Source organism: Myotis nattereri (genome assembly GCF_964212035.1).
Source record: "Myotis nattereri genome assembly, chromosome: 5".
Taxonomy (NCBI): Eukaryota; Metazoa; Chordata; class Mammalia; order Chiroptera; family Vespertilionidae; genus Myotis; species Myotis nattereri.
In genome coordinates this window covers 78763623-79819085 of record NC_138080.1, presented here as the reverse complement: position 1 = coordinate 79819085, position 1055463 = coordinate 78763623, and the positions used below count along the sequence as shown (strand labels likewise).

The 1055463-nt window shown below is 44.5% G+C and overlaps 4 protein-coding genes across 4 annotated transcripts; 3 read left to right on the top strand and 1 right to left on the bottom strand.

Annotated features, from left to right (window-relative positions):
* Positions 1-63758: 63758 nt before the first annotated feature.
* Positions 63759-64874, bottom strand: LOC308520356 (neuropeptide Y receptor type 6-like; the record flags this gene model as incomplete). The annotated part of the gene is made up of 1 exon (XM_081092844.1): positions 63759-64874. One exon carries the CDS (start codon positions 64872-64874, stop codon positions 63759-63761), a length of 1116 nt encoding a protein of 371 aa, XP_080948970.1.
* Positions 64875-94184: 29310 nt separating this feature from the next.
* On the top strand, positions 94185-96285 carry HNRNPA0 (heterogeneous nuclear ribonucleoprotein A0). Its single transcript, XM_081092267.1, has one exon. It carries the CDS (start codon positions 94468-94470, stop codon positions 95371-95373), a length of 906 nt encoding a protein of 301 aa, XP_080948393.1. The 5' UTR covers positions 94185-94467; the 3' UTR covers positions 95374-96285.
* A 30213-nt stretch (positions 96286-126498) lies between these two features.
* KLHL3 (kelch like family member 3) lies at positions 126499-234988 on the top strand. The gene is made up of 15 exons (XM_081090975.1): positions 126499-126794; positions 143213-143332; positions 155447-155553; positions 162580-162701; positions 173007-173169; positions 184435-184544; positions 198690-198806; positions 202397-202546; positions 218858-218975; positions 219335-219532; positions 220996-221097; positions 224626-224754; positions 228698-228838; positions 231033-231176; positions 234176-234988. The coding sequence occupies exons 1-15, from the start codon at positions 126739-126741 to the stop codon at positions 234202-234204; spliced, it is 1806 nt and encodes a 601-aa protein (XP_080947101.1). The 5' UTR covers positions 126499-126738; the 3' UTR covers positions 234205-234988.
* Positions 234989-342213: 107225 nt separating this feature from the next.
* On the top strand, positions 342214-838788 carry SPOCK1 (SPARC (osteonectin), cwcv and kazal like domains proteoglycan 1). The gene is made up of 11 exons (XM_081090748.1): positions 342214-342375; positions 342965-343144; positions 561501-561546; positions 685171-685285; positions 707462-707588; positions 751094-751208; positions 821161-821277; positions 824467-824688; positions 829978-830040; positions 834798-834935; positions 835520-838788. Exons 2-11 carry the CDS (start codon positions 342965-342967, stop codon positions 835705-835707), a joined length of 1311 nt encoding a protein of 436 aa, XP_080946874.1. The 5' UTR covers positions 342214-342375; the 3' UTR covers positions 835708-838788.
* The last annotated feature ends 216675 nt before the right edge of the window (positions 838789-1055463 follow it).

The following is a 1055463-nucleotide window of genomic DNA, read 5'->3' as shown; positions in this document are numbered from 1 at the left end:
CTGCCTCTTTTTCTTCCCTTGATTTCAGATTGACCATAGTACAGTGGTCGGCAAACTGCGGCCCCTTGAGTGTGGCTCTTCCACAAAATACCACGTGCGGTCGCGCACGTACAGTGTGATTGAAACTTCGTGGCCACACTCAAGGGGCCAAAGAGCCACATGTGGCTCGTGAGCCGCAGTTTGCCGACGACTGCCATAGTACAAAGTAGACAATAATTAAGCAGTGACTACGTGTTTGTGTCTCTTTGTATGTATATAATGTATGTCACCAACTGCATTCCAGATACATTTGTGATTTTTTCTGTTATTTTTAGATTAAACTATCTGGTTATTGATCTTGGATGTTCTTTTATTTTTACTTTTTATTTTTTACCTGTTTAATATGTATTTTAGATTAATTTAAACATTTTTTTAAAATAAATGGTAAACAGGATGTACAGAAGGAAGTAAGACAGCTGTGAAGCTAGCCTCTACCTTACCAAGAAAAGATGAGTGCCGTTTCTCTAACTTAGCTCTGCATTGGTTCACCTGACTTTCCATAGTAGATCCCCATTTTTCCTTAGAGGAATTATTTGTCACTAAAATTACCTTAAGGGATTATATTTGCCTCTGATTTCTTCCATTAGTATGGTATATCTAAGCAGGACTATATACAGACATTACACACAAAGACTAGTCCTGTAAATTGTAGCATTGATTCTGTTTTCATTAAAAATATCAGGTAATTTAGTTCAAAACACATTTAGTTTGTTTCACATAGTTTGAACCAACACTGAGATAATGCTAAATCAAACTTTTAGCTGATAAAATTAGCCAAATTGTCATTATTGAAACAAAATCTTATTTAATTTCCTATCTAGAAAAAAGTATTTTTAATGAAAAATTTCTAGACAACTTCATCCTAATTGTGCATATAGTTTAAATTAAAACTAGTAGTTTTAGGGAAGAACAAAAATGCAACTACACAGCCAAGAGAAAGATTCTATTGAAAAGACTTAAAAAGTCATATATTCCTTAACTTCAAGTTTCTGAACACAAGTATATTAAACTAGACTCCATTTTAGTAGTTAACTATATTAGGCCTTTAAATTATTGAAGAAAAACATCCAGAGGAGGTTTTAATTAGATTTTCTAAAAAAAGAAAAGAAAAGGCTATTTCAAGGTAAGTAGTTTTGTAGTTACTGGTTTATTTATTACATTGCAGAATTGAATCCAGTTTGTTTTCTAAATTCCTTTTTGGGCAGGCAAGTGATTCAGATTTATTTCAAATAGCAAAAAATAAACTATTTAATAGCCAGCAGATATTTTCCAAAAGTCCCCTATTTTTCTTCATATATATTTTTGTAATGTCAACTATCTTGTTCATTTTGGTATCGGTCTACGTAGTTAAAAATTACTTACTTTTTGAAGCTCAATTTTTTCTTTCAAATGTTTTATTTTGTATATATCTCACTAAATTTTAGAAAGATGTTTCCACAGGTTAATTCTGAAAGGCTTTTCTTCATGTTTGTAGTTACTGTTCAACAATCCAATTCTAGAATCAATTCTATTACATGCAAGTTATCATTTTATTCTAAATTATGTTAAATATATTTCAAATATTTCATAAATAAAATACTAGTCTCCTATTCTAAAAAATCTTAACATTATTTTCCTTATCTCTAATATAGCACAAACTTGCAGAAAAAACTGATTGAGGATATTTTGAAGCCGTAGGATATCACCACAATTACAGTCAGTCGAAGTGTCTCCTTTCAAGGAAAAATCATGACTTAAAAATAATAACACATAACTACTTTTTCTTCTACCCTTTCTCTAATGCCCTCCAGTTTCAGTGGAATGAATAGAGCACTTTCTCTTCAAATCTTTGTATAATACCATTATGATATGTGGCTTTCAAACTTTTTATCTGAAGGCCACTTCTGTACATGCTCCTCTGATTTGGACAAAAAACAAAAACAAAACCCAAAACGGCAGCAGGAATAAAGAAGGGACTTACCCGTAATTCTGGAGGGTGCCAGCTGGGTTTAACCCACTATTGAAGGGAAGGAAGAGGCATCCCCTTCCCTCACAGACTAATCTAGTAGCTCTGTGCTTAGTATTATAGCACCACTGACTTTTATCAGCTGCCAAACAGTGACATCTGATGTGCTTGTCTGTCCATCTACCTATGCTGGCATGTCAAAGTAAGAGTCCACAATCTAAACAATATCTCAGATGTCTTAGTGGTATTTAAGGAGTGGGATTACATGAGCTTTTCTCTCAGGCCTCTTTATTTTAGATGTGAATGTTGACTATGATCTTTAGCAAGCTCATGTAGGGAGAAGAGCAATGAATTTGGGAATATAAAAAAGTATAAAGAAAACTCAATTTCTTTTTCGTGGTGAGGGCTTTGTGAATCTTCCCTGTTGAAGAAAGAAGGACTAAATCCCCTCTTCATAGATTTTAAGACTGATGTTCTATCTTGTAAGGCTTCTCTAGAAATAAGGCCAGTGATGGATGGGCTCCAAATTAATTTGTATTTGATAGTTGTTTATCTGAAGACTTTTTAAAAAAATTCCAAATGGGAGTGGGGGTGGAGCTGGGTTCAAGCAGTTTGTTTTAAGAAAGGGGGTGTGGTCTCAGTAAAGGCAGCAGAGCAGGTGATTGTGACATGTCATTGGGAAGGTGGATTGGTGGAAAACCTAATATGTTTTCTTTAGCAAGCTTTCTGAATCTGTATGGTGTATGCCTCCTTGTCCTTGTACTTTTATACTAAAAGTTTGAAACACTTAAACTATCAAAGAAGCAGTCTATACATTAGGGCTCTGTACTATCAATTCTCTTTCCTTCATCTTCTTTACTGCTAACAGTTTCCTTTCTCTTTACACCAAGGAGACCATCTTGGTATTTATATTTCCTTTTTGTGCAGGGAAGTAAATAATTACAGAGGAAGAAACCTTCAAATCAACAAAAGAGGTGGTGGAGAGGATTAGGTGGCATGAGGATCAGTCCAATGGAGTGGAATTATCCCCCTTTAAGTGGCTTCAATTTTGATATGGTTCTACTGTTTAAAGCATATCTATTTATTCCCTCCCTTATGGATACTCTAAACTTGATTTAATTAACATGTACATTGGGGTCCAATAAATAGATGTTTGAGCATATGTGAGTCATATGAAATTCTTCTCAGCTGACCATGTAGGTATTACCTTCCTTTTGTGTTCAGAAAAAGTTTAATAATTGCTGCCTGGGCATGCAGACATTATTCAGTAGAAAAAGCACACTAGACTTGAGTAGGTGTTTGCCTACAAAGTCTTATTTCAGGAATTTCCCAACTATTTTTCCATATCTGCTCACTGATATTTCAAATTCCATTTAAAGGGAAAAGCCTTTTCATCCAAATTAGAAAGACTTAAAATGCAACTGCAAGTGACAACAAGAATAATAAAAATAACCAACATGTATAGATTTTTCTATGAGTAAGACATTATTCTAAGGACTAAGTGTGGTATATGTGACTGATACTTGGTTTTTCCTGAAAACAAGGTTTGACTGGGGCAAGGAAGAGGAGATAGTAGATTTGAGGTCTGTTAGTACCTAAAAGTTTGAGAAATACTCTAACGGCCAGTAAGGAAGATGCCTAGGACAAGCAGTGAAATTGTCAATTCTACTAGTAAATGTACCATAGTTGAGGCAGAATTTTACATTCATTTGCTCTCTTTGTTTTTTGAGAGGTAAAAAAAAAAAATTATTTGCGTTAAACAGAGGATATGCCTAGAAGCAAGATCTCAATAGACTGAGAAAAATGCTTCCTAGTTCCATTTTTTTATCTTTTAAGAATTGCCTCGATCGGAGAAACTAAGATGGCGGCATAGATAAACACCGGGAAATAGTCGCCTCCCACAACAATTGAAAATTAGCCCAAAGGACGGAGCAAACATCGTCCAGAACAACAGGAAGGCTGGCTGAGTGTAATTTCTACAACTAGAAGAAAAGAAAAGCACGCTGAGAGCCAGAGGAGCTGCGGAGGCTGAGTGCAGAGGTAGGGCGGCGGCTCGCGCACGCGGAAAGGGGGTGGCACCTGAGGACGCGGCTGTCTTTTTGAATCACAAGCTCCTGACTGCTCTGAACTCCGGTTCCGGGAAGTCTCTGGGGACTTAAGACTCATACGGGGAGAGGCGGCTCTCTCAGGCGGCAGCGGGCGAACTTGAGGGCCGCTTTCCCTCAGAGGTGCTTGCAGCCGTTACCGGGACACTGAGACACGCGACTCCGGGGGCGGAGAATCAGCCATTGCTTCTTTCTACGCCCTTTGACTCCCTGAGACCACGCCCCACCCGGGCTGCGGCAGAGGCTTTTGCATGTGAATGCCCCAGAACTTTGCAACCTGATAATTACCTAACTGCAGCCGGGCCAGCCAGACCCGGAACTTCCAAGAGAAGGCCCAAGGCCCCGCAGCGGCTTGCATTGCTTCACAGCTGAGCCTCTTCGTAGTTCCTGCTGTGTGGCCTCAGGCAGGGGCTGAATTAGCACCTCCTTAGAACCAGGAGCCACTGTACCCAGTGGTCAGAGGGGGTCCATTCTCCCACTTCAGACACAGCTGCTTCCCACAGCCAATTGGCCTGGAGGTCAATTCCTCCCAGTGTTCCTACATCAACCAAGGCACCAAGAGTGCACCAAGAGTGTCCACCCCAGGTAACTGGGGAGGCTGAGCCACTGGGCCCTACAGGACACCTGGCGCGCAGGGCCACTCTATCAACACAGGGAAGCAGCCAAAATGCGGAGACAGAGAAACAGGTCACAATTGTCAGAAACGGAGGAGGCCAGACAACTGGATATAGAGTTCAAGGCCACGTTTATAAGGTTTGTCAAGAATTTTATGGAAACCGCCGATAAATTTAATGAATCCCTCAAGGAGTATGGTGAGACCATGGAGGTCATGAAAAAGGACCAATTAGAAATTATGCATACACTGACTGAAATAAAGAATACATTACAGAGATCCAACAGCAGACAAGAGGATCCCAAGAATCAAGTCAAAGATTTGAAATGCAAAGAAACAAAAAATACCCAACCGAAAAAGAAGAAAGAAAAGAGATTCAAAAAATATGAAGATAGTGTAAGGAACCTCTGGGACAACTTCAAGCGTACCAACATCAGAATTATAGGGGTACCAGAAGGAGAGAGAGGGCAAGATATTGAAAACCTTTTTGAAGAAATAATGACAGAAAACTTCCCCCACCTGGTGAAAGAAATGGACTTACAAGTCCAGGAAGCACAGAGAACCCCAAACAAAAGGAATCCAAAGAGGACCACACCAAGACACATCATAATTAAAATGCCAAGAGCAAAAGATAAAGAGAGAATCTTAAAAGCAGCAAGAGAAAGACAGTCACCTACAAGGGAGTACCCATCCGACTGTCAGCTGATTTCTCAACAGAAACCATGCAGGCCAGAAGAGAGTGGCAAGAAATATTCAAAGAGATGAATAGCAAGAACCTGCAACCAAGATTACTTTATCCAGCAAAGCTATCATTCAGAATGGAAGGTCAGATAAAGAGCTTCACGGATAAGAAAAAGCTAAAGGAGTTCATCACCACCAAACCAGCATTATATGAAATGCTGAAAGGTATTCTTTAAGAAGAGGAAGAAGAAAAAGGAACTCTTACCATTTGCCACAGCATGGATGGAACTGGAGAGCGGATAAATACCACAAGATCTCACTTATTTGTGGAATATAATGAACAACATAAACTGATGAACAAGGACTGACCCAGAGACGGAGAGGCATTGATTGGACTGTCGGGCCTTGGAGGGAAGGTAGGGGAGGGTGGGGGCAAGGGGGAAAGATCAACCAAAAGACTTATATGCAAGCATATAGGCCTAACCAATGGACACGGACAACGGGGGGGTGAGGGGGTGAGCGGGGAGAGGGGGGGTAGAGGGTACACATATGTAATATCTTAATCAATAAAAAATATTAAAAAAAAAAAAAAAAAGAATTGCCTCTTCTTTTCCCTGGGTCTTCGTAAGGTGTAACATGGGTTACAGTGTAGTACCTCTATGGTACATCTAGGCTAAGGTTCTCACTACAATAAGGGGCCCAAGGGTTAAATTGGGAAAGGTAAGTAAGGTCCTCTTTTTTTTTTTTTTTTTTTTTTTTTTTTGGTTAATCTTCATCCGAGGATATTTTTCCATTGATTTTTAGAGAGAGTGGAAGGGGGTGGGGGAGTCACACAGAAAGAAACATCGATGTGAGAGAGACACATCAATTGGACGGGGGATTGAGCCCACAACCAAGGTATGTGCCTTTGACTGGAATCAAATCCGGGACCCATCAGTCCTTGGGCCTAAATTCTATCAACTGAGCCAAACCGGCTAGGGCAGCCGTGGGCAAACTACGGCCCGCGGGCCGGATCTGGCCCGTTTGAAATGAATAAAACTACTGAAATAAAAGACCGTACCCTTTTATGTAATGATGTTTACTTTGAATTTATATTAGTTCACACAAACACTCCATCCATGCTTTTGTTCCGGCCCTCCGGTCCAGCTTAAGAACCCACTGTGGCCCTCGAGTCAAAAAGTTTGCCCACCCCTGGGCTAGGGCAAGGTCCTCTGTTATGACACCATTCTCAGAAGTTAAAGGTCTGTATTTAATAATCTATTATGAATCTGGTTTTCTACTTTTAATGTTTGGTTTGTTTTTTTGAATGTTTTATATCATCTCACAAATATAGCTATTTGAATGGTTTAGTTGCTTATTTGAGAAAAATCATAAAATGGAAAAATCACTAAGATGTCAGGTGGGTGAACCATATTGCAATCTTCCCCCAAAGATAACTTTTCCCATTTCTTTCTCTAAATTCCCAGTAAGGGTCTCTGGTAAATCATTCTAATGTCTCACACAATGTATGTAAGTAACTTCCTGTTATTTCCTGCTGCATGTTAAGGGAGTTCCTTAACATCAGTTCCTTATCATCAGTAGAAGGGTAGCTGTTTAACTGTCATTCATTCATCTCTTCCTCATATATAGCTCTTGGTGTTTTTTTGTTTGTTTTGTTTTGTTTTTAATGAGAAGTATAAATGCTGTTGTAAAAATGCTTCTGTGAGCTTCTTCTAAAGTCAGAGGTTAGGTGTGTGTGATGAAGCTAATTTCTGTTGTATTAACTGAGAAGGAAAATGTCACATTGAAGATGAAGGGACTAAAGAGTGAAGAACATTTTACTTACTAGTATTTTCAGGTTATACATAATTCACTCTGATTACTGAAGTTCTGCATAGACATATAGTGAAAGGGAATCCCACTGTAGCACTTGTAATTTGAAATATCCATCCTAACACCTTACTCAATCTTATATTCTTCTCATAAGAAATAATAATGGACACTCCACTGGGTTTGGAGTCAAACAGGAAAAGTGATAATGTTCTACAATTTTCTAGGCATATTAACCTTTTGTATTTTGAAGACCTGAATCTATTTTAATGCCCACTCTACCACCTACTTACTGTGTAACCTTAGACAAGCTGCTTAAACTCTCTGAGCTTTAATTATTAACTGGAAAACAAAGATAATATCTGCTATACTAACCTAAATCAGAGGTTCCTGAGAGACTCAAATGAAATAGGAAATCATACAGTGGACTATATTGTGGTATATCTCCTACATTATGTTAACCTTTTTCCTGTTAACTTAATGTAGGAGGGACTTCATTATTTATTTATCTTGCCTAGGACAGTGTAGCTCAGAATAGACCCTATAAAAACTTAACTTTTACCCAATAATTTTTCCCCAGACGATGTTGTTAATGATAAAGATGGTATATTATATCCTGTGAAAGATAATATATTATAAATTCAAGGTCTTTTAAGACCTAAAGGCTCACAGCTAAAAACAGGTACTCATGTAGAAAAATTTTAGATATCAGTATTGGCTATCTTCCCAAGGCAAGTCTAGCACAGAAACTGATAAACACATAGAACATGTTTAACGAATGTTTGTTGAATAAATTGCAGTTTTATTTATTGCCCTACACACCCATTCTTACTTGATCCCATGAGACATCTTTATTTATAGGGGTAACTACTGATCAGGCAACTAGAGATCCTAGAATCTTAAAGGGGTTCCAGGAGACCAACAGAAATCACAGTCATAAACTTATTGGAGATATACTGAACCTGATAAAAAGCAATGCAGGGAAGTGATAGTTACTATTTATTGAATTCCTACTATGTTCTTCACATATATTGTTCCAGGTCTGTTGGTATCTAAGTCTAAACTCTTTTTCTCACTGTCTTCATTGCAAGAAACACTTGGAAAAGTACCTATCCAAGGTCATGGAAGCATGAAGAACCATCCTTTAACAATGTGAGCCAACCATTTATAATCTAGTCATTTGCAGAATGAGGAACTTCATTTAGATGACCTCTGATTCCTTCTGTCTCTAACATGATATATTTCTTTCACTTCATAGACTCAAATATTACGCAAGAAATCTCGTCATAAAAGAGATTCCAATATCTTTTTATTTTATAATTTACAGACTGTATTTAGTAGTACTAGGTAAGTACTTAAGAATGCTGTTTAAGTTTTATTAAAGATATTTAACCTAAATTTATGTAAATTTAACTATGCTGGTAAAATACTTAGTAGGCTACGTTAGGTATTGTTAAAAGAAAAAAATTTTCAAATGACTTTTTAAGTATCAATTTTTAGGGTTTTTTTGTTTTGTTTGTTAATCCTCCCCTGAGGATATTTTTTCCATTGGTTTTTAGAAAAAGAGAGAGAAGGAGAGAGAGAGAAGAAGAGAGAGAGAAACTTTGATGTGAGAGAGACACATCAATTGGTTGCCTCCTATATATGCTCCAACTGGGGCCGGGGTTGAACCTGCAACCCAGGTAAGTTGATCAGGAATTGAACCTGTGACCCTTTGGTGTATGGGCCAATGCTCTAACCACTGAGAGACACTGGCCAGGGCTTAGGGCTTTTTTGGGTTTGTTTTTAAATATATTTTTATTGATTTCTGAGAGGAAGTGAGGAGAGAGAGAAACATCAATGATGAGAGAGAATCATTGATCATCTGCTTCCTGCACGCCCCCTACTGGGGAGTGAGCCTTGATCTTTTGTTTCATAGGTTGATGCTCAACCACTGAACCATGCCAACTAGGCCTTAGGTTGTTTTTTAATCAATAGTTTGTTTGAGGGGTGGGGATGGAAGTAGATGGTATTGTTTTAAACATAGCCTGACTGGCAAATTCACTTACTGAATTTTCTTTCCATTTATACATTTGTTCTCTCAATACAGTATAGACAATTCTGTCTGTATTCTGAGACTGACCATGAAGAAACCTGTGTACCTATTTATATTGAGATAGGACACTGAATTCTGTTTTGGAAAAAGATTCTACTTCTTCAAAATCTCATGCCATTTGAGCATTGTTGATTTTTTTCATTAAGTCTCTGTAACAAACCCTTAAATATGAATCTAAGCACATGACTTACTGTTGCATCCATGGTGATGGAGGGCAAGAGAGAAATGACAGTTACAATGATTCATCCTAGTGGAAACTTGGTCACTAACTGCATGATGTTGCAGAAGTGAGGGGAACCAGGTTTGCTAAAGTAATTGTGGTGATAGAAATGTATTAGCCTCAGAAGCTACTGAGGTGGTCCATTCTATCCTAGTACAGTGTAAAATAAAATAAAGTAAAATAATAAAATAAAATAAAATAAAAAATTAAAATAAAATAAAAAGTGATTCATCTTGGCATGCAAGCTACCCGAGGGCAGGAGCTTTATAGTATTTACTGTTCTATCTATAGAACCAAGAACATATGTTGTATGAGTGAATGTTAGGTCTCTCTGGCCTTACCATTGTGGTGGCAGCTCAGAGGAATTTTCATTTATGGTGCAGAAATTCTCCTTTGGAACCTGGATCTCATATTCAGTGGGCCTGGCTGCTTCGGAAGTAGTTGGCATATGGCTTATTAGGGTATTGTCTGGATTTTTGTTCTTTTTGTAGCTGTCACTGCTCCAAGGAAAGGAGGCCAGTTTTGGAGAAAATTTTCTGATCAGTAACTTTGGAGAACTCTCTTTTCCTTCTGAAAAACATAGTTAGTCACCAGTTAAGATAGAAGCAGAGAAAATTCCTCTTGGCTCAGGGTTGAATAGAATCAGGGAGATCCTGAAGAATAAATACCTGGGGAAACAATGAGTCTTGCTGTGGAGACTGCAGTCCCAGCCTCATTTTCTGCAATGCACTTGAATTCCCCAGAGTCTTCAGGAAATACTTCTGTGATAATCAAGGTGCAGACTTCCTCTGAAAAGGGAAGAGATTCAACATGACCAGAATATTTGGGTGCCTCTAATTAACAAACAAAAGTGATTCATTCTAGGGGAAATTCAACCACTAACTGAATAATGTGGAAAAATGTCAGGGAGAGTAAGTACTAAGAGTAGAATATTCCTGAGACAATCCATCTGATTAGATTTTTGTCTTTGAGTGGGCTCATGAAGAGAAATCTTAAAAATATAACCCAAATTAGTACTAGCTCAGCCCCCATCACCTGCCTTTTAGTCATATCTGTTTTCTCTACTAGATTGTATATTCCTTGAAGCAGAGATTACACTTTATTCTTCTAGATTTCTGTAGCTTTAGTGCTTAGCATAAAAGTTTTGTATAGAAAGATTTTCTGAACTGACCTAAAAATTATCATTGCCATGGTAGTTAGATTTAATGTTAGTACAGTGATGGCCACTATGTGATAGGCACATTTCCTTCTTGGACAGTCAACAATTTGGATGGTTGATGTCAGAACACCTCCTTACTGCCTCATGAGTCATAAATACTATATCAACTGGAATTAGAAGAATGCATGCTCTATGAGGTCAGACACAATGGCCAAGAATGGAACCTGGCCATAGTCTCCACTCAGGAAATATATGTTGAGTGGATGAATAGATGAATAAATACACTTAAAGAGTCTAGTTATCTTGTTTCTTCTGTGTGTCAGTTCAAGAGTTGGCACAGGGTAGCCTGAAAACTGCTCATGAATGGCAAAAGTAATTTAGGACACAACGTATTCTTAGATACTAATTTTGGCTTAGTCATTTATTATCAAGATATTGGAAATTTGTACTTACCAGGAATGGGTGATAAACAAGCTTCTGAAAGATAAAACAAGAGAATAGAGAGAGAATTTAAATGGTAACAATTAATTTAGTTGGGAAAAGGGGCCATGTGCATATGAGAAATAACTTGAGGTTGAAATCTGGAATCAGAGACTATAAATTCTGGAGAAACTCATAAAAAGTGCATAAAGGAACAGACACTTTGCAGGGTGCTGGAAGAACTGTATTTTATCTTGTTCTGCCACAAAATTGCTCTGTGACTGTGTGAAAATTACTTTACTTCTTTGGACCTTTGTTCTTTATTTCTAACATGAAGGTAAGACCAGGTAATATCTCTTCACTGAATGTGAACCATTGCTGAAACACTAATCTGAGGTGCTCTCTTTTCCCCAAGAAAACCCTTTTCTTTTAATATCTTTAAAATAAAGTTAAACACATTATAAAAATACTGTAGTAGTATTGTAGAAAAATACAATAAAAGTTAATAGTTTTCTCTGGGTGGTGAGAAAATGGGTTATTTAAAGTGTCTTTTTTATGTTATAGTTTTTCTACATTTATTATAATAAATTTGTGCCCTGGCTGGTGTGACTCAGCTGGTTGAGCATTGTCTTGTGCACCAAAAGGTTGCAGGTTCAATTTCCGGTCACATGCCTGGGTTCCTGGCTTGGTCCTCAGTAGGGAACATGTAGGAAGCATCCGATTCAAAAAAGTACAATAAATGTTATTTTAAAAAGAAATATCATGCTCTTGCCAGTGTGGCTCAGTTGGAGGAGCATTGTCCCATATACCAAAAGGTTGAGGGTTCGATTCCTGGTCAGGACACATACCTAAGTTGTGGGTTTGATCCCCGGCACCAGTGGGGACATGTGCAGGAGGCAATGAATCAATATTTTTCTTTTTTTCTCTCTCTCTTCCCCTGTCTTTAAAAATCAATGAAAATGTCCTTGGGTGAGGATTAAAAAAAAAAAAAAGAAATATCGTATTGTGTCATACAGATGTTTCTTAAATGTGATGTGGAAATGTTTAGTTGTTTTGACTTACCATTTTAAGTGAATATGTTTTCTTCCTTTGGTTCCAGAACTATCTTGACTTAAACCCTGGCTGCAGCATTTACTAGCTTTGTGACCTTGGACAAGGTGTTTAACATTTCTGATGTTAGTTTTTTTTTTTAACTTGTAAAGTGGCGGTAACAGCACATACCTCAAAATGTTGTGAAGATTAAATGAGAAATTGTTTATAAAGTACAAACTTAGTGTTTAGCTTGAGTGATATTGTCATGTTTTTTACCCTTCCCTAAGTTAATTACTCTATAAAACACTTACATAATAAAGTATTTAGAAAGTTATCTATCAGTTTTCACTTGTCTTAACTCTTTTAAAAAATATGTTTATTCTCACATTTTTTTTCTTGTTTGTATGCCAAGAACTCATTGGGAAGATAGCTAAGATTAATTTATAAAAATCAGTCCTTTCATAGCTATTAAAATTATGGTTTCATCAATTTGCTATCTCTCCCCCCCCCCCCTCCTTCTTCTTTATATTAAAGCTGGGGACAGTGAAACAAGGAAGGGCTTAGGATAGAAGAAGCACAACAGGAGAGAGATTAGATAGGGAAATGAGTTTAGGTTTGGCTGCTCTGGCTCACTAAGAAGTCAGAGAAAAGGGGGCATTGAAGATAGGTTCAGGGGGTGCCCCTTGGTTTCTGGTTGCAAGTCTCACGGAGTCCCTTACAGTTTAGGAGATGCATACCTATGGGGGCAGAAAAAGAGAAAGGGAGAGGCATAGGCATGCTCCTGGGAGTGAGAGCACGCCTTCTTTTTGGTTGTTTCTGTTGAGGAAACATTTGGATATAAAATAACAGTTAACAATAGAAATCTCTGAGTCTATAACAAATCAGCTATTAAACTTTTAAAACATGAATTAGATTTCAAGGTTAATTGGAATAAAAAGAAAATTGAAAATTTTATCATGATACTTTTCCTCAGAATCCGAAAGTCATCTGAGTCTGCTATCTTCTCTTTCTCTCTGTACCAGTGAACTTGCACTGTGGCTGTGGCCTGGACTTGGCATTCAAACACAACAAATTGACCTCTGGTGGTAGAGATGTCTTGAAGATGCTGAAGAACACAGAATCACAGAATGGAAAAAACTTTTACCATATACAATGATTTGGGATATAAGTTACAGTAAGTGTGCATACTTTTCATCATAATTATTGACAACTGACTACTTTAATCAAAACAAGGAGCTTCTGGGCATTCTTTTGCACTTTATAGTATGCTTTATAGTCAGGTATAAATTATTTTTATCTTAAGTTTATAGAGTTGTGTTTAATAAGAAGGTTGTTATTCATGCCCCAAGAGCCATTTTTCAAAATAGAAACAGAGTAGTTGAAAAGTCTTTACTGCCTGAGAGTTGTTTGATAAACCAAGGTTGTGGGTTCAATCCCTGGTCAGGGCACATACAAGAATCAGCCAATGAATGCATAAAACAAGTGGAACAACAAATCAATGTCTCTCTCTCTCTAAAAATAAATTTTAAAAAAGTGACACAAAAAAAAGAAAAGTCTTTACTTCATTGACCATTTTGTTGAGTACATATATAGTCACAGATTTAAACTTTATTATTGGTCAAGTAGCTTGGGCAGTATTGTAATTTGTTAAGAATTCTGTACCGTGACTTAGAGGACTTGAGCCAAAATCTCAACTCTGCCACTGTCTGGTTGAAGCTGATCCTAGAAACTTGGAAGACTCTTAATCTCTGTGGAACTCACGTTTTGTTTTGTTTTGTTTTGTTCGTTAATCCTCACCTGAGGATATTTTTTCTGTGAATTTTTAGAGAGAGTGGAAGGGAGAGAGGGAGGTGTAGAGAGAGAGAGAGAAAGAGATGTTGATATGAGAGAGACATATCAATTGGTTGCCTCCCAGCCCCACTCCCACTGGGGCTGGAATTGAACCTGCAACCCAGGTATGTGCTTTTGACTGGGAATCAAACTCAAGATTTTTACATGTGAAATAGGACTAGAAAAATGTCCAGCCTACCTTGAGGTTTTGAGGTTCATTTCAGACAAATAATCTGAAAACTTTCTTTAAAGAATGAAGAGTTATATTAATATATTAAAAAGTGTTTATTGACGATAGCTAGTTTAGTCTCACAGTGCATACATGAATGTATGGCATTTGTGGTAAATTTCCATCTTAAATCCTCATTTCCCACGTCTCCTATTTCCAGCTCCAGGGACCTCTAGAATCTAGAATTACATTTCAGATTATAAATTGGTCCTGAGACCAGAGAGGGAATGTCTGAAGTCCTCCTATTAGGTTAAGCTTAGTTGAGACATAATGACCACCAGCCCAGCACTTGAGCCTGATGCCTAGGACTGCATATCATAGGGAATGAATCCAGCAGAAAATGAGATGTGTGGAAATAATTGACACATGAGCCTGACAGTATCTGTTGAAAGCGAGCTTCCAGAATTGATAGAACTTCTTAGTCTTTTTTTAAAATATATATCTTTATTGATTTCAGAGAGGAAGGAAGAGGGAAAGAGAGACAGAAACATCAATGATGAGAGAGAATCATTGATTGGCTGCCTCCTGCAGGCCCCCTACTGGGGATTGAGCCCACAACCCAGGCATGTGCCCTTGACCAGAATCAAACCCAGGGCCCTTCAGTCCACAGGTTGACGCTCTATCCACTGAGCCAAACCAGCTAGGGCAGAACTTCTTACTCCTTCTGACATTGTTTTCCATGTCTCCCATCCTGTATGTGGTACAGGTTAAGTCCCTACCATGCTTCTCATACTTTGGGCCAGCAATGGGCAGAAAAATGTTCCAGTTCTGTCAGGTTTGGAAATTGGAAGAGGATTTCAACCTTAGTTTGGTTTGACCTAGCTGATTAAATTTTGCTGTTTTCAGTAGGTGATAGAGGAGTCTTCTCAATCCTGATTTCTGACTGTGACCAAAGCAGGAAATAGATACTGCTTTGCGTATTGACTTCTTCATAAGGGTGTCTTATAGCTAGTTAGGAGAACCTGATAAACCTGGAGGAGAGAGGATTGCTTGGACACAGGATTGCCCTCCAGAGCTGGAGGATTGACAGAGCAAAAGCCTGAGAGCACAGGATAAACCATGAGTTGCTCTGTGACATTCTGGAACTCAGATTTCTCATATATAAAATAATAATAATCTCTGAGGTCCTTTCTAGTTCCCCTTTCCTCCTTTTCACTCCTTTGATAATGCCTACAATTTATCTATAAAATCCAAACTCTGTCATGCAGTATGGATAGGTTACCTTGGTAAACACTGGGGCCACAACACACGTGGGTTCTGAAAGGCTGCTGCAGGGACTCTGCATCTGGTTTAAGAAATAGAAGAGACACTATCATCCATATCGTCAAGGCCCTGAAACTGAGGTGCATGGTGGCCGTAAACTAATTGCATCAGTTTTAGCTGCTACTAACCACACCCTAAGATTACTTTTGGAAAGGATGCTTCTTCTTTTTTAAAAATATATTTTTGTTGATTTCAGAGAGGAAGAGAGAGGAAGAGATAGAAAACATTAATGATGAGAGAGAACCATTGATTGGCTGCTTTCTGCACTCCCCATACTATGGATCAGTCCACAACCCAGGCTTGTGCCCGGACCGGGAATTGAACCTTGACCTCTGGTTAATAGGTTGAGACTGAACTACTGAGCCACATCAGAAAGGGAGGCTCATGCTTCTAATTTAGATGTCACCTTGAATGTCTGCTCCAATGCCACGTTTTTATCTCTCTCCTTCAGCATTCCATCAGATGAGATGGTGAAATAGAACACTGGGCAATTATATAGATGAGAAATGAGTATTGGCAATTATTTAGAGGCTGTATGTTAAAAGTTTCTAAATTTTACTGACTAGATTTTTTCCCCTCCCTTCATACAGTTGTCCTTGTTTAAGTTTTTGAAAAAGCATCTCCTCTCACCCCCATTTTTTAAAATAGGGAATTCATTCCTGAGATAGTTAGAATACTCTTTATGGTACTGAGCTCCTAGAAACCAACTGTCCCTTTTGGTCTGGCATGCAGACAAATGGCCAGACCACAGAACTACCATGGAGTTATTTCTGAGACCCATGGATTTCTTTTTTTCTTTTTAAATACATTTTATTGATTTTTTACAGAGAGGAAGGGAGAGCAATAGAGAGTTAGAAGCATCGATGATTGAGAAACATCAATCAGCCGCCTCCTACACCCCTCCCCCCCACTGGGGATGTGCCCACAGCCAAGGTACATGCACTATGCCGGAATCGAACCTGGGACCCTTCAGTCCGCAGGCCGACGCTCTATCCACTGAGCCAAACCGGTTAGGGCCCCATGGATTTCTTTATTGCTGTTTCTGAGATCATGCAGCTGGATGCTCTCCTCATGTCTACTACTTTTCAAGAAAGTTGCATTAATCCATGCAACTTCTCCTCTGGGCCCGAGTCTCCATTACCGGGACTCCTTGGAAGGCTTTTAAAACCGAACCTACCCTCTGGGGGTCAATACACAATGGGTGAACTAAGGTAGAATAGCTTGATCTGATGTTGGAGGTTTCATTAATCTGGGAACTGATGGTCAGAGAAACTCTAGTGGTTTTCTTCTTTATCCTGTGGAAGAAACAAAACCAAACACAGTCCAGTGAAAGAGAGATGAGAGGTGGCTTTGATAGAAATGCCCAACTGTATACATTTGAATGTATATCATTTTTTGCCTATAATCCTTATTTTTCTTTTGCATAATAATCTTAGTTTTTTTTCTTTTTGACCAATTATTAGGGGATTATGTCTCCAAAAGTTTTTGCTTTAAACTTCCTTTTCCTTAATTCAATAGGGAGTGGGCTGTTACTAAACAATGTATGCACACGAAATAACGTATAACGCAAATAAGAATCTCAAAGTTTGATAATTTTTTTGGTGTATTTTTTAATAAGCAGAATTCCCCCCTGTATTCATATGCAACAAATGCCCATTCGCATGCATCTTTTGTACTTACTCTGACATTTCTGCATATTCCGAACACCATCCCAGAGAGAAATGTTTTCTTACTTCCCTGGGTACCTACAAGAAAGAGGAAAAAATTCTGTCTAAATTTCACTGGAATTTAATAAAATCAACTGACCGCATTCACTCTAGGACCAGCAAGTTGGTTTGTTACAGACAGTAGGTCGATCCAGAACATCTGCATTCTTTACTAAGTTGGAACTACTTTAATATTTTCTGTTTAAAAAATCCAGATGTTTACCTTTACAGAACTATAGCACTTGCACTCAGAAAAGATACTGAGTTATTTCCAAAAAACATCATTTCAGAGGGCATATATTAGTGTCTGTGAATTTGTGTTTTTGTCTGAAGTCTTCAGAATATTTGTTATAATAAGAAATCTAATAAAAACAAATTGCTGTGTCTATTATAAGGAAGGATGTTGTCAATGTTGGTATTATCTCTATGAGGACTTAGTAGAGAAATAGATCTCAGTTCTTAGTATCATGAATAATTGGGCTTCTCCTGTGCTGCTAGTTTAGTTTTTCCTCACAGATACTCTGAACCTTAATATTTGTATTTCTTTTTTTTTATTATTATTGCTTAAAGTATTACAAAGGGTATTACATATGTGTCCTTTTTTTCCCCCCACCCTTGACAATCCCCTAATATTGGTTGTATTTCTTGTTGTGTTACCTACTTGAAAGTTTAGAGCTCACTTTATAGCCAATAATTCAACAGAATTTGGAGTCAGTATCTTCTCCATTTATAACCTGATACTTAAAAACAACAACAACTATATCTGTGATGGTTTATTTACCCAATCCAACATTTAGATCACATGACTCCACAAAGGTGTGTATTGCTTTATGCTGTTTCCCTCAACCCCATCTCACAAATAAAAGCAATTGATACAGAAAGATTCCTCTTTTTCTTTTTTTTTCTTTTTTTTAATATATTTTATTGATTTTTTACAGAGAGGAAGAGAGATAGTTTGAAACATCGATGAGAGAGAAACATCGATCAGCTGCCTCCTGCACACCTCCTACTGGGGATGTGCCCGCAACCCAGGTACATGCCCTTGACCGGAATCGAACCTGGGACCTTTCAGTCCGCAGGCTGACGCTCTATCCACTGAGCCAAACCGGTTTCGGCAGATTCCTCTTTTTCTAACCTTGGCAGTAAGTCCTCACACTACACTGGCCATCTTAGGTGAAGTTAAGCAATAACAGCATTGCAGACTAAGGGAAGATATGGGAAATCTTGTCTGACATCTTCAGACAACAAAACTAAAAGACAGAGAGGTTATATTTTTTGCTCAAGGTCATGCAATCTATTGGTAGAGTCAGAATTAGAATCCCAATCTCCTGTCTTCTAGTGCCTCTAGCAAATGAACTCTATATTACTATATACATTTAAAATTTTATAATTAAAAATTTGTTTGAATAGAGACTATAGTGATTATTTTTCCTTTTACCAGGGTAGTGTGCATTTATGGTTATGAATTCACTGGGTAATGGAATAGTCCTTTTTGTATGTAAGCTCCATGATGGCAGAGATATTTGCTTTGTTCACTCTTATATCCACCATGTGTAGAATAGTGCCAGGCACATAGAAGATACTCAGTAAATAGTTGTTGAATGAATTAATTTGCTTTATTGACAATATTGTCTATAAGACTTTAGTGGAGAATGTTTGTGGTTTCTAGAGATTCTAACCTTTAAGTATTAGACCCTGGAGAGAAACCCTATGAACAGCAGGGAAACTCTGGTTGTAGCAGGAAGATAAAAATGAAAAGCTTCCCCTCATGGGAAGAGAAGGATTAAGTGAGAGAGTATGTATGAAACTTCTTGGAAGAAACATAACTTATAAATAAATACAAGGCCAGTTGGTTCAAGAGGCTAGAATTTCCTCTAAGTCCCTTGGCATGTCTCAAAGGAGAAGCTAGAAAACAGCAGAATAGTTATGGTGGTGGATGAAATTCAGGTTTTTGCCCACATTGAAATTGTTCTATGTCCCCAGGCTAATGAGAAGGAAAAGAGAAAATCCAAGCCTTATAAAGGGAAGGTCATACTGGGACCCCCTAACATTCCAGATGCTTTCTGTTCTAAGCATGAATAATCAAACTTCATAGACAAGATTTCCAGTCAGGGGACAATGCTAGTGTTTAAGCCACGGGGTTAGGAGGGTAGGCAGGACTTCCCATGTCCTGTGACTTATCTTCCAACCAATGAAAGGAGACAGTGATAACGAATAAAAGCAAGAAATTCTCTGAATTTTACGTTGGCATATGCTACTGGTTAGCATGAGTTAAACAGTCTGTGTCTGAAGATTGTATAGGATTGGGAAAAAATATAGAGAGGACAGGTAGTGTGGAAAATAGATAATTAGTTCAGGATTGAAGAAATCTAGATTTTGGTTCCAGGTCTGTCATTAATTAGTTATATGATCTTGAGCAAGACCCTTTGGGATCTTAGTGATCTGTGAGAAGTGGAATGGTCCCTAAGGTTTCTTCTAGGTCTGTTTTCTCTTTTTTAATATTTTCAAATTTCAGGGTCTGATCATGCTTTAAAAATCTCTGATTTACGTAATTACTACAATAGATGAAATTCCATGAGAGGATAAGATAAAGATGAACATTGGGCTAAAAGCAAAAGCAGTAATCATTTGGGTCTGTGGCTTAGACTTGCCATTCTGGAATGTAGAGGTTTGAAAAATGAGCTCAGTTTTAGTTTTATTTTTTAGCTCAATTTTAGAGTTACTTAAACAATTATTATTTATTTATGAAAACAAATTTTTCAAAACTCATTGGGTAAGTGATACAACATGAGAACCACCTCACTTCCAGAAAAGGAATACTTTATAAAAGAAAATTCCCTCTTACATATTGAGTTCTTTCACTAAAGCCACTGTAGTCTTTACATTTGATTCTCATATATCTTCCCCTAGGAGTTAGAAAAAGATGTTTAGAAAAATAAGTAATAAAAATCCTTTTGCTTGACTGTTAATGAAAAAATACCATACCCCAGAGTATTAAAATGAAAATGTGGGTTCAGAATACATGTGACCTATCCTGAAGTGTTCCTTCTTGATTTTAGGTAGCACTGGGTATGTCCTTGAGAGAAAAAAATAGCTAGGGATTTTACTTTGGGGATGAGTTATGCTAGCAGGCTTCATGTCTCACGTAAATGGTAACCTTTGCTGAGTGTAACCCTAGCTCTTTGTAAAGAGAACAGAATTAGACTCCACCAAATGAAGAGTCCAAGATCTTGGCAATCTTACTCTGGAAAGATGACAGGATACATAGAGATCATACAAATGAACAATGATGATGCCCTTATAACATTGCCTGAATAGCTAGGGTGTCTGCAGAGTTATGCTAGCTTAAGGGATATAATGTAGGTTCAGTGGTCTGAAAAATAGAACACTAGATCTTTTTAATTATTATTTTAAAATATTTTTATTGATTTCAGAGGGAGAGGAAGGGAGAGACACATCAATGATGAGAGAGAATCATTGATCAGCTGCCTCCTGCACGCCCCATACTGGGGATCGAGCCTGCAACCTGGGCATTGTACCCTGACTGGAAATCAAACCATGACCTTCTGGTTCATAGGTCGATGCTAAACCACTGAGTCACCCTGGCTGGGTGAACCCTAGTTCTTTATAAAAGTGAACAGTTGAAGAATCTGATAATAGCTACATTAAGCAAAAATTGGGGAAAGAGAAGTGAAGTAGGCCGATTAGCAACATACATTTCAAATGTTTTTAAATGTCAAATGATTTTGTCTATTTTAGATTTATTTGAAATATTTATTTACTATTTGTTAAAAAATGCCATACTAAGTAACCTTCTTTCACAGAAAAAAGATAATTAATTTGAAGTGTCCACAGAGCAACAGATATTATGGAAGACATTTGTTTTTTATTTTGTATTATACCTAACACAGCAAGAAGAGGGAGAAAAATAGTTGAGGAAAGAGGTACATGAGTTAAGTCAGAAAAAGAGTTGTTGTGTGCATGTATGATGATTTTCATCACTTTTTGAACAAGTCCAAAGTTTCTGCTTTCTATGGCACAGGGGTATCAGTTTGCAAAAATGAATGAATTTGACTTGTGAACATATTCAAGGTGTTTGAAGAGAAGATGATATTTGACATCAACTGAGTATTTTGATGATTTTGAAAAATTCTTAAGGAAGTTTTGGTACGTGAGAAATTATAAACACGCACTTCACCATTTCTTCCCCAGTTTATCTAGACCATTTTTGAGCAACAGTAGGTTTTTAGTTTTTCTGATCGCTTGATTTTTTTTTTTTTACCATAATGTCTTCATGTTTGACTCTTTCTTTTGTTCTTTCTCTCTTGCTTTTCAGAAAAGAAATCACCTTTTTATTTTCAACACATTAAACTAATTATCAAGGGTGAGCTTTTGTATTTCTAGATAACTAGAAAATTTATCTGATCTTACTTAATGTTTTGCCTCTTCACAGTGTTTTGTCCAATTTCTTGATTTTACACAGTGCCAAGGAGATTTTCAATCATGTTTTTCCATGTTAGAGCACTCACTGTCCTGGTTCTGATAGTTCCTTCAATAGCTAAATGGTGTTTTGCTCTAAAACCACTTACTTTATGAAGCTATCTTAGAAGATAACTACTCTAACTAGCTACATGGATATCTATGTGGCTCAATCCCTACTGTACTTGTTTTCCAGTTGACAAGGTCCACATTGTTCATGGCCTTTCTCAGACTAGTTCTCATCAAAGGATATGATGTTTGGCCATGAATTAGGAAATGTCACTACTTCCTTCCCCTGATGCTGAGATCTTACTAGGCTTGGAAACAACTGGGGCATATCTTGGAGCTCTTGCTCACTGAGGGGCTTTTTTGGAGCATATAGTCTTTCTCCTGTGACTTGATGTTTTAGGTCAGGAACTTGAGAAGCATTAGCTGGGTGGTTTATCTCTGATCCTCCTGTGGTCAGCTGGGGCATCTGGGCCTAAATGCATTTTTCCAAAATGGTTTCTTCATTCACATGTCTGGAACCTTGGTGCTACTTGGTACCTGTCTGTCTGTCTGTTGCTCAATATGATGTCCAATCCTTCAGGACCTCTCTGTGTGTCTTGAACTTTTCACAGTTCTCAGGGTAGTTGGCTTTCTCACATGGAGGCTTAAGGTTCTAAGAGCAAGTGTTCGAAGAATCATCTCTCTTTTAAAGAAAACCTTCCTCACTTTGTTTTATTGTGATTTTTTTAAATCCTCAATTATGGCAGAATAGGAACTAATTTTAAAAGACTCAATTCGTAGAAATCTTCTATATAACAAGTTAGGTCTTCAGGTTCAGATACTGAGATAAACAAATGATTGGTTTGAATTATGTGGCACGCTACCTTTTACTTTTTAGCTAAAGATTAGGTTTAGGAATTTTTTTTCTTATTCGCTGATAAAATATTGAAATTGAACCAGCCCCAATACAAAGGAGCAGTGGTGGCAGAGGCCTGGACTCCAAGAGAATGATCTGTAGTAGTTCCTGGTCTCATTCTGCAGCACCTGCAGTGACTGTGCTGATGAGAGATGTCAGGAGAAAAGTTGCTTAGAGTTAAGAGCCTTACCATCTTGGAAGCAATGAACAACTTTCAATCCAACTTTTGGTAGAACTGCCAAATTGACAAAATTTGTATTTTGCAAGCTCTCTCCACCTCTTTCATCTGCTCCCTTCTCAGCACCCTGTCCTTCACAGTTACAGCCTTTTCTTCCTTTAGACTTAGCTCCCAAAGCTATCACTTACTCAAGCCTACATCAAACTGATTTGTTTTATACCAATCCCTGATAGACTGGTTTGGACAAAGACACACATCTTTCCATGAATACATTATACACCTCAATTTGTCTTTTTTAAAAAGTTGAATTTATTGAGTCCTGGCTAGAGTGGCTCAGTTGGTTAGAGCATCGTCCTGAGCAATGAGGGTCATGGGTTTGATTCCTGGTCAGGGCACATACCCAGGTTGCATGTTTGATCTCCAGGCAGGGTGTGTAGGGAAGGCAATTGATTGATGTCTCTCTCTCTCTCTCTCTCTCTCTCTCTCTCTCTCTCTCTCTCTCTCTCTCATCAGTGAAAAACATATCCTCCGGTGAGTATTAAAAATTATTTAAATTTATTGGGGTGACATTGGTTAATAAGATTATATGGGTTTCAACTGAACATTTTTATTATACATAATCTGTATATTGTATTGTGTGCCCATCACCCAAAGTCAAATCATCTTCCATCACTATATATTTCGCCCCCTTTAACCTTTAATACCTTCCACTCCCCCTTCCCTCTGGTAAGCACCATACTGTTGTCTGTGTCTATGAGTTTCAGTTTTTAATCCCACATACGAGTGAAATGACATGGTTCTTAGCTTTTCTTTTTTTTCTTTTTTTCCCTCACCCCACACCCCTCTCCCCCCCCCAAGAATAGTCAGTTCATTCCCTTTCTATGTCCCTGATTCTATTATAATCGCCAGTTCATACTGTTCATCAGATTATTTATTCACTTGATTTTTAGATTCACTTGTTGATAGATGTGTATTTGTTGTTCATAATTTGTATCTTTACCTTTTTCTTCTTCTTCCTCTTCTTAAAGGATACCTTTCAGCATTTCATATAATACTGGTTTGGTGGTGATGAACTCCTTGAGCTTTTTCTTATCTGTGAAGCTCTTTATCTGACCTTCAATTCTGAATGATAGCTTTGCTGGATAAAGTAGTCTTGGTTGTAGGTTCTTGGTATTCATCACTTTGAATATTTCTTGCCACTCCCTTCTGGCCTGCAAAGTTTCTGTTGAGAAATCAGCTGACAGTCGTATGGGTACTCCCTTGTAGGTAACTGATTTTCTTTCTCTTGCTGCTTTTAGGATTCTCTCTTTGTCTTTTGCTCTTGGCATTTTATTTTTATTTATTTTTTATTTTTTTAAAATACATTTTATTGATTTTTTACAGAGAGGAAAGGAGAGAGACAGAGAGTCAGAAACATCGATGAGAGAGATACATCGATCAGCTGCCTCCTGCACATCTCCCACTGGGGATGTGCCCGTAACCCAGGTACATGCCCTTGACCGGAATCGAACCTGGGACTCTTCAGTCCGCAGGCCGACGCTCTATCCACTGAGCCAAACCAGATTTGGCTGCTCTTGGCATTTTAATTATGATGTGTCTTGGTGTGGTCCTCTTTGGATTCCTTTTGTTTGGGGTTCTCTGGGCTTCCTGGACTTGTAAGTCTAGTTCTTTCACCAGGTAGGGGAAGTTTTCTGTCATTTCTTCAAATAGGTTTTCAATATCTTGCTCTCTCTCATCTTCTGGCACCCCTATAATTTGGATGTTGGTACGCTTGAAGCTGTCCCAGAGGCTCCTTACACTATCTTCGTATTTTTGGATTCTTTTTTCATTTTGCTTTTCCAGTTGGTTGTTTTTTGCTTCTTCGTATTTCAAATCTTTGACTTGATTCTTGCGATCCTCTGGTCTGCTGTTGGGAGTCTGTATAATGTTCTTTATTTCAGTCAGTGTATGCTTAATTTCTAGTTGGTCCTTTATCACAACATCGAAGGTCTCATTAGATTTCTTGAGGATCTCACTACATTTATCGGCGGTCTCACCAGTCTTCTTGAAGATCTCACTACATTTATCGGCGGTCTCACCAGTCTTTTCGAGGGCCTTATTAAGTTCATTGGCGGCTTCTAGACAGTTCTTTAAAGACCTTAAAAGTGTGGTTTTGAACTCTATATCCAGCAGTTTGCTTTCCTCCGATTCTGTCGTTTGTGTCCTGTTTCTTTGTCTTGGCATTTTTTATGCTTCGCTGTGTTGATAGAGTGCCTTTCTGTGCTAAGTGTGGTTCTTAGCTTTTCTGACTGACTTATTTCACTTAGCATAACATTTTCAAGACCATATTGTCGCAAATGGCAGTATTTCATCTTTCTTAAGACTGGGTAGTATTCCATTGTGTATATGTACCACATTTTCTTTATACAATCGTTTATCAAAGGTCACTTTGGTTGTTTCCATGTTTTGGTCACTGTGAATAATGCTGCAGCGAACATAGGGGTGCATATATCTTTGTGAATAAATGTTTTCAATTTTTTTCAGGTAGATACCCAGAAGAGGTATTGCTGGGTCATATGGTAATTCTCTTCTTAATTTTCTGAGGAGCCTCCATACTGTTTTCCATACTGGCTGTACCCATTTACAGTTCTACCAAAAGTGAATGAGGAGTACTTTTTCTTTACAACCTCTCCAACATTGTTACTTGTCTTCTTGGTAATAGACATTCTAACAGGTATGAGGTGGTATCTCACTGTAGTTTTGATTTGCATTTCTCTAGTAGCTAGTGAAGTAGAGCATCTTCATATATCTGTTGGCCATTTGTATGTCTTCGTGGGAGCAGTGTCTATTTAGGTCCTCTGCCCATTTTTTAATTGTATTGTTGTATGCTGTTGAGCTATGTGAGTTCTTTTTATATTTTGGATATTAACCCCTTGTTGGAGCTATTGTTTATAAATATCCTCTATTTAGTTGGTTGTCTTTAAAAATATATATATTTTTTGTTGATTTCAGAGAGGAAGGAAGAGGGAAAGATAGAAACATCAATGATGAGAGAGAATCATTGATCGGCTGCCTCCTGCAAGCAACCCACCAGAGATTGGGGAGGGAGCCCGCAACCTAGGCATGTGACCCGACCGAGAATCAAATTAGTGACCACCTGGTTCATGGGTCAGTGCTCAATCACTGAGCTACATCGATTGGGCAGTTGGTTGTCTTTTTGTTTTGTTGATGGTTTCTTTGCTCTGCAGAACCTTTTTAGTTCGATATAGTACTATTCATTTACTTTTGTGTTTACTTCCCTTGCCTTTGGGGTCAAATTCATAAAATCTTCTTGAAGACCAAGGCCCATAAGTTTAGTACCTATGTTTTCTTCTATGTAATTCATTGTTTCAGATCTTATATTTAGGCCTTCGATTCATTTTTGGGTTAATTTTTGTACATGGGGAAAACTGTAATCTAGTTTCATTCTTTTGCATGTGGCTTTCCTGTTTTCCTGGCACCATTTATTGAGGAGGCTTTCTTTTTTTCATTGTATGTTTTTGGCTCCATTGTTAAAAATTATTTGCCCATAGACATGTGGTTTTATTTCTGGGCTCCTCCCGTACATACCCCAACTGGAGATTGAATCCACAACCTAGTTATGTGTTCTGACCAAGCACATACTTAAACCACAGCCTTTTGGTGTATGGGACAATGCTCCAACCAACTGTACCACCTGGCCAGGGCAATATCATGCTGTTTTGATGATCATTACTCTGTAGTCTAATTTGAAGTCAGGTGGTGTGATACATCCAGCTTCATTCTTTTTTCTAAGGATTGCTTTGGCTATTCAGGGTCTTTTGTGGTTCCATACAAATCTGATGATTTTTTGTTCTATTTAGCTAAAAAATAGTGGGATTTTATGGGGATTGCATTAAATCTGTATATGGCTTTGGGTAATATGGACATTTTAACTATGTTGATTCTTCTAATCCATGAACATAGAATATCTTACCATTTCATTGTGTCTTTTTAAAATCTCTTTTAATAATGCTTTGTAGTTTTCACAGGTCCCATTTGTCTTTAAACAGGAAGAGCCATTACTTTAACCCAAATGACACCTTCTCCAGTGGTGGCACTCTGAAGTAGACAAGTCAATTGGCAAGGCATCTTGGAGGTGGGGTGTGTGGGATTAGATTCCTTCTAATATCTTTCACATCCTGCTAAATTCAGAAGAGACTGATATTTAATCCTAAAGCTATTATTTCCATTGATATTTAACCTAAAATAGAAAAAGAGACTGCTTGGTGTGGTTCAGTGGTTGAGCGTCAACCTATGAACCAGGAGGTTACGGTTCAATTTCTGGTCAGGGCACATGCCCAGGTTGCGGGCTTGATACCCAGTGTGGGGCATGCAGGAGGCAGCCAATCAATGATTCTCTCTCATCATTGATGTTTCTATCTCTCTCTCCCTCTCCCTTCCTCTCTGAAATCAATAAAATATGTATATTAAAAAACATTTTTTAAATAGAAGAGGAACTTTGTCCTTTTTGATGCTACTGGCTTGAATATATGTTTCTATATTATAAAATGATGCCATTGACACATACACAGTTATTACCAAGAGGAATACTGTGTGCACAGGACAGCTAGGACCACATACTGTCATTAGCTGGGAGCAGGGTACCCACCACATGGACAGGGCCATGTACTAGAGCTATATGTAACTAGAAGAGTCCTAGAGAGGAGAATCCATAGCATTAAGCTGGCTTTACAAATTAAAAATAAAATAAAATAAAATACCATGCACAATCATCTCTGAGCTTGATTTTTAGTGAGATTAATTCCCTACATACTAACCACTTTATATGTATTTTCTCATTCACAAAAATCCAGGATGTAGAGATATTCTTTTTCTTTTACAAATAAGGAAACAAATTTAGGGAGGTTACACAAGGTGGAGCCAGGAGTAAATCCACACAGTTTATCTCTAGAGCAATTCTAACCTCTGCTATTAGAAATATACTTCCATGACCTGTGCCCTTCTTGGAAATTAGGAGGAAAGGGGACCTGGGTTCTAAGGAAAAGCCTGAAGTTCTACTTCATAACTAGCCTTTGGTTTTAGAAGGGGCCTTATAAGGATATGAATGGAAATATCCACCAATAATCTTCTCATATACAGGACCCTGGGTCAGAAACTTAACTTTGACAGTGGTCTCTGCTATTTCTCAGATGTATAAGAAAATATATGTGGTGTTGAGATACCAGTAAATAGAACTGGACAGTGTGCAAAAAGCTTCTGCAGAATGTGAGATGTGTGGTAACTATTGATTTCATTTTGAGATGTGAAATAGCTCTAGGTCAAAGCCCCAAGGACCCACATCAGAGGTCTTGGCAGAGGCAGAACTGAAAGTGTGTTTAGTAAATAAAATATTTGAGACCCCAAGGGCAAATTCCTCTAGGTCCAGAACCCTCACTATAGAATATGATGCATACAAGAGGAAGGGAAGACAGTGATTAGGGCAGGCTAGTGGGACATCTTTTTCCCCTAACTTTCTTCTTTTAACACGGTTTAGTTTAACTTACTGTCACCTTGACAGTGTTGAGCTGTGTGAGAGATTGAGAAGATGAGTATACTAGTATAGTAGGGAAGAGAAGTGACAAGCTCATGGAGACAAAGGACAGTTTGAAATGCCAGGTGATTGTGGGGGAGGTGTAATGATAGTAGATACATGCGGAGCAGGCTTTTCAGGGAGGTTATGGAGAAGTTGGGGTTTAGAGAGAACTAAGAGAGGAACTCAGGCTTTGCAGCTTCAGACTTAATCTCAGGGCTGTCCCTGGTTCCTACAGCTACAGGTGGGGGAGAGGGTAAGGGGCAGAGGGAGGGACAGTGCAGAAGTGATATCACCTAAAATCATAAAATTATTTAATATTAGAGCCCAAAATGACCTTAGAGCCCATCAAGTAAACCTCGCCCCTCAGTTCTAGTTTAAAGGGAACTTAGAGCGATTGTTTAGTTGCTTCAGAAACAGTTTGGCTATTCATGGCAGGCTTTATCCTCATGTTCTTTTGCAATTTTGTTTCTTGTTTAAAATCCTATTCATTAATGACCCTGTATGTGTATGTATATCTGTTTGTGTTTGTGTGGGTATGATGTCTATGTTGGGTCTGGTTTGTCAGACAATAGAGTGAAGGATGGTGATTTTAGTTACCTTTTTAGCTGCAAAACTGAAACCAGGAGAACCAAGATGGCGGCATAGGTTAACGCGGAGTTTGCTGCTTTGAACAACTACTTCAAAAGTGAAACCAGAAAACGGAAGGGACATCACCCAGAACCACAGGAACGCTGGCTGAGTGGAAGTCCTACAACTAAGAGGAAAGAGAAACGCATACGGACACTCAGAGGAGGCACAGTGCTGAAGTCAAATTCTGAGGTGCGGAGTGCGCGCGAGGAGCGGGCTGGCGGCGCAGGGCGCGGTTGGCGTTTTCAATCGGGAGGGAGTCGCAGACTCTGAGCTCCAGATACAGGCGAGTCTTTAGGGACCCAGACTCAAACGGGAGAAGCGGGACTGTCTGGCTTCGGTCAGAGCGAGTGCAGCTTTCTCTCCGAGGTTTGCAGCCATTGCTGGGACTCAGAGAGGCAGAGCCCCTGGGGACAGGACTGAGAGCTGCCATAACTGCTCTCTCCGGCCCACCCTGATGATCCTGTGCGACCCGCCCCACCCAAGCCCTGCACAGAGGCATTTGCCAGATAGCCTCAGGCAAAGGCTAGATTAGCACCTCCCTAGAGGACAGAAGTTCTCTCACTGCAGACACAGCTGATTCTCATAGCCTCTTGGCCTGGAGGTCAAACCCTCCCTGGTATTAGCTACAGCAATCAAGGTTTAACTATAAGACCATGCACAAAGACCACTAGGGGGTGCACCAAGGAAGCATAACAAAATGCGGAGACAAAGAAACAGGACAAAATTGTCAATGGAAGATATAGAGTTCAGAACCACACTTTTAAGGTCTCTCAAGAACTGTTTAGAAGCCGCCGATAAACTTAATGAGATCTACAAGAAAACTAATGAGACCCTCGATCTTATATTGGGGAATCACCTAGAAATTAAGCATACACGGACTGAAATAATGAATATTATACAGACTCCCGACAGCAGACCAGAGGAGCACAAGAATCAAGTCAATGATTTCAAATGCGAGGAAGCAAAAAACACCCAACCGGAAAAGCAAAATGAAAAAAGAATCCAAAAATGCAAGGATAGTGTAAGGAGCCTCTGGGACAGCTTCAAGCGTACCAACATCAGAATTATAGGGGTGCCAGAAGATGAGAGAGAGCAAGATATTGAAAACCTATTTGAAGAAATAATGACAGAAAACTTCCCCCACCTGGTGAAAGAAATGGACTTACAGGTCCAAGAAGCGCGGAGAACCCCAAACAAAAGGAATCCAAAGAGGACCACACCAAGACACATCATAATTAAAATGCCAAGAGCAAAAGATAAAGAGAGAATCTTAAAAACAGCAAGAGAAAGAAACTCAGTTACCTACAAGGGAATACCCATACGACTGTCAGCTGATTTCTCAACAGAAACTTTGCAGGCCAGAAGGGAATGGCAAGAAATATTCAAAGTGATGAATACCAAGAACCTACAACCAAGATTACTTTATCCAGCAAAGCTATCATTCAGAATTGAAGGTCAGATAAAGAGCTTCACAGATAAGGAAAAGCTAAAGGAGCTCATCACCACCAAACCAGGATTATATGAAATGCTGAAAGGTATCCTTTAAGAAGAGGAAGAGGAAGAAAAAGGTAAAGATACAAATTATGAACAACAAATATGCATCTATCAACAAGTGAATCTAAGAATCAAGTGAATAAATAATCTGATGAACAGAATGAACTGTTGATTATAATAGAATCAGGGACATAGAAAGGGGATGGACTGACTATTCTTGGGGGGGAAAGGGGTGTGGGAGATGTGGGAAGAGACTGGACAAAAATCGTGCACCTATGGATGAGGACAGTGGGTGGGGAGTGAGGGCGGAGGGTGGGGCGGGAACTGGGAGGAGGGGAGTTATGGGGGGGAAAAAAGAGGAACAAATGTAATAATCTGAACAATAAAGATTTAATTAAAAGAAAAAAAAACTGAAACCAACTTAATCTATAGATTTTTGAGTATCCACTCAAAGTATTTCTTTGTTTCTGAGGGCTGGACAACATACTTTAGGCACATAATTTGGATAGGCTTTTGCTTTCTAGGCACTCACAGATTCTGTAGAGAGATAAATTAATAATAGCAGCCTCTCAAGCACCATGGAAATGCATTAGATAGTTTTACAGTAGTTCTCAAAATTTAACCTGCATAAGCATACCTGAATATCTTGTTAAAATGAGGATCGCCTTTAATAAGTCTAGGTTGGGGCCCGAGATCCTACATTTCTCATAAGCCTCCCAGATAAAACTGATGCTGCTGGTCCACAGAACACACTTTGACAAATAGCATGAGCAAAGTCTTAACATTGTTAAAGTGTGAGGCATGCAAAGGGAGAGCCAGTAAGTCACTGTGATAGGAAAGAGAAGGTTGGTTACGATCAGATCTCAAAGATCCTTGAGTACCACGGTAAAGATTTACTAGTAGACATTATGCATTAAGGAATCGTTGCAGGTTTCTGTACTGGTAATACAGTGACATGATAGGTCCTGTACTTAAGGGAGATTTACCTGTCAACATGTATAGGACAGAGGGGGTAGAAGTTTCATATTAGGTATCAAGTAGCAGAGACTCAACTCCTGGCCCTTAATGCCAAATGAGACAACTTGCACAAAGGAGAGAGGAGAGGACTGGCAACAAGGAAGCTACCTGCTTTACAGACTGACCCTGGGAGGATGTGGGGTGTGGGGGTGGATGGGAAGTTGTTTGGATCATAAATCTCTTTACTCTGACCAAATTCCAAGTGACCCATGCTAATTCCTAGTCTACTTAAGGATGCAACCATAAACTATGTACTTGGTATATTTTTCTGCTAGATCCAATTCAACAAAAATGTGTTGAGTGCCAGGTACAGTGCTTTGCTATCTCAGGTATCTGTATATCTCACAAAGTGTCCAATGCAGGGTCCTGCCCTTCATAAAATTCATTGTAACATTAATGGATGAAGAAATTCATTCTTTTAACTTTCCTATTTTAACTTAAGAGTCAATAATATACCATGGATAAGACTTATTTAAAAAGCAAGGACACATCTCAAAGGGAAGGTGGAGGTGGGTAGGTGGGAAGAGATCAACCAAGAACTTATATGCGAATATGCATAACCCATGGACACAGACAATAGGGTGGTGAAGGTGGGGGGGGGGTGGAGGCAGGCTAGAAGGGGTCAGTGGGGGAAAAGGGACATGTATAGTACATTCAACAATAAAGAATTATTAAAAAAGAAAAAGAAAAAATAAAGCAGTAAATAAAATAAAGTAGAAAAGTGGCATGAATGTTAATTTATAATTTACTTCAAAATAGGACTTATTATATATGTTATGCACCTGAGTTCATTTATAAAAACTACATCTATATACTCAAAAATAACATCATGGAGAATCCATCCTATCTACAGTGTCTGCCAAAAGTAAGAGAAGGAAATTAAAATTGCCACCTTAGCCTATATCTGTGGAGTATACCTTTTCTGTGCAGTATACCAAAATGCAGATAATTTGAGTAGTTATGTCTAGCCTGAGGCTTGGTGAAATCAGGTAAGGCAGTAATCCCAACAAAATATACTAATATTTTACTATCTAAATTTCTGTTTCATTTAATAATTTATAGAGTGCTTTCCCACATCAGAACATGCTTGCCTGCTGTTTACTCAGTGTTACATTCTTGGATTCTTGAACTTGAGGTCAGAGGTCCCATAACAAATGTAATGGCCTCAAAGTATTGTCATACTTAAATTCTTCTGACATTAGATATTATGACATTAAATCTTTTGTAGTCATTAAAATGACACTAAAGTATGAAGAAATATATCCTGGTAGGTCAAATCCATCCTATATAATAAAAGCCTAATATGCTAAGTGTCCGGTCAACCAGTCTGCTGTTCAACCAATCCAAGTATAATATGCTAATGATATGCTAAGGATGCTCAACCACTCGCTATGATGTACACTGACCACCAGGGGGCAGACAGTCGACTGGCTGACCAGTTGCTATGATGTGCACTGACCAGCAGGGGGAAGATGCTCTGACCAGTAGGTTAGCTTGCTGCTGGGGTCCAGCTGATTGGGACTGAGTGTGACAGGCCAGACACGCCCTGGAGCCCTCCCGCGGTCCCTCCCCGGCTGGCCAACCTCTTTCCCTCCCCAGCCCTGATCATGCACCAGTGGGGTCCCTCAGTCTGGCCTGCACCCTTTCACAATCCGGGACCCCTTGGGAGATGTCAGAGAGCTGGTTTCGGCCCGATCCCACAGGCCAGACCGAGGGATCCTACTGGTGCATGAGTTCGTGCACCAGGCCTCTAGCCTATATAATAAAAGCCTAAGTGACCGCTATGGCAGAACCACTGGAATGACTGGTAGCTATGATGTGCACTGACCACCAGGGGGCAGATGCTCAATTTAGGAGCTGCCTCCTGGTGGTCAGTGCACTCCCACATGGGGAGCTCTGCTCAGCCAGAAGCTGGGCTCATGGCTGGCAAGTGCAGCTGCCATGGCGGGAGCCTCTCCTGACTCCGCAGCAGCAGGCACAGAGGGCCGGGATGAGTATGAGCAGCGCCTGGCCCTGATTCAGGCTCCTCCCTGGGTGCCTGTTGCTTGGCACACTGCTGTATCCCCCAAGGAGTCCTGGACTGCAAAAAGGCTCAGCCGGGCTGAGGGACTCCCCACCCCCAGTGCATGAATTTCATACACCAGGCCTCTAGTTTTCATAATAAAAGTGATATATGAAAACAGTTCCTTTTGTTATCTTTCCTAGTAAATAAATGGAATTCTGGCCAATTCCGCTGACCTATAGGAATTACCAATTTTTAGGTAATTAGAATACAGTAAAATATAGTTAGTAATAAAACTACTCTGAATATGATTTAATTTTTCTGATTTGTAAGGGATTTGGGATGTTCCATGCAAATGAATTTTCTGGAAAATTGAAACAAACTTATGAGTGCCAAAAGACTTTTAAAAATAATAGTAGTAGATGTTGCCCTGGCTGGGTAGCTCAGCTGGTTAGAGCATCATCCTGATATGCCAAGGTTTTGGGTTCGATCCCCAGTCAGGCACATACAGAAATCAACCAATCTATAATAATAAAAACGTAATATGCTAATTAGACCAGACGTCCTTCCTTCCGGACAAAGCCACAGTGGGTGGGGGCCACGGCAGAGGCGGCAGTGGCGGGCGGGGGCCGGAGCCAAGGCCCTTGCACGAATTTTGTCCAATGTGCCTCTAGTGAATGCATAAATGGGTGGAACAATAAATCAATGTTTCTTTCTCTCTCTCTCTGTCTCTCTTTCTCAAATCAATCAATAAATTAAAAATTCAGCCAAAACTGGTTTGGCTCAGTGGATAGAGCGTCGGCCTGCGGACTGAAGGGTCCCAGGTTCGATTCCGGTCAAGGGCATGTACCTGGGTTGCGGGCATATCCCCAGTAGGAGATGTGCAGGAGGCAGCTGATCGATGTTTCTCTCTCATCGATGTTTCTAACTATCTCTCTCCCTTCCTCTCTGTAAAAAATCAATAAAATATATTTAAAAAACAAAAAAAACCAAAACAATAAAAAAAAAATTCAAAAAAAGTAGTAGATACTTAGGGCAAAATTCTAAAAATTCAGAAAGTACAGAAGGTATAAAGTGAAAAGTAAAAGTTGACCCTTTCCAGTCTCCAATTTCTACTATTAACAGTTTCTTAATATCCTTCCAGATATATAATTATACATACTCATATAATTATGTATAAGACTTTATTTTTCATAAATGTAATCATCTACACTAATAAAAGAGAAAAATGGTAATTGGCGTACGACGATACCCTTTTCATTGGCTAATCAGGGCTATATGCAAATTAACTGCCAACTAAGATTGGCAGTTAACTGCCAACTATGATTGGCAGTTAACTGCCAACTAAGATGGCGGCTAATTTGCATATGTAGGCACAATGCAGGGAGGCGAAAGGGAAAGCAGGAAGAAGCCCCCTGCCACTGACAGTGATCTGAAACCCAGGGGGGAGCTAAGAGCTGGGGGGCAGGGCAAAGGCGGCCCTGGGGCCGCCTTTGCCCTGCCCCCCAGCCATGATCAGAGAATCAGGCGCCTTTGCCGCCCTGGCCAGTGATAGCAGGAAGTAGGGGTGGAGCCAGCGATGGGAGCTGGGCACGGTCGAAGCTGGCAGTCCCGGGAGCTAGGGGTCCCTTGCCTGGGTCTAAAGCGGAGCCCACGATCACGGGGCCGCTGCAGCTGTGGGTTCCCGCTGCCCGGGCCGGACGCCTAGGCCAGAGGCGTTAGGCCTGGGCAGGGGCGGAGCCTGCAACCGCGGGGAGCTGGGGGTCCCCTGCCCAGGCCTGACACCTCTGCCGGAGGCCTCAGGCCTGGTCAAGGGGCCGATCCGGTGATTGGTGATCGGAGGGTGATGAGGGTCAACTCCTCTGGCCGAGGCATCAGGCCTGGGTGGGGGGCGGAGCCGGGGATTGGGGGGATATGATGGTCCCCTTGCCCAGGCCTGAAGCCTGGGTCAGAGGTGTCAAGCTTGGGCGGGGTGGGGGGGTGGAGCAAGCGATCAGAGGGAGATGGGGGTCCCCTGCCCAGGCATGATTCCTGGGCCAGAGGCCTCAGGCCTGGGTGGGGGCCAGAGCCAGTGATCGGGGGGAGATGGGGGTCCCCTGTCCAAGCCTGACACCCCTGGCGGAGGCGTCAGGCCTGGGCAAGGGGCCGATCAGGTGATCAGAAGGTGATGGGGGTCAGTGCCTGAGGGCTCCCAGTATGTGAGAGGGGGCAGGCTGGGCTGAGGGACACTCCCCCCCCCCCCCCCACACACACACCCAGTGCACGAATTTCGTGCACCGGGCCCCTAGTACTATATATAATATTGTATACCTTACTTTTCCATGTAATATATCTGAGTCATCATTTGATAATAGCACACAAAAATCTAATTTATTCTTCTAAATTCCTACAAAGAATTTTATATGGTTTATAATAGTTTAATTAGTTCCCTATTGAAGAATATGTGAGCTGTTCAAAACAATACATAAGTGAGCATCTTTACAAATAGACCTTTGCATACTTTTATAAGTATATCTATAGCAGTGGAATTTCAGGGGGGGAAGCACATGCATTTAAAATTTAATAGTCATGGCCAGATTGCCTTTTTCTAAAATGGTACATTCTCAATAGTTATTTGAGAATAACTTCCTTATAATCCTTATAATATGATATTTTATTGTTTTGTAGACTTACATGCCTTTAATCATAAATGAGGTGCATCTTTTGTGTGTTTATTGGTCACTTTTGCTTTCTTCTTTTTTAAATTGCCTGTTGAGAAATATGATCTTTCAAACTGAACATAAAACATTCACAATGTATTTTTACAGCTCTAATTACACTTGGACTCCATTGAGATTTAGAATTTTGAGATTATTCTTTGTTATTATTTTTTTATACAATACATTGTCCACCAAGTATCTAATATCAAGATGTTGGCATTTGATCTTTTCTGTTTGATATAATGAGCAGTTGAACCTTATCCAGACTTTAGTCTAATTTGAGCCTCATATAAGTTTGGAAAATTCTTAAAGAGGAAAACTCCAAAAAAAAAAAAAAAAAAAACTGGGGAAGGATTGTGATAGTTGATATCACTCCCTCCTTTCTCTGTCAAAACAGTACATACTTTCTTCCCACTTTGGTGAAAGATAACCTTGGCAATAATTTTGTACCCAGGAGTATAATTCTATGAGTTTAGGGCTTATGCCTTGTTTTGGTGATCTATACAGTTTCTACTACATTGTGGCTGCTTAGGAGATGTCTAAGAGAAACAATAATAATGCCGGTATTTTGTCTGTCAGTTGTGGCTCAGGGCATCAGTGGGACATACAGCAGAATTGTTGCTGAGGAATATGATCCTCACTTGATTCTAATTTTGTCTTTGTGGTGCAGCTTTTAAATAAGAGGACAGCTGGTGTTGGATAAATCTGTCCTGACAAGCTATATGAGATTGAAATAAAATTTAATATTTGGGGTTAAATTCAAATGCAAAAATGTAGAAATGACTAGTTAATCTTTTGATATTTTACTTTCTGCATCTTAGTGAAAAGGCACTGACTATTCATTGTGAACTCTTGGCAATAGTCCAGCTTGAAGCTTAAGATGAACAGAATGTGTGCCCTCACACATTTAAGGTCTCACATTTCATGAAAGGTAAAGCAGAATTCTTGCTTTACACCCCATCCTCCACCCTGCTGACAAAAATGATAGGCTATACATACTTGTTTTTGTTAGCAACCTCTCTTTCTTTGTCTTTCTCCCTGGAATAAAAGGTTTTTATCAATAAAATTGTGAGACCCAACTTCTACTTAGGTTGGGATAATTATCCTATGTGGCCTCTGAAAGTTTGCAAATGATGGGACCTCACACTCCTAGTAAATTCTCCCCTAGGTGACTAAATGTCTTGCTGATTGCTCAGGGACAAATAAGGGTAGTGAGCTCAGAGAACATCAGGTTGCTGGCTTTTCTTCAGCTGACTGGATTACTAAGGTAGAAAAGTACTAAAAATAAATCAGGGCACAGATTCTCCTGCCAGGGGTTGAGTATTGAGATAACTTGTCTTCTCGGCTGGTGTTGACATCATCCATTCTTCTAATGCACTGTGCAAACAGGAGCAAGAATGAGAAACAGATTTGGCCATGGACTAGTATCAGTAAAAGTCTGTAGCCCTGTTTGGATATACTTATTGGTGCTTCTTGTCAGGCTCAATTAATTAGTCCAGTGGTTCTCAACCTTGGGTGCACATTAGAATCACCTGGGAATCTTTTTAAAATCCTGATTTCTGGGCCTCATCAAACCAAACTCAGGGCTAATCTCAGGGGAAAGCACTTGATGTATTCTAATTTCAAATATATTTTTGCTAGGGCTCTTCCATGTCAGTTGGGTTTCAGAGTTTTCCCCAAGGGATCAGATTCAATCAGAGTTGGAAAGGTGAAAAGAGCTCTCAGGAACTCAGGTCTAGGACCTGAAGATTTCAGAGTGATCCAAGTCACCTGACATGGAGTAAAGATTTTTATTGCTGAATTTCTGTTTTTGTAGTTGGTTCAGATGTCCTGAGCAAAGAGCCTTTGCCAGTCAGACTTAATCTATGAATCTCATTTGAACTAAAGTCGGGTGGGGGGGATAAATCTATGTAAATCCCTACCCTCTTTTAGTTTTATAGGAAATTGCCCTTAACTGGAATAATACTGTTTTACACTGATTAAGTGCTTGACATTCACAAAACGCTTTAACATATTTATCTTGTGACCTTCAGACAAGTCTGTAAGGAAAGCTGGTATTATTATCCCCTTGTTAACTGCTAGATTCAGAAAATCCAACAGAGCCCTAACTGGTGTGGCTCAGTTGGTTGAACGTCCTCCCATGAACTGAGAGGTCACTGGTTTGATTCCTGATCAGGGCACATGCCCAGGTTTTGGGCTTGATCCCCAGTAGCGGGTGTGCAGGAAGCAGCCGAGCAATGTTTCTCACATCACTGTTTCACTCTCTCTCCCTCTCCCTCCCTCTCTCCCTAAAATCAATCAAGACATACTTTTAAAAATTAAAAAAAAAAGAAAAGCCAACAGATCCAGACCTTGGCAGGGATTAGTGTTAAGAGCCCTGGAGCTCTGGGATTTCTAGGTCCACGCAGCAATGCCCAGTCTGACCCAAGGCCCTCTCTCCAAGTCTGGAGGTTTTAAAATTTTTATAAAATAATGTATTTAAATGTTTCTGTAAAAATGCTTTCTCATTATAGAAAACTTGGAACATATGGCAGAGAGGTAATAGAAAAAAAAATCAACCACAGACTCAGTACACAAAAACAAATACACTGGATTTCCTTAGGTTTTTGACTGAATGTGTATGATGAAAGGAAAGATCAAATAGGGATTCAGTCGTGCTTTTCTGTCTCTGCCTGTTTCCCTGTATTTAGCATAATGTACATGATAGATGTTTTAATCTAGCCATCAGGGATCCTTCACAGGTAGGTATTGGCTCAAGACCTTCTGAGTTGAGTTCTACAAGGTGAGCCAAAATCACACTGCCATCTCTGGTAGAGATCAGCCATTTACTGTTCTTTCATGACTTCTTTTTCTACACATCCTTTTCCCTTTCCTTCTGGCTATGTTACTACAATTTCTCTTTATTTTTTCCTGTCATTTCCAGTCTTACAGTCACCTGCAGCTGATTTGCAGATCTTTTTTCAAATTCTACCTGGTTTCCCCAGTGCAGAGTCAAGGGCCCAGATAAAATTGAAGAGAGTGAGAGGGCTGCTCTTTCTCTGGCTTCCTACATACCCAGCTTGGCATTTAGAAGGTTTGTCTGACCAAGGAGAGGAGTGCTGGGAAGTGCAGGTACTTGTATAGCTCCAGATGTTTGAAGCCAGGAAATATTGAATTGCAGTATATCTTTGAATCCCCTCCTGTATTTTGCTTAGTGTTAATAAGTGTTTATTGATAAGTGAGTAAATGTATTTACTCCTGAGAGGAGTAGAGGTGGGAAGCCACTATACTAGCTACTTATAAATTAAAATCATCAGGATTGTATTCTCTGTCCTGGGCCCAAGGAATTAGGAATATTTGTTCTCATTTGTAGGATATGAGAAAACCCAGCCAACCAGTAGCCTTGGTTTCAAAGGTACTTACAGCCTCCACGTTGTCTGTCTGCTTTTCTGCTCCTGTTGTCCCCACAGAAAGAGCCCCTCGAGGCTGGATTTGTTTGAGGTAGATCCCTGCTGTCTGGCAAGGAGGGGCATAAAACTGGAATGACAGCTGTGTGGAAAAAGACTAGGGTATCAGCTGGAAGGGTTGGGGAAGGGTCTCCCGATTCAACTCTGGTGCAGCCCCAGCTTTCAATTAACCACACAGCAGGACAAAAATATGTGACCTTGAGTTAACCACTAATAATTACATATCAAATCTAAATGAAAACTAAGTGATAAAAGGCATGGCAGAAGCCAAAGTCTCATGGTGATCAAAGCATTTTTGTCTGGAATGTAAAGAATTTTGGTATTGGCATTTCGAGGAAATTCAAGCTGCTCTTTCAGTACAGAAGACAGGAGATAGCTACAGTTGCTGGGGTCAGCATTACCACTTGACTGATTTCAGAAATCTAATCTTAGCATTGGGTTTGGTGGAGAATGTATGCAGGGTTGTAGAGCTTTATGGAGAGGAATGTGGAACAAGCACATTTTTTCTTGGAAGCTTAAGACTTCGGTTTTACATACTAGTGGTAGATGCCCTTTTGATTGTCCTGGTTGATCAGTACACCTTAAATACAATAAGAGAATTTAGGTCTAATAAATAAACTTCATGTTATCACGAATAAACTGAAAATTTGTGACAAGTATAGCCTTTCACTCTCTGTACCAGATTATATGATTGGACAGCAAGCTTTGATTGAAGACCCATCTACTGTGTGCCCAGTGCTGAGCAGGTGGAGAGTGCTATGAAAGAACTAACAAAAGGAAGAAATGAAAATGTCATACTACATTTACAGCAAACTAAGTGTATCCTAAATACAACCTTAGTAATCCTTAATTTCCTTGAGTAAGTAAGCCCTAAGTAAGTAAGACAGGATTACTGTAATATGGTAAACTAAGTGGAATTGCTCATCCCCACATTATAAAAGTTTTGAAAGCCATTCAACTCAGCCAGTATTTTTTTTTTTTTGAGGATGTTATGTAGGCCAACTATTTTCTTTTGCTTCATAGCTGTAGACTACTTCTCTATCTAGTTTCAGTCAGTTGTTTAAAAATTAAATGATGCCTGTTGGTCATGACAGAAGCTGGGGAAATTCAGTGTAATCCTATTTCCAGTAGTAGTACAAAAAGGCTAATTGTCCTGAAATGATTCATTAAAAATATGGTATCCCTTATCAAGGCATGGCATGTTTCATCAGAAAAGAAGTAATTTATGCGATATGGTCATGAGTGCAGATGGCTGAAAGGTCTCTGTTACTGTAGGAATCTGTGACTCAGCATCTGGCCCCTGGATCCTGTTCTTACCAGGCTGTCAAAGATCAAGGCAGCTTCAGGTCATCCAAGCCAACTCCTCCTTACTTTTTTTTTTTTTAAACAGACCAAAGACCTGAAGTCCAAAGAAGAGGATCTATTTGTCATGCACACACACAGAAACTAGTTTTGCATTTATTAACAATTCCAGTAATTCTGGTTACCTCTTGAAGCAGTTTTTAACATCTTATTGATTCTGTCTTTAATGAATGAATTAAATAAAATGTTTGACATGTGTGCATTTTGTATTTGTATGACAGTATAGTTATACCTTAAAAAATTATCCTTTAATAGGAAAAAACCAGGTTTTTACTAAGAGCTCTTTGTTCTTTCCTTCACTGTGAATAGAAATAGGCCCTATCCTATATAATAAAGAGCTAATATGCTAATTAGACTGGATGGTGGAATGACCTTCCAGAATGACCAGTGAGCGGGGGGGGCGGGGGGGGAAGAGGGGGCGCGGAGCTATGAGGCAGCCGGAGCCGCCAGGCAGCCTTACACAAATTTCGTGCATCGGGTCTCTAGTTTACATAGGTTTCTGAGATGGCTATGCAATAACTTGTACTTTTTTCCTTACATTTTTATGTCTTTAGGCCATGTGGATAACATTTTAAAAATAATTTATTGAGATGATTTTATATAGCATAAAATTAACCCTTTCTATTTTATTTTATTTACTATTTATTTTGTTAATCCTCACCCAAGGATATTTTTCCTATTGATTTTTTGAGGGAGCGGAAGGGAGGGAGGATGGGAAGAGAGAGAATGGAGAGAGAGATAGAGAGAAACATTGATGTGAGAGAGACACATGTTGATTAGTTGCCTCCCACACGCAACCAATGGGGTGGAGGGTAGAGGGTGGGGAAGGAACTTGAACCCAAACCAGAAACCCAGGTATGTGCCCTTGATTGGGAATTGTACTGGTGACCCTCTGGTGCACAGGCTGACACTCTAACCACTGAGCAATGGTGGGCAGGACTTTAAAAAGAATATTTGTTATAAACTAACCATTTTAAAGGCATTCAGAGGCATTTAGTGCTTTCACAATGTTGTACAACCTCTGCCTAATTCCAAAATGTTTCCATCATTCCAAAGTAAAACCCCTTATCTGTTAAGAGTTTCTTCCTATTCCTCCCTCCCCATAGCCCCTGGTAACCACCAATCTGCATTCTGTGTCTATGGATTTATCTATTCTGAATATTTCATATAAATGTCATCATATAACATGTGGTCTTTTATATCAGGCTTCTTTCACTTAGCATAATATTTTGGAAATATATCCATGTTGTGGGATATATTAGTAAACCATTCCTTCTTATGGCTGAGTAATATTCCATTGTATGTATATATCACAATTTCCTTATCTGTTCATCTGTTGTTGAACATTTGGGCTATTTCTACCTTTTGGCTATTATGAATAGTGTTGCTGTGAGAATGCATGGACATACAATTCTTTTGGTTATACATCTAAGAATGGAACTGCAGCATCATATGACAATTCTCATGTTTAACTTTTTGACATACTGTTAAATTGTTTTCCACAGAGACTGAACTAATTTTACATTCCCACTAGTAATGTCAAGGGTTCCAATTTCTCCACATCTTTACCAACACTTACTTTCCCGTTTTTAAAATTATATGGCTGTGAAGTAGCATCTCATGTAGCTTTGATTTGCATTTCCCTAATGACTAAGAATGTTGAGTACTAGTATCTTTTCTTTTTTCTTTTTCTTTTTTTATTATTAGTTAAGGTATTACAAATGTGTCCTCATCGCCCCCATTAACCCCCAACCTCCCCCCCCACCCCCCCCCCGCCGCCCCGCACACTCATGCTCCCATCCCCCTGTTGTCCATGTCCATTGGTTTGGCTTATATACATGTATACAAGTCCTTCGGTTGATCTCTTCCCCTTACCCCCGCCCTCCCCTACTTTCCTTCTGGGGATTGATAGCCTGATTGCTGTTTCTCAGTCTTTGGGTCTGTCCCTTTTCATCAGTCTATGTTGTTCTCTATAATCCACAAATGAGTGAGATCATGTGGTATTTATCTTTCTCTGACTGGCTTATTTCACTTAGCATAATGCTCTCCAGTTTCATCCATGCTGTTGCAAAAGGCAAGAGTTCCTTTTTTTTCCTTCTTTTTTACCGCAGCATAGTATTCCACTGTGTATATGTACCACAGTTTTCTAATCCATTCATCTGCTGATGGGCACTTAGGCTGTTTCCAAATCTTAGCTATGGTGAATTGTGCTGCTATGAACATAGGGGTGCATATATCCTTTCTGATTGGCATTTCTGGTTTCTTGGGATATATTCCTAGAAGTGGGATCACTGGGTCAAATGGGAGTTCCATTTTTAGTTTTTTGAGGTAGCTCCATACTGTTCTCCACAGTGGCTGCACCAGTCTGCATTCCCACCAGCAGTGCAGAAGGGTTCCTTTTTCTCCACATCCTCTCCAACACTTGTTGTTTGTTGATTTGTTGATGATAGCCATTCTGACAGGTGTGAGATGATAACGCATTGTTGTTTTGATTTGCATCTCTCGTATAATTAGTGACTTTGAGCATGTTTTCATATGTCTTTCGGCCTTCTGTATGTCCTCTTTCGAAAAGTGTCTATCTAGGTCCGTTGCCCATTTTTTGATTGGATTGTTTATCTTTCTTTTGTTAAGTTTCATGAGATCCCTGTAAATGTTGGAAATTAAACCCTTATCGGTGGTATCATTGGCACATATGTTCTCCCATGTAGTGGGTCTTCTTGTTGTTTTGTTGATGGTTTCCTTTGCTGTGCAAAAGCTTTTTATTTTGATGTAGTCCCATTTGTTTATTTTCTCTTTAGTTTCCATTGCTCTAGGAGCATTATCAGAGAAGAAATTCCTTCAGCATATGTTTGCGATTTCGCTGCCTGTGGATTCCTCTAGTATTTTTATGGTTTCCTGTCTTACGTTTAAGTCTTTTATCCATTTTGAGTTTATTTTTGTGTATGGTGTGAGTTGGTGGTCTAGTTTCATCTTTTTGCATGTACCTGTCCAATTTTCCCAGCACCATTTATTGAAGAGACTGTCTTGACTCCATTGTATGCTCTTGCCTCCTTTGTTAAATATTAATTGGGCATAGTGGTTTGGGTCGATTTCTGGGGTCTCTATTCTATTCCATTGATCTATATGTCTGTTCTTGTGCCAGTACCAAGCTGTTTTAAGAACAGTGGCTTTGTAATACAGTTTGATATCTGGTATTGAGATCCCACCTACTTTGTTCTTTCTCAGGATTGCTGCAGCTATTCGGGGTCTTTTTTTATTCCAGATGAATTTTTGGAACGTTCGTTCTAGATTTGTGAAATATGCCATTGGTAATTACTAGTATCTTTTCATGTGCTTGTTAATTGTGTGGAGTTTTGAACAGTCCATCATATTTTGATTATGATAGGGAAACTGGCTTTTGAGAGAAAACCTTTGATGACCCCCACTATAAAACAAGTAATTATCCTCAAATTTATGTTTTTTAACTTAAGATTTTATACATTAAGTTTTATTAAATGATTCTATAGAGAAAGTTGTCATTTTGGGACATTAACTGGAGAGGATTTTCTCTACCCTCTACATGCCACTCTTTACAAGATGTTTTCACAGACGATGCCTGAACCTTCCACAGTATCAAGAAAGTGCTCTTAAGGTACTCAGAAAATGTTGCCATGGTGATAATATCTGTGCTTGTGAAACACTGTTAGGTGAACTGTTTAATGCCCTAAAGTATTGCTTGGAGCTGTCTTTTTGTAAGATTTGCTCTTTAAATGTGGATATATAGTACATTTTAAACAACAACAACAACTAACATTTATTGAACATTTATTAGGTGCCAGACTCTACTAGGCATTTTATATGAATTATATCCTTTAATCATAGTAGAATGTTAGCTCCTAAGGGTAGGATCTTGTTTTTCTTGTCCATTGTTGTATTCCCAGCATCTAACACAGTACATGCTGCAGAATAGGTATTCAACAAATGTTATTAAATAAACAACCACTTGATGACAGATAAACAACCATTTTATTCATTTAATAAAACTTAATGTATAAAATCTTAAGTTAAAAAACATAAATTTGAAGATAATTATTTGTTTTATAGTGGGGGTCATCAAAGGTTTTCTCTCAAAAGCCAGTTTCCCTAGCATAATCAAAATATGATGGACTGTTCTGTTAGTATGTTCATTTTACAGTTGAGGAAGCTGAGGCTAAAATATGTAAAATTTCCTAAGGTCATACAGATGGGCAGTGGTGAGAGACCACATCAGAACTCAGGCAGCCTGCTCTAGTGTCTGTGCCAAATTGCCTTATAAGTCATAGTATTCAGAACAGCACTTTCACCTCTTCCTTCTAAATTCTATAGGGTTGTCAGATAGTTTAGTCAAACAAAGAAGCAATTACCTTCATTTCAGTTCAATAAAATATTTTTTAATGACCATCTGTGTACCCAGACATTTGTTGGGTATAATGTTGAGAACTAGGAGTTAGGAAAAGAAATTCTGTTAAGGGATCTGACGCTAGGTGGGTGACCTTGAACAAACAGTATATTCTCTTTAGACTTTGGACTCCTCATGTATAAAATGGAAAAGTTGGGTTAGATGATCTAAATGTGCTCCAACAGTCAAATATGATAACTTTAAGAAATGACACTGAGAAGGCCACAATGAACTGCTTGCTGGGCATAGGAGTGGTAGGGAAATGCCATTGGTTTATATACCTTAATATTTAATCTAGAAGGAATGAACAGAGAGGAAAGGGCAATAAAATGGTAAATATCTGATGACAATGGTATCTAGACACAGGCATGGGGAACGTCCGACCCTCGGGCCATATTAGGTCTGAGAAATTATTTGGTCTGACCCTGCCAAGACATTGGGGGTGAGTTTTCTAAATGTTTGACCAAATATAGCAGGCTAATTTTTAAGTTTATAACTTTGTATGGCCCTCAGATGATGTTAGAAATATCCAAAAGGCCCTTGGCAGAAAAAAGGTTCCTCACCCTGATCTAGAGTGTATCATCTAGAAGAGAAAATAAGCAATTATCCAAGTAACAAATTAACACTTAATTTCAAGAAATGAGATTTACTTCTATTCTAGACCTTACCTTTGAGAAGTATAACAGCCTAAAGTTATTTAACTTTTTAAATGGTTCATTTTTTCCTTTGTGCCCTATTTCTATGCTGAGAAGTAGTTAGGGACGATAGTTGAAAAAACCAAGGGCTTGGCCAAGGTGTGTTGTGGTCTAGTGATTCTCAACCTTGGTTTTTTGATACCCTGGGTTGTCTTAGTCTGGAATTTGAAGAATATGTGAAATTATTATTTTTAACGAAATTTGTGCAAGGGGCTTGGCCCTCGCAGCCATGGTGGCTTGCCTCGTCCCTCGCAGCCCAGGCTTTGTCCAGAAGGTCACCTGGGCTGTCTGGTCTAATTAGCATATTATGCTTTTATTGTTATAGATGTGAAATATCTTTTGGTCTTGAGTTACTTTATTTAAATGTCAAAGGAGTGGGAAACTTGTGTAATTGGGGAAATTGGAAACATTTGGGTAACAGAAAAAATAATAATACTCCAAAAGAAGCTTTTATCATGAAAAATGCCTAACACAATGGCACATAGCAGGTCCTCAAGAAAAATACAGGGACTCTCTTACCTTGGCCTTCACCTAAATTGGACCTTATATATCAAGGCAGAATGTGTATAACTTCCAAACCTGTGTGCCTGTTTCTTATCCTCAGAGATGAATGTATTAGAATGGTGCTCACTTCTTAAAAAAATATTTTTATTGTTGCTAGCATTACATATGTCTCCCATTTCCTCCCTCCTCGCCCCCCACCCCCCCATCCTGGTGAATTTTTCTTTTAAATTCAACTTGACTAAAAAAAAAAATGCCTCATGAGAGTTTTTGTTAGGTTTTTAAGAGTAAAAGATATTACTTAATAAAACAGAAAGTAATAGGGTGGCAAAAGTTCCAAAACAGTGTATCAACTTTTAAGAAAAAAAATCTTATGAATAAAACACTACTTAAGGCTCACTTGTTTTATACTTTAAATTGGGTCGAATGATTGTATTTTTTATTCTACAAAGTTTAGCCAATGAATGTGAATGCTCTAAACACTCATCAGATGGCTGGTGTGTACCAAGCACTATGCCTTTAATGTTGTAAAAGTTATGAAACCTGTACAACTAATCACAATATATTAGAATATTATGAATGCGTCAAGATAAATCTAAAGTGTTATAGGAAATCAAGAAGATATCCTTTTCAGCTATAGTAGTTGAGAAAAGCTTCATGGAAGAGGAGGCACTGGAGCCAAGTTTTGAAGGATGCATGTGGCGGGGGGGTGCAGAAGGAGGGCAGGAGGGAAAGAGAGAGAGAGAGAGAGAGACAGAGGGGAGGAGGGAGAGAGAGAGAAAGAGAGAGAGAGAGAGAGAGAGAGAGAGAGAGAGAGAGAGAGAGATTAACAAATAGAGGGAATAGTATGAGCGCAGGGTCAGAAGGAAGAATATTCAGGTGTATTTGGGGAATCGTAAGTAGTTCATGAGAGTGTAGGGAAGTTATAAAAAGATAAGTAGTGGGAAATAAGGAGAAAAAAGAATTGGAAGTTGTGAACAAGTTTGTACTCCCTGACAAGAATTGTTAAAAGATTCCCCCAACAATTCTTTGTATGACTATCAATGTTCCTTTCCTTTTTGTGCTCTACTCCAAATAAAACAAAGAACAAGCAGTTAATTCTTTCATTCAACAAATATTTATTGAGTACTTGCTCTTTCCCCTGTGCTTTGCTAGGAGCATAAATTATAAAGATAAACTAGATAGAGGTTTTGCCTTCAAGAAACTCACAGTCTGGTGGGGAAGAACAGTTCTTGGTTAGAAAAAGGGTACAAAGTGCCCATATTATTTCCAATGGGGCCACCTTGAAAAAGAATGATCTTGGCTACACTGGACTGATTGCCTGAGCTCTGTTTTTAGCTCTTGGTAGCAACTTCAGGATGTGTGGCATAGCAGAAGAACAGCTGCATGCTATATTCTGAAGTGATGAAAGAGGCGCCTCTGTTTTTTCCAGATCCACAGCAATGACTCTCACTGGGTATGAGAGCTAAGCTCTTTCTCTCCTGGCTTCTGCTTTTGGGTACATTGTTCCATAGGCTTTTAGAGAGAAAGTTTCAGATTTTCCTGTCTTTGTTCTGAAGAAAGGAGATATGGAGAAGGAAGGGATAGGGAATAATAAATTATAGAGTCCTTTCATTTTAAAAATGTACAGAATTCACATTTTTTCTTATGGGTATTTTTTAGATGCAGCAAGAGATAATAATGATCCTATATAATAAGAGGCTAATATGCAAATTGACTGAATGGCAGAATGACTGGTCGCTATGACACATACTGACCACCAGGGGGCAGATGCTCAACTCAGGAGCTGCCCCCTGGTGGTCAGTGTGCTTCCACAGGGGGAGCACCTCTCAGCCAGAAGCTGGGCTCACAGCTGGCAAACGCAACAGCAGTGGCCGGAGCCTCTCCTGCCTCCGCAGCAGCACTAAGGATGTCTGACTGATGGCTTAGGCCTGCTCCCAGTGTCCTCCCAGACTGCAAGAGGGCATAGGCTGGGCTGAGGGATCCCCTCGAGTGCACAAATTTCATGCACCAGGCCTCTAGTAGATAATATTTATTGAATCTTTACTTTGTGCCAGGTACTACTATGAGGGTTTTAATATGCAATACCCAATTTAACCTACTCAAAAGTTCTGAAAATTAGTTACTGTTTATATTACTTTTTATAGATGAGGAAACTGAGGCTTAAACTGATTAACTTTCCCATGTCACATAGCCTATAAGTGTATATAATGGAAAGGTATTGGAATGGGTTCATATTTTATAGAGAAAGCTGAAGCTTGGAGAGAAGAGATTGGTCCATAGGTACAGAGCAGAATGATGTCAGAGCCAGATTTAGAACCCATCTCAATTTTATGTAAAATATTTAAAAAATTATTTTATAATAGAAAATTTCAAACATACGTACGTATCACTCAGCTTTTAGAATTAATTACCTATCCATGATATTATTTAATCTATACTCCCATCTACCTGCCCCATCATATTAATTTTAAGCAAATACTAAACATGTTATTTTATCTATAGACCAGAATGTTTCTCTAAAAGATGAGTTTTTAAAATAAACATAATCATTATCATACCTAAAGTTAACAATAATTCTTTAATACCATCAACTATCTAGTCTGAATTTAAATTTCCAATTGCTCATAAGTGTCATAATTTTTTCTTACAGCTTGTTTGCTTGGATCAGGATACAAATAAGGTCCATACATTATAGTAGGTTGATATATCTTTTACTCTTTTAATTTATAGCTCTCCTTCCCTCTTTTAAATTTTCTTCTAATTTAAATTGTTGAAAAAAATAGTAGTTATTTGTCCTATAGAGTTTCCTGCAATTTTGATTTTGTTGATTTTATTCCTGTGGTGCATTTTAAGATGTTCCTCTGTCTTCTGTATTTCCTGTAAATTGATAATTGGATCTAGAGGTTTGATGAGACTCATGTTTGGTGTGTACTTTTTTGCATAACTACTTCATTGATGATGTGTCATCAAAAGGTACATAATGCCTAGCTATCTTTCTTTTTGTGATGTTACCAATTATTTTTTTTCATGGTTTTTTATTTATTTATTTTTAAAAAATTTATCTTTATTGATTTCAGAGAGGAAGGGAGAGGAAGAGATAGATAGAAACATCAATGATGAGAGAGAATCATTGATTGGCTGCCTCCTGCACGCCCCCTACTGGGGATCAAGCCTGCAACCCGGGCATGTGCTCCTGACAGGAATCGAACCTGGGACCCTTCAGTCCACAGGCTGATGCTCTATCCACTGAGCCAAACCAGCCAGGGCCTTTCATATTTTTTTAAATAATTCTTTATTGTTCAGATTATTACAGTTGTTCCTCTTTTTTCCCCCCATAGCTCCCCTCCACCTGGTTCCCACCCACTCTCTGCCCTTACCCCCCCACACTGTCCTCATCCATAGGTGTACGATTTTTGTCCAGTCTCCTCCCGCACCCCCACACCCCATTCCCCCCTGAGAATTGTCAGTCCACTCCCTTTCTATGCCCCTGATTCTATTATATTCACCAGTTTACTCTGTTCATCAGATTTTGTTACCAATTATTGATATTTAATGCCTAGATACATTAATTTATTTGAGGTTGCAAGGCCTTCTTATTTTTCCAGCCATGATGGAATATCAGGAAGAGAATTTATTCTCTCACCTTAAACAACTAAAAATCCAACAAGATATAGAAAAACAGTAGTTTTCAGACATTGGATAACAGGCACCACAGGACTGTGATCTCTAAAGGAAAGGAAATGAAATAATGTCTGGCATCCAATGAAATATTACTGGACATGCAAAAAATCAGGATCATACCATACCATATCATAACATGGAGAACATTCAATTATTAGAAACAGAATCCAGAAATGAGAGATCATAGGATTAGTATACAAAGACATTAAAACAGTTATTATAATACTGAATATCCTCCCCGCCCCCCCCCCCCCCCACACACACACACACCTCCTGAATACTACTGGCTATCCAAGGAAGTCCTGCACTGGTTTCTTGAGTTGCTGCCTGCACTCCAGGCTGCTTCCATTTATCCATGCATTCACCCCCAGATTCTCCTCATGAAATTGTGACCTACTTTAGTCCTATCAGTCCATCTTAAAGGCTAACTCTTGATAATCAGTATTAGTGGGTTCAAATGGTTTAATGTACAACATTAATAGGTTAATGATTACATTTGAAGGCCACCTAGCTATATGCTTTAATTTCTGTTTACTTATTTAAGGTATAGCTCAAATATAATCTTATTTATTCAGTTATAATTTCTCTAGTGGTACCATGAGTCATGTACTCTGAAGTACTAGGACAGAAGGAGTAAGACATAGCTCCTGCCCTTCCGAGCCTTACAGATCTAATAGGCAGACTTACAAACAAATACAAGTTGATTTCACATAAGTACAGTAAAGGAGATATGAATAAAGGTTCTGAGCACTCAGTGGGGAACAGCAAGCAGGACCTGGGGTACTCAAAAAAGAGATCTTTGTGATGGCTCTAAAAGAGAAATGATGTGTATGGGGGGGGGGGGGGTTGCCTGGCCAGCGTTGCTCAGTGGTTAAACATTGACCTATGAACCAGGTGGTCACGGTTCGATTCCCAGTCCAGGCACATGCCCGGGTTGTGGGCTCGATCCCCAGTGTGGGGTGTGCAGGAGGCAGTTGATCAGTGATTCTCACTCATCATTGATGTTTCTATCTCTCTCTTCTTCTCCCTTTTATTTTTTAAATAAAAATATATTTAAAAAATAAAAATAAAGGAGAAATAGGGGTAAAACAGTTTGGGAAGGTAAAGGGAATCTCAGGCAAAGAAAACAATATCATCAAAGGCACAGAGATAATTAACTATCAGTTGGTATTTACTAAGTATTTCCTGTATGTCAGGCACAAAACTATATGCTTTGCATACATTATATCACTTGACTCTTACAAAAACCTGTAAAAATAAAATTACTATAATATCCACTTTACAGATTAGGAAATTGAAGCTTGGGGAATTTCATAACTTACCCAATGTTGTCTAAAGTGTTAGAGCTGGGATTAGAACCAAGATCTATCTGATTCCAAAACCTAAGTTTTTATCCTTAAAATACTGAAGAAAACTTATGTTCAGAATATGGTAGGGCACCCTGGCTGGGTAGCTCAGTTGATTAGAGCGTCGTTCTGATATGCCAAGGTTTCAGGTTCGATGTCAGGGCACATACAAGAATCAACCAATGAATGCATAAATAAGTGGAATAACAAATTAATGTTTCTCTCTCTTTAAAATCAATATAATAAAAAAGCATATAAAAGATAAAAGAAAAAAAAAGGAAAGAAGAAGAAAAAAAGAGCATATAGTAGGGTGAGAGCAAAGTAGTTACAGGAGAGAAGGCAGAGAGGGTTTGAAAAGGCCAATCTGTGAAAGGTTTTATGTATTATACTGGAGGCCCAGTGCACAAAATTTGTGCACGGGGGAGGGGTGTCCCTCAGCCCAGCCTGCGCCCTCTCTCAATCTGGGACCCCTCGGGTCAGAACCCTAGGCCTGGCCGGCAATCAGGGCCTATCGGGGCTTTCCTTCCCCCTGCTGCTGGCAGCTGGCCCTGCCCCCGCTGCTGCCACTGCTTGCCATCTGTGTAGTGTTGCACTCCCTCCCCTGCCACTGGTTGCCTCCCTCTGTGGGCAACAGGCATGGGGTGTGATCACTTGGCTGACCTGGGCCTCCCTCTGTGGGGCAATCGATCGCAGGGCCCCCAGATCAATCACCCCGCAGAGGGAGACCCTGCCCACCCACCACAGCACAACAGGCTAGATAGCCTGGGCCTCCGTCTTTGGGGCGATCACGGAGCACCCCCCACCCCCATCGATCACCCCACAGGCCAGTGGCCTGGGCCTCCCTCTTTGGGGTGATCGTGGGGCGATGGCGGGGCCCCTGACCAATCGCATTGCACCCACCTTGGCTGGCCTGGTGCCAGTGCGTGTCATAGAGTGGCCATCCAGAAGGTTGTCTGGGCATTCATTCTGCTGTTCAGTTGTTTGGTCGATTTGCATATTATGCTTTTATTATTATAGATATCCGTGAAATCATTCTTTATCCACTTCTTTCCCTAGCCAGAGGAATTTTTTTTCTTCCTAACCCCAATCACTTAATATTTATATCTCACACGCACTTATAATTATATTCTTTGCTTGTTTTCCCCTGTTCACCACTAGGCAACAAAGTCTTCATCAGAGGGATTATCATAGTACTCTATTCATTTAGTGAATGTCTGCTCACTTAGTGAATGAATGAATGAATGAATGAATGAATGAATGAATGAAATGAAAGGAATACTATGCTAGTGGAAAGTTTTTTCTTCTTTGTAATTCTATAGGAAAAAGTTATGGTTGCTTTAGACAAATTGGAAATTCTCAGATTAATTTTACTAGTAAGTCATTTCTGTATGCTAGTTGGTAAATCATATAACCCAAGCATTACCCCTTCAATTTTGGTGAGCTTGACATCATTATGGCACAAGCCAACTAGTCTTCTTATCAAAATTTATTAGGAAATTTGGGCTGGTCCACAGATATTATGAACTATAACCCAAGGACAGAGCAGTGATCGCAGTAGCTTTTGCTTATTTCTGGATGTTATGGCTCCCTTGCCTGAGATCCATTTGGTCAGCATTTAGTTACAAATGTCTTCAGCCCTGATAGGTAGCCTGGGGTTGGGGAACAGAGGGAGGGAGAGCAACTGGAGAGACCTGTAGATGTTAACTAAGAATGTGCAAATCAGGAAGGAGGCAGGAATCCAGGCTTATCTGGATGCCTTTTTCTGCAACCTGATTGTGGCCTGTGGCTGTTGAGTCTGCAGAAGAAATTGAGCATTCCACTTTAAGCCTCCCTCTCAAATTCCTAGAGCATACCTAAACCTGTTTTATACCATCCCCTACACAGTAGAGTGAATGAGTTGTCTGATTTAGAGTCAGGAGATGTGGGTTCAAACCCAGACTGCGAGTTACTTACTGTGTGACCTTAGGTAGGTCACATAGTCTTTCTAAGCTTTGGTTCCTTCTCTGGCAAAGAGTTATATCTTCTTCCTGCCACTCCACAAAGTTGCTTTGAGAATGAAATGAGATAATGGGTTGAAAGGGTTTTTTGAATTATCAAGCTCTGTGTGATTGATTGTAAGGGCCTAGGACAGTGGCTCTCAACCTTCCTAATGCTGCGACCCTTTAATACAGTTCCTCATGTTGTGGTGACCCCCAACCATAAAATTATTTTCGTTGCTACTTCATAACTGTAATTTTGCTACTGTTATGAATCGTAATGTAAATATCTGATATGCAGGATGTATTTTCATTGTTATAAATTGAACATAATTAAAGCATAGTGATTAATCACAAAAACAATATCTAATTATATATGTATTTTCCGATGGTCTTAGGCGACCCCTGTGAAAGGGTCGTTCGACCCCCAAAGGGGACGCAACCCACAGATTGAGAACCGCTGGCCTAGGAGGATGTGGTCTCCTGAGGGAGATTTAAGTAAACCCTTCTTCCTAAGCTGCCTAGTGTGCCACAAGATGGCAGCAGGATCCTATCTTTGCTCTTGTTTTTAGCATAGGAAAGAAATGTTGCTTTGCTCTGTTCTGCAAAGGTGAAGAGGATTTATTCCTTTACCACTATCTACATTTCTCCACCAAATCCTTCAACTCCGTATTAAATAATTTCTCAAAGGATTCACATTCTTAAATCAGAACCTCAGGGCACTTCCCCACTGTGAAATTCAACCAGCCATGGCAGGTTTCAGTTAATGGTTGGTTACACACCTCTCCTGGGTTTTGGGCTTTCACAGAACTATTGCCCTCTTGGAATTCTACTGCTAGGGACTCCAAACTCATATTCATTCCCCACCCCCACCCCCACCCCCCAAACCATCCACTATTTATGTTTTAAAAAGATGTTTGTTTTTTTAAATTGATTTTAGAGAGAGAGGACGGGAGGAAAGAGAGAAACATTGACAAGAGAAATATCGTTTGGTTGCCTCCTGCTGCCCCTTGGTGGGGATTGAGCCTGAAACCTGGGCATGTGTTCTGACCGGGAATAGAACAGGCGACCTCTTGGTGCATGGATGATGTTCAACCAACTGAACCACACTGATGGGCTTACTTTCATTTTTATACTTGAATGAGAGCTCAGTGGACCCGGAAAACCATCTAATCTAACCCTTTATTTTACAGAAGAAGAAACTAAGGTGCAGAGAAGAAAAATAATTTGTCCAAGATTATACAATAAGTTTATTCAAGAATTAAGACTTCAACCAGGTTTCGTCCTATGGGTTTGGTCCATTTGCAAATGTGAGTATTTTCAAGGTGTTTTTGGAGACTTGAAGCAGTTTTGTTTCTCCCTGTACTGAGCATTTTTAGGGCTTTCTGCGGGAGAGGGAAATAGGAGACTTTTTGTAGCACACATTTGAAAAATCTTCTGAAGCAGCGTTGCCAGAAGCACCTGATTAGGGATCCCAAGTATCTGAAAGGAAGGCTTTAGGAACTCTCAGGTGTGCATATAGAAGAACTGTAACAGGTAATGCCCCAGGAGGAGAAAGAATTGTTTTAAGGGACCCCTTTCAATAGATGGGCTTTTGTGTTAGGCTTGCTTTCCCAATTATATTCTTCTCAGAGGCACAGGTTAAAATGAGGCAATTCCCATTGCCCCTCATCAATCTCAGTCTTTGTGGTTCTCTGGAGGCTAATCACCCCCACCCTTTCCACCAGACCCAGTAAAGAATCCATGATAAGACCTGGCAATTGGAGCATTTCATTGTCTTTATCACAGTTGATTCTGAAATAGGCATGTGACCATGAGGTGTAATTCTGGACTTCTGTTGGAACTGTTGGGAATGAGAATCTCTTTTTTCCACCATGGTTTTTCAGCCTGTGAAATGTAACTAGCACTGGGGAGAGGTGACTTGAGAAGTCAATACGGAGGGAAGCAGAGCCAAGAGATGGATACTGTGGTCCTACTGGCATATTTTAGGCACCTGGTTCTTACATGTATCTGAAGCTAGACCACTTATATACTTTTCAAATATCAGAACCAATAAGGTCTTTTTATTCTTGAGACATTTGAATGGGCTTCTGCCACTTGTAATCTAAGTAGTACTGCTGTAAACACTCTGTCTTTCCCTACGTATATGTCATTGCTGCCTTTACCTTGAATTCCTTCTTCCCATTTCTCCCTGACCACATTTTATCCTGCTTTAAAGGTCCATCTCTAGCCCAGCCAGCATGGCTCAGTGTTTGAGCATCGACCTATGAACCAGAAGGTCACAGGAATCAAGTCAGGATATATGCCTGGGTTGCAGGCTCGATCCCCATTGTGAGGTGTGCATAGGCAACTGATAAATGATTCATCATTGATGTTTCTATCTCTCTTTCCCTCTCCTTTCCTCTCTGAAATCAATAAGTTATTTTAAATAAGAAATAAAATAAAAAAGTATCATCTCTGACAGACTCTAAACTCCATGAGGGCAGGGAATTATGTCAACCTTGCTCACTATTGTATGTAATCACATAGTCAATGCTTAAGATATTTAAGGGATGAAAATAAAGATATTTATTGAATGAGTGATGCCATTTTACAGATGAGGCACTGGAAACTTAGTAAGGATAATAGATTTGTCCAATCTCCAAGCCAGACCCATGTCTCTTGACTTCTTGTTTGACAGCTGCCTCATGGACAGGCACTTTGGATTCTTAGTTTTCTTTTTTTTTTTAAGTTTTTATCTTTTTCTCACCCATTTGAAAAAAATTATACAAATAAAACATGTTCCTAGTAGAATATTTAGAAAATACAGATAAGCAAATAAGTTAAACACACACACACACACAAAAGAGGTGGCTCGTGGAAGGGAGGTTAGAAGGCAAGATGGAACAAGGGAAAAAGAAATGGAGATACATGACCCAAAGTTTTATCGCTGGGGAATAAACACACAACATTTTGGAATATTTCCTTTAAGAAATATTTTTAGGTGCTATGCACAAATGTGTATGCACACACATATGCTCAGACACATTTGTCTTTGTTTTTAAATTGCAGGAAACATAAAGGTATAAAACTGGAGTCAGAGACTCCTGTTGCTGTAAAACACACACACACATACAAACAAAATCATAGAAGCTTTCTTCTGGGATCCCAGGATGAGAAAGATTGCCTCTAAATCAATAACTCGCCGGAACTGGTTTGGCTCAGTGGATAGAGCGTCGGCCTGCGGACTGAAAGGTCCCGGGTTCGATTCCGGTCAAGGGCATGTACCTGGGTTGCGGGCACATCCCCAGTAGGAGATGTGCAGGAGGCAGCTGATCGATGTTTCTCTCTCATCGGTGTTTCTAACTCTCTATCTCTCTCCCTTCATCTCTGTAAAAAATCAATAAAATATATTTAAAAAAAAAAAAAATAAATCAATAACTCAATAACTTTTGCTTTTAGGTTTTTTGTTTTGTTTGTTTTGTTTTGTTTTGTTTTAATTAAATCTTTATTGTTCAGATTATTACATTTGTTCCTCTTTTTTTCCCCCCATAACTCCCCTCCTCCCAGTTCCTGCCCCACCCTCCGCCCTCACTCCCCACCCACTGTCCTCATCCATAGGTGCACAATTTTTGTCCAGTCTCTTCCCACATCTCCCACACCCCTTTCCCCCACAAGAATAGTCAGTCCATTCCCTTTCTATGTCCCTGATTCTATTATAATCAACAGTTCATTCTGTTCATCAGATTATTTATTCACTTGATTCTTAGATTCACTTGTTGATAGATGTATATTTGTTGTTCATAATTTGTATCTTTACCTTTTTCTTCTTCCTCTTCTTAAAGGATACCTTTCAGCATTTCATATAATACTGGTTTGGTGGTGATGAACTCCTTTAGCTTTTCCTTATCTGTGAAGCTCTTTATCTGACCTTCAATTCTGAATGATAGCTTTGCTGGATAAAGTAATCTTGGTTGTAGGTTCTTGGTATTCATCACTTTGAATATTTCTTGCCACTCCCTTCTGGCCTGCAAAGTTTCTGTTGAGAAATCAGCTGACAGTCGTATGGGTATTCCCTTGTAGGTAACTGAGTTTCTTTCTCTTGCTGTTTTTAAGATTCTCTCTTTATCTTTTACTCTTGGCATTTTAATTATGATGTGTCTTGGTGTGGTCCTCTTTGGATTCCTTTTGTTTGGGGTTCTCCGCGCTTCTTGGACCTGTAAGTCCATTTCTTTCACCAGGTGGGGGAAGTTTTCTGTCATTATTTCTTCAAATAGGTTTTCAATATCTTGCTCTCTCTCATCTTCTGGCACCCCTATAATTCTGATGTTGGTACGCTTGAAGTTGTCCCAGAGGCTCCTTACACTATCCTCGCATTTTTGGATTCTTTTTTCATTTTGCTTTTCCGGTTGGGTGTTTTTTGCTTCCTCGCATTTGAAATCATTGACTTGATTCTTGCGCTCCTCTGGTCTGCTGTCGGGAGTCTGTATAATATTCATTATTTCAGTCCGTGTATGCTTAATTTCTAGGTGATTCCCCAATATAAGATCGAGGGTCTCATTAGTTTTCTTGTAGATCTCATTAAGTTTATCGGCAGCTTCTAAACAGTTCTTGAGAGACCTTAAAAGTGTGGTTCTGAACTCTATATCTTCCATTGACAATTTTGTCCTGTTTCTTTGTCTCCGCATTTTGTTATGCTTCCTTGGTGCACCCCCTAGTGGTCTTTGTGCATGGTCTTATAGTTAAACCTTGATTGCTGTAGCTAATACCAGGGAGGGTTTGACCTCCAGGCCAAGAGGCTATGAGAATCAGCTGTGTCTGCAGTGAGAGAACTTCTGTCCTCTAGGGAGGTGCTAATCTAGCCTTTGCCTGAGGCTATCTGGCAAATGCCTCTGTGCAGGGCTTGGGTGGGGCGGGTCGCACAGGATCATCAGGGTGGGCCGGAGAGAGCAGTTATGGCAGCTCTCAGTCCTGTCCCCAGGGGCTCTGCCTCTCTGAGTCCCAGCAATGGCTGCAAACCTCGGAGAGAAAGCTGCACTCGCTCTGACCGAAGCCAGACAGTCCCGCTTCTCCCGTTTGAGTCTGGGTCCCTAAAGACTCGCCTGTATCTGGAGCTCAGAGTCTGCGACTCCCTCCCGATTGAAAACGCCAACCGCGCCCTGCGCCGCCAGCCCGCTCCTCGCGCGCACTCCGCACCTCAGAATTTGACTTCAGCACTGCGCCTCCTCTGAGTGTCCGTATGCGTTTCTCTTTCCTCCTAGTTGTAGGACTTCCACTCAGCCAGCGTTCCTGTGGTTCTGGGTGATGTCCCTTCCGTTTTCTGGTTTCACTTTTGAAGTAGTTGTTCAAAGCAGCAAACTCCGGCGTTAACTTATGCCGCCATCTTGGTTCTCCTACTTCTGCCTGCTTTTAGGTTTTATGTTCCCTTAGTTAAATAGAAGAATCCGGCTCACTGAAAAAGACTAAGTTTTTCCCTGCCTTAGTCTTTTATGGAGAGTCTGGTTTTTCTTCTAATAGAATAATAATGGGGCCCACTCTCCTGGAGACTGGTTGGCCTAGAAGTCTGACCTTCCATTTCTAAAAGCTGTTAGCTCCTAAAACCTGTCAACTTAGTTAATTGGGAATTGATAGAGCATTTTGTTCATTCTCTGGACCTGCCAGTTTGCTCTTACTGGCACACACTTATTGGCAAATAACATTTGAGCCACAAAAGCACACATTGCCCTTGAGCTTCCTCTGGAACCAAGGCATGTTTGTGTTTGTCTTCCTGCCAGTGCAGATTTCCTGAGCACTGGCTCTTATATTTCAGTTGGAATTTGACATTCTGCTGCTTCAGGTACTGATCCAGGGAGTTCAGGCCCCACTTACTATTCAGGTCCACACACCACTTCCAAGCAAAGACTTGTTATCCCTAGATTTATTCTACATGAACAGTTTGAAAATATTGATTGAGCCCCCACTTTGTGCTAAATGCTCTGCTTGGCACTAGAGCCACTACAATGAATAAGACCCATTCCCTACCTTCAAAGAGATCATGTCTGGTGAAGCAGACACACATGTAAATGGGCCTTCATGGTTTTACATGATAGGTATACAAGGGGTGCTATGAAAACGGTGTCCAGGGAGTCCTAATAGCTCTTGGGGATCAGAGGTGGTTATTAAGAAACATTTATGCTTAGTACTGAAGGACCCAGGATTTTGCAGCTTATAGATATTACTTATAACTTCTGTATAATTAGGATTGTATTTTTATATTCTCATTGAATAATTAATAAAATATAGGTTTGAAAACATTCAGGCATTCAGTAAGTACTGCCTAACTTGTTTTTTTAAGAGGTAACTTTTAAAATCTATATGTGTTAAATGCTTTTCCCTTGCCTAGTCCTATCTTAACCATTCTAAGGGGGCAGTGAGGGCTGATACAGATGGAATAAAAGATATAGGTCATGGTCTCTGAAAGTTCACAGTCTAGTTGAGAAGAACAGATTTATCTATCTGAAATAGAGAGTAGCAGGAAATAGTCAGTGACCAGATGTAAGATGCATGCTTTCCTGTCACTAGCAGCACACATCCATCCTTTCAGTTCTCCTGCAGGGGAACCACTATCCCAGCTTCAACAAGGAGTTTGATTTGGGCACAGAACCAGGGGAAAGAGACCTGCTTTGCCTTCATTACCCCACTGGAAATATCCCTTGTCTTCTTTCTCCAATTTATTGAGTGAACACATTTGCTGCCTAGATGACTTCAGGGAGGATTTTAGGTATTCCTGGTCATATCAGTCTTGAAATATTCCCCCTTGCCCTTCATCTAGTATATTTCCTTTTCTTTTTCCAGTATATTCTCACTTATGGATATAAAGATAAATTGAATTCTCATTTGATATTAACTCTGCCTTCAGTTATTCTGAACTTTTCTTTAGGCAACTTTCAACCTAACCAGAAGGAAAGCCTTCAAAACTAAGACACTGAATTATCCCCCTGGTATACTGTAAACTCTTCTAAAGCCATAACTAAATTGTAAACTCTTTAAGGCTATGTCTTACACTTTTTTATATCTAACACAGTGCTGAGTACATAGTTAGAACTTAATCTATTTTTTCTTGATTTTTTTCTACAAAAAAACAAAGCTTATAGGAAGAGAGATTGACTCTTTTTGTTGGACTAATGAACTTGCTGTTCATGCTCAGCATAGAGTGGGGAGCAACTTCTTTGAGTTGAAGCTTCATGATGATCTGTCTAGTTATTTACACCTTTTTCAGAACATCACATTTCCATACACATTTAAAATGGACTATACACATTTAAAACACATTTGGTTATTCCTTATTTTGTATCATTTGTATTGCTCATTCTGTTAGAAATTGTTGAGTATTACTCCTGGGAAATCTTTAGAAATAGGCAGAAAGAAAACTTAAGGAACTTATTGCAAGAATGTTTTTAGCATTTCTCATTCAGCTCTGGTTCACTGGACAGACACATTCAATACAGTTAATTTACACTAATTTTTTGAGGTGATAAATATTTATTCATCCACTAATAGTCATCTTTTCTGGAAACTTTAAAGATAGGATACTACTTTTAATCCAAAGTGATTTGAGGTAAGGGGATAGAGGAACAGATTTTTGGAACACTGACTAGAGGAAACTGGATTTTTAGGGCTATCTAGCAAACATCATGAAGTTCCAATATCACAGGGAGTCCTAGAAAGGAGAATACAGGTCCATGTGACAACTGGGGAGAGGCCAGTGAGAAAATGAGGCCTTATTTTATTTACTAAGAGTTTCAACAGTAGACCATATTGGTGTGAATCATCCACAAATATTGCAAAAACAGAAAATAAGATTGACTTTCCTGAAAATTTTCCTTGTTTTCTCTCAAAAATGAGTTTTACCCCCACTGGGCCCTTACAACACTTTGTTTATATTTCCATTATACCTTCTCAAATAGCTACTTACTGACTTGTGCTCTACTACCTGTCAGAATGTAAGCCCTTTAAGGATAAAGACATTCATTAAAAAGTAGATTTAATTCACTACTTTTTTGAGATAAAAATAAAAACAAGAAAGATTGTTGTTGATGGTTATATCATTAATGACTTTTGTTTCATTAGAGCTCAAAGAAAGTTCAGAAAAAAAGATAAAACAGTTTTGTAGGAAAATGAAAAATCTCTTCTCATGGAGCCAGAAAGAACACCATAATATTTAAACATAGATTAGAGATTTCTTCTTAATGTTAGTGTAGGGACCAGGGTTGCAGGAGTCTGGGTATATATGTAGGGGTCAGGAGAGGAGGTGGTAGCAGAGTTTGATGAAAGCTCGTTCCTGCTTTCAGTGGCTTGATCAGAATCATTGTAGTAATGGAAACTAGAATCAATATATCTTTATGAAGGAAGTAAGATATTCCATTAGTCTTAACTATAGCACTAATCACTGTCTGTCAAAAGAGTTAGAAAACATATCTAGGGAGAGTTGACTGCTTTCTGGTCTAAGTGACTATAGTCCTGTACCTTTAAGATTCGAAGTTGACATCATTTGAATTGGTTTTTAGATAAGAGTTTTTATTTGCAGCTAATTTTGTGAGACTGTTACATTTCATTTCATTTTAGTGTCTTGTGATGCTTTTGCTATTAATTTTTCCCAAAGTGACATAACAGAGAGAATAGAAATCCTGAAGAGAAGGAAAAGATGGAGAGAGTAGGGAGGGAGGAGGGGAGGAGAGCAAAAAGAGAGAGAGGGAGTGCCCAGCCAGTGTGGCTCAGTGGTTGAGCATCTACCTATGAACCAGTAGGTTGGTTGGTAGGGGCACATACCTGGGTTGTGGGCTCGATCCCCAGTGTGGGGCGTGCAGAGGGAGTGCAAGGGATGGCCAATCAATGATTCTCTCTCATCATTGATGTTTCTATCTATCTCTCCCTCCCTCTCTGAAATAAATAAAAATATATCTTTTAAAAAATAATTTTAAAAAAAAGAGAGGGAAAGAGAGAAAGAGATCTTTCAGGAGTGGAAAACATGTAGGCTAATGTGCAAGAATAAAAAAAACACAATGGAAAAATCACAGGTATTCAGAGAAACACTACTTTTTATTCAAAAGAAAAAATAAAATACAGTTACATTTTAAACATATAAGTAAGCTGCACCTCAAATGTAATAGTATAAGGGATAGTTATCAAAAGATATAAAGCTGGTCATGATTTAGTGGAAGTCACTGAGTCAATGACTATTTGAACAGTAGCTTGGTATCCTTTTGAAAACAATATAGCTAATTCTCCAAAATAAGTGACTGTGGGGATGAGGGATTTTAAAAAATCTTTGTCATAACATTTACAAGAGATTTAAAAAATTTGGTGCTAATTATAGAAGTGCTACTTGTGACTTCCCTCAGGCCCAATGATACAGTCATAATGACCTCTACTTAATATGCATAAAAAATTAAGGATAAAAAGCATTCTGAAATGAGGGTTCTATCTACATTGGCCATTAATAAATTAGTCAATGTGATTTTTAGTATAATTGGAATGTAAAAGAGTTTGTGGCCAGTTCTAGTGGTGCTAATAGCATTGTTAGTGAAGAAAATGTGGTGTTATCATAAACTAAAGAATCTGATTTAGTTACTGGAATAAATGATAATTGTAATACTTAGTTTAAATATTATTAAGTTCAAACCATTCCTTTAATTTTCAATCCATACTTATTTTGTTAGCTAATTAATAAATTAGGATGGGGGCTTTCTGAGTTTGCCAATTACATGGTTGAAAGTTATAATTTCCATATCCATAAGAAATTGCTTCAACACTAAAGCATTGTTTTTACTAGACATATCATTAGAAATAACTCTGTGGATATTCCATTGAATAATAGTATTTGGGAACTTTGTTCACCAGCAGTTGGCACTGCTTACCTCTCTTGCTTTTTCACTTTCATTCTTTGCTACAAATGATGGAAGCTAAGTTGCTTGAGTTATTCTCCTAAGACAAAAGGGGTGGGGTGTGTGTATGAGATGGGGCGGGGGGGGGGTGAGGGGGGGGGGAAGAGAGAGAGAGAGAGAGAGAGAGAGAGAGAGAGAGAGAGAGAGAGATGACAGATAGGTTTGGCCTTAAACAAAACTGGGTAGTATGAAGTTGCTTTTTTTATTATTTGGTTTTGGCTTCTTCTTTATGAATCTTGCCCTATCCTCATCCATTAACTCTTCATCTCCCATTCAAGAAGGGATTTAGTATTAAGTGTTAACAATTTTTATATACCTGTTGATGTAGGAGCCAATCTTAATGATCCCTTAGATTCATCTGTGTGCAGAGTGGAGATGGCAATATTTTCATATCTTTCCCGAGGTGTAAAGCAGCAGCAGTGGTGAATAAGCACCACCAGGTCCTTTTGAAAATTTTTGTTGAGAAAACCATAAAAGAGAGGGTTTATGCATGTAGAAACCATAGCAACCAAGTGGCAAACCACAAATACCAGGTCATGGTGGCAGGTCATCAACACGTTGTGATTCCAGTCAAAGATGACATTGAAGATATTCAAGGGCAACCAGCAGGCCCCAAATGTCACCACAATGGAGATCAACATTGTGTTGATCCTCCTGTTCTCATTGAGCCGGCTCTCATTTTCTCTCTTTCTGTCTACCTTTCCATTTCTCCTACGGAGGCAGATAATAATCTTCAGGTAGCAGATGAGGATGAAGCTCAGAGGGACACAATACTGGAGCATAAATAGGGAGGTAGTGAAGAGGAGCTGGTTCTTTTTGGAGGGCCAGTTCTCTACACAGGCCACCTGGTGAGTATTGAAGTCAGTGGATAGAGAGAGGTTGTGGAAAGGCTCATCAGTGAGGTGGTAGGACAGGAAGAAGGGAATAGACAACACAAGGGAAAACAGCCAAATCAAGGTGATACCCCAGTAGGCATGAGATACATTCGGCTTCCAGCCACGGGGGTTCACAATCAGCTGATATCTTTCAACAGCAATTAACACAAGTGAGAATATGGATACAGAAATGGAGACACTCTGTACATAGGAAGTGAGTTTGCACATGGTATCTCCAAATATCCAGTGGTCCATCAGAGTATAGATGACAGTAAAAGGGATGCACATGACACATACCAAGATGTCAGAGAGAGAGAGATTGGCAATCAGTATGTTGGTGACATTCTGAGCTTCTCTCTGCTTCTTGAAGATGATGATGATGAGAGAGAGGTTTCCAGAAAGGCCCACAATTAAGACCACAGTGTAGGCTATGAGTAATAGGAACAAGGCTAGAGAAGGGGGTCGACAGGACTCAAAGTAGAAAAATGCAGAGTTGTTGCTCTTTATATTGGTTTTATTAGGTGCTGGATGGTTTAAAGAAAGTTCCATTTTGTCAGGGTTATGAGAAAGCTTTTCTAAGCTTACTTGTTTTGTGGGTGAATATTTTGACCACCAGTTCTTGGGAAGTACTTGCTCTGAGACTTCCAAGGAGTAATTAGTAGGATTTAATCTTCGTTGATCTTTGTCTGTGCTTGATGAAAATGCATGAATGACTTGAGTATGCTCTTAAAATCCTAAAAAATTAAACATAATGCAGAATATTAATGTAAGTTCTTAACAAACTGGACAGTTCTATAGGTGGGGCAGTTTCCCTGAGAGGACATAGGTAGATATCCAATGTCTCTCTATATCCTGGCCTTCCTTTCATCTCAGAGTGCTTTATTTTTGTTCTACCAGCATAGTTTTTAGAGCTGGTGAATAAGGATATGTGACAGCATCCTGTCAACTGTATAAGGCGCCCAAATACACATTTCCTTCCCTGTCACCTTCGGTCTTGTGTGTGTGTGCTGTGGAGGCCAGAGCAATATGTTTGGAGTTGAGTTCCAGTTGGAGCATCACAACTTGGTGTCTGTATGACTTTGGCATAAATTAATTAGCCTTTCTGCTCAATTTTATTATCTGTAAAATGGGGATAAAAATGTCTGTTTGGTCATTATAAGGATTAAATGAAAACATGCAACTGAATTTGTTCCCTACATAGCGCATAGAGTAGGTGTTCAGTGTATATGTGCTGAATAAAATTTGCCATCTCCCTTGCCCAGAGCTAGTCTATTCTGTGGGGCGGGGCTAAAGCCACAGATCATGCCTGGTATGGAATAGCATATGACTCCTCCTTTTGGTACTTCTTCCATTCTCTGGAGCTAAAGCCATACTCTGCACGGTTTCTAGGTACACAGCTCAGATTCTGGAGATCAAGGCAAAGGGGTAAGCTACTGCTTAGTGAGCTATTACTCAGAATTAATTTTATTTAGAAAGCATTCTCCAATTCTCCCTCCCTTCTTGTGACTTCTAGAGGAAAAGGGGCCTTGATCCTATGGTTGAGCATGACTTAGGGTGGTCATATTCAGTGGAATTATTCATACCAGGATATACAACAGGCATGGTGATCCCCCTGCCATTCTTAGTGCTTAGATTTCTGGCCCAAAGAGGACACACTGAAAAGGGCAAAGGCAAAAAAATACCCTTCATTTCGCTTTATTCTTTAGGAATTCGAGGAAAACATAAATAACATTGATAAAGGAAGCTGAGCAATAGAAATGAAAGAGAACAGACTTTTATTTGCTGTTTGAAATTACCCTGGCTTGCTTTCACATTCTCTTTGAGTTCAAAGGCTTAGCAGATTCTTATTGCAAAGAAATAACCTTAAGAATACCTATGTCTGTCATGTTTTGAACAATAAGGAACACCATAAAAATACCACAGGTTAATAGAAACTGTTGATAAAGACAATATATTTTATAAAGAAAAACCCAAGGAAATTATCTATGGCTCAGATATGGTACAGTGGTAAGTAGAAATAGCAACATTTAAAATAAAAAACAGTGGTTTTTGAAATGAAGGTTTAGGGCTTGGATGATTCAGGGATTCAGCAGCCCTAGAGTTTACAGGTATTGGCTGAAGGGGAATGTCAAGACAGATTTAAGTTCTTTATGACAGTCAGTGGACCAGAACTATAAATGAGAAATAGAAAGCTTTGATTGTTTATTAGAGACCTTTTACCAAGCAAGCTTCACTTGGAGGAAAAAAGGAATGAAAAGGAAATAGGCAATAACTACATGTACAGTTTGGTAGGCTAGAATGAGCATTAGACTTCTGTCAGTCCTGCTACTAACTAGCTGTTTTGATTTTCGGCCTCAATTTCTTCATCTTTCAAATGAAATTTTAAAAAATGTCCTCCCTCTCTTACACTTTGGTATAGGAACCAATGAAATAATATATTTAAAAATCCTATAAACTTAAACACTGTGCAAATTCAAGTGCTTACTAGTATTGTTATTATCCTTGTTGAGTCCTCCAGAGAGCCACGAGGGCTTTCATATCTGCAGTACTATTTATTTCTCCAACATCAGATTTGCTGGCAAGAGGTGGGATTGTGTTTTTTTAAAAATTATATTTAATCCATTTCGTAGACCGAAACCAAAGTACAGAAAGGTCCTAGAGCTTAGCTAAAGCCAAACAAAAGCAGCAGAGTCTTGTACTCTCTTCCCCCCACTCCAGCCCTTATTGTCTACAAGAAGGAAATGCTTCCTATGAATCCTGCAAAGGTAGGTCTGAAGAATAGTTTTCTCTTTACAGATATGGAAATTCATACAGTTTTGCAGAGCTCCTAGCAGATTGATAATAGAGATGGGAATAAACAGTGGGAACCCCTGTGTTGCCCATTCTTGTTGATCTGGGTTGTCTGGGCTGAGTGAATGGGAATCACTCATCTCCCTGTAACAGCAGGTCTGTAACTTTGTAGAGCCCCCTTACACTCTGTGTTGATTAGTAGCAAAGTACAAATTAACTCCCCAGTCTATAAATTGCTATAGAGCTCAGAAAAGTCAGAAGAGGGTCTAATAGGCCTCATGTGGGAAAGAATCAAAGGGGAGTGCTGGAGTTCACATTATCCAGTGCCTTCTACACAATACAGGGAACATTAACAAGAAACCCCAATATAGACTTTTCAATGGCAATGTGGGATTTACACTTTACATAATACCTATTAAGTTATAATATTGAATACTGCCTCTCTGGAAGCAAAATAATGCCAAGCTTTGATTCATAAACAAAATGTTGGGATACATTTTTATTTTAGGAAAGTTCATCTTTGGTTTATTTGGTTGGAAATGACCAGGAATGTGAGATCTCAAGTTACCAATTGATATTTTGCCCAAAAATAAGTTTAGCAAGTGGCAGAGGTTGGTAATCTTAAACTTTCAACTTCATTGTATCTAGCTTATGAGGTAGATGCCTTGAACTGGCTCCTGTATTTTTGTGTAAAAGTACAATATTACATTACACACTTTTTGGTACTCTTTGTTTCAAGTTTCAAGATGACTGAAATAAGAGCATTACTCCACCATGTAAATAAATAGATGCATATTTATTTTTGTTTCTGAATGTCTTCTTGTTAGTGTGTGTCCTTTCCTATGTCTCTATTCCAATAACTCTTTTGGGGGGGAGTGTGTAGGGTTAGGGATAGGGTTCATGTGTCTGTCCTTTGGTTTCTCTGTGTTTTTTTCTTTACCTCTCATAGTTTTCTTCTCTTTCTACCTATCTGTTGTCTCATTTTCTTCTATTTCACCTTTTCCCTTAATTATCTATAACCCAGAAAAACTAAAGTATATGTTAGATTATGTATTATATTTCATTTGGTGCTGTGGTGTTTTGACCTGGAAAACTACAAGAAATTTCTGTATTTCTTGCTCTTAATATTAAAAGCAAATGAGTAGCCTGGCCGGTGTGGTTTGGTGGTTGAGCGTTGACCTATGAACCAGGAGGTCTCAGTTTGATTCCAGTCAGGGCATATGTCCAGGTTGCGGGCTCAATCCCCAGTGTGGGGGTGCAGGAGGCAGCCAATGGATGATTCTCTCTCATCATTGATGTTTCTATCTCTCTCTTCCTTTCCCTTCCTCTCTGAAATCAATAAAAATATATTTAAAAAATAAAAGCAGGTGAGGAGGACATTTTCTATTTCTTTTATATTAAAAAATTCTTTATGTAACTTCAGGGAGTCTGTGGCTTTGTGCAAAGTGAAATTTTCTATATTCCCACTCCCCAAGTATGTATGTAAGGGTCCCAAAACACAACAAGACCACAGTGCTAGCATCTCCCTCCCCCCCACTAGAACTCTCTCTCCTTTTTTTAAACCTCTAAGAATATAGATTCTATGGTTGTGTTGATACAAATAACACCTCATGCTTATTTAGAGCTTAATGATTTTTAAAAAATGTTTTATTGTTGAAAGTATTACATATGTCTCCTTTTTCCCCCATTGCAGAGCTTAATGATTTTTTAAAATACTACCCCATTCATTAATTCACTCAAGAATTTAAGTGCTGACAAGTTCTGTCTCCCTTGATCTCTACAGTGGTCCTTTACTTTTGATAGGAATGATACTTTAATTCTATCTGGAGTAGACAACTAAGTCACTAGCAACTAAGACCCAGTGACTTTCTCATGGTTGTGTAGTTAGTAGCAGAGACAGGACTTTTGCTTTTTAAACCACATGCAAAGTAATATTGCTAGTTTATGTCATCATTTCATATTAAAAAACAATTAAATTAATCTTTTGTCCCCCATGAAAACAGATAGAACTAGAATCTCTGTAAAGATACATTTTAGAGCATTCCCTAGGAACAAAGGACTATATTAAGTAACCACAAGAAGCATCAAGAAACAAATGCCTACTCTCTCTCAGCCTTATTAAAAGTGTAATTGGCCTAGTTATTCCACATCATGCAAACTCCTTATCCTAGTCAACTATTCACCCATTCCAAAAAATACAATTTCATGTTTATCTATTGCAGCAGTGTGTGCTGCGCACTTGAGATTTGGGGATAACATTTGACTCATCTGTTCTTTTATTACATGTACTTTGATTTTCTCTGCTGGAGATAGTTTGTCCAATTTTCCTTGAATTTTTTCAATTGCCTGAGTCCACAAAAAGTGTTAGTGAAAAATGTACACATTTCATCTTCAAAAGTCTAATAATTACTTTTAAAATCAAGCCAACACAGATTGTCTGAATTGGCTTTAATTTTCTGTGAAGGTTAATGACTGAGCTTATCATTATAGGGATGTTGAGGTTTTTAATTCATTAAATGTATCAAGAAAGAAGAACTAAATTCTGCCAATGGAAAAAAAAAATACCAGGTTTTTAAGTCTACTTACAAACAGATAAACAGAAAGTAATTAAAACCCCATTGTGCTAATACTAGCATTTGACGATTTCTTTTAGAAATAGTGTATTCTAAAGATATGATATGGGGTTGTTTTTCAGATCACATAAACAAGAAGACAGCTGGTATAATTAGGCCTGAAAATAAGATAGTTCTAATTTTTAATAATCTTCACATATTTTATTTTATTATTTTAAATCACATATTTTTAAAAGGGATTGTTTTAATACAAAATAAACATTTGAAAAACACATCAGCAAGATTCTTCTTTAGCATTGTAGAGGTTTGTCACCCAGTTTCTTACCTGTTGGAAATTTCTATCTCTAATGCTATTCTTTTCATCTTCTACATGTTTTCTTTCTTCATTTCCATGATTATTTTTCTAAGTTTATTTCTCTGTCAAAAGATGGCATGCTTGCCACCTCTCCAAGTCACAACATCCCCCTCTTCCTTCTTGGCTTATCTGTCCACCAAACAATCTATAGCTTCATTTCGGATGCTGCTCCTTGGAGTTGAAATCATCACACAGCTCTGGAATCCAGTAGGATCTGAGGCCACTGAAAAACCAGAAGGGAGGAGTCAGAATCTCAGTCCAATGACATTAGATGGAGCTGTTTAAAAGATGTGTCAAACTATCATTTTCAATCATCTTGTAGAGATGAAAATCTGTGGCATTTTCTTGCATATGCAGGATTGGGCAAAAGTAAGTTTATAGTTCATATGGAAAATGATATAATAAATAATATGAGAATACACTCTGTTTCATATATTCACAACTGTAAACCTACTTTTTCCCCACCCTGTATAACTGAAAGTAAAGCATATAATATAATGAGAGCAAAAATATCACAGCTGCAAAGACTCTGGGGAGTAATCGGAGACTAATTCTTTCTCTGGATACTTTTATCAATTCCATTGCCTGCTGTCTAAGACTATTAGCCTATAAACTAACTTTTACAATTAAAACAGTGAATTTTAACTGAGGCAAATGAAACCCTAATGTTTGCTATATTTTATCATTCATAAGTACAGCACAGGATTATACCAAACATCCTCTTAAAAATTAAGAAACAACTCTGAAGACAACAAAAACAAAAACAGAACAACAACAAAAAAGACTCTGGTTTCACCATTTCTCATATTCATTCTAGACTTTCTTTGGAAAGGGATACAGGACTAGAAAACAATTACTTCTGCTCTTAACCTGGATTATATACTTCTGCTAAGGGAAATTCTAAGAAAAATAATAATAACTGCCGCTTATTGAATATCAACTATGTGCTATCATTAATCTTCAAAATCCTGCCAGATAGATGGCAGTATTCTCCTTATAAAAAAGAATAACACAGAGAAACTCAAGATGACTCAGCCTGATAATATGGGAGAAGCTGGGTTCAGAGCTGGCTTAAGCTGCTTCTCAAAATCTTCACCAACACCACAGACGACTAAGATGGTCTCTTAGTATCCACCAACCCTGTGCTACTGTTAGTGTTTGCCAGTGTTTTATATATAGAACTAGAGGCCTGGTGCATGAAATCTGTGCACTTGGGGTGGGGGTGGGGGTCTCTCAGCCTGGCCTGCACCCTCTCACAGTCTGGGAGCTCTTGGGGGATGTCGAACTGATGGCTTAGGGAGCAGGCCTAAGCCGTCAGTTGGACATCCTTAGTGCTGCTGCGGAGGCAGGAGAAGCTCCTGCCACCACTGCTGCACTCGCCAGCCATGAGCCTTTGCTGAGTGGTGCTCCCCCTGTGGGAGCGCATTGACCACCAGGGGGCAGCTCCTGCATTGAGCGTCTGCTCCCTTGTGGTCAGTGCGCATCATAGCAACTGGTTGCTCCGCTGTTCGATCGATTTGCATATTAGCCTTTTATTATATAGGATGATTTGTTTTTCAATAAGCCCAGCAGTCTCCCAAAGTTTGCTACTCTCTATACTTCAAGTATAAATAAATAAGTAAATAATGGGGATACCACTGAAAGGTGACTGGGTTAAGAAGAGGTATGGGCCCTGAACTACTTTGGCCATATCTGCTCATCAAGTTGCTATAGAGAAGATTGCTTGCTTCTCCTGTAGTGCACACCCACTTCTACTCTTCCACCTACTCCACCCAGTCTAACAAGAGTCTGTAAAACACAGATACACAATTTCAGTGTTGTTGACTGCCTAGGAACATTGGGTTTTTATTAGTAACTAGAGGCCCAATGCACGAAATTAGTGCATGGGTAGAGTCCCTAGGCCTCCTGGCGATCAGGACCAATCTGGGGCAACTGGTGAGGCAGTCGGGGGGGCCCCTACTGGCACCTGCCTTGGCCGGCCTGGGGCCTGCAGACTGGGGGCAGCTCCTGCTTTGAGCGTCTGACCCCTGGTGGTCAGTGTGTGTCATAGTGATCAGTCATTTCACCCATTGTTCCCCTGTTTGCTCGATTTGCATATTAGGCTTTTATTATATAGGATTTTTGGTGTATTGGTTGGGAAAACAGAATTGATTTGTATAGCTTAGGTCTAAAATTTGGGGCTCCATCATTGAATCCTTGGGTTAGGAAATATTTCTGAATGTTGTTAGTCTATCCAGTAAGTGATAACAAAAATATCTTCAACTATATTTGATATTCTACAAACTTGTTTCTCAAAGCCTTCACTCTCCTATAAGGAAATATTTCTTATTCATACATTTTTTTTTTAGGTATTAACCACATTTTGTCTTTAATCTAATATACCTTCATAAGTATAAACTAAAACCTTAGTTGATTCTCTGAGCCTATACTTTTACCAGTTTAGGGAAAATCAAGGTTGAGGAGCATCTTGAAAAATATTAGTATCTAAATGCAAAGTCTCAGTTATCTGTGTTACAGTTGATAGATTATACCAGAGGTTGGTGAAGAAAATCTTCCTTTTTCTCTCACCCTGCTATAGCTATCCTTACCTCTGTCAAGGACTCTCTATCTAAAAATCAATTTTAAAAACCTTTAAAAAAATAAAATGAAGAGAAAATATTTGAAAAGGGATCAAATAGAATTTTCTAGAAATTATGAATAAATAACTTAATAAAAACTCAGTTGAAGGGTTTGAGAGAATATTGAGCAAAGCTAAAGAGAATTAGTGAACTATAGGGTAGACCAAAAGATATCCGGGATGCTTTGAAGAGAGAGAAAAATACGGAAAATATGGAAGAATGATTAAGATGTGTGGTGAGCCCTGGTTGGTGTGGCTCAGTGGTTGAGCGTCATCGTATACACTTAAAGGTCATGGGTTCAATTCCTGGTCAGGGTACATGCCTGGGGTGCAGACTGTATCCCCATGCAGTAGGGGGCATGCAGGAGGCAGCCAATCTATGGTTCTCTCTCATCCATGTTTCTCTTTCTCACGCTCTCTTCCTTACTCTATCTAAAATCAATAAAATCATTTTTCTTAAAAGATGTGTGGTGAGTAGGATAAGGGGATTTAGCATTCATTTAATTGGGGTGACATAAGGAAAGGAGAGAAAGAATGGGACAAAGGCATTGTTTGAATATTAATGACTAAAATATTTTAGAATGAGTTAAAGAAGCTCAACAATTGGATAGGGTAAATAAAAAAATCCACCCATAAAAAAGCTGTGGTACATTTACACAATGTGATACTACGTGAAAAAGAAGCATCTCTTACCCTTGTGACAGCATAGATTGATCTGGGGATTATTATGCTAAGTGAAATAAGCCAGTCAGCGAAAGACATGTCATATGATCTTACTTACATGTGGAATCTAATGAACAAAATAAACTGAAGAATAAAATAGGTCCAGAGGCATGAATACATGGAACAAAATAACAGATTTCAGAGAGGAGGGAGAAGGAGGGGACAGGAAGAGATTAACCGAAGAACACATATACAGAGCCCATGGACACAAACAATAGTGTTGTGAAGGCCTGGGGTGGAGTGGGGGCTGGGTGGAAGGGAGCAAAGGGGAAGAAAATGGGGGACATTGTAATACTGTCAACAATCAAAAAAAAAAAAAAAGAGTTTCACTGAAGACACAGCATAGAAACTATATCAAATAATAGGCAACGAAAAAAAAAAAAACCTCAGAAGCACCAGAGGAAAAGAGTAGATTACTTTCAAAGGAGAAATTGTTGGATTAATAGTTGACTTCATAACAACAACAATAATGAGGAAGAGTGATTCTTTATCATAATGTCGGATATTGAAACAACAAGAATGACCTGAGGGTTTCTGGATTTGGCAACCAGGTTGATGATAGTAGTATTTTTTTTAAAGCCTTACTTGAGGATATGTTTTTATTGATTTTAAAGACGGGGGCGGGGGGGGGGAGGGGGAGGGAGGGAGAGAGGAGGGAGGGAGAGAGAGAGAGAGAGAAGAGAAGAGAAGAGAAAGATACTGATTTGAGAGAGAAACATCAGTTGATTGCCTCTTGTACATGCTTCAACTGGGACTGAACCCAAAATCTAGGTATGTGTCCTGACTGGAAATGGAATCCTTGACCTTTTGGTATTCAGAACGAGCCACACTGACCAGGGCAATGAAAGTATTCTTTTTATATATTTTATTGATTTCAGAGAGGAAGGGAGAGGAAGAGAAAGAAATATCAATGATTGGAGAGAATCATTGAATGGTTGCCTCCTGCAGGCCCCACAATGGGGATAGACCTGCAACCTGGGCATGTGCCCCAACCAGGAATCTAACCGTGACCTCCTGGTTCATGCTGGCCGGGCCATAGTATTCTTAACTGAAATAGGAACACAAAGGAGAGAAAGTGTGGAAGATGACAAATTTAGTGTGGGACAAGTTGAATTTGAGATGCTTGAAGGACAGGCAAGTAGGGATTACCAGGAAGCAGCCATTAAGATTCCCCAGAGACGTCAGGGCCAAGGCATTTTTTAATTTTTTATTTGTTTTTGGTAGTTTTTAAAGCCAAAGTTATTCTTAGTTCTTTCTGAACTTGTTAATTTGCCAAAATGAGCTCATCTTGGCTATATTGTCTTGATATAAATTTTTTAACAGGTTTCCCAAATATCAGAGGAAAATTGTGACATTGAAGCCTTTAAAAATGAGACACTTTTGTATTTTAAAATGTTTGGATTTGCCCTCTATCCAGAGAGCTGGACTTGTTCAAGTAAAAGAAAAAGGTGTGTTGTTTTGTTTTGTTTTGTTTTGTTTTTTGGTATTTAGGAATGTGTTCTCTGCTCTTCTCTGCCATCTTGTGGCATGTAAATGGAATATCGCATTTGAAAGGAAAATAAGGAATTTATTTTGAAATATGTAACTTGCCAAAGAGAAGCAATATATAGTTGTGTGTGTTTATGATTCCAAACTTTGAAACCACCAAATCATAGCAATAGTTATAGGACACAGAAGCTTGTCTTTCTGTGGTATTTTCTGGATTTTCGCCTATTCTTCTCTTAACTCTTTTGCCTTGCTTCAAAAAAATCTGGCATTTTCAGTCTTATATGTAGTGCTAAGTAAACTGAATAATCAGTTAAAAATTTACTTAAGCACTTCTCTTAATTAACCCAGTGTTGGCTTTATGACCTGTATGAATGTGTCTTCTCCTTTAGTTCTACTTATATAGTATCTTTAACTATAGTAGCCATGCTGTACATTACATCCCAAGACTTATTTATTCTTTTAAAAAAATATTTTTATTGATTTCAGGGAGAGAACGGGAGAGGGAGAGAGAGAGAGAAACATCAATGATGAAAGAGAATCACCAATCGGCTGCCTCCTGCATACCCTGCACTGGGGGTCTAGCCACAACTTTGGCATGTACCCTGACGGAATGATTTCTTCACCTATTTTGTTGGCCTGTGTCTGGCAACCATTAATCTGTTCTCTGTATCTATGAGTTATGTTTTTTTCTTAGATTCCACATATAAGTGAGATTGTACAGTATTTTTCTCTGACTAATTTCACTTAATATAATGCCTTCAAGTTTCATCTATATTGTCTCAATTGGCACAACTTCCTTCTTTTTAATAACTGAAAAATATTTCACTATTTATATATGTACCACATTTCCTTTATCCATTCATCCATTGACCAACACTTACTAGTAGGTTGTTTTCCATAGTGGTTGCACCAATTTACATTCCCACCAACAGTGCACAGGGGTCCCTTTTTCTCCATATTCTCACCAACACTTGTTATTTCTTGTCTTCTTTATAATAGCCATCCTAACAGGTATGGTTTTGATTTGCATTTCCCTGATGATTAGTTACGTTGAGCACCTTTTCCTGTACTTCTTGGCAATTTGTATGTCTATGCAGATCCTCTTCCCATCAGATTGTGGGAGCATTTGAAATCTTGCTCTCTGTCATGTGTCATAAGTTTAGCTCAAATAAAGTCTTTTTAAAAAAATACATATTTTATTGATTTTTTACAGAGAGGAAGGGAGAGGGATAGAGAAGTAAAACATCAATGAGAGAGAAACATCGATCAGCTGCCTCCTGCACACCCCCTACTGGGGATGTGCCCGCAACCAAGGTACATGTCCTTGTCCAGAATCGAACCTGAGACCTTTCAGTTTAAAGTATTACATATGTCTCTTTTTTCCCTGATTGACTCCCACCCCCACCTTCCCAGTGTCTGTGTCCATTGGTTATGCTAATATGCATGCATACAAGTTCTTTGGTTGATCTCCAACCCCCAACTACTCCCCTGCCTTCTCTCTGAGGTTGGATGATCTGTTCAGTGCTACCTTGTCTCTGGATCTATTTTTGTTCATCAGTTTATGTTGATCATTATATCCCACATATGAACGAGATCATGTGACATTTATCTTTCTCCAACGGGCTAATTTCGCTTAGCATAATGCTCTCCAGTTCCATCCATGCTGTTGCAAATGGTAAAAGTTCTTTTTTTTTCTTTTTTTTTTTTTTTACAGCAGTGTAGTATTGCATTGTGTAGATGTACCATGGTTTTTTAATTCATTCACCTGCTGGTGGGCACATAGGCTGTTTCCAGATCTTAGCTATGGTAAATTGTGCTGCTATGAACATAGGGGTGCATATATCCTTTCTGATTAGTGTTTCTGGTTTCTTGGGATATATTCCTAGAAGTGGGATCACTGGGTCAGATGGAAATGCCATTTTTAACTTTTTGAGGAAACGCCATACTGTTTTCCACAGTGGCTGCACCAGTCTGCATTCCCACCAGCAGTGCACGAGGGTTCCATTTTCTCTGCATCCTCACCAGCACTTGTCATTTGTTGATTTGTTGATGATAGCCATTCTTACAGGTGTGAGATAGTACCTTGTTGTTTTGCTTTGCATCTCTTGATTAGTGACTTTGAGCATGTCTTCATATGTCTCTCGGCCTTCTGTATGTCCTCTTTCAACAAGTGTCTATTTAGGTCCTTTGCCCAGTTTTTGATTAGATTGTTTATCTTCCTTTTGTTAAGTTGTATGAGTTCTCTGTAAATTTTGGAGATTAAACCCTTATCAGAAATATCATTGGCAAATATTTTCTCCCATGCAGTGGGTTTTGTTGTTGTTTTGTTGATGGTTTCTTTTGCTGTGCAGAAGCTTTTTATTTTGATATAGTCCCATTTGTTTATTTTCTCCTTAGTTTCCATTGCCCTAGGAGCTGTATCGGTAAAGATATTGCTATGAGATATATCTGATATTTTGCTGCCTATGGAGTCTTTTAAGATTTTTATGGTTTCCCATCTTACATTTAGGTCCATTAACCATTTTGAGTTTGTCTTCGTGTATGGAGTAAGTTGGTGATCTGGTTTCATTTTTTTTGCATCTATCTGACCAAGTTTCCCAACACCATTTATTGAAGAGACTGTCTTGACTCCATTGTATGCTCTTGCCTCCTTTGTCAAATATTAATTGAGCATAATGGCTTGGGTCTATTTCTCGGTTCTCTGTTCTGTTCCAATGGTCTATAATATCTGTTCCTGTGCCAGTATCAGGCAGTTTTGAGAACCGTGGCTTTGTAATGTAGTTTGATATCTGGTATTGTGATCCCTCCAATTTTGTTCTTAGGATTTCTGTGGCTATTTGGGTCTTTTGGAGATTAATTCCAGATGAATTTTTGGAGAGTTTGATCTAGGTCTGTGAAATATGCTGTTGGTATTTTAATAGGGATTGCATTGAATCTATAAATTGCTTTGGGTAGTATGGACATTTTAATGATGTTGATTCTACCAATCCATGAACACAGTATGGTCTTCCATTTGTTTATGTCTTCCTCTATCTCTTTTTTCAATGTCCTGTAGTTTTCTGAGTACAGGTCTTTTACCTCCTTAGTTAAATTTATTCCTAAGTACCTTAATTTTTTTGGTGCAGTAGTAAATGGGATTTTTTTTTAAGTTTCTGTTTCTGTGTGCTCATTGTTGGTGTATAAAAAAGCTATAGATTTCTGGGTATTAATTTTGTGTCCGGCTACAATGCCGAATTCATTTATTAAGTCTAGTAGTTTTTTGATGGAGTCTTTGGGGTTTTCTATGTACAGTATTATGTCATCTACACTAATAAAAGAGAAAAATGGTAATTGGCGTACAGTGATACCGTTTTCATTGGCTAATCAGGGCTATATGCAAATTAACTGCCAACTAAGATTGGCAGTTAACTGCCAACTAAGATTGGCAGTTAACTGCCAACTAAGATTGGCAGTTAATTGCCAACAAGATGGCGGCTAATTTGCATATGTAGGCACAATGCAGGGAGGCGAAAGGGAAAGCAGGAAGAAGCCCCCTGCCACTGACAGTGATCTGAAACCCAGGGGGGAGCTAAGAGCTGGGGGGCAGGGCCGCCTTTGTCCTGCCCCCCAGCCATGATCGGAGAATCAGGCGCCTTTTCCGCCCTGGCCAGTGATAGCAGGAAGTAGGGGTGGAGCCAGCGATGGGAGCTGGGCACGGTTGAAGCTGGCAGTCCCGGGAGCTAGGGGTCCCTTGCCTGGGCCTAAAGCAAAGCCCACGATCGCGGCGCCCCCCGCTGCCACTGCAGGTCCCCGCTGCCCGGGCCAGACGCCTAGGCCAGAGGCGTTAGGCCTGGGCAGGGGCGGAGCCTGCAACCGCGGGGAGCTGGGGGTCCCCTGCCCAGGCCTGACACCTCTGCCGGAGGCCTCAGGCCTGGTCAAGGGGCCGATCCAGTGATTGGTGATCGGAGGGTGATGAGGGTCAACTCCTCTGGCCGAGGCATCAGGCCTGGGTGGGGGGCGGAGCCGGGGATTGGGGGGATATGATGGTCCCCTTGCCCAGGCCTGAAGCCTGGGTCAGAGGCGTCAGGCTTGGGCGGGGGGTGGAGCAAGCGATCAGAGGGAGATGGGGGTCCCCTGCCCAGGCATGATTCCTGGGCCAGAGGCCTCAGGCCTGGGCGGGGGCCAGAGCCAGTGATCGGGGGGAGATGGGGGTCCCCTGTCCAAGCCTGACACCTCTGGCGGAGGCGTCAGGCCTGGGCAAGGGGCCGATCAGGCGATCGGAGGGTGATGGGGTCAACGCCTGAGGGCTCCCAGTATGTGAGAGGGGGCAGGCTGGGCTGAGGGAACACTCCCCCCACACACACACCCAGTGCACGAATTTCGTGCACCGGGCCCCTAGTCTGTGAATAATGACAGTTTTACTTCTTCTTTTCCAATTTAGATGCCTTTTATTTCTTCTTCTTCTTCTTGTCTGATCACAATGGCTAGGACTCCAGTACTGTGTTGAACAGGAGTGGTGAAAGTGGGCATCCCTGTCTTGTTCCTGTCCTTAGGGGAAATTGATTTGGTTTTTGCCCATTGAGTATGATGTTGGCTGTAGGTTTGTCATATAAGGCTTTTATTATGTTGAGGTATGATTCCTCTAATCCCACTTTGCTGAGAGAGTTTTTATCAAGAAAGGGTGTTGGATTTTGTCAAATACTTTTTCTGCATCGATTGATATGATTATGTGACTTTTGTCTCTCAATTTGTTTATGTGATGTATCACATTTATTGATTTGCGGATATTGTACCATCCTTGCATCCCCAGAATAAATCCCACTTGGTCATGGTGTATTATCTTTCTAATGCAATGCTGGATCTGATTTGCTAGAATTTTGTTGAGGATTTTGGCATCTATGTTCATCAAGGATATTGGCCTATAGTTCTCTTTCTTTGTGGTGTCTTTATCTGGTTTTGGCATTAGGGTAATGCTGGCTTCATAGAAAGAGCTTGGAAGTGTGCCTTCCTCTTGAATTTTTTGGAATAGTCTGAGGAGGATAGGTTTTAGTTCTTCTTTGAATGCTTGGTAGAACTCCCCTGTGAAGCTGTCCGGACCGGGGCTTTTGTTTGCTGAAAGATTTTTAATTACTGCTTTAATTTCTTCAGTCATTATCAGCCTATTGAGGTTTTTGATTCTTCCTGATTGAGTTTTGGAAGCTTGTATTGTCCTAAGAATATGTCCATTTCATCTAGGCTGTACAGTTTGTTGAAATGGAGTTGTTCATAGTATTTTTTCATAACGCTTTGTATTTTTGTGCGGTTGGTTGTTACTTCACCTCTTTCATTTCTGATTTTATTTACTTGGGTCCTCTCTCTTTGCTTCTTGGTGAGCCTGGCTAGAGGTTCATCAATCTTGTTTATCCTTTCAAAGAACCAGCTCTTGGTTTTATCGATCTTTTTTTGTTTGTTTGTTTGTTTGTTTTTTGGTCTCTACGTTGTTTATTTCTGCTATAATCGTTATTATTTCCTTCCTTCTGCTTACTCTGGGCTTTTCTTGTCGCCCTCTTTCTAATTCTTTGAGTTGTAGGGTTAGGTAATTTATTACCATTTTTTTCTTGTTTTTTGAGGTAGGCCTGTAGAAATGTGAACTTCCCTCTCAAGACTGCTTTCGCTGTGTCCCATAGATTTTGGATTGTTGTGTTTTCATTGTCTTTGTTACCAGGATGCTTTTTATTTCTTCTTTGATCTCTTTGGTAACCCCAATCATTGTTTAATAGCATGCTATTTAGACTCCAAGTGTTTGATTTTCTTCATTGTTTTTATTGTAGTTGATTTCTTTTTCTTTTTTTCCGCCCCGGGTGTGAGGACTACGACCTTTGCATCAACTGTGATTTCTAATTTTATGCCATTGTGATCTGAAAAGATGTTTGATATGATTTCTATCTTCTTGAATTTGAGGAGACTTTGCCTGTGTCCCAATATGTGGTTTCTCTTTGAAATGTTCTGAAAATGTCAATTAATTCCATCTGATCTAGTGATTCATTTAGGATTGATGTTTCTTGCTGATTTTTTGTTTAGAGATTTTATCCAGTGGTATCAATGGGACATTAAAGTCCCCTACTATGACTGTATTGCTGTCAATCTTTCCCTTGATATCTTCCAGAAGTCTTTTTATGTATTTGGGTGCTTCTGTATTGGGTAAATATATATTTACCAGAGTTATATGCTCTTGTTGAATTGCTCCCTTTAGTATTATGAAGTGGCCTTCCTTATCTCTTGTTATGGCCTTCATTTTGAGGTCTAATTTGTCAGATATAAGTATTACTACCCCAGCTTTTTTTCATTTCCATTCACCTGAAATTTTTTTTCCCATCCCTTCACTATCAGTCTGTGTGACTCCTTTCTTCTGAGGTGGGTCATGTTTTCTTATCCATTCAGCTACCCTAAGTCTTTTGATTGGAGCATTTAATCCATTTACATTTAAGGTTATTATTGATAGGTACTTGTTTGTCGCCATTTTTATTCTTTATGCTTGTGTTCCTTCTTCCCTTCCTATTTCTTCTTTTTACAGCAGTCCCTTTAGCATTTCTTGCATTGATGGTTTGGTGGTAATAAACTCGCTTAGCCCATTTTTTCTGTGAAGCTTCTGATTTCACCTTTAATTTTGAATGATAGCCTTGCTGGGTATAGTATTCTTGGATTCAGTCCCTTGCTTTGCAGCACTCTGTATATTTCATTTCATTCCCTCCTGGCCTTATGTGTCTGTTGAGAAATCAGTTGGTAGTCTAATGGGCGATCCCTTATAGGTAACTTCCTGTCTCTCTCTGGCAGCCTTTAAGATTCTTACTTTGTTGTTGGTATTTGCCAATTTAATTATGATGTTTCTTAGTGTTGATCCTTTTGGGTTCATCTTGTTTGGGACTCTGTGAGCTTCTTGGACTTGTGTGAGTTTTTTCTTCCCAATATAAGGGAACTTTTCTGTCATTATTTCTTCAAACAGGTTTTTTATTCCTTGCTCTGTCTCCTCTCCTTCTGGCACCCCTATAATGCAGACGTTGTCTCATTTTGTGTTGTCCCAAAGCTCCTTTAGGCTCTCCTCCTGTCTTTTAAGTTTTTATTCCCAGTTGCTGCTCTGCTTGGTTGTTTTTTCCTACCTTGTCTTCTAGTTCACTGATGCAGTCCTTAGCTTCTTCTAGTCTGCTATTGATGCTTTCTATTGTGTTCTTTATTGCAGCTATGTCATTCTTCATTACTTCTTGGTTCTTCTTCATTTCCTCTCAATTCTTACATGTTGTTGAATTTGTCTTCCATCCTTTTCAGTGTCCTTATGACCTTTGCTCTGAATTCTTTCTCTGACAAATTGCTTGTCTCCATTTTGTTTATTTCCTTTTCTGGTGATTCCTCCTTTTCTTTCATATGAGGCTATTTCTTTGTCTACCCATTTTCGCTCCTCTCTGGGTGTGTGTTTATGTGGCTCACTCTCTACCACGTTGACCAAAGGCACAAAATACAACTCGATAAGACAGGACACAGAGGTAACAAAACACAAATGTATTCACGACACCGATAACCCCAAATAAAGGTGACCACCAGAGAAAAGAGAATCGGGGAAGAGAAAAGAGCACAAAAATGATATTGAGAAAAGGAAAAAAGGTAAGAGAAAAGAAATAGAAGAAAAAACAAGGGGGAAAAATACATATATGGGGAGAAAACTCCACTAAACCAAAAAATGCAAACAATAAACACCCAGAAAAAAGAGGAGGGGAGCTGAATCTGAAGAGGCAGAGCTTATTTCCAGAAGATAGGGTAAAGGAATTGAATGAATGGGGGAATGGCCATGATTCAGTATAGAGGAGGTAGAAAGAGAATGAATGTATAAGAAGAAAAAAACCCAAAATACTCAATTAAAAAAAAGTAATTAAAATAATTAAATATATATAAAATTTGTATATATATATATATATATATATATATATATAATAAAATTTCTCCTTCCTTTAATCTATCTACATATTCATCTATTTTTGGAAAAGGAGAATGGTGTAGAGAGCAGATAGGCCTGAGTTTGGTGAGTGAAACTAATTAAGCTATTAGTAGAAGAGAACAAGTGAAGAGAGGAAAAACAAAAGCATAAAATAAACAAACAAACAAACAATTAAACTAACAACAACAATAAGAAAAAATATTGGCTATTGAAGAAAGAGAAAAGAGAAGGGTGAATGAACTTGGAGTAGGGGAGAGGAAATTAGATATATGAGTAAGCCAACAGAGACTACTATAATAGTAATGTGTCAATAAAGCAGATAAAGAAGATCAATTTTTAACAAGGAGTAAAAAAAAGGAGAGAGAAAAACTAAAGCAGGAATAGGAGAAGAGAAACAGGATGAAAAAAGGGGGAAGTGAGGAAGAAAGGGTTGGTATACAGGAAAAAATGAGATAGAGTAAAATAATGATAAAAAAAATAAAAATAGAATGTAGAACACTTTCTGTCCATGGATTGTCTCACCAGCTGTGTTTAATTTGCCAATTCTGGGTGGATGTTATTCAATTCAGCTGTTTCTTCTATGTCAGGGGTGGGCAAACTTTTTGACTTGAGGGCCACAATGGGTTCTTAAACTGGACTGGAGGGCCGGAACAAAAGCATGGATGGAGTGTTTGTGTGAATTAATATAAATTCAAAGTAAACATCATTACATAAAAGGGTATGGTCTTTTTTTTTTTTTAGTTTTATTCATTTCAAACAGGCCGGATCCGGCCCGTGGGCCATAGTTTGCCCATGGCTGTTCTATGTGTTCTGCGCTGGGCCCATCCGCCTATTCAGCCACCATTTTGTCTCCCCCTGGACAAAGTTTTCTTAAAGTCTTATAAAAATTTTTTAAAAATAAAATTGTTTTCTTGAGATTAAAAATGGCCATAGAGTAGGAGGATGCTCTGTGGACATGCTCCCAGGAACAGCTGGAATTACAACTGAAATACAGAAAGGTTTCCTGAATAATAATGGAAAACAAACAGGAGAGAGTCCTGATACCCAAGAACTAAAGGTGGAGACCGCATAGAGACTGGTAGGAGGGGCAGAGGCATGAAAGGGCTGGCCAGGCACTCACAGACGGAGAGATATCTCAGCTATGGGGTAGGGGGGTGCCACTGAGAACTCTGAGATCTCATCCCGAAGGTGGGCTCCCCAGCAGAAAGTACCAAACTGAGGAGGGTACCCATATAACACCTAGCTGTGAAAAGAGTGGGGTGCTGTCTGCCAGGGAGTGGCAGTTGAAAGTTCGGGCAACCTCTAAAAGGGCCAATGCACAAAAATTCCCTGTGGAACTACCCACCTTGTGCTCTGGCAGAGGGAGGGTGAAGGGGACTGGAGCTGTGAGAGCAAAACCCAGGACTGGGAACTCGGGACAGAGCCTAGAAGGCAGACACCCCAAGTTTCCTGGGCTGAGTCATTCCCTCACACAGTGGAGGACATCTTTCCCACATAGACATCTGCCTTGCCTGGGGGGGGGGGGGGGGGGGAGGGGAGATAGTCGACATACCCTATTGGAAAACACCTTGCCCTGAGGTCACTTAAGAGATTAAAAGTAACAATTAGCCTCCAGGCAGAAGCAACTGCTCCACCCTGTTGAAAAAAAACTCTTACCACACCTGAGGATGATTTCCTGGGGGCAATTCAACTTGGAATCCTATTAGTCTGTAGACAGGGGCGGTCTCTGGAGGCTTTGAGTCTTTATCTGATCCAATTAGTCAGAAACAGCCTTTAACACTGTCCTGTACTAAAGATTGAAAGATATAGAGAATCTACTGAAACATAGTCACAAACCCAAACAGACAACCAAAATGAGGAAACAAAGAAATAAACCCCAAATGAAAGAGCTAATGAATTCTCCAGGAGAAGAGATAAATGAACCAGAGATAAAAATTTTATCTGAAACAAAGTTCAGAGTAATGATGTTAAAAATGCTCAACACTTTGCAAAAAGATATAATAACTATGAAAAAAGAGCAGTCTGAGATAAAGAATAGCATAACACAAATAAAGAACACATTGGAAGGAATACACAGCAGATTAGGGGAAATTGAGGATTGAATCAGTGAATTAGAAGAGAGTTGAAAATATCACTCAATTAGAGAACCAAAAATAAAAAACAATTAAAAAACAGGAGGACAGCTTAAGGGAGCTGTGGGACAATGTGAAATGTAACAATATTAGAATAGTAGGTGTGCCAGAAGAGGCAGAGAGAGAGAAAGGAATAGAGAAGATGTTTGAAGAAATAATGGTAGAAAACTTCCCTAACCTGGTAAAGGAAAAAGTTATACAAGTTAAGGAGGCACAGAGAACCCAAAACAAGAAGAACCCAAACAGACCCCTGCCCAGACACATCATAATTAAAATGCCCAAAATTAAAGACAAAGAGAGAATCTTAAAGGCAGCAAGAGAGAAGAAAACTTTTACCTACAAAGGAGTTCCCATAAGGCTGACACCTGATTTCTCATCAGAAACTCTACAAGCCAGAAGGGAATGGCATGAAGTAGTCAAGGTAATGGAAAACAAGGATCTGAGACAAAGATTAGTATATCCAGCAAGGCTATCATTTAAAATAGATGGTCAAATAAAGAGCTCCCCAGACAAAAGCTAAAGGAGTTCATCACCACCAAGCCAGGATTACGAGAAATGCTAAAGGGATTGCTGAGAAGAATAAACAGAGAGAGAAACCTAGCCATACAGAATTAAAATGGCTATAAATAAGTACCTCTCAATAATAACCCTAAATGTAAATGGATTGAATGCTCCATTCAAAAGGTGTAGGGTATCTGAATGGATACAAAAACATGACCCAACTATACGTTGTCTACAAAAGACCCACCTCAAAAGACACAGGCAGGATGAAAGTGAAGGAATGGAAATTTTTTTTCCCATGCAAATGGAAAAGAAAAAAAAAAGCTGGATTAGCGATACATCTGACAAAATGGACTTTAAAAGCATCATGCTAAGCAAAATAACCCAGTTGGAGAAAGATAAATATCATATGATCTCACTCATTTGTGGAATATAATGAACAACATAAACTGATAAACAAAAATAGAGCCAGCGGGAAAAATATTCTAGAATATAATAGAAGTAATCCTGTTATTTGCAGATTTTTAATATTTCCTACAACTTTTGTGATATCATACTATGTTAGTACAGTTTTGGTAATATTATTATACTTAAAATCCTTTTATGCTTTAAATATTAATGTTTATTGCATGCAACATTATCGTATTTAAAATAGTTTTTCTTGAGATATTAATATTTATTGTATGTAACATTACTTAAGAACGTTTTTCTTGAAATATTAAGGTTTATTGCATGTAACATTTTTATATTTAAAATCATTTTTCTTGAAAAAAGAAGAAGAGTGTTTCTTTGAAGGGAAAGGTGAGAATTGATAGGATGTAGTGTGGAGGATGGGGGTGGGAAGGCTGCCTGGCATATCAGAGCCTGAGTGGAGTGAGAGGGTGTGTATCAGGGAGAGGATGGTAGCAGCCTATATAGTCGTTGGGAGCTTGAGCGAGGTGAGAAAGTTTTTTGCACAAGATTGTGGTGACAGTAGTAGCCTGGCTGGTTGATGGAACATGAATGAAGTGAAGAGGGCATCTAATTTGGGGTGGAGTGCTAGCTAAGAGATACATATTGGAGTCTAAGAGGAGTAAGGAGAATGCTTGCTGGCCTGGCACCAGGTGTCAGAGCTTGATTGGGGTAGGGAAGGAATCTCTATACAAGGGTGGTACTGGCCTGGCCTGGGCTATTAAAGCCCAGCAGGATGAGAAAGGCATCCACATGAGAGGCAACTGCAGCAACAGTGATGGGCCAACACTATATTTATGTCTGAGCAGAGTAAGGAGGACATCTTTGTGAAAGGATGATGGGCAGGGCAGAAAATTATTCCACACAGGCAGGACTAAGCTAATAAGTAAATATATTTAGAATAATGGCAACCAGGTTTTTGACTGTCAGAAAAAAGATATAAATATGAAAATGGATGCAAACTAGAATGAATTCTGTGCTATTGGATTGGAATTGGAGGTAGTGGTATGAACCAGTGGTTTGATTGATTGATTGATAGGTAGGTAGATGTAAAAATAGATGTAGATGTAAATGTGTAGATTATATACATGTAATGTACATGTATATATAATGTACCGTATATATATGTATATTATCTTTCTCTGCCTGGGAGCAGCAACAAATAGCAATGAACACTTCTAGTGCCCGTAACTTGGTTTCTAAGTACCAATCTTCACTAAAGGGAACCAAGACTCTTTGGAAAAATAGCTGATTCCAGGGCATCTTGAAAGTCCAAGATGAATATGAAATATCTTGTTAGGCCAGCAAGCAAAAAGTGCTCAGTGAATTATGGGGACATGTCAAAAGAACAGAGAAGTGAGCTTGAATGAGTTCCCAGTGGCCAAATCTGGGCTACTGAGAGCATCAAAATAGCAATAATAGCAAATTACAACCCATTAAAAAGGTAGGAATCCGTGAGTCCATATTGATATAAAAAATGGACAAATAATTGGTGGAAAGATAATTAATAGAGGTAGAAGGAATGATTGATTTAGAAACTTACTATTTCAAAAACATAATAGTAATAATTCAGCCAAGAAGCATCAATAAATACTAAAAACTAGTGGATGAAAGATTGATGAGGAAAGAGATATTATGTAATCTCAAAATACCTCCTGACAAAACAGTAATGAAACAAATAGAAATCATGTGTCATCTGATAGGATGTAATATCATTTTAGTGACATTCCTACCAAAAGCACATAATCTTAATCTAATGAGGAGATATCAAGTATCCAGATTGAGAGATATTATACAAAATAACTGGTTTTATAATCTTCAAAAGAGTCAAGTTCATCTGAGTCAAGGAAAGATTGATATACTATTATAGTTCAAGGAGACTAAAGAGACAAGACAACTAAATGTAACATGTTATCCTGAACTAGATCCTTTTGCATTCTTGGAGCCATTATCAAACTTGAATAGGGCTAGCGTATTAGTTGATAGTAATGGATCAATGTTAATTTTCTGATTGTGATGGTGGTATTATGATTATGTCCTTGCTTGTAGCAGTTATTGACTAAAGTTTTAGTATGGGCACTGGGGCGTCATATGGCAATTTACTTACAATTCAGGAAAAAAAGGTATTTGTATTATTGCTTAATAGTACAGAATTCTGTGCAGCAAAATAAAATAGATTTCAGGTAAATTAGGGTGTGTATATAGCCAATCCCAAACAAATCACTTCTATATATACTGAGTGATTTCAGCCAGGGATTATCATATGGAATAGGTTTCTCAAAGAGCATGTGATTCTTGGTTTCATAGCTGCTAATCTCATCATTATACTTGCTCATATAAATCTTGGCTATTTTTTCTATTGTTTTCCTACTTTTCGTTGGAAAAAAAAGATGTGCATAATTTTTCTCATTAATGTGCTAAAATTATAGTAAATATAATTTAACTTAAAATGTTTAGATCCCGAGTGATCCAGAAAGACTTTATACATAATCTGAACTCACTGAACAACTACAACTAAATACTACTCCTGAAGTTTACTGAATAAGACTAACCTGTTCTTTCCTCTGTTCAGTATGTACTTAGAAATGAGGAAGGACCAGATTCCTGAGGAATCAAGATGTATAAGGTGGTATGAATGTTGCTTCACTCACAGATATGAGTATAGAATACTTCACAAATTAAATCTCATTCTGAGTTGCCATTTTTTAGGTTGATGGAAATTTGATCTCAATCAATATAAATTTTTTCTCTTTTCTGTTGTAAGTTAGGAAGCGAAGCTTTGTAAATTGTTACTCACATTCCCAACTAAACTATAGGCTGAAACAAGAAGTTGAAAATGGACTTAACAGGTAAAACAAGATAAAAAACTTGATTTTCACATTGATTTGCTGAAGGAAATACTCAAAAAAGTTGAAGTTCTTATTGGACTAAGTAAAAACAATGCACTAAAAACAAACAAACAAAAAACAAAGCCATAAAATTCAAAACCAAAAGTTAATTTATGTAATTTAAAAAAAAATAAATTATTGTTTAAAGTATTACACTAATTTATGTAATTTTAAGGAATGTAATTCTGTCACCCTGTTATGAAATTCATAGATAAAATCTGGTGTAATCTTGCCTAAAGAAATCCAGTAAGGTCTCATACTTCTGAATATGGATACTGAAAGCACTTTTTCTTCTAGGTGGATGTAATAGCTTGCTAGCACTGTCATAACAAAGTACCACAGACTGGTGGCTTAAACAACAGAAATTAATTTTCTCACAGTTCTGGAGGTTCAAAGTTCAAAATAAAAAGGGCCCGCAGGGCTGGGTTCTTTTGAGACCTCTGTCCTTGGCTTGCAAATGGCCAAACCTCTTGCTGTCTCTTCACATGGTCATCCCTCTTGTGCACATGTGGCCTGGTGTCTCTTCCTCCTCCTCCTCCTCCTCCCCCTTCTCCTCCTCCTCCCCCTCCTCCTCCCCTCCTCCTCCTCCTCCTCCCCCTTCTCCTCCTCCTCCTCCTCCTCCCCCTCCTCCTCCTCTTCTTCCTCCTCCTCCTCCTCTCTTCCTCCTCCCCTCCTCCTCCTCCTCCTCCTCTCCTCCTCCTCCTCCTCTTCCTCCTCCTCCTCCTCTCCTCCTCCTCCTCTCTTCCTCCTCCTCTCCTCCTCCTCCTCTCTTCCTCCTCCTCTCCTCCTCCTCCTCCTCTCTTCCTCCTCCCCTCCTCCTCCTCCTCTTCTTCCTCCTCCTCCTCCTCTCTTCCTCCTCCTCTCCTCCTCCTCTTCTCTTCCTCCTTCTCCTCCTCTCTTCCTCCTCCTCCTCCTCTCTTCCTCCTCCTCTCTTCCTCCTCCTCTCCTCCTCCTCTCCTCCTCCTCCTCCTCCTCCTCTTCCTCCTCCTCCTCCTCCTCCTCCTTTACATGGGTGCTTATTTAACATTTTTTCAATTGCAGTTTACATTCAATATTATATTGTATTGGTCTCTATTAGTCTCACCCTCTTCTTATAAGAACACCGGTCCTATTGGATTCAGGTCATACCCTAATGGTCTCTTCAGAGACTTTATCTTCAACTACAGTTACATTCATTAGAATTTTGGGGTAGGAGAAACACAGTTCAGTCCATAACAGGGCCCTAAATGCAAAAAAAAAAAAATTCTTGGATGTTATAAAACATTGATTTAAAAAAGATAAAAATTGTTTCTTTCTGGAAATATTGATATCATAGTTTTCCTTTTCTTCCTCAATTTTTTTTCCTCCAGCTCTCTCTTTTTCTAAGTATAATTTAGGAACATTAAAATACACCCTTTTTAGTGTGAAGTTCTGTGAGTTTGTAACCACCGCATTTAAGAAGGTTTTTATAATCAATCTTGCAGGAAGGATGAAAACCAAAGGTTGTCTAAATGTCAGTTAATTTTTACATGTGTGTGTGTGTTGGAAGGCTGACACACCCATAAGCAAAGTAAAGCCAAGAAACAAACCCAGGCAATGATTTAAAAGGTAAAGTAGGTAAAAACAAGTTTGTCTCCCTAAGTGATCGGAGGGGAAGAAAACTGCATCATTTAAGTGTTGATATAACATTCCTTATTCACTGTACCTACCTTTACCAATCTAATCTCTGAAAAGAATCTAATATTCAACTATCTTATATTTATCACTAGGGGCCCGGTGCACGAAATTCGTGCACTGGGTGTGGGGGTGGGGTGGGGAGAGTGTCCCTCAGCCCAGCCTGCCCCCTCTCACATACTGGGAGCCCTCAGGCGTTGACCCCCATCACCCTCCGATCGCCTGATCGGCCCCTTGCCCAGGCCAGACGCCTCCGCCAGAGGTGAGGAGGGACCTCCTCAGGCGTTGACCCCCATCTCCCCCCGATCACTGGCTCTGGCCCCCGCCCAGGCCTGAGGCCTCTGGCCCAGGAATCATGCCTGGGCAGGGGACCCCCATCTCCCTCTGATCGCTTGCTCCACCCCCCGCCCAAGCCTGACGCCTCTGACCCAGGCTTCAGGCCTGGGCAAGGGGACCATCATATCCCCCCAATCCCCGGCTCCGCCCCCCACCCAGGCCTGATGCCTCTGGCCCAGGCATCAGGCCTGGGCAGGGGACCCCCAGCCCCCTGCCCAGGCCTGATGCCTCGGCCAGAGGAGTTGACCCTCATCACCCTCCGATCACCAATCACTGGATCGGCCCCTTGACCAGGCCTGAGGCCTCCGGCAGAGGTGTCAGGCCTGGGCAGGGGACCCCCAGCTCCCCGCGGTTGCAGGCTCCGCCCCTGCCCAGGCCTAACACCTCTGGCCTAGGCGTCCGGCCCGGGCAGCGGGGACCCGCAGCTGCAGCAGCCCCACAATCGTGGGCTTCGCTTTAGGCCCAGGCAAGGGACCCCTAGCTCCCGGGACTGCCAGCTTCGACCGTGTCCAGCTCCCATCGCTGGCTCCACCGCTACATCCTGCTATCACTGGCCAGGGCGGCAAAGGCGCCTGATTCTCTGATCATGGCTGGGGGGCAGGACAAAGGCGGCCCTGGGGCCGCCTTTGCCCTGCCCCCCAGCTCTTAGCTCCCCCCTGGGTTTCAGATCACTGTCAGTGGCAGGGGGCTTCTTCCTGCTTTCCCTTTCGCCTCCCTGCATTGTGCCTACATATGCAAATTAGCCGCCATCTTGTTGGCAATTAACTGCCAATCTTAGTTGGCAGTTAATTTGCATATAGCCCTGATTAGCCAATGAAAACGGTATCGCCGTACGCCAATTACCATTTTTCTCTTTTATTAGTGTAGATGGCTTCCTGAATATCTCTTCTATATGTAAGGCTTATACCAGACATACACCTTTGTGAAGCTTTCCTACTCAAGATAAATTAACCCATAATGGATCCCCAATTAGGTGATATGGAGGATTATTTTTAAACAATGTAGGAGAGCTGGTTGCAAAAAAAAAATTGCAAAAAATAAAAAAATAAAAAAAAAATGTAGGAGAAAATTGTTACTTTATTTTTATTTATTTGTTATATATTTTTTATTGATTTCAGAGAGGAAGGGAGAGGGAGAGAGAGAGAGACATCAATGATGTTAATCATTGATCAGCTGCCTCCTGCACGCCCCCTACTGGGGATTGAGACGGCAATCCAGGCATGTGCCCTTGACTGGAATCAAACCTGGGACCCTTCAGGTCCGCAGGCTGAGGCTCTACCCACCCACTAGGGCTGTTACTTTAGAATTTACAGTTTAGATGGGAAAATAAGTTATGGCCTTATTTTCTTTCCTTCAGAATTCACCTTTTACTGTTGTAACGTTTTTTGGATGATTCTAAAATATATTCTCTCATCTGAGCTATAGTCTTGGGTATCCCAGAAAACATAGCACCATGAATATCAGTGTCCCCTTAAACATTTACAGCTATGTTCATCATCTTCCCCACTCCCTCCAAAATAGTTTATTGTCTTAGATTTTCTAGTTCTACCATTGCTGTATTTTAGGCTTCCAGATTCCAATCACTGGAATGCTTTTATTTCCCTCATTCTTTATCATCAATTACTTAGCAATCCTGACATATATCTGACTTTTTTTTTTTAAACAAGGTAATAGTTTCCTATTGTCCTCTCTTTTCTTTTCTAGTGACACAATTTTCTAACATGCTATATACCATTCTTTATTGTCTGGTTCTTCCTGCTAGAACGTAAACTCCTTGATGGCAGAGATTTTTGTCTATTGTTTACTGCAATATCCTCAACACCTGGTATAGTATTTGTTAGATAAACTGAGCCCTTACTTTGTGCCAGGCAGGCATTGGGCTCTTTGTCCCCAAACCTTATTATTCCAAATGTATATACAAATATGTATAGCCTATCTATATACCTTTGGAATAATAAACTCAATATAAAATTCCAGACATTCATAATATCAAGGGCTCTCTATCTTGTAGCAAAACCTCCTGCTCCAAACTGGTCCCCTTGAAACTTATGTAGCTTTGTCTCTTCCAGCATTTGCTCAGATAAACTCCCTATAGAAATCTTCAGTCGTCCACTCTGAAATTCAGTGCAACTTCCACCTCTTTCACAAATCATTCCTCTTCTGCGGTATTTACCACATGGTTTGGGGGCGCTTGGTCACATAATGCCGCATCTTATGTCCTACTCAGTGTATCTTGCTTGGCACACAAAGGTTCAATAAATAGAAGCCATTATAATTTTCTTCCATTCCCACCTAGTGAGGGTCTGTAAGGCAAGCACCAGGGGTGCGTGATATTTGTATGTAATGTTCATGTGTTTAACTCCCTCAGCTTCCAGTCTGGTATTAAACACCTTTAACGTTTTAGAAAGGAAGAAAGCAACGTATATGTAACGTAAACTAAACATATAAAATGTCTTAAACAAAATGAAAACATCTGCTGTGGGAGTGCGCGAAGGGAGGAGAGAAGGGCGTCGCAGGAGGGCTTCGCGGGCGGCCAGAGGGTGCTCGGTTGGCTGTCGGCCCGAAGCCCTTTGGCCCATTGCTCTCCTCACAGCGCCTCGGGCGGGCTCGCTTCCGCAGGGCCACGTGCCACTGTTTAGTTTAATCGCGCGTCGGGCCCACTGTAAACGTCTAATAACCACCTTCCCCGACCAGGCCGCTACCGTCCATCTTTCTGCGGACGGGAGGGGCAAGGGCGCCAGGTGTAGCGCGTGTAAATCCAGGCCCCCTGTCCCAACAGTCAAGTTTTCAAAAAACCCGCGCGTGGCTCCCAGGCCGCATCCGTTGGGAACGGCCCCAGAGTGCCTCCGCTCATCGCCCCTCCCAACCCCCTGCCAGCCAGGGCGGGAGGAGGTGTGAGGCTGCTGGCAGGCTCCGTACGTCGGCGGCGGGGGCGGCGGGGCCGGCGCGCTCCGGGGAGCGCGCCCGTCAGCGGCTGCAGAAAACGGAAGTGGGTGCGAGCGGATTGCGGTGATTGGCTGAATTGACATGTCTCTCAAGGGGCTGGCGCGAACGCCACTGCGGAGTTGGGCGAGGGGACACGGCAAGGGGAGGGGTAAAATCACTGGGAACAGCCGCGGTGCTGGGGGCAAATGAATCGCGGAGGTGCGGGGAGTGCAGGGGTAGTCTCTCGTCAGGGCACACTGGAGAGCTCGGGAGTAAAAGCGGGACGGTAGAGGCAAGGCAGGAACGGAGCAGGCCGTGAGCTTGATTAGACCGCGGAGGGCGGGGAGTCTGTCATCAAGAGCGGCGCTGCGGCACGGTAGGCGGGACTAAGGAGAACAAGGCGGGGATTGGCGGGTAGCCCTGGGCTGCCGTACGTCGCTGGTGACGCACGTCTCGGGGAGGGTGCGCGCGCGTTCAGCGGCCTCTTTGTGTGGTGCCTTGATAGGGGATCGGAGGTGGCGGTAGCTGCGGCCTTGGTTGTCTTCCAGTCTCCTCGGCTCGCCCTCTAGCCGGCATCTCTCCCCTTCCCTCCCCCTTCCTTTTTTCCTCCTTCCCTCCCCTTCCCTCCTTCCCTTCCCCGTCGGTGGTCGGCGGTGGCGGCTCCAGCAACGGCTGGGCCCGATCTGTGAAGAGGCCTTAGCCAACGATAACGGCGACGGCGAAACCTCGGAGCTCGCAGGGCGGGGGGAAGGCCCGGGCCTTGGAGATGGAGAATTCCCAGTTGTGTAAGCTGTTCATCGGCGGCCTCAATGTGCAGACGAGTGAGTCGGGCCTGCGCGGCCACTTTGAGGCCTTTGGGACCCTGACGGACTGCGTGGTGGTGGTGAACCCCCAGACCAAGCGCTCCCGTTGCTTCGGCTTCGTGACCTACTCCAATGTGGAGGAGGCCGATGCCGCCATGGCCGCTTCTCCCCATGCCGTAGACGGCAACACGGTGGAGCTGAAGCGGGCGGTGTCCCGGGAGGATTCGGCGCGGCCCGGTGCCCACGCCAAGGTTAAGAAGCTCTTTGTCGGTGGCCTTAAAGGAGACGTGGCCGAAGGCGACCTCATCGAGCACTTCTCGCAGTTTGGCACCGTAGAGAAAGCCGAGATTATTGCCGACAAGCAGTCCGGCAAGAAGCGTGGCTTCGGCTTCGTGTATTTCCAGAATCACGACGCGGCAGACAAGGCCGCAGTGGTCAAGTTCCATCCGATCCAGGGCCATCGCGTGGAGGTGAAAAAGGCCGTCCCCAAGGAGGATATCCACTCGGGTGGAGGCGGAGGCGGCTCCCGGTCGGGCCGGGGCGGCCGGGGCGGCCGGGGCCGCGGCGGTGGTCGTGACCAGAACGGCCTGTCGAAGGGCGGCGGCGGCGGTTACAACAGCTACGGTGGTTACGGCGGCGGCGGCTACAATGCCTACGGAGGCGGCGGCGGCGGTTCGTCCTACGGTGGAAGCGACTACGGTAACGGCTTCGGCGGCTTCGGCAGCTACAGCCAGCACCAGTCCTCCTACGGGCCCATGAAGAGCGGCGGCGGCGGCGGCGGCGGCAGCAGCTGGGGCGGTCGCAGTAACAGTGGACCTTACAGAGGTGGCTATGGCGGTGGGGGTGGTTATGGAGGCAGTTCCTTCTAAAAAAATTTTAATGTCTGGGTTGACTTTAGGGGTGGCTGTTTTCAACAACCCTAGGGTCAACTCCTGAGTTCCTTTCCCTCCCACCGCCTTCCCCATTTGCCCTTGGGGGAGCCGCTTCTAAGGCTGCTTACCCTTAGGGGTATTGCCCTATTTGCCTGCCACCTCTCGTCTCTCCCTCTGAAGATGGACTCTGCCCCACATACACATTTTTGTGTTAGTTATTGATGGACTCTATTTTTTTATTATTACTTGGACCTTGGTCGTTTTTATACTAGCAAAATGTCTTGTTTTAATTTGTGTTTTTTTTTTGGGGGGGGGGGAGGGAGTGAACTTGCTGATTCTGTAGCAAAACCTGGGTGGGGGTTGGGGTGGGGGGTTAGTTTACTTTGTTGTAAGGACTTGATACCTGGCTACAGCGTTTTCTATGAAATCTACTTGGATCCCATGCCTGAAATTTGGAAGCATATGTACAAAAATCATTTTTACGTTTTATTTTTAATAAATCATTGTGTTTGACCGTACATGTCTAACATTTTTTTTTTCTAGGATCCATTCCGTACCGTTTTAAGGGATATTAGTTGAAAAGTTTTCGTGTTAATTCTTAATTTTGATGTGTACTTAGACAAACTTTTAAAAGGTCCTGTGGTTTTTATTTTTTTCTGTTGCCCTGCTAGTGACGTGTTGAATTTTATCCCTTTACAGGTAAAACTTTTGAAATGGTGGATGGGGCTTTTTAAAATTTTCAAAATTTCTGTGCATCCATCTCTTGTACTTAAAGGGTTTGCTTATCATCTTGACATGATTGGTTACTTCTTTCTATGAGAATTTACTTCAAAGTATGTACTGTGCAGTTCTAAAATATTTTGTGTTAAGCATGTGTTTTCATTCATATAAACTGTTTAAAAATTTTCAGATGGCCTAGTTTCTTCCCTCTTATTGGTTTGTCTGTAATGAATGGTTACAATAAGGGTTATATTTTACCCTCTAAATGCATTTTTGTATTTTCAGAGCAGGTTTAAACGTTTTTTTCCTATAGCTGCTGCCCTCATGGAAATCCTTCTCCCAGTGTTTGTAGCGCCATCTACTGGCAGGATGGCATTATATGGGCAAAACAATTTGTTTAAAAACTTGAGTTTAGGACAATTGCATCAGATTTAGAAGTTTTGCCATCAAAAATCTGTGCAGACTTGGTTACACATTTTCTTGTAACTAAGGTGGGCTTTACAGGAATGTAGTTATGAGTCCATATCACAATTGCCCTTTTTACATGAGATTTGAAAATGTAAATTGTTATGCATAGCTTGGGCAAATGGCCCCAAATTGCTTTGACAACAAACGAACCAGCTACGTGTACTGGTATCTTAGGTGCAAGTTGTAAAGCAAAATATCTGTATTCTGCTTGGTTAACAAATGTATATTTGTAGCCCTTTCATGCGATAGATTTCAAGTTGTTGTTTATAAAAAACAAAACACAACGATATAGGAGAAAATTACCTTCCTGGATAGTAATATAGAATAGCAACGTTTATGGATATAACAAATAAAGAATTCAATTCTTTACACGATTGAGTGAGAGTATGTATAACCTGGTGGGTGGGTTCAGAGTACCTGTTAATCTAGTACATTTAGTTTAATGTTAGAAAATATTTGGCTTCAATCTTGCTGTCTAAAGCTGTGCTAAGAAGCTTTCTGAAGGAGATTATTGGACTTAAAAGGATATTTTAACATCTGACCCCTTTTCTCTTTTAGTTCTTGTCACTATATTTTTTTAAGATGCTTGCCAAATTTTTTCCCTTTAATTATCAGGGCTCTACTCTCAAGGGGAAGAAAGGTCAAGATTGCTAAGCTAGGTTATGGCTGCTCAGTTGTCACTTTGACAAAGGGTAGCTGATGCTTGGTACAAATAAGTACATTCTGTGGCAAATGGAATAGATGATTTTGCACATAGAGTAAACACAAGGTCTTTTGCTCTTATGGTTCTACAGTTTCCTTAAATTTGTTTTTCACTTTTAGTGAAACCCTACATGTGGGCTTTATTTAGTATTTTGGTCCAATGTTTTGGAGTTCTGTAGGGTACAGAGAATGATACATTTAAATTTTTTGTTATAATTGTCACTGTCTACTCAGTTTTAGTGGAAGGTCTATTTTTTTCTGGGAATAGACCACCTTTTGGAGGGTTTTCAAAGTGATAAGATTGTCATTTTGAATTCCAACATAGTGACTTCTAAAAAGTTGAATTATGTGAAAGTAACTCCTGTTTGCTAGAAAAGTGACTTAGTGTCCTGTTTAAGGTATATTAATACTTAGCTGTATTGTCATGTATGTACCTTTACAAATTTCTGTAATTTGGACTGGTATTTACTCTCTTCAGAATTCCTCTTGTCAGTTTTTATGCAAGCATTTTTGGCGCGTGGGACTTTTATTGGGAGGGGGGCAACCAGTTGTATGTTTTGATTTCTTTCATTTATGAATACAATTTGTGTCTCTATTGTGAAGAACTTTTGCATATACAGTAATTTTAGTATAAATTCAGTGGTAATCATTAGTTAAAAGTGGCTTAAAAGGTCTTTAAAAATTGATAGTAATTTAAAATTTTAAGTTTGCAAGTGGTAATTCATAGTGGTTACTATCAAATTAGAATGATAATGGATTATTTCCTATAAATTAGTGATTTGGAACATAGATTTCATATTTAAATCTAGTTCACCATACATTTTTGTTTTTAAGCAAGGTTAAAAGATTGAGGATACTTGAGAATTTGGTATTTATGATTATTTCAAGACCAGAAGTGACAGTGTTAGTTACTTGATTTGTAGCCTTATTTAACTATTTAACTGCTAAATTTTCTGAAATTTTAAGAATTTGCAGTTAATGTCAAGTATTGTATGCCTCTGTTTTTGCTGATTGAAAATGGGTGTTTGGGTGTTGGGTTGATTTGAACAGAACTGCATCTAGACATTATGCATATTACCCAAAAAGATAACATTTGCACTTAGGGTACGTCTCTTCCATTTTAACCAATTTTCTGAGTCAGTGAAGATTTTGATCTCTGGGAAAAATTGCTTCTATTTCCGTTTCAAAAGGCCCTATTTTGTTTTCTTCTAAAACAGCAACAAAGATCACCTCTAAACCAAGAGAAGACAATGCTTTTTTTTGCTTTTTCCTAGTGTTTTACTATAGGTTAATTTAATGTGCCTTTGTCTCATACTTTTTATTAAAAGTGGATATACAAAAAATAGTACATTTTTTTCCAATTAAGTTCCTTGAAATAATAAAGCTAAGAAGCATACTTTGTGCTATGTGCTATAAAAATGTTGCATAACATTTGGATTATACTTAAGTCACAGAAAATATCAGTATTATAAGGAAATAGGAAATTTGAAAATCTTAATGAATCTTGGGGCTCTGGTGTATTTTTAAAAATAACTTAGAATTAACTGCTTATAAACCAAACTAAAGTGAATAAAAATTCTACCTATGTGAGCAAACCTACTTTACTTCTCAAGGATAATTTTTGTTAATAGGAATGAATATATATATATTCAGTTAGATCTTTTAAAAAATCTCACCTAAGGATGTGCTTTTATTTTTTAGAGAGGAAGGGAGAGAGTAAAACATCAATTGTCCCCGTACACACCCCAGCAGGGGATTGACCCCACAACTTAGGTGTGTCTCCTGACTAGGAATTGAACCCGCAACCAGCCACCTGGCCAGGGCCAGCTAGATATTTTTGTGTGCACTTAGGTTAATTTTAAAAAAACAAGTTTATATAGTTGTCCAGTGTGTGTGTATTCTCCCATATATGTCTGTATACTGTTTCATAATACCACAACTTAGAACATTCCTTTGTTGGTGAATATGAGTTTTCTTCCATTGCTGTTAGGAATAATGCAGTGATTATCATCAAATATATACTTGGTTGATGAATTAGCTACCTCAGAGTTAAATGTGCTAGATAATGCAGCAGTTGTCTGGTGTAAGTATTTTTTAGTTCTCAGTATACATATAGAAAAAGGTACATACTCTGGTGGCTTTTTTAAAGCTTTAAGGTAAATTCAATTAAAACATTTTACTGAAAATTGTGAAAGCTAGATTATATATGATAATACAGTTAATGACTTGTCTTCCCTTTTTGTATTCTCCAATAGTTTGACTGCAGAGATATTTGCCAGTTTTTCCATATGATGTCTATACATATGACTTAGCATTATTTACGGTGTTGGCTATTATGCTTTGCACTATTACGTACTTTGCATGCATCATTTCATTTATCTTAGTTCCCAGAATAATTCTATGATGAGATCCTAATGTCTAAATCTTGCATAGTAGCTACAGGCTTACCTAATTGAAATAATTTGTGTAAGATCAGGTAGCTATTGAGAACAAGAAATGGGCATTTTTTTGCTTGTATTTAAAAGGCACATTGTAAGATTAAAAAAAAAACCCTCTTCCTTGTTTTCTCCCAGTACTCTGTATTAGGTTATCTCTGGGTACTTCTAGATCTTTTTATTTGCATGAATACTGTAATTTATTGATTAACACGTTTCCAGTTTTTCTTCTCGTATAATTTAAAACAACCTCTACAGGTCTTGTTTTGCCATTTATAACATGTCAGAGAGGAAAAAAAGTATAGGAGCCTGGCTAAAGCCATTGTTTATATAGTTGTCCAGCTAGTCAGTCCTCTTAAGAAGTCTGCTGGGGCCCTGAAACGATTTGATGGATATTCTGTCTTAAACATCCCAATTTACTTTGTCATTTTTTCTTCTGAATTTTGTTTTAGTTTCTTATGAGAAAGACGTGATTAAAAAATATGTAATTCATCTCTATTAAAAACAAAGTTGCCCTAGCCGGTTTTGTCAGCCTGCGGACCAAAGGGTCCAGAGTTTGATCCTGTCAAGGGCACGTACCTTGGTTGCAGGCTCCTCCCTGGACCCGGCCCTGGTCAGGGCTCCTGTAGGAGGCAACCACTGGATGTGTTTCTCTCACATTGATGTTTCTCACTGTCTTTCCCTCTCCCATTTTCCCTAAAGATCACTGGAAAAATATCCTCGGGTGAGAATTAACAAAAACAAAACCAAAACACCTACCAACCAAACCAAAAAAATAAGCCCAAGTGCCCTTTATATTCTGAAGGTACTATACATTGAGTTTTGGGATTATTTTGTAGTAATAAATACGCCATTTATTGCTCTTCTCTGGTTTATCCTACTTAAAACTTGCAGCATCATATTTCAGTTGTGTGTTAATAGAGGATTTTTACTATAGAAATTGTCTTTAGTTGAATTTTAAATGATTTACTAAATATTTCCTCAAGAAGCTAAAGAGGAAAAAATAACAATGGAAAGGGTATCCTGGGAAAGGTTTTCTTATTCAGTGGTTCTCAACCTTGGCTGCACATTAGAATCACCTGGCAATCTTTAAAATCCTGATTTCTGGGCCTCATCCTCTGGAAATTCTGTTTCTTTGTTACTAATGTTGTGCCCCCCCCCAACAAACAGAATTTCCGGAGGATGAGGCCCAGAAATCAGGATTTTAAAACGATTCCCAGGTGATTCTAATGTGCAGCCAAGGTTGAGAACCACTGCCTTAGATCCTAGTTGGGCAATAATCCAATTGAAATGTGAATTCAGATCTTATTATTTTACCTTGGTCAATTAGGTTATTCGGACTTCATTTTCCTATGATGTGAATGAAGACTAAAAATCACTTGAATTCTAATTTGATAATGTTATTCTTTTCATCATATTTGGTTATTATTCAGTAACAGCCTTCAAGAGGAACCCTTAGACTAGTTCTAATTTATTCAATGAAAATTTATTGAGCATGACTTAGCTAAATAATAAATAAGGAACAGCCCTTGCTCACAGGTACCCACAATTTAGTTTGTGTGGTGGGAATTTAAGGAATTGTGATGGAGTGGGCATTTTAGTTAGATATGAGCCATAGTGGTGACATTCTATGTGGGTCAAGGAAAATGTTAAGAGACATTTGGACTGGCTTTGAAATTTGAATGGAAGGGCATTCATTCCACAGCTTATGGCAAAGCTCATAGCATGATGTATTGGGCTCCTTGATTTTTTCTTAAATTGTTATACCACAAAGACCTTTAAAAGGACATCATGCATTTTTATTTTGCATTATTTTTATGATTCATGATTTTTGGTAAGTATTAAAATCACCTTAAGGGAGACAACTTAAATCAGTTGAGATCTTAAATTGGGAAATGATAATCATTATATAACAGGCTAATGTGCAAAGTGTCCCCTTGGGAGTTCAACCAAGAGACCAGGAGTTCGATTGCTCACTATGATGTGCGTTGACCTCCAGGGGGCAGTGTAGAACAAAGGAAGGCCCCAGCCAGCAGCCAGGTCCCCAGCTGGACCTGATCGCTGGTCAGGCCTAGGGACCCTAGCCGTGCATGAATTTTGTGCACCGGGCTTCTAGTATATTACATAGTAGGCCACTGTTAGCATTATGCTCATCATCCTTGCATTTTTTTATATCTTTGCTGTACTTTGGCTTATTAGCTGATTTTAAAATACAGTTTTGTTAGAAAATAACTTTTGCAATAATTAATGCAGTTTCTGAAGAAGAAGTAAATGTGCTATAATTGAAAGATTTATATGTGTCCTAAATTTCACTTTAAAAATTAAGTTTACAGCCCTAGCCGGTTTGGCTCCATGGATAGAGTCGCCCTATGGACCGAAGGGTCCCTGGTTCATTTCTGGTCAAGGTCATGTACCTCAGTTGCAGGATCCTTCCTGGCCCAGGCCCTGGTCAAGGCATGTGCAGGAGGGAACCAATCGATGTGTTTCTCTCACACCAGTATTTCTGTCTTTCCCTCTCTCTTCTATTCTCTAGGAAATCAATGGAAAAATATCCTTGGATGAGGATTTAAAAAATAATAAAGTTAACAGTTGTATAGTTTTGGGGGAGTTGGGGTTAGTTTGAAAAATTAGTGGACATGAATTATTAGCCTCAAGTTGAATTTGAATTTAGCACATCATGAATGTTCTTGATGCTTAAATTTAGTTTTTTTCTAAATATGTGTGGAAGTGTCTTGGAAAATAGAATTTATTGTTCATTTCAAAGAGAAGCATACAACTGGTTTGGGGAAATTAGTCTTTGGCATTGGAACTGGCTTAGGATGAACTTTGAATTCTCCCTAAATGAGAATGTAAATGTTGCAGATAAAACATTTATCTTAAAAAGGAGATAACTTGAAAACTGCTTTTAAAAAGGAACCCCAGCCCCAAATAAATAAATAAATAAATAAATAAATAAATAAATAAATAAATAAATAGGAATCCCAAAGTTGGAAGGCTAGAAAGGGCAGTTGAGCCTCATATACTGACTTTTTCCATCTACTTTTTTACTTGCACTTGAAGCTGGAAGATTTGAATATTCAGAGAGGGAAAGGATTTAAGAAGATACCTTGCCAGGCATTCTATTCATAGTTATGTGCTCTCTTTTCTACTCGAGCAGATTTTCTTTGGCTCCATTGATTTTTCTACCACTTTATATGGTTTGCTTAAAAAAAAAGAAATCCTGAAATAGGTTTGTGTCCATATCCTGCTCTAAAATTCTCTGATATGAACTTGTACCATTTAAATAGTATGCCTATTTCCCAGTGGTTACCATCTGTTTCATCAGGTATTGATTACCTTCTTTGTGCAAAACACATCTGGGATCCAGAGATACATAGCAGTGGGTTCCTGTCTTAAAATAACTTGCATTCTGGTTGAAATTCTATTACTTTTGAAATTATGTATCCATTCCTTTTCAGCATTGTGGCACCATGTCGTATTGTTCATATCATGCAAACAAATTAGAGTTAGTCTTGTCATTTAGTGTACGTTTTCTGATTAAAATTAAGGCTTCACTCATTCATTGGTTACTTGTTCAGATAACATGAGTGGTGCATTTTTTCTTTGATGCATATATTGTAAAATAATTTGCCTCAGAGTAGGCACCTGATTTAATATTTTATAATCCTTAAGGACATACATTTTAGCATCAATAGACCAGTTTCCACCTTGACTAGTGTGGCTCAGTTGGAGTGTCGTCCCATATAGGGAAAGGTATGGGTTTGGTTCTGGGTCAGGGCACATACCTAGGCTGTGAGTTAGATCCCTGGTTGGGGCACATATGGGAAGCTACCGATTGATGTTTCTCACATCACTTTCTCCCTTCCTCTTTAAAATCAGTGAACATGTTATTGGTTGAGGATTTAAAAAAAAAAAAAAAAAGGACCAGGTTCTATTCCTGACCCTGTCACTTTCTAGCTCTGTGATCTTGAACAAATTGGCCTGAATCTCAGTTTTCTTGTCTTTAAAAAGGAGAGACTACTAGTAATGTCTGTGTCACAGGGTTAAACAGATTCAGTGAAAATACATATAAGTAAAAGGGCTTACTATTGTCACTGATGCATAGTATTGCTAATGTTAGAACCTCTGATAAGAGGTATGGTTGACTAGCAAAAGGTGTACCTTTATTTCATCCTCATCCCAATCACATGGTATTTGAATAACTCTTGAGAAGGATAGTGATGTAAGCATATGTAGTCCATATAGCAGCCTTAGTAACAGATTTGGTTTTTAATCTAGGCTTTACCCTTGAAGATTTGCTGGGTTAGCTTGGATGTGGGGACCCCCATACCTCTGCTGCTTCTGAAGTATGGTAGCAATCATCTCAGGTAGAAACTATAGTTTAACTTTAACCCTGCTGACTTGGCTTCTGTACTTGTTTGCTTGCTAAAATAATAGAAAAGTTATTTTAATTTTCTGAATTATATAAATCACCCCATTTGATTAAATACCCTATTGATTGTAATGTGAATATCCTATTGGTTGTGGTCATACTGGTCTTAGAAAGCACATTTTCCTTTACCTGGGAAGGACAGCACAATCATCCCAAGGTCAGAGGGCTCCAGTTAACGTGTCCCTGTTGACTCATTGTTCTGGAGACCCAAAACTATAATTTAGATAACATGCTGCTTCTGCTTCTGTAAACTGCTTTTTTGCGAACCAGGTTCCTCATTCCAAACCCTGGGATGTAATCAATACCTTTTTGATTTTTGCCTATATAAATCTGGTGTTGTGGCCATCTTATCACTGTGAGATTTGGGAGAGCAAAATGCCCCCTCATGGTCCCGGATTTGCAATAAAGGTGACCCTTTAATTCGACTTCTTGAGGCATCGTTGTGTGATTCGCAGGGTACATTACAACACTTCAACTCTATTGGAGATATCAACCATTTTAGCTCTTTGTGTTTAAGTACTTGCTACTATAAAGAAGATAAAAATAATGTGAAGGTTGAGGACAGGTGACTTCCAGGTAGGAAGAAAGGTCAAGAGAAGCACTGGCTAGATAGAGCATTTGACCTAGAAAAAATTGGCCACAAAAAGGGGTGTGGGGAAGAGGTAATTTCATGTAGAGGGACAAATAGGCAGAGACATGGAACATACAGAGTAGTGTGCTAAACACTACTGAGTACATTAACAAATGTTCTCATTGGTTCCATTCAATAATCCTCTTTTTTTGTAGATTAAGTACCTGAAGCTTATCTCAGAAAGGGGAGGTAACTTTCCCAAGGCCACCCAGCTGGTGAAGTGATTGAGCTGGGAGTTGAATCCAAGTCTGACCAATTTCAATGGTCGTACACTTTCCAGTAACCTTCATTTGCTTCCAAATACAAGTTGCTAATCTATACTAAAGATAGGGTTGTGGGAAATAAAGTGGGAAAAGCTGGAACTGCATACTTAGGCCTTTGAGTAGTATGCTAAGGAATTTGAATTTTATCTGGTAGGCAGTGGAAGTCACTAAAGGTTTTATTTTTTTTTTTCAAGTTTCTTTTTAAAATATATTTTTATTGATTTTGGAGAAGAAGGGAGAGATAGAAACATCAATGATGAGAGAGAATCATTGATTGGCTGCTTTCTGCACCGTCTCCCCAGCCCCAGTGGAAAAGCCCACAACCCGGGCATGTGTGCTGAGAATTGAACCATAACCTCCTGGTTCATAGGTCAACACTCAACCATTGAGCCATACCAGCTGGGTGTCCCTAAAAGTTTTTGAGCAACAATAGTGGTAGTGAAACTAATTTAGAAAGATTAATCCAGTAGCATTGAGTAAAATAGGTGTCATTTGAATGGCGTTTTAGGTGGCAAGGCGGCTAAGTTAACTAACAACTGATATTAACCAGGTAAGAAAATGAGAGCATGTACAAACAGGCAGAACTGGAAATAGACTGAAAGGGGATTTGAGGGAAGTTGTGAAATATAATTGACAAATGATTGGATATGTGGGGAATAAAGAAGGAGTAGTTGAATCAGTTATTGTGTGAATAGAAGGATGGTGATGCCACTGAGAATGGGAAGAGATTTAGAAGGAAAGTTTGGACATAGTTGACAATGCTGGTAAGCACATTGAAGCATTGTTTCTTTCTTTAAATCCTCATCCAAGAATATGTTTATTGATTTTGAGAGAGAGAAACATGGATGTGAGAGAGAAACATTGATCAGTTGCCTTTCAGTACATGCCCCAACTGGGCATTGAACCCAAACCTAGGTTTGTGCCCAGACCGGGATTGAACCCGTCACCTTTTGTTTCATGGGATGATGCTCCAACTGAGTCACCTGGCCAGGTCCAAAGAATTATTTCTTTTCGGGATAGCTTTACAGAGTGGTTCCTATAATGATTACCTTTTTTCTGCCTGAGCCACTCTCCACCTTCCTATTCCTTGCTCTTTGTTAAGAACTGGGCACTATCTTTTCTGGCTTCATGTTGGGTTTGGACAGTGGGAGCAACTGGCAGGAGATTTGGAGAGGGAGAAAGATGACATCAAGATATTTGTTTCCTGTCCCCATATATATTAAGCAAACGGGTTATCAGTGGCCACATCTTTGCTCCAGTGGCTTTCACAGCTCTATGTCCTTTCTGGCTTCTGGTAACTACTCCCCCCTATTGCTACTTTAGGCTCCCTGTTGCTGGCCCCCAGATGGTTCTTCAAACAGTTTTGTTTCCGTGACTGTGCCCACACTCTTGTAAATAATTACTTTTATTAAGATTTCAGCAATCTTTTTGAATGTGCCATCAGTTGTCATCTTTTCAGTGCAAAAAATTTTAATCGCCTCCACATTTTTCTAATGACTTGATCTCCCAGGCACCACCATACATGAAGAAGACCCATTTGCACTAGATTACTCTCCTCACCTATCATAAGTTTTCTCGTATTGTTCGAAATTGTCTCCCTGTTTTCGTATGATGTCAGGTTAAATTTATGACCCTTATGCTTGATGTTTTAGCTGGAAATAGAGCAGTGCCCTGGCCACCTGGTCCGGGTGTGTATGGGAGGCAGCTGATTTATGTTTTTCTCTTACATCAGTGATTCCCAAAGTGGGCGCTACCGCCCCCTGGTGGGCGCTGCAGCGATCCAGGGGGACGGTGATGGACACAGGTGCATTTGTTTTAACTTTTTTTGTATTACCTTTCTATTCTGAGTTCCATAGTTTCATAATTTCAAACTTCAATGTTTCTAATTTACACCTTTCTTTACTATATTTTACAAAAAAGGTAGAAACATTAATACATATATCTTTCTGTTTAATTGCTATTAAAATTTAAAAAAAAATAATTTCCAGGGGGCGCTGAGTAATATTTTTTCTGGAAAGGGAGCGGTAGGCCAAATAAGTTTGGGAACCACTGTCTTACATCAATGTTTCTCTCTCCCGCTCCCTTCCTCTCCCTCTCTAAAATCAATAAAAACACATTTTAAAACATATATAAAACATATAAACATATACTTAAAAAGTCCCTTCCGTCAATGGAGTGGATATTTATTATGAATTTTTTGTGGTGACATTGGTTAATAAAATTGTTTCAAATGCACATTCTATATCACATCACCTGTATATTGTAGTGTATTCACCACCCAAAGTCAAGTCTCCTTCCATCACCGTTTATACCGCTTGGCCCTCTTCTACCTCCCTTTCCTCTGGCAATCACCATACTGTTGTCTGTATCTATGAGTGTTTTTTTTTAAATTGTTTCACCTTTTTTACCTAGTCCCTAATTCCCCTTCCCTCTGACAGCTGTCAGTCTATTCTCTGTGTCTATGAGTGTTTTTTTTTTTTTTAAGTTTGTTCATTATATTCCACATATAAGTGAAATCATATGATATTTGTATTTCTCTGACTGGCTTATTTGACTTAGCATAATAATCCCCAGGTCCATGTTTGTTGTTACAAAAGATAATATTTTCTTTTATTGAAATTTATTTTTTGTTAATCATCACCCAAGGATATTTTTCCATCGATTTATTTATTTTTTATTTAGTTGTGTGTGTGTGTGTGTGTGTGTGTGTATTTTTTCCGCATTGATTTTTGGAGAGAGTGGAAGGAAGATGGAGAGACAGAGAGAAACATTGATGTGAGAGAGCCATTCAATTGGTTGCCTCCCACACATGCCCCAACCGGGGCTGGGGATTGAGCCTGCAACTGAGGTCCTTGGGCCGACCCTTTATCCACTGAGCCAAACCAGCTAGGGCTCTGTCCTGATCTTGTAATAAGAGTTTGATACAGAGAAGATGAGACTTGGGTCAAATAGAAGAGAGATTGTGACTAAAATGCCCATTTGACATCTCTTCTAAATTTTTACTTTATTCCTAACATCAGAGTCACAGAAAGTTCCCCTCAAATCTCTGGGTTCATGTATCCATGAACTTGAAGCTTTTATTTTCAATTGGTAGAACTGTTTGTACCTTCCAATTGATTCTAATCAAAGTTTTATACTTTTATATCAAATTGCAGATACTAATTTCACGGTCAGGCTGGGAAAGATGATGAATGAGGAGGATAAATATGGATTTATTTAGTAAGAACCATTAAAGTATTCATATCCTTTGACTCTAGGACTTTAGTACTAGGAATTTAACCTAAAAAAACAATTCAATAAAAGGAAAACAGTTTGCACAAAGGCTATCATAACATTATGTGTAGCAAGAGATTGGAAACTATAAATGTCAAACATCAGGGAAGTGTTTATTAAATTGTGCTCTGTGGAAAGGTAAAATATAACAAAACATTTTCTATCAACAAATGGCTGGGTAAACAAAATATGGTATATACATACAATGGACTATTATTCAGCCAAAAAAATGAAATTTTGATACATGCCGCAACATGGATGAACCTTAAAAACATTAGGCTATGCCCTAGCCAGTTTGCCTCAGGGGATAGATCGTTGGCCTGTGGACTGAAGGGTCCCGGGTTCAATTCAGATCATGGGTACTTGGCAGGCTCAATCCCCAGTAGGGGGTGTGCAGGAGGCAGCCGATTAATGATTCTCATCATTGATGTTTCAATCGTTCCCTCTCCTTTCCCCTCTGAAATCAATAAAAATAAAACAAAAACAAAACATTATGCTAAGTGAAATAGGCCTGACACCAAAAAATGACAAATATCGTATGATGGTACTTACATGAGGTATCTAGGCAAGTTCATAGAGGCAGAAAGTAAAATTAGAGGTTATCAGGGGTTTGGAGGACAGCAAAATGAAAAGTTACTATTTAATGAATAAAGAGTTTCTTTGGGGATGATGAAAATGTTCTGGAGATGGATATGGTGATGGTGGACAACATTGTTAATGTACTTAATGCCACTTCTTTGTGCACTTAAAGATAGTTAAAATAGTAAATTTTATGCATATTCTACCACAATAAAATTATATATATAATAAAATATGTAATATATATTATTTAATGTAATACAATATGTAAGTGTATTAAAGTAGAGGGGGTAAACAATTAAGCCTTTTAAATTATTTTTATTTTATTACTAGAGGCCCAGTGTGCATGAAATTGTGCGTGAGTAGCTCGCTGCGGGCCCGCCTCTGCCGTGCCAGCCCCGCCAGCCCCACGCAAGCCCCGCCTCGCCGCAAGTCCCAGCCCGAGAGAGGTGCTCCATGTACTTCCTGGTGATCCGTTGTTTGGTCTTTCCGCTGTTACGGCATCACGACCACAGGCCTTTTATGATATAGATTTTTAACCATTTTCTTCACCATTTATCTCCTCTATGTAAATGTAGTCATGAGACATTGAAATTACCTAGTTGCCACTACTTATAATTATGAAAAGCGTAACAGAATTATTTACCCAATTTGCAACTTCATTTTTATTTCTTGTGTCCTACTCCCTTGTTCTCCAAACTGAAAGGTGTCTCTTCCTCCACTGAGTTTCCATAGTAGCTTTTCTGCACTTCTTCTGAGACTCTTATTTATTTTTTTAAAATACGTTTTATTGATTTTTTACAGAGAGGAAGGGAGAGGGATAGAGAGCCAGAAACATCGATGAGAGAGAAACATCCATCAGCTGCCTTCTGCACACCCCCTACTGGGGATGTACCCGCAACTAAGGTACATGCCCTTGACCGGAATCGAACCTGGGACCTTTCAGTCCTCAGGCTGACGCTCTATCCACTGAGGTTCTGGCTGTTTTTGTTTGTTTTCACCACTATTTAATGGTCCCTGTGCAATTTCTCCAACTAAGTTTGTAAGCTCCTTGACATTTTATTCACGTAGGATGTATGTTGTAGCTCCCTGGGACAGCCCTTTACATAGAACAGTGGTTCTCAATCTTCCTAATGCTGTGACCCTTTAATACAGTTCCTGATGTTGTGGTGACCCCCAACCATAAAATTATTTTCGTTGCAACTTCATAACTGTAATTTTGCTACTGTTATGAATCATAATGTAAATATCTGATATGCAGGATGTATTTAGGCGACCCCTGTGAAAGGGTCGTTCGACTCCCAGAACCGCTGACATAGAGTATGATATTCAGTGAGACTGAATTATAAGCATGCAGTTAGTTATTTGAAGGTAGAGAGTGACCAGAATGTTTGGGAATTCTTGTTCATGAGTTTTACATTAATCATGTGCCTGCCTCAATTATTTGTACTTGCTGTATGTGCAGACCTGATCTCACCCACACACACATCATTGTATTCTTAACTTTGGGGCTCTGTCTCATCTGTTTTTTACCTTTTTATACAAAACTAGAGGCCCAGTACATGAAATTTGTGCACTGGAGGGGGAGGGCCCTCAGCCTGGCCTTCTTGCAGTCAGGGAACCCTCAGGGGATGTCTGACTGCCAGCAATCGGATATCCTTAGTGCTGCTGCGGAGGTGAGAGAGGCTCCCACCGCCGCTGCACTTGCCTGACGTGAGCCCGGCTTCTGGTGGGAGTGCACTAGTGGGAGTGCACTGACCACCAGGGGGCAGCTCCTGCATTGAGCGTCTGCCCCCTGGTGGTCAGTGCACATCATAGTGACCGGTCATTCTGCAGTTAGGTCCATTTGCATATTAGCCTTTTATTATATAGGACTAGAGGCCTGGTGCACAAAAATCTGTGCACTCGGGGGGAGGGGCGCGGGTCCCTCAGCCTGGCCTGTGCCCTCTCGCAGTCTGGGACCCTTTGGGAGATAACAACCTGCTGGCTTAGGCCTGCTCCCGGGTGGCACAGGGCAGGCCCAGTCCCTAGGTGCAGCCCCTGGTCGGGCTCAGAGCAGGGCCGATTGGGGAGTTGGGGCGCCACCCCCTGTCATGCACAGAGCAGGGCGGATTGGGAGGTAGAGATGCCACCCTCAGTCACACTCAGGGTAGGGCCGATTGGGGGGTTGGGGCACCGCCCCCTGTCACACTCAAGGCAGAGTCGATGGGGAGGTTGTGGTACCACCCCCTGTCACGCACAGAGCAGGGCCAATCAGGGGGTTGGGGAGCTCCCCCCTGTTACGCACAGAGCAGGGCCCATCAGGGGGTTGGGGAGCTCTCCCCTGTCAAGCACAGAGAAGGGCCCATCAGGGTTGTGGAGCTCCCCCCTGTCAAGCACAGAGCAGGGCCAATCAGGGGGTTGGGGAGCTCCCCCCTGTCAAGCACAGAGCAGGGCCAATCAGGGGGTTGGGGAGCTCTCCCCTGTCACGTACAGAGCAGGGCCCATCAGGGGGTTGAGGAGCTCCCCCCTGTCACTCACAGAGTAGGGTCGATAGGGGAGTTGACACACCACCCCCTGTCACCCACAGAGCAGGGCCAATCAGGGGGTTGGGGCGCTGTCACTGTCACACTCAGGGCAGGGCCGATGGGGAGGTTATGGCTCTACCTCATCACACACAGAGCAGGGCCGGTGGGGGCGGGGGGGTTGGGGCACCGCACCCTGTGTCACACACAGCTGCAGGGTGACCAGGGGGTTGGGGAGCTCCCCCCTATCAGGCACAGAGCAGGGCTGATCAGGGGGTTGGGGCGCCTTCCCCTGTCACGAACAGAGCAGGGCCGATAGGGAGGTTGTGGCCCCGCCCCCTGTCACACACAGAGCCGCAGGGCGATCAGGGGGTTTGGGCGCTGCCCCCTGTCACGCTGATCCTGGTGCCTGGAGGCCTCTCAGCTCCGCTGATCCTGGTGCTGGGAGGCATATTACCCTTTTACTATATAGAATAGAGGCCTGGTGCATGGGTGGGGGCTGGCTGGTTTGCCCTGAAGGGTGTCCTGGATCAGGGTGGGGGTCCCCACTGGGGTGCCTGGCCAGCCTGGATGAGGGGATGATGGCTGTTTGCAGCTGGTCACACACCCTTCAGGGTGGGGGTCCCCACTGGGGTGTCTGGCCAGTCTGGGTGAGGGGCTGAGGGCTGTTTTCAGGCTGGGACTGAAGCTCCCAACTGCTGCTTTTTTTCTTTTTTTAATTCTGGGCCAGCTTTAGCTCTGAGGCTCCAGCTCTTAGGCCTCTGCTCCTGAAAGCAGGTATCTGGTTTGTTTCGGTTCTATAATCGAAACTCTGTATCAGCTCCAGCTCTGAGATCCCAGCCGGCTGAAAGCTGGTTTCTGGGATTTTGTTTAGCATCTATATTTGTTACAATGTTTGAAACTGCAGGCTCAGAGGCCGGCAAGGCAGTCGGGGAACGTTGCAGTCCTCCGTCACTGGAGCAAGCAAGCCTCATGTTAGTTTCAAGCTGCCTGACTGCCGGCCGCCATTTTGGCTGGCAGGTAATTTGCATATCTCGCTGATTAGCCAATGGGAAGGGTAGCGGTCGTATGCCAATTACCTTGTTTCTCTTTTATTAGATAGGACTAGAGGCCTGGTGCACAAAAATTTGTGCACTCAGGGGAGGGGGTCCCTCAGCCCGGCCTGTGCCCTCTTGCAGTCTGGGACCCCTCAGGGGATGACCACCTGCTGGTTTAGGCCCGCTCCCCGGGGGATTGGGCCTAAGCTGGCAATCAGATATCCCTCTGGCAGCCCGGCAGCCCTCGGGGAATGTCCACTTGCCAGCGGGAAGCAGACCAAAGCTGCAGTCGGACATCCTTAGTGCTGCTAAGGAGGTGGGAGAGGCTCCCACCACACCGCTGTACTGGCAGCCATCTGCCTGGCTTGTGGCTGAGCAGAGCTCCCCCATGTGGGAGCATACTGACCACCAGAGGGCAGCTCCTGCATTGAGCATCTGCCCCTTGGTGGCCAGTGTGTGTCATAGTGACCAGTCATTCCCAGTCCTTCTGCTGTTAGGGTCAGTTTGCATATTGCCCTTTTACTATATAGGATAGAGGCCTGGTGCATGGGTGCAGGCTGGTTGGTGTCCCAGATCAGGGTGGGGGTCCCGCTTGGGTGCCTGGCAAGCCTGGGTGAGGGGCTGATGGCTGTTTGCAGCTGGTCACACCCCCTTCAGGGTGGGGGTCCCCACTGGGGTGCCTGGCCAGCCTGGATAAGGGGCTGATGGCTGTTTTCAGGCTGGCCACACCCCTTTAGGGTGGGGATCCCCACTGGGGTGCCTGGCCAGTCTTGGGGAGGGGCTGAGGGCCGTTTTCAGGCTGGCCGGCGACTGAAGCTCCCAGCCTCTCCTTTATTTATTTTTTTATTCTGGGATTTATTTACCATCTGTAATTGAAACTTTGTTGCCGTTACTGGAGCTGAGAGCTGGCTCCTACTCGCTCCAGCTCTGAGGCCACGGCCTGCTGAAAGCAGGTACCTGGAATTTGTTTAGCTTCTATAATTGAAACTTTGTTCCTTTCGGAGTTCAGAGCCAGGCCGCGGCAGGCAGGGAACCTTGGCTTCCTCCATCACTGGAGCAAGCAAGCCTCCTGCTCGCTTCAGCTCCGTGGCTGCCGGCCACCATCTTTGTTGGTGGTTAATTTGCATATCGCCCTGATTAGCCAATGGGAAGCATAGCGAAGGTATGATCAATTACCCTTTTTGTCTTTTATTGGATAGGATAGTCCAGTTTTCTTTGTATCCAGAAAGGAAAGAACTAGAGAGGTAAGACAGGGCTAGCAGGTAGAGGATCAATTTAAAGTTGAAAGTACCTATGAAAAATTGTAAGTAGGAATTAATGCTCATTCTTGAATGTTCTGTTCATGGGGAAAGCAGATTTTTCCCCCTTCCTAAGCCACAGGTGAAACTAGATTTTGTTTTTGTTATGAAGAGATGCACATATTTGCCAGCAGAGGGCACCAGTTGCAGGTTGAAGATTTGATAGTGGAAGGAATTTTTTTTTTTTTTAATTCTCACTCAAGGAGTGAGAATGTTTTTTCCATTGATTTTCAGAGAGAGTGGAAGGGAGAGAGAGAAACATTGATGTGAGAAAGGCACATGGGTTGGTTGCCTTTGGCACATGCTGGACTGGAGGTGGAAGGGGGATGTGAGGGTGTGGGGACTGAACCCACAATCCAGGCATGTGCTCTTGACCAGGATGAACCCAAGACCCACTGGTGCACAGGCTGAGGCTCTAACCACTGAGCACACTGGCCAGGGCAGAGGAAGGAATTCTTATGAAGACCCTTGAAAAGGAATCTTTGCAATGTATTGGCCTCTGTAAAGCATCCTGTTTGCTGCTATAGTTGCTCTGGCTTTTCTTTGACTCACTTGGGGTTCAGTGGTATGTATCCAGCTTTTTCTAAGAGCAATCTGCTAAGGGTTGGTAAGCTAAGGGACCAGAGGAAACCATGGAGAAGGACTTTATAATAGTAAGTATTTGGAAGCCTTGGGTGACAGTCTGTATAAACATCTTTAAAGGTTCTACAGGTAAGGTGGGAAGGGCATTAGGTTAGGCATCGCTTTCAACCTCATTGGCTTATCTCTAAAATGAAGGTAGTAATATAGGAGTAGTTAATGGTGGGCACTGAGGTCAGGTGGATCTGGTTTCAAACCTATGGGGCCATGGTTAAGTCATCTAACTCTAAGAACCTCAGTTTTCTCACATTTATTTTTGTTCAGATGGAGCGTCACCAACCTTGTGTTATTTTTTAATTAAAATTTTTTTTAGCTCGGCCAGTGTGGCTCCACGGATGAGCGTTGACCTATGAACCAGGAGGTCACAGTTTGATTCCTGGTTAGGGCACATGCCCAGGCTGTGGGCTCGATCCCCAGTGTGGGGCGGGCAGGATGCAGCCGATCCATGATTTGCTCTCATCATTGTTGTTTCTCTTTCTCTCCCTTTCCCTTCCTCTCTGAAATCAATAAAAAAATTATATTTAATTTAAAATTTTTTATTTTTTTAGATTCCACATATAAGAGAGATCATATGGTATTTGCCTTTTCTCTGTCTGAGCATAATGCCCTCAAGTTCCATTCATGTTGTTGCAAATAGCAAGATTTCTTTTTTTTTTTAATGCCTGAATAATATTACATTGTGTGTGTGTGTGTGTGTGTGTGTGTGTGTGTGGGTGAATTTCTTTATTCATTCATCCATCGGCAGACACTTAAGTTGTTTCCATATCTTGGCTATTGTAAATAATGTTGCAATGAACATGAGGGTGCATATATCTTTTCAAGTTAGTGTTTTCATTTTCTTCGGATAAATACCCAGAAGTGGAATTGCTGGATAACTTGTAGTTCTATTTTTTTAATATTTTGTGGAACCTCCATACTGTTTCGATAGTGGCTACATCAATTTACATTCCCAACAACAATCTGCATCCTCATTAACACCCGTTACTTATCTTTTGCTAATAGTGATTCTGACAGGTGCTAGGTGATATCTCCTGGTTTTGACTTGCATTTTCCTGACGATTAGTGATGTTGAGCATCTTTTTATGTACCTGTTGGCCATTTGAATATCTTTTTTTGGAAAAATGTCTATTCAGGTCTTTGCCCATTTCTTAAATGTGTTATTAGTATTCCTGCTGTTGAGTTGTAGGCGTTAAGTATTTTAGTTATTAGCCCCTTATCAGATATATGACTTACAGATATTTTTCTTCCATTTAGTAGATTGCCTTTTCATTTTGTTGATGGTTTTTCTTTGCTGCGCAGGAACTTTTTATTATAGATGTAGTCCTAGTTACTTATTTTTGCTTTTGTTGCTTTTGCTTTTATCGTCAGATTCAAGAAGTCATTGCCAAGACCTATGTTAAGGCATTTACACCCTATATTTTCTTCTAGGATTATGGTTTCAGGTCTAATGTTCAAGTTTTTAATCCATTTTGAGTTAATTTTTGTGTAAGGTATATATGATAGTGGTCCAGCTTCATTCTTTTGCATGTGACTGTCCAGTTTTCCAAACACCATTAATTGAAAAGACTGTCCTTTCCCTATTGAATATGCTTGTCTCCATCATAAATTTTAACTGACCATATATGTGTGGGTTTATTTCTGGACTCTATGTTCTGTTCCATTGATCTATATATCTGTTTTTTTTAATGTTTTTATTGATTTCAGAGGAGACAGACAGAAACATCAATGATGAGAGAGGATAATTGATTGACTGCTTCCTGCATCCCCCCTACTGGGGATCTAGCCCAAAACCTGGGCATCTGCCCTGAATGGGAATTGAACCACAATCTCCTGGTTCAAGGGTCAATGCTCAACCACTGAGCAACACCGGCCAGGCTCTATATCTGCTTTTATGCCAATACCACACTGTTTTGATTACTATGGCTTAGTAATATAGTTTGAAATCAGGGAGCATGGTACTTTCAGCTTTGTTCTTCTTCCTCAAAATTTCCTTGGCTCTTTGATGTTTTTTGTAGTTCCTACAAATTTTAGGATTATTTGTTTTATTTCTTTGAAAAATACCATTGATATTTTGATAGGGGTTGCATTGAATATATAGATTGCTTTGGTTAGTATGGGCATTTTAACAATATTGATTATCAATCCATGAGCAAGTAATATCTTTACATTTATTTGTGTCTTCAGTTGTTTTTCACTAATGTCTTGCAGTTATAATATACAGGTCTTTCACCTCCTTGGTTAAATTTATTCCTAATTATTGTTTTTAGTATATGTGCTGCCAAAGCAAGCACTCCTAGGTATTTTTTTATGTAATTGTAAATGGTATAGTTTTCTTTCTTTCTTTTTATTTTTTATTAATTAAATCTTTATTGTTCAGATTATTACATTTGTTCCTCTTTTTACCCCCCATAACTCCCCTCCACCCAGTTCCCACCCCAGCCTCCTCCCTCACTCCCCACCCACTGTCCTCATCCATAGGTGCACGATTTTTGTCCAGTCTCTTCCCGCATCTCCCTCACTCCTTTCCCCCCCAAGAATAGTCCACTCCCTTTCTATGCCCCTGATTCTATTATAATCACCAGTTCATTCTGTTCATCAGATTATTCACTTGGTTTTCGGATTCACTTGTTGATAGATGTATATTTGTTGTTCATAATTTGTATCTTTACCTTTTTCTTCTTCCTCTTCTTTTTTTTTTATTGATTAAGATATTACATATGTGTACCCTCTACCCCCCCTCACCCCCCCGTTGTCCGTGTCCATTGGTTAGGCCTATATGCTTGCATATAAGTCCTTTGGTTGATCCTTCCCCCTTGCCCCCACCCTCCCCTACCTTCCCTCCAAGGCCCGACAGTCCAATCAAAGCCTCTCCATCTCTGGATCAGTCCTTGTTCATCAGTTTATGTTGTTCATTATATTCCACAAATAAGTGAGATCTTGTGGTATTTATCCGCTCTCCAGTTCCATCGATGCTGTGGCAAATGGTAAGAGTTCCTTTTTCTTCTTCCTCTTCTTAAAGAATACCTTTCAGCATTTCATATAATGCTGGTTTGGTGGTTATGAACTCCTTTAGCTTTTTCTTATCCGTGAAGCTCTTTATCTGACCTTCCATTCTGAATGATAGCTTTGCTGGATAAAGTAATCTTGGTTGCAGGTTCTTGCTATTCATCTCTTTGAATATTTCTTGCCACTCTCTTCTGGCCTGCATGGTTTCTGTTGAGAAATCAGCTGACAGTCGGATGGATACTCCCTTGTAGGTAACTGACTGTCTTTCTCTTGCTGCTTTTAAGATTCTCTCTTTATCTTTTGCTCTTGGCATTTTAATTATGATGTGTCTTGGTGTGGTCCTCTTTGGATTCCTTTTGTTTGGGGTTCTCTGCGCTTCCTGGACTTGTAGGTCCATTTCTTTCACCAGGTGGGGGAAGGTTTCTGTCATTATTTCTTCAAAAAGGTTTTCAATATCTTGCCCTCTCTCTCCTTCTGGTACCCCTATAATTCTGATGTTGGTACGCTTGAAGTTGTCCCAGAGGTTCCTTACACTATCTTCATATTTTTTGAATCTCTTTTCTTTTTTCTTTTTCGGTTGGGTATTTTTTGTTTCTTTGTATTTCAAATCTTTGACTTGATTCTTGGGATCCTCTTGTCTGCTGTTGGATCTCTGTAAATTATTCTTTATTTCAGTCAGTGTATGCTTAATTTCTAGTTGGTCCTTTTTCATGTCCTCCATGGTCTCACTATACTCCTTGAGGGATTCATTAAATTTATCGGCGGTTTCCATAAAATTCTTGACAAACCTTATAAACGTGGCCTTGAACTCTATATCCAGTCGTCTGGCCTCCTCTGTTTCTGACAATTGTGACCTGTTTCTCTGTCTCCGCATTTTGGCTGCTTCCCTGTGTTGATAGAGTGGCCCTGCGCGCCAGGTGTCCTGTAGGGCCCAGTGGCTCAGCCTCCCCAGTTACCTGGGGTGGACACTCTTGGTGCACTCTTGGTGCCTTGGTTGTTGTAGGATCACTGGGAGGAATTGACCTCCAGGCCAATTGGCTGTGGGAAGCAGCTGTGTCTGAAGTGGGAGAATGGTCCCCCTCTGACCACTGGGTACAGTGGCTCCTGGATCTAAGGAGGTGCTAATTCAGCCCCTGCCTGAGGCCACACAGCCGGAGCCACGAAGAGGCTCAGCTGTGAAGCAATGCAAGCCGCTGCGGGGCCCTGGGCCTTCTCTTGGAAGTTCCGGGTCTGCTTGGCTGGGCTGTAGTTAGGTACATTCACATGCAAAAGCCTCTGCTGCAGCCTGGGTGGGGCGCGGGTCTCAGGGAGTCAAAAGGGCGGAGAAAGAAGCTATGGCTGATTCTCCGCGCCCGGAGTCGTGCGTCTCAGTGTCCCGGTAACGGCTGCAAGCACCTCTGAGGGAAATCCGCCCTCAAGTTTGCCCGCTGCCGCCTGACAGAGCAGCCTCTCCCCGTATGAGTCCTGGGTCCCAAGAGACTTCCCAGAACCGGAGATCAGAGCAGTTGGGAGCTTGCGATTCAAAAAGACAGCCGCGTCCTTAGGTGCCACCCCCTTTCCGCGCGCGCGAGCCGCTGCCGTACCTCTGCACTCAGCCTCCGCAGCTCCTCTGGCTCTCAGCGTGCTTTTCTTTTCTTCTAGTTGTAGAAATTACACTCAGCCAGCCTTCCTGTTGTTCTGGACGATGTTTGCTCCGTCCTTTGGGATAATTTTCAATTGTTGTGGGAGGCGACTATTTCCCGGTGTTTATCTATGCCGCCATCTTAGTTTCTCCTTCTTCCTCTTCTTAAAGGATACCTTTCAGCATTTCATATAATACTGGTTTGGTGGTGATGAACTCCTTTAGCTTTTTCTTATCTGTGAAGCTCTTTATCTGACCTTCAATTCTGAATGATAGCTTTGCTGGATAAAGTAATCTTGGTTGTAGGTTCTTGGCATTCATCACTTTGAATATTTCTTGCCACTCCCTTCTGGCCTGCAAAGTTTCTGTTGAGAAATCAGCTGACAGTCGGATGGGTACTCCCTTGTAGGTAACTGAGTTTCGTTCTCTTGCTGCTTTTAAGGTTCTCTCTTTGTCTTTTGCTCTTGGCATTTTAATTATGATGTGTCTTGGTGTGGTCCTCTTTGGATTCCTTTTGTTTGGGGTTCTCTGCGCTTCTTCGACCTGTAAGTCTATTTCTTTCACCAGGTAGGGGAAGTTTTCTGTCATTATTTCTTCAAACAGGTTTTCAATATCTTGCTCTCTTTCTTCTTCTGGCACCCCTATAGTTTGGATGTTGGTACGCTTGAAGTTGTCCCAGAGGCTCCTTACACTATTTTCGTATTTTTGTATTCTTTTTTCCTTTTGCTTTTCTGTTTGGGTGTTTTTGCTTCTTTGTATTTCAAATCTTTGACTTGATTCTTGTGATCCTCTGGTCTGCTTTTGGGAGTCTGTATAATATTCATTTCAGTCAGTGTATGCTTAATTTCTAGTTGGTCCTTCATCACAACCTCTAGGGTCTCATTAGATTTCTTGTAGGTCTCATTAAGTTTATCAGCAGTTTCTAGAAAATTCTTGAAAAACCTTAAAAGTGTGGTTTTGAACTCTATATCCAGTTTTCTTTCCTCCATTTCTGTCATTTGTCCTTTTTCTTTGTCTCCGCATTTTTTATGCTTCCCTGTGTTGATAAAGTGGTTTTCTGTGCTAAGTGTCCTCTAGGGCCCAGTGGTTCAGCCTCCCCAATTACCTGAGGAGGACACTCTTGGTGCACCCCCTTGTGGTCTTTGTGCACAGTCTTGTTGTAGTTAAGCCTTGATTGTTGTATATATCACTGGGAGGAATTGACCTGCAGGCCAATTGGCTGTGAGAACCAGCTGTGTCTGCAGTGGGAGAACTTTTGTGCTGGAGACACCACTCCGGGGCAAGACTTGCTTCAATGGGGCTTTGGTGCTCACTGAGTCTGCCCCCTGAGTGTGTCCTTTATGGTTCCATGGAGTTGCAAACTGGATGGTCCCACTCTGACCTCTGGGTACACCGGCTCCTGGATCTCTAGGGAGGTGCTAATCTAGCCTCTGCCTTAGGCTATCCAGCAAAAGCCTCCCTGCAGGGCTTGGGCGGCGCAGGTCCCATGGGTTCAACAGGGCGGGGCTAGCAGTTATGGCTGCCCCTCAGAGGCTGTGCTTCTCAATGTCCGGTAATCGCTGCAAGCTCCTCCGAGAGAAAGCTGCCCTAAAGTTCTGACCAATGCCAGACAGTCCCACTTCTCCCGTATGAGCCTGGGTCCCCAGAGACTCCCCCGGAACTGGAGCTCAGAGCCTGAGACTCCCTCCCAATTGAAAACGACTACCGCGCCCTCAGCCGCCAGCCCTCTCTGCATGCACCTCCGCACCTTAGTATTTTACTTCTGCACTGTGCCTCCTCTGAGTCTCGGTATGCTTTTCTCTTTCCTTCTAGTTGTAGAATTTGCACTCAGCCAGCCTTCCTGTGGTTCTGGATGATGTCTGTTCCATCTTTTAGTTGTATTTTTGAAGTGGTTGTTCGAGGCAGCAAACTCCGGTGTTTACCTATGCTGCCATCTTGGTTTCTCCTATTTCTCTTTTTAAAAAAATATTTTTTAATTGATTTCAGAGAGGAAAGGAGAGGGAGAGAGAGATAGAAACATCAATGATGAAAGAGAATCATTGATTGGCTGCCTCCTGTATGTCCCCTACTGGGGATCGAGCCCGCAACCCAGGCATGTGCCCTTGACTGGAATCAAGACCAGGACCTTTGTGTCCACAGGCCAACGCTCTATACCTTGAGCCAAACTGGCTAGGGCTCTTTATTTCTCTTTATGGTTGTTTGTTATTAGTGTATATAAACACAACAGATTTTTGCATATTGATTTTGTATCCTGCAACTTTTACTGAACTTACTAGTTCTAACAGAGGAGGGAAGTCTTTCAAACTCATTTTTATGAGGCCAGTATTATCCTGATACCGAAACCAGACAAGGACACCACAAGAAGATAAAATTACAGGCTAATATCCCTGATGAATATAGATGCAAAAATACTCAACTAAATACTAGCAAACCAAATTGAGCAGCACATTAAAAAGGTCATTCACCATGATTAAATGGGATTTATCCCTTGGGTGCAAGGATAATTCAACAAATGCAAATCAGTTAATGTGATACACCACATTAACAAAAGGAAGGGTAAAAATAATAGAATCATATCAATAAATGCGAAAGAAAGCATCTGAAAAAATTCAACATTTATTTATGATAAAAACCCTTATTAAAGTGGGTATAGAAGGAATGTACCTCAACATAATAAAACCCATATATGCCACAGTTAACATACCAAATGGTGAAAAGTTGATAGCCTTTTCTCCAAGATCAGGAATAAGACAAGGATGCCCACTTTCACTACTTTTATTCAACATAATATTGGAATTCCTAGCCAGAGCAATTAGGCAAGAAAAATAATTAAAAGTCATCCAAATTGGAAAGGAAGATATAAAACTATCACTATTTGCAGATAACGTGATATTATATATGGAAAATCCTAAAGACTCCATAAAAAACTGTTAGAATTCAGTAAAGTTGCACAATACAAAATTAATTCATACAAATTTGTTGTGTTTCTCTACACCTCACATTTAAAACAAGGATAATAGTCCCTTCTCTGGTGAGGATTTAATGAGAGGGGTACTGAAGTCTTGAGTACTGAATCTGGCTCAGAGTAAATAAACAAGGGATGGGAGCTGTTATTACTATTCAGGGGTTGTTATCTTAAACCAAAGCAGATGAGGGACATGAAACACTTTGTAAGCATTAAAGTGCAACACAAATGTCATGGATGAGTCTCTTGTATCCACTCAGGGCATGGTTTCGTCTACCCTCAGAGGAAGAGTCCTGAGGGAAGCCAAGCTTTACTCTGGATAAGGTCCTGTTCTGTTTACCTTCTGACATTTTGGGGCTTCAGTTCATTTTCAGTTTCTGCCTGGCTCCCTGGGCTAGGGCACTATAGGCACCTATAGGTAGAGTCTACTCATCAAGTGGTCCAGGATCTGAAGGGAAGTTTTGGCAATATAGATGTGGGTGGGCCTTAAGTTAGCTCTGGTTCTGCTGGTCATTGGTGACCTGTTGGTAATAGTCATTATTGGAAATGTGGAAATGGCTTCAGGAGAGGCCCATGGCTGTCCTTCCTGGCATAAGGTATCCGGCTGACTTCTTAACCTCTGAACCAAGGACTCACAGAGGAATAGTTTGGTAACAATGGCACAGGAAATGCAAATGCAAATAATAGCTGTCAGTGGTTACTGAATGCTTAGTATAGGCCAGGCTCTCTGCTAAATGCTTTATATACTTTTACATTGAAACCTAACAACCCTGGAGGTAGGCACAATTATTATCTGTTACAGATGAGAAAATTGAGACTTGCAAAGTAACTTGTCGAGGGTTATGTTTCTGGTAAATATATTTGGACCCTAGTCTGCTTGATTTTAACGATGTGAGCTCTTTTTATTGTTCTAAGTAGATTTTGAATTTAGCTGTGTATTAGAGTTCCCTACGAAGTTCATTAACACTCTTGTTCCTTGGGCCCTAACTCTATAGGTGTGAGGTGGTGCCTGGCCCCTGTACTGTTTTAATTTTCTCAGGTTTATTGAAGTATCATTTATATAAAATAAAATTCACCCATTTCATCTGGTTTAATGAAATGTGATAGTTGTATACAATTGTGTAAGCATCAGCACAGTCAAGATATGAAACATTTCTGTAACCCTAAAGAGTTTCTTGTGCCTTTTGATTCCCTGATGCCTACAATATTTATCAGCTGGGCAGATGGTTCTGCTGCACAGTTAGGTGTGGGACCACTGTACTGTGTTAAGGTGCCTGCACATGTGGGAAACTGAAGTCCTGGAGAAAGAGGGTAAAAGCAAGAAAAGAAGAAAAAAGATACTTAAAAGGAAGACTGAGACCAGGAGAGTATTATGCTAAGTGAAATAAGCCAGTCAGAAAAAGACAAATAACCATATGATTTCACTTATATGTAGAATCTAATGAGTAAAATAAACTAACAAACAAAATAGAAAGACTCATAGATAACAAACCGACAGCTGTCAGAGGGGAGGGGTTGCAGGACTGGGTAGAAAAGGTGAAGGGATTTAGCAAAAAACAAAAAAACCTCAAAAACAACAACCGTATAGTGATTGCCAGAGGGAACGGGGTGGGAAGGTAGAAGAGGGTAAAGGGGGGATAAATGATGATGGAAAGATTTGACTTGGGGCAGTGAACACACAATACAATATGCAGATGATGTGTTATAGAATTGTACCCACAAAACCTATATAATTTTATTAACCAATGTCACCCCAGTAAATTCAATTAAAAAAATTTAAGAATGATTTGTCTTCTAATTCTCTCCAGATAAACTATGCTGTACTGACTACTTGTGGCAAGATAGAGTGTGTAGCAGAGAACTTTCTAGACCAAATCCACAACCACAAAATTTCTTCTAACATGGTTCTTCCTGAGCTGCATAGAGCTGAAGGATCCTGAACAAAGTTGCTTTGGATGGAAAGGTGAGGCCACTATTGGTAAGCTGTGGGAGGAGGCTTGAGTATGAGAAGGAGAGCTAAGAAGGGGGTAAGGCACTATTGCTAGGCTTCCAAGGGTGGGACCTCTTTCTTAGGCAGACACTACAGTGGGGCCTTGACTTACGAGTTTAATTCATTCCGAGACCGAGCTTGTTAAGGAGCTTGTTAACTCAAATTACTCTATCAACTCAATGCAAAAAATCTGCGGAGATACAGCTGCTATCTCAAAAAACTCGTTAGTCGGGACACTTGTAAGTCAAGGCCCCACTGTATTTTGGTTCTTTTAACTTTCCTCCATTGCAAGAATTCATTAGTAACTTTTCTTAATCTGAAGCCCATTCAGGAAGGTTACCCTAGAGCAAACAGGTTCAGGTTGTGGCCCAGAAAACATTTGGATAATGAGGTAGAAAATGTAAACTGTAGCCCAAACTAGAGATGGTTAGGGCAGGAACTTTGTGCCAGCAGTCTGGAGACTAATTCTTGGCCTAGCTCTGGCCCTGGTTTTACTAGATAGTATTTTCTTGATTACCTTCTCTGAATCGTCTCTCCTGTGTACTTCTTGTGGATAAAGTGAGCGGTGTAGATGGTAGTAGTATGGTTTCAACACATACATTGTAGTGATAGTTAGCATGGCAAAAGTAGATTGCAAAGAAAAGTCTGTAAAGTTTTAAACTGCCCCTCAGTAGTTGTAATATTGAAACCTGAATATGTTCAGCCCTTGTATATTTCCTTTCCTGGCCTTTTCTTTCTTTCTTTCTTTCTTTCTTTCTTTCTTTCTTTCTTTCTTTCTTTCTTTCTTTCTTTCTTTCTTTCTTTCTTTCTTTCCTTCCTTCCTTCCTTCCTTCCTTCCTTCCTTCCTTCCTTCCTTCCTTCCTTCCTTTTTGTTAGATGTGACATTTCCCTCATTTCCTGATTGGTGAAGTTGTGAATGAGGGTATGAAGTTATAAAAGAGAGACTCCTCTTATTTTTATGGCCTTTTTATGAATCACCCAGTTGTCTTCCTGGTGGATGTCTGCACTTTGGCACGGATTCTGGGATTCAGTTTCCTTATTTGTGATGTTAGCTACTCCTGGTCTGTGTGCTTTACTTCAAGAGGAAATACCTGGAATAGAGCCATAAGACTGATTAGAGGAGGAAGAGACAGAGCAGGCAAAAGATGAGAGAAGTATTGTGAGAAGAAGTGGTGATACAGGGCTGATGGGTGTAAATAAGACCACCTAGGTTTCTTCTCATTTGAGAAAGAATGAATTTGGGTAATGGCCTAATCTAAGAAGGCCCTGACGTATCAGAGATAATCTTTGAGAATAACATCCTAGCCAGTTTGAGTTCAACAGACTAAATTAAGTTTTAAGTTACTCTTAGTTTGTATTACCTCAGTACCCCTCCTTCCCGCCTTGGTTTCAGGGCTTTGTAGCAGTGAAAAAAGGCCTAAATTATAACAATAATAGATTTATAGAGCATCTCTCATACTTTCCCTGAAGCATCCTACAAAAAATTAGAGTCCAATAGATTTTCTCCTTAAAACAATCTCATGGGTTACTCTAATGAGAAGAAAAATGGAACATTAAGACATTTTTTTACACTCATTGTGATTTTAGAGGTGAAAGGGACTCTTGAAATTGTCTGGTCTCATCCTGAGATGAGGGGCTGAGGTCCACAGTGAAGAAAAGACTTGCTGAAAGTCACTCAGATAGCTAGTGGTAGTGTGGATCCAGAGAAGCACAGGTGTGCCATGGAGGGTCCCAGAATAGGGATGCCCAGGTGTGATTTCCTGAGGCATCAGGGAAGCTTCTAAACCCATTTTTGTGCAGAGTCAATCATCAGTGGCTGATTGCCTTAGTTACCACTAAGCCTCTTGGCTGTAGCTAGGACACAGACCAGCCTCCTGCCTCCCCAAGATTATGTTTTAGAGTTAAGTTAGTCTAAATTGAGTCTCAACAGCTGGAGTTAACGGGGTGTGAGATACTTAGGCTGGAGATGGGGAGTCAGTGGGAGACTTAGTAGATAGAGCACAGCTTAGTCAAATTTCAATACGACAGACTTTAGGAAGCTATTTTAGGTTTGTGCTATGAAATTTGGCCTCTTGCAGTAAAATGGGGCTTGTTTCATTTTCACCTATATCTACCAGTTTTCTAATTTCTCTGTGCATTCTTCTCAGTTGTATCAGGCCCTTTCCCCCTAACTATTCCCTATCTATCAGACTCTCAGAGCTACTGTAGATTTTGGGAGAAGGAATTGGAACATGAGCTGATCTACAAGTCAATTTCCCCAGGTGGATAAATTCCACTGCAAGGCTCAGAGGGAGGGGCCTCCTCATTCCAGCAATCTGGCCGGGCTGACAGACTCATAGCTGATGGGGGCAGGGGAGGAGGTGGGGGCCAGTATTTCTTGGGCTAGTGAATAACTGCCTGAGTCTTTGCAGTCTAGGCAGAGAAGACGCGAGTCCTTGGGGTAGGCAAGTCGCCTGGGCTGGGGATGCCTGGGCAGATGTGGAGGCAGTTGGAAAGGTGGCACCGCAGTTGGGTTGCTGGAGCTGCGCTGTTCCTAGGAGACAGAGGAGCAGCAAGCCTGCGGGGGAGGGGGAGCAACTGGGTTGCTGCTTTTAGCTGCTGAAAGGACTGCAGGGAGCTCTGGGTAAGACATTTTCTGTTGCTGCTGCTTCTGCGGTAGAAGCTGCCGCTAGTAAGTCAGAGGAAGGAGGATCGAGAGGGAGGAGGCTTCATTTGCAGCCATGCTGAATCACTGTTGCTGATCAGATCTCCTGCTGGTTGGCTGCGAAAACCGAGAACAGAGCTAGGATCTCTGGGTGCATGCACAATTCAGCAGCTGCCACTCCCGCTGGGCCTTGCACAATGGAGGCTGAAAGGTATGTATGTGCAAGTGTGTTGTGTGTGTGTGTAAGTGAATGTGTGCTCGTGCGGCAGCCCCCAGCTTTTGTGTTTGCATTAGCTAGGCAGGGTCGGAAGGAAGACCTGGCCACTGATGGATCCCAGCGGGAGGCCGAATAGAGCAGGGAAGCCCCTTTCTCCAGAGATTAGCTTCCATAAAGGCAGGTCTGGATTTGCTGGGCAGCGGAGCACCCTGCGAGAGGACTTCCTGGCTGGTGTTTGGGAATAGTTTCAGCATGGGCTGTATCAGGATTGCCTTTCTCAAGGCATTTCCCTTTCCTGGCTACTTTCCCGGGGTGTTTTTTCTTTGGGGGTGGTGGTGTGTGTGTGTGTGTGTGTGTGTGTGTTTTGATGTTATAGCAGGGCTGGCCAGGCATAGAGTGATTTCATTTTCACACCGAAGTGCTCAAATCTTCAGGAACCATGTTATGGTAATGTCGTTCCTAAAAGTGTGTGTGTGAGCGTGCGTGCCTGCTTGCGTGCCTGTGTGCCTTTATACGCACACAAATTCAGGTAAGGAGGAGAGAAACCTATCAGATGACACTCACTCTGATCTGACTTTCATTGGCATTGAAAAGTTTATAAATGATACTGGGAGGTGTGTTCTTAAGAGGAACTCTTGTTTCTTATGAAATAGGAATCAGCAATCTGTTGAGCAGGATCTAACTAGTAAGGGTTTATTTCCTGACAAGCACATGTTTATAAATTTTAAACTATTATCTGGGGATCTGATTCTTTTACTGTGAAGGTGCCCAGAGCAATGCATGGCGGGTCATTCCTCTGTGTGCCAAAACATCTCATGTTGTGCCAGCCTCTTCATTCTGCATCTGCAGCTGATAGAGAACAAGGCTTGTCATTTTCCTCTAGGTGAGATGGCAGCAGGGAGGGGTCAGGTCATGCAAGTGCACACTGAGGGGAGGGCTGCTGCTTTGAGTTGTCGGTTTGATGCAGATGGTAACCCGCTGGTTAAATAACAGGTTTAATTAAATCCACACTGTCTGGAGAGTACCGCAATAAACACTTCCTTTGCACAGATTGCCCCAACTCCTGCACCTCGTGGTGCAGAGTGATGTCATTAAACATCTCTAGACCTCATGAGGCCTGACATGATTGCTGGGTGTTCTCTTTTCTGAACAGGCCTCAGGGGCTGTGTTTCTTTTTTTCTTTTTTTTTTTAATTTATTGCTTAAAGTATTACAAAGGGTATTACATATGTGTCCATTTTATCCCCCCGCCCAGGGCCTGTGTTTCTTTCTTTTTTTTCTTTTTGTTAATTCTCACCTGAGGTAATTTTTTCCATTGATTTTTGGAGAAAGTGGAAGGGAGGGAGGGAGGGGGGGAGGGAGAAAGAGGGAAGAAAGAAGAGGGAGGGAGGGAGAGAGACATTAATGTGAGGGAGACACATTGGTTGGTTGCCTCTTACACGGGCCCCAACCAGGGCTGGGATTTAAACCTCCAACCCAGGTACATGCCCTTGACTGGGAATTGAACCCACGACCCTTCAGTACATGGCCGATGCTCCAACCACTGAGCCACATCTGCCAGGGCAGGACTGTGTTTCTTGATGTGACTTCAAGAATCTGGGGCTTTTTGGACAGAGTATGCTGCTGGTGCAGTCTGTCCCTGGATGCTCTTTGCAGCAAAAGCATAGTGTTGGACTCCATGTAGCTTGTTTCCTAGACTTGGGGCAGAGGTGGGCAGTGTCTTCACCTTTCTGTTGTATGGCATCTAGCAGTAGGGTCAGGGTGATGTGAATGGAGGCTAGAGGGTCTGGACCAGGCCTGCTTTCTTGACTCATGGTATAATGGGCTGAAAGGTCCATGTGAGACTAGCAGCAGCAGATCACAGTACTGCTTCCCAAGCATTTTTGGGCACCTAATGTGTTCCCAGGACTGTATTAAGAAATGTAATGGGTCCATGCCCTCAAGGAACTCTCTTGTATTTCAATATTCAGTGCCTTTCAGCTGGCATGGCTGATACAGTTTGCTTTATAACACCTGGTTTTTGCATATGTTCTTATGCTTTTCCTGTATTGGAGACAGAGAGTAGCGAGAAATACAAACTGAGCATCTTCCAACATTCATCAGGTCACTCAGCTCACTATATTTTGTTTCTACCCCAGGACCAACTTACCATGCCAAGCATTTGTCTTCTGAAATCTCAGCTTTTCTAGTCCCAGCTGATGCTCTTCTGAATTCCAGTATCTCTCAGTATCTCATAGTTGGGTACCGAATAATAGATGAAGCCACCAGAATTTTTGTGCTTTTGTTTTTTATATCTTATAAGTCCCCAAACTTGGAGACAGGTCCTCAAGGACAAGGATGGTACCTATACCTCTGAATAGTCCTCAGTGACTGCTCTGTGACTGCGTGCATAGTAGGTCCTGGATAATAATTTGCTGATTAGTTGATAACTTCTGTGGGAAGCTCTGATAATTAAAAAGCAAGCTGGTTAGAGAGGAGATTGAAAACTTTTGGCCAATAGGTTCATCCTTAGATATCGGCCTTTTTATCTCAGTACGGGTAATTGACCCTATGGAATGCTTTGAGGTAGGAGAGAACTGGGGAATTAGTCTTGTTTTACAAGTTCCTTGAGAAACCCAGGGTCAGAGAAGCTGAGTGACTGGCCTAGGATCACATGTCAAACCTCCAGAGACTGGAGGAATCCTGAATCTGGGGCTTGTTCCACACTTAACCTGATGAAGCTTAATTGGGGCTGTGTTTAAGCATTAAACATTTTCAGCCAAGAGATTTTTAATGAACAGTTTTCTTTCTTTGCCATAAGGGTATGAAAATAACTTCTACCTTTAAAGGCTATTAATTGAAAGCATGGGCTTGGGAGTAACAGATCTTGCAGTGAATCTACTTCATAACTGTGTGACCTTGAGTGTATCACATTTCTTCAGAAATAATTTTTCTTTTTGGTGCAAAAGGAGTAATAGTATTTATACCTCATGGGGTTGTTGTGAAGATCAAATGAGAAAAAATGTATAAAGCACCTAGTCAAGTTTTTATGGAACAGAGGACGTACTCAGGAAATGCTAGTTGCTGTTATCATTGGTATTCATTTATTGACCTGCTGAATCCCATGACTCTAGTGGGATACTAACATAATTTATTTTAGGGCCTTCCTATATTTGTCATCCAAAGCAGATTATATGGGACCATTCCCATGAGAAAATTAGGGAGAGTTTATCAGGCCAGTATTTTTTTTACCTAAACTATCTTCTTGTACTCAGATATAGGGGTGGCATTTCTTCTAGGTTTCAACAAGACCTACCTCAGTCCTTTTTTTTTATAGACTTCCTGAGGTTTGGAACCACTGAATATACCTTTGTTCAGGCCAAAATCTTAAGAAGAACCTGTGAATTTACACTCGTTTTTGTTGTATCCTGCAAGCTCTCCAGCTCTATGGGTCCTTCTGAAGCTGTTTCCCATCTCTCTGTGTGAAGAATTGCTGTGGCTTGGTTTGTCAGAGGAAGATGATTCTGTCTTCTGTTTTGCAAAGAAAAAGGCTCTCAGTTACTACAGTGATAGCATGTGTGTGTGAATGTATTTGTGCGTGCGTAGAGCAGATAGACATTGAAAATGGCAGTTGCTCTTGCTATTGGGATTTTATTTCAGTTCTGGAAATCATACTTATGGATGAATTAAAATAAATTTCTGACTTATATGAGATACCTAGAGTAGTCAAATTAATAGAGACAGAAAATATAATGGTGGTTGCTAATGGTTGGGGAGAGGGAGGAATGGAGAGTTATAATTGTTTGATGGGTAGAGTTTCAGTTTGGGAAAATGAAAATGTTCTGGAGATGGATGGTGGTGATGGTTGCACAACAACATAAATGTACTTAATGCTGCTGAAATGTACAGTTAAAGATGGTTAAAATATAAATTTCATGTTATATATACTTTGCCATAATTTAAAAAATTATTTTCAGGCCTAGTCTCTGGCATATCTGCAAGAGTTGCAGAGAACCACACTTCTGGAAGAAACATCATAAAAAGGGGAAGTTGTTTGTTTGTTTTTCTTAAAATTGTGGTTTCCTTCATCAGAGGCATCAGGATGCCCCTGCTTGAGGTGGGCCCCGGGCACCCAAGATTATGCCATGAATTTGTGTGAACAGTCCTCAGAGGGAGAATGGCTCACCTTTACAGAGGGGGGCCTGCTCCTGGACCTTGGGGAGCTTTGGAACAGGATGGAGCGTATCTCTTTGCCCTTGATCCAGGAGCAGATAGATCATATTTTCTGAGAAGATACAATTTAGAAAATTGAGGCTCTAAAGGCTGGGTTTTGTGATGCTAAGTAAAAAATGCAGTCAAGATCCAGGGAAGAACAAGTGTTGAGTGCAGCACTTAAGCTTTTTTTTTCTTCACACAGCACTTTGCTGAGTCCTCCCTTGCCTCAGAAGTCGTGGGTAGGAACTTTTGAAGAAATTCTTGAACATCACTGTTGCCTGAAGCAGATGTGCATTTTACCCATGATAATTGAAATAAAATTTTCCATTTTGGAAAAACTTTTTGGTGAAATAAGGTTTTCAACTGGAAAAAAAAAAACACCCTCAAAACAAAACAAAACAAGAACAAAAACAATCAGTGACAGAAACCATGTAGTTTCCCCATACTCAGGTTTGGGTTTTTTAGGATCTTGCTTGCTAGGTTTTAGATTATTCCAGATCCAGACAGAAACATTTTTGGATAACTTTTCTAAAGCAAGTTCTTTATTTGATGAAATTTGCCATTGTAGAACTGACCTAATTTTTTTCAGTTGCTAGATGAACCCTAGAACTAGGTTAGCCTGAAAAGAACATTAATAAACTATATAAAAAATAAATTGAACATGCTTTGTTATCAGATTCCCACCTCCCCCATTAAATAAGTTCTGTGGTTCTCAAGCTAGGTATCTGTAACTTTTTATAATTTATAAAGACTTTTAGAGTCTCAGCACAATTTTCCTGGACTTTTCTTTTTAATTTATGAATGTCTATTGTAGCCTTTATCAAAGCTACACACATGGAAAAGCTCAGTTTTCCTATTCAAACCAAACAGAAGTTTGGCTTCCAAAATACCACATAACAAAGGGTGTGCTTTCTTTTAGTCTTTCTTGCTCCTTGTCTAATTCTGTCTGAACTCAAGCGATTCTCTTGTGCTTCACATTTTTACACAGCCCACTTAAGAGATTTTTTTTTTTTATTCTTTTTATATATATATATTTTTATTGAGTTTTTACAGAGAGGAAGGGAGAGAGATAGAGAGTTAGAAACATCGATGAGAGAGAAACATTGATCAGCCGCCTCCTGCACATCTCCCACTGGGGATGTGCCCGCAACCCAGGTACATGCCCTTGACCGGAACCGAACCTGGGACCCTTCAGTCCACAGGCCGACGCTTTATCCACTGAGCCAAACCGGTTTCGGCTCACTTAAGAGATTTTTACCCCTGGGTTTTGAAGGAAGCAGTCTGTGAATTGGACCCTTAGGAATGTGATTAGTAACATACCTGTTCTTGAGCTTGATTGTAAGAATGGCAACAGCTGCTGGTTGGCTTTGATGAATTATGGTGGGCTTGTAGGAAAATTCCAAATTCAAAACAATGAATAATGTTGACTCCAGTAAGCGCTGCAGTTTCCCGCAGTCCGTGGGGTGAGGTAGTGCTGTGTCACAGGTCCTAGAGGATCCAGTCTTTTCATTCGGCCTGGTTTGGCCGCACAGTGAAGAACCTCAGAGAGTAGGACATAAGAAGTGAGCCCCCCTTGGCCTGATAGGCTGTGCACATTATCCCAAGTCAGTGGTCATTCCTTGCGCTTTAGGGTTGGGAAACATGCTAGATCTGCAGTTTGCCCAGATCCCTGTAGGTTCCAAAATCCTAACTTGTCAGCATTCTATTGCTGCCCAGACTTGGAGAAGCAGAGTCAAGCTGGTGAACTCACAAGAACCTGGCGTACAACAGTTTGTTAATTTGCCGTGAAAACTATTACTGGCAAGATGTTCCTGAGGGCCTGCCACCACTTTTCTTGCTTCCTGAAGGAGAACTGTGGGGGAGGCTAATTTGATCAAAAGGCTGCATAGTAAACTAGGAGCTAAGTTATGGCACTTAAGCTTTACACAGGGATCTGACCTGAGGCTGAACCAAATGACTATGTCTGGTAATTAAGTCATTTTCTTTCCTGGATAGTGTGGGGTGAGTGGGACCAAAGGCTTTCTCTCTCTGATTCTTGTTTTTTAGTTTCCGTTTCTAAAGGGTGCATTTTTTTTAAATGAGGGATTTTAATGATTTGGGATAGTTTTATTTTTTTCTTATTTTTTAAAAAATATGTTTTTATTGATTTTATAGGGAGGAAGAAGCATCAATGATGAGAGAAAATCATTGATTGGCTGCTTCCTGCTCGTCCCCTACTGGGGATTGAGCCCATAACCCAGGCATGTACCCTGACTGGGAGTCGAATCATGACCTCCTGGTTCATGGGTCGACTTTCAACTACTAGCGACACCAGCCAGGCTAGTTTTTCCCCTTCTTTAAGAGACTTTGCCTTTCTTCTGTCTCATCTGTAGCTTGAATATAATGTGTCTGGGCTCTGTGTATGTTGCCCAGTATCAACCCACTCTGCCTAAACTTTATTTGCATCTCATGAAGCCTTTTACAGGCTATGTAGTTCCTAGCTTCAGCAGCATTTCTAAGGCTACCCTTTCCTCTCCTCTTTCACACCCTGCATGCGCTGGGGCTCCTCATCTGACAGATCCCTCAAATACCTCTGCACAATCAGCCTGCTCAGAGGCTTTTCTGTTTCCCACTTTGCTGACTTGCTATCTAGTGTCTTTTCCTTTCCATTCATTGGCTGAATTTTCCTCAGCGATGGAAAGAGCCTAAGAACTGACACAGTAAGCAGCAATAGAAACTATTCTTGCTGCTTCCCTTTTCTTTAGTTGATGCTGGCTTTCACTGCCCCCCCCCCCCCCATCCTCCTGATTCTGTATCACCAATACAGGGAACCAGACAGCTAAGAAATAATTCCTCAAATCCCCCATGGGGAAAGAAGGAGTGGAAGTTGAGAAGGATAAAGCCATAATTATTTTTATAAGGGGAAGTGAAGAAAGACAGAATAGTTGGTAGTTATACCTCATTTACTTACCCATTCCTTCATTTACTCAAATAATCATTTATTGAGCACCTGTCATGTGCCAGAAGCTAAGAATAGAGAGGGAAATAAGACACCATCCTGTTTTTCACGGAGCTCAAAGTTGGGTGAGCAGTGTTGTGCTTGAGCCAACAATCATCCACTTGCAAGAGCTGCTTATTAAATTTTTAGGAATTTTATGAGTCAGTTTTTAAATACAACTTTTATTAAAAATTAAATTATGTAACTTAATTATATTAAAAACAAGTGTAATAAACACTCAAAACTCATCACTTCCCATTTATTTTACTATGATTTATGTCTCCTGACCAGCAGTCACCAACTGGTGGTCCACAGACCACTGGTGGTCCATGAGGTCCGAAAGATTGGCAACCACTGTCTTGGACTATGTCTCTTATATCTGTATAGTGGAAATACTATATGGTGATATAATGATGTGCTTGCTGCACATTTCTTCCCACCTCCATATACTCAGTGACAGTGTGTTAGTAGATTGAAATATGTTGTGGGGGGAGTATTTACACCATGGAAATTGGCAAATGTTAAAAATCAGGGCTCCCTTCCTTGAAACCAACTGTTAAACATTTCCAGCACATACTGTGTTGGGGAGACAGAGAAGTAAGAGATAATTACATTATTATATAGAGGGAGGCACAGAGTACCATGGGAACACATAGGAAGGAAAATTAATCTAGTGCAGTGGTTCTCAACCTGTGGGTTGTGACCCCTTTGGCGATTGAACGACACTTTCACAGGGGTCGCCTAAGACCATCCTGCATATCAGATATTTACATTACGATTCATAACAGTAGCAACATTACAGTTATGAAGTAGCAATGAAAATAATTTTATGGTTGGGTCACAACATGAGAAACTGTATTTAAAGGGCCAGAAGGTTGAGAACCACTGGTAGTGGGTAGTGGAGGATGATAGGAAGATCCCAGCAAGAGGCTTGAAGGGCTGAAAGGAATGAACTAGACATCAGGGAGAATGGGGATAGGGCAAAAGAGCCTGGTATATTTAGGCAGTTGCAAGTATTTTTAGTACTACAGTAACAAGAAGTTTTCAGGGAAATGATGGGATTATGAAGGGCCAGGTTAAGTCTCTGAGATTTGTTCTAGATAGAACATGCCATGCTTACACTGACATTCTTTGAAGATCACTCTGGAGTCTGGGAGGAGGTTATCATAGTAATAAAACAAGAGATTATGATGGCTTAGACCCGTGGTCGGCAAACTGCGGCTCGTGAGCCACATGCAGCTCTTTGGCCCCTTGACTGTGGCTTTTCCTAGGCCTTAGGACAGTGATGGCGAACCTTTTGAGCTCGGCGTGTCAGCATTTTGAAAAACCCTAACTTAACTCTGGTGCCATGTCACATATAGAAATTTTTTGATATTTGCAACCATAGTAAAACAAAGATTTATATTTTTGATATTTATTTTATATATTTAAATGCCATTTAACAAAGAAAAATCAACCAAAAAAATGAGTTCGTGTGTCACCTCTGACACGCATGTCATAGGTTCGCCATCACTGCCTTAGGAGTACCCTAATTAAGTTAATAACAATGTACCTACCAATATAGTTTAGGTTTAAGAAATTTGGCTCTCAAAAGAAATTTCAATCATTGTACTGTTGATATTTGGCTCTGTTGACTAATGAGTTTGCCGACCACTGGTAGACTGAGGTTGTAGTAACAGTGACTGAGAAGGGAATGGCATGGAAAGATATTAAAGGACATAGATATGATAGGACTATGGCTGTATGTGAGGGGAGAGAGAGAGAGAGAGAGAGAGAGAGAGAGAGAGAGAGAGAGAGAGAAAGAGAAAGAAGAAGAAGAAGAAGAAGAAGAAGAAGAAGAAGAAGAAGAAGAAGAAGAAAAAGAAAGAAAGAAAGAAAGAAAGAAAGAAAGAAAGAAAGAAAGAAAGAAAGAAAGAAAGAGAAGAGAAGAGGGAAGAGAGAGAGAGATGACATCCCAGTTTCTGCCTTGGATAGGTGTGTGGGTTGTTGATTATGCCTTGGTGATAGAAAACACAGAAAGAAGAGTAGACTGAGGGAAGGTGAGGAGTAGGCTGAGTTTGCCCAAAGAAGTGTGTGTGTGTGTGTGTGTGTGTGTGTGTGTGTGTGTGTGTGATTTTGGCTGGGTCTGAGTAGGGTGAAAAGTATGGGCAAGAGAGGAGAATATACCTCAGGATGGTTTATGTTTCACAGGTGGAAAGGGGGAATCTGCCAGACTTGTTTGGTATCAAGAACTGAGCATGCTGGAGATTGGGCCTTGAGAAAGTGGAATTGGCTATCTGTTGGGGATCAATTAGTTAAGATCTGGTATGAATGGAGGGAGAAAGGTATAGGGGAGAGAATGGTGGGATCTAGCAACTCTGAGCATGTGATCCTAGGCTGAGGCGTGTGTTTGTGTGTGTGTGTGTGTATAGTACATATATTTATGTACTATATTGCTGGAGGGCATGGGTTGTGGTGGAAATAACTTAGGCTGATTCAAGTCAAGGACACCTGAGCTCAGATCCCATCTCTGCCACTTATTATCTGTGATCTTGTACAAGATTCTTAGCTGCTCCGAGTCCTTAGATCCTCTCCTTACTTAAGAAGTTACTTAACTTCCTATTCCCTGGAAGGCCAGTGAGTTGCCAAGAAGCTTGTATTTTCCAGAAATGAGATATTCCACCTCAGACTTCCTGTGTCTTCACACCCAAGGGGAGCAAGGGATGTTAGAGACCTTGGGCTCCTTCTGATGTCAAGCCTTGCCTTTGCATCAAGGATGGAATGAGGAAACCAGATGTCCTTTCCTTAGCCAGCCCTGTAGTCATCAAATTGTTCTTTTAGGGAAGCTTCAGTGTGAATTGCATTTTGTTGAAATTTAATTTTTTGATAACAGTCAATCTATGATTGATAACTTTGGTAAACACAATATTTTTAACAGGGATATATCATTATTGGGCCATTCTGGAAGGCTGGAAAGTGTCAAGAGCAACACAACAAGGAAGAGCGAGCCATCCTGCCACTAATCATACTGGAGATTGTCATTGCTTCCAATATGTCTCTATTTGGTCTACATCCACTCCATGTATGCGAAATAGAACTAAAATGTTTGTCCACTAGGCTTTTATTAGTTCCCTATTAAAAACCTTCAGTGGTTCCCTGATCGATACCAAATGACAGTTTCTCTTCCTGGCTTTTAGGTCTCTCTATAATTTGAAAATTATAATGAATATTTGTGCAGTGTTTTATAGTTTTTAGATTTATCCCAGGAATGCAAGTATGGTTTAGTATTAGAATATATTAACATTATTTACCATATTAAAAGAATAAAAGGAAAAATTCACATAATTCATTAGATTTGCAAAAACATTTGATAAAATTCAGTATACTTTATGATTAAAGAACAGTAATATACATGAAAATTTTCTTAATTTGATCAAGAAAGGGCATCTACAAAAATCCTACAGCAAACACAATAGGAAAACATTAGAAGCATCTTTAACATCAGGAGGATGAGAAAAATATTCATTAGCACACTTTCTGTTCAACATTGTGTGACCATCCTAGCCAGTGCAGAATTTCTTACAAAAAGAAACTAAAGCCCTAAGAATTGGAAAAGAGGAAAAACACTCTTGCAGTAAATGCAGGCAATGAGGTTATTAATATAGATCACCTAATTAAATCTTCAGACAAATAGTTAGAAATAATAGAAACAGTTGGTAAGGTGGCTAGATATAAGATGAGTTTGCAAAAATCAGTTGCCTTTTATAAACCATAATAATCAGAAAATATAATTTAAAATGACATAATTTCCATTATAAAATAGCAACAAAAATCATAAAGTGAATAAATATAATGATATATGTGTAAGGTTCCCCATGCAGAAAAATATAAAAGTTTGAGTGACATTAAAGAGGACCTAAATAAATGGAAAGATATTTCATGTTCATGGATTGGAAGACACAATATCATAAAGATGTCAGTTCTATTTAAATTGATCTATAAATTCAATGCAGTTTCTATCAAAATCCCATCAGAGTCTTTCATAGAACTGATACTAAAATTTGTATGAACAAGTAAAGAGACTGGCATGATCAAAACACATCTGAAACAATAATAGGATTGGGGACTTGCTCTATCAGATATCAGGTCTTATTATGGAGCTACAGAAATAATGTATTATGGGTACAGAGGCAGGTAAACTGACCAACGGAATAAGTTAGTGTCAAGAAATAGATCCCTGTATGTTTGGAACTTTGATAGGGACCTAAGGTGGCATGACAATGACAGGTGAGTGGGAAAAATAAGAAGTAATCAATAAGTGGAACTTATGGGGGAAAAATTAGATCCCTTTTTCACATCATGACACAAAAATCAACATCAGATAATATAAGGGATTAAATATCAAAAGTAAAAATGTTAGTAGAAAATAAAAGCTATCTTTCTGGCCTTGGAGTAGGGAAGGACACTAACAATAAATTATGCTTGTGGGATTTCTTACATGAAGTTTTTCATCTTTACTTGGTCCTCCCTCTTCCTGATCACATTTTCAGTTTTGAGATGTTCTTTATCTCCTTAAACATGACTCTAATCATTTGCCTTTGTGCATCTTTATATTTATTGTCCTGTGCTCATCTAATTTCTTTGTACTCAGAATCCAAACAGTCCCACAGTTTAGATGCCTGTGGCTTACATTTACATGCTGAACTGAAGGTAGGGAAGGAAGTCAAAGGAGGAGTCTGTCATGGTCAGATGAGCTGTGGGTCTGGGGCATGTTTGATTGTATTTGAATGTTAACAAATCCCAGTGTGAGATCTATAGAGACTCTCAGTCCTCTGGAACATTCTCTTAACTACAGCATTCCCTTTCTCAAGAGTTTTTTTTTTTTTTTAATAAATCTTTATTGTTCCGATTATTACAGTTGTTCCTCTCCACCCCCCCCCCCGCCCCCCCATAGCTCCTCTCCACCCAGTTCCCACCCCACCCTCCTCCCTCACTCCCCACCCACTGTCCTCATCCATAGGTATACGATTTTGGTCCAGTCTCTTCCCACACCCCCCACCCCCCCTTCCCCCTGAGAATTGTCAGTCCACTCCCTTTCTATCCCCCTGATTCTATTCCATTCACCAGTTTATTCTGTCCATCAGATTTTTTATTCACTTGATTGTTAGGTTCACTTGTTGATAGATATGTATTTGTTGTCACTTTGTTGTTCATAATTTTTATCTTTACCTTTTTCTTCTTCTTCCTCTTCTTAAAGAATACCCTTCAGCATTTCATATAATACTGGTTTGGCGGTGATGAACTCCTTTAGCTTTTTCTTATCTGTGAAGCTCTTTATCTGACCTTCAATTTGAAATGATAACTTTGCTGGGTAGAGTAATCTTGGTTGTAGATTCTTGGTATTCATCACTTTGAATATTTCTTGCCACTCCCTTCTGGTCTGCATAGTTTCTATTGAGAAATCAGCTGACAGTCGTATGGGTACTCCCTTGTAGGTAACTGTTTTTCTATTGCTGCTTTTAATATTCTCTCTTTGTCTTTTGCCCTTGGCATTTTAATTATGATGTGTCTTGGTGTGGTCTTTTTTGGATTCCTTTTGTTTGGGATTCTCTGTGCTTCCTGGACTTGTAAGTCAATTTCTTTCACCAGGTAGGGGAAGTTTTCTGTCATTATTTTTTCAAATAGGTTTTCAATATCTTGGTCTCTCTCTTCTTCTGGCATCCCTATAATTCGGATGTTGGTACACTTGAAGCTGTCCCAGAGGCTCCTTACACTATCTTCATATTTTTGTATTCTTTTTTCCTTTTGCTTTTCTGGTTGGGTGTTTTTTGCTTCTTTGTATTTCAAATCTTTGACTTGATTCTTGGGATCCTCTAGTCTGCTGTTGGATCTTTGTATATTATTCTTTATTTCAGTCAGTGTATACTTAATTTCTAATTGGTCCTTTTTCATATCCTTGAGGGTCTCACTATATTTCTTGGAGGTTTCTAGAAGATTCTTGAGTAACCTTATAACTGTGGTTTTGAACTCTTTATCCCGTAGTTTGCTTTCCTCTATTTCTTTCATTTGTGACCTGTTTCTTTGTCTCCACATTTTGGCTGCTTCTTTGTGTTGATAGAGTGGCTTTGTGTGTTAGGTGTTCTATAGGGCCCAGTGGCTTAGCCTCCCTAATTACCTGAGGTGGACACTCTTGGTGCACCCCATTGTGGGCTTTGTGCACATTCTTGTTGTAGTTAAGCCTTGATTGCTATTGGTATCATTGGAAGGAATTGATCTCCAGGCCAATTGGCTTTGAGGACCAGTTGTGTCTACAATGGGAGAACTTCTGTGCTGGAGACATCCTTATGGGGCAGGACTTGCTTCAGTGGGGCTTTGGCACTCACTGAGTCTGCCCCCTGAGTGTGTCTCTTATGGATGTAAAGAGTTGTAATCTGGATGGTCTCACTCTGACCCCTGTGTACACTGGCTCTTGGATCTCCAAGGAGGTGCAAAGTCAGTCACTGCCTGAGTCCACCCAGCAGGAGCTATAGAGAGATCTGCAGATTACTCCTCTTTGTTGGGGGTTTGGAGGTGCCCAGATGAGGCACAGCTGTGAATCAATGCAGGCTGCTGATGAGCCTTAGGCCTTCTTTTAGAAGCTCTGGGGTTCTCTGACCCAGCTGCAGTTTGACAGGTTTTTAGGCAGAGAAAGGCCAGGCCATTCATATGCAAAAGCCTCTGCACAGCTTGGGTGGGGTTGTAAATTGAGTGGGGTCTCAGGGAATCACCAGGGCGGAGCGAACAGCAATGGTTGCCTGTCAGCCCTGCCTGGATAGGTCCCTGGGTCTCAGTGTCCCGTGGCCCCATGCAGGAACAATGACTGCTGCAAGCACCTCTGTGAGAAAGCTGCCCTCACGTTCCGGCCCAATGCCAGACAGTCCAGTTTCTCTCCGTATGAGTCTGGGTCCCCAGATTCTCACCTGAAACTGGAGTTCAGAGCAGTCAGGAGCTTGTATCTCCCTCCCGATTGAAAAAAACAATAGTGTACCCAGCTGCCAGCCCCTTTTGGGTGTGCCTCCGTACCTCTGCACTTCCGCACCTCTGCACCTCCTACCTACTTCAATGTGCTTTTCTCTTTCTTTCTAGTTGTAGAATTTCCACTCAGCCAGCCTTCCCATGGTTCCGGATGATATTCATTTTGTCTTTTAGTTGTAGTTTTAATGTTGTTGTGTGTGGCAGCAAGTTAAGGTGTTTAGCTATGCCGCCATCTTGGTTGTCCTCTCAAGAGTTTTCAGAGCTGGGTGGTAGCATGGACAGAGGCAAAGGGAAAGGCAAAAGAAAGTACTGTTGTTGTCTTAGAGTTGGAGTAAACTGTGGGTCCCTAAATCTATTCAAGTGGAGAAGGTTCTGTTTTCCTACTAGCAAAGCTAAACTTAGCCTTGTCCAAACAGGTAACTCCAAGGTTCCAGACTTGACCATGGAGCTAAGTAGTTTCATTAATCTGGGGAGAAAGTCCTTTCCTTACTCATTCTTTTGATTCTTTCCAGCCCCCATAAAGTTTAGAAATGTTGCTTAGGAGTAGTTGGGATTCTGGGTGGGATTCCACAAGGATTTAAATGTTTTGTCTGGGACAGGTGGCTTTGAGATTATGAGTGACTTGCTAGAACCATCTGCTCATTTAGCTCACATAGATAGCCTTTCTTTTCATAACAAATTGCAATCTCTTGTCTTTTTTTTGGATTATGATTTCCCAAAAGCTTTCACTTGTGACACCATTCTCTATACCAGTGATGGAGAACCTTTTGAGCTCAGCGTGTCAGCATTTTGAAAAACCCTAACTTAACTCTGGTGCCTTGTCACATATAGAAATTTTTTGATATTTGCAACCATAGTAAAACAAAGATTTATATTTTTGATATTTATTTCATATATTTAAATGCCATTTAACAAAGAAAAATCAACCAAAAAAATGAGTTCGCGTGCCACCTCTGACACGCATGTCATAGGTTCGCCATCACTGCTCTATACTGTAGCCAATGTGATCTTTCTGAAGCACAAATATGTTCACCTGCTTCCTGCCCCACTTCTCTGCTTAAAACCTTTTGATGCCTTCTCATGGTTTCAGAATGAAATCTAAACTCCTTAGCTTTGCTTATATGACACAAGACTGTTCAGTCTAATAACCTTTTTTTCCTTGAAACTCTCCTCTGGTTTTACTGAACACACTTGAGTTTTTCTCCAGGTCTCTGTGCATACTGCTCTCTCTGTCCGAATACTTTCCATCTTCCTTTTTACCTGGTTAATGTATGCTCTTGCTCAGCTTCTACAAAGTTTTCCCCTCAACATACCAGCATTGGGATAGTTGCCCATCCTTTGTGTTTCTGTAACCCTTTTTTTATTGTTTAAAGTATTACATATGTCTTCCTTTTCCCCAATTGTGTGTTTCTGTAACTCTTATTCTATATGATAAAAGGCTAATATGCAAATTGACCAAATGACAGAACGACCGGTCGCTTTGATGTGCACTGACCACCAGGGGGCAGACGCTCAATGTAGGAGCTGCCCCCTGGTGGTCAGTGTGCTCCTACAGGAGGAGTGCCACTCAGCCAGAAGCCCTGAGCCGGGCTCATGGCTGGTGAGCACAATGGTGATGCAGCAGCCCTAAGGATGTCTGTCAGTTAGACATCCCCGGAGGGCTCCCGGACTGTGAGAGGGCACAGGCTGGGCTGAGGGATCCCCCAAGTGCATGAATTTCATGCACCAGACCTCTAGTCAAATTATAATACTTAAGATACAATGGTTAAATGTTTACTTGGCTTTCTCCTCTGCCGAACTCAAAATTTTGTGAGAGCAGGGTCTGTTTCTTGTTTATTGTGTTTCCCTTAAATTTCAATACAGTGCCTGGCACACAGTAGGCTCCATTAGATGTTTGTTGAATGAACAAACATTCCTATGAATTGAATGGTTTAGTGCTTAATTTCCCCTCAATTTCCCCATCTGGAGAGATGGAAATTAAGCACTCCCACAAAGTCACAGAAGTGCTTGGTGGAATAAGCTGAGCTAGGACCCATCTTCCACCAGAGGAATGCACTTTGCATTGGAAGATCCTGCAGAAATGCCTGACCCAATGCATTTCTTCCCTGTTGGGTCTATGGTTAAGAGAACAGGCTGACAGGGATGCCCCTGGTGGGTGGGCAAATGCATGCACTTGTGGCAGTTGGGTGAATGGGTTTATCAACATGTGATCCTCTTTTTCCCCCCTCCCACTCCCTTCCTGTTCACAGCATCAAGCTGAGCTCCCTGTCCCCGATACAGGCTGGGGATGATGAGAAGAACCAGAGGACTATCACTGTCAATCCTGCCCACATGGGGAAGGCGTTCAAGGTTATGAATGAACTGAGGAGGTACATTTCCTATTTTGCCTGTGCCCTTTTGGAAGCACCTTGCCTGGTGAGCGTTATCAGGTTCTATTAAGTTAGGACACTACCTCCTAGTGAATTCTGACTCTTCCCCACCCACTCTCTGTCACATGGCAGATGTCTTTCAGAGATCTCTCTCTTTCCTTTGAATTTAACACCTATCATTTTAGTACTTAATCACAGGGGAGAAATCCTTTATGGTTACAGAAATTCTGTTCCTGGACTTGGTTTCCAACTGAACCAGCTACTTGAAGCCCAATAATAGAATGATTATAACACCTACACACAATTGCAGATTAAAGATTGTGGATGCCATGCATTTTCTTTTGGCCTCCCTCTTATTTCTTGGTCTGAACTTAGCTTGTTAGCCACATGAATGGAAAAATACCTAGCTTCTAAAATGCAATTTAACTCTATAAAGAAATAAATGAAATGCGAATGCACTCATCCTCACTGAGCTAAAAGCCAGTGTGCATGTTTGATGAGCTTGTTGCAAGACAGGTTCAGGACACTGGACATGCTTTTTTTGTACAAAGCTTGTGCACACAATCTCTTCCTTTCTAGAGAACACAGAAGCTTCTTTTGCCCATGCCATTATTCATCCTGTTGTGAACTGTAATTGTTTATTTCCTCTTTTCTATGTAGCTCATGAGTTTCCTCAGGCAGCGGCAACTTCTGAATCTTTGTGCTGTCTAGCACCTAGTACTTCATAGGAACTGAGGCAGTAGCTAGGCTCTGCGATAGGTGAGTGGGGGCAAAAAGTTAAATAAATTAATAGGTCAATGAAAATTATATTCTGTAGTACAAAAAGGTGTTTTGTGAAGGAAGAATGCACCAGGTACCTGCCAGATAGTAGGTGTGCAATAATTATTTGTTTCTTAAAGGGTGCTATGGAAGCAAGTATGCCAAACTGCAAATTTGGAGAACACTTCTTAAAGGGGATGATGCTTGAGGTAAATTTTGAAGGACAAGTAAGAGTTAAATGACAAATGGATAGGAAAAAGTCTTCCAAGCAGAGAAAATGACATGAGCATAAGCATATATAGCTGAAGATATGTTTGTTGAGTAAGGGGTTGAACTACTTTTTAAAAAAGTTCTATCTGATTCTATATTTGTGTCCTCATTTTTCCCTTTTGCAGGGCCCAGTCTTTGGCATAAAAACCAAGTTAAATTAAATTTATCTTATGCCCTATTGCTCAAGTTTTATTAGGCATCCTGCCAAATTTCCTGGAAGCTGTGTTCATATTTGTCTTTGGCAGTAGGTAATGCTGATGTTTGTGCCTATGTGTATGGTTCTCTTGTCACTGAAGAATTTGTTTTGTGTTCCCTAGGCTCTATTGAAGTTCTTCATGTTGTTCCCTTGAGTTGCCTTTTTCCCTTTGTCTAATTTAAGATTTCAGGTTTCCAAATAAACAACCTAACTTTACACCCTATGGGATTAGAAAAAGAAGAAAAAACTAAGCCTCAAGTTAGCAGAAGAAAGAAAACAATAAAGATTAAAGCAGAGATAAATGAAATAGAGACTAGAAAGATAATAGAAAAAAGTCAATAAAACTAAGAGTTGGTTTTTTAAAAAGATCAACAAAATTCACAAACCCAGCTAAACTAACCAAGACAATAGAAAGAGGACTCAAAATCTATATATATAAAAGCCTAAGCGACCGAATGACAAAACAACTGGTTGACCGGTTGCTATGACACGCAGGAGCTGCCCCCTGGTGGTCAGTGTTCTCCCACAGCCAACCTCCCATGGCCGGCCAACTCCCCACGGTCCCTCCCCCAGGTTAGCTGGCCCCAGTCAGCCCCGATCAGGACTGGGTGAGATGCCCCCATTGGCCCCAATTGCTAGCCAGGCTGAGAGACCCCACCCATGCACGAATTTGTGTACCAGGCCTCTAGTTATAAATAAAAGAAGAGACATTACAACTGACACTACAAAAAGACACTTGATCATAAGAGGCCATGATGAACAATTATGTGCCAACAAATTGGATAACCTAGAATAAATGGATAAATGTTTGAAACATACTACCTTCTAAGACTGAATAAAAAAAGAAATAGAAAATCTGAACAGACCAGTCATGATTAAGGAAATTGAATCAATAACCAAAAATCTCCCAACAAAGAAAAGCCCATGACCAGATAATTTCACTGGTGCATTTTACCAAACGGTCAAAGTATTAATGCCAATCCTTCTCAAACTTTTCCAAAAACTTGGAGGGAACACCCTCAAATTTCTTTTAACAAGACTAGAATTATCCTGATACCAAAGCCAGATAAGTACAGTACAAGAAAATAAAAGTACATGTCAATATCCCCGATGAATGGTGATGCAAAAATTCTCAACAGAATGCTAGCAAACTGGCCCTGGTTGGTGAGCTAAGTGGTTAGAGTCTCAACCCAGGCACCCAAGGGTCATGGGCATGTACCTGAATTGCAGTTTTGATCCCTGGCCCCAGTTCGGGTGCACGCGGGAGCAACAAATTAATGTGTCTCTCTCACATTGATGTTTCTCTCTCTCTCTCCCTCCCTCCCTCCCTCCATTCCACACTCTAAAAAATCAATGGAAAAAAAACATCCTTAGGTGAGGAATAAAAAACAATTACTAGCAAACTGATTTCAATAGCACATTAAAAAGATTATATACCATGATCAAGTGGGGTTTATCCTTAGGATAGAAGGATGTAAATCAGTAAATGTGAGAAACCAAATTAATAGAAAAATCATATGATTCTTTCAATAGATGCAGAAAAAATGTCTCAATGCCTGTTCATGATTGAAAAAACCCCAACAAATTGGGTATAGAAGGAACATCTCTTAATATAATAAAAGCCATATATGACAAACCCATAGCTAACATTATACTCGACTAGAGGCCTGGTGCACAAAATTTGTGCACTGGGTGGGGGAGTCCCTCAGCCTGGCTTGCACCCTCTCACAGTCTGGGACCCCTCGGGGGATATCTGCCTTCTGGCTTAGGCCCACTCCCTATGAGAATCAGGCCTAAGCCAGAAGTCGGACATCCCTCTCATAGTCCAGAATCCCTCTCGCAGTCCAGGACCCCTCGCTCCTTACCACCCACCTGCTCACTGCTCCTTACTGCTTGGCTCGCTGCTCCTTAGTGCTGCCGCGGAGGTGGAAGAGGCTCCTGCCCCGCCACTGCGCTTGCCAGCCATGACCCTGGCTTCTGGCTGAGTGGCACTCCCCCTGTGGGGGAGCACTGACCACCAGGGGGCAGCTCCTGCATTGAGCATCTTGCCCCTGGTGGTCAGTGCGTGTCATAGCAGCCGGTCATTCTGTTGGTCATTCTGCCGTTTGCTCGATTTGCATATTAGGATTTTATTATATAGGATGGTTGAAAGCTTTTCCTTTGAGGTCAAGAGCAAGATAAGGGTAACTACTCTCACCATCCTATTGAACATAGTACTAGAAGTGCTAGACAGAGCAATTAGGCAAGAAAAAGAAATAAAAACCAAAGTAATAAAATTGTCTCTGTTTGCAGATGACATGTCTGAATATAGAAAAACCCAAAGACTCCACCAAAAAAGTGTTAGAACTAATAAATAAATTTGGTCAAGTTGCAGGATATAAAATCAACATACAAAGTCAGTTGTATTTCTATACACTAACAACAAACTAAGAAAGAAAGAAAACAATCCTATTTACAACAACATAAAAATCCCCAATAAATACTTAGGAATAAATTTAACCAAGGAGGTAAGTGATCTGTATACTGAAAACTATAAGACACTGATGAGAGAGATTGAGGAAGACACATAAATGAAAATATATTCTGTGTTCGTGTATTGGAAGAATTAGTATTGTTATAATGCCTTTATCCAAAACCATCTATAGATTCAGTGTAATCTCTATCAAAATTCCAATGGCATTTTTCATAGAAATAGAAAAAACAATACTAAAACTTGTATGGAACCACAAAAGATCCTGAATAGCTAAAGCAATCTTGTAAAAGAAGAGCAAAGCTGGAGACATCGCACTTCCTGATTTTAAACTGTATTGCAATGCTGCAGTAATCAGAACAGTATGGTAGAGACACATAGATCAATGGAATGGAATTGAGAGCCCAGAAATAAACCCATGTATATATGGTCAACTCATTTTTGACAAAGGAGCTAAGACTACTCAATGGGTAAAGGATAGTCTCTTCAATAAATGGTGCTAGGAAAACTGGACATGAAAAAGAATGATATTGGACCCCATTCACAAAAATTAACTCAAAATGGATTAAATACTTAAGTGTTAAGACCTGACACCATAAAACTCCTAGAGAGAAACAGGGAAGAAGCTCCTTGTCATTAGTTTTGGCACCGACTTTTTATCACCAAAAGCATAAGCAACAAAAGCAAAATAAACAAGTGGGACTACATCAAAATGAAAAGCTTCTGCATAGCAAAGGAAACCATCAACAAATGAAAAGGCAAACTACAGAATGGGAGAAAATATTGGGAAATCATATATTTGACTAATATCCAAAATATATAAGGAACTCATACAATTCAATAGCAAAAAATGAAATATTCTATTATAAACTAGTCAAAGGACCTGGATAGACATTTGTCTAAAGAAGACATCCAGGTGACCAACAGTTACATGAAAGGGGCCCAACATCACTAATTAGCAGCGAAATGCAAATGAAAACCATAATGAGATAGCATTTTATATCTATTAGAATGAATATTATAAAAAAAAAAGGAGATAAGTGATGGCAAGGATGTGGAGAAAGAGAACCACTGTGCACTGTTGTTAAGAATGGAAATTGTACAGCTACTAATGAAAAGAGTATTGGTTCCTAAAAAAATAAAAATTTAGTCCTGGCTGGTTTGGCGCAGTGGATAGAACATTGGCCTGCAGACAGAAGGGTCTCAGGTCCGATTCCAGTCAAGGGCATATGCCAGGGTTGTGGGCTCAATCCCCATTGGGGGTGTACAGGAGGCAGCCCATCAATGATTCTCTCATCATTGATGTTTCTATCTTTCTCTCCCTCTCCCTTCCTCTCTGAAATCAATAAAAAAATATTTTTTAAAAAATTAAAAATTAAGAGAAACCAAGATGGCGGCATAGGTAAACACCAGAGATTGCTTCCTCGCACAACCACTTCAAAAATACAACTAAAAGATGGAACGGACATCATCCAGAACCACAAGAAGGCTGGCTGAGTGGAAATTCTACAACTAGAAGGAAAGAGAAAAGCATACTGAGACTCAGAGGAGGTGCGGTGCAGAAGTAAAATACAAAGGGGTGGAGGTGCATGCGGAGAGGGCTGGAGGCTGAGGTCACGATTGTCTTTTCCAATCAGGAGGGAGTCTCAGGCTCTGAGCTCCAGTTCTGGGTGAGTCTCTGGGGACCCAGACTCATACGGGAGAAACGGCACTGTCTGGCATCGGTCGGAACTCGAGGGCAGCTTTCTCTCGGAGGCGCATACACAGCGATTGCCGGGGCCTCTGAGGACAGGACTGAGAGCAGCCATACGGCTCGCTCCGCCCACCCTGTTGATCCCCTGGGACCCCGTCAAGCCCAAGCCATGCCCGAAGGCTTTTGCATATGAAAGGCCCAGCCCTTTGTAATCTGAAAATTACTTAACAAACTACAGCTGCCCCAAGGCCCCAGGGCAACTTGCATTGTTTTATAGCTGGCTTCTGCTGGGTAGCCTCAGGCAAAGGCAAGATTAGCACCTCCTTAGATCCAAAGAGCTAGTGTACCCAGTGGTCAGAGTGGGACCATCCAATTACAACTCCGCAGATCCATAAGGGACAAACTCAGGGGGCAGACTCAGTGAGCACCAAAGCCCCATTGAAGCAAGTCTTGCCCCATAAGGGTGTCTTTAGCACAGAAGTTCTCCCACCATAGACACAGCTGATTCTCACAGCCAATTGGCCTGGAGGTCAAATCCTCCCAGTGTTACCTACAACAATCAAGGCTTAACTACAACAAGACTGTGCACAAAGCGCACAGTGGGGTGCACCAAGAGTGTCTACCACAGGTAATTGGGGAGACTGAGCCACTGGGCCCTAGAGGACACTTAGCACAGAAAGCCACTCTATCGACACAGCGAAGCATAAAAAATGCTGAGACAAAGAAACAGGACACAAATGACAGAAATGGAGGAAAGCAAACTACTGGATATAGAGTTCAAAAGCACACTTTTGAGGTTTTTCAAGAATTTTCTAGAAACCACCGATAAACTTAATGAGACCTACAAGAAATCTAATGAGACCCTCGATGTTGTGATAAAGGACCAACTAGAAATTAAGCATACATGGACTGAAATAAAGAATATTATACAGACTCCCAACAGCAGACCAGAGGATTGCAAGAATCAAGTCAAAGATTTGAAATACGAAGAAGCAAAACACACCCAACCGGAAAAGCAAAAGGAAAAAAGAATACAAAAATACAAAGATAGTGTAAGGAGCCTCTGGGACAGCTTCAAGCATACCAACATCAGAATTATAGGGGTGCCAGAAGAAGAGAGAGACCAAGATATTGAAAACCTGTTTGAAGAAATAATGACAGAAAAATTTCCCTACCTGGTGAAAGAAATAGACTTACAAGTCCAGGAAGCCCAGAGAACCCCAAACAAAAGGAATCCAAAGAGGACCACACCAAGACACATCATAATTAAAATGCCAAGGGCAAAAGACAAAGAGAGAATCTTAAAAGCAGCAAGAGAAAGAAAGTCAGTTACCTACAAGGGAGTACCCATACGACTGTCAGCTGATTTCTCAACAGAAACTTTGCAGGCCAGAAGGGAGTGGCAAGAAATATTCAAAGTGATGAATGCCAAGAACCTACAACCAAGATTACTTTATCCAGCAAAGCTATCATTCAGAATTGAAGGTCAGATAAAGAGCTTCACAGATAATAAAAAGCTAAAGGAGTTCATCACCACCAAACCAGTATTATATGAAATGCTGAAAGGTATCCTTTAAGAAGAGGAAGAAGAAAAAGGTAAAGATACAAATTATGAACAACAAATACACATCTATCAACAAGTGAATCTAAGAATCAAGTGAATAAATAATCTGATGAACAGAATGAACTGGTGATTATAATAGAATCAGGGACATAGAAAGGGAATGGACTGACTGTTCTTGCAGGGGAAAGGAGTGGCGGTGATGCTGGAAGAGATTGGACAAAAATCGTGCACCTATGGATGAGGACAGTGCGTGGGGAGTGAGGGCGGAGGGTGGAGTGGGAACTGGGAGGAGGGGAGCTATGGGGGGAAAAAAGAGGAACAAATGTAATAATCTGAACAATAAAGATTTAATTAAAAAAATTAAAAATTTAACTACCATATGATCTAGCAATCCTACTTCTGGTTATATATCTGAAGGAAAAAAAAAGAAGGAAACTGCCATTTGCAACAACATGGATGAATCTTGAGGACACTATGCTAAGTGAAATAAGTCAGAGAAAGACAAATACTGTATGATCTCACTTGTATGTGGAATCTGAACAAGACAGAGAGTAGATTGGTGTGTGTTTGTCAGGGTCCTGGGGAGGGGTTCTGGGGGAGGAAATGGAGAGATGTTGGTCAACAGGTACAAACTTCCAGTTATAAAATGAATAAGTTCTGGGGAATCTAATGTACAACATGGTGACTATAGTTAGCAATACTGTATTGTATGCTTGAAAGTTGCTTAGAGAGTACATCTTAAGTCTTCTTACCATAAAAAATAGGTGCTGTGTGCGGTATATCTGTATTAGCAACCTGACTGTGGTAATCATTTTATAATACATATGTATATTAAATCATTACATTGTATATCTTAAACTTATACAGTGTTATATTTCAACTATATCTCAATAAAACTGAAAAAAATAGAAATTCCAGGTCTCTCATCAGACCTTATTTTGCCAGGTGTAGCCAACTCTAGTCACTGCTAAAAGGGAGAGCTCAGGGAATAGATATGTACATAGACTCCCCCTTCACTTTCCATTACTATTATTTAAAATTTTTTCTTAAATAACTTAAAGTCATCATGCTATGCTCTTATTACTTCTTTTGCAAGTTAGATTTTTGCATCTTTCCCCAAAAGCATCTACTTGGATTTAATATCCTCCCACAGTCCTGCTTCCTCTCCTCTTGTGTAAATTAGCATTTTCCAGTGAACATTTTCTCGAGATGCTGTGTGGGGAAAAAAGAGCTCGGAACTCAAATAAGTTTGAAAAATGAGATATAAAACTGCTGTGCCCCACTCTGAGATTCGTAATGCATATGGGCTCTGGGAAGTCCTGCAAAAAATTTGTCTAAGTGAGGGTTTCCCACATGTGTTTGACTACAGAACCCACTTTGGTGATTGTTATTATGTAGACTGTTTTGTGAAATTTGTTTTGGAAAACACCAGTGCTTTACTGAGATTTAAGTGAATGATCTTTGTATTTAAATGGCTCATTTTAAGGCAGAGCAGCCTCGAACAGACTTTCAAACTACAGCGGGAAGGCTGGGGAGGGTTGCGGGGGAGAGGGGTGGGAGTAAGAGATCAACCAAAGGACTTGTATGCATGCATATAAGCATAACCTATGGACATAAGACACTGGGGGGGAGGGGTAGGGGAGGCCGGGGGAATGTCAGGGGGGAGGGGGGAAGGAGACATATGTATTACTCTTTGTAATACTTTAAGCAATAAAACAAAATTAAAAGAAAGTAAATGGCTCATTTTAAAAACTAGAGTGTAATGGATGAGGCTGACAGAAGGGCCTGGATAGACTTTATTGATCTGTGTGAGTTTAATGGGAACTGGAGAGAGGCATACTTTATTTTGATGAAAACCTGGGTAAAGCATCTCACCATACAGGATTAAGCTAAGGAAATGTTACACGATATTCCAGGGGTCTAGGATTATTTCTTGCATCGTTTTCACATTCCCCTCCCTCAGTTTTACTAGTACATTATTTTAGTATGCACAGATGTTCTTTGCCATTTATGAATCACACAGTTCATGAGTTTCCTATTCTTTTTACTTCCATAGTGGAGAATGAACTGTTGGCATAGTAACCCCCCAGTCTTCCTCCTTTGTAGCTCTGTTCTGGTCAGACCGGCAGCTGCTTCTGGGCAGTAGAGCATTAATGGCTCTTTGGATTTTGACCATCCAGCTAGCAAGAGGGGATGTAGTCTTTTTTAGAATAGCACACCCTGACCAGATCTGAAAAGGAGATCTAGGTCATCTTGACAATTCTAACCTCTCATTTCACCATTACAAACAGTTCTTTGTCCTCATCCTTTTTTTTTTTTTTTTTTTTTGTGATCTGCCACAATGCCTTTAGAACTTGTAATAACCATCTTAGCACATTGATTTCTTTCTCTTTTTTGGTACCAGCTTTAACAAGATATAATTTGTGTGCCATATAATTCACACATTTAAAGTGTACAATTTAATGGATTTTAGTATATTCACAGTCATGCATCTATCAATCATTTTTAGAACATTTTTATCACCCCCCTCAAATCCTGTGTAATACCCCCATTTTCTCCTTCCCCTCTCCCCTCAACCTTAGGCAATTGCTAACATACTTTCTGTCTCTATAGATTTGCCCATTTTGGAATCATACAATATGTGGGTTTTGGTGACTGGTTTCTTTCACTTAGCATAACCTTTTCAAGGTTTATCATGTTATATGTCTTAGTATTTCATTCCTTTTTATTGCTACATAAGATTTGATTATATGGATAGACCACATTTGTCTTTTGGCAATTATGAATAATACTGCTGTGAAAGCTCATGTACAAGTTTTTGTGTGGATGTATGTTTTCATTTCTCTTGGTTATATACTTAGGAGTGAGATTTCTGTATCATATAACTCTATGTATAACCTTTTGAGGAACTGTCAGACTGTTTTTTAAAGCAGTTGCACCATTTTACAATTCTATCAGTGGTGTAGGAATGTTTCAATTTCTCTGTATCCTCACTAATACTTGTTATTTTTATTATAGCCATCCTAGTATGTGTGAGGTAGTATCTCATTGTGGTTTTGATTTGCATTTCTCTGATGACTAATGTTGAGCATCTTTTCATGTGATCATTGGCATTTTTATATCTTATTTGGAGAAATGTCTCTTTAGATCCATTGCCCATTTAAAATTATGTTTACTTGTTATTGAGTTATAGTGTTCAAGTTCTTTATATATTTTATATACAAGCCTCTTATCAGATATATGATTTGAAAAACTTTTCTTTTATCCTGTGGGTTATCTTTTCACTTTCTTGATATCTTACTTGTTTCCTTTGAAGCACAAAAGTTGTATATTTTGATGTCTAATTTATCTGTTTGTTTTTTGTTCCCTTTTGGTCTCTTATGCAAAGTCATGAATACCTCTGTGCTTTTTAAGAGTTTTATAGTTTCAGCTCTTAAATTTAGAACTTTGATTTATTATGAGTTAATTTCTACATGCGGTGTGAGGTAGGGGTCTGCTGGCCACTTCAGGGTGAGGCCCCACCCCCAGGTTTTGCCTCCTGATGCTCAGAGTTGTTACCCTTTCCAGAAGCCCCCTCACTGATACATTATTTCATATGTTAAACCTTTCCTGACCATTTTTCCTTATTGGAGTTAACCTATTTCTATCTTTTGCCATACAAGTGTTGCCCAGTGATGAGGCATTGTGGTACTCTATCTGGATTTAAGATTCGGGCTTTTGTAGCTTTGGGCCACTTCTCTAAGCCCATTTGCAGCTGCAACCTTTTCAGGCTTTATGATTCTATTTCTCTGATAAGTGAACCTGGACTAATGTCCTAGTAGTTGGCAATGGTTTAATATGATACATCAGGGATGACAAGTATGTGCCTTCTCTTCTAATTATCAACCATGGTAAATTCACTACATTCATCACTCTCACATGAAACCCAGTCATGACAGATTTCTCAATCCACTACAGTGTTCTAATTAACTGTGACCAATGGATCATAGTTGAAATATGTTTGTCCTGCCTGTCCTTCCTCCCACCTATAGTGCTTCAGTGTAAAAAAGGGACTAGTGGTAACAGGATGCCATAGACGTTAGGAGCATGGGTTCTGGGGCTCAGCTGCCTGCATTCAAAGCCTATCTCCACTGCTCTCTTTCTGTGTGAATCCGGGAAAGTTACTTACTTCTCTGCGCCTCAGTTTTGTTTATAATGTGGAGCATAACAATAGCCCTACCTCATATGGTTGTAGAGGACTAAATAAAGCAATACATCTAAAAAAGTGCTTAGAACAGTGTCTGGCACATATAACTCCATTGTTGTTAACCATGATATTAATAATAGGCATGGTAAGAAATTGGAAGGCTGGTAGAGGAAAAATTCCTCAGTTGACAGGGTTTTATGGTACCCCTTTAGCCTCCAAAGTAGCCAAACATCTATTCTATCTATGAATGTGGGTTGAACCCATTTCAAAATTCATTTATTTATTTGGTAAAAATGTAGGGCCTACTGTGGGCTAGGCATGCAGCCAGGTGTCTAAGAGTTACTAAGACATGTCCCTTTCAGAGTCCACAGTGTAGTGGCAGTGACAAGTAAAAAGGTAGTTACAGTATTCTTAATAATTGCAATGACTAGTGTTTGCGCAGGGTCTTTAGGGAGCATAGTATGCAGGCAGAGTCTTCTTGGTGATAGCGTTGAATCTGAATGGGAGGAGAAATATGTGAGTCCTCCAGATCTGGCTGGCCTCTTAACAGTATTACTCAGGCAGAGGATTTCTTGGGGGAATTGTCAATACTTGTTCTTGCTGGTGGCCCCTCCACATTTATTCAGTCACTTGACTGACAGCCCTAGGCTTTTCCCACTGCTCCCTGAGCTGCCATACTCCTGTCTCAGTCCAGGCTGATGGAGTGGGGAGCAGAGAAGTGAAGACACATGAAGGAACTCTGAATTTGCAGCCCCAGACTAGTTGGATCACTCTGTGTGCCTTCGGAAAGCATGAATGTCAGGCTTATCAGGGACTTGGAAAAGCTGATGAGTCCATCCCCCTGCTTACCTCAAGATAGGGCAGGTCTCTATGACAGCCTTATATGGTGATAGCATGGAATCTGGGTGGGAGGAAAAATATCCTGGGTGGGTGTTGGTGCTGTGATTCATCTTGTCCCCTCACTGGTGTCTTACAGTAAGAAGCTGTTGTGTGATGTGATGATTGTGGCAGAAGATGTCGAGATAGAAGCTCACCGTGTGGTCCTGGCAGCCTGCAGCCCCTACTTCTGTGCAATGTTCACAGGTATGGTGAAGGGAAACAATAACCCACAGTAATTGGGACAAAATTGAGGGTGATGGCATGAGGGGAGGGAGGAAAGAGTAGGCTCTGACACCCACCAGTGTGCCAGATACTGTGCTTTGCCCCATGGAGGACTTGTTAAAAATATAATCTCAACCAGGCCAGTTGAGCATGCAGCCCCTTGTCTACCATAAGGCAAAGAGAGTAGAATTCCTGTAGTCCATTAGTTCTCATACTTTGGCATGAATCATAATCATGTGGGCTTGTGAAAAGCATAAACTTTTGGGCTCATCTCTAGGCCTTCTGATCTCTCATTTTGCAGACGGGGAACACTGAAGTGGAAAGAAGGGAAGGGACTTGCCCAAGGTTACCCAGAGAATGAGTGCAACTTGGCTTCTTGATGGCTGGCCCAATGCTCTACTGGCTGGCCCACATCTTGTCCTTTCCTAGCCCTTCCTTATAGGGAGGCAGGGTCATGGGCCTCCTCTGGCCTTTACAGGAATGTGGGAGAGGTGATAGTGGGACCTGGGATGGGGGAGAGTAAGACAGGAATATTTACTACTGGTCATTCATTGTCAGCATCTTCGCCAACTTTCCAGGGAGTGCCTCTTCCCTGAGCATGCCAAATAGCCTTGCCCAACTCTTTCACATGTGTTGCTTCTGAAATAGAATTTCTTGAAACCCATATGTCGAGTTTCTCATCTGTAGTGCCACACAGCACCTTCCCTGAACTAGGTATGTGCAGTGCTCTATAGATCACTGCTGACTGAAGGCCCATTGGCTGGGTGAGACCAGGGACTGGATCAGTGTCCCTTTCCCATGCTCGCCAAGTACTCTGTGCTTCCCGTGAGAGTGTCTGTTTCCTGGTGTCTGCAGTGCCTGTGCTCTGGCATCTTGTATGTTGGTTGCTCCTCATCCTCCAGTTTACAGCTCAAAGGTCTCCGCTTCCTGAATTGCATAGGGTGGTCTCCTCTGACCACCCTAGCTATGGCTCCCCATTAAGTCTCTTTTCTATCCCGTAACCTGACTCTATATTTTTTATAACATTTATCACTATCTGAAAATCATGTTGGTTAGTTGTTTGTAGTTTTTTACCTCTCTCTCCTCATTAGACTATAAGCTCCATGAAGTTAGGGATTTTGTCGGACTTGTTTGTTACTATATCCTGAGTACCTGGTACACAGTAGGGCTTATGTTTTTTAAAGGAATGAATGAAATGTTTCTCACATTTGATTGTGAGCTTTGTACACTTGGGGACCATGTCTTGTCACTGCTGAATCCTAGTGCCCACCATAGGGCCTGACACAGTTCATAAGTAACGGTCAAAAGAATGAAAGATTTGCTAAGAATGGGTGAGTGCAGGCACATTTTTTGTTTGAATGGGCTCTGACCTTTCCCTAATACAGTACACAGCCTCTGCTGGCCAAGAGTGGTTCCTGTTGGGGAAAACTTGGCACTTACATTTTGAGAGTTCCTCACATATGTGTCTCCCATGGCCCATCGTGTGAAGGAGCTGGTCTCAGCTCAGAGCTATGTCTCTGCTAAGTGGACCAAGCCACTCTTACCTCACTTTGAACCTTAGGCTAGGAATTTCACAGTGTAGCCTGGAAAACCAGATAATTTCATTACTTGGACATTTTGAGCCACATTCCTTTTGGAGTAATCTTAAACCCTAGTAGTAATGTTTTAATCTTTACCCTTCTCTTTCATCAATCTCTTTTTTAAAATATAATTCATTTTGTCTGCAATAAATATTTAGCGAAATTTCAATAAATATCTGTCAGTCATTCTTTGGAAATGTGTGGTTTGGAAAGTCCAGTGTTGTGATAAGAATCTTTTGGGAATTGCATAACTTTAGAGTTGGCTCCACTTTTTGCTAATGAACTTGCCTCTCGGGTAGTGGAAGTCTCTAAGCAAAATGAAAATGATTTTAGAAATGGACAGTAAAGGTACTTTTGGGATAGGTATTGGATTCTAATAATTGAATGGGAGGAAAGAATCAGTGAAGAAAGCAATTGCCCTGGCTGGTATGACTCGGTTGGAGAGTTGTCCCATACACTGAAGGACTGCGGGTTCAATTCCTGGTCAGGGTGTATGCAGGAGGCAACCAATCAATCGATGTTGCTCTCTCACATCTCTCTCTCTCTCTCTCTCTCTCTCTCTCTCTCTCTCTCTCTCTCTCTCTCTCTCTCTCTTTCTTCCCCTCCTCTTTCTCTCCCTCTTTCCTTTCTTCCCTCCCTCCCTCTTTTTTCCTCTCTCTTTCAAATCAATGGAAGCATGTCCTTGCATGAGGATTAAAAATAATAACAAAGAGAAGAAAGTAATCTAATGTGATGCCAGTCAAAGCCTTTCATTGAATCTGGTTGCCATCCATCTATCCATTTATCTATCCACCCAATAATCACATATGTTCATTGCAGAAAAAAAATTAGAAAATGTGAGCAAGTAAAAAAATTAAAAATTACATGTAATACCACATCTAGATAAGATTATAATTTATATTCTTTCACATTTTGTATTTATAAATATATACATGTATTTATGTGTACTTATGAGTACATAGATACAAAGTATATTTTTAACATTATGAGTTCATTTTATATAGAGTTGAATAGCCTTCCTTGATGTGTGTTCACCTTCCTGAAATGTTCTTCCCCGCCTCTTTGCCTGCCTAACTCCTACTCATCCTTCATTACCACTTAAGCATCATTTCCTCAGGAAGGCCTTCTATGATCCCCTTGGATTAGGTTACATCCCTTTGGTTTACTCATGGTACCCTATCCTTCTCTTTAGTATTACTACTTATCTCATTATTTCTTCAATATTTGACTTCCCAGTTCAGTTATAAGCTGTATGAGGGTAAGAACTGTACCTTTTAAATTTACTGCTATGTCCTCACTGCCTAGCACATTCTTCTATATAGCAAGTACTCAAGGAAAACTTGCTTAATTGAATTTAACAGAATTTTGTGAATATCTTTTCATGTTAGTTAAATCACATCTACCTCATAATTGTAATGGCATTTTGAGATTCCATCATAAGTATCCTAATTGAAAATGCATTTCCTTACTCGTTGGAAATTATAGTTCTTTCTAATGTTTTGCTGCTGTAAATACCATAATGGGTATCCTTGCATCTTAATCTTTATTTGCATTCCCAAGAATAGATCCCAAGAATAAGAAATATTTGGTTGAAGGGTATCCACATTTGGAAGACTTGTGAGGCATGCTGCAACTCTACAACTCTAAGACAGTTGAATCAGATTATGCTTCATCAGCAATATATGAGATTTGTGTATTTTTTGAGACTGGCTTTGCTTAAAGCTTGGTAAACTGGTACAAAAAAAGTAACATTGCAAAATTTTGTTCTAATGATCAGGTTCAGCTTTAAAATGCATAAAATTAGTAATTAGTAATGAAAAGGCCCAGCTGACTCATGCAGAGTCCATTTCTGTCAGCATGTTTAAGGCAAAAAAGAAGACAAAATACATGTGACTTTCTTCTGACTTGATTGATGTGATTATAATCTTTTACTCAGGCTTAAAGTTTTTTTATTTTTTTGTCCTCAGAATTTATATTGCCCAACTGTCCTGTGGTTGTTCCTATACCAGCTCTACTCCTTGACTATGTCCTGCTCACAATAATTTCGTGTAAATGTGAAACTGAGGTCTGAATGCCCACAGGAATGTCCAAAGGCAGCCAGCCTGTGGGAAGATCTGGGATGGGCAGTCAGCTTAATGGTCCTCTACTCCTTTTGCATAGTGTGATTGGAGAGGCCAGTAGTGCTGTGTTCTGCCCATTTTCCCTGTGAGTATGGAATCTTTAAGATCTGTGCCTTTCCATCCACCTTCCCATCTAGGACCTCTATCCCAGGGGAAGCTCATTTCCCCAAAATAGCCTAGTTAGTTTATTTTTCTCTTTTTATCATGCCCTTTACTATGGGTTCTGTTGACTATGGGTATTTGTACTCCATTATAATCATCTAAATATTTTAAAAACAACTCCATTTTACTGTGTTAAAGGAACTGAGATCTGAAGACCTCAGGCTCAGAGTCTTACACCAATCATCACAGCTGTTAAGACATTTGGGCTCCCATCCCAAACGAAGCCCCTGGAGTGAGCTGTCCTGTCCTGGTTCTATATGCAGAGGCTGATTATAGATTATTTTTGTGTGTGTGTGTATATATATATATATATATATATATATATATATATATATATTCTAATTGATTTTAGAGAGGAAGGGAGAGGGAGAAAGAGATAGAAACATCAATTATGAGAGAGAATCATTGATTGGGTGCCTCCTGCACTCTCCACACTGGGGATTGAGCCCCCAATCTGGGTATGTGCCCTGACCGGGAATCAAACTGTGACCTCCTGGTTTATAGGTCCATGCTCAACCACTGAGCCACGCCAGCCGGGCTGATTTTGTTTTTTAAAGAAGAGTTGCCATCCAGTTTTTATTAGATGTAGGCTGATGTTTAGCTGGTGTCTTTGAATATATGGTGAGTAGAAATATGGAGGAGAGGCAGGAATGTGCTGGGGTAAAAGGCAAGGGCTTAGAATTTGAGTGGACACAGACTATCACAAAGCAGAACAATGACGGCCCTTACTCACCTTCCAGGCATGCACACATCCACAGAACCTGTTTCCACCCTTTCTTCATGCCAGACTCTGCCAGCCCCGACCCTTGTCTGTGTTTTGTTTGCATGATGTATTGATGCCTTTGAAGATCTTCATGGTAACATGCAGCTCAACAAGACTTAATCCAAGGTAGTGAGGCTAGGAGGGAGGGAGCACTAGGAAACTGAATCCTTCCCTTGGACAAAGAAGACTAGAGTGAAGTTGTAGAGGAGGAGGAGGAGAGGGAGGGGGAGGGGGAGGGGGAGGCGATAGGGTCTGGTTCCTGAGGGTTTTGCCCCTGTGAAGTCAGGGATTAGGTAGATAAACTCAGAAAAAAAGATTGGAGGCATCAGAGGCTGTTTGGGATTAAGGAGGAATGGCCTTATCTTCCATGTGACCTGTCTTTTAGTCAGTTCCTCTGGGCTAAAGCTTACAGTGACATAGGGTTTCTTTTTCCTGTCCCTAACAAATCACATCAAAGCCAGGCATCCTCTTATGGCTTAGGAGACCCAGATTTGAGGATGAGGGGTACAGTAGTCTTGTCTAAAACTAGGTTGCTCTTGCTCTGGTTTGTTTTGCTCAGTGGTTAGAGCATCAGCCCATGGACTGAAGGGTTTCGGGTTTGATTCCCAGTAAAGGGCACATATCTTGGTTGCAGGTTCATCCCCGCCCCAGTCAAGTCTTGTGCAGAAGTAAACTCGAGAGAGGTTGTGAGCGCCTATCTTATGGGTAGAGGAGAAAGCCATAATCTTTTCCGTTTCCTCTTTGCCTCTTTGCCCTGTCTCAGGGCTCTTGGTGTTGAGGCCTTTTGACTGGCTTCCACAAGCAGTCCGAGAGAAGAGAGAACAACGTGGAGGGTCTCTGGTCTGCCTGATCTGGCAGTGAAGGGAGCAGTCAGGCTTTGGAATGGTTTCCCCCTTCCTTCCCTGTTCCAGAGTCATTCATATCTAGAACTCTGTCAGGGTGGCAACTGCACTGGGGGAGGAATCCTGTGCAGCCTATGCAGCATGGAGGTAGGTGTCGGCACCCACTTGCTGTACTGTACTTACTGTCTTGGCTCCAGTGTACAAATTCCACAGAGAAAAAACAACCTCCCAGCTCTGTTTTCACATTCGCACGAGGACTTCTGAATCCCTGTTTCTTGCAGTCAGGTTCCCCTTTACTTCATTCTACAAAGACACATGTCTTGCCTGCCTTTTCTTTCTGAAACCAAAAGCCCTTGTGGAATGACCCTGGCTCTGGACAGACCTCTGTGCTGTGTAGAAAGGGCAGGCTGAAGTAAAGGGCCTCAGGACTGTGCAAATGTGGCGCTGCTGCTGCCCTAGTTCACAGGCCTAGGTCCTCTCTTGTGGATTATTGTGAGGGTCTTCCAACCGTTCTCCCTGCCTCTAATCCAGCTTCAACAGTGCATCCCAAGTTTCATTCAAAAACATCCATCTATTGGATGTCATTCCCCTCCTTAAAACCTTCTATTGGCACTACTCTTAGCATAAAGTCAAAATTCATTTGCATTGCTTACTGGGCTCTGTAAGTTACAACTCCTGGCTCCTACCTATTTCTCCAGCTTCCTTCCTCACTGTTACCCTAGGTACAAGCCATACCAGCCTCTTACTGCTCCCAATATTTTCCTTTGGCATTTTCCTATCTTTACACTCATGGTTGCTGCATCCAGCTCATCTTTCCTCACCTTTGGTGCCTGTGGAGCACTCTGTTCTCTAATACCCAGCTCAAAAGTGACCTACTTGGATGCCTTCCTGGATTTCCTGGGCAGGGTTTCTTGTTCTATCTTCTGCATTCTTGGGATGTAGTATACTATATTGATTACAAGAATAGGCTCTAGAGTCAGAATCCTTGGTTTCAATCCCAGCCTGGCCCCTTTCTAGATTTGCCTCAGTTTCTTCATCTGTAAAATGGGGGTAATATTAATAAACATCATAGGAAAAGTGCCTAAGACAGTGGTTGGCCATAGTTAGCAGTATATGTTACTTTTTTTTTTGTCGTTGTTGTTATCATGGTTACTTTGCTAAACCTCTGCTTGCTCTTACCACCTCTGCTTAGATATATTTTTATAAGTCTGCTCTATTAGACTAGAACATGTGCTCTTTGAGGACAGGTGCATACTTTTTAAACCTCTTCTGGTCAGTTTACAGTAAATGTTGGTTGAATGAATTATTGCGCACAGATTTGCCTTCAAAATGGAAATGGGCAACAGATAGAGTGGGGGATGCATAAAGTCGGGTTTGTGGATGACCACAGACCCAAAGTTGATGTGACCTGATGTCAGCTGGATGACCTTTCAGAGCGTAGGCAAGTGCTTTATGTTACCCAGATGGGGCAGGAGGCATGTGAAAGTTAGCATACTCTAGGTGCCAAGTTCATGTTCATTTTGTTTTGTTTTGAACTGTAGGTGACATGTCTGAGAGTAAAGCCAAGAAAATTGAAATCAAGGACGTGGATGGGCAGACACTGAGTAAGCTGATTGACTATATCTATACGGCTGAAATTGAGGTGACTGAAGAGAACGTCCAGGTAAACTCAGGCCCAGCTACTAGCTCAGTATATTGCACACTCCGGGCCCACCATTTTATAGCATCCTTTCATTTAACCCTCACAACAACTTAGTTGGTAACTGGAGAGGAAACCAAAGTTCCAAAGAGGTTAGGCGATTTGCCTGAGTCACAAGGCCAGTAGGTGGATGAACGACCCTCAAACTCATGCCTGCCTGACCACAGCACCCACATTCTTCACCATGAGGCCATAAAACCTCAGAGCAGAAAGTCTTCAAGTCCTGTTGGTTCAAACTCTTGGTGAAGGAAGAATTAAAAGCCTGGGTGACTCTGCTTCTTCCCAGTCACCATCTCATCGCAGGGATTTTGAGTATTGGATTGGAAGGTTGTTAAAAATGTTTTTCTGTTTCAACGTTAGTCAGTTGAATGCCTCTGCACACGTACGGGTGTCAAGCACCAGGTCCGTGTCTCAGCAGGGGCATTGGCTGTGATATGTGTTGCCTGTGCCTTTTCCTCCTTTCACGGCCCTGCCCTCATCCTCAGCATCTGGAGTTGGAAAAGAGGAGTCAGTGAGCATGCTGCTGCACCTAAAGGCAGTTGTCTTTACTGCGAGGTTGTGAGGCCTATTGGGGAGAGGGCTAAGGGTGTGGCCCACTCTGTAACCCTCCAAGTCACCCGCTACACAGAGACACAGGATACACTATTTCTTATCATTAAGGATCTTACTGTTTATTTAAAGTACTGGAAATTTTATGTGATAAAAAGGTTTTTTCTTTTCCTTTTTTAAAAGCATAATTCCACCTTATTTTTGTGAGGCAGATACCTCTCTAGTGACCAGAATACCTACTACTCTTATCCAGAACATACCTCCTGTTCTAGGATTGAGGTGTTTGAGAGGCCGAATTGATAACCATTTATTCATTCAATTCAGCCCAAGTGCTTGAGTGACTTTTATATGCCACACACTTTGTTGGACAGTGCGGTTGTGACAGTGAGCAATGGCGATTCCATTGCCTGCTCTCATGGAGTTTGTGGTCTATGGGTGAAGACACACACTCATCAAATAAGCTCACAGTAGTATTTATGCACAAATTGTGGTTAAATCCTTTGAAGGAAAAGAACATGGTATACAATGAAAGATTATGTTAAGGGGACTCAGTTTAGATGGCAGAGGGGACATGGAAGGGCTCTTTCAGGAGATGAGATTTAACCTGAGTTTGGAAATGAGTGGGAGTTAGCTTGGTGGGGAAGGGTACTCATAAGTGGGGGGCCGGGTCAGGGTGCAGGCAAGCTGAGGGTCTAAGCCAGTGATGGAGAACTTCTGAGCTCGGCGTGTCAGCATTTTGAAAAACCCTAACTTAACTCTGGTGCCGTGTCACATATAGAAATTTTTTGATTATTTGCAACCATAGTAAAACAAAGATTTATATTTTTGATATTTATTTTATATATTTAAATGCCATTTAACAAAGAAAAATCAACCAAAAAAATGAGTTCTCGTGTCAGAGGTTCGCCATCACTGGTCTAAGCACACTGCATTTGGGCAGGCTCTGCCTTTGCCTCTTGGCCCTGGACAGACTCTTGGGTTGCATTGTGATCTGCTCTAGTCCTCCTCCCCCCCTTTAAAAAATGAGGTATATTTTGTATGCAGTAAAATGAACAGCTTTTCCATTTTGTTTCTGATCTTTCCCATTCAGAATGGAGTGGGAAATTCAATGGTTACATCCTAGGACTAGAAGCAGAATTTGAACAGCTGAATAAATTTTGGGTAGTAACAGTAAGTGCAAATAATTTAGTATAAAATGAGTATAGGCCATGTATTGAAAAAGTTTTTAAATGAAAGATAGTTAAGTAAAATTATCATCACTTTTTTTGTTTGTTAATCCTCACCTGAGGATATTTTTTCCATTGATTTTTAGAGAAAGTGGAAGGGAGGGGGGAGAGAGAGACAGAGGAAGAGAGAGAGAGAAACATTTATTGGTTGCTTCCCACATGCAGACCGGGGCCACAGACTGGGGTTGGGGATCAAGCCTGCAACTGAGGTATGCGCCCTTGACCAGAATCAAACCCATGACCCTTCAGTCCATAGGCTGATGCTTTAACTACTGAGCAAAACTAGCTAGAGCTACCATCACCTTTAAATTCATTTAGGTACTTGATGTAAACATTGAGATTTACAAAATGCACAGAATTACATTCTTTGAAACTCTAATGAGAAATGCTAGCTAGATGTCCACCTAAAAATGTGTAGGGGGTAAATAATTTTTAAATCACATTACGGTATCTCAGTAACTAACTAATCATATAACATGCTAAGCAGAAGAATGGCCCCTACAGATGTCCATGTCCTGATCCCTGGAATCTGTTAGGTGAAATGTCAAAGAGAACTTAACGTTGCAGATAGAATTAATGTTAGCTGAAAATGTTATGGGGAGATTACCTTGACTTATCTAGGTGGGCCCAATGTCATAGCAAGGGCTCTTTAAAGTGGAAGAAGGAGGCAGAATAAGAATCAGAGAGATGTGAGTTTGCATGTTTCTGCCTTTGAAAATAGGGGACCATGAGCTAAGGAATGTGGGTGGCCTCTAGAAACTTAAAAAGCAAGAAACATTCTCTCGCAGAGCTTTCAGAAGGAACTCAGCTCTGCTGACACCTTGATTTTAGCCTAATGAGGTCCATTTGGGACTTCTGACTTCTAGAACTGTAAGAAAATAAATTTGTGTTGTTTTAAGCCACAAAAACAACCCCCTAAAACAGTACTTGTAGGGGAGGTTGTGGAATTTATGATTGAAATCAGCTTTTTTTCCTCCCTTTTCATCATGTATTTATTAACTAGTAGCCCTGCGCACGAATCCTTGCGCAAGTAGCTCGTCGCTTCCCTCAGCTGGCCACCCCGCCCACCACCACTGGTAGCTCTCCTCTGCTTGTAGCTCACTGCCCCGCCTTCCTGTAGCTCTCTGCCCACTGCCCCGCCCTCCTGTAATGCCCCGCCCCCTGCCCCTGCCCCCTGTAGCTCTCTGCCCACTGCCCCGCCCTCCTGTAATGCTCCACCCACTACTCCACCACCCTGTAGCTCTCCACCACTTGTAGATCAGTAGTGACATTACGGTGTCCTGGCTAATTTGCATATTCCTCTATTAGATTTTTGGTTTTGTTTTTTTTTTTAAAATATATTTTATTGATTTTTTACAGAGAGGAAGGGAGAGAGATAGAGAGTTAGAAACATCGATGAGAGAGAAACATCGATCAGCTGCCTCCTGCACATCCCCTACTGGGGATATGCCCACAACCCAGGTACATGCCCCTGACCGGAATCGAACCTGGGACCCTCCAGTCCGCAGGCCGACGCTCTATCCACTGAGCCAAACCGGTTTCGGCAAGGGTTTGTTTTTTTTGTAAAGTACAAAGTATATAGAGACTAGATAATTAAAATTTGTTTCACTCTGAATTCTTTTCACCTGGCTAGGTATATCTTTGCAACTTTGGTCTAACCCAGTGTGGTCTCTATGGTACCAGTTATCTTAAGGCAGGTAGCAGCAGATAGACTAATTAGAAGACTCTGGAGAAAATGACTTCTCCATTGCTTCTTAAAAAACTACTTTGTAAGGGTGGGAGCAGGGTGCCAGAGTGAAGATGTGCAGGTTCAGAGGATATGCAGAACTAGAGATGAAGCAGGAGTTATGTATGAATGGAAAGAGCTGGGTTGAGCCTCAGCTTTGCCATTGATTCTCGCAGTACTCTTATTCTAGCCCTTTCCCACTGCAGGGAGTTCGTTTCCCATCTGTAAAGTGAGGGCATGAGACTCAGTGACCTCTGGCTGGAGAAGACACTTACTCAGCCAGCCTCTGATTTGTTTTCTCTCCCTCCTACCAGAGTTCCTCATCTGTAAAGCAGGAATCATGAGTTAGACTGTCTGCCTTCAAATCCAGGCTCTGCTATTTTCTAGCTGTGTGACCCAAAGCAAATTATTTAACTTCTCTGTGCCTTAGTGTTTTCATCTGCAATATGTGCAAGATAGTAGTACTTACCACATAGGGTGGGTGTGAGGATTAAGTGAATTAACTTAGAAGAGTGCTACCCTGTGTGCCAGGAGACAATATGGGCACAGAGAGCACTGTGAGCATAGAAGCCCTTTTACCAAGGAGCACATGGTCTGAAGCCGGACCATGGCTAAGCCTGGGTGTCCTATAGACTGGTAGGGGTGAGGGTGGAGGTACCCAGGAAGCAGGAAATGGTCATCACCACCTTGATGAGGATGGCTACAGTAGGCCTCACTGAAGAAGCATTGTTTGGGACAGATCTTGAAGGAAGACTGGGAGGTCAGGCCTGCCTCTGCCCACCAGTCTGCATCCTCACTGGTGTGTGTGCCCTAGATGGGCCTGCTATTCATCTCTTGTGTGTAGGGTAGGAGGGGCCAGCCTGTACAAGGGCTCCCCTGGGAAGCACAATGTGGAACCTTCAGGGAACTTCATTGTTTGGAATCAATGAGATATACTGTTTTCCCTTTTCCTCTCCACTTTAAATTGTGGTTTGACCTTGGGGAAAAACAAAACAAAATAGGTTGAAAAGAGAAAGTTTGGATCAAAATGTGGCTGCTTCATCGTGCTGTTATGTATCTTCTGAGGCCATTGCTCACGGCTGTCTATGACGTCAGTATTTGAAGATTTGGTGCACTGAGAAGGTGAGCATGGAGGCATTGGGCTCTCCTGAAAGTCTTAGAAACAAGGGTCAGAGATTTGGGGCTTGGTTAAATGGCTGGGAGAGCTATGCCCCTAATCTCTTCCTGGCCACACATACCTTGAAGTTACTGAGTTGCCCTCCTGTGGTAGAGGTAACAATTGTCATAACTTGCACAGTAATGCTTACAGTAAGCCAAGCATGTGTTGATCATTTTACATGCATTATTTCATTTAGTTCTTGTAAACACCAATGGGATGTACATCTACGATCCTTCTTTTATAGTTGAAGAAACTGATGCCCAAAGGGCTTATATGAGTCATACCCATGGTCAGTTAGGTAGTGAGGGATAGAGCTGGGATTTGAAACCAGCTCTCTACAACTCATAGTGCTTTGTTGATGTGGTGAACTTGAGTTTCTTGTTAAATAATCAGAATCTTGACTTTAGCTCAGAATTAATAATTATAAAAACTAATTTAACTGAGCACTGTTAACCGCTTTAAAACTATCTCATTTGACCCTCATAACAAGTCTTTAAGACAGTATGTACCATTATTATCTCCTTTTACTCTTGAGACAGACACAGAGAGGTTAAGTAATTTGCCTTAAGCCACATAGCTGGTAAGTGAAGTCAAAATCCAAGCGAGACTTTTAATCATGTGCTATTCTGCTAGCTCTCTTGTTCACCTACCGACTTCCCTTCACTCCTCCTACCTCCCTTTTCTTTTCCTCTTTTCCCCATCCCATTTCTTCTTTTTCTCAACAGATTTTTAATTTGACACTGTTTCTGTGCCAGGTTTCATGCCAGGTGCTGGGAGGGACAGTCCCACGGTGTGGCGAGGGCAGAGGCCTCGGGCAGCCCTGTCACCTAGCCCTCTGGCTGGTGCCCTCCCTTTGCCCATGGCCCTGTCTCCCTGAAATTCCAGGAGTAGGTGCTTTCTGAGGCAGGGCACTTCCTTTTGTTTTTGTTAAAGGAAGTAAACTCTGTGACGGGATATCCTCTGCTGTGTTTTCATGTTATCCGAGGGCGAGAAAAAACAAAACAGGCCTGCACATGAAGAATGGAGGGAGGCCGTTTGCAAGCTGGAGGGGAGCCTGTAAACTCTTTGTTGAAGGTCAGGTGGAGAGAGACAAGCTAAGGCTTTCGGCTTGGAGTCATCTTCCATCCCTGTGGTGGTTCCAGCCAGCCACTCCTCCTGTCTTGGCCTCCTCCGTCCAGGGGCCACCTGGACTGCCCTAGTGATTCCATCAGGACAGTCTTGCTTTAAAGCTGAGGACCCAGGCTTGGCCTCTTGTTCACAGTCTTGTTACTGCTGCCACTTGAGGGAGTTGAGTTGCAGGCAAGATAAAGAGAAGAGGAAATCCTCTGAAAGCTCTTGTTGATGTGGTGAAGACAGCCCTTCCTGGACGTATGCTCTCTCTTCTTTCACAGCCACTGGGGATGTTTGTTCTCATGTGTACCCCCAGAACCCCGCTGGCCTGGGGCCTAGTTTATCCCTGAGACTCAGAGGCTAAGCAGTGATACATCTCCCAGTCTCCAAGCCCCCTCAGCATTCTGATTTCCTTTCCTTTCCTTCACGCCTTCCTGTATAAAGCAAATAGTGGGAAGAAAAGGGCCTTTGACTCATAGCTAATCTCAATGTAACATCAAAGAGAGGGAAGGAGCAATTAGAGAAACCACCAGCCCCATTTATTTTAGGAAGTCAGTTTTGGAATGCTTTTCAGCAGGAGAGGACCCAAACAGGATGGGGGTGGGGGGATGGGGGCGGGGGGGGGGGGGTGGCACATGGAGAGGTGAAAAGCCTTGTAATTTTTGCTTACTAAGTGGGTTTTATGAACAGTAGGGAAGTTGAAAGCTATGTGGGTAGCTTTGTTCAGAGAGGTTTTTAAAACTGAAATTCATAACCTAAGGAGTGTGTTCAGGAAATATTTATTATCTTATTTTTTTGGCTGGTTGTCATGACCTTGAGAATTTAAGCACCAACTTGTGCTGCTGCCCTCATGGTGAAGAAGAGGGCATGCGGGGAGGGGGTGAGTGTCCCTGGCATGATCTCATTTTGGTTTGGCTGGGAATGCAATCTTGTGGGGCAGATAGCACCCTCAGAAATCCTTGTCTTTGGAGCTAAAAGGCTGCTATCCCATTCCTTCCTCTGGTCACCCCTGACTCTTCTGAGGCTTGCCACACCACTGAGTCGGGTGTGTGCTGGACAGCATTTGATTGCTCCTCTCCACCAGGGTTGCTTAGGGTAACTGGTTAGAAGTTCCTCTGCACAGGTGAACACCTGACCCTGGGACATAGGACTTTCAGTGCTAAAGCTGACACATTCACAGCAAACCAGGATGATTGGTCAACCTATGGCCCTAACTGTAGGGTTTGCAGCTGGTGCTGGTAGGGGTGTCATGGAGGTCATTTAGGAGTTTGGAGCAGAGCCTTCCATTCCTGGTATGTATTCAACAAGAATGGTTAATGGTTCTCTCCTTAACTAGCAGGCAGAGACTAATCTGGTTTGGAATCTGTTTGGCTAGGCTGAGCAAGCTCACAGCTTAATTGAGTTTCTCAGTTTATGGCTGCTTAGTGGGGACAGTGGCTGCCTAGTGAGAATGGAGCTTAAGAGGTCAGATTTGGAGCCTGGCTGTGTCCACTTATGATCTAAAACTTAAGAATGGGTGATTTTTCCCCCCTTGGGAGTGGGTGATTTTGATCTTTTTTCCTTCTCTGGAACAAATCAGGGCTTGGAAAATACCAAGGACATAATGCTAATTTGCTGCTGTCCTGCTGGGGACAGGAGAGGGGAATAGAGAGGAAGGGAAGAGGAGCATGTTTTCTAGAACTCAGCCTCGTGAAGGAGGAGGTTAATAAGCTTGTAGTCAGAAGGGCTTTCCTTGTTGAAAGCAAACAGGTAGCTTGGGAGTAGGGCCTCTGATGGTGAAGGCTCTTGGTGGTTTCTGCATGTGGACAGGGATGAGAAAGGGCGACCCACTGTCCCAGTGTAAACATCGAAAGCCTTGTGCCCTAGAAACCCCTTGGTACCTCGGCAAACCTGGATGACTGGGTGCCCTAGTGGAGGGACAAGGCCCAAGGCAATGGGCAGGGTGGGGCCTGAGCACAGGCTGGTGAGGAGAAATGAAGCTAAGACTCGGAACTGTTTTGGAAGATGGTCAGGGTCCAGAATTTAAATCTCTGAGGGAAAGAAAAAGACTTTTGTAGTGGCCCAAGTCAAGAAAAGAAATGTATCGGCAGCCCGTGTCTTCCTGGGCACACCCTCGTGGAAGGGAACAGCTGGAATCTGGCTGGTCCGGACATTCCCTGCGAGCCGGGGGAGCAGCTGAGAGCAAGCCCAGGATGTGGCAGTTGTTTGGGGGTGAAATGGATGTCGTGGGCCCTGAGCTAAGCAGCCTCAAATCAAACTGTTCTGTTTTTGTTTTTGTTTTTTTAAAATTTCTTTTTTGAAGGACATGCTCACCCTGTTGACCTCCTCCACAGGGCAGAGGGGGAAGAGAAGCAGAGCTGGGGTCAGGTAGGACTCTGGCCATGGGTCCAGGACTCTTGATCCAGAGGGCAGACTGGGCAGTATGGGAAAGGCCTAGGGAACTTGAGAGGGGTTGGCAATCCGAGTACCCATCTGGCCTGCTTAAGCCAATTTTCCCTGGCTTTTAGGAAAAACACATGCAAACACACCTGAGCAGGAAATTTTTCTGTCTTCCAGGAAGTAGTATGAATACTCATGTGTCCTGTGACCTTTTAAAAGGGAACTCAGCTCTTCTTTCTCTGAGAATGTACCTAAAGATGTTCTCTTTATCTGTTAGATGGGAGAATAAAGTGTGTTTATCTGAGCCCCGGGGGACTTGGGGGTGACTCCCTTGTTCCAGTAGATTATATTCTCCATTAGAGCAGGGGTTGGGCTTATCATGCTTGCCACTGAATCTTAGAGCCTAGGCCAGAGCCTGGCACACAGACATTCAGTAATTAAGTGATGAATCAGCTAGTGAACAATTCAATAAGTACCTTTCTGTGTGAAGACAGTGTGCTAAAGCCTGTAGGGCAGTGATTCTCAAACTTGACTGTACATCAGAGGTAACTGGGGACCTGTAGAAACACCTCACTGTCCAGGCCACACCTCATTCCTCTTAAGTTAGAATCTTTGGGGGTGAGACCCAGGCATCAATATTTTTAAAATCTTCCAGGTGATGTTAATGTGTAGCCAAGAATCAATCTATCTTAGTCTGCTTTGGCTGCCATAACAAAACACCACAGATTGGGTGGCTTAAATTTATGGAGTCACAGTTTTGGAAGTTAGGACTTCAAGATCGAGATTCCAGCTGATTCAGTTCCTGACTTGCAGAAGGCCTCCTTCTCCCTGTGTCCTCACAGGGAGAGAAAGAGAGAGGAGAGAGAGAGAGAGAGAGAGAGAGAGAGAGCGAGCACTGATATCTCTTCCTCTTCTTTTTTAAAAAAAATATATATTTTATTGATTTTTTACAGAGAGGAAGGGAGAGGGATAGAGTTAGAAACATCGATGAGAGAGAAACATCGATCAGCTGCCTCCTGCATACCCCCTACTGGGGATGTACCCGCAACCAAGGTACATGCCCTTGACCAGAATCAAACCTGGGACCCTCAGTCCTCAAGCCAACGCTCTATCCCAGCCGTGGGCAAACTACAGCCTGCGGGCTGGATCCGGCCAGTTTGAAATGAATAAAACTAAAAAAAAAAAAGACCGTACCCTTTTATGTAATGATGTTTACTTTGAATTTATATTAGTTCACACAAACACTCCATCCATGCTTTTGTTCCGGCCCTCCGGTCCAGTTTAAGAACCCATTGTGGCCCTCGAGTCAAAAAGTTTGCCTACCCCTGCTCTATCCACTGAGCCAAACCGGTTAGGGATCTTCCTCTTCTTGTAAGGACACCTTAGGGCCCCACTCTTATGACCTCATTTAACCAATGTTACTTCTTCACAGGCCCTGTCTCCAAATAAGTCACATTGGGGGTTGGGATTTTGACATGTAAATTGTGGGGTTGGGGCACAGACATTCAGTTCTTAAGGGTCTTTTAAAAATATATATATTTTTTTATTGATTTCAGGGCGGAAGGTGGGGGGGGAGAGAAACATCAATGATGAGAGAGAATTATTGATTGGCTGCCTCCTGCATGCCCCCACTGGGGATTGATCCTGCAACCGGGTATGTGCCTTTGACAGGAATCGAACCCAGGACCCTTTAGTCAGCAGGGCGAAGCTCTATCCACCGAGCCAATCCAGCTAGGGCTCTTAAGGGTCTTGAAACTCAAAGTGCAGCCGGTTAGAAATGTAGGCTCTCAGGTCCCACCCTAGAACTCTTATATCAGAATCTGCATTTTAATAAGATCCCCAGGGAATTCATACAGACATTAGCAATTGGAAAGCACTGCTGTAGGCTGAGGGAAACAGAGAATAGGCTAATGCTTAGACTCCATGAGGTGTAGAGTAGTGGGAAATGAGGCTTGGGCTGCCCTGACAGCCGGACCAGATGGTTTGGACTGACCTGAGCAGGCAGTGGAGAGCCATGCCAGGACCTCGAGCATGGGAGAGGTGTGATTAGAACAGTGTGGTGGGGAGGTGAGGCCCTGCTGGAGGGATCCAGTGTCTCAGAATGTCCCCTTCTCCTGCAGGTGCTGCTCCCAGCAGCCAGCTTGCTGCAGCTCATGGATGTTCGGCAGAACTGCTGTGACTTCCTTCAGTCTCAGTTGCATCCCACCAATTGCCTGGGCATCCGCGCGTTTGCAGATGTGCACACCTGCACCGACCTTCTGCAGCAGGCCAATGCTTACGCAGGTAATGGGGACTGGGCTGCCATACCTCCTCCAACTTTGTGGATTGAATAACCTGGCCGGCTGTGGACACCTCAAAGATTATGAGAAGTGCACTCTGCTGCGAAGCAGCTATAATTCAGTCAGCGTCACAAGACACAGGTGGGAAGATCGTTAGCAATAGAAGAGTCCAGCTCATTGCCAAGTATAATATGATTAATTATCAGATGGATAACACAGACAGTAATTTTCACGAGAGAAGAGGAAAGAGATCTGAGAAGACTTCCTGGGGGAAGAGTAACTTGAGCTAGGTTTGAAATAAATCATTTCTGTTTAAGGTGATTTCTATTTTGATCAAAGTGTTCTTTAAACAGGAGCTTAACAGGCAAATACTACTGTAAGGCCTGTGATGATAAGGAAGAGTCCCTGGCTCTGCCTTTCCGCAGCAAGTCTTGCTCTCTAGAGGCACTCACTTCAATTCTAAAAAGAGTGAAAATGCAGGCTCTGATTCAGCTAAAAGCTGTTTCGTCTACTCTTTATCTCCACTTAGCGAAACAATATGTTTACATCACTGTTTTTGGAATAGTTTTAGATATTATCTGCTGACTTCTCACAGAAGAATAAGATTGAACTTTCATAGACTTTCCCCTCATATACATACATCCTTCCCTTCTCTTTATTTCCTACAATCTTATTTCTACAACTGAACTAAATTATGTATTATAATTATAGTTTTTTAAATCTAAAAACTTTTTTTAATCAGAAAGGCAGTAATAATTATGTTACTATTTCTGAGATACAGATGGGACCAGTTGTTAAGATGATCCTGATGATGATGATTTTTGTGAAGGACATTCTCCAGATGCCCCAATTCTGAATTCTCCTGACTCTTCCTGGCTCTGAACCTTGGCTCTCCTGTCTCTCTGCTGTGCTTCCTGTGCCCCTTCCCCTGCACATTCCCCATGCCTTGCTGCTTTTTCTCAGGGAGCCTTTCCTCTCTGTGGAGAGGACTCCCCAGCCCAGTCTTTGAAGAGACCACTTTCTTGAGGCTTTGCTTCAGCAGGAGCCAAGAACTTGGCCAAGACCCAGGCCAGCTCATGAACACCTGCTGGTGCAGTGACAAAGGAAGAGCGCTTAGATGCCAGGAATTCCCTGACTCCCTTCCTGGTGTCCCTCCCAGCCCTCCCCTTCCACACTGTGTGTGCATGCATGCCTGCACACACAGCACATATCCCAGCCTGTTGTAGTTGGCCGAAAAGATCATCGCAGGTTTGGGGAGTGTGCTGAACCCTCACCTTTAACAAAGGCTCCCAGGCTCTTCTGGCCTGACTTTTCCCCACTTTCAAAATCTGTTTTTTCTCCCCTTGCCCCTTTCATTTTCTGATGGTGAGACTCATCTGTAGGAGAGTGGGGAGGATGCATTTGGGAGCACAACGTTGTGGTGGTGCTCCCTGGTCCTCATGTCACAGTGATTGGGACCTGCCAGCATTGTGTGAGTGTGTGTGTGGAGGGTGTGCACAGACGTGTGAATGCAGAAATCCTGATGAATTATTTCTAGCTAGTGTTTATTGAGCTCTCACTTTGGGTCACACCCATGCTCACCATTTTATGTGTCATCTCATTTGATGCGTACAACAGCTAAGGAGACTAAGGCATGGGCAGGTGAAGTTATTTGTAGGAGTCACGCAGCTGGTAAGGACAGAGGCAGGTTTCAAACCCAGACAGTTTGAGTCCAGAGCCAGTGATTATAACTACTGCATACTATGCTTGCAGGCCCCATTTGGACATAAGGCAGCCCTGTGGATTGCTAATTGAGGAGTATTGGTGGCTAGAGCTGGCATTTTCCATTAGAAGTGTGAGCCTGGAAGCCTGTGCCACATAGCCAGATGCCAACAACCAGACAGTGTAGACAGACGACCAGCTGTCTCTGCTAGACACAGGCTGTTTAGTCATCTTCGTGTGGGGAAGTGAGACGTGGATGTCTTCTCTTCCATTTTGGGAGGCGGCTGGCCCCCTCACTGCATGTGTGAGCCCTCCTATTTTCCCTGCTCGGTCGGTGTGACTTCAGGCTGAGAGCCTCTCCCTGTTGTACAGGCCTTCCCTGGAGCCTGCGACCATGTCCTGGTACAGGTTTCTTTGCAGCCCACAGGGAAGTCACAAAAATGCAGAGGTGGTAAGACCATGATGAAAAGACGTTAGAAGCAGCAGTGTGAAGGTAAATTGTACAGTGTTAGCGAAGGAAGTGTATAAGGATTATCTTCGCTTACTCCCTCAGTGGTTTTCGTCCACCCACTGATGTGGGCTGCTGTGTTTCTTTGGTCTTGCACTTCCTCACTTGAGGTGGAATCTGGCACTCTCTGCCCTCACTGCCTCTTGAGAGCTGCTGCCTCGCCCACTGTAAGTGTGGAGGTGTGGGCACCCACTAGGGTCACATAAAAGGGGCAGTATCGGCCCTTGTAGTCACCGGCTTCTCTGGCCCCCTGCCTCACATTAGTGGGGGTTTAAGCCAACCCACTACAAGGAGACCCTCCAGATCAGAAGTAGGGGTCAGACCAGCCAACACTGGAGCAACCCCTAGGCCTGTTTTCTCCTCTCTATGATGGGGGAAATACATCCTGCCCCATTTTCAGGATGGTCTGGGGATTGGGCAGGACAGGGAGGAGAGCCTCCTGCAGAAGTAGGCACCACCCATGGCCATGCTCTGAGCGTCCCTGCCAGCCTCACCATCCGCAGTGAGAGAGCCTCAGAGCTGGGTCCTGGCAGAGAGAGGGACTCCCTGGGACATCACCGCTGCTGTTGCTGCGGACATCATGCACTTTTGGGAGAGGACCATTTCCAGAGCTTCTGATTTTGGTTTCTCTGTATCAGGTGCACAGGTATATCCTGCTTTCTCACCTTGCCTAGTCTCTGGTTAGCTGGCCTCTGCTCTCACTTGTTCATGGTCCCAGCTTTGCCTCTGAATTCTGTTCCTAGTCCTTATCCAAGACAAATTTTCTTTTGCTGTTATAATTATTATTGCTATCTAATAAAAAATCACCCATACTTATTACAGAAAAAGCAGACAGGCAGAAAGAGCAGGAAAAACACCACAATCCTACCCAGAGAGAACCATGGGCAGCACCTAGCATAGAGCTTTCTCAGTCTTTTTTATCTGTTGTATCATATGGATGCACTATAATTTATTTAACCCCAGTCCTTGATTAATGGGCACTAATGTTTACTGTTTTTTTCTTTCATATAAAATGTTGAGTGAGAAATTTTCTACGTAATATTCTGGAGTACACTTGCTAATATGTAAGTAAGATTATACCTGTAGTTTACCATCTTAGTGGCATAAAGTAGCTCAAAGGGAGTATGCATTAAAAATTTTTGATAGTTATTGACAAATTGCGCTCTAAAAAAATGTAACCATTTTAAAAATATATTTTATTGATTTTTTACAGAGAGGAAGGGAGAGAGATAGAGAGTTTAAAACATCGATGAGAGAGAAACATCGATCAGCTGCCTCCTGCACATCCCCCAGTGGGGATATGCCCGCAACCCAGGTACATGCCCTTGACCGGAATCGAACCCGGGACCCTTCAGTCCGCAGGCCGACGCTCTATCCACTGAGCCAAACCGGTTTTGGCAAAAAATGTAACCGTTTTTAAAGCCAGCTCTTGCCTTCTGATGGTTAGTCCTTAGTTTCTTGATGAAGGCACCAAGAGGCAGACAACAGTGGGACTCTGAGAGGCGGGAGCACCACCTCCCCACCCAGCTGCCTGTTTGCTTTCCTGTTTAGAATGGCCTTGTCTTTTCCCAGGTCTGGTTTTCCCCTCACGGTTATGCCCCCAGGTGTTTGCTGTGATACATTATTCTGGGGTGGGGAAGGTATCCTGTATTTAGAAACTGACCTCCCATACTCTTGTCCCCAGTTGATGGTATCAGAGTTCTCCTGGGTAGCTAGTAGCTGGGAAAGGGACCTGAGTATTTTGTACAGCTTGTTTCTTATAACTCATTATTATTTCTAGGGACAGTTTAATCTTTAACCTCAGAGGCCAGGACAGGTTTATGGGGATTTGTTGTTTGGTAATTGGACGGCTATGCACTGGGCCATCAGCAGAGCTGGTTGGGAGGCATGTTAATGAGACCCCACTAATGAAACGGCAATAAAAATTCCTTGGGCATGTTGTTTACATCAGTCTGCCAAAGCTGAGCTGAAACCCTCCAGCCATGGGATGGAAAAGCCATGGGATTGAATGCGTTTGTGGAGAGAAATGGCCTTTTTTCAATTGATTGAGTCTTTTGAGCTCATGGAATGAAGTGATTAAACTAAGGGCAGCAAAAAACTTTGACAAATCATTTAAAAAACACCAACCTCTGACTCAGTGAGGGTTGTCTTAATGAAATTGCTGCCTTCAACTTAGCATCATAAGATGATGATGATGATATGATGATGATGGTAGGAGTTTCTGCCATTTCTGAACACTTGGCTAGGTTCCAGGCTGGGTGCTGTGCAGTTAATAGGCACGGAACTATGAGAGGTAGTTATTCTTTTCCCAATTTATAGATGAAGAAACAGGAACTCCAGAATGTTTAGTAACTTGTCCAAGATCACCTAGTTTGTAAGTGGCAATGGCAAGATTCATGATGAGGCTGTCTGAACCAGGGCCTGTGCTCCGAGCCCACTACTTATTTTCACACTCACCAGGCCAGTTCAGCCTCTCTCTGCACGGTGGTCGCCTCCTTCCTGCTCTGCCTGATTTTCTGCTTCTAACTTGAAGGTGGCAAATGAAGCCTTACAGCAGACACAGGTAGTCTGTGTTGTTAGATGGTCTCCCTGTTGGGATTTTAGGAAGCTTCCCTTAGTCCTCCCATTCTCTGGGTAACAGGGAACTCTGGTGTTGAATCAATAACAGTGATGACTAGGCAGTTTTGATACAGCCCTTTGCCCCCCCCCCCGCCCCCCGTGAATGCACGCGAGTTATAGAGAAAGGAGGAGGGACCATATATATATATCTTTCTGGAATTAAGTCAGTATGATAAAGAGCTCATATCCCATCATCCCCAGGGAAGGTGGAGGTAGTAACATTGAGTCTGAGGGTCGGTGGTCATGACCCATGTGGGAAGACGTCAAGGTAGGTCTCTGTTACTTCCCTGTGGGAGCTGAGCCTTCTCCCTGGGGCAGGGAAACTGTGGGCCCTGAGAGCCAAATACTGACTTATGAAAGCTTACTTACCTCTTTTCTCCACAAATAGGGCAATAGGGGGCAGGAGAGAGAGATTTAAAGCATTTCTGTTTTATTTTTTACCTTGCTAAAATGTTTTGATTCTGTTTGTGTGTTCACCTGTGTCAGCCAATCTTTCCTTAGACATATAACCAGTGGTTTAATTCAGAGCCCTCGGACCTGTTCCCTGGGGCCACAGGGATAATGAGGTTTGTTTTATTTCTGAAGGTCAGGGAAGTCATAGATGGATTTTCAGTTCCATTTGTTTATTAAGACTTATAGTTTAGATGAACCTGATCAAAAGCTTAGGCTTATTTCCTCCCATCAGGAGAAACTTGGGATTAATTTAGGAGGTTGCCTGAGCCGTAGGCAGTCCTGAAGAATGAAAGGAAGCACAGTAAAAATCTGAGAGCTCAGTATTTGCAGATGTGCTGGACACTGAGGATTGAGATTCACACAAGGCAGACCCTGCCCTCCTGGGGCTACCGTCCCAGTGTGAGAGAAAGACCTCAGAGGATAAAACAGGTGGATTAGGGCTATGGTAATTTTTATTTCCTGTTTCAGGGGCTTTGAGAACATAGAAAGTTATCACTTCACCTAGCCTGGTAGACAGAGAGATTAGGGAAAGATCTCAGTTCAGGGGTATGTTGGAGATTTGAATGTAGGACCAATGCTAAACGTTTAGAACACCACTATTCTAAGTTGTTTATTTTAAAAGATAGGTTATTAGATTTATTCTTTTTGTGTCTCTGACACACCCTGAAGAGGGATTCTTAGGGTACTCGGATATGTATATTGAATTTTACCCCAATGGCCTGCTTAGGACAAGCTCATATTATCTTGGGGCCTCAGGTAGTCATTAAATGTTTGTTATTGTAATCAGACAGTCTTGGTTTCAAAACCTGGCTCAACCATTTATACTGTGTGATTCTTAGCCCATGACTAAATAACTTTTTGAGCTTCCATTTCTCCATCTGTAAAATGGGGGTAGTGATATTTACTTCACCAGGGCTTTTGGGAGAAGTGACATAGTACATGTGAAATGCATAGCACAACATTAGCTACTCCGTATTAGGTAAAGCTCTCAACTTTTTCCAGGCCTGCTTTCCTGAAAAGACCCAATTCTGCTCCTAGAACAAGTCCTTTCATGGGAACACACCATCCAAGTTTTGTCATCCTTTCAACATTAGGAAGATGTGTATTGCTTGAAGTTATCTGGTGCCTCTCCGCTTCTCTGTAATTTCTCATCCAAATGGACAGGAACAGACACATTGTGTTTCATTAATCAAAACTTGAAACTTAAACAGTATTTGTTATTTATAGTAAAGCCTGGTTAATTAGGACTCTTAACCAGGACCCTTGTTTTTTTCCCTTTGTTTCCATTTCTCTTTAAGGAAAAAGAAGCAAAAAGACCAGAAAAGTTAGAGTTATTACTGGAGAGTTCCCCTTCAAGGGGCTGGCCCATGGTTAGAAGATACTATGCCCCCTACACACCCCACCTATCCGCCAAGATCTGGCCGCATCTGCCTCTCTATTGCATCTCCTGGAGCCTGGTATAGCTCCCCATACTTAGTGGATGTTCAGTAAACATTTGTTAAATGAATAAAGGCATTGCCTAGGCCAGGGGTGGGCAACCTTTTTGTGAGTTTGTGCCAAAACCAGCAAAATCTCTGACTCAAAATTCTTCTGTGTGCCAACCCTAATTTTTTGAGAACATGCTATGCCTACCTGATATCTCTTAAGGTGTACATATGTGAAGAATCTTGAAGAAATAATAAAATTCATTCGAGCGACAAAAACACAGTATATGATGATGAAAAATACTTTTATTTTTTAATGTATACATGTACACTGATAGTCCGACAGAAAACTTTATGACTCCGTTTGATATTATCAGTGGGACTTTTGCTGCTGCATCACTGATGACAGAGATTTTACATCAGGTTTACATTTCGTAACCTTCAGAGATATGCATGAGCTACTACTTTCATCCATCAGGCTACTCCTATTACGAGACTTAACACAATTCATCACTGAGAACAAAGATTCACAAGCGTATGTGGATGAAATCAAAACACTGGTCGGATCTAGGAAGGCAGGGAGAGTTAAGGCAGAGGCATAGAAATTGCTCTTCCCCTCTCTCGTCAATCCATGTCTATGGTCTTTAAGATAACTTGTTATGTAAAATTATTTATCTAAGATGCATCTACACTAAATTTATCTGAAAAATAAAAAGAGTCGATATTAAGAAAAAAATTGTAAATGGAAGATTATAGGAGAGGGTTTCATGTGCCAGCAAAAGTTACTGGCGTGCCATGTTTGGCACGTGTGCCAGGGGTTGCCCACCCCTGGCCTAGGCTATAGCTGCACTGAGCTATTGCTACTCTCTAGACATGCTCTGAATTTTCCTGCTTCCATGCTGTTATTTGTATTTGGAGTGCCTCTTTCAGTCACGGCCCTGTGGATTTGAGGTGGAATTATTAGTGCCTTGTCTTACCCCTCTTATAAGGTTCATGTAGGCATCAGCTCTGATTTCTTCATTTTTGAAGAAACACTGCATTTGGCACATCATACACTAACAGTTATGGAGCACTTGCAGTGGCCTCAGTAAATGTGACTTTCCTGTATTTGCTTACTTAATGACCACACACCTTTATGAGATAGGTACTATTGTTAGCTTCACTTAATAGATGAGAAAAGTGCAGCCTTAAGAAATTACATAACTTATATCCCTAGAGAGTTTTCTGAACTCAATGGAATTAAAGTGAGTTTCTAAGACCTTTGAAGTCCACAGACTTGTCCACAGGACCCAAAGGAACTGCTTCTCTGTTAGAGAGCAGTGCTGCCCAAGGACTGACTGTGTAAAGCAGGGACAGGGCTGATCATACTCATCCTTAATTTCTAAGAGTTTCTTAAAGATTTTAAAATGGACTAATACCTTTGGACTTCAAAACAACCATGAGACCTAGGTCAGGTGTTATGGTCCCATTTTATCGACGATGAAGCCAAAGCCTGGAAAGAACTGACTGTAAGAGGTGGAGCTAGGACTTGAACCCAGGTCTTCTGACTCTAAGCCAAAGCTCTTCACTACATCCTCCTTTAATACATTAACAACAAAGCAAAACAAACAAACAAAAATCCCCAAACCAACCAACCAACCAACCAACCAACCAACCAGTGTGAAAGGTAGAAGCTGATTCTCAGGGAGGTGTATATTCTGGGAGCAGAGGGGGTTCTTTCCGGGAAGCAGCTGGGAAGAGGGCTGACTTGAGTGCCAAGTCTTCTGGGGAGTTCCTGTTTCCCAGGAGAGGGAGTTGGTCAGAGCATCCTTGTCCTGTTTTTTGTTGTTGTTTTTTTCTATTTTGTTGTTTCTTGAGTGTTGCTAACAGAAAGAGGACTCTAGTTCCCCAACTCTGGGGGCTTAGCCCTGTCTCCTCAGACTGAGGGGTGGGGGGCGGGTAGGGAAGATTCCCTCCTTGCTCCCTCTCTTCCTGCTCATGCCCTGCAAATCTCTTGGGTTCTGGGGGCCAGCCCTGAGCCAGCAGCTGCTGCTCATTAACTCCCCTGTTGCCCCTACCCACTGAAAACTGCTGCCTGGGAGGCTTTCTGTGGGGATTTCAGTGGGAGGATCCAGATGGGCAAAGCAGCAGCCTGAGTCAGAAAGAGGGACCTGGATTCAAATTCTGCAGTGTCTGAGGGCGAGAGATGGGAAGGTGTCGGGGGCTGACTGCTTTCTGCCTTGATTTATCTTCGAGAATTTTTGGTTTGTTCACTATGCCACCTGGACTATGCATCACTGCACTTCCATTTTTTTTCTTTTCCAAATCCAGCCCATCTACTTTCAGCTTTATGAGTTATAAGGAAGAATTTTTCACAACCCAGAATTTTATTCTCTCACCTCCTGTTCTCTTCTCTCTTCTCTCTTCCAAATGTTAGGTTTTGGGTCAACCAAAACTAATGGTGGAGAGGTTGGGTGCGGCTCTGGGCCACAGAGGTGTTGGTGCTGGTTCACCTGACACTCCTGCTGAGCTGAGCCTTGATGCCCTGCACTTTGCTGTGGTGTGCGGACGGCCTTTCTCTTTGCTATTTCTTGGGTGTTGCTGACAAATGAAGGACTCTAGTTAAAGACTTCTTGGACTAGAAAGGCATGTGGGGAGAATCTTGTACCTTTCCAAGCCTCCAGGCCAAGAATGGATTCCTATCATCCAAAGAAGATTGTTCACTTGCTTTTATTTTAAAATCTTTAAGAATGGGCACTTTAAAAGTAATACCCTGTAGTCTTAAAAATTCCCATAGTTAGGGAGGCCTTTTGCATGTCTCACCTAAAATCTAAGCTTTACACTAAAGGCCTTTTCCTGTTGACATATAGAGAAGCAAGACCAGCTTCTTCCTTTATGACAGTTGCTTCCCTTCATAAAGGATCTGACTTTTAAACCTCAGGATGGACAAGCTTTAACTGTGGGCTCAGTGATATCATTAGGCTGGGGGGGAGCAAGTGGGAAACCCTTTTGTCCAGTGAAAGATGGAAAAGGTTGTTTATAACCTGATCTTTGAGAGTAAAATATTAAGGTTTAGGGAATCTGAAGAAAGGCTATATGGGAGTTCTTTGGGTCTGAATTATTTCCAACATAAAATTTAGAAGATTTTTGCAAGAAATGATTTAAATATTTGGTTTTTAAGAGGCCAATTAATGTGAGAAAGGGCCTTAACATGGTCTGATGTTCCTTTTCATTATGCAGCTATAGCAGTCTTGATATTTCAGCATCTCTCAAGGGTGGAGGGTCTCTGAATCTGACTTGAGGGGCTGGCCAGACCAAGTGTGGGTAGCCCTGAGTGGGAACCGGGAGGTGTAGCCCTCCAGAGGCTATCAGGCCAGAAAGAGACCACCAAAGAAGGAAGTAGGGAAGCCTGGAGGTCAAGGGGCACAGCTGCTCCTTAAGGTGATGGTGCAGGGTGGTGAGAGAACTGAAAAAGGAGCAAAGACTGAGCCAAATGACAAAGGATCCTGCCACCTCCAGGACCTGCTGCACCAGAAACTGTCAACCCTTACACTGGTTCACCTTGTCATAGATTGCAAAACCACTTTCATAGTTCCTTTCCCACCAGAGCATGGGAGGGAGGCAAGACAAGTGGTCTTATCCCCATTTCACAGATGAGGATAGTGAGGCCCAGGGAGGTGATGCCATTGGCTCAAGAAAATAGTTTGTAAATGGCAAGGCCAGGATTTGAGTCTAGCTTCCTTCTTTCTGAAATACATGCTCTTTCACTGACATTTCACCGTCTCTGTAATAGCAGGATGGTGGCCCAGCAAGTGTCAGGGTAGGAGTTGTACTTGGCATTTCCTTTGTGTGGACCTTAGGCCTGACTTGTTCTAGCTGTCCCCAAATTTCCCTCCATTTTAATGGCCTCCACCGACTGGCTGTCCTGGATTGTTCCCAATGGCAGTGGGACCAGCTGTGTTGCCACCACCCTGGAATGGATTCTTAGTTGGGCCTCCCTGTGAACCAGAGGCTCACTATAATAGACTTGACTTTGGACAGCAAAGGATGACTCCTCCGGCCAGCCTTCTAATGTTGACTTTGTACCAGAACCCCCGAGATTTCCAGCCACACAGCAGTTCTGACCCACTTCTGTTTGGCTGAGCTGCAGGGGGCACTGTCTGCAACTCTGCCAGCATGAGCCTTGAGGGGAAATGAGCTCAGTTAAGTAGGCAGGTCCCAGTGAGGCTTTTCGCAACACCAGGAGCATGGAGAAAATATAGCCTCATATCTCTCTGCCCCATTTTCATCTCTGTCGGTGTTCTGGACAGAGGATCACACAGGGGGATGCTTTTGCTGCTGAGTTAAAAGGCTAGTTTCCCTCCAGCCAGGATGTGCTGTGTTTCTCTCTGCCTCTCTGTCTCACCCTCTGCTTCCACCCTCCCCTCAGGGCCCTTAGGACTCCACTCTGAATCCTACATATTGTCATGGCCTTGGTTCATGGAAGGGCAGGAACGTTTTATAACTTTGTTTTTTGAACTTCTGCTATCTTTCTTCTTCTTCTTTTCTTTTTCTTCTTCTTTTTTTTTTTTTTTTTTTGGAACAGAGCAGCACTTTCCAGAGGTGATGCTGGGGGAAGAATTTCTTAGCCTAAGTCTGGACCAGGTGTGCAGCTTGATATCCAGTGACAAGCTGACTGTTTCTTCAGAAGAGAAGGTATGATGTGGCCCCTTGGTGAAATAGGAGTCTCATGTGTGAGGTAGTCATGGGAGGGACTTATGGTTTAGTGAGACCTTTTCTGAGAGTTTATTTTTTGTCTCTTTTTTAAAAAAGGCCTTCTGATCATTGACCACTAACGTCACTTTCTGGACTCTTTGAAGAAGAAATAGTGGTGGTGGTGATGGTGGTGACAAAGCTGCATTCATTAGCTGAACATTTACAGTTTGCCAAGCACTTTGCTAAGTGCTTTATGTTCTTCTTTCCACTCATCCGTCATCACAGCCCTGTGTAGCAGGCTTTGCTGTTGTCCCCACATTACAGATGAGGAAGAGTGAGACTCTGGAATTAATTAGCTTATCCAAGGTCACTGCAGAGCTAGCATCTACCTGTCACCTGTTCTTAATCACTGTTCCACATGGCCTCTTGGGAGTATCATTGAGCATTTATGCCAGAGCAGACCTTTTGGGAATATTTATTCTAATAGGGGTTTGGAATTCTCTCTGATGATGAAACTGAAGCCCAGATAGCGATAGGAACTGCTGAAGGTCACACAGTTAGTCAGTGGCCCAGGGCTCTTGACACCCCATCTCCTAATTCATTGACCACACCCTTCCTTTGTGCTGGAAGCTTGACTTCTGCCCAGTGCTCTAGCTCACCTGTGACTGCTCATCTTTCCTACTTCCAGGCCCTGCCCCTCACTGACCCTCTGATTAAAGTATTCTCCCCATCCATCGTCACCTGGTTAAATTTCAAACCAGTTCAGATTCTGCTATTACCAGGAAGAATTTATTCCAGGAGATGTAATCTTTTGCACTGAAAGGAACATAAGCGTTAGTGTTGGTCAGCTGGGTTCAAATCTCATCTCTAGTATTTACAAATTACTTGTGTTACCTTTGGGTAAAATGTGTTGTTTCTATATCTGTTTCCTCATTTATAAAGTGAAGATACTAATAGAATGTATTCCATAGGGTGGCTGTGGAAATGAGATAAGGTTTGTAAAATGCCAGGTATCATATCTGGTACCTAGTAGGTGTCCCATCAGTGTTAGCTGAGTTGATTACTGATCTTGTATCTGGAATTAAGTCCTTTCTATTCTATGTTCCAAGATAACATTCACCTTGTTCTGCTTTTCATTGTACTTAGTTCTGATCTGGTCTTTCCTCCTTCCCTCAACTGTGAGTTTTTTGATGGCAGGGGTCACATTTTATTCATCTCTGTATCCTCAGAGATATGCAATACATGTTTCTCGAATTGTCCTAGTCCACTCTTAGTGTCCAAACTTGAGGTCCTTTCCCAAGGGAATGTTTCAGGAAAAGCCCTCGAAAAGGATTTTACATTGGAGATTAGACTGAGTCCAAAAGCATATGTCCAGAGAATGGGGTGAAGTCCACAAGCTCCTGCCTGTCATCTTGCAGAAGTTTGATCAAGAAGAAAAGGAGTTCAGGACTTCAGAGAAGGTGGCTGGCACAGCAATCTAGACTCTTCCTTAGGTTCAAGGAGCCCTCTGCTTCCATTAACTGGTGTGAAATAGCACCTTTGTAGAAAAAGAATGCCTCCTGCTAGGCCAAAGGCTCCTTCTTGTCCAGGCCTCAGCTACAGAGTTGACTCCCTCTCTTCTTGCCTGTTTAATGTCTTCTCTGGATTGTGCTACCAAATTGTCATAATTCAAAGGAATGAGCTACTTAATTGATTGGCTATGTGAATGTTGGGGCAGTTGGTCAGTTTGTGGCCTGCTTGAGCATGTTCTCAAGCGTAGTTTGAAAAAAATGGAAGCAGTCATAAAACAGCAGGATTTGGATCAACTTGGGGGTTGTTTGGGCTGAGAGGGGTGACCCTGCTACTTTGAATTCATGCTGGCTCCTCCTGCCCTGGGATCATAGTAAATTTTTTTCAGGTGAGGACTTATCTGCTTGCTGTGCCAGGGCAGGGATGGAGCAGGGTTGCTAGCAGGGAAAGGCAACTGGTTCCATGCTCGGCTTGATGCTCACTGGTTTTGACCTTGAGAAGTCACTGGTCTCTTTGAACCTTAGTCTCCTTACATGTAAAATGGGACTATAAGAGTACCTCCCTTATAAAGTTGTCATGAGGATTAGACATAATGGGTATAAAATAGCAAATACAGTGTTTGGCAGGTGCTCAAAAAGTGGCATTTGTCATTGTGATTACCATAATTTTGAGGCACCATTGAGAATGGTAAAATAAGCCATGAAGTTAATTGCATATTTCCAGAAACAAAGAAGCATGACATCCAATCTACACACTTAAAAATTGTCAGTAGCAGCTCTTACTGATTCATATGCTTACATATGAGTTTCTCATTCTGTAGAATCCGAGTTTGGAGAGTAGGAATTGTTCATATTAATGATGTTGTGTATCATTACTGGGTTCTCTGAAGTTTTGTGTAACTTGAGAGTTATGTGCTGCTTTTCAGAAAGAGGTTACTCTGATCTTTATTCCATTGATACCTTTAAGGCTGGCAGTATAATTTTGAGGCTTATGAAAGTATAATTGGGATTTGGCTTGCATTTTCTCTTTGGTAAACCCATAGTTTTATTTCTCCTGAATTGAGCACATGTTGCTGGAAGTTAAATGACTGGAAGCCTTTAACAATTAGATATTCATCATTTGGATGCTAGCCTTTTAGGCTTTGAAAATTCTGTCATCTGTTCCAGGAGATTTGATGATCTCTACTCCCTTTCATTATATTACATAACATAGGCAATCTCTGCCATGCACAGTAGCTTTTTCTTTCAATATTGCATTATAGGGAACCTATTGGAGTGCATTTGAAGTAATATCAGGGATCTTAATTTAAGCTAAAATTCAACTGCATTTAATGTTAACATTTGTGCAAAACCCAGCTGAGTCATTAATCAAATAACCAGTATTCAGCGAAATCCACACTTGAACAGCAATATTAGCTGTACCATGACTTTCCTCTTTGTCCACAGCAGACAGATTTCTTTCAACATATATTATAAAATACAGCCAGGTTTCAGATATTAAAATGTGAAGAAACTGTGTATCTTAAAATAGAGGAAATGTGGTATTTTAGTGTTATTGATGATAATCGCTGGGCCCAGGCAGTTTGGGATTTTGGAAGTATAGGTTCTACAGTCAGAGTGGCTGAGTTGGAGTCCTGGCTCCACTGCTTTGACAAGCTGAGTGACCTTGGGCAAGCTTTTTATCTCCCACCAGAATGTATGCACCAAATATAGTCATAGATTTTGTCTGTCTTAAGGTCACTGCTAGAGTGGTATTGGGTTCATAGTATACACACACAAAAATATTTGTTTGCCCTGACTGGGAATCAAACAGTGGCCTCCTGGTTCATGGGTCAATGCTCAACCACTGAGCGACACCCGCCTGGCTCAGCAATACTCTTTCCTTTTCTCCTTTCAGGAGAGAAAATCAGTAAGCACTGAAGAGTAGAATACCACAACATTATGATCGAAAAGCTACCTTGACTGCTCACTGTTCTCCAGTTACATTTCACACATCATTAAAAAAAATGTGGTGTTTGTATTGAAGTAAGTACATATACATGAACACATAAAAAGTACACAGCTCAACTTTTACAAAACTACATAACTAGCACCCAGATCAAGAAACAGAACCTCAGAACTTTCAGTCACTGCCCACCCCAAGAAGCATAACTACTATTTTGACTTCTCATAGATTAGTTTTTGCAGTTTTTAACTTCATACAAATGGAACACTGGTGTATATTATTAGTATATGTTTTTGTGCTGACTTCTTTTGCCCAGCATACTGTTTCACACATCATTTCTAATTCTTACAAGAACTCACAAGGCAGAAGAGGAAACTAAGGCATGTTAATAATAGATAACTTCATGGATTGAAGCTGATTGTGTCTGCTTCCCAGGTCCCAGCTCTTTATTAATGCACACCCACCCCGATGGGGAGGCAGAGGTGAGTGACACTTAGTCATTACTATTTAAGAGTTTGGTGGTCAGACAGACCCAAGACATATATCCATAATATGTGGCTAAGAGAAGTACTTGCTTGTAATCAGAGTTCTAGGAAAGCACCTGGAGTATGTTATTCCAGATGATTGTGTGGGGAAGGACTTAGTCCTAAACTTCGTTTGTTTTGAGCTAAACCTTGGAGAATGAGAGTAGGATTTTGGAAAGCTATTCAGGTTGAAGGATTGTAGGAAGTTTGGAAGAACATTGTACTTTTGGGTAAAGTAACCTGTGTGATGAGAATCAAGGGTCTTAGAGGGAGGCTGTTGGAAGATGAAGCTGAGAATGAAGTAGGGGGTCTGTGGAGAGGGTTAGGAGTGAGGACTTTATTCTCTAGGTCAGTGTTTACTGAACTGTGTGCTGCAAAACTACACTGCTGTGAGATGGTGTTGAGGTTAAAAAAGTTCTCAGTTAGATACGTTAGACAGTGGCTAAACAAAGGAACCAGGTTAAGAAACTGCAGGACTCGTCAGAACTTTTATATGTTAACGAACTTTGTAATCTCTAGAGAGGATTTGGGAGTGTGTATGTATGTATATGAAGTGTCCCCCAGGCTCTTTTGGTTCAAGGACCTCTTTACTGCAGAATGTCTCCTGTCCCTCGTATCCCAAGAGCACGTTATGAAGAACAGTCTTGAGGTCGCCTTTCTTTGGTTGTCCAAACACTCCACAATGTACTGCATCTGTTGATTTTCCTTTTGACAGTTTGTTTCATTAATGATTCATAATTTTTTATTGCGAGGCCACCTTCAGCTATAACCATGGGAGTCTGGGTTGCTCTGGGCTGTGGAAGTGCCCCTATAGGGCGTGTTTACTGGTTTAGAAATAGGGGGTATTTTTGGTATTATTTTTCGTCTTGAATATCCCCTTTTCCACCAGATAATGTTAGTTCAAATCCCACATCTGTATGTGACTTGAGCCTGGGATTCTGATTTCTTGAAGATGAAATTTCTTACCTCCAAAGCCACAGGAGATGGCCCTTCCCATAGCAGATGGATGGAAATCCAGTTCCAGTGTTACAGCTGGGGCAACTCGCAACCTGACGGCACACCAGTCCAGACATCAAAGCCACATCTGCATTGTACGGGCCTGTGAGCCATTTTGGTCTCAGCTTCCACTCAGCTCCCAGACTTGAATTCCTTTTTATTTAAAGCACTTGGGCATTTCTCTTTGCTTTTGAGTGTGGCTCAAATCTTCATTTTTTTTGTAAGAAGTCCAGTTTCATGTGTTTGGAGCTTTGGGCATTCTCCATCCCTGTGCCATGCTCCAGCCATTATCGGATTAGTGGCCCTGAAGTAATCTCTCAGCTTGTGGGCATTTCTGTCAAACCATGCGCTTCAGGGTCATGTGCTGGCTATAGGCAGCAGTGGAAACCTGAAAAGCAATCTCCAGGCAAAGCAATGCTGCTGTTTTTGTTTTGTCATCATTTTTGTTGTTTCTGTAAAGTCAGGTATTTGGCAGCGTGCTATTGTAGGAAGAAAACCATGCACATTCCTGCTTTGGTTAACTCACTCATTCTCTCAGTAAATATTTATTGAGTGCTTTCTATGTGGCAGATAGTGTGTTAGTCACAGGAGAGACATTGGTACACAGATACACACGAGGTCCCTGTCTTTGTGGAACTCATAATCTCTTGAGGGAGACAGATTTTATCAACTATGTACCCAAATAAATAATAGCTACAAACTGGGAATTGCACTATGGAGGAAGAGTACAGGGTGCTTTGAAAATGTGGACTGAAAGCCAGTGGTTCTAATTGCTGCCCTGTCACCCATTTGCTGGGTAACACTGGGCAGACCACTTTCTCACTCTCCACCTCACTTGGCCCCTTTGTGAGTGCCTCTGGCTGCTTCACTGGGTCATCGTGAGTCTGAAGTGAAGCAACTATAAGAAAGAGCTCTTCAGTGCCCTATAAAACCTCAAGATGCTGATGCTGTCAGAACCAAGAGTGCAACTAGCTAGGTTTTCTAGAATCCGGGAGCCTTCAGATCAGAAAATCTAGCCAATGGTAGGCTGGTAAATATTTAGCAACTGCCTCTGCAGAAAAATTCTAAAAGCCCTGATTTGTTTGCGGATTCATTTGCTAATTTCCATGTTGTAAATATTTCCACCAAGACTGGTTCCAAACGACGAGTGTGATGCCACTAAATGCTGGGCTGGAAAGAAATAGACAGGACGAGCTCCAGCCGCAGCACATCCTTGCTGCCAGCTGTCCCTGTGTTGTGTGTGACGGGGTGGGAGTGTAGTTAACATAACTCTTGTTAAGCTTTAGTTTAAGAAATAACAACAGAGAACCAAGATGGCGGCATAGGTAAACACCTGAAATTGCTGCCTCGCACAACCACTTCAAAAATACAGTGGGGCCTTGACTTACGAGTTTAATTCGTTCTGTGACGGAGCTCATAACTCAAATTACTCATATGTCAAATCATTAAAGTGAACGAGTGAGACGTGATGCTGGGCTGATGTGGCGTTCACTGTGACATTCGCTGCGCCAACTAGCGGTGGGGTATCTGAAGCTGGCTCGTAACCTGAATTTTAGCTCACAACTCAAAGCAAAAAATCAGCCGAGAGACGGCTCGTATCTCGAAAAACTCGTTAGTCAAGAACTCATAAGTCAAGGCCCCACTGTACAACTAAAAGACAAAACGGACGTCACCCAGAACCACAGGAAGGCTTGCTGAGTGGAAATTCTACAACTAGAAGGAAAGAGAAAAGCACACTGAGACTCAGAGGAGGTGTGGAAGTAAAGTGCAGAGGTACGGAGGTGCACGTGGAAAGGGCTGGCAACAGGACGCAGTTGTCTTTTTCAATTGGGAGGAAGGCACAAGCTCTCGACTGCTCTGAACTCCAGTTCTGGGCGAGTCTCTGGGGACATACGGGGAGAAACTGGACTGTCTGGCATCGGTTGGAACTCGAGGGTGGTTTTCTCTCAGAGGTGCTTGCAGCGATTACCGGGACACTTAGACCCGGGGCCTCTTAGGACAGGGCTGAGGATCAGCCATAGCTGTTTGCTCCACCCTGTTGGTTCCCTGAGACCCTGCCCCACCCACGCTGTGGGTAGAGGCTTTTGCATATGAAAGGCCTGGCCCTTTGCAATCTGAAAATTACCTAACAAACTGCAGCTGGGTCAGAGAGACCCAGAACTTCCAAAAGAAGGCCCAACGCCCCACAGCAGCTTGCATTGCTTCACAGCTGGGCCTCATCTGGGCACATCCAAACCCAAAACAAAGAAGAGGAATCTGCAGATCTCTCCATAGCTCCTGCTGGGTAGCCTCAGGCAGAAGCTAAATTAGCACCTCCTTAGAGATCCAAGCGCCAGTGTACCCAGTGGTCAGAGTGGGACCATCCAGATTACAACTTCTCAGATCCATAAGGAAGACATTCAGGGGGCAGACTCAGTGAGCACCAAAGCCCCAATGAAGCAAGTCTTGCCCCTAAGGGTGTCTCCAGCACAGAAGTTCTCCCACTGTAGACACAGCTGATTCTCACAGCCAATTGGCCTGGAGGTCAATTCCTCCCAGTGATACCTACAACAATCAAGGCTTAACTACAACAAGACTGTGCACAAAGCCCACAAAGGGGTGCACCAAGAGTGTCCACCTCAGGTAATTGGGGAGGCTGAGCCACTGGGCCCTATAGGACAACTAGCACAGAAAGCCACTCTATCAACACAGGGAAGCATAAAAAATGTGGAGACAAAGAAATAGGTTACAAATGACAGAAATGGAGGAATGCAAACTACTGGATATAGAGTTCAAAACCATGGTTATAAGGTTTTTCAAGAATTTTCTAGAAACTGCCGATAAATTTAGTGAGACCCTCAATAAATCTAGAGAGACCCTCGAGGTTATGAAAAAGGACCAACTAGAAATTAAGCATACGTTGACTGAAATAAAGAATATTATACAGAGTTCCAACAGCAGACTAGAGGATCGCAAGAATCAAGTCAAAGATTTGAAATACGAAGAAGCAAAAAAACACCCAACCGGAAAAACAAAAAGAAAAAAGAATCCAAAAATATGAAGATAGTGTAAGGAGCCTCTGGGACAACTTTAAGCGTATCAACATCCGGATTATAGGGGTGCCAGAAGAAGAGAGAGAGCAGGATATTGAAAACCTATTTGAAGAAATAATGACAGAAAACGTCCCCTACCTGGTGAAAGAAATAGACTTACAAGTCCAGGAAGCACAGAGAACCCCAAACAAAAGGAATCCAAAGAGGACCACACCAAGACACATCTTAATTAAAATGCCAAGAGCAAAAGACAAAGAGAGAATCTTAAAAGTAGCAAGAGAAAAATAGTTAGTTACCTACAAGGGAGTACCCATACGACTGTCAGCTGATTTCTCAACAGAAACTTTGCAGGCCAGAAGGGAGTGGCAAGAAATATTCAAAGTGATGAATAGCAAGAACCTACAACCAAGATTACTTTACCCAGCAAAGCTATCATTCAGAATTGAAGGTCAGATAAAGAGCTTCACAGATAAGAAAAAGCTAAAGGAGTTCATCACCACCAAACCAGTATTATATGAAATGCTGAAAGGTATCCTTTAAGAAGAGGAGGAAGAAGAAAAAGGTAAAGATACAAATTATGAACAACAAATACACATCTATCAACAAGTGAATCTAAAAATCAAGTGAATAAATAATCGAATGAACAGAATAAACTGGTGAATATAATAGAATCAGGGGCATAGAAAGGGAGTGGACTGACTATTCTCAGTGGGGAAAAGGGTGTAGGGTGCGGGAAGAGACTGGACAAAAATTGTACACCTATGGATGAGGACAGTTTGTGTGTTCGGGGGGTAAGAGCAGAGGGTGGGGTGGGAACCGAGTGGAGGGAAGCTATGGGGCAAAAAAAGAGGAACAACTGTAATAATCCGAACAATAAAGATTTAATAAAAATTAAAAAAAAGAAACAACAACAGAAATCTGACAGAACCATTCTTGTGTCTAGAAGTGCTGTCTTCTTGATTTAAAATCATGTCAGTGGGTGTGGTAGATGCTACTGGCTCAATGCCTAGGAAAGAAAGATTACCTAGAGGGGGTGTCCCGGGAGGGCGTAGAGGGTGTGATTAGTTAGGATTATGGGTTTAGGAATGTAGTTTCCCAACTCAACAGTCTGCCTAGGTTTTTCAGCGAATTGTGCCTTTGAGATGCAATACTGCATACTGTTAGAATTTGGATTTTGGAGCTAGAGGTGAATTCACATCCCAGATTCACTGCTTCCTGGCAGTGTGACCTTGGACGAGTTGCCAACCTCTGTGAGGCTATTTCTTCATCTATAAAATGTGAATGATGATACCTACATCACTGGGTTTGGGTGGATTAAATGTGATCACGCATGTAAAATGCCTAGCACTGTGTCTGTTAATGATCAAGTTAGTCCTTCTCAAATCTTTTTTTTTTTTTTTAATATTTTATTGATTTTTTTTACAGAGAGGAAGGGAGAGTGATAGAGAGTTAGAAACATCGATGAGAGAGAAACATCGATCAGCTGCCTCCTGCACACCCCGCACTGGGGATGTGCCCGCAACCCAGGTACATGCCCTTGACCGGAATCAAACCTGGGACCCTTCAGTCCGCAGGCCGACGCTCCATCCACTGAGCCAAACCGGTTAGGGCAGTCCTTCTCAAATCTTGAGTAACCAATTAGGTGCATGTGTGGAACCACGTTTTTTCTCTGATGTTGTCAAAATTAGCTTCTTTTCCCCTGTTTTGTGTTTTGCCAAGTCACTCCCCTGCCTGTTTTAACTTGAGTTGCCTTTCTTGATTCTCAGAGCCATTTTGAAAGCAGGGGTAAGTGCCCCAGGCTCCCTGCAGTACTTGCGGGGTGCAGGTCCTGTCCGGTGTGCCTGGAGGAGAGGTTGTAGGAAGATCAGTCCGTCTGGTGTTCTCTGGCCAAGCTGGTGCTTACTCAGAGGTGTAGTGAGCAGGGGATGATAAAATCCGATTTTCTCCATCTCCTCCCACAATGCAGTCTTGTAACACTTAATTAATTGGTTTTGAATACGAAGCAGGGAGAAAATGATGCTATTTTTTTGTTTAAAAGTGAAACCCTAAGCTTGCCTTGTGGCAGCTGATTATTTCATCATGGGACCATGGAAAGTATTTTCATCTGAGCACACATCACCCTGTTCCATGACTGAAGCCACAGATTTTTATATAAAGAGCCAGAGAGTAAATATTTTAGGCTTTGTGGGCCATAGAGTCTCAATTTAGCTCTGCTGTTGTAGTGCGAAAGCAGCCACAGACAGAACACAAACGAATGAGTGTGGCTGTGCTCCAGCAAAATCTTATTTACGCAAACAGGTGGCAGGCTGGCAGGCTGAATGGGCCTGTTGGCTTTTGTCTGCCAACCGCTGTTGCAGGCGTTGGAGAGGCAGCGAGAACAATGGCAAGAGCATGTGCACTGGAGCCGGGTACGTGCAGACCCCAGCTCTGCTAATTTCTGCTTTGCACTTGGGTGAGTCCCTTAATAAGGGGCAGGAGTATCGGCTCATTGGGCTTTCATGAGAATCCAGGGAGATGGTGTCTCTGAAGAATGGGGCGCAGGGCTGGCACTTGGTGAATATCAGCTGCTATTACTTGTTCCCCCTTGACTTGGCTAGTCCCCTGATTTGGGGTGTGTGTGTGTGAGGCGGGGAGGGTGGGTGGGGACTGTTGGGAATGATTTTAGGCACATTGAAGGCTAATGCTACTTGGAAGTTTATTTGCTTGTTTATTTTTCTAGCATGAGGTCTAAATGAAAAAAAAAATATGTGGCCTTCTCTAGCTGCTGAGAAGGTCATTGGTGTTGCCCAGTGCTGTAGCTTTCACAGCTGAGTAGGTAAACAGTGCAGCTAAGTGGAACCAGTTGGACAAGTCAAGCCAAAAATAAAGATAAGGTTAAATATCGACTTCATTAGACTCAGCTTGCTTTTCAGCTTTTATAACAAAGACTAAGCTGGTTGATGGGGAAGGGCGTGACCAGTAAATGCCACCTACTCAAGGACTTGCAGTTCATTCTTTAGCAAAGCTTTCCCAAACAGCCACCTGCTCTGTGCCTGGCAGGGTGCTAGGCTCACTCTCATCCTGCAAGAGCACACAGTCTAGTAAAGGGGAGTAGAAGGATAATCCCAGCACAGGCAGAGGGGAACTGTGGTTGCTCACTACCTAACCCAGCAATGCCAGATTTCTCCAGCTTTCTCTGGTCTGTGTCCTGGCTCTGCCCTCTCCACCAAGATTCCCGCCCCCACCTCCCAGTCCTGCCCTTTGCTCCAGCCTGGGCAGGTTCCATGGCCTCCTTACATTCTGAACTCATTTGTCCATTCATTCATTAACAAAGTATTTGTGTGTGTATTATGTGCCAGCAAATAAGACAAGGTCCCTGTTCTCACAGATCTTAAGGGCTAGTTGAAGAAATACAATCTTTCATAAAATAATGCTATGGGAGTGAGCAATATTGCTCTATGACGGTTAATAATTTTTTAAAAAAGAACTAGACAAGGAGGATTTCCATGGACGTATCTGTGTATGTTTGTGCATATATGGGTTATTTTATACATATCTGGGAGCAAAATGTACATACATACTGCTCCTTCTGTTCCATTCTCTTCCCTGTCCATTCTGATTCCTTCATCAGTTCAAGTAATTATGACTTAAGTAATTATGTGGGAAATATCAACATATCAGTACACACAAAAAATACAGTTAGGTTAAGAAAAACTAGAGTTCCCTCCTGCTCCCCCCCACCAACCCAGGGAAATAATAGTTTTCATTTCAACTTCATGTCACATTGTAAATTTTGTTGCAGTATTTTTCCCTTTCCCTTAGGATTTCTTTTCTTCTTCCATCCACTTAAAAAAAAGCATTTAAAATCTCTTGTAAAGTTTGAAAGACTGAACATTCATATGCTCGTTACCTGGATTCACCAGTTGTTAACAATGTTTCATTTGCTTTCTTTTTCTCTCTCTACATATTTAATTTTTTATTTTGCTGAACCAGTTGACAATAAATTGCAGACATCATGACACTTCACCCCTAAATATTTTAGCATGCACCTCCTAGAATATGCTAAATAGCTTTCTTTTCTAGCCATAAAACCATTATCATACTAAAGAAACTTCACACTGAGACAATAATAATATCTAATATGTAGTAAGTATTCGAATTTCCTAATAGTCTCAAAAAGAGTCCTTTATGACTGTTTCTTTTAAATCCATTCAAGGATCATGCACTGCATTTAGTTCTCCTGTCTCTAAACCCCTTAGCCTAGAACTCTTTTTCTCCCCCCTTTCATAATATTAACAGTTTTGAAGAATCCAGGCCAGCTGTCTTGTAGAATGTTCCAAATACAGAGTTGTCCAATTGTTTCATTGTTATAAGATTCAGGTTAAACATTTTAGGGAGAATACAACTTAGGGGATACTGTGTCCTTCCCATTAAATCACAATCAGGAATAGAATTTGTTTGTCCTACTATTGGTATGGTAACTTTGATCTCTTGTTAAAAGTGGTATTGGTCAGATCTTCTCATCTGAGGCTCTCCTCCTCCACCCCATATAATTGATAAATAATCTTCAAGGTGCTACTTTGAGAACTGTGAATATATCTTGTTCCCCAACAACTCCTCACCCAATGATTTCAGCATCCATGGATGATCTTTGCTGAATCAAATATCACATTGGTGGTTGCAAGATGATGTTTTTCTAATTCTGTCATTCCATCTACTTTTATTAGCTGGCATTTTTCTGTGAAGAAGAGCCCTTCCCACATTTTTTTTGTTTTAGCATTCTTATGGACTCATGAATTCTTTCTTTATTCATTATCATCCATTACTATTGTTTGAACTAAGAATATTTTAAATTGAGGCATGATTTACACATAGTGAAATGTGTAGCTATTAAGTGTATAATTAATTAGTTTTCACAAATGCACATGCTCATGTAACTGCCACCCTGTCAAGTTTAAAACGTATCTATCACTACAGAAAGTTTCCTTTGGCCTCTTCCCAGTCATCACCTTCACCCCCTTCTTGCCCAAGTAGCACTGATCGGACTTCTTCATTATTCTCTTTTATGTTTAAATTGCCCCAAATGTTGGCAATGAAAACCCCATCTAGTAGGTGTTGTCTGTGTCCATCTATCATGTCCCCCTTAACCTTCAGGCACTTTCAACAAGGTGTTTTGTTTTATTCTTTCTAACAGCTGAAAATACCCCATGGCATGGTTACCAGTTTAATCATTTCTCCACTAGTAAACTTTGGGATATTCCCTTCTTTATCCTCTTAAGAAAATGTGCAGCAAACATCTTGGAACACATTCTTCCACCACTTTTGTGTTTTTGTAGGCTAGAGCTTTCTTTTTTTGGGTCAAAGAGTATGGACATTTAAATTTTTTGTTGATATTGCCAAATTCTTCCCTTCCCTTAAAAAGCCATGTTAATTAAGTTTCCACAAACAGTTCTGGTTTTCCCCGCAGCCTTACCAACATTGATTTTTATCTGTCTGTGTGTTTATGGCGGTGCAGAGTTTGGATTTGGACTTCTCCTTGAGAAAGGCAAACACCCAAACCATAGAGTCTCCTTTTTTGGTTCCAAGTCCAGTTTGATTTGTGTAGAAATGAAATCTCTCTTCAAAGGAGAGATTAAACCAAAGGAGAAATGTTTGCTATTCAGTGTCAGAAATTCGCTGTCATTCAATGTCACATTCACCATTACCACCAACTTTTGGCAGAGGGTCTTCTTATTGTTTTTATTCTGTTTTGACCAACAGGAGAGATTAATGAGGGGAGGGTGTATGTGAATGGGATGATGGATGACATTGCCTCCAGGGCTTCCAGTCCGCTTGAGCAGTCTTTATAAAACTTGGTTCAGAGTGACTGCTCTGTGTGTCTACTCTTAAATAACGATTGGAACTGATTTTTATTTTGCAGTGAACTTGATGATTCTACATTTGGGATAACAGGCTTATCATAACTTATGTGTGTGTGTGTGAGATGACTCCCTTACATCAGCTAGTAAACAAAGACTTTCTTTTTTTATGTTAAATATTGAACTTTAAGTTAAACACATTTGTGGATGACTTTTAACTATTTTTTCTTTTTTCAGGTTGAGGAAGTTGTTTGAAAGCTATTGTCTCTTTGGTAAAGTTATCTATGTTGACTTTCTTTATAGGTATTTGAAGCTGTGATTTCGTGGATCAATTATGAGAAAGAAACTCGTTTAGAGCACATGGCAAAGCTGATGGAACATGTCCGTCTCCCTCTTCTACCTAGGGATTACCTAGTCCAGGTGAGTCCTGTGTGAAGAACAAGCCTCTAGGGTTGGTATGGGTTACCCTGGTTGTCTGGAGTGGTTGAGGAGTTTTCTGGGTCTTCTGTACAGGTTGAGGGCATCAACCCATTGAGTTAAGTGTGAGGTGTGGTAGCATAAGAGCATTGGCTTGAAAATAAGACATTTAGGTTTCAGTCCCTGCTCTCCTATTTGTTAGCTAGGAGTTTTTATTTAACCTCTTAAAGTTTTGATTTCTTCTTCCATAGAAGGGAAATTATAACAGAGCCCAAGAGGGTTGTTGTGGGACCAAAAGAGTTGTAAATATGTAAGTTAGGTGTTTAGCATGGAGCAGGGTCAAACAAATGTTCAGTAAGTTAGTTCAGTATTGTAGAGGGCCAATCAGAAGGGTCATTTCCATAATGTTGCTTTGTTCCCTTTTGCCTTAGCTTTAGGCCACTTGGGGCCCAATTTGGGATTGATAAACCAACTCTCACAGGTGTCTGGAATGCATATTGCATCTACCTCCTCTGAAAACAGGGTGCCATATGTTTTCTCATTTAATCCTTATAATAACCCCTGAGCAGAGATTATAACCCCCTTTGTTACAATGTTGGCCTTGAGGCTTAAGAGGTTGGTTTTATCTGGAGTCACCAGCTGATGGGAGACAGGGTAGGATTCAAATCCAAGCCTGTCTGGCTCCACCTCACACACCCTGCACTAAGCAGGCCGCCACCTTTAATGCTCTCTATTCTGTTTATCCATTACATGACTTACTTTGTACAGCAAATGACATTACATACTCTTACAAGTAGGAGAGTTTAGAACTTAAATATATGAATGAAATGAAACTCCACGGCAGTAAGCCAGCCCTCAGCTATCCCTGACAAGTCTCTGGAAGGAATGGAAAGAGTGAAGGAAAGATAAGAGGATGCTCAGCAGCCCAGGAACCTAGCTCTGTCACTTCTCAGCAGTTTCACACCAGAGAAATACTCAACCTTTCTCAACCTCAGTGTTCTCCTCTGGTAAAAATGGCACCTGCCTGTGCAGGATTATTTGGGGATAGAATGAAACCATCCATGTGAAGCCTGCGGCCGTGCTCAGTGAATCCAGCTGAAATATGTCCTCACAAACACTTGTAAAGTCCTCAGCTCATGACACTGTAGTCCATAGGCCTCATGTCGGGGAAATGCCATCTGAACTCTTAACCTCAGCCCTCTTCTCAGGTGCTGAGCCCTGCATTTTGCACTTTGAATGGTACTACTGCCACCTGGTGGCAGCATATCCTTCCTGAGGAAAGGTCCCCTAAGCAGAGGGACTGAACCTGCCAGAGCTCCCAGTGTCAATCAAACCTCCCACTGTCCTGTGGGAAGCTTACCAAAGGTAGAAGTGGACGTTTGGCCTCCAGCACAGTCTTGTTTCCACAGGGAGGAAGGACAGCCTGTGGCCCTGGGTTCCAGAGGAAGCTCAAGGGGCCTTAGAGACCCCTAGTCACATCCTCCAGCAGGTGTCCACAACCAAAACTTAACAAAGACATTAGGACATAGTTCCCGGGTTAGTATGGCAGAGTAGGGTTCAGATCTGGAGAAGAAGGGATCAGAGGCAACGGGCATGAGAACTGTTGTGTAAGACCTCCTTTTAAAAGGGCTCTTTTCAGAACACCTCTGGAGTGAGAGGATATTTCAGGAACACTCATTTGACCTTGAAACTTCAAACTGGTGTTTCCCACTGGGGATGGCTGTTGGTTGAGGAGGAGGAGGAGAAAGGGAAAGCCCTGGGAAGACCTGCACCCACACAGCCTGACTTCTCGGGGAGGCGTTTCCTTGTTTGTTTGTTTTTAATAGGTAACATTTGTTAGGCTTTCATTAAACCGTTAAAAATATTGTCCTAAGTATGTAACATGCTATATCTCTAAAATAAGCTTTTATTGTGATAAAATATATAACATAAAATTCATTTTAACCATTTTAAGTAGATAAATTTTAGTGGTATAAATTTCATTCACCATGCCGTACAACCATCACCATATCCATTTCTACAACTTTTTCATCATCCACAATTGAAAGTCTGTACCCATGAAGCACGAATTCTCTAGGGGAGCTGTTCATGCAAGCTGAATGAGTTCTTTGGGAGAAATGCTATTTATGCATTTCTCTTTCCTCCCAAGGTTTTTTAGAGCTCCTCTCGCAACCTTTTACTTTTTTTAACTGGCCCTAAATTTTTTTTTTTGTTTTTTTTTTTGTTGTTGTTGCTGGCCCTAAAAATTTATGATCTGTCTCAACCTGGTTCAGTCCCTCAGTGGGATGGTGAAAAAACCTTCCCAGAAGACAGAGTGTTTTTGAAAGTATTCTTGGGATTCATCTGTGGGGAAGGAAGTTCCCAGAGGTGACAGAGGCCCTGTCTTACCAACGCTTCTTTCCCTGCCAGATCCAATGCTGCCCAGCAGGTGATGGCGCTGGCCACATTTCCACTCCTCGTTCAGGTGGGGACCTAGGAGAGGCTCAGTCAGGCCTTTTGCATGATCAGCTTGAGGTGGAGATAATTGAAGTGGGGAGGCCCTTCTCGTTCTCCAACTGGACTTGAGCACCTCAGGGTCAGAACCCTTATGTTGTTCATCCTGGGGTCTGGTGCTAGGCTGCCCAACTAGAATCATTCTCAGTCAGTTAGCTGTTGAATGGAATTGACCTTTCCCAACAGATTCCAAGCACTTCAGCAAAGGAAACATGAAGTGGCCTCTGGAGACCACACTGCCCCTTTTAGATATGCCACATAGCAGTCTGATCTGGACCAAACGGTAGAGGTTTGAGAGAGCACCAGACTGATTTCATCCTTGGCCTTGCTCAGGAAACATTTAGGCTAATTTTTGCTGAGCACCTGCTTAGGTCCGTAACTCTGGAATAAGAGGCGAGGAAGCTATTGGGGTCCAAGGTGAGATCAGTAGGTGGGACTTCTGTGCAGGACATTTTTTCTACTCTTATATCTCTGCTCCATTAGAGCGTGCCTCACTGGCCAGTTTTATCCTGAGGATTTCACTTAAGAATATGGATATGAATTCTTCTTCTTGATAGTCATGTTGTTTTATTTCATGCTTCCAAAGATTGGCTGGTGGATCCCACCCTCTTTCTCTCCCTCACTTTCCTCCTCTCAAATGTTTGACCATTTGCCATAAACATTGTGATACATTCAAATCAGGTGGAATGTGGAAAAAGGCTTTCAGGACAACTAATTGTCTTTGTTTTACATAATCTCATTTTAAGCTTCAAAACAAATCTCATTTAAGCTTCAAATGAAGACACAGTTAGGTTGTGCGTCATTTTAATATGCCAGTTTTACAGATGAGAAAACTGAGGATAAGAAGAATTAAGTGGTAGAGCTGGAATTTTTATCCTTGTTGGTTTGATGCCTGAGTTTAATCACTTATTCCATAGTACTCTTGAAATGCAGGAGGTGACCACCAAGTTGTAACTCTGTAGACCTGTCTCTTGAGGTCTGAGATGAGGTGCTGTGAGAATGAATAAGCGTGGGAGTACGGAATGACTCAGCCTGGGGTGACAGCATGGCAGATTTGGCCAGGCTCTGCTCCTGGATCACCTGTGGTTTATTACCTCCAGACAGTTGAAGAGGAAGCTTTGATTAAGAATAATAATACCTGTAAGGACTTCCTCATCGAAGCCATGAAATATCATCTACTCCCTCTGGATCAGAGACTCTTGATTAAGAACCCCAGGACCAAGCCCAGGACTCCAGTGAGTTTACCCAAGGTAAGTCCCAGCCCAGTCACTGCCAAGAGTTGGGACTGCGTCCAGGGAAAGTGGCCTTCTGTTCCTGCCTCCAAGTCTTTCCTCATCCATGGCTGCCCTGCACCTTGGTTGCATTAGGATCAAAGAGATGGAGTCTGCTGGTTCCTCTTGAATCTGTTGGTACCTCTCTCTTCTGGGCTCTTCCTTTCTTAAGAGTTTCAAGGTAATCTCCGATGTCACCAGGGCAGATTGAGAATACCTCAAAGCCCTTCCCTCTACCCTTCTCTTGTTTCACACCATGGTTTGGGCTACATTGCTTTTGAAAGCAGAAGAATGGCTGTATGGGTTTTGACTTAGTGATGGCCACAACAATCCTCTTTCAGAACAGTTCTAGTCTGGTTCCTTCCATTACCACAGGGTCATAAAGGACAGTTAGGGCTGCCAGAGAGGAGAAGGGGCTCAAGAAGTCTGATAAGTAATGAAGCAGGGAATAGAAATGAAAATGAGACCTTGTGTGGGGCAGGAGGGGTCAGCCAGGGAAAGGAAAGGGTGAGCATAGGTGGGACCCCATGATCAAGAGTCTGTGCAGGGTACTGAATGCTTTGCCTCCCTGCAAGTCTCATCTTTTCTCTGGTCCTCAGGTTCCTCATTTGCCAAATGAAAGATGCTGCACTAGATGGTCTCTAACATCCCTTCAGGCTTGGCATCAAGTAGCCTTCCTAGGATCCTAACATACAGCTGAGTGTGGGAAGGTTCCAGCCAGCCCAGGAGGTCCCTTAGAGTTTAGGAGATGTGTGCTGTGGGGGAAGAAGAGGGGAAAGAGAATGGTGTGGGGTACTCCCCAGAGGGAGAGCAGGAGCTGGGTCCTTTGTCTTGAGGCTTTTATCTCTCTCCTGTAGGCAGGAATATTAGGGGAGGTTTCAGGGGAGGGCTTCAGCAGAATATTCACCAGTTTTTTAGGTGTGCTCCCTTAGGGCCATGGTCTCCACTGATGGGTCAGAGTCAAGGCAGGGGTCTTCAGTCATTGCAGCCGGTCCTGGTGTCGCCCACCAGGTTTTGCAGCTTTTCTGGGTCTGGAACTGAACTACAACTGAGGCCCAGATGTTCTCTCTAGGAGGTGGCCCGTGTCTGCGGTAAAGTGTCTGCCAGCTTGTTCAGCTCTGTCTCAGCTTCCCTGTTCCCTTGTCTGGCCCACTGGCCTGTCGCAAACCAGCTAATATGGTGGAACCAGTGTTTGACTTGAGTCTTTCTCACCCTCCAAACCTGTTCTCTGAACCCATGACAACCGGCACCTTGGTTCACCATTGTAAACCTGAGATTATGTGTGTACCTGTCTACCTCCCGCTGTCTACTGCTGGTTACAGGGGACAGCCACAGGGCAAGGGCCTTGGTCTGAGTGGCCACTTGCCTTACTGCATATTGACCATCTTTTGTTCTATTTTGTTGAAATATCTCACTCAGGCTTCTTCATATTTTTCAAAAGGAAAATAACTTAGTTTTCTTTAATGGTAGGAATATGTACTCATTTTAGATTATTAAAAGGCTACTGCAATTTTGAAATAAAATTTTAAAATCTCCTGACATCCCTCCACTCAGAGGCAATCACTGTGATCATTTTGGTGAATTTTCTTTCAGACATATCTCTGTGCACTTATTCACAAATAGATAAAAATGTACACTTTTAGATAAATGGAATCTTGCTACATAGATTAAAATCTTTTTTTCTCCTACTCAGCCATATTCTACAGACTGCCTTAACTGTGTCATCAGTAGAGGTAAAATCAGCATATAAATTGTGATAGGTACATGGTATTTAATTATATTTATGTACCATTATTTGTTTAACTGTCCTTTATTGATAGATTTGCAGATATTTCTGTTATTAAATATTATAAACATTTCTGTATCAAACATCTTTTAAAAGCTGGCATCTTGTTTTGGTTTGCATTTCTTTAATTGTAAGATTAATCTTGGCTTCATATGATTATTAGCATTTGTATTTCTTTTCTTTTTTTAAGTTCTTTATTCATGTCGTTTGCCCATATTTCTATTAGACTGTATGTTTTTTTATCAAGGGATTTAAGGGCTCTTTTTTTGTTAAAGAGGTTAGGCCTTTGTATATATTTAAAACATTTTTCTTAGTATAGAGTTTGCCTCTAAACTTATTTATAATGTTTTTGAATCCTCCAAAAGAGTTTTTAAAAAATAAGTATATTTTCCTTGATTTCAGAGGGGAAGGGAGAGGAAGAGAGAGAGAGAATCATTGATTGGCTGCCTCCTGCATGTTGGACCAAGCCCGCAACCCAGGCATGTGCCCTTGACCAGAATCGAACCTGGCCCTTCAGTCCACAGGCTGATGCTCTATCCATTGAGCCAAACCAGCTAGGGCCAAAACAGTTTTAAAGTAGTCAAATTGATCTGATTTTTACTTTATAGCTTAGGTTTTGTATCATGCTTACGAATGTTTTCCCTACTCTGAGATTAACATGAATAGTCCCATGTTTTCTTTTAAGTACTTTTATGATTTTTGTTTTATATTTGAATCTTTAATGCACTTATAGTTTATTTGTGTTAAGGAGTGAGGGTAGGAATACAGCTTTCTTTATATTGCAAATAATGAGCCAGATGCTCCAAGTTATTTTAATTAACCAATCTCCCTCCCTCCCATTAATTTGAATACCACCTTCATTTTGATCTAAATTTCCACAAGCTTTGTGTTTTGAGATTATTGATTCAAAGGTGCACTGTTGTTTTACATGGAGGAGGGTTTTTCCATCCTGAGTTTTCAGCAGGTCTTGTGATATATCTTGTTTGTGATGTTTCTCTTTGAAAACTGAGATTCTCATACTATGTTATCAGGGTAATGTCATCTTTTCCTGGGTAGTGTATTCTGGAGCTAAGGAAATGCTGCAGAGCTGGCCCAGTTTCTATTTGTGGAGGCCATACCCAGTGACCTCTCTTTTCCTAGACCCCACTTCTAACTTTTGCCACAATACCCATAAGAAGATGGATTTAAAAAAAATCAAAGCCAGTTTTATGTCTGAACCTGGACTAAGTGAGTTGAGCCCCCACCTCCCCAACTCCCCACCTTCCCAGACAGACATTGAGTCTGTAGTTGAGAAGAGTCTGCCCTTGTTTCATGAGGCCATCGTTCCCCCCTGTGGCCTGTGCTCCTTAGGAACCATTTGTTTTCAGAAAGAAAATGTTTAGATTCCTGGGCACACAGCCTTCTGCAAGCAACTTGCTTTGAATCTGTTGAAGGAATTAAAAAAAAAGCATTGCTGCTCTTTGCCCCATTGTTCCCTGACTTTAATCCGTGAATGATTTAGGATTAGACTGTTCAACCTGCTTCTCAAACTCTATTCTTGTCACCATTGTTTGAGCTCTTAAATTAATGAGGGGGATCCCCACTGTGCGTTTGAGGAATGGAGTATGCGAGGGAAACTCTCGGATTGTCATTAAATCATCACAATAATAGGTCAGTACTGTGCATATCCAGATTAAGTTATTTGCCCAGTTACGTACTAGTAATCGCAGTGCTGGGGGTTGAACCAATGTCTGTTCCACTCCAAAGTCTGTGTGCTTTTCCTTGTACCAAACTGCCTAACAGGGACAAGTTTTCAGGTTTTGGTGGCAGATGAAAAGGATTCTTTCTATTCTTTCTCTTTAGTTATAAAAATCTCCTTTAATTAAAACATTTCATTAATCTAATTAATAGATGCATTGCCAATACATTTGCTTCTTTTTAAAAATTAAGACTACTTTTTGAGCAGTTTTAGGTTCACAGCAAGGTTAAGGGGAAGGTACAGAGATTTCCCATGTACCTCTGCCCTGATACATGCATATCTTACCCTTATTCTCAACATCCCAGATTATTCTCTTAAATTCAGACTTATGAGGAATAATAATTTTATGCATATTTAAAGTCACTATTTTTAAGGGTGCAATTTGATGAATTTTGACAAATGCATAGTGTCATGTAATCACCATTCTAAAATATAGAGTATTTTAGGGAGAGAACCAAGATGGCGGCATAGGTTAACGCCGGAGTTTGCTGCCTCGAACAACCACTTCAAAAGTGAAACTAAAAGACTGAACGGACATCACCCAGAACCACAGGAACGCTGGCGGCGGAGGGCGCGGTTGGTGTTTTCAATCAGGAGGGAGTCGCAGACTCTGAGCTCCAGATCCGGGCGAGTCTTTAGGGACCCTGACTCAAACGGGAGAAGCGGGACTGTCTGGCTTCGGTCGGAGCGAGTGCAGCTTTCTCTCCGAGGTTTGCAGCGGTTGCTGGGACTCAGAGAGGCAGAGCCCCTGGGGACAGGACTGAGAGCAGCCATAACTGCTCTCTCCGGCCCACCCTGTTTGATCCCATGTGACCCGCCCCGCCCAAGCCCTGCACAGAGGCATTTGCCGGATAGCCTCAGGCAAACGCCAGATTAGCACCTCCCTAGAGGACAGAAGTTCTCTCACTGCAGACACAGCTGACTCTCACAGCCACTTGCCCTGGTGGTCAAATCCCCCCTAGTATTAGCTACAACAATCAAGGCTTAACTACAAGACTGACCACAAAGACCACTAGGGGGTGTACCAAGAAAGCATAACAAAATGCAGAGACAAAGAAACAGGACTAAATTGTCAATGGAAGATATAGAATTCAGAACCACACTTTTAAGGTCTCTCAAGAACTGTCTAGAAGCTGCTGATAAACTTAATGAGATCCTCAACAAATCTAATGAGACCCTCGATGTTATGATAAAGAACCAACTAGAAATTAAGCGTACACCGACTGAAATAAAGAATACTATACAGACTCCCAAAACCAGACCAGAGGAGCGCAAGAATCAAGTCAAAGATTTGAAATGCGAAGAAGCAAAAAACACCCAACCGGAAAAGCAAAATGAAAAAAGAATCCGAAAATACGAAGATAGTGTAAGGAGCCTCTGGGACAGCTTCAAGCGTACCAACATCAGAATTATAGGGGTGCCAGAAGATGAGAGAGAGCAAGATATTGAAAACCTATTTGAAGAAATAATGACAGAAAACTTCCCCCACCTGGTGAAAGAAATAGACTTACAGGTCCAAGAAGCGCAGAGAACCCCAAACAAAAGGAATCCAAAGAGGACCACACCAAGACACATCATAATTAAAATGCCAAGAGCAAAAGACAAAGAGAGAATCTTAAAAGCAGCAAGAGAAAGAAAGTCAGTTACCTTCAAGGGAGTGCCCATACGACTGTCAGCTGATTTCTCAACAGAAACTTTGCAGGCCAGAAGGGAGTGGCAAGAAATATTCAAAGTGATGAATACCAAGAACCTACAACCAAGATTACTTTATCCAGCAAAGCTATCATTCAGAACTGAAGGTCAGATAAAGAGCTTCACAGATAAGGAAAAGCTAAAGGAGTTCATCACCACCAAACCAAGATTATATGAAATGCTGAAAGGTATCCTTTAAGAAGAGGAAGAGGAAGAAAAAGGTAAAGATACAAATTATGAACAACAAATATGCATCTATCAACAAGTGAATCTAAGAATCAAGTGAATAAATAATCTGATGAACAGAATGAACTGTTGATTATAATAGAATCAGGGATATAGAAAGGGAATGGACTGACTATTCTTGGGGGGAAAGGGGTGTGGGAGATGCGGGAAGAGACTGGACAAAAATCGTGCACCTATGGATGAGGACAGTGGGTGGGGAGTGAGGGCCGAGGGTGGGGCGGGAACTGGGAGGAGGGGAGTTATGGGGGGGAAAAAGAGGAACAAATGTAATAATCTGAACAATAAAGATTTAATTAAAAAAAATATAGAGAGTATTTTAATCACTCCAAAAAGTTCCCTTGTGCTATTTTGTAGTCAAGCCATTTCTTCCACTCCCAACCCCTGGCAACTATTTCTGATTTCTGTCCTTGTACTTTTGTCTTTTCTAGAATGTCATATAAATGGAATCATGCTGTAGGTAGCCTCTTGAGCTTGCCTTCTTTCTCTTAGCATAGTGCTTTGAGATGCATCCATGTTGTTGCATTTATCAGGAGTTCATTCCTTTTTATTGCAAGTAATATTCCATTATATGGATGTACTATAATTTATTTATCCATTCACCAGTTGATGGACATTTGGGTGTTCAGTTTTTGGCTATTACAAATAAAGCTGCTTTGAACTCATACTTCCAGATTCATTTATAGATCTTTGTATGGACAAATATTTTAATTTCTCTTGGGAAAATACCCAGGAGTAGGATTGCCCAGGTTGTATGGTAAGTATATGCCTAGCTTTATAAGAAATTGTTAAACATTTTTAAAAAGATGGCTGTACTATTATGTATTTCTATCAGCAATGGATGAGAGTTCCAGTTACTTTACAGTTTCCCCACTACTTGTATTATCTATTTTTAAACATTCTAGTAGATATGTAGTGATATCACACTGCGGTTTTAATTTGCATTTCTTTAATGACTAATGAGGTTGAGCATCTTTTCATGTGCTTATTTGCCATCTGTATATCTTCTTTGGTAAAGTCTCTGTTCAGATCTCTCCCCATTTAAAAAATTGGGTTATTATTGATTTGTAAGAATTCTTTATATATTATAGATACAAGTCTTTTATCATATATATGTGTGTATATATATATATACATATATATATATTGCAAATATATGTCTTGTCTTTTCATTTTCTTAGCATTATCTTTGGGAGAGCTGAAGTTTTTAATTTTATGAAGTTTTTTTATGTTACAATTTATGTATTTTGTGTTCTATCTAAAAAATCGTTGCATAATCTAAGATCACATGATTTTCTTCTATACTTTCTCCTAGAAATTTCAAAGTTTTAAGTTTTACATTTAGGTCTATGATCTATTTTGAGATAAAAAAAAATGGTATGTGAAGGGGGCAAGGTTCATTTATTTTACATTTGAATGTCCATTTTTTCCCCCACAGCATTTACTGGAAACATTCTTTTTTCTCCACTGAATTACATTGACACCTTTGTTCTAAACAATTGACAGTATATGTGTTGGTCTATTTATGTACTCTATTCTGTTCCTTGTATCTATTTGTCTATCTTTATAGTAATACCATGTTGCCTGAATTACTAACTTTACTGTAAGTCTTGAAATCAGGTAGTGTGAGTCCTCCAATTTTGTTCTTCAATGCTGTTTTGGCTGTTGTAAGTTATTTGCATGCCCATATAAGTTTTAGAATCAGTTTGCCTATTTCTACAGAAAAGCTTATGGGGACTGGTAGGGATTGTGTTGAATTTTTAGATCAATTAGGGGGAATTGATATATTAGCAATACTAAATCTTCTGATTCATGAACACACTATATAGCTCCATTTATTTAGGCCTTCTTTAATTTCTTAGCAATGTTTTATAGTTTTCAGTGTATAGGTCTTGCATGTCGTTTGCTAGGTTTAACCCTAGGTATTTCATAGTTTTTTGATGCTGTTGTAAATGTTTTCTTTTAAAATTCAAATTTCTGATCACTTATTGTTAATATGTAGAATATAATTGGTGAGAAACCTTATTTAATGGAGAAAGAGAGGTTAGGTTGATGATGGCTTCATTCTTTTCTGGAAAACATGTGCAGAAGATGACTCAGGGCCCCAGGCTAACACTTCAGGGAGGTATTTAGGGTTCCCTTCTAGGGTGTTATCTCCTCCACTAAACTGGCTCCATGATCTCAGGAATTATCCATCTGTGTCCTTGGCACAGAGCCTGTATGTGACGCAGAGTAGGTGAGAGTAAAAGTTTTCATGAATGAGAGATATTTTTAAAGAAGAAATAACCTTGTGGAGATTTAATACTGACCATTTCTATTATCCATAGTTGTTTTCCAGTGCTTTCAGCATTCATACATGTGGTTTTGCATGGTTGTTGTGAGGATGTCTTACATCATATCCTGTATTGATCACTAATGTACATCGACCCTAGAACATTTAGTTCAGCTCACAAGTCCAATATTGAATGAATCCAGTTGTCATTCTAGGGAGTTAGACGGGTTGTAAACCACTTAGATTAAAAACAAACAAACCTGGTATTAAACCATAAACTATCATGCATGCATTAACTCATTAATTTATTAATCCACTCATCCAACACACTTCCATTGAGTTACTAATTGCCAGCCATTAGGTTAGGTGTTAGAGCCACAAAGACTAATATGAGCCGGTCTCTTCCCCAAGGTGCTCCAGACTAGGCGGAGGGGAGTTAGATGTTACAGTGGACTCTGTAAGTACCACATGGAGGTATGGGCAAGACACTTTATGAACTCGGAAAGGGGCAAGGGGCTGCGGAAAGCTTTTTTGCAGGAGCTGAGGCCTGAGCTGTCTCCAAGGTCAAACGCAAGTTGTCCATGGGCGTGAACATCCAGAAACTGGTTTAGATGACTGCAGGAGAGAACTGGCTCACACCATCTGATGGCCCTTAGAGTAATTTGTACTGTGCTTCCCTGGGTCATCACCAAAGGCATTAATGATGATATAAGCAGGATTGTCTAAATCCAGCTTCCTTGTGTTTTAGATAAAGCACTTTATATAAATTATCTTGTCTTTTTAAATTGTTTAAAAATTTTAATATATTTTTATTGATTTCAGAGAGGAAGGGAGAGGGAGAGAGATAGAAACATCAAGGATGAGAAAGAATCATTGATCAGCTGCCTCCTACACATCTACTGGGGACAAGCCCACAACCTGAGCATGTGCCCTTGGCTGGAATTGAACTCGGGACCCTTCAGTCTGCAGGCCCGATGCTCTATCCACTGAGCCAAATCAGCTAGGGCTATATTATCTTATCTTGATAACAACTCTGGAAGTTCTAATATTGGAGAAAAGTGAGATTCAGTGAGATTGAATGGCTTACCCAGCTAAGTGCTAGCATGAGGGCTTGGATTGAGGTCTGGCGGACTCAAAGCTTATGCTTTTGAGCTCAGTGATGATAATAAATAGCAGATCCCAGTTGCTGAGCACTTAGCATGTGCCAAGCATTGGGCTAAGTGATTTACATTTATTATCTCATAGGATTTCAAAATTGTAATTATCCTCATTTACACATGAGGAAATTGGATCTTCGGTTATGTCACCTATTCATTATGTTTTAGTTACCAATTTCTGCATCACAAATTACCCTAACCTTGGTGGCTTAACACAGCAAATGTTTGTTATCTCACAGTGTCTGTGGGCAGGAATCCCAGAGTGGCTTAGCTGGGTTGTCCTGGACAAATGCCTCATAAAGGTGCAGTGAGCTGTTGGTTAGTGCTGCAGTTACCTCCAAGCTTGTTTGGGGAGGATCTGCCTCTAAGCTCACCCTTGTGGTTACTTGTAGGCCTTACTTCCTCACCCTGTGGCCTCTCAATAAGCTGCTTGCATGCCCTCCTGACATGGCAGCTGGCTTCCCGCATAGGAAGTGATTCTACTACAGAAAGAGGTTGAGAGAGCACGCCTGAGATGGCAGCTGTAGTATTTTTGTAACCTACTCTCAAAGGGATGTCCCATCGCTTCTGCTGTATTTTATTTGCTAGATACGAGTCACTAAGTCTAGCTCACACTCACAGGGAGGGGAATTAAGTTATATGACTTGAATGGAGGAATATCAAAGAGTTTGTGATGTATCTTTAAAGCACAGATAGTAAGTAGCTGAGCTGAGATTTAAGCCAAGGATGACAGACTACAGACCCTGTGCTTTTTAACTGTACTATTATATTATCTCAAAATTTCACAAAAGCATTTTAGCTGGATGCTGTGTGGAAAGAAACCCAATTCCTGCCTTCTGGGAACTTAATTTTAGGTCCCTCTGAGAGAATATGATAGAAATATATAAGTAGCCAAATAAGTGGAGAAAGAGGAGGAGTTAGGAGATAATTGGGCTAGTTGGCAGAGCAGCCACAGGAATTCCAGGGGCAGCCTAGGTTGGGCTTTCCTGAATTCAGTCCAGATAGGCTTGCTGACAGAGCTGACTGAGAAACAAGGTGGTGGAGAGAGATTGCATTGTTCTCAGCAATTCTCAGCAGTGAACCTGTTCGCCAGCCAAGCCCTCTCCCTTAAAGAAGTAGGATTCTGCCTTGAGATAGCTGCAGAGGCTAATAAGGAAGTTTTTTTCTGAGCCATAAATGCCCCATCATACTGACACATTCAAGCCAGAACAGCTAATGGCATCGTCTGGGCTCCCACACATTCACTGCCCAGCACTTTCCCTGAGGCCAGGTTGCTATGGGCAACCAGAGGCTGTCTCCCAGCTGCCGGAAACACTCCTACCTCTGTCTTGTTCAGATTGCAGTGGAGAAATGACGTTCCAGGAAGATGCAAATGTACCTTTTGGAGATGTACTGAGCCTGGCACTTTTCACTGTAATTTCAGTTCAGCTGACATCTCTGTTTAAAAATGACACCATGCCCTGGCCAGTGGCTCAGTTGGAGCATCGTCTGGTACACCAAAAGGCTGTGAGGTCACTTCCTGGTCAGGGCACATACTTAGGTTGTGGGTTTGGTCCCTGACTGGGGCATGTGTGAGAGACAACCAATTGATGTTTCTATCTCCCTCTCCCTGTCTCTCTCTTTTCTCTCCCTCCCTTCTACCCCTTTCTCTCTCTCTCTCTCTCTCTCTCTCTCTCTCTCTCTCTCTCTCTCTCTCTGTCTCAAAAAACAAACAAACAAAAAAACACAAAGAAAAAAGAAAAAAAATCAATAAACATCCTCTGGTGAGGATTAAAAAACAAAAAGACACCAAAAAGCCATTTGGGCTGAAAGTGGGTGTGGGCTGTGTTGCTTTCAGTAAGTGGTATCGGAAACAAGGCTGTTGGCATGGTGGGTAGGATGACGTGTCACCTGGGCCTGGCCCCTGGGTTGGCCCTGCTCCTCTTCCATATTGACCCTTTAAATGGACTCAGGCCACACCTGGAAAGCTCACTGAGGTCTTGAAAAAGCCCCGTCATCACCCCTGGAATCAGTGGTGGTGCTCACTCCCCCATTCATAGATCATATGTCCTTTTCTACCATGTATTGGGAGTCTGTTTTTTAGCAATTGCTTTAATAGTAGTGGCAACAGTAATGCTGTTGGTGTTGATGTAATAAAGCCCATACTTAGTATGTGCTATTTAGCAAGCACTGTGCTAAGTACTTAATATCATTTAAGCCTTTTGACACTCACAGGAGAGACATTCTATTATCCTGATATTATAGGTAATGAAAGTGAGACACGGCAAGGGTACGTGCCTTGCCAATGGTCACACAGCTATTTGGCGATGATATTTGACGCCAGGTGTGCCTGACTCCAAAGCCCATTTCCTATCCTCTCTTCCCCAGTCTTGTTCTTTCCCATTGCTGGTTCTCTCCCCCCCTGTCTCTGCACCTTGGCTGTCAGTCCTTGCCTGGAGCACCTGTTGCTCAGGAACCTGCTGGGACAAGTCTTCTGTCTCCACCTCGACATGCTCCTTCGGATGAATTTTTGGTGTTAGCCCTGCGGCCCCACGCACCAGGGTAAGAGAGAGTCTCATTTCCTGCCCTGGCCCGAGGGACCGACTGGCTGGGCCTGCCTTCTGCCCAGCTCACCGGTCATGGAAGAGAGTTTGGACACACACTCTACTCTTGCCTGATGAAAAAAGTGTGCAGAGCCCAGGTTGTTATGCTCATCTTAGTGGAGTGTTTAATGACTATGGGGTTAGGGTTAGGGTCTTGGTCCACAATGCGCTGGAAAGCTCTGCTGTTTACCTACTGCTCCTTTCCCTGTCTGGTCTCTGATACCTAATGGCTCTCAGACACAGCACTGCTGTCATATCATGAGGAGGGACCAACATGCCTTCACTCCCAGAGTCTTACTGGTAAAGTCAGAATCATCTATGTGAAAGGGAGCATTTTATATTTATTTAAAAACCATTGTTATGCTGGGAGTGAAATGTCCTTCTTAAGGAATCAGGTAGTCTTTCCATGGTCTCACTCACTAATCTCCATAAAGTAAATGGCCATTTGACTTTCCAAAATGAGCTTGTTTTCCTTGGGAATTATTCAGTAACCATCCCCCCACGCACAGTTGAATCTGCTCACCCATATTCTGTCAACCAGAACTCTCCATTCACCAAAACTTCTGCAGCCTTCAACACAGTGTCAGCTGAGACCTGGGGCGTGGGGTGGGGTGCCCTGAGAGACGCCCAAGTGCATTGCAGTTCTTGAGCATGATTAAATCATAATTGTTAGCCTGGTTCTTTAGTTTATTGTGATTTCCATATGACCACTGGTATGTCTTAACTCAGGGTTACCTTGAAGGATAAATGTTAAAAGTAGGGATCATTAAATAGGCTGATTTGATTCAGTAATTGCTATTAAAGGCATTACAATTATTTAGTAAATTGGGATTTAGGGGTGTTGGGGAAAGAAACAAACATGTCTATTGAACTCCTTGGGACCGAGTTTTTCTGAAAATGTAAAATGAGGGCTTGCAATTAGAGAATGGTTCAGGGCTCTTCTTGCCCTGCTATCTTGTGGTCTTAAATAACTAGAGTTTTATAGTTTCAGAGATGTAATGCATATAGACCTTGGCGAGTACTCCTTTTTGTCTAATCGGTTGCTAAGATCAGGTATCTATGGAAACAATCATTCATTAATATTCCAGACAGGAATTTTTTTCTTTTTATTGTGCACAATTACATGATGATGAGTGTAGTGTTCCTTGTATGATGGCTTTTTGCAAGAGCTGTCATAGAACCTGGATTTTTTTATACTTAGGAGACAAGCAGAAAGATACTTCTCTCTGCTTTGGGCTACCTCCACATTTTCAGAAATTGATGGCCTAGTCCACAAAACCTCATAATTACTCTTCCCAGTTCATTGCACAAGTTTTGAATATTAAAAGTCTTCTCTCGCCAGTGGTTTTATGAGTTCAAAGGCAAGTTTATTTCGAAAACCTTGTCCTGTATTATTTTTGTCTTTCTACTCATGTTTGATTGGCACATTGAAATTTTTGTATTTCTATAATTCTGTTTCTGTGTACTATGAAAACTCTCAGAGATGGGTGCTGGATTTTCTTCAATATGAATGTATCCCTGGTGGAAGGTGGTTTCTGGGGATGGTCAGCTTTCCTGAAAGCTTTGCCTTTTTAATTTACAGCTTGTATAAAGAATAAAACCTTTCTTCTGATAATTGAGTCAAAAGATGGAAAAAGCTCTCTTTCTCTTTTTATTTTGTTTTTCCTCAGCGTTTCCAAAATTGTAATCTGGTGTCTAATATGTCTTAACCCAAGAAAATGACTTTCTGGCCTGTGTATTTTCCCCCTTTAACTGTGTATTCCTTTCATTAACCTCTTTGAATGTGCTATTTGCTATCCATTCATTCTCTATTCTAAATAAATATTTGAGTTCTCGCTTTGACATAGCACCATAAGGCCCTAGGATTATCTTGGTGACTGAGGTAGATAAATTTCCTGTCCTGGCAGGACTCACTGCTTAGGAGGGGAGAAAGGGTCCTCAGATAGTTGAAGTACAATGATGGTCAGTTTTAATGGAAGAACACAGGGCATGTGTGATCTCAAAGACGAAGAAGTGACATGTACTGAGACCTGGAAGAAGCGTGTGAAAGCAGAGGGATCATAAGGGGGAGGAATGTTTCAAAGAGAGGGAACAGCATATGTGAGGGTGTTGGGTGCCTGAGGTCACTAGGGTGGTGGTGGGGGCGGGAGGAATCTTAATACTGGTCTGATTCTCACTGAGCTCCCCAAATTATATTTCAAAGTAAACCCTTGCAATAATTTGACTTCATTTTAGCTTTACCAACTCAAAACTAGAAGGACAATGCAAGTTCTAGGTATGTTTATGAATGCAGGGCAAGTCATTTGGCCCTGGATGGCTTGGGCATTGTCTGAAGTTTATGGAGAGGCTGTGTCCATTAACACCCCCTTAAACTGTTCATGCATGCCTTTCTAAGAGAATAATTACAGGTGGGAAGCAGTGTAGAATTCAGCTTCCCTCTGAAAAAGGGCTTCTCTTGACACAGAGCATGGGCCCTCTGTGCCTGAGCACAAAGGAAAGTCAAGTGGAGAATGTTTATTTCCAGAAGCAGCTGCAGATCTAAGCCTGAACTGTGTCCTGGGTTCCTTCAGGATGTTCCAGAAGTCAGAACTAAATTCCGAGTTGTTGAACATCGGTCACCCATTTGGCCCCATACAGCTGTGAACTAACTCTGATGACCAGTGATGGCCTACATGGGCAGTGGGTGAGCCTGAATCTGGAAACTTGGGGCAAACAGGCTTGATATTTTGAGCAATGGTTGTCCTCTCCTCATAGTGCAGATAATGTTCACCTGAGGGATGTACTTCTGTGAACTCACACAGATTTTGTGATTACTTCTCTCCCCAAAAATAAATTGTGAAGAAGTAAAGAGCACTACAATAATTCATAATGGCAAAAATTGTCACTGGCACATCACCAGGAAATCCCTGTGGTTTATGGGTTAAAACAATGGTTATCAAAGTATGAATCTTGGAACAGCAGCAGTATCAACCGGGAACTTGTTAGAAATGCAGATTCTCAGTCTCACTCCAGACCTACTGCGTTAGAAACTCTGGGCAGGACCCAGCAATTTGTGTTTCAACAAACCCTCAAGGTGATTCTTCTGATGGACGCTGAAGTTTGAGAACCACTGGAATAAATAAGACAGTCTACAGGCAATGAGAAAATCCTGTGACTTATATTGATTAGTTGCTTGTGACTACCACCCCATTCTCTTGGAGCCCAGCTGGTGTGGGTCAGTGGTTGAACATCGACCCATGAACCAGGAGGTTATTGGTTTGTTAAGATAAGGGTAACTGCCTGCATTGTGGGCTCGGTCCCCAGTGGGGGCGTGCAGGAGGCAGTCAATTGATGTTTCTATCTCTCTTCCTCTTTCTGTAAAATCAACAAAAAATATTTGTTTTTTTAAAAAAAGAAAGTATCTTGTGAGTGAAAGTGATGTCATTATGAGGACAGCCATGAATTTGCACAAATTATTAAAATATTTAACATATTATTAACTTTGATACCTTATTTTTTCTTGTTAATAACACATAACAAAAGTCACAACAAGGATACCACAGTTAACTACTGCAGTTCTATTACTGTGGTCAGAAAAATGGCTTTTATTTATTTATATTATACCTTATACCAGGGGTGGGGAATCTCCGGCCCAGGGGCTGTACAATGCCAGAGAAATAATTTGGTCTGGCCCTGCCAAGGCATTAGGGGTGAGTTAATGAAATGTTTGACCACATATAGCAGGCTAATTTTTAAGTTGATAATTTTGAATGACCTGCAAATGATGTTATAAATATCCGAATGGCCCTTGGCAGAAAAAAGGTTCCCCACCCCTGCCCTACACTAAGAAATATGCTTGAATTGCTCTCCAAGAGACACATATATGTGTATATGACCAGGACAAATATTTCATGCAATAACACCTTTACTATATTTTATGTGCTGTTTATTAAAAGTATGCTTGTTGCAACCCATTAAATTGATCCTATGACCCACTATTGAAACATGACCTGCATTTGGAAAAACATGGATGTGGTGAGCTGTCTTTGCATGGACCCTGTCTCTAGACCAGGAGAGGGATGGTCTGGCCTCACCTCTGTATCAGGTAGACTTGACTTTTAGTCCCCGTTCTGCCACTCTTAGCTGTGTGAGCTTGGACAGTTTAGTTCTCTGAGCTTTACTTTTCTTACCTGTCAATGGAGTTGATAATATCTGCTTCACAGAGTTGTGACAGGGAATGACAACATATTTCATACAATGGCTGGCAGTGGTAGCTACCACCTTACTTTGAAATGGTACTGTTAGCACTGTTTTTAGATCATCATCAGTTACATACATTTTTGTGGTAACCACCTAAAGCAGTGCTTCACAAATATTTTCCATACTCCAATGAATAAGTACTCCCTGTAGTGTATGCATTCAGAAATACTTTAAAAATAATTTTATTTTAAAAATGCATCTGAGTTCTACACTCTATTCTAAAATATACCCAAATTTTGAAACATATTTTAGAATATTTTGTTTTAATATAAAATTTCGTCTCCCTGCCCCAAATCCTTGAGGGTACTGAAACTGCAGAAGATGCCACTGACCACATGTACTGTAAACATAGATAGACCTTACGGTTGTGTTTCTGTGGGAAGATGCTCATTAGACTTTTTTTGAATAGTCATGCCTGTTGGTGATTAGAGGCAGCGTCTTCATATATGTGGCTCTGTAAACTGGCATCTCAGATCACCCATGGACCCTGGGAAGTTAGCAAATGTGGAAGCACCAGGGATTGATCACCCATGAATCTGATGTTGGGGAGACCCAGCTAATGTTCACTTGTCTTTCTGGAGGTCATGATTGTGGTCGGTGGCCAGGCACCCAAGGCGATCCGCAGCGTGGAGTGCTATGATTTCGAGGAGGACCGATGGGACCAGATTGCTGAGCTTCCTTCCAGGAGGTGCAGAGCAGGTGAGCAGCATTGCTGCCGCGTGCGCAGCTGCCTTCGCCGCGTGCCTTTGCTTGGTGCCTGAGTCCTGCTTTGCTCCTTATTTCCCCAAACTTCTGTGCATTTACAGACTCTCTTTCTTTTCCTTCCCACCTGCCCAGTTTCTAGCTATACCTTCTGAGGTCAGTTCTTATGTGTTTAGGGACTTCAGCTAAAATTCAAGTATTTGCTTGAATCAAACAAAATTAAAAAAGCAAATATGAAAAAAATCCAATGAGTCCCATAATGACTTCCAAATATCTAAGGTTGGAGATCACCTTCTGTGGTGAGTTATTCACATGCCTGAGACGATCTCAGTGTGTCTTGGTTTCCTGTGCCTCAGGTGTGGTGTTCATGGCTGGCCACGTGTATGCTGTGGGCGGGTTTAACGGTTCACTGCGTGTGCGGACAGTGGATGTGTATGACGGTGTGAAGGACCAGTGGACGTCCATTGCCAGCATGCAGGAACGCCGGAGCACGCTGGGGGCAGCCGTGCTCAATGACCTGCTCTACGCCGTGGGAGGCTTTGATGGCAGTACTGGTAGGTCCTGGACACAGTCCCCGCCTGTCCCAGCCTAGGACACACCCTCCATATAACCCTGGTTTGCTCAGCCAGTTCTTGGGCCAACCCTTCTGTCCATCCATACTTCCCCAAGAACATACCCGTCCTTCCTCCCAGCTTGGGTGCCAGAACCAGGCTTTCCTACACAAAGAACATGTAACTGCCCACATGCTGTTATTTCTAGGGCTCTAGGAAGGACCCCATAGTCGGAAGAGGGCCCTTTCTCCCTTCCAGTGACTGGGAACCATTCATTCAGAAGATGAGACTTAGAAAGAGAGCGTGCTTACCTCGAAGGCATCTCTCTGTACCTGAACCCTCTGTTGGACAGATGAGGGAGCTAAGGTTCAGCCATAGGAAGAGACCTGGCTCAGGACACAGTCTGAAGCCCCACAGTCTGAATCTTTGCAAGTTATGCCACTGCAGGAACGTCCCCTTGCTCCTGGTTGTTATCTAGCTTCAAAGTTAGAATCAGAAACTATTAGTGGACACGGACTTGGAGAAGTTATCTCATTTCTCCTCATATCTCCAGGTGGAGTCTCTGTAGGCAATACCTCTATTAAAATAAAATGATACCCTTTGGCCCCCAGGGATGTGAAAACAAATATTTTTCACTTCTCTGAATTTTCATGTGTGTCTTTACAAGTTGGTGACCTTTACCAGCCTTCTCTTTGCCTCACTCCTGTAACTCCAGCATCTGTAGTGCCTCTGGGGCTGCCGGCAGTAACAGGACCTGGGAATAAAGAGAACAAATGGGTGCAGGACATTGTGGTGTTTTTTTTTTTTGTTTTGTTTTGTTTTTTTTTTTTAGAATTCTTTTAGGATTTTCTTTTGGTCGTAATTAGAAAAACTGAGTAAATTGTGGCTTAAAAAATGAGAGATTTTGTATTACTCATGAAACAAGAAGTCTAGAGGCTGGCAGTTGCTGACTTGGTCCAGTTGCTCAAAGATATTGGGGCCAAGTTCTGTAAGAGTCTCTTGGCCGTATCCTCATGGTCACAGATGGCCATTACAGTTCCAGCCAATATGTTTGTGTTCCAGGTACAAAAAAGCAGGAGGGCTATTTCAGAAATCCCCATCAGACTTCTGGGTAGGTCACATTGATTCGGTTACCCCTAGTTGCAAGGGAGTTTGGGAAGGCAAGTGTTCAGCTTTTCAGCCTCTAAGGTAGATGAAAAGGGATAGGAGTGTGGGAATAGGTAGGTGTTCAGTGAAGCAGCCTCAGGTGTTCATTCCATAGATTTAACAATTTATGTTTGCAAAGCAGTTCAGTTATAACCCCTGACCTTGCAGATGTGTTTCGGGCAGGTGCCATGGGCTGCAGAGTGCGGCAGAGGTGGTGCTGAGCCATACACCCAGGTCTGCACTCTTTCCCACCTCAGTTTCTCAGCACAGCAAGGTGAGGCTTGGTGCCATAGAAATCTCACAAATCTCTTATCTCCCAGGCCTAGCATCGGTGGAAGCGTACAGCTACAAGACCAACGAGTGGTTCTTCGTGGCCCCAATGAATACACGGCGGAGCAGTGTGGGTGTGGGTGTCGTGGAGGGTAAGGAGCAACAGCGGGTATGGCCCGACCTGGGCCTTCTCCTGGTTCTCTGGCTCTATTCCTTTCACTACTGCTCTGAGTCAGGTACTGGTATCCTAATTGAACAGATGAGGAAAGTGAAACTCAGAAGTGAAGCTACTGGCACAAAAAAATCAGCAAGTGAACTAGGAGGAACCTAGAAGGGAAATGCCTACTTATCACTTTGGCCATTTGTTAATAGCTTTGTTACATGTTGGGAAGGGGAGAAGGGTGGGGGATCCAGAATCAATATGTAGAGGGGATGAGAGTTAACTCTTTAATTAATTTTGTCCTCACGTTGAACATTAACAGAGCCTGAGTGAGGTGGGCACCTCTTCCCAGGTCTGATTAGGCCCTGCAGGGCAGGTTGTTTGTAGAGTCCTGCTCTAGTCAGGAAAGGTGTGTGGGGTGATGTGGGAGGGAGTGGGGAGGTGTGGAGCCTAGTTAGACAGTAAGTTGAAATTTGTAAATGGCTTTCACATCCAATTACTCACCCCCCATCCCAAACCCTTTTAAGGAGAAGGTGAGATTTAGATTTCCTCCATTCTGGCCAACTGAGTCCCAGAGGGGTGATTTGCCTTTTGTGAGTAAATAGCACAGTGAGTCCTTGAACTCAGGTCTAACTTCTAACCCAGAGCTCTTTCCACTGTGCTATTCCTGCAGACCATTAGAAAATGCTAATGGGGGTTTTTACAAATCTATGTGAATTAAAGCCTAGCATATTATTTGGGCTAAAACTTTATACTTTGCAAAACAACACTGGTTTATTAGCTGTGCCAAGGTGGATTGAGCTGTAATACCTGTGCATTCAGATATCTGCATTTTCTCTCTCTCTCACGGGCACACACAAGACCACAGAGCGCTCTGGGGAGAGTGTAATTTGCAGTGAATTAGACATCAATAGAAGGATTCTATTTTCTCACTGCATTTCTCAGTCTGTACAGTATTGTGTAGTTTAAATTTTCATTTTATTCTAAGTCCTGGTCAAGTCATCTTAGCGAGCGGAAGGATTTTATCCTCTGCAAAGATAAATTATTTCTTGCAATCTCATCCTCCTAGTGGAATAGAAATTGATTTGTCTGCCAAGTCTAAGTGCTTTGTCTAGCCACCTTCCCATTTCACCCCTTGTTTCTTAGCCAGGAGTATCAAACAATCAAGTAAGGGTTTAAATAGCATATCCCTGTTAATAGATTCAAGGAGAAACTTTCAGTGGGTATTTTTCAGCTGACACAGGGTTGGACTGGTTGATGGGGATTAGAGAGGAGGTACCTTCATGGTTGTAATTTCAAATACTCCCTTTGACAAAGGCTTTTGTGAGCATGTTCTCTTATGTGGAAGAAGGCTGTCTTGCCGCATACCCTGTGGGCAGTTGTTCACCTTGTCCATCCTGAGTCAGAAGCTCTTTTGGCTGTGAGTCATCCTGGGCAGCAGAGTCCTTAAAGGGAGGATCTATAGTGGATTCGGCTTCACTGTGGCCTTGTCGATGCAGCTCTCCACATGGTCTCCACGTAGCTCCTCCCTCTCATTATCTCCTAACCATGGCTATGCAGGCTGAATGACACCAGAAAAAAAACAAAGAATGGAGATCAGGATCATTTGCTACTGGCTGCTTAGAAGAATTCCTACTTGGGAAGAGGGACAGTGAGGCTCAGAGATTAGGCAGAAGTTCCCAATAGAGTGGAGATCAAGTGTTTTGGAGAAATAGGTTTCTAGGAGATCACTTGGGCCGCTCCTGCCTCTTACCTGGGGTTGCCCTCCAGAGCTCCTTGTCTCCCCCACACCCCAGGTCTTTCTCCTCCCTGAGATTAGGCTTTGACGAGTGGCGGGCAGCTGGGTGAGCAGGTGGTTGTGTCCGAGCCAGCACACACTGAGAAAGTGGCCTGGACCCCAGAGGAGCTGCTGAGTCAGTTTTCTCTTGGGCAGAACTGGGGAGGAGGTGTTCCTTTTTATAGAAGGGCCAGTTGAGAGGACTCTAGGGCAGAAAACAAAACCAGGCTCAAGGATAGAAGAAAAAAACTATTGAACATATTTGAGTCCCTGCAGGGCAGTTGGTGGTAGAATCCTGATACAGCAAGAGTCCTGATGCTAGAAATCATTTTGAGCCTGAGAATCAATCTAACATAAAATAATGGCAGATTTTCACTTACTAGTTGTACTCTTGGTATTTCTCTATTAAGAAAGCACATGTTGACAAAAATATTTTAAGTAACTCTGTTAAGTAGATTTTCATCTGGTGGTGTTTACTTAGTCTATTAGAGGCCCCGTGCACGAAATTCGTGCACTGGAGGGGAGGGAGTGTCCCTCAGCGCAGCCTGCACCCTCTCCAATCTGGGACTGCTGGCTCCCTACCACTTGCCTGCCTGCCTGCCTGATTGCCCCTAACCGCTTCTGCCTGCCTTCCTGATCACCCCCTAACCATTCCCCTGCCAGCCTGATCGATGTCTAACTGCTCCCCTGCCAGCCCGATCACCCCCAACTGCCCTCCGCTGCCGGCCTGGTTGCCCCCAACTGCCCTCTCCTTCCAGCTTGGTCACCCTGAACTGCCCTCCCCTGCTGGCCTGGTCATCCTTATCTGCCCTCCCATGCTGGCCTCATCGCCCACAACTGCCCTCCCCTGCCGGCCATCTTGTGATGACATGGGGGCGGCCATCTTGTGACCACATGGGGCAGCCATCTTATGACCACATGGGGCAGCCATCTTATGTGAGGGCATGATGGTCAATTTGCATATTACCTCTTTATTATATAGGCTAGTTAGTGTTTAAGATCTTTGTTATAACTCCAAGGTCCCCCATAGGTTTGGGGTCTGCAGGTAAGCTAGGATTCCCCATCACACACACACACACACACACACACACTACTTCATTCTAAGACTACATGTTCAGCCCAAAATGTTTCAACCCCTGCTCTGGGAGAAGTCAAATAATTTACTTTTCCCAACCTCAATCTCAACCCAGGCAGAAACGATGTTCTTAGGTAACAGCTTATGATATTTTTATTTTACCAGTAGGTGATTTTGCTTCAGAGCTCAGAGATCACAAGGGAGTGTGCAGACTCATTCTAGCCGTGTCAGCCCAGCATGCACACCAAGCCCTCCATTCATGTGCTCCACCTGTGAGAGTTGTGGACAGAGCACAAACCATGGCTAAGACAGAGTTTGGGTTCTCACCAAAGAATAATTTCCCATATTTGTTCTGTCTGCCTGTAGCTGCGGCCCTCTAGTTTTCCTCTCTCAGTACCTCATTCTGGAGAATACTTAACATGGTTCACCAGTAAGAACATGCTGGGCTCCTGCAGTGCTGGGCCATAGCTTTGAGCTGTGAGGAGCTCAGTATGTATGGGCAGTAGAAGTCTGAGATGTGAATGATGCTTATCCTGGCTGGGGAGTAAGTTGGTCCCACGGAGGAAAGGGGTCCTGAGCTTTGATGCAGGTGAGGGTGGAGTTACAGTCACACGCTGGTTTCATGCCAGCATCCCAAGCCTCATCCTCAGCTATTTTGTTTGTTCCAGGAAAGCTCTATGCTGTTGGGGGTTACGATGGGGCTTCCCGCCAGTGCCTGAGCACCGTGGAGCAGTACAACCCAGCGACCAATGAGTGGACATACGTGGCGGACATGAGCACCCGCCGCAGTGGCGCAGGTACGGGGGGAGCCTCAGGGCGCAGGCTCTGTCTGATCTGCTCACAGGTGGGTCTGGAGACCAGCAACATCCTATCTTTTAACCTCCTTCTTCTTTCCTTTCAGAGTACATAACCCCAGTTAGTCTTTCCCTGGGGATTACTTTGCTAGAAAGTGGATGAGATAATATTCTCTTCATCATCATCCCTTCATCCCTTCCATTTCTGTTGGGATGCCTGTATCTCATGAAAGTAAGGCTTGGTATGTGCCAGGCTCTGTCCTAATGACTTTCTATTACTCAGTTTATTTAATCCTCACCACAGCCCTATGAGGTAGACACAATATCAATTTCACTTAACAGTAAGTCAGCTGGGGACTGAGTAATTTGCTCAAGGTTATATCCTTAGGAACTGGCCGAGTCAGCATTCCCACTCAGACCTATCTTACTTCAAAGTTAAGCTTTTTTGACCTCCAAATGATCAACATCTCATTCTTACAAAGCAGTAGGACAAGCACAGCTATCCCGTCTTCAGTGGAAAAGCTAAAGCTTGCCTGTCTTGAGGGTTGAAAGCCAACCTGTTAGAGTTCATACTTGGAGATAAACTTAGGTGGCCGCAGCTCACGTTCCCTTCTTCACGCCTCCCCCACATGGGAAGAGAAGGACTCCCCACTTTCACTTCCTGTGGGAAGACTAGGAGCTGTGTGGCCCTTCAGGATTTTTCAGGAAGTGGAGCAACATTCCCTTCTTCCTGTTTTGTCTACCTCATCATCTTAGAGGCTCAAAGGAGAGGACCTGAGAGGCCTGGAGCGTGGGCACTCGATTTCTGTCCCAGTTCCTGTGGGGAGTGGGGACTGATGACCAACCTGGGCCTGGCGGGGAGGTGGTGTGACTTCTGGGAAGGGAAGCAACGATGGGGCATTTCCCCCACAATGTTAAGCCTTTCTCTTTTGTGAATTTATGAAGATTGATTTGTGATCTCATTTTAAAGTACTTCCTCAGTGAAGTACTTTAGGATCATAAAATTCAGTATTCCACACCTATGACCACTTCCTCAGCATTCGTTAAAAAGTATGCCATGCTAATATTTTAAAGAATCTTTGGTGTTCACTGGTCAGCAAAGAAAAGCTGTATGATTCCACTCAGGCAGCGCTATGGTTGGCATGCAGTTTTCAGGGAGCTTGTCTCTGCTGACCCCCACGGGCTGGCACTTCCTGAACATGCAGCAACGGTGCAAGTCAGGAGGCTGGGCTGGGCCTGCCCGGTCTGCTCCGGCTGCTGTGGGCCTCGGGCAGGTCCTTTCCCTCTGGCCTCCGGTTCCTGACATGTGAAATGAGTGGGTTGTAGTGGATGTTCCCTTGGGGCCAATTCAGTTCACCAGTCCCATGGTTCTTATGCCTTACAGAGTTCTTCTAGTGATTTTGGTTTATAGAGTCCTGATAGAGTCTTCTTTGTTCTTCCTAAAAATCCTCAAAGTGATTTGAGGGTGAGAGCAAGTGTTTAAGCCCAAGGAAGTAGGGACAGCTCAGCAGGGGTGAGCAGCACCCACTGAAACATGTGGAGCTGTGAGCACAGACCTGCCTTAGGATTTCGGGCTCAGCTGCGGACAGAGCTGCCTTGGAGGCCACACGGCTCTGTCTGCCAGGCTGCTCAGGGCTGCTGCTGAGTGGTGATCACTCGGGCCGCTCCTGCCTCTCACCTGGTTGGGAGCCCTGGATGGTTACAGCGCTGCTGCCCGTGTTCTGGGAAAGCAGTGACCTTGATTTAGGCACTGGTCTCAGCTCTGGAGTTGGGAGCCCACCATGCGGTTGTGGGTAGTCTTTGGTGGCTGAGGACCCGGAGGCCCTGCCCTCTGGTTGCCCGAGGCCCTTTGTGGTGCCAGGAGCTCCTGTGGCTGTAGGTTCAGGAAGCCTCTGCCTGACTGTTCCAGAGGCGGTGGCAAAAGGGCAGTGTGCCCTGAGCCTGGAAGGTGCCTGCCTCCTCAGGCAAGGGCAACGCCAGCAGATGGCTGTGGGGAAAAGGCCATTTTTGGTCCCGGCGTGTGTCAGTTCCTGCTGTGTGTGGAGGGGAAGGTGTGGAACACTGAATTTTATGATCCTAAGCCAGTTTCACCCATTTTCATCTCACTACACACAAACTAATTACTAAAATTCTGCGGCACACCAAAAAATTTATTTTTTGCTGATCAGCAAAAAATAGGTATAATTTTGATTCATTCACACGAAATGGCTATTGTTGTGTTTTTTATTTGACAGTCTAAGGGGAAAGAGGTCAGTACCCCGACTATAGTCAAATAATGCCTGTTTTAAAATTACTGCGGCACACCAGTTGAAAATCCCTGTACTAAGCCCGTTAGATAGTCATTGCTGATATAACACTACCATCTGCTGTCGGTTTAGGGCAACTGCAAGGAGCCACTAGACAACCAGCATAATTGCTGAAGGAGATTTTATGTATTTTGTCATTCAAACAATATTTGTTAAGAGCCTACCTTCAGGCACAGGGAAACGTGGTAAGTCCTGGGTCTGTGGGTTTAAAACCTGGCTGCACCTCCCCAACACGTGAGATACTTTTTCTGATTCCCGCCCAGGTCTCTGGGAGTGAAGCCCTGTAGTCCGCTGGTTCAGCTGCAGCGTGCCCGGAGGAGTCCGTGGAGCAGTAGACCACTGGTCTAGTCCAGCCCCCTAACAACGGGATGTGAGAGGCTTGGCCAGGACCCGGTGTCCCAGCCACCAGGTGGTTCTTCCTAGGGTACTGTGCCACCCTCCTCCCCTCTGGCTTTGATTTTCTTGACTTGTATTAAAGGATTTTTGTTTTATATTGTTAATCCTCACCTGAGGATTTTCCCCCATTGTTTTTTAGAGAGAGTGGAAGGAGGAGAGACAGAAACATCAATGTGAGAGAGACACATGGATTGGTTGCCTCTCCACGTGCCCACATGCCCACATGCCCACATGCCCACGTGCCCAGACCAGGGCCGGGGGTTAAGTCTGCAACCAAGTTCAGCCCTGACCAGAACTGAACCCAGGACCATTCGGTCTGCAGGCCACTGCTCTAGCCACTGAGCCAAACTGGCCAGGGCTATATTAAACATTTTTTAAGGGTTATACTAAAACTTGTGAATGATGCAATTCTAGCACTCAGCTGAGGCCTATCAACACTGAGTGATTTGATGCCCTTCCCTGCCATCTAGAGGAGAACGGGGGTGGGAGGAGTGGAGAAGGGCTTCTGCTTCCAGACTAGCTGGGAGGTTGCAATAATGACCTCAGCACACCCACTGTGTGGCTGGGTTCCTCTTTAACTCTTTCTGTCCAACGGCTGATAAAGGGCTGAGTAATAAAAGTAATACAGCAGTGAAGGAAAACTAGGCGAAAGGAGAAGAAAAACGATTTTACCACTCAGAAATAACTCCTTTTAATGCTGTGTTCTTTCAGTGCAGGGGTCCTCAAACTTTTTAAATAGGGGGTCAGTTCACTGTCCCTCAGACCATTGGAGGGCCAGACTATAGTTTAAAAAAAAAAACTATGAGCAAATTCCTATGCACACTGCACATATCTTAAAACAAAACAAAACGGGAACAAATACAATATTAGTATTTGCATGTGGTCCGTGGGCCGTAGTTTGAGGACCCCTGTTTCAGTGCCTCTCCCCTTTTTTGTATATAAACCCCCACTTATTTACACTTACATACACATATTATGTATATGCACATATAAAATATGTTTTTGTTTTTTTAAGTAGAAATGGGGTCATATTTGCTTTTTATTTTGATGTGTAAAGGCTGACAATCATATGAGGCGGCAGGTTATCATATTTGTTTTCCAGATGAGGACACTGAGGTACAAGGGAACAAACCAGCACTCCCGTGTCACCCTGCTGGTGGCAGCTGCTGGGACTGGACGCCAGGCCTCCTGGTTTCTGGTCACTACAGCCAGCCTGAGGCGGGACACTGTGTTCTGCCTTTCAGGGGTTGGGGTTCTCAGCGGACAGCTGTATGCCACAGGTGGGCACGATGGGCCCTTGGTGAGGAAGAGCGTTGAGGTTTATGATCCTGGAACAAACACCTGGAAGCAGGTGGCAGACATGAACATGTGCCGACGCAATGCAGGTAATGTGACTGCTCTCTCTGTCTCCCTCGGGTTGTGGTCTTTTTCTCCCTGCAAACCCTGGCCCTAAAGACTCCCAGGCTGGGGCTGAGCTGTCTCATGAACAGGGAGTGTGCATTTGCTGGTGGGCTCTGGGTGAGGGGAGGGAGAGCTTGGAATCCCAAAAGCTAGCCACAGGGTCCCCACTGAGATGCACTGAGAGGGAAGGGTGATGACTTTCAGTGCACAGAGATGGACATAGAACAGCCCTCTGGTTGCCATCGATGCTTTGAGGACATGACCGGACAATGGCACTTGGTTTTATCTTTTCTTTGCCAGGACCTGGCTCTGAGAACCTCCATCTTCCCGCCTGAAACCAGTCTGCTTCCTTTCAGGGGAACCTGTGAAGGGATTTATGATTCATTCTCCAATAGAGCCACTTCCCTTACTCCCTTCTTTGTATTTCCTGTCTTTCCTTGCCTACCCTTTTCCTTTCTTACAGAAATGATTTTCCTTAGAGCAGCGGTTCTCAACCTGTGGGTCGCGACCCCTTTGGTGGTTGAATAACCCTTTCACAGGGGTCGCCTAAGACCATCCTGCATATCAGTTATTTACATTATGATTCATAACAGTAGCAACATTACAGTTATGAAGTAGCAACGAAAATAATTTTATGGTTGGGTCACAACATGAGGAACTGTATTTAAAGGGCCAGAAGGTTGAGAACCACTGCCTTAGAGTGTTTAGGTTTTTCTTCCTGGAGCTCAAGACCCCTATTAAACTGTTTTATTTTAGAACTTTGCCCTTTGGGCCATGTCCTGTGTAGGTGATTCTACTTTAAGCCTCCTTACTCTCTAAAAGGTTGGCTTAGCCCAGCTTCCCAGGTTAGAAAGACAAACAGGTGACTTCCAGGCAGGTTTATTTCCTTTAACTCAAATGACCTGTTTGTTAAACCCATTTGTAGCTGACTTGTTGAAACTGTAAACAGAGAGCTTATTAATTTGCTCATTGTCTAAGCCTGCTGTGATATAACTTGTCCTTTAAGCCACCTGGCTGAGGAATTACAGAATCCGCAAGACAGCTAGTCTATCTGCAGTCTGAGAATTAAATTTAGATGTAAATGTGTATATGTACACACATTCACATATAGATATTTCTGTTTTTTATAACAGAAATCAAATCACTCTGTAATAGTGTTTGATAACCTGCCTGTTTAATTCACTTTACAATCTTTCATGAATATCTTATAAATATATTTATGATATTATTTAAATGCCCATATCACAATTTAACTAATTTACTATGGGACATTTTAGAGTATTTCCACCCTTTCTATAAGTAATGCTTTGGTTATTATAAATTGTCCTTCTAGTTAATCAATGCATACATCTAAAATTACTTTTTAGAATAAAAGTCCAGAAATGCACTTTTGAGTCAGAGGGGGCACATGTGCTTTCGACACCACCTGGGAAGAAGGTGCAGTATTTGAGAGGATCTTTACCAATACTGATAGTTACTACTTTTTGAGCATCATCAGCCTCTTTTTCTAATTTTAAAAAATGCACAGTATATTAGACTATGGTCTTTTAAAGACTTGATGAGCAAGAATTATATTTTTCTACGTTGAGTTCCCGCTCATGACACCCTGCCCCCAGACCAGCTCCCTCTGAGAGGAGGGTGAGTGAAGTGCCACATCCCGGGGGCAGTGTGTGGACTTAGACCCCAGGAATGTGAAGGGGTCAGAGACACCACCATTAGCTGCACACGGTATGAATATAATAGGGTTGATCAGGGGAAAGCTTTCAAGCAGAGTGGAAGCAGGGTGCGTGAAATCCCCTGAGCTGTCTCATCCTGCAGCTCAGGCTGGGCATGAGTTGTGCGTGCACCGGTGGCCAGCACTCCGGTGGATGGGCCTGTCCCCTACTGCTCTACCTACTTATAGAGTCGGGAACAGGGAGCGATTGCAAGGCCCTGTAGTATGAAAGCTCCCTGGTCAGAGAAGTGACCTGTCAGAAAGGGGGCGGCAGAGCCAGTGGCTGTTTTCAGTATGTGCTTTTATTGAACAAGCTTAGACCTGTGGAGCCAGCTCTCTTTTTTGCTCCCATGAAGCGGAGAAGAAGAGCCTCCAAGGCAATCCAGATTTATTGGCCGCTTGTCCATGTCGAGTCCTTGGTGCTCCTGCTGTCATATTTCCCGTGGCTTCTGTTTGATGCCCAGGGGTCTGTGCAGTGAATGGGCTCCTGTATGTGGTTGGAGGGGATGATGGATCCTGCAACCTGGCTTCGGTGGAGTACTACAATCCTGCCACTGACAAATGGACGCTGCTGCCAACCAACATGAGCACGGGGCGGAGCTACGCAGGTCAGTGCGCCCCACCCCACCCCACCCCATGGTGGTACAGGGGGGCGGGGGGTAAGCTTGCTGACTTGGAACTGAGAGCCTCCTCCAGGCATGGCCACTCCTTCATTCTGTACTCATTACAGATACTCAGAATTAGCACTTGTTTCCCCAGCAAACCTGAACGTATCCTCGGAAGTCTTTTCTTTTTCTTTCTTTCTTTTTTCCCTCCTTTGTATCTGTAACCAAACTTGCCCCTGGGCCCAGCAGAGGCGATCATGGCCCCTGAGTCAGTGTTTCTATGGCAGCCTCCTGGACCAGTACCTGCCATGAGTGGGCAGGCACTGAATTTCACACGGCTGCGCAGAAATCTTTACATAACGCTCCAGGGAGCCTCTTCCAATTGATCTGTCATTATAAGAGGCATTGGAATTTTATTGCCATTCCTGGTTTGTTTTGTGCTGGTCTAGGTGGAATAAGATGAAGTTCTTGCTTTCCAGAAATTGGAAGTTAAGATCTGCCTACACAAAACAGGACATACAAGATGATGCACACATAAATTCTAAGTGGAATGCACTATACAGGCTTTAGGACACGGCAGGTGAGAGCTGGCAGAGTCAGGGAATACCTGCTGAGGAGATGGGGCTGATTAAACGTTGAGGGCAGGTCACAGTCACTCGGGAAGCTGCCCTTTGCTGTGCCTCCTCCCTGTGCCCCCGGGCAGTGTGTTAGTACAGTGTAGATGTTTTCAACAGCCAACAGCCCTCTGGTCAAATGGGACTGTTTTCTTCCATGTTATGACACTGAGGTTCAAGGGTTGGGTCTGATGAAACTAAGACTTAGAGAGTTTGAGTAACCTGCTCAAGACCACTCAGCTAAAAAATGGCAAAGTCAGAATTCAAACCAGGTCTGACTCTCAAACCATGCCCTTGGTACGACCCCAGCTCCGAGTTGGGGGAGAAAAGCATTCCACACAAGAGACTGGGGGAAGGAATACGGGAGGCTTATTCCTGGGGAGTGTGTGGGATGGGTTTGGTGCAGGGGCAGGATCAGAGCTGGTGTTGCTGAAGTCAGGGGTCAATAGGGAGACAAGCAAACATATTTCCATCATGTAGCCCCGCGCCTTGTATCTGGTTCTTCAGAAACTGGAATAATTAGAGTTGACGTGCTTATTGAGCACATACAATGTGCCAGGCATAATCCTAAGTATTTGAAGACCCTTATCTCATTTAGTCCACATAAGGACGACGCTGACGGTATTCCCATCCCCTTTCTGTGTTAGAAAGGTCAGTCACTCCTCCTTGTTTGGATTTCAGGGCAAAGGAAGATTGGGCCTTGCAGGCTCACCTCCCACATTCTGTCAACACAGGGCTTCAATTGCAGTGAACTTATTTTACTTTCACCCGCTCATTTAGGATTTTTCTCTACTCAATATAAGAGATGTTAGAGGTATTTTTGTCCTAGAGTGATTCTGTTCTCAAGGTTAATTATTAAAACCAGGACTGTCATTTTCTTCCTGAAGTCGTCGTGGGACAGGCAGGGCATTCTCTAGTAGGAGGCAGTGGGGCCAGCGAGGGACACTCCTTGGCTCCATGCATGCCTGAACCAGAGGCGAAGGCTCAGGTGTGATGCTTAGAATGACCTTGCCCTGGGACTCTGGGCAAGGTAATCCATCTGACTGAACCTCTGTTTCCTCATTTGTAAAATGAGAATGAAATTATACCACGCCTCTTAGGGCTGTTGTAAGAATGAAATGCGGTTATAGTTAGAAAGTGCTTAGCACATGGAAACCACTCAGAAAATTATTGTGATTATATTAGAAGCCAAATATTCCAAAAAGGTAATGGTGATTCTCTTTGTATGAAGGGACTGAAGTTCTTTTACTTTGTATTCATCTTTACTTTCCAAATTATCAATAATGGGAATATTTTACTTTTATAATAAAAAGAGAAAGTTTATATTAAAAAAACAATACAGGAACCTGCTTTTTTTTTTTTTTTTTTAAAAAAAAGCTACCTTATTTATGGGAAGCCTGAGATGCAGTGAGATGTCCTCAAGGTCAGGCAGCACATCAGGTCTGAGGACTCTGGTTCTGATACAGCTAAGCTTTTATGTCTGTACCTTTGTCTAGAAGTGACCATGAAATGGATTTCTTAGCGGAATCTCACTACTGGGGTATACTGGGGTTTCTTTTAGCAATGCTCTCTTAATTTCACCTTCAACCAGGAGGTTTTATAGTCATGGGAATATATTAAAATAAGACTCCAGGTACCATCATTCTAGACCCTACATGTAAGGGTTTTATTCAGTTGCAGGTACCAGAAAAGTTCACAGTTACCTGTTCAAGTATGAAAGGATTGTGTTTGTCTCGGGCAGAAAGAATTTAAGGGCAGGTCTGGAGGCTCAGACTGTGAGTGAAGAGGCTTTACTCTTTTCTGTCCCACCAGCTTCATCAGTAGCTTCTGCTGCCCCTTGGGCCTTGCCTGAGCACTCCAGGCAGGACAAGGGGCGAAGCCAAGGTTGTAGCACTGGCAGACTTGCATCACAATCGTGTTGGCCAGGACTGGGTCACATGGCCCTTCCAGCTGAGAGAGTCTGGGAAGCTGGGCTCCGAACTTGCTGGCCTCTGTATGGAGGTCAGAAACTAGGGGGGATGTTGACGGAATCAACCTCCTTAGTATCTGCTATGTGGCTTCATCCATTGCAGAGGGGTGCAGGGTCATACATGGATTTACAAAGTTGGCTGTTGAGTGTGGTTCAACTTGGCTAAAACTGCACCACATACAGACATGTCTGGTTTATTCGAGGATAGAACTTAGCACTGGGGGGTGGAGGGTTCAGTTAGATGACACTGAATCATATTGGAATGGAGTCTAAAGAGGTCAAGAGGCTACAGTGTAGCTTGACCCGGTGGCAGAGGTAGGATTGCAATTTAGTTTTCCCTTGCTGCGGCTTAGGATGTCTTATATTCATGGACTCTTTGGAGAGACTGAGTTGATAACGTTCTCCCCCTTTTGTCTTAGGTGTTGCTGTGATTCACAAGCCCTTGTGACCCCCACCTCCCACTTCCAGGACGTGGGGTGAGGGAGGGGTGCTGCCTGGGACTCAAAAGAGAAGGGGTCATGATGGCTGGATCCCACTTGGCTGGATCCCACTCGCTGGGAGAGTCTGCAGTGGAGTGAGAACCGCCCTCCTCTGACTTGGCAGAGTGGAGTCTGGAGTGAAGACTGGGCCCCACCTCATGCACCTCTGAGAGTGTTTGGCCTCTACCCCGAGCAGTGGGTTCTGGTAGCTTTGGGCTACAGGGAGAACGTGTGTCTGAGAATGTGGATGTATGTGTGTGTGTGTCAGAGAGAGTGTTGTGTATATGTGTGTTTAGAACATGATATCTCACTAAGTTTGGGGTGGAGTGTGACAGTCTACTGGATTTCTGAACTACTGATCCTTCCGCTGTGCTAAAAATCAAATTACAGACACTCTCTTCCTGTGGGCACCTGAGACTACTGCCGCCTCTGTGTCCTGGAGGGCAGGGTTGCCAAGAAATGACTGGCAGGAGAGGCAGTGCTCTGGCCATGCCCACATGCTGGCCTTGACTCTGGCACTGTCGGCAGAAGAGATGAGCATTCTCGAAGCTGCTCTGTGACCTCTCTGTGCTAGAACTAGGAGCACGCGGGTGCCCTGCCCCTCAGCTGGCTCTTCCTTGGTCTCTCCTACAGGAAGCACACAAGAGCTGCTCAGTCTTTGGACCACTGGTTTTTGATGTCATGAATTCCAGGTTTGGGAAGTTTGTGTCTCTTCAGCTGGCTCTTCAGAGAAGCCCCAAGTAACACACTAGGAAAAAATATACGAAAAACAAAAACCAAAGTGGGAAGGCTTCAGTCCCTGCCCACAAAGGTCTCAGAGAGAATCCTACTTCTGGATTTTTCCAGGATATGCAAGTCCCCATTATATTTATTATCCAGAAGTAATTATTCCCAACATCCTTTTTACCATCGAAAGTGTTCTGATATGGAGGATAAGTAAAAGGTCACCCTACCTCCAACCCGCAGCCTGGTTTGTCCTGCACCGGATGGGGTCGCATGTGCTTCAGACGGTCATGGATGGAAGGAGTGTACCACCTGGGCTGCTCGTTGGCACTTCGTGATGGTGGTCAAGTCTGTCTCAGGTCCTTGTCTTCCTTCCCTTGTGCTCTGTACCCTCTCTCCAGCCCTCAGAACACTCCCCTCCTCCTTGCTTCCCCTGTGGGGAAGGAGATGGTAGGCTCCGGATGTGTGATCTCTCTCAGAGGGACCTACATTTTAAGAGAGGAGCTAAAGAGAATTTTGCTAGTCCACAGGTAAAAGTTATTAAAGACAGAACTTCAAGAATCTGCAGGGAGGTATTTGAGGGGGCACATAGTCATTTGCATGAAAAATAACCTTAAAGCTGTGCTGCTCCTAAATTAGCAAGTTGCTTATGTTGGGATTTCTGGCATAAGGAGGGGAGGTCTTGTGTCTGGGGTTTAACCTTCCATGATGTTAGGGTCCGCCCAGAGGGAGCCGCGGGGCTTATGAGCCTGATACTGGACTTTTGATACATCTGGGCTCCTTCCAAGCAGATGTTGTAGGAGACCAGCATTCCCTCCACCTCATGCTCACAATTGGAAACGCAGGATCTTCCCCGCTAGTTGGCCACTTTGTGTATTTACAGGATATTGTGCACTAAACACTGAACTCTCTTGAAGATGAAACTTCTGATGTTGAGCAGATGTCATTTCAATGAGACATTTGGAGAGGACCAAGGCACCCAGAATTTATTGGGAAGAGGCCAGAAATACCAGATTTGGTGGGGCTGGGAGAAATGCCTCCAGGGGAGTTGGGGCACACTTTGAGTTGGTGCTCGGCTCTCACTGGCAGGGAGGCACGGAGACATGGAGACACGGAGACATGGAGACGGCTAGTTCTAGAGCTCTGCCTGGCTCTGGGTTGGAAGCTGATGGAATGAGCTTTTTGTTCCAAATGTTCTTCCTCCCTCTCTGAGGAAGGTTTGGGACTTAGTTGTGTGTGTGTGTGTGTGTGTGTGTGTGGTGGGGATGAGGGTGAGGTTGGGTCTGATGTGTGCTGTTCCCACAGCTGGTTTGAGATCCCCTCCCCTCCCCTACACGTAGCAGCTGGACTTCCACTCTGTGTGGGAGAGGCTGCTGTTTGCGTGTCATCTTCCCAGAGGGTCCCTTCCCTGAAAGCTAGCCATGTTTCCTGCTTTTGGGCTTTTGCTATTGGTTCCCCCTCCCTCCTCCCTTCCAAGGAAGCACTGCCCCTACTGGTGGTGCCGCTGAGGCCATGTTCATTTTCTCCTCGTGCCCTTTCTCCTGGGGACTGGGACACTGGTGTGTCATCACTAAAAAGCCAAACTGCTCTAACTGCCCACAGATGCCATAAAAACTAGATGCCTCTTTGTCACCAGGTACTATTCTCTCTCCATTGTGGACACAGCAGACTTATTTCAAGTCTGTGCTGATCATGTGGTAGATGAACCCCCGGCCCCCGTTCAGGTGGCCACAACTACTTGTGAATGCAGCCTTGCCAGTGGTTTGTCTGAAATCCGATCACAGTCATGAAATGGAATTGCGGCCCAAGGTTACAAGCAGCTTAGACGCCACTTGGATACTGATTTGGACTACATAGAAGTCAGACTGAATTCCAAAGTAATTTCTCATATGTACCCAATGGCATCCCTCCATCTAAAAGTTGCAGTATTATGCAAATGAAAGTGACCTCATCTTCTCTATGCAATAAGAATACTTCATTTTGTTTCATGGCACACCAGTTGCAACATCCCTTAAGATGCTTTTTGAGCTGTCTTACTTTTGATATCTGTTGTGTGATGTTCGTATATTCCTGAGCCAGATCCTTTAAGAGACTGCCTTTTTATAAAATCGAAGCTATAGCATTCAGGCAAAAATTTAATGTAGGTATTTTTATAAGATAATTTTTCAGGATATTTGACTTGCTTTTTGTTGTCCATGATAATGAAATGTTATGTTCTGTCCGTCATTCCCTATGTTTAAGAAACATAGTCCATGCCTTTAGCTATCTTCCCTTCGTTTCTCATGTTCCCAAAACGGATTTTCAGTGGCTCCAGGTAGAAAACACAATCACCACCGGTGTTTCTTGAAACCCTTGGGACTCAAGTTAAGCCTCCTCAGCACTCAGCCATCTGCGTCTGCTCTTTTGGAGTTTGCTTCCTGCAGTGGTGAGGCTGGTGGGCTCTCCCTGCCTGGCACAGCCTGGTCACTGTGGCGTGGGGAAGCCCCAGCAAAAGGCCTGCCCCCCAGCACCTGCTCCCAGGAGTGTCCTAGGTCCAGTAGACCCATCCTCATTCTCTTCCATCTCCTTGTTCTTCTGGAGCTTCCAGCAGCGTAAGGCCCTTGCTGCTGGGTGATGCCCCTTGGGAAGCCTGTTGCCTGTGAACTTTATAGGAGGGTCACTCTCATGGCCCCAGGAAGAATGTGTCAAGCATGTGCTCCCTGGCTGCTCACACCACACTTACAAAAGTACTTGTTTTGGGCTGTGTCTACACTCTAGGTCTCTTTTGTGTGTTTATCTGCCATTAGCCTCATTAAAAATACTTTATTTTTATTACTACTGGGACAGGTGCCATTTGAATTGCCTCCGTGCTCCCCATTTGCACCTTGTTGGGTCTAGCTGGGAGGCTGAACAAACTCATTCCAGCCAGCTGGAGTTTTCAAGTGCTTGCCTGGAGAAGCAAGGCGGCTGGAATGTATTTTCTTTAAGTGTTTGCACTATTCAGAGTTCTAAGCCCTCACGCCTAGCTGTGCTGGGTACCTACAGACCAAGCAGGGGAGCGGGCAGCACTGCCCGCATTGGGGACGGAGAGGCTTCTCCTGCGACGTATTATCACACCTCGCAGCCTGTGCAGCCTCGCCTCGTCGTGGGACTCAGTGACTCATGGATCAGCCACGGCAAGAGCACCCGGGACTGTGGCATTTGGAGAAACAAATCGCTCTAGTGCTATGTTCTTGCCTTTGGTTATGACTTTAAAATTCTTTCCCTCCCTTTTCACCGGCAATAAAGGACCCTCGTTGGACTTAATTTGTATATGACGTGTAAAATACTTCCTTTGGAAGGAGACTCAAGACACTGAATGTGTATGTCTGTGTGGGTGCACTCTGTCTGTGATTGTCCATGGGCAGGCAGACTTGACCACTGACACCCATCCAATACATTGCATAGGAGAGGCCCTTGTCTGGTGTTTTCTGCTCGGACATTAGGGGCTGTCTGTGTTGTAAAAGAACACTCATCACATGCTCTCTGAAGAAACAGCTCCTTGGATGTATTATTTTAACAGGAATCATGTTCTAGTTTCCCACACTTTGTTACTTTCATTTTAATAAAAGCTGAACTGTGAGAACCTTTCTCCGTCTTGGTACTTCATTTCTGTAGTCATTTCTCTGTGTCTCAGACGTGGAAAAGATAGATTAAGTCCTACATGTCTTCAGATTAAAAGTGTTTTCTCTGTAGATCTCCTGGATAGGGTCCGGGTTCCTTTGGTCTCTGTTCTCTGGCCAAGAACAGGGCCAGACCCACAAAGACCTTCTTTAATCAGGCCCAGTGAGGCCTGTCCCTCCAGTAGGTGTTTGGTGGTGTGGGCCTCTGCCCGCTGATCATTGTGATGTGGTTGTGCTGGTCTCAGGCACAGGGAGGAGGAGACAGAGATTCAGCTATAAGCATTGATTTTTAAAAGTTTGTTATTAGACCTAGAGGATTTTATAAGTATTATGTTTTATTAAATATACAAATGTTATTAAATATACAAATATAGTTTATTAAAATATACAACTATTAACTATGTTGGTTCATAAGATATCAACATGTGAAATAATAATAATAGCTAACATTTATTGAGTACTTATTATGTGCCAGGCATTTTTCCAAGTGCTTTACTTATTATCGATGCATTTAGTTCCCATCACAGTCTACTGAGTTACTATTATCTTTTTACAGATGAAGATACGAAATGCGAAGAGGTTAATCAACTTGCCTAAGGTAGCAATGTCTGCAAAAGGATGGAGCCACTCCAGAGTCTGTGTTCCTAATCCTGTCACTCAGCCTTGAGGTGAGGGGAGAAGGGTGTGCCGAGGAGCACCCAGGAGAGGAAGGCACCAAGGGCCCCAGGGAAGTGCAAACATGGTTGAAAAAAAACACCGAAGCCCAAGTTTTCAGACCCAAAATGTCCCCATCTTCTGTGGCTGGTAAATAACTATTTGTTACTGTGATGATAGTAGCAGTAGCCACTATCATCAGTACATTGATGATGTACTTATTTGTGCCAGACGTCCTGCTAATGCAGTACCTTGGCCTTTAATCCACAGCCTCCTGGGGAGGTGGCCCGGCCCCTTTGGAGGCTGGATGTTCCCTGTTGGCTGCCCTGCCTTGCCCCTTTCCAGACTCTGCCCCCCCACCCCACCCCCCCATTACCTGTGGTTCCTGAGAGTCAGGTCGGGCCTCACCGCGGGAGGTGAGCCTCTTGTGAAAGAGGCTTGGCTCCCAGGCAGCTTCTCAAATCTGCCTGCTTAGATCTTGGGCTCCCGCGCTGATGAACAGACTGGACAGTTCCAGTCCCTGTCCAGGTGTCAGTGGCTCTGCCCTGTTCCAGGTGACAGGTGGACGGCACAGAGGGGTTAGGCACAGCTTTAAGCTGGAGAGACCCAAGGGAAGAAAGGAGTTCTTGGCCAGATCCCTCCCGACACTTGGAAAAGTACATTGTGAGCTCCTGAAGGGCATGGGCCGCCTGAATTTCTCTGCATCCATGGTGCCCAGCACTTGGTCCCTCTTGAAGTATTTACAGAGAAGGCAGAAAGGCTTGTGAGGAGGGGTCAGGTGCTGATGCCTTCGCCTCCCAGCTCCTCCACCTCCTCCCCGCTCCCCTGGGCCAGCCTCCTGCAATCGTCTCTGGTCTTTGATCCCAGGCACTGAATGGGGAGTGAGAGGCCTGGTGCTGCTTACCCTTTGCATCCGCAGAACACAGCCTTTTTAGGACTCTGAGCCCTTAACAGCCCCACAGATGACAGGCAGGTAGGAATTTGCGTGCCCTGGGGAGAGGGGAAGCCAGAGAAATGAATCCACTTATCTCAGCGTGTGCTATAAGTGAGAGTGGAGCAGACCCAGATGAGACTCAGCCTGAGAAGAGGGCTCAGGCTGCAACTGTTTTAATGAGCACTTATTGTGCACTTACTGTGTGCCAGGCCCTGTGCGGGACACTTTAATTCCAGCTAATCCCCACAGCGCCTCAGCAAGGCAGAGGATGCCCACTTCACAGGATCACAGGGGTTGATTGGCCCAAGGTCCTGTAGAGCCTTGAGAAAGATGCTCCCCCATTCTCTGTTGAGGCTGCTGGCTGAGTGTGCCACCCTCACATCCCAGAGGGTGCATTCTGGAGGGAGGAGGTTGCTCATGTCTGTCTCTCAGGGGCAAGCAGTGAGGCAGAGCCCAGCTAGAGACATGCTTTGCTGTGGGCCCACCGTTCTGGGCTCTGCCACTGCCTCCCAGAGGGCCCTGGGGAATGTCGTCAGCACACATATCTTTCCTTCTCCTCGATCCTGGTGTCCCTTTACCCAGGAAAAGTTCCAGAGTGAAATCATATTTGGCAGTTCTTCTACCAACTTATTTTTCTACAGTTTACAAATAGAGTCTTTTGACCCTAACTCACTATTTTATTGTTGAAAGTATTACATAGGTCCTCCTTTTCCCCCCATTAACCTCTTCCAGCCCAATCTCATGCCCTCCTCCCCCAGGTCCTCACCATCCTGTTGTCTGTGTCCACCGGTTATGCATATATGCATACAAGTTCATTGGTTGATCTCTTCCCACCCACCTTCCCCTGCCTTCCCTCTGAGGTTCAACAGTCTGTTCATGCTTTTATGTCTCTGGGACTATTTTTGATCATCAGTTTATTTGGTTCATTAGATTCCATATATGAGTGAGATCATGTGATACTTATCTTTCTCTGACCGGCTAATTTCGCTCAGCATAATACTCTCCAGGTCTATCCATGCTGATGCAAATCAAGAATGAAAGAGGTGAAGTAACAACTGACCCCACAGAAATACAAAGGATCTTAAAATAATACAATGAATGACTTTATTCTGACAAACAGGACAACCCGGATGAAATTGACATATTCCTAGAAAAATACAACCTTCTAAAACTCAATCAGGAAGAACCAGAAAACCTGATTAGGACAATAACTATTGATGAAATTGAAGCAGTAATAATAAAAACTCCCAGCAAACAAAAGCCCTGGTCTAGCCGGGTTTACAGGCGAGTTTTACCAAATTTAAAGAAGAACTAACACCTATTCTTCTCAAACTATTCAAAAAAATATAAGAGGAAGGAATACTTCCAAACCTTTCTATGAGGCCATCATTACCCTAATTCCAAAACCAGATAAAGACAGGTCAAAGAAAGGGAACTACAAGCCAGTATCTCCAGGACCTATTCTTGCTTCCACTTGACTGGTGAGAAGATGAGACTCAGAGAGGTCAAGAGACAGTGGGAGCAGGTTCTGAACCCACATCTTCCGTGGAAGGAGTTTTTGATGACTATGCCACACATATTTAAGCTCTTAGGCCACTGGGCCCTGTCAGTAAACAAGCATGATATAGATGATCTGATGAATCCTCTAATCATATGCTCTATTTGGACTGGAAAATTGCCTTTTCCGTCCCTTGCTTTCCTTCCCTTTCCATTCCCAGTTCCCAGCTGCCTCTAAGAGGGACCCCACTGTCTCCCAGTGTTCGAGAGCATTCATTTCCCTTCACAGCGTGTTCAACAAGCAGTTATTCATCCAACAAGAATACATTCTGCTTCTACATTGTACATTGTGGTAGGTACTCAAGATGTAACTGCCAGCAAAGCAGATGGTCCCTGAGGACTTGGAGGTTAGAGTGTTGTAAGGGACACAGTTGGCAAATAGCGGGTGCACTAGGTGTACTAGTATGCCTGGGGTTGGGGAGGAGAGGGCAACACCCACCCAGAGAGAGAGGGGGAAAACCTGTCAGAGACCTGGGAAAAGGGAGTGAGCTTCAAACAAAGCAAGAGAGAGACCAAGAGAAAACAACTGAGACACAGAGAGAAACAGGGGGAGACATAAACATAATGAGAAAGACATACATATACACACATGTGCACACACCTCCAGGGAGGAGATACCACTCATGCAGAAATACAGAGGCCGAGACCAGAGAGCCAGAGCCAGAATCATTTCTTAGGGTGGCAGGAAACAGGTCAGCCTAGGGCAGGGGTGGGCAAACTTTTTGACTCAAGGGCCACAATGGGTTCTTAAACTGGACCGGAGGGCCGGAACAAAAGCATGGATGGAGTGTTTGTGTGAACTAATATAAATTCAAAGTAAACATCATTACATAAAAGGGTACGGTCTTTTTTTTTAGTTTTATTCATTTCAAACGGGCTGGATCCGGCCCGCGGGCCATAGTTTGCCCACGGCTGGCCTAGGGCTTCCGGCCAGAGGTTCAGGTCCAGAAGCTGGTTCATGGCTGAGCTGTGAAAAGGTGATCGTGTGGCTTTGAGCCAGTCTCTTCATCTCTCAGGTTCAGTGTCCTCAATGGTAAACTCTGGATGATAACACCAGTCTGGTGAGCTTGTGGAGATGACATGAGAAGGCCCTAAGACAAAGAAGGCAGCCACCCTAGACCTCAGGGATGCTGGGCAGGGCAGAGCAGCCTCCAGAGTGAGAGACCTGATCTCCTGCAGGGACAGCAGCCCTGAGGACATCCTGACTGCATGCAGGTCTCCCGGAGCCAGGAGTGTGAGTGAGGGAAGAAGGACACAGACAGGAGATGAACCCTCTGTCCCAGCATCTTGTCTGGGCTGGGGATACACCTAGGGTTTAATTTCTGAAGGAGGCCCCTAAGCAGACCAATGCGGAAGGGCCTGGTTTCCCCAGCAGCCACTTGCCTTCTTTCTATTTGGCACAACTGTGTTCAAATCACTTTTGTTTTCTTCTTCCCTCTGTGTGGGATGAGGACATCTTCCTGGCTTCAACCCCATTGACTCCAGGGAGTGTGGGATTCAGTAGGCATCTGGGTAACTCTTACTCAAACAGCCTTATTTGGTTCTCAAAAAAGCCCAGTGAGGTGGCCAAGGCACGTATTATTTTGTGCAGTGAGTCTCTGTAGACCTATTATGTGTGATGGTCACTTTCTCAATGCAGTGGGTAGTGCATGCAAAGCACTTGGCATGGTGCCTGCACATAGTGGGTGATTTACTAATGGTAGTGAGTATTACTCTCGTCATCCCTTCATACAGATGGGGAGACTGAGGCTAGAAACAGGTTAAGCAACTCACTCAGATCCCCAGAGTCAGTAAGAGCTTGGACTCTATCTCCCAGGGCAGTGTTTGGCTTCTTATGATGGCAACACGACAGTAGTGGCTTTAACCAAAGAGTGGACTATTTTGCCCACCTAACCACGAGTCCAGAGGTGGACATTCCACATTGGCAAAGCAGTTCCCTGAGGTCATTGGGACCCCAGGTCCTCCTGTCTTGCTCCTCTTCCATCCTTAGCATGTTGCAGGATAGATGCTTCACAGCTCTTCACATCTTCAAAAAGGCATGAAAGAGAAGGAGGGGAAGGTAGAAGAGGCAGAGCCTGAAGCAGGAAGGTAAAACCCTCCCAGAAATCCCTAGGACAGTGATGGAGAACCTATGACACGTGTGTCAAAGGTGACACGTGAACTCATTTTTTTGGTTGATTTTTCTTTGTTAAATGGCATTTAAATATATAAAATAAATATCAAAAATATAAGTCTTTGTTTTACTATGGTTGCAAATATAAAAAATCTCTATATGTGACATGGCACCAGAGTTAAGTTAGGGTTTTTCAAAATGCTGACATGCCGAGCTCAAAAGGTTCGCCATCACTGCCCTAGGAGAATACCACTGACATGTCTTAAAGCATCCCCAGCTGCAAGGGAGTTGGGAGGGGCGAATGCTTTTTACTGGGCACATTGCTGCTCCAGAAGGAGTTCGGCCTGGGGGAGGGGAAAAGAGGGGAGAATGGACTTTGGGTGATAACTAGTGATGCTGGCCAATCAGGTCTCCTATTGGCCTCCTACCTCCAGTGCCATGTGGCTCCCTCTCTCCCAGTCAGCTTGGACTTTGCCTTCTTGGATCCAAAGTCCACACCCTTTTGGTCCATCATCCAGCATATGACCGTGCAGTTATCTTGGCTGGACAGTGACTGTATGTAGGGCTCCTTGTCCTTGACGGCTAATGATGCACCTTGTGTGCTTGGCATCTGCTGAGGGGACACAGAGTGGGGGACGCAGGGCAGGGCTTCACTCAGCCATATTTCTTCCTGTATTGGCATCCAGGTTGGCTGTCCCTCTTGCAGGATGAGTGAGAAATCCTAAGCAATGGAGACCTTTCGGAGCCTGTCTTTGAGGCTTTAGGGACAGCTCATTTATCAGCTGTGGAAGTTTTCCTGAAGCGCTGATTGAGGAGGCCTGTCAGCTGCAAGATCTATAACCTTATCTCAAGAATGACCCATGTGTGCAGCACCATAAATCTTCCCGAGCTGCAAACTGGGAGGTGGAAGCAGATGAGATTTGGCGTTGGCCTTTTGAAGGCAGTTTCCCCAACACCCTTGTCCTCTTGTCCTCCAGGACGTCCTCACATTTCATGGTGGCCCACCGAGGAGCATCTGTGCTGTGCTGAGCTCGAGGAGGTCACGAAAGGGATATAGGCAGTCTGGTTGCCACAGGGCTGTCCTAGGTGAAGCTCTGACTCCAGCCCTGGCTGTGGAGCAGGAGGGAGAATGTCTGAGCTGCGGAGGCCTGGGTGTTCCTGCCCTGGGTGAGGAGGAGTGCAACAGCGTGGGGAGGGTCAGGGGAGAGCCACCCAGAAGATCTAGTCTCAAAGTATGGTGTGACAATATTGCATAATGATCAAGACTCAGGCTCTGAGTTGGACAGTGTGGGTTTAAAGCCCTGCCCATCAGTTGCTACCAGTGTGACCCTGGCAATAAAGCCAGGCCCTCCCCCAGTCAGCATGGCACTGCACAGGGAGGGCATCTGTGCCAAGCCGGCACTGCCATGGGTGAATCTGAGGGGGGTGGTGGTGAAAGATTTAGAAAAGACAGACAAGAGAATTAAGCTGGGGCTAGGTGGGATGCTGCTTCTCTGATGGAGAGACAGTGCCACGACCTGCAAGCAGAGTCTTTATTTTATAGCCAGATTCCACGAGGCAAAGTAAGGGCGTGGTCAAGATGTTTACAATGTTCTCGTGGGTTTTGAATCTACTCAATCACATGCACCTGAACTCTATCAAGCCCACGTCACTCAGCCACGTGGACCACAAGTTTGGACCATAAGGTCAAGCTTACAACTGTAGTCTTTGGCTATCATTGTGCTGGGAGGGCTTTGCCCTCCAAGCTGGGACTTGCACATGGCTTTGCCACGAGAGGACCATGCCCTCTCATTAGTCCAAGGCTTGAACCTGTTCAAACACTGTAGCTGCTCTCCACAGGCATCTGCTCACCCAGGGAGCTAACAGTCCTCTTGAGGGCCTTCCTGCTACAGCCCAGCTCTGAGGTGAGGGGACCTATGGGGGAAAGGCGAGGCTACAGAGGGTACTCCAAATGTATTTTTCAGCCACAGATCTATCATTTTAATGTAGCCTGACCTCCTATTTGAATGATTAGCTAAGGAATGGTTTGACTTTATGCCTGTGACTTCTGCAGAGCCCTCATAAGGAAGCCCGTAAAACCATCTCTAGGAAGCCAGAGGAGGCTTACGCATGTCCAAGAAAGGGTGGTTTGATTTCCAGCAGCTTCTAGAAGAAATTTTCTGCTGGGACCTGGGAAACTGCTGGGCACCAGGATCATGTGAGTGCATGAAGATTAGCCCTGGTGTACTCAGGGAGCCTAGGTGGAGATGGTGGGGTGAACGAGAGGATTGGGCTTTGCTGTGGTGCCAACAACACAACATGGGGTGCTGAAGTGGGCTCCAGACTCTGGGGTGGCATCAGTGGAGCCCTCCCTGCTGGCCTGGGGGCTCTTGTACACAGGAAGCCCTGTGCAGGAGCTCACTCTCCTGAGGCAGTCCCTAGTTAGTTGCTGGCTTCTCTGGGCTGCTTCTGTACTTTGCATATATTCAATGCATATCAACTTATTCCACACATATTTATTGAGCTCTTTCTGGATGTCAGGCTCTGAATCAAATCCTCATGGGGTTCATGCTGAGTTGTGCAAAGTAATGAAGGAATTCTAATATAGTATTGTCACGATAAGCATGGGAAGGTAAAGGGGCCTATGGATGCACACAGAAAGGTCAGGGAAGGTGTCCTGGTAGAAGTGATGATAAGCTAAGACCCTACTTTGATGAATGATGGATGTGAGCTGGGTGGAGAGGTAGAAGGAGGTACTGAGGAGAAAGAATAACAAGTGCAGAGGCCCAGAGGCTAGAGAGTTGGCCTTTTTGAGAAAGTTTAGGAGGCTGGTGGTAGACTATAAGGGGAATGTACAGAGATGAGGCTGGAGAGGTGTGCAGGAGCCATGTCACCAAAGGCTTGAAACCATGGGGGATGGTCATTCTCTTTTTTTTGAGGTCAATGGGAGAGCATTGGAAGTGCCTTGTGTTGGATTCTCCACCCCCCCCCCCCCCCCCACACACACACACACATCCCAAATACTCTGAGAAGCTATGCTGCTCGTTACTGGTGAGTGCTCTTAGCAATAATACCCATGGAGGAGAGATGGAAACAGGGGGAGCAGAGGGAGATGTTGACCTATAATGCAGTTGCAGCAGAGGCCTCGGCCAATTGCTGGGGAGCTCTGGAGCTAAGATGGCTTTTCATACTGTCCTGAGTTGACACAAAGGAGTACTAACTTTTGTATCTGCAAGAAAAAAAAAGGTAAATTGAACTTCATCAAAATTAAAAACTTGTGTGCTTCAAATGATACCATCAAGTGAAAGACAACCCACAGAATAGGAGAACATATTTGCAAATTATATATCTGATAAAGATCTAGCATTCAGAATATATAAAGAATTTTTACAACTGAACAATAAAAAGATAAATAACCCAATTTAAAAATGAGCACAGGATTTGAATAGATAGTTCTTCAAAAGTTATACAAATGACAAATAGCACATGAAAAGATGCTCACCATCCTTAGCCATCAGGAAATGCAAATAAAAACCATAATGAGATATCACTTCACACCCATGAGCATGACTATATTAAAAAAGACAGTAACAAGTATTGGCCAGGGTGTGGAGAAATTAGGACCCTCATACATTGTTTGTGGAATGTATAACTTCTTTGGTAGTTCTTCAAAAAGTTAAACAACCACAGAGCTACCATATGTTCCAGTAATCTCACTTCTTGGTATATACCCCCCAAAATTGAAAACATATGTCTGAACAAATACTTTTACATGGATGCAGCATTATTCCTACTAGCCCAAAAGCAGAAACCTCAATGTTCATTAGCTGACGAATGGACAACCATTTAAAAAATGAAGTTCTGATACATGCTACAACATGAATGAACATTGAAAACATTATGGTGAGGGAAAGAAGCCAGACACAAAGACCACATTATGTATGGTTTCATTTATATGAAATTCATTTATAGGCAATTCCATAGGGACATACAGTAGATTAGTGTTTGTAAGAGTTTGGGGGAGGGGAGAACAGGGAGTGACTGCTAAGGGGATGAGGTGTCTGGAGTATATTTTGGGGTGATGAAATGTTCTGGAATTGGATAGTGATGATGGCTGTACATCTTTGTGAATATATTAAACCCCACAGAATTGTACTTCAAAAGGTGAGCTTTACTGGAATGTGAATTATAACTCAAGAAAAAAGGTCATTTTATATCATGCCCTTACCCCCGCCCCTATGGGTCATATAACCTTCGCTGCAACAGCTCCCTTTGGTAGACAGCAATTTCTGGGGAGGCGCTCAGCTGTGAGCCATTAGCAGAAGGCCCCCAGGAGGCTGGGGGAGGAGGGCCTCCAGGGACCCGGGTGACATACCACAGCCTCTGTTACAAGGATTTTAAGGGTGGAGGTGGTGCAGAGTTTGACCCTGGAGTGCAACCTTCATGACAACCCTGAGGCAGGCACTATTGTCCCCCTTTCAGACGAGTGGACTGGAGCTCAGAGGGGGTTCAACAACTTGTCAGGGTTTGGCAGCCAGTGGAAATTTGAACAAGAGCATGAGCTCATATCTATCAGAGGTGGGCGGCCATGATCTTTGCTGATTCTGTGCTGTTTTGTGCTCATTCACTTACAGATTTGTTTCCCCTGAAAAATTAATTGGTTTGAAAGTAGGACCATGTCTGAGTGGATCCTTAGTACCCAGTACACGGTGTAAAGAAGGTGTTCAGAAATGTTTGTTAAAAATATCTCTTTTTTTCTAACAAGTTCCCTTTCTAACTCCCAAAGACACCGTGCCCCTGCTCACATTCAGCAAGGGCATTTTTCTCCAAGTCACTGAAAAAAATTAATGGAATGAACAGAATGTCCTCCTTTTTAAACCTGTTTTTTTTTAACACAAATTTTTGCTTATACTTTGACAACTTGTTTGTACTAAAAATGTGTATCAGAAGGCATCTTACTTATCAAAAATTTGAAGACTTATCTTCACTAATATTTCAGTTTTCTGTCAGATGCTCCCATACCTACTAAACACATTCCCTTGATGCATGGGGAGTTATGGATTTCAAGAAAATTGAAGTCAGAGCTGATGGAGATGCAGTTTGACTGCTGTTTCTCCCCCCACCGCCCCTCCCCCACCCCACTCGCACCCCCACCCCACCCGCACCCCCACCCAGGCTTCCCCATGAAGCTGCCTCCTCGAGGCTGATGGAGGATCAGGGACATTATCCTTGACATGTATGCCACCCACGCCTCCCATCAGTGCTATTTCAAGGCCTCAAGTGGCTGCCTCTTGCGTGCACCCTGGCTGGGGGTGGAGGGGGTGTTGATAAGTGACTGGTTACCTTTGGTAGACTTTCCTCCCTATGGGGAGCCTGGGAGGAGGGTCATGGGTAGGGGCAGCGAGCTGGGAGACAGAGTGAGTCCCTGAAAAGGCACTTTTCAGACTGGGTGGCTGTGGGTGATTTTCCAGAACCCAAGAGTACCCTGGATGCACATGTCACTCTGCTTACTTCAGTCTGAAGTTTCATCCTCAGAGGCTTTTGATGCTGTTAAAGCGGTAGCACCCCTGCCTGTCAGAGTCAGCAGCTTCGGTGGCTGTGCCTGTCTGAGGGAGAATGCCCGAACAAAGGGCACTGGGGACCTCAGGGAGGGGAAACGGGGCTGAATATTGGAGTGTTGAAGAGTGAGGCTCCAGGACACGCCATCTGGGGCACAATCCTGGCTCCGCTGCTGTAGGCCATGGGACCTGGGCACCATCTCTCCGATTCTGTTACCTCTTCCTTGAAGTGGGGGAATAATGATTCTGAACCACACGTTGTTGGGAGGAATAAACGAGGCGGTAATTTATGGCAGGCGTACATGGAAGCACAATCATTTGAACACAGACAGTGCAGCTTCGGTTTCTCTAACAGCGCTGTGATTTTCCTTGCAAGTCTCCTATTTGCTGGCTAAAATGGAGGGAAAACCCTTCAATTTTAGTTTAATCTGGTACATTTAGTCTTACCTAAAAATTTAAACAATTCTTTTAGTGAGTTCCCAACCTCTCACATCTGGTTTCCTTTACTCCTACCCAGGAAGGCATCTAAGGATGGAAGGGGTCCCCGTGGCACTGGAGATGTGGTCCTGGACCAGCCAGCGTTCAGCTGCAGAGAGAGGGACAGACAACAGGATATTTAGTGGCTTATGCAATTGTTGGGGAGAGGTAGAGAAACAGACTCCAAGCTGCTGTGGCTCTCAAAGCTGTGCTGTGGAGCTCGGCTGCCAGGGCAGTGCTGTGTCCGCCCCAGGCAGGAAGCTGCAGAATCAGAAATAGCCGTCCCAGGCCCTGGCCAGACAATGCCCGCTCTGCCATAATCCACACCAGGAACGTGGGCACCTGCCTCTCGCCCCAGACCCTTAGAACCCAATCCCTGTTTTGCTTCGGTGCATCTCATTAGCAGAACCTAAATCACAGCCAAAATCCCTAGCTGCAAATAGGTTTGGGAAATGTAGTTTTTAGCCTTTTGGCTCCTGCACTACAGAAGGGGCGTTAGAATGCCTGTTGAGTTACCAGTCCTCATTATTTGTGGCATTCCTTTCATTTGTCTACTCAACATCCACATGTACCCTTCTTTCCATAATGTTTAAACAACTACAGAAACAACTGGCTCTTTCTTAACCTGCAAAAATTAAAATGTGCCTATCTTTTGTCCCTAAAGGGGAAGCCCCAAATTTCATCAGTCATTGCCTCTCTAGGTGATGGTATTCCTCTTCTAGTTCAGTGACAATTCTGCCTTGATATCATATAACCTGAAGCCTAAACAGTTAACCACAGTATGTAGTAAAGGCTATATGAAGTAGTAAAAAGGAAAGAAAAGGGATAATTGGGGTGTGTGTGCTTGCTTTTATGCATATATGTATGTATATATGTAGTGCATGTTATGTAATATTCATATATACACACACATATATGTTAGTTTTTTCTGCATAACTAAGTACTTCAAAACTTAAAACAATCAGCATTTGGTTTTTTTCACCACTCTGTGGGCTCCTTGGCAGTTCTAGTCTGGTGGGTTTGGCTGGTCTCTGAGGGGATGCTCAGTCACCTGGCAGGCCAGCTGGTGGCGGGTGAGCTAGGATGGCATCACTCAAATTGCTGGTGGCTGGCAGGTTGTTGGGGGGATGTCTCATATCCAGCAGGTTACTGCCTCCTTGTTCCCATGGTATTCTCAGTTTCAGGCACAGTAAGAGGTCAAGCCCAAGTGGCAAATACTCTCAATTCTTTGTTTATATCACGTTTGCTAATGTCCCATTGGCCAACGCAAGTCACATGCTTTGTGACTCAAGGGATTGAGAAATAGACTCCACCCTTTGTTGGGGCATATTTGCCATGTATTTCAATATATATGTTCACCAAGACAGGCCCTCTGCAGGCCATAAAACAAGCCTCAATAAGTTTAAAAGCATTGAAATCATAGAGTACATTCTCTGACTGCCACAGAAGTAAGTCGGAAATCAATAACAATAGCATACCTAGAAGGTGGGGAGCAAATATGTGGAAATTAAATCAAAGTCCTTATGGGGCTTAGAGGAGGCTGACAAGAGCCTGTCTTCACTTTTCTTCAGGTACAACCTGTTGACACATTTGCAGACCCCCCTCCCCCCAGATTTCTAAGGATGACTGTGATCAAAACAGCTATTTGTTAAGATGTTGTATTAGCATTCTCCAGAAAAACAGAATGAAAAGGATATATGTATCTCATAGTAATTGGCTTATGTGGCTGTGGACGCTGAGAAATCCAGCAATTTGCTGATGTTACTTTGTCCTAGTCCCGAGGTATGGGAATTAGGAGGGCCTGTGGTGTACTAGTACGTCCCAAAAGTTGAAAACCTGGAATGCCAAAGTCAGAGGCAGGAGAAGATGGATGTCTCAGCTCAAACAGAGAAGGAACTCCCCCACCCCCTGCCTTTTTGTTCTATTCAGGCCCTCAGTGGATTGGATGACACCCACCCACCCAATTGTTGAGAGTGACCTTCTTTACTGAGTTCAGCTGTCTGGGCATCCCTTAGCCCAGTCAAGTTAGCACAAAATTAACCATCACAGAGGCCTCCCATCATGTCCTGATTGTCCAAGCGTGGTTCCTCCACTTCCTCCCAAACTGTGCCTTTTCATCAAGCACTACGCATGGGGACCTCCTCCCCCAAGCAGGATCTCCCTCCCCTGAGCAGGGCCTCCCTCCCCTGAGCAGGGCCTCCCTCCCCCTGAGCAGGATCTCCCTCCCCCTGAGCAGGATCTCCCTCCCCCTGAGCAGGAACTCCCTCCCCCTGAGCAGGATCTCCCTCCCCCTGAGCAGGATCTCCCTCCCCCTGAGCAGGATCTCCCTCCTCCTGAGCAGGGCCTCCCTTCCCCTGAGCAGGGCCTCCCTCCCCTGAGCAGGGCCTCCCTCCCCTGAGCAGGATCTCCCTCCCCCTGAGCAGGATCTCCCTCCCCCTGAGCAGGATCTCCCTCCCCCTGAGCAGGGCCTCCTCCCCCTGAGCAGGGCCTCCCTCCCCTGAGCAGGGCCTCCTCCCCCTGAGCAGGGCCTCCTTCCCCTGAGCAGGGCCTCCCTCCCCCTGAGCAGGATCTCCCTCCACCTGAGCAGGGGCTCCCTCCCCCTGAGCAGGGGCTCCCTCCCCCTGAGCAGGGCCTCCCTCCCCCTGAGCAGGATCTCCCTCCCCCTGAGCAGGGCCTCCTCCCCCTGAGCAGGGCCTCCCTCCCCCTGAGCAGGATCTCCCTCCCCCTGAGCAGGATCTCCCTCCCCCTGAGCAGGGCCTCCTCCCCCTGAGCAGGGCCTCCCTCCCCCTGAGCAGGATCTCCCTCCCCCTGAGCAGGATCTCCCTCCCCCTGAGCAGGGCCTCCTCCCCCTGAGCAGGGCCTCCCTCCCCCTGAGCAGGGCCTCCCTCCCCCTGAGCAGGATCTCCCTCCCCCTGAGCAGGGCCTCCCTCCCCCTGAGCAGGATCTCCCTCCCCCTGAGCAGGGCCTCCTCCCCCTGAGCAGGGCCTCCCTCCCCCTGAGCAGGGCCTCCCTCCCCCTGAGCAGGATCTCCCTCCCCCTGAGCAGGGCCTCCCTCCCCCTGAGTAGGATCTCCCTCCCCCTGAGCAGGGCCTCCCTCCACCTGAGCAGGGCCTCCCTCCCCTGAGCAGGGCCTCCCTCCCCCTGAGCAGGGCCTCCTTCCCCTGAGCAGGATCTCCCTCCCCCTGAGTAGGATCTCCCTCCCCCTGAGCAGGGCCTCCCTCCCCCTGAGCAGGGCCTCCCTCCCCCTGAGCAGGATCTCCCTCCCCCTGAGCAGGGCCTCCCTCCCCTGAGCAGGATCTCCCTCCCCCTGAGCAGGATCTCCCTCCCCCTGAGCAGGGCCTCCCTCCCCTGAGCAGGATCTCCCTCCCCCTGAGCAGGGCCTCTCATTCTCCTGAGCAGTGTCTGTTCTCAGGCCACCCCTTCTTGCTTCAGCAACGTTGAGCAGAATCTGCTCATTATTCTTGGTCTTCCTAAGTAGCTGGAAAATGAGCACAGAATCTAGTGATATCAAAAGCATATCACGAGAGCCCTTAGGTATCCTATTCTGGGCCCAAGGCAGGCAGCACTGATCTATTATGACGCTGCTCACTGGCCCCTGCTAATCAGTCTGAGTTGGCACAAGTGATGAACCTGATTTTTCATCACACTCCTAAGCCTGTGCCCTGTGTTCCTCTGCCTGGGGCAACCCCAATATATTGTTCTGATACTCCAAGTAAGAGGTGCAGGGCAGAAAATCTTGTCTTAGAAAGATACTGTAATTGTCAAAAGAGCATAACAAGAACAAGACCTGGGTCCTCCCCCCAGCAGTGTGCAATTTGCAATGTTTCTCAAGTTGGAAGAATTTTTAAAAATTACATAAGCAGTGTTATGTAATTTGGGAGACTCAATATCAAACTGCCTGTGCCTTCCCCAAAGCATTTTTCCCACGTAAAAAGCTGTCTTCCAGCCTATTGCCACATCTTAGAGAGACCCCAGAAGCTTTCCCTTTGCCTGTGAAAGGAATTTCAAAGATTTTAAGTCACTTCTGTCCCATAACTTAAGAAAATACCTTGCTTGCACACCAGAGGCCCCTCTTTGATTTAGAAATACAAATAGTTTAATAGCTACCAGCTGTTGAATTTCTTCTGCGTGCCAGGCGCTGCCGGAATGATTTATCTCCATCAGCTCCTTTACTCCTCATGACAGTCCCCAGAGCCTAGTATTAGCATCCCCAGCTTACTGGTGATGAAATGGCCCAGACTGGCCAAGTAATTTGTCCAAAATTCACCTCTAGGAAATGGCAGAATTTGGATTCTAATCCAGGTCTGCCTGACACCAAAGCCTTAACTAACACGTTCTCTGGCCTCCCTCTTAGGGAACATCGGCCTCTTGGTTTTGGGGGCGTATAGGTCCCTCTGCCATTCTTCTTGCTTTTCACCTACCTTCTGTTGCTCAAGCTAAGTCATATGCTTCTTAATCAACCTCCTTCCTTCTTTCCCTCCCTCCCTCCCTCCTTCTCCTGTTAGGCTGCAAAGGCTGGACTTGCCTCAAACAGGAATAGTACCTTTCATCCCAGGGACCCAGCGTAAAACGCAGGCGTCCCAGGGCCGAGAAAATGGCTGAGAGCTAAGTAAGCGAGGCATCAGGTCCTGTGGGGAGAGCAGAATTGAGAGGCAGGAGGAAAGGCAGGAGGGCGGGGAGGAATGGGAATGGAGGAGGTGGAGCGGCAATGTCAAGCTTGCCTCTTTCTGCTAACCTCATAGACGTTAGAGATTCAACTAGAGATTTACTCATTATGTATCCAGTCCCTAGATCTCCCTAGATCACCAACTGTGTGCTACCTCCCGCTGAACTCTGGACACACCAGGTGACTAAACCCTGACTCCAGGAAGTCGCAATCAGAGGGCACACGGAGGCGTGCTGCTGGACAGGTGTGGGGAGGCCGGGCACAGGAGAAGAGAACCTCTCCTGCGGCCGAGCCTGTTGGCACCAGACTGTGCCGGAGCTTCAGGCCTCATTTACTCTCTTTCCTCTCTGCTCTCTGGTGAGTTGTGAAGGCCAACCAGCCTCCCTTTTGAGACTCAAATGAATCATTAAACACCATGAAATAAGTGAATTTCTGGTGCTAGTCACTGCCTGGTATGAAACTGCCCATCACAGACAAATCCTGCAGGCCAGGCAGTCCATGCTGGAGACTTGGTTTAGGACCCACGTTGAACACTCCTGTTGGGTTCCTAGGCCTGCAGTGTCCTCACAGGCATGTACATGTTCACCCCAGGGCTGGTGTGTCAATAGCTGCACTTTGGTCTCAGCTGCTTTGGGGGAGGAGAGAGACTGGAAATACCCCCTTGGCGCTGTCAGAGTGACCAGCGTGTCCCTGTGTTTAGAGGAATGCTGTCCCACACAGACCTCAACCATGAAAACACCTGCAGCCTTTTTGCTGAGCTGAGACAGAGAATTTCCTTTACAGGCAGACCTCATCTCTCTTCCTGAGCTTTGCTTTATTGGCGCTTCACAGATTTTACTTTTTTTTTTTTTTTTTTTACAAATTGAAAGCAAGACCCTCCCCCAGCATAAAGATTACAGCTCTATTGTCGTGGTCTGAGCGGAACCCACATTGCAGGTATGGCCGTGTGTCCACACGGAAAGACATTCTCTGCCCAGTTTCTTTGACTCTAGCTTGTGGGGGAGACATGCAAATGGTTCACTCACATGCTGGTCCCAGCGGAATTCGATTCTGGAGGCACCTTGTGTGCTGCCTTCCCGTTCCCCATCTCCTGCCTTCTTCTGCTTTCAGCCCATTGGGGTCCAATCATACGAAGCTTTGCCTCTGGGCGCACTCTATGTACGGACCTCAAATCAAATGGAAAGCTTCGACCCACCGAACAGAACTGGCTGGAAAGGAGTGAGCAGTGGCTGCCATTCCTGGTAACACTGGTTGCTCTGCATTCCTCCAGGGCTGACACAGCCTGGTTTGACTCCCGTGGTGTTGGTCAGGCTCTCGCTGTCCCCCGTGTGCTCACTCACATGGCACTAATGACAGACCTGATCCCTGTGTTATCCCGCAGAGAAGACGGACGGCAGGACTGGCAGTGTGGGCGTCTGCATTCCGCCAGCCGCCGCCTCCCATGCAAACCTGTGCTGACAATTCTAGCAGGTTCTTCCTTCCTCCCTCCCTCCCCTCCACCTCTTTCTTTCTTTCTTTCTTTCTTTCTTTCTTTCTTTCTTTCTTTCTTTCTTTCTTTCTTTCTTTCTTTCCTTCCTTCCTTCCTTCCTTCCTTCCTTCCTTCCTTTTCCTTCCTTCCTTCCCTTTCCTTCCTCCCTCCCTCCCTCCCTCCCTCCCTCTCTTCCTTCCTTCCTTCTTTCTCTCTTCCTCCAGAAACACTGTCTCTATATGACAGAAGATAGGAAAATGCTCCCAAGTCCTCAGCATAATTTGGTTTTATTACATGGGTTTTCATTTTAATGGCAACATTATTCTTTTCATGGAAGAAATTATCTTCAAATTATTTAATCTTCCTCTTTTATCTCTGGGGATACTTGGGTATATGGCCGCAGTCTTTACAGATTACTGGGAAGTAGCGGCCTGTCTATCGTTTTATCATCACCACAGACCCATGCTTGGAGAGGGAGAAGGGAGCTCGTTACCACAGAGATGATTGTTCCCTGGAATCATCCTAGCATATCTGTGCTTTCTGGAGTAGAAGCACTCGGTTCCTTTCTCTCTCCAAAGGAAAATATCACCAGCCTCAAGGAGCTTCAGGTTCCTGTCGGGGAAGGTACTGAAGGAGACAGACTCAATTGTCTTCTTGGCATAGCATGCATTAGCACGAGCTGCAGGTCCTGGGCAGAGTATTCATTTTAATTAAAAAGAAAGTTTTCTCTTTTGTCCTGGAATGTAATAAGCACTAGAAATAGTCGTGGCTGTGGGTGCTAGGAACAAAGCTGAGTAAGCAGGCTCAGTGAAGCTGGGAGGCCCTGGGGCAGGAGAGGGCTCCTCAGGGGCAGGTATTAGGACTCAGACTGGCCTTGCTGCACAGGTGGCCCCAGGGCCCCAGATCCCCCTCAGGAGTAGCCCTGGAGGAAGATACAAGGGTTTCACATGGACCAGAGACCATGGCTGCCTGAGCTTCAATGGCTTCTCCAGCCAGAGCAGGCAAGGACCACTGTGGCCTCCTGGAGGACAGCACCTTGTGGGATGCCATTCCTCCTGGTTGGAGAGTATTAATGGCCTGAGGAAGAGCTGAGGCAGCTGCTGGGGAAGCGCAGGAGACTGTACCAGGGCACCACCCAGACACAGGAGGCAGGAACACGAAGTGTAGGTAGCCATGTCACGCTCAGGCCCTTGAAGTAGCTCTCCAGTTCGGGGTCCGGATTGTCCTCCCCAACCCTGCTTGTTTACCTGGCTGTGGCATCTCTCCTCCCAGCAGCCTGTGCTTTCTGTCCTCCCTCCAAGCAGGGTTGATTGCCACCTCCTGTGTGTCCCTAAGGGACTGTGTGCAGACGCCTGGCTGGACACCCTCACCTGGAGTTGCAATCATCTGTTTGCCTTGCATGTTCATCTTTCAGGCAGAGCCTAGCACGGTGTCTGGCTCAGAATGTGGTCTCTGTAAGTGAATGTGAGATACTCATTGGCCCTCTGTATACAGAAAGATACAGAGGGGGTGTGAAATGAGGGAGCAGGCATTGGGCCGGGGTTCTGCTCTTCCCGGAGCAGCGTTCACTGGCTATGTAGCCTTGAGGAAGTCACGTTGCCTCTCTGAGTCTCAGTTCCCACAGGGGCTACATAAAAAGGGTGATTGCAAACAGCTTGGTGAGCTGCAACGGGGTCATAATTGTGCTGGTCAGCGGAGGGCTGGCGCTTAGACCTGTCCTCCTCCAGGTGGATGTGGACACACCCACATCCAGAAAGGCTTCTTGGCAGGGCTGACACAGTCATGTCCTTCTCACCAGATGGATGAGCCTTTCCCAGCATAGAAGGGGTGCCAGGTGTTACCGCGTGTCTCATCCAGTTAGGGCAGCAACCCCATGCAGTGAGTATTCCTAGTATTATTGTCATTTCCATTTTGCAGATGGGGAAACTGGCTCAGGAGGTCAGTGATTTTCTCAAGGTTCCTAATATTGGAATCCAGGGCCTTACTCTTAACCACCATACTCCACTGTCCCTCTATGCCTTGAAGGCAGTGGGAGGATGCCAGGTTAGACCTCCCTGCCAGAGACCCAATGGGGTCTGCTCAGGAGGCAGGTAGAGCGGGGGCAGGGAGCGCCATCAGCCTCAGCCTGGGTTTGGGTTCCAGGGCTGTTCCTTCCTGAGATTTGAACTCCCGTGGCCTCTCACTGCCCACTGCCCAGGCCCTTGGCTTTCAGCTCTGAGGTTGCCTCCTTGTTTCAGCCCAGCAGGCAGCAGGGGGCTTGCTCTCTGGCAGATGACAGAGTAAGGACTCTCATGCTCATTCTCACTGCAGAAGAGGATATTGCCAGCCCTTCCTCCATTCCTCTGGCCCTGGCTGACTCAGGCAAGGGTTCCTCCAGAGGTGGGGTGGGCAAGAGGGCCAGTGGAGGTTTAGCAAGGCAGTTAGGCTGGCTCAGAAGTCCAATAGACCTGGGGTTTGAGTTCTAGTTAAGTCACTTTGCATTGTTAAACTTTCTGCATCTCACATCCAATGTGTATATGACTGGGGTACCACTATGTACCCGGGTTCCCAATAGATGCTCCATAGATTATAGCTGTTGTCATCATTAGCAGGTTATGCCAGAACCAGCAGCCCTGGGTGGGTGAGGAGGGAGAGAACAGGGAGCTACTCTGTGAGCTATCAGTGGGGGTGGGCTTGTGGGGTGCTGGGGGCTGGTCCTAAAGTGGGAAGTGCCTGGGCCCCTGCTGTAGTCTCCACCAGGCATGGTGCCTCCCGGGACGCAGTCATCACCCTCTCTCCTCTTCCTGGATTCAAGCAAATATGTCTGCTGATCCTCCCTAGAAAAGTTGCGGTGAGATAAAGGATGGAATTTTGAAATGACTGGGTATGTTTCTAGCAGTATCAGGATTTTTCTTGAATTAGAAAGTATTTCTGTGGAGCTTGGGCTGGGTTTGGGTTGGGTTTCCTGACTCTTGGTAACTTAAGTTTCTCTCTTTGGTGAGGCATATTGGAAACAGGCTTCTCCTCCCTTCTGCAGAGGTGGGGAAGCTTGCTTTGCATCTCTTCTCCCTTCCCTTTGCCCTTCCTCAGGAGCCTTGGTTAGGAGTGGACACTTAGCTCTCAATGGGGAGGGGTCCTACATAAGGAAGACAGCTGGGGGAGCAGGTACATAGAGCTTTCTCCAAATGTGGGGAAGTGGATTTTGGAGAGGCTGGGACCTCAGGTACCTCCATTCCTAGGACTCACTATTGGGCCACCGCCCTTGGAGCTACTGCAAGATCTTGGTGGGAAGGTATTGGGTTCCAGCTCTTCCTAGTCTTTTTTTTCTTCTTTTTTAAATTTTATTTATTTATTTATTTATTTTTAATAATTTTTATTTCTTAAAGTATTACAAAGAGTATTACATATGTCTCCTTTATTCCCCCCCTTGACATTCCCCCGGCCCCTACCCCCCCGGTGTCTTGTGTCCATTGGTTAATCTTATATGCATGCATATAAGTCCTTCAGTTGATCTCTTAATCCCCCAAACCCTCCCCAGGCTTCCCACTGTAGTTTGACAGCTGTTCAATGTTGCTCTGCCTCTGCATCTACCCCTGTTCATCAGTCTATACTGGTCCCCATTATCTGTCCCAACCTTACTGGAGCAGTCCCAACCTCATTGGGGCCGTCCCTACCTCACCGGGGCCGTTTCAACCTCACCGGGGCCGTTCAACCTCACCAGGGCCATGCCGACCTCACTGGGGTCGATTCAACCTCACTGGGGCCGTCTCGATCTCACCAGGGCCACTTCAACCTCACCGGGGCCATCCCAACCTCACCGGGGCCGTTTCAACCTCACCGGGGCCGTCCCGACCTCACCGGGGCAGTTTCAACCTCACTGGGGCTGTTTCAACCTCACCAGGGCTGTCCCAACCTCACTGGGGCAGTTTCAACCTCACCGGGGCCGTCCCGACCTCACCAGGGCCGTTTCAGCCTCACCGGGGCCAAATCTACCTCACTGCAGCTGTTTCAAACTCACCAGGGCTGTCTCGACCTCGCCGGGGCCATTTCAACCTCTCCAGGGGCTGTCCCGACCTGACTGGGGCTGTTTCAACCTCACCGGGGCCGTTCAACCTCACCAGGGCCATGCCGACCTCACTGGGGTCGATTCAACCTCACTGGGGCCGTCTCGATCTCACCAGGGCCACTTCAACCTCACTGGGGCCGTCCCAACCTCACTGGGGCCGTTTCAACCTCACCGGGGCCGTCCCGACCTCACCGGGGCAGTTTCAACCTCACTGGGGCTGTTTCAACCTCACCAGGGCCATGCCGACCTCACCGGGGTCGATTCAACCTCACCGGGGCCGTCTCGATCTCACCAGGGCCACTTCAACCTCACCGGGGCCGTTTCAACCTCACCGGGGCCGTCCCGACCTCACCGGGGCAGTTTCAACCTCACTGGGGCTGTTTCAACCTCACCAGGGCTGTCCCAACCTCACTGGGGCAGTTTCAACCTCACCGGGGCCGTCCCGACCTCACCAGGGCCGTTTCAGCCTCACCGGGGCCATCCCTACCTCACTGCAGCTGTTTCAAACTCACCGGGGCTGTCTCGACCTCGCCGGGGCCATTTCAACCTCTCCAGGGGCTGTCCCGACCTGACTGGGGCTGTTTCAACCTCACCGGGGCCGTCCTGACCTCACCAGGGCTGTCCCGACCTCACCGGGGTCATCCCGACCTCACTGGTGCAGTCTCGACCTCCCCAGGGCTATCTCGATCTTTCCGGGGCCGTATTGTCCTCACCGAGGCCGTCCCACCCTCACCGGGGAAACACGAAGTTTGACCCTCTGTCCCCTGCTGGGCAGCTCCCCGCCAGACAAAATCTCCAGGTGTTCCTGGTGGCTGAACATCCAGCACTCCTGCTCGGACCACGCCCTCCTCCAAGTGCACAGACTGCCCGTCTGCCGTCCCCCGGTGCCCACGCGAGACTGGAACCGGTGGGCATGTTTGTACGCCTGCTGGTACAGCGGTTCCACAACGCCGGCCCCGGCCTGCCCCGAACCCGACTCCGCCCCCCGATTGCGTCCCTCCCGGATGCGAGGAGCTGAAATCTGCAGCCTGCTGGGTTGGGATCTGTGCTTGGTGCCTCTGCACATCCTACTCAATCTCACTGCTCTTCTTTCTATGGGGGGAGTTGAAATCTGCAGTTTGTTGGGTTGGGCTCTGTACTTGGTGAGTCTGTACATCCTACTCAGTCTCAATGTTCTTTCTTTCCTTCCAGTTGTAGAGCTTCCACTGGGCCAACTTTCCCATGGTTCCGTATGATCGCTGTTTGTCCTATAGTTGGTAGTTTCAATGTTGTTGTGTGAGGCAGCATGCACAGGTCTCTTCCTTACGCCACCATCTTGGTTCTCCTGGGTCTGCTTCTTGAGTGTGTCTCCCATGGCTGCGAGCAGTTGAAGTCTTCAATTTGTTGGGTTAGGCTGCAAAAGCGCAGGTGGGTCTTCTTGTGCACCTGGCACAGCTTAGATGGGGATGTACATTGATTAGGGCTGGGTCTCAGGGAGTTGCCATGGCGGAGCAAATAGCACTGGCTGCATCTCCGCGGCCCCTCGCCTCTCCAGGACACCCGGGCTTCGCATCCCCCAGTGCCGGCGAGCAGCTGTGCGACAGAGCCTCCCTCGCTTTCTGAAGGCTGCAAGGCCATACCGCCTCTCCCCTTCGGGTCTGGTGCCTCATGATCCCGCCCAAACCAGCTCAGTGGATTTGAGTTTGCAAAAGCACAGGCGTTTCCTCTTGTGTCTCTGGCACAGCCCGGATGGGAATGTAAATTGAGTAGGGCGGGGTCTCAGGGAGTCGCCGGGGCGGAGTTTCAGCGGCCCCTTGCCTATCCAGGAAACCTGGACTTCGCATCCCCCAGTGCCGCCAAGCAAGCAGCCACGCGCGCTCCAGAGCCTCCCTCACTTTCTGACCGCTGGAAGGCCTTGCCATCTCTCCCCGTGGGGCCTGGGGCCTCAGAGACCCGCCCGAACCAGCTCAGTGGATTTGAGAGTTTGTAAAAGCACAGACATTTCCTCTTGTGCCTCTGGCACAGCTTGGATGGGGATCTAAATTGAGTAGGGCGGGGTCTCAGGGAGTCGCCAGCGCGGAGCAGATAGCATTGGCAGCTTCTCCGCGCCCCTCGGCCTCCCCTGGACACCAGGACTTTGCGTCCCTCAGTGCCGGCGAGCAGCCGCGCGTCAGAGCTTCCCTCGCTTTCTGACCGCTGCAAGGCCATGGCCGCCTCTCCCCGTGGGATCTGGGGCCTCAGAGACCCGCCCCGAGCAAGCCCAGAGGATTCGAGGGTTCGTAACCGCTTCTGATTGAAAAAAAAACCTCGAATCCAGTTGCAGCCCACCTGGCGTGTGACTGCGTACCTCTGTTTTTGGTGCCTCCGTAGCTCCCACTCAGTCTCACTGAGCATCTTTCTTTTCTTCCATTTGTAGATCTCCCACTGGGCCAACTTCCCCATGGTTCTGAGTGGTGGTTGTTTGCCTCATAGTTGGTAGTTTCAATGATGCTGTGAGAGAGCAGCATGCACAGGTCCACTCCCTACGCCGCCATCTTGGTCTTTTCCTCCTAGTCTTATTTGTAACTCCACCATCCCAATCCCCGCCGAAATGTCACCTGACTCACTACACGTTTCAGCACCGCAGTGCCCTCTCTCTGAGCCACATTTCGCTCTTACCTGGATGGAAGCCTTAGTCTTATACATAACTATTCTCCCTGCTTCCAGCTTCCCCAAGCCCTTATAATCGCTCCTGTCTCTTACCAGCTTAGTGACGTCCCACGGTGCTTGCAGTGTAACAACACTGTGCACACAGCCCCAGAGCTCTGTGTGAGGCCTGCTGGCCCCGTGCCCCGCCCCGCGCCCCCTTCCCCCACTCAGGTCCCTCTCTCCTTCCTTACTTCCTCACAGTTTTCCACACTAGCTTTCCTTCAGCTCCTCAGACTCCAGGGTTTTGTATATGCTCTTCTTTCATCCTATAATGCTTGCCCCACTCCTACCCTCCCTTGGTTTGACAACTTTCTGTTTGTCTTTCATGCTTCTGTTTAAATGTCTTCAGTTAAGCATGCCACAACCCTGTCAAACAAAATCAAATTGCTCTATTAAATATTCTCAATTCATGTTTCCTTCATGGTACCTCATCGCAGCCATTAATCCCATATCTTTTGAAGTTGCTCTATTCAGAGTCTCTCTCACTGTGGGCACTGCAAGGATAGACTTGGGTATAGTGTGGTGCACAGTAGGTACTCAAAATTATTTGCTGAGCGAATGAATAGGAATTTCTCTACATTGGACTGACTCCATCCCTCCCCCCCCCCCCCCCCGCACCCCCAAGACTGTCTCTGGAGATGATCTCCTTGTATTTTGACTGTACAGTGAATGGACACTCAGGAAAAGAGGTAACGTAAATGTAAACCAGGTACTGCTCACCTTACGTCTCTGTTCACTTCCAGCCTCTGTCTGGGCCACGCTGGTTCCCAGAGCTGCATGCGGTCCTCCTGCTGACTGAGCGCAGCTTCCTCTCAGAGCCCAGGCTCTCTTCCCTGAAGGGCTCCCTGTCCTTCCACCAGATGGACGTGCTCACTTTACAGCAGGCACTTGGTGAGCACAGGCTCTAGGCCAGGCCCTGTGGGAAGCCACTGAGAGTGCAAGCTGTCAGGTCAGAAAGGCGAGACTTGACTCCACAGTCCCTCACTTCCCAGCACTGACTTCAGGCCAGTTACCTCACCTCTGAGCCTCGGGTTTCTCACTTTAAAACAGGGGTCACGGCGAGGCCCGCAGCAGAGATGGAAGGACTGGATGTGGAGGGCCGTGAAAGCACTTGGGGCTGTGCGTGGCACGAGGTGAGGGTGTGCAGATGGCAGTGGCTGATGCAGTCATTAATATCAGGAACAGGGGGTTAACCGTGGTTGGGCCGACATTTCCCTAAATCCCCTCCACAGAGTGGCTGGTCTCCAGCCCACTGAGTTCCTGCTGGGAGGCGTGGAGAGCCGAGGCAGGTGGCCTGCAGAAAGCTGGTGCCTCGGGGGGCTCTTAGGAAGTTTGTTCGGGTTGTGTGTATGGGGCCTCCCACTCAGCATATGGGGCTTCCTGGCCTGGTGCCACATTTCCATGGGAATCTGCAGGCTAGTGGGTCCGGGCTGTGCAGAGAACTGCAGGGATATTTCACCTGGGACAAAAGAACCTTCTGCTTGGTTTCTTGCTTCTCAGAGGACACTTTTCCCTTCTTGGCATGGGAGGGCTTCAGATGATGGGGTTGGACTTGCACCCCGAGGACAGAGCTGGTGATAATGGTGGTGGAGGTGATTATGGAGGACAAGACTCAGTGTTCCTCCACTGCATGGTGGAGGCAGCTGCTTCGCTGATCTTGAAATCACAGGTTCTGAAGGTGGAAGAGGCCTTAGAGATGATCAGGTGCAATCCTACACCTTCATGGAAGAGGAAATGGAAGCTTATGCAAGTCATTTTGCTTTTCTGTGACAGTTTCCTCATCTGTAAAATGGGGACAGTAACATCTCCTTTGCAGAGCTGGTGTGAGGACTTTCTGTATGCAGTGGGCCCAGCATAGGACTTGCTTACAAGCCAATCAGGTGCTCAGCAAACTTAATTCCCTTAACTCTGTGCACATCCCCCTGCTAGATTTCTGCTAGATTTCTCTTACTGAATTGAGGTGAAAGGGAGTTTTCTGGGGGGATTTCTTTCTTTCTTTTTTTTTTTTTAATTAACTCTATATTGTTCAGGTTATTACATTTGTTCCTCTTTTTTCCCCCCATAACTCCCCTCCTCCCAGTTCCCACCCCACCCTCCGCCCTCACTCCCCACCCACTGTCCTCATCCATAGGTGCACGATTTTTTGTCCAGTCTCTTCCCGCATCTCCCACACCCCTTTCCCCCCAAGAATAGTCAGTCCATTCCCTTTCTATGTCCCTGATTCTATTATGATCACCAGATTATTTGGTCACTTGATTCTTAGATTCACTTGTTGATAGATGCATGTTTGTTGCTCATAATTTGTATCTTTACCTTTTTCTTCTTCTTCCTCTTCTTAAAGGATACCTTTCAGCATTTCATATAATCCTGGTTTGGTGGTGATGAACTCCTTTAGCTTTTCCTTATCTGTGAAGCTCTTTATCTGACCTTCAGTTCTGAATGATAGCTTTGCTGGATAAAGTAATCTTGGTTGTAGGTTCTTGGTATTCATCACTTTGAATATTTCTTGCCATTCCCTTCTGGCCTGCCAAGTTTCTGTTGAGAAATCAGCTGACAGTCGTATGGGTATTCCCTTGTAGGTAACTGAGTTTCTTTCTCTTGCTGCTTTTAAGATTCTCTCTTTGTCTTTTGCTCTTGGCATTTTAATTATGATGTGTCTTGGTGTGGTCCTCTTTGGATTCCTTTTGTTTGGGGTTCTCTGCGCTTCCTGGACCTGTAAGTCTATTTCTTTCACCAGGTGGGGGAAGTTTTCTGTCATTATTTCTTCAAATAGGTTTTCAATATCTTGCTCTCTCTCATCTTCTGGCACCCCTATAATTCTGATGTTGGTACGCTTGAAGCTGTCCCAGAGGCTCCTTACACTATCTTCGTATTTTCGGATTCTTTTCTCATTTTGCTTTTCCAGTTGGGTGTTTTTTGTTTCTTCGCATTTCAAATCTTTGCCTTGATTCTTGAGCTCCTCTGGTCTGCTGTTGGGAGTCTGTATAGTATTCGTTATTTCAGTCCGTGTATGCTTAATTTCTAGTTGGTTCTTTATCATAACATCGAGCGTCTCATTAGTTTTCTTGAGGATCTCACTACATTTATCCCCGGCTTCTAGACAGTTCTTAAGAGACCTTAAAAGTGTGGTTCTGAACTCAATATCCTCCATTGACAGTTTTGTCCTGTTTCTTTGTCTCCGCATTTTTTATGCTTTCTTGGTACACCCCCTAGTGGTCTTTGTGCGCAGTCTTGTTGTAGTTAAGCCTTGATTGTTGATGGCAGTACCGGGGGTGATTTGACCTCCAGGCTAACTGGCTATGAGAGTCTGTTGTGTCTGCAGTGGGAGAGCTTCTGTGCTGGATTTCTAGGGCGGTGCTAATCTAGCCTTTGCCTGAGGCTATCCGGCAAATGGCTCTGTGCAGGGCTTGGGCAGGGTGGGTCCCAGGGGATCTACAGGGCGGGCCGGAGGGAGCAGTTATGGCTGCTCTCAGTCCCATCCCTAGGGGCTCTGCCTCACAGAGTCCCAGCAACCGCTGCAAACCTCGGAGAGAAAGCTGCCTTCGAGTTCCGACTGAAGCCAGACAGTCCCGCTTCTCCCATTTGAGTCTGGGTCCTTAGAGACTCGCCCGGATCTGGAGCTCAGAGTCTGAAACTCCCTCCAGATTGAAAACAACAACCACGCCCTCTGCCGCCAGCCCGCTTGCGTGCACTCCGCACCTGAGTATTTCACTTCAGCACTGCGCCTCCTCTGAGTCTGGGTATGATATTCTCTTTCCTCCTAGTTGTAGAATTTCCACTCAGCCAGCCTTCCTGTGGTTCTGGATGATGTCCGTTCCGTCTTTAGTTGATTTTTGAAGTGGTTGTTCGAGGCAGGAATCTCCGGCATTAACCTATGCCGCCATCTTGGTTTCTCCTCTCCCTGGGGGGATTTCTAATACAACTTGTGTGTGTGTGCCCGCACATGTGTAAATGTGTAATAAAGAGCTTTAGTACTAGAAACAGAAAACCCAAATTTGAATAGTTGCCATTACTATTGGGAATAAAAATCCAAACTTAGGCAAGTCACAGAACTTCTTGGGAACTCAGCCTCCTCATCTGTAACCCGGGAATGTCTGTTCTCTGACCTCCTAGGACTGGTACAAAGTTTAAGTAGAATCTTTACACTAAATGTGTACAAAATGCCCAACAAGTGGCAGGCACCATCCCTCCCTCTTCTCTGTGTTGTCTCTAGTATGCCCCACAGTGGATTTTCTGCAAGAGGAATGAGTTCCTAGGGAATGAGTGATGAGTGGGAGTCTGAGTTGGAGTTCAATCTGGTCCTTTGAGTGAATCTCAATATGCAAAGGCCATGCATTGGCCTAATTGATTCCTAGCTGCAGGTTTTCTCACCCCTCCTCTTCCCTCTCCCTTGATTTGTGTTAAAGCTGGCCCTGCTCTCCTATTTTTTAGTTCTGGCAATGATCCATATAACTAAGAGTGAGAAGCTTCTGAATTGGTTGGAGATAATTTCAGACTTATTGTGTAAGAATCTGATCCTGGTTCATGAGAACCAAGGGTTGAATCCCTTCACACTGGAGATGAGTCTCTGGTTTGTTTGCAGAAAAAAAGAGGAATTTAATCTGATGCAGGTGATGAGGTTCTTTTTAAAAACAGCCATGATAATTGCATCTTTCTCATGTACAGTTAATCACATCTTTTAAAATTTTTTCCTGTAACGGATTTTGTTCTTATGCCTTCTAGACATCCTTGGTAAGTCTATCTCTTCTTTCCTATTAACATGTTCACTAACCCTCAAACATTTATTGTGCTTTATTCGTCAGGTTAGAGAATTAACAAAAGTTGGGATTTTGAGCAATTAGAGTTACAGGCAGGTCACAATCATGAACTATAGAATTTCAGTCTGCTGATGGCTTCATTGCCCACTCTGAGTTTTGAAAATGAGGAAGCTGGGAGTGAAGGGCAACTTGAGTTCCATTTTCTTGCTGGCCATTGGAGCTCTCGGACAATCCCTGGAGCACCAGGGGTATTGGTGGTACATTTTTGCTGGCTTCAAACATGTTTGTCTTAGGATACATGTTCCTGAGAGTAATCATCTCAGGGTCCATGTTAGGGTCTAGAATTCAAAAGCAATTATGTATTTAAAAATCTGGTTATCTCATCAAGTCTTCTTGAGATTCTAATACTTAGTTTCTTCACATGTAAAATGGAAATGTTAATAATAACACTAGTAATTATAATGAGAGTTCTCATTTATTAAATATTTACTATGAGCCAGAGTCTGAGCTTGGCATTTCCCATGAATTATCTCATTTGATCCTCATATGAACTCAAAGAGAGAGGTGTGAATTCTGTCCCTGCTCCACAGATGAGAACATTGGGGCGCAGAGAGGGTAATTAGCTTACCCATGGACACATGGACAGTGAGTGGTGAGCCAGAGTGGCCGTAGTGTAATAGGACAGGCACTGCATTGGCCTTGGAGCCGTGGATGCCAGCCACGATTATGCACCAATTCTTTGACCTTGGAAGTCATCCAACCTCTCTGGGTTTCAGGGTTTTATTGTTGTTTGTTTGAAAACATGGACTACTTAATTCCTCTCTATCTCTAACATTCTGGAATACTGAGAAATGATATTTAAAATAAAAAGGACTGAATAGAAGGATCTCTCATGCGGAATGCTCCCGCTGGCCTTGATTTCTCTCCATGACCCCTCTGTGCAGGAACGTCCTTACCAGGCTCCAAGCAGTTCTCAGCCATCTCACACCCCAAGCCCCTTAAACACTGCCCTCAATTTTTCAGTTTCTCCTCATGCATCCTGAAGCCCAGACGGCATGTAAAAACCAGACCCAGAACATTAATTCCGCTTCTTGATATTGAGGAGTGTATCAGTTTTCTGTAATTCCTTGTTGCAGAGTGAGCATACATTATAGAGTTCAAGTGTTTTGAAAATAAGCTATGAAGAATTATTATCTGTGGAAAGAGCTGGCAGTTTGTCAACTTTCAGCGGCTGAGTGGCTGAATGTACTCTGTGTGGTGTGGGCTGTCAGCGCTGGTCTCAGAGAGGAACGGGCAGGGGAGGAGGGGACCCAGCAGGGAGTGCCCCCCAGCCTCTCAGAGAGAAAAGTAATTTAGTTTTGGATTTGAAAAAGGATTTTCACAAGAACTTGAAGAAAGCTATGTAAATTGTGACACAGAGGTCTCAGTTTACATCAAGATGCAAAATAAAAACAAAGAAAACCATGAAAACTTTGGTACAACACAACTCAATCACACTGTCTCTATCTCATCCAGCCCAAGATCTTATTTACTTGCATCTACACTAGCAAATCTCAGCATCACTTGGCACTTGATACATTTCCTACTTTGTTTCAATAATTTAGAAATTCATATTTCAGTTATGACTGTTCGTGGCTTTTTGGTAGCTACAATTCTTTGAAAAACAAAACCTCCCTTTTCCCATTGGTTAATTAATCTTTCACAGTGGTCTCAGCTTTGCCAATTGTCTTTGTTTCCCCCTCTCTTTTTCTTCCTTTCTCTTCCCTCCTTTCTCACCACCCCCTTTTACCTTCTCTTATATAAAAAATTTTTGGAAGTGATTGTTCAGTGACTACCTTAGTTCCAGGTTAGGTGAAAACACTTCATCTTGGCAAGCGGGATCAGAACCATGGACAGCACCTGCCGAGCACAGGCTTCTCCAGAGTCCCTCCCTCCCTTCCTTCCTTCCTTCCTTCCTTCCTTCCTTCCTTCCTTCCTTCCTTCCTTCCTTCCTTCCTTCCCTCTTTAAAAAAACCAAACAAACAAATAAGCAAAAACTAAACAAAACAGTATCATCTTAGGGCAGGATTGAAAGTTGTAGAAAAAAATTATATTCATTTAGAAACTACAGAGCTAAAAGTGGACTACTCCATCTCCTGTTGTCCTGGGAAATACAACGTTTTTATTTTGGCCATAGCCAAAATTTATTGCTAGCTTTGAGCAGGGAGGAAGGATGTAATGCCTGGTGAGACTGAAAAAGAAGAAAAAGCCAGAGTTGACTTTGACCAGAGGTTATGAGACTGGAGTTGGGGCTGTGTATTCCTTAGTGCAGTGGTCGGCAAACCGTGGCTCGTGAGCCACATGCGGCTCTTTGGCCCCTTGAGTGCGGCTGTTCCACAAAATACCACGTGCGGGTGCGCACATACAGTGCGATTGAAACTTCGTGGCCGATGCGCAGAAGTCGGTTTTCGGCCTGGGCGACTCTATTTTGAAGAAGTGGTGTTAGAAGAAGTGGGGAGTGTTGGTCGGTCGGTCGGGAGACGGGAGACCAGGCACAGGCAGGCCACAGGATACGCAGCGCAGGGGAGGTGCGCGGGATTCATGCATGAGTTGCGTGAGTCAGTCAGTCAGCAGTCTCATTGTGCAGTGGTTAGTGCTACTCACGTCTGCAAATCGCGCGCTGGTGACAAAAGTATCTACTCGAAGCATAAAGTTACCTGTATTTTTCCAACCAGCTGCAAATCCTACATTTTCAAGCATGAACCTTATCAAGAGTAAGTTGAGAAGTCGTCTTATTGATGAGAACCTGGAATCGTGCCTAAAATTAAAAACAACAACATACAAACCTGACTTACCCAAACTTTCCAAGGAGATGCAAGGCCATTGTTCACATTAGTGTTTGTCAGTCATTGTCATGATTTAATTTTATGGATATTGTAAGGTAAATTGTAAGGAATTTAATTTTATCAATAAATAATATCGTTATTAAGTATGATATCAAGTTTTATTCAACGTACCTATAGCTTAACTAAGACTTAAAACTTTAAGTAAAGTTTATTAAGTTAATTTTAGGGAACATTGTGGAGTGAAAGAAGATGTAGTGTCGAGGATTGAGAAAGGTATGCTGAGGTGGTTTGGACATATAGAGAGGATGAACGAAAGGAGATAGACAAAACAAGTATACAAGGCGAATGTGGATGGGAGAGTTGGAAGGGGTCGACCTCAGCGAACATACCTCAATCAGATTGAGGACATTTTTAGCAAAGGCCAGCTTAGGAGTACCCTAATTAAGTTAATAACAGTGTACCTACCTATATAGTTTAAGTTTAAGAACTTTGGCTCTCAAAAGAAATTCCAATCGTTGTACTGTCGATATCTGGCTCTGTTGACTAATGAGTTTGCCGACCACTGCCTTAGTGGAGAGCAGCCAGTGGTTTGTCTGTGGGTCTTGGTCAGCCTGCCTAGGAGACAAGTGAGCATTTATAGCAGTAATGGGTAGGAAACTGGGATACATTTTGTTCTCATAGGAATTGAGCATCAAATGACATGCAAATGACATGCAAATTGGCTGCCATTCTTTTGCTGCCATTAGCCCATGTAGTTTACAGAGTGTCACGGAGGTAGGAGAGCAATAATCCAAGTATCAAGAGCCTCACCCAGAAGTAAGGCAGAATCCAGTTGGGTGGAGAACCTTTTCCCAAGTAGCCAAGATTAGGGGAGGTCCTCTGTTGAGGGGCAAAGGCTGAGATGCTTTGCTGCCCAGAGGAACTCGTCCTAGCATGGATGGTAAAGTAGTGAGAGACACAGGGGTAGTATGAGGACCATGGGATAGCATAGATTAAAAAACAGTTATTAATTATTTTACTGATATTTTGAATAGGTGGTAAATGCAGAAGATGTTGTGATGTTTTCATTGTCATGCAGGATCATTTAACTTTTGGATATTTGACTTTGTCAATCTGTTATTTAATGGCATCTGGGTTTTGTGTCATAATTTTTGGCTTTAAGATTATAAAAATTTTAAGATTATAAAAATATGTCTGTATATTTTGTCAAGTGATTTTTAAAAAATATATTTTTACTGATTTCAGAGAGGAAGGAAGTGGGAGAGAGAGATAGAAACATCAATGATGAGAGAGAATCATTTATCAGCTGCCTCCTGCACACCCTCCATTGGGGATTGAGCCCACAACCTGGGCATGTGCCCTGACCTGGAATTGAACAGTGACCTCCTGGTTCATAGGTGGATGCTCAACCACTGAGCCATGCTGGCTAGATGTCAAGTGATTTTTATAGTTTTATCTTTTTAAATGTTATGAAAATTCCAAGTAAGTCTCTCTCTCTTTTTCCTGTCTCCAAACCATCCAGTGTTCCTATCCAAAGTATGATGTTAACTGTGGATATTTTATAAACTAGAGTCCTGGTGCACAAAAATTTGTGCACTGGGGGTAGGGGGGGGCGGGTGGATCCCTCAGTCCAGCCTGTGCCCTCTCGCAGTCTGGGACTCCTCGGGGGATGACCACCTGCTGGCTTAGGCCTGCTCCCCGGGGATTGGGCCTAAGCTGGTAATCAGACATCCCTCTGGCAGCCCGGCAGCCCTCGGGGGATGTCCACTTGCCAGCAGGGAGCAGACCTGAGCTGCAGTCAGACATCCTTAGCGCTGCTGAGGAGGCAGGAGAGACTCCCACCACCACCGCTATACTGGCAGCCATCAGCCTGGCTTGTGGCTGAGCAGAGCTCCCCCATGTGGGAGCACACTGACCACCAGAGGGCAGCTCCTGCATTGAGCGTCTGCCCCCTGGTGGTCAGTGTGTGTCATAGTGACCAGTCATTCCCAGTCTTTCTGCTGTTAGGGTCAGTTTGCATACTACCCTTTTACTATATAGGATAGAGGCCTGGTGCACGGTTGGGGGCCAGCTGGTTTGCCCTGAAGGGTGTCCCGGATCAGGGTGGGGGTCCCGCTGGGGTGCCTGGCCAGCCTGGGTGAGGGGCTGATGGCTGTTTTCAGGCTGGCCACACCCTCTTCAGGGTGGGGTTCCCCACTGGGGTGCCTGGCCAGTCTGGGTGAGGGGTTGAGGGCCATTTTCAGGCTGACCGGTGACTGAAGCTCCCAGCCTCTCCTTTTTTTCTTTTTTTTTTTTTATTCTGGGATTTATTTACCTTCTATAATTGAAACTTTGTTGCCATCCTGCTCATTCCAGCTCTGAGGCTGCAGCTGGCTGAAAGCAGGTATCTGGGGTTTGTTTAGCTTCTATAATTGAAACTTTGTTGCTTTCAGAGCTCAGAGCCAGGCCATGGCAGGCAGGGAACCTTGGATTCCTCCATCACTGGAGCAAGCAAGCCTCCTGCTTGCTTCAGCTGTGTGGCTTCCAGCCGCCATATTTGTTGGCAGTTAATTTGCATATCTTGCGGATTAGCCAATGGGAAGCATAGCGGAGGTACGGTTAATTACCCTTTTGTCTTTTATTAGATAGGATGTCCTTTATAATGTTGAGGAAATTACCTTCTATTCCTAGTTTGTTGAGGCTGTTACAGGAAAGACTGTCTTTCATGATAAAAGTGCCCTTTTTGGTATATGTTGAGAGAGTGTGTTTTTTTATTATTATTATTCTATTGATATGGTTTATTACATTCATTGATTTTCAGATGTTAAAATATCCTGTTTGTCTCTCTGCTATATTTTAACCTTATTATAACACATTTTGTTATACTCTGTGTTTCCCCACTAGACTCTGAGCCTGAAGAAGGTAGAGACCGCATCTTACAATAGGTTATTGACTTTTAGGAGGAAGATCTTTGTGGACCCTGAAATATCTAATACCCCTATCCCACCCCTGCAAAATACCATTGCAGAGAAAAGGAGAGAAAAATGAAGTTGAGTCAAGGTGTGTATTCTGAGTAGTCACAGGGGCCCAATCACCAGGGAAGTGCCTTTTTCTTACATGCCAGGCTTCAAGCAAGTAATTCAAATTTGTGCCTCAGCAAAACAACAAATCATAGACATTCAGGGTCACTCTTGAGTAGCATAAACATGAAATGCTACATAATCTAAGGCCATAAACCACTGGTGTTCATCCCTGTAGTACCTGGCATGTAGTAGGAGGACAAAAGAAATACTTATTCATATTATTATGACTGTGTACCCTGTGCTAGGCATTGGATTAGGGAATGAGGCTAGAGAAATGCATGAAATGTTATCCTTATCTCATTATAATTATACATTCTAATTATAGCTAATAACTATTGCTTATAGAGTGCTCCACCTGTGCCGTACTCAGTGCTGGGAGCTTTATAATGTTCTCCCTTATAATCCTCTGAGATAGCAACTGATGTCATTTCCATTTTGCAGATTAAGAACATGTGCTCAAAAAAGTTCCTAACCTGCCCAGGGCCATGTGGCTGGTAAGTGGCTGAGCCAGTAAATTTTGATTACAATCTGTTGGAATCTAAACCCATGTTCTTGGCCACACTGTACATGCCCAGATCACCACCTGCAGCAAATATTTTGCCTCTGAGGGCAAGAACACATCCCCCAATTCCCTACTGTTCTGCTTTTGGAAATGAGGTTTGGAATGTTCCAGAAGCTGCAGGTGTGCGTCCATTCAACAGCTTTGCTGGAACAGAGCAGGAGTGCAGGCCTGGGCACTGCTCCAACTGTACTAGTCATGATTTAACATACGCTATTGTCAAAACTCAATTAGGAAAGTCATTGGGAGTGCAAAGGGCAAGGCAGATTAAGAAAGCATTGCTTAAAGTATTACATATGTCTCCTTCCACCCACACCCATTGACCTCTCCCCGGCCAATAAAGAATTAAAAAAAAAGAAGACCATCCTTTTCCTCTGCATTTCAGTGTCACCTTTATCACCAATCAGGTGGCCATCTTTGTTTGGGTGTGTTTCTGGACTCTGTTCTGTTCAGTTGGTCCCTTTGTCTATCATTGTATCATTACCTCACTGTTTTAATTCTTCTAACTTTATAATAAATATCCTTATTTTGTAGTACAAAAAAAGAGAAAGCATTGCTTCTTAGAATAAATACGTTCTTGCCTAGAAAATGTATATTCTACAATAATTTTGGGAGTCTGGGTTTCATAAGCTTATTGAAAGGAGCCATATATAGTTGGGGAAAGATTTTGAAATAGTACAAGTTCCCTTAGGGCAGGGGCAGGGAGGTATCTATTGAAATGCAATTGAGTTTTCGGTAATTCTTCTAGAGAGAATTAGGGGGCTAGATAGAAGGATGTGACCTTCAGAAAAAGAAATGCAGACCACAAGTGGTTATAGGTTCTTCCGAAGGCTCACAGACATTGTTTGAAGGTCAGATAATAATGGGGTTCTTCATTTGGGGCGCTGCTGTTTTTTTCATGGGCAGCTGGTGATGGGGGCTTGAGCCACAAAGACTGTTCTTGGGACTAAGGAACCAGGTATTTTCAGAAGAAGCACTAGTACAGCTTTGGGATTCAATCACGGGCAATGTTTAGACATCCCTGGATCATGGCAAGGGACAGTGTTGTGACCCCCTGGATTACATCATGGGTGGTGCTGCGAGAACCCCTGCTTTTCAACACATTAAGAACTGTGGAAAGACTTGTGGCATTTGAGGTTAGAGAAACCATTCATGGGGGTGGAGGTGGCTAGCATGTCTTAGGCCTGGTGTAAAGCCCTCTCTGTACATTATCCTGTGATAACTTTCACCTCATAGGGTGGTCCTCAGAGCCTTGGCTGAGGCTGGGGGAATCCTAGGAGTACTGGGAAAGCTACAAAATTGTCCAGCCTTCAAGGAGCTGCCTCTAAGCCTTGCTAAGGGAAGAAAGATGCTCAGGATTGTCATGAGGCTAAAATGAGTTCTGTAGTCTATTAAGTCAGTTGTCAACAAGTTCAACAAAGTGGAGGGGGTGTGAAGAGAGGCATGATATTTTGGTCTCTATTTCAGATTCTTACTGTTTTCTCTTGTGCTGGAGCTGTGCCCAGCCAGTCATGCAAAATTCAGGAGAGTCTGAGTCTGGCCAGATCAGGCTAATTAGCTTTATCAGGAACATGTTTTCTGGAGTAAATATGGTGTGTGCACGTGTGTGCGCTTGTATGCGTGTGTGTGTGTGTGTGTGTGTGTGTGTGTGTGTGTGTGTTTAGAAGGCAGTTGGGAGGTGTTAAGGCTCATGATATTCTGTGAGGCTGCTGTACTGCCTCTGCATGGCATAGGCATCCCCACACAGGCAACCTGCGTCTTAATTCTCAGCTGCTGGCCTTCATATCCCCCTCCCACTGCAGAACCCAGACCTGAATGGCCACCTCTAGACTCATCTTTACATATTGCTTTTTTGGAATTTGGGTTTGGTTCCTCCATTCAATATCTTGAGTTTCCTGTGAATGATTTTCTAATTTCATCGGAATTTGTTAACTCTCAAAGAAAGCTTATCTGGCATGCCATTAACACTGCTTAATACTCAATAACAGAATGCTTCTCACAGGGTCTTTATGGAGACATGGTCTTACTCCATGGAATAACTCTAAAGATGGCTACTGTAGTCAATGGTCAGGCCAGTGGTTCCTTGAGAGGAATATCTGGCTGGAGGAGCCATGGGAATAGGAGAGAGGAAGTGGGAGAGAGGAAAACTCCTTTATGTGGGGAGTTGTGGGGGATGACTAGAGAGAGTGCTGTTGGGCAGGAGATGTTGGCGTTTGTGTATGTATCACAGCTAATTAGGAAAACAGATTATGCTGCTTTGGTGTCAAAATAGCTGTAGGGAAAACAACCTTAATAGCAGGTTGCAGATGAAAGAAAATGAAATGGGAAAGAAATGAGGAGCATTTAAAAGAAAACAATTAGGCTGGAGGTATGGACAGAGGAGGATAAAGCAGAGCATATAAAAAACTAAAGAAGTGGGCATGGGGTGGCATATACAGTTCTGATGAGCCACACGGTGATAGAGCCTACTTCCATGTCTCCTAAGCCTCCCTGTTTTTCATGTTCAAAGCATCCAAGGTTCCTAGGGGACAGGAGGAAAGGGGAGGTGGTAGGCAACTTCAGGTGGCCAGGCTGTGCTCTGCTTCTCCCTGGTCTTCTGCACTTTGTTTTTCTCTTTTTATTCTTCACAGTGAGATTCCTGGTCCTTCTATCCCTCTTAGGGCTTCCCTCACCATCTGTTAGAGGATGGCTCTCAAATTTGGGTCTTCACCAGATGTGTCTCCTGAATTCTCTAGCCACTACTCACCCCATCTTGCATGATCTCACCTACTATATCTAAAATGGACTCACTTCTCTCCCTAGGCTGCCCAGACATGCTTCTCCTCCAAACTTTCCCCATCTCAGCACATAGTACCACCATTCACCTAGTTACCTGAGCTGGAATCTTCCTTCACTCTCCTCTCTCCAGTCAGTCACTGTATTCTATTGACTCTACCTTCTGAATATATCTCAAATCAGCTGAGCATATCCCTTCATCTCACTGGCACTCCCTTAGTCATCACTTACTATACAATTGCAGTGGACCTAGAGTTGCTCTGCTCCATTCTCCCCACTCCCCAATCCGTTCCCCACGCAGCAGCCCAAGTGCTCCTTCCAGAACAACTCTAATTATGCCACTCTCCTTCCTAAAACCTTCAATGCTTCTTTGCTGTTCTGATGGTCTATTACTGCATAAAATACTACTCCAAAACTTAGTGGTTTAAAAAAATCATTTTATTATATCTCGTAAATTGTAGGTCAGGAATTCAGGCAGGGCTCAGCTGGCTGATTCTTCTGTTCTATGGAGCATCAACAGAGGTGAGCTGGTGGTATTCAGCTGGTAATGGGCTGCTCTAAAGTAGAGGATGGCTTTACTAACATATCTGGCACTTTGGTGGGGAGGGCTGGAAGGCTGACCTTTGCTGGACTGTCAGTTGGAGCACTTACCTGTGGCCCCTCCAGCATGGTGGGCCTGGGGAGTTGGGCTTCTTAGTAAGAATACAGGGTGGCTCATGGCTCCATGGGTGAGAATTCCAGTGAACAAGGTGGAAGCTGTATGGTGTTTCATGGCTTTGCCTGATTTCCACAGTACTATACTGATTGAAGCAGTTATAGGTTTCAAGGAGAGGGGGACAAAGACCCTACCTCTCAGTGGGAAGAGTGCAGCCATGCCTTCAAACTACCACCAGGGTGAAGAACGGTTTTTATAGTATGGTATATGTGACTCTTTGAGGGCTGGCCCCTGCTGGCCTCTCTGCTCACCATTCCCTAACTAATTGTGTTTTATGCTTCAAAGTTCCAGGCATCCTTGTGACTTACAACTGCTTGAGTAGTCTGAGCTGTCTGGCACTGTTGGATTCCTTCCTCTGTTTAGAATGGTCCTTTTCACCCCTTCTTCATCCAACAAACTCTTATTTCCATTCAAGTCTTAGCTTAAGTGCTTCCTCCTGCAGGAGTCCTTCCATGAACGTTAGTCTAGGTTAGGTGGTTTCCCATGTGGCCAAATAATATTCAGTACACAGTATTGTAATTGCTTGTTTAACAGTTCACATATCTCGTTAAACTGAAAGTCATTAGAGCATAAGACTTGATCATCTTTTTACCTGTGGGATCTAACACAAGACTTGATATATATTAATTGCTCAACAGATGTTTACTGGATCTCAGTTTCCTTATTTGTAAATTGGGAAGGTTGATTAACATAGAGGTTTATCCAATGTACCATGTCTTAATTGCTGCCTCAGCATAGAATTGAAAAGGATTCTGAAGCTACCACTAGGCTCAGCAAAAAAAGAGGATTGTGATCCATTAGTGATGTCTACCCTGGGCATAGCATAGGGAAGAGGCAGCCTATATGCTGTGCATTTGATATACCTAGATGAGATTACCTCCAGGGCTTCTTCAACTCTTCATGTCTGTCCATAGTATTACCTAGATCCCATCTACCTAGAATCCTAGACTATAAGAGCTAGAAGTTTCCTATGGAAACTAATATTCTTATTTCATAGATGAGAAAATTAGGAGTCAGAGGGAAAGTAATTCACCTGAAGTAAGAACCTGAGTCCAAGGCCAGATCCAAACTGATGAATCAATGTGCACTCATATGCACTGAGCAGGAATCAAGATTTAGTATGTTAGATAGTAGATGCTGACCCTAGCTCAGCATTAATTTTGACCCTTGTCTACTCTGAGGTTTCAGACAACTTTGTCAGAGACAAAACTGGGTGTACTCCTGGGCACAACTTTGTCAGAGACAAAACTGGGTGTACTCCTGTATGTTCTAGAGCAGTGATGGCGAACCTTTTGAGCTCGGCGTGTCAGCATTTTGAAAAACCCTAACTTAACTCTGGTGCCGTGTCACATATAGAAATTTTTTGATATTTGCAACCATAGTAAAACAAAGATGTATATTTTTGATATTTATTTTATATATTTAAATGCCACTTAACAAAGAAAAATCAACCAAAAAATGAGTTCGCGTGTCACCTCTGACACGCGTGTCATAGGTTCGCCATCACTGTTCTAGAGGAAATTACTTGACTTCTAAACTCCAGTTTCTGTTCTGTAAAAGGTGGATAATAGTAACATCAATCACATAGATGAGATAATACAGGGAGAGCACTTTTATCTGGATTATAGTGAGAACGCAAATGTTAACTATTATTAGTGTTAGTATTAATATTATGACCACCTCTACTCTTATCATAGACGTTTACCTGGCTTACTCCCTGGAGCTAGCACAGAGGCCCAGGCAGTGGGGGTGCAGAGCACAGGTGATCTGAAGTCTCAGGGGTGACTTGAGATCTTATTAAGGAAAATTTGAAGAGTCCCCTTTTCCCCCACCAGAAGGCTCTGAAACGGAACCCAGTGACAAAATGTGGCTTGCACCTGGGAAATGTCTCTAGACAACTATAAAAGCAGTGACATTTTTAATCAGGATTTCTGTAAAAGATAGGGAATCTCATCTAACAGGCCAGATGCTTTGTCAGATCTAAAAAGTTTTGCTTTGAGGAAGAGAGGGAAGAAATGGTAAAAGTCAACAGAAAATAATTGACAAGACAAACTATATATATATGTATAGATGGCCCATTAGAGGACAGAATCAGCTTCCACTAGGGTTTAGAAGTTTGTCCCTAAATGTTGAATAGTAATGAATTAAGGTAAGCTGATTATGAAGTTTAAAAAATAAATAATTTGAGGAAAAATCAATAGAGGGTAATTATTGCAGAGGCCAGGTCTGTGCTGAGGACTGGGGAGGTGTGGGAATGGCAAAGTGTTGATCTAATTTCTGGAGGGCTAACACATGAAGCTTTCCAGGCAACAATGACAAATGCACTTCTAATCATTTTCATATTAAATTTAGAATCAAGGATAGGGGCACTTCTCTCTCTTCAGTTTCATAGGAATATGATTAACATGGATATGAAAAAAGTTAAAGGAAACAGAATTTGATTTGAAATTCATAGTCTATTTCAGAGTGAAAATTAAGATGTATTTGTAGGGTTTTTTGTATGGATACATTTCCAGGGACTCTGAATTGTGCTTGAACCAATTCCATCTTGTACTTTTCCTCCCTCCCTTCCCCCTTTCCTGGAGGTTTAAGTCTGTGGGGAGTGAAGCGAAAGGCAGAGAGATAAACCAGGGAGTGCCAGGAGGATGCTGTGCTAGGTGGGGAGGATTGAACGTTGCAGTGTGAAGGATTTCAGGATGGTGTCATAGGGGAAATGAGCCCTTTCTTTGCTGGCGCTGAACCCTTTATCAGTATGAGAATGGGGCTCTCTAAATTTGCAGCCAGAGAGTTGGGCACAACCAAGAAGGAGGATCTTAGAAAAATTATAAACCTGGTGGTCAGCAGTTTGCTTTTGAGCTGCTATGTAATAGGCCAAAATTTCATGGGCAGTCTGCACTTAAGTCTCTGGGAGGTTAGGGCAACTCAGAATCCTGTTTTCCTCTGTCCTTCTCCTTTATCTTTTGACTAAAACATTTGGATTCCGAGACTGAGAACCTGAGAAGCAATCCATGGGCATCTGCATCTGGAAAGGCCTCTTATCTCCTAAGATTCTCTCCTTCAATTTAATAATTTTGGGGAATAGTGAAGGTAAAAATATCATGGGGAAAGAAATGGAGCTCCCCTGGCTTTGACAATGAAGGCTTTCTTGTCTTATATCTTGAAAACAGGCCGTGCTTTGTAGCTCTCATCCTGTGGTGTTTTAGATTTATTTTCTATAACAGAGATACTTTTTGGGAATATGTGTACAAATTTATCTCCTCCTGTATTACCTCCTTGTTAGGGAGGGGCCTTCTTACCTTTAGTAAGTAATTTAAGAAACACAGACCCTTGGTCTGGCTAAACATTAGAAAACAGTGTAATTAAAGGGACATGTTTAATTGGGAAAATGACCCAGAGCCCAATTTAGCATCTAGGCCAGTCAGGGCTGGGCTGACATCAGCCGGAGTCTGACTGTCTCAGGAGTTGGGGACAGAACTTGCTTGATTAAGATGTTTCCTGGGAAATGGAATTAAGCCTAATGATTTCCAATGGAAGGGACTGCTAATTGGAGAGGCAGTGCTGCTTAATTGGGACACCTGCAGGTAATTAACGACTCCCTCCCGATGGCCTTCTCTGTAGTTATGACTCTGGGAGAGTAAGACAATGTGGAGATATAGGCATTCTCAGCCCCTGGGCCATGTCTCTCCCTTGGCCCTCTGTTCAAGGCCACTCAACCAGGCCACCTTTCTATTCCTGGCAAAGGGTACTTCGAATGAGCCTTCCATGGACCCTCAGAAGCTCGGGTGAGTCTAGGTGTCTGGAGCTAAACCACTGCCAGGAAGTCTAATAAGCTCCCTGCAAAGGAGAGAAAAGGCAATGAGGTAACATGGAAGTGCCCTGTGTTTTGATCTTGACACCCAGACCCCAGAGACCTCTGTATCATGTGACTGGCTGAATGGGACGTAAGATGCCATCTTCTGCAGGAAGGAGAAAACTTGAGGAAAAATACTTGGGAGTGGGAGTTGGATAAACTGATTTCTGATCCACGTCTGTTGCCAGGCGGCACGGCGGCACCTCTTTCAGGCCTGTTTTCTCAACTACAAAATGGGGATGATTCTACCTAATCGTGAACCGACCCTTTCATTCCAGGTGCTCTGTAAGGCACTGGAGAAGGATGAAGTTTCAGTCTGTGTTCCGAGGAGCTCAGTCTGCCACAGTGGACGCATCTCTAAAGCAGCATTTGCTATTTCGTGTTGCAGGTCCTACTGGACAATGGAGGAGAAGATCAGTCACCAGAGAAGATCATTTAAGTTAGCGTTTGAGAGAAGATTTATGAATGGATAAAGCAGGGGGAGAAAGCATCCCAGGCAGAGAAACAACATATGCAAAGGCACAGGCATGTAACCCTGTGGCACATTCCAGGATTGCCACTGCTGTGGGAAGGTTATACACTGTGGGGAAAGTGCAAGACAGTGATGGTCACAGGAGGTGGGTCATGAAAGGGAACCTTGGCTGGACTTTCTCTAACAGGCAGTGGATGGTTGTTGAGGAGTGGTTAGTGTGGTAGTGACACAGTCACACTGAGCCTGAGAAAAGGCTCTGATAGAAGTAGGGAACCAATCTGGGAGCTGGATTGGAAGGGCGAGGCTGGAGGCAGGGAGGTTGCTACGATTGTCCAGAAGACAAATGGCAAGTCCCTGAATTCAGGCAAAGGCAGTAGGGAGTGAGGAGAGGGACTGATTTGAGTTTGAATTATGGATTTCCTAGTTTGTTGATGTTCATATTTTTTAAGCTGCTCAGAAGTGTGGAATCACAGGCCTCATTAGAGCCCTTGCTTCCTTTCCCCCAAAGGGCCTTGTTCATACTCCTTTACCTGCTCCAACCCCTGGCTCTGCAGAGAGGCTCCTGGGACCCAACTTTCCAGAGGAAACTTTGGCAAAACTTGGGACTCCCACCCAGTGTCCTCACACGAGAGGCGTGAGATAGACAAGAACTGGGGGCCTCCGGTTTCCCCAGGAGGTTTAGGAAAGAGAGCACCGAGAACAGGCAGGAACTCAGTTTAGCGCTTGCGTTTCAGTGGGTTTGGGAAAAGTAGCTGATTGAAAAGCAGCCTAGATGGGGAGGCACAAAGGTGAGGCAAAGCCTTCGGCCATTGCAGCTTTATTGTGACAGTCATCTCATGTTCTCTCCTTTCAGTTTGGGTAATAGGCACAGCATTCATGCCTCAATGGATAAGGTAGGGGTCCATTTCCAATTTTTTTGAAAAGCAGTTCTTATGGGTTGGGTCACCTTAAAGGCTCAGTGCAGACTGTTGGTATGAATGCAGACTCTCGGGACTAAAGCTATTACCACTTATGCCCCATCGAAAAGCATCTTCAGTTTGAGGTTTTTTGAAGTGTTCAGCTATGATTCTCTATGTACAGTGCTTCTGTGAATAGCCCATGTGAGTTAGTGGGCATGAGGTACACTAGATGAGGAATGTCTTGCTTTTTAAGCGGAGATCCACATCTCCTCCTCTTAACTATTGCAGCACTGTCTGAACCACCCCTTAGCAGAGAGGACCTCAGACTGAGATTGAAATATGTGTGCGTTCATGTGAAGAGTATTGCTTGATACATTCTCAGAATTCTCATCCCAAAGTGAAGGTCAGCTCCTTTCAATGTGTTTTGTTTCCTTCCCAAGTTAGAAGAACCCTGTTAGAATGAGTCCCCCTGTTTGGGGAACCTCCGGCTGACCTACCTTTTCTATCCAGCCTGTGAGGTCAGGATCTTGTGTTTTCTCCTGAGGCCTCCACGTGCCCGGCAGAGTGAAGCACCCAGCAGTTCCTCAGGTCGAGCGTCGCCACTGACCATGTGAGACTGATTGCACTCATGGTATGAAAGAGTTAGTCTTATTCCCTTGGTATATACCCGCTAAATGAGTGAATTTACTTGATTCTAGGAAAGCGTTTCCCTTGATGAAAAAGCAGGACTGTGCTATAAGGTTTTTCCAGAATCATAAGAAGAGCAGTCTTGCATTAGCAAGTAACTGCCCCTTGTGCTTAGGATGAAACCCAGCCTCCTCTCCGTGGCCAACCAGGTCTGGCATAATCCAGCCTCTGTGAACTTCTGTGGACTCATTTTGCTCTGCTGTCCCCTTTGCTGACTCTGTGTCAGCTGTTCTAATCATTGTCACACAGTCCCACCCCAGGGACAAGCATGGACCATGCCTCTGACTGGGATGCTCTGCTCCTCCATGTCCAGCTCCTCCATGTCCTCACAGTCCTTTCACTGGCCATTGAGGTCTTGTCTGACCCCAAATCTAAATCAGGCTCCCTCTCTCCACACTGTCATCCACCCGACACTCTCACATAAAGCCTTTATTAAAATGTGTTGGGCCATATCTATGTGTGAGATTATTGGCTTAGGCCGTCTCAGACTAAACTAAATTCTAGTGCCCAGCATAGTGCCTGGCACATGGTAGGTGCTTAACAAATATCTTTTGAGAAAATGAATGATTGATGTTGACTTTTAGTCCAGTGTGGCAGCCAAGGTGGACAGAGCTGGGAAGATTCAGCCATAGTGCTGCCCCATCCCAGAGACAATGATGGCCATAGTGCTTCTAGACCAGGGGTGGGCAAACTTTTTGACTCGAGGGCCACAGTGGGTTCTTAAACTGGACCAGAGGGCCGGAACAAAAGCATGGATGGAGTGTTTGTGTGAACTAATATAAATTCAAAGTAAACATCATTACATAAAAGGGTACAGTCTTTTTTTTTTTTTTAGTTTTATTCATTTCAAACAGGCCGTAGTTTGCCCACGGCTGTTCTAGAACTTTCCTGTATCTACCCTACAGGAGCCATCAGAGTGGGGCAAAGAGACTCACGCCTGGGCTTCAATACTTTAGACTTGACAGTATGTTGAGGTATGATCCTTCTATTCTCACCTTGCTGAGAGTTTTTATCAAGAAAGGGGTGTTGGATTTTGTCAAATGCTTTTTCTGCGTCAATTGATATGACTATGTGATTTTTATCTCTCAATTTGTTAATGTGATGTATCACGTTTATTGATTTACAGATATTGTTCCATCCTTGCATCCCCGGGATAAATCCTACTTGGTCATGGTGTATGATCTTTCTGATGTACTGCTGGATCCAATTTGCTAGAATTTTGTTGAGGATTTTGGCATCTATGTTCATGTGTCTCCTATCCTCTTTCAGTCCTGAAGGAGCCCTTGGTATTTACTCTGTCCCTGTAGGGTAGGGTGGTCCGACGGGCTGGAAGCCAGGGCAGGAAGGGAGGACAGAGGAAGTCATTTGGCCAGATTGGAGGTGGGCAGAGCAGTTTTCCTAGCAGGATGTCTGTTGATGAAATACCTACAACCAGTTATGAGAGGTTATTAATCTCAATTAAAACTGCTTAGGATGAGATTGGATTTGGGCTGAGACTGTTCATGCCAAACTTGGTCCCACTTGATAGTCTGCTCAATGGCCTGCTGGTATCCCACTGGCTGGCTCCACACCTGCATGGAAAGAGGCTCTGACACCTCTGAGAAGGGAGGGTTTTGGTGTCATTGATATTCAGGCTCCCCCACCCAGGGACTTCACAGATCGTAGGGGCCTAATTCCCGATGGCTTCTTGGGAAGATTATTAATTGTCACAAAGATGGGAATATTACCTTGAAAAAAGCCACTTTTATCATCTTCCTAGTGAGATTGCACTGGGAGAGGACTTGGTACTCAGTGTTGAGCCAGGAGAGCAAGCTGGCAGGAGAAGCTTCCTAAATAGACAGGGGTATTTGTCTGGCCTGGCGGGCTGCTCAGGGCTCCAGCTGTTGAAAATCACGGCTCAGCCCGTTGTTATCATAGGGAACAATGAATGGGCCATTAGCATGTGGGCCAGACAGGCTGGGCCAACCATGAAGCTATTAGTGCCAGTCTGGACTCAGAACTGCAGAGGCCTGGGGAGCCATTAGCTCTGAGTGGTAGGAAAATGTTAACTCAAATCTCTGCTTTTGTTCATGACACGTGCCTGAAAGAATAGGTGAAAATAAAAATTGAATAGATGCAAGTTAAACGCTACTTACATGTTTTAAGAGTGTCGCTGTTCTCAGACAAGTGAAAGAAAAGCAATTCTTAAAACCTCTTAGCATTTAAACATGAATTTAAATAATACATACTGTTTCGTGTGTGTTATTTTACTTTTATTTATTGTTATTTTTTAAATCCTCACCTGAATATATGTTTGTTGATTTTTGAGAGAGAGAAAGGGAGAGAGAGAGAACATCAATGTGAGAGAGAAACATTGACTAGTTGCCACCCATACAAGCCTGGACTGGGGATCGAAACTGCAACTTAGGTATGTGCCTTGACTGGGAATTTAACCTGGAACCTTTTGGTATATGGGATGACACTCTAATCAACTGAGCCACCTGGCCAGGGCTCATGTGTTATTTAAAAAAAATAAAATTTACTTTTATCAAAGTAATATATGCTCAGTTATTAAATGTTTATAATGAAAAGTAGCAAACTTCCCAGTCCTCATCCCTTTTCAGTTTGTCCCCAGAGTCCACTACTTTCTTTTTTTTAAAAAATATATTTTTTATTAATTTCAGAGAAGAAGGGAGAGAAAGAGAGAGACAGAAACATCAATGATGAGAGAGAATCATTGATTGGCTGCCTCTCACATGTGCCCTGACTGGGAGTTGAGTAGTGATCTCCTGGTTCAAAAGTTAATGCTCAACCACTGAGCCATGCCAGTTGGGCTACAGTCAACTACTTTCAACACATATTTGGTATTTATTCCATATTAATAAATAATATGTTAATACTTCCATTTCTTGATTTACTAATTTTGGACATTATTGGATTATTTAATTGGAGTACAGGTAGATTTAGGATGCTTACCTATACCCTCTACCCACCTTCCAGTATAACACACACCCTCCCATAGTCCCTCCCACTGAACTATGTGTTCCTTAAGAGACTCCTATTTGATTTATCACCACATCCTTGCTTTCTTCTGGTAACTAGCCCAGTGCCTGGAACATAGTAGGCACTCAGTCAGTGTTTATAGAATGATTTATAAATAATCATGCCTAAAAATTTCATAGTGCATATAAATTGCAAATGCCTTCATGCTTTAGTCATTTACTAGAAACAAACAAATGAACATGGGAACCTCACAAATTATAAATCATCAGGAATTCATGCGTGGTCTTAGTGAATTTGTGAACCTGTTAATATTGTATGCAAAATCTTGTGTACTAGTATGTTTACTGTATGTGCATTTATACCAGGAAGAGTTTTCATAGCTATACATATAAAAGGTTAAGAACCACACAAGAAAATGAGGCTTGGAGCTATGCATAAATGCTCCCGAATGTACATTCTAAGGTGGGAAGTGCTATATGAATGCAAGGAATTATTAGGAGTCTTCTGCTGTGGAATACCCATCCTTCTGGCCTAAGGGTTATTGCCATCCTTTCCCGGAAACTCCATAGCTTTTGGGTCTGTGGTCACTGGAAACTTATCCTGGAATTTTAGATTCAGGGTTGCTGAGTTTGGTGCATGATCCTGAAGTGCCAGGTGACTCAAGATATTTTTATGTTAATGACTAACTATATTGGAAAGAATATTTTGTTTCATAAACATGAACATAATTAGTTCTTACTTACTTTTAAATTATAAATGATTATCCAGTAGTTTTTCCCTTCTTAAATATGCTCTTGAAAACATTGCTTTAATGAAAAATAAAACTTAAAAGCAGCTGTGGTATTGGTATATAATGAGTGAAGTATAATTAAGAGTCATAATTATTCATAATTAGACATTGGAATGCCGAAGTAGGAACCCCAGTCAACTCAACACAGGCAACATAGCACCAAGCCTGAGACAGGGACAGGGACAGGGCACAGGGTAGGAAGGGGTTGACTTTAAGACCACTGAGCATCCTGGTCTGGTCATGGGATGGGTCAACTAGAGATCATAGAAGGAACGTCTAACCTTCCCAGGCTCTGGGAGGAAAGAGAGCACTGCTCAGGGAAAGATGTTTCAGAATAATGTTTCCATGAAGACTCCTGAGTCTTATCTATTTGAGAGTAGACAGACAGCCTGGAAAAATTCCGTCCCTTGTGAAAATGTAACTCACTTATGGGCATATCAGGGGCCAGTATCCCGTTCCCCTATGGCCTATAGAGGCCCCATGACCTGGTGTAATTCCAGGCTGCCAGCCCTCCTTGCTTCCATGATTTTGTGCTGCCTAATCTATACCTGCCTTCCCCATGGCCCCTCTAGAAACCTTTACTATCCCCACCTTCTTTTTTCACAATTAATATGACTAGGGTTCCATGGTCCAATGGTCCTGCTATTTGCTCATAAATGAACCCACGCTATGACTTAATGTCTTGTTCTGAACATGGAGAGCAGTGGGTTAATCTCTGAACCACCTGACTTTTGGGGCTGGTCCTCCTGATGGTGTTATTTCCCCTTGATCCCTCCTCCTACAATTGGGTGCTAGTGGTACCTGAACCAGAATGGGATTGGGAGGCAGACCTGAGAAATGGCATGCCTGGTAGACCTGTTAGTTGGGTGCACAGTCACATGTGATAGAGCCATGGTGAGATGTGCTGGACAGGTTCTTTACTACCAGCACATGGCAGTGGACTTTGACCCTTGTGTTTTATCTAGCAGTATGTGCTAGTATGGCTCACTGGGGAATTTTGAGTGAAGAAAAGAACTGGCCAGAGTCGGGCTTTGGGATATATTTGCCAGGCATTCCATTTGTGGTGAACTGGGAGCAGGCTGGCCGTGGGCCAGTGGAATAGGGTTGAGAGGTGGGGTGTGGGGAGTGTCAATAGAGGAGATCAGGTGCCTAGTAGGATGGTATGGGGGATGGGGAGAGGGACTGGTCAGCCATGTTGGGGTTGGGATATTTTGAACTTAGTTCATGGGAAGCATTAAGAAAGAGGGGAGAGTGGTTAGTAGGAGGAGGGAGAGAATGAGTTTGGGATGAGTCATATTATTAGATAACGTTTATTTGCAAGTGCCCAACATGTTAGGAGTAGGGAAGTTAGGTTGGGGCTTCCTCAGCAGAGAGCAGAGTGGAAATAGAAGAAGTCTGAGGACCAAGTCCCTGGGGATGCCATGTGAACCCCAGGCAGGAAAAGAGCCAGGGAACAGTCCTGCTCTGAGACCTAATGGCTTTCCTTGGAGCGTCATCCGTAAGGACTGGCAACAGCTGAGTTGGGTCTGTAGACTCACTGTGACTGCTGGCTGCCAGGCTGCAACAGGAAGCTGCTGTGCTGGTGAGGAGGCTCCAGCCCTGGGACTTGGCAGGTCTGAGTTCTGACCTCACTTCTTGCCGGGAGCCGGTCCATGCTTGCTGTTTCAAGGGACCTGGCATATATGGCATACTGTTCTTAATATGTTTGCTCACCTTCTTGGCACTATGTGTTCTAACCAAGGTCTCTGAGAAAGGTTGTTTCCCCAGGTAGGGATTTTCCCCTGAAGTTAGGGAGGGAATAAAACCTCTTAACTAAGTGCCAGGCGGGTAATTAATCACTAACTACGAACAATCATGCTTAAGCTACATAATCTTTACTCCCTGGAATGGAGATAAGAAACGCCCTAACCTTTGTAATAGAGATTGACAGGATTGGAATCAACTGGTATAAATACAGATGTAAGAAGACAGAACCAAGAAGACAGAACCAGGAGGCACAGAACTTACACAGAACGTTCTCTAGAGACAGAAGAACTTCGCTGGAGAGAACATGGCAAAAGATCCTGGACAGAAACTGGCCTCAGAACCTAGAGACAGAACCTAGCGAGAGAACATGGCAAAAGATCCTGGACTGAACCTGACTACAGAAATTGGCAAGAGAACCTGACTAGAACCTGGTGACTGAACCTGGCCGGAGAACCTGGACAGAACCTGGCTGAAGAACCTAGCGAGGGAACTTGGCTACAGAACCTGGCTGGAGAACCTGGAGAACCTAGCAAGAGAACATGGACACAGAACCTGGCTGGAGATCCAGACTAGAACTTGGCTGGAGATCCTGGCTAGGCTGCTGATCAACTGAACACTGTCTCTGTGTCATTCCTTCTTCGCCGACTCCGTCTACGCCTTTGGGAACCCCTGGACCTGCTGGGGCAGGACCCCGGCAACTTCTACCACTTCTGGCTGCACAACCTTGGCTAATTCATTTAACCTCTGAACATCAGTTTCCTCATCTGTCAAAGGGGATGCTCATAGGACCTTTCTCGCAGGGTCATGCAGCAAATATTTCCTGAGCAACTTTTGTGTGCTAAGCACCATGGGTTTACAAAGATAAGATGTGACAAAGTCCTTGCCCTCAAGCCACTCACCAGCTATAGGACAGAACACCTAATATAGTAACATGCAGGTGCTTCAGAGACAGCTCATGAGAGGGTCACCTAGACTGTGTGTGTGTGTGTGTGGTGGGGGGAATAGAGGAGGGGGAAGAAGTTGTCTGGAGGGGATATTTCAGATGAACTTGAAGACAGAATTGGAGTGAGTCCAGTGCCTCTCAACCCTGGTTGCACATGACAATCACCTGGGAGCCAGGGCTCTACCATGACCCATCTGGGGGGAGGGGAGATGGGGTCAAGGCATTGATATATTTTTAAGGCAGCCTGTGTGGTTTTAATGTACAACCAAGGTCGAAAAGAAGTGAATTAGCAATAGAAAGGGGGAGCATAGGGAAGAGAAAGAAAATGGCAGAAAGAGTTGCCCGCATGAAGTCTCAGAGGAACCAGAGGGAAAGATAATTCAAATGGACTGCAGAAATTGGTTTAGTGTATTGTTTTACAAACTGTAACTCATGATTTGTTATTGGGTCATGAAATCAATTTAGTGTGTCATGAGCAGCTTTAAAAGCAAATGGAACGAGATGGAATTGAAAACATCGGGGCTCATGGTATATAGTAGGGAATCTCTGTTTCTTGGAACATGTGTGTCACAAGCCTGTGTGGGTGTATGTGCTGGGCCTCCTACAAAAGTCACAGGTTTCTGAGGAACACTGGTTCAGGGGAATGGCTGCAAGGGTGGATAGGGAGAGGGAGGCTGGTGAGGACTGTGAAAGTTGCTTGAGCTCTGTCCCTTGGGCAGGGGAGCCTGGGGAGGGTTGAGGGTTTTCAATAGAGAGCAGCAAGGTCAAGGCTGCACTTCTGAATGCCCCCTCGCCTGCAGTATGGGCTGTAGGAGGTGAAGGTGCTGCTGTGCCGATGGCCTACATGGGAGGTGAGCAGCAGTTTAGGAAAGGAGCAGAGGGGCTGAAATGTACGGAGGACACAGGGCCACACTGAGGAGCCTTTTCGCTGACTTGCTCCTCCGGGGGCTCGTCCCTGGGTTTCTAGCCAAGGCACAGGCATCCCATCTGGCCCCGTCACAGGGACCGATTCAGGACCTCAGCAGTGTTTTCCTTTCATCTCTCCAGCTCCTTGATGTTGCTGTCTGGAGAGCGCAGCATCCCTTCATGACTCAAGCAGGGAAGAGAGGAGCCTCTGGAATCTTCTTTAAACAGAAACCCTGTTTGGGGTTCCTGCTCCCCTAGATGCAAAAATAGCAGGACAGATGTAACTGACGCTTTGAGAGAAAGTTTCTTTTGAGATGGCATCTAACATAAATGTTGGGCCCGGAGGAGATGCTCAGAAAGTTCTGGGTTGGAAAACACTGCATTTTCTCTCACTGAAGGGTGGGCGCTTCCTGGCCTTCCTCTTATGGGCAGGGTTTGTGGGATGTTGGTGGTGCCAGGGGGTCAGGGTAGAGGTGGGAGCAGCCAAAGTGAGCCCCCCTTTCCCTCTGAGGCTGGGCAGGGGGGCAGAAAGATGAGTAACGGGCAGGTCGGCTCCTGACACACACAGGTGTGGATAATGACTGGCGACACGGTGTAGAGTAGCCCCTCCCTCCACTTCAGCCACACTGGCCTTCCTGCTCTTCTTGGCCAAACTGACTCCATCCTCAGGCCTTTCATGTCCGCTGTTCCCTCTGTGAGGACCATTTTACCCCAAATCTTCACAAATGTCTCTGCTCAAATGTCACCTTTATCGCAGGTGCCCATCTAGTATAGTGTTTTCTCCAACACCTCTTCATTCCCTTCCCTTGCTGAACTTCTCCTTAGCTGCACTGAGCCCTGTTTGAAGTGATTTGTTAGACAGTTTGGGGGTCTTCTCTCCCCACTAGAGGGCAAGCTTTGTGAAGGCAGGGACCCTTCTACCTATGTCTGCCTGGAGCCCCGTTGTATTTCTTGTGCTGGAACAGCTGCAGGGCATGTGGCAAGTGGCACTGAGCAAATGAATGGTAGTGGTGGGCCTCATTCATTCTTCTTTCCACCATGAGCCAAGGACGTTTCTTGCTGGTGAAGGGGGTTTGGGAAACTTGGTCCATGTTTTGGAGCTTTTGGGGGGACAGCCACTCACAGTGTGACACGGCATTGTTTTGCACCCCAGTCTGTTCCCCTGAGGCCAGAACTCTCTGCTCAGAGGAGCCCTGCTTCCCGAGGGACTGACAATAGGGGTCCAGGTACCTACTGAGGCCAATAGGTAAATTGCATCCCAATAGCCCCCATGTCTCCTATCCCACCTGTCCCAGATCAGGGCACATTCACACCCCAGTCTCTGTTCTTAGAACCTGCCTTGAATTGTAAGTAATAATCAAGTATTAGAAAGACCAAGGACTCTGGCAGCTGGGAAGAAAGTGAGAATAGGGAGGTTTGGAGAGATGGCGGAGGGCTCCCTGGAGGAGATCATGGAGCACCGCGCCCTTGGGAGGTGGGCTCATTGAGAGTGCTCTTTGGGGAGAAATCAATCCCCATGCCAGTACAATGCCCAGCTGCCAACTGCACAGCCAGTATGAGGTGCATTTGCTGGAAGAAAGAGCCAACTTGAACTATTGAACTCTGAAGGACTTGAAAAAAAATTGCGTGTGGCTATTTCTGCCTTGCTGTTCTCCCCTGCTGCCAGCCAGGCCTGGAGGAGTTGGGTTTGGGATGCTGCAGGCCTGGATGGAATTGCCTCTTTTTGAACAGTGTGTGGCTTTGAAATGTAATATAACAGGTTCACCTGCCACAGGCCCGAGCAGTTCCTCAGCTGTCGCCGCCAGCTCTGCTCCTGCTGCACCGGGGCCACATTAGAATCCAACCCTGGAGCAAACAGCAGGTGCTTTTTATAGCTTTCAATCAGGCTTGAGTGGTGCATGGAACTGACAAAACACCTCTCAAGGCAACGGCTTCTCTGGACACAGTGTTTTGAAAAGGATTCAATTCCATTTAAATGATGGCATTTTGAGTATTTTTCACATTCTGTCTGCCTTTTTATTTTCTATAGGAAAAGTGCAAATGTGCATTAAAATTGCCTGGGAAAGTCTAGGCATAAATATTAAAACATTTGGCTGCTGGTTAGAAGGAATTTATGTCTGCATTTTCTCTCTGTTGCAGAAACTTGCTTAATTTCTGGCGGAGGCTGTTATTGCAGACCTCACACGATGTCCTTCTTGGGGCTTTCTCCCTCCTTCTCTAGCGATTCCTCTGGCCCTTCATTCTGCTCCCACTCTGTCTCTTAGTCTCAGAAAGAAGCACCCATCGTCTGCAAAGCAGGGGATTAGACTCAGTGTCCACGGGGCCCGTCAGGTAAATCAGTGAGTGATGTAGGCTGGGGGCTGAGGGGGACCGGAGGGGCTGTACTTTCTGAAAGGACCGCAATGGCTGTCCTAGCGGATGGTTGCCACAGGAATGCAGACTCATGGTAGCCAGAGCTCCCGAGTTTTCCAGAAAAGCTGGAATTCAGATTTTAAGATGAAATTTCTCAATTAAAAAATGTAGGCAGCTAAAAAACACACAAAACAAAACAACACAAACACACACACACACATACACACACACAACAAGCCCACTGTGTGGATGGAATAAAGTCCACATACCAGATTCAGCCCCTAGGCTACCAGATTCAGCCTCTGCCATGGATGCGTCAGGAGCTCCTGGCCCAGGACGAGCTGGGGCTCCCTGCCTGTGTGAGGGAGCTCTCCTCTGTGACCCAGGCCTGCTGGATCAGCGCCTGTCTTCCCGAGGGGTAGTTTTCATTGGAAAGAGGGACCTTGTCTTACAGAGGGAGAGCCTCAGCTGAGGGACATAGGATCTGCACTTTTGTTCACGCTTTGGAGCTGGGTGGCCTTGAGCGAGTCACATGAACCTGATGGGTCTCAGTTCCTCTATTCTTTTAAACAGGGGTCCTCAAACTTTTTAAACAGGGGGCCAGTTCACTGTCCCTCAGACTGTTGGAGGGCCGGACTATAGTTTAAAAAAAAAACTAGTCGGCTGCTAAGCAACAGGCAGCGGCGGCAAAAACACCCAGCGGGCCGGATAAATGTTTTCGGCGGGCTGCATGTGGCCCGCGGACTGTAGTTTGAGGACCCCTGCTTTTAAATAAGGAAACTTATATCTGAATTACTTGCTAGGTTTCTTGTGAGGCAAAAAGCATGACATCAGCAACCATGATTTGAAAAGTACCAATGCCAGTTACTGTTCTTATTTGTGTGACCGCTGTGTGGTGTGAAGGAAGCATGCATTTCAGCACAGTCTGTTTCATGCCTGTTCAGATTTTTAAACCCAAGGGAAGTAAGTCTTGGGGCTTTCTGTCTACGTCTGTTTCCCAGACCCATCATGGCCCAGACCATGGAAGGAAGGCAGGATGGGGCTAGTTATGGCAGATCCCTTCATAGCCCACTGTACTGTTATGGCTCAGAGCATTTTTGAAAAATGGTGGTTTCACTGGTTTACATAGAATATTCAAAAAACAGAAACATTATCTAGAATAGTGTTCCCCAAACTGGTGTTCCAAGGGACACTGCTCTCCCTAGAATGTTGAAAGGAACGAGAAAGGGATTTCATACTCAGGCGAACTGGGAAATGTTGGATTCAAATTCAACGAGTTTCTTTCTTGCAGGACTCCTTAGAGTTTTAAAAAATAATATGTTAATATGGATTGTGAGGTGAGAGCAAACAGTGTTTCTCAAACTTTTGTTTACCAGTATGTGCTAACATGTCCTTAGACACAGTTGGGGCAAAGCTTGCCTGCTAGTAATGTCCCTGGGTGGGTGCTGCTGCCTGTGGGGAAACTTGCCATGGGGCTGCCAGCAGGTGACTCTGTTTGCTGCAAGGTTCTTCTTTCTTTTCTTTGCTCCGGAATCAAGACTATGTTGATTGTGCCTCCCTGGGGACTAATATTCTGCTGCATTTCGTGGTTTTGGGAATGAAAACACTGCCAGCACAGCATCAATGTCCTCCATGCATTCAGAATCCACGGAATGAATAGTTATTGAGTGTGCTGCTGGGCACAGGGGTAGGGAGGTGAACAAGACAGTGGGGACCCCTGCTCTCCCCAGGCTCTCCTGTGGGGGATGGGGTGGGGATGACCAGCTAACAAGGCCAAGGAGACTGAGGGCTATGGGAGCACCTGGCCTCATTCAGAGGGATTCAGGGATGGCTCCTGTGGGAAATGCTAGGGGAGATCGGAGAAGGAGAATGCTGGCAGGGGGAGCCAGGGACAGGAGAAGCGGGGAAAGGATGCAGTTCTAGAGAGGGTCACAGGGCTCAGTCATGTGGCTGGAGCTGGTAGGGGCTGACAAGGATGCTTCCTAAGGTTTCCACGTCTTGGCCTCCTGGGAGACTTCCTCAGGTTGGCGGGGCGTCCTGAGCAGTCTTGGTCACAGTCACCCAGTGCAATTCTGATTTTCTTCTGAGCACGCCTATGTTAGGGGATTGTGACACTTTGCAATGGAAGAAATTGCAGTGTCATTATTGCAAACTTGTGGAGCACACTTACCTCTGAGAAGCCCTTACATGGATACGCTGAGCCCTGCACCGATGAGCTGATACAACTGCAGTGACAAGGGACAGCTTTTTTTCATTTAACAAGAGGGATGGGGGTAATGGGTATATATTGACTGCAGTGACCTTTCATGGTAAGCAGAGATGTCACTGCTGAAACAATTATCTCAAGTGCCCGCCGATACTAGCTTCCTGTTGATAACATGTGGTGCTAATTACCTTTAAGGATTCAGGGCAGATGTTGGTGCCCAAAATTAATTGGCCAGCAGGAGGGCTGAGCTGGCTCAGGACCCGAATGATGCTCGGGCAGCTTTAGCTTCTCACTTCCCCTTCACCACTGCAGCCGTGCTCCTCTCCTCCAGTCAGTGCGCTTTATTGCACTCTCTTACCCTTCCCAGTGAACCCACGCGGTAATGGGCTGGCCAGCCACCCCTCTCTCTGTTGGTAGCCTTCTAGAGCTGCAGGGGAGGAATAGGATGGCCAAAATACTCTGTGTGGAAAAGGTCAGTCTGGTGAGGTTCGTACTATCTATTTTCCTGGGATGGGGAGTATTAACATTCTGCCTCTGCCTTCCTTCAGTGCTGCCAAGTTGGACTATGTAGTCAGGAAATTGTATCAATGCTATGGATCCTCGATGGCTGCGATTTTAATGAAAGAGACTAATGGTGCCAAGTCTGGTCCCTTTTCTCCTTCTTCCCATTGGACGACTTATCTGGAAAGCTGCGTAGTGACCCTGGGACATGCTCCCCCTTTCCCTGCTGGGAGTTCCCAGTCTTTGCTCTCTGCCCGCCCTTCTTTAACAGGTGCAAATGCTTATGACGATGTTACTGAACCTTCGTCTGGGGCCTCATTGTGCCAGGCCCTGCACCAAGCATTTCTCATGTATCATCTCATTTCATCCCCATCACAACTTAAGAGGCTTATTATGCCCCTTTACAGACAGGAATGCTGAAGTCCAGATGGTTTCACCAACATACCCTGGCCACCAGCTAGACAGTGAGACACCAGGACTTAAACTCTGGGGGTTTGACGCCAGAGCTACCTTTGTATCATTTTCTAACCTCCCCCCTCCCATCCCCACAAGACCCTGAGTTTCATAAGGATGGAGACAGTGCCTGCCTTGTTAACCTCTGTACCTCAGTTCCTAATGGGAGCCAAGTAGACAGGGAGGTTCAGTAAGTGTTAAGTGAGTAAATGGACTTAAACCCCAAACCTTACTTGGGTGCAAGAGCAGGAAAGGCATGTTTGAGGCACAGGGGCAGGGCTGAGTGTGTTTTGCAGACAGTCCTGAGGGCTGAAGTGTGTGAGGGGCCAGGCAGTATGGTGGTGGGGGGGCAGGGGTTGCCACTCTTGTAGAAGCAAATGAAAACAGCTTTGTTTATTCAAGGAAAGCTCACTGTTGCAGAACAAAGGAATGTTCCAGTAAAAGGTAATGAACCCTGTGGGCCATTTGTATCGTTCCAAAATCTTTAGCTTTGAAAACTCAATCCATAATAGTGAACTAACCCAAAATGGGAGAAAATTCTAGACATATTAATTCACTTTTCAAATATCTGTAGTGAATCTTGCACTCTGTGTTGTGTGTGTGCATGTGTGTTTGTGTGTGTGAGCACCTCCATTACTGAAAGCACGCTGTGTTCTCTGCAGTTAGTGCTTCTCATTTTTACCATAGAAAGCTGTTTCCTGTTGAAAAGTTAAATTGCATATGCAAAACAGAGAGGCAGGAAGGATAAAGTAAAAATTACTTGAAAATGTACCCCCTAGAACTAATTAGATAATTTGGTGAACATCCTTCCAACATTTTTGTGTGTGTGAAATATAATTTTACAGAAAGTAAAAAACTGTAAATACTGTTTTGCAATCTGATTTTTCTCTACTTAATATACTGTGGAAATCTTTCCAAGCCAATGAATATGGTACTACATCACTCTTTTTAATGGCTATATAGGACTCTATTGTATGGCTATTTCATGATTAATTTAACCTGTCCCTTATGATGTATACTTACCCACATTCATATGGCACTATAATTATCCATTTAATCATTTTGTCTCTCTCTGGAGGCTGTGAGTTCATTGAAAGCAGGAGCATTTCTGAATTCACAAGCATCCAATAGGTGTCCAATAAATTTTGGATGGATGGATGAGCGAATGAGAAGGAGAGGAAGAAGTTTTGTTTTGTTGTTTCTGTGGTTCATTTCTGGCTAAACCTATGTTCTGAATGACAGCCTGTTAACCCAGGGTTGGTGAGGGCATTTGAGCAGTTATGTAAGTAGACATTTGCCGCTCTTTAGGTCTCATGAGTTTAAATCCTGGTGCCACAAGAAAGTATTTCTGACACCGATCAGATTAAATCCTGCTCTTCTTGAAGGACAGTCCTTGGTTTCTTAACTCTGCAGGTTACTTCCCATGCAGTTACAATCTCTCCTCTGTCATCTCTTCCAAAGCCACATTGGCTGCCCAGGGGAGACGCCTCTGACACATTTACGGAAGCAGGAATTGATTTTTCCAGAGGAGGTACAGAGTCAGGCATAATGGCTTTCCCCTCTTGTCTTAAAGTTATGAGCTAGATGCGTCAGCCCTATTCCAGCAGTACAGAATGAGGTGAAAAGTAAAGACGAAAAACCAAAACCTCCATGATCATGAAAAAATAAAGTTAAAATTCTAGATGATGGCTTCTGGGAAGAGTAAAATATGTTTTTAAGCTGGGGTTGTTAACTAGGGTACATCAGTAGATGGCATATAGATTCCTTCACCTTCTCTGCTAATCTCTTGAAATAGTATGTAGAATGTTGCATTATATGCATATATGCATTATATATATTAACTTACATATGAATATGTATTATATTTATATTATAATGTTTAAGTATGTATATTTTTCTGGTCTAAGGGTTTATTGCTCTTGTCAGATCCTCACAGGTTTTGATACCTCAAATAGTTGTAGAACCTCTATTTTGGAGGAAAAGTAATTTAAGTTCATGGACCTCCTTTTCCTTATCTGTAAAATGGAGCAAAAGCTCCTATCTCATGGGATTGGGTGAAGATTGGTAAATAAAGAACAGAAACCGCCTGGCTTGGATGCACAGTAAATGGCCACTTGTTACTGACACTAACAGGGTAATAGAGCAGAATCTTTCTCTGCTCAGGGGTGACATCCAGCACCACCCTGTGTGTGTGTGTGTGTGTGTGTGTGTGTGTGTGTGTGGCGGGGGAGGGGGGGGTCGGGCTGTGACCAGAGATTTACTTTCATAGCCTTGCTCTGCTCTGACTGAATGGTGGTCTCATGGATGGCAGGGGGGAGGGGGGCAGAGACAGAGAGAGTGACAGAGACAGAGAGAGAGACAGAGACAGAGAGAGAAAGAAGAAGAAGGAGGATGAGGAGGGGGAGGAGGAAGAGAATGAAGAGTTGGAGGAGAAAGAAAAAGAAGGAAGAAAGAGAAGGAGGAGAAGGAGGAGAAAGAGGGGGAGGAGGGGAAAGAGGAGAGGAGGAGTAAGAGGAGGAAAAGGAGGATGATAATGAGGAAGATGAGGATGAGGAAGTGGAGGAGGAAGATGTGGAGGAGAATGAGGAAAAGGATGTGGAGGAGAATAAGGTTGAGGAAGATGAAGATGAGAATGAGAAGAAGGATGAAACTGAGGAGATAGAGGAGGAGGATAAGCAGGAAGTAGATGAGGAGGATGAGGCTAGGGATGATGATGGGGAGAAGGAGAAAGAAGGACAAGGAGAAGAAGAAGATAGTCCCAAAGACCAGTCAGGGGTTGTCTCGTTGTCTGGGCATGAGGTTGGCAGTGCGGGGGCTGAAGGAAGACAGAAGCAAGCACAAAGACTCATTAGGACTTGTGACTGGGAGTGGAGTTGGAAGAGGAGTTAAGAGGACTTTGAGGGTATGTTTCCCTATGGGGAGAATGAACATTTTGCTAACAGACAGGGGTTAGTGGTGGGGAGGAAGTAGTTTTGCAGGGAGGGTTCAGCTTAACTATATTGAGTCTGGGAGAGATCGGTTATATGAATGGAAATATCTTGCAGGTCTTAGAGATATAACACTTTAGATACCTCTGATTTTTTATTTGCATGAATTGTAATTTAAGGGGCTTTTTGGTTTTGGTTGAAAGAAGGGAGGTAACTTCTGGGTGGAGAGAAGGAGCAGAGTAAGAAGGGAAGACAAGGTTGGGAGAGGGAATGCTCTAGTGTCCCAACCCAGTCCCTTAATTTGATGGTGAGATGGCTTAGCAATGGAAGCTGAAGGTGCTATTTTCACAAAGGACTCCATCAGCCACGGTGGTGCTGGATTATGCTCTGGTGCCCACAGGACAGAGTGACGCAGGTTCCTCGAGAGAGCTTTTCTCCACGTGGGTATGGAAGGTGTAAGTCTGTAAGCTTTGGGGTGTCAGGACAGAGCTCTTTGGGCATAGATGTTGGCATGAATTGGTGTGGTATAATGAGCATTACCAGAGCAACAGGAGTGAGGCTTTCTTGTTGCAGTGTAAGGGGAGCACATTTATAAGGCAAAGGAAGGACATGGGGGGGTGGTCCTACACAGTAACCACAGGTGCCACACGGGCCTGTGAGCCTGTAAGGGGTGCTCTTCAGGGACTATTAGGAGATGGAGGATCTCCAAGGACTAGAGGACTTTTGTAAGCACATCTGACAAGAGTAGGGAGCCTGAATTTTTGAGATCAATGTGCCTTCATCTTCATCCACAGACTCTAGAGGCCAGGGGATTTTTGGATAATGAAAGTGGCTATCTGAATGTTGAATTCAAGGAAACTCAAGAGTTTGGGGACTCAGTTGATAACTTTATTTTCTCTCTCTCTCTCTCTCTCTCTCTCTCTCTCTCTCTCTCTCTCTCTCTCTCTCTCGTATTGACACCTTAGAGCCATGTCCTGGCAGGAAAAGCTCGACAATCATTGTCCATTAGCTTCCCAGTTTTTCTGTGCCCAACTCTTAAAGATTCATTGCCTCACAGTTTTTCTAAGGTATGAGTTTGTGTTCTGTCCTCTTAGATTGTGACTCTGTGGGTAGAAGGTCTTGGAGGCCTCTCTGTTGAGAAGGGGCCATTCATTTCCCAGCCCATTCTGTGCAGCTTGCGCTCCAAAGGGCCTATCGGACAGAAGTGCCCAGTCAGCTCTGAAATCCACGGATGCTGTTTACATTGTGGCCAATTCCCAGCGACTGGGGCTGAATGTGCAGCCTGGGGTTAGAGTCTTGGGTCTCTTCTTTCACTCTCTTAAAGCATCTGTCCTCTGTTGCCCCCCACATACTGGGATAATCCTCATCTTTCCATTATGTTTAGTAACCACTTCCCATCCTCCCCAAGGAAGAATAAGAAGAGGGGAAACTGGTCACAGGTGGGCAGACTTCTTAGCTGTTAGGCCAGAGATGAGGTGTGGGCTAGCTGCAAGGCTCATCTCCTCTGCCAGGTCACACATCTCTTTTGGTAACATTGAACTTGTGCCTAGTGTCTGATGGCGCTCTCATCCATGTCTCCCAGCCCATCTGGGAAGTTCCTGCTCCACCCTCCTCACCTTCAAGCTGATGGTCCCCCTCACCCACTCACACTGCCATGGGGCTTTGTGCTTTGCTGGATGACAATGAGTGCTTATGTGAACATCTCCTGTTACACCTATGAGGCTTTCTATGTCCTCCTTAAATCTATTTACTTTGTCATATGCCACCTCTTAGGGTAACAGGTTCCACATGCACAGTGACCTGGTATCATCAAGGAATGTATCGTTTTCAGGGACAAAGCCTTTCTACTTCAACTATTTTTTTGATGGAAATCTTTAAGAATTGTATTATAAATGTTCTTGCCTTTATAATCAGAGTTTTTATTAACCCTATTGTAATATATACCCTTCCCCCCAAATCTGTGTCCCAATTGAACTATACTTTAGTTCTGTGACTGCTCTTTTTCAGTCTCCTTTCTCCCTTGTAGGCTTTTGGCCATCACTTCTCATGCACTGGCTTCTCAGTTGTTGTTTTTCACTTTCAAAAATGTTAATATTTTCCTTATGTAATAAATACATCAATGTTGAAAATTCAAAATCCAAAAATATGAGAAGAAAATACAAACAAGAAGAAACATTTTGTTTTTTCCATCCAGTCCACCCTCCCTTTCCGCTTCCTGCCCTCCCTCCTTTATCCATTTGTGTTTGAAAATCCAATCATATTGAGTAGATAAATATGTGCACATGTACAGCTTCAGTACAATGAAATATTTTTTTTCTTTTTTTTTATTATTGCTTAAAGTATTACAAAGAGTATTACATATGTCTCCTTTTTTCCCCCGCCCTTGACAAAACCCTGGCCTCCCCTACCCCACAGTGTCTTATGTCCATTGGTTATGCTTATATGCATGCATACAAGTCCTTTGGTTGATCTCTTACCCACCCCCCTCCTGCTCTCCCACCCTCCCCGGCCTTCCTGCTGTAGTTTGACAGTCTGTTCGAGGCAGCTCTGCCTCTGTATTTTTGTTCATAAGTTTATAATGGTCTTTATTATCCAGAAATGAGTGACATCATGTGGTATTTTCCCTCATTGACTGGCTTATTTCACTTAGCATACTGCTCTCCAGTTCCATCCATGCTGTTGCAAATGGTAAGAGTTCCTTCCTTTTTACAGCAGCATAGTATTCCATCGTGTACATGTACCACCGTTTTCTAATCCATTCATCTACAGATGGGCACTTAGGCTGTTTCCAGATCTTAGCTATGGTGAATTGTGCTGCTATGAACATAGGGGTGCATATATCCTTTCTGATTGGTGTTTCTGGTTTCCTGGGATATATTCCTAGAAGTGGGATCACAGGGTCAAATGGGAGTTCCATTTGTAGTTTTTTGAGGAAACTCCATACTGTCTTCCATAGTGGCTGCACCAGTCTGCATTCCCACCAGCAGTGCACAAGTGTTCCTTTTTCTCCACATCCTCTCCAGCACTTGTCGTTTGTTGATTTGTTGATGATAGCCAGTCTGACAGGTGTGAGATGGTACCTCTTTGTTGTTTTGATTTGCATCTCTCGGATGATTAGTGACTTTGAGCATGTTTTCATATGTCTCTTGGCTTTCTGAATGTCCTCTTTTGAAAGGTGTCTATTTAGATCCTTTGCCCATTTTTTGATTGGATTGTTTATCTTCCTTTTGTTAAGTTGTATGAGTTCCCTATAAATTTTGGAGATTAGGCCCTTATCAGATATGACATTGGCAAATATGTTTTCCCACTCAGTGGGTTTTCTTGTTGTTTTGTTGATGGTTTCTTTTGCTGTGCAGAAGCTTTTTATTTTGATGTAGTCCCATTTGTTTATTTTCTCTTTAGTTTCCAATGCCCTAGGAGCTGTATCGGTGAAGAAATTGCTTCGGCATATGTCTGAGATTTTGTTGCCTTTGGATTTTTCTAGTATTTGTATGATTTCCCATCGTATATTTAAGTCCTTTATCCATTTTGAGTTTATTTTTGTGTATGGTGTAAGTTGGTGGTCCAGTTTCATTTTCTTGCATGTATCTGTCCAATTTTCCCAACACCATTTATTGAAGAGACTATCTTGATTCCATTGTATGTTCTTGCCTCCTTTGTCAAATATCAATTGAGCGTATTGGTTGGGGCTGATTTCTGGGCTCTCTATTCTATTCCATTGATCTATATGTCTGTTCTTGTGCCAGTACCAGGCAGTTTTGAGAACAGTGGCTTTGTAATACAGCTTGATATCTGGTATTGAGATCTCACCTACTTTGTTGTTTCTCAGGATCGCTGCAGCTATTCGGGGTCGTTTTTTATTCCAGATGAATTTTTGGAGAGTACGTTCTAGGTCTGTGAAATATGCTATTGGTATTTTAATGGGAAGTGCGTTGAATTTATAGATTGCTTTGGGCAGTATGGACATTTTAATGATGTTGATTCCACCAATCCAAGAACATGGTATGTTCTTCCATCTCTTTATGTCTTCCTCTAACTCTTTTTTCAATGTCCTGTAGTTTTCTGAGAAGAGGTCTTTTACCTCTTTAGTTAAGTTTATTCCTAGGTAGCTTAATTTTTTTGGTGCGATGGTAAATGGGATTGCTTTTTTAGTCTCTCTTTCTGCACATTCACTATTGGTGTATAGAAATGCCATAGATTTCTTGGCGTTAATTTTGTATCCTGCTACATTGCCGAATACTTTTATTAAGTCTAATAGTTTATTGATGGAGTCTTTAGGGTTTTTTAAGTATAATATCATGTCATCTGCAAATAAGGACAGTTTTACTTCTTCTTTTCCAATTTGGATGCCTTTTATTTCTTCTTCTTGTCTAATTGCAATGGCTAATACTTCCAGTACTATGTCGAACAGGAGTGGTGAGAGTGGGCATCCCTGTCTTGTTCCTGTTCTTAGGGGAAATGGTGTTAGTTTTTGTCCATTGAGTATGATGCTGGCTGTGGGTTTGTCATATATGGCTTTTATTATGTTGAGGTATGATCCTTCAATTCCCACCTTGCTGAGAGTTTTTATCAAAAATGGGTGTTGAATTTTGTCAAATGCTTTTTCGGCATCAATTGATATGACTATGTGGTTTTTTTCTTTCAATTTGTTTATGTGATGTATCACGTTTATTGATTTGCGGATATTGTACCATCCTTGCATCCCTGTGATAAATCCCACTTGGTCGTGGTGTATGATCTTTCTGATGTACTGCTGGATCCGATTTGCTAAGATTTTGTTGAGGATTTTGGCATCTATGTTCATGAGGGATATTGGCCTGTAATTCTCTTTCATTGTGTTGTCTTTACCCGGTTTTGGTATTAGGGTGATGCTGGCTTCATAGAATGAGCTTGGAAGTGTTCCTTCCTCTTGGATTTTTTGTAGTAGTCTGAGGAGGATAGGTTTTAGTTCTTCCTTGAATGTTTGGTAAAACTCCCCTGTGAAGCCGTCTGGTCCTGGGTTTTTGTTTGCTGGAAGCTTTTTGATGACTGCTTCAATTTCTTCCATAGTTATTGGCCTATTGAGATTTTTAGATTCTTCCTGATTAAGTTTTGGAATGTTGTATTTTTCTAGGAATATGTCCATTTCCTCCAGGTTGTCTAGTTTGTTGGAGTAGAGCTGTCCATAGTATTTTTTAACAATCATTTGTATTTCTGTGGGATCAGTTGTTATTTCGCCTCTATCGTTTCTGATTTTGTTGATTTGGGTCCTTGCTCTTTGCTTCTTGGTGAGCCTGGCTAGAGGTCTGTCAATCTTGTTTATCCTTTCAAAGAACCAGCTCTTTGTTTCATTGATTTTCTGTATTGTTTTTTTGGTCTCTATGTCATTTATTTCTGTTCTAATCTTTATTATCTCCTTCCTTCTGCTCACTCTGGGCTTTTCTTGTTGCTCTCTTTCTAATTCTTTGAGCTGTAGATTTAGATGATTTACTACCATTTTTTCTTGTTTTCTGAGATAGAAGCTATAAACTTCCCTCTCAGGACTGCTTTCATTGCGTCCCAAAGTTTTGGATTGTTGTGCTTTCATTGTCATTAGTTTCCAGGATGTTTTTATTTTCTTCTTTGATCTCATTGGTAACCCAATCAGTATTTAATAACGTGCTATTCAGCTTCCAAGTGTTTGAGTATTTTGAGTTGTTTTTATTGTAGTTTATTTCTAATATTATGGCCTTGTGGTCTGAGAAGATGCTTGGTATGATTTCAGTCTTCTTGGATTTGGGGAGACTTTGTTTGTGACCCAATATGTGGTCTATTTTTAAAGATGTCCCATGAGCACTTGAGAAGAACGTATATTTTGTGGCTTTGGGGTGAAGTGTTCTGAAGATGTCAATTAAGTCCATCTGATCTAGTGAGTCATTTAGGATTGCTGTTTCTTTGCTGAGTTTTTGTCTAGCGGCTTTATCCAGTGATGTCAGTGGTGTATTAAAGTCCCCTACTATGATTGTATTGTTGTCGATCTCTCCCCTGATATCTTCCAGGAGTTTTCTTATGTGTGTGGGTGCTCCTGCATTGGGTGCATATATGTTTATCAGGGTTATATCCTCTTGTTGTTTGATCCCTTTAGTATTATGAAGTGGCCTTCCTTATCTCTTGTTATGGCCTTCACTTTGAGGTCTATTTTGTCTGATATAAGTATTGCTACCCCAGCTTTTTTTTCATTTCCATTTGCCTGAAAGATATTTTTCCATCCCTTCACTTTCAGTCTGTGTTAGTCCCTTCTAATGAGGTGGGTCTCTTGTAGACAGCAAATATATGGGTCATTTTTTTTTATCCATTCAGCCACTCGATGTCTTTTGATTGGACCATTTAGTCCATTTACGTTTAAAGTTATTATTGAAAGGCACTTGTTTGTAGCCATTTCTATTTTTTTTGTGTGGCTGTTTTCTTTCTGGGCTTTTTAGTTCTTCTTTTTACACCAGTCCCTTTAGCATTTCTTGCATTGCTGGCTTGGTGGTGATAAACTCCCTTAGCCTTTTTTTGTCTGTGAAGCTTCTTATTTCCCCTTCAATTTTGAATGATAGCCTTGCTGGATAGAGTATTCTTGGATTCAGTCCTTTGCTTTGCATCACTTTGTAAATTTCTGTCCATTCTTTTCTGGCCTGATGTGTTTCTGTTGAGAAATCATTTGATAATCTGATGGGGGCTCCTTTGTAGGTAACTCTCTGTTTCTCTCTTGCAGCCTTTAAGATTCTGTCTTTGTCTTGTACATTTGCCATCGTTATTATGACGTGTCTTGGTGTGGGTCTTTTGGGGTTCATCTTGCCTGGGACTCTCTGTACTTGTGTAACTTTTTTCTTCCCCATATCTGGGAAGTTTTCTGACATTATTTCTTCAAATAGGTTTTCTAATCCTTGCTGCTCTTCTTGTCCTTCTTGCAGCCCTATTATGCGTATGTTACTTCGTTTCATGTTGTCCCGAAGCTCCCTTAGGCTCTCCTCCTGCTTTTTAATTTTTTTCTCCAGTTGCTGTTCAGATTGAGCTTGTTTCTCTGCCTTATCTTCTAATTCACTAATTCGGTCCCCTGCTTCTTCTAGTCTGCTGTTGAAACTTTCCATGGTGTTTTTGATTGTAGCTATATCATTTTTCATTTCTCCCTGATTCTTGCATAGGTTGTTGATTTTCTCATCCATCCGGTGAATGAACTGTACAACCATTATTCTGAATTCTTTTTCTGTCATGTTGCATGCTTCAACTTCATTAATGTCCTTTCTTGGTGACTCCTCATTGTCTTTCCTCTGGGTGTTGTTTCGTCTCTTCATTCTGATTATCTCCCGATGGTTCAAACATCGAGTTGCGTGGGCCTGGGCTGTGTGCAGTGGGAGCCTCCCACCACCCTAGTGTCACTGAAGAGCTCTGACACTAAGATGTGTGGTTGTGGTGGGTTGGTGGGAACCAGGCTCACTCAGAGTCAGTGTTGTCAGCGCTTAATGTGGCCTCGTGCGCGCCTTTAGAATCAGGGACCCTGCCTGCACTGTGCGGAAACAGAGACCCCTCTGAAGCGTGTTGAAAACCAGAGCCCCCTAGCTTGCGCCAGGAGGCAGAGTTCCCCAGAATCCAGTATCAGAGTCTCTGTTGCTTTGTGTGCCCTTGCCTTGAGAATCAGGGTCCCTGTGTGCCCTTGCACCAGGAATTGGAGTCACTGGCTCTTAGTATGAATGCACAGGGAATCAGGATCTCAGGCGCAGGTGATAAGAAACACAGTCAAATCCCTGGTGTTTGGTGCTGCCTCCTACCCAGAGAATCTGGGTCCCTGGGCCTGTGATATGCGGGACAAATTCCCAGTGTTCGCGCGATTGCTCCCAGCCCAGGGCTCCGAAGCCTGCAGTGCGCCTAGGCTCAGTTCCTGGGGTTCACGCGTTTGCTACCAGCCCAGGGCTCCTGAACCCGACCCTATGCGGGATCAGTTCCAAGGTGCTCTCGCACTTCCAGGCTAAAGTTCCTGGAGCACTGAGTTCCCAGCAAGGGGTGGGTCTATCAGCTAGTTACTCTGGCGCTGCCCGCAAGCCTGTGGGAAGGGGGGATGGGCTCTGTTACTCACGGATCTGCCGCGGGGATTTCTGAACTTTTGGTGTCCACAGGTCTGTAGCTGTGGTCACAGGTCTCTGTCCCCTGTGGCTGCAGGGTCCTGGTATGCCTCTGAGATCAGACCGGGTGGTGCCGAGGCCAGGATCCTAGTCTCAAGCAGCTCTGTTTCCCAAGATCTACAATGAAATATTTTATTTATTTTTTTTATTTTTTATTTTTTTAAAATATATTTTATTGATTTTTTACAGAGAGAAAGGGAGAGAGATAGAGAGTTAGAAACATCGATGAGAGAGAAACATCGATCAGCTGCCTCCTGCACATCTCCTACTGGGGATGTGCCTGCAACCCAGGTACATGCCCTTGACCGGAATTGAACCAGGGACTCTTCAGTCCACAGGCCGACACTCTACCCACTGAGCCAAACCGGTTTTGGCAAGATCTACAATGAAATATTTTAAAAAATGATGGAATAGTATTTTGTCATAAAATGTAAAATTTTACCTTACCCCATCTCTGATAGTGTAATAATCACATGATTTCCTTGTTTAAGAAGCAATTATAAGGTGAACATTTTTTAGTATATTTACCCCAATTTTTAATTTTTTTAAAGGTTAAATTCTCAGGTAAGAGATTAATAGATCAGATTGTAGAAGTTTTTTTTTTCTCTCTAAGCTCTTTTTTTTTTTTAAGCCAATTTTTTTTTTTGACAATACCAATTGTCAGTGATGGAGGAACTAGAACTCTTATATATTGCTTGTGAGAATATAAAATGGTACAACCGCTTCAGAAAATAGTTTGGCAGTTTCTTAAAAGGCTAAACATGCATGGACACTATGACCCAACCATTACACTCCTAGGTATTTACTCAACAAAAAAGGAAACATGGCCCTGACTGATTTGGCTCAGTGGATAGAGCATTGGCCTGTGGACTGAAGGGTCCCAGATTTGATTCTGGTCAAGGACACATACCTTGGTTGCAGGCTTGATCCCAGCCCTGGTCAGGGAGTGTACAGGAAGCAACCAATCTATGTGTCTCTATCACATTGATGTTTCTTTCTCTCTGTCTTTTCCCTCTCTCTTCCACTCTTTCTAAAAATAAATGGAAAAATATCCTTGTGTGAGGATTAACCAAAATAAGTAAATGAATAAAGAATTAAAAAAAAAAACACTGAAAAGGAAATATATAGCTATACCAATATTTGTACATGAATTTTTTTATTTAAATTTTTATTTAATTTTTTATTTTTTAATTAAATCTTTATTGTTCAGATTATTACATTTGTTCCTTTTTTTCCCCCCCATAACTCCCCTCCTCCCAGTTCCTGCCCCACCCTCCGCCCTCACTTCCCACCCACTGTCCTCATCCATAGGTGTATGATTTTTGTCCAGTCTCTTCCTGCATCTCCCACACCCCTTTCCCCCCCAAGAATAGTCAGTCCATTCCCTTTCTATGTCCCTGATTCTATTATGATCACTAGATTATTTGTTCACTTGATTCTTAGATTCACTTGTTGATAGATGCATGTTTGTTGTTCATAATTTGTATCTTTACCTTTTTCTTCTTCTTCCTCTTCTTAAAGGATACCTTTCAGCATTTCATATAATACTGGTTTGGTGGTGATGAACTCCTTTAGCTTTTCCTTATCTGTGAAGTTCTTTATCTGACTTTCAGTTTTGAATGATAGCTTTGCTGGATAAAGTAATCTTGGTTGTAGGTTCTTGGTATTCATCACTTTGAATATTTCTTGCCATTCCCTTCTGGCCTGCCAAGTTTCTGTTGAGAAATCAGCTGACAGTCGTATGGGTATTCCCTTGTAGGTAACTGAGTTTCTTTCTCTTGCTGCTTTTAAGATTCTCTCTTTGTCTTTTGCTCTTGGCATTTTAATTATGATGTGTCTTGGTGTGGTCCTCTTTGGATTCCTTTTGTTTGGGGTTCTCTGTGCTTCCTAGACCTGTAAGTCTATTTCTTTCACCAGGTGGGGGAAGTATTCTGTCATTATTTCTTCAAATAGGTTTTCAATATCTTGCTCTCTCTCATCTTCTGGCACCCCTATAATTCTGATGTTGGTATCCTTGAAGCTGTCCCAGAGGCTCCTTACACTATTTTCGTATTCTTTTTTCATTTTGCTTTTCCAGTTGGGTGTTTTTTGCTTCTTCGCATTTCGAATCTTTGACTTGATTCTTGCGCTCCTCTGGTCTGCTGTTAAGTGTCTGTATAATATTCTTTATTTCAGTTAGTGTATGCTTAATTTCTAGTTGGTTCTTTATCACAACATCGAAGGTCTCATTAGATTTCTTGAGGATCTCACTACATTTATCGGCAGTTTCTAGAAAATTATTGAAAGACCTTAAAATTGCGGTTTTTAGCTCTATATCCTCCATTTCTGTCATGTTTCTTTGTCTCCGCATTTTTTATGCTTTCTTGGTGCACCCCCTTGTGGTCTTTGTGCGCAGTCTTGTTGTAGTTAAGCCTTGATTGTTGTCGGCAATACTGGGGGTGATTTGTCCTCCAGGCCAACTGGCTATGAGAGTCAGCTGTGTCTGCAGTGGGAGAGCTTCTGTGCTGGATCTCTAGGGCGGTGCTAATCTAGCCTTTGCCTGAGGCTATCCTGGCTCTGCACAGGGCTTGGGCGGGGCGGGTCCCCGGGGACCTACAGGGTGGGCGGAGCTAGCAGTTATGGCTGCTCTCAGTCCTGTCCCCAGGGGCTCTGCCTCACAGAGTCCCAGCAACCACTGCAAACCTCGAAGAGAAAACTGCCTTCGAGTTCCGACCGAAGCCAGACAGTCCCGCTTCTCCCGTTTGAGTCTGGATCCCTAGAGACTCGCCCGGATCTGGAGCTCAGAGTCTGAAACTCCCTCCCAATTGAAAACAACAACCGCGCCCTCCGCCGCCAGCCAGCTCAGCTCGCACTCCGCACCTTAGTATTTCACTTCAGCACTACGCTTCCTCTGAGTGTGGGTATGATATTCTCTTTCCTCCTAGTTGTAGAATTTCCACTCAGCCAGCCTTCCTGTGGTTCTGGATGATGTCCTTTTCGTCTTTTAGTTGTATTTTTGATTTGGTTGTTCGAGGCAGCAATCTCCAACGTTAACCTATGCCGCCATCTTGGTTTCTTCTTTGCCAAGGGGAAGGCGAGGACGAGGGACCCTCAAACCAAGAAACTGGTCCTGGGGTCAGGATCTAAGTAATCCTCGATTACCGGGAGGTGTCCTTTTTCTGTACATGAATGTTAATAGCAGCTTTACTTATAACTAGAGGCCCGGTGCACGAATTTGTGCACTGGTGGGTCTCTTGGCCTGGCCAGCAATTGGGGCCGATTGGGGCCATCTTACCCAGTCCTGATCATGGCTGCTCAGGGCTGGGGCTGGCCGGCTGGGGGGAGGGACCATGGGAGGTTAGCCAGCAGTGGGAGGTTGGCTGTGGAGTGCACTGACCACCAGGGGGCAGCTCCTGCATTGTCTGCCTGCCCCCTGGTGGTTAGTGCATGTCATAGTGACTGGTCGACCAGTCGTTTGGTTGACAGGTTGTAACTGTCTCTTAGGCTTTTATATATATATATATATATATATATATATATCCTAAAATTCAAGATAGCCCAAATCCCTTCAACTGGAAAATGGGTAAACAAATTGTGGTATAACTATACAATAAAATACTACTTAGCAATAAAAAGAAATGTAGCAACATGGATGACTCTTAACATCATTATGCTGAGTGAAACCAGCCAAAAAAAAGCTCATGCTATGTGACTACATTTATATAAAATTCTAAAAGGTACAGACTAATTTATAGTGACAGAAAGCATATGAATGGTTGCCTGGGAATAGGGATGGGTTTACAAAGAGACAGAGGGAACCTTTTGGGGGAGTGATGCCTATGTTTACTATCTTGTGGTGATGATTTCACAGGTATAGACATATGCTAAAATTTATCAATAGTACACTTCAAATATGTGCAGTTTATATATATCAATAATATCTTGATAAAGCAATTTTTTTTAAAGACCTTGTTGAAAAAATGGTGTTAGAGTAGGAGGATGCTTAGTAGAGTAGGCCATGCTCTCAGGAACAACCTGGAATTACAACTGAAATATGGCAAGGCTTCCTGAATAATCAATGGAAAACTCACAGGAGAGAACCCTGATACCCAAGGAACGAAGGTGGAGACCGCAAAGAGTCTGGTAGGAGGGGCAGAGTCATGAAAGGGCTATCTGGGCACCTACAGATGGCAACTGAAGTCCCTGAAAGATATCTCAGCTTTGGGGAGTGTTACTGAGAACTCTGGCATCAAATCCTGAAGCTGGGCTCCCCAGCAGAGAGCACCAAACTGAGGAGGGTACCCACATAACATCTAGCTGTGAAAAGCAGTGAGGTGCTTTCTGCCAGGGAGTGGCACCTGAAAGTTTAGGCACCCTCTTAAAGGGCCAACCCATAAAAATTCCCTGTGGAGCCACCCACCTTATGCTCTGGCAGAGGGAGGGTGAACTGGACTGGAGCTGTGAGAGCAGAACCCAGGAATGGGGACTCAGGGGAGAGAGCTCAGAAGGCAGACACCCCAAGTTTCCTGGGCTGAGTCATTCCCTCACACAGCTGAGGACATCTTTCCCACGTAGACATCTGCCTTGCCTGGGGGGAAGATAGTCAACACACCCTATTGGAAAACACCTTGCCCTGAGGCCACTTAAGAGATTAAAGTAACAATTAGCCTCCAAGCAGAAGCAACTGCCCCACCCTGTTGAAAAAACTCTCATCACACCTGAGGACGATTGCCTGGGGGCAATTCAACTTGGAATCCTATTAGTCTGTAGACAGAGGTGGTCTCTGTAGGTTTTGAGTCTTTGCCTGATCCAGTTAGTCAGAAACAGCCTTTAACACTGTCCTGCACTAGAGATTGAGAGGTATAGAGGATCTACCTAAAACATAGTCACAAACCCAAACAGACAACCAAACTCAGGAAACAAAGAAACAACTCCCAAATGAAAGAACTAATGAATTCTCCAGAAGAAGAGATAAATGAAGCAGAGATAAGAAATTTGTCTGAAACAGAGTTCAGAGTAATGATGTTAAAAATGCTCAACAGTATGAAAAAAAACATAGTAACTATGAAAAAAGAACATTCTGGGATAAAGAATGACATAACACAAAGAACACATTCGAAGGACTACGCAGCAGATTAGGGGAAGCTGAGAATCAAATCAGTGAGTTAGAAGAGAGTTGAAAATATCACTTAGAGAACCAAAAAGAAAAAACAATTGAAAAACAGGAGGACAGCTTAAGGAAGCTGTGGGACAATGTGAAAGACAACAATATTAGAATAGTAGGTGTTCCAGAAAGGGAGAGGAGGAATAGAGAAGGTGTTTGAAGAAATAATGGTAGAAAACTTCCCTAACCTGGTAAAGAAAAAAGTCACACAAGTTCAGGAGGCACAGAGAACCCCAAACAAGAAGAACCCAGACAGACCCACGCCCAGACACATCATCATTAAAATGCCAAAAATTAAAGACAGAGAGTCTTAAAGGTAGCAAGAGAAAAGAAAAGTGTTACCTACAAAAGAGCACCCATAAAACTGACAACCTGATTTCTCATCACAAACTCTATAGGCCAGAAGGGAATGGCATGATGTACTCAAGGTAATGGAAAGCAAGGATCTGAGACCAAGATTACTATATCCAGCAAGACTATTATTCAAAATGGATTGTCAAATAAAGAGCTTCTCAGACAAAAAAAAGGCTAAAGGAGTTCATCACCACCAAGCCAGCATTACAAGAAATGCTAAAGGGATTGCTGTAAGGGATTGCTGAGAAGAAGAAACAGAGAGAGAGAAATCTAGCCATACATAATTAAAATGGCTATAAATAAGTACCTCTCAATAATAACCCTAAATGTAAATGGATTATATGCTCCAATTAAAATGTGTAGAGTAGCTGAATGTATACAAAAACATGACCCAACTATATGCTGTCTACAAGAGATCCACCTCAAAACAAAAGATACACACAGGATGAAAGTGAAGGGACTTTTAAAAAACTCATTGGTCAAATCAATTGAGTGCTTCAGTTATGCTTTCCCACCCTACTAATTTGCAGCTATTAATTCTGGGAAAACGGGTAATCAAGCTTCTTAAGATTTCTTATTAGACCAGAGACACTGAAGCTGTAGTGTGGGCTCGTGAGATTTTTCTACATAATAATGCACGTGAGTTTGGTGACCGTTGTTCCAGCCCTTTTGAGGTCATTGCTTTCCAAGTTTATTGTGTTGAAGAATTATTTTAAATGTAAAAAACATTGTAGACCGCCCTGGCTGGTGGATAGAGCTTGGCCTATGCACTGAAGGTCTGGGGTTCAATTCTGGTTAAGAGCACATGCCAGGGTTGTGGGCTCCATCCCCAGTAGGGGGGCGTGTGGGAGGCAGCCGACCAAGGATTCTCTCTCATCATTGATGTTTTCATCTCTCTCTCCCTCTTCCTTCCTCTCTGAAATCAATAAAAATATATTTTAAAAAAACACCACAAAACATTGTGGGCCCTCACATGGTTGATTATACCTTTAGGGTCTGTTTAAGGAGAATATACAATGACCAAAACTGCAAATGAAGTTAGTTTTACATATGAATTTGCATTATATTAATCATCATAGCACACACACCGCAACCATTACATACATTTGGGAAACAGTGCACCTATGTGTGAAGCATGTATCATGGCCACAGACAAGGTTTGGTGAGCATGTGGATGCTCAATTCCTCTGTGATCATTTTAAGGGCCTCAGGTTTGGGAGCCCTGCTGGAAACCACATCTTAGTAGGTGGAGCAGAGGCTCAGACCCTTTGCATGTGCTGAAACCTACCTCTTACTCTAACCCAGTGGTTCTCAACCTTCTGGCCCTTTAAATACAGTTCCTCATGTTGTGACCCAACCATAAAATTATTTTCGTTGCTACTTCATAACTGTAATGTTGCTACTGTTATGAATCGTAATGTAAATATCTGATATGCAGGATGGTCTTAGGTGACCCCTGTGAAAGGGTCGTTCGACCGCCAAAGGGGTTGTGACCCACAGGTTGAGAACCGCTGCCCTAAACTCTCTTTAGCTGGGAATTTTTCGATTGTAAGTTTAGGGCTTCTGGGAAGCCTGAGTCTGGGATACGTGGGAGTATTAATAGGCTTTAAAAAAAGTTTATCCCCAGCCCACCTGTTTCAATTTTTAAAGAATATCTTACTCAAGTGACTTGGGATTGTGTGAAAAAGACATTAACCATACTCTTCTCAGCATTTTCTTTCCAAATGGACGTGTCTTTACCCAGAATAATCAGCTGTGGCCTTCTTGGCCCCCCTTTGTCATTTTCTGTCAGAAACTCCTAGCATGCCTGTTTAAAAGAGATGATATATGTGAAGCGCTTAGCCCTGACTCTTTGTTCTCCTCCCTCCTCTGTCTGATAGCAGGTTTCAAGCTCACTTGCATATGTAGCCTTGATCCCACAGCAAATATGTTTTGGCTTAGCGACGAGTCCACTGAAAAGAAGGGAATTATTTAAATTATTGAAACGCCTTAATCCATAAGCTCACACAAGTATTGTTTTGAACTAATAGTTTTATGTACTTCAGCATCTGTGTTCCATCTTATGGGTGGTTAATGTCTCTTGCTGTCATGTACTTAAAAATTTCAGACTTTTGAAATTTTTTGTGTGTGTTAAGCTTGCAATGGAGTATTGGATTCCTTGGTTCGTTTAAAAAACACACACACCTCTTTATCAAAATGTTAAGCTTGGTTAATTTGCATAAAATATTTCCTCTGCAATTTATTCTCTATTACTTTTGCAAACCTGAGGGAAAGTCAGTTCACCACCTCTCACCAGCCACAACCTGAGTGGAGGAGAGCTAACCACAGCTCATTTGGGCAAACGCGAGGGGAATTCCGTTTACCACCGCTCACCGGCCAGAACCTGAGAGGACAGTTCACTACCACTCACTCGGCCAAATTCGAGTGGAGGTCTGTACACCACAGCTCACTTGGCCAGAACGTGAGCGGAAGTCAGTTCACCACAGCTCACCGGCCAGAAGCTGAGGGGAGGTCAGTTCACTGCTCACTCAGCCAAAGCAAGGGGAGGTCAGTTCACCACAGCTCACAGGCCAGAACCTGAGGGGAGGAGAGCTAACCACAGCTCACACGGCCAAATGCGAGAGTAAGTCAGATCACCACCGCTCATTTGGCCAAACGCGAGGGGAAGTCAGTTCACCACCGCTCACCGGCCAGAACCTGAGAGGACAGTCCACCACAGCTCACTCGGGCAAATGCGAGCGGAAGACAGTTAACCACCGCTCACATGGCCAAACGAAAAGGCAAGTCAGTTCACCACAGCTCAGGGGCCAGAACCTGAGAGGACAGTTCACCACCGCTCACTTGGCCAAACGCGAGGGGAGGTCAGTTCACCACCACTCACTGGCCAGCATCTGAGGGGAGGATAGTTCACCACCGCTCTCTTGGCCAGAACGCGAGGATAGGACCGTTCACCACAGTTTATTCAGCCAGAGCACTAGGGGAAGACGTTTCATCAGGCCAGAGCCTAAAAAAGGAGGACAGTTCATCTGGCCAGAGCCCAAAGATTAGGACAGTTCATTCGGCCAGAGCCCAAGAGAGGAGGACAGTTCATTCAGCCATGGTCTGAGAGGAGGACAGTTGTCGGGCCAGAGTACAAGAGAGGACCACCGTTCAGCCAGCCAGCATTGCAGCCAGGAATTCCATTCCCTTAACCAGCATGGAAGGAAGGACCACAAGTCCCTCATGCAGTCTGGAATCAAGTACTGCCATCTCAAGCCCCGCCCTCCAGCTTGACCCTGGGGGCTCACCCACCGCCCTCAGCAACAGCATCACCAGTAGCGGTGGTGGAGCCCCAGAGGGAACCACTAATGTAAACAGCCTTCAAGGTGTGTAGCCTTTTAGGGGCACCCCAGCCTCTTCCTCTGGCCGCAGGCAAGGTTGGCTAAAGTGGTGGTTAGAAGGTTCTTCAGATTTTTCTTACAATTCCTATGCTGTATGCCACCCACCAATAAGCCATGTATCAAAAGAACAAGAGTGAAGTCAAAATAATTTTTTTGCAATAGTGGCAGCCAAAGCAGGACCACGGCCAAAGGTGCTGGGGCAATCAGGCAGCACTCACTTCATTTTAAATGTTGAACTTTAAAGATGCTGAGCTCCAGGGAGGCGGGCCATGTGGCGTGGGACATGAGCCAGAGGCTAGATACAAACAGCTGTGGTCAGAGCTGTGCCAGAAATACACGCTGTGTGGGCAAGGTGAGAGGGCTTGTTCCAGTGGACCATGGAGGTGTGCAAACTGCGAGGCGTTCTCTGCATGGGATTCACCTCAGGACAGTATCCGGCATCTCCATCCATGACCTTCAGAAGCATCTTATCCAAAATGCCTTCTGAGCTTGGAGGACTGCCTGGAGCCCCCTGGGGGTCAAGAGGAGAAGCTGCCTCCCTGTGAGTCCCGCCCCCAAGCCCCCACTGGAATGAAACTTCAGAGACTGGACTGTTTTTCCTGGACCCTTCTCCCTCCCCTGCTCTCCTTTGCTCCCATGTTTTTGGGGGTTCTTATTTAAGTATTTGATTCTTTCAAGTTTTGTAATAAACTTGATTCCTAGAAAGATGTATTGGATACTCTGTTTTTCATCCTCTGCACTGAACTGGGCATGTGCATCCTCTGGTTTGAGAAGCATGTAGTGATGTAGTACTGGGACTTTATGAGGGACCCACAGGTTGAGAACCACTGACTTAAAGGATCCAGAGTAGAATAGGAGTGAGGTTGGTGTAAACTTCTGGCGCGGACTGTGAGAATAGGACACAAGTCTTAGACTGGTCACTGGTTCATTTCTTTCCAAATACCTTTTAGTCTCTGCTTCTCCAGTTATTCCATGATCCTTGATTTGCCCAGTAACATAATCAGAAACATTAAGCACATCAATATCTTCCTAAGTCCACAGCAGAGAAACAGCTAAGACAATTTTTATGAAATTGTAATGTGCCCACTTGAACACAAACCCTCATTTCCTGAAGTCTAACTCTAGTTTGAGAAATTGCCTGATTTAATTTAAAATTGAACTTTGCTTTTAGAGAAGCTGCCAGTACTCACTGCTGGCATTGTTATTTTTTTCTTTACATATTTTAGTCTTAGCTCTTGAGAATAAAAAGCCCTTTTCCTTTCTTTCCTTCCACGAACTGAGTTTTAACTGCAGACCAGATTGTACAATTGCACATGAGTTTAAGGTTTTCCAGGGAAGTGAAAGGTGTTGCTGGCTCATTGTCTATTTTTTTAAAATGACAGATTTTCCCATGGCAAATAAACACAGGGAGAGGTTAAACAATTCTAAAAAGTAGAAAGGGCCTTAAGAGGTCTGCTCTAGCTCTCTATCCACTGTCAGGACTATATTCAAATCATTTCATGTAGAAAAGGGGGTGTCACAAATGTCCTTTGGGAATCATTTCATTCTCAAGAGGTTCTTGTGTATAAGGTCTTTAATTTCAAGCCAATTTAGTCAACAACTATAGAAGACAACATTATGTATCAGCTGTGATTTCAAGGACTTTCAATACAGCAATGAGCAGGGCAGGTGAATAAATAAGAAAATCAGGCATATGTTTTATCAAGAAAAGAAAGCAGGGACATGTGATAGAGAGGCCAAGGGATTGATAACAACTTGAGAGGGAACAGTTGGGTTAGAAAAGTAGTGATATTTAAAATAAGATCTGGATGACAACTATTTGGACTCAATCCTACAGACATCTTGGAACTAGCAAAGGTTCCTCAATTGGGTGACCATGGTCTAGTATAATCAATAACCTATTACCACACTAGATAACTGTGCATGTCTTATTTTCTTAAAAGAAACTCTGGCAGGTAACTATCATTTCCATTTTACACATAAGCACACTGCTATTCAGAAGTCCCCAGGGACCTTGTGCCTGAGGAGAACTGCAGTCCCTTATTCCCATTGATTTCAAACATTGATATTCCTTTTTCTTTGCTCAAAGTCACACAGGTGGTCTAAGAAACTGGCTCTTTCACACACGTTGGCTGTTTGACCTGGAGTCAGCTACCTTTGAGACCTGTTTGTCCATCTGTAGGTGGATGTGGTGTTCTTAAGAGACCTCACAGACCTTAGATATTTTGAGTTGGAAATTCATCCTTATACGGGGTTTCCCTTTTAGGCCCACAGGAAGCAGGATGTCTGTATGGAGCCCTCTGGCTCACTTTTTGAGTTGTCTTCTCCAGTTAGTGATGATAAAAATGGGAGGTCATTTCTTCTCCTGTGGGCCTGAAGGAGAATCACAGAATGCTTAGGGGCCTTTGCTGACGTCTGGCCAGCCTGCTTTGGAATGTTCATCCTCTTTGGTGAGTCCACATTCCATCTGGTCCTTGAAATAGATACCCACACCTTTATTTCTCTCCTCACCACCATCCTCATTATAGTGGGTTTAACGCTGACCTACTAGACTGTTTATTAAAAGTGGTGAGTAAAAAATAAACCATTGTTCAATTCTCAAGAAGTAGGCCAAACATGCCAGAATCTGCTATCCTGTTATTTAATCTTCAGCTATTAACTCTCATCTAGTTTGTAACCTCCCATGGGGAGCCTGCAATGAGAAGGGATGTTTTATAGCTTGAAATGTGTGTTTGATGATCTCTGCTTCATTAAATTGGAATAGAACCCCCCATTTGCTCTTCTAGTAGATATTTGAACAACACACCATGTATTAGCATTCTTTGTTATAGTTTTTCTTTGAGACACCTAAGCAGACAGCAGTCAAGGCTTCTAAGCTTGGTTTCAGCCTCCTGCCCCCGAATACCCTGGAGTTTTCTGGGACTGTTTACAGCAGGTGTGGAAGACTTACCCCTGTGCCTCAGAGCAATGGCTCTACCAGAGAGATTTACAGCCCCTCAGCTCCTTTCTTATTTGGGGGTGGGGGTGCTTGGTGATTACTTAAAACATTTTTTATTGTAGTAAAATCCAGATGATATGATATTCACCACAACCACCTTTATGTGTACAGTTCAACAGCATTAAGTACATTCATATTGTCCAGTCATTGCCATGATCTATCTCCATAACTCTTTTCATCTTGCAGAACTGAAACTCTATATCCATTAAATAATAATTCCTAGTTCCCCTTCTCCAAAGCCCCTGACATCCACCATCCTACTTTCAGTCTCTATGATTTTGACTATTCTATGTACCTCATATAAGTGGATTCATACAGTATTTGCCTTTTTTGTAACTGGCTCATTTCATTTAACATGTCCTCAAGGTTCACCCATGCTGTAACTATGTCAGAATATCCTTCCTGTTTAAGGCTAAATAATATTCCATTGTATGTATAGATCACATTATGCTTATCCATTCATCTGTCAATGGACACGTGGGTTGCTTTCACCTTTTGGTATTGTGAATAATACTGCAACCACGAGTATGGGTGTGCAAATATCTGTTTGCATCCCTACTTCCAATTATTTTTGAGCATGTACGTAGAGGTGGAATTGCTTGGTTATATGATAATTTTGTTTTTAATTTTTAGGAGCTGCCACACTGTTTTCTAGCTGTATAATTTCACTGAATTTATGTATAATCATTTTTATTACTTCAATTTTAGTGATACATAATTTATTATATATTCAAATATTTTATGGGAAAATTTCCTTTACCTTAAAATATTCTTTGTAACTTCCCTTTTTATCCTTATCAGTAGATCTTCCTTTGGAATCCTCTATGACTTGTCTTTTGTTCCCCACCCAACATCTAAACCATGAGGAAATAGTGCCAACTCACATATCCAGAATCCTAATCCACTTCCTACCACTTCTACTTGCCTGCCTTGCTAGTCTGTTCTCCCCACAGCAGCTAGACAGTCCATTTAGAACCTAATCAGATCACATCACTACTCGCTCAAAATTCTCCTAAGGTTTTCTTCCATTTCATAAAATCCAAAGCCCTTGCAATGGCCTGAGAGGTCCTTTAGAAACTCGTCCCTGTTCTGAACTCACTCACTTCCCTCCCTTCCTCTGCCTCCTCCTATAGCCACATCAGTGTTCTTGCTGTTTTTGAGCACACAGAGCATCCTTCCTCAGCACCTCAGCACCACCCTGACCCCAGCTTCATAGTTTTGTTACTTGTTTTCTTACTCTGCTCAAATGACACCTCAAAAATACCTTTCTGGATGACTCTATTAAATGTTAAAACTAACACCTTCCCCAATCCCTTCCCATCCTCTAACCTTGCTCTAGTTTCTTCATAGTTCTTATCTTCATCATCACATTTTTTATCTTCTACCTCCACCAAAATGTGAGCTCCATGAGATACATTACCTTGTTTGGTTTGTTAATTCTGTATCTCAGAACCTTAAAAAGGGCCCAGCACATCTAGGCATTCCTATGTGTTTGTCTTAAACGCACCTTCTTATCTGCATTTCCAGATAGTAGCAATAAGCACTTAACTAAAGAGAAGGCTCTGGACATAAATTTTCCTAGCTTTTCAAATAGGTTCTAGTTTAATTACTTTGGGCATTTTACTTAACCTGAGCCTCAGTTTCCTCATCTGAAAAATGGGGATAAATAATTATACCTACTTCATAGAGTTATAGTTGAGGATTTAATGAGATCTTCTATGTAATGTACTAGGCACTATATTTGCACATACTATATGATCAAAAACATTATTTTGTTGTAGTTGATGTTGACATTCTTTTGGTTTCTACTTTTATTTTTTTGCTTGAACTTGTTTCATGTGATACTAGAGGATGGGTACCCCTGACTCTGGGCTTACCTTCTATCATCTTAAAATCATTTGTGAAAGGAGGAGCCCTTTTCTTTCATAATCCTATCTAATAATAGACAAACATGGTAATTGACAGTACCTTCGCTACACCTCCCATTGGCTAATCAGTGCGATATGCAAATTAACTGCCAACAAAGATGGCGGCTAATTTGCATACTGCAGGCAGGGCGGGACAGCGCGAGCCACCAGCGCGCTGCCATCCAGGGCAGACTTGCCCCTGCCTTGCTGCCCGGGACCCGATTGGCGGGTCCCGGGCAGCAAGGCAGCCCCACCCCAGAAGCCCCAGAAGCCGCCTGATATGGTAGTAACTCTATCAGTAAGCACTCTGAAAGTCAGTGGCATAAATGCACCAATTAAAAGACAGATTATGAGGGTGAATCAAAAACAAAACCCACTTTATTTTATTATTATTATTTTTTTAAATATATTTTATTGATTTTTTACAGAGAGGAAGGGAGAGAGATAGTTAGAAACATCGATGAGAGAGAAACATTGATCAGCTGCCTCCTGCACATTTCCTACTGGGGATATGCCCGCAACCAAGGTACATGCCCTTGACCGGAATCGAACCTGGGACCTTTCAGTCCGCAGGCTGACGCTCTATCCACTGAGCCAAACCGGTTTTGGCATAAAACCCACTTTAAACATAAAGACACATATAGATTAAAAGTAAATGAATTAAGCTGCAGCCTGTTTTGCTCAGTGGATAGAGCATTATCCCATGGACTGAAAGATTTCAGGTTTGATTCCAGTCAAGGGCATGTACCTACCTCAGTTGCTGACTTGATCCCCAATCCCCATCAAAGCATGTGCAGGAGGCAATCAATCAATGTGTCTCTCCCTTTCCCTTCACTCTCTCTAAAATTCAATGGAAAAATATCTTTGGGTGAAGATTAACAAAAACAAAATAAATGGATTAAATAATATTAAAGAGACTATAAGAAAAATATATTCCAAATTTTGTTAGTTGTATAATGGTTATGTTTAAATTATTAACACCTAAGAAATTGGGTAAAGGGTACATATAATATGTTGTAGTATTTTATAGTTTTTTTTTACATGTATGAGATTATTTTAAATTAAAATATTAAAAAATTAAAAATTAATAAAATATTAATTGAAATGTATCTGCATTACATGAAAAATCTCCTAATTGCTTCTAGCATAATTTATTAAATTGTGCTAAAATTTACAAGGGTTCAATTAAAAGATATCTTAATTCTAAATGATATAATAGAAAATATATAATAGTGCAGTTATAAGCACTTATCTGAAAATAAAAATTTAAAGAAGTGAATTTAAAGAAGGGATTAGCCAAAGAAAATATATGCACAACCCATGGACACAGACAACAGTATGGTGATGGCCAGAGAGAAGTGGGGGGCAAGAGCTGGGTAGAGGGAGCAAAAGGGGGGAAATAGGGACGACCTATATAATAATAATAATAAAAGGCTAATATGCACATTGACTGAACGGCAGAATGAACAGTTGCTATGATGCGCACTGGCCACCAGGGGGCAGATGCTCAATGCAGGAGCTGCCCCCTGGTGGTCAGTGCACGTCCGTCCGTATGCGGAGTGCCACTCAGCCAGAAGCTGGTTCATTGCTGGCCAGCGCAGTGGTGGTGGCAGGAGCCTCTCCCACCTCCATGCCAGCACTAAGAATGTCCAACAAACAGTTTAGACCAGATCCCTTGGGGCCTAAACCTTTAGTTGGACATCCCCCGAGGGCTCCCTGGCTTCCAGAAGGATGTCTGACTGCAAGCTTATGCCTGATCCCCTGGGGAGTGGGCCTAAGTCGACAGGTGGACATCCCCCAAGGGGTCCTGGACTGTGAATGAGCATAGGCCGGGGTGAGGGACCAACCGCCCCCCCCCCCCCCCCCCCAGTGCACAAATTTTTGTGCACCGGGACTCTAGTATTTTTAATAAAAGCACTGGCATAGAGTTTTGTTGCCAGGCTTGGGTCAGGTGCCCATCCTGAATCACTACACCATGGTCAGGGGAGTTATGTGCCATCTGATTAGGCTGGAGTCATTTGCCTAGTTCCATCTCAGGAACTAGGGTGTGCCACCTGCCCTCCTGAATCATATGGGCTGAGAGAAGGGAGGAGGCGCTTCCTCACAGGAAAAGCAGGGCCTATTTAACAGAGGAAAGAAAAAGAATACTGAGCAGGCAAAAGCCACAGACCTCTGCTCCATTACACACTGGTGTTTATGCACCTGAACCTTTCCCTCTGTGCAAATAAAAGGGTGTCCCATGAATGGCTTATGTCAGGTGAAAACAGCTAATCTTCATAGAAATATAATTTTATTGTGTCACCTTTTATAATTTTCCTACAACCTTTGTACAAACCACAAATAGGGAATTATACATGACTATTGAATTTGAGTTCAATAAAGGATTTGTACTGCCTGAATTACACCTTTACACACAAGATAGGATACATTAACTTAATTACTGTTGGATTCAATAACATAGGCCATTGCCTTGGGAGTTTATCTTGTATTGTACCCAGAGAGAAACTGGGCATCATTTCTAAAGGCAGTCAATTTCCAATTATCCATGCTAATGGAAGAACACAGCAGGTGGAGACTCTAAATACAATGTCTATTTGGTTTAGGGAGTGGACATGATTTTTCATTTTTCTATCTGAGTTATTTGTTTTGTGTGGGCTCAGGTAGCACCAAAAAGCCGGCATCATCAGGGTCTATAATTTCTCCACCCACCCTACCCCCCAATTTGTAAAATATGTGAAATATATTTTATTTTTGAATGTTAACTGTTTAACTTTTTCATTTTGAACTAATTTTAGACATAGGATAGTTGCAAAAATAGTATAAAGAGTTCCTTTATATCCTTTACCCAGCTTATGTTAATGTTGATATCATACGTAGCCATGGTACAAAACCTAGAAACTAACATTGGTACAATATGAAGAACCAAACTACAGACTTTATTTAAATGTTACTAGTTTTCTACCAATGCCCTTTTTCTGTTCCAGAATCTCACATTTATTTGTTGTTTATCTCTAGTCTCCTCTAATTTTAACAATTCCTGACTTTTTCTTATTTTTCATAATCTTGATGTTTATGAGGAATACTGATCATTATTCTGTAAAATGTTTCTCAATTTGGGTTTGTCTGATGCCTTTTCACGTTTGGAGTAAGGTTATGCATATTTGTAGCAAGAATACCAAGGAAATTAATTATGTTTTTCTTGCACATCATATCCAGAGTCCCGTGATGTCAATCGGTTTTGTTAGTGTTGGTGTTGACTTCCAACACTTGGTTAAGGTGGTTTCTGATAGGTTTCTCCACTGTGAAGTTACTATCTTCCTTTTGTAGTTAATAAGTATTCTTGAGGGAGATTCTTTGAGACTATTCATGTCCTATTTCTCTTCAAACTTTAACTTACTAATTTTACCACCCATTGGTAGATTTCATCTACAACAAGGATTTGTGGTGTTACACCAGTGATGATTTCCTCTTTCCCTCTTTCCTTCTACATTTATGAATTGGAATTCTACTGTAAAGAAGAGTTGTCTATTCTCACTCATTCATTCATATCAATGTGGAATCATGAATATTTATTTTATTTTATAAGATAAATCTAAGTCAGTCATTATTATTATTATTTTTTGGTTCCAAAATTTTTTTTCTACCTTTGGCCATTCGGAGCTCCTTCAGATTGGACCCTGTTCTTTTGACAAGCCCACATCTTTCTTAGCACTTTCTTACTTCCAAGCCCATCTTCTATTTTCCCTGTTCTAGCCCTGCAATCGGCCACTTTTTAAGGAGACTTAGTTTGTTTGTTTTTATTGGAGAATAGTGTTTAGAAACCAAGAGTTGGTATTAGATAAGCTCATTGCTACTGGGGTGTGATTATTCTACACCTCTCAGTTGACAGGGCTAGGAAATTTATGTATGTGTCCTAGCCCATGCATTTACATACATCTATATTTCTTGCACAATGGGCTGATGAATGGAGCGGCCATGGGGACAGAGAGGAAGCCTTTTCATAGTCCCCACAACATGGATTCCCTTTCCCTCAGGTTGATTTAGCTACTGCCACAGCTGGATGTTTGAACTTCCAGAAACAGAAATCAATGCTAAACCCTTTATGTGTCAGATCTCTTCCAACTTGGAATGGGCAGCGTTTCATTCTGACTGGGACTGACACATACTCTGGGTTCAGGTTTGCCTTTGCCTCCTGCCGTGTCTTAGTCAGCACCACTAGCACATATAAGGATCAAATCCGTGTTTGATGTCCTGATAGGACAACCACGTAACATCGCCTTGGGCTAGGAACCCATTTTATGGCGAAGAGCACATAACCATGGGATCCACTGTTCCTTTTATATTCTGCACCATCCTGAAGCTGCTGGCCTGATTCAAGATTGGAGCAGCCTTTTAACACTGGATTGCCCAAGGAAGTCATTTTGACTGCTTTTTAATTTCAATTAGAAAAACAATTATGTATATAAGGACACAATGTCTTAGAATTTTGTGACTTTTTGTACAACATATAATGCGTTTATTAATAATTGTAGTTACCTCCCCCTCCTTCATTTCCGGTATATATATATATATATATATATATATATATATATATTACCTATATTGCCCAAAAGCAGTCATTTTGACTGCTTGGGGGGGGGGGAATTTTAACTCTTATTGAATTGAGTAAATTTCTTATATGACCAGTTCGGCTCTGTATTGAAATAACAGTTTTCATTTTTTTCCGATTACTGTCACATGATAACATACAAGTACATGATAAATTCTCGATACTTGATAAGTTGCAGTTGCTCAATAAGCTAAACTAGTACTTGTTATTCGAATCTTTATGCAGTGATACTTGTTCTAATAAGTTGTTTATTTTATTTCTTTTGCGCCCTAAATTCATGAAAGAAATTTCGAATAGAAGTGAGTTATTGGAAAAGCTAAGGAACATAAGTGAAGAGTGCTCCGATATTATTCTTTCACAATGCAGTCATTTTGACTGCTTTTGGGCAATATAGGTATATACTAAATTTCAGTCTTTCTAGTGTTAAAGGTGTCACTGAGGTATCAATTTAGAGCCGATATCCTGCAAGAATGAGGCAACACCCTTTTGGCAGAGCATGTGTCTTTAAATGGCCATTGTTATAGTAATAAGTTTAGTTAGTATAAGTTAGCATAAGCAAATTCCATCTTGTATTAGAGTGAATTTTAACTTTACTTAGAAGAGGAACTTAATTTGTGTGTGTGTGTGTGTGTGTGTGTGTGTGTGACCTTGATAAATACCTTGTAACTCCCTGCGCGTGCACCCTGGATAAGTACCTTGTAACCCCCTGTGTGTGTATCCTGATAAGCCCAGAAGACACCACCGGAGCACACTGATATGAGACACTGAAGAAGCCCATCCATCGGGTATAAAAGAAGGACTCTCACACCAGCAGTTAGATGCCTGTCTGCCCTCCACAGACAAGATGTTCTCCTTGCCCCTGGAAACTGCCATTCCTGCTCTGCTTCTGAGCCCAGACTGTTAGAGGCCTCTCTTCGTGTCAAGAGATCGAGCTCCTGCCATGGCGTGTCTGACGACCTGGGTGTGTCTCTGTCAGCGAGTGTCTCCGGGTGGCCTGCCAAGTACTGAAACCCATCAGCTCTCTGGTAAATAAACCCGTGTGATTCTTGCATTCTGTTTGTCTCCTGTGTCTCCTCTCTTCTTAGTTTTGGTTTAAGCTCGGCCTAATTAATAACAAGTACCCGTTGACGTCTGTATTGGTATATCCAAATGAGGCTCACTGGGTCACCTGTGCATACGTTCCCATAGAAGTGGAACAGACATTATATGGTGTTATGGCCCCAGTAAACAGACTATGTGGGTCTGAGAATAAAAAATTTTTTAAAAAGAGTGTAAGAAAGAACATCCCTGCTCATCATCCCTCTCAGTAACCCATCTGGAGAATTTGCATTCCTGTTTACAACTTTAGTCTGTCCAGGTAGAGATCCTGGGCCCCAGGGGGCATGCTTCCACCTGGGCACGGAGACGGCATTCCACGAAATTTAAGCTGTGGCTGCTGCCTTGTCACTTTTGGTTCCTCATTTCATACCAGAAGAGGACAGCAAGTACAGAAAAGAGTAATTGACCCTTATCATCATGGGGAAGTAGGACTGCTGCATGTGACAGTAGTAAGGAGAAGTATGTTTGCATCAGGTGATCCCCTGAGATTTCTTGGTACTTCCATGACCAATCATAAGTGTAAGTGGTCAAGTACAGCAGCCTGGCCTGGTGATTAGGGCTCAGACTCTGTAGAGGTAAGGGCCTGTGTTGCCTCACCCACACTGGGCAGAAGTGCTAGCCAAAGGGAAGGGAAGGGCAAGCATCAGTCATGACTTCAAGACCAAGTGCAGTAAGTAAGTCACTCTCCTCTTTTTTTTTTTAAATATATTTTTTATTGATTAAGATATTACATATGTGTTCTTATCCCCACGTTACCCCCTACCCCCCCCCCCCCCGCCCCCTGCTCATGCCCTCACCCCCCTCCACCCCCCCCCATTGTCCGTGTCCATTGGTTAGGCCTATATGCTTGCATATAAGTCCTTTGGTTGATCTTTCCCCCTTGCCCCCACCCTCCCCTACCTTCCCTCCAAGGCCTGACAGTCCAATCAATGCCTCTCCATCTCTGGATCAGACCTTGTTCATCAGTTTATGTTGTTCATTGTATTCCACAAATGAGTGAGATCATGTGGTATTTATCCACTCTCCAGTTCCATCCATGTTGTGGCAAATGGTAAGAGTTCCTTTTTCTTCTTCCTCTTCTTAAAGAATACCTTTCAGCATTTCATATAATGCTGGTTTGGTGGTAATGAACTCCTTTAGCTTTTTCTTATCTATGAAGCTCTTTATCTGACCTTCTATTCTGAATGATAGCTTTGCTGGATAAAGTAATCTTGTTTGTAGGTTCTTGCTATTCATCACTTTGAATATTTTTTGCCACTCTCTTCTGGCCTGCATGGTTTCTGTTGAGAAATCAGCTGACAGTCGTATGGGTACTCCCTTGTAGGTAACTGACTTTCTTTCTCTTGCTGCTTTTAAGATTCTCTCTTTGTCTTTTGCTCTTGGCATTTTAATTAAGATGTATCTTGGTGTGGTCCTCTTTGGGTTCCTTTTGTTTGGGGTTCTTTGCGCTTCCTGGACTTATAAGTCTATTTCTTTCATCAGGTAGGGGAAGTTTTCTGTCATTATTTCTTCAAATAGGTTTTCAATATCTTGCCCTCTCTCTTCTTCTGGTATCCCTATAATTCTGATGTTGGTACGCTTGAAGTTGTCCCAGAGGCTCCTTACACTATCTTCATATTTTTGGAATCTTTTTTCTTTTTTCTTTTTCGGTTGGGTATTTTTTGTTTCTTTGTATTTCAAATCTTTGACTTGATTCTTGGGATCCTCTTGTCTGCTGTTGGATCTCTGTATATTATTCTTTATTTCAGTCAGTGTATGCTTAATTTCTAGTTGGTCCTTTTTCATATCCTCAAGGGTCTCACTAGATTTCTTGAGGGTCTCACTAAATTTATCGGCGGTTTCCATAAAATTCTTGAAAAACCTTATAAACGTGGTTTTGAACTCTATATCCAGTTGTTTGCTTTTCTCCATTTCTGTCATTTGTGACCTGTTTCTTTGTCTCCGCATTTTTTATGCTTCCCTGTGTTGGTAGAGTGGTTTTGTGTGCTAGGTGTCCTGTAGGGCCCAGTGGCTCAGCCTCCCCCGTTACCTGAGGTGGACACTCTTGGTGCACCCCCTTGTGGGCTTTGTGCACAGTCTTGTTGTAGTTATGCCTTGATTGTTGTAGGATCACTGGGAGGAATTGACCTCCAGGCCAATTGGCAGTGAGAATAGGTTGTGTCTGGGAGAACTTCTGTGCTGAAGACACCCTTCTGGGGCAAGACTTGCTTCAGTGGGGCTTTGGTGCTCACTGAGTCTGCCCCCTGGGTGTGTCCCTTATGGATCTGAGGAGTTGTAATCCGGATGGCCCCCCTCTGACCACTGGGTACACTGGCTCTTTGAGGTTACCCAGCAGGAGCTATGAAGAGAACTGCAGATTCCCCTTCCTTTTTTGGAGTTTGGAGGTGCCCTGATGAGGCCCAGCTGTGAAGCAATGCAAGCTGCTGTGGGGCCTTGGGCCTTCTCTTGGAAGTTCTGGGTCTGTGGCCCAGCCACAGTTTGTTAGGTAATTTTCAGGTTGCAAAGGGTTAGGGCATTCATATGCAAAAGCCTCTGCCACAGCCTGGGTGGGGCGGGGTCTCAGGGAATCAAAGGGCGGAGCAAGGAACTATGGCGGATTCTCAACCCTGCCCTAAGAGGCCGCACGCGTCTCAGTGTCCTGATAATTTAATTGCTGCAAGCACCTCTGAGGGAAAGCCGCCCTCGAGTTCCAAGTTCTGCCCGCTGCCAGACAGTCCAATTTCTCCCCGTATGAGTCCTGGGTCCCCAGAGACTTCCCGGAACCGGAGTTCAGAGCAGTCAGGAGCTTGTGACTCCCTCCTGATTCAAAAAGACAGCCGCGTCCTCAGGTACCAGCCCCTTTCCTCACACTCTCGAGCCTCCGTACCTTTGCACTTTACTTCCGCAGCTCCTGACCCTCAATGTGCTTTTCTCTTTCCTTCTAGTTGTAGAATTTCCACTCCGCCAGCCTTCCTGTAAGTTCTGGATGATGTCTGTTTTGTCTTTTTATTGTGTTTTGAAATTGTTGTAGGAGGCAGCAATTTCGGTGTTTCCCTATGCCGCCATTTTTGTTTCTCTCCAAGTCACTCTCCTCTTATGTGATTTCCCAGAGAGTGTAATCTGTCAGAATCCTTGAGAGGCTGTGGATGGATGGGGTGACCATAACATGAGGAGTAAAGGGGTATAAGTATTTCCCCTTCTCAGAAGACTTACCCTTGGCAGAGATAACTGGAGAGGTTATACACCCTCATACATTACCTCCACACCCCATCCAGCTGTCAGAAGGCAATGCCACGGGGAAACAAAGACCAGCTCCTCATGGGGCATCAAAAGGGGGTACAAATCTCTGCTCCTGAGCTCCCAAGGGGACCAGGCCAACGCTGATCACCTGCAGGGACCACACCTGGCTTGGCTTTCTTTTTCTGCATCCTGTTTCCTTGCTCCCCTTCTCCCCGTAGTACTTTCTTAATGAATCACTTTCTCAAAATTCTTGTCTCAGACACTCCTTCCAGAGAACCAACCTAGGATAATACTGATCAATTATTTTTATTCAATTAATGCTATATGTTCCTGGCTGTTAGATACTTCAAATAACATGACATTTAATGACCACATAATGTCCTATTATATAAAAGTAGTTTATTTAACTGTCCTTCTGTTTCGTAGACAGATTTTTTTAAAATTTTCACTAATATACATAATGCTAAGAAGAACATTATTGTTGATAAATCTTTGTAAACATTATTAATAATCTTACCAGGTTAAATTCTTATGGGTAAAGTTGTGAAGTCAAAGGTAACAAGCATTTTACGGCTCTTAATATAAATATTGTAAACTTGGCCTCCAGAAGGATTATGGCAGTTTGTCAGTCCACACATGGTGTAGGGGGGTGATTGTTCTCCATATCTGCCAACTAGAGAATAATGATTTTTAAAAATATTTTTATTGTAGAATTGTACACTTGAAACCTATAAATTTCATTAAATAATGTCACCCCAATAAGTTTTATAGAAAATCAAATAAAGTGATGTTTACTAAGATGAATTTTAAAAAAGTCTTAGCAAAACCTCACCTGTGTGTGGGGTCTATGTATTAAGTTTGGTTATTTTCTTTTGCTTAAAAAATCTTTGAAAATTTGATAGGTGATATATTATTTTAAGTATTTTGCAGTTGACTCATACATAGTTTGGCCATTTGTATTTCTTTGGTGAATTGCTTGTTCCATTTTCCCATTGATGTATTCTTTCCCTCATTAATTTGTTTGGACTTTCTGTAGTTGTTGGAAGTGTATGGAACCTTAATTGTTAATGTCAAGGGCACCTCATGCCTCCTCAGAGTAGAATGCTGGGGTAGAGGTGCTATAGTCCTCTCCCACCATGTTAGGAGAGGAAAAATGGAGTAATGGGGAATGGCCAGGAAAATATGGCATGACTCCCAATCTAATCCTCTCTCCACCACCTTCATCAGAAGTGAGGACTGAGAAGAATCAACAGAATAGCCACTGTTGGCCAATCCCCACTGATGAGGAGGAATGAAGTTCCATAACTTCTTGTGAATACTCATTTAATGTTAGTTGAGCACTTAGTATGTGTCAGACATGGTTCAAAGCCCTGTGTGTATATGATACTACCTTCTTCATATCCTGCTATGATTACCTCCATCCTATAAATAAGGACACTGAAGTATATAGAGGGAAACACTTGTGGGAATCACACATGCATTCAGTGACAGAGCGGATGTCCAGGCCCAGGTCTCCCTAACTCAAGTATGTGCTCTTAATAAAGGAAATACTGTTTATGTTACACTCCATGCTAAGATATCTTTGGGAGAAGAAACAGGGCATTACCCATAGTGCTGGCCTAATGCAGCCACTGCTAGTCGCTGGTGTGTTTTCTTTCACCCTTTCTTCCGGCTGAAACATGCTGCATGTACAATTCTACAACTTGATTTTTTTTTTTTTAACTACGTTTCTCCATTTTGCATGGGTTTGATAGCCCTCATTTTAATGACCTGCATGATATTCCTTTGTTGGGCAGATGCCGAGTTGAATTTAGTGTTCTCCCACTGAAGATGTTGGGAGGATTTCTGGGGACCCCTGCTGTCTCCCCTACAGTTCTCCCTGGCTCGATAACTCCCTTTTCACTTTACGACTTTAGTGAAATGATACAAACTTAACTTGCAAATTGCCTGAGGATGCCTTTCATAGTTGAGGCATCTGTAAATTATATGCAAATATGTGTGCAGCCAGGCAAGTTCTTCCTAACACTTTGACTTTAAGAAAACAAGTGGAGAGGAGTGTGTAAGTGATTAAAATTTCTTCTCTAAGTTTCTCAGGCTATACAGGAGTGAACTGAGCTGCTTTTGGGAGCCTCAGATATGAGACTTTAATAAGAAATCACACTGTAAATTGGGAAGCATCTTATAAGAATGGTAACAACACTGGCCTATCATATGTTTTTCACTTGCATTGTAAGTTTTACACACCTCTTAATCCTCCCCATTGCCCTTTAAAGGAGGCACACCATCGTTATCCACATTTTACAAGCAAGAAAATGGATCTATAGGGGTTAATCAGTGAGCCTGAGAGTCCATAGCTAGTAAGAGGCTGAGCTAGTGTTTGAATGAAGGTTCACCAGAGCCTCCATGCTCTGTGCAGTTGGCACACAATGGAGGTGTGCATCTTCCCACGGATCTGTCAAGGCCCTTTGGGTCAGTCTTGCCTTGCGATGATACCTTCCTAGTGTCATTCATTCCTGGGGTCTTGGGCTGGTTCAATTTAGTGTGTAGGACTTTACTGATCCATCTGTATTCCATTTGGGGAGATTTGGTGGGAAATATTTACAGGAAGTTTGATTTTGGTTCAAGCTAGTTTGCTGGGTGGTGTTATACATCCCTTTGAGTTAGTTCATAACAGGAAGACTACTCGGGCTCCTTTGGGGCTCTCGGTCAACTAGCCTGGTTCATTATATTGTGTTATCTAGGCCCACCAGGCTTGGTGTGACTTCTCCAGCTTCAATTTTGCTCTCTTTTCTCCATCTCAGCTTGAAACTGAAACAGGAATTTTTAGGGGTGAAAAAGACAGGTTTTAGGAAATTTTAGAAATTAGGAAGACCATGGAAGAAGCACAGGGTTCCGGAGCAGCAGAAGGTATATTTCCATAGAATAGGGAAACTGAAAAGCTGCAACAGGTACATTTCCAAAGAATGAGGGAGCTGGGAACAGCTTAAGGTCTATATTTACAAAATAAAGAGAAGGAAGCCCTTCATCCAGAAGGAGAAGAAGAAAGCCCAAAGGGAATAGGAAAACAATAAGGAAGGTGGGGGTGGGGGGAGAACCTCACAAACTATGTGAGATTTGACCTTTGAGCCCAGGAGTTGCTATTAGTAAACAGTCTAAGGGAATAGTGACCAATCCGAGGGGATATCAAGGCACCAAGCTCTGCAGCCTTTATAAGCTGTAGGGAAAAGGAACTCAGTGGGACCCTTTCCCTCTCCCCACGTGGGAGTCCTTTCTGTGGTACTCTTCCCCCTCCCTGTGCGGAGTCTGTACTTGTTCTTTAATAAATGTCCACCTTTGTGATACCACCTTCTGTCTGTGGATTGCATTCTTCAACTCTGGTGGACAAAGAATCCGGGTTCCAGTCCAAAAATTTCATTTCAAAACCTTCTTGGGGTTCTTCCTCCAGGAGGAACTCCATTTTGCTCTCGGTCGTTGGCAGCCTCTCTTAGCAGCCTTGTCCTCTGAGGCACAGCCACGCCCTCAGTTGACCCGCATTCCTGACCTCCTCCTCCCTAATGCAGTGATGGTGAACCTATGACACGCGTGTCAGAGGTGACACACGAACTCATTTTTTGGGTCGATTTTTCTTTGTTAAATGGCATTTAAATATATAAAATAAATACCAAAAATATAAATCTTAGTTTTACTATGGTTGCAGATATCAAAAAAATTTCTATATGTGACATGGCACCAGAGTTAAGTTAGGGTTTTCAAAATGCTGACACGCCGAGCTCAAAAGGTTTGCCATCACTGCCCTAATGTATGAACCCGCATCGTTCCCAAACTGAAACCCGTCTAAAGGCAGAGATCTGATGTTGACCCCGAGAGGGAAGCCTGTTTCTGACCTCTGTGGTGTGTGTGCAGGCTGATGCCCACATGTGGGTGCATTTATCTTCTTTAGATGGACACACAGGTAATGAGAAAAGAGGAGGAGCTTGGATGGGTTCTCTGGGAGAGGAAAATAAAATTATCTTCAGGTTTCTGAGGACTTGTTACTCAGAGATCGGCTATCTTCTATTTCCCATCTCAGAGCAGACTGTGAGGGGAAGAGGGTGAGGCAACCCTGCATCGAGGTGTGGACATGGGCTCATGAGCCAGGATGCCTGAGTTCAGATCCCTTTTAACCTTGAGCAAGCCACTGCACCTCTCCCAAGCTCATAGTCCCTAACCATGAAGTGGGGGGACTGAGGCATTCAGTGCATAGGACTGGGCGAGGAACTCTCAGTGTAACAAGCAAGCACTTACGTGGCATCATTGTGTGCAAGACACTGTTCTAAGCACGTTGCAAATACAAACCCGTTTAACCTCTTGATCACCTGATGAGGTAGGCGTTGCACTGTTGCATTGATTCTCAGGTGCATGCTGTTTTAGCTTCTCTGAAATGGGATGCATCTGAGAGCTGATGGATTTCACAAACTCCACGGGTTGTGTTAGCCATTGGAGAACTGGGAGGACATTCCAGGCAGACGGATGTCCGAGTTCTTTCAGAACCTCTAGGAGAAACAGAACAAATATAAATTCTTTCCACTGGGCCAACCAAGCTTGTCTCCAGTGCTGCAAACAGGTGTTGAGGTCTTCCCTGTTAGAATAAGGGCCAGGAGGGCAGGGGCTGTGTCTGGCCTCTTCCCCTGCAGTGTCCCCAGCATCATCCGGCCTGGCACAAAGGGCCTGCGGATTGTTGAATAGCTCAATGAAGATTCTGAGATTGCCTTCCCCAGAGCAACCCTGGCTCCTCCTCATCTCCAGTGACTTTTCACAAAAACATCAGCCCCGTGATGCCTGGCCACCTAGACTTTACCTGGACGACCAGAGAGGTGGGTCAAGACCTTGTTTCACCAGCCGACTCGTGAGCAGCCATCCCTGGAGAGAAGGCATCAGTATTCCTGGGTGAGGACCCAACGTGTGGCCCCCAGCGGCTGAATGCTGCTTTACATCCCATGCTGACGAGGTTGCATCATCCTCATGGTCTCGGGTCACAGTAAGTCCTTTGGTACCATGTTCCACAAGTCACAGTTGTCAGTGCCTTTTGAAGCATCTATACTCACAATTGTAAATAATTAGTGTGCTCTCCCATTTAACATCGTGCCGACTAGACCTTACCTTCCATGGGCGCGGACACTAAACTTCATGAGTACAACATACAGTGTGAGTAAATGAGCCAGAAACATCTTGTTTACATCAAAAGGTGATTTTCACTGTGTGAAAGGTGGTGTGGGAGGTGAGGGGAATGCAGCGGGGCAGATGGCAGCCAGTGGTGTCGTGGGTCATGGTGGGACCTTCGACATCAGGGAGTGTGGGCTCAATTCTGGCTCTCCCATTTACTCACTGAGGGAGCCTGGATGAGGGATAACAACTCTGGGACTCAGTATCTTCGTCTGTGAAGTGGGGCTTATCTGAGCCTACTGCAGAGGGGCCGCGGCACCTGACACGCCCTGAGTGCTCTGTCCACGTCAGCAAATGTTACCCTCGGGATGTCTTCTCTGTGGTCAGGAATGCCCCTCCCTCTGCTCTGTCCCTGGGTAGTGGCTTGGCCATTAGGCTTTTCTGATGGTTATTTTTGTCTATTTGTGAAGTATTATTTGCGTAAAATCAATTCTTCCCAAGCTGAGTTGCCCATTTGCCATGGTTCTGCATGGGGGAAAGAAAGCAACAAAGTATGTGTGAGGGGTGGGGCTGGCACTGGGGGCTGTGGGGAGATGGTGTGAGCTCTGCTGAATACACATATATAACCAATAGGGGAAATCGATGCGTTCATAAAAAGTTACAGGTCCTGCTGGGTGAGCTGTTTTCATTAGTGTCAATGAAATGCATCCATTTCATTTTCCTCTTCTTGGGGCCAGGATATGTTGCAACATCACCCTCAAACCTGCAGAACAGCCTGGGAGTGGAGAGATCATGTGACCCCACTTTCTATCCACATTTTTTTTAAAATTAAGATATCAACATAAACCTGGGGACATCTTTGCTTCTAAGAAGGGAAGGAAATAAACACATTGAGCCATGAGCATTCACTGATTCAGTCGATATGGATTGTGTACCTACTATGTACCTGGTGCTTTTTAAAGCTCTGTGGGTCCAGCAGCAAACGAGACAGACACACTCCTGGACACGGCCCTTGTTCCCCTGAATGTCTAGTGCAGCGGTTCTCAACCTGTGGGTCACAACCCCTTTGGTGGTCGAACGACCCTTTCACAGGGGTCGCCTAAGACCATCCTGTATATGAAATATTTGCATTACGATTCATAACAGTAGAACATTACAGTTATGAAGTAGCAATGAAAATAATGTTATGGTTGGGTCACAACATGAGGAACTGTATTTAAAGGGCCAGAAGGTTGAGAACCACTGGTGGGAGATGGACATTACACAGCTGTGCTCAGTGCCACGAGGTTCTCAGGCCAGGGGAGCCTTTTCCGAGGACACGGAGTGAAGCTGTGCCCTGAAGGGTGAGTGGGGGCTGGCCCGGAGAAGGGCAGGGAGGGAGGAGAGCCCCCCACAAAAGGCCCTGAGGTGGAGGGGGCAGGGTGCAGGTGATCAGAGGGGGATGAGGAGGGATGTGTGGGGGAGAGGGGGCTGGCAGCCTCTGGGCTTAGCAGGCTGCACAGATATTCATGGTGAGGTACCTGACAGTGAGGAGAGAGAAGTGACCACATTTGAACTGAGAGAGGGCTGCCCTGGCACCTGTATGGAGAATGAATGGCCAGCCCAGAAGCACAGACCCCTTTAAGGGGCTTTGTGAAGTGCAGGTAAAAGGTGGTGGGAGGTAGACTCGACAGGTGGGGAAGAGTGCATTGAACGGAAATATTGCAGAGACAGTCTTGACATATTAGTGATTTATTGAAAGTAGGAACTGAGAAGGAGGCCAGGATGTCATTGGCATTTTGGGAGTGGTAGTAGTTGTTTTCCTGAGGGGGCAGGGCATGGGAAGGGGAGCAGGTTTGGTTGAGAGATGCATCGTGAGCATTCAGTTTTGGACACACTGAATTCAAAGTGCCAGCAAGACAGCCAAATGGAGATGCCAGGGAGCAGGTAGATATGAGTTTACAGCTAAGAATAAATTTGGGTTGATGACAAGGTAAGTATTATAGGCACCTCTTTTATCAGATGGAGCCCCATGGGTGAATCACATTCTAGCCAGCATTGCATCATGAAGTGGGGACTACCCCTCGAACTCCTACGCCTAGATTCATCTTTTTCTCTTTCTCTGACCTTCAGCAGTTCATCTAACCTTTCTGTGCTCCCCCATCCTCTGCACAAAATGGTGATGGTTATGTCTGCTTCGGACTACCTAGCAGTTCATGTTTGAGGATCTATTAAACCAAAAATAAAACACACGGGGCTCTTTGAAAAGAGGGCCTATGTTAAAACGAGGAGTTATTATAGTTCTGCATTGGCCAATGAAAAGCAGAAATACAGCCCCGAGGCTCAGTATTGATTTTGGTCCCGGGTGCTTCCTGCAGCCGAATAAATCTGACATTTCTCCCCTCAAGTGCTGGCTGGGCTGATGGCAGGTCTCCAGCTTCCAGCTCCTCACCCCTGTTCCAAGGTGACATCCTTTCTCTGCTCAGGCCGGAGCCAGCTCCCTCACCTGCCCACGGCGCTCTGGCTGCTCTTTCCACTTGGTAGGTGGCTACAGGGAAGATTCCTGTTGTAAGGTTGGAGCTTGGCCAAGAGCAGATGCCCTCTGATTAAACTGGGGACAGGCCTTGCCAAAAAAGCAAAGCTTGGATCTGTAGAACAAGAGATTTAAGGGCAACCAAAGGAAATGTCTCCAGACAGAGTTTTCAAACTTAAGAATGCATTAAGAGTTATGGAATTAGTTTCATTCATCCATTCAATCACAGGATAAATATTAATTGAGTGCCCATTGAATATCAGGCCCTGAGATAAGCCTGGGGCTACAAGAGTAAAAAAGACAATATGTTTGCCCTCCTAGAAGTAATATTCAAATTGGGGAAGAGAGAGACAAAAGGACAAAAGACTCTGAAGGGAACAACCAGGTGCCAGCATAGAGTAGAGATGTGGCTGGAATGTGGAGGCCCATTTTGCCAGCATCTAGAAGGGTTCAGGAATCTGGAGAAGGGGCTGCATGTAAATTAATAAAGAGACTAGAAATATAAATTTGGAATACATGGGGGAGCCAGAGGAGACTTAGCTATAGCAACCAAGTTTTCTCTTTCTCGCACCCAAGGCTCTTTATTTACACATTTTGCCCTCGAGCAGATATACATATCAAAGGGTAAAGTTTGGTATTCAGTAAAATATTATGTGGGGGAACTTCCCTCAGCTGTTCAGCAACAGGTAATAACAGGTAGATTTTCAGGTTTGGGGAAATGCTTTCGGCTCTTTCAGCAGCAGGTAATATGATTCAGCCCTGCTGAAGCTTTAAGGTTCACCAACCTTTTGATGAACTTTTTGCATTTATGACCTGCTGGAATTAGCTTCCAGCACCATTTTATTTTTAAACATACATATTTTTTATTGATTCCAGAGAGGAGGAGAACAGGAGAGAGAGAGATAGAAACATCAATGATGAGAAAGAATCATTGATAGGCTGCCTCCTGCATGGGCCCCACACTGGGGACTGAGCCCACAACCTGGGCATGTGGCCTGCCTGGGAATCCAACAGTAACCTCCTAGTTCATAGGTCAATGCTCTACCACGTTGGCCAGGCTGGAGGGCCCATTTTAGGTGGGTTGATGGCTTCATGTGATGTGTCGTTGGAGCTGAGATCTGATGGCCAGGAAGGAGCTAATCTGTGGAGAGCAGGGAGAGGCCATTCTAGGCAGAGGGCCCAGCCAGGGAGGATCTGAGGTAAGAACATGCTTGGCGTGTGTGCAAAACCAAGACAAGCAGTGGCCAGAGATCAGGAAATGAAAGGGAGGGGAAGGGACCAGATGGTGCAGGGCTTTATCAGTCATGGGAAGGAGTTTGGATTTCTGTTTAGTGTCATGGATAGCCATTGAGAGGTTGTATGCAGGGAGTCAATTCTGTTTTGAAAAGATTACTCTGACCCTGAGTGGCTAATGGGTTGGTGGGGGAAGGAAGGAATCAAGGAAACTAACCAAGAAGCCACTGCAGCCCTCCGGTGAGAAGTGACAGCCAGGTGGCTGGTGGTGCCTGTGGAGGGGAGTGAGGGGACAGACTGGAGGGTGTCTGGAAGTAGAATGGATCAGCTGGCTGATTGACTGGAGTGAGGGGTGAGGGAAACGGAGGGGCTGAAGATGGCTCATAGGTTCCTGGGTTTCACAGCTACATGGATGGAGATATGTTTGCTGGAATAGGGATGACTCAGAGCACAGGTGTGTTTAACAGCCATGGGCCATATGGAGGAGACGTCAAGTATGCAGTTGGATGTATGGAAGTCATCAGAGGCTCTGGGCTGGAAATACAACTGGAGAATCTCAGCACAGGACCGATGTGAGTGCCCAGGGAAAGGGTTTAGACCAGCGGTTCTTAACTTGTGGGTCGCGACACCTTTGGGGGTCGAACGACCCTTATACTGTTTTTGTGATTAATCACTATGCTTTAATTGTGTTCAATTTGTAACAATTGAAAATACATCCTGCATATCAGATATTTACATTATGATTCATAACAGTAGCAAAATTACAGTTATGAAGTAGCAACGAAAACAATTTTATGGTTGGGGGTCACCACAACATGAGGAATCATATTAAAGGGTCGTGGCATTAGGAAGGTTGAGAACCACTGGTTTAGACAGAAAGAGCAGAGGGTGGAGGCTTGAGCCCTGGGAAGCTCTGGTTACAAGTGGGAAAGAGAGTGGGGAGCAGGAAAGCCTGAGGCAGGAGGAATGGTGTCACAGGAGCCTAACTTAACTTCTCAGAGTCCAAGTAGGGGAGCAGTGAGGGCTGCCCATTTAGTTTGGAGACTTGAAGGAGGTTGCTGATGGTGACAAGTCATTTCAATTAGTCAGGGAGGATGAAGGCAGGTTGGAATGGGTGCAAGAATGAATTGGAGCGGGAGAGGCTGAAATGACATCAGGGACAAGTGTTTGAAGAAGTTTTGCCATCAAACTGGGCAGAGAAATGGGGAAGTAGCTGCTTCCTTGGGTTTCTCAGAAAAAAAAAAAAAATCCTCTCTCCATCATTTCTAAACCTCTCTCCTGCTCTGACATACCCAGAACATGATGCTGAAATACCTAAAGTATTCCCATGGTAAAATAAACCGTGCATGACGTGTAGTCCCCAATAGATAGCTGTGACTCCATTCCTTTTTCTCCCATTTAAGAATGCTTCTAGGAGCCTTGGCCAGGTAGCTCAGTTTGGTAGAGCATTGTCCCAATACGCCAAGGTTGTGGGCACATACAAGAAGCAACCAATGAGTTCACTGAGTGGAGCAACAAATCGGTGTTTCTCTCTCTCTCTCAAGTCAGTTCTAAAATCAATAATAATAATGATAAAAAAGAATGCCTCTAGGAATGTAAATCAGTCAGAGTAATGTTGGGATAAGCATCTGCTACTTTCTAGAAAAAAAATCTTAATCCAATTGCTATACAGTAAACTACACACCATCAAACTATTTGCAGTACAGCTTACCACTGACCGCATCACACTTGTTGGGGCATTTTGGTTGAGGAGTGTGGTTTCAGATCGCGAGTGGTGACATTCATTCATTCATTCATTCATTCATCAAATAATTTTCTGAGCACTTGCTCTGTGTTAGGAGCTTGGTGCTGGGCACTGGGAGCAGCAGCAAACAAGCCAAACATGGCCTCTGCCCTCACAGAGCTCCAGCCAGGTGGGGAGCATCCATGTGGAGTGAGCTCAAGTGCAGTGAGCTTACAGCTGGAGAAGCATCGGGCTTTCCAGGATAGTGTCGCCAGAGTCCTGGCCTGGTCTACAGGCTCTGCAAGAGCTTCAGGGAAGAGGTCCTGACGAATAAGCTGGCGGAAGGGGGTGGGGTGGGGGGATTGATGAAGCCTGTGCTGAGGGTGGGGGTGGACAGTGGCCCGGCAGAAGTGAGCACCAGTGTTGTAGGGCGTCCACCTCCACTCAGGTCTACACCAAGGCCAGCCTGTCAGGGAAGGAGGAGGGAGTGGCATGAGAGGCAGCAGCAGAGGCAGGCAGGGGCCAAGGGTGCAGGGCACTGGGTCTTTATCAGGAGAGCAAGACGAAGAGCATTAAGTGTGTGCTGAGGGGAGAGGGATGAGTGTGTCAGATTTGTTCTAAAAGAGCCCTCAGGTGTCTATGGAATGGGGTGTGGTTGTACACGAGAAAGACAGCAAGTGTCACTTGTATGCAGACAGGGGCACTGCATGAATTCCCTTCCAGCCCTATTTAAAAATATGTTTTTATTGATTTCCAAGAGGAAGGGAGAAGGAGAGAGAGAAACCGCAATGATGTGAGAGAATCACGATTGGCTGCCTCCTGCAGGCCCCACATTGGGATTGAGCTTGCAAGTTGGGCATGTGCCGGAATCGAACCGTGACCTCCTGGTTCACAGGTTGACACTCAACCACTGAGCCATGCCGGCCGGGCCCTTCCAGCCATTGGACCAGGCATGGCTGAGGATTTGGAAAGTGACTGGGGGATGAACCGCATGGGCAGCCTCCTGCTGTGTGTCCTACCTCTGGAGCCTGGTCTAGTTTTCCTCTTTCCCGCCCTTCCCTTAGGAAGACCCAACAGGCCAGTTCAGCAGATAAGGACTCCAGTGCAGGTAAACCCACCAGGCCAATTTGGGGACAAGGATGTAGAAATGATGGAAATGGAGGCCAGAGGGCTGTCTTAAGGGACTGGACAGCAGTGAGCATGGCATGGGGCCTGGAGTGCAGAGACCCGGTGGGTGCAGGACCTGGGATGGGCAGCGCAGAAATTCACTCACCTCAGGGAGACCCACCTGAAGAATGCTGATTCTGCAAGTTTGGGGAGTGCGCCTGGAATCCCTATTTTAAGGAGCCCCATCCTCTCCCCCCCAAGGCGATTCTAACTTGGGCAGCCCGGCGACCTTCCTTTTGAGAATGCCTCAGTGCTGGTTGGCTTCTGGGCCTTGCATCCTCAACCCGCTCCGCTGTCTCTCACCAGCTTGGGCCTGAAAGTTTGTTTCAGTCCTGCATTAAGGATGTGGATAACCACATTCCAGGCCCGGGTTGGGGGGCTGCCGGTCCTGCTGTACAGCAACGTGCGGCCGCCAGGGGGCGCCAGAGGCCTCGGCTCGTGCGCTCGGGCTCCTCCGCCAGTGGGCGCCGCGCCCGAGCGAGCGGAGAGCAGCGGAGCCAGAGCGCTGCGGGCTCACAAAGCGCCGGACTGTGCGGCGGCGGCGGCGGCGGCAGGAGCGCAGGAGCGAGGCCAGAGCTTCCCCCGCGACCGCGCCACCGGAGCTCCGGCGACTCCGACGCGGGGACCCGGGCCAGCCCCCAAGGTACGTGCCCGCCAAACCCCGCGCCCCAACTTGGCGTAGTTGGGACTCCCCGCGACCACCTAGGGCTGGCAGGGTCGGGGGCCTGGGGTGTCTCCGCGCACCCCTCTGGCCGAGGCGGCAGGGTGGGCAAGGAGAGAGCCTCCCAGCCGCGGGTACTCCCCTGCCCCCCATGCTGCCCGAGCCTGGATGCTGCTCGGAGCCCGGCTGCCCCCCTCTATCAGCTCTGGGAGCCGTCCGCGGGAGGCGGCGTGCGGTGCCAGGGCTCCCGGTTTGTGGAGGGCACTGGAGCCTCCGTCTGAGAGTAGCGGGGTCCGGGGCACCCAGAGAACGGCTGGCAGGGCTCCCCTGTAGTTTGACAGCAGCCCCTAATCTGTGACGCAGCCTCTTCATTGATAACTGAGCCCCCCCCCCCCCATTCCCGAGAGGGGTCCCCGGGTCTCTAGATCCTCGACAGGCGCCCGGGGTGGGCGAGAGTTGGCCCCTGGCCCGCCGGGAGACCCCCGCCCTGTCGCTGGGGCCGGCGGCGGCGCCCAGTCCTCGGGGCGGCGGGGTGCGCGGCCCGCTCACCGCCCCGCGCCCTGCCCCGCAGATGCCAGCGATCGCGGTGCTCGCGGCGGCCGCCGCGTGGTGCTTCCTCCAGGTCCAGAGCCGGCGCCTGGAAGCGCTCGCGGGGCGCGCGGGCCCCAACGGCAATTTCCTGGACAACGACCAGTGGCTGAGCACCGTCTCCCAGTACGACCGCGACAAGTACTGGAACCGCTTTCGAGACGTGAGTACCGGGGGCGGGAGCCTCCGCGAGGGGCCCGAGGCGGGCGGGGGGCTGCGCAGGCCTCCAGGGCAGCTGGCGGGTCCTGGCTCCGGGGCTGTCTTGCCCGAGAAGAACTTTGAAGGGGAACTTGGAAGGCCTGCGCCTCTTGGCCCGTTACCTGTAGTCCAGGTGTGTGTATTTGTAGGACGGGTGGAGGCGACTCCACTGAGCGTGGAATGAACCCTGAGCAGCTGCAGAGAGAGAGGCTCCCGCAGAGTCTGAATCCTCCTTAGGTGGATGGCTGGCTGTGCCCAGCCCCACAGAGAACCTCTTGGGCAGCCGTGATTGGACCTTTCCTAGGGTGTGCTGCAGGGGTTAGGTTTGGGGGTGAGCCCAGCTTATTGGTTAGGGAGCCAGGTGTTCCAGGTGCTCCAGATTTTTGGAGGGACATGGCAGTGGGCTGGATGAAATGGTGGTGTTGACCTTTGGCATCTTTAGGGGAAGGGGAAGGGGCAGGGAGCAGGGAGCTCATGGAGTTGGTCCCCTGCCCTGAAGAGGAGACTGGGTGGCAGGATTGCGCCTCTGGGGAGCCCTGAGGGGAGGAAGTTATTCCTGGGCACCCAGAGCACATCTGCTGTCTGTTTCTGCCCCCAAGTCTGGCTGCTGCTCCCCAGGTAAGCCCCAGCGGATGGAGGGGCAAGAGGCGCCTGGTACAGCCTTTCTGGCAGATGGCATCCCTCTGTGCCGTGGGAGCTGCTGCCAGCTCTTTCCTAGGTGGATGACTAGGAAGAAGGTTTATGATATGTACCATTGGGAATGCCTGCCACTGAGAGACTCCTAGCCCAGAGCCTCTTCTCATGGATGGGCACAGGGCTCTGGGAGGTGGGAGATGGGTGGGAGTCACCCTCTTTGACTGGATTGCCCTCAGCCCCATTCTGGGTAACCCCATCCCTTGCAGGGGGAGAGTCTGAGGATTCCACTGAATCCGGATGGTTTCTTGTACTTTCCAAAGAGCATCTCTCCAGGTCACATTCCAGAGGAACAGGTGTGCCCATAGCCCTGCGTGGGGGCTTAGTTCCCTCCTTTCTGTGGGCTGCTTCTCGTTGAAAGGTGCTTTCAGACACTTTTCATAAGCCTCCACAGTTTATTGGGGTGGGGTCTTAGTTTTGCAGCAGATATTCTTCCTGCTCCTCTCACCTGCCATTCTTACCCCCTGTTCCTGCCCTGTAAACCATCTTCAATCCCTTCCGTTCAGCTCTGAGGAGCCTTGGACTGACTACCTGTGCCCGTGGCTGAGAAAGATGCCCAAATTGCCCAAAAGATGCCCCAAAGGAGTCTCCGTTCATGGGCTCACATAGAGTAGAAATCATTTTTGTTTGTTTTAGAGAGCAGCGAGGAATAGAGCAGTTGCTTAACTCTGCTCACGATGGGAGAATTGGGCCAGGTGTCCCTTTGCAGGTGGCGTGGTTTGCGGGGCAGCTGGGTCACATTGAGGGGGATTGTGGTCTTAGAGATGTGGAACTGTTCACTGAGCTTCCGTGCCTGTTCAAGGTTTTCTCGTGTCAGTGTGCCATAAGCACGGCATTATTCTTATTTCCCATTTGTCCTTAAATTTTTGAAATTGGACTTTTCTCCATTTCCCATCTTTCTTGAAAATGGTGATATTTTTTATCCTTGGATCAGGTGTTTTCCAAACCTGACTTACCATGCCACTCACCTGGGTGCTTGTTAAATTACAGCACCCAGCTTCTTCCCTGAGGTTCTCACCCCCCATTTCTGGGATGAGTGCTGGAAATCTATATTTTAAACAAGCATTCTTATGATGTTTAGGAACTACTGCTTTAAATGCTGAAAAAATGTACAAAGTGTAACAAAAAGAGAAAAGCTTCTCTGTTCAAATGTGCTGCTTTTTTGTTTCTGGAGTAATTTTAGTTGTAAAACTAATATTTTAAGCAGCATATATTCTTTTTTTAAAAAACATCTTTATCGTTAAAAGTATTACATATGTCCCCTTTTCTCCCCATTGACCTCTCTCATCCTGCCCCCTCCCCCTCAGCCCAGGCCTTCACCCCCCCATTGTCTGTGTCCATTGGTTATGCTTATATGCATGCAATTTCATTGGTTGATCTCCCCTGCCTTCCCTCTGAGGTTTGACAGTCTGTTTGATGCTTCTGTCTTTGGATCTATTTTTGTTCATCTGTTTATGTTGTTCATTATATTCCCCAAATGAGCAGGATCATGTGATACTTATCTTTCTCTGACTGGCTTATTTTGCTAGCATAATGCTCTCCAGGTCCATCCATAATGTTGCAAATGGTAAGAATTCCTTCTTTTTTACAGCAGCGTAGTATTCCATTGTGTAGATGTACCACAGGTTTTTAATCTACTTGTCTGCTGATGGGCACTTAGGCTGTTTCCAAATCTTAGCTATTATAAATTATGCTGCTATGAACATAGGGGTGCACATGTTCTTTCTGATTGGTGTTTCTGATTTCTTGAGATATATTCCTAGAAGTGGAATCACTGGATCAATTGGGAGCTCTATTTTTAATTTTTTGAAGAAACTCCATACTGTTTTCCACTGAGGCTGTACCAGTCTGCATTACCATCAACAGTGTACGAGGGTTCCCTTTTCTCCACATCTTTGCCAGCACTTGTTCGTCGATTTGTTGATGATAGCCATCTGATAGGTGTGAGGTGGTACCTCATTGTCGTTTTGATTTGCATCTCTTGGATGATTAGTGACTTCGAACATTTTTTCATATGCTTCTTGGCCTTCTGTATGTCCATTTTGGAGAAGTGTGTATTTAGGTCCTAGCCCATTTTTTAATTGAATTGTTTATCTTTCTTTTGTTAAGTTGCACAAGTTCTCTATAAATGGAGATTAACCCCTTATCGGATGTATCATTGGCAAATATGTTCTCCCATGCAGTGGGCTTTCTTGTTGTTTTGCTGATGGTTTCTTTTGCTGTGCAGAAGCTTTTTATTTTGATGTAGTCCCATTTGTTTATTTTCTCCTTAGTTTCCATTGTCCTAGGAGCTGTATTGGTAAACAGATGTCTGATATTGCAGTATATATTCTTTTTAAATGATAATTTAATCCATAGGAACATTAAAAACATCTAAAAATGTTTAGAAATCCCAAACACCTTCAATTACAATCATTTTATATGCTTTATGGGGTTCTCTGATGCTAGCCATGGAACAGACATAATTTAAGGCCATTAACCTCTTTAAAGTGTTGTGAAACTCAAACTAGATAATCTTTTAGGCCAAGTGCAGGTGTCTTCATGTGGGTCATTTACTTGGAATATCCACAAAGCATCAGTCCCTGGGACCAGGGAGTAAAAGCTTGCTTTCTATGGAAACCAGCTGTTCAGTGGACAACAGACAAAGCCCCAGCTAGGGCAGTTGCTCAGCCAGTCTGATAGTTTTCACTGAGCCAGGCCTTGCTAGAGGTTGACAAAACTCAACTTCTCTGCTGTTGTTTTGTTGAATCTACCAATGACATGGAACAACTGCCCCGAGATTATTGTTAGGATGCTTGTCAGTTTTTGAACGTCATTGTAAAAGGAAACTTTTTGCCTTTCCTGAGACTCATCACTTTTCTGCACTTGGCGGAGAGATATTGGGAAGTAATTTTTGAACTTGTGAAACTGAAAAGTGAAGGCTCCCTTTCGAGAGCTGATGATGCCCATTGGTGTTATTGGGCTAATTCGGAAATAGAAATGATGGTGTCTGTGTGCTCCATGCTCCCCAGCCTGTAATGTGTGCTGTGACATTGTCAGAGATGTCCTGGTAGCCGGTACTTACCGCTTTGAAGTGGTCCTATTGCTCTAGGTACACAAAGAATCACTATCTCCTTTCCAGAAGAAACATCTCAGGATTTCTCCATGTCGTATTACCTGGAGCAATGGATCCAGGAGCAACATACCATTAACATGTTAGGAGATGTTTGCTCCTTAAATGTATTGGTGGTCTGTTAGGCTGGCCATCATTCTTTTTTATTAACACATTGTTTGCGGGTAGTTTTTATCACGCGCTAACAGGTGGTGCGGGCCATTTTTGCTAATTTTTTGCGCAAATGGCAACGTTCAGTAAAATTACGATAACTTTAGTTTACGTATTTATACGTTACCCGCATTCTACCGATAGTCTATAAGAAACGTATTAATACGTGTCCCGCGCTCTATGACACTGGTAGAACATATAAATACGTAAAACGTGTAAACACGTTTCCCGCATACAATGTGTTAATTTACTAGAGGCCTGGTGCATGAAATTTCATGCACTTGCGGGGGGGTGGGGGGGTGGTGTTCCCCAGCCTGGCCTGTGCCCTCTCACAGTGTGGGAGCCCTGCGATCAATCTCCCCAAAAGGTAGGTCCCGCCTCTACGCTGCACACACAGCATGAAGTCCCCACCCACCCACGTGTGCCTTGCCACGCACCCAGTCCCGCCCACCCATGCACGCCCGCTGGGCACGCAGCCTCCTGGGGGTGGATTGTTACGGTGTGAGGGCATCACGGCGTGAGGGCATGATGACCACATAGGCTTTTATTAGTATAGATTTTCCAATTATAGAATTTATCATTCTTTTATAAAGACTAGCCCTTGGGATGTTTGGGCCAGATGGAGACCCAGACTTTTGCATAAATACAGTCTGAAGGAGGAGAAGTTGAAGGATAGATGTTTGTATTTAGTTGCACAATTATTTCCCATTTCCAACTCTCATGCATTTAATTTCTCTGTGGTTTGAGGTTGAGGGGTCACAATGCCACAGCCATTCTCCTGATTTTTTTATGTATATCATTTGGCTTTCCATACCTATTTCTGTAACGAAATTTTCCTCTGTTTATTCAAACATTCATCTGTACGTTCATTCATTCCAACAAATATTTGACTGTCTACTATGTACTAGGGTGGTTGGCTCTAAGGGTGAGCAAGATAAAGTTTCCTCTTTATTCAGGTAATCTCTTATCTGCTGGATGAAACACTTTATCTTATGCTATCACACATTTCTTTGTTATCATGTTTTCTTTTTAAATAAGTTTTTCTTACAAAGGTAATATGTACTGATTGTAATTAAAACTGCAGAAATAGACAATACTTAACATCAATGAAGCACTTCATGGTTTAAGATACTTTACATATATTGTCTCATTTAATTTATAACAATCCTAGGAGAGAAATACTATTACTGTCCCTGATTTACTGGGAGGGTAAGTCCCTTGCCCAGAGTCAATGGAGCTGGGCTGCGGAGGAGCCTGGCTGGAACCAGGAAGTTGGCTTCTAGACTCTGACTATGCACAGTGGCCAAGCAAGAATGGAGTGGATTTGGGTGTGAGCCTCCACTGGTAGCGCATGGCAAGTCTTTCCTGCTTCATGTGGAGGGGTAACTAGTGAGGAACCTTAAGTTGAGACACAGTAGAATAGGAAGCCAGGTGGACCAACAGCTTATTGTAGGGGTCGCAACAGGCCTTATCTTCTGCTAATAATGAGCTTCTGATTTGATTAAAATAATCTTGTTGCTTACACCAAACACGGCATTTTCTTTCTTTTGCACACGTGAAACTAGCCCTGGCATTTAACTCCAGGATAGTTACCTTTAGCGGGCTCAGAGAATCAGAAGTGTTGCTTTCGCTGGCATTTATCTTACTCCGAGTGGCCTGGGTTTGTAATTCTAATGAGACCACAAGGGCCAGCCCACTTTCTTTCCCCACAGGCTCCCTGGGATTTGGTGGTCTCTTTAGCAGAACTGGGGTGTCAGTGAGCAGCTGACCTGCTCATTTGATCTTAGCAGCTCAGCTATAATGAGTTTCAAGGAGAAGTGGGGCTTATTGATGGAATGGTGGCTGGCGCAGTCGGTGGGGTTGGTGACAAGAGAGGTGTATGGCTTAGTGGATCAGTCATTAATCTGTCACCACAGAAACTCGGCTTGTAATAGAGAATAGCAGAAAATCATTTTGATTAAACAGGTTCAAGGGGACTTAAATGAGTTTGTGATCCTAACTCTCTTTAATGAACCCACTCTCTTAACTCCCCTGTATGAGATGACCACTGATAGAAATAATTATTTCACAGGAACCATTAGAAAGGGTCACTTTGAAAGTGGACAGGCCTACAGCTGTGTTGTGCTGTCTGTCCCTGCCTTCAGTTTGCCCTTGACAGAGAAAGCCTAGTGCTGTCCTGGCAAGGATGGCGGAGCTTCTTGTCCCAGTTGACCTTCCCAGGCTGAGTTCCCGGCTTCTCCTTGTCCTACCCAAACCCTGCTCCTTTCTCCCCGAGTACTGCAGCTTCCTGGGATTGCTGGGGGGATAAATACTCTCCTATATGCTGGTGAGATTATTTTCAAAGGCAAGAAGTGGTCCAAAAAGGATCCCTGGACCTGTAATTCTCTCCTATAGGGTTGGGACCTGATCATTGGCCGAACTATTCAATCTTGCTTGGGGAAACAAAGTAATGTTAGTAATTGAATGTTTTGTAATAAGTCATTTCTTACTCATTTACTCAATATAATATATTTCCAACCAAACACTCTCAAAGCTCTCGAAGTTGAGTCATGCCAAGGTGAAGAGCCCGCTCTTAACCTGAGTTCACATTCCAGTCTTGCCAAGCTTATACTTGGGTCTTGGCTAGAGCACCAGTTTCCTCATCTGTAAAACTGGTGTGACCCTCCCTACTCTGTGGGGTTTGGAGGAGGACTGAGTGAACCCATGGCACCAGGTAGATGCTCATGATCTTTCAGTGGCTGATGTGCCTGCTATTTTGCTTTGCTTCCTGAGGGTCACTTCTCTTCACGTAGGCTCTGTGAGCATGAGTGAGTTGCTGGCACCCAGCTATAGAGAAATGTCTCGGAGAAAGGTTGGGGAGGTTTGTTCCATTATCTTTGAGGCTGTTCTCACTCCATTGCTTGTCAGTCTGGAAGGCTGTGTGAGGTTCCACGGGGTCCAGTCTGTTATTTTCCAGTTGCAGCTCCTGGCACAGAAGTCCTTCCCTTCATATTTCACAGCATCAGCGGACCTCTCCTGAAACCCTGAAACCGGCACCTCTCATCATGATGTATCTGAGAGGAGGTTTGCGCCCAGCTGTGCCTGAAATCCTAGTTGTGTCAAGAGCTCCCCAGGGAGCCCTGTTATGCCAGCTAAACCCTAATTGGTTTCACTTTTAACGTTAAGCTCTGATCCAGTTGCCTCCAGCCCATCTCAGAAGATAAAAACTTCATCTGGTTCTGTAGAGTGGTCCCGGGCTGGCTTTGGTGTGGATGGGTTCTGCATCTCTGTTCTTGGGGAAGCTCTTGCAGGGTCTAGCAAACGCTGCTTCTTGTTGGTTTTAGAATCAATAGAAAATACTTAGCAGGATCGGCCAGGCCTTTGTTCCTTTGTCTGTCACAGACCCAACCCCTCAGTTCCACCTCATTACAGGCCGCCAGAGGACCCATCCCTCACTACCGCCGAAGCAGGCTGGCGTGGGTTAGGAGAACCCTAACAATAATAAATAGCCAGCACAGGTCATGGTGATGTGTTGGTGCAAAAATGTTCTCCAAATGCCAGCTAGCGCCAGGCCTTTGCTAGGTGCTGGATGAAGAAGCTAGACCCAGTTTGTATCCTCCTGGAGTTTACGCTCTAGCGTGGCAGACAGAAAAACAGCCACAAATAATGATTTAGGTACAGTTGAGAAAAGTGCTACAGGCAGAGGTGCAGGTGCTGGATCATGTGTAATGGGAAGGGGAAGGGGCTGATGAATTATTCCGGTTGGGGCATGCTGCTGGGAAGGCACTGGAGCTGGGAGCACTGGGTGATAGGAGGGAACCAGGAGAGTAGGGAGGTGCTTGTGTTCCAGGCAGCGAGTGGGAAGGGCAGGCCCAAAGGTCTTGAAGTGGGAAAGACCTTGCTGTGTCTCCATCAGATGTGTTTGCCCCAGGATTCCTTTAAGTAGCAAGCTCTTTCTCAGTTCATTTAAAAAGCACGCTTTGGCCTTGGCTGGTTTGGCTCAGTGGATAGAGTGTCGGCCCGAGGACTGAAGAAGGGTCCCAGGTTTGATTCTGGTCAAGGGCACATGCCCAGGTTGCGGGCTCCATACTCAGTAGGGGGCGTGCAGGAGGCAGCCAGTTGATGAGTCTCTCCCATCATTGATGTTTCTCTCTCTCTCCCTCTCTGAAATCAATAAAAATATATTTCAAAAAAATAAAAATAAAAATCATGCTTTGCATATTTTCAATTTGACAGACATTTTGGGGGCGGGGGTATGAGTCTCCTATAACAAGCGAGGTACACAGGTGGGCCAAGTACTTGGAGGAATGGCAGTTCTTTTGTCCCTGCACCCCCTGCCCCCCCCGCCCCCCCCCGTCTCTGGCCTGTGTTCTGCGGGGACTCTGCTGTGTAAATATCCCTCACCCCACTTTCCCCTTTAAAAAAATACTTCCTAGCCTTCCAGTGATGGGGCCAATGAGTTCTCTTTCCCTCTGTGGCCAAGTGTCCCGGGCTGTAGAATTCCTACAATCCCAAGTGCTGCTTAGAAATACGGGCACCATAGAGTTTCTTGGACAGAGTAATGATATGTGCTGTTTATCTTTAAAAAATGAGGCTGGAGTATATGGGCTGCTCCTTGCCCTCCTCCGTGTGCCCCTCCCCCACTGCCATTGCTGAGAACCAGCTGGGCGCCAGGCTTGGACGCTAAAGATGAAACCCAACATTTCTGTCCTCAGGGTCACAGTTCAGGGGGGAGACGGCACGCATGCCCTTTCTGCAGCACCGTGTCAGAGTGCTGCCTAGTGTGTGCACTCTGGCTCCTGGCCTGGGTCCTCCCAGACGAGACCGAGGCAGACATGAGGATAATGGTTTCTTTCTGGGAGGAAGAAAGGTGTGTTCACAGACTAGAGATGTGAATTATTGGAGATTCTCCTGGAGGAATAACACTAATGTCTAAATTCACTTGATTGGGCTGCTTTTCTGATGATTCTGTGCAGATATGGCCCTCAGGTGACACCCTCCCTTGATCCTTTATAAGGACCTTCTCTTCGGCACAATGCGGGAGGGAGGAAGGAAGGACATATTATAGAACTCTTTGTAATAATTTGCAAACTCTTCCTGGGCAATCTTCGACACGACCCACTGCAGAAGGCACCGTCAGTATTCCCCAGTGTAATTATGTGGTGGGTGAGCAGCATTTATTCAGAGTCTGTCAGTGCCTGTGATTGGAGCCAGGCAGCAGAACCTACTGCAGGTGTGCCAGGCGATCTTGGCACGGAGAAAACAAATAGGCAGAGGGCAGAAGCCTCCACTTCCCTATTTCCGCTCCACCCTTTCTGTGCCACCATGTAGATGGAATCACTCTCCCTCAGTTCTGAGAAAGACCAGGCCAGGGTGAGATGCCCAGCCACAGCCAAGGCAAAAAGAGAGATGCCCAGAGCCCGGTGCTAGAGCCCTGCTTCTCAGACTTACATCTTCCCAACCTCAGAAGCCCGCTTTGGGCTGATTGACAGTGTGGACTCCAGCCTCCTCACCTAGAGCACAGTCTCTGATAGCCACGATGGCACCCGGGAGCCTGCATTTTAAACAAGCAGTCAGGTGATTCCCATGCAGGTAGTCCTCAGACTGTATTTTCAGAAGAATCCTAGAGAATTATTCTTGCCAAACCGCCAACACCATTAGCTCCAATGAATAATAAAATTGTGGACAAAATGAGCATTTTGTCTTGTAAATTGTCGTGTGTGCATTGTTTTCCCCTATGTCGGCATCAGGGGGAGACAGGCCTTGCTTTGCAGTGTGCGTATCTGCAGAGGTCTGAGCAGCAGCCACCGTGTCGAGGTGCTGCTGGGGTAGAAGAGCCCTGGACTCCTGACTGGCTTCCAGGGCATTGTGCACATTTGTTCCCACAAGCACAGCAGAATCGATGTGGGACCTTTTCCATGACAAAGTCCTTGGGGATCATCTCAACAAACCTTCCTGTCTCCAAAAGGGCCTGAACCCAGCCAGCTCTGGCCTGACTTTCATCTTCTCCAGCAGAATTGATGTGTTTCGTGCACAGCTGAACTGAAGGAAATTGACTCTGACATTGGCTTTAGTTTATAGAGAAATGGGTGTTGGAGCTGACGGAGTGCAGAGAGCATGTGCTGGATGAGGAATGGTGGATATATGTAGAATGTTTACTCGCGCAGGAGGTGTTCCCTTGGGTGCGGAGATGCAGATACTGGCAGCTGGGAGCACAGAGAAGTCCTGAGGGATATGGGCGGGACAGTGTCACTACCTGCTACTCTCTTTTGGGAGCAGTAAATCCTTTTGCTTGGTCAGGCAGATTATTTTGGAAAGATCAGAGGACACCAAAAACAAAGACTCATCAAAGGTTAGAAAATTTATGAGGCTCAACAAGATATGGAGATATTTCTTGTTCTAAAGCCATTCCATTGCCCACTGAACAAACTCTCAAATTTTGTTTCATCCCACCTTGCTGAATTTCCTCTAATTAATGGTACCTAAAGTGATAAAATCATTGCCAAGATGGAGAGAGAAAACAGTTAAGTGTATTTAACAGACTTGTGTGGCTATTTGGGGTCTTTCCGTAGCCCCATTGCTAAGGGACAGTTGGGTAGTTTGTGGGTCTTTCTGTGCTCGTTGAACATGCTGATTCCTTTGTGACTTTGGTGGCCTTGGTTGGTTGGTGTTCAATACTTTTATTTGGCCAAGACATCACCTCCCATCTGAGCCAGCTAGTCTTGCTGTAACTCGACCTGGTCTATAACCATTAACCAGTCATCTTGGATGAGGCTTATGTCACTTTCAGTGAATGAGAGAATAAAAGTGCTACCCCTGGTTAAGGTGAATAAGGCTGTTTTTACTGGTTTTAGATTAATTGTATGATTTTTATATGACAGGGTTGGTGGTTTAAAAATTTATTCCTATCTCAGAAAGACCTCTGTATGTGTTTAAAAATATTTTATTTTCTTCGTTTCCATGGGCATCCTGGACCTGGATCCTTGCCTTTCTAGCCTCCAGACCCTGGCACACAGGCTCAGTAGTGATGCTTGTTTGCTCATGTGTTCATACATTGACCCCACAGACACTTACTGGCCAGGCGGCTATGTACCAGATCCTGTGCCGGCCACTTAAGAGGCAGCAGGGAGCAAAACAAACCTGACTCCTGTCCTCTGGAGTCTACAGACTTTTTGTCTGAGATGAGTGAAGAAGAAGGGGTGCTTGGTGGTCAGGGACCTACTGGGGGTTGTTCTGCAAAGGATAAGGCCTGGTCTACAAGGGAAACTGAGCAATCCTCGCAAGCCAGACGTCTGACTGAGCCACGTCTCGGTGGGAAGTAGCTCAGCATTCATCTCCGCATCTGCTGGTGGCCAGGCCACTTCAGCTTCCCTCCACCATTCCTGACATACCTGGGCGACCTCCGCTGCTATGCCGAGTTCAGGGACCCAGACACTGCTGATGGAGGGGGAGGGGCTGAGGAATGTAGGCGGACCATTTAGACAAGACAGGACATGATGAATATGAACTCTGAGTGTGACGAGTTTAGCCTTGTCAGGGCTGCAGGTCCAGGCTTGTAGTGAGTGGAGAGAGAATTGTAGAAAAGATTCTCTGTCTTCAGCAGCCCTGGATTGGTAGGGAGCACGTTTCATTGAAGTAGAACATATATAGAGCACAGGGCACCAATCCGAAATGTACCCCTTGTACGCTTTCGCAAAGTGACACACCCACACAGACCGGCCAAGAGATGGAATAGTATCAGATTTGAGAAGCCCATCCTGTGTGCCTTGTAGTCACTACATGTTCCTTCCCGAGTAAGAACTTAACAACACCGACTTAAAGCACCATAGATAACTTTTGCCTGCTTTTATACTTGTGTAGTGGAATCATACGGATTTTTTGGGGGGTGGGGGTTTGTCTTTTGCTCAACATCAAATTTGTGATGTTGTGTGCTCTGTGTGACTGTAGTTTGCTTATTCTCGTTGCTCTGTGCATATTCCACAGTGTATGTACCTGTTCTATTGTGGAAGGACTTCACTATTGTGTCTAGGCTTGACTATCATAGAATAGCACTTTCTTGGGCATGTCTTTTGGTGAACCTATGTATGCATTTTTTTTTTTTTACTACTACATACCTTGGTGTAGCATCCATTGGTTACAAGAATGTTCAGCTTTTAGAGATGTGACTAAATAGTTTTCCTAAGAGGTTGTGCCGGTTACTCTCTCACAGCTAGTGTATGAACTTCCCTGGGAACAATATTGTTATTTTACTGCCCTACAGTCTAAGTTGTATTTTCGATTCAACATTGAACATTTATTACATATCAGGCAACTTGCCTACCGTTATGGAGCCTGTATTCTAGTTGGGGGAAAAAAACAATACAGAGATTAAGATACAACAGTTGGTTGTAAATTCTATGGACAAAAATATACTAGGGTCACTCAATGGGGAAAGGATAGTCTCTTCAATCAGTGGTGTTGGGAAAACTGGATATTCACATAAAGATGATGAATTGGACCCCTTCTTATACCACTCACAAAAATTAATTTGAAATGGAATGAGGACTTAAATGTAAGACCTGAAACCATCAAACTATTAGAAGAAAACATTAGGAAAAAGATCCTTGACATTGGTCTTAGCAACAATTTTTTTGACATGATACAAAAAGTATAAGTAACAAAAACAAAAATAAGCAAGTGAGATTATATCAAACTAAAGAGCTTCTACACAGCAAAAGAAAGAACGAAATGTAAATGCACCCTACAGAATGGAAGGAAATATTGGCAAACCATATGTCTGATAAGGGGATATTATCCAAAATACATAGAAAACTCATAATTTAATAGCAAAAAACAAACAAAAAACAAATAACTTGATTTAAAAATTTCTGGATAGAAATTTTTTCAATAAAGGTATAAAAATGGCCAACAGGTACATGAAAAGGAGCTCAATATCTCTAATCATCATTGAAATGCAAATAAAACCACAATGAGATAACACCTCCTACTTGTTAGAATGGCGATTATAAAAACGACAGGAGGTAAATGCTGTCAAGGATGTGGAGGAAAGGGAACCCTTGTGCACTGTTGGCGGGAATGTCAATTCAATTGGTACAGCCACTATGGAAAACAGTGTGAAGGTTCCTCAAAAAATAAAAAATCTTACTATCATAAGATGTAGTGATCTCACTTCTGGCCCCATATCCAAAGGAAATGATCACTTGAAAAGATACCTGTACCTCATGTTTATTGCAGCATTATTCACAGCAACCGAGACATGGAGACAGATGAATGGATAGAGGAAATATGTACACACACACACACACACACACACACACACACACGGATATTATTCAGTCATAAAAAGAAGACAACCCTGCCATTTGCAACAACATGGGCGGACCTCAAGGGCATTATGCTAAGTAAAATGAGTCACAGGAAGAAAGACAAATACTGTAGAATCTCACTTATGCATGGATTCTAAAAAATCTGATTGGTGTTTTCCAGTGTGTGTGTGTGTGTGTGTGTGTGTGTGTGTGTGTGTGTCGGCGGGGGTCGGGGGGATGTTTGTGGACATGAAGATATTTTGATCAAAGGGTCCAAACTTCCAGTTATAAGATGAATAAGTTCTGGGGCTCTAATACACAGCTTCGTGACATTAGTTAACAGTGTATTGTATACCTGAACGTTGCTAAGAAACTAAATCTTAAACGTTCTCACCATATCAACAGCAGGAACAAGAAGATGGTAATTATGTGTGGTGTGAAGGATGTGTTAACCTTACCCTGGCAATCATTCTGCAATATATACGTGCATCAAACCATCACATTGAACATTTTAAACGTATATCGTGGAATGTCAGTTACATCTCAGTAAAGCTGGGAGGGGAAGTCAGGATGAAGGGAATATGGAGGGGGATGTGTTTATGCCCTAGGTGTGGGTTTACCATTATTCTTTTGACTTTAAATTCTTCTTTTCCCAAATGTAAAAGAATAGATGATTAAAAAGAGACTTCAGAAGGTGCAGGGAAAGAGAAATAAGTCACTTCCCTCCGATATGCAGTCACTGTTAACACTGTGTTTGTTTTGGGGTCTGTTTGCTTCCAGAAGGCTTTTTATTGCCAAAGTTTTATTTTTCATGGTTGATATTATGCTGCTGTTATGATTTGGTCTCTCTCTCTCTCTCTCTCTCTCTCTCTTGCTCTCTTTCTTTGTTTAATGACAGAGCATAAACATTTTAGCATAGCATAATGCTTTTCTTTGTAAATGACATTTTAATGATGTATATTAGTCTAGTGAATGTATATACTACAATATACCAAACTAAAATATCTGACAATAGACAATTGGTTGTTTCCATTTTCCTTATTCTAAATAATTACATGATGGATGTTTGGGGCATATGAGACTTTCTATAGTTAGAATTATGTCCTTATTGTATGTTCCCAGAAGCAGGAATACATGGGGTACTGGCCCATACTTTTTAAAGATCACTGATGTGTATTAACCTTGTCAGACTGACTCTGCCCCAGGAGTACAGAATGTATACCTTCCTGCACCCTTGCCCGCATTGACTGCCGGTGGCCATGTGCAGTTACCGAGCCAACACAGGCAGCATGATGCATGCCAGTGCCCTGGCCGGGGAGAGGGCTTCTCTGATCCCTCTGGATTTTGTCAGGGAAATGGGCCTGAGAGCCCTGCAGCTCATCCCGGCTTGGCGCGCAGGAGACGCTGCCCTTTCTCACATTTATACTGGCCTGTGAGCGTTTTGCAGAGCCTGTCCTCTGAAGAGCCCTGTGAACTGGCAGTGGAGATATTAACGAATCCCAGCCTCGTTCATAATGAGGAGCAGAAGCAGATGCTGCGAGCCAGATTTCAAGTCCAGTTGCTGCTGACGGCTCCCCTGCTCCCTTACAATGTATAGATTCTTTAATGCCCTGGTGGTGGAGGAGGGTAAGCGGAGATCATTAAAAACCAGCTCCATCCGCGCTGTGGCAGTAAAGTGGTTTCTCCTGTCGAATACAGACAAGGCCTGGGCCCACATCTCAAGTCTTCATTTGTGTTCAAGACATCGGCCTGCTTTTCACTGCCCAGTATTTCCTCCCACCGCCCTCACCGCAGCCTGCCCGGTGCGCTCACCTCAGTGTAGGCAGGGAGCAGGGTTTCCCCCGGCTGCTGTCTCAGCATCATGGAAGACACAGCTGTTCTTGGGTCTGTCAGCCCTTTGGGAGCTCTCTGCAGGCCTGGGCCAGTGGTTCCCACCAACAAAGGCTTTGCCCCCAGGGGACATTGGCACAGTCTAGAGCAGTGGTTCTCAACCTGTGGGTCGTGACCCCTTTGGGGTCGAACGACCCTTATACAAGGGTCGCCTAAGACCATCGGAAAACACATATATAATTATATATTGTTTTTGTGATTAATCACTATGCTTTAATTATGTTCAATTTGTACCAATGAAATTGGGGGTCACCACAACATGAGGAACTGTATTAAAGGGTTGCTGCATTAGGAAGGTTGAGAACCACTGGTCTAGAGACATTTTTGGTTGCTGGGACTGGGACTGGGGGTGGGCCTAGGGGTACTACTGTCAGCTAGTGAGCCCAGGCCAGGGATGCAGCTAAACATCCTACAATGCCCATGACAACCCCTCTCCCCTTCCTCAAATGTCAATAGTGCCAAGGTCGAGAAATGCTGCCCTAGAGATACGGTTGCTTCTTTTATGATTTATCTTTGTGTGTGTGTGTGTGTGTGTGTGTGTGTGCGCGCGCGCACGCGCAGTAAGGGGCATATGATGAGCCATCTTTTCATTGTTCATTTAAGAAATGTTTGTGGCGGGTGCCGTCCTAGGCTGTGGGACACGGCCAAGAACAAAACAGACTGAGCTGCTCTGCCCCAGTGGAGCCTGCCTTCTGGGGCACAGGCACCTCTTATTCTAGACTTTTCAGAGCTAGGAGAAGGGAGGACCAGCCAGATATGTACATTAGTCTTTATGTCCTCACAAAATATGATGCCTTATTGCACCCAATCAGGTATAATAAAAACCATGTAATTTTTATTATTTTTGCCAAGACAAACAGCCATAGGGAGTTATTGTGTGAAATGTGTATTTATCTGTGAGTCCCAGTAAATTGGCTGCTCTATGAATGAGGGGGGCCGTTTGATTTTGTTTCCCTGAGGGGTGGGAAAATGCAGCATAAAAATATTTCTGTTCCCGAAGAGCTGGCAGTCTCCAGATGGATGGCTGGTTCCTCTTTCCGGATCTTGTTTCCCACTCCTGTGGTAGGAGCTGTTGTTTCCAACAAGATGATCCTTGTTCACACCTCACTTCTTCACATACTGCACAGCAAACTTCAGTGATCCACTCCCCCGAATCCTGTTGTGGTGACACAGCTCCGTCTGGGGAACCTGTTCCCACACTGAGTCTGGGTTTCTCTGTTGGAGGCGCACCTGCACTGTGAGTGCCTCCATCCCGGGACGCTGGCTCATGAATTCTGGCTTGAGGCTGCCAGATGCTCCACACAGACCTGAGGATGTACTGGGAGCCTTTTCTCTGTCCCTGTGTCATTGTAGCACTTTACCCGGGGAAAGGAAAGGGGACACAGCCCAAAAGAAAGTGATGGAGCCCATGTAGCCTCCAAAGGATATCTGCTCAAGCCTTTCCTTCTGGTGTGAGTCTCATGTGTCCACATGGTAGGGAGATGGGAGAGTCCAGTCTCTTCTCTATTGGGATGTTTCTGTAGCTTCTGTTCATGGACGGGGAGCCTTAGTTCAGGATTGCAGGGTGTACTGTGCTCTCTGACCCATGAAACACCCTCGGACATTTCCACCGCATCCCCTTCCCCACCTGAAGACCACTCTTCCATTCCTCTTTATCCTGCACCCTCCGCAAGCCCACCAATTCCTGTCTCTGTTGGCCAGCACGGGTTGCTTCCTGCCCTGTCTGGTCTCACTCCTGGGGGACTAGCTTGTCTTAGGCACGAGTGTGGAGACAAGGTCTTCTTTTAGGTTGGTCTGAAAGCTCCTTTCCACTTTGAAGATGAACTTCAACAGCACTCCATAGTGACGCTAAGCTAAAAGTGCATCTTTCTCCTTTCTGGCCTTGAGTTACATCCGAAGACCCACTGAGTTCCTGGGCATAGGTGAGGGGGGTGGGGAAAGAGTAGAACCCACTATGGCCACACCTCTTTCCACAGCTCTGAGGACCCCTCCTCGGTGGTGTTCCCATAGGCCAGAGCTGACTCTGCCATTCTGTTACTAGTGGACACCCGAACGAATCTTTTGCATGTTAATCAATTTGCAGTAATTTTTAGATACTTCATATTTTAAAAAATTTACACACTCTTCTGCTTTCTCCCACCCTACAGAAAGTTAGTATTTGTGTGAGATGTTATTATAGCACGTAACACTGACCTGCAGAGTAGCCGAGCCCCTGCAGGTAACAGATGTGGATGTACTGGCAAGAAGCGCAGATGTGTCATGTGCACAAGGGGAGCAGGTAGGAATCTCCATTCCTCCGATGATTTTGGCCAAGTAAAGTTTTGAGTTTGAGAGAGACTAGATCATCTTAATTACTGAATACCTGTGTGTTAGGCATAGTGCCAACCCCAGGATGTGAAATTTAAGACTAAATCTGCTGGGATCCAACCCCAGCAGGTCCAGGGGTCCCCAAAGGTGTGGACGGAGTCGGTGAAGAAGGAATGACACAGAGACAGCGTTCAGTTGATCAGCAGACTAGCCAGGATCTCTAGCCAAGTTCTGGTTAGGATCTCCAGCCAGGTTCTGTAGCCATGTTCCCTCGCTAGGTTCTCCAGCCAGGTTCTATCCAGGTTCTCCTGCCGAGTTCTGTTGCCAGGTTCTGTCCAGGTTCTGTTGCCATGTTCTCTCGCTAGGTTTTCCAGCCAGGTTCTGTCGCCAGGTTCCGTCCAGGTTCTCCTACCAGGTTCTCTCGCTAGATTCTGTGTCTAGGTTCTGTGGCCAGTTTCTGTCCAGGATCTTTTGCCATGTTCTCTCCAGCGAAGTTCTTCTGTCTCTAGGTTCTGTGTAGGTTCTGTGTAGGTTCTGTGTCTAGGTTCTGTGTTCTAAGTTCTGTTGTCTTGTTACATCTGTATTTATACCAGTTGATTCCAATCCTATCAATCTCTATTTCAAAGGTTAGGGCGTTTCTTATCTCCATTCCAGGGAGTAAAGATTATGTAGCTTAAGCATGATTGTTCGTAAAGTGATTAATTACCCGCCTGGCACTTGGTTAAGGGGTTTTATTCCCTCCCTAACTTCAGGGGAAAATCCCTACCTGGGGAAACAACCTTTCTCAGAGAGGTGACCTTGGTTAAAACACATAGTGCCAAGAAGGTGAGCAAACATATTAAGAACAGTATGCCGTATATGCCAGGTCCCTTGAAACAGCAAGGATGGACCGGCTCCCGGCATAAATCTTGGCCCTAAGGAGCCAATGTTCTTCTTGAATAAATAAACAGACAGACAACTGTAACACGGTGATGTGAGTTAATGCAGGGAGCACAGGCCGCTGTGGGAACCCCGGCGAGGTTCTGATCCCATTGGAGAGTTCAGGGCGGCTTGTAGAGAGAAGGACGCCTGCTCTGAATTGTGCTGGGCCTTTTGGGGAAGATGTTGTGAGCAAAGATGCAGAAGAATCTTTCACCCAAATACATCCCTGCACAGCCAAGGCCTTGTTTCAAGTCCCATTCACAGATACACAGTCAAGCAGGCAAAGGATTTCCAAAAGAATCCCAGTTCTCCTTCTGTCTCTCAAAGTGTGTTAGAGAAGGCCCGACTCATAACCCACACTACAGTTCTCAAAAGCACCGTTCTCATTCTTTGGTCCCTGTGTTGCTCAGGAGTCTTAAAATGGACAACCCCAGGAAACTCATCTCCTTACCTTCCTGCCCCCTCTCCCAGCCATTTGTTAGGCAGCTTGACTTCGTTCCTCCTGGTGAAGGACCTCCCACTTTCTTCTGGCTTCTGAGGTGCCTTCCTACCTCCTACCTCTTGACCTCTAGACTGGAAAAAGAATTGGTTTTCAGAGGGCAGGGGGTGTGGGTGACATAGAAGGGAAGATGGGGAACCTGTACAAGTTCATGAATCTCCTCCCTGTCACACCAGGATCCATATTTGTCTATTGTGTGCACCCCTACTCCCCCTCAGGAGCAGGAGTTGAGCTCTGATCCACTTCTCTTGTGTTTTCAGGTATCCTATTCATCTCTCTCCCTGTAGGGTGTACCCTCTTTGTGCAGACAAAAACAACCGTATCTCTAAAGCGAAGGAGGAAGGACACATAATAGGATTAGTGTGCTGTGGCTGGTAGGGCTGATTAGAACTGATTGTCGTGGGGCGATATTGATTGTCTTTGGACAATTATTTCAGCAATGTGTGTGTTACAAGGAGAGCAAATGTGAACAGCTGCAGCTTTCTGAGGCCAGTCAAAAGCATATGTCCCTGTTTACCAAACATGTATGGGGAGCCAGCGTATTGAGAAGTTTTAATTTGGGAAATAAACAGGCGTCAGTTTTGTTTATTTTTAATTGCTGCTTTCCCTTAATAACATTTTGGGCAGATTCCATAGTTTTTCATTATTTTTAGCTTTAAAACCAAGTCCACTTGAGTTTAAACTTCCATCTCAGATCGGATTTGAGCTTTTCTCTTGCTCTTCGCCTCCATGGTCTAAACTTGCAGCATGAAGAGCAGGGTGGTGCTGAACAACCTCTGGAGGGTCAAGAAGGGGACCTGACTACCACACAGCTCCTTGAAGTGGCTCTTGACTCCATGTTAAACTCATGCTTCCTATCTCTTCATCAGGAAGGATAGGTCAGGTTTTGTGGTGGTAACAAATAACTCCAGAAGTCATATTTTTGACTTAAAACAATGAAGGCTTATTTCTCCCTCATGCTACACATCTCCCATGGGTTGGTAGGGGCTCAGATCTGTTTCATCCCCAGGACAACAGGCCAATGGAGGCTCTTAATTGCTTTGGCAGGAGGAAACATGTGCAGCAGAGCCTTGCCTTAGCAACTCAGTGCATCTTACTAGTAAATGAGACACTTTTTTTTTTTTTTTTTTAGCAAAGCAAGTCACATGGCCAGATGCCACATCAGTGGGGCAGTCAGAGTGACCCTACTGTGTACCTGAAAGGAGGAGAGGTCACATGGTTGGCCAATGACATCGATAACACCCCACGAGCATCCTCTCCTAGATGCCTGTCTGCCCCTCAGCCATGTGCTCATAAGGCCCTCTACCTGGCAGGTGACCCCCGGGGAGGGAAGAACACAAGATGACTCCAGTTGAGTTGCCGTCTATGTCCTTTTGTTTCCTAAACTCTCATCCAAGGTGACTGCCCTACACGGTGGGAGAGATGCTTCCCCAGCCGCCCTCTCTCTCCATTGGCCTGTCCTCTTGGATTCTTTCCTGTTAGTTCAGTTGGTGACAGGACAGATGGCCACGCCCGCTGCCTGAGGAGACTTCCAGTTGGAGAAACAAATACTCCCTTGCTGTAGGTGGCCTCCCTTATAGGCCTTCTCCGTGATACCCTCTGAAATTGCACTGGAGAGGGCCTTACACCTCACTGGGAACCTCCCGTGTTCCCAGAGGTTCATGACCACCTTGCCCCCTCTCCATCCTCTTCCCCTAGGGCCTGGGGAGCAGATGAGAGCATGTGGGGGAGTGGTGGGACCAGTTCTGCCCTTTTATGAAGCACTGTAGGTAAGAAGCACCCTTTAACATCTGGAAGCTTGTTGCCTGACACTTTATTTTTTAATATATAGGAATTTGGTGCCAAACTTTGGCCTTGGTCAAGTTTGGGGGGCAACGTAAGTCCCACTCAAATAACACACTCTTGATATAAGGGGCCTATACCTCTGCTTGGCAACGTAGTAGCTCATTGATAATGGGAAATCTTACAGGTACATTCTAATTTAAACATCCTCTGGACTGGCAATCTAGCTTATATTGGTTAGCACTGCAACCTTTGCTGGATGCAAATTTCTTTTCCTGTTCAAATTAACTAGGGGTTTGAGAGAGTGTGTGCTTAATTTCTTAAAACAAACATTTTATTGGGTCATTTAGTTTAAGTTCCATTTAAAGTGGGACCAGTGATTATTATAAATCTGAATGCCCCTGATATGACTTAGATGTGATTATGTTTTAAATTCCCTTCCTATCTGGGATACAGATGCCAGTCCCATCTCCTGGAGACTTTGAGTTTAGCCACAGGCGATTGGGTCCCAGGCCTGTCGTGTAAGACTCCCTCCACGTTTTGCGTGGAGTAGGGTTCGGTATCTGGAAGAGGGGCCGCACACAAATGAGAGAGAAATGACACGAGATAATTTTGCAATATTGGGGGACCAGGCGGGCAAGTCCCGAAGGACTTCCACTGATGCTTAGGCCGCTCCAATCTTTTATTGATCTGGAGTAGCCCTTAGGGTAAGGAGGTTTCAATGACAGACAGATCAGCAGACAATTTCCAGGAATACACAGAGTATCTGATTAGCTCATCAGTAGATGATTTCCAGGAATGGGCAGAGTATCTGATCAACAATAATCAACAAGGATCTACACAAGTATCTAAGGAATTAAGGGAACTAAGGTGGGGATGCTTCAGCTATTATTACCTAAATTAACTGGGTGGTTCCTGGATTAACCAGGGGGTGCGCAGTCCTGACCTTTGCTGGGACTTCAAAGGTTACTAGCTTTTGGGGGGTCTCTGCTAAACTCAGCCAGTGAAGACAATGACTGGACTCCGGCACAGGCCCTTGTGTTCGGTTTATCTGATCTGTGTGGATGATGCTAGCTCACTTATCTTTGCTCTAGCAATAACAACAGCTGATAGTTATTAAGACTTAGTGTGTTTCAACAATAAAGAATTATTAAAAAAATAAAAACAGCAGCAACAACCACCACCACCAAACAAAATGACTTAGTGTGTGTGCCAGGTGCTGTTCTAAGACAGCCTCCCACCCTAATGCTTTGTGCTACTTCTCCTTCCGTGCCCGTGGATACTCCCCCCTCGGCACCCGCTCCCCCCAGGAGCAGGCACTCAGTGAGCATTTATTGCGACGGCAGAAGAAGAAGCCAGTGCGTGGTGACCTGCAAACTGCTTTTACACCTCTCCTGTGGCTTTGGTTTCATCTTGCTTGATGCCCGCGGATTGGTTGAAGGGGCAGGAGATTTGGGGGGTGTGAGGGATGTCTTAGCTAGCTCCCCTCCCATGCCTCTTTTTGAGGAAGCAGGCATCCCTTCCAAGACTAGAAACTTCGAATCAGTGCTTCTGAAACTTTACTATGTATATAGAGAGTGGGGCAAAAGTAGGTTTACATTGTTTGTATGGAAAGTGATATAATAATGAATAGTAATAGAAGAATAAACTGTGATTTATGTACTTATAACTGTAAACCTACATTTTTTAAAAACAACTTAAAGGATTTAAAATATGGCTGGCCACTGGCAAACCTAAGTCTGGACTCTGTGTTCTACAAAGGGGGTGATTCTTGCCCTGAGGTGGGCTAAGAGTGAGGATGTTATAAAGCAATGAACACGTCCCCAGAGCCCAAAGGTGTCAGTAGCCGGGCTCTCCCTTGCCAAGTCTCAGTTCCCAGGCAGTCAGTGTCACTGAATGTACGGCCTCTGGCCTTGAGGAGCTCCAGGGCTCAGAAGACAGAATTTATGGTTTATATATCTGAGCTTTAGCTTGGGCCTCAGTCTGCAGACTCTCCTCCATCTAGAATTAAATTAACGTAAAGGGAGAGTGCAAGCACTTGGTTTGAAAATCTGTTTGTGTCAACCCACTTTTGCCCCACCCTGCATTCCGAAGCCGGGCTCAGAACCATCTTGCACCCACAGTTAGCTCCCAGCACAAGGCCTGGGGACTTCAGAGCCTAAATCCATAGTGCTCCCACACATTAGCCTTTCCCCTAAACATCAGACATGCTGTTCTGTTACATTTTTAGGTCTATAGATAAATGAGATAAAATGGAACATAAGCTTAAAAGGCTTTATTGCTGTTTTAAATACTCAAAATGCCACACTCTGCCGCAGACAGAGTAGTGTCATGTGGCTGAATGTGCAAACAATTACTCAATTTAATTTCATCTTGCAGAAGTTGAAAAACAAGCTGTAATCACGGTGGATGTTGTTCATTTTATTCCAAAAGCCGCCATCTTTTATGCTCCTGATTGGACTTTCTTCTTGGCCACAAGAAGAGTGGGCTTCCATGCCAGACATGCTAATTCACAGGGCGGAGGGGGCAGGCCTGAGTACGAGACAGCTGGGTCTCTTCGAGGAGCTTGTTCTTCTCCTTAAAGAGACAGCGTCCAGGCGAGCCACTGCCCAAATCTTCTTGTTGGTGTGTCAGCCACACCCCACTGTACTGAGTGCTGGAAGTCCACCGCCAGGAGTCCTGGCCTTTAGGTGAGGACGGAGCCCAAAGCCACCCCAGGTTATATTCTACCGTTAGCACAGGCTCCCGGATCCCACTACCAGTGTCCTGCCAAGACCTGGGGCAAGTTACTCAGCCTCTTTGCCTCATTTCTCTCAACTGTAAATTAGAGATAGTAATAGAACCTGCATCACAGACTTCATATGAGGAATAGACAAGAGCATACATATTAAGTGTTCAGCACAAGACTTGGCATATATTAAGTTCCCATGATCGTTATTAATACTATCTAATAACCTTACAGAGAATATCTGTGTATTAGTTACTTAAGACTGCATAACAAATCATCCCAAAACGTAATATCTTAAAACAACAAGCATTTATTATCTGACAGTTTCTACGGGTCAGGAATCCAAGCACAGTTTAGCTCAGTGACTGCCCACCCTCAAGGGGAGGGATTACATAGGGCATGGCTACCAGGAGGTGGGATTATTGAAGACCCTCTTGGAGCTCTGCCTGTTACATTCAGAAAAGCCGAAATCTTCACAATGAGCTTCCAGCTCTTCCTTTTCTTCTTCCCACAATATCTGAGCCAAGCCCTGCACAAAGGCCTTGGGAATATATTAGAGAACAGAGACATGCCTTTGCTTTCATGAAGCTGAAAATCTAGCGGGGCAAACAGACATTAAAGCAGTAAGACAAATTATTGAATTAAAGTTGTGACAGGTGCTGGGATGAAAAAGTACATCATGTAACATGGCAGGGAGAATGTGATCCGTGCAGGATTCAGGGACGGCCTCCCTGAGGAAGAGAGCCAGGCTGAGACTAAAGGACGGGGAAGAGTTAACCAGGCAGGAGTGGGGCCAGGAAAGAGAGCAGAGGCCCAGGCACACAGGAACGGTCTCTCGGAGCTGTGAGGTCGGACATACCCTGCACATGGCGGGCTCTGTAAATACTGTAGTGTCCAAGCAGCATTAAACCGGAAAGTTTCTAATTGGCCCCTGTTCTCAACTAAATGAAATTCACAAAACAAAGGTCAGGTTTACTGGGCCTCATGATTGGGGTGAGACGTATGAACAAACGATCACATAAACAGCTAATAAAACCCACTTTGGCCTCAGTCTTCCAGATCCTCAAACTTCCAGGGTCTTGGGGGCTTAGGTTTGTTTTGATAATATTTCCGGGCTTCTGTAATAGGACGCAATACCCTTAACAAAAATCAGAGACAATTCTGAATTATTGCTACCCAAAAGCACTCAGAACAATGAAGACTCCTTCTCATTGCATTTCATTAAATTCAAAAATTTCCACAAATAATGCTGCTAAATGACTCCTGGAGTTGAAGGGAACACGCGAATGCTGATCCATGGCAGAAGTAGACATAAACACTTAAAGATGCTTCTCTGTTGATTCCCAAGGTTAGAGAACAGACCCAGAAACAGATGCAGCCCAGTGGGGGTTTAAATAAAAACTTTCCTCCCAGGCATTCAAATCCTGCCCAATGCCCTCTCTTGCTTACCAGCAACCTGCCAGTTCAAGTGTCAAATAGCCACAAAGGACACATTTCAATATGTGTGCAACCCTATGCATTTGCACAGGAAAAGAAATTAGCAATCTGGGCTAAAATACTTCTGGTACATGCCTACATTGTAATCCTGTTGACAAAGGACCATTTATCCTATCGACTCTGTGAATACCCCTGTTACATTGCTGGTAGTCAGTACCTACATAATAATACAATTAAAGTTTGGGGGTTGGTGACATATTTATTATGCTAAAAAATTGAGTATCACCTGTAAGCCAGCTCTGGGAACTGCACACCTCCAACCCCACTTCCCTCAGACCTCACACCAGGATAGAATCCCAAGGGAAAGCACACAGACAGAACACAGCAGTGGTGATCCAAGTTGCATGCTTTTCTGGGGAAGGAAGGAGGAGTGGGATGAAACAGGAGGCAGGGCTGCCCACAAAGAATCCCTCTGACAGGCTGCCCGGCCCACATCATCACTGCTTCATGCATGGTAGCGTGGAGGAAGGGAGACAGGAATGGCAGACCAGGAGAAAACAGCCTCATGAAAGACAAGTTCCCTAAGCTTTTAAAGTAGTTTTAGGGAACTGCGGGAGACTGAGGGCCCCCTACATTTAGAGTTTGTTGTCTAGCAAAACAAGCCTCTGTCTGGGACTTGACAGAACTGGAATCAACTAATGAACCCTCCAGCCTTTAGCAAACACCTTCAATCAAGCAATTAACAAGAGATTATTGAGTAGCTACTATATGGACAGTGCTGGAGTGGGCTGTGGGGTTGGCACAAAGGAGGTTAAGGCTCATTGCTACCCTCAAGGAACTTAACATTTTACCTCATGACAAAAAAACAAATTTACACTAATAAAAGAGAAACATGCACATTGGTGTCACTCTGCTACACTCACCAGCCAATCAGAGTGACTATGCAAATTAACCCAACAAAGATGGTGGTTAGTTTGCATATGCAGACATGGAGCCAAAACTGAAGGCTCCAGCTGGAGTGGAGACTGAGGACCGAGGACCGAGGACTGAGGAAGCTTGGCTGTGGCCGGACCAACGGCCCGGGTCCCGGGTGCTGGAGGAAAATCGGCGCCAGAAGCCAGGGGAAGGAAGGGCTATTGCGTGAATCTTCGCGCAATGGGCTTCTAGTATATAATAAACCCCCCAGAACCCAGGAATGACTCTCTGTCATCCAGTCCTAGGGGAGTTGGGGGCTTCTTAGTTAGTACTTTTAAGATAGAATTGTTCAGAAATATACTTTCTTAGCATTTCCAAAGCTTTTCAAAGAAAAAACACACCACAAGCACTGGTTCTGCTGGATATCAGTAAGAATTATAGAAAACAAAAGTTGGAAGATCTCATGGTCAATAAGTTTGGAGAACAATGGGTTGAAAAAGTAAATAGGTTTCTTTAGCGTAGGACTTCTCAGAGCCTATAAAAAACCAGTGTGCACTGCTAGCATCTCATGGAGGGATAGGATGTACCTCTCCAGGGAAGCGTTTTCTCATCAGGTCCATGTACTCTGGAAAGATTGTGCTGTGCACTCCCTTCCCCTAAGTAAATGCTCGTGATGACTCAGCCTGGGCTTCTCGTGGGCCTGAGTCACTGTCATGGGCTCTGATGGGGATGAACAGAAAACGCCTCCCCTCCGCTGGCCACCCTTGGCACAATGAGCTGTGTCATGGTGGTAGCTCCGGACAGCACCCAGCCATGCTGCATGACTGGCTTTCAGAGCCCACAACCCTGATATACCCGCATGTGGGACCCAGAGGCTGGAACCCGGAGACTGGAACCCGGAGGCTGGCTGTGACTACCTTTCAAGACCTAGAACACTCCGTGCGCTGCTTCACGGCAGGTTACCTTCCACTCACCCGCTTGAGGAAAATTCCACACCTCACTGACCTTTTCCTGCTCTGATCAGAGCCCAGATGGCCTGCAAGATGTTCCTGGCCCTTCCCTGGCACTGCCTCCTGACACTTGCCGTGGTTCCCTTTGTGACTGCTGTCCTCTCTGACCACTTCTTTACGGAAGGATTTGTGGGCACATCCTTAGCTAAACAATTCTTTCCACAAGGGCAGGGACTTCGTATCGCCCTGTGACCCCGAGAAACAAGCTTTTAAGATTTTTTGCTGAATGATCAAGAAAAAAATTAAAGAAAAATGCAAGGTATTGTTATGAAAAGAGGTCAGCCAAGCTTGGTCAGCAGCCCAGCATGGCATCAGCCCTCCCGAGATTAGAGCTATGCTATTTGTCTCATCCCTGGGCACAGTGTGGGAGGCAAGGCTGCCCCCTGCTATGAGAAGGCCAACCCTGAACAGTGGTGAAGAGGCCACAGAGGCATCTAGAAAAGGCTCTGAAGTGGCAGCTGCTGAGCATGAACCCTAAGGCCCCAGCAGGCCCTGACTGGGGTCAGCGCTCTCCAAATCCAGTCTGCTGGCTCCTGCTGCCCACAAAGCCGAGCTCTCTGCAGTGCTTGGAGACTGCCTTGGACCAGCTCGCAGGAGGCGGAGAAGGAATCTGCCTGACTAAAGTCACTGGGCCAGTAGATCACCAACAATGAACAGCAATAGATCCCGGCTTCCCTCCCTCTACTACCTGATAGAAGGGTCTGTCTGGAGGGAGCTGCGGGAGCTCTGGTGGAATTTCTCCAGCCTCTTGGGAGACTGTGGCATGACAGTTGAGAGCATGGGTCTAAATCATGGCTCTCTGGGGATTAGCCAGCTGTCCTTGGGCAACTTGGTTAATGTACTGAGCCTCAGTCTCCTCATATGTAAATTGGGTTGAAATAGCTCCTTTTTCATTAGGTTGTTGGGAGACTATATAAGATAACTGCATGAAGTGCTTAGTTCAGCACTAGGCCCATGGTAAATGCTCACTGAACATTGGCCGTTATTAATCACCGCTTCTGCTAACTGCTTTGTGCAAAGCTTACCTCCGCTCCACTCTCCTGCCCAGGCTGAGATCTCCAAGCCACATGGGTGATTCTGAATTGACCTATTCAATAAAGGAAAATTACTTTTCACATAATTGGAGTGGTGAAGTTTACTGCCCTCCTCACCAAATTATAACACTCCCCAAAGTCAAAATCCTTGTTTGCTGTCTTGCTTTGCCACCTAATATCTGCAAGAACTTGGGCAGCTTCCTCAACTGTTAAAATGCAGATGGTAATAGCACTGACTTCGTTCTGTCGTTGCAAAGGTTAAATGGAAATATACGTCAAATGATCAGCACATAGTAAATTATTAGACAAGGGTAGCTGTTTATGTGGCTGTATTTGCCAGTCAGGAGACTGCTCTTGCTGCCCCAGTGTGGCTCACAAACATTGCCGGCAACCGCAGGGCTCTGGGCGCCAGCTGGAGACCAGCAGTAGTGGAGGAGACCCAGGGCACAAGGCAGCCAAGCCAGGGAGGGCAGCTCTCCAGCTGCAAGAAAACAGCACCTCCTCCCCCTCCTCTCAGCAGGGAAAGAAGAGGCTGAGAATGAGGGGGTCAAGGAACTCCGCAGCCTGGCACTCAGCACAGAGGTGATCGTGTGGCCATGGGCTCTGAGAGCACGGAATAATGGGGCAGAGCGACTTGTCCAGGCGGGTTGGGCAGGAGGGCGGAAGAAGGCAGCTGACAGGTGAGCAGAGAGAAGAGTGATGGGAAGGTCCTCAAGTTGCAAGCCCGTCACCCTGGAGTGGGGCTCTCCACAAGGAAGTCACCTGGAGAGCAGCTCCGGAGACTCACTCCATGGGTTCTCAGGAGACTATCCCCATCATGCTAATCAGGATGGGGGCTGCCAGCAGACCCTGTGTGCGCTCCGAGTGGCTCTTGGGAGCCAGGCTTTCAGGAAAGGTTGGGTCTGGGGTTGCGATTCTTCAGGGACATTTCCTGGTCAGACGGGGGATGCTTCTATCCCCATCTTCCTTTTTGACACCCCATCACCACCTTGTCTAGTAAGAAGGGAGATATGCCAGGAAAAAGGGGGCCCAAACCTAAGAAGAATGTAGGAGACGGTCATGCAGGAAAAAAAGTACAAACCTCTCAAGTATATGAAAAATGCTCACTGCAAATGAACACCTCCCTGAGATTCCCTGTGTTACCAATCAGGACAGAAACCAAAAGGTGATAACCCAGTCTGCTTACTGCCTGGAATGAGGTAGGCACTCACTTTGTTGGTGCGGGTATTAATCAGGGAAACCCCTGGGAGGGGAGTGTAATTTGGTAATACCTGTTAACGTTACCCATGCCTATGCATATACGCAAGCAAATCCACTTCTGAAATTTAACCTACAGATACAGCTGCACACGAGTGAAATGAGGTTTCCCTAATGTCATTCATTGCAGCAATGTTTTAAATAGAAAAACATAAGATACAACTCTAGTTTCCACCAATAGAAGACTAGGTAAATAAATTATATGCAGACAATGGAATATATGTAACTTAAAACAAAAAGAGGACTCGAGAAAAATGGGCAAAATTCGTAAACAGACTTTGGAAAAAGGCACAAAAATATGAAAAGATGCACAACTTCACTTGTTATAAGAGACATGCAGATTAAAACTACATTGTGATACCATTTCTTACCTCTCTTAGTTGCAAAAATTCAAAAGCTTCATCTCATATTCTGTCAGCAAGGCCGTGGGGAAGCCACATTGTCTTATGTTGCTGGTTGGAGTGCTGAGTGGCTCACCCCACGGAGGGGGATTTAACACTGTCTCACAAAACCGCATGTGCCTTTGCTCTGACCCGGCAACCCACTTCTAGGAGTGTACCCCAAAGGCATAACTCCACAAATATAAAACAACAGATGCACAAAGTTATTCACTACCTTCATGAATATGCCAGATAATGTTGAAACAAGCTAAATGCCCGTCCTCAGGAGATTAGCTAAATAAACTACTGTAAATCCACACAGTGGAAAAATTCTGCAGCCATATTAAAGAATGAGAAAGATCTTTATCATCTGCTCTGGACTCTTCCCAGAATATATAGTTAAGTGGAAAAATCCAGATGCAAAAATGCAGATGATACATACATACACACACAGAGGACATAAGAACATGCACATATATACTTATTTTCCTAGAAAGAAACTAGAAGCTAATGAAAATGTTACTGTAGGAGGCAGGTGTAACTGAGAGGAAAGGATAGCAACAGGGAGTAAGATTTCTAATACTTCTTTATATAGTTTCGATTTTGAACATGTAAATATTTTCATTTTCAATAAATTTTAAAATGACAAAAAAGCAAACTCTAAAGTTGAATATAAACACTAACAAACCTAAATGTATATTAAAAAGGTAACACAATCATTTAGAAAATAAGAATTTGTTCAAGAATTTGAACACACTTTTCTGATTATGAACACTTGTGGGACACAGTTTAAGGACAAAACAAAATAATGAGATACGTTACTCCGTAGGTTTGTTGTGCGTGGTAACATTGGTGCTATAATTCCTAGACTCTTGTGAATATAGAATAAAATAAATGAGTAACTGTATTGATGTAATTGGGAATCAGGGTTCTCACTATGGGAAAAATAGAGAGCGTTATGCCATCCAGCAGAGTGGTATCAGATTTAAATTGGAAGTATCAGCACAAGTTCACAATTTACATAATTTATACCTCTCTGCACTTAGAGTCTAAGAGTAATGACAAGTCCCAGTAGTGACAAGCACACCCAGCACCCAGACTTTGGTTGCTAAATACCAGTTCTCATTAGAAGGAACAAGGACTCTTTGAATAAATGTCTGATTCCAGGACTGGGGAGGAAGAAGTACAAGATGAGCCTGAAACATCTCATTATGCCAGAAAGCAGGAGAGTGCCTATGAGGATACAAGAATGAGCTTAAGTAGATTCCACAGTCAAATTCGAAACAGTTGGAGCATCAAGAGGAATAATGATGACAGCACATAGTGTTACTAAAAAGGTGGGGGACAAATGAAGCTATTCTTTACTGAAAAAATACTAGCTTAACAATATGGCAAGAATACAATTGGAAATCACCACTTTTCAGTCCCCAGTGTAATGACTGATACAGGCAAAGACCATCAATGGGTGCCAAAACCATTCAGTAGGTGAAAGGCTAGGGACAGGATATTTACACGGTCTCAAAATTCTATCCCCTGGGTTATTTATTGAGTACAAAGCCCCCTGGTGCCTTTGCAGTGAGGAATCTGAGAGATTCTACCTTGACCAAGTCATCAGACTAATCACGTCCGATAGTGAGACAGATTGGCATTAGATGCTCATTGTGGTACAATGGAAAGTACATAACATCACATGTGATCTTCTTGTGAAAATATCTGATTGTGAAGAAGCACTCAGACTAATAGCAATTGTGGGACATTCAATACAACAAGTGGCCTCAACTCTTCAAGTATGTTGTGAATGACCCCCTCCTGAAAAAGGCAGAGGAACTGTCTTCTAGACAAAAGATGATATGGCAACAAAATTCAATGTTCAATATCTGGCTTGAACCTGGAATGAAAAAAAAAAAAAAAGCTATACATGGTATCTTTAGAAAGTAGGGGAAATTTTAATGTAGAGTAGATAAAGTATTGTATTAATGGTAATTTTCTTAGGTCTGATAATTTTATTATTTAAAATTAGGGTTGTTAGGAAATGTATCAGCTGAAGTGTCTTAGAAATAAAGATTGAAGAGGTTCTCTGTGTCCTAATATTTTAAAAAGTCTCTTCAGAATATTTTACATAAAAAAACAAAATATAGCTTGGTGTGTATAATCCTATCTTGGTTAAAAAGTGGGGAAGTTATTAAAATTATACAGTTTTTAAAATATTTTTAAAATTGATTTTAGAGAGAGGAAGGAGAGGGATAGAGAGATAGAAACATCAATGAGAGAGAAACATCAATTGGGCTGCCTCCTGCATGCACCCTACTGGGGATCAATCCTGCAACCTGGGCATGTGTCCTGACCGGGAATTGAACCCTTGACCTCCTGATTCATGGGCCAGTGGTCAACCGCTTAACCACACCAGCCGGGCAATTATACAGTTATTTTGCTTGTATGTGAACATGTAACTTTGGGAAGGATATACAAATTATTAATAACAGTAGTTACCTGTGGCAGGTAGCAAAGAGGGGCAGGGAATAGAACAGGGCAGAAAATAAACAGGTGGGAAAAAGTGTATTCACTGTGTGCCTTTTAAAATATTTGGAAACATGAGTAGGTATTATCTACTCAAAAAAAGTATGCATCAATTTTTAGAAAAACAACAGAACCTAGAATGTGACCGAAAGAGTTAATGAAAGAACTTGGGAACCTTCCGGGGGAGGCCCTGCTTTTTTCTTAGAGGTGCTAATGATGTCCTTGGTGTGCAAAACGTGGTCTCAGGCTGAGTGGAAGAGAGCAGGTATATGTCTCAACAAAACTTGTCAAAAGTCTTCCACTTTTGCATATTCTTGTTTCCCGGCAACTCAACAATTCTTTTTCTAAAACTTATCCTAAGGAATAATTTAAGAATGAACAAAAATTTATCACCAAAAATGTCATTGCAACATTGTTATAATAGGGAAAAAACATCCCCAATGTAAGCAAATAAACAATACAGGCCTATTTAAGTAGATTTTGGTATACTCAGAAGATATGGACCAAGTATATGCCATGCCACATTTAAAATTGTATTCATGTAGGTATATAGGGTGTGCCCCCAAAGTGTATACACACACTTTGCATAATTTATAAAGGCAGTGTTTATTAAAATACATTTTATTTTCAAAATTGAGCTATTAGCTGTTAAAGTGTGTATACATTTTTTTGGGAAGCCCTGTATGAAGGCACAAAGCAATATAGCTGTCTTTGGCTGATGAGATTATAGGTACTTACTTATTTTTTCTTCTGTTTATTTTTTTTTTAATTTTCTCAGAAAATGAGATTTTTTATAACTAATTTTTTTAAATAGTGAAGTTATTTCTGTAAATAGGACTGGAAAGTCCACGTACAGAAAGCTGTGCTTTTAAAAACATTTGGAAACATGAGTAGTTATTATCTTGTGTTTCCAAATGGAAAGGTACAGTCCAGACACCCTTCCCGCTAACGCCTAGGTTGAGCAGAGACTGCAGGCCGCTCAGAGTTTGGGGACAGCCGCTGTCTCTCCAGCTCTTGTAACACTTCTCAGTGTAACTTGTGGTTGCAGTGGGGTGTGCTGCCCACGGGCTAGGATATCAAAACAAACCTGTCAGCCTGCCGACAAGCCCGAGGGCAGCTCTGCGCAAGAGCAAGTCGACGCCCGCTGGACCGTGGCAGTGCTCGCCTACTCACTCCCCAGGGAGCGATCACACTTGAGGGGGGAAGCATATCCTCATCTTGACAGAGTGGCCCTTGCCAGCCCAGACAGCACCTGGGGCTCAGGGCCGCTGTAATAAGCTGACAGAAGCATACATCAGCATATTTTCATGACTCTGGAACGAGGGATGCTGGCTTCCTGTAAAGAAGTTGAAGACATCCCAGTTTCCATCACCTTGCTGGCTGCCAACCCAGTGAACACAGCGAGGTTTACTCCGTCATCGGCACAGCATGCTCAAGGATGGCGGTTTGGAGTCCAACCCAAATTTGAAGCTCCCCTTCTTTTCATTAGTTCTCCTATTTGGCAAGTCTCATAACCACGCAGAGCCCAAGTTGCTCAGGGATCTCTAGAAGAGCTGTGGAGATGAGATGAGTTTCGGAGATGGGGAGGGCAACAGTAGGTTTACAGTTGTGAGTACATGTGACGGTTTATTCTTGTATTATTATTTATGAATTATTGTATTTGCCAGATGAACAACTGTAAACCTACTTTTGCCCACCCTTGTATAGGTTCCTCCAGAGACGTTTCGGAAGACCGAGGCTCCTCTGTTGTCTGTTTCTCTCTCCTCTGGGTTGCTTGTGCATCTCTGCCCTCGGAATAGATTTGTGCTTGCACCATAATTGCTTCATGTAGATTCTCTGTGAGTGATGAGCAAATAAGCAAGCACGTACAAACTGCAAGTAAGTGTTGGGTATAAAACACTGATTGAATGTGTACCTGTTTGAAATGTTGCTTCAGAGAAGACCTTATATTCTGGAACCGTATCTGTGTGTCCAAGAGTAAAAACTGACAGTTCAACAGAACTTTTTCAGATAAACAAGAGTCAAGTCGAGGCTCTTATGAAGAGATTAGTTTACAATTTGTGAGAAGGATAAGCTTGTACATTGGTCTCCACGTTGCTAGGAGAAGGAGTTTGATTGGAACTTGGGTTTTATAGGCCAGGGTTCTGCTTTGCCCACAGCGTTCACTCAGCTGCCATGATTTGTGTTTTCAGCTGCCATGATTTTGCAGCCTTTAGGCCAGCGGTTCTCAACCTGTGGGTCGTGTCCCCTTTGGGGGTCGAACGACCCTTTCACAGGGGTTGCCTAAGATCATTGGAAAACACATATATAATTACATACTGTTTTTGTGATTAATCACTGTACTTTAATTATGTTCAATTTGTAACAATGAAAATACATCCTGCATATCAGATATTTACATGATGATTGATAACAGTAGCCAAATTACAGTTATGAAGTAGCAACGAAAATAATTTTATGGTTGGGGGGTCACCACAACATGAGGAACTGTATTAAAGGGCCGTGGCATTAGGAAGGTTGAGAACCACTGCTTTAGACATTGGAGGTGTTTTCTAATGTCGATGAGACCACAACCGAATTAAATGAGTGATTGACTTGGTAGTCTCTTCGGCTATTTAAGTTTGAAGAAATGTGCTCATTTAGATTGGTAACTTATATTTTCTTTATGGAAGTGTTTAACCAAAATTGGCGACCTGGGTGCTTGTTAGTTACTTATTCCCATTCAGTCATGATCTTGGGCTCTGGGTTACCCGAGATTCCCGGTTTCCCAGGGGCTTGCCCGGCACTGTTGTCTCCTGGTTTTCCGACCTGATTGGTATCTCTTGTTGTCTAGGTCCCATTTTTCTCTCAACCTTTACATATTAGTGATTCCCCAGGATTCCTTCCTCAGGCCTCTCCTTTATTAGTCTCTCTGGATAATTTAACTCATTAGGAAAGCTTTACAAGCACATACATGCTCACACTCTAACTATGTCTTTCCAGCCCTCGTTGGAGGCTCATGATACTGATTGGCCAGTTGCACAGTGACATCTCCACTCGCTTGTCCTCCTTGATGGCAGTTCAGGCACAGCATGTGCCAAACGGAGCTCCTCTCCATGCCATTTTGAACGGCACTGCCATCCATCCAGTTGCCCAGCTCTGTGGGCTCATGTTACTCCTGGGTCCCCCAACCCCTTCCCCATCCCCAAGCCTGTCCCTTATACCTCCTGTGCTCTCAAATCATCTTTTCTTTCCTGGCTTTTGTCAATCTTTAATTTAGCCCCCCCTCCCATTTCCTGCCATGCCATCTTGAAGTCAGCTTGCTTCCAGCTCTGTGTTTCTGAAATCCCAATATGATCCTGGCATGTCCCTGCTTAAAATGCTCCAGTGGCTCCCCTTTGTCTTCCAGGAAAAGTCCAAATCTTACTGTGGGCTCTGAGGCCTCTGTGATTTGGCTCCTGCTCACCCTTTGACTCCATCTTCTGTCATTCCCTGAGCTGTACCCATCTACCAGCCACCTCAAGCTACCTGTAGTTTCCCAGCCCTGATGTGCCATTGCCCGCCTGTGTGCCTGGGGCAGGCTCTGCCTTTAACCGAGTGGTTCTCAGCTACGGGATTTTCCTGCAGGGGACATGTAGCAATACCTGAAGACATTTTTGGTTGTCACAATGTTACAGAAGACTGGAGAAGAACCAAGCAACGCTTAGAAAGATGGAATTACACTTTATCATTATTATTATTATGCACTGGCCGAGAGAAAACTGTATTTCAAATTCTGGGCCCCAACATGGAGGAAGTTTCCCTATTTATATCTTTTTACCTTCTTTGTCTCCCAAACATGGGGTTTTCCGGTCCCCTTTGTAAGTTCTTAAAGAGCCCTATGTGCTGGGGCTTTGAGACCTCAACCAAAGGCCTGGCCTGGAGCCAGTGCTGATAACTTCGTCTGCGGAAGGTTTATGGCCTCTCTGGAATGGGAGTAGTCTTATTTTCCTTATTATTTAAGCCAGCAAGCATTTACAGGAGCCAAAATAGCAGGGTTAAAATTTCAAACAGCAGTTTTTATGTAAGATGGATGCTTCAACAACACGAGTCGGTGGGAGAGGGAGTTGCTACTGGCATCTGGAGACCCGGGACACTGCTACCTATCCTACAGTGTACAGGACAGCCACACAACAAATTTTCTGGCCCCAAATGTCAGAGATTGAGAAACACTCTCATACCATTTGGTGAGTTCTTTTTACTTTTTCCCAGGTCATGCATAGCCAACCTCTGTAGCTTTTGACTCGCTTTGTCACCTTGAGCAAGTGATCTCCCTGCTCTGTCACAATTTCCTCATCTGTAAAATGCAAGTTGTGAGGATTGAGTGAGTGAAGAGTACAGTGGGACAGTGTCTGGGACATAGTAATTGCTCAATAAATGGTAGTTGCTGATATCATTATTATTATTTCATCTATTTTAAAATATTTTCTTTTTTGACCTACTCCAGCAGAGTTGATCACTTCTTCCTCATGTCATACCCAAACTGTGAGCCCCTTGAGGAAATGGTCTCTGACTTGTTCGTGGATACATCTCAGTGTCTGGTATAGCATAGGAACCTAGTAAATGTTTGCTAAATGAATGAATGATTCCATTTGCATATATTTTTATGTTATAAAATCAGAGTTCTCCACTGATGCAAAATCAACGAAATGCTGCGCTGTTAAGCATGGCTTCATAAACGTTAGCTATTACCATTAATATATAATCATAAATATAATTTGTAATTATATATCATTACATAATATGTACTTCTCTGCTCATATAATTCCCAATTTTCAAACAGTGTTTTCTCATTGAGCTGTTTTGGTGTCAACTCTTCATTACAAGTGCATTTTCCTGGTGAGGGCTATGGCTGGGGAAGCAATTTCACAGTAGACCATGGGTCCCTGGGGATATTGGCATGTGCTGGAGGAGCCCATGGCAAAATGAGGTTGCCACATATACCTGTGTACTGTTTTCCTCAAGAAACTGGATGAAAGCCCAGGTCTTTCCAGCTCACATGGCAGATGTCCACCTCTTCATCCCCCACCCCTCTCCACCCCCTCTCCCTGACCGCCCATCCCCACCCCCTGCTCCAGGGAAGTAGCTGAGTGAAACAGGACAAGTTCTTGGCTATGTACACCTAATATTATGGTGGAGGAGTTGGGCAATAAGCAAGTGGACACATAAGATTATTTCAGAGTGAGGGTGGTGTTCTGGAGTGTGTGTGTGGGGGGGGGATGTTTGTTTATAGGGTGATAATGGGAGCTCTTTGGAGGAGCGGACATTGGAGCCAGCCGTGGGAGGACGTGGGTAGACCTTGCCAAGCAAAGGGACCAGTATGTGCAGAAGTTTTGCAGCTGGAATGAGCATGATGTGCTCAGGGAAAGTTTCTTTGTTTCTTCTGGTGACTTAATTGGTTTTTATTTGGCTCCCAATCTGCTTTGTTCATCTCTCTGGAATGTTAAGCATGCTGAGTTGTAAATTACATGTGGACACATTTCTTTCCATCCCTCATCCTTTGTGGCCTCTCTTAACCTTTCAAGAACATTGTGTCTGAAATGAGGGCAATTCATGGCAACAGCTAGCACTTATTAAGCCGGCCGGATGAGCAGTGCTAGACACTGGTCTGAGTGCTTTGCAGGTATTTCCTCATTCAATGCGCACAGTAACCTCACGAGGTGGATAACGCTATAACTCTCATTTTTTCAGATGAGAAAACTGAGACGCAAGCCTTAGTGACTGACAGGAAGTGGCTGAGCTGGGGTTCTGCGCCGTCTTGACCAGCGCACATCTAGCTTCCTGTGCTTGCGGCGCAGGAATAGGTCTGCCCCGCGGAGGCCCTTGCCACCTAAGGTGTGATGTGCAGCCCTGTCTGCGCTCAGCCACAGGTGCCCCAACGGCCTGGCTGGGGGCTCCAGGCTCCTGCTGCCAGAGCAACGGCGCAGAGCAGGCATGGCTGCTGCCTCGGGCCTTTCTGAGTCCTGGTTGCTGAGGATAAATGAGCGTGCGAGTAACTGCCAGTACTGGAGGAGGTTATAACACAAGAAATTCCACCAGTGAGAAATAAGAGAAAATAGAGGTGTCCGTGGGGACTCAGGCAGCCCAGGGTGAGGGAGGCCCAGGTGCCCTGGCCTGGGGACCTTCCCTGTCCTCTCACTCTGACTCAGTGAGGAGGTGCAGGCCCGGGTGGGGCGTTGCCCCTCAGCAGGCAGAGGGTCTTCCTTCTCATTCTCTCCTGTCTGGGACTCAGGCGAGTCTCCTGGCTCTCGGAGTCTCAGTTTTTTCATGCCGAAAATGCCCCTGATGCCGACACCTGCCTCCTGGGGAGTGAGAGAACCACCAGAGATGATGGGGTGTGAAAGTGCCCCGTGGGTGATCAAACGCTACAGGAACGGAGGCAGTTTTTAGGGTTACATCATAGACAGGTTCGCTGGGCGATGTTTCTGAGTTATCTGAGGTATCTTTTATTGTCTCCATCTCATTAGTCCCAGTAAGTGAGACTTGGCTGCGCTTTGCCGTTTCTAGGTTAGGCTAAAATTTTCTTAAAAGGCAGCTCTGCCTTTCCTAAAGCCTCATTAGAGCGCAGATGTGGGAGCAGAGCGCAGACGGGTGCCCGAGAGCAGCCGTGACTTATGGCCTAACCCTTCCAGATACTCTCTTATTTGAATTGTGGTGGAATTCCAGCAATCTGACCCCTCTCTCCCCGGCCCTTAACTCACAGTTAGGGGACTTTTATTATCAACTATGACAGCATTTCAAGGGACTGCCCCCAAAAGCTGCTTTGTTAATGAAGACATTTCTGGAAATTTCTATTCTCACTGACTGTGTGTTCAACAAGTTCCCCGTTGCTTTCCCCCAATTTGGTGTGAACACATACAATACCCAGCTGCCAACATTTGGTTGCAGATGGTTTAAAAAGAACCAGAACCTCTATCACTCTGGCTCTTTAAGATCCGCCTGAGCGTCGCACTGTCTGAGGTCTACTCAGGGAGGTGAAATTTCATGGATCTCCCAAGACATGGATTGATTAATTAACTATTTACCTCAGTTGACGAACATAATATGTGCCAGGCACTTTTATAGACACTGGAGAGGCAGAGGTAGGCAAGACTGGAAAGGTCCCTGCTTGTCTGGGGTTAAATTCTAATAGGGAGGTAGGCAATAAAACACATGTTTAGATCCATTAGAATTTCTGATGGAGCTAAGTACAACTGAGAGGCATTGTGGGGTGATGGGATAGGTGTGCTGGCGTGCTGCACCTCTTCTGTGGGCACAAAGATAAGATGGTGAGGGAGGCCTTACTGAAGAGCCGGAAGTCCAGTGGAGGCAGCTGAGTTAAACCTGGAGAAAGGCATTCTAGGTAGAGGGAGCAAGTGAAGAGATGGGGATGAACTTGGCATGATCGAGGGATAAAGAGTTGTACATCTGGAGTATATTAAGTAGGCAAAAGTGTGGTGTAATAGGTGGGCAGGGCTGTTACCAGGGCCTTGTAGCCAGTGTAAAGAATTACATTTTGTTTGAAATTAGAGATCACCTACTCTAGTCTTCAAGTTCAAGTGTGACCCATAGAGTGAGTGGACTTGCCTGGAGAGTCTTTGTGACCCCGTGTTACCTGCCTGTCCACTGGAGACAGTCCTCTCCGTGTGCAGGATCTGCCTGGACCCTGGCCTTTGTCAGCTGACTGGGCAAACTGTCTTTATCTCCCATGGGGTTGGGGCACGTGGGGGAAGGGTGGGGAGTAGCTGCTGAGCCCAACTCCTGGCTTCTCTCTGTCCCCTAAGTGCTTGAAAGGCTGGTTCTTGCCTCATTCCTTGACCTGGAAGAGTCTCCTCGGAGGCCTCGCATTCTAGGGCCTTGCTCAACTGTCAGGGAGCTGGTAAAGGAGACGGGCAGGGCGGTTCAGAAGAGTCAGGTCATTAACCTCCTCGCCCTGCAGATGCAGGAGCCAGGCAGCCGGAACTTTGGGAGCCTTTCCCCATTCTCCAGCAAGGGCTTTCTCCACCCCAGACCATCTTGCAGCTGCTCCATATTGATCTTCCATTTCATCCTTAAACAGACCTGCTCACTGTTGGTGAATTAAAGCCACACCTCTTAGGCTGGCCTCCAAGGCCCTTGACAGTCTAGGCCTACTCCCCGCCCCACTCTTCTCCCTCTTCTACACAGACTGCTCCCACACCAGTCTTGTTTACTTGGAATCTCTAAATGCTGCTTGTACTTTCTGGACTCATGCATTTGTGCATGCCACACCCCTCTCCTAATACACCTTTCTATTATCACAACACCCCAGGTGATCCTTGAATTTCCAAACCTGCCCTCCAGGAAGCCTTTCTTGATTGATTTAGTGCATGAAGATCATTTATATATTTCTGAGCAGAGCGGTAAAGCCTGTGAACAAGTTGGAAACCACACACACCTCTTCAGGTCAGGTTGGGAGTCTATTCTAGAAGAAACAGTCCAGAAAGAGGGAGCAGCACCATTTAAATTTCCAGGTGGTCCCGGTCAGCTCTCCAGATAATTTCCAAAACTAGTCCCTTGTTGATATGTCTCCTCAGAACTCCAGCTCTGAGGCATGATGTTTTATCTTGCATAGCCTTGAGTTAGCTTCTGTCCCTTTGTAGAGTGCAAGGACATCTTGCTCTTGGAACCACGGATGGGAAAACTCCCCCATGGCTTGGAGGTGGAGATGCCCTTTTGTCTGAGGAGGCAGGTCAGTTCTAGAGATGGTTGGGCCTGGTCACAGGGACTGGCTTGCTGCTTCTGGCATTGACCTGATGAATGTTCTTGTCTCAGACCTCAGGGAGCTTTCCCTGCCCTTGAATTGAGTAATGAGTCTTGTTTTTAGTTCCTAGGAGACTGTGTGCCCCATACATGCACGCACACTCGTCTTGAGCAAGGAGAGGGTCCTTCTCGTTCAATATGTTGTCACCAGTACATCCACTCGGTACCAGGTGTTTAACCTGGGCTGCCTGCTCACAGAGCTGCTCACCCACTTGTATTGAGAAATGGCAAGACAGCCAGGAGTGGGGGATACACACTCTTTCCTCCTGTGTGTACTCTGTTTCTCTGTTGGTAAACATCATTTCAATAAGCACAACTGAGTTTCTGATCTGCCCTTAGGGCTTAGAATTAGTAAAACCATCCAAATTAGCTTCCTCAAATATTCATTTTGGCATAAGCCTATCTGTAGTATTTTATGTTATTTTTTTCTTATTTTTTTATAGTGTTTTATATTAGCTTGGGGAGGGTGTTGGCTAATCAGTGTATTTTTTGTTTGGTGGCCAAAACCTTCCCTTGTAATCATAGATTACATGTATTTTCTCATAGGGACATGACATGCTCAAGAATTTTAGATATTATCCTATTTTTATTGGTAAATGCAAGAGAAAAAAATCCTAAGAAATGAAACTTACCCAGGAGAAATTTAGATGGAGGAAAATGAGGTACTTGAACGGAAATTTTTTCTAATTTTACAGCACCTGAGTTCGTACCATAAAAACTTGACTGAAGGCCAAGACTTACTTACTTTTTCAAGAGGAATGGCTTATTTTGCAATGTAAGGCATCTAGGGCTGAAAGATAGTGCCCCAGGCAATATTTAATGTTTTCTGTTTTGTTTTGTTTTTAAATAGTTTCTCTTATACTGTAACTTACATTCATTGTAGGAAGTTTAGAAAATAAAGACAACTCTTGTTGTTTTTTTCTGAAGCTCTTTCAGGCTCATTGAGAGAATGTGATCTTGGAGCCATTTTTGCAAATGATGACCAAGCTACAAGCTTCTTCAGGAAGATTTTGCTGGCCCAGTGCATGTGTCTGGAACTTTACAATAGAGTGTGTCTGTGTATGTCGGTCCTTTGACATCCCATAGCCCGTTTCCTCTGAAATGTACTGCCCTGACCTCTCAATGTGAGTTCAATCTAATCTAGAATGAAGACTCTCTGGAACGATGATGCTTAGTCCACAAAGAAGCAGTTTCTCCTTAGAAGGCACCTCGATGTTTCTCCAGTTCCTGCTTCTATTTCCTGGCATTGCACTGGCTGCCACCGTTTTCTTTATTTGCAGTAACCACTGAGCAGGAGTGATTCATTTTTGTGGATTTTCCCCTTTGGTGTCCTTTGGTTAATCACCCACATGTAGCTCCCACTTTGTTTAGAACTGAAAGAGATTTAACTTGTTCGAGGAACAAATGCCTCTTTTTGTTCCTCTGAGATCATTAGAAAAGCCAACACCTTTTTGTTGAAATAGCAGGGACATGGTAATTGCATGAGTGTGGAGTCAAGTGCTTTTTAATCCTTGCATCTCCAGTGTCTTTCACACTATTTAGCACATAGTAGGTATTCAGCCAAGACTAATTGAATTACTGAATTAAATACTAATGCAAGCTTATTGGTTTATTTCCTTGGTACAGGCTGTCATACAATGTAATTCCAGGGACACCTTTCATGCACACTGTCCCACCTGTGTGACTGAACACAGCCCCCTTGTCTAGAAGCAATAGTCAATCCAAGGCAGGGGATTTGAATAGCTTCCTGATCCTTGGTATGGTATTAACAGTTCCCGGAGTGGCATTGAGTTGGAGTGGTCAGGAACTGCTCAGACTCTCCCGCTGTCCACACTGATGTCACTCATTTGTCTCCTCCAGCCCAGGAACATTGTATTCTGCTTAAGCTCATCCTGCACGGATAGACTTTATCTAAATTCCAATCCATGCCAGCACCGCTTCCACTGCATATCCTTCTGTTCCAACCCATTCGTGTCTGCTTTCTCTTTGATCTTCCTCTGAAGAATTCATAAGGACCGACCTGTGCAGGTATCTGCTTACGTGTGGGTTTCTACTCAGAATCAGCCACATGTGAAACTCCTCCTCGCCAGTGAAGCCTCATTGTACCTAGTGATTTCTCTATCAGAGTTGTCCTCAGATTTCAATTTCCTCTCTTTTGGATAGCGAACTAAAGTGAGAAGCCCTACACCATGAAATGGGAGGAGTGCTGGAATCCACTAGTGACTAAATCACTGGCAGACTTATTTCATTTTTATTGAATAGTCTCTTGAAACAAAGATTAATACACTTACCAGCAGATGTACAGTTGTTGGTAATGTGTGTTAATAATGAATTTCTTTCATAGAAGTCAAGCTGTCTTATATAGAAATAGCATATTTTGCATTATTGTTATGATTTCATAGGTAAAATAAAATTTATAAAAATTTCCTGTTGACTTAGGTGGCCGGTTATTGTGTCAGTCCTCTCTAGCATCCATTACAGACTTCTGTTGCAGTTCCTATAGATCATCATTTTACTGGTTATGGGTTCTTGGCCCCATCATTCATTATTATCTCCTTGAGGACAAGGACAGTCTCTTTTCATAAACATTTCCAGTGGTGATAATTATGCCAGAACATAATTCTGTCCAATAGGTATTTGTTGATTGAATAAATCCATCAAAAGTCTTGAGCTTGCAGGTCAGAACACCTTTGAGTGATTAAGTAGGAAGATACTATGGGGTCAGCGGTCACTGAGATTGTTTAGCATTGAATGTAGTTTGAGACTCAGAAGGAAGGTACAAAGGGCACATTGCCTCTCAATGTACCAAAAGGAGAGAATAAATCATTATGTTAGTAAATATTAAAAGATGTGCAAACAGCTACATAAATTGTGATGCATGAGTTATTGGTTATGTTAGTTTCGTGGTGTTATAAGGTCATAATTCCCCTCCTGTCAAAAGGAGAACTATGAACACTGGATTAGGCAGGAATCACCACCAGTGTCTGAACGCTAGGAAAGCTTCTGAACAAGTGCGATGATCAAGGACCATGGACAGCTACAGAGGTTGCTCAGGCTTAGCCTATGGCTCTGAATGTGACCAGCACGGTGTATTAAATTAGACTGGGAAAATAAATTAGTTCATGAATTTTAAGCCATGAAGAAAGTTGATGGCTGGTAGGAAGCAATGATTGCGTTTTAAGAACAAATCCTACAAGTGTCTCAGATTCTGGTGCTGCAGGTACTGGAGACAAGGAACAACCTAGTGTGGACCCTAAGAGCACATGTACCCATGGAAAACAGTTTCTGCCATTCCATGCTATCTCAGGGCTATGACTTTGGCCACTTACTCTTTAGCATTACCTTTACTAAGACTCCATGGAGCAGCTCATTCTCTTGCATACTCTGTTAGGCCAGCATGGCCCCCATGTCCCAGGAGACAAATGCGATATTCTACAAGCAGACACCTTAGTTTGACTCAAGCTGTCTGGTGTGTACAGTGCTGCCCTGGAACAAAACCATCTATAAGAAAGGATCCTTCTTGATGAGTTGCTGTGGGACTTGGACAAGCTCTTTCACCTCTTTTGGCCTCACATCCATCTCAGCTGGAGAAAATGACTTCTTTATTGTCCTTAAAATAAGGTGGTGTCTGTCAAAGATGTCTTTGAGGAAAGACATTGTGGAAGATTATAGTTAAACAAAGTTATCATGAAAAATGGGCACATTCTCGTGCAAGGTGCAAAGTCGGTTGCTAATGCTTCAAAACTTGGCTTCATTTCTCCTCAATTCTGAAGCTGAATGAACTCATCATATAAATACTTGAGAAATGAACACATATCTGAGAAAGCCCTTTAAGACAATGGAGGTCTAGTTTGGTGGTAAATTTAATTTGGAAAAAAGAGACCATTTTCTTTTATATTATTTCCTCTGGTTTAAAAAAAGGAACAGGTAGATTTATGCTTTATCTTCAAGTGCTTCAAATTATGTGTGACAGCTTTTCAAAACACTTGTCTCTAAAGGCAAAAAACACACTCTTCATGTATATGTGATTTGACAGCATTCTTGGCCTGAGATTGTAGATCTGTCATTTATTACTGTAATTCACCAATTGTGATTATTTGTTCAAGAGCCTTTATTGTACATTACCAAAACAAAATTAAGGGAAAACAACATTCTCATTATGCAAAATCATGTAACTTTTATGTTTATTAATCCTTCCATGGAGGAATCAATATCCACTTTTGAATGGTAGTACTCATCACTGTGACCCCACTCTCAAACATTGCTGGGAGAAAATATTTTGAATATTTAAAGGGACTCACCTCATTACTTCATGTTATATCTCCTTATGTACCTCCCTTACACTGGCAGGCTTTTGAGGTGCTTGTGTGGATTTACAGGGATGTGACCTTTGCTTCAGAGTCTAATAATGGTCACATAAAAGAGATTTTAAACACTCATTCATGTGATTTTCATTAAACCAATCTAAACAACAACACAATAATACTCTGAATGTGTTTTAAACTCTCCTAGGTATTTTGGAGGATCAGAATCCACCCTGTTAGTGCCAGAGTTGGTGTAGGGACAACTGCCCTCTTAGACCTGGCTTCCTTTCTGTTGCCAAGTTCTCACCAACATTCATCCAGGGCTAGGTTTTGTTTGTTAGACAAACCAATCTTCAGTTGAACAGACTGCACCATACTAATAGAGACCAATGTGATCCTGTTTTATCCTGTGAAGGCTTATCTTCATTGATCTTACAAACACTTTCCTTAAAAACACTGTATGGACTCAGATTTTGTTTTTCCTATTTTTTTTCCTGTTTCCAAATATCTATCTTCTCTTCTTGCTTGTGCCTTCCTTAAGCACCATAATATTTACCATTATGGAGCATGGTATATGTGTATACACAAATGACTACATTTAGCTGGGAGAAGTGAAATCCAGTGGTTAAGAGAATTTACCACAGACACATTATTAGAGTTCTAAAACCTTGATTGATTTTTCCTTAACTTTCCAAAAATGGTGTCCTCTCCTAACAAAACAGGACAAAATAAAACATACAATGACATCTTGATCCCCTCTCTATTCCTTAACTGCATTACTGTTGTGACGTTGATATCTACGGTGCAGTAGCAATACTTATTTCTCAATAACACTACTAAGAACTATCCATGGTGCTGATAAGATTACACTGAAACTATTCTTGAAGAGGAACATAGCCTCAGATGGAATGAAACTTTGGATTCCTGAATGAACCCAGGAATTCTCCCTCCCTTGTCTGTTCTTTTAGTATCACACATCAGCTCTTTTCCAGACTTCTGCTTTGGTGGCATGCAGGACTGTGGAAAGCATCTCCCAACTCAGACAGAAGATTGGTTGGCAAACTAGAATGTTTCTGTGTGCCATTGAGTGAGGCCTCCAAACTCCATGAAAACAGATGTTCCTTTGTTCAGGACATTGCCCTGTGTCTCTTCATCTAGCTGCTGCACCTGTACAGCAACTTGCACACTGTAGTCGGAGTTGAGCCTCACAATAAGCCAGCCTGATGGTCTATCCCACCCACAAGCAGGCCAACATCAATCAAGACCCACTCACAATAGGAGGGCCCACATAACCCACACAAGGGACATTCCTAGGGCACCAGGTCAGGAGATCAAGGAGACTGCACCACTGGGCCCTACTACATTAAGCCACTCTGCAAAGACTGGGAGTTATAGCAGTTCTATCTAATGCATAGAAACAAACACAAAGAGACAGCCACAATGGGGAGACAAAGAAATAGGAGCAAGGTTTCACCAAATAAAACAACAGGAGGAATCTCCAGAAAAAGAGCTAAATGAAATGGAGGCAAGCAATTTATTAGATATAGAGTTCAAAAAAATGGCTCTAAGGATGCTCAAGGAACTTAGTGAAAACTATAACAGCATGTAAATGGATATAGAAACCATGAAAAAGAGCCAATCAGAAATGAATACTACTATATCTGACTTCAAGAATACACTGAAAGGAATAAAGACTAGGTCGTATGAAGCAGGGGATTGAATCAGAAATTTGTAAGACAAGATAGAAGAAAACACCCAATCAGACCAGCAAAAATAATTAAAAAGAATGAGGGTAATTTAAGGACCTTTGGGACAACATGAACCCTAACAACATCCTCATCATAAGTGTTCCAGAAGGAGAAGAGAGAGCAAGGGGAAAAGAACCTATTTGAAGGAAAAATGACCATAAACTTCCCTAACCTGGTAAAGGAAAAAGATTCAAGTCAAGGAAGTACAGAGTCCCAAACAAGTTGAACCCAAAGAGACTCACAGCAAGCTGCATCATAATTAAAATGACAAAGGTCAAAGGCAAAGAGAGAATCTGAAGAGCAGCAAGAGAAAAGCAATTAATTACCTACAAAGGCTTTCTCAACAGAAACATTTCAGGCCAGAGTGGATTGGCATGAAATATTCAAAGTGATGAAAAGCAAGGACCTACAACTACGACTGCTTTACCCAGTAAGGCTATCATTTAAAACTGAAGGAGAAAGAGTTTCCCAGAGAAGAAAAAATTAAATGAGTTTGTTACCACCAATCCAATACTACAAGAAATGTTAAAGGGCCTGCTTTAAGAAGTAGAAGAATAAGAGGAAGGAAGAAACAAACAAAAACAAAAAAGGAAACAGAAGTAAAAGAATAAAATGGCAATAAATATGAACCTACCTAAAATCACTTTAATTGTAAATGACTTAAATGCTCCAATCAAAAGACATAGGGTAGATGAATGGATCTGAAAGCAAGACCCATATATATGCTGTCTACAAGAGACCCACTTCAGAATGAAAGATGCACACAGACTAAAATGAAAGGGATGGAAAAAGATATTTCATGCCAATAGAAATGAAAAAAAAAGTTGGGGTAGCAATACTTATATCTGACAAAATAGACTTTGAAATAAAGGCTACAGTAAGAGTCAAAGAAGGAGACTAAGTAATGATAAGAGGAGCAGTGCAACAAAGGGATATTGCCACAGTCACAGTAGAGTTCTAAAACCCTGATTTTCCCTTCAATATATGTTGTTGGGAAATTAGACAAGTACATGCGAAAAAATGAAACTAGACCACCAACTTACACCCTACACAAGCATAAACTCAAAATGAATAAAAGACTTAAGTGTAAGTTGCAAAACTATAAAAATCCTAGAGGAAAACATAGGCAGTAAAATCTCAGACATCTGTCAGAGCAACATTTTTGCTGATATGTCTACTAGGGCAAGGGAAATAAAGGGAAAAATAAATAAATGGGACTACATTAAACTAAAAAGCTTCTGCACAGCAACAGAAACCAATAAAATGAAAAGGGAACCCATTATATGGGAGAACATATTTGCCAATGATACGTCTGATAAGGGGTTAATCTCCAAAACATATAAAGAACATATGCAACTCAAAACCAGGAACAAACAATCCAATTAAAAAAATGGGCAGCCCAGACCAGGTGGCTCAGTTGGTTGGAATGTCATCCAGTCATCCCATACACCAAAATGTTTCAGGTTCTTTTCCTGGTCAGAGCAGATACCTAGGTTGCGGGATTGATCCCTGGTTGGGGCTCATATATGAGGCAACTGATCAATGTTTCTCTCTCACATCAATGTTTCTCGCATCAATGTTTCTCACATCAATGTTCCCCCCTCTCCCCCACCCCCTTTCTCTCTCTCTAAAATAAAATAAACATGCCAGTGTGGACCAAGAGGTCACCAGTTCTATTCCCCACCAGGGAAAATGCCTGGGTTTCAGGCTCAATTCCTGATACAAGGAATGCAGGAGTCAGCCAATCGATGTCTGTCTCTCTCTCTCTCTCTCTCTCTCTCTCTCTCTCTCTCTCTCTCTCTCCCCTCTCTAAAATCAATAAAAACATACTTAAAAATAATAAAAACAAACACCCCCTTCCCCCCTCCACACACACTTGCTCTCAGGTCAGGATTACACACACACACACACACACACACACACACACACACACACACAAAAGGCAAAGGGCCTGAATAGAAATTTCTCCAAATAGGGATATATAGATAGCTAATAGACATATGAAAAAATGCTGAATGTCACTAATCATGTAAACTAAAACCTCAATGAGATATTCTCTCACACCTGCCAGATTAGCTCCCATTAGTAAATTAACAAACAATAAGTACTGGCGAGGATGTGGAAAAAAGGGAATCTTAGTGTACTATAGGTAGGAATGCAGACTGGTGTAGACACTATGGAAAACAGTATGGAGTTTCCTCAAAAAATGGTAAATGAAACTACCTTTTGACCTAGCAATTCCACTTCTGGGATTATATCCTAAGAATCCCAAAACACCAATTTGAAAGACTATATGCACCCCTATGTTCATAGCAGTGTTATTTACAATAGTCAAAGTCTGGTAACAGCCCAAGTGCCCATCAGTAGATGAGTGGATAAAAAAGCAATGGTACATTTACAAAATGGAATGCTACACAGCCATAAAAAGAAGGAAGTCATACTGTTTGCGATGGCATGGATGGACCTGGAGATTATATTCTAAGTGAAATAAGCCAGTCAGAGCTTATTTGATCTCCATATGATATCACTTATATATGGAATTAAATGAACAAAATAGGAACAGAGGCATGGATACATGGAACAGTTTGACAGTTGACAGAGGGGAGGGGTGGGATAGCACTAAATCAGTGATGGCGAACGTTTTGAGCTCGGCGTGTCAGCGTTTTGAAAAACCCTAACTTAACTCTGGTGCCATGTCACATATAGAAATTTTTTGATATTTGCAACCATAGTAAAACAAAGATTTATATTTTTGATATTTATTTTATATATTTAAATGCCATTTAACAAAAAAAAAAATCAACCAAAAAAATGAGTTCGCGTGTCACCTTTGACATGCATGTCATAGGTTTGCCGTCACTGCACTAGATGAAAGAAGGTGAAGGGATAGCCAAAGAACATACATACATAACCCATGGACAACAGTGTGGTGATGGCCAGAGGGAAGGGGTACAGAAGCTGGGTGGAAGGGGCAAAGGTAGGGAAAATAGGGACATCTGTAATTGCCGGGACTGACCAGCACATCCTGAGCGATGGATAAATGGGTTACTCCAACACAGCAATGTTTGATGTGAAAGAGAGGGCTAAGGGGTTGCCTGGCTCAAGGGACCAAGCTGTCCCATTCCCCTGCCTCCTTAGGCTTTTACTGTAACAACAGCTTGAACTAAAATTAACTATTAGATACTATCAGCAGGGTAAGCATCCTTGAGAAAACACATGTCTTTCAAACAAGGACATTTTGAAGTCTAAATATAAATATTTCAGTAAAACACCCGGAGGTCAGCCTTGTTTGGAAAAGTCAAGGCAGGATCTGCCGCCTTTGGCAAAGTCCCCCTAGAGGCCCCTGACCTTTTGGAGATTTCTCCTTACAGACTTTCCAACCAAGTCCCATGCTTCCCCGCATGTAATAGTGTCAAAAACAACAAAAAACCTTCTGTTCAAACCTTTAAAAAAGCAAATAAACTTTAGATTCCTATGGCTGGGTTTTGCCATGCTGAAAGAAGTAGCGAATTGAGGATAATTATTTTACTGGTTTGAGTAAAATAATGGGTTTAGCTTTTAGTACATTGGTATTTTGGGCCCAAGTTCTCTTGGTCTTAGATATTGGGAGAGCTTCTCACTTCTGGGCTGTTTTTATAGACACAGCTCATGTTTTCATTTTTCCTTTCTTGTAGCTACCTCAGAGGATCACAGAGCACACAGGGAATTGACAATTATTTTTAATGAGAGGTGTATATGAAGCGGCTTCTCATTCTGAATTCTCTGCACTGCTTTTTAGTGGAATCAGGGGGTTTAGGATATGCTTTCGGTGCTGTTTGCATTGACAGTGAATTCTATAATCACTTTCTGGCAGGACCAAATGGGCTTTGGTTTTGAGTTTATCTCAGAAGCATACCTTATTTTGCTAAGCAAAGCAATTAGTTAATGATATTTGAGGAAAACACAAGCCCTCTAATATTTGTCTTTGGTTTGAATGAAGGTGAAAAACATGGTAAGGTGGAAAGGGACTTAAAAGGTCAAATTTTTTTGACTTCTCTTTTCCTAAAACTCAGCTGCACGGGTTTGCAGCTGCACTGGATCCGCAGGCTGCTGGGCTCTGAGGTTCTCAGGAAACAAGGGAGGCTCTCTTTCCCACCCACAGAGCTGTGCTGCTTTGATACCAGCACCAGGATCAAAAGTGATACTCAATTTTATGTGTATTTTTGACTCATAGCTGGGCCCTCATAAGAGTTAACAGTGTGAAAAAACAGACATAGGATAAATAATTGCCCATGTACTAAGGATGCCATGTAATCAAAGAGCGAAGCTATATATTTGCATCTGAAATGCTACTCATAACAATACCATTACAAGAACTATATCCTGGGAATTGTTTTTTCTTATCAACTAAGAGTTATTGGATAGGGCATGTCACCCATGAATATTATAGTCTCAAATATTAGGCTGTCTACTATACTCATCCAAATTGAACAGGGGGAGATCCTCCAGAACTGTTAGGTTATAAACCTTGACCTCAAATCCATTCTTCCGATGTTCCTAAGTAGGCGATAGCCAACCCAAGTGGGAGAAAGAATAACTAAATCACTTGGGATTCAATGAGCCCCACCCTTTTCAAAATGGCAACTCTGTAATAACTTGGCAAAACATTCCACTTTTATTTATTTTTTTCTGTACACCAACAAGCCAGCAGAATTGACACAAAAATATATTTCCTTGGCTGAAAGCTCATCTAATGAGAATACCATTGTTGAGATAAAAACACACAGGTAGTACATACTGGTGCGATTATGTTCTGCAAATGTAGGTCATTATATACTGGCTTATTTTTACAAACACATTTTCAAGGTTCTCCATTGGTTAGTGGTTTAAAATGTGCACTTACTATAGTGTCTGAAGTTACTGTATTCTCTAGAACTAGGAAACACACATGCGCATTTACTGACCGAAAAAGTTACAGGACTTACTGAAGGGAACTAATATAAATGGATGAAGTAAATCAATGGATTCTGCTGGCAGCATTTCATACAAGCCAGAAATAATGTGCTGCAATAGGATTAAGATTTCCAATGGAGGCATAAACACCCACTGAATGGGCCAAACCCATTTTTATTTCTACATAGATCAAAGGAAAGAGGTGTACCAAGATGAGGCTTGTTAAATATTCAAATGAGAAGTAGACTTCAGTGGGTGTTGGCGGGAAAGCACATTAGCAGGATTAGCAAAGCTCTTTCACATTACTTTGAGGTAGAATTCGAGAGTCTGATTATGCTTAATGTAATTCCCCTGTGTTTATTGTCACTAAAAAAAGGAAGGAGAAAAGGAGGTGACAGATGTCCTACGAAATGGAATACATTATGGAAAGTACTGTGATAGCATTGTGCTCACCCCGAGGTGGCTGCAACCTGAGCTTGGGGCTACAGTGAAAATGTGTACTGTGAGAAGTTACCTTTTGAGAATTCTGCACTGTGCTGGAGCGCTTGTAGGAAGTGAGATGGAGTGGGTCACGTGTGGATTCTGACTGCAGGGAGCAGGCACAGAATAAAACCACACGTAATCAGGAAGAGGGTGCTGTTCTGTTGTATAATAAGGATCAAAGAAGGAGAGTGCCTAGTCCCTGGCCTGTGGCTTTCCTGAAAGGTGTAAGAGCCACATGGGGGGGGGGGGGCAACATGGGGGGGTATAGGTGGGGGGCAGTTGTCATTGACCTCAGAGCAGTGGGACTTGAGCAGGAGAAGGCTGATGACTAGCTGGGCGAGATTGAGCTGGCAGGGCGGGCCAGGTAGGTGAGTGAGAGAAGAGCCCAGAAGAGGGGTAATGCATTGGGAGTGTATTTTATTAGTCCAGGCGGGAGAGGAAGAGCAGCACAATGGGGGGGAGGGGAAAACAGTATTGACAGCACCTGGCAGTCTCAGGGTGGGGGGGCTAGTGAGTGAGAGGGCCTATGATTTCAAGCCCAGGGAATGGGGAAGGCGGTGGTGCCATGATCAGGAACAGGGAGAGTCATTTTGGGAGAAAAGCTGAAAGTTGTGGAGCTCAGGTCTGTCTATATAACTTGCGGGGCCCAGTGTGACATTAAAATGGATGGCCTGTTAAAAAGTTAGACTTCCAAGATGATGACAGTGGAGTCCAAGATGATGACAGCGGAGTCTGGCCCCTCCAAGCCCAAGGTCATGTGTGAATGCACAGGCTGCTCACCCACCAGTCCTTTGTATTAAATCAGAGGTGCTGAAATTCGTGTGCACGCTGTACTCCTCTTGGGCTCCATGCCCTGCCCCATGCCAGGGAGTGCCAGCGCAGAGGCACGCAGCAGGCTGCTCACACTGGAGCTGGGTGCCACAGCGACCGGACCAAGGCTGAGAAGGACGGAAGCACAGCCATCCTGAGTGTGGCTGAGCCCATTTTATCTCAGTTACTGATGATCCGTTCATTATCACCATGAGCCATTCCTCAGAACAGGCCGGGAGCCAGGGGCCCTTCACTGTTTGCCTCACCTGAAGTTCCAATGCAAAGGATTAAAGCTGAAGGGCCTTGGTTTCAGTCTTTATGCCCTTCCCTCCCATCCACGTCTTACTCCCGCAGGGGTGCTGCTTGGAGATTCCTTGGGCATTTTTGCACTCAGGGAAGAAGATACTAACCTTTTGTATTTTTATTTTTGGATACCTACCATGCGTGTGTCAGACACACTGAGAGAGTGTTTCTGAGTGCTACCTTACTTCATTCTTTGATGTGGGCATTATTACCTCATTTTCCAGATAAAGAAAGCTGTGCTTTAGAGAGGCAGGAGACGAAAACCTCCCGGCTCCTGGTTGGCAGTATCTGTCTCTCCCTGGGACGCTGCCCTCTTTGCTAGCTGGGGAAACACAGGTAGGCAGCTCAAAATCTCACCCAGCACGTTATATGGACAGACCTGAGCTCCACAACTGAAGCTACCTTCTGAGGAACCGCTGGGTTTTGGATGCAGGGCCTAGAGGAGTGGAGTGGGGGGAGGGGAGAGAGGAGTGGAAGGGAGTGGGGAGGGGAGTTGGAGGGTACTGGAGGAGAGTGGAGTGGAGGCGAGGGGAGGCAAGTGGAAGCGAGAGGAGGTGAGGTGAGGCGAGTGGAGGCAAGTAGAGGCAAGTGGAGGCCAGCAGAGGTGAGGCGAGGGGAGGCGCTGAGAATGTTCTGGGGTTAAATCTAGGGTTGGGTGGTTCCAATCTCTAACAAACCTATGCAGGAGGGCCTGGGGTCTGCTGGAGGGACCGGGCTATCTTTGTCTCACTGGGCAGAAGTTCTTGGGCATTTGGGTCAGTTGAGGAATCATTTTCCAGTTTTTGGATGGTGACCAGCCAGCAGGCTGGAGGGAGCACCAGACAATTGGTCTTCCACACATCCTGGGGGATTCTCCCTCAGGGCTTCTGAGCAGCTCCATGCCTGAGCACAGCCTAAGGAGGGAAGGTCATAGGGTGGTGGTGGAAGGGAAGTCAGGCTTCTGAATGGAAGGGGCTGTCTGTCTCTCTGGGCACCCAGCTGACAACTCAGTAGAAACCAGATCTCAGGCCAGAGTCCTGCTGTCCATCAGTCCTTCCTCCTCCTCCAGGCCCCGCATTCTCAATGGGGGCCCTGCCTGACTTGGAGGGGAACAGTGGGAGGGGGTAAAAAGCAGAGCAACTGCCAAATTCAGGAGGCGTTTGTACAAGTGTCTGCTGAATATATGAATGTCAGCACAACAGAGAACCTGATTGTATTTTGGAACCTGAAACTCGTCATTGAGTTAATTCTAAATTAGTTCAAATTGACTGATAGGAAAAATAGGTTTTTAAATATACTTCTGTTTGAAAACTGAAGGTTCAAGGAAATCTCACTAGTAAAATTTAAAAACATGTCTGTTTTCCCCCCCAGGAGCCTAGCTGTATTTGGGTTCTCTGATGTGTGCTGAGTAGGAAGGGTCTGCTGAGGCCCAGCTGCCCTGGCCCAGGGACACAGGGCCCAGGTGGCCTCTGTAGGGGTTGCCCTTCAGTGGGATTCTGTGCAGGTTTCTCGCCCATGGGACCAGAAGAAACTGCCGCGTTTCAGATCAAATGATGTTTAGAAGAAGGGGGCTGGGCACTGCCTGCTCTCCAGGTGAGTGCTTCTCCATAGCACTAACAGGAGGTCAGGGGTGGTTCTTAGTCAGGTGTTGGGAAACTTGTATTTATATTTTTAATACCAGCACTTAAGGCATGGGTGGGGGACATCTGGCCTGAGGGCCGCATAAGGTCTGAGAAATCATTTGCTCTGGCTCTGCCAAGGCATGAGGGATGAGTTAATTAAATGTTTGACCATATGTAGTAGGCTAATTTTTAAGTTGATAATTTTATATGGCCCACGAATGAAGTTATACATATCCAAATGGCCGTTGGCAGAAAAGAAGTTCCCCAATCCTGGCTTAAGGTCTACTTGATGTTAGAGACTGAATGTGAATATTAGGGAAAACCAGGCACCAGGCCGCTGGGCTTTTGAGCACAGCCAGGTTATGTTATGTACCTCAAAGGTAGGCTAAGTTCATGTAGTAATTGTCTGCAGGCATAGATAGAATCCTGGTCATTTCTCTTGCAGGTAGGGGTGATAGGCTCACAGATGCCTGAATGGGTGGGTAGGATGGTGTAGGGAGGCATTCCTCACCCTTGGACCTTAAGATACCTGGGGAGGTGGTGGTGATGCATGTCACCTATGGGGTGATTTCAAGTCTGTGCTCCATATACCTGCCAAGCTTTGCTTGTATTACCTGTATGTGTTAGTGGATGCTATTGATGTAATGCAATACCAATTTATTTAAAAACAGCTCTACATTACTAGTAGCTTTTTGGCACTGTGCACTTTTTAAAGATTTTTTTTATGTTTAAAGGAGTTTTCTTTTACAACTGAACAAAAAGCACCAATTAGAGGACTGCTGGCTCAGGGAAAAGCCGTCACCCATGCTGCTGGTGGTGACCTGGCCCGTGTATGTGATGACATGTTTCAGGTAGCTCTGTGACATTCCTTCAATGCAGACAGTCTTCTCTGCTGTTGCCCTCCCCTTCTCCATGCTAGGCAAGAAGGAATGATAATCCTTCTGTTTATGAGAATCTACTTATAAGAATTATTGCCACATTTATATACCCTGGATATAATCCAGAATTAATCACAATATCTAAGAGGTGGAAGCTGCTCAAGTGTGCAACATCACATGAAAGAATAAACAAAATGTGGTGTATACATACAATGGGGTAGTATTCAGTCTTAAAAAGGAAGGAAATCTGGCCTGGTCAGTGTCATTCAGCGCTTGAGTGTCAACCTATGAACCAGGAGGTCACGGTTAGATTCCTGGTCAGGACACATGCCCGGGTTGCGGGCTTGCTCCCCAGCATGGGGCATCCAGGAGGCAGCTGATTAATGATTCTCTTTCATCATTGATGTTTCTCTCTCTCCCTGTCTGAAATAAACAAAAATACATCTTATAAAAAAAGGAAGGAAATCCGGACAAATACTACAACACAGAAGAAACTTAAGGACATTGTGCTAAGTGAAAGAAGCCAGTCACAAAAAAGACAAGTACTGTATGATTCTGCTTATATGAGGTGCCTGCCTAGAGTAGTCAAACTCATACTGCCAGAAAGTAGGGTGGTGGTTGCCAGGAGCTAGGGGGAGGAGAAACAGGGAATTACTGTTTAATGGGAACAGAATTTCAGTTTGGGAAGATGAAAAGTTCTGGAGATCCATTGGTTCATAATGTGAATGTACAAAACACACTGAACTGTACATTTAAAAATAGTTATAAGATGACAAATATTAAGATTTTTTTTACCACAATAATAAACCATCATCTTTTCAGTCTCTAAGCCATTTGACCTGTGCCTGTCTTTAGTCTCTGCCCTCATGTTGGCACATTCCCAATTTTCTCTTACTGTGCCTCTCACATACGTTCCTCAGAACCCAGCTTAGACTTATTTTGGGACCTCTCACCTGTGGCATCCTATGGAGATCAGAAGGAAGGCTGAGTCCCGCCCCCCTTCCCCTTCTCCCCCAGTCTGTGGTGGTTTCTGCCCTTCATCACTGGATACAACACTGATGTGTTTCTTCTCTGGGGATCCAAACGCCATGTCATTTTCTGCGCTGTATTTATTATTGTATCACAGGGTTTGGTTTAATTGCAGTGACTTTTCTGTTAATAAATTTATACAAGGTGCAGCAGGGAAAATGTCTTTGGGTACTTTCATATCCCCAAAAGGTAACATGTAACGATTTTTCTGCACAATTTGAATTTTTACTGCTAATAAATGCCTGGCACTGCTTTTTGGTGTGATATTTAAGTCCAGAGGGATATTGTGGAGCCTGCGTATACATAATTTAATGTAGAACATAGAATTTTACTTCTAGAAGGGATCTCTGAGAGTTTTTATTTCAACCTACTCATTTATTATACAGGAGGAATTTGGTCCTTATCAAGGAAGTGGTAATGGCGGATCCAGAAGTAGGCCTCTGTCCCAGTTTGTACTGGGGGCTCCTTGTATTCCTTGATGCACCTTCTTGGAATTTATAAAACGATTTAGTGCCAGGTATTGCACGCCCTTCGTGCCAGAGCATAATATGTCTGTTAGCGTAAAGCTGAGTGTGTCAGCGGCAAGACGTGCCTGTTCACCAGATTCGCAGTCCTCTGTGGCCGCCTTCCCTTTACCCAGCAGGTATACTTCTGATGCCAAGAGCAGAAGTCAGCTTCTGAACTTAATGATTCCAAGGAGCTGCTGCTAGAGGACTGCTGGCTTCAATCATTTTGAAAATGGAAAACTTCTATAACATGAAAAAATCATCCTTGAATTAACCTTCCTTGGAAAATAACGTTTGCATCCATTTTGACTCCCTCTTACCTTTGCTCACTCCAATGTGTTTGATATTCTTTTTAAAAATGTCTTTTTTAAAAATTGAATTTAGACAGAGAGGAAGGGAAATGGAGAGAGAGAGAGAGTAACATTGATTGGTTGCCTCCTGTATGCACCCCAACTGGGGATCGAACCACAACCTGGGTATGTGCTCTGACCTGGAATTGAATCTGAGCACTTTGAGTGTACAGGATGGGACGACGCTCCAACTGAGCCACACTAGCATGGGCTGTATGATATTCTCTAGAGACCTTCTAGGTTACTTCCTATGAGGTTATAAGCTTCCCGAGGCCCTCCTGCAGCCTCTAGCTCATGTCTAGCACACAGGAGGAGTCCTTTAAATCTGGTTGTACCAAGTTTAAGTAGACCATTCTCAGGGTTGATGAGAAAGTATGGTCACAAATAAAATGCAGCTTCTTCAGCAATGCGAATAGTGTCTTGTAATCAGACAGAATTAGTCTGAAGAATGAGCAGAAAATTTATGAAGTAGCTCTCGCAGAGAAAACATAGCTGACTTAGGAGGAAGGGAATGTAGAAAGATGAGGGAAAACGCAAACTGTCCAGGGTGGAGATGGGCAATAGAGCTTCCTATTGCACTGCCTGTCTAACTCACAGTGAACCCTGTAACTCCACCTCACTCCCCACCATTTGTCGTGGTGGACCCTTTAGGGACCACTCTGTCTTAAAGCATCCTACCCACTATCTATAGTTGGTTGAGCCAAGGATGGGCTCCTGACCCAGTCATAGCCTCATTTCTGGGAATTTGGACTAGGAACTGGGAGAGAAACTTAGGTTCCTGGGTCTGTGACATGAACATGGGGGTTTGGAGGGAGATTTCTGGTACCTGCCTAGAGGTAGGGAGGAGGATGGTTAGCAGAAGGAGAGGAGAGAGATGAGGATAAATAGATTTTCCTGTTCCTCGGACCCAGCCCCATCCTAGAGCAGGTGGCAGTCCTGCCTGCACACCTGTGGCTGCATCAGAGCTTCTCCTTCTGTCCTTGGGCCACCTCTGGGTGGAGTGAGGCTGCTGCTGCTATGTGCACCCAGAGTGCTAAGGAAGGGAGGGGGCCTCAGGGAGAAGCTAGAGTTCTGGTTGCTTCTCACAGCTTGTTGGAGAAGTCTGAGTTTGATCTCCTTGGTGGCCAGTCTTGGTCCTAGTGTGCCTAGGTCACTGCCACCTCTGCTGTGACACAGAACCCCCATTCCATCTGGACTCAGCCAAGATGGGGAGTCTTTGGTTGGATGCTTACCTATTTATTTGGTGAACCTTGGATGCCTGCACTGCATTCTGTACTAGGTACCCAAGTCCAGTAGCACACGCAGGTGGAGCCCTTGTGACGAGTGCTCAGACAGAGGTGTTGAAGGCACTGGAGGGCCTGGGCAGGACATCACAGAGGAGATATCATGGAGGGACAGCTGCAGGGACTTCCCTGGTGGACAGTGGGAGCAGAGGTAATGGCATGCGAGGTAGGGAAGAGAATGACACACTTGAGGAGGTGGGACAGTGCATAGGCTCGAGCAGGCCATGTTTAAGAGAGAATGAGAGGGAAGGCTTGTTCCGAGGCAGGAGCTACATCCTGAAAGTCCTTGTGAGCTTGGCTGAGGCTCAGCTTTCTGAGGTTGGGTGACTGTGCTTCTCAGTTTGCTTAGGATAGTCCCAGTTTATGCTGCTCACCTGGTATAATTATGAACAGCGGTCCTCTTTCACTCAACCAGTGTCCAGGCTTGATAATCAATGGCACCTTCATCCTGCTTGTCGGTGATGAGACCCACTGCAGGATTTTAGTCATCAGAGAGGGTGGGATTTCAAGTTGGGGAGATGATTCAGGAGGCAGGGAGCATGACTGGAGGCAAGAGGAGTGATAATGAACCTCAGTGGTAACAAAATTGGGGAAGAGAGTATTAATGGGAAAACCAGCAGGAAGGTACAGAGTAAGAACAGGCTTGGTGGGGTGGTATTGAGATTGGTTTTAGACATATAGGTTAGGGCACATGGGGCAGCCAGATAAGGAAGTGATGTGTGGAGCTGGAAATAATGATCTGGGGTCCTGAAGAGAAGACTGGCCTTGACCCAACCATTTGGGAGTCATTAGGCTATGGGTGATCTTTGAGGTCATCAGTGTGGATGTGACTGTCCAGGGAGGGACTGTGTTAAAGCAGAAAAGGAAGTCAGCCCAGCTGGTGTGGCTCAGGGGTTGAGCATTCGATTCTGGTCAGGGCACATGCCCAGGTTGTAGGCTCGGTCCCTAGCAGAAGGCGTGCAGGAGGTAGCCGATCAGTGATGCTCTCTCATCATTGATGTTTCTATCTCTCTCTACCTCTTCCTTCCTCTCTAAAATCAATGCAGATATATTTAAAAAAAGAAGAAGAGGAAGTCAAAGATTAAGCTTTGGGATTCCAGAGTTTAAGGGGGAGGCAAGAAAAGATTAGTCTACAAAAGACGCTGAGAGGACTAGCAAGATAGGCTGGAGGAAACCTGAGGGCATGGCCAGTGCAGCTGTTTTCATCAAGATAAGGTCTAGGATGACTGAGGCACTCTACTGGGACCTTCATGTGGATGACTCTAAACCGGCAACAGCCTTGCTGGTGGGTGACATTAGCCACAACTTATGGGCTCAGGTTTAAATAATACAGCCAAGGTTAGCCATCCAGCCAGATGACAGATCTGAAAACCCTCCTTCTTCAGATGACCTCAGCAACTTGGGCAAATGCCAAGTTCAGGGAACTTGACTACTGCAAGTGCAAGTCTGAGGGGGTGCTGCTGACCCCCTTTCTCTGCTGGCCCCATGGAGCAGGCCACATAATGGAGACCTGGATAGGAGGCTGTTTAAATGGAACATGGAAAACAATGCCAGTGATTTAATTGCACCATGAATTGTGGCCAGAAAAGGAGCCTAGCAACAAACTCATTTTCTGTTGGGCACAAGATGCAGAGGACCTGCTATAATTAGTTTTGTTTTTTTCCTTGTTGGCAAGTACCTCTTGATATTTTTCTTCCTTGATTGCATGTGGCAGATCAACTTTTATCTAAGGCCCTGGTGTTATAATTGTCTCACTGCATTGAGAAGTGTTTGTGGGGTCCTTAGTTTGTGTGAGTGTGGGTACACACCTGTGTCTAACATTTGCTGAGCACCTACTGTGTGCAAGGTAATGTATTTGAGTATTATACACGTATTACATTATTTATCTCTTGGCAAAACGCTGTAAGTTAGGTAATATTATCATCTTCATTTTGCTGGTAGAGAAACTACTGAAGGAAGTTAGCAACTTGCTGAAGATCCCTGGGTAATAAGTAACAAATGAAGGATTTGAACCCAATTCTCTTTGACCACCCCTAGTTATTTTCTACATCTTCCCTCATTTGCTATGGGCTAGCTAGTATCTCAGCCAGTTAGAGTCTCCTTGGCCTGAATTTAGGGTGTGTTTGTGTGTGTATGTGTTTATGGGTAAACTATGATTGTCCTTACACATGCTAGCAAGACTGTTTAAGAAGTAACTGGTTGAATGACTCCAGAGAGTTAAAGCCCCCTGTGCAGAGGCCTTCCTATTCTGCAGGGAGTAGCTGAAGCCTGGGGATTAGCTGAGGCCCTAGGCATTATGGATCCCAGTGTCAGGGACTTCATCAGGAAGTGAGCACTCCAGACCCAGCACCCACAAAGCTTTGTTCTATTTCTTTTATGGTGATGAGGCTGTTCTTAGGCTAAGGAAATTGTGATGCCGTTGAACAGCCTGTGGCCTTTAGGAGCAGTGGCAGGGGCCCTTCCTTCCTGCAGGGACCTTGCTCTCTGGCTCTGCTGGGAGCTCTGCACCTGCCTAGTTGTGAAAAGGTAACTGCTCATCCCCAGGGACCCGGAGTGAGTATCCTTTTAAAAGCCAGTGTCTTACCACTTAGACTGAAACATTTCCTTTGTCTGAGGCTTCTTGCTCATGGATTTTTTTTGTCACCAGGGTGGCTCTGTGCTTTCTTGCTAATGATGATTCAGGAGTCAATGGCCCATGCACGGTGTATTGGCATTGCCACCCATGCAGCGTAAGACTCAGCTGCCTGCCAGCCTTGTGTGACTGGAACCCGAGGTCAGGCCTCTGAGGTGATTCCGAAGCTGTGCTATTTGCCACTTCTCCATATCTTTCCTGTACACGGGTCATCCTGCAGATACACATTTGCTCACTGGCCTGTGCTATGCAGTGGTTTTAAGCCTGGCAGGCGGCTAAGGCTGCTGATTGGATTTATCTTACTAAGTAGTGTGACTTGATAGAAGTTGGAATCACGGACTTTGGGAACTGAAAAGAACCTGGGTTCAACCCCTTATCCTGAAAATGAGAAAGGCTAAAGAAAGGTGGTAATTTCCTTGGCTATGTCTTGAGAAGACTCAAAGGTCAAAACTGAGGCAGCCCCCTGCCTCGAACCCCGATTCTCCTGGGCTCCCACTTCAGATATCTCAGTGGCAAATGCTTCTAAGGCAGTGGTTCTCAACTTTCCTAATGCCATGACCCTTTAATACAGTTCCTCATGTTGTGGTGGCCCCCAATTTCACTGTTACAAACTGAACATAACTAAAGCATAGTGATTAATCACAAAAACAATATGTAATTGTATATGTGTTTTCTGATGGTCTTAGGCGACCCCTGTGAAAGGGTCGTTTGACCCCCAAAGGGGTCGCGACCCACAGGTTGAGAACCACTGTTCTAAGGCTTGTCTTTTTGGCCAAGAAAATTGGAAAAGAAGATTTTCAAGATACTGGAGATCTCTCATCTCTCTTCTGGTGGACATTGGGTGAGTTCCTTCTCAGAACTCTGATGTTGAACATTTGATTTTGCCTCACTTATTTCTATCCAGAATGTTTGTGGTGAAGGCCCAGCTACTTTCAGCCAAGTGAACGAGGATCAGGTGCCATGTTAGAAAGCCCCTGTGCTCTTCCAGTTAGTACAGAACTATTAGTGCTCTCCGACAGGCATGCAATAAAGCGAGTCTTGAATAGCAATAATAAGTGTCTCATCTGCACCCAAGGATTTGCTTGCTCACTCGGCAGGATCTGGGTCAATAGACATCATTTTCATAAGAAATTTATCTTTCTCCTTCGTGTTAAGCAGGCTTGTTTTTTTCTGGAATTTGCTTTTGGGGCCGTAGGCTTTGAAGAAAAAATAAAAATGGAAGATTATAAGAATAAAGCTGGGATCATATTTTGCTGTAAAAATAAATGATAACTTTCAGGGATCCAAAGCACTACAGCATTTCCATTTATATCTGTACTTCACCATAATGAGGCTGGGATTCAAAATTCAATTCTGGGTTCTGTGGGGTGATTGTTCATGAGGAAAGGTGCAGCTAGGCCTACTAGATGGTACTCAGGGAGGATGGAGGGACATTTAAAGAGAAGCTGAAGTGCAAGTGGGAGGAGTTAACCCCTGACAAATCAGAAAATTCTGCATGTGAAAGTCCCAGTTACCTGATCATTCCTATCCATCTTGATTTTGCTCTTTGATGAACATTCTTCTAAAGTTAGGTGTACATATCTTCCCTATAATTACACTCATGGGCCATGTAAACTGCCCCCTCCCTCCGTCCTCCGTCCTCCCTCCTACATGGACTAAATTGCATCTCTCTAGAATTCATGTGTTGAAGCCCTAACCCCAATGAAACTGTATTTGGAGATAGGGCTTTTAAAAGGTAATTGAAATTAAATGAAGTCATAAGGGTGGGTCCCAATTCAATAGCATTGGTGGTCTCAAAAGAAGAGGAAGAGAGATCTCTTTCTCTCTCTGCCCTGTGAATACACAGTGAGGAGACAGGCACCTGCAAGCCAGGAAGTGTCTCACCAGAACCTGACCATGCTGGCACCCTGATCTTGGATGTTCAGCCTCTAGACCTGGGCAGTTCCTTCACATAGTTCAAAATGAATCTAAATGGAAAGTTCAATTCCCACCCCATCCCCTCTCCATCCCATTTCTACTGTTGCCTCCCAGGAAACCATGTTTATTAGTTTGTGTGTGTCCATCCTCCCAGAGTTCTAGTTCAAGAATAAAAAGCAGACATTGATGTGCATCTTATTTCTCCCCACATTTAAAAAGAAAAGGTAGCCTCTTATAGCACTATTTTGTCTCTTGCTTTTCCCCCCACTTTGCAGTACATCTTGGATTTCCATACCAATACATGGGGAATGTCCTCATCCTTTATTATAAATAGGCGCATAGTATCTCATCTTACAAATACACCAGAATTTAACCAGGCAGCAGACCATGTTTGCTTCTTTCTCTGCACACCTTATTATTTCCTCTGGTACTAATGATTGTATTGCCTTTTTAAATTTGTTTGGTTTTAAACATATTTATCTAATTTAGCCCCTGAACCTTTGTAATTTGCAGATCCTCTGAAGATACCCAGATGCAACTGGGATTTCCGTCAGTTCCCTTCTCCTGAGCAGACCTCTCCTAGAGCCTCTGGCCCATGGCCACCCTGAACTGGTCTCCTAGGCCCGGGGCATGGCTGTCATCCTGACCTTGCTTGGCACCATCACCTTGGGGCTCCCTTTGGCTTATTTGGGAGAAGCTCCCAGGGGCTACTTGACTCTTGATTCCGCCTCCCTCTTAGGTGTTTCCTGTGCAGTCTTCCCTCTCTGTTAGTCAAGGTATTCCATCCCATCAGCAAGTCCTGCCGTGCTATCTTTAAATACAGTTTGCGAAGTCAAAGTGTGTGTGTGTGTGTGTGTGTGTGTGTGTGTGTGTGTGTATTTAAATATTTTTATTGATTTCAGAGAGGATGGGAGAGAGAGAAAGAAACATCAATGATGAGAGAGAGTCATTGATTGGCTGCCTCCTGCACACTCCACACTGGGGGTGGAGCCTGCAGCTGTAACCCAGGCATGTGCCCTGACCTGGAACTGAACTGTGATCTCCTGGTTCATAGGTCGACACTCAGCCACTGAGCCATGCCGGCTGGGCAGCCAAAGTATAATTTGAATGATGCATCCGCTGTTCTCCATCTCCCCATCCCTGCTGCGGGGCAGGCCACTGTGATCTCCTGCTGGGGCAAGTGCGGATCCTCCCAACTGCTGGTCTTCCTCCTTTTCTATTTCTCTCCTTACCTCTCCCTCCCTCCTCTTCCTTTAAAAAAGCTTTTCAGGTAGTCAGTCTTAAAAAGGAAGGGAATCCTGACACATGTGACACTATGGATAAACCTTGAGGACATTATGCTAAGTGAAGCCAGTCACAGAAAGACAAACATTGTGTGATTCCATTTACATGAGGCACCTGGAGCAGTCAAGCATCAAATTCAGAGAGACAGAGAATAGAATGGTGGTTGCCGAGGCTGGAAAGGAGGGGAACAGAGTTTCAGTTTTGCAAGATAGGAATATTCCAGGGATTGGTTGCACAACAATGTTAATATAACACTACTGAACTGTACACTTAAAAATAATTAAGGTAATACATTTATGTTTTGTGTGTTTTACCACAACTTAAAAAAAATCTTATAATGGCTATAGCTTTTTTTTCGGGGGGGGGGGTGGTACTTGCACAACTCTGTGTGCTACAAACTGTAGAATTGTACACGTTAAGGGGTGAATTGTACGGCAGGTGGAGGGCCTCTCAATACAATTGTCATCTCTTCTATTTCAAACCACCTTTTAAATACCCACCAGGGCTGACATCCTGACTCAGTTCCAAAGGCTAGTGTCGTTCTGCTCGAAACTGAAGTTCCCTAGGAAGACCTTGGCGTGGTTCCGCCTACCCCTTGGGAGGCGGTAGAAGGTCAGAGTCAGGCATTGTGGGCAGAGTGCACCATGAGGGACAGAACGACCAGAGGTAGTTGTATGGATATTTTAAGATGATTTAATTTTCTTGAAAATATAAAGTTGCTACTGAGCATGAGAGGACCATCATGGTGAGTCTGCTACATGGCCCAGCCAATGCAGGTTTTTAGCAACAAGGTTTCTGAACCCATTTGTTATCCATCCACCCATCCATCCGTCCATGAAAGGTTGAGTCTCTCTCTCAGGCCCCAGAAAGACAAGCATCGCCTTTCATGATGTGGCATTGAAATTTGGGCAAATCATCTCAGACCTGCCCTGCTTTGTGAAGTTTACTTAGGAGTAAAAATCTATAAAGCACACAGGAATAGCATAACAAGAATTGTTGCAGAATGCATATGAGGAAAACCACAAAAATTTGCTGACTGACAAAAAAGAAGACTTGAATAAATGGGATGTGTGCTGCCACCTTCTCTCAGTGATAAAGACGCCAGGTCTTTCCTAACCCCATTGCAAGCAGCATCTCAGATGGGCCTTCCTTCCTTCCTTCCTTCCTTCCTTCCTTCCTTCCTTCCTTCCTTCCTTCCTTTTTTTTGGAATGTGTTGAATTATTCTGAAATTTTTGAAGAATAATCTGGCTGGAATTGTCAAGAAAATGATTACAATGATGTATAATCAGAGGAGATTTGCATTCCAGATATAAAATGTACTCAAACTATGATAATTAAGACCATGTTGTTATTAGTGCAGGAACATTCTGTTGAATGTAACAGAATAGTCTTGAAAAAGAGCTTACTAGAAAGAGAGTTTAGTGCACGGTGAAGGGAAAGGATGAATTATTTAATAAATCCTAAATTAACTACTTGGAATAAATACTAGCATGGTTACAGCCTTTCCTCATACAATATACCAAAATCAATTTTGGTTGCATTAAAGGGTTAAATGGAAAAATTACCATCATAAGAAATAAAAACTATGAAAAATTATAGATGACTTGATATTAAGAAAGCCAACAGAAAGAAAACTTCAAAGGAGGAAGATGACTAAGTATATGAAGTTAACATTTCCAGAATTAAAAAAAAATTCCCCAGGAAGGTAAAATGCCGGTAAAAAATTGGAAAAGCAGTCAACAAGGGTCTAATTTTGTTAATATATAAAAAATGAACACTAAAACCCTTGTAGAAAAATTGGCAAAGGCTGTAAACAGGCAATTAACAGCTAATTCATTAGCTAATAAATAGCTGATAAACATGAAAAAGTATTCAACTTTCAACACCTCTCCCTTTACCTAAAGAAATCCATGTCATATGATGGGCTGTGATACGCATTAAGAGAATCCTGTTTTTAAAGAACCTTTAAAATCCGAATGCTAATTGTAATGTTAATAGAAAGTGAGACAAAAGTAGTATGTCAAATTTTGTAAAAACAAAGAGAAACATAAAGAAAATATTGGTAAGGCATCTACTGAACATTTAATAATGCCGTTGGAAAGAAAAAAATAGTTGTCAATTTGGGCTATTCATTAAACCATTGGTAGGAATGCAGATTGGTGTAACTTTGAGGTAAAGCAATTTGGCTGGTCTTATTAGGAACCTTAAAATGTCAATGAACAATGTCCCAGGAGTTCCTCAGAATCCCTCAGAAGGAATTAATCAGAGATGCAGGTATGGGTTTATATACAAGGATGTGTGTCAGTTTGTTGATGAAAGTCTTAAACTTGGGAAGAAGCTATAAGTTCAGAAATATGGGATTGTTTAAAGAAATCACATTAAATGTGCCTGATACAGTGTTTAATGATGAATAAGATATAAGATTACAACTACAGTCCCATTGTGATAAAAGAGATGTATGCTTAGAAAATACCTGGGAAAGAAAGAGACCAAAATGTTAATTGTGGTTATGTGTGGTTGGTGGGATTGTTGGTAGGTTTAACTTTCTTTCCTTTTTTATACTTTTATGTTTTTTCTGTTTCCTTCTTTGAGCATTTATTAGTTTTATAATTAGAATTTTGTTCTTATGGAATACATAGTATTTAAACAAGCAAGCCATTGATATTTCAGGAATTACAGAACTTCTTGAGACTATTAATACTTGACCGTTAGCATTCTTAAGAAATCGAGGCAGGGAATCTTTTCTCAACCACTTACGGATTTGTACCTACCTCCTTGAGATCTGATACCGTTTGGAAAGCAGTGAGGGAGTTTCCATTTATCCTGGAGATCTATCGAAGAACATTGGAATGGGGGATATGTTTAAGGAGTTGAAGTAAATTCTGTTGTGAAGGACTGAAGATCAATATAGAGATATGTCTTTTTTTTTTTTTTCAAATGACAGTTGAAGAAAGATCATTACTCCCTGTGGATGTGGAGGCTGTTCACGAACTGCTTTTAAAAACCAGTGCACGGTTCGACGCCTTTTCTTCAGACGGCCAGTTTAGTGGATCTATTTAATTAGATTCCAGCACGGCATCCATGGCCCCAGTAAACTCAAATCATTAAGCGTCATGATTTCTTGTGTGTTGTAAATGTCACTAAATTGCTGTGGCAGAACAGATCATTTCTTTGGTAATTGCAATTTCTGTCATGAATTGTTTCATCATAGTGATTAAAACTTTGAAATAATTTCTTAAAATTGGACTCAATTGAATAATATTTTTTGGCTTTGGAGCTCCTAATTCATTTTTCTCATTCCCTGCCCCCCTCAATTATTTGGGCTAGTTTACTTGCCTTCAGTATAGAGAAGGACATGGGCACAGGCTCTCAAGGGGCAGATGCCCAGATGTGGGGCTGTGCTAGGAGGAAGGTGGGCCAGTGCTCCTTTAGAAGGGCAGTCCTGCTCTGTCTGGTGGGGTAGACCCCATCTGCGAGCATGTGTGATGAAGGCTTTTGGGGGGGCGGGGGTTAGGATTGGCATGTGGAGTCCGCCAGTAAGGGAAGGCCATTTGAGGGGTTTCTTGTGGTTCTTTGGCAGTAGCTCAGATAACAGCAGCATGTTGGAGGCGGTCTTGGCAGCTGCGTGGGCCTGCCCACCCTGCTAACCAGTGCTGGAAGATGCCACTTGGCGGATTGTCAGTTTTTGAGAACTTGTGCTTAGAATAGTCTTAGATGCTGTGGATTCAAACATACATCTTTATCTCTGTTCTCCTCTAGGAAATAAAAATACTACTCCCTCGCTCGTTGGGGATGGGCTTCATCTGGGTCTGGTCTTTCTTGCTCATCCCAATGCATGATTCCTCCAACCAGAGACGATGCTTTGCCAGTGGCTGTTATTGCCACCTGGAAATATCTTTAAAATGCCCTGTGTTTCATTCTTTGGGTCTAGCTCCAGTGCCATCTCTTCTTTGGAACTTTCCTCATCTTCCAAAGCCTAGAGCAGTGGCTCAGACCTCTGAAGACCTGCATTGTTCCTACCACTCTCAGCAGCAGGTGTTAAGTTCTGCCTTGCAGAATGGCTGTTTGTGGATATCTTTTTCCTTTCTCAGGGCAGAAGGCCATTTGACTCATGTTTGGTTTCCTAGGCAAGCAATCATGCCCTTTTGCTGCATGAATGAAATACCCCTTAGATATGTTGGTTTGGGACAAAGCCACAGTGGGGCAAGCATTGCTGGACTTGAGGGGATGGGGGTGGTCAGCCAGTGGTGCAGACTGACAGCCTATGAATTCATAAAGATGGTTTTCTTATTTAATTTCTAAATTACTTTAAAACTATTTTTATTAATTTTAAAAATTGTTTAAAATTATGTTAAAATATATATAACATAAAATTATCATTTTAACCATTTTTAAGTATGTTTAGAGACATTAATCCTACCAGACCTGAGGCCCTGAACCTAACTGTCCCCTATACCTGGGCTCCTGAGCATTAAAGAGAAAAAACCAACATGATATAGAAAAATGTTAGTTACATGCAAACAAGTGGTTAGAATAAGATGGAACTTGGAGCCCTAACCAGTTTGGCTCAGTGGATAGAGCGTCGGCCTGCGGACTCAAGGGTCCCAGGTTCGATTCCAGTCAAGGGCATGTACCTTGGTTGTGGGGACATCCCCAGTAGGGAGTGTGCAGGAGGCAGCTGATTGATGTTTCTCTCTCATTGATGTTTCTAACTCTCTATCCCTCTCCCTTCCTCTCTGTAAAAAATCAATAAAATATATTTATAAAAAAAAAAAAAGATGGAACTTGGAGACATTGTAGAACATAGGTCTACCTTTCATTTACCGTTCATCTAGCGCCAATATTCCACCTTTGTGTGGAAATTACCAAAAAATCGGTACAGCGGTCTGGTAGGGTTAAGTGTAGTGACATTAGGAGAAACCATCATAACCATCCATCTCCAGAACTTTTTATCTAGTGAAATGGAACCACTGTTTCCTTTCCCCCCCGCTAACCCCTGACAACCACCATTCTTCTTTCTGTGTCTATGAATTTGACTCCTAAGTACCTCATATGAATAGAGTCATATGGTATTTATCCTCTTGTAACTATGTTATTTCACTTAGCCTAATGTCTTCAGGCTTCTTCTATGTTGTAACATGTGTCACAATCTCCTTCCTTTTCAAGGTTGAATAATGTTCCACTGTATTCCACCACATTGTGTTTCCTCATTGATGCATTGATGGACACTGGGTTGCTTCCACCTTTGGCTGTTGTGAATCATGCTGCTATGAGCATGGGTTTGCAAATATCTTTCCAAGTTCCTGCGTTCAGTTTGGGGTACATACCTGGAAATGGCATTGCTGCATCATATGGTAATTTAATGTTTAATTTTTTGAGAACCACCATAAAGGCTGCACCCTTTTTACATTCTTGCCAGCAGTTGTAGTAGCTTCATTTCATAGAAGGTAGAGACAACTTGGAGGAATTAAATAACTTATCCAGACTCATGTAGCCTGTAAGTGGCTGAGCTGGTCCATAGACCCAGGCGTGTCTAGTTTAAAGGCATGTACTTAGCCATGCTCTGAACTATGTACTCCAGGGCTGTGTGGCTGCGGGTTGAAACATCAACTTAATAAATAGCCTGCAGAGATATAGCCGCTGTCATTGTCTCCACGGCTCTACAGTGTCAACAGAACAACTCTGGGTCTTTTCCTCTGCCTTGCTCACTGCCTCCTGTTTGCAAGATGGCCGTCACAGCTCCAAATATCACACGAATGTGATGTGAAGCCTGAGAAAAACCAGGGCCAAGCTGCTGCGACTGTCTTTTCTTAAAATCAAAGCAAAAGCTCTCCTAGAAGCCCTGGAACAGATTCCTGCACACATTGCAGTGGCTGGAAGTAGGTTGAACAATGACCCCTCAGTGGAGGAGACTGGCAAGTGGCTGACTATTCAGCTTCTGTCCTGAGAGGCAGGAAGGGAAAGGAATTTGCAGTGGTTTTTGAGCAGCCATTCAACAGCCCGCCACACTGTGCGCTGCTCCAGGAGTCAAGAGTCACTCCTCCCTACTTAGAATTCTAAAGCCCAAATGACGGCAATTAAGCGCCTCTGTCTGATTTTAACTGGAAACAAATTTTACATCAGATTCTTCTCAGCCCAAGGAAGGCAAATACACTAATAATAGAAATACCAGAAAAGATGGGTACAGGCTTAAGTGAAATTGCTTAGTAGATTGTGAAATGCTGTACACATGCAGTTCACTGTGAATTCCTGGGGCAGACCCTGAGCCTCATCCCTGCTGGACCCCAGGGCCTAGCACGGGGCCAGAAGAGTCATGGGCAGAAACATAGGTGGTTATGGAATTGGCTGAAACATCATTTTAATCTGCTAATGTGGAAAAGCTCCAAACACCACGCTTTCCTCCATGAAGCTGCGGCTCTCCAGGCACTGATGGAGAATGAGCTGGATGACGGATTGTCTTTTGCCCACGTGATGCTATGAGCACATTCAAATCACAATTTAAATTCCTCATAAATACGTGGCTGGCAGAAATCAGTTAGCCAGCCATGCCGCCTTTTTAAGACGGATCACCTGCCAGGGTCTCTGTGTGCCGATGTTGAGCACACGTCTCTGTGGTCAGATCAGTATCGTGTTTATCACCTTCATCGAGCGCTGCTTGTTGCTGCCTGGGGGGGACAGCAACTGCTCATTATGAAGTGCTTGCTGCCTTCCCGAGGCCGTGGTCTGGTCGAGGTGGGTGCATGGGAATTGAACACATGTCACAAGCTGTCCCAGCAACAATTACATCTATTAGCGAGATCGTACACCCATCACAGTAAACAGGCTGCTGCCTTTAATTTCCACCCCAGCCTTGTGCCGTTTAAGTGGCACATCCAGGATTTGAATGCAGCTCTTTGGTCCTTGGTCTCTATAGTTTAGGTTTTATTCTCTTCTTTGGATGCATTGCTTGGGGGGTGACTTGGATGTCCTTATGGGCTTAGAATTGAGCTGTGGGTTAAGCCTCTGCTTTGACAAATATGGCTGGACTTTGGGAAAGCTCACTCCCTTCTCTAAGCCTTGTTCTTCTTCTATTACATGGGGAGGCTGACGTACTAGCCACATGGGACTTACTGAGCGCCCGCGATGTACAGGGGTGTGCTGGGCCCAGCGGACACAGCACCGAACCAACTGAGCTAGTTCCTGCCTTCACGGGGCTTGTGTTCCAGCAGAGGAAACAGCCATTAAACAAATGATTGCCCAGATAAGTATCTAATTACAGTTGTGGTAAGTTCCACAAAGGAAAAGTACAATATAATGGAATTTTATCTACATATAACAACTTACATTTACTTATATAGCATCTATTTACATACATTATGCTGTGTTCAAAGCACAATATAATGTATATGACATGTAACAAGAGAACTGACAGTAACGGGGTGGGAAAGACTTCACTGAGAAAACCATGCCCTGACAAGGATGGAGGATGATGTGTGTGTGTGTGGGGGGGGGGGGGCGGGGGGGCGGGGTGGTGAAGCAAAAACGAGGGGCACAGTCACAAAGCTATTCCCAGAGACAGTCTGAGGAAGTTAGGCTCCTGTGCCATTTCAGGAGCTGGAAGGGGAGACCAGCCTGTGGGCACAGAGTGAGTGCATAGAGAAGAGCAGAAAGGCCACAGGAAAGGCAGGACTAGATGACTGTCATGCTTGGACACCATGTGGAGATGTGTCTATCCTAAGGATAACAGGAAACCATTCCACTGATACAACTCCCAGAGCAAGAGAAACAAAGGGAAAAATAAACAAATGAGACCACATCAAATTAAAAAGCCTCTGAACAGCAAAGAAACCATCCTCAAAAAAAAAGGGAGGACATATTTGCCAATGATACATCTGATAAGGGGTTAATTTCTAAAATATACAAAGAACTTATACAACTCACACCAGGAAGGCAAACAATCCAATTAAAAAATGGGCAAAGGACCTGAAGAGACTTCTCCCTAGTGCAGTGGTCGCCAGTCGGTGGTCTGTGGACCACTGGTGGTCCGTGAGGTCCAGAAGGTTGGCGACTGCCAACAGTGGGCCTAGAGATGGCCAAGAGACATATGAAAAACACTGAAGGTCACTAATCATCAGAGAGATGCAAATTAAAAATATAATGAGGTATGACTTCACACCTGCCAGAATAGCCATCTTCAGTAAATCAACAAATGGCAAGTGCTGGTGAGGATGTGGAACCCTAGTGCATTGCTGGTGGGAATGCAGACTGGTGTAGCCATTATGGAAAACACTATGGAGAGTCCTCAAAAAATAAACACTGGAACTGCTGTTTGATCTAATGATCCCACTTGTAGAAATATACGTGAAGAAACCGCAAACACCAATCAGAAAGAATATATGCACCCCTATGTTCATAACAGCACAAAAATTTATAATAGTTAAGATCTGAAAAGAGCCCAAGTGCCTATCGGTAGATGAGTGGATAAAAAAGCAGTGGTACATTTATACCATGGAATACTAAGAGACTGTAAAAAAAAGAATCTCTTACCCTTTGCAACAGCCTGGATGGACCTGGAGACTATTATGTAAAGCAAAATAAGCCAATCAGAGAAAGACAATATCATATTATCTCACGTATATGTGGAATCTAATGAATAAATACGGACAAAAAAAAATAGGTCCAGAGACATGGAAGCATGGGACAGACTGACAGATCTCAGAGCAGAGGGGTTGGTGGGTGGGTGGGAAGAGATGAACCAAATAACAAACGCATATATGCATAACCCATGGACACAGTAGTGTGAGGAAGACCTGGGGTGGGACAGAGCTGGGTGGAGGGGGGCAAAGGGGAAAATGGGGGACATCTATGTAGTGTCAATAATCAATTTAAAAAAGGAAACCATTCCAGATTTAAAGTCGAGAGAGCCATGGTCACATGTAAATTTTTACAAGATCATTCTTGTTGCATTATAGAAAATGAGGGGCCCAGTGCACGAATTCATGCATGGGTGGGGTCTGGCCAGCCTGGCCCCAATTGGCAGATCGGGGCGGGCCTGTCTGGAGGAGGAGACAGTGGGAGGTTGGCCGGCTGGCCCCACCCTCGATTGGGGTGGTGGGGCCTATTGGGGGTGGGGCTGGCTGTGGGGAATGGCTGTGGGCGGTGGGCCGGCCACCCTGCCCCCGGATGGGGTGGGGGTCCAATTGGGGTCCAGCGGCCTGGGGGAGGGGCTATGGGTGGTTGTCTGGTCAGTTTTGCCTCTAATCGGAGTGTGGGGATTGATCGGGGGTTAGAGCTGGCTCGGGGGAGGGGCCAAAGGTGGTTGACCAGCCGGCCCCGTCCCCTATGGGATGGGGGGATGATGGGGTGGTGCCAGTGTGGGGGAGGGGCTGCAGGCCAAATGGGCAGTGGGAGCCCATTGGGGGCGGGGCCATCTGGGGGGAGGGGCTACAAGGAGGTTGGCTGACTGGCCCTGCCCCCTATTGGGGTAGGGGGGGCCATCAGGGGTGGAGCCAGGCGGGGGGAGGGGCCGCAGGAGGTTGGCCACCGGCCCCACCCCTGATCAGCCAGTTTGCTGGCCGCAGTGGGCATCATAGCGACTGGTTGTTCTGGTCATTACTGCATATATATATATATATATATATGTAGATAGATAGATAGATAGATAGATAGATAGATAGATAGATAGGTTGGAGGGGAACAAGAGCAGGTATATGACCTTTAAGGTGGAGGGTATTCCATTGGTTGGGGTGAGAGAGTTGCTACTGGCTTGGATTACAGTGGCAGCAGAAGAGGAGAGAAGTTGAAGGCCTGAAGAGAGATTCAGGAGGTAGACTCAAATGGATTTGATGTTTTACTTCAAGGTGAGGGAATTAGGGTTAAAAAGGTATTGAGACAGTTCTTGCAATTCTGATTGGTCATCTAAATGGGGGTATCAACTTAAAGACCTAAAAATAAAAATAAAATTAAAAAAAAATAAATGGGGTGGGATGGGGGTGGGCTGGGGGCAGTGAGGAGAGGCAGAGGGGGAGCTGCAGGGCTGCTGGCAGGACACGGAGGGGAAGATTTAATATCTAACGAATGGGAGAACAGAACTCCCATTCAGTGAACAGATAGCCTGAACATTTTTCAGGGAAAGATGCAGAATGAGGATGATTAATGCAAACAGAGTTAAGGGATCTTAGATCCCATGAATCCCAACAAACCATCAGTAAATCCAGGGAACCTGAGAGAATTGCATGGAGGACTGGTTCCGAAGCCTCCATCTCCTCCCAGGTGGCTCCCTGCCTGTCCCCCCCACCCACCACGTCACTTTCCTAGTGAACACAATGTGATTGTATCTTAGAATCACCTTGCTTAACACTTCTGAAGGCACGTTGTTATCTAAAGGTCCCAACCTACCTTCTCAACTTCACTTGTACACTGTCCTCCCACTTTCTCCCTCCTCCACATGTGCTAACCCACTTGTCAGCTGAATCCAGTCTAGGCATAGAGAGATTGGTGTGTCTGGTGGTGGTCCCAGGGGGTGGCTTGTGGTAGGTCATGGCTTGGCTTGTCCATGGAAAGCCTTGAAGGAGGCAGAAGTGGAAAACTTCTGGGCTCTTCAGTGCAGGAATGTTACTCCTGGCACAGCAGTGATTTAGAACCTGGAACCTGTACTGTGGCCAGGGTGGTATGACTTGCTGAATAGCGCTAAGAGTTGCCTTTTAAGGTGGCTTACGTTTATGATGGGCTCTGAGGTAGCTGGAGGTAGTAATGAGACCGTAGTTCTGAGATCCCTTGCTGTTTTCTTCAGAAAAAGCAAACCACGTTTCTTTTTTTAGAGATGAATTTGGTCACAGAATTCCAGGTCATTCTCTTTTGCCAAGCAGGTTGAGAAGGATGTTTGCATGGCAGCACAGATGGGAAGATACACATGTGAGCAGATGTTAGGCAGTGGGATATATCTGTGTAGAGTATTTCTGCTGTGTCTCCAGCATCATGGACTTGCCATATCAATGGCTTCATGTGACTCTGGAAAATAAACAACCAGGGAAGATCAATAAGTACATTAGTAATAAATGTGTCTCCACTAGGTAAGGCCATTCATTGTACTAAGCCCAATATTAAGTGTTAGTTTAAAATATGACCCTCATGAAAGCATTGTAGAAATAGTCAATAGAAATGAGGAGCAGCCGAGCATCTTCATATCTATGAGTGTGATCTTTCATACTTATGAGTATAGACAGATCTTTTGGTAAACTTTTAGAATATACAGTGCATATTCATAACAGGGAAGACTTCTTTTTAAAAATCAATTTTATTGGGGAATAATTTGCATACAATAAAATGCACTCATTTTAAGCATACAGTTTCGGTTTTAACAACTAGTCTCCCATCACCAGGAGACTTGTTCTATTTTCAGTCATTGTTGATAAGTATTGTCATATAAATGAAATCATATGGTATGTAATCCTTTATGTCTGGCTCTTTCTCTTAGCATATTTTTTTTATAGATTTGTTCGTGTTATTGTGTGTATTATTAGTTCATTATTTTTTATTGCTGACTAGAATTCAGTTGTATTGATAAAACATAATTTGTTTATCCAGTCACCTGTTATGGGAAGTTTGGGTTGTTTCCAGCTTGGAACTATTATAAATAAGTTTGTCATGAGTATGTAGTAAGAACATGTTTTAATTTTTCTTGGGTAAAAATCTCGGAGTGGAATAGCTGCGTCATACTTATAGATCAATGGAACAGAAAAGAGTCCAAAAATAGGCCCCCACATGCATGGCCATTTGATTTTTTTTAAACAAAAGTGCTTATGTTGTGCAGTGGGGTGAGGGTAGACTTTTCAGCGAACAATGCTGGAGCAACCAGATGTCTGTATGGGGAAAAAATGAATCTTGACCTATGCCTCACACCATATTAAAAAAACTTGAAATGTATTACACACTTAAACATAAAAATAAAATATAAAACTTCTAGAAGAAAACATAGGAGAATATCTTTATTACCTCAAGTTAGTCAAAGATGTTTTAAATAGGAGACAAAAAGTAATTATCATATAAGAAAAAAATCAGATTGTGTCACCATTAAAAAAACTTAGAGATCAATGTAACAAAATAGAGAATCCAGAAATCGACCCAAGCCATTATGCTCAATTAATATTTGACAAAGGAAGCAAGAGCACACAATGGAGTAAAGACAGTCTCTTCAATAAATGGTGTTGGGAAAATTGGACAGATACATGCAAAAAATGAAACTAGACCACTAACTTACTCCATACAAAGAATAAACTCAAAATGGATAAAAGACTTAAATGTAAGTTGTGAAGCCATAGGCAGCAAAATCTCAGACATCTCTTGTATCAATAAGTTTACTGATACATCTCCTAGGTCCTAGGACAGAGGAAACTAAGGAGAAAATAAACAAATGGGACTAAATCAAAATAAAAAGCTTCTGAACAGCAAAAGAAAACATCAACAAAATGAAAAAGGAGCCCACAGTATGGGAGAACATATTTGGCATGATATAGCTGATAAAGGGTTAATATCCAAAATATATAAGAAATTCATACAACTTAACAAAAAGAAGACAAATAATCCAATTAAAAATAGGCAAATGACCTAAATAGACACTTCTCCAAAGGGACATATACAGAAGACCAAGAGACATATGATAAAATGCTCAAAGTCACTGATCATCTGAGAGATGCAAATTAAAACAACGAGTATCACCTCACACCAGTCAGAATGGCTACCATCAACAAATGACAAGTGTTGGTGAGGGTGTGGAGAAAAGGGAACCCTAGTGCACTGTTGGTGGGAATGCAGACTGGTGTAGCTACAGTAGAAAGCAGTATGAAATTATCTCAAAAAATTAAAAATGGAACTGCCTTATTACTCCACAATTCCACTTCTGGGAATATATCTGAAAGAAGCTGGGAACGAATTCGAAAGACTATCTGCTCCCCTGTGTCCATTGCAGCACTATTTGCCAAGATCTGGAAGCAGCCCCAGTGCCCATCAGTAGGTGAATCGCTAAGATCTCTATTTTTTCTCAGGCTGATTTTAAGATTTTTTCTCTTTACCACCACTTTTGAGCAATTGGTTATGATGTGCTTTCACATAGTTTCTTTATGTTTCTTATACTGGGGTTCATTGAGGTTCTTAGATCTGTGAGTTTATGAGAGTTAACAAGATGACCTGAGATTCTATACTATTTAGGAATATATGATTTCTCAGGGTTGCCAAAATAATAGTTAAGTGTGCTAGCGAATGTGTTTTCATCCCATTGAATTAGAAGAGAAGTAAGTGGCTGTGGTTCAGCCAAAGTTTTGCTTCTTTCCAGAAGCAAGGCGGCTTGCTGCCAGACTCTGGGTTAAGAAAACGAGGGCCTTCATCTTAATTTTGATTCATTCGGGCAGTGGAGCAGTCAGAGGTTCCCTGCTTGTGGCTTTCTGGCCGAGTGCTCGTGGGAGCAGAGCTTCTGGGATGTGCTGAAGGACTTGTCTGGACCAAGGGATGAGTGCCTGCTTGTCCCATTGTGGAGGTCCAGGGGCGTTCCGTACAATGGAAGGAGAAGACCAGACCCCGCTGACACCCTGACCCCGTCCGAGAGGTCCCGCCCCACTACCTTTGGTCATGTTACTCCACCTGGGCCCGTGGAGTTCACAGTTCCCCTCAGCCAGGAGCTTTTAACAGCCACACAAATATGAGTTGGATTTCTCCTCCTCTCTCACAAATTATATTTAAAAAGTCAGCCCGGAGAGTTACCGGTAGCACCGATTCAACTCAGAAGTATCTGCGTGCTTGTAATAGGAAGGGACTGAGAGAATTGCAAAACTTTGGGACCTTCTCCACCTGTCTCACCTTCTTTCCTAGTCCAAGATTTACTCATAAACCTGTATTTACACACTTATCCTCAAATACCTTTTTTTCTTATATACTTGAAATTAATCCCCCCCAAATGGCTCTTATCCCTCTTATCCTCCAATTAGGACTTACAAGTGTCACTCTGTATCTTCTCGTCTGGTTTCCTTGTAACTGTGCTAGTTGCCAAATCGGAATGCCTCCTGGTCCTGTGTGAATGTTCACTTGTGGGTTGAGGCCAAATTCAAAATCCAGGCGGTCTGTGGTGGGACAGGTTCGATTCCCAAAGCCACAGCACACGGGGCCAGGCTGTGAGAGCTTCCTCTTAGTATAGCGGCGGGGGAAGAAATGCTGGGGATCATCTGATACTCTGTTTAGTACCAGAATATGCACTGTTTGAAGCTCTGAACCTCAGAGGTTAAAATATAAAATTTGGGAAGATAGTTTCTAACACCTCCCAGAAATATAGAGCGTTTACTGCAGGAATTACTGAAAATGTAAATCTCTGTTGTTGTCCCGCCCCCCCCCCCCCCCCAGGGATGTAATTGATAGCTAGACACATGGTCACATCCCAATTTAATAAAATTTCTCCAGCACTAAATCATGACCCGGAGGGTTTTCTCGATGTTTTGCCACCAGCAAGAGAACGTCTCCCATTTAGTCAAAGGAAATGTAAACAGAGCAAGCATTCCCATTTCTTCAGGTTTCAAAATCATTAATAAAGATGTCTTTGCTCTCGAAGGGAAGGGTGGTGAGCAGTCACATTTTTATTATTCTACTGAATAAGTGAATTTACCCAAGCACATAAATTAGCAAATACATTTTCTCCCCGCAGCACATGTTGACATTTTCCTGCAGATGGCTCAGCAGAAGGGGAGACGAGAAAGGTGGTTAGTGACAAAGGACAGGCATGTTTGGTCACTGTCTTTCGGCACCAGAGACACTGGCCTGCTCGTCCTCTCACCCAGCCCCGGGCTTGCTGGGAGGGGAGAGCTTGAGAGCACAAACACTGCTGTGAAGGACGGAGTAGGGCCGGGCAGGAAGTCAAATCTGTCTGACCCCTTAGAATTAAATTTTCCCTCCGCTATATTAAATTTGCTCATACTGTTCTGAGTTGGACAAAATATATTCTGTGTTTTCATCCCATTTTGAATTATTTCTCACAGTTTTTCTGCAGACGACTTTTCTTTGAGCCATTAGGTAGGGACAGACTATTTGACCTGCAAGGGCTCAAATTTTGGTTTCAGGCAAATTGGAGGCAGAACTTAGGGAGAACAGGCTTTCCCTAAGTGAGGGTGATAACTTAGAAAAAACAGCAATAACAAGAAAACAAAGTGGGTGCAGAGATGAGTAAATGTAGCCTTTTGTCTTCTACTCTCTTGTTGGACGCTTGTGATTGACAGACTGGCTGTCTGTGGGAGCAGGTGTAGGCTCAGTGTGAGTTGTTTGGTATTTCTGGATCGTGAGGGGTGAAGGTTTATTGAGGTATTTGGGACTGGAGTCTGTCGGGCGGCAGAAGATTTCTGCCTAGGACAGTGAAATCTGGGCATGATATGGCTCCTCCAGGGGCCATGGTTCTAGGAAAGCCAAGACTGCAGCTGAGGCCTCAGTGGGAGGGCAGCCATTTGTGCTCAGATGGGATGGAGCTCCGTCCAGGAGCTGGGCGTGAGTAGGTGTGGCAGAGAAGAACCTTCAGGAAGGCAGGGCAAGATCTGCCGGAGCTGCCCAGCAAGTGAAGATAAATAACATCCTCTATCCATTCACCCAGTAACTATCAACTCATGTAATTGTTTTCTGGTTCCTTGCTGTCAAAGTGGCAAATGTTGTTGGGGAAATATCCCCCTTTCCTTAGCCATCTCCCATGAGCCACCTTTGTCAGGCTGGTGAGCTCTAGAAGTCCAGCTGATTTTTCACTCTGGCCCCACCTCTGAAGGACTGCCAGATGTTTAGGTTGGTGCAAGCACCCAGCGGGCAGAAGTTGGATGGCAGCATCCGCTCTGCACCGACCGCTTGCCAGTGAGGTCCTGCGGTAGAATGGGCCCTCAGGGTCCCGGCCTGCACTGATGCATTAGCAGCTGCCTCGGAGCAGAGTGGGGCTCTGTGGCTTTGGAAAATGACTGTTGGTGAGAGAAGTAATATATGAGGTTTTTGTGGGCCTCACACACTCCATCTTCACGACATGCCATTATTCCCTCAACTCTATTGCTGGGGTGGATCTGGAGTCGGAGTCACCTGGAGTCAGATGGCTCTGCATCACAGAGGCCTGGAGTTCCTCTTTCCCGTGTTCCTCCTCCTCAGTTGCTGCGTTAGCCTCTCTGACCTATTCTTTACTGCTGGGTGGGGGCTGGAGAAAGTGATGAGACTCAGGTTCAACTTTTTTTTTTTTTTTTTTAGGTCTAAATAGATTTTCGTTTGTTTCCTCTGGAGTTGGTTAAAGCCATGGGAAGAAGCAAGACGTTGGTACTCTGGGGAATCGTCATTACCTGTTGCATTTGTTTGACTTGTTGCAGTTTGGGATGTTCTCATTTGCATGGCTGGAGCCTCCCAGCTCCTTTGTGAGAGCCGCACGGCCTGGTGGTGGTTAGCCCCATTTTATAGATGATGAAATGAGCTCATGAGCGGAAGTGACTCATCCAGAAACACACAGCTGGCAGTGGCAAAGGGGGGAGAAGCCCCAGTCTCCTTGTTCCGAGTCTAGGGTACATTCTAGGGCATCAGATTGGTTACCCAGAAGGACGGTCTTAAAATGCCAGTCTAACAATGTCTTTCTGCCGGGAGCCGGTCCATCCTTGCTGTTTCAAAGGACCTGGCATATATGGCATACTGTTCTTAATATGTTTGCTCCCCTTAGCGCTGTGTGTTTTAACCAAGGTCACCTCTCCAAGAAAGGTTGTTTCCCCAGGTAGGAATTTTTCCCTGAAGTAAGGGAGGGGATGAAACTCCTTAACTAAGTGCCAGGTGGGTAGTTAATCACTACAAACAATCATGCTTAAGCTACATAATCTTTACTCCCTGGAATGGAGATAAGAAACGCCCTAACCTTTGTAATAGAGATTGATAGGATTGAATCAACTGGTATAAATACAGTTGTAACAAGACAACAGCAGACAGAACTTAGGAGACAGAGAAAGAGAGAGAGAGAGAGAGAGAGAGAGAGAGAGAGAGAGAGAGAGAGAGAGAACCTAGGCACAGAACCTACACAGAACGTTCACTAGAGACAGAAGAACTTCGCTGGAGAGAACATGGCAAAAGATCCTGGACTGAACCTGACTACAGAAATTGGCAAGAGAACCTGACCTGAACCTGGTGACTGAACCTGGCTGGAGAACCTGGACAGAACCTGGCTGGAGAACCTAGCGAGGGAACATGGCTACAGAACCTGGCTGGAGAACCTGGAGAACCTGGCTGGAGAACCTTGCAAGAGACCATGGACACAGAACCTGGCTGGAGATCCTAAGCAGAACCTCTCTGGAGATCGAGACCAGAACTTTGCTGGAGATCCTGGCTAGGCTGCTGATCAACTGAACGCTGTCTCCGTGTCATTCCTTCTTCGCCGACTCCGTCCACACCTCTGGGGACCCCTGGACCCGCTGGGGTTGGACCCCGGCATCTGGCGCCCGAACAGGGACCCCTAGGTAAGCGCCCCACACTCGGGACGGATAGGACTCCACCGTAGGAAGAGGGTGGATAGTCTTTGCCCCACAATCGGGACGGATCAGACTCCACCATAGGAAGAGGGTGGATAGTCTTCGCCGACTCCGTCCACACCTTTGGGAACTCCTGGAACAGGATTCCCCTAGGTAAGCCCCTCCCCCCCCCCCCCCCCCCCATTGAGAACCCCACACTGGGGACGGATAGGACTCCACCAGGGTACTGCAGACCCCCCTACAGAGAATAAGTAGGGTAAGAAGGTGGATAGTACAGAACTCAGATTGAGAAGATATGCCATACTGAGTCCAAAGAAAGAAGACTCTGTATTGATTCTTAGATTGAGAAGATGTGCCATACTGAGTCCAAAGAAAGAAGACTCTGTATTGATTCTTAGATTAAGAAGATGTGCCATACTGAGTCTAAAGAAATAAGACTCTGTATTGATCTTTTAACACATATGCTTGCTAGCAGAGGAATTAAGGTTACTCCTAGTCAGACAGAACGTTTTATACAAGAAATATGTCCATGCTTTTCTGAGGAAGGAAAGGTAAATGTAATGGCATGGGAGAAGGTAGGCCCAAGGAGCCTTATCCTTAACCCCACTGCAGCCTTTCCACCCCGGGAAAGTGCAGGATTGGCAAGCTCTCCCTGGGGTGATAGATCAGGACTCCGGTAATAGCGGAAAGCGCCAATCCTATTCTTAAAATGGATACAAGAGAGCATTTCAGGTTTTTCTTTTTAATGCCTGCTTTTAAAAAATAAAAAAGGGGGAATTTGCCGGGAGCCGGTCCATCCTTGCTGTTTCAAAGGACCTGGCATATATGGCATACTGTTCTTAATATGTTTGCTCCCCTTAGCGCTGTGTGTTTTAACCAAGGTCACCTCTCCAAGAAAGGTTGTTTCCCCAGGTAGGAATTTTTCCCTGAAGTCAGGGAGGGGATGCCTCTCCTAGAAAGGTTGTTTCCCCAGGTAGGAATTTTTCCCTGAAGTAAGGGAGGGGATGAAACTCCTTAACTAAGTGCCAGGTGGGTAGTTAATCACTACAAACAATCATGCTTAAGCTACATAATCTTTACTCCCTGGAATGGAGATAAGAAACGCCCTAACCTTTGTAATAGAGATTGATAGGATTGAATCAACTGGTATAAATACAGTTGTAACAAGACAACAAGACACAGAACTTAGGAGACAGAAAGAAGACAGCACCTACACAGAACCTACAGACAGAAGAACTTCGCTGGAGAGAACATGGCAAAAGATCCTGGACTGAACCTGACTACAGAAATTGGCAAGAGAACCTGACTAGAACCTGGTGACTGAACTTGGCTGGAGAACCTGGACAGAACCTGGCTGGAGAACCTAGCGAGGGAACATGGCTACAGAACCTGGCTGGAGAATCTGGAGAACCTGGCTGGAGAACCTAGCAAGAGAACATGGACACAGAACCTGGCTGGAGATCCTAGCCAGAACTTCGCTGGAGATCCAGACCAGAACTTGGCAGGAGACCCTGACAAGAGAACCTGGCTATGCTGATCAACTGAACGCTGTCTCCGTGTCATTCCTTCTTCGCCGACTCCGTCCACGCCTTTGGGAACCCCTGGACCTGCTGGGGTTGGACCCCGGCATCTTTCTTCTTGAAATCTTCCAGGGCTCCTTTTTGCCTTTAACATAAAGACCAAACCTTTTACAAGCCAAGCAAGGCCTTTGCCTCCCTGTCCCTGTCCCTGTCCCTGTCCCTGTCCCTGTCCCTCTTCCTCATCACTGTCCCTCTTCCTCCTCATGGCCGGGCTCCAGCCGCCCCCTCTGCGTCAGCCTCTTTCTGTGGATAATCATGGCCCGTCCTCAGGCCCGGCTCAGATGCCCCTTTGTCTCAGAAGCCTTGGCTAAATCCTGACCTGGGTTAAATAGCTCTCCCAGCTGCTCACACAGCAGCCTGTTTCATTATGCTGTGCTTTGTGTGTTCTCCTTGGACGCTGAGGACAGGGATGGTGCTGTTCTGATCCTCAGTAGGCCCAGCACTGTGCGTGGCCCATGAGAAGGGGCCAGGTGCCTTCTCCTGGAATCCACATCGTCACTGGTGCTGAGGAGCATACACATCTGTGATAGACTCTGTGTGTTATCCAAAGCAAGATGCTAGGAAACACTCTCTTCCGGGATCCCAGACTTGGTATTCTCGTCTGTAAAGCTTGGTATTCTTCTCCAGGTGGCATTTCTGCCTTTCCCACTGTGTGCACCCCTCTCCTCCCACCTCCAGTCACACACCCATTGTAGCCTCTGTCTCCATCCAGGCCTCTGAGGAGGGAGGAGCACTCCTGGGTGCAGGGGTATCTCTGGCTGTGCACCAGGCGGGGGGGGGGGGTGGTGGTGGTGCCAGGAGCACAGGCTAGGCGCTGTCCCCTCCTCCCGTGAGCTTATGCGCAGGGCTGTGCCACCAGCGTAGGCGCCCAGCTCGCTGGCCGGCTCTTGGCGGTGTGCACTGGGCTGTGGCGGTGTCGGCCCCATTCTCCTTTAGTACTTTTTGGCTCTGTTAAAATGCAGAGATGTCTTTGTGGCCAATTATCCAATGGACAGAAAACGGAACTTGTTTGGGATAATGAAACTAATGACAGAACCAACTGCGACGATTGTGCAGCCGCAGAGACTGCCATCCAAGAGCAGCCTCCCCCCTGCTTCCTGGAGCCAGGCTGCTCATAACATCTTAAAAAGGCCAGATTGTCACAATAACCCTACGTGGCCATCCATTTCCAAAGGCTGGTTCTTCCTCACATCTTGATCAGTTCTTAAAATTAATTATCAGGACCAAGTGCGATGATACCTCGGAAAGATCTCTTAAACACTAACAGGCACTGTGGTGGTTCCCAGATAAGGGAAAATATAGCAGCGGGAAGATGTTGTAATAAACCAGCAGCGCACCTTGATTAAGTGCCCGTGCAAGCTGAATAGCAGGAACATGATAATAAGGGTATAAAATGGGAGGACTTGAAAAGGCAATAAGGTCTTGGTGCAATGATTCGAGATGCTGTGGAGTCAAGGGGTGGGAGGTGGGGGTTGGAGGGGGGAGTGAAGATTTTAGGAAGTGGGAGGGGAGTTTTCAGGAATGGGGGAGTGAAGATTTCAGGAATGGGGGAGGGAAGATTTCAGGAAGGGGGAGGGGAGTTTTCAGGAAGTGGGAGGAGAGTTTTCAGGAATGGGGAGGGGAGTTTTCAGGAAGGGGGAGGGAAGATTTCAGGAAGGGGGAGGGAAGATTTCAGGAAGGGGGAGGGGAGTTTTCAGGAAGGGGGAGGGGCGTTTTCAGGAAGGGGGAGGGAAGTTTTCAAGGCTTGAGGAGGCAGCTGGGGCCCAGATCCACTGTGTGATGGCATGAGGAGGCAGCTCAGAGGGTCCAGACCTGGTTCACCTTGGTGTCCCTTCCTCCCACCCCAGTGCTGGGCCCTGGCCTGAGATGTAGGAGTGCCTGGTAAATGCTGAGCCGAGCTCACTGCAATAATAAGCTCCCAGGGCCAGGCTTCTGTTTTGCTCAGAACCTTGTACTGAGCCTCGCACTTTATAGGTGTTGGATGATTGAGTGAATGGGGTAATTGCATGTATTTCCTTCCACTCTTTTGATGAGGCACATCAAAAAGCAAAACAAAACTAACCTTACCAACCCACCAATTGCTAACCCAATAGCTAGTCTTCCACAAGCAGCTGCTATCCATGTAGTATTTATTGTGTGCTAAGTGATGTACATGCATTATCTCAACCCTCACAAGGTGGGTACTATTATTCCATTTTGCAGAAAAGGAAACGGGCTCACACAGCTGGCACATGGCAGACTTGGGAGGCTGTCTCCTCCAGCTGTCCTGTGCCTCAGCCCCGGACCACACAGGTTGGGGAGCCTCTCTCTCCACCTGTGCTCTGCTCCTGGAGCTGCGATTTCCCTGAAGCCAGGGGTCTCTTCAGTCCTTCTCCCCTCGGTTATGAAGCACACACATATTGCCTATAAAAAGCATAACAACTAGGACTTGAGCATACCTCTTTCCAGGCTTTGAATGAGAAAAGGGAAAATTCTATTTGGAGGATGGGAGGTGGGGGAGCATGTCTGGCATTTCCTGCATGGAGGTGGCGGTGGATTGTCATGGCACTTTGGAGATTGTATAGGGGCCTGGAGTTCCCTCAGACTCAGAAGTTCCTATGCAGGAGTCTGATGGGCCATGTTCTAAGGCATGTGTTTGGGGATGGGGTCGGGAGGGAGCTAGGACTGACCTTCATGGAACATAAGTTGTGCCTCAGTCACAGTTCTGGGACCTGTCCTTCCTACCCAGGGTGGAAGGTGGAATTGTTCTCCCATTTTATAGTTGAGGAAGCTGAGGCACAGAGAGGCTGATAAACATGGGCTAGGCCACACAGCTCGTAAGTGGTAAGTGGGGTGTCTGTCCTGGAGTCTGTCTCATGCCAGAATGCATGTTCCTTCCTTGACATTTTGTTCTACTTTCTTGGGGAGTCAGTCCTTGTTGGAGGCTGGCGTCCTTTACCATGACATAAAATGAGAGAATGATTGAGCTGCCAGTGACTTGAAAAGTCATATCATCTGAAAAGTAAAGTAAGTGGGCTTTAAGGGGAGTAAGTCTCTTCCTGACACTTTGGCCATAGCTGGGAGCTTAAGGCCTTTCCCCTCTTCCCTGTCTTGCATCTTTTTCAGTATAGGTTGGGATCAAAGAGAAACTGTCCTTGAGGAAGAGAGCAAGGAGTGATGTGTTTCAAGGTCAACACCGCTTAGGAAGGAGTGCCTCCCAGAGGTGGGACTTACAAGGTGATCATGTCACCGCTGAGGGGTGTGGTTCCTTCTTCTTTGACATCAGTGGGCTGAGGATCCGGGTTGAGCCGTGTGAGAGGAAGCCCAGGCACCCATCCATGTGTGTCCCGGTCTGTCTGTCTGTCTCCTCTCCTTAGCCTCGCTCTCTACCACTTGGTAACAGACCGTCCTATCATGGTAGAGTGGGGACTGAGCGCTGGGATACAACAGTGAATGACACAGAGGAGGCTTTTATCCTCATGGGACTTACAGTCTAGTAGCAAAAACAGACAATACGCCAGAAAACAAATCATATGTTTTCAGACAGTGGTAAGTGCTAGGGAGGAAATAAATCAGGAGGAAGTGAAATAACCTTCCTGGGAGATAAGACAACTTTTGCAAAGGTTCCAAGGTAGCAAGAGCTTGGCCTGTGAGAGGGGAAGCAAGGCGGCCTGTGTGGCCGGAGCGGAGCTAGTGAGGGGCGAGAGGTGGGCGAGGAGGTGAGCAGGCTCAGTGCCACAGCACCTGTGCCCTGGCGGCGGGGCTTTGGGTGTCCTATGCACAGGGGGAAACCCACGATGGATTTTAGGCTAGGGGGTGATATGTGCTTCAGCTATTCTCATAGCCCCTTCCCCATTTTCTCCAATGCTAGTAGGTGACAATGTACTGTTTTCTTGCAAAGCAAAAGGCCTTGAGATCACGTTCTGTGTTGGGCTGGTGAATGAGGTTCTTTGTGGTAGCCGGGGTGATACGAGTTCTTTGTGTGGGTTAGCCTGGAGCATTGGTATTTTATGTTGGGATTTGGACTCAAGAAAGTAGTGTTTGTGCTGTTTTGTCGTAGCTTTTCCCAGGGGTCCTAGAGGAGGAAGGGAAATGAGCCCAGACAGGATGTAGGCATCCTTGGGTCACCATCTAATGGGACTATTAAATGACTCTCATTAACAATCACTACTTCCCTCTTCCGAGCACAGCTGTAAGTGACTGCAGGAACCCTGGGGGTCTAGGTCCCAGGCAGGTATAAATTCTATTGTGATGTCCTGCCCTTTCTCTGTCTCCTGTCTCTTAGCAAGGTCCTCCCCAATTGTGAAATTTAGCTTAAAGTAAAAAAGCACAGTGTTGTCACCTTTCCCTAGAGAACAAAAGATCAATTGCTCTGAAATTGCCTGTTCTGCTTGGACAGGAGCTGGTTTAAAGTGACAGCTATGGAGTTGAAGGGAAGGTCTTATATCTCTTTTTCCAGACCATGAAATTATGTCCTGCTGCAGTACGTATTTCACTGATATAATTAAGCTGTTAATTCTCTGCTCGTTTATTTCAACCATATTTCAGCTGCAGCCCAGGATGCTATTAATGTTTCACGGTGGTTAAAGGCGAGACCTCCGGTCAGGACCCAGCCCTGCCACTTGCTAGCTTTTCCCATGCTCTCTATGAGCTCCGGCGTCCTCAATGTAAAACTGATGTAAACAGCAGAAGCTGGGAGCTAACATTCACACTTAGGCTGTTGAAGCACTTACTTGAATAATTCATTTAATCCTCTTAACAACCCTACGTGGCCAGTACCATCTTTATTTCCGTGCCACAAACACGCACACTAAGGCACAGTTCGGTCACTGGCCCAAGGTCACTCAGCTAGGAAGTAGCAGAGCCGGTACCTGCGTTGGCACTTAACTAAGCTCACCCACGGCCCGCTCTGAGGGCCTTCAGTGGAGAAGGCACGCGTGCCCTGACACCGGGCCAGGCACACGGTCCATGACCTTCCACCTGGCCCCCTAGTTCTGAAGGATTGTCTTCTTAGAAGCCTCCTGAGGAGAAGGCAGAAACCTGGACTCCAGATGGACTTCTTGTCGATGGAGACAGTCCCTGGCACTCCGTGCTCACCATGGATTATGCGCTAAGCCTCAGGTATTGACAGGGTACAGCTGCCAGAAAAGAGATGTTCTCTGAGACCCTCCCCCCCCCGCCCCCATCACACCACTGCCTTCAAATGTGGGCTGGCATCCACTCTGCCTGGCCTCACTGCTCCTGTCGGAATCCTCGCTCACAGACAAGTCCCTCAGCCCCGGAATTAGTATCTCCCTCCAGGTGTCTCCAGCACCCATCGCTTCAGCGCAGGCATAGAGCACCAGGGACTGACACCAGTCCGTGTGCCCCTGAGTGTGCCTGTCCCGGTAAGAGGCTGCCTTTTCAGGATGCCTGGCCCCTGGGCTGCAGTGTCTGTCCATGCAAGTCTCCTCTGTAGGATGCTGGCTCCCTGAGTAAGGGGACCATGTCTTCGCCTTTGCCTCACAGACTGTGGACATCCTGTCAGCGGGTCCAGGACAGGCCTGGAGAGCAGCAGCCTGCCTGGGCACTGAACTGAGGCTTCTGTTTTCTCTCTCCTCTCCGCTGGCTGAACCTAGGAGAGTTTGGGGCTTGGCCGCTGCGGGAAGCCTGCGGGTGACTGCTCGCCTGGTGTGCGTTCCCAAATGTGTGATGAGGCTACCTGGTTGATCCGTGTCACAGCTCTGGGTTCCTTGCTTCCTTTCCAATGATGAGTAAAGACATGTCCTCTTAAATTAGGAATTTAAATTGGCTAAACTGGGAAAGGAATCAGCCAAACATTTCTCTTCCCTCTGCCCCCTGGAATCTGGGTGTTGTTAGCAAGCTTGTTCCTCTTGGTCTGTCCTCCTGGATAGCTGGGGTGGGGAGGGTGTGGCAGCCTGGGAGAGACAGAAGGAGCCTCTGGGGCCCAGTGGGTATCAGGGCAGCTCTGTAGCTTGTTCATAGGGAGTGGGGTGGGACTCGGGCGGGGGAGTGTCTGTGGCTGGGACTGCCCCTTGGCTACCCCGAGAGCACCCTCCTTTCTGCCTGGACACACGGGAACATGGTTGCCTCCTTTGCTTTCTACCTCCCACCCCTGGCCCTTCTCCAGCAAAGCACACCTCCAGCTTCTCTCCCCTTTCAGACACTTAATAACTTGCATGTCAGCTGATTTATGGGGCTAAGATAAGCTCATTATTTGAGTTGTCAGTAATTATATGAGGGGATTGATGAGGGAATTTCCCTGTTCCTTCCCCTGCATGCTTGCAAAATCATTTCAGGTTGATTTTGCATTCTTGACCCACACAGTGATGGATTTAGGCATTAGCCTCTCTCAGTACGGGATGACTTCTGATCGCTGAGCACGTCACTTCGTAACAAGCTTGTCATAGGTGGGGTTTCTGATGACGTTTTCTAGCACCACAGGTGACACAGGCTCCCTGCATCCTGGATAAGGTTGTGTTATCATTATATTTCTAACTATTAAATATTTATCGAGAGCATTACCTGAAGGACTTCAGCCTTCTGGCTCCTGTTGCTAAATGCTGGCTGCATTTGCAGCCAGGTTCAGCGTGAGCGATGGGCATTCTTGAAGATAGAAAAGCCATAAGCACCTGGAGACATAACCTGTGGATCATGCTGATGCAGTGCAACTCTTCCGATGTTAGTTGGCCAGTTTTTCAATGATTCATTGAACTGTTAGCATAAGTGCACCAGCGCTGAGAAGCCCATGGGTTAAGTTCAGCCTGCAGATGTGTTTTGTTTAGTGTGGATAGCATGTTAAAAATGCTTTTAGAATTAGTTGTTAACATTAAAAAATTAGCTGTTATCCAAAACTCCACCTACCTGGACTTGCTGTTTCTCCTGGGAAGTCCTCAGACGTGCTTACTGGCCACGGGCCTTTATGGAGACGGTTGGCGGCCTGTCCAGTGGGCTCGCGTGTGCTCTCTGTCTCACTTGCCTCCATTTGAACCTGATCTGCTTTGTTCATTGACTTCATCAGTGTGGCCCCATCTGGCATTTGGGTTTTGACTCCAGGACCAGACGGGCGAGTGCTGGTGGTGCTCAGTGATTCACTGCTCACTACTGCGTTCCCCTCACCCTGGCTCCAGCTGACAGCTCTGATATGATTAGTGCAAACACCTCCCATTTGGTCTGCCTGCATCTACCTTTGCATCGTCCACCTCCAGTCTCTGCTCGAACAGAAGGCAGATTGGTCCTTTTAAAACATGTCAGATCATGTCACTCTGTTGGGAACCTTGCTATGGCTCCCCATGCTCTCAAAGTGCTCACTGCCCTACCGGCCCATCCTGATCCGGCTTCTGCTTACCTCTCTGAGTTGGGCACCTTCTCCTCTCCCTCTCTCACTCTGTTACAGCCACGTGGGCTGTTCCCTAAATACGCCAGACCTCAGGACCTCTGCCCAATCTCCCTCAGGCTCTTCTAGACATCTGCTTCCTACAGGCCCTGGCTCAGATCTCTAATGAGGCCTCCCTTCACCTTGTTATCGCAGCCTCCCCCCACCCTCCTCCTGTTTCTTATCCCCACTTACCTGGCTCTACATTTTCTTTTTTCTGTCACACTTATTCCTCCCAACATGTTAGATGCTTTTATAATCGTGTTTATCGTTTGCCTTTTTTCTCTGCAGAAACATGAATTTGACAATGACAAGGATCTTAGTTTTGTTCACCGTTTTATCCGAAGCATCTAGAACAATGCCTGGCACGTAGTAGACATTAATAAATGTCTGTTGTTGAAATCATGAAATGTTTTTCAAGACTTTCAAGGTGCTTGAAACTTAGAATGGTGGAAATTGGAAGTTGTATTTCTGTCTCAGCATACAGTGCCCAGAAGGTAAGCTCCCCAGAGGAAGGGGCAGTGTGAGTGCATCGAGCCCGAAATGGCAGGGCCGGATTGCAAAGCCTGGATCTTGTTTGCTGTGTGGTCACCTCGCTCCTCGATCTTTCCTCTGCAACTAAAAATTAAGGTGGCAGCATTTTTATTAAACAGAGCTAAGAGGAAATGAAGATGAGGGGAAGGAGAAGGGACAAGTGTAGGTGGCTCCAGTTCAGAGGTTATCTAGCTGTGTGACCTGACACATGTTTCTCGGAGTCAGTATTACCATCTGTGAAATGGGCCTGTTGTTTTAGATCATCACAGCTCTCTAGTGCTGTTGATGAATAGTTTCTACAGCTCCTGATACACATGACTGTATTTCATGTTAGGTAGGAGAACCTCCAGGTAAAAATATGCATGCCTCTCGCCTGCACTGTAGGATTTAGAATTGTTTCCTAAATCTGGATTGATGCTATTGAAATACACATTTTCTTATTTTTCCTGTTTCTGTTAGAAATGCCTTTTGGGGTCCAGCCATTTCCCTGCCTCCACTAGGTGAAACTCGGCAAGGTTCAGAGTGCTGCCTGAGTCAGCATGGTTTTAATGTCCTGGGGGCCAGGTGGAGTTCTGGCCTCGGGACTGCCTTCGGGAGGTCAGCGTTCACCTCTTGGTGTCTAATGTAGTCCTTCAGGTTTTCACCTCCATCCTCCTTACTAATAGAAGATTAATCATGGTCAAATATGAAACCATACAGGCCAACCATCACCTTGGCCAAGCGGCATAAAACACACCTCATTCCCACTCTAGATGGTTGTCAATAAAAAGTGACATTTAAAAATGCTGACTAAATTCAAACCCGTGAAATGCTTTCTTCCACAATTTAAATTCCTTTTTGGGGGATATGTGCAGTCTGTTTTGTTATCATGCCTATAAGCATAGTAATCTCACAAAACTAGAATATCTGCAGTGGTTGTACATTTTCCTGAAAGCTTTTCCAAGAGAAACCTAATAGCTTCTATTAAAACAAATGGAAACCCCTTTTGACTCAGGGGAACTGAAATAAACAGGTCTATTTTCTCTCAGACATGACGGCGTTGCACTTGTCACATCTTCCCTGGGTTTGGTGCTGGCCTCCCGGTGAAGTCTTCATGAGCAGATTGGGCTCCTCAGAGCTCCTTGGGAAGGAGCGAGAAATGCCTCTGAGATAACACTAATAAATGTGCTATTTCGAAGTGCCGCTTTCTTCCCCAGAAACCTGACTCAAATCTCGAGATCTCAGGGGGAGTAGAAGCCTTTCTTGAGTGCAGACCCCCCAGGAGAGGCAGGCGAGAGTGCAGTGTGTGGGGAGAGGGTATGGAGAGTTTGTGCACATATATAAACACACATCTGTCCACAAGCAGGTTTTTCTTGGTGCCAGCTGTGTGATCTTAAGCAAGTTACATAACCTCTCGGAGCCTCCATTTCTCAACTTTAAGATGAGAACAATGTTAATAGTACCTGCCGCATAGGATCATTCTGAGGACCAAATAGGATGATGTAGGTCAGTGATGGCGAACCTTTTGAACTCGGCGTGTCAGCATTTTGAAAAACACTAACTTAACTCTGGTGCCGTGTCACATATAGAAATTTTTAAATATTTGCAACCATAGTAAAACAAAGATTTATATTTTTGATATTTATTTTATATATTTAAATGCCATTTAACAAAGAAAAATCAACCAAAAAAATGAGTTTGCGTGTCACCTCTGACACGCGTGTCATAGGTTCGCCATCACTGATGTAGGTAATGCCAGTACAAGGCTAGCTCTTAGTAAATCTTTGCCAAGTTCCTCCCCCCTGCCTCCTGCGTCAGACTGTGCCTCATCCTTGTTGGAACAACGAAAAGAGGTAAACTTCCAGAGCACTACTGCTTTTCCTCCATCTGCAGTGCTTCTATGAATGGGGCTTGGTGCGCACCTCCCCCGATTCCCGGGTCTGTTGGAACCACTGGGGGTGGCCCCTGGTTTCCAGCCCCTGTTTGCATGTGGGATTTGCTGCAGTGATGCTCTGCAATGTTGAGAGACAGGGTCTCTCTTTGCTCTGCTCCACACCCTTGCAGTGCACTGATTCTGGCTCCAGCAGCAGCAGGCGTTCTGGGTGGGTGGGGGTTTCCAGTGGGCACTCTGCTGTAGGTCTGCCATGGCTGAGGAAGGGCATCCCCTTGGTCTAGAGCTGGACTTCCTCTCCTCTCTGATCCACCCTTTTCCTCGCTCCTTGTCAGCTCTTCTTAGGACCATCCGTGTTGGGAGTTTGCCCACGACACACGGCTCTTTGGCTGAGAGCAGCGTTTAAGTCTTCTCAGGAGCCCTCCTCCTCAGGAGCACTCCGGACGAGTGCTGTGCGGAGGCCCCTGCGGGGCCGCGCTGCCGACCACCATGGTGATCACCCACCGCGCTCTCTGTAAGCCTCTGAAGACCAGTGGTTTTAAAAGCTCTTGCTCTGGTAATCCCAAGGCCCCCTTTTCTAGGAGATGCAGTGTATCTTGCAGATTTACTGTTCTGGCTGGACACGGTGGACAAAGAGGGACCAGGCACAGGTGGGGTTGGGGCCCGCATAGCTGCCTTGCAGACCTCAGTGGTCTCCTGGTCCATTTGCGAATCTTCCCATCCAGAGCTGGCCTGAGCTCCTTCTCATAGAGGCTCCAGGAGTAAGGAGGGCCTTGCCCTGAGCCATTTGCACTCTTCTTGGGGACCTTCGGGGTCTGCATAGACTGGCTGGGGTTACGGTGGGCTGGTTAGGTGCCGCCTCTAGCTATGGGGACAGGCAACAAGAAGTAGCCTGTGTTAGGGCTGTGCTTGGACACTGTCCCCTTCCACCCTATGGCTTGCCACTGGGACTGGCCAGAGCCCACAGGGTACGTGCCGCAGCCTTGTGATGCATGGCTGCCTGCAAGGAGAGAGAGGACCATATATATATATATATACACACACACACACACATATATGCTTGTTCATTTTCAGTCGTCTTAGAGCCCACCTGTGGAAACCAGGCCTCTGCAGAGGAGTCAGCTCATTTGTAGTTCAGTGGATGAGACTTGCTTCAGGACAGATAATTTTGAGAGACTGAAAATTCTGTTGATATGCAGGGAGTGTTGCCCTCAGAAATAGACTGGAGTTAGCAAGCCTTGTGGTTTCTTTGTTCTTTATTAGAAGCCATCTAAAAAGTAAAACCATTTACAGTTTGAAAAGGCTGATTTTTTAATCCCTATGTGAAGCTTTCTCTGCTATTGGTGGGGTCTTCTCTGTATAGTGCAGAGGATCGGGTCTCCACCCCAGAACTTATTTGGCTGGGAGCTAATGTGGTGGTGCTGGATTTCTCAGGGAATAAATATTTGTAATGCTAGAGGCAAAGTCATAGGCTTTTTGTTTGTTTGTTTGTTTGTTTCCGTGATACTTAAATACAGCCTGGCAGGGAAGAACCCGGGCTCTGGATACTCCCTGGTAGGTTTGCTAGAATTAAATGAGCTCTTGCTTTGCAAAGCTGGCTGCATACAATGCCCAGCTCTCAGTAAGTGTTAGTTCCCACGATTACATTATACAATCCTTCCTTGATGTCCCCACTCCTGGTATGTTTTAAACATTTTCTGACATTACTTTCACATCCTGTGTGGGCTACTGTGACTCAGAAAAATAGAACTTTCAGGAAAAGTGAGGAACTTAAGTGTACATCGCTCACGTGGTTTGCATCTTCTGTTTGCCATCCATCTGCAGTGAACCCGTTAGGATGGTGGTGTTGGTTCGCAGACGGCCCTCTCCCACCCAGTTCCTCTGGCTAGAACCTCGGGCCTCCCCTTTGGTTCCTCCAGCTGCCTGCAGTGCCAGGTGGTGGGGAAATCCGGAGGCTTGGTGCACGATGTCCCCCAGATTGGCCTCTGGTTGCGTGTGGGATTCTCTGCCCTTCCAGGCCACAGCAGGTGGGTTCATTAGGAGCCCCCCATGAAGCATTTTTTCATGCTGCTTGTTCATTTTCAGGAATAAACAGGTGCTAAGCTAAGGTATTAGATTTTACCAATCAGTTAACTAAGGAAGAAATTATGGAAATATTACCCATAAAATTGTCCTTAAACCCTGTAAGTGTTAGATAAACCCTGTGTTATCTGCCAAATTCCCAAATTAGAGACTCAATTAGAGTTGTTGAGTATTTGTTTAGTTGTGGTCTCCCGGTGACTCCTGCTTTATTTACTCTCATAATTTCCCCAAAGGTTTGTTTCTGTCTTCCTGAGAGAAGAATGTGTTCTGCATATTCCATCAGAAGCTGCTGGAAGGGAAAGGGGAGAGAGATAAATTAAGCAGATAGTTCAGATTTGTTACTGTATCTTCGTGAGCTGTGTAGGTTAATGATCCAAGGCCAGATACATTGCCTCAGGCCAGACACAATCACACTAAGTGCTGCTTTTCCTGGGGGAGCCGAGGATGGATCACAGTTCAGGTTTCCCTGGCCTGTCTCCCACGGGTGACGGGGACCTGCCTCATGCCACTTTATCTTGGACCAAACACTTATTCTCTAGGCACCAATTATTTCAAAGGTAGGAGTTATTGTCATGGTGCCACCTTGTTGCGACCCATCAGTTAATGAGGCTGCCGCACTGAGGTTTGCACATACCCAGAAATTGCAGGCAGGCAGGCTGGCCTCATTGCAAGTCTTTTCAGCTGGCAGAGTGGGCCCACCCGTGGGTGATGTAGGCAGCCGCCTCTACAATGTGAGCCGGTGGGGAGAGGGGTTTCCTGGGCAGGTTCCCTGTTCTACCAAAGACTGACTCTACTATTGCCATTCCAGTAGTTCCCTTCCTGCTTTTAGGGAACTAAAAGTAGTTCCCTTGGGGTGAGGTCATGAGTGGGGGAGGATAGGGGGTAACACGGGGATAAGGACACATATGTAATAACTTAATCAATAAAAAAAAGAAAAGAAAAAAAAGAAAAAAGTACTTACCTTAAGGTAAGTAGATGTTGATGGACATGATGCTGATGGTAAGTAGATGTTGGATGGCTTGCAATCTGTCTGTAGGTGGGTGATGTTGATGGATAAGAAGTGTTTTCAAATTTCCCAATATAAAAGGGTAAGGCTCTTTGCAGAGTACCTTCTTAATGTTACAATACTTTCTCATTCTGCTGGGTAGAAGGGACGAATTCACTGCCGAGATGCCCTTTCTTGGGTGTCACTGAATCAGTCCAGCCACATTTTGAGGCCAGGGGAGCCACTTCACGCACATGGGATCAATAGGGTGTTACTGTGGATGACTGTGGCCTCTCTGTTTCTCCCCGACTGTCCGGTGAGGGGATGAGTTCTGCCTTGCAGGATCGTCATGAAAATCAAACAAGGTGATGCAGGACAGGCTCCCGAAGCAGAGTAGCTGCCCTCCATGTGGTAACCCACCCCCATTGTGCTCTGTGTGCTCACAGGTGCAGCGGGTGTGGATCTCCAAGCTCATGTCCAGTCCAGGGTCTCCCACCCCTGTGGGTAGCACCATCCTGATTCCTGTCACACTGCTGAATACCTAAATTTATTTAAAAAATATTTTTCTTTAAGTCAATTCTCCTTTTCTTCCCCCTTAATCTTAAGTAATAATACATGTGAAACTAAAGGTTTAATACACATAACAAATTATTTAAATAAAAAAATGTGTGTATGTACCTTACTTTGAGAAACACGATGTTCACTGGGCTTGTTTGAGGTACCTTCATGGCTGCTCGGAGTGTTTTCTCTGTTACTTTTCACAGAGAAATGCTGGAGGCGTTTTGGAGGATGGTTGGTGGAGGGGACATTTTTATTTGAGGGAGTTTGAGGAATAGGTCTGGCTGAATTGCAGTGGGGACCCCATATCCAGTTTGGCATTTGGGTCCTGAGGTTCGAAATCTGCAACTCTCTCTAGATAATGGAACCCAAAAGTCTGATCCGAAGTAGTCCTTGACAAAGCCGCAAAAATCGAGGAGCGTTACAGGCAGCAGAGCAATGTAAGTGTGTTGGAGAGATTTTCAGTGCTCTGAACGGGCGCCACCAGCATGAAATCATGGCCCTCATGTTGGGGTTGGGGGTCCGAGATCCCCTGGGAGTGACCTAAGTGAATGACCTTTGGCTGATAATCCTATTCAGGCTTTTCTCGGGGGATAAGTGACAGACTCCCACTCAGGCCAGAGTGGGTTTTGGTATTGGCCCCCTCAACTTGCCCCTCATCTCTCAGGCATGCCACCCCAAGGCCTTGCAGGGGCTGAGCTATGTCTCTTCCAAGCTGCATTGCTGGAATGTTCTGTCTGCTCCATCAACCCCTCACCGCACCATACCATACTGCCTTCTCCTTTTCGTCTGGTGCACACACAGGGTAGCAGCTGTTTGCAGCCTGTCTGTAGATGGGTGATTGTTGTAATTTTTAAATACCATCAATTGGGAAAGCACCGAGTGCCAGGTCTGGTGTGTGGGACTCGGGGAGATGTGCATGCCTGGCTGGAGGGTCCTCCGGTTACCGCTTTGCTTCCTGACAGAGACCTGCTCATTCCAGATCAATGAACATGCATCCTGTTTGTGAAGGCTGCATTTTTATTCTCATCTTGAGGAGAAATGTGGTTTTAATTCCAGAGATCAGATGGGGTGAGTTGTGTTCATAGGGCTGATAAATCATTTCAAAGAACATTACTTTGGCACACCTGACTTTTGTATGGATTGTGGATGAATTAAAGGAATGGATCCAGATCATGTCAGAAATATTTAACCATTACAAAAAATTGTGGTCTGCAGAAAACAAAATCCAATAAAGCTATAAAGCCATCTGACCATCCCTCTGAGCTGCAGAAATGCAGTGTTCTGAGACCTTGTCATTGGTTTAAACAATGCCACACGGTGGGCCATCTATCAGAAGGAGAAGACCCCAGGATAGAAATGAGGAGGGGAGGTCTGTGTGCTGGCCCAGCTCTGCCCATGACCACCATGGCCACTGGGCAGAAGTCATCTCATCTCACTGGGCCTCAGCTTAGCTGGGGCATTGACTACAGCTTTGCCCTCTCCCTGGAAAACGGCATATCCACAAGGTATTTTCACACAATGCCAAGGGCCTCTTGAAGCCCATCCATGGGCCTCAGGTTAAGACTGCTAGGTCCACTGATCCCTGAGGCCTCTCGGCTCAAAAGACTATCTTAAAACCCACTTGGCTTTGTAACACTTGTCTCCAGTGGAGGAGGCAGGAGAGCTGGCCCTCGGAGCGGAATTCCTCAGTTCCCATGGACTCTGTTTTCTGGTTCAGCACAATGAATATTTATTGAGCACCTTTTGCATGTGAGGCTTTGGGCCAGATAGCGGTGTGTGCAGATGAACAAGGTATGTACCCAGTCTCCTAAGGGCCATGTGGTCATGGGCGTTATTGGGGGGAGAGCCAGGTCTGAGTGTGATTCTAACCTTGTGATGAGTTCTAATTCTGTCCTTTGTGATCCTAGACAATCTACCATGTTGGAGTTTTTTCTTGGGTCAGTAATTCCAGGACTTTCTACCTCTCAGAACTGTTGCGAGAATTGGATATGTTCCCGTGTTAATTTTTACAAAAATGATTGTTAACTGCTGTGGACTGTATTGTATAAAGGGGTAAAATTGTAAAACTCCTGATATCTACTAACATTTTTGCAATTTACTTTTGGAAACAAGATGTTTGCCGATAAAAAAAAGCAAATAAAAATGTAAGAATGGATGACAGGCACACACTGATAGTTTGGAGAAGGAGACACTGCCTGGATTCAGCTGACTGAATGCAGGGATCTTCACCTTGAAGGATTTATTTTTAACTCCTATTTAGTATAGAAATCATCATGTTAACTGTAGAAAAATAGAAAATGCTATTTATTACAAACAAAGAACAAAACTAAAACACATACCATCTCTCATCTAAGCAATTGGAGGTAACCACTTTCAATCATGTGCTGTGAAACCTTTGAACCTTTGTATGCAGGCACAGGCATAGAAATGCACTCATTTATTCATTTAACAGTATTTATTCAGTGTATACAAGTGTTCCTGTCCTTGAGTTAGGCACGTCAGTCTATAATGGTAAATGAAGCAGATGTGGTTCCTCAAGGACATAATCCTCTAGGTTGGGAGGCACTTCTTATATGAACATGCAATTGTAACAGGATCTTTCTATGAACGTAAGTATGCACACGTGAGTGTGTTCTCTCTCTCTCCCTCCTCAGCTGGAACTGTGCTCTATTTATTGCTTTGGTGTTGGTCACTTTCCCTCCATTATGCACTGTGAACTTTTCTCCATCTTGGTTAGTACATGTATCAGTCATCAGTTGCCCATCACACAACCAGAGTCTCACTGGCATGCAAGGTAAGCATTGATGTGTGGTGGAGCTGGGGTTCACCTTGGGCTGGTCTCTGGATGTCTGTGGGTCCTCCGGCTGCCAGGTGATCTAGGAGGATCTCATCTCCCACTGTGTCTCATCTCCCAGCTGCTAGCTCAGGGTGCTCTCATGGCCACGGCCAAGCACAAAAGCAGAAACTGAAACTCCTGAGTATATTTCAAGCCTTTGCTTTTGTTGTGTCTGCTAACAAGTGACATGACTGGGCCTAGTGGCAATTTGTGAGATAGCTACAAGGTGGCGTGGTACAGGCTGCGTATATAGGGAGGAGAGAAGAATTGGGGCCTATAATGCAAGTTATGCTCATTACCCTTCTTAGTTGCTGCACAAGGTTCTACTATGTGCCTGTAGTTGGGCGGGGTTTTAGACATGGGGGTGTTTTTGGCAGAGGTGTGGAGACAGCACTGCATGGGTGGGGTTGGGTCCGCCCGTCTCCTGGGAGAAGAGAGTGGAAAGTGTGGTGTGCTGGAAAGGAGAGGTTGGACTTGACCTTGTTGGTAATTGAGGACAATATAAAATAAACAGGGCCTCAAAAGGTAAATCTGAAAGTGATATTTGGCATGCATTTGGGTGAATACAGGCTGGAGCAAGGGAGACAAGTCAGTGTATATGGAGTAATCCAAGTATGAGTCTAGAGGTAGAAGGAAATGGAAAAGGATTGGCTAGGACAATTAAATTAATGATTGCGATTTTGATTAACTGAATTTTTTAAAAAAAATATATTTTATTGATTTTTTACAGAGAGGAAGGGAGAGAGATAGAGAGTTAGAAACATCGATGAGAGAGAAACATCGATCAGCTGCCTCCTGCACATCTCCTACTGGGGATATGCGCGCAACCCAGGTACATGCCCTTGACCGGAATCGAACCTGGGACCTTTCAGTCCGCAGGCCGACGCTCTATCCACTGAGCCAAACCGGTTTCGGCTAAATTTTTACTATGTGCTGCCAGGTACTGTGCCACATGCTTTGTGGTGTTGTCTGTAATCCTCACCACAGTCCTGTGGACGACAATGGAAGCAGTGGCAAAGCTGTGTTTCCTGTCCGTGGAAAGGAAATGTAAAGAGCAGGGAGGGATGGTGGTGGAGCCTGGAGGGCAGTTTTCATTTGGAAATAGGAGGGGAAGTAGAGCCACTGAGGGAGTGATCTGACAGTGGGGTGGAGAACCCACTGCATTTGTTGTCTGGGTGGAATTTAGTTGTTCTGTCCAGACTAAAGGAAGCGAGTTTTAGGATGGAGAGATGGTCTACAGTCAAGAGCAGGAAAAGCCGTTCGGAGGTGGAAGGCTGAGAAGAGTTCAAGGATTTGGCGACGTGGAGGGCAGTGGGGTGTTGGGCCGAGCAATTTCAGGGAAGCTATGGATACAGGAGACAGACAGGTCGCATTGCCACCCGGACAGAATGGCTGGGAAGGAGAGCACATGAGTGTCAGCTCTAGAGCCTGTGCTCAGGGCACCTGGCATCCAGGACCATGGTGGCTGGAGAGCCAGGGGACAGGTGCACTAGAGAATGGGAGGGAAGAGGAGATAGTGGGGATGAGGCAGGATGCCTAGAGAGGGGGGGTGATTAAAGGAGCAAATCCGGAAGAAGCACATGAAAGATGATGAACAAGTACAGGGGAGGAGGAGGAATTAACCATAGACAGGAGGGAGAGCTGGGTGGAAGCGATCTGGAAAGACAGTGAGTGGTTGAGGTCAGGTGAGGCTGAGAGAAAGGGAAGCCTCATTCAAATGCAGGGCAGATCAGTCTCTGCTGTTACCTTCCCTTACTTAAACTTTCTCAGTTACCCACTTCCCATCTGTTGCTTTGGCCTGAAGTGTTGGATATTCGATCCCTTCTCTACCCCCACTTGCTCCTTCCCAACTCCAGGCCTTTTATCAGACAGTTGACTTCAGGCTTCTTGTCTGCATTTGTCCTCTGGAAAGTGCCTTGGTCTCCCGCTGAATCCCCAGCGCCACGTGTGGCCCACAAGGGGCTCAGTGCAACTTTCCTGGAGGAACTCAAGACGTGTGGTGTTAACACACTGGAAGCAGCCTTGCTGGGCGGCGAAGAACATCTGTGGAGGTGGGATTCGTGCTTCTCTCAGCCTCTTTGCTGTGCTCACCAGGAGAAATACTGTGTATTTTTCAAGCCCGAGCAACTGTCCTCTGCCCTGCAGTCCTCCTTTTCTCTTTTCTTTTTAAAAATGGAAATAGAATAGGCAAAGCAGACCTCACAAGGACCTTGTTCCTTGAGACAAATAGCTGGTATTCCTATTAAAATGGTAATTTCCTTTGTTTAAAAAGGCAGATGTGGTCAAATTAAACTAATCTAATTTGCAATTTTTCATTAAAAATATATGTGAGTTCGGCTGCGCGCTGATTTGGGTCCCAGGGGTCACTGTTAGCAGTCACGGGAACAGATGCTCTTTATTTGCTTATTGATACATACAGCTTCCAGGCAGGCACCACTTCCTCACATTGACTTCTCCGTGACCTTGTTTCAGACCATGGGGGATTTCTGTCTGCCAACTTGTCTTGTATTTTGTCCTTTTTATTAAATAGAAAATCCATATGTACCCCTGGTTTGCAGAGTCCCTTGTAGAGAGAAGAGGAGAAAGGGTCTCCTCTAACCAATAGGAAACATGGGACAAAGACATGGATTTTATATAAGAGGGAGGAAGAATGCAGAATCCTGGGTGAAGCTGGAGGATGTGGCGATATCCTCTGACCCATATACATGAATCTGGGGGGGGGGGGTAGCATGCTAGAGGGTAAAGTATGGGGGGACAGTGGTGTTCCTGCATGTTGAATGGGGCCTTGACATCCTCACATCCCAGAATTTGTTGATACCATCTGTAGTCTAGGATTTCCCGTGACGTGCGGTTAAGCATGCCTAAAACCGATATGTCCCTATCTGAATCTTAGAAAGAGTTCAAGTGTTCTTGGCAATTAGGACAACACAGCTAATCCAGGCGGAGCCCAAGATGTTGTGATCAACTGGTTTTTCTTTCACACTCCAGACCTGGGGGACTTGGGTGGAATCTGTTCCTTAGCCGCAGTTTTGGCATCTCAGAGACCTGGATTTGAGCTCCAGCCCTGCTGCCTCTTGCAGCATTGTGGCTCCATGTCTGTGAAGTGAGGATGCTGCTGTGCTGAGGCCTGGCATTGCCTGCTCCTTGCAAGCTTGGTGCATAGCAGTTGTCATAAACGGTGGCCCATACCGTCACTTCCAGCTTTGAGGCTGCTTGTTGGGACCTTGCATGTTAAATCCATAGAGTCTCGGATCCGTCCTGCTTCTGTGTTTTCTCAGCAGAGACACTCTAGACCAGTGATGGCGAACCTATGACTCGCGTGTCAGAGGTGACACGCGAACTCATTTTTTTGGTTGATTTTTCTTTGTTAAATGGCATTTAAATATATAAAATAAATATCAAAAATATAAGTCTTTGTTTTACTATGGTTGCAAATATCAAAAAATTTCTATATGTGACACGGCACCAGAGTTAAGTTAGGGTTTTTCAAAATGCTGACACGCTGAGCTCAAAAGGTTCGCCATCACTGCTCAAGACCCCGATGAAGGGTGTGGTCCATTGACTCACTGTGCTGTCAGGACTTAAACCAAGTCAAAGCAATATCAGAGCACAGGTTAGAAAGGTTTGGGATCCACAAAGGCAGGCAGTACCTCACAGAAGAGGCTAGAAGCTTCCGAGGGGCCAGCAGGATGGGGCAAATTGTTCCTTATTTTTTTCTTTATTGATTAAGGTATTACATATGTGTCCTTATCCCCCCATTGCCTCCCCCCCCCCCCCCCCACACACACACTCATGCCCTCATCCCCCTGGTGTCTGTGCCCATTGGTTAGGCCTATATGCATGCATACAAGTCCTTTGGTTGATCTCTCCCCTTTACCCCCACCCTCCCCTACCTTCCCTCTGGGGTTTGACAGTCTGATCAATGCTTCTCTGTCTCTGGATCTGTTTTTGTTCATCAGTTTATGTTGTTCATTATATGAAACAGTTGAGTGAGATCATGTGATATTTACCTTTCTCTGACTGGCTTATTTCGCTTAGCATAATGCTCTCCAGTTCCATCCATGCTGTTCCAAATGGTAAGAACTCCTTTTTTACCACAGTGTAGTATTCTATTGTGTAGATCTACCACAGTTTTTTAATTCACTCATCTGCTGATGGGCACTTAGGCTGTTTCCAAATCTTAGCTATGGTAAATTGTGCTGCTATGAACATAGGGGTGCATATATCCTTTCTGATTGGTGTTTCTAGTTTCTTGGGATATATTCCTAGAAGTGGGATCACTGGGTCAAATGGGAGTTCCATTTTTAGTTTTTTGAGGAAACTCCATACTGTTCTCCACAGTGGCTACACCAGTCTGCATTCCCACCAGCAGTGCACGAGGGTTCCTTTTCCTCCGCATCCTTGCCAGCCCTTGTCATTTGTTGATTTGTTGTTGATAGCCATTCTGACAGGTGTGAGAGGGTACCTCATTGTGGTTTTGGTTTGCATCTCTTGGATGATTAGTGACTTTGAGCATGTTTCCATATGTCTCTTGGCCTTCCTTATGTCCTCTTTTGAAAAGTATCTGTTTATGTCCGTTGCCCATTTTTTGATTGGGTTGTTTATCTTTCTTTTGTTAAGTTGTTTGAGTTCCCTGTAAGTGTTGGAGGTTAAACCCTTATTGGTGATAACATTGGCAAATATGTTCTCCCATGCAGTGGGCTTTCTTGTTGTTTTGTTGATGGTTTCTTTTGCTGTACAGAAGCTTTTTATTTTGATGTAGTCCCATTTGTTTATTTTCTCTTTAGTTTCCATTGCCCTGGAGCTGTGTTGGTGAAGGTAATGCTTCGGCATATGTCTGAGATTTTGCTGCCTGTGGATTCCTCTAATATTTTTATGGTTTCCCGTCTTATGTTTAAGTCCTTTATCCATTTTGAATTTATTTTTGTGTATGGTGTAAGTTGGTAGTCTAGTTTCATTTTTTGGCATGTATCTGTCCATTTTCCCCAATACTGTTTATTGAAGAGACTGTCTTGACTCCATTGTATGTTCTTGCCTCTTTTGTCAAATATTAAGTGAGCATAGTGGTTTGGGTTGATCTCTGGGTTCTCTGTAATATTCCAATGGTTTACAAGTCTGTTCTTGTGCCAGTATCAGGCAGTTTTGAGAACCGTGGCTTTGTAATCGGTATTGAGATCCCTCCTACTTTGTTCTTTCTCAGGATTGCTGCAGTTATTCGGGGTCTTTTTTTTTATTGCAGATGAATTTTTGGAGAGTTCTTTCTAGGTCTGTGAAATATGCTGTTGGTATTTTAATGGGGAGTGCATTGAATCTCTAGATTGCTTTGGGTAGTATGGACATTTTAATGATGTTGAATCTACCAATCCATGAACACGGTATGTTCTTCCATCCCTTTATGTCTTCCTCCATTTCTTTTTTCAGTGTCCTGTAGTTTTCCAAGTACAGGTCTTTTACCTCCTTAGTTAAGTTTATTCCTAGGTATCTTAAATTTTTTTTTTTTGGTGTGATGGTAAATGGGATTGTTTTTTTAAAATCTCTCTTTCTGTAAGTTCACTATTGGTGTATAAAAATGCCATATATTTCTTGTGTTAATTTTGTATCCTGCTACATTGCCGAATTCATTTATTAAATCTAATAATTTTTTGATTGAGTCTTTAGGCATTTCTATGTACAGTTTCATGTCATCTGCGAATAATGACAGTTTTATGTCTTCTTTTCTAATTTGGATACCTTTTATTTCTTCTTTTTGTTTAATTGCTATGGCTGGCACTTCCAATACTGTGTCGAACAGGAATAGTGAAAGTGGGCATCCCTGACTCATTCTTGTTCTTAGGTGAAATGGTTTTAGTTTTTGCCTATTGAGTATGATGTTGGCTATAGGTTTGCCATAAAAGGCTTTTATTATGTTGAGGTATGATCCATCTATTCCCATTTTGCTGAGGGTTTTTTTTTGTTTTTGTTTTTGTTTTGTCAAGAAAGGGTGTTGGATTTTGTCAAATGCTTTTTCTGCATCAATTGATATGAGTATGTGCTTTTATCTCTCTATTTGTTTATGTGATGTATCATGTTTATTGATTTGCGGATATTGTACCAGCCTTGCATCCCTGGGATAATTCCTACTTGGTCATGGTGTATGATCTTTCTGATGTATTGCTGGATTCTGCTAGAATTTTGTTGAGGATTTTGGCATCTATGTTTATGAGGGATAGTGGCCTGTAATTCTCTTTCATTGTGTGGGGCAAAGTGTTCTTGAAAGTTTAAGAGCTCTTGGCCCTTCTCATAGTCCTGTGTGATGCTAAGGCTTCAAGGAAAGGAAGCGCTCCTGTGCTATTTTAAAGAGGCTGGTATTCCTAGCTACATGTTTTATTTGGATTATCATTTGTAAGCCTGTGATGAACCGTCCCCCAGGAAATGTGTGCCATACGCTTTACATGGACCTTTTACTTCCTGTCTCGATTGTTCTTTGGAATGAGCCAAAGGTATTTTGCTGTAGCTGGCCTATTTTCTTGCCTACCTAAATTATGCCAATTCATGCAAAGCATGGCATACGATGACAAGTGAGTGGGCTGTGGTGGATTCTCTCTTCTGCAGCCCTGTCCTTGTCCGTGTCACAGCTGCGGGCATTGGCAAGTCCTCCCGAAGACGTTCTTTTCCTCGTCAGCGTTTGTGTAAAATTCATTGTGACTGTTTTGAAGAGGTTGCCAGGCAGTCAGAGAGTTTTGCAGGAGAGAACCCATAGCCTGGCAGAGGAGCCCAGAGCTTCATGTGACATGCGAGGTGGGCACTGGGTCCACACTGTGTGGAGCTGGAGGGCAAGAGCAGCCATCATGACCCTGGGGAGACCCGGATGGAGCCCTGTTGCTGAGCCCTGAGCACTGCCACAGCGTGGGGGCTTTAAGGACAGGAGATGGCATGGGTCATTACAGGCCCACAAGCACTAGGCGTCTGGCTGTATGTCAGGAAAAATCATTGTTTTTTTTAAAAAAATTCTTTATTGTTGAAAGTATTACATATGTCCCCTTTTCCCCCCATTGTCCTCTCCCAGCCTGCCCCCACCCCTCAGCCCCAGCCTTCACCACCGCCACCCCCCCCCCCCCATTGCCTGTGTCCATTGGTTATGCTTATATGCGTACAAGTTCTTTGGTTAATCTCCTACCTCCCCACCCCCAATCATAGTATTTTTGGAATATAATTGTGTGACCTTGCTTTTGCTCTATGGCAGTGATGGCGAACCTTTTGAGTCAGCGTGTCAGCATTTTGAAAAACCCTAACTTAACTCTGGTGCCGTGTCACATACAGAAATTTTTTGATATTTGCAACCATAGTAAAACAAAGACTTATATTTCTGATATTTATTTTATATATTTAAATGCCATTTAACAAAGAAAAACCAACCAAAAAAATGAGTTCGCGTGTCACCTCTGACACGCGTGTCATAGGTTCACCATCACTGCTCTATGGGATGCTGTGAATTCATTGTTAACTGCTCCTCCTCCACCCCCCCTCCCCCACCATCCTCCAGGCCCCTGACCCAGGAGATCACATCAAGAAAGCCCAGGAGGAACTTGGCTTAGCATCTGAAAAGGATGCCCGTGTTTGGTGGGCTTCTCTGTACCCAGGGTTGTGCAGTTTGTGTGCCTTCACTGAGCATGAGCGCAGTGCTTTCTGGAGGTGAAACTCATCTGCTAGCTGTGGTTCCCGGAGGGATGGGTCTGCTTCCTCGTGTTCTATCCCTTCTGTGGAGCAGGGACCTGGCACACAGTAGGAACTCACGGAATGCTTTTGGAATGTGTGTATAAACAGACTTTCTGTTTGTTGATTGGATTTCATATTATAAATATTTCCTCTATGCCATTGACAAATAGTTTTGGTTTGACTGCCCCTATTTCCCCCTTCATTTTAATCGATCCTGGTGGACAAGGTAGGGCATAGTTCAACAGCCCGAGGGGAGTAGGAGTCCTGGCTTCTGGTCTCAGCTTGTCCCATCCTCTCTGTGGGAGTAGATACCGAGTCTCGCTCATCTGTGTGCCCTCAAAAGCAGGTTTCACACAAGCTGCAGCCCAGCACCTGTGTTTGTAAATAAATTGTCCTGGAACACAGCCATGCTCCTTTGTTGACACGTGGTTCAGGGTGGCTTTCATTGCTGTAACAGTTGAGTAGTTGCTACAGAATCCATATGACCCAGAAGTCTAAAATGTTCACTGTCCAGCCCTGACTGGTTTGGCTCAGTGGATAGAGCGTTGGCCTGTGGATTGAGAGGTCCCAGGTTCGATTCTGGTCAAGGGCATGTACCTTGGTTGCAGGCACATCCCCAGTAGGAGGTGTGCAGGAGGCAGCTGATTGATGTTTCTCTCTCATTGGTGTTTCTAACTCTATCCCTCTCCCTTCATCTCTGTAAAAAATAAGTATATATTTTTAAAAAACATGTTCACTGTCTGGCCCTTCACAGAAAAAGTTTGCTAATCTCTGCTCAAGAGCACCCAGGGGTGCTTGGTGCAGGGTTGGTGCCTGGCAGAGCGTGTGGTCAGCAAACGCCCGAAGCGTGGACGGAGGAAGCAGTTCCTCAGTCTGCAAGTGGAGTGTTCGTGCCCAGGGGCTGTGGTGGGGGTGAGGTAGTGCCCTCAGGGCCAGCACTGCCTCTGAGGGCCAGGGGTCTGCACAAAGGTATGGATGGTGGGGTGTGATGTGGCACCTCGACCGGATCGGTGTGTTTATTTATTGAAGCAGACAATTGCTGAGCACTGGCAATGAATGATTGTTCTAGTTATGGAGTGTGTGCTATTTGCTGTTTATTCTTTGCCACCTGTGTTGTCTGAGATGTTTATCACATTCCTGGCAGCTGTAATATTCCTTTTCCTCCGACGTTCATTCACACGTTCAAGGTCACATCATGAGCAAGCGGCAGAGCTGAGACCCAGGTCGCTCTCGTAGGAACCCCTGCCACTACTCCTGACACCACGTTCCCTGCACTCCCAGCAAGCGTCTTCCTTGCTGGTTCAGGGCTTATAATCTCGGGATCTGAATGGTCTTAAGTGCTTTTTTGGAATGAGGTGTGAGGAGGGCTTCCTGGAGAAGCAGATAAAATGATTGTGATAATAGTAACACATTATTGTTTACTGTGTGCCTGACACCATGCTAAGCATGGCACAGACATTCCCTCTTTTAATCTGAATAACCTGTGTGCTAGGCGCTGGAGGGCTGAGTTGTGTCTCCCCAGAAGATAGGTCTAAATCCTAACTCCTGGTCCCTGTGAATGTGACCTGCGGTGGAAGGATCTTTGCAGGTGTAATTAATTTGAGGGTCTTTAGATGAGACATCTTGGATTTAGGGCACTAAATCCAATGATTGTGTCCTTAGAAGAGAAGGGGGTGGAGTTGACACACAGGGGCACAGAGGGCCTGAAGGCCCTGTGAAGACAGCGACAGAGGCTGGAGTTGTGCCACCCTAAGCCAAAGAATGCCCTGAACTCCCAGAAGTGGGAAAAGGCCAGGAGGATCCTCCCCTAGAGCCTTTGGAGGGAGCATGGCCCTGTGAACACTTTGATTTTGGACTTAGGGCCTCCAGAAACATAAAAAAATAAATTTACGTCACCAGGTCTGTGGTCATTTGTGACAGCAGGTGTAGGAAACAAATGCAGGCCCAGTTGTCCTACTGAGAGATGTAGAGCTAGCTGCCCAGGTGGCACGCTGGTGAGTGGCGGAGCTGGCGCTCACACCAGGTTGGTTTGCTTTAGACAGCTGGGCAGGGTTTGGGTCAAGATGGGGTAGAACCTGATGAGCAGACGGTGATGGGCAAAGCCCCTCGGGGCAGCTCGGGTGTCGATTCTAGGTGAGCATTGTGGTTATTTCTCTGAGGCCTCTTCCCAGCCTCAAAGTGCAAGGTACCTGTCCGCCTCCTGTGTCCCCACAGGGCGCTTCCTGGGCCATATGTCCCTGCATGGCCACGGCCCTCATTCCTGGAACAGAGCCCGTGTGGTTTATGCCAGCTGGGGACACAGGAGGCTGCCTGGGAAAAGGTGGCTGGATCCTGACCGGCCACAGAGATGGCAGGAGAAGGGGCTTCACTTGGTCCTTCTGTGGTCGTGGAAGGAACTGAGCTTGGTTTGGCTGGTGCGGAGGGAGCTAGTTGCTGAGTGTCAGTGGGTGCTTTGAATGTTTAAAATTGCTATGGATTCTTTGCTCCTCGGGGAGGTGATTTGTGGGACACACCCCAACGCCTGAAAGATTGAAGGCATTTCCTGAGCAGGAGGTGGTGGCTGACCCTCTCCCCAGGCTGCTGCCTCGGAGAGCCTGGCTAGGTGCCTGCTGTGCAGAGGCTGGACTGAATGGCACCTGCTCTCTGGCCTCAGGGCCTTCATGTTTAGCTGTGGCTCAGACTCCCCGTCATCAGTTCCCTCTCACTCTGGCTGACCCAACACAGGATGCTCCCCCTGAGCCGCACCTGTGCCACTGTCCTCTTCAGCCTTAGACTGTGTTTCCCAGCAGCCGGGGGGGAGGAAGAGTCACCTGACTAGATGGCGTTGGGAAACCAGCCTGCATTCATGGGCGTCGGAGCGTGATTAGAGAACTTCCAAAGGTCCCTTCCCTTCCCCTCTTCTTGGGCTGCTGATAACTGTCAGAAAATGGATTAGTCAGAGCAGCTGTGGAAATGGAAGGCGTATGGGCCAGAGGGGGAGGAAGAAAGACAATTGGAATGTCGTTGTGGGGCCCTGTCCTGTGCCAGGCAGTGTGCTAAGGTTTAAAAAAAGGTTTGGTGTTTTTTGTTTATTTTTGTATGTTTTTATTGAAGGTAGGCATCACAGCAGCTCTTTGTGATGTTCTCCTATCCCCATTTATAGGAGGCTGAGGCCTAAGTGACTGAGCCAGGACTCACAGTGAGTGGCAGGGCTGGGACTGGAGCCCAGGGTGTCTGTGGCTCAGAGGCCATGCTCTGAACAGTGCTTCTGCAGCCCAGGTGCTGTCTGGGAGGGCGGCCAGGTGGGCACTGTGGGCCGCCCAGTGGGGCAGAAAGGCAAGGGGACCATCTATGCCAGGGATGGGCAAACTTTTTGACTCGAGGGCCACAATGGGTTCTTAAACTGGACTCAGAAGAAGGAGCTGCGGCCGTGTTTCCCAACGTTGCCATGTTAACACTGCTGCTGGTGAAGGAGCGGAGGGGAGAGCAAGAGAACCCTCTGCTCTTTCGGCTCCGCGGGCCGGATAGAACAGCCGAATGGGCCGGATCCAGCCCGCAGGCCGTAGTTTGCCCACGGCTGATCTATGCTTATTTCATAGTTTTAACCAGTCCTGACCCAGCAGGTAATCAAAATTCTGAGATCTCATCATGTCACATATTTTCATTTGAAGGTGAACATGTCTAAACTAACACCCCCCCCCCCCCCCCACTGGGCAGTGCTACCCACCCTCTGTCCCCTGGAGTCCCTCTTCCTGTGCCACAGCCTCTTCCAGAAGCTCACACTTGCATGTTAGACACACACACAGACCATTTGATTACCTGCTTAGGAAATGAACCCAGAAACTATTGTGATGACTATGCCAGTAAAGCAATCACACGAGTGGATTTTCTATTCTGTAGCCTCCATTTTTAGCTGGGTGCTGTCTAACCTGTCACATGACCTCTCCCCACATTTCTGCTCCCCCAGCCCCCACCCTCTCCATTCCCTCCTCGCTGCCCCTGGTGGGTCCTCACGGAGCAGGGTGGATACATCACACCACGGATGGAGCGTGATTCATGCACATGGCATTTGCTCCACCACGTTCTCTGTCTGGTGAGTTTATTTGGTGTGGGTCTTAGGGAGCTGTTATGCGAATATCTTAGAGGAGAAAAAGGAGAATGATGAATGCTTGGAAAGCTCTTCCCTGACATTCTAATTCTCCCTCACTAAGTGTTAAAGTGGCAATATTTAGTCCGATGATGCCGCCTGGGCCGGGAATTGGTTTAGTGCTCTCCCCATTGGGCTCATGAATTGATCTACCACCAAGGTCTGAATTACTTGAGAGAGGAGTTTATTTGGACCCTGGAAGGCGAAGATCATCTTTAGTCCCACTCACCCCACAGTTTCTGTTGTCATGGCAAGCCCTGCCTGGTGACTTGCAGGATGTGTCATTGGAAAATTTCACATTCGTATCAGATGTGGACTTACTATGTGATTTGTAGACATTAAGCCAAAGAAATGAGCAAAGAGTTAAGTCATTGGCTTGTCTTAGGTGGTTTTAAGTAGCACCGTCTGGGGGTGAGAGATGCTGCCCAGAGTACTTGCCGCTTGGGAAGCAACAATTATATTAAGAGACCTAGTCACTTGAACAGTGTTTTTTGAACATTAAACCCTTTTAGCTTATTCCTATTACCCAGGATTTATTTTTCTTTGAGTATAGATAAATTTGTATATGTTTGATCTCATGTTTGTAGGAGATTAAAATGATTTATTATGATGAAACTCTTTTCAGATGGTTAGTCTATCTTTGTTGTGATGGAAAGCTAGAATGAGTTTTCATTCGAGTGACTTTAAAACATAATCCTGACAACATTAGTCCCGGGAAGAGGAAGTAGGCTGGTAAGACTCCTTGCTGACCCCGACATAGATGGTACCCCAAGTGGGGAGGCGTGCCTTTGTGGTTAGATGGTGCCGGGAGAGTGCTCTGGTCTCTGGGAGCAGAGGCTTGCTCAGGTCCTTGCAGGAAAGCAGGGTACACTGCATGGCTAGAGTGGGGGGCAGGGGCCCAGGCTCAGTTGAACAAAAGCCAAGCTTGTGGAGAACTGGGAGGTGGCCCTGGATACAGTGATCTCATGGCTCTGCCCCCATGGACCCCTCAGAGTAGAACACGTTGTCTTCCTGGGGCCTCCAAATGCTGACCTTCCTCAGGGCTCACTTTCACGAGGAACTGAGTGAGGTCAAGTATCACGGATTGCTGGCTGGTCTGTAGAGGACAGCCTTTGCCTCAGGCACTGAGCCCCAGTTTGCTGAGGCCTGAAGGACTGCCTGGTAGCAAACACACTGGCCTGTGGTCATGCACCCTGTCTGGACTCTTTGCTACAAAAGGAGGCCATCAGCATGTAGCTGTTGGTAACATCGTCTCCTCTCTGGCTCCGACAGGGACTCTGAGCCCCAAAGCCCTGGGAACTCAAGCATCTGCCTATGCCGGTCAGGGGCTGGGTGTCCCTCAGGCAGCAGCCCCCATGAGGAACAAAGCTGTGACTTAGAGAAGAGGTGACTGTGTTGTATTTCTTCCAGCTCTGTCTCCTGAGTCTCCCTTAGTCTTGCCTGATTTCCTTCCCACCCTGTTTGATTTTTCTTTGGGATAAGCACTCGCCTAGCTGGCATGACTCAGTGGTTGAGCGTTGGCCTATGAACCAGGAGGTCACGGTTCGATCCTGGTCAAGGCACATGCCTGGATTGTAGGGCTTGATCCTCAGTGGGGGGTGTGCAGGAGGCAGCCGATCAATGATAAGGATAAGGACTCAATTTCCTCAATTTCAGAACTGATTTGGTTAGTTTGCTGACTTTGGAATCTGTCCATTGTAAAGACTGTCAAGGGGTTTCTTCTGATAGAGGAAAATCCTGAATTCTGCTGTGGCTGGTGGTCATGAAGAAGCATAAGAAGCAGCGCTGCCCCCCACCCCACCCCCCACTCCCCACCCCCGCTTTATCTGTCAGCTTATTTAATTGCTTATGTCTTGCCTTGTTCCAAAAGAAAATATTATTCCACAAGTAATCATGTTCCTTGTAGAAATTTTTAAAAAAAGTAACAGGAACAAATTGTTTCTTGATACTTGGAGAACAAGATATCTTCCATTAAAATTTTTTCTTCATGTTAAATCCGCTCTATGCACAACTTCCTGAGATAGATGGGAGGCCAGGCGCTAGGCATTCCTTGAGGCTCCTTCCCTTGGGAGAGACGTAGGAGCTTCAGGAGGAGGGAGGGTTCCCTGAGGCCCCGTGTTCCCTGGCACCGAATGCTCCCTTCTCCTGGGGATCCACAGGTCCTGTCCCACACAGGTTCCTCCCACACCAGGCCGTGTGGTCCAGAGGAGTCAGGCCCACCCTTGGAGGCTTCCACATGCTCATCCCTGCCCAAACCTACAACCTGTGTGAGGCCACGCCCCGAGTCAGCGCGCGAGTGCCAGTCTCCATCTCCCACCCTCTGGAGATGTTCCTGCAGGTGGTTTTCCTTGTCCAGCCAGGAAGTCACAAACACAGACATTGGAGCAGGGCTTCTCCTCTGCCTCTCAGTGCCTATCTTCTCATTCTGAAGCCCTCAGACAATCGTATTCACTCTTCTGTGGAGCAAGGACAACCCAGATCTTTTGAGTTCAAAGCTAGACTCTGCTTGGTGGGCGAGGGAAGCAAGGTGCCATGTTGGTGAGCATACTGCCGCAAAAACGAACAAATGAACAGAAGAAGCCCGTCGAACTCTTAGTAACGTACCCTTTTCTGTACGAGGACAGAAGAAGTCATAGCCAGCCGTGGTTCTGTTACTCATGCTTCACGTAGAGAGCAGTATTTTATAAAGGAGAAACTGATATGAGGGGAAAACAGGGCATGAAAATAAAATCAATCCAGGAGTACTTTCCCCATAAGGCTTATTTGCTTCCCCCACCACAGGAGGGGCATTCTCTGAAAAAAAAAACCTCTTCTCCAAGGAGCTTTGAAGGGAAACCTGCTTGTTTGGTGAGTCTAATTAGTTTTTGAAAAGCCCCCTCCCCCCAGATCCCAGGGGAGCTCCACGGCTGAGGACCTAGTCATTGCTGAGCCACAATTCAAATCGGAGTGCGATTGCCATCAGACCCTGCCGCTCTCATTACTCCTTTGCCTCTCACATCACAACCACTCGCATCGGCAGCAGCAAAGCTGAGCACACACGCTGGGCTGTGATTCTCCGCAGACCAGCTCCACTTTTTTTTTTTTTTTTGTAAGAAATTAAATTTATTGAGGGAACATGGGCTGATAACATTATATACATTTTAGGTGTACAATAAATTCGGTATCTGTATACTCTACCGAGGGTCACCACCCAAAGTCCAGTTTTCTCTGTTACCATATATGTGACCCCTGTCACCCATTTTGCCTTTCTCCCACCCACTTCCCTTTTAGTGAGCACCATCCTGTTATCTATATCTGTGAGTTTGTTTTAGTTTTGTGAGTTTGTTTGTTGATTTCAGAGAGGAAGGAGAGGGAGAGAGAGATAGAAACATCAATGACGAGAGAGAATCATCGATTGGCTGCCTCCTGCATGCCCCGTACTGGGGATCGAGCCCGCAACCCAGGCATGTGCCCTGACTGTGAATTGAACCATGACCTCCTGGTTCATAGGTCGCGGCTCAGCAACTGAGCCACACTGGCCGGACCGTTAGTTACTTTTATGTTTTCTTTTCCACATATGAGTGAGACATTTAGTTTTTGTCTTTTTCCATCTGACCTGTTTCACTTAGCATTACATTCTCAAGATCCATCTGTGTTGTCACAGGTGTTGAAGAGGGTGTGCAGAAAAGGCAGCCCCATGCACTGTTGGTGGGTAGTAAATTAGCACAGCCACTATGGGAAACATTATGGAGGTTCTTAAAAATTAAGAATAGAACTAGAATTACCATATGATCTATCTTCACTTTAAAAAAAATTATTGATTTGAGAGAGAGTGGGAGAGAGGGAGAGAGGGAGGGAGGGAGGAAGGGAAGAGAGAGAGAGAGAGAGAGAGAGAGAGAGAGAGAGAGAGAGAGAGATTTGTTGTTCCACTTACTTTTATGCATTCTTATATGTGCCCCGACTGGAAATTGAACCTGCAACCTTGACATAGCAGGATGACACTTTAACCAACTGAGCACCCAGCAGAGCTCTAACTTCGCTTTGAATAAGCAAGGAGTGCAGGAGAGAGAGGCAATGGCCGTGCTGGCTGCCAGGGGAGGCGGGTGGCCAGGCCCCGTCTGTGCTGCTCTCATCCTGGGACCAGGAATACCCAGGGCCCTGGGTTGCTTTCCAGCCGTAACTGGGCAGGTCCCAGGCTTTTATTCTAAGCCCAGCTTGTTCCCAGACCTGAAATAATTAGAAGCAAGTGTGTCCCGTGTGTGAAAGCCTGGTGGCCGCTGAGTTCCTTTTGTCACATATGCCCCTTTTACCGCACGTCCGCGGTTGTGTTGCTGAGATGGCCGGAAACAGTTCCATTGCTGTAGGGTGCTTTGGAGATTGCTTTTGAGTTTCTTGTGGTGCCTTCTGAAAAGGCCCCATGCTCCTGGGCGCAGAGGAAGGGAACAATCTTCCAAGTCCCTTTGAAGCCACCGCTGTGGGCTTTGTTCTCTGCAGACATGTCTTTCTCAAATCAAATTGTGCGTCTCCCCAGCAGGGAGGGCTGGGGTAGCTGGAGGTCACGTATGATCTGTGCAGACCTGGAGCACGAGACGCCTGCCAGCTAATTCCACTGCCCGGTGTTTTATTGTTGAGGCAGAAGTTTTGTTTTGGGGTTTCAAAAAGATCCTTGTTGTTTTTATTTTAACAGCCAAGATAGCCAATGGCCTTCTTTCTTAAATACATCTGGGTTAGGTTCTTCTCTAAAGGCAGGATCCTGGATCAAATAACTTCTTTCTTGAATTTTTGTTTTATATTTTTATCATGGTAGAATACAGAAAAGGTACACACCTTAATTGTATAGCTCAAAAAATGTTTACCTCTACTACCCCCCTGGGCCCTAAGATAGAAGAACATTTCCAGCACTCCCAAAGCCTCCTCCTGCCCTGCGAAGCCAGTATTCCCTACTGACGGTAATCCCACCCGACCTTTTATTCCACTGATTAGTTTTGCCTGTGTTTGAACTTGATATAAAAGGAATTCATCCAGTACATCTTCCTCCGTATCTGTCTTCTTTCATTCACCATCTCTGTGAGATTATCACATTGTATCTAGAAAGTAGTTCTTTTTCATTGCTGTGTTATATTCCAATATTTGAATTTATTACCACAATTTATTTCTCTATTTTACTGTTAATGGGAACTTGGCTTCTTGACAGTTTTTGAGGCTAGGCATAGAAGCCACCTTTTGATAATGGCCAACATTCATTCCAATGATGTAAGAAAATTAGCAATTGCACTTTCTTCTTGTCAATGGAAATTTCATATGGAGTCTATTCATAGTAAATAGATGGAATATGCACTGCTACAGTGAAGTTGGGGGTTGGTTGAGCCCCAGCTTCTCTGCCTTCCCTTCCCCCTGGGGTGGCCCTCAGTGAGGGTGGTGTAGCTCATAGGTCGGGACTTGGCCTTTGGCATTAGACTGCCTGCCTGCTTCCCCCTTACTGTGCATCCTTGGACAAATTACTTAACCTCAGGTTCCTTACCTACAAAACGGAGGGTGGAAAAAAGAGTGCTTACATCAGAGGGTTATTGAAAACATTGACTAAGACAGTGCAAGGCACGCACTGTGCACAGCGTTGACATTTAGCAAGTGCTTCATAAGTGGGTGGTAGAGTGCTGCTGCCATCACCGTAGCCATGTCCTGTCCATCACACAGAGGCCAGGGCTCCCTGGGGACCACTGCAGGCCCTGGACACATGCCCATGGCAGGATCGCAGCCCTTATTCCCCCTCCAGCTCACACAGATGTGTGACACCATAGTGTGTTGGAATGTGTCTGAGGCACTTTCCCTGCTAATTTGCAAGCATTTTGGAGGCAGGCACATTGCACCTCATGGGGCCTGGCAGAAAGCGGGCACACCTCTGGTTAGTGGGCTTGAATCCCCTGCATCCACCTTGTGCCGTGTACCTGGGCTTGGTGGTCTGCTGATCATGCTAAATGAAGACTGTGTGGGGCTCCATCCTTGTAGCAGGATGTCCTCCTGGCACAAATCCAGAAAGACGTTTGGATGGAAAAATGGAGCCCTTGCAGGCTGTCTCCCACCCTGGCTTCCAGCCAAATGGGACTTTTGGAGCCAGGCCCAGGCCCAGATGTAGCTGGAAGGATTAGATGTAACCATTATTACTGTTCGTAATAACAATAGCTAATGTTTACTTAGTGCATACAATCTGCATTAGATGTGCTATTTAATTGAATCCTCACAACAGCCTTGCGAGGTAGCTACTGTTATTCTATTTGTTTATACGTGTCCATCTGCCCCACTGGGCACCTCCTCCTCTACCTAGAATTAAGTTCCATGGGGGAGGAGTTTATTTTTCTTTTCTTAACTGCTGTATCTCCAGAAGCTAGAATAGTACAGGCTCAACAAGTATCTGTTAAATGACAAGTGAGCCTCTCTACTGAAGAAGAAGAAAGTGAGGCTCAGAGCAGTTAAATGTCTCACCCAGGGTCACACTGGCAGTGAGAGGCAGAGCCAGGCCTGTGGGGTCCTACTGGCAACTGAGCCCCTCAGCAAGAGCAGGAAGCCTCTCCGAAAGCGCCGGGGTCATCCACTCTGCTGGAGTCTTCTCCGTGGCTGCGCTGCCCAGGCTGTGAGGGACCTCCATGTAAATGACAAGACCATGGGAGACCTTCCGAAGGACACACAGAAGCAAAGCCCACAGAGGCCCAGAGGAACCACGGAGGCCACCTGGCAGCTCTTCTGGGGGCACCGACTGCCTGTGCCACTGGGGTAAGCTTCTCCACGTGGTCAGACGGACTTGGGGCCACCGTCTCAGCAGCAGTCAGCTCAGGCCGCCCCACCGCAGACGCGACAGGAGTTTGTTTCTCACAGTCCCGGGGGCTGCAAGTCCAAGATCCAGGTGGCAGGTGGTTCGGCTCCCCAGTGAGGTCCTGCTTCCCATCTCGTAGGTGGCCACCTTCTCACTGTGTCCTCACCAGGCAGAGACGGAGGTAGCTAGGTCTCTGGAGTCTCTTCTTTAAGGGACACTCCAGGGCCTTTATCCATCCCCAGGGTCCCTCCCAAAGGCCCCACATCCAAATACCACCGTATCAGTGGTTAGGCCTCAGCATATGCATTCTGGAGAGGGACACAGCTCAGGCCACAGCAACCACCAACCTGGCAGGACTGACTGGGCCCCATGACTACAGCTCTTAGCACAGAGTCGAGTAATGCCCGGCCATGGTGGCTCCTTGCTAATCTGCTTGTTCTTCTGGCGACCAACACAGGGGGGTGCCCCAGGTGAATGGCAGGTGGAATGTCTCCCAGGCCCTCGCCTGCCTCCCGGTGCATGAGGACCAACTGCTCTGCACCCCCTCCAGCACCCCCTCCTCCCCTGGCCAAGCCAGAGCGTGACTTGGAATTGAACCTTTTCCCTCCAGGGGTCTGAAAGGAAAGGGAAAACACAAGAGACGTGATTAAATGCTGAGCTGGTCATCATGCCACGACCCGACAGTCACAAGTGGACCGAGTCCGGCTCTTTTCCACCTCTTAATCACGTCCCTGCCAGATTTAAAATGCAGTGAACATCAATGAGAACAAATGCTAATAAGGCTCTGACAGGCATCGGATGTCAAGAGGTGAGGAATCAGCCTTGCATATTTTGACTGAAAGGGGGTCAAAGAGGAAATAACGGGATACTAAATAGAAATCTTTTATTCAAGGGGAACAGCTCCCCTGAAAGGCAGCTGCTCCAATCAGTGACATGCACTCATTAAAGAACGCGTCCCGCTCAGGGTCCTGCGGCAGCAGAAACACCCAGCTCCGTGACATGTATCTCTCCTGGCATCTGGCTAAGGTGGTAAAGTGACCAGGAAATTTACATCCGGCCTAAAGGGAAGATGAGGTCCTTTGCTGACACACAAGGTCATTAGAGTTTTGGCTGTCCTGAAATTTCTGCAAGAGAACACTGTGACCTTGGAAATGTCATGTCGAATGCCTCCTTTAAGCAGCGCTGGTGAAGTTAATGCATTTGTCAAGTGTCTGGGCTGCATTTTTCTCTGCCTTTCTAGGGTCTCAGGAAAGCCTTCCTGTGGATGGACTTCAGGTCCCTGGGAGAATCCCATAAAACTGCCTGGCTGAGATGAGAGACAGAGTGGGACATATACCCTCTCCAGTGTCTTAGATGTTCTGAAATACCCAGTCTTCCGCTGCTCGGGGTTTCCCGATTAAGAGAGAGATTTGCTTTGAGTGCTAACGAGGCAGCATAAATCATTAATTTTATAACCAGACAGTCCTGGGTTCAAGGCCCAGCACCCTCACTTGCTGGCTATGAAACCTTGAGCACGATACGTATCCTAAACCCTGGCTGGCTCCATTGCAGACTGGGAGGCTAGTGCCACGGCAAGCACTTGGCCTACAGTGCAGGCCTGTGGGAAGCACTTCATAAAGGTTAGCAAATGAGAGGCAGGACAGCATAGTAGCTGTCAGCCTTTAGGTGACAGGGTCTGTCATGAATTGTGCAAAACTCCTGTCATAAACACACCTGGGAAGCTGAGAGAAGGGGGACCCGCTGTAACACTAGAGACCCCGAATCATACATAACCTCCTAGAAGGAAGATTAGTTCAGCTGCAACCCTAACCTAGACCCCTCCACAGCCCATGTCCTCCTGTCAGCTTAGGTTCCCCGTAGTGACAAGACAGCAATGCCATGATTGCGGCAGCCTCTAAGGTTCCTGAACCGCTTGCTACATGCCAAGTACAAGCTAAGCGCTGTTCATTATTTCTTCCTCCCAACAACTCACGAAGGGGCCATGGCCAGCCTCAGTCCAGGTCAGCACTGTCCAACAGAGAGATCATTTGAACCACAAATATGAGCCATATCTGTCAGTTGCATTAAAAGGTAAAAAGAAAACAGGTGGGATTTGATGTTTTATTTAACCCAACATATCCAAAATAGTATGTCAACATGTCATCAATATTTGAAAGTACTGATGGTATATTTTCCTTTCTCCCCACACTATTTTACACTCACAGAGCATCTTAATTTAGACTAGCCTTACTCTGAGTGCCCAGGAGCCATGTGTGGATGGTGGTCACTACACTGGACCAACCATGCGGGTCTAAAGAATGAGAACATACATGAGACTTGGCCAGGACGCCACACAGACCCAGGCAGTCTGCCCAGAGCTAAGCTCTTGGCTACTATGCTATCCTGCCTCTCATTTGCTTAATCCATTAAACGCCACATGCCTGACGCCCATGACCCGTCCCTCATTCTAAGGCCTGCAGGCCAGTCCCTTCCTGTGTGCGCAGGAGACACCTGCGATGTCACTTTCAAAGAAAAGATCCTGACAAGGCACCATCTCTAAAACCTGCTAACAATGATCCCAGGGCAAGGAGACAAGCACTTTTTACCAGCACCCCACTGCTGTCAGAGGGTAGTTTCAAAACTGTCAAAAAAAAAAAAAAAAGTCCAACTCTGTGTCAGGAATTCCCAGAAAGGGAAGAGTGTGTGTTAGAGATTAGTAATGACTGGGTAAGGACTCCGTAGTAAAACAGCAGAAAATGACCATGCTCAGCACAGCAAGGGTGGAGAAGCGAGGTAATAACACTTACATGGGAATGGGTAAACGTGTATGTAAGAGGAGACAGCGGAAGTGGATAAGGAGCAGGTGAAGAGGCCACTCACCAGCCTGCATCTCACCTCACAGCATCCCGAGTGGTCTCCTCACAGGCACAGAAATTACTCAGGACCCAAACTCTGCAGCTGTAAATTGTGGTATAATGGCATAATGGTAATTACTGACTGCAACTTGTACTGCAGTAAAAGTGCCTTCAAGAACCAGTATGGCTTGAAAGGCCTCCATGAGATTGACACCATCAACAGAGAGTTTCCAGCCCAGGGACAGCTGCTGGGAGCAGCCGGAGCTCAAAGAGAAAGAGGCAAGCCCCCACCTGTGAACTGCTTTGTCCTGAACTAAGCACAAGGCAGACAGGGGTTTAGTTTCACCTCCTGGTGGGTGAAGGTGGGCTTCAGCTCCTGGTCCCCTCCCGCCTCAGCCTGTAGAACGACCCAGGACAGAAATGCCTGCCCTGAGCCTGCAGCACGTGAGTGGCGGACCAAGCCTGAGGCCATCACCCACCCTCTAACCTGGGAGTAGTGAAGGCCTGGGTCCATACAGGCGAGAGTCAGGAATGGCCCAGCTGGCGCCAGGTGGCATGTCCTCGCTGAAATGTGCTGGGTTCGTTTCCAAAGGGGTAACAAATGCTGAGCTCAGGGTACCCTCTCTCCATCCCAATGGGACTGAATGAATGTAATGAATGAATGAGTATGACAGCCTGGAATGGGAACCAACTGAGGAAAGAGGTGGAGGGAGGGAACCACAAGTCACTCCCTCCTCCCTTCACACATGTCTTATGAACAAGGGCCCCAGAGAAGTCTTCTCCCCTGCAGCTGGCCTCCCCAGAGACCCTCCCCACTGGGGGGCATTGCCCTGGTCCCCTGGAGCAGTGCTGAGGAGGGTCTCACGTTGTCCAACACAGGCCCAGCTCAGCCCACTTACCAGCTCAGCTGACACCACCCATGGATGCCCAAACCTCTGCTTCTGCCAGAGCACCAGGCTAGATGGGAAGAAGGGGTTAAAGCCTGCAAGTGTGGGTCTGTTGAACAGAGCAGCATCTAGGTCATTCCTCCAACACAAAAGAAATGAAATAGAACTAGCCCGCCTGCTGCACGAACCTGCCGCGCTGTGCAGAGGAGCGCCGGGCCGGTGCCAGGCCATTTTAATAAGGTACAGCAAGATTAATAAGGGAGCAGAGCTCCTCCTGAACATGCAGTCCTGTGCACGGTAGTGGAGGGAGACTCCAGGGCAGAGGCGGAAGCAGCGGGCACAGGGCTGTGGGCGCAGGGAGGTGGCACCAGGGCAGCAGCCCCAGATAAGGCTGGCTCTGGAGCTTCCTGGGAGGAAGGGTGGCAGGGCCATAACCTGGGCTCAGCCTGCGTGTGGAGGACTCCCTGAGGCTGTGTGTGGAGTGGGTGCTCTGTGAGTCCCCTGAGCCCTGCTCCCTAGTGGGCCGGCTCGGTTTTAGGTTTGTATGTCTGTTCTCCCTGCCTTGATGGGTCTCTCTCATCTCCACCTGGGTAGCTCCTGCTCTTCATTTTTTGGGGGAAGCCTTCCCAGACCCCAGAGTAGGTCTCAGCTGCCCATTGTCCACTCTCAGGGCCCCACTATTCCCTCCGTTGTAACGGTACTTTGCCGAGCTGTAATTTTACCTTAAGTGGTGACATACCCCTTACCTCCCTCTTGGGTTTGCTTGGTTTATTCTCCTGTCTCACTAGGTAAACCGAATTTCTCTGCTTGTGCGTTGGTATGTTCATCCTGAAAACAATTCTGGCTCTGGCTCAGCAGCAGCTTCTGGTTCCAAAGCCCACCATTAGCTGACCCCAGTTTTTGTGGCAATTAGGTACAGACATTGAGGGAGAATTGGGTTGAGTTATTTCAGGCTGTTGAATGTGTTTTCTAGGGTCAGGTGTTCATCCCATTTCAAACAGTGTTTTCAGAGGGTCATGAAGCGGTGAAGGTGCATTTGGGAGGTGGCAGGGCGGGGTGGCAGGCATATGGGCTGATATCCCCACTGCGGTTTCCTAACCAGAGGTGGGGCATCGCCCTCTTTGCCCAGACCTCAGTTATAGCCCTTTTCCTGCTGCCTCTGCCTCCTACCCATGACTTCGAGGGCAGGGATGCGCCACGCTCTTTACCTGAGCATCCCAAGAACTCGGCACAGTTCCCAGCAGGTAGTTGGTGCCTAACAGGTGTGGGTCAAACAATAGGAAAGAGCGGAGTAGATATAAAGGGGGATTTTCAACCTTCTTGAGCTGAGAAACTTTGCTGTGTTTATACAGGTTGGCATGAAGGACTGTGGACAGATAACAGTGGGGAGTTAAAAGGAGCTGAACAGTAATGGGACAGTAATGGCGATAGCAGATGCATGTGTGTCCGTGCACTTCCGATGTCCTCCTCACTGCCCTGGGCTGGGGAGGAGGGAGGCAAACCAAGAACCACAGGTGAACTCCCTTCTCCTGTATCCAGGGTTGATATCAAGTAAGTGTGATCCAACTCATCTGACTTTATCTACTTTAAAACATATAAGTAGGAGAACAAATAGAACAAACAAGAACACTCGAAGCACAGCATCGCGGCCATTTGACGCAAATTGTCACAGCGTGCTTGCGCCCTGGCTCAGCAATTTAAGCAGTCTGAGGTCTGGCATTTAAAAATTACAACCACTGTTGTTTGCTATTCTCCTCATTTACGGGGGCTGACTCTTTCTTGTTTCACTGACAACTGAAGGTAGCTGGAGCATCTGTCTCCCTTTCTCTCACCATTTCTGAGAGCCACGCTCTTTCCCTTCTGACTCGCCTCTGGATTTCACACCGCAGGCCTGGGATGGACTCCGCGGTCCCACCAGTCTCAAATTCAACTCTGCTCGATCACTTATGTCTCAGCATTACTCAACAGCCTGCCCATCCAAAGGAGCTGTGCTATTTTGACAAACAGTTGCCTGGTGGCAAGTGGCAAAAATTCCTTTCCAGAAGGTAGTCCACACACTAGGGGCGGGGGGAGGCGGGACTCTAGCTTTGGCCTTCTAGGCCAGCAGGCCCCACTCCCAGTCTGGCTCTGCCACTTGTTGGTGGCATGGCCATGGCAAGTTTAACGTTGCTTTCTTGCTGAAAAATGGAGGTGATAATGCCCATCTTATAGGCTGTTGTGAAGGTTAAAGACAATCTGATATCTCTAGCACCACACCTGGTAGTGAGTGTTCAGAAAGTGGTAGTGGTTTGTAGTATTATATTCTAACTTATAGATTTGGAGGATTCAGTTCCAAGTTTTCTATTTTGAAAGCATCGAAATTGTCCTGTTACCCACCCCAGATCTTAACAGGGTTGAAAAATGCTGCCTTGTCCCTGGAGCACTTGGAGAGTATTCTTGGAGAGAATTCAGAGAAATTCTTGATTAAAGTGTACAAATCTTTGTCTATTTGCCCACTGAACTCTGCAAAGAGCTCTCTGGGGACCTGCCCCCGTCTCTGCCTCTTTGGCCTTGGCTGGGAGTCCTTCCCGTGCTCAGAGCCTCGGCTGCCTCCTTGGGGACAGTTGTGAGCATTCCCTCTCCCCGGTGCCGCCAGAAGTTTGGGGACTGCACTTTTGTGTGCCGTTGTGTGTGAGCACTGCTATAGAAGATTTAATAAGGTCAAACCTAACACATGTTTGAAAACTGTATAAGAAAACAGCTTTAATTGCATGAGTAATATTTAAAGTGCCTGCTAAAAGTACAGTAACTTTTCTATCAATAGTAGAAAACTTCTGAGATATGGAGAAATTTTAAGGCATGATCCAGGGCTCTCGCCCATCTTTGTGCAAGTTTCCATGAAACAGATGATTCATGCAACGAGAGTGGAGTGATTAACATGAATTATGGAGAAATTATTCTAAGACTTGAATGTCTGATTCATGAATGGATTAAGAAGCAGATTGCTCCATAATTGGCTTTTTTTAAAGGAAGAGTTTAGCTAAGATCCTCAAAAATGAGGTTTCCCCCAATATTGATATATTTTTAAGGAGATGTCTCGGGGTCCCTTATTTAAAGAGAGAGGAAGCTTGTTTTTAGGGCAGAGGGGTTACCCATTCCTGTCAATTTCAGAGTAGAATTCTAGAATTCCTCCCAAACCTTTGTCAGTTAGTCGGGTGAGAAGGTCAGAACTCTGCCTTGAGGGGCAGACCTTTGAGTCCAGGGCCTGTGCAGAGGGCGGGAAGAAACCAGATGAATTCTGGTTGGTCAGAGACTCCTGTGTTGATGGAGGGAAAGGTTGAGGCTCTCCTTGCCTTTCCACCAGCCATAGCACTACCCTTAGGAGGATGTTAGCAGAGATCCCAGGCTAAGAATTACAGCCAGGAGGAGAAGGGGGTGGCTGAGCAGGGGAGCAGCTGCTGAAAGCTGGGTGTTCTGCAGTTGCAAACATGGGTGAGTGTCCTCATCAGAAGCCCAACTTGAAGTCCTGCTGTGTGCCCAGACCTGTGCTGGGTGCTTGGACTCTAAGTGGAATCTCAGGTTGTCCCTCTCTGTGTGGAACTCAAGTTCCATTGGGAACTATAGAGGATGGGCTGACAATTAACAATTAGCACTAATGAGCAGTTTGAATGCATCTAAGTACCTCATCCTAATGGGAGGCACCAGTATTATCCCCATTTTGCAGATGAGGGGATTCAAGGCCAGCAGTAGGTGATTGAGCCACACCTTGAACCCAGCTCTGCACAACTTTTAGCCTTGGCTCTGAAATTGCCGCAACCTTTTGCAGCAAGAATTCAGAATCTGGAGAAGGGGCCACGTGCAAATGGATATACTAGATAAGAAATATAAATTTGGAAGGCATTGGGGGAACCAGGCGGAGGCCTTTCTCTAGTGGAATGGCTCCCCAAATCTCTGGACCCATAGCTTTTTATTTACTAGAATACACATTTGCCCTTTAGCAAAGCAAGCAGACATTTCAATGGTAAGGTTTGGTAAACAATAAAGGATTATCAGGTTAGGGCTGTGGTTGGCAAACTGCGGCTTGCGAGCCACATGCGTCTCTTTGGCCCCTCCAGTGTGGCTCTTCCACAGAATACCACGTGCGGGTGCGCACGTACAGTGCGATTGAAACTTCGTGGCCCATGCGCAGAAATCAGTATTTTGTGGAAGAGCCACACTCAAGGGGCCAAAGAGACACATGTGGCTGGCGAGCTACAGTTTGCCGAGCCGCAGTTTGCTGACCACTGGGTTAGGGGATTGTCTTCAGCCACCATTGTCTCAACAGAATAATCAGTGCATAACTTTTAGCCCTTGCTAAAGCCCAAGGTCCATCAGCCTTCTGACAGACCTCTCACATTTATTATGCTAACTACTTGTTGGTCTTTGCCTCCAGCATTAAATCCTGCTTGATCCTAGTATAAAAGTGTTGGGCACAGTCCCAATAACATAGGCCTTGGAAGGCGGGGGGGGGTCCAAATTTTGCCCTTCTTATATGTCATAACTATAGATGTTGGTTGACTAAGTGGGTGAATTTGCCCGTTGTCTGTCAGGTATGAAGAGGCCTGTGGGACCTTTGCCTGAAAACTCTATAGCCTGTGCATGTCCATCCCTCATGCAAGTACTTTATTAAAATGACTCCACTTTTATTTGGTTTTGTGTGGCTTCTTTTTTTTTTTTTTTAGGTCACTTTGACAGATAAACCAAAGTGGCGGTAGCACTAGAAATGACATGCACAGGTTCAGTCTGGAAACTGCAGGGTGGGGCTGTGCTATAGTCTGAAAAGAGTGGTGGGTGATTGTGCTCTTGCTCTTTGAGAACTTGACATGGTGTTAATTGTGTGTGTGTGTGTGTGTGTGTGCATGTGTGATTAATGCTTGTGCTAAACTCAAGGAAGATGATGTTTGGGCCTTCTGAAATGTCTAGGGAGTATTGTGTATGTGTGGTGGTTACTTAGTTCATTCAACTCATTCACTTATTCCTCAGATATAGTTGAACAACTCCTCTCTGTTAAGCACTGTGGGAAGTACATGGATTTAGTCATGTGAAAAAACAGACATAATTATTGTCTTCCTGGAACCCACTGTCCTGATTGGGAAACAAATCAGAAATGAATATTCATCCATCTTATTATTGGATCACAATTGTTATGAAGGAAAGACCCAGGGCCACAGTAAAGGAGAAAGTGATGCAGGTAAAGGTTAACCTAGACCAGTGATGGCGAACCTTTCTAGCTTGGCGTGTCAGCATTTTGAAAAACCCTAACTTAACTCTGGTGCCGTGTCACATATAGATATTTTTTGATATTTGCAACCATAGTAAAACAAAGACTTATATTTTTGATATTTATTTTATATATTTAAATGCCATTTAACAAAGAAAAATCAACCAAAAAAATGAGTTCGTGTGTCACCTCTGACACGCGTGTCATAGGTTCGCCATCACTGACTTAGACTCTTGTCAAGGTGGTGGCCAGGGAGACCCTTCTGAGCAAGTGACAACTGAGCTGAGAGGCACAGGCTGAATACGTGTTAGCCGGGTAAAAAGAAGGGGTTCAAATATTCTAGGGAAGGGAAACAGAAGGTTCTTGGAATAGGAAAGAGGCCTCTGTTACTGGTGTGTAGTGGGCAAAGGGGAAGTGGGGCAAGATGGACATGGTGAGGTGGACTCAAATGGAGCTGGATTTGCCACCTTCTAGCTGGGTGATCCTGGACTGATGACATAACCTCCTGACCAAGGACCTGTGCTCTTTTAAAAAATGTGCATGAAAACACCCACCTCAAGGTAGCCATAAGGCTAAAATCACAGAATTTGAGTGAGTGGTCCCATGAACCCTGGAACAGTACAGGTGCAAAAGAATAATTTCTCTTCCTCACTCCCTCAGCCTTGGAGTTGAGGAAGCAGCCACAGGTATGCAGATGGTGGGCTAACCACAGGGAAAACTGCTTACAAATCCTCCTTTAACCCCTGTCCTCTTCCAATTAGGAGGTCCCCAGAAAGGCCTGAGAAGGAGAGTGTGGGGGAGGGGCAGGCTGGGTGTTCATTCCCCTAATTGCTGGTGGTTAATAAGGTCAGAGTTTATTCTAGAGTGGGAAGCAGGAGGTGAGGGGCTTAGGGAAGTAAAGGAGTGGCAGGGGTTGGGTCTGGAGGTGGAGCCAGGGCCCAGATCTCAGGCCCTTTAGTGTTGAGATGGGTAAACAGAATCCCTGCTGTGCCCTGGCTGCTCACTTTGATTGCCTTCCACACTGGCCTCTGGAAGGGAAGGGCCTCGGGCTTACTCAGATGGTGGATTTGTGCATCTGTAGGCTGGTCCCTGGTGCCTGGCATGCCCACGCTGGCTTTGCAAGACAGCTGTGCCCTGCTTCCGGAGCTGTTCTTCTTTATTGGAAAGTCATTCACAACATAAGTCCTAGTTTCCTGCTGACTTAGGTTATTTCAGAAAATCTCTATTTTAATTTAATTTTATCCTTTATTTTGTATGTACTATGTGCCTGGTGCTGTGAATATGGCAATGGACATACATACATACAGTCCCTGACCCACGTTGTCTCCTAACAGCCCTAGGACAGTAGGGATCCCCAGGTTTGTTTGCAGGGAGGTAGCTGAGGTCTAGGTCACGTAAAACCATGAGGTCATGGTTTTGTGCTCAGAACCATGGAGTAACTGTGACCCAGGACAGTGAGTGTCTGGAAGGGCTTCCTCATGCTCTCTGTCCCTTGGCTTCTGCACTCATACCTTGTAGATGTACAAACCAGCTTTGAAAAGCCCCAAGTGAACTGACTTCCCAGCGCCATCCGTGTGTAGAGGGTAACCCCTTTTGTAAAGGGGGCAGGTACATTTGATGTGAGTCAGTGCTGTGGGTGTTCCTGACACCTACTTAGTTGCATTGGGATGTGCTTATTTTGGGGCTAGGGCGCCGCAAGGGTACTTCATGGTGCAGAAGGCCAGGTCTGGATCTTGCCCGCCCTTTGTCCCCATGCTCAGCATGATGCCGGCATAGGATGTACTCAGTATGACCTCATGGTAAAGTGTGGGTTAATCGGATATGGGGATGAGTCAAGCCTGGCCACTTTCAGATGACAGAACCCGGGCAAGTGACTTGATCTCTCTGAGGCTCCCTGGGAATTCAGTTAGAGATTTAGCAGTGCTGCCACGCTAAGTCAGGGGTTGGCAAACTATGGCCCTCAGGCCAAATCGGGCCTGCTGCCTGTTTTGTATACAGAGTTTTGTTTGAACACAGCAGTGCTCATTCTTTTATGTGTGATCTGTGACTGCTTTTGTAGTTTGGCAGAGGCTATAGAGCCTTCAGAGCTGCATTTCTACCATCTGACCCCTTACACTAGACATCAGCCGTCTCCTGTCCCCTGTGTGAGGCCCTGAACAATTGATAGCTTGCAGTTGTCACAGTTGTCTTCTCCGATACCTTCAGCTCCTTCTACTTCTTACATAAGCTCCCTTTGGAGCAGTGACTTCTTCTGTTCCTTTGAGCTTCTGGAGAAGCTTTTCACTTGCTTGGTTAACATGTTTGCGAGTCCCTTAGTTTTGATCTTCATAGCGCTCAAGATTTGGGTCAGGTGCCTTCCTAGCCTTTTCTTCCTTGTCCGGTGATTCCCCAGAGTTTGTGGCCTGTCCTCAGAGGTGGCACTTCCTCCACCTCCATCTCTGAAGAGCTCTTCTTTCTGAATGGCTGAGGTTGAGAAACGCTTAACGGAGCCCCTGTAAAATCAGCTGCGTATAGGGGAGCTTGTGAGTGAGGATTCTTCATGCTTCCAGAAAACCGGGAGGGATGTGAGCACCTGAACCCGGATCACACAGACCCACCCAAACCCTGACTGAGTCCTAGTGCCTGCTTTTATGGGAGAAAATTGCTTAAAACATGGAGGTTCCCTTTTCTTACAATTTTTTAATGTAACCTCATTTTGGATCATAAATGTAATACATGAAATTTATGGAAACATGGGAAATGAAGGAAGCTGAAACAATCAATCCTAATCTTACCACCCACAGCTAACCGTTATTAGCATTTTTAGCATATTTCCTTCCAGATTCCTAATCATGTGTAAATGTTTACATAATTGAAATCACATTGTTTATATAATTTTATTTCCTGCATTTTCACGTATTATGTCATAACCATTTCCTCCAACATTGACTGTACTTCAGAACCATCTGACTTTCATCTGTGCGTGTACACACGTACCCCCTCCTCCCGACCCACTCGCCCGCATAGGCATCATCCATCATCCATTTATCCGTCCATCTAACAGATATTTCCTTAGTGCCTCTTACTTCCCAGACCTGGTGCTAGGTGCGAGGCATGCAATGGTGAGCCGAAGAGGCCTTCCGCTCCCTTTACAGAGATCACAGCCCAGGAGAAAGTCGAGAGAGAGAATTATTATCACACTCTCTTATCTTAGACGGCTGTGATAAAATACCACAGACTAGGTGTCAGGCTGCCAACAGGGTTGTGTCCTCATGTGGTGCAGGGAGGAAGCTCTGTGCCCCCTCTTCTGGTAAGGGCACTGACCTCATCATGGGCGCTCCTCCCTCGTGACTGCATCCAAACCTCCTTACTTCCCAGAGGGCCCCTCTTTTTACCGTCACATTCGAGTTAGGGCTCCAACATTTGAGTTTTGGGGAAACACAAACATTCCATGTATAGCAAGCATAAGAGGATAATGCTTTAATGTGGGGGAAATAAAGAATATGCTGGGTCATCTAGAGAAGGGACCCATCACTGCAGAGGAGCAGATAAGCTTTGCAGAGGAAGCCAGTCCCAGTCATGGTGGTCATCTCTGTGGAGGAAGCGCAGGAACCTTGATCTACAAGTTCTTGCTGTAATGGTAGACCGTCTTCTGAGAAATGTGCACTTGAATGGGCTGGAAGGGAAGGAAATTAGTAGTGACCCCAATATTGCTGTACTATGTTATTATCAAGACTGTCTTCCCAGCGTGGAGCACTTTAGAATAAAGTGGGGCGCTGCAGAGGTAAATGCGGGCAGGCTCATTGGGAGATGGTGAGCTTATTCCTGTTCCCCAGAGATTCCCCTTCGGCCTCAGCTGCCTCCCTGTAAACCAAGGTTAGGAATCTTTACTGTCTGGGGGCTGTTGGGAGACAACACAGGTGACAGGGACTTAGGGGCGCATCCTACCGTGGGGAGTAGTTGGAGATGCTCTTGCTTTCTGAAGATTCAGCAGCACTGCTGAGAAATCCTGGCTACAGCCTGCTTCCTGGTGACTTAGGAGATGATGGAGGTCCACATGGGTTCAGACGGTCATTGGATTAATGCGCAGAAGGCTGCATGCCTTGTTTAGCAAGGGCAAAACTCAGACGCAGTCCTGTTCCCAGGTTGCGAGCTCACAATGCCACCACCTTCTGCCTTTCAGCTTGCTTTCTGCGTGTTTGTTTTCACGTGCTTCCCCTAAGGAATGCGTTGTGAGAGATGGCTGTTGTGACAAACTGATTGCACATTGAATTTGCTCATTTAGGTTTGACAGCTGAGCTGGGCCCTAGCGTGGTGTATCCGTAACAAGGGAGTAATGGTACCAATTGCTGGTTTTCTCAAATCCTCCCTGAGTGATTGAAATGGAAGCTGGCCCTCTCTGTTCTGTGGATGTTCAGGGATGGAACTGGTCAGGGGTAACCTGTGGCTACTTAGTGGTGCATTTGTCACCACGAGGATCTCAGAACTTGTTGCAGGGTGAGTGTGTGGGTCATAACCACCTTCCAGAGCGGACAGGGCAGCCACACAGATGTGCAAGGCATGTAGGGGGAGCTCAGCACTATATTCTGTCTGTCACACAGGGAAAAAGGGAATCAGGAAATGTATCTGTTTGTATATTTCTTAGTGGCTTTTTACTTTTACCCACGTTGGGCAAGCCTATAAATATGCTGATTGAATTTGCCCCTTAAATATGGAAGGTAGTGTTTTATAAAGATGCCTTTTCATTAACAAAGGCCTGCAAGCAAGATAGAATCTAACAAAATTTGCATTACCTCATCTTCATCTGTAAAATGTGGGAGTGATCACTGCCCTGTAGGGTTTACCGTTAGGGTTAAATTAGAGAGTCCATGCCTTTGACCTGTTGCCTGGTACATAATAGGTGCTCGATAAGTAGAAGCTATTATTTCTATTGCTATAGTAGCTAATTTTGATTCAGGGTTCAGAGTGCTTTCTGCATATTAACTCTCTTAGCTGATTTTGTATGCTCTGGAGCACCTGTATTTTGGTCCCTAATCAGAGATGGGCTGTCGACGAGAGCACATGCCCGCCCCTTGCTCCCCTTCCTGGGGGCACCTGCTGTCCTGACGATGAAAACAATTTCATAACCAAATGAGAGTACCACTCAAATGCGAGGTTCCAGTTCAATTCCTAGATTGCTTTCTGAGATATAGTATTACTGTAATAACCCACAGTTCCATTCTTAAGAGGGTCCTGTGCCCCAGTTTGAGGGAGAATTCTGCCTTCATGTGGACACAATGCTCAAAGAGATTGCTCCTAATATAGGTCTCACACCACTGGCTCCCTGCTGGGCTTGATTTATTTAGGCTTCCTTTGCGGCTGCCTGGCTGTGATAGACAATTTTTAGCCTCCTTCCCAGAGTGATACCTTAAGACGCTGCCCTCTGTTCTCCCATGCTGCAGGCTTTGTGATGAGCTCGTACTCTGAGTGCCACCCAAACGTGTCTGTTAAATTGGAGTTCATTGGTATCTATATTCTTGATTTGATCGTGTTAAGTCTTGAAATTATTTTTCCAGGAGGCATTGAAAAACCCCTCAAAATTTTGATTGTATAATCTGTTTGAACACAGTCTCAGAAAGGGTTTAACCAAAGAATATCAAACTCTGATATAAACAGTTTATCAAAAACCGACAGAGAATTTCTCTTTAACATACAACCACCTGGAGCATTCAAGTTTTGGAGGAAACAGTTGAAGATCTGTTGGCAAATTGAATTTCTTATCATGGTTGGTGGAAACTTATGGCTGGGGAGATAGTATTGGAGGAAAAAGAAGGTATCCACCTATTTATCTGTCTGCCTACCTATCTACCTATGAAATTTTTTTCATGAAAAGGGAACAGAGCTAAATGTACAGGTGAAGGACAAAAGAGTGATGTCTAGGTCACCTGTGTCCCTTTCTGTCAGTTGGGCAATGGTGTTGGCTGATCCTCACCTGGACACAGTGGCTTCTGCTGGACACACTTGGCAGGTGTGAAGGGAGCTAAATAGATGTTTTGCCTTGGGAAAGTGACTGGTCTGATTCAGTCATTGCCCTGTGATATCGCTCATGGACACAGCCTGTACCCCAGAAAGCCCTTCACCCCACCCCTCCCTGCTAAGCAGGCCTGTTTGTTATGTGTTGCTCGCTCAGTTCTGCATAGGAAAACCTTCAGGAGTTGCAGTGGTTGGTACAGTCCTCAGGAAGGAAGTGGGGCTCCAGAAGTCTTTGTCAGAATGTGAAGCTTCTCTTCTTTTTTTCACATTTGTATCTGAGGATGAGGTGCGTCTGACAGTGATTCTTGGTTCCTAGAAAGATCCATAAAGCTTAAGTGGCCTGGACCCTAGAGTTATAATATTTCACTCTGATGGAGGGTGAATTACTAATAGGACAAGGAGAGGGGACTGCAATTATTCTGTTGTGAAAGAATGAGAAAAATTCTATTGCCTTCCAACTTCATAAAGATTCTATGAGAATCATGAATCACATGCAGTGGAGACATGCTGGCTTCTTTAAAGGGAGTAGCCCATGTACGCCCGATCCCAGCAGTGCGCTGGGGGTTGCATCGTGCTCCTGAAAGTGGTTATGAATGCGACCCCATTTGTAGTTCACCGTATGTGCATGCAGTTACACGATGGGGTCCCTTTGCTTATGTTGGTCCTTCTTCTCAGAATACCCTTTCTCCTTGTCTGCCTGGCAAACTCCTACTCGTTCTTCAACACCCAGCTTAGGCATCTCTTTCTCTGTGCAGCTTGCCTTGACTCTTTCGTCCAAGGAGCAGGGCTGATCACAGACTCCTTTGCAACCCCACTGACCTCAAACATATATTTGTTACATCAGTTCTCACCTCCTCAGACTGTGCCTGGAACAAAGAGGGCCTCAGGGCTACTTTGTTTTGTAGTGGTTTGTTTGTGTGAGCACCACCCTCTGGTTTGTGAACGTCCTAATCACAGAGTGTGCTGTCTTAATCTCTGTGTCCTCAACAACTAGTGCTGTACCTGGATCATAGCAATAGGTGTTTAGTTGTGCTTAAGGGAATGGATGGACTTGGCACAGTAGCCTATGAGAAGGATGTGCTAGTGCTGGATGGCAGACTCGAGGAATGGTCCCTCATTGGATTCCACGGTAGCTCTTATCTTCTTTTCAGGAGAGCTCCCATCAGGAGGATTGAGTTGTGGGCCAGCGGAGTCAGTTCTTTGTGTAGACTTGAGGGGAATAGTCTCTCCTAATTAGCAGGTTAGCTGTAGGCGATGTTTCCCTTTGTGCTCTTGGGAGACCAGACAGACTCCATGATAAATGCGGCCTGTGAAGGTGGGCCAGCTCAGGGGTCTAGGTGGGGAGCAGGAGCGGGCTGAGCACTAGCCCCAGGATGGACAGCTCAGGGCTCTCCCGTGGTTTTAGGTGGAGGGAATGGAGTCCATTTGCTCAGGTCCTGGCAAATAAAACCCCAGCAACAACAGAGCAAGGGCTTTGCTTTCTGATGTGATGCTGGGCAAATGCCCACTTCCCTTTTAAACGTCCCACCAAGTTTCCTATATATCCAGATGGCAATTTGCGGGTGAATAATTTATAACAAGACATCTTATGCATTATGCAGGGCAGATTTAAATTATAAATTGGCCTCACTTGGCAGTTTAGGTGGACTTTGTGGTGATAGGCTTGAAAGGCTACATTGTGGCTGAGTTAGTGTCAGTGAGATGGAAATGAGATGGTTGGCCTGGTCCCACCTGCATGGACAAGATATAGGAAGTGGAGGAGGTCCCAGGGCTCAGGCGCCGTGACTCAGTAGAGCCTCTTCTGTGGGTGTGAGCTCAGGGCATACTGGTCCAGGCACCTCAGTTATTGTCTCTGCAGGGCACAGCTTTCTTCCCCTAGGAGTGGGTAGAAGGAGTCACAGCCAGAAATACAGAGCCTCTCCCTGAGCGGACTCTCCCAGGAGAGGCATGCTGCCCCCCTGCAGGTCGCGTTCCAGGCGGGTGTTCTAGGCTCTCCAGTGCTCTACCTGGGGGTGGGAGTGATCTGAGCCAAAGGAATGAGAGGGACAGAAGGGCAAGGGATGCTGCCACAGAGGAGTGTGGAGGATGCTGGGAGCATAGTCTGCCATGTTTAAAGGTTCATTACAGGGCCATATCTGAAACAAACTGGGGAGTGAAAGGCATGGTGGGACATTGCTGATTCCAGCACATGCCCAGGACCGTCATCACAAACATTTACAGTGACTGCCCTCCTCAAGCCCTCACTCACCCGCATGAGGGCTCTTTGAGAATACACTACTGTTCTCCATTTTCAGAGGTGGGAATGAGGATGTAGATGGAATCATTTACCCAAGGAGACACAGTTAATAAGTGGCAGAGCTGAGAATTGAAAGCAAATTGCTCAATTACTAAAATATTCAGGAAGTGCCTTCTAGGGGCCAGACCCTCCCCTAGGGCTGGGGTATAGCCGAGACCAGGCAGGCAGACTGTCCTCAGGAAGGTTTTCTCTGGCGGTGGAGACAAAATAAAGCACCTGATATGTGCGGCCCAGGCCCTCTCTCTGAGCATTATGCTATATTGATTAGACAGTATGTTCAACACGAATCGAAAGCCCATGGTGTGGCAAACTCTCTGTATCCTGAGAGGCGTGCACAGAGGTGAGTAACAGTCATCCTTCAAGGAGCCTGGAGTTGGGAGGTGTGGGGAGACATAGGCATCCAATGAGGTGGCACAGGGCAGGGAATCTTGGAGAGGCCTCCATGGGGAGGCAGCTCCAGGCAGCGGGTTAGCGGCCCACTTTAGGGTGTGTGGGGAGGCCTTGGGAAGCAGGAGGATGTTGGATCAGGGTGGTCTGGTTTCAGAGCTCTTGGATGTCTGAACTTGGGTGAAGATAGTGGGAGTGGGAAGAAAAGGGCAGACACACAAGCTTCCTGGAGAAAGCGTCCTTAAACGGACGTTGAGCAGTCAAGCGGGCAGTGCGGGGTGGGAGGGACAATGTGGCTCAGCTTCGCCACGTGGTGCAGGCGAGGCCAGCAAGTGTCTGTGGAGGGGGCTGCGGACCAGCAATGAAAACTTGGGTGTTCCCCACATGGAAGTAGATGGGCCTGCCAGGGAGAGAGCCAGGGGACAGAGAACTGGAGAGGGGGTCACTCTGCTGGCCCTGCTGGACCTCGAGCTAGCAAGGAGTTTTAGGTCATGAACTTGCGCTCACCGAGTGTGCTGGGTTCTGGGGACCTTTGGTTTGTTCATTGCTACCGTCTCTATTGGTCAGATCACAAAGTAATTCCCAGGAAGGCTCTGGCAGTAGATACTGAGTTCTAGGGGACTTAATAATCTGCGTCTAATAAACGGGCCGCCTTATCTGATCAGAGACATTTGTTTCTGATGTGTGAGAGAACCCAGCTGCTGAGGTGTTCGGTGGCCAGCAGAGGCTTTGTGGTCAGCTGCCTTCTGGTTTACTGGGAAGAAGCCAGTGTGTTCTCTTCTCATCCTGTGTTCCTTTTGGGGAAAGCGCTCCATATTTCATAGTTGCCCTCAGTCAGTCTGTCTTCTCTGACTTGACCAGAACTGCCGCAGTGTTCCATACATCCTGTCCGCTGTGTAAATGCCCCCCGACAGCCTGCAAAAGGAGTCTCCAGTCTTTTGTAAATAGAGAAACTGGTAGGTGTGTGTGGGTGTAAAGAGAGAGGAGAGTCTAGAGATGGGTCACTGGAAGGCCCCGCCCCTCCAGCTCACACGGGAAAAATCACCCTCTACCTTTCTCTCTCTTCGTTTTGAACTAGAAAAGCTATTTCACTTGTGTTTATAAGAAATGACAAGCTCTCCTTGGCTACCGCCTCTAGGTGTGTGGTATGGCTGCCTTTCTCAGAGAACTTCAGATTTGAATATCCCCCGTTTCTCTCCCCCTCCACGTCTTGCCCCCTCCCCCACTGCTGCTTGCTGAGCTCCTGTGTATGTTGTGCTGGACACTGTCCTCACTCTGTAACACTGTGATCTTGTCCATCCAGGGTTTTTTTCTTTAGTGGAAGTCACAGTTCTAGACATAAAATGATTAATTGAAACTTGATGAAAAATATGGAAAATTCTTCACAAATTATGTGTCCAAGAATGGAGCATCTTCAGCAGCCATGACATATAACTGCCTTGAGGTGAGACACCGTACATCCTATTTGTTCTCTCCCCCCAAATATTGACTATGCTTGGGGCTCATTAAAATTTCTCTCCCCCAAATATTGACTATGCTTGGGGCTCATTAAAATTTCATGAGTGATTAACAGAGATGTCTTTTTAGGTGCAATTTGGTTCTGTGTCTTGAAGAAAAAAAATCCAATTCATTGAAATATTTACTGGCACAATAACAACAATAATGGTAGTTGTCATTTGTTGGGGGCCTGCCGTGCATCTGTTCCCATTCTAGATATTTCTCCCACCTGTACTCAAACCTTCTCAACAACTGGCAGGGCTGGGTTTTACACATGAGGAAGAGAGAAGGCACAGAGAAGTTAAGATACTTACTTCAGGTCACACAGCCATTAAATTGAAGAGAGGATTCCAACCTTGTTCTTTCTGATTCCAGACCCTGAGCCCTTCCTGTCTTTCCACATCGCCTTGCTGTTGATTGACCTTTAGCTCTTCCCAGAGCCGTTTGTTAGGAAGCTTCTCAAGCAGCCTCTTAGTTATGTCTTGCAGAGAAATTCTGATTAGAGGCTGAGTTCGGCTGTTGTTTCTCCATGGGTGTCATGTAATTTTGACTTTGATGGGTCCTACTTATAGCAGGGTTGTGTAGATATTCTGTGCATTTACATGACAAAATTGTGTCGTTTTAGTGTTTTCTTAATCATTTTTTATTTTTCAATTACAGTTGACATACAATATTATATTAGTCTCAGGTGCATATCCCACTGATTAGACATTTATATAACTTACTAAATGATCATCCCAATAAATCTCATACCCAGCTGACACCATACAAAGTTATTAGAATATTATTGACTATATTCCCTATGCTGTACTTGACATCTCCATGATTATTCTGTAACAATGATTTGTACTTCTTAATCCCTTCACCTGTTTCACTTATCCTCCCAATCCCCCTCCCATCAGGCAACCATCAAAATGTTCTCTGTATCTATGAGTCTACTTCTGTTCTGCTTGTTCCTTCATTTTGTCTTTTTAGATTCAATTGTTGATAGATATGTATTTATTGCCATTTTATTGTTTGTATTTTTTATCTTTTTTTTCTTCTTCTTAAAGAAGATCCTTTAACATTTCATGTAATACTGGTTTGGTGGTGACAAACTCCTTTAGCGTTTTCTTGTCTGGGAAGCTCTTTACATGTCCTTTGGTTCTAAATGATAGAGTAATCTTGGTTGTAGGTCCTTTCTTTTCACCATTTTGAATATTGGCTTGCCAATCCCTTCTGGCTTGCAAAGTTTCTGTTGAAAAATCAGCTGACAGTCTTATGGGAGGTCTCTTGTAGGTAACTAACTACTTTTCTCTTGCTGCTTTTAAGATTCTCTCTTTGTTTTTAACTTTTGCATTTTAATTATGATGTGTCTTGGATTGGGCCTCTTCTTTGGACTGTCTGCACTTCCTGTACACGAAGGCTGCTGACACTTGCCACGTTGGAGAGACATTTTATTTCTATATGATTGTGGCAATGTATGTGAACTTACTGGTTCATAGGTCAATGCTCAATTACTAAGCCACATTGGCTGGGCATGTGGTCACCTCTTGAAATAGTCATGGCTTTGCATTCATACCACTGGATGTCAGGTGTTTTTGCAAAGAGGATGGCTGGTGATGACACAGAACCAGGAGGGTGTTGAGGGAAAGATACCAGAATTTCTTCCTCTCAGGGAATGGAGGGTGTGATAGTTCCCAGTCTGGATTGTGGTCCAGCTTGTGTTCTCCTGTCAGGAGGAGGTGAACAACAGGTGGATTGTGGTTTTAAGAAGGACCATTGGAATAAAACAAAATGACATGACAATGAGAGTGTCTCTCATAGAGGCTGCTTTCCCCAACCCAGCCTTGTTGTCACAACCTCCTCCTGTGAAGAATCTATTGTGTTTCCATTTGATCGATGAGGAGTCTGAGAGGCGAGCACCCTTCTCCAGCCCACAGCTGGTGTGGGTAACAGTGTCGATGGTCTGGCTGAGCTCTCTCCATGGCTCGTCTGCTCTGCTGGGAGGGGGAATCCATCCTTTTCTGGCCATCTTGTTTCCATCCCCACATCATGCTTCTCAGATGCTCTTGTCTTCATCCAGACTCCACTGACCCTTGGGTCATCTCAGGTGCTGTGGTCTTGGCCAGGTCAGGCTTGTTTTTATACCTATTTTTCTGTCACAGATGTGGCCACTTGGTGAGTCTGCCACTGAGTCAGAGTTAGAAATTATGACCTCCTTCACTTAACTGGGTCCTGACGGAATCAGCTGCCCTGACCTAGAATGAAATCCATTCTTCATATGGACTTCAAGAAAGCATGCATCTTGGTAAAAGAGAAACATATGTTCCTGCCAAATGACTCGAAGACTGAGCAAATGCGATGCTTTTAGTTAGTGGCACTTTCATGCCCACTTTGATGCCAAGCTTTATATATTTTTTAAATTTTGATTTTTAAAAAATATTTAACATTTAACAATGTAAACTAATGTCAAATATATTTAAACATAAAACATGTAACTGCATGGTTCTAAACAGTATTTTAAGCCAATATGTTTAGGTAACGTGGATGCTATGAATAACAATGATGCCTAAATAAATTAAATTTCTTACTCTAATACACTCAATAGCAGTGCTATTTCTCATAGTAAGAGCTGTTTCTTTTCAGAGAGAGTATACCATCCTCTAGTTAACTGGGAATTACAGATTTTCTTTAAGGTTTTTCTTTGTCTTAACCATTTTTAAAAAGCTTTATGATTTTTGAGGTTGATCAGGCTTATTCCCTAACTCCCTTTATGCCCAACTCATCCCTGACATACGAGAGTGCTGGTTTATAAAAATAGCTACCAACGTGCCTCTGGGGAGAGGGAAATGGATGTGTATATTGCTTTTCATAACAAGCCTTGTAGAGCTGATTAAGTCGTAGCTACCATATAATGGATGGTTAATATGTGCCAGACTCTGTGCTGAGAGTTGTGCTTAGATATTTTTTCATTTAATCTTTTAAAAAAAATTGCTGTAAGAACACAACATGGAATCTATCCTCTTAACAGATTCTTGTTTACAATATGCATATATTTTTTACTTTTAATGACACATTTCCCTGTGGTTTTTTTTGTTTTGTTTTGTTTTGTTTTGTTTTTGTACAAGGAGTCCCACGTTTTCATTTTGCAACTGAAGGTTGCTTCTTTTGAGAACAGGATAACGAATCATGAATCAGATAGAGCTGCCCCTTCGCTCTGCCCCTGAGGCCACATGACATGCTGGAAGTCCGTGTGTGGGCACTCTGCTTGGCGGTGGCCACCGAGTCCCTCCATTTTCTGCCCCTACCTCCTGGGTGGCAGACACGTGAAAGAAGCAGGGTTGTAGCCCTGGAACATCCACCCTGAGGTGAATACTACCCAGTAACGTGGTCAGTGCCATGTGGTGCCAGGCATTGCTCAGCCAAGTCCTGCCAACACTCCTGGCCCGCAGACCTGTCAGATGGATTTGTTTAAACCAGTAAGCTTTGGGTAGTTTGTTTTGCAGTCATGGATACCCGGGACCCTTCCCTTCAGACCTTTCCCCGCGGCCTCAGCGATGTCGCCCTCCTGGGGCTTCTCCCACCCTCAGCAGCCCCCTCAGTCTCCTCTTCCAGCGCTTCTTCTCTTGTCTGCCCCTGGAGAGCTGAGGTCCCGAGGGTTCTCTCCTCAGTGCTCCTTCTCTCCGGAACACTGTGACGTCCCTTGAGGCGATCTCATTTACATCTGTGGCCTCAGCCTTGCCGTTCTCATCTAGCACCTGACCTTCAAACATGTTTCTATTTCAGCTGATAAAAGAGCATTGTCTCTTGACTCCCTATTGCTTGGACACATTTTTCTTCTGAGCTCAGCCCCCATGCATGGGGGTAGTGCACCCTCAGCGTGCTGAGAACTGGGCTGAGCATCTTCCCTCACTTCCACGTTAGAGGATGAATTGTGTCCCTCAAAAAAGACATGTTGAAGTCCTAACCCCTTGTGCCTCGGAATGTGACCTTATTTGGAAATAGGGTCTTTGTAGAGGCAATCAAGTCAGGTCATTAGGGTGGGCTCTCACTCCAGTGTCTCTACTGTTCTTACAAAGAGAGTGAATTTGGACACAGAGGTAGACATGCACAGAGGGAAGATTATGGGGAGAGACACAGGGAGAATGTCATGTGAACATGAAGGTAGAGATTGGGATTATGCGCCTACAAGCCAAGGAATTCCAAAGGTTGCCAGCAGGCCACAGGAAGCTAGGAGAGAGGCCTGAGTCAGGGCCTCCCTCAGCCCCCAGAAGGAACCAACCGTGTCTTGGTGGGTTCGACAACCTCGGTCTTGGACTTCTGGTCTCCAGAACTGTGAGTAGCCACCCAGTTTGTGGTAATGGGTTCCACATTAGCCAAGGAAACTAATATACTGCCCCCTCTACCACCCATGCTGTGTAAACTTGCCCCTTCTCCTACATCCTGTTCTCTGTGAATATCTCCCTCATATCTGCATCTGCTCAAGCCAGAAACCTGAAATCTCAGCTCCCAGGGACCTGGCTGGCTTGAAGTTGGTGCTCAATAATATTGGCTGTTTAAATTGATGCCCTCAAATATTGCAGGTCTCTTGGCAATTATAGATAGCACCCCAAGGATGCGCAGGGTTGAAATTAAAAAGAGATGCAAACCCCAAATGTCTTTTATATCCATCCCGACCCTCCGTACTTCAGGTTTCTGAGAGAAACGATTGATTTCTTTTCTCAGCCATGGGGCAGGCATATATTGAGAGCCACATGTATGTAAATAAGGTCTCAGCAGCCTGCCTGCCTTTCTATTCTTCAGAGAAATATCGATTTGGACTCGGGAGAGTTACCTAAAAGTCCTCTTTTCACCAGTTTCTTCTTCATTGTGTACGACCGGGAACCAGCGCGCTCAGCGCGTTGAGGTACACATTGTGATCTTTGTAAGGAGTGTTGCAAAGTCGGGCTGAGCTCTTTGTGAAGCTCAGGACGAGGGCAGTTCCGAGCTGTGTTGATCTTAGCCGGTTATTGAAGTTGTAGCAGATGCTTACCTCCATTTTCCCATTCAGTGACATTGAAATCGCTGGCCTGCAGCACTGAGTCAGGTTTCCAAAGAGATGTTGTGCTGCTCTCCTCTTGGTGGTATTTGAACAAGTTCCTGTGCCCCATCCTTTCAGAGCATCGGGCTTACCCTGGGCAAGGGAGGAGCAGTAGGATTGTTGCAATTTTATTTTATATTGAAACTACTTCAATGCATTTCCTATCCTTGGCCTATGCAATTTGTTTCTTTTTCTTTTTTTTGTCAAAGAAATTATAGTTGTGTGTGGAAGCCCCAAGCAGGGCACCAAGACATCAAAGTCAGCCATAACCATAAAAAGCACATGCAAATCTTTCACATTAATAATTCACAGTGCAGCACAGGCACTGTGGCCCCTGACTGAGGCTGCAGCAAGTAGCAATTTGTTTAGCTTTGGTAAAGGGCACAAAATCACTAAGTTCAGATGTTCTATTTTGGTCTTGCACTTGCTCTTTGGATTGGATTCAGGCAAATAACCAACTTTATAAATGGATATTTATATATTCATCAGGAAAGTCTGATCTGTAAGGGACAGTATTAAATTTGTGAACATTGTCAGTGTCATTATCTTCTGTGGCCTTAATGAAACTATTATCCAAACCCTGAATTCCTGAGTGTCTACCTTCATCCCCTCCACCTTCCTCATTTATTCATTCTGCAACAGTTTACTGAGTGCTAACTCGTGCTAGATTTGGGTTTGGTGTGAGGGATGTACAGTGAACAAGATGAGCGTGGCTGCAGTGGTCCCTGGTGGCCCAGTCGTGGCCCACAGCCCAGCAGCGTTAGCATCACCTGAGAGCTGGTAGAAACGGCAGCACAGGTACCACTCCAGACCAACTTAATCATTTTTAATAAGATCATCAAGTGATGCCTCTTCTTATAGAAGAGCAAGTGCCCATTCAGTGAGTAATTATAATATTCATTTTAATATTGAAAAATGCTCACCTGTGGGGCATTGTGAGTGGACAGAGCAGGTGTCTGTGTTAGAATGGGAGGGCCTTGGAGAAGGCTTCAGAAGGAAGAGACAGTTTAGCTGAAATCAGAGATGGAAGCCTGAACCAGCAGAGACTGGGTGGGTGTGTGAGCTGTCAGGTCCCCTGTGTGCTCACACGCTGCGGGCAGCGATGGTGGTCTTTGTGGCTGGAGCCCAGAGCCCAACAGGAGGCTGAGCAAAGAGCAGCTGTGACTTTTTGGAGAACTTTAGGCCCTAAAACAAGGAGTTTGAACTTTCCCTAGGAAGTTACGGGGAGCCACCGAGGCAGTTAATTGGGCTTGGAGTTAAAAACACGATGGGTTGCAGTATAATCACTTTCACTGAGTGTAGGAGATGGGTTGGTGCGGGGGAAGTGGCGTGCCACCCAGGCAACAGATGACAGGCTAGGACCAAGACAGAAGGGTGGTTGGGAATCCGTGAGACATGTTTAGGAGGCAGAGCTGGAAGGGCTGGGGTGGGCGGGCTTGGGGAATCAGGGAGCAGCTCCCCGGGGAGAGCTGTTCCCTGGGACCCAGCACAAGGTCTGGGTAATGCTTCTGGACTCTCTCCTCTATAGACCATCCCACAGGCCCATGCTATGTTAGCTGGGCTATTTCTCTCCTCCCTTCTGTCCACGCTCACCCCCATCTGGAAGACAGGGCCCTGCCTTGCACATTTCTGTTTCCTTACAGTGCCGAGCACAGGGCCTGGCACGCAGTGCTGCCTGGGTTCTCTTCTTGAGCTGTGATCCCCTTTCCCTAAGAATGTGCCCTTCGTAGGTTGAAAGTGACTCTTGGAGGAGCATTGGTGGGAGGGAGCTGTGTCTTCCTGACGTTTTGTCTTTCATTTGAATGATGACTCCTGTCTGTGTGATGCTCCAAACTTCAGGGCAGCATTTTCATAGCCACCATCTCATTTGCATTCCTCCTGCCAGCCCTCTGTGCAGGTTGGAAAAGGTTGTGTGTTCACGGCTCAGTGTTAATCAAGGGCTGATTATCTCAGCCTTTCTCTCTGCCCTGTTCTGACTTCTAGCCCTTTGACTTGGGAGTTGCAGCTGGAAGCAGGTGGGGGTCCCACAATGCAGAGTTGAGTCAAATTGATTCTGCTTATTCAGGTTGGCTGTTCTGGAGCAGGATGGTGGAGGGAGAGGCGGAGTGAGGAGGGGGACAGGTTCCTCCTCACTCTGTGGTTCAGGCTCCCAGGCAGGGATCACCAGGCAGGAGGAGACCACGGGAAGCGCCAGCTCCCAGCCTTCCTGGGCTTCTCATTTGCTGGGGTTTACACTGCTGTGACCTGGCAGGAAGCCCAAAATAACCTGGTGCAGGAGAGGGGAAAGGGAGGCCTTACTAAATGGCCTCTCGCCTGTCTAAAGGAAGAAAGGGGCATTGGGTGGGACCAACTTGGGTTTGAATCCTGCCTCTGCCACTCCCTAGCTCCATGGCCTCAGCAGCTGTTAGCTTCTCCAAGTCCCCTTCTTCATGATGAAGTGATGGGGACAATCTCTTTCACACAGGCGGCTGAGCACCAGACAGAGATGAATGCGAGTCAGTGAGGTGCCCCAGTGTCTGTGGAGCGCCTGGCACAATGCTAATACATTTGTGCCCCTCATCCTCCTGTTAGAGATGATTTTGCATCAGACAAGGGAGGGCATCATGCTATAAGTTGTTTTCATGTAGAGAGAAAGAGTTCTCAACCTTATTATGTAAAAGAAGCATCAGGAATTTGTTAAAATATGCATTCCTGGGCTCCGCCCCCAGCGGGTCTGATTGATGTGTAAGGGCACCCAGTTGATCCTCATAGGGACCACATTTTGGAAAAGTTTGGGATGGAGCCAGAGCTAAAGAGCCACGTAGCCTAGGTGTTTGCGCCAATGGATTCTGAGCTCTGCTCCGCCAGTACTGCGGGGGGTTCTCCCGAGGGAGGGCCTATGACTTTACCAAGCTACTCTCAGGATAAAGCAAGTATGGTAACACTGGGCTAAAGGATCCAGGCAATACCCGCCTCTGTGGTGGTATGTAGTACAAGAGGTTCAAGCAGCTGGGGACGTGTTTAAAAGGCAGACAGGTTTGGCCCACAAATGGGCAGAGCTCATCAGGATAGAACTCTGTCTTCCCTGAAGGGCTGACAGTTAGGGCTGTGGGTGCCTCGGCCTGCCTAGGTTGCAAGTCCTGGAAACCAGCCGTGTGTCCTTGTCTGTTAGAACAAGGCTGTCGGACAGGATACTAGAGTCCTCCAGCTCTGAAATCACTTGACTAAGAGATTCAGCACAAGTTAAATTAGGCAGAGCTCAATATCTGTTAGCAGGGTGCCCCCAATGTCTGGTGTTCGCATTCCTTTTCAATGTTGCACTATATTATGTAAGTTTATGCCGTTTCTGTATTTAATCCATGTTGCTACTTAACTGTGGTGGTATTTTAGTGAGGAAATATAGCATATGTGATCCATGAGACTCTGTCTAAGAACTTTATCTGAAGCGTTTGTTACCCAAGTCAACAGCACTGCTACCTGGTGGCAGCTTTCGGAATTGCAAGCCCATGCTTAGGAAATAGCAAAAACCTGTATGAAAAGAGGGAAGCGGGAAAGGTCTTTTTGTTTGTTTTTGTTTTCCTTTTCCTCTTTTTCCCCCCATAAAGCAAATTTCCACTCTAGACCAGCTGAAACAGAATTGCTGGGGTTGGGATGCAGAAACTTGCATTTATAGTAAATCCTTCATGCAAACCTTATGCCTATGGTGGTTTGAAAACCTATTACTCTCTATAGCAGGGTCTCTTAACCTCAGCAACATTGGCATTTTGGGCTGGAAAGCTCCTTGCTGTGGGGCGCTGTCCTGTGCAGTGTAGGATGTTTGGCAGCATCCCTGGCCTCTACCCACCAAATGCCAGTAGCACCTCCCCTCCCCATTTGTGACCATTAAAATTGTCTCCAGATAGTGCCAGTGCCCCTGTGCCTGAGGGCGAGGGGGAGAGGAGACACAAAATTACTCCTGCTTAAGCACCACTGCTCTGATTGTGCCATGAGCATCCAGCCCATTTCAATGACAGTGCATGTCACAGGGTCACTAAAAGCTAAGATATGTTAACGGTCTTCGCAGGAGGTTATTAATGCAAATGTAAATGACTTCTGATTTGTGGAATAAACATCTGGCTTTATGGCCTTTGTTTTGGTTTTTAAATAATTATAAAGGAGAGTCTGGGAGGTGGATTGGCATTAACGACTCTCCACATGGACAGGCATCCCATCATCTGCACGGAGGCCATACACGTGCCTTCCTCTGGTCACTGCTGGGGCCTGGGAGCCCGCAGAGCCAGTGGGGGAAGTGTAACCTCTTTTTCTCTGAGAAATACAGAGAGTCACTGTGGGCAAGACAATGTACTGGGCATCTGTGTGGACCACAGTGTGGTTAGGTGAACACTGCTAAGCCTGTTCCGTCAGGTGGAGAGGACTTGTATACCAGGCCAGTCTCTCCCAGAGGTGAACCTGGGACTTAGCACCTCCAGGGAGAGTCAGTTGCCTGAGAGTCACCTTGCGCTTCCTATGGCAAGGAGAGTGGGGCCTCTGGTCTTATTCAGGGACAGAGGCAGACACGAGAACCTGTCCAGGATGAATGACTGGGTGTTGTAGAAGGGAGGGTTGGGACTGATGCTAAAGAGGATTTGTGTGAGCAGGCCTCCTGTTTGAGGTGGGCTTTCCTGTGCCGGGGGGAGGGGAGTTTGAGCAGAGGCATCTGAGTGGGTTGGAAAGAACTAGGCACTTTCCTAAGGCTCGTCCACCAACCCTCCATGCGACCCTGGGGAAGCCCCTACCCTTCGGCCTCGCTTCGTCTGCTGTCGAATGGGTGTGCTGAGCGTGGACGTCTCCCAAGGCACTTCCAGCTGAAAGAGACCCACCCACCCATCTCTGATGCCTGAAAGCCTGTGTCGGGAAATGGGGATCTTTTGGTTTATTACTTGGTCCGGCGTCAAATCATTTATCTACTGTTCGTTATTATATTTTTGTGGGAATGAAGTTCAGCTCATTTCCTGAGACCAGACGTTTCTGAGAGAGGAGCCTATAGCCACAGCACTTCCGAGAGGGTCAGATAAGAACGAAGAGTGGAACCAAAGGGAGGAACAGAAAGGGCATGACACTTGTAGAGCAGAGCTGATGAAAGAAACTCCTCCTGCCCAGTGTTGCCAAAGGGCAAGGTTCTGAGTCCTTTCGGCCGCAGTTCTGTCTTGTCTGTGAAGAGCCAAGCATCTTCCATTTCAACCCACTCTTCTTCTTGGAAACTCTAGGAGTATTTCTTTACTTTGACTAATCGGTGAGGATCCTCATTCCCCTCCGGGGCCTCCTGGCTCTGTTGTTCATCACTTCTGCTGACGTTCCCCTACTGGGCATCCACGTTATTTGTTTCTGAATCAGGGGAAGGAGGCCACAAAAGTGCCTCTTGAGATGGTTACCAATTATTACCACACTCAGTGGACACGATGGAGATGAGCTGGGCCACTAAATGATTTTCTTATTTACATTTTCAAGTATTCATGGTGATCAAGATATTTCTCAGTGACATAAGGAATAAAATGCTTTTCAGAGTCTCGGTTTTATTTTCTTCCATGGAAAGAAATTCTTATTCTGAGAGAAACATAGGTAGGAGTCGATATAGGCAAATCAAGAGATGGCATAATGGGTGAGGAGGGGACAGGGCGATGCTGGATTTTCCTGCCACAGCGGGTCTACCTCAGCCACCGTCTTCAATGGCAGCGTTTGCAGTGCTTTCTGTGGAACACGGGTCCCTCAGAATGTTGTCTGGATAAGAGTTTGCCTGATCACTTAAATTTATTCAAACCTGCCCTGACCGGTTTGGCTCAGTGGATAGAGCGTCGGCCTGCGGACTCAAGGGTCCCAGGTTCGATTCCGGTCAAGGGCATGTACCTTAGTTGCGGGCACATCCCCAGTAGGGGGTGTGCAGGAGGCAGCTGATCGATGTTTCTCTCTCATAGATGTTTCTAACTCTCTATCCCTCTCCCTTCCTCTCTGTAAAAAATCAATAAAATATTTAAAAAAAAAATTTATTCAAACCTTCGGCCGCCGCACAGGGTTGGCCAGGCCTGTGTGCCCACCTGCTGCAGCCCTGGCTCCACCTTGGCGAGTCACCAAGGCCGTTTCAAGGTAAAGGAGGGGAGAAGGTCAGCAGTGAAGAAACTAGTGGTCCAGTTTTCCAACCAGCCATCCTCAACTAATTTGGCCACAAAAGCCTTTTGTTTTCTTCCCTTGACACCTTATTAGAAGGAACACATTTTTAGAAATGTTGCTCCATGAAATGGTTTTCTCCTGCAGTTAGCTGTTAGCACATCATGTGAACGTGGGGTTTTAACCAGTTAACTGCCACGCATCCAAAACGGAAACCATCCCCACACGCCACGATAATTTGGATTTAATTAAAAAAGTCAATTTGCAATGAATATTATAAAAATAAATATATTACTTACAATTTGGGTGTTCTTGAATATTTTAAGCTGGAAATTCTCATGAAAAATGATTTTAAAGTTGGTCACGGCTGCTACTTAGGGCACACTTTTTTTTTTATAGATGCGTGTGGCGTGCGGGGAAGGTCAGCCGCTTGTGTCTGTAGAAGCTTATGGTGTACAATGGGTTAAACCTGTTGGAGCCACTGGGTGGGCGGGGATGCCAGGCCCTGGGAGGTGTTATCTCTTCTTTGAGCGGGAGAGCAAGGCTCTGCTGGCACTTTCAGGGTCTGCCACAAGGCCTTGCATAGGAGCTCAGTGAACACGTATGGAACAAGTGAATAAAAGAAGGTTTATTTTAAAATTCCGAAAGTCTTATAAAACTCTTAAGGTTCATCCCTAAAACCAGGGAGTTTCATTGGCATATTTCATTTTCCTTTTTTTTTTTTTTTTTGGCCACGGTTTTTTCAAAGCTGAGACCTGAAGATGGCACCTTCGGGCCTAAGCGCTCTTCCTCGCAGCATCCTACGTGCCCTGGTGTGCGGAGACACCTGTTAAACCGCTGGGGCATCTTGACACTTATGAAGAGTAAGGCTCTGGGAACAGGTTTTGTTTATCCGGAGCAGACTTTAAAATACTGCTGCATGTATAGCAGGTCCGCAAGGCACGGAGCATGCACGCATTAGGAGAAGACAGACCTTGCATTTGTCGCTGAGACCTTGCCTCCAGGGGCATGGCGTTGCTGCCAGGCGTGTGCAGAACATAACCCTGGGAGTTGTCCCCCTCAAGGAGCCTGGATGTCATAGCAAGTGCAGGAGTAGAGCATCACACCGGTGGCCAGACACCCTGACTGTCACAGTCACTGGTGCCCCAGGGCTAGGCTTCAGTCCTGAGGGGGGTGCAATGGGCACAGACTCTGGTGTCTGACCTGGACATAAGGCTCAAATCCTGGGACCTTAGGTTAGTCATGTGACCCCTCCAACCTTGGCCTTCTTGCTGTAGAATTAAGAAAAGACCTGCTACCCATCCAGTTCCTCATTATCCTCTCACAGCCTGTGAGAAGGAGGATGTTAGTGGTATTTTGCACATGAGGAAACAGACTCAGGTAAAATGACCTGCTCCGGTCCTAGTCAGGAAGCAGCAGAGCCAGGAATCCAGTGCCAGTTCTGCTGACGCTCCAGCGTGGCACCAACCACTCTCCTGTGTTGCCTCTTACTAAGGACCTGCTTAGGGGGGAGCGACCAGTGGGCCAGAGGGATCATCCAGAGTCAGAGGCTGGATGTTGGGGGGATGACCCCTAACCCCAACCCTGCTCCTGTGCGGGAGGAGGCGCTCCATCCCAAGTGTTCCCAAGGCCTTTCTTCTTGTAACAAACGATGCAGGATAAGATCTCCTTCAGCACTGACAGCTGGGGATTGGAAGTCCCTTAACCGTCTGCCTTCTCCTGTGTGTGTTTTAACTGAGTATTGTTGTTGTTTTCTGTTAAAGCAGTCAGTAAAGGAGAATTTACGAGGAGCTTCTACACTGTGTGCTGCTGAGAACGTGGCCCTTGTAAATGTCACGGCTCCTGCCACCGGGGAGTCCAAATATACTCCATGCAAGGACGCTTTCCGCATCAAACCCGGGCTGGGCCCCATCGCCGACCTCAGGTGTGCGGGTTAGAGAGGGCCCCTCTCAGCTTAGCCACACATCCCACGACTTTGGGATTTGCTGTTTGTCAGGCCTTGTCACTTCCTCAGGGCATCGTTTCCCGGCCCAGAGTGGATCTGGGCTCACAGCCTAGAAGCAGAATCATGGCTCCTCAAGCGTAATCTGGGCATAGCCGCCCACTCCCCGCCTCTGACCAGTCCTGACACTCTCACACCACTTCTCAGGCTCTCCCAGTCTCGTGAGACAAAACTCTTATTGGAAAAAGTAAAAAAGGACTTGAAGACAAAACCAAGAATTCCAGAGGTAGTTCTGGCTTGCTTTAGGGGCACCTCGATGCGGGGGCTCCCACATGTCATGAGGCCTGGCTCCCACTTTCCGTCTCTGAGCTCCATTCCCACATGCACTGGGCTGTTCTTGGGCAGCCCGTGCCCTCTGGAGGCTGAGCTGGCTGTGGCGGTTCCAGGCTCAGAGCCTCTCACATCTACATTAAAAATGTCTTCCAGTCATCCTGGCAAAGGTCTCATTGCATTTCATTGTCTTGATGACATCCTGTGCCCATCCATAAGCCAGTAGCTGTGGCCAGGAAAATGCAGCGCATCGATTGGCTCTGATCTTGGTCACATGCTCCATCCTGGAGCTGGGGTGCAGTTTGGCCCAAACCCAAGAACTAAATGTCTGGGAGAGCTGGTTCTGCAAAGGAAAGAAGGGGAAATGGATGCTGGTGGCATGATGGAAAAGTGGCCACTGCACGTGCTGTTCTGCTAGCTCTCGTTGGTCCCCTGGTCACTGGCCTACTCTGGGGTTGCATGTGCCACTGGAGGAGGGTCTGTGCCATCTGACCATAGTCCAGACGCAGCTCTGTGCTAGTAGCTGTGCCCTGGCTGCGTAATGCTGCGAGAGAGGATACTTGGGTCAGAGGCCGCCCACAGCCCCACAGCTATGGTCTGGGTGGGATGGAGGGTTCGGCAGTCAAACTAGACTGCAGGTCCGTCCCTGTGACAGCCGGAGTGGCACTTCTTGGGAAAATGCTGACAAGCTGAGGATCCACCCTCAAGGTTTCCTAGTGGGCCAGGCCAAGGAAACCTGTGTTTGCATCAGTGTAGGAACCTCTTCAAACCAGCAAACTGAAGGAATGGCCTCCCCTGACCCTGGTCCTCAGTCTTAGCACAGGAAGGAGAAACTCCTGTGTTAGCATCGCACGAAGTATTTATCGTTTTAGAAAATTCTGTATCAGCAAAGTACCTAGAGATCCAGTGTCCGGTATTAATTCTGAAGGATGGAAAATCATTAATTGGGGCCAGTAAATCCTCTGTTACAGCAGGACTGTGTACTCCAAGAAGATAAAGAGCCCGTCTCACAGCTATGCCTCTCCTGGGCTGGGAGTGGGCACCGCAGGGCCCGTGCTGCCTCTGCCACTCCAGCTCCTCGTGCCCGTACTGAATGGAATCGTATGGGCTGGAATTTGTGCCACAGTATTAACAGGGAGCAGGTGACCGTGTGTGTGATTATGGCTTCATTAACGTTTGCGTTCCTTGTGCCGAACCCCCGCAGTGGGCCCACTGAGGAGAGGGGGTGTGCCCCCTGGAGGAGGGAGGCCTTAGCTCTTTCAGGCCCTGAGTTTCAGCATCAGCTGAGGAGCTAGGGCCCTGCTCAGTCACTGGGGCCAGAAGGGCCGTGCTTTCAACCACTGCTACAAGCTCCCCAGTTATGTGCCCTGGGCCAGGGACTTCATGGATGCATTACTGAATACATTTCATTTCCTAATTGTGAAAGCAGTGCATGTGCACGGTCAAAATTTGGAGCACACAGAGATATAAAGGCGAACATTAAAATCACCCACCGTCGTTTTAGTATGTTTCTCTCCTGTTCGCTGATGCCTGTGTGGGCCAGTATGGGTATTTAGTAAATTAGGAGCATGTGACTTGATATCTGGCATTCTGTTTTGTTGTTGTTTTGTCTACTGACCATGTTTCCCATGTCATTAACTACTCAGTGAAAACACGTTTATTTCATTGCTGTATAACTTCATATCATAACATTAGCCCATTTTATTATTTATAAAATTTTAGAGTTGTGCAGCTACCACCACAATCATTTGAGAACATTTCCTTCACCCCTCCCTCCCCCACATCCACCACGTCTCTGTCTCTAGCAGTGGTTCTCAACCTTCCTAATGCCGCGACCCTTTAATACAGTTCCTCATGTTGTGGTGACCCCCAACCCTAAAATTATTTTCGTTGCTACTTCATAACTGTAATTTTGCTACTGTTATGAATCGTAATGTAAATATCTGATATGCAGGATGTACTTTAAGGGATCGTGACCCACAGGTTGAGAACCGATGCTTATAAGGTGTCCTTATGGACATTCCACATAAATGGAGTCATCCCACTTTCGGTCTTTTGCATCTGGCTTTCCCCCTGAGCTTCATGGTGGTACCCTGTCACTGAGGGGGGTTCCTTTGGAGGCAGCACTGAAGTGCCAGCTGGCATCGCACCGGAGTTTGGTTTGAGAGGGCCCTGCCGCCTGCATGTTGTAGGTGTCTCTCTCCCACAAAAGGCAGATGGAACAGTGTCTACCCTGAGGATGGGGTTGGATTCCTGCCGAAGGGCCAGGAGGGCAGTGATTACAAATGTTAACACGATTGTGAGGAGAAAATGAGGTGTCTGAGTCAGCATCTCATTGACCTCAACAGGGCACCTCATTTTAGGGCCAGGGTTATTGCTTCATTCTGAACCAAAGATTGTGCTACAGCTATTGATTTTCACCAGGAAGGTTATCTTTGAAACCAGAAGGGCCAGAAAAGCATTGTCTGCTTTGGAGAGAATGGGTGGTGACCGAGCAAGGAACACAGGGACCCAGTTCTGTGACAAAATCCTCCCATGTGCCTGGAATTTAAATATTTTTGCCCTTTCTTTGCACTCACTGAATTGGAGAGAACTTCCCAAACCATTCCCTTTCTTACACGGAGCTTAAAGGACTCCCCCCAAGTCTTACTGGCATGTGTACTGCCTGTCTGCCTTCAGACAAGTGGAAATGATGTCGTTTCTTTCAGCTGGAACCTTGTTCCTGCATTGCACAGAGGAAAGCTTTCTAAAAGTCACCGCTTCCATTTATCTCAGCAGAAAAGAAAGTTGTTTGGATATTCATACAGTTTATCATTTTGAATCCAAGTTATGTATCTATATTGTTTGGAGGCAAGTCTATCTCTCAGAATCCATCTGCTCTTGTGAAGACAATAAATTTTGTGTAACTCACAGTGTGCGAGGCATGTAGACATGGGGAGGGTGGGAAAAGGCGGGGCTCCCTTGGCAGAGGCCCCGTGGGCTCTAAAGGGGCATCTTTCAAGCTCCCCAGTTAGGATAGAAGCTATTCCATACTTCACTTTAATCGTGATGCTCTGCATGTGATGTTGACTAGCATATATCCTCCCAGTCCTGGTTGGTTGGTTACTTTATTTTTTAACTGAATAGTAGAGGCGGTTTGGATTTCCTAACAAACTGAGGCATCTATTGAGAAAATATCACACTTACACTTACTATGCATGGAAACCTGTGCATTTACCGATGCAGCATGCATGTGCTGGCTTTCCCCAAGAAGCAGGCCTCAGCTTTGACGTGATCACGGTTACTGTTTATTTGTTTCCAGGAACTGAGGGCGCCTGGCATACTGCACAAACCAGGGTTTGAGCATTTGAATTCTGAAGGATCTCTGCTCTCTTGGCCCACAGATAAGGTTTTCTCACTTGTGCTTTGAGATCCTTTGTTTAACCAGTGCGCCTCGGGTGACCACTGATGCTGGAGGGCAGGGGCCTCACATCACCTGCTCCGCCTGCTGACCTCTGCGAGTCTGTGCTGCTTTTAGAGCCTGGCCAAGGTCCTGTCTCCCTGGGAAACCTCTCCTGCAACCTCTTGCACATTATCACCCTCATTTTTTGTTGTGTCTGTTATTTGTAATGCTCACTTTGCACTTACCATACTCTGCCTTGCACCGTGATTTAAATGTTTGTCATTGTATTTGCACACCAGTTATATGTCTACAAAAGAACCACCTTCTATTTGCATGACAGTTCCCACTTCGGAAATACTCTATGTAGTCTCTTAGCTCCTACAGAGCGCAGACCTTACTCTCTGCACAGTTCTCGGCACCATCGCCTCCTCCCACCCAGCCAGCCAGCCCACCGTGGCTGAGAAGGACTGTGTGGTTGGCTGGCCAGTTGCTGCAGCAAATGGATAGGACTTAACAGGATAAGCAATGTTCTCTCAGACATTCAGGGAGCCTTTACTGAGTGCTGGTGGGTGTCCTTGGCACTCTGCTGGGTGCAGATGGTGAATGAAGTGAAGTCCTCAGCAGGGGAGATGGGCCACACGTGGAGAGTGGTAACTGGTGGCTGCTGCGAGGGACAGAGGGACCGGACATGGGAGGAAATGGGACTGCCCAGTGGGAGGCCTCTCAGGCGAAGGAGCCCATAACCTGGTCTGAAGGACACAGGCCAGTCCTGTGGAGAGAGGAAGAGTGTTGCTGAGAGAGGAGGGAGAGGGGGTGAAGGAATGAACATCTGTAAGGTTGGAGGGCAGCCTGGGGGTATGGGCCCAAGGGAGGCCGGAGGGGGCCGGGTGGGGAGAGCCCCTGGGGCTGGAAGGCTGTGCTCAGGAGCTTCCATAACCAGCAACTGGGGGGATGCTGCCTTTCGTATGGGGAGTAATGTGATCAGAGTATGTCCAACTCCCATGTATACAAAACAGCCCGGTATCAACCAGGAAGGCGAATGGGAGGAGCGCAAAGGGCGGCAAGGGCTTATGTCTGACTGGCACGTGGCTGAGGCGGTGCTTTGGGAGCCAGCTCACCTCTGTGGCGCCTGGCTGTGGGGCTGTGTGCCCAGAGAATGAGCTGGAACCTCTTGGCCAGCCCTGTGTAGGTCCTCCAATGGCAGGGATTCAGATCCTGAGGTTGGAAGAAATCCTTTGGTTCTCCTTGTTCAACTTCCTCATGTGAGGATGACATGAGGTGAAGCAGTTTGCCAGGCCCTGTAGCCACAGCTTCGCCCTCACCTCAGACAGAGGACTGAGCAGGCCCGCATCCTCAGACGCGCAGAGTGTAGGTGACTGCCTAGCTGATCGAGGAGCTTCTTTTGAACCCTTTGGGAACCATAGTGGATGTCTAGGAAGACCAGAGCTTTGCCTTCTGAGAGATTAGGAATCCTGACTCTACCATTTCCTGGTTATGTGAGGTTGGGCAAGTCCTTGAATCTCTAGCCCTCACCTGTAAAATAATAGCACAGATAGCCACCTTGCAGAGATGTCAGGTGAATTCAGTGTATAATGTGCAGAGTTCTTTTCACAGTTCCTCATGTAATGAGTGCTCAGTACATGGAATGATGGCAATGTGTATGGCTAAGTGGTACTTGGAATGAGACTCCCTTAGATGAAGGCTGTAATTGTCAGGGTGAATGTTGGGCTGGGCAGGTCTCTGCAAAGATTTACAGACCCTTCCTCCACAAATTGAGGGGGTCTGGTGGAGTTCACTGGTAGACGGTGAGCTCTCACAAGCCCCACCTCCATCTCCGTGTCTCCATGGCCCGTGCCTGTCATGCAGCCGTCACTCAACATGTGCTTGTTGAAGTGTTGTGTAGATGAATGCTTCTGCTGTCAAGAACTTAAAATAGGCTACATCCCCAAGTACCAGCCTGCATTCACATTCATTTTTTTATTTCTGCTTCTAGCTTCCCATGTGAATTTTTCATGTGCATCTGACGGTAGGTTTGGAGCAGGTTCATGTCTTGAGATCTGAGAGAGATGCGTGTGGCTTTAAAAGAAGTGTCAGTGTATCTAAGGAGTGAGTTCCACTGGCTTCCTCCTAATGTGACGACAGAGGCAGTGCCAGTTTGCCTTTTGGTTGAAATTGCTGGAAGGTGCTGGGAAACCCAGGAGGATGTGGGTATGCGGCCCTCATCTTAAAACTTACCCACAACTGGGAATTGCAATTGCAGTTTCCATTCCCACAGTGTCTGGGACCTCCGACTCAGCCAGCCAGCCAGCCAAATGTACCGGGAGCAGAGATAGAGGGCAGGGAGGTGGCAGGAACATAAATATTATGAATTGGGCCCATAGGTTATCTCCTGGCTCCTGCACTTTGGGCAGCTCATCGTGATGAAAGAGCTAATTTTCGAAGCAGCGGGCTGGCGGGAGGCCTTGCCAAGCGGGTGATGCCTCAGCCCCCTTTCCCTGCAACACGCGATAATGGCTGACCCGGCTCCAGCCCGATGGCAGGTTCACCCTCACCGAGCCTCTCCTTGTAAACAGAGAGATGGGAGCTGCAAAGAAGATTCTGACACAGCAATGATTTGCCCTCCTACCACTTGTTCAGACTCTTCCCAACCCTCCTGTGGAGTCAGGAAGATGAGAGAGCTGTGGGGATACGCTAGTGAGCCATGGCGAGGACCTCGCAACATGCACGGGGGGTGGTGGTTGTGCTCAGAGGGATGCGCTGTGTGAGAGGAGCCAAGAAGGCACCCCTTGTAGAAAGTGCTGCAGGCACACGAGCGCACCGCTGTCCTGTGACCCCTCGCCCCCCAGTTCCTCATTTCAAGTCAGTTCCCCTTTTATTTTTAAAGAAGCATTTCTTCAGGTCACACAGTTCCCTAAGGTTAGTTTTAAAAAATGGCTGTTGATGCCTAATGTCTAAATAACACATGAAAAGCTGCACTGTTAGTGAGGGCTTTAGCTGGAATACACTTGGCAGCTGTATTAGGGTTCTCCAGAGAAATAGGACCAACAGGATGGAGATATCTCTATCTCTATCCATAAAATAAGGAATTGGCTCTGGAAATTGTGGCAGCTGAGAAGTCCCAGGATCTGCAGTTGGCAAGCTGGAGACCCAGGAGAGCTGATGCTGCAATCCAGTCTGAGTCTGAGGCCTGCGACCTGTGGTGTGAGTCCTGTCCAAGAGCTGGCAGGCTTGAGGTCCAAGGAGATCCCATTTTCCACTTTAAGTGCAAAGGCAACAAAAGACCCATATCCCAGCTCAAGTAGTTGGGCAGAAGGAATTTCTTCTTATTTAGCCCTTTGTTCTATTCAGATCTTCAACTGATTGGATGAGACCCACCCGCCTTAGGGAGGGTAATCTGCTGTACTCGGTCCACTGATTCAGATGTTCATTTTATCCAGAATACCTTCTGCCGAGACCGGTTTGGCTCAGTGGATGGAGCGTCGGCCTGCGGACTGAGAGGTCCCAGGTTCGATTCCGGTCAAGGGCATGTACTTGGGTTGCGGGCACATCCCCAGTGGGAGATGTGCGGGAGGCAGCTGATCGATGTTTCTCTCTCATCGATGTTTCTAACTCTCTGTCTCTCTCTCCCTTCTTCTCTGTGAAAAATCAATAAAATATTTAAAAAAAAAAAAAAAAAGAATACCTTCATAGACATACCAAATACATGGATACCCCATGGCCCAGTCAAGCTGATACATGAAGTAAAATTAACCATCGTAGCATCCAAAGGTTGGCCTGGGGGCAGCCTGCCAGCTCAGAGGATATTTATGACTTTATATGCAATCTCCAATTCCCCAAATACCTTCAAGTAACAAAATAATTTTTTGGAAGTCCTGTGGCATATGGAGGTGATGTAGTTAGGAGGTAGTGATACAGAAGGCTTGGGTTAGTGTTAGTACTATTGGCTTGGGTTGGTGCCACATACTATCTGTGTGATCCTGGCAAGTCTTGTAGCCTCTCTACTCTTCATTTATCTCAGCTGGAAGTTCACATGATAATAGCACCTGCTCCTTGGTGTTAGGAGTAAATACAGTAACACATGGAGAGCACGGTGCCATGGCCCATGGCATGCTGGCTGTTTCCAGCTGTGTTCTGCACAGAGGAGGAGGGTAAGGACCAGAGTCAGTATTTATGAAGGGAGCACTGTGTACCTGGTGTGGTGTCAAATGCTTTTCTCTGCGATACTCCCTTGTGGCCTGTCTGGCCAGGAACTAGGTCTTAGTGTCGGATCTCTTCTCTCCCCTACAGACCACATGGATCAGGTTTGCTCTTCTAAGATTTGTGTTGGTCATTTACATGAGATGAGACTTACTCTTTTTTTGTGGGGGAGATAGGTCATCCTTGGGATGGCCTTGGGCAACTGCCACTGTTCTCAGTCCTGTCCTTATCTTGCTACTCCTGTCTTAAGAGTGCAGAGGAATATGGGGGTTAGAAGGAGGGGCCTGATGATGACCTCAGCATCGAGGTCCCTGACTGAGGGACTCTAGCACTTTTGCCCTCCTGCTGGGCTCAGTTTACAGATTCTGAAAAATTTCATATTCACTGGTCACTTCAATCTTGTTTCACAACTGGTTCTCTGGTTGCCAGCAAAGAGGAATCCAGCTATCAGTTGGATATCAGGCAGCAGGAAAGGCTGTGATGAGTTGCTGCTCTTTCCACCTTAAATGGCATCATAGATGGACATGGACAATGGATGTTCAATTCCAAGTTGTGATCTTAAGAATCTGAGGAGTCGCTGCAGGAGCAATACATTCCTGGTCTTTTTCTCTTGCCAAGGCATTTGCTCCTGTTTCATTACTTTGACAATCTCGACTACGTATTGCCCAAGTAGGAAGACCCATCATAGAAAAGGCTTGTGAGCGTCGCTTCCCAGCAGCTCATGCGGACAAATGCTATGCATATGTGGCAAGACTTGTCTACTCTGATATTTTAGTTCATTTTCTTCCCAGCACCTGTGGGAACCTGGTAATTTTACTATTCCCCACCTTGCAGATGTGGAAATTTAGGTACAGAATACTAATAGTTATTGGATTTACCCAAAGTTATACATCTTCTGTAAACTTAAGGCTTGTATTTGAAGACTATACTGGCCTATTGGAATAGGAACCCCTGGGGAACCATTGAAAGAGTGTGGAAGGCTGGCTGCAGTCCTCTGTATTTCCTTCCTCTTTTCTGGGAGATTGAGAACAGGTTTTGCAAGTTGTGGTGTCAAAGTTCCTCATGGCAAAATGGGCATAGTTGTGTTGGCTTTTGCCAGTGTCATGGGGGTATTTAACTTCATTATGTTATATTTAAGATTTATTTTCTTTTTCTCTAGGTTGTTAAGATGATAAAAATCTATATTATTAGAAAAGTAAGAGATTACTAGAAAGTTTTAGTAACAGGTTTTGGCTAATATCAGTTTGCATTCTTGGAATATACCAAACCATAATCATTACAGCTGACACTTACTAAGCACTTACTCTGGGCCAGGAAGTGTATTAGGTGATTAACTAATGAAATCTTTAAAACCACCCTGTGTGGTCGGCACTCACTTTACAATTGGGAGGTGGTGGAGCTGGGACAGGAAATCACCCTGATTTGGGGGATGTGTGTTCTTAACCATGGTGCCCCATCCTTCCCATGACAGAAGGCATAACACTCGGGCTTTTGAAAAGTTCGACTGAGTCAATGATGAATGCAAATGATTATTATTGTTTTTTTTTAAATATATTTCACTGATTTTTCACAGAGAGGAAGGGAGAGAGATAGAGAGCTAGAAACATCGATGAGAAAGAAACATCGATCGGCTGCCTCCTGCACATCTCCCACTGGGGACATGCCCACAACCCAGGCACATGCCCTTGACCGGAATCGAACCCGGGACCCCTCAGTCCGCAGGCCGACGCTCTATCCACTGAGCCAAACCGGTTTTGGCAACAAATGATTATTTTAAAATGTAGGTGAGGTGTATTCAGAGTGAGGCTCTTTTGAACAATACCTCATCCAAAATAATGAAGCTTAATGCAATATGTATTTAAATGCACCCCATTTGAGGACATCCCAAGATAAATTACTTGGTTGATTTTTACAATGGACATGAACACAATAGAATGATAGATGAGACAAACTCAGGTAATCTCTGGATTAAAATTCTGAGCAAAGAGCATCTTTCGAGAAAGGTTAAATCTCCTGATAAGCTCCAAAGGATATTCCCGCCTTACTTTAGAATATGTGTTGGCAGCTTTAACAAGATCTTGGCACATTCTAATTTGAAATTTATTACAAGATGTGTGCATGTTTAATAGGGGCTTAATTATTCATATCCACAGCTTTCTGACAGTAACTTACTTCAGCTGTAGATAAATTCCTGGTGCATTGGGAAATACTGGCTTCTACTGTTGATAAAATCTAGTGAAAGGAAAATTAAATGCATATGCAAGAAATTACCCAGGACAACCAACTCCACTTAGGCAGGAGGCCTGGTTTCCCTTGTGTGGGATTGCCAGCAGAACTCTTCCATGCCCCTGGCCTGGGAGGCAGCCCGTCCTGGGAAGAGCTCAGGCTCTGGAGTCAGGCTTAACAGAGGCCAATCCAGTTATGTTTTAAGGGTTGAATTCCCTTGGGCTGATTTCCTGAGGCCTCTAGGCCTCAGCTCTTTTGCATGAAAAAGAGGGTCCCTAAGGCCTCTCTCAAAAAGTTGATACAAGGCATACGGGCCAGTATTGCTCAGTGGTTGAGTGTCCACCCATGAACCAGGAGGTCATGGTTTGATACCCGGTCAGGGCACATGCCTGGGTTGTTGGCTCAATCCCCAGTAGGGGATGTGCAGGAGGCAGCTGATTAATAATTCTCTCTCATTATTGATGTTTCTGTCTCTCCCTCTCCCTTCTTCTCTCTGAAATCAATAAATAGAATAATTGCAGTTAAAAAAATAAAATTGATGTGAGGCTGAATTGAAACATCTGTAAAGAAAGGAGCCCAATACCTGGTACAGGAAGCACTGAAGGGAAGCTCCCTTTCCTTTCCTCTTCTCCCACCATCTGTTCCTTTGAGTCCATCTGTCCAAAGCTCTTGAAGAAAACACAGTGGAAATTGTTTTCTATAGAAAGGAACTATGAATCAGTGAGCTGCTGATGAAATGTAGGGAAGTAGGCATGCCCAGATGCTGCTGGTAAGTCTGAATTGGCACAGCCCTTTTAGAGGTCAACTTGTTGATAGCCATTGGAATAAACGGGCTCAAGGCCTTTGCACTTCTCTCTTCTCTGTGTGGAATGCTTTATTCACACTGGTCCAAATGGCTGGTTCACTCTCTGTTTCAGCCTTTGACTCAAATGTAAACTTGCAACACTCATCACTCTATAGATCCTTTGCCCTGCTTGGTTCTCTCCATAGCCCTTAATACTCCCTGACATTGTTATATGTCCGTGTATGAGTTTGTGTGCCCATCTGCCCCTCAAATGTCAGTTCCAAGAAGCTGGGTCTTTGAGTTGTTTCTTGCTGCACAACCAGTTCTGAGAGCGCTGTTGTGTCTGGCACAGAGTGGGAGATTGATAAATACTTGTCGAATAATGTAAGTACAAGGTACTGCCTTGAAGTTCTGTTTGTGCAGACACGCCATAGAGCTGGGCTGGTAGCTCTCAGGGACCACATATGCACTATTAGTTTGAGCAAAGGTATAGATGCTCTGAAGGAAGTGTCTGAACACAAGATCTGGCTCCCTTGACAAGGAGCGGGTAGGGTGCTTTGTCCTGGTTCAAAGAACAAAGGACAGTGAACTCAGGTGCTAGACATCCAATGGCTTGTCTATGAGAGAAAGGTGAAATTGTTCTGACATGAGAGTTTCATAGAAGGGAGGGCTTGTGTGTTTTTATATAGCAAAGATATACTGAGAGATAATACCATAACTGATTGGTAAATAGATTTTTGAAAATCAAGACATTTTATTTCACTATTTTAAATTACATAAATTACTAAAATTTTTCTTTTAAAAGATTCTAATATTATTCATAAGCTATAAGTATCTTCATCACCTTTTATCCCGGTTGCCCCCACCATCTCCTGTCCAAATGCCAGCACTGTTATCAGTTTGCTGTATGTACATCCAGACATGCTTTTGTGTGTTTCCATACATACATGTCAAACTCAAGGTCTGAAAGTAGACTGGAAAACATTTAGCTTCCTCGGTGAGTGCTGACCCCTCATGTTGCTTCAGCTTTGAGCCATCAAACTTTTCTTCCCTTTTTATTGAATTTACTAGTGGCCCGGTGCACGGATTCATGCACATTAAAAGGAAATTAATTAGAAAAAAGATTCATGCCCTGACCGGTTTGGCTCAGTGGATAGAGCGTCAGCCTGCAGACTGAAGGGTCCCAGGTACGATTCTGGTCAAGGGCATGTACCTTGGTTGCGGGCACATCCCCAGTAGGGGGTGTGCAAGAGGCAGCTGATCGATGCTTCTCTCTCATCGATGTTTCTAACTCTGTATCCCTCTACCTTCCTCTCTGTAAAAAATCAATAAAATATATTTTTTAAAAAAGATTCATGTGGGAAACTGATATAGGGTTAAGCCTCGGACTGACCTGCTGGCAAAGTCACAAACAAGTCCTAGCTTAGAGAGCACAATCCTCTTAGCATAATTAGGCTTGACCTTATAACACTCCCTAGATCTTATCTGGGAATCTAATGGGCTGAGGAAGTGCAGGAAGTATAACCATGGTGTAAACAAGTGAAACTCACAAGAAAAGTGTAACTTTGGTAACCACTGCCTTGTTTACTGCTCACTATAAAAAGCTTGGTGAGGCCTGAGCACAGTGGAAGTCCTTCCTCTTGAGTTGGACTTCTCTCCTGGTCCCCCAATATTCCCAAATTATTCTCGTGTCTTTTCTCTTTCATTTGTTGTGCGGCTCCTCTTCCAGACCCGAACCCTGAACCACGCAGGACGTGGAGGGGAACACTTACGACAGATTCATGTGGTAATTATGTTACTGCAAAAAAATTACATGTCAAAATCCTATATAATAAAAGGCTAATATGCAAATCGACCGAGCAGTCGCTGTGACACGCACTGACCACCAGGGGGCTCAATGTAGAAGCTGTCCCCTGGTGGTCAGTGCGCTCCCACAGGGGGTGCGCTGCTCAGCCAGAAGCCAGGCTCACAGCGAGCACAGCCATGGTGGCGGGAGCCTCTCCCACCTCTGGCAGCGCTAAGGATATCTGAATGCCGGTCCCCGCTGGGAGTGGGCCTAAACCAGCTGTCGGACATCCCCTGAGGACTCCCGGACTGTGAGAGGGTGCAGGCCAGGCTGAGGGACACCTCCCCCGCCCCCCCGCCAGTGCACGAATTTCATGCACTGGGCCTCTAGTAGTATATTTAATATAGTATTATAGAGTTAAAACACACGTGTGATTGGCGCCAGTGAGAGCTTTATATGTATCATGCATGTGTGAGTCAACGTTTATTTTTAGATTGCCCGTGTGCATCATATGTACTGGCTGGTCGGTCACTTAGCCTTTTATATATATAGATTGGATTTACACTGGTTAACAAAATTATACAGGTTTCAGGTGCACAATTCCACAACACATCATCTGTACCCTATTGTGGTTCAGCACCCCAAGTCAAGTCTCTGTCACCACACTTGTCCGTGTCTGTTTTTTATTTTTTATTTCTTTTTGCTCAATATCTTCACCCTATCCACCCAGGCACCCAACCCCCTGCTGTCAGCCTGTGTCTGTTGCTATTTTGCTTGTTAGTTTATTTTGTTCATTAGATTCACATTTCTATATGGTTTAATGATGGTGTTGCTTTCCGAATCAGATGGGTTTTCTTTTTCTTGCCTAATTCCTCTGGCTAGGACTTCCAGTACTATATTGAATGGAAGTGCTGATGCTGGGTTTCCTAATCTTGTTTATTATTTTAGAGGAAAAGCTTTCATTTTTTTTACCATGTAGCATATAGTTCTGGACTTTTCATATGTGGCCTTTCTTATGTTGAGGTAATTTCTTTCTCTCCCTAATCTATTGTATGTTTTTATCATGAAAGGGTGTTGAATTTTGTGAGATGCTTTTTTTTTTTTTTTGCATCAATTGAGATAGTCCTATGATTTTAATTCTTTATTCTGTCAGTCACATTGGTTGACTTACAAAAGTTGAACCCTCGCATGTGAGAGATAAATTCCACTTGGTCTATGATCCCTTTAATATTCTGTCTAATTCAGGTTCCTAGTATTGTGCTTAGGGTTTTTGCATCTATAACAAATAGATATATCCAATAACATTATGGATATTGGCTTGTAGCTTTCTTTCTTTTTTATTTATTTTTTTGATGAGGTAAGTATTCTTTTTATTAGCTACTTGAAAGGGACAAAGTGGGAGGAGTGGGTGGTTCCGATGCCAGGTCTGCCATGTTTCACTGGCTTGTAGGTGATGGAGAACTCACCCAGGTAGTGGCGAATCATCTCAGGCTTGATTTCCAACTGATTGAAGGTCTTGCTATTGTATACACTCACCATGTAGCTTTCTTTTCTTATAGTATCTTTGTCTGACTTTGGTTTCAGGGTAATGCTGGCCTCATAAAATGAGTTTGAAAGTATTTCTGTTCAATATTTTGGGAGAGTTTGAGAACGATTTGGGTTAATTCTTCTTTAAATGTTTAGAATTCTCTAGGGAAACCATCTGTTCTTGGGATTTTCTCTTTTGGGAGGCTTTTGATTACTGATTCAATCTTGTTACTCATAATAGGTTTGTTCAGATTTTTTATTTCCTCATGATTCAGTCTTGGTGTGCTGTATGTTTCCAGGAATTTGTCCATTTCATTTAAGTTATCCAATTTGTTGGCTTACAGTTATTCACAGTACTCTTTTATAATCATCTTTACTTCAATAAAATCAGTGAGAATGTCCCCACTTTCATTTCTAAAATGAGTCTTTTTAAAAATTTATCTTTATTGTTGAAAGTATTGCAGATGTCCCCATTTTCCCCCCATTGACCGATTCTAGCTCTCCCCACTTCACCCCCTCACACCCTAGGCCTTCACCGTACTATTGTCTGAGTCCATGGGTTATATGCATATAAGTTCTTTGGTTAATTTTTCTTGGTCTAGCTAAAGCAAGCATGTCTAATTCATGGCCTGCGGGCTGCATGTGGCCCACAACGAATATTTTTGGGGCCCAGCCAATATAATAGTATCTAAGAAGTGTTTTAATAAAACTATTGTAACTTAATTTTTACAATATCCTGTTATACATAATTATTAATAACGAACTACAACATTTGCTAATGACTGATTACTATAATTGTGATGCATTCATTTCCCTTATGCGCCTTACGTGCAGGTGCACTATTTCTCTCCACTAATACTAGCAGTGAATATTTTAGCAGCTGATTGCCACATCATTAGCCTTGTACTGACTTGTTTGGTGTGCACAACAGGAAATATTTCGTTTTTGGAGAACAAGAAAAATAGGTTTCTTTGCGATACACTTACTAATTTGTGCGGTTAGTGTCTGGTAAGTTAATGTTCAAGAAAAAGTATTAATTTTTATTAAAATGTTCTATTATTTTGTGTTAACAGCTACTCATTTATTTCAGCCCTTTGTATTCAGCATGTATCTTTTTAAATAAACCTAAGTTTCTATGAAAATTGAAGCTTTTTCTTTTTTTTTTTTTGCGGCCCACATAAACTTAAACCTTGTTTATTTGGCCCATGTTAGCCTTTGAGTTTGACATGCTTGAGCTAAGAGTTGACATGTTTGAAAAGCCCAACTCTTAGTTTTGTTGACTTTTATTATTTTTCTCTTGTCTATTTTATTTCTGCTCTAATCTTTATTATTTTCTTTCTTCTGCTAACTTCCTTAGTTTGTTCTTTTTCTAGTTCTTTGAGGTGAATGTTAGGTTGTTTGTCTGAGCTCTTTCTTTTCTATGTAGGCATTTATAGATAGTCCTTGGGCTAAGTCGGACTCGATGTACGTCATTTCATAGTTACGTCGCCATCTCCCATCCTATATAATAAAAGAGAAACATGTAAATTGACTGTCCCTTCACTATGCTCATCAGCCAATCAGTAGTGAGTATGCAAATTAACCCGGCAAAGATAGCAGGTTAATTTGCATACACAGGTACCCGAAGAGAGCAGCCCGGGAGAGCTGGCAGAGAGTGGAGTGGCTTGGGAAAGCCAGATGGAGAGCAGAGAGGGAGAGCTGGTGGCTTGGAGGACTTGGCAGAGTGGGAGGCTGTGGGAGACAGAGCAGGAAAGGAAAACCAAGATCGCGGGGAGCACCAGGAATTCTGGGAATAGTAGTTTTGGTGACAGCCCCAGGACTGGAAGCGGAAGCCCAGAGCTCAGGGAGCACCAGGAATGCTGGGAATCATAGTTCTGGTGGCAGACGGATCTCCTAGATGCTAGACTCAGCTAAGTGAGCCTGGAGCAAGTTACCGTTGCAGTGGGGGATGGAGGGAAAGCAAAGGTGAGAGACATAAGTAAAATCAGATTGTCTAGGAAAAATTAAAGGGAATATATCCTAAAACTTCCAGGAAATCTCCACCAATGAAGCAAAGAAAAAAAAAATGCCTCTATTATTCTGTGAGCAGCAAACCAAACTGAGTTGGGATCTCAGACAATTCGCTCATATGATTGCAAAGACAGACGGAAACTCCTGGATTGGAGAGGGCTCCCCTGAGGGCTCCCAGATTGGAGAGGGTGCAGGTCAGGCTGAGGGACCCTGCACATACCCCAGTGCATGAATGTCGCGCACCGGGCCTCTAATTTATTTATATAAAAAGAATTCTGTCATTTTGACGTATGTACATATGTGCTTTATGTTTTTTATTATTTATTTACCACAAGTAAAGGTCAGGAATTGTTATCTTTCTTTCAATTTTTTATTTTTTACTGTTTCACTTCTTTACTGCTGTGTATGTGCTCCATGTGAGTGATGTAGGTGCTTATGTAGGTGGGTTCTGACTTATGGCAAAAATCGTGTTACATTGTGCCCTAGAAACGGATCTCTGATGTAACCCGAGGACCTACTGTACTGCTAAAAACTTCCCTCTTAGTACTGCTTTTGCTGCATCCCATAAGTTTTGTTGTATTGTGTTTTCTTAATTTCTGTTTTGATTTCTTCTTGACCCAATGTTTGTTCAACAGTATGTTTAGTACTCACATATTTTTAAAAAATTTCATTTTTCTTTCTGCTATTAATTTCTAGTTTAATTCCATTGTGGTTGAAAAGATACTTGGTATGATTTCAGACTTCTTAAATTTGTTAAGACTTGTTTTATGACCTAACATGTGATCTACCCTTGAGAATATCCTGTGTACACTTCAGAAGAGTATATACTCTGTTGTAGTTGGGTAGGATATTCTGTATATATCTGTTAGGTACATATGGTTTATGGTGCTTATTTCCTCTTTTTTCTTATTAATCATTTTTTGGGGTGGTCTGTTAATTACTAAGAGTGGAGGATTGAATTGATATCTGTTACTATTATTGTGTTGTTATTTCTCCCTTCAATTCTGTCAATGTTTATTTCATTTATTTGATTTCTCTGATATTGGATGCATATATATTTATAACTTTATTTCTTTAGTAAATTGACCCTTTTATAATTATATAATGTTCTTCTTTGTCTCTTGTAAGCTTTTGATATAAAATCAATTTTGTCTGAATACAACCATCCCAGCTCTTTTTGTTTGCCATTTGCATACAATATATTTTAACCTTCTTTCACTTTCAGTGTGTTCTTAAATCTAAAGCAAGTCTCCTTTAGACAACATATGGTTGGATTAAAAAAATACATTTAGAGACTGTTTTTGGGGAATTTAATCTGTTTACATTTAAAATAATTTCTCATAGGGAAAGGCTTATTGTTTCCATTTAAAAAATTGTTTTATGTCTGTCTTGTAGCTTTTTTGCCTCTCTTTTTCTCTCTTGTATCCTGTTTTTGTTTTATTGTTTTTTGTTTTCGTTCTTTTGTAGACATGCTTTTCCATCTCATTTTCTTTTGTGTATCTTGTATTGGTATTATCTTTGTGTTTACCATATGACTTAAATAAAACATAATTATAACAATTATTTTGAGCTGGTAACAACTTCAACCATATACAAAAATTATACTCTTTTATTCTTCCCATATGCTTTGTATTATTGATTAGAGGCCTGTGCACAAATTCATGAACCAGTGGGGTCCCTCAGCCTGGCATGTGGGATCGGACTGAGACTGACTCTCCAACATCCCCCAAGGGGTCCCGGATTGCAAGAGGGTGCAGGCCAGGCCGACGAACACCACTGGTGCATGATTGGGGCTGGAGAGGGACACGGGAGGTTGGCCATCTGGGGAGGGATTGAGGGAGGGTTCCAGGGTGTGTCTGGACTGTCTCACTCAGTCCTGATCAGCCTGACCCCAGCAGCAAGCTCACCTACTGGTTGGAGCATCAGTCCCCATGTCATAGTGACTGGTTGACCAGTTGACTGTCTGCCCCCTGGTGTTCAGTGCACATCAGAGCGAGTGGTTGAGTGGCTTTAGCATATCATTAGCATATTATGCTTTGATTGGTTGAACAGCTGACTGGACGACCGGACATTTAGCATATTAGGCTTTTATTATATAGGATGGTACAAATTACATTTTTCATATTATGCATTTATTAACTTATTTTTATAGTTACTTTTGTACTTTTATTTTTAACTCCTATACCACAATTAAAGGTGATTTATGCATCACCATTACAGTAGTACAGTATTCTATATTTTTGTCATATTTACTTTTATTGGTGAGCTTTATACTTTCATATGTTTTTGTGTTGTGGTTTAGCATCCTTTCATTTCAACTTGAAGGACTCCTTTAGCTTTTTTTGTAATGCAGGTCTAGGTAAAATACTTGCTTAGCTTTTGTTTGTCTGGCAAAGTCTTTATTTCTTTAATTTGAAAGGGTTCTGCTGGGTATAGTATTCTTGGTTAGAAGTTTTTTCTTTCAGCATTTGGAATGTATCACTCCAATGCCTTCTGGCCTGCAAGCTTTCAATGGATAAATCTACTGATTATTTCATTGTAGCTTTCTTTTAAATGATGAGTCACTTTTGGTGTTTTTAAAATTCTTTCTTTGTCTGACTTTTGACAGTTTGATTATAATCTATCTTTATGTGGACTCCTTTGGATTCATCGCAATTGGGATCTCTTGGACTTCTTGAATCTGGATGTTTTCAGCCATATTTCTTCAAATAAGCTTTTTGTCCATTTCTCTCTCTTTTCTTCTTTTGAGAATCCTACAGTGTGTGTATTGGTCTTCTTCATGGTATTCCATAAATCATTTAGGCTTTCTTCACTCATTTTCATTGTGTTGTTTTTTTTTTCCATTAACTAGATCAGACCTCTCATTTGAAGTTCTTTGATTCTTTTATTTGTTTAAGTCTGCTATTGAACTCTTCTACTAAATTTTTCAATTTATTTATTGTGTTCTTCAACTCCAGAATTTTTATTTGATGCTTCTTGAAATTCTCTATTTCTTTGTTGATATTCTCATTTTGTTCATGCATCATTTTCCTGAGTTGGTTGAGTCTTCATTCGGGTTGAATTCTTGGTCATATAATTCATATATCTATTTATTGAGGAATGCTTTCTGGAGGTTTATTTTGTTTATTTGATTGGGGCATGTTTCATTTTTGCTTTGTGAGCCTTGTAACTGTGTGTTGGGATATATGTATTTAAAAAAACACCATTTCTTTCAGTCCTTACAGACTTGCTTCATACAGGGAAAGAACTTCATCAATTGGTGGTGCTAGAGATTCTGAGAGTCTCTCAAACCTTTCCTGGAAGTGGGTAATCTCTGGGCTTGTGAATATATTTTCCCAATTAGAGAGGTTTACCAGTTTTTGTTTTTTTTTAAGGAGCTTGTTGTCTCTTTATTTCCTCTGGTGTCTGTCTGCAGCACTGCAAGTTCTCTGGTCTGCCAAAAGCCACTAAGCTCTCTTTTGTTCTCTATGGCCCCCAGGTACTCAATGTATGCCAGTTTTTATCTGTGCTCTGAATCATATGAGATGGAATATTTTATGCATGTTTCACTGTTTTATTTTTTCACAAGGGAAAAGCCACCAGCTGGGCATTTTCTCCCAATTGCAGTGAGCTGTGTCGGTTTCTGTTTGCAGTATTACAAGTTCTCTGGTGTTTCCATGAGCTTGAGCTCTTTCATGTTCTTTGAAGCCCCCAGGCATTCAAGGTATGCTCTTCCTCATCAGTGCTCTGAGACAGGTGAGACAGAAATCACTCTTCTAGGCAGCCCCCTAAAATGTTGGAGCATTGATATATATTCCATTCTTCCCTTTCCCTCCCCAGGGAGAAGCTACAAGTTGGGTCTTTCTTCCTAACTGTGAACAGTGTCAGGTTGAGGGGGAGGGACTGACATGGTTGAAATGAAATGACTTCTCTTACCTTTTCAATGCAGCTGTTTTTGGCTTTACAGTACTGAGACTTTCTAATTGCTTTCTAGAGTGCTAATAAAGGCTTTTTGGACTGTACATTAAGTTGGCATTTCTGTGGGGGAATGAAGTTGGGGTTTCCTGTTTTGCCAAAATGCTGATAGCATTCAAACACAAAGTATTGTTTTATGGAATTTCCTAAAATTGTAACCCAGCATCACTCTGGTGGTGGTAGAGCTAGTTTCATAATTGATATTGTTCAAGAAACCATTTTACAAATTTTAAAAGACCTTCTTTTCAAGGGATGTCAATTTATTATGATTAGTAATAAGCATATTGGAAGAATGTGTTGCATGAAAGAAAGGGGTGATGAATAGCTTTAAATTAGTAGGGTTTTTATCCAATGCTAGGCATACTAGTGTTGCTTGCAAATCAATTAAAGGTTAGAGGAAAGCTCAATCATTGAACTCTCTCTGGGTTTTTCCTTACACAGAGATATTCTTCCAAATACAATTGCGTTGGGAACCCATGAATCCTGAGTTATTTTGGGGAGAGGCAGCTTAAAATTTACTGGGTAGTTTTCATGATGCTTCAAACAGGCTCCATAAATTTTGTGATATATGGCCTTGGAATTTGTCTACATGTACTTCCTCCTTTTTCTGAGGAAGAGATTGGAGAATCTTGAACTGCTGAAGTGGAGAACGTGACTTATACTATTTAGCCAACTGCATGAGCTGGCAAATTTTAGGGACTAAAATGTGAATTGTATGCCCTTGGCAGAATGGTATCCATGAAACCTCCCCTGTGATTAAACAGTCTGTAACTGAATGAAGTTTTATTTCCTGCAGAGAGGCAGGTGAATCAGTCCACAAAACCACATTATTGAGTGTCTCTGCCCTTGGCTGCATGTTAGGAAAAATTTTATCTCGACCAGGTGAAGTGTCCAAAATGGGCCTACTCTGTGCTTTCCCAAGCATGCTCTGATTTTTAGAGTCCTAGTTTTCAGCTTCAGCGTACTACCGGCAACAGAAGGAGAATTCAATAACAGGCAATGTTTTTTTCATCTTTGAATTCCTTTGTCGTCAGGGATGGTTTTCTTAGTGACATCCTGAATCTGTTTCTCTTCCCACTTCAGATCCAGTTGGCCATCTAAGCAATTATCTGGTTCACCACTCACCAGAAACCTAATTATAGAGAGAACCACCTGGAGTGCTCATAGCTCTTCTCAGGGTACGGAGAGCGGTTCCCAGGAGAGAGAGCTGAGAAGACAAAGCCCGTCATGGCGATCAGGTGGCCCCTGGAAATAGAAATTCTGCTTCACATTCTAGACAATAGAGCCATACTTTTTTATTATTTAAAGACAGCTTTTTTCTTTCTTCTCAGCTACTTGACAGCTAGCAATTTAAATGAGCTAGGTTTATGGCTGGCTGCAGAAATCCTCCTCACTCAAACCCTGTATCTATCCATCAGGTACTGTGCAGCACTTTACGGTGGAGGCAGCAAGGGGACAGCTCATCAGACTCACCCCAGTGGAATGTTATGATAGAAAAGGAGAGGAATAGATTACATATTTATGTAGTCTTTGACAATGCAGTGGGACAGGAAGATTGCTTGTAACGTATGCAGTTACATTAAGTGACTATTAACCTTCACTGGTAAAATGTCTGGCAAATACGTTTATGCCTGTGCATGTTGTGTGGCTTGAAAAATTAATGAGACTTTTAAAATAATCAAATGAAAAGTATTTGTTAGCCTAGGTTCTGGTGAGCTATCAAAACAAAATAGGGAATAACTCACAAAAATAAAATGTCTGCCAAGAGAAAGAAAAATATAAATTGTGGGGTGGGGAAATTAAGATATGCAGATCTTGGAACTGAGTTTCATTTGATGGAGTAAAAGGAGGGAATGTGCCTATTGTAACTCAGTTTCATTTGTAGATTATGGCTGGAAAATTACTCTTTTGTCATAAATGTATCATATTCTGGAGAAAAGAATGTTTTATTTCTGTGGGTGTCAGACTTTTCTTCAACCTGCTGACCTGCAGGGTTGGTTTGCCAGGTGTGGTCATGAGTGGACCTTCTGAACTGAGCCTTCACTTCCTGAAGCAGGATGTTTCAAAGATGCTTTTTTGTCAAGGAGAGTTTGACTCTGCTGAAGGTTCAATCACACCATTAAACTTAAATTTTTTTAAAAATTGATTTTAGAGAGAGAAAAAGGGAGGGAGGCAAGAAGGAGGGAGGAAGGGAGGGAGGGAGAGAGAGAGAGAGAGAGGGAGAGGGAGAGGGAGAGGGAGAGAGAGAGAGAGAGAGAGAGAGAGAGAGAGAGATGAGAGAAACATCGATTGGTTGCCTCCCACACATGCCCCAGGATCAAACCCACAACCTGGGTATGTGCCCTGACAGGGAATCAAACCTGTGACCCTTCAGTGCATGGGAGGATACTCCAGCCAATTGAGCCACAGTGGCCAGGGCACACCATTACACTTTTTTTTTTTTTTTTTAACATTCTCACCTGACTTTCATGAAACCATCCCCATCAATTTTTGAAACTCACCCATTCTTGTTATGCTGAGGTCCACATCCTACTCAGCATCCTGCACCTCAGCAGCAGTGATGTACATCAGGATGAAACACTGGAGCCCCTGAAGGTTGGAGACCACAAGTTCTCGCTGCCCTCATTTCATGGCCACCAGATAGGAGGGACAGGAGATAAGGAGTTCCAGCAATTTCACTGTATGAGTGAGGAACAAAGGCCTTTTTTTTGCTCCCCATTTTACATTTTTTACAAAGCCCTTTGCGCTTATCTTGCTGTAGTGCAAGGTGGGGAGGGAGACGAAGGCTGTCGATTGATGACCAGGGACTCTGTCTCTAGGACATCAACATCCAACTCTGCCAACAGAGATACCCTACTGCCCCAGCCAAGCAGTGCAGTGAGGGAGCAGTCATGTTGTACCCAGAGCCCTCTGAAAAGAGAGGGCCACTTGGTTTTCCTGGCTGAGTGGCCTTTCAAAGCACTTATCAACTTGGAGAAAAGAGTAGTCCTCTGAAGGATCCACCATGTTATCCTCTTATACGACATGACACTGGGGTGTGTGTGTGTGTGTGGCTCTTTAATGCATCTTCTTCAGAGGCAGGTGGATTTGTTCATTGGCAGACTGCAGCAGGCCCACGCGGATCACAACACCATCTTATCTTAATTGTTAAATAAGAAAACGACATGTGAATTTGGCCAACTGATCTGCAGAATTCTAGTTTCCTGCAATTTAAGACCCTGTCCTGGGGATGAATGAAATGTTCAGAGGGCAGAGGAGTGAGAGATGGAACCTGCAGGGAAGAAAATAGTTAGAATCAAGTTAGAATCAAGGCAGAGACAGTCCTGTATTCCAGGGATTTTGAAGCAGATGCTGGTTGGTACTGATGGACTGTGTGAGTCCTGGTGCTGGTCGTGGCCCTGGCAGTGAGCAGGGAGGGAGTAAGCCTCAGCTCTTCAGGACTGAAGCTCTTCTCTGAATTTCCATGATATCAACAGCTAGGAGGGAGGTCTCAGGACATAGCTGAAGAAAAGAAGGTTGGCTCTAGTTAACTGAGCCTCCAGGGATTCCAGTCTCACCCTTTCCAGCCGCCTGGAGGTCACCAGAGCTTCTGAGAAGTGCCGGCTCTCAGGAGCTCCACCCCAGCCCCACTGAATCAGTATCTGCATTTGAACTAGAGGCCCCGGGGATCCAGAGCAAAGTCTGAGAGGCACAGAGGGACAGGTGGCTAACTGCATTCTTGCAGCAGATCTTCCTGGGCCACAGCCTAGCTGCCTTGCTGGTCTGGACACAGCATAGAAGACAGACTGTGCCTGGCCTTAGGGAGCTTACAGTCTAGAAGACAGGAAGGCAAATAACCATAAAACAAGATAAACTGATCTCATAGGTGTGTTCCTGAGAGCCCGAAGCTGCCAGTGCTTTGGGAGGCCACCTGGCGTACTCTGGTGGCATGTGCCCTGGTGTGGGGATCTTCTTTTCCCCCTGCGCGAAGCAGAGGGAATCCTAGGTAAAGTTTTCAGACTCTCAGCTTCTGTTTCCTTTTCTTTGTTAGTCCTCACCTGAGGATATTTTTTTCCATTGATAATTAGAGAGTGGAAGGGAGGGAGGGGAAAGACAGTGAGAGAGAGAGAGAGAAACATTGATGTGAGAGAGACACAAAACACATTGATTGGTTGCCTCCCACACTTGCCCCAACCAGGAATGGGGATCATACCTGCAACCCAGGGACATGCCCTTGACTGGGATTCAAACCCACGACCCTGCAGTGCACAGGGTGATGCTCTATCCACTGAACCACACTGGCCAGGGTGGCTTCTGTTTCCTTTTATACAAAATGCAGGGAGAAAATAGTGTCTGCTTCTTAGGACTAAGATCATTCAAGAAGTTTGTGAACATCTATTTTATACCTCAAACTGTACTTGGTGTGGAGTTGAAGACAGGTCACAGCTCACAGCCTCATGGGACTGACAAAAGAATGAAGAGAGAATTACAGTCCCATGGTGTATGGAATGCGGGGGGAGGTTACTGGGGGCCGAATTCTGTCCAGGGCGGCTCCTGGAAGGCTTCCTAGTAGAGAGGGATGGATTTTTAGCTTGGACAATGCAACTGTTCATGGGCATAGCTCCAGCTCTAGCTTTTGTGATTCTTTGTTCCTCTCGGAGCTGCGTGTGGCCTTGATAAACTCCTGCTGAGGGAGTAGGGGAAGATGGACCTGGCAGGGCGAGCAGGCCAATGGGGCTCAGATTTTAGAGGAGCCGTAGGATTTCGCCAGCAGCTGGGTGTGGTGCATACAGCAACTTTTTCCTGTGTTCCTGAAGACAGCTCATTTTTGTTAGGTATTGAGATCACGCTGGGAGACAGCTTTAAATGTGCTGACCTCACAAAAGCCAGGTAAAGAGGTGGGTCTGGCTGGGGTGACCTGTGAGCCTCATTTACGGAGCCGTGCTTGGTGCTGAGCCCAGGAGGAGATGGGCTCGGGGAGAAAAAAGGAAATGGAAAACGTGGTCCATGTGCTCTAAAACTTAGAGCCAGGCTACAAATCAATGGCCAGAGATTCTATCTGGGGATTAACAGACATGTGACAGAGATTAATACTAACTACCTTTCGTAGAGAACAGCATGTGTGTTCCAGGCATTGTGCGGGGTGCTTTCTATGTGCCATTTCTAATTAATTTTTCAAAGTCCTTGCCAAAGCAGCTTTTATTATCCTTGTTGTACACGTGAGGAAAGTGAGGCTGAGACTCGGAAGGGCCACGAGGGCAGAACTGGGATTCAGAGACAGGTTTGGTGGACAGCAGCTCCGTCCTCCTTCTCCTGTGCTGTGTGCTGGTTTTAAATCCAAAACCCAGTCGGGAGAGGCCGGGGCGGTTGCTGAGTGCAAAGGTGAGTGTGTTGGAGTTCTTTGAACTGTTATCACGGAAATTAGGGTTATCCCAGTATCACACGAGGGAATGATGTTTCCTTGTCCTAGTCACTCCTGAGCAGGGATGGGACTGGGGGTCTTGCCGAGCAGAGGAAAGGAGGTGTGGCTGCTTGTCCGCAGAGGCTGTGGGGAGCAGAGAGGCCCTCCCAGGGCTCTCCATGCAGGCTCCGGAGGGGCAGGAGAACAGCAGAAATAAGATCAATAGGATCAAGCCCCAGGGCAGGGAAGCCTGAGGCCAGACTGAATTGAGATGACCCTGGGACCAGCTCCCTCTGAGAGAGGCTGCATGTCTGCTGGGGGTGGGGGCAGGGTCCATGTGGAAGCACTTGTCAGCTCCATCTTTCCCTGTGGGGAGCCACAATTCTGTGTCTCCCATGGGACACGCTCGCAAAGAGGCTCTTCGTTTCCCCCAGGATGTGGAACCACTGAGCCCTGCAGCAAATGACTGGGAGCAGCAGGAAAACTGTTCCTGTTCCTGTTCCTGTTCCTGTTCCTGTCCCTGTTCCTGTTCCTGTCCCTGTCCCTATCCCTGTTCCTGTCCCTGTCCCTGTCCCTGTCCCTGTCCCTGTCCCTGTCCCTGTTCCTGTCCCTGTTCCTGTCCCTGTTCCTGTTCCTGTTCCTGTTCCTGTTCCTGTCCCTGTTCCTGGGGGGCTGCAGGGAGCAGCCTGTAGGGCATGGTGGGCTTATATTTGAATGATTCTTTCCCAGAGCATCAGCGTTTGTGCGGTGTAGCAATGTATTCTGGGAGCTTGGAGGAATGGGCTCAGGTTCATTTGAGGGGATAGAAGGGAGGCTGGAGCCTGTGATTCTCTTCCTGAGGTTGGTTGGGTGACTCAGGTGCCCAGCCTGCTCTCTATTTCCAGAGACTACGACTTGCAGCAGACGAGGCACCAGGGTCCTCAGCAATGAGCCATTGGTGGGCTCTGCTCTTTCTCTCTTCCCCTTCATTCCCCTGCTGACAGGGGATGGCAGCGGCACATTTTGGTTCAGGACAAGTAGGCCCCACCATCTGTTACCCCATGTAGGTAGGACTTTGTTCTATTGCTGTGTCAAGCTTTGCTCTTCGTCTAAGATGCTTCAAGGGGAAGACCGTCACCCAGGGTCCCCGGGATTGGGATTCACGTTTAGCTGACAACAACAACAACAATGACCAACAATAACAACGACAAAAGGCCTGGCCCAGCTTCACTGGTGCCTGGTGGTGGTTCTGCCTTTCAGACCTACCCATTAGTGGACATTTCTGCTTCAGGGGCTTTTACTAGTCAAAGAAGGCCTCCTACCATAGATATTACTCCTGTTGGAGTATTTATCAGGTGGGGATGGGAAAGAGAGATGGGCTAGATTTTGGAGCAAAGAAAGCGTTTCTTCTCAGATCCTCAAGACTTTGAGCTCTGGTGGGCTCCTTCACCCTTCCCTGTACCTCATTCCCTGGTGGCCAGGAGCCGTGGCCATGCTGCTTCTGAAAGAGCACAGATTCCCTCCCTGCACCATCGGATGGCCCCGGCGGGTGTGGGCGCCTGTGTGGGCACTTCTTGGCATAGTCTATTCTATAACAAAATCTCTGAACTTGAGTTAAGGAAAAGAAAACAACAACACAATTTTGCTCCTTCCTTACTGGTGTGGTGTAAAGGGCCTGGAGTGTTCATGGCATGGTTTTGCCCAGGGGTTCAGCGATTTTCTGCTTTATTCTCAAACCGTCCTGTAGGAGGCATTGACTGGCTCAAGGGTGATGCGCTCATTTGAGTGTTGCAAGGATGAAAGCCAGCGGACACCTGGCCCTCTGAGGTCATGAGCCAAATCAGACCAGAGCCGGGGCCAGACCTTGTCTCTGGAACCTGTGGTTTTCTTCTCTGGACACTCACCGCTCTGGCAAGACGTTGCCCGGAGCTTGGCCTGTGAACTCTCCTGTGCAGCCCTGCTGCTGGGGTGTAAGGGAGCCGGGTTTGGGTACTGAGCCATATCCTAGGGGGTTTCTAGGCACTTTTTAAAATAAGATGTGTCTAGGATCCCTTTAAAATAAAAGCACCCACAAGAATAGGGATATTAATGCAGCTACATGTCAAGCAGTGAAAGGGGCTCCACATTTTCAAATAACTGATCACCTGCTTTTTCTGGTTTGGGCTTAGCAATGGGAGACTCACTTTTGTCAGAGAGTATAACACCTAATGAATTTAGACGAACTAAGTAAATTAGGGCACAGGCGTACATGGTGATACTAGGCAGGCACTAAAATGATGCTGTAGAATATTTTAACGCTATGGGGAAGGTTCATGCTTTATTAAGTGTAAAAAGCAGGTTACTAGAGTGGGTGCAAAATTATCCTATTTTTCTTGTCATTGAAAAAAAGTCCAGAAAAAGACTGACAGGGCGGGTATCAAAATGTTAACAGTGGTTCTTCCTGGAGTTCGGTTTGCAGGTAATTGCTATAATTTCTTATTTTTATATATTTGCTATTTTTAGTATACATGTGGCATTTCTCAAGTAATAGGGGGAAACAGCAGTAAAAGTGTGTGTGTGTGTGTGTGTGTGTGTGTGTGTGTGTGTAAAGCTTAGATTTGTGAAAAAGAGGGAAGAGTAGATACTTGGAACTTATTTGGAAGTATTGGGACTAATTACCTGTGCTTACAGATTCAGCAAAGTGCAAATAACCTTATCTTTTTCTACAGGATGGATGTAATTACCAAATGAGAACGTCCTGTGTGAAAACTCTAAGGCATCAGCATTTTTTGATACTCTCCAGGTAGCTTTAATATGTGGCCAGGACTGAAAGCCAGTCATTAGCATGGGGCTCAGGAATAGACATCAATAGGGAGTCAATCTCCTCCTCTCCCACCCCCACCCCCACCCCCAAGCCGAGAGAGAGGGAGGGAGGGAGAGAGAGAGAGAGAGAGAGAGAGAGAGAGAGAGAGAGAATCTAGGGTGGGCTTAGCATATAGATACTTAGAAAAAGGTCAGCCATCTTTTTCTGAAATCAGTGCTTTACTTCTGGTTACAATAAAACCATGACATTCTGAAGTAAATGAGACAAAGAAATGACTTTGAATCTGTTCCTTTCAGACGAGCTGTGTTTGTTAAGGTAACACCGGAGGAACTGTGAGAGGCCCGAGAGATTAGTGCCCACTTTGAAACGTGCTCTTTAAGAGTTTTAGACCAGCGTGAAGGAGGGTTGCCCTTGGGTGAGAGGAGGGTCCCCGAGCCATCGTGGTACCCTGTCATAGGCGCCCAATTGATTTCAGTACCGTCTCACCTGCATCCGGCCAGGGGAGGCAGCTTTCCTCCTGTTCCGTGTCGCAGCCTCTCATTTCTTGGGTTGCTCTTGCAGTATTTCATGGACATTACTTAGTAGAAAATAGCCGAAAATGTTCGCTGAATTATTAATTCATTAGTAAATTCATTAAACTCTTGGTGCTTTGCAGTGATTGATGGTGGGGGCCCGTCCCCCATTGGAACCCCCGTTCTCAGGCACAGATCCCCACTGCCGTGCATGGGGCAGGGCAGGGAGGGGGATGCTGATGAAGGGTGGGATGACACAGCTACAGAGTTTTGTGCAAATTCTCCTTTCATCACAGGAAGAAGGCTCCACGGAGGCCAGCTCACTGAATGTGCGTTACTGTTTTGATGATTAATGATTCTGGCGTGTTGATCCACCCTCTTTTCTTCAAAACAATTATTTCAGCTGTAATCTCCCCTGCGGAATTGCTTCTTCTGGTTAGTCAATCAGCAGACAACATAAAATTCTTAAATGAAGACGGCACCAGCGCGGCTCCACCTGGGTGCCTCTGTGCTGTGCCGTTTACAATTGCACTGAGGTTTGCTTGCCTTTTTTCCTGAGCTGAGAAAAGACTTGATGTCATTCATTTGAATGGGAGGTCGACAGTCACTATTTGCAGAGCCCTCCCAGGCCAGGAGCTGTGTTAAGCACGCTGGATACGTTTTCTCGTGTAATCCGCACAAGAATCCTTTTAAGGAAAGTAGTATCAGCTCTGTGGTACAGGCTTGGCTCGGCGAGGCTCAGGGGCTTCCCTAGGCACGGGGCTGGGCAGTGAATGCAGCTGCGCTCAACACACAGGGCAAAGTGTGCTCTTTCTAGGCCTTTTGCCTCTCGGGTTATTGTGCAAAGAGGCAGGCATTTTCATGTCCGGGTTCCTCATGACCAGTTTGGTGACATCGACGTATAAAAAGGGACATTGAACAACCTAATGCCTTCAGTGTGTGAGCCCCTCTACTGAAGGCTGGACCATGAATGGTGGGGAGACCCCACCCTCTGAGTCCCTACTTACTTGGCAGGCATGATACTAGATACTTTTCTGGGGGCTGTGTTTGATCTTCACGATAATCCCGTGTGGTAAGTGTCGGTAGCCTCAACTCACAGTTCAGTGAAGGGGAGGGATCTGCTTGAGGACGCACAGCTTCAGTGGCAGAGCCAGGATTTGGATTTATGTTCGAGCTTCTCGTAAACAGTTACCATCCGTGGGAATCACGCCACAGCGTGCTCCGCCCCTGGTAGAGGACAGTGCATTTAGCAGGCACTTGTGCTGCCTGCCTGTGCCAAGAAGAAGGGAGCAGACGCACTAGGGAGAACAGCAGGAGGCCGGGAAGGGTGGGGGCTTCTGGAGGAGGCGATTGATTTGCTTCCTGATTGGAGGGAGGGGGCGGACAAGTGGGTGATGAGAACAAAGCTCCCAAGACCAGTGTGGAATGACCAGGAGGGGCCTGTTCCCCTGGCAGGAATTCTGGTGACTCTGCCGTCTTCTATCTCATCGCCCTGTTATCTTCCTGTGGGCTCCTCACTTCACCCTTCCCTTCCGCCAGGAGCAAGGGCGGAAGGCCTTCTCCAGGGAGTCTCTGAGTTAGGCAGAGAGACAGCAGGATGCCCATGGAGTAGCTGATCCATCACTTCTTCCCGGAGATCGATCTCTTTTTAGATGACATTTTCCCCCAGAATAGAATGCACTCTTTTGCTATTCTGATATAAAAGTAATTCATACTTATTACAAAGGAATCAAACTCTTCAGAAAAGTACAAAGAAATAAAAAAAATCCATAATCTTACCACCTGGAGATAACTTGTCAAAATTTCATGTATATTTCTACAGTTATTTTTTTAGCATATATATGAACATCCCTCTCCCTGTCTTTTTCTGAGTATGATACTGTTTTACAGGCTACTTGTTCTCTTAACCATTGCCCTCAGTCATCTTAATATGTCAGTACATTCACCACTCTTCCTGTGGCTGCTGAGTGCTCCGTTGAGTGGTTGTATAACAAATTTTCTCTAGATGGTGCATCAGTCAGGGTCCAGTTAGGAAAACAGAAACCACTTCAAATGTTTCAGTGGAGAAATTTAATAGAGAGAGTTGGTTTTGGAGGTGGAAGAGGAGAGAAGAGCTGGAAATTGTTCCTCTCCTGGGCTGGGGGCACGTGGGAGGCAGTGGTGGTACGAGAGATCAGAAGCCAGAACTGTGGTGAGGGTGGCCCTGGGTGAGCGAGGACCACGGGATGGCTGTCCACAGGATTGGAGTCATGCTGAGATGCCACCTCAGCAGGGAGAGGTGGGGCGAAGCACCCCGGGGCATCCCTGTTCCCTGCCCTCCACCATCCCACCTGGGTTTCCCATTGCTGCAGCCAGAGGTCAAGAGAGTTGAGAAATGTCTTTCCCTCTGACACAGAGCAGAGGAAGAGCAAGGAGTTGTTCTGAGATCAAACAGGCAAGTGACTGGCACAGATGAGCATTGGGTAACTTAGTCAAAGGTTTTACTAACCGCCAGTTCTGTGCTCAGCACTGTGTGTATTATCATTTTCATCCTCATGGCTCAGGGAACAGCATCCCATTTCTTCTTTTTAAAAAATATTTTTATTGATTTCAGAGAGGAAGGGAGAGGGAGAGAGAGTTAGAAACATCAATGATGAGCAACAAGCCCTGTGTCCCTGGCTGGGAGCAGAAGCAGCTCTTGGAGGAAGAGAGGCTTATTAAAACTGCCCTGTCCGGGCTTATGTGAATATGCGATTTTGGTTGTTAGGAAGATTTCAGAGGCGGTGGCTAAATGGATGGACTCTCGTTCCCATCAGCAAAGCCCCACTTCCCCTCAGGTCTGTGTGCACATGACAACAGGGACCTCATCTATATCAGTTTTTGCTCAAGATTGTATTTCTAGCTCTTAGCACAGGACGTGGGAGAAGTGACAAATATTTATTTGGGACTGAGGATACAAACTGGCCTATAAGCTAATTCCATTTTACAGCCAAGTTAGGTAACCATGAAGTGACGGAGTTGGACAAGGATGAGGTCTGTCTTGGCACCCGAGGGGCCCTGCTGAGGAGTGTGTGTGCTGGGTGCATTTCAAGACTCCTCACTTTTCCAGGTTTTGTGGGGCCTGGAGCTAGTACAGCGCAGGGGCCTCCTTATGAAAAAGGACACAACGTGATATATACAGACTTAGGAGTAGGATTATTCGTTGTTTAGGCTGAAAAAATAAATCATCAGAAAATTACACATTTAAAAAGAAGCTGAGAGACATGACAAACATGATCCAGTCTGGAAAATAACAGATGTATATTATAAATTAACCAGTGACACACCTCTGTAATCAATTTGTTGTGTGTGTGTGTGTGTTTTCTGCATGCTCTTTGGTTGTCTCTTTATATAACATTAATTTCATAATATTTTCTACAGAGAGATTAGAAAGATAATTCAGTCTTCCCTCTAGCATGGCTGATGAAATTTGTTTTTATTTTTGATGATTGCATGAACAAAGCACCTGATTTCTCACACAGATATACAGTACTCACTGTTGTAATGTATTCCTCATGCGCAGAGATTCCGAATAACCCTAGGTCATGTGACTCCCACCAAGATGTAAAGGAATAAAGCATGTGCGTTTGTAATTAATTGCTCATGCTTCATTCTCGAGGGTGCTCCTGGTGGGAGAGAACTTGCATTCTGAACAGGCATTAACAAGCACTGTTTTACGTGGCTGATGTCTTGCTGTCTTGAATTTGTCTCCGCATGTTTAAGACTTCTTTTCTTCTCTACCCACATACTTCGCTGCTGGGCACTGAGAGGCATGTTTCTATCTTGACATGACTTTTGGCCCTGTTCTTGCGTGTCACCAGGACACCGTGTGCATGGTTACACTCCGGAAAGCCATTCCCAGACCACTGTACTTGTACATAGAAGTGCCCCCAAACTACCTAATTCATCCCAGCAAATTCTCCCTGCTTATATCTCCACTGATTCCTCTTAGCAGGATTCCAGTGCTAGCTGGAGAAGGTAGACTGTGACAGAGTGGAATGTGTCATGGGAGGAGAGAGTCTTAATTGACTGTGGTAAAATCTTACTTGTGCCCATTTTATGCAAATGTATGTCCACGTAAGCACATTGCTAGGCCCGACCCAAGGTTTTGGAAGGAGGGTGTTTGAGAAGGGTCCCTGAGGCTTATTACCTTCTCAGCACACCTGGCTTGAGCCTAGGGGCATCTCCAGGTCCTTTGGGCTGCTTTGGCTGAAGTTGTCATGGAGCAATTGGATTTGAGCTGGGCACTAAGGAGATAGGACTGGGAGCAGCCTACGGGGAGGAGCCCTGTTTTTATAGAAGGTCATGACTAAGCAGTCAGTAAGCAGCACAGACAATGAGGTGGAATAGCATAGAGGACAGGAGTGGCCATCTTGAGACCTGTCTGTGTCACCAATAACAGTCAATGAGCTGCTGACACTGAGTACTTCCTGTGGCTGGCACTGTACTAAGAGCTTTTCAGCCCTATCTTGGCGAATCTCCCAGTGATGCATTGAATTGTGGCTTCCAGAAGGATCTGTTGAAGTCCTAACCCTTGGTATCTCTGAGTGTGATCTGATTCAGAAAGAGTTTTTTTTACAGATGTAATCAAGATTATCATTCCTTTCCTACCTTCAGTGTCAGGTGTGGATTCAAGCCTTTGAACATCAAGACCCTGATCCAATGTAGCCGGTGTTCTTGTAAGGATAGAAGAGACACCGACAGAGACAAAGGAGGGTAAATGCTGTACATGGCAGAGGCAGAGACTGCAGTGCTGCAGCCACAACCCAAAGAATGCCAGGATTTCCATCAAACACAAGAGGCAAGGAAGGATTCCCCTCTACAGGTGTTAGGAGAGCATGGCTCTGCTGACACCTTGATTTTAGAGTTCTAGCCCCCCAAACTGTGAGATAATAAGCTTCTATTATTTCCAGGCATCCAGTTTGTGGTATTGTGTTGTAGCATCCCTAAGAAACTAATATACTCCCCAACAACCAAGAGCGAGATGACATTATAGTCCCTGCTGGCTGATGTGGGAGCTGAGGCCCAGACTGGGTGAGTCACTTGTTGAGGTCACACAGCCAGTCATGGTAGAGCCTGGTCAGCGTCTCTCCCCTCTGCTCTAGAGAGGGGCTATCCTGGTGGAACCTGTGTGACCAATGGGTCCCTGGCCAGAGCAGCTTACAGACTTTGCTCCTTGGTGAACCAGAACAACCTGCCTGCTCGCCCTCAAGCTGGGAGCCACTTCCCTCATCAGGTCTGCTGGTTCCCAACATCGCAGACGTCACCAAAGTGCCTTCTGGGGGGGGGGGATATTCCTAATTAGTTGTCACCATAAAAATCCTGTTCCTGACTGTCCCACACATTCTGCAGCAAACATAAACTGCTGAACTTGGCGAAGCCCGTGCCTTCCCTGTGATGAGAGTCTTCTAGAAGGCTGTGGAGCCTACGAGGAAATGCAGCTGCCGCAGGGCTTGTGTGCCCCTGTGAACACGTTTATGGCAAACCTGCTGTGCCAGGGCCTGGGAGAGGTGCTGTGGGAGATGCCGAGATAAACAAAACATCCTTCCTTTCTACCTCCAGTGTCAGGTGTGGATTCAAGCCTTTGAACATCAAAATCTAGTTTCTCATGAATAAAAATACTTCAGTATTTTTTTTTACTGTCAATGATGGTGTCTTTTCTATTTTCAGTTGGTAAAGGCTTTAATGTTTAAATTTTATTCTCTTTGGTCTTGTTTACAATTCCTGTTTCCTTATTCAGTAACGGTATTTATTGAGCACCTACTTTGGAACAGCCCTGTGTCTGTTCTGGAAATAGAGTGGTGGAAGTGTGCAGAACAGTTGGCCTTATAACTCCCCTCTTTTATGCACTGAGACAGGTGACAGGGTAGGAAACGGAGATGCACTATTGAGTTCTTTAACCTTGAGTCATGAACTCCTAATGGATGTGAGAGTTCATGGATACATTAGAGGGTGTATAAACCCCTGAAACTATTTGTGATGCATTTGTATAAATATGTGCTTTTTTTTTTTTCTTGGAAGGGAATATATAGTTTAATTAGACTTTCAATGGGATCTAAAATGGATTTAAAGGAACCTTAAGGTTAATTCCTTTTGTAAAGTGAAGTAATCTTCTACAATATGCATGCCCTCCCACACTTTATCTGTTCAAAACTATTAAAAATCTAACTTTATTTCCCCCTTTGCCTTTGCATTGTTTCTAAAAGGTCCATTTCCATGAGGTAGGGCTAGCCTGAATTTCTGCTAGTCTGTTTAAAGATGCTGCAGTGATCCAGTAGTAAGTTCAGGTGCTTTGTAGGATGCCTCTTCAAGAGCTCATTCAATGTTACAACAGTTGAAAGCACATTATTTTAGAAAATGACGATCCCAGTACTATGGGCCACCTAGAGTGTGCTGCTCATGGATGTCAGTCACCACTTACAGCCCTTGCCACCCTCTCAGCATTTAAAATATTTACCTATGACTCTGAAGCCATACTGCCTAGAGAAAATTTGTGAATCTGGATTTGTCAAAATCCAAACTTGAAATCAGACTTCCTCCCTCCCTCCCTCCTTCTCTCCCTCCCTCCCTCCCTCCCTCCCTCCCTCCCTCCCTCCCTTCCTTCCTTCCTTCCTTCCTTCGTTCCTTCCTTCCTTCCTTCCTTCCTTCGTTCCTTCCTTCCTTCCTTCCTTCCTTCCTTCCTTCCTTCCTTCCTTCCTTCCTTCCCTCCCCCAAGGATATTTTCCCATTGATTTTTACAGAGGGTAGAGGAAGGGAGAGACACACACAGAGAGAAACATTGAGGTGAGAGAGACATCTTGACTGGTTGTGTCCTACACATGCCCCGACCTGGGGCTAGGGATTGAGTCTGCAACCCAGGTACGTGCCCTTGCCCAGAATTGAACCTGGGACCCTTTGATCCACGGGCCATTGAGCCAAACCGGCTAGGGCAGACTGATTTATTTTATTCTCTAGATTGTCTTTGCTTATGTACAGGAGATTTCCAAAAAATGGTGTGATTCTTCTTCCTTCTGTGCCTTGAGTAGTCCTTGCCAAAACGAGAACATGCTTAGAACAATAATGATGAAATATTTGAGTGTTCTCACTGACAGAGTTCCTAATGGTCTCAACCAGACTTCATGCCTAAGAAAAAGGGAATGAGGAGATACTGCTTTAGTATTTACTATTGCTCCAGAATAGACCAGGGGGAATGGAACTGATGGTGGAGGTGGAAGGGAGGTTCACATGGAGCTATTCCTATTTCTGAAGGCGCTCAAAACTGGTGTTGGCAGAGAACATTGCTACTTATAGTCCTGCCCCAAATAGCACCCCCACACCCCCTGTGGCTGCCCCTAGTGTACATAGTAGGATTGTCATGGATGCCTCTTAGTTCATACATTTTTTTGAATAACACAATCACTAATGGATCATGGACACCCATGGGCGGCTATAGGGACCTGCTATTTGATAGATATCTAAGAGCAGATCCTGAAAGTGTGAGTAGAGATGAGCCATTTACCTTTATTGGTGGTAAAGGGGAGGTGAACAACCCAGGTGGGGGTTCCAAGGTGGTATCAGAGTCCACGGGAGGCACGGATAAGAGAACATGGATAAAAGTCAGTTAATGGACTGGAAGTTTCTCAAGGATATGTCTCTCTTTGCTGTTTGTTTGAGGATGAACCTATTCTTTTATCAAGACCTCATAGTTTTAGACTAGATTCCTAAAGAAGTTTCCTTTCTCTGAGAAACAAACCCATTGGCTTAGGTGTTCCAGAAGAAACTAGAAGGAATTTGGTCCTTGCAAGAAGATACTGCAGTTGGTAAAATTTGTATTTTTTGCTTGAGGGAACTCCGTAGTTACTGGAGCATGGAGTAGTTAGAAGTCAAGCAGAACAAAACAAAACAAAAAACCTGTGCTATTAGTGAATTGGGGAGTTGGAGGACAGAGTTTAGAGCTGCCATAACAACTGGAAAATGAAGGAGGAAATGTTAGAAATGAGGGCAACCACAGAAGGAGGAGCATGAAAATCATTGGTAACTTTGCTCAAATCATTCACTGACTTCTGAGCTCACATGAATGGGGAGACTTCAAGGTTCCTAGCAAAAAACAACAGCTGAACAGTGGAAGGAACTGAGAAATTTTAGCTGGTACCCTTGGTAGGGGAAACTGACTTTGGAGTTTGAACTAGCCCAATTAACTACCTGCTACAATATAAAAATGAATATTTCCCCCCCCCCCAAAGATAAAAGAATTTAGACCCTCTTAATGTATTATACTACGTAATAAAAATTACTAGAAGAAATAGGAATGTATACACTGTGGCTAAGAGACAAGACAAACTAACTGATCCTGAGATGATCCAGATGTTGGAATTAGGCAATAAATGCTTTAAAGCAACCGTTATAAATATTTTCAAAGATTTAAAGGGCAAGGCAGTCTTAATGAATAAGCAGATTGAGGAATCTAAACAGATAAATGAAAACTATTTAAAAAATGAAAATTCCAGTGTTGAAATGTATCTGAAATTAATAGTTTATTAGATGGGGTTAACAGCATATTAAAAATGGTAGAAGGAAGAGTCACTGAACCTGAGGTTAGATCAAGTAAAAATATATACAATCTGAAAAACAGAAAAAAAATAGGAAAAATTTAACAGAGCATTAGCGATAGTGGAACAATATAAAATGGCCTAATATATATGTAATTGGAATCTAAGAAGGAGACAAGAGAGAGAGAATGGCACAGAAAAAATATTAGGAGACATAATGACCTGATATTCCCAAAATTGGTGAAAAAAATCAACTTACAGAGACAACAAGTTCAGCAAACCCAAAGCAGGATAAATACAAAGAAAGCTGCTGTTTACATAATAGTCAACGTATTAAAAACAAAGAAAGATACGTTTTGAAAGCAGCCAGAAAGGTTAAAATGACATAATACATGTGGAGAAAATAATGATATTACTAGTAAAAGACTGACTCCTTATTAGAAGTAATGGAGACCAGATGACAATGCCATAACATTTAAAATACTAAAAGAACATGAAAAAAAATCTGTCAACCCTTAAGATCAGTATTCAACAATCCTATATAATAAAAGCCTAATATGCTAAGTGTCCGGTTGTCTGGTTATCTGTTCAACCAATCAAAGTGTAATATGCTGATGATATGCTAAGACCACTCTACCACTCGTTATGATGTGCACTGACACTAAGGGGCAGACAGTCAACCAGCCGACCAGTCACTATGATGTGCACTGACCACCAGGGGGCAGATGCTCCAACTGGTAGGTGAGCTTGCTTCTGGGGTCTGGCAGATAGGGACTGAGCAAGATGGGCCAGACATGCCCTGGAGCCCTCCCACAGTCCCTCCCTGTCTGGCCAACCTCCCACATCCCTCCCTGGCTCTGATTGTACACTGGTGGGGTCCCTCGGCCTGGCCTGCACCCCTTGCGTTCCGGGACCCCTTGGGGCATGTCAGAGAGCCGGTTTTGGCCCGATCCAGTATGCCAGGCTGAGGAACCCCACTAGTGCACGAATTCATGCACTGGGCCTCTGGTAATGTACATAAAAATGAAAGTGAAATATTTTCAGAGAAGTAAAAGCAGAAAATGTGTCAACAGCATAATTGTATCATGCTAAAGGAAGTTCTTCAAGTTGAAGAGAAGTGGCTCCTACTGACAACATAGATCTGCAGGAATGAATTTATATACATAAACAGTTATATATATATATATATATATATATATATATATATATATATATATATATTTTCTTGATTTATTTAAAATAAATATAGCTATTTAAAATAAAAGGTAAACCACTGTTTTAGTTTATAATGTATGCCCCTTTGGGCTATTGCACATGGAGTGTTTGCCTTTGTCATAAAATAAGACTCGGATTTTAAAAGATTGAAATCTTAGAGTTTGTTCTCAGACCACAATGGAATTGAATTAGAAGTCAGTGTTTAGAAAATCCCAAATAAATGGAATTTAATGATGCTGTGTCTGCAGTCCCCACAGGAGGTCTGGGAAGGCCTCTTTCTGGTGTCCAAAGCTGCAGGATACCCTGCACTCAGGGTTGGTTAGTCCATCACAGTGAGAGGGGAAGACAGTGGCATTCACCAAGTTCTCACTTGTTACAAAGTACCTTAGATGCCTAACTCCTGTAATCCTTACAGGGCTATCCCTGTGTGAGAGCTAGGATCAAGTGACTTGCCCAGCGTTTCATAGGTAGGTGGGAGAGCCGAGGTGGGGCCAGGTCTGACTCCAGAGGCCCTTCCCAGGGCTACATTAAAGTGTGGTCCCTTCATCACATTTGTATAGTTGCATTTCATTTCCTGATGAGATTTTGGATAAACATAAAAATCTGTTCATTGTCTACCTTTACACCTTACAGCTGTACCTTTTCCACTTCATGTAATTGTTATATTTTCATTAATATTAAGTATTCACAGAAATCTTCCTGTCACACCTCAGTTGAAGGGACCTGCTGATCTCCTAGATTTAGGTGAGAGGACCTCTGAAACACATGTATATATGTGTGTGTGCACATAAATGTATATATGTGTATGTACGCACATGGGTATATGTGTATGTATAGATGCGTGCACACACATTTATTTATGTATATATGTATATACTAGAGGCCCAGTGCACGAATTCATGGATGGGAGGGGTCTGGCCGGCTCAGCCCCAATTGGAGTAGATCAGGGCTGGGCCTGTCAGGAGGAGGAGATGGCTAAAGGTTGGCCAGCCAGCCCACCCTGATCAGGGCACCATCAGGGCCCAGCCAGCTGGGGGGAGGGGCCGTGGGTGATTGGCTGGTGGGCCCTGCCCCTGATTGGAGTTTGGGGGCCGACTGGGGGCAGGGCCAGCCATGGGGAGGGGCTGTGGGCAGTGGGCTAACCAGCCCCACCCCCGAATGGGGTGGGGAGTGCCAACCAGGGGCCAGTGGCCTGGGGGAGAGGCCATGGATGGTTGGCCAGCCAGCCCTGCCCATGATCGGGGTGGGGGGGCCGATATGGGATGGGGATGGCCAGGGGGAGGGGCTGCAGGAGGTTGGCCAGCCAGCCCCACCCCCTATTGGGGTGGGAGGTGTGATCAGGGGTGGGGCGGCCATGGGGAGGGGCTACAGGAGGTTGGCCTGCCAGCCCCACCCCCTATTGGGGTTTGAGGGAAATTGGGGCTGGGACTGGCCATAGGGAGGGGCTGTGGGCAGTGGGCCAGCTGGCCCCGCCCTTGAACAAGGGTGGGGAGTGATCAGGGGTGGGGCTGGCCAGGGGGAGGTGCTACAGGCTGATCAGGGTGGTGGGGGTCCATCGGGGGTGGGGCTAGCCAGGGGAAGGGGCTACAGGAGGTTGGCCAGTCGGCTCTGCCCCCTATTAGGGTGGGGAAGGCCATTAGGGGTGGGACCAGCCAGGGGGAGGGGCTGTGGGCCAATCAGGGCCATGGGGCGGGGCTGGCCAGGGGGAGGGGCTGAAGGAGGTTGGCTGGCCAGCCCCGCCCCCTATTGGGGTTGGGGGGCAATCAGGGGTGGGGCCAACCAGGGGGAAGGGTTGCGGGTCAGTCAGGTTGGTGGGGGCACATAGAGGGCCGAGATGGCCAGGGGGAGGGGCTGTGGTCCTATTGTGGTGGGGTGGGCCAATCAGGGGTGGGCTGGCTGGGGGGAGAGGCCGCAGAAGGTTGGCTGGACAGCCCCACCTCCTGATCAGGCCAGTTTGCTGGCTACAGTGGGCATCATAGCAACTGGTCACCGGTCATTACGGTCATTACAGATGCTGGCTTTTTATATATATAGATTATACAAATAACATACAAATTATATATTTAATATATACAATATATATTTTTGTCTCTTCTTTGGGCTTCCCTTGAGGTTTTCTTAGGTTAACATTCTTTAAGCAGGTTAACCCTGCCACTCCCCCTTTTGCTGGCGGGCTCAGCTACCTCCTGTCAAAGCCTGGGGTGGAGGTCTGTGCTCTTCAGCCTGTGTGCTTCATCAAAGCCAGGTCCTGGTCCCTGCTGTATGCGACTGTGTCAAGCTCCTGCCTGGTGTTGAGCGCACCTTTTAACCTGTCTCCCTGGGATGATGAATGGCACTTGTGGAGCGTCAGGCACCTCCACCAGAGAGCCCGAAACTGGGATTTATCTGTGCTTGTCACGGATGAGTGCTGTGCACGCAGGGGGCCTGCGTTAGTGTCAGGCCAGTGGGAAAGCCTTTCCATCTACGGTTCACTGGGCAGCACTTGTCAAACAGTACTGCTCACAGCCCGGGTGCACCTTTAGTGCACATGGGTCAGCGGTGCCACCTTTAACTGCCCATTGCAACTTCGCTGTGGCCTGGACACCCTTCCTGGCTGCTTTCTCATAACTCTTATAACTAGAGATTATATCCTTCAACTCAGCATAGGCTCAGATTTGAATCCTGGCTTGCCCTCCATCTACCTACCTGATGTGGCATTTCAGACACCATATTGCTTTTCTGTGCTTTAGTTTCTTTGCCTTCTTAACAGGAATAATAATAAAGTCCACCTTCTGAGTTGTTCAGAGATTCACTGATCAGTTGTATCAGTTGTTCACTGATATTTGATTGATATAAATCAGAGGCTGCTTGCGTCCAACAATACCTTTTAATTTATCAATAAAAATGCATTATCTAAGCATGCTTGGTTGGTGAAGTAGAGTGTACCCCCAATTCCCTGATGCCAGCATTATAAATAATGTTTAAGTTGGCCTTTATTGGGGGAGGGGGGAGATGTGTAGCTACTTTGGGAAGTACTGGGAGTTTTCATCCTTAGCCTCTGCTGCCGTTGTAAAATTGTCAGAAATGATGGAGTTATATTTCTTAAATGAAAGAAGTCAAGCATGAGTCCTTGGTTGGCCCCGTGGTGGAGCTCCTTGGATCCAGGAGTTGTGAGGAAATACAGACAGACCGTCTCCGTTCGAAGGGGTATTAGCTCTGTGAAGGGTAGAGAGTAGAGGCAGACGTAAAACTTTGTGGAGGTGATGCTATTAGGGCTACACCATGACAACTGAGTAGGTTTATGTGAAGAACATGTATTGATTTATAACTGCAAGGGATACAGATATGTATTGTAAAATATTGGGGAACTTTTGCTGTGTATCTGTGTACTTATTCAGAGTATTTTCACTGCATGTCTCCTTTGGGCCAGGCATGGATACATCAGTAAACAGGATAGTATTCCTATCCTTATGCAGCTTAAGTCCCAAGGAGAGCAGAGGAAGACAGACAATACATATCTGATAAATACTATAGTGAAAAAGAAAGGGAGGGGAATCGGTACCAAGAGTAGTGGCTTGTAGGGGTAAAAGAGGCATTTATAAAAAGGTGATAGTGAAGGAAGGACTAATTTATAAAGGATAACTGAGCAGAAATCTCAGGAAAGAGAGACTAAGCCATGTCAATATCTGAAGAAAGAACATTTCAGGTGAGAAAACAGCTGGTGTAAAGGTCCTGAGGCAGGAGAGTGCTATGTTGCTATAACAGAAGGAACAGAGTGAGCACAAGGGGGTGCTGGAGAGCAGGAGGAGCAATGAGGGCCAAGTCCTGCAGTGTGTGGTTGGCCCTGAAACCTTTATCTTTCTCTGTGATGCTAGGTTTCTTTATCTGTGGAACCTTACATCGGCATGCCAATTGAAATGTAAAAAGTCATTTCAATTTTAGGAGCTTAGGGTAAGGGCGTTGATAATTCTGTTACCTCTTCTTTGTGTTTTAAGTCGAGCTCATATATTGTGGAGGCAGCATATTGTAACAGAAACAACATGGTGTTGGCATTGTAGGATGTGTGTTCGAATCTTGCCTCTGTCCTATGCAGTCCTGTGACTTGGACTTTGGGCACATCATTTAGCCCCTTTCAGCCTCAGTTTCCTCATCCATAAAACTTGCATGATTGCATTTTTGAGAATAGTAAGCACTCAGACCATCCATATATACATATATATTTGAGACAGTGTGGGGATGGGGAGAGAAAGGAGAATTGCTGAGAAGCCAAAGGTGGAAAGGAATATGGTCTAATCCAATTAACTTCTGATTTTATTTCTTTAAATGCTACTGTTCCATTTAGAGCTGCATGATTCAATAAATAAACCAATAGACACGTGTGGCCATTTAAGTTAAAATTAATTGAAGCAAAATAAGATTAAACATTTAATGCCTCAGTCATACTAGTTATATTTCAAGTGCTCATTGCCCACATGTGGCCACTGTGCTGGGCAGTGCAGACGGCAAATCATTTCCATCGTCACCAAAAGGTCAATTGGGCAGCGCCGCTCTGGGGCAGGGCAGGCCTGTTTCTCCTGGGCTTTCGTCCAGGTGTGTGAAGTGTGAATGCCTTTCCTGGTGGTGGCGTTTTGTAATGCTGTCTCTGCACCTCTGTGAGCTGGTCCCAGTCACTGGGGAGTGGATGGAGGGATTTCTAAGCCCTGGTACAGAGTTTCCAAGTCAGACTTTTCGAAGGCAAGGCCAGGGGTCTCGCTTAACCATTCCCTCTGGGATTCCAGTGAGGCTAAAGCTTTCGTTTGGGTCTCTAACGGGCATTGTCAGAACTAATTAGGGCACGTTGAACATCCTAAGATGCTTTGATGATGAGAATTGCAGAATAATATTACTAATTGCGTATCGCTTTGGCGAGTCTGCTGTTGCCTTTCTCCTGGTCCACTTAAAATGAGACTCATCTGTGGGTTGTTAGCTCCTCTCCAGATGCATTCCATGTGCACTTATAAACGTTGTCTATGTGGTGTTGTTTTTGTATTTCAACATATTCCTGAAATGAATAGCCCTCTGTGTTGGCTTATTAGATTTGTTTATGAAAAATAAGCCTAATACCCAATGGCCTATAGTAGACATTGAAAAAACAACTCACAAACCAATCAGAGAATTCAGTTAAACAACAGTGGCCACAGTTTCCTTACAGGTTTGTGCCAGATGGGCAGTGGCCACAGGGGATACCTAGACCAAGAAGATAAACAAGATTAAAATGAAATTATTTCTCATTCCAAGTCAGGATTTTCTACTGTGTTTGCAGCAGCGACTCTGGGGAAACAGCCTGCGAGGAGTTCACTGTCGCTGCTCACTGTGTGTGTGTGTGCAGCGATAAATCAGTGGATTTATGGATTTAATTTCCTCTTCCTATCTGAAGATGGGAATTTAAAAGTTAAGGTGTGTATCTACAGGTAGTAAAATGCCATTTTGTTCTTCCTTACTGGCTGAGTCTTGCACAGAATTAAAATTGCAGGAAAATCTCGTTAAAGATGGGTCAACATTCATTACGCCATGGAGATTCAGTTGCAGTCCAGAGGCCTGGCTGTGCGTTCAGCTTTGCCGGGGAAGGGCTGCGTGCTGACAGCAGTTTGCTCTGGAAGAGAATGGGTGGCTCAGTTGCTTCTGGTCACGTCTGCACCCCTGGTAGCTGCCCCAGCATTTTGGTCGGGCTCCCCTCCACCTTTCCTTTCCTTTACCTGTCCCAGTGAGCAGGGACAGCACAGTTTTCTCGGGGAAAACACTGCCTTTTTTTCCGGGAAGGTCGGGGGCTTTAGCTTAAGATGGTTCCCACTTGAAACCCTCTTTAGAGGTAACTCAGACTGCTTGGCCTAACCCCCCCGCCCCCCACCACCAGTTTGCCTTGTTTTGGAAAATGTCCCTACATGGTCCTTTATTCAGAGACAAGCTTAAGGAAAGCCGAGTTCTGTTCCACATAACTTGGAAGTCAGGCAGGGCTGCATCCAGGGCACCATCCCGCTTTCTCTCCACCTCTTGGCTGCAGCTCCTTGACACACTGGCTGCATTCTCAGACATGGTTTTCCCATGGGTCTGGGAAGATTTTCTGGGGATGTTCCCAGCCAGCTCTTCCTAATAGAGTCATGCGGAGAGAACAGACCCGTGCCCTGTGTGAGCCGACCCCAGTTCATTCATTTGGCTATTGCTGCACGTTTGAGTTGCTTCAAGTGAGGGTCCTTTTGAGTGTCGCTGCTTATGAACATTGTTGTTTGTGTCTTTTTGTAAATCGGTACTCATTTCTGTTGGGTGTGTTCCTGGGGGTGGAGTCTCTGGGTCAGGAAGTATCTGTGGAGCAGTTTTCTGAAGTGGCTGTACTTCCACTCTCCTGCCAGCAGTGAATCCGAGTTGAGGTCCTCCGCCACTTTTCCTCCCCTGGGCCTGGCCATCGTTTAACACAGAGAGCTTACAGTTGCTCATGTGGAAAATCATACAATAATTAAAAAGTAACAATACAAGAATAAACTCTGTTTCACATACAACTGTAACCTACATGTAGATTAGCCCTACTCGTGGAATATTTTGGCCTAGGGGTATCCTATTCTGTGAAATGCCTGTTCAACTCTCTTGTCCCTTTGAATTGGATTGTTGTCTTTTTCTAATCAATTTGTATACAGTCTGTATATATTCTAGGTGTAAGCCATTTGTTGGTTGTAACTCATGCCAGTATCTTCTCTCACTCTGTGGTTTGTTTCTTTCACTCTCCTTCTGGTTTGTGTTTTTTTTGTTTTGTTTTGTTTTGTTTTGTTTGCTTTTTAAATATATTTTATTGATTTTTTACAGAGAGGAAGGGAGAGGGATAGAGAGTTAGAAACATTGATGAGAGAGAAACATCGATCAGCTGCCTCCTGCACACGCCCTACTGGGGATGTGCCCGCAACCAAGGTACATGCCTTTGACCGGAATCGAACCTAGGACCCTTGAGTCCGCAGGCCGACGCTCTATCCACTGAGCCAAACCAGTTAGGGCTCCTTCTGGTGTTTTTTGATGAGGATGATGCTTTATGAGTTTTCTCCTTTGCTTAACCATTTCCCTCACATATTTTAAAGCAACATCTAGGAAATATGATTTCCTGCCTCTGTTGAGCAGAGTGTACAGCTCTCTGTGGCTTTGTGCTGGCTTCAACCAACACATCTCCAGCTGGGAACCCTGTGGTCTTTCTTTCTGAATTGCTTTTTAAATGATAAAAGAGAAGTACCTGCCCTCACCTCTGCCTCTGGCTTACATGTTAGAGTTTTTGTTTTTTTCCTTTTCTTTTTTAAAGACTCTTAAGCCCCTGACTCTTTAGACCCGTTTTAAGACTGTGGAACCAGAGAATTCTGTGTTTTAAAGAAAAGCAACAGGCCAAACATTCCCTTTAATTTTGTTCTCCTAAAATGGTAATATGATGGGAAGGCTTTGAAAAAGAAGAGGAATTGAGGGTTAAAATGCACATAAATGAGAGTCATTTATTAAAAAATAATTCTGCTTATAATGGCTACTCATTATGAGCACCAGTCTTTTTGCTAATCACTTTCCATAGATTATCTCATTTAGACTTTGTGAAGTCTATGAAGTTGGCCCATTAACAGCCTCATTTTATAGATTGGAAAGTGAGGTTCTGTACTTCCAAGGTCACGCAGTCAATAAAATTGGAGCCGAGATTCAAAGTGGGCTCTGTTGGGCTCAGAGCTCAGTGCTCTGTCCGACTGCCCTGCTGGCGAAATACATCCTTGCTCCTTACAAATTGGATCAAGCCAATCAAACCACATTTCAGGCCTCTTCCTACCCATAGTTCAGTACTGGTGAAAAATTGGGTAGCTGCTCCTTTCCCACTTCTCCATCTCAGAAATAAATCCGCGAGGCTGACTGTCTCCTTTTAAAGTTGTGCAGTTTCTCCTCATTCTGGAAGGCATTGCCTTGTTCCATCAGGAGGACCTAGAAGTTTTGGGTAAAATATGGTGGCTTCAAGGTTTAGCAACAACTCAGCCTAGACTTAAGATTGTAAAAATTATCGTGTGTCCACGTCTCCCTGTTCAGTGTAGCCTGATGTCGAAGCTGAGCAGCAAACCTAGGAGAGGTCAGTGACTAGATTCTCAGCTTCCAGATCCTCTCTCTACTCTTTGGTTGAAGACTCTTCCTTTCTAGGCCACTGAACAATCCTCTCTCTACTTATTGGTTGAAGACTCTTCCTTTCTAGGCCACTGACCAATCCTCTCTCTACTCATTGGTTGAAGACTCTTCCTTTCTAGGCCACTGAACAATCCTCACAGCCATGAGGGTGGGAGTTGGCCCTGGTTGGGGAGATAGGACACTCATTGGGGAAGCACCGAGTAGGACTCAGGCCTCTGTGCTGGGCTTTTTATATTGTCAAGACTTGGGACAAAGTTAGGGTGGGATGTGTCCAAGGGCTCCCAAGTCTCTTAGATTCCTGGTTTATGGCTGGAAGGGAGTAACAGCTGCCATTACCTGTTCTTTCTGAGTGTCAGTAGCACTAGGCCTTGAGTAGCACAACTTACCACAGTTGATTTAGAAGCTACCTGTACATTGTGGAGCCGTGTTCATGGAAGGAGAAAAGCATTCAGAGGATGGGGGATGGACCTGCCTCCCTCTCATTCAGTCCTCCGAGGGCCATAGCAGTGGTGAATTCAGTCTCTCAGGGACTGTTATAGCTCAGTGCCTCATCATTTGTGGGTGACTCTTGCCACTTTCCTTTTCTCCTCAACCAGAGGGTCTTGCCTTCCTATGCTCCCACTTGACTATTGATTACCTCTTGCAAAGGGACTTCCCTTCACATTTAACTTGAAAATTGTATTTTCTCAATTTTATGGCTTGTAACTTCCAACCGCCCATTACTTCTCTCCCCATGTAGATGACGCCTAAAACATAAACAGCTGTTTTCTGGGTAATCTCCCACATTGCCTTCTGAACAATTAAGCAGTTGCAAGGGCCATGGGAATGACTGTCCTAGCCTGAGCCAGCCGTCCGTAGACATCACCGCAGTGGCAGCGTGAAGATGGGCTGTTCAGGGAGTTCAGAGCTTAGTAATTGCTGAGAGCAATTTGCTTTCTCTCCTCATTACTGTCTGTCTAGAGACCCAAGTGCAGAATCTTTAAGGGGCAACTGAAAACAATCTTGTCCTTAGAGTTGGAGGTGCAAAACGGAGGGGGAAAAAAGAGTTTCATTCACTGGGTAACTAGTCTCTAACAGTTTAACTAAGTTTTTGCCCACTGAAGTCTCGGGAAGACACGGATAGTGTATTTTTTTTCCAGTTGGGTAGGATATAGGAGAAAGGAAGTCTCATGGGCCTCCTTTCCCAGCGCTGTCTCTCATGGAAGTGTTGCCAAACGCTGAGGCAGAGCCAGTCCCTGTGTTGTAGGACCTTCTGCAGCATGTGGCTCAGCTTGCCTCTTGCAAGTCTGTGTCCAGGAGGTGGAGTGTGGGGCATGGCACACCTGGGCAGTCTCAGGGCTGGGCCCAGCCGTCTTCTGCTGGGGACTCTGGGCAGAAACAGTTTACATCATGACATCATAAGTCTCCTGATGATTGGGGGGTGGGGTGGGGTGGTGTCCTAGGACAGTGATGGCGAACCTATGACACACGTGTCAGAGGTGACACGCGAACTCCTTTTTTTGGTTGATTTTTCTTTGTTAAATGGCATTTAAATATATAAAATAAATATCAAAAATATAAGTCTTTGTTTTACTATGGTTGCAAGTATCAAAATATTTCTATATGTGACACGGCACCAGAGTTAAGTTAGGGTTTTTCAAAATGCTGACACGCCGAGCTCAAAAGGTTCGCCATCACTGGCCTAGGAGTCATAGGTCAGGGGAACTGTTGGGGGAGGAGCCGGCGGAGCCCCTGAAGAGCAGTCACACTGGGTCTCGCCCATTTTGCTTTCAGGATAAGAGTCTCTTTTCGTTGAGGCTGGAACCTATACCATATCCCAGGTGTACTGGTGAATAATGCAGATTTTTTTTTTCAATAGATGGAGTTACACATGTTGATATATATGTGATTTGATATGGATGCTGTTTTGTTGTATTGACAACAAGCTTCAAATTTTCATATGTCAAATTTTCTGAAGGTGTTAGCGTCATAGATGTTTTTACGCTTAAAAATGTTGAATTTTGTGCCAAAAAAAAGAGCATTTGCAGGAAGTTTTAATTCATTATTTTGAAGAAAAAGTTATTGTATACTTCAGGAAGCTTATGGTGAACATGCTCCATCTCAAGATACTTGTGAGCGCTGGTTTAAACGCTTTAAAAGTGACGATTTCAATGTGAAAGACAAAGAACGTCCAGGTCAACCGAAAAAGTTTGAAGACCCACAATTACAAGCATTATTGTATGAAGATGCGTGTCAAACTCAAAAACAACTTGCAGAAAGATTAAACGTTGCTCAGCAAATAATTTCCAATCGTTTACCAGCAATGGGAAAGATTTTAAAGGAAGGAAAATGGGTGCCATATCAACTGAACAAAAGACAAGTGGAAAACCGAAAAGTCATTAGTAAAATGCTGCTTTATCGGCACAAAAGAAAGTCTTTTTTTGCATCGAATTGTGACTGGCGATGAAAAGTGGATTTATTTTGAGAATCCCAAACGCACAAAATCATGGGCTGATCCAGGTCAACCACCAACATGGACTGCAAGGCTAAATTACTTCGGAAAGAAGACAATGCTCTGCGTTTGGTGGGATGAGGAAGGTGTGGTGTATTATGAGCTTCTAAAACCAGAGGAAGCTCATACTGATCGCTACAGACAACAAATAATTAATTTGAACCACACTTTGATCATAAAATGACCAGAATGTGCCAGAAGACACGGCAAAGTAATTTTGCTTCATGATAATGCACCATCACACCCTTCCAAACCAGTTAAAGACATGTTAAAAGATCTTGCCTGGGAAATATTAACCACCCACTGTATTCATCAGACCTGCTTCTTCAGATTACCATTTGTTCTGATCGATGGCACCCGCACTTTCTGAGCAGCACTTCAAAACGTACAAAGAAGTGGAAAATTGGGTCTCTGAATGGTTTGCCTCAAAACAAGAAAAGTTCTATTGGGATGGTATTCACAAATTACCTGAAAGATGGGGGAAATGTGTAGTTAGCGACGAACATTACTTTGAATAAAGCACTTTTGATGTATCTCTTGAAATTATCATGTTTTCTTTGATTATAAAATTCGCATTATTAACCAGTACACCTGGTAAACCTCAAGATGTTAGGGAAATTCTCCAGCTGCTCCTGGCTTCCTTTAATAAACTCGTAGATAAGTGATCACCAAGAGAGTCAATAAATGTCCATTGAACTAAATAGAACTTGTGTAAATCTTCCTTTAAAATACCCATTTTCCACCATTACCACCCTTTGGGGGAATGAAGCCCATTAATTCATACTGTGTGTGAAACAGTGGTCTTTCTTTCTCCTTACTGCAAAACTCCATCCTGAGACTTGGGGGTGGTGACGAGTTTGGTTTTCCTTCATGACTGAGGCTTGGTGCCCAGGTGCCTGTCACTGGCTGCCTTGCCACCTTCTTGCTCTGTGAGTCTACACATTTGACTCTATTCTGTCTCCACTGTTCCAGGCTGCAGGCTCCTCCCACATCCTGCCCCATCCCCAGGGGGCACCCAGCAGGCCTGCTGCAGCCACCCTGGGGAACTGGGGAGAAACAAGGAGGAGTCCTCTCTGGTGGGTGCAGCCCTGCTCCCGGGTGTGGTTGAGGCAGCAGTGCACGTGGGATTTCAGCCCCCTCCCTTTCTGACCAGGCATTCTGTAAGTGAGCAGGCTGTGTGGCCATCCATGGCGATTCCATGGACTCTCACATGGGAAGTCCATTGCCAGGGCTCCATACACAAAAGGCACCAGCAGATACCGGTTCCTTCAACATCCCTTCTTACCCATACTAGAAATTCACTCTTGGTTGAAAAGAGCATTGCTGAGCTCAGAGTGGTTCTGAGGCCCTGGGATATAGTGAGAAGTTTATGATCTGTGAAAACCAGAGGGCCGAGGCTGTGATCCTGCCTGGCTTTTCACTTGGATACTTCACTTGGATACTTCAGCCAAGTGTGTGATCCCTAACATCTCAGCACCTCATTCCCTTTGTCTTTAAAATGGGACGACAAACAGCATCCACCACACGGGATGGAGAAGAGCATAAGTGGTCTGCTCAGAGCAGGGCAGTGAACAGCCTGCAGGCAAACCCAGCGGAGGTCAGTAGTTTAGAATATTCTGTACATTTTTAAAGAAGGAAGGAGAATGTGTGTCAGAGTCTAGATAGGCCCACAGAGCCAAAAATATTTACTCTTTGGCCCTTTACAGACAAGTTTGCTGACCCCTGGTTTGGAGGGTTGAGCCCCACCTGGCACTGGGTGGCAGCTCTACACAGGGGGTTCCTTCCTCATCTGTTACAGCTCTTTCCCCAGGGCTCCTCCCGCCTGAGCACTTGGTGCGAAAGGATTCATCACCAAGATCAGCCAGGAAGGCTGAGGCGGGCCTCCAGTGGACGCGAGCTCAGAAGGGAAATCGGTAGCAGTTCTGTGGTTTACGACTTTTGCCGCCTTTCAGTGTAAAACCCACTGAGGACGGCGTGTGCTTATGGTTACCCCAGGTGTGAGTAGCGTTCGATGATTTCTAATAAATCATTGTGTTTAAGCTGAGCATTGGTGGGGCATTTTTCTGACAGTCTTTAAAACAGTTATTTATTTTCTTGGAGAAACGTAACCCAAACGGCTTGGTAATGAACTGCCACTGCTGTTACGGGGCTTGTTCCCGTTATGGTGGGAAGATTTATGTTCGCAGGTAGATGGTGGTTGCGGGAGATGTAAGAATAATGTGGTTCTCTAAGAGCAGAGACGGCGTGAATAAGCACTAAAGGTCTGGGGAGCTGTGGTCCAGGATGTGTCCATAACTTACTCAATATTCTCTCCAGTCCAGCCATTCAGGCATAATTGTGTGGGAGAATGCAGGGACCAGCAAGAAGGCAAGCAGGGACGGAAACCATATCTGTACCTGATTTGGTGAGGTGGACCCGGGTTTGTTACAGAGTGTGCTCACTCGGACGAGTGCCGTGGAGCCGCCGTTGGGCTCACGCTACTGCTGGGGGAGGAGGCGTATTAGTCGGGGTGACTCACAGGTCACACTGCAGATGGGTGCCTCAGCAGGCGGGCTCACTTTGAACGCGGAGGACAGACTCCTGCTTCATCCTCTGTCCTCCAGCCCAGCTCCACCCTCACCACCACGCAGAGGTTTGGTGTATGTTCCTCCTGTTCATTTTCCATCATCCATGTTCGTTTTCCTGGTCACTGTGTCTTTTTCCTTCCTTTCTCCTCTCTTTCCATACTCTGGCTACACTTATCTCTTAGCCCTAAAGGCTCAGCTTCCCTGGGAATTGTCAAGGGTGAGCCTTTTCCTTCAAAAGAACGAAGTTACCAGTTGCCAAGAGAAGTCATAATTTCTTCACATACCGGCTCTGACTCAACCATAGCTGGTCTGAGCTGGTTCTGCAGGGCTCCTCCTTCGGGAGATGATGGTCCAGAACTTGGGGAGGTGCTTGGCCAACTTGGGTGCTGGGCAGTTATGGCGTGGAAAGAGGCCAGGGCTCTGCAGTCGAACAGAGCTGGATTTGAATCCCTGCTCTGCTGCTTTTTGCTGTGTGACCTGGAACCATAGTTGCCTCAATGGTAAAATGTAGAGGATACTGCCATCCTTACAAAGCCATTGTGATGATTATGAGGGCTATTCAACATAAAGCTGAGGGCACAGTGCTTGGCCAGTGGTAGATGCTCAAAAGACACTCGCTGCTTCCCATCGTAGGTTCAGTGCAGGCTTGAGTTGCTGTCTATTGAACTCCCTTTAGAAAATGATGGGACCAGCACCTCCCTAAGACCCGAGTCCTTGCCTGACTGCCCTCTGAGTCCACTGCAGGTCTGTAATCAAGCATGTTCTTACATCATCCATGTTCATTTTCCTGGTCACTGTATCTTTTCCCTGCGAGACTGTTTGTAGACTCTTTTCATTCCCCTTTTCCCTCTTCACCAGTTCTTAATCCCCCTCACCTTTCATCCTTGCCTGGACCTGAGCTGACAGGTGCATCCTCAATTCAGGGGTCAGCCAAAGCCCTCTCCCCAAATGTTTCTTACCTTGTCTGTTGTCAGGATTTTGTCACCTCGGACTTGGATCCCTTATTGAATGTGAGTGGCCTGGGAGCTGGCACGGTCCACTTTACCTGGCTCTGAAGGAAGGGTCCAGGAGCAAATGTCGATGAGCGATGTAGAGAGACAACCACGAGGGCACAGAAGCCCTGGTGTGCCGGAAGGGCGGAGCCTCTGAGGACAAGCCTTGCCTCAGTCAGAGTGCTCGTGTGTAGGGAGCTCCGTCCCCACGGAAAGGCAGTCGGTGCCTCGTTGAACATCGATTTAACACAGAACTGGCCCTGACGTCCTTCCTGGGGCTACTTCAGCCTGTGCCCTGCAGACACCCACTTCTGTGGAGGGCACTTGCAGCTGAATTCTGAAGGGGCTTTTCTAGAGCTGCTGCATTTATCCAGAGCATGAATGGTCGAAGGACCTAGCCTATCCCTGGTTCCTTCTCGGCACTTCTCAGGGTGGCTCTGGTCAGTGGAAACTCCTGGGATTTCAGAGCCCCTCCCTCTCCCCCACCAGAAAGGAAGTGGATTTGGGGCAGTGTTACCTTTGGTGCTTGGTTTGGTACTGGGCACTTCCCAGTCAAAAGTAGGCTGCAACAGCATCTGAGAGGCACCACCCCTACCTGGCAGGGAGCCCCTGTGAGGTGAGGAAGGGACTTTTTAAAAAAATTGATTTGAGAGAGAGAGGAAGGGAGACACGCACACACACACACACACACAGAGAGAGAGAGAGAGAGAGAGAGAGAGAGAGAGAGAGAGAGAGAGAGAGGAACATTGGTTGTGCCCTTACCTGGGATCAAACCAGTAACCTTGATGTATTGTGAGGATGTTCTAACCAACCGAGCTACCCAGCCAGGGCCTGGAAGGGACCTTTAATGGCTGACTTAGGACCTGGCAGCTCTTCCCCAGGAAAACGTGTGAATTTGTATTACCACCTTATTATGAAGGCACCAGCTCCTGCGTGTGGAGTCTGTCCCCACTGATAGCAGGAGTGTGCGTCCCATCAGGCGCTGGTGTAGATGTTCCCAGCCAGTACACTCAGCCAGTTGGATGGGCTGCAGTGGCAGCCAACAGGTAATGAGAAATCTATCATACACACTGTTGCTTGAAGCTCTGGATCACATGCCTTGAGCTGTGAGTAATGTGATTACTTAAGCGGCATTTTATTTACACTTTCACACAGAGCAGTGGCTGCTGCTTTTCCAAAGCAGCCATCACCCAGGTTTGATTTCTTAAAAGTCTCTGCAGAGTCCGGATGGCAGCATTGCAAATATCCTAATCCAGACGACGCTAGTGGTCTGTGCTTGAAACTCTGCTATCAGCTTAGAGCAGGAGATACTAGTACACTGAGGTCAGTTTAAAAATGCAGGTTCCATTTTTGGTGCATACCACATGCTGGGCATTTTGCATATATGTCTCAAATAATCTTCCCAGTAATCCCAGTAAAGTAGGCACCATGGCCCTCATATTACAGACGAGGAAACGGCAGCTCGCAGTGTTAGAATTGCTTGCCCAGAATCATTTAAGCAATGGCAGTGCCGGTGTCAAGAGAAGTTACCAGTTAAAAAGCTGCCATAGGCATTTATGTTTTTTTATGTTTCAGATTGGGAAGCAGAACCATTGAATTCAGCTCCAAGCTGGGTTAAGAGCTGAGTTTTGTGAAAAGAGCGGCATGAGAAATGGACGTCTGAGGCTTTGATGGGCGACACCAAAGTAACCCATGCAATGCTGTTCCCAGATAATTCCGGCAGGCAGCCCTGACACGGTGTCTGCAATTCTAGCCGTGATTTGTGTGCCCTGCTGGTAAACGAGATGAGGTATCTGAGCCTCGGATGCCTTATTAAATGGAGCCACAATTTGGGTTTGTTGCAGGAGCTGTCACTGCCTTGTGGACACATGTATGATTTCCACTGTGAGCCCTGGGCCCTTCTCCTGCATGCTTGTGGCAGGGGCCATGGCTGTGCGCGGGTGCATCAGCGGAGGATCACCCCCTGCTTACTCCAGATCGCTCATTCCTTAATAGGGTAGCAGCAGTGTCAGGACAAAAGGAATAAATGAATGGTGAACTTGTGTGCCAGCCCAGAAACAGGCTAATAATAATGGTTTGTGGTTCCATCCAACTGCCCGGATATGGTTCTAGTCATTATCCTAGGTCAGTGATGGCGAACCTTTTGAGCTCGGCGTGTCAGCATTTTGAAAAACCCTAACTTAACTCTGGTGCCGTGTCACATATAGAAATTTTTTGATCTTTGCAACCATAGTAAAACAAAGACTTACATTTTTGATATTTATTTTATATATTTAAATGCCATTTAACAAAGAAAAATCAACCAAAAAAATGAGTTTGCGTGTCACCTCTGACACGCATGTCATAGGTTTGCCATCACTGTCCTAGGTCGTGGCTCAGGGAGCTCTTCCTTTTCACTTCCCACTTACTTCAGTCTAAGCTGTTAGTGTGCATCTTACTGCAGATGTTGGTGCTGTGTAATCACGTGTAAAAATGATTTTACCTCTCTGGTCTAGTGTTTCCCTAATACAATGTTAGGGTAATGCTGTCTTCATTTTCCCTATTTCATAGGACTTCCAATGAATGGGTGAAAGAATGAATATGAATGAGTAAATGGATGAGACAACATACAAATACATGAAATAATCCATGCTAATTTTTAAAGGTTGAAAAATAATAAAAAAGCTAGAAGCAGGAAGAAAATTCTCATATTCCCCCAACTGTTGACAACCATTCCCATTTTGATTTTTCTATAATCCTTTTCTGCACTGTTTCTCTTTTCTTCTTACATTCTTGAGTCAAGGGCAATATTTAAGGGCAGCTGAGGTACCTAGGAGATATGACCATGCAACTGACTAAATGGGAAGAACAGTTTTAATGAACAGCCCCACGCTTTCCTGGGTAGCCACGCTGTCCTGCCTCCGTGCGTGGTGGTGGCTGTGGCAGCTCCTTCTTTCCTGTGGGCCTCTGGGGAGGTGGCTGGGCACAGGATATGGTTACGGAGTGGATGAAGCAGTCATTAGGCATCTTTGGTTCTCTTTACACTTCTTGATTTTCTGTTTTCTTCCCATGATTTTGTAGATGGCTTTCTTCTAGGGGTCCAATGCTTATGACAGTGATGGTGAACCTTTTGAGCTCGGTGTGTCAGCATTTTGAAAAACCCTAATTTAACTCTGGTGCCGTGTCACATATAGAAATTTTTTGATATTTGCAACCATAATAAAACAAAGACTTACATTTTTGATATTTATTTTATATATTTAAATGCCATTTAACAAAGAAAAATCAACCAAAAAAATGAGTTTGCGTGTCACCTCTGACACGCGTGTCATAGGTTCGCCATCACTGGCTTATGAGAAGCTAATTTGACTAAAGAATTTGATCTAAGGAACTTTTTCCAAGAAATTCACTCTTAGTATCTCTGGACATCAAGTGCAAAAACCCAGCTGGACTCTTTCTTTAATGTTTGTAGGTTATTTAATAGGAAAGGGACATAAAGATCTAGGACCTAGTTATGGTTTGTGTTCCTATTAGGTGCTCACATTTGAAGCAAAAGCAGCTTATTGCTTCTGTATACCTTGGATTCTTCCAGCACATTCTAGTCTTGCTAGTCTGTGAAAATTGCTCCTACTTTATTTACACAGAGCTTTCTGGCACATTTGATTTATTATTTGACATATTTAGAGTCATTGAATTTTAGAGCTGGCTGGGACTTACATTATTAACATTCCTGTTATTCCCCCAAATAATAAATGACAAGAAAGTAACAATAAAAGTATTACATGGCTTCTGCTGGCTGTGTGCTCCTCCACAAGAAATAAGTACATCCTTCTTCATGTGTATTTTGTTACCATATAAATGGTCTCACCTGATAATTTCCCTCTGGGGGGTTTTGATCTTAAATGATGGGTGCCAGTCCTGGCTGTTTATCTCCACTTCCTACACCTATTCCCTGCAAACAAGAATGGGGCCTTCAAAGGCTCAGTGAGAACAGTAGGCGATTACTGATTATCAGTGACTAGGCGTTGGGAGGGGTACCTCCAGGCTCCTGCTTCCCAGGCATGGTCACAGGGCATGGCCCTTGTTCTCAGGGAGCTGGTTGAGAACAAGTGAAAGATGTTTAATTATTTGATGAAGTAAAGGTGCAGCAAGCATATGTCCCTGTAGGATGGAGAGAGTGACAGACATACTGACTAGCTTGTTCCACTTGTGGTCCTTAATGACTCACACATGTTCTTCCTAGGTGGCATGGCAACCCCTGTTGATGGAGTCTCATCCCTGGCATGTCACACACGGCTCAGTGTGACGTAGTGGCATCACTCAGCCATCCAGCCAGAGTGCACAGATTGTAATGATGCCAATGACCAGCTCCAGTAGCTGTAGAGTATCCTGTCCCAGAGCAAAGGGCAGACTGAGTGTTGTGGTGATGGGCGTTGGAAGATCCTGAGCAGAGCTGGCCCGTGTCTCGCGTCATCTTGTCTCTGTGGCTGCACCTGCACTCCGGCTTCTTTGCTTTTAGCTTGAGCGGAGAGCTGTCGCAGCAAAGACTGGGCTCATGTGCTGCCGGTACTGGTTCCTCCACCTGCAGGGCCCTGTCCCCTCCACTGCACGTTCTTGGCAAACTCCGATCCTCAGGACCCAGCTGAGTCCCACTTCCTTGGTAGAATCTGCCCTGGCTTTCAGGAGTGGTTGGTGGCTTCCTCCTCTGCGTTCCTGTAACTTTTATTTTTTGTAATGATCACATTGCCAAGTAACATTATGCTTCATCGGCTTGTATTCTGGGTCTCTCTCCCCTAGTCAGATTGTGGCTCCCAGAATGTAAGGGCTGGTGCTACTTGTATCTTTGTCTAGCACAGGGCAGATATATAACAAACGTTCTATCGGTGATCATTGTGCACCTGCAGACTGACCTTCCTCACTGTGTCCATGGCTGCATGCGGCTCCCTCTAATCTGTGACATACTCAGCCCAGAGTCCTTCAGAAAATACCAATTGATACTGTCAACCTCCACGTAAGCCCTCCAGTGCCTCCTCGGTGCTTACAGATAAGTCAGGCTGGCTCATGGGTCATTAAGATCCTCAAACCTCTTGGCAGCTTCAGCCTTGCACTCTCTCTGGGTGCCCCAGGCCCTAAATGACCACGTCCAGGTTGTAGAAATTCCCTTGGAGGGGAGAGGGCAGCCAGGTGTTCATGGAGTCTCCTGGTAGTAGGGGCTGAACTACCAGTAGGGGATTCACACACATTGCTCTTTGCTTGAAGGCAGTTCCTCTGTTCCTCTGGGCTCTCTGTTTGGTCACATGACATAAGTCTATCATCTACTGGACCACGGGGCCAGCTGAGCAGCTTCCCAAGTGTGGAGCCTTGTGGTCGTCTCTCCAAGTCCCCTGAGTCCACCAGGCATCCTCTGGAGGTGCTGGGAGCGAGAGACTGTTATGACAGTCACTGAGTTGCACTAATGCGAGAGGAGTGAGAGAAAAGGCAGCTTGATGCCATGGCCCAGTGCTCCTCGGCCCAGAAGCCTGTGGGAGAGGGACCTGTGGAGAGTGTTCAGTCAGCCTCCGAGGAGTGTTCGGCTTCTGTGATGAGCTGTGGTTTTCGCCATGGCTGTGCCTCAGAGAGGGGTGCCCACTGTTCCCCCTGGAAGCCTCGCTGGTGATTGCAGAGGTGGGTTGTGGCTAGGGAGTGTTCCCTGCACTGGCTACCTCTCACTATGGGGGAAATGTCAAATGAGCACTTTGCGATCCTGACACCTTTGGCTTGAAGTGGGCAAAGGACCTTGAGCGGATTTATTCCCAGGGCTTGGGAGGAGCATCTGTTGTGTGAGTGGTCCACGGGCAGGGCCTCAGCATGCAGAGGAGGGCGGCAGGGTGGCTGCTAGGATACTTTCAGGGACATAGTGAAGCGAGTCTTTATTGCTACCCTTCCCAGATGTTCCCTCGAAGCCGAGACTGAATGACAGAGCTGGGAGGACCTGAAGCAGGCCTAGCTGTGCAGCTAATGAAAATTTCATGCAAAGTCTGTTGCTGTAGTTCCCAGAGCGGCGGCTGGTGCCAAAGCCACCACTTCCCCCATGCTGTGCCTTGATGTCAGTGTTGCATGTTCTGCTCTGAATGGGACTTTAGGGGGTGCTGGTGACGGACGGGTGAGTGCTCAGCCCGGAGCACACAGAGACAGAGGGCTCCTGGGGCCACTGCTCCTGGGGTCACGTTCTGAAGCCCCGGAAGCCGCCTGGGTCTGGGTGGATCAGTCAGGTGTCTTGCCTGTTTTCCAAGACCCAGGAGCGTGACAGATGGTTGAGCTGTTTGGTCTCACACAGACTTCGTGAGGCAGATGTTGCTGTCCCCCATTTCACAGATCAAAAAGCCGAGGCGAGATACTAAGTCATGGCAGTGGTCGAGAGGGCCTCTTGGGAGGCCTCTGGTCTATGTGCTCATCTCCTGTCCCGTGGCATCTCTAGCCAGTGTCATCACAGGGCAGCCGGCCCCTGTCCACTCTCCAGGGAATGCAGTCTTCACAGCCCTCGCTGCTCCTCTCTTCACCGGGCGCCACGGAGGCGGTGTGTGGTGGCTGGAGCCTGATGTTTGGAGTTGGGCAAAACTGAGAGTTTCAAATCCCCGTCCTGCTTCTCACTGGTGATTTCTTCTCTTAGCTTCACTTTCCCAGCTACCTCACAGGGTGCTGCTTGTGCCTATCTCAGAAGGTCATTGTAAGGACTCAAGGAAATAAAACACAGTCAGGGCTTAGCACAGTGCCTGGTACACTTGGAGCATTCAAAAATGGTAGCTGCTATTATTACCATATGATTAATATTAATGTTACGACTACTTTGATTATTTAATTTGATTTCAACTTTTTTATTTGAACAGGAACTTGATGCAAGTCCTGAACATTGCATCAGATTCCAGCTCAGCTTTGGAGAACCAGGCTATAGAGCCCGCTTGTTCCTTGGGGGCTGAGGGCCCTAATGGATGTGGGTGAGGATGTTGGACCAAGGTCTGCCGGTCTTCCTCTTGCATACCTTAGTCAGTTCTTCCAAGACCTTCCAGAGTCATCCCGGCTGGTCCCAGGTTCTGGTTCCTGCTGGACTTTAAGTCACTTTAAGGGAGTCCTTGATCCCTTTCCTCAGAAACCTCCAGGTCACTCGGAGGGGAAGTAGTTGGGGAGTTGCAGCCCCAGACACTGGCATAAAAAATCAGCAGAGCTTGAACTGTTTTCTTTGCTCATTAAGTACCAGTTGCACAATGGGCACTGTGCTGGGCCTGGGGGTTTGGTGGTGAAGATGCCCAGCCCCTGGCCTTCTGTGTGGTGAGTTGCAGGAGTAACTGTGCCTGACGTGTGGGTGGGTCAGTGCTCTGTTGGGGAAACCACAGGGGCTGTGGACAGCACAGCAGAGCCACCCCAGGTGGCAGGGAGTGGGGACAGGGAGTCTGCCCCTGAGAAGCACTATCTGAACCGGGGTTTGGTAGAACAGTGAATGTTTAGTTACTAAAGGAGGCAAAGGAAGGGAGATTCCAGCAGTGGAGGAGCAGCAGGTGCAGAGTCTCAGAGGCCCAAGAGAGCCTGTGAACTGGCCTGTGGGTGCAGGGAGACAGGGAGGCTCAGCAGAAACTGTACCTCGCAGGGTCCTGGAAGCTGCTACTGGGCCTGGCCTTAGTCTGGGAGCCGGGGAGACAATTTGACAACTCGAGTGCTTTAGTGGAGGTGGAGGGGCGGGGGTGTGATGTGATGTGGGTAGACTGTCACCGTGGGAGCAGTATCAACAGCCGGCAGGGCTGGAAGGAGGCAGAGACTGGTTCAGGCATATGGCAGTGGCCCAAGGGAAAGCTGTGGAGGCCTGACCTGAGGGAGAGGCTGTGGATACAAACCAGGGAGACGTGAGGTCCAGGAGGGAGAGGACTTGGTCATTGTCTGGGTGGCAGAGGGAAGGAAGTGGGAGGATCAGCCCAAGATGTGGGTTCTTGCTGGGCAACTGGGTGGACTGAGCTGGGGAAGCCTGGGTGGGGCGGGGAGCGGGGGATGGCAGGCCTGGGAGTGGAAGATGGAGACAACTCTGGAGGCTCTGACGGGCTGCACCTGGTCTTCTGTTTGCGGTGGGTCTGAATCCTCCCTCCTCACCTTACCCCCTTCTAAGTCACTGTGACTGGGTTAGTGTGTGGTTTCCTTTAGCCAGTGAAGCTACACAGTGGAATCATTTGGGGGCTTTAAGAAACCCCATTATGGAGCCCACAGCCAGACCACTGAGTCAGCCTCTCCTGGGTGGGGCCTTGGTTTTGACCCCCGTGACAGTCAAGGATGAGAACCACTGCTCTCCCAGTCCTGCTTTCACGTCTCCTGCTAATGAGGTCAGAGGTATGGGCTTTTAGTCTGGGGAGACACCCCTGGTCTCAGTCAGTGGACAACTGGAGCATCTTATACCCATTCGTGTTCCCGGGAGAAAAAGCCACATGCAAAGCATACTTTGGGGAAGAAAACTCAGATTCAATTTTTCTCTTTGAGAAAAGAACAAGTCAGTGGGTCACTCCACCACCCCCATCACAGATGGACAGACAGGAACAGACAGACAGTCCCCAGGAAGGGGAACTCTTTGCCATGATTATAATCTTTCAATTGTCTGGAGGTGTCATGACAGTCTCATTCATTTACGTAAAGCGTGTCCCCTCCAAAATGTGTGCACACTTTAACAGCTGATAGCTGAATTTTGAAAATGTAATGTATTTCAATAAACAATTTATAATTATTCAAAGTGTGTGTATACATTTTGGGGAACACCGTATATTTTTGAGACCATAAATCTGTATCTTTCTCAGGTTTTAGACCTCTATGAACTATTTTGGAGCTTCAAGACAAAATAATTTATTTGCCAAAATGTAGAAGGTCTATTACTGTTGATCTCTGATGTCATTTGGGGGTTTTTATTGAATGTCACTCTGTGTCACAGGAAATTGTTCTTTTGGAACTCTCATAGGCAGTAATCATGGGCTAACCATATTTCTGGTAGCTGTTTTACAGTGATGACATAGTCACCAGAGCACACTCAGATTTCTCCCCACTTCCGGTCTCCTACCCCATAACCTAACGTTCTTTCCCAGGGACATAGTGAATGATGGGACCTTTTCAAGGGAATGATGGTCAGTGACTTAAGGAAAATGTCTGCATATGACCTCTCTAATGTTATGATAACATGACAATTTAACGTAATTATAAAAATGTTTACATTTCTTCCTATTGTTTGATGTGATTCTCTTTTTTCCCCTCATTTATAATGCTTTCATACTCAGGAAGTTGAGGTACGTTTTTGACTTTTCAACTGTATGTAGACATAGTATCCAAATGGTTGCTGAGTAAAATGTAAATTTTATTCTAAATCCTAAATCTCAGTGGTAAATATTTGTTTTAGTTCAGTGAGCCAGCACGCGTGTATTTATTTTTCATTGGTGTATCCAGGGGCTGCAATTTATCAAATGCACATAAACAGTCCATTTGCTGCTTTATCTTTTCTCATTAGTTACAGTACAAGTATGATTGTCAGTTATTATCCGTGTTTTACTGGTGGGTTATTTATTGAGAGAGCAGAGCAACTGACATTGTTATTTTCAGAATCAGTTTGTCTGAGGCCTACAGGACTTTATACCAAATGTCAGAGCAATTCATCACAGAATCACTCTATTCAGGAGGAGAGTGATTTAGGGTGTGTGCACAAGCATATACCCACCAGTATGGACACACACCCAGTAACAGCCATGGGACTTCCCAGGGATACAGAGATGCTAAAGCTGGCACAGCTTATTTATATTTTATACAATTCAGCCAGGACTTGCTGTGTGCTTGTCACTCAGTCCTGGTGGAGACAAATGAGGTTCCCATTTATTTTCTAGGCTGGAATTTTGTATTATCTCAGGTAATATTCAGATGAAACTGCAGGGCTCAAAAAACTTAAGCTAAGATATTTATGAAGGAGAAATAATGTTTCATGTGAGCTAAGCATCTTTGACTTGTAGTATCTGAAGGTGTAAGGTAGATGATATAGTGCATCACCTTCAGAAGTAGCAAGAATAAAGCAGCTGGACTTCAAAAATGGCTTCCGTTTGGTTCTGCCACCCCATCTCTTCCTCAGAGGCGGCCGAGACAGTCTCCACGCTGTGCTAAGCATCTCTCGAAAGGCAAAGCCCTAGGGAATGTTCAAACTGAATGTCATCAGCCGCTGGGGCTGTGGGGCAGTGGGAGAGAAATCCAAGTTTCCCTTCAAAATGGGCGGGAACTATAGACTTTCCGTTGGTCATGAGCGTCTGTGCTAAAGGGAGGAATCGCCCAAATTATAGCAGGAATGTTTTTGCCTCACTTGTTAGGGAGGCTTAAAGGTTTTATTGCAAAATGCTTTATAGAATAGGATGTTCTTTGGCATATATGAATATATATGTACATACATCTATTAAACTATGTATTGATAAACATTCTTATTAATATAATATAGGAATACATAATGTGTTATATATGTATATATTTTAAACAGATTTCCTTCCCACGAATGCTTATCAAATTGAATTATCTCTAAAGTACTTGAAAACCCAAAGCTACTGGATGCCAACAATTTCACAGGGTTCAGTACTATGTCAAATATATTTATTTTGCAAAATAAATGGAGAAATATGCCTTTATCTATATTGATCAGTTGTGAAAGATTAACAGAAAAATTGGGGCTTGGATCATTCCCAGTCTGCCATTCTTCTACCACCAGAACCACCTCCTTTTGCCTCATCTAGACATGGAATGATTTGACACTTTCTTACTGTGACTGTATGCTTTATTTTAAAACATATATTGATTGATTTTAGAGAGAGGAAGAAAGAGAGAGAGAGAGAGAGAGAGAGAGAGAGAGAGAGAGAGAGACCTATTTATTGCTCCACTCATTTATGCACTCATTGGCTGATTTTTGTATGTGCCCTGACAGAGGACCGAACCCGAAACCTTGGAGTGCCGGGACGATGTTCCAACTAACTGAGCTACCTGGCCAGGGCCTTCATGCTGACCTTTTATGCCTTCTTAGTGTGACTTTATGTTGCCCTGGGATATTTCATAATGTCAGACATAAGTCACTGTGGTCAAGTTTGAGACTGCTTACATGGATAGGTTCTCCCAGATTTTAACAGTTGATAATTTGCATCGATGCAGTGGCACCATGAAGTGCGATCAGCCTTTCCTCATATGGGTGGGATTTGGTGGGAGGCTGCTCTCTGCCCTCCCAGTAGAGGCCTGACCTAGTGACCGTACAGGGAGGCCCCCAGGATGCTCAGTCGTGGCTGCACTGCGGCCCTCAGTCCTCAGCCTGCTTTAAACACTAATAGGAGTAATTGAATTTAAGAAATTACTGTATGTAGATTTGCATCTTTCTATTTAGGCTCATGTTTTAAAAATGAACTGTTGCTGAGGTCCTTGGAAGTCATTTTTAAAAGCTTCATCACTAGATGATAAAATCACCAGTGAACAGGTCAGCTCAGACAGGAACACATTTCCTGGCGAGTTTGATCTAATACATCTGACATGCTTTTTAGCTCGTCTGCATTTTAACAGGCCATAACTTTATTGGGCTGGAAGGGGGATCAGACGCCAGGGCCCCTTCAGCCCTGCACTTTTTGAGGATCCGGGTGGACTCTGGGGTTCATTGAACACACGGTGGGTGATACAGTGCAGCATTGAGATGGTGTGCGGGCAGGCACGCGCCTTCCAGGTGGGAATTGTCCCTGTCAGAAAACAGATAGAACTTTCAACAGCCTGGGAAGTCATGGCTCTGTTTTAGGATAATGTAAAATAAACACTATATATTTTTATTTAGATAGAAAATAAGAAAAAAGCTGGGTGGTGCCTCTGGGTGTTAGGCCTTGGGGAAACTACCAGCCCTGGCATGGCAGAGTATTGGTCCAGGCCACAGGCAGCCGTCCTTGAGTCCTTTGAGCATCTGATTGCTAAGTGGGACTCAGGGATGAACACATTCTCAGGAGGCGAAGCCCTGGAAGAGGAATTCTTTTATCCTTGGCCTTTTCCACGTGGGTTTGGATGCTGCCTCACCAGAAATACCCCACGTAGAGTGAATTGATGGATATAGCCCTGGCCTGCTTGGACTTGCCCCGTGTGCAGGCCAGTCAGACCGGCTAGTACAGTGTGGAAGGGCGCTCCAGGTGTCCAGTCTTATACTCAGGCCTGCTGCACAATGCCCACTAAGAAGCCCCTCCTCCCTGCTCACTGACCACACCCCAAGTGGGCTTGGCACCCAGAGTGCTTCCCACGTGTCCGTTCCCATGGCCCCTGCATGGGTCTCTCTCTCCGCTGGAGCCGAAGCAGTTACACCAAGGGTTTCATCAGTTCCTGGCTCATTGGTTTTTGCTTTGGCAATCCACTTTCCTAAGGCAGCGCAAAAGCAATCAGGTGCAAGGCATCACTTTCTCTCGCTGCGTGGCCTTGCTGAGCAGGGGCTGTTTGAAGGACTCGCTTTGCATAATGAGCTTTCACTCAAGGTGCACTTTCACATTTTGGCAGCAATTAGGCAGTGTTATTACATTTCAATGGGTTTCAAATGCTGTAATGCAGATACCTGCTTTTAGAGCCTTTATACTTAAAACTATGACTTTTCCCCAAAAATTTGTAAAAATGGCAATTACGGTTAACCTGGAAAAGTGACAAGGTCCAGAAGCATTCTTCACATTCCACCCAAGTTACAAAGTGTGCTGAACTCAATAGGGGATATTCAGTTCTTGGGGCTTTCTCAAACCTTTCTTCGACATCGGAGAGAATGTGACATGTCAGACACATGCCTAAGTTCCCAAGGACCGCCTTATATTAGAACAGTGTATTCAAGTAGGAAGCATTCACAGATTCCACATTGCCATTGGACATGGTGCCGACCTCTGGATGCGAAGGGTCATTGATGGACTACAGTCAGAGAGATGGATGTTTTGTTATTTTTGCCTTTAGTGTGAAGATGCGTTCATCTTGGCTGTCTCTCCTCCACCCTGTGAGCAGCAGAATGTGTTGGCACCATGCATGTGCTAGGGCTCAGAGCACAGTGGCCATCACACGGAGAAATGAGGTGCTAAATTTTCCACTTACCATCCAGCCCTTAACTTAGAATCAGTTAACACCGGCTGCTGCGTTTCAAACCACATAGTTCCAAAGATTCAGAATCAGAGGTGGAGAGAGGTGGCAGAGGGGTTGTTTTCAGCTTTCTCGGTGATGTGTCAGGGTGCAGCCCTAGAGACTCCGTAACCAGATGGGTGAGGTGGCCAGTGATGCCACAAAGTACAGTCAGAACAAAGGGGACCGATTCCTTGGAGCTAAAAAAATAATTTAATGGCGAGTCCCCAGGATCCAGAGGGCCCTGTTCATGTTTATTCATGCTCTGGAAAATGGAATCACTGCCTATGAAGCAATATGTTCTGGTTTTACTCTAAATCCAGTTTCCTAAAATCTATTTAAGGGCTTAGGTGAACTCAACTAGGATCTAATAAGGCCAGGTAATTGCACAGCACAGAGGCTGGTACAATTCACAGGAGATCGTGTCAGAGATAAACTGCAGCAGGAGACAGCACGGACAATAATTTAAACTAATTGTGCACTTTGATGTAAATTAACTTCTCTGGAAGAGAAATTGAGGCCTCGTTTTGGACCGCTTGCTGAAAGTGTCTGCAGCATTCAGAGTACCTTCCAAAAACACATATGGCAAATACTTTGGGTACCGTCAGGAGGAAATTATCTGAAAGTGGGCCATGCCCTAAAAACGGCATGGGGATGATGTACAAGGGGGAAGCCTCCTCACCTTCCGAACTTCTTTGCTTTGCTAACACCTTGGGGGAAGGGGAGGAGTGCTGGGGGTTGCGGAGAGAGAGAGAGTAGACAGTGGTGGTTTGCAAGGAAAGGGTTATTAGATGTGGGGAATAGATTATGTGTAAATATGAAGAAGTGAGTGACCCAGACCTTTGCAATTTTAAAGTAATGGAGTGTCTGGCCTCGGAGCACAGACCGATGCCAGCTGCGTGCAAGGAAGACATGGTTATGAATCCGCCAGATTGGCCGGCCTTTGTTTTTTTATCTTAACACGCTGAGAACAAATGGAATTACGCTACATGTGTGCCTGTGGTTGATCCTAGCATTTGAATGGCTCTGCTTTTAGGTTTTGTGAGTGCTGCAAAACTGGGATGGCACACAAGTTACACGTCTCCCTGTAAAAGAAATGTTGACAGTTGAATTATCAGCTCTTACAAACAAAGAGTCTTAGTCCATCAGGGAGCGCAGCGGGGCCTCACCTGCAGTGTAACTGATAGCAAGCACACCTTGCGCTTTTGGAAGGTCTCTTGGCTTATCCGTCACACTGAGGGAGAGCGTTGCTGTTTCCATATGAGGCTGAGATGCTTTTGCTGTTCCCAGAATTGCATCCATACAGTTGAAAAGACAAGAATTGGAAAAGTAAATTGATACCATTGATTGCACGTTAATGTCTGTCTGGGGGAATGTTTCTAAGCCTGTTGTTTTCCTTTGTGTTTTGGGAGGTGGGGAGAAAGGCAGTTTTTAATGCAGTCATGTGAGAAGCCTCCTGAAATCTGACCGCTGCTTTCTCTTTTTTCCCTTCTATAGGATGATTATTTCAGGAACTGGAATCCCAGCAAGCCCTTTGACCAAGGTAAAGGATGCGCTACTTCTTGCTGTCTACTTCATGGAAACGCTGTCTCATTTTTCCTTGCATGCCCAGTTACAGTTTCTACCAGGCCAGCTGGCTGTCTTACTTTACTGACTTTGGGAAAGGAATTGATTGGGGTGATATAAATTGTTTCTATCAAATTGGTTGTTTGTTTGAAATTGCCTAAGAGAGATTAAAAAAAGATTGTAATGGAATTGACCCCAATAATCATTGGTTGCTTTTGTTTAAAAAAAATATAGTAAAATGGGTATCAGGCTAATGGTGCATTGTTGGTCCGAATCCAGTGATTTCGTTCATGGGAAGAGACTGCCTGAAGACGCTGCTAATTCACAGGAGCCATAAAAATGAAACCTTCTTTTTAGAAACAGGTTAATCCTGAGAGGCTTTCAATGGCACTAGTATTTTTATTTGTTAAAAAAACTTCATCATACTTTCTAAATATAAACTATGTCTGAGTTGGCTCACTGACCACTTGGGGTTAAGCCTGGTCCTCAGAGGGCTCTCCCACTCACACCAGAGAGCCAGTCTCCTGATGGTATTATAACCACCTCTGTGTCTTCCTGGGGGTTGTTTAAGACACAGTGAGGATCTCCATGAACCAGCTACCTGCTCCTGTCCTTCCATGCGTGGCTGCTGCTGGCACAGACCCTGCTTGCTGAAAATGGTGGTATGTTATTCTTTAAGTACATATACATGCAATTGAAGCTGAAACTTGGAGGATGAGTTCCAGTTTTGTAGTTTGAGTATTTGATGTGATCATGATGGTCAAAGTGACACAATTAGAGGAAGGCATTGACATGTAACAGGGTAGCAGGTGCTGCCTTCACTTTTGTCATTTTGATCTTTCTTCTTCTTCTTCTTCTTCTTCTTCTTCTTCTTCTTCTCTCTCTCTCTCTCTCTCTCTCTCTCTCTCTCTCTCTCTCTCTCAGCTCTGGTTTTCTTATAAGCAAAATTGGTATTAAAATGTCCACATATGTATTTTAGTTTGTGACTTCAAGAAGGTAGGGCCACATTGTATTCCACATTTGTGCACGGGGGGAGGGGGGAGTGTCCCCTCAGCCTGGCCTGTACCCTCTTGCAGTCTGGGACCCCTTGGGGGTGTCTGCCTGTTGGCTTAGGCCTGTTTCCCACAGGGATGGGCCTAAACCGGCAGTCGGACATCCCTCTTGCATTCTGGGACCCCTTGCTCCTTACCACCCACCCACTCACTGCTCCTTACTGCTCAGCTGGCTGCTCCTTAGCGCTGCCATGGAGGCAGGAGAGGCTCCTGCCACTGCTGCTGCACATGCCAGTAGTGAGCCTGACTCTGGCTGAGCGGCACTCTTCCTGTGGGAGTGCACTGACCACCAGGGGGCAGCTCCTGTGTTTAGCATCTGCCCTCTGGTGGTCAGTGTGCATCATAGCGACCAGTCATTCTGGTTGTTCTGCATAACAGTCGCTTAGGCTTTTATTATATAGATATACACATTCATTCATTCTCAACATTGATTGAAGTGTTACTGGGTGCATAAACACCATGCCACGGCAGTCTGTTGTTAATGGCTAGGATGTAGGTGGGTGTGGGAAAGTATTGGGTCTCTAGGTGGGGGACTGTGTGTGTGTGTGTGTGTGTGTGTGTGTGTGTGTAGGGAGTGGGTACCAAGGAAGACTTTCTTTGGAGGAGCTCTCTGGGCTTATACATATCTCAGCAACCTCCGATGGCCTCACTCCTTTCACCTTGAGTAATGACTGAATCATCATAGTAAATCGCATTTAGAGCACGTGAAAGTATTTGTAATTTAGTTTAGAAATTTTCCATAAAAAATGGTCAAAATTCCTAAACAGTTCCCTTTGAAAGGATGTACCTTCATTTTGGAACAACACTCAGATACAGAGCAGCATGGGATCTATCTGATGACCACGCCCCTCTGTCAACATCCCTGCCAGGACTTTGCTTCTGCAGCTCTCTCCTCGAACAGCGCACGCAGTGCACTGGTTCTTTCCAGCCCAGAACCAGAATGTGTTCTGTCCTGTAAGGATCAGTATTACCTAAGTCACTGCCAGATTTACACTTCCCAAGGCTTGCAAACAAATACAAAAACTTTGCCCAGGGAACATATTCTTAGGGTTACTGATAACATTGGGAAGGTAATACGTGAAGGTGGGTATCACTTACCCCTAAGGGATAGAAATGATCACTTCCCTTGACTTGGGGGTGAACACAGAAACCGAGCACCAGAAAGAACATGGTATTTCAATCTGTTTAACCAAAAAAACAAAACAAAAGAATGATGGCAACTATTTCTGGCTGAGCGCTGCCCCCTGCTCCAGCTTTTTCTAGCTTCGTGGGCTTGAGAGCCAGATCTGATTGTATAAATCCTCCTGGAAAACCTCATGACTTTATGGGGTATAATGGAGGACTTCAGCCAAGAAGCCCCACATTATTCCTCAGGTATAGCTGCTGTTGGCTATTTATATACAAAGCCATGGGGAGAGGAGGCAGATCTGAGAATAGCCTTCACTTAAAATATCAGCCCCAGAGGTTGTCATCAATTACACTGTATGCTGCTCAATAAAAATGGGAGGTTACTATATCAGCACTGACACCCCTTGCTGAAATATAAACCACAGGCATGGAAGATGCAGAGCATTTCATCTTCCAGAAAACAGGAGGACTGCTGAACTCCAGGGGAAGGTGCCCGTGCCCCTCCTAAGCTAAAAAAGAAATGCTGTTAAGTGGCTTCGTGGTTGGGGAAAACTTAAGAGTTTGTGAAAGTAGAGCTTGTTGGAAAGCGTTTCAGATGACAAATGTGGGCGGGGATGCAGGTGGAAGGGGCCTCAGGATGGAGGGGGGTGAGGAGCAGGCTTAAAATGAGGGGGAAGGGAGACTGCATGGGGAATTCTGGTGGAGTGTAGCCAGAAAGGTGGAGTTGAGGCAGCTTGTGATGAACGTGCCAATCATGAAGTCTGAACTTTGTTTTATTGGCACTGGGGGGCCATAGCATGTTTGTGAGCAGAGGAGTGACATGATGAGGGCAATATTTTGGAGGAGTTAGTCTGGTGACTCAGCAGCTGTGAATAGGGACTCAAGACATGCCTGCTAAATGATGTCCCTCCTACAGGACTCTTAGGAAACTTCTCCACTGCATCATTCATTACCTCGGAATTTGGTTTATTCCAAGGTGGTCTGACTTCCCACTCAGTGTTCAGATTCACCTGTGAAATGCCCGTGTAGCTCCTGATTGCCTTAGGTGTTGGTGTGAATAGTTAGGACACTCATCGTAATGGTATTCAAGAAGATTTGACTTTGGGTGGTGGAATATACAGATGATATGTCATGTAATTGTATACTTGAAACCCCTATAATTTTGTTAATCAGTGTCACCCCAGTACATTTAATAGAAAAGAAATAGTTACCTGTACTTGCTTTCTCTGCTTGAGGATGCCTACTGAACTCTGAACAACAGGGCTTCATAGAATGAGCACTTGGCATGTAATTGACTCCAAGGCAGTCAGCAGATAAGTGCCTCAGCTGCCAGGCTCTGTCCAGAGACTGAGAATGTCTTTAAGTTATTACCTTTAAGCAAATCATCACTGCTTCTGTCAGTGGCCGGCAATAGCCATCAACTCAGGCTTCTCCAAGAAGAATTCTTTCTGAGATTTGGGTAGAGTAGGATACCTTTTGGATTGTAATGATTTCATGCAGAATCTCACCGAAGGGACAGACAGGAGGTGGGAAATGAAGGGAGCAATGAACTCAGGTGAGGACTTTCCTTTGTGAAATCCACAAAGACAGAAGCCCCGCAGAGCGAGTGGGGCAGGCTGCACAGTTTGAGGGGGCAGCGGCAGGTGCAGTGGAAGTGGATGTTGAGCAGACACAGGCTTATGCTGCTGAAAGTGGCTTTTTCTTGACCTCCCTAAGCAAAAGCCCCTGGTCAAGTAAGTGTGGGACCGACCCTGCTCTGTTCTTCCTGTGGAGATTCACAGTGCAGCATTAGCCATTCAAAAGCTCTAACCAGTCATATATATATATATATATATATATATATATATATATATATATATATATATATATATATAAAAGCCCATTTAACTTGCCATTTTCCAAATTTGCCTTGGACCAAATGTTTTTATTTTTTCACCCCACACATCTCAGGCACCCAGAGAAATCAGTGTATTCCGTGGGATACACTCTTGTAAGTGCAGGAGCGGGTTTTGGACTGTGCAGCCAGATTCTCCAAGTTTAGAACTTGACTGTGACAGTTACTAGCTGTGTGATTCTAGGCAAGTTGCCTCACTTCTCTGGTTCTAAACCTTCCCATCTGGAAATGGCAACAACAAAGCATTGCGAGGGTTAAATGAGTTAGTATGTCTGGCATACAGGCCATGCTCTCGGTAAGTGTTGTTTAGCAAGTAATTGATCTTTATATTCCCCCCTCTTCCTACTAGCTGCCCCTTGTTGGTGCTTCCCTCCCTTCCCACTCAGGGTTTCCTTTCTTCTTTTATTCCCTCTGGAGGCCTTCAGAGTTGTCATGCTCTGAAGCTCTCAGGGCTAAATTGGAGCTGGCCTGTTTTATATTAGGCAGGTCACTGTAGAGGTGTACCCCAGTTCCTCATTCTAGGGGTTCAAGAGGTTCAGGCTATTAGTGTGTTCATTCACTTATTCCACAACGTTACCAAACGCTCAGTATTTAAGCCCACTGTGCTGGGTGATAGGAACCACACTAAGGAAGGCCTCTCTGGGAGACACTCCAGGTTATCGATCACGTCATCCGTTAAGGTCTCACACAGGCTTCATGTGTGTAAGTACAGTGGTCCCCCTTAGCCGAGACCCCCATGGATGTCTGAAACTTAGGATAGTACCAACCTTATATATATTATGCTATTTCCTATACATACACAACCTATGATAACGTTTAATTTATAAATAAAGCACAGTAAGAGATTAGTAACAGTAACTAATAATAAGTGGAACAGTATATGCTGTAATAAAAGTTATATGAGTGTTCTCCCCCCCCCCCCCCCGTTTCTCGCTGATAACTGATCTCATAACTGATACAGCTAGTGGGCAGGTAGTGTGCACAGCATGGACATGCTGATAAAGGGATGATTCATGTCCTGGGAAGGGCATAGTGGGGTGGTGCAGTATTTCACCACTTTACTCAGAACAGCATACAATTTAAAACTTATGAATTGTTTATTTCTGGCATTTTCTATTTAATATTTTCAGATCTTGGTTGACCGTGAGTAACTGAAACCATGGGAAGCTAAACCACGGATAAGGGGGTACTGCTGTACTGGGGGCAATGGGCAGGAGCAAGAACTAGTGGGGGAAGCAAAGGGGGGTTGGTCTGGGAAATGCATAAAGTGACAAGTGTTTACATAGTGACATAGGTCAGTTTTAGCGGAGGTGCCAGGTTTTGCAGCAACATGGCCTCACTCATTCTGTGCGTCTGACTCTGTCCACTGAGCCAAACTGGCTAGCATGTAGCTTTTCTCTTGATGTGGAATTTAACCTCTCTCAAAAGGAGCCTCTGAGTTGCATATGTACAGCCTTGGCAAGGATCTGTTTATGGCATCTGGTCCCTTGAACTGTTGATTTTCAGAGGTAGCTGGCCTGGTTTGTGGGAAGCATCTGAATACTTTTCCCTGGGTTCCCCCTTGTTTGGTCTGGCTGGTTTCTCTCTCTTACCTTTCTTGCCACATAGTTTAAGGACTGTTCTTTCCTCTATAGCAACAGGTCCTCTTACTCAACCCATTCCCACTCCAGACAATCCCACCCCACCCTCGCCTCTCTTCTTCTGTCTTAATTATGAAAATGAAATAGTATTTAAAAATAATTCTAGGGTATTGGCTTTTACATGCTCCAAGTCAATTGTGCCGGAAAAGAAACCAAAACTATATGAATTCAAATGTGGGTGTGCTCCGGCTTTGACTCAGTCTGTCTGCTTTGACATTAGATCATGTTGAAAGTTTCACCTTCCATCTCTGGCTGCCTTTGCCTGTTTGCCTATTTTAAGAAAAGAAAACATCAGCTTTAAGGTTGAAATCCCATGGGTGCCCTTCCTTTAATAGATTTCCCACTCTCTTTTTCCTAAAGGTGACTGTATCATTAACATGCTTTTCTGTCCATGTTTTTTCTATTTTCATGTCATACAAGCATGTCTGCAACCAATAGATTACATTATATGTTGTGCAATAGAAATCAGTGTTCTTTTACTCTAACATGTTTATCTTACTGAAAGTAGTTTTAGTGGGGTTTTGATAGTTGTAGATCTAGTTGATTCCTTTATACTGTAGTATTCCTTTATGCTACAGCACATCCACTTACCTCAGCCTTGGCAGACATTGGTGTTGTCTCCATTCCTTTTGCTTTTGGGGCTGCTTTTTTGCAACATTCCTCACACAGTGATGGATTCTTCCATCAAGCCACTGGGCCTGGAGAGTGCGGTTCCCAGCGGGGGCCGAGGCAGGACAGGACTCTCCTCAACTTCAGGCAGTTATGTGGCCTGTGCCCATCCCTGCAATAAAATGGGTAGACTACATGGTTCCTGAGGTCCTTCCCATCTGTGATAGTGGAGCTGTGGTGGTTGCAGGCAGCATAGAGTCTGTGTATGTTTTCCTCAGAAAAGAAGGAGAAATGAAAACTTTGAAGCCTGATGCTCTTATTTCAAAGGTTCCAGTTTAACCAATGAGGTATGAATATAACTTCAGTAAAACCAATGGAATTAAAGGGCCTTTTAACCATCGGGAGTGGGGAGGGGGCGGCTCAAAATCAGAGCAGAAAGGGCCAAAGTTGAGAGGTACTTTCTCTCCTCTCTGAGTCCAATGGGCACTGCCCGATGTGGACAGAGCAGGGTTCAAATCTCGGGCCTCACATTAACGTGCTGCAGACATTTGAGTAATGTGCCTTATCTAGCCTTCATTTTATCATCTGTCAAGTGGGGCTAGTGAATGCGTCTTGCAGGGCATTTGTGAGGACAGAATGAGATCGCGTTTGTGAAGGGCTAGGAGTTGGCCTGTGGCATGGGCTCAGGAAACCTCGGTTTCTTCCCAGCTCAGTCAGGTCGCCTGCGGGCTCCCGTTCCTCATGGGGTGCCAGGGGCTGCAACGGGTTATGTTCCGCTTCCCCTGGCCTCTCTAGGAGCTCCCAGTGCTTCCGGAGCCAAGAAGCAAACGCTGCCCTGGGTTGTGTGCCACCCTTTGGTGGAATAATAGGCAGTCGTGACAGGTAGTAAAATTCTCCCTATAATTATGGGGCACTGTGGCCTTCTATTGCTGTGTTTAAAAGGTTCTTCCGGCATGAGCAGATCTATTTTAAAGGCATGTTTATTACCTTTTCCCCAACGCACAAACTGTAGTGTTAGTTTTATAAAAAAGAAAAAAAATCCTCCCTGTTATTCTACCTGCTAGGACAACAGCCCCTGAATTAATTATATTGTATTGGTTGAGTCCTAATGAAACAGCCTTGGTTTGAGGAAATTCTCAATGGGGGGAAAATGTCAGTTGAATTTTAAAGCCAATCAATAACACTGTTTAAATTTTTCTCATTTGAGACTGTTGAGTGGATTAGAGCATTTTCACAATAGCAAGATGGCTGCTTGGAGAAACTTGTCGGAATCACCTATGTCCCCATAGCTCGTATGCCTGAGATGGAGTTTTCTTTGTTAAGGTGTTCAGCTGTGCTAGGTAGCAGTTCATTGCTGGAGGCCTAGCAAATGTTTGTTCTTCCCTCATAACCATGCATGCTGAGCTGCAGTATGACAAATTGGAAAGGCTCTGGGCTTTGCAGTCTCAAAGATGGGGTTCAGTTCCAAGCTCTTCCCTTTCATAGCTGTGTGAACTTAGGCAAGTGATTAACTTCTCTGAGCCTCAATTTCCTTATCTGTAAAATAGAAATGTTGGCATTTATTTCACCTATGACGTGGGTGAAATGCCTGATCAAATCTTATTGTAATGAACATGGTAAAGTCAGTAAGCTTTGTTTTTAACCCTCACCCAAGGATATTTTTTTCATTAATTTTTAGAGAGGGTGGGAGAGAAGGAAGAGAGAGAGAAAGAGAGAGAGAGAGAGAGAGAGAGAGAGAGAGAGAGAGAGAGAGAACAATGTGAGAGAGACATTTATTGGTTGCCTCCCTCACGTGCCCTGACTGGGGCCAGGGTTCGAACCTACAACCCAGGTGCATACCCTTGATTGGAATAGAACCTGAGACCCTTTGGTATCTGGGCTGATGCTCTAACCCAGCCATGGGCAAACTACGGCCTGCGAGCCGGATCCGGCCCATTTGAAATGAATAAAACTAAAAAAAAAAAAAAAGACTGTACCCTTTTATGTAATGATGTTTACTTTGAATTTATATTAGTTCACACAAACACTCCATCCATGCTTTTGTTCCAGCCCTCCGGTCCAGTTTAAGAACCCATTGTGGCCCTCGATCAAAAAGTTTGCCCCCCCCTGCTCTAACCACTATGCACACAGCCAGGGCAAAGGCAGCAAAGTTTCGGTCAAAGATGGTGGGCTAATGCTTTGTTTTGGATTTTCAGATTTGAAAGGATCTTAAAGGAAGTTTCTGATGTGTCTACTTATCCATCTCTGTGTGAGTTGCTTGATCAGTGAGTTGTTCACTCAAGTGTTTATGACCTAGCAGGTGCTGAATTGGTTACATGCAGGAACCAGGAGGGGGAATGTGACAGGCTTTCATAAGGATACTCACTGTCTATGTAGCTGAGAAAGAGATAGAGAAAGAGAGACAGAGATACAGAGGAAGAGGGTGTTTTGAGGTACCACACAGAACCTTGTAGACTAGGATTCAGGTGAGGGATGTCAGTCTTTCCTGGTTAAGGGTCAGGAAGAGGTTCTTAGAGGAAGTTGACGTGGAGCCTTTCTAAGGATGGGTAGATGTTTGGAAAGTAAAGCCAATTTAGAGCTTCAGTGCCATGCATTTGAAACTAACCTAGCCTTCTGAGTGGGTTCTATTGTCTTTGGCAAGAATGGCCAGGGGATAAATGGCCCTTGTGCCATTTTTTATCTTGCCAGAGCGCAGATGCAGGCATAAGTTTTGAAATGTAGTGTGATTTCTCAATGTGGCGTTTGGAGAAAGAAGTGTTTGCGCCTCACATGCGGATGCTGGACTAAAGGGGAGTGAATGGGGAAGGATGTGGAACCTTTGTCTTCACACAGAAGCCCCTGGGGGCCTGGAGGACCAGATTAGGCTGGTCCCTGCTCTCGGGGAGAGTCCAGTTCTCACATGAGCACTGTTGTTCAGCTTCCAAGGCGAGAGCCACATCCATGGATCCCTTACCACAGCCCCAAAGGGCATGCTTGTCCAACTTCCTGTCATCTACAGCTGTGTTGTTGGGGAAATCTGAGTGCATGCAGGATTAAATGTGGTTTTGTTAGCACATCAAATAATGACTCCCTAGAAGTTTAGGACGTCATGCTGTCTCACCCCAAAGAAAAGACTCTGCAACTGTCAGATAAAGGGGGATTATGATGTGTTTGGAGAGTGTGTGGCTAGCATTCACATCTGGTCAACACTGCACAGGTTTTCCCAGGAGGAGGAAGAGGAGGGACCATCTCTGCCTTCATGTACATTAGGGCTGAACACTCAGACCACCAGGCTGGGGTCTCAGGCAGAAATGAGAATGCCGGCTGTTGGCTTCGTCATGCTATCGGAGTTTTTTTTTTTAATAGACTATTTTCAATAACTGCTTCATCTGTTATTCACATTTTTCTTCTTTGCTCAGCCTGTTTCCATTTTTCTTAGAACCATGCTTTCCTACATGAGTTTGATTCTTTCAATACACAAAATAGAAAGTTTTCTGAGTGGTAATTAAGAGAACAAATTGGAGTTATCTCTTAGGTATTTGACTGCTCCTTTAAGAGCTCAGTATAATGTTATAATAGTTAGCCAATAGTTTGCACATACTCTGTTTCCTCCACTTTATGTATTCCTGGCCTCTCCATGTGGCTGGTCCAACTCATCCTTGAGGTCTCAGTTTGTATGTCACTTACTCAAGGAAACCTCTTACTCCTAGACTAGATTAGTTTGGCCTAATAGCCTCTCCTAATAGGCTGTGCTTTTCATTGCCACACAGTTGTAGTTTAATAATTTTAAGATTTATTTACTGTTTGTTTCCAAAATGGCCAGACTCTGTACTACTATATTTCCAAGGCCTTGTGTAGGATCAGACACAAAGTACTGAGTTAATATGAATTGAAAATCATAATCATCATTTATTGTGCACCTACTGTATGCCAGTACTGCCTGTCCCTCTTTTAAAAACTGTGTATGTACACACACCTGATCTTTGTTCATACTGACAACATCTCTGTAAGGAAAACTCGGTCACTCCCATTTTACAACTGGGAAACTGGGTTCAATGTTAAGTGTAAGAATGTGCAGCAGCTTTCAATGTTCAGGATATTCATACCTAGTCTACTGGAAAAATATCTTAAAGACAATGAGGCTAAAAGATGAGGACATTTTCTCCTTGTATGGGCAAGGTTGAGTAAGGTTTGCTTCAGGGAGCAGGAAGTGGGGAAAATGATGAGGAATGAGAGCTTTACTTTTTAAAAAAATAATTCTTTATTATTGAAAGTATTACATATGTCCCCCTTTTTCCCCCATTGACCCCCTCCAGCCCCTGTGTCCCCCCTTCCCCCACAGGCCTTCACAGCCCCATTGTCTGTGCCCATGGGACATGCATATATGCATACAAGATCCTTGGTTGGTTAACTCCCACCCACCCACCCTCACCTGCCTTCCCTCCAAGTTTCTGCACTCTGTTCCATGCTTCCATGCTTCCATGTCTCTGGATCCACTCCGTTCATCAGCTTATTTTGTTATTAGAGTCCACATATGAGTGAGATCATGGGATACTTGTGTTTCTCTGACTGACTTATTTCTCTTAGCATGATACCCTCCAGGTCCCTCCATGCTGTCTCAAAGGGTAAGAGATTCTTCTGTTTTACTGCTGCATAGTATTCCATGGAATAAATGTAGAGCTTTTTTTCATCTACTGATGGTTACTTGGGCTATTTCCAGATCTTAGCTATTGTAAATTGTGTGAGAGGTTTACTTTTCCAGTGACTCAGTAGTGTATAGGTCAGTGGTTCTCAAAGTGTGGCCCCAGACCAGCTGCATGGCATCACTTGAGAACAGTCCAGAAATGCAAATTCTCCAGCCTCACCTCAGACCTACCAAATGGGAAACTCCAGGTATGGGATCCAGCAACTTGTGTCACCCAGAAACAGCTTGCTGGGGGATTCTAATGCACGCTCTAGTTTGAGAACCTTTGGTGGAAAGGAAAGGAGATGGGACTTTGCTTTCTCATGTTGCCCTTCCATTAGTTGGGACCTGTGATATGTCACCTGACGACTCTGGGTCTCAGTTTCATTGTCTATAGCAGTGATGGCGAAGCTATGACACGCGTGTCAGAGGTGACACGGGAACTCATTTTTTTGGTTGATTTTTCTTTGTTAAATGGCATTTAAATATATAAAATAAATATCAAAAATATAAATCTTTGTTTTACTATGGTTTCAAATATCAAAAAATTTCTATATGTGACACGGCACCAGAGTTAAGTTAGGGTTTTCAAAATGCTGACACGCCGAGCTCAAAAGGTTCACCATCACTGTTCTATAGGATGAGAGTAGTGACACCTAACCTACAGAGTTGCTAGAAGGATCAGTAAGCTAATGTAGGTGAGTGTGATTTGTACAGCATTGACCAAATAATCAAGGTGAGGTATGTGTTTGCTCTGATCCTCTTGGACTGGTAAATATCACCATCACTCCCTCTCAGGGTGGGCCTGTGAGGCTACTTTAGTTCTCCTTTCCCTGTAGAATAATACAGCCTATTCCTGACTGTTGAGGCCATTCCATGCATCTTTCCAAGGACCTTCCAGCTTCCCAAGGCTCTGAACATGGCTGCAAGAAGCCCATGTCGGCTGGTGAAGGGGGAGGATTGTGGCTAAAGGAGCAGCCTGGAAGGCTGTGCTGTGAAACTGACCCAGGTTCCATGCAAAAGACCTGGAAAGCTGTTTTGAGACAGCAGGTAGTCATTACAGGTAACAGGTGACCATGACCTGAGTGTGGAGACTTATCAGTAAGGGTAATGATCATTGTAATTATAGCTAAACAATTTGTTTTTGTTTTGTTTTGTTTTTTTAAAAAAGACTAAAATGCATTTATTGTAACTTGAAAATATAAAAGTTAAATAGATTAAACAATTTAGTTGCCTCATTTATAACAGATGTGGCAGGTCATAGGTAGAGCAAGACATTTATCTCACTGTTTCAATTTTATTTTATTTTATTTTTTTTATTTTTTTTTTATTTTTTTATTGCTTAAAGTATTACAAAGGGTATTACATATGTGTCCATTTTATCACCCCGCCCTAGACAGTCCCCTAGCCTCCCCTATCCCCCAGTGTCTTATGTCCATTGGTTATGCTTATATGCATGCATACAAGTCCTTTAGTTGATCTCTTACCCCCCTACCTCCTGCCCCCCAACCCACCCCGGCCTTCCTGCTGCAGTTTGACAATCTGTTTGAGGCTGCTCTGCCTCTGTATCTATTATTGTTCAAAAGTTTATAATGGTCTCTATTATCCATGAATGAGTGAGATCATGTGGTATTTCTCCTTCATTGACTGGCTTATTTCACTTAGCATAATGCTCTCCAGTTCCATCCATGACGTTGCAAATGGTAAGAGTTCCTTCCTTTTTACAGCAGCATAGAATTCCATCGTGTAGATGTACCACAGTTTTCTAATCCATTCATCTACTGATGGGCACTTAGGCTGTTTCCAGATCTTAGCTATGGTGAATTGTGCTGCTATGAACATAGGGGTGCATATATCCTTTCTGATTGGTGTTTCTGGTTTCTTGGGATATATTCCCAGAAGTGGGATCACAGGGTCAAATGGGAGTTCCATTTTCAGTTTTTTAAGGAAACTCCATACTGTCTTCCATAGTGGCTGCACCAGTCTGCATTCCCACCAGCAGTGCACAAGTGTTCCTTTTTCTCCACATCCTCTCCAGCACTTGTCGTTTGTTGATTTGTTGATGATAGCCAGTCTGACAGGTGTGAGATGATACCTCATTGTTGTTTTGATTTGCATCTCTCGGATGATTAGTGACTTTGAGCATGTTTTCATATGTCTCTTGGCTTTCTGAATGTCCTCTTTTGAAAGGTGTCTATTTAGGTCCTTTGCCCACTTTTTGATTGGATTGTTTATCTTCCTTTTGTTGAGTTGTATGAGTTCCCTATAAATTTTGGAGATTAGGCCCTTATCAGATATGACATTGGCAAATATGTTTTCCCACACAGTGGGTTTTCTTGTTGTTTTGTTGATGGTTTCTTTTGCTGTGCAGAAGCTTTTTATTTTGATGAAGTCCCATTTGTTTATTTTCTCTTTAGTTTCAAGTGCCCTAGGAGCTGTGTCAGTGAAGAAATTGCTTCGGCATATGTCTGAGATTTTGTTGCCTTTGGATTCTTCTAGAATTTTTATGGTTTCCTGTCGTACATTTAAGTCCTTTATCCATTTTGAGTTTATTTTTGTGTATGGTGTAAGTTGGTGGTCTAGTTTCATTTTCTTGCATATATCTGTCCAATTTTCCCAACACCATTTATTGAAGAGACTATCTTGGCTCCATTGTATGTTCTTGCCTCCTTTGTCAAATATTAATTGAGCATATTGGTTCGGGCCGATTTCTGGGCTCTCTATTCTATTCCATTGATCTATATGCCTATTCTTGTGCCAGTACCAGGCAGTTTTGAGAACAGTGGCTTTGTAATACAACTTGATATCTGGTATTGAGATCCCACCTACTTTGTTCTTTTTCAGGATTGCTGCAGCTATTCGGGGTCTTTTTTTATTCCAGATGAATTTTTGGAGAGTTCGTTCTAGATCTCTGAAGTATGCCGTTGGTATTTTAATGGGAAGTGCGTTGAATTTATAGATAGCTTTGGGTAGTATGGACATTTTAATGATGTTGATTCTACCAATCCAGGAACACGGTATGTTCTTCCATCTGTTTATGTCTTCCTCTATATCTTTTTTCAACGTCCTGTAGTTTTCTGAGTAGAGGTCTTTTACCTCTTTAGTTAAGTTGATTCCTAGGTAGCTTAATTTTTTTGGTGCAATGGTAAACGGGATTGCTTTTATAATCTCTCTTTCTGAAAGTTCACTACTGGTGTATAGAAATGCCTCAGATTTCTTGGGGTTAATTTTGTATCCTGCTACATTGCCAAATTCATGTATTAAGTCTAGTAGCTTTTGGATGGAGTCTCTGGGGTTTTGTATGTATAATATCATGTCGTCTGCAAATAAGGACAGTTTTACTTCCTCTTTTCCAATTTGGATTGCAATGGCCGAATTGCAATGGCTAACACTTCCAGTACTATGTTGAACAGGAGTGGTGAGAGGGGGCATCCCTGTCTTGTTCCTGTTCTTAGGGGAAATGGTGTTAGTTTTTGCCCATTGAGTATGATGTTGGCTGTGGGCCTGTCATATATGGCTTTTATTATGTTGAGGTATGATCCTTCTACTCCCACCTTGCTGAGAGTTTTTATCAAAAATGGGTGTTGAATTTTGTCAAATGCTTTTTCTGCATCAATTGATATGACCATGTGGTTTTTTTCTTTCAGTTTGTTTATGTGATGTATCACGTTTATTGATTTGCGGATATTGTACCATCCTTGCATCCCTGGGATAAATCCTACTTGGTCATGGTGTATGATCTTTCTGATGTACTGCTGGATCCGATTTGCTAAGATTTTGTTGAGGATTTTGGCATCTATGTTCATGAGGGATATTGGCCTGTAGTTCTCTTTCATTGTGTTGTCTTTACCTGGTTTTGGTATTAGGGTGATGCTGGCTTCATAGAATGAGCTTGGAAGTGTTCCTTCCTCTTGAATTTTTTGTAGTAGTCTGAGGAGGATAGGTTTTAGTTCTTCCTTGAATGTTTGGTAAAACTCCCCTGTGAAGCCGTCTGGTCCTGGGCTTTTGTTTGCTGGAAGCTTTTTGATGACTGCTTCAATTTCTTCCATAGTTATTGGCCTGTTGAGATTTTTAGATTCTTCCTGATTGAGTTTTGGAATGTTGTATTTTTCTAGGAATTTGTCCATTTCCTCCAGGTTGTCTAGTTTGTTGGAGTAGAGCTGTCCATAGTATTTTTTAACAATCATTTGTATTTCTGTGGGGTCTGTTGTTATTTCGCCTCTATCGTTTCTGATTTTGTTTATTTGGGTCCTCTCTCTTTGCTTCTTGGTGAGTCTGGCTAGAGGTTTGTCAATCTTGTTTATCCTTTCAAAGAACCAGCTCTTGGTTTCATTGATTTTCTGTATTGTTTTTTTGGTCTCTATGTCATTTATTTCTGCTCTAATCTTTATTATTTCCTTCCTTCTGCTCACTCTGGGGTTTTCTTGTTGCTCTCTTTCTAATTCTTTGAGTTGTAGAGTTAGATGATTTACTACCATGTTTTCTTGTTTTTTGAGATAGGCCTGTAGAGCTATAAACTTCCCTCTCAAGACTGCTTTCATTGTGTCCCATAGGTTTTGGATTGTTGTGTTTTCATTGTCATTCGTTTCCAGGATGTTTTTAATTTCTTCTTTGATCTCATTGGTAACCCAATCAATATTTAATAGCATGCTATTCAGCTTCCAGGTGTTTGAGTATTTTTGGTTGTTTTTATTGTAGTTTATTTCTAATATTATGCCATCGTGGTCTGTGAAGATGCTTTTTATGATTTCAATCTTCTTGAATTTGGGGATACTTTGCTTGTGACCCAATATATGGTCTATTTTTGAATATGTCTTATGAGCATTTGAGTAGAATGTATATTCCCTGGCTTTGGGGTGGAGTGTTCTGAAGATGTCTATTAAGTCCATCTGATCTAGTGAGTCATTTAGGATTGCTGTATCTTTGCTGATTGTTTGTCTAGAGGGCTTATCCAGTGCTGTCAGTGGTGTATTAAAGTCCCCTACTATGATTGTATTGTTGTTGATCTCTCCTTTGATGTCTTCCAGGAGTTTTTTTATGAATTTGGGTGCTCCTGCATTGGGTGCATATATGTTTACCAGAGTTATATCTTCTTGTTGTATTGATCCCTTTAGTATTATGAAGTGGCCTTCCTTATCTCTTGTTATGGCCTTCACTTTGAGGTCTATTTTGTCCGATATAAGTATTGCTACCCCAGCTTTCTTTTCCTTTCCATTTGCCTGAAAGATATTTTTCCATCCTTTCACTTTCAGTCTGTGTGAGTCCCTTCTAATGAGGTGGGTTTCTTGTAGACAGCAGATGTATGGGTCATGTTTTTTTATCCATTCAGCCACTCGATGTCTTTTGTTTGGAGCATTTAGTCCGTTTACATTTAAAGTTATTATTGAAAGGTACTTGTTTGTAGCCATTTCTGTTTTTGTGTGGCTGTTTTCTTTCTGAGCTTTTTATTTCTTATTTTTATACCAGTCCCTTTAGCATTCCTTGCATTGCTGGCTTGGTGGTGATAAACTCCCTTAGCCTTTTTTTGTCTGTGAAGCTTCTTATTTCCCCTTCAAGTTTGAATGATAGCCTTGCTGGATAGAGTATTCTTGGATTCAGTCCTTTGCTTTGCATCACTTTGTAAATTTCAGTCCATTCTTTTCTGGCCTGATGTGTTTCTGTTGAGAAATCATTTGACAATCTAATGGGAGAGCCCTTGTATGTAACTTTCCGTCTCTCTCTTGCAGCCTGTAAGATTCTCTCTTTGTCCTGAACATTTGCCATGGTAATTATGATGTGTCTTGGTGTGGGTCTTTTCGGGTTCACCTTGTTTGGGACTCTCTGGGCATGTGTGACTTTTTTCTTCCCCACCTCAGGGAAGTTTTCTGATATTATTTCTTCTAATAGGTTTTCTAATCCTTGTTCATCCTTTTGTTGTTCTGGTACTCCTATTATTCGTATGTTGTTTCGTTTCATGTTGTCCCAAAGCTCCCTTAGGCTCTCCTCCTGTCTTTTAATTTTTTTCTCCAATTGCAGTACATTTTGGGTGTGTTTTGCTTCCTTGTCTTCTAATTCACTAATTCGGTCCTCCGCTTCTCCTAGTCTACTGTTGATACTTTCAATGGAGTTTTTCATTGCAGCTATATCACTCTTCATTTCTTCTTGGGTCTTACTTAAGTTGTTGATTTTTTCATCTGTTTCTTCTAGCTTCTTCCATATGTTATCGATTTTTTCATCTGTTTCGTCTTGCTTCTTGCAGAGGTTGTCGATTTTTTCCTCCATCCGGTTTATGCACTCTAGGACCCTTATTCTGAATTCTTTTTCTGTCATGTTGCATGCCTCTGTATTACTTAGCTGCTTTTCTGGAGAGTCCTCCTTCTCTTTCCTTTGGGGGTTTCTTTGTCTACCCATGTTTGATCTCACTGACATATCTAGACGTTGAGTCGTTCAGTGGTTGCTCCCTTGGTGGCAGTGACTCCTTGATCTGTGATTGCTCTTCAGGCGGTTGCGGTAGCAGCTGCTCTTCAGTTGGCAGCAGCTCCTCTGGTGGGTTCTGTTCACAGCTCTGGTGGCTCTTCTGGCTGGTGGGGCGAGGTTTCACGTACAGCTGCTGTTCCTCGGCAGAGGGTGTGTTGCTCAGGAGGTTGCTGTTGCTTGGACCTGCTGCGTTGATTTAAAGGCACAAAATACAACACAACAAGGCACCACGTACCAGGCACTATACACAAATATATTCACGATATTAATAACCCCAAATAAAGGTTATCACCTGAATTAAGAGAATTAGGGAACAAGGAAGAAGAAAGAGAAAAAGATAAAAGAGAAAAAGAAAAGAAAAGTAGGGACCAAAAAAAAAAAAAGAAGTGCAAAAATGAAATTTGGAAAAAGAAGGGGGGAAAATAAAAGCGAGAAAAGAAAAGAAAAAAAAAAAAAGAGCGAAAAGAGAGAATGAAGTGGAAGAGGGGAGGAGACTTTTTTATATGAGGCGAATACTCCTATAGAACAGCCATTAATCCCAACAAGTTCCAGCAACAGCTCCCTGGAGATGAATGCAAACTAGAAACAACCAATAATATAACGATGAAAATAGAATGGAGAACACTAATCCCAAAATAAAATAAAGAGAAAATAAAATGGCACTTTAAAAAATGGCAAAATGGTAGCAGTAGTAATACTGGTTAAAAATAAGAAGGTAGTAATTAAACAGGTAAAATCAGGTGATGGAAAAAGAAGAAAAAAAAAAAAAGAAGAAAAAAAAAAAAGAAAAAAAATTTGTTTCTTAGTTAAAAGGAGGAAAAAAAAAATTGCAGTAGTGAAGGTCCCTTGGTTCTTCTATTCTTCAGTGTGGCTCGCCTTAGACCTGCCAGGTATTCAGGAGAGTGTTGAGTTTCCCTGCGATACACTGTTCCTCTGTGTTGTAAACCACAGTCCTTATTGTAAAGCAGACCGCTTTTGTTTCCCAGACTGCCTTATTTTGTGTTTAGCAAAGAGTCAGTTTGTGGGTCAGCCTCTGGGTGGCAGTGTTTTGGGGTTGGCCTCTGAGGCTATAGGGCCTTTCTGTCCAGTGGAAGTTCACTGCCCAGAGCTGGCTGTGTAATAGTTAGTTACCAGCGCTGTGTTGTTGCTGGGATTGAAAATCCCTCTATAGGCCAGACCCTGTTAACTCCCAGGGACTGATCAGGTTATTTTAATCCTTGATCTTGTACAGGGTGGAATCTGGGTGTGGCTGTGCTCCTTGCCTGGGGGCTGGGGGGAGGAGTCTCACTCTCCGGAGAGAATGGCTGCCCCAGTCCTGTGCTCAGGGGTGTCTCAGCACTCAATTCGCTGCCACCTCTCCCGGCTCCCCCTCTCTCCTCAGTCTCTCCCCAGATTCCACTCCTCCGCACACTCTCCCTCTCTTCAGCACAGGTGAGTGTCTGTGTCCGAAATGTCCCATGAACAGGATTCAGTGAAAACAATCAAACAAACGCCGGTCGCGGAAACGGGGAAGGCTTGGTTTCTGTAAGCTTCTTCTCTTACCGGCACTGCATGGTCTGGTCTGTAATTATAGCTAAACAATTTGGTGACTAACATGTGATGGGCTCAGTCTTCTTTCCTATAATTTCAGATCGCATTGATTGGCCTGAGTCCATCCCCTGCCCGGACCATTGCAGTGGCTCCTAGCTATCTTCCTGTTTTCAACCTTGTATCTCTTCAGTCTATTTTCAACACAGCTGCCCAAGGGAGCCTGTTAAAATAAAAGTTAGAGGAGAGTATTTCTCTGTCTAAAACCATCCATTGTTCCCTTATCTCGGAGTCAAAGTCAAGGTCCTCATAATATCCCGGGAGGCTTGACAACATCTTTCCCACTTACCTTTCTGCCCACATTTCCTGCCAGTTTTCTGCTCACTTACTTTACTCTTTGAACATTCATGCATCCTCCCACCTCAGATCCTAGCTCTTCTTGGCACTACTGCACAAAATATATTCTATAGAGATGCATAAGGCTTTTTCTTTTCCCTCTTTTGGATTTTACTGAAATTCATATTCTAAATTGAAGTAGGAAGTTATTTGTTTGGATATACCAATATTTTGTTTTTTAAATGAATATTTAATGGATGTAGCTCAAAGCCAAATGTGGTTTATTTTTATCCCAATGACTTCTGCAAAATAGCTACCATTTATTCATTGAGTAAATGGACATAGTCTAGCCAGGGCTGCTGCCACTCTAGAGGAGGCTTCCTCAGCCTCAGCACTGCTGACATCGGTTGGGTGACTGTGGGAGTGTCTGGCGCAGTGCAAAATGTTAGCAGCATCCCTGGACTCAGTTCATTAGATGCCAGCAGCAACCACCCTAGTAGGAAAGCCAAAAATAGCTACAGACATTGCCAAATGCCCCATAGGGGGAAAAATTACTCTAACCACATGAAGAGTGTCATGAACAAAACCCAGGCTTCAGAGCCAGACAGGCTGGGGTTCAAATCCCCACTCAGCCACCCTACCACCTAGGCAACCTTGGGCAATGAAGAAGGTGAGAAATGGGCTCAAGCTTTGCTGACAAATTGGATGCATCAAGGAAGCCTTCATAGTTTTGTTCTGAAAACTAGAATCCTATAATGACCTTTTCTGAAAGAGGGAGGATTGCTGGGGAGACATCGCAATCATGGACATACTGAATTTGAGATGTCAGTCTCCATTGTGGAATGTCTTTTTAAAACTAAATATCGTCTGACTCTCTTAACAACAAAAATAAAAAACCTCAGTGTTATAATGTTAACAAAGACTCTACCTCTTGACTTGGTCTTATCAAAGACTCTGACCATGCAGGCATATTAAGTCACTCTCCTACTTAAAACTATCCAGTGGCTTTCCACTGAATATAGAATAAAATCTAATAATTTCTTACCACACTCTCCAAGGCCCTTCCTATACGTCCTATCTGCCCAACTTACCTTGGAACACCCTTCTCCTCGTACATTATACTACTTCTATAGGGGCCTTATGTCTGTGTTGTGAACATGTCAAGACCATTTAGGTCTTAGGCACTTGCTACTACTGTTGTCTCTTTCTGGAATACTCTTCCCACTGTGTTTCTTCTGTACCAGAGGCTGTGTGTGATCAGTCAGCTTGCAGCCTTCCTGTTATCGACTCAGAATGTTATTTTGTAATCATGATTATCTTTTTAGCCTTTCTCATCCTCTGAAGTTGCTCATCCATTTGTTTATACATTCATTGATTGTCTCCCCCTTCCTTCCCCATGGACTATCTTATCTGATTAGTGTGCCACTGTATTCTCAGCATCTAATAGAGTGTCTGGTACACATTAGGCATATAGTTGTCTCACAGTGTCCCACATTGAACCCCCTTTAATTGTCATGTTTATCCTCAAACCAGCATACTTTCTCCTCCTACCTCCCCCCAGTTACATATTTGTTAGCATCACATCTTATGTAACAATTATATATTATGGATAGATATCCCATATATCACTTCTCTCCTAGCCATGCAATATTGGAATCTGGGTGTTAGTGAACATCAGTTATGAAAATCATCATCATCTATAAAAATAGTGAGGGTACTATAATTAATGCCCTATCAGGGACTATGATGCTTTATGTGTTCTTGTATCTTCTCCATCCCCAGAACTATGACTTGCACAAAGCAGGTACTTTACACAAGTTTGCTCATCAAACTCATTGCCTATTTATCAAGTTTATTTTCTCCTTCAAAAATAAGGAACAACTTTGTGTAATTTTATGTTTGGAACTACCCTCCCCTTCTTTATGTTCAAAAACGAACTTGTTGCAGACCTTTGGATATAGAAAATAACTGAATCATTTTTTTAAAAGAGGACTATTTGGGCATCTTATGTAGTTTTCTGAACAAGTATATTTATATACTTGTTGAGTGGTGAGGGACTTATAATAGGCTTTTCCTCTACTAAAAATGTGTCTTTTATTATAATTTGAGATCATGGCCGTTTGAAGGTACATGACCCTAGAGATTAAATGTCTCTAAGAGAAGGGGAAAATCATAAATCAAGACCAAATGAAATGCTAATGAAACCTGGAAGTATGTTTTATATTTAGAACTTTAAAAAACAGTATTTTTCTATAAAGGTTTCTGGGGTTGTTGTTTTTTTGTTTTTGTTTTTTTTTAGGGATTAAAAAAAGGGTTGTTATCTGCTATGTTTTTACCAAATCACCATTACATTGGTTCCTACATGGCACTTGAAGAAGAAGTAGGTGGCTGATTATGGGTGTGTCTAGGGTAACAACTTGTATCTTGCCCCGTGTATCTGAGGCCTGGGTAGGTCTCTGGAGAAAACGAGTCTGGTTGGCAAACGCCTATCCTAACTCTATATTATTTGGAAATCACTTTCCTTGATATTGAGCAAAAACTGGCAACTCAAACAAAATACCTTCTTTTTTCTCATTTTGAATATATTGACTCTTGCCCCAAGGAATTTCTGATAGTTGGTGAAGAGGCCAAATCAACTTTAACTTTGGAAAAAAATGTTGTACCAACATGTACCAAAGAAGAAATTCTAAACCAATCATAGGATTTTGAGCAAGTACAATTCCTATAAAATGTTGGGCTCTTTTACTGATGAGAAAAAGTTACTAAGCATATTGTTATGAGGATAGTCCATGGGTTAGCAGGTTAGACATGAATATAGATGCTGCCTGATCAGTATCACATTGAGATGCTCTTCTAAACAAATGGTGAACCCTGTTTCCTTTTTCACAGTTCCTGCAATATTTTGAGGCCATATTACATGTAGGAGTCTCTGAGACAATTTACAGAACCAGTAGCTGGACGCAAAGATATGGCCATTTGAAGACCTTGTAACAAGCCCCCTCTATAAACACCACACCTGTCTATTTGAATTGTACTCATATGAGTGACTAAAAAATGAGTATTTCCATTTGGGTTCATCCTTTATAGTGTGAAGAGAAAGATGTGTTTTCTTAGCATGTGTAGTGTAACATGCTTTACACTTAGTGGTTGCTCAATAAATTTTGATGTTGACTGAGTAGGTGATAGTAATGGTTCCCTGACTTGCTTTCTTTCAAGTCAAGACCCTCGGGCTCTTTCAAATGAAACAGAACACAAAGGTGCCCTATTAAAAACTAGAGAAAACACTGCAGACATCAAAAAGCCACTTAATTTGAAATATCAAACATTTTCTTTCTGGTATCTTAGTCACTATTTAGAATGCCTTGCCAAGAGTAATTTAGTGGTTCAATTGTTTTCTTCTGTGTTATAATGTTTAATTCTATATTGTCAGGTGATGAATCAGGGGGTAGAACTTTACAAATCAGCCCCTATGGTCTTTGCATTTCATCTTTCCAGGCAGCCTGGAGTGACAGGCCTTCCTTAAGAAAACTAGTTCAAAAGCTGAGACAACTTTGGCACAAAAAGAGGAAATATGAGGTAGGACACTCAGGGGCCAATGGATAGAATGGCCCCACGGCATTCACATAGTTCATGTATGAGGAGACAAGAAGAAATCCTAAGTCCGCAGGCTGGATGTGGGCAACCTCTCCTGTGGCTCCATGCGCGATATCCATCTAACCAGAACCTTGGCTGAGGTCGAGGAAGCGCCCTGTAATGAGCTGGTGTGGGCTCATGGACACATGCGGGACTGGCCCTGGAAAGAATGCAACCTTGCATGGTCTCTGAGCAGCAAGAAGGGGCCCTGCTACCTCCTGAGGAAGAAGAGATTTTGGAGGTAAAGCAGGGAAAGGAAATACCAGGGGATAAGATGAACAGAGAAAGAATGAAGGAGCAGTTCCTAAGACTGGTCTGGATCCATTGAAAGGGTCAAGGAGCTCAGTCCTCTTTCAGGAAGAGCCAGGCACAGTAAAGCAAAAAATCCTTCTTACTCCTGAGAACAAGAAGTAAAATTACTTATTGCCCACCTCCCTCCCAAACTAAGCAAATTACAAGGAGAAAAAAACATAAGAAAGCTATATGCTCATTTGGGCACAATCACAAGCATATAACTGATGTAGCATATTGAAAAAGATGATAGCCTGTTTGTTGTTGTTTTATAAAGCTTGGCTTTTGATTTGACAGTTTTACCTTAAATGTCTTATCTTTGTGTATGAATTTACCTTGCTGAAAGGGATCATTATGATAAGAAAACAAATTGGTATTATTAACTACTGATACCACTTTTTATAAATGGATACAATTAACTCATAGAGTGGCAGCTTTTGCTGAAATTCTCTTCTCCTTTCTGAGCTTATTCTAATCTCTGACTGGAACTTGTGAACAGCTGTCTAGAATTGATGAGATGACCCCATTTGGGTCCCAATCAGCTCAGCAGGAGAGACTGTCATGCTTAGGAGCTGAGTGTCACTGATGTAGTAAAAGTAACAAACTAAAAAAGTAAAAGTGCAGTAGAGGGAAAAACTCACAGGCTAATCCCTCTAATGATCCCTTTACACAGAGCTGAGACTTGAGGAGGGAAATGTTAAAATAATTACTAGAATAATAACTTATACATGTGGTTAAAACACTCAGTGTACTGAAAGTAGGGAGCTTTCTTTGAAGATTAGTTTGAAACATAATGTGCCAGAGGCTCCCCCTAAGTGTCCCCAAGCCAGTCTGTTCCCTCTCTGCCTCCATAACGGGTAGAATTTGCCCCAACATACTACCTCACCCTTTGTACCCATGCAGAATGTCTTCCATCCAGAGGTTTCAGTGTTTCCACAAATGTAAATTAACAAGCCCCAGCATCACTTCTGTCCACAGAGATGGTTCATTTAAGTACCACAGAAATTCACCGAAATGGCCCTCTCAGGGTCCCCTGACAAGTCCTTTGTTTCATCTGGTATTGGATATTCAAAGTGTAAAAATACTTGCAGCCTCATTACGGTTCCAAATTTATTGCATCCTTAGCAAGTACCACTGGAAGGATAAATCATCTTTCACCTTGATCAAGGCTCCTACCACTTGGCCTTCCTCAGTCTCATGGAGCGACCACATTCCTGGGAAGCCAGACTTCAGCCCTCCTCTTTCCTATCTTATCTGCCCCCAAACCTAAGTGAGGACAGAACATGATGGTTTTTAAAGATGTTTTAGGAATCACTTTGATTAAATAAATAGTTGGCCATATATTTTTTTATTCCCCAAACTCGTTATTAATCCAGTGAACAAATATTGATTAGAAACTTACTGTGTTGCCTGCCACTCATGTGCTAGACACAGGGAACACTTCAGTCATGCTCCTCCCTTCATGGGAAGGACAGACAGTAAACAAGAATCAGCCACACTGTGGTCAGTGCTATGAAGATGACAAACGTGATGGGCTGGGTGAGGCAGGTAGGAATGGATGGACCAGGGAAGCTCACTAAGCAGGTGATATTTGAACTGAGACCTGGAGCATGAGAATAAGTCAGACTTTCCCTCCCTTCCTTCCTCCCTCCCTCCCTCCCTCCCTTCCTTCCTTCCTTCCTTCCTTCCTTCCTTCCTTCCCTTCATATTTTCATGTCTAAAAAAGTATACATCAATCTTTAATATTCCACATTTAAAAAAAAGCTCTTTTGTGGTCATTTTATTTTTCCCCAGAGTATAAGGATCATGGGACCAAAAAGAGAGAAAACCACTGTGGTCCATCCCCAACCCTGATTGGTCCATTTCTTGCTCTGACCTCAAAAGGTGCCATGTGATCCGTTGCAAACCCATCCTATATAAGGTGCTGCCTGAGCCCAGGAAGCTGTGGGTGTAGTAGTGGTTGGTTAGATTGGTTGGTAGTAGTGGATTGGCGGATTGATTGTTGCTTTTTACCTCTTCCTTCTTCTTCTCCTTCTCCTTCTCCTCTTCCTCCTCCTCCTCGTCCTCTTCCTCCTCCTCCTGCTCCCCTCCTACCACTGATCCCCTTCAGTGGAAATTTTTAAATCACTATGTGTGATTTTTTTGAGGACGCCTCGTCCAAAGTGGACTTCCAGTTTGGCAACTATGCCATCCTCAGTAGATTGGAAGGGGCTCCTTTGGTGAGGTGCGACTGGCCCGGCACCTCCTAACCAGCATGAAGGTGGCGGTGAAAATAGTCAACTGTAAAGATCCCGCAGACGTGGCCAAAGAAATTTATTGTTTGAAAGAACTAAACCACCCAAACATCATCAGATTATTTGAGGTGGTCAACACCAACCACCAGGTATACATGTTTATGGAATATGCCTGGGGAGGTACCTTATACAATTATTTAATTAAGTGGGGTCCTTTATCGGAGACGGCAGCACGAGCCCCATTCCGGCAGCTGCTGTCGGCCGTCCAGTACTGTCACCAAAAACATATCGTCCACCGGGACATAAAACCCGAAAACATCCTGCTGGACATCGGGTTGAATATAAAACTGGCTGACTTCGGACTGAGTGCTGTGTTCACAGAGGAAAAACTCAGCACCTTCTGTGGCACTCCCAACTATAAGGCCCCAGAATTGTTTCGTCTTGAACCATACGAGGGCCCGAAGGTGGACGTCTGGAGCATGGGGGTCGTGCTCTTTAAGATGCTGACCGGAGTACGTCCGTTTGTGGGAGAAACCTTAGAACAACTCAGGGAGCACATCTTGAGTGGGGCCTTTTCTATTCCATCTTTTCTATCTATACCGTGCCACACACTATTAAAGACGATGATCGACATCGACCCCGGCCGAAGACCGAACCTGGGAGTAATTATGCAAGATGTCTGGGTAAACATCGGGGAGGCAGAGACAGTGACCCCATACACAGAACCACCGTGGACTGACATAGACCCCCAGGTCACTGACATCATGAGGACACTGGGGTATGAGCCAAAGGAGATAGAGTCATCCCTGCTGGAGAGGAAATATGATAGTGTGATGGGGACCTACCGGATATTAAACCTGCAACTTACCACCGGCATCCGAACAATAAAAGTAAGTGCCAGGTCCCCCTCATACTCCAACAGAACAGTTTGTACAACCGAGGGGACTTACGGGTCAGAGGCGAAGGGCGGACACCCTCGGAATCCACCACCGAGCCCAGAGTTCAGTGTGCCCACCACCACACCACCGGGGTACGGGTCAGAGACGAAGGGCGGACACCCTCGGAATCCACCACCGAGCCCAGAGTTCAGTGTGCCCACCACCACACCACCGGGGGGCCTGGACTGGAGTACGGCCACACCTCCAATTAGAGTGGAGGTGAAGAGGATCATCCGGCCACGCAGTGAGCACTTGCAAAACATCAGCCAGCCTGGCAGTGCACACCTGAAGAACATCAGCCAGCCTGGCAGTGGGCACTTGCAGAACACCAGCCAGGCTGGCAGTGTGCACATGGAGAACATCAGCCAGGCTGGCAGTGCTCACTGGCAGATCACCAGGCAGGCTGGCAGCACAAACTTGCGGACCACCAGCCAGCATGCCAGCGAACAACTGGAGAGCACTTCCCAGCCAGACACCAGGGGGGAGTTAAGGAAACAGAAACTGAAGCCAGAACTAAAAGGTGAGAGTAACATGCTCCCTGCCACCCAGAGCAGTGGCAGCCCCGGAGGCTGTAGTGGAGGCACAGAGGAGAACACCACCAACAAAGGCCAAGCTAGGTCATCTGGTGAGGAGACCCGAGCTTCTTCACCTGACCATAGCCAGCGCGGAAAGGGGATGGCAAGGAGGATTTTACAATTTTTAAAAAGATGCTTCTGCTGTACGGGAGACCCTAAAAAACCACGAGTTAAAATTACACGTGTGGTACCAATTTAACATTCATGCACGGAGTGTCGGTGGCCACACTTCACCCAGAAAGACGAAGAGAATAAGAGATTCAATGGGCCACAAGTGAAGAGAAGAAAGTTAACTGAGTGAGACCATGACCGGACAGTACACCACAGCTCACAAGGGAAAACGCGAGGCGAAGCCTGTTCACCAACACTCACCGAACCACAACCTGAGGGGAGGACAGCTAACCACAGCTCACTTGGGAAAACGCGAGGGGAAGCCTGTTCACCAATGCTCACGGACCACAACCTGAGGGGAGGACAGCTAACCACAGCTCACTTGGGCAAACGCAAGGCGAAGCCTGTTCACCAATGCTCACCGACCACAACCTGAGGGGAGGACAGCTAACCACAGCTCACTTGGGCAAACGCGAGGGGAAGCCTGTTCACCAACACTCACCGAACCACAACCTGAGGGGAGGACAGCTAACCACAGCTCACTTGGGCAAATGCGACGTAAAGGCTGTTCACCAACACTCACCGAACCACAACCTGAGGGGAGGACAGCTAACCACAGCTCACTTGGGCAAACGCGAGGGGAAGCCTGTTCACCAACGCTCACAGACCACAACCTGAGTGGAGGACAGCTAACCACAGCTCACTTGGGCAAACATGAGGGGAAGCCTGTTCACCAACGCTCACCGACCACAACCTGCGTGGAGGACAGCTAACCACAGCTCACTTGGGCAAACATGAGGGGAAGCCTGTTCACCAACGCTCACCGACCACAACCTGCGTGGAGGACAGCTAACCACAGCTCACTTGGGCAAACGCGAGGGGAAGCCTGTTCACCAACGCTCACCGACCACAACCTGAGTGGAGGACAGCTAAAAGCAGCTCACTTGGGCAAACGCGAGGCGAAGCCTGTTCACCAACGCTCACCGACTACAACCTGAGGGGAGGACAGCTAACCACAGCTCACTTGGGCAAACGCGAGGGGAAGCCTGTTCACCGACGCTCACCGACCACAAACTGAGGGGAGGACAGCTAACCACAGCTCACTTGGGAAAACGCGAGGGGAAGCCTGTTCACCAATGCTCACCGACCACAACCTGAGTGGAGGACAGCTAACCACAGCTCACTTGGGCAAACGCGAGGGGAAGCCTGTTCACCAACGCTCACCGACCACAACCTGAGGGGAGGACAGCTAACCACAGCTCACTTGGGCAAACGCGAGGGGAAGCCTGTTCACCAATGCTCACCGACCACAACCTGAGTTGAGGACAGCAAACCACAGCTCACTTGGGCAAACGCGAGGCGAAGCCTGTTCACCACCGCTCACTAGGCCAGAGCAGGAGGTGAAGACAGTTCATTCAGCCAGAGCATGAGGAGAAGACAGTTCACTCAGCCAGAGCACGAGGAGAAGACAGTTCACTCAGCCAGAGCATGAGGAGAAGACAGTTCACTCAGCCAGAGCACGAGGAGAAGACAGCTCACCACAGTTTACTTGGCCAGAGCACGATGGAAGACAATTTGCCCTGCCAGAGAACGAGAGAGGAAGGGGTTTTGGGTGGCGGGGTGGAAAAGGTAAAGTAATTAAGAAGTAAAAGTTGGTAGTTACAAAATATTCATGGATATGGAAATTATAGCAAAGTCAATAGAGTCACTAATAACTATGTACTCTACCAGATGGGTACTAGATTTATCAGGGTGAACACTTTGTAAAGTATATGATTGTGTGACCTATACTCTATACTAAAACTAATAGAAAATAATACTATAATCTATAGTAATAAAAGGGTAATGTGCTAATTAGAACAGACAGCTGAACGACCTTCTGGATGTCATTCCAGGCATCCTTCGGGATGAAACTGCCACAGCAGGGGTTGAGGCAGAGGCAGTTAGGGGCAATCAGGCAAGTAGGCAGAATTGTTAGGGGAGATCAGGCAGGCGGGCGAGCAGTTAGAGGTGATCAGGCAGGCAGGCAGAGTGGTTAGGGATGAGGCAGGCAGGCAGAGTGGTTACGGGCGATGAGGCAGGCAGGCAGAGTGGTTACGGGTGATGAGGCAGGCAAGCGAGTGGATAGGGGCGATGAGGCAGGCAAGCGAGTGGTTAGGGGTGATCAGACAGGCAGGCAGGCAAGCAGTTAGGGGAGATCAGGCAGGCAGGTGAGTGATTAGGGGTGATGAGGCAGTCAGAAGTGGTTAGGGATGATCAGGCAGGCAGGTGAATGGTTATGCAGGCAGAGTGGTTAGGGATGACCAGGCAGGCAGGCAGGCGAGTGGTTAGGGGTGATCAGGCAGGCAGGCATAGTGGTTAGGGATGATCAGGCAGGCAAGCAGTTAGGGGCAATCAGGCAGGCAGGTGAATGGTTAGGCAGGCAGAGTGGTTAGAGATGATCAGGCAAGCAGGCAGGTGAGCAGTTAGGAGCCAGTGGTCCCGGATTGCAAGACGGATGTCCGACTGCTGGTTTAGGCCTGATCCCAATCCCTGCGGGATAGGGTCTAAACCTGCTGTTGGACATCCCCCTAGGGGTCCCAGTTTGTGAGAGGGTGCAGGCTGGGCTGAGGCCCCCCTTTCCCTCCCCCCTCCCCATGCATTAATTTTGTGCACTGGGCCTCTAGTTTAAAAAATAAAAGAATAAAAATTAAAACAATTTTAAAAAGGAAGATACATTATTTTATATATCATTAAAAAAATAGCTCTACCTAATCAAACTGACATGCTATAGGTTATTTTTTAAAATCGTGATTTCATTGTTAAAATGTGGAAAATAATATAAAGAATAGCAAGTTCTGAGTGCTGTTCACATATTATTACAGTCAATTTTCATAACTGTCCTATACAATTGAGACTACTAATGAATGCATCTGTTTTATAGTTAAGGAAACTGAGGATCACTTAAGTTGGTTGTATAGGTCAGGGTCAACAAATGTGTTTTTTAAAGTCAATATTTTAGGCTTATGGTCTTTTCCAGTACAACTCACTCTGCCTTGTAGTAAAGCAAATGGTGATATGCAAGTGAATCGGTGTGGTTGTGTAAGGGCAGTGGGCACTGTAGGGACAGTGTAAGGACAGCTTAACCCACCCCAGCAGTGACAGGATGCTTGCTTATCTATAATCAGTCTAGCCCTCGCTTGGTACACCGTGCAGACCCACATACTGGAACACTAAATTTGCAGAGGTTTTGAACGGAAACCAAGTCGCTGGGTGTTGGCAGCTGGTGTCAGCTAGGGGACTGTTATAACTTACTTTTCAGCAAAATAGCTTTTAGAAAAACCCCACATAGACCCAGAAGCAAGAAACAGAGTCTGGGGATATATATTACTAGGTTTAGCAGAATAGATTTTGCTCAGCTTTGTTTACTGATCCCCTGAGCCAGCAGCGCTGCTGTTGGAATAAAGGTGAATTTCTGCATCTCTCGAGTGCTTGGTGGTCTGTTTTCCCATCTTTGGTTACTTTGCCATAGCAGTTGTGTTTTAATAAAACTTTATTTATGGTCACTGACATTTGAATTTCACAAAATCTTAATGAGTTGTGAAATATTAGTTTCAAATTTTCAGCCATTTAAGTATGAAAAAATTGTTAGCTTGTAGGTCATACAAAAACTGGTGACAGTCCATACTGGCCTTAGATTTCGTCCCTGAACCATAGGCCTTAGCCCTGGTTTAGAGTCATCTGGAGTCAGGGTTTTAATCCAGGTATGTTTCCACAAACAGGCTTTAATCTCCACCATATTGTGCTGCATAGAATAAGGAGAGCTGACTGATTGTTAACTTATTTAAAATACAACCACCTCCCCAAAAAACACCAACAGCAACAACTTTGTACTAAGTAAGTACTATGTGCCTTAATTATGAAGTTTATCAAGTTTTTCAAGGAAGGTCTAATTTTAAGTTTCTCTGAACTCAGTTCTTCTTAGCTCAGTGTTAATTATAATTTGAGGAGGCATTTTGGCTTTTGAACTGACAGCTTGAAATGTAGTTTTAAAAAGTGAAACATACATGCATGTGGTGTAAAGAATTGACTTCAAAAGTGTATAAAATAAAAAGTGAAGCCTTTTGGCTCCCTTGTTCCTTTTTATCTCATAATTCTTCCCACATATAACCACTGTTAGCAGCTTCTTGGGCTTTGTCCTGACGTGGACTATATGATTACAACAATGCGTTTATCCTGGTCCATTTTTCTATGCATACTTGCTTTTTCAGTTAGATCTTAGAGAACTCTCATTATCAATTCATCTGTCAATACATTATTTTTAGTGGATGCATAGTATTCTATTGTGTTTGTACTCCTGAAGTGTTACTATTTATTTAACCATGTTCTTATTTTTGGATTTGAGTTATTTCTAGGTTTTTTAGTTAATACTCAAGGTAGTTCATTGAATAGTGCTGTAAGTCTATCATACTTCTGTATTTCTGCAGGATAAGTTCATAGAGATGAAGACGCTGCATCAAAGGAAATGTGCATTTTTGATGCATTAATGTTTTTCTTTCATGAAATTTCAAACAAATTATGTGCTGGAGCCAAGAATATCCACAGAAAACAGCATTACTAGAGGGAAATGGACTCCATCTGCTCCCTGTAATTTTCCATTTATTTGTTGTTTTTTGTTTGGTGAGGGAATAAGTCAGGTTTCACCTTCAAAAGAGTTGGTAGAGAATTTATACATTGTGACAGTGAGGTTTGGTGCATTAGGTCTCCTTTGACTTCCATTTAAAGAACAGTCATCTTTTCCTTAAAAACATAAGAAATGTGCTTGAGGCCTGGTCAGGATTCTATGATGGGAAGCAACAGTGATTTGTGAAAACTGTAGTTAATCTCCATGAATTTTTCTTGAAGTCTAAGGGAGGATCTTTATAGCATATATGTTAATTGATGCCACTCATTTTGAGTATTGACTCTGTTCCAGGTTCTGTACTAAGCCTTTTATATGAATTATCTTTTTGAATGTGCACAGTGACCTCAACAGTGGTTCTCAACCTTCTGGCCCTTTAAATATAGTTCCTCATGTTGTGACCCAACCAGAAAATTATTTTCGTTGCTACTTCATAACTGTAATGTTGCTACTGTTATGAATCATAATGTAAATATCTGATATGCAGGATGGTCTTAGGCAACCCCTGTGAAAGGGTCGTTCTACCGCCAAAGGGGTCATGACCCACAGGTTGAGAACCGCTGCTCCATTACGAATTTTATTTTCAGTGTATGAAAACTTTGTTTGGTAGATAAGTCTTCGTCTGCAAGTTGTATGTAGAAAAATTGATGAGTTAATATAAAACCTTTTTTTTCTAGTAAACATTTTTTTAACTGTCTTGTGAACTTCTATAGTAATAACTGGTTGTGTATCTGGGGTCCGGAAGAGGTGGATCCATTCTGCACTCTGGATTGTTATGGGTAACCAAGAAGAAGGCAGATTGCAAAGAAAATATTCAATTTGCATGATTTCACAGCCATAGGATGGTGTGGGTACCAACCAGAGCAGAACCAAAATTTCTGCATGGATGGTGGCACCTGAACCAAAGGCAAGTGTAACCCAGATGTGTGTGCCACCAGGCCATACAGGAACTACGAGACCTTCAGGGGCTTCTCCAGCCTTAATTCCAGAACTCAGCTTGCTACAGGCCAGGCCTACGCTAGGCACCCAGCCTCCCGTCACTGTGCCCTGCCCTACCCTTTCCGTCCTCTCCCGCCTGGCCGCCTGCTAGTGCCTTGTTTCTAACCTCAGCCGGGCTCCACCTCTGCCCACCATGTCCTCTTCCCGCATGGTCTCTCTGTGACCTGGTTTAATAAGCCTTTGAATCCTTCAGACTTTCTTCCTCATTACTTTTTAGAGGGTTTTGTTTTTTTCTTTTCTTGACATGGATTCCATTCTTGAAGAATATCTCAGGGGAGTTAAAGCTCTTCAAAAGACATTTTGTGTTTTACAAATGCACCTATGAGAGAACTTATGTTTCATATAATTCATGACAGGCCATCTGCCCACCAATCCCCCAAGATTACTGATGTTACTGAGATTTCCATTCAGTAACCATCTAGGCACCATTGCAGAGCATGAGCACACTGTCTGGCAATGTCAAAGAGAACGTGTGCTTCTCTCATTTCCACGAGTTCTTGATGCCTGTGTTGCCCTCAACTTTGCTTTTGTTTTTTAAAGAGCAATATTGAAGGTGTACTTAATTCCCTCCTCTGCTTTATGTCCTTAACTATTGATTAGAACCAACAATTGGTATAATAATCATTTAATATATAGTTAATTTTTGTAAATGCTGTATGAATCCTGGGAATGGCTTCCTAATGCTCCAGAAAGTAGTGGAAAGATATCCTTACATCAATGTGTTTTTTTTTCTATTTCTGAAACCAATTATTTTTCTAAAACTGCTTTTCAGATTGATTATTAAGTTTAAAGATCACTGAATCATAATGAAACATGATGTGTTTACAATTAATTGTTAGCTCTCACCTGGCATCTTAATGCCAATGCTCATTTTCCAATCCTAGTGTAACAAGTGTTCACTAATATATCCTCAACATTTTTGGGGTGTGTGGAAGGTAGTTATAGTTATAGTTTATTTATTTATTTATGTTAATTGTATTTATTGGGAAGACACTGGTTCACAAAACCATGCAGGTTTCAAGTGCACAACTCAATAAAACATCATCTGCATGCTGCATCGTGTGCCCATCTCTCCAAACAAAGTCTCTATCTGTCCCCTTTGCCTATCTCCACCTCCACCTCACCTCCCTTTACTTCTGGCTATCACCACATTGTGATATATAGATATCTATATATCCCCCCCCCCCCTCAACCTTTGGCTAATCCCTTTGGCTTCTTTCATCCAGTCCCCCAACCACCCCTCCCCTCTGACAGCTGACAGTCTATTGCATGTATCTATGCCTCTGTTTCTACTTTTTCAGTTTACTTTAATTAGATTCCACACATAAGTGAGATCGTATGATATTTTTCTATCTCTGACTGGCTTATTTCACTTAGCATAACAATCTCTAGGTCCATCCATGCTGTTGCAAAAGATTTCCTTCTTTTTTACAACTGTGTAGTATTCCATTTTATAAATGTACCATGGCTTTTTTTATCCACTAATCTATTGATAGGCATGTGAGCTGTTTATTCTTGTGTATGATATTAGTTGGTGGTCTAGTATCATTTTTTGTATGTACATGTCCAATTTTCCCAGCACCATTTATTGAAGAAACTGTCTTTATTCCATTGTATACTCTTGCCTCCTTTGTCAAATATTAATTTACCACAAAGGCATGGGCTTATTTCTGAGCTCTCTGTTCTGTTCCATTGATTTATATGCCTGTCCTTATGCCACTACCAGGCAGTTTTGATTATAATGGCCTTGTTGTATAGTTTGATATCAGGTATTGTTTTCCCTTCGACTTTGTTCTTTCTCAAGATTGCTGTGGCTATTTGATGTCTTTTTTGGGTTCCATATAAACTTTTAGAATATTTGTTCTAGATCTATGAAATATGCCATTGGTTTTTTGACAGGAATTACATTGAATCTCTATATTGCTTTGGGTAGTATGGACATTTTAATGATGTGAATTCTTCTAATCCATAAACATGGTATATACTTCCACTTATTTGTATCTTTTTCCATTTTTCTTTTCATGCCCTATAATTTTCTGAGTACTGATTTTTTTTTTTACATACTTGGTTAAATTTATTTGTAGGTACCTTATTTTGGCTCTAATAGTAACTTGTATTGTTTCCCTAATTTCTCTTTCTGGTAGTTCATTATTGGTGTATAAAAATGCCACCCATTTCTGAATGTTAGTTTTGTATACTGCTACTATGCCAAATTCATTAGATATAGTAGTATTTTGGTGAAGTGTTTAGGGTTTTCCAGGTACAATATCGTGTCATCTGCAAATAATGACAATTTTACTTCTTCTTTTCCAATTTGGATTTCTTTATTTCATCTTTTTGTCTGATTACTTTGGCTAAGATTTCCAGAACTATGTTGAATAAGAGTGGTGAAAGTAGACATTTTGTTTTGTTCTTGATCTTAAGAGAAACACTTTTAATTTTATCTGATTGAGTATAATATTGGCTTTAGGCTCGTCATATGGCCTTTATTATGTTGAGGCCTATGAAACCATCAGGCCAGCACTTTGGTTTGCTGAGAATTTTTGAAATACTGCTTCAATTTCATTAGTTGTAATCGATCTATTCACATTTTCTGATTCTTCTTGATTCAGTTTTGGAAGATCTGTGTCTCTAGGAATTTATCCATTTTATTCAGATTGTCCAATTTGTTGGCATATAGGTGTTCATAGTATTTTTTTCATTTCTAATTTTCATTTCATTCTTTTTCATTTCTAATTTTATTTATTTGGGTTCTTTCTCTCTTTTTCTTGATAAGTCTGGTTAAAGGTTTCTCAATCTTTTCAAAGAACCAAACATGGTATCATTGATTTTTGTGTTGTAGTAAACTTCCCTCTCAGGACTGCTTTCATGCCGTCCCATAGATTCTGTGTTGTTATGTGTTCATTTTCATTTATTTCCAAGTAATTTTTTTATTTCTTCCTTGATCTTATTGTTAACCCATTCATTTTTTAACAATATGCTATTTAGCCTCTATCTGTTAAAATATTTTTCAGTTTTTATTTTTAGTTGATTTGTAGTTTTACACCATTGTGGTCAGAGAACATGCTTGGTAAGATTTCATTCTTCTTGAATGTGTTAAGATTTTTATTGTGTCCTAATATGTGGTTTGTCTTTGAAAATGTTCCATATGCACTTGAGAAGAATGCATATTCTGCTACTTTTGGGTGAATTGTTCTCTAAATATCAATTAAATCCATCTGATCTGGTGTGTCATTTAAGGTGGCTGTATCCTTGTTGATTTTTTATCTGAAAGATCTATCCATTGATGGCAGTGGAGTTTTAAAATCCCGTACTATTACTGTATTGTTGATCATTCCTTTAATGTCCACCAAGATTTTCTTTATATACTAGAGGCCTGGTGTATGAATTCATGCATGGGTGGGGTCCCTTGGCCAGGCCAGTGATTGGGGCTGATGGGGGGGTCGGCCGGCCACAGGGGGAGGGACCGATGGAGGTTGGTCGACTCCGGGAGGTTGGCTTTGGGAGTGCATTGACCACCAGGTGCAGCTCCTGCATTGAGTGTCTGCCCCCTGGTGGTCATTGTGCGTCGTAGCTACTGGCCAGTTGTTCAGTCCTAATGGTCGCTTAGGCTTTTATATATATAGATTTAGGTGCTTCTATTTTGGGTGCAATACGTTTACAAGGGTTATATTTTCTTGTTGGATCTATCCCTTTAGTATTATTTTGTGACTTCCTTGGTCTCTTTTATGGTGTTTGTTTTGAAGTCTGTTTTGTATGATATAGGTATTGCTATCCCAGCATTTTGTTTTGTTTCCTTTTACATGGAATATTTTTTCCTATCTCTTCACTTTTAGCCTCTGTGTATCTTTTATACTGAAGTGAGTCTCTTTTAGTGTCTCTCTCTCTCTCTCTCTCTCTCTCTCTCTCTCTCTATATATATATATATATATATATATAATGTTTTCTTATTCATTCAGTATCCTATGACTTTTGATTGGAGCATTTAATTCATTTATATTTAAAGTTATTATTAATAGATATTTATTTATTGCTGCTTTATTCTTTTTTTAATATATTTTACTGATTTTTTACATAGAGGAAGGGAGAGAGATAGAAAGTTAGAAACATCAATGAGAGAGAAATATCGATCAGCTGCCTCCTGCACACCTCTCACTGGGGATGTGCCCACAACCAAGGTACATTCCCTTGACCGGAATCGAACCCGGGACCCTTCAGTCTGCAGACCTATGCTCTGTCCACTGAGCAAAACTGGTTAGGGCCTGTTTTATTCTTTATACCTATGTTCCTCTTTCTCTTGATCTGGGTGTTTTTGTTTGTTTGTTTGTCTTCTTAAAGCAGGCCCTTTAACATTTCTTGCAGTATTGGTTTGGTGCTAGTGAACTCCTTTATTTATTTATTTTTATCTGAGAAACTCTTTATTTCACCTTCAGTTTTCAATGATAGCCTTGCTAGATCTAGTAGTTTTGGTTGTAGGTCCTTGCATTTCATTACTTTTAGTATCATGCCAATTTTTTCTGGTCTATAGTGTTTCTGTTGGAAAATAGCTGACAGCCTCATGGGAGCTCCTTTGTAGGTAACTAATTACTTTTCTCTCCCTGCTTTTAAGAACCTCTCCCTCTCTTTAACATTTGGTATTTTTATGCTGATGTGTCTTGGTGTGGGCCTCTTTAAGTACATCTTGATTGGGAGATTCTGTGTTTCCTGAACTTGTGTGACATTTCTCTCACTAAGGTTAGGGAAGTTTTAGTCATTATTCCTTCAAAGGTTCTCTATCTCTTGCTTACTCTCTTATCTTTCTAGTAACCCTATGAAGTGGATGTTGTTATACTTAATGTTGTCCCAGAGGTCCCTTAGACTTTCCTCATTTTTAAAAATTCTCTTTTGTTTGTGATGCTCTACTTGGGCACTTAGTGTATTGAGTCCTCTAAATCACTGATTTGATCCTCTAACCTGTTGCTGATTCCTTTTAGTGTATTCTTCTTTTCGGATATTGTATTCTTTATTTCTGATTGGTTCATTATTATGGTTTTTATATCCTTTATAACACTATGTCTTTGTTTAAGTTATCACTGAGATCATACATTCTTTCCCTAATGTTCTTGAGCATTATTATACCCATTGTTTTAAACTCTGCATTTGGTATTTTGTTTGCTTCTGTTTCATCCATTTCATTTAATTGTTTTTCTTGGAATTTCTCTTGTCCTTTGGGGGGGCATTTTTCTTTGTCTCCCGTCTCCCCATTTTGTCTCTGTGTATTAGGTACATCTGCTATGACTTCCAAACTTGTTATGATGACTTTATGACGGTGGTGTCTTGTTTGGCTCACCAGATGTCAGGATCTTCCTGATCACTTGGACTTTGTGCTCCAGGGATGTTTTTTGTGGGTTATGTGCACCATCCTGTTGTAGTTGAGATTGAATGCTGTGGGCCCTTTTGTGGGTGGAATAAACACTTCAGGTCAGCTGAAAAAAAAAAAAAATATATATATATATATATATATATATATATATATACACACACACACACACACACACACACACATATATATATATATACATATATATGCATACATATATATATATATATATATATATATAAACCTAAGTGACCATTATGACTGGTTGACTGAATAACCGGTTGACAAGTCACTATGATGCGCATTGACCACTAGGGGGCAGACACTTAATGCAGGAGCTGCCCTCTGGTGGTCAGTTCACTCCCACAGCCAACCTCCCGTAGCCGGCCCCCGTAGCCGGCCAACCTCTTCCAGTCCCTCCCCCGTGCCCGGCCAGCCCGGATCGACCCCAGTTGGGACTGGGCAAGATGGCCCCGATCAGCCCTGATTGCTGGTCAGGCTGAGCGATCCCACCCATGCACGAATTCATGTACCGGGCCTCTAGTATAAGCATAAACCTCAATCACCATGTATGAGATGCTGTGCAGGGGCTGCCCCCAAAGGCGGAGTTGTTCCCTGCTGTTGCCAGCAGGGTCTGGTACTTACTGGAATCCCTTTCGGTGTGCCAGTTGTATGGCTAGTTGTGTCAAGCTCTACTGTGGTCTGCAGCTCACAACTGGTTGTGTTGGTTCTGGGTCCACTTGGGCCTGGTTCAGGTACAGGTAGATGTCAGATGTTGTGGATAACCAGTCTTGGACTATCTGGAGCTACCACACTGTTCACTGTTTGTGGCTGTGTCTACTGGGCCTGGGTGTACATGGGAGGGGTCAATCTGTGTCTAAGGATTGGCTTCCTTCACATTAGAGCTGGGGCAGATCTTTAAAAGGACCGAGTATCGCTGAGATCAGCCTCCACCTGTCAGCTACTTTGCCTCCCCCTAAAGTTGCCTGGTCTTCCTCCAGAGCCTTCTGAAGAAAGACTGTCATGTGGGCCCAGACTGGCTGGACCCCTCAAACTCTTATAAAAACTGTGAACTCTGTAGGACAGGGCAGCCTGGGTTGGAAGGATGGGATACTGGATCCCCCACTTGGGAGTCATACCATCAGGCACTCAGCGAGGGGAGAGTTGCCCTACTTCAGAGCCAAACCACTCAGTCTCTGTCAGAGTTTCCACCTCTATTTCTCCCAGTTTAGCTGTGGCCAGTTGTCCCTGTGCAAGAGCAATTTCAGCTTGGCGGAGCAACAGGGTTCAGGAGCACAGAGAAATAGTCTCCCTTTGGGATAATGTCCGCCCAGCCCCTAGAAGGGGTCTAAACACTTCATTTGAATTGCAGACAGTATAGCCTCTGAAGGAATCACACTTTGAATATTTCAGCTCTGAGCTGATCTCCCTTCCCCCACAGGACTGGGTCTAGCAGGGCAGGGTATCTGGGACTCTCCAGGGCAGATCCAGTCTCCCGTTGGAGGTGGTGCCCAAAAGCTTGTAGGAGAGGGGCGGACACTTCTTCCCCTTCCTAGGATAGGATGAACTGAGCTCACAGGGCAGATAGAAGTTGACCCCACTCCCGTGATCTATCTACATACTCCAGCTCCTGTCTATCTGGTTCCCAGCAAAAGCTTTCCTGGGAGAACCTCCAAAAGTCTCAGCTCTGTATGGCACTCTGGTCCACTGTGCAGCTGAACTCAGCAGAACAGGGCCAGCCAAGTGATTCAATATATGGCGGTAAGGGGGTGCCTGCTGTGTTCTTGAGGTGGGGGAGACCAATCATCTCTCTAAAACCACTCAGTTTAGTTACTGTCTGACTTACTGCCAAGAGCCTCCCCAGAAAAAGAGGACCCCAAAAGTCACTAGTGGGTGTAGCCAGCAGACTCTTCTGCAGGACGGAGCAGGCAGAATGGCCTCACTAGCAGTTGGGGGGCAGTGCACTCCCCAGGGTGGTGCTGTAACAATAGGGGTGCTCATCCCTAGGAAGGTGGATCCCCATGCATTTTCACCACCAGATGCAATGCGGCTTCTCTTCCTGTCCCCTTTTGTTCTCGGGTTGGGGATCCCTGTGTGGGGTTAAGACTCCATGCTTCTTGGGGGAGGGAGGTTTGCAGTTGTGCTATACCTCTGGCTTCTCAGCCACCACACGAGGGTGTGGGGGTAGCATTTTCTACTTCTCTGCTATTTTTGCCAATCTCTCTGTGGTGTCTTCTGTAAATCCTTGATTATAATATTTAATTCAGCTAGCCTTCAATTGGTTATTCAGGTTGATTGCTCTATAGTTTAACAGTAAATCCAGTTTGAGGCCTGGAACAGGTGAGTAGCTTCCACCTAGTCTACAGCCATCCTGGACTCTCTAAGTTATCTTTTATTTAAATTCTTTGAGAATTATTTTGTATTGCTCAGAGTTTATAAAATCATACCTTTAACATTGTTATCCAGTTTTACCAGTCATTTTCTTTTATTAGATGCAGGTAAACTTCCTCAGTATGGGTGAGTTGTAAAATTTGTGTTTAAAAAATAATTTGTCAAAGGTCTTTGCTTGAAAGAATGTGACTCCTCCATCTTTAGTTCCCATGTTGGAGGGCACCAGGTCAGGGTGACAAGTACTGGCAGGGGAGCATCTGGTGGGGACAAACCTGCCCAGGTGCTGGCAGTTGCACTGAGCCTGCCCAGTGGAATCATTTGCAGTCATAAATGTAGGCCCAGCAGCACAATTCCTTTCTTCTGGGTGTGAGTGCCTTCCCTTGAGGATGGAACAAAAACTTGATGACCAGGGTCAAGTGCAACTCTGTCTTCTGGGAGGACACTTCTCAATTAAGACCCACTGCTCAGTTGGTTGGAGTGTTGTCTGATACACCAGGGGGTGGCAGGTTTGATTCCCAGTCAGCATATCTACCCAGGTTGCGGTTCAATCCCCTGGTTGGGCATGTATAGAAGGCAACCGATCTTGATGTTTCTCTCTCACATGGATGTGTTTTTTTCTTTCTCTCTGTCTAAAAATCAATTTTAGCCCAGCTGGCATGGCTCAGTGGTTGAGCATCAACCTGTGAACAAGGAGGCCTTGGGTTTGATTTTCGGTCAGGGCACATGCCCAGGGTTCAGGCTCAATCCCCAGTGTGGGGCACGCAGGCTGCGGCCAGCCAATGATTCTCTATCATCATTGATACTTCTGTCTCTCTCTCCCTCTTTCTTCCCCTCTGAAATCAATAAAATATGTATTTAAAAAATCAATTTAAAAAGTTTAAAATAAACCAATAAATAAAGACCCACTTACTTGACTTTTTTGTCATTTTAAACTTAAGACTGCTCACCCCATTCTTGGTAATTTTCTCAGAAACCGATTTATCCATTTTGGTGCAATGGCTTTGGGAAGATACCTAGACATCATCTCTAATTTATGTTTATTTAAAAAGACTAGAGGCCCGTTGCACAAGAGATTTGTGCAATAGGCCTTCCCTTGCCCTGGCTGCCGGCACTGATTTTCCTCTGGCACCCGGGATCTAGGCCTTCGCTGCTCGGGTTGGAGCCTTCAGTTTTTGCCCTGCTGCTTTGCCCCTATGTATGCAAATTAACTGCCATCTTTGTTGGGTTAATTTGCATACTCTCCTGATTGGCTGGTGAGCATAGCAGAGGGATGGTCAGTTTACACGTTTGTCTATTATTAGGTAAGATACCTTACATTTATTTTAACACTTTTTATGTGTTTTTCTTCTTTACGTCCTTCATTTGGTAAATCCCATAGTGGATGCTACAGGCTTGCAGTTACCCAAAGAACAGTGTGTTTCCTGGGGCTCTCTCTCCTGGTCCCGCCTAAATCTGAATTTTGTAGATGTTGAATTTTGGTGTTTATTTTCTGTGTTTACCAGTGTGACTAGCAGTCTCTTTAGGTCCCTTGCTTTGTGCTTTTGCATACCTGTATCGAATGCAATAGGTGTATAGACTCTTTATAGCCAAGATGTTATTTTTATATGCCTTACTTTATTACACATGAAATGAAACCATCTCTGACTTTTTTTATACTCACTTAATTTTTATTAGCGTTGTATCTGTCATCAATAATGACATAAGCTGCAACACCCTTTTCTGGAATATTTCCCGAGATTGCTGCCACTGTTAGGAAAGAGGGCTGTTGCCACTTAGTAGAATTGGTTTTGTCTCCATTGCTTTCATCTCCTTAGATAATCCTTTAATCCCCGTTCATTACCCACAGATTCTGACTCTCCTTGCCAGTGCCGTTACTACAGCCCACAGCACTGTGTGGTGGGTGAGGCTGGCCCTCCAGTGTATCCGTTTCAAGTCATTACAGAATCATTAGTTCTGGAGGCTGCAGTGATGAGAACTGGAGGTCTCATACCTGAGGCCAGCTGTGTTCATTCAGAGTAAAGGACTTAGCAGCTATGTATGCAACCAGAAAATTGAATGAACAGTACCATCAGTGCATTAAATCATGGCATTTCCTGAAGAATTTCTGTAAAAAATGAAACAGTCAATTTGGCCAGAACCGTTTTTTATCCAGATTATTTTAGGGTCTTTTGGCAACAGTGGGAAATAGGGTGTTTTCTCCAGGAATAAGGCTTCCATTATCAAAGACTTTAAACCGCTTTGTTCTGGTTGGTACCCACATACGAATGTGGCAGTCCATGTTTAGATACTGATATTTTTTGTTTGTTCCAATTTTGGAAAATCACCTTCTTGATGATGTCTTTGGTCTTAGGAAAATGAGATTGAAAAACAAAAAATACATTAAAAATATGAAACATCAGCCTGCCTTTGACATTTGGGTGAGTTTCGCTGTAATTTTGAGAGATGTAAAATCACTCCCAATTATGTGGAATTCTAAAACCTCCACATGCTTCCCTCAGCTGCTGGCTCTTGTGAAAATGGAAACACGGCTCAGGAGACATCATTGGAGACCTCTGGGAGCACCAAGGGAGACCTCCGGGACTCATTTATAAGTGGGATGAGGCACCCTCCAGGGCATGTTTGGATAACAGTTTCTAAAAGATCATCCCACACAGAAATTAAATAAAACATCATCCCACAAAAGATGATCGAATTCTTTCTTATTTTGTTTTTTTTTTAACTTTTTAAAAATTTAAGTATAGTTTGTATATAATTATATTGGTTATATTAGTTTCATGTGTACAATATAGTGAACAGGAGACACACAAAACAAAAAGATCTGACATTACATCAAAAGCATAAGGAGTGGAGGGGGAAATAAAAATGTAGTGTTTTCAGAATGTGATTGAACTTTAATGCCTAACAGCTTAGAATAGATGCTATAGGTATGATGAATATATATGAACCTCATGATTAATCATAAACTAAAACTATACAAAAATTTGTTTTTTAAATACAGTTTTTAAGTAGGGAATAAGTTCAGATGGTTCAGAAATGAAAATAAGTAGGAAATAATACACTAAAAAGTCTCCTTGTGCCCAGTTTTCTCACTTTTATTAGGTTCTTAATATATCCTTCCACAGATAATTTAAGCATTTATTAGTTTGTATGTGTATTCTTTCATTTTCTTAAAAACAAAAGATAGAATATTTTAAGCAATGTTCTGTACTCAGCTTTTTACAAATATCAATATATCTTGGGGATCATCACACATCTGTGCATGGAGATCGTTGTTGTCTTTCTTTTTCTTTCCCTCCCTCCCTCTCTCCCTCTTGCCCTCTTTCCTTCTTTTTTTTCCTCCTCCCCCCTCTTCCTCCTCCTCCTTCTCCTTTTGTTTCTCTTCTCCTCCTCCTCCTCTTCCTATTTCTCCTCTTTCTCCTCTTCCTCTTCTTCTCTTTCTCCCCTTCCCCTTCCCCCTCCTTTATGCTGTTCCAATGTATGTACCATAATTTACTTCACCCATCTCTTATTATGGGCATTTGAGTTGTTTCTAGTATATTACTATCATAAGCAGTGCCGCACTGAATAACTCCTTTTTCTATGTCTTTTCACACATCGTAGCAAGTTCCTCAGTATGCTAAATTCCCAGAAGATAAATTCCTGGATATATGATATGTGGGTTGAGAATTGCCAATTGCTCCCTCCTCCATTAAGTATTTGAGTAAGTATTTGAGAATGACTGTTTTCAAACATCCTTTCCAAATGGTATGGCTATTCAGATCCTTTGCCCATTTTTCTAGTAGGTTCTTGGTCTTTCACTTGTTCATTACTAGGAACTTTTTAGGTATTAGAGAGATTAGCCCTTTGCCTATAATTTGCATACATAAAAGAAAATCCCACTGGTGGTAGTTGCCTTTTGACTTTGCTTGTGGTATAGTGCCACATCAAAGTTTCATTTCTGTGTGTTTATATTTGTTGACCATGACTTTTATGGCTTCTGGGTTTTTAGGCATGACTCCAAAGGCCTTTTCCACTCTAGGGTAAATAAGGAATTTTCTCATGTTTTTCTCCCATTATTTATTTTTACACATTTGGAATTTATTTTGACATACGCTATACAATATAGAACCAACTTTTTCTTCAGATGCTGTCCAGTTGTCCTTACATTACTAGTTGGATATATATTCTCCTCCTACCCCTACCCACTGCTATGAGATGCCAGTGTTATTGAATACTGAAATCTCTCTTGTATTTGGATTGATTTTTGGACTTTGTACTCTGGTCTATTTGTTTGTCTTTATAGTCACATTCCAGCACCAGTGCTTCATTATTTTAATCATTAAGGCTTTATACTAGAGGCCTGATGCATGAAATTTGTGCAAGAATTGGCCTTCCTTCCCCTGACAGCTGGCACTGGCTTCCCTCTGGCACCTGGGACCCAAACTTCCCTCCAGCTGCTGCCAGGCACCTGAAACCTGGGCTTCCCTCTGGCCTCCAGCAGGCACCCGGGGCCTGGGATTCCCTCGCAGCCCCGGCGTCATCCGGAAGGTTGTCCGGAAGTATATCCAGAAGGACGTCCAGTCTAATTAGCATATTATGCTTTTATTATTATAGAATATATTCCCTGGTGGGGCTGCCTTTTTTTGTTAATTTTCTTTTTCAGGGTTATTTCCCTTTCCTTGATAGTATTATGTATTTCTTTTCTAATATACTTAAGGATAAGCATATATAATTCGCAATCTAAAAGCAATGTTTTCATTAGGAGAGTATTATACTTATAAATTATCTTAAGAAAAATACGTGTCTATGAGTATGCCTTCCTGTCCATGAACATGATATGTCTTCCAGTTTGTTCAAGTCTTCCTTTGTGTCCTTCAAAAGGGTTTTTTACATTTTCTTCTTAAAGGATCTACACATTTCTTATTTAGTCAATTCCTTAATATTTTATTTCATGTTTGCCATATTAAATGGAATGTTTTCTTGGAGTAGGCTTCTGAGTTGTTGAAGGTTTGTACATAAGGAAACTATGGATATCTGCAAATCAATTTCATGTCTTTCTGAGTATCTGAGTTGTCTTGTGGTTTATAATAATTTTTTATTTGATTTTTTGGAGGGTCTTTCCAATATATAATCAGCTTGTCTTTTAATAGTTCTAGTTTTATCTAGTCCTTTGCAATTTTTATACTTTAGGCTTTCCCTGGTTCCCCCTCATATGATGTGAAATAACAGTGGTGATGGTGAGCACTCTTGTCTTGGCCCTGATTCTTGTTGGCTTCTAGCCTAGTATTGCCCTACTAAATATGATCCTAGCTTTGGGGTTGAGATGACTATATTTTATCATGCCAAAGAAGTATATATCTATTTTTTGTTTGATTGATTTTTGTTGTTGTTGTAAAGAATGGTTGTTGAATTTTGCTCAATATTTTTTCAGTGTCTATGAGATGATTAAATGATTTTACTCTTGAGCTCTGTTTATAGGATAAACTAGTTTGATGGATTGACTAATATTGGGCAATCTTTATATATTTGTATATATTGATTTCAGAGAGGAATAGAAAGGGAGACAGAGATAGAAACATTGATGATGAGAGAGAATCATTAATCAGCTGCCTCCTGCACACCTCCTACTGGGTATCGAGCCGACAACCAGAGCATTTATCCTGACCAGGAATCAAACTGTGACCTCCTGGTCATAGGTCAACACTGAACCACTGAGCCACTCTGGCCAGGCAATATTGGGCAATCTTTGTAGTCCTTGCTTAAACTCCAATTGGTCATGATGTAATGTTCTTTTATTATGCTTCTTAATTGTGTGTGCTAATTTTTTTGCATTGATATTATAAAACGAGATTGGTCTTGAGTTTTATTTATAACTAGAGGCCCGGTGCACAAAAATTTGTGCACTTGGGGGGAGGGGGGTCCCTCAGCCCGGCCTGTGCCCTCTCGCAGTCTGGGACCCCTCAGGAGATAACGACCTGCTGGCTTAGTCCTGCTCCCAGGTGGCAGAGGGCAGGCCCAATCCCTAGGTGCAGCCCCTGGTCGGGCTCAGAGAAGGGCCGACTGGGGAGTTGGGCGCCGCCCCATCATGCACAGAGCAGGGCAGATTGGGAGGTTGTGATGCCACCCTCAGTCACGCTCAGGGTAGGGCCAATTGGGGGGTTGGGGCACCGTCCCCTGTCACACTCAAGGCAGGGTCGATGGGGAGGTTGTGGCGCCACCCCCTGTCACACACAGAGCAGGGCCAATCAGGGGGTTGGGGCGCTGCCCCCGTCACACACAGAGCAGGGCCCATCGGGGTTGGGGCACCGCCCTCTATCACCCACAGAGCAGGGCCGATCAGGGCGTTGGGGCGCCGCCACTCTCACACTCAGGGCAGGGCCGATGGGGAGGTTATGGCTCTACCCCATCACACACAGAGCAGGGCCTGGGGAGGGGGTGGGGAGCTCCCCCCTATCAGGCACAGAGCAGGGCTGCTCAGGGTGTTGGGGCCCCGTCCCCTGTCACACACAGAGCCGCAGGGCAATCAGGGGGTTTGGGTGCTGCCCCCTGTCATGCTGATCCCGGTGCTGGGAGGCATATTACCCTTTTACTATATAGGGTAGAGGCCTGGTGCATGGGTGGGGCTGGCTGGTTTGCCCTGAAGGGTGTCCTGGATCAGGGTGGGGGTCCCCCCTGGGGTGCCTGGCCAGTCTGGGTGAGGGGCTGAGGGCTGTTTTGAGGCTGGGAGTGACTGAAGTTCCCAACCGCTCCTTTTTTTATTTTTTTTTTATTTTTTATTCTGGGCCAGCTTTACCTTGAGGCTTGGCTCCAGCTCTTAGGCCTCCGCGGCTGAAAGTAGGTTTCTGGCCTTTGCTTACAATGTTGCGAATCTGCTGGCTGAAGTCCGCGGTATTTGTTACAATGTTTCTTAAACTGCCTGCTCAGAGGCCTGCAGCCGCAGGCGGGGAATGTTGGTTTCCTCCAACGATCCTCCTCCTCCATTACTGAGGCAAGGAAGCCTCATGTTAGTTTCAAGCTTCCTGGCTGCCGGTCGCCATCTTGGCTGACAGTTAATTTGCATATCTTGCTGATTAGCCAATGAAAAGGGTAGCGGTCGTACGCCAATTACCATGTTTCTCTTTTATTAGTGTAGATAGTTCTGAGGTTTCACACTTATTTTTAATAGTTTACCTTAACTTTTCTAAATAATTTTGTGTTGTGGACAAGATTTTAGGAAGCATGTTTGGCTTGAAAGGAACACATAGTTTCAAGGATTGCTTAAGGTATGTTCATGTATGTGGATACAAATTTAAACTGTTAATGAAGTAAGGTTTGTCTCCTTGGGGAGACAAAGTATGGAAAATAATTTCTTAACATTTTATTCATATTAATAAAAATTAAGAATAATTATTCATTAACTAGTTAAACTAATTAGTTAGGTTAATGTGTAATAGATTGGTTTCATGTATATTAGCTCGTTTTAATTCTCTAAACAGTCCTGTGAGGAATTGCTTTTACCACATAGAAAACTGACTTTGAAGTACATTGATCGATTGCTTTCTGCATTTGCCCCAGTTGGGGCTGAGGATTACACCTGCAGCCCAGACAGGTGCCCTTGACCAGCAATCGAATGCAGGACCCTTGGGTGTGCAGGATAGTTCTCTAATCACGGAGCAACACTGGCCAGGGCTGTATTGCTTTTTAATAAATTTGAGTTCTTGCCCTAGCCGGCTTGGCTCAGTGGATAGAGCGACAGCCTGTGGACTGAAGGGTCCGAGTTCGATTCTGGCCAAGGGCACATGCCCGGGTTGTGGGCTCGACCCCCAGTGTGGGGTGTGCAGGAGGCAGCCAATCAATGATTCTCTCTCATCATTGATGTTTCTATCTCTCTCTCCCTCTCCCTTCCTCTCTGAAATCAATAAAAATATATTTAAAAAAAATTGAGTTCCTATAAATAATAGAAGTAAGAACAGCATTTCCTAAAGCAGTAGCCTCAAAGTGTGGTCTCTAAACCAGCAGCATCTGCATTCCTCGAGAAATTGTCAGAAATGCAGATTATCAAGCTGCACCCACATCTCCTGAGAGAGAAACTTTGGGGAGGAGGCCCAGCGCTGTTTCAGTAAGGCCTCCAGGTGATCTCAGGTACATACACTAAATTTTGAGAAGCCCTTCCTTCAAAACTGTATGCTGTTCTTCTCTCCTTCAGTCTGAATGTTAGGAGTTGTTAACTTGTTGACTCTACGTATAAGGGCAAATGTTTTTTATTTCCTCCATTTACTCTCCAGAAATGAAGGCTAATTGTTTGCTTAACCCCTTAGAGCTTGTTCACAGAAGGGAGTGTTTGCTGAGCTTAGCTCCCTGTGAAACTTGTTAAAATTAAACACTCCGGTGAAGTTTCAATAGAGCATCCTTGACTCACAGTCTCTGTCTAGGCCAGCCGTGGGCAAACTACAGCCTGCGGGCCGGATCCGGCCCATTTGAAATGAATAAAACTAAAAAAAAAAAAAAGACCGTACCCTTTTATGTAATGATGTTTACTTTGAATTTATATTAGTTCACACAAACACTCCATCCATGCTTTTGTTCCGGCCCTCAGGTCCAGTTTAAGAACCCATTGTGGCCCTCGAGTCAAAAAGTTTGCCCACCCCTGGTCTAGGCAGAGGTCTTAAGCAAACCAATTAGACGTCATTTTCAGAGTGTGAGCAGTTCGCAGAGTAGCATATTTTTTATGTGTCCTCTGTGCATGATGCGTCTTCCTGGGACTGACTAGGTGGGGGAGGCAGGCCTGAGGGCAGGCACCCAGCAGCCTCTGCAGAAACCCTCAGATAGGCATGTGAGGCCTTCGTGCTGTTTCCTTGAATGAGCGAATGCCAGGAGGAAGGTGAAACCATGGTGGGCTGACCACTTGACCTCATCTTCGTACAATGCCACCAAACTGAGGAGATCATGATAATCTACTTCACCTGAAAGGCTCCGGCCAGTTAATGCCTCCATGCAATTGCCAGTTGCGTGCTCTTCCCTTCTGGGTGCAGAATTCATTTCACTGGCATCACTGATTTATAAAAGGCAGGCTGCTTGCCAAGTAATTGGGTCAAGTCATTATAGAGGCAACTTGGCTGTGAGCTAGAGCAGTGCTGAAGTGGTTTCCAATAGCATGCCCCTCGTCCCACACGGGTTGTCACCTCAGACTATTTCGATCTGAATGGAGTCCTTTTGGGGCCGTGAGGATGCTGTGGTTTACCCGTGACCACGTAGTTTGCTGAAACTAGCTCTTAAAGTATCTTCATGTATCTTGTCAACTACTAGGAGCTTCCAGATTGATATACTTCTGTGCTTAGTAGATATTTCCCTGGTGTGTGTGTGTGTGTGTGTGTGTGTGTGTGTGTGTGTGTGTACACGCGCGTGCGCGCATGCGAATTGATGCGCTAAATAAAACATTTCCTAGAGACTGCAAGATGTGCACCTCTATGTGAGCTGACTATTAAGTAAACCACTCCACCCCTCAGCCCCCACCCCAGGTCAGAAATGACCTTACCCACAGTCCATGTCTCCACTGACAAGAGACCTTGGGGGCTGGAGACTGGAGTGGCTGCACGTTCACACATCTGTGCCTTGGCTGGGTCTAACATTTGTGGGACCTGTGGCAAGGGTATTAATGGAGGCTCACATATCCTAAGTAAGTTATATAGAACCAAGCAAACACACGGTGAGACTGTAACCTTCACAGTGACCTGGGATGTGACACCGTGGAGAGGGCACCCCTTCTCTTTCCAATCTTAGCTTCGTTCTTCTCCACCAAGGGCCTTGCTTGCTTGAAGACACCCAGCCCTCTTGTCCGAACTCTGATCATAATCTCCCTCCTCACTGCAAACTTTCTTAGACCTAGAAAGCCCTCCCTGGCCGCCTCGGCCACCTTGAAAGGAGAGATCTGGAGAAAAGACCCAGATAGGCGCTGGAAGTTGGCAGCGAATTCTGATTCCAGGTACTGAGGACCTGGCCAAGAAAGGGGAAACCAGTGTCTTGCAGGCACTTCTTTAAGCCCCCAGAGACCCCACCCCGTGATAGGTACAGCCAGACAAGGATAGTATAAGGATAGTACTGACCTTGTGAAATGTTAGTTGCGTTTCATTTATCCAGGGCCTCAGTCAAAGGGGAGACCTTAAGCATAGGCTGATGTACTGTGACATCTCCCCACACTGACATTTACTTTCCTGATGATCACAAACTGAACCGTCTGCGTGAGCTTCATATGATACTTATATGTTCCACCTTACACACTCATACTGACACTCCTTGCAGACATATCCACATTCTCTTATACATACGCTCGGAAATTGTCACCATCATTGGCCTGTCCTACTGTGGCATCCATATACCTGTCATAAGTCTTTACACACATAGGTGTACTTACACGGACACATGTACCTACCTGCCTTGCACATGTACACACACACACACACACACACACACACACACACACAAACATTTGCTTGTATGCATGCCTCAAAACCTAGCCTTCTTTCTGTTCATACTTACTTCTTTAATGCGTAGTTTTACTTGCTTCATCTGGGATATTTTTCCCGTCAGCAGTCATCATCATCGGCGTTATCAAGGATCAGGTTGAATCTAGCAGCTAAAAGGAGTCTTTAGGGTTTTAGATGCAGTTATTTGATTAAGTGGATACTGATCACATTGCGTTTACTGATGACTGTGCGGTGACCTGGACACAAACCCCCACACGTCTTCCGTGTTCTGTAGGTGACACCTGTCCCCCAGAGTGCTGGGCCATGGCTCTCTTGTCTGGATGTTTTAGGAGAAGCATTCAGGATTCCTCCTAGCATCCTATGTCATAGTCCCCTTGACACAGAGAAGCTCATGCCGAGAAGACTGAGTGACCGTGGCCTCAGCTCCCAGGAGCCAGTGATTCAGCCCTGAATGCCTGATTCTGGGTCACCGCCCACTGCAAGGTCGACACAGGTAGCTTCGTCCTTTATTCACTCTCACGGCAGTACTGTCCCTGTGATGGAGCAGCGTGTGCGGAGTGAAACGCTTCCAGGTCCTCAGTATTTGGGCAGAAGCCCTTCACTGTCAGTGCCATTAATGTCAAAGTAAAGGATGTTCAATTGTGTGATGAGAAATTCTTGTTGAAAATATGTTTGGGATTTAGTGATAAAATTATATTTTATTTGATTTAACTTTTAAAAATGGAGTTTTATATAAAAATAATCTTGGATTTACAGAAAAGATGCAAAGATACACATACAGAGAGTTCTCGTTTGCCCATTCCCCAGTTTCACGCATGGATGGCATTGTATTTGTTAGAACTAGAAACTGGCCCTGGGACCTGTCTGCTCAGTAAGCTCCAGCGTGTCATCACTTGGTAAAAGTAGGATGTTCCAGTCTCCTCCTGCAAAGCTACTCTTTTCCCTTTCCCTGCTCTCTTTTTGGAAGCATGTCACTACATTTAGCCCCCCTCAAGTGGAAGGGGGGCCAGTAATTAAGCTTCTTTTCAGCAGAGAGCAATACATACATGGGGTACTTGGAATTCTACTAAAAAGACTTTTCACTTACTCCAACTTTTAGCAAGATATAAAGGTATTTTGTGCAACTTCTGGTTGGGACAAAATGGCATAGAGTTGTTCTTCCCGCTAAGTGTGACAATACTTCCTGGAAATAGCACATGAGGTAAGCAGAGGAGAACTCTAAAAGGTGGCGAGAGGAAGGTGAGTGGGTTGGGAACCCAGAGTGGAAGAACAGCACAGCGTAGAAAATCTTACATCCTCTCCCCACAAAGCCTAACAGAAGAAGGTGACTCAGGCATTATTTCCTGACTTATACCTTAGGATCAGGAAGCAATCCAGGTACCCAAGGCTTAGCCCTCCCATGATACCACAGGAGTCCCTTCAACAACACTAGGTGAACCCCAAACCAGCACCTTGGCTCCACTAACAGTGGGGCCTAGAAAAGTATTCTCCTTCCCTCCTGGGCCTGAGATTCCTGTTCCCACTGGGGATACCAACTTCATTGGGGCCCACCCGTCAAAGAGGCCCCTCCACCCTAAGTGGCCTGGTTGAGAAGCGTTTTGAGCCCTGTGAGCCTTAATCACTGTGAGATGTGCCTCCCCTATCCAGAGACACCTGGCGGCTGAGGGATGACCACCATGGTACTTAGGGGCGTCTCTTCATCTCCATAGGCCCAGCTCCCCTTCCCAATCAAGAGAGACCAGTTGTCCAGGACTGGGAAACCCTTTGCTTGAGGAATGAGACAGACAAGTCAGTTCTCCCCACTTTTATTTCAGCGTAGTACTGGAAATTCTAACCATTGCAATAAGGTGAGAAAAATAAGTGGAAGACATTGGAAGGGAATGCCATATTCGCACTGTGCCTATTTGTAGATGGTGTGGTTATCTGTGTAGAAAATCCCCCAAACTAGTTTTTAAAAACCTCCTATAATTAGTAAGTGAGCTCAGATTGCAGGATGCAAGATAAACACAGAAAAATCAACCCCATTTCTGTATACTAACAAGGAATAGGTGAAAACTGAAAAACACAAAGCTATTTATGATCATTCCAAAGAAAGTTAAATATTTATGTGTACTTATGTATAGGATCTATATGATGATGAAAGAAAGCAAAGTAGACCCAAATTAAGAGACATATCTTGTTCATGGATTGGAAAACTCAAGATATTAAGCATGTCCATTCTCCTGAAACTAATACACAGCTTTAAAGAAATTTTAATTAAAATCCCAGCAAGTGTTTTTGTAGGCATAGATACGGTTCTTCTAAAATTTATATGGAAAGGCATAGGCTTTAGAATAGGTAAAATGATCTTGACAATGAAGAATAAAATAGCAGAATTCTCTCTATCTTGTATTAAGGCTCTTTCTATGGCTACAGTATTGAAGACAGTATGGTATTGGCAGAGGGCTAGACACATGGGTCAATGGAACAGAATAGAGAGCCTAGATAGAACCAGACAGACAGGCTCACCTTATTTTTAACAAGGTGTAAACATTTCAATGGAGCAACAGTAGCCTTTGCAACAGATGGCACTTCAGCAGTTGGATATCCGTAGGCAAAAACATGGACCTTAGCCTAAATCTCATGCTTTATATAAGAGTTGACTCAAGAATAGGACCAGGGGCTTAGATGTAAAATTTTAAAACTTTTAGGGGAAAAACAGGAAAAGATGTTCAGGATCTAGGGCAAGGCAAAGAGTTCTTAGACTTGATAACAACAGCATGATCCATAAAAGGACAATTTGATAAATTGGACTTCATCAAAATATTAAAAACTTGTTATCTGTAAATGATCCGGTTGAGAAGATGAAAAGAGAAGTTATAGACTAGAAATATTTACAAAGGACTAGTATCTGGAAGACTTAAAGAACTCTCAAAACTCAAGTAAAAAATATCAAGCCAATTAGAAAATGGGCAAAATACATGAAGAGTCTTTGCCCCCAGAGGACTTACAGAAAGCAAAGAACCCCTTGAAATGATGTTCAACATCATTAGTCATCCGGGAAATACAAATTGAAATAACAATGAGATATCACTTCACACCAATTACAGTGGCTAAAGTAAGACATATTGCCAACTCCAAATGCTGGTGAGGACTGAAAAAAACCTAATCACTCACAGTTATTGGTGGGAATGTGAAATAGTATAGTCACACTGGGATGCAAGTACTGTACAACAATTGCACTCTTGAGCACTTATCCCAGAAAAATAAAATGTTATGCTCATACAAAAAGCCTGTACACAATAGTTTTTTAAACATAAGAGATTGTTTTATGTGAATGACCAAGACTGAATATATAGGATATAATCAAAGTCAAATGAATTCTGTAACCATTGACTTTATAAGCACAATAAAAATATATACCTCACATACAAGGAAAAAAAATAACAGTTCCCTAATGGCCAGATAAATCCTGGCAATTTTTTTTGATATTCTCTTTTTCTTTCTCCCCAGTGTTACTGAGATATAATTGACTTATAACATTGTGTAAGTTTAAGATATGCACATGAATATTTATAGCAGCTCTATTTGTGATAGCCAAAAACTGGAATCAGGCCAGAATTCCTTGCGTGGGTGAATTTAGTTATACTGTGGTACAACCATACCTGGGAAAATGCTTGGCAATAAAGTAGGAGTGCACTCCTGAAATATGCAATGATCTAGATGAATCTCCAGGGATTCTCCAAAGAGAGATTATAAACCATTATAAAGTGTATGGTTTCATTTATTTAACATTTTCAAATTTAGAAGTGAGGGGAAGATTAGTTGTCCTCGGTGGTGGGCAATACTCAGTGGGGTCAGGAGGGAGAGCGTGGCTATACATGGTGATGTCAGGGATCCTTGTGATGTTAGCACTGCTTTGTATTTTGACTGTGTATTTGGTAGATACATGAACATATGCATGATGAAATGATGGGACTAAACACAGACACATGCACATATACTCACACATCGTATAAGTAAAATTTGTAAAATCCAAGTAAGATTGATGGATTGTATCAATGTGAAGGTCTGGTTGTGATCTTGTTCTATAGTTTTGCAAGATGTTACCATTAGGTGAGATTTGATTAAGAGTATATGGGATCTCTCTGGAATATTTTTTTATAACTGCTTGTGAATCTATAATGATTTCACGAAAAATTCCAAAGAAAAAAAGTACATGATGTAGTGGAATCAGGTTTAACATATTTTGAAAGCACGAAAAATGATTAAATGGACCCCTACTATGACATTTTCAGAAAACTTACAGAAAAGGACTGAACTATATGCCATCTAAAATTTCTGTCCCAAAGTTGATAGATTAATAGAAACCAGTATATATCTATCTTGTTTTGATTTAGTGATTAGACAATGATATTTTTAAATATATTTTTAGAAATGAAGCAACTTTTATTTTCCTTCTTACAAAGTGCTAAAGGTTCATTGTATTTGGAATTTCCAAATAAGCCCAAAGAATAAAATCAACATTACTTGCATGTGTTTCCTTTTCAATAGACAGCTCAGAATGCAGCTTTTTCTTTTGCTCTCACTGCTTCCTCCTCTCATTCAATTTGCTGTGAGTGGTGGGGTGACCTTTCCTTCCAAGGAGAATCCAACTGACTGGGCCTGTCTTTCTTCAGGGATGCTAATGGTTTGAGACAGGGCTCTTTCACAAAATTATAAAAGCTAACTGCTCATAAGATACAACTCAGTGTGCTTCCTGCATGCCCTCAGCAGCTCTGAGCTGACATTGGGGTACCTCCAGGGGTGCCAGTAGATACATGTGTATAAAGAAAGACAGGGAGAGCTTAGGGTCCAGAGCATCCAGTCCTGTCTTTGACTGGCCCCTCTTGTTGCAAGGGCTTCTCCCTTGCTTCTTAGGAGTGGAGCACGAGGGAGTCTGGGATTGCTTTTCCCCCAGAGGCCACTCTACGGCGGTGGCAAGCTGCTTTCAGCCTAACACGTCTGTCCTCTGAGCTGTCTGTCCTGGACATCTGGTATTTTGTCTTCCCAGAACAGTAGGCACCTCCTTTTCCAGATTTCCCCCTCCACTTCCATTATTCAAATATGAGTGTAATTTTCTCACAGAATCGATGCCTCTTGATGACACAAGGGCCTGACAGCTGTCAGAGGTCATGCTTCCATGACTTTGTGGTGGACCAGCTCCCAGCCGTCACCCCAAGACCAACCACTCTTTGAGCTGTTTGTTTATATGAGCTGGCGAGATACGTTCCTTGGTTTAGCTAATATGTTGAGTTTTCCTTGTATGCATTCAAGTGTTCTGACTCATATTCTCCCCGAGATCGGCATCCATTGTTTCCTTCCTTTATTCCCCCTATATCCGCTGTTCTTAGCTATAGAAGGAGAGGGCAAAAATAAGCACATCGTTTCATTTTGTTCTTTCCATTTCCTGCTGTGTCCTAGACAAGATCAATTGAAGGTTCCCTTTGTGTGTCTAGCGGGATCGGGAGCTTCTCCAGGAACCGTCTCATCAAGTCTCCCCCTTAATCAGAACTTAAAAGGCCTGAGTAGTGCAACCCCGGTGGCTCCCAGTGCCTTTACTTGCCACGTAGGAACTTCTCTTGTTGCTAAAGAGATCGATGTCATCACCCAGACTCACTCCTCACAAACTCACGGATCCAGGCCGATGAGTGATTGCAGAGGCATATTGAGATTGTTCCTAAATTCTGACATTGCTTGGAGATAAATCCATTATCTGGGCAAGAGCTGCTTTATAGTAATTAACTTGCATATTATATTTGCATATGCTTTATGCCCCTTGCAGAAGCATATTATAGTGTTCATAGAGGTGATTTTTTAAAATTTTTGCACTTTTGTGTTGTAATTCCACTCGAGTACCATGCAAGTGTATTCCGAAGATGGTTAGTATTTCTGTCAAGTACTGGGTGGGTCTTAAAGAGGTGCTTCTGTGGTGTGTGCAGGCTGAGGGCTGGCTGGCTGGCCGGCCGCAGAGCCACCTCTATAGCTGCACATCCTTCAGCCACCTTCAGAAATGCCCAGTTTCCTTGCTTGGCTCTTGGGCTGGTTTGGCTGATGTGCTTCAGTGTAGAGCCTGTGAAGGGATTTGAAGTATGTTATCTCTGTTCCGAGAGTGACTTTAAAAGCACAGACAAGAACCAAGAAAATGAAGACAGCTGTTTTACACTTGAAATGCCCATGTGCGAACAAGTGTCTATTTAAATTGGCTGGGCGCTAACTTGCAGGGGGAAGGCTGGCTGATGGTCTTCCCTGGCTTGGCAGCATCCTTCCAGAGGGACAGGCTCATGCGACCTGCACGTCTCAGTGGACTTTCCTCTTGTTAAACAGGCAGCGGTAGTGATTTTACTATATGTACTGTAAGGGGAAAACCCAGGGCTGAGATGTAGAAGCCTTTGTGAGGCCTGCTGTTTTATTTGGCTCAGCAGATACAGTTCCTGGATCTCCCCTTGCTGCCTCCAGGGTGAACTGGGAGGCTTCTTTCAAGTTCCTCACTGGCTCTTAAATCTGTAGGTAGGTGGGTGCTTTGGGACTCAGATATGAACTGGCCTTTTGATTTTTCACCAGCTTCCTTTTCCCGCTGACATTCTTTAAGGGTATTTGTTTGGCTCTTTCCTCCTGACAGACCGCAATTTTGCAAACTGCTCCTTGAAAACACGTCACTTATTCCAAGGAAGAATCTGGTCAAATGCACAGTAAACCACAGGTACCCATCCATCCTGCCTACATGGTACTCAGATCTCTGACCACTGAATAGCTCACCATTTCCAGGTTTGTACTGGAGACATGCAGCAGTGAACTGCGTTTCCCTGTGATTTCTCTTTCCCAATTAGCTTGTAGCCAAGCTCCAATAATATATTAAGCCGAGAGCTCTGCTTGTTAATTTCCCCATAGAAAAGCTGAGGCAAAGCTACAGGGAGGCTGAGCTTCGCTTAGGAACAGTGCTGAGCTATGCTGTTCTTCCTCTCAAATCATCAGCTGCTCCCTGGGCGGGTAGCTTTGGCATCTGTAAAGCTGCTCGAGTGTTACAGGGAGCGGGAGACTTTGTAGCAGCTTAGTTAAGGGAAAATGTCTCTTGAGTAAACCTGACGAAGTACATCTTGAAATTTCTCTTATTACCCAGTAGGTGGGTACACTAAGGTGATTTGACTTTTCAGATTCAACTTTTGCATAAATCTCACTTCAGTAAAAATGGATTCCCACCATGTCCTTACACTCACTAGTTCCATATCGTTGTTCAGCGGTTCCCTGGCAGACAGACATTCTGAGCTCTGGCAGGGCCTGCCAGCCACGAGTTCGTCTTCTTGATAAAATCATTACCTTTGCTTTTACAGCCTTACATATTTAAGCAATTCTTTGAACTTTCGGTGCATTTTATTTTGCTCATTATTTCATAAGCATGTGTGGGAAAAGGAGAATAATGGTGTTGAGGCTTAGGGCTCATAAAGGTGAAGATAACATTGGGAATCATGAAGCATGCCCCAAATGGCAAATCATTTGTCTCAAATGGATGGACATTGGAATTAAGACGGTCAACTGGGTATTTAATTGTAAGAAAAGAGGAAATTAAAGGACACGTATGAACTGCTGCCACTGTGTCATCAATGGTGGTGTTTTAAAATGGTGTCATTAAGAATTTCATGATGATTTTCAATACTTAGGATTGGACCACCCCCTCCCCCTTATAATATACAGATTTGTTGTTTGACCATCACACCTTTTATCCCCATATTGTAGCTGTCATGGGTTGTAGGACTGTCCTTTTAATTTGTTATCAGATTTCATTTTTCTCATATTGGGGTCACAGATCTCATTACCAGTCACACAGGGAGGAAAATTGAGAAATTAATATAAATGGTGTTTTCCTCCTGTTTCCATCATCTGTCCCTTTCTGGCCAGTCTTTGCTTCCTTTTCTAACTTCATTTTTCTCCATCACGCCATACTTAATAAATGACACATTTCACTTTTTGCTTATTGTCTGTCTGCTACCAGTAGATTATCAGCTCCATGAGGGTAAGAATTTTTTTCTATTCATTGCTCTAGACCAGTGTTTCTCAACTCGTTATGCTATTATGACTCTTTTAAAGAGGCATCTTAGAAATGTTTTTTTAAATGCCCCCTCCATGAAATGTTAATGCCACCAATATACCTTATATCTGTTTATGTGCTATATGTATGTCTGTGCTTTATGCATAAAAGAGAAAGAATTTTTTCATCCATCAAAAACCAGTTTTCACCCTGAGGAGCAATGTGCCCCCCTTGAGGGTGGGCGCTCTGGACCTAGTGCCAGCACGGGCACCAGGGCCCAGCAGATGCTCAGCAATAGCCTCCAAGTACCTAGTCCTAAAATTTCACACTTTTTTGTATGTGTTGTGGGTTGTGTTTTTTTTTTTTTTTTCAGTAGAGGCCAAACAGAGGGGTGAAGGGAGTTCTTCCCACAGTTGTATCAAGTCCTCATTCTTTCTGTGATCACCCAGGAGGTGGGAAGCTCTAATTAAGGGTCTTACTTAAGCTTATAGATAGTTATCCTTGACTAACAATGCAGAAACAAAAAGACAATGCACCAAGCTAACACCTACTCTTCACTAGTTACCGGCATTAGCTTTGGTTCCCACTTAAGCTGTTAAGGTGCTGAAACTGACCTGTTTGGTGACAGAGGCCCACCTGGTGGTCTTATCCACACAGGAGTGTTCCGTGTTCTCCACAGCAGGGGGCGCCACACAGAGGCACCTCACCAAGTCCGTTTAGTCACTAAGCCCTAGTGTGCTCTGGCTTACCCAGGCCCCAAGCATGTCTCCAGATGACTCAATAATCTGCAGCTTCTCTGTCTTCCCAATGCCTATGTATATGGCATGATAAAAGCCAGCAATTTCTATTGCATTAAATAAAACAAAAAAACTGGAGGCTCCATGCTGTGGGATGGGAATAGTAATAGAAGCAAGACAATTGGTGTGTGTCCTTTAGGGTGCCAGAGACCAGGATGACCCTACCCTCTCAGAGTGGAGTCTGACCAAGGCTCTCCCATCACACAGGCAGACCCAGTGCCTGAAGCCTTAGGCAGGGGTGGGAGCTGTTTCCTTGAGATGCCTCTGGAGAAATACGGTGTGTGCATTCCCAGAAAGGGCAGCATTATTCATCATTTTAGATAGCCTTGTTTCTCCATAGAAATATTTCAGATGCTAATTTCCTTGGGGGAGGAGATCAACATTCAGACTTACTTTTATACTAACAATTACAGGAAAATGTGAATATCCATATCAAAATGAATTTAATTATAGTCTAAGCAGCTATCATAATGAATGGTTCCAATAGTCTGACCCTCGTGGCTGTAATAATAATGTTACGTTCCTAAATTTGGGATCTATTGTCATCTCCATCGTTGGCTGAAAGTGAAAAGACTTTGAAATTTTTAATTTGCTTTGTGGGGACAGATTCCTTGAAGTGAGTGTGTCATATAATACTGCCTTGCAATTCCCATTTCGGTGGGGTCAGGGATGTTGTTATACCTTCCAGAGCTTTGTCACAGCCAGATGCACCTGCAAGTTTCTGATGTTAACCTGGACTTTTATAACATGAAGCCTATATTCTTCTTAGTAACTGCAGGCATTATTTAGAGAAATGGTGGGTTTGGATCCAAACCACCGCAATAAAGCGAATATTGCAATAAGCACATCACATAAATTTTTTGGTTTCCTAGTGAATTTAAAAGTTACGTTTCCACTATACTTAGTCTATCAATTATGTAATAGCAGTATGTCTAAAAAGAGCAATGAAAATACCTTAATTGAAAAATACTTAGTTGCTAAAAGTGCTAACCATCATCTGAGCCTCTTGCAAACATGGCACCGGTATGTGGCTCAATGCAGGGTTGCGACAAACCTCAACACCATGTCTGTGAAGCACAACAAAACGAGGTATGCTTCTATAACTGATTGGCCATATTCCTTAGGATGGACAGAAGTTAAAAAGATGTGTTTATTGGAAGGTGTTTAAATCAGGCACTTAAAGTGGAAATTTCCAAGGCAACAAGCTATTTAGAGGAACCTTATGGTGAATCCTTTTTATATCTGAATGCCTCTCCCTGTATATGTTTCCACATAGATATTAGGGCTTTATGTACCAGTTTTTCTTCAAATGAGACATACCTGTCTGAGTAGATGTGTTTCTGGTGACCATGTCTCTGTTGCTGTTGTTTTATTGTAGTGGGGTGTTAAGTGAGTCCTTTTAAAGAACAATAATTGCAAAACGCTTTGAAAAACATAGACCTTAAGTCAAACATCTTAATAATAAAGTTGGGAGAATTCTTCACTTGGATTTCATTTGGATGCTACATTTTTCTACTCTAGAACTGTCTATGATGGTTGAGGAGTCAGCATGGAGACCAGCAGCTTTCACTTACTTGCTCACTTACTTGCTCACACATTCATGTGGTGACCACTTGCTAAGTGCCTACTGTGTGCTGGTATCTCTGCAAGGCGCTGGGAAGCAGATATGAATGGAACTCAGTCCTGGCCTTCAGTGTCCTCACAGTAGAATGGAGACTCATGTAGTCCTCACTTATACCAGGTAGTGGAGGTCACTGTGGTTAGAGACCAGATTTAGGTGTCAGCCCTGGGTGACTAAATGACTAGTGACTAATATTCTCTGTGACTTAGTTTGTGGGGTTACAAATAGTACCAACCTCACAGGGTTCCTCAAGGGTTAAATCATCTAAATTCATTCAAAGTATAGTGCCTGGCACCTGGCAATGTCATTTCTATACATCTATCAAATGACTCACAGTGCATCCAGGGACATACCACCAGGTAGGGCAACTCAAGTGAAAAAGTCACTTGCATGCCCGTAGGAAAAAGATGGAAAGAGCATTGTCTTTTTCCGCAGACTTACTGAAATTGTACTTTGGAGGAATGAAGAATTGTCAGTATGGATGTGTAGAATGTGATTTTCAAAAATTTATTTATGTATTTATTTTGTGTGTGTGTGTATGTGTGTGTGAGAGAGAGAGAGAGAGAGAGAGAGATAGAGAGAGAGAGAGAGAGAACAGTTTTGTTGTTCCACTTATTTATGCATTCATTCATTGGTTGATTCTTGTGTGTGCCCTGACTGGAGATCAAACCCACAACTGTGCCTTATTGGGATGACACTCTAACTAACTGACCTACCCAGCCAGCGCTAGGATGTGATTTTGAAGTTGTTTGATTTTGTCCTTCTTTGCTCACCCCTCTTCTTCCCCCTGCCCCCCAACATTAGCTCTTACTGCTTTGCCCAGAAACACTGCCTGCTTGCTTACCACTCTGCAAATAATTATGGATGAGTGATTTTTATACTCTTAACATCATTATTCCTGTTCACACAGAGAACAAAATGTATTTGCATAAACAGGCCACTGGACACAAATTGGTAGGGTGATATAGCCTTTCCCGGATGCCGGTTTGTCAGTAGTCATCTATTTTGGAGAGATTCCAGGTGAGTTTCCAGGGAAGGAAGCTTTGCATCAAATAGGTTCCTTCTGATGTGCCCCCTTAAGAGTTCCCTCACCTGGGGGGCAAAAAGGAGTGCCTTGGAGGGAACCCTGGATTTCTGCTCCCTAGGATCCTGCCTGGCACTGCTTTCTTCCTTGTCAGTGATCCTTCATATCTCTATGCATGCCCCTGCCCAGGCACCCACCAGCTGGTAACACTTTGGGAGGTGCTGTCTGGGCTTCCCCACCCCCACCTCTGATGAGGTATCATGAGGAGGCACTCCTGGGAGGGTCTGGGACCCCTTGTCCTACATGCTTCGGGGGAAAGGGAAGAGTTTGGCTGGTTCCTACAGAACCTGATTATGGGAGCTCATTTCTACTGTGTCCCGGGAATGGGTGGCTGGCTCCTCCTTTTGGTGTAGTTGAGTCATATAACTTGTCAAAGAGAAAGAAGAAAATCTAGTCCTCCCAGAAGGAATTAAATGAGAAGTGTGATCGTTCTTTTGTTTAGTTAACCAAATGTCTGGGATTTCCAGTTCAAATATTTGTGAGCATGAGAAAGAAGTTAACTTGTCAGCTTTACAAAGTACTCATTTCAATCAGAGGTTAGCAGAAATGCTGTTCTGTAGTGGGCCTCTTGTCGGGTGGGAAAAAGTCTGTGATTGATTAGCCATGTCTGCCACAGGAAAGGAAAGGCTGAGTGTGGCATAGCTGAGCCAGGTAATGTCAGAGCCCCTTCTGCTGCTTACGCTCTCTCTTGTATAGTAGCATCAGAGAGGTGGGGTTGTGCAAGTGCAATAGGACAACGCAGAGGCTGGAGTGCGGTTGGAGCCATGCAGCCTGATTTCCATCCCAGCTCAGCCACTTATTAACTAGGATACCATGGATAAGGCACTTATCAGTTTAAGGGGCAATTTCCTCATCAGCAAAAGGAGAATGCTATAGTCGTTACCTTTTAAGGGTGTTAAGGGGGTTGAGTCAGGCATTTGAGTCAGGCATTTTTAAGTGCTCTGACTAGTAGGTGATCAATAAAAGCGAGTGGGCTGTTAGTACTAATGGAGGAAGCATTGGTAGCACGTCCTCCGCTGAGAGTGGCCGACTGCCAGGCAGCCTTTGTTTCTAAACTGCCGTGGATTTGCCCACAGCGTGGGTGTGGATGACAACTTCAGAGCAGTGCGGAGGTGTCCAGGCCAACCTTGGAGGGGAAGTCCCATCTTTACATGGGACATGTGTACTAGAAAGGCTCGCAGAGGCCATGCTTTTCAGGTGGGAACATAAACCCAAGCCCGCACCTCCCCGGAGGGGAGAGGGTCTTGTCCTAGGACACCTGATGAGGTGCAGGCGAACTGGGCCCTGGCCCTCTGTCCCTCTCTCCCTAGCTCCGTGGCCCAGCAGGGAGAGGCGCAGACACCTCCGTGCGATGGGTGCTCACTCAGGGCTCCCAACCACTGGCTCTGGGGAACAATTTAAAGGGAAGCCACGTGGCGCTTTGTAGTCATTGGAAGCATATTTACTTATTCATTATGTTTGAGAAGAGCCTCCAGTGCCGGAAAGAAATGCTTCAGTCAACTGAGTTTTATTTTCATTGTTGATTTATCTTGATTCCCCGTGGCTTTCCACAGGCCTCCTGTCTCTTGTCTGTTCCCAGCGTCAAGTCTCAACTCTTCTGCAGGATGACACCTTCAGAACCTAGCCTTTAACCCACCTCCCACCACCTGGGCTCCCTCTCCGTGCCCTTAAGCCCCCAAACTCCTGCCTGATGCCTGTTTTAAAAACACATCTGACCAAGTTTTATGTACTTAAAACTTGGCTCCTTGTGGCCTCCTGCACTCTGCCCACCCTACCCTTGCCCCAACACAGCCCTATCAAGCTGCATTCTCCGGGGTCTGGGGGATGCCTTCCTCTCCCTTGGGAGTGCCTTTTCCCTGCTCCTTTCCTTGTGATTTCCTGTTTATCCTGAAAGACAGCTCCAATGTCCCCTCTTTTAACCCTTTCCCAGTGATGGCTTCACAAACCAGCCCCGCCCCGGCCCTTCCAGGCCGAATTGGGTGGGGTTTTGGTCTGCTTTACTCTGCTCTCATTTTATACTTGCTTTTTTGTTTGTTTGTTTTTAAACTAATGTATTCCATGATCTCTAAAGAAAATAATGCTATATTATATAATTCTTTATTCACTGTCATCTGAATAGTGGCTGCCCTGGAGCAAGTATTTAATAAATGTGTGAATGTCTAACTTACAAACTATAATAGCTACTACTGCTGGGCCATCTACCAATACCTCATTGACTATCTGGAGAGCCTCGTGTGGTTGTGTCCATAGGGTCTCCATTTGAAAACTGAGAAAACTGAGACCGGAGATCATAATAAGTTGTCCATAGGACACTGCTAGTAAGGATCTGAATGCAGGATGCGAGATTTCACATCCCCTACTCCTTATTTTATGTGAATGAAAGGAACAAGTGGTGACCTGTAGTAGAGCTCAGGAAGTATGTCTCAGCGCTGTGGCTGTTGCAATGGTGTGAGCACACTCCACCATGACATGCTTCCTTGGCACACCAGGAAGTAGCAATGCCCGCCTGAACTAACTCCTAGAGCCACATGCATAGTACCCCAGCCTTTCAGCCATTGGTCGCCTATAGCAATGTGTCTCCCTCTGATTGGTCACCTATAGAAACGTGTCTCCCACTGATTGGTCCCCTCATGCTATATATACCCCTGTAGTTCCTCAATTAAACGGATCTGCGTCAATGAACCTGGTCCCCGGAGTCGTGCATGCGACGCCCTAGCGTGTTGGGGCTCCGTCGTCCTCACCCCCGAGGGATCCCCTGCTTCAGTGACCGATCTTTGTCCAACATGGTCTTCACCTGCCAAATGTACTCCCCATTCTCATCACCTGTCTGAGTCCTTCCTGTCATTTAGGGTTGACTTCAGTGCCCCATCCCCCTGCCATACCTTGGGTTGCCCTACACTCACCACTCATTTGATAGGGAGCATTTTGTGCTGAGTCATCTTTTCATGTGCATTTCAGTGTACTGCCTGGCTCATTTGCTCCTATAAGAGAGGGGCCATATTTTGAGTTTGAATGAGGATCAAGCCCCTGCTCTGCCACTTGGGCCAGCTGCTGACCTCTTTAAATCTCAGTTGTTTGATTTCTAGATTAGGGAGCTATGTGTTCCCAAGAATTTGTAGCTAGCCTAATGTCTGGGATTTACCTCCAAAAGGAACCTCCTTGGTCAGATCAGAAATGTGCAGTCATTTCAAAGATTCTTTGTTTCCAGATCTGCAAAAGTTCACTGACCCAGAGCCCTGCAGAACTTCCCACCACAAATGCTTCATGGTAAGCAGAACATGAGCCACATCATTGGGAGGTTGAGGAGTATAGCCTGGAGTGGTCTTCCACAAACCTTTGAAGTCTTAGTTTTATCTTAAAAAATTCATACACATTCTGAATTCTGTGCCTTCACATGTCTGTGTTTATTTTGGTGTGAACATGTGTAACATTACCACCCACTGACCTTACACTGCGGAAGGCGCTCAGCAGAGCTGCTCTCTTTTCCTTGCACTCTAGGGAGGGTTGAGCCCTGGCTTTCTCTCGTGTCCCCAAGAGCTTGTTTGATGTGAGTCTTCTCTGGGTGAGTTGGGGAGTCTGATCTCAGGGGCCTACAGAGAATGGGTCTCCCCTGGTTGGCTCAAGGCCTAACCTTGGTGGAGGGTGAGGTCACCAAGGGGATGAGGCTGCTTAGAAAATGATTTATTTCTTCACCCAGGAGGAAACCAGTTGTAGGTCTTAGGTGAAAAAGCCTATGCAAAGCTTGGTTCTTGGCACATAATAACTGTTCAAAGATGTTGTTTTTCTCTCATTGAAATTACAGACCCTCTCACCCGTCCCCCACCCCAGCTCATACGTATTCAGTCCCTTCAGTGGGCAAGGCTCTATCTTTCAGTTGCATGAGTCATAGTGCTTGTTAATGCTAAGTATGTGGTATTCCTTTGGTCTGCACCTAATTAAGGAATAAATATTTATTTTTCCCTTGGAATGGAAACATTGAGTTATGTGGGGTTTTTTTTAATTGGGGAAGGACTTGCTAATTAAAACATATATTTGCGTTGGGATGGAATATTTTTACAACATAATGATCATGACTCAACATGCTGTGAATTCTGCCTCACATCATCTCTTATTCAGATACTGACTTCCTTCAAAATTCAGGTCCAGTGTAGTTTCCTCCTCAGGCCCAATAATCTTTCCCTCCACCGCCTGACACCTGCACTCAGTGTGTGAGGCATTGTTTCTGTTCATCTTTTTATGCCTTGGTCTTATTTTTTGTCCTAATTGGTTTGAGGTTATAGACCGCAGCCAACTATACATGTTCATTCTGTCATTGGACATTCTGTTATTAAGGGATTGCAATGTGCCCAAAGTGTGCCAGGCTCTGGGAAATGGTGACCTAGATAAACATGACCCCTCCCTTCCTCCTGAATGAGAAAACCATGCCCATCTGAAGGCCCTTTCAGTCCTCTAGGGGTGACATAACTTTCTGATGTTCAGATGGTTCTGGTGTGGCAGCACTGGAGAAGGGCTCTTGCCGGAGACCAATTCCAGCATGTACAGCAGGGCTGCATCTGGGAATGGCTAAAGGCATTTCCCAAAACCTGAATAGGATACATTAAATTGATTCTTAGCTGCCAGACAGTTAAAGGGCATCTTAATCTACATGTTATTGCCTCCTACTGGCCAAACACCTGAACAGCCATAGGCTAATTCCCCCATTCTGACAATGGACTCTGTACCAAACCCTGACCCTTTGAAGTGTATATCTCTGCCTCGCTTCAGGACAAATTGTGTTAATAAAAAGCATGGGGTCTTGGGGATGGAGAGAACCTAAGGCCTTAGACTTAAGACCTTAGATCTTAGCTCCTTTAGCTAAGCTTCTCTGACCCCCATATGCCTTTCAAAATTATATCTCATCTCCGGACTCTTATTTAACATCTACGCACTTCCTTCTCCAGATTCCTGAACCCTTCTTTATGCAGGGACAAGAACCCTGGCAGGCTCTGGGTTTGATTCTGACAGACTTGGGTTTGGGGGAACAGAAGTAAGACAATGAGAAGATGAATGCTGTGACATGGGGCCCTGGGCAAACCCCTCCATCCTGGCTGCCTTGCCGGTGGTGACTGGCTCCCCTAGAACATGAAAGCCCTGGGACTCACAATGATGATTTATTACAAAGGTTTACTTGACCTCTCCAGATGCCTCTGCCCCAGACTGGGTGCCCAGCCTGGATTAGAAATAGTGCTTTTTGTTCTGTGTTCTCTCTCATACCTCCCTGAGTTAATAAACAGCATTTCTAGGAGGCTCTAAAAAATATAATGCTGCGACTCCTAAAACGGATCATCTGAAAGCATTTCAGGAGCTAGTGCACATGGCTTGGTCATAACTCACCAAGTCTAAGATGTGATATTGCTCCAAGAGCCCCAAGCTAGTTAACTCAGCTCGAGCCTGGAAGTAACAGCAAGCTGGGAGCTCTGCTTCTTTAGACCATCCCATTTCCAGTATTTCTTTGAGATGAGTTCATATAAAACTTGGTCCAGTTCTTTTGCTTAGTGTGTATGTACACATGTCTATGTGTGAAAGAAGGGAAGGTCACAGAGCATAGCATGAAACTGAAACTCACTTAACTGATTCATACAATTGATAGCTCCCATCCCTTTGCTTAATGTCTATGTAGAACATGGTGAAAGTGCCAGCCTAAAATTCTATAGAATTGGAAAAGCATGGCAGAAATGAGCTGCCCTGGATCATGTATTTGGTTCCAAGCTCTTTCAGTTCCTAGCTTTGGAACAAAAACTATCAAATTTAGTTGTGTTGGCAAATATACAAGTTTGAAAAGGCTACGGTGGAACATAGAAAGAGTGAAGGTACTTGTGTCTGAATGCCCAAGAAGGTACAGGATGGACCTATTACAGTTAGCGTTTGGAAGAGTTCACATTTTCCTGCATTTCTTGTGGTTTTATGTTTGTGTGCAAAGTGTATTAAGTGCATCTTTTTCAACTTGATCCCTGGAACCATATGCTAATAGGCTGTGTGAATCAATTTTCTACCTTCTACTATCACATAACTTCGCTGGCCTTTCTCAGGCTGGAAGGCTGGGTTCTTGTTTTGTATCTGATTTGACTGACACTGGGACTGAACTCTCAGGGGGCTCATAATGGAAGCAAAGCAATATGTGGTTAGTCTGATTCAATCAAGCCCAGTGCCTTCTCATCTGTCACACAAGCCACTCTTGCGGTTCTCGGCTCAACAAATTATTATGAAAATGGTTTCACATTTGCAGCCAGTGGTAATGTTGCCTGCCTCCAACTTTGGGAAGAATATTTACAGTGTTCCTATCAGTTTGAGTCATATCGGAGCAAAATCAAAGTGCCTCCATATCTACTTACATTGAGAAGCAATTCATTTAGCGTGTGTGGGTCACGCAATCCCGGCTCTGGTGCAGCCTGGTTATTTAGGGCTTTGGCAGCCTTAATAGTTTTGAATTACCTAATGGAAAATGTATTTGGGAAATAGGAAATAGTAAGCAGTCTTTACGAGTAATTCTTACATTGGGGTGTGATTTGATATTGAAAGGAAGAGAAAGTTGTTGCTGTCACATTGAGGTGGCTCTGTATAGAATTTTTTTTTAAGCCAGCTCATCAGGTTGAAGGGACGAAATGACATTTATTACGTGTGCTCTTTGAATTCTCACAGCAACCCTTTGAAACAGGTATTATGATCCCAGGTTTGTTAATGAGGAAATGGAGGTGGGAGGGGTCAAGAAATGAGCTGATGGATTGACATCCCATCAGGAAGGAATGAAGCTGGGTTTCCCCGCTCCCATGAGCTACCTCCACACCCTGTTCACTCCGCAGGTAGAATTCTGTGGAGTTTATCTCCTCTTTTAGGGAAGCAGCATGGAGTTGTGAAAAGCTGAGTCTCTCCCCTGTATGAGTATGTGGCCTGGGCACTGTTTTTTTCTTGTTACTTTTTAAAATTAAATTTATTGGGGTAACATTGGTTAATAACATTATATAAGTTTCAGGTGTACTTGATAACTGCTTATGGTGTGCTCTCTGCCTGAAGTTTGGTCTCCTTCCATTACCATGTATTTGACCCTCTTTACCCTCTTACTTTTTTCTTGTTTTTTAAAATATGTTTTTATTGATCTTAGAGAGAAAGGAAGGGAGAGGGAGAGAGAGAGAAACATCCAGGAGACATCTATCAGCTGCTCCTGCACACCCCCTACTGGGCATGGAGCTCACAAGCCAGGCATGTGCCCTGACAAGGAATCGAACCTGTGACCTCTTGGTTCATGGGTTGACACCCAACTGGTCACGTCTCTTCTTCTTTTCTTAATCTCTCTTAGACTTCATCTCTGCATCCATGAAAATGGTTATAATATCCCCAATTCACTTTGTCATCCATGTTAGTGATACTAGGATAGGGCAAATGATTAACATGGGTGTGTCCATAGAGCAGCCGTTCTGCCAGCCACCAAAGAGAGACCTGTAATTGCTGACCCCATTTTTTCTCTCCATTTGCCTTAAAATGGGGTGGGGGTGGGATCTTTTTCTGGTTAAGAAAGAGACTAACCCAGTCAAAATAATTAGGGGCAAAGAAAATAAGGCATTTAGATTAGGAGTGGGTGAGGGCATTGGCGTGGCGGGGGGAGGGGGGATTTCATGTAGCAAGGTCTGCTCTTCTGGGAAAGTGAGGGGAATGTGTGGGAAAGGAAGGGTTTGATCAATGTTGCTGGGGACTGTATATGCCCATCCTTTTAAAATGCCTTTCAGAAACATGAAAGGGTGGAATTCCTTATTTTAAGTTAAATGAATCAGCTATGCTCTGATTCAAAACCCTGTAGGATTTGGGATTCATGGGGTGTGATAATAATTAAAGAGAGTAATCACAGGCGTAAATCACAGAAGCTACCATCAGTGTTGGTGGAGCGTGTGCTGAGCGGGCCCAGCGCTGAGGCCTTCCCCTGCGTTATCTATTGGATCCTCAGCCCAGGAAGCACCTGGCTCCGGGCCCAGCACATCCCGTGCTCAGGAATGTTCACCTCTGACACCTTCCCTCCATCCCTAAGTCACAACACAGGTTAGCGACCCCTCCTCTGTCCCTGCTCCAGCCACGGGCTGTCCTTAACTCAGCACTGGAGGTGCCCCATTTACGCGCCACACAGGGAGAGGAGGAACCAGGTGACCTGCAGTAAAGCCGGGGCTAGTCTGAGTGACGTGCTCTAACGGAAGGCTGCACTCTTTCCTGACAGTTAAAAAGAGTTTGATTGAAGAGGTCACGAAGGGTTCATGGCTCTCAGTTTCTCCATTTGTGCTTCTGTAAAGCATGCATCTCCATCCCTTAGATGTAGCAGTAAATCAAGAGAACGTTGGTGCTGCTGTTTTGGTCCCAACGTGGAATAGCCCCATTGGAAAGGCCCTCATGCTGTGGGACTGCTCCAGGCCTGTGGGTGCCCTTCGTAAGGAGTGTGGGTGCAGAATGACAGCTCTGCTGGCCTGTGACAGGTGTGGAAGGGACTCATCGACAGGCTACTCAGAGTCCCTAAGCTGAATACCAAGATGAGACGACTCTGAGACCCGGGACTGAGTCTGAGGATCTGTGTCACTTAGGACAAAGGACTGTAAAAAAAAGCAGATATGTATGCCCAGGGACAGCACCCAGATTCTCATGATCCTGATAGGCTGGTCCGTGTCCTGCTCTGCCTGCTTAGTCATGTGTCCCTTTGGCAAATTCTTGACTCTGACTCTCAGTTTCCCCATTTGTGAAATGGGATTAATTGTCCTGTCATCATGGGGCATTTGAGGATTAACTAGAACAGCCCAAGTATGTTCTGGAAGATGTTGTCTGACACGTAGTTAATGCTAATACATGCCAGCTATGATGATATTTATGCGACGTTTCTCCTGCTTATATTAATTATGCTGGTTGTAACATATTAAAAGCAACTTTAATTTGTAGGATTATATTAGCATTTCCTAAATGCATGCGCTAACTTGTATCTCATAACAGCCCTAAGAAGCAGCTGGTAATACAGCCGAGGAAGCGGAGACCCAGAAGGGCAGGTTCCTCTGGTGGCCGCCGCTCCTCCCACTCTCTGTGCCTCTGAATTAATTTCCCCTTGCTTGGCTTTTCCACATACCAGGGCTCTTACCTGCCTCTTGGTGTGCTTGGCACCTTGTGCAGTTGGGGAGCCCTTGAGGTATGGCAGGTGAGCACAGCATGGTTGTCTGCGAGGCCAGTGCAGCCTTGGACACAAGTTCTCAGGCTGCTGCCGAGCTCTGGGTTCTTGGGAGCCCCTTCCAATAGCCTAACTCAGTGTGCTCTGACTTAGGCTCCGACTGGGGGTTCTTCTTGGCTTCTCGGAATCCAGCGCCATCTGGCAGCCTTACAGAGTAGTTCAGGGGGGTTTGCACCGCTACTGGTTCTTCTAGAGCAGCGGTTGCCAACCTTTCGGACCTCACAGACCACCGGTTGGCGACCGCTCTTCTAGAGGATCTGAAAGGGTGATGCTGCCGAATCTTGCTTTTCCAGTTCATGTGCTGCAGGATAATGTTGGGGTTCTGGACATTTTCAGGTCTGCCTTCCTGGGTCCTCATCAAAGCTTTGCCATTTGTGGAATGTTTGACCTTGGGCATTGTGCACTGACCCCTGTTGGTGTCTTAACTTTCTCCACTCATTGGTGGCAGCAATAATCCCTCTCTCATAGGGCTCTGGGGAGGCCTGGATGAGTTAACGCAGGAGGAGTACTTAGAACCATGCCAGGCACAGCCAGTGATCTGTGCAACTTAGTTGTTCATTTCTTCTCTTACTTCACTGTTTCTTTCAGAGGCTAATGTAGGCCAGCCTGACACAGGGATGTCCTAGTCTGTGTTGCTAAACAAAGGAGCAGGTCTCAGCAGTGGCTGTGGCTTGATCATGCATCTCCTCTAAAACTGAGGCCAGGAAGCCAGGTGCTGGAATGTGGGGGGGTGAGGGGGTGCAGAAGGCAGGGGGGGCGGGGGGACACCTGCAGTCAGCCCCAGGGACAGTCGCTGAGGTGAGAGCCACCTGCCAATTTGTGCCGTCGGCCCATCGTCTCCTATGAACACTCTCAGGGACCAGAGCCTCCTACTCACAGGGCAGCAGCTCTTTTGAGACACTGAGAGGTGTCATCTGCCTCATGGTTCCACTCATAGGGTTCTTTTGACTCTGAGTCATGTAGAATAAAGTCCAAATCTCCCTGCCCCATGACAACACTTGAATAATCCATTCTTTCCCAAGTCACTCCTACGGGCAGGATACATGCTCAGTGTAGACAGTGAGTGAAGAGGGATTGCCCGCTGCTCTGTGAAGCCTGCAGTTGGGTGGAGAGACAATAGGCAAACCAACCAAAGCAGCATTAAAATGGAGAAAACTCGTAAAGAAACAAATGGGTACTATGGCTGGGCATAAATCATCTCTTTGGAGTTGTTGGGATTCTCACTTCTTAGGAGGAAATGTTTCAGCCGTATCCTGATGATGAGGAGGGAGCCAGCCAAGCACAGGACCAGGGAGTCGCCTGTCATGCAGAGGAGTCAGCCTGTGCATGGGCCCAGGGATGGAACAGTAGAGCGTGTTTGAGGAACAGAGGTGGTGCTCCTGGAGTGTGCTGAATCGGGGGACAGTGGTGGGATGTCCCCTCCCACAGGGGCTAGCAGAGGCCTGTTTAGGACTTGAACTTTACTCCAAAGGCCGTGGGAGTCATCAAAGGCTTTAAGCAGACATGTCTGCTGTGGGACGGAACTTGGTTTTGATGGGGCTGGAGAGCGACACAGGATAGGAAGTGAGGAGACTAGTTGCAAGGTGAGCTGCAAGATCGCAGGTGAGCGGGTCGATGGCAGCCCGGGCAACGTTGGGCACGAGGGGTATGTTTTAAAGGTAGACTCCTTGATGCAGAGTAATGGGGTGAATGAAGGGATGAGAGAAAAGAGGTGACATTTAGGATGGCTCCTAGAGTTCTACCTTGACCACCTTGACCATGAGGTGGGGGTGGTGCATTTATCGGTGACTCTTGGAAAACGATGGATCTGGTTCCCTTCCATCAACCTGCTGCCTTCTTCCCGGCAGAGCGGAGCCGCTTCTGGTGGGATGGTGCTTTCTCCCAGACAGTGTGGGGGTGCGCACAAGGCTCAGAGTTTGGTGCGATCAAGTTTACAAAAATTCCTGCTCTTGTGAACATTGTCATGCATTTGGATAGACATTATTAAGAATAGTAAGAATACATTTAAAAATAATAGCTTCCTAGGTTTATCAAGCCAGTGCTGAAGACTTTGTAGGCATGATATTAACTGATGCCTTACCACCAAACAAGTGCTAGTGGTCACAGTTTTCATTTTAGAGAGGAGCAGACCAAGACTTGGGTTGATTAATTAACCAACCCAACACCACCAAACAAATGCATCAAATGAAATTGAAGCCTCAGCGCCTACCCACTAGCCAGAGCGATTCCCCCTGCTACCAGCATTCCATGTTTCGGAAGAATTTACTCCTCCCCCACCCCCACACACTTTAGAAGTGGTAGCACATCATTAATCTCATCACTTATGAGGGATTTTCCATAATTTTCCTCCAATCAGCCTGATTAATTTCTAAAGGAGGGACAGTTAGGCAAGAGTGACATACTTCTAATCTACGCAGTTTCTTGTTTACACATGCAACATTAAAAGTGCCTTATAAATCAAAAGAGTTGTACGCCAGGTAGAGTAAATACTTTCTGTTGATGAATCAGTGAGATACTTTAAATTCATTTAAGCAGCATCATGTGCAAAATTCTTAAGAATTAGAGATGACTGATTGATTTTTCTCATTTAGCTAAAGTGTGCATTACCCTTCGGGTAAACATGGTAATGTCATCCTAAGGAAAAAAAGGTAGATAGCAGTAATGATAAGGAAATCAGACACTGAACATCAGTAATTAGAAGCAACTCATGGACTTCCCTGGGGAGGTCACTGTAATGCTCAGGCCTGGAATCTGTTGGGTGCCCTTTTTACTTCAAGAGAGTAGGTCTCATGCCTTTAGTTTTGCCACTTTGATTTTGAGAAATGTTCTCATCCCAAATGGACAATGATACTGAAGCTGTCATAACCGGATCAGGCACCACTGTCCTTCTATCACGAGGCTGAGCAATCATTTTTGAACGAGGGCCGTTCAATCATCCTTTTCTGTCAAGCCCAGAAAAGTGTTCAGAGTTTATCAGCCATGTCCACAGTATCAGTTACCAAATTTAGGGCATTCAAAGACAGAATGTCATCAGTTAGTTATTTGTTAAACCAAGGTAATCATGAGCCTAAATGAAGTTTCATTAAGGGTAATGTACTCATTAGGCATAAAATGGCTTGAAAAAGCTTAACTATCATCGTTTCTTAGAATAACTCAAACCTTGGCTAGGAGTTGACTCTCACCCTTGTGCAACAAGCAATCAGCATTTAATTAGTCGAGCACTTTGATTTGTTGATTACAGCGCATCCAGGGCCTGAATATGGATGGCGTTCCCCCAGCAGTGTGTTCAGCTCAGCGATGCTTTTCTGAAGCTGCTTGTCCAGCGAGTTTCAAAGGCTCCCAATGAATGTGAATGTTTGTGATTATGTATAGAATGACTCTTCTGTTCCCATCCTTAGCCTTTACAGAGTTATTTTTGAGTTTACAGCGACCTGATTTTTAAATCCAGGAAAAAATGCTTTGCTATTATTTTCATTTTCACAACCTGAGCTCTTCCAATGGACACATCTCGCCTGTGAACACCTAGCTCATTTACAAATAGAAGAAAGGGTTTTCGAACTCAAAGCCTCTAAATGCTGTTCCACCCAATTTTTACTCATTGCTTCTCCTGGAGGTATTTACATATACTGGACATACCAAGAAATTGACATGTCACGTGATTTGTGTATGTATATTTTTGTATCATCCATATCAGGATGCATAAAAGTAGGTCTCCAGTGAAATAGAAAACCAGCTTGTCCTGAGCTTTGGCTTTGCTGGTTTGCTATATTGCATGATGCATCTGGTTTCCCCTTTTATTTCCATTACAAAAAAGAACATTTTTTTGTAATTCTCACCTGAGGATATGCTTCTATTAATTTTAAAGACAGAAAAAGGGAGAGGGAAGAGAGGAAGGGAGAGGGAGAGAGAGAGGCAGAGGGAGAGGGAAAGAGAGAAGAGATAGAAAAAGAGAGAGAAAGAAATATCGAGGCAGGGGAGAAACATTGATTTGTTGCTTCCCATACACACCCCAACAGGGGATCGAACCCACAACCTATGTATGTGCCCTGACTGGGAGTCAAACCTGCGACCCCTCGGTGCATGGGATGATGCTAACCAACTGAGTCACACCAGCCAGGGCACAAGGAGAACGTTTTTAAAATTAAATACATATTAGCAGTATATTCACATTACAAGAATTTGATCTGAATGATGGACAACCAAACAACCATACCGTTCCTTACTACTGCTTTCTTCATCTCACTTTCTCCTTTTCACCTGCTGTTACCTGCTTCTCTTGTGTTGCGGTTGGAAGTCCTGAGGGTTTGCTGCAGCTACAACAGTCTGGGCTGACATTAGAGGCTCAGTCACAAGAGTGGGATCCGGTTGACTTGGAAGTGATGCATCCAGTGACTCAGAGCCTTGTGCTGCTCACATGATTGGCAGCATTATGCCTGGAAGGCGGGAGGTCCCTGTACCATGCAGTGTCAGGCACAGACAGAAGGTACTGGTCAGGGAGCAAGGCACGGGAGCCACGTCTGGCCTCTGTTGGGGTGAGGGCTATGTGGCCTGCTGCAAAGCAATTGCAATCTATTTGTAAGTTATATGCGTGTCTCTTTTAATGTTTCCCTCCATGGAATCAAACTGGCTATATTTATAACAGGTTGCTTAGAGCTGAGGGAGAGTTGATGCTATGAAAATAAGGAAAGGAGATGGTATGTATCACTCACCATAGTCTTTGTCTACATTAGGATTAGCCTTTCTCATTGCCTACAAAACTGCCTTTTGTTCTCTTTTCACGTTCTAGGGGAAAGCTTATACAGCCTTACTTGTTCAAACGAAGTGTACACAAGGTATTTTCAAATGTCAACACTGGAATTGGCACCGGGTCTAGAGTACATCCCAAATGTGACATCTCTGGGACTTAGTTAATAAGGTTCTATTTATATTAGCAGGGAGAATATTAAAATTCTCCCCCAAACAGCTTGAAATGTTATAGTAGCTTTATTTCTGAGGCATAACAGGGATGAAGCACATTAGTAGTGTAGAAACAGCTAGGTGGGGCGGTCTTCCTCCCCCCTTAGACGCCAGTGATGAGAATGGACATTTGCGAAATTGAAGGAATGCTCTTTGGGGGCTGCTTATTAAAATTCTAACATCGCTCCAGAGTTTTGTAGTGAATTCATTATTAGCTGTAATCCTATTAGGCCTGTTTTGTTTTTTAATCAGCATTCCATCCAGGGGGCCCCTCCTTGTACATCCTGTTATTCTGCTGGGCCAGCCCTCTGCTCTCTTTTGTTCTGATGAATTGTCTGTCAATCATATCTCTCACTTGCTCTCTCACTCACTGTTCGGCATTGACTTGCTCAGTGATGGCGAACCTATGACACGCATGTCAGAGGTGACACGCGAACTCATTTTTTTGGTTGATTTTTCTTTGTTAAATGGCATTTAAATATATAAAATAAATATCAAAAATATAAGTCTTTGTTTTACTATGGTTGTAAATATCAAAAAATTTCTATATGTGACACGGCACCAGAGTTAAGTTTTCAAAATGCTGACACGCCGAGCTCAAAAGGTTCGCCATCACTGGTCTTGCTGATTCCTTTTTCCCTTCCTGGGCCAACTCAAGAAGACAGTTGCCTTGATGTCTACATCCTGCCCCTGCCTTCCCCCCAGAAAACTATGGTGGCTAACTTGTGTGCTGCATTGTAAAACAGAGTGGGCTTACTAAATAGATCCAATTTCCATTCATAATGTCACCATCCACCCCTCAATTCATACTGACAGTGTTATAAACAGAGGCCTTCTTATAGAAATAGTTCCAGGTTCAAATTCCAACCTGGGAAACTTTCTAACTACTCTAAGCTTCTGCCTTTTTTTTATTGTAAATGAGGGATTTGTTTATCCATTCATCTATGCATCCATTCATTCAGTGAGTAGCTAAGTACCTATTACATGCCAAATACCATGGTTGTACTAGAGATGTGACAGTAAACAGATAAAAATCCCTACCTTCATGGAGTCTAGTTTCTGGTGAGGGAGATAGTCAACAGTCAAGCTAAGTAAGTAAAATCTAGAGTTTGTTAATATAAGTGCCAAAGAGAAAAAAAATAAGCCAGAGAGAAGGGGATATAAAGTTGAGAGTTGATATTTTATTTATTTTGGCTGGATTGACATTTTAGATAGGTTCAGGGAAGGTGTCACTGAGAAGGTGATGTGAGCAAAGACCAGATGGAAGTGAGGAGACACTCGAAAGGACCATTGGGAGATGGAGCAGCAGGCACATTGGGGTCAGTGCTCCTGGCTCGTCTGAGGAATCACGGGGATGTCGAGGAGAGAGCACAGAGCACAGAATATTGGGAATGAGAATACGGGCCATACAGACATGGTAAGGACTTTGACTTGACTCTGAAGAGGATCAAAGGCAGAAGTAGGAGCCCACTTAGGAGACTTGTTCTGGGACAGGCTAGCGCATGGTGGCTCGGATCAGGATGGTGGTGGTGATGGCGGTAAGGTGCAGTTGAACTCTGGCTGTATTTTGGTGGATTTGCTGAGGGACTCTGATGGGGAAGACTGCAGGAGGAGATGTTCTGCCAGAGGAAGGACAGGAGTTCACCCTGGGACATGTTAGTAGTTCAACTGTTGATTGTTGGATATACTGATCTGTCAGGGGAGGAGCCCAAGTTGGACATGTGGAAGTTTTGAGAGTCAGCCTGTGCTTGGTGTTTGGAACCTTCAGATTAGATGAGATCACTTTGGGAGGGAGTGCAGGCAGGAAGGCAAAGAGGTCTGGTGACAAGTCTAATGACTCAGCCCTCCAGCATTCTTAAGTAGGGACAATGAGGAGGAAGTTCTGGACCCAGGAATAAAGTGTTGAAGGAAGGAGAGAGCATCTGGGTTAAATGTGGCTGGGGGAGCAAGTAAAATAAGGACCTGATGAGTTTAGGTAGTGGCCACAGAGAGCTGAGAACCATCCTGGACACTTGTCAACATTTTGTTCAACAAATTAGCTCTGTGGTGACCCAGGCACCCAGCAGGCTCTTTCCTGACCAGAGAACAAAACGACCCATGGTTTGGGAGAATATCAGTGAGTGAGGTGCTGGGCCAAAATGGTCTTAATGATACCAAAGACATGTCTCAGGTTGGCACCATGTTTTCGGCTGCACTGGGGTCTTCCTATTAAGGCCCAACCTGGTTCTGTGACAGGAGTCGTCCAAAGGAAGGCAGCAGTGTCACGTGCCTTTCGGTCACAATGGGACAGCATCCTCTGACTCAGGTTGAAGATGATCTCCCCTCCCCCCCCCACCCCCTCCACACAGCTCAGTATGAATGTTGTAAATTTCAATATAACAGTGGACTAGAATCCACAAGTCAGAGATAAATCCTGATCGCAATTGGTGGGTCTTTGGCATGTGGCCGTAGCAGCAGCACAAAAAGTGTTATTCTGTAGATGATGCTGGGAGATTTTGCAGAACACTTTAAAATAGGCAGTTACTTCATTCCAACCACTAAAACAAATTTATTTAGATTGAGTTATGTATAAAACTTAGAACACACAAGAGTTAGAAGGAGACATAGTTGAATTTTTATTTAACCCTAAGAACAGTAGATCTTACAAGTAAAACCAGAATGTTTGGCTACACTAACATTAAAATATTACCTCTGTCAAAAATAAAACAAGACACAAAGCAAATTAAGAGAAATATTGCCACAAGTAAGTCAAAGAGATGCTAGCCTTAGTATATAAAAAGCATTTATAAATTAATGGAAATACTAAAACTTTTCTAAACAAAGGCATGAGTACAAAATTTCATAAAATAAATATAGACAAATAATGAACATGTAGAAATGTTCAACTTAATTAGCATTCAAAATGTAAAATAAAAGAAGATAGTGTTTTTATTAAGTTAGTCTATATATTTTTAAAAAGATAATACTTACTCTTTTCTCCCCTTGACACTTCTTTCTTTATCCAGTCCCTCAATCTGCTAAGTGCTGTGTTAGGTACCATAGTAAGTTCTGGAAAGCAACCTATTATATATTGAGAATTTAAAAAGAAAATCCATGTGCTCTGTCAAACAATAATTCATTTGTAGAAATATGTCCTAAAGAAATAATTTGAAATGAGGACAAAGGTATATGCAGAAATGCACTTATTGCAGCATTATTTATAAGACCAACATTTGTCAAAAAATGATTGTGATGGATTAATTTTGGCATGGCCATGCAATGAAATATTACATCAGGTTCTTAGTAATTATGACATAAGAAAAGTGAAAACATCAGAATACAACAAAGTTTGTATCATATAACCCTTAATTTATAAAAGAAAAAAATTGGCATGATTATTAGAGAAATACACTAAAATGTTTTAAATGGTTATTATGGATAGTGGCATTACAAATTATTTTACCTTCCCTATTTTTGTGTCTTTCTGATATTAAAATGTCTCAACAATAGCAGTGATGATGACGACTGAAATGATGTTTGCTGCGTCCTCACAAGGTGTCCGGTGCTCTATCAAGAACTTCCCATGATTAACTCACTTAACTTCCACATCCAGGCTAGCTGGAAAATGCCATCTCCGTTTCATGAATGTGGAGAAGACTGAACTCTGGGAAGTTGAGGAGCTTGCCCCAGGCCAGACAGCTGTGAGGAGGTGGTGCCAGATTTGGATCCATTTACTCCATATTGGGATGTACTACTCCAGACTGCTCTCAAAGAAAATGTATTATTGTGATCATCAGAAAAGTTTAAAAAAAATACAGTGCACTCCTAGATTTGATTTGAAGCTTGTGTATTTTTGTAGAGAAATAGTATCAGGATTTTTATCTCATAGTGGAAACTGGAATTTGAGTGTCTGCTCTGTACCAGACATGCCAACACACTCCCTCCTTCATCTTCCCAGCAGCCCTGGAAGGTAGACACTCTGATTCTTACCCTGCTTCATGCATGAGCACCGGACCCACAGGCCCAGTGACTTGTCCATGTTACATAGCTGATGCCAGCGGCACCAGATCCAAAGTCATTCTGCTTCCTTTCCAAGCAGGTGCCCTCATGCCTCATCCTGCATAGTGCCAGGATCTCTCTGAGAGTGTTTTCTGAGCGAGATCTTAATGGAGCAAAATCAAGCAGGTATCAGCCATGCGCTCAGGACAGCCACTCATTCTTGATGCTCGGGGCCTGGAGCTACTGTACCTTCAGGGTCCCAAGTAGGTTTGGGTAGGCGGTTGGGTAGATTCATGCCTCGGTGGGTTCCAGCAGTTTCACACATTAGTGAGCTTCCCACAGTGGTCCAAAGGGTGCAGCTGTTGCAAACCCCTGGAGGCCAAGAGTCTTTGACTCAACAAATATGCACTGAGCTCATAGTGTATGCTGGGCACACAATAATGACGAAAACAAGCCCAGCGCTTGCTCTCCTGGAGCTTCTGGCTTATGTAGCTGTTAAACAGGAATAAGTGCCAAGTAGGTACACCATAAGGCTATGATAGGAATAGGTGGCCTATCTAGAGATGATCCCGGAAGGCATCCCTGAGGCAGTTGCACTCAACTTGAGACTTAGAGGAGCCGAATAGGTGAAACAGGGAAGGAAGGGCATCACAGTCTGAGGGAACAGCATGTTTAAATGCCCAGGGTAAGTGACAGGGGTTGAGTGAAGGCCACGGTGCAGAGAGCAAGGGAAGCCTGGCAGGAGGTGAGGCAGAGGGGCCAGCGGGAGCCAGACCACGTGGGCTGTGCAGGCATGCGAAGGAGTGCTGTCACTACACTGGCCGCAGTGGGCGCCCACTGAGGGGTGTTCAGGTGGCTGTGCAGGGCCAGATGAAAGATTTGTACGTTGACAAAGCTCCTACTGCCTGGTAGGGGTGCAGTGATTTGGGGCTGGATCTCAGCTAGTTTCAGGGACACCTGAATGCTTTGGTAAGATAGCTTTAAAAATAAATTGACATTAGGCAAATCCAGAGCATAGCAAACTTACCTTTTTAAATGTCCGTGAAATTCATGTAAATTAGTAAAAATTAAAAAATTGCTAAAGGCCTCTATGGAGGCAAGTTGGCGGGGTGGTACCTGACTGAGAGAGCCTTCCCTGGAATCCGAGCCATGTAAACGGTAGGGAATCACTCAACCTGGAGAGATACATAGCTGTAACTCAGGTAGAACTCAGGGCACAGCGGAAACCTCCGCCCAGGTGGGCGTGCTTTCTGTGAAGGGGAACTAAAAGAAGAGGCCTCATGGGCTTATTTACTTCAGTTTTCTAAGAGGGTCATTTTACATTGTTAGAGTGAGAAGAAAACAAAAGAAGTGATGGATGGCCCCTTCGCTGCGCGGAGGATTTAATCACAGACTGCTGCCAGCCGTTCTGTCTTCCTAATGCCCGCGCTGGTCGTGGTGGGCGTCGGAATCACACGGGACAATGTGGCTGCTCTTAGCACTTTGTTTCCGCTGTGATTAAGCCTGTCAGTGCTAACCAGGCTGGACCGGGCCCTCGTGCTGCCATACACACTGTCAGCCGCCTGTATCAGAAAGGTCTGACTAGAAATGGGGAGTGATCTGCTGTGGATGGATCTGGCAGGATCCATCTTTCCACTGAGTCCTGATTTTCCTGCGAGGGCAGTGGTCAGCAGGGGCCCGAGGTAGAGGGAAGAGCTACCCTCCTAGAGGGAAGAGAAGTGAGGCCTGGATTAAGGCGCAGGGCTCTGAGACTGGGGAGGAAAGACTGGAGGGAGGAGGGAGGAGGGAGAAAGACTTGGTTCTGCTCTGTGCATTCCCAGAGGGCAGACTGTCCACATCTCTCCATCTGCCCATGTCACGGCGACACAGGCCTGAGTCTGGAGAGAGTAGATCAGTGCCTTTGCGCACCCCTCCAACCTCCTCTCTGCTCCCACGAAACGGAATTTGCTACAGTTCCACCAACAGGCCACATGTTCTCTTATTCCTTGCACATGCTGTTCCCTCTGCCTGGACCACTCATCCACTCTCTGCATCTGGCTAGTGCCCTCCGGTCCTTCATGTCTCAGCTTCCCTTGGACATGGGTGTCTCCCTGTGCTGTAGCCCTTCTCACACAGTGCTCTGTGGCCAGCCCCCTGCACCTTGAGAGGGGCTCCGTGCTGGGCACGGCCAATAACTAACACTCGTGAACAAATGGGGATGACCAAGGCCTCGATCCTGCTCTTCTCCCTTTGGAGATGACAAGAGGGTTATTATTTTTTTTTCAAGGCCTCCAAAAATTAGGTTGCCTCCAAAAAAATAAAATAAAAAAAATAGGAGAGAGTATGACAAGAGGGTTATTGATTCCAGCACACAAAGGGAAAGAGGTTGCTGTTGCATCCATCTCCTTTCCCATCCCTCGGTGAGACTGTGTGGAGTGTCAGGCCAGACTCTGTCCCTGCCTGATGGGCATATTCGGTCTGAAGCGGGCACATTAGCATATCAGATACACTGAAAACCAAAACCCTGAGCAGCCTGTGAATTCAGTGAGCAATTAAACACTTTGCCAGTCTGCCCAGTAGAGTGAGGTGTGCACGGGATGGGGGTGGGGGCTGCTCCAGGGCTCAGAGCTGCCTGTGGGCGAGGGGAGCAGAGCCCAGGCTTTTTGTGGGCTGGGGGAGCCTGAGGTTATCAACGTGAGTGCAATGTCATCTCTCACCCATTCTCATTCCCACACTTTTAAACCTGCCTTTCCTAACATATCCTTAAAGGGGAAATAAATTACCAGCATCCCGTACCTATAGCCGCCGTGTTATTACCGCTAATGTAACTTCTCAGAGCAGCCAGGCGCTGTTCATATTTCATAGTCATTTGCACCCCCAAAGCTATATTGAGCTATCAAGTATTCATTTACACCATCTACACCTCCCATTTTTTTTCTGCTGGTTATACCCAAAGGTTTGGGGGCAGAATTAAGCATGGGCTGCATTACTACTTGGGGCTGCAGCTCTGTCCTTTCTTAATTGGGCTATTTCATCAAAGGCAGGTGCCAGGCATGGCTTATGAAAGAATTCTCATGATATTCTACATCAATGACCTGTATGGATCTGGGAGAGGTCTGTGTTTCACTTCATTTGCTAAGGAATGGTGCTGGGGCGGTTGGTTTTGCATGTCCCGGTGTTGGCCAGATGCTTCTCCTCCACTGCCCTCTGCCTACTCCAGTTACTCTAAGCAGGAAACTGGGCATCACAGTGCCTTCTCTACATCCATCCACTCCCACCATCCTAAACATCCCATCTACCCAGGGCCTGTTGGTCACCTCCAAGACCTACTCAAAGTCTATCCACTTCTCCTTATCTCCCTGACACTCCTCTTTCCTGGACTATGCAGTGACCTCCTGTTCCTATCCTACCCCCTCCAGTCCATTTGCTGCATGGAATCAGAATTACACTTTCTTTTTTGTAACTGATATATTTTAAAATACACCAGAACAACCAGTCAACCAGTCGCTATGATGCGCACTGGCAACCAAGGAGCAGATGCTCAATGCAGGAACTGCTCCCTGGTCGTCAGTGTGCTCCCACAGTGGGAGCGCTGCTCAGCTGACCAGGATGAGCTGTGCTCCCATGGTGGGCCAATCCCCGCAGGCCACGCCCCCCACCAGTGCACGAATCCCATGCACTGGGCCTCTAGTTTACTTAAAGAAACAAAACAGCACAGGTGTGTTAGTGAAGGCCCCAGATCCCATTACCTTCTTTTCTCTCCAGAGGTTACTACATTCCTGGATTTTTCATGCCCCTGCATATATTTTTTACTGTGTATGTACCTATAAGTAAACATACATACTGTTTTTTTGCATGTTCTACACCTCAATTAAGTGGTATCACACTGTGCTTTTCTTCATCTCAACATATTTTTGAGGTTTATCCATGGTGATTCATATAGTTCTAACTCATTCACTTTAACTGCTGGTCTATTTTGTTCATCCTTCTGTTAATGGATATTGAGTCATCTTTTCTAAGTATATATTTTAAAATTAATTTTTAGCGAGGAAAGGAGATGGAGAAAGAGAGAGAAACATTGATGTGAAAGTGCAACATCGATCGTCTGCCTCTTCCATTTCCCCTACCAGGGATGGAGCCTACAACTGGGCATGTGCCCTGACAGGGAATCAAGTTAGCAACCTTCCCCGTGCAGAGGACAATGCTCAACCAACTGTGCCACACTGGCCAGGGCTTGAGTCATCTTTTCAAAGCACAAATCAGATAGTGTTTCTGCCTTGCTTACAACCCTTCAGTGCCCCCAGAGGAGGCTGTCCCAGGCTGCATGGCCTCATTTGTCTATGCCCATGCTAGTGACTGAATAGCCCAGCACAGGCAGACACTGGGAGGGGAGGCAAACTCAGGAAGCAGAGAAATCCTTTTAACCTCGGCTGACTCTAAGCCTGCCTTCATTCCTACCTGGCAGTGGCTGCTGGTGACTACCAGATAACACTGGGCTCTGTTGCCCTGGGCATCGGGTCTAGAGAGCTGGGTTTTTGCTCCTTAGATGCCTCTCTCACAGGACTCCTTCCTCCTCAGTCCCTCCACACAGGATGCAGCCCTGGGCAGGAGTCTCCCTGGGCTTGTTTTTATACTACTTGCTTTATGGTCACCCTTTTCCTGTATCTCTGCCATAGGGACAGATGGTGAGTGTGTTGCAAAGGACACACTGGGGGGTTTCTGGAGCCAAGTGCCTCAGCTTTAAGACTCATTGATCTTAGGGGACTAACTACTCCCCCAGATCTCTGCACCCCCCGTTGTATCAGGGACCTTGTCTAAAGGCAGTCAGTGGTTCAGTAGCTTGTAGCCTGGAGCTCAGTGGAAGGGCTGGGCCTGGAGAACTGTGTGGGGGCCCCCAGCATGAAGGGGAATTTGAAGGGTGGAATGTTGCTGTGCCCTTTCATGGAGAGCGTGTGGGGTGGGGAGAGACTCAAGGAGAGAACCCCAAGAAGAGCAACATGGAAGGAATTCAAAGGGGGAGGAGCACTCACAGGCAGCCAGGCTGTCAGAGGTGGGAAGTTGACTTGGAGGGGCAGAATCACTGTACAGTGGGAACCCATTTAGGAATGAAGGCAGACACGGTTGGGGGCTGGTAGGGGCCAAGCCAGAGATGAGGACTTAGATGTGGCCTTTGGAATTAGTAGCCAGGAGATCTTGGTCTCTGGTAAGAGCAGCTTTTGTGGGATGAGGTGATAGGGAAGAAAGCCTGAATGGGGGGCCAAGGCAGTGGAGACGGAAGGACTGGACCAGGCGGAGACGCGGACCTGGCTCAGAGCCGTGTCCCTCCCCACGCTGGATGCCTGGGATTCGGAGGTCTCTGAGGGAAATGCGGAGAACACTTGGTCCATAGACAGGGTGTCTCATTGACCCCACGTGTGTCAGATAGGCCTGACCCAGCCACTGAGCCTCCACACAGTTTCTAACAACCATGGCACCCTACCCGCCCCCAGGCCTCCTCTCTGCCCATTGTCCTGTGGGGCTGGAGGAAGGTTACTGATGTTCTCTTGTGCAGTTGGTCCAGGGCTCTGAAGATGTTTTCTTGGAGTAGAATTGAGTCCTTCCAGAACAGACCACTGGAGCAGAGCACAGATGGCCATTATGCAGCTGCTCCCCAGGAGGCCCTGGGGAAGGACGGCCCACGAGGTGTCCTGCCCGACTCGCCAGCCTCTGTGTGCTCATCAGTGTCACTGCCCACGCACTCCTCAGGAAGGGTGGCCGTGAGGAAAGGGGCTGAGGGGCACGGGTCCCAGGGTGGTTTTGTTGAGGGGGAAGGAGGACTTGAGCCTCTTCAGCGGCCCTGACTATGGAGGATCTGGACTGAGGGGAGCGGGTACGTGCCTGTGAGGACAGCAACGTTTTGGATCCCCCCCAAATCACCTATGTTCTGCGGTGCAGAGAAATGTGTCCCCAAAGGGAACTGGCTTCCACACGCCATCCCCACTTCTGCCCCTTCGGCAGACTTTGTGTTCCATGACTTATCAGGACGGAGCACTGCGTTTTGTTAGTGCCTGCCTTGTGGCAATCCCACATCCATTTTGTTTTCAATTACCAGACAGGCCTGGAAGGCCCTTATCTAGTGGAGACACCCTGGCATTTTCCTTGTGCAGCACTTCCCTGCGGTCCTGCGGGGGCCTCCAGAGGTCTGTCCCCTGAGTGATATGGCCTCCCCTGGGCAACCAGCGCCACTGGGCCCATCACCTCATCCCATGCCAATCCCTGCACAGAGTCCAGCTCATTTCTCTCTGAAAATGGTGTTTATTTCTTTATTTTATCAAGGCCTAAGAGCCTCCAAGGGCTGTGGGCCGAAGAATGATTGTTACAGAACTGTCAGGTATGAAAGTCATACAAGTGTAGCTAATTTGTCTGCTTCTATTTTCTGAATTAAAAATAGAAGCTCAACAAATTAAAATAATTGCTAAGACTCTATCAGTGCTGGAGTCGGTGCCATCTGCTGAGAAATTTCCGGTCTGGCCACAGCCCAGGGCCTGCGGGGGTGGCCAGGCGGCGGGGGCAGCCAGTGGCAGGGACTGTAGAGAAGGTGGCCTTGGCCCTGGAGCAAGTACGTTTTGAAATGGATGGAGTGGAACTTATGTGATGCCTGCCGAGGCCTACAAGGCAGATAAAACAAGAAATAAAAATATCCCTGACCACAAGGACACAAGAGCTGCAGTTTCTCTTGGGTTCTGTTTCAGCATCTCCTTGGCTTCTCTCCTCTCCCTCTTCTAATAGCCTTTTGCCTCCTCCTCTTTTCTGCCCTGCCTTCTGCCATCTGCTCTGCTGGGTCCTGAAGATGCAGTGGCCAACAAAATAGACAAACACAGACAGAATAACTGCGAGGGGGGGGGAGGAAACATTCAACTTTTACTCTACTATATTATTGTACTTCTTCTATTTTATTATCAGTTATTGCAGTTAATCTCTTACTGTGCCTAATTTATAAATTAAACTTGATAGGCATATGTGCATAGGAAGAAACAGTATATAGAGGGTCCAGTGCTACACATGGTTTCAGGCATTCACTGGGGGTCTTAGAACATACCCCCTGCTGATAAGGGCAGACTGCTGAATGCCATGTTTCCCATGATGGAGAATGAAGGAGACTGAGTGGCTTCTCTGGGATGGGGTATTTATGACAAGGCCAGGGGCATGAGAACATCTCTAGGGACAGGGCTGTGAGAGGGAGCAGCATCTCAAGGCCTCTGAGCAGGAAAGATATGGAATATTCTGGAAACCAAAGAGAGACACTGAGGGTGAGGCCGAGGGAGGGGAGAGGAGAGGTGCAGGAGGCTGGTGCCAACAGGCTTGCTTCTCAACTCTCAGCAAGAAGTAAGTCCACTGCTGTAGCTCTGTCTGCCTTCCATCCTCAGCCTGAGCTGGGTTTTGGTGCGGCCGCCCTAATAATTCTGTGCTGGGCCAGGAGGGCTGGGGGCCTCTTGTTTGGTTTCATTGGTTATAGACATGGGTGTTGACTTTATTTGAAGCCCTGCTGAGCTCCAGCCCGCAGCTCTGGGAGGGAGCCCCTCACCCTGCCCAAGTGTGCCAGGCTGGGAGCGAGATGCCAGGAGCTGATGGATGTTCCGGACCTGGGAAAGGGAGGGAACACATCTGGTCAGGTGCAGCGTCCGTGGGGCCAGAAAGAGGAGGGCTTTCCGAGGCTGTACACGAGGTTCAACCAAGGGCAGAGCCATAAATGTCCCTGCGCCAGCCTGTGCCTGCCTCAGAGGCGCCCTTCGACTGGCTCACTGAACGGTGTCTTCCCATGACCTTATTTTGCAGACTTCCTAACCACAGCCATGTCCCCAGGGGAGAGAGCTTAACCCCAGACACTTACTGGAGAATGCACACTGTCCATAGGACTTAAAGAAAGCAAAGCTGTGTTATAAAGCTCTGATAAAGTTTGCTGGTCCTGGGGACACCTTCTGTTGGTGGCCCCAGGACTAAATCTTAGGGCCATACTGCCATCCCATGGGAAGGATGCCACAGAAGCAGATACACATTCAGTAAACACCAGGTGCCAGCCACTGTGTAGGGCACGTGGTGGATTCATCTCCTCCGAGGTAGATAATGTTCATTGCCGTGTTGTAAATACAGAAGCTAAAGCACAGAGAGGGGACGAGTGACCTGCTCAGTCAGCCGCTGGAGAATGGGAGAGCTGGGGTTTTTACCCACGCAATCTGGTCCCCCTTTGTGCCTTCCTGCCCCCTGGTGAGGACGGGCTTCTGAGGGGTAAGTGACTTGCCTTTGTGTACGTAGCCTGCCGGGAGCCGGTCCATGCTTGCTGTTTCAAAGGACCTAGCATATATGGCATACTGTTCTTAAAATGTTTGCTCACCTTCTTGGCACTATGTGTTTTAACCAAGGTCTCCTCTCTGAGAAAGGTTGTTTCCCCAGGTAGGGATTTTCCCCTGAAGTTAGGGAGGGGATGAAACTCCTTAACTAAGTGCCAGGCGGGTAGTTAATCACTTTAACTACAAACAATCATGCTTAAGCTACATAATCTTTACTCCCTGGAATGGAGATAAGAAACGCCCTAACCTTTGTAATAGAGATTGATAGGATTGAATCAACTGGTATAAATACAGATGTAATAAGACAGCAGAACACAGAACTGAGGAGACAGAGAGAGAGACAGAACCTAGGCACAGAACCTACACAGAACGTTCTCTAGAGACAGAAGAACTTCACTGGAGAGAACATGGCAAAAGATCCTGGACAGAAACTGGCCTCAGAACCTAGAGACAGAACCTAGAGAGAGAACATGGCAAAAGATCCTGGACTGAACCTGACTACAGAAATTGGCAAGAGAACCTGACTAGAACCTGGTGATTGAACCTGGCCGGAGAACCTGGACAGAACCTGGCTGAAGAACCTAGCGAGGGAACATGGCTACAGAACCTGGCTGGAGAACCTGGAGAACCTAGCAAGAGAACATGGACACAGAACCTGGCTGGAGATCCTAAGCAGAACCTCTCTGGAAATCGAGACCAGAACTTGGCTGGAGATCCTGGCTAGGCTGCTGATCAACTGAACGCTGTCACCGTGTCTTTCCTTCTTCGCCGACTCCGTCCACACCTTTGGGGACCCCTGGACCCGCTGGGGTTGGACCCCGGCAGTAGCCGGCAAAAGCCGGAGACTGGACTTCAGTGCAAGTCTGAGGCTGTCAGCCTTCCCTGAGCTCCCTGTTCTCCAGGTCCCTGAGGTCCCAGAGCAGTGATTCCCAGACCCCACCCCTAGGCCAGTGCTACACAGAACGCAAAAGAGTCACCGGAGAACTTAGAAGTGCAGACACTTAGGCATTGCTGCCAGTTTGAATTCCAGGAAGTGAGTTCTGGGACTCCACACCGTCCTGCAGCCAGGTTTGGGAACATGGACCCAGATCGTTGCTCTGTGAGCGATGGTCTGCAGGCCAGGATGCCTTCCATGTCCCTTTTCCTGACGTGCATCCATGTGGAATTGGCGATTCCTCCGCGTGTGACCCCGGGCAGGTCACCGTCACACCACATGTAGGCTTTCGCACTCTCCGGTCAGATGCTCACTGAAGGCAGGTGCTGGGTCTTACTCATATTTTCTATGTCGTCTCTGCCACACAGTGAGCACTACATAACGTTTGTGGCATTACGGGATGTTCCACAGGATGTATTCATACGGGACAGAATGTCATGTGTTTACATGGAGAGTTGTCATGTGTTTACATGGAGAGTTGCCTGTTCTTTTCTTGTCAAGGTGATGGGGGATCTTAATGGGGCCTCGTGTCATTCATCCCAAGAACACTAGTGCTGGCACCTTGCACCTAATAAATGTACTAGGAGTGGTTTCTGAGACTGTGGGAGTGGCCCTACTAAGCCATTCATATCCTTTGGAAATTGATGACATGGTGTGGAAGGTGGTTAGCCAGCATCGGGTGTGTGGGTCTACAGAGGAGCCTCTGGAGCTGGGCGCTTAGCCTGATGGTGCCACAGCCAGCTTACTGGCCTTCTGGGGACCTGCAGCTCAGGGACTCTCGGCTGAGCCCCTGTAGCAGGCTAGCACCCTGCGCTGCACAGAGGGGGGTGGGCAGGCCACTCTGCCCGCTTTTGAGAAGCACAGACCCAGAGGAGAAATGTTGATGGAGAGGTTACGAATGACCAGGGAGGCCATTCAGAAAAGGGCTCAGAAATCCAGACTGGAGTGAGGGTAAGTCCAGACTGTGTCTCCCACCTCCAGCAGGTTAGCCTCACCAGTCTCCCTCGTAGCAGGGATGGTGATAGTGCTTGTCATGCACATGCAGTAAACCCTGAGGAATCCTTGTTGAGAGACTGAAAGCTGAGGTCTGATCAGGAAGAGCTTCCCAGAGGCTATTCTGAGTTGTGTTTCAAAGGACAAAAGACATTTAGGCAGGAGAAGAGGGCACTTCAGGTGGAAGGTGGTATGTGGCACATGAGGGAGGCCGCTGTTCACTGGTTACCGAGGCTTGAGGTTTTGGGTGAGATGCTGGAGAGACAGCCTTGCTGAGCGTTTTGAACTTGACTCCAAGATTGATGGTGCCCATGGGAAGATGTTACGCGGAGTGCTGTAATGGAGCCCGTGTTTATATATGGCCTGTATAGAGAGCAGTGTCGAACTTTTTAACTCTGTGTTAACCAAGCTGTGGGTCTCTTTCCATGAACACACTCTTGCAAAATTATTTACAGATTATTGCCCTCATGTCCCTTCTAGCTGACTGTGGAGGTTTGGCAGATGAGTGCTTGGGGACGAGAGTGCTTCATGACTAGGTCTGGACTACCGTGGACCATCTGGAGGATGAAAGGGACTCATCAGGCAAATCCTAATCGGATTTCCCAGGCAGGCATCTGGCTGGCTGATCTAGATTATCATACATTAGCCTCAGCTCGGAGGACTTTCGATGGCGGCAAGATTAGCTCACACTTTGCATTTGCTCTGGCAATCGCTGCACCAGCAATCGTGTTTGTCAGCTAATGCTCCCAAGTTTCCAGCCTCCAGCTCTGCTGAATGTTTCATTCAAATGCAGCCAAAGAAAGGCACAAGCTGACGGCAAGCTGGACGCTTCTAGGATTGGGAAGTAGCATCGAGGCCCTTCTCAGTCTTGTCCTGTGACTGTGGCTCTCGTTTTCTGAAACCAGCTCAGAATGTTCATTTCTGAGGCCGGGATTAGAGGGAGCCCCACCCTGTGAGCTTCACCTCCGCCCCCTTAGCCTGGTGCTCCTCGTCCACCCTGACCCCAGGGGCAGATGCAGTGAAGGACCTAGAGCTGATCCCCCGCATCACACCATCCCCAGCAACCGAGGGTGGCTCTCCCTGAGCGTGGAGCAAAGCCCAGACTTAGAGCTCCCTGTTCACGGTTCTGTTCTCCTTCCAGATGAGTCCATCCTCACGCACATCCTGACTAGAATGCTCCACACCATGTCTTCAGCTCTTCTCCTGCCCATGGTGGATCCTGCTGCTTCTGAGAAGAATGCCTAATTTCCACCTGCTAGAAAACCCACATGCTCTTTAGTGCCTGACACCGTACTGTTCCTCCACGGAGCCTTCCCACTTCTGCTGGTTGGCATCGCATTCCCACTCACTGTTTGTGGGCTTGCATTAGAGTCATTGGTGAACTTGGCACTTGAAGTAGAAGATCCTTGGACCTAGGACCTTGAGGTCCCCTTGACTTCCCATCTCTTCCCCTAGTGCCCAGCCCAAGACCCCATGTGTGTATAGGGGTGGAGTCCATTCCAAGCCCAACCTGACCATTCCATCCACAGGATCACGCGTTATTTCAGTTTTTCCTTTTGGGGACCAGGAGAGTGAGCAGCTCGTTCTTGGCCCTTTTGTGATTTTCCATTATCCCACTGCCTGGTCTCTGGGGCTTTCTATTTTGAGACTGTGTTCCTCAGCGTGTGGGAGTGAGGAGAACGAGGAGGTGGAGAGGCCCTTAACAGGTCTGACCTGAATATCCCAGCTCACCTGGTTTCCCTTTAGCCAGGCAGTGAAGTGGTGGCCCTAGCTGGAGGCATCAGTGGTGGCCAAGGGAATGGGGCCGGCAATCAGACAGTCGCTGGGAGCAGGGGCTTTGGGAAATAACCCCCACACCCCGGCTTCAGGCTTAGGAAGCTGGAGATTTCTGTGAGTTTGATATTGTCCCCTATAAAGTGAGTCATAATATATAACCCAGAGTCACTGAGGAATAAGATGATAATTCAGCTAAGTTACTTCAGAGTTAAATATCTCTACTTCTTCCCTACCTCACCCTAGTCCTCACCCCCTAATTAAACTGGTCCAGGATGGACTTGCAAGCATTATTACAAAAGGTGGCATTAATTAACAGCAGCACCTTATGCTTGCATCTTGCTCACTTCCTTTACAAAGTGTGTTATACTCAGCTCTCTGCGTGCTCCCATGTGCTGGGTGCCCGTGTCTGGGCCAGCCATGCGGGAGGGTGGGAGGGGGCAGAGCGGGAGCTCTCACTGCTGCAGGACCCTGCGGGTCCCAGCTCAGGTGCCCAGTAGCTCTGTGGCCTTGGACAAGTGATTTAAGCTTTCTCAGCCTCAGTTTCTTCACTGTAGAATTGAGATGCGGGCTGTCACTCTGCAGCATTATTCCGAGGATGAAAGGAGCCAGTTCCTGTAAGGATTTGATGTCTGGCATCTAGTAAGGACACCATCCATGGCAGTGAGGGCTGTGGGGGAGGAGGCAGGGCCTAAGGTCTCCAGGAGTGTGGGGCACAGGCGGTAGAGGGCCTCACCCACAAAAACCATGTGAGGTAGAGCCAGTCCTGGTCATCCCGCCTTCCAGCAAAGCCGGGGACCTGCCCTGACTCACAGGTGCCAAGTGGCTGCCTTGCACTCCTGCTGCCCAACCTGGGCAATGGACTTCCGTCCGTCTCCACTGGGGCAGGAGCAAGCAGGTAATCGGCTATGGTGCCATGTAGGACTTGGCTACTAGGAGGCATTCGGGCTGTACCCGCGATTAGAAACATAGGTGTCATGACAAGGTTCCCACCCTTAGAGAGAGGCTGGTCCCAGTGCTTTCAGGATGCCCCAGCCACGCGCGGAGGGAGCAGGACAACCCCGCAGGCCTGCAGCCCTGGGTGCCTGTGATTCACCCTGCGTAACCACTTAAATGTGTCCATTCACTAATTGGTGGCATGTGCCCTATTAAAGGGAGCAAATGGCTGTGCCTTTTCTGAGACAGAATCAGGGCTTAGATCAGGTGCTCTCTCAGGAAGTTAGAGCCTTTATTTTTAGATCAAATGGGGGAACGGGGACGGATATCTTGTTTTTTTTTCCCCACTGGGTATGGATGGAAAACTGGTTTCTTTAAATATTCTTAACCCATATGAGTGTGGTTCTTAGCAGACTGGGGATGGAGTCTGCCTTTTCTTCACAGTCTCATTTCTATAATCGAAAACTACTTTTAATATTGGAGCAGAAATAGTAATACTGGAGTTTAAACAGCCTGGATGACTGTAGAAATGCTTCAGAGCCCGTCACTTATTAACCAGCTTGGAAATAGAAATCACCATTCCCTACCCAACATGTCATCATTTCTCTGTGCCTGCTCTTCTGGGCCAGGCTCTGGGCTGCTCCTTGGGGCACTCAGCCCTTTGTTAAGGTTACACTGGGCTCTGGGGATATCGTGGTTTACACAACAGAAACTGCTCTCCTGAGCATACATTCTACTGGAAGAGAAAACCCAGAAAATAGCAAATAGTGCTAAATGCTACAGAGGAGAGCCAGATGGTCTGACAGAGGTGGCTTCTTTAGAGGGTCCTTAGGAGACAAGGAGAGGGGAGTGACAGGAAGGGCCAGCCATGTAGTGATGCTGGGAGAACGCTCCAGGAATGGCCAAGGCTCTATGGCTGGAGCCAGCGTCCTGGCACAGGGGCAGAGGAAGGCTGTTGGGGGGCGGGGCCAAGCAGGTCAGGGCCCAGAGATGAGGGCGCTGCCCAAATCGTGTAGAGTTTTATAGGCCCTGGTAGAGGCTTTCCAAGTCACTGGGGAGATTTCACTCCAGAGAGGGCTAGAGTGGGATTCACATTTCTAAATGGTGACTGGCTGATGTGCAGCCGGATCACAGGACTCATGGGGAGTCCACATAGGAGGCTGCGGCAGGTGTCAGAGAGGCGAGGAGGATGGAGAGAGTGGCCATGTGTAGGGCAGGCTTGGGAGGGGGGTCGCGAGGCAGATGGATGGTGTGGTGGTAGGAGATGAAGGGAAGAGAGGAAGCAAGGTGATCTCCTAGGGGTCTGGCTTCAGGGCCTGTGAGTGCTGCTGTCCTTGCCTAAGATGGAAAAGACAGGATGAGCAACAGGTTTTATGGAATCAAAAATGTTGTAGTTGGAAGTTAAGTGTGAGCTCCCTGCTGGACAAGTGGGGATGTCAGCTCAGCTGCCAGTCACACAGTTGGGTGCTGGGAGAGGTCAGGAGACAGAGAGAAGTTACAGCTCTGCCCTTAAGGAGCCCGGTCTACTCCCAAAAGCCAATGCTCGCCCTTCCCTTTCCTGAGCAATGAGGTGCAGCCCATTTCCCCTCCCCAAGCTCAAGTGTCCTGAGGCACTTGCCTTAGTTCCAGCATTCACTTCCAGAGGGGTGGGGATCATGACCCGTATGGGGATGGCGCCAGCTCTGCTCTCTCAGAAGGTGAGCTGGTTGGGCTGGTCCTAGACCCTGCCTCCTCCAAACTGTAGAGAAAGGACCTCGGGCTTCTGCATTTGGTTCTCGCTCTGCTACTGAGTTATGCAAAAGGCCAAGGCCCTTGACCTCCCTGAGCCTAGTTCCTTAAATGTGCTGCATGCAAGTGACGCGTTCCTGGTGGGAGGTGGGATGGCTTGGTGCCCCACAGACATCACCCTTAGGGAATGGTGCGGAGGTGGGGCTTGGAACAGTGGAGAAATTCTTTTGCTTGTCCATGAAGAGTGTGTTTTCTGTGTGCTAAGCACAGGGGATTGAGAGGTAAACAGATAAAGTCCTGTTCTTGCTGAACTCACGTTCTAGGAAGGGGATCAATGGTAAATAATCATAGAGATGAGCCAATTTCTGGGCAGTTTCATCAAAGCAGCTGGGTGGCTGGCAGCTTCTTGGGGGAGGCATCCTGGCCTCCTGCTGGGCAGTGATGCAGGCTGACCATTCTGAGGGCTTGGGGTGCAATGGCCCCAGAGATTGCTCTCTCCAAAGCTGCTGCCTCCTCGCTCTGCTCACCTGCCAGGGGTGTGCAGGTGGTGCCCCGAGGGAGCCATGGTGCAGGCGCATTTCCCTCAACCTGTGCTCCTTGAGGTTGTTTCGTGTCCTTGGCCTAATGGCCGCACCTGTTCTCACCTGTACGGCTCCACAGGAGACTGTGGGGCTTACCTGACTTTCTTCTTTAAACCCCCATTTGGAAGGCGTTTCGGTTGCTCCTCTCCTTCCCCGGGTCCCTCCCTTGCACTCTCCGCAGACAACTCCATTCCCTCTCTCTCCTCCTCCTTTCTCTGTGCTGGCTGACACCAAAGATGTTTTTTTTAAAGACTCTTCAAAGTGAATGCTTGGGGCTCCCCATCTTCTTATCTTGGAGTCCAACAGCATTTTGTGGAAACTATTTTTTGAGGAGCATTCATGTGAAAGGGAATTTTAAACTTTATCTTATAAGCACTCCATTTTCTCTCCCCTCCTTCCCACACCCTCACATTTCTCCCCTCCCAACCTCCTTAAGGCTCTTTTCCCTGAGTATGTTTGTTTGTTCTTTCTTTATCTGTTTCTCTCCTCTCCTCTTTGTCACTCCCTCCTGATAGCCACCTCTTTCCCTCTGGGTTCCTCCCAGGTTTTCTCTTATCCTTACTTTCTCTCCCTCCAAGCTGGACACACTGAGCTCCTTCCCCCAGCTGCCGCCAGGGGCTGTTTCCCTGCGAAGGGGTCTCTGGCCCCCACCGCCCCGTACAGCTTTGAAGATGCCTTTGATAGTGTGGGGATGCCCCTGGCCCACCTGCTCCACAGGACAGCTGATCTGCCTGCTGGCGGAAGTTGCCCTGATTTCAAAGAAAGCAAATGTTGTCTTTAACTCCTCGTGGTGGATTTTCTCTGGGAGGAATTTCTTCAGATACTAAGAAAAGTGCACACCCAGCATTCAGTTATGGAGGGGCAGACACTGGTCTAGAGGCCATTCATTCACCACCACCCCTTCTCTGGGCACACTCTGTCCAGCCTTCTGCTAATTACTTCCTCCAGTCTCTGGGGATTTTCTCCATCCTATAAGGGGCCGTTCAAGGCTTTGGGGGCCACTGAAAAGTTCCTGGCAGAAGAGGACCTGGTCTGAACCTACAAAGAAGGAAAGCAATGGGGTGGTGGCTGTGCTCTCATGTTGTCAGACTGATCACTCCCCCTGACCACTCCCCCCCCCCCCCGAATGTCCCTGAGGAGAGTGTGGCAGGAAGGGGATGCATAGTCCTTAGGGTTGCATCAAGGATTGTTGCATTTGATTGATCACAGATTGCTAATTAGCTCCAAGCGCAGTGTGTTCGTGTCATTTTTCTTTTCTAGCCATACCAGCCTCCGCCTGCCCTTCTGCTGTGGCTGATCTGTATTGATGAGAACATCACTTTGGTTATTGCCTTTTCTGATGAAGGCATCATCTTTCTGAGGGCTCAGGTGATAGGCTCTTGTAGTCAATTTTAATTATTGATGAAAAAAGGTGTTTATATATGCAGATGTGTGCATATATACAGAGTGAGGGCAAAAATAGGTTCACAGTTCATATAAGAAATAATTAAATGTTGAATAAATAATAATACAAGGTTAAACTCTGTTCTGCATACTCACAACATAAGCCTACTTGCCCCACCTATGTGTACACTAACTCCGGATGGACTGTGGTAAGGGAGGTTCTGTCATCACCAGGAAGCCCGTCAGTTACAGCATCTCAAGTTCATTCTACCAGAGTCTAGATCAGCCGTGGGCAAACTACGGCCTGCGGGCTGGATCCGGCCCGTTTGAAATGAATAAAACTAAAAAAAAAAAAAAAGACCGTACCCTTTTATGTAATGATGTTTACTTTGAATTTATATTAGTTCACACAAACACTCCATCCATGCTTTTGTTCCGGCCCTCCGGTCCAGTTTAAGAACCCATTGTGGCCCTCGAGTCAAAAAGTTTGCCCACCCGTGGTCTAGATGTCCGTGGAGACGTGCAAGGATCTTCCCAGCCTCCAGGGCTTGGGCTAAGTCATGTCACACCACACTTGCTATTGTGTCTGCTGCCAAGCGGGGAGCGGGCCTCCTTCCCCCAGGGGTTGGGGAACCAGAGGGGAGCCCTTACCCTGAGCCCATTCAAGATGCCCTAAGTGCCTACGATAACTGAGGGCATGCTGGCATTTTTGTGATGAAGGAACAGGATCTTCTCCCTGATGACAAGTGAAACATCACTGTGGGATTTCCTGGGTGCTTTTCATTTTATGAGCTTATAAAGCAAGATGGGTTGGTGATTTTAATAGTTGTTGCCTTAGATTTAATGCTGTCATTAGGAAGGCGGGGTGAAAGTCTAATGCTCTTGGCAGTCCCCTGGGGTTGATATCCAGGTCCGGAAGTTTCTTTCTATGGCATTAGAGTCAGCATCAGTTAGATGGGCAGTGCATGCCTCCTGCCTCTACTATTATTGCAAATACATTTTAACTTCATTGTGAGTTTTGAACCAGTTATGCATTTTCCCCAAAGGAGTCACTGCTTATTGCTTGTCATAAACAAATGTGTGTGTGTGTGTGCGCGCGCACACACACACACATGCACTGATGTATATCCCATACACAGATCTAAATCATGGTCATAAAAATGGGTGGTCATTGGAAAATTGATGGGGTAGGAGGGGCGGGTTTAGGAGCTTTTTTTTTTTTTAACCCATCTCATATGCCAGGAACCTCTGCACCTCTGTCCCTCTGGTAGAGACCTGAGTCAAGACAAGAGGATAGGCAAGACCCGTCCCAGGGCGCAACACCACGTGTCAGGACCACTAACTGCAGAGGACAGCTAGGACATGGTTCAAAAGAATGCAACAGATCTGCCTGTGCAGTTGGGAATTAGGACATATATGAAAAATAATTAGGACTTGTAGCCTCAGGAAAGGAAGCCTGCAGGGAGACCTAGTAATTGTCCTGAAGCATATGAAAGCCAATTATACCACAGAGTTAGGTCAGCTTGTCTCTTCCCCGTGGAGCAAGGAGAAATATGTTTAAACTTGAAGATGAAGGTTTCAGCTAAATGTGGATTGTTACCTGCTGGCATGAGCTGCTGTGGAAGAGCTGGCATCAAAGTGAGAGAAGGTTCAAGGGGAAGCCTAGGCAGGAAATGGGAGTTGACTTGAGAACAGTTGAGTTTCTTTTTTTGTCGCTGGGACTTAATCATTGGATTCAAAAGGTGCCATAATATGTGCCTGAGAGTAATTTTGAGGTGGCATAACTTGGTGGCTGGGTTGGACACAGAAGCTCCTGCATCTCTTAGAGTGGGTTCAGGTCTTACCTCTGTCTTTTACTTGCTATGTAAATAGGGCCAGTTACTTATCTCCTGGGCCTCCATTCCCTTTACTATAAAATGGTAATAATCATGCTCACTTTGGTAACAGGCATACACAGAATTTAGGAACCACCTAACACAGGGATGGTGCTACATATGTGATAGCTAGATATTTGCGACAAGAAATGTTGCTTAGCTTTTACCTTAAAGGAGTGAGTAACCTGGTTAAGGAGATATGATAAATGCGCAGATATTTGTTCAATAAGCAGAGCCAGGCTAGATTTTCGAGGATCCATATGTAATTCAAAATACAAACAATGCTAACTTACAAATAAATGCAAAAAAGACCAATATAGTTCTGATGTTTACCATGATTCTGCTCCACAGCCTGGTGGTGTTGAGTTGTTTTTCTCATTGGAATTGCAGTCTTATGAAACATTGGTATCCTAAGCACATGTGCAGTCAGCTGGTGGGCTAACCCAGCCCCAGTGATGAGATGGAGTAGCAACTGTATTGCATCTTCAATCTCTCTGTCAACAAACAGCTCTCGAGTGCTTGATCAGGCCACGTCATGGTTGTAAGAAGCAGACACCAACTCTGTTGACTTAAGAAAGCTTAAGAAAGGATGGCAGCAGCTCAAAGAATGGCTGGGCAGGAGGGGACACTGGGTGGAAACTGAGGGCTTTGCAGAGAGTCAGGCATTGGAAACGGTCAGGTCCACGTGCTGTCACCTTGTTTGATCTTGAATTTGATCTTTGGATTTTCTCTGAGTCATTCTCTGAGGACTCCATGCTCAGGGAAAAGAAGTGCCCGGTTCCTTCCCCCACAGGTGAGAGGCAAACATCAGTGGGAGCTTCATTCCCACTCACACCGCACACAGGTGGGAGAGCGGGTGCTTGGAGGAGGGCGGTAGACATTGGACAGAGAGAAGGGACCCATCATGCCTTTCCCCGGCAGGGTCCTGTGTCCCACCAGCGTGATAGTCAGCCGTGGCCTCCGCTGGTTTGCAGTCTCCACTGTTTTCCTGTCCATATGTTTTCATCTTGTCTCTTCAGGGGCCTGTAGGTTCCATGAGGGCAGTGACCCCGGTTTGTAGGCTTTGTATCCCCCAGTGTAGCACTCAGTGAAGGTCTGGTGATCTACTAATCAATTGTATCACTGTTTATTGGATTCTGAAGTGAGTTCACTTCTGTCAGCACAAATAGATGATGATTGGGTGTCCCTGGGGTAAGGAATAAAAATTAGACATTGGGAGTGTGTAGGTAAAACTGGAAATAGCTCCCTGGCCTCAAAAAATCAGTACATACATCTGTATGATTGCCAGCTGAGCTCCAGCATCAGGTACTATAGACCTGGGTCTCCGGTGGAAAGGTTGAAAATTAAAATAAACTCATCCCCTCAATTGCTTTGTGAAATAATGCACAGATGACAGTGCATGAAATATTGATGTGCAGAGAACTCGTTCTCCTGCAGGGAGAGGGCCCTCTGGATAATTGTTTTTTCTACATGGGAGCTGAGATAGTTACTATTTCCCTCACCGCATCTAGCCCTGTCTATTAATGGAGGGATGGACCCAGGAGGGTCTTGTTTTGCAAATCCTAATTATGCTGCCATCACGGAGGCATCCAATGAATGGAAGGGCACAGCGAAGTATCTGCATTTTCACATAAGACAGCTTGCTCTACCTATGGGTTAAGTTTGACGGTCACTCTTACCATCTTTTTGGAAATTGGTAGAATGTTATTTTGTTTTTTGATCCATCTGGAACATTTAGAAGTGATTTGGGTTGGTGTTGAAGGCCAGGGCTGCATTAGGGTTTAAATGAAATCATCATTGAGTTCCTTGAGAAGGAAGGTGTGTGTTTTTTAATAGAAGGGAAGTATAAAATCCTGCCACTTCAACGCCTGGGTGTTCAGGCTACTTGCTGGCCAGGGTGGCTGACTATCCGGGTGATTTAAGATGTGAGACATGCGCAGCACACCAGCAGCTGCTCTGGTGCTCTTAATGTGATTTTAAATAGCAATAACCTCTATAATTGGAGGTACCAGACAACATATGTTTACCAGAAAGGCACTCGGTTGTCACATGGGCCTCTCAGATGGGAATAGCAGTTCACACTGTGGCTAGGAGGTGTCTGCTGCTGAGTCCAGCTAGTCCAAGACCACTGCTGAATGCTTACTGTGTGCTGGCCTGGCATTTTCCTCTTCATTTTTATAAACTTTTTCTCACTTGTAATTTTTTTTAACACCTAGTTTTGTCTAAGACTGAGTTAAAGCTGGCTGTAAATACAGACAGCTTAAGGTTGCCTAAAACCATGTGTGGATTTTCCTTTATTCAGCAAACATTTACAGAGCCCCTGTCATGAGCTAGGTTCTGACCCTTCACGTAGCCTTACAGCAATGCCTGCCCTTTGTGTGCTGGTTTCAGAAATGTTGCCTCACAGTTAAGCTCAGCAAACAGTTACTGAGTGCCTGCTCTGCAGCCGGCATGTGGAGGCAGCGGGAGCACAGTTCTCTGCCCTCGGGGAGCTCACGCTCTGGGAGAAAGATATGCTGAATGGTAACAGGATGACTGTGCGACTTCCCGGCATGGCGAACTGAGTGTGGGCCACAGGAGGCTGTCCAGAGGGGGGCCACCCAGGGGAGAACAAGGTGTGGAGCACAGCTGGGTGATGCCCAGGTGGAGGTGCCCACAGGAGGGTGCCCATTCACTCCCCAGGATACTCCACCCCCCGGTTCCCCTAGAACACATGCATTTATATCCCTGTGGTGGGGACATCCCGTGGCTGGTTCCCTGTGTGTGTGTGTGTTAGAGCAGAGTTAGTGGTGTGGGCTCTGCAGCCACCCACAGCAGGGTCTGAAGAAGTTTATTACCTTGTGCACTTAAGGGCCTTTCATAGCCTCTCTGCACTTCAGTTTTCTTATCTTTAAAATGGTGATAGTCATAGTACCTGTATTAGTCAGCCCAGGCTACCATACTGTAAACTCAATGGCTCGAACAACAGAAGTTGATTTTCTCACAGTTCCTGGGCTGGAAGTCAGAGATCAAGGTGCAAGCATGCTCAGGTTCTGGTGAGAGCCTCTTCCTGTCGTCACATGGCCTCCTCTCTGAGCTCGCAGGGAACGAGTGCGAGCTGGGGAGCTCTCTGGTACCTCCTCTCATAAGGGCACTAAACCCATCTTGAGCCGTTCCCCCACCCCCATGACCTCATCTAATTCGAATTACTCCCAAAGGTCCCATCTCCAAATACCATCATGTTGGGTGTTAGAGCTTCAACATGGGAATTTGGAGAAGGACACAATTAAGTCGATAGCAACACCTACTTTACTTGGTGGCTTTTGGGTAGTGTTTGCAGAGAGCCCAGTCAGGTGCCTGGTATGTGGTGCTATTCTGTAAATGTTACTTTCTGCATTGCCTGGGTACATCTCTTCCCCTATAAAATCTTAAGTGCCTCAAGGCCAGAGCTTTCTCAAATGATTGGTGAAATAGGACTACCAGTGAAAGGAGAGAAAGAATGGACTGAGAACAAAAAATAGATTTGAATCTTGGCCTGGTCATGTTCCCACTGTGTGACCCAGGGCAGTGGTCAGTCGAGCCTCAGATCTTTTCTGATTAGTGAGATGAGAGAAGTAACTCTTGCTTCCCAGACTTCTGGTGAAGTTTACATGAGACAAACCATGCAAAAGCACGTTCTTTCTGATACATGGCAGGTGTTCTGTAGATGTTGGTTGAATGAGATGCTCGCACATTCGTTCAGGAAGTGCTCATAGAGCCAGCAGAGTTGGTCAACTTGTGTTCTGACTGCTGTTCTGCTTGTACTGCTCCTCATGTGGGCTTTCTTGGGTGTGTGCCTGAGACATTTCATGAGATTCTTGACAAGGACTAAAAAAATACAAAGATAAACTTAATCTGGTAGAGAAGTAATGACTTAGATCCAATATTCACGGAGTAAAATGGGTTTTTGTGAATGTTCTTGGTCCCATTAACAAAATTTAATCTAGTGGTGAAAATTTATGGGGCAGCAAGCCATCTGTCTTGCCTGATGGTGTTCAAATGAATACTTCATGTAACCTCCCTGCTTTTCAGGGTTTAACAGTGTTTGAACATTTACATTTCAAACAAGGTGGTCCTCACTCCAGAGTGTCTTTTTACGGTCTGTATGAAATGCATGAGTTTGAAATATATGGGGTGTTGACAACTTAAATTTTCTGAGAAGCCACATTGAACAGAAAGACATATAATCTATATTAATGAGGATAGTGGTTTGGTATAGACCTTATGGATAAACTGCAGGCATGCCATTTAGGCCATGGTAGAGAAACTTGAGTCATGGTAGGAATTGAGCCACACATTGGCATTGATTGGCCACTGTGCTGACTAGTAGGTCTTAACTCTGAAAGCTTAGAAAGTCCTGATGCCATAAGCCTCTTCATTAAGACAATAGAGTTTTGAGGTGTGAATTCCTCTAGCTATGTGACCTTGGACTAATTATTTTACATTATTGAACCCATGTTTCTGTATCTATAAATGGAAGTACTAACACCTAATCACAGGTAGTTATGAAGATTTGATGAGATTGGAAAGTGCCAAGCACAGTGTCCTGCACATATATCTATGTCAATGTTGATAGTTATTACTATTACTATTACTATTGCATTACCTAGTGATGCATTATTAGGTAATTACTGGGTAGTGAAATAGTTAGTGACCTATGAAAGTTTTAGGACCTGAAGCAAAAGTGTTGTCTCATCCTAAAACATCCTTTCTAAAAGTACTTAAGAAGTTTGCCTTTTTATAGGTCCTTGAGCCCTGGAGAGCATGTTACCTTCAAATTCCTCTTATCTTTGGCCTTAGCTCTTTGCCTTTCCCTGGTGGCCATGCCTGCCACTCTTGCAGGCATCACTAGGAAGTAAGTCACATGGCAGCAGGCACTTTGACCCTCCCATTCACTACTCTATTTCCAGCACTTAAACCACTGCCTGGCACATGGTAGGTGCTAAATACATATTTGTTATTGAATAAGTCTATTGCCTTCTAATTTTCAGATTGTGCATCTGGTTCCCTCTTGGAACAGAAAGGTTTCCTCTAGCTTCCATCTCTATTAATGAAGTTGAAGACCAGTGGTAGTTTGAGAGCTATGCTTCCTTTTTTCGTTTCGATCAGCTTGACTGAGTAGATGGAACAATGAGATTAGGGTAGGAGTCCAGGTTTCTGGTTTCAGCTGTGCAGCTAGTTTGTTTATGAACCTTAGAAAAGTCAGCCTTCCCTCTCTGGACCCTGTTCCTCAAGAGCACCATGGGAGACTGGTTTTTATAATTTCTGGAGGACCCTTCCCATGCTGACCTGGGATAGATATGCTCTCTGGGGGTTCTTTAGGGACAAAGACCACTCCCTTTTTCCCTCTTCCTTGTGCCTCCAGGTCCAGCCAGGCTCACTGACTCCCCAATCCTCATATAGAAATGGTTGTAGCATCAAAGAATGCTGTGAACAATGGCTCCTCCCAACATGCCTTGTATATCTAAGCTAGGGTATCACAGCATTTTGGCCCAGATGATCCTGTGTTGTGTGGGGCTGTCCGGTAGATTGTAGAAAGATGAACATCATCCCTGACTTATACCCACTAAATGCCAGTAGTGCCAGTAGCATCCTGCCCCCCTTCTCACTCAGTTGTGACAAGCAGATGGTCCCCAGACACTGCCAGATGTCTCCTGAAAAGGCGGGGGCATATAACCCCTGATCTAAGCACATATTCTTCCCCAGTCTGACATCAGATGGCATTCTATGAAGCCAGAAGGTTTTCTCAAGAGACTAGAGAAATGGGAATATACATTGATCAGAGGTTCCTTTTCCCCTAGGGATGGAGGAAAAGAGAAAGAAAACAACTTTCTCACCAGCTTCAAAGTAAAAATATAAAGCTAGCTCTAAATATTGTGCCAGGGCCCTGGATTTGCACAGATAATTCTATGTATAATATATCACTGAAGATGAGGCTATGAAACAACAGCTCTTAGATATTAGACTATGACAGCGATTGGATCTTATACTTACATCATGGAAATTGGGGAGCTGTGGCACTGAATACTTGATGGAAGAAATAGGCTTTTAAAATTTTCTGTCTTGCTTACATCTTAGTTGTTGGCACGTCTTAGGGATTTTGAATACGTAAACAGTTTGGAGAAAATAGCATTTTCCATGGTGCTGGGATATTATAAACAATGTGCTTATTATAAACTTTTTGATAATATTTTGTCAACAGAAGTGTGATACTCACTGTTCTGAGAGAAGAAAAAAATATTTATAAGACAGGAGCTTACAATTTGGTAGGTGACACAAGACAAAAACTGGTAGAAACATAAATCAAAATATAAATCATAATTAAATTTACATATGGAAGCCATGATGATTTTACAACATAAGCAATAATTGCCATTGGAGTCCAAAGAAATACACGTGTGAGCGCGGGTTGATGGGACAGGAGGTTTGCCTTTGTCTGGGGGAGAGTGTAGTGGCTCCAGAGGAGCACGGGAGGCCTGATGTACTTTGTCTGAAACATTGGGAGGTTGAGCATGAACCCGGTCAGCTGTATTTGGAAACTGCTGAGACAACAGTCACTTGACATCAAGTGTCAACTCTAAGGTATTTCTTCCAATGGCTCTGACTATTCAAAGCAGAGGTGGTCCCATTTGAAGATGCCCTTATTTTCTTGTCTCATATAAAACCTGAGGTTGATGTCCTTCCCAATGAAAAGTAGGCATTCTTTAGAAATAGTGTATCTCCATCAAAAAAAGTAGAAGGAAGTCCTCTGGGTGGGCCCCTGGTGACCATGTTTGCTCTCTAAGAGCTTTCCCCACACTCAGACCACAGTTGGTTGGGTCAAGGTGGACACCTGATTCCAGTTGGACTGGATTCTAGGCTGAGAACTTGGACTTAGGATGGAGAGACACGTCAGTCTGCTTATGTGACTGGAGCTGTGTCTACTAATCTGAGAGCCTCTGCCACCATCATTCCCTTGTGACACCCAGAGAAGCTGCTCTAGGGGTTGGTGGTTGCCTTCTCTGAATTGGGCCCCAGGTGTTCTGGCCACCGATCCCCCTGAACAAGTCATCACAGGGCTGCCTGGTGAAGGATGGGGTTTGCCTAGGGGTCTTCTCCTTTTTGGTGGGAAGTGGTCAGCCCTGCCTAGCCTCTGCCCAGTGGGGAGAAGATTCCATGTAAGGAAACAGGGTGCTATTAGGAAGGGGGATGAAGGATTGAAAGTAAACATCCACTCTGGGTCTCACATCACAGAAATGCACATAACATTTTGGGTTCAGGCTTTAGACCCTCTGAAGCCTGTCCTTTTACAAACCCTGATTACCAACCTTTCATCCAAAGGAATTTCTATTTATTCAAATGGTTTCCGATGTTGGTGCCCAGGAAATGGTCGCCTATGGGCTGTGATGTTGACAGGGCATTGATTTCAGACCTAGCGACGAATAGGAACCTCTGCAGAGAGGGAAGCCTGTGGAAGGTGTCCTCCCCCACCACATGGGATACTTGATGGAGACAGCCCCACCCAGGAAAACCAAGGGAAGAGGTCCCTCTGGCACCCCTGCCATAGAGTCACCTCTGAAGCCTGACAGCATGAAGACAGGCAGTCAGGACTCCAAGAGAAAGGCAGAGCCACATCTATGAGGAGGGGAAATTCTCCAGGGCAGGGATTGCTACGTTAATCACACAGATGTGGAAATTCAGAGGAGGAATAATTAGCCTGGTAAAGCTAAAAAAAAAAAAATAGTTATGTTGTTTGGCAAACACTGAAATACATGGACTGAAAACTGCTTTTAAACTAAGGAAAACTAACCCTTATGGGACATTTCATCCCAGTTGTCTTGGGAGTCTTTGCTAAGTGACATAAGTATAGAATTTGAATGGTACAGTTGTTTATTTAGTGAAGAAAAAATATGTTCCTGTGGAGCCATGGGTGGTAGAAAGAGCAGTGCCTTTAGGGAGCAGGCAGGCAATTAATGCAGGAGAGGAGAGAGGAAGGGACGCAGGCCAGACAGGCGCACAGAGAGAAGCTGACGAGGCAAAGGGAGCAGCCGAGTGGGAACGTGGAAATGCAAGCCCACGTGTGGCTACCACTTCCAATTAAAGTAATCCAGAAATGTGTACTGGGTTTTTCTGTGATATTTTCTCACTTTTTTTTTTATTTCTAGCAACTTGCTCAAAACTTTAAAAGCACTGTCAGAGTGCACCCATGGGAGAGGGGGCCTGGGCCCGGGCTCTATGGTCTCTGGTGCAGGGTGGCTCTGGTTCCACTTCTGAGTTCTTGCTCCACCCCTTCTGGCTCTAGATGCTGCACAGGTGCCTTGTCCTGTCTTTACAAGTTCCTCCATTGTCTTGGCTGTACAACAACCCTGAGAGTAACACCTGCCCCATGGGGTTGCTGTAAGGATGCCATGCAATCAGATGTGGCAGGTACCTGGCAGCTCTCATGGGTCTGTAAGCCTCACAGACAGCCTGGGGGATAGGCCCTCTCTTGTTCAGCACCCGAAATGATGCCTGGCACGTAATAGAGCTCAGTGAGAGCCTGTGCTTAACAAATAGATGAATTATTGGATGTCAGACTGCTTTAGAGTAAAGTCTGTTCTATCGATTTCCTTTTTGAAGTCAAGGGAGAGTGTTGCTAAGGGGATGGGTTCCCATAAGGAATTATCCACTGAGAGATGAATATGCAAATTGTGAGGGAAGGCATGGGCTGAGATGATATTTATGACCCTGGAAGCCCACAGTAGCAGGTCCCAGCTGAGCACATGAGACCATGCCCAACATGTCCCTTCATTTTGCAACGACACTTGGTGGCCATTCCACCGCAGGCCTTCCCTGCTTCTCAGGATATAAAGTTGCTTCTCCTGCCTCCCCATGAATGCAGTTCTGGGGTTCCTTACTTGTGGCTCTGGGAATTTCTACCTTATCCAATGAAGCTCTGCCATACTCCATCTGTTAACTGCATTGTCTGAAACAGTAGTAAACTTCATCTAAAATGTGGTCAACTTGCAATTCAGAAATAAGTTACAAATTATTGGGTTGCTTCATCAGTCTGCGTTCAAAATCCTGGGTTTGGTCTCAGCTTCCAATAAGGGCAACTTGTTTGGAGAGAGAGAGTGATGGCCCGACGGGCGTGCCTTTGTGATGGGCACTTTGACTTGGCATCAGGGTCCCCTTGCTCTTGATGACTGGGCAGGGCCCATGAAGCGACCAGACGGAGTTTTTGTTTGTCAGAGGAAGGAACACACCAGGGAGATTTGTTGCCCATTTAAAAAACGATTGGGCATGAAATGGAGACTGTTTGGATTACACAGAAACACATCCTCTCATTAGCTTTTCAGGACCACAAAAGGCCTGATGGCGCTTCAGTCCCAGCCAGTGGGATCTGATGCCAAAAGTCTCTGTTACACATTTGCATAGGGAAGCAGGGTTTTGGGAAAAGGGGATCTCCTTTATTTCAATGTGTTTTTTTCTCCTTTCCTTCTGTTCTGTACATTTCAGAGTGCAGGTGTCCGTTTCTAGCCTGACCTCACTGAATGGAGGGGGAGCCAGAGCGAGGATGAAGGCTTAGTGTAGCAAGCAGGTTTCTGATGCGGGGCACGGTGAGGGTGCAGTCCACGCTGACTGGATAGCGATGGGGGACCATCACTGGAGGGGCTTCTGCAGAGAACAGGACCATGTTGGCAGCAGAGGCGGATCACTGGAAGTTTTCTGGGAAGTAGAGATTTGAGGCAAGATTATTTCAAGGCTGTGCCTTGGCTTAAAGATGCCCTGGTAGTGAAACCTGAAGAAGAAAAGGGGTCCAGTTTGGACGGGGGCAACTGTAAGGAATGTTAATGAAGAATCATGTGAGAAAAAATGGAATTGGCAGTTAGTGAGCACTTACTAAGATCAATGTTCAGCCTGTGACACATTTTCTCATCCTAACCACCATGTAAGGGAGATGTTGGCACTCACCTTCACAGCCCAGAGAGGCTGCATAATATGCCCAAAGTCATGCAGCACCCAAGGAGCTGAGCTCAGCTATGGAACTAGATTTGTCTGGAGCACTAAGTTCATGCTCCTTTGACCTTTTCATATAATGCATATCACACACATTGGTGGTTTGTTTACATGAGCAAAGGCAGTGTGGAGGAAGCCTGAGATCTTGGTTGTCTCCAGCTGTTCACTTTTCGCTTCTGAAACCTGAGCAATAGCTAGTCAAGACCACTGCTTTGAAGCAGAGCCCCTGGCCCGCCATGGTGCGGTAGTTTCATGAAGGTGAGTTCAGGCCGGGGCAAGGCCAGCATGTGGTTGCTGATGCACCTCAGTTAGAGCTCCCCATGTTGCTCAGCTATCTGGAAGTCATTGCTCTAAGGACACACATCTAAGAATTGGCCTTTCTAGAGGCAAGTCCTGGTCCTACACCAGCTGTGTGTCTATGGAGAAGTCATGCAATCTGTCCAGACCTGTTCCTTTGCCTAAGACTCCAGGGTCACTTCCCACTTGGGGCCTTTGCAGTCCCTCTACTGTAATGTTTCTCAACCAACTTTCAAAAGTTCTCCCTTCTTGACAAATCATGGTTTAAATGTCACCTCTTCAGAGAGGTCTTCCCTGACTATTCAATCCAATGTGACCACTCAGGAGCTGTCTACTGTGTAACTCTTTTAAAATTAGCTGCCTAGCTCTCATATCTATCTCATGTATTTTTTCCTAACTCCCCCCTTCTTCGTTTCTTTTTCCCTCTCCTGACTGCCCGCCTTCCTCCACTCCTCCTTTTCTCCCTCCTTTCCCTTTCTTCCTCTCTTGTTATCCCCTCTACCAGAATGTCAGTTGCTTAAGAGCAAGGGCTTCTGTCTTACCCATCTGTTGAATGCCCAGTGCTTAGAATAGTAGTTGGCATGTAAAATTAGTGTCATAAATGTTTGCTGAATTGGTGGGTTAAAGTCTTTCCTATGTTAAATATGAATGTGTTGGTCTGGGGCAGATGCTTCCGGGACTCTTCTAGCTCTGAATCTCAGTGACCTAGAAATCCCAACCTAAAACATTCATCCAGAGAACTACTAGCACAGGCAGTTTATTCTGCATTTTCTGAACATCTCTCTCAGAGCAGACACATGTCAGGGGACTTGGGGTTTAGCAATGATGATCCACACTTGGTCCCTGGCCTCACAGAGAAGGATAGAGGATTGACTAAGTTCATGGGCCAGGGGCCATTCACACACTCATTCAACAACTGTCACTGAGCCCCGTGATATTCCAGACACTGTTTAGGAGCTAAGCAATTCAAGGTTAAAACTGTGAATTGCTCAGCTTATTTGGAGGCACGTAGAAAAGTATATTAGCAATGACTGACCAGTGTAGAACACAAGCAAACAGAGAAACAACATGAATACAAGAAACTTCACTGTTTACGTGACATGCAGGCAGTGGTGAGGAGCACAGGCACTGTCTTTGGTCACCTGGGGCTTCTATTGGATTTTGACTGACTTAGAGTCACATCCCAGCTTGGCCACTTATTATTTGCATGGTCTTTGGCAAGTTCTGATTTTTCCCCTCATCTTTCAAGTGGAGATAATATTGGCCTTATAAGGTGATCATAAGAATGGACTGATTCTTTGTATTGGACAATGAAGTCTGGGCTATAGAGGCATGAAAGCACAGCGACTGTTTGAGGTTTGTGAGTTGTTCGATGTAACTAAAGGCAGGGCAAATATTGGAGGATGAGGAAAATATAGGCTGGGAAAGGAAACTCAATTCTGGCAGGGAAGTTTCTGGTGGACATAGTCATGAAACTCTTAAAAAATTAAAATTCATAATTTTAACAAAAACAAGAACATCAATTTATCTTCTTAAGTGAAAAAAATTTTACAGCCATTATGGTATTTAAAGATGACTATCTCCCTGCTCCATCTTTCCTGCTGGGTTCTCAGTATTTATTGCTGAAGAATGAAAATGAAATGTTTTACTCTTTGTGTTTATTCTATGTTTTAGGAAACCTCATTGGTGTTTGCCCATTATTTATCGTTGCCTCTGTCTCCCATGCACAATTAAGACCTGATTTATATTTTGATTAGCACTCTACGCCTTATCTTAGAATAGTGTAAGGCAGGCAATTGGCTATTGAGTGGCACGTTGGTGAAGAGACAGACGGGAAAGAAAGCTGGTTGTGGGCAAGGTTAAAACTGTGAATTGCTCAGCTTATTTTGATGCACATGGGAAAGTATTTTAGCAATGAGTGAACAGTGTGGGATGCAAGCAAACTGAGGAATAACACGAATGCAATAGACTTCAATGATGCAGCACTTACTGAACCCTTCAGTGGGCGATGCAGCCATTCTTCTCTCAGCTTGAGGTAGTTTCTAGCAGCTTAGAAGGTACCCCAGGAAACCCAAGGTCCAATCAGCACTAACTTTGTCATGATTGCTTTAATGGTATCAGTTAAGGAATGGAATTTAATAACCTTGGGAACCATCCCGAGGAAGCAGAAATGAACCTTCCCTGATTGGAGAAAGAAAAGATTTGGAAATGAATAGTCTCCAATTTCCCATTTATAAATCCAGAGCCAAATGTTTCCGAAAAATTAACGGTAGATGGATGAAAGAAATAGCAGCTCTAATTTTGATATTCGTACCTGGGGAGCCACAAACACCCTGTAACTCATTAGTAAACCTCACCCAATGCTTGGCACATTGAAGGCTCTCAAAAAGCTCTGAATTATGTGAGGTTAATTTACTAAAAAAAAAAACACAGGGTTTTTCACCAGTGGGCCTGAGGTCCCTGGGAACAGATGGCATGGGGATTCTGTTCCAGGGCACAGGATACATTTTTGATTAACCAGCTTTAACTGGAGCAGCATTCTGGTCCTGCACGAATGAACAATTTGCTTCTGAGAGGTCTTTGTATGTAGTTTTACTGCTATTGATTTTCCATTTTAGATATCAGTACCCCGGAGAGCTCCCTCATTTTAGGGCAGTGATTTTTCAACTGCTGTGCCACAAGAATTTTTGAAACATGCAATATCTGACTATTGAGTCAGGGGCACTAACCTCTCTTCCTTTAGATTATCAAATCAAAAAATGACAACAGCCAACACAACAATAACTGTCCAGTGTGAATGCCCTGTCTTGAAACAAACATTTATACGTCATATAGTAGAGTGGCATCTTATTGGTCATGTTGTTTAATATGGTTGCATCTGATTGGTTAATTCTTGGTACCAGAAATCCTTATATACAAGTATAGGCATCTGATTTTTTTAAAAAGTCACTTTGGAGCAAAAAGGGTAGGCAATTATTATTATTTTTTTTTGTAAATCTATCAAGTTTATGCCTATTTTTGTCAGATTGGTAAAAAATATATTTTTTCATATACTGCATAATTTTAGTAATGAGTTTATGTGTGCCATGGATGAAAAGGTTGAAAATTGCTGTTCTAAGGTCCTTTAAACTTGCTAAATGCTTTCAACACTTCTTAAACTTTTCTACCAAAGAACCCCTAAGGGTAAGTAAGAGCAAGCACCTCTTCTGAGGCCCAGGGGACGGAACTCACTGTGAGCACATACATTTTTGAAGTCTCTTTTAGACAGATTTATGTGAAGTTTGCAGTCTATTCCATAGTAGTTTTAAGTTCCCTACCATCCAGTAAAGCAGATGCTGCAGGGAGATCCATGGTAGATTTGCACTGTCCTTGGCTCACCACAGTCTGAGAAGTAAGATTGGGTTAGACTAACCGTGGGCAAACTACGGCCCGCGGGCCGGATCCTGCCCGTTTGAAATGAATAAAACTATTGAAAAAAAAAGACCGTACCCTTTTATGTAATGATGTTTACTTTGAATTTATATTAGTTCACACAAACACTCCATCCATGCTTTTGTTCCGGCCCTCCAGTCCAGTTTAAGAACCCATTGTGGCCCTCGAGTCAAAAAGTTTGCCCACCCCTGGGTTAGACTGTGGAAAACAGGAAAGGAGACCGGCTGTGGAAGATACCTGGAGTGGGACTACCTCCATCCCCACTTTTGCTGATTTTTGACTTGTTGGGGAGGAGACTGGTGAATGAGCAGCACGATGCCTCACTGGAGTTCTTCACTGAGGCTCCACGCCTACCGATGCCGCACTGTGGGAGTGGCGGCCTCATCTAAGACTCTGAGAAGTCACATGAGCATCCCTATCTCCAGCCTGGGGCAGGCTTCCCCTGTCAACTTCACTGTTCCAGTTTCACTCCGCCCCTGCCCTCTCGGGCTCTGCAGGACAGGGCAGGAGGCAGTCCCATGGACAGGTGCTTACTGAGGGTTGGAACGCCCCAGCCTTGTACACCAAACCCGCCCTGCAGAACCTTGCCGGCCCATTCTCCCCAACGTGCCCCATGTTACCAACCTCCCTGAACTCAAGCCCCTGTCTTGTCTCCAAAGTGTCTGCCAGATTCCTTTTTCATAATTATTTTCTCTTTTTTCCTGGATTACCTATGGTGCCTGAATGTAGGCCCTTAGGATACCTTCACACTCGCACTCCATGACTCTCCGAGAGAGGCTTTCAAAGCCCAAAGACCTTCTTTCAAAACAAATAAATAAACAAACATAAATAACCTGTAGGCTTGTGTATAGGTTCTGTTGTATGAGCTCTTAGTGCACAGAATTTGGGGGTAGGAGGGAGCTGTTAATTCTTCATTCCCGGACTTTATAACCTGAGATGAGACACGGCAGAGCACGGCTCTGCTAGCGATGTACGAACTTCCTAGTTGTCACAAAATGATTTTAGCAGTGCTGAGGGTCTAGTTAATCAGCAAAAGTTGTCTGGGTAAAGTGGACTCTGATATTCAAAATGAAGCTTGGGTGTTTCTTCTTGAGGAGCTGAGTCTACCACCTGGATTGTAAAGGCTGGACAGCATCACAGCTCCAGGATCTGGAGTCTCTGAAATGTCCAGGTTCCTTGCCCTTCATGCACATCCACTTCTCTATTTGGAGAGCCAGCTGGTGAGGGTGATGGGGATGATAACTGACACACAGTATGTGCCAGGCCCATGCTAGGCAATGCTCAGGCATTATCCGATCAGATCCTTACAATAGTCCGGTGCAGAAGATCTGTCTGTCTGCACCTGTGTGAATCCTGAGGCTTGAGTAATCTACCAAGGTTACATCGGCAGGAGGTGACTCAGCTGTGCGTCTGCCCTGCCACATCTCTGTGACCCACACTCATGGGCTTGTTTCTTCTGGGCTCACTTAACCTTTTCCTTGAAATTGGTGGAGTGGCTGAGTTTCTCCATTCTCACATGATCAACAACCGTGGCTGCTAAATAATGGCAGAATTATGCTCATCGGCACCAATGGAGTTAGTTCTCAGGATGCCTTTGGTCTGGGAAAAGCTCTGTGTTTTATAATAATTTTAATTGCATTGAAGTGAAGCACAGATAGAAAAGATGGACTTTATGAGCTACAGTACATTTAAGTATACCTTCTTCTTGGAAATATTTTATTTTTACTGTGCTATTAATGTCCTCTTATTCTCCTAGGTTATAGAACTGGTTCTTAGGTAGTTTAAGTAATTCTCCCTTTCCCCTTTATTCATAAATGCCTTATGAATAATTTCTGTCAATTACAATGAAATAGAATCTAAGCATCTTTACTGTTATAACATTTTAATAATTCCTGGCCACTTTGATGAATGAGAAGTTTCAGACTTATCTGTAGGTGGTGTCTTGTTCCTGTACTGAGAATAGAGGCAATTCTCAGGCCCTGATGTTCCTACTGCTCTGTCCCGTCTGATGCTGGGCGTTGTGTAGCTCCCATCAGTGTGGCCATATGCACGCCTCATAAAACCTTCACAGGAGGAGCCTCATGAGCTACCCAGTCCCTGTCAGGTGTTCTTTCCTCAGTCGTGGAGAGACTACGTTCACTGGGCATCAGGATTGCCTTGAAGAGAATTGTTGACTTTTGTTTTCAGTAGAAAAGTCATGTAAGTTTATTCAAATATCCAACATCTAGCTTTGAGTTTGGATAGTGCCATGCTTTCTTCACAGTAAGAGGTTATTTCTGGGAGGCTGTGGGTGACATGATTCTTTGGGGAGGTGACAGAAGGGTTCAGTATGCAACTGCTTGGTACTGTGGCCACTACCTTTATCCCCCTCATAAACTGTTTTCATGACTGGCCAAGTGGCTCTGAACATCAGCTTTTACCCAGATTGAAATCCAGATTTACCAGCTGTGTGACCGCAGACAAGTTACTTAACATCTCTGTGTCAATTTCCTCCGTGGTGAATCAGTAATAAAAGAATCTGTTTCCTCGCTGGTAAATTATAATAACAGTACATTCTTCTACAGGTTGATGGATGTCCCTGTCTCCTTTGTCACCTCTCTAATTAAGTGATACATTATGTAATAAAATGTTCCATCCTTCCCCACCTATCCACTTAGTTCTTCTCCCCTCCTGTCCTTTTCCTCCTGTCCCCCATCCCATTTTGAAATGGAAGTTGGTTTATTGGTGAAAACATGGAATGAGGCTCCTTGTCTTCACCATCCCAGAGCAGCTGGGAACAGGGGAAGGTGTGAGATGACAGCTTGGAGAAGCAGGGATTGGCTGGCCGAGTAAAGTTTTGTGGTCTGTGATTTTATGGAGTGTATTCCCTCAGCTACTCTCACAGACCTGTCTTAATACGTTCTTTTCTAATGATCCGGATGTGTGAATTAGCCATGTTTTATTATGTCTTGTTTTGCATGTGAGCAGAGGGACACAGCTCTTCCTGGCTGCTGCCTTTAGTCCCACCAGGCGTGAGTGTCCTGAACTCATAGCTCAGAGACAGGTGCCGGCATCTCACAGCCTGGACACTTGCTCTTGCCCCTGGTGGACGTGACTTGTCATTGTCTCCCTGTGTCAGACAAGATTCTCCAGGAAGCAGGAAACTGATGTTTCTAGAGGAGTCGGGGGCAGGCAGCATTGGTGTTGGTGGGAGATGGGGAGTCTGAATTCACTCTCAGGGTATTGCAGGGTAGGCCCAGGAGACAGGACAAGCAGGAGGGGAGGGCACCGGTGTGTGAGTGCGGGGAGGCCGGAGCGGCGCTTCTTTTCAGAGCAGCGCAGTAGGAACAGGAAAGGGCATCTTCAGAAGTAAACAGACCTGGTTGTGAGTACTGGCTTTGCCATGTGAAGTCAGGAAGTTCCTTTGCCATTTAAAATCAGTTTTCTCATCTTTAACTTGCTTTTCCCATGCATTGTAAACATCTACTTGTGTTAGAGTATACAGACCTACTTTCTCCTTTATAGCAGCTGGATAATACAGGGCATCCCCCCAAAAATGATTATAAAGTCAGTGTTAGTTAACATACAGTTCATTTTCAAAATTAAGCTGTTAAAGTGTGTATAAATTTTGGGGGGGATATCCTGTATTTTATAAGGGGATGTCTTATAATCAAGGTAACCATTTCCCTATAGATGGTGTATGGACTGAATGTTTGTGTTGAAGCTTTAACCCTCTCTGTGGCTATACTTGGAGATGGGGTCTCTAAGGATGTCACTGAGGTTAAATGAGGTCATAAGGGTGGGTCCCTGGTGATAGGAGAGGAGTTCTTGTAAGAAGAGACATCAGAGAGCTCGCTTGCTCTCCTAGTGTGCCTAGAAGAGGCCATGTGAGGGCACAGCAAGAAGGTGGCTGCCTGCAAGCCAGAAAGAGAGCTCTCATTAGAAAGTGACCACACTACACCCTAATCTCAGCCTTCTAGCCTCCAAAACTGTGAGGAAATACATTTCTGTTATTCAGTCCACCCCATCTGTGGTAGTTTAGTATGGCAGGCTAAACAATCTAATGCAGATGGACATTCAAGTTGTTTATAATCTTCCCTTATTATAGACCGTTAAGATGCACATTTTTGCCTAAATCATTTGCTTGGTGAGTCATAGGATATTTCCTACCCTTCTTTCCTTTTGTTATTAAAATGTTTAAATATACCCAAAAGTTGAAGGAATAATATCATAAACTCCCACACACCCATCCAACTATATTTAACATTAAAAGCATGGTTGAAAATTGACCTCAAAAAAAGGCTGTTAATAGTTGATATCACCCTACGAAACACACACACACACACACACACACACACACACACACGCGCGCGCGCGTGCACACACACACACCCCTACACCTGTGCATAGCACTCTTAGTTTTAACAAAGAAAGAAATGAGTCCTCAGACCCTTGTTTTAAAGGGAAAGGAAAGGTCTTGTCCCAGGAGGGGTATCTTTGGTCAGATGTATACTTCTATCCTGTGTCCCTTTGTCCTTGACTGTCCCCGGTCCTCACGCACTCCCATCCCCCACTCCCTGGGCACACACGCTCAGCCATCCACATCATTCAGCTGTCTGTCCTGTTTAGATGCATGGCCAATAGGCCCCTTTGTTCAACCTCAGAGAACTTGGCCCACCCCTTGGTTTGAAAGCTGAGAACAATGACAGGCTTTTCACGCCGCCATACTTCTCCGGTTCCAGCAAAATACTATGGGTGGAATCTTCTATTTTTTATTCTGTGAAGCTCTATCGAATCAGCTAGTAAACAAGACCCTCTGGAGGGTGTGTGTGTTGGGGGTGGGGTGGGAACAAGATGCATGCACAGGTTACCATGGGGACAGACAAGCTGTAATAAATGTTTGAGATCTGAGCATGCCGAGGTTTTAACAGTTTAGGGTAATTTTGTTGTCAGTCATCCATTAAGTCACTCCTAATGAGTCACTAGGAGTGTCTTTGCTCTTCACAGGAACTTCAGATGAGCATGATTTGGGCAGAGAGCAACCTTAAAAGCAATAAGGAGACAACAGACAGTCATTAAATTGTCGACTGTTAGCAAATCGAGTGGCCTTTTGTCTGAGCAAGTCTCTAGGGGTCACCAGAGTGGACCACACGTTGACAGGGCTGTTTTAGGCTAAGTCTTGGCTGATCGGTCTTACCATCTAGGCTTGTTGCCTCCCAGAATTCTGTGCAGCTAATGGCCCCATAGAGGAAACATGGGCAATAGGGGCTGAGCACTGGGACCTCCATTCTGACCCCGCTGTCATTTGGAGGGTGAGGGTGTGAGCATATAAATTCTTAGCAAAGGACCACTTTCCACATAAAATGTGTGTAAAAGGTCTTCCCTTCCTACCCCTTCTACCACAGAGCAGGTGCCCACAGATACCCAGCATGGGAAGATGTCGTCACGGTGGGGCTTGGGAGCGTGGCCCCAGTGTCCTCATTGGTTTTCAGGCCCTCAGCCATGAGGCTGCCATGCTCTCCAGCCTTCTCACTCACCCTCCTGCCCTGGGCTCTGGCCTGGTGAAATGCTGCAGGTCCCATGTCTGCTATGGTTTCTCTTGAGTCTGGAAGGGGAGCTTCTTTTTATCCAGAAGGTTCTTCCTCAATCTATTATGAGGGTTGAGCCCACTTCTCCATAGATGTCAGTCTCCTCAGGAAGTCTTCCCCACCCCTGGGAAGGCTGGATCCTGCCTGCCAAAATGGGCCTGCACAGAATGGAGGCCCTGCAAGCGTTAATGGAATAAACACAAGCATGCGTCACTCGCCCTGGTGGCTCTCAGGGACCCTAGGGCTAAGCACAAAATGGAACATCCTCTCCTCCCAGCGTCTCTGAGGGGGTCCCCACTCGGCTGCGACAGCTGGGATGGCCCTTTGCCTGTGAGCTTTGCAGGATGTGCCCAAGGACAGCGAAAAGGCTTGAGTCAGGATTTTAAAAGCAATGCAGCTAATTAAAAAATAACTTGAACTGAAAACAAGTTCGGAAACAATTAGGATAATTAAAATATCACTACAGTACCTTAATTGAGATCAAGCCGTGAGCTTAAAGAATAAAATTAATTTTAAAATTACATGTAACCTATAATTAATTGGCTTTCGAATTCAATGTTTTCCTGCTCAACAAATCTCTCTTTAAATTAATTCATTTTTTTCTTTGAGAAAAGCTTTTGTAAAAAATATTAAAAATTAATTGGACATGAATCATGTGCCAGTTGACACTTGCTCATGGGCAGGAAAGATGACGTTGACCTCTGTGGGTATCTGCTCTGTGCTAGGCTCAGTGTCCTATTTAAGTCCACGTAAGTCCTGCAGGTTATTGAGACAGAAGAGGCACAGGGACATGGTCGGCTTTGCTGACTAACGGGGATTGCAGCATCCTAACACGAGGCATGTGCTCAGTGAGCAAATGCTAGAGTACCGTCTCTGGAAATCATTAGCACCTGGACAAGGAGATGGTCGGGGTTGTCCCTGACACCCAGCTCCTGGCGCCCCTTCCCTCCGCACCTGCACCATTTCCCGGCACCTTATTAAAGAGCCTCTTCCACTTACTATTCTGATGCCTTATCACTCCCTTTAGAAGTGGAGCCACATGGCTCTGTCCGAAACCTGTCCTGGGTGATTTTCATAAGTGTCACCGTTCAGGAGTGTCACCTGAGCCTTGGGGCTGCTGGGAAAGCTTACCGAGGCCACATTTAAATGGAACCTACACACTCCTTTAACCATGCACATCCCCTTTAAATTCCAATGTTGCTGCTTTTCAAAACAAGATGAATCCTGGTGATTAAATAAACTCTGACAGCATGATCTGTTACTGTTTTGTTGTTCTGTGAAGTTCATTTAAATAATTCGCATATGTGTTTGAAGTATTCAGTCCCTGATAATTAATTTTTAGCCTACTTGAATTTTATATGCAAATTTTAAGGAAGTATGCATAGAGAGTTAAATAACTGATGATTTTTATTTATTGTTTTGGTTGGAGTTTTTTGTTTGTTTTAGTAATGCTAGCGTCAAGCATGGGGGGGCGGAGAGGGGTGGTTGATCTACTGTACTAGTAGCCTAATGCTAGGGTGACAGATGGCAAGGTTGCAGAAAGAAAATGGAACGCCCACTGGTCAGTTGACTCCTTTGGGTGGTGGCTGCATTCAGAGGGAGTATGCAGAGTGCACACTTACCCGGAGCTGGCACCCCACCTTCTGGGGTGGTGTGTGTGGGGCCCAGCCGAGGCAGCACCAGGCCTCTGGCTGCCCCTGCTTTTACCCCTTAACACTCATTCTGCCAGAAGGCCTCTCAGGTACGTGGCGCATCTGGCTTTATATATGTTGTGAGGTGAGGGCCACAGCAGCTTTTAAAAGGAGATCCTAGCCCTGATTGGTGTGGCTCAGTTAGTTGGGCATTGTCCCGTGCACAGATAGGTGCCCGGTTCGATTCCTGGTCAAGGCCCATGCCCAAGTTTCAAATTTGATGCCTGATTGGGGTGCATGTTAGAGGCAGTCAATCAATGTTTCTCTTTCAAGTCTCAGTCTCTCTCTCTCTCTCTCTCTCTCTCTCTCTCTCTCTCTCTCTCTCTCTCTTCCTCTTCCTCTCATCCTCCATCTCTTCCTCTCCCTTCCTCTCTTTAAAAATCAATAAAAACTTTTTTTTTTTTTAAAAAAAAAAAAAAGGAGATCCCAGGTGATCCTCTGCTGCTGGCTTGTGGTGGTAAGGAGTTTGGGTCCTGGAGCCCCCCACTAGATGTCAGATACCTTCTGCTCTTCTCACCAGGGACTTCTCTTTCAGACCTTTATTTGTAAAACTAGAGGCCCGATGCATGAAGATTCGTGCAAGAATAGGCCTTCCTTCCCCTGGCTGCCGGCACCGCCTTCACTCCAGCCCGGAGACGCCTTTCCGCCTTAGCTCTGGCCCGGAGCTGCCTTCCACCTTTGCGCACTGCCCAGAGGCCCGGAGCAGCCGGGGCAGGGTGGAACACCTGTATTGTCGCCATGGCGATGACGCAAGCATCCGTCCCAGCCACCGCCATCTTTGTTGCATCAATTTGCATATTCCCTCTTTATTGGCTGTGGGCGCCGCCATCTTTGTCACAAAGTGATGGTCAATTTGTATATTCCGTCTTTATTAGATAGGATGGGTATATCAGCAGCAGCTGCCTTCTTGGATGTTGTGAGAATGAAATATGGTAATCCAATTAGAGGGCTTAGTTCACTGCCTGCATGTCAAAAGCACAGGCCAAGTGTTAGCTATTGTTCTTGTTATTATGGAGGCTTATTATCCAGTCTGAGGACAAAAGACAGACACGCACTAAATTAACAAACACCTAAGACGTCTGTGCTAAGCACTTACATGTACCAGGTCTTTTCTAAGTACTCACAAATATTAACTCATTTAATCCTCATGATAACGAAAAGCAGCAGTAAGTACAGTTATTACCCCATCTAACAGAAGAGGCATCCGAGGAAGGGAAAGGTTGGTAAGCAGCAGAGCCAGCTTTCAAACTCAGAAACATGGGGCTGAGAGTCTGTGTTCTTCCCCACGATGTCGGCTGACGGACATGCCTTGGGACTGCACTGTCCAGTGAGGCCCCGCAGGCCGCCCTGTGGACATGGCATGTTTGTGAAGTTGGCTGCAGTAGCAGAAAGAAGCGCGAATTGGGCCATAAAGCTTGTCATGTAGTACTGCAGGTTGTGGCACCGTCCCTCTAGGCCAGCCTGTTAGTCTCCATCTCTGAGCTGTCCCCAGTGAAAACCCCAGGGTTATGTGGCACCTGCCAGGGAAGCCTCGGCTGGCACCTGTGGCCTGGCTGCCAGTGGTCTGGCCCCAAGTTTCTTGAGATCCCTAAGTGTACTTCATCCGAGGTGGTTTGGAGTGTGAGAAGGGGCAGCGAAGGGCCAGCGTGGTCCTCATTAATTGTTACCTGGTCATCAAGTCTTCATTGTGGGTTCAGGTTTGGATGTGTCCTGGAAAGTAGTCAAATTGGTTGGACTGCCACCTGGATTGGTGGGTGGGGGACAGGGCGGCCTGAGGCATACCAACATTGGGGCGTCTTGTATGGAAGTCCTCAGGACCAAGAGGGATCCACCCAGAAAGCCCAGCCCCGTGAGGCAGACCCAGAGTGCAGGAGGCAGCCCTCAGCTCAGGAGCTCAGAGTGAGCCCTCTTTCCAGGGAGCTCCATGCAGCCTCTCTCTTATCTGGCAGCTCATTTCCTCCTGCTGAGCTCCAGCAGTTCCTTGGGAAGTAAGCTCTGCCAGGTGGCTCCCCTGGGACCGACCAGGATGCAGCCTTGTTGCCAACCTGACTGGCCTAACAACTCACCTGGCTTCTGTTTCCAGCGCTGAGGCTGCTGCACAGAGGGCGCACCCTGAGCGGTGCAAGCAGCAGAAATGCCTTTGGATGTTTGTGTTCAGGTCCCTGGAGACACTCCCAGCAGCAGTCTGAGGAAAATGGTGCTGAGATTCTGGGCCTGGGCGGGCTGAGGAACAATGACTGCCTGCGTGCAGGGAGATGGTGAGCGGGAGGGACCCGTGGTGGAGGAAGGATGGCATTTCTCGTGGCAGTTTTGCTGTCCCTGCTCTGGAAGCTGATTTGTTTAACCAAATGTTTGGTGGCGAGGACACGGGGAAACTCACCTCCCTGGCCAAGGAGAGCAGTTATGAGAGAGCTATAGCCTCACAGGCGTCAGGCCCTGCAGGTGGGAGGTGGCACAATTGCTTTTGCTTTGCAGAGACTCCCCTGTGGTCACTTCTCTGCCTCAATGAGGAGCCACCTCAGCAGGTGGGGTGCTAATGAGCTGGGGCCTGCTGCTCTGCCTGTTCTAGGAAGTGTTGCCTTGTAGGAACTGCTGTCCTTGGAGACTCTTTCTCCAGCGGCTTGTCCTCGCTGTCATTATTCCCAGGCATAAAGCTCACTTACTAGTCAGATGGAATATCTTATGATTGCCCAGACATGCTTCCTTTCATTGGCGGATGTGGCCACCCGGCCTCGGGTGTCTTTTCTCTCTTTGCTTTTCAAAATCCTCCCCATCCTTCAAAATCCAATTCACATATTAATGCTTCATTAATCCTTGCCCCAGAAATTGATCTCTGTTTTTCTCTCGAGCTCTGTTATCACTTTACATGCCCGTCATGGCCCTTATCTAATTCTCCCTGCACAATAAATATTTATGGGGAAGCGTTTCCCCCTCCCTCTTGTATTGTAACTGTGTGTGGTGCAGAACTGTCTTGTGCATCTGGAAGTTCTTCACAAAACTTAAAATAGGCTTATTTATGCACAGCGTCCATCGGATTGAACTGAAGTCCCTGAAGAAACAAGAACAAAAAACTCTGTCCTCAAGGACTTTTTCTGTTGTCGGAAATAAGTAAAATTAGGCACGGATGAAGTCATAAACAGCAATGGCAGACAAATAACCAAGGAGGGAGAATAGCTCTTGGTCCTTAGAGCATGTAGGATTTAGAGGATTTTAAAAGTAATTTCTGCCAAAGATGAAGATGCTGCGGGTCCCCACGGCACAATGGAATCACTTTCCTGATGTGAAGAAAACATGTGAAGTAGACACGGAATTCCCCCGTGTCGGTTCCATTCCCATCTCCTGCAGAAAACAGCGCAGAGTGCAAACGCATGGTGTGTTTACGTCCCACACATCTATTTGAGTAGAAATAGAAATTAGATGTTCCCTGGAGGTTCTAACCGCCCGTGTCTGTTCTTTTTTGCCTCAGCCCTGGACGCGTCCAAAGACCCCTGCCTGAAGGTGAAGTGCAGCCCCCACAAGGTGTGTGTGACCCAGGACTACCAGACGGCCCTGTGTGTCAGCCGCAAGCACCTGCTCCCCAGGTAAAGGCAGGAGGTCGGGGGTGCTCTCCATCTGGTGGATCTGGGGGTGCGCCATCGCTGACTGGGGGGCAGGAAGCAGAGGCAGAGCGGGTGTTTGTGCCGTGGTTTCATACGGGATTTGGTACCTGCACTCCTGCTGTGGTTCTCAGACACAGATTGGCAAAGAATGTCAATATCTTTATTTCCTTTACATCAACTTTACTTGACTCTGAGCCCTCATCTGAGCAGAGGAACAGAAAACCCTTTCTTGGTCATTATTGGCACTGTCCCTCCTCCCAGAATGACCCCAGGACCCAGGAAGCTTGTAGCTAACAAAACACTGACTGGACCTTTAGTCTCCTGGTTGCCACTGACATTCCCACCAGGGGTTGTCTATGCCATGACCATATAGAACAGTGATGGTGAACCTATGACACGTGTGTCAGAGGTGACACACGAACTCATTTTTTTGGTTGATTTGTCTTTGTTAAATGGCATTTAAATATATAAAATAAATATCAAAAATATAAGTCTTTGTTTTACTATGGTTGCAAATATCAAAAAATTTCTATATGTGATACGGCACCAGAGTTAAGTTAGGGTTTTTCAAAATGCTGACACGCTGAGCTCAAAAGGTTTGCCATCACTGATAAAGAATGTGGCACCGCCAAAACTGGTTTGGCTCAGTGGATAGAGCGTCGGCCTGCGGACTGAAGGGTCCCGGGTTCGATTCCGGTCAAAGGCATGTACCTGGGTTGCGGGCACATCCCCAGTGGGAGATGTGCAGGAGGCAGCTGATCGATGTTTCTCTCTCATCGATGTTTCTAACTCTCTATCTCTCTCCCTTCCTCTCTGTGAAAAATCAATAAAATATATAAAAAAAAGAATGTGGCATCTTTGCCTGGCTGGGTGTCCAGCACACCACCATTCCTCCTGATAACGTGTCTTGCTCTTCCCACAGGGGGCAGCATCTGATAGTCTCTCTTCCCCAGCCCAGGGGACGTCTCCCCACTGTTTTTCAGGGTCCTCAAAGCCTTTGCCGCCCCCCACCCACTCCCAGCATTATCCAGCCAGTGGGCGTAGGCTTTTACAAATGACAGAAAGAGCTGTCGATTTCAGGCTACTTCTGCCTTCCGTCCTGCAGAAGTACTCAAAGCAAGAAAGCAGAGACACAGACTCAAAAAGCAGGCTTTTTTAAAGGGTAGGGTTGGCCAGGTGTGGTGGGGGGAGAAAGGTGATTCCAGTGCCTATGCCGCCCCTTTCTTCACACTGCCTGGACAGCAGAGAGGTGTGCGACGGGCACAGGAGTTAGGACTCCCAGTTCTGGGCTCAGCAACTTGCGAGGAACGTGTTTAAATTTCCCTCAACCCCCTACCTGGTCTCCTCTGACCCTGCCTGAGGAGCTCTGTCCTGGGAAACAAGGTCCAGCAGGAGTGACAAGAAGAGCAGGGCTTCCACCCCCTGGGCCTCTGCAAGCCTGGTGCCTGCAGCAGCAGACCTAGCCCGATGCTAGCCTTGTAATCGGCCTTTGTGTCTGTGAGACCTGCATGCTTTGCTGTTCCCTCAGACAGGAGAGCTCTTCCTGGAAGTAAAGAGATCTCACCCCAAAGCCCAAACATGTGCCTGGCATTGTGCTCAGCACCCCCATCCTTGAATTCTCCCGGCCATTTTGCCAAGTGGGTGTTTATTTTTGTCTTCACTCTAAAAATGGGAGAACTGAGGCAGAGAGAGGCGTTGGCGATTTGCTTGTATATCTAGTGAGTGGCAGCCATGATTCAAACCAGGGCTGTCTAGCTCCACCACTTATGTTCTTTATCACTACTTCATGTTGGCCTCTCCACTGACCTGTCCTTGTCTATCCTCATTCATTGTCCTCCCACAGAAAGGCACGGGGTACCTATTGTGTGCCAGGTTCACGTTAGGCCCTGAGGCCAGAGAGGTCAACAAGAGACCCTGTTTCCACTCTCAACGAAAATCAATTTTGCTGTGGAATGGGATATAAACATATTTTTTTTTATTAGAAATTCCTTTTAAGACATACATCTCTGAGAAAACTATCCTAGTGTCTCCTGCCACACTTGATTTCTTCTTTCTCAGAAGGAGGGACGATATGTCCTCTTTTGCTGCAAATACCAAATATACTTTGGGCCAGTGCTCTGGGTTGTTGAGCCACCTGGCTGTGTGTGTGTGTGTGTGTATACATGTGTATGTGTGTATATATCAGGGGTGGGCAAACTTTTTGACTCGAGGGCCACAATGGTTTCTTAAACTGGACCGGAGGGCTGGAACAAAAGCATGGATGGAGTGTTTGTGTGAACTAATATAAATTCAAAGTAAACATCATTACATAAAAGGGTACGGTCTTTTTTTTTTTTTTTTTTTTTTAGTTTTATTCATTTCAAACAGGCCGGATCCGGCCTGCAGGCCGTAGTTTGCCCACGGCTGGACATATATCTACATGTGTGTATGTATGTGTGTGTGTGTGTGTGTGTGTGTGTGTGTGTGTGTGTATGTGTATGTGTGTGGAATGTGGAGAACCCACTGCCTGTTTCCTCCTGGAATACAGCCCTTTCTGGAAGTTCCAGATAAGAGATTTTTAGTTTTAAGCTCAAATCTCTTTGAGACAGAGGCAGGAGTCTCATTGGCATTCAGGTATATCCAGGTGTAAATAGTGGTTTTCTGGGTACACCACATGTCTGTGTTGGGAGCACCAGCACATTCTTGCTGTGTTGAAAGTGTAATCCTCATCTCCCACATCTCCTGGTGACCACAGACTTGCAGTGGCTAAAGCATGGATTTGGGGATGAGACTAATCTGGGCTCCATTCTGAGGTTGGTTAATTACTTCACCTTCCTGAATCTGTGCTTCCTCATCTGTAAAATGGTTTTAATGAATTATTCACCCCACCCCTCTTTTCTATTTGCTGGAATACATCCTCTGGTAATTCTTGCAGAGAGGACTTATGGGTAGTAAATTTTACTAACCCTTGCCTAGGGTATTTTGTGTGTATGTTTGTGTGAGAGTTCAATAAGGTAAAGGTATATAAAGTACATAAACTAGTGTCACATAATGATAGTTACCTTCCAATTACTAACACAGTTATGATAATAGTTGTTGTTATTATCTGATTCATTCTGGAAGGTCAGCCAGCAAACCCCAAAGTTGCATGCTACTCCAGGTGCCTTGTCCCTTCCCAGTCTGATTGGAAGCCTGTGAGGTTTAGCATGAGGATTCCAGTGTCCTTTCCGCTGCCCCTTTTGTGACTCACAGGAGGTAAGGACTAAGATGACTCCATTTCTGACAACATTGTCTATTTGTCCATTGGAAAAACAGCCCAAAGAAGAGGCCGATTGAGGAGGCATGCCACTCCATTTGGGAGGTGCCTGAACCCGGGAGGCCCTGCAGTGGTGTTGGCTGTGGCTCTGGGTCCAGCTTCCCTCCTCTCCCCCTCAGAGCCTGAATGACTCCGCCCGCCATATCAGCCAAATGCATACCTCTTCTTAGGGTCTTGGACACCTTCCCAGATGAAACATCTGTCTTTCCACATTGTACTTCAGGGGTCCCCTCTGACCATGGAGACCATGTTGACAACTCTATATACTCATCAATCAGGGAAGTAATCTTTCTCTCTGAGAAACATCTGTAGGCAATTCCATCAGCCAATCTGGCCTCTGCAGCAGCTCAAGAGGCAAATCCCGCCGCCAGACAGGCAGGAGTGCACACACACAGAGAGGCGGCTGGACCAGCCGTGGGCTGATTATGAGGCTGCAGACTTAGGCTGCCTTTGCAAGCAGATTGAGATAAAAGGACGGTGAGCACATCAGGGAGAGAATTTCATTAGCTTTCCTAGCTGGCGGAGATTGAGTGAGTGAAGCTAGGGGTTTGGTACACAGGTCTGTGACCGCAAAACTCCGGGCAAGCAATTTTGGGGGTGGAGCAAGCCAGGCAACCAGCCCGCCCACTGCTGTGGTTCTCTTTCTTTATCCGGGTTGCGTTTGGTTTTGTCTTTGGTTTCCCCTAGCGGCTTCAGCTAAACTCACATTCTCTTCGGAGACTTTCCTTTGGAAATTCCTTATTACATCTCTGCCTGCCGTTAAGCCTGGGAAAGGGGGAGCTTGGCAGTGTGCTCACCTTCCTGGCTCCTCAAAAGGGGCCATTCATGCACTAAAGAGCATTGTGAAGGCAGCTTGGAAGCGGGAAGCCTTCTGTTAAATGACTTTTTTACAATATTGCAATTTTTTATAATGATAGATGATGCTTGTTACAGAAAACATAGAAAAGTAAAAAGAAACAAGAAATAAACCATGGTCATATAGTCTTAAAATAGGAATCAAGACATTTCAACATATTTCTTTCCATTCATAGTTTTTGCCCAGTGGTTTGTTTCTGTCAAAGCTTGATTCTCAGGTGGTGCCTATATAAAAATTCATATTGTTATTATTTAATTCTCTTCAGTTAATATTTAGAAATGAGTATTTCTCTGATTCTACAAACTAATGAATCATAAATATAAGAGCCAAGACTATAAAACATTTAGAAGAAAACAAGAGTAGTAACCTCGGATTTGACAAAGATTTCTTAAATAAGACAAAAACCATGAACTATAAATGCCAGAATTATATAAATTAGATATAATCAAAATTAAAAACTTTGACCCTCAAAAGACACTGCTATGAAAGTAGAAAGACAAGACACACTGGGAGAAAATATTTGCGAAACATACGTCCAACAAAAGATCCGTGCCTAGGATGTGCGATGGAAGCACAGGTCCATTCAAAGACTCACTCATGAATGTCCATAGCAGCTTTATTTGCTGTAGCAAAAAGCTGGAAACAACCCAAATACCCATCAACCGATGAATGGATAAACCAAATGTGGTCTCTCTATTATAATGGAACACCACTCAGCAATAAAAAGAAGTAGGCTATTGATACATGTGGCAGCATGGATGAATGTCATAAGTGTGCTGAGTGAAAGAAGACAGACCAATCTTAAAAAGGAGTATATATTATATGATTCCCATTTACAAGGAAGTCTAGAGAATGCAAACTAATCTGTGGTGACAGGAAGCCTGTCATTGGTTGTCTGGGATACCTGCGCATTCTCTAAGGCTCGATAATGGAAAATGGGTCCTTAGGGAGACAGTTAAATCAAACGCTGGTCGTCGATGCCAAAGATCCCCCTGGAAAATGGGTTTGTTTGGGGAAGAGGAATTTTTAACACAGCCATATGTTATTTTTAGTGACTTAGGTTTTTAAAAATATTCTCTTGGGTCTTCTTAAATAAAACACCCTTGTAAGAGACAGAGGGGTGGACAGAAAGTCACACAACCTGCAGAGGGGATTTGCTGCCAGTCGGGATGGCGAGGTCTGATTTATTGTTCTGTGGGCAAGAGATGGGGCGGGGGGACTTCTCTCTACAGAGCGCTAGACATTGATTTTACCTCTCCGTTGCCATTGATTTTTATTTGGAGAATAGAAAATTGAAGCATTTGTTGTAAGCCTTCAGGACAAGCCATATTTTCACATTCTGCAAGTGTATTGTGAATGGGACGAGAGGATGTCAGGATGGGACTTTGAGTATCTGAGTGTACCCCCGGAAAGCCTTGTGGGGACGGTGAGAACTGACCTGCTTTTAAATAAGGAGCCAAAGTCTCCGAGGACTAGGCCTCTCTAACGGAATGGCTCTTTATCTCCACTTCCTAATTATCTGGAATAACAACGAATTCTCCACACCAGCAAAGAATTCAGATTCAGTGGAGGTTGGTGGTATAGTAGACCAAACTGAGCCTCTTCTGTCTTTCATGTGAACTTGAAAAAAAGAATCAAAGTGTTTGAGGTCAGAGAGAAGTACATCACAGGATGTGCCTCAAATACCAAACTCTCAGAGGATATTTGAAAGGATGATGGCTATTTCATCTCAGTTTTGTTTTACAACAGAGCACTGCCTCCCACTTTGGGAGCTTTGAATGGGCTGATTATACATACACATATCGGTCTCGGTGTGGAAGACACATGGCCACGTGCAAAATGGGCGATTCCTAGGTGCCTGGATGGCTTTCTGGTGCTTCACAGCTCAAGGCCTTGGTAATTACCTCATTGTGATTGTGCCCACGTCTCCTAGTGAGGTTTAGTACTTTTGTAGCTCGCACCCTTTCTCCAAGGGGCTCATGCATTGCCGTGTGTTCTGCTACTCTCTGTGCTCTTCATCTGCCGTGCTGTGAGTCCGAGTGCTAATGAGAGTGTGGTGCTATTTCTAGGCTGTGTGTGGAGGTTCAGATTGGGGTTGGAGCCCACTTTTGAATCAGTCGCCTTTATAAGCAGAAAAATCATCACTGTGGTCTCTTTTACAAATACCTGCCACTGGGCACTGTGGAAAACAAAGAGAGGGTAGGTGATTCAAGAGATGCCACTTACTGACCACCCACCGTGGTAGGCACACATGGCAGGAGGGGTCTTCTGACTTTTCACAACAGTTAGGTCTGCATTATGATCCCCGTTTTTCAGATGAGGCTATTGAGGTCTTTAAAACACTCCCTGATGCACAGGACAAGTGAGGGGCAGATCTGGAACCAGGATGGAGGCATGCCACTCAGCCTCCCCGGCTTCGCCAGTCCTGGGCACCAGCTCTCACTGGCTGGGTTAGTTCCCTGCCCTGCTGAAGCCCTCCCCAACCCCTCCACCCCCAGCCACTGGCCACCCGGCTCCTGGTTCTAGGGGTGCCACTGCACACAGGCCTGGGCCCCTCCCACCCAGCTCCTACTCCTTAGGGGACAGTGGGTGAGGGCCTGGGTAGTAAACCTGTTTCCTCCTTTCTGTGCCAAAGCAATAATTCTGGGTTCATTACTCCCCTTTGAGGGTGTTTTTTTCTTTTTAACGCAACCATTCAAACCACATGTAGCTTAAACATAGAGTGTTTAATTACATTAAACTGAAGCTTTATTTTTTTAAATAAGGAAGCACGATATGTATCTGCCTGTAAGGACCCAGCTGCTACTGGGGCTTCACTCAGCAGGATTTCTTAACTCCAGCAAGCCATTACTTTCTCTGTTCCTTTGTTTTTTTCTGAAATTGAGGGTATTGATTAGAGAATCTTGATGACAAGAGCAGCAGAGAGTGAAAAGCAATTCATAATGGAGATGGGAATAATTGTGTGGAATTTTAGTCCCTTGGAACAGGGGCCGCGTGAGAGGCAGAGCCTATATTGTGAGGCAAATTTACTAGGCAAGTTTTGCAAATGCATTGAAAAATATATCAAAATCATGCCTGCCGGTAAAATTTACCAGATCCATATCTTGCCTGCCTTGTTTCTCTTTTCTTTCTTTATTTAAAAAACAAACAAACAGACAAACAAAAACTGAGGAGGTCTCTCAGTAAGTCTAATGGCCGTCTGCCCAACTGGGCAGTTTCTGGGTGTGGCTCCCAGGACTGAGCCCCTGCCCTCCCCACGCCCTCTCCTGCACCCCTCCAGGCTGTCATCTCCCCCTCCCAGGCTGCACTGCTGAAGAAGGCCCCTCACAGAAGGGGGTTCCCATTTCCAATGGACCCCAGAGGACTGGACCATTATCTTTTTTTGAGCCATATTCTATCCGCAGGAGATTGAGTTGTCATGGTGGAATTCCCAGAACGTACATGTGCCCAAGTGCCCAGGCGCAGGGAGCTAGAAAACCAGGTGTCTGTGGGCTGTGAATGGCTGTTTCCAGGGCCTGGTACTGACTTAGCACCCTCCCTTGATCTCTGGAAAGCACTGAATATGGTCCCTGCTCAGTGGTTCTGCCCACGGTGACAGGGCTGCTGTTTGTCTGTTTGTAAGTGTCTTGCATATTAAGGGATGTAAGAGGCATCAGATTTCAGTGGATTAGGAAGAGGAGGTTGAGGTGGGTGTGCCAGTTTTGAAGAGATAATCACTAGGGTGATTTCCACCAGGGCTCAGGACTGGCTGGGCAGCACACAGGTGTGAATCATTATGTTAGCACACCCATCCCTGAGCAGTAAGAAACAGTCAAGCTCAAGCCTCCCTGCACTCACTGAAGAGTGTGAGGCGCCTACACATTCTGGGAGACATCAGAGCATCCGAGGTCCAGGCGGAGCAAGGCCCATGTGCTCACGAAACACACCATCATCTTTTACTAAAGTGACCGGATTGTATTTTCCCTCTTTCACTGACTTCTGTTTTAATTTTTCGAAACCTCTCTCCTTGGCCTTTGTTATTAATAAATCTACTGTGGCCTGCTTTCGGCTCTGCCTAAACTCATTAAGATCCCAACACTCAAGGTTTCATTTTATATCAGATTAATTCAACCAATGAACCGTGAAAGGCATTCTTTATAGGTAGCAGGCACCATAGTAGGGCCCATTTGGGGCACTGACCAGGCGGGTTCTGGGCCAGAAAATGGACTCAGGATGATTTAGATGGACATTCAAGGCTATCTTTAGAGTACTTTTGTTTTAAATGGAATGTTCTTAAACTAATGTCCTGCCTTTAATGTTCCTCCTAGAGAGAGTGGGCAAAGGGCAAGGCCTTCACACACACAGGGACAGCAGAGATGAAAGTTAATTAGTTTGGGGACCTTGGTACTTTTCCAAGGCATTCTCTTAAATGATGATGTTCGTGGGCACACACTGAAAGGGATGTGGCTCTGTAGCTGAGGAGTGAGAGGCCTCCTCCGGCCGCCTTGGCCATGACTCTGCCTCAGCTGGAGGGGCTGGTGTGCCCTGCTGCCCATGGAAGTGCAGGGCCAACCCCCCCTTTACCTGAGGGGTGGGGGACCTGGCTCAAGCCGCCATGCCTATGAGGAACTCCCAAGTGGAAGGCAAAGGGGCAGGGCCCCCCTCCAGTCTGGAGCCAGAGTCCTTCTCTTGGCAGAAGCCAGGCGAGGCCATCTGTCAATACTGTGGTGATGATGAAAGACTTGAGGGCTTGAGTCCGTCCTGCCATCATTTGGGCAGGACTAGCTCTCAGAAAACAGCTCACGTGCATCAGTGATGATGGGTTAAAGGTCATTAACTCAGACGCCACTCCGTTGAAATCTGGTATTTTCTTTATTTCACAAGAATCTCTGGTGCCTTCCACTTGCCAGACGCTGGTCTGTGTTTGGAATTCTGTGATGAATGGACTAGGTCTACCCGTGTGGAGATTAAAGTGCGTTGGAAAACAGATAAAAAGAAACTAAGTATCTAATACAGTGGGGCCTTGACTTACGAGTGTCCTGACTAACGAGTTTTTCGAGATACGAGCCGTCTTTCGGCCGATTTTTTGCTTTGAGTTGCGAGCTAAAATTCAGGTTACGAGCCAGCTTCAGATACCCCACCGCTAGCTGGCGCAGTGAACGTCACAGTGAACGCCATAACATCAGCCCAGCATCGCATGTCTCACTCGTTCACTTTTTGATTTGACATACGAGTAATTTGAGTTACGAGCTCCGTCACGGAACGAATTAAACTCGTAAGTCAAGGCCCCACTGTATTGTGATAAGCATTAGGCAGGATAAGAGCAGAGTGCCATAAGAGAGTCACTTTAGGTTCATTGAATGGGGAAGCCTGTAGGGGAGGTGAAAGGTGACAGGTGCCCACTGAGCAAAGGGCCAGGAGAAGTGTTCTCAGAGGAGGGAGCAGCCTTGGCAAAGGCCTTGAGTCAGGGAAGAGGAAGGGACTTGGTGTCCCGAGGAAGTGGGAGGAGAGGCCAGTGCTGCAGGCACACAGTGACGGAGAGGGTGTGGCTGCATGAGCTGGAGAGGGGGCGGGGCCCGGTCCTGCGGAGCCCTGAGAGTCATGGGACAGGTTTGTGTGCCGAGCCAGCTCAGCCAAGGGTTCGAAAGCCTGAGTGAGGGCGGCGAAAGGATGAAGAAATGACAGACAAAGAGAATAAGCTGGGTCGAGGTCAGCCGTGGGCAAACTACGGCCCGCGGGCCGGATCCGGACCGTTTGAAATGAATAAAACTAAAAAAAACAAAAAAGACCATACCCTTTTATGTAATGATGTTTACTTTGAATTTATATTAGTTCACACAAACACTCCATCCATGCTTTTGTTCCGGCCCTCCGGTCCAGTTTAAGAACCCATTGTGGCCCTCGAGTCAAAAAGTTTGCCCACCCCTGGTCTAGGTGGATCTTCTTGTGCCCGGCTGAGGCCACAGAGAGAGACCCAGAGGCAAGCTGAGCCTTTATTTTATAGCCAGAGGTAAACAAGGTAGTGGTCACCATAGTTACAATGTTCTTGTGAGTTTCACTTGTTTTGGCAGCACTTGCTGCATTTCCCTCAGCCCATTAGCTACCCAGATAAGATCTAGGGAGTGTCATAAGGTCAAGCCTAATTATGCTAAGAGGACTGTGCCCTCTAAGCTGGGACTTGATTGTGGCTTTGCCAACAGGTCAGCCCGAGGCTTAACCCTATAGCCATGCCCTACAAGTTGTCTCTCAGACCAGTCATGGAGAGACATCTTGTGTGGCTTAGGATGGACTGCATTTTCTTGAATAATTGTTCTTTAAGCCAAATGGCATGCTATGTGAAAGAAGCTGAAGGGCTTTAAAAACTGCATTGTGGGATTGTGATAAGAATAGCAGTAAGCATAGTGCTGGCACATAGTAGATGCTTAATAAAGTTAGCTTCCCATCTGAGCCTCTAGCTCCCCAAGGATCAATGAGTTGGGAGAGCAATCCCCGCTGGCCTCATGGGGTTGCTGAGGCTACATGGGCGCGAGTGTGCAAGCCCTGTTGGTTTCACTGTCCGGGGTGGTGTGGGTTATCATGATTGATAAGTTCTTTATGGACAGAGTGCAGACTCCCCTCCTTGTTCTGCTTCTCCAGTTACTTGTAATGCCCAGATGCCCTCTGGAGTGCAAGCTTGGGTTTTGGCAAACCGTAGGGGCTCATGACATATTCGTGGATATAGGTGTCAGTAAAGTCAAGAAACGAGCAGGAGGTGCAGGGGCAGCCGATGCACTTAATTAGGAGCTGATGGGTGAGCATCGGCACACCGCGACACTCCAGGTAAGGTCAGGTCGTTCACATGAGGGCCGAGGTGCGTCCCATTTACCTTTGTTTTTCTCATAGGACCTACCACACTTCTGAACACCCAGAAATGCTCAGAAAGTGCCTGTGAACTTCACAGGGAAAGTGGAGGTAACTTGTCAGTCTGGTGTGGAAGTGGCCCTGTGTTTAGGAGAGAGCAACACATCCCAGGCTCTGCCCCGACCGAGTGGCCTTATTCTCTGGGACCTTGTCTCTCTACCTACCCTTCCTGTGTGCTAAGTGACTGGACACATCTGAAGGTTGGCCATCTGGGGCCACAGGTGTGGCCTTGGTGGTGACAAGTTGTCATCTGTTTCCTTGACCCCTGAATCTCTCAGAACTGAAGGTCTGTGTTGCTCAGAATGCTGCAGAATGGCCTCTAAATCTGCCTTCAGGATGGGGAAAGGAAGGGCCGCATGCTGGGCACCTCTCCTGGCCATGGGGGCAGTGTTCCACTGCTCCCCTGCAGCGCCTCTGAGACCTGCTAAATCCCCCCTCCCGCTCCATGCAGGAGACTTGCAGCCTCCAGATCTCTTCTCTCTGAGGCCTGACACCTTTGTCCTGTGGCCTATGGGACTGGCCCTTCCTGCCCTTCAGACTAAGACATAACAGGACTGCCTGTAGCCAGAACAGGACTGCTCAGCTGGGAGGGCAGCAGGCAGAATTCTTATGGACCCATCTTTGTCCTGGGGAGAACCCCAATAAAGAGGGGCTGGGTGTTGAGCTGCCCTCCCGCTTGGAGGGGCTTGGGCTCGCAGCTGCTGTCTCCCGTGTGTGAGTATACCTGAGGAAATACCTGCAAACTGGTCAGAACATGAGGAAGTGACATTTGATGTCCTTCTAATCTGCCTGTTCTCCAACTTAAGCAGTTTCTCCACGTGCCTTTTTACTTCCACTTCTGTGATGGGGCAGAGTTGGTGTGTTGCTCTAACCGGCTCTGTTGCTTACGGACCTGCAGCGGTGTATCCAAACACTGCTTCAGAGCAGCTCCCAGAGCCATGCCGGGTGGCCATCTGCAGAGTGGGGGGTTGGGAAGTGGAGCAGTGATCCCTGCAGGTGCTGCTGATGGGCACATACACTGGTACAGCATTTCTGATGCGCATTTTGGCCTCCTTGGCACCGTGACTCCATTTTAAAGAATCTGTCCCATGGGAGTGAATACCGATGCACAGAAAGACTTACATGCTGGGACGTTCAGTGCACTTGACCCACGACTAAGAAGTGGGAACTCCCTCTGCAGTAGCATCCACAGGAGAACGCCTGCACAGAACACAGCAAGCCTTCTGTGGAGCCCCTCCCTCAGGGCCTAGGCTTGGACTCGCAGTGCTGGGCGAGCCAGCGTCCCCTGTTGAGTCAGAAGGTTTCCTGCGGGTAACTTCTACGCATTGGCCCTTGGCCTGGTCCCGAAAGTTCCCCCAGTGAAGGCACAGAGGGGAGCGGGAGCTTCTCTCCTCCAACACTGAGTGTGGAGGAGGCGTCCTGAGCAGGGAAGAGGCAGGAAGTGATGTGGCTGCACTGCCTTCTGCACGGCTGCTGCTGAAAGGCCCAGGGTTGATGGCTGTGGTGTTGGTTTCAGCTGTATCTCCTAGAATGCCATGTCTCTGCTGCTTGTCGCTGGGCCTGTCCTGGGAGCAGCATTGTCCCGACGCGGTCTATGTACTTCTGCTTCACGTTGCTGGCTTATTTCCCTAAAGGAGATCATATGCAGCCCTCCCAGAATGGGCGCCTTGCTGCTGGTGATGAGAAAACAAATGTGGGTCTTTTTTCTCGCATACACACATCCCATAATAATTAATTGACCCCCAGCCATGCAAGCACATGTTTTCTCAGATTATAGCAGCTGAGCCCCTGGTGGAAAGGCATGTGCTGGCCCTCAGCCCCGTGTGCGCACCTGAGCTTACACACAATTAGCTGGAGGCTGTGTTAGCAAAACCCTCAGTCTTCCGGTCCCCCTGGGAAGAGGCAGGATTATGAAGTCTCTGGAGGGAGGCCAGATGAAATTCTTAGTGTTGGGCTTGTTGATTATCATTTGCTTTTTACCCCAATTAGCATGTCCATTGTTATAGAATTCTTTTAAGGTCTCAGGGTTACAAAGGGACTTTCTTGGGCCAGAAAACAAAGATGAAACAAGAAACCTAACAGGGATGCCAAAGATCCCTGGGTAATAGTAACAGTGTCTTTCCTGGCCTCTTTTAGGAAGTAATGGATTTTAAAACAGAGTACACTGCTTTCCATTATCCTAAGGGAATAAAGGAAGCTCCACTGTTCACTAGTGTTTCCCTAATAGCTTGCTATTACACTGCTGGCTTGGCACTTTCCCTTAACAAAGCAGAATTCTAGTTGGTATGTGTGTTTTCACATGTGGCTCCAGTGGCCATGCTCATTCCACCAGCTGAACTTTGGGAGCCTCTGGTGCCATTGGCCTGATCTGTCACTCTTTAATGGAAGGTGATTGCGAAGGACACAGAGTCTCCAACCAGTTAGTGGAATTTACATAATCACATCAGCCTGCTAATCTTCATGGGCTGGTCAGGGAACACGGAGAGCTTTGTGAGTTGAGGCTAGAAGTCAGTTTGAGTAGGATCCCTGGACATATATATCTCATTTTATGTATAAGGAAACCTGGATTCAAGTAATGTTCAGAAATGTGTGTGACACTGAAGAGCTGGGCCTGTGGTCTGGCAAGTTCATGTTCTTGTCCTTTGCCCATTGGCCACACAGCTTTTCAATGTAAAATGGTTTAGCGCAGTGGTTCTCAACCTAATGCCGCGACCCTTTAATACAATTCCTCATGTTGTGGTGACCCCCAACCACAAAATTATTTTCGTTGCTACTTCATAACTATAATTTTGCTACTGTTATGAATCGTAATGTAAATATCTGATATGGAGGATGTATTTGCATTGTTCGTGACCCACAGGTTGAGAACCGCTGGAGGGGGTCCTGAAATTAATAGCAGCTCTCTTGCCACGTAGGGATTTTCTTGGATAACTTTGCCATCTATGAGAATTTCTGGTGTCTCAGTATGTGAATACGAATAAAAACAGTTTAGGTAACAACTACCCTGAATAAATTCAGCCACTCAGAGTAATATGATCATATGCTTAGGAATAATTGTTCTATGTAATGTAGGTCACAGGAAGCACATTTCATGCAGCTCTACTAGCATTCTTTTGCATTCTTTACCCAATTTCTGGCACATAATAGGTACTAAATAAGTGTTTGTTGAAATACAGAGATTATCTCTAGAATCCTAACCCCATTTGGATTATTTAGACCTTCTGTTTTGATAGCTTTGCTTAAACAGACCCTCAAAATATAGTTACATGGAAATTTAGTTCCAATTGTTTGATCTGACCCCTCGGTCTTCAGTGAAACCTGTGAGGACTGGTTGGAGAGCTCTTCTCTGGGTGGACTCCCCTCTTTCCAGCCCCCTTCCTGCACCCAGAAGCTCTTTCTGCTGTTCCAACCACTGTGGCTTCCTAAGCACTACAGGAGACACGGGGTCTGGCACACAGCTGTGTGTGGGGCAACGTGCATTTCTTTAAAAATTCTGAAAATGCATTTTTTATTAGATTTTAATAAATTAGTCCAGCAATATATGGCCGTAAGAGAGTCAAATGATAGAGACACACAGTGTCACAAAGCGGAAGTTCCCTTTCTCATAGCCTCAGTCCTGCTTCACCGAGGGTGCCTTCCATTTTGGTGTGTGTGCTTTCTTCATCCTTTCTGACTCATTACACATGCGCACACAGGGTTTCTGGAAACTCTCACCTGGCCATTGCATCCTCTCATCTGTGAAGAGTGGGTGCTTCCCCGGCTGAGTTGGCCATTGCCCCACTTTGGTGAAAGGCGGTCACGAGGCTCGAGTTGAAATGAACCTTAGTCTGGAGGTTGACATTCCCATACAACAAAGAGATGTTCGTGCTCTTGGAATTGCATCCACACTCAGCACATACCTTTTTGGTGGCCCCAATTCTTCCTAAAATTTTAAAAACATGCACTTGTCCTGTGGGTTTGAAGGTGCTTTAGAAACCTGGCTTGCTGATGGTTGAGAAGCATGTCTGAGGGCTTTCTGGTCCCTTCTGATGTGTTTGAACCTTAACCTGGAACACCTCATGAGCCTCACCCTCCTGACCTGGGGCGGGTCTGTTGGGGGGAAGCCACATAAAGACGCTGGCTTTCCTGTGGTTGAAACGCCACCTTGAATCAGTGGATGAGATAATATTCCACCCTGATAACTGGGACCAACCTTGGGAGTATATTTTGCTCATGAAGTCTGAGGAGTAAATGAGACACTTAGTGTAAAGAGCTTAAAACAATGCCTGGAGCATTGTTAAGAGCTCAAAACATGTTTGTTGTTATTGGTGGTAGTAAAGGTACTAGTATCAGCAGAATAATTAAGTCCTCAATACAAGCTTAGCTGCTATTATCATTATTTTGTATTTCTCCTTTGAAATTCCAAGTTTCTCTAGACAATGTGTCTCATCCCAGCTTTGTGCCCAGAAGCACTGAGGACACTCCTGGGAACTAGATGGAGAATGGTGGCTCTTTCTCCAGATGTTCTCTAATAAACATCTGTTTGTTAGGAAAGTTGGACTCTCTTTGGACAGTATCTCGTGTCTGGGACCTTCATTTGGAAAAAGAAGGAGTCATGAGCCTATAGCTACCAGGATGGAGAATGTCTCATGTGGGAGTTTGTCTCTCATCAAAGCAGCTTTTGTAAATGACAGAGGCCATTATGCTCTTCATGGTGTAATTTTATGACTTAGTATAATGACTCAAATAACCCTAACAACAGAGGAATTATAGCATCATTTTACTATTCCAATGGCTAACATGTTTTTCATTTCAATTAACATTCATTATTTTGTCTACAGTTCAAAAGAGCCACCATGTCAAAAAAGTATCTTCCATCCTTGTTTTAGAGCAATTATTTCTGATTTTGCAAACAAATCCAATCTTGTTTTTGAATGGACAGCTTGATACTAACAGGAAATAATATGCAGATCATGCTGGCTGCCAGCAGACAACACTGTGAGTGCAGGAGAGAGTTCCTGGGTAGGTTCTCCCTGCTTCTGAGCTTAGAGAGCAGAGCAGGTCCTGGTTAAGGAAGCTGGGTTTTTCCTCCTGGAAGTGGGGATGATATGAGCATTGCCTGTGAGGAATCAGAGGTGTGTTTAGGGCACTTGGACTGGCATGCTGTAGTCACACAAAACTGCTGGAATGCTGCTGTTGCTATTCATGATCTGGAATCGCTCTACTCTTTCACCAGCTGTTCATATGCAGAGAAAACCGTCCTATTTAAACTTACTCAAACATGTTAGAATGTCCAATGCATTGAGTAAAATGAAAGGCCCTTCTTCCATAAATGAAGGGGGAAAGTCAATAATTCTACTATATATACTCTTTGCAGCTCCAGCCCCACCACATCATTAAATTTTGTTGACACAGATTCATTTCATCCTGTGAGATTAATGTCAGGAAATTTGCACCTGCATATGTACTCGTTACTGGAAAAATTGCTCTGACATCTCTGTCCTACCATTGTTTTGCTGTGGGCCCTGACTGTGGCCCTACTCTGCCCACGGCCAAGTAAAATACTAGGTCACAACTGATGTCATCGAAGACTCTCGATGGGAAGAGGTAGGCTGTGGGACTTGCCCTGGTGGGTGAGGATAGGATCTCTGAATGAGGAGCGGCAGGGTCCAGTGGAAACAAGAGCAGGAAACACTGCTGTGGGGGCTTGAAGGTTAATGTTGACAAGTCCAGGAACGAGGACAGGAGCACCTTGGGAAGAGCAGTCATGATCTGGTCAGTCTTGCTTGTCGCTGTTGCCATCTTATTAGCGTGTGTGTGGTCCAGTCTGCTGCCAGAGACGATTTGCTCTTGTAAATAAAATGAATATGAATGCATTTATTTGCATACTATACTTTGTAAGATTCCTCTGTGTGCTGTTCCAGAGAACAGTGTTAGAACAAAGTAAGTCTTTAAATTGATAATATCAACATGTGATTCTGTGCAATGCTGTTAACTTGCTAGAAAATCCAAATGTCACATTATTTGAGTACGATCCAATAATGCTTGCTGACAATTTCATTCTAGGCTACATTTCTTTATAAGTACTTCTAAACTTCATATTTGTTATAAGAACATAAATAAAAGGTTGTGAAGAATGTAGAAAAACTTCAGTAACTCTTTGGAATTCCTGGGAATCCAGATTTCTTATTCTGGAATCCAAAACAATTAGTACCTGTTGGCAGTTTGGAACCTGCAGCTTTGGAGGCAGCCTGGCGTCCAGAGTGTAGGGGAGGCTCCGTCGGCCCTGGGATGCACGGGGGAGCCCCTCCACCACTTCTCAGTTGTCTTTAGAAACGTTGCTAATTGTTGTTTTAAGTCTGAATTAGGATTTCTGGAAACAAGAGCCTGTTGAATTCTTGTTACTTAGCACAACATGCCATTTTTGCCCTCTAGTCAGTGCTAATGATTTGCAGAAATGGAAGGAGAAGTTCTAAAGTCCAAGTGAATAAATTCACTTATTTCACTGAGCAAAGCCATGTGTCTCAAGGGCCAATCTTGTTTCCAAGTACCAGGAGCACAAAAATGATTACGGCCCAGTTGCTACGGCCCTTGAGAAGTGCACAGTATATTGATGTAAATAGACATGAAAAGAAATGCTTTGTGCTGTAGTGAATGTCACAGTTGGGTCTGAACGTGGTGCACTGTTGAACAAATAATGTCATGGTTAATTCTACTTGGGATAGGCTCACAGGATCAGGAGAGATTGCGTTGGAAGACAGTCAATTTGAAACTAGAACAAGGGACAGGCTTTGCTATGCAGATAGAGAGCATTTGCCGAGTTATATAGACTTGAATTTGCATGGCACATGTAAGAGACATATAAGTGGTTGATATTTCACTTTTCATTGACTCAAGTGTGCATGTGTGTGTGTGTGTGTGTGTGTGTGTGTGTGTGTGTGTTGGAGAACAAGGCAGAGCATTCAATGACCCTATGAAAGTGGAATCAGTCAGTTTAACACCAAAATTAGGAGCTTAGCCTGTGACCAAGGAGCTGGGGAGAAGATGGAGGTTTTGAATGCGGGAGTCACATTAGCAGATTTGTATTTCAAAATCATCACTCTGCTTCAAAATCATAAATGCTGGTTATTTTGGTAAACTTAAAAAAGAAAGATTTAGAATGAGCAGCTGAGCCAAAGAGAATAAGAAATGCCGGTTATCGCTGATTGTCTTCTCTCCATCTTGAGGGGCTTGTAGGTTGGGATTTCCTGTGCGGTGCTGCCAGCAGGTGGGAGGTGTGGCTGCTCCCAGCACCCGCCAGGCTGGGGTGGAGTTAGGGCTCCATGGCCGATGGAAAGGATGGCGGAACCTTCCTCCCAGACCAAATTGTTTGTGTCACCCCCACTGATGAATGTCTGTGACATTGGGAATAGCAGTCCCATCAAGATACTTTTATTGGATTTCACTCTTCATTGACTCAAGAAGTGAAATATCTTAGAGTCAGAAGGCTGAGTCCCTTGCCTCAACTGGGTTGCTTATTTTTTATGGCTTACACTGAATTGTAGAGATTGGAATATATACATAATAACCAGGGAAGTTGTACTCCATGGGCTCACATGTACTTGTATATAACCTTACATAACTCGGCCTCTGGACAGAGACCACAGGTTTGGTTGCCATCTCTGCTAGGGTTCTAGTGCGGTAAGGAACACCTGGGTTTGCCCCACGAGAGCAGGTGTGCTTGTTTTATCAAAACTGGGCAAATTCTGAATGCCTTGGCCTTTATACTTCTAGTCCTCAAGGCATCATAGGAGGTTGTCAAGCATGATTCCTCCTGGCATAGTCCACAAACACTTGACCTTGGATATGGGAGCTTGTTGCTTTGCTGGTGTAGCGCTGGGACAGTGTTTCACCAAAAAGCTTATTTACAAAATGGAGCCCTGGTAATGAAAGTACAGATGCAAAAATAGGGAGTTAACAGTCTCAGAGGGCCTTGACCAGTGTGGCTCAGTTGGTTGGAATTTGTCGTGTGCCCTGAAAGATTGCTGGTTCGATTCCTGGTCAGGGCACATGCCCAGGCTGTGGGCTTGATCCCCGGTGGGGAGCATGTAGGAGGCAGCAGATTGATGTTTCACTCTTTCACTCTCATCTCTCTCTCTCTCTCTCTCTCTCTCTCTCTCTTCCTCTCTCCCTAAAAATCACTTTTAAAATCTTAAAAAAAAAAAAAGCAGTCCCAGAGGAGCACAGTCATTTCCAGGATACCTTCAGTCTGACAAATATCTAGGAAGTAACTTTGCCATATTTCTGTGGGACACCAGGCAAGTCACTCCCCAGCTATGTCTCTGATTCCTCAGGTATAAAGTACAGTTGCTGCACTGGATTAGTTTTAAGGTATTTTCTGGTCCCAACAGGCTGTGATTTGGTCATTAACTGCTGAGTAGCCACGCAGGGTCAGCACTCAGGGACCCACCCACTCACCCAACAGGGATATATTGAGTATCCAGCATGCACCAGGCCCACTAGTAAGCACTGGCCAGTAAGCTTAACGGTGAGGTTCAGGTCCAGAGACAGGGATGACCTGTCCGTAACTGGTGGTTAATAGCTGGTTCCATCTTTTCCTCTAAGCTGGTGGCTCAGTGTTCACTTCTCTCTCTGCTGCCTTTGGCTAAGCTCCTTCGGGCGTCTTTCCTCCGGGGCATCACTGCACGTGGCTGTGTCTGCTCCAGCAAAGCTGCCCACTCTTTGGACTTTATAGCCCCTTCCTGGGAGTTCATAACAAGACTTGCTTCAGCTGCGGACTTGTAGCCCGGGACCGACCCAGGAGAGGGCTGCTAGACGCCACAACTTCTGCCTGTATTTCTGATTCATTATCCACGTCAGACAATCTGCTGTGAGAATGATGACAAATGTGTGGTGTTCTGCCGAGGGAATCGTGTCCTCTAAGATTAACCCATGCTGACAGCCTGCTTGGCTGCTGCTCGGAGTCCCATCACCCATCCTGCCTTCTTCAGTAGTCCAGAACAAACCTTAAAGCCTACAGAGTGTTAGGCAAAGGATAATAGGAAACTTCATATCCATTTAGACATGCAAATAATAGATGTATTTATTTCAGACAGAGAGGCCAGGACAAGGTGGGCTGCTGCTATGGGAGCTGAGAGGCATTGGAGAGAGGAACACTACTAGTATACAAACATGTAGGTGACTCCAGAGAATTTCCAAGCTAGTAATCCAGGCGGGACTGAGATGGACTAAAGAAGAAATCATTCCGGAATGATGGCACTCGGAAGTTATGTGACTGTCATCACAGGCCTAGCCACTGGGCAAGGCTCTCTCCCAATTTGGGCTTTAGTTTCCCCCATTAGTAAAATGAGTGAGCTGGACTAGGTGGTCTCAGAGGGCCCTTGTAGGACTTCCTTTTCCAGTTCATTGTTCAGAAGGTTCAGCCTTATGGTCCCTAGGATTGTGCTATGGGTACAAGATCATCTGCCTGGATGTCAAGTCCAAAGTTAATTCCCCTAACAGACATTCGTCTTCTTACTGTCCTCCACCCTAAATCACTAGGGTGGGTTTGAGATAAGAACCAAGTTGGTGTGTGCTCTTCCTCAGTCACTTTTGTTTTTTATTTGGAAAACGGTAGGTTACCTCTGATGCCAAACCCTAATTCCTGAGGAGCTGAACATTCATTACGTACTTAGTGGAAAAGGTCTCCTTCCTGTGCCCCGTGAGTTCTTCGGGGGAATTAAATGCCACTCCAAATCTTGGAATTAAATCTCATTTCTATGACAATGGTAATTGCATCCTCTGTACCCCCATCTATTGAGGCAAATAATAATTATAGCAATGGCTGCCATTTTTTTTTAAATATATTTTATTGATTTTTTACAGAGAGGAAGGGAGAGAGACAGAGAGTTAGAAACATCGATGAGAGAGAAACATTGATCAGCTGCCTCCTGCACATCTCCCACTGGGGATATGCCCGCAACCCAGGTACATGCCCTTGACCGGAATCGAACCTGGGACCCCTCAGTCCGCAGGCCGGCGCTCTATCCACTGAGCCAAACCGGTTTCGGCAATGGCTGCCATTTTTATTGCTTCCTATTTTCCAGGCATTATATGGAGTACTTGACACACTACAGCTCATTAGCCCTCATACCATCTGCTAGAAGTAGATTCTATTGCCCCATTTTATAGATGAGGAAACTGAGGTTTACAGGGTTAACAATCCCGCCAAGATCACACTGGCAGAGCTGAGATTTAAACTTGCGTTTTCTAACTCCAGAGCCCAGGCGTTAACAGTCATTCAGGACTATCAGTGCAAAGCACTTCAAGGGCACAGTCATAGCCTGACAGTCCACAGACACTTGTCCTCTACCCAGAACACAGGCCCACAGTGATGAGAGTCACTCCTAGCAGTTTGCTGGAAGAGCAGCTTCAAGTAAGAGAACACGGGTGGCAGTTCCTGCAGCCTTTTTTCCAGTGGGTTGTGATAAGGGATGGGGTTCTTTCTATGGACACAAGCCATCCTACTAGCACCATGTATCATTATGATGAAGGTGAGGATGCAGAGACTGGAACTGGCATGAAAGACTAGAATTCTGCTTATTTTTATAGTTGAAAGTGACATCATCCCAGTGCCTCTATCAAATGGAAAATTGGAAGCTGAACTGAAATTGCTTAAAAATGTATCCAGAGTTGGTTTCCACAGCTGTGAGGAAGTCACTGGTTGTGTTTAGAGATGCATTTCTAGTGGAGATGCTTGCTGAGTCACCTGTGTGTCATCCCACTCGAAAGCTGCTGGTCAGCCCCGGAGGACTCCAAGGCTTTGGGTGCTGTTTCCAGGCACCTGTGATACGCCCTGCACTGGGGGCTAGTGCGCGGATGGAACCACACTCCTTCCTTGTTCTTTGCGATGTATTGCGAGTGTCTTTTCACATCAGGAAGTGATGTTTTACAACATTTTAATGGTCACATCACCTTCCCGGTCCATCTGGTGGGTTGAACCTGGGCTTTTGGAGCAGTCTTCTGCCCCCACCAGTGAGTTGGAACAAATGGAAATGCTGGCTGCTTGACCAGCCCTTTTAGTTATTTGGCCTTTATCCAGGGACTTGGGGGAGAGAGCCATGGGTATGGGAGCTTGCATTTACTTATCTCCTCTTTTTTCCATCCTCAGGCAGAAGAAGGGGAACGTGGCCCACAAACACTGGGCGGGACCTTCGAATCTGGTCAAGTGCAAGCCCTGCCCCGTGGCACAGTCGGCCATGGTCTGCGGCTCCGATGGCCATACCTACACGTCCAAGGTCAGTCACCTTTGTCTCTTTTGTTGTGAGAAATCCTCCATGTCTGCTGGTTCTGACGGGTCTCCGCGCCCAAACTGGCCCTGCTGTGTGAAGCTCCGTGCACTGTGGGGCCCTGTCCTTTAGAGGCTGCCGCCTGAACAGACTGTCAAAGAGACAAGTGAGATAGAAATGTTACCTCCTATGTCCTGGCGGGGGCGGTAGGTGGGGGGGTGTCAAGGGCCAAGGGGAGGGGAATTCCGAGAGTGGATGTGATCCTGAGGTTAATCCAGGGGAGCTTCCTGGAGAAGGTAAGAGAGCAAGCTGTGCCAAAGATGCAAGTCATGCAGCTCGGCTGATGAGAGCAACGGCATAAGGGCGGCCCGGGATGCTGCCCAAAGGACAGCATGGTGATGGGAGGGGTGTGAAGGTGACGGGAGGACTCTGACATCAGCACACACTTCCGCCGTGTCTCTTGCACATCTAGATGGCATCCCGCCCTGCACCAGGCCCTGGGGCTCCGGCCATTGTTCCTTTCTCAGAACCTCAGGGACTTGGAGTCTAGTGGGGAAGGCAAGTGTGGTGACAGGTCATTGTCACTCAGACCTATGCAAACAAAGGTGGTTTCACAGAAAAGGGAACTGGGGATCCAGTGGGTCTATCTGTTCTTCTGGGAAGGACGGGGAAAGTCTCACAGACGAGGGGCATTTCATTTGGGCTCCAGCAATAGGCCCTCTGAGCAGCGGGGAAAGGGGTGTTATCAGGAGAAAGGAGGAAGGAAACGAAACTTCCTTCTCAGACTTCAGACTCTCTCCTTGGGGTAAAGTGGTCCGTTTGTGTGGGAAATGGGTAGTCTCACTGGGAGAGTGAGTTAAAGAAAAGGAAGCCACGGAATGGACACGAGTTTGCTTATTTACTCTGGCATTCAGCCCACACAAGTCAGCACTGCCTTAGTGCCCGCCACCGAGTGGGGCAGGAGGCGTTGGTGTGCGGCTGTCTCTGGCCCCAGCCTCACCACTGTTCTCTCTCCTCCTGGTTTCCTGGGTGAGGCTCCCTTGCACAATGGAGTCTAGGGCCAGGGAGAGTTGCTACAGGAGACACCCTGGTCACTTACGGCCACACCACCATGAGATTCTTGGGCTCAGGGATGCAGGCCATTCTGCAGGCCTTCTGTCCTGACCCACCGCACAACAGCTGGCAGCATCTGTTCTCTGTGACCCCACCCCCATCCCAACCCTGGTGCACCCTCCTGCCTGCTGCCCTCACAGGCTTATTTGGGTTATTTCCAGGCTGAGCCATGCTTTCCTACTGATTTTGTATTGCACAGGTCAGTATTTTCATACATTTAACAAAACAGGCATCTTTTGAAGGGATGTATCCTTGTACCCACCCGTGTAATCTGCTTTAGGACCCCCCCCCCACCACCACCACCACACACACACACACATACACCTTCCCCCACTCTCCCTGACCCCTGATAGAATCAAAATTTGAAATGGGGCTTGCTTCTGACCACGTAACCCCTTCTGGAATAGTTGACTTACAAGGGGCATTGACGGGATTTACGGGGGCATGGAAGCATCAGTTCTGTCCACCACTCCAAAGACAGCTCAGGCCACCATCGTCTCTCACCTGCAGACCAGCTCCCAGGTGTGCACAGCCTCCTGGGGCCGCTGCTGAAGTGCAGTGACGATGTGGTGGGGCTGGCATGCAGCCTGAGAGCCTGCATTTCTAACAGACTCCAGGCGATGTCCATGCTGCCGATCCAGGAACTACCCTGGATAGGGAGGACTTCGGTTTTCACAGGTGCCTCCTAGTAAATCTGTTTGTCTCTAGTTTGCCCTTCCCCTGCCCCCAAAGTCCATTTCCACATGATCGAAGGGGTTGTGTAATTCTGTAATAAATGTCTGTCATGTGTCTCCCCCCGCTTAAAATGCTTGGATGGCTTTCCTCTTGCTGCTAGAACTAAGCAAACCCTTTGTGGTTACTAACAAAGTCCTTGAGCCTGTGGCCTGTCTATTCCATAATCACTTACCATAGAAAAGCCCTTCCTTCATTTGTTCAGTAGTGAGCACTTAGAATTGTCCTGGGCACTGTGCAGACCATGGCAAGGAGCAGTGGGAAACAGACAGGCACCGTCGCAGGTTATAGTCTGGTAGAGGAGACACAAAAGATAAGTCAGCAAACAAGCAAATGTGTAATTTCAAATTCTGGTTAGAATTGAAAAGGAAATGAGCATGGTGCTGAGAGTGAGAGCAAGAGAGGCATGCGTTATAGGGGATGGCAAGGGAAGGCCTCTCTGAGGGGGTGTCCTTAAAACTGGGGTGAGAGGGGTTAGAATGTTCCCGATAGAGAAATAGCATAACTCAAAGCTCTCAGGCTTATGCTCTCAGGATGATGTGCTTGAAGAACTGAGAGGATGCCCGCGTCACTAACGGTGAGGGGAGAGGCACATGAGGTGAGGGTGGACAGGGAAGAGACATTTAGCCAAAGCTGAAAGGTGAGCAGACAGTTGAGTAATGCCAGGCTCCTGGAACACTTGTTACTGTAAGTGCCTTCTTGTCCATGTCTGCCTTAAGAACACGAGATCCTAGAGGGAGACACCAAGTCAATTACCACCTTAACCAGACACAGGACACGGCACATAGTGGGTGCTTCACAAGACACAGCACACAGTGGGTGCTTAATAAGATCATGGACAAGACTGGACCACCAGGGACACTAGTTGAGAAGGAAAAGAGAGATTCTGGTCTGTGCAACCCATCAGGGATTTGAGTGAATGGGCTGATGAGAGCTTAGCGATTGAGAAAAATAAGCCATCCCCACCAAGGGGCCAAGTTGCTTAGCTAAACAGCCAGCCTAGGGTTCGGGCAGAGAGTCAGAGGCTCCTTGCGGTGGTTCTCGCTGTGAAGATCCAGCATGTGCTGCTCAAATTATTCCCTCCAGCTCCGGAGTAAACTGTCTGATCCTCGAGCCTGTGACTGGGGACGAGCCATGAAATGTCAGTGAGTGATGAGGGCTGTTTGGGCAAGCGGCATGTCGCGCATCAGGCCCCAGCAAAATCCTGCCCACTCGCTTGTCCCTCGTTCGCAGAAGGAGCTTAGAATGCCAGCGCCCCATGGCCCCTGGGCTACAAGGAGCAGTGGTAACCCATCGACTTGGCTTCAAATGCTGTCAGTTGCCCAGGGAATGTCTTTGGAAAGGCTCGCTGGTCAGGGCCCCCTGCAGTCTGGCCTGGAAAGTGGGCTTTTGTGTTAGAGAGGCTGCCTGTTTACAGACACTGTTAAATGGCTTGTGTAAGAGGCAGGTCAGGATGTGGAAGAGTCCTTTGCAGTGACTCCTGAATCTTCAGAAGAAGAGTGGCTTCCAGACACCACTGGGCAGAGCCCTTCAAGGCCCTCCCTGCATAGCCTGCTGTTCCTCCAGTGTCCTTGAATTCCTACGCCAGCCTGAGTCCTCACATTCCAAGACCTGCTCACCGTCTGTTCCTGGAGCAAAAGAAGAGACCTAAAGCCCTCTCACCAGAAACTGCAGTGTTCTTCTCCCCATTCTCCATACGGGTACACTGAGGCCCAAAGAGCCAAAGACAGTGGCAGGGTTTGTCACCCATATCTCCTGCGTAGATCTCACTCACTTCTGTTTGAAGTTAAAAAGAGGGGGAGGGTGGTGGAGGGAAGGCATTGCAGTGGAAAATGCTGTAGGTGTTGGGTTTTGGCATTAGTCTCCTAGTTTCTGTCTTTTATGAACTTCTAGAAGGTTGGCATTCTCTTTTACCTAAAGTAATGAATCAAATGTGACTTGATCAAAAGGCATCCACTGACGGCTAAAGACCTCGGAAGCCCGGGACAGTTCTAACTCCCATGGCACTCCAGGGGGAGTGTTTCTGTCTGGTTGGGTTTCTCATTGGGTGATTTCGTTATTGCCCCTAAGTCCATGACCACTTAGTTATGGAAGTTTAAGGGGACATTTTAATCTCACAGACAAAGCTTTTGAGGACCACCAGTCAGTGGTCAGTTAAAAGAGTAAATGAGTTAACTATCACTGAACAAACACCTTTCCATCCGCAGCAGTTAGGGCCTTTTCTGTGTCAGTGGGGTCAGGAGGCAAAGGACAGATGAGACCATGATGCATGGCGATTGGATATTATGTCAAATTCACAAGAGTTAGTATTGGCAGGAGTATATTGCAGCCCAGTCCCACCAGCAAGGACCGGGCGCCTGTAATAAATGATCACAGCTCCCGGACGGCGTGTTTGCCCTTTCACAGATGGTCCAGGGGCCGCGGGAGCACCGTCAGGAGCAGGAGGGAGCCTGAGCCCCAGCTCTGTCCTTGATGCCACTGTTTGTCCTTGGGTCTCATCAAACTAGCTTTCCTTCTGCTCCTAGAACTGCGGGATGCGTTTAGGACCCTCTGTCGGTGCCAGGGTTCTTCCAGGGCCGGCACCGGCCACACTCGGAGCCCCGTGACTCCCCCAGGACGAGAGGTAAAGTGGATCAGAACGCACAGTCCTGAGATGAAGGAGTATAAGATGTTACATGGCAATAAATGTTTATTGAGACTCCATAAAGTATAACCCATAAAAGATAAGGAACAGACCCCGGCTGGGAATAGAGAAGTGGGAGGCCGGTGCCGCAGCCGCCTGAGAATGTGACAGAGATGCTGCCCCTTGGAGTTGATTCCAGGCAGTAAAGATCACTCTAGTCATTTAACTGCCCCTGATGCCACCTTCTCCTGCCAGGAAAAATGAAGTAGGTAGTCCAGACGCTCAGTACATGGTGGTTGAGTCTGCCTTACTCTGCATCATGCATTGCACTGAGTACTGAGGAGGTGACAAGGGACAAAAGAGAGAAAGTCCCCATTTTCATGGAACTTACAGGGAAGGTGGACTTACAGGTATTCTTTTCAGTAGAATAGGGGCATTTGGGTGCTGCGGGACACAGAGCAGGGCCCCCTCAACTCCGTGGTGGTGTGAGTGGTCTTAGCGGATGTGATGATTCAGTTGAGATCTTAAGGGGGAAAGGAGTCAACCAGAGTAAGAGTCGGGCAGAGGGTGGGGCAGCTCATTCATCCCAGGGAAGAGGGGGCTGATAAGATAAAAGGAAGCATGGCTCCTTGAGAGAACCATGACAGTGTCATTGTGGTGGGGTCATGTATGAATTGGGGGCAGGTGGTTGACTAGCTGCAGAAATGAGGCTAGAAAACAGGGTCCCTTTCTACAGGACCTTGAAAGCCACATGAGTTGGACTTGACACTAAGAGCTTCAGGGCTGCTATTAGGCATTTATATTTTTTAATGGGCCTACACTGACTGCATGATGGTCGAGGTTGGGGGCAGGACTGGAGGCAGGGTGACTGTGAGGAGCCTGTGGGAGTGTGGAGGGCAGGCTTGGATTTGCATCATGTTTGCAGAGATGGATTGAAAACAGTCTAAAGAGGCACTCAGGAAATGGGAGCTGATCGTGGTGGCTGAATTTAAATATAGAAAGTTATGTCATCTCTGAGCTCAGCAGAAGGGCTTCTTCACCGTCCCAGTCCTGGTGGGACTTGCGAATCCGCCTGCCGACAGCTTGTGGCCTCCGTGGGAACCAGCTGGGACCTGTCATCTGGGAATGCCTTTCCTTTCTCTCCCATTATCCACACGGAAAGATGGAAGCTATGGGGTCCTGGCTGCCAACTCCTAATTTTGCCAGTAAGCCGCGGAAGTTGCTGCTGCTGACTAGAATCTGGCCAGCCCAGACTTCAGGTGGACAACCTTAGCCTTCTCTCCAGAGGGAAGGCTGTTCTGGAAAGTGTGAGCGGATCAGGAGAGGCGCTGGGGTCCTGGATGCTCAGAGGGAGCAGGGGGTGGAGGGTCCCCGCTGTTCCAGCCCAGGCCCCACTGGTCTCTCACTGCCGGGTCTCTTTCAATAGGACTTCATTCCCTTCTCTCCATCTGCACCCACCCGACCACAGCTCAGGTGTGAGGGCCAGGATTGCTCATTTTCCACTCAGAAGCCTGGGGTGCCCAGCCCGACTTCTGAAGAAGGGGGCTCTCAGAGGACAGCTACAGCCCTGAGAACCAGCTCTGTTCTCCCGCATTAGCCTGGCTGTTGGTAATTGGAAAACAAGTAGGCCAATACCCATCTTCTCTCACCCCTCCCCACAATGTTTACTTCCTTAATCGCCGTTAAGCAATTAGCAAATGGCTCATTTAGACGCTGAGGAGAGATGCAGTTAAGAACTGCTGTGGAGGAAGATGCTCTTCTGTGCCTGCACGCCGCGGGCGGGGGATGGGGAGGGGGCTCACTCTACAGGGCTGGCATTTCTTTCGACATATTGTCGCTGCAAATTATATTATTTTCAGAGTCATCTTAATAGTTTCCAACAATTGCTACCAAGTAAAGGTCATGTTTGAAGTTCTTGGCAAACGGAGTCTCTGTTGGCCGCATTTCCCGCGAGCAGGCTCTGCTGGTTAGAGCGAGTCCAGGACATGGATTTGTGAGACGTCTCGAGATAGCTTCCAGCTCTGATGATTTCTGCATACCCCCACCCCCAGACTTTTCGGGGCGCTGTGACCGTGGCAGGCATGGGAGGGCTCTATGTGTGGCTGCTCTTTACTTTTTTTTAGTAGAGTTGAGGCTGTCAGTATTTCCAGAGATATTTGTAGACAGCTCTGCCTCCCTAGAACCTGCTGGGTGAGAATTGTCTCCACTTGCAAATGGCTCATGGATGACGGCCTGGCTTAGAGAAGCAGGACATGAAGTGACTGGAAAGTGTAGGTGGGAGGCTTGCATTTTGCACATGTGCCCAGGAGAGAGTGGCACAGTACTGGCAATAGTAACCACCCAGGATTGAGAGGACTAGCAGCGATTAGGGAAGTCACTGGGTGCTCCCATCTGGGCAGTCCTGTATGGACAGGAAGTAGCAAAAGTCCCAATGCATCCCTGTGCTCTCAGGCAGTAGGAGAATGGTGTCCTGTGTCCACAGAGCACATAGAGGGAGGAGTCAGGTAGTAGATTTCATTCTTTTAATTTTCTGTTTTTTAGAAAAAGCCAACAAAAGAGGTATTAGGACTTTGGGGAAATACTCAGTGTCATCTAACCAACTCTAAGCACTTTTGTCTTATACATTAAACAGTTTGGGATTTGAGGACAAATACCCCATGGCCGATGCCCCAACCTGGCCTTTTCCCCTGAGGACTTGTTCATTTTCAACCTCCTTTCCTCAGTCTGGGGTAGCCAAATATCATCTGATAATGAGAGCTAGTATTCATACTATGAAAACTCTCAACTATTAGTTTCAACAGTTATTACCCTAGTTTTACTATCATCCTTTTATTCTTTTTTACAGGGTTTTTAGAAAAAAACAGGTATAAATAATATTTAAAATATTAATTGTGTGTTAATATAGGTCTGTTTGTTATAACAAAAACCCAAATGAAACAGTCTTAAATAAGATAAAGTTTTATTTATCTCTCATGTAGAAATTCCAAAGACAAGCAGCCTGGAGCAGGTACGCTGCCTGTAGACTGTCAGTGACCAGGATCCTTTGAGCTTCTATCACTCTCAGCAATTGCAATTATGGAGCTTCTGTGTCTGGGTCCAAGATGGCTGCTGTTCTCCACCAGCGGGAGGGAAGGGAAGAAGGGAGGGAGGAAGAAGGCACTGTCCAGAAGTCACCTTTGGCACTTCGGCTCACATCTTATTGAGTATAACTTAGTCACAAGGCTACCCCAAGCTGCAAGGGAAGCTGGAAAATGTAGTTTTTAAACTGGGAACCTATGTACCCAGCTAAATCTGAGAGTTATATTATTAAAGGAAGGATAGAGAGGATATTGGGGATATTTAGCAGTTCCCACCATAATAATATTTTAAATGATAACAACAGCAATCACAAAACAACAGTACTTAATTACTGAACACACACTAGGTACTATGACAGTGTGCTAAGTGTCAAGTGCATTTTATTTCCTCTGTTCCATCTAATTCTCACAACAAAGCTATGAGGTAGGTCTGTCATTAGTCCTCACTAGAGATGAGAAAACTGAAGATACAAAACCCTTCCAAGGTCAGTGCCGCTTGTGAGTAGCAGAACAGCTGCTTGAACCGGGTCTGTCTGACTTAGAATCACAGCCTCGCCTTCCATGAGTGAAAAGCCGTCTGAAGAGGAATGTAGCCTGCCAGCTGTGTCATCAGGATGCTTTTGATTTCAAGTGACAGAAATATAACCCAAACTTAGCTGCATCCCAAAGCGAAGATTTACTGGCACATAAAGCTGGAAAGCACACTGGGGAAGGCAGGCCTCCAGGAAAGAAGGGGACATTCAGTGTTGACAACACTCCATTCCTTCTGCCTCTGTCTCCGCTTGGTGCGTGCCTTCATTGTGCAAAGAGGCTTTCTCCCCGTGGCGGAGAATATGGATTTTGACAGCCCCACATTCATGTGCTCCTAACCTAGAAACTCCAAAGAGATTTGCCAGGGTCTTTGTTTTAATGCCAGGAATAGATTCCAATGGCCTCTTTTTGAATCATATGTTAATCCTTTAATCAAAGACCATAGTCACATGACCCTCTTAACCCTTATTCCTCACTGTGATTCAGGGTAGTGTTTTTTTACCAGAATAAGAGGGAGGGACCTGAACGGTTTGGCTCAGTGGATAGAGCGTCGACCTGAGGACTCAAGGGTCCCGGGTTCGATTCCAGTCAAGGGCATGTACCTTGGTTGCAGACACATCCCCAGTTGGGAGTGTGCAGGAGGCAGCTGATCGATGTTTCTCTCTCATCAATGTTTCTAACTCCCCATCCCTCTCACTTCCTCTCCGTAAAAAATCAATAAAATATATTAAAAAAAAAAAAGAAAGAGGGAGGGAAAGAGTATTTACTGGACGGAGAAGAATTTTAAAAGTGGTGAAGTACATAATCATCTAAAATATAAAATACTGTCGATTAGCCTCATGGAAGGCTCTAAGGCAGCGGTTCTCAACCTGTGGGTCGCGACCCCTTTGGCGGTCGCACGACCCTTTCACAGGGGTCTCCTAAGACCATCCTGCATATCAGATATTTACATTACGATTCATAACAGTAGCAACATTACAGTTATGAAGTAGCAACGAAAATAATTTTATGGTTGGGTCACAACATGAGGAACTGTATTTAAAGGGCCAGAAGGTTGAGAACCACTGCTAAGGCAAATGACACCGCCTTGGACCTGGTAAACTGTGTAAGGCATGCTGTTTCTCAGAATGACAGGCACAGAGGGGCATGTATGACCAGCAGACGTATTAGTTACCTATTTATAGAGAAAGTTCATCTAAAATACAGTAGATTCAGCATCGTTTTAATTCCGAATTTTTAAAAAACATTTGGATGTTGAAATACTTCCTTCTGATCATGGGGCACATCTGTCGTTGGTTCTATTAAGCATTTATTTCTTCTTGGAACATAGTCTTTTTGGCTCCCAAGGATAAACTTTCAGGCAAAATGGTTATTGTGACATTTTCAGAAAGCACAGATGTTCAAACACCGTCCGTGATGAAAATGCAGAATTTATACAGACTTCTTCAACATGCAGATTAGCTATGAAGTTAGAGCAGCAGAAAGCATTTCAGCTAATTATTCTACCACTTATTTCTATGTCCTATATGCAAACATGCATTTAACCAAGATTTGAAGAATAGGTTTTCATTTCGTTTTCTTAAATGCCCTGAGTAGAATGCCATGTAATTAGTTAGCGCTTTTGTTAAAAACACATTAGGAAGAATAACCTTCTTGCTGTTGGTTCTGTTGAATGCACAATTAAACCATTTGATAAAGCAATTACCTGAGCACAATGATGCTCATCCTCACCTCATCAGGAGATGAAATTAAGGATCAGGTGAAATTGCAATGCACATGAGATCTCTCTGACCAATCCTTTAGAAGACAGAGAGGTCCCTGGCCAGAATGAATATGCACAGTCCTGAAAATCTAATTAAGTCATTACAAACAAGTTTAATTAAGTTCATGATCATGTTGCTTTTGCTTTTCTTTAAAAGAAACAAATAGAATATTCCCTCTTGGCATACTGCTCAAAAGGGAACAGTCAGACTTCCTCATGACATTTTCCAAGAGAACCAGATATGGACAGTGCTCATGGAAGCTGATCTCATTTTATGGGCGTAAGACTAGGACCTGTATGTTATGTGAGGGAGTGAGGGAATATTAGCTGTGTTAGAATTTATCATGAATTTATATCGAAACTAACTGCATAGGGAGAGAAATGGCTTTAGTGATCCTCTCGCTTTTACCAGAGCAAGTTGTCATTTTTGTTATTTTTTTCTTTATAAACCAAATGAAACATTTTAGAATATTTACATGGAACAGAAATGCCGTTTGTCCAAGGGTGGCTTTCCTGAGAGGCTGGGTTCTGTCCAGAGTTACTCAGAACAGCGGACCTTCAGCAGCAGGGAAGATGCTGTGTCTGAAAGAGCAACTTTTTCGAAGTTCTCGCCCAAAGTCACTGAGGACCGCTTTGGGATCTGCACATCCCGAAGGCGGGCTGCACTTGGCGGCCAGACAAGGGGCCAGAGCTATGGGAACTGGGGAGCCTGACCAGAGTGATCATGTGGAGCTCCCTCTCAGGTTTCATTTCATTTCTCCTCTCCCAGTAGTTTGACCAATAGGTGATACTATGTAAGTGGGAGTGGGATGCCCCCAAAGTGGTTCTGAGCATGATCTGCTCCACCTCTCACATTGTCTTGCACGTTTCCTGCTGGACGCTCTCCAGACCAGCCACGTGGCCCCTGTACCACACCAGCACAGCCCATCTCCCTGGCACCAAATCACGCAGAGGTGGAGTGGAGAGGACACACTGCTTTTTAAAAATATATATATTTTTATTGATTTCAGAGAGGAAGGGAGAGGGAGAGAGAGATACAAACATGATGAAAGAGAATCATTGATCAGCTGCCTCCTGCATGCCCCCTACTGGGGATTGAGCCTGCAGCCCAGGCATATGCCCTTGACCGGAATCAAACCCACAACCCTTCAGTCCACAGGCTGACGCTCTATCCACTGAGCCAAGTCGGCTAGGGCTTGTGCATTTTAATGCCCGTAACTGGATGGAATGGATTGAGCCTCTTACCCACATTCACCCCCACCCCCACCTAAAAGGAATATTCCTGGGATTTTAGCTTCACGGCTCAGCCTAAGCATCATCTCAATGATGCCTCCGTGAGCTCTTCGTGCCCAGTGAGGCCATTTCTTTCCCCTGAGCTGCAGTAGCACCGGGTTACGTAGTTCTGCTGAGGCTCTATTGTACCACATTGGAATTGTCTGTAGATCAACTCTGTGATACACAACACCTAGATACAATAAATGCCCTTTCAAATAGCTGAGCTTGCGATGTAAGCGACGTCCCAGGTTGGGGGATGGGGAGAAGGAAAACCAGGGTGGATACTGACCACAGATGGGGGATGGAGCAGGAGAGGGTGGGCTGGTCTAACCAGTAGGCCTTGGGGTAACAGCTGCCTGCACACTAGAGACAAGGCCGCAAGTCCGTACGGGGTGGGCACTTGGAGCTGAGACCCCACACGTAAGTCTAAAACCTTCATCGTGTTTGCCCGGAGTTAAAGGGTGGGCTTGATCTTTTTAAAAGAAAATCTGCCAGTTAGTAAAGAAAGCCATCAAGAATACTTGTCAATTTCAGCTTGGACTCTGGTTAGGGAGAGAAAAGGTCACCTATGAAATGCTTTAATGGAGAAGCTGCACCTTCATATAGGACAAAGTTAGCACACGGAACATTTAGTAACCTACACAGGACGCAGGTGTAAATCAGTCAGAGCCAGGAGCAGCTCCACGCTGTGCTATGAACAACTGTGTGGTTCTGGTTTATAGTCTCTGTATGGTCCAGGAAGCCTGAAGCTGGGTAAGGGACTTAGAGTGGTCCTGGGTGGGGGACGCAGCAGGCTCCTTGGAAGAAGAAAGTGTAAATCCTCTTTGGAGGCCTGAACAGTTAACTCACGCTTCACAGGTTTCCCTCAAAACCCTGACAAAATGACTCATATTCCTTAAAGCACAGAAGGAAATAAGCCACCATGAGCAAGAGGAGCACAGACAGTAAACAGCGCAATGAGACCCCAAGAACTTGAGATGGATTTTCAGGTACAGAATTTAAATTAGTCAAATGTTCAAAATGTTTATTAAAAGGACAATTTAAAACTTAAATAATGAACGATATACTATCAGAAATACCAGATCCATCTGAGATTTCTAGAAATGAGAAAAAGAATCATTAACAGTGCATTTTAATGGAGGAAATGCACACACTCCTTCACCACAGGACACAAACCAGAGCTCCAGCTCCTTATCCTAAATTTTGCAATTAAAACCAAGTAAACACATATTATGTCTGTTCAAACCATATTTCTGGGTAACCCAAAGCCCTGTTCAATAGGGGAAATTCTTTACAGGAGTGTAGCTAACAACTGCAGAGGTAATGATAGAATTGGAGAATCACTGTTTATAGCCTCTAATGACATAGCCGATGGAGGTAACAATCACACAAGGATGAAGTCATTAGACAAAAGGTTGATGAATTTCAGGCTGTTGCTGCCTGAGCCCCCCGATGAATCTTAGAATCACTTAAGTGGGCAACAGGCGTTGCTTGTCCTCTGGTGTCATGGGCGGGAAGCACACAGCGATTCCTGTGCTTCGTAGGTGTGTGAAGTAGTTTTGCCAGGAGTCGAACCTACACATAGTCAAGCCTACAGCTCTAATTTCCATTTACAGGATGTGCAGGGTCAGAGAAATACATTACAGGAGGCCACACAGAGGCAAACAGACAAATTCATAATGGAATGTATGCCGGGGGAGGGGGCGGGTGGGGGGGCAGGGACGCAGGTGCAAAAAATGGACCCAGTATCTTCATGGGTAGGAGACACGGCCACTAGGGGGTTTTTGAACACAGGTTGAGTCCAAATTGAAACCAAGCAACCAAAGTTTTAAAAAAAGAAAGTGTTTGGGGACTTTCAGGAAAATTGATTATGGACTGACGTTAGGTATGATAATAGCATTGTAGTTGAATAAGAAAGACTCATTCTTTTTTTTAAATATATTTTATTGATTTTTTACAGAGAGAAAGGGAGAGGGATAGAGAGTTAGAAACATCAATGAGAGAGAAACATCGATCAGCTGCCTCCTGCACACCCTCTACTGAGGATGTGCCCACAACCAAGGTACCTGCCCCTAACTGGAATCGAACCTGGGACCCTTCGGTCCGCAGGCTGATGCTCTATCCACTGAGCCAAACCAGTTAGGGCAGAAAGACTCGTTCTTAAAGAGGTATGTTGTGAAGAACATAGGGGATTTGCTTTAAAATAATTTAGCAAAGAGTGAAAGGGTACAATCAAGCAAATCTGGCAAAATATTGAAATTGTTAAACTGAGGTTATGGAGATTCATTACACTGATTTCTCTCTTTGACATATATTCAAAAAGTTTCCTAAATAAAAATTTATGCTTATTGAGTAGAGAAGCTAGTTCCTGTTAATCTTATCTCCAATGTTGAAAGCATAAAATGAGTACTAGTGGAGAGAAGGAAGGAAGCTATATTTGCAGGAAAAACAAAGGTGATAAATTTGTAAAACTATAAAAATATATACCTCATAAACTAAAATATAAAACCTAAAACTGTAAAACTTCCAGAAAACAAACAAACACAAAACAGTAGAAAGTCTTTGTGACCTCGGGTTAAGCAAGTATTTCTTATATACAACACCAAAAACATGATGCATAAAATAATAAAAAAGATACTTCTTTTTCAATTTTGCCCTTGAAAGATATTGTTAAGAGAATGAAAAATGAAGCCTAGGAGAAAATATTTGAAAATCATATATCTGAAACAGGACTCTTGTGCAGAATATATAACAAACTCTCTAAATTCAGTAATAAGTAAACAGGCAAACTAATAAACGTGGGCAAGAGATTTGAGCACACATTTGACTAAAGACGATATGTGGATGATAAATAAGCACATAAAAAATTCTCAACATTGTTTGTCATTGAGGAAATGCAAATTATAACCACTACACTAGAATGTATAAGTTCTAAAAGACTGGTCCCATTAGGTGTTGGCCAAGATGTGGAAGAACTGGAACTCTCACAGACTGCTGGTAGGCATGGGAAATGGTCCAACCATTGTGGAAAGTGTCTTTAAAATTACCATATGATGAAGTCATACTAATTCTAGGCCCCTGCCCAAGAGAAGTAAAAGTCCACGTCCACAGTAATAGTTGTTCATAAATGCTCACAGCAGCTTTATTTGTGATAGCTCAACACTGCAAACAACCCAAGTGTGCATCAGGTGAATGAATGCACAAATGTGGTATATTCATATAACTGAATACTCCCCCAAATAAAAAGCAGTGGGCTGCTAATGCAGGCAACAACATGAATGAGTATTAAATTAACTATGCTGAATGAAAGCCAGACAAAAATAGTATATATTGTTTGTGGACCTTGGTATAAAACTAGAAAAATGCAAGCTAATCTGTAGCAATGGAAAGAGAAAGCAGATCAGTGGTTTGCTTGGGGGCTGTGGGCCTGTAGGGGGCAGGATTGAAAAGGGGCATGAAGAAGCTTATGGGGATGATGGTATATGTTAGTTATCTTGATCACAGTGATGGTTTTATGAATGCGTAGGTATTTATATTTATCAAAGCTTTATCAGATTGTACCCTTCAAATATGTATAGCTTACTGTAATGCAAATATAACTCAATACAGCTGCTTAAAAAGTTTTTGTAAAAAGACAAAATCTGTAGAGTGTCTCAAGGCTAGCACATTCTCCATTACCCACATCTGTCCCCAGGTTTCATTTTTGTGATGCCAGTGTTCTCCATCATTTAAGAAGATCCCACTTTGTAGCCTCAACTAGGTCGAGTAATGTCAGAATATAGAGTTGACGCTTTTCAAAGATTTTTCCTGTAAACATGCATTGAAAGACAAAAAGATGAAGTTACCTGGAACGCTCAGTCACTTTGGAGTCTCCTTTCTGGAGAATCCTCGGCACTTGAATTGTGTCCTGGATTTTAATATCCCTTTAGGTACAGAACCTGGTTTTCATTGGTTGGCATTGCTCTTCTGCATGTCTCTGAGAAGCAGGGATCTCAGGCGCCTGGGCAGCAGCCCGAAGAGCCACCCAGGGAGTGGCGGGGACGGCAGAGGACTCCTGGGGTGACCTGTGACCTCATGGCCTTTCAAAGGCTGCTTGGGTGAGAGGGATGGATAAGGTTCATTGTGAAAACCATATAAATGCCTGGGAGACAAAAATCAGTGGTCAGGGAAGATGAGGGAAGCGTGGCATGTTTGATGTGGCCCCTGGGACTGCTGTGACAGGGAACAAGAAGGATGGCACCTCTGTAGGCCACGTGGCTGGCAGAGGCTGCTTCACCTTTTGGCTCTGCCGGTGCCAGTTCCACTCGCTGATTCCCACCTCAGGCCTCCAAGTCCGCAGAGTTGCGGGAGGCCTCAGCATTCCTGGCGCCTGCCTTGGAACCCTCTCGATCGTGGGGCACCCCCCCCCCCATACCAGGGCCACACCAGACCCTGGTCCTGTCCCCAAGTTGTTCCCTGATTCTGGGGAAGACAGACGTGTAAACATAGGCAGTCTCCTCGGCCAGCCAGGTAAGGAGTGTGGCAGAGGCATGGACAAGGTGAGTGCTGTGGGGGACGACAGAGGAAGGGTGACCCTTCAGTGTCACGGCTGAGAGCTTGTCCAGGGGAGCTGGATGGCATCACCTCAAATCCCAGGGCAGCCTCTCAGCTAAGTGACCTTGAACAAGTCACGAAGCGCCCCGGTGCCCCGGTTTCCTTGTCTGCACAGTGGGGATGAAGCTGCCTAACTCAAAGAGTGTTTGCCAAAGTTACTTTAGTGATTATATATTAAATGCTTAGAATAGCATCTAGCACATAGAAAAGCTATCTGTAAATATTATTGCCCTCTCTCTCCCCAGGCATCTGAGGGACCTCTTCTAGAAAACCAGTTCTCGCCCAGCCGGCATGGCTCAGTGGTTGAGTGTCAACCTGTGACCCAGGAGGCCACAGTTCAATTCCCGGTCAGGGCACATGCTCGGGTTGTGGGGTTGATCTCCTGTGTAGGGCATGCATGATGCAGCTGATCAATGATTCTCTCTCATCATTGATGTTTCTATCTCCCTCCCTCTCCCTTCCTCTCTCTGAAATCAGAATTCTCTCTCTGGCCCCAGTGGCCCAACTTTTCCATTGCTTTTCATTTTCTTCCTGCCGTCGTGTCTGCCTTCTCCTGGGCAGGTGGATTGTTCCACGTTCTCAGTAGAAGGTGGAATGGTGAGTGACAGTGGCACCTTCAGTGGAGGGCATACTCTATAGCAGGCACGGCTGGCAGAAGGATCTGCTTACTTGCTCCTGATTCCCATGGTAGCACCAATGTGGTAGACGCTCAACCTGTCGGCGTGACATGGTACTCAGGGCCATTCCCATTCATTCCACCAAAGCATAGTGAACATTAGGCCACAGGTATCCAAGTGTGGCTGAGATCCTGCTGGTGAAATCAGGTGGGCCTGAGCAGAACGGTCTTGCAGAGATGGTGGGGCGTGACAGGACATGGACACAGGCCTGCACGGCACTGCCGGTGGGAATGTTTTTGAGCGTTCACCTTTTATCTGACTCATCCTGACATCACCTCATCCTCACTCCACTGTTCATTCACCCATCAAATGCTTGTGAGCCTCTTTGACGTGCTTGGTAGGTGAACAGGGGCTGAGGCAGGTGCGCTGAGCTGGCTGCCCTTTCTAGCGCAGGAAGTAGCTTTGCTAGGATGTCAGGCCAGGGTGCACACATAGCTGGGAGAGGACCCTGTGGGAGGACTAAGTGATCAGCAGCTTTGTTGCTGGCCTGAGCACTTTTGGGCTGGAGGGAATGTGACCCTAACCAAGTCCACCAGGTGTGCAGGGGGGACAGATAACTGGGCTTAGGTCTGCTCCTTCCCGGACAGGCAGCTCCTCTAATCATATGGTCGGAGACCAGGACCTGCTCCAGGGCCCCTCTCAGGGGCCGGTCTGTGTCTCCTGACCTGGGCTCATACCCAGCCCCCATCTGTGGGCCGCTGTTAGATGTGACCCACACCAACACCCGTGCCGACACCACGTCGCATGTTTACCTCGTGCCACCCGCCGTGCTACGCCATGGCATGACAAGGCCTTGCTTCCTTCTCAGGCAGATCGTAAAACGGGCGCTAGTATCAAACCCCTTCTTGAAATAATGAGGAGAAAGATACTCAGCTCCTAAGTGGAGGAGCCAGACTTCACCGGAACATCACCCTGACGACTTACAAAGTTCACAGTCAAACCCCAGCATACCAAAGTTGATGTGACAACCACCCAATTTAGATTAACCTGGAGGGATTGCATTCAGTTAAATTGGTGAGAAAATGGGAATTTAATGATTAATAATTTTAAAGAATTTTTTTCTTAACTTGGAAGAAATACTGTGACCGCAGTCTGCGGGTCCTGCCTTGGACCAGCTCGTCCATTTCTTAGCTGCAGTGTGCTGCTGGGATGATTGTTTCACAAGTGCCATGAGCAGCCCTTCCCCTAAAATATTAGAGGGCAATAATATTTACAGATAGCTTTTCTGTGTAGTTGCCATGTCCTTTCTGAAGTTGTGTCTGTGTCAGTGCCAACCCTTTGGCAGACACTTTCTTTCCCAAACTGGAAAGTGGATGACCCCAGGCTCAGCTCTGAACGGCCTGGGGGCTTGGTCTCCAGTCGGTGACGACTGACCCTGGTGGCACTACCTCTTTGTGGTGCTTCCTGCCAAAACCTCATTCAGAGTGTTTGTCATGGAACCTGGTTTATTTTCTGTCTTTTATAAATTTAATTTTGTATTTTTCTTTGTTAATCCTCACCCCAGGAAATTTTTTTCCATTGATTTTTAGAGAGAGTGGAAGGTAGGCGAGAGGAGAGTGAGAGAGAGAGGGAGAGAGAAACAATGAAATGAGAAAGACACATTGAATGGTTGCCTTTGGCAGGCACCCCAACTGGGACTTGGGATGGAACCTGCAACCCATTTATGTACCCTTGACCAGAAATCAAACTCTCGACCCTTCGTTGGGTGGGCCAAATGCTCTAACCCCTTAGCAACACCGGCCAGGGCAAGTTTTTGTCTTTCCTATCTTGGGCAGCACTCACTGTTTTATTTCAGCCATGTGAAAAGACTGGAGTGTTCAGCCATGGAAAATGAGCAAAGCGTGCGACTGAACAATTTCAGGGCCACAGGTGGGGGCTGAGGATGGGGCAGGCCTGGGCACCCCATTTTTGTATCATATAAACAAAGCTGACTTGTCACAGCCCTGGGTGCCAACAGCACCGACAGCCTCCCAAAGTCTGGTCTTCTGGGTGACTCCACCTCCTCAATGGGGGCAGCTCCCCCTCCCTCCTGCCCCCCCACCGGCCACCCATGTTCTCTGTACTGTTGGGAGCTGGTGCGGTGGGGGGAGGAAAGGTTCCTGAGGTTACTTGGTTTTCACAGCTCACAGGTTTTCTTGATTGCATGTTTCATAGATCCACATTTTTTATCCCTGTAGCTGTCATTTTTCTTGACCTGCTATTTCAGTCACTCAAAACGGTACTACTGTATTGCTTTGGAATTTCTCAGGCTTTTTTCCTTCATAAAGTTTCCATCAAACTATGGAGAATAATAGCTAATGATAAGAATGGGGAGCCATGGCTGACTTTACCCGGCTCCTGGCCGGCAGGCTCTCAGGAATGGGGCTGATCAGCGCAAGCACAGTGCCTACCCTGTGCCCGGTGCCATCCTTGGCTGGTGCTGGTCACCACCGAGTCTGGTCCTGACAACCTGCGTGGAATAACTTGGTCCTCATTTTTACAGATGAAGAAATGACACTTACAAAAGGGGTTATTCCTTGTCAATCCCTACCTTTGTAAGTGACACAGGTGGATCTGAGCTGTTTGGTTTCGGTCTTTGGTCAGGAAGAAGTCAGCTTTCCTGTTTTAATGGCAGTGGATAATAATAGCATGGCGCATTTATGCCGTGGCTTCTGAATGGCCTGCTGGAACCATGCACTCAGCTGCCTGATTGGCATCTTACCTTCCTCATGGCCAACCAGCTCCCGATTCCCCTCATTCCCCAGGGCCACTCAGGCCAAAACCTTGGAGTTGACCTGGACTTCTCACTGTCTCTCATGCCCTCCAGCTGCCCGATCAGCAAGACTTTGTCTTTACCTCAACACTATGTCTGATTTGACCTTCCATCACCATTGCTGTTCCCATGACACTGGGGCCACTGTTTTCTTGCACCTGGACCTCTTCTTGGCTCCACCCTGGTCTCCTTGCTTCTGTCAATGCTCCCTATAGTTGGTCCTCACAGAGCAGCTTCCACAATGCCTGGCACAGAGAAACGAATCAGTAGACACTTAGCTATTAGAAGGCAGGGGGTGGGGATGGGGGAGCTCTGAGGCCAGGCGGTGAGCAGGGACAGATCATGAAGGTCTCTGTGGCCCATCGAGGAACTTGGCAGAATATGGGAATGTGAGTTTATGGTGTCTCTAGGCATTGGCACGGTTGAGCACTTTGGGGGTTCTGTTTTGTCTTGATGGATGGAATAGCTTTGTGAGTAAATATAATAAAGAATCTATAAGGTCAAATGAATCCCCATATGTAAAGAGTTTTCAGTCTTGGAGAAAGGGATTAATAGACTTCAGTTCTCCAACAGTGCTGAGATGGCGGGAGGCTCAATTAAATTAAAGGTTGCTGTCCAAAGGATGCTATTTTTCTGTGTCTTTACCCAGAAACCAAGAATGGAGAGGCTGCCAGGGGCACGTCTCTCAGCAGCTGTGCACAGGCCCTTTCCAAGCACAGCCCAGGGCACTTAGCTGCCTGGTATTGATGCTTTTTATGAAGGAATTATTCCTCAGCTTCAGCTACAGTGAGGCTTTTGTCATTTCAGTTTTGTATAACCACTGGGAGTATCTTCTCATCCTGACGTGGCACTGTTTCACTAGAGCCGTTACTTTATGTCCACAGCACCTGCTACAGTGCCTTGCAGCTAATAGGTGCTCGGTAAATATTGGTGGAAGGAAGGGATGGAGTAGAGAAGAGATGGCCCTTGGGAAGGTGGAAGAAATGACTGGCAGGCTGCCAAGTTTGAAGGCACAGTCACCACACTCATAAGGAAACTGTTTTGTTAATTTTGCATCTTGGCACCCATTTGGCCAACTTCGCCAGGCCTTTCCCCTCCTTGGCCACTGAGCATGGCGGGGCGGGAAGGGAACCTGTGGCTCCTGTGTTGCGTTCCCCCCACTGGGTCTTAGCTCAGTTCCAGGTCTGGATAAGCATAGAAGGAGATGGGGAAGGAAGGAAGGCTAGAATCTGAGCCTGAGCCAGAGTACTGTCAGAACAAGACCCTGCTTCATGACTCCAGGTGCCTGAGAGTCTCCAGAGAATCAAGTTGCATCTTCTCAAACCCCTTGCTTTAAAGCCCAGGGGACAAAGGGATTTTTCTTTTACAAAATCTGCCTATTCTGTGTGTGCCATGACCCTATTTCTCTCCCAGCTCAGAGACAGTGGAGCGCTTGAGAGGTGCCTCAGGCTTTCAAGACGAAACTCTACATAGCATGCAAACTTGGCTGGTTCTGCTCTTTCCTTAACTTCAGCCGGCCAAAGTGCTTGCTGTGTTCTGGTCCCTGAGCCTGGCTGTGCCGTGGGGGAGTGGGGAGCCAGGCTGGGCACGGCACCTTCCCTTGAGGAGCTGGTCGTCTCGGCTGCCACTTGTGTCTGCTGGCTGCATAGTTAGCTGCACCGAATGGAAGCTCAAGGGTCTACATCTGTGTGCCACACGCCTGCCATGCCCGAGGGAGCAAGGCCTGGATGTGCCAGGGGCAGCCCAGCTGGTGAAACTCGCTCGGGTAGAGTGTGCTCTGCAGTGGAGAACAGCTTAGGGATTCTTCTCCCTCTCCCACGTGTCCCGACTATGGATGTCTGTCTTGCCCAATTGCTTCTCTGTGAGAAGCTTGGAAATCATACAGCAATTTTGTGGACAAAAGGATGAACTTCAAATTGCTGTTTTGCACAAAGTTGTTTGTTCCTGAGGCAAGCGCAACTCTTTCTCATTGAAATACATCCTAAAACTAGCAGCTTGTCTCACGTGGGCTTTGCCAGCTTCGTTAGAGAAAGTATGGCTCTGTTTCTGTTGTAAAATGATGGATCCATCTCCAAGTTCACTCATTTCTCCTTGGAGTCCCAACCAAGTCAGAGAGCAAGGCTTGCCCATGTCCAGGTGTTAGACCTGCGTTTACCCCCAGTCCATTACCTGGGAGCGGGTTCTCCCAGCCACCGGGGGCCTGTCACAGTCCTGGCGCACCTCCGGGTGTGTTCCGGGAGGGTCCCCTTTGCTCATTCCAGCTCTAACCGTGGAGCCGTTTCTCCGTTACAAAGCCCCTAACTCAGGGCTTCAGAAAGTGAGCTGGGAAACATGAGTTTCTAAAAGCTTGCTCTCAACTCTAGTCCCTTATTTTTAATAGAAATTAGTGCATATTTTGATGTTTTTGTCTCAGAATTAGATGGTGGATCTGATGGGACTTTGAAGCTGAGTGGACATTGGCGCTTAGCAGAGATTTCCTATTTCCTCATCTGCTTCCCGTGGCTTCCGAAAGTTGGCCCTGGTTTCCTGTGACGAGTCACAAGCAGCCTGGCTGGGTGGGCACTGGCAGCGCTGGAGGCAGCACAGCTCTCCAGGTCCCAGGTTCAGGAGACCTGGTGGTATCCCCCTGCCCCCGGTCATGGGCACCAAGGCCTCTGCCATCATGCTGTGCGGGGGGTGGAGGCGGGGGAGGCAAAGGTGCAAATTAACCTGCCAGCCACTAGGATCCTCAATATGAGACATGAGCTATCACCACAGTTTTGAGCCTGGGGCCCTAATGGCGACTTTACGACTTTATGTACCTTCGCCAGCAGCGCTAACCAGAAAATTGGAAGATGCTATTGAGACAGGGTGGCTCTGAAGGGTTTTGGCTTTGTTTTCTTCCAGTCTGATTCAGAGGGAGTGTCACAGACTTCATCTCAATGCAGGACAAGGAGGGCGATGGGAAGCTAGGACAGCAGTGCGCAGGCACATGTGTGAAGCACGCCTCCACTCTGCCCCTCCCAGTTCTCCAGGGCATCCTCTGGCCGCGGTCACATTCCCCCTGGCCTCCTCTCCTGCACACAGACTGTGCGTCTCCTCACCTGGAGCACTTCTCTCCTCTCCGAGACTCCGGCTTGGATTCCGAGCCTCTTTCCTAATCTCTGTTTTGCTTCTGGACTCTCTAGTGCCGCGTTCCTTCCCAACCCTCAGGACCCTGCCCCAAGTTGCAGAGCTGCCTGGGACCCGTCTCCCAACAGGGTTTTCTGTCTCTCAACCCCAGCAAAGCTTAAGGTCACTGGCCGTGCTCCACCACATAACTTGGCCAGTCAGGCAGAAGGTGCCAGCCGATCCACTGGTTCATCTACTTGAAAATCTTTGAAGGCAGGGACCGACCTTGCCATTTCTTTGTGTATCTCTCAACCTACAATCTCCACTTAAACAAAGGTGACCGGCATGAAAAGCTAATGACATCCAGAGGGGTAGGGGTGATGGTGGGAGAGCGGGGAGAGCAGCAAACTTTCTCTAAGAGGTTGATAGATTTTACATCCTGATGTCACTCTTTTTATCTCTCTCTCTTTTTTGAATGCCTTGGAGCAAGCTGATCAGGTGATTTGAATCCCAAAGTAGAAACAAGCCCACTTGGGAGACAGATATTGCTCATCATTCAAATCTGCAAGAGGTTGCTGAGCAAATAAAAAACATACGAGAAACTTACACTGACAAATTCAATGGGGTTAGAAGTTAACTTTCCCCAATGAATATGCAGGAGGCAGGGATGTGACTTCAGGTCCATAACGCTGCCCGAAACTTCGGTCACATTCCCCGGGGGCCCTGCAGGGACAGGTGTAGCCCCTCCCTGGAGAGGATGTTCCGTTTGAGATGGAGGGAAGCCTAGTGCCTAACTAGTCCAGCCTCTCCTGGCCCCCACTCCTGACCCCCAACATGTGGAAACTGAGACCTGAGAAGTTAGGTTGTCGTCTAAGCAGAGACTAGAACCCAAGTCTCCTGACTTCTCCCCAAGAGCTTTCCATGGGAGGGTGGTAGATGCTTCCGGGCACCAGTAACTTAGAGTGAACAGCGGCAGCAGCCCCGGATTATAGAAGTCTGCGGTGTGAGGTTCCAGTAAATAGAGCTACCCATGCATTTCCCCTGGATCGCATGCTTCCCCCCCCCCCCCCCCGCTTTTTTTTTTTTCCTGCTGCTTCCTGACCTTCTTTCTGAGGCTCTTCAGTATTCTCTCTCCCATGGGGTTTGGGGAGCCCTCTCTGGGTCCCCTGAAGCTGATGCTGTGCTTCTTACTCCAGCGTCTCCTGCCTGTCACAGTCACAGTGCTCCTGGGTCCCCTGCCCTGGCACACATGCTGTGCTATTCACTGGGAGAGAGGCTGGGGCTCCAGTGACACAGCGAGGCCCTAGGATGGAGGTGTTTTGAGGGTTGGAGGTCTTGAGGCAATAATTCTTTTGATGAAACCGATGTCATAAATTGATAGTGCTAGTCTATATATATAAAAGCCTAAGTGACCGTTCAACCATTTGACCAGTTGACCATTCGCTATGACACGCACTGACCACCAAGGGGAAGACACTTAACGCAGGAGCTGCCCCCTGGTGGTCAGTGCACTCCCACAGCAAGAGTGCCACTCAGCTGACCTACGGGTGCCAGACGCAGGGCTCAAGGCTGGCAAGTGCAGCTGCGGCGGCACAAGCCTCTCCTGCAGACACTTCCCCTGTAGACCTCTCCCCTATCTGGATCAGGACCAGGACCGGGACCGGCATCGGGACTGACTGGGCGCAAGCCCGCGGCCGCTTCTCGGTCATGGGTGCACCGGTATCACCCTAGGATGGGCACGTGGAGACCACAGCGGAGCAGCAATGAGCCTACCAGCAGTGGCAGTGGCAGGTGCAGTGGGGCTGGGATGAGTGGGAGTGGCGTGGTGCCCGGCCCAGGCTCTGGCTCCTCTCTGGCCATCTGCCACTTTGCGCACCACTACATCCCTCGGGGGATATTGGACTGCTGGTTTCGGCCCGATCCCCACAGGCCACGCCGAGGGACCCCACTAGTGCATGAATTCGTGCACCAGGCCTCTAGTGAGAAATATAAAATAGCTCCTGTGGGAGTGCTCCATTGTGCCAGGAGCTCAGCATTCCTACTTCCCAGAGGGAGATGCGGAAGCTCAGAGAAGTTGGTGATGCGTCTGAGTTCACAGCGGGACTCCACCCAGACCTGGCAGGGCCTCTGAGGAAGAGCAGAGGGCTGAGGCGTGGAGCGCTCCGGCAGTCAGCCCCTCAGATGCAGCCTAGGATGTGGCCTTCACCCTTCACTGTTAGCGCAGAAGGGCAGTCACTCAGTGGCCCCTCTGCCCTCAGTTCATCAGTTGGGAGGGAAAGAAAGACAGGCTGTGCCCTGCTCCCTTCATCTTTCTCTTTAGGTGGCTTTTCCTGTCGCCTCGTTATTGTATTGATTCAATTCATTTCAACAACTATCCACAAGGACTTGCCCGGCAGCGGGGAAGTGACAGCGTGTTGTATAAGAGCCCTTGGTTAGGACCCAGAAAGCATCAGTGAAGTTGAAGCTTTACGTGGTATCATCCTGTGACCTTCGGCAAATCACATGCTTTCTCTGAGTCCCAGTTTCTTCATCCATCACATGAAGCTGAGGATGACAAGGGCACTGTGACTGTCCCTGCTCAGTGTCTGCACCTGGGTGGGGGCTGGTAAGGCATCTTGTAACCCTTGGGGTGGCCTATTTTGTCCCCAACAAAGAAAATTTGGGGTTGGGCAGAGTGTGGGATGGGGAAGAGATGGTGTGAGGAGCAGAGGAAAGGAGCCGGGAGTCCAGGCAGAAGCTCACTGGGTCTCTAGCTGCTCAGGAGTCCTCAGCTGTCCTGCACCCAGTGAACAACACTGGGGGTGGGGCAGGAAATTGCAGGCCCTTCTTAGTGAGTAAAGGAGGGGGGCAGATGGGGAGTCCCCGTGCCAGACACTGGATGAGTTTGTAATTTCATGTGCCTTAGACTTACCAGCCCTGGGAGTAGGTGTTACAACCAGACTCACGTGGTGAGTGGCAGAACTGGGACCTGCTGGGACCCGTGAAGCCCCTGCCCCCGCCCTTCTGAAGGCACTGCCCGGTAGGAGCAGGAAAGGGGGTTGCATTGGCTCACACATGGCGAGGTGCAGATCCCCACCCGTCTGATTGCCAAGTCCCTTTAAGAACCAGGCGTGTATACCGTAGAGCAGCAGTTCTCAACCTGTGGGTCGCGACCCCTTTGGGGGTCGAATGACCCTTTCACAGGGGTTGCCTAAGACTATCAGAAAACACATATATAATTACATATTGTTTTTGTGATTAGTCACTATGCTTTAATTATGTTCAATTTGTAACAATGAAAATACATCCTGCATATCAGATATTTACATTACGATTCGTGACAGTAGCAAAATTACAGTTATGAAGTAGCAACGAAAATAATTTTATGGTTGGGGGTCACCACAACATGAGGAACTGTATTAAAGGGTCGCGGCATTAGGAAGGTTGAGAATCACTGCCGTAGAGGTTTATGGTGAGGACCGAATGAGCTAATGGATGGGAAGCTCTGCTTTCAGCGGTCACCCTCACCAATCCTGTCACTGTCCCCAGCACTGGGTGGCCACTGCAGTCCCGATGGAACAGGGGTGCTTTTTCTTCTGTGTGGGCGCGCCTGGCTCACCTTTCTTCCCTCCTCTGGGAACGGTGAGGCTCTTCCTCCCCAGCATAGAAAGCAAAACTGTTCTTAGGGTTCACCTGGGCACCAGTCGTGGCCTCTAAAGCCATCTAGTCTCCACCAGCCTCCCCATCAGTAGCCTCCTCCCTCCTTCTGGGGCGGGAGTGTCGGAGGGAGGCCATCAGCAGCTTGACACCCTCACAGGTGGTGAGTGGGCCCATCTCTCCGGAGCTGAGCTTCTGCTGGGGAAATGTCACCCTCCTCCTCTTGCTCTCAAATGCCTCAAAGCTGTGGCTTGGAATGGTCCTACATTTAAATCTTGGTGCTTCCTTTCTCTATGCCCCAGGCACGCGGGGCACAGTCTCAGAAGTGGAATGGAGGCATCCTTACAGCTGCGGCTCCCTGAGTCAGCATGGGGAGAGGGCGGGCTTGGCAGAGTGGAAGGAACATTTACCCTGTGCCAGGCCCAGGGCTGAGCCCAAACCGTCACCCTGGCTGCTCGTCACAATGCAACGAGGCAGTTGCACACCTGAGCTCAGAGGGTGAGGGCTGTTCTTCAGGTCACAGAGCCGGCAGGGAAGAGTTGGGATTTGAGCCCGGGTTTGTCTGCCTCCACCTCCTGCCCTCCAGGACATTGCCTCACTCCTACCCCAGTGGGATTGTTATTGTATCATGGTTTCCTCCTGCTACACGGCAGGGACAGGAGCCCAGCAGTGTCCCAAGACGAAGGCAGAAGAAATGCCATTCTCGGTTCTCATCCCCATGCCCTCCATGGCAGGCGTGGTGGGGAGGTGTGTACCCCGAAGGTATCCTGTGTGTCCCAGCTCCCAAGGAACCCCTGCTCTGAGCCTGGCGTTGTCCCAAGTGCTTCATAGACACCATTTCATTTACTGTTGATTGCTTTCTAGTATAGGCATATCTCAGAGATATGGTGGGTCTCATTCCAGACCACCGCAGCGAAGCAAGTATCACAATAAAGCAAGTCATAATCTTCTACCTGAGGAGGATCTTGCCTTTAATTTGTAAAAAAAAAAGTAACATTTATAAAGCACAGTAATGTGGAACACGATGACATGAGGTCTGCCTGAATCTGGCTTCCTTCTCTGAAATGTGAGCCTGGACTGTTTTGTTCACCACTATATCCCTGGTAACTAGAACACTGCCTGGCACATAGTAGTTGCTCAAGAAATATGAGCTGAATAAGCGGAGCACAACAGTCCCTGGAGGCAGGGGTTATTATTTCACCCCATTTTACAGATGAGCAAACCAAGGCATAGGAGGGTTCATTAATCCTCCCACAGCTGGGAAGTCGGGCGCCAGGGTGGCTCTGCACGCGGTCAGATGACGTGAGCTCCTGCTCTGACCGCTCTGCTCTTCTGGGAAGTCAGCAGTACTGCTCCCAAGGATCCGAGCGGCTGATATATTATTACTGGCTTCCCTGTGGGCTTCACCAGTGGCATCCTCCTTACGCAGCAAAGAGGAGGTAATTGATGAGCTTAATTATCTGTGGCAGCCACACGAGGAGGGGCGCCGCGGTGTGAGCGCTCCTTATTCCTTTGCAGCACTGGAGTCCCTGACACGGGAGGGAGCGCACACAAGGCAACAGGCACCACGACACACGAGCTGTACCACTGGGTCCATGGGGTCTGCCCAGAGTGTGGTGTTACAGTGTTTGGAAAACCACTCAGCTGTATGAAACACAAATTATATCAGATGGAGAGCAGCTAGCTTCCTGGAGATCACAGCCAGCCTCCGTTAATGAATTTTGGCCTGATTAACACAGGTTCTGGACTGGCATCAACATATGCAAGTAGAAACGTGGTCGGGGTAGGGGGCTAGCCTGAACTCTCTGACTTTGAAATCAGGGGAAGGGAAGGCTGTGAGAGGCTTGGATCTGAGGACTGAATGTGTAATGAGCTCTCCATCTTTGAAGCTGCGCCTCTGCTCAGACCTCTGTAGACGGGCCCAGCCCGGACCCTGGGGCCTGCCTGGCCCTTCTTGCCCAAGGACACACAACAGGGTGGAAACTGAGGACTGATCGACTCTGAAAACTCCACCAGCAGCTCCTCTTTTATCCATGTCCTCGGTACCTAGACAACGTCATGTGTCCTCATTGAACCTCATCGTCCTCTGCAGTCTTCACAAGGACTTCTGGTGGCTTCTGTCCCCAGGGCCTGCCTGCTTATAATGGGGCCCCTATTCTGGCCCCCTTCTCAGGGTCCATGCCAATGCTACCCTCTCCGATCTACCTACATAACCGTCCCTACTCACCTGGTCGGCGGCTTGGCATCTCACTGAGAGACTGAGCTTTTGCGGGTGCTGGACACATCTTTTGCAAGTGCTCCCTTTGTCCCCGGGACAGACCTGGTTTTGTGCCTGTGCTTTCCTGTACGTGCCCAGAAGTTGCCCAGATGCCCGGCCCTCAGGAGCCTCGGACGTTTGCCTGTGTCAAGTCAAGGCCATTTCAGGGTCCCTGGGGTTTCTAATTTTGGCCTCAAGAGAAAGTACAAGAGGACAGGGGTTCCCATGAATGATAAGACTTAGACTTTTCTGGCCACGGGATGAGCAGTGAGAACCATGAGCTCCTACTTGCCTCCCGGGGCAGAATGGTCACAAGGTCAGCCTCATGGGGCATGTGGTCTAGCTGGCTCATATTTCATCGGGGTCTAGGAGAAATGAGATGAGAGCTATTTGAGGGCAAACAGTGTAATTAGAAGGAAGGAAGCTTGGCTGGTGTGGCTCAGTGATTGAGCCTCCACCTATGAACCAAGAGGTCACGGTGCGATTCCCGGTCAAGACACATGCCCAGGTTGCAGGCTCAATCCCTCGGTGTGGGGTGTGCAGGAGGCAGCCGATCAATGCTTCTCTCTCATCATCGATGTTTCTATCTCTCCTTCTCCCTTCCTCTCTGAAATCAATAAAAATATTTTTTTTTAAAAAAAAAAAAAGGAAGGGAAATGCGAGTTAGTTCAGCCCTCACCAGCTTCGTAACTCGGCTCCATCAGAGAGTGAAACCTTGGAAGGGCGCTTTACTACTTAAATGTATTTTTCACAGAGGTGATGCCAAGCAAAGAAAGTCCCCGTTGAGTTGTGTAGCTTCTCCGTTCAGCACTGCAGGGCCTTTCATCTCTAGGTAGGAAAATCAGGCAGGAATTCAAAGTGTAAGTTACTGTTTCATTTTTTAAAGATCGCCCTAGTCTTGTTGCATTTGGTCAAAAGTCTGCTTTGGCATTTTTGGTCACCTGTATCCATCGCTTCATCTTTTTGGTGCTTATGAACACACACAGGCTTTGTTCAGAAAGGTTTGTTTTCTAGAGAAAGGAGAGGGGAGAGAGAAAGAGCAGAGTGAAGCTGAATGCAGCGATGGTTATCTTATGTCAGGCTGTGGGGAGATGTTAATGGCTTTTTTTGACCTTGCGAGGTGTTAGCTTTGGACAGGAGTTGGTGGAGATGCTTATCTGGCATCTGTTTTCTCGTTTTTCAGAATGTCAGGGGCTGCCGGGATCAGCACGCGTCCTGTCACTCTAGAACAGCCGTGGGCAAACTACGGCCCGCGGGCCGGATTTGGCCCGTTTGAAATGAATAAAACTATTGAAAAAAAAGACCGTACCCTTTTATGTAATGATGTTTACTTTGAATTTATATTAGTTCACACAAACACTCCATCCATGCTTTTGTTCCGGCCCTCCGGTCCAGTTTAAGAACCCATTGTGGCCCTCGAGTCAAAAAGTTTGCCCACCCCTGTTCTAGAAACTGCTGCCCCTCTTTCTCCATCCATGTTTCCTCCTGCTTCTCTGTGGAGTCTCTGGATTTAAGGGGAGGGTGGGGTGTTCATGCCCAGGCCCTCAGAGGGGTCACCAGGTCAGAAAACAGGAACCAGGAGCCTGTCTCTGCAGCCTGTGAGTGGTGACAAGGAATGCAGACAACACAAGGACGGTGACCACTCATCCTCGAGGCCACTCCGGGACACAGCAGCAAGCCCTCCTGCCGAGGGAGCAGGGCAGAGGGGGCATCACCTTTGTCTGAGCTCCAAATGATTAACCACCTGGGCATCCTCAGGGTTTCAGAACCAGGAGAAAATTAGTTTGAATGAAGCCACTGAGAGGCCTGGCTGGGCTGTTTGGAGAGGTCATGGTTGGTGTAGACTTCTGTTTGCTCTGACCTTCCTTCTCATTAGTGGCCTGGTCATCCCCCTCCCGCCTCCTTGGTGGTTGTGAAGGGCTCTCTGCTGTGGCCACTTAGAATGTCTGTGGTTCTCTCCCCACATTTCTCCAAGGAACTCATTCTTTCTTTCGTGGTCAGTCTGGTCGTCTTCTGGGGGCTTTTTCCTAGCTCATTCATTTATTCTTTCACTGAACAAATAAAGGTGCCTACTATGTGCTAGGCACTGTTCTAGGTGCCTGAGATGCATCGATGAATGAAAAGACCAAGGCCCCAGCCCTTATGGAGCCCTCGTTCCCGTGGGACCACAATAGTGGCCTACCGGACACCTGGGTGGGGGGGGGGGGGTGCACCGCCTCTCCACCTTGCCAGATGCAGAAAAGGGTAGCCCCGAGGGCATGCGGCTTGGTACACGGAGCGTCCCCCACGGTTTGTGTGACGTGGCTTTCTTGATAAGAGAGGAGTTGACCAGAGGACCATTGTCTGAGCCTGGTAAACATCTTGACATATAATTAATCTCTAAGAGCCCAGACTTTCAGGGCAGGTAGCCTGGGTTTGAGTCCTGGCTGCACCTCAGAGCTGGCTCTCACTGGGCAGACGGGCCTGGGCCAGAGTTCTTCACATGTAAGTTCCTATAATAGTTGTAATAGTTCCTACAGCGTAGCAGCTGGGGTGAAAATTGAAGGAGGCAGTATGGTAAAGCTTTCAACACAGCGCGCGGCGCCATGATGACTAGGTGTTGCAAACAATTAATATATTTAATTAATTATATATTGTTGAGCCATTTCTACCAGCACCGTGGAGGGTGCAGGCGTGCCTAGTGCTTGTGGCTTTACTCTGCAGATGGATTGACTACACAAGAGCCCGGAGCCCAGCAGCTTCTTTATAAATAGAGGGACACCAGGGAAGGAGAGGGAACGGAGAGGGGTGGGGTGTGGCGGTGGGGAGCTGGAGGTTGGAAGTGAGTCTGGAGCCAGGGCGCCCCCAGGAGCAGCAGGCATCCTCCCAGAGGACCCCGTCTGAAAGGGGGCCTTGGGAAGGGAAAAGGGAAAGGCTTTCAGTGTGAGGAGCATCAGACTGAAGCAGGGACTTAGTGGAGGGTGGAGCTCAGATGGGAGGATGGGGCAGTGTTGCTGGGGAAGCGCAGTCAGGACCAGAGGTGATGGGCTCGAAGACGAGGACCTGAGCTTTAATCCGACGAGTGTGGAACAAGGCGGCATTTGGGGATCTTTGCTCTGACCTCCCAAAAGCAGGGAGAATCACCTTGGGTAGTAGGAGGGGCCGTCCATGCATTGTCTCGGGGAGACAGTGTACCGGCTGCCATTCACAGGCCAAGGGGTGTCATAGCCTGGAGTTGTGTGGTGAGAGATGAGTTTGTTGGGCAGGTTGACAGGGGATGAGTACCCCAGAGCCACGAGGACTCACTCAGCAGACAGGGAGGTAAGTGGGACTGTGTGCATCCGTTCATCTGCCCAAGCATCTGTTTGTCCATCAACGCTTGTTTAGTCCCTGCTCTTTTTAGATGCTTTGCTAGGCATTGGGTCTGAACAAGTGAATTAAAACAGTGTGTTTGTGGAGCTCACAAGAGAGCCAGGCAAGAAAACAGTCACTGTAATACTGGATAAGTGTCAGAGCGAGGTGGGCACAGGCTGGGAGCCCTCCAGGACACCAACCACAGGCTCCCTGGGGGCTGCAGACACCAGTGTCAGGAAAGAGGGGGCCAAGCTAGAGCATGTGTCACTGCTTGGGGCTCTGTACTCTGGAGCTGAGCAGGTGTGTGTTTAGGAGAGAAGCAAAGGAAGGAGGGTGGAGGGACATGTGCCCATGGATCACCAGGGACCTATTCTGCTGGGCTCAAAAGCACTTATTTGAGGGTGAGGGGAATGGGTGTAAAGGGGGTGGAGTATCACTCACAAATCTGCATTTCCCAGAGCTCACTTGGGTGTGGAGAGCTGTGGGAGGAAGGGAGGCATGAAGGCAGGGTTGGGAGCCCTGGAGGGAGGAATAAGATGCATTGTCTACCCTGTGCCAGGAGCTGCCACCAGGCACTCCGGATCTCTTCCTCATCCTGCTATTCCCTGGCAGCTGCAGGAGGGGGATTATCTTAATTTAGTGATAAGGAAAGGCTGCTTGGGCAGGTTATGCAAATTGCTCAGGTCCTCACCTCTAGTCAGCAGTGGAGCCTCAGATACCCTTCTAGGTTTGCAGGGAGAGGCAAGCAAGGCTTGAGCAGAAAGCCTCTCTCCTTCCTTCCATTATCACAGCTGGAGAGGTGAGAGTCAGAAAGACAGTAGGTGCCACCTCCGCTTGCCTGCCTCCTCCTGTGCATCCTCTCTGTAGGAGAAACTACCCTTCAGGGCTTGGGGGGGGGGGGTTGGGGGGAGAGGGTGGGCACTGGGGGAGGTGGCCTCTCCTGGGCGGGCCTCCCAGGAAGCAGGGACAGCTGGAGAGACAGGCATCCCGGGGGCATTCATAGCGGCAGAGACGATTTTATTTTAAGCAGGTGCCAGCACCTCGGAACAGCCTCTTCCTTCTCCCTGAGCTGCCTGAGCCCACACAGCCAGGTGGGCGGGAGACTTGTGAGGGGGCCCCTGCCCTCACCCCACCTGCCTCGCACACCTTCTGGCATCTCTCCTGGGGGGTTTCTGCTTCTCCTTACACTTACTGCATGTCCTCCCTTCTCTTCCCTGTCCTCCTCCTTACTTTTCTTCCCTTCTCTCCTTCTGCCCTGCCTCCCCACTGCTTTCTGTTCCTTCCTTCCTTCCCTTGTTCTCCTCATCTGTGGAATGGGAATGGAGGTCCCTAGCTTCCTGGAGTTGCTGGGTGGTGAGGAGTTAATTTCAGCATGCCCCCTCTGCCCACTTTGGCGGGGATTGCTGGCCCTGGCGGGTGTGAGCATGGACAGCGTCCAGTTCTCGCTCTCAAGGAGCTTACCACTAGGTGGGAGTCAAGTTCAGACACCCGATGATATTTTCTGAGGGCCTGGCTGGGCCACCCTGGACTGTCAGCTCCTGAAATGCTTTGCTCAGGAGAGCCCATTATGATACCTGACAGGTGCTCTCTCGGCCCCAGTAGCTGCAGGCCCTACGCCTCCGGAGCACAAAGGGAAGCTGCCCACATCATCTTAGCCAGGTCCGTTGGCTAATGAGCCTGACTTCTGCAGGTGATTTTTGCTAACTCAACAACTTAAAGTGCTTTTGAGTAACATCATTATCACTAGTGCAGTTGACATGCAAGGGTTTCATTTGCCATCGTTTAAGACGAGGCCGGCCAGCTTCAGTTCCCAGCTGTCGCTCAGCCTCGCCGCTGCCTCCCGCAGGGCCCGCCCTTCCTTCCTTCATCTCCTGAGATGCCCGAGAGGCTCTGCCAGGCCCCGCGCTGTTCAGGAGTCTGAGTCACCACACACAGCCTGGCCCAGGGAGAAGCTGAATGAGCTGCATTCACAATGAAGCCTGCCATTTGTTCACGGGACTGGTCCTCCAGGCAGTCACTGGCTTTCTCCAGGGAGGTTTCAGCTTCTTAATCTGCATAACGAACCTACCAACACCAGCTCCCCCACAGGGGTATATCCCACAAACAAACAGACCTGCACTAAGTATGCTAGTGTGGGAGCAAAAAGATACTCATACTTTCCCTCCCACCTTCTAACTTCTGGCTGGGCTAACAGCCAAATTAACAGAGACAGATTAAAGGAGAAAAAGTTTAATACAGGTGCGTGGGGATGATAGGCATGATAATTGCAGGAAAATTCCAACATCAGTAAGGCAACATTGATTATATAAGACAAAATTGGACAAAGGAGAAAGGGGGGAGGAGGGTATTAGATCTCAGAGGTGAGAAATGTTTACTTACAGGTAGTTGAGGAAGAGAAGAACACACAGGGCAGGAAAGTCCTTGCTAGGCTACAGAAACAACGGGCCCAGGTGTCCAGCTAACAGGCCTCTGCCTGCAGCCTCGTAGTTACCACACTTGATTCCAGTTGGGCTCAGGCTGCCGCCTAAGATCTCCTTCCTGAAGCAGGTTTCTCTGTCTGAATCTTTTGGGAAAAGGGGGAGGGTCAAAAGTTCTTTCTGGGTCTCTGTTTACTTAATAAACAGCTTAAAATCAATGTCCCAGAAAGCAGCTTCAGAGTTGCAGAATGTTGGTCCCTTCACTAGGACCTAGGCCAGTGATGGCGAAGCTGTGACACGCGTGTCAGAGGTGACACGCGAACTCATTTTTTTGGTTGATTTTTCTTTGTTAAATGGCATTTAAATATATAAAATAAATATCAAAAATATAAGTCTTTGTTTTACTATGGTTGTAAATATCAAAAAATTTCTATATGTGACACGGCACCAGAGTTAAGTTAGGGTTTTTCAAAATGCTGACACGCCGAGCTCAAAAGGTTCGCCATCACTGGCCTAGACAAAGATGCATATTTCCTGCAGGAGGCCGGTATGTAAACAGGCACGTGGGAGCAGCATGGGGAGCGCAGTGGGAGCGAGTGGCACTGGGCACCGAGGCTGGAAACCCAGGAGGCCTTCCTGGAGAGGAAAAGAGCCAGGCAAGGAAGAGGAAAGGTCTCCCAGCTGTCCCTGCTTCCTGAAGTGGCATACCTCTTCACTGTTGTGTAAATAGCTTTATTTCTACCTGGAGCCCCTCTCCTCCAGTGCTGGGAGGAAACTGACCTCCATCATCTTGTGAGCTTTGCCTTTCTTGGGGTCCTATCAAGGGCCTGAGCTCCTATTCACAGCCAGACACTGGGGTGGGGGTGGAAGTGCTGGTTTGGGAGGCACCACTGCACACAGACCATCACTTTTCTTCACTCGTTCCTTTACTGAACTTATTTTTTAATTATGGTGTGGTTTTTATTATTGATTTTAGAGAGAAAGGAAGGGAGAAGGAGAAAGAGAAACATAGATCGGCTGCCTCCTGCACACCCCCTATTGGGGACTTAGCCCACCACCCAGGCATGTGCCCTGACCGGGAATGACACAGTGACCTCTTGGTGTATGGGGTGCCGCTCAACCAACTGAGCCACACTAGCCAGGGCTATTCAGCCTATTTTTATTCAGCACCTACTATGGGTCAGATACTTTGGAAATGTTAGCGTGAGTAGCTAGATATTAACAAAGCAGGGAGCAAAGGGAATCAGACACTATTAAGCCTAATAAACGTGGGCCTGCTTCACTAGGAAGCTACCACCTCACACACTCCCCAGGGGACCACTGAGCCCCAGAAGCAGATAACCAGTCCTTACCCAGGGAGGAATAAGAACAGCAGGAGAAACTCCTGCTGGGCACAGGCAGAGTAGAGGCTGAGAAGGCATGGGGTGGGGGAGTTGCTTTCGCTTTGAGGCATGTGCAGTAAGAACTAAGATGATGACCCTAAGGGGGAGTGTTGGCCTGGGAGAAGGATTGGATTGGATAAGGGCCACAGAACCCTGGAGGATCTAGGAAACGCATTGGTTATGGGGAGGGCCCAATGCCAGCCCGGAAAGATTGGGAAGTTGACTTAGTGTGAAGTAGAGCCTGGTCCTTCCCAAATGCGAGATAATATAATCAGCCTAACAAAGGATCTCTCTCTCTCTCTCTCTCTCTCTCTTTCTCTCTCTCTCTCTCTCTCTTTAATATGCCCTCACCCTGTTTCCTCACATGTTCTCCCCTGTGGCCTGGGGTCCAGCAGCCCGGTGGACTCCAAGCGTGGGCCTGGGCTCAGCTGGCCAGGGCACAGCTGGGATGCAGACTAACCTGGCTGGATGGTGGCTGGATTGCAGGGGATTGAGCCAAGGATACGGAACTTTTGTACCCTGGGCTTTAGTACTGAGCTTGAAGAAAAGTCTAGACTTTTCCTGTGGCAGGATGAACAGAGATGAGACACCGGAGCTGAATCCAGGCCAGTCCTTCGTGTTTGCTGCAGCTTCTTCAGTAAATCTTACCGCGAAACCTCACCCTCCAAAATGCTTTTCCCGCGTCTCCGTGAGAGGACATTATTTCCACCAGCAATAGCTACAACAGTGAACAAAACAAAGATCCCCTTCTCGTGACCACATTCTAGACAAATAGAAAACAGCAAGTAAAACAAGAAATTTATACACTGTACTAGATGACGGGTGTTATATGAAAAAGGCACAGTAAGACGGTGTAAGGGGACTGGGGGTGCGGCTATGATTTTAAAGGGATAAAAAGAAGCCATCAACAAACAGGTGACATTGGAGCAAAGGCCTGGAGGAGATGAGGGGAGCAGGGAGGGACATTTAAGTGTCCCTGTCTTTGGGGTCCCTGTCTTTGCTGCTTCCAGGCCGTGCTTGGCGAGGCCGTGCGTGGCCCTGCCTTTCCTGTCGCATTCCTGGGAGTCCTTCCGTGGGCCTGTGGGTCTGCAAGCTCCCCAAGAGGAATCCGGTCCTTCCTCATTTCCACTGTCCCCCCTAATTCCAGATAGAGAAAAAGATCCCACAGAAATTTAAATTTCAAAATATTATCCAGACTTCAAAGGATCCCAGGCAGAGTGGATAGCAGAGCAAGTCCCAGAGTGAGAAGCAGCAAGGGAGGGAGGCGAGGAAGCCGCAGGTGTGTGCTGAGCATAAAGCACGGACATGGGACCAGGGCAGGGAGTGGGAGTGAACCTGGAGGCATGTGTGTGGGGGGGGGGGCGGGGGGCGGGGGCATACACCCCAATGCGGCTCCCCTCACCAAGGCCTGGCACTGTTGGGTGCAGGAAGGTTGGAGGAGTTGGCTCAGAGTTGTGACTCATCCCGTGGATTCCTCCTGCCTTAGGAGAGATGGTGTCTGCCTCAGCTCCCCTCACGTGGAGCCCGGCCCTTTGCCTTGGGCATTCCATGTGCAGAACTTTGCACGCACTTTGTTACAGGAGTTAAAGGATGTTCATTCGGCCTTGGCTCTAAAAGGAATCCTGCCACAGATCGTGCATGGACGGGACTGAAATTCCTTCCTCATTCACTAAAGGAGGATTGGCGACATCGTGACAAGATAAGCACGGTCAGGAGAAGTGACTTAAGAGAATGACCTGAGACAAGATGCCTGTCTTCTTCCAGCCTCAGTTGTCCTGCATGCAATACAAGTGTCTTTGCGAGACCTGGAATGCTGCAGGTCCAAGGGCCTGGGGTTCAGTGTTGCTGGCTTACATCCATGGAGAGAACTGTGATTCAGGAGAACTCAGCCATTTGTCTGGCAAATCCTTGCTGAAGGCCTGCTCTGTATAGTCCTAGGCTAATCCTGCAGAGGGTGAACAAGATCCTCACCACCCTCCTCCCCTGAGAGCTCACCCTCTAGCAGGAAGGCCCGGGAGAAAGTCCCTGCAGCAGGCAGGTGGCTGGGCACTGTAGATGGAGCAGTTCAGAGAGCAAGTAGGAATGGTTTCTGGGAAGAGATTTCCTAGCACCACTGGGCAAAGGAAGTTTCATTATGTTCCCCTAGCTGCTGGTTTAATAATTATTAAACAAGTGGAAGAATAATGCTATGTATACTTGTTTACCCATCACCGAGATTTGGCAGTTCTTAACGTTTTGCAGTGTTCTCTCTCTCTCTCTCTCTCTCTCTCTCTCTCTCTCTCTCTCTCCCCCTCCCCCTCCCTCTCCCCCTCCTTCTCCCTCTCCCTCTCCCTCTCCCCCTCCCCCTCCCCCTCCCCCTCCCCCTCTCCCTCTCCCTCTCCCTCTCCCTGCACATATATACTTTTCACCCTAAATCATTTAGAAATAATTTGCAGGCATTGGGACACCTTTCCCCTAAGGAAAGGAAACAGGCATTTCCTACATGACAACCATCTCAGTAGATATTATTATATCTACAAGAACAGTTATTCAATTCACCTAATATACAGTCCATGCTAAAATCACAACAGTTGAATACACATCCCCACCCCATCCTTCTCTGTCTCTCGCTGTCCTTTGTGCCTGCCCGCAGCCCTCACCAGCACCAGCCTCATAAACTCCATGAAGATAGGGCCTTGGTCCTGGTGTTGCTTCATGGTCTTAGATTAGGGCCTGGCCCATAGTAGGCGCTCAATAAATAAAGAAGGAATATATATATATATATATATATATATATATATATATATATACACACACACACACACACACACACACACACACACACATATATATATATATTTGGTAAAACTCTGAATGGGACTAAAGTCTCTTCACTGCTTCCTCCTGATGACCACGGACACACTGGGGCCCTAGGCAGAGATGGACGGTGGACTTCCCTCCCTCAGGAGTAGGGTGTGCAGTCGGCAGCCACTCACGTTGTGCCCCGTTACTAAAGACAGCAGAGGGTGAGATTATCCTCCCCCCTTTCTTTGACATGACTTTAGGGGAGTAAAAACAAATCAGAATTCATCAACTGTGAACACAATTGTCAACTGTGAACTGTCAACAGTCTGGTTTAAAAATAGATGATAGGTTGATGAAAAACAGTGGAGAAAGCAATTTATATAAAATGTTAAAAATAATACCCAAAGCATGCAAGGCAAAGCGAAGAGTGTGAGTGGTGGGGAATTGCTCTCGGGGGAGACCTGCGTGAGCAGTGAACCAGACAGAGGTGATTAGTTTTCCTTTACAAATCACAGAAGAGAAGGATTTACTGGCCCTTTGCCGGCGAAGGCTCCCTGGTTCGGTGTGTTATGCAAAACGGGAGGGAAGATTGGTTGTGAAATCTGCTGGCACCTTTATTTTGAAGTAGGTCAACATTTCGCATATTTCTGCTCAGTCGTGACTCTCTGGCTCTCCCTGTCTTCTCTGTCCCCGTAAAGCTGGGAGAGGCACTTCTCCAGCAGTAGGTTGAGGGTCTGGGAGTTTCGGGGTTCGCATTTACATTTATATTTGCATTTGTATGAAATGGGTTCCAGCACAATACTTAACGGATTTCCCACTTTCTCAACTCTCTTCTTTTAAATAGTTATGGCCAATTATTTATTTAACTTCTTTATCATAAAGTCAATATAAAGGCTTGAATTTTTCATGTTTCCTCTGTTGTGGGCTGGAGTCGCAGCTGATAAAATTTGGCCCAGTTCTTTACGTCCAGCTGCTCTGTGTCCCGAGGCTGCCCAGCCGTTCATGTTATTTACTTCGTTCCAGGAGAGCCGAGCCATCTTGGCACAAGATCTGTGCTCTGTAAACCTAAGTAAGACAGGTGCTTGCATTCCTCAGAAGGCCATCTCTTCTTAAAGATCTGGATGGAAGGTACATCCCTTTGCTAGGGCTGCTGTACCAAAGTGCCACAAACGGGGGTTTTAAACAGCAGTCCCAGTCCGGGGTGGAAGTCTGGAATTGAGTGTGGGCAGGTTGGTTCCTTCTGAGGTGTGAGGGAGACTCCTTCTCATGCCCCTCTCCTAACTCCTGGCAGCTGCAAGCACGGCCAAAAAATCCTCCCCGTGTCTTCACACCATCCTCTCCCCTCTGCACTCCTCTGTCTCTGAGTCCAAGGTTCCCCTTCTGGAAAGCACACCCTATTGGATTATGACCCACCCTAATGAGCTCATTTACAACACTAGAGGTCTGGTGCACGAAATTTGTGAACGTTGAAGGGGGGGCTGGTCCTGCAGCCCGGCCTATGCCCTCTCACAATCCGGGACCCCTCGGGGGATGTTGGGCCTAAACCGGCAGTCAGACATCCCTTTCGCAATCCAGGACACTGTATGCACCAGTGACCATACTTTTCACACAGGTGAAAGGCATCTTGCTGTTGTATGGGCAGCTACATTTTTTTGCCCTGATTATAAAAAGTAGTACCTAACATGATCCTTCTGAGGCCATAATACCATTTTCCCCATCTTATGGGTGGGAAAACTGAAGCAGAGAGAAGTTAAGTAATTGGCTTTGTCACACAGCTATAAGTGTCAGAATCAGGGCAGACCACAAAATGTGCAAGCCAGAGTCCATGTATGTCATCGCAGCATCATCCTGTTTTTTCAGTGTTAGAGTAGCCTTGCCAGGTTTTAATTTTTAAATCGAAGAGATTTAAATCCAATATATAGGGTAGGGTCCCTAGGCCTGGCTGGTGATCAGGGCCATCTGTGGGGTGACTAGCGGGTGGGGCGATTGGGGGCCCCTGCTGGCACCATCCTTGGCTGGTGGCCTGGCATCACTCACTGGCTGGCTCTGCCCCCCAATTGCTGCTGCCAGTCGCCTCCCTGGGGGGGGCAGGGGGCAGGGGGCAGGGCAGGGCACGTTATAGCGACCAGTCATTCCATCATTTGGTCGATTTGCATATTAGGGTTTTATTATATAGGATCATTGTCTTTATAAAGACCCTATTTCTGAATCCACATTCTGCAATACTGGGTGTTAGGACTTCAAAATATCTTTTATGAGACATGCAGTTTCACCCCTATGGCAAGGTGCAGAGCTTTCCCTCTGGAGGGAGAGTGGAGGCCAGAGCAGGGCTGATTCCTGGCTGCTCAGACCCTGAGGGCGGAGGGCTCCCCCAGGCGGCAGTGACCTGTGACGGGACCCACTCATTGCCCTGGGTCTCTGTCCCCTGCCCCTGGAGCTGCAGGCCTGCCTTCACTTTGGCCACTTGTGAGCTTTGTGTCATTGACTGGCTCTCCACTCCAAATCAAAAAAATACCTATTTTATACCAATTTCCTCCTCTTTTTTTTTTTTATATCCCCCAAATTTCTTTTTTTTTCTACAGTGAGGACTTATGGGTGTCCCTCATCAGTTCCCAAGAATGTCATTTTGTAGTTTATGTTTTGCTTTTCTACCTCCAGGGCAGACTCTAAGAGGTAGGCTCACAGCCCAGGGTGCTGTAAGCAGGGTGGTGCAGGTGTGTGGGCCCCTCTTCCAGGGAGCCGGAGGACGCTTGGGGAAAGTGTGACAGCCGATCACAGATAGAAACAGGCAGTTACAGTGGCAGTGTGATAAGGCTTTATGGTAAGTAAATGTACTACACTTGACTTCATAAAATAAATTTTTATAAAAAAAATTCACAGTTCCCCCTAAATTAGCTTTGGGGATGCTGTTAACAGATAGTTTGAGAACTGCCAGCCTGAAACGGAGGCTTGTTCCAGAGAGCGGGCCCAGGGGAGGCGAGGAAGGGGGCTGGCCAGTGTCTTCATGCTCGCCCCGCACCTGAGCATGTGCCGTGCTCTCTGAAATGAAGCCTGTAGTGGAGACTCACTTGCCGCTGACAGCGTTCCTCTGCTTACCTCTGTCCCCTGGACGGTCTGCAGGTGTTCCTGTCACCTTACAGGGGACCTCGCCCTGAGCAGGTCTGCCTAGGGCCAGCCGGCAGGGTTCTGGACTTTGTGTAGGAAAGAGCTCACACCTGAGCCCAGGGGACTATGAGAATGTTTGTTAAAGCTGCGGGAGGGCTTAGCACAGAAGCAGCAGCAGGAGAGCCTAGGCTGGGCTGCCTTCGCTCCCTGGGAAGTCAGAGCAAAGGGGGCCTTGGGGAGGTTCAGGGGGTTAGTCTGGGACGAGCTGCCGCTGCCCATGGCTCCCCTTGCTGCAAGCCTCATGGGGTCCCTGAGAGTTTAGGGGATGCGTGCTGTGGGGGAAGAAGAGAGGGAAGAAGAAGGGAAGGGGAATGGAGTGGGCTGCTCCCCAGAGGGAGATTGTGTACTGGGTCTTCGTCTCGGGGCTTTTCTCTCTCGGGCAGGTGGGAATCTCGGGGCAGGGTCTCAGGTTTCCAGGCATGCTCTTCCAGGGCCATGGTCTCTGCTGATGGGTCAGGGTCAGGCCAGGGGGTCATTAGTCATTGCAGCTGGTCCTGGTGTCGCCCACGTGGTTTGCTGCTTTTCCGGGTCTAGAGCTAAACTACAGCTGAGGCCCAGATGTTCTCTCTAGGAGGTGGCCTGTGTCTGCGGTAAAGTGTCTGCCAGCTTGTTCAGCTCTGTCTCAGCTTCCCGTCCACCTTGTCCTGGCCCACTGGCCTGTCTCACGCCCATCCACGGGGCCCTCTTCTGCGCTGCGCCCCTCCATAGACACACATCCTGCCTCCCCTCGCGGTCACGTCCACACGGCTTCAGAAGAACCCCGGTTTTTGCTTCCTCATTAAGGCAGTTAATGTGTGAGGCCGGGGCCATGGCTTTCTTCACCCAGCCCCGCATCTCCTACGAGCACACTGGGCGCATCCTACACACCTGGCAGGTACGCAGGGGAGTTCTGCATGAAGAGGGAGCCGGCGCCCTGGAGGCCTGTCTGCTGCTCCCGCACGGGTCGGCAGCGGCTGTGGTGACAGAGGAGTTCCGCAAGAGCGACTCCAGGACACTTCTCAGCTTAGAAGCGGCTGAGAGCCCTTTCCCTCGCTGGGTAATTGGTATGGGAGGACTGGCTGGGCCTCTCACAATGGGCCAGCATTCATCTGCACTCCTGTGTGCTGCTTTGCAAATGCGACTGGCCTTTTCCATGCATTAGTGTTCTCCAAGGGCAAGGGCTGTATCTCCTCTTTTCTTTCTTTTGAACCATCCCCCATGGCACCAGATAAGAGCTGCGCGGGGGTAAAATTCGTCTATCTCCTCCTCCTCTGAACCTCCACCAGAGAAACATGGTCCCGAACCCAAGGGCCTTTGCAGAACACTGACTGCACACAGGCCTTGATCTTGAGGATTTTACAGTCAGAAGGGGGTGAGCTCTCAGCGCAGATGCAGCCAATAGCAACCCAGAGCGCAGAGCCCGCTGTCTGTTCCCTCAAGCCCCTCACAGGGTGGAGGCAGTGACATGGGTCAGACAGGCCTGTGGCTCCTGGCTCCGCCCCTGTCAGCATCTTCTGTTATTTCAGTCCAAGCCCCAGTCTCTTTTTCTGTAATGTCGGCATAAAAAGGGCTGTTAGCTGTGGAGGCCCTGTGCCCTGTGAATAGCACCCTCCTCTCCTGCCTGTGTTCTGAATCAGTTGAGACTCAGGAGTAAAGAGCAGCAGAAAGTGGTGGGGGTAGCCCGTCGTCACAGAGGCAGGGCTGCAAGTGGATGGGTGGCTTTGGGGCTTCCATCATGAGTCTGAGAACCAGTTGGCTGCTTCCGCCAGTCTCGGGCTGGTTTGAACCACAGGTGTGTCCTCCAGGGGAAGACTGTGCAGACTTGGGTTTGGGTGGTTAAACAAAAGCATTGACTCCTCGGGTTCCCAGGGGAAGTGCTGGGCCTCACACATACCACCGGAAATAGATAGTTACTGAACGGTTAACTAAGCAGATACTCTCCTCCCCAGAAGGAGCGTGGGGGCAGCTGAGAGGGACCAGGCATGCTCCACTCGGGACAAGGAAACGTGGAGAAGCTGCCTCTGCTGGGGGGGTGGGAGTGGTCTTGTGGAGCCTGTGGGACTCCAAGATGTGGTTCCAGATGAATACCTTGATTAACAGTCACGTTGAGATTAGCCCTTACTAAGCCAGCCTCCTGTGCTGCTGCAGCAGTTTTAGATGTGACTGTGCACCTGGAGAAACGTCTCATTCCCTGTGCTGTAATTCCGACTGTACCCAAGACAGCTCCGCACGCCCCGTCTTTGCCCTGTGCACACAGAGGGCACGCTGTTCCCTGAGGAAGCCCAGGGGGCGCTTGCCCGGCTGCCCCTAAGGCCTGTCCTCTCTCTCCTCTGCAGTGCAAGATGGAGTTCCACGCTTGTTCCACTGGCAAGAGCCTCAGCACCCTCTGTGACGGGCCCTGCCCGTGTCTCCCCGAGCCCGAGCCTCCGAAGCACAAGGCAGAGAAGAATGGTGAGTGGATCGCAGGGGAGGCCCTGAAGGAGGGCGGGTGGGCGGGGAGGGAGGGCATGGCCAACTCTGCCCAGATGCTAGCCCTGTGGTGTTTATGAGCTGGTCCAGCCCAGGCAGGGAGAGGGGCTTACTTGGCAAGTACTGCGGCTTATTCAGGGATCTCACACCATTAGAAAGAAGAAGAGTTGGCGTCTTTGAATGAATTCTGCTGGTCCAAGACATGCACTAGGTTCTTCGAGAAGTTGAACTGGCTCAAGTAGGAAGGGCAGGTTTTCAGCGTCTAAGACCAGGGCCTTCCCTGGGGCACATCTTGGTTTTCCTTGATCTCTAATCTGAGTCCTTTGAACTTCTCAAGGCCGAATTTCAAAACAGAGACTGCAGAGATGTCATAACGGCGGAGAGTCTTCCCCCCAAAAGCATTTCCCTACTAGTGCATTCTGCTTGTGGACAGCACAGGGCCAGGGGACACAGGCAGGGGGCAGCCTCCCCAAGGCAGCTGTTGCCCTTCTGTGGCTGGGCTTATGAGGATGTGTTCGTGGTGGAGAAAGTAGTGCCGTCCCACTGGTCTCAGCTCCTTTTGGGGCGTCCCTAGTGAGACCCGGGATAGAAGGCTGCCTTCTGCGGATCTGGGCTTTCTCAGTTAGAGCTGGCTGGTCCATTGAAGACGGTGCACGTCCCAGTGTGTGAGCGTATGTGTACGCGCCTGTGTCCCTGTGTGTGTGTTCCTGTGTCCCTGTGTGTGTGTGTTCCTGTGTATGTGTCCCTGTGTGTGAGTGTGTGTCCTTGTATGTGTTCTTGTCCCTGTGTGTGTCCGTGTGTGTATGTGTGTGTGTGTGCATATTCGTGCATGTCACCTAGTGTCTTTTCTTTGTAACAAAAAAGGATGAAAGGGTGTGAGTTTTATCCATTTGCCCCTTTTTAAGTTGTATTGCCTTTTCAGGGCACATAGGTGATGTTCAAGTCTAACCGTGTTCATGGTGGTGACTGGAAATATTGTGTTAAAGGACTCGTTGGGAGATTTACTCAGAATGTGGAGGGACAGTGGTAAACCATAATTCACTGGTCACAAATAATCTCCATAGGTTACTCTTGATTACCAAGAAGCTGATGGCATTGCTCACTTACACAACTGCAGTGAGAAATGCTAGCAGCCGCCCGCCGCCCTCCTTGTAGTGTGGACGGAGAACCTAAGCCCTGTGGTGTGGAGCAGCTACAGAGCTCTGCAGTTAACTTCTGTGGGAGACTCGTTAAGCCCCTCTTAGGAAATCCCAGTAGCCTCTGTTGTTCTGGGTGCATAGTTTATTGCTTTCATTTACTCTTCCATGCGAGGCACCGAAACCAAACCAAGAAACGCATCCCCACCGCGCTGCCTGCATGTCATACCCGGGGATGAATGCCCTCTCCTCGCGGGCACTGCCTCTGCTGAGGTTGCCGACCCGCCACGCTGGGTAACAGGCCGGTCTCCTGGGAGGCTGGTGGTCCTCCCAGTGCAGTGCAGCCCTGTTCTTAATGGTGGGCTCTCATACCTGACTAAGTGCAGTTAACTCTGTAGTGTGACGCTCCAGCCACGGCCTCGCCTGCGCTTCCCTTGGCCAGTCATACGCTAGTAGAAATGGGAATACATTTTTATCAAGCCTATGTGAGTAATCACACGGCCATTAAAAGTAAAGAGATTCAGTGCTGTTCCTGAATTCTGAGAGCTCGGGGGCGGGGACAAGAATACCATTCAAAAGTGTTTCATTTCCAGGTGTTTGTGAAGCATAGGCCACAATGTTAATAGTGAGAGCTAGACCAGGAAGAAAGAGGACGGACTTCTTCACACACCTGTCAGAATAAGAACAATAAAAAATTATGGTCACACTATTCCAGAATAAATTATCGAAAGTATATTTCCCTCATCAGTCCTTCAGTCCCATGTAACTATTTTGTGTTCCACTGGCGTTTGGGTCAACAGTTTGCTTGTCTGACATTGTCTGCCCCTGGGAAGAGCCCTGGAACTCCACACCCACTCTCTGACGTCATCTGGCGTGTGTCTAAGAAGTAGCACCCGTCACAGTGAGGCTGCTGCACAAAGGGTCTCGCGGCCACACTTGGTACATACAGTTCTTTCCATGAGGCTCTGAGGCCGTCCTTCTTGGGCTGTGATCACAGCAGAGTTTTATCTAAGCAGCGGGGGCAGGGAAGCAGCTACCTGTGGATGATAAGACTGAATGGCTGTAGTTAATTTATTACATGTCCAACAATATGCTAATGGAGGAAAGCAGAATCCCCTATCAGGGTATAATGCTTAACTTCTTCAGACGGATTTGATGGGTGTTTCCCTGGAGGATAAGGACATATTATGGGCAGTGAGGACATTGACAAACCCCTAGGGTCATTATATGGGATGATTAAATTAATAGCATTTTACCTGGACAGAATCAACCAGGGGAAGGCCAACCTTTTCATCTGATCTGACAGTTCTCTCCATGCAGCTCTCACAGGACTGAGGGGCAGTGAGTGCTAAGCACTGGGGATGAAGAGGACCAATGGGTGAGGGAGAAGTCAGAGGTGACATGAAAGGCAGCTTCCTTCTGGCAGCTTAGCTGTGGGGGTGGAGGGAGGAGGAGGAGCAACCACGTGGTCCACCTCCCCTTTCCTGTCCTGCTCCTCCCAGAGCTTTGGGCAGCGGGTGTGGCCGTCTTGACCTTAGTGGCGCATGTGGCTCTGGACCGTGTCAGAAGCAGTCTTGTTTCTGCGCCTCTTGCAGAAATAACATTTCATGGTCTCACAATGCAGGTGTGTCAGAATGTGGCATCTTTATTATTATAAAGATGGTTGATTTTGTTAATATTTTATTTTCAATCTTCTGATGAAAGCATTAATGTAGTCGCTTCCAGGTCAATTCCGTCAAATCAGGGTCCTGTCAAAATTCTAGAAAGGCAGGGGTGGGTGGGGGCCTCTGAGCTGCGATGCTGGGAAAGCGGCTGCTGGTGCTGTCCGTCTCTCTTTGGCACCCACCCGTGGAGTGCTCGCATCTCCAGTCCGTTGGCCTTCAGCGCTCATCACTGCAAACAGCGGGAGATGTTTGAGATCCCGTGTCTAGGAAGGCCATCCTGCACCCTCTTTCTTCTGTGTCCTACTCTGTGGTGCCCTCGTCCTCACACAGCCCCTCTCTGGCCCCCTTCCTGGTCACGGAGACCTTGAGGATGCCCTGTGACCTAGTGTCAGGAAAGACTGTGGTAAGGCTGCCAGCCCAGGGCTCTCTCCTTGGGTCAGCTGGGAGCCATGTCTATTCTCTGCAGAGGGTAGTTTGGCAAGGCTTGCCCCCAGTGAGATTTCATATCGGCAGCAAACCACAGGTCCTCTCTGCTGCTGGGGCTCTGTACCGTCTGGGGTTTCACAGGTGCCTCTTCCCTGCCCAGGCCCTGAAGATGGGCTGGAGACAGGGAGAACTGTGGTAAGCAGATCCTTTCCCAGGGACTCGCCTGCCTCTATCTGTTCTTCTTCTTCCCAAAATGTCACTCTGTAGCTCCAGCCTTGACAAGTACTGGCTGTGAGTGTGCAGGTGTGTGCGGGCAGGTCTGACTCATTCCTTCTGAATCCTGTGGACATCTCTGCCTCTTCCTGCCTTGGCTTTAAGTTTCAAGACTGTTTTGAGGAAATCAAAAACCAAGTGGCTGATTTTCTTTTCTTCTCTTTGTTATTTCTGGCATCTCTCCTTTGATGTGGTCCCTGAGGACATGGTGGAGGGGGTAGGCATCTTTTAATATCTCTGAATATTTCCTCTCACATCTCTAAATTATCTCATGACCTTGGACAATTGCTTAATTGTTTTATCTCTCTTATCGCTATGATACCAGTTCAGCCTCAAGAGTATAGAGTAATGAATTGTCCTAAAAAAGAAAAAGAAAATGTCTGAGTTACTCATTTCCTGGTTGAGAATCTAAGGGCAAAACAGAGGTCTCTTACGATTAGAGTTTTTAAGACTCCTCTGTGCTTCCAGAACTGAGCTGCCCCGCCCGACCTGCCTCCCTCCTGCTCCCTCATCAGAGAAAGACCCTTCCACTGGCTCCGTCCACTGGAGGAAGGGTTCCGAGCTCCCTCAGGGCTGAGGTGAAAACTTCCCAGAAGGAGAGCAGACAAGGGAAGATCTCACTCTCACTCACCTTCTTCCACACCATGTGGAGGGCCCACGTGCCCCTCCAAGCGGCCTCAGGTTTCCCCTGAGGACCAGGGAAGGCCATGTGGGTGGGGCCTCCAACCACCCCACAGGCCCCGTTTTTATGCTTTCCTATGTTAGATTGCATCTGTAGGAAACGAGTTTGACCACCGGTGATGCTGGTTCAGTCCCCATTACAGCAGAGGAAACTGGAGACCCACCGACAGAAGGAATCTTGCCTGAGGTGGAGCTGGGGTAGAGCCCGCCCCTGGACCTCAGCCTCGTGTCCTTGTTTCCACTGACCTGAGCTGTGCACACCTGGGTCATGGTCCGCGGCCGTCAGCCTGAGATGGTGGGAGGGCTGTAGCTGAGTTTGGTGGGAGTTAGATTTAATTTCTCCAGGGTCCGATGTCACTTGCCTGGATCTTGAAGTGTCAGTCATCAGGCATGGAATGTCACTGTGTTCCCCACACCAGTGATGCTTGAATGACATCCGAGGAGGAAATGGAGAGAACAGCACAATCTCTAAGGACAGCTCCTTCTTTGCTTCTGTGGCACAGGTTAGCTTTTGGGGAGCCAGTCACCCCCTCAAGTTCTGGAGAAGGCTGTGGAACTGTACCCCTTTCCTGGCCTGACATGTGCTGGGAGGTAAGGCTGGGGAGGAGGGAGGGTGCCTCTTTCCAGCAGGGCTTACCAAACAGGAAGGAGCGACCGGCCAGCGGAGCTGGTTGGAACAGTAGAAAAATAGCCGATAGTGACTCTTCTCTCAAGTGGTGATTTCAGCCTAAGGGCTAGATCCTAGGGGGAAGTCCCTGGTGACAGCTGGTTGTCTAATTCCATTACTTTCCACAAGCGAAGTGTTTAAATAGGAACAGGAGGTGGTGCCAATGAGACAGAGAAGGAGCCCTTCCAGCTGCAACATCTCAGTGGAAAGATCCCAGAGCACCCTGCCGCAGAGGCTCCCAGCGAAATGGAGACTCCTCTTTGCACCAGGAAAGAGCATTCTTCCCTAATGGCTATTGTGTAACAGGGTGAAGGCCCAAGCTTGCAAACTTGCAATTTACAAGCAGTTTATATTAGTCTTTCCATTTGGCTTCATTCCCTTATTATTCAGTACTACATTATGGTCAGAAGTTAAACATATAAAGGAACATTTAATTTTTAGGGTCTTGTTATTCTAAATGTCATTTAAAAAAAAAAAAAAAGCTTCAGGATTAAATTGGCAGCTGCATCAAAGAAGAAAACCTTCCTCCTCAGGACTTTGAACTCAGGTTCCTCCGCTTCTGTGAATTCCGCTGCACAGAGGCAGACCCAGGTTCTTCCTCCTGGTCACGCTGAGGCCCGCTTAATACCAACTGATGGGGAAAAGCTAAAGGTGACAAGAGAGAGAAGGGTAAATTGAGGCAGCGGTGGCCACGGTCTAACTGGAGTCCAGAGGAGGGGGTAGAGATTTGTGCTCGAAATTAATAGCTTTGATGGTTCACCCAAACAGGCCTCTTCTGCTGTTATTCTTTAATTTATAAATGTATACGTATAGAAAATTCAAAAATTATGACAAAAAGGGCCTCATATTCCCAGGTCCATTAGCTTTTTGTTGCATATGCTTCCAATTATTTTGACATTCATATACTAACATACTTTTTAAACTTTACTCATCCAAAATCAGACTCAAGTTCTACATAATGTTTGTACCCTGCCTCTTTTACATGTCAGAGATATGTTTTCATGTAAGTACAAACAGGTCTGTCTGTGCCTGTCTGTCTGTCTGTCTCCCCGTGCTCCCATGAACTCCACACTTAAACATGTAATGACTGCTCAGTGTTTCCATTTGGGCGCCTGTGGGGTATGAAGCCTAACATGTCCGCACTCAGACGCCTGGTGTTTCCCCCTGTGTTTCTTCCTCCTCAGGATTTATTAACGGCGGCTCTGTATTTTGATTTGCTAAAGTAAAACAAACACAATAACTCTCTTGTTCTCAAATGCTGCATATAATCATGTTGACTCTGCTTTCAAATTGATTTTCAAATATATCCTCTCCTTACCACTTCCACCTCCCTTGTGGTCCAAGACATCTCATCTTTTATTTTAATCGCTTCCTAATTGATCTCCTGGCCCCTTCTTTCTCTTTTGAGCAAAGTAAACCATTTCTGTAAAATGTAAGTCAGAGTGTGTAATCCCCTGTTCAGGACACACCAGCGACTTCCCCTCTTCGTAAGAGGAAAAGCTCAAACCCTTTCAGTGACCTGGAAGGCCCAGCATGATCCCTAGGGTGTCTGTCCCCAGCTTTTGTTATTATGCCACTTGCCTGCTCACCGGCAGGCACACAGGCCTCTGTGGGTCCCTCAAATGTGTCGATCACACTCCTGCCTCTGGGCTTTGCATGGACATCCCCTCAGCCTGGACCGCCTTCCCAGCCATGGACACGGCTCGCTCCCTCTGAAAACTCTGCACAGGTGTGACCTTCTCGGAAGCACCCCCCCCCCCCAGCATGTCTATCCCCCTTTCTTCCTTTATTTTTCTCTTCACCATGCATTACCTTCTAATCTGCTAGATAACTTGTTTACTCATTTTGTTTATTGTCTGTCTCACCCAACTAGAATGGAAGTTAATGAGGACTTTTTGTCTGAATTCTGAATAATTGTCAAAAATTGACAAATATTCCACCTTCATCCTTTTTAAAGGGTTGTCCAACGTTTACAACATTGAAAATGGCCCAAAACAGAAAAAGATACATTATGACAAGAGAGAATCTGTATAAGGTGCTTAGTATGTGTACTGTGCTACCAGCTTCATTATACGTTTGATTCTTCTAACAACTGAATAATGTCATCTCTGTTGCTGAGAAAGCGTGAGATTTGGAGCATTTCTGCCCCTTGCGAAGGCCACTCAGCTCCTCAGTGACAGAGCAGGGGCTTGAGGCCTTCCCTGGAGCATGCGTGTGCTGGTTCCCTCATGGCTGCTGTGCTCTCAAACTGAGTGGGATGCCCACTGAGAGGGCGGGCCTCCTTTGAAAAAGAAACACACACACGTACATTCCCACATTTAAACTAATTCTCACCATTCTTTCAGTGCTCACAGAACGCACCCCTGCCCTGATAACACAGCCCTCTCCCATGGGGTCTCTCCAGAGAGAGAATTGACGACCTCCCTCCCTTTCTCCTTTCTTTCTGAGAGCATGCTTGGCTCTGGAAGTTTATCAGAGCACAGGCCCGGGCTCATCACTCACCACCACGTGATGTTCTCTGATAGCCACCAGTTCCCGAACCTGCTCCGCTCCTCAAAGATGAAAATACATTTGTAATCTGTCCCGAAGTCGACTGCTTTTCCATTGCCCTGCTATCTATCGCTGTGAAAAGACAGCATCACAATAAAAAATAAATTGAAATTATAATTGAAAGGAAGCAAATGACTGCCACCCCGCAAAGCCAGCTGCTCTGTGAAACATTGGCTTCCTCCTTCCAGATGCAGAGCTGTGGTGGGGCCTGGGCCCGAGGGGCGGGGCACAGTGTCATAATTAAAGGAGCTCAATTTTAATTGTAGAAATAAAGTTAGAGTTCAGAAACATAGCTGTTTTACCTTGATGATGATGATTGTTTAAAAACTGAAAGTGACAATTAGAAGGAAGCAGGAATGTGATTTTGATTATTGAACTTGAGGAATATATAGCAGTAGCAGATAAAGCTCGGAAGAGGCCGTTGGAAGTCATAGATATTCAGATTGGTTGGTAGTGCAGCCCAAACAAAACAAAACAACAAGCCAGATCTCTTCAGTCTGAGGGATCAGACTCATTTCCACATCACGTTGGTGTCCTGAGGGTGAAGCCTGTGTTCTCTCCAATCCCAGGAGGGAGCATCCAGGCCCCTCCTGCCTGGAAAGAGGGAGCTGTGTGGCTAGAGAAGGCAGACCTGCTCACACACAAGTTCTGCTTGTGCTTCTCATTATTTCAAGACCTAGAATGAGCTACAAAGAGAAACAGCACCAGAATGATTTAGCGGAAGTTCTGGGAGGGGAGGTGTGCAGGTGAGGGCAGAGATGTGGGAGCCCCAGCTTTCAGATCTCGCAGTGTTGCAGTAGCAGGCTGTGGAGGGCAAGTCCTTCCTACTTGGTTACATTTGCCCTTCGCCTTGCAGAAGGATCTGTGTAAGAACCAGCACAGCCCGCCTGCTCCACGTCGCCGGGTGCCCCAGGAAAGCAGTTACAGGGGCCTGTTTCTCCCACCCAGCCTAGAGAGTAGCACTTGGTTTTGACCTCCTAAGCCTGGCTCTGCTCTGTCCCAGCTTGAGTCTCCCAAATGGCTCTTGCAGACATCGCCTGTGGGGGCGAGGCAAGCAGGTGCCCTTCAGTACCTGGGAGGGTGGGGAAGGAGGGAGGCTGGGAAAGTGCAGGTGCCAGGTTCTGGGTCTCATGTGCACGGGATGTGAGTGCAGCCCAGCTTTGGAAATCACCTAAACAGGGACGCAGATGCTGCAGAGCCAGGGTTAGATGCTGATGGCAAAGACCAGAAAATCAGTGCTGACGGGGGGTTTGATCAGAATTATGATTACGCACCAATCAGAGGGCTTAGAAACACTTCAAAGAGTGACTTTCAAAAAAATTGCTTTAAGCCAAGTTTTTTTAAGCCTTTTTTTTTAAAAAAAAACAACAACAACCATATAATGGGGACTATTAATCCTATGAAACTACTACCCCGAGTGGTGTTATTGAGGCTGAAGAGGTCTGGATGCCTGTCCCTGCATTTCTCCAACTGTTAGAACTTGGGAGACTGTGCTGAGCCAGGCTACTCCCAGGGCATGTTGGGAACTCAGAAGGGATGGAGCTGAGTACCCTCACTCTCCGGCTTCATCTGTCTGGATCCCAGCCTGCTGCTGGGTTCCTTCAGGGCTGGGGTACTGCGGGCTCTCCCCCGCGCTTCAGAACCTGGCACCTGCACTTACCCAGCCTCCCTCCTTCCCCCACCCTCCCAGGTACTGAAGGGTGGCTGCTTGGGGTCCCTTCACCTGCCAGGCGCCTGTCTGTCATCTGCACCTGCCCGTCCGTCCTCTCCACCTGGGGGTTCAGCCTCAGCTTTCCCTGCAGACAGCTCGCTGCCTTGAGTACTATGCCCAGCACGGGCCGGTGCCTGGCACAGGTCAGGCTGTCTTTGATCATTTAGGAGTTGGGTTTACCAGTCCAGGACTCTGAGGGCTTTTAATGCTTTCTGAGTCCTTTGTTAACACCTTGACCTACTAATGCTTTAGTCTCTTGTTCAAAAGAGCTAGATTTCATCTCATGTGCTTGAGACAAGGAAACTAACTTGAAATATGGGCATACTGTTATAGTTTGGGCCCTTCGATATACTGCCATTGCATGTCCACGGGATAGGTTTCTGTTATTTGCAGCTAAACATTTTCTACTTGACATAGTGTATATCCTTTTAAAGATAATTTGCTTGGAGACGGGTAGTATTGGTGTGAGACCAGGAGCTCCCTGAAAAGGAGTCAGGGACAATGGCATCTTAGTATCTAGGGAGGGGGAGACCGAGGTGGCCTCCAGAGCATCGTTCAGAGTACCACAGAGAGTCTTAGCAGCTGCAGTTCCCAGAACATGGCTCAGGGGCTTGGGTTGGCCTGGAGTAAAGCATAGCTGTGTACCAGACATCCTCATCCCTTGCAAAGACTACTGACAAGGGAGCAGAAAGGATGGTCCATGGTACACACTAGCTGGGCAGGTGGGACTAGAATGTGCTGTGCATGAAGCTGGGCGGAAGGAGCCTCCCAGCTGGAGAAGACAGGTATGTGGTGGGAGACAGTAAACCCATGAACATTTTTAACTTGAATTTAAAAAAAACAAACCAAAAACTATAGGGAATTATACATGTTTGTTAAAGAATATTTAAAATTACCCAGTCTCCCAAACTGAGTATAATCATATACTACTCAAAAGTCTTTATTATTAGCTTAATAGCACTTAATAATATTCCCATATCACTAATGATTCTTTGAAAGCTTGGTTTTTAATGGCTGCGTGGCATCTGAGTCTATAAATGTACTATAATTTTTATAACTAGTCCTCTACTGAGCAGTTAGCTTCTCTCTGGTTTTTCATTATTACAAATACTGCTTTTATGAACATCACTGTGTATTAATTTTGCACACATCCTAATTATTTTCATAGGATACATGACCGATGGTGGAATTTCTAGGGCAAAGGATATGCGTGTTGTAACTCTTCTGCTACTTACTGGCAGGATTTCTTCCAGGAAATGTGTATCATGAGCAATATATGAGACTGTCTGTTCAGAAGATACTTAACAACTTTGGATAGTATAATTTTTAAAAGAATTTTTCTACAGCATGGGTTAAGAATAAAGGTACGTTTATTAGTTGGGATTTGGCTTAGCGGTACATAATTGATACTCCAATACTCAAATAACATTAGATTAAACAAAAGAGGGTTTGTATCATTTTAATATAAATTAAGTCAAGTGGTAGGAAGTCCCCAGATGCTATGGAGTATCTCAGTCCTCAAGGCCTTTCTATCTTACTGCTCCGAGAATCTTAGCATCCAGCCTCATGGTCCAGAATGTCTGCTAGAGCTCCAGCCATTGCATCTGTAGTTCAGACACCAGGAAAAGGGGGAGAGGCAAAGAAGGGCCTACTGCTTTCTTTAAACTGACCTCTGTGAATTTGTATACAGTTCTGCTCTTTTCTCAATGGCCAACTCAGGCTGAATTTAGTATTAGTCTATCCGTGGTTGGCAAACTGCGGCTCACGGGCCACATACGGCTCTTTGGCCCCTTGAGTGTAGCTCTTCCTAAGCCTTAGGAGTATCCTAATTAAGTTAATAACAATGTACCTACCTATATAGTTTAAGTTTAAAAAATTTGGCTCTCAAAAGAAATGTCAATCGTTGTACTGTTGATATTTGTTTCTGTTGACTAATGAGTTTGCCGACCACTGGTCTAGTTGAACGGCCCTGCCTCGATGCTGGAGAATGTAAACTTTTAAGCTGAAAAGCAATGAACCGGCTAAAAATCATGGTTCTTATTACTAAATAAAAGCAGAAGATGGGTCTTGGGAGCTAATTACCTGCCTCTGTCGTGGTTTGATGTTTTATTTCCTTGATTACACTGGAGGTTTAACTTTTTTACTTTTTATACATCTTGGCTATTTGTAATTCTTCTTTCTGAATTGCCTCATATTCCCTATACTTTCCCTTTTAAGGTATTGGTCTTTGTCTCAATAATTTATAAGGTGATCTTTTTACACATTAAAGATATGAATCCATCATATATATTTCACATTTCCCCACAATTTGTTCATTTGCTTTTAATGGTATTTTCTGATAAAGATTTTGATGTTTTTATCCATTCAGGACTATCATTCCTTTCTTTTGGAGTCTCAGGCTTTGATGTATGTTTAGAAATCTTTTCTCCACTCTGAGGCCAGGTAAAAATTTCACCTGTGTTTTCATTTTGTTCTTTCATGGATCGAATTTTTCTTGTTTGATGCATTTAGGCCAGTGGCATTCAGATGGGAAGAAATGGCTTCTACTGTGAGCTGATACTTAAAGCTTTCACCGAGCAGTACTCATTCTTTTTCCAGATAATGTGTGCTATTTCCTATTCTCTGCCATTGTACTGCATATTTCAGATAGTTATGTTCATGACCCATTCCTGGATTGTGACCAGGGGTTGAAGAAGTGCTGTTTTAATCAATGTCATACTTATTCGAGGGTATGCAAAGAGAACTGGAACTGTAGCTGTGTGTGTTTTAATAGCCTGTTTTCTGAATCATTTTTGCACTGCCATTCATCTTGTTATCTAACATTATTCTCTTTTTCAAATATTTCATGGCTCTTCTTACCTGTTCTCCCAGATGATATTAAAAATCTTTTTGAAAACTTTCAGAAAATGAGATTTAAATTGGCTTTCCGGAGTAATTGGAGAAGCATTGAGCAGGCTGCAGTTAAGTTGTCCCATCTGGAAGCCCGTGCCCCTTGGCAAGGCCCCCGGGGACGCCTGTGGCCTGCGCACACACGGCTCCTCCCTCCTCCGCTTCGCACATCTCAGGCTGGGGAGCTGCTGTTTGCCATGCTTTCAATGAATGACATCTGTTCTCTATCTTTGTTGGAATGATTACTTCTTTCAGGGAGGAATCATTCTGATAGTTATTCATTTTATTGTTGGGGGTCCTTGTCTCATCTGTAGATAATGGGCATTTTATCCTCCTCTCTCCCGTGTACATTTTAAGAAATAGCTGCCATTACTGGCTATACACTAGTGCTGGACACTGTCATATGCATATTCTCTTCACTGTAGAGATCCCAGTGACAGGAGGTACTGTTATCTTTATTTAAAAAATGAGAAAAAGGACCTCTGTGAATTCAAGTGGCTCAAGGTCACACACTGCCAAATGGCTCAGATTCGCATCCAGACTCTTAAGCTTGGGTTTTAAAAGTTCTGTACTACTTATACTTGTGTTATAGTTCTTTTTTGTGATTTAATGCTATGACTGAACTTCCAGAATGGAGTAAAGAATACTATCGCTTTACTAAGGAGCCCATGGAATGGTCAATGGTCATGTTAAGTTCTGCTGGGCACACCTGTAGGTCAGGGCATGCGAGGCCGTGGTGCAGCGTGTTCCCCTTCGGGCAGTCTGGTGGCCGCCTTGCGCATCCCTCCCTGGCTTCATTGGTTCTTGGTCAGCTTCATGCTCAGAGCAGGTACCTCTCTGTTTTGTCAGCAACTGGTATCCAACTAAGTTCCATTTCCCAAAGTCATTACTTCAGTGTTTATTTTTTACATAACCTTTTTTTATTTTATTTTTTTAATTCTCACATGAGTATATTTTTCCATTTATTTTTAGAGAGAATAGAAGTGAGAGAGGGAAAGACATAGAGAAAAATTGATGTGAGAGAAACACATTGATTGGTTGCCTCCTCCACGAGCCCAGACCAGGGCCCAGGCCAGAGAGGAGCCTGCAACCAAGTTATGTGCCCTTGACCGGAATTGAAGCTCAGACCCTTTGGTCCTTAGGCCGACGCTTTATCCACTGAGACAAACCAGCTAGGGCAACCTTATTTTTATTTTAGAAAAATTTTAGAGTTACAGAAATATTGCAAAGATAGTACACAACGTTTTTATATATCCTGCACCCATTTCCCCCTATTACTAGCATCGTACATTGTTATGGCACAGTTGTCACAGTTAATGCACCAATATTGGCACATTATAATCATTTAAAGTCCATAGTTTATTCACATTTTCTCAGTTACCTAATTTTTTTTTATTCCAAAATTGCACACAGGACAATATATTACATTTAGTTGTCAAGCCTCCTTAGGCTCCTCTTTCTGTGACAATTTCTCAGATTTTTCTTTTTCAGTTTAAATTTATTTATTTTTATTCTTTATTGTTTCAAGTATTACATATAGTATTACATATGTCTCTTTTTTCCCCCATTGATCTCTCCCCAGCCACCCCAACCCCCCAGCACATGCCCTCACACCCCTACTGTCTGTGTCCATTGATTAAGCTTATATGCATGGATATAAGTACTTTTTTTTTTATCTCTTACCTCCCCCCCCTCCCACCCACCCTTGCCTTCCCTCTGAAGTCTGACAGTCTGTTTGATGCTTCTATGTCTCTGGATCTATTTTTGTTCATCAGTTTATGTTGTTCATTAAATTCCACAAATTAGTGAGACCATGTCATATTTATCTTTCTCCTACTGGCTTATTTTGCTTAGCATAATGCTCTCCATGTCCATCCATGTGAATGGTGGTAAGAATTCTTTCTTTTTTACAGCAGTGTAGTATTCCATTGTGTAGATGTACCACATTTTTTAATCCACTCATCTGCTGATGGGCACTTAGGCTGTTTCCAAATCTTAGCTATTGTAAATTGCTGCTATGAACAATGAAGTGCATATGTCTTTTCTAACTGGTGTTTCTGGTTTCTTGGGATATATTCCTAGAAGTGGGATTACTGGGTCAAATGGGAGTTCCATTTTTAATTTTTTGAGGAAACTCCATACTGTTCTCCACAGTGGCTGCACCAGTCTGCATTCCCACCAGGAGTGCATGAGGTTCCTTTTTTTCTCCACATCCTCCCCAACACTTGTCGTTTGTCAATTTGTTGATGATAGCCATTCTGACAGTTGTGAGATGGTATCTCATTATCGTTTTGATTTGCATTTCTCAGTGATTAGTGACTTTGAGCATGTTTTCATATGTCTCATGGCCTTCTGTATGTCCTCTTTTGAGAATTGTCTATTTAAGTCCTTTGCCCATTTTTTGATTGGATACTTCATCTTCCTTTTGTTAAGTTGTATGAATTCCCTATAAATTTTGGAGATTAGGCCCTTATCAGATATGACATTGGCAAATATGTTCTCCCACACAGTGGGCTTTCTTGTTGTTTTGCTGATGGTTTCTTTTGCTGTGCAGAAGGTTTTTATTTTAATGTAGTCCCATTTGTTTATTTTCTCCTTAGTTTTCATTGCCCTAGGACAGTGGTGGCGAACCTTTTGAGCTCGGCGTGTCAGCATTTTGAAAAACCCGAACTTAACTCTGGTGCCGTGTCACACATAGAAATTTTTTGATATTTGCAACCATAGTAAAACAAAGACTTATATTTTTGATATTTATTTGCTATATTTAAATGCCATTTAACAAAGAAAAATCAACCAAAAAAATGAGTTCACATGCCACCTCTGACACGTGTGTCATAGGTTCGCCATCACTGCCCTAGGAACTATTTTGGTAAAGATATTGCTACAACATATTTTGCTGCCTATGGATTCTTCTAAGATTTTTATGGTTTCCCATCTTATGTTTAAGTCCTTCATCCATTTTGAGTTTCTATTTGTGTATGGTCTAAGTTGGTGATCTAGTTTCAGTTTTTTGCATATGTCTGTCCAATTTTCCCAACACCATTTATTGAAGAGACTGTCTTAACTTCATTGTATTCCCTTGCCTCCTTTGTCAAATATTAATTGAGCAAAATGGCTTCGGTCGATTTCTGGGTTCTCTCTTCTGTTCCATTGGTCTATATGTCTATTCTTGTGCCAGTACCAGGCAGTTTTGGGAACAGTGGCTTTGTAATATAGCTTGATATCTGGTAATGTGATCCCTCCAACTTTGTTCTTCTTTCTCAAGATTGCTGCGGCTATTCGGGATGTTTTTTTATTCCATATGAATTTTTGGAGAGTTTATTCTAAGTCTGTGAAATATGCCATTGGTATTTTAATGAGGATTGCATTAAATCTATAAATTGCTTTGGGTAGTATGAACATTCTAATGATGTTGATTCTACCAATCCATGAGCACTATATATTCTTCCATTTGTTTGTCTTCCTCTATCTCTTTTTTCAACATCATATAGTTTCCTGAGTACAGGTCTTTTATCTCCTTTGTTAAGTTTATTCCTAGGTATCTTAATTTTTTTGGTGCTGTGGTAAATGGGATTTTTTGTTGTTGTTGTTGATTCTCTTTCTGTGAGTTCACTATTGGTGTATAAAAAAGCCATAGATTTCTGGGTGTTAATTTTGTATCCTGCTACATTGCTGAAATCATTTATTAAAAATCTGGTATTTTTTGATGGAGTCTTTAGGGTTTTTATGTACAATATCATGTCATCTGTGAATAATGACAGTTATACTTCTTCTTTTCCAATTAGGATGCCTTTTATTTCTACTTCTTGTCTGATCACTATGGCTAGCACTTGCAGTACTGTGTTGAACAGGAGTGGTGAAAGTGGGCATCCCTGTCTTGTTCCTGTTCTTAGGGGAAATGAGTTTAGTTTTTGGCCATTGAGTATGATGTTGGCTGTAGGTTGTCATAAAAGGTTTTTATTATGTTGAGGCATGATCCCTGTAGTCCCACTTTGCTGAGAGTTTTTATCAAGAAAGGGCGTTGGATTTTGTCATATGCTTTCTCTGCCTCGATTGATATGATTATGTGATTTTCGTCCCTCAATTAGTTTATGTGGTGTATCATGTTTATTGATTTGTGGATATTGTACCATTCTGGCATCCCCAGAATAAATCCCACTTGGTCATGGTATATGATCTTCCTAATGAAATGCTGGATTCGATATGCTAGAATTTTGTTGAGGATTTTAGCATCGATGTTCATCAGGGATATTGGCCTGTAATTCTCTTTCATTGTAGTATCCTTATCTGGTTTTGGGATTCGGGCAATGCTGGCTTCATAGAAATAGCATGGAAGTGTTCCTTCCTCTTGAATTTTTTGGAATAGTCTGAGGAGGATAGGTTTTATTTCTTCTTTGAATGTTTGGTAAAACTCCCCTGTGAAGCTGTCTGGCCCAGGGCTTTTGTTTCCTGGAAGTTTTTGCTTACTGCTTCAATTTCCTCCATAGTTTTTGGCCTATTCAGATTATTTTATTCTTCCTGATTGAGTTTTGGAGGTCGTATTTTTCTAGAAATATATCCATTTCTTCTAGGTTGACCAGTTTGTTGGAATAGAGTTGCTTATAGTACTTTTTTTACAGTCCTTTGTATTTCTGTGGGGTTTGTTGTTATTTTGCCTCTTTCATTTCTGATTTTTTTTTATTTGGGTTCTCTCTCTTTGCTTCTCGGTGAGCCTGTGCAGAAGTTTATCAATCTTGTTTATCCTTTCAAAGAACCAATCTTGTTCATCTGTTTATCCTTTCATTGATTTTTTGTTGTTGTTGTCTCTAAGTCATTTATTTCCTCTCTGATCTTTATTATTTCCTTCCTTCTGCTCACTCTGGGTTTTTCTTGTTACTCTCTTTCTAATTCTTTAAGTTGTAGAGTTAGATAATTTATTACCAGTTTTTCTTGTTTTTGAGGTAGGCCTGTCACGATATGAACTTCCCTCTCAGGGCTGCTTTCATTGTGTCCCATGGATTTTGGATTGTTGTGTTTTCATTGTCATTTGTTTCTAGGGTGTTTTTTAATTTCTTCTTTGATCTCTTTGGTAACCCAATCATTGTTTAATAGTTTAGTTTTTGCCCATTGAGTATGATGTTGGCTGTAGGTTTGTCATATAAGGCTTTTATTATGTTGAGGTATGATCCCTCTATTCCCACTTTGCTGAGAGTTTTTATGTAGCCTCCAAGTGTTCAAATTTTTTGAACATTTTTATTGTAGTTGATTTCTAATATTATGCCATTGTGATCTGTGAAGATGCTTGATATGATTTCAATCTTCTTGAATTTGAAGAGACTTTGCCTGTGTCCCAATATGTGGTCTGTCTTTGAGAATGTCCCATGTGCAGTTGAGAAGAATGCATATTCTGGAGCTTTGGGTGAAATGTTCTGAAAATGTTGTTTAGTCCATTTGATCTAATGAGTCTTTTAGGATTGCTGTTTCTTTGCTGATTTTTTGTCTAGAGGATTTATCCAGTGATGTCAATGGGGTATTAAAATTCCCTACTATGATTGTATTGCTGTTGATCTCTCCCTTAATATCTTCTATAAGTTTTTTTAAAATGTATTTGGCTGCTCCTAATTGAGTGCGTTTACCAGAGTTATATCCTCTTGTTGTATCGATCCCTTGAGAATTATGAAGTGGCCTTCCTATCTCTTGTTATGGCCTTCATTTTGAGGTCTGTTTTGTCAGATATAAGTATTGCTACCCCAGTTTTTTATGGTTGTTTGTGTGTGTGTGTGTGTGTGTGTGTGTGTGTGTTGTTTTGTTTTGTTTTTCATTTCCATTTGCCTGGAAAATATTTTTCCATCCCTTCACTTTCAGACTTGTATGAGTCCTTGTTCTGAGGTGGGTCTCTTGTAGACAGCATATTTATGGGTCATGCTTTCTTATCCATTCAGCCAATCTATGTCTTTTGATTGGAGCATTTAGTCCATTTATGTTTAAGGTTATTATTGATGGTACTTGTTTATAGTCATTGTTATTCTTTATGCCTGTTTTCCTTCTTCCCTTTCTGTTTCTTCTTTTTATAACAGTCCCTTTAGCATTTCTTGCATTGCTGGCTTGGTTTTGATAAACTTCCTTAGCCTTTTTTTGTCTGTGAAGCTCCTGATTGCCCCGTCAATTTTGAATGATAGCCTTGCTGGATAGAGTATTCTTGGATTCAGGCCCTTGCTTTGCATCACTTTGTATACTTCCTTCCATTCCCTTCTGACTTGATATGTTTCTGTTGAGAAATCATTTGATAATCTAATGGGAGATCTCTTGTAGGTAACTTCCTGTCTCTCTCTTGCAGCCTTTAAGATTCTCTCTTTGTCATTAACATTTTCCATTGTAATTATGATGTGTGTTGGTGTAGGCCTTTTGGGGTTCATCTTGTTTGGGACTCTGTGCTTGTGTGACTTTTCCATCCCCAAATCAGGGAAATTTTCTGTCATTATTTCTTCAAATAGGTTTTTTTTAAAAGATATATTTTATTGATTTTTTTACAGAGAGGAAGGGAGAGGGATAGAGAGTTAGAAACATCGATGAGAGAAAAACATCGATCAGCTGCCTCCTGCACATCCCCCACTGGGGATGTGCCCGCAACCGAGGTACATGCCCTTGACCGAAATCGAACCCGGGACCCTTGAGTCCGCAGGCCGATGCTCTATCCACTTAGCCAAATCAGTCAGGGCTTCAAATAGGTTTTTAATCCTTGCTCCTCTTCTTGTCCTTCTGCCACCCCTATTATATGTATGTTACTTCGTTTCATGTTGTCCCAAAGCTCCCTTAAGCTCTCCTCCTGCTTTCTCATTTTTTTCTCCAATTGCTGTTCAGATTGGGTGTATTTTTCAGCCCTATCTTCAAATCACTTATTCGGTCCTCTGATTCTCTTAGTCTACTGTTGAAACCTTCCATTGTGTTTTTTTATAGTAGCTATATCATTTTTACTTCCTCTTGATTCTTACATAAGTTGTTGATTTTCTCATCCATCTGGTTTATGAACTGTGTGGCCCTTACTCTGAATTCTTTTTCTGACATATTGCATGTCTGTTTCATTTAGTTCCTTTTCTGGCAATTCCTCTTTTTCTTTCCTTTGGGTGTTGTTTCTTTTTCTCTCCATTTTTGCTGTCTTTTTCTTTCCCTGGGTTCTGCTTAGGGTCTGAGGGGTTGAAGCCCCTAGCATTCCAATAGTCCTAGACTTGCTAGCTCCAGGGGTTGGGTCTACCTTTAGTTTCATACCTTTTATTGTCTCTGCTCTGAGTTTTACCCCCTTCTCCCACGGTTCTGATCCCTCAGTTATTTGTTTCTCAGGGTTGGCAGAGATAGGTGCACAGTTCCTCTGGTGTGTGACTCTCTATGAAGGCCCAAAGCCCTTTGGCATGCAATTCGCTGTGCAGCCCCAGTCCCAAAGGCAGTATGGTGCCCTAGGTCCCTCTGGCAGTGTACTTGCAGCGTGATCCTGTGACCTATGGCTGGGCACACCAGGTTGCACCAGCAGTTCTGACCTGGTCTGGGAGTAAGGTGCATGCTGGGTGACAGGTCTGTCTGTGCTGGATGCAGACCATGCAGAGATCAAAGTTTCTGTCTGTGCCAGGGGCATAGCACATACTGGGCTGTGGTTCTATCTGTGCTGGGAGCAGGGTGCGCACAAGCCAAAGGGTCTCTCTGTGCTGGTGGTGGAGCACACTCTGATTTTCCTTTTCTTTTTCTTTTTTTCATGACTTTGAGACATACTGTTCAGTGCTTTCTAGAAAGTCCCTCAATTATGATTTTTTGGATGTATTCCTCATGATTAGACTAGGGTTGTGGATTTTTCAGAAAGACTTCAGAGATAAAGTGCCATATCAATTGCATTATATCAATTACATCTTCTCAATTACATCATGTCCAGGGCACATCCATCAATGTGACTCAGCTCTGTTGATGTGAACCTTCTTCACCTGGCTGAAGTAGTGGTTGTCAGCTTCTCCACAGTAATGCCATTCTTTTCTCCCTCCATCCTTTCCCCTTTAGCTGGAGGGCACCATGCATAGCCCACAGGTAGGGAGTGGGAGTTAGTGCCTTCTACTAGCTCCAGCATCTGCCACCATTTACCCATCCATGGGGTGGAGTATCTGTATCAGTTATTGGAATTCTTCTGCACCAGAGATTTTTTTGCTTCTTCCATGTTTGTTCAGTCATGTATTTATGGACTCATCATACTATTGGATTAATCAAATTCAGAGATTTTGTTCAAATTGTTCTAATTTTGAACACTGGGAGCTGTTTCTGTTGGCTCCTGTGTCCCTTTGATACACTCTCACTGTGGTTTATTTGTTTATTTATTTATTTATTTATTTACTTATTTTTTACTTTCTGGCACTCTAATATGCTCCAGGCTCACTTTGTATATTCCTTATTCCAGCCATAGTATCAGTCATTTCTCCAATCAGCCCCACTTCCTTTTGATGGAGAATGTTGTTAGAAACCAAGATCTGAGACTAGCTGTGCTCATTACTACTGGGTATAGAGTATAGACTATACAACTTCTGAGTGCATCCATCTGTATCTGTATTAGCTAAATGTGAGCTCATGCTGATGTCTCCAACTCTAACCCATTAGTACCTGGCTCACCCTAGCCTCCTCCCTTGCTTATCCCCAACAGTGAGGAACTTGGCTGCTGCATCTGCCCTGCATCTCTTAGTTCTTTGGTTCCAGTGTGCACATAATAGTGTCAAATTGCCAGCCCTACCTGCTTCCTCTGTGGGAAAAACCGATCACCTAGAGTGCAGTGCTTAAGTGTAGTCCCTTTGCTTTTAGTCTCATGTCTATACACATTTCCAAAGCCATGCAGGTCAGCGCCCCTATAATAAAATTAAATTGTGTCATCACATCCTGCTCTTCATCCTAGGGTCTCCCAGCCTCCTAAGTGATCTTTAAAAATTTGCATATGTTGAGGATCATTGTTTGTGCTATAATGTTCCATAGGTTTTGACAAATTCACGGTATCATATATCTGCCCTTACCCTACCATGAGGAATAGTCACACTCCTCTAAAAACATTCCATGTGCTCACTTTTTCATCCATTCCTCCTCCCTCCTCAGACCCCTGGGAACCACGGGTCTGTTTGCTCTCCCTGTACTTTTGCCTTTTCCACATGTCATATACATGGAATCACATATTATGTACCCTTTTTATACTGAATTTCTTTCACTTAGCAATATTCACCTAAGATTCATCTGTGTCCTCTTGCAGCTTGATATTTTATGCCTTTGTATCACTGAATAGTATCGCATGGTATGGATGGTTCATAATTTGTTTATCCACTCACCTATTGAAGGACATCTTGATTGCTTCCAGTTTGGGCAATTATGGATGAAACTGATACGCACATTGAATGCAGCTTTTTGTGTTGCCATAGTTTTCACATCAGTGGGGTGCTATTCCCAGCTGAGGTAAGATGTTTAGCTTTATAAGAAACTGTTTCACTGTCTTCCAGAGTGGCTGTACCATTTGGTGTTCCCACCAGCAGTCACGAATTTCTGTTGCTTTGCATCCTCACCACCAATTGATTTGGTCAGTTGTGTTTTGTTTTGCTTTTAGACATTCTAATGGGTATGTGGCGATATGTCATTGTTTTAATTTGCATTTCCCCAATGATAAATGATGTTGAGAATTTTTTCAGATAGCTATATTCTATCTTATTTGGTGAGGAATATATTCAGATCTTTGTACATTTTAAAATTGAGTTGTTTGTTTTCCTACTGTTGAGTGGTGAGTACTTAATTTTGGATACAGGCCCTTTGTCAGATACGTGTTTTGCAAATATTGTCTCCCAGGCTGTGGCTTGTGTTTCGGTTCTCTTAACAGTGTCATTCACAGAGCAGAAGTTTTAAATTGTAATAAAGTCCAACTTACCTATTTTTTATTTCATGGATTGTGCTCTTATTGTTATATCTCAAGACTTATCACTAAACCCAAAGTCATGTCAATTCTATCCTTATTTTCTTCTAGAAGTTTTGTGGTTTTACAATTTACATTTAGCCTTATAATCCTCCTTGATTAATTTTTATGTAAGGTATAAAGTCTTCGTCTAGCTTCATCCTTTTGTGTTTGAACATATAATTATTCTAGCACAATTTATTAAAAAGACTATCCTTTGTTCACCGAATTGATCTGTTGCCTTGTCTCTTTATCAGAAATCAGTTGACTATGTGGGTCTGCATCTCAGCCTTCTTTGTGCTTCGTTATCTCTTTGTCTATTTCTTTTTTCGCCTCTCCCTCACTATCTTCATTATTGTAGCTTTATAGTAAGTCTTGAAATCTTGTAGCATGAGTACTGTTACCTTGTTTTTCTTCTTTACTATTAAAATACTCTTTAAACATTTTGTAACATAAAATATTTTTTTAATGGAGATATATTTGGTTCCCAGCCTTCTTGCCTCAAACATGGCCTTTGTCTGGGTAATCTGGGTAATCCAGTGCTGGCCAAGCACATAGTAGGCCCTTGTTGATCACTGGTTGATTGCCTGTGGGGACAGCTCCCTCAGCCAGTCAGTGAGTCACAGATGATCTGGCCCCACCATCTCTTTGGCTGTGTGTCTCAGCATCTCTCATAAATCCCTGTGGTTCCCCAAAGAAAACGGATTCCTAAAGAAGATTACTAACATGAAGGGATGTGAAGAGATTTGTGGAACTGATGTCTTAACCTAAAAATAAAGATGTGAGAATGAGAGACCAGCCAGGCCACACAGGAACAGGAAGAACGCTCATGCAATGCCTTCAGCCCAGGCTCCAGCCCTGTCCTCACTTCCGAGGGTCACGTTGGTGCCCTGCTGCTGCTTGGCTGTCTGGGAGTGGGGAAGGTCTCAGGCAGCATCCATCCCTATGCATTTTCTGGGCCTACGTTTACAGAATGTTCTTCCCACCTGCCTCCCTTTGCTCCTAGATACACTTGGAGACTGTCTCCAGCAATTACTTCCTCTCTGCAAGGCATCGCATGCTCTGTGATACAATTCCCAGCCAAAATGCAATGCTGGGGCGAGGAGACATATGCCCAGTGTGGATGGGCAGCAGATGGGGCTCATCAGGATGCATTAGAACCGTTGTCCAAGCCCCCGTGCAGTGCTAGCCGGCTGGTAACGCGTCCCTCCGCCTCTGTGGATGGCTGGGCGGCCCACTTCCGCCGGAAGCCAATCAGTGCGACCGCCCCTTTGCTCCGGGCTCAGGGCCCAGTCTGTGCTGCCACCACTGTCCAGCAGGCACTGGGCAGCTGCTGGATGGAGCCAAAGCCAGAGTCATGGAAGGGCGGAAGTAGTTAGCCCAGGGGAAGTCTGGCTGTGCGTGACCGCGCCACTTTAACCCGCAGAGCGCCCTGCTGGAAGGCTGCCCTGGCACACCCAGGCCAGCAGTGGGTTTCAGAGCATCTGAGCAATGAATGCGTTCCCTGTGGGGGCATTTGGTCCTCAGCTAACCTGAGGAAGGCCAGCACGGAGGGAAGCTGTTGCCCAGGTGGTGAACCAGCCACCTACACCTGTGAATGAGTGGCAGTGCCCGGGGTGCCCTGGAGCGGCAGCCAGCGTTTCCTTTAAGGGGGCTGCTCTGTTCTGCAGCATCAGCCAGTGTGTGGCTGGGTGCCAACTGCAGGCTGCAGAGGTTGTTTAGGGAAATCATACCCGGCCCTGATGTCAGGCCTGCGCCTCCCCTTGGGCCCGGGTTACATTGCCCTGCCCACGGAAGGTGTGGGCACTGCCTAGCAGCCGTGGGCAAAGTATGGCCCGCGGGCCAGATCCGGCCCATTTAAAATGAATAAAACTAAAAAAAAAAAAAAAGACCGCGCCCTTTTATGTAATGATGTTTAGTTTGAATTTATATTAGTTCACACAAACACTCCATCCATGCTTTTGTTCCGGCCCTCTGGTCCAGTTTAAGAACCCATTGTGGCCCTCGAGTCAAAAAGTTTGCCCACCCCTGGGGGGGTGTTGAGGGAGCCCTGATAACTGGATGCTCTCGGTGGGGGAGCCAGCGGGTGACAAGTGTTTGTGATCTGAATTTGCATCCCCCACCTCCGGCCTCTGCAAAGGCAGCGGGTGGGGTGGAATGACATTGAGGAGCAGTAGTAAGGGATTCAGGTACCCACCAGGTCATCGGCATGGACGTGGACATGGAGTCCTCAGGACCAAGAGCCGTAATTTCTTTTGCCTGCACCTGCCTTGGGTTTAGCCCTGTCCTCCTGGTCCAACGTGAGGAGAATGTCCCTGCGGCAAAAGGCACGGCGGGCAGAAAAGGAGAGTGAGGAAAAATCCTGCGTCAGATTCAGACAGCCTGTGTTCAGCACAGAAACCTACGAGCTGGATGACTTTCAGCAAATATTGTAACCCATTTGAATCCATGCCTTTACTGGAGGAATCCGAGATACAAGTAATGATACCTCGTCGTTGAATCATTTTGAGTATAAAAGGAATAATCAAAGCAAAGCGCTTGGAGTGGGGCGTTGTGTACAACCTCAAATACGTGGCATCGTTAACACCACTGTCATCGTCATCTACATTATTCTTGAACAGCATCCCTTCCATTCTATCACCAGCGCCTTGCATTAAGTCAAAATCAGAAAATCCTTTTGATTCCCACAGTATGCAGGAATACAGACGTGTACACACAGCTTCTGTTCTCATAGAACTTATGCCTTCTAGGAGTGAAAATTCATAAATTTATTAAATTTCAGTAATTATAAAGCAATTCTGTAGGAAGTGACCAATTTCTAGGGAAACCAGCGTAGTGGCATTCATCTGTTTACAAGTGGCCCTGACCCGCAGGCCTTTCCTTGGTTCACGTCATTGTCAGTCTGCATCACAAAAAATCTCGTTTCTGTGAGGGTTGGGGAGCAGAGAGGACAGAGACGCAGATCAGAGCCATTGCCCAGCTCCTCACAGGTCTGGCTTTGGCACCAAGTAGATACTGGCTTGACCCTTTCCTGCCTTCCTCCTTCTCTACCTCTGAACCCCACCTAATTCCATCCCTCCTTCCATCACTCCCAAACCACCCAGTGCGTTGAAACCTTGGCACTGAAAAATGTCTGCAGCAGCAGGGGGAAAGGGCAGATGTATCTACTGAGACATTCACCTCTTCCCGGGCCACTTTTGGGCAGGCATCCACCTGCTCCTTCCCTGGGGAGGCCAGCACCTGTGTGCAGGGGCATCCACCTGCTCCTTCCCTGGGGAGGCCAGCACCTGTGTGCAGGGGCATCCACCTGCTCCTTCCCTGGGAGGCCAGCACCTGTGTTCAGGGATGTCCCACCTGCTCCTTCCCTGGGAGGCCAGCACCTGTGTGCAGGGGCATCCACCTGCTCCTACCCTGGGAGGCCAGCACCTGTGTGCAGGGATGTCCCACCTGCACCTTCCCTGGGAGGCCAGCACCTGTGTGCAGGGATGTCTCAGGGGCATCAGAGGAGCGGAGCCAGTGAGGCACATCAGTGAGCCCTCCTATGAGCTCTGGAGTTCCGTGGCCAGAAGTGTGGATCTAGAACAGTTCTTTCAACTCTCTCACCCTTTCTAAGGGGGAGTGGCGGGGGGTGGGGGTGGGGAGCAGGGAGAGAATTCAGTGGTTTTTCTTTATTCAACCCAATCCTGAGGATTTCCCCCACCCCCTTCAAAACAAACCCACAGGAGAAAGGGCTCCACCCCCAGGAGCACACCTTTCAGCCCGCCTTTCAGGTAGGCAGAAAGGCCTGCTGGTCCCAAAGGCACCTTCTGTTCTGTGAGGAACCTGGTAACCTGATGGAGCCCCTGCCAGGAAGCCCGCTGATGTGGTCATTAAATATGTAAACGCAGCCCTGGCAGCGCCCCCTGTGGGTGAGGCCAGCAGCTCAGCTGTGCCTCAAGGCCCAACTTCCGGTACGGCTGACCTGCATTTCTGTTTATTATTTCCTATGCATATTGATTTATCAGGGCGCTTTTTGTCAGGTGGGGACTTCTAGGGGCAGAGCCCACCCCAGGGAAATCTGGAAATGAGGCCGGGAGTACATGCGTGATGGTCTCGCTCCCCCTTTATCTAGTTCAGTGGTTCTCAACCTGTGGGTCGCGACCCCTTTGGGGGTCGAACGACCCTTTCACAGGGGTCGCCTAAGACCATCGGAAAACACATATATAATTACATATTGTTTTTGTGATTAATCACTATGCTTTAATTATGTTCAATTTGTAACAATGAAAATACATCCTGCATATCAGATATTCACATTGCGATTCATAACAGTAGCAAAATTACAGTTATGAAGTAGCAACGAAAACAATTTTATGGTTGGGGGTCACCACAACATGAGGAACTGTATTAAGGGGTCGCGGCATTAGGAAGGTTGAGAACCACTGGTCTAGCTGGAGGGGACAGTAAATGGTTATATGCTTTTCCATATTAAACCACATATATTAGGGCTTATCCCATCCCCCTAACTAATACGGAAATTTGTTCAAAGAATGCTGACTGAGCACCTGCTAGGAGACAGGCGTTATGCTAAGTGCTGGGACCCTGTGTTAGCTCGGGCTGCTATAGCAAAACACCTAAAACTGGTGGTTTAAACAACAGACATTCACTTCTCAGAGTTCTGGATGGAGTCTGGGAAGTCCAAGGTCAAGGGGCCGAGACAGAGTGTGCTCTTGGCGAGGGTGCTCTCCTGGCTTGCAGACGCTGCCTTCTCGCTCTATTTTCACATGACGCTGGAGTGATTGCAGGGCACTAACTCCATAGGGGAGGCTCTGCCCTCCCCTCAGCCCCACCTCCTAACACCATCCATCAGGGTTAGGGCTTTGACGTATGGATTCTGGGGGGACCAAACCTTCAGTCCCTAGCAGGCCCTGACCACAAAGAAGGGGGAGGAAGCCAGCATGTGCTATACACGGTACCTCCACCGCTTGCCTGCTGGCCACAGGAGGACAGGCCTATGTTTTATGCACCGCGTGTCCCTGCTACCCATCCCCATGTCCCATGTCCCGGCTTCCGACCCTGGCTCCTGCAGAGGCGTGGTCTCCTGTCTGTCTTTCCAAATTGGAGAGAAGGATGCCTTGCAAGCAGGTGAACTGTTTGAAGTCAGCTTAATGTTTTGTGGCCTCATAGAAGAGGGAGCTAAAGCTGCTAATTGCTGCTATCAGAGCCAGAGCACCTGCTGGCTCCTGTGGCCCCATTAGTGCGAGTATCTCTCCAGGGCCAGGGCTGCAGCTGCATCTGAAAGGGAAATGACTCTGGCTGGGGTGGGACCCATTGTTGCTAACTGCTCCTGGTGTCTATCACTGCCTCACCTCTCCTTTGGAGGAGACCAATCAATAACCTCCTAAGTGTCTTGCTAAGTAAGTGTTTATGAAGCAGCTTTTCTAGGGGCTTAGCCTGGGGCATCACTGGGGCAGCAGGAATGCTGGGAGCAGGAAAAGCCTCGGGGGCTGAAGGGCCTCACTCCCCCTTTGGCCCAGCTCTGCACCCTGAACCGCACGGGAGCTTCATGGGGACCGCTCCACATCTGTCTTGTTCCCTGGTTACGTCCCAGCGTGGAGCATCGGTCTGACACACAGAGGGCATCTGAGCCCTGCTGCCGTCCTGGCCTGTGGTCATTCCTCACCATTGTCCCTCACCAGCCCTGCGCGGCTTAGCCAGGAAAGGAGGTGAACTGGGTGTCACCTGGGCACCATGGGGGGAGCAGTCGCAGCAGACACATGGCCCACCCTTGGGGTCCCAGCAAGACCTAGTTAAGCTTCATTCCTGTGACAAAGGAGAGTGTGGGCTCTCGAGGACCTCAGGGCCCCACTTATCTCAAGTCACAAGTCCTGGATGACCTGTCCCAGGGGCATGGTGACAAAGGCCAGCATGCTGCAGCCGCAGGGGCCCTCTCAGCACAGGCCCCAGGGAGTGTTGTCCTGGTCATGGCCGCCCCTCCCCTCTGTCTATTCACTGCTCCAGGTGTGCCCTTCCTCCTGGAAAAGCAGCCGCCTTGCAGAGAGCCGCCTTGCAGAGAGGTGTCTGCCACTGCGCCCCTGCACAGGCGTCCTGCTTAGCAGTGGCTCCTGGAGGGGTACAGATGGAGTCTTCTCCAGGGATCCTCGGGTTCAGACCCACAGGCACTGGCTGGGGGCTTTGGGGGATGGCAGGTCCCTCTAGCCACAGGGTGAGAGCTCAGGTATCCAGCTGCCCTGTTAGCAAATGGAGAACTGGGGCCTGTGGGGGTTTACTCTCATGCCCAGCCCAGCATGAGAGTAAAGCAGGTGCATAGGGGGACCTACTGTGTGCCAGGCCGCAGCAACCACAGAAGCCTGAGACACCCCCTACGGAGTTCGCCCTGTGGGAGAGCCCAGCTCACACCCCTATTGATTATTGGACAGGGGTTCCCAAGGTGCCCGTTCGGATGGCACTGGGCTAGGAGCCAGGGTGTGAGAGTGAGTAAGAAATGAAGTCCCTTCATTTCTCTGGAGCTTACAGTCGGGGGAGGAAAGGACTGACCATGGGGGTACAGAACGCATTGCCGGATTAGGGGTGTGGTGAGCACAGAACAGGTCCCAGGTGCCGGGACAGAGGAGGTGGTAGAACTTGATCTAGGCAGGTGTGGGCAGGGATCCCAGCCTGAGGTTGGAAAGACTGATAGGTGTTAAGAGGCCGAGAAAGAAGTGTCACCTGAGGCTACTAGAGGGAGGCACCTCCATGCATTTGAGGTGCTCTAAGGCAGCCTGTGGGGTGAGTCTGCGGGATGAAGGAAAGATGATGGAGCAAGGCAGGAGGAGTAATGAGGGAGGGCACCTTCCTTCCCGCCCGCCCAGCCCCAGCCCTGCCTCTCCGCCCCCTCCCGTTAGCAGGGCTTCTCCTGAGGTTGCTGCTGGGGATTGTAAGGGCTGAGCTCTGAGTCTCGGCCCCTGGTGGTCCTGCTCTCTGTCTCTGGATAGGAAGAGGTAGTCCTTCCTCCCTGATGACCCTCCCTCCTCCTTTTCCCTCCTGCCCCCGCCCTCTCACTTGTTCCTCTGCCCTCACACCCCTGAGGGTCTCCTGTCTTGAACATCTGGTAACCATTGAGCTTCATAGTGCTTTTTGTAGAATATGCTACCGCACCCCTTTCCTCCTGCTCACCCCTCACACTTGGTCTGCAGACCACGGCAGCATCCTGACCACGAAGTCCGGAATGCTTCTCGGCCTTCTTCCTCCGTGACTTCTCTGTGGCAGTGGGCGTGCTGACCCCCTCCAGCCTTCTCCTCAGCGCAAGGCTGGGCTTCCCACTCAAAGGTGCTGATCTCTCCTTCCTTGGCTTTCTCACTGGCGCCATCAGTTTCCGCCTTGACTAGTCCGTCACTTCTGTTCTGCTGATGTCACTCAGGGCCTCCTCGCCTCCCACCTCCCTCACCACAGCGGCCTGCTCACCGGTTTCCTGCTCTTCTTCACTTCTTCCCACCCTGCTGAGCCCCACATCCACATTAATCTTTTAAACCCACTGCTTGGGGAACAGCTGTGTGCCAGGCGCACCTTTTGGTATAATCAGGCTCATTAGCTCACTTTCCCCTGAACGTGGTTTGCCTCTTGCTGGTGCTGTTCCCAAGCCGTGGCACACTCTCTCCCCTTTGTCCCTCCCAAAGCCACCCGAGCCTACAGGGTTGCCCTTCTGGGATGACACGTTTGGGGCGTGGTGAGGGGAGCATGTCTTCTCACTGGTATTCACAGCTACACAGCAAACATTCATCGAGCTTTTCCCATGTATCAGACCGTCCAGAAATGTTCAGTGTGTTTGAGGAGACGGACAGATGTAGAGAAAGCTAGAGAAACCCTTTCGTGCCTGGAGAAATGATGATGTATATTCCAACCTCCTCTTTGAGCATCACCCGCAAGGAGGCCTGTACTCTATTCAGCTGTTACTTGTTCTTGCCAATGTCATGTTCATAAGCACCTTAATTCCTGGTCTATGCTTATGCTAAAAAAGAGGTTTTTTCCCTCTGGAATAAAGTGAGGCTTTAAGAAATTGACATTTAACCCCCTACCCCCATAGTCTCTACCCTTTAAAAACAGGGCCCATGAATTCCAGACAGTGCCACGATGGAGGCTGTGTGCTCATTGGAAATGAGACCCACGGCATGGCCGTCTTGCTGTAATTATGATATGTGTAATTTACAAGGAAGAAGGTGCTTTCATGTTTCTGGGGGAAAATGCTTACAAAACAAAACTCTTCATTACATAGTATAAATTTAAAAATTCGTGGGGAAGAATTAGAATTAAAAACATATAGTAGCTGCCAGGTCCTCTCATTGGGGAATATGTACATCTGGATAAATGGTGTAATTACATTTGCCATTTTCAAAGGCAGTTGTGCTGTATAAACTCCAAGAAGTTCTCCACACAACCTGATGAATTTTGGAAATTGGTTAATGACTGGACAAAACAGCTTTAGTGCAATGGGAAGAATTCTACTCTTGAAGGAAGGAAGCTGAGTATGAGGCCTGTCTCTGGTGTTTAGTTTGTAGAAATCATTAGGGCACATGGTTTCCTCTCTCTCCAAAGCAGGGCACCTGGGGAATAGAGAGTGAGGACATGGCAGGAGGTCTCACATAGGTGTCACAGGTTATTGTTTGTTTTATTTGTTAAACTTACACTGTTTTCAAAATAAAATTATAAAATAATATACAGCGGGTCCTGGAATACTATAGTTTCATTCAGGTTTTGTTACAATGTTGATGAGATGCCATGGAAGTTAAAGAGTTATTTATGTGTTAGCCTCTGGTGAGATTGGCTTTGTTATACATCTCATTTCACAGAGTCTCAGAACTTACAATGTTAAGTGAGGACTATTTTATATTAATTACTGAATGTAGAGAAAATACAGATAAAAATACAGAAAATGTGCCCAGGCTGGGTGACTCAGTTGATTGGAGTGTTGTCCCGTATACAAAAAGTTTGGGGCACATACCTAGTTGCAAGTTCCATCCCCAGTCAGGGTGTATACATGTTTCTTTCTTTCTCTCTCTCTCTCTCTCTCTCTCTCTCTCTCTCTCTCTCTCTCCCCCCATACATCAATAAATATACCCCCGGTTGAGAATTTAAAAAATACAGAAAATATGAATTTTTGTTAAAAAAAAAAAAAAAAGAAGTTTGGCTCAGTGGATAGACCATCAGCCTGCGGGCTGAAGGGTCCCAGGTTTGAATCTGGTCAAGGGCATGTACCTTGGTTGTGGGCACATCCCCAGTAGGGGGTGTGCAGGAGGCAGCTGATTGATGTTTCTCTCTCATCGATGTTTCTAACTCTCTATCCCTCTCCCTTCCTCTCTGTAAAAAATTAATAAAATATATATATTTTTTTAAAAAAGCTTGAATTATTTTCTGGGTAGTGCTTTGCAACTTACGTTTCTTTTTTTTTCACTTTGAGATATATTGCAGACTCTCCGCCAGTCAGTTTTTTGAGAAATGGATTTGATGATTGCACAGCATTCTGTTACATGGTGTATTTTACCAGTCCCTCAGTTTAAGTTAACTTTTTTTTTTGCTATTCTAAATACTTCTTCTATAAACATTTTTATACATAAATTTTTGTACACATCTTTGATCAGATAAATGGTTATAATGAAATGACTACATCAAAGATTAGGTCTTTTGATCCATACTGCCAACTTATCTGCCCCAAAACACTGCACCAACATATCCTCTCTCATACCACCTTGTGCCAACATCCTTTCCAATCCCCACTATCATTGTAAAAGACACAAATTTTGTTCAATGTTTTCTGTTTTTAGACAGCCCCCCCCCCCCCAACTAGTTCTTATCTTCGTTTGTGTTACTTTGATTACTAGTGAGGCAGAACCCTTTTTCCTTTTTAATGGTGATCTCTGGTTCTCTGCGAATTGCTGTTTGGGCTGTTTGGGTCCTTTGTGTTTGGCATTCGTGTTAAAGGTCTTCAGTGCTCGCGAATTGAATTGCTGGGGTGCAGTCACTAATGGCTCATTGAGCTGTGTTGAGTCATCTTGGGTCAGATCTTTAAATTGGCCATTTGTCCAACAGTAAATGTTTGCTGAATAAATGCTAAATGAATCCTAATGAAGTAGATTGATGGTCTTGGGGCGAAGCGCTAACGGCTGTCATCCCAGGGAGTGGCAGTGCATTGCTTCATCTCTTCATCCATTCAGCCATCTCTCCGCCCAAAGCACTGTGTAGTGGGCCAGGCAGTGTGTTAGGCGTTGGTTTCTGCTCTCAAGAACCTTAATCTACAGGGGAGGCGTCTACAATACAGTGCATTTGCATTAAAGGAAACCACCCAGAACACAAGGCCCCCCTTGCTTTTGATGCATTTTGACCCACAGAAAGTGCACGTGATTTCATGAACAAGCAGAAGCTTCTCCGCTCGCCTTGTCCTGGAGGGCAGGCGCCCCTTCCCTTCCTCCATGCTTCCTCTGCAAACAGCTCAAATTCAGTTTGTAGAAAAACGAAACACAATCTTCTCTAGCAACTTTCAAAATAAAAGCTAAAACGTTCGGTTTCTTCCTGGCCTCCACCTTGGCCCTTAGCGTGATCACTGACCCCTCTGCCAAACTAAGTTTGGAAATCATTGCTAGAGTCAGGTGTGCAAGGGCTTCGGGGCCAGGGAGCCCTGGCCTAATCCCAGCGCTCGCACCCATTGCTCCCCTTCTCGGGTCCCAGTTCCCCAGGATTTAAATTTGAGAAGCGATCCTTACCTCACCGGTGTTGTTTCCTGACCAGCGATCAGATGATTTAAAGTATCTGATGCAGAGCAGGTGCTAAGTAACAGCCGTCATCATTATTAGTAGCGGGGACATAGGGTTACCATTAGGGAAGTACAGCTGGTGGTTTTTTGACAAAAGATGGTGTAAGTTGGCTTTTACTTCAGCAAGTGTACCACATTCTGATGCTGGTTGGTACTTAGTTTTACAGATCTGACACTGAATTTATTTTCTCATTGAGAGTGGCTCCATCTCTCAGTTATGAAGTCATGTTAACCGGGTTCTCAGGAGACGATCTTATAAACCAGCCGTGGGCAAACTACGGCCCGCGGGCCGGATCCGGCCCATTTGAAATGAATAAAACTAAAAAAAAAAAAAAAAAAAAAAAGATCCTACCCTTTTATGTAATGATGTTTACTTTGAATTTATATTAGTTCACACAAACACTCCATCCATGCTTTTGTTCCGGCCCTCCGGTCCAGTTTAAGAACCCATTGTGGCCCTCGAGTCAAAAAGTTTGCCCACCCCTGGTATAAACCAAAACAAGATAGCTTTTCAGGTCTGGGCAGTTGGCAAATCGATGGGGAGTGGGAGGCTCACTCCATGGCCAGCTCGTCCTTCCCTCTAGGCCAGCTCTGTGAGAGCCACATTATAATTATAACTGTTGGGTGCGCAAGGAATTGGAGCAAGAAGCAACCCTGCCTCCCACACCCCAGCTAAGATGGCTTGAAGACCTGTTCTTATAGGATTAGTCTTACCTGACCTTCCATGGTCCCATCTCCTTCAGGGAGAGTTTTGATGTGCACTGTCTGGACTTGCCTCACAAACTCATTTTCTTGTTGGGTCTATTCTGACCACTTCCTTTTCTGATTGACACATCGCCTGTCTGGCTGCACTGTTGTCTTTAAACCACTTATTCATTACCACGAAGCCTTTCATCCTAGAGCTGAGTCTTTGGAGGCTGTTTTGCGTGTGTCCAATTGCATATTGATTCTGTCCGTCACCTCTGAGGTCAGCTTCACTCTCAGAGACCCCTTGTGTGGTGGGTAGGGGAGAGGAGCCCTCGCTGCCTTCTGGCTCATCTGCAAACTTCCTACCTTAAGCTGTGATGTGGGATATGGAACCCTCTCCACGGGTGACATCCCCACTGACACACACGTTATCTCTTAGTCTCCCCAGGGAGCTGGGAGAAGCCTCAAGGGCCTCCTGCTGCTCAAAGGTGCTACTGAGCCTGGGGGTGGGCACACGCAAAGCCACCAGCCCGTGCTGCCATGCTGAGTGCAAACATTCTCTGTTACGTCCTGTCATTTAGAGTCAACAGGTGGCAGCGGTATGAGTTCCATTTCCTCTGGGACAGAGCATTTTGCTCAGTGAGAGCCTGGCTGAGATTATTTTTCTACTCTGTTTCACATGGCGGGACAGCCCGCATCCTCCCACTGTAATTGCCACTCACTCGGCCCTTAGGCAGTTCGCCTCCCACAGAGGAGATTCACCGCTCTGACAACTGACCCTCTGATGTGTCGGAGTTACCTGGCTTAAAGCGAGGAGCAGAGGAGGTGTGGGCATCCCAAGGCAAAACTCCTCTCCCTCATCCTCAGCGTGTCTGAGGAAAATGGAAAAGTTGGCTTCCTACAGGGGTTTGAGGGTGAGAAGTTTTTATTCTGATCATAAAGCTTCAGAGACTCCTTCTCTTCCTGTCATCTACCCTGTGGTCCATCCCATCAGCCTCACCAGATCCCTGCCCAGCAGGCTTTTCAGCTGGGCAGCCACGTGGTCTCCTGGTGGCTCATCTCCTGCCTGCGCACATGCACAGCAGGGCAGTGGGTCCTGGGACAGGAGGGGAGAACACAGCCAGCCAGACCGCTGGAAGAAGTGTCCCCAGGCCTGGACAGACAGATGGACTCTGTTAACTGTTCAACATACCATTCAGTTAATCTGGAACTGTGCTGTCCAATATGGTAGCCACTAGCTGCATATGGCTATGAAAATGAATTAAAATGAAATAAAGCTAAAAGTTCAATTCCTTGGTCACACTAGCCACGTTTCAATGGTGAATACCACCCTGGCCCAGTGGCTACCTTTTGGCTACAGAACATTCCATCCCCACGGGAGGTTCTGCCAACACCGCTCTGGGACTGACCATTAGCTCTGCAAGACTCCACCTGGCTTCCTCCGACACTACAACATTATTAAAAGCATCGCATTATACACAGCTGGCCTGAGAGCATCTGATGACTACACAGTTTGTGTAATGTGGGGCCTGCTGGTCTCTGAAGACACTATCTGTGACACACATTCCCGCTAATAAAAGAGTCATGTTCAAAAGACAAAAAGAGCTGGAGGAGAAAGCCTCCAGCATGTGGAGCAGGGTCCTGGACCTCGTCGCTCATTAGAAATTCTTGCCACTGTCACCCTAGCCCAGTGATGGCGAACCTTTTGAGCTCGGCGTGTCAGCATTTTGAAAAACCCTAACTTAACTCTGGTGCCATGTCACATATAGAAATTTTTTGATATTTGCAACCATAGTAAAACAAAGACTTATATTTTTGATATTTATTTTATATATTTAAATGTCATTTAAAATAGAAAAATCAACCAAAAAAATGAGTTCGGCCCTGCCTGGTTTGGCTCAGTGGATAGAGCATCAGCCTGAAGACTGAAGGGTCCCAGGTTCGATTCCAGTCAAGGGCATGTGTACCTTGGTTGCGGGCACATCCCCAGTAGGGGGTGTGCAGGAGGCAGCTGATCGATGTTTCTCTCCCATTAATGTTTCTAACTCTCTATCCCTCTCCCTTCCTCTCTGTAAAAAAAATCAATAAAATATATATTTTTTTAAAAAATGAGTTCACGTGTCACCTCTGACATGTGTGTCATAGGTTCATCATCACTGCCCTAGGCCATTAAGTCTGTTCTTCCTCGTTGCTTCCCATGAATCTTAGGGAGTGCGCACACCAGCAGCTGGGAGACAGCTTGTATTCATCCTGTTCTGTGCAGCGGATTCTCAGGGTCTTGGGAGCCGGTTTCCAAGTTCCATATTTTACTGTAGTTCTATTGAGGTTCTCCAGAGAAACAGAGTCAACAGGGTGTGTGTGTATGTGTGTGTGTGTGTGTGTGTGTGTGTGTGTGTTTATACATATACAGAGGTGGGCAAATTAGATTAATAATAATAAATACAGTAATTAATAAAGAATAATACAAGAATGAACTGTTTCATGTACTCACGTGAAATTGTAAACTTACTTTTACTCACCCCATATACTAATATATATGTGTGTATATATGTGTGCATGAATACAGATATATATATATATATATATATATATATATATATATATATATATATATGTGTTTGTATGAATATGTATATACTAGAGGCCTGATGCATGAATTCGTGCATAGGTGGGGGCCAGCTGGCCCACCCGAATGAGGGCCTATCAGGGCAGGGCCAGCAGTAGGGAGGGGACACGGGAGGTTGACCGGCTGCACCCCCAATCAGGGTTGGGGGACGCCAATCAGGGGCAAGGCCGGCCAAGAGGTAGGGCCGCAGGCAGTTAGCTAGCTAGCGCTGTCCCAATCAGAGTGGGGGTCCTATCGGGCAGGGCCAGCTGGGGGGAGGGGCCATGGGAAGTTAGCCGGCCCCACCCCCAATCTGAGTGGAGTGGCTGATCAGGGCCCCGATCCGGCCAGTTGTCTGCCATAGTGCACATCATAGCCACCAGTTGTTCTGGTCATTCCAATTGTTCCAGTCGTTTGGCTTTTATATATATAGATAGAGATCGAGTGATTAATTAATTGATTGATTTTAAGGAATTGGCTCATGCAGTTATGGAGGCTAACAAGTTCAAAACCTGGAGGGTAGGCCAACAGGCTAGAGACCCAGAAAGAGTTGGTATTTCAGATCAAGTCAAAGACAGTTTTCTGGCAGAATTCCTCCTTTTTTCATGGGAAGTCCATCTTTTTTTCATGTCAGGACTTCAACTAATTAGATGAGGCCCACCACATTGTGGAGCATAAGCTGCTTTGCTCAAAGTTTATTGATTTAAATGTTAATTCATCTAAAGATACCTTCTAGAAACATCTAGAATAATGTCTGACCAAATATCTGGGTTCCATGGCCTAGCCGAGCTGACACGTAAAGTTAACCAGCACAGTAGTGGAGTCTCACCTCTGTCTGGTGGAGGTGGGATGCTGTCCTCTCCTGGCCCCCACCACACCGAGCAGGATGTCCCCCCTGTGTGAGCCCTTACCCAGGCCAGGCCTGCTCTCTCTCATGTCCCATGGAGGCTAGATCACCTGATGCCCGTGGAATGCACCTCTGGTAGGTATGTTTCTCTGCACATCTTCCTGCGAGTGAGCAGTTGTTTCGCCGTCCATCAAGCCAGCTCCCTTGCCTGTTTTCTATAGGTTACTCCTTGAGCCCAGTTGTCCTTGCCCGTGCAGTCCTGTGTAGGGATACCTTCAGTAATGTCTTCTCCTTCCTACAGCTGGAAACAAGTTCCCGACGGAGTGGCTCTATTACAGGTTTGGAACCGGACAGATTGGATTGCAGCCTTGGTTCCAGCTCTGGCCAGCGCTAACCTCTCTGAACCTGTTTTCTTGTCCGTCAAATGGGATAATGGTTGTCTCACGATACCCTCTGCTGCAGATCTTATTCAGTTTTGGCATTTCCTCTTGACTGTCCTTATTGTATTTGAGGACAGGAATTATGCTTGATTTGCCACCATGTAAATAGAACAGTTCTTAGAATATAATAGATGCTCATGAAATATTTGTTGCTTACATATTAAATGAATGAATTGAAAGGGTGCTATAGGCAGGGATATTAGTATATAGCAAATGCAAGAACTCCTCATTCATCAATAGGTTCTGTGACTTTAAGCAAAATGATATATAATGAAACTAAGTTTATCATAGGCTAATTGAGAGTTAAGTGTCAATGCCATCTCATCAATGTTATAACAAAATGGCCTTGGATGAAATGATGCTCTTTGAGGACCTGCTGTACTTTAAGTGTAGGTTTCTTTCCCGCACTGTTGGGCTTGCTGTTAAGGTCCTCTTTCCAGGTTTTATCTCACATGAGCTGCCTCCAGTCATATCCCGCCTGCATAGTAGAGATGATTGACACATCATGACATCAGTGGCTACTCAGTTTTTTTCTTTTCTCTGCCCAGCTTGCTGGTTTCCCCACTTCACTACATGCTGGGGTAGCCTGCCTCCTAGAATTATTCTATACTATAAAGGAAACTCGTTTTTATGATTAGGGTGTGCAAATTGTAGAGCCACAGTGGGTAAGATAGCAGTAAGCAGGACATTTTCTCCCATGATCTACATTAATACCTTAAACATTTCTCTCAGTCCAATCTCTGGTGAGATTTCATTAATAATAGTGAAATTTCAGGATCCCAGCTTTAAATCAATGGTGTATTTAGCAAGAAATGAGCAGTCGATTGAAACTTTTTCAGTAAACCGTTGCAATTTAGCGCTTATGGAATTTGTCTGTCCGGCAGATGAGCAGCTGAACATAATTTTAATTACACCTGTCACCCTCGGCCGCACTCTCATTCTGCGCCAGCCTTATCAGGGTAGTGGGATTGGTTCTGCTGGATTTTGCTGCTCAAAAGCCAAAGTTTGCTTTCTTGTCATTTAGGGAGCAGTCTGGCACTTGAATTTTATTAATATACAGTGACCTAATGGGAAGTACCGGATGTAAGGCTGCTTGTCTGATTAGCGAAATCTTCTGCACACTCCTGGGATGCAAGTGGTAAGGTTAGCAAGCGATACTGTATTGGCACTTGCTAATTAGACCCAATTTCATCATGCAATCTGTTGTGGTTGTGTGAATTCTGCTACCTTTATTTGCATTATGCAATGGAAGCATTTCCTACTAACGATACTCAGTGTATTAGGGGAGGGGAATCTGTAAAAGAGCCCAATCAGCCCTGCTGTCCTTCATTTCTCTGAGGGAGGAAGGGTGGAGGGTCGGGTGAACATCACTTAGGATGACAAAGAATTGGCATTCTTTCCCCCGAGGATAATCAGGGATTGAACAGTCTGGGCACCGCACTGCAGACGAAAGACGCCTTCCTCATTGCGCCTTCTCTCCACCGGTGGCACAATTGGGTTCTTATTGTCTACATTATTCTTCTAGGCATTGTCTGGTATATGAGTCACACTTTTCATGTCAGTTATTTCGGGCACACATTGTCTGTTGCAGACTTTAAAAGTACAGCAACTGTTAGCGGGTACATCTTGCCCTCAAGTCCGTCCCTAGTGGCTGCTGAGCCGCGGCTACTGCAGTTCCTTTTCAAGGTGGCCCCGCTGAGGCACACATGGTCCCCCTGGCCAGATCCGCCTCTGGTGGTGGCGGGGAGTGAAGCCACCCTTCTGTGTTTACTGAGTCCTACTCTTTGCATTACTCACAGGAGTCACCTCCCTCCCCCTATGTGACCAAGTGCTCTCCATGCCATGAAGAGCTTGCTGTGAGCCAGTCAGGGCTCTGAGCATGTTAATTCGTTTTATTTCATCCTCTTACTACCCCTGTGTGGTAGGTAAGGTTATTATTTCCAGCCTTCAGGTAAAGGAATTCGAAGCACAGAGAGCATACAAATTGTCCGTGATCACGAAGCTAGTAGGAGGCAGAGCCAGGATTTGAGCGCAGGCAGCCAGGCTCCAGAGTCTGTGCCCCAGCCATACACTCGGCTCCCTCTCTCACTTGCTAGGCTGTGTGGGAAGCATGACCAGTTTTAAGGACTGGGAGAAGAACACTGAGATAAAATTGAACCAAATAATCCAGACTCAGTCAATGCAGTCTCCGCCGTAAGCAGTAGGGAATTCTAGCCAGGCTCATAGAAGGATGGAGGAGGCCTGGGGAGATTGAGTGGGAGCCAGCCAGACGCCGGTATTATCAGGGTCATTGGCTAGCCTTTATTGTTTCCGGTTCACAGTGTACAGCATGGTGGGACCGTGCCCCTGGCTTGAAAAATGTTGAGAGATAAGTTGATAATCAATCCCCAATTTCTCCCTTAGGGAAAATGAGGCTCAGAGGTTGACGAGGCACCCAGCTCATTCGCGGTGAAGCTGCACTTTGCACTCTGGGTTCCTGGCATCTGGTTGATATTCTGCATCACCTTTCCTCCGCTTGCTTTCAGGGGGCTTAACACATAGTGTGTCCCAGTATCTGTTGCTGCATAACAAGCCACCCTGGCGGCAGAAAACAACAATAGATCTCTTCCCGGTATTACCTGCCGTGGTTCCTGGGGCTGCCTGGGCTTGGCGGGTGGCTTGCCCTGGGGCCTGCATGTGCTTGCAGTCACATGGTGCCTGGGCTGGAGCACTGGCCATCCGCTAGTGCCTCAGCTGGGCTGTCTGCGGGAGCACCCGTGTGGCCTCCCTTGGCTTCCTCGGACTTGGCAGCTGGATTCCAGGAGCAGGTGTGAGAGAGAGAGAGGGAGCGAGCTCCAGTACATTTATGGCCTGAACTCAGGAGTCACAGAGCCTGGCTTCTCCCACTGCTGGATGCAAAGCTCTACGTCCACGGAGAGCAAATAGAGACCACCTCCCTCTGCGAGTTTTGTCAAGGTCATATTATAAGGAAGAACCTGCTTTGGCCAGTTTGCGAAATATAATGTCCCACATAGCCTTTGCTAAGACTTGTTTTCCTCCTAGAGCTAACACTTGTGCTCCAAGCAAGCATTTCAGTCAGCATAGATATTTCTCTTTAGACTCGCCATTGACATCAGCTGTTTTCTCAGTGAGACATCCAGGCATCAAAAAAAAACGTGTGCGTTTTGAGCAGGACAAATCAACTGAAAGTATGACCCTCTTCGTCCCAAGCCAAGCATAAATGCTTCAGCCTAATGCCAGGGATGGCGGATAATTTGTAGTATAACCGCACTCCATTTGGCATTTTCTGGTTCACAGAGGGATGTGGTTTCCCCATGGCTACCATATTGTGGTGGACAGGGTTAGGGCCAGACCTTCCTTAATGAACTATTTTTTAACTAGCATACTTACTATTTTTAATGTTTTAGAATTATTTTTATCTGGCATAGAACAATCGTTTTTTAATCTATGAAACACATAAAAGGAATTAAGAGGAACAATATGACGAGCACCAGCAAGAACCGGATCATCGCCATTAACGCAGTAGTCACCTGTGTCTTCCCCCCTCCTCCCACTTTGAGGCGACCCTTATCCTGACTTCTGTGTTTGTTGCAACATTCATTTTCTTTATAGTTTGGCACATGTTTGCATCCTTTGCCACGTGTTGTTTAGTTTTGCTTGTTTCAGAACAGCTTTGTATTGGAATCATCCCTTAGTCTTTCACCCACTGCTGTGTTCCTGAGGTTGATGTCCGCTGCTGCGCGTGGCGGGACTTAGTCCCATTCGCTGTTAGGCAGTATTCTCCCATTCACTGTGGTGAGCAACAACATTCTACTGCTTGGTGGACAGTTCCTTTGTTGGTTTTTTAAATCTGCAACAATGCTGATACTAACATTCGCGTGCGTGTCCCAGGTGTGCATGGGCAGACATTCTCCCAGGGCTTAGACCCAGGAATGAAATTGCTGAGGGATGACAAATGCTTACTTTCCCCTTGATTAGAAATGCCAGGTTGTATTCCACAGTGATTGCTCTGTTGACGCTGTCCCACCAGTATATGAACGTTCTGGTTATTTCACATCCTACCAACACTGCTTTCCTGTGGATTTTTAAAACTTTATAGCCAACCAAGTGTGTATTAAATAGTCTCATTGTGGTTTTCTTTGGCATTTATGAACATCTTTTCATATACACATTGGTCATTCTGGTTTCTCATTCATTAAGTTCCTGTTCAAGCCTTTTGTATTGAGGTGTCTATTTCTTATTCATTTATGGAAGTGCTATTCGTCTGTTCTGGATCCTGACCTTTGTTCTACTAGATCAGTGGTCGGCAAACTGGCTCCTTGAGTGTGGCTCTTCCACAAAATACCACATGCGGGCACTCACATACAGTGTGATTGAAACTTCGTGGCCACACTCAAGGGGCCAAAGAGCCGCATGTGGCTGGTGAGCCGCAGTTTGCCAATCACTGTACTAGGTGCTCCAGACACCCTCGCCCAGTTGGTGGGCTGCTGCTTTCTGCTCTCTCTGTGGTGTGTTTTAGTGCATAAAAATTAAAGTACTACTGCCCAATTTTTCACTTTTCCTATTGTTTGCACTTTTGGATCTTACAATTTTTTTTCACTGCCTTGAAGTCATAACTATATTCTGTTACCGTTGCTTCTTATTGCTTCTGTACTGTCTTCCTTGATGTTTCTGAGTACAGTACACCTGAATTGACCTCTGTAAACCAAGGACACACACATGCTATCCTACCGCTGCAAACCTCATATCATTGGGCTTTGACTCTTATTTCAGTCATTCTTATGCTTTAAATTTTGATAATTAAGGATTCTAATATTTTCCAAATATTTCTGATAATGTAGCTACATCGGCTCTCCTAGTGGGCAGCTGTGTAACCAGACAACCAATGAGTCTGGACTCGTCTGTCACTACTTGAGCCAATTAAGCAGAGACAGGGTTGAATCATATATGAGCGTTTATTCCAAGCCTGCTGGTAGTATGGGAGAGCAGCAGGCGATCCACAAAACTCTGCTCTGCAGCTCCCCATAAGCCAGCTGCTTATATATGGTAAAACAAAGATTACACGGGGAAATGTGGATTATAGGTATGAGGAAGTAGGGATTACATGCATGGGGAAGTAGGAGGGCTGGGGTTGGACTCCATTGTTTGGGCAACAAGGTTGTTAATCTTTCCATGAGAGTGGACCAAATTCCAAGGTTGACTCCCAGGTCCAAAGTTGACTCTCAGGTCCTGGGCGTGTACAACTCCCAGCCAGGTCAGAATGTCCTTTCTTTAACCAACACAAGGCAATTATGGTTAACAGAGCATGATTAATATTTCCCATAACCATAGCTAGTCCCCAGTATTCTATTTTTGCCCCTAACAGCTGGGCCAGGTATATTGTTTTTAAATCTTTTTGCATTCCACCTTTCTTTATTGTTTAGTTTTGGTTGTCTGTTACCAGCAAATAGCGGGGATTAGTTTTTCATTGTGTTGTAATCTTTATCTTAACTGAAGCATTCAACCTATATATATTTATGATAATTCCATTCTCTTGTTAATATTTTCTGCTTTTTATTTGTTTTACCTTTTCCATGTTTCTTTTCTGTCCCTTCTTTCTTCCTTGGATTATTTTTTCTAATTTTATTTATTTAATGTTTGTCCATCAATTTTGAAGCAAGTCACTCTATTGCTAGTCTGTTGGTGATTGATCTGGAAATTTTGACAGGCAACCTTAATTATCGGAGTCTAAGCTTGATCAATGTCCCAGACAACACAAGGAAGAACTCTGGCCACTTCTACTTGAACTCACATGCTGCTATGTGTCTGAACTCTTCATTCATTCTCTCAGCTTTCACTGTCATCATTGTTTTATCCTGTCAATGGTTGTTTAGTCATATTCACATATTTTCTTTTTTTTTGTCCATCATCTCCTTTTTACTTCAGAAGTTCTGTCTAGAGCCACTTTCCTTCTGCCTGAAGTATATACTTCAAAACTCCTGCGCTGAGGGTCTGTGTGTGGCACAGTATCTCGGCTTTTGTCCGTCTGAGAGTGATACAGAAAATAATGCATCATAATGATGTTTGCATAGCATTGTTTATGATCAACAGGAAAGAGTAAAACACCTACATGTCTAAGTGAAGAGCAGTGCTGTGTTACACAAGCACAACCATATGACATATTACACAATCATAAATTACCATGTTTTTAAAGACACTATGATAGCATGGGATCATGCTCACACATTATACTAAGTAAAGAAAGGAACACACCAAATTATATGTACAATATGGTACACACACTAACAAAAACACCCAAAAGAAATGACTGAGGAAAATACAGCAAAAACTTAATATTTTCTCAGGTGTTGAAGTTCTAGGCAATTCTGATTTTTCACGTTTACAGTTTGCAGCATTTTATAAGCTTTCTGTAAAAGCAAGTAAGCATTTATAAATAGAAACCAGTTATTTATTTTTTAAATTACCCATAATCAGAATGGTTTTCAGGAAGATTGGCTCATTTCCATTTGCATTCCACCCAGAGTAGTGAGTCGCAGTTATCGTTCTAATCTTTGCCGATTTTATAAGTGTGCTCTAGTATTCCATTGTTACTTTCATCTCCATGTTAGTATTGATGTCCAATGGGTTTTTAGGTGTGTTTATTGTGCATCTGTATCTGTATTTCTTCTTCACTAGAGCATTGTTCATTCCCTTTGCCAATTTTTCAATTACTTTCTTCATGGTTTCCTATTGATTTGAAATAACTCTTTATATATTAAGAATATTGACCCTGCCCTTTTCCTTTCTAGCTGGTCTTTTAAATATCATTTATAGCAAGTTGGTTGTTTTTAATATGTTGTTTTAAAAATGATTCAGGTATACATTTTTTAAAAGGGAAGAGAATAGTTGTAAATTGGATAAAATATCTCTTCAAATAAAAATTACTATACATTCGATAATAAGGTGAGAAAGAGTGAATAAAATATATGTGTCAAAGAAGGTACAGAAAAACATAAGAAGGAGAGGAGGCAGATATTCAGAGTTTTTAGCTGACAGGAGAGGAGGGGGTCATTTGTCTCATCAGTTGCCCCTCCCTGGACGTACCGATCCTCACATTACATCTATATAGTTAATAGGCCGTCATTACACCTTTCCACGGGCTCTGATTATTTGCAATCACTATAAGGTGTACCAGAGAGGGTGGACACCGTGAAAGGAAATGAAGGTGAACTACAGCTCTGGGAGAGAAAGATTTCTGCAGCTCATGGTAGAAATTAACCCAGTGAATCTTCCCCTGTCACTGGAGTCCTGGGCATGGACCTGTGTCCACTTCTCCCGCTGTATCCCCTGAGCAGTCATCACTCCGTTGGTCACGAATACCACAGAGTGACTCTCCTTTCTCCTCCAGGCCCGAGCTTCTCACCTGGAGCACTGCTGACAGTTTGGGTGAGGTGATTCTTTGCCATGGGAGCTGTCCCATGCCCGGGAGGGTTAAGCAGTGTCGCAGGCCTCTGCCCACTAGATGCTAGTGGTACCTTGGCAGTTGTGACTGCCAGTGTCTCCAGGCTTTACCAAATGTCTCTGTGGACAAAAATGGCCCCAGTTGAGAACTACTGGCCTAGGCCAAAGCTTGACACAAGGCCGTGAAAGCTAGAGGTTTCCTTCCGGGCTTTGGGGACCTGAAGTTTAGTTGTAATTTGCAGAGGTTTGCGGCTCAGCTTGTTTGTGACAATGTGATGGGGTTGTGGCTGGCTGACGACAGGTCTCACTTCCATAGTGCGGGGCCCTGGCACATCTTTTATTCATTTATTTTTGTGAGTGTCTATGGTTGTTTGTTTGTTTGTTTGTTCCCTTCACTTTCTTCACACATACCCCAGCTCCACTCCCTTTTGACAGCTGTCAGTCTGCTCTCTGTATCTATGATTCTATTTCTATTTTGTTCATTAGACTCTGTAAGTAAGTGAAATTTTATGGTATTTGTCTTTCTCGGACTGGCTTATTACACTTAGCATAGTGCTCCCCAGGTCCATCCAAGCTGTTGTAAAGGTTAGATTTCCTTCCTTTTCTCAGCCAAGTACTATTCCATTGTGTATATGTACCACTGCTTTTTCATTCACTCAACTACTGATAGGCACTTGGGTTGTTTCCAGATCTTGTCTATTGTAAATAATGCTGCAACGAACATAGGGGTTGCGTATATTCTTTTGAATCAGTGTTTCAGGTTTCTTTGGATATATTCCCAAAAGTGGGCTTATTGGGTCATAGGTAGTTGCATTTTTAACTTTTTAAGGAAACTCCATACTGTTTTTCACAGTGGCTGCACCAGTCTGCATTCCCACCAAGAATGCATGAGGGTTCTCCACATCCTTGCCAGCACGTGTTTGTTGATTTATTGATGGTAGCCTTTCTGGCAGGAGTGAGGGTGATATCTCATTGTGGTTTTAATTTGCATCTCTGATGATTAGTGACTTTGAGTATCTTTTCATATGTCCATTGGCTGCCTGTATGTCCTCTTTAGAGAAGTGTCTATTCAGGTCCTTTGCCCATTTTTTATTGATTTGGTTGTTTGTTTAGGTGTTTTCTTTGGTGTTGAGTTTTATAAGTTTTTATAAATTTTGGATATTAACCCCTTAGCAGATGTATCATTGGCCAATATGGTCTTCCATTCAGTGGTTTGTCTTTTCATTTTGTTAATGGTTTCCTTTGCTGTGCAAAAACTTTTTAGTTTGATATAGTCCCATTTGTTCATTTTTTTTTCTTTTGTTTCCCTTGCCCAAGGAGACATATCAGAAAAAAATATTGCTATGAGAAATGTCCAAGATTTTGCTGTCTATATTTACTTCTGGGCTTTGAGTATTATAATTAAGTATTTAATCCACTTAAAATTTATTATTGTGGATGGTGTAAGAAGGTGGGCTAACTTCATTTTTTGCATGTGACCAGTTTTTTGCAGCTGTCCAATTTTCCCAATACTACTTATTGAATAGACTGTCTTTATCCCATTATATGTTCTTGTCTCCTTTGTTGAATATCAGTTGACCATCAAGGTGACATGGGTGTTATTTTCTGGGATCCCTGTCCTGTTCCATTGATCTATATACCTGTTTTTATGCCAGTACCATGCTTTTTTAATGTTGTTGTTAATTCTCACCTGAGGATATTTTTTCTATTGCTTCTCAGAGAGAGTAGAAGAAAGGAGGGAGGGAGTGGGACAGAGAGAGACATTGATGTGAGACACATCGACTGGTTGCCTCCTGCACACGCCCCTACCAGGTGCAGGGAGCGAACCCGCAACCAAGATGCATGCCCTTGATCTGGAATCAAACCCACGGCCCTTGGGTGCACAGGCCAACATCCTAACCACTTAGCCATACCGGCCAGGGCAATACCATGCTTTTTGATTACCGTGGCCTCGTATTATAGTTTGATGTCAGGTAGCGTGATTCCTCCAACTTTGTTCTTCTTTCTCAAGATCACTAATGCTATTTTGGGTCTTTTGTGGTTCAATATAAAGTTTTGGAATATTTGTTCTAGTTCCTGTGAAATATGTCATTGATATTTTGATAGGAATTGCATTCAATCTACACATTGCTTTGGGTTGTATGAACATTTTAATGATGTTAATTTTCCATATCCATGAACACCATATATGTGAACTGCATCCAACACGGCCAGGGGTGAACCTGAGGAGGGGCGGTGAAGGATTAAAGATGATAGACAAGATAATACAGTTGGGACCAGGTGGATCACTGTGCCTGGATGAGGAAACAGTGACACAGCCTGTAAGCTGAGAGTCTGTATTTTATAGTGAGATCACACAAAGCAAAACAAGGACAAGATGTTTACAATGTTCTTGCAAGTTTCAAATCTGCTTCTTTCCTGTTGTTGCCATTCTCTGAACTCTGTCAAGCTTTGCTGAGGCAGCACTTGCTGCACCCCCCACAGCCCACATCCCTTAGCTACCTAGTACTGCAGGGTTGGACTATAAGATCAAGCTTACAGCCATAGCCTTTTGGCTATAATTGTGCTGGGAGGGCTTTGCCCTCCAAGCTGGGACTTGTATGTGGCTTTGCCACAAGTCAGTCCGAGGCTTGATCCTGTCTGAATGCTGTAGCCACTCTCCACATACATGTTTTCACTTATTTATATCTTCCTAATTTTTTTTCTTCAGTGTCTTATAATTTTCTGAGTACAGGGCTTTTGCATCCTTGGTTGAATTTTTTCCAAGGTGTATGTTTTTTTGATGCAGTTGTAAATGGGATTGTTTTCTTAGTTTCCCTTTCTGGTAGTTCATTATTGGCATATAAAAATGCAACTGATTTCTGGATATTTATACTGCTTCCTGCTACTTTACTGAATTTATTTATCAGCACTAGTAGTATTTTGGTGGAATCTCTAGGGTTTTCTATATACAGTATCATGTCATCTGCAAATAATGACAGTTTTACTTCCTTCTTTCCAATTTGGATGCCTTCTTCTTCTTGTCTGGTTGCTGTGGCTAGCACTTCCAGTACTCTGTTGAATAAGGGTGATGAAAATGCACATTCCTGTCTTGTTCCTGATCTTAAAGGAAATGCTTTTGGTTTTTTTTCATTGGGTATGATGTTGGCTGTGGGTTTGTCATGTTTAGCCTTTATTACGTTGAGGCGTGTTCCCTCTCTAACCACTTGCTGAGAGTTTTTATCATAAATGGGTGCTGAGTTTTTGTTGTTGTTGTTTTTTTTTTAGTTAAGGTATTACAAATGTGTCCTCATGCCCCCCATTAACCCCCAATGTGTCCACAGTGCGAGTGGCCACCCTGCACACTCATGCTCCCATCCCCCTGTTGTCCATGTCCATTGGTTTGGCTTATATACATGTATACAAGTCCTTCGGTTGATCTCTTCCCCTTACCCCCGCCCTCCCCTACTTTCCTTCTGGGGATTGAGATCCAAAGACTGAGAAACAGCGATCAGGCTATCAATCCCCAGAAGGGTGCTGAGTTTTATTAAATGCTTTTTTCTTTATTGATATGCTCATGTGCTTTTTATCCTTCATTTGTTTATGTGGTGTATCATGTTTATTGATTTGTGGATGTTGTACCACCCTTGCATCCCTGGAATAAATCCCACTTAATCATGGTGTATGATCTTTTTAATGTATTGCTGGATCTGGTTTGCTAATATTTTGCAAGTCTTTTAATGAACATAAACCTTTCATTTTTATACTCACTTTTATTAACACTTTGTTATTTCTTTTGTTGCTTTGATATATACAGAGCCCTCTTTATTCATATTCTAATACAGTGGGGCCTTGACTTACGAGTTTAATTCGTTCCATGACGGAGCTCGTAACTCAAATTACTCGTATGCCAAATCAAAAAGTGAACTAGTGAGACACATGATGCTGGGCTGATGTTGTGGCGTTCACTGTGACGTTCACTGCACCAACTAGCGGTGGGGTATCTGAAGCTGGCTCGTAACCCAAATTTTAGCTTGCAACTCAAAGCAAAAAATCGGCCGAGAGATGGCTCGTATCTTGACAACCTCATTAGTCAGGACACTCGTAAGTCAAGGCCCCACTGTAATTGGTATTGTTAATTGTTTTTACCTTAAGCCTTTAATCCATGTGAAACTTACATTGATGTGTGTGGTGAGGCGAGCCTTTGACTTTTTCCTTTTAAAATAACAAAATCAATGAGGCCATTGGTTGAATAATTCCATTATGATGTTCCATAAGACATTCACTAAGTTATAACTTTTACAGGGTCATATATTCTGTATCTTGATTCTGTATAAAAACTCTTACAATATTATCATGCATTTAAAAAATTTATTCATGAAAAAGCTCCTTACATATTATTTTTATATACACACACAGGGGAGCTTGGTTTGGGGAATAATATATAGTAAAATCTAGATCCTAGTTTTCTGCTGTGACTTTTTAAATCATTTAAATGTTTCCCTTGGAATTTGGCTCCGAAAAGAAACAAGAATGGCAGCCTCAGCCTCTTTAATTGGCCCCAGTAACAACCTTATATTTAGCCCCTACAACATCATAAGAGACAGAAATACACTGCTGCCCGCAGCTGCTAAGGACTCGTAGTCTAGTAGGGAGACATTGGGCGCTGCCCGCTCCCACCCTGGGGGAGCTGAGGGCCCTGCCTCCACACGAGGCAGGCGGCCCGCCCGAGAGCACGGGTCCCAGGCGGCTCCCACAGACCTGGGTGTGAGGCTTCTCTTCTGCTGTCCTTCAGGCTGCCAGGCAGTGGTGCCAACTAAAAGAGCCGGGAAGGGGTTGGGGGAGGGCCATCCGTGCCCATGACTCAGGGCCCCGCGGACTTGCGGGACTTGCCGGCCGGCACCAAGAGCTCCCCAGCATCCCAGATGGGCTTAGACACAGGATGGGTTCAGCGCCTGTACCCCAAACTAAGCCCCTCAGCGTCCTCCTCGGCCCTCTCTCCACACTGTCTACATGGGCCCGCGGGCTGGTCATTCCGGCTCTTTGTTCTCTTTTGGGTTGGGTCAGGGAAGCCTCGGCTGGTGCCTGAGCCGTGTTTCCCTCGCCTGACTTTTAACCCGAAGGCTGGGTGGTTGGCTCCTTTCCGGAAGTCCAGGAAAGCAGGCCAGACCCTGGTGGTCAAAATTGTGTAGACACTAATTGGGCTAAGCTGACCTATCTAATTGTTCCAAGTGCTCCTAAAGCTGGTTCTGCTTGTGGTATGAAATGTTTTCCACAGATGTCAAAGTCTGCTCATTTTGGAAATACCATTTGGATGTAGTGCCTATTCCACTCCTCACGGGTGAAGAGTCCTAAGGAGGGAGGGAGTGGGCTTTCTGGAAACACCTGGCTGCTTAGCCCCAGCAGGTGCTGTGCTCTGCCTGAGGCTGCGTGGCCATCATTTAATCGGCACGGCTGCTGGTGATACGGCTGTGCTAAGGCAGAGCACAGCCCTGGGAGCAATGGCACGTCTGTAAAGGTCCCGGCAGGAACGCACAGGCCTTGGTGAGTGGTCTGGTTTTGCTACGCCAAGTGGTCTTGTTCCAGAGGGGATCTCCATCATGTTCTCTGCCTCGCGTTCTCTCCCTTTCTGCAGCGACCTTCTCCCCCAGTCCTTTGCAAGGGGGTCTGGACCTGGTGACATAGAAGCAGTCCTACAGGTGTCTGTCTCTCTCCTCGTGGCTCCCATATATCCAAGCACACACATGGCCCAGAGAGCCTGTCAGTGGTGGGGGGTGAGCGCGCAGGGTGGGAGGACTCCGCCCTCTGACCGCTTAGCATTTGCACCTGTGGACAGCTCAGCAGCCCTCATTTTCCTTCCCCACTGAGGCCTGGCCAGGGCCAAGCGTGTCAGAAGCAGGGCCCCTTAGGGCCCCGACTGTCCTTCCCAGCAGGTCTTCCGGCTCCTTCAGCCTCCGGTTTGGGAGAGGCTCTCATGGGAAATGTGCCCTGAACGTGAACGTGACGACACTGGCGGCGTGATCCTGCTCTGCTCTTTAAAAGCAGACCAGTGTCTCTTCCCACGACTAGCGGGATAGAGCAGGCACCCTCCTCCACAGCTGCCTGCGGCGCCTCCTGGCAAAGGTGGGCAAATGAGTCTTTCAGAATTGACTTTTTCCCAAGAGGCTTTCTGCATCAGTCCCAGATCCGATCATCTTGGAGCATCACCTCCAAACGACTCTGGCCTTCGCTCACCGTCCAGGCTTTCTTAGTGAGACCCTCACTGCAGACAGAAAAGCACCATCAGGGAGATGGGTGAGTTCTGTCAGAGTCCCTGGGGATTCTCACAGGCTTACAAAGGAAAATGAATAAAAGGTGGCGTTTCTGACCCTCTTAGTGAGTCTGAGCTGTGGCAAGAGCCCAGGGGGCGGCGGCGTGTTCCTTCTCCAGAGAGGGCTCCGGGGGCCTCAGAGGGCCGCCCTCCCTCTAGCTGGGGTGTTTGTTTATTGTGGACGAGCTCAAAAACATCAGCAGGTGAAAGAAGAGAGTAGCAAACATCCAAGTACATAGCAGACACATGAGGGACCTTTTATGGTATATTTCCCCTCTCTGTCTGTCTGTCCCCACCTGCCCACACTGCCGGTTTCATGTTACAAAAGCCAGCTCGAACCACGGGTACTTGGGTATTCTGCTTTTGTTCACTTCAAAGCATTTTGTGTGTCATAATGTCTTTGTCATCCTTTTTAATAGCGCCTTGGTTTTCTAACATTTGTGAACCATAATTTAATCCCTAGTATTGGACATTTGCTTCTAGGTTTGTTTCTTACTGTTCTAAGCGTCGTGGTTGTGTTTAATAGCACAGCTAAATCTTTGCAGCCATCTGTGCTTGGTTGACTTAAGCCTCGTATAAGATCTACTAAAGAGTCATAATTCTCAGTGTGTGTTCCTCATCCTGAGACAGAATCCTAATTAGAACCAGCTCCTGGGCCTCAGTGCCATGTCCCTCAGCTCTAGGCTCACTGTGGTGGGGCCTCCTGGCTAAGAGTCCCGGGCCCGGAGTCAGACAGCCTTGGAGCAAACCCCGTTACTTAATATTTTACTGAATTTGAGTAGTTGACATCTTCTCCAAGCCTCAGTCTCCACAGCTATAAAATGGGAGTAAGAGTGTCTGCCTCCGAGTTGTTGTGATGGTTTATAAATCTATCAGTTGGAATCGCACATGTATGTGTGTGTGTGTGTGGGGGGGGGTGTTGGGGGGGGGTGTGTGTGGGGGAGGGGGTGGAGTGTGTGTGTGGGAGGGAGTTAGTGAGGAGAAGGGAAATGTACTGGGTACCAGAGGCCAGCATGACTTTTGCATGCCCAAGACACCCCTTCCCCAGCTGCTCCTCACATTCCTGGGAATGGAGAATTTTCTGGGAATGGGGACGGCTTTCCAAGTGGTGGGAATGCAGGATACAGAAGGGCAGACCTGGCTGTGGCTGGGACCTGAACGTGTCTCCCAGCTCTGCCATTTTAGCTTGACCTAGACCCGTGGTCGGCAAACTGCGGCTCGCGAGCCACATGCGGTTCTTTGGCCCCTTGAGTGTGGCTCTTCCTAAGCCTTAGGAGTACCCTAATTAAGTTAATAACAATGTACCTACCTATAGAGTTTAGGTTTAAAAAATTTGGCTCTCAAAAGAGATTTCAATCGTCGTACTGTTGATATTTGGCTCTGTTGACTAATGAGTTTGCCGACCACTGGCCTAGACGTTTGCTGTGACTCCCTCCAGGTGCACCTTCTGGGGATGGGCGTCAGTGGCTCTCCCTACCTCACAGGGAGCTGGTGTGACGATTCAGTGAGATCATGCCCATGGGCACAGCACCCGTCGGACAATCAGCACTTAACCTCCCAGCTTCAGTCCCCACATCAGTAAGATGGGAATAACTATGGCTGACGAGTTATCACCAGGACTGAGTGAAGGCAAAGTGCTAGTAGGGCTCTTGGCAACAGCAGGCACCTGCTATTTGGCAGCTCTTGGGACATAGTATGAACCTGATGATGTGACGCGGGCCAAGCTGCGCTGGCGCCGCCTGTCTCATCGTCCACAGCTGGACCGTCAAGCACTGAGTTAGAGGCCCCTTGGAAGCCACGCCTGCGGACAAATGGGCCGCCCCTTCAGTGGTCTGCCGACTGGAAACCGTCCAGCCCAGGACCCTACCCTGCCTGTCGAGGAGGTCCAAAGTCTACGGCGCTGGCTCGTAAGGTTGCCGTGGTGGGGTGACACTTACAATTACGTTTCAGTCCATTTCTTGCTGATGAACATGGAAGGGACTGAGGTCCTAGTGGAGAATGGAGAGGTATCAGGGTGCTCTAACTAGTGCACTGTTTTTGAGCTCCAGGTAGATCTAGAATTCTCTCTCTAGGTCCAAGGAGAAAAACATATGCTGGGAAATTGCAGGAAGAGGAGTCACAGTGGAATTGAGTTTGAAATGATGAGGTTGCACCATGAATTCAATCTCAAGGCACGTTGTGGGCTGTAATTCCCCGAGGTCCTCAGACACACCTTAATACCACCTACAATTAGGCCTGTTCAAATTCTGCCTAGCTCACCCCGCGCTCCACGCTGTAAACCATTATGTTCCGTTCCTATCTGAGTTCAGCTGTTCTCGCGAAGCAGTACTTCTGAATTCCTTCCAGAACGACTCTGTCGCGCTGAAGTCTCCGGGGAAGGCACCTTTGTTTTCTTCAATGCCCTGAAGTGTGAAGTCTGAACAGTTTGCTGAATGCGTCGCGTTTACCTATGCAGAAGCCAGTTAGCGCCAGTCCCGTCTCCTGCCTGCACCACTGGCTGAATGCTTTCAGAAAAGGAAGCTTGATTTTCTGTAAGCAGCGTTCCATGGTTTCCAAATAAGCTCACGGAGACAGAGATAAACTAAATTGCTTATTGGTAACCATTTGCTGTCTGAATGGTTACCTGGCTCCAGTGCTCAGAGGAGCCAGGTGTGTGGAATCCTTCTAGCACAGGGATGGCGAACCTTTTGAGCTCGGCGTGTCAGCGTTTTGAAAAACCCTAACTTAATCTGGTGCCGTGTCACATCTAGAAATTTTTTGATATTTGCAACCATAGTAAAACAAAGATTTATATTTTGGATATTTATTTTATATATTTAAATGCCATTTAACAAAGAAAAATCAACCCAAAACATGAGTTTGTGTGTCACCTCTGACACGCATGTCATAGGTTCACCATCACTGTTCTAGCATCACGATATGCAAAGAAACAGGAAATGAGACCTGAGGTGGTGGCTGGCTCAGGTCTGAGGTGTTGGCAGGAGGCTGGAGCCAAGCTGTAAGCCTGGGGCCTAGTTTCCTGGTGATGCCTTTCCCTGTGGGGGATGAGGGGACTCAGCATGATGTCTGGTGTGGGAGAATTAGGTCGTCCTTCCCATAAGCGAGGAACAGGGACTGAATCGTTTGGTCCTGGGGTTAAATGCCACCCTTGGCATTGAAATGGCATTTAAATTGAAGGCAAGAATGGGCGAGGCCCCTAACCTGCCTGGGTGTTCTCAAATGTGAAGTACAGACAGAGGCTCACCCTCCTGGGGCTCCCCCAGACATGGTGTGTCTCTGTAATCAGCTTCCTGGGGTCGGCACCATGCATTCCTCCCGCCTCTTCCCAGCACAACCAGTCTTCTTTAGGCTGGAAGTTGTTTGTCTCAGTGCTGGTTATAACTCTCCCTTCATCCTCAAAGGCACATGGGCCACTCCCTTACCTGGTCTATCTGTTATGTTCATTCTTGGTGCTTTTATTATCTTTTCACATTATTTTATGTGTGTCTCTGCAACACACAGCAATGCGTACTTTCAATAGACACTCTGTGGGAACTGGGGGCAGGTGCAGAGGTGACAGCTGTGGGAACTGGGGGCAGGTGCAGAGGTGACAGCTGTGGGAACTGGGGGCAGGTGCAGAGGTGACAGCTGTGGGAACTGGGGGCAGGTGCAGAGGTGACAGCTGTGGGAACTGGGGGCAGGTGCAGAGGTGACAGCTGTGGGAACTGGGGGCAGGTGCAGAGGTGACAGCTGTGGGAACTGGGGGCAGGTGCAGAGGTGACAGCTGTGGGAACTGGGGGCAGGTGCAGGTGTGACCTCTGCAGAGTCCTGCTGCTCTGGCTCTCAGTCCAGAGGGGCACAGGTTGTGGGTGACACAGCATGGAAAAGGAAAGAGGGACTGCAAACAGGGCCCTGGGACACCCAGGAGGGACGGTTGAGTCCTCTTGGGCAGGTGGTGAGAGGATCCCACCGATGAACACATTTGACAGAGCCTTGGCTCTCCAGGAAAGAGCATTCTGGAAGATCAGACGGCTCAGGTCTTCATTGTTAAAATTCCACCCACTCTGTTGAGGGGGCACATTCCCCTTTTACAAATGAGGAGAGGAGTCTGAGCACCAGGCCTGGGCTGCGCCTTAATTGTCTCTGCTCCCCGGGTCTGCCTCCAGGAGAGCTGAACCTGGTTAGACCTGCCCCGGCACAGGCAGCATGGAGAACAGCACTAGACCATGTTGATTTAAAAATCCCAGGTTTAGGGATTACCTCCCCGCTTTGGGCTAGAAAGCAAAATGTTAGCACGCGGCATTAGAACTGATGGACTGGTGCAAACTGTCTTGAGTTACACAGCTAACGGGTCTCTGGTGGTCTTATCCTGGAACTCTCCCCCTCTCGGGGCTAACACCCTGTACAGCATCATTCCTTCACTTGTTCCTTCATTTGTTCATTTGCTGATTCACTCCACAAACATCAACTGGCCACCCGTGTTGTTTTGGCCTTGAGTCCAGTGCTGAGGGGACACGGGTCCTTACATTCAGGGAGCAGGTGGTTCAGTGGGGAGACAGCAAGGACACAAATTTTCCAAGAGCTGTACACACACGTTACAACCAGAAAGTATTAAAAGGAACACAGGCATTCCTCCTCCCATTCTTGTCCACCTACTGTTCAGCTCCCACCTCCTGCAAAACAGAAGCGTTATCATCAGTTTTCTGTATATCCTTGAAGAAGTTCTTGATGCACATAAAAGTAAATACAGCCCTGGTCAGTGTGTTCAGTGGTTAGAGCGTGAACCCACTGAAGGGTCACCAGTTGGATTCCCAGTCAAGAGCATGTACTTCAGTTGCAGGTTTGCTCCCCGACCTTGTTGGGGCCTATGCAGGAAGCAACCAGTCAACGTGTCTCTCTCACATCAATGATTCTCTCCCCCTCCCACTCCCTCTCCTTCTCCCACATTCTCTCTGAAAAGCAATGGGGGAAAAAATATCCCAGGTATGGATTAACAACAACAAAAAAGTAAATACGAATACAGACTCTTGTCTTCCACACCCCCATTAACACAGAGAGCAGCATGTTACATACTGTTCTGCACTTTGCTTTTTTTTAATTTAATACATCTTAGAGATCCTTACATATCATAGAAATAGCTATAGAGTTTCCCATTGTGTGGATGTGCTATCACTGATTTAACCATGGGCATCTGAATTATTGACAGCCGTCTGCTATTTCAAATAATAGATAGACTTATAAATGTTACTTCAAAGGTGTGTGTTTGTAGATTATAGTCACGAAGTATAATTGTGGAATCAAAACAATCTTCCTGAATCACTTTGCCATTGTTATGTCTCCTACAGTCTACATGGAGTTAGGTTTTTCGCTGTGACTCAGTCTGAAAGTGAAATCTTACTCTCTTAAGAGTTGAATTTTAACCCAGTTAAGATTTATTGATGTAAGAAATTATGTTTGGTCCTATCAGCTCTATTATTTTTGTTGTTTTTCTTTATTTTCCCCCACTGCGTGTTCTATTATTTTGTGTGCGTTGGTGGAGGGCGTGTGTGTGTGTGTGTGTGTGTGTGTGTGTGTAATTCTTCACATTCAGGGATGTTATCACTTTAAATGGTGCTAAAATTAATATGATTCTTCTCTTCCCTTCCCATTTTTTCATTTCCCCTCCCTTTCTTCTATCACTTAATAATAGTTGATATAATTACTATCTTAGGTTTACCTTTGTATTGTAAAATATATTAATTCTTCTATATTTGATTTGTCATCTTTTGATGTTTTTATCTAACCCTAAAATTAATACATACATGCAAACTTGCCCTAATTGCATCTTCTCTTCCCTCCATGTTTTGGGGCGGGCGTGTGTTATATAATTTCTTCCTTGTTAGAGTATGTGGTATTTGCATTCTTATCTGTCATCTTAATTGCCACCTTTGTTCATTCTTAAGTAAATGCATTTCCCAAGTCATCTCCATAGTTGGCTACTGTGAATCCTCTGGTAGTTCTTCTGAAGGGCTCATGGGAACATTAGTCCCTGAGTCCATGTGTGTTCAAAATGGTTTTCTGTATTACTTATTCTTATTTATGTACTAAAGGCCCGGTGCACAAATTTGTGCACCAGAGGGGCCCCTCAGCCTGGCCAGCGGGATCAAGCCAAAACCGGCTCTCCAACATTCCCCAAGGGGTCCCGGATTGCGAGAGGGCCCAAGCCAGGCCAAAGGACCCCACCAGTGCATGATTGGGACTGGGGGAGTTATGCGGGAGGTTGGCCAGCTGGGGAGGGGACTGCAGGAGGACTCCAAGGTATGTCTGGCCCATCTCACTCAGCCGGACCCCAGCAGCAAGCTAACCTACTGGTTGGAACGTCTGCCCCCTGGTGGCCAGTGCACATCATAGCAAGCGGTTGAGTTGCCTTAGCATATCATTAGCATATTATGCTTTGATTGGTTGAATGGCTGACCGGTTGACTGGACACTTAGCATATTAGGCTTTTATTATATAGGACTAGAGGCCCAGTGCATGAAAATTCGTGCACTGGGGGGAGGGTGTCCCTCAGCCCGGCCTGCCCCCTCTCACAGTCCAGGAGCCCTCAGGGGATATCCTACTGACGGCTTAGGCCTGCTCCCCACGGGGAGCAGGTCTAAGCCACAGTCTGGCTTTCCTCTGCAGGAGGCAACCAGTCCATCAGGGGAAGACAATGCCCCCATCATGCCTCTGCTGCTGCCACTGCTGACCACCAGGCTGCCTGAGCCTTGGCCCTTGCAGCCACCACGGCTTGCCTGAGCCTTGGCCCAGCCCTCATTGCCTGAGCCTTGGGCCAGCCCTGGCAGCGGCAGCCACCATCCACGGCATGCCTGAGCCTCGGGCAGCCGCTGCAGCTTTGTCCGGAAGGACGTCTGGAAGATGTCTGCTCAAATTAGCATATTACCCTTTTATTAGTATAGAATCTTGACTATCTTATAGATATTGCTCTCCTGGGTTCTGGTTTTGAATATTGCTGCTTTGAAATCAGAGGGCAGCCTTATTTCTTTTTTCTCTCATCAGTTATGTGGATATCTTCTCTGTTACTACATCAATATTTCGTTATTTTTAAAATCCAGTAACTTCATTAGGGTAGATCTTGGTTTGGCCCATTCCTGGCTAACGCTCACCTCTTCTGCTTCACAGGTGGTTTACTGCCTTATATTTTAGGTGCATGTCCTATTCATCTGTTTCCCTTGCTTCTTCAGAGGCTGTAGTTTTGCACATGCAGCGTCCCTGTGCCTCTTCTCTAGCCGTCTGTAGGGAGCCGATATAGGGTTAAGTCTCCGACTGACCTGTGGGCAAAGTCACAAACAATTCCCAGCTTAGAGGGCACAGTCCTCTTAGTATAATTAGGCTTGACCTTATGAGGCTCCCTAGATCTTATCTGGGAAGCTAATGGGCTGAGGAAGTGCGGAAGTATAACCATGGTGTAAACAAGTGAAACTGACAAGAACAAAAACAAGTGAAACTCACAAGAACTGTGTAACTAATGGAAACCACTACCTTGTTTACCTCTCACTATAAAATAAAGGCTCAGCTTGCCTTGGGATATCTCTCTCTCTGTGGCCTCAGCCAGGCACAGGGAAGATCCACGGAGACTAAGGAAAGCTAGAGAGTTTTGAACGCTGTCTCCGTGTAAAACATTCTTCGCCCTGGACCGCTGGGGCTGGACCCCAGCAGCCATCACTTACTCTCCAGCCCTTCCTAGTTCCTTCCATTTCCTCTTCATGTTGTTCATGCTTCTCGCTTCTGCCATCCTCCTGTCTTGCTGAGTTTCTACAGCGTCTCTCCTCTTGTGCTTTTTCTAATTTTGCTTCATGTTAATGATGATTTTGTTTGTGTGTATGTGTGTGTGTGTTGTTTTTTATACTTCTTTCCTGGGATCTAAATGCTCAGAAGCCATCTCCTCTAGTGTCTCCTCACCTCTTCTCTGAGTTCTTATATATTATTACTGTCTTTCTTCAAATGTGGCTGTTTCATGCTGCTACACTTGGTCCACATTTCCACCTTTTTTCATTTTTCCTGCTGAGTATTCCATGGTAAAACACACACACACCAATATTGGAAGAAGTTAGACTTTACTGGCCTATCTATTTAAAAGGGAGTCCTGTGGGTGAAAGGGAGGGACCATCCATCTTTGTAGACTGCACAGTCCGAAAGCACTCTGCTCCCGGCGGCACCAGCGGCAGGTGGCTTCACGCTGAAATGTTGCCCCCTGTTGCCCATCTTTTCTGTTGCTCTGAGACAGATCAGGCCCAAGAGGGTGGCTCTTTAGAATCGGTCTTGGCATGGACCATTCTAGTTGATTTTTCCTGGCTAGTGCTATGCCTTCTCAATCTGTCAATTCAACTCTCAAATACAGTCGTGCTCCTAGAAATATAAGTAATACTAGCTACTATTTCATCGGGCCCAAGTCAGTTTCTCGCATCACCTCTGCTCAGCCCTGCCTCAGTTCTCTTGCTTCAGTGAGAACATTGGAGTGAGCCTCTTGCCACAGGAAGAAGGAATCTGTGGCATTTTCCCGAGACCCGATGCCCAGGTCTCTGCCCTCTTCCTGTGTCTGCTAGTTTTCTTCCTGTGCAGCTTCTGCCTGGCCGGCGCCCTGTCCTTCCTCCCAGATCCATCCTTCAGTTCTTCTGAACAGGAAATGTTGCTGATGAAGGGACGGAATGGAACTGATAGCTGTGTCCCTAACTCCTCTCCCAGGAAAGCCACAGAATGGATCAGTTACTCAGCCTGCCCTTATCTCAGCCAATGGGAAAGCAAGGGAAACTAGCCCCCGGCCCTCACTCAACCAACCGGAATCGACCAAGTGCCTCCACCCCTCTCTCCAAGCCCTATAAATTCTTTGTTCTCTTGGGACTCGGGGCCCTCTCTCGCATCCAGTAATGGAGGCAGAGGGGGACCAAGCCTGGGCTTGAATAAAAGACTCTATGCTTTTGCATCGGACTCAGCTCCCTGGTGGTCTGTCTTGGGGGATCTTGAAATCTGGGCATAACACTGTCACTGCAGGAGGAGCCCCTCGCCTTGCGACAAAGGTCAGAAACAGTTTTATTGTTTATGTATTTGAACAACACACCAGAAGCCACCTACCTGGATATTTATTCCCACCGGGTGGCTCCTGGTGTATTGTTCAAAGACATCTCTCTGCTAAAGGTCTTCCTGGAAATGGAATGAGATGTTGTTCCTGTTTACATCGATGCTTGTCTAGGATACGCAGACGGGGAAGATGGAAATTGCCGGCTGTGTCGTGTTGCCTTGTTAGACACTAGATGTCTGAACAGGCCATTTGGGTCAAATACAGTCATGTTTCTAGAAATAGAAATAGTAACCACTACTATCTCGTCTTTGTGCCGGTCACAATATTTTCTCTCTGCGCCCAGAGAACATCCCTTACAGCTTGGATGCCACCTTGTTTTCATGCCGAGTTACTGGGTAGAGACTTCCAGGGTAGAGACAGATTCCAAGGGAGCTGTCTTTGAACAATCTACCAGGAGCCACCCGGATGGAGGTGCATGGCCCGGAGGGTGAGGGGGACAGTGAGTCAGACGGGCACCTGGCAGCATGTGCAGTAGCATCAGATACCCTCAAGTTTCCGAAGGCAGCGCTTCCTCAGGTCCTGCTTTATTTGTGCTGATCTTCCATCAGTTTGCCCTGCCTCCTCCTGGGAGCCTTCCCTGACTATCAGCCATTTGAGCTCATACATAACAAAAGCATGAAAGTGAAATGCCGGCCATGGCTACATCTCACACAGGCGTCTCCAGGACCATTCTGTTCTGGCCTTAGTTTCACCTGGGGGTTTTCAATTCCAGCTCCAACCTCGCTCCCTTATCCTAGAATCCAGCACCCCTGGAGGTGCTGCCTGGCCTTTGTCACAAGAAGCCTGTGGTGCACTTAGCCTTCCAGTCAGTCCCTAGAGCTGTGTCACCCTCCTCTCAGACCAAGGGAGGGAGGGGCTGGGGGAGGAACTGAGAGAAGCTCATGGTTCCCTGTCCTGGTGTAGCCCTACTCCTGGTTCCCCACCGACCCTGTGAATGAAAGTGTGGATCTCCCCCCACCCCAACCCCCCCCCGCAAGTTAAATAGGCATCTCAGGTTCCATATGTCCTATGCCATCAGGGTCAGACCTCAGATCCCAAGCTTGGCATTCATGGGCCTCCACCAATCCATTGTGGCCTTGGCCCCATTAAATAATATAAGTTAATTTCATGTTTAAGGGTATAAACATACATGCATGTACTGGTGTGTTAGGTATTAAAAAGCATAGAAACTTGAATTACGTTTAATAATGCTCAGACTTGGACACTGAATTTCAGTGGATTAAACTGGACACAAGTTGCCAATTAGGAATAGAGATTCATCTTATATGTACCCCGAAAAGACTTTCTTGTCAGTGTAAACTCTTGCAGATATCGGCTTATGTATCAGTCCTGGACAGTCAGTACTACCAGGTCAGATGGTCCTTGGAGTATCTATACACATTATATGATAATATTTAATATATTGGAATATCTTTAAGCAAATATACAGATTTACACACACATTTCTGTTTGGTCTTTATATATGTTTATGATTTAGAAGTACATCTAATCATGCCAAGACTGGTGTTTAATTTGAGCAGAGCTGATCTTAAGCATAAATCAGCTTTAAATACCAGTCACTTCATTCAAATTGGCTTCCTCATCATTTCTAAAACCTGCCTGAAATGTTTCTCCTTTTCTAAGTCCTCCCTTGATGTGAACCTCAGCCCAAGTTCTGCCGCCTCCTGGAAGCCTTCCTTGACTGTCTCCAGTCACTTGAGCTCATCCATATTTATAAAAGGCTAAGCAACCGCCCAACCATCCGACCGCCCAACTGGTAGCTATGATGCGCACCCACCACCAGGGGGAAGACACTCAACACAGGAGCTGCCAAGCTGTGGTGATTTGGCTTCGGCAGTTCTCGAGTGACGCACCTCAGAACCAGAGAGGAGAGAGCCCGATTCTGGGGTGTGTAACCCTAGAACTGCCCTCTTGCAATCTGGGACCCCTCGGGGGATGTCAGAGAGCTGGTTTTGGCCCGATCCCTGCAGGCCAGGCCGAGGGACCCCACCTGCCAGAGGGACCCCGCTTACTCTGTAGACGCCCTTAAGCCGTGGCACCACCCCAGGTGTGGCTGCCGGGAATGGCTGCGGGAGGTTGGCTCCAGGGCATGTCCAGCCCCTCTCTCCCAGTCCCGCCCTACCGCTACCTTCTAATTAATTTCCTTTCGATATGCACGAATCTGTGCACCAAGGCACTAGTACATTAACAAAAGGCAAACTGGCTTGCAGACACTGTTTGCCTCTCTGAAGGGGGTGACCCCATGCAGCCCAGCCCCGCGCCCAGGGCTCTGCCCAGCGGTGCTGTCAGTAGTACCGTTGAGGCTGTATCCCATGCCTTCTCCTGAAGCCCCTGCCAGTGCCAAGTTTAGGTGAGCACAGCAGTTAAACTGTCTCCAGTTTAGTCTTTGTAAGCTGAGGCCTAACAAGGCTGGCTGGCCACGGGCCACGGCAGTAAAACTGCAGCTTTCTCTGCTCATCCGTTCCTGGTTTCCCATGCCGGGGAGTTGCCCGCTGCCTGGAAACAGTGAAAGCAGAGTGGGTGCTTCTAACCAATATTCCCCACATTCGATAATCTGTTCCCTGGAGTGTTGACAACACCGTGGATTCTATCAGAAGCTTTAATAGCTTATTTCATCTAGCTAACCTCCGCTCTAGATCATTCGGGGGGAACATTCGTGTTACTCCACTAATGCACATTTGTCAATGTTGTGCCAGTTCCAAATGAATTTTTTTTTTCCAGATGAAGTATTATCATTAGAATCTAGGGAAACATTAAAGTCTCCTCAAATCAGGTTACTAAGAAAAGTCTTAATGATTTTAATAGGGAAATTTATGCATCTTCGCTTGTATGTTGTACCATTAATTAGTTTACCTCATCTTCTCCCAAGTTTAATGTTGGTATTTTAAGCTCTTTCAAAGATTGCTTTTTAAGAGGGACTGTATTGACAAGCTCCTGGATAAAGGACCCTAATTCCTATGCTCATGCCTGTTTTTACATAAAATGATGCATTCTGTCAGGGTAAGAGAGCATGCATATATATTGATGTTTTAGGTGCTGAAAGTGAAAACCATAATTACATATAGCAACAATTTAATTTGAGCAAGTGTAGCCTGGCTCAAGTTTCTGTTGCATGATGCTGATTAGAAGTGGGGCTTTGCCTTGTACGTGCTTAGAAAATCCCCTCAGGAGGCCCCATGGTGTTCTGCTACTAAAACTGCTCATGGTTGGAGCTTACTACCCATAGGCCTGCAGAACAGGTGCTCCAGCCCCTGGAGTCCCTCAGAGGGGGGGATGCTGCTGCTGCTGCTTTTATTTATTTATTTATTTATTTTGAGAGGAAAGGAAAGGGAAAGGGAGAGAGATAGAAACATCAATGAGAGAAAAACATTGAGCAGCTACTTCCCACTGGGGATCCAGCCTGCAACCTGGCCATGTGCCCTGCCCAGTAATGGTACCAGCAACCTCTTGGTGCACAGGTCAACGCTTAACCACTGGACCACATCGGCCAAGCCAACTGTTACTTTTTGAAAACTTAATCTTCACCATAAATCCTCTCCGAACTTCATGAGATTGATATTGTCATTATCCACATTTTGCAGACAGGAAAGCAGAGGCTTAGAGAAGAGCAGTGGCTTATGTACAAAACAACCACTTGTACACTTGGGAACAGGTGTTCAAACCCAGGGCCGCCAGACCCACAAGCCTGAGCTCCGAACCACAGTGCCGCCTGGCTGTGTCCCGGGAGGGAGGTGGTTCTGACCCCTCACTCGCATGGGGACTGGGTTGTGTGTGTGCACATCAGTGAACTTCACAGGAGACGGCTTACCTACCGTAAATGTCAGTTTTGTCACTGAGGCTGTTTGTAGACCTTGGAGATGTCACCGAACCTTCTCTGAAAACAACATAATTGTCGGTTACTGGTCAACTTCAGGCGGTCATGTCACGTGAACATAGCAAGCCCGATCTTGAGCCCCGTACTTTTCCATTTAGTGCAGTGGTTCTCAACCTTCTGGCCCTTTAAATACAGTTCCTCACGTTGTGATCCAACCATAAAATTATTTTTGTTGCTACTTCATAACTGTCATGTTGCTACTGTTATGAATCGTAATGTAAATATCTGATATGCAGGATGGTCTTAGGCGACCCCTGTGAAAGGGTCGTTTGACCGCCAAAGGGGTCGCGACCCACAGGTTGGGTACGGCTGATCTAGTGGATCACTGCCGTCCACAAACACAAGTAAGGTCCCCTCCCCGTGTTAAAGCTGTGAGCGAGTTCTGCTATCGCCTTCATTCTGCAGAGGAGGAAATGAGCTGGGAGAAGTCACGTGTCAGTCTCAGCTGGGCTGGCAGCTGACCAGCTCCGCTCCCCAGGGCCTGGCTACCCTCCACAGCAGAATGACTGGTTCCAGCCCCTGGACCTGTGCTGGGCAGAGCCCACCCCACCTGCTGGGGTTCCCGCTTATGAGAGCCCTGTTTCTAAGGGAATTGCAGCCTCGCTCATTTTCCCTCCCAAGCTCCCAGGGGTGTGGCACCCCCTCCTGGTGTTCCCGCACAAATCCCCACAGGGGTGCTTGCTGTGCGCTAAATATTCCGGGGCATGAGGCGCCCACCAGGAGGAGGAGCCACACGTGCAGCTTCCAGCTCAGGAGGAAGGCAGAGGGGAGGGGCTGCACCCTGGGCGGGCGGGTCAGGGTTGGGGGGGCTCCCATGTTGTCCAATCCAGGCCCTGCCCAGCATCAAGTCTCAGAGCGTCTGCAGCCAGGCCTCCTGCCGGAGGCCCAGCTGAGCTCCTGCAGGCAGAGTGCCAGGAGCAGCCACTCCGAGAGGTAATTATGCGCGGCTGCTAGGAGGCCGGCGGAGGGGGCCGCACCTGGCCTGCTCCAGAGAGAACGCCAGTCTGGCCCAACTCCTTAATTACCTTCGGAGGCGCGACAGTTTAAATTAAATTCTGATTGTTTTCATGTTGGCTTTTGCCAAAGCCCTGAGCTAAGCATTAGTGAGGCCGAGGTGGAGGGCGGTCCGGTCGGGTGACAGGTGGCACATTCGTCTCCTTCGGCTCTTTAGCGGATGTGTTCCGCGAGTTACAAGAAGACGCCAGTAATTGGTTCCCGAGCAGAGGCGTACAGACCTGGCATTTCCAGACATCCCCAACTGGGTGCTCAAATGGGGCTCCACTGGGGATTTGTAAGGCAGACACACACTCACACCTGCTGTCACTCGGTGTTAGAACACTACAGCTTTAAATCATTTCTGTTCTCTGCCCCCACCTCCGCCTTTTGTATCATCCCCTCAGTCATCTCCCTGTCTCCCCGTCTCCCCGTTTCTATCTAGTCCTCTGAGAGGCTGTGTAGAGTGTCGTTCAGCCCCCAAAGTCACCAGAGACCAGCTTGGAACCCCAGGTATCACCCTTGGGAGCACTTTTCCTTGCTCCTGCCTCCCCCCTTCCGAAATGACTGCCTCGCTAGCTCTTCACTAGCCTTGGACTTGTCTGAAGGGAGACAGAGGAGCCAGGGACGATGGGTGATGGCACCCAGGGGGTGTCGGAGCCAGGCTGTGCTTACTCATCCAGTGAAGAAGAGATCCTCTCTCTCCATCAATAGCTGATACGCAGGCCGGCTGGCTTCCCCATCAGCCAAAGCCAGCAGGTCAGAGCAGCCCTCCCTCCCCTCTCAGCCCCTCCCTTTAGCAGCTGCCTGCCCTTCCCTATTGGCAACTATGCCTCCTCTTTCCTCAGTCAGCGGGGTCACTTGGTCACTCAGGACGTCCTCTGGGCTTTGATTTCTCTTTGCATTCAAGTCCAGTCTGACCTAAAGCCCTCCAAGCCCCAGGGAGGGTCACATTTTCTTCCCGGGGCTGTCTGTACACCTTCCAGGCGCCTGTGTGTGCCCGACTTAGGCTTGCTTAGTGCATTTTGTCCCTATTTTCCAAACAGACGGAAGCGTCCACTGGGAGTGCATCACCTTACCTGGCCCCTGCCTGCCGGCTTTCCAGGGGAGGGAGCTGCTTTCGCTCACGGGGGAGTGATGTGCCATGGACTGTTCTTTCTCTAATGGAGTCCCAGTGGCTGCACACGTGACCCGTGCTCGGGGCCCACAGGACGGCAGCAGGCTGCACACGGCCCTTCCCAAGGCCCGCTGCTCCCATCCCCATGCTGATGAAGGCGGGAGCCTGACTTGCCCCCTCCCTCCCTCCGTCTGTCCTAGAGCTGCCCTGCCTGCATCACTGGCAGAACTGCCTTGACCTGTGAGGGCTGGATGTGTTGATTGTTTTCAACCCAGGATACCCACCTGGCATATTAATTGCCTCAGTTAGTGCTGGCTCCCCACAAGCCCAGTCTATGCAAGAAGATGTTCTAGCAACCAGGAGGGCAGTGGTGCCTCCACCCGCCATCCGCGCCCTGGAAGTTGGGAAGCCGTGGGCATCTCAGCCGTCCCTTAAAGCTTTGGTGACCTGCACACCTTCAGTTAGCACAGCCGTGGACAAACTACGGCCCGCGGGCCGGATCCGGCCTGTTTGAAATGAATAAAACTAAAAAAAAAAAAGACCGTACCCTTTTATGGAATGATGTTTACTTTGAATTTATATTAGTTCACACAAACACTCCATCCATGCTTTTGTTCCGGCCCTCCGGTCCAGTTTAAGAACCCATTGTGGCCCTGGAGTCAAAAAGTTTGCCCACCCCTGATAGCATGATAGACTGATTCATTCCACAGAGAAATGGGGCTCTTTCCTGTACCAGGGACTTGGCAGTTTTCTCTGCTTAGAGGATGTTTGGAATAGGTGGTGTAGGTGTTGATCAAGAAGAAATGGATGCTATTAATTTTTCCTTTTCAGATTGAGGTTGGCCAGAGTCCGCATCCCATTCCCCCGGGAAAACGGACCACAGCCTCCCCTGCTTAGAGCTGTGCAGCACTGAAAAGCCAGAGATGTGGACGCTCTACCCCCAGGGCTCCTGAGTGGGGTCAATCCGCTTGTTGGTGCTGGCCTGCTCCAGGGGCAGGTCCCAGAGCCCTCAGAAAGCCCCTCCCCCCGTGTGTGCACGCGGTGGCCGATGATGACGTGCTGGCTCCTGGTGAGAGCAGGCTTGTGGTCTTCCCCAGCTCACCTGTAAAGACTGAGGGAAGGCCCAGCAGGTGTGGCTCAGTGGCTGACCTTCAACCTACCAACCAGGAGGTCACAGTTTAATTCCTGGTCAGGGCACATGCCCAGGTTGCGGGCTTGATCCCCAGTGTGGGGGGTGCAGGAGGCAGCCCATCAATGATTCTCTCTCATCATTGTTTCTCTCTCTCTTTCCTTCTCCTTTCCTCTCTGAAATCAATTACAAAAAAAAAATAAAAGACTGAGGGAAGGAGTAGAGGCACGACCAGGGTTGTAGGACATGGTGTGAACCTCCGATGGCTGGGCATCCCCACAGGTGGCTAAGTCATCCAGTTTAACAGCTGCTCCCGGGCAGACGTTCTCTGGAGCCACCCTCATGGAGTCAGAGCAACGCGCCTATGGAGCACTTGCAATGGGGTGGGGGCAACAGAGGAACGACGTTTTATTTGTATTTAATTTCAAATAACTTAAATGTAAATAGCCACTATGGCTAATGGCAACTGTACTGGCTAGCAGGTATCTGATTTCACCTAAATCCTATGTGACCAAAGCCAGTTTTGTTTAGGTTTTCCAAATGCTGTTTGCTCTACGCTTATCTATAAACCCTCAATTTAAAAACAAAAATAATAATCGTTGATAAAAGTCACAGCTGGCACGTGCTGAGTAATCACTACATACCATGTGCTTTGCTAAGCAACTGACATGCTTGATCTAACATGTCACCTGTGATGTCCTGAGTTTACAGATGAGGAAACTGAGTCACTGAGAGGTTCAGTTGCCTGTTTGAGCCACCCAGCCAGTCCAGGCAGCGTGGGCCCCACATGTTACTCTGCGGCCTGTCAGTCAGCTCTCGGGGCACTTCTGGCTGGTGTTTTAAGACACAGTCATGTCCTGGTTGTTGAAAGCAAGGCCGTGTGTGTGTGTGTGTGTAATTTTTTAAAATTGAATTTATTGGGGTGACATTGAAGTGTATGACTCAACAAAACATCATCTGCACGCTGCATCGTGCGCCCACTGCCCCAAGCAAAGCCTCTTTCAGTCCCCACTTCCCCCCTTTGCCTTCCTCCACCTCCATCTCACCCCCTTTTCCTCGGGCTATCACACTTTGTCTGTGTGTTATTTATCTACATGTTTGTTTTTGCTCAGTTCCTTCCCTTCTTCCTTCCAGTCCCCCAAGCCCCTCCACTCTGACAGCTGCCCGTCTGCTCCCTGTGTCCATAAGGCAGTGTCTTGAGGTCATGAACAAGCTGGGTCTGAACAGTGGCCACTCCCACTCCATGCTTTGCAGGGTTTGGATCTGGATCCCGGCTGGAATGAAGGCGGCACCCATGAAGGCAGGGCTGAGCCTGCAGAGCCCAGCCTGGGTCTGCTCACCTGCCCTCAAGTGGAGGTTGGGGGACCTTTCCGGCCCCAGGTCTGCAAGTCTGCCTCTGTTCTCCACCAAGCCCGGGCGAGGGAAAGACGACTTGCCTGGAAGAATGAGGAGAGGCTCTGGATGATGTTCTTTTCTTCTGGTGGGGATTCATCCTGCTCTTTGTGAGGCAAATGGGGGCTCATACCTCAACCCTGGGCGAGCCTGCACCCGCCGAAGGGGGATGGAGCTTGGCCAGACATCTGCGCATTGATCGCTGGCCCATGCCTTCCAGCGGAGCCTGGGTGTCCGCTGGCCTCTGTGCACCGGTAGATTCCAGGTTTAAATCGCGTCCTGTCAGCACCTGGAGACGTTGGGAACTGGGCCCTGTGTTGTAACATTGCCTCTGCTTGGCTTCTTCACAGCCTGTCTCCTGGACTTGAGAATTTGGGGGACATGATAGTTGTAGGGTTCACTTCTTCGTCCCTTCTTACTTATTGGGATTTTGGTCCCTGAAGTCTCTATCTCTATCCTTTCAGATGCTAAAGGTCACTAATTCCCTTACACATTTTTCTGCATCTTGGTAGCAGCTCACTGCCTGGACCCTTTGCCAGGATTCTCCATAACCAGAATTAGGGTAACATCAGGGACCCAGGGAACGTCGGCTCCCTTCTCTGCACCGTGGTCCCTCCTTCGGGATTTCTTCCCTCCAGCTTTATCTCAGCTCTCCAAGCGATCTTCAGTACCTGCACCCCTACCATCCATCCATCCATCCATCCATCCATCCAGATCCTCCTCTTGTTCTCAGAAAGAGGACTCCTTGGCCCCAGTCACTCTGTCCTCCCAGATGAGCTGGAGAGTTACAGGTGGGCTCCAACAGAAGGGCCTTTTCCATGCAGAAGGCAGCCATGTGTCTATGGAGGAAAGTGAAGTCGGTCTGTCAAAGGCTAGCAAAACCACCACAACCACAAACCCAAACCTTGGGCGAACACGAAACTGAGAGCCTGCTGTTCCTGCACCTTCTGGTGCCCAGGCTGCCTCTCCCTGAGAGCAAAGCTCGTCCTGAGCATCCGGCTCTCGGCCTGAGCTTAGTGGGACGTGATCTTCCTGGCAACCTGCAAGAGCCGATGTTACGGGTCAGCAGAGGCACCTGTGATGGGCTTTGAGGCGGTGCACACCGCGAGCCCGCCACGGCTTGGGAGTCCAGGCTCCAGCATATGCGTGTGGTCGCAGCACCGTTGGGGGGGTTATCAGAGTGGGGTGAGGAGTTCTGTTGTGGCTGGAGGGGAGTTTTCTTGGGCCCGGCTTAGTTGGTGGCACCCCATGGTGAGGACACAGCGCTAAGGAGGGGAAAGCCCACGCCACACTGACCCCGCTTTGCTTTTCCCCAGCCTGCACGGACAAGGAGCTGAGGAACCTCGCTTCCCGGCTGAAAGACTGGTTCGGAGCCCTTCATGAGGACGCCAACAGGGTCATCAAGCCCACCAGCTCCGACGCGGCCCAAGGCAGTAAGACCACATCCTCTGGCTAATTTATTTCATTTCAAACACCACATTTCCTCAGCAGACATTGTTGAATTAGCAATAATAGCATTTTGGGGTGAACAAAGATACTCTACAGTAAATATTCACGCTGACTTAAAATATATCCCAATTTCAGAAATATTAAAATATAGTGGAGGGGAAAATGCCTTAGGATCTAGACAATACTACGGTCATACGTATTTTGGATCCATAGTTGGGGATCTGCATTTACAGAGTAACTTAAGTGTGGTTGCAAAATTATCATACATTTAGTATACACATTTGGGGAAATAGATAAAACATATATAAAAATGCAAAAAAAATCTATAAACCCATTATTTTAACAACTGTTAGGCATGTTGTGGTATATACATTTTCCTTGTCATATAGGAAAAAAACAATGTGTGTGTATATATATCACACTTTGCAGCCTGTTGTATGACCTTTTATCATTTAGCAACATACTGTGGCTACCTTTCTATGTTGTTGAGTAGGATTCTGCTTGTAAGCTACAGAGAATCCCAATTTATGGATGTCACATAATTGATGTTGACCTTTATTCTGGAGCCCTGAAGTTGTTCTGATGTTCAGCTCTTTTAAACAACGTTGTAGCAAACACCTTTGATCATCTGTCTCAGTGGACACGAGACTGCATGCCGTTCCCACAGACACTCCCAGACAGGGCTCCTCAGCCCATTACCAAACTGCAGGGCCTCCTCATAGACGGAAGGGAACACTCAGAACCGGTCCTCGCATTTGTACTTCGTCAGAGTCTCTCGATGATGCCTTCTCCACACGTGGCCGGCAGCACAGAGGGGGTTAGTCAACAATGCAGTTAGTCCAGGACAAGGAGCTTTGGAACTGTTGGGATCCAGTTAACCAGCATCAGGTCTTCAGCCAAAAGGAGAATGGTCCCCTTAATTCTTGGTTATTCTTTGCTGCTCAGAGCCATAGATACTGGTAGGGAACATTGGTGTGAGGGACACTTCTTCCACTAATTTGGACCTTCCTGGAATCTACGTGTCCACCGAGAGGTGGTGTCTGGCGAAGGGGAAGTAGGTGTGTTTTGTGTGTTTTTATTCCCGCTGGGGGCTTCCTTGGGAGTGTGGACAGGTAATCTGGTCTGGAGCAGCTTTCCCCTGGGTCCCTCCCAGAACACTTTGCTGTGCGGAGAGCTGCTCCTTGCCACCGCCGCCCCGGGGAGCCTCTGCAGACACCGGGAGCCGGGCAAGAGCCGCCCTGGCTGGAAGCTAATCGAGTCCTGAAGGGGCCTCTGGTTTGATGGCCCAGAGCAGCTGGAGTGAGGGGAGCAGAGGGGGGTGTGGCATGGAGGCTGAAGAGGCAGAGACCGAAGCCAGGGAACCCCAGACATCCCACGTGCTTGGGCCCAGTTAGAAGGGCTGCTCTGTCCGCCCCCCCCCCCCCCCCCCCCCCCAGATATCAGATGCAGGCACTTCTTTTCCAGAACCTTCCAACTGGGTGGGAAGTGGGCTTGGCCCTTCTGGGCACTTCTCTTTGGTGGGCAGTCAGCAGTAAACTCCTCTTTCCCAGGTACTAAATCTTAACATCCTATGAGATTGATGCATAAAGTATTGTAGACAGCAAGTGTGGAGCCACTTAGCGTTGGGGTAAACTCTCTTTCTGACTTGGCGGCCCCAGAGGCAACCATCAGCCAAATGAGAGGCCACACGGTGCCCCCCAGTCTCTGTCCTTGAAAAGATGTGCTCAGATGTGTCCTAAGACAGCAGAAGGAATACATATAAAAATGGAAAGGTTTTTGTGTTTTTGGCGGTAAACTTTGCTGTAGCTAAAAAACTTCTCTCAACAAATAGTTTTACTGAGCACTTACTATGCGCCTGTCCCAGCTCAGGCTCGGAGCAATGCGGGAAGCACTGGTTCTAGCAGAGTGCGGTGGGGGGGGGGGGGGGGGGCGGGGGGGAGAGTCCTGTACCCATTCACTGGCTCCTGGAGGTGGAGACCCTTTGGTATAAACAGTGCTTTAAAAAGGTGGGCGTATTCTGCTCTTACCTCCTACTGACTAAGCAGGGTTCCTGGTCTGTACGTAGAAGCCCAGTGACCAGGATGTGGGGAGGCTTATCAACCTCAGCAGGCCCCTTCGCTAAGGCCAGTGTGTTCCTCCACTGCCCATCCCCCAACAGGGCCCTCGCCCCCGGACGTCCTCGGGACAGAAGGGCCATGCATCCCGCCGGGCAGAGGCAGCCCCGGGAGAGGATGGACTGAGGCTGTGGACTCAGGGCAGGGCCTCCTGGGCTCGAACCCCAGCCCCACAGTTGTATGACCTTGAGCTTTTATTTTTCCATCTGTCAGTGGAGAGGATTCAGCATCATTTCATAGAACCAGTACAGGGCTCCTTAAGCTAGACAAACGTGGACCTTTGTCATCCGTTTTCTGGGAAGATAAAGCCAGTCCTAGAAATCCAGCTTGTGGTATAACGTGAAGTCACGAGTGCTTTTGGTCTGAAAGAAAGTTAGGTTTGGGGCACGCCCTCTCTGGGGCTTGGCTACGGCAGGCTCGGTGTCCCAAATGGTGAGCAAAGGGTTTTTATGTGGTGCATGCAGTTTCCATTGTGGCAACGAGTATTTCTTGAAGAAAACGAACCCTCCTCCGCCAGGGAAATAAGGAACTAGAGTCGGAGTCAGTTTGGGTTCCATCTCATGTGCCCCTCGAGGGGAGAGCAGAGGCACCGAGGCGGCCGCTGGTGCCGTTCCGTGCACGTGAGGCCGCTTCGGAAGGTCAGCGGTGCGCGACTGTGCCATCTTCCTGCCGTCCTTTCACAGTGGTTTCCCCAAATCTGAAAGCGTCGTTGGCAGCGCTGTTACTAGTTCTCTTACTCACCCTGTGTGTGCCCTTCTTTCGGGCACACCTCTGTTTGAGTAAGTCTTGTAAATGAAAACCCACACCTACAGGACAGATAAGTGAGCACTGGAGATTTGTGCCCCTTCGACATATTTTCCTTAGATGCTAACTTCTGGTTTTGTGCATTTTAAATTGTTTCACTTAAGGCCCCCCCCCAACCCCCCCACACACACACCATATTCCAGCAGAGTGTCACTGAGACCCTCCCTGGGGGCGCAGCCTCAGGAAGGAGGGGGTCGGGATGGGCGCTGGGCTCCTCCCGGGGCAGGACATCCAGGTCGTGCCTTCCTTCCGCAGGGTTTGACACCAGCATCCTGCCCATCTGCAAGGACTCCCTGGGCTGGATGTTCAACAAGTTGGACATGAACTATGACCTCCTGCTCGACCACTCAGAGATCAATGCCATCTACCTGGACAAGTACGAGCCCTGTATCAAGCCTCTCTTCAACTCTTGTGACTCCTTCAAGGACGGCAAGCTCTCTAACAACGAGTGGTGCTACTGCTTCCAGAAGCCTGGAGGTAAGGCAGGAGGGAGGCTGGCCGAGCCCAGGGCAGCCATGCGAGCAGGACTACACTGGGGAGGCAGAGATTAGCAGGAAGAAGGACTTGGCTAGAGAATTAAGCCTCCAGCCCATTAAAGGCTCTTTTTTCTCATTTTCTTTCTATTTTTATCATGGTATTCTAGAAAACCCTAGAGCATAATCAAGGAGTCTGTTATTTCGAATTTTCCTCTTAATTATATTGTGCCTCAGCCTTTTCATCTGTAAAATGGGTGTGGAAACCTTTGCGACATAATTCCCAAGATAACTGTGGGAAATTCCCACTGTCACATGAATTCCTATGTTCTCCTTAGAAAGATTTATACTGAGTATCTTAGACAAGGATATTGTGGTTATAAATAAACTCTGGCTAACTGAAGAAATAAAGAAGGCAAACTTTGAGGAATACGTGGACAGAACACAGGGGTATCTCATGTAACACGTCAGGAGAGCGAGCCTGCACTTGTGCAGATGAGGGACCAGAGGGCAGCTCAGGGATCCAGCAGGAGCTGTGAGACTCCCTGAGTGGTCTCAGGTCTGGCTTTATTTCTGTCTGTCTCAGCTTCTGGGGTGGGCGGGCGGGGTGGGCAGCGCGGGGTGCTGCCCAGGCCTGGTGGTCCACAGCTCACAGGACTAGCAGAAACTCGCTTCCAATCCCAAGCCCAGAGAAGTCTGGCCCAGCTTAGGTCAGGTCTCCAGGATAACAGGATAACATACTATATGCATGGCTGTCTGAACCAACCCTGGGAAAGGAAGGGCATGATCATTAAGGCATTTAAATTGTATATGTGTTGCCTGGGCCAGTGTGGCTCGGTTGGTTGGGTGTTGTCCGGAGCACAGAGGGAGTGCCGCTTTGATTCTCGGTCACAGCACATGCTGGGGCTGCGGGCTCCGTGAGTGGTGGGAAATCAATGGAAATTTTTTTTTAATTGTGTATTTTGTGTGCATGCACAAACAGTACACATACAGCAGAAACTATAGGTAGGCATCACAGAAGAGCACTCAGTGAGAAGTACATACGTATGTTTATAGAATTATATGATACATTCCTAAAAAACAGAATTACTGGTCAAAAGGACATGCACATTTTTAAGTTTGAGCAGTTTCCAATTTGCTCTCCAAAGAGGGCAATTTTTACTCTCATGAAAAACTCTCCAAGAATACCTCTTGGCCCAGGTTCTTGCCAAACCATGTGCTCATCCTAGACTCCATTTCATCTCCCTTGCTATGACTTAGGTTGAACCTCTTTATGATTGTTTGAGACACTCTTCCGTTTCCTTGAAATGCCCAGTATTTTTCTATTGGGTTCTTGTGGGTGGGTGTTTGTTTTTCGTAGGAATTATTCCTGAGGATATTAGGACTGTCGTAGTCATACGTATTGCAAACGGTTTTTCCCAACTTCGGCTGTGTTTTAGCTAGGGAGAAATGTTACAGTTTAAGATCGATTCCTCCGCCTTTCATTTATGGCCTCTTAGCAGCCGTAACGCTTACATCATTAAACTTAGGGAGCCGTCAGTTCCCACTTTAGGATAGGAAGGCCGTTCTCTTGTGTGTTTTCTTCACTACGGTTGGGATTCTCCGTGCGCATGTTTGTTGAAATCTGGATCCCTTTAGACTTTTTGGTGGACAGCCAAGTGGGGTCCCAGCCCCCATCACCACTCCCACCCATCAGAAAACGGGTGTCCGGTGGGTCCACCGACATTGATTGGCGAACCCATCCTTCTCTTCCGATTTGAAAGGCTTCCTCGAGCATAGAAAACTCCTACGTGTGTATCTATCTGTTCTGTCCTATTAACGGAACTATACATTAGTGAGTTCTCAACTCTAAATTACATTGGTTTTACAGCGCGTTTTAACATCCAGTGGGGCCAACCTCCGCTGCCATTGACCCTTTTTCAGAATTTTTCCGGATATGCGCATATGTGTGGAGCTTTAGCATCAGCTTATTCAATACGAAAGTTCTTGCTGGTTTCTTTTCAGAATCAGGCGCATTATATGTTAATGTAGGGAGAACCCGGAGCTCTAGAACTGAATCATTCTGCCCAAGAACAGCATCTATGGGCCAGGGCGGTCGCCAGTTCTGTTCTCACAAACGTTCTACTTCCTTGTGTTTCTTATTTCTCATTATATGCCTCGCCGGTGGTTGTTTCAATATTAATTTGTTCTCAGCCACCTTACTAAATTCTCATTTTGTGTAAGTGGTTTTTCTGGTTGGTTTCCTTGGATGTTTCAGCTGTGCAGTCAAACCATCTGCAAATAGTGCTGATTTTCTGTCTTCCTTCTCAGTTTCCATACCTCATTTCTTTCTCTTTTCTAATCACATCTGCTGTACTTCCAAATTGATGTTAAATAATAGCCATGTTTTTTACTTCAATAGCAATGCTTGCAGCGGTTCAGCGTGAAGCTTAGTGACAGATTTGGGCCTGAGTTCCTACCAAGTCATGCGGCTGTAGCCAGGGTTCAGGTTCAGCCTGGTGAGCGCAGCCTCCCTGCTAACGCTTCCCCTGGACCTGCAGTGTCAGGGCGGGGCCGCAGCAGGACCCACACCTGCGCAGGGTGAGCTGACAAGGTGGTTTGTAGGAGTTCTTTTTTGTGTGGTTCTCCCTTTTTCTTAAGGAAGTTACTTTCTTTTTTGTTAGGTCCCCACCATCTCTGTCCCTGACCCAGAACCAGTTCTGGGGTTTTCATTTTCCTTCCACATTTCATTATTATGTACTTGAGGCTAAATTTTTTTTCCCAAAGATTTTCCTGATCTGTAGACCTTCCGTATCGATGTCTGGTGTTTCCATTATGGCTAATTTATAGATAGTTCTACAATGAAGGATCACAGTGCCTCTTTGGCCCAAGACAATTGTTAGAGCCACTTTTAAGCTTTTCATGTGGTAGGATTATTTGTTCACTGGTCTTGATATTATTCTCTTTAGTTTTATTACTGAGTTTGAGTTTTAGACTTTTTCCCCAAAACAATTCTCATGGGGAATGTATTCTTTGAATTAGTCCATGTGAAAATATGTTTGTTTGTTTTTTATACAAAAACAAAGACGCTAAGCATCAGCTTCCTGGAGTTACAGTTTCTTTTCTTGATACCTTGCTAAAACATTCTCCTAGCGCTGGGTATAAGTGCAGAATAATGGGGACCCATACCAGTTGTTTTCCCTTTTACGGGTGGTAGAACCATTTTGCCCGGAAGCCAAAGGATTCTTTTCCTTGAAGGGCCCGGTTTCCTAGGACATGTCTCGGTTTCTCTCCGTCCACAGCACTCGCCTGAGCGATGCTGTGTTCCGCTGATCACCCTCTTCCCGGGAGGCCTGGTTGCAGGTGGACGCTGCGCATCAACCCTGGAGCTTCAGACACAGCCTTTGTTTCTCTCATTGCTCGTTGTCCTCTTTCTCTGTCACTTTCATCCTTGACCCTTTGCATCTGTGCATTAAACCCTAGCCTTCCAGCCTCCTTTCCGTGAGAACCCCTGACCACAGAGGGAGAGCTGGGTTTTGACTTTCACCGGCTCAGCAGCAAACCTGTTCTGTGGCGACTCTTCACCTGTAGTTTTGTCCTTTCCTCTGTTTCCTGCAGCGATGTTTAGCAGGTCTCAGTCCGATTTATTTTTCCTTACCTTTCAGTAAGTAGAATTTTTAAGATCACTGCCGCACAATTTGAGGGAGAAGCCTTACCGTGTGAATCCTGTTTCAAGGACACTGTCTGAGATGGTGGATCTTCCTGCTTCTCTCCAGGGCAGTCTTCCAGGGCCCACGGCTGCTGCTCCGTCCTGCTCGTCACAGAGAGGAGCAGTCCATTTGCTGAGCGCCTTACATGGTTGTTGTAAAGATTAAACTAATGAAGATGCAAAGTTCTAGGACACTGTCTGGTACATTCTAAGAATTCAGTAAATGTTCCTTATTTATCACAGTAAACACCAATTTTAATCATCACAGATGGAATTTGTTTTCCCTTTTCTTGGTTGTTTTCTGTTGGTCTCTTAAACCCAGAAGTAAACACAATGTATTTTAAAGCCAGTTTCTCTCAGGGAACAACCAGAGGCCTGGTGGTGCTGTGGGACCTGCAGGGGGATAGATGGGACCAGGTGCTGTCCAGGCCCCATACCTGCACTAGAGGTAGTCCAGGCCCCTGGGGAGTAGAGCTCCTCTGTCTGTGCCCAGAGGACCATGAGGACCGGCACAGGTGAGTTCTGGGAAGTCTTAAGAACTAGGGAGGTCACCTTGCTTTGGGCTCGAATGGAAGAAAGTTCTCTGGGGAGTAAAAGAGTGTGACACCCTTCTATATGCCCTGCTTAGCTGTGTGGCTCCCTCATGGAGAACTGACGGTTCTGTGCTTGCTCATAACAGCCTATCCATACTAATAAAAGGGTAATATGCTAACTAGACCGGAAGTCCCTCTGGCAGGGGCCGAGGCAGAGGTGGTTAGGAGGATCAGGCCGGCAGGGGAGAGAAGTTAGGGGCAACCAGGCAGGCAGAGCAGTTAGGGGCGATCAGGCAGGCAGGCAGGTGAGCCGTTAGGAGCCAGTGGTCCTGGATTGGGAGAGGGATGTCCGATTGCCAGTTTAGGACTGATCCAACTTGGGCCTAAACCAGCAGTCAGACATCCCCTGAGGGGTCCCAGATTAGAGAGGATGCAGGCCAGGCTGAGGGACTCCCCCCCCACTCCCCCCAACACACACACATGAATTTTGTGTACTGGGCCTCTAGTATTTTATAATCGAGGTTCAGAGACTGATACACGTGTCCAAAGCACTCAGCTGAAAGTTACGCTCACTGTCTCTGGATGGCTTGTGCATCCTCCTAACTGTCCTGCGAGGCCTGTTGTACTCTCCTGGGTAGTAAGCCATGAGGTCCAGCTTCCCCCGCTTCCTCTCCACAGCACGACCCGGCATTGGTGCAGTGTCTGCCCTTCCCTCTGGTTAGCTGGTCTGTGGATTCTGAACACATGCCCACTAGGAAGCGTCAGTCCTCAGCTCATTATTGACTTCCCTATGGAAAGTCTGTTAGCAAATGACCTCTTAGACCCCTGGTATTTGCTTGAGATGATGGTGGGAAGAAAATTTCTGGTCAAGGAGCCCCCAAGTACTATTTTAAGTACCTCGTGGTATGAGTTTTGCATTTTTAATTAGTAACACTCTGGCCTGGATTTGTTTTGCTGCGTAGTAACAGCAGGTGCAGTAACCCACTCCCAGGTGTGCCGCTGTCTGTGTTTCCTGTCAGGAGGAAGGCCAGTCACTAGGGATGGTCCCTGACTTACATACGCTCCGTTGCAGGTCTCCCTTGCCAGAATGAAGTGAGCAGGATTCAGAAGCTGAGCAAGGGGAAAAGCCTGCTGGGTGAGTACAGTTTCTTGCCACTCATTTCAACAACCAATTAGAACAACGTGTCTCTTGCAGTGATACTGAGCACAGCAATGGTTATTCAGTTAGGAACCCGCGTTTCATGAAGTAAATGCCTCACTTTACCCCGTACAGGTCTCTCCCAGGCAGCTGATACTCAGCCACCATCAGCTGGGCCCAGCATGAGGGCCGGTGAGTTGGCTGAGAACTAGCGAAAGGAGAGGCCAGGCTGGTGGGCAAGCCTGCCAGGGCTGGAGTCTCTCCCCTCGCCTTGGGCTCCAGGGAATCTCTGCTTTTTCTTCTTTCAAGCACAGCCCTTGAAGGGAGCTCTCTAGTGTTCCTTCCAGCTCTAAAACGATAGAACTTCCTGTATTCCCCAGATCAAGCTACCCATTCAAGGAGGAGATGAGCCATCCCCCCTCCTAGGACTATCAGATAGGACTCAAGGACGTGCATGTACATGAGCATATTTCTTTCCCACGCTCACGTGATCCCTGGAAAAGAAGTGTAAGATGTCTGGTCTGGACACCACACATTGCTTCTCTTTCCTTTGTCCGAATGATAAGGTGGAAGCAGGTGGGTTGTGTGATTTCCCAGATGTGCAGGTCTGGCCGAGGCAGGCCTGCGGCAGCACGCACTCCCTCTAGCTCCACGCCAGCCCTGAAAGGGTGGGTACACCTCCTTGTTTGTTGGAAAACAGGAGTAAGCATTGCTTTCCTTTTTTTAAAAAGCAACTGACCAGCTGCAGCAATAACTCAGGTTTATTCTTAAGCATTCAGGGGCAGCGTGTTCCCTAAGCAGCTTACCATTTCAGAGGTTTATTTACCTGATGGAAATGGGCAGGTTTTTCACAGATTGTTGATGAGGCTCTCTGTGAACTCTGGCGGTTTCTCCTCCTGACACCTCAGAGTACACACTCCTCCCTCCCACTTTTGAAAATTACTTATTACACTGCTTGCCTCAAACTCTGCACACCTGACTCTCCAGAGTTGGGAATTTGATCTGTCTGGTCCTAGGTTCTTCTCCCATGTACGCACAGGAGGGCCTCTTTCTGACCCGAAGGCCAAGTGGAGAAACCCCTTCCCCCCACAGGCCTTCCCGTGGGACCTGTGCTTACTGGCCTGATTCCTCCATGTGGCAGGTCACTTGGGGCTGAGTGATGTGCCCAACACCCACAGGTAGTTATAGGGCTAGAATAACGCTGTTTTTAAAGTAGGTGTTTCCATTGGGTGTGGATATCTCCTTACTGCTTCATTAATTCATAATGCATCAGACATAAGACGTGATCTGAGATAACATGTTGCATCTTCCACTCTCCTAGGTCACATACTTGAAATGCCTACTTCTCTCTGGACAAGAGTCCAGCTAGTTTCAAAGCTTACTTTCTATCAGATCTCCCCACACATGGAGATTTCTCTGGCTGACTCATAGAAATACCACTTATCTGCTTACAATTTATTTTTCACATGATGGAATCTTCTAATATAATACATTGTATTCAGGGGCATTTCAATTTTAAAAAATAGACAAAACAAGCAAAAACACATTCTAATCCACTATAATCCATTATAATTACTTAAAAGAGGGGTCATCCTGTCACACTGTAGGTGTAGAGCAGCACCTGCTTCCTGCCCCCCCCCACCCACCCCCCTGGGGCTCAGCCCAGTGTTGTTTTGTTGGTTTATTTGGCACCTGTTTTCCAACTGCAGCTCGAAGAGCAACCATGTTTCTCCAGCTCTCTGTCTGTCCTCCTTTGCACGTCCTATTTGAGCAACTGTGTATGAATCTCTCTGCATTTTGGTAACTGAAAGCATCTGTTTTTTCTTCCCCCTGCTCCCTGAAGACTTGGGGTGCTGAGAGAGTCCCTCAGTTGGAGTGTGGGCACCGCCTCTCTGACTGCAGCATCAGCAGGCTTGCCTATCACATAGGGATGGTTTTCTGGGGGCCCTTGCCCATCCCTGATGCTGAGGAGCCAGCTGCACTGAGTGTTTACAGTAGTCCCTCCAGTCAGCTGGATCTGAGCTCAAACCCAGGTTCAAGTAGTAAGAATCTCTCCCTCTCTTGCCACACTTCTTTCTGGGGTCTATGTCATCAAGTACAAGGTACATTTAAAAAGGTATAGTCTAAAAAAATCAGAAATAAAACTAGGGCGTAGGAAACCACAATAGCGAGCGGAAGCCTGTCTTCACAGGGTTGACGCAGCCAGTCTACTCCCCATAGGAGACGAGCACAGTCATCAGACAGGCACCCTAAGAGAAACCAAAACTAAACCACCATAAAGATTATCTGCAGTTAAATAAGAATCAGCTTAGCAACGCTGACTGAAGAAATCACATCTCCAAGTGCTGAGAGGAAACCACTTGGAACCTGGAATGCCAGCTTACCCCACAAGCATGCTCAAGCGTGATGTCAGCGATGTGCCCAACCCCAGGCATACTGAATCTCACTCGGCTGATCAGCTCTGCAGAAGAGAAATAATCCCAGAGAAATTAACTGTGAGAAAAGACATGCAGCTAAACCTACATAAATATGCTATAAAATGTTTTGATAGCAAGCTGAACTTAAGATTTCAGAGTGTTGGTGGCTGTGAGAAAAAGTGGTAAAAATGTTAAATTTCTGATTTGTTCAGGAAGAAAACAAAACATAGATTAACTTTAGATCTTACAAGTAAAAATATGCTTCTCTGGGAAATTTAAGGCTAACAAGAATAACCTATAGAAGAAAATCATGGAATACACAAAATGTAATAATTTCAACACAAAGCACAAAAGGGGGAAATAAAAAATAGAAAACACAAAATAGAGTGGTAGAAATAAGAGCAAGCCTATCTGTAATAATAATAAATATGAATGGATCTAACTCAGAGACTATTGATTTGCATTTTTGAAAAGAGAGCTACATATAAAACTTGAAATTAAGGTAGTAAAGACTCATTGTTATAGCACTGTTAAAATCTGACAGAAACAACCACTTTGTTTGGAATTCTAAAAGTAAAGACAGTATCATCTTGCTGAGATGTGCCTTTTAATATGTGACATCATCAATTGGTATACCCATGACTAAAACAAAATTGCAAGGAGGAATTGTCATATTTATAAATAGAAACTTTAAATATAGCTCTCTCCTTAAAACTTACAGTTCAGGTAGGCAGAGAGAAGAATTGAATAGCATGATTAATTAGCATCCATATACATGTATTCCTTTACATCAGCATATAAATTAGTCTTTTCAAACACACATGAAATATTTGCCACAGATCATGCCAAAAAGGAAAACTCAACCAATCTCAGAAACCATCACAGACCAAATTCACTTGCCACAACCCAATAAAAGTAGAAGTCAAAAATGAGACTGTTAAAGCCCCATATATCTGGGTTTTAAAAGTAAGTAATTACTCAAATGTGAAATACAGTATAAACTACAAAACATTTAGAACTGACTGAAAAGGAAGGCACTGTGTACCAAAATTGGAGGGAGGTAACCACAGTGAAACTTAAGAGGAATATTCATACCTTCAAATGTATTTATAAAAAACACAACTAACAAAACTTACAAATCAGGAAGCTTTAGGAACACCACCACAAGCTGAAATGATTACAACTAAAGCAGAAAACAATGACATAGACCAATGTTGCCAATGTGAAAGGCCCAAATGCTACTGTGAATTTAGAAGTGGGGTGTAACCTCAGCTATAGGAGAATACTGTAAACACAGTGGATCTGGGGTTGGGCCTAAGAATCTCTTTTCTGAGACATTTCCAGGTGATGTTGCAGCAGCCAGTCCTATGTGAACACTTCGAGAGCCACTGCTATCAACCAATTCATAACAATGATGAAAACCTACTTGAAATAGACATTATGATGGCCATATCTGAGACAAAAAGAACCAGGAGACCCAACTGGATTAAGAAAACCATGAAATTAATTTAAATCAGAATGCTACTCATTACCCCAATATGCACCAGGCCCAAAATATTGTTATGAAAGAGGTAATTCTCATTTTATATAAAATGTCTAGAGTATGGAAAAAGAGAAAAATACCCTAATTTTATGAATTCATTAGTTTGATACAGAAATAGCAGAAACAAAATTAAATGCCTCTATCCCACACTAACAACAAATTATCTGAAACAGTAGTAAAGTTATCCCATTTACAGTAACATAAATAACAATAAAATACTTAAGAATAAATTTAACCAAGGAGATGAAAGAGCTCTATTCTGAAATCCATGAGATATTAATGAAAGAAAACCAAGGCATGGTAAAATCAAAAGGTATCTTGTGCTCTTTTTAATGATTAATTAGAAGAACTAATAATACTACCCAATACCATCTACCTATAGATTTAGTGCAGTCCCCATCAAGATTCCATTGGCATTTTTTACAGCTGAAAAAACCAAAACAATCCTAACATTTGTATGGAACCACAAAAAACCCCCAACAGCCAAAGCAATCCTGGAAAAAAGAGCAAAGCAGCAAGCATCACACTTCTGATTTCAAGTTACATTGTAAGCTGTAGTAATCAAACCCGGTGGCATAAAAATACACACGTAGACCAATGGAACAGAACAGAATCAAGAGCCCAAAATAAACCTGGAGCAAGTCCTAGGGCCCTGAATCCTGACTAAGTAATAACCAACCACCCGTCTCTCGTGCTAGCCCTGGAGTAAGTACCTCCCGCGCCTGCCACGCGAGCCCTCTCCTGAGTCTCAGCCGGCAGTACCCCTGAGTGTCTCTCCCCCTCTGATCCCCCAGGAGCATTCATACCCCACTGTAACGAGGAGGGCTACTACAAAGCCACGCAATGCCACGGCAGCACGGGCCAGTGCTGGTGTGTAGACAAGTACGGGAACGAGCTGGCTGGCTCCAGGAAGCAGGGCGCTGTGAGCTGCGGTGAGTATCAGCCCACAGTGATCTCTGGTACCCATCGGTCCTTGCTGTGTTAGGATCTGAGTAGAAACATTTCAACAGGCGGCTGGTCTACAGTGAGCGGCACTTCCCGTGAAGTTAGTCTCGGGTGGGACGTGGACAAGCTTGACGTAGCGAACCCCTTAGGTCCAATAGACATGAGTATAGCCGGGACCTGGACTCAGGGAGACAGAACAACCCTGAAATTGCATGAGACTGTGCACAGTGTGTTGTTTGAGTGGCCGGTACTCACTGTGGCCACTGGGCTGGAGAACAGTTTTTGACAGTCAGGACCCGTTGCCGGCCAAGAACACGTAGGTTGCCTTCACTTCTCAGTCAGGATCATGAACCTCCCGAGAAGGTAGCAGCATCTCGGGAATTCCGGGCTCCCACAGAACAAAGCTGGGGTCTGAGCTGTGTGGATCAGCCCCAGCTGGGCAGGGATGCTCCACGTTGGAAAGGGAGGTACCTGGGTCAGCCCTACAGTGAAGGCAGGTGCAGGGTGCCCCTGGCATGGCCATGAGTTCAGCAGACACTCACCTCAGCCTCTCCTCCTTCCACATGAGCAGAAGAGGAGCAGGAGACCTCAGGAGACTTCGGCAGTGGTGGCTCCGTGGTCCTGCTGGACGACCTGGAGGACGCGCGGGCGCTGGGGCCGAAGGACAAGCTGGGGAGGCTGCGGGCGCACACCCGGGCGACAGAGGACGACGAGGACGAGGACGACGACAAGGAGGACGAGGTCGGCTACATATGGTAGTGCCCACGGGGATGAGGACACGGCCGGCACAGACTGCAAGTCACTTCCTGTCCCTGCATTTGTATCTAAGACTCCGCGGCACCAAGGTCTCTCCTCCCTGCTGCTCTCCAGCCGACCTCCGATCCGGACGACTCCTGTTCCCAGAGCTTTCTGATTGCGCACACGGCTGTGTGGGAAGGAAGGTGTTGTTTTGTGTTTAGACGGGACTGGCTGCTGACTGAGAGCCTCCTTCCCTCCCGTGAGACTTGTCCAACGAGCATGTGATTGACGTGGGATTCCGACGGTGCAGGGAGCCCTGCCCTCTCAACATCAAGACCCTTTCTGACTCCCCACACCAGTGGTTGTACAGCATGGTTCCCGCCTTACGGTGTCTAAGTGCTTTTCTTATGTCTCGTAGATGTCGTGGAAAACACACCACACTGTCCTTTATTCCCCTGCGCCCGCCGCCCCTGCTGTTTGTTGCTAAAAATTAATTACTCCCATCACTGTATCTGGCTTCCTACAAACAACGGCCTTAATTCAGTCAAGAATCCTTTTGGGCAACTGGTTTTCTTTATTAAAAATGGTGTCTGGACGCTTCTCTCTGTGTGTGTGTAAATACGTACACATGGACAGAGAGACCGTAAGCCAGGCTCACACCCACTCAGAAAACTGTTTGGCTGTCTATTAAAAATTCATTTGAAAACAATGACCAATTTGTCAGCCTGTCCAACCTGGACCACAATTCCGGAATAAAGTGTCTCCAAGTCCGTGTTTGCACTGACACTTGGCACTGGCAGCTGCAGGTGGAGGAGGTTCCTTCCGGAGCCTCTTGGACTTGGATGGGCCTCTGCCGAAATCACTTGTCCCGCACGAGCCATGCGGCTCCATGTGGGCAGCTTCACAAGCCATCTCTCTCATTCCACCCGAAGCCCCGGGCGCAGCGTCCTGTCTGCCCAGGGCCCCGCCTCCCCTGCCTACCAAGGGCTTTTCTAAGACATGTCCACATGCCCCTGCTCGCCGACAGACAGTACACGTAATTCTTAGAAGAAAATGTGGGATTCTGAACTCCAGGTTTAGCTTTTGCCCCCAATTCCATCCACAAATCATGATGAGAGACACAGCAGTACAGGATCCCCCCGAGGCCGAGAAAGAGCTTCAGAGTAGCACATGGAAGTGAGGGTTGGACTTTTCGAGCAAGTCCTGTCTCCACACCCTCACCCACATCAGTGTCAAGGTCCTAAAGAAGAAAGCCCTTCGCCATATGTGCTTCCCCTAAATAAAATTTGGTGGGGTCGTCATTGCCGTGGTCTCCCCCGCAACCCCACCCCCGCCCCCGCCCCCGCCGGGCTGGCCCAGACTCCAGGATGAGTACCAAAGAGCAGTCTTCAACGTGGCCCATGTAGTTCCGTGCAGGCCCTTCAGCGCCTATCCCCTGGCTGCCCCACCAACCACCCAGCAAGGCTCTCTACGCCACATCTGTTTTTCTTCCCTTCCCCAGAAGCTCCAGCTAGTCCACAAAAAGACATAAACTCAGGCAAAAAAATGTATTCAGCCAAACCATGATCGCAGTGGCAGCTGACCAGCTGTCCATCCCAAAATGCCCATTTCTTTGTCCTTTCCCACACACCTCAGCTAGCCTTTTCCAACCTGGACCAAGTGGCATTAGTCTGAGATGGGAAGCGAACAAGCCTGACGTAGCGAATCCCTTAGGCCCGACAGATGCAATGATAGCCAGGACCCTAGGTCCTAGATGTAGGGAGGCTACACACAAGCTCAGTATCCAGATCTCACCTCCCTGTCAATATTATTTTCCTAACTTGCACAAAACTTTGAGATCATAATATAGAAAATGGGTGTTTAATTGCAGCTAAATTACAAGAGAGTATATAAAAGAAGACATTTTAAAGAAATCTCAGTTTAGACCCTCAAAGAAAACCATTGTTACTGTCTCCTCCGAGCTTGGGACAGTGCACGAGAGAAAAAATTAAAATCAACAAATTGATTTCCCTTAGAGGAACTAATTATCTTGTGACAAGTGTCAAATTAAAGATGACACTTAAAGCTCCTTGACATTAACTTAATGATGGAGAAGAGTGCTCAGGAGTCAGTTCCCAGGAAGGTGCTGAGATGCTCATTTTCAGAGGCATTCCAAGAAGATATTTGATTCATTAAAATATGAAATAAGAAGCCCTCCTACCAGGAGAGCCCCAGGACAGCAGAGCCCCATTAGCACCACTTCTCATGCCTCACATTGGCATGGCAGCGTTACATTCTTTAAAATATTTAATGATTTTTACTTGTGAAAAGCACTGAAGATTATATTTTTTAGTTACTTTAGCTTTAGAAGGAGAATTGTTACGTCCTTTCTTTGGCAGAAGTCCTTTAGCTAGTGACAAGGTATCCATAAAAATTATTATAAAAATACTTCTGTGATCATCTAGTCTCTTGTTTGAGACAGGCATTGAATCCTCACTCATTTTTGGAAACTTCTTTGTTAATAGTTTTATTCTTATTCCATAAATACTTCTCTTATTTAATACCATTTCCTTAGCATCCAACTTAAATCCCAGAATGTTCTCCCGTCACGCTTAGGTGTCTGCCACATCAATGTCTTTTTGTTTCCACAGATACTCTAGGCATGGAAACCCCTTCATACAGAACGTGAGGTTTTGGATCAGTTTCCCCTCTTTAGGCCCATTCCCCAGCCCAGCAGGGAATGACCATGCCTTGCCCAGGTCTGCCCTCTGCCTCTCCCAGGATTCCATTCTTTTGTTTTCACGTTGGCCACGCTGTACAGTAACATCCCAGAGCCCTTTCTACAGTGAGTGGTTTTGGTCTTTTTATACCTTTTTCTCAAAGTCGCTGATGTGTGTCCCTGTTCAGTGTGTAGCATTGTAACGAAAGCCACCAAATTCCGAGTGTCAGTTTGCTGTCCCTCTTGTAGGTGAAATAGTGATGTAGAAAACTAGTAAATTCTGAATGCTTTTCGACGTAGACTTATCTGGAATGTGAACATGACTCTTTGGTTAATAGTAACTGCTTAACTGTAGTCCCGAGTAGGTGCATTTCTGTCTGTCTCAGTAAATTTTGTCTGCAACATCTGCGTGTGTGTGCTCTGTTAGCTTGGATGTGAACGCGCAGCGTGTCCACACGGGATCTCTGGGAAGTGTGGGCGGACGGGCGAGCCAATGCAGGCCCCCCTGTCCCAGCTTCTGGACAGGGAGCAAGGAGGACCTGCTGGTGGTCCTATCTGGCCTGCCCCTCTCAGCGCACCCGGCACCTCCAGGCCTGGCCCTCAATCTAAACCCCTGGTTGCCAAACGGTGGCCCGCGGACCACTGGTGGTCCATGAGGTCCGAAAGGTTGGCGACCGCTGGTCTAAACTACATCGCCTGCCCCTCCTTCTTGCTGCTTTCACCTCTCTCGGGCTTCAACTTTGCTACTTAGCCCTTACCTATGACATTTCACTGTTGTTGTCCTGCTTATGACCTTAAACTTTTTCTGCCTCCTCCTTCCTTTTTCTGTCCTTCCCCAATTTCCCTAAAAAAAAAAAATCCTCTCTCCCCTTTCCAGGGACACTGAGCTCTGAGCGCTCCTGAGTTCATGGGTTAACATGAGATGCTCATTAAAGGCCCCAGGCGGAATGGAATTCTTTCCTCTCCACCTTTATGCACATTAAGGCCAGTGTTTCTATGACTTAGAGGCCTGGTGCATGAATTCATGCACGGGTGGGTTCTGGCTGGCCCGATCCTGATTGGGGCTGATCTGTGCCAGACCAGGTGGGGGGAAGGGATGCAGGAGGTTGGATGGCCGGCCCACTGCCTGGTCAAACTTCCAGTCAAGGGGACAATTAGCATATTAGGCTTTTATTGTATAGGATTATACCCCAAATGAGAAATTGCACCACGGGCTGGGGTACAGACTACCTTATGAATGACAATTCTTTTACCCCACGGACTGGGTTACACAGACAATCCACAGACAGACTGTTCATGGAAAGGTGCTCCGTAAACCCGCCAGCTAACTAATACCAGGGGAACGACGGCCAATCTGAAGCTTCGGAATGGCTGCCCGTGCATTAAAGAGAAGCCAGCACTTGCGGACACAGCCACAGTCCTCCCAGCACAGCTGAGACAGCAGAGCCTCTGTGGTGCCACCTAGGTTGTCCAAGGCAGTTCTCCCATTTTAGCTAATACCCTGCGAGCAAAAGGTCACAGCGCCTTCCCACAATTCCTAGCCAGTTCTGTCAGTTGTAAGATTTTCTTTGACAAATCGGTTCAAGGAAAGAGGCAGATTTCAAAATGTATTCATTCAACAAACTTCATAGATTTTATTAGATGTTGAATAGACAAATGTCACTATGGGCAGGACCCCATTCAGTTCTAGGAATATAAACGTGAATAAACCCCCGTGCCTGCTCTGTGACGTTATCTCCTGGAAAATAATAGGCAAATAAGTGACTGGGACAGTACAGGTTGGTGGGTATCACAGTGACCCAAAGGCTCCTGCGCCTTCTTATAGCCTGTCTTTCTTGGTTCCTTTCCCCCCTCGTTCCCTGGTTTTCCTCCTCCCTCTCGATCCTTCCTCCCGTCTCACGCTCACTGCTGCTAATGTCAGTGTCCCTGGCCCACCTCTTCACCTGCTTTATCCTGACAGTCTCATCCATGCTGGTGGTTCAACCTCCTCGTCCCCTCTGGAGACCCCCAATCTCTATCTCAAGTTTGGTTTTGACTTCCACTCCATTCTGAAGCACTCACCTGCCATTTACATAATTCTACTCAAATTTCCCACTGACACCTCAACTTTAAACCTTAAAAAATAATAATGACAGACTGGAACATACAGTGGCTGTGCCTATGATTTTCTTAGCCAAATTTTCTTAACCAAATCCTAGCAAACACCGATGCATTCGCCTCCATCAAAATTAATATCACACCATAAACAAACTTAAAAGATAAACAAGTAACTAAAGAAGATATCAGTGACAAAAAAGTAAAGGCTTGGCTATAAAAATTTTTTAAACTCCTACAAATCTAAAAGAAAAATGTAGTCCAACAGACTAACGGGGGAAAGATAAAAAACAAATGATTCAGTGCCCTCACGCATGGTTAGCGAACACAAGTTAAAGCAGTGATGTGTCAGTTTTCACTCGGAAAAACATCAAGTCTTGATGAGAGTGTAGGAGAGAGAACACTTGTCCACTGTGCAGTCAGAACAGCCACATGGAGGGCAGTTTGGCAGTAACTATCAAAATAAAAGCATACACCCTAGGACCCAGCAATCCTACTTCTCGGTAACCATTCCTAGTGGGAAGAAATCGCACTGATGGGCAAAGATGTAGAAGTATATTCATAGCAGCACCATTTGTTAGAAATCTGGGACAAAATTTAAAATCCACCAATGGGCTCTTTGGGTTACTCTATTCCATGGAATGCTATGCAGCAGTCAGTAACTTCATACGCACTGACTTAGTAGACCCTCTAAAATTTCAGCTGTGTGAGGGAAAATCCAAGTGACAGAGTAGTAAATATTAAGTTACACATCTCAAGGCGATGCTATCCATTTTCCCCAGGTAAGTATGCACATGCACAGAACACCCGTGAGAGGACACACGCCACGCTGGAGCCGTGCTGACACCGAGGGGCGGGCTGGCGTTGGATCTGGTGGCCAACGGGGGCGTCAGCCTCATCTCTATGTTTCACTTTGTTTTTGTATCACAAACGCAATACACCATGTCTTGTGCAATTTAAAAATTAACATTTTAATAATTTATCAACTTCTTCAAAATGTCTCCCCCTACACTCCTTAACTTCAGGAATGATACCATCATCTATGCCATTCTCCTCAACTCCCGACCTGTAATAAGTCACTAAATTCTGTCAATTCATTCAGGGGTGAGGAATGCCTGGCCCATGGGCTGTAGAAGGCCCACAAAATCACTTAAAAGAAAAATGTATACGATCATTATGCATCCGTGTTATTCGGCCCACAATATATAAGGTGGTAATTTGTGACATCAGTAACATAACGGGGAGGGATATAGCTATAAATGAGTAGAGTTTTTGTATGCAATTGAAGTTTATATAAATTTAAAATAGATTTTTGTAACTTTAGGATGTTATACAGAATCCTTATGGTAGCCACAAATAAAATATTTCTAGAATATTCACAAAGGGGGATGATAAGAAAAGCAAGATGTATCACAAAAAATATCAACTAAACAAGGAAAACAGTAATGTTTAGCCCTGGTCAGGCAGCTCCATTGGTTAGAGCAACATCCCGCTATGCCAAGGTTGTGGGCTTGATCCCCAGTCAGGGCACATACAAGAAAGAGCGAATAAATGCATAAAGTAGAACAACAAATCAATATTTCTCTCTTTCTCCCTTCCTCTCTCTCTAAAAAAATTAAAAAATTGAAAAAAAAATGTTTTTCAATGGTTAAAATAGTAATTTCTATATTATGTACTAGTGACCAGGCACATGGAATCGCACGAGAGCCCGGGGCTCCTCAATGGATTGCCCCAAAGAGGTAGGCCGGAGCCGGGGCCCCGCTTCCGTGGCCCGCACAGCCTCGGGACCCCAGGCCTCGCAGCTTATAGCGGCTGCTGGGGCCCGCCTCCACACCGCATACACAGCGCCAAGTCCCGCCCACCCGTGCCCGCCTGGTCACGGATGCAGCCCTGCGCACCCGTGTGCGCCCGCTGTGCACGCAGCCTCCTTGTGACAGCATGAGGGCATCACGGCGAGAGGGTGTGACGACCACCTAGGCTATTATTAGTATAGATATTTACCACAGTTTTTTTTAAAACAGAAAAAAACCCCACAAGAGATGTCCTCTTCTGCTCTTTCTCATTCCTCAGTGCCCAGGGCATGAATGCCAGCTACTGCCTGTTGTTAGAATACTGGCTATAAGTAAATGGTAATAGGAACCAAAAAGATAGGCTAGTAAATCCTGCCTTGAAAGTTTCTTTTTTCTTTAAAGATACCTCATAGAAACATGACATTTGACCAATACCTTCACACGAGTTGAATTTTTCCATCTATTCACACAGGTTGAATTTTTTTTTTTAACAGCTTTGAGGTATAATTTACTTAGTATAAAATCTACCCATCTTAACTGTGACATTTATAAAATTTATGGAGTTGTCAACCACATCACATCTCATTTTACAACATTAAAAAGAAACTTCAAGCCCACACTATAGACCTTCCTCTTTCCTGTTCTGAGCCCCAGGCAATCACTGAGCCACTGCAGATTTGTCTCAATAGATTTGCCTTTCCTGAACACTTCATATAAGTGGAATCCTATATAACGTGTGGGCTCTGTGTAGGCCTGCTGATGACAAACGCACCATGTCCAGGAGTTCTGTTACCCATTCAGCTGGAGGTTATATTTATCATGGCAAGCTTGGTGCCAAATAACGGTTTGCAATTCTTTTGAATGGTGGGTCTTCAGACTCTAAACAGCTGATAGTGAAAGCTGTCCCGAATCCGAGTCATCCTCTCTATTCCTGACGTTCTGTAGTTTTTACAGTTCACCCTTTTTCTTTGTAAAGGACTTAAAGACCATTTGGTTACAAAGAAGAGTCTTCTTCCCACTTATTTTGCACAAATGTGAACTCTCTCCACAGAAATCTAAGCTTAATTTTTAAAAGCTGTACTAAGTACAATTCTCACAAAAAAAACAAGGGAACTAATTAAAATCTAAGTCTTAGTTCTAAATTCTGGCCAGTCCTTAAAATAGAGACCTGAGGGACCCCATTTCTGGGGCAGATGGACTTGGGACTCTCAGCAGCTTCTCCTTGCCTCCTGGTCATCCAGGCTCGACATCAATTCAGTCTACTCCAAGACTCCCATTCTTTCCACTGAGAATAAAACTGACTGTAACATCAAGCGAGAGAACGTTGTGTCGCAAATGGCACAGTTCAACCTCTGCAGGTGACAACTTGTCACAGAGAACTGGTGTGGGAGTGAGTCAGCACGAGAGGGAAACACCGTAACCTTTACCACATGCCAAGGCTGAGTGTTAGCTGCTCACCTTTGTCTATATTATCTCATAGACCTCTAACCACAGTTCTGTAGGCTGGTATGATTATTCTTCCTATTTTAAAGAGAAGGTGAGCATCCTGTCTAAAGCCACACAGCCAGTAAATGGCAGAGTGAGGATTTGAACCCAGAATGGGCTGTCTGTCTCCAAAGCCCATGCTTTGAACTACTATGCCGTAAGGCTGCGTTCTCTGACTTAAAAAATATATATAGATAATAAAAGGTATGTGTTGCACGCACGTACACACATGGTAAAAAACAAAAACCAGACACCGTGGACCTCGGTAAAAGGTCTGGCAATACATCAGTTCACATCTGTCAACTACCAGGTACCTAGCACTGTATGAGGAGGAAGTCAGGTCACGTCCTCACATAATTCTGACTTTCATGATAGAGCAGAGGACAGAGAGCTGGGCAGCCGGGGCTCGATGCCGCGAGAACAGGCTGGTCTGAGTCTAGGCTGTCATGAATCAGGCATCTCCCTGGTGATTCCGCACGCAAGCCCCTTCCCTTTCTGGCCTCCGGTTTCTCACCTGTGGAAGGAACGCTGCACCTGCTGGTCTCTGAGGACCCATGAGTGAACTCACTGGCCGCCTATGGTCTTGGCTTCCTGAGTGACACCTTTGTACTCCTCAAACCCTCAACCCTGGCTTTCTGCTCATTTTTACAGCTCCTGAAGCTGCACACAGGTCTCAACACCTCACTATACTATCTGGGGCAGCTTCCTTTAATAAATGGGGGTGAATCAAGATGAATTTTGCGTGGAATTGCTTCACGCTTTAATCCCACACTGCCCTCCCCGCTCTCACTTGATCGGAGCCTCCCGCGGTTTCTCCAAGTCAGGATCTCAACTTCACAGCACTTGGCACCGCATTCACCACACGCTGCCATATTTCACTTGTGGCTGAGTGGAGAATTCAATTCCTTTCACCGCTCAGTCTCAATAGCGCAAACATATATTCAGGGCTGACATATTTTCATTATGGAAAAGCCAAGCTCTCAAACAGACGCTGCCATGGGGATTAATGAGGGGAATGGTTATTTATTCTGCCACCTGACATTTTGTGCAGAATAATTCCTGAGTCATTTTACATTTTACACTTTAACAAATAGTTCGCCAACAAGCATCTCAGCACACTGGATGAGCACCAAACCGGGATTTAGGAGCTGGCTAACGTTAACCAAGAGCAATAAAGCCACTTTCCAGAATCACATTTAATGTAATGACATAATGTTACAGCCAGCTGGCCATGGGAGACGGTCATTCCTGACACCAGGCAGTGCCTCCTCACCTGAAACCAACCATACCAAGCACTGCTGGGGGAACTCTAGGGTCACCCTGAAATCCCCTACCCCAGTGTAAAATGTCTGGCCTGTCCACAGGCTTAGTCAACAACCTCTGTCAATGTGAAAATATCCCGGACCATTTTGGGTCAAAGGCCCACGTCTCTCTTTCGCTACATAAATAATGCACACCCCCCACAACTTCCCTTCCATGTACTAACACCTTTCCTATTTTAATCCTTTCCCTCTGTTTCTGGAATGCGCCCTCTTCCTCCCATCTCTGTGCTTGATTGAGGCCCATGCCGTATACCTGACATGTTTCGGGTGACATCCCACTCACCTTTCTGGTTCCCCATCAGAAGGGGCCACTTCTCCATTGCCCCACTAAAGCACAGCCCGGGCATTTTGGCTGGTGCGTGCTCAGGGAGTATTTTCTGAACTGAATACATTGTAAGCACCTAAGAGCAAGTGAAAAGTCTATTTTAATGCAGCTTGAACAGATCAGAGCACATGGCAGATGCTCACTACAAACTCATCTTGAAAGAACAGAGAAACAGAATAATAAGCCGGAGCCAATCAACTGGACTCAGGCCTCTTGGTCAGGTTCCAAGGCTCAGAGAAACCTGTGCGCACTCATCTATTTCACAAATAACTTTTGTGCTGCTGTTTTGCATTATGTTAGTGTGGGCTTTTCCACTATAGGCCCTGCGACATTCAGAACAGAGAATTTTCAAACTCTGGGCCCATGGCTGTGGGCACTACACTTGCTAGATCCAGGACGCGTAATGCACGGCTCCCTCCACTTCATCGCTTCTGACTCGCAGCCTGTCTTGTTTGCAGTTCCCTGATGGCACCTGGGCCTGGCCCTTCTGAGCTAAGATAGAAGGGTCACGGGGGGCAGGATCCCAAAACTCCACTCCCTATAAGCTGGCTGCCAAGTTACCTCAGGCCCGGGCACTCTGGAAAAGCCAGGTGAGGCTTGACCTCATTCGGACAAAACCCGCACCGTTCACCCAAGGCATCTGAGCCTACCTACCACCCACCTCCCAAGTCTAGGAGCAAGTGAGTTCTCCAAACTTCCCGTTGAGACCGGGCCCAGCACAGTCACTATGTCCAGGATACCTGAGGAGGATGGATGAGATAAAAGGGGTTGGACTAAACAGTCCCAGTATTCTCACCGTTTGATAATAGGGCTAACAAGATGCACAGAGAAAACACTCCTGATATAGTATTTCCAAAAATACTGAATAAAATGAATTTACCTTCCTGATAGCTCAGCCCTCAAGCCATAGTATATCACATATTAACCAATATATTAACTTTTCAATTGACAGGAAAAACCCAAAAAAGCAAAAATCCACAACATTAAGCTAAGACTAGAGTTACTTTTTGGTAATATCTTAGTGGTCTCTAGCTGTATTTTAATAGTCTATGAATACAGGTGATAGGAGTTAAAAACTAGACCTCAGTAGAATGGAGGTGAGCTTAGAAACTCCAGGGAAACCAAAATCTTCAAAAGGCAATGACCTCAGTGGGTGAATTAAAAAACAAAACAGCCCTGACCAGTTTGGCTCAGTGGATAGAGTCGGCCTGTGGACTGAGGGGTCCAGGGTTCAATTCCAGTCAAGGGCATGTACCTTGGTTGCGGGCACATCCACAGTAGGGGGTGTGCAGGAAGCAACTGATCAATGTTTCTCTTTCATCGATGTTTCTAACTCTCTATCCCTCTCCCTTCCTCTCTGTAAGAAATCAATAAAATATATTAAAAAAAAACACAAACAAACAAAAGAGAAAATTAGGAGAGGGTGGTACACATACAAGTCTTGGCCTTGGATCACTACAGAGTAGAATGGAAGACTTCTTGTGAAAAATATAAACTAAAATAGTTGACTCACTGAGAAAATGTAGTACTATTTAAAAAAGTAAATACTTAAAAGTAAATTCCCTTTATGCATTCCCAGGCAGATGATTTTACAGAGGCATTCTATGAAATACTAAAAAACAAAAAACAAAAAAACAGATTATAATGTTACACAAACTTTTACAAAAATAGAAAAGAAAGAACTTTTCCCAAATCCTTTTATGAAGTTAGCATAACCTTGACACCAAAATCAGGAAAGGACATTACAGGAAATAAAAATACTGTAGACCAATCTTACTTATCAATATAGACATAAAACTCATTAAAAATAAAGCAACATAGCCCTGGCCAGTTTTTGCTCAGTGGTTAGAGTGTTGACCCAGGGACTGAAGGGTCATGGGTTCAATTCCCAGTCAAGGACATGCATGTGGGTTGCAGGTTTTACCTCACCCAGGTTGGGGTGCATGCAAGAGGAAACCAATCCATGTGTCTCTCACACATCGATGTTTCTCTCTCTCTCTCTCTCTCTCTCTCTCTCTCTCTCTCTCTCTCTCTCAGGATTAACCAAAAAAAAAAAACAAAAAAAAAAACACAAAAAAACAGATTATAATGTTACACAAACTTTTACAAAAATAGAAAAGAAAGAACTAAAATAAAACATAAAATAAAGCAACATAAAAAGTAATATAATACTAAGTATTAAAAGTCAGATTTCTCCCAAGTAAACCAAGGTAGGACCAAGTCAAGTTTACCCCATTAGTAATGTGAGGTTGGTTTACAACTATTAATCCATTTCACCAGGCTAATTAATTGAAGATGAAAGACCATATGATCTTATCAACAGATACAGATATTTTTAAATTAGCAAGTTAGAAGTAAAAAGAAACTTTCTTAAACTGATAAAGAAAATCTCCTCCTCATAGAAATACATGTGTACACACCTACTTTCACACACAACCATATGTAAGAGCAATATAGTTTTATTTTCCAAATATGTAGCAAGAATACCATCACCAGTATCACCAATTCTATTTAATCTATACTAATAAAAGGGTAATATGCTAATTAGACCAGATAGACCAGATATCTTCCAGATATCCTTCCAGACAAAGTCACAGTGGCGTGGGCTGAGGCAGAGGTGATTAGGGGTGATCAGGCAGGCAGTGGAGCAATTAGGGGGTGATCAGGCCAGCAGGGAAGCAGTCAGGGGGTGGTCAGGCAGGCAGGGGAGCAGTTAGGGGGTAATCAGGCCAGCAGGGGAGAACAGTTAGGGGCGATCAGGATGGCAGGTAAGAGCAGTTAGGGGTGATCAGGCTGGCAGGGGAGCAGTTAGGGGCATCAGGCAGGCAGAGTAGTTGGGGCAATCAGGCAGGCAGAGAGGTTAGGGGCGATCAGGCAGGCAGACAGAGCCAGTTGGGGGCAATCAGGCAGGCAGAGTGGTTAGGGGCGACCAGGCAGTCAGGCAGAGGGGTTAGGGGAGATCAGGCAGGCAGGCAGGTGAGCTGAGCCAGTGGTCCCAGATTGCAAGAGGGATGTCCCAGATTGGAGAGGGTGCAGGCCAGGCTGACAGACACCGCCCCCCCCCCGCCCCCCTGTGCACAAATTTCATGCACCAGGCCTCTAGTGTTATATAAAGGGAAGTAACCTGAGCAACTAGACAAAAAGGACATGAACTGAAAGAAAGAAATTAAACTGTCATTAGTTGCATATAAATATGACTGAATTGCATAGGATGCTCCCCCAAATATCTACAACAAATTATTAGAATTAATAAGAGTTCACCCATCCATTTAATAAATATTTATTGAACACCTACTATAAGTTGAACACTAATCTCAATGCTGAAAATATAGTACCAAACAAAACAGATAAAATCCCTGCCCCCAACATAGTTCCCTTTCTAGTAAAGCAAAACATACAAAAACAAAATAAGAAGATTTTATAGTGCATTGGAAAGAATTAAGAACAGAGAAAGATGAAAATAGGAAGGAGGTAAGTACTGGGACAACATGGAAAGAGAGAGATTTAGCAACCTAATTGCATTTCTGTATACTAGCAAATTATTAGAAAATACAATAAATAAAGATATCATTTATAACAGTTGTTTTTTTCCCCCCACTATAGGATCTGTGGAAAAAAAGATGTACAACATTTTTTGGAGTCTTTAGCAAACTCTATTAAAAGACACATCATAGATCTAATAAATAGTGTGATACCATTATTTATGGGTTGGAAGACTATAATTATAAAGATGCATTTCTCCTTATATAGCTTCAATGCAATTCCAGTCATCCCAAATGTTTATGAAATCTGATAAGCCATTTCAAAATTTGTACATGGGAAAGCCAAGAATGGACAAACACTCGGGAAAGAAAAAGCAGGCTGGGGACAGGATGATAGATATCAAGATTTGTTATATAGTTACAGTAATGAAGGCCCCATATAATTAACACGTTGGTTGCTAACAGTACGGAGAGCCTGAAGCAGAGCCGCACTTAATCAGACACTTGACATGTGATGCAACAGACACTGCAAATCGTTGGGAAAGGAGTATGGAATGCAATAGAGTAATAGAAGATCTGGGTATCCATTGGACAAAAGTGAATCGGATTTCCACCTCTAGCTGTGTTTTAATAGTCACTCTTTAAAATAGATTCCAAGTAGATTAAACAGAGGACATAATATTATAAAAATTTTAGAACATAATACAGGAGCATAGAAATGAGAACATCAACCATAAAAAAATTGATACACTTGATTACATTAAAATTAATAATTTTTATTCCTGAGAAGGTTTCATAAAGGCCATGAAAAACAAAAACCATGAATATGGGATGTTTGAAATATGTATATCTGACAAAATTTTAGTATCCTGGCTACAAGAATCAGCAGGCAGAGGACAAGCAACCCAAAAGACACATAAAAGAGAGTTGGACAGGATGTGACCAAAGAAGAAAATGAAATGGCAATAAACATAGGGAAAATGCTTAGGGAAGTGTGAATTAATCCTGTGAGATACCACTCTGTACTTCCTCCAAATTGAGAAAATAAAGATGTTAATGAAAATTATCAATTGTCACTGAGGACAGGAGTAAACAGCTCTCACATGCTGAAGAACACATTGTCGCATGCACTTTGGAAAACAATTCGGTGTTACGTAGCAAAGGTGAAGATGTGTAGTCTCCATAGCCCAGCTGTAAATCCACTCCTGGATGTACACCTGGGGAGAACTCTTGTGTTCCTACACCTAAGGACATATGAAAATGTTCACATGTGGGAATGTAAATGTGCACAGTTACTCTGAAACATAGTTCAGCAGTTTCCTATGAAACTAAACATGTGCTTACCATACAACCCAGCTATTTCACTCTTGGGCATTTATCCCAGAGAAATAAAAGCTATGTTTATGCAAAAACCTGTACCCAAATGTTCACAGTAGCTTAATGAATTAGCCCAAAACAGGAAACAACCCAAATGCCCTTCACAGGTGAATGGTTGAACCATGGTACATCTATGCCCTGGATTTTATCTCAGGAAAAAAGGAACTATTGGTACGTGCAGCAACTCGGATAGCTCTCAAGGGGATTAAGATGGGTGACAAAAAACAACAACAACTATAAATGGAATCACAAAGCATGAATCACAGTGTGATTCCATTTATATAGCAGGTTTGAAATGACAAAATTATAGAGATGGAGAAGAGACTGGTGATCACCAGGGGTTAGAGATGGGGAAAGGGAGGGGAGTGAGTGGCTGTGACTATTTGAGTAGCATAAGGGGTCATTGTGCTGGAACTTTTCCGTGTTATGACTGTGTGATGAAGTTTCACAGAAGTAAACACACATGTGTGGGCGCACACGTGAGTGTATGAACAATGGTGAAATCTGATTAAGGTAAGTGGACTACGTCAATGTCAGTCTCCTGGCTGTAACACTGTACTACAGTTATGCCAGATGTCACCCACTGGGGGAAGTTGGGAGAAGGGCATAGAGATATATTTGTACTATTTTTTACAACTACATGTCAATGTATAATAATCTCAAAATAAAAATATTTTAAAATGTTTATATAAAAACTGTTTTAATAGTTTAAAAAACTCTATAAAACTTAGATGTGCCCTAACTGGTTTGGCTCAGTGGATAGAGCGTTGGCCTGCGGACTCAAGGTTCGATTCCAGTCAGGGGCATGTGCCTTGGCTGTGGGCACATACCTAGTAGGGAGTGTGCAGGAGGCAGCTGATCGATGTTTCTCTCTCATCGATGTTTCTAACTCTCCATCCTTCTCCCTTCCTCTCTGTAAAAAAGTCAATAAAATATATTTTAAAAAAACCCCAAAACTTAGATGTTATTTTGATAGGAGAATGGGTGAATGAATCATGATACACAGAATGGGGCAAAAGTAGGCTTATAGTTGTTCATATGAAAAATAATACAACTAATAATAATACAATAATAAAGTGTTTTGTATACTCACAACTGTAAACCTACTTTTGCCCCACCCAGTATTTATGTACCAAAAAACTATACAGTAGGGAAAATAAAAGTTTATAGCTTCACATATCAACATAAGTAAATCTCAAAAAAACTGTGTGAAAAATATTTGCAGAAGAATCCATATAATATGATCCATATATGGTCATGAATAGGCAAACTGTTAGGAAATATTTTGGTTAAGAGTGCCTACATATGTGGTCAAATTTTAAGAGAAGAAAAAAAGGATAATTTATTCAAGAAAAGTTGTTCATTTGAAGCTTTTTTTCTACTGTAAATGTGAGAACACTGCTGTGTCCAGCTCTTGATAATTCTGAGCTAAGCCTGGAAGACTTGATTTTCTTTTACTTACTACTTCCAGAATAAAGAGTTTGTTCCCTACCATCTTCCAAAGGTTATCAATCAGGCTTTTAAAAAACCTTCTGTTATGAACCAATGGATTTTAAGACTCTAAGGTTTTCAATCAATTGCAATTATTCTTTTCACACATAAACAGCCCATCTTTGGCCAGTGTGAGCCCCTTCCAGTTGGCTATCATAAAACCTTTTGATGCAACTGGCTGTCTTTGACAACTTCCTTGCTTTTTGTATAACAAGATGTTCCTGTTTCACCCTGTGCACTTCCCAATCCAGGTCTGGAGTCAGCCATTTCTTTAAGATGCCTTTGTTCGTTTTACTGGAAAACTACATTTTAAGACCACAATCTGGATTCTAGTGGTACTTTAACTCTCTTTAACTCTCTTTGTATGAAAAATACATTCATTTATATATTTATTAGGTTAAATATGAGAATAATGAATGTTATGAGTCATATTATTGTACTGATTAAATGAGGTAAAGGGTATAATCAAGACGTAATAAGAGTTAGCTTTTTCACTCACTGAGAACTTATTTCATGAGCATGTACTTGGAATTAGACATGTTCCCAGTATTGAGGACAGAGACAGGGAAGGAAAAACAAAACCAAACCCTTTGCCTGTTCAGGGTTTACATTCTAGTGGAGGAAGGTAAACAAATAATAAAATTAGTAGTAAACCCGATGAGAAGTGCTGTGGAGAAAAATAAGCAAGGACAGGGCGTGAGGGAGAGCTACTATTACTTTTGAGTGATGCTATTATTATTGTATTTATGCGACAACTCCAAGCAATACCATCGGGCAGGCAAAGCTGACTTATGGATGCAAAAGTCTATTTTCAATGTCCTATCAGGCTTCCTCATTGAATGGGTTAGAGAGGAATCATTTTGTAAAGTCAGTATCTCCTTCTCCGCCGCTGCCTCCTCAGTCACATTCAGAGGGAAAGATATGGACTGGATTTGCACGAAGAACAGGACACCTGCACACTGTTGTGTCTGAAGAGGTGGGCCAGGTGTGCCCATGCGGGCAGAGACACAAGGCACAGGGATGTGACATCCTCCTCTGGATAGGTGAGCGTGCACTTAAAATTCTCTCATGTTCCCTCCTCCCAATACAGGTGAAGTGGCCAATAGACAGAGCCATCCCTTTAAGAAGTGACATCGGCCAGCAATGCCTCCTTATGCCCACTGATGGGTCCTTACAGGCCCTCCAGCTCCCCTTGAAAACATTCTGAAGGGGGAGATAGAGCCCCAATCACTACAAGGAAGTTTCCATTTTAGTGTCTTTTGACACATCACCAAAGAACCAAATAAAAGCGTTTTATTTGCTGGTGCTTTCTTAAGGCAGCAACTATTTGTGAAAAACATTTACGTGCCATGGTGAATGACAGCCCTGACCACATTCCCAATGTTTCTGCATGAGAAATAGGAACACCGGTGCCTGAATGCTATCAAGTATTTTTATGGAGCTCTAAATTCTGTGGGTGTAGAGTAAAGCAGGCACTAGAGACAAATTTCCGAGATTGTGTATATATCAACATAATAGACAGTCCAATCTATTTCTACGGTAATTGTTGTGTATATCTTAAAGATACATTTTTATTGAAAATGAGATTTATTCTATATGAATGGCATTGCAAAGTTGCTGTCCAATGGTAAGACATCAACTCTTTTGGTGTATCACGCAAAGTTGGTACTGTCGCTCACTGTTTTCAGCATGTTGCTGTTTTGGGTATCAGGTCACCCTAAAATACCTAACATCTTGGCTATTCGATTATTAGATCTCTTTTACATATCTCTTTATGTGCCCTTTAAAATGATAGAGATACGTGGGGCCTGCAATAATGATGTTCTGGGTTAAATCCTCTGCCTTCTCGGGGTGCCATGGCAAAGCAGAATCCAAGGGCGATGTTTCAGTGTCCAAATGTGTCTGTTGTTTCCATCACTCGGTTCATCACTGGCCTGTGGACTTCTCAAAGTTTGAGCTACTTCTCATTCATCTCTTCATCCCCAGAGTCAAGTTCCAGAGCCTGGCATAGCACACCAGGATCAAGAAGTAAACTGAGTCAACGAATAAATGATTTTACTAGCTTGCGCTCTTATTGTCGTTCCTGCAAATGCTGCCCTTTCCAAAGCATTTTCTGGTTCACTTAGACCCGTGACCTGAATCTGCCTGCACCAACCATGGTTTTCCCACTGCCAAGCCTTTCCTCACGCCGTTCGCTCCACCAGAGTGTCCTTTCCCTCCATCCTCCTGGACGTTTCTCGGATAGAATGTGTCTTACAGAATTGTGGAGGAGTAGAGTCAGGCTGAACATGCTAACACATCTAGTACACGCTTGCTACAGTAAACCTGGGTTTCCTTCCTCTGTCACACATCCTGGTCACCCTCCGCACCTCTGAGGCCTGTGACTCTTGAGGAGACATGATTTCGTATTGCTCAGGGATTCTCTTTTCTAGGTCTGTCTGGTGAGCCCCAGCTAGGCCCTTAGAGGATCCTGCTTTCTTTCCTTGAATTCACCAGAGCATCCTGAACACAGTAAGACATGAGGTAGGAACTTCACCACAGCCGGCCAGTCAGCTTCCTCTCTCGCTCCCTCCTCTCCATGCCTGTGGTATACACTTTGGGGACAGAACTTTTGGTTCCTAGCCCATTGCCTTGCTTACTCTGTGATCCTGACTCTCTGGGCCACAGAAACCTGGACCAAGGATGGAAGGCTCATCCATGCTAGGCCAATCAGATCCTATCTATCTCATAGGGATGTATAAATGGAGCTAAAAGATAGCCCAGCCGTCTCGGGACAGCTGAGACAAGAAACGTGGCCCCTGTTCCACCCTGTAGACTGCACAATCAAAGCAAGTGGTCTTTGAAAGATGGAGGATGAGCAGGTAGGCAGCAATGGCAGAGGACAGCAAATGGAGGTGCCCTGTTCAGCTTTGAGCTCCTGGTTATGCTAGGTCTCTCCCCAAGGCCCAGCACTTTCACTCTCTGCCCTTAAGTTCTGTGAGATGCCCCTCTTCAATCATTACATCCCTCTCCACCCCATTCTCAAGCTAGCGTATAACTCAAAGATTCTGATTTGATATTGTCAAGTGGGCCAAGTGGTGAGACCAGGAAATAATGTTTAGATGGGAGAAGAAAGAGAAAGCTGGATTTTTTTTTTTCTTGTACTCCCAGCTTCCTTAACTCTCAGAGAGAGAGAGAGAGAGAGAGAGAGAGAGAGAGAGAGCTTCCTCTTTTTATAAGGCCACCAATCCTATTGTATTAAGACCCCACCTTTATAACACTAATTGCCTCCTAAGAGCTATCTGCAAGTACAGTCACATTGGGGGTTAGGCCTTGAACATATGAATTTTGTGGGAATACAGTCAGCCCACAGTACTGGGTTTGGGGAGATTGGACCGGGAGTGCTGGGGACAAAAATGAAGAGAATGCCTCTCTCCTCCTCACCATAGTCATAAATAAACATTAGAAAGGAGATAGATGCAAATACAAGAGCAAGATATCGTCTCTATCCCAGGAGGGAAGAGGCTGTTACATTTCAAATTATTATTAAAGATTCAACCACATGCACAGAATAAATGTATCTCATTTAGGTCTGGGAGATTTCTACCTTTATTTTTACTTAATTAGAGCATTTTCCATGTAAAGAACTCATATTTTTGTGAGAAGCGTCATCATCAAATTTAACTCCAGGAGTAATTAATTTCAGAAACAGAGGCTGTCAGTCAGCTACATGCTGGCATAAGCCATGTCAGGCTCAGCCTTGGGGTTTGTTTCTGTTACTGATGTCAGCCCTGCTGGGCCAGCCGGCTGCATGGATTGGGCAGAAATGGGGCTTGTGTTGGTGTGAGGTCTCATGGATACTAATGTAACCTAGAGTAACCTGGAAGAGTTGGCTAGCTGACACCCTCTGCGCACGCACACGTTTACGCATGCACACACACACACACACACACACACACACTTTTTTGTTTTATTAACCTTAAAGATTTGAATATTTTGATTATCATACCAAAGCCTTAGAACCACATCAATGAGTGGTAAAGAAAAACCTTTTGCTTAATATTGATACAATGGATTCTTCTACTTGTAGGAGAAAAGGATGCAGTCTTTCTCCCTTGACTGTGGGATATGTTCAAATAGGATGAATTATATTAGCAACTTTCTTTATGACAATTCACCTCTGGATTCTGAGAGTAAACCCATTTGGTTGTGGTGAATTATCCTTTTCAAATGCTGGAGATTAAATTTGCTAGCATTTTATTTGAGGACTAGTGGCCCGGTGCACAAAATTAATGCACATTAAAAGGAAATTAATTAGAGGAAATATTGCTATTTGCCCTTTCTCTATAATAGTAGTGTCAGAGATGAAAGAAAATTAGTAAAATGTATATGAAAATCTCCCTCCTGTCAGAGTCTGGGCGTGCCAGGGACCTAGAGTCAAGTCCCCTCCCACCACCCACACACGCTTTAAAAACACAGGAGACCCAGACCCAGCCAGCCCTACCCCCATTGGGTGAGACCCAGACCCAGCCGGCCCCACCCACATTAAGCCCCTCCAGGCTGGGGCTGCAGCCTCAGGTGCCCAGGCCCGGCAATGAGTGGGGGGTATAGTCTCAGGTCTCCCATCAAGCCCCGCCAGGTGGGGGTGCAGCCTCAGATCCCCCGACCCAGCTCTGGGGTGGGGAGGGGCACAGCCTGAGGTCCCCCGTCAAGCCCTGCATGGCAAGGGGCATGTCCTGAGGTTTCCTGGCCTGGCGTCCAGGCAGGAGGCACAGCCTGAGGCCCCCTGTCAAGCCCCGTGGGGCGAGGGGCACAGCCTGAGGTCCCCATCAAACCCTGCGGGGCAGGTGGCACAACCTGAGGTCCCCTGTCAAGCCCTGTGGGGCGGGGGGCATGGCCTGAGGTCTCCCAGCCTGGTGCTGGAGTGGGGACCGAGGCCTGAGTTCCCGTCAAGCCCTGTGGGGTGTGGGGCGTGGCCTGAGGTCTCTCAGCCTGGCACCAAGGTGGGGGTGCAGCCTGAGGTCCCCTGTCAAGCCCCGAGGGGCGAGGGGCACAGCCTGAGGTCCCCATCAAACCCTGCGAGGCAGGTGGCGCAACCTGAGGTCCCCTGTCAAGCCCTGTGGGGCGGGGGGCATGGCCTGAGGTCTCTCAGCCTGGCACCAAGGTCGGGGCGCAGCCTGAGGTCCCCTGTCAAGCCCCGTGGGGTGGGGGGGCTGGCCTGAGGTCTCCTAGCCTGACGCCGGGTGGGGGATGCAGCCTGAGTTCCCCCTTCAAGCCCCACCAGGTGAGGGGTGCGGCCTAAGGTCTCCCAGCCCAGAGCTGGGGCGTGGGGCATGGCCTGAGGGTCCCCATCAAGCCCGGCTAAGCCAGGGGCACAGCCTGAAGTCCCCTGTCAAGCCCCATGGGGCGGGGGGCGTGGCCTGAAGTCCTTTGCCCTGGCCAGGCACCATGCAGCCTCAGGTCCCTGCAGTATGGTCGTAATGTTACTGCATCCTGGCTAATTTGCATATTCCTCTATCATATGGATATTTTTTATATCTATGCACCTGTAGGTTGGGTGTGTGTTCCATGCTCACCATTTTTGGTGAGATGCAAGCATCCAAGTTAGGCTGGCTCTGTGAAATGTATCAGGGCAGTGACGAGTAACACATTGAATAAACCAGGTGTTTGACCAAGTCTCTTTCGATGCTGTGTTGTGGGTATGGAAACAGGCATAAGCTCGTGGACTTAGCGAGTCAGCTGTAGCTGTCCATTTGCCCTTTTTCTGAGGGCTTCATCTATGTGGCTCCTCACCATCATTTCCTCCCAGAGCACATCCTCATTTCCTTGTCTTTTATCACATTTTATAGCTCTATGTTAATTGGTTTTCTTGTTTTTCTACCTCCCACTGAACTTTAAGCACCATGACAACAAAACCATGCCCCATTTATTCATCAAAATATTACCCAGTACCTAGCACACTGCCTGAGCATGGTAGGGGCTCCAGAAATATTTATTGAATGAATGATGGTGTTAGGCAGGTTTCAATTTGACCCAAGTTGAGCTTTATTACTTAAGAATTTATAACACTAATAACTACTAATCGTCACCAGTTATTCAATTTTAGTAAAACAATATACGATATACTATACACTAAAAGTACTATATACTAATCTGTTGATACGTCCTCTCATGTGATCTTTTTAAAAACCCTAAAAGGTATACTCAGTAAGTAATTTTCTTAAATTCACCCAGGTAGTAAGTTAGGATTGGAACCCAGGCTGCATTTTTTTTACAACTATGAGAAAGTGCTTCTTTCCCTAAAGCAATTTGCAGCAGAGAGAGAAGTGGGCTCAGTAAGTTTTCACTAATGTGAGGCCATATCTTGGTTTACTTATTCCAAATGTGAGGTTCTTGGGCCAATGTTACATTAACATTTAGAAGGATTTTCACTACATATAATGAAACTATTGTTGCATGCAGAATAAATATGATTGTTCAAAATGCCTAAGGAATTTCATTTAAAATGCAGCATTCATCACAAGAAAATACTCTCCCTTCTTTGTTCATGATAATATGCCCAGAGAGGGGAAGAGAAAGAGGTGGGGGTCTTCCTTCTCCCATCCCCAACCCTAGGGAATGTGGCAGGCAGGACCCCAGAGGCTGCCGAAAGGTGCGCCCAGCCATGAGGGGAGCTCGGGGCACCTGAGCTGGACTCAGGTGTGTCAGCACAATGGTGGCAGAGGCTGCTCCTGCCTCTCTCTCTTAAGCCAGCCTCCGCACTGCATGCATCAGTGATTAGCATGGGCCAAGTCAGGAGAGGAACCATTCCGTGGAAGACATATTAATGACTTTCTCTACTTCGGGTTGTAAAGGAGTAGGACCCAGAAAACGAGGATGGTCTATATAGGCAGATTGTACGGAGTTGACTGATGTAACCAATAGTTATTGGGTAATTACTAGATGCTTGAGTTCAGAATACAATCAGGGCTGAAGCCCAGAGGAGTGGGGGTATCCAATAAATTATGACTATGATTATGATTTAACCCTCGCCTGAGAATATGTTTATTGGTTTTAGAGAGAGTGGAAGGAAGGAAAGGAGGGAGGGAAAGAAGGAAAGAGGGAGAGAGAGAGAGAGAAGCATAGATGTGAAAGTGAAACATCGATTGACTGTCTTCTGCACCCACCCTGACCAGGAACTGAACCCACAACCGTTTGGTGTATGGGACAACACTCCAACCAACCGAGCCACCCAGCCAGGGCTCCGATATATTATTTGTGATAAACACACACTATTATGCACTAAGATGGAAGCATCAATAGAGCTATGAGCCTGGCCTGGGTTGGGGGGAGGATGGGAGCAAGCTGGAGATTAACGGGGGGCAGGGGGGGACCTGTGTAATACTTTCTACAATAAAGATTTTTAGAAAAGAATGCTGTGAGAAAGTACGCTGGGGACCTTATTTTTTTTAAAATATATTTTATTGATTTTTTACAGAGAGGAAGGGAGAGAGATAGAGAGTCAGAAACATAGATGAGAGAGAAACATCGATCAGCTGCCTCCTGCACATCTCCCACTGGGGATGTGCCCGCAACCCAGGGTACATGCCCCTGACCGGAACCGAACCTGGGACCTTTCAGTCTGCAAGCCGACGCTCTATCCACTGAGCCAAACCGGTTTCGGCGTTGGGGACCTTGTTACTACACATAGGCTGAGGATAGTTCTCCCTGAGGCGTGAGGTTCAGAGTGACGTCTGAAAGAAGAGTGGAAGGTGGCCAACAATAGGGGATTGGGACACAGGAACAGCATTCTAGGCAGAAAGAATGTTATGGGGAAATTTTCTGAGGAAGAAAAGACATAAGGCCAAAATGAAGAACCAAGATGGGGTTGGTGTTGCTGGAATGGGAAATGACAGCAGGGTGGCCAGCAGAAGGCACAGGCAGAGCCTCTTAGATCCTATTAACAACTGTGACTGTCAAGAGCAATGTGTCAATAGCCAATGACAGGGCTTGAGCAACTCGGCAATACAACCAGACATGTTAGAAGATTCCGTTTGATTGCAGGGAGGAGAGCCCACTGGAAGGGGCAGGGAGAGGCCCAGGGCACTAGTAGAAATGAGGAGAAAAGGGAGAGCTTGAAATTTACCTTGGAGATGGAATTGACTGGATGTACCAGTAGGAGGTGAGAGAGGTATAAAAGGTGACGTTGAGCCCTAGCTGGTGTGGCTGTTAGTTGGAGCACCGTCCTATGCACTGAAGGCTCGTGGGTTCGATTCCTGGCCAGGGCACCTACCCAGGATGGGACCCAGGCATCGGTATTTCTAAAAGCTCTCAGGGAGCTCCAGTGCAGCCAAGGGGAAAACCACCATTTCAAAAGGGGTGCTCACAGTGGAAGCAGAGAGGAGAAAAACAGAAGTGCAGTTGACCCTGGAACTACACGGGTTTGAACGATGCACGTCTACTTACATGCAGATCCTTTTCAATAAATATTGTAAATATTTATCATATCTTATGATTTTATTAATCATTCTTTTCTCTGGCTTACTTTATTGTAGAATACATATAACATACAAAATATGTGTTAATCAACTGTTCACGCTATGTGTAAGGCTTCTGGTCAACAGGTAGGCTATTAGTTACATTTTTGGGGAGCCAAAGTTATAAGCAGATGTGTGTATGAGGTCAGCATCCCCCCGTGTTGTTTAAGAGTCGACTGTATTTGCATCTTGTTCTTCTTCCCTCTCTCACACACCAGTCTTCCTGACTGCCCAGGCCAACCACCTCGAGGCAGCCCTGGGAGAGGCAAAGAGAAGACGAGTAGCTCTCGATGACAAGGGCAGTGTAGACACATCTGCTGTATACCTAGAGGACTGAAGTAATAGTTTTCAAAGTAATAGTCCTACTTGGGGGAACTAGCCTTTCCTAGGTAATTCTGGGAAAGTCTCGTTGTGGTTAGCTCGTAAATCAACTGGTTTTACATTTTCTATTCTCACATGATTGTATTGGGTTAATTCTTCACATAATAATACATTTTTCCCAACTGGTGAATAAACACAGCATCCTAAAGAGGCAGATCTAGGGTCCTGGAGTCCTCCATTCCTGGGTTCAAGCCCTGCTCTGCCACTTAAAACATCTCCAGAAAGTTACCCTCTCTCACCCTGTTTCCTCATCTATAAAATAGAGACAACAGTGCCCACCCTTCAAGGGCTTGTGGATTTGAAAGAGATAATGACAAGGTCTCAGAGAAGGCAGGATCCTTCTCTGGGGCCACCTATGTGCTGATTATTGATCTTGGTTAGCAGAGGAAATTGTCTTAGTTTTTCTGTATATTTCCATTTCTAGCATTTTAAAGATGCTCAACCTCAGGGCTAAGAGAAATGCAAATTAAACTGCCCTGAAGTCACATTGCTCACCCATCAGACTGGCTAATGGTCTGAAGTTTAATAGTGCACCATGATGCATAATGATGCATTGTGATACATGATGATGCACGGTGATGCATTGTGATGTACAGTGATGCAAGGCAATGGATTGTGCTGCACGGTGATGCATGGCAATGGATTGTGATACATGGTGATGCACAGTGATGCACGGCGATGCATTGTGATGCACAGTGATGCACGGCGATGCATTGTGATGCACAGTGATGCACGGCGATGCATTGTGATGCACAGTGATGCATGTAATGCATTGTGGTGCATAGTGATGCATTGCGATGCAGTGATGCATTGTGATGCACGGTGAGGCATTGTGATGGATTGTGATGCAGTGATGCATTGTGATGTACAGTGATGCATAGTAATGGATTGTGATGCACGGTAATGCATGTGATGCACTGTGATGCACAGTGATGCACGGCGATGCATTGTGATGCACAGTGATGCACAGCGATGCATTGTGATGCATAGTGATGCATTGTGATGCAGTGATGCATTGTGATGCACAGTGATGCATTGTGATGGATTGTGATGCATGGTGATGCATGTGATGCATTGTGATGCAGTGATGCATTGTGATGCGCAGTGATGCATTGTGATGTACAGTGATGCATAGTGATGGATTGTGATGCACGGTAATGCATGTGATGCATTGTGATGCACAGTGATACATGGCGATGCACTGTGATGCAGTGATGCATTGTGATGCACAGTGATGCATTGTGATGCACGGCAATGCATTGTGATGCACAGTGATGCACAGCAATGCATTGTGATGTACAGTGATGCATGGCAATGCACTGTGATGCAGTGATGCATTGTGATGCACAGTGATGCATGGCGATGCATTGTGATGTACAGTGATGCATTGTGATGGATTGTGATGCACAGTGATGCATGGCGATGCACTGTGATGCAGTGATGCATGTGATGCATTGTGATGCACAGTGATGCATGGCGATGCACTGTGATGCAGTGATGCATGTGATGCATTGTGATGCACAGTGATGCATAGCGATGCATTGTGATGCAGTGATGCATTGTGATGTACAGTGATGCATTGTGATGGATTGTGATGCGTGTGATGCATTGTGATGCACGTTGATGCATTGTGATGCACAGTGATGCACATGATGCATTGTGATGCACATGATGCATGGCGATGCATTGTGATGTACAGTGATGCATTGTGATGGATTGTGATGCACAGTAATGCATGTGATACATTGTGATGCACAGTGATGCATGGCGATGCATTGTGATGTAGTGATGCATTGTGATGCACAGTGATGCATGGTGATGCATTGTGATGCAGTGATGCTTTGTGATGCACAGTGATGCATGGCGATGCATTGTGATGCAGTGATGCATTGTGATGCACAGTGATGCATGGCGATGCATTGTGATGCAGTGATGCATTGTGATGCACAGTGATGCATGGCGATGCACAGTGATGCATGGCGATGCATTGTGATGCAGTGATGCATTGTGATGCACAGTGATGCATGGTGATGCATTGTGATGCAGTGATGCATTGTGATGCACGGTGATGCATGTTATGCATTGTGATGCACGTCGATGCATTGTGATGCACGGTGATGCACGTTATGCATTGTGATGCAGTGATGCATGGTGATGCATGGTGATGCATTGTGATGCAGTGATAGATTGTGATGCACGGTGATGCATGTGATGCATTGTGATGCACAGTTATGCACGTCGATGCATTGTGATGTACGGTGATGCACATGATGCATTGTGATGCACGTGATGCATTGTGATGCACTGTGATGCAGAAGCTCTGAAGAATCAGGTACTCTCATACTGATGACTTGAAGGTAAATTGGTGATATGCGTTTTATTGTGTTCTAGAGGAAGAAGGATAAAGAGAGAGAGAGAGAGAGAGAGAGACAGAGACAGAGACAGAGACAGAGACAGAGACAGAGACAGAGACAGAGACTGTCAGACAAAATTGTGGGGCTGGCTACTCCAAAATCTGTAAGCTGGAAATTCAGGAAAGAATTGATGTTGCAGTCTTTTTTTTTTTAATATATTTTATTGATTTTTTACAGAGAGGAAGGGAGAGGGATAGAGAGTTAGGAACATCGATGAGGGAGAAACATCGATCAGCTGCCTCCTGCACACTCCCTACTGGGAATGTGCCCACAACCAAGGTACATGCCCTTGACCGGAATCGAACCTGGGACCCTTGAGTCCGCAGGCTGATGCTCTATCCACTGAGCCAAACCGGTTAGGGCAAGAAGAACAGCTTTGTCTCTTTTCTTGGCCAACTTTTACCCTCCCCGCTTCACCTCTACTGCCCTCACCCCCGTCAAGACCCTCTTTACTTCCTGCCTGCAATTACCATGAAATCTTATAACTGGTTTTTAGAGCTCCCATTCCTTCTTAATCCTGTCTATCAGATAGACGATTTCTGGGTAAATATTTCTAACATCGTTCATTCCATTTAGTCTTCTGAACAATCAGTCTCTGAACATGAACATGGGGAGTGACATGAATGGGGAGCTCTTGCTAGTCAGTATTTGGCCAATCAGAGCTCTGCACTGCGTTTCACTGCCACAGCTCTTCGTATGTACCAGATGACGAGATGAATGGTGACCCCTGAGGTGTGGAAACACCCTGGGTGCCTCCTTAGCATCAAAGAAAATGATCTGTCTGATCTTAACTCGGCGATATGCGTTTTATTGTGTTCTGGCTGCACTGTATGTGTGGTAACTCTTATGGGCCAGTGTGTTTGATGAACCAGGAAACTCAGCTCCATGACTCTAAAGCAGAGCTTTAGACCACCTAATATTTTTGTGTCCTCCCCCATCCAGCAATTTTCAAGATTGTGGATTTGTATATTTTGTCAATGGAGAAACCAAATTAGTTCTGATTTAAAAATCAGAAGATATTTATTATAATACCTTACGTATAATTTGTATTAAGTTGTTACCACTGCCTCAAAAAGAAAAGGAACCCAACAACAGATAATGACAACTACAAATGTTCCCCAATAACAAATCCACGCAGACTAGAATAAACATCATTCTAATCACCTGTTCAGGAAAGAATGCAAAGCAGTTGCTTAGCAGATTACACAACAGGTATTTGGGAATTTTAAATGTCTCAATGGAAGCGCAAATATTTATCTTTCCCATTTCTCAGCGTAATAGAGAGTCAATACCCATTTCCCTCTGATGCCGCTCACCAGAATTTAACTCCTCTGCAAATCCTTCCCCACTGTCTGGGAATAACAGGCTTCCAACCTGAGTTCAAAGTGATCAGAGGTATTTTCTCCTTCGATATTCTGGGCAGTGACCCACTTGTTGAAAAGAGGAACACATGCAGATGTTTGTGTTTTGTTCTTCTGAGTCCTGCCACACAGAAGTGCAGCCATTGGAGACCCAGAGCGGGAGGAGAGCAGCACTGACTGGAGCTGGGGGGGGGGGGGGGGGGAGGGAGGGAGGGGGCACAGGAAGTAGCATCTGCAGGGAATATCTGGGAAGAAATTCGGTCTCCACATGCCCAATACACTTTCTAATTAAGAGTTTGTTTTCCTCATGTCTACAGGAGATTTCTGTTGGTTTCTAATTAAAAATATAAAGAAAGCAAAATGGACACAATGACTACATATTCCCTATGGTTTGGTTTTCCTATTTATTGTCTGAAAAATATGTAATGGATCCCAGAGGTGGTATCTCAATAGCTACTGTTTGTGTTTTTAGTCTTTTCTCCCTCCCTCCACTATCTCCAACCACCCTTGAAATAAAAGGCAGATAATCCTATCTGTAATCTAATACTACAAAAAGTAACTACAGGTTTTAAAAATCTCTCTGCAACCATATTAGATATGGATGACTTTTGGCATCCTTTTATTGGTAACAAGGAAGCTAATAAACACTAAATACCTAAGAATATAAAAACTTACCTTGGTGGATAATAGCAAGAGGAAAAAACACACACACCAAAAAACCTAATTCTTGCTTTAATAGGGAATGGCTAAGTAAAGTTTGGTAATACCCTGTATGAAAACAAAATGGGATTTTAACAGAAGAGAGCCATAAGTCTCTTACCAATATGGGGGCAAATATAAAACATACTGCTTAGTGTGAAAAACAAACTGCAGCAGGAAACATTGACAATTCTATTTTTAACACAAACACACACACACAGAGAAACATGGTACTTCAGCTCTTCTACGGGAACAAATATATGTAAGCGCAAGAAAAATCTGAAAGGACACAAAAGGCTGAAAAAGCTGTTACTTTTTGGTAGGACAATAGAATCATGGGTGAGCACAGAGACTGAGGTCAAAATAGACTTCAGTGTTACTGAAGTTTTTTGAATTTTTACAAGGAGAATGCATTTATATATTATTTTTAACAAAAATTAATTTTTAAAATTATATAGCATTTGTAAAGTAACTAAATATTATCTGGCACAAAGTAAACACCCAACAAATGGTAGCTGCATTTATTATTTTTAAAAATTAACAAGAAATACTGACTTAATTAGCTTAAAGATACTTAAAATATAGTGCAAAAAATTAGTTTGTCAATATGTGTGTTAGAAGAGAAATTTCATTTGCCCATTTATGTATTTTTTATTAAGTTTTTGAGGTCAGCTGCTGCCTGTGTTCTGCCACCCGGCATGAGCTACAAAGCAATCTACAGGTGGCTGCTACTTATTCTGGGCTTGAGATGCCCATGTGAGGCCAACCTGTGAATCAAGGCTAGCTGCTGCTTGTGCCTGGTGTGGAGCCAGTTAATAAGTGGTGTGGGGAATTCTGAAGCCAGAGGCTGCTTGTTTGAGAGATTTTAGGAAAATATTAAGCATGGGTCAAGACAGGCCATTTGTATGGAAAAGCCACTGGAAACAGCTTGGGTGGGACTAACGTTGGGTGGGGAGGGGCCTCAGGAAATCACCAGGGAGGGGCAAACAGTGTGAGGCAGGTTGATGGAGTCTCAGATATGGTGCCTGCCTACTGGATCTGTTGGGGGGCGGAGGAGAAGAAGGAGAGGGCTTATCAAAGGAACAATGGCTACTGCCAGCATTTCTGTCTGGAAGAAAGTGACTCCCAGCTCTTGCCCTGATGCCAGACAATTCAATTCCTCTCTGTATATCTCTGGTGCCCTCCAAGCTGCTGCCCCCGTGCTGGAGCATACAGGGAGTGAGTCAGAATAAGTGCACTTGGGCCCTTTAACAGGAACTGCCTAGGACTCCAGCAGACCTCTATCTCCTTCAGCCTCAATCCCCACTGGTTTTTACAGCCAGGAGTTATGGGGACTTCTATTCCTGGCACTGGAACCCTAGATGGGGGGCTGGAATGGTGCTGGAATTAACCTTGATTAAATTCAAGGTTAATTTTTTGCTCCTCAGGGGTGACCTCCACAGCTGAGATATCCCTCATGATTTTTATCTACCACTTGTGGTTGTGGGATAAGCCTGTTCCATGTCTCCACCCCTCCTATCAGTTTCAATGTAGCTTCTTCTTTAATTCCCTAGTTGAAGGACTTCTGTTCAGCCAGACTTCAGGAGGTCCCGAATGATGGTTATTTTGTAGTACAGGTAGCAAACTCAAAGAGAAACATAATAAAATATTAAGCAGTGATTCTATCAGTGAAGCAAATTGCCTCAGAGCTTCTCAGAACACAGTTTCTTTCCAGTCTTAACAAAGTGACATTTCACCTTTGCGTCTCTCTTAATAGGCTACTGAGATTGAAAGAGTATTTTAAATATTTCAGTCACTCCCCAAAGAAGCCAATATGACATTTCCATCAGAAAAGAAACTTACACCTTATTATCTCTTACAACTATATAAGCTCACGATTATACAATTTGATAATTGAGAAATCCAACTGGCACTCTCTGAGGTGGGGAAAATAAATTTGAAAGGAGATGGGGTTGGGGCAATGACATTCAGGCAGCCCGGTCAGTAGCACTAAGAGGCCAGATTGATTGCAGGCAGAGTGAGCCCAGGAGGTAGAGAGGGGCTGGGAGTGGATGGGAGAAACTAGGCCTCTGGCTGGCTGCCTCTTGCTTCTCTGCTGCTAAAGCCCAAGAGGAAACTGTCTGATTCAGCTTCTTTCCTGATGAGTCCCTGCATCCAAATACAGGCCATTTCCTCTTCTCCAGGTTAACGTTCCCCGGCCTTGCGTGCTTTCACCCTGATGTGTGGAATACGTAGTGAATTGGTGGCTCAAGTAATTTGCTGTGAACACTCATCAAAATACTGAAATGTGCAAGTAAATGGTTTCTTTTTCTTTTCTTAAATAAATTGAGATTCAAGGTTAATTTTTAATAATTAAAAAAGGCTAATTTGCCTTTTAATTTGTTTTCTTTAGTGGATGATAAAGAGCCACTATATGTCTTACTTATACTATATGTTTGAGGCCCAGTAAAGGCTCAGAATCTCTGATCCAGAGAGTGGTTCAAAGTTCTCTACCCTGACTTGCTTTCCTGCCTGTTCTGTGGCCAACCAAACCCCAGCTCACTCCCTGACCCTGCCACTCCTAGCTGTTAAATACTGGGCAGGTAATAAAAACTGCTTGATGTTCAGTTTCCTTCTCTGTCAAACAGGGGCACTGAGGCAGCATGGAAGTCCCAGATCATGATGGGCACTCGATATCTAGTTGTCCCCTCTCCCTGGAATGCATGCCCCAAATGGGCTAACTGAGCAGTCCCTTGACTGCCCGTAATTCACTCCTGCCTATTTCCAAGATCACTCAGTAAGCCAGTACTTAATAACCTTAGTACCTTTTCTGTTTCTGTTTCCCAGTTTGAATTTCATGGTAGGTCCTTCTGGTCTTCCTCCAACTCCCAGCCCCCTGATTAATTCTCCTGTGCTCAAGTTCTACAAGACCGTGCACGCTGTCCTTACTGGGCAACGCTGGTGATAAGTTGGGGAGGTTCTTGCTCATGGAACTTAACTCATCTCCTATTAAACATACCTGAAACTTTCCAAATATAGACAGTGTAGGTGTGTGGCCACCTGCTCAGAAGGCTAGTGTGTCTGGGTATTTTGGATAGGAAGAGTACTGTTCTGATCCAATTGCCCATATCCTAGTGTCAGAAACAAGGAAACTTACTAGTAAATTACTTGTATTGAGTCTAAAGCCCAACTCACTGCCATTGGATTCCTTCTCTCAGCACCACCCTGATGGGTTTCTGAAGGAGAACTGCTTCTGGGTGACAGACTAAGATATCCCCCTCCCTCTGCAGAAAACCACTACTAACCCTGCACATAATAGAAAACCCAACTTCCTGAAGGTGCTGGAATGTGAACAAAGGAGACAGACTGGAGGAGTGTGTGCTAGGTGGAGGAGCAAGCCAGACAGCCAACCAAGTAAATTCCCGCAAGCAAGGCTTTTGCCTGGGGCTAAGCTGCAGGCACAGAGGTAGGTGGGGTTCCTTTGAAAAACTTGTAGGCTTTCTGGACTGAGGAACCAGAAAAGTGAACTGGGGCAATTATGGGTGCTTGTGGGGAGTAGAAGAACCTCAGAAGGGAAAGAGCCAAATCAGGGATCCCCAAACTCTGCTTACCCGTATATCTGTATAACCCTCGAATGACTTGGGAGCCAAAGACAAAAGGTCTACATTAAAACTGCTGCCCAAGAAGGATTGCAATTCAAACCTAGCCAAGAAAATCACCTGCTAAGACAAAGGAAGCAATAAAAACTTGGTAAAAATAACAAATTCCAAAATTCTCAACTTAACATTTATAACATCCAGTATATAATCTGAAATTACATGACTTTCAAAGATCCAAGAAAATGGAGCATATGTCTCAAAAGAAGAGTCAACTGAGTCCAAGCATAAAATGAACGAAATGTTGAAAATAACATCACAGGATTTTAAAGCACTATTGTAAACTATTCTCAGGGAAGTATGACAAAACATGTTTCAGTAAAGGATCATCTCAGCAGAGAAATAGAAATAACAAAAAAGAAAAATTCTAGAACTGAAATATATAATATCTAAAATTTTTTTAAAAATTCATGCTATGAACTTAATAGGAAAATGGACATGATAGAGAAAAGAGTAGGTAAACCTGAAGACGGTTAATAGAAACTATACAAGATAAGGGAGAAAGATTGAAAAAAGAAGTTAACAGTCTTATGGAACTGTTAGGTGATGTCAAACAGTAAACATACACATTTTAAAATGAGAGTTAAGGTGTAAAAAAATATTTAAAGTAAACAATAGTGTTAATGTAACCAAAAATATCCCTAGTATTTAGAAATCAATCACCACAAATATAAATAATATTTGCTTCAAACAATAATTTGAGAAATTAGAAAATATTTTAACTGGATGATACAAAAATATAGACATATGAAAAATCTTGAGATGCAGCTAAATCGATGCTAAGGGGAATGTAATAAAGTTAAAAGGCTATGTTAGTAAAGAAAGGATTCAAATTAATGATCTACTAGTAAACGTCTATCTTAAGAAACTAGGAAAAAAAGAACAAATTAAACCTAAAGCAAGCAGGCAGACTGAGATAAAGACAAGAGCAGTTAATAGAACAGATCCAAGAAGAGACAGAAAGCTTGAACAGACCTTTATTACTTAAAAAAAATTACAGATGTAATTATATATGCAAAAGACCCAAAACAATACACAGAGCAATAACTACAGTCAATAATTGAGTTTAGAAAACCTGTTAGTTACAAGATCAGATTATAAACAATAATTGCATTTATACATACTAGTTAGAAAGTGAAATTTTAAAATATACAATTACGTACCCTAGCCCAGTGGTCGGCAAACTCATTAGTCAACAGAGCCAAATATCAACAGTACAATGATTGAAATTTCTTTTGAGAGCCAAATTTTTTAAACTTAAACTATATAGGTAGGTATATTGTTATTAACTTAATTAGGGTACTCCTAAGGCTTAGGAAGAGCCACACTCAAGGGGCCAAAGAGCCACATGTGGCTCGCAAGCCACAGTTTGCTGACCACGGCCCTAGCCGGTTTGGCTCAGTGGATAGAATGTCAGCCTACAGACTGAAGGGTCCCAGGTTTGATTCTGGTCAAGGGCACATGCCAGGGTTGTGGACTTGATCCCCAGTAGGGGGCATGCAGGAGGCAACCAATCAATGTTTCTCTCTCATCATTGATGTTTCTATATCTCTCCCTCTTCCTTCCTCTCTGAAATCAATAAAAAGTACATTTAAAAATATATTTAAAATTACAATAATGTTAGTGATCAATTATGTAGGAACAATCTACATATAAGAGCTTCACACAGAAAATTATAAAATTTCATTGAGAGAAATTAATGGAGACCTAACTAATGGAGAGATATGCCATATTCATGGATTTGACACTCAGCATTTTACAGATATTAGTTCTCCCCACATTTGATGTATAAATGTAATGGAATGCCAATCAAGACCCCAACAGAAGTGTGTGAGTGTAAGTGTGTGTGTGTGTGTGTGTGTGTTCCTGCATGACTTGACAAATTGATTCTGAAATTTATATAGAAATACTAGAGCAGCTGATGGTGAACCTTTTGAGCTTGGCGTGTCAGCATTTTGAAAAATCCTAACTTTGGTGCCGTGTCACATATAGAAATTTTTTGATATTTGCAACCATAGTAAAACAAAGATTTATATTTTTGATATTTATTTTATATATTTAAATGCCATTTAACAAAGAAAAATCAACCAAAAAAATGAGTTCATGTGTCACCTCTGACACGCGTGTCATAGGTTCGCCATCACTGTACTAGAGACTTGGTGCACGAAATTCGTGCATGGGTAGAGTCCCTAGGCCTGGCCAGCGATCAGGGCCAATCAGGGCCTTTCTTCCTCCAGCTGCCAGTTGCCGGCTGGGGCTTTCCTTCATTCCTTGTTGCCCCCTGGTGGTCAGCGCATGTCATAGCGAGCGATCAAACCCCCAAGGGGACAATTTGCATATTAGCCTTTTATTTTATAGGATAAAGGGCCAAAAAAGCCAAGACACTTTTAAAGAAGGAAAGTGAAAGGACAGGCTCTACTTTATATCAAGGTCTACGCATAACCCATGGACACAGACAACAGTGAGGTGAAGGCCTGGGGGGAAAAGGGAGGGGATGGATGTGGGGTGGAAGGGGTCAAAGGGGTAAAAAAAGGGACATATGTAATACTTTCAACAATAAAGATAAAATAAAAAAATCTATAAGTGGGCAAAAGTGGGTTTACAGTTGTGAGTCAATGAAAAATTTTATTCTTATTCTTATTTATTAATTACTAGAGGCCCGGTGCATGGATTCATGAACATTGAAAGGAAAGTAATTAGAAGGTGACCGGTTGGGTGGGACTGGGCAAGACCAGCTGGACACGGCCTGGAGCCAACCTCTTGTGGTCTCTCCCTGGTGTCTGCGGAGTGAGCGGGGTCCCTACAGCAGGTGGGGTCCCTCAGCCTGGACTGCAGGGATTGGGCCAAAACCAGCTCTCTGACATCCCCTGGGGGGTCCTGGAGTGCGAGAGGGCACTCTGCAAAGTTGTTATCATATAGGGTGTGGAACGCAAATGCAAGTGTGCAGTAAACCAGATTCAGGGCGACAGTGTCCCAACAACAACACAACCCATGGCCGAAGGTGGAATCGCGCAGCCCCACGAGGAATCAGGCTCCCTCCTCTCTGGTTTCAGGATGTGTCACCCGAGAACTGCCGCTGCCGAGTCACTGCAGCAGCAGCTCCTGCATTGAGCGTCTGTCCCCTGATGGTCAGTATGCATCATAGCAACTGGTCAGATGGTAGAAGGGACACTTAGCATATTAGCCTTTAATATATATAGATTATATTATTTTCCATATGAGCAATTGCAAACCTACTTTTGCCCATCTCTGTACTATTAAGCTACAGTAATTTTTACAATGTGGTATTGAATCAAGGAGAGATAAATAAATCAGTGGAATAGACTACAAGATGAAAACCAGACCCATGGCTCTATGGACACTTGATTAATGTAAAAGGTAGCATTGCAGAGCAGAGGAGGCAATGATGGGCGTTTTAATATATGGTATTAGAACGACTGGCTATCCAATGGGGGGAACACTTGACCTTACCCACACATACATAAAGTCAATGCCAGGAAGACTGTAGATACAAATATGAAAGGCAAATAATAAAGTGTCTAGAAAATAAAATTGGAGACTTTTTTTTTATCTCAATGTACAGAAAGATGAAAATGACTGATAATCCTGATTACATTAAAAGTAAAGACTTCTACCGTCCAAGACACTCCAGAGAGTAAGATGGCAAAGCATGGAGTATGAGCCTATATTTACAACACAGTAACTGACAAATTGTATCCAGAATACACAAGGGGTTCTTACAATAAATAAACAGACAATGCACATTTTAAAGAGAGAGATTTAAGCAGGTAATGCAAAAAAGAAGTTATCCAAATAGCTAAAACCCACATGAAAAACTGCTTAACTCCACTAGTGCTCAGGAAAATGCTAATTAGTAGCACAGTGAGATACCCGAATGCTATACAACAATGGAAACAACAAGTCCTCCACACAACGAGGGTGAATCTCACAAAGATAACCTTGAGCAAAAGAAATTACATGCACAACAATACATGCTGTTTGATTCCGTTTATAAAAATGTTTAAAACAGACAACACTAAACTGATAAAAGTATAAAAAAATAATAAACCGACAACTACAAAAGTACAAATGGTTGTGGGTTGTGTTGTGTTTTTGTTTTTTTGTGGGTTTTTTTTTGGGGGGGGGGGTGTGAAGGAGGGTGTTAAAGGAGATTAGATGGGAACCTAAAATGGAACTTTTGGACCTGGACACTGGTTATATATTTGCTTGGCTTATGATAATGTATTGAGTTATATATATATATATATATATATATATATATATATATGTATATATATATACATACAGTATATATATGTACATATATACATATATATACACGTCTTTATGTGTGTGTGTGTGTGTGTGTATATATATATATATATATATATATACAATTTACACTTTTCTGTGTTACATTTCACAATGAGTAAATGGGAATAAAAAGAGTGCATACTTCCTCCTTCCTTGATGGAGGAGGAGGGTGCTCAGTACCGATGGCAGAGGGACAATGGCTCCCGCTCACCATGGACATGCCGGGTCCACTGTGGACTGCTTACCTTTCAACTTCTTTTACACGACAGGGAAAACAACGTCCATCTTGTTTAAGTCACCATTTAGGGGATCTCCGTTCTTTGAAGCCAAGTTTTATCCTAACATCTATAAGATTTGGATTCAATTCAACTGACCAATTATATGAGACCCAATGCTTGGTTTTGGGGATAGCAAGAGCAATAATGAACTTAAAGATGAATAAGGATCAAAAGAAGGCGAGGCATACACGAAGGGATCAGAGAGAAGCACTTAGGCCATTATGACTTGGACTGGGCTGTTGTCTAGTCTCTATGTCCTGGAAGAACTTGGGTCAGATGCTGTTTTCAGGGCTGCTGCTACCCCATCACTTCTCTTGTGCTCTGGGAGGCATTGCCAAAAAGTAAAGGCATTTTTATTAAAACTGGCTATAGGCCAACTCTTTGCTTAAAATGGGCTTCTTGGGCCTTTTCAACTCTCCTTGGATCCCAACCACAGTCATTCAAGAACCCTAGAAGATTTATTTTTCAGATCTGAGCCTCATTTAGCTTCATGTATGGAACACAGGGTCTCAAACTGTGCACTGAGCAGAAAATGGGAATAGGTCACACTCATTTTCAGAATCAGACTGAGTCCAGGTTATTTTAAAGTGAGCCATGAAGCAAATCAAAGTTGTTTTTAAATACATAAATCCAATAAGCCAGATGCACTCAGAACTAAACCTGTATCTTATAGAATTATTCAAGCAGAAAATAAAAATATTCCCTAAGCTAAATCTGAGTTGAATTGTACCCTCATTTGATTTGATTCAAGTCCTTGGATTGTGGAAGGAGGGGAGAGCTGCATTTGTGCAGGGGGAGCTTAAGAGCAGAGCCACTGTGGGTGGCAGGAGGTTCCAGGAGCCTGCTGGTTTGGAATGTAAAATAAAGCCTTGTTGGGGGTCTGTACAATAGCAGCTCAGCCATCAAAGGGGAAGACAACCTGTATTGTCTGTATAGACTTTGCATTTGCCGCTTAATCAATGCTCTCAAAATCAGCTGCGGCCCAGGGAAGATAGCAGAGTTTGGCTTCCTGTTTAGTGCTCCCTAGATGGGCAGCGTACCTGGCAGGTATGACTTGGTACATAGAGAATGCAGTGTTTTCTTATTGAAATACACTCCTCAGGCATCGCAAAGAAAGTGAGCTGATGGGACTCTCCACAGGAGTTGTGGTGTTTGATCAAGGGAAGGTTTCACCAGCACAGACACCTTGGCTGGGAATACAAGGTATTATAATGCAAATGGCTCAGTCCTTCTCAGGGAATCAGGAGCTTTCAAAGAGGTACAAGGGGAGGGGACAAGTGGCTGCTAAAAGCAAAACACAGAAATACAACTAAGCTGTGTCACAGCATCTTGGCTCGGTGCAGTTTCCTTAAGTCAGAAATAGCTTGGCTGTGCGTGCTCCAGGGAAGGCTCCCCGTGGGCAGGTCTCTGCCCCAGTCCCACCTGCAAAGCCATGAAAGACCAGAGTGGGAGTGAGCTGGGTGTGGGTGATGAGCTCTGCGGAGGCCGGCCTGGTGTTGGATGGATCAGCTTATATCACACCTCAGGCTGTGTTAGGCACTTAAGGATGTGATTGGAGAAGAAAAAGTATCCCTTGCTCACAGAAAGAAGTATGTCCTCTTAGGTGGACACCAGGGGGACCTGCATGCCCTGGAGTTTTGCCTCATTGGTCCCTGGGTCCCAGGCTCCTAGTAGAGATTTGCTGAAGGAAGAAGGCATTGGGATGAGTTAGTGGCCAAAGGGCCATGTGCTAATCTCCTTTTGTGGCTCCAAAGACAGAACAAGGCAGTGCATAAGCTGTCATCTCTCCCCTGCTAAAACCCGGGGGAGGCCTTGGGGCTCTTTGGTCAAGCCTCAACCCCTTGCCTTGACTCCAAAGGCCGCGCACACCTCCATCCCGTCACCTTCTGTCTCCCCCACACCACCAGCCTCGCCTCCATTTCTCTAGCTCACCGTGCCCCTGTCCACACTGGGGCCTTGGTGTCTGCTATTAGTACAAGGAATTCTGCCCTTGCCTGGCCAAACCGCCCCAGTCCTCAGAGTCCGCAGGCCGGCACTTTCTGGGAGGTGTTCCCTCAGGCCCTTTGTGCAGACGCTCCAGGCCAAGTCCATGCCCTGTCGGCCCATGACCCCTCTACATTCCCGTCTTAGTAGTTACCACAATCAAAACTGTAAGAATATTTGTGTAATTATTTGTAAACCATCTTTCCTACTGGGTCGTAACCTTTGTCAGTGCAGACTTCCATCTATTTTTACCACAGTGTTGGGCTCAAATCCTACAGCAGGTAACACTGACGAGGTCCTTCCTTCTCCTTCATGCATTAACTTACTTCCTCCTCACACTCACCGCTGAGATGAACACCATCGCTACACACACTTTTCAAACTGGAGTTTGGGGAATAGTGAGGAGGTTCGGTAACTTGTCCAAGACAATCCAGCCAGTAAACATCTGAGCAAGAATTTAAAACCAGACGGTAAAGCTCTGAAGTCTGATGTCTAAGCAACCACCCTGCAGCGGCTGGAGAAAGACGTGAGCATAAGGAATGCAGTTCTGAAGGATGTAATGTTGATGTAATGTTCATGAGACTCACTGGGCAAGAGAGGCGCATGTGTGAGAGTGTCTTCTCTGCCGGTTACATGTGCTAACATTTGTCCAGTGTTTAGCACAAACACGTTCCCTTGTTTTGCTGATAAAGATGCTGAGGCTTTGAGAGTTTAGTAACAGGTCTTGCAGCTAACAAGTAGCAAAATTTGGGCTCCAAACCCTTTAAAACACTGTATTATACTGCCTCCCACATAAAATCCGGAGTAACAAATGCCAGGATAAAATGGAGAAGAACTCATACTGTGGATTTTAGTCACATGCACCCAGGCACACAAAGTCCCCTCAAGTGAAAGAGCTGAGTGGACGGGACTAGATCCCTTCCTCTCCTCCCTTTATGATTTCAACCAGAGTTAATGTACAGAGAAGGGCCAGTGATGAGTGCTGGGATCTTGTCCTTGAAACTCAGACAGCAATGCTTGCATCTCAGACCAGGAGACTATAATTAGCAGGCGTTCCAGCTCCTCCTTTGCTGGGTCATGCCTGGCTCCCCACATCCTTACCGCTTTTCTGCCAATTGCTGTCTAGGACTGCCCAGGCCTGCAGCACCATTTCCGGGCCCTGGACAAGGACCTGAAGGCATGCCAGTCAGCTCTCCAGGCAGAACTCACCTTTGTGGGCAGACAGGTTCTGACCTTGGACTCTGGTAGACCCTTCACTCATTCTGTAAATTTTAACTGAGCAGTTCTGGTCTGGCAGGCCAAGCGTCAGGGATACAACAGCGAACAGCAGCACAGTCCCTGCCGCCCCGGACACACCACTCCCCCAGGACGAGGCACTGGCTGAAAGCAACTACTCACATGGTTGTTTATGGAATTCTGGGAGAAACTGATGTCACCAAAAGGTGCCTTCCCTGCCCTATCTGGCCACCTCCTCGTCCCTTCCCCTGCCATTGCCCCCTGGAAGATGGAGCTTACAGATGACAACCAGAGAGACTGAATCCATCTTCTAATGAAAAGAGGAATGCCTCCTGGGACTGACTCTCCCAATCTGCACCAAGTAGAAAATGAAGACAACTGCTTCAGTGGGTTTTGCCACCAAATAGAGGATAACAAAGGCCTGGGGATGAGAGAGGTGCTTTGGGGGAAGTCAAGGAGGAGGAGGAGCTACACCCCTGGGCTGTTGTCTCCTCTTTGAGTGGACATGTCACTCAGGGGTAACTATGAACACAGAGTTTGGTACCCACTTCTTAATTGGTGTTTCCTAAGCAGCAGCCCCGTGGGGACATGAACAAAGCAGCAAAGTTGGCAGGGCGACCGAGTGAGAAAGAATAAGGCAAAGCTTGGCCCCCAACCTCCTGCAAGGGCAGCTGGCATGACTGATTCCTGTGGGCCTGCAGTGGGCAAGAAGGTAACAGAACATGGGCCAATGTACACAGCACCACGGACACTCACAGGGCACAGGTCAAGCAGAGGGCATAACGAAGGCTGGTGGACACCAGGAGGTGGAAGGTGGGAAGTTGGCCTAGTGAGGCACCTGTAGGTAGACCCCTCCTCCACCTTTCTGCAATTTCTATTTGGTGGGAGTCCTCAAGCAGCTTAGAATTAATAACTGGGGTGTGTGTGTGTGTGTGGGTGTGTGTGTGTAAGAAGAGCTCTGAATTAGCAATAGTTTCTAATTAATGACAGAATGTAAATTTAACTCAATACCTGGAAGAGACTTTTAAACTAAAAGTGACTGAAATGCTATAGGATGAACTGAATATAGCGATTAGGCTAGATTTAATTTTCTCTTTGCCAAACAGAGGGCTGAGGGTTTGTCTGAGCCAGTCCTTCCTTTCCTAGAAGCCAAAATGTGCCCAAACCAGGGACCAGCCCATCCCTCTCACCAGCCTGGTCTGTGCCACTGTGTGTCCAGTGTTGGCCACTTGTGGGCACCACCACTGGAGCAACAAGGGCCAACACTTGGGGTCTTAAAGTCAGCTCAGTCTCTGCACATGTCGAAGGCAGAGACTATGGGGAGAAGGAGGCAAACTAAACTCTCAGGAGCAGTTTCCAAAGATGCAGCTTGTGACAGAAATTGTCAACATTTTCCTGACATGGCTTCTTCAATGTGAAATGAGAGCTCTCTGCTGCTTCAGGAAAGCTCATTTTCTGAGTTTCCTGAGAAGACGGATGGAATAAAATTACCCCCTCAGGTTGGGCAGCGTGCAGTGCCCTCCCAGCAGGTAGAGCACAGCCTGGGAATGATTTACACAAGACCTTTGCTTAGGGATTGCAAAGTTCTCCTACAACTAAACTTTGTCATAAAAATGACTACAGGCTCCCTGAGCCAATAAAATGCAGAGATGAAAACAAGCCTTCCATTCCCCCTTGTTTCCATGGGTATCAGGGCTGCAAGGAGCAGCTGGGCGGGGCAGAGGGGGTGCAGAGAGAAAGGAGAGGTGGGGGAGATGGAACGGAGAAAGGGAAAAGAGGAGAACTGAAGGCAGACATGGGTAGAATGGAGAAAAAGTAATGTAGAATATGAGACTTAATTATGGATTCTGGGTTTTCCATTCAAACTATGATATAACTGGAGGCCCAGTTTGATGCCCATAATGGAGTAATACTCATGACAATATTTATGTTAGAACAACAAAACCACAAATAGCCTGACTTTCCATCAATAGGAGGCTGGTCTGGGTAATTATGGTAGCAAACATTATGTCTGATTATATAATTAACAGGCTGTTTAAGATAACATGTGGCTCTTCAAAAGAACAAGTGTATCTAACACTGACTTTTTGTGGGGGGAAAAAGAGTAAGTTTGAGGACAGTATGAGCCCACTTTTGTAAAACAAGAAAAACAACACGCATAAACACTTAGAGAAAAAGAGTCTTGCATATGTGCTAGCCTGAGTACGGAGAGGTGTGAGGGATGCCCACGAAATTTAGCAGTGGATGTTTCTGGGAGGATGGATGAGGTGCTGGAAGGGAAGGAGGGAAAAGCAAACAAGGTTTTCTTTGCACAGCTCTGTGTTGTTTGACTTGTCATAATGAGCATATGTTGCTGGGATCTGACATGAAAAGAACAATGAAAAAAGTTTAGAAATATTAAACTACTTAGCATCTAGGATAACAAACTATACTCAATGAAAACAGAAAGCATTGCCTTTGCAGCTTATTATGCGTCTTGCCCACCACTAAGTGTTTCACAGACCCTTGCCGAATCTCGCAGTGACCTTTATGCACCCTTGTACAGGCTTAGAAATGCTTAATAAGTTGCCTATTGGTAAGGGACATGTCCGACGTCTGAATCCAGGTCAGGCCTCCTGCAGAGGCCCAGGGGAAGGGTATGTGGCTAGAGGGTGCCAAGTACCAAGAGGTCAAGCTGGAGGCTACGGAGCAGGGGTATTAGGTGATGGTGAGCAACTCCCTCCGGTGCCCAGTGTGGCGAGGCAGGGACCATAACAGCTGTGAGCTGGACCCAGGGTTAGAATTGCTTCCCTAGCGCATCAAACTTTAATGCCTCAATTGTCATGACTGGGCTCGGCTGAGCAAGCTGCTATAACCCATCAGCTTCCATACAGCATTTCCAAGGGAACAGGATGTTTGGGACATTCTATGTCTGGAGGCATTTTTATCACTCAGGAGGCTTAACCAAGACCATTAAAATGGCCTAACCCATTTTCCTATCCCCATGGGCAGGGAAATTAAGGGCATTCAGGTCCAGCAGGCCTGTGGCGTTAGGCAGTCAGATCTTATTAACTTGGGTTTTTGTGACAATTTCATATAAGCCTGGCTGAAATTTTGCCTCAGCAACATTTGCAAATAAAAGGTTTGCTAGGTTTCTTGATGAAAAAGGAAAACAGACAAGTGAGAATGGAAAATGTTTAACCTACTTGAGCAATTTAAGTGATAATTTTGTTTTATTTGTAAAGAACTTAAGCAAGATGTCTGCCTGAAAATACCAGCTCCTAAATAGTTGTTATTAATGGCAAAAGGAGAATCAGCAAGGTTTCCAGGGCATAACTTTTTAGAAGCCGCCAAATAACTATATCTGCTTTAGAGTAATATTCCAGTTCTCCAATAATATTTCCCCAAATGTCTAGACATTGTCCAATCAGGAGGGATGATGTTGCAACCCAGTACCTCTGATATGAAAAGCCTGAACATAGTAGGTGTCCCAAACTACCTTGCAGATTATTCATTGTTGCCTTTTAGGATGGAATTGGTTACTGGCTGCTGTGGGCTTGCCCACTTCCGGTTTCTCTAGAGGAAGTGTCTACAAGCTGCACACTGCCTCAACACGGAGGAACTGCTGCTCCTCCTTCCACAGGACAAATCTGCTGCTTCCTTCCCTCTTAGTCCCCTTTGTGTTTTCAAAATAATGATTTCTCTTGCCTTTCCAATTTTCTTGGACTCCATATTTCCTAGTCTACTCTTAAAGTTTTCCTCCCATCTTACCCCTCTGGGAATTTGCAAATGGGAGAGCGTAGTCCACAGCTGCAAACTCCATTTCCTCAGACCTCCTCACTGCTTCTTTCTCTATTTCCTGTCCCCATCATCACAGTAACTGCTCTCCCAAAGGTCACCAGTGACATTCTATCAGCAAATGCAGCGAACTTTTGTTCATCTTCATGCTGCTTGACCTTTCTGAGTGTCTCACAGAAAGTGCTATCTCCCCTCAGCCTTTCTGGAAAATCATTTTTTTGCTTCCATTCCTGGCTGGTGTGGCTCAGTTGGTTGAGTGTTGTACCATGCACCAAGAGGTGTGGATTAAATTCCTGGTCAGGGCACATGCCCTGGTTGCAGGCTCAATCCCTGGTAGGGGGTACGCAGAGGCAGCTGAATGATGTCTCATTCTCACATGGGTGTTTCTCTTTCTCCCTCTTCCTTCCTCTCTCACTAAAAATCAATTTTAAAATATTTAAAAAATGTTTTAAATCGATGTTTTGCTTCCATCATCATACAGTCTCCTTATTCATCCTCTACTTATGGTTGTAGTTTTTGTTTTCTTTCTTTGGTTCTAACCTGGCTGGCATTGCTCAGCGGTTAAAGCATCAGCCTGCACACAGGAGGGTCACTGGTTGGATTCCTGGTCAAGGGCACATAACCTGGGTTGCAAGTTTGAACCCTGTCCCCAGTCAGGGAGTGTGTGGAAGGCAACCAATCAATATGTCTCTCTCACATTGATGTTTCCCTTTCTCTCTCTTCCTCCTTCCCTTTCACTCTCTCTGGAAAAAAAATCAATGGAAAGAGAACAACAAGAAAAGCCCAGAGTAAGTAGAAGGAAGGAAATAATAAAGATTAGAGCAGAAATAAATGACATAGAGACTAAAAAACAACAACACAAAAGGTCAATGAAACCAAGAGCTGGTTCTTTGAAAAGAAAAAAGAAAAAGATTGATGAACCCCCTAGCCAGACTCATAACAAATAAACAAATAAACAAACAAACAAAAAACCACATACACACACAGAGGACCCAAATAAATAAAATCAGAAATCAAAGAGGTAATATAACAACAAACACCATAGAAATACAAAGGATTGTAAGCAAATACTATGAACAGCTATATACCAACAAACTGGACAACCTAGGTGAAATGGACAAATTCCTAGAAACATAAAATCTTCCAAAACTCCATCAGGAAGAATCAGAAAACCTGAATCCTCATACCAGACCAAAAAAGACCCTATAACTCATCTTCTCCATGCTCCTTGCCCTCTGTCTTACTATTTGAAGAATATACATGGAATTCTTATAGTTCATTGGCCTAGTGAAAACTTCAAAATCCTGAAACGAGGCTCATAATCTCTTCTTCCCCTGAGACCTCAACTCCAGAGTAGACTAGAAGTAAAATGTACCATGAAGTCCAACAGGCACCAGTGCTAGCAGTAGCCAAGGTCCCAGGACCAGTAAACTGTTGATTCTTTCTAACACTTAGTTCCTCATATTAAAAGATGAGTAATTATAGTCCCTATGCTATGAAATCCATTTTCAAGGTAAGACATATATACACTAAATCCAGTGCCTTGTCCAGTAAAATGTTAACTGGCATTATTTTCTTCTTCCTTCTACTCACTACTCCCCACCATTTTCCTCACCCACTTTGACTGAAAGCACAGTCTCTATTGATACTTACTTTCCACTTTATTTTGCCATTTAAGGCCATGACTCAACACGTCCACTAGACTAACTAAACGCACTATGGGCATGGCCACATCCAGTTCTCCTGGCACCTCCTCCCTGCCTCTTCACCTTGAGCACAATGTGGACTAGAATGATTAAATGAATGACTTAGTAATTACCAATGAATTTCTCTTTCTTTTACTTTTAAATTTTTAATATTTTATTTAACTCAATAGATCCAAACTATTACCACATTAACATGCGATCAATATAAAAATGGAGACAGTAATTTGAAATCTGGTGGATATTTCACACTTAAAATACATCTCGATTCACATAGCCACATTTCGGATGCTCAGTAGGCACGTGTGACCGGAGGCTGCTGAACTGAGCAACACAGCAAGACCCTTGCTGCTCAAGGCGTTGGCATCACCTGGGAGCTTGTTAGAAATGCAGACTCTCAGGCTTCTCCCAGACCCACTGACTCAGAACCTACATTTTAACCTACATTTAGATCCCAGAGGATTTAAATGCACATTAGTTTGAGAAAATGGGGCCAGGTCTGCCTGAAACACTTCTGTGACTTCCTATTGTCCTCATGATAAATGTCCAGCTATTGACCTTGGCATTCATTCATTCATCACTATTACTGAGTGCCAGGCTCTAAGTTGGGTAATGCTAGGGGCACAGAAGGGATGAAGACAGACCTGATTCCTGCCCTCATGGAACTCCCATGCAATCTATATATATAAAAAGCTAAGCGACCATCTGACCATCCAGTAGGTATGACATGCATTACCACCAAGGGGCAGATGCTCAACGGAGGAGCTGCTGAGCTGCAGTGACTTGGCAGCGACAGTTCGAGGGTGACACCCCAGAACCAGAGAGGAGGAAGCCCAACCCCTGCAGGGCAGGCCGAGGGACCCCACCTGCCAGAGGGACCCCGCTCACTCCACAGATGCTCATTGAGCCGCAGCACTGCCCCAGGTGCGGCCGACCAGGGAGGGACTTTGGGAGGTTGGTTCCAGGGTGTGTCCAGCCCATCTTGCCCAGTCCCGCCCTGCTGGCCACCTTCTAATTAATTTCCTTTCAATGTTCACCCGCCTCTAGTTAATAGATAAGTACCCAAATTCCTGTTTCATTCAATGATAAACATAATGTGCTTAAAGTGAAGTTACAGTGTTCAAGGAGTATTACAGGAGGCCTGACCTGGTCTTGAGTAGAAGGAGCATCCAGAAAATAACCCAAATATAGGAAGAAAACATTATCAGGGCCACAAGCAAATGAGATGTCCCACGACAGGAGAGGGGCTACCAAGAGCAGCAGCCTGTCCACTGTCACTAAGAAGGATCACTTTCAGGCTTCAGATCAATGTGGATAAACACCTGGAGGGGAGGTGACAGAGCCAGGTGATAGGATCACACACACCACACACAGATCTGTCTGCATTTCAAAAGGGAGGGGAGGCCGAAACCGGTTTGGCTCAGTGGATAGAGCGTTGGCTTGCGGGCTGAGAGGTCCCAGGTTCGATTCCGGTCAAGGGCATGTACCTGGGTTGTGGGCACATCTAGAGTGGGAGTGCAGGAGGCAGCTGATCGATGTTTCTCTCTCATTAATGTTTCTAACTCTCTATCTCTCTCCCTTCCTCTCTGTAAAAAAAATCAATGAAATATATATTTTTTTAAAAAAGGGAGGGGAGAAGGAACAGAGAAGATCAGGATGGTGGCAAAGCCTTTCTTTTTAAAACTGGTATCAGCTTGAATATATGTTTGGGTTTTGCTTTGTCAAAATTGGCCCTCACTTTGCTTACATCAGAGGTCTTTGTGTTCTGAGGACAAGGACTGTGAGAATAATTGGTTTTGCATCACACAGGAAAAAAAAAAAAAAGGCCTAATTGATGACATTTCTGTTGCCATCAACTCTTGAAGTTAGGGGGAAAAATTTTTTTAGCATCATCTTTATGTTTAAGGAAATGCTAAATCCTTCTCCTTAAGAGTTTTATTTTCTAATTTCCCCAAACTGCATTTCTAGTTTCTACATGTTGTTTTCTCATGGTGATAATTTCAGGCATTTTCTCAAATGTTAAAGATACAAAAGATAAATGATAATGTGGTAAATTGCTGTGGAGCCATGCTTTTGAAAAGATAAAAAGAACATGAAATGGGACTTCTCTAGCTTCTGTTCAATTTCAATGACACATTTCTTATTAGCTGCTTTTGATTCTACTCTGTGGGTATTTAAATTTTAGTCCTTTCTCCTAGAGAACTTCCAATGGCAGCTGTGGCAAACGGCACTTTTCTCATATGAAGGAGATTACAGTAAAGCTCCGGAATCGCTGAAAGAACTCTTGAATTGTTGACTTGGTTCCCAAAATGGCTTTTACTTGCAGGGACCATGGAAAAATGGGTCACATTCTTAGTTTTAGATGACATTTCCAGCACTTTATGGGCCTCCTCCAATCATAGTCCCCGTTGCTAACAGTGTGTTTGCTAAAAGGCACATCTGCTCACATACTCCCCTCCTAACACTCGGTCACACCCTTTACTTTCACTATAGCAGCCTGATTTCTCCTCTACAGGCTCGGCTACTATCTGTGCTTTCTTTTCCAGCCATACTGAACTAATTGCCATTACTGTTCTCAAAGTCTGCTTTCCTCTTCTTGGCCTTCATAAATTATGTGCTTGCTGGGAGCCGGTCCATCCTTGCTGTTTCAAGGGACCTGGCATATATGGCATACTGTTCTTAATATGTTTGCTCACCTTCTTGGCACTATGTGTTTTAACCAAGGTCACCTCTCTGAGAAAGGTTGTTTCCCCAGGTAGGGATTTTCCCCTGAAGTTAGGGAGGGAATAAAACCCCTTAACTAAGTGCCAGGCGGGTAATTAATCACTTTAACTACGAACAATCATGCTTAAGCTACATAATCTTTACTCCCTGGAATGGAGATAAGAAACGCCCTAACCTTTGGAATAGATTGATAGGATTGGAATCAACTGGTATAAATACAGATGTAACAAGACAACAGGACACAGAACCTAGACACAGAACCTAGAGGCAGAAGAACTTGGCTGGAGAGAACATGGCAAAAGATCCTGGACAGAAACTGGCCACAGAACCTAGAGACAGAACCTAGCGAGAGAACCTGGCTGAAGATCCTAGAGACAGAACCTGGCTACAGAACCTGGATAGAAAATGGCAACAGAACCTGGACAGAACCTGGCAACAGAACATGGTAGGTGAACCTAGACACTGAACCTGGCTGGAGAACCTAGCGAGAGAACATGGCTAGAGAACCTAGACACAGAACTTGGTTGGAGAACCTAGACAGAACCTGGCAACCGAACCTGGCTGGAGAACCTAGCGAGAGAACATGGCCACAGAACCTGGCTGGAGATCCTAACCAGAACTTCACTGGAGATCCTGACCAGAACTTGGCTAGAGATCCTGGCTAGGCTGCTGATCACTGAACGCTGCCTCTGTGTCGTTCCTTCTTCGCCGACTCCGTCCACACCTTTGGGGACCCCTAGACCTGCTGGGGTTGGACCCCAGCATGTGCTCCCTCTGTCTAGAACTTGTAACAGACTCTCTGCGCGCCTTCTCAGCCCTCGCCCAGCTCACTTAGAATTCACTGAGCTCCTGTTCATCATTCAGAATTTGATGTCACTCCTACCGGGCAGTTTTCCAACACCTCCCCACTAGGCTGGTGGCACCTCTCTGTGATCATACATTTCACTGTATCTCCCACATGATAACCACACTGTAACCCTGTATTGCCATCACCTTTTTGTCATTACCTATTTGATATCTCTCAGAAGACTGCTCAGGGGAAATGGATGATTTATTCACAACTGTGTTCTGCAGGGTCTAGCATAATGAATGGCTCACATATTTGTTGAGTGTTGCTGTGCTGGTGGTATCGTAGGGCGAAAAGTAAGACCTCAGAAATATTAGGGCCTTAGGCTCATTTAGGATCCAGACATTTAAATTATACCCATTTGTACTTGATTACGTCATGAGCTGTTTCCCCAATGAGATCATAAGGATCACTGAGTACACACCTAAGAAGCCTTCTGCAGGGGTCTGTGTGCAATAGGTAATCAATATATTCAGTTAGCTATGTGAATCACTGATCAATAGAACTTGCACCCCTATTTCCTACTTATTTTTGCAACCAAGGATAAAACAAGATAAAAAAGTTTAAATTATAAAAGAAGATCTTAATCATGAGGATCAGAGGGAGAGTTTCTATAGTGAGATGATCAAATACTGCCTTAGGGTGTTGCACTTTATCCATGGGTCCTATAGGCAAATGGAGTATCAATCTGCCCTTGGCCTGCAAGATGGATTATCACCTTGCAACACATCAAGGCCATCACTATTGTCACAACTGGCTGCCTAAGTTAAAGTCACGATAATGTCTAGCATAATATTCTACATAAACTTAAGAAACCAGTAGGTTCCAATGTACTCTCACTACTTGTAGGATTGAACTTTGGCGCTCAAAATTCCTAAAGCAGCAGCTAGACCAGAAGAAGCTGTTATTTGACATTTATCAGAAAACAATAACTCTGTGCAAGGTCATTTAGGCTAACTACCATTTGTTTCTCAAAAATCTCCCTAAAACTAGCAATAACCATAAAGATAATAATTTATTACAAACATAATCAATTCAAGAAAGCTAATTAGCATGAAAAAATATAGTAAAAATATTATCTGTCCATAAAACATATGCTTAAATGTTTCTTGTTCCCTTTGCAAACGATTTGTTACATATGGTATATATGGTTTACTTCTTCCAGATGTTGATACTTAAAAAAATGAATGAGCATTATTAATCTTTTCGTGAAGAAGAAAAGAATTGAGAGCTTCATTATCATAAATGATTAAGGTTTTATATGATAATGGCATTTTATTTCAAAAGTTCATCAAACAGAGGATTTTAATTGTGAGGCTTAACTAACCATGACCATTTGGACTCTTAATAATTAAGTATCAAGATAGAAGTTTTTAATGAGTCTTCTTGAAATTAAGTGTACATTCTGCCTTGTGTATTTGATACAGAAACATGCTCCAAATTCTACTGCTTAAAAATGTAAAAAATGTACTTCTAAGCATACTTGTTTTAAAAACACAGTCTAAGAATTTAGACTAGAGGTAGATGAGCTGAGAAACAGGACGGCTAGAGTGGTTTTCAGCTGTTGAGAGGAAACAGTCATGTGACTAACATAAATGATTCGCCGACAAAATAAATCCACAGATGCATGTACAGGAATGGCTTTCTAACTCTAAGCCAAGGGGTTAGGGTGCATACCATCCACTGGTTAGAACCGCTAAGAAAACATTCTGCTTCAAGTTATTCTATTCCTCATGCAAAAAAAAAGTACGACTCATCCATAACAGATGACTCAGAAGAGCAAATTCATTGTCATTTCAGAATACAAAACAGGTGGCATTAATGGCTCCATAGCTGATATCTAACATCTGTGATGGGAGCATGTAAATGTTCCTGTATGGAAGCTTCTTCTGGGCTTGTGCAACCTTCATAGATGATGCTAGATGAGGAAAACACTGATTTCCCACTAATTTCCCACAAATTATCTCTTTTGCCCCTTCCCCATCTTCAATTTGGTTCAGATATAAATATGATTAGTTGGGAAACTGATGTGCGATTAGAAAAGCTTTTTTTTATAGGAGGCATTTCTAAAATGGGACTGAGGAAGTGAAGTACTCTTCTTTTGCACAAAGAAAGAAGCTCAAGGAGGGTGAGAGAATCAGAGAGCTCTAGGCCCTCTCTAAACCTTTCCCTAGGTTCCCACCAGCTCCCCCAGTAAAGGCAAACTTGGCTTTACTGCACTTTGCTCTACTACACGTCACAGATTTTGTGTTTTTTACAAATTGAAGGCAAAACACTCTACAACAAAAGAAGTATGACTTGCTTTACTGCGGTGGCCCGGAAGTGAACCGACAATATGTACACAATCAGCATTTCAGTTGTGGGATATAATCCCTGCTCAACCACATTGCCAACAACATTGCCAGTCAAACATCAAAAGTTGAGAGCATACTTAGGGGCCAACTGGATCCTGAGACATATTTCTGAAGAACACTTTTATTTTACCATGGAACTTTTTTTTAATCCTCACCTATGGACATGTTTTTATTGATTTTTTTGGGGGGGGGGAGAAGAAGGGAGAGAAAGAGAAACATCAATCAGGTGCCTCCTATAAGCACCCTGACTGGGGATCGAACCCACAACCCAGGTATGTGCCCTGACCAGTGACCAAACCTGCAATCTTTTGGTATAAGGGATGACATCCCAACCACCTGAGCCACCAGCCAGGGCTCCCATACAACTTTTATTGGGACATCCCTAAACAGAAAGCTTTTCTGGAGCCTTGTTTTCCAGAACGAAAGAGAACAATTAGACATCATGCCACACCCTATTTCCTTTAAATAGCAGACATCCCTCTGAGGTAGGACAAAGAACCCAACATACAAAGATCCTAGGCAGGTGAAATAGGCTCTATTAGCTAACATTTGGAGCAAACCCACGCAAGGGCTGAATCAGGAAAATGTCAACTGATTTCACAAGAGGGAAGAAAATGCAAGGAGTTTCAAACATTCTTGCCTGAGCTATGTTTGCATGAGGTAGATCAAGGCTCTGTTTAAATTGTCCAGGGAAGATGTATTCTTCACTCCATCTGTTTTTAGCCATAGCTGCCAGAGGGAACAGAGGTACCAGAATTTGGGTGAGGATTGATAAGCACTTTTATTAGGCAAAGGGTATAAGCCCAAATTGAGTTGGACAATAAAGTAATACTGAGTGGAGACTTCCCTTAACCTAGATCCAGTGCTTTTGTGCAAACTGGAAAAGGCACCCATCCAGTGCTGGGGAGTCTGACCTTGAAGAGCTGAGCAAGGGTGTGAGCTAGCCTTGCTCAGAAAGTACAGGGTGCAGTAAGTTTAGATGACTAGATGACATGGGCTCAGTGGTGAGACCATAATTAAAATCAAGGAAAACAGACACATACTTGCTTGTCTGTGCAATTACCTATTCTCAGCAGAAGGATAGACAGTTCATATTTGACTCCAGAATGTAGCATTTTATGTTGATTCTTACAAGTCAGTGGTCTGTTTGGTTCCTATAAATCACACTGACTCACCCACACATGCATGGACATTCCTTTCCCCACCTGGCTATAAAAGAAGTCTCTGTGTTCACTCTTCCAATCCTAGCCCTCACACACTCACCCACCACATGTACAGGCATTGGTCTTGGCCTGACCACTCTTGGATTCTGTGTCTCCCATTTCTGCTCAGTTCTGCACCTCAGGTAGGTGGGACTATCTCTGGAACCTTTGGTTGACTACCTGTGGCCTCTTGGGTTTGTCTTCTGATCCCTTTTTCTCATTTGCCCTAAACTTCCTGCTCTAGTTCTGACCCCACAGAAGCCTTCCTTCCTAATTATATTTTCTCAGACTGACCATGCTGAGTTGACATCCTCTTAATATCCAACTTTGACAAAGGAGATAGTCCTAACCCTGGCATGCATAAAGTAGACAAACAATAATTATTTGTTGAAATACTAGTAAATAAATTGGGTAACTGAATATTGCCAAAGGTCATTTCTGAATTGCTGTTTTATCTCATAGACTTCTGGATATATCTCATTTATTGAGCCTCAATTATGGCTTTGTTAATCAATCTACCCCAAACCGTATTAGCTGCATGGTTAAGCCTATGATGAGGACAATTTATCCACTGTTGAATGAGAGCTGATTGAATTAGCTAAAGATGGTTGGACTAATTTAGCTGAATAAAATAAGAGCCTTAGTCATTTGGAGTTAGTCATTTCCTGAACAATTCACTGTGTTTTCTAGGCTAAGACCTTATAGAGCCACCAATGTGATTGAGCATCAAAAGCTATCGTCATCGAACAGATAATATGCTACACACGCCTGAATAGTGAAAGCTCACCGCTGAAAGATATGCCTTATTTTGCCCAATTTACAGATAAAAAATGGAGGCAAGAGACATGAAATGACTTGTCCAATATAACTAGGTTGGTAGATGCTGGAATCTGAATTCAAACTCAGGTCCAGATATTCCAAAGACCATGTTCTTTTCATATTTCCACTTAGCTTTCCTGTGTGGTCAGGCACAGGGAAGGAACCCAAATTTCTAAAAAATCAGAGCTCTAGGTCCCAAGGAATTCACAGCCACATTTGGAAGAGGTACATGGCCAGAAAAAGGCAGAAGGACAGTCATAGGAATGAGGTGATCCACTGTGGGGCAGAAACTCAAGGAACGTCATGGCACCCACTCTGGGCTCCTGGTGTTCTTTCTGCTCTGCAAGCGGAAGCCCTGGGTTTCCCTTCAAGACAACTGCCTGAAGACACACCCTTCCCCCTGGTGATTTCTATGAAGGCCAGGCAGGGCATCTGGGTTTCAGGCGGGGAAAATGTGAGCCAAGGGAGGTGAGAGGCAGGGGCTGCAGTGAGGAATCAGACCAACTTTCAACCCTGAATGGCCCTGCCACCCTTTTGCATATAGAACACATGCCTGCCTATCCAAGGTTGAAGCTGAGGCACAGAAATGATAAACTGGTTACTAGTACACCCAAAGGCAGAGCAGAGTAAAATCCTGCTCTAATTTCCATCCACAGGAACTCGGGCCTAATCAAACGCCCACCACAGTTTTAAAGAGATGTTAGTTACAACCCAGAGCTAATTAAAACTTTCCATAAAATGACTCTTTAAAATTTAAGTGGCCTTGAATGCTAACAGACCAGGCTTGTCTCTAACTGCAGAATTATTATTAAGACATTTGCACAGCAATAACAGCCATGGAATTTGCTCTGCAATTTTGAAATAATTATGTTTTCACTGTTTCCAGCTGAAATGGTATGTCCCTTTCAATTCTGGCCCAGCAGGTCATCGGCTTCTTCCCTCCACCACTTCCCCAGCACGAATGTCCTCCCTCGAAGGCCCTCGCTTTCTCCCAGCTCTGCTTGCCTCTGTCCACAGCTCCTAGGTTTCTCTCTGCCGTGATGGCCATCTGCTTAGTGTGGACGTGGCATGTTTATCTTGACAGTGGAGACTGTCCCTGTGGGCTGCAATGCAATGTAGGGAAGTGTGAGACATGGACACGCTCATCCCAGTTCCAGCGTTGTCACTTACGGCTCTTGAGACTTTAGAACAAGTTATTATGATATAATTACTACTAATAATTATTAACATTTGTTGAGCACTTACTATGTGCCAAGCACAACTTACACATATTATCTAAATCCCCCAACAACCCTTATCCTCAACAAAAACTATAAAACACTCACTATAACTCGCTATGTGCCAGACACTATTGTATTTGTATGTACATTAAATCCTCATAACAACCTCGATGAGGTGGGTACTACTATCATCCCCATTTTACAAATGAGGAAAACTAGACTCAGCTCAGGTCACACAGCTGGGAAGGTAGAGCCTTACCAGCATTCAAACACATGGGCTCAGGCTCCATAACCCACACTCTTCACCTCTACCCCGCTGGTTCTCCACCTCCGGGGGCTTCAGAATCACCGGGAGGGCTTGTTAAAACACAAATTGCTGGGCCCAAGCTCTGAGGTGGAGCCTGAGAACATGCATTTCTAAAAAGTTCCCAGAAGATACTGACGTAAATGGCCTCCGGCTGCTCTAAGCTGTGCTGTCAATGTTCCTATTATCCTCCCCTTTTTATAGATGAGGAGACTTAAATCTCAGGCTAACTTAAATCACCCAAGATTACACAACTAGTAAGGAGCTAAACCTCAATTTGAAAGCAGGTTGCTCTGACATACTAGAAACACCCTGAACCTCAGCCTCCCCATCTACATAATGGAGGCATTGATATTACCTAACTAAAATAATGAACACTATGGCCTATGGCATAGAGTAGCTACTTGTTGAGTGTTAGTTCCTTGTATTCTGCAAAGAACTGTGAGTTGAATGGAGCTGAATCTATCCAATTGCTCCCAAACAAACCTTTATTGTTGTTGCTATCCAAATGCCCCTGACTTCTCCAGTCCTTAGGGATACCTCTCCCTGGGATGCTCAAATGTCAATCATCTAACAGACCTCTCCCTCTCCGGAACCCAGGTTTCCAGGGCTGTCTCATGTCATTACTTCTGGGGGACACTCTTCACATTCTATTTCAAATGAATGGCACCTAATTTATATAGTTTTGCCTTTGAGTCTATGTTAATGTTTTACTTGTTAAAACAAAACAATCAAAATAAGTTGATAAAGTGGTAAGAAAGATAAAATTAAATTTAAAAGAGAAATATTATTTTAATATATAGATATCAAAATAACATAAAAGAGAAGTTGTCAAGTAACTTTTAAATATGTATATTACTCTAGATTATAAATCTCATTGAGATTTTTTCCTAAAGACAAAAAACAAAGAAATCTTGAACTCTGTTTAGGAGATTTGATGGTGGTGGTGGTACTGATGTAGAAACTCAAACAACTAATATATGTATTGTATATTTGAGCAAATGAATAACTATATCAGTGGTTTTCAACCTTTACATCTCATTGCACACATAAACTAATTACTAAAATTCTGCGGTACACCAAAAAATATATTTTTTGCCAATCTGACAAAAAATAAGGTATAATTTTGATTCATTCACATCAGATGTCTCCTGTGTTGGCTGTTGTCATTTTTTAATGTGATGATCTAAGGGAAAAGAGGTCAATGTCCCTGACTAAATAGTCAGGTATTGTATGTTTTAAAAATTCTTGCAGCACAGCAGTTGAAAATCATTGAACTGTATTGATGCTAGGAACCAGAGTTATAACAATACCTATTCATACAATACTAGTTTTCACTATGGGAGAAGAGAAATACAAATATGGAATACAAAAAGAAGCGGAAGAATTCTGTGGTGTTGGAATGAATTAGAGGTATTAGTATAAACTCATGATTTTAAAATATGTTCTAGCTTTGTTCACAGAAAGGGGCTAGGAACAATAATATCACAATAGCAATGGGCACACTTAGTGCCTAGATCTTGATTTCTAAATCGCATTTTCCACTAAAATAAACCTGAGCTTTTTGAGAAATAACAAAGCAAACTTGGGATATCTCATTGTAATGAAAAATAAGAATTTGTTCCAAGAGCACGTCAAAAGGATACAAAGAGCCAGCTTTCAGGGATACTTACTGACAAATTTAGAGTATACTTGAGGATAAAAATGAAAAATAACAGAAATAGATTATGAGAGATTTAATTTAAAAGGGCCCATGAGTCAAGGATGATAATGTGCATAACTATAGGTATCAGGAACTTTAAAATCTTACAATGTCCACTATGTATACATACATACATACATTCATAAATACATACATACTGGTATAACACTATATTTATAGGGGAGATAATTAAGCTCTATTTTATAGAAAAATGCCAAATAATAAACATAGAAGAAATGACAGAAAAATCACCACCATTCTACAGCCAAAGAGTAACAATGGATTCCATGGATGTTTATCTATTGAGGTAAAGAATGTTGTGGAATGAAAGATTCACATCATCTCAAAATGTTTCTTCATGAATTACTTATTAATTACAAATTTGAAATAATTCCTTTATAATGGAGAAAACAAAAACAAAACCTGATCTATATCACCTTAAACAAGTGCTCAAATTTAATGTCACCAATGGAGGGAAAAACTGAAATCTTGTGTTCCCTGAAGTAATTCCTTAAAAGGATACCACACAGCCAATGTAGTGTTCCTGCCTGAAATGTTTAAGCTGAAAAGAATAATCAGAAAACAATAAGAAAATTCCAAACTTAGGAACACTCTGAAAAGAAAAATGTTCTCAATTCTTAAAAAATGTTAATGTCACAAAAGCACCCTCCCTCAAAGAAAAAGACTATGCTAGATTGAAGAAAACTAAAATAAATGCCAATTAAATGCAAGTCATTATCTTTGATTGGAAAAATAAGTCAAAACACAAACTATGATAAAAAAAAAAGACCCCCAATAGCCACAGCAATCCTGAGAAAGAAGAACAAAATTGGAGGGATCACATTACCAGATATCAAGCTACTAGAGGCCCGTTGCAGGAAGATTCCTGCAAGAATAGGGCTTCCTGCAGCTGGAGCGAAGCAGAGAAGGGAACAAAAACTGCCCCACTGCCCAGCTGGTTTCCCTTCTGCCCTGCCTCCAGGCTGGTTTCCCGCCTCCCGCCTCCACCGCTTTGGCTCCATTCCTGTCTTCGCCACCTCTACTTTGCTCCCTTCTGCAACGCTTCTCTTCCACTCTTCCACGTTGTCTTCAGTCTTCACTCCCAGCCAGTATATGCAAATTAACTGCCATCTTGGTTGGGCTAATTTGCATATAGTTGCTCTGATTGGCTGGTGGGTATAATGAAGGTAGGGTCAATTAGCATCTTTGTCTTTTATTAGTGTAGATATTCCCAAGCCACGGTTCTCAAAACTACCTGGTGCAGGCACAAGAACAGACATGCAGACCAATAAAACAGAACAGAGAACCCAGAAATCAACCCTAGCCATTATGCTCATTTAATATTGGACAAAGGGGACAAGCGCATACAATGGAGTCAAAACAGTCTTTTAATAAATGGTGCTGGGAAATTTGGACAGATACATGCAAAAAAAGGAAACCAGACCACCAACTTACACCATACACAAAAACAAACTCAAAATGGCTAAAGGACTTGAATGTTAGATGGGAAACCATAAAAATCCTACAAGACTTTATAGGCAGCACAATAGCAGACATATGTTGCAGCAATATCTTTACAGAGACAGCCCCTAGGGCAATGGAGACTAAGGAGAAAATAAACAAATATGACTACAACAAAATAAGAAGCTTCTGCACAGCAAAAGAAACCATCAACAAAACAACAAGAAAGCCCACTGTATGGGAGAACATATTTGCCAATGATATTTCTGATAAGGGTTTAATCTCCAAAATTTACAGAGAACTCATACAACTTAACAAAAGGAAGATAATCCAATCAAAAAATGGGCAAAGGACCTAAATAGACACCTTTCAAAAGAGGACATTCAGAAAGCCAAGAGACATATGAAAACATGCTCAAAGTCACTAATCATCTGAGAGATGCAAATCAAAACAACAATGAAGTACCATCTCACACCTGTTAGAATGGCTATCATCAACAAATCAACAACCAACAAGTGCTGAAGAGGATGTGGAGAAAAAGAAACCCTCCTGCACTGCTGGTGGGAATGCAGACTGGTGCAGCCACTATGGAAGACAGTATGGAGTTTCCTCAAAAAGTTAAAAATGAAACTCCCATTTGACCCAGTGATCCCACTTTTAGGAATATATCCCAAGAAACCAGAAACACCAATCAGAAAGGATATATGCATCCCTATGTTCATAGCAGCACAATTTACCATAGCTAAGATTTGGAAACAGCCTAAATGCCCATTAACAGATGAATGGATTAGAAAACTGTGGTACATCTACACAATGGAATACTAAGCTGCTATAAACAGGACAGAACTCCTACCATTTGCCACAGCATGGATGGAACTGGAGAGCATTATGCTAAGTGAAATAAGTCAGTCAATGAAAGAAAAATACCACATGATCTCACTCATTTATGGATAATAAAGACCATTATAAACTGATGAACAAAAAATAGATACAGAGGCAGAGCAGCATTTAACAGACTGACAAACTACAGCAGGAAGGCTGGGGAGGGTTTGGGCGGGGGGTGTAAGATATCAACAGAAGGACTTGTATGCATGCATATAAGCATAACCAATGCTTATATAGTTTTTTTTAATGTCATAAAAGCACCCTCCCTCAAAGAAAAAGACTATGCTAGATTGAAGAAAACTAAAAACAAATGCCAATTAAATGCAAGTCATTATCTTTGATTGGAAAAATGTTCACAAGACACTGGCAGGTAGGGGAGGCTGGGGGAAGGTCAAGGGGGGAAAAAGGAGACATATGTAATACTCTTTGTAATACTTTAAGCAATAAAACAAAATTTAAAAGAAAGAAAATAAAACTTGTATTTGTCTAACAACAAAAACAACAACACACACACATAAACAATGGTACATCTACACAATGGAATACTATGCTGCTGTAAAAAAGAAATAACTCTTACCATTTTCAATAGCATAGAAGGACCTGGAAAACATTAGACTAAGTGAAATCCAGTTAGAGAAGGCTTATTTCTCACATGATCTCACTCATTTGTGAAATATAATGAACAATATAAACTGATGAACAAAAATAGATCCAGAGACACAGAAACATCGAATAGACCTTCAAACCTCAGAGGGAAAGTAGGGAAGGGTGGGGGAGGGATAAGAGATCAACCAAAGGACTTGTATGGATGTATATAAGCATAACCAATGGACACAGACAATAGGAGGATGAGGGCATGTACTGGGTGGTGGGAGTGGCCTAGGAGAGGTCAATGGGGGGAAAAGGAGACATATGTAATACTTTTGACAATAAAGAATTTAAATTTAAATAAACTGCAGCAATAAATGATCTTTAAAGATAGTTGGGAAGATTTGAAATATATAGGATACTTGATAATCGTAAAGAACCTCATTTACATTTTCTAAGTGTAATTACTGTATTGTAGTTATTCAGGAGAATTCCTGATCCTAGAAGATACATACAAAAGCATTAATATGACTGCAGCTAACTCTCAAATGGGTCAGGGGAAAAAATGTCTATATATAGAGAAAGATAAAGCAAATGACCAAATAAATACATTTGTTTGGTTTAATAAAACAAACAAGGACAACTAGCAAGCGAGAACATTAGGTTTTCCAGCTTGGGCCATTTGGCAGAGTACTCAACATAACATGACACGGGTATCATGAGCAAGTCACTCTCTCCATGGCACATCTAAGAAAAGCCTATAAAAATCTGTTTTCTCTGATTTTTAGTTACTTCAAATTAAGTGAATCGATAGCTAACCACCTCCTATGGCTGAACAGCAATATCTTATGCTATATGCTCACAGCCTTCTTTGTTTGATGAAAGAAAAGTAGGGCACAGCTGGAAATTCCTTCTGAGACTAAAAATCAAAATCATGAATCTGCATCCAACTTGTGATTTACTTCCTTGTCTCATTCTCTCAAGGTCTTCCAGTTTCAGCTCCATCATGTAAAAAGCTTGTATGTCCTCCCTGCCATCCTTTCCACAGCAAGGAAAGCTGAGCAAACTGAAAGTCAACAACTTTCCTTGGACTCAGCAGAGAACTGAAGTTGCAGAACAAATCACCACCCCAAAATCTGGACAGGTGAATACAGAGAATTGCAGCTGGGGTTCTGCTTCCCTAGAGCAGAAGGCCCTGGAGCCACAAACTGGTGGAGGCTGAATGTGCACTAAGGTAAGAGTGAGAACCCCCTGAGGGCTGCACTCTTGGATGGGTGTTAACTTCAGGTACCCACCAGGTTCTCACTGTGAAGAGCCAAAGGAGAAGAGTCACCTCATGGCTCTGGCCAGAGGAGGGAAAGGTAAACACTTTGAAATACACTGGGGAGTATCTTTATAACAATGATCTACTCTCCAGAAGAAAAAGACTTTATCAGAACCATAACTCACCTAGGCAGAAGGTGGCAATTACCCAACTCTAGCCTTCTTCAGCCTTGTTCTCTCATCTAAGGAGGTGGGGAGGTAAAGCTAAGAAACACATGGAAGGTCAAAGCCCAGGGAGTCGGCCTCCTAAAAGACTGAGACCAATCACAAGTGAATGGTTCAAGTCAGTGGTGTGTGGGCAGGCTAAATAGCAGTATCAGATTGCAATACAGATTCCGACCTGAGTTTCCAGCCTGCCTGTCATGCCCTGCACATTTCAGACTCAAGACTGCAACATCAATTCTTTCCTGAATTTCCAGCTTACAGATTTTGGAGTAGCCAGCCCCACAATTTTGTCTGTCAGTCTCTCTCTCTCTCTCTCTCTCTCTCTCTCTCTCTCTCTCTCTCCCCCTCCCTTCCTCCCTCCCTCCCTCACCAATGCATTCTCTCAATTCCAAATAATGATTAAAGTTTTAAAATTTAAAACACACTATCATATTTTATTAAAATAAAATCTATATAAATATAGCAAAATATGTACAGGATCTATATGCAGAGAACTATAAAACTTTGCTAAGAGAAATAAAAAGAAGATCAAAATATGGAAAAGACAGTTTGTGTTTATGCATAGAAAGGCTGGATATTTTTAAGATATCAATTCTTCCCAAGATCTAAAGATTCAAAGCCATATTGATCAAAATCCAGGCAAGCTATTTTATAGATATCAACAAACTCGTCCTAAAGTTTATATGGAAAGGCAAAAGACTCAGGATAACCAACATAGTACTAAAGAAAAACAAAGTTGGAGGGCTCATACTACATGGCTTCAAGACTTTCTATAAAACTACAGTAATCAACACAATATGGTATTGGTGGGGAAAAAGACATAGATGAAAGGAACAGAACAGAGAACCCTGAAATAGACCCATACAATTATAGTCAACTAACCTATGGATCAAAAGCAATTCAATGGAGAAAAGCCAGTCATTTCAACAAACGGTACTAGAACAATAGGATATACAAATGGAAAATAAAAGCTTCTAGACACAACCTTGCACCATTCACAAAAATTAACTTAAAATAGATTGTAGATCTAAATGTAAAATGCAAAACTATGAAACTTCAAGAAGAAAACACAGGGGAAAAATTTAGGTGACCTTGGGTTTGATGATGAGCTTTCAGATGTAACACAGAAAGCACAATCTATGAAAGAAAATAAATTGATAAATTGGACTTTATTAAAATCAAAACCTCCTGCTCTGTGAAAAACAGTTAAAAGAATGAAAAGATAGTGACAGGTTGTGAGTAAGCATTTGCAAGACACTTGTCTGATAAAGGACATGTATCTAAAATGCAAATACTCTCAAAGCTTAACCAACAATAGAAAAACAAACAACTCAATTTAAAAGTGGGCAAAATATCTCAACATCAAAGAAGTTAAACTGATGAAAAATAACCATATTCTAAGATTCTCAATATTGCTTATCATTAGGGAATTTCAAATGGAAACAACAATGAGATACCACCACACTTATTTAAATGGCTAAAATAAAAACAACCACCAAAAAAAACAACCAACTCCAAAACCCAATGACACCAAATGTTGGCAAAGAACAAAGCAATAAGAACTCTCATTCATTGCTGGTGGAAATAAAACAGTACTGTCACTTTGGAAAACAGTTTGGCAGGTTTTTATTTTTTTCTTACAAAACTAAACATATTCTTACCATACAATCCAGGAAACATGCTCCTTAGTATTTACCCAACTTATTTGAAAACATATATCCACAGGCCTGCAAGTAAACATTTATGGCAACTTTATTAATAATTGACAAAAATGGAAAGCCAGCAAGATGTCATTCAGGGGTGAATGGATAAACAAACAGTGGCTTGTTCAGAGGGGAATATTCTTCACCGATAAAAGGAGATGAACTATCAAGCCATGAAAATATATAGATGAACCTTAAATGCATATTGCTAAATGAAAGAAGCCAGCTTATAAAGGCTACATACTATATGTTTCCAATTATATAATACTAGTAGCCCATCACATGATATGGCACGCAGTAGGCCACCCGTCGCTTCCGCAGGAGCTGGTGGTAACTGCAGTGCGCCATTGGGAGCTGCGCTGCTTCCACGGGAGCTGGGAGGGAGCCGTACCGCTTCTGTGGGAGGTAGGAGGGAGCTGCACTGCTTCCACGGCTGCAGAGGCTGTGGGCCAGCCCCCCGTCCCTGTCCATGGCCACTCCGGCTCCGGGGATCTGGCCTGAGCCGAGGCTTGGTGGCTCGCCGGCCCCATCTCTGTCTCCGTTTCCAGGCCTTACCTGCCCGCACAACCTCCTCCTGTCTTGTCGTAACCCATTATGGCATCCTGGCCTAATTTTATATATATATATTAGAGGCCTGTTGCACAAAAAGATTCGTGCAATAGGCCTTCCCTTCCCCTGGCTGCCAGGTACTGGTTTTCCTCTGGCACCCAGGACCCAGGCCTTCGCTCTGGCCAGAGCAGCCTTCAAGCCTTCGCTGCCCTGCCCAGCCACCCAGGTCCGGTCGCACATGGGATGCCCGGGCGGGCCAGCCAATCGCTACTGCCCTGCCCGGCCGCCCTGGGTCTGGTCACACATGGGATGCCCGCCACCCTGGGTCACAGATAGCAGGCCCAGATGGCAGCAGGGCAGGTGGGATGGCGCTGTCCCGCGCTGTCTGCAGTATGCAAATTAGCTGCCATCTTTGTTGGTGGTTAATTTGCATATCATGCTGATTAGCCAATGGGAGGTGTAGCGAAGGTATGGTCAATTACCATGTTTGTCTATTATTAGATAGGATATGTAACTAGAGGCCCAGTGCATGAAAATCCGTGCACTCTGGGGGAACCCTCAACCCGGCCTGCACTAACTTGCAGTCCAGGACCCCTTGGGGAATGTCCACCTGCAAGCTTAGGCCTGCTCCCCAGGGAATCAGGCCTAAGTTGGCAGTCAGACATCCCTCTGGCAGCCTGGGAACCCTTGGGGGATGTCCAACTGACAGCTTAGTCCAGCTCCCTGCAGTGAGACATCCTTAGCGCTGCTGAGGAGGTGGGAGAGGCTCCCGACACCACCACTGTGCTCGCAGCTGTCAGCCCAGCTTGTGGCTGAGTGGAGTTCCCCCTATGGGAATGCACTGACCACCAGGGGAAACTCCTGTGTTGAGCGTCTGCCCCCCGGTGGTCAGTGTGCACCGTAGCGACTGGTCATTCCTGCTCATTCCGCCGTTAGGTTCACTTTGCATATTACCCTTTTATTATATAGGATTCTGAAAAAGGCAAAACTATGGAGACAGTAAACAGACCAGTTGTTGCCTGGGTTTCAATCAAGGGGAGGGACAGAGGGTTAAATCAGGGAAGCACAGGGACTCTTTAGAGCAGTGTACCTGTTCTGTATAATACTGTAATGGTGAATACATGACATTAGTTTCAAAAACCCATAAAATTTGACAGCACAAAGAGTGCCTCTTAATGTAAACAAATTAAAAATATATATTAAAGGGTCAAGGGATCTCAGGAGAATCACACTGTATCACAAATATATGAAGCTACCTCACTGAGGGGGTGAAATGGAAAGGCGCTGAGCTGTGTAACTTTGGAGTCTGCAAGTAGAGTCCGTCAGATTGAAGGCAAAAGGAACTGTACTAAGCACTGTATTCTAGTTGATAAAATTATTTCCTATGGGGTTCAGAGGAACACTTCAGGTACTAGAATTAATGATTAAGTAATTGGATGGTGACCATGGGGAGCCAGGTTTCTCACTGTTGGAGTGGGAATTACAGACAAGCAAGGGGAGAGGCTGGAGTAATCCATGTGGTAACAGATTAAAGCTGAAGACATCAGTATTAATACTCATGCAAATGGCTACATATAGAAACACTTATGGATAGATGTGCATAACGGTTTAGAATATATGCATGTCTTCATTGTTCTATCAGCTGAGGTGTCCTGGAAGGAGCAATGAACACACCTAGCACCCAGATCTTGGTCTGTAATACCACTCTCCTTAAAAGGAACCAGGACTCCTTGGACAAATGGCTGATTCTACTATTGGGACAGTAAATATACAAGATGAGCCTAGAGCATCTTGTGCCAAAAAGAAAAGAAATGCTCAAAAAAACAAGCAAACAAAACCAATATTATGTCAAAAGCACACAGGAGTCAACTGAAAGGGTCCCATTGGCCAAATCAGAATAATTTGAGCAACAAAATATATAAAGTAGTATTATATAATAACACAAAGCGTAAAATCAATGCCAGCGAGTCCATGCTGACATAAATGATCGAATAAATAAATAATTTATGAAGAGGAGACAATTTCCCTTGCAGAAGACTTTCAAATTGATTATGCAGATATTCCATTTCCAAGGGGGAGAGTAGAAACCCCCATGCATTTCAGTAGTACAACAAGGAAAAGCGGGGAGAGAGTAACTGTACAGTGGAAAACCTGACAAACACTACCCTGGCCAGGTGATCAAGGTCAACATCAACAGTGATAACTATGTTGATCATGGGTACCCTTGATGTGATGGGATGAAAAAGGCACTTTATCTCTGTGGTTTTCCTCCTCCAAACTCCTACCCTTATTATGATAAAAATATAAGACAAATCCCATTTGAAGGGCATACTGTGAAATATGTGACCAGTACTGCTCAAAACTGGAAAGGTCATCCAAAGCAAAGAAAACATGAGAAACTCTTTCACCTAACTTACTTGAAAACATATGTCCATAGATCTGCAAGTAAACACTTATGGCAACTTTATTAATAATTGATAGGAGCCTAAAGAGATGTGATGCACAAATACAATGTGGTATCCTGGATGGGATCCTGGAATGGTATCAGGTAAAACTGAGAAAATTTAAATAATGTATGGACTTTTAATTAGTAATACTGTATCAATATTATCTCATTAATTATAGCAAATGTGGCATAGAGGACTGATGGTACAAAGCAAAAACCTACAGTAGATTCACAAAAGATAAATGTACTAATATAAACTATTAAAATAATAGGAGAAAATGAGTGTGGGGTTTATGGGAACTCTCTATGCTACTTTAATTCTATGGTACAGCTAAAGCTGTTCTTAAAAATAAAGTCTATTTTAAAAAATTGTTAAAGCTCTATTGGTTCTGATTCCTTTTATGTAGAACATTTGAATCAGGAAAAAGAACTCAGCTCCTCACTCTTTGACCTAGTTCCATTTTTTCTTTTTTGTCCCAGATGGTTCTTGCTGTGTTGTCTCATCTTGTTCTGCTTCTGCCAGCCCTGATTCAATCACTGGGAAGTTCTAATAACTTGAAAATTCTATCATTGTGCTTACTTCTTTATGGCTTCTGCCATCCTAGAACAACAGAATGAATTTGCTTCCACAAAGTGGTTTTTCAGTCATTCAAAGCCACTTTCCTGACGCCTTCCTTCCAGAATTAAAATTAGGCTAAATACCCTCCGCCATTCCCCACACAATGCAGTTTCTAAAATACTTCATCACCCTGGACACTTTCCCATGAATATTTATGTGTGCTAAGAAGAGAAACCAGATATATATATATATATATATATATATATATATATATATATATACATTTTTCCTATTGTATTCTGATCAGAATTGAGCAGAATATTTTTTCTTGGATTGTATTTGCTTTTATCTACAGCTTAAAAATATATTTATCATGTCACTCTGGTTTTAGATCTCCGTTTCAAGAAAGTGAGATAAATAAAATTCAGGCTCCTTTGTACATCCTCCCACTCCTTATTAAAACCATTGCATTGATGAATTTCAAACAATCCATTTAAATTCCATACTTCATCCAGATGCTCTCACTGTTTGAAACCAACAACTGCTTTGACTGTTTTTCTAACTGAACTGACAGGTTATGTCAGCAACATGACTGAATAAGACATCCCTCATTGTGTCCCTCCCTCAAGAACAATAATCTGGCATGCACCCACAGAAAAAAATGCCATTGTAAGATCTGTGGGATCAAGCACCATATGCCCAGGGGCCCAGGAGGAGTCTCAGCCACCTGTGCATTGGTTCATAGGCATACAGGCCTGAGTCCGGGCAGCAGGCCCTGCAGTGGCCCATGAGACCACTCCACACACTCCCAGGTATGGTTTAGAGACCCTAGAAAGTGCTGCTTAGGGCAAGCACCCACGGACAGGAGAGGCTCTGTGGCAGTCCCGGTGTCCGGCGAAGTTCCAGCACGTTGCTGCAGCAAAAACCACAAGTTTGGACACACTGGAGATACTAAGAGAAACAGTTTGACTTTTTTCTGCATCACACCTCCCCAAAGACAGCACAGCTCAGGCAGGAGAGCTTTTCTCAGCCTGTGGTTTCCCCCTCCGGGAATGTAAGATCAGGTAAGTGAGCACCCAGCCTCCCCAGCAGTGCAGGAGGCTGCCCCACCCAAAATACTGAATGGCCAGCTGCATGACTCAGGAATGGGAAAATGCTGGGAGAGTGACAGATTGGATTCATGGTAGCCACAAGGCAAAACCTACCATAGATTTACAAAAGATAAAGAGAAGAGAATAACTACAGAAAAGCATACTGCTACAGAAGTAATTAATTCACTAAGAAAAGAAGAGAGGGGAAAAGGGAGCAAGGTAACTACAAAATAGTCGTGAAGCAATAGATGGCATAGGAAGTCCAACCAACGTAAATAAATTAAATTCTCCAATTAAAAGGCACAGAGTAGATGTATGGACTTTTAATTAGTAATACTATATAAATGGCATGGAGGGATTAAAAAATAAATAAATAAAACACCAAGACCCAACTATATGCTGCGTACAAGAGAGGCACTTCAGCTATGTGTTTAAAGGCACACAAGACTCAAAGTTAAGGGATAGAAAAGATATTGCATACAAGTGGAAACCAAAGGAGACTAGAGGTAGCTCTATTATATAAAACAAAATAGACTTTAAGCCAAAAACTATTAACAAAAGACAAAGGTAATTCTATAATGACAAAGGGATCAATTCATCATAGTTAGGTTATATCAGCAGCATGACTGAATAAGACATCTCTCATTGTGTCCTTCCCTCAACAACAATAATCTGGCATGCACCCACAGAAAAAAGTGCTATTGTAAGATCTGTGGGATCAAGCACCATACGCCCAGGGGCCCAGGAGGAGCCTCAGTCACCTGTGCATATATGCACCCAACCTAAATATACTGAACATACACAAACATATCTAAAGGGTGAAATAGATAATAATATAATAACAGTATGGGGACTTCAATACCCTACTTTCAATGATAGATACATTAGCTAAACAGAAAATCAATAAGAAAACATTGGACTTATACTATGCTCTACACAGAATGGACCTAAGTGATATATACAGAACATTCCACCCAACAGCAGCAGAACACATATTCTTCTCAAGTGCACATTGAACACTTTCCAGGATAGACCATATGATAAATCACAAAACAAACCTTAGCAAATTTAAGAAGAATCAAATCATACTAAGTATCTTTCTACCACAAGGGTAGAAAACATATATATTCAATGGATATATTCAATGGAATATTATTCAGCCATAAGAAAAAAATAAAATCCTGCCATTTGCATCAACATGGATGGATCTTGAAGGTATTATGTTAAGTGAAATAAGTCAGACATAGAAAGATAGAAACTATATGATCTCGCTTATATGTGGAATTTTGTAAAAGGCAAAATCATAGAAACAGAGAGTAGAATGCTGATTGCCAAGGGCTAGGGGTTGGCATGTTGCTCAAAGGATACAAGCTTCCAGCTCTAAGATACCTAAATTCTGGAGATCTACTGCACAGCATGAGCACTACAGTTAACACTACCAGACTGTATGCTTGAAAGTTTCTAAAACAGTAGGTTAAATGTTCTCGTCACACAAAGAAAGGTAATTATGTGGGGTGATGGAGATGTTAACTCTAACTTTACTGTGATAACTATTTTATAACATATAAATGTACCAAGTCAAGATGTTTTATACCTTAAACCTACATAGTATTTTATGTCAATTATATTTCAATAAATATGGAAAACACATTGAAAGTTAATATTTTAATAAACAAATGAACAAACAGATAATTTCCTTGTTGTATAAAGAGCCTTTCACTCACCCAAAGAGGAATATATTTCAATAGTACTTTCCCAACGGAGTTAGCTGAGGTATAAAATATATTAAATTAGCATCATAGCATTTGGTGGCTCAAAGTTAGGTTTTATGCCGTGCATAAAACTGAAATAGTAATAAAATAAAATGAAGGTGGAATAACTCCCAGGGGGATATAGAAATTATAGTACTCAGATATGAGAACTGGAATTAGTTGCTATCTTTTTGTGTCCTAGAGTAAACCTTTCTGAATATTGCAGAGAAGTTACTTAGGAATACTGTTTAGAAAAATTAGGTGTTTAGAAAAATTTCTTGCCTGTATGAATGATCATTCTTTCAAGACTTGTCTATTTGACCCATCCCTGACTATCTCCTGGGGAAGATTGCTCTAGGTGTAAGCATTACAGTGTCAACTAAGATTCTCAGTGAACCTATCTATACATATATCTACTGGGTGACTTTCTCAACAGTTCAACTTTTTTTTCCTTTTCACTCTCAGCATTCATCTTAAGTTTCCCACTTCTGAGCTTGAAGCCTTAGATGACAATATTGTTATACTGCATGCTATTGTACTTATTATTATGTACTGTATAGTTAATATGTACTGTATTATCAACTATGTCTTATTGATTCTTCTTCACTATCCAAACCCTTCTGTTTGGTTGTTTGATGTTATTCACTATTTCTGTGTATTAGACTCTTCCATTAAAAAAATCTTTATTGTTGAAAGTATTAGATATATCTCCCTTCTTCCCCCATTGACCCCTTCTAGCCTGTTCCCACCCTGCCCCAGGCTAGAATCTTCCATGTATTTGCCTCTACTGATGTCATATAGATAAAATAAAATGTTATTTAGTTATGTGGCAATGACTTTGAGGACTGGAGTGGTATCCATGATTTCCTTCTTATCCCCTTTAACCCCAGGACTTAAGGGAAACTCAATTAAAGGAGCACATATGGTCTTTCTGAGTCTACCAAACAGATACAACCTAAGTGCTGAACTAGGCCAAGTCCATATAACTCCAAAATAATAAGGATGATTCATTCAGATGCATAATCAATCTCATTTGATTACAGTCATGTATGTGAGGGTCCCAAAACCTGCTGTTCTTCAAAGGAATGACCAAACATTGGATCTGGCTCCGTTAATGGCAAATCAATGTCATCATTCACCTCTATGTGTGTGTTGAAGAGAGAAAAATGTGTCTGTTCTTTTATAAAAAACAATGGAGGGGAAAGTGAAGGTGACTGCTCATGCTGCTGGGAATCTTGCTCGGTTCAGGGATACAGGATTAATTTTGTGCTGTCTGACAACTTATCCATCTCTGTCTAAGCTTGTTGAGCTGAAGCGGCCCAGTTTTTAAGTTGTCTTTCTTAACAGCTTCCAGCCATCCTTCTTTGCAGCTCGGATGGTTTAAAGGAACAAATAATTTCTTGGTTAAGTTCTGCTGTTCCTCCTTGAGCTGTAGTGTCTGTGAGAAGCAAGCTCTCAGTGCCATATCATTTCCCCTCTTCTGGTCGGAGCGCCTGCTGTGTGACCTTTACTGCCTCCTGTGGCCAAGCTCCAAGGGAGTGTGATTGGCTGCCATCCTGGGAAGGTATTCCCAGCAATGAGGCTTGCAGCCAAACGAATCCCATGCAAATACATGCGAGACTTCAGAAATGTTGATTGCTGCTGAAATTTGTTTTTTTGCCTTGCTCAAAGAAATTGGGGGTGTAAATTGATTTAATATTCTGTGTTAATTCAGATCAATCTGGATTGACAGAGATTGCACTGGAGAGCTGTGTGGAGTCTCAAGCCATGTTTAAACTCAGTGGGGAAAAGAGCTCTATTAGAGATGTCTGCAGTAGTAGGAATGGCCCAGGGAGGCACTGTGTCTGAGTGCCACAGACGTGCCACCATGTGGAAAGGCATCTTTGGGCCAGTGCTTATGGAGCATACTAATCATAGTTCTGTCCCAACTGCACAAAGGACTTCTGAGTGCCCACAGAATGCAACATGCTACCATTAACCAGGTTTCTTTGATGGGATTGACTATCATCCTTCCCTAATCCATACACACAGACATATTTAATAACACAAGTATTTCGAGTAGATGTTCCACACTTGGCAAGTCCTACACTATCTGAAAATGTTCTAAACTGGTGCTTCTCAAACTCTAACACACATACCAATCACTAGGGAACAGATTCTGTTTCAGTAGGTGTGGGTTGGGCCTGAGTCCTGCCTTTCTAGCATCTTCCCCAAGGAGGCCCATGCTGCTGATCCAGGAACCACACTGCATAGCAAACTACTCAACTCTCAGATGGCTTCACATTTCTCTTTCGCCAAAGACAAAACCTGGCATGGCTGACAAGGTCCTACATGCACCGGATGCCACGTAACTCAACAGCCTCATCTTCTCTCCATGTCTTGCCTTGCTCTTTCCCAAGCACGGGCATTGGGCTCCATTCTGTACATTCTATTAGACAAGCTGAGCCCATCGCAGGGCCTGAGTGCATGCTGTCCATTCTGTCTGGAATGCTCTTCTCACCCTTATTTACCAGGATCCTTCAGAAATCAGCTCAACCATCCCTTCTCCAGGACAACCTCCCTGAACTCCCTTAGCCAGAGTAATTCTCTTTATTGCCCACTCTCATGTAAAGAACATTTTCACCTTCCATTTGGTGACAAATAATTCATGTCTGTCTCTCCTGGTAGAACAGAACCTCCATTAGGGTAAGCATTTTTTCCGTTTTTATCCACCAGTATATTCCCAGGACTTAGCACATGGTTTCTTGTTTTAATGCTTAGACTACCATTTTCTTGGAAATGGCAATCCTCATAGTAGGTTATTCAGGAAAATGAAGGCTCTTATCCTTCAAATGACCCTGTTTGGGCACCATGGTGATGGCAGGAGGTGAGAAGAGGTTTGGAATAGCCACTAAAGGAGAGAAATGTGTCCCCTGGCTGTGAGGAAAGACATGGGTTTGTGTTTCTTCAGAATGGTAGTGATTTATCCATCAACCTTTTAACCTTCAAAGGACTGAGAACACGATTCTGTTCTGTCTTGCATCAGTTTCTTGTAGGCCTGTGAGAATGCCCTCAACTCACCACCTTGTTGCTGGACTAGAAGTTCTTTCTGGACAGAAATGGGTCTTTCCTTGTGTCTGCCACTGTGAATATTAATTTAATAACATGGGAGGCTAAATTAAATCTGGGAACATGAACAAAAAATATTTGGACCTGTGGGATTGTACAGCCTGGCCCACTAGTAGCTTGCCCAGGATTGCCAGAAGAAACTTGTGGTAAATTTCCCTGTGGCTATGTGTCACATAAAATGTCATGTTTTCCTTTTTGCATTGGATGTTGAAAAGCTTAGCATCAAATTCTGTGCAAGTGTATCATGGTTTATGGCAAGAATTTGTTAAGCCATCTCAATTTCTTTTCAGATCAAGGCAGGATAAAGATATAAATAACAAATCCTTGGTGACATGAATGTTAGTGATTATGATGTCCTAAGTGCTCAACAGATGTCAACACTAATTCATTTATTTAAAAAAGTAAATTGTATTATCCTCATTTTAATATGAGAAAATAGAGCAATTATATAACTTATCTAACATCATAGACCAGTGATGGCGAACCTTTTGAGCTCGGCGTGTCAGCATTTTGAAAAACCCTAACTTAACTCTGGTGCCGTGTCACATATAGAAATTTTTTGATATTTATAACCATAGTAAAACAAAGACTTATATTTTTGATATTTATTTTATATGTTTAAATGCCATTTAACAAAGAAAAATCAACCAAAACATGAGTTTGTGTGTCACCTCTGACACATGTGTCATAGGTTCACCATTACTGTCATAGACCTAAACTCAGGTCTACACTAAGAAACCGAAGCTCAGAGAGGATAAACAACTAATTCAAGTTTACTCAGCTGATCAGTGACTGTATTAGAGTCCTAGGGCTGCTGTAACAAATTACCACACCTCGGTGGCTAAAACAACAGAAATTTATTCTCTCACATTTCTGGACACTGGAAGCCCCTAAACAAGGTGTTGGCAGGGCCATGCTCACTCTGAAGGCTCTAGGGATGAGTCCTTCCTTGCCTCTTCCAGCTTCTGCTAGTTCCTTGGTTTGTAGGAGCATCACTCCAGTCTCTGCCTCTGTCTTCACATGGCCTTCTTCCTTCTCTCTGTCTCTGTGCACCTCCCTTTTTCTTATAAGAATACCAGTCATTAGTAGTATAATCTAATATGACCTCATCTTAATTTAACTAAATTACATCTGCAAAACCCTAGGTCACATTTAGTGGTTCTGGATAAACATAAATTTGAGAGGCACACTGTTTGACCCATTGCAATGACTGAGCTAGTACTAAAAGTTAGATCTAATTTGAGGCAATATTTTTTATTCTACACCTAACTAGCTACCTCTGAAATTCCTTTACCTTAGTCATATTTTCCATAATGCCTCTCACAGACAGATCCTCTCCGTGGGGAAGATGACTCTGGAAGACTCAAGTTAATCTGTCTCTTAAAAGTGGACAGGTGGTTGATTTGTATGGAAGAATTGCTGAACAGTCAAGTTGGAGAATGTGTAATTAGTGAATTTAGGTTTAAAAAGAATTTTGTCTTGAAAAGCTAAGATTCAGAGAATAGGACTGACTAGATAAGGTTGGGCTTAGTCAACATGAAATTTCTAGACTCGCAGCAACAGCCCCTTCTTCTGTAATCATTCACCTTCTACCCAGCATCCAAGCCCCACTGGCGAGAAGAGTGCTTACTTCGCAAATTACTTCCTCACTTGTAGGGCCAGAGCAATGCTGCCTCTAAATTGCTTGTTTGATGTTAACATTATTCTGAAAATTACATCTCGTCCAACATGATATTTTAATGAGCTTTTGTCTGTTCTAGTTAAGTCATTTGGAGCTGAGCTAACAAAACACAGGAATGGGGAGAGATGGTCCTCAGTGATTCTCCCTATTTTTGTAATTTCATGGTTGGAACAGCAGTTCCCTTCACCTCTCCATTCACTCACACAGTGAGAAGTTGTAAATTATGAGATTACCTCCAGGAATGTTCTTTTCTAGCTGTGATTTCACCACCCACTTTCTTGTGGTGAGGAAGGGGGTGGCCGGGAGGTAGGGTGTCCGTGAAGACTCCTTGCCCAGGGCCTGGGTAAATCAGGGGGTCTAGAGGATGGGAAGAACCAGGCTGGGCAGGATGTGCGCCAGGAATCTGTGTCAACTAAAGAGAAGACAACCTGCCATGTCCTGGGCTGGGCTGGGCTGTAAGAGGCAGCCTAGGGAGAAGGAAGAGTATTGCCAGCTGGTAGTTTAAAAGTCAACTAAGAAGGTTTATATACTTAATCTACTAACCATCTCCTCCCCCACATTCCATCCTTGGTAGAAAAGCCTCCTTTCTCTTGGCCTTGATGACGCCCTCAGGTCATCTTGGTGACCAATTCCTTTCCTTAGAGACCTAATCTTCATTTTGATCCAGTTTCTACGGTGGTTCTTGGCTTGTGGGTGCTATTTTTTATGGACAATTCTTGGCACCTCCTTTATGATATTCACCAACCATTTCTGCTTTACTGTGAATGTTAAAGCTCTGAAAAAAGTTCTGATGAGCAGAGCTGGAAATTACAAAAGGAAAAGAGATAGTGGACTTTGTCCCCAAATAGGAAACCTTATGGCACAGGGAAGCAAATATTGGTTTCAACAATATTGTTGGGGTCAGAGAGAGCTTCTATTGAGATATAGAAGAAAATAAAAAAAGGGATGAGAAGAAGGAAGAGAAGAAGAGAAAGAGAAAAGGCAGGAGAAGAGAAGGAGGGAGGAAGCATAGCACTCCAGAACATCACAAATGCCCTTTAAGGTTATCAGAACGCCTGGGCCATCTGAACAACGTTGGCGGCATCTAAACATGGTAACCAAGAGGGAACTTGGTAACATGGCAAGTTCTTGTGGAGCACACACACTGCAAGAGATAATGAGCATAATGATTTAGACCAGCCGTGGGCAAACTCAGGCCCACGGGCCGGATTCGGCCCGTTTGAAATGAATAAAACTATTGAAAAAAAAGACCGTATCCTTTTATGTAATGATGTTTACTTTGAATTTATATTAGTTCACACAAACACTCCATCCATGCTTTTGTTCCGGCCCTCCAGTCCAGTTTAAAAGTTTGCCCACCCCTGATTCAGACTCTGGGGTCACAGAGACCTTGGTTTATATCTAGGCTTTTCTCCTTATCCACAAGTATGTAAATTGGGGATGTTTTTTAACTTTGCAGAGCTTTGCCTCTTCAATTGAAAACTAGGGATAATCATAACCTTTCTAAGAGGTTTTTGGGGAAGATTAAATGAAAGCCTAGTGCGTGGGAAGAGTGCCCAGTATAGCAGCAGGGGAAGTGCCGAGTCCAGGATGTTTTCACTATTTGTACAAAGCGGTGGGCAGCAGATATAGAGGGTGTGGGCTAACCCTTAGAAGGACCCAGTATAGGCTCAAAGCACAGGCCTACAGGCTGGTACTGAGTTCCTTGCATGTCCTATTCGCTCCCATTTCTGAAGCCTGCTTCCTTCACCCCAAGGGTTTACAAGTTCTGTTCAGCACCTTCAGTTCCTTCCTCTCGGTCCTTTCAACCTCCACATGCCAGCAATCACCTGTGCATGGGCAGGACGCTGGCAGGAGAATGAGATTCCTGATGCTCTTGAACTTCTGGCCCAGCTTCAGTGCTCCTGGCAATTGCAGAGTGTCTCTCCCCCTTGACTTGCTGGCTTCTTCTTGGCTTGTCATTCTAGTCTTTTGTAGTCTTGCCTTCTGTGTTACTTCTCAAATGCGAAATGCTGCAGTGGGGATTTGAGATGCCAGGCCAAGCAAAGCTGAGGGGATCATGTCTGTTTGAGCTCACACTGCGCTTGCAGGTCAGTTACTCAGAGGGTGCCTGAAGTATCAGTTTGAAAAGTGGCAGCCTTTCTCTTTTTCTAAAATGACTTGCATTTCTTAAGCCAGGTCTCAGAGGGCCTGGAAACATTCTTCTTTACAGACCCCATCAGCGATTCATGAGAGCACTTGTCCTAGATTTACTTGGCTCCACAGCTGAAAATGTAGAGGGCAGAAAGCTAACTTTGGAACAGTTAGAGGGTTTAACCCCTGACACCAGAATACATTATCTTTCCTAGCCATGGGCCAATTATATAAAGGACTATATGGAAAAACTTTACTGGAAAAGAATAAAGTATGTCCAAGTCAGATTCAGCCTGCCGAGAGGGGCCTGGCGCAGTGGGGCTGACCTGAGCATGGCTGAAAGGAGGAGCGGGCTTGAGGAAATGGGAATGTCATTGGCTTGGCATTGCAGGACACCTGAGGCCCAGTCTGGCTCTGTCTCAAAACTTTTGACCCTGGGTAAGTGGGTCATTTGACCCCCTTTGGCCTCAGTTTCTTCATCTGTAAAAGAGAGGATGGTGCCTAACAGTCGAAGTCCCAGTGGTGAAAATATGCTATAATACAAAGACAACAATGCAACTGGCCACAGAAAGAAAGACTGGTAGCTAGACTTTTTAGGACAGGAGATAGAGGTGGGAACAGGCATACATACCCACCCACACACACACACACACACCCCACACACACCAATAAGTATTCACAGAAATATCTTTTATCAAGCAAAAATGTCTAAGACATACAATGGCAAAAAGACACATGAAAAATGCTCAATGTCACTAATCATCAGAGAGATGCAAATGACAATGAGGTATTACCTCACACCAGCCAGAATGGCTACTATCAATAAATCAACAAAGGACAAGTGCTGGCAAGGATGTGGAGAAAAAGGAACACTAGTACACTGCTGGTGGGAATACAGACTGGTGCAGCCACTATGAGAAATAGTGTGGAGTTTCCTCAAAAAATTAAAAATGGAACTGCCATTTGACCCAGTGATCCTACTTCTAGGGTTATATTCTAAGAACCCAGAAACACCATTCAAAAAGAATATATGCACCCTCATATTCATAACAGTACTATTTACAATAGCTAAGATCTGGAAACAGCCCAAATGCCCATCAGTAGATGAGTGAATTAGAAAAACTGTGGTATATTTACACAATGGAATACTATACAGCTGTGAAAAAGAAGGATCTATTACCCTTTGAGACAGTATGGATAGACCTGGAGAGTATTATGCTAAGTGAAATAAACCAGAGAAAGACAAGTATCACATGATGTCACTTATATGTGGGATCTAATGAACAAAATAAACTTACATAGATCCAGAGACATGGAAGCATGGAACAGACTGATGAATCTCAGAGGGAGGGGGGGAGAGGGGTGGGAAGAGATTAACCAAAGAACTTATACGCATATATGCATAACCCATGGACACACACAATAAGCAGAGGGAGGAGTCAATGAGGAAGAAGGGGACATCTGCAATACTTTTAACAATAAAGATAAAAAAATATCTCAAAGATTACTGATAGCAACTTAGAGATATCCACTTAAATTAGGACCCCTTCAAGGGCATTCATCATACAGAGGCAGTCTCCCGTCTCCCTATCTGGTCACTTCGTATAGCCATGAAGCCTCTGTGTTTGAATTGCTGTGTTTTTTCTTCTTGTCTCTCACTTCCCACAATCTCTCACCCAGCTCCTCTCCAACAGCCTGGCTGCCTCTGCTTGCCCTTTCAACAGGCTATGGCAGGGATAAAGGGAATTCCCAGGGAATAGGGCTGTGGGTAGAACCAAAGAATCCAAGAAAGCATATTGAGATGTTTCTATCTCTCTCTCCCTGTCCATTCCTCTGTGAAATCAAAAAATATATACCTAAAAAAAAAAGAGAGAGCCAAACTTTTCCCTTTTTTCCCCTATCTTCCGAAGCCACTTAGCACTTTCAAAGAGCCATTTCCCTCCTTCTATGTGAAAAAAAAATCATCAAATATTATCAATTGGATGAACTTTTTTGATTGCCAACTACATCCCAGCAATTCCGGGCACAATGAACATATTTCTAGGGACTGGTGAGACAGGTATGCAGTGTACACTCGAGCAGTGATTATGGTATCATACACTGGCATTGGTTTCTCCTCATTTCTCTCACAGGACTTTCACAAAGCCCACGGACGCATTGTCTGCTGAAATTATATTCAGACATGACCAGAGACAGGTTTGAAGATTAAGACAAAGACAAGAGGATTCATTTTCCCCAGTTTTCCCCACATAGCATTCTTCCTGCCAACACCCGTGTACAGCTTTTTCTCTGCCTGAAAACTTGCCCATGATGATAACTTATCTAGTACAGACTTCTACGTTATAACAAATATAGTTTCACTGGAATGGATTACCTCTCAGATCCACTCCGCCCTGAGATACCAGGTTTCTCTCATCTTAATCCATTATCTGTGTTTACAGAAAAGCTGTATTTCTTCCACCATTATTTATTTTTGAAACCCAAACTCTACATTATCTTTGCTTACCACTTTTTTCTTTTTCTTTTTAAATACAAATTGAGGTGCCAGTATTCACCTCGATAAACTGTTAAAAAACAACAACAACAACACCTGGCCATCTTTTCTCCCTTGAGGTTTTGCATATCGGAAGCACGGAAGAGCGCCAGGTGAAGTCTGTGCTCATGTCCATGACAGGAGGACAAGCAGCTGACCTCTTATCAGTTTGCCTTCGAGAAAACACAATGCATATAATACATTTTCCCTCTTTTCTGGGGAGGACAGGTGAAGGCTCATTCCTTCAGGAACACTTCACTTTACTCTTCTAGGTTCAAGGTCACCCAGCTGGCTAAAATGTAGTGCCAGGGCCACATGAGCTGCAAAGGAAGCTGGGAAATGCAGTCTTTATCCTAGACCATGGTCGGCAAACTGCAGCTTGCAAACCACATGTGGCTTTTTGGCCCCTTGAGTGTGGCTCCTCCTAAGCCTTAGGAGTACCCTAATTAAGTTAATAACAATGTACCTACCTATATAGTTTAAGTTTAAAAAATTTGGCTCTCAAAAGAAATTTTAATCGTTGTACTGTTGATATTTGGCTCTGTTGACTAATGAGTTTGCTGACCACTATCTAGAAGATCATGAGTTCAGTTAAAAATTTGGGGTTTTATCTCTAAAGAAGAAGAAGAGAATAGGAACTGGAAAATAAACAGCACTCTTGGCCACATTCCCTATTGAAGTGCCTGCAGGAGGGTTACTGCATGAAGTACAACGACACATTATAAAGAACCTTTTGTTTTGATCTCCACAACTGTCCCCCCTCAATAAGAGACTCACCGTTATCCTTAACCCAAGTAGCTGAGAGATTAATTCTTGTAGACTTTGGACTCATTCCTATTTTATCAACACTGGCCTACAATGGATTATCTAGTTCACACTTTTCTTGTGTGTTTTTTATTTTATTAACATGCTTTATTTATGCCAGCATATTCAAACAATTCAACATGAGACTGACACAAAAATGATGGAGACATTTTACATTAATGTGTTTTCAAAATCCATCATGTATTTTAAACTTAGAGCACATCTCAGCTCACATTGCCACATTTTAAGTGTTTGATAGTTCTACATGGCAAGGGCCTTCCACACTGGAAAACACAGACACAGAGCTTTAAATGGCTCCAAGCCTCTTCCTGAGCTACAAGGGTGCCCTACCCATGAATTTAAAGGGGAAGGCCTGCAGCCTCCTGTGTCTAACTCAGGGTAGTGAGAGAGCAGACGGGCCCACTTCTGTTTCCATCATCCCACCAAAAGCTGCAGTGGCCACTTCTTTCTGGGGTGGGGGTCCTTTTATCAGTCCTTTTTAGGCCTGGAAAGTGTCACAGGATGTCCCACAAGAATTCTTTTCTAGTTCGCACTTTAGAGCCTTGTTATTAAGCTCAGAAAAGTCCTTTTAAAATATTCTGTTTTTAAAAAATTATAAGGCAATCTGAATTAATTATAGATATTTTGAAAAATATGAAGAAGAAAAGAACCCAATCACAATCTATCATCAAAGATAACTTCTATGAACATTTGGAAGCATATTTTTAGTATTTTTTACCTGTTTACTAAACATTATAAAAGTAATACATAGTATATATTCTTCACGTAAAGGACTCAAGTGATGCATAAATATACAGAGAAAACATGCACATGTCCTCCACTTTGACTCATTCATATATCCACTTATTTCTGTATTTTGAATGCAACACCCCCAAGTTTTAACTATGGTGCTAAACCCTGGGACTGTAGCAGTAATTAAGATAGACATGTACCTGTTCCTGTGGAGCTTACAGTCTGTAGGTGGACACAGGCAATGTATGAGAAGAAACCACAGGTCGGACAGAGGGGCTATTTCAGGTACGGGTGGTGGTGATGCTTTTGGAAACAACAGAAAGCCAAGGCACTCCAACCAAAACACCCAGAGGCACAGATCCACCCAGTGGTTCCAGTGACATCACCAAGGCACTGGATTCTCTCTCCACTTTCTGGCTTAGCTGCCTCAGCACTGGCTCCATTCACACAGACCCAATACATCTTCCACACCTCTTGGAACCTTAACTTCTCTTAATCCTAGCCATTATTTCAACAACACTGCAAAATGTACCCAGGAATTAAATTTTATTGACCTGCTTGGGCCAACTTGGCCCATTCCCACACTAATTGCTCTGGCTGTCATGACTCGCTCCAGGAACTGGACACAGGATTCATCCTACCAAAACCATAGACAGGGAGTAAAACTGAGGTCCACTCAGGAAGAGGAACAGGAAATTATTGGTAGGGTGAGGGTGGACTGGTGACTAATAACCACTATGACTACAATTTGGCACTTCATGGATGAGAAGGAGGCAGGTTTATGAAGTCAGAGGAAGAGCACTTTAGGAAAGTTAAAAGGTCCTGAATTGAGAGAGAGGTTGGCATATTCAAAAAGATCAGGAGGCCAGAATTGCTGAGAGACACACAAAGAGAGACAAAGAGAAAGAAGACATTGTGATGGCCATCTGGTTATATTTCCATGCAAAATAAATTTTTGTTTTCCCTTCACATAATGGGAATATTATTCTACAAATTGTTTTCTGACTGGTCTTTCTCACTGACAAAGAAAAATACCTTGGAAAGACTTTTCTGCCAATGCGTGTGTGTCTGTATATATACTATATTCTTTCTAATGACCATAGTTTATGTATATCAATCACTTATTTAAGTATTCCTCTAATGATGGGTATTTCCCCCAATATCTTTCATGAATCTTCAAGAAAATATGTCTTTCATTAGAATAAATTCTAAGATAGAGAATTTCTAGAGTAAGGGGTGCATACAATTTAAATTGTTGGTAATATTGCCAAGTTGTCCTCCCAAACAAGAATGGATGAGAGTGTCTGTTTCCTTAACAACACAGAATATGATCAATATGTTCAATTATTTCCAATCTAATGGATGAGAAGTGTTGGGTAATTGTTGATATAATTTTCCTTTTCCTGGTTACCAGTCAAGTTGAACAACTTTTCCTGTATTTATAGTCTGTTGGCATTTCTTCTTATCCTAACTGCCTATTTCTATTCTTTGTCAATTTTTCATTTTTGGCATTTATAGGTGGTTTTATATATTCTGAATATTTGTCCCGCATATAATTTGTGTCATAATATTCTCTCTCAGTATGCTGCTTTCCCTCCAACATTTTATTATGAAGATTTTCGAACATTCAGCAAGGTAAGAATATTGCTTATTTTAACTTCCCTTATAATGCCTTTCATATATACAGACTTTAAACTTATCTCACACATCTATTAACAATTTCTTAAAATTTCTGGCATTTTTTATCCTATCTACAAGACCTAACTTACTCTAAAGTTATCAAAATGGTACCATCAATTTCATCTTCTATCATGGTCTTGAATACAGATCTTCGGCACATCTCAATTACACTTTGGTGCTGGGGAACGTTTCCCTTTATTAAATCAACTAGTGGCCTGGTGCATGAAATTCATGCACATTAAAAGGGGATTAATTAGAGGAAATATTTTAATATTGCTATTTGCCCTTTCTCTATAATAGAAGTGTCAGAGATGAAAGAAAATTAGTAAAAATGTATATGAAAATCTTCCTCCTGTCAGAGTCTGGGGTGCACCATGAGATCCAGAGTCAAGTCCCCGCCCACCCATGTGTGCCTCAAAATTGTGCGAGACCCAGACCCAGCTGGCCCCCGCCCATTGGGCTGGATCCAGACCCGGCCAGTCCCATCCTTGCAAAGCCCCGCCAAGTGGGGTTGCAGCCTTAGGTCCCCTGGCCCGGTGCCGGGGCAGAGGGGTGTGCCTTGAGGTCTCCTGTCAAGCCCCACCAGGTGAGGGATGCAGCCTGAGATCCCCTGTCAAGACCCGCTGGGCAGGGCCTGAGATCCCCTGTCAAGCCCCACTGTGCGGGGGGCACAGCCTCAGGTCTTCTGGCCTGGCCCCAAGTGGGGGGCACAGTCTAAGGTCCTCCGACCCGGCACCGAGAGGGGGGCACAGCCTCAGGTCCCTGCTGATTGCTCGTTAAGGCTCATTGCAGCCATCCTGTGTTATGGAAACCCCCTCACCTCCACTGTGGGCACCGCCATCTTCGTGGTGGAGTGATGGTCAATTTGCATATTCCCTCTTTATTATATAGGATGATGTTGGGACAACAACAATCCATCTGAGGGAAAAAATAGTCCATTCTTTTTCTACCCATGTGAAATTCCATCTTTCCCATAAAGTAAATTCTTGCATAAGCATGAAACCATTTCTGCATCCTCTTTTTTATTCCAACAATCTATTCATTAAGCTGTTTTAATAACTCTACCTTTATTATATATTTTGATATATGTTTGGTCAACTATAGCTCTCCCTGTTCTCTTTCAATTGTTTCTTCTTTCTTTTCTCTTAAACAAAACTGTTTCTCTTCCATCAGTTTGACAGCTTCTATGAAATATGCTGTCAGGACTCTGATTTGGAATCCACTGAACTTTAGACGAAGTCAGAGAGTGCTGCCATCTTAACAATACCAGGTCTTCCCAACTAAGGACACTGTGCTCTTTATCCTTGAGCAAGTCTGGCAGTGCTGGCTCTCTAAGGGGAGTATGCTGGGCCTGTGCCTCAGGCGACTGCCCTTCTCCTGGTCTGCCAGAAATCACCCCCCACCCCACAGAAAGAGACAGCAAAGAGGTGCCCCATTAGATAGAAACTGAGGTGCCAGGACAGCCTCTGTGCAAATCTCCAGAACTCATCTAAGGCAACGGGGCTGCTGGAGATGTCACAATTTATTTTATTTTTTATCCTCATCTGAGAATATATTTTATTGATTTGAGAGAGGAAGAGAGAAATAGAGATAAAGAGAAACATATGAGAGAAAAACATTGATGGAACCTGCAGCCTAGGTATGTGCCCTGACTGGGTATTGAACCCGTAGCCTTTTGGTGTACAGACAAGGTTCCAACCAGCTGAGCCACCTGGTCAGGGCAGAGACCTTGCACTTTAATCTCTCCATATCCAGTAACTTGTGAGGGTTACCACTACTTCACAGGGTCACAAAGGAGAGTGCTACCTTGTTAATGCTGAATTTAATTCATAGTAAAATTCTTGCACTCCCTTCCCCATTTGCTAACTTGCTCTTGGCGGAGTTCTGTTGTCATTCATCATTCATTCATTCCTGAGGAAGGGGTAGGTAGGAATTAGTAAGAACTTGTTCTTTCCCATAACCTGTTCTCCAGCCCCTTCTGAGGTGCTCAGATCATTTCTGTCATCATCCTACTCTCTTCTCAGATTTTATACACCCTTCAGCTTTGGGATATATCTACATCTACGTCTACGTCTACGTCTACGTCTACGTCTACGTCTACGTCTACGTCTACATCTACATCTACATCTATAGCTACACCTGTATCTATGTCTATGTCTATCTGTGTCTATATCTATATATCTCACTTTACTTCTGCACATATCAACTTAATGCTGTAACAGAACTTGTGTGTGTGTATCATACATATTTTAAGGGTTTACATTTCAGAAGGGTGTGGAGAATAATATTACTAAAAAACAGTTTTACAATGTTTTTTTAAGTAAAGCAGTGCCACCTAGTTGGACAACTTCAAAAACCCGAGGCATAACTTCTTACCTATGTGTGGAATAAAGAAGATAAAAAAACACAGCCAGAGGGAGAGGAATCCTGGTCTCTTGGCGATGTTCCTATCCAGATTCCTTGGGTGGCTGGACTGAGTCATGTAAGAGTCCATGCAAAGATTCCAGAAAAAGTTCCATAAAAAGGTCAATGAAGCTTAAACAGTCTAACAGTGAGTGTGAATTGTCTCCAGACCATCCCAAGTGTATTTGCTGGAGTAACAAAATCACACAAAGCAGGCGAAGGAACCAAACCTCACAGAGGAAGACATGGCTTTAGACTGAAGCCCCTGAAACTGGGTGAGCATCAGGTTCTGCGCAGCCTTACACTAAAGCTGCCTATGGATCCAGACAGTACCCGCCATGCTCACCACGAGGAGAATTGGGACCAAGTGCCATGTACTAGTAGCAGGAACAAGGAGCCTGGGACAAACGCCGGGGTTCTGATCTGGCCCCGCCCTTTACCAGCTGAGGGACTTGGGGAAAGTTCCTTCAACTCCCAGGTCTCAGTTTCCTCGTCTTCAAAATGGAATGAACAACTGCATCTGCCTCACAGAGGTTTTGTGAGGCTTAAGTAACATTACACATGTTGAATGCTTAGAACAGTACCTTACTCACAGCAAGGACTCAAGTTAGGTTAGTGGTTATTACCCCATACTTAATGTTAGCCCTTCTTCCATTATTGTCACTTCTGGACAGGTTACGAGATGAGTGGGGCTCACAGAATGCAGTGGAGCTGATGCTGACACACTATGCCTGCCAGGGCTATATTTGGGATCCAGGCTGCTGTTAGGATCTCGTTAAATGTTCCTGCACAGTAAACACTGCAAACGGCCCACTCACACACAGCAGGTGGTGACTGGCTCAGAGCAGGATAGCTGATTAAGTCTGGGAATGCACCCTGCAAACATCACATCCACATCAGCTCCCTCGGAGTGGTGGGGGGCCTGAGATGACAGGGAAAGGAGGCTTCTCAATTTTCTAAGGCAGTGGGAGCCTTTGGCTCAGTTGAATTAGGAAATGGCCTATTACTGTGTTGCCAGAATCTTCTACAGGCTGGCCACCTCAGTCAGAGTATCACTGCTCCTAAAATCCCCTTGACACGTTTTCCATTCTAATAGTGAAATGCCAATTTCTCAGCTCTCTCAGGCTGAAGTCCTGCATAATTTTATCATTCTCTAATTGCTCTTCCCATCCAACCCTGTGAAACGGTAGGGATGTTGTCACTGTGCTACTAGATTTGAGCAGTGAGGCAGGATCCCCTGGGTGTATAGTTCATTCCAGTTCATCTGGGGGAGGTGGCTGCTGACTCGGGTGAGTAGCAGCATTCCCTTGGCTGGAACCTGAGAGTCTGAATTACCACAGTGCTGAGATCTTTCCAACTCAAGGGCTGCCTCGATTTCTGGTCACAGGGAAGCATGCAGAGACCGCCACTCAGATCCCAGTCCCGTGTGCCTGTGTCTCCCCAAGTTTGCTTGTGCCTGTGGCTGTACTTGAGCGCCTTTAGCCCACTGCCTTTCTGTTTCCTCATTTCCTCCTTCACCCTTTTATTTCTTTCCCTAATGTCACCTGAGGAATGAGCCTTGTTATCTTTCTTGAGGTCTTACTGTAAACACCACATGGACATAAGCTCAGTGGTGCGGGGAAACATGATTTTTGTCTGCTTTTAGCCACTGGTGTATCCTGGCACTTAGAACAGGACCTGGCACACTGCAAGGGATCCAGACACACACACACACACACACACACACACACACACACACACACACACTTCTGAATTGTGAATGAACAAATGAATGAATGATGCTAAGTTTTTAAATAGATTATCTATCTCACTGAATCCTACAAGAACCCTAAAGATACTATTATCATCTGTGTTATACAAGGAAACCAATACATAGAAAAATGAACCTATCCATGACCATACAGCTGGCAAGTGAACCAACGGCCCTCAAACCAAGCTTTCTGATTCCAGAGCCTGAGCTCTGAGCCGCTCTAACAACCCGAACTACCACATTCTTGACCACTGCCACACTGTCTGTATTCTACTCACATTTGTGCTGACCCTTTGTCGCACAAGATTTATCAGGCTGGATTTTAACTGATTGATCGGGTGGGTAACTTGAATCATAGTGAGGTGTTCCCCTGGCTTTTTCTGGCAGGAAATGGCCCCTTCCACCTGCTCCCTGGCTGATGCCTGCAAGTCCTCCTGGGCCCCTCACAGGGCTCATGTCTGAACATAGGGCTGTCTGTGCCTCTTACCCCTGCTTCCACCACCACTCAGCATCAGGGGACTCTCCACCTCAGTCTTGTCTACCTGCCCACGAGGAGGGACCAGCCCTTCCTTTTACTGCCTGCAGGAGGGTTACAGGCCAGGCTGCTCTTTGAAACTCTACCGAAGTCTCCAGAATGGTGCGAAAGAAGTTGAATGCAGAGGGAGAGCATTCAACTGCTGGATAGGCAAGCCCCATCCTTGGGCTTTCGCATGCCATGGCCCTTTCTGCATAGCTGTGCAGCCTCCTTTTGGCAGAGTAAACTCCCTTCCATTAACCCTCCCGGAATTCAGGACCCTTCCATGCCTCAGAGTTGGGGTCAGAAGGACCCTGGGAGGTGGAAAGGTTTGCCTGACCCCAGTCTGAAACCTGCCTTCTAAGTCACTCTGGCCTTGGATTATGGGCAGTGCACGTTTTCAGTCCCAGCAGGAGGGACTCTTTCAGTAGTCTGACTCTGGGGCCTACGCAGAAAAGCATACCAGTGACTAGCATGGACACATCCCAGAATCTGGATTATTCTGTCTCGAGAAGAACTCAGGTGAGACAAGAACAGTCCAGTAACGCAGGGCCCCAAACCTTGGTCAATGCCTTGCTGGACCCCACCCAGTTCAAATCTTCTCACTGTCACAGAAGTTTCTCAGAGCGGCTACAATCCCTGAGGACAGAGCTCCCATCTCCTGTGTGCCCTGCCCAGCTCCCAGCACAGAGTCCTCTGCAGATGCTGCCTGTGGAAACTGAAGGGCCCTCCGCTCCTGCCTTGGAGGCATTCTCACCTCTGGAGCCCGAGAAATCAATCTGAACACTTCAATCCCTAAAGAGAAAAAACCCTTTTTCATGTTGCCCTGGGGGGAGGTGCCAGGCATCCCTTGGGATTCAGGACATGAGGTACAGGACGAGATGGGGGAAGACAGAGTTGATGGAGCTCTGGTTTTATGTTCTTTTCCTGGTCTGTGTTGACAAGACAAATAATGACTCTCAGAAAGTATTACCCAAGGATGTGACAGAGACAGATTCAGGTAAACAGCCAGGCTCAGGATGAAACTAAATTGTCTGCCAGTTAGTTCATCTGGGGATACCCAGAGCAGGGCTTGTGCAAAGGGAAGAGGCCAGCGTGGTCAACATCCCTGCACTGCCTGTGATTCTTCGATCCATGTGGCATCTATAGGCTTAGCTCCCCAAATACAAAGGAGAACAGGAAAGAGGTTTGCCCTTAGCAGGAAAATGGTTTTTAGGAAATTAACTATGGACATGTGGTCAACCTGAGAATCTTCTAGATATATTTGTTCATATGAACCTCCATTGAGGTTGAAGGCCTAACTAACCCCTAGTACCTGAGGATGCAAAGTTATTTCAAAACAAGGTCTTTTCAGAGGTAACAAAGTTAAATGAAGTTGTTGGAGTGGACTGTAATCCAATATAACTGGTATCCTCATAAAAAGGGGAAATTTGAGAACAGAGACACACATGGAGGATGATGATGTGAAGAGACAAATGAACCTAGAAGGTATTATACTAAGTCAGAAAGAGATAGACAAAAGCTATATGATTTCATTCATGTGAAATCTGAAGAACAACCAAATAAAAAACAAACTCATAGATAGAGAGAACAGACTGATGGTTGCCAGAGGATAGTGGTTTGAAGGGCTGGGTGAAAGTACAAACTGGTAGTTGCACAGAATAGTCACAGAAATATAAATTACAACATAGAGAATCTATACTAATAATAGAGGAATATGCAAATTCTCCAGGACACCATCACAGTAACAGTAACAACCGAACAGCAGACTGCATGGGGCAACAAGGCTGGCAGGGGGGTGAGGAATGACCAAACGACTGAACAGTAGTCTGCATGGGGCAACCAGGCCGGCGGGGGGGGGGGGGGGGGGGAGACGTGCAGTAAGGGGCAACCAGGCTGGCAAGAGGGGTAGTTACGGGCAACCAAGCCAGCAGAGGGGGCAGTTGGGGGTGACCAGGCTGGCAGGGGGGGACAGTTTGGGGAGACCAGGCCGGCAGGGGAGGGCAACTGGGGGCAATCAGGCCAGCAGAGGCGGTTTGGGGTGATCAAGCCGGCGGGGGTGGGGCATTTAGGGGCAATTAGGCAGGCAGGCAGGTGAGCAGTTAGGAGCCAGCAGTCCTGGATTGTGAGAGAAATGTCCAACTGCCCATTTAGGCCAGGGATCAGGCCTAAACTGGAAGTAAGACATCCCCTGAGGGGTCCCGGATTGGAGAGGGTGCAGGCTGGGCTGAGGGGACTCCCCCCCGCCCCGGGGACTGCCCCCCCCAACCACCCTCCCCCCCGCACACAAATTTCATGCACCAGGCCTGTAGTATAGTCAATAATATTGTAATAACTATACATGGGGCCAGGTGGGCACCTGAAATATCAGGGGACCATTCTGTAAAGTACATGATTGTCTAATCACTATGCTGTACATATGAAACTAATACAGAATAATAGTAAATGTAAACTATAATTAAAAAATAAAAAACTATGGAATGAATAATTAAAATCAAAGTACATGGTGACAAAGGCACACTAAACTTTGGGTGGTGAGCATATAATGCAATGTACAGGTGATGTATTATAATATTGTATACTTGATATCTGTATCATCTTCTTCACCAATGCCACCCCAGTAAATGAATTAAAAATCGGTATACGAATTAAAAGTATAAATAAAAGAGAATTGCACCCACAAACAAACAGTCTAACTCATAGCAATTCTAGTCACAGGATCCTAGAAGCTATGTTAGTACTCTTCCTTCTTGGGTGGACCCTAAAGGGGAGGGGGAAGGGGAAAGTTCCTCTAAGTTGAGAATGTTCCTCTAAGACTTCATGCCCCTTCCTCTCCCCTATGGCCAGGTAGGTCTTAAAACCTGACTCTGCCAAAAACAAGTAAACCCCCCAAAATACTAAAAAACAAAGATCCAAAAGTATGGGATACTGAAGAGGACCCAAATCAGGCAGATTCTGGAGGGGAGCTGACACTCAGAATAAAGAAAGGGCATTTTGTGAGGGCAAGGGTTCTGTGGAGCTTTAGACCAGGGGTGAGCAAACTTTTTGACTCGAGGGCCACAATGGGTTCTTAAACTGGACCGGAGGGCCGGAACAAAAGCATGGATGGAGTGTTTGTGTGAACTAATATAAATTCCAAGTAAACATCATTACATAAAAAGGTACGGTCTCTTTTTTTTTTTTTTTTTAGTTTTATTCATTTCAAACAGGCCGGATCCAGCCCACGGGCCGTAGTTTGCCCATGGCTGCTTTAGACTGAAATCTGCATTCTATGGAGTGTCTAAAACTCCGACAGAAACCTCATTATCTTCTGGTCTGCATAACCAGAGGGCTGAGTTTAGGGCAAAGACAGCTGCTGTGAAGTGAAGAGGAACTCAGAAAGAAGAGAGCCCCAATTTCTGGCATAAACTCTGTCCAAGAGTCTGGCTGAGCCCCAAACCACATGCACACAGAACAGACGTCAAGAACGCGGTAAGCTGCTGCCCAAGACACAAAGCTTGCAGTTTGAGTCCAACCAAGTGTATTGTCTAACCGGCAAAAAGCAAAAAGAAAAGCACTGTTTTTAAAATATAACATAATCCAGAGTCTCCTCAATGTGACATCCACAAAATCCAAGGAAACATACACAGAACCAGCAGTTTCTGACTCAAATGCCGTACTTACCTCCTGCCCCAGGAGAGAAGGCTGAGCAGCAGTCCTTAAAGGGAGGGGTCCCGGGGCCATTTCAGCCCCCACGAGTTAAAGCTGTTTTTATCACGATGCTAGGATGTTACTTCCTCTGTCTTTCAAATTCTTTGACAAGTGAACGGTGGAGTTTTCCAGAAGCTACCTGTGATGTAAAGACAGACAGACAGTAAACGTAGGAGGGCCAGCTATCTTCTGTGAATCCAGGCGTTAGAGAGGCTTGTGAGCGTGTCAAACAATGCCACTTTTCTTACTATTTTTCCCCCTAATTTTGAAAATCTAATTGTTTTTCATAAAATTATGGACTCATTACTGTTATTTTAAATAAACTGATAAAACGTTTTTTAAATCTCTTAGTTTTAACTTCAATGCAGTAAATACAGGTAAGTATTTGGAGCCCAGATAGGGGCTCCGAGCCCAGCGTCTGAGAACTGCTGGCACGAGGAGGCTGTTCTCAAACTCTGGCTGCGTCAGAACCACCTGGAGAGCCTGTTAGACCATGTTGCTAGGCCCCACCCCCTGAGTTTCTGATTCAGTAGGTCTATTGTGGGGCCTGAAAAATGTTTATTCTCACAAGTCCTCAGCTCATCCTTCTTGGGGTCACTCTGGTGCAGGGGATGCTGTGGGGGGCAGACCAGACCCTCCTGCAGGTGTTTATTTCCCATCCCAGCTGCCAAGAGTGTGGCCTGCTCGATGGGTCACAGCAGAGGCCCCCCTCAGGTGCTGCCCTCGGTAGAGGGAGCTGCCTATCCACACTGCCCCTGCTCTCCAGGGAAAGCCCACGTCCCCCGACTGGCCCTTTGCCACCGTGCAGGACAACCACGCGGACCGCTCCCGGTGTTGGGGCTCCTGTAGAATCCGCTGGGCTCTCACTGCACCTCCATCGCAGTTGCAGTCCTGCTGCCTTCCCTGCCTTACGGGGGTGGTTTCTAATAAACACATCTACATTTCAGAGTCGCTCTGACCCCCAGAAACCCAAACCGTGATGAGTGGAAGAAAGGTCCCACCTGCTTTGTGGCCTGGGGAGTCTCCAGCCTCTCTGACGGCAGCGTGGCAACTCTTCCCACGTCCAGACTTCCTGTGCTTTTCTGTGTCGACAAGTTGGAGGCCCAAGCCTCTAGTCCCAGGTGTGGATGCTCCTGACAAGCATTCCCACTGGGTGGCCGTCCTGGAGGAGGGGCCAAGGCAATCATAATCACAATTGGGTGGGACCAGTCCATAGATGCTAATTATTATTTTGAGGAATTTTCCAAGCTTGTTGTGAAAGACATCTCTATTAAAATTAAATTATATGAATTTATAATTAAATAAATTACATTGAAAACATTACTTTCTAATTATTTTGCTGCACTTGATTATTATCTATGCTCCTGAGGTGGTTTACATCTATTGTGTCTGTATGGTGTGCCATTATGTATATATTTCTACCTACAGATACAATAGATGTCAATTACCTTAAGAGCTGAGATAATGATAACATGTAGTACAATTATTAGAAATAAAAGAAAAGCAAGGTAGCCAGGAGATAAAAGAGTTGCTAAGCTCCAGGAGGTGTGTAAGGGCTGGGAACAGCCAATTAGAGGTTGAGTTGTTAAAGTTCATCTCAGCTCAGGTGCTGCCCATTTCATCTCTCTCACCTGGGAGACCATCAGAGACCCTTCCATTCCTCTTAACTCTTTGTTAATGGCAACTCTAAGCCTTCACCACTAGTTTGTTTGGAACTAGTATTTCTTATTTTTCCACCTGGTCCTACCTAGTCATATCTTATAATTCCAAGCCTGTGTTGGGCATTGGACTAGGAAAGAAGATACAGTGGGGCCTTGACTTCCGAGTTTAATTCGTTCTGAGACCGAGCTCGTTAAGGAGCTCGTTAACTCAAATTACTCTATCAACTCAATGCAAAAAATCAACTGAGAGACAGCTGGTATCTCAAAAAACTTGTTAGTCGGGACACTCGTAAGTCAAGGCCCCACTGTATGTCCCTACCTTTGAGTAATTCGAATCTAACAGAGACATGTGCACAAGTCACAAAATGTAGTGAGGTGCACACCTAAGTAAAAACAGAATTTCATAAATGTCTATTTAACAGAACTGGAAGCATCAAGTGACCGATGATTTATAGAGAAAAGTTCACAGAAGAGAGGACACATAGGCAATGTTTTTCCAGAGAAGCAGGGATCTGCCAGGTACACAAAAGGTGCTAATTGGAAAGAACATTATGTGCAAAGGCACAGAGGTAATTCAGGAGAGAGCCTTTGATTTTTGGTCCTGGGGACTGCTCAGGCTGCCTGTGCTCATCTCTGGTGCCCGAAGACGTGTTTGATAAGCATTAGACCTGCAGGCATCAGAGATGCCAGGTGGCTTCTGTGGGAACCAGCCCTGAGAAAGGCCATACTCACAGATGAGGGTAATTCCCCAGGCCAGCTTAACACTGCTTCCACATTCATGTGCTCCCACAGGTTTGTGTGATGATTCAAGGGCTTTCTGATTAACCTCGTACTGGAAGGGCATCTGTGGCACAGTGCCCTGAAAATCTTCCGAAAGCCAGCACTTGTCTTATTCCTTGTTTGGGATGGTTTAGATAGACCTGGTGGGTAGGTGGTGCTGAGAGGGCATCGGGTGACCTGCAACCTTTGCTGTCTGATTCTGGCATCAAGTCCAGAGTTGGTCCACTGAACCTCAGCTTAAAATAATTGGTTTGGATGCATTAAAATCCTGGCAAAAGTCCTAGAAGATCCAAAAGCCTGTGCTAAAGTTGTCCAGTTTCCCGTACAGCTAAAGAGGACATTGCTGTGGCACTGAACTCAGGACACAACACAGGCTCCCCTCCTCCCAGACCTCTCTGTAGCCATAGCTTCCAGCTGTTTCTCTGGGATCAAGAGGCTTCGATGAGTAGCCGGGAGCAATGGGGAGAGAGAACACTGTAGCCAAGTGGGAACACTCTGTTCAAACTGCCACATCAATGGGAAAGACTGACAGGCTCCAAGCTGGCAAGGCTTAAGACTTCAGATATATCACCTCATAATAAACGTGTGTGTGTGTGTTCCTGGCTCCCTGGTAAAATTGCCAGCTCCCCGAGGGCACAGATCAGGTCTGATTAATCTCTGGGTCCCAAGTATTGGTCGGCTGGGTGGATGGATGGATAGATGACCAATCATGTCCTACATGAAAATAAAATGTTAGTAACTTAAACATATTTATTATGTGGAATCTAATGGACAAAATAAACTAACAAAAGAGAAACAGACTCAGAGAACAGACTGACAGCTGTCAGAGGGGAGAGGGATTGCAGCGCTCAGGGAAAACGGTGAAGGGAGTAAGCCAAAACCCTCATAGACGCAAACAACGGTGTGGTGATTACCAGAGAGAAAGGGGAGGTGGAAGAGGGTAAATGGCAGATAAATGGTGATGGAAGGAGACTTGACTTGGAGTGATGAACACACAGTAAAATATACAGATAATGTATTATACAATTGTACCCCTGAATCTTATATAATTTTGTTAACCAATGTCACCCCAATAAATTCAATGAGAAAATAAAAAGTATATACATTTATTTAACATTTAACTATGTGCATGGCACATTTCTGTGCTTTTAATTTAGTCTTCCGAGCACTCCTATGAGACATGAATTAATAGTATCCCTATTTTACAAATAAGGAAACTCTTCCTTAGGAAAGATCAGTCACGTTCTCAAGACCACACAGCCAATGAGAGGAAGAGCCAAGACTCGGATCCATTCTGTCTGACTGCAGAGTCTTAATTCTCAAACCCCACCGAGGGCAGGCAGTAAGTAGCCTAGTGCCGCAGATGTTGAGGGAGGTGGAGAGTGGAGGAGGCTCGGGCAGTGAGACACACTTGCTGGGGGACGTGGAATCACAACAGACATCTAAACGCTGGTCACCATCTGGAGAACCACAAGGGGATGTAAGAATGCTCCAGAAGGGAGTGCAGGGTGCCAGTCAGAGAGAAGGTGACAAAGGACAGAGTTGGAGGAACTGTTTGGGGCCAATACAACTCCACTCCAACCTCCCTTGCTTGCTTTTCCCCAGGACAAAGATGTCAGTCCTGCACTTTACTTCCTCCATCAGCGAGTCAGGGCCTGTGTGGCGTAGCCCAAGGGAGTGAGCAAAGTAGAAATGCCCACACTGATGCCAGGTTGGTATGGGAGTTATTTCCATATGAGGTAGATGACTGCTGACCACTCCCCATGGTTTAGCCAGCCTTGCTTGAGGTCTCCATGGGGGCTACCACTGCATTGTGAAAGGCAAAGAAAACAGGCTCAATTAGAGACAGATTTGCAAGTGAGCAGAAAGCCACTTAGGACTCTTGCCAAGAAGAAATGCAGTATCTGTGTTCAATTAGAAAGCGTGATAGCAGAGGATACTTGGAGCAAGTTATAGGGCAAAGGGAAGCCATTCCATTATGCCTGAAAGTGGGGCGAAGCGTGCTCCCCATTTCAGATCATGAGATCAGGGTGATCTGGGCGACTCTGTGAAGGGTGGAGAGAATCAATAGATATAATTGGGGGAGGCGGCTACATGCCAGGCCATATGCCAGGCACTCCTTACGTGTCATTCAATTAAATTCTTAGAACACGTCTATGAGAATATAGAGCTTCAGAGAGGTTAGTTGATTTACCTAAAATCATCCAGCTCTTCAGATGTTGAGCCATATCTAAAAGCCACTCTGTATGGCTCCAAGTACAGGGTGAGGTAAAAACAGATGTATTTATTAATTATCGTATTATTTACCATACAAACAACTGTAAACCCATTTTGCCCCACCCTGTACTTTGCACAAGTCCCCTGTGCAAAATTATTCCACATATACTCCTCCTGCACGTAGAGTATGATGCCATGGGGCCAGTAGTTGGGACATCCGGTTTTCACTGGAGTAGGTCATACTCTTTACTTTTTTCCTTTGAACCACCAAGTTCTCAAATATTCCTCTCACTGGGATGAATTCTACGGAACAATTAGAGAGACCTTTTTGTAGCAATGAGTGGTAAAAATAAGAGTTCTCCCCTGCATGTCTCTAATTTACAAAACATGGATATCATCAATTTCTAATGCAGTAGATAGTTACACGTAATTATTTTTTACATCATTTCCCACTAATGTGTTTAAGGGAGGGAATTATTGGAGATGTGACTGAAGCACTGGAACTGCCATTGGGAGACAGATGGTTCGTCTCAACCCCAGAGCTCCATTCATTAATAGGAAAACGGAGTCAGCCCAGGTGGGAGAGCGGGTGTGTGCAGGCATCGGATACAGAGGCTGCAGGTTATGTGGACACAGGGCCAGGATAAAGAGTTTCAAGGCTTGTTAAATAGTGTGCATTCTCCATAGACCTCTGAGGGAATAATGCTCCCTTTAGTGACCTTCTACATTTCAAGATGTGATGATCATTCAGACTCATTACCATCCTAAAGAATATGGGAAGTCGGTAGAAACTTGGCAATTGTCTTTCACCAATTTTATTCCTATCATTGGGAGCAGAAACAGAAGTGGTAGGAGGAGGAATAAATGCCCCAGCTCAGGCCTCTCTCCTTCCTAACTCACTCCTGCTCTCTCATCTCCCCTTCCCTGCAGCGAGACAAACCTGCTCTCTTGCTTCCCTCTCTAATTGTCTTCTGCGTTCTTCTGTCCAGTGCTCTGAGCAGGTTTCCCTTCTCGCCCATTAGAAACCTCCTCCAGTCACTGAAATCCCTTCTCTTTTTTGAAACTTAGTCAGCTTTGGTCCAAATTCTAGCCTCAGATATCCTCTTCCCAGGTAAGGGAATGAAGGGAATGAAGTATGCATAAACAAACATCATTATCTTAAATGTGAATTACAAAATTATGAATAATGATAGCTTAGAGCCTCCAGAAATTTTCTAGAATGTGTAAATGGCATGTTGCCAGATTAGTGAAGCTCATGGAAAGCCCCTCTATCCAAATGTAAATAATAACAGTTTATTGATGTCTATTACATACCTGGCATAGGTTGCATTTAGAAATAGAAGGATCAATGAGCTATATCCCTTTCCTTTAGGACCGCTCTGTAAAAAGGTACTGATGGGGAAAAAAAGAGAGAGCGAGAAATAGCACGATGTGGACCTGAAATCATCCACGGGGTTATGAACAGAGGAGTGACTGTATTCGGAGATCTGGAGAAGACATCAAGAAGAGGAAACTCACTAGTTGGGTTCTGAAGAATGGGCAGGAATTTGGCAGATTGAATAAAATGGTGAAGAACTTCCCAGGCAGAGGAAGCAGTGGTACAAGCTATGGAGATGTTAAAAAGCAGCTCAGGGTGGCTGGAGCACAGCGATGGGAGAGGGTGCAGAAAGAGCGGCAAACAGGAGGCTGGGAAAGTGGTGGAAGCTTGATCTGGAAGGTAGTCTAGGCATACAAAGGCTTTCATCTTATAGATGGCAGATGGTGGGGAACCACAGGAGGACTTTTAGGAGTGACGGGACCCCACGCTTTAATGCAAAGTTCACCCACACTGCAGTGTGCGGACTAGGAGGGTGTGGTTAATGAAGATGTGGCAACGGAGAAAGGAAAATCAATCAGGAAACTCTGGCCAAGGTTCAGGCAAGAAAGGAGCTCAGATCTCAGCAGGGGAGGGATGTCCCTGCATCCTCAAAGAGCTCAGACACTCTGCTTTCAGCTGACATTCACAGCACATCCACAGTGTCCAAGGAACAAAATGTGAAAATGTCCAGAGATTATTCCCGATCTCGTCTGATACACCCAACTCTACTGAACTCTAAAAGGAAATTTTGCATTTGGCCCTATTTCCCCATGTACATTTCATCGTTGTCTGCAACCATGAGAACTACACTAAGAAATAATTGTGATGGTTTTCACTTAAAACAGTTTAATATCTTATCGTGACTCCCCTTTCATCTGGAAACAAGGCGGTTTGTTTCTGTGGATAAATCACCTGAATAGAGAACCCCAGGGTCTCACTGAAAGACAGCTCTGCACACCAAACACCCGCTTCATATTCCTTCAGTAGAAGGTCTCTCTCTCCCAGGGAAACCATCTCAGAAATTGTCAGCCTCCTTGGAGAGCTGTTTGTTTCTGAAGCAGATTACGGGCCAGCAGTGCCCTCTCCTGGCAGTTTGAAGTTCTAGGTTGACATCCCCTTTTCGAGCCCAGAAGAGGTTTTTCCTATAGAAAGAAGCCATTTTTAGTATCAGTTCCCTCTCTGGAAATCTAAATTAATAAATTACTTGGGGCCAAGAGCTGTGGGTGAAATAGGGATCAATGAGAAGGCTATTTTCCCACAGGCAGTGTAAAGGAGACAAAGTATGAACTGAAACAAACGAAAACAAAACGCCTAAATGTTTGGTCTGAAGCTGGGTCCAAGGGTCTGCTTTGTCTCTTCCCTACCACGTGATCCTGGACAGGCCATTTCCTCTCCACTCACCTCACAGGCCCCTGGGAGCACTGGATGCAATACAATGCACCTGAAAGCAGCAGCATGTAGTAAATGCTCAATATATGTCATATAAAAACCTGGCATGCCCCAAAGAAGTGTAACTGATGGAACTTTCCTGGAAAAACAGAATCTGCTAGAAAATATTAAGAACTTAAAGTTTATATACCTTTTCACCCAATAACCACACTTTTAGAATTTATAAAAAGGAAAAATAATTTAAATGCAGAAAAAAGTTGAAGGTATAAATATGTTCATTATGGTGCCATGTATAATATAAGTAAGAAATAATCTAAAAGACCAAAAACTAAGGAAATGGTCAAATGAACTTACTATATCCATACCATGCTTTTATGCTACCATTTACAATTTTAAGGTTAGATTAAAATGCTTGTGATGCAAAAAAAACAACAACAGGCTATAGCCCCAGCCAGTTTGGCTCAGTGGATAGAGCATCAGCCTGTGGACCAAAGGGTCCTGGGTTCAATTTCAGTCAAGGGCACATACCTCTGTTGCAGGCTCCTCCCCAGCCTGGGCCCTGGTCGGGGCTCAGGCAGAAGGCAACCAATCGATATGTCTATACATTGTGTCAAGTATAATATCAAAGATGTAAATACAAACATTTTTTAAACTTGGAAATAAAAAAATTATAATATCAGATATTGGTAAGGATATGGGGGAAATGAGAACTCTCATATACTGCTGACAGAAATGAACATTTGGAAAGCCAATCTGACAGCCTTTTATATACATCTGTTAAAACAAAAAGTTCACAAATGATGTGAACAAAACTTGCATGTGAACACAGGAAATGCACGTAAGGCTGTCTATCGAGGCATATTTTTTAATGGTGAAAAAACCTGGAAACAGCTTCATGTCCACCCCTAGGGGAACGGTTAAGTGAACTATGATGTGTGTCATTCTGGACAGATCAGGTGATGCTGTAGGAGCAAACAACACCCAAATCCTGACACCCCAGGAAAACAAAAAAGGCTTATTTCTCACTCACACGCAAGCTAATCACACTTTGACTGTGGCCTGAGCTCTGTGTCATCCTGAGACCCAGGCAGAACTGTGCTGTCCCTATGGTAGCCCTGAGCCCACGTGGCCACGGAGCCCTGCAATGTGGCTGGTCAGAACTGACATGCATGATAAGATTTCAAAGGTTTAGTATTAAAAAAGTAAAACACCTCAGTAATTTTTAATCTTGATTGCATGTTGAAATGGAAATTTACATATATTGGGTATATAACAGAGAGTACCAAAATTAATTTTACCTGTTTTTTTAATTTAAAAAAATGTGGCTTCTAGAAATGTTAAATTACAGAGCGGCTTATATTTTTATTGGATGTGCTGGTCTAAGCATCCCGAGTCGGGTCATGAGATGGTGGAGCCATCTTTCTCCCAGAAGGGACTCACATGACTTCGATTGCTATGTCCTTGCCTGAAGGAAATTACACTGGAACACCTGAATCTGAAAGAGTGGGGCCTACAATCCGGCCACGTCCCCAGGATAGAGCAAGAAGCAGGGTGTTGGGAAAGCCTTCCTGTGGACCACACTGTGGAACGCCTCGCAGCTGTAATGTGTTAGGTCTCCACAAGCTGACGGAGAAGGAGTCCAAGATATAGTGTTGAGAGAAAAAGCAAGTTGCCTTACAATACATACTGTATTGTCCCATTTATAAAACAGGTACCCATGGAGGCAGAACAGAATTGTGCATTTATGAGGGCATATATTATGCAGGTAAACACTCAGGAAAATGTCTGGGAAGATCTGCACCAAACTTACACCCGTGGTCATATTTGAAAGGGGTATCGTCTTCTTAGTGACTGAATATTAGGCTACAGGAACACACTTCTGTTTGGCTAATGTCTTCTATTGCCCTCCAGGTCGACTCTTCACCTGTGCCCACCTGTGCTTGGGAGGCTGGCTGGGCCAGTGGGCCACGTGCTCTCTGGTTTCCGGAGGCCACCGACAGGGAAGGAGGAGAGAGAGGACAAAGTGTGTAATCCCTTCCCAGGATGCCCCATCACCCCTTTTCCTGTCAGGGGTCCCCACAAAGCTCTGTAGCTCCCCCTTTGCCTTGGGTCTGATCATTGTTTTCCTCTCTCCTTGGGCTGTGGGTGGTACCAGCACCTGCTGTTACTAGACTCCACCCCCTGCCCCTGCTGCTCTACCCGCTCCTGTGGTTTCCTTACACCCTGCCCACTGCCTCATAAACACTAACTTTACTAAACTCTCTTCAGGTTACTCAATGTAAATGTATCACCTGGTTTTTGCCGGACCTATGAGAAATACAATGTGATACGCATAAAATTTAAAATAAACAAAGATCATAGCAGAAAAAAGCCTTGACAGAATTAGGATCAAAATGTCCCTTTGTCATACCTTCTTTGGCAGTAGGGTTATTTGTGAATTATTTCCTGTGACCTTACACTTCTTTGTAGTTACTTCATAACAAATGTTATCTTTATAACTTATTTCAAAAGTGAAAGTCTAAAATGAACAGAACCAGTAAACAAAAAAGGTTACATTAAAATCAAATTGCTTCAGAAGTTGCTGACCTTTGTTGTCTGAAACCGGCCAACAGGCAGTCGATCCTTTCTTATCTGGCAGAGAGCAGGCTGCCCCTTTGTAATAATCCGGAGAGCCCCTACGCGCAGGTACTGGATGCTCCAGACAGGCTAAGCACTATCTCATTTCTGCTGCGAGAGGCCTGGTGACCCACCGCTAACAGCTCCCAGTGTAGTCTCTCACGGAGGCCGGCAGCTTCCCAGCTGGAGGGCTGACGCACACAGCACCACTGTGGGTCTCCTGGGGCCCATTTCCCAGGGCTCAGGCACTGCTGGGTGTGGCACACTGCAGCGACAGGCCTGCCACGCCCCATCACCGAGATGTTCCCCAGGACGCCACTTTCAAACTCCCGAAGCTCCAGGACCCCAAGAATCCCCAGAGAGATGGCCTCTCTGGGGCAGCGCACTCACCGACCCTGGAAACATTGTTTAATTTCTCCATTCACTGACAGCGCTGAGGACACCGCAAATGTCTTCCAGACTCCACAGGAGCCTTCCCCTGCAGTAAGACCAAGAGAGGGGGCAAGCCTGGGACAGGAATAGCTCCCTTCTTTAATTCAGTGTGTGCACGTGCTCCGGAGTTCTAAGACTGGCAGCACACTTGGCCTGCAGAGGCAGGAGAAAAGACTAGCACACAAGGAGGGCTGAGGATCTGAATTAATTAATCTTTCTCCAAAGAAGTCTTCCTTAGGACAGTGGTTCTCAATCAAGGGCAGTTTTGCCCCTCAAGGGGCATATGGCAGTGTCTGGAGGAGCCCTGTCATAGGGCAGTGCATGGATGCCCTGTCCAGTCTCCTGAGGAGTGGCCGCTGCCGAGGACAGAGCCTGGCTGGTGCACTCAGCCACTCCTCTGGGATGGGGGTGGGTCAGCTTAGGGCTAGCCAGCCGTGGGCAAAATCCGGCCCATGGGCCGGATCCGGCCCATTTGAAATGAATAAAACTATTGAAAAAAAAGACCGTACCCTTTTATGTAATGACTAGGGGCCCGGTGCATGAAATTCGTGCACTGTGTGTGTGTGTGTGTGGGGGGGGGAGTGTCCCTCAGCCCAGCCTGCCCCCTCTCACATACTGGGAGCCCTCAGGCATTGACCCCCATCACCCTCCAATCACAGGATCGGCCCCTTGCCCAGGCCTGACGCCTCTGACCCAGGCTTCAGGCCTGGGCAAGGGAACTATCATATCCCCCCAATCCACGGCTCCGCCCCCCACCCAGGCCTGATGCCTCTGGCCCAGGCATCAGGCCTGGGCAGGGCACCCCCAGGCCCCCGCCCAGGCCTGATGCCTCAGCCAGAGGAGTTGACCCTCATCACCCTCCGATCACCAATCACCAGATCGGCCCCTTGACCAGGCCTGAGGCCTCTGGCCTAGGCGTCCGGCCCGGGCAGCAGAGACCTGCAGTGGCAGTGGGGGGGCGCCGCGTTCGTGCGGGCTCTGCCCCTGCCCCTGTAGGACGCCTCTCGCTGAGGCGTCCGGCCCGGGCAGCGGGGACCCGCAGTGGCAGCAGCCCCGCGATCGTGGGCTCCGCTTTAGGCCCAGGCAAGGGACCCCTAGCTCCTGGGACTGCCAGCTTCGACTGTGCCCAGCTCCCATCGCTGGCTCCACCCCTACTTCCTGCTATCACTGGCCAGGGCGGAAAAGGCGCCTGATTCTCCGATCATGGCTGGGGGGCAGGGCAAAGGCGGCCCCAGGGCCACCTTTGCCCTGCCCCCCAGCTCTTAGCTCCCCCCTGGGTTTCCGATCACTGTCAGTGGCAGGGGGCTTCTTCCTGCTTTCCCTTTCACCTCCCTGCATTGTGCCTACATATGCAAATTAACCGCCATCTTGTTGGCAGTTAACTGCCAATCTTAGTTGGCAGTTAATTTGCATATAGCCCTGATTAGCCAATGAAAAGGGTAGCATCGTACGCCAATTACCATTTTTCTCTTTTATTAGTGTAGATGTTTACTTTGAATTTATATTAGTTCACACAAACACTCCATCCATGCTTTTGTTCCGGCCCTCCGGTCCAGTTTAAGAACCCATTGTGGCCCTCGAGTCAAAAAGTTTGCCCACCCCTGGTCTAGACTATTGGATAAAAGCCAGTCTTTCCTCCTTAGCTCAAGGAAGCCCGTTTCATGTGCAGCATTATTTGTGTGAAGTTCTTATCAGCAGATGACCTGATTGGCCCAGACTGCAGATGGATTAGATTAGAACTTTCCTGTTGCCTTAGCTGTAACTGCTTCCAAACTAAACAAAGCCCTCCGGTCCAGGAGACCTTGAAATCTCATCAGAGCTCATCTTCCAATAACAGCAACCAGTCCACCCAAATCAGGGTCTGAGGAGAAGCACAGCCTGCTGGGAGGGTTGCATCTGGTGTCTGAGTTCAAGTCCAGGCTCAACCACCATGGAGCTGTGAGGAAAGCCCTTAAACTCTCTCCTTCTGTGTAAATCAGAAATAACAGCAGTCTTGGTGGTAGTTGCTCCCCGCCCAGTGCCTCATCCATGGGAAGAGGAAACTCCAGTAGTGAGAGTGGTATCAATAATTCCTCAGCCACAGACGTCATCGGGAGATGATTTTCTCATTTGTATCCTTCAGGGCTGTTCCCCCAGACTGGTGGTCGGCAAACCGAGGCTTGAGACCCACATGTGGCTCTTTGGCCCCTTGAGTGTGGCTCTTCCACAAAATACCACGTGCAGTATTTTAAATATGAGGGAAGCTTTTCTCAACAGGTTTCAGGAATTCAGAAACAGCAAAGCGAGGTTAGCCTTTGTTAAAAAAATACCTCTCAATGCTACTGTTACAGAATTAAATTTTTCTCCCTTTAATATTGACATTGGCAACTTGGAAATGCAATTGCTGGATTTAAAAAACAAAGAACTGTGGAGCTCGAAATTTGAACGTCTTTGTGCTGATACAGAAATATTGGAGAAAGACAAATGTGAACTTAGTTCACAGCATAAGTGGTCTGCTTTGAAAGACCTGGAGAAGGAAGATATGTTGATTTTTTAACACCTGGAATAGTTTCCTGACTCATATAATCAACTGAAAAATCTAGCGTTTCCTGTTCTTTCCTTATTCGGGTCTACATATTTATGCGAACGATCATTTTCAAGCATGAACCTTATCAAGAGTAAATTGAGAAGTCGTCTTATGGATGAGAACCTGGAATGGTGCCTAAAATTAAAAACAACAACATACAAACCTGACTTACCCAAACTTTCCAAGGAGATGCAAGGCCATTGTTCACATTAGTGTTGGTCAGTCATTGTCATGATTTAATTTTATGGATATTGTAAGGTAAATTGTAAGGAATTTAATTTTATCAATAAATAATATTGTTATTAAGTATGATATCAAGTTTTATTCAACGTACCTATAGCTTAACTAAGACTTAAAACTTTAAGTAAAGTTTATTAAGTTAATTTTAGGGAACGTTGTGGAGTGAAAGAAGAGTGGTTGTACCAGTCTCTACATATAGAGAGGATGAACAAAAGGAGATAGACGAAGCAAGTATACAAGACGAGTGTGGATGGGAGAGTTGGAAGGGGTCGACTGCTGGGGGCCAGCCCCAGCGGGTCCAGGGGTTCCCAAAGGTGTGGACGGAGTCGGCGAAGAATGTTTTACACGGAGACAGCATTCAGAACTCTCTAGCTTTCCTTAGTCTCCGTGGATCTTCCCTGTGCCTGGCTGAGGCCAGAGAGAAAGAGATCCCAAGGCAAGCTGAGCCTTTATTTTATAGTGAGAGGTAAACAAGGTAGTGGTTACCAAAGTTACACTTTTCTTGTGAGTTTCACTTGTTTACACTGTTCTTGTGAGTTTCACTTGTTTACAGCATGGTTATACTTCCTGCACTTCCTCAGCCCATTAGCTTCCCAGATAAGATCTAGGGAGTGTCATAAGGTCAAGCCTAATTATGCTAAGAGGACTGTGCCCTCTAAGCTGGGAATTGTTTGTGATTTTGCCCACAGGTCAGTCGGAGGCTTTACCCTATATCAGCTCCCTACATCTCACCCTTCTTTTATTTTTTAAGCTACTATAATGAGAGTTTTTAAGCTACCATAATGACAGTAAAACTTAAGCATCAAGAACAAAACTCTGGATATTAAAGCAATAACAAAATAATGCCAATGCAAAACCCAAAACATTTTAAAACTTGAACATAACATTTTTTTAAAGCTAGTAATAATAATAAAACAATGGCAATGCAAAACAGCAATAAGTAGAAATCAAACCACAGTAACATTTTTCTACCAAATGAAAGTTTCTTTTGCCGATTTACTCAAGAGTCCTCTGACTTGGCTGAGAGAGTAGCTTCCATTTCTTGCTTTTCTACCATCTGCTGGGCCTCACTTGTTAACTTCTTCAGCTGACCCCAAGTCAGTGGTTTGGTTGTCCTTGTTGATCTGGCTAGCAGGCAGTGTCACTGGTGACGGGCTTCCTAAAGCGTCAGCGTGTTGTACGGCTGGATCAAAGGGTCCATCAGGGCCGTGTTTGATGGTGGTGTCGGTGTCCGGGGAGGAGTCAACTGTGACCTCTGGGTCAGCTGAAATGGATGATACTGGGGAGGAGGAGGAGGAGGTGGAGATGGAGGGTAGTAGAGAGAAAAAGAAGAGAAAGCAAAAGAACTACAAGGCATGGAAGTGTTTAGAAAAAAGAGGAAGAAGAAAGGAAGAAGGCAGCATTCTGACACAGCCCTTTCTTTCAGCTGCCCCTTTCCCTGTGGTCCAAGGTAGAAATGGGAAACAAGTCCTGTTGCAGTGAGAGGGCAGCTGCTGTCAGCCAGTCTCTGTCTTTACCTGGGTTCCGATCTGAGCTGGGCCAAGTCTCTTTCTGTTCCTGATCTGAGCTGGGCCAAGTCTCTTTCTGTTATCTGGGTCCCGATCTGGGCTGGACATGGGAAGCAAGAAGCAGCCATGGGGGCAGGAGACCTTCCTCAGAAGGGGCGAGTGTTCAAGCCCCTGCACAATTGGGGGGGTGAGGATCTGTGCCCCACCTCTGTTGAACCCCAAGTTCTCTCCTACTGGCCCCCGGCTGTGCCTGTCTTAGGTTGCCCCACCCTGTGGGGTCTTACCCGTCTTTGACTACCAGCCATCTCTGGGCCAAGTAGGGTGATGTGAGGTTCAGTTCTGTCTCCTTGGTAGCCTATGCCCCTGTGGCCTCCATGCCCAGCAACTGCCTTGGGATCCCCTCGCCTGCTGGCGGGGCCCCGGCATTGATCACATATCTTGGGAAACCCAGGTTTCTTCTCCAGAGAGGGCCCAGCTTACACCATTGGGCGAGAGACAGATCCATGGTACCAGCCACCGTGACCTCAGCAAGAACAGAGAACTCAGGCAACAGCTGTGGGCCTGGGACAGGGCTTTCTCAGCCCAGGATGTCGGGCTCTTGGTACAAGACAACTCCACGTATGGGGCATATACCAGACACTCCCAGTCACGGCAGAAAAGGGAGGTGCCCTTCCTGGAACAGTAGGGTAGGGAGATTCTAGAAAAGGCTGTGTTCAGGAGAGAAGGAGAAAGGCCAAAGAACCAGCAAGCAAGTAGTCAGATTTTTAAAAAAGGAAAAAGGAAAGGAGATGTGGGGCAAAGCTGGGACATAGGGACAGACAAATAGGAGGCACATGTGATCCTTCCAATGGACAGGTGGTTCCAGCTCAGGGCTGCACATCTGCTGCAGACGGGCACTGGTCAGGTGTGCTAACTCAGCCTCCCAGGGGTGACGGTCCCCAGGAGGGAAGCAGAGGCTGCTCCTTCTGGAAAGATACAAAACACAACCTCTTCCCCACATCATTACTAGATCTTGTAAAACTCTTGTCTGGTTTGCATCCTTCCACTGGGCTAAGTCGGCAGAGGCTATTGTACAGGAGGCCCGATGCCTTTTGGCTGCTGTACAACCCTCTGCAATGTATTTCCAAAAAGTCTAACATATAACATTATTCTCCCCCCCCCCTTTTTTTTTTAAATCAGATCAATGAGTAACATATTTCCTGGTGGTACTTGCCTCAGGGGCGGGAAATTTCAAAAGAGCTACTTTAAATCACCTTGGGAAACCAGCCTGTATTTCTTTCTCAGGTTCATCTCCGCCATTTTTAAGGCCAAAACAGTCTTGGGTTTTTATTCTGTACACAGCAAAAGGTCAAGTTCAGCTCAAAACTATGTGCACTCGTTTTTAAACTGGCCTTTTCCCTTTACATGTGCACAGAAATCCCGGATGCATTTCTAAATTTTGTAAAACTTTTCAATTACAAGAAGGACTTTAAATTAGAATATTTGGGGAGGGGGCGTCCACACTGGATGGCCCCATGAGCTTCTTTCTTCCCTTCCCCCACATCCTGCTTTGGGGGAAGTTTCAGCAAATGACTCAGATGGTGTATTTTTCCCAAAGTCATGCTTAATAGAAAAAGACATTTTAAATTTTTTCCTATTTCTCTTTCTAAAGTCATGGCTAGCACTGAAGGTTATCTTAGCTAAAGTTTGATTGTCATAAGATATTCTCCGGTAATTTTTAAGTAAAACATTGAGTAATCTCATTGTGGCAGAGCTTACAGCTCTGCCCTCTCTTGCCACCTTTGAATCTCTCCACACCAGAGGCGGACTCGGCAGCGGGGTTTCATTTCTTATTACAGATTTTAGATTCCAAACACAAATTAAGATATTAATTTGAACAAGAAACCACATTGAGGTGACCATGGCACTCTTTCTTTCTCTTTTTTTTTTTCAAGTTCTGATTAACTTTTTGGCAAACTTTTAATATCTAATGTACCTCTTTCAAGAAAACAAGGGCTATGTTCTATAATAACATGCAAAAACTGTAAGAGATGACCTTATGAAACTTTAACTCCTTAAGCATGCAAATCAATAGTTTATCATAAAGTTTCTTACTTTTTTTTAAAAGCCGAATATACTTTTTTAAAGCCAAATCCTACCCCGTTAGCCTGGTTAAGAAAATGTTCCCAGCCTACTTACAGATCTGGAGAGCTAACTTTGATGTGTTAAAACTAAGTAAAATGCATTTACTCAATCCAAAGCATGCATTAAAAAGAAAAACCCCAAATGCTCTCTTATATCCATTTTAAGAGTAGGATTGGCGCTTTCTGCTATTACCTGAAGTCCTGATCTATCACCCCAGGGAGAGCTTGCCAATCCTGCACTTTCCCGGGGTGGAAAGGCTGCAGTGGGGTTAAGGATAAGGCTCCTTGGGCCTACCTTCTCCCATGCCTCTACATTTACCTTTCCGGCACCTTTCCTTCCTCAGAAAAGCATGGACACACTTGTATAAAACATTCCTTTTGACTGGGCATAACCTTAACTCCTCTGCTAGCAAGCATATGTGTTAAAAGATCAATACGGAGTCTTTTTTCTTCTAGACTCAGTATGGCACAACTTCTCATTCTACAGATCAATACAGAGTCTTCTTTCTTCTAGACTCAGTATGGCACATCTTCTCAATCTAAGTTCTGTACTATCCACCTTCTTACCCTACTTATTCTCTATAGGGGGGCCTGCAGCACCCTATGGTGGAGTCCTATCCGTCCCAAGTGTGGGGGTTCCCAATGTCTGTGTGGGGGTTTACCTAGGGGAATCCTGTTCGGGCGCCATATGCTGGGGGCCAGCCCCAGCGGGTCCAGGGGTTCCCAAAGGTGTGGACGGAGTCGGCGAAGAATGTTTTACACGGAGACAGCGTTCAGAACTCTCTAGCTTTCCTTAGTCTCCGTGGATCTTCCCTGTGCCTGGCTGAGGCCAGAGAGAAAGAGATCCCAAGGCAAGCTGAGCCTTTATTTTATAGTGAGAGGTAAACAAGGTAGTGGTTACCAAAGTTACACTTTTCTTGTGAGTTTCACTTGTTTACACTGTTCTTGTGAGTTTCACTTGTTTACAGCATGGTTATACTTCCTGCACTTCCTCAGCCCATTAGCTTCCCAGATAAGATCTAGGGAGTGTCATAAGGTCAAGCCTAATTATGCTAAGAGGACTGTGCCCTCTAAGCTGGGAATTGTTTGTGACTTTGCCCACAGGTCAGTCGGAGGCTTTACCCTATATCAGCTCCCTACAGTCGACCTCAGCAAACGTACCTCAATCAGATTGAGGACATTTTTCGCAAAGGCCAACTTAGGAGTACCCTAATTAATAACAATGTACCTACCTATATAGTTTAAGTTTAAAAAATTTGGCTCTCAAAAGAAATTTCAATCGTTGTACTGTTGATATTTGGCTCTGTTGACTAATGAGTTTGCCAACCACTGCCCCAGACTATGTTTTATGCTTGTGCAATTGTGTTTGTTTTCCAAGGACTGTTATTTAAGTAAAAAATGTTACTTATTTTTTTTCTTTTCTTTTTTTCAGATATATATATATATATATATATATATATATATATATATATATATATATATATTTTGTTGTTGATTAAGGTTTTACATATGTGTCCTTATGCCCCCATTTCTCCCCCAACCTCCTGCTCATCCCCTCACCCCCCTGGTGTCTGTGTCCATTGGTTAGGCTTATATGCATGCATACAAGTCCTTTGGTTGATCTCTCCCTTTTACCCCTGCCCTCCCCTATCTTCCCTCTGAGATTCGACGGTCTGATCTATGTTTCTCTATCTCTGGATCTGTTTCTGTTCACCAGTTTATTTTGTTCATTGTATGCCACAAATGAGTGAGATCGTGTGATATTTATCTTTCTCTGACTGGCTTATTTCACTTAGCATATGCTCTCCAGGTCCATCCATGCTGTTGCAAATGGTAGAAGTTCCTTCTTTTTTACCACAGTGTAGTATTCCATTGTGTAGACGTACCACAGTTTTTTAATCCACTCATCTGCTAATGGGCACTTAGGCTGTTTTTTATTGTGGTAAATATAACATAAAATTTATTGTTTTAAAATATTTTTAAAAGATAATGACTCAGTGGCATTAAGTACATTCACAATGTTGTGCAACCATCACAATGTTTCCAGAATTTTTTCACCATCCCAAACAGAAATTCTGTATCCATTAAAGAACAGCTTCTCATTCCCCACTCCCACAGCCTCTGGTAATTGCTATTCTACTTCTGTCTCAATGTGTGTAACTTTGGTAGGTACCTCAAGTAAGTGGAATGATAGCATACTTTATATTTTTGTGCCTGATTTACTCAGCATACTGTTTTCAAGGTGCATCCGTGTTGTAGCATGTCAGCGTAACTGAATTCCAGCACCTTCTTTGTGCCAGATGCTGAGGGCAAAGCCGTGAGCTTGGCCTTGCCTGGTGGAGCTTGCTTTTCCTTGATGTGGCCTCACTCCTTGATGTGGACTCACACCTGTGGTCCTTCACAGAGGAGGCCAATTTGGGACTCAAGTCCTATCCTGACTCAAATCCAGCTTCTTTCCACTCGGCCATGCCACCTACTAACTGCCCGACATTTTACTTGGTATTTTCTACATCTTCTCTTTCCATCCATTTGGGCTTTAAAGTTGAACAGGCAGGGGTGTGGTTTTAATTTCTAGATCTGCCACCTACCTGCTCATCTATAATAATAAAAGCGCAATATGCTAATTAGACCAGACATCTTCCGGATGTCATTCTGGATGTCCTTCCTGATAAAGCCAGGCCTCAAGGGAAGCCAGTCCAGGTCCCGGGTGCCTGCCAGTGGCCAGAGGAGGGAAGCCCAGGTCCTGGGTGCCTGAGGGAAGCTGGTGCCGGCAACCGGGGGAAGGAAGGCCTACTCTTGTATGAATTTTCGTGCATTAGGCCTCTAGTCTTCAAATAATACATGAAATGGATTTAGCACAATGTCTGACATATAGTAAACATACATAAACATTAGCCATGTTTTTATTCAGTCATCAAATGCTGATCATCTGGATGTGACCACGAAGCGTCCATCAGGCAGGAACCATACGGCCTGGTGCTTGGCAGTCAGTGTTTGCTGAAAGAGAGCACAGCCAAGGCCTCAGAGCTGGGTAGGCACTCCAGAGGCTGAACTCTCTCCACAGCTGCTGGGGAGGCAGACAGGCCCACAAAGAATGGCCACAAAATGTGACACTAGTGACTCTCCTTTGACCAGGGGCCAAAGATGCTGTGTTGGCACTTAGAAGGGAGGGGATTTCACAGGACTTGACTTTGGTCCCTGCTCTGACTTTGATGGGCAGGCTTTTACCTCATTGACCCTGCACTGCTAGTAACTTCTGCTATGGTAAGATCAGAAAGAAGAAATTTCTTCACCTGTAAACTGGGATATATTTACCATTCCAAATATGTTTTACTCTAACTCTATCAAGCTTGAGGGCCACCCCAGAGATCTGAAGACAAAGGATTCAAAAGTGCTTGAAAAGAGGAATGCACATTGATTTATTGGCTAAGCATGTAATGATCACCTACTGTGTGTCAGGCACTGTGCCAGGAATGCAGGGGCTAGTGAGGTGTTGCCCCTGCCCTCAGGCCTCCCTGCTTAGCAGTTTTCATTTTAAATAGAAGACAGACAGCAGAGGTCACGGTGTGGCTTCAGCATCTTTCCCCAAAACGGCCTTGCAGAAAGATCATTAAATTCTAAAGAACCAACTACCCAGAAAAGTTGGGATGTTCTGTGAGGGAACTGAACTTTCCTTGCCCTTTCATGAAAATGGTTTTAATTCAACAGAAAACATAATGACGATGTAATGGGTGACAATTAAGAGCATTAAGATCTGTCACTTGGAGAGTGAGAGTGCCCTGGAAGCATCAGGTATGAGAATTCAGAGAATTCACTTTGCAGAGAGAGCTTCAAGGAAGAGCAGGAAGTTGGCCTGGCAGGGCAGCCTGCTGCTGAAGGACAGGTGCCCGCACACTGGACCCAAGGGGACATGTGCTACAGGCTTGTCGGGCAGGGAATACCAACTCCATCCTCTTGGTCTATAAAACTTTATTCACAGTGCAATAGGCCACACTAAATTAACAAGATCACTGAACGGAGGAGATAGCCAATGGAAAGAGAAAATGAGTTTGGTGGCAGGGAGATGTGCTTTCTGATCTGACCCTATAATTAGTAGGTGTCCTTAAGCAAGTAATGTTTTTATGCCTATAAATGGGGCTACCAGCAGCTACCAATCTCGCAGGATTATGAAAAGGATGTCCTGGTGCTTGATAAAGGTACCAACCCTGTAAGCAGTTTATAATATATAGATAATTATATATAGTTATACATGTAATTATATAATAGTTTTATACATATGTAGTACATAAAGAGACAGAGAAGGAGGCAGTGTGTGTGTGTGTGTGTGTGTGTGTGTGTGTGTGTGTGTGTCTAAGGGATTGGCTCAGAGGATTATGGAGACTTGGCAAGTCCAAAACCTGCAGGGTAGGTAAGCAGGCTGGAAATCCAGGGAAGAGTTGTAGTTGGGGTCCAAAAGCCATCTGCTGGCAGCATTCCCTCTCTTCCTGGGAAGGTCAGTCTTTTTCTATTAAGACTTTCTACTGATTGAGTGAGGCCCATCCACATCAGTTTATTCATACTTTGTGTGACTGCTAACATATTTGGGTTTAAATTTACTATCTGTCTATGTTTTTTTCTATTTATCCCATCTATTCTACAATCTTTCTTCCTCTTTTGTGCTATTCTTTATCATCCTAAGTATTAAAATGTAACAGTATTTTATAATATAAATTGGTTTTTGTTTGTTTACAAAACCTCACCCAAGGATATTTTTCCATTGATTTTTAGAGAGAGTGGAAGGGAGGGGGAGAGACAGAGAGAGAGAGAGTAACATCAATGTGAAAGAGACATCAATTCGTTGCCTCCCGCACCCACCCCTGACCAGGGTTGAGGATCAAGCCTGCAACCGAAGTACGTGCTCTTGACGGGAATCGAATACAGGAACCTTTAGTCCAGTGGTTCTCAACCCTCTGGCTCTTTAAATACAGTTCCTCATGTTGTGACCCAACCATAAAATTATTTTCGTTGCTACTTCATAACTTTAATGTTGCTACTGTAATGAATCATAATGTAAATATCTGATATGCAGGATGGTCTTAGGCTACCCCTGTGAAAGGGTTGTTCAACCGCCAAAGGGGTCGCGACCCACAGGCCGGTGCTCTATACACTGAGCAACACTGGCCAGGGATGGATTGCTAACACTTTGTTTTCTGTGGCTATAAAATCTATGACCAGCACTGAGAAGACATTTTTAGGTTCAGCAAGTTCTGAACACTTTGAGACACTAGAGGGCAGAAAAACCACACTCATAAAAGGATGCACAGGCTGTTGAGGCTCATTACAGTGAGAAAAAGGCTCTTGCTAAAGTGCATGCTTTCCTCCTGCCTCGGTGATTCTGCCCTGGCTGCCAGGCACAGATTTCCCTCATCACTTTTATCTCTGACATAGGTCAATTTTACAACCATCTTCCTGCTCTTAATCCTCACTCTTAGTTGACATACAATATTATATTAGTTTCCAGTGTACAATATAGTAATTCAAAATTTATACAACTTACAAAGTGACCACCAAGTCTATAACCATCTGTCACCATACAAAGTAACTAGGATGTTATTAACTATACTAGAGGCCCGGTGCATGAAAATTTGTGCACTCATGGGGGCAGGGCGCTCCCTCAGCCTGGCCTGCACCCTCTCACAGTCTGGGAGCCCCAGGGGAGCGGGCCTAAACCATTAGTCGGACATCCTTAGCACTGCTATGGAGGTGGGAGAGGCTCCGGCCACTGCTGCTGGGCTGGCCAGCAATCAGGGCTGATCAGGGCCTTCTAGCTGCCAGCCAGAGCCTTCCTTCATTCCACACCACCCCCTGGTGGTCAGCGTACATCATAGTGAGTGGTCAAACTCCCGAGGGGACAATTTGCATATTAGCCTTTTATTATGTAGGATTCCCTATGCTGTACATTGCATCCTCATGGCTTATCTATATATATAAAAGCCTAAGCAACTGTTCGACCATTCGACTGGTAGCTATGATGTGCACTGACCACCAGGGGGCAGATGCTCAAGGCACAGGCATGGAAACATGGAACATGATGAGTCTCAGAGGGAAGGGGGTAAGGAGGAGGGCGGGAAGAGAGTAACCAAAGATCTTATATGCATACTAGAGGTGGGGTCCCTCGGCCTGATCTGCAGGGATTGAGCCGAAACCAGCAGTCCAAAATCCCCCTGAGGGGTCCTGTATTGTGAGAGGGGGCAGGCCATGCTGAGGGACCCCACTGGTGCATGAATCTGTGCACCTGGCCTCTAGTTTATTTTATAACTGAAAATTTGTATTTCTTAGTCCCCTTACCCTTTTTGTCCATCCACCCATCCTCACCCCTCTAGCAATCATCAGTTTGTTCTCTGTATCTATTAGTCTGTTTCTATTTAGTTTTGTTTTCTTTTTAGATTCCACATATAAGTAAAATTATTTAGTCTTTGTCTTTCTCTGATTTATTTCACTTAACATAATGCCCTCTAAGTCCATCCATGTTGTTGCAAATAGCAAGGTTTTGTTTTTTATGGCTGAGTAATACTCCATCACATAGGGTGTGGCAAAAGTAGGTTTCAGTGATATGTGAAATACAGAGTTTATTCTTGTATTATTATTTATTAATTATTGTATTACTTCCTATAGGAACAACTGTAAACCTACTTTTGTCCCATCACACCCACACTGTCCCCCTACCCCCCATACATACATACACACACCACATCTTCTTCATCCATTCACCTATCAATGGACAGCTAGGTTACTTCCATATATTGGCTGCAAAAATAATGTTGCAATGAACATAAAGGTGCATATATCTTTTGGAATTAGTGTTTTCATTTATTCTGGATAAATACTTAGAAGTGAAATTGCTGGGTCATCTGGTAGTTCTATTTTTTATTTTTTTGAGGAACCTCCATACTATTTTCTACAGTGGCTGCACCAATTTGTAATCCCACGAGTAGTGCATCAAGATTCTTTCTTTTCTCTTCATCCTCACCAACACTTTTGTTATTTGTTGTCTTTTTTTATAATAGCCATTCTAACAAGTGTGAGGTGATATAGTGTTGTAATTTTTACTTGCATTTCCCTAATGACTAGTGATGTTGAGTATTTTTCATGTCTCTGTTGGCCATCTGTATATCTTCTTTGCAGAAATGTATTCAAATTCTCTGCCCATTTTTTTTAAGACTTTTTAATTGACTTTTAGAGACAGAGGAAGAAGGATAGAGAGAGAGAGAGAGAGAGAGAGAGAGAGAGAGAGAGAGAGAGAGAGAGAGAGATATCAATGTGAGAGCAAAACATTGATTGGCTGCCTCCTGTGTGCCCCTTCCCAGAGATCAATCCCACAACCTGTCCTGACTAGGGAATCAAACCAGCATCCTCCCAGTATATGGGATGAAACCAACCAACTGAGCAACACCAGCCAGGGCTCTGCCCATTGTTAAATTGTGTATATTTTTTAGAAATATTGAGTTGTATGAATTCTTTATATATTTTTAATACTTACCCCTTATCAGATACAGCATTTGCAAGTATCTTCTCCCATTCAGTAGGTTACCTTTTTTTTTTATTAGAAATAAATTGAAGGATATACTCTTCTCATGATTAAAAAGATTAATATCATTAAAATGTCCCAAAGTAATCTATAGATTTAAAGAAATAACTATCAAAACATCAATGGCATTTTTCACAGAACTAGTACAGATCATCCTAAAATGTGTATGGAACCACAAAAGACCCTGAGTAGCCAAAGCAATCTTGAGAAAGAAGAACAGAGTTGGAGGGAACCCACTCCCTGATTTCACACTATATTACAAAGCTATAGTAATCAAACAATATGGCACTGGCACAAAAACAGACACATAGACACATGGAACAGAACAGAGAGCCCAGAAATAACCCCACACTTATATGATATAGGAGGCAAGAGTGTACAATAGCAGTCTCTTCAATAAATGGTGCTAAGAAAACTGGATAGACATATGCAAGAAAATGAAACTGGACCACTTTACTACACTATATAGAAAAATAAACTTAACATGGATAAAGACATGTAAGACCTGAAACCATAAAAGTCCTAGAAGAAAACATAGGCAGTACAGTCTTAACATCAGCCTTAGCAATATCTTTTTTGACATGTCTCTTCAGACAAGAACAACAAAAGCAAAAATAAACAAATGGGACTATTCAAACTAAAAACTAGAGCACAGCACAGGAAACTGCAGTGACTGTTTCCACGACTGAAGTTTAGGACTCCTCATTTGGAAATAGAACGTAATATTTGAAATTGGACTGTTCTGAGAATTCTGACATAGGGTTGTTAGAGCTAATAGCCTTCCGATCGCAGTCCCTTCTGGTTCAACTCATGTACTGAAACAGAGTGGAATAAGTAAACTCACAGATTGAGCACCAAATACTTGTTTGTAAGTGATGGCGAGAGGGCACAGAATAAAGGCATTTTGGGGATGTTGACCCCTGGCACCCTGGTGGTCCCGGAGCTGAGGCTGGGAACCTCAGTATGAATGTGCAGCAAAAAATCAGAAACCAGAGGAAGGAGGATTGAGAGCTTGTAACAGTGAAGGGCTTCTCCTCGTCTGTTAAAAAACAGAGAGTGCAGCAGCAGACGTCAAATACAGCAGCAGTAATTTTGATTTAAAATCAAGAGAAAAGGTCCCTGACCCTGAGGTATAAGCTGTCCTGGACAGAAGCTTATACTATTAATCAACAGGATGCAAGGGTGGGAAGGGCCCTTCAACTGTGTAGGTCCAACCTACTCAGTATGTAGATGGGCAGATTGGAGCTTAGTGAGGGGTTATCCTGAATGAATGCTCACAGCAAGCCTATGGCAAAGGCCATCCTTACTGCAAGTGTTGGTCCAAGATGCTAATTCCTTAAAGTCCAGATTTAGGGAATAAGTAATTTGCGGGCAACCAGCTGGTATCCTGTTGTTGTTGGCGTGCTTCTCAGAACATGCTGAAATGGCCCACGCTAACTGGATGGTGCAAGTTCTAGCTGATCGTAAATGGAGACGCTAAAATCATCATGCTCCAAAACGTACTTCCAGACAAAGTCTTTGCTCAGTAGGTCGGTCCCTTTCTTGTGCATTACAACGCTTCCATCATTCAAAAGGTTTGATGGCCACTGAGAGAGGCTGTAGGCTTTTTTTGTGACCAAATCTCCCTCCCACCCTTTGCTTTGATAAGGGATGACAGCTACCTTACTCAATCTGATATTCCCACCTTCCGTCTTATCAAAGAGTCTGCTTTTTGCCCTCTCCTATAAGTGGAAAGATGAGCTTTTTAATTAGTCCAGGTCACTTAAGAGGAAAATGGAAGGGGGCTAATGTATATCTTATACTTGTTATGAACCAGTTAATGGGGGGAAATGGAGGACCTATATAATACTTTCAACAACAAATATTAAAATAATAATAATACATTCTAAAAGTGATACTTTGAGCATAAGGCTTTATTCAATTCTCAAAAAAATCCTGGTTAGAGAGAAACTATAATGTCATCCTATTTTTCAGATGCAGAAACTGAGCTGCAAAGCCCAAATACAAAATCTGGTAGGTTTGATTTTAAAATTCATTCTTGTTCAAATACAATGAGAACCTTGATAGGAAGTTAGTACTGGAATATGGGACACCCAGAGCAGGGCAGAGACAACCAGAGAAGGAGGGGCTCTCAGACAGGAAGAGGATCTCCCCAGGCTGGCTCAAGGCTGAGCCCTGTGATGTAGACTTAGATGGACAGGGCTGTGGTGATGAAGTGGAGGCCTGCCGATTTAACAATGCTGGATGCTAATGCTTCATGATGCTTCATACTTCATGAAGCACTTTTATGTGTGTTATCTTATTTGTTTCTCACTGCAATTCTGCGAAACGGGAGGAAATGGTGTTGTAAACGTGTGGCTGTGTTTGAATAGATTGTTATACAGTTTGATAATTTTTCAGAAGGAAGGAAATAACAGGGCCGTGATACAGTCTCCCATGTCCAAGATACAAAAGCTGGGGTTTATAAGAATGAATTTCACTGTCATGACAGCAGAAGGCAGTGTTGATATATGACAGATTCTTTGACTGTCAGCCTCAGAGAAGAAAAAATCCTTTGGGCAATGCCCAAATGAGCCTCTATTTTGCCTTGTGTTTGCAACGAATACACTGCATGAAGGCTGTGTATCGCACACATGTCATTCTCATTTATTTGTCCACACATTCACCCACCTTCAAATGGGCATTGAGCACCTGCTAATTGCCTTCTACTGTGCTAATGTTTAAGTAAAATGGTGGGCAAAACAGATTCTGTCCCTTCTTCATGGAGCTGGGACTTTATGTGTTGTGCCAATCAATAGGTATGTCCTGATCGCTAAATGTGGTTGGAGTTTTCATTTCCGGGTCACTAATGATCAAGTACCTTTTCCTGTGGGCAGCCATTAAAATGCCTGTGTGGGGAGTGAAATGAAAAGATTTGCATTTCTGTAAGGTCTCTCTGCTTCAGGACAGGGAATGAACTGAAGGGAACCTGCTAGGAAGCTGGTTCAGCAGGCCCAGCCAAAGATGGCAGCTCAGTGTCGGGGCAGAGATGAGAGTAATGGGCTCTAAGAGAAACTTAGGAGATAACATTGCAAGCAATGTTTCCAAATTCCCTGGAATTCCTGGGAAGTCTCTAAAATTTCTGCAATCACGAGTTTTACTTAAAATACTCCCAACCTTTTTTATATTAATTAATCATTATTAAGGTTATCTGGAAATTTATTTGATGTGTATGAATAAATAAGGTTAAGAAATGTAAAGTCTAATGTCTTTATAAAGGACTGTAACTTATAGCAAAAGTCAAATATTATAAAAATGCCAGCAAGCATTACAAGATAGTATCCCAATACTGTAGCATCCTAGCAAATTTAATGACAACACACAGAGCCACGTCAGACCTGCCAATTTAAGGAATTAGTTTGCAAAATTTATACCATATACATTACTGATAGGATTTGTGCAAAGCCTACTATGTGTATAAGTTTCAAAATATACATTTTATTTGCAATAATGACTATTAGCAGTAGATAGGGCCAGTGACACCCACTTACAAACATGGCAACATGTTTAAAAGGGTTTTGAGAAACGCCCTCCTTAACCTTGTACTCTCCTTTTCAGCTTCTCCTGCTCTTGCTTTGAAACTGAAGTCAGTGGGTCTCTTCCCACCAGTAATGCCTCTAAATTCCTCAAGTTTTCATTCTCAAAAGAGATTTATAATACTATTTCCCATTTTTCTGACTTTTTGATTAGTTCTTCTCAGAACTGGGGATTCAGAAAATTGAAAATTACCTGAAAAGCACTGTTCAGAATTCCAGTATGTGCAGGACTTGTTGTAGACTGGCATGTTGGCACAGTCTGGCTGAGAGGTAGCTGATGAATTTCCTGTCATTTTTATCAGCGTTTTCTCCAAATTGATTAGTCTTCCTAAGACAGGTTATCAAGGAGCAGGTCACAAACAAAAACAATCAGATAAGTAACCAGCTCCATCCTACTCTCCTAAGTGAGAAATAAATCTGCAAACATTGCTCTTGCTCCTTTGAGTAAAGACCAGAGTAAACACCTTTTGAAAGACCAGAGAACAGACTGAAATTCAAAACTTTCTGAAATCCAGCACTTCCCCTAACCCCCTGCCCCCACCAGACCACAAACTCCGGATTGGAATGGAGACAAGACGGGTCAGCTGGAAATTTGATTCAATTCCTAGAGGGTAACTTTTTTGTAGGCTTATTAAAAATATTTTTTGATTTAAACCCTGAAACAAAATATTTCATTCACTCATGAGCTAGTCCTGAATATTAGGAGGTTGACCCACTTGTAAAACACGTTTAAGTATTTCATACTGAACTATAACTATGCATGATTTAAAATATAGGATCAGGACAAAAACAATGCAGAAATGAATTGATTGAGATAAAAAAAAAAAAAGAAAAGAAAAATGGGATTTTTTTGGGTTTCTCTTTCTGTGAGTTCATTATTGGTGTATAAAAAAGCCATAGATTTCTGGGTGTTAATTTTGTATTCTGCTACATTGCCAAATTCATTTGTTAAATCTAGTAGTTTTTTGATGAAGTCTTTAGGGTTTTCTATGTACAATATCATGTCATCTGCGAATAATGACAGTTTTTCTTCTTCTTTTCCAATTTAGATGCCTTTTATTTCTTCTTCGTATCTGATCGCTAGCACTCTCAGTAATGTATCGAACAGGAGTGGTGAAAGTGGGCATCCCTGTCTTGTTCCTGTCCTTAGAGGAAACAGTTTTAGTTTTTGCCCATTGAGTATGATGTGGGCTGTAGGTTTGTCATATAAGGCTTTCATTATGTTGAGGTATAATCTCTCTATTCCCACTTTGCTGAGCGTTTTTATCAAGAAAGGGTACTGGATTTAGTCAAATGCTTTTTCTGCATCAATTGATATGATTATGTGGTTTTTATCTCTCAATTTGTTTATGTGATGTATTATAGAAAGAGAAACAAACAAAATAAAAATCCCATGTACCATTACACCAAAAAAAATTAAGATACCTAGAAATAAACTTAACTAAGGAGGTAAAAGACCTGTACTCAGAAAACTATAGGACATTTAAAAAAGAGATAGAGGAAGACATAAACAGATGGAAGAATATACCATGTTCATGGACTGGTAGAATCAACATCATTAAAATGTCCATGCTACCCAAAGTAATCATAGATTAAATGCAATCCTCATTAAAATGCCAACAGCATATTTCACAGACCTAGAACAAACACTCCAAAAATTCATATGGAATAATAATTTAAAAAAATACCCTAAATAGCCACAGCAATCTTGAGAAAGAAGAACAAAGTTGGAGGGAATACAATACCAGATATCAAGCTATATTACAAAGCCACTGTTCTCAAAACTGCCTGGTACTGGCATAAGAACAGACATATAGACCAATGGAACAGAATAGAGAACCCAGAAATTGACCCAAGCCATTATGCTCAATTAATATTTGACAAAGGAGGCAAAAATATACAATGGAGTCAAGACAGTCTGCTCAATTAATATTTGACAAAGGAGGCAAGAATATACAATGGAGTCAAGACAGTCTGCTCAATTAATATTTGACAAAGGAGGCAAGAATATACAATGGGTCAAGACAGTCTCTTCAATAAATGGTGTTGGAAAATTGGTCAGATACATGCAAAAAAAAGAAAAGAAAAGAAAAAGAAAGAAACTAGACCACCAACTTACACCATAGATAAAAATAAACTCAAAATGGATAAAGGACTTAAATGTAAGATAGGAAACCATAAAAATCTTAGAAGAATCCATAGGCAGCAAAATATCAGACATATATTGTAGCAATATCTTTACCCATACAGCCCCTAGGGCAGCCGTGGGCAAACTACAGCCCGTGGGCCGGATCCGGCCCGTTTGGCTGGTCTCTCCGGCCCGAGGAGCCGAAAGAGCGGAGGGTTCTCTTGCTCTCCCCTCTGCTCCTTCACCAGCAGCAGTGTTAACATGGCAACGTCAGGAAACACGGCCGTAGCTCCTTCTTCTGAGTCCAGTTTAAGAACCCATTGTGGCCCTCGAATCAAAAAGTTTGTGCACCCCTGCCCTAGGGCAATGGAAACTAAGGAGAAAATAAACAAATGGGACTACATCAAAATAAATGCTTCTGCACAGCAAAAAACCCCCAAAAAAACAAACAAACAAACAAAACAAAAAAAAAACCAACAACAAAACAAGAAAACCCACTGCATGGGAGAACATACTTGCCAATGTTATATCTGATAAGAGCCTGATCTCCAAAACTTATAGGGAATTCATACATCTTAACAAAAGGAAGATAAACAATCCAATCAAAAAAATGGGCAAAGGATTTAAATAGACAGTTTTCTAAAGTGAACATACAGAAAGCCATGAGACATATGAAAACATGCTCAAAGTCACCAATCATCTGAGAAATACAAATCAAACGACAATGAGATACCATCTCACAACTGTCAGAATGGCTATCATCAACAAATCAACAAACGACAAGTGCTGGCAAGGATGTGGAGAAAAAAGGAACGCTCATGCACTCCTGGTGGGAATGCAGACTGGTGTAGCCACTGTGGAAAACAGTATGGAGTTTCCTCAAAAAGTTAAAAATGGAACTCACATTTGACCCAGTAATCCCACTTCTAGGAATATATCCCAAGAAACTAGAAACACCAATCAGAAAGGATATATGCACCCCTATGTTCATAGGAGCACAATTTACAATAGCTTTGGATTGTAAGATTTGGAAACAGCCTAAGTACCCATCAACAGATGAGTGGGTTAAAAAGCAGTGGTACATCTACACAATGGAATACTATGCTGCTGCAAAAAAGAAAGAACTCTTACCATTCGCAACAACATGGATGGACGTGGAGAGCATTATGCTAAGTGAAATAATCCAGTCAGAGAAAAATAAATATCACATGATCTCACTCATTTGTGGTATATAATGAACAACATAAACTGATGAACAAAAATAGATCCAGAGACAGAGAAGCATTGAAGAGACCATCAAACTTAAGAGGAAAGGCACGGGGGGGGGGGGGGGGGGCGGGGGTAGAGATCAACCAAAGGATTTGTGTGCATGCATATAAGCATAACCAATGGACACAGACACTAGGGAGGTGAGGGCACATGCTGGGGGGTGGAGGTGGCCAGAGAGAGGTCAATGGGGGGTGGGGAGACATATGTAATACTATATGTAATACTTTAAACAATAAAGAATTTTAAAAAATAATCATCATCACCTGATTATCTCAAGTGGTAATAAACAAAGTCTCTAACCAAATAATCTCAATCATTTTCCTTTTATTCTGAATCCAAAAATTTCCACCCCAGATGCATTCAAGATTCAGAGCAGAGATGAAAGCAGAGATTGGATATTCTACCTATTGGCTTATATCAGTGGCCACTGGCAAAGTTACTAATAGCAGGGGTTTCTCTAGGTGCTTTTCCAGGATTGTGACATGCACACTTATCTAGGAATGTGTGGTGACTGGCAGTGCTGAAATTTATACCTGAGCTGGAAAGACTCTGCTATTTTTCCATTCATTCATTAGGTCCTTATTAAGTTCCCTCTGGGCACTTGGCACGGTCCCTTTGTTTTGGTGCATTCGTCATAGCTTTCCCCGTGGGGAAATATGTTCCAGACTGAGTGGGGAGAAGGAAACTGGTAGGAAAATGAATGCTGCAGAGATCAGAGGAATAAGGTACTAGAAAAATCTTAAAGACCCAACAGCTATTTATAGATCTTGAAATAAATGGCCTTCCTTTGATTGGAAGAGGCACTTCTAAAAGAACTTTAAAAAAAATAGGACAAGAAAATGGTGATGAAGTGGGAAAAAATTATCTAAGACCTGTCTGGTACAAGTTTTTCTTAGGAAAAAAATCAGAATTACATTATCGCATGTACCAAAAAATAGTCATTTGAAGAAGTGGTAGTTCTTCCAAAAGGTTTTTTTTGGAGGGGGGGTGCCAGCGGGGGAGGGGGGTCTAGAGAAAAATCAGGGAACTGATTGAAAATTGGAGAAGAAATCTTTGGCTGGCTGCTGTTTTTTTAGAGTTGAAGTTTATTTTGCAAAGGCATTGGTGGCTAAAGAAATTGGATAGCATGTCATTGTATTATTAAAAGACATTATATGCTGGGAAGACCAGGAAATACATGGACAATTTTATGCATTTTTTAAAGTGTAAATGAATCATTTAACTCCAGCTTACGCTCAATTTGAGAAAATCAGTGCAAGTAAATAAGGATACAGAGTACCAGAGATGGGCAGTTGAGAAGGATGTGGAGCGAGGCCTGAGCTGACTACATGGATGAGGGTATAGAGCAGATTATGAAAATCTGCCAATAATTTAGGAAATTCAAAGTCAAAGGAGTATTTTAGAGCAGTGCCTGCCTATTAAATCACTAGAAGAGTTAATGATGTTTATTTTTAATCTCTGAAGTGTGGTTCTCATCAATTCTTATTTAATTGGTCTGGGATGTGGCCTGAAATTAAGATTTTTAAAAGCTTTCCAGATAATTCTGATATCCAGCCAAGAGAGAGAACCACTGCTCTGAGAGTCTGGTCAGGACAGTGAATTAGCAGTATGTCTGTCCCTCCGCAATCTCAGGTTAACTGAGGACTTGTCCTGGGCCAGACAAGACAGACTTGCAGCGGCCTGTGATACCTCCCACCGGCCGGCTCCTCTTCTGCTTCCTGGAGGTGTAATGCTGTGTCTCTGCCCTGGCTCCTGAGTGGCTCCCCATCATCAGGCAATCGAATGCTTACACGATCTGAGCAGCTGGGGTTGCAACTCCACAGTTATACGCATAGCTTTTCTTTTCCTTTTCTTTTCCTGCTTTGTTTTGCTTTGTATTTACCTTGATTCAAAGTACTGTGAATCTCACACCAACATAAAACAAATGAAACTCTGACTTTTGCTTCCCAATCCACATAGCTAGCTTTGTGTAAGGTCATGTTTCAAACACTGAAAGCTTTCTGGAAAACCATTTATATCCTCCTGTCGGATGCAGCCCTGTGACCTGCCAATGCCCCCAACTGCTGTGCTTAGGCAGCCTGGAGCTGTATTGTGGCGGTTGCGCGCAATGAATTTCAACAGGGCTTTAAACAGAGCTCCTAATCAATTACCCACTTTCCTGATTTTGCATTGCTCAGTTAATGAGGATACAATGTCTGGGGTCAGTAGAAAGTGTGTTTGCAAACCAGGCAACTCCTTGCACATACCGTGTATCTGCACTTGGACTGCGTGCACATTAAGAGCAGAGGCTCGACCTGACCTGCAGCGGACACAGAGAAGCTGCCTCACGGGAAGGGTGGCTCCCATTCTTTCTCTGTGAAGTTAAATCTCTTGCCAGCACCTGCAATTAGAGGTTGGCCAGGCCTCAGCGGAGAAGGGAAGCGCCTAGGACAAGGGGTGGGGTCTTCTGAGTCCCCACATTAGCCACCCCCTGGCAACTGCTTCTTCCTCCTCCCTCTTCTTCCTCCTGCCAGCTGTCACTGCGTCCTGTTGGGCTGTGTGTGGGGCAGAGGTAGGGGGGAGGCCACATGCCCTCAGGGGGGCAGGCAGAACAAGTGTGTCTGTTTTTGATCCTGAGACAGTGAAACCAGATCCCCACAGATGCACATTCAGATGTTTGTAGTTTGGACAAAATGAGTAAGTCTGGGTGCCCTGGGCATGCTCTCGGTTGGCAGTGTCTCCCTGGGCACTGGCCATTAGAAATCCTACAGCCTGCCACTCTGGGGCTAGGCTGGCCTGATGGGCTAGCCTGATGCACGAGACTAATGCTGCTCCCTGTCTGGGGTCTTTAAAGGCTCAGTGGTGTGGAGCCCACCTTTGCCCTCTCCGCGGGAGCCAGGCCTCAGGCAGAGAATCAGGATCAATGCCAGCGACTGCTGCAGCTCCACAGGCACAGGCATCGTCAGCCCAGGCCACCCCCAAATGCAAGATGACACCTAGTGAAGGAAGCAAATCCCTTCTGACATGAACTTGGATTGGTTTTGAGCAAATTATTAATTAGCTATCTAGAACAGTGGCTCTCAGTTTCCACGTCACTAGGGAATTTGTTAAAAATGCAAATTCCCAGACCCGACTCCAGACCTATTAAAGCAGAATTTCTGTGGATGGAGCCTTCCAGGTGATTCTGAGAGCCACTGCTTTTGGGTACTGTATCAAAGTCTGAACAGAGAAGAGGAAATCAGACTGACTGGCCTGGAATCCCTTGAGCAAACGACCTAAAGTAGGACTCCGTGTCTGGATCACAAACAAGCCCCTGCGAGTGCTCTACAGTGAGCTGTTTCAGCCCAAATGGGCTCTCCCAACCTCAGTATTCAAAACCAAAGGCATAGCTCTGAAATCAGTTACTCCCACAATCCACGTCAGTCAAGGTTCTTCAGGAAGCTGATGATACTGATCTCGGAAATGAGCCAGTGCCTTCACACCATGCCCCCTGGCTTCAGTGGTTTCTTGGTCTTGCCCTCTCCCTAAAATGACTATTTTCTTGGTGTCCGGAGGCTTTAGAGGTGCTTTCTTTTGACCCTGCATAATTTTTCCCTATCTAAGTAGCTCTGAGGCTAGTGGCCAAAGCTCACATGGACCCAAATATGAACTTGGATTAGCATCAAGGCCCAACCCAGCACTTTATTTCACTTTTATTCTAGCTATTACAGATAACAATTACCAAAGGATTGTATTTTACCATGCTTCTTATTATTTTTCATTTCCTTATATATCCAGTGGTTCAACTCCCCAGGAATTTGGTCCATCTCTAGATTCCATTTTTAACTTTTACATTTAGTAACTGAGTACAGCACAGCTGCTGTTCCATACCACAGGTGACTAGTGGCCACCTAGGCATCAAAGGTTCTTCATTCCTTGCCCTTTCATCATTTCTCTTCCCAAACACGTTTCTGTGAGACATGGCTATCTAGAAAATTCCACTTCTAACACCAACTAAAAGAGATTTGGGACTCAATTCCAATAGTGGGGGTGGGGTGTCCCTCCATACCACCAAGCAATTCTACACCACCAGCTGGGTAGCCTATAATTCAACTCAATTCTGACACTATCCACCTAAAAAAACCATGGTTGCATGGAACAGACTGACAGATATCAGAGGAGGGGGGAGGCAGGAACAGATTAACCAAAGAACTTGCATAGCCCATGGACATTGACAATAGTACGGTGAAGGCCTGAGGTGGGATGGAGGCTGAGGGGAGGGGCAAATGGGAAAATGGGGGACAACTGTAATACTGTCACCACAACATGAGGAACTGTATTAAAGGGTCGCGGCATTAGGAAGGTTGAGAACCACTGCATATAGGTTCTCTTGGCAACCAGTCCCTAACCTCAGGTGCATTCCGAAAGTCACCTCATAAACCCCACACAAGACACCTTTATTTCTCGCATTACTCATGAAATTCCAAGAGGTTTAGGAGCTCTATACCAAGAATAGTGGAGTAGCAACAAATATATATGTCTTATTACACATCACAATATCACACTTTACCTGTGATCACATGCTGTCTTATTTGGTTTAATTGCTCCTTTGTGGATATGTCTTTACCTTCTGGTGATATTATATTATTTTTATGGAGTATACTGTATCCCTGACAGCCCTAGTAAGAGGGGTAGGAATATGGTGTCTACAGTGTTTAAAGAAAAGTAAATAGCCAGCTCAGAAGTGCAGTGAGCCTACACAACCACTGGGGGGTGGTGGAGGACTAGCCTGTGATCTTGGCTGGGGCCTCTGGACAGAAACCCAGGTGAGTATTCAGGTACCACTGGCCCCCTCACAGCACAGCCAGGGAGGATGACCCAGGGAGAGACTCTCCCAAGGTTGGGAGGACTAAAAACTAGGAGAGGAAATGACCCAGAGACAGGCCCCTTCTAGTCTTCCCACACTTGTAGGTATATCGGCTATCACTCCCTAAGTGCCTGTAACTTCTTCTGGGGAGCCCAGAAATGCGGGGGGAGGTTTTACCAAATGAGCACATCCCCTTTGTGCCACACACAGCACTGATATAGTGGGGTCCTCTCCTTCAGGGCAGCCACTTTAACCTGGGCAAGGACCCAGCCAGCATCATGGGGAAGAGACCACACTGCCTAAGGCCTCAGGAAGCCAAGAAAAATACCCCAGAACAGGGGAACCCATGGTCTCAACCAAGTTTTCCTCTGAAAGCTGCTGCTAAAAACAAAAGCTAGCACCAATAGTTCCCAGAAAATATGCCCGACTGGCACTCTCCCCGCTGGTGTTCCCAGCATAGCTGTCCTCCCTGCTGGCCCCTGCTCCCTCCTCTGAGCTGACAAACTGACTCCTCCCACTGGTGAGGTGGGAAAGTGGCCCCACGGGGCCCACCCACACACAGCCTCAGACAACCTTCTGGGGGAAGAGAGAGAACAGGGCTCAGGGGGTGGGTGGAGGTTGCGCCACAGAAAGTGTTTCAGTATCTCTGAGTAGTTCTATTTCCTTTAGGCCTTGACCTTGGCAGGAGAGCTCCTTTCTGAGTGTTCAGAGTGAGAGCTGAGAGGTCAGGACTCCTCTGTGGAGAAGCACAATTGCAGGTGCAGGCCCAAGCAGGGTGGTGGGGCACCATACACAGGGACTGGCCCTGCCGGCTGGACCCCGTGAGGCTTCTCTCAGGTGCCTGTGAGGGCGCCTGGGAACTGCCTCTGCATGACAGATGTATGTGCTGCTGCTGTCCGCCTCTGCAGCCTGGAGAAGGAGCTTTGCCAGTGGCTCTTGGCAGATGATGCGGGTCTTCCCTGTCCTGGTGGGAATTCACTGCACCTCTCCCTCTCCCTCTGCTGGCCACGTGGAAGGGAAGCCAGCCCAGCCTGCCTGCCTACCTCTCTTCTCTCCCTGTGGGCCTGGCCCATTTGAATATTGTAGAATATTGTAGACCATGTTAAGTGGTGCAAATGTTTTGTGTTTTTTTTTTTTTTTAGCTAAGAAGCCACTGGAAAGCTTTAAGCAGTGAAGGCAGCGATGTGCCCTGGAGTTCACCGTGGATGTGGTGAGAAGAATGACGGGAAGCAGACAGCCACTGGTGGGACAGCTCAGGAAAGATGCCAGTGGCTGGGACCAGGGTGGTGTCAGTGGTTACATATGAAGTAAAGGCTGGGAAGAAGCTGGTGTCCAAGGCCACAAGGACTCTCCGTGTGGCCCCAGCTCTCTGTGATTTGCCCTTACCAGGTTGGGCACCAAAGATGGTCCCACTGCTGGCTCCTGGGCAGAGGCAGGATATTCTCTGAGTTCATCTTGTGCAGATGCGAGTTTGAGCTTAGTCCCCCGCAATCTTCCCCGCGTGTCCTATGACAAGCATGGGCTATGCTGTTTCTTGCTCTCCCACCCCACTCCTCACACATGCACCCCTAAATGTGTTCAACACTGTTGCAGGCTGGGGTCTCTGAGTGCACATGCTGACACAGACTGTGAGGTACCAGATGGTTATTAGAGAAGAGCACGTGTGAAAGGAAAGGGAGGAAGCAGCACTGGACAGAGGGAGCAGCTGAATTACAACGTAGGCCTCACAAAGCCTCAGGCAACCTGGTGGGGAGCTCGGAGCCAGCATCCTAGGTTGGGCAGAATGGTGGAGCCTCACCCCACTCAATAGACCTGCCCTGGAAGGGTGTGACCCAGGTGAGATGAGGCAGACCCTGAAGGCGCTGACAGCAGGAGGCATCTGTTGCCAGCATTCCCTAAGTCCATCCTTGAAGGGACCTGAGTGGCATCTCTGTGTCTGCCATGGAGAGTATCCAATGGTTGTGGGTTGTTCAGGCAAGGCCCACAGTCCCTCCCTCTCAGGAAGGGTTTCTGCAACAGGTTGGCTCTCTCTAGGCCAGTGGTCGGCAAACTGCAGCTCGCGAGCCACATACGGCTCTTTGGCCCCTTGAGTGTGGCTCTTCCACAAAATACCGACTTCTGTGCATGGGCCATGAAGTTTCAATCGCACTGTACATGCGTGCCTGCACGTGGTATTTTGTGGAAGAGCCACACTCAAGGGGCCAAAGAGCCGCATGTGGCTCGCGAGCCACAGTTTGCCGACCACTGCTCTAGGGCTCCCAGCCAACTGGCCTGATTGGGCTCCTGAACAAGCCACTGGCTGTGTATCAGAGCATCTCTTCAAACTCTAGGAAGTGCTTACAGATGGAGCTAGATAACCTGAAATTCATGTAGAGGGCTATTTCAGTGCATTTCAGCAGCTGTTGAGTCGTGGAAAGATACAGGTTTTGTGGTCAGACAGTTTTCCAAGCCTGTGTCTGCCACGTGTCAGCTCTATGAAACCAGGTGAGTGAGCAAACCTCTGGAAGTACTTTCTTTCTTTTGTAAAATACCTGGAATGATGTTCAAAAGATAGGCAACTTGAGATTAAGGGCTGTGTTAGTAGTCCTGTCCTCCCATTTGTCAGGTATTTGAGGTCTTGTCATATGCAGGCCACAGCAGCTGTAAGCTCGGGGGTGAGGGGGGGTGAGGGGGGAGGCTATTATTCACATGTGCACAGGTGTGAATAGGAGTTGCCCCAACACTAGTACTTCTCACATGGCCTGAAGTTTATTTGTCTGACTGCCACTTCAGCCACCGTGGGCACTGCCAGGTTCAAGGCCGAGAACTTATGCCCAACCTCAGGGCCCGCCATGTTAGCTGCCATAATTGGAACCTGCCGTAACACACTGAGGTGTCAGCAGCACCCCAAGAATTAGCTCACCACATACTCTGCGAATAAGGCCCAACCTTAACCTGGCCTCAGCCTATCTTTCTGGAACCTCATTGGTATGGCAGACAGCATGCTGCCTTGTCTGGATTATAGGTTTCTTGATGAGGGAAGCATTTGCTACTGCTGCTGGCTCACTGGTGGTTTAACTTCAGCCTGGTGAGCCCTCCTAAGCTCCTTCCTGTCAGTTCTCTCCCACTCACAGATTTAGGTCGTGAGAACAAAGACTTTAGTGCCACAGAGGAATACACAGCCTTTGGTAATACTGCAAAGAATCTAGGTTTGTTCATTTCAGGAAATTTCCCTCTACTTTTTCCAAGCAGTGCCGGGGTCCAACCCCAGCAGGTCCAGGGGTCCCCAAAGCTGTGGACGGAGTCGGCGAAGAAGGAATGACACGGAGACAGCGTTCAGTTGATCAGCAGCCTAGCCAGGATCTCCAGCCAAGTTCTGGTCTCGATCTCCAGAGAGGTTCTGCTTAGGATCTCCAGCCAGGTTCTGTGTCCATGTTCTCTTGCTAGGTTCTCCAGATTCTCCAGCCAGGTTCTGTAGCCATGTTCCCTCGCTAGGTTCTCCAGCCTGGTTCTGTCCAGGTTCTCCAGCCAGGTTCAGTCACCAGGTTCTAGTCAGGTTCTCTTGCCAATTTCTGTAGTCAGGTTCAGTCCAGGATCTTTTGCCATGTTCTCTCCAGCGAAGTTCTTCTGTCTCTATGTTCCGTGTAGGTTCTGTCTTCTGTCTGTCTCCTAAGTTCTGACTTGTTACATCTGTATTTATACCAGTCGATTCCAATCCTATCAATCTCTATTCCAAAGGTTAGGGCGTTTCTTATCTCCATTCCAGGGAGTAAAGATTATGTAGCTTAAGCATGATTGTTCGTAGTTAAAGAGATTAATTACCCACCTGGCACTTAGTTAAGAGGTTTTATTCCCTCCCTAACTTCAGGGGAAAATCCCTACCTGGGGAAACAACCTTTCTCAGAGACCTTGGTTAAAACACATAGTGCCTAGAAGGTGAGCAAACATATTAAGAACAGTATGCCATATATGCCAGGTCCCTTGAAACAGCAAGCATGGACCGGCTCCCGGCAAAGCAGAGACCTTTTTTTTGTTGTTCCATAAAGTCTGGTGTGCTGGGATAAGCACCTGCTATATGTCTAGCAAGACCTGAGTTCAATTCCTGGGTGGTACTGAGCAAGTCTGCCCAACTTCTGAGAGCTTCCATCCTCTTATCTGTAATGCTGATTTTGCAGGTCAGTTGAGGGTTTAGGAAGGTAATTGCTTGAGACAGGGCATCTGCTCACTAGCACAGCTTTTATTTCCTTTGCCAAGGTTAGGGTACAATGGGTGAGCAGTGCTGGTGTCTGTCTTACAGAACGCCATGTGACTTGCACTGGATGTGAGAGATGGAAAGTTCTGGCATCTGTGGCACATCATGACTGAGGAGGTGAGCAGGGGCCTGGAAGGGTGCATCTGTACCCTGGTCCTGAGAGGACTGTCACAGGCAGTAGGAGCCTCTGACCAGTGACAGAAGACAGAGGGTTGTGCTTCTCTCTAGCACTGTAATTCACATGTACACTCTCCTCTCTCCAGCAGGGCCAGGAATGTGGCCCAGACATACCCTCTGTTTTCTACATGCAGGGGAGGATAGCTATACACCCAAACACTGAGAAACAAACTCTCAGATTTCTCCAGGTAGTGAGAAGGCAGGAAGTTGGGCCTCATAAACTTGTAAGCTCAACTGGAAGCTCCTTAAGAGCAGGAACCATGACTATCTGGTGACTGTTGAATTCTTAGCACCTAGCACAATGCCTGGCACAAAAGACATAGGCAATATCTGTTGAATCTAGGCATTGTGTATAGATTTTTATTCATCTATCCATCCATCCATCCATACATCCATCCATCCACACATCCATCCATCCATCCATCCATCCATCCATCCATCCATCCACACATCCATCCATCCATCCATCCATCCATCCATCCATCCATCCATCCATTCATCCATCCATCCATCCATCCATCCATCCACCCATCCATCCATCCATCCATCCATCCATCCATCCATCCACACATCCATCCATCCATCCATCCATCCATCCATCCATCCATCCATCCACACATCCATCCATCCATCCATCCATCCATCCATCCATCCATCCATCCATTCATCCAGCAACCATCTGCTGAGTGCATCCTCTGTCTTCAGAGACAAATAAAGCCAGTCTCTGGCCGCTCACAGCCTAATCAAGGGGGACAGGCACTTTAACAGACAATCCTGTGTTGTGGGGAGGGGACGGTGTTCTGCTAGAAGGAAACTGAGGGAGCTGTGGGAGCATAGGGGACACACTCCACCTGTGAGGTGGGGAGGGAGGCCAGGAGAGCTTTTTCAGAGGAGGGGACATCTAGGCCATGACCCAAAAGGACAGTAGGCAAAGAGAATACTAGTAAGAACTTGGGGTCAGCTGACTTATCAATCCAAGTAGTGCTTCTATCAGATTTGACTCTTAATGACCTTTGCCTATTTTCCATAATTTAAATCTATCCTCCATAGACAAAGACTAGGCATCATTGAGGAGATATCAAAAGAATGTTCCATAACCTTGGGAATTAATTTTGAAGTTGGAATTAGCCAAACATTTTAACAAAAGAAGCATTTTTAGGATAAGAATCAAGTCTACCAAAGAGACTACTTTGAAGAATAACCCTCATTTTGTCATTTGATTTTTTAAAATCCTCACCCAAGGACATTTTTTTCCCATCGATTTTTAGAGAGAGTGGAAGGGAGGGAGGGGAAGAGAAGGAGAGAGAGAGAGAGAGAGAGAGAGAGAGAGAGAGAGAGAGAGAGAGAGAGAAACACTGATTGGTTGCCTTCCCCATATGCCCCAATTGGGGAAGGGAATGAACCTGCAACCCAGGTGGGTGCCCTTGACCAGGAATCAAACCAGCAACCTTAGGTGCTCAGGCCCAGGCTCTACCTCTGAGCCGCATCAGCCAGGGCTGTCATGTGATTTTTAATTCTGTGCATTAAGTTTCCAGGTTCTTGGTTTACACACCTACCAGTGATACTCTGGAATAACAGGCTGGGATATATGTGGCTTCTAAAAGGCTCCTCGGGGTCTTCCATACCTTCTTGGTCAAAAGCAGCCATTGCTGGTGAGCCAGGCTTTGATACACTGCTATTTGAGACCTTGTGTCTCTTGGCCATATCTAGAGGACTCAGTCAAACAATGGGGTGAGGGTGGGGGACAATTTAACAAATGTCAGAAATGCCAGAGAAAGTTATTGTTGGCAGTTGCCTGTTTGGGGCTATATCAAGAACATCCAGACAATCTTCCCTTTGGTTACCATAACACTTTCAGATTAAGATGTTGTCTCAAAGAACAACCTAGAATAAATGGATAAATGTCTAGAAATATACAACCTTCCAAGACTGAATCATGAAGAAATAGAAAATGTGAAGAAATCGGTTAGCAGTAAGGAGATTAAACCAGTAATAAAAACCTCCCTACAAACAAAAGCTCAGTACCAGACAGATTCACTGGTGATTTTACCGAACACTCAAAAAAGAGTTAATATCAATCCTTCTCAAATTGTTCCAAAAAAATAAAAGAGGAGGAAACACCTCCAAACTCATTTTATGAGGCCAGTGTTACCCTGATACCAAAACCAGACAAGGAAACCATAAGTAAAAATAATTACAGGCCAATATCTCTCATGAACATAGATGTAAAAATCCTAAAGGAAATATTAGCAAACCAAATTCAACAGTACAAGATTCATACACCGTGATCAAATAGGATTTATTCCACAGATGCAAAGATGGTTCAACATCCATAATTCAATCAATAGAATACACCACATTAATAAAATGAAGGATAAAAAATCATCAGCAAAATGAAAAGATAACCTACTGAAGAGCAGAAAATATCTGCAAATCATATAGCTGGTAAGGGGTTAATATCCAAAATATATAAAGAACTCATATAACCCAATAGCAAAGAAAAGCTATCCTATAAAAATTGGGCAATGAATCTGAACAGACATTTTTCCAAAGAAGACATAGAGATGGCTAACAGGTACATGAAAAGATAGTGAACATCAATAATTATCAGGGAAATGTACATCGAAACCATAATGAGATATCACTTCACATCTGTTAGGATGGCTATTCTGAAAAAGATAAGAAATAACAAGTGTTGGTGAGGATGTGGAGGAAATAACAAGTGTTGTGCGCTGTTGGTGGTCATGAAAACTGACATAGCCACTACGATGGAAAACAGTATGGAGATCCCTCAAAAATTAAAAAATAGAACTAGCACATGATCCAGCAATTCCATTTCAGAGGACTGATCCAAAGAAAACAAAACACTAACTGGAAAAGATAGCTCCACCCCCATGTTCACTGAAGCATCATTTACAATAGCCAAGATATGGAAACACCTTAAGTTACCATTGACGGGTGAATGGGTAAAGAAAATGTGGAATGGAATATTATTCAGCCAAAAAAGAAGAAAACCCTGCCACTTGTGACAATATGGATGGACCTTGAGGGCATTATGCTAAGTGAAATAAGTCAGACAGAGGAAAACAAATACTATATAATCTTACTTATATATGCAAGCTAAAAAGATTTTTTAAAAAACAAAGAAAACCTCCCAAGGTCAAAGGTATATAGAACAGCTGGTTCCCAGCTGCATAAAGAGAGTCAAAAGGCACAAAATTCTAGTTAAAAAATGAATAAGTCATGGGGATATAATCTACAGCATGGAAACTATAGCTAATGACACTTAATTGCACATTTGAAAGTTGCTAAAAGAACAAATTTTATAAGTTCTCATCACAAGAAAAAAATATGTAACTATGTATGATGAAGTTAACTAGACTTATTGGTGATCATTAAGTAATACAGTTGGCCCTTGCACAACACAGGTTTAAACTTTGTGATCCACTCTTATGCAGATTTTTTTCATCTTGTAAACAGACAACTTAAAGTTACAGTATCAACAGGTACATACAGTATTGTGTATTTTTACTTCCTTGTGATTTTCTTAATATTTTCTTTATTCTAGCTTATTTTACTGTAAGAATATGCTATATGATACTACAGCATATAAAATGTATGTTAACTGACTGTTTACTAGTATATTATCAGTAAGGTTTCCAGTCAACAGTAGGCTATTAGTAGTTAAGTTTTGAACAAGTAAATAATTATATATAAATATATGACTGCATGAGCAGTTGGTGTCCCTAACCCCTGCATTGTTTAAGAGTCAACTATATATGCAAACATCTAATCATTATGTTGTACCCCTGAAAGTAATATAATGTTGTATCTGAATAATGCCTCAATAAAATAAAAGTAAAAATAAATAAGAACTTCATGATTTAAAAATAATTAATTAATTAAATAAATAATTAGACATTAGTGGCAAAAACCAAGGAAGATGTGGTAAAGAATTGAGAAACAGAACCATATATCAGATAATACATATTTTAGGTTCCTGTTGGGAAGTATTTTAGTTAGATTGATACTTCCATGTAGAATTCACAGGAAAGGATCAATCACATCAAAGAAAAACAAATGAAAAATGATTGCTCTAAAGGAATGGTTTTAGAATTATAATCATTTGATCTACAGAAGGGAAAACTAACATATAAAGTTTGGTTTAATTATCCTATTTAATAAAAGCCTAATATGCTAAATGTCCGACTGTTCATTCAACCATTCGACCAGTTGCTATGATATGCACTGACCACCAGGGAGCAGATGGTCTGACCAGTAGGTTAGCTTGCTGCTGGTGTCCAGCAGATCAGGACTTGGTGAGAGGAGCCGGACTCGCCCTGGAGCCCTCCCACGGTTCCTCCCCAGCCCCGATCATGCACTGGTGAGGTCCCTTGACCTGGCTTATGCTCTCTCGCAATCCAGGACCTTTGGGGTTGGAGAGCCAGTTTCAGCTGGATCCCTGCAGGCCAGGCCAAGGGACCCCACCAGTGCATGAATCCATGCACCGGGCCTCTAGTAATATAATAAATAGTTTGAATTATAACAATATAAAATCCCCAATGATTTTATTCTTTTATAAAATTTATCTTAGTCCAAGTAATACATCTACTTAGTTTCAAAAGGCAAAAAAAATAAAACTGTTGTCTCAAGGAGCCCCTGTTAAAACAGGAATACATACAGTACCTGGAAGTAGAACACACTAATATCAGCTACTAACAGTTACGCAGGAAGTAGATCACATAGTCACCAGGAAGCTGCTTCAAGATTCTGTGGAGTGAAGGTTGGGAGGGAGGCAGCAAAGATGGCAAAGGTCTATCAGATGGGGCTCTGCTTAGCAGGGCATTCCTGGAGGGACAAAGGGAACAATGAGATACTTTAGGTAGAGCCCAGAAAGGAGGCCTCTGGCAACCTGTGTTCTCATCTCTTACCAAGGTGTGGCCTTCACTAATTTGCAACATCACTGTTACCTCTCCTACCAGCTTACCTGGGACAGCTGCAGAGGACAGCTGCTAGGTGGGGATTAGGTTGGAAAAAATTCTACTTCCTATTCTTTCCTAAGATAAATCCAAGTAATCTCTCTCTAAGGGATGATGCCAACCTATGATTTGAAGCTGCAGTGTAGTGTTGCTAGAATGCTGTCTTTTATTCAAGCCAGGAGGTGCCTAGAGCCAAAGATAAATCTTTTTTGTGTCTTTTCAACTTTGTCTTGTGATTTCCGACAGTACTATCGTCCCATGCAAGCTGCCTTCTGCAACAGCGACCCTTCAGCTGTCAACAAAGCCCTCTCCTGGAGAGATGAGAGCAGGACAGTCAGGCTGGGCACAGCATTTGGAACTCCCTTTGCCAATACTACTAAACTTTTTTAATGCCTTTATTTTCAGTAAAAACTTTCTCAGTCATCCTGGTGCACAAAATTCCAACTATATTTTTCATCCCTACTGGCTCTCAGAATCCAGTGTCATCGCATTCAAGAGAGAACCTTCGTTGTGCAGGTGGAATAACAGCTCTGGCTCATAGAGAATGAAATGAGGGGCTCTTTCTAGAATCTGGAACCTGGAGTCTGGTCTCCGTGGCTATCCTGCTATATGATCTTTGAGTAACCATTTCTGGCTCACTTTTCTCAAAGGCAAAAAAATAATTCAGAGTGGTGCCATTTTGTTTTATTTCATTTTTCAATGCTTAGGTTTATGTAGTGTTTTCAAGCTTCTCAGTGTTGAGGGAAATCAAAACATTAAAATGAGAATTGCAAAGGCAATAATAATAAAACCTTATTCAATAACAGATGGAAACTAGGAGGGTGTGGACAACTGTTGGTGAGGCTTCCTCATAGCTCATCTGGATGCAGCCCACACCAGGTCAGCATGTAATAAGACCAGACTTTAAAAATTCATTCTAAATCTCACAGCCTCTTGTCCATGTACAAATTCCATGCCAGTTTGGGGTAGTTTCTGCAAAGTGACTGTGCCTTGCTCATAATTTATGTTCTTTTTCACTCTGTGGGGATGAACGCAGATGCCTGCAGGAGTATGCATTTGATTAAGTCACCACAGATTCTGGCCTGCGTGGGTGGCTCTGTGCTGCTCCCAGCTGGGCTGGCACTTCCAGACCCCCCGGGCAGAGGGCTGAGGAGGAAAGTGCTCAGACTGTGCACCAAAAAGAGTGTGACAGCCCCGCTACCAACCCCAATAATCTCAAGGAACAGAGTGATCCTACATCCCCTTATCCAGAGAAAGCTCTTTTATATTCCTCCAAGGGACACCCTGGGCCTGAGCAAGCTGTTGGAAAATTCAAAGGATGATGGGTCAATGTAATGGGCCTGAAGACAGCTGGAGAATTTCCTGATCCAGAAGCATGGGGGTGGGATAAAGGGAGGTGTGTGTGCGCACTGGGGAGATAGGGATAGAAGAGTCTGCCGTTGCTGAGAATCCATGTCCTTTTGGGAGTAGGTTGCTTGTACCTGTGATGTGATGAAGCATGAGTCCATAGCCCCCTCCCAGGGAGCACCAGGGCCAGTGCATGGACTCCCAGACATTTCAGGGAAAAGGTCTTTCCTGGCTGCAAAGTGAACCTCTCTGGGTAGCTTATCTCACTATCAAGACATTATTCTTTTATGTTCAATTCTGCCCCCTCAAAAGGATGGTTCTTATTGTATCACAATTCTATTCAAGTCACCAAAGAACACCAAGCCCCTATTCCATGTCTGCATCAGAAACTGAGGACAGTGGTAAACATGATGGTGGTTCTGATTTCAGGAACTTAGAAGCAACAATAGCTTCCCATACATTAGCCATATACCAAGCTCGGTCCTCAGGCCTTAACATTAAATCCTCACTATGGCCATATGTAGTGAATGTATTACTATTTTAGTGATAAGAAAATCAAATCACAGAAAAAGATCAGTCACCTTACCAGCTAGTGAGGCAGCCAGACACTACTTCCCAGAGGAGGTGAGGTCTAAGTGGGCTAAGTTGACTCAGTCCAAGTGGACTAAGCAGCCAGTGCCAATTTGTTTAGCACCTGCTATTGTCAGGCATGGTAAAGACAACATTAATTATTACAAATAAGGTAATGGAGATTGTAGTCCATAAAATGAAATGATACTACCTCATCTCGCTAATTAAGAACTAAAAGTAGATGAAAAGGTGAGTAGCAGGATCTTCCAATGTCAGTTGGGACACTATTAACAGATTCACACAAAGATTTTTTATCTAGACTCATGAGTAATGTGCCCGTGTTTGATTTTGCTATTTACTATAGATATGAAATCAGACTTGTGTGAAGTTAAATGAACCACATATAGGTATCTATCCATTAGAAAAGATATAAGAGGTTATATTTTTAATGGCCTGTAGGATATTAACAGATTGGACCTCTATCTCGGTATATTAGTTTTTATTGTTGCCATAACTAATTATTACAAACTTAATTGCTTACGACCATGAAGATGTATTATTTTACAGTTCTGAAGGTCAGAAGTTCAGTTCAGGTCTCACCAGACTAAAGCAAATTGTAGGCAGATGGTGTTTCTTTCTGGACACAACAGAGAAGAGTCCTTTTCCTGCTCATTCCTGCTGCTGGAAGAACTCAGTCCCTCCAGGTGCAGGACATAGATCCCTGTGTTTTTGCTAGCTGCAAGCTGAGGGCTATGCCCAGCTGGTAGAGGACACTGTGTCTCTGGGGTCAGGGCCCCTTTCCTCCACTTCAAAGCCAGCAACAGCAGGTCCTTCTCGCATGGCACCTTTCTGACCTACTCTGCTGCCTCCCTCTTCCATTTTTAAAGTCTCATGTGATTAAAGTGAGCACATTCAGATAATCCAAGATCCTTCACCTAAATTGCATCTTCAAAATCCTTTCTTCCATGTAAGGCAACACTTTCCAGGTTCTGGGCATTAGAGTGTTGACATCTTTGGAGAATCAGTTTTCACCTACCACATTATAACAACTGCCATTACTTAAGAATCCCTTTGGCGGGCATAAACTGTTCTGCCAAATGAAACTTGAGCATTACTACCTTACTGGTTCCCTTATTAATGTCAGTAAATCTTTGACACGTGTTCATTCTATATTTTTATATGTTTTAACTTTTTAAAAAATGTAAAAACTATAACTGTAAGTTTTGGAAGCTTCACTGAGATTGCCAAGTGGACTAAGCTGCCAGTGCCAATTCAACTGAGCAGCACAGGATGGGCACCTCATGGATGGTGAAGCCTAGCATGCTATTTTGGCTCTGGGATAGACCCCAAGTGCTAATAAAACTTTGTTTCCCCTCCCCTCCATCTCTCTCTCTCTCTCTCTCTCTCTCTCTCTCTCTCTCTCTCTCTCACAGATTTAATTCTGTTTTTCTTATATTTCTGGTCCTTGAAATAGTTTTAGCTGTGGTTCTGATTTAAGCATGCCAGCATGTCATTCCACACTGGTGGCTACAATGACCGGGGTCAGTGTTATGGTCTGGTCATTTGGTGATTTTTACTAGGATGATGGAATCTGTTCTCTGTTGGGTGGGAAACAGCAGAAAATCCAGTTTGTTAGTCTTTTCAGCCCTTGGTGAGCTCAAATCCACTAAGAATGTGTTTTGTGCTTCCTGGAATTAAGAATAGCCCGGTGAGGTCTGACTGGTGAACATGTGTCTGTTCTTGACCTGGGACTGAGTTTACAGAAAGGACACTGCAAGTTCTCTGTAGGTTTGTGTGTCTGCAGTAAAGAAAGTTCTCATTATATGAAGTGTTTTCCTCCTTCTGAAGGATATTAATAAATTAGATTGCAATGTCTGTCAAATTTAATTAGTTGGTTCAGAGAGATTTTAAGCACTTACATAAATAATATTCCAAGAATTCCCCCAAAATAAAGAAACTGAATTTCTACTATTTTAAATAGACTTAATACTATAAATGATTTACAAAAATTCTTTCTTACAATAAATGCTAGCTAAGAGGCATTTTTATAATCAACATTCAAGTAATCAAGTTGAATCCTTAGGCAAATTAGATTGATTTAATTAATTTTGGCATATATATGTATATATAGCCTCTGGTATTATCAGAATGGGGTATAATGTAAGATTTTTTTAAAAACAAGATTTTGGTATGCTTTTCATGAACAGAGAGGTTAATCTTAACTTCCAAAACTTTTTACACTAATTTACTAATGTTAATAGCTAATTTTATAACTACATAATATTTAGAATTTTGGAAAATGTAAAATTACAATCAAATTGAATTCTATATCTGATAAACTATTTACATCAACAGCAAGTAGGACTGTAGCATGGCAGTTTGAAGATAACTCCTAACACAGCGGTTCTCAACCTGTGGGTCGCAACCCCTTTGGGGGTCGAACGACCTTTTCACAGGGGTCGCCTAAGACCATCGGAAAACACATATATAATTACATACTGTTTTTGTGATTAATCACTATGCTTTAATTATGTTCAATTTGTAACAATGAAAATACATCCTGCATATCAGATATTTATAATATGATTCATAACACTAGCAAAATTACAGTTATGAAGTAGCAACAAAAATAATTTTATGGTTGGGGGTCACCACAACATGAGGAACTGTATTAAAGGGTCACGGCATTAGGAAGGTTGAGAACCACTGTCCTAACACTTGAACTTGAAAATCACAGGCTAATGTAAAATTGAGTTAATTAATGAATAATTTTGATACCTGGATAATTCCTAAGTAAACTAGAATACATCACTCTTGGTTATAGCGTACATTCTTAATATATAAGTATATATACTTTTGCTTTTTATTCTCCTATTTTGAGACACTGCATCTTTGGGTCATGTTAATGGATGTGTTCCTTTTTACCACTTTGAGAAGGTATAAAGGTATGTGGGTCATACTGTATGTTCTTGTGAGCTTTTTGGTCTGTATAAATGCTTGTGTAAAACAGGTAATTCCCAATTATCTACCTGCCTCTAAGTTGTGTCTTTAAATTTGGTTATTTTAGCTAAGTTTTATTGGGTAAGACTATATACTAGGAGTAATGGCAATGGAATTCAACTATTTGCAAGATAATGGGATGTTTCTCAAGGGAAGACAGGGAAGTTTTGACCTAAAGTCTCTGGCTATTTCTGAATGTAAAAAGGAATAAGGAAAACTTGGATTGTGTTGTAGAAGGTTTGTAGAAATGAAATTTTATTTGCCTTAGTTTATAATACTTGCAAATTCGGAGTCTGAATAATTTCAAAGGAGTGTGCTAAGATTTTGGAAAAGTTTGCTCAGTGTTAATGGGCTTATTCAGAAGATGTTTAATAAAACAGCAGGAGTGTCTGGAACAGCCTTATTGTCCAATCTGTCATTAATGTAAAACTGGAATTTTATTTCTCTGTTAAAATGATAAAGGGATCTTAGCGCATTTAGTCTGCCTTTACAAGAGAGAACAAAAGATCATTCTTTACATTCTGTGTTATCCATCTGGTCAGCGAGGATTAATTTTCACCAGAATAATTTTCTGTCCTTGTACTGACTTTATGCCCTCGATTCTAAAGCTAAGCTCCCATGAAACTGTGCCATTTTTTTCTATGTTTAGAATATTATATTGCCACTTTGATTGATAGCTAACCAAATTATTGTTTCTATCTTAACTGAGTGCCCAAGTTTCCTTTCATAGCTTTGCTTCCCTGAAATTGGCCTCTTTTGGTGCTATCACCAAATTAGACAATAAGTTAGAAAAAAAATTGGAATTTCGTTTACCCCTAAACATCGTTGCAGTGTCCCAAAACTCCCACCAGGACTCACCAAAAGTTATTCTCTAATCTTATTTTTAAAAGGGGGAGGTTAGAAATAATTAGGTTTGTTTTACATATTTCTTAATTAGTTCCACCAGTTGTAAAAGCTGAATGATAAAAACTGTTTTGTCAAATCAGAAAATAGTTCTGTAATGGTAGAATGTTATTAATATGAATGTTTCAAAAAGTGGCCATGTTACAGAAGGGGTTAGGAGGTGTAGAGATTTGCCAGTGCTCTCATTGTCCTTCAGGCGTTCTTGCCCAAGGAGGGGACATTACTTGAATTCTCGGGGGGAAAAGTTAAGCATTATATCCCAACAAAGAAATGAACTCTCCTCCATTTTGATATTATTTACTGTACAAATGAGCCACAGACACAGAGTCTCATCTACAGGTGGTTTCCACTATCCTCTGGCATTTTCCCAAAGGCCCCCGGGCTAGAATCCGGACCTTCAACCAAGAACAGATTCAGTCTGAGGAAGGACTGGACTGGGTGTCCACTAATACTGAAATCCCAAGGACTAGACACTTGAGGATGAGCCTGAAGCCTGAAGCTGAGTGATTTAGACAGCGGCCAGACTGTGTTGGGGAACTGGGCACAATGTCCAGGACGTTTCCACTCACAAGAGGCCAATTTCAGAGAAGCAACTCCTGACTCCCACCCCAGAGGAATGAACTTAATGACCAAGGACTGAAAGTCATTTACTTTGGCATATTTTTTTTTAATATTCTGTTTCTGATATGTTTATGAGGAAATCATTTTTTCTTTCTTTTTAATCTATCTCTAATTTAGCAGGCTCTGCTTTGGCAAACTGAAATATGACACTTTCTGATTCTTACTGACACCTGATAAAACAGAAACTAATACCTCCACTGAGTTTCTTTACTTTGCACAGCAATATAATTGTTTGCTTAGGTTCAATGAAAATCTGGTCTCCCTTCACCAAGATATACTTTGACAAATCAACTGTGCAACCCAGGCCATATCTGAAGTATCATGTTAAAAATTAACCTCATTTAATAAAGTGTGACAAGCTCACCTTTAAAACGGTATACTTAACATGCAATGTCAATATTTACAAAGTGCTCCAGGAAACCTGGCCCGAGACCTGCTCTATGGCTTACAGGGGTCTCTCTCTCACTCTCGCTCTCTCTTCTCTCTCCCAGCCTCAGAGGAGGTATAGAAGGGCACTACCTGGCATGCCAGTGATCTTAATAAAATTTGCAGGATCTTGAAGAGAATTCACCAATATCTATTGTTACTGCATGCGAAGTCTGGTAGTTTCTTGGGCTTAATTTCTAGCCTCGAGTTACAAGAACAAATAGTCAAGCCTTTTAAAAAGCCCAGCCCGAGATTCCTTAATGAAATTTCCAGACATAAATGAATTATCTGGCCTTAGAACTTTGTCAATAGTATCTGCTCAAGGAGTTTTAAATGATTAATTGATACCTCTTCCTTCACCTTTGTTAAAAAAAATGGGACCAGCTTTTTCTGTTATCAAGAATAATATCTGAATATTATGTATGATCAAAATAAGTAGGCTGTTAGGAAAAAATCTTTCAGAACTTGGAAAAGAGGGGGGCAGCATGTGTCTTTAATGTTATACTGGAGAATCATTTTGAAGGCTTCTGAGGATTAATTAACTAACAGACTATAGCTACATTTGGCTCTGCTATAAAGGGATTAGACTCACTGAAGTTACATGTAAAATGTAGATTTCTCTCAGGTAAAATGATAACCTTATAGCTTATATGTTACTAGAGGCCTGGTGCACAAAAATTTGTGCACTTGGGGGCGGGGGGGTCCCTCAGCCCCGCCTGTGCCCTCTCGCAGTCTGGGACCCCTCAGGGGATGACCACCTGCTGGCTTAGGCCTGCTCCCTGGGGGATTGGGCCTAAGCTGGCAGTCAGACATCCCACTGGCAGCCCGGGAACCCTCAGGGGATGTCCACTTGCCAGCGGGGACCAGGCCTAAGCTGCAGTTGGACATCCTTAGCACTGCTGAGGAGGCGGGAGAGGCTCCCACCACCACCGCTGTACTGGCAGCCATCAGCCTGGCTTGTGGCTGAGAGGGTTCCCCCTGTGGGAGCACACTGACCACCAGGGGGCAGCTCCTGCATTGAGCATCTGCCCCCTGGTGGTCAGTGTGTGTCATAGTGACCAGTCATTCCCAGTTCTTCTGCTGTTAAGGTCAATTTGCATATTACCCTTTTATTATATAGGATAGAGGCCTGGTGCATGGGTGGGGGCCAGCTGGTTTGCCCTGAAGTGTGTCCCAGATCAGGGTGGGAGTCCCGCTGGGGTGCCTGGCCAGCCTGGGTGTGGGGCTGATGGCTGTTTTCAGGCTGGCCACAGCCCCTTCAGGGTGGGGGTCCCCGCTGGGGTGCCTAGCCAGCCTGGGTGAGGGGCTGATGGCTGTTTGCAGGCTGGCCACAGCCCCTTCAGGGTGGGAGTCCTCAGTGGGGTGACTGGCCAGCTTGGGTGAAGGGCTGATGGCTGTTTTCAGGCTGGCCACTGCCTCCAGCCACCAAAGCTCCCAGTGGAGGCCGGCTGGAAGCAGGTATCTGGGATTTATTTATCTTCTATAACTGAAACTTTGTTGCCTTTAGTGGAGGCTGCAGCTGGCCAGGCAGGTGGGAAGCTTGGCTTCCTCCATCACTGGGGCAACCAAGCCTCCTGCTTGCTCCAGCTCCGTGGCTGCTGGCCGCCATCTTGGTTGGGTTAATTTGCATATAGTCGCTCTGATTGGCTGGTGGTCGTGGCTTGGGGCATAGCGAACTTACGGTCAATTTGAATGTTTCTCTTTTATTAGATTAGATTGTCCTATAGGAAATTCCAGTTTTACTTCTAATGCAGCACATGTATTTCAGAGGCCTTTTCTGGTAGACTGTATAACCCTGTTCTTCAAAAGGGTCTTTGAATCAGCTTACAGGCCCCCTCATTATTTCATTGATAATGTTTGACACATACTCATTCCATATTACAAAACAGTCATGCTTTTGATTGTTTTAAAATTATAATTGTACACAGCTTGCCTATCAGGATAAAAGCATATAGAAGAAACAGCCGCTTGTTCGTTCCCAATGCCCTGGCTTCTGAGTTAATGGCACTTCCACATCTCTTCCCATCTCCCTCCTCCCTACCCAGAGCTGTGCCCTTGTTAACTGCCACAGATGCTGTCCCAAGCCTGCATTACGATTTATGCCTCACTGCTCTGGGAGTAAATCAGCCGCTGCCCTAAACTGCTCCAGACATAGCCAGGCAGGCACAGGTCATCTCACCCCCCTGACAGGGCTTTCATTTATTTATTTATCCAATGATGCATTTATTTATCCACTGTTTATCTCTGCAATGATTTACTCAGTATGCATTCACTAAGACCTCAGAAACTGGCATCAGAACCACAGTGGATGGTTGAATTAATTAGGTAAAACCTTAAAAGCTGCTAATTAACTGTATGTGGTGAAGTAATCAATAAAGCAAATAGCTTTTCTTGGTATATAGCCAGACATTTTTATATGCAACTGGCGGTTATGAGAAACCCCAAGTTTTCTGCAGCTGAGCTTGGAAGCTTATTTCTTATTCTTCAGGGTCCAGTCTGCAGTGGAGACGTTCATTCAGGAATCCAGGCCACATGTTCAAAGTGTGGCTTCTTCCTAAGTTGCCCTGGACACTGGCACTCAGTTGACAGATGGGTGATGAGAGAGACTTGAAGACTGGGTGAGAGGTTTGCATGAGCCGGGCTGGAAAAGGTATCTTCTACCCACATCCCATAGGACAGACCTCGGTGACGTCACACCTACCTGCAAAGGAGGCAGGGTACTTGTCCAGCTGGGTTCCTGGGTGTAGAGGGAAAAGGCCTGGTAAACACCACGGAGTCTCTGCCACAGCTTCTAGTAATATCCCGAATCCCAGGGTCCTCTCAGCCCAGGGGCACTGACTCTGCAGGTTACCAGAAGGAAGCTGAGGTCATGTCCATTGAAAAGCTCATCTCGCTCCATGGAGCTGCTGGCTTGGCAGCAATTGCTACCTTTGAAAGCACATAGTGAAAGTGACTTACTTCTCACCTGCAGATCCTGAAGGCAGAGATAGTGCTCTCCTTCTTTCCTTTATCCTCGGAGACGAGAGCTTCCACTGCTCTCTCAGAACTCTGTCAGTAGGTACTAGGACCTGACAGTTCCGGGGAGGGGACTGACATGACCCCATGAAGGTAGCTCTGCTGATGGCACTGGCTTCGCCTGCAGTGCCTGGTGGATGCTTCAGGGCACCTACAACTACAGGATTTCAGAGAGTCACTATTTGGCACCTTGGTTTCCAGTTTAGCAGAGGTTGAGAGGTCTCCCTAAACCTCCAGCCCACACTCTTATGCCAGGCAGCACCTCCATCAAGCAGTGAATGAGTTATTTTTTTATTTTAATGCAAAATCTAATGAAATGTGGAGTCACTAGAAATATCAGTGAATATAGTATTTTCTGAACTAAATTTTCTAATTAACTCATTTTAGCCAGGAGGTCTTTTATTTCAAACTGTGGGGTTGAAAATCGCCCTAAGACAGACCAGTTGGCTTTTCTGCCTTAATAAGCAATGTTCCAAATGAGCAAATAATATTGCCTTGATGTTTTCCTGCTGTCCATATGAACAATTATTATTCGGAAAGAGGGAGGAGATGGCCATTTTCAATAACCTAAAGCTCAACCATGGTGACCTGAATAAACTGTGAAAGCCTGTTTGCAGGTGTTTTCTCCCCTCAAGAACCTTAAATTTCAGAATTCAAATCAGAGTGCCCAAACTACTTAATGTATGTTCTTGCTATTAGCAATGGGAGCCTAGGAAATTAATACATCTTTACCTCGGCCACTTCCTCACCCACAGTGGAGAAAAGGCCAATCCAACTAGGCCTCTGAATACATTTCAAAAATAACAGAGTTCACTTTGTGCTTTGTTTTTAAGTAATATACATTAAATAAGAACCATGCTAATTATGGTTCCCATAATCATATTTCGGGGTGACTTTTAGGTCATAAATCCATTCAATGAGTGCCTGTATTGAATAATAATAAAACCTTTTCCTTATAGTTATCATTGCTTCTCATAATTTTAGATTGCTTTTTTCTTAAAAATATATTATTTTATTGTTACAAGAGTCTTTAGGCATGCCTCCTTATAGCTATGGAGGAGTTGAGGCCTGGAAATGTGAGGTCGCTTGCCCAGGATCACAAGATAGAACTTGTGACAGCCCAGTGCTCCTGCTTCAAGTTCAATGTCTATCTCTCCATCCAAGATAAGGACGACACAAAATCACCCATTTTCAGCTAAAGCCTGGGAATGTGTCACCCCTCTTTCCCTGGTACTTGGACAATAATCATTTTTGTAAAGCAAAAATCCCATGGCCATATAACCGAGTACTGGGATACTGGGATGGAATTTCCCTTTCCAAGATGGGAACAGTACCAAGGAAGAGAGCAGAAGAGATGTTTGTCTTATTTGGGTCAGGGAGCACCTCTTTTTATTTTCACAGTGTTATCAGAGAGATGTCATCATCTCCACTTTATAGATAGCAATATGGTAGCTCTGAGTTACAAACTTGCCCCAAATCACAAAATTAGTCTATAGAAAACCAGACTGAAACTTGACCTATCTGGCTACTTCCTGGGTGGGACTCCTCCCTCGCCTTCAAGCTACCAGAGGGTCCTATTCATTCCCTAGTTTACTGCTGGTCCTCTAGTCCAGCTACATTGCAGAGCGGGTCTGCTGAACATGGCTCCTCCCAGCCTGGCCATTGGGCAAACTGAGAAGAAACTCCCAGAGGTCCCCAAATTCTCTTACTGCTTAAAAAATGACATGGATTAAAGTTCCCAAATAGTGGGAGGACCTTCACCCAAACCTGACATCAGGTGTGTATTGTCCAGAGACATCACCGTGCTAAGAAAAATCTTGCAATCTGGGGATGTGTGGGAGTCTTCAAACTCAAAGCCTTTTCTTCTATTCATTCCCTTTCAAAAATATCTTATTGTGAAATTGGAACACACAGAAAAGTACTATCATCCAGTCTTTAATTTTTAGGTTGGGCTCCTGTCATGCTTACTTCAGATTTTTCTTTTTTAAAGGAAAACCCAAAACTGATGTTTATTCTTTCATTCATGTTTTTATATTTTTACCAAGAAATGCATCTATACATAGTCTTTGTTTGTCTTTTTAAAATTCACAAATATAGTTTTATCTTCCTGCAGGTTTGCTTTTGCGCTGGACCATTGTTTCCTAGACACACCCATGTGGACCCACTTAGCCCTGGCCCCTGCTTGTTCACTGCAGTTCAGTACCCCAGTGTGTGAATGAACCACAGTTTCCTGAGCCATTCCCCTTAGGAAGGACACAGGTTATTTCCCCCCCCACCCCGCCCTTTTTTTTTGTTAGTATAAACTACGATGGTTAATTTTATGTATCAACTTGACTGGGCCAGGGGGTGCCCAGATATTGAGACTAGCATTATTCTGTGTGTTTCTGTGAGGGTGTTTGGAATGAGACTAACATTTAAATCAGTAGGCTGAGCAAAGCAGATAGCTCCCTCCTCCCCCCTAATGTGAGGGGGCTCATCTAATCAGGTGAAGGCCTGAATAGAATGAAAGTCTCACCTTCCCGAGTAAGACCTTCCCTATCTGGCTGCCTTTGAACTGGAACATTTGCTTTTTCTAGGTGTGGGAGATTCCAGCAAGTGTTAACATAGCCCTGTCCTTGAGGACCTGCAAGTTCAGCAAGAGTGATGCACAGGTAAACAAACCTCATACATAAAGGTGGGGCCTGCACACAGGGAGCCACACCAGGTGCGAGAGGCCCTGAGAGGGAGTTAGGCCAGGCTCACCCTCAGGAAGCGGAGGACTGTTAGAGCAGGATTTGTGGAAAAGAAATTCTGCAGCCAGGTCTGAGGGGATGTAGGGATTTCTCAGCTGTACCCAGGAGAAGGAGAAGAATGGAAAAGACATTCTAGATAGAAGAGTTAGTATAAAGCTTGGGGCTAAGAAGTAATTGAGCGCAATCAATTCAAATGAGCAGAATGAGGCCTGAGAGAGAGGTTGGGAGGGATGTTGCGGGCCTGCTTCCCCAGAGGAGAGGCCTCTGAAGACGTTAAGCAGGACTATGTCGGCCTCCCCCGAGCCCTGGGCCACAGTGGTTCACTGCTCACCTGGTTTGTCTAGCTTTGATTCATTGCTAACCGTGTGATGTGCATGCCGGGAGAGATTTATACATAACAAACACTTCAGCTAGAAACAATATAAAGTGGTTCCTATTTGGATTTTCAGATTATCCTTAAGATCACATTTCTGAGAGTGAGCATAGAGTCATGAATCTGGCCTGGTTTTGCCTCATTTGTTCTACAGAGAGGCGGGGCTTGGCGGGGCATGTGACCTGAGAGCTGTAAGAGCTTCCTTTTGACAGGAAGGGGTCTGAGACTGCTAGAGACAGCAGCTCTTTTTTCAGAAACACAATTGATTTACTTGACTCATTTCATCAGCATTTTCTTGAACTAATGAGGAAAAGAAAATTCATTTTGAGAAGTGGCTGTTTTATTAGGTTTTCCTGGCTCTTTCTTCTAAAAAGGAGGTTCCCCTAATTTAAGGACAGAAAGTTGGGTCTTGGCACTGCTACCGAGGGAGGGAGGGCCTGCTAGTAGGAACCTCGCTGACTTCAGGATGCTCTATCACTGCAATGAGATTAATTCACTGAAGGAGCTTATTTCTACCTGCTGTTAAAAATCACCTACGTTATGGCACACAGGGTAACAAATGCACTTTGTGGGCTCATTTCCTTTTTCACCGCACAGCCCCTCGTCTCCTTTTTCTCATTGGTCGTAAAAGGGGGAAAGTAAACAGAAGGTGCCGTGACACCTGGGGATGCCAGCTTCTCTTCACACCTGTGCTCCTCTCTGTCCACTCCCTGCTGCTGGTGGCCTGTTTAGGTGAATTTGCCCGATCATTCTGATTGTAGAAAGACAAGGATCTTTCTTCTTTTCCCTTTTCTGTCTCTGCCCAAAGTGTAAGAGGTGATTTTTCAAGATGCCACTCCTGAGGCTGCATGATATTCTGAAAAATCATTTCTGGAAGTTGAGTTCTGCTAACAGTTGTTAGTTAAATAATGAGAATGCACTGAATTCTTACTGGGAACTTTGTACTCATAACAGAGAAAAGAACAACAGTTCTTGCTCTTTCCTTGGCTGCAGAAGACCAAAGCAGGCTGAGTGAAATGAGTTGAGAAGAATTTACACAAAACTAAAAGAACACAATATGTCTTCATGACATAGGATAATTAAGTGGACAATAACCACCCCCTTTTGAGGGCAGCCTGTGTTTTGAGATGCTTGTCTCCAAGGGCAAGCTCATGTTGGTGCTACACCCTCAGCCTCTGGCGCCCAGAGGAGCTCGGGAAGCTTGTGGAGAACATGGGAAAGAGAGAGCCTGTACAATGCAGTCCTGTTCTTTTGATCCTCACAGCTGCTGTGTGCACATTTATGGTTTTCAAATTCAGTTCTATGACAGGGGCATTTTTTTAAAATTTAATTTTATCTTTTTAACAAAATTACAGGTTCAGTGATAAGGGTCCAGTGGCTAAGCCACACCTCTGGCACATGTCTGCAGCAGGATTTGATTCTGAGTGAGCCTGTCACCAAAAATTGTGCTCTTCTCAATGTACCAGCTGCCTCCCAGCAAAGAACGGCTGCAGTGGGGGTGCAGGTGGCTGCTCTGAACAGAAGACCAGGGAGGGAAGCAGGGCTGGGTTGCACCAGGGCTGTGGTGGTCTTTGCAGACCCTGATGGATATTCTGTGCGGGGAAAATGCTTGCATTAAACGAAGAGAGAGCTATTCCTCAACAAACCTTCCTCAGTCCCAGCATCAGAGCAGGGGAATTTCTTATATGATCACCTGGTGGTTCCTAGTTTAGGCTGCAAACATTGACTGTTAAGAGCATCCCTTTCACTGTCATTCAAGGTCAGGTAAGGGCATTGCAAATCAAGGCCATTAAAATAAGGATGAATTAGATCATTCAGTGGGAAGCTAGATTGCGTCCCTTTTTTCCTGTTGAATCATGTATCATTTAAAATTGTAGAAAACATCTCCTCTAGGCAAAGATACTTCACAAAAAGAAAAAATGCGTAACATAAACACTGTCTTTATCTGGCGTTCCTGAGTCATGCAGATGGTTATCTTGCCTTTTTGCAGGCTGTGCTGACCCTTTTAAAAAAAGTTCCTGTTATGGCTTTTGTTCTTAACCTACAATGTGAGTACAGAAAGGTCAGCCAGCCCTATGGGTCTTTGGAGAGCCAGGTGACTGGTCAGAGAATGCCAGTGTTTTGAGAAGCTTGTCTCAGTGTTTGCTCCATGGGGAAGGTCATGCTAGCTTAGAAAGGTGCTCACTCAATGCTTACAGAGAACAAGAGGAAAGGAAGGGAAGGGGCTGCAAGCATCACTTTCTTTTTATCCACATACTACCTGGATATTGGTCATGTTTATGGTTTTCAAATTTGGTTTTAGGGTGCCTCAGGATAAATGTCTGTTTCAAAATTAATTACAGAAAATATAAATTTTTTTAAAAAATAAAGGCACTTGCTAATGCATCCTCCCTCAACCTAAAGAGGGGGACTGGGGTAACCAGTTTACCCATGCTCAACAAGGTAAGGAACACGCTGTTGACATTTTCTGATTGCATCATGGGTGCCAGCACCTCAACCTACTACAAATACCAGTTTTGGTTGTCTGTGCCTTTAAGACCAAAGGAGGTAGAAATTCTAAGAAGGGGGAAATTGAAGATGGCCTTGGCCTCGCTGGCCTTCAATCCCCTAGAAGTCACTTTTTTTTTCCCAGCTGGCCAAGGATCTGCCCTGAAATCTGGTCTTGTCTCCCTAACAAGCTCTGCTTGCCCTTGAATCTAACTCTAAATTCTAATTTACACACACTGCTCAGATTAGACATCTCCTGTGGAGCTGCTCTAGCCTCAGACTCCAGACCCCTCCATCCTCCCTGCCCCAGCTCAGCCTCCTGGCACACTCCCAAGTCTGACATTCATTCCCACTCCCCCCTCCCCCACACCTGCCCTTGGCTCCCAGCTTTGTGTTTCTCCTACCTCAGTCCTGACAGCTGGTGTCACTGATTCCAATTCAACTGCTAAGGAACAGCATCTCCTTCCCACCTGGGTATAACTGAGAGTCCTGGAAGGGAGATGGGGCAGCCTATATCCTCCAAGCTGTGCTTCTGACCGCACCCAGATATTAGAACAGACCAGCCTGCCCAACTTAGGCCCACAGCCCCATGATTCTGTCCAAAAGTAGACCCAGAATTCTCTGCTTGGGAGGAGAGCACATATGCACATATTAAACGATTCATCATATGGGATCCTACAAGGATTGACCTATTTTGCAAAACCTTTAGATTTTTTATTTTCTTTAAATTGTTTACTAGTTCTTTTTATTTTTTTGCTCATCATCAACCCCACCCCCAAAGAGGCTGAGGTATATGTGGTTCTGTATCAGAACGAGAATTCTCTAAAAAGTCATGGCTCATGGGCATGCAGGGCCACTCTGTCCTGATTCTTGTCCCAGGCTTCTGAATGTGTCTCCCCTCTCCAAGAGCAAGATATGATCAGATTCTTGCTTCATAAAATCACATGGCTTCAGTGTGAGGTTGGATCAGAGGAAGACAAGGCTGGAGAATTAAGAGACTTGCAATGAGTCTTATTAAGAGTCCTGAGAAGGGACATTGAGGACATTTATTGTCCTTGAACATTTGTGATTATTTAGTTGAGCATAAGTAATTAGACAAAAGAGGCCATCAGAATAGTCTGTCTACTCCTCACCTTCCACTCCCCCAGCAGCCAAGTCTTGAATCTTATTGTTATTATGTAGGAAAGACATCCACCAGCTACAGCAGGAGAGACTCTACCTGTCCACTAGAGCCTGTTTATGCCTTATGTTTGTAACTTACTGGAAAACGAGTCCCTGAAATCAAACCAATCAGATTACTACCTTCTTCAGAGTAAAATCAATGGAATTAGAGGGAAACTTTGATTTGATCTCCATTTTTTAAAAGAAGCAGAAATTATTAGTCAATTCCTAGGAGTGTTTGGGCTTAAGTGTAATTGAGGCTACTTATGCCCATTCATTGGCGTCTTGGTGGGTGTCCTGGATGGGTGTGGTCAGAGACAGCACTGGTTGATCAAGTTCCTTTCCTACCAAGACAATAAAGAGAGATTTAGGCCAAACCTGGAAAACCAAGAAGAGAAAGGAAGTGTTCTAACACAGGCAGGAAGGTTTGAGACTTCATTGAGAGGAATATTATTTAGCAAGAGCCTCAGAGACAGCATGACAGAGCAGGGCATAAAATACTCCTGGGACAGTGGGTGACAGCATTTAGTTATAAATTAAGAGACACTGGAGTCAGAGGCACAAGTATGTTTATCACATAAGACTCTGTATTATTAACAATAAAATAGGAGGTCTAAATTACTCTTTGCTTAAACTTCCCAAAATTTGATTTATATGAAAACTATTAAAGAATATGAGCTGGTGGGGAAAAAACAAACAAACGATAACCCAAAAAGAGAGAGGGAAAACACAGGTGAGGAAGACAAGAGAACAATGCTCTCTCATCATTGGTGCATAGGAGTTAAAATGAAGGAAGGAGAGAAGATACATGGCAGAGTGTTAGGGACTCAAATCGGTAAGTGACATCTTTCTTAACAGGGTGAAATCTATGGATATGCAGTCAAGCTTAGAACAGCAGGAGAATCCAGTAGGAAGCTGTAAGATGAGGACATTACAAAGCAAGGTTCACTCATTTTCTGGTCCAAAAATGGCAAAAGGTCAAAATCTTTGTACTAATTTTATGATTAGGAGTGGCTTCTTAAAACTGTGCATTGAAAATCTGAGGCAATATCTGGATCAACAGTAGAGCATTGCAGTTGATTAGTGATGTTTCCCAAGGGCCCAGGGTTGGAGAATGGGCACAACTAATGTGGGAGAAAGAAATTCTACTTGTATCCCAATCTCCAAATTGGGGTTTAGGGTCAAAAGCCCAGCTAACACTAAAATGAATCTGGCTTTATCTTTGTTCTATACATTATTTCTCGTGAGGATTCCTATGGTGGGTAGGTAGTGTTCCTGGACCCCATGGCACTGAAAAACCTACTCTGGATCCCCCAAATTTAATATGCTGATATTTTTGGATCTTGGGACCTAAACTTTTCCCTGTAGGGTCAGATAGCACTTCCAGAGGTCTTGGTGGTAACTTGGGAAGTGGAATGGGGATGGGAACTCTGCGTGAGCTTCAGTGAGCAAGAATTGTTCCTAGGCTCCGATCCTATCCCTCATCTGAGAAAAGTGATCCTCAAGTTTCTTGTTCTACAGGGCAGGACATTATGGGTCCTGATACCCCAGGCCAGGAGAACCTAGGGGGATTTAAGGACTTGAGTTGAAACGATTTACCTTCATTTAATGCACAAGTGTCCTGTGGAGGAGGTTGACATTATCTATCTGAATCTTACCATTGCTTTCCCCCTTGACAGACAGAGATAGATGTTCAGGCATCCATGTGAAAAGCTTCTTGGAATAAAAATAGATTGAGTATTGATTCTCATTTATGTACTCAGGGGTCCCCCTCCAGGAAACAGGATAAGGAGTCTACATGGCAGACCCAACAGCACTGACCTTTCTCAGAACAACAAGGCCTAAATGTGAGCACAAATAAAACCCCCTTTGGGTCAGAGCTCATTTTATTCCTTCATAAGAATAAATCAAAAACTCTGTCAAGCGCAAAGTACCAGGTCAATAAAACTTTGGTTTTGTTGTAATGTTTTCTCTTTGTCATCAAGAAAATAAAACAAACAAGACAAAATAAAACTACCATTTTTAAAAAATAAAAATAAAAAATTGAAAGACCAGGTAATTATTTGTGCCTGTATGTTAAGTTCCTTTCCTACATAACATGTTTTGAGGGCAGCATTGTATAACTCGTCTGTATCCCCCAAAATGTCTTGAGCTTGAAAGAACTGGTAAGCTGAAAGGAGGAGCTGCATTGTTGAGAGGTGGAGGGAGCCCTCTACTTACATTTGAATTTGTTTCCCGCTGTATTCCCAGCCCCCTGAATGATGTCTGGTGGAATCTCTTACCAGCAACATGAGCTATACGGGATGGGCAAGCTTGTAACCTGTCTGAGTCTCAGCTTTCTTAAAAGTAAAATGGGGCTAAGTAGGTCTATACTACTTCATGCCTTTGCTCAACATAGCTTCCTCTTCCAAGAATGCCCTTGACTCTCTCATTTCAAAACCTTGCCCAGGGTAACTTTTTCATTGACGCTTTCCTTGACACCATTTATTACTCAGGAATAAGTGTCATCTCCCTCCTTTGGGCTCTGCTAAATCCCATAATCATTCTATCAAAGCACCCACAGCCCTTTGTAACATTTATCTACTTACAAGTCTATCTGCCTCTGCAAAACAGTGACTTTCTAGAGGGTAGGAACTATTATATATTCTTATTCATTCCTGAATGCCAGGAACAATGGAAACCTGATATAATTTCTGAGTGAATAAAAGAATGAATAATGAAGGACTATAATCAGCTGAGTGATGTGATCCATTTGGGGTTTTAGAAAAATCCCCCTGGCAGGGCAAAGTAAATGGGCTAGAGTTCAGAGGGGTTACATAAAAAGCATTAAGGCTCTTAGAGCTTAGACACTATCCCCAGGATGCTTCTGTTAATTTCATAAGCAACCCAGGATCATGCTAGCCAGTATCTGAGTCTGCAGAGTGGAAGACATAGAATACATGGCATGAGGGGTCCAGGAAATAATTGCTGGAGCACAAAGCCCCTTGGGAAGGGATCCGCCTTGGTGGGTGTCCTGGGTGGGTGTGGTCAGAGACAGCACTGGTTGAGAAGTGGGCACCTGAGACCCTTCATTCACTACGCAGCTCTCCCAGGGTGCCTTGAAAACATCTTCTGCTCAAGGGTAGTTGGTAAAATAGACCTGTTTCTCAAAAGCACGGACACATCAGTCTTTTATTTGGCTCATGAGAGTCCCCAAACCAAATGGAATATAGGGGTCACCAATGCCCAACAATGCCTGGAGAAAAGGAGGGCATAGAGGCAGCATCTAGTGTTGTCCTCTAGGCAGAGTCATAGAGGGGCAGATGTTAGCCCAGTATTCTATTTTTTAAAAACAACTTTATGGGGTATGGTTTACCCACAATAAACTGCACTAAGCTAAAGCATACAAATTGATGAGTTTTGACAGATTTATACACCCATTAATATGCACTGAACCCTGTCCAACTGAAATTCATATGTTGAAGCTCTCGCCCCCAGTGTGGTTGCATTTGGAAATGGGGTCTACAAGGAGATGACTAAGGTTAAATGAGGTCAAAGGTGAGGTCCTGCTATGATGGGACTAGTGTTCTTATAAGAGAAAGAGACACCAGAGTTCACCTGCCTTCCCTCATTATTAACCCCTCCCTTTCTCCCTCTCCCTGCCAGATGAGCACACAGTCAGAAGGCAGCTGTCTGCAAGCCTGGAAGAGAGAGCTCCCACCAGAACTTGATCATACTGGCACACAGATCTCAGACTTCCAGCCTTCAGAACTGTGAGAAAATAAACTTCTGTTGCTTAAGCCACACAGCACATGACATTGTGTTATAGCAGCCTGAGCTGACTAATACACCCATGAAACCACCACTCAAGATATAGAGCCATTCCACTGTACTCTTGACTTCTTATTCTTTTTCACAATAGACTGAAAACTCTAACCTTAACACCAGGAGAGAGATGTCTGCTGTAGGAAAGAGCACTAACCTTTCCAAAATACCCCTTGAAATGATTTGTTGCCTATAATTTCATTATGTCAAATTTTAATGAAGAAAGAAGCCATTATGCTCAAGGCAACGAATTCATGGTAACTCAACCCTGAGCATCCAATTAAACTGGTCATAGTTTAACCAGCTCTGAACTGGTTCTGATAACCTGCAAAAATCTGCCAGATGAAGCTTTTCATCAGAAGCAACAGGTTCCCTAAGAATAGAGAATTTCAGAATGTTTTGGAGAAGGGAAGCCTTTGATGTTTTTGGCCTCTTCCTTCCTCACTTCTCAGAAGCCAAATTCCCTTCTCCTCCTCCTATAAATGATTTCTTAACCCTTGTCATTCCTCTGGGACCTCTGCCCCAGGCAGAGTCATGCAGCCTCTACACCCTGACAGAAAGCCTCCTCTGCTCCCTGCTGTGCCCCTAGGCCTGACACAGCGTCCACCAAGAGCTGCTGCACCAGAAATATTTGAGGAGGGAATTCCTGATTAAATGAACTGAAAAGGAGTTGACCAAAGGAATGGCAGCCTGAGGACCTAGAGCTGGATGTTTAATGCACATTAACGCAGCCTGGAATGTCATCTGGTAAGTTGCCTTTTGATTTTTATCAGGTCTCTGGGCCAGCAGAGCTGGCAGAACAGAGAAGTTATTCTGTTTCCTAGAGGGAATGTCCTGACCACCATATCATGGCATGCAATGCCCCTTTGCTTGGTCTCATCCACACTTCTAGCCCCAACTCCCACCTCCCTGCAGGTACCCAGCAGAGCAGATACCACAACTGCTTATTAAAACTTAATGTATGTTCTGTTTCTTCTATGCCCAAGTCCAAGCTCTAAGTTTCCTTTCCTTTGGAGCCTTCTCTGACCCCAATCTCACAGCACACTGCTCGCATGACCACTGCAGGTTCTTATGTGGTTTCCAATTTCTGTCTCTAGTTTGACTTTCACACTAGATACTGAGCCCCTGGAGGAATACTGATGAGTCTTCATAGTGTTTTAAGCCCACAACCTAATCCAGCGCGATGTCCATAAAGGCTCTCAATAAACACTTGTAGAATTTAATTGCCCAATAAGCTCTATTTCTCTTTCCTATGTTCTAAAGGAAACCCCCTTTAGATGATCTCAAAGTCAACCTTAATTAGACCTGTGTACAGTTCTTTTGCCATATAACATAACCTAATTATGAGTGCTGCCCCGTCAGATTCAGAGTTTCTGTCCACACTCAAGGGATCACTGCCCACCCCACTGACTCAGGCTGCTTCCCCCATTTGATGTCAGTTTCCTTTGCTGGAACACAGTATAAATGAATCTACCTCCTATACTTGTGGTGAAGATTAAATAACAAATATGAGGGTCACTTGGTGACTGCAGGTCTCTTCCTGTTTTGTCTGGGCTTCTGTCTCATGACTATTCCCAGGCTACCCAGAGAACACACACCAGCTTGACACTGTGCCTATGAAGTGTCTCTATGAGATCCTTAGTGGCACATGCGGATTTAAAAAAGAAAAGACTAATTGATAATAACCAGTGATCTGATTTTCTGAGAGCAGTAATAGCTGAGATCTCCCAGGATTAGCTTATGACTCAAGTGATGATGATTTTATGAAGAATGAAATCCAAGTTTCGCAAGTACATTATTGCTTCAAAGGCTCAAACCATTATTTGTCTTCATAAAACAAAAACACTTGCTCATACCACCTGAGCTTTAATGAATCAGATGCCATGAGAAAGAAAACCCACGACATTGGGTTTTGATAAGCTAGATGCTTTGAGCCCAGCCATAAAGATGCTACTGGAGACAGGCCTTGCTGCAAGTATCTACCGCTTATGCTGCCTGCCTGCCCAGCTTCCTGGGGACCTTCACAGTAGTGTCCCATCTTGTTCTCCCCTGGACATTATTGATTCCTCTCCACAAAATTTATCACTCCTGTGTTGTAGCCCTTCAATGCCCCTCTGGGCCCCTGACTAAGTAGATACAGGATGAATAAAGATGTCAGCCAATGAGAACAGCTGAATATGACAGTCTCTTCCTGGTTACATCTGCGCTCCCCAGAGACCTTCTGTGTTATTCAACCAGAGTACACTTATTCCCTTTCATGTTCAGCTTCCCCAAACACTCAGAACCACATATCCCACCAGCTACAATAGAACCCTAATGCTTACAGAGCTCATGGGTGGTCAGGGAGAAATATGCCTACAGAGATTCCAGTTCCATCACCCTAGATGGGAACTTATCATTTGCATTTTCCAAAGGGTCCTTGTCCTTTACCTCACATCTATAAGTCAAGATGGCACCTCTGGGTCAGAGAAATGCAAATAAATAACAGTAAAATGCAATTTTTAAGTACAAATTGGAACCTAAACCATTTTGTACCAATGGATTTTTAGGTGAAAGGAACCTTGACTATATCCTTTAAAGTCTATATTTTACAAACTTCTGTTTTATTTAGATAACCAGGAAGAATACAACACCCACATTCCTTCTTTTCTGGCTTTTTATAATTAATTTAGAGACACAAAAATCCAATTAACCCTCATCAAATGTGTGCGTGCTTCAGTCAGGGACCTGTATGCTCTAAGGCTGAGCTGGGCAATGGCAGGCGATGCCCAGCCGAAGCACTGAGACGCTGTATCACCTAAGACAGCTTGGCTGTCCCAGGGAATTAGTGGCCCTGGTTGGGTGGCTGAAGAAGGCTAAGGCTTGACAATTGGAGCTGTGGAGCTTCATGGTTGGCTCGGGGGGACTCTTTGGGAAGCAGTCTGGAAGCAGTAAGTGGCACCACTTAGAACTCTGTAGCTATGTTGGGGTTGGGAAAAGAAAGGTGGTCCATAAAGACATGAGATTGACATAAGCTTTGAGGCAAAGCAGTTAGCTAGGAGTGATAAGGCCATCTGAGCTCTTGGAACATCCTAAAGGAAGAGTGACCATAGACACTCTGCATCAGCACCTCAGTGTACATCAAGGGCAGGCAGCCATCCTGGCCAACAGCATCTGTCATACACTTATTGCGAGATCCTAGGCCTGTCCTTCCACCAAGAAAAGTCTCAGCTTCCTGTTGAAGAATGTGTGGTTTAGCTGGATTTTCTGGCTTCTCCCATCTATGAGTAAGAGCAGTGATACCTAACCCACCAGAGCCCGAACATCCTCTCTGCCCAAAGCTTAGCTCTCTGCTTTTGACTTAGTCTGAGGGGGCTCATGATTGAGTTAATAAATGAGCTTCTCAGACCTGAGGTTTCACCAATTAAGATGGTAGTTCTTTGCCACCCCTAAAATGACAAATGAAAACTGACTGGAAATAATCAGGAGATGTTCTCTAGGTCAGATCTCTCAGTTTCTCCATTAATCTGCTCCATCAGCAGCAGTAATATAAGGTTCTCAGAAGAAGAGTCCATGCCAGTTTCACAAAGCCACACTGGACTCAGTGACCTGGTCCTCAACTGGCACAAATGTAGGGTAGTTTGTGGGCGAAATGTGGGTTCTGGATTTTACAAACCTCTGTTTTAAGTTCCTTCCCTAGTTCCACACAAACCAGGGAAGAAGGGTAAGTGGCCCATCCTTTGCTCTCATATCCCTTGGTTGAGGGGTGAGGAGGCTGTAACAAAGCAAGGGGCTCATTTCACTTAACTAAAAATGCCCAATAAGAGAGCGACAAACTAGGAACCATGCTCTCAGATTATATAACTTACTTTGGACAATGTTACATAAAATAGGGGGAAATGATTGTGTAAGATACTTGAAGTGAAAGAGCAAGATGCAGATTTGTATTTGTAATGTGGTCATAATCATGCAAACAAACAAAAGCAAATTCCTCAGAAACCTATATATAAGGACAATGGTAGAATAATCATCATTGAAAATTATTTTTTCTCTACTTTCCTGGTATTTCTGAAAAATGACTATTTTCATTTATAAGAAAATATTTTATAAATGAGGAAGGGTCTTTAAGGGACATTTCGTCCAGTGGCCCTCAAACATGGTTTTGCTGAGTACCCACCCAGCTGGCTGCCTTTGCATCCCAGGGAAGCTTATTAAATATGCCAGTGTCCAAGCCACAGCCCTAGAGGTCCTGACTTAGCAAGCCTGACGCTTGGTCCAGAGATCTGAATTTTTAAAGTTAAAACTAAAAAAGCTTTCCAGGTACCTCAAAGTGGAACCAGGTTGGAGGTGGTTATTCTAATGCACAATGAGGAAACGAAGGCCTCAGAGAGTGGGGTTACCTGGCAGGTGACAGAAACAAGACAACAGCTCAGTACCCATTCTGGCGCAGCACAGTGGACGCTGGGTAAGCAGATAAAGAATTGTGTGCTGTGTGGACTCTATGACGCTTCTGTGCTTCTTTTTGTTGTGTGGTGTGCCTTTCCAAGGGCAGGCCCTTCTGGAGTAGCCTGACCCTCAAGACTGCTCATGAATGCTTTTCTGAGTCAATGTACTCTTCTTGTAACCTTTCATGACAAAGGCATTTGGCTGTCTGAATCTGAAATGTTAATATGGAGGAACTGCATAAAGGGGCTCTGATTTTGCCCCTCTCCCTAAGGGCTGGCATTAAAATGCCTGTTTATTTTGACCTTCAGGGCAGAAAGTGTAATTGCTCATAAAATGGGATGTGAGTAAATGGGGTGCTGGAAGGGCAGGCTGGCCCCAGCTTCCGGCCAGACCTCTGCTCAGTGAGGGGCTAACCTTTGGCCTGGGAGGGGCAGCGGCAGTCAGAGCTGCTTGGCCATTGAAATATAAGAGATGATGAGTGCCAATCTGCATCTTCCTGCCTGCCATCAAAACAGCCGCACCTGGGTGGTGTTTTTTTCTCATCTCTGCAGCAGCAGCTGCCCTGCCCACTGTGCGAATATGAGAGGGTTTGGGGATGAGCCCATGTGCTGGCCAGAGGCTCCCTCAAGTTACTACAAAGGGAGAATGGCTTTATTGTTGGGATACCCAGGGTCTGAAGCAGGGACAGAAAAGCAGTCAAGAAGCATGCAGTTGTAGGTGCCAGCAATAATAATGATGGTGATAACAAAAATAATAATTAATGGGGCACCTTAAGCTTCCTTTCATCTTCCCATCGTCTTTCCTTGCATGCCTTCCCCTGGTGAAGAGGGTGTCTGTGATGAGACAGAGACAGACGCTTTCCTGAAAGGTTCACAGGGCTCAAGGGACACCTACACTCAGTATCTGATGACCCGCCGTTGACAGTCAGGAAGAGGTTCAATAGGACCACAGAGCAGGCACGCCTTTTGGATGAAGATGGGGCCAGAGGAGAGGATAGAAACTTGGCTTGACAGGATAAAAAGACAAAAAGAGTTAAGGGCAGGGTGAGTAGAGAACACAGGGAGGAATGGGTCTCCTACACAGCCCTCCAAGACAGCAGACTATTTATACTGCAAGCAAGTCAGGGGAAGAGTTAAATATTCGCATTATTTTTCTATTCTCTTTACAGAAATTTGAATTATGAAATCATTGTCATATGAAGGAGGAAAGAGAATACAAACAAAAATGTAGAAAAGGAGATGATTCAGGCAGTTAATAAACATGGTTATTATACAACAGAATGTTATTTTTCTATTTTTTTATGTTTGAGATATATGTCAGTCTTTTAAATTTTATCATTTCTTGTGATTTATTTTCTCATTCTAAGTAAATTTTCTCTCCCTGTGTCTTAGTATTTATAATTTAATGTTACTTTTCTTAAATACAGTCTCCCAAATTGTGTAAGTTTCATGCCCAAATCCCTCCTGGTTGATGTCACCAGCCCATTCATATCTGAAGAAGATCTTGGAGCTGGACCCGAGGATGTCGGCTGAACAAGGCCCAAGTTGTCCATGATTGTGTCAAGAGTGTTGAAGTGTGTGCAGAAGATGGATGTGAGTACATGCTGGGGAACCCAAAAGATGACTGAGTGAACACTGCTGCTTATCCACTCAGCAGCCATGTCCCCTCTTCCTTCCTTCATGCCAGGCAGTGGGTAAGTAAATCTTCTCTCTAGACTCAGTGATGGAAGGCCCGGAAAACATTACTTTCTTTCTCCTTCCTCATTTATATCCCATATGGTCACAGAATTTGGCTTTTCCTCTACATGTATTTTTATACTGGTTTTTTTAATGCTTAATATTTTCGTAAATATTTGCCCTGTGATATTAGGTATTTTATATTTAAAATCATTTTTCAAAGGTGCATCAGCATCCATCCTGAGCATGTATCATTATTATTTAACATCTCCCCAATCTCCAGCCATTATAATGTTGCCATGTACATATATGTGCACAAATCTTTCCCTAGATTTCTGTTTTCCTAGCACAGACTCCAGACGGTACAGTTTCTATTTCATAGGACGCAGAAGCTCAACAGCATGTTGTCTGCAGCTACGGGTTCTGGAATCACAGTAGGGACCGGAATCTCAGATTAGCCATTTTTAATCAATGACTTTGCTCTAAGCCTCAGTTTCCTTATCTGGAAACAGATGAATGCAGTGTGCAGGTCACAGGATTTTGGTTAAACTTAAATGAAATGATGCATGTGTCAGCAGAGCTTCCAATACACCAGCAGCATGCAGTAAATGATGTAGAATCATTACAGAACAAGAAAATAGTAACAATATATATCTTGAGAATTTGAAAAATGCCCAAGTAGAAAGAAGAAAATGTCACCCATATTATATTAACTTTTCATATGTTAACATTTGCTTCAACTTTTTTTAAAATATATTTTATTGATTTTTTTTTACAGAGAGAAAGGGAGAGGGATAGAGAGTTAGAAACATCGATGAGAGAGAGATGTCGATCAGCTGCCTCCTGCACACCCCCTACTGGGGAATGTACCCACAACCAAGGTACATGCCCTTGACCGGAATCGAACCTGGGAACTTTCAGTCCGCAGGCCGACGCTCTATCCATTGAGCCAAACCGGGTAGGGCAAGCTTCAAATTTTTGTTTCTGGAATTACTCAAATGATATATGAATACCTTCTCCCTTAAGAATTACATTACAGATAAATATAAAGCCAAAGTATCACTTTCCCAATCTTAACAAAATCACTAGTTCAGTTATATTTGTTTTTCTTAATCCATCTTTGTGCCAACAGTTTGCCAGACTTTGGAGTCACTTCTGCTGTCGCCTATACCTGAAGTTACTCATCCTAGGCTTCAAATAGTCAATTACATGGAAATGCATGTCAAGTCTATTGCTGCCCTTCACTTTTGCTCACACTCTTTTGTTCTCTTGAACCATTCCTTACCGTTCCAGCACTGGAGCACATCCCTCTCTTTGCTTCTCTCAGAGTACATGGTATCTGTACTCTGCTGCAGCTGAATGAACAGGGAGCCATTGGTCGAGGTGCAAAGGACTGTCACCTGCAGAGCTGTCAGGAGGGCTCCCTGGGGAACACTCAGTTTGTGCAGTTAACCATAGTGCTCAGGCTGTGGGCTGGCCATCAGCCTTTCAGGTTCAAGCACCTCATGTTGTCTCTTGGGACAGACTCATATCATTTCATCTCTCAGAGCTTGAAGTAAACTCATTGGGCCAATTTTTAAATTTATGGTGAAAAATATCACTTTCCTGGTGCCATGCATTCCCAGTGCCATCTCTCCCTAAATGAGATGAACATACTAATCCAGGTTTAAAGGCAGAAGTTGCTCATCTTTATAAATTAGGATTAAAATATCTTAGAACATATTGCCAAGTCTTTCTAGGAGGGTGGTGCCAACTTAGGATCTCCATGATTGTAGATCAGTGCCCGTTTAATATGCCCCCTCGCCAACGCCAGTTATGACTGAAACAGTTTTAGTTCATTTGCAGGCCAACACCATTCTTGTGTCAACTGGCATCAAGTAACATTTGAAAGCTCTTCATATCTTTGGGGTATACTGTGTCCTGACAGTACCACGTCAATCAAGGTTATGCGCAGCTCTGTTGAAGAGGCTGGGTGGGTCTTTGGAAAATTCCACAGTATTGGAAAGAATATTTTTGCTAGGAAAAAATACAAAAACATTTCTGATTCTGATGCTAGAGCACTAGGTTGTAATCCTTCCCAAACCTCATGCACATCCTATGCTTAAACTTCCGAGCACAGAGCATCGCTTGAGTCAGCTTTTATACATCCATAAGAAGTTCAGTTATGGCATATAACTTCTAGCTCTATCATCATAAAAAGAATAAATTAGGGCTGAAAAGTAGAAAAAAGTGAAATAGAATGGGGATGTTTATGACAAAGACTAGGGAGGAGGAAGAAAGGCTGACGGGGGTGGACCGGGGCTCAGAGTGAGCTCTGGCCCTGCTGGGAAGAGAGCCGAGCGCACAAATCTCTGAGAGGACACTGACAGGCTCTGTGCTGAGGGCTCCACCACTGGGACCACAGTGAGCCAGGCAGATGGCAGGGAAGAAGTCTGAGTCATCTAATAAAAAAGAAATTAAACATTTGGAATGAAAATCAAGGAGGAAAAAGTAATGTGATATTTATGACAAAGTAAAATGAATTTCCAGGCATTATTCTGAAGCTTCAAGGAAGAAGGATACAGAAATTAAATACAATACCAGTTACTATTAATTTAAAATATACCAAACACAGTCAGTAGTCTTTTAACTGTATCAGGTTGTATTTATTGTGTTGATGAATGTAAAAGTTTTATAAGGGCATTCATAGGGTTTTCTGTGATGTTGGTGCTGGTAACTCTTTTAATTATGGTTTTAAGATCCTTAGCCATGTGTTTTCCTTCAACTGTGGAAATTTTTAGAGAAGAGTCTATATATAGTGAGTGGCGCTGGGACACCATGCTTTCTTCCTCCTGCTGTGGTTCCATTTCCACAAGCATCACCTGCTAGAGCCCAGTCAGCACAACACAAGGGTGCTTCCATTTCCATGTAGGAGCCAACAGAAGCCCTTGAGTCCAGAGCTGCTCTCAGAAGAGCCCTGTTGAGTGAATTGTTAGGGGCTTCACCTCCCCTTCTAATCCTCTGATTTGTCAGTTCATTACTTTCCTGGTTTCATGTCAGTATCCTAACACCCCTATTTATGTCCCCCCTCTGCCCACATTCAGGCACACACCCTCTTGTCTGCAGCCATTTGACACAGAGTCATTCCAACAGAGACTTCCTGGCACCATTAACTTTTCTCTCTCCCTTCTCCGGCCTCATTGGAGAAAGTCCTGCAACAATGAGATAGGTCAAACTGCCAGGTCAAATTCATAGGCTTGAACATTAAACTGATACGGCTTCAATTTAAAAAATGAGTATTTATTAATTATGTGACCTTAGGCAAGTCAACCTGTCAGAATTTTAGTTTCCTGAATTTTATCTATGTCAAAGAGATACAGTAATAGCACCTACTTAGAATGTTAAGCTAAATGCTGGGCATACACCTGGTGATCAAAAAGCATTAAATGTTATCATTAAGCCATGATGCTGGTGATGAACTAGGTGGCCTGCTAGGAATTGTATTTCATCTAATCTTCACAGCTATTTTTTTTTTTGAGATGATGATGCCTCCACATTATAGATGAGAAGGATGAGGTTCCCAGGGTAAATGAAGAGGGTTACTTTATAAAGTAGTGTCTCTGAATCACAATTATAGGACTCCAATGCCCATTTTCTTTCTCTCATATCACACAGTCCTCTCAGTGTGCATTTTAAAATAAATAAAAAGTTATTGCCGAAACCGGTTTGGCTCAGTGGATAGAGCGTCGGCTTGCGGACTGAAAGGTCCCAGGTTCGATTCCGGTCAAGGGCATGTACCTGGGTTGCGGGCATATCCCCAGTGGGAGATGTGCAGGAGGCAGCTGATCGATGTTTCTCTCTCATCGATGTTTCTAACTCTCTATCTCTCTCTCCCTTCCTCTCTGTAAAAAATCAATAAAATATATTAAAAAAAAAAAAGTTATTTTTTAAGGTAGAATTTACTGAGCTAAATACCAGGAGTTGTGTTTCCTGCTTTCCTTCTGTCATCTCATTAAACCCTCACAACATCTCTCTAACTACTAGTGCAATTGTTAATTATACACAGTTTTGGAAAAACCATTCCCAAGTCCAGTAAGCACTGCAGGCATGAGGGACAATCATTTTCCTCTTCCACCAGGGGAAGCTCCAGGGTCTGCCTGTGCCACACGACCCCTGCAGGCCCCACAGGTTGCTGAAAGCCGTAGGCTGCAGCTCTCGTTCTGTTTTCCCCTGGCTTCTCTGCCAGCTTATTTTGAGCTGTTTTTCCATTCCCCCCGAGTTGGAGCACTTTGAATTACTGCCAAAACAGATGCCAATGTTTCAGTGGTAAGACAATGCAACTAGAATGAAATTAAAAGTGTGTCAACAGTGATGCATAATGGAAGCATTACTATTGTTTCTGGTTAGATGTTGTATTTTGTTTCATTATAGGATTCAAATTAACTCATAAATATTGGATGGTATGTGATAAATATCCCATCTAAGTGAAGAACAGAGATTCTTCAGGAGTGTGACTTTGAATCCACTCGGGAGGACCCACCCAGGAGCTTGCTGGGTGCATGGCTCACTCCAGCAAGTCCTCAGCATGGCAGATAGGCTGTGCTGAGCACAGTGGTTCCGCTACCATTCAAGTAGGTTCCTAGTGAACACTGAGCTGGGGTACTGCAAGGAAGGAGACCAAAGTCCACTTGCTTGAAGGACTGAGCACCCTCATGGGGAAGTGCTCCTCCCAAGGATAAGAGGAACCTGGCCCTTCAGCATCACCCAGTTACAAAGCTTTGCTATCAGAGTGGAGAGCTACTGTGGGCATGGCATGGTAGCTGCCCTACACTGGATGTCCCTAGCTCAGCCTCACCCCCCTGCACTCATGCCTGGGTTTTAAGGAGAGAGGACACTGTCAGCAAATACTGAAAGTGCCACATTGCTAAAATAAAATAAAAAACAAAACCCAAGATGGGTAGCCCTTCTAGGATGATGTACCACCATAAAGTGGTGGAGACATGCTCCCTCAGATCAACCTAGACACTGTGCAGCGCCTGGATGGTGCTGGCAGCCCCTACAGAGGTGGGGGAAGCAGCAGCAGTGGATTATGGGAAGTGGTAGTATTTGATAGAAAAGTAGAGGCGTGCCTGGCAGAAGTGTCAGTGATTTAGAGGTGGTTTAGGTCTGCCCAAGGCAGTGGATTTCATTGGACTTGATGGTACCCAGTTGAATGGGATGATGGTATGTGGCAATCAACTATAGTGGCTGACTGAACTTGCCCATGAGCATATGGGAGGCCTCCTAGTGCTCCCAAGAACGGTGTCAGGTACTTTATGAGAGGTTGTAACAAAGGGAAGAAAGAGCCTGGAAAATTTAGTTCATTACTATAACCATGACTCCATGCGTGGGTGACCAGATAAGGCCGGGCTACCTCAGATATCAAGAAACTATGTCATATAATGGTACTAATTATAAAAGTGTGTGCCACAATTGAATCATAGTCATAAATGTTAAGACCTAAAACTATAAAACTCTTAGAAGAAATTATAGGAGGAAAGCTTCATGACATTGGATTAGGCAATGATTTTTGGGATATGAAACCAAGGGCATAGGCAACAAAAATAAAAACAGATAACTGGGCTGCATCAAAATTAAAAACTGCACATCAAATTAACTGAGTGAAAACACAATTATGAAATGGGAGAAAATGTTTGCAAATCATATAGCTAATAAGGGGTTAATATCCAGAATATATAAAGAACCCATACAACTCAACAAGAAAAAAAAAAAACCCAAGTAACTCAATTAAGAAATGGTAAAAGGAAGTGAACAGAAATTTCTCCAAAGATATACAGGTCAACCAGCATATGCAAAGATGCTCAACACCAGTAATCATTAGGGAAATAGTATATTTCCTCCCAAATACTTCAGCATGAAAATCATTAAGTTTAATATTTGTGCATAGTTTTATTTTTAATGAAAATTAACATACAATGAAATGCACAAGCTTAAGTGTACATTCTGAGTTCTGACAAATGTATACACTTGAGTAACCCAAACTCCTATCAAGATGAAGAACATCACCATCAGCCCAGAAAGTTCCAGCATGACCCCTCTGGCATGCCTGCTCTCAACAACCTCAGAGGCAACCATTGCTCTGATTTCTTTTATCAACTTAGTTTTGCCTGGTCTGGAAGGTCATATAAATGGAATCATACCCTTTCACTCAGAATGTTCCAGGCTGATCCATGCCATGGTGTGTTATCAATTGTGTGTTCCCTCTTACTGCTGTGTGAGTGCACACTGCATGAGTGCTCAGTTTGATTATACATTCTTGTATTGATGAGTGCTTAGGCTGCTAGGTATATTTGGGTATAAGTCTTTCTATGGACATGTTTTCATTTATCTTGGGTAAAGGCCTAGGAGTGATTTATATCATATGCATATATTTATGTCATAAGAAACTGAAAGCCTTCTTTCAAAATGTTGGTTGTACAATTTTACACTCCTACCAACAATGCAGGAGAACTATCTTTGCTCCAAGTCCTCACCCATGTTTAGTATTGTCAGTTTTTTTTATAACTTATTTTTAAGTTGAGTTAGAAGTTTAAAAGTGCCTGTGGAGGAAGACAGGCACGGGAAGGATATACAATGTCTGTAGAACACTGCCACGGGCCTGCTAAGTTGTTGTGAAACATTTCCTAATTAATCCAGGAAGGGACTGATCCACTTTCTTTGACATTTAAGACCTGTGATGTCCCTGGAACCTGGTAAAGGTACATGAGAAATTAGCCATCAGAAGCTACACTATCAACTTGTGACCAGAACAGGTGAAAATAGAACTGGTCCTCCTCTGCCTCTTATCACTGAGGAAGGGACCTTCAGAACTGAGCAATTGACAGTGTAGAGGCAAAATTGCAACTGCTTTTACCCTGGCTGAGAAAAACGTCTAGCTCTCTATTCCTTTAAAACACTAGCTTGTACAATTGGTGCTACAGAGACAAAGCAGGATGAGAAGGAAAGTAGGCATCCAGCTGTAAAGAACACAGTGACTCACTGCTAAACTGATAGTGCTTCCTGAGGGTGGCGAAGCCAGAAAAGAATTTCAGGTGCATGGGTCCAAGTGAGCTCAGTGTCGCCGAGCCCAAGACTAAGCTGAGCAGTGACGTGAGGAACATGCCACAGTGTCTACCCTCATGGACCATGCAGTTGGATGGCAAATGTAATGACTGAGGCTAGGAGTGAATAGCATAAGGAATGTACTCTTGTCCCTCATAGGAGGGATTACACTATTCTGACAGGCAGGGCCAATTTCAAAGGCAAGCTAGGAAACCAAAGGCCATGGTGCCAGAAGGATGGTCCTGTTGATGTTTGATAGTCCAGGGAACAGGACATAAAAAGGCAGAAATACTTAAGAAACTTGAATGCAAATGAAATAACTTCAGTTTAATTCATTCTGCAAAGATGAGCCAAGGAAAAGTCAGCAGAGTGGTGTCCTGAAAACGATGGTCTGGAAAAATGAGTCAGAGTTCAAGGTAGGCATGATTAGCAGAAGATATTGGAGCTTCTAAAACCAGCTGCAGGGAAGTTAGAGATCGACTACAGCAAGCCAGGGAAAAGGAGGTCGGGCCGAACACGGACCTCAGCCCAGAGGCTGGAACAAAGGCGATGGGCAGGAGAGATGCTGAGGGCAAAATACCCAGGTGCTTGCGAATCACCGAAGGGCAGAGACAGGCAGTCTCTTCCCAGGCGCAAGAACCCTGCAGGCCAGCGGGAAACAAAGGCCTGCAACTCTGCTGGCCCCCAGGCCACTGTCCGCCAACCTCCCCCCTCCGAGCTGCCTCATCCCGCAGACACAGAAAACAGTGCTGATGTGCAGCAGACACCCTTGCTGCTCTCTCCCCCTTGGGGTACAGGCAGGAGGAAGGTGAAGTTGGTCAGGTGGCTGAGGATGCTGAGAGCCATCCCCTCTCACCTTCACTCTGGTATCCTCCATCCATTTCTGTTTCTTCCATCCTTTATCCTCCTAGAAGGCAAAGGATGATCATATTATCCCTAGGCCCACCAGGCCCCACTTACACCACTGCCCAGGCTTCCCACAGGGCTCAGATAAAATCCAAAGTCTTCCCCTTCCAAGTCTCAGTCTACTAACCTTGACCTCCCTCTCCCACCTCTCCCACCTCTCCTAATAGCCTTAACAGCCTTCTTGGCCTGGCTCACTGGCTCTGATCATGCTAATTCCTTGAGGAACATGTTAAGCATCCCCTCCCGCACACAGAGTCCCCTTCCTGGAATACCTTTCCCCAACCACATCTGCCTCATCCCTTAGATCCAGGTGGTTTCCCTGATCCTCTCCCACAATTCAATATCAAGGAGATTCCTTCTACTATTTCCTCTCATAGTACCCTTCTATCTCACACCCCCTTATCACCATTTGTAATTAGTTATACATTTATTTGACTTTTATCATGTCATGTCCATCCTCATTTGGCCTGTGAGCTCCATAAGGCAGGGGATGGTCCCAGGGCCTGGCAGAGGCTGGATAGGTGCTCATGATATGCTTATGTTAGTGGAATGGATGGAGAGTGAGTTCTGAGCTCTGGTTTTCCATGGCCACTTCACCTCCCTCAAAAGCTCATTTGACAGCTCACTGGAACCAGTCTGCATTTCAGACTCTTTTCTGAGAAGCCAGTCATTTTCCTGGGAGTTGTTGAGTCTTCTCACAAGACATTATGCATACTCATCCACTGTGATTTTACCTGGAATGTAAATTAAACTTTTCCTGGCCCTGCTAGGTGGGAAAGGCTTCCCAGAAGCAAGGCAGGTGTAAGACAGAGATAAGTAAGTGGGCTTTATCTTTGCTGTAGTTGCACAGGAGCTGTGTGTATTCCAGTTCCAGTTAGCACAGACTTTAGAAGATTAAAAACACTCTATTTTTAGAAGAGCCCTTCATATTACAATGCCATTTATGAAGTGGCAGCCTCAACAGCTGTAGGGATTAGTATAAACAGTCTGAGACACGGCGCCAAGCCACTACACCTAACACACGCCCTTTGAGGAAGCACAAGAATAGGGATCTGAGCTACAGGCACATGAGCAATGCTGTGTTACGGAACTGTTATATATGTGCAATACACTTGCCAATCACACCACACAGGAGGTGGGTGGGAGCAAAGCTGTATTGGTCCAAGAAAATCACTAGAGACGATAGAGCAATAATTACAACAATGTATTCTTGGATTTATAACATGAATAGATGTAATATGCATAACGATAGTACCACAAACAAAGGGGAAAGAGAAGAGCCCTAGAAGAGTAGCATTTATATACAGCACTGGTAGTAAGCTAATATAAACTTGAAATGGATTATCTTAAGTTAATACATATATAGTAAATCTTAGAGCAACCACTAAAAATATAACTAAAAATATAGAGTAAAAAGAACACTAAAGAAATTAGAAATGCTAGTTTTAATTTATAATGTTTAAGAGATAATATCTTAAAACTTGAAAACAGGTAAGGGGTAACATCAATTTAAGTTTGGGGGAGTTCACCTTAGGCAGGAAGAAGAGGGCAGGATTCCTCCTAACATGGCTGAGTTTCTCCCAAGACAGCAGATTCTGAAGGTGGCTGTATCTTCAAAGGTCCTCCAAATAGAGTATTTTATCTTGTGCTATAAAATAGTCTTATTTTTATGTAAAAAATGTCAAGTGGGACACTGACTTACTAATGTTATTAAACAATTTAGTAAGCAGAGTTTCATTTATATTGTACATTATTTATTTACAATATAAAGGTTAAGTGTGCAAAAAGGGGATGCTTCATTTATCTAGTAATTGGTATGATCGTCTGAACCTGTCCAGCCTTTTGAGAGATTTTAGACTTATGGGATGATAGTATCTCTTTCTCCTAAAATAAGACTATTTAACACTCTGGCATTAGCAGAAAGTTCAAACCACTAAGGGCACTAATAAAAGAAAACTGCCTTCTTTGTTACTCCTCTCATTTAATACACATCAATATTTCTTGAAAGATGGAGAACTGCATAATCACCTGACTATATATAGTATGGAAGAGTGACTACTCACATCTGAATCATACAATTTTTAAAAAGCAGCCGTAACTGGTTTGGCTCAGTGGATAGAGCGTCGGCCTGTGGACTCAAGGGTCCCAGGTTCGATTCCAGTCAAGGGCATATACCTAGTTGCAGGCACATCCCCAGTGGGGAGTGTGCAGGAGGCAGCTGATAGGTGTTTCTCTCTCATCAATGTTTCTAACTCTCTATCCCTCTCCCTTCCTCTCTGTAAAAAATCAATAAAATATATATTTTCAAAAAAGCATAACCATAGAAGCAAATGTATCACTTTTTTAAAGATCTAATCATTTAGGGGAAAAGTTAAAAGTAACGAATAGGAACTGTATACAGAAAATCAAAACAAAAATCAAGTAAGACTTAAAAGATATGGCAGATGAAATGTAGTCCTGAATAGGAAGTCACTATGTTATAAATATTTTATTATCTTGGCATTATTTTATACTTTTAATGTAATCCCCCCCAACAAAGTACGACCTAGGGAGACTTGGGGGGACATTTCAACATGATTTTAAGATCCATATATAAAAAGAAATCAGTGAGAGTAACCAAAAAATGTTTGCAAAGTAAGAATGAAATTGGGCTTGTATTGCAAGATAATAAAATATGTTAAAGAGTTACAATTACTAAAATAGCTAGTATAATTCCAATATAAGGAGACACAGATAAGACATTCATGAAAAAGAATAGAAAACTCCAAATTGGTGCATGTATAGTATTAATATAGATAAGGGTACTAAGAATTAATGGGGAAGTTTTGTCCTTTACAATAAATTGCATTAGAATTTACATACATTTTTAAAAAATTGGGTCTTTATTTCATATTATTCATCAAAACGTGTGTTAAAGAATTAATATTAAAAATTAAACCATAGCCGAAACCGGTTTGGCTCAGTGGATAGAGCGTCGGCCTGCGGACTGAAAGGTCCCAGGTTTGATTCCAGTCAAGGGCATGTACCTGGGTTGCGGGCACATCTTCAGTAGGAGATGTGCAGGAGGCAGCTGATCGATGTTTCTCTCTCATCGATGTTTCTAACTATCTCTCTCCCTTCCTCTCTGTAAAAAATCAATAAAATATATTTAAAAAAAAATTAAACCATAAGCCCTAGCCAGTTTGACTCAGTAGACAGAGCGTCTGCCTGTGGGCTGAAAGGTCCCGGGTTTGATTTCGGTCAAGGGCACAAGCCCAGGTTGCGGACTCAATCCCCAATGGAGACATGCAGGAGATAGCTGATCAATGATTCTCTCTCATCATGGATATTTCTATATCTCTCCCTCTCCCTTCCTCTCTGAAATCAATAAAAATATATTTTAAAAATATGTATAATAAAATGAACTATGAAATAACTAGCATAGATAATATCTGTCTTCTCTGTGACGAAATACTTACTAAGCACAAAGCAAGGAAAAAATCCGAAAAAAATATTTATATGTTAAATACAGAAAATTTTCAACATGTGAAAAGTTTGGAAATAGAAAACATATTTGTAGCACTTACAACAGAGGGTTAATATTTTAAATGTAAGGTATTTTTATAAATCAGCATAAAGGCAATATCCCAACAGGAAAATGGCAACAGACATAAAAGGCAATTCTCAAAAGAAGCAACATGAGTGGCCAAGTTGAAAACAAATTCAAGCTTGCTGTAATCAAGAAAACGAAAATTAAAACCATTACATATAATTTATGCTTATTAACCAGGTGGGGTGGTTTTTTTTCCATTGCAATTTACAGAAAACTTGACTACATGTAGCTCAGAAAATCAGAACGTTGTTATCTCACACAAAGGAGTCTGGTCTAGAGCTGGCTCCCGGTGGTTAATTTGGTGGCTCACAGTGCTGTCAAGGACCCTTTTTTTTTCCATCTTTCCCTCTGTCATCCTCTGCACACCCTCTTGTCCTCCATGGCCCCTCGTGGCCACTCTATGGGTGCAACAGCTCTAGTTTCTAGACATCCCCTTCCACTTCAGGAACTAGGAAAATGGACAGTGTTCCCTTCTGCATCTCCTTTCATCGAAGAGGAACCCATTTCCTAACAGCCTTCAAGGAGATGTCCCTTTCAGTTCTAGCAGCCAGAATCATGTCATGTGCCCATGACTAGTCACTGAAAAGGGATTTGGATTTACCACCATTGGCTTAGACGACCTAATATATATCTGGAGATGAATTAAATCTTATAGGCTAGTGGTAAAATAGAAATTGATTACAAACCTCCCAGGTAAAATATATGTCAAAATCACTAGAACTATATATACCTATTATTCAACAATTCTTATTCTTCCTGAAGCAATACACATAGATGGGCTCACAGATGTAGCTAGAAGGCTGTTCATCACTTAGTTGTTCATAGAATAAAAAAAATCAGAAACAAGCCACACGTACAAAAATTAGAGGCTGATTAAATAACTAAGAACAAGGTGGAACCACAAAATTATGTTTTATATACAACTATTTATGTGGACATATGTTCTATTAAGTGGAGAAATAATGCTAAAATACCCCATCTTTTAAAAATATATGTAAAATTTTGGAACTATACCAGTATCTTAATAGTGACCTATGAGTGGTGTGATTACAGTAAATTTAATTCTTCTACTGTATTGTTGGGTGTTTTCCAATATTTTGTGTAAATATGTTATTTTACAATTAAAATGATGATAGCATTAAAAAGGAAAGATACTCCATTTTGTTATGTCCTTTCTTTCCTTTTACAGCTGAGATGAAGGAATTGGCCAATATACAATGATGGTCTGGGATGTTTGCCTCAATGAAGCAGAGACTGGTTCAGCTCTGTGCGGCCTCATTCCTGGCGCCAGGAGCAGTGAGGCCTCAGGCTTCCTCTGAGCCTGGGCCATATCATCGTTGTCACAGGAGATTGTCTCTCCTTCTTTCAGTTCTTAAAGTGAAATAGGAAGGTGGTTTTGCATTATTTTTCAGGAAATTTAAATAAGTATACATGCTTGTTCTGCGAACCAGCTAATAACAAGAGAAAAGAGCTGAGGGAAAGAAATCTATAGTGTGTCTGGTAATTTTGTTTTATTATTAAACAGTACAAATCTCCATCCTTTTATCTACTTTCTGAGTGAAGTTTGGTACCAGACTTCCAAGTTGCTGCCAAATCTCTATTTGGAAGGGTTTCAGTAACAACCACAGTGAGGCCTTACTGCTGCACTTACTCTGTCTGCCTTGCTAAATTCTTTGCACATTTATTGCATTTAATCCATGTAGGAAGGTGATGCTATTTTCATGCTCTTTTCCCCAAAAAAGAAGCTGGTAACTTTTTATGGTCACTGTGCTAGGAAGTGGTAGAGGCCATAGTGTGTCTTTATCTGTCAGGCTCTGAAGCACAAGCTGTCCACTTCTTTACTGTGTTGGTGTTTAAACTCGGGGAGAAGGAGTTCAGGGTCGTGACATGCAGCTGAAGAGCAGGGTCAGAGAAGGTACAGTATCTGTGTCCTAAATACCTCCAGGAAAGGGTGCGTTAGAGAGTTAGCTGTCAAACTGGAGGCTTTATGTTGGGGAGGGGGAGGTGTTCCTGCATATGCGTGTTTGTGTTTGTGTTTGTGTTTGTAGCACACTGGGCCTGTTTCCCTTGGGCGAAACATACAGCATTTCACTTGGCCTTGGAGTTTAGAAGCAAATCAATTGCAGCTACATTTCTCAAAGGCTACGAACAGTCTTATCAGCTTTAGTATCCATGTCTATAACCCTTGACCCTTGGTTCATAAAGTTGCAAGACTGTCACCCTATTACCAACGATTTTCCCATATGCTCCTGTTAAAAGACACATATTCTCACACATACTCACTCACACACCAGGACTTGTCAGTTTAAATTTTTTGGGTCCAGGAGAGCTGAACATGTAAGCCTTAAGGAGCTCTGGACATGGGGCTGTCTGATCTCCTGAACACATTACCTTACAGTAGAGGTCTCCTTCTGGGTTTTTAACTTTGAATGCTAAGCCTAGGGACACCTTAAACACAAAAATCACCATGGCCACCACTAATGCAATGACATTTGTACAATGCTCCAAAACAGAAGAAACAGAAGTGATGTAACAATGATCTTATATGTCACCTCTCCCCCTCTCCCTTCCTCCCTCTCTCTTTCTCTCTCTCTCCCCCATATATATTATCCTATCTAATAAAGAGGGAATATGCTAATTGACCCTCACACCATCATAAAGATGGCAGTGCCCACAGCTATTAAGGAGGGAATAAGTTAATTGTCCTGCCCTCAAAGATGGCGGCGCCCACAGCAAAGAAGGTAATATGCTAATTGACTACTCTTCCCTCAAAGATGGCGGTGCCCATAGCCACAAGATGGCGGCGCTCAGTCCCCTCAGCCCCGCCGGGGCAGCAGGCGTGCGGCAAGGCCTGCCCGGCCACTCCACGCGCCTGACTCTGGAGTCCCCCAGTCCCCTCAGCTTCCCAGCCGCCCAGGGCTGCCTGAGGCTCAGGTAACCAGGGCTGGCTGAGGCTTGCACTGCTGGCAGTGGCAGCAGCAGAGGTGTGATGGGGCATCACCTTTCCCTGATGGCCTAGTCGCCTCCCACCTGAGGGCTCCTGGACTATGAGAGGGGGCAGGCTGGGCTGAGGGACCCCCTCCAGTGTATGAATTTTCATGCACCGGGCCTCTAGTATATATACAATTGTGAATATGTGAAAGTTTATTCTTGTATTATAATTGTATTATTTTCCATATGAACAACTCTAAACCTATTTTGTCCCACCCTGTGTGACCTTTATATATATTACATATCTCTTAACTTCTGAGTTTCTTTGTATGAGTATTACTTTAGTGTTCTGTACATATGACTTCTAGAAATGTCTTTCCAGATTCCTTGAAAAATTTAGGAAATTGGTTCAGGTAGCATTCTTCAGTGAGCTGTGATAAATCTTCATATTTTATGATGGAAAGATTATCATTCACTATCTCATGATAATAATTTAGGGCCTAAAACTTCAATTATCATCAAGTTTACATTGGAATTCCTTGCTCTCACCACCATCAGATGTCCACAGTGCTCTGGGCATCTCTAAAGCTGGCTGTGTTCTACTGTGTATAGTTTCTACTGTGAAGAAGTAATTGTCTATCATTGTTGTTATATTTAGTATATTTTCAGTCCTGAAAGCCAATGAAATGTGTTAAGAGCAAACGTATTCACATCTTTGTATCACACCATCAATTTTTATCTTTTAAAAGTTTATAAGAGGCAGATCAATAAAGAGGAAAAGCCAATAAATGTGTGGAAATGTTAAAAATATGTAAATCAAAAGAAAATTAAAATAACCATTTTTATATTTCAAATTGACAGGCTTTGTAAAATGACTATACCATGGTTAGTAATGGTGAGGGGAAACCAGAATTCACCTGACAAGAGTATAAATTGGTCTAGAATTTCTGGTGAAAAATTTGACAAGATGCAACAAAAGCCCTAAAAAATGTGCATATTCTATGACTCAAAACTTCTTCATCTAAGAGTTCTTTTTTTAAAAATATATACTTTATTGATTTTTTTACAGAGAGGAAGGGAGAGGGATAGAGAGTTAGAAACATCAATGAGAGAGAAACATCGATCAGCTGCCTCCTGCACACTCCCCACTGGGTATGTGCCCGCAACCAAGGTATATGCCCTTGACCAGAATCGAAACTGGGACCCTTGGGTCTGCAGGCTGACACTCTATCCACTGAGCCAAACCAGTCAGGACTATCTAAAAGTTCTTATAAGAACAACTATAGCAATATGTTTCGAGATATTTATCCAAACATCATTTAGAATATTTAAAAACTGAACTAAGTATCAAACAATTTATGAAGTGTTAACACCATACAGCTATTAATTAGACAGAATAATCATTACTAGTATGGAAATACAATATTTTTCTCAGTGAAAATAAAAGGCTACACATATTCTGCATATTATCCCACTTGATTTTATGTAATACTGTGTGTGTGTGTGTGTGTGTGTGTGTGTGTGTGTGTGTAAATACAGGGATAGAGGGTGGAGTGGATAGAGAAACAGAATGAGAGAACATATGTCAGATTATTACGCTCTCCATCTAGTCGTATTAGAAGCAATTTAAGGATTGGCCAAGAGAAGCTTTAAGGCCAAAAATGTTATTTCGTGGCATAATTTTCTGTGTTAAAATAGCCAGTTGTGCTGTGACTTCACTGACCCAGTCAATACCTTGTGGAAAGCTGATATTTAATTTCCTGAGACTGCAAATCCAACTACAGGCTCACACAAGTCCCAATGTCAGGGTCTCAGTAAATAATGGTCTATTTGACTGGACAGAATTCTCACTGAAGTCCTTTTATTAATAAAAATTATCTTTTTATTAATAAAAATATATCCTGAGCTCAGTACTCTGTTCGGTATATAAATTCATACTATCCTTTCACTAACCCTGAAACACAAATAAAACCAGTTTCCTTATTACTGAAAACCCCAAGCTTGAGAGAGATTAAGAGGCCTGCCCAGGCCACACAGTCAGGCATTACCAGAGCACTTGAAACTGCCTGTTGCTGTGTTGTGATTGAAGTTATTACCCCTTCAGAAAAAACCTTGCAGCTCTCACATGGGGATTCTCGACAACATTCATTCGTCTACCATTTTATTGAGTTTTTTCTCTGAGTCAGGTAGAGAGCTAATTGTTAGACCTATGGACTTATGGTGATCAAGGAATAGTGCCAAGAATTCACTTGTGGGGGGGGGGGGGAATACTTCACTACACTACTCCCTCAAGGGGATTATTTCAGAACCACTGGTCCACTTATGCCTATAATCACATGTAGCTCCTTGTGAATGTCCTGGCCTGGATCCTGCATCCCTCTGTCCTATGAGGTAAAATGAGAGTTAAGTGTTCTTATAAAGTAGGCTTTTTAACTTCTCAGGTAGAATGTACAGGTGGTTATGGTACACACTTATTAGGAATTGGCAGTTTTTTGCAGGCAAAGCTTTGAAGGCCTGTTGGTTCATACCATGTAAGAACAGCAGTGGTGGGATAGAGGATTTGCATAGAGCTTCCTGCCTTCAGATGTGTGGTGAGACCATGTACTTCTTGAGAGATGGGAACAGGGGGTTGATGTGAAAAGGACACAGCTTAGCATGGCCATTAACTCACCACAACTAATTGATAATGATGGCACCAGCAGCTTCATCATCCTCATTACACATTTGTGGACATTCTTGGGAAATGATGACAAAGCTTATCCTTTTGCAAGGCTAAATTCTTGCATAAAAATATTTATCATACAGCTTGTAGAGCTGGAACTGGAGAGTGATTGTTAAAAGGGGAAAAATATTTTTAAAGATGTGAAGTGAAATTTGAAACCTAGGTTCACTTTAACTGTTAGAAACACCAAATCCCTGCTTGGCAAGATCATAGCTGGTGAGCCATGTTACAAGGGCGCTGCTCACACCATAGCAGGTGAAGGATGAGAGTCACCATGTGAATTCAGTCACTAATGTGGCTCCTAAAATAATCCTTAGAGCAAAAAGACTAGAACACTAAGGAGGGCAATCAAACTGGCAGGTCTATAAAGACCAAGGTTCTATTGCTTCACAGAGTCACCTTGCTGGTGTTTTTAGTCATAAATTACATTTTACAAAACAAGCCCTTTTCTATGCTAAAAGAACAGCCACCATAACTCAGAAATAGGCTGATGTAAGAGTGAATCTGGTTAATCCAGATAATGCACATAGAGCCCTTACCATGAGGCGAGTACATAACAAGCATATATATATTGCAGAGAGTGATGGTCTTACTATTATCATTCATCTTTTGTTATCACTTCCATTTCATTCATGTGTAAGCCATGAAAACAGAGCCTTTACAAGTATTATGCGATTAAAGGATTGGATAGAAAAGTAAAAACATAGAAGTGGGCACTGGTGACTCAGAGAAAGAGTCACCCGCAACACCTACCTGACATACTGGTGAGGATGGGCAAGTCAGAGCTTGTAGGAAAATATAAGATGTCATGTGTACCTGGACACTACAAAGGTGGAAGTCTTGGAGAGGCCTGGGAACTCCTGTCTCTGTGGCATTAATTGCCCCTTTGGGATCCACCTTAGCCTTTGGCCAAGCACCTGGCAGTGGGCGTTAGGTTGCCGTTAGGTGGCAGAGACAGATGACTTACATGAGCACAGGGAGACACAGGAGCTGGTTGAGGCTTACCAGCAGCTCTGTGCTGGCTAGTCATCGTGCCTTACTGCTCCACCTTTATGTGAATGGCCTACGCCTCACTTCTACTTCCCAGATCTCACGTAAGTTCCTCCCCTGGCCCTAACTCAGCACCATAAGAGGAAGAAGTCCTGAGAGATATTCCCTGCCTTAGACAAGAGAAGCAGTGCCATGTTAACATTGTCTATCTCAGAGTCGTGATGTCATGTGTGAGTTCTGGAATCAGACTGCACCTTCCACGCACACCTCAACCACTTACCGGCGTTGTAACCGTGGCAGGTGTCTTCCCTTTGTGAAGCTTCAGTTCTTTACATGGAAAATGGAGGTGAAAATATAATCGATCTCGTATGGCTATTGAAAGATTAAATGGAATAAGACACATCAAGGGCTTTGCTCAGGCACAAAATAATAATCATCAGCAGCACTATAGCTTGCCTTGTAACAGCCAGCGTATTAAGTCCAATATGGCCTTCTATGGTCAGTACTCCAGAAATTGGCCAGGGCTGTACTGATTAATAGCTATAGCAGTGCAGTCTGTTCCATATTCAGTCTCTGACAAGATGCCATGGTCTACATGATAATGTATTTTGTCCTTTTCTTCTAAGCATGAGCCCTAGCCAGTAAATTACAGGAAGAAATGTGCTTGAATCCCAAGAAAGCCCTCGGGTCAGCTCTGTGCTCAGTGACATATTGAAGAAGTAGAGATGACACTCAACATGCTGTTTGGCTTGAAAGATGCCACAGAGAGACTGACTGTCAACCTAGACACAAAGAAACTGTTTTAAACATTGTGAGTTGCTTCTGATGCTATCTAGCCAATTCAATTCTACTCAATCCAACAGCCACACATGAACATTTACTCTGTGTGTGTGTGTATGTGTTCAGTAAGCCAAGAATTTCCATTTATCGAGCAACTACTAAGTGTCAGGAACCAAGTTAGGCACTGTCACTTCATTAAATGTCACATTAAAATTAAAATTTAGTTTGGCCAGTTTGGCCCATGAGCATGGTTGAGCATCTACCCATGAACCAAGAGGTCACGGGTTTGATTCCAGGTCAGAGCACATGCCCAGCTTTCAGGTTCGATCCCTAGTGGGGGCCATGTAGGAGGCAACCCATGGATGTTTCTTTTTCATCACTGATGTTTCTATCTCTCCCCTTCCTTTCCTATCTCTCTAAAAATCAATAGAGAAACATATTTTAAAAATAAAATTTAAATGTATTTCAATGTAAGGGGTTAAATAAGATAGTTCTTGTCCTCAAAAAGCTCATAACCTAACAGACTAAGGCAAAAGAAATATCACATAGATAATGAGAAGTATTCTGCAAGTGGTACAAATACAATCTTTCCCAGATGAAGGAAAGAACACACATTCAAGTATTCTAGTGTTGGTCCACATTACCCTCTCAAAAAGGTCTTAGTCTCAAGTATTCTATCTGCCTATGTCACAATACTCTTTATTTTTCTCATAGCCATATGGCAATTGGTGATTTAAAAAGAATAACCTTTTCTTTACTATTGTCACCTTCAATTACAAGACAAACTCCACAAGATGAGAGAATTTAGCTATTCTGGTTGCTGCTAATTCTTCAAGGACTAAGACTGTCACTGAAAAGATACTCAACAACTATGTTAAATGAACATTGAGGTGAAAAAGCAGAGAAGGCTTCGTAAAACAAGTGACATCATTCCAAATATCTTTAGAGAGGAAGGATTTCAGAAAGTAGGCTTTGGAGTTAGAGTAGAGGGGTCATTATGGCAGAAAGGAAGAGTGGGGACAAAGCTCCAGAGGTAGGTCTCTCAATTTTCAAGGAAACCAGATCGTCAGCAGAGGCACATGCCTTGGGGTATGAATGTATGAATGCATGTGTTAAAGGTGGCCAAAGTGGGCTGTGCTTCCTGGGATAGCTGAGTTTGACGTCAGGAACTTACTGGCCCTGTGGACAGATTCATTCTTCTTGGGAACTCACACAGGAGCCCAGAGGCGCCAAGCTGCCACAGGAGGTACATGAGCTTTCTGATAGGAACAAACTCTTCCAGCTAGAATGCAACAATTAACTTACTGCCTGGAGCAGAGGCTGCTACTCCTCACTAAATATTCATAAACAGCTTGGTGTAGGCATCATCCGACTAATTATTTACGATGTGTAACTGCATCTATTGAAAAAAAAAATCTGCATTATTAACCAGTACACCTAGTATCCTAAAAGATCTGGTGCCCCTAGTAATAGGCAACTAAGAATGGGAACACTTTCTTTTTGGTCCTTCTCTTTCTTCTATCGCAGTCAGAAGAAAAGACTCCAAGATAGTGAACTAGCAGAATAGAAGAGGCCTCAGCCCCTGAGTCACTGCCTGGAGAAGACTCACTCAGCAAAGTCCCTGACCCACATCAGACTGATAAAAGGGATACACCTTTGTTGCTGTAAGCCTAAGAATTGGAAGTGTTTATTTTACTGCAGCATAAACTAGACTAGCCAACCTAATAAACTCTTTTAAAAAACTATTTGTCCACATTTTCCTTTTTTTTGTGGGGGAGCTCAGCTCTAAATTTTCATATATGCTATAATCATAATTGACAGTCATTAAACCATTTAGCCAATCAGACAAATGACCCTGTTTTAAACCTACTATTCCTAATTCAAACTTGGCATATTACAATATAACATTAATAATATATAGTATTGATTTGATCATTATTTTCCATAATTATCATCAGTAGACATCTATTTAGAAGGTGAAGTTTGAATACTATTTTAAGAATTACAGAATCTGCTGTGGGTAAGGTATTCAAATTTCCCTACATTTTTTTTGACCACCTCCTATGATGTCTATATTGACCCATACATCATAGTTAATATAAACAATTCTATCTAACTGAATCATGGAAGTATGTATGATGGGAGGAGAGAGGTGAGGAGTCAGGTACAGCCAGAATTTGTGTGAAAATCAGAGCTCCCTCTCCTCCAAGGGCACTGCTCACCAGCATTTCAAAGTTAAGAATACCATGATCTCTGGTATCAGAACTCTTTTATTATTAAGCAATTACTCACATTTATTTAATTTTGTATATGTTCATTTCCACACTTGCCTACTCAGCACTCCTACTCTCAAGTTGCAAAAGCAATACAAAATAGCTAGTTAAATTTGGAGAACAGTTATATCAACAGAAGGACCCTAATTTTAGACTCCCGAGAGAAAATTACTAGTGTCAGGACATTACTGCTTTCTGGAAAACAGTCCCTGAGGTGCCTGGGAGAGAGTGCTCCCGGTATGCTGGGGTACAGGTTGGCTGTGCAGTTTGGTGGCAATGTGAGAAATGTAGCAAAATCAAAAACCCATAATGAGTTATAAATGCCAACCCCCTCAAATACAAATGGATAAAATTAGAACAAGGTCTCTGAGTAAAATAAGCTTGTCTTTAGAGAAAGACAGAGACTGATTACTGCACATACTGAAGTCTCATCTTCTGAAAATGAAGTAACATCTGACTTTAGACCCTCTGGCTCATTTCATTTGTGTGCCTTTGCATTCACACTTAACGTGATTTCCAAATAATTGGTATAATTATTCTAGATATTGGTTCAATAACTATATAAGATTTGAAGTTTGAATTTAGAGAGAAAATTAAATAAATATGAAAATTCATATTCACTTAAGTCTCAATTATTCTCCTCAGAGTTTAAGTAATCAAAGCTCTAATTCCCAGTCTAAAGTTTCTTCTAATATGAATTTTTTAATGAATATGTATGTGTGATCCATGTTCACTAATGAAAACTTAGACAACATAGAAAAGATAAATCATGGGAAACAAATGTCACTTGGGATCTGCCATCCACATCCACCTACCGAACATTTTTCTGTGTATTTTACAGAATTATGATTATATAAAAAAGTATTAGATTATTAATAAAATGTATAAATTACATTTTTCGTTGCTGTGTTTCTCTCCAAATCATTAGAAACGTTTTTTAAATGTCTTTAATGGCTGCATAATAGTCCATATCGTAATGGTATCAGTATTTATTTAATCCTACATATACTAATTCTTGCATATTTAGATTATTTTTAAAATATACTCATTTGCTGTTACTAATAATTATTTTTATATATAATCATGTTATAAATATATCTTCTTTTCATGTGCAAATATAACTCAAATATAAATTATATTAGGACTAAACAACTACTTTTTATATTAAAATGTTCTGGTGCCCCTTTGATCTTAGCCACCAAACACCCAGGTGTGGGCAAGTAGGAAGAATGGAATGTCTAGCCTAAGGCTAGGACTGGATTTGCAAAGGAAGGAATGGGAGAGCATAAGTGAACCATGCTGGCTGTGCTGAAAGCAATCTGCTTTGAGCCAGCCCCCTTGCTTAGTCCTTCACAGTTAGTATTTTCCTCTGAGCCTCCTAGAAAGGCTCTGTCATTTCACTTCCAAGTATTTTCTGCCAGCAGAATTGGCTTCTCTCCAGATACTGTCAACAGAAATCAATGTGGTGGTGGTTGCCCATTCCAAAAATAATCACTTTAAAGATGTCTTGAATATATAAAATCAATAACAGAGCAAGCCATTGCAACCCATACAATTAAATCACTCCCAAGGAACCCAAATTTTTCCTCTAAACAATTGTGCTAGGAGTCTGGGCTGACAGAATCTCCTTGGATGCTCAGCTGAGCTCCAGAATAACCAGGGCTTGATTCAGATTCAGCTTGTCCTTGTGGTAGTCAGGGCTTCTAGCTCAGACAACAAAGCCAGAGCTCCAGGTATAGAAGGGAAAAGTTCAGGTGGGAAAACGAACTGAGAGTGGCCAGCGATTATCTGGTGGGGTGACTAGTCACATTGGCTTTATAAAAAGATTAGTTAATAACTTAGAAAAGCCATGACAAGACAGATCAAGTTAAGAAAATGAAGAACAGTGTGGGTAAGTGGTTAAGTGTCTACCTATGAACCAGGAGATCATGGTTCAATTCCCTGTCAGGGTACATGCCTGGGTTATGGGCTCCATCCCCAGTGTTGGAAGTGCAGGAGGCAGCCAATCAATGATTCTCTCTCATTATTGATGTTTCTATCTCTCTCTCTCTCCCTCCCTCTTTGAAATCACTAAAAATATATATATTTTTTAAAAGAACAGAGTGGAATGGGAAAATAGGAAATTTACAGGGGACAGACCTGGCAAACACTACCTTAATCAGGTGATGAAGGTTAGCTTCACCATTGTTATTATGTGAATACTGTTTGTCCCCCGATATGATATGACTTCACCTTCCTGTATTTCAAAAATCCCACAACTCCATCCTAATAATGAGGAAAACATTGGAAGAACTCAGATTGGGGGACTTCACAGGTTACCAGGCTAGTAGTCCTCAAGAACGTCAAGATCATGAAAACCAAGGAAAGACTAAGAAACTGACACAGATCCCAGGAAACTAAAGAGACATAGCAACTAAGTGCAATAAGGTTCCTTGGATTTCTCTAAACCAAAAAGAGAAAGTTAATGTAAAAGCTAATGAAATCCACATAAAATCTGGAGTTCAGTAATGTGAACAGCCTGAACTTCTCATCGAAAGTCTCAATAGCAGGAAAGATGACATTCATCAAGGCCAAGCTCCACCTGGAGTTGATCTCCTATGATCACTAAGAGGCTACCTGACCTCCACTTGCCTTCTTACAATGATAAGGTCACTTCCTATGACTGTTCATTAAGAAGTTCTTCCCTACATTTTCCTAAATACTTGGGATGATGATCTGTCCCGGGTGCTGATGGGCACATAGAACTGGGTACTGAGAAGGCAACACCAATGCCTTGTAATCTCCTGGATGGATATCTTTCCCCCAGACTCTTTCTGACTCTTCCTCATAACTATTCCCACTGCTGACAGCTTGGGAGCCTGGGCATCTTTGAGTGTGTAATGGGCCAGAGCCAGTGCAGGATGCTTTCATTAGGACAGCTGTAGGGTCACTCAAGTGGTTTATGACATAAGAATATAATTTGGGCAGTTTTCTCTTTATCCTGAACACTTGTAAGCACCTTGTGTTGTCAGACAGGAACTCCTGAGTTTTTTTAAATAGCAGCAGGAATAAAACATAATTTGGAAAGGAAGTAAAATTTCTGGATTATTGATACTTTGATGTTATCTGTAAGTTTTCCTTACTTCTAATGTCTTAAAGAGAATATTTTAGAAAACTGCAGTATATGTCTTAAGGAGGAATGATATGGTAATAAGATGCTAAAATTAACATATATCATTAATAGTGTCCTTGAAATTAACATATGTCTTTAATATGTATTATGTAATCTATTAAGTTAACATGTCTTGAATATGAGCGTGTAGTGCCTTGAAATAACTGAAGACTTCATTGAAATAAATATTCTGTGGGGGTGTGCCCATTCTGTATGAGCTTCACATTATCAGAGAAGCAACAGAAAGGGGTCCATGGAGACAACCAGATGCAACCATTTCCTCTTACAGAGGTGAGACCTAAGATCCAGATAGTAGAAGGAATTTGCTGAGAGTCACACAGTGAGTTACTAATACATATGACTGGAGCGTATTTCCTGCTACTCCCAGTCCAGGGCCCATTCTCAGTGACCTCTAGATATAGTAAAAGTGCTAGCTTCTAATTATATATAAATAATTGGTCACTGCCAGAAACAACAGAGGAAAAATTCCCTCCCATCCTAATCTTTTTCCTTACCTCCTGTGATTGCTCACTTTTTCCCCACAGATTTTTTTTCTAGGCCTCATAAAACAAACAAAACCAAAAATAAAATAAAAACAAACAAAACTTTACTTAAGAATTATTATAGTAGCTATTATTTAATGAGTGCCACCTGCGCACAATTTGGTACACACTTTTACATAATCCTCCCAACAAACCTTGAGATAGATCGTATTTATCCATTTTGTGTGGGTACCTGTGCTTTAAGAACATAGGTAACCAGAGTCAGATAACTATAGGTCTGAAATCCTGCTTATGCAAGTTAGTTGCCAGCCTCAGTCTCAGTTTTGTCATCTCTACAGTGGAGGCCAGACCTGCTCTGTGATGTGTATAAAGTATGCACACAGCATACTCCTGGCACAGAATATCTAAGTAATGGTAATTATTATTTATGTCATTATAAAAAGTAGAAATTCCATTGATTAAAGTCATGTAGAGCTGGGATTTGAAGCCAAACTTTTCTGACTCTATACTGTGGCCACATAGGTCACACACACACACACACACACACACACACACACACACTCACACACACACACACACACATACACACACAAAGTAGAGACTTTTTTCTCATGTAAAATAAGCCCAGAGCTGACAGTCCAGACTGCTATGGTGGCTCTGTGATGCCTTTGATGGCCCAACCTCCTTTGTGTTTGGTAACAGAATAGTCACTGTACCCTCCTCATATTCAAAAAAGGCAAAAAGAGGACGGAGCAAAGGGAAAGAATAAAATTTGCCTCTTGGATGGCTTCTTAATATTTGGGTTCAAATACACTGCCTGTCACTGTGTGTATGCCAGGCATTATGACATTCCTAGTCCCAAAATGAAACTCAGTAGGAAAGCTTTCCCACCTAGGGCTGTTTCCCTGTGTGTGGTATCAGGTCTAGTGGAAAGAGGAACAGTTAAGACCATGTTTTTAAATCATACTGTCCACTGAATAAGACCATCTTTCTCTCACATCTCAGTGTCACTACCTATGAAAGGAGGGGATGAGATCTTTTTGAGCCCTATCTGGTACACTTGTTTATACCAATATTCCTCGAATTCTCAGGCGAAAGACAGAGCATTACTGTTGCCAGGTGGCCACCTGCAGCACAAAGCAGAATGTCAGTGCGAGTCACACAACTGGTCATTGGCTGTCACTGTTCATTGCAGGCCCACACCTTGCTGTGAACAATGGAGCCTGGGAGGCAAAGTGGTCCCTGGAGCCCTTCCATTCGTTCTCTTCTCTGCATGCCTTTAGTTGTCCACATGCCTCCAAGGTCCCCACTCTTCACTGCTGCAACCAGAGGTGTGCAGGTCCTGGGACCATCATTTTTCCTGCAATTTTCCCATCATTTTTTCTATTCCTCACCATTGTCCCTCATGCCCCCTGCTCTCTGATATGATGAATCTAGTGAAAAACTCTTCCTATAGTGTTAACAGTCAACTGTACCTCACAAGGAATGGGGAAGGCAACAAACATTTTCAAATACCCTAAGTGCCTGTCATTGAACGATTGCCACCTCCCCTCAAATGAATCTTCACATTAGGTTTGTGGCAATATCCCTGCTTTATAGATGAGGAAACTGAGACTTAGAGTGGGAAAGCAAGGTCATAGAGCTAGTGTGATGCCTGTCAGGATACAAATACAGGTCCATCTGATTCCCAAGTTCTTGAAATACTTGCACTGTAGGAAATATTTATATTTCACTAAGCCCTGCAGACACAACAGTAGCATTTCTGGCTCCCTCTCAAGTTTGAGATATGCATGTTTTGTGCACAAAGCTGTTTTCTTGTGCCACAAGGTCATCCTTTGCCTGCTCCATGCTCAGCTCTGAGATTTAGCGGCAACAGATAAGCCTCGTTTATTTTGCAGATTGACACAGGTTTACAGCTCTGTGTGTCTCTTCTCTCTCCTCTTACCTGCTAGTGTGAGAATCAGGGAATGCCCAGGACCTCTTTGCCAGCTGGTATGGTGGCCTCAATGTCACTTCAGAATTCTAAACAGGACATGTGCTCTCACCACACAGGCACAGATGCCCCGAGCTGGGTCCAGGAGAATGCTGTCAAGTCTCCATGCTGTGAGGCCCACTGCATAACTCACCTGCATTCACTGCCCCTTGAAAGGGATCTTTTCTTCACCCTCTGCAACCAGACAGAATGGAAACTAGTTTGCTAACAAAGAGACCTGAAAAAATGTACCAAGAAAGATGTTCAAAGAGAGAAGAAATCAATAGCACTGAAGAAAAGCACGGATGAATGTGACACCTGCAAACATCTTTTCCCCACCAGTATTGTCATCATAGTCTAAAGAATAACCAGATGAAAGACTCCCGCCTGGGGTTGCTGAAAACAGCTAATTACAGAGAAATATTAGCTTAGTTCATTCTCTGAAATGTGTTTAGCAGAACACTAATTTTAAAAAAGATGATTAAAAGGTCTTCTGCAGAGAAAAATAGTCTGTAGTCAGAACAATTTGGAAGAACCTAGGTTAGACAAAAATTAAATAGATTTCTTTATGAAGATTTTTCAATCTTTAATATGCTAATGAGCATCGTGAATTTCCAAGAGGGGAGCTACAGCCAGTCTGCAGAATTTTCCAGACTTCACTACCTTCCTTGACTACACAAAGTAGGTGCCACCTGTTATTCTCAACAACCAAACCATGGTTAGTCTTTCCCCAGACTGTATCACAATTTGTAATTTTTTCTCGGTTTAGTGATCTATGGGTCTTCCTCATAGGACTCTGTGACCTCTGGGGGATAGGGAAAGGGGAAGCACCAGATCAGTTTCATTTATTATAGCATTCTGGGCATCTAGTGCCGGGTCTGACATACAGATGATGCTGCATAAATATTTTTTCACCTTTTTCTTTTTATGTTTAACATTTACCAAATGTTTTGTACATGCTGGACAATTTTCCAGTTGATTTAATAGATTATCTCATTTAATCTTCAGTGTAGATATGATTCCTATCCCCTTTTTATAGATAAAGAGACCAAGGCTCAGAAAATTCAAGGTCACACAGGTAGTAAGTGGTGGAGACAGCATTTGAACATGGGCATTCTGGTACCAGAGACGGCATTATCATATTAAATGAATGTATCAGGTCTCTGTCCAAGCCTAGGAGGGAGGCTAAAATGAATGGTTACAGCAGCCTTAGCTCAGAGGCTAGCCAGGGTCCTTGGAATTAAGAGGGGATCATCTGGTGAGTTCTCACTGACACTATGCAGCAGATCCTGTTTTCCACATTGCCTCATTTAATCCTTACTGATGCACTTCAAGCAGTAGTTAACGTCACCTCCTTCCACTGAGAACCAAACTGAGGCTCAGAGAACTTGAAGGACCTGCCCAGTGTGACTGGGCTGGGAAGCAGCAGAAGCGAGGCTTGTATGGGTGGCCCAGCTACAGTTTGGAGAACCGAGTCTGTAGGGTGTTCTCACAACAAAAACTATACTCTCAGATTCTTCCCTGTTCTGTTGCCTATGCCATGCCCCCATTCCAGATATCATGTGGCATCAACATTTCAGCCCTGATGTTGCCCAGGTTCTAGCTTAGGGATAGAGAGCAGCCACCCCTACCCCCCCTTCATCCTCAGTTTGTTACCTGGCTCACCTAGCCTTTCTGATCTGGCTAATGGTGTGGACTCTGGAGCCTGAGGTTACACCTGCTTCTACCACCTACTAACTCTATGGCCTGAAGTAATTTTGCCCCTAATACTAGGTCTGACTTTACTAGATCATTGGAACAATGAATTGAAATGATACATAAATTACTTTAGCTCATTGCCTGTATATATATATATATATATATATATATATATATATATATATATTATACATAATATATATATATATTAAGTAGTTGTTATTAACAAAATAGTTAATCTCTCATGACCCATATTAGTAACCCTAAATAGGCCATGGAACATCAATACCTCATTCCCTCAGCTGGGGACACAGGATATGTAGGCAAGCACAGCACTTGGTGCAAAGAAGGTGCTCAATAAATGTTTGCTGAGCTGACTTGGATTCTTTCCCAGTATCAGAAAAATGCTCAGGGGGATAGGTTTTTAGTGAGACAGAGGCCTAGTGAGCCTGAAGCAAGTTCTACTGGAGCAAAGAGATGAAAGAGAGAAAGAACCCCAGAAGCACAGCCACCTTATGTTTTTATGAAAGGGGACTCCTCTTTCAAACAGTAACATCCCTCCATCCCTCCACGTGTCCTGTCCATGTTCAGCCATCAATAGACCTCAACATTAAAGCTGTATACATGTCAATAGCTTAATTATTAAGAATTATTCTCTGGAGTTCAAAATGGTGACTGAATAGACAGACGTGTCCTGTGCCTTCTCATGGAGAAGATAGAAGGAACAACTAAATCAAATAACATCCTCCCAGAATTGGGAAATTAACCCAGTGTCACTCTAAGTGTCTATGGATGCGAGCAGCGGACCTTCCCTACATGCCACGCATGTCTATCGCTGCAAACCTTGCATATCAACTCTGGTAGTCCAATTTTAAAATCATACTTGTTAGTAACATCTCTGAGGTTATAAAGAAAATTATGGTAAATTAAATTAGTAACTATTCCAGTGCATATGGAAGATATGGGGGTGGTTTCCATTTTGGATATGTGGCAGGTAACTGGTTAAACACAGCTGGTGAGACAATCCACAGCCGGAAAGGACAGAGGATGCCTGGAGAATGGTGAGATCAGGGATCAGGGTTGGAGGGAGAAACATTTGACCACCTGGACTAGAGGGTCAGAAGGAACCTTCACTGCATCAAGTTTGCATCTCTTGGGGGCACGTGTAACACTCGACTGTGGAAGGGGGTCCACAGGGCTGCTGGCAGCTGGGGAATCTAGATCTAAGTCCACAGCTGCAAGAGGCTGTGCCCAGAAAGGCAGCATGAAGAACTGCCAGAGCTGCGCAGTACTGGGGGGAGAGAAACTCACAGTGGCGTAGTTCCTTTGCCTTTATATTTTCCCTCCATTTATTCACTAACCCCATTTCATAGAACCTTTCAATTACAAATACTCACTGAGGCTCAGGTGCAGGTAGAGGTGCAGTTTTGTGGAGCCTTGGGAGAGGCTGTGGAGAGGAGCAGGACAGGGAGAGATGACCAGGAATTTAGCACTGGGACATTCCGAACCCTCCAACCATAAGCAGCCATTTTTCTCCTGAAGAGCCAGCCTCTCCCAGCAGCACCCACAGGGCAACTGATGCAGCCACACTCAGCCTTGAGCTTTGCAGAGGAAATGAGGAAGGGAGCCCTGGAGGGTTGTATTGAAGAACTATTTGATCCGGGGAAACACCTCCAACCTAAGCCAATGTAAGAAATAGATGCTTATGAAAACCTAGACCAAGATGGAGGCATAGGTAAACACCGGAAATTGCTGCCTTGCACAACCACTTCGAAAGTACAACTAAAAGACAAAACGGACATTATCCAGAACCACAGGAAGGCTGGCTGAGTGGAAATTCTACAACTAAAAGGAAAGAGAAAAGCACACTGAGACTCAGAGCAGGTGCAGAAGTAAAGTGCAGAGGTACAGGAGGCACAGGAGGAAAAGCTGGTAACTAAGGACGCGGTTGTCTTTTTCAATCGGGAGGGAGTCTCAAGTTCCAGAATGCTCTGAACTCCAGTTCCAGGAGAGTCTCTGCGGACCCAGACTCATACGGGGAGAAACTGGACTGTCTGGCATTGGTGGGAACTCGAGGGCAGCTTTCTCTCAGAGGTGCTTGCAGCGATTACCTGGACACTGAGACACAGGGCCTCTTAGGGTAGGACTGAGGAGCAGCCATAGCTGCTTGCTCTGCCCTGTGACCCCCTGAGACCTCACCCCACCCAAGCTGTGCGCAGAGGCTTTTGCATATGAAAGGCTTGGCCCTTTGCAATCTGAAAATTACCTAACAAACTGCAGCTGGGTCAGAGAGACCCAGAACTTCCAAAAGAAGGCCCAAGGTCCCACAGCAGCTTGCATTGCTTCACAGCTGGGCCTCATCTGGGATCCTCCAAACCCCAAGCAAAGAAGAGGAATCTGTAGATCTCTCCATAGCTCCTGCTGGGTAGCCTCAGGCAGAGGCTAAATTTGCACCTCCTTAGAGACCCAAGAGCCAGTGTACCCAGTGGTCAGAGTGGGACAATCTAGATTACAACTCCTCAGATCCATAAGGGACACACTCAGGGGGCAGACTCAGTGAGCATCAAAGCCTCACTGAAGCCCCACTCAGGATAGATTGCCCCAGAAGGATGTCTCCAGCACAGAAGTTCTCCCACTGCAGACACAGCTGATTCTCACAGCCAATTGGCCTGGAGGTCAATTCCTCCCAGTGATACCTACAACAATCAAGGCTTAACTACAACAACACTGTGCACAAAGCCCACAAAGGGGTGCACCAAGAGTGTCCACCTCAGGTAATTGGGGAGGCTGAGCCACTGGGCCCTATAGGACACCTAGCACAGAAAGCCACTCTATCAACACAGGGAAGCATAAAAAATGCGGAGACAAAGAAACAGGTCACAAATGACAGAAATGGAGGAAAGCAAACTACTGGATATAGAGTTCAAAACCACACTTTTAAGGTTTTTCAAGAATTTTCTAGAAACCACCGATAAATTTAGTGAGACCCTCAAGAAATCTAGTGAGACCCTTGAGGATATGAAAAAGGACCAACTAGAAATTAAGCATACACTGACTGAAATAAAGAATATTATACAGAGTTCCAACAGCAGACTAGAGGATTGCAAGAATCAAGTCAAAGATTTGAAATACGAAAAGTCAAAAACACCTAACTGGAAAACAAAAAGAAAAAAGAATCCAAAAATATGAAGATAGTGTAAGGAGCCTCTGGGACAACTTCAAGTGTACCAACATCCAAATTATGGGGGTGCCAGAAGAAGAGAGAGAGCAAGATATTGAAAACCTATTTGAAGAAATCATGACAGAAAACTTCCCCTACCTGGTGAAAGAAATAGACTTACAAGTCCAGGAAGCACAGAGAACCCCAAACAAAAGGAATCCAAAGAGAACCACACCAAGGCACATCATAATTAAAATGCCAAGAGCAAAAGACAAAGAGAGAATCTTAAAAGCAGCAAGAGAAAAACAGTCAGTTACTTATAAGGGAGTACCCATACAACTGTCAGCTGATTTCTCAACAAACTATGCAGGTCAGAAGGGAGTGGCAAGAAATATTCAAAGTGATGAATACCAAGAACCTACAACCAAGATTACTTTACCCAGCAAAGCTATCATTCAGAATTGAAGGTCAGATAAAGACCAGCTGACTGGTCATTTTTGCTCTCTCTTCTCTCTCTTGCTCTCTCATCTCTCTCTTGCTCTCTCTTCTCTCTCCTTCTCTCTTCACAGATAAGAAAAAGCTAAAGGAGTTCATCACCACCAAACCAGTGCTGGGGTCTAACCCCAGCAGATCCAGGGGTTCCCCAAAGGTGGGGATGGAGTCGGAGAAGAATGAATGACACAGAGGCTGAGTTCAGGTGATCATCATAGCCAGGTTCTCTAGCCAGGATCTCCAGCCAAGTTCTGTCTAGGATCTCCAGCCAGGTTCTGTAGCCATGTTCTCTCGCTAGGTTCTCCAGCCAGGTTGGGTCACCAGGTTCTGTGTTTTACTGTCTTGTTACATCTGTATTTATACCAGTTGATTTTAATCCTGTCAATTTCTATTCCAAAGGTTAGGGCGTTTCTTATCTCCATTCTAGGGAGTAAAGATTATGTAGCTTAAGCATGATTGTTCATAGTTCAAGGGATTAACTACCCGCCTGGCACTTAGTTAAGGGATTTTATTCCCTCCCTAACTTCAGGGAAAAATCCCTACCTGGGGAAACAACCTTTCTTGGAGAGGTGACCTTGGTTAAAACACAGAGCGCCAAGAAGGGGAGCAAACACATCAAGAACAGTATGCCATATACGCCAGGCCCCCCGAGACATATGCTGTGCAGATGTTTCTTCCCTGCAGCAACCGTGTCAAGCAGCAAGGATGGACTGGCTTCCGGCAAACCAGTATTATATGAAATGCTGAACAGAATCCTTTAAGAAGAGGAAGAAGAAGAAAAAGGTAAAGATACAAATTATGAACAACAAATACACATCTATCAACAAGTGAATCTAAAAATCAAGTGAATAAATAATCTGACTAACAGAATAAACTGGTGAATATAATAGAATCAGGGGCATAGAAAGGGAATGGACTGACTATTCTCGGGGGGGGGGGGGCGGGAAGGAGTGCGGGGGGTGCGGGAAGAGACTGGACAAAAATTGTACACCTATGGATAAGGACAGTGTGTGTGGGGGGGGGGTACGGGCAGAGGGTGGGGTGGGAACCGGGTGGAGGGGAGCTATGAAGGGAAAAAAGAGGAAAAACTGTAATAATCTGAACAATAAAGATTTAATTTTAAAAAAATAAAGAAAAAAGAAATAGACGTTTGTGTAAATAAGTCTGAAAGCAGGCGGACAAAGTGGGCAGATTGGTCCTGCCTGCCTATAACCAAGGCTGAGGAAACAGACACAGAAGAGTGGTGGATCACTGGGAACTTCAACATGGTGATATCAACAGGAAATTGAGAAGTTGCAGATAGAACAGTAAAGAGGGGTCTTAAACCAGCCCCAATGGGACATTAAAATTTGCCTGAATTGAACGACACTTCACTTTATTTTTTTTTTATCTTTTACTTAAAAAATTTTTTTCTTTCTTTTTAAACCTTTTATCTTTTTGTATTATTTTTCTTCATTCTGTTTTTCTTTTTCCTATCCTTTTCTTCTTCACTTCTCCCTTTTTCATCCTGTTTCTCTTCTCCTGTCCCTGTTTTAGTTTTCCTCTCTCCTTGCTTCTTGTTAAAAATTTTTCATCTGTGTCTGTTTTATTGATGTGTTATGATTATTGTCGTCTTTGTTGGCCTACTCATATATCTAATTTCCTCTCCTTTACTCCAAGTCCATTCACCCTTCTCTTTTCTCTTTCTTTACTAGCCAATTTTATGCTTTTGTTTTTCCTCTCCTCTCTTGCTCTCTTCTCCTCATAATTGCTTAATTAGTTTCACTACCTATACTCAAGCCTGTCTGCTCGCTCCTGTTATCCTTTTCCAAAATTAGATGAGTACACACATAAAAAAATTTTTTAAAAAAATTTAAAATATATTTTTTAATTTATTGTTTTGTTTTTAATTTTTCTTCTTATCCACTCATTCTCTTTATACCTCCACTTTACTGAACTGTGGCATTCCCCTATTCATTCTTTACTTTCTAGATATATAAGCTCTGCCTCTACAGATTCTGACCCTCCCCCCCTTTTTGGGTATTCATTGTTTCCATTTTTTGGTTTCTTTCTTTTGTGTAGTTTTCTGCCAATATATGTATATGTATATTTTCTCTCTTCTTTTTTCTTCTTTTTCTTTTCTCTTACCTTTTACTCTTTTCTCAATATCATTTTTGCTCTGTCTTCTCTCTCCTAATTATCGTTTCTCTAGTGGCCAATTTACTGGGGTTACTGGTTTCATGAGCACAGTCATGTATTGTTCCCTTTGTTTTCTGTCTTGTTAAGCTGTATTTTGTACTGTTTGGTCAGTGTGGTAGAGAGTAAGCCACATAACTAGACACCCTGAGAGGACACTCCATCCATGAACAGGACAATAACACTGAAGACCCAACTACATTAAGAGAAACCAAATAATCCAAGTAGGGGGCATCCCTAGAAAATCCAGCCCAGAAGACCTGGGAGACTGCCTCATTGGATCCCACAAAACATCTACAATATAAGACAAACTCAAAAAAATCTGGGTGACATAGAAGTTTGATCTAATACATAGAAACAACCATAAAGGAACTGAAAAAATGGGGAGACAAAAAAACAACAACTCCCAAATGAATGAAAATGAGGAATCATCAGAAAAGGAAGTAAAATGAAATGGAGGCAAGCAATTTGTCAGAGAAAGAATTCAGAGCAATGGTTATAAGGACGCCAAAAAGAATGGAAGACAAATTCAACAAAATGTGTAAGAATCAAAAGGAAATGAAGAAGAATCAAGAAGAAAAGAATGACATACTACAATAAAGAACACAATGGAAAGTATCAACAGTAGACTAGAAGAAACTGAGGACCACTTTAGTGAGCTAGAAGATAAGGCAGAAAAAAACACAAGCAGAGCAGCAACTGGAAAAAAAATTTAAAAGCAGGAGGAGAGCCTAAGAGAGCTTTGGGATAACATGAAACAAAAAAACATCCGCATAATAGGGGATCCGGAGGGAGAGGAAATGGAGGAAGGGATAGAAAACCTGTTTGAAGAAATAGAAAATTACCCTGATACCGGGAAGAAAAAACCCCACACAAGTCTAAGAAGTACACAAAGTCCCAAACAAGATGAATCCCAAAAGACCAACACCAAGACACATCATAATTAAATTGGTAAATAATAATGACAAAGTAAGAATCTTAAAGGGTGACAGAGAAAAACAGAAAGTTATCTTTAAGGAATCTCCCATTAGAATATCAACTGATTTCTCAACAGAAACACATCAGGCCAGAAGGGAATGGAATGAAATATACTAAGTGATGGAAAGCAAGGGACTGAATCCAAGAATACTATACCCAGCAAGGCTATCATTAAAAATTGAAGGTGAAATCAGGAGCTTCACAGACAAAAAAAAAAAAAAAAAGCTAAGGAAGTTTATTACCACCAAACCAGCAATGCAAGAAATGCAAAAGGGACTGTTGTATAAAGAAGAAGTAGGAAGGGAAGAAGGAATACACACATAAAGAATAAAAATGGCAACAAAAAAGTACCTATCAATCATAACCTTAAATATAAATGGATTAAATGCTCCCATCAAAAGACATAGGGTAGCTGAATGGATAAGAACATGACCCATATATCTTCTGTCTAAAAGAGACCCACCTCAGAACAAAGGACACACACAGACTGATGGTGAAGGGATGGAAAAAATTTTTTTTAGGCAAATGAAATTAAAAAAAGAAAAGCTGGAGTAGCAATACTTATATCTAACAAAAAAGACCTCAATGTCAAGGCCATAACCAGAGATAAAGAGGGCCACTTCATAATACTAAAGGGAACAATTCAACAAGAGGATATAACTCTGGTAAACATATATGAACCCAATACAGGAGCACCCAAATACATAAAAAAAACTTCTAGAAGATATCAAGGGTGAGTTCGACAGCAATACAATGAAGTAGGGGACTTCACTACCTCATTGCTGCCACTGGATAAATCCTCTAAACAAACAAACAAAAAAACAATCAGCAAAGAAACATCAATCCTAAATGATTCACTAGATTAGATGAAATTAATTGACAACTTCAGAAAATTTCACCCCAAAGCCACAGAATATACATTCTTCTCAAGTGCACACGGGACATTTTTAAAGATAGACCACATATAGGGACACAGGCAAAGTCTCTTCAAATTCATGAAGATAGAAATAATATCAAGCATCTTCTCAGATCATAATGACATAAAATTAGAAATCAACTACAATAGAAACAATGAAATAGAATCAAACACTTGGAGGCTAAATAGCATGCTATTAAACAATGATTGGGTTACCAAAGATACAAAGAAAAAAAAATAAAAAGCATCCTGGAAAAAAATGACAATGAAAACACAACAATCCAAAATCTATAGGACACAGTGAAAGCAGTCCTAAGAGGGAAATTTATAGCTGTACAGGCCTACTTCAAAAAACAAGAAAAAATGGCAATAAATTATATTACCCTACCACTTAAAGAATTAGAAAGAGAGCAACAAGAAAAGCACAAAATAAGCAGAAGGAAGGAAATAATAAAGATCATAGTGGAAATACAATGCAAAGATCAATAAAACCAAGAGCTGATTCTTTGAAAGGACAAACAAGATTGATGAACCACTAGCTAGGCTCACCAAGAAACAAAGAGAGAGGACCCAAATAAACAAAATCAGAAATGAAAGATGTGAAGTAACAACAGACTCCACAGAAATACAAAGGATTATAAAAAAAAAAAGAAATACTACAAACAACTCTACTCCAACAAACTGGACAATGTAAATGAAATGGACATATTCTTAGAACAATATAAGTTTCCAAAACTCAATCAGGAAGAATATAAAAACCCTGAAAAGGCCAATAACTACCATGAAATTGAAGCAGTAATCAAAAATCTTTCAGCAAACAAAAGCCCTGGTCTGGATGACTTTATAGGAGAGTTTTACCAAACATTCAAAGAAAAACTAAAATCTATGTTCCTCAGACTGTTCCAAAAAACTCAAGAGGAAGACACACTACCAAGCTCTTTTTATGAAGCTCATTCCAAAACCAGATAAAGACACTACAAAGAAAGAGAATTATAGGCCAATATCACTGATGAACACAGATGCTAAAATCTTCAACAAAATTCACTCCCCCACCCTGAAGGGGCTCTGGGCAGCCTGAAAACAGCCATCAGCCCCTCATCTAGGCTGGCCAGGCACTCCAGCGGGACTCCCACCCTGATCTGAGACACCCTTCAGGGCAAACCAGTTGGCCCCCACCCATGTACCAGGACTCTACCCTATATAATAAAAGGGTAATATGCAAATTGACCCTAACAGCAGAACAACTGGAAATGACTGGTCACCATGACACACACTAACCACCAGGGGGCAGACGCTCAATGCAGGAGCTGCCCCCCGGTGGTCAGTACACTGCCATAGGAGGAGCTCTGCTTAGCCACAAGCCAGGCTGCCAGCTGCCAGCACAGCAGTGGTGGCAGGAGCCTCTCCCGCCTCCTCAGCAGCACTAAGAATGTCTGACTGCAGCTTAGGCCTGCTCCCCGCTGGCAAGTGGACATCCCCCGAGGGCTCCTGGGCTGCCAGAGGGATGTCTGATTGCCAGCTTAGGCCCAATCTCCCGAAGAGAGGGCCTAAGCCAGCAAGTGGACATCACCCGAGGGGTCCCAGACTGTAAGAGGGCACAGGCCGGGCTGAGGGATGCCTCTGAGTGCACACATTTTTGTGCACCAGGCCTGTAGTCTTAACTAAGGATGTAAAAGACTTGTACTCAGAAAACTAAAAAACATTAAAGAAGAGATAGAGGAAGACATAAACAGATGGAAGAATATACCTTGTTCATGGATTGGTAGAATCAACATCATTAAAATGTCCATACTATCCAAAGCAATTTATAGATTCAATGCAATCCCAATTAAAATACCAATGGCATATTTCACAGACCTATAACAAATGCTCCAAAAATCCATATAGAATAAAAAAGACCCTGAATAGCCACAGCAATCTTGAGAAGGAAGAACAAAGTTGGAGGGATCACAATACTAGATTATCAAGCTATATTATAAAGCCACTGTTCTCAAAACCGCCTGATACTGACACAAGAACAGACATATACACCAATGGAACAGAATAGAGAACCCAGAAATTGATCCAAGCCATTATGCACAGCTAATATTTGACAAAGGAGGCAAGAACACACAATGGAGTCAAAACAGACTCTTCAATATATGGTGTTGGAAAAATTGGTCAGATACATGCAAAAAAATGAAACTAGATCCCCAACTTACACCATATACAAAAATAAACTCAAAATGGATAAAGGACTTAAATGTAAGATGGGAAACCATAAAAATCTTAGAGGAATCCATAGGCAGCAGAATATCAGACATATTTGTAGCAATATCTTTACTGATACAGCTCCTAGGGCAATGGAGACAACGGAGAAAGTAAACAAATGGGACTACATCTTTAGGAAGAATCTAAAAATCTCAACAGGCCAATAACTACGGAAGAAATCTAAGCAGTAATCAAAAAGCTTCCAACAAACAAAAGCCCGGAGCCAGATGGCTTCACAGGGGAGTTTTACCAAACATTCAAGGAAGACCTAAAACCAATCCTCCTCAGACTATGTCAAAAGATCCAAGAGGAAGGAACACTTCCCAGCTCATTCTATGAAGCCAACATCACCCTAATCCCAAAACCAGATAAAGACAATACAATGAAAGAGAATTATAGGCCAATATCCCTCATGAACATAGATGCCAAAATCCTCAACAAAATCCTAGCAAATCGGATCCAGCAGTACATCAAAAAGATCATACACCATGACCAAGTAGGATTTATCCCAGGGATGCAAGGATGGTACAATATCCGCAAATCAATAAATGTGATACATCACATAAACAAATTGAGAGAGAAAAACCACACAGTCATATCAATTGATGCAGAAAAAGCATTTGACAAATCCAACACCCTTTCTTGATAAAAATTCTCAGCAAGATAGGAATTGAGGGATCATACCTTAACATAATAAAAGCCATATATGACAAACCCACAGCCAACATCATAATCAATGGGCAAAAACTAAAACCATTCCCCCTAAAACAGGAACAAGACAGGGATGCCCCCTCTCACCACTCCTGTTCAACATAGTACTGGAAGTACTAGCCGTTGCGATCAGACACGAAGAAGAAATAAAAGGCATCCAGATTGGAAACGAAGAAGTAAAACTGTCCTTATTTGCAGATGACATGATACTGTACATACAGAACCCTAAAGACTCCATCAAAAAATTATTAGACTTAATAAATGAATTCGGCAATGTAGCAGGATACAAAATTAATGCTAAGAAATCAATGGCATTTCTTTACACCAATAGTGAACTTACAGAAAGTGAAACTACAGAAGCAATCCCATTTACCATTGCACCAAAAAAATTAAAATACCTAGGAATAAACTTAACTAAGGAGGTAAAAGACTTATATGCTGAAAACTACAGGACACTGAAAAAAGAAATAGAGGAAGACATAAACAGATGGAAGAATATACCGTGTTCATGGATTGGTAGAATCAACATCATCAAAATGTCCATACTACCCAAAGCAATTTATAGATTCAATGCAATCCCCATTAAATTACCAACGGCATTTTTCACAAATCTAGAACGAACGTTCCAAAAATTCATCTGGAATAAAAAAAGACCCCGAATAGCTGCAGCAATCCTGAGAAAGAACAAAGTAGGTGGGATCTCAATACCAGATATCAAACTGTATTACAAAGCCACTGTTCTTAAAACAGCTTGGTACTGGCACAAGAACAGACATATAGATCAATGGAATAGAATAGAGACCCCAGAAATCAACCCAAACCACTATGCTCAATTAATATTCGACAAAGGAGGCAAGAGCATACAATGGAGTCAAGACAGTCTTTTCAATAAATGGTGTTGGGAAAATTGGACAGATACATGCAAAAGGATGAAACTAGATCACCAACTCACACCATACACAAAAATAAACTCAAAATGGATAAAAGACTTAAACGTAAGACGGGAAACCATAAAAATACTAGAGGAATCCACAGGCAGCAAAATCGCAAACATATGCCGAAGAAATTTCTTCTCTGATAATGCTCCTAGGGCAATGGAAACTAAAGAGAAAATAAACAAATGGGACTACATCAAAATAAAAAGCTTTTGCACAGCAAAGGAAACCATCAACAAAACAACAAGAAGACCCACTACATGGGAGAACATATTTGCCAATGATACCACCGATAAGGGTTTAATTTCCAACATATACAGGGATCTCATGAAACTTAACAAAAGGAAGATAAACAATCCAATAAAAAAATGGGCAACAGACCTAGATAGACACTTTTCGAAAGAGGACATACAGAAGGCAGAAAGACATATGAAAACCTGCTCAAAGTCACTAATTATACGAGAGATGCAAATCAAAACGACAATGCGTTATCATCTCACACCTGTCAGAATGGCTATCATCAACAAATCAACAAACAACAAGTGTTGGAGAGGATGTGGAGTAAAAGGAACCCTTCTGCACTGCTGGTGGGAATGCAGACTGGTGCCGCCACTGTGGAGAACAGTATGGAGCTACCTCAAAAGACTAAAAATGGAACTCCCATTTGACCCTGTGATCCCACTTCTAGGAATATATCCCAAGAAACCAGAAACGCCAATTAGAAAGGATATATGCACCCCTATGTTCATAGCAGCACAATTCACCATAGCTAAGATTTGGAAACAGCCTAAGTGCCCGTCAGCAGATGAGTGGATTAGAAAACTGTGGTACATATACACAATGGAATACTATGCTGCGGTAAAAAAAAAGGAACTCTTGCCTTTTGCAACAGCATGGATGGAACTGTAGAGCATTATGCTAAGTGAAATAAGCCAGTCAGAGAAAGATAAATACCACATGATCTCACTCATTTGTGGATTATAGAGAACAACATAGACTGATGAAAAAGGACAGACCCAAAGACTGAGAAACAGCAATCAGGCTATCAATCCCCAGAAGGAAAGTAGGGGAGGGCGGGGGTAAGGGGAAGAGATCAACAGAAGGACTTGTATACATGTATATAAGCCAAACCAATGGACATGGACAACAGGGGGATGGGAGCATGAGTTTGTGTGTGTGTGTGGGGGGAGGTTGGGGGTTAATGGGGGGGATGAGGACACATTTGTAATACCTTAACTAATAATAATAATAAAAAAACAAACAAACAAACAAAAAAAACTCTGGTACAACTACACAATGGAATACTAGGCTGCTATAAAAAAGGAACTTTTACCATTTGCAACATCATGGATGGACCTGGAGAGCATTATACTAAGTGAAATAAGCCAGTAGAGAAAATAAGTATCACATGATCTCACTCATTTGTGGAATTTAATGAACAACATAAACTGATAACTAAAAATACAACCAAAGACAGATAAACACTGAATGGACTGTCAAACCTCAAAGGGAAGGCAGAGGAGGGTGTGTGTGGGAGGGAGGGGCGGTGGGGTATAAGAGATCAACCAAAGGACTTGTATGCATGCATATTAGCATAACCAATGGACAAGACACTGGGGTGGTGGGAGCTTGTCCTGGAGGGTGGGAGTGGCCAGGGAGGTGGATGTGGGAAAAAGGAGACATATTTAATACTTTAAACAATAAATAAATAAATAAATGCACAGATAGGAGGGTGTATATAACCATGGCAGAACCGGAGCAGTGTGGAGCAGCTGCACAATGGGATAGTCACCTCTCTTCCTTCGCTGTGTAAATCTCAAGACTTGGCTGACACACAGGCCCTGGTGGGATTGATCTACAACTTTAGGAGCCCTTTTTCAGGAAGGCTTTGCTGTCTCTGCGAGAAGGGTGTTTACTTGGCTCCTCAAAGGGGTTGTACAAGGTCAAAGGCTTCTCAGGGAGGAGATCAGCTCATTTAGTTTTGCCACCTTTTTGGGCTCTGTCTCCAATTATGCTGTGGAGCAACCTTCTAAATCCAAGGCCCCATTTTTCACACAAATGCTGCACCTGGGCCAGAGTGATTCTGTCTGCTTGTCCAAAGACAGACTAATCAGTAGTCCATGTACTGGCACTGGCTGTGTCCTCGGCTGCCTGCTGAGACCCCACATGGTACCTCATTTAATTCTCACAGCCTCCTATGAGGCAGGTGAAGCACCTTTATTATATTGTGAGGAAGACGAAGCTTAAAGAGATTAGGGAATGTGCCCAGCCATGTCATTCCTGAGGGCTAGAGCCCTCTAACACCCATGCCTGCCTTTTAAACATTATGCAGTCCCTTTCCCACCACACATTCTTTTTCTCCCACCGATGGGCATCTGGCTGGCTCTCAGGAGTCTCGACTTCCAGTCCTAATACAGCCTCTAACTCATGTATACTTATCAAGCTTTTCCACTCTACTCAGCCTCAGCTGCCCTATCAGTAAATTAATAGTGTTAGTAATAATAACCATTGGTTGAGTCATTACCAGGCACACTGCGAAATACTTATTTAATCCTCACAACCGTGCTTTGAGGCAGAATCAACAACTTCCCTCATTTTATGGAAAGGAAAGGAGGCCTGCAGAGAGGAAGTGAATGAAGTTTCAGTGTCTGCAGATGGCTGGGCCAGGAGCCAACCTGGAGTCTGTCTGATCCCGGAGACGGGTTGTCAGGCACCTCCTATCCAGCCTCCCACTCCCCGCGCAGGAGGGGTGGTGCTGCTACCACTGGAGCCCCTTCCAGGTCAATAGCTGGAATTCTAAGAAAGGAACCAAGACAGTGCCCAGGTCGCCCAGGCCCAGGCTCACTGGACAATCAAGTCACTCCAGGGCCCATGTTGGCCAGCCCATGCCTCTGCTCACACTCGGCCCTGCCTCACATGTGCTACTTTACATTATTGGAACTCCCCTCCTCCATGCTTCCAACCAAGGCTCCCTTCCCCTGGCCACATCAGAGACTCTTCACTTATTTGTACTGAGGTGGTTGTGAATTGCTACTTGATTCTAAGCTCCTGGCCTTGGACACGACAGGTACATAGTGAGTCACAGTGTGATGACTTCACATGCATGTTCTACACATGTGCCTGCAGCCAGCATGCACCTCACATCCTCAGCTCATATGTAGTATGTGTTAATGTCACATTTTCTAACAAATCTTAAGTATTGCCAAACTCAGTTTCTTTTTGTAAGTTTTGCCACCTTCCACTCCTCTTCTACTGCCTTTGAGGTAACTGGGGTCCATGTGGTCCCATCAAATAAGGGTGGGAAATGTCATTGGCAGAGCTGAACAACAAAGCCATGCAAACTGAGCTTCTTGCTCCAGACTCTCACACTCAGTGCTTGGGTAATCAGAAGAGCTTGGGTATGGCACAGCCAGTAAGGATACCCTCCTACTCCTTCCTTACCAGACCCTCTCAGCCTCTTCAGAGAAGCCAGACAGAGGCAGAGACATGGAGAGGACTGCCGAGGACTGAATGGAGGAGGGCCTGAGTGCTGCTGCCATGTCAGTGCCTCTGTCCTCCAGTGACAAGTGCTCATCTGGACAGTTATGGTTAAGAACTACCATTTAGCTTCAGCTCCACAATGAGGCTACTGAGGAAGCAAAGCACGCACCTAGGACAGATTCTCCTGTGCTTGCTTAATATTCCTCAGAAATTCCCTCTTCTTACCCAGCCAGGCCTGCCCTGTGATGGGACATCGGCGGGACATGCCAGACACCTACAGATGGTGGAATCTGAGTGCAGAGGAATCTCATCAAGGAACTTCAGATAATGTATCATGTCCTGGATGGATAATGGTCAGAAGCCTTTGTCACCCACCGGAGGCTCAAGGCTGTGTGGGCAGGGTGCAGAGTGGTCCCCTTCCCCACATAAACTTTGAGAAATCAATAATGGGAACATCAGGGGTACTGAGGAGGGTTTATTGGGATTAATGATTTATTAGATTTGGGAGTCAGGGCTAGGTGGGAGTCCCACAGCAAGAAGGGGACTAAGGCTTGGCTGGCATGGCTCAATGGTTGAACACTGACCAATGAACCAGGAGGTCATAGTTTGGGGCACACCTGGATTGTGGGCTTGATGCCCAGTGGAAGATGTGAAGGAGGCAGCCAATCAATGATTCTCTCTCATAATTGATGTTTCTATCTTTCTCCCTCTCCCTTCCTCTCTGAACTCAATAAAAAATATATTTTATAAAAAGAAGGGTACTAATGGCTTAATCAATTCAATTCAACAATTGACATGCCTTGAGTCTCTGTGCAAGGGAGTGAGGACCCAGAGCTCTAACAGAGTGCTGGCACCCTGAGGGTCTCCAAGACACTGATGGATAGAGTTGGGAGGTATGGAGGCACAGAATTTACAAAACAGACTAAACCATCAGACTAGGTAGAGGAGGCGCCTTTGGAGGTCTGACTGAATCCCTTAATTACCTGTGGTGGCTCTTTGAACACTGTGAAATATTGCTTAAATGTTCTAGAATAACATCATTTGTTTTAGTTTTTCATATAATATTAAGTGATGTCTGCTAGATGCCTCCCCCGTTCATTCTCCCTGCTGCCCAAGGCTGCTTTGACCAGGTTTAGGTAATTTTGAGGAGACTCGAGTAACCTGCTCAGGCAACGCCACAGCGTCCTGAGGAGTGCCGAGGCCCGTGCCAAGGCAGTGGCAGAATCTCTTTCTCCTGTTGTTGCTTTGACCATCTCAACAGTCCATGCTCTTGGAGGTGCTGCTCTTTCAGTCTTTTCCTGTGTGAAAACTTTCATGTTAAGGTGGTTCTGTAATGACCGGAAAGGAGAGAGATTTCCTCAAGAGTAACCCCTGGCTGGTGGAGGCCCCTCAACAGTTTGGATTTGCTTTAGTTTTCTTTTTCAGAGTCTTGGGGAAGAAGCCCCAATATTCTATCATCATCTTCACCCAAAAGTCTGACCTTCATAAAATGGGCCTGAACATGTTAGTATTTCCCTTTCTCACAATGGGATCCAAGCTTCTGCTTGCTCCCTACACAACATCCAAGCGAGGTGTTCTGCACTGTTTCACACTGTTCCACACAAGGCAAGCCATACTCAGGAATGAGGGCAGCACCATGCAATCCTGCCTGCTGTTCAAGAGCTCTAATACAGCTATGTATGCTTTCCTCTTTAGGATTTAGTGTTTATCCTTTTTTTAAAAAAAAGAAGGCACAGGCCTAGGATAAACCCCAGCTGTGCTGATTATGGGCTGTATGTCCCCATACAGGAAAGTAACCCAATCTCTCTAAGCTGCTTTATTCATGTAGAATGAAGATGATAATAATAATTACCTTGTAGGGTTGTTACCAAGGTCAAATTTAATAATGTATAAAAAGTGCTAGGAGCCCCATCTGTCAATGCCCTAAGCATGGTAGCTGTTACACTTGAAGATACAAAGATTACTGATGATTCACAGTAAGGGCTGTTCATTGCGGTCACCTCTCCATAACTCTCCAAAGAAAATTTAATTACTGTAAATTCAGAATCTCCCTTTGGCCTCCTACTAAAAAAACAGGGAAATGCCTCTTTCCATTTCCCTCTCTCTGAAATCAATGCATGTCCTTGGGTGACACTGTAAAAAAAAAAAAAAAAAAAGTTTTTGTTTAGGGTCAACAAGATGAAATATTTATTTTTTTCCTGTTAAAAAAAAACAAAACAAAGCAGCGGAATGCCTGGGCTGGGACGAGACTTCATGGAGGAGAGTGCACTAGGCAATGGTAACAGGACTATGTGAGAAGCCCTGATAGGCCAGGTCTTTCAACATGGCTGGCAGGATCTCAGAGCCACCTCTCAGCAGAGCTGTGCTGCTCAGCGTTTCTGTGATCTGTCAGATGCTGATGGGCAGTGGAGCCAAGGTCCCCAGAACATGAAAACCTTAAGGTCTAGCTCACCTGTTAGTGGTACCCCCATAGATCTGAAGGATGCCCTGGGGGCATATGCTGGTTCTGGATCTGGCTGAGAGGGTGAGGGACATGGGGGTAGTTTCCCCTGCATTAATGAAAAGGGTGCTTTTCATTCTTTTTTGAAAAAAATCTTGAAGGGGATTTTAGGGGCATTCAGATGAGTAGGATTCCTTCTTTCTATTTTTGACTGATGTACATTGCCTTCCCCAGTGTTTTATTTTATTTTGTTTTGTTTTTTGGCTATGGTCTTCTTAGTCTATTTGTCTTGCTGACTGAAAAACTAGGAGAGGAATTATTTTGGAAGAGATTCTCTACTCAAAATAATGGCAGAAAATCTTTAGATAACAGCACTTTTTATACGCCAATAAGCTAAAAAGAAAGTATTACACACACACACACACACACACACATATGTATACTCAGATAGCGTTTAAACTTTATCTATGAGCAGGGTATATTTGCCTGCTATGCTTATCAAAAAGGAGCTAAGAAATAGTGACAAACAAGACCAGAAGGAAAGAAGAAAGTGAAAATAAAATTCACTGGATGTCTATTATGTGCTAGAAATAGGCCAATGTTTTCCATATATTATTGTCCCCTCAACAACCCTATAAAGTAGATACCATTACTATCCCCACTTTATTATGCAGAGATTGAGACTGTCCCTAAATTATGTAGTTTGTCTTAGCTCAGAGTCCATTATCTTGACCAACATTCTGTCACTAGACCCCAAGAGAATTGAGTAAAAGAATTTTGCATTTTCCCAGTAAAAAAAATAAAGTACTAGCACTCAAGTATACAAGGTCTTACTGTGTTAATTTAGACTATTTCCAACTTAACATTTTAGAAGTTGTTTAAAATGCTTATACTCTGTTGAGGTAGAAAGGAAACTCAGAGATAAAGATAAGTTAATAAAAAATGAATTTACAAATTATTATTATAGTTATTATTTATTATTAATAATAGATACACAGTTTTTATCTACCCAGTTACATGAAAATTGAACAGATGAAGAAATGTGTGGTGGACAAGAGTTTAAAACTGAATGAAATTGAGTTCAAATCTCTGTTAGTTTACTAATCAGCTGTGTCCTCTTAAGGCTAATTACTTATTTTTCTGCTCTTAAATTTGCTTACCTGTTAACTGAGAAAAATGACATCTCCCTCAAACAGTTCTTATGAGGAATGAATCACTTCAAGTATGTAAAGCACCTAGAACCAAGTATAGAGGACATATAGTGGACTCTAAGCATGAAACTGTGGCTAACATTTCCATCACTGATTCACAGATATTTATTACATCCTATATACTAGGCCTTTGCCAGATAATAGGTTTTTTTTTAAGCAGATCAGTTGTTCAAAGACAGTTGCACTAAACCTGGCCAATCAACTGGTAAATATGAAGTGAGAATATTTCCACTCTAGGAAGCTTTTCTCAGAAATATCCTACTGGGAGAGATTCACAATTACCACCTTCATTTGCAAAAGTGAGCACTTTTTCTCCATGGGTGGTTGCATTTAGTTTTCTCCTCCTATTTACATATACATATACATATACATATACATATACATATACATATACATATACATATGCATATGCATATGCATATGCATATACATATACATATACATATACTTCAAAGTTTCCAGCCACTCATAATCACTGAGTTTACAGAAAAAGAAATCAATATGAGATGTTTCAAGAAGGATACTTTGGAAACAGATTTTTTTGCAGTTGTTTCCAAGAATTTCTCCTCCCTCCTCCCTTTGATCTGAAAGCATCAAACGCTTTGGGACTCTTGATAAGATATTGCCAACTGGTTTTCCAACCTCTTGGCCTTATCCTCCTGGCCTGAGTGCTACTGTGAGTTGCTTGATCAACTTGGGCCTGAGTTAAGGTTTTTCAGTTGCCTGTTCAATTTTATGGAGTTTTCAAAGTGAAATTTAACAAGGCAGACTGGGAAGCTGCTATGTTCCTGTGCTCAGGTTTTTATTTGTTTGTTTGTTTTTCTTCTTTTTGGGCAGACTCAAGAACTTCTTCCTGAACCTCATTAGCCATCTCCTACTATAAAATGATTTTTTGGCCAACTAATTAGTTATGTTATTTGTGAAGGGGAGAAAAGACTGAAAGCCTAAGCCCAAAGCCCTTTTATCACTTGCTCTGAATGAAATAAAACAAGCCAAAACCCATAAGGTATAAATAATTGAATCTAAGAACTTAATTGAGGCATGAACAGGAATTTAATGAATTTTCATGTTTTCCTTTCCTATACTTATAACATGTGGACACATTCATTGTTTGTCAGGGTGGGAAGTACATTGGAAGTTAGGGAGGGGGGATTAGCCAATAGGAAATATGGCTGCCTGATTTAATTATTTCTTTGTGTAGAATAATATCCTCTGTAGTAAAGAACTGTAGTGTATTACCCTGTATAAGTCACTTTAGGTTAGTTTTCCTACCCAGTGGGAAAGGAAAAGTGTGCATCAGTTAGCTAACTGCCTATGGAGAGGCCATCAAGTGAATTTAGTTAATGAGATTTATTAAATGTATTTTTAGTTTCTGGACAAAAAAAAAGGGATCATTGAATAAAGGAAGTCATTGTTTTTATATTCCTAATGCGAACCTAATTCCACATTTATGTATATCTTTATAATGTGGTCTCAGGACAAGTAGAGTAGGTTAATTTGTGGAGATTAACTCTTTTTACATTCATGCTTTGAAATTTTAAAACATGAGCGGGGCCCTGGATCTAATATATTCATTGATCACTATTTAAATGTTCTCAGCTATGGCTGGGAAAAGAACCTGTGGAAATATGAAAACATAAACATTCATCTTTCCCACCTCATTCTAAAGTTCCTCACTGAATTCCTGATTCAGAGGGTCTGAGGGCTCAGAGTCTGTATTTTAAAGTGCCCAGGTGGTCAGGATGATCATCCATTCTTGGGAACTAAGAATCTAGAGCAGTGGTTCTCCACATTTAGTGTGCATCAGAATCCCCTGTGGCTCAATGGCTAACACCCATCCCTAGAGCTTCTGGTTGGATAGGTCTTGGGTAGAGAATCTGCTTTTCCACAAGTTCCAAGGTGATACAATGCTGCTGATCCTGGGGCCACACTTAAAGAATTAGTGATCTAAGGCAGCTTGCCTCCTGTTTTTGGAAGCATCTTAGGCTTTTATTTGGGACTAGAGTCCCAGTGCACGAAATTTGTGCACTCAGTCCAGGGGGGGGGGGGGCGGGGAGGGAGGGAGGAGGAGTCCCTCAGCTCGGCCTGTGCCCTCTCACAGTCTGGGAGCCCCGTGATTGATTGCCCCAAAGAGGTAGGCCTTGCTCACCCATCTGGGGCTCCGCAATGGATCATCCCTGCAGAGGGAGGCAACATAAGCGAATCTCAAAATAATTATGCTAAGTGAGAGACATCTGACAAAACAGAGTACACTGTATAATTCCATTTATGGAAAATTCTAGAGAATGAAAACTATTCTATCAAGACTGAAAGCTGGTGAGTGGTAGTCTGGGGGTTGGGGAAGCAGAGAGGGTTGGGAGGTATAATTTACAAAGGGGAGAAAGGAAACTTTTTGGGTGATGAATATGTTCATTATCTTGTTTGTGGTGCTGATTTCACAGGTGTATGTAGATGACAAAACAAATAAAATTGTACCTTTTAAGGATGGGCAGTTTATTACATGTCAATCATCCCTCCATAATACTATGTGAAAACGAGTCTACCACTCTACCTCTGGTTTTATTCACTCCACTACCCCAAGCTCTGATCTGAGAATTAAGGCTGGAGCAGATGCTGACACTCTGGCAACAACTGCACTTATTTGAACTCTTTGTAACTGGGAGTCTAATCTCTCCTGTTAGACTATAATGTCCTGAAAGGCAAATCCTCATATTTAGATGCTCCTAGGCCATACCTGCTGGCTCCATGCTCCCCAGTCTGCCACTTTACTAGCAACTCCAATCTATATTGTATTCTCAGTCTCTGCTGCGTAATTAGAATCCCACCGGATTCCACCTAGGCACTGGCTCCCTGCCCTGCCAGAAATGCCTGCTGGCTGCTCAGAATCCCCAATTCTCAATCCTGGCTGGGCCAACCTCAGGCCGTGTCACTGAAGGACTTTCATGCCATTGGCTGGTAGGCATCTGCACCTGCCCAGAGGCTTCTCGTGGCTTTCTGGGTAAAGCCTTCCACCAGGGCCCAGAGAGTGGACTGAGTGAGCAAATCTAATCTGTCTGGGAGCAAGGTCTGAAGGTTAAAAAGGGAAAATGGTGCCATTGAATTAATGTCACTCCCCTTGGTTATCTGCCCTGATGGTTTGGCAGGATCTGATGGAAGCAGAGTGTGTATAATCAGAGAGATGTCTGTCCTGTCTTCCTCCTGAAGGGGTGCTGAGACTGCTCCACTACAGAGCTCAGTGCTCACTGGGGCAGACACGAGGCCCCTTAATGTGGGCCACCACGGACTCCTGCCTCCTCCCAGGGCAACATCCATTGAGCAGAAGAAATAAAAATATTTTGCATGTTCTCCGTCCTGCAGTAGACACTTCATGTAGGTTGCTTTATTCAAGCCTCACAACCAGCCTGTGAATTAGGAGTTATTATTCCCACTTCACAGCCGAGAAAGTTGAGGATCAAGGAGTCTACTGGTGCTTCTCAACCTTTAGTGTGCACGTGAGTCACCTGGAGCTCTTGCTAAATGCAGATTCTAGTCTGGCTTGGAACCTGAGATTCTGCATTTCTAACCTGTGTAGCTCGTAGCCAAAGATTGGGTGGTGTCCCATGGAATCAGCCATATTTAATCAGAGCTGGGATGGAACCCAGATCTGTCTGACACCAGGCCTGGGTCCTTCTACTTGACAATAAGTCATGTGAGGTATGGGGATACTGTGATGAATAAGGACCTGAGCTGCCTTTGAGGACCACCCACCAGCTCAGGCAGGCGGACACCTCCTCAGATGGCATGAGGCATGAAGTGCTGCCTTAATACTGGGAATAAATTCCTGCTGGTGGGATCCATGAATGCTGAGGGAGGGAGTAATCCTATCTGGAGAGCAGAGGATCAGGAAGGAATTTTCAGAGCTTAGCCTTCAAAAAGAAGCAGAACTCAATCCCAGGGGAGGAAACAGTTGGCATCAAAGAATCTTACAGTCTGAGAGGGCAGCACAGGCAAAGGTCCGAAGCTGTGATGATGGTGAGTGCTTGTTTCTGAACAGTGAGAATTCTGGTGTGGCTGGAGTGCATCCTGTGCTCCCCATCTGCACAGTGTTTGGCTTTTGTTAAAAATTTCTGGTGTCCTCCAGTCCAGAGTCCCTCACACTGCAGGCCCTGAGTAAGTAGGTCATGAGGGAGGGATAGGGGCTGCAGACAGGGTATGAGAGAACTCAGGATTTGCCCAGCTTTTGCCTGGATCTGGCCACCTGCTCAGGTCTACTCCCTCCTCCTCGCTGGCCATCCCAGACCATGTGAGACAGAGAGGAAGGTAAGGGCTGAAAATGCACTTAGCCTCTCTCTACCCTGGAAATTAGTTTGGGGACTCTGAGAGCAGAGGGAGGAAGCCCACTGTTGAAGGATTCTCAACCCTGGCTGCATAATAAGGTCACCTGAAGGACTTAAAATTAATTTTTTAAATTTTTTCTGCTTTAGTGGGTCTGGGGTGAAGCCCTGGCATCAGTATTTGAAACCCTTCCCAGAAGATTCAAATGCAAAGCCAGGGTTTAGAAGCCTTGATATGCACAAATTCAGAAAAGCTTGGGGCAAAAGGAGCTGGCAGGATTCCTGGGAGAGGAATAAATATTTCAGACACTGGCACAGCTGGAAAAAAACAAACTATACTTCTTTTATAATATAAAGAACAGAAACAAAAGAAGGTGAAAGGAGAGCACCTATACCACATGTAGTTTGTCAAAATTCTGTTTTTAGTAATATTTATGGGTTACATCTGATTATATCAGAAATATACAGGTGCTGCAGAATATTTGAAAAAAAAAAACCTTAAGTGCAAAGAAGAAAATAAAAATCTGACAACCCAGAGATAACCACCCTATGGTATATGTCTTTCTAGCCATAGGCACGTTTGTAATACACACACAGCCTCATGTAGCTATCAATATAGGATAACATCACCCATACAACTCTCACTCCCTGATGCTAGTTTCTTTGGTTGTTAATTGTTCTCCCGCTCCCCTACCCTGAAAGAAATCCCTAAAGGCAGAAACTTTGTTTTTCTCTCCTCTCTGTACCCATGTCTAGAGGATCTAGCACATAGGCACTCCATAATTACTTGATGAGTGGAGAGTATACTACCGTTTAAGGTCAAAGACATTGAAGTCAGACCTGGATCTGACCCCAGCCAGCTCTGCCACTTACTTGGACAAATCATCTAAATATGCTAACCCTCAGGTTCCCTCATCTATGCGATGGACATAAGTAGAAAACCACCCAACACGGCTTCTATGACATGCTCAGTACAGGGCCTGGCATGTAGTAAGTGCTAAGTAAAGAGTGGAGGGATGATATCCTGATGATAAAGAAATACAGAACTGAGAGAAAGAAGCCCTGAACTTCAATTGACCTTATCTATAAAGTTCTGTTTTAGAAGGAAAAAAAAGTCAGAGTATTCTGTTTCCTTCCTACATGAAAAGCACCTTGGGATACTGCTCAATAAAAAGCTGAAAGGTCCTGGCCAGTGTTGCTAAGTGGTTAGAGCATTGGCCCATACACGAAGGGTCATGGGTTCAATTTCAGGTCAAGGGTGTGTGTTTGAGTTGCAGGTTTGCTCCCTGACCCACTCCATGTCAGGGACTGTGCAGGAGGCAACCAGTCAATGTGTCTGTGTCACATCCACGTTTCTCCCTCTCTCTTTCCCCCAGTCCCTTCCACTCTTTCTGAAGAGCAATGGGAAAAGTATCCTCAGGTGAGGATTAACAACAACAACAACAACAAAAAGCTGAATGTTATTCAACAACCAGTTGTTTTCTTTTTCTATATTTTCATTCAGAGGGCAGAGTGGTGCTCTGGCAATAATACCTCCTTACCTGATACAGAAGGGGCTTCGCTGCAGGTCCACACTCCGGAAGGCAGCATTGCTGCTTCGTAGCATGGCCTATCCCCTGCAGGACCCCCGTGTGGAAGAGGGCAGCACTGCACCTGGCTCTGGGGAAGCTGACCTGGGCCCCGTGTCACCTTTTGGTCATCACCAGCTATCTTTAATCACATTATGATCTGAGAATCTAATAGGAACTTCAGTAGAGAGAAAAATCCCCAGAACCTAGAACAGAGCCTACAACAAAGCAAGCAAATCATAAATATTTGTTGAGGAAAAGACTGAAATCATGCATACTGATTTTATGTGATTTGGTTTCTTTTCATCTTTTCAACTTTTGTTTCATCTCTACTAAACACAAATGGTTGGCCTTATAGGCGTGTTAGGGACCCTATTACACTCTGAACATGGCATGCTATCACATATATCTCTTCCTTAACTCGTTAAGTGCCCAGCCTGTTTTGTCTTCCAGACGGAAAGTATAGTGTCAGTCACCGGTGACTGACTGGGCGCTTAATGTGTCAAAAGTGCTCAAAACCTTTAACCTGCAAACAGAGAAAGACTGTACATTTTTCCTAGGTTAACTTGATATGGTTCTCTCTTATGTACCTGGGAAGGATTCCTGTTATGTAACTTGTACCTTTGGCCATGGCTCTCTTATAGTAATGATCAATCAGATGCATTATCCCTGGTCATTTTGGGGGTTATGGCCTCAAAAAGCTAATAAATCACAACAGGCTGGGGCGGTGGCCACTGAGTCAAACTGCCAGTGCTTACCAAGTGATGGTTAACCTGCCTCTGCAGAAGCCTTCACAGTGGTAAAGAATATGAACTTTTGAATCATATAGTCATGGGTATTAAGTCATGGCACTGACAGACAGGTCCTTTTCTGTGACTCTGAACAAGTCATTCAACATCTCTAAGCATATAAAGTGACAGCATGAGTGCTGAACTTGCAAGCTCATTGTAGGGACTAAGTGGAATAAATGCGTAGCAAGGGTTTAGCAAGGGCTCTGCAATGTTGAAAAGATGCAACATCGTAGTAGTCATTCAAATCATAATTATAGGTTAAGGAAGCTACAAACCAAGGTCCATTATTGAAATAAAAATGGTACAAAGCTTTTCAAAGGGCCCCAAAGACATGCTACTTTTTATTTTTTTCCTTTTTTCAGCTGATAAATATGGAAGCTCAGCTCAGAATAAAGCAAGGAAGTGACAAGAGCTTGGCCTGGAGCGAAGAGCACTGCCCCCTTGGGCCCCGCCCCACCCTCCCCAGACAGCAGTGAGGGCCCCTTCCATACCCGCCCACCTCTGCTTTGCGTTTCATCTTCATTAAACCCCAAGGCCTCTAGAAAAATGGGAAATAAAGCCCTGTATGATATTTCATCTAAGGGGAAAATAGGTTTCCTGGGATGAAACCAGTAAGACAAGCTGTTTTTTATTAGAGGTTAAATTCTTTGCAGGTTCAATGTAGAATAAATTTAGATCATAACATTCAATGGCTAAACAGCTACACAGATACTAAACTGAGTAAAAATCTAATATCAGGGCACTGCCGATGAATGTAGTCTTTGCGCAAACCGCTTTTTATCATTTGCCGCATTTCTTTCAGCATAGAACTGCCTTTAGGTTGAGTTTTGACTCACTTTTCCTCCCATATGTGAATGCTTCAAAACCAAAAGTTGGGGTCAGAGAGGTGCAGATAAAGAGAGTGTTTGCTTGAAGGCGGCTGCTGGTGAAACAGGGTGGGACCTGGCCTAACCTGCCTTTTTCAGAATGAACACATGTTCAGTAAGTGTGCTGAGACTAATGTATACACCAGAACACCACTTTCTTACTTGCCAGTGAAATGAGCAATTAATAAGGGGGTCATACAGGTCCTTCTTCTGACCAGCACCCTTCCCCTGTGCACCTCTCGTCGTGTGAAGGCCAGTAATAATCAGAAAGTGGCTACCTAAAGAGAGGATCAGAACAACTTGTTCACTCAATAACCATTTCTTGAACAGCTCCTGAGAGTGTGGCTCTGTGCAAGGCACCGCGAACGATGACTAAATCATACCTCACTCTAGCCATCCTATACTCCGCAACCTACTAAAGAATATAAAAGGTAGACAATGATGTGACATGATAAGTGTACGAAGCTTTGGGAGCCCAGGGCAGAGGCATCTATCCCAGTACAGGGGCTGCAGTGGAGGGGAGTTGGAAAAGTTTGGAGGCAATGATCCTGTAGCTAAGTTCTAATTCTAAAGGATGGCTGAAAGGTAGGAGATGAAGAAAGGAGAGGGCTGCTGGGGAGTGGTAGAAAGAGGGAGCAAGGAAGAGTGTTCAACAATTCCTAGTTTTTTGGCTCATAAACCATGTGCCTTTTGCTCTGTAGGGATGTGTGAAGCTGGATACTATTTCTACAGGAGAAATATAGTTTCCTCCAAGTCCCAAACAGGTATCCTTTGGCACCTTTTCCTCTGAACATTGCTAGGAAGGCTGATGTCAGTTTCTCCCTTGTGAGAGTCACACTGAAAAGCATCCCTTTGTTAAAAAATTAAACCAATCTTTTTGGCCTGGAATATTTTCTCTTTGACTATACATATCTACCCTGATCTATTATGTTTTGGTGTTTTGCTCATTTCTCAGAGGGCAAATAGATATTTGTTATGGCAAAAGTTTTTGTCCAGGGAACATACCCATTGATATAGACATATGTATTACCTATATGATGATTTTTGAAAATTGCAAGGAAGATTGCCCCAGATTTGAGGGCCAGTGAGATTTAAAAGGTCAAAAGCTCACTGCCTATAGTTCTCTTATGTTTTAGTGGATACCACTCTTTCTCTGGACAATTATTTATTCAATCTCTATTTGCTCACTGGTAAACTTATCATTTTGGAATCCTGTCCCACAGAGTAGAGATTAAGATATTAAGTGAAAAGCAGACCAAGTTGAGGCGCTAATGGAATTCATAGTTCAGTGAAGGTAGCAGATAATAATCAAGTAAGCAAGGACTTAAATGAAAAAAAATGAAACATTGATAAAGCTGTATATAAATAGACTACAGAATAATGGTGATGAGAAAAAAGGGATAAGTTAAAAATAAGGAGTATAGATGTTTTTCATGTGATAGGAAAGGAGTTAGTTTCAGTCTGGGTAAGGCAAGAAGACCAACTCAAATCAAGCAGTTACAATTGTAAAAGAGGTTACAGTTTTCTAAGAACTAGAAAAGGAGGTAGGGCCTGCCTGTAAATTAGGGCTCAATTTTTAAATCTGAGGCTCAGGTGGAATTATTCTGAACAGGCAGCCAAATCTGTAAGTA

Excerpts from the sequence above, each read along its gene's own strand:
- KLHL3 (XM_081090975.1), top strand. The coding sequence starts at position 126,739 with ATGCACAATTCAGCAGCTGCCACTCCCGCTGGGCCTTGCACAATGGAG. Across the intron at positions 162,702-173,006 it reads TGACTGAAGAGAACGTCCAG|GTGCTGCTCCCAGCAGCCAG; the intron begins GTAAACTCAGGC and ends CTTCTCCTGCAG. Across the intron at positions 224,755-228,697 it reads CACCCGCCGCAGTGGCGCAG|GGGTTGGGGTTCTCAGCGGA; the intron begins GTACGGGGGGAG and ends TCTGCCTTTCAG.
- SPOCK1 (XM_081090748.1), top strand. The coding sequence starts at position 342,965 with ATGCCAGCGATCGCGGTGCTCGCGGCGGCCGCCGCGTGGTGCTTCCTC. Across the intron at positions 343,145-561,500 it reads ACTGGAACCGCTTTCGAGAC|GATGATTATTTCAGGAACTG; the intron begins GTGAGTACCGGG and ends TCCCTTCTATAG. Across the intron at positions 751,209-821,160 it reads GCACAAGGCAGAGAAGAATG|CCTGCACGGACAAGGAGCTG; the intron begins GTGAGTGGATCG and ends GCTTTTCCCCAG.
- HNRNPA0 (XM_081092267.1), top strand. The coding sequence starts at position 94,468 with ATGGAGAATTCCCAGTTGTGTAAGCTGTTCATCGGCGGCCTCAATGTG.